The sequence below is a fragment of the Scyliorhinus torazame genome, chromosome 19 (genome assembly GCF_047496885.1).
Source record: "Scyliorhinus torazame isolate Kashiwa2021f chromosome 19, sScyTor2.1, whole genome shotgun sequence".
NCBI classification, from domain to species: Eukaryota; Metazoa; Chordata; class Chondrichthyes; order Carcharhiniformes; family Scyliorhinidae; genus Scyliorhinus; species Scyliorhinus torazame.
The window spans coordinates 126,397,777-127,474,324 of NC_092725.1; the positions used below are offsets into that span (position 1 = coordinate 126,397,777).

A 1,076,548-nucleotide genomic window follows, 5' to 3' on the forward strand; every position below is an offset into this window, starting at 1 on the left:
TGCAGTATTCAATAAAAAATACATGCAATGTTATTTAAGGGCAGCACGGTAGCATTGTGGATAGCACAATTGCTTCACAGCTCCAGGGTCCCAGGTTCGATTCCGGCTTGGGTCACTGTCTGTGCGGAGTCTGCACATCCTCCCCGTGTGTGCGTGGGTTTCCTCCGGGTGCTCCGGTTTCCTCCCACAGTCCAAAGATGTGCAGGTTAGGTGGATTGGCCATGATAAATTGCCCTTAGTGTCCAAAATTGCCCTTAGTGTTGGGTGAGGTTACTGGGTTATGGGGATAGGGTGGAGGCGTTGACCTTGGAGGCGTTGACCTGGGACCTCACACCACCGAGGACCCAGATTCAATCCCGGCCACGGTTCACTGTCCTTGTGTAGTCTGCACATTCTCCCCGTGCCTGCGTGGGTCTCACCCCCACAGCCAGTGTAGAAGATTGTAGTTTAGTCGGGCAGTATGGTCGGCACGGGCTTGGAGGGCCGAAGGGCCTGTTCCTGTGCTGTACATTTCTTTGTTCTTTGTTCTTTGTTCTTTGATGCTCTTTCCAAGAGCCGGTGCAGACTCGATGGGCCGAATGGCCTCCTTCTGCACTGTTAATTCTATAATTTATTAAAGGCTTCAAATTTTTCTTCATATTTGAAAACATCAGGGCCGCATGGTGGCGCAGGGGTTAGCACTAGTGCCTCACACCACCGAGGACCCAGATTCAATCCCGGCCACGGTTCACTGTCCTTGTGTAGTCTGCACATTCTCCCCGTGCCTGCGTGGGTCTCACCCCCACAGCCCTAAAAGATGTGCAGGTTAAGTGGATTGGCCACACTAAATTGCCCCTTAATTGGGGGGAAAAAAAGAATTGTATACTCTAAATTTATTTTTAAAAATTTGAAAACATCAATATCTGGTTTAGGAGGCCTATTAGGCCTGAAGCGGCTATCTTAAATGATCTTTCCTGGAGAAGGGATGGGAAAATAAGACAGTCTTACCACTCCTGATCACTGCTAAAAGTGCATTCACCAGGGTGCTGCATTCGGACAAGATCATGTTCAGCTCCTGTCAGCCACAGTTTTAGTCCACATTCACTATTGAGTTTCTCGAACATGAAGACACTCTTACTTCTGAAGATCGCTGCTACCCTAATGTGGGAGGAGAGAGTTTTAAAACAAATACACACACAAATGATTTGGGGATCGGAGGCATACTGGCATTGTCACTGGACTAGTAACCCAGACACCCAGGGAAATGCTCTGGGGACCCGATTTTGAATCCCGCCACGATAGATGGTGGAATTTGAATTCAGTAAAAAAAATCTGGAATTTTTTTAAGTCTAGTGATGTCGATGAAACCATTGCCGATTGTCATAAAAAAAACATCTGGTTCAGTGCTCTCCATTAGGGAAGAAAATCTGCCTCCTTACCTGGTCTGGCCGACATGTGACCCCAGATCCACAGCAATGTGGTTGACTCTAAAAATGGCACTCGTTTCGAGGGCAATTAGGGCTGGTCAACAAATGCTGGCCTTGCGATGCCCACATCCCAAGAAAGAATAAAGAAAGAAAGAAAAAAAGGATCAATTGATTTGAATTTTAATTCCAGAACCCTGATCTCTATGCTGGAATGGAAACCTAGAAGTGGCCATGACAGGACGCTGGATGTTTTCAAGGAGGTGGCCAAGTAAAAGGCCTTCTCCGGGTATCTAACCAATAAAGGACAGAGGCTTGGCTTTGCGGCCAAGGGCCAGTGGGAGCGCCAGAGACTGAGGAAGGCCGACAGCCCCTCCAGGAGAGGTGGGCACTGCTGCTGTAGCTGGGGCACTGCGAGGGTCCCTCAGGATGAAGGCTCCCACTGAAGACTTGGACATGGAACAAAATATACTGTGGCCACAGCTGTCGGGTTCTCCATAATGGAGGTGGTGCATCTCCATAGGGTGGCCTGTGCCACATCTGTGACGCTGACCCTCGCAGCTCACCATTGCAGGGTGCAGCTCTCATACCCTCCCCCAGCCCAACTTGCCACAGGGTGGCAGCCAGCATTCCGTCATGCTACTCAGCGGCAGGGGCAGGAACATACTGGCAGAGCAGCACATTGTCCGATAACAAGAAATTGTCAGTGTAGCCATCTCCACCTCGGTGGGGATGTAAATACTTCCTCCGTTCATTCTGCTTTAACGCCGTTGACTATTGCAATGCCAAGGAGGCATTTAGATAACTCTCTCTTGGTTCTACCATTGCCAGTTTCCTTGCTGCTACAGTGGATCACAATGGCTGTGGGGAGCTTGTGAAAATTTTCTGTTTCATTGTTAGCAGCAAAAGCCCAGTTCTACTTCATGGTGATAAAAACAGCCACAATGAGGAACTCACCAGGTGGAAATGCAATGCACTGAATCATCAAATCTGAATAGTGCGCCATGTTCTTCATTATTTGGAGCTTGCAAGTAATTTGCATTTCATTCATTTTTTTTCGAAATTCAGTTGCAATTCATGCCCGTGAAAGTAAAAGATGGAGCTATCCGAATTGATAGTTCGTCTGACATGCGTCCACATTTTCCATTAGTTTGACCTTCTGCCATGTCAGACAGGATCCTTTCAGTCCTGTGTTAGGGGGAAGTTGTTTTTGAAAATCCACGCCACGACACATTTTAGCTTTTGTGCTAAAAGGTTACAGCTATTGAAAAGTTAATTTGAAATCGTATTCCAAGTTACCGTTTATTATGCCCGTATAATATGTTAAAAGATCAACGTTGCACCAAACCAATCGAAAAGGATTTAAGAGCAAGATGTGACTGTTGCACATTGTTAAGCCTGGGAATTTGTGTTCCATTTTAAAACTGTGCGTGAAAGAAAGGCCGTCATTTTCTGCTGCTTTCTTGTAACTTTGGGAAGGTGAATGGGTTTTACCAGTGGCTGTCAATGTGGGGTGAAGTTGCGTCAATCAACCACAAGGTGCGCCTACTTAAACCAATTTGACCGTTGAGCTTTCAGAGAACAGGAGGTGACGTACAGCAGACAATATATTGCACAACCAGTGTTGTAATGCTCCTGTCCTCGCATCGTTCAGCTCCAGGCCTACTGTGAGCAACACCCCGGGAGTTGTCATTAATAGTCACCCCTAGTTTAATCAATATACAGTGTGATCCAGATTATTCCATGTTGCTGCACATCCGATGCAATGCGGCATGAATGGATATTTTGGACTGGAAGAATTGACGCGAGGCTACATTTTCTGCCTTAGATGTCAGATGCGGGGAGGGAACGTGGCAAGTTATTCGAGTGCGCTCTTTGCTTCATCCTCGCTTCCTCCCGCGTTTCCATCAATGGAGGAGTGGTTGCTGAAGGAAACATCATCGCGGTTTCCCCTGCAGGAAAACTGGACGTAAGGTTAGGCCTCATCAACATCAGAGAAAGGTTGATTGAACGCTTGGAACAAGTATCGATTGATTAAAGAGAGTCTTCCTGGATTGATGAAAGGTCGATCATGTCTGCCCTTGAGAGGGTCGCTCGTGTTATGACCTCTGAAGAGACTGATATCTTCATGGTTCCGTTAACTGATGACAGCAAAAACATGAAAACCCTCCATAATCATAATCAGCATGTGGGCAGCACGGTAGCATTGTGGATAGCACAATTGCTTCACAGCTCCAGGGTCCCAGGTTCGATTCCTGGCTTGGGTCACTGTGCGGAGTCTGCGCATCCTTCCCGTGTGTGCGTGGGTTTCCTCCGGGTGCTCCGGTTTCCTCCCACAGTCCAAAGATGTGCAGGTTAGGTGGATTGGCCATGATAAATTGCCCTTAGTGTCCAAAATTGCCCTTAGTGTTGTGTGGGGTTACTGGGTTATGGGGATAGGGTGGAGGTGTTGACCTTGGGTAGGGTGCTCTTTCCAAGAGCCGGTGCAGACACGATGGGCTGAATGGCCTCCTTCTGCACTGTAAATTCTATGATTAAAAAAAAGGGATTTGAACTTTCAGCTACTGGCTGAAAGAATGACACAGCAAGATTTCACTTTAACAATAACAAATGACTATGATTAACTAAACCATAGAACATAGAGCAGTACAGGCCCTTCGGCCCTCGATGTTGCCCCGACCTGTGAAACCACTCTAAAGCCCACCTTTTATTTTAATAAATGTACAGTACCCAATTTCTTTTTCCAATTAAGGGGCAATTTAGCCTGGCCAATCCACCTACCCTGCACATCTTTGGGTTGTGGGGGTGAAACCCACGCAGACATGGGGAGAATGTGCAAACCCCACACAGTGACCAAGAGCCGGGATCGAACCCAGGTTTTCAGTGCTGTAGGCAGCAGTGCTAACCACTGCGCCGCCGTGAAGCCCTACTAAACCATATTTCTTTATTGTAGGCAACTTATAATTTAAGATAGAACTAACTGGCACCGATGTGCAGGGCCCAAGGGCCTTTTCTGTGCTGTAGACCTCCAGGACGCTTTAACCCCCTTTTATGCACATCGCCCATTACACTCGCCAAGAAATTAGTCATCCAGTCCACAATTACTCCCAGATTCCAATGGAATCCCATATCCCTGTTGTGCCAAGTAGTAACTCTTTGAGTGATGTTCTCCAGGTGCTGTCTTCAGTTTTTGAAGAGTTCCTTAAATTCATCACCAACAGTAAAACCTGTTCCAATAATTCTTCCGACCGCCGGCCAAGTCTCCCAGAATCTTTAGGTTACAGGATGCATCTCTTCAACTAAAGCGCTGTGATAACTTGCAATGCCAAGCAGTCTTTTGTCTTTCAGGACCATGCATAACCTCTGCTGCCTGTGTATTAATTTCTAAGGAAATCTGTAACCTTGGGCGGGATTGTGCGACCCAACGGGGGGTCGGCGATTCTCCGGCCCGCGATGGGCCGAAGTCCCGTTGCTGTCATGCCAGTCCCGCCGGCGAGAATCAAACCACCTCTCTTACCGGCGGGACTAGGCTGCGCGGGCAGGCTCATCCGGCCCCGGGGGGGTGCCCCGTGGTGGTCTGGCCCGCAATCGGGGCCCACCGATCCGCGGGCGGGCCTGTGCCATGGGGGCACTGTTTTCCCTCCGCCTTGGCCACAGCCTCCACGATGGCCGACGTGTAAGAGACACACACCCCCTTGCGCATGCGCGGGGATAAAGTCAGCAGCCGCTGACGCTCCCGCGCATGCGCGGACTTTCCCCTGCCGGCGAAGTCCTTTCGGCCCTGGCTTGCGTGGCGTGGCGCCAAATGCCTTTCCCGCCAGCTGGCGGCGCGCCAACCACTCCGGCGCGGGGCTAGTCCCTCAAGGTGAGGGCTTAGCCCCTAAAGGTGCGGAGAAATCCGCACCTTTGGGGCGGCCCGACGTCGGAGTGGTTCCCGCTACTCCATCCCGCCGGGTAGGGGAGAATCCCGGCCCTTATCTCAAAAATAGCTTCCTCCGCCCTCACCTGGCAATATCACGGGATTGTTATAGCGCAAAAGGACTGTTATAGTCCGACCTGTTGGCTGTGCCAGCTCTTCAAATGATCAATGTGCCAAGTGCCATTCTCCCGTCTTCTTCCCGCAAACTTGCACATTCTTCCTCTTCAAATAATCCAACTTCTTCTTGAACCTGCCTCCGCCACACTCTCAGGCAGCAGATTTCAGATTTTAACCGTTCGATACATGAAAAGGCTTTTCCTCATATCTCCATTGCTTCTTTTGACAATTACCTTCAATCTGTGACCTCAATCTCCGCCCCTCCACCAATGGGAACTCTTTTCCGATGTGCATCGTTATTTTGGAACACCTCTTATCAAATCTCAATGACTAAGGTGAAACACATTAACACTGCATTCAGATCAAACTGTTGTCTCCCAACTTTATTGCATGGACAGCATACTGCACAACCCAGTAACTTCCAACACCTTTCTGGGCCTTTGGGAGACCCAGAGTCATTATACACTTGAGAGGCTGCTGCCATTGCCTCAGCATACATACCTTGCACCTTCTACTCAGTAAAACAATCTAAACCTTCCTTTGGACTTTAACAATAAAACCACCCAGCTCTGTCAGGCAAACTTCAGAACAGGTCACATGACCCTTTCATTCACCCTAAATTTAAAGATTGAGTCCCAAAATAGAATAGTCTTATAAACCTCAAAATTGTAACACCAGCATGGTTAAGAGGGGAGTGTACATGAATGTTGTTGATATTGACCTCCAAAAGGCATTTTATAAGGTGATGCACAGGAGATTATTACAGATTATTATTAGTGTGCCCAGCTTTGTAGTTAACCTTGTGACAGGATTTGGTAATTGGATGAGAGGTAGAAGATAGTAGGAATAAAGGGAACATTAGTGCTCTGACAAGTGGTGTCCTCTGTGATCTATTGGATGAAGGAAGAGGTTTGTATCCAGGTTTACAGATGACAAATTGTATAGATGTTGCAGGAAGTTACAAAGGAGCATAAAAATGCTTACTTGAGTGGTAAAACGTAGAATTTACAGTGCAGAAGGAGGCCATTCGGCCAATCAAGTCTATACCGGGTCTTGGAAAGAGCTCCCTACCCAAGCCCACACCTCCACCCTAACCCAGTAACCCCATCCAACAGTGAGGGCAATTTTGGAAACTAAGGGCAATTTAGCTTGGCCAATCCACCTAACCCGCACATCTTTGGACTGTGGGAGGAAACCAGAGCACCCGGAGGAAACCCACGCACACACGGGGAGAATGTGAAGACTCCGCACAGACAGTGATCCAAGCCGGGAATCGAACCTGGGACTCTGGAGCTGTGAAGCAACTGTGCTAACCACTATGCTACCGTGCTGCCCTCTGCACTGTAAAACTATGGCAGATAGAGATCAATGGGGTTCAGTTACTTTGGATTTCAGATTCGAATTGGCTGGTGCCCCCAGGAGTTATGGAAGAGCAAAGAGAGGTCCATGTACACAAATCCTAAAAGCGAGTGCACGGATAGAAAAAGTTAATGGGACAGCAGTCTTTATCACAAGAGAGTCAAAATTCAAACATGAGAAAATAATGGTACAGGCCCTTTGTTCAATCCCAATTTGAAGTATTTTGTTTAATTCTGGGCTTCAATCGTCTGAAAATATATAGTGGCCTTGGAGCAGGTAAAGTGCAAATGAACTAGAATTTAGAATGAAATTCTATGGAAGCTTGTGTAAACTGGTTTGTACTGAGATTTTTAACGGTTAATCTAATCAAAATGGAGCAGCACGGTGGGGCAATGGTTAGCATTGCTGCCTCACGGCCTCAAGGTCCCAGGTTCGATCCCAGCTCAGGGTCACTGTCCGTGTGGAGTTTGCACATTCTCCCTGTGTTTGTGTGGGTTTTGCCCCCACAAGCCAAAGATCTGTAGGTTAGGTGGATTGACCACGCTAAATATGCCCCTTAATTCGAAAAAATTAATTGGGTACTCTTAAAAAAAAATTTTAATCTAATCACGATGTTCAAAATGATAAAGGATAAGGTAGATTCACAGAAATTATTTAATCTAGTGGGAGAGTTCAGTACAAGACGGCATAATTTTTGAAATACAGAGGGTGGGATTCCCCCCCCCGTTGGAGAATCGCCGGGGCGCCGCGCGAACCGCGCCACGCCGTCCCGACCCCCGCACGGGATTCTCCCACCCACCCCCAAACCAGCACCGCGCGAATCGTGCCGGGCCGCTCGGAGAATCGGCGCAAATGGCGAGCGGCGATTCTCTGGCCCGGATGGGCCAAGCGGCCGGCGAAAGGAATAACAGTCCCGCCGGCGCCGTTCTCACCTGCTCTCGGGCCGGCGGGACCTGGGGCTTCAAGGGCCGGGAGCAGCCTGTGGGGAGGGAGGGGGGTTCCAACCCCAGGGAGGCCCTCCGGAGTGGCCTGGTACGCGATCGGGACTCACCGATCGGCGGGCTGGCCTCTCTGTCGACGGGCCTCCTTTCTTCCGCCGGCAAGCCTGCATCCATGCGTAATTTTTGTGCGGGGCGGCCTGGGGGAGGACGGCCACAGCGCATGCGCGGGACCCAAGGCGCCGCATCTTATACGCGCCGGCGGGTCTCTGACGCCGCGCCGAGGCCCATAAATCCCGCGACGACCCTGCTAGCCTCACTGAGGGATGAGAATAGGGGTCTGGGAACGGGCACTGACGCCGGAGTAAAACACTCCGGTTTTTACTCCGGCGTTGGCACTTAGACTCCCGTTGGGAGAATCCCGCCCAGAGAGTTATGCCAGGAAGCACATTTTGACCCCCCCTTTAAACTGGGGCAATGGTTTAACCTGGTACTGGGGAGATAGAAGTATTGTACTAAATTCAAAACCAAAATTGAACCCACGCTGCTGGTGTCACTCCATAATCACGAACCAGCCGTAGAGCCAATTGAGCTAAGCAACCCCCAAAGTATAAGTTTAAGGCATGTCCTGAATCCCATGGCATACACCACACCCACACGTACACATTCTAGCGTGCAAACACAGAACATGTTACAGGAAGAAGGAGGTGGAATTGGTAAAAGTCCATAAGAAAGAACATGCTCTGACGTTCCTTTGGTCCTGAAAGGGCAGTGTTGTTGCAGCAGGTGAAAGCAGGTTGTTTTCTGTTTTTTAAACGGTGACTCAGCTTTTTAACAAAGTGGATACTATGGGACATATTTGTTCAGCATATTGGAAGTTGCAAGGAAAGCCCATGGGGTTCATAACGAGCATTCTGAAAATGGAAGGAAAGTGGAGAACACTACCGGGCAGACTGTAGCTCTAACTAGAAGTAGGAGACCTGGGGCGTCATTCTCCGCCGGCGGGAGTCTCCGTTTTGCCGGCGCCCGGGGGTTTCCCGACGGCGTGGGGCTGCCCCACAATGGGAAACCCCATTGACCGGCCGGTGTTACGGAGACTCCCGCCGGCCGGTCGGGGCAGAAATGTGGCGGGGCGGGTAGGAGAATTTTGCCCCTGAGTTGGGAGCAGGTATCGTGAATGAGGTAGACGAGAAATATGCAGGGTGTTTGTCTACGGGGAAGATTACCCCATTTTCATCCAATGTTGTAGCCAAACACAAAACTATTTTAAGGGACACAAGTGCTTTGCAAACTCTTACTGGAGAGGGATTTGGTATTTCCTCCGAAAGTCAAGGACCGGGATTCTCTGACCCTGCGCCGGGGTCGGAGAATCCCCAGGGGGGGGGGAGCGCAAATCCTGCCCCGACGCCGTCTTCCCTATTCTCCGGCGCCGTCTTTCCCGTTGACAGCAGCCCCCCCCCCCCCCCCCCCCACTCTCCGTGCCCCGATGGGCCGAGTGGCCGACAAGTTTTGCCCAGTCCCGCCGGCGTGAATGACTCACCTCACAGACGGCGTGACCTGGCAGGTAAGTGTCCGGGGGGGGGGAAATCCGACCCGGGGTGGGGGTGGGGGGGGGGGGGGTGGGGAGCCCCACAGTGGCCTGGCCAGCGATCGGGCCCTACCGACAGGCGGGCGGGCTGGTTCCGTGAGGGCCTTCTTTCCTCCACGCTGGGCCCCTGTAGGGCTCCGCCATATTACCCGGGGGCTGGCGCGGAGAAGGGAACCCCCGCTCATGCGTGGAAATACACCGCCCGTTCCGCGCATGCGTGAACTCTCGCCGGCCCTTCGGCGCCGGCTGGAGCTGCAGGAACCACTCCGGCGTCAACCTAGCCCCCTAGAAAGTGGAGAATCCTCACTTTTGGGGGCGATTGACACCGGAGTGGTTGGTGCTGGTTTCCACGCCGGCTTGGGGACATAGCCCCATTATTGGAGAATCGTGCCCAAGGTGTTAGTGAATGGAATAAGTGGAGATCAGTTCCATTGTATAAAGTACAATTGGAATGTGATTTATTGTCAGGCCTAGTAGTTGTCGGTGTGGTTAAGAAGTGGTTAAGAAGTTACCAGGGCTACAAAGATCCGTTGCAGTGCGGGTCCTATAGACCTATTTCACTATTGAACGTGGACGCCAAGTTGCTGGCAAAGGTACTGGCATCGAGGATAGAGGACTGTGTCCCGGGGGTGGTGCACGAAGACCAGACAGGGTTCGTAAAAGGGAGACAACTGAATGTTAACGTGCGACGACTATTATGGGTGATAATGATGCCCCCAGTGGAGGGGGAGGCAGAGATAGTGGCGGCAATGGACGCAGAGAAGGCATTTGATAGGGTGGAGTGGGAGTATTTATGGGAAGTGTTAAGGAGGTTTGGGTTTGGGAACGGGTTTATTAGTTGGGTTAGACTTCTTTATGGGGCACCAACGGCAAGCGTAGTTACAGGTCGACATAGATCGGAGTATTTCCGATTATATAGGGGAAGAAGACAGGGATGCCCGCTGTCTCCATTGTTGTTTGCGTTGGCAATTGAACCTCTGGCCATGGCGCTGAGAGACTCCAGGAAATGGAGAGGGGTGATTAGAGGGGGAGAAGAACATCGAGTCTCGTTATATGCGGATGACCTATTGTTATACGTGTCGGACCCAGCGGGGGGGATGACAGAGGTTATGCGAATTTTGAGGAGGTTCGGGGAATTCTCGGGGTATAGGCTAAATATGGGGAAGAGCGAACTATTTGTGATACATCCAGGGGACCAGAGTAGAGAGATAGAAGGCTTACCGTTAAGGAAAGTGGAAAGAAACTTCCGATACCTGGGGATTCAGATCGCTAGGAGCTGGGGAACCTTGCAGAGACTTAATTCGACACGGCTGGTAGAACAAATGGAGGAGGACTTCAAGAGGTGGGACATGCAGCCTTTATCGCTGGCGGGCAGGGTGCAAGCAATTAAGATTATGGTCCTCCCGAGGTTCTTATTTGTATTTCAATGTCTCCCTATATTAATCACCAGGACCTTTTTTAATAAAATAGATAGGAGCATCACGAGCTTTGTGTGGGCTGGGAAAGTTCCGAGAGTATAGAGGGGGTTCCTTCAGCGTAGTAGAGATAGAGGAGGACTGGCACTACCGAACTTGGGAGATTATTATTGGGCCGCCAATGTGGCAATGATACGTAGATGGATGATGGAGGGTGAGGGAGCGGCGTGGAAAAGACTGGAGAGAAAGTCCTGTAAAGGGACGAGTTTAGAGGCGCTGGTGACGGCACCGCTACCGCTCTCACCTAAAAAGTTTACCACGAACCCGGTGGTGGCGGCAACACTGAACATATGGGGACAGTGGAAGAGACAGAGAGGGGTGCGGGGAGCCCTGGTGGGGTCCCCTATCAGGAACAACCATAGGTTCGCCCCAGGAAGAATGGATGGAGGATTTCAGAGCTGGTACCAGTTGGGAATTAGGAAGGTGGGAGATTTATTTATAGATGGGACTTTTGCGAGCTTGGGAGTATTGGAGGAAAAGTATAAGTTACCCCGGGGAAATTTCTTGAGATATATGCAGGTGACGGCGTTTACTAGACAACAGGTGAGGGAATTTCCGTTGCTCCCGACACAGGGGATACAGGACAGGGTGCTTTCAGGGGTGTGGGTTGGAGAGGGCAAGGTGTCAGAGATTTACAGAGAGATGAGGGAAGAGGGGGAGGAGTCGGTGGGAGAACTAAAGGGGAAGTGGGAAGAAGAATTAGGGGAGGAGATAGAAGAGGGTATGTGGGCTGATGCCCTAAGCAGGGTAAATTCCTCCTCCTCATGCGCCAGGCTTAGCCTGATTCAATTTAAGGTGCTACATAGAGCACATATAACGGGGGCAAGATTGAGCAGGTTCTTTGGAGTGGAGAACAGATGTGGGAGGTGTGGCGGGAGCCCGGCAAACCACGCACATATGTTTTGGGCGTGCCCGGCACTGGAAGGATATTGGAAGGGAGTGACGGGAGTGATCTCGCAGGTGGTGAATGCCCGGGTCAAACCAAGCTGGGGGTTAGCTCTATTTGGAGTTGCGGATGAGTCGGGAGTGCAGGAGGCGAAAGAGGCCGATGTCGTGGCCTTTGCGTCCCTAGTAGCCCGGCGCAGGTTCCTACTTATGTGGAAAGAGGCGAAACTGGAGGCCTGGGTAAACGATATGGCGGGGTATATTAAACTGGAGCAGATAAAGTTTGCCCTGAGAGGATCGGCTCAAGGGTTCACCAGGCGGTGGCAGCCATTTCTCGATTACCTAAGGGAATGTTAGAGGGAAGACAGATGACCAGCAGCAGCAACCCAGGGGGAGGGGGGGGGGTTTAGTTTAGTATAGGTCAATAGATAACAGGGTTTTGTTACTTGTGTATTGTTAAAAATTTATATTTTTGTTATCGTTCCGTTTGGTTTGTAAGAGGGAAAAATGTTGTTTAGAAACAATTTTCAATAAAATATATTTATTAAAAAAAAAGAAGTTACCAGGGCAGCATGGTGACAAACGGTGACAAAATTCATAATGCTGAAGTGCAATGGGACTTGGGAGTCGTAGTCCAGGATTCTCTAAAGGTAAACTTGCAGGTTGAGTCCGTAATTAAGAAAGCAAATGCAATGTTGTCATTCATCTCAAGAGGCTTGGAATATAAAAGCAAGGATGTACTTCTGAAGCTTTATAAAGCATTAGTTAGGCCCCATTTAGAATACTATGAGCTATTTTGGGCCCCACACCTCAGGAAGGACATACTGGCACTGGAGCGGGTCCAGCGGAGATTCACACGGATGATCCCAGGAATGGTAGGCCTAACATACAATGAATGTCTGAGGATCCTGGGATTATATTCATTGGAGTTTAGGAGGTTGAGGGGAGATCTAATAGAAACTTACAAGATAATGAATGGCTTAGATAGGGTGGATGTAGGGAAGTTGTTTCCATTAGCAGGGGAGACTAGGACCCGGGGGCACAGCCTTAGAATAAAAGGGAGTCACTTTAGAACAGAGATGAGGAGAAATTTCTTCAGCCAGAGAGTGGTGGGTCTGTGGAATTCATTGCCACAGAGGGCGGTGGAGGCCGGGACGTTGAGTGTCTTTAAGACAGAAGTTGATAAATTCTTGATTTCTCAAGGAATTAAGGGCTATGGAGAGAGCGGGTAAATGGAGTTGAAATCAGCCATGATTGAATGGTGGAGTGGACTCGATGGGCCGAATGGCCTTACTTCCACTCCTATGTCTTATGGTGGCGCAGTGGTTAGCACTGCTGCCTCACGGCGCCGACGACCCGGGTTCGATTCCAAGCCATTACCCTAGCCAATGAAGCTAACAATTGATATTCCACATTGCACATGCCAAGGAGTGAGGAATGTAAAACAATCATGGTCATTGGAGAAAAACATAGTAGGAGTTCTAAAATGAGAAGGGCTGACCTGATGGCCTGCATCATAGGATCTTCAAGGAAATAGCAACGGAGATAGTGAATGCATTGGTTGAATCTTCCAAAATTTCATAGATTCTGAAAAAGTCCCAGTGGCATGGAAAAGCACAAATGTAACAGCAATAATCAAGAAAGGAGGGAGACAAAGCAAGAAATAATGGCCAGAACGTTCTGGCTGTTCATGCCAGTGGGATCTTCTAGTCCCACTGACAGTGCATCCCCGCCGTGGGCTTCCCAGTGGCGAAGGGTATATTCAATGGGAAACCCCATTGACAAAGGCAGAAGCAAAAGTTCCCACTGCCAGCCAATGACGGGTCACCTTCGCCACCGCAAAACAGGTAGTGCAGAAAATTTTGCCATCTGTCATTGGAAAATGCTGGAATTCATTATTTAATGAGTAATAGGAAATTTAGCAAATTGTCATGGAATCAGGTAGAAACAACATGGTTGTGTGGAAGAAAAATTGTATTTGTCAGATTTATTTGTGTTCTTTGAGGATCTATCCAGCAGGGTGGATAAAGGAGAATCAGTAGATGTAGTGTATGTGGATTTCAAAAAGGCATTTAATAAGGTGCCATATCAAAAGTGACATCAAAAGGGCTCATGGTGTTGAGAGTGATATATTAACGTGGATGGGGGTTGGCTAACTTCAGGAAACTGTGTCAGGATAAGTGAGCAATTTTCAGGTTGGCAAATAACCAGTGGAGTCTTGCAGGGATTAGTGATGGGGCCTCAACTATTTACGATCTACATCAATGACTTAGATGAAGGGACTGGCTGTATTGTAGCCAAATTTGCTGATGTAACAAAGATAGGTCGAAAAGTAAGTTGAGAGGAGGATAGAAAACATTTGCAAAGGGATATATAGATAGGCCAGGTAAGTGCGCAAAATAATTGGCAGGAGGAGTATATGTCAGAAAATGTGATGTTTTCCACTTTAAAAAAAAAATTAGAGTACCCAATTCATTTTTTCCAATTAAGGGGGAATTTTGCGTGGCCAATCCACCTAGCCGGTACATCTTTGGGTTGTGGTTTGCAAAACCCACGCAGACACAGGGAGAATATCCAAACTCCACATGGACAGTGACCCAGAGCCGGGATCGAACCTGGGACCTTGGCGCCGTGAGGCAACAGGGCTAACCCACTGCGCCACCGTGCTGCCCCGATGTTTTCCACTTTTGCAGGAAGTATAAAAAAACAGAATATTATTTAAATGGAGGGAGACTGCTTTGCAGAGGGATCTGGATTTCCTTGTATTTTTTGTCCACAAAAAAGTTAGCATGCAGATACAGCAAGTAATTAGGAAGGCCTTAGAAATGAAATGTTGAAAAGAAGGGAAGTCTTGCTACAGCTATATAGGGCAGTGGTGAAATCAAACGTGGCATACTGTGTGCAGATTTGGTCGTCTTACCTGTTTTTTAAAAAAAATTCCAATTAAGGGGCAATTTAGCGTGGTCAATCCACCTACCCTGCACACCTTTGGGTTGTGGGGGTGACATGGGGAGAATGTGCAATCTCCACACGGACAGTGACCCTGGGCAGGGATCGAACCCGGGTCCTCGGCCCCACGAGGCAGCAGTGCTAACCACTGTGCCACACTGCCGCCTCGATCTTACCTAAGGAGGTGCAGTCGGTTGATTCCTGGGATGGAGGTACTCACTCATGAGCAAAGGGTGAGCAGGTTCTACTTACACGCATTGGAGTTTAGAAAAACGAGGGGGTGATTTTTATTGAAATGTGCAAGATTCTGAGGGGGCTTGACAAGGTAGATGCTGGGAGGGCGTTTCCTCGTGTAGAGAAATCTAGAAATAGGGGAACGCCATTTAACATAAAGGACTCTTCCATTTAAGACCGAGCGGAGGAGGAACTTCTCTTTCGAAATCTCTTCTGCGGTGCGCAGTGGAGGTTTGGTCTTTGAATATGTTCAAGGCTGAGTTGAAGAGCTTAGTGACGAGGTAGTCCTGCCTTAGGGGGATGACAGGAAAGTGGAGTTGAGGCCGCAATTAAATGAATCATGGTCTTATTGAATGGTGGAGCATGGGTGATGGGCTGATTAGCCTACTCCTGATCCGATTGGTTATCATCATTTGAGCAGCCATGATTTAATTGAATGGGTTGGGCTTGAGGGGTTAAATGGCTTACTCTGGTTTCCACGTCTCGCAGCAAGCTGGCTAATGGGCAGACATTGAAGGGAGCGGGCCATTTTGTCTTCGGACCAAAGTGGTACACAGGTCTGGCCAGGTCAGAATATCTTGATTATATTTTTATTTATATCTTAGCGCCGTCTTTTTCCACTGCCTCAGCCGAGCTCCTGGGCCACTTCGGTTATGAAACAGGTGAAGAAGCACTCCAGCAAAGGCAGTCCAGCTCACTTACTGTATATTAATAATTCCAAAGCTAGAAAATGGCCGGGTGCAGCGGTGATAAGAAACTTTGGTCCCTCTGCTTTCGCAGACAGAGATTGGATGCACAATTCTACTGTAGCCATTATAGGGAGATGAGTTTAATTTAGCCACTCGTTAAACATGCTTTAAGTTAAAACAACAATTTCCCTAATTAGTTTTGCTTGATGTGCCCAGGAATGTCAGGCTGCAAGAATATGTTTCTGGTGGCTATGTGCCCTTGTGTAAGATGGAAAGGGATATGCAGACTACGGCAGATGTATTTAGACTTTGCATTGGTCAAAAATAAGATCCCAGAGCATGTAATTATTGTATGCCTTGTCTTAAAAGGGACCCGATGTATGTCACACCACTGCCTGCCATTTCAACAACATTCCCTGCAACAAAACACAATAGAAGTTAATTTTATTGAACAAGAGACCCGTATTCTGACTGGCCACCCAGGCAGTGGTAGAGGAGAGGTCAATGCTTCTTCAGAGGGGGAAGCATAAACTGGGATGTAGAAATAGCAGATCTTGCGGTGGATGAAGGAACAACACTCCGATATATTAGGAAACATAGAACATACAGTGCAGAAGGAGGCCATTCAGCCCATCGAGTCTGCACCGACCCATTTAAGCCCTCACTTCCACCCTATCCCCATAACCCAATAACCCCTCCTAACCTTTTTGGACACTAAGGGCAATTTAGCGTGGCCAATCCACTAAACCTGCATGTTTTTGGAGGTGGGAGGAAACCGGACGCACCTGGAAGAAACCCACGCAGGGGAGAGCGTGCAGACTCCACACAGACAGTGACCCAGCGGCTGGCCTCCGAGTAGTATCGAGGAGTAATTATTGGTTTTCACACCACAGCACCCTCTACAGGAGATCCGTGAGGTGCGACAGCACACCAAACGTAAGTGTGTCTCTTCAACTAAACAGATTGAAGAACTGAGGCATGTAGAACAGGTTTTCCCTGGAGGGCGTTGGGCCCATATCGGGTTCCTGAGCCCGTCCATTCCGTCAGCATGCCTACTGGCATAACCTTCTGGGAGGTGGATTCCCAAATCGTCTTCCACTCTCACTCTCTTCTTTTCGGATCATTGGTGAGCTCCAATTTTGATAAAATACCATCGTCAGCGCAAAGGTTGGGCCTTAATTGCACTAAGACAGGCAAGTAAGTTACACAAACATTTTAATTTGACTTTTTAAAATCTTGACCAATAATTAGATTGCAAAGGAATGGAACTTCACATTTTTCAAGGTATATTTTCAGTGCCAGAGAGGTTGTCTGACAATGATTCAGTCCTATCATGCTATCAGAAAAGAAATCACATACGTGAATGTACCAGCACTACTTTTCCCTCTGTGCATGGTGGGCTAGTACAGCAACTTCACAAGCTTGCATGTATTTCAGTGCTGAGACTATTAGCTAGGATCCAGCTTAAGCAGAAGAAGGGCACATTGGACAGCAACTTCTGAATTCCCACATTTAACTGCATATGTGCAGATGCCAGAAGGTGCTGTTGAATTTTTTCCATAATAAACATGGTGCTGGGAGTCCCACTGTATCTCATAGTGCAAAATCCAGGCCATTGTACCAGTGTGTATTTCTCAACTGTTAGCAGCTGTAGCAGTTTGCAGGTTGTAGCATCTTATTTATCTCAGTTGTTCCTTCTAGGAGGAGGTGAGTGAAGAAATATTCCCACTAGTTGGGAAAACTAAAAATACTAAGGCACTGTGTGGAATAACTTCAGCATGCTCCAGTTATATCTTGACTGGCCAACACCGAGAAAGGTAAGCTCAATAATGGCTGGAGAAATCAGTCTAGGTAACTCATCCCTGGACCAGACGACCTGAATCCAAGGAATTTGCAGAGATAGTGGGCACAGATTTTGACTTGGAGGTGAGCTAGAGGGCGAGCAAGCTGACCGATTTGGCGCGCCGATTGCCTGACGCGAAACATGTGCAATTTTCCTAGAGGTAGTTTCTCGGGGAAGATGGCCACAGACCCATTAAGGCATAGAATGGGGTAGAATGTCGGCTACTGAAGAACATAAGGGCTATCGGAACAGTGCAGGAAGGTACCGCTAAGATAGAAGGTCAGTTTTAATTCTGAATGATGAAACAAGCTGAAAGAGCACAGGGCTAAATCGCTGGCTTTGATAGCAGACCAAGGCAGGCCAGCAGCACGGTTCGATTCCCGTAACAGCCTCCCCGAACAGGCGCCGGAATGTGGCGACTAGGGGCTTTTCACAGTAACTTCATTTGAAGCCTACTTGTGACAATAAGCGATTTTCATTTCATTTCATTTTCATGACCTTCTCCAGCTTCTGCCTCTTGGATTCTTTATCAATGTGTTAAATCAGAAGGAAAAATTGGTGACTGATTTTCTTTCCCTGTAAAAGATAAAAATAAAATAGATAAACCGTGCTTGGATCCTGAGGGTTGAGTATACGAACCACATACCATTACTCTGTAGGATCGCCCCCCCCCCCCCTCAAATTGAGAGTGAGAGATGTAAACGGTGCAACATTATTTTTCTTTAATGAGCACAAAACTTTCAATGATGTGAGGGGGGAGTATTAGTGTTGGGGCATGGGAACTTTCTCCTGATTTGAGCTCTCAATATCAGCATCAATTTTCAGACAAGCTAGATATTGCGTAAAAGCTTCAACCCTATTGTGTACCTTTAACCCTATTTCAGTAACCTTACAGCATCAGTAGATTTTCTACCTCTCTTCAGCTCTTAAGAAGAGCCATGTTGGACACGAAACATTAACTCTGTTTCTCTCTCCATGTTTGCTGTCAGACTTGCTGAGTTTTTCCAGCACTTTCTGCTTTAGTTACAGATTTCTAGCATCCGTACCATTTTCTCCAGGCTGGCTTCACACCTTTCACACCGATAAACTCATTCTAAACCCTGTTGCCTCTGTCCTAACTCAAGCCGTGTCCCATTCACCTATCACCCCCCGTGCTTGCTAACCTGGATTAGCTTCTGGTTTGACAATGGTTTAAGTTAGAATTCTCATCCTTGCTTTCAAATCCAACTATAGCCTTGGCCCTCCACATCTCTCCAACCTCCAGCATTACAACCTTGCGGGTTCTTCAATTCTGACCTCTTGCTTTAAGCATTCCACCATTACCAGCCATGCCTTCAGATACCTGGGCCCTGGGCTCTAGAATTCCCTCTCAACAATTCTAAACAATTTTTAAACATTCAAGAAGAAACATCAAAGTATACATCAGGATGGCAGGGGAGGGACGATGCAAATTTGTCATGGTCAACAAAGAGAAATCTAAAGTCCCACCAGTTTAGAATAGAATTTAATGAAATAGAGGTTAAAACCTGGCATGTTAACCGTTGCATTAATATATTCCTCAGAAAACTGAATAATAAATGTAATTGCAAGCAACGGCCTCAGAATAGGAAAATCCTTCACACTGGGCCAAAAGTTTGTATTTATTTATTTTATAGGCCTTTTGTAAATGTCACCAAAGATCTGTAGGCTCCCAGCTGAGATAATGCTAAATGTCCAACCATTTGTTCCTTTAGAAAGATTTGTCTCCTTGTTCCCAGAAAAGAAATGGTGAGCTCAATACACATGAGGACTTAGTGATACACCTCTTGCTTCATTGACTCTGTACATTGGTGCTCCCAACTCACCACAGCACCTCCCCAACCTTTAAATAATGCTTTGAAGGACTTCTAGTGATGTGCTTTGACTTAGACATCCGCCAGCACATTTTTAGTATTCCAGGCCACTGAATTGCTAGTGTTAATAAGTAACTACCTTTCCTGATGTTTATATGAGTGCACAAGTCATGTAGCAATGAAAAATTACCACAAATCACAGCACAGCCAGCATGAAAACAGTACTCAGAATGCTCAGCATGATGTAGTCTCAACCGTGTTTCTACCCAGTTGGCTGGATGCCATCTTCATTAGCATGGATCAGCAGTCAGACTCAAACATGGTGGTGTGCACCAGGGAAATGTGATCCCGGAGACAGATTCTGAGTATTCGCCCCCACTTTGAGAGCTGATGTGAAAGTCCTTGCTATCGCTCTCACACAGACCCAACAAAGATTTATAGGACTGAAGGAAACCTTAACTGTGCATGACCAGTGAATTACTGAGCTGGCTGGCTGGGGGGGGGGGGGGGTGCACACTATGGAATACCTTGCTGAGGAGGGAGACCCGGAGTAGCTACTAAATTAAATGAATTGGAAAGCGCAGAGGATACGAATGCAGGTCAAAGGCCAACTCGAAGGATCAGAAAGTCACAAAACAAGTTTTTTTCAGGAAACCTATTTTAAGAATTTGGATATATCAACCAAGTTATTAATATTTGGAAAGAACAGTACCTCCAGAGTACATGAATCGTACCACATCACTATTTTTGGAACTGTCCATTTCAGAATGTAGGAACCGTTTAATCACTAAACCAGGTCGAAAGGGTTCCAATTCATCAGGCCTTTCCTACAGGATCATAAAGCGTGTGACAATCTTAAGGCTAGAAAAATAGACAGACAAGATTGCGTATAAATGCTGAACTGCTTAAGACTTAGTTAAAATATTCAAATTCACAATGGCTGGATTAATTGTTAATGTTAAAACCGAGATTGATAGAGTTTTGTTCTCCAAATATGTGGAGGGGTAAGGGGCGCAGGCAGAAGTTAGGTCACGGATCAGAAACATTGACAACAAATCTCGTTGAATGGTGGGACAGGCTCGAGCAGCTAATTGGCCCACTCTTGTTCCAACCATTCATAAACCATTTTATTTTACCAGCATGTGAGCATATGGCGTTGCCTTTACTCAGTCTGCACAATTTATCCTTACAGAATGGTACAATATAAAAATCATTCAATGCCAGCGCACATCCAGTCAGCCATTTGACCTGATTTAAACAAGGTGACTTCTAGTTATTCTTCTGCATTTCTAACCTATTTGCCTCAAGAAAACCACCACAACAAAGACTTCACAGACTTCCAGTTTCAACAGTGTTTGCTTGTGCCTGGGGGTGGGGTTTCCTCTTACTGTGTACAGCCAGAAAAATAAAGCACTTCTGCTTAACACCCAAGACCAGTGGTTCACATTCAGTGTGACGTGCATTATGTGCTGAGACAATTTCGTTCACGCGCATCTGAATTACCTTCTATCTCACAACCCTGTTTCCCTAACTTGCACAGGCAGCCTATGCTTTAAAACATACATACAAATGAATTAGGAGCAGGAGTAGGCCACTGGGCCCTTCAAGCCTGCTCTGCTATTTAATGAGATCATGGCTGACGTGATTGCGACCTCAAGTCCATATTCCCTCCTACCCCGATAACCTTTCATCACCATCTTGCTGATGAAGAACCTATCTGGCTCTGCCTTAAAAATGTCCAAAGGTTCTTCTTCCACTGCCTTCTGAGGAAATGAATTCCAAAGGCTTAGGGGCAGCACAGTGGTTAGCACTGCTGCCTCACAGCACCAGGGACCTGGGTTCAATTATGGCCTTGAGTGACTGCAGAGTCTGCACTTTCTCCCTGTGTCTGCATGGGTTTCCTCCGGGTGCTCTAGCCCCCCCCCCCCCCCCCCCCACCCCACACACACACACACACACACACACTGCACTGTAAGCATTCTAACCCTCAGAATTCTTTTTTCCTTATCTCTGTCCTAAGTGGACAGCCCCTTATTTTTCAACAGTAGGGGGGGGGATAGAGCATAGGGTGTCCTTATATGCCGACAACTTGCTGCTGTATGTGTCGGAGCCGAGTGCAAATATAGGAGGAATATTGGAGCTACTGCGGGTATTTGGGTCTTTCTCACACCCTTGTACTTCTACCTTAATAAAGTACCAATGTCCTGCTAGATGTGCACCATAAGCCCATCCTAATTAATGTGTTGATTCTTCTTGTCCCAATCCAGGGCACGCTCCTTCCTCTGGTAACTGTGAAATCGGACAATCGCCATCCGTGGCGGCTCATTCGGCCGTGGCCTCGGCCGCAGAGCCCTTTATGTCCTGTCCAATTCTGGAGGGGTGAACACTTCATCCCCTCCCACCACTTTGAGATTCAGGTACCTTCACCTATTCTCCAGATCTTCAACTTTAACCTTCAGGCCCTTATTCCTCTTCGCCATGAGCAGTATCTCAGCTTCCAACGAGGCAAGCTGATCCTCGTGCCTCGACAAGGCCTCCTCCGCTGCCTTTGACATCTCCCCTTGCTCCTTCACAGCTTAGACCGTCTTGTCCAGTTGCTCCCGTACCGGGCCCAATCCCTCCTCGATGGCAGTCTTGAACAACTCTTTAATCTCCTTCCCTTGGCGTTCAAATTGCCCATCCCTCTGCCTTCCAAACTTCTCCAACTCCTACGCCCTCACCCCCGCCAGCGTCTCGTGCGGCCACTTCCGCCACCTTTTCTCCCCCAGATTCCTTTGTCGGGCTACCAGCCGGGGGTTTATTTCCCGTAGACTTTTTTGCCGAGGCTTTTGACATTCCTCAGTTGCCTTTCCATTCTCCACACCAATTGACTGGGTTAGAACCCAAAATCCCCTGAAAAATCCGGGTAGAAAGGATCAAAATACCGGGACCCTGTCCGAACCACGTTTCGTGCGACCTGACCTCACATGCCGCCACCAGAGGTCCGGATTATACAAAAATAAGGACAGAATGACTTTTAAATATCTGACTGAATTACTTTAGTCTGCTCAGGTACAATGACTTTGGTACCCCCCAACTGCACTTTTGCTGATTGAAAACACTTGGTTCCAATTCCCACGATAGAGCAACTAGTGAAGAAATGATGACTATAGTTCTTATAATGCCCTGTTAAGAACTACCAATGCCAACTCTCAGACTGAGTTCAAATGAAGGCACTCTATGTGACCAACGTATAAGGATTATTTCCCTGACGAGGTTACATAGGAGAGGAGAGACTAGGGAGCAGAGTATAAAAATAAGAGGTCTCCTTTTTAAAATTTAAATGAGGAGAATTTTTTTCTCTGAGTCATTTGTGTGGGGCACTCTCCTCTCCAGAGAGCAATGGGGAGGTTAGGGGCTGGGTAATTAAATTATTCAAGGATGAGTTAGCTTTTTGGTAGGTGAGGGAGCCAAGGGGTAAGGTGTGTATGTGGTTGGGGGGGGGGGAGATCGCCACTCCGTGGTGATTTACCTTACCTTGAAATCCAATGAACTCCTACCCTCGTCCAATCTTCTTGACTCAGGCCAGGTGAGACGGAAGCAGCGAAGTGATCCCTCTTTTTACAGCACTAGCTGCCTTAAAGCAGGTAAATTTAAAGGGAGGAGTTAAGTTTCAACAGTCATGAATGGGATGTGGGGGTTCAGACATTGGCAGGGAGGTGTCGGTTCATCGGGGTGCCGAGGGGGGGTGGTGGTCAAGTCAATGGGCGTCAGGTTGAGTCAAGGTGAGGGTGTGGTTTCCGATGGGCCTGGGTTGAGATGGGTCGAACCCGATTGGAGGTCAGTTCAGGAGGGGTGGGTGTGCTTGGTGGGGGTTTGATGTGGAGGGTCCCCTGGGGTGTGGAGTGTATTGTGCGGGCCTCAGTCGGGCTAAACAGCTGGCTTGTAAAGCAGATCAAGGCCAGCAGCACGGGTTCAGTTCCCGTACCAGCCTCCCCGAACAGGCGCCGGAATGTGGTGACTAGGGCTTTTCACAGTAACTTCATTTGAAGCCTACTTGTGACAATAAGCGATTTTCATTTCATTTCAAGTACTTTTCCTTCTTCCGACTCTTTCAGGGTAACTATGAGTGCAAAACGGGCAGAACCATCTGTAGTTAGCAATTTAAAGCTAGCCCTTCTGGGCAATTGCTGGGTCTACCCTTATGTGGGAACTTCCAAGAGGGATTCTTCAGCGCTTCTGTGGGGTACCCCCAAATCCTACGCTGGGGAGCCAGGAAGTTATGGCCCACGATCTTATCAAATAGCAAATTCCCATACAAGGAATTATATTGCTCATTATTAGATTATACTTTTAACTCACTTTTTCACTTTTCTAAATGTAAAAGGCGCACATCATGCTGAGATACTGCTGTGTTTTTTATTACAATGGTCTCTTTTTATTAAACTGGTCAACTGTTAGTTCATGCTCTGCAGCAAAAACATTTTTTTTTTAAATTAAGTATAATCCCCTGCTTGATAGGGACCCAGCGAAGTTCGAAAAGAGGTAGGAACTACAGGCGAGCTTTGACCGACTATCTACCAGGAAGGCGGTATGCCAATTGAGGCGAGCAAGGGGTGCAGTTTACGAGCATGGAGAGAAGGTGGGGCTTATGTTGGCGGGTCAGCTCCGGAGGGAGGCTGCGGCAAGGGAAATTGTCCAGGCGCGGGACAGGGCAGGGTAGCTCCAGATCAGATTAACAAGGTCTTTATGGAATTCTATCAGAGGTTGTACAGGCCAGAGCCACCTGGGGGAGGCCGGAAGATGGGCTGGCGTACCCGAGGTTAGGGGAGGGGGCAGGGCTACATTAGAAGGGGCAATAGTGGAGCAGGAGATAAAAGGTGCGATTGGGAGGATGCAGTTGGGGAAGGTGGCAGGGCCGGATGGGTTACCAGTGGAATATTATACAAAATTCAAAGATAAGCTGGTACCGCTGATGGTGGGGATGTTTGAGGAGGTGATAGGGTTACCACAAATGATGGGACAGGCCTTGATTTCCCTTTTTCTTGAAAGAGCTAAGGATCCGACAGAGTGTGGGTCGTATAGGCTCATATCATTTTTCCATAAAATATTAACAAAAATTGACAGATAATTCATTATTTATTTGGCCAATACAGAGAGGGTACCACTGTTACGACCCCCTGGGCCAGTGCGCGGTCAATTCCAGCCCCACTTGATCCAGAGTTTCAAGACAATTAACAAACACAGAGGGGAAAGAGGGGTGTAAAAATAATACTAAAAGTCAAAGGGTAAGAGTTTCTGGGTGGGATTCCTCCCCAACCCCCCCCCGCGCTGGGTCGGAGAATCGCCGGGCGGGGTGGTGTGAATCCCTCCCCGCTGCTCCAACGCCAGCTGCCGAATTCTCCGGCGGCGGTTTCCGGGCGGGGGCGGGGATTGCGCCGGTCGGGGCCAGTTGGCAGCGGCCCCCCCCGGCAATTCTCTGGGCCGAGCGGCCACCCGTTTTCGGCTAGTCCCGCCGGCATGGAATAGACATGGTCCATCCCGGCAGGACCTGGCTTGGAGGGCGACTTGCGGAGTGGTTTTAGGTGAATAACTGAATTAAATGAGAAGCTAGGTAAGTATTTGAGGGAAAAAGGAATAAAAAGGTAGTTGGGTAGAATTTAACCAACCGGCTGGAGACAACCCGATATGTATCTTGGACAGGCTTTCTCCGGGTCAATGACCCGTGGGCAGACGTCCTGCCCGTCAAGAGATGTCACCCAACCAGAGGTTGGCAGCTTGCATTGTGGAGGCAGTGACCACTGCTGGTAATGCACTCATTGAGGCCGAGTATCACCAAGGGATCTAAGTCAAGGTGAGAGTTGGCAGGAGGGGGGTAACATGACGCAGGTCATGGGAGGGGATGGTGGGTGGGAGTGTCGGCAGCAAGTATCTCAGCAGGCGCCCCCCATTTCCTGACGCCGAGTCCCTTGAACCTTTGAACGAGGGACAACCCCACCCCTCTACCTCCAGAACCTTTGCTTTTCAGACTTCCTGCATGATGAGCCCCCTAACTGCCACTGGATGAATGCCGGTCAGGCAGCAGGGCGGGAAAGCCATCAACCAGCCTTCCCGCCAAGGACTTAATCAGGCAGAGTTAGGAAGATGGCAGAATCCTCACCCACCACCCTCCTGCCCACAATTAAACACTCCCCCCCACCAAACACACCATGGGAGGGCATTACATTCTGTCTGTTGATAGGATGAGAGGAAATAGGGTGGAAGGAGGTTCACTTTAAGCATAAATATCAGCATAGATCGGTTGGACAAAATGGCAGGCAGTAAAATCTAATTCTGAGTTTTTATTTTGTTTTTTAATTTTTGTTTTTTAATTTAGAGTACCCAATTCATTTTTTCCAATTAAGGGGCAATTTAGCCTGGCCAATCCACCTAGCTTGCACATCTTTGGGTTGTGGGGGCGAAACCCACACAAACATGGGAAGAATGTGCAAACTCCACACGGACAGTTACCCAGAGCCGGGATCGAACCTGGGACTTCAGTGCCGTGAGGCCGCAATGCTAACCCACTGCACCACCGTGCTGCCCCTAATTCTGAGTTGAAGCAAAGATGATAAATGCAAACTCGTAAACCTGCTGGGTTGAATAATTACCTGTATATATCCTTTAAGATCTTTGTGCTTAGATCTTCTTCTTCCCACTTTCAGTGATTACAACCTTGTGAGTTCATATCTTTGAAATAGCTGTGTGTGGAACTGAGTAATGCAAGCAGTAATAGAAATACCCAGATGACGATAGACCTTTTGAAATGTTGCTCACAAATCACCCACCTGATAATTAAACAAAAATACTCCCTGTAACCCACAGTTTCAATGTTCTCCTCCTCTTGAAAGCACTGACTCATACTCATGTCATATATTTATTGTGATTTTTATTGCCAATGCAGACATAAAAGTGAAAATGTTCCACTGCTGGCCACTCGGAGTCTTGCAATTCATATGGAATTCCTTATAGATGGATAGCATATACTATATTTGTGTTGAATGTCAGGTTGAATTTCTTTGAGACTTATGGAATGTTCTGAGGTCATTGGATAGCCTCCAGTATGTAGTAAAGTTGGCCATAACAGTGAGTGTACAAAGACAATTTGATTATGAGAGTATCCAATTTCAAACACATGGAACGGGATTCTCCGTTTATGAGGCGCTGTTGTGTTGACGCTGACGCAGAATTCGTGGATTTTCATGACAGAAAAACTGGCGCCGAACCTGGATCAATTCAGCAACTGTAGAGGGTCTCGCACCAGCGCCATGTGGAACACAATCGATTCCAATGAGAAACGGTGCAGGATTCACCAGGTCTGTGATTGACACTCGGGAGGCTGACAAGCTGCAGCCGCATATACACATTACAATCCCCATACACTCATTCCAGCCAACAAGATTGGCATTGGTTGTGTTGGAGTGCGCCCATACTGCTGATGGGTAGCTAGGGCCAGAGGTCACCTAGGGGGGTGCCCTGGGGAGACACCTATATGACCCGTGGTCCGAAGTTCACAGTGGGCTACCTTGCCGGGTGCGGCAATGGTGTTCCGTGCCCGTCCACACCGACTCCACAGTCCACTTCCTAGTCACCCCCCACTCCTCCCCTGGCCCTAGCAGGTGTGTGTTCCAGACCGCACTGACCGGGCTTGTCAAGGTGGCGGAGAATTATGATTTGGCGTCAAGTCGGCACGGCACCCGCAACGATGTTAGCGTCGGAACCTATTCTCAGAATCAGCCAAGGGAGAATCCCGCCCATGAATTTTCAGTAGAAACCAATGGATAATCAGCAGGAGTAGTGTCTTTACTAATCTAGGTGGGGATCAGAACCTAACTGCAATGTGCTACTGCTAATCTTGGTCAAGATCAAATAACCAAGAAGATTGTAACAGGAGTGGCCATTCAGTCCTCAAAACGGGTTAACAACTCAAATGGTGAAAATGACCTCCAAAATATCAATTTCTGTTTTGATCCAGTGGTATTAATATAAAACCACAAAAGGTGACTTAAAACTGATGTTTAATGCGTTCAATTACATTCAATGTGGTAATAAAAGTGATACAACCCAGGAGCTGCATAATTATTAAGTTTAACAAATAATAGCTACAAAGTGTAATTGAACACCCCAAGCACCATTCTGCATCCAATGTATTTTTGTTTATATTACTATAATTGGTCAGAAAGCATTTATTATGATCCAATAACATGTTCCATCTCGGTCTTTTATCATATTTATGTGACCTTCAGAACACTTTCTATTCCCATGCAAATTAGACCACACTGAGGCATGCAAAATCTATTTTTTTTTCTGCACAAAGGCAAGTTTAGTTAGATTATGAATATATGATCAAAGGTTCACCAATTCAAAAGTGGAGTGGTATGAGTTTTACTGCACTTGTGGCTTTCATTAGAGAGATTTAACAGAAGAACATTGCAGCTATGTTCTTTTAGAATTTGCAATACGTGCACCTTGATAGAGGGGGCAAAGGACTTTTAGAAAGAATTTAGATATGAGTGATAAATGGCCTATGCAAACTATGACATTGCCCTGAAGTTATGACAATCTGTTTCACAAAACAATCTGTTCCTATTTGCACTCATATTTCTTGCTCATTAGTTTACCTTCTTTCAATTTCAGAGACATGTCGATTTAGAATCATACTGATGAACAAATCCTTCATCTGAACACCAGTTTGTTGGTATTGGCAGCTTCGGATATATGCAAATCAATGGGAACATCATTCAAGGTAAACGTGCCCATGTGGCTTCAGGAAATGTCACTCAACACTCCACTTGATCTAGAGAACATTTCACCAAACACCGCCACAAACTCTTTCTGAAGTAAACATAATGTATACATATTCAAACACAAGTAACAAAAGAAAACAAACAAAATCTAATATAATTAAACTCCATTTCTTCATTTCACATGGACTCAATTTCATACACAAATATATAGTTGAAAGATCCAGCTTTGCAACAAATACAGTGCCACAACCTGACAATTTTAATTCAAAAATCTTGTAAAAATAGTGATTCTTTTCGCTGTTCAGTTCTACCATGAGGAATCTTTGATTTGCCTATGTAGCGACAGCATCGATAAAGTCCACATGCTCTCAATGTTCAAACACCATTTAGTGCACCTGTGGAATAAGATACATACAATATCACACACGTATATAAAGGCCTTTCAATTGTAGGTAAGTACGATTTAAATTAAGAAGTGGTTGCATGGGAGTCAGATTCCAGTGCCATACAAAGTGATTGTTATTCATGTGCAAATGTTTGTTGTCAAACAATTTGGTCACAAAGAGGCATAACTCATGAGCCCAATTCTGATTTTGCCTGACATCCACACTTAAAGACACCCAGAGGGAGGTGGTGGCCATCAGGGCAGCTGGATAGGGATGAGGGAGTAGGATCTCCAGTTCTCACTGCCTAGCACAGTGATGAAGCCATTCCCTGCTCCCCCCAACTGAAGTAAGGTCATTCATTACTGATGGCAGCTTGAATGTGTGGCTCAGTTACTCATTGGATAGACTTGCGGAGTCATAATTTACTCTTTTTTTAAAATTTAAAAGTATTTTTATTTTGGATGTGTCATGTGGTATGTAATATAATGCAATATGTAGAACATATATGTAAATAGAATCTAATAATCTTATCAAACACCATAACAGCTGCTTATGACCAGACGATGAACCCATGATGTACAATTTAAAAAGAACTGACTTATTTTTGTTATTAATCTAGCTCTAATTCAATCATGTGAGTATATCCTTTAAAACATTTCTTCATTTTTAAATCACACGTAGGAACATAAGACTTAGGAGGAGTAGGCCATTCGTACCTTGGTGCCAGCTCTGCCATGCGATAAGATCATGGCTGATCCAATTGCAGTCTCAACTCCACTTTCCTGTGTCCTCCTTAATCCTTGATTCTCTTTGTCTGTCAAAAATCTATCTAATTCAGTACTGAATCAATCCAGTGACCCAGCTCCTCTGCTTTCTGGGGAAGAGAACGCCACAGACTGACCACCCGCAGAGAAAAAACAATTTCCTTATCTCCGTCTTAAATGGATCCTTTTTTGAAACCGTAAGCCTTAGTTCTGGTCTCCCCCACAAGAGGAAACATCGTCCCAGTAACCACCCTATCAAGTCCCCTCAATATGTTTCAACACATTGGGTTTTATTAGACAACATGTTTGTTACTGAAGGAGAGCACCAAAATATTGGATTCTGGGATCATCAACACTAACATTTCCTAAATCGAGACAATCCTGCAACATAAAAACTCCACGAAGATTTTTTGTTTAAGTTGTGTATCTTCTTTTCCTGAAAGGGATTACTTTTGTAGGTTCTAACTTCATATTGCAGTTAATCTCATGCATTATCCTAGATAATGGGATGTTACTGAGATGCCCAACCCTGTTCTCCCAAGATGTTCATTCATGTGTACTATCCAGCATTGGCCATTTGACAACAACCAGGGACAAAAATCTTTTGAATGTGTTCCCTTCTAGACTAGAGACAGTACAACCAATGTTGAAGATATCATTAATTCTAGCTGTAATCACCAACTAAGCCATGGTGGGAGCTTCCGAAAGAGGGTGCTGGCAAAGATAGTAAAGCAACTATAATGTGGTAACAAACCCCACAGATATAACAGTAGAAAGGTCACCTGCTGTGGACTGTACATTTACTTCCTGGTAATGGATTGCAGATTATCTATCAAAAATACTGAATGGTCACAACATTCTTACGATATTATAACTGTAGCTCTTAAAGTCAAATGAAAGAAACAAAGAAATAAATTTCATTTATATAGAACCTATATATGTCTCAAACGCTTTACAGCCAATGAAGTATTTCTGAGGTGTAGTCACTGTCACAGTGGAATGGGGCTCATTAAATTAAATCGGACTCCATGCCGTCAATTGACCTATGTTACTGAACTTTTGATGCCACTTCCAAGATTCGCTGCTATGTGGCTTTGCACCAATGCTATTATTCCAGCATGATGTGCATCAAGGTAAAAATTACTTTTATTATGCTGTCCATCCCTACCACAAAAAGAAGAAATGAACTCCACTTTAAACTAGTGTTCAATATGCCAGTCATCACTGTTCTTCAACCTAAATGTTGTGTTGAACTTTGCTCACACTATCCTGCCAAATTCTACCTCCCCCAACAATTTCTAGCCTCAATCCAAAGTCATAGAATTTACAGTGCAGAAGGAAGCCATTCGGCCATCGAGTCTGCACCGGCCCTTGCAAAGCCCACGCCTCCACCCTATCCCCGTATCCCAGTAACCCCAGTTTCCTGTCATGTTATTTTTAGGGAAAATTTTCAAGTCAACATTTTGGATTCAACAATGCTTATTGCAAATCATCAGTTTTTCAATTATCATGTTACTTTGTGTTGCAAATCTTTTGGACACCAAAGGGCAATCTATCATGGCCAATCCACCTAACCTCTTTGGACTTTGGGAGGAAACCCACACAGACACGGGGGGGAAAGTGCAAACTCCACACAGACAGTCAGCCGAGGCTGGAATTAAACCCAGGTCCCTGGAGCTGTGAGGCAGCAGTGCTAACCACCGTGCCGCCTACATGCCTCTTCGTCCAATTGCAAACTTCTCACATCTTTTCCAAAGGTTTGCTGAGACAGCATGCACAACAGAAGCCCAACAGCTGCAATTTAACCATCAACAGTCACACTGTAAGGGCATGTCACTCCAGCAGTATCTTAGCTCAGGAGCCATTATAAACTTCCACTGATGCCTCCCCTGCACTTTAGACAACAGTCTACCAGAAAAGCAGTTTGACAATATTAGTTAGATTTTCACCCAGATTTTCTTCGTCTTTTCGGGGCCATCGCAACTGAGCTTCTGTTAGTTTATGTCGCCCCTACACTAGGCATCGCCTTCCATATCCAATCAGCCTTTCCTCTACCTTAACATTCCAGAACTCAACTTCAAGATGTTGGTTGTTTCAACCACCCCTGTCAACATAGCAGGATTTTGAAAGAGATCCCTTCCCAATCTACGTTTTTCAAATCTTAAACCAGCCTTTCCCTTACTTTCCAAATTCCTGACCAAGCAATTTTGCTCCCCTGTCTGCCCTACTGGTCATGGTGCTATTTTTCCCTCTCCTCCACTTCATTCTTTACCCTAGTCTCACCTACACTCCTCTCTTCTTTCTCTTCCTCTTTTGCCTTACCATTCAAAGCTTATCCTCCTCCAGTGCCAAAATCGCTCATATCTCTACCCCTTTTGCCCCTCCATTCCTCTGTCCATCACCCCTTCACCCTCCTCACAACTCCTTCTGCCGCTCATTCCTTCCCTCAACAAGCATCCTCTTTTTTCCTTGCTCCCTCCTATCCCTCCTTCTCCCACTCCCTCCATTCATTCTATCCCTCCTACATTAGCTCTTTCCCTTTTCCTCTTCTACATCCTCTCCCACAACTTCTCATTCTCTCAATTCTTTCTCCGCTCTTATGAGCCCTTCTCCTATCTTGCCATCTCCCACCGATTCTCTACTTCTACCATCTTCCCTTCCATGTAATTCCCCTCACTTTCTGTGCTGCCCATTGTCCTCCCTCCTATCCCATTTCCCCCAATCTCCTCTCTAGCTCCATGAATAGGCTTGGAGACAAGATATTCTTGTCGAATCCAAAATGAACGTCGATAAGCAAGTTATTGGTGAGATGCGTAAAGACACCGATAATAACTCCTCCATTAATATGCTTATCAGGAGGGGATGATAAAGTGGTGATTCGACAGGTCAGATTTGTTGTTTTTTGTGGATACCTGAATAATTTTCCGCATTGTCAGAAGATGCCAGTGTCATAGATGCATTGGAATTGCTTGGCTAGGAGAGGTAAGTCAATATTTCCTGCATTAAGAGACAGTATATTCAATAATTTTAACAACTGTAGACATTGCAATAACAAGCACAGGATTTTCAAGTATCTTTACAAGTTAGTATCAATATAAACTTTTTTCTATCCTGATAGATTCTTTTCGAGTAGAAATTTGGGAAACTTTGATTCACCTGCATCTTGGTTGGCAAGATTTGGTTCAAAGCACATTGTCAGTATCAGCAGTGGAGACATGGTTACCGTTCTGTGTGCTTGCTTTCTCATCTGCAGATTCATGACTATCCTAAAATAGAGATTTAAAAATGAAATAAAACTGACAGACAGGATTGAAAATTGTTTTCCAAAATTGTCAGTGTTAACATGAAATGGTTTGGTAAAGAAATACCCCAAAGGTGAACAGTTCTGGTGATCCAAAACATGAATAGTGTTGATGCAGAAAATTTCAAAATTATTAGGAGAAAAACTGACATAGTTTTAAAACATTTCATGTGTAAATAACATATTAGGTAGTAATTAACTGTTGTGTTATCTAAAAGATATGTGGGTGAGATTTCAAGGCTGCACATTTATGTTAAAACTTATACAATGGCAATAAACGCCTTGGGCAGCACGGTAGCACAGTGGTTAGCACTGTTGCTTCACAGCGGCAGGATCCCAGGTTCGATCCCGGCTTGGGTCACTGTCTGTGCGGAGTCTGCACGTTCTCCCCGTGACTGCGTGAGTTTCCTCCAGGTGTCCGGTTTCCTCCCACAAGTCCCGAAAGACGTGCTTGTCAGGTGAATTGGACATTCTGAATTCTCCCTCTGTGTACCCGAACAGTCGCCGGACTGTGACGACTAGGGGATTTTCACAGTAACTTCATTGCAGTATTAATGTAAGCCTACTTGTGACAATAACAAAGATTACTATGATGTCACTTTATAATAACTTATCCATATCTATTGTTCTCCATGTACATCCATTTTCCAAAAAGAGAAAATAATGGAATGCAGGGCCTGACACTTGATGCAGCAAGTAGAAATGACACACAACAGAGTGACAGATCCGGAATGGAAAGCAAAGGAGAGTTTACATGAAGAAAGAAAAAACTCAAATTTATATTGCTGGGCAGCACGGAAGCATGGTGGTTAGCACAATTGCTTCACAGCTCCAGGGTCCCAGGTTCGATTCCCGGCTTGGGTCACTGTCTGTGCGGAGTCTGCACGTTCTCCCCGTGTGTGCGTGGGTTTCCTCCGGGTGCTCCGGTTTCCTCCCACAGTCCAAAGATGTGCAGGTTAGGTGGATTGGCCATGCTAAATTGCCCTTCCTGTCCAAAATTGCCCTTAGTGTTGGGTGGGGTTACTGGGTTATGGGGATAGGGTGGAGGTGTGGGCTTAGGTAGGGTGCTCTTTCAAAGAGCCGGTGCAGACTCGATGGGCCGAATGGCCTCCTTCTGCACTGTAAATTCTATGATTCATTGCTATATATTGCCTTTCACAAACTCAGGACAAACCAGCATGCTTTGCATGTGATGAAATATTTTTGAAGTGAAGCTATTGTTGCAATATAGGGAATGTTGTTCACACATCAAACTCCCATGCAGACAGCAATATGATAATAGCCCGACAATCTGTTTTAGTGATGGTCGTTAACAAGCAAAGACAAATTGAAGCACTAAAACGCCAACCGGAACATAGACATCCCTGCATTGTTGCATGTTAAAATGGGATGGAAATTAAGTATGCCCAAGTGTCATGTTTACTTTAAAATAGTGGACCCGCACAAGAAAGTACTAAGAAAGACTTGGAAAAACTCAATTCTGACTAAAGGTCACAGATCTGAATGTTAACACTGTTCTTCTCGCTCCACAGATCCTGCCAGACAGATTGTTTCCAGTAGTTAAGGAGTTAAAAATGAGGGGCCACAGATCCAAGATTAAATGCAAGAGATTTAGAACAAAGGGCAGGAGAAACTTCTGACACTGAACGTTGAGCTGGTGGAATGGACTTGTAGGGTCAGCAGTTGAGGCAGAAACTATGTCAACATTCAAGATTAGATTGAATAGTTGGTTGAAGGAAAAGAGGTGATGGGATATGGGAACAGGATGGGTAAATGTGATTAGAACTATTTGCTCATATGGAGGGTAAACACTGACAAGGACTGGTTGGGCCAAATAGCAACTTGTATGTATATAGACAAATTTGGGCATAGTTCAATTTAAAGCATGTCAGTGGCATAGAGCCAGGGAGTGGATGGGACATGGTTATTTTAAACAACATTATATGTTGTTTCTAATCTACAAAATGATGTGATAAGCACCAGCAAGCAGAGACTAGAAAGTTTCCCACAGAGTGGAAACTAGGAGAGCCACCACATTTCCTAATAACATTTTACAGTTAGTAGAGGGCGACTAGGATCTGGTCACTCGTTTGTCTCAAGAACAGCATAAGCCACCGGGAGACTAGCGAAGTTAAAAGGGCACAAAAATAATACTATAGAGTTTCAATCATAAAGTCTTCATTCAGTCTTATGGAGGACATTCACTGCTAGGCTGATCCCTATTCCATTTAACTGGCACAGATTACATAGTTAAAGCATATATCAGAACCACAGAGTGCAGAAGGAAACCATTTGGTCCATCGAGTCGGCACCGACCCTCTGAAACAGCACACCATCTAAGTCCATCCCCTGCCCTATCCTCGCAACCTCATAACCACACCTAACCTGCATATCTGCGGTAACTAAGGGGCAATTTAGCATGGCCAATCCACCTAAGCTGCACTTTGGACAGTGGGAAGAAACCGGAGAACCCGGAGGAAACACACGCAGACAAGGGGAGAAAGTGCAAACTACATACAGACAGTCACCCAAGGCTGGAATTGAACCCGGTCCTGGCACTGTAAGATAGCAGTGTTAACAACTATGCCACCATGCTGCCCTATTGTCTAGGATATTAAGGACAGTCTGGCATAAATACTGCACCTGTACAAATACTGGAGGTGAGGTATACAATCTTTCTACCCAACTCCAATATGTCATAATGATAGATACACTGGGAAAATATGTCAAGCCGAAAGGTTGCATTGAAAATATCTCGAAGATAATCATGAGAAAATCAAAGCTTTTGAAATCGACATTTTTCTAGGTAAGGGAGAAGAAAACAAATCAGAACCAGGGTTTCTAGATCCCTGAAAGGAAGTGCATAGAAGTGAGGCAATGAAAGAATGCGACTTGGAACAGCTGCCATCCCATATGTTTCTGTCTAACTCTTGTTTTTCACTTGTATCTGCTTTCACCTGCTTAAAACCCAATATATTTATAACTTTTCCCATTTTTGGTGAAAGATTGTCAACTGGAAACATTAACTCTGTTTCTATCTCCACAGATGCTGCTGGACCTGCTAAAAATTTCCAATATTTTCTGCTTTTATTTCACGTTTCCACATTTTCAGTATTTTGCTTGGGCATTAAGGACGGCCCGGTGGCTCAGTAGTTAGCCTCACGGCGCCAAGGACCCGGGTTTGACCCTGGCCCGGGGTCACTGTCCATGTCGAGGTTACACATTATCCCCGTTGTCTGCGTGTGTATCACGCCCACAAACCCAAAGATGTGCAGGATAGGTGAACTGGCCACACTTAATTGCCCCTTCATTGGGAAAAAAAAATAATTGGGTACTCTTAAATTTAAAAAATAAATTAATACTTTTTTGCTTTGGCATTAGACTTTCAAAAGGATTATGTAAAGGAGAAAACCTCAAAAAGAAAACATTGCAGAATAGAAGAGCAAGAATAGATTTGGTGAATCACGGAGAAAATCGTCAGTATAGACTTTACAAAATAAATGGTCTCTCTCTGTCCTCCAACACTCTTTCACTCTCTAAGTTATAGAATGTCAAAATTTTCAATAAGTTTTATTTGCTAACCTTGTAAAGAGCAGAACTACAGTAAAATGGGATATGCTTTCTGATACTTTTTTTGTTTTAGCCAGTTCTCCCCTCCCCCACTCCACATTCTCTCCTGAAGATGTTAACTCTTTCTAGTATAGTTCCATATGCAACAACTGTCCTCTGGTATCAGGTTGTATTAGACTACTCCTAATGTGGGAGCCAAAACAGCAAGTGCTGCTAGGCTATGCAGTCTCGGAGGAGATCAAAGCTAAGTCCAATCTATCCTAGTCCAAAAGTACATAATGCACACTTTCCATTGTGAACTGTTAGATAGCAATCAGAAGCAAGAATCTGGCTGGCTTTTCCCTCTCCTTGTTCAGAGGGCATCTGTCCAACTCTCACACTATAATGGCTCCCTTGGCTGAGATCAGCTAATATCAGAAATTGGAAATTGAGTATGGGTTTTATCCTGTATTTGATGTTAGTTTTGCTCTCAGACGCTAGAGGAAAAGGAATTGATTTTAATTCTTTTTTGGTTCTGACAGTTTTCGTCTCCTCAGCTTGGTAACAGATTCTGCATATAAAATAAATACTCCCAACAGGTTTTACTTACTTTTACTCCTCCATTAGTATCTAAAGATTCTTCCTCTACATCATTACGATCCTCACTGGGGTCATACGAGTAAATTGGCACCAGTTTGTTGCGTAGTTTTTCTAACCTTTGAAACAAAGTAAAGGCTTATTTAAGAGGGATTTATCTTCAACCACTGAAGCAAAAAACTTACCGAAGAAAACATACAATAAATATATAGCCTACCATTATTAGAGCCCTCTTGGACAAGACTACTGAACCTTGGATCATTAATTCTTTCATGTTACCTTCACCGTAGGACACACCCTGTTATAACAGTCAAAATATTTGGCTCCTGTGCACATTCAAATGATAGATGAGGAATAGATGTTAACCTTTTCATTCCCCAATAGTTTTAGGTGGAACGTATTTTACCAGATGTAATTAAATCAATTATTTAATGAGACAGTATTTTAAGATCCAAACAAAGAAAATTCATGCTAATCAGAGTAAATTTCTCTGCTGATTTTGAAAGGCTTTGTTCATGGAAATGTTTAAAGGAAGAGGGAGGGCTAACAAGGTCAGTTCGCATTCTTGTGTCAATAACACCAAATGCAGAATGTTTGAGCATTATTCATGAGCTACCAGGCTTGCCTACATAACAATGGTGATTGCACATTAGAAGTAATCCACTGGCTGTAAAATACTATTTGACATCTTGATGATGTGATGAGGCGCTATACAAATGTAAGTTTGTTCTTCCACTTAGTAACACTGCATCTGATATCTTTGCACAAGTTATTTTCAACCATTAAGGGGGCTTAGGGGTATTCATCTTGGCATTCCTCTTTATTTGTTGCCAATTCCAGTTATTTCTCTCTCCTCTTCCCTTGCAGAACTGCATTGACATGATCGGATGGTGGAGCAGACTCGATGGGCCAAATTCTTATCTTATGAACATACCAGCAGCTCTTTAAGAGTTGGCCTCTCCTAAAAAAACCACTCCGTGATCATTTGGCACTTCCAGCTCTAACCTAAGGTGGTCAGGCTGCACATTGCAGTAATGCAATCATCTCATTTCACCGTCAGGACACATGTCAGGATTCATGGCGCATTACATTCATCCCCCACCATCTGGCCTGCGAAATCCTACCAACTGTCCTGGCTTGACACAATTCACACCTCTTTAACCTGGGATTACTCCATCTCAGGATCTGTAAAGATTTAATCACCTGCTAATGCTCCCATTCCAAGCATTGTCTGGCATCTTTGAATCTGTCGATATATATGTTTCTGGAACATACCTCTTCATTCACCTGAGGAAGGAGCAGCGCTCCGAATGCTAGTGACATCGAAACAAACCTGTTGGACTTTAACCTGGTGTTGTAAAACTTCTTGCTGTGCTCACCCCAGTCCAACGCCGGCATCTCCACATCAGGACAAGCAATGACAGAGGAGCAGTTATTCTCTGTTACTGTATTGGGACTGCACAGTGTGATATATTCATTAATTTCTTGGAAATAACAATGATGGCAGCACTGTGGCGCAGTGGGATAGCCCTGCAGCCTCACGGTGCCAAGGTCCCAGGTTCGATCGCAGCCCTGGGTCACTGTCCGTGTGGAGTTTGCACATTCTCCCCGTGTTTGCGTGGGTTTTGCCCCCGCAACCCAAAGATGTGCAGGCCAGGTGGAAAAATTAATTGAGTACTCTAAATTTATTTTAAAAAATAACAATGTAGAAAATTGTGATTAGAACCGATTTTTATATACAAAAGGTTCATTACAAAGTAAACTTCAAATGAATCAATTATCCAAATGTGCACATTACAGTTTATATTGATGCAACTGTCAGAGGTACACCGTTACCCAGGCACACCGAATATTCAATTACACTCTCGTTAAACACAATGTTAGCTTGAGTATTAGTAATTTACATGTATGAATGGGGAGAAATTTTTGCTTTTCATAATAAAGAACAAAGGCTTCCGGTTGTGGCTATGCGGAGCTAAGTACATTCGGCGGCTCCCGCAAAAACAGACTTTTTGGCTCTTTTCAGGGCCCACAACGGCACACCTTCGACGTTTCCCGGTGTGGGAAGGAGATTACAACAATTCCCCGATAGTATATGACTTTTACCAGGAGCGGGGCGACTAAAAAGGTGGTGGTGGACCCGAAGAAGGTGCGAGGGAAGAAGAACAAAATGGCGGCAGGCGGAGACCAGGCAGCGTGGATGTAGTGGGCGCAGGAGCAACAGGAGGGTATCCAGCGCTGCTTCAGAGAGATTAAAGCGGACCTGCTTGAGCCGATGAAGGCTTCTATTGATAAGCTGCTGGAGACACAGACGGCCCAGGGGGTGGCGATCCGCGAGGCCCGACAAAACATCTCCGACAACGAGGACAAGATCTTAGGCCTGGCGGTAAAGGTGGAGGCGCACGAGGCGCTCCACAAGAAATGGCAGGAGCGGTTCGAGGAGATGGAGAATCGGTCGAGGCGGAAGAATCTGCGGATTCTGGGCCTCCCGGAGGGGCCGGACGTGGGGGCCTATGTGGTCACCATGTTGAACTTGCTGATGGGAGCGGGGTCCTTCCAGGGGCCCCTGGAGCTGAAAGGGGCCCATAGAGTGCTGGCGAGGAGGCTCAAGACTAACGAGCCACCGCGGGCGGTGCTGGTGCAGTTTCATCGGTTTGCTGATCGGGAGTGTGTGCTCAGGTGGGCCAAGAAGGAGAGGAGCAGCAGGTGGGAGAACGCGGAGGTTCGAGTATACCAGGACTGGAGTGTGGAGGTGGCGAAGAGGAGGGCCGGGTACAATCGAGCGAAGGCGGTGCTGCACAGGAAGGGGGTGAAGTTTGGCATGTTGCAGCCGGCACGACTGTGGGTCACCTACAAGGACCGGCACCATTATTTTGAGTCTCCGGAGGAGGCGTGGGCCTTTGTTCAGGCCGAGAAGTTGGACACAGATTGAGGGTCGGGATGGGCGTTTGGGGATTGCGGTTGATATGTTGCTTTTGGAGGGGGGGTCCTTCGCTCTTGGTTTCTTTTTTTTTTCTTTTGTGTTTTTCTCTTTCTGGTCGGTGAGGGTAGTTAGGGCAGGCTGGGCACTGTTTTGGTTGGGTTGGTCGGGGGGGGGGGGGGGGGGGGGGCTCTTGGAGGGGGGTAAGCAAAGGGAACAGGGGTGGATGGCCGGCGGTGAGATGGGGCCCCACGGGGGAGGGGGAGGCCCGAGTTAGGGGTGAGGGGACCGGGCCTGTAAAAGGAGCTGCGGCAGAGGTGGCGGGGCCGGGTAGGTGGAAAGCGCGGGCTTTTTCCCGCGCTGAAGACTGGAGGGGGTGGGGCCGGGAAGTGAGGGTTGTTTCCAGCGCTTCGGATGGAAGGGGGAGGGGGAGAGCCTGTGGATGGGGAACGGAAGAGGAGGGTGTGTCACACAATGGGAGGAGTCGAAGGAGAGGCGGGAGTGGCCGGGGTCAGCAGGAAGTGCAATGGGGGGAGTAAAGCAGCTAGGATGGGTCCTAGCCGGTAGGGGGGTGGGGGGGAATCGAGTTCCTGCTGCTATGGACAAGGGGGAGCTGGAGCGAGTGGGGGGGGGGTTGAGACGGGGGTCTGCCGCCGTGGGGAATGGGCCGGGAGGGGGGTGCGGGCGCGTTGCTGGCCGAGGAGGGGTTATGGCTAGTCGGCGGGGGAGGGGGGCGGGTAGCCCCCTGATCCGGCTGATAACCTGGAATGTAAGGGGACTGAATGGGCCGGTCAAGCGGGCCCGGGTGTTTGCGCACCTGAAGGCGGATGTGGTTATGCTTCAGGAGACACACCTGAAGGTGGCAGACCAGGTAAGATTGAGGAAAGGGTGGGTAGGTCAGGTGTTTCATTCGGGGTCTGGTTGCCAAAAATCGAGGGGTGGCTATCTTGGTGGGAAAGAAGGTGTCATTCGAGGCGTCGAGCATTGTGGCAGACAATGGTGGTAGGTACGGGATGGTAAGTGGTAAGCTGCAGGGAGAGAGGGTGGTACTGGTCAATGTGTCAGCCCCGAATTGGGACGATGCGGGTTTTATGCAGCGCATATGCATAGAACATACAGTGCAGAAGGAGGCCATTTGGCCCATCGAGTCTGCACCGGCCCACTCAAGCCCTATCCCTATCCCCGTAACCCAATAACCCCTCCCAACCCTTTTGGACACCTCTGAAAGAGCACCCTACCCAGGTCCAATCCCTGTCCTATCCCCAGCATTCTTGTCTGAAGACAAGGAAGAGGCTGAAATCCCTGTAACTCTCCCTAATCTGTGAACACTCAGGAACAATTCAGCATGGCCAATCCACCCAACCTGCACATCCCTGGACCGTGAGAGGAAACCGGAGCATCAGGAGGAAACCCACGCAGACACGGGGAGAACATGCAGACTCCGCACAGACAGTGACCCAGCGGGGAATCGAACCTGGGACCCTGGCGCCCTGAAGCCACAGTGCCAGCCACTTGTGCTACCGTGCTGCCCATGCATCAGCAATCTATTTATTTTGTTCTGTGGGTGTAGCTACACCACGTGGGTTGCAACAATTCAAGAGGGCTCAGCAGAATATTCTCAAGTGCAATTCGGGGAATAAAAGCTGACCTAACCAGTAATGCTCACATCCCTTGAGGGAAGAAGTCAAAAGGGCGTGTTGTGTGTGCAGATGATCTTGTTTCCAGGATATGGGATACGTTCTGTGTTTTTGTACAAAAGGCGGGCTTCACTGGGCTTCTGCTGTCAACTTATGCTGATCAGAATTTCAGGCCAGCTGTTATAAGCCTCACAAGATTTACGGGGAGGGACCTATTACGACCTTCCTCGCTGAGAGGCGGGGCCCATCAGCGAGGTAATTGAATACGGACATGAAAGCTGGCCCAGAAAGGAGACTGGGCAGCAAAGTCCCCGCTGGGACCTGGATGGTGACCTGTAAATAGTTTGCTTTAACAATACATCATTTATGTTGGGTCGGATCCCAGACTTGGAAGTGGGGGGCCTGATAATGGTGGCAGACTTTAACACGGTGCTGGATCCGGCACTGGATCGCTCCAGGTCTAGGAAGGGTAGGAAGCCGGCGGCAGCTATAGTGCTGAGGGGGTTTATGGACCAGATGGGAGGGGTGGACCCTTGGAGATTTGCAAGGCCGGGGGCTAGGAATTTTCATTCTTCTCACATGTCCATAAGGCTCATTCCCGAATCGACTTTTTTATTTTGAGCAGGGCGCTGATAGCGAGAGTAGAGGATACCGAGTATTCGGCGATAGCCATTTCGGACCACGCCCCGCATTGGGTGGACTTAGAGCTGGGGGAGGAGAGGGACCAGCGCCCGTTGTGGCGCTTAGAGGTGGGGCTGTTGGCAGACGAGGTGAGCGAGCGGGTCCGAGGAAGTATAGAGAGGTACCTGGAGGCCAACGATAACGGGGAGGTCCGAGTGGGGATGGTATGGGAGGCACTGAAGGCGGTGGTTAGGGGAGAGCTAATCTCCATGAGGGCCCACAAGGAGGGAGTGGGGGGAGAGGGAGAGACTGGTGGGGGAGATGGTGAGGGTAGACAGGAGGTATGCGGAGGTGCCCGAGGAAGGATTGTTGAGGAAGAGGCGCAGCCTCCAGGCCGAATTCGACCTGGTGACCACCAGGAAGGCGGAGGTGCAGTGGAGGAAGGCCCAGGCGGCGATTTACGAGTATGGGGAAAAGGCAAGCCGGATGCTGGCGCATCAGCTTCGGAAGCGGGACGCAGCTAGGGAGATCGGGGGAGTTAAGGACAGGGGAGGGAGTGTGGTGCGGAGTGGGGTTGACATCAATGGGGTCTTCAGGGACTTCTATGAGGAATTGTACCGGTCCGAGCCCCCGCTGGAGGAGGGAGGGATGGGCCGCTTCCTGGACCAATTGAGGTTTCCGAAGGTGGAGGAGGGACTGGTGGCGAGATTGGGAGCCCCGATTGGGCTGGAGGAGCTGACCAAAGGGATAGGAAGCATGCAGGCGGGGAAGGCACCAGGGCCGGACAGTTTCCCGGTCGAATTCTATAAAAACGGTGGAATTCTATAAAAAATATATGGACCTGTTGGGCCCGTTGCTAGTTAGCACCTTCAATGAGGCAAGGGAGGGGGGGGCTTTGCCCCCAACGATGTCCCGGGCACTGATCTACTTGATCCTGAAGCGGGACAAGGATCCCCTGCAGTGTGGGTCTTACAGGCCGATTTTGTTGCTAAACGTAGATGCCAAGGTGCTGGCGAAGGTCTTAGCCACGAAGATTGAGGATTGTGTGCCGCAGATCATCCACGAAGACCAGACGGGGTTCGTGAAGGGGAAGCAGTTGAACACAAATGTGCAGAGGCTTTTGAACGTTATCATGATGCCGGTGAGGGAGGGGGAGGCGGAGATAGTGGTGGCGATGGACGCTGAGAAAGCCTTCAATAGGGTAGAGTGGGGGTACCTGTGGGAGGTGCTGAAGAGGTTTGGGTTTGGGGAGGGGTTTGTCAGGTGGGTTAGGCTGTTATATGCGATCCCGATGGCAAGTGTGGCCACAAATAGGAAGAGGTCTGAGTACTTTTGGTTGCACCGAGGGACGAGGCAGGGGTGTCCCCTGTCCCCCCTGCTCTTTGCACTGATTGAACCCCTGGCTATGGAACTGAGGGAGTCGAGGAACTGGAGGGGGTTGGTACGGGGTGGGGTTGGTGCGGGGTGTCGCTCTATGCGGACGACTTGCTGCTATACGTGGCAGACCCGGTGGGGGGAATGCCGGAGGTAATGAGGATCCTTAGGGAATTCAGGGATTTCTCAGGGTACAAGCTCAACATGGGAAGAGCGAGCTGTTCGTGGTTCACCCAGGGGACCAGGAGAGGGGGAGTGGCGAGCTCCCATTAAAAAGGGCGGAGAGGAGCTTCAGGTATTTGGGGGTCCAGGTGGCCAGGAGCTGGGGGGGCCCTGCATAGGCTTAATTTCACAAGGCTGGTGGAGCAAATGGAGGAGGAGTTCAAGAGGTGGGACGCGTTGCCGTTGTCCTTGGTGGGTGGGTGCAGTCAGTCAAAATGACGGTGCACTCAAGATTTTTGTTCCTGTTCCAGTGCCTCCCCGTGTTTATCCTGAAGGCCTTTTTTAGGCGGGTCAACAGGTGTATAAAGGGGTTTGTGTGGGCGCGAGGGACTCCGTGGGTGAGAAGGGTGTTCCTGGAGCGGAGTAGAGATAGGGGGGGCTGGCGCTGCCCAACCTCTGTGGGTACTACTGGGCTGCCAATGCGACGATGGTGCGCAAGTGGGTGATGGAGGGGGCTGCATGGAAGAGGTTGGAGACGGCGTCTTGTGTGGGTACGAGTCTGGGGGTGCTGGCAACGGCGCCGCTGCCGTTCCCTCCAAGGAGGTAAACCACGAGCCCGGTGGTGGCGGCTCTGCTCAAAATCTGGGGGCAGTGGAGGCGGCACAGGGGGGAAGCTGGGGCCTCGGTGTGGACCCCAATACTGGGGAACCACCGGTTCGTCCCAGGGAGAACAGATGGAGGGTTTTCGGGGTGGCACAGGGCAGGGATACGAAGGTTGGGGGACTTGTTTGTGGACGGGAAGTTCGCGAGCCTGGGTGAGCTGGAGGAGAAGTACGGGCTCCCCCCAGGGAACACCTTCAGGTACTTACAGGTAAGGGCGTTTGCCAGGCGGCAGGTGGTGGAATTCCCGCGGCTGCTGCCACACACAGTACAGGACAGGGTGCTCTCGGGGGGGTGGGTTGGAGTGGGGAAGATCTCGGAAACTTACCAGGTGATGCAGGAGGAGGAGGAGGCCTCGGTGGTGGAGGTGAAAGGCAAGTGAGAGGAGGAGTTGGGAGAGGAGATTGAGGAAGGGACGTGGGCAGATCCCCTAGGGAGGGTGAACTCTTACTCATCGTGCGCGAGGCTCAGCCTCATACAGTTAAAAGTGCTGCACAGGGCACACATGACCGGGACAAGGATGAGCCGTTTTTTTGGGGGTGAGGACAGGTGTGTTAGGTGCTCAGGGAGCCCAGCAAATCACACCCATATGTTCTGGGCGTACCCAGCGCTGGAGGAATTTTGGAAGGGCGTAGCGAGGACGGTGTCGAGGGTGGCAGGATCCAGGGTCAAACCGGGCTGGGGGCTCGCAATATTTGGGGTGGCAGAGGAGCCGGGAGTGCAGGAGGTGAAAGAGACCGGCATTCTGGCCTTTGCGTCCCTGGTAGCCCGGCGAAGGATTCTTCTTCAGTAGAAGGATGCGAGGCCCCCAAGCGTGTAATCCTGGATCAACGATATGGCGGGGTTTATTAAGTTGGAGAGGGTGAAATTCGCATTGAGAGGGTCGGTACAAGGGTTCTTTAGGCGGTGGCAACCATTCTTAGATTTCCTGGCAGAACGGTAGACATTGGTCAATGGCAGCAGCAACTCGGGTGGGGGGGGGGGGTTTACTTTATTTTTGTTTTTTTTATTTACACTGGGGGGTCTAAGGGGGTGTATATATTTGTTGTGCTAAGTCAGGGTGTTAATGTTAATTTATTATTTATGTACAGGGGGGGTAGGGGGGTATGGAGGGTTGTTTTTCTAGACTGTGGTTTGTACTTAACCCTGTTGGGTTTCTTTTGCACTTTGCTATTGATATTTTATGAAAACCTTAATAAAAATTATTTGAAAAAAAAAATAATAATAATAATAAAGAACAAAGAAAAATTACAGCACAGGAACAGGCCCTTCGGCCGATCCAGATCCTCCATCTAAAACTGTTAACATGATTCATAGAATACAAAAAGAGGAATATATTTTGGAAACATTTGTGAAAATTTAGAAAGAAGCAAAAGCTTCTCATTTACATTTTATTCTCTCGTCTACTCTGATAGTTGGACAAAGTATGGAAGAGAATCGTTTTACCGACAGACTTCCTGGGATAAATCTGTTATCCTTCCAGATTCAAATGCAGTTCAAAATAGGTTCAACTCCTTTCATGCAAGAACAAAGGATATTTGGTGTCTAAAAATACAAAATGCATGCCCACTCACAATATTGATAACTTATGTTTGCACTTTATTTTACATCAAATTTCTGAGTTTTAAATTCTTCCCCATTTGTCTCTCCTTCCAATCTATGCCCCAGTGCACTCTTTCATTACCTAAGAAGAGCACATGTGTAGGACGGAAAGTAAGCTCATAACATCAGAATTATTAGACAAAATCATGGGGGACACCCAAATAAAAAATATAATTTAAGACTCCTAGCTGAGAGTTCAAAGACTCTCTTTTTACTTTTAACTCGAGGTACCAGATTCCTTTGTACTCTATTTTAAAATCCTTTTCCGTTTTATATAATTTCACTATTCAAACCCACAGTACATTCTTTCATTTGTTCTCTCCACTTTACTTCCTTTTCTTTCTCCTCACCAGAAGTCACAAATCTATACTGAGAGACTGTTCAGAGGAAAAAGTGAAATATCTTCATGTGTGAGTGGGTTATTTAATTGTTAGAGGTGTCACAGCCAACAACAATTCTGAACAGAATTCTCTCATTTTGTGACTAAATGTGGTGGTGGGTGGCATCTGTCCTGTCGACCACAATGGCATGATCCCACTCCAGATTCTGTGCTTGGAAGCTCATTAATTATACACAAGCGTGTTCCCCTCCGACTCTCAACAAAGAACAAAGAACAAAGAAATGTACAGCACAGGAACAGGCCCTTCGGCCCTCCAAGCCCGTGCCGACCATACTGCCCGACTAAACTACAATCTTCTACACTTCCTGGGTCCGTATCCTTCTATTCCCATCCTATTCATATATTTGTCAAGATGCCCCTTAAATGTCCCTATCGTCCCTGCTTCCACTACCTCCTCCGGTAGCGAGTTCCAGGTACCCACTACCCACTCTCCTGGCAGGCTGGCAGCTGACTCGTCATCCCGCCCTCAGCTGACAGCTTTGAAGGTCCCGGCAGCACACTTATATCGTTTGAATAAATTTAGAGTACCCAATTAATTTTTTCCCAATTAAGGGGCAATTTAGCGTGGCCAATCCACCTACCCTGCACATCTTTTGAATTGTGGGGGTGAAACCCACGCAAACACGGGGAGAATGTGCAAACTCCACAGTGACAGTGACCCAGAGCCGGGATTGAACCTGGGACCTCGGCGCTGTGAGGCAGCAGTGCTAACCCACTGCGCCACTGTGCTGCCCCGGATATCAGCAATCCTGACGACAAAGGCTGGCAGCCTCAAGGGGAAGTCTATTCCTTGATTCAACCACCTTCCTCAACTTCCCTGCAGTCTTTGACACAAACATTCACTCCATTATATTCCAATGCTTCCCTGAGATTTACCAGAATGTTGCCTGGTATGGAGGGAAGATCTTATGAGGAAAGGCTGAGGGACTTGAGGCTGTTTTCGTTAGAGAGAAGAAAGTTAAGAGGTGACTTAATTGAGCATACAAGATGATCAGAGGATTGGATAGGGTGAACAGTGAGAGCCTTTTTCCTCGAATGGTGATGTCTAGCATGAGGGGACATAGCTTTAAATTGAGGGGAGATTGATATAGGACAGATGTCAGAGGTTGGTTCTTTACTCATAGAGTAGTAAGGGCATGGAATGCCCTGCCTGCAACAGTAGTGGACTCGCCAACACTAAGGGTATTCAAATGGTCATTGGATAGACATATGGACGATAAGGAAATAGTGTAGATGGGCTTTAGAGTGGTTTCACAGGTCGGCGCAACATCGAGGGCCGAAGGGCCTATACTGCGCTGTAATGTTCTATGTTGTCTCCATTATTAGTCTGCCTTTGCTGGTTCTATGTTTACCTAGCTAATTAAAATGAAGGTATCTCTAACAATGGCATCTCTTTCCAACCTATCAGTCACCTGCAGAATCCCCAAATGTTTCATCCTTTCCATTTTACTTTATACTTATCTACGTGATACCTAACCCACAGATCAGGGCGGGATTCTCCCATCTGAAGGCAGAGTGTTGACGCCATCATAAAAACTGGAGAGTTTAACGACAGCGTCATCGGACCGCAGCAATCCTCTGCCCTACGGGAGGCCAGCACGGCACTGGAGCGACCCACGACGCTCCAGCTGCCAATACCGGCGTCAAATGGGCGCCGCGGGTCTGCGCATTGGTGCTGCGACTGGCGTGAATGCACGCATGCGCAGTGACCTCCCTCTCCGCACTGGTCCCGACGCAACATGGTGTAGGACTACAGGGGCAGGCGCGGAGCAAAAGAGGCCACTACCACGAGAGGCTGGCCCGCCAATCGGTAGGCCCCGATCGCGGGCCAGGCCACGGTGGACCCCCCTCTCCACCAGGCTGCCCCAGACATGATGGATGCCAAGGTCCCGGCGGGTAAGACCAGATGTGAACGCTGCCGGTGGGACTCGGGCTTTTTTGGGCAGCCACTCGGGCCAACCTGGGCGAGAATCGGCGGACCGGTGTCGGGGTGGCGTCGCGCAATTTGTGCCCGGCCTGGCGATTCTCCGACCCAGCGTGGGCTGAGAGAATCCCGCCCCAGCGTCCACAAATATCCAGCTCTAATTCTCCATTACCTTTCCCCACATCTAGCAGACTGCCTGCCTGACAAGCAGTCTTGGATGATCCATGCGGCGCAGTGGTTAGCACTGGGACTGCGGCGCTGAGGACCCGGGTTCGAATCCGGGCCCTGGGTCATTGTCCGTGTGGAGTTTGCACATTCTCCCAGTGACTGAGTGGGTTTCACCCCCACAACCTAAAGATGTGCAGGTTAGGTGGATTGGCCACGCTAATTGCCCCTCAACTGGGAAAAAAAAAATTGGACACTGTAAATTAAAAAAAAAAATACTTTCCCACCACCCAGTTAGAGATTTAAGGGAGGATTTTCTACCCCTGTTTTCAGTGGGCTGGAATAGCAGAGTAGGGGAGAATCTAGTGAGTCCCAAAATGGCTTTTACGTCGGCGGGATTTCCACCTAAGATTGTCCCTGAACCGCCAACGATGTGCCGGGGTTCCTGCTATGAAAGCTTGGGATTCTCCTTAACATACAGTCATGCATTTACATCTACTTAGGGGACCTCCCCACTGTATCATCCCCCCCCCCCCCCCCGATGAAGGGAATTGTCCTGTCCCTCTGCTGCCATGCCGTCAGGTTGGCGAGCTTTACAACAGGTTTTGTAAAGTGGGGAACTGAACAGAATTCGCCAGGTAGATACAACCCCCAGGAGGGAGAGGGTCATGCCCAGGCAGTGCGCCCTGTGTGTGTGTGGGGGGGGGGGGGGGGGGGGGGAGCTGCTTCAGTGTCCATGGGGGTGGCAGTTCAGTGTCTGTGGGGTGGGAGGGATCTTTTCTTATTTTCATTCCTTTCTTTTTTAAATATTGGGGTGGCCTTTTTAATCTGTCCTGATGTTGTGGGCCCCGTTTCCAGGGTTTTCTTTCGTGTTTAAAGATTCGGCGGGAATAGCTGGAAACATAAGAACATAAGAACTAGGAGCAGGAGTAGGCCATCTGGCCCCTCGAGCCTGCTCCACCATTCAATGAGATCATGGCTGATCTTTTGTGGACTCAGCTCCACTTTCCGGCCCGAACACCATAACCCTTAATCCCTTTATTCTTCAAAAAACTATCTATCTTTATCTTAAAAACATTTAATGAAGGAGCCTCTACTGCTTCACTGGGCAAGGAATTCCATAGATTCACAACCCTTTGGGTGAAGAAGTTTCTCCTAAACTCAGTCCTAAATCTACTTCCCCTTATTTTGAGGCTATGCCCCCTAGTTCTGCTTTCACCCGCCAGTGGAAACAACCTGCCCGCATCTATCCTGTCTATTCCCTTCATAATCTTATATGTTTCTATAAGATCCCCCCTCATCCTTCTAAATTCCAACGAGTACAGTCCCAGTCTACTCAACCTCTCCTCGTAATCTAACCCCTTCAGCTCTGGGATTAAACACAGCCGGCAGGCTTCGTACCATTTTTCCCACCTGAGTTGACAATCTGAAAAGAAATGAAAACATTCTGCCCTTGGGATCCAATCATCTGATTCAGTGCAAGTTTGCAACCCCATATTCTTCAAACGCCATCATCACAAAGACAACATATTCCTCCTCACTTTAGCCCAGCTGCTGCAGAAAACTTTTATCTTGTATATTTGCCACCTCTACATCAACTTGTGGGATTTTTTGACCCTGCCATCGATGGGCATCATCGCGGACAGGGCAGAAAAATTTGGGGAGCTGCGCTCCAAATTTTCCCGTTCTACCCATGACAATGCCCACAGCCTACAGACCCACTTCCCATCTCCCACCCTCTCTAAATATCACCTGCCAATACCCTGGGCGCGATTTATTGGCTGCGTTGCGCCAGGCGCTATAACGAGTGGGCTGGTTAGATAGTGGGAGAGGCTGGAATTGGGAACCATGCCAGGCGCTGATCGGTTTCCGATCTAACCGGCCCGCTCCCGTTGGCGAGATCCAGATCCGTCGTGAAACAACGATCACCAATTAAGATCAATATCCATCCCATTAGTGGGAAGGACCCCCTATCGAACAGCCTCCCGTGATCTAACCCCAGTGAGCAGTCAAGCAGCACTGTTTAGTACACCTATTTAAAACGTGAAGCTGGTGCAATGGTTGCTGTGGGGATCCGAGGAGCTGAGTAGCCATCTTCAAAATCGGGCAATCCTCCCGGGGGGGCAGCGGGGCGCTCTTCAGTAACAGGAAGGGGCTCCACTCCCTAAACGTCCAACTTGAGTGTGACCACCACATGAAGATCATGCACGTGTGAGCTCACTTCTCCGGGAATGTGCATGACAGCTACATCCTGGGGCATTCGGAAATCCACGATATCTTCGAAGAACACCCCAGGGTGACCGGTTTGTCCTTGGGACATAAGGACCTGGCTAATGATGGCATTACGGAGGCCGAAGACCGATCCGGAGACCCGATATAACGAGGTGGCCATCCGGGCTGTCACTCAGTGGTGCATCCGACTGCAGTACACCGCCCGAAGAGTCGCCCACTTTATGGTGGTCTGCTGTGCCCTCCACAACCTGGCACAGTAGTGGGGCGACATGCTGGAGATGGAGAAAGGGGAACACTGTGGCCATCATCCATCACCTGCACGTGGTGTTCTTGGGGGAGAGGGGGCAGGTCTAACAGCAGGGGGCAGGGGCTGGGGGAGGGCAACTGAGAGACAGGGGTGCAGACCAATCCATAGTGTGGAATAACGTGACGGAGGGTTCACATGTATCGGGTGTAATGTATTTCAATGTTGTTCAAACGTGATCCCCAACTGTCTCTAATTCCCGATGGTGTCCCACCCCCTCCCCCTGTCCCAGTGCCCTCTCAGTGATCACTATCTGCTTAGCTCTCCATGCTCTGCCGCTATGTCTAGGTGTTTCCCCAGGATGCACATCAGAGGTGGGGTCAGCCTACTGCATATCGTGTCCCGTGGCCTTTTATAATCCTGGCAGGCGTCCTCTGGAGGGCCCCGTCTGATTTGGTGGCGGCATATACCTCATCATGCCACCCTGTTCCACACGCTGACCCCACAATGCGATGCTGTCGTGCGGTGGGGTGGGGGGGGGAACGACGACGTAGAAGAGCTGGTGACCGCCGCCATCACCCATAGGTAGCTCCAGGTCGGCCTCCCAATGGGTGCCCATAGGGACTGCAGACGGGACAGAGGAGCAGCTGGATTGAGCTCTAGATGCCCCTGCGTCACCTGGCTGTGCCAACCCTGGTGGCTCCCCATTGCCTGCACCATGGTGTCGATGACCTCGTTGATGCCCCTCTGTAAGCAAGTCATGCTCTGCAGTGCATTGCCAATGTCCGCCTGCGCCTGATCACGGTCCTCAGCGACCGGGACATGCTCTGGAGTGCCTCAGCAATGCTCACTTGAGACCAGGTCATACTCTGCAACGTCCCAGCAAGGTCCACCTGCATCAGGGACATGCCCCTCAGCAACTTGGACGTGCTGTCGAGGCACTCAGCATTGGCCGTCACTGACTGAGCAATGCCTTGGACACCACCTCTCGTGATGTCATGCTCCAGGCTCGGTGCCACACATTGCCGCCGCAATCACCTGCGATTGGGAACTCCTAAAATCGGCAATGGACAGGCTGGAATGTAGCTGACGTCGCCCTCTGAATCGCACGGCTGCACCTTATCGACTGCATCAGCGCCGGGATAACCTGGTCCAGACGCTCATCATCTAACTGGGACTCAGCTAGGTCCTGGGATCCAGCAGACCTCCAGCTGCTGTCTCTCCTGGACGTTCCTGCCTCCACCTGATGTGCATCTGCAACTATGGGGTGCTCACCATATTGTGCCCCAGAAGCCTGTCCACTACTTTCGACCACCAAGATTTGTCTCTGCACTGGTGGAGGGTGGGGATGACAGCTCTGACGCATCAATGGTGGCGTCCTCGGAGCTCTCCTCCGAGGTGTTCTCTTGGACGGTGGAGGGGCACAACCCAGATGGGCTCGCACCGTCTCTTGCAGGAGAATGGACGGTTGGTCAGTCGGAGGGAAGGATCATCATCTCATGTGTGACTGGTCATCTGGGTGCGGCAGGTGGATACTCACCTAAGCGACCCAGGCCAATCTCGCGTCAGTGACCGACTTGTCCTGGGCCTCCCCCGTGAACACCAGGGCCCATTCTTCGTAAAGGGGGCGGGAGGAGGAGGGGCGGCGGAGACTGTGATGTCTGACACCCCGCTGCCCATCTGAGCCCTTTCCTGTCTGTTGTGGGACAACATCTCCTGCAACACAGAAGGGGCATCATGAGCTGCATGATTCATGCATTGTGGAGTGGGGGGTAGGACAGGTTGACATGAGGGTGTACCACTGCTGGGCATGGGGGGAGGGTATGTGTGCTGGTGGATGCAAGGGTATGCTGGGGCACAGGCACAATATTGTGTTGGGGGCGTGGGAGGGCCATCTGGAGGTAGCAGGCTGGTCTGGTGCCAGGGAGCCGATGCCACCTCAGCAGTGTGGCCTGATGGAGGTACTTGGACATCTTGCAGCACTGGGTGACAGTCCGCCTGGTGAGACTCCCCAAGCTGACGGCTGCTGCCACTGCCTCCCAGGCAGCACTGGCTACCCTGTGACTGACCCTCCGAGCCGCCCGGGGGAACAGGGTGTCCCGTCTGGATTGGACTGTGTCCATCAGTCTGGCGCGATCGGCATCTCCAAATCGTGGAGTTGGTCGGCGTGGTGGCATGGCTGCGTGCTGTGTGCTCTGCCGGATCAGTAAAAGTGCTGCTCACCCTTGTTACCCAGGAGCTGCCGGGCACAATCCTGCCGAATCAGCCAGGGGGACAGTCATTTGTGGCGTGAAGCCCGTGGGCATCATTAAGTGCCCTAATTAACATTAAATACCATTGATGGCCTTGCCGGGTCAGCTGGCGGTAAGCGTCTGGCACAGTGGTTAGCACTGTTGCTTCACAGCGCCAGGGCCCAGGTTTGATTCCCGGCTTGGGTCACTGTCTGTGCGGAGTCTGCACATTCTCCGTGTCTGTGTGGGGTTCCTCCGGGTGCTCCGATTTCCTCCCACAAGTCCCAAAAGACGTGCTCTTAGGCAATTTGGACATTCGGAATTCTCCCTCCGTGTACCCGAACAGATGCCGGAATGTGGCAACTAGGGCCTTTTCACAGTCACTTCATTGCAGTGTTAATGTAAGCCTACTTGTGACAAGAAAGATTATTATTTCCCGCTCGCAACCACACTTAGAAACGTCTCCGTTAGATTGCACCCACAAAATCCAGGATTACCCATCCCCATCATGGATCTACTACCACTCCCTCCAATTGCTCAATTTTGGGCTTGAGTCCTTCCCCATCTCTAACCTCTTCCAGGCTTAAATCTTCAACCTAAAGCTTCAGTTTTGTCTTAGCAACCATCCCGGCACCTCAATATTGGTGGCTGTGTTTTCATCAGTCTGATTTCTACAATCTGGAATTCCCAAAACCAAAAATCTTCTTTTCCATCTGCCTCCTCCTCAAAAACTTTCTTTAAAATCCAACTTTTTGCCCAAGCTTTTGCTAATCCATCCTAAAAATGCTTTTATTTTGTTTGCTTCTGTGAAGTGCCTTGGGACATTATTCTCTGTTAAAGATGCTACACAAATGTAAATTCTTAAAGTTTTCTTGGAAGTATAAAGAACTTTAAGAAATTAAATAAGTGTATTTATTTTGAAATTCTACAGTTGGGGTTTTACTTGTTAACAAAGCAGGAAAGGAGGATCTGAATTCACATTAGATCAAAAAGTCAATAAATATAGTTGATGTCGGTGAATAGTTTGCAACAGCCATTGCAAGCCAGAAAATAAAGTGCTAATGTAATGATAATGTAGTTACATAATAATATATAATCTTCCTGTATTAGCTAAAAATAAATTTAGGTTTCCTGAGCAAGTTTTGACCATATCCTGCACATATTTCCTATACAAGATGGAAGTGTATGCCAGATGGCAAGTGTACGGAACTGTGACCCTTGAAAGGTAAGTGTAATGAAATGAACAATATCAGTTCCACATTATATTTAGTTTAATCTTTTACTTTGGTCACTTTTCAATATTAATAGATGGCATTGGGGGTGGTGGGGGCGATGGGATCACAAATGCCGGATATAAAGGGTTCTTAATCATTATTTTCCCTGCATCGTTGTGGAAATAGCTACCGAATAATTTGGAGCTGTTATCAGTATTCATCTTATAGATGTTATAGAATTTACAGAGCAGAAGGAGGTCATTCGGCCCATCGAGTCTGCACTGGCTCTTGGAAAGAGCACCCCACCCAAGCCCACACCTACACCCTATCCCCATGACCCAGTAACCCTGCCCAACACGAAGGGCAATTTACCTAACCTGCACATCTTTGGACTGTGGGAGGAAAGCGGAGCACCCGGAGGAAACCCACGCACACCCGGGGAGAACGTGCAGACTCCGCACAGACAGTGCCCCAAGCCGGGAATCGAACCTGGGCCTTCGGTGACTTATTGATGAGGACACCCCTTTGTACATTTACACTTTCTAATCTCTGGCCATTTCAGAAATACTCTACTCATCGGTTCCTCCTACCAAAGTGATAATGTTACATTTTTCCACATTATATTCCATCTGCCATGTCCTTGCCCATTCACTAAGTCTGTCCAAATCCTCCTGTAGCCGTTTTACATCTTCCTCACAACACACATTCCCACCTAGCTTTGTGTCATCTGTGAACTTGGAAATATTACATTTGGCCCCACATCCAAATCATTGCATAAACTGTGAACAGCTGGGGCCCAAGTACTGATCTTTGTGATACCCCACTAGTCCCAACTGCTAAGGTGAGAATGACCCATTTATTCCTCCTCTCTGTTTTCTGCCTGTTAGCCAATCCTCAATCCATGCCAGTATATTACCTCCCATCCCATGTGTTTTCATTTTACTGACTAACCTCCTGTGGGTGTTTATCATAAACCTTCTGAAAATCCAAGTGTGCCACATCCACGGACTCCCCTTTATCAATTCTTGGAATCAGGTCAGGGACTGAGGGGCGGCCGCGGTGGCACAGTGGTTAGCACTGCTGCCTACGGCGCTGAGGACCCGGGTTCGATCCTGGCCCTGGGTCACTATCCATGTGGAGTTTACACATTCTCCCCGAGTCTGCGTGGGTTTCACCCCCCCAACCCAAAGATCTGCATGGTAGGAGGATCGGCCACGCTAAATTGCCCCTTCATTGGAAAAATATAATTGGGTACACTAAATTTATTTTTAAAAATAAACAAAAAAAGGTCAGGGATTGAAACCTGCTGATGTACTGAGTGCAGGTGCCATACCTATGACTGTTTAATGCTGAGTGCTTGCTGCAGTTAAGTAACTTGACCATTTCAAGGAGGTACCAACAGCTTTAGGCAGAAGAGTGTCTAAAGTTGGGTAATGGGTCTTTTAATGAAGGAAAATGCATTGTAAGTTAGTCCTCAAATTAATTGATGGCATCCACAAACTGCAAGTTGCGATGGAGCTGCACTATAGAATAAATCAATGAAGGAGCAGTAACGAAACATCCAGAACCAGGGTTCCTGCCTTGCATGGAGTGCTGGATAGTCACAGGAGCTTTAATGATAGTCGGCTGATAATAACGTTGATTATTTTTAGGTACAAAAGAGAAAAACAAGTGATAACAAATGTATCAGACTGGAGAACTAAAGTATCTCAGTTTTCCAACAGTCAGTACAAATCTGACATCACAACATGAATGCCAAAATACAAGTAAAAAGAATTTACATGTGCTTTTCACACTCATCAGGGGAGAAATTCTCCGGTATCGGCGCCCAAAATGGCACAAATCAGTCGGGCATCGCGCCGCCCCAAAGGTGCGGAATGCTCCGCATCTTTGGGGGCCGAGCCCAAACCTTGAGGGGCTAGGCCCGCGCCGGACGAATTTCCGCCCCGCCAGCTGGCGGAAAAGGCCTTTGGTGCCCCGCCAGCTGGCGCGGAAATGACATCTCCGGGCGGCGCATGCGCGGGAGCGTCACGGCAGGGGCGGGATTCACGCCAGCCCCCGGCGATTCTCCGACCCGGCGGGGGGTCGGAGAATCTCGCCCCAGATCTCTCAAAGCACTTTAGCCAATTAAGCATTTATTTGAAGTGTCGTCACTGTTGTAATGTAGCCTATACACACACCAAACACCCACAGACAGCAATGTGATAATGATCAGATAATCTGTAATGCTTAGTCCCTCATAACAATTTGTTCTTTGAGCAACATAAACTTTTCACAAATTCCTGCTCAAACCTTTATTTTCAGCTTTCTATGAATTGATGTTTGTCATAATTGTGGTGTTTGTGCTGTTCCAATGTTTGGATGTCTGGAACGGTAAAGGAGGACTGGCAGTATTGATTAAGAACATTACATTTCCTGGAGAGAGAGGATGTCAGGGAGGGGGTCAAGGATCCATTTGGTTACAGTTAAGAAAGAGTTGAGAAAGAGTCAAAGTACCATGAGGTGTATGGTGTATTCTTTAAGCCACCAACTAGTGAAATAGAGAGTAACAATTTCACAGGGAAACTGCAGAAAAGTGCAAGAAGAGTAGTGCAAGAAGAGGAGTTAATTATTCTCCAATAAACTGCAATAGTAACAGTGTAAAGAACAGAGATAGGCACGTCTGGAATAAAACTACTTAATTGGAGGTGAGCCACTTTCAGTAGGTTGAGGATGGATAAATCCCAGGCAAATTGAGGAAAATTGTAATTGAACAAAGGGGCTGCCTTTAATGAGGAGATAGTTCAACTACAGCTGAGGTACATTGTCACGAAGGGGAAAGATAGAGCAATCAAAACCAGAGCTCCTTGACTGACAAAAATGATAGAACGTAAAACATAAACTGAAAAAGGAAACACATGACATATCAAATTTGTAAAACAGATGAGAATCATGCTGAATATAGAAAGTTCAGAGGGGAAGTAAAAAAAAAAAAAGAGGGAAAAAGACAAGAGTATCAGAAGAGATATAAAAAGGAATTGAAAAATCTGTTATCAATAGTGGGTAGTCTTTAGTCTCACCCACTGGTTGGAGAGTCAGTGATAGTCTCACATCACTTCTCTTCGGGAAAGCCGCCAGATTTAGCCCAATCAGGCACTTAATTGGGCAGCGGAAGCCTCTCCAGGATCAAGGAGTTGGGGATAGAAGTTGCTACTGCCAAGTGCTCTCAGCCAATCAGAGACCAGCAGGTCTTCATTGGTAGGTACCACCGCCACATTCCGGCGCCTGTTTGGAGAGGCTGGTACGGGAATTGAACCTGCGCTGCTGCCTTGGTCTACATTACAAGCCAGCTGTTTAGCCCACTAGGGGCTTTTCACGGTAACTTCATTGAAGCCGACTTGTGACAACAAGCAATTATTATTATTACTGGGGAGACGTAGGCTGCTGTTGGTATGACACTCACTCGAGGTGGAGGATTTCATAGAATTTATGGTGCAGAATGAGTCATCGAGTCTGCACCGGCCCTTGGCAAGAGCACCCTAATCAAGCCCACACCTCCACCCTATCCCCTTAACCCCACCCAACATTGTTGGACATTAAGGGCAATTTAGCATGGCTAATCCTACTAACCTGCACATCTTTGGACTGTGGAAGGAAACAAGAGCATCCGGAAGAAACCCACGCAGTCACGGGAGAAGGTGCAGACTCTGCAGACAGTGACCCAGCCGGGAATCGAACTGGGAACCCTGGAGTTGTGAAGCAACAGTGCTAAGCACTGTGCTACCGTGCCGCCCAGGATTGCTGCTGATTTGATGGCTTTTGGTGGAATTCTCTCCCTGCAAGCAGCTTTTGCTGAATATAAAGCAGACAACCAAAATGGCGTCTTTATCATGTGACTTCCAAACGTTCAACGTCCTTTTTTCCAAACAAAGGGCAATGCGTTGCTTACACATCCTGTGTTGTCATTTGACACCTTGAGAGTTTGAGATATCCAGTGTCTTTGTGTTTGACCCATCCATTCAAATTGATAATATCCTTTTAGAGTACCCAATTATTTATTTTTTCCAATTAAGGGGCAATTTATCGTGGCAAATCCACCTAACCTACACATCTTTGGGTTGTGGGGGTGAAACCCACACAAACACGGTGAGAATGTGCAAACCCCACATGGACAGTGACCCGGGGCCGGGATCGAACCCAGGTCCTCAGCGCTGTAAGGCAGCAGTGCTAACCACCGTGTCGCCCTTCATTTATTGTTTCTTCAATGATTCTACAGTTTTTTGCTTCCACTGTGCTATTGAGTGTGGAACAGCCTTTTTCTAAAGAGTTTCTTCAGACAAGTTCTAATTTTTCCTTTTCATTATTTGTATCTGCATCCCTCTGTTATCTTTCAACTTAAATTAAAATATTCCAAATTTACCATTCTTATTTCCCAAGGTCACCTCTCAGATGCCTCCTTCTAAGTTTAGCATACCCGAATTCCTCCAGCTTTTCTTCGTTAACCAGGTCAGATTATTTTAATGTCTCATTTGTTTGTCAATGATTAGAAATGGACAATGTTCTAAAAGTGCAGTCTGACTAGTGCACTGTAAAGACCAATCATGATTTCCTCGGACTTTTATTCTACTGTTTTATTAAGTAGTTCAACATTTTATTGGCTTTGTTAATTGCTGCTTTCCATTGGTGAGGTGTGCTGAGTGAACTGAAATCTTTGGCCTCTTTCAACTTCATCCGTAGTTCGTTCAATGCCTTTCATGGCAACTATATGCTGCCCATTTTCCATCCTGTGTGCAATATCAGGATGGAACAAAAATAATTTATTATGGATCTGCTCACAAATTTTGTCTGATTCAATCTATAATTTCTCAGTTTTCCCATATCGTAGCTTGATGCGGTTAGTATATTTGACCAACTTGAATTAGTTATGCTTTGCCAAATATCCATTTAAAAAAAATAAATTTTGAGTGCCCCAATTCATTTTTTCCAATTAAGGGGCAATTTAGCGTGGCCAATCCACCTTCCCTGCACATCTTTGGGTTGTGGGGGCGAAACCCACGCAAACACGTGGAAAATGTGCAAACTCCACACGGACAGTGACCCAGAGCCGGGATCGAACCTGGGACCTCGGCGCCATGAGGCTGCAGTGCTAACCACTGTGCCACCGTGCTGCCCCCAAATATCCATTTTTCTAACTTCCAGACAGTTTTTTTTTAACTATACCCAAATTATACTTCAAATGCTTACAACTTTAAGGTTAGTTAGTAGTCTTTCTTTTGGGATCTAAATTAAATATCTTTTGGCAGCCTAAGTACACAACAATATTATTAGCTTTAGCGTACTTCGACAAAGAAGTCAAGAATGTGCTCACTCAACATCTACAAATCTAGTGATGAGGGGCACTGAATAGTTACTAACCACAGCAACCTCAGTCAATTTTCCTTCCCTAAGCAAACAATGTCGAGAACAAATGAAGTGCCAGATCATTACCTCAGCTAAGATCGGCTAATTCACCACAGAACAGGAAGTTAACTTGGCCTTCTTAGTCTGTGTGGTGCTGCTCAATCCTTTAATCAGTTCTGCCATCAGGGAAGCAAAGAACCATGCCTTTGAGTGGCTCGGCATTATACACATATCACAGTAATTGGTTAGAGATAAATTGTGACTTTATAAAGACTTGCATATTGCGTATGCAAATTTTATTACAGGCACAAGGAGATTGCAGTCAGCGAGAGTTGAAAAATTGTACTTGTACACCACTTCTAATGTTTAAAGTAGAATATTAATTTTTTTCCATATTTGCTTCCATTGTGAATCATATACAGGACATAATTTCAAAGCACTTTTTTTTAACAATATGATTTGTACGTGTCTTTGAAATCAGTATCAAATAAGAGTCATCTCTTATTAAGTTCCACCTTTCTTTGCAAAGATTGTGATGTTCAACAACTTTGTCTCCCATTTAAATACTTTTTAATCTATATTTATGGTTTAAAATTTTCCACTTCCGAAATCTTAAGTAAATTTGCACTTTCAAAGACATTTTAAAATCAAACAGCACATATACCGTGCTGCTTTGCAAATCTTCAATTCAAATCATGGAATTAGATCAGTGGCCTAATATCCAGCATGCCATGAATCAATGGCAAAATCCAAAATTAACTTCATCATCTCCATCCATAAGATTATAAAGATCACAGGGCGGAGTATGTTTATGGACTAAATAGACCTCAAAGAAATAACAGGCAAGGCCAATGCAGTGGATGTGGTGCACGTGGACTTTCAAGAGGTCATCGATAAGATGCCATATTACTCTTAACAAAGATTATGGCATGTGGACAGAAGATTGATCACACTTGGAGTACTGTGTACAGTTCTAGTCTCCATATTACCAAAAAGCAAACTGAAACATCCTGGGGAAGTCCGGAACTAGGGGTCACAGCCTAAGAATAAGGGGTAAGCCATTCAGGACTGAGATGTTTAAGAACTTCTTCTCTCAGAGAGTTATGAATTTGTGGAATTCGCTACCACAGAAAGCTGTTGGGGCCAGGTCGTTGGATATGTTCAAGAGGAAGCTGGACGTGGCCCTTGCGGCTAAAGGGATTAAGGGGTATGGAGAGAAAGTGGAGGTGGGATACTGAATTTGCATGATCACCAATGATCATATTGAATGGTGGTGCAGGCTCGAAGGGCCGAATGGCCTGCTCCTGCACCTATTTTCTACTTTACTATGTGAAACACTAGAAAAAATACAGAAAAGATTTACACAGATGTCAGCAAAAATGAGAGGATGTAATTGTGAAGAAAGATTGCACAGGCTAGAGCTCTTCACTTTGGAAAAGAGGAGACCTGAAAGATGTCTTTTAAATTATTTAATTAACTTCCGGTGACGGCAGCCACACAATGGAGGACTCCCGCTCGGGAATGGGAATTTCAGAGTTTTAATGCCCGGTCCCGGGGGCAACGGAGGCTGAAAAGGCTGTAAGAAGGCACAGGGAGGAGAAATGTCCAAGTTTGGGAGAAAAACGGCCGTGAAAAAGGGGGTTAACGGAAGTCCGCCGGGGAGTGAAAAAGTCAGCGCAGGAACTGTAAGGAAAGCGGAGGCTGGAGCACCAGGGGAGACCGCATCGCTCACAGCAGAAGAAATGACCAAAGTGATGGCTGTGGATCTTGAAAAACAGTTCACAAAACACATTGAAGCGTTGAAGAAGGAGATGGGGGCGGTATTGAAAGTGCTGGTGGAGGAGGCGATTGCCCCGGTGAGGGCGGCGGTATCAAACGCAGTGGCGGAGGTGCGGGAGCAAGGTGAGACACTGAAGGAAGTGGAAGAGGCACTATCGCAACACAGTGATCAACTCACCTCGATGGGGAAGGAGTTGTGGAGGGTGATCGAGACAACAAGGGTCTACAAGCCAAAATGGAAGACCTGGAAAACAGATCCAGGTGACAGAATCTGAGGATTGTGGGTCTGCCCAAAGGGGTGGAAGGCCGGAGGCCGACGGGAGTATTTTGCCATGATGTTGGCGAAGCTATTGGGGGAGGAGGACAATCCCTCCCGATATGAACTGGATCGGGCTCATCGATCGTGGAGGCCTATACCAAAGGCGAGTGAGCCGCCAAGGGTAGTAACTCTGTTTCCGTAGGTATAGCGTGAAGGAGAAAGTCCTGTGCTGGGCAAAGCAGAAGCGGGAGATGCAGTGGGCTGGAGCTGGTATATGTATATACCAGGACTTTATGGTGGAGCTGGCGAGGAGGCGGGCTGCCTTCAGCTGGGTGAAGAAGGCACTGTACATCAGCAAGGTGCAGTGCGGCATAGTATATCCAGCTACGTTGAGGGTGACCTACAATTGCAAGGACTTTTATGTTGGGACGGTGGAAGCAGCGGAGGAGTTTTCGAAGGCAGAAGAACTGTAGCAGAATTGAGAATTGGTCGTGTACCAATGTAGCCTCATGTAACTATTTTTGCACTGTGTGTTGATGTATGTACTAAATGAGTCGACGCTGTATATATTTGGACAAGGGAAGAGATTGGACTTTCATTTGCAATGATGGTTCTTTGAGGCTTGGGTGTGTATGCGGGGGTTGTGTGCTGAAGGGGATTTCTTGGATTTCCTGGGACCGGGCAAGGGGGAAGGAGACCCGGGCGGAGGCCTCCACGCTGGCCGGTTTAAGCTGGCCAGTGAATGGGAGTGAGATGGGGGGAGTCTGCGGCCATCGGAGCCTGGTAGAACAGGTTCCAGTGAGTCTAGCCGGGGTCAAAAGTTGGGGGAAAGAGCAGAGTTGGGGGAGGAGTTTACAAGAGGAAGTGGAGGGGAGGAGTCTGGGAGGGGTGTTGTGGTGGTGGGGGGGGGAATGTCTACAATTCATGGGTGTCATTCACGGTACTCTTTTGGGGATTGGATGGCATTGAATATTAGGGGGGAGGGGGTTGGGACTGTATATGTCAATGGTGACCATAGTCGATTCCTGATTCCTTTTTCTTTTTTCCCACCTTGTGAGGGTTTGTTTTATTTGATGCTTAAATTGTCAGGTTGGCAGTTGTTTGGGGTGGTGGGAGAATGGGATCGTTGTTGTTGATAAGGGGATTGACATTGTATTTGTTACCGTTTACTGCTTGTTGGTGGGGTGTAAATTCTGAAGAAAATGTGAAAATGAAGAATAAAAATATATTTTTTTAAAAAATTATTTAATTATAGGGCAGTATGGTGGTGCAGTGGTTAGCACTGCTGCCTTACAGCGCTGAGGACCCGGGTTCGATCCCGGCCCCGGGTCACTGTCCGTGCACATTTGCACATTCTCCCTGTGTCTGCGTAGGTCTCACCCCCAGAATCCAAATAGATGTGCAGGGTAGGTGGATTGGCCACGCAAAATTGCTCCTTAAATGGAAAAAAATAAAAATAATTGGGTACTCTACATTTATTTTCAAAAAATTTATATTTATTATACATTCATGAAATTTGGCATTGCTGACAAAGCCAGTATTTATTGCCCATCTCTAATTACCCTTGAGAAGGTGGTGGTGAGCAGTCTTTTTGAACCGCTGAAGTTCATGTGGTATAGGTACATCCATATGCTGATTGATGGTGAGTTCCAGGATTTTGATCCTGTGGCAATGAAAGAACAGCAATATAGTTCCAAGTCAGGGTGGTGTGTGACCTGGAGGGTAATTTACAGGTTTGGCCTTCCCATAACCCCTCTGCCCTTGTTCTTCTAGGCAGTGGAGGTTATAGAACTGGAAGGTTCTGTTGAAGGGCCCTTGCTGACTAACTATGGAGTATCTTTGTAGGTGGTAAATGTTGTTTATTCATAGTGTTTTTAGAGTTTCCTCGCGAGCAGCCTCCTGGCTGAATAGGGGCACATTAAGAGAACGATTGTGTGACATCACTTTGCTTGTGTGGGCAAACAAGAAGTCGAACATTAAAGCCTGGAGTGTTAACATCTTCCAAATAAAGCTCTACGTTTTGGTTGAACCACCAAGGCCTGCAGACTCAATCTTGAATCCACCATAGTAAACACCGCAACCATAGTGCACCGATGATGAAGTGAATGAATGTTCAAGGTAGTGGATCGGGTGTCAATCAAGCAGGCTGCTTCATCCTGCATGGGGTAAATCTTCTCAAGTATTATTGCAGATGAATTCCTCCAATTAAGTGGGGAGTATCCCATCACATGCCTGAATTGTGCCTTTTAAATGGTGGATATGCTTTGGGGAGTCTGGGGGTGTTACTTGCTGGAGAATATCCAGCATTTGTCCTGCTCTTGTAACTTCAGTATAGGTGTGGCTGGTCTAGTTATATTTCTGGTCAATTGTAACCCCCCCAGGATGAAGACGGTACAAAATTTATTGATGATAATGCCATTGAATGTCAAAGGGAGATGGTTAGATTCTCTCTTGTTGAAGATAGTCACTGCCTGACACATGCGTGGCACAAATATTACTTGTCACTTATCAGCCCAAGTCTGAATGTTGTCAAAGTCTTGCTGTGATGTGGAGGTACCAGCATTGGACTGGGGTGAGCATAGTGAGAAGTCTTACAACACCAGGTTATAGTCCAACAGGTGTGTTTCGAATCACTAGCTTTCAGAGCACAGCTCCTTCTTCAGGTGAAGTCTTGCTGCACGCAGGCCTGGATTTCTTAATTTTCGGAGGAATTATGAATGGAACTGATCATTGTCGTAATGGGAGAAACACCCTCTATTTTTGCAGGGTCTAGAACAAGGGGCTATGAATACAAAAATACACTAACAGATGAAATTAATAGAATTTAGAAAGAACTTCTTTACACAGAGAATGGTGAAAAATGGAACTCACTTCCAAATTGAAGCTGATATCATGAGAGGAGGCTCCAATGCATATGAAGAAATAGAAGGATCTGGGGGCATGGTGGGAAGGAGTAACTTGAGTAGGAGGAGATTTATGTAGAAAAAATACATCAACAGAACAGTTGAAATAATGGACCTTTATCTGTATTGCCGATTCTATGCAATTTTGGAGTCACCATTATCTGCCTGTCAGGGGATTAAATATATAATAGTTCAACCAAGCTCCTGCATATAATCCTTGGTGAGTCCCTGCACTGCATCTTGTAGATGGTACACACTATGCCACAAGTGAGTCGGTGGTGGAGGGAGTGAATGTTTGTGGAAGGGGTACCAATCAAGTGGGCTGCTTTCTTCTGGACGGTGTCAAGCTCCTGGAGTGTTGTTTGAGCTCACTCATCCAGGCAAGTGGAGAGTATTAGATCGCACTCCTGACTTGAGCCTTGTAGATGGTGGGAAGGCTTTGGGAAGTCAGGGAGCGAGTTACTTGCTGCAGCTCTTGTAGCCACTATAGTTATATGGCTGTTTCAGTTTAGTTTCTGATCTATGGTAACCCCCAGGATGTTAATTGTGCGGGATTCAGTGATAGTACTGTCATGGTTAGATTCTATCTTGTTGGAGATGGTCATTGCTGGGTGGCACGGTGGCTCAGTGATTAGCACTGCTGCCTCTCGCCGCCGAGGACCTGGGTTTGATCCCGGCCCCAGGTCACTGTCCGTGTGGAATTTGCTCATTCTCTTTTTTTTAATAAACATTTTATAGAGGTAATTGTGATTTTGTAACAATAACAGAAGAAACAGTGTTCATACAAATATAACCATAGTGCAAAAACAGTCTTCCTCCCTCACAGGTCCCACCTTTTCTAACACCCTACTCTAAACTAAACCAACCCTCCCCCTTCTGCTGATGGTTAATTTTCCCCAAAGAAGTCGACCAACGGCTACCACCGCCAGACGAATCCTAACATTGAGCCTCTCAGGGCGAACTTGATTTTCTCCAGACAGAGAAAGCTAGCCATGTCAGTTAGCCAGGTCTCCGACTTCGGGGACTTTGAGTTCCTCCAAGCTAATAATATCCGTCTCCGGGCTACCAAGGAGGCAAAGGCCAGAACATCTGCCTCTTTCTCCTCCTGGATTCCCGGGTCTTCCGACACTCCGAAAATCGCCACCTCTGCACTCGAAGCCACCCTTGTTCCTAACACCTTGGACATGACATCCGCAAGCTCCTGCCAGAATCCCCTAAGCTTCGGGCCTGCCCAGAACATATGTGGAATTTGCTCATTCTCACTGTGTCTGCGTGGGTCTCACCCCCACAACCTAAAGATGTGCAGGGTAAGTGGATTGGCCATGATAAATTGCCCCTTATAAAAAAGAATTGGGTCCTGTAAATTTTTTTTATAAATGGAAAAAAAAATGGTCTTTGCCTGGCATTTGTGTGGTGCGAATGTTACTTGCCACTAGTCAGCCCAAGCTGGATATTGTCGAGGTCTTGCCGCATTTGCATGTGGACTGCTTCAGTGTTTGAGGAGTCATGAATGATGCTGAATATCGTGTAATCATCAGCAAACATCCCACTTCTGACTTTATGATCAATGAAGTAGGGTTTAAACCTACTTAGATGCGCTTACCCAATATCTACAGCCTCCCGGAATTGACCAACCTCCCCAGGGAGACTGCAGCTGCCATCCAGTACTGGTCCACACAAACGTGAAGCTGGTGGAACGGCACCTGGGGGGCCTCCCAGGCCATCGATGGAAAGGGATAGTGCAGGATGGCTCCCTGGTCTGGAATGCGGGCTGCCAAGGTCCCAGGTGGCACTGCCAAGCTGGCAGGAGCATGTGCCCAAGTGCCAGTGCAAGGGTGCCCAGGTGGCACTGCCAGGGGTCAGGGCCCGAGGGGGCCCACACCATGAAAGGAGAATGGAGGGGGGATTTGAAGGATGGGAGAGGGGGTGCATGACAGGTACGTAGGGGCTCTGGGAGGTTGGCGAAACTCCCTGAAAAACCGTCACAAACTTAGAAATTTTTCCATTAAACTTTGCCCATTGTCTTGACTACCAGACAATTATTCAAAAAGATTTAGTCTCACTAGGTGATTTTGTTTTGTTGTTACAAATCTAGGTTAGGTTAGGACCATGATGTAGCAGAACCTTCCTGATGAACACCTCCCAGAAGTCTGCCACAGTGAGGCACTGATAGCAAATCTTGAACACACAGCAAAGGCTAGCGGGGGGAGAGCGAAAATGAAAGGGAAATTAACTCAAAGCCACAACCTCCAACTCCAAGTGCCAATTTTCAGCTAAATTTCATTGGTCATACAGCCAGTCAAATCTTTATGACTCCAAAATTGAATTCTCAGCAAATGATGAAAAAGAAATTCAGTTGTGAAAAAGCTTTTCTCTGAGAAACATAGCAATACTTGGCAGTAGATCTAAATTTAGCCCCTCAAAAGACCGTGAATTTAAAATTGCTGTAGATAATACACTGTTTCACATCTTTTGACATTTGTATAAACAGTTTAGTTAATAACAGGATGCTCCACATCCTAAATGAAAATCACAGGCCATGTCTTCTCTTTTGTGCAATGTAATGACTCATGTGTGTCCAAATTGCTGATGAGATCTTTCCTGTTTCATTCATAAGGAAGTCATGTCCATAGAATTATTAGACAGGAACATAAAAACATGTTATATCTAAAGACAGAAGCCAGAACCAAGCCCATTAAAAATATGTAGCTATTTATCAAGGGTGGTAAATTGTTTACCATCAGAAAATTAAAGTATAAACTAATGATACCATACTTAAAGATGCTTGTTGCTTGATTTAAAACTAATGGGATTTATTTGCCTTTTTTAATTTTGTAAAAACTACCGTTCTTCCAGGAAAATCGAAAGTTATCAAAAATATACTAAGGGTTTTTTAATTTGACACGAAAGTAACTTGGTCTTTGATGAATCAACTGCACATTTAGCTCAATCACTTTTCATCAGGAAATCAGAGTTCCTCATATCCTGCAGGAAGGAAGTGCTGGCAGAAGCTGCTGTCAGCATTGCACTAGGCTCTTGACTCCCTCTACTTCCGACATGTGGTAATAACAGGCTGCCTGCACCACTGATCTATTTAAAGCCTCCCATTCCTTCACCTATTACGAGGTCATGTATTGCAACAACAAAAAAAGTAACATATATATGGGCATGAAGAAAAGCCTACAGGGCAGAAATAAAAACATTTTCCAGCTCCAACATCTAGATTATTTCCATGATATTTGCAGACACTATCACAAGATTCCTGGAAGAGAAACGGAAAAGCAGATCAATCATGAAGAGCTGAGGACCTCAGCTTGCCCCCTCCACCAATGCTGCCATGCATGCTTTCAAACATTTCCAATTTTTTTGTTTGAGTCTTGTTATAAGTCAGCAAAATCATTTCAGAAAATCTTCAATTTAAAATGTTCTTCTTACCTGCGTCTCTTTCGAACATACCTTATCTGGTAAAAGAAACAAGCAATAAAGATATTAAAAGCGCTATATGGTATACCGATAAACTGGTGCAGAAAATAACGTTTAAAATAATTTTTAAAAACGTTACCACTACAACTGCAATGCCAATGATGGCTATGATTGTGACAGGAATCAGCATAAATCCTAGGATTGATGCACCATGATTACTGTCAGGAGGGGTGCTGGCTGTTTGATTGGGCATGACACTTCGCCCTTCGTTGATGTGTTGAAAGTAGGTGTTCTTTTATATTTGTGTTTGATCAATGGTGTTTCCAAAGGTTTTCTCAAAATTAAGTCCTGCAATCTTTTCATGGCATATTTTTGGGAGTGTTGAGCACTGGAACATCCGTAAGCGACTAAGATTCCTTGTTACTCTGTTTCACCCATGGTTGTGCAGTGGTCAGTCAGCATCCTCAAATAGGCTAAAAATGAATGAAAGGAATAGTTTAAGACCTGTGTAAGATGTGGGTTTTTATAAAAATCTTGTTCAACAAAGGTCCAACTATCAAGCAAGGCTATATCCATTTCGTCTTTACAAATGCCATCATGAAAGTGAAGAGAAGCTATAAATTTCAGTGACAGATCACATTCCAAAGATGCGTGCATGCACTTAACAAGAAAGGAAGATTTTGCAGCTGTCACATTGTTTATCTTGCCTTGCAGGTATGTTTAAAGTACTACATTTACTGTTCTTGAAGAGTTTAAACAAATATGTCAGCACTCTCACGGCATTGATTGAGATAATATTAATAGAATAGCAATTATGAAAGCTGGGGTGGAGTGGTGGTGGGAAGGGCGAGAGAAACACCAAGAACCTGAGCACTGCAGTTCTTCAATGAGATGCCACTTTCATTGCACTGCAATTTTGTTACTTCTCCTCCCCCCTCCATCCCCAAGAACAATAAGTTCAACTGAGGTGTGCAACATAGGCAAACCCACAGCACTTGGGAACTGTGTTATGTACAGCAAGTCCTCACATAAAGTTATGATTGCGCCCTGGAAAATCACGACTAAAAAGGAAATATTGGCTCCAATAGAAATCAATGTTCAAACAGTAGTTAGGTTCTGTAAGACCTTCCCTCTCACAACAAAAATTATATCACAAATTGAAATATTTTACAATGCTAAATTCCTACATTAAAGTAAAATAAGTTTAAAAATATAAAATAAAAAATTGGCTTTCTACTTTCAGTACCTTCTACTGGCTGTGGATACTGCTTCTCAACCACCCCTCTCCCTGATCCTCTTGGTCCCACCCAACCTCCAGGTTGCGGCTGCTCCCTTCCCTGGCCAACCCTCACACTGAACCTCCCACTCCCTAACTCACCCTCTGCTACCTCTCCTGGACCTGCATACTGAAGATCCAGATCCAATCCGAAGCTAGAGCTCTAATGTTGTGGAATTGAGAGTACCAATGATGCAGGAGTGCTGAGATGGGGCTTCTACAGTATGATGCACTATCAATTACCACGAAGACGAGAGTAGTGGAATAATCGAGGCTTTATTGAGCAAGATGTGGTGCCTCCTGTAGCTGGAACCAGAATGGCTGCAGCACCAGCGAGCACAACATTTATATGCTGCCTACTGGGCGGAGCCAGCAGGCAGGGATTTACCCATGTACCTCTACTATATGGGCAGTGCCATAATACATGTAATATACTACTAGTGGTGACTACCACATTCACCCCCTGTTAAAAAAGAGTCCTGGTGGTGATGTGGCCGCCGACTTGGTCACGTGCGAGTCCGGGAGCGTGTTGTCCTTGTCTTCGTCACCCCTGAGTGGAACCAGTGGGAGGACGGATCCTACTGGGGCGGGGGCTGCGGTGAGGTTCGCTGGAGGGAGGGTGAGTGGCGCAGGGGTGGATGAGGCAACCGGGGGGGGGGGGGGGCGGGCGGTGTCAGGTCGGGAGTCGTGGGTGGGGATAGAGCGGGTGCCAGGTCCCGGGGGGAGACAGAGTCCTGTCGCCCGTCAGGGTGTGCCACATAGGTGTACTGCAGGTTCGCATGTAGGAGGTGGACTTTTTCAGATGTTGAGTCTGGAGAAGGGGGTGTAGATAGCCTGGGTCACATTGTGATCCAAAAAGACGAGGTGTTGGGTGTCTTAAAAAATATTAAGGTAGATAAGTCCCCAGGGCCTGATGGGATCTACCCCAGAATACTGAAGGAGGCTGGAGAGGAAATTGCTGAGGCCTTGACAGAAATCTTTGGATCCTCGCTGTCTTCAGGGGATGTCCCGCAGGACTGGAGAATAGCCAATGTTGTTCCTCTGTTTAAGAAGGGTAGCAAGGATAATCCCGGGAACTACAGGCCGGTGAGCCTTACTTCAGTGGTAGGGAAATTACTGGAGAGAATTCTTCGAGACAGGATCTACTCCCATTTGGAAGCAAATGGACGTATTAGTGAGAGGCAGCACGGTTTTGTGAAGGGGAGGTCGTGTCTCACTAACTTGATAGAGTTTTTCGAGGAGGTCACTAAGATGATTGATGCAGGTAGGGCAGTAGATGTTGTCTATATGGACTTCAGTAAGGCCTTTGACAAGGTCCCTCATGGTAGACTAGTACAAAAGGTGAAGTCACACGGGATCAGGGGTGAGCTGGCAAGGTGGATACAGAACTGGCTAGGCCATAGAAGGCAGAGAGTAGCAATGGAGGGATGCTTTTCTAATTGGAGGGCTGTGACCAGTGGTGTTCCACAGGGATCAGTGCTGGGACCTTTGCTCTTTGTAGTATATATAAATGATTTGGAGGAAAATGTAACTGGTCTGATTAGTAAGTTTGCAGACGACACAAAGGTTGGTGGAATTGTGGATAGCGATGAGGACTGTCGGAGGATACAGCAGGATTTAGATTGTCTGGAGACTTGGGCGGAGAGATGGCAGATGGAGTTTAATCCGGATAAATGTGAGGTAATGCATTTTGGAAGGTCTAATGCAGGTAGGGAATATACAGTGAATGGTAGAACCCTCAAGAGTATTGAAAGTCAAAGAGATCTAGGAGTACAGGTCCACAGGTCATTGAAAGGGGCAACACAGGTGGAGAAGGTAGTCAAGAAGGCATACGGCATGCTTGCCTTCATTGGCCAGGGCATTGAGTATAAGAATTGGCAAGTCATGTTGCAGCTGTGTAGAACCTTAGTTAGGCCACACTTGGAGTATAGTGTTCAATTCTGGTCGCCACACTGCCAGAAGGATGTGGAGGCTTTAGAGAGGGTGCAGAAGAGATTTACCAGAATGTTGCCTGGTATGGAGGGCATTAGCTATGAGGAGCAGTTGAATAAACTTGGTTTGTTCTCACTGGAACGAAGGAGGTTGAGGGGAGACCTGATAGAGGTATACAAAATTATGAGGGGCATAGACAGAGTGGATAGTCAGAGGCTTTTCCCCAGGGTAGAGGGGTCAATTACTAGGGGGCATAGGTTTAAGGTGAGAGGGGCAAGGTTTAGAGTAGATGTACGAGGCAAGTTTTTTACGCAGAGGGTAGTGGGTGCCTGGAACTCGCTACCGGAGGAGGTAGTGGAAGCAGGGACGATAGGGACATTTAAGGGGCATCTTGACAAATATATGAATAGGATGGGAATAGAAGGATACGGACCCAGGAAGTGTAGAAGATTGTAGTTTAGTCGGGCAGCATGGTCGGCACGGGCTTGGAGGGCCGAAGGGCCTGTTCCTGTGCTGTACATTTCTTTGTTCTTTTGTTCTTGTTCTAACCAAGGGGTCCAACTTATGGGTCCGCACATGTCAGCCATGTTGGGAGCGAGAACCCAGAGGTGGACTTCCTGGGGAAAGCAAACACACGTTCGTGAGGGGTCTCGTTTGTCGCAGTGCAGAGGAGCGATCAGATGGAGTGGAGCGCGTCGGGGAGGACCTCCTGTCAGCGGGAGACCGGGAGATTTTTAGACCGCAGGGCCAGCAGGACGGCCTTCCAGACCGTCCTGTTCTCCCTCTCCACCTGCCCGTTTCCCCGGGGGTTGTAGCTGGTCGTTCTGCTCGAGGCAATGCCCTTGCTGAGCAGGAACTGACGCAGCTCATCGCTCGTAAAAGAGGATCCCCGATCGCTGTGGATGTAGGTGGGGAAACCGAACAGAGTGAAGATGCTGTGGAGGGCTTTAACTACCGTGGCAGAAGTCATATGGGGCATGGGATGGCGAAAGGGAACCGGGAGTACTCATCAATCACATTCAGAAAGTACGTGTTGCGGTCGGTGGAGGGGAGGGGCCCTTTGAAGTCCATGCTGAGGCGCTCAAAGGGGCGGGAGGTCTTCACCAGGTGCGCTCGATATGGCAAGTAGAAGTGCGGCTTGCACTCTGCGCAGACCTGGCAGTCTCTGGTGGCGGTCCTGACCTCCTCAATGGAGTAGGGCAGGTTGCGGGCATTGATGAAATGGAAGAACCGGGTGACCCCCGGGTGGCAGAGGTCATAGTGGAGAGCCCTGAGTCGGTCCACTTGTGCGCTGGCACATGTACCGCGAGATAGGGCATCAGAGGGCTCATTGAGCTTCCCCGGGCGATACAAGATCTTAGTTATAGGTGGAGAGCTCGATCCTCCACCTCAAGATCTTGACATTTTGTATTCTATTCACTCACAATCTTATGGTATCCATAGATGATTCAACACATTTGAATTTATACAGTGTCTTTAATCACAGTGTTATTACAACACAGAAATATATAAATGAATGTAGGGCCAAAGAAAGAAATATTCTGAATGATGGTCAGAAGCTTGGTAAATAGATATGTTTTAAGGCAGGTCCTAAGGGAAGCGGGAGATGGAAAAGCAGAGGAACGCAGGGAGAGAATTCCACAGCATAAAGCCTTAAGTGGTTGATGTCATAGATACCAATGATGCGGCAAATGCAGAAGTGGCCAGACAGAACCGAGCAACAGTGGGTGGTGTTGGAGAGTCGGGCATGTAGTTGTTCGAGATGGGAGGGACAAGGCCAGGGAAGGAATTAAATACAAGGATGAGAATTTTGAGACTTTTGGGGACAGGGAGCTGGTGTTATGGTGAGTGCACATGAGCAGCTGTGTTTCAGATAACCTGCTGTTTAGAGGATGGTGGTTTGCCAGGAGATTAGACAAGGTGAGACTGGAGATTATAAATGTATGTAAATAAAGTCTATCGGCTTCTGCAGCAGATGGACTAAAGTAGGGGCAAAGATAAGCACTGTAATGCAACTGGAAATAGGTGGTCTTTGTGACAGAGGATATGGGACCAGAAGCTCTGTTTGGGATCAAAGATAATAATAATATAATAATCGCTTATTGTCACGAGTAGGCTTCAATGAAGTTACTGTGAAAAGCCCCTAGTCACCACATTCCGGCGCCTGTTCGGGGAGGCTGGTACGGGAATTGAACCCGCGCTGCTGGCATTGTTCAGCATTACAAGCCCTCGATTTAGCCCACTGTGCTAAACCAGCCCCAAAGATACATTGAACCACCAACTTCAGTAGCATGTTTGTGTTTACCAGAGTAGTTAAATTCAAATTTAACTGTGTTCCATTATTCATTGAATATAATATTCTGTTGGGACTTAGGACTGAATTGGCACCTATTCCTCCACTTCATATTTTGGCTCCAGTTCAATCCAAATTTCCTGTACCAACTGAAAAATTATTTCTTCGTTCCTCAATGGCTCGGTGCATAAAAACACACCCAATTTGTGTACTGCTGATTTGAGTTAGGATATTAATGCAGTTCATTGAAAGCTCGAGCGCACAGAACAAACTTGTCCACAATTCAATACTATTTTGGAATATTTTAGAGGCCGTACAAATCTCAGGTCTAGAAAATGGAAGCATCAAATAATTGGCTCTGGAGTTAAGGGACATGGCTGAGTTTTATTCTGTATTTTATTACATTATATTGGATTTTTGGGGTCAGATAGCGGATGTAAAACTGAAAATAATTCTCTGACATAAACACTTTGGTTAGTACAAATTTATTAAAAACACTTTTAAAATCTGCATCCCAAAAGATGTGAAACCTTCTGAGAATTCTCCCTGCAACTCTTATTTGTTTTAGAACTCCGTAATAACTCAGTTAGTAAACACAAATGTTAATTGCATATCGCAAAGGGATATAGACAGGTTAAGTGAGTGGCCAAAAATTAGGCAGATGGATTGTAATGTGGAAAAGATGAAGTTATCCACTTTGTTTAGAGGAATGAAAAAGCAAAATATTATTTAAATGGAGAGAAACCACAGAATGCTGTGTTACAGATTTAGGGGAGGCAGTGGCGTAGTGGTATTGTCCTGGACTAGTAATCCAGAGACTCAGAGTCATTCTCTGGGACCTGCGTGCGAATCCCGCCATGGCAGATGTTGAAATTTGAATTCAATAAAAATCTGGAATTAAAAGTCTAACGGTGACCATGAAACCATTCTCGATTGTCTGGTTCACCAACGTCCTTTAGGGAAGGAAATCTGTCGTCCTTACCTGGTCTGGTCTACATGTGACTCAAGGTCCACAGCAATGTGGTTGACTCTTAAATGCTCTCAGCGATGGGCAATGAATGCTGGCCCAGCCAGCAACACCCAAATCCCGTGAACAAAACAAAAAACAAAAGATGAATTGCATGTCTTCGTACACAAAAAGATAGAATTGTACTACAAATAATTAAGGCGACAAATTGGATATTTGCCTCTATTGCAAGGGAGATGAAGTATAAAAGGAGAGAAATCTTTCTACAACTGCACAGAGCACTGGTGAGACCACACCTAGAATAGTACATGTAGTTTTAGTCCCCTTATTTAAGGAGGGATATACTTGCATTGGAGATGACTCTGAAGGATCACTAGGCCAATTCTGGAGTTGAAGGACTTCCGGTTGCGGCAATGCGGAGCTAAGCCGCACATTTCGGCAGCACCCGCTAGAACGGACATTTGGGCTCTCCAGAGGAGCCCCAATGGAAATGTTTTGACCAAATCCCGTGTGGGAAAGTGAAGTAAGGTCCCCCTTCCGTCGTGTATGGAGGGGACTAGAAGTGGAGCAACGGAAAAAGAGGCTTTGGAGCAGCGGCAGAAACGGGGAGGGGGGGGAAAACAAGATGGCGGAGGGCGGAGATCGAGCAGCAGGGGAGCCGGACCAGCAGGAGTTTCTCAGGCGCTGCTGACCCCGGCTTCCCCCACCTTCCCGTTGACTCCCCCCCCCGTGTGGAAATCCCTCCTCCTTGCGCTCCTCCATCCCCCTCCCTCCCGAATGCGGGAAAATGCCGGCGCTTTCCTGAGCCAGCCCCGCCCCCTGTGGTGCAGCTCCTGTTGCGGCCTTATCCCAATTCCCCCATCCCCGGGTCTCACCTCCCTCCAGCACCGGCGCCCACATTCCTCACAGTCTCCCCATCAAAACTCTTCCCCCATCCCCATCCATCGTCCCACCCGTGAAACATTCTTTACCCATATTTACAACCCTGTATACAGTCAACAGACGGAGTTCGACCTGTTGACCACAGGGAAGGCAGAGGTACAGTGGAGGAAGGCACAGGGGGCAATGTATGAGTATGGGGAGAAGGCGAGCCGGATGCTGGCACATCAGCTCCGTAAGAGGATGGCAGTGAGGGAAATAGGTGGAGTCAAGGATGGAAGGGGAACTACAGTGCGGAGTGCAGTGAAAGTGAATGAGGCATTCAAGGACTTTTACGAGGAGGAGCTGTAGAGGTCCCAGCCCCCAGGGGGAAAAGAGGGGATGCAACGATTCTTGGACCAACTGAGGTTCCCGAGAGTGGAGGAGCAGGAGGTGGCTGGTTTGGGGGCGCCAATTGGGGTGGAGGAGCTGGTTAAAGGACTGGGGAGCATGAAGGCAGGGAAGGCCCCGGGACCGGATGGGTTCCCGGTGGGGTTCTATAGGAAGTATGTAGACCTGTTAGCCCCGTTGCTGGTAAGGACTTTCAATGAGGCAAGGGAGGGGGGGACCCTGCCCCCGACAATGTCGGAGGCGCTGATCTCTTTGATCCTGAAGCGGGATAAGGACCCACTGCAATGCGGGTCGTATAGGCCGATCTTGCTCCTCAACGTAGATGCTAAGTTGCTGGCAAAAGTGTTGGCTGCGAGGATTGAGGACTGTGTCCCGGAGGTGATTCATGGGGACTAGACGGGATTTGTAAAGGGCAGGCAGCTAAATACCAATGTGCGGAGGCTCCTAAATGTGATTATGATGTCATAGGTGGAGGGAGAGGCGTAGATAGTGTCAGCTATGGAAGCGGAGAAGGCCTTTGAGCGAGTAGAGTGGGAGAATCTCTGGGAAGTGTTACGGAGGTTTGGGTTCAGGGGAGGGTTTATTAGCTGGGTTAAGCTCCTATATAGAGCCCCGGTGGCAAGTGTGGTTACGAACCAGCGGAGGTCGGAGTACTTCCGGCTGTATCGAGGGACGAGGCAGGGGTGCCCCCTGTCCCCCCTGTTGTTTGCATTAGCAATTGAACCTTTGGCCATGGCATTAAGGGAGTCCCGGAAATGTAGGGGGTGGTTCGAGAGGGAGAGGAGCATCGAGTGTCGCTGTATGCAGACGACCTGTTGCTGTATGTGGCGGACCCAGTGGAGGGGATGGTGAAGGTCATGCAGACCCTGAGGGAGTTTGGGGACTTCTCGGGCTACAAGCTCAATGTAGGGAAGAGTGAGCTCTTTGTGGTGCATCCGGGGGATCAGGGAAGAGGGCTAGACGACCTACCGTTGAGGAGGGCGGAAAGGAGCTTTCGATACTTGGGGATCCAGGTAGCTAGGAGCTGGGGGGCCCTGCACAAACGTAATTTGACGTGGCTGGTGGAGCAGATGGAGGAGGACTTACGGTGGGACATGTTGCCACTCTCGCTAGCAGGCAGGGTACAGTTGATTAAAATGGTGGTCCTCCCGAGGTTTCTTTTTGTATTCCAATGCCTTCCAATTGTGGTCACCAAGGCCTTTTTTAAGAGGGTAGGCAGGAGCATTATGGGTTTTGTGTGGGCGAGTAAGACCCCGAGGGTAAGGAGGGGGTTCCTGGAGCGTAGTAGAGATAGAGGAGGGCTGGCGTTGCCGAATCTGGGTGGCTACTACTGGGCAGCCAACGTGGCGATGATCCATAAGTGGGTGATGGAGGGAGAGGGGGTGGCATGGAAGAGGTTGGAGATGGCGTCCTGCAAAGGAATGAGCCTGGGGGCGCTGGTGACGGCACCGCTGCCGCTCTCGCCGACAAGGTACACCACGAGACCGGTGGTGGCGGCAACGCTAAAGATCTGGGGGCAGTGGAGACGGCACAGGGGTGCGATGGGAGCCTCTGTGTGGTCCCCGATCAGAGATAACCATCGGTTTGTCCCAGGAAGGATGGACGGGGGGTTTCAGATCTGGCATAGGGCAGGGATTAGAAGAATGGTGGACCTGTTCATCGAAGGGACGTTTGCGAGCTGAGGGGCGCTGGAGGAGAAGTTTGGACTACCCCCGGGAAACGCTTTCAGGTACATGCAAGTGAGGACGTTTGTGAGGTGGCAGGTGAGGGAATTCCCGTTGCTCCCGGCACAGGGGATTCAAGACAGGGTGATTTTGGGCGTATGGGTCGGAGAGGGCAAGGTGTCGGCGATATACCAGGAGATGAAGAATGAGGGGGAGGCTTTGGTAGAGGAGCTGAAGGGGAAATGGGAAGAGGAGCTGGGGGAGGAGATTGGGGAGGAGATTGAGGAGGGTCTGTGGGCTGATGCCCTAAGTAGGGTTAATTTCTCTTCCTCATGTGCCAGGCTTAGCCTGATACAATTTAAGGTTGTTCACAGAGCGCATATGACGGGGGCGAGGCTGAGTAGGTTCTTTGGGGTGGAGGACAGATGCGGGAGGTGCTCAGGAAGCCCGGCGAACCATGCCCATATGTTTTGGTCGTGCCCGGCACTGGATGGGATCTGGAGGGGAGTTGCGGGAACTATATCTAAGGTGGTGAAAGTCCAGGTCAAGCCAAGTTGGGGTCTAGCATTAGCATTGGAGTAGCGGACGAGCTGGGAGTGCAGGAGGCGAAAGAGGCCGGCATTCTGGCCTTTGCGTCCCTGGTAGCCCGGCGGAGGATCTTGTTAGTGTGGAAAGATAGATGACATGGCAGAGTTTATCAAGTTGGAGAGGATAAACTTTGCCATGAGAGGGTCTGTGCAGGGGTTCTCCAGGTGGTGGCAACCGTTCATAGACTATCTCGCGGAGCGTTAGATGGAGTTCGGTCGACAGCAGCAGCAGCCCGGGGGGGGGGGGGGGGGGGGGGGGGGAAGGAGGAGGGGGGGGGGGGACATCCCTTTTTGGGGGGAGGGGGGGGGAAAGAGGGAGGGACGGGGAAGGTTTTTTTTCCGGGGGGGGCATCTGAGCAAGAAAATACATAAATGATCCGGAAAACTGATATGTACGGGAGGAATCCAATGTACAAAGTTCTGTATCATATTGATTTGCCATGCTTATGTCTTGCTATGCGAGTTTTCTTTTCTTTTTGTTACGGGGGGGTGTCTGTTTGTATGGTTGAAAATTTTGTTAAAAAATTCTTAATAAACATATTTTGAAAAAAATAATCTTCTGGAGTTGAAGGGATTGTCTAGGAAGAAAGCTTGAGCGTGCTGGGCCTATATTCAGTCACGATTAGAAGAACAAGAGGTGACTTTACATAGGCCAAAATATTATGTTGCCAGATCGGGTGTGAAATTGCCTGCATCAGGCGTACACCCCAGTGTTATCGTGCCATAATACGGTTGGAACGCATCCATGTGAGTCGGGAGTGCACTTTCTGGCAATTAAATAGGCAATCAAATCAATTCAAAAGGCAAATATTTTGAATTTTACACGGCCCATGCAATTTAGATCTCAGCAGCCATCACATTTTTAATTGAAACTTGATCCAGAGTGGGATTAAAGTCGACCTGAGCTGTGACAATGTGAATAGATAAGCGTTTCGGTGAAAATTAGTTGTCGGTGTTTGTCTGGCAGTTAATTGCATTTGCTGTGTTTTCATCATAGAATCCCTACAATGCAGAAGGGACAATCAGGGCTGCACCAGCCCTCTAAAAGAGCATGCTACCTAGGCCCAATCCCCCACCCTATTCCCATAACCCCATCTGTGGCAATTTAGCATGGCCAATCCACCTAACCTGCACATCTTTGGACTGTGGGAGGAAACCGGAGCACCCGGAGGAAACCCATGCAGACAGGGGGAGAACGTGCAGACTTCACACAGCCAGTCACCGAGGTCAGAATTGAACCCGGGTCCTGGATCTGTTAGGCAGCCAGTGCTAATCACTGGGCCACCCATTGCCACCATGCCGCCCAATATTTTCTGGAGTACTCTAGCTTATAAGTTTTCTTCGAGGCTTTCTGCCAAGTGCAGCATTCTGTGCACTATCCTGCGCAATCGATATTCCAGCAAATGAGGATTGTCTGCTCTGCTGGAGGGACCCCCTCCTCCTCAAGGAGGGCCAGAAGGCAGAGGAGGGCTGGTGTCTGCAGGCAATATCCCAGAGAGTGACCTGTGAAAAGAGAGGCACAGGGCCAGCAGGAAGGTCGAAGCAGAAGGCCGTAGAAGATGCTGTTATCCTGCTGCGGAAGTCTACAGGCAACTCTCCAGCTCCCTGGACTTGTCACAAGTTCAGTGCCGAAGGAGGTTCCACCTTTCTCTGGAAACAGAGATGTCCATTTGCCAAGTGATTGGCCCAGAGATCATCTCAAACTGTGTGGGTGGCCACCTGATGCCAGTGGCTCTTAAGGCGACAGCAGCCCTGAACTTCTTCATCTCCTGTTCTTTCCAAGGTCAGTAAGACATCTATGTGGTGTTTTCCAATCTGATGCCCACAGATCCGTCAAGTTGGTCACTGATGCTCTATTCAGATGGGTGAGGAACTTCATTCATTTCCGAACTGACAAAGCCAGCCAGGCTGAGCAAGCCAGAGGCTTCACTAAAATTTCTGGGTTTCCCTGCATCCAGGGTGGCATAGATTGCACTCATGGGCCATAAAGGCACCACTGGGTGAACTGATTGCCTTCATCAACAGAAAGGACTTCCACTCCTTCATAGAGTTTACAGTGCAGAAGGAGGCCATTCGGCCCATCGAGTATGCACCGGCCCTTGGAAAGAGCACCCTACTTATGCCCACACATCCACCCTATCCCCATAACCCAGTAACCCCGCCTAACCGTTTAGACACAAAGGGGCAATTTAACATGGCCAATCCACCTAACTTGCAAATCTTTGGACTGTGGAAGGAAACCGGAGCACCCAGAGGAAACCCACGCAGATATGGGGAGAACGTGCAAACTCCACACAGACAATTACCCGAGATCAGAATTGAACTCGGGTCCCTGGAGCTGTGAGGCAGCAGAGCTAACCACTGTGCCAGCGTACTGCCCCTGCGCCAATCAACGTCCAGGTTGTTTGCAACCATAGGACAGACTTTGCAGGTCTGCGCCAGATACCCGGGCAACTGCCATGGTACGTACATCCTGCAGCACTTCCAGGTGCCAAGGGTCTTTGTCACTCCAGCTCAACCTATGATTATTGGCTCCTTGGTGACAAGGATATCCCCTGAAAAGTTGGCTTATGACGCCTTTATGTTGCCAGATCGGGTGTGAAATTGCGTGCATCAAGCGTACATCCCAACATCACCCAAAGACAGAAGCAGAGGAGAGGTACAATAGAAGTCATGTCTCTACAAGAGCTGTAATTGAAAGATCAAGATTAGGTTCCTCTGCCTGCACTAATCAGAGGAAGCACTGCAATATCTTCCAAAGCGCAACTCTCTTTTTGTCATTGTGTGCTGCATCTGTGAAGGTGGACCTATTGGAGGATGAATACAGCGAGGCAGCACCCCAAGCCACAGAGAATGACTCAACTGACGAGAAGTTGGACGAGGCCCAGGGTGAGGACATGGTTGCAGAAGCGATGAGCCTTGTGGGAGGCAGGAAGACCTGGATTCTCCATTTTCTCAGTTAGGCATCCAACTGTGGCTTGAAAGTGAGGGGAAGGGTGATGCCTCCTTACTGAACTTCCCTAATGAGGCCATGCTGTGACCCTTATGTCAATTAAAACCTCTGAGTTAAAGTTTGCCACCCGTCCAGTCTGTCCAACCCAACCCTATGCCCAACACCTATTGAGAAACATAAAGTACAATCAGGCTCCGAAACATCATGGGCTGGATTTTCCTCGAGCCGTGCCACCGGCGGGATGCTCCATAACGCTGGTCGGTCAATGGGATTTCCCATTGTGGGGCAGCCCCACGCAGTCGGGAAACCCCCGGGGCTGCCGGCATAACAGAGCATTCCGCCAGCGAGAATCCAGTCTCATATCTTTGAAAAATGGTCATGTATTATACAATTTGAACAATGAACACGTATCCACCAAATATATATCACTCCTGATAATCCCTCTTGTGTTTCAAGTATCATTAAAAAAAAAATTTAGAGTGCCCAATTGATATTTTCCAATTAAGGGGCAATTTAGCGTGGCCAATCCACCTGCCCTGCACATCATTGGGTTGTGGGGGCGAAACCGACGCAGACTCGGGGAGACTGTGCAAACTCCACATGGACAGTGACCGAGAGCTGGGATCGAACCTGGGACATCGCGTCGTGAGGCAGCAGTGCTAACCACTGCGCCACCGTGCTGCCCTTGTTTAAAGTATCATAAGCCTCAGCTTGCAAGTGGTGCGTCTTGATGCCACCCTTCACCCCCCCCCCCCCCCCCCCCCCCCCCACCCCCACACCACTCTGCTGGTAACTGCATTAGGGACAGCCTGCTGGCTGTGTTGGCCTGTTAGATCGGGTGGCCTTGGGGACCGTCCTCTGGCCAGCAGTGCATGTGCAGACACTGCCTGGGGGAAGCATTAAGCGGCATGGCTGGGCATTCTCCGTTATTGCAAACTCATCAGATATGACAGTCACTGGCAGAGGGGTGGAGGAGTTGCTCCCATCATTCACATTACCCTTCGAGGAGATTGCAGATCTGACATGCAGGTCAGTTTGAACCTCCCTGCTCACTATTAATGGATGGGCATCTAGCAGAGAGACTAGGTACCTGATCTACATTGGTAGTGAACTGTTCAGGCTACTGCCAGTATGTGGGCTTGCAAGGTCCGAACGTAGCCCCTGAAACCACTGATTCTGTTTCTGGAGCTGGCTCTCCATGAGAGTCACCACTCTCTCAATGGAGGAGGCTGTATGTTTGGAACTCCAGGTCAATACAGCAGTCATGCTCTGCACAGACTCCTCCAAGACAGAGACCATGGATGCAGAGTCTCAAGATCTCCACCAGGGCATCCCTGTAGACATTTAGCATCTGTGACCTAACGGATGACTCCAAAAACTCACCATATGCCTCGGATTCAGTATGGTCCTGGTCTCCAGCAGTAGTCAGACTGCCGGCGCCCTGGGCCCTCTCTGTTTCCACAAGCTCTTTATGTGAGGGTGCACTCCCCGCACCATTGTGCAGTGTTAATGGAGCTGAGCCCCTAATGCCCAACGGTATGCATGTCTCTGGGTTGGTGCTTGGTTTTGAGAGAGGATATGACTCAGGTGTTTCTGTTTGTACTTCCTCCTCAGGTGTCAACGGAGAATCCTCAGGGTCTCTGCTGCATCTTGAGGATGGTGCACCTACGGGAGGAAGATAATATGTCAGTAGATATCATCATCACTATGTGACTCTGCATTCAAGACTGCGTTGGCACAATGGACAACTGCCTCATTGAGACATTGTGATTGGACAATCAATGGGGTCTCTTGGTTTGAACAACTCAGTTGGGATGATATGACCTTACATTTCTTACACACTCGCCAGTCTCTTACCTGTCCACTAGGCTCTTGCCTTCCTTCAAGACCACCCCCACTCCGTAACCTGTGGACACTCGCATTCCAATTCCAGGTTGTCCAACTAGAACTTGCTGAATACGAACAGGTTGGCCACCCTACCACATGTTTAAGTGCACTCCACAGCATTATGGCTTCTCTTCTCCTGTACAGACAAAAGTGCATTCATTAGTCCACCTGCAACACCACAGCAGCAGACATTAGCACACCTGACCCTGAGATGCACCCAAGGCTAGTTGCAGCTCTCAGTCTTGGCCGGCACAGGTATATGTGCCATTTGGTACTCTGAATTTTACACCCCTGAGCACCATGAGGAACGACCACCCTTCAAGACACCTATAAATAGTTCTATGGCAACGCAGTACTCACCCTTGCAGAGCGGAGAAGATCATTGAATCTTTTGGGGAACTGGATCCATGTACACTGCACCATGTTCTGGCGACTCACCTGGACTACCACCTCTGTCCACGCATTCTTTGCCTGGTGTGGTGGCCCTCCTCTTGCCATCCGCTTCAGGAGTATTGCATGCCTGGTACTAACTGCCTCAACTAGAATGCACAGGCATTCGTCCAAGAAGTGGCGGGCAGAGTGCCCACCAGGATTGTTCTCCCAATTGCATATCCAGCAGGTGCTGAGGCCAAGACACCTTCCAAATGCAAAGTCTTCAGTTCTTTCCTGGACTGCTCCCTCAAGAGTTCTTTGCACCTCCTAGCAGCCTTCAGGAAGCGGCCACTGCTCTAAATGCCTGCTGGATCCCCACTAGACCCGATCGCCCAACACCTCTTCCCTGCTGCATTGCTGAGCCTATGTCCACTGAGTTTCACGCTGGCCAGCTCTTAATTGACCAGCCAGCGGGGAATCGCGTCCGGGTTACGATCGCAAGAAGGAGCGGATAAAGCATCTGCTTCCAGTCCCACCATCACATGCACAACATGTAAAATTCAGGCTGTAAGATTCTGAGGTGACAGGGTAAATGCTGAGAGGATGATTGTTCTTGTGGGAGACTCTAGAACTAGGGGGCAACATTTCAGAATAAAGATGCCACCCATTTAAGATGGAAACGAGAAGGAATTTTGTGCTCTCTGAGGATCACCAATATTTTGGAAATCTCTACTGCAGAGAGCTGTGGAGGCTGATTGATTCAATGCTGAGTAAGACAGATTTTTGAACCATACGGGAGTCTTTTTCTCCGTCAACTTTTTGCCCTTACCATAAACACATTGTAGTCCACTCATTAGCACCTTAAAAGCCAGCATAGACTAGTCGTGCCAAATTGCTTATTTATGTGCTGTAGATTTTACATAAATTCTCTGTAATTCACTTTTTGCTGAGATATGATTCCAAGAATTCTAGTAACCTTCCCAATCCTGTGTGAACATTGAATCATAGAATTTACAGTGCAGAAGGAGGCCATTTGGCCTACGAGTCGGCACTGGCTCTTGGAAAGAGCACCCTACCCAAGCCACACCTCCACCCTATCCCATAACCCAGTAACCCCACCCAACACTAAGGGCAATTTTGGACACTAAGGGCAATTTAGCAGGGCCAATCCACCTAACCTGCACATCTTTGGACTGTGGGAGGAAACTGGAGCACCCGGAGGAAACCCACGCACACACGGGGACGATGTGCAGACTCCGCACAGACAGTGACCCAAGCCGGGAATCAAACCTGTAACCCTGGAGCTGTGAAGCAATTCTGCTATCCACAATGCTACCGTGCTGCCCACATGCTGATTATGATTATGGAGGGTTTTCAGTGTTTTTGCTGTCATCAGTTAACGGAACCATGATTAGTATGTTCTCATCCCAAATCTGGGCTATTAAGACCAATTGTAAAATGCCAGTTGCCCTCTGACCATGACCAGTTAATGCGGCATGAATCAGGGATTGAATTTGGAACCTGGGTGAACGTATTGCAGTAACCATTCACCATGTATATAACTGTATCACGCTGTTGCCCATGTGGGATCCACCTATGGACCATTGTAAGGTATTACCTGTAATGTATCATGTTGGTGCCTTATGGGCTCCGCCCTGGCTCCACCCTTTGAGGGGAGGTATAAAGAGCAGTAGCCTGTAGGCGGCTCTCACTAGCAGACCAGTCGCAGGCAGGCACTGTTCTAGTTGATTAAAGCCACAGTTAACTTCTACTCTTGGTTTTGCATGAATTGATGGTGGCATCAATTTAATCAACTGAATGAAATGAATGAAAATGAAATTCGCTTATTGTCACAAGTAGGCTTCAAATGAAGTTACTGTGAAAAGCCCCTAGTCGCCACATTCCGGCACCTGTTCGGGGAGGCTGGTACGGGAATTGAACTGTGCTGCTGGCCTGCCGTGGTCTGCTTTCAAAGCCAACGATTTAGCCCCTACAACACCACTATGAAATCGGCCCTCAAACCTGACCGACTGGAACTCGACCCGCAGGCCGCGGAGGCCAAAGGGATTTTTTCGCACTGGCTCCACTGTTTCAAGGCCTACCTCGCCGCCTCCTCCTCGCCTTCCGACTCGATGATCAGATGCTGAGCCTCCTCCACGCCCGGGTGAGCCATCGAATCTCTGTGCAACTCGAGAAATCCTCCACTTATGCAGACGCTAGAACGCCTCTACGTAAGGCCCGTGAATGAGGTATACGTGCGGCATCTCCTCACTACTTGCCGCCAACGCCCCAGGGAATCGCTGGAAGAGTACCTATGCGACCTCAAAGTCCTTGCGCGAAGTTGCAACTACCAGGCGGTTACGGCCACTCAACATATGGACCTCGCCGTCCGGGACACCTACGTGGCTGGAGTCAGGTCCAACTACGTGAGACAGCGCCTACTCGAGAAAGTGCCCTAGACATGGGAAAACCGGTAAAGTTAGCCTCCTCTCTAGAAGTAGCATTCCAAAGCCTCACGCGTTCCCGTCTGATCACGCAACCCCCTTGTGGAACCCCGACCAAAGAGTACCCCAGGCCTGTGCCGCGTGGCTGCCCGCCCACATGGGGGACTACCCTGCTATTTCTGCGGCCAGCATCAGCACCCCAGGCAGCGCTGCCCGGCCCGGAACGCGAACTGCAGCGACTGCGGAAGAAAAGGACATTTCGCTAAGGTTTGCCTGGCCAGGTCCAAATCCTCGAAATCGCAGGCCCGACCCTCAGACTCACAGGCCCGCAGATCCCGCAGTGTAGCAGCTTTCCTGCCGGCTCCGCCCCTCCCCCCCCGGATGCGTCACCGGCCTCGTGTTGTCCGTGGGGGCAGCCATCTTCCAGCCCGCACAACGTGGGCGACTCACGGGGCTGCCATCTTGGTCATCCTCGCCCACGCGGCCTGCCACGTGCGACTCATGGGGGCCGCCATCTTGGACACCATCTTCCTCACCGCCCGACACGTGCGACCGACGGGGACAGCCATCTCGGGACCACCCCAGCACCTCCGACCACGCCGGCTACACGCAACTCAACCCGCTCACCCTTGACCAGTAGTGACCCAAACACCTCGGAGCTCCATGTGACCGTCCGGGTAAATGGACATGAAACGCCCTGCCTGTTCGACTCCCGGAGCACGGAGAGCTTCATTCATCCCGACATGGTAAGACGCTGCTCGCTCCCAATCTTCCCGGCACATCAAACCATCTCCCTCGCTTCTGGGTCGCACTCGGTGCATATCTGGGGGTGCACTACCGCAACCTCGCAATACAGGGCGCCGAGTATGCCAATTTTAAGTTATATGATCTCCCCGACCTCTGCGCTCCTCTCTTGTTGGGACTGGACTTCCAGTGTAACCTCAGGAGCCTAACTCTGAAGTTCGGCGGGCCCCTACCCCCACTCACCATATGTAGCCTCGTGACCCTAAAAGTCGACCCTCCCCCGCTCTTCGCAAATCTCACCACCGACTGTAAACCAGTTGCCACCAGAAGCAGGCGGTACAGCATCCAAGATAGGACTTTTATCAGGTCCGAGGTCCAGCGACTCTTGAGGAGGGAATCATCGAGGCCAGCAATAGCCCCTGGAGAGCTCAGGTGGTGGTCGTCAGGATCGGGTAAAAGAACCGGATGGTTGTAGATTACAGCCAAACCATAAACTGGTACACGCACCTCGATATGTACTCCCTTCCCCGGATCGCAGATATGGTTAACCAGATCGCACACTACCGGGTATTCTCCACGGTGGATCTGAAGTCTGCGTATCACCTGCTCCCAATCCGCCCGGGGACCGCCACTACACGGCCTTTGAGGCAGACGGCCGCCTCTTCCACTTCCTCCGGGTCCCCTTCGGCGTCATAAATGGGGTCTCGGTCTTCCAAAGAACGATGGACCGAATGTGGACCAGTACGGGTTGTGGGCCACATTTCCGTACTTGGACAACGTCACCATCTGCGGCCATGATCAGCAGGACCACTATGCCAACCTCCAGAGGTTTCTCCAAACCGCCCAAACCCTTAACCTCACTTACAAGGAGAAATGCATTTTCCGCATAACCAGACTAGCCATCCTCGGCTATGTCGTGGAAAACAGGGTTCTAGGACCCGACCATGACCGTATGCCCCCCCTCCTGCAACTCCCCCTTCCCCACTGCCCCAAGGCCCTGAAAAGGTGCCTCGGGTTCTTTTCCTATTACTCCCAACTATGCGGACAAAGCCCGCCCACTAATCAAGGCCACCATCTTCCCACTGGCGGCTGAGGCCCGCCAGGCCTTCAGCTGCATCAAGGCGGATATCGTCAAAGCCGCGATGCGCACGGTGGACGAGTCCGCTCCCTTCCAGGTGGAGAGTGACGCATCAGAGGTCGCTCTCGCCGCTACCCTCAATCTTGCAGGCAGGCCAGTAGCAATTTTTTCACGAACCCTCACTGCCACTGAAATTCAAAACTCCTCGGTCGAAAAAGAAGCCCAAGCCATCGTGGAAGCCGTGCGGCACTGGAGGCGCTACCTCGCTGGTAGGTCTACCCTCGTCACCGACCAACAATTGGTAGCCTTCATGTTCGATAATACGCAGTGGGGCAAGATCAAGAATGATAAGATCTTGAGGTGGAGGATCGAACTCTCCACCTATAATTATGATATAGTATATCGTCATGGGAAGCTCAACGAGCTCCCAGATGCCCTGTATCACGGCACATGCGCCAGCGCGCAAGATGACCGACTACGGGCTATCCACGATGACCTCTGCCACCCAGGGGTCACCCGGCTCCTCCACTACATCAATGCCCGCAACCTGCCGTACTCCACTGAGGAGGTCAGAGCCATGACCAATGACTGCCAAATCTGCGCAGAGTGTAAGCCGTACTTCTATCGACCGGATAACGCCCACCTGGTTAACCACTTCCTTACCTTGCAGGTCAGCTGTTCGGGAGAGAGAGGGAGCCAGGACCTTGGAAACAGCGCGGGAGTTTCAAAAAGCGCGGGAGCTGCGAGGCAGAGGGGACAGTTTAAAAGGGCGCGCTGTGGGTGAGGTAAGTACTGCTTAACAACTTCCTTACCTTGCAGGTCAGCTGTTTGGGAGAGAGATCAGTTTTGGGAGCAGGCCTATTGGCTGACTGTAAATCAGGAAGGATACAAAAGGTGTGGCTGAAGTGCCTTTAGAAACAGAGTGCTGAAGGCAAACAGAGTGTATCTGAGTTTGGGTAAGGCTGAGTTCGGTTAAGAGGTGAGTGACAAAAAAAAAATAAAAATCAAGTTAATTAAGTAAAGTAATTAACTAGTTAAGGGAATTTGGTGCTCACCTGAAGGAGGTGCAGAGAAGCAGACCTGTGAGGGAGTCTCTGGAGCAATTACATCACAGCCAGCAGGTAAGTGTTTGGCTTGTAACTGGTAAGTGATTTCTCTCTCTTTGACTTTCTCCTAGCTGTGTAGTGTAGTTCAAATTTAACTTCAGGTTTAAGTCATGGCAGGAGAGCTCAGACCCGTGTCATGCTCCTCTTGTGAGATGTGGCAAGTCAGGGACCCTTCTGGTGTCCCTGACTCCTTCATCTGCAAGAAGTGTGTCCAACTGCAGCTCCTGTTAGACCGCTTGACGGCTCTGGAGCTGCGGATGGACTCACTTTGGAGCATCCGCGATGCTGAGGAAGTTGTGGAAAGCACATTCAGTGAGTTGGTCACACCGCAGATTAAAATTACTGAGGCAGATAGGGAAAGGGTGACCAACAGACAGAGGAAGAGTAGGAAGGCAGTGCAGGGATCCCCTGCGGTCATTTCCCTCCAAAACAGATTTACCGTTTTGGAAACTGTTGGGGGAGATGGCTCACCAGGGGAAGGTGGCAGCAGCCAGGTTCATGGCACCGTGGCTGGCTCTGCTGCACAGAAGGGCGGGAAAAAGAGTGGCAGAGCTATAGTGATAGGGGATTCAATCGTAAGGGGAATAGACAGGCGTTTCTGCGGACGCAAACGAAAATCCAGGTTGGTATGTTGCCTCCCTGGTGCAAGGGTCAAGGATGTCTCGGAGCGGCTGCAGGGCATTCTGGAGGGGGAGGGTGAACAGCCAGCTGTCGTGGTGCATATAGGCACCAACGATATAGGTAAAAAACGGGATGAGGTCCTACAAGCTGAATTTAGGGAGTTAGGAGTTAAACTAAAAAGTAGGACCTCAAAGGTAGTAATCTCAGGATTGCTACCAGTGCCACGTGATAGTCAGAGTAGGAATGACAGGATAGCTAGGATGAATACGTGGCTTGAGAGATGGTGCAAGAGGGAGGGTTTCAAATTCCTGGGACATTGGGACCGATTCTGGGGGAGGTGGGACCTGTACAAATCGGACGGTCTGCATCTGGGTGGGACCGGAACCAATGTTCTCGGGGGGGTGTTTGCTAGTGCAGTTGGGGAGGGTTTAAACTAATGTGCCAGGGGGATGGGAACCGATGTAGGAAGTCAGTGGGGACAGAAACAAAAGGCAGGAAGGGAGAGTGTGTAAAGCATGACCAGAGAAAGCAGGGCAGAGAGCAAGGAAGGTCTACATTAAACTGCATTTATTTCAATGCAAGGAGCCTGACGGGCAAAGCGGATGAACTCAGGGCATGGACGGGCACATGGGACTGGGATATTATAGCTATGACTGAAACATGGCTAAGGGAGGGGCAGGACTGGCAGCTCAATGTTCCGGGCTACAGATGCTATAGAAAGGATAGAACAGGAGGTAAGAGAGGAGGGGGAGTGGCGTTTTTGATTAGGGAGAACATCACGGCAGTACTTAGAGGGGATATATCCGAGGGTTCGCCCACTGAGTCTATATGGGTGGAACTGAAAAATAAGAAGGGAGAGATCACCTTGGTAGGACTGTACTACAGGCCCCCAAATAGTCAGCGCGAAATTGAGGAGCAAATATGTAAGGAGATTACAGATAGCTGCAAGAATAATAGGGTGGTAGTAGTAGGGGACTTTAACTTTCCCAACATTGACTGGGACAGCCATAGCATTAGGGGCTTGGATGGAGGGAAATTTGTTGAGTGTATTCAGGAGGAATTTCTCATTCAGTATGTGGATGGACCGACTAGAGAGGGGGCAAAACTTGACCTCGTCTTGGGAAATAAGGAAGGGCAAGTGATAGAAGTGCTAGTGAGGGATCACTTTGGGACAAGTGACCATAATTCCATTAGTTTTAAGATAGCTATGGAGAATGATAGGTCTGGCCCAAGAGTTAAAATTCTTAATTGGGGCAAGGCCAATTTTGATGGTATCAGACAGGAACTTGCAGAGGTGGATTGGGGGAGACTATTGGCAGACAAAGGGACGGCTGGTAAATGGGAGGCTTTTAAAAATGTGTTAACCAGGGTGCAGGGTAAGCACATTCCCTTTAGAGTGAAGGGCAAGGCTGGTAGAAGTAGGGAACCCTGGATGACTCGAGATATTGAGACTCTGGTCAAAAAGAAGAAGGAGGCATATGACGTACATAAGCAACTGGGATCAAGTAGATCCCTTGAAGAGTATAGAGATTGTCGAAATAGAGTTAAGAGGGAAATCAGGAGGGCAAAAAGGGGACATGAAATTGCTTTGGCAAATAATGCAAGGGAGAATCCAAAGAGATTCTACAGATACATAAAGGGGAAAAGAGTAACTAGGGACAGAGTAGGGCCTCTTAAGGATCAACAAGGGCATCTATGTGCAGAGCCACAAGAGTTGGGTGAGATCCTGAATGAATATTTCTCATCGGTATTCACGGTGGAGAAAGGCATGGATGTTAGGAAACTAAGGGAAATAAATAGTGATGTCTTGAGAAGTGTGCATATTACAGAGGAGGAGGTGCTGGAAGTCTTAAAGCGCATCAAGGTAGATAAATCCCCGGGACCTGATGAAATGTATCCCAGGATGTTGTGGGAGGCTAGGGAGGAAATTGCGGGTCCCCTAACCGAGATATTTGAATCATCTGCAGCCACAGGTGAGGTGCCTGAAGATTGGAGAGTGGCGAATGTTGTGCCCTTGTTTAAGAAGGGCAGCAGGGAAAAGCCTGGGAACTACAGACCGGTGAGCCTAACGTCTGTAGTAGGTAAGTTGCTAGAAGGTATTCTGAGAGACAGGATCTACAAGCATTTAGAGAGGCAAGGACTGATTCGGGGCAGTCAGCATGGCTTTGTGCGTGGAAAATCATGTCTCACAAATTTGATTGAGTTTTTTGAGGGAGTGACCAAGAAGGTAGATGAGGGTAGTGCAGTAGACGTTGTCTACATGGACTTTAGCAAAGCCTTTGACAAGGTACCGCATGGTAGGTTGTTGCAGAAGGTTAAAGCTCACGGGATCCAGGGTGAGGTTGCCAATTGGATTCAAAATTGGCTGGACGACAGAAGGCAGAGGGTGGTGGTAGAGGGTTGTTTTTCAAACTGGAGGCCTGTGACCAGTGGTGTGCCTCAGGGATCGGTGCTGGGTCCACTGTTATTTGTGATTTATATTAATGATTTGGATGAGAATTTAGGAGGCATGGTTAGTAAGTTTGCAGATGACACCAAGATTGGTGGCATAGTGGATAATGAAGAAGGTTATCTAGGATTGCAACGGGATCTTGATCAATTAGGCCAGTGGGCCGACGAATGGCAGATGGAGTTTAATTTAGATAAATGTGAGGTGATGCATTTTGGCAGATCGAATCAGGCCAGGACCTACTCAGTTAATGGTATGGCGTTGGGGAGAGTTATAGAACAAAGAGATCTAGGAGTACAGGTTCATAGCTCCTTGAAGGTGGAGTCGCAGGTGGACAGGGTGGTGAAGAAGGCATTCGGCATGCTTGGTTTCATTGGTCAGAACATTGAATATAGGAGTTGGGACGTCTTGTTGAAGTTGTACAAGACATTGGTACGGCCACACTTGGAATACTGTGTGCAGTTCTGGTCACCCTATTATAGAAAGGATATTAAACTAGAAAGAGTGCAGAAAAGATTTACTAGGATGTTGCCGGGACTTGATGGTTTGAGTTATAAGGAGAGGCTGGATAGACTGGGACTTTTTTCCCTGGAGCGTAGGAGGCTTAGGGGTGATCTTATAGAGGTCTATAAAATAATGAGGGGCATAGATAAGGTAGATAGTCAACATCTTTTCCCAAAGGTAGGGGAGTCTAAAACTAGAGGGCATAGGTTTAAGGTGAGAGGGGAGAGATTCAGAAGGGCCCAGAGGGGCAATTTCTTCACTCAGAGGGTAGTGAGTGTCTGGAATGGGCTGCCAGAGGTAGTAGTAGAAGCGGGTACAATTGTGTCTTTTAAAAAGCATTTAGATGGTTACATGGGTAAGATGGGTATAGAGGGTTATGGGCCAAGTGCGGGCAACTGGGACTAGCTTAATGGTAAAAAACTGGGCGGCATGGACTGGTTGGGCCGAAGGGCCTGTTTCCATGCTGTAAACTTCTATGATTCTATGATTCTATGGTAAAGGCATCCAGGCCCTTTGAACACCTCAGTATCGTTTTCATAGGGCCCCTCCCCTCCACCAACCGCAACACATATTTCCTCAACATCACTGACAAGTTCTCCCGCTTCCCCTTTGCAATCCCTTGCCCCGACATGACCGCGGCCACCGTCATTAAACCCTGTTTGGTTTCCCCACGTATGTTCACAGTGACCGGGGCTCGTCGTTCATGAGCGACGAACTATGTCAGTACCTGCTCGGTAAGGACATCGCCTCGAGCAGGACTACCAGTTATTACCCCTGGGGAAACGGGCAGGTGGAGAGGGAGAAAGCGACAGTTTGGAAGACCGTCCTCCTGGCCCTACGGTCTAGGAATCTCCCAGTTCCCCACTGGCAGGAGGTCCTCCCCGACGCACTCCACTCTATTAGGTCCCTCCTTTGCACAGCCACAAACGAGACCCCTCATGACCGCCTGTTTGTTTTCCCCAGGAAATCCACCTCCGAGGCCTCGCTTCCGTCCTGGCTGAAGACACCAGGGCCCGTCCTGCTCCGCAAACACGTCAGGAGCCATATGTCCGACCCCCTGGTCGAGAGGGTCCAGCTCCTACACACCAACCCCCAGTACGCATACATTGAACACCCCGACGGCCGACATGATATGGTTTTCCTCCGGGACCTGGCACCCGCAGGTTCCACTACCACCGCCACCCCAACCTACCCCGCCCAACCTACGCTGACCAGCGCCCCCACCCCTACATGGCACCCGCACCCCCTGCCGCTGTCTATTCCCTCTTCACCAACCCACAGGAATGAAGCTCCAGAAGACATGCTCCCGGAGTCCACATCTGTGCCCGCACCGGCAACTTCACTACCCGTGCCCGCACGGTTGAGTTCGACACCCGGGCCAGCTGCGATACCAGAGCTTCGGCGATCACAGCGCACGATCAGTGCGCCGGACAGGCTGAACTTATGAATAAAAATGAAATGAACCCTTCACCCCCGCCGGACTTCATTTTTTTAACAGGGGGTGAACATGGTGAACGTATTGCAGTAACCATTCACCATGTATATAACTGTATCACGGTGTTGCCCATGTGGGATCCACCTATGGACCATTGTAAGGTATTACCTATAATGTATTATGTTGGTGCCTTGTGGGCTCCGCCCTTGAGGGGAGGTATAAAGAGCAGTAGCCCTGTAGGCAGCTCTCACTAGCAGACCAGTCGCAGGCAGCCACTGTTCTCGTTGATTAAAGCCACAGTTTACTTCTCCTCTTGGTTTCGCGTGAATTGATGGTCGCATCAGAACCTTCCTAGTCTGCATGGATTACCCATTCATCAGACAAAATTGAAGATCTATCAGAGAATTCTTGCTTTATGTTCCTAAAGATCTTGCTGTTTTAGTGAATAAAGTTTAGGTAATAACGAAATTCACTGTCTGCCTCACGGCACCGAGGTCCCAGGATCGATCCCAGCTCTGGGGCACTCTCCGTGTGGAGTTTTCACATTCTCTCTGTGTTTGCATGGGTTTCACCCCCACAACCCAAAAGATGTGGTCAGGTGGATTGGCCACGCTAAATTGCCCCTTAATTGGAAAAAGATAATTGGGCACTCTAAATTTAAAACAAAAGATAATCACGTAATTATCCAGTTTTCAAAAATATCTTTATATACTTTGGGTCTTCCTCCATAATGTAAACCACATCAAATCCCTTTCCAGATATCGATTCCTGCCTCATTTTCTCTGTATTCCTCCTGAAAAAACACAGGAGATAGCATAGCTGATCTCAGGAACTTATGATGTGGAAATGCCGGCATTGGACTGCGGTGAGCACAGTAAGAAGTCTTACAACACCAGGTTAAAGTCCAACAGGTTTGTTTCAGACACTAGCTTTCGGAGCACTGCTCCTTCCTCAGGTGAAGGAGCAGTGCTCCTGAAAGCTAGTGTTTGAAACAAACCTGTTGGACATTAACCTGGTGGTGTAAGAATTTTTACTGTGCTCAGGAACTTAGTGTGAATGGAATCAGAGAATGTGAATCCATTACTTCATGGCATGTTGGCTGTGTAGGACAGTAACGTCTGCACCAACATACTGCAGCACTTTAGCTTACTATATCTTAATACTTCAGGCAAATTTGTTGTTGTTAATTTAAAGTACCCAATTCAATTTTCTTTTCAATTGAGGGGCAATTTAGCGTGGCCAATCCACCCACCCTGCACATCTTTGGGGTGTAGGTGTGAGACCCACGCAGACACGGGGAGAATGTGCAAACTCCAACAGTGACCTGGGGCCAGGAGCGAACCCGGGTCTCGGCGCTGTGAGGCAGCAACACTTTTTTTTAAAATATGTTTTATTAAAATTTCTTTCCCAAACAACCACATCATTTAATGCTGTTTGCGGTGACCTTGCTATGTGCAAATTGGCACCGTGTTTCCTGCATTACAAGAGTGATGACAGTGAAAGTATTTAATTGGCTGTAAAGTACTTTTTTAAAAAATATGTTTTATTGAAATTTTTTCCCCAACAACAATTTTTCCCCTCTTACAAAGCAAACGCAACAATAACAATACAGAAATTTTTAACAATACACAAGTAGCAAAACCCCTTTATCTTTGACCTAAACTAAACCCCCCCCCCCCCTTCCCCCTGGGTTGCTGCTGCTGGTCATCTGTCTTCCCTCTAACGTTCCCCGAGGTAGTCGAGAAATGGCTGCCACCGCCTGGTGAACCCTTGAGCCGATCCTCTCGGGGCAAACTTTATCTGCTCCAGTTTAATGAACCCCGCCATATCATTTACCCAGGCCTCCAGTCCGGGAGGTTTCGCCTCCTTCCACATGAGTAGGATCCTGTGCCGGGCTACTAGGGACGCAAAGGCCACAACGTCGGCCTCTTTCGCCTCCTGCACTCCCGGCTCTTCCGCAACTCCAAATAGAGCTAACCCCCAGCCTGGTTTGACCCGGGCCTTCACCACCCGCGAAATCACTCCCGTCACTCCCTTCCAATACCCTTCCAGTGCCGGGCACGCCCAAAACATATGTGCGTGGTTTGCCGGGCTCCCGCCACACCTCCCACATTTGTCCTCCACTCCAAAGAACCTGCTCAATCTTGCTCCCGTTGTGTGCTCTATGTAGCACCTTAAATTGAATCAGGCTAAGCCTGGCGCATGAGGAAGAGGAATTTACCCTGCTCAGGGCATCAGCCCACATACCCTCCTCTATCTCCTCCCCTAGTTCTTCTTCCCACTTTCCTTTTAGTTCGCCCACCGACTCCTCCCCCTCTTCCCTCATCTCTCGGTAAATCTCTGACACCTTGCCCTCTCCGACCCACACCCCTGAAAGCACCCTGTCCTGTATCCCCTGTGTCGGGAGCAATGGAAATTCCCTCACCTGTTGTCGAGTAAACGCCCTCACCTGCATATATCTCAAGAAATTTCCACGGGGCAACTTATACTTTTCCTCCAATGCTCCCAAGCTCGCAAAAGTCCCATCTATAAATAAATCTCCCACCCTCCTAATTCCCAACTGGTACCAGCTCTGAAATCCTCCATCCATTCTTCCTGGGGCGAACCTATGGTTGTTCCTGATTGGGGACCCCACCAGGGCTCCCCGCACCCCTCTCTGTCGCCTCCACTGTCCCCAGATATTCAATGTTGCCGCCACCACCGGGTTCATGGTAAACTTTTTAGGTGAGATCGGTAGCGGCGCTGTCACCAGCGCCTCTAAACCCGTCCCTTTACAGGACTTTCTCTCCAGTCTTTTCCACGCCGCTCCCTCACCCTCCATCATCCATTTACGTATCATTGCCACATTGGCGGCCCAATAGTAATTGCCCAAGTTCGGTAGTGCCAATCCTCCTCTGTCCCTACTCCGCTGAAGGAACCCCCTCCTTACTCTCGGAACTTTCCCTGCCCACACGAAGCTCGTGATGCTCCTGTCTATTTTATTAAAAAAGGTCTTGGTAATTAGTATAGGGAGACATTGAAATACAAATAAGAACCTCGGGAGGACCATCATCTTAATTGCTTGCACCCTGCCCGCCAGCGATAGAGGCTGCATGTCCCACCTCTTGAAGTCCTCCTCCATTTGTTCTACCAACCGTGTCAGATTAAGTCTGTGCAAGGTTCACCAGCTCCTAGCGATCTGAATCCCCAGGTATCGGAAGTTTCTTTCCACTTTCCTTAGAGGCAAGCCTTCTATCTCTCTACTCTGGTCCCCTGGATGTATCACAAATAATTCACTCTTCCCCATGTTTAGCCTATACCCCGAGAAATCCCCGAACCCCCTCAAAATTCGCATAACCTCTATCATCCCCCCCGCTGGGTCCGACACGTATAACAATAGGTCATCCGCGTATAACGAGACTCGGTGTTCTTCTCCCCCTCTAATCACCCCTCTCCATTTCCTGGAGTCTCTCAACGCCATGGCCAGAGGTTCAATTGCCAACGCGATCAACAATGGAGACAGCGGGCATCCCTGTCTTGTTCCCCTATATAGTCGGAAATACTCCGATCTATGTCGACCTGTAACTACGCTTGCCGTTGGAGCCCCATAAAGAAGTCTAACCCAGCTAATAAACCCGTTCCCAAACCCAAACTTCCTTAACACTTCCCATAAATACTCCCACTCCACCCTATCAAATGCCTTCTCTGCGTCCATTGCCGCCACTATCTCTGCCTCCCCCTCCACTGGGGGCATCATTATCACCCCTAATAGTCGTCGCACGTTAACATTCAGTTGTCTCCCTTTTACGAACCCTGTCTGGTCTTCGTGCACCACCCCCGGGACACAGTCCTCTATCCTCGATGCCAGTACCTTTGCCAACAATTTGGCGTCCACGTTCAATAATGAAATGGGTCTATAGGACCCGCACTGCAACGGATCTTTATCCCTCTTCAAAATTAACGATATCGTCGCCTCCGACATCGTTGGGGGTAGAGTCCCCCCTTTCCTGGCCTCATTGAACGTCCTCACCATCAACGGGGCCAACAAGTCCACATATTTTCTGTAATACTCCACCGGGAACCCGTCTGGTCCTGGGGCCTTCCCTGCTTGCATGCTTCCCAGTCCCTTAATAACCTCGTCCACCCCAATCGGTGCCCCCAGGCCTACCACCCCCGCTCCTCCACTTTCGGGAACCTCAATTGGTCCAGGAACTGCCGCATCCCCTCCTCTCCCTCTGGGGGTTGAGACCTATACAGTTCCTCATAGAAGGTCTTGAACACCTCATTTATCTTTCCTGCCCTTCGCACCGTGTCTCCCCTTTCGTCTCTAATTCCTCCTATCTCCCTCGCTGCTGCCCTCTTTCGCAATTGATGAGCCAACAGGCGACTAGCCTTTTCCCCATATTCATACCTCCTCCCCTGTGCCTTCCTCCACAGTACCTCCGCCTTTCTGGTGGTCAGAAGGTCAAATTCCGTCTGGAGTCGTCTCCTCTCCCTGTACAATTCCTCCTCCGGGGTCTCTGCAAATTCCCTATCCACCCTTAAAATCTCCCCCAGTAATCTTTCCCTTTCCTTGGCCTCTGTTTTCCTTTTGTGGGCCCCAATGGAGATCAGCTCTCCTCTGACCACCGCTTTTAGTGCTTCCCATACCACTCCCACAGGGACCTCGCCGTCGTCATTGACCTCCAGGTATCTCTCAATACACCCCCGCACTCTTGCACACACTCCCTCATCCGCCATCAGTCCCACATCTAATCGCCAGAGTGTTCTCTGCTCCCTTTCCTCTCCTAATTCCAGGTCCACCCAATGTGGGGCATGATCCGAAACCGCTATGGCTGAGTACTCAGCTTCTTCCACCCTAGAGATCAACGACCTTCCCAAAACAAAAAAATCTATCCGGGAGTACACTTTATGGACATGGGAGAAGAAGGAAAACTCCCTAGCCCTAGGTCTAAGAAATCGCCATGGATCCACTCCCCCCATTTGGTCCATAAACCCCTTAAGTACCTTGGCCGCTGCCGGCCTTCTTCCGGTCCTTGAGCTGGATCTATCTAGCCCCGGGTCCAGCACCGTATTAAAGTCCCCTCCTAAAATCAAGTTTCCTACCTCCAGGTCCGGTATACGCCCCAGCATCCGTCTCATAAATCCCGCATCGTCCCAGTTTGGGGCATACACATTAACCAATACGACCTCCATTCCCTCCAGCCTGCCACTCACCATTACAAATCTACCTCCGCTATCTGCTACGATGTTCTTTGCTTCAAATGCTACCCGTTTCCCCACCAAAATGGCCACCCCTCTATTCTTTGCGTCCAGTCCTGAGTGGAACACCTGTCCCACCCATCCTTTCCTTAGCCTAACTTGGTCCGCCACCTTTAGGTGCGTCTCTTGGAGCATAACCACGTCTGCCCTTCGTCCTTTCAAATGCGCGAGCACTCGGGGCCCTTTTTATCAGTCCGTTCAGGCCTCTCACGTTCCACGTGATCAGCCTCACTAGGGGGCTACCTGCCCCCCTCCCGTGTCGACTAGCCATTACCTTCTCTAGGCCAGTCCCATATCCCGCCTCCGCGCTCCCGCTCGCTCCCCCAGCGTCGCACACCATCCCCGCCCACCCACTCTTTAGCCATTTCCTTTTGGATTTCCGCAGCAGCAACCCAGTTGTCCCCCCCCACCCCCTCCCTCCCTCCTCCCCGCTAGATCTCTTTCTAGCATGATTGCTCCCCCCATATTACTTCCGTAAGTCAGCTGACTTCAACTGACCCCGGCTACTCCTGCTCACTCCTCGACCCCCCCCGTGTGGGGAACTCCCATCCGCCTTGCGCCTGTCTTCCCGCCTTATTCTTTCTGGCGCGGGAACATCCCTTTACCTGACCCGCCTCTTATGGCGCAGCTCCCTTTCCCCTACCCCTCCCCTTCCCCATTCTCCAACTATGTCCCGTCTTTCCCCCCTCACCGGCGCCCACATTTCCCCAATGTCTCCCCCCTTCCCAATTTACTTCTCAATTAACTTCAACCATAACATTAACAATAACATTTCCTGCAGCATCAGTCCCTCAGTTCCGATCCAATTTCTCTTCTTTGATGAAGGTCCATGCTTCCTCCGCCGTCTCGAAATAATGGTGTCTCTCCTGATATGTGACCCATAGTCTTGCCGGCTGCAGCATCCCGAACTTCACCTTCCTTTTATGCAACACCTCTTTGGCTCGGTTGAAGCTCGCCCTCCTTCTCGCCACCTCCGCACTCCAATCCTGGTATACCCGTACCGCTGCATTCTCCCATCTGCTACACCGCACCTTTTTAGCCCATCTCAGGACCTCTTCTCTATCCTTAAGGCGGTAAAATCGCACGATTATCGCCCTGGGTGGTTCTCCCGCTTTTGGTCTTCTCGCCGGAATCCGATTTGCCCACTCCACCTCCAAGGGGCCCGTAGGGGCCTCAGCACCCATCAGTGAGCTCAGCATCGTACTTGTGTACGCTCCACAGTCCACTCCTTCCACACCCTCAGGGAGACCCAGTATCCGAAGGTTCTTCCTTCGCGCTCCATTTTCTAGGGCTTCGATCCTTTCAGTACACTTTTTATGAAGTGCCTCGTGCGTCTGTGTCTTAACCGCCAGGCCCAGGATCTCGTCCTCAATATCTGTCACCTTCTGCTCCACCACGCGGAGCTCTGTCTCCTGGGTCTTCAATGTCTCCTTGAGCCCCTCAATTGCCTGTAGCAACGGGGTCAGCACCTCCCTCTTCAGCAGCTCCACGCACCGTCTCACAATTTCATCCTGCTCAGGCCCCCATGTCGCCTGCGCTTTCTCCGCCGCCATCTTGTACTTCTCTCTTTCTGACCCTTTGGTCGACGGTTCCTCGCGCTGCAGCCGCCGCCGCCGGTTTTTTCCTCCTTCGTTTGGGGGGGGACTCCCTTCTCACACACCCCACACCGGGTTGCGTCGTCGAAAAATTCCCCGTTGGGGCACTTAAAAGAGCCCGAAGGTCCGTCGGAGCTGGAGCCGCCGAAGCGTGCGGCTAGCTAGGCATCACCGCAACCGGAAGTCCCTTCAGTGGCCTTGATGAGGTCTTTTCACAGTTGTTCCCTCTGCTGCTAGAATTCACCTTTGATACAGGCCCTCGGGTCAGCTTGCAGCTTTAAGCTTGCCCTTCCCCCGCCTGCATGCTGGAAGAGGCCCTGTTTATCCTGCAGTTGCAGCCAAATCTTTTACTGTTTCTGCCGTGTCTGGCAACCCAGAGACATACCCTTCCTGGGGGACACTGTCGGGGGAATATTGCAGCCTTCTTCCCACACCGGGAAATGTCAAACAAATGCCGTGGGGGCCCTGTAAAAGAGCCCAAAAGTCCGTTCCAAGCAGGAGCTGCCGAATATGCGACCTAGCTCTGCATAGCCGCACCCGGAAGTCGTGAGGCAGCAACACTAACCACTGCGCCACTGTGCCACCCCTACTTCAGACAAATTTGTAACTCGTTAAAATGACAATATGAAAAATTTCAACAATGAGCTGCTTCTACAAAGATAGTTATACTTCAAGTATAACACAAACGTCAAGCACAATTAGCTTGTTAATGCCAGATGTTAAAATGCCAAATCTGATCTTCAGTTCCAAGTCCAAATATGTATAGGGTTGGTAGATTGACCATGCTAAACAGCCCTTTGGTGTCCATTCGTTAGGTGGGGTTACGGGATAGCGAGGGGAGTGGGCTTGGGTGGAGTGCTCTTTCAGAGGATCGGTGCAGACTTGATGGACCGAATGGCCTTCTTCTGCACTATAAGAATTCCATGATTAGCTCCAAGTACAAAAAAATGTTCTTTGAACTGGCCAATATTAATTTAATTTGCTAGTAAAACAGTTTGTGTTTCTCCCAGTACATTCTGCACAAGTTGACGTCCCACCAAAGAATTTATTATTCAGGCTGATGACCACATGAATATTAAATTTAGTCTGACTAAAGGGTTAGCACAAATTGGCTGGGGATCCACTAGGCTTATCCTACATATCTATTTGGACAGCCACTGATGTCTCCTAGACTTATGAAAGATGGTACTAGTCTTTGTGGATCATCAGTTTTTAAAATGGAATATGGACCAGACATGCAACAGCCACCTCAGTTGAGGTTGAACATGAATAAAAGAGAAGATAAGGTAAGCAACTTGTACATATTCAACTTGTTAGATTGTTCCCTTTATCTTGACCCTTTTTGTCAACTAATGCTAAAAGTATAAGAGTTGGATGGCAATTGAAAAGGTTTATTTAAAATGGGATGAGGAAGAAAAAGCTATCTACGTATCAGATGTGAAGTTATTTTTTTATTTATTGAAGATAAACCAGCACTGATTAATTTGCAGTCAGTTTAATATGATGAAGAATGACAAACTCTAGACACAGATAATTAATCTTAGAGATAATGCTATTTTTTGATACGTTTCTACCTTCAAATCTACTTTTAGAATCAATTATCTTTGTAACATTTTATTCATCCCATAATTTGGCCATAACATTTAAACTGAAAAAAGTAGAAGCTAAAGTCCAATGATCTTGTAATATTGGTTGCAGTTGAATGAGGTGAAACATTTGGAAGACTGCTGAATATTTAAAAATGGTAAGATACTGCTCTATTTCTAACTATCTAAAATATAATGAACAATTGGGTCTGACAAATTCACACTTCGTGGTATAATGTGGTGTCCTATTCTTTGGCTTTTACTCCAAAAGACACTACTTAGAAAATTGATTAGTCTGTAGCTAGAATAAATAAACTAATATAATTAGAAGCTTTTCAACCAACTATGAGATTTTGTCATAATTTCCAGACATCATTGAAAGAATTAGATTCTTATAGGTTTTAGATTGAGTGGCCATGAGTATAAAAAATTAAGTATTAATTATAATTTTTAGAATCTCTTTTGATGTAAACTGGAGCAGTTTTGGGCTAATCTCTGGACAAAAAAAGCTGAGGAAATGGTAGAATTATTAGATTATACCAGGGGTGTGAAAAAATAATTATAACCAGGGACTTCAGAAACTAGTGTGAATTCTATGGGGTAGATAAGGTTTACCGCAGATCCAGTAGATGAGTTCCAAATTTTGGAAGGGTAAACAACAAAAGATTTGGGTTAATCAGTAATCATTTATATGGAGCCCTCAATATAAAGTAACCTCCTAGGCACGCCATTAATAGGCGTAGAAAATGGTAACCAAATACTCATCTCTTCCCCCAAGTTATTGAAAGATCGAGTGGTTTAGGAAGGATGTTCTTGAAAGTAGGACAGAAACAGCTGACGGCACTATCCACGGTGGGGCAAATGGTAACAGAGATGCAGAGATTGCCAGCCTCAAATGTGCAGGAATAGGGGAGGGGATATGGAATAATTGTTGCCCTGCTACTGAAAATTGTGGACCAATGTGTTTTGGGTAGAGAGTGATAAGCAAACAGGATTTATTGTGTGACAGGATACGAGCAGTGGGCTTGTGGACCAGTTGGAATGTTCGGAAAATTAGAAATGGAAGCCCATCAAGGACAGCTTTAAAATAGCTACATCATAGGTGGCAAAGAGTTTCAGCAGAAGAAAGGTTGAGGAAAAGGCAGACACAAGTGATGTTGTAAAGGTGGAGACCAACAATTCATAGGAGAATCAGCTGTGGATTGTACAGAACTCCAAAACTGCAAACGGTATGGTTTAGCCTGAAGATCTGCCTGGGAAGAGAGAAAGTTCAATGATAAGATGGTCTTGGATAATGATTTTGATCATCCTGATCTTCAATTGTAACAACCAGTTTAACAGCTTCATTATGGGGTCAAAAGTAGTACAGAAGTAGGATCAGGTATTGTCAGCACATAAAAGCTGACTCTGTAGATAACGATGAGACAAGGATTAAGGATAAATTCTTAGGGGTCCTAAAATTGACAGTGCAAGATAAGGAAGAGAAGCCATTGTTGCAGATGCAAAACTGGAGTAATTTCCATCATTGAGTTCAAACATTTCACAGCCTCTCATTTGGGACTATTTTTAAATATGTCTCAGTAACACATATCCTCAGAAAGAAAATCCATTATAATTGAATTTTTGGGACTGTGAACACAGTGTGTTATGCAGTCATAAGTAATCCGGAACACTGCATTTAGTTGTGGAAGTGCAAGTCACCAATAATGGCTCACCCTCAAATGCTATTTACTTTCCTTTGGCTGATCATTCACTCAGTGCCATAGCGTGGCTGGGATCAGGAATTGAATGATGGGGAATTAAGCCTGGACCCAATTTAAAAACATCATCATGGAATGACCTGCAACAACAATCTAATAATTTTGCTGTGATGGACTGGCTAAGGAGATTACCGTGTCCAGTTGGCTATGTTCAGTTCTTGTGCATATCTTAACTCAATACAAGATTCATTTTCTCATCCAATAAACAGTGCACACAACAATAAGAATTTTAATGAGATCCAGTTTGAATCGCATTTCAAATTTTATTTCCTATAGTTAGGACTAAAGCTTGTAAATTAGTTTATAGTTTGTTTCGCAATATCCATTTCAAATGAAACATCATGATATGGATGTGAGTTTGTGTTTTTCACATTCAATAGTTTTAAAATTCACATCACTTGCATGCAATAAGACGGCAATTTTAAAAAAGTTACAAGGGGGAAAAAACAAAAATATTGAAGAGCAGTGCATATCCTACCGCCAGACGGTTTTATGCATTTTTGCAGATAAATATCCAGTGACCACCTACTCTGCAAATCTGTAAAGAAGTTCAAGCATCAAGCTACAACATCTGGCAAGTTCTTGTGGATTATAAATTTCTTTTGGAAGTGAAAACCATATCCTGCATCAGGTCTCAGTGGGGTTTAATGCTGTCAGAGTATACTGCGTTTGTTTTGATCTGCATGCAGTAACACATATAGCATTCAGTTCTCACTAATAACATCCCAGTGTCTGGTGTGCACAAATCCAAAGGCTTCTAATTAAAGGTTAGCTTTAACCAAATACAGATCCACAGTAAAACACATGCAAGTTATTAACTCTGTTAAGGAACTGCAAGTTCTGAGTGTGAAGGGCACTACAGAATACAGAAGCTTTGTAGTATTCATCAGCCTGAAGATCAACAGAACATTTTAAAGTTCCTGAACTTCTGTGTCAGCACATGCTTTGTATGTACAGTGAATGTAAACAAAATGTACAAACTTGTGACAAATTGCACGATTATTTACTTGTTCCATTTCAGAATATTTTGTCCATTTGTCAATTACATTTAATGAATGAAGAACAGGAATGCTCCTAATGAATGTATCCCAATTTTATTTCCCCTCCCCATCCCCCCCAAAAAATCTCATTCATAACTGCTGCTAATGAGTCCGAGAAAAGAAATGAAGCAACAACGTAATTGCTTGCAGAGCAACCACATATTTGAAATAGTAAACATCTGAGGCCACGTGACAAAGCACAAGTTCATGATGAAAACCAGTTCATCCAGTTCCGGATCTTACTACACAGAGGCAGTGAAAGTTCCATTGTTTGGTCCTGCTGTTAGTTTCACTGAGACTCTCCCACACATTTCCAATAACATACACCATAAAACAGCTGGTGGAGGTGTAGAGAGAATGAGTGGGTATGAAAATTTCTGCTGGCACCAAGAAAAGCTACTAACTATATTGTACAAGTGCCTGATCTTGAGAGAGAATTTGCGTGGGGTAACTTAGGGTTTGGTTGGGTAGAAAGTTGGTGACAGACATTAAGTTTATTGAAGAGAAATTTAAGAGTTGACTTATGGATTAGTCAGTAATTTGCCTTATTTTGATCTCCGGATATTCCTATGACTAAGTCTATAGTAACCAATTTGGCAGCATTTATAATCCCCTTAGTATTCGAGTCATCTGAACAAAATGTTCAGTAGGATATAGATCATGAAATTGTGATTAAATCAAATCCACTGTTATTGTCCCTCCTGCAGTCAATTTGTTGGTTTGAAGAATCAGACCTTTTAAAAACACACTCGATTGCAATCTTCCAGTAAAAACTTAATAAGAATTCAGTGAACTTGCTTGTGCACACTGATTTATTTTTGCCATGCTAATCTGTTTTTCCTGCTCCTTTATTTTTCTCATTGAGCTAAAGAATCATGCTGAGGTGCAGTTCCATAGGCACAAGGCCCCTGGTGTCATACCCAAATAGAAATTCTTCATTCACGAGTCCCAACAGGCTATTCAGCTGTGATAGGCATCCCAATTAAATTCAATCGTGTCCTTAGGCACCAGATAGTGAACAGAAACCCTGGTTGAGCTGCCCTTCTCCTCCATCAAAACCTCTGATGCCAAAATGTGGAACACTCTCACAATTATTCTGGTTGGAATAAGTTTAATCAATAAAACAGACGCAAGTCACTGAACTTCAGATTTTCCCAGTTTATCACAGTACATTTATTATGGAAACTATCGATATTAATGTGCTGGTTGACATGAATCACTCCACTGAATAAACAGATTGTAACACTGATCAAGGAAATACAGAGGGTATAGTCTCCAACGCAGTATACGAATAGAAAGATTGTAATAATTCCCAAAACTTATCTTCAATCACCTTATTCAACTGCACCCAATCCACAGAAATAGAGTTTTAAAAAATTATGTCAGGAGCATAGACTCAGTTTAAGGGATTGGCTATTTAACAATGAAGTGAGAAGAAAATTTATTTACTCAGAGAGTTATGAACCTTTGGAGTTCTGTATCCCATAGAGCTTTGAATGCTGGGTCATGAGTATTTTTCGAAGGCTGGGACCGATAGTTTTTGGACTCGAAGGGAACCAGGAGAGATATGGGGATCGGGCGAGCAAGTTGAGGTCATGAATAGAGGCATGACTTTATTGAATGGCAGAGCAGGCTTGAGGGATTCACTCCTGCACCCATTTGTTATGTTTTACAATGAAATCAGTGAACTAAAATAAAAGACTAAAACATATACAGCAGATCAATGTGCATTCTAAAGAGAAAGACTGGCCGCATTTGAAATCTAATTTATTCTAATTTTGCGCCAGAGGGATCAGACAACAGGCACTGTTGGGACACATCAAAAGTACACCTCTCTGTGATGCTGTGCTTTTCCAACATTTTCTCCTTTAAATCCATAAAACAAGTTTTCCTGGCATTCGGGATTAACATCACCTGGCAGATTACTATCCGGCACAACAATTTGCACTACAGAACACATTGTATGCAGAGAAATATAACAACAGTATCTACAAAGGAAGCTGGGGAGAGGGTTAAATGGGTGGACAGAGTGTAACTTTTGAGTGGTTTGGGGAAGTGGGAGGAATACAGTCAGTAGTGATTGGGAAGTGATTTTCTGAATGCTGAGGTTTGACCTTTAAAACTTTGCCCTTTGATGGTGGAGTGGGGACAGAAAGAAGGATGTACAATAAGCCAGAGTAATGGAGAGCAAGACACAGATACAGCAAAGCAGAAGGTTTACAAAGTAGGGTAGAGCCAGGCTATGGCACGATTTATCTATTAGAGTGAGAATTTTGCAACTGTTTGTAAGCTTGGTGTCATTTGACTCAGATGAGCTTCGATCACATATCTGTTCCATCGCTAAGATCATGTTTCCACCTGCTTAATGTTACCTAACTTTTTTCCCTGCCTCAGCTCGTCTGCTTCTGAAACTTTTGTTGATGCATTTTTTTTTAGACTTGACCATTCTAACTCACTCCTGCTCACTGGGTTCCCATGTCCTACCTTCCATAAACTTGACATTTTCCAAAATTCTACTGCTCATATCCTAACCTGAATAAGTCACGTTCACACATTACCCCTGTGCTCACCGACCTACACTGGTTCCCGGTTAATCAACCCCTGATTTTAAAATTCTCATCCTTGTTTTCAAGTCCCTCTATGATCTTGTCCCTCTGTATCTCTGTAATTCCCTCCAGCCCAGCAACTTTGAACATATATATGGTTCTCTAATTTGGATTTCTGAAGCAACTCTGGTTTTAATTGCGGCCCATCATTGGCGGCTGTGACTTCAGCTGCCTGGATCCCAAGATCTGGAATTCCCTCATAAATCTCTCTGCCACTCTTTCCTCCTTTATATGCTCCTGAAAATTTAGCTACTTGACCAAGCTTTGGTCATCTGCTTTAATATCTTATGTAGATCAGAATCAAATTATGTTTTATAATGCTCTTTTGAACGACCTTGGGATGTTTTATTGCATTGTTAGTACTATATAAATAAAAGCTGTTGCACAAATCAATGTGCTGAGGGAAAGGGATATGGAGAAGGTCAGGGAATATAAGGTAATAGACAAGTGGAGCTTAGTGCAGGGAATGCTCAATTCCAATACGTCATGACAAGTTTATCTCTCTCTCTAGGAGATAGTAACTCTCCTCTAAAGTATTGATTCTTGTGCAGTGGAAATCCTTAGATGCCCCTTACATAGGGACTCTTCACGCATGAACTGACATATTACATTTCCAAGGGTTGTAGAACCAAGGGAATAACAGTAAAACCTAATGTCATCATCATCACCTAATGCCATCTGGACAACCTATATTGCATGGGACAGCAACCAGGAGCAATAACTGTGGCTGATTTTTTCCCTTCCCTATTCTAGAATAATTGTGGAGCTCCATTGCTGCCTCCATTGGTGTCAGATAGTTCAGCACAATCCAGAGACAGAACTTGGGATTTTGATCTAGGTCAAGGCTTTTCAAACTCAGGGTTGTGACCCACCCGTGTGTTGGGAGGATCGTGGAGTGATCGGTTGCGGCATTCCCAATCGCGGGAGAAGCACCCAACGGCCGCGACCGGCTTTTAAAAATGCCGGCTGCAACCAGCTTTTAGGTTGAAAATGCCTGCGTCCGCACATGCATACCCCCTCAGGCAGATCTGACAGTGCGCAGACACGGATCCCAGTGGGGCAGACTGCCTCCTCCTGACGTCAGTACACTGTTCCAGGACCAAATTTTTTTTTTAAAATGGCAGTGTCTTTCAGCCAGATGTGGCGGCAGAAAGCAAGTCATGAGCCCAGCACGTACACTGCGTCACGTGGTCTGTGCTTTGGGCAAGGAGGAGAGATTCAAGGAGGATTCAAGGAGGAGAGATTCATAGAACATAGGACTGTACAGCACAGAATAGGCCCTCCGGGCCTCGATGTTGTGCCGAGCATTGTCCGAAACCAAGATCAAGCTATCCCACTCCCTGTCATTCTGGTGTGCTCCATGTGCCTATCCAATAGCCGTTTGAAAGTTCCTAAAATGTCCGACTCCACTATCACAGCAGGCAGTCCATTCCACACCCTAACCACTCTCTGAGTAAAGAACCTCTGACCACTCTCTGACCAATTAAGAAGAAGCTGACATCAGGAATAAAACAGTATAAGATGATTTCTTATGGTACGGCTTTATTAATTGTGCCACTGCAAATCAGGATGCAGAGCCCATGGGTGTTGTGTACAGGGAAATACTGGCAAATGAAAGTTTGAAACCCTCAAAACGTCAAAGGCATTTGAAGACTAAGCATGGTGAGTTCGAGGGCAAACCTCTCGATTTCTTTTTCAAAGGATTCATAGAACATAGAACATTACAGCACAGTACAGGCCCTTTGGCCCTCGATGTTGAGCCGATCTGTGAAACCACTCTAAAGCCCATCTACACTATTCCCTTATCGTCCATATGTCTATCCAATGACCATTTGAATGTCCTTAGTGTTGGCGAGTCCACTACTGTTGCAGACGGGGCATTCCATGCCCTTACTACTCTCTGAGTAAAGAACCTACCTCTGACATCTGTCCTATATCTAACTCCCCTCAATTTAAAGCTATGTCCCCTCGTGCTAGACATCACCATCCGAGGAAAAAGGCTCTCACTGTCCACCCTATCCAATCCTCTGATCATCTTGTATGCCTCAATTAAGTCACCTCTTAACCTTCTTCTCTCTAACGAAAACAGTCTCAAGTCCCTCAGCCTTTCCTCATAAGATCTTCCCTCCATACCAGGCAACATTCTGGTAAATCTCCTCTGCATCCTTTCCAATGCTTCCACATCCTTCCTATAATGCGGCGACCAGAATTGGACGCAATACTCCAAATGCGGCCGCACCATAGTTTTGTACAGCTGCAACATGACCTCATGGCTCCGAAACTCAATCCCTCTACCAATAAAAGCTAACACACCGTACGCCTTCTTAACAACCCTCTCAACCTGGGTGGCAACTTTCTGGGATCTATGTACATGGACACCAAGATCTCTCTGCTCATCCTCACTGCCAAGAATCTTACCATTAGCCCAGTACTCTGTCTTCCTGTTATTCCTTCCAAAATAAATCACCTCACACTTTTCTGCATTAAACTCCATTTGCCGCCTCTCAGCTCAGCGCTGCAGCTTATCTATGTCCCTCTGTAACTTGTAACATCCTTCTGCACTGTCCATAACTCCACCAACTTTAGTGTCATCTGCAAATTTACTCACCCATCCTTCTATGCCCTCCTCCAGGTCATTTATAAAAATGACAAACAGCAGTGGCCCCAAAACAGATCCTGTGGTACACCACGAGTAACTGGACTACAGTCTGTACATTTCCCATCAACCACCACCCTTTGTCTTCTTCCAGCTAGCCAATTTCTGATCCAAACTGCTAAATCACCCTGAATCCCATGCCTCCGTCTTTTCTGCAGTAGCCTACCGTGGGGAAGCTTATCAAACGCTTTACTGCAGTCCATATATACCACATCAACTGCTTTACCCTCATCCACCTGTTTGGTCACCTACTCAAAGAACTCAATAAGGTTTGTGAGGCATGACCTACCCTTCACAAAACCGTGTTGACTGTCTCTAATCAAATTATTCCTTTCCAGATGATTATACATCCTATCTCTTATAAACCTTTCCAAGATTTTGCCCACAACAGAAGTAAGGCTCACTGGTCTATAGTTAACGGGGTTGTTCTCTACTCTTCTTCTTGAACAAGGGGACAACATTTGCTATCCTCCAGTCTTCTGGCACTATTCCCGTAGACAAAGATGACTTAAAGATCAAAGCCAAAGGCTCAGCAATCTCCTCCCTAGCTTCCCAGAGAATCCTAGGATAAATTCCATCCGGCCCAGGGGACTTATCTATTTTCACACTTTCCAGAATTGCAAACACCTCCTCCTTATGAAACTCAAGCCCTTCTAGTCTAGTAGCCTGAATCTCAGTATTCTCCTCGACAACATTGTCTTTTTCCTGTGTGAATACTGACGAAAAATATTCATTTAGCACCTCTCTTATCTCCTCGGACTCCAAGCACAACTTCCCACTACTGTCCTTGACTGGCCCTACTCTTACCCTAGTCATTTGTTTATTCCTGACATATCTATAGAAAGCTTCAGCGTTATCCTTGATCCTACCTGCCAAAAACCTCTCATGTCGCATCCTGGCTCTTCTTAGCTCTCTCTTTAGGTCCTTCCTAGCTCACTTGTAACTCTCGAATGCCGTAACTGAACCTTCATGTCTCATCTTTACATAAGCCTCCTCCTTCCTCTTGACAAGTGTTTCGACTGCTTTAGTAAACCACGGTCTCCTTGCTCGACCACTTCCTCCCTGCCTGACAGGTACATACTTATCAAGGACACCCAGTAGCTGTTCCTTGAACAGGCTCCACATTTCCGTTGTGCCCATCCCCTGCAGTTTTCCTCTCCATCCGATGCATCCTAAGTCTTGCCTCATCGCAACATAATTGCCTTTCCCCCAGATATAACTCTTGACCTGCGGTATATACCTATCCCTTTCCATCACTAAAGTAAACTTAATCGAATTGTGGTCACTATCACCAAAGTGCTCACCTACCTCCAAATCTAACACCTGTCCTGGTTCATTACCCAGTACCAAATCTAATATGGCCTCGCCTCTCATTAGCCTATCTATATACTGTGTCAGGAAACCCTCCTGCACACATTGGACAAAAACAGACCCATCTAAAGTACTCGAACTATAGCGTTTCCAGTCAATATTCGGAAAGTTAAAGTCCCCCATAACAACTACCCTGTTGCTTTCGCTCCTATCCAGAATCATCTTTGCAATCCTTTCCTCTGCATCTCTGGAACTTTTCGGAGGCCTACGGAAAACCCCTAACAGGGTGACCTCTCCTTTCCTGTTTCTAACCTCAGCCCATACTACCTCAGTAGACAGGTCCTCATCAAACGTCCTTTCTGCCACCGTAATACTGTCCTTGACTAACAATGCCACCCCTCCCCCTCTTTTACCGCCTTCCCTGAGCTTACTGAAGTATCTAAACCCCGGCACCTGCAACAACCATTCCTGTCCCTGCTCTATCCAGGCCACAACATCGAAGTCCCAGGTACCAATCCATGCCGCAAGTTCACCCACCTTATTCCGGATGCTCCTGGCATTGAAGACACACTTTAAACCACCTTCCTGCCTGCCGGTACACTCCTGCAACTTTGAAACCTTACTCATGACCTCACTACTCTCAACCTCCTGTATACTGGAGCTACAATTCAGGTTCCCAAGCCCGTGCTGAACTAGTTTAAACCCTGCCGAAGAGCATTAGCAAATTTTCCCCCCAGGATATTGGATATTAGACCATCCCGTTTGTAGAGGTCCCACCGACGCCAGAATGAGCCCCAATTATCCAGAAATCTGAAACCCTCCCTCCGGCACTATCCCTGTAGCCACGTGTTCAACTCCTCTCTCTCCCTATTCCTCGTTCTCGCTATCACATGGCACGGGTAACAACCCAGGGATAATAACTCTGTTTGTCCTAGATCTAAGTTTCCACCCTAGCTCCCTGAATTCCTGCCTTACATCCCTATCCCTTTTCCTACCTATGTTGTTTGTGCCTATGTGGACCACGACTTGGGGCTGCTCCCCCTCCCCCTTAAGGATCCCGAAAACACGATCCGAGACATCACGCACCCTGGCACCTGGGAGGCAACACACCAACCGCAAGTCTCTCTCGTTCCCACAGAATCTCCTATCAGTTCTTCTATTCAGTAAGAACTTAAATCATCAACTGAAGTCCTTAGCGGAAATGTAACATTGAATGAAAAAGCAAGGGAGATCACCTGTCATACTAAAGGTAAGCAAAAATGGTGTGTTGCAAAGGTCGGCCCGCATGGGTCACGAAAGTCGGCCGGCATGGGTCGCGAAGGTCAGCCTCCATGGGTCGCGAAGGTCAGCCAGCGTGGGTCGCGAAGGTCAGCCGGCGTGGGTCGCGAAGGTCAGCCGGCGTGGGTCGCGAAGGTCGACCGGTTGGTAAAAGTGGGTCCCGGGAAAAAAAAAATTGAAAAACACTAATCTGGATGATTCAGTACCAGAACCATTTAGTCATCAAAAAAAACTAGTCAGATTTTGTTTTAGATGGTATGCCAAATTTAAAAAGGTTTTAAGGGAAATTATTTCTAAAGAATGTTGATGTACTGTAAGAAATCAGAAAATTTTAAAATTGGTAACTATAATTATTTTGAATAAAGGGTTTCATATTGGTTAAAAAGAAAAGCTAAGTGAAAATATAGCATAATCTGCCCTTTTGCACACTGGATGCCAAAAATGCTGTGCATCATTTCCTATAAGATCACTCATCCTTCCTCTGTTGGAAACGGAAGCTACTCCCCCAAACTTTTACTTTGTCAAAGGGAGGATGCGATGGCACAAAGTTAAATACCTCACTACAAAGCGTGTAGTTTTGATTTTTTAACAAACTAGTTACTCCAATGCTCACATAACAATTTGGGCACTTTAGATATTTCCACAAAAGGTTATTTTATGTTCAGCATGTTCAAATGCTCAGTGCTGCTTTTAAAAAATAACACATAATGAATTGCAATTACAAAATGTTTCCCTGAGACCTCATTCTATAGAATAAAACGGGGACTAAATCAAAGTAAAATGACTCATACAACGGCAAATTTAAACCAGATGGCCGCAAATATTAGCTAACAAAATCAGATAATTCAAAGGTCACCATAGGTTTTAACTAAATGAAGACACCCATCACAGAGTTACTGAAAAAATATATCTGAGCTTTAATCATGAAGTGAGAGGAAAGCCAGAAGAAACAAGTATGAATGATATGCATTTATAAAGGTTTATGTGATTGTCATTAAAATCTGTACAAAACACATAATTTATAATCTTTTTATGTTTCACCACCAGACAGCTCAATACAGATTTCACTGTGGCAGACTTTATTACTCAGGTAAACAGGATTTCTTTTTATTGCTCAGGGAAAAGGATTGGAGTGTTTTACTCCAGCTGCTTGCTACTCAAATATTTCTCGAGTAACCCAGGGCTTCCCATTGAGGAGCGGCTCTGATTATAGACTCATGTGGTACAGGAACCCCAAACCACAGCTTTGTGGCATTATGCCAACCTTAACCTTACTTTAAGCCAAAATAGCACAGGAAAGCTGGTCTACCTAAAAAGGCTATCCTACAAAAGTTTTATTTTCACTCTCTGGGGAAAAAAATGACTGGTCATTTTAGTCATTCAACAAGTTTATTTTCAAATTATTGAATCATAAAAAGGCAAAATAGAATTTAAAAATCCACTATGTATTTGTGACAATCATTAAACAACACCTATTACACTGCAATTAATGCAATCTTCCTTTAATAACAATTATCTGTAGCATAAATAAAGTTGTGAAACAAAACTGTACATTTTCCAAAGACACATGGTGCACTGTATCAAATTAGGGAATGAATTTCTCATGGATGAAAGCAATGTTGCAGCAACATGCTAATTTACAAGCTGTGCATGTTAAACGATCTCTGTCTCATCTATTTAAAAAATACATATATATATTTAAAATAATTTTGGGATTTATTTCCTGTTACTAAAGGCACATCACACCCTCACCAGTTATGGTTACCTGCAACCCCTGCATCCTGGCTTATACTTCTGTTTGCCAACTAACGTGGATTTGTGTGAAGGTTAGTTACTGTGATTGGCTACAATGATCCCGCCTCAACAAATGGGAATGTCCATATTCTGCACTAACGCAAAAAGGCAAGTTCAAACTTAATTTGCTCATTCTGAAGAACTGCAAATGAAACCCCCCTCTCTCGCATGCCCTCCACCCCAAACACTAAGTACAGGTCTTTGATGTTGCACCATTCTACCTTATCCTGGACGTTCCACTCCACAAATCCCCAATTCTCTTCTCTATTCCACCCCTCCCTTAAATGCAGTAACTTTGGTTATGACCATATAAACAGCTCTCCAGTAATTTCTTCATCCAAGACCCGCTGTATAAGGGTGGATTATTCAATTACAGCCAAGCCTGATCCAATTCACATTTTATCCAGCAACATCTGCTGGCAGGGACCCTAGCCTAGAGACTCTGAGGCTAAATGTAGGGCCGGATTTTTTGCAGAGTCGAGGCAAATCCGGAGGCCTTTAAAAAATGGTGGGCTGAACCTGGATGTGGAAGTCCACACCTCATTTCTGGAAGATCCTGTATGTTGTGTCTGGTACATTCCAAGACAGCGCATTATGGGATTGTAGGATCCATATTTTCTCTTCAGTTCAACTGCTGAAGCAATAAATGATCGTTGCAATGTTTTTGTTTAGAAAATATTTTATTGAGGCATTTATAATTTTAACATTTTAAACAACAGCAAGATCCAACACAATCATTGCAATGTTAATCACCCCCTGTGCCTTCATGTGTACTGATTGATCTTGAAAGGTACCAAGACCAGAAACACAACAAATTGGCGACGAGGATGACAGACCTTTGCTTAAGCCATTCGAAAACTGAAACTAAAGGAAACTTTAATTTTCACCTGAACTGCCTGTTGGATTTGTACTCCATAATAGAAAAGGGCTGGCAGTTAAATATGGGGACCTGCAGCATTTGGAACTAAAGGAAATCTGCAGACTTTGAAAATAAAAGGAAACTCTGAGTTATAAAAAATAATTGCACCCAGTCAGGAGATTTTTTAAAAGTGGCAATCAGAAGCACTCTTGCTTTGAGTTTTTTAAAAAAGTCCTGGAACATTCACAAAATAATCACAGAAAAGAGCTAGTAAAAATAAATTATTAGCGGACCACTTTAACACCAAAGAAGTTTTGAAATCTTTTAAAACAGAGAGGAGCCAGGGCAGCAAGTGGATAGCACTGCTGCTTCACGGCACCAGGGTCCCAGGTTCAATCTTGGCTCTGGGTCACTGTCCATGTGGAGTTTGCACATTCTCTCTGTACCTGCGTGGGTTTCGCCCCCTCAACCCAAAAATGTGCAGGTAGATGGATTGGCCACGCTAAATTGCCCCTTAATTGGAAAAAATGAATTGGGTACGCTAAAACTCACTAAATATTGTGAAGTCAATGAAGTACTGAACAATAGCCTCTGTGACAGGTTGGTCTGTGGCCTTCGTAGTGAAGCAATCCAGAAATGCCTCCAGACAGAGGCTAACCTCACCTTGCAGAAATTAGAGATTGCAGTCTCCATGGAGCTTCGACTCTGGGAGGGGGCCTCCACGGTGGCCTGGCCTGCGATCGGGGCCTACCGATCGGTGGACGGGCTATTTCCGTGGGGGGGCCGTTTGTTCCTCCGCGCCGGGCCCCTGTAGGGCTCCGCCATATTGCCTGGGGGCGGGTGCGGCGACGGGAGCCCACGCGCATGCAGGAACTCGCACTGGCTGTGGCACGCATGCGCGGACCCGCGCCAGCCGTGGCGCGCCGGCTGGAGCAGCAGACACCACTCCGGCGCCGTACTAGCCCCCTGGGAAGGGGTGCATACCGGAGCCTGGAGGCCCGTTGACACCGGAGTGGCTCGCGCCACTTTTGACGCCGGCGTCAGAACTTGGCTGCGGGATCGGAGAATCCCGGCCGTTGTGTATAAGGAAAGCCTAAACATCCTCCCTTAATGTCGACCAAAAGTGTTTTGAAAACTTACAGAGGAATCTGTACCTATGATGGACAGAATGGAAGTTAACGTGGAATTAAATGGACAGACAGCTCAGCGACCACTGTTTGTGGTGAAAGGAAACTACCCAGCTTTAGTTGGACAGTCATGACTGGAGAAGATCTGGTTACACTGGGTGGAAGTACATGGCATTGCAAGAGAAGAAACTGGTCTGACAGCTGTAAAAAAAAAATACATGCTGTCGTTTTCAAAGGAGATTTGGGATGCATGAAGGGAATGCTGTAAAATTGAATAAGAAAGCTAACTCTCAGTCAAAATTTCTGAAGGCCAGAAAGAACCTTGCCTTATGCCATACATCCAAAGGTTGAAGTTGACCTAGAGCATCTGGTCAAAATAAGAGTTGATTTCTGCCCCCCATAATGAATGGGCAACACCCATCATTCCAGTGCTCAAGAAAGACATCTTGCTGGGTTAGCACTGCTGCCTCACGGCGCCAAGGTCCTAGGTTCGATCCTGGCCCTGGGTCACAGTCCGTGTGGAGTTTGCACATTCTCCCCGTGTTTGCGTGGGTTTCTCCCCCACAACCCAAAGATGTGCAGGGTAGGTGGATTGGTCGCACTAAATTGCCCCTTAATTGGAAAAAATGAATTGGGTACTCTAAATTTATTAAAAAAAGAAAGACATCTTGCCATCACAGCATACAAGGGACTGTACAGATATCGCCACTAGCCTCTTGAAATAATGTCAATGCTACCTTGGTGACATCTTGGTAATGGGCAAGACTAATGAGGATCATCTCAAGGACTAGGATACCACCCTACAAAGTCTAGAGGAGTATATGGCCTACGGGTTCGTAAAGACAAATGTGAGTTTTTCAGCCCTCTGTGGAATATTTGGGGCACGCCATTGATGCTGCTGGGCGTCACAAAGCACCCTCCAGGGTTAAGGCTACTGTGGATTCTCTAGCTCCTTGGAACATCAGCCAGTTTCACTCGTTCTTAGGGCTGCTGAATTATTTTTTATTTTAAATATTTTTTATTCTCCTCCTTTTTCACATTTTCTCTCAAGTTTACACCCAACAATAAACAATAATCAGGAACGAATGTAATGTCAATCCCCATATCAATAACAACGATCCCCCCCCCCCCCCCCCCCCCCACCCCCCCACCAAACCCCAGATATTGGCCCGCATGTTAACATAAATAAATGACAAAAAGGAATCAGGAATCACCCATAGTCACCATAAACACATACAGTCCCCCTCCCCACAACCCTCCCAGCCCCCAACCCCCTTGATGTTCGATGTGATCCAATTCTCGAAAGTGCATAATGAATAACGCCCATGAATTGTAGAACCCCTTCATCCTTCCCCTCAGTTCAAATTTGACCTTTTCAAGTGTTAAGAATTCTAGCAGGCCCCCCCCCCCCCCCCACACAGGGTGGGGAGGTTGATCTCCACTCTAACAGGATCCGCCTTCGGGCGGTCAACGAGGCGAAGGCTACACTATCTGCCTCCACGCCTGTTTCCAACCCCGGATGGTCCGACACCCCGAATATGGCCTCCTGATGGCCTGGGTCCAGTTTCACGTGCACCACTTTAGAGATTACCCTAAACACCTCCTTCCAGTAAGCCTCCAGCTTTGGACAGGACCAAAACATACGAACGTGGTTTGCGGGATCTCCTCCGCTACGTTCACTCACATTTTCTACCCCATCAACGAGCCGGCTCATCCTCGCCCTTGTAATATGTATATGGTGTATAGAGTGCACTCTATACACCACCATCAGCTGTATCAGCCCCAACCTCGAACACGAGGTGGAGGCGGTCACCCTCCGGAGGACCTCACACCAGAACCCCTCCTCCATATCCTCTCCCAACTCTTCCTCCCACTTTGCCTTGATCCCTTCTAGTGGCGCTTTCTCCTCCTCCAAAATAGCCCCGTAAACCGCCGACACTACCCACTTCTCCAGTCCCTGTGTTGTTAGCACCTCCTCCAGCAATGTGGAAGCCGGCTCTACTGGGAAGCTCTGTATCTCCTTTCTGGCAAAGTCTCGAACCTGCATATATCTAAATATTTCCCCCTGCTCCAGCCCATACTTTGCTCTCAGGTCCTTCAATCCCGCAAAACGACCCCCAAGAAATAAATCTTTTAGTGTTCTAATTCCTTTCTCCTTCCATCTCCAAAAATTTCCATCCCACTTCACTTCACTATGGTTCCCCAAATCAGCATTTCCCTTGACCCTACCCCCAACACGAAGTGCTGTCGAAACTGCCTCCAAATTCTCAAAAAAATTAATACTACCGGATTCCCTGAGTATCTCCCCGGGGCCGTCGGGAGCGGCGCTGTCGCTAGTGCCTTCAGTCCCGACTCCATGCACAAACTCTCCTCCATTCTGACCCATTGGGAGTCAACCCCTCTGACCCAGCTCCGTACCTTCTCCACATTCGCCGCCCAGTAATATTACATCAAGTTCGGAAGACCCAAACCCCCCTGACTGCCTTCCTCTCTGTAGGAGCACCTTTTTAATTCTGGCCACCTTCCCTCCCCATATGAACGAGGTAATCATCCCTTCAATCTCTCTAAAAAATGCCTTTGGCAGGAAAATCGGCAGGTATTGAAAAACAGAAATAAGGCTGCTGAATTGTTATGGGAGATTCATTCCACAGCTGGCAACCCTGCATGAGCTTCATGTCAGAACAAAACCTGGAAATGGACAGAGCCCTGTGATGCTGCGTTCGAAAAGGCAGAAGCAGCGCTGATACATTCTGAGGTACTGATGCAATTTGACCCCTCCTTACCTCCAACCTTTGTGTAATGCATTACCTTATGGATTTGGGCTATTGTCTCACACATCACGCCCTTTGATGTGGAGAGGCCCATAGAGTTCACTTTAAGCAAAGCAGAGAGGTAATTTGCTCAAATCAAATGTAAAACACTGGAGAACACTTTCAGACTCCAGAAATTTCACAAGTAGCTGTTTTGATGGAAATTCACGCTCCTGAATGATCATTGACCACACATCTCAATATTCAGTCAACACACAAGAATCTCTTCTTTAGCTGCAAGCAGGATGCAGCATTGGGCATTGACACTGAGTGCTTACATATAGGACATTAAATATCAAAAATCTACCTTGCATGGCAATGCGGATGGTCTTTCAAGGCTGCCCTACTAATCAGCCTCATTTCCTTGGATTGCCACCTGGCCGTGATGGTGAGGCTTGAATGTTCTGTTGGGTAAGAGTAGGGCCAGTCAAGGACAGTAGTGGGAAGTTGTGCGTGGAGTCCGAGGAGATAGTAGAGGTGCTAAATGAATATTTTTTGTCAGTATTCACACAGGAAAAAGACAATGTTATCGAGGAGAATACTGAGATTCAGGCTACTAGACTAGAAGGGCTTGAGGTTCATAAGGAAAAGGTGTTAGTAATTCTGGAAAGTGTGAAAATAGATAAGTCCCCTGGGCCGGATGGGATTTAGCCTAGAATTCTCTGGGAAGCTAGGGAGGAGATTGCTGAGCCTTTGGCTTTGATCTTTAAGTCATCCTTGTCTACAGGAATAGTGCCAGAAGACTGGAGGATAGCAAATGTTGTCCCCTTGTTCAAGAAGGGGAGTAGAGACAACCCCGTTAACTATAGACCAGTGAGCCTTACTTCTGTTGTGGGCAAAATCTTGGAAAGGTTTATAAGAGGTATGGATGTATAGTCATCTGGAAAGGAATAATTTGATTAGAGATAGTCAACACGGTTTTGTGAAGGGTAGGACGTGCCTCACAAACCTTATTGAGTTCTTTGAGAAGGTGACCAAACAGGTGGATGAGGGTAAAGCAGTTGATGTGGTGAATATGGATCTCAGTAAAGCGTCTGATAAGGTTCCCCACGGTAGGCTACTGCAGAAAATATGGAGGCATGGGATTCAGGGTGATTTAGCAGTTTGGATCATTGGCTAGCTGGAAGAAGACAAAGGGTGGTGGTTGATGGGAAATGTTCAGACTGGAGTCCAGTTACTAGTGGTGCACCGCAAGGATCTGTTTTGGGGCCACTGCTGTTTGCCATTTTTATAATTGACCTGGAGGAGGGCATTTGTCCCGTTGAGCCTGCACCGGCTCTTGGAAAGAGCACCCTACCCAAGGTCAACACCTCCACCCTATCCCCATAACCCAGTAACCCCACCCAACACTAAGGGCAATTTTGGACACTAAGGGCAATTTAGCATGGCCAATCCACCTAACCTGCACATCTTTGGACTGTGGAAGGAAACCGGAGTACCCGGAGGAAACCCACGCAGACACGGGGAGAACGGGCAGACTCCGCACAGTGACCCAAGCCCGGAATCGAACCTGGGACCCTGGAGCTGTGAAGCAACTGTGCTACCGTGCTGACCAGCACAGAACTTGCCCAGTTCTGCCCAAAAGCTGTCCCGTACCACACATCTACCGAGAGGAAACCAACGTATCTCCTAAACAGACAATCGGAGAAAGGTGACGGAGACAGAACCGTGAGATCTGGAGGTCCTGGGCGGGATTCTCCGATCCTGGGGCTAAGTGTTGATGCTGTCGTAAATGGCGGAGCATTTTACGACGCCTTCATCTGGCCCCTAGGATCAGTGATCCTGCGCCACACAGGGGGCCAGCATGGCACTGGAGCGCATCACGCAGCTCCAGTTGCCAATACGGGTGCCAGCACAGCCGGCGCAAGTTCACGCATGCGTGCCACAGCCGGCGCCATGCGTGCCACTGCGAGTTCGCGCATGGGCTGCCTTCTCTGCGCTGGCCCACGGGCAACATGGTGGAGCCCTACAGAAGCCCGGCGCAGAGGAACATAGATTCCTCCCGGGATAAGCCCGCCCGCCGATCGGTAGGCCCACAACTGGCGCCGCCGCGTCGATTCTCCGGTCGCCGGAGAATCGGCGGACCGACGTCGCGAGATTTGCGCCCCCCCCTAGATTCTCCGACCCGGCGTGGGGTCGGAGAATCCCGCCCCCCATCTTCGGATCGGCACTTACGTGGTGAAGTTTGATACAGTGGTCTCGCTCTTAGAAAAGGAACAGGAGGGTGTTTCAGCAGCTTTCTTCATTACTGAGCAGCCCTCTTCAGGATCCACTCTGCTCACCCGGTATAGGCAAAGGGCTAGAAAAGATACCCTAAAAATAGTTTGTTGCATCCACCTGGCTGTAAAACCACATTCAGCAGGCTTATCAAACTGCGGTCCGAAAATCAAAGTTAAACTCAATTTCAGAAGATAACGAGCAAAGTAAAACAATCGATCGGAACGGAAAACTGTCCTTATTGTCCATGAACTCAGGCACTTCCACATTGACGGCCCTGCAAGAAACCCGAAGAGCAGGCGAAAGCAGCTGAAGAAAGATGGCGGTGGTTACACCTTCTTCTGGAGAGGAAAACCAGAGGGTCAGTCCAGGACATGTGGAATTGGATTTGCCATCAAGAATGATGTTGTTTTCTGTGTGCAGAAATTAATTGTACCTTGTCCCCTTTTGAAACATGTGTGAAACTGAAGGTACTACATGATTTGTCATGGGCATATGTTATGTATGGTATGTTAAGTAAAAAAAATGATGTCGTCAACTGTTATTGCCTCCTTCTGTACTGTAAATTCAATGATAATCTATGATTAATCTAGGACAAAGGTTCGGCACAACATCGTGGGCCGAAGGGCCTGTTCTGTGCTGTATTTTCTATGTTCTATGTTAGCATTAACAAGGTGGACCTTTTTGAGAGGGCAGGCGTTGGGGAAGAGGGGGAGGCATCGTGCGTAGATTGGGAGAGGGGTAAGTGGAGCATGCACCATCCGGGGCTAGGGGCAGTTGAGGACACATATGTACAGCATTTCGTGGGTATGAACGAGCACTCACCAGACAGGCAGGATTCAGACTGCAGCATACATTGAGGAACACCAGTGCACAGCGCGTTATCATTACCCCTGCCTTCGACAGTGACCCATTGACAGCACCGCCTCAGTGAGGGCCTTCCTAGCCCTCCAGGCTTGCCAGACCCTCACCACTTCCACCTGTCCTCCATCCTCAGGCTGGTCCTGCAGGTCCTCCCGGGCACATCTTCCAGCCCCTCCAGGTCCAGCGCAGCGAGGCCACTGGACCTCAAACCCTGTACCCCAGACCCGCACGTAACATTACCTGGGCCAGGCATTTGTCCCCTCCCCGATGCACACCACACCCTCTGTGGCTCAGCCCCTGGGTGTTCCGATGTTGGCTCTATGTCTGTGGTGTTGCTTCCGGCAGTGTTCAGGCACAGTGTCCAGGCTTCAGGGTCTGATTGGGATGCTAGGCAATAACTCCCACATGCCACACATACCCACGGGAATCCACTTGGGAGATGTGAAGTGCTCACTTTTCTAAAAAATAAATTTAGAGTGCCCAATTATTTTTTTTCCCCCAATTAAGGGCCAATCCACCTAACCAGCACATCTTTGGATTGTGGGGGTGAAACCCATGCAGACACGGGGAGCATTTGCAAACTCCACACGGACAGTGACCCAGGGCTGGGATTCGAACTCGGGTCTTCAGCGCCGTAGTCCCAATGTTAACCACTGCGCCACCGTGCTGCCCTGTGAAGTGCTCACTTAACTACGACTGCCAATTCCCTATTAGCAATATCATTCAGCCGTGCGGCCAGAGGCTTCCACGGTCAGTAGGAGTTATCAGTGGTCGGACAGGCAGGGGCTGGGGTTGCCCCCTTTAAGGGCACACACGATCCAGGGGGCGATCCAGGGGTGACCTGCGGGCACTGAGACACTTGGATGATTCATGGCATGGTTTAAAGGCCAGGAAAGTTCTCCCTGGTAACCTAACAAATATTTATCTGTCAACCACATCATTTAATGCTGTTTGCGGTGACCTTGCTATGTGCAAATTGGCACCGTGTTTCCTGCATTACAAGAGTGATGACAGTGAAAGTATTTAATTGGCTGTAAAGTACTTTTTAAAAAAATATGTTTTATTGAAATTTTTTCCCCAACAACAATTTTTCCCCTCTTACAAAGCAAACGCAACAATAACAATACAGAAATTTTTAACAATACACAAGTAACAAAACCCCTTTATCTTTGACCTAAACTAAACTAACCCCCCCCCCGGGTTGATGCTGCTGGTCATCTGTCTTCCCTCTAACGTTCCCCTAGGTAGTCGAGAAATGGCTGCCACCGCCTGGTGAACCCTTGAGCCGATCCTCTCAGGGCAAACTTTATCTGCTCCAGTTTAATGAACCCCGCCATATCATTTACCCAGGCCTCCAGTCCGGGGTGTTTCGCCTCCTTCCACATGAGTAGGATCCTGCGCCGGGCTACTTGGGACGCAAAGGCCACAACGTCGGCCTCTTTCGACTCCTGCACTCCCGGCTCTTCCGCAACTCCAAATAGAGCTAACCCCCAGCCTGGTTTGACCCGGGCCTTCACCACCCGCGAAATCACTCCCGTCCCTCGCTTCCAATACCCTTCCAGTGCCGGACACGCCCAAAACATATGTGCGTGGTTTGCCGGGCTCCCGCCACACCTCCCACATTTGTCCTCCACTCCAAAGAACCTGCTCAATCTTGCTCCCGTTATGTGTGATCTATGTAGCACCTTAAATTGAATCAGGCTAAGCCTGGAGCATGAGGCAGAGGAATTTACCCTGCTTAGGGCATCAGCCCACATACCCTCCTCTATCTCCTCCCCTAGTTCTTCTTCCCACTTTCCTTTTAGTTCGCCCACCGACTCCACCCCCTCTTCCCTCATCTCTCGGGAAATCTCTGACACCTTGCCCTCTCCGACCCACACCCCTGAAAGCACCCTGTCCTGTATCCCCTGTGTCGGGAGCAACGGAAATTCCCTCACCTGTTGTCTAGTAAACGCCCTCACCTGCATATATCTCAAGACATTTCCCCGGGGCAACTTATACTTTTCCTCCAATGCTCCCAAACTCGCAAAAGTCCCATCTATAAATAAATCTCCCACCCTCCTAATTCCCAACTGGTACCAGCTCTGAAATCCTCCATCCACTCTTCCTGGGGCGAACCTATGGTTGTTCCTGATTGGGGACCCCACCAGGGCTCCCCGCACCCCTCTCTGTCGCCTCCACTGTCCCCAGATATTCAATGTTGCCGCCACCACCGGGTTCGTGGTAAACTTTTTAGGTGAGATCGGTAGCGGCGCAGTCACCAGCGCCTCTAAACTCGTCCCTTTACAGGACTTTCTCTCCAGTCTTTTCCATGCCGCTCCTTCACCCTCCATCATCCATTTACGTATCATTGCCACATTGGCGGCCCAATAGTAATCGCCCAAGTTCGGTAGTGCCAATCCTCCTCTGTTCCTACTACGCTGAAGGAACCCCCTCCTTACTCTCGGAACTTTCCCTGCCCACACGAAGCTCGTGATGCTCCTGTCTATTTTATTAAAAAAGGTCCTGGTGATTAGTATAGGGAGACATTGAAATACAAATAAGAACCTCGGGAGGACCATCATCTTAATTGCTTGCACCCTGCCCGCCAGCGATAGAGGCTGCATGTCCCACCTCTTGAAGTCCTCCTCCATTTGTTCTACCAACCATGTCAGATTAAGTCTGTGCAAGGTTCCCCAGCTCCTAGCGATCTGAATCCCCAGGTATCGGAAGTTTCTTTCCACTTTCCTTAGAGGCAAGCCTTCTATCTCTCTACTCTGGTCCCCTGGATGTATCACAAATAATTCACTCTTCCCCATGTTTAGCCTATACCCCGAGAAATCCCCGAACCCCCTCAAAATTCGCATAACCTCTATCATCCCCCCCGCTGGGTCCGACACGTATAACAATAGGTCATCCGCGTATAACGAGACTCGGTGTTCTTCTCCCCCTCTAATCACCCCTCTCCATTTCCTGGAGTCTCTCAACGCCATGGCCAGAGGTTCAATTGCCAACGCGAACAACAATGGAGACAGCAGGCATCCCTGTCTTGTTCCCCTATATAGTCGGAAATACTCCGATCTATGTCGACCTGTAACTACGCTTGCCGTTGGAGCCCCATAAAGAAGTCTAACCCAGCTAATAAACCCGTTCCCAAACCCAAACCTCCTTAACACTTCCCATAAATACTCCCACTCCACCCTATCAAATGCCTTCTCTGCGTCCATTGCCGCCACTATCTCTGCCTCCCCCTCCACTGGGGGCATCATTATCACCCCTAATAGTCGTCGCACGTTAACATTCAGTTGTCTCCCTTTTACGAACCCTGTCTGGTCTTCGTGCACCACCCCCGGGACACAGTCCTCTATCCTCGATGCCAGTACCTTTGCCAACAATTTGGCGTCCACGTTCAATAATGAAATGGGTCTATAGGACCCGCACTGCAACGGATCTTTATCCCTCTTCAAAATTAACGATATCGTCGCCTCCGACATCGTCGAGGGTAGAGTCCCCCCTTTCCTGGCCTCATTGAACGTCCTCACCATCAACGGGGCCAACAAGTCCACATATTTTCTGTAATACTCCACCGGGAACCCGTCTGGTCCTGGGGCCTTCCCTGCTTGCATGCTTCCCAGTCCCTTAATAACCTCGTCCACCCCAATCGGTGCCCCCAGGCCTACCACCCCCCGCTCCTCCACTTTTGGGAACCTCAATTGGTCCAGGAACTGCCACATCCCCTCCTCTCCCTCTGGGGGTTGAAACCTATACAGTTCCTCATAGAAGGTCTTGAACACCTCATTTATCTTTCCTGCCCTTCGCACCGTGTCTCCCCTTTCGTCTCTAATTCCTCCTATCTCCCTCGCTGCTGCCCTCTTTCGCAATTGATGAGCCAACAGGCGACTAGCCTTTTCCCCATATTCATACCTCCTCCCCTGTGCCTTCCTCCACAGTACCTCCGCCTTTCTGGTGGTCAGAAGGTCAAATTCCGTCTGGAGTCGTCTCCTCTCCCTGTACAATTCCTCCTCCGGGGTCTCTGTAAATTCCCTATCCACCCTTAAAATCTCCCCCAGTAATCTTTCCCTTTCCTTGGCCTCTGTTTTCCTTTTGTGGGCCCCAATGGAGATCAGCTCTCCTCTGACCACCGCTTTTAGTGCTTCCCATACCACTCCCACAGGGACCTCGCCGTCGTCATTGACCTCCAGGTATCTCTCAATACACCCCCGCACTCTTGCACACACTCCCTCATCCGCTATCAGTCCCACATCTAATCGCCAGAGTGTTCTCTGCTCCCTTTCCTCTCCTAATTCCAGGTCCACCCAATGTGGGGCATGATCCGAAACCGCTATTGCTGAGTACTCAGCTTCTTCCGCCCTAGAGATCAACGACCTTCCCAAAACAAAAAAATCTATCCGGGAGTACACTTTATGGACATGGGAGAGGAAGGAAAACTCCCTAGCCCTAGGTCTAAGAAATTGCCATGGATCCACTCCCCCCATTTGGTCCATAAACCCCTTAAGTACCTTGGCCGCTGCCGGCCTTCTTCCGGTCCTTGAGCTGGATCTATCTAGCCCCGGGTCCAGCACCGTATTAAAGTCCCCTCCTAAAATCAAGTTTCCTACCTCCAGGTCCGGTATACGCCCCAGCATCCGTCTCATAAATCCCGCATCGTCCCAGTTTGGGGCATACACATTAACCAACACGACCTCCATTCCCTCCAGCCTGCCACTCACCATTACATATCTACCTCCGCTATCGGCTACGATGTTCTTTGCTTCAAATGCTACCCGTTTCCCCACCAAAATGGCCACCCCTCTATTCTTTGCGTCCAGTCCTGAGTGGAACACAAGTCCCACCCATCCTTTCCTTAGCCTAACTTGGTCCGCCACCTTTAGGTGCGTCTCTTGGGAGCATAACCACGTCTGCCCTTAGTCCTTTCAAATGCGCGAGCACTCGGGCCCTTTTTATCGGTCCGTTCAGGCCTCTCACGTTCCACGTGATCAGCCTCACTAGGGGGCTACCTGCCCCCCTCTCGTGTCGACTAGCCATTACCTTCTCTAGGCCAGTCCCATATCCCGCCTCCGCGCTCCCGCTCGCTCCCCCAGCGTCGCACACCATCCCCGCCCACCCACTCTTTAGCCATTTCCTTTTGGATTTCCGCAGCAGCAACCCAGTTGTCCCCCCCCCCCCGCCCCCTCCCTCCCTCCTCCCCGCTAGATCTCTTTCTAGCATGATTGCTCCCCCCATATTACTTCCGTAAGTCAGCTGACTTCAACTGACCCCGGCTACTCCTGCTCACTCCTCGACCCCCCCCCGTGTGGGGAACTCTCATCCGCCTTGCGCCTGTCTTCCCGCCTTATTCTTTCTGGCGCGGGAACATCCCTTTACCTGACCCGCCTCTTATGGCGCAGCTCCCTTTTCCCTCCCCCTCCCCATTCTCCAACTATGTCCCGTCTTTCCCCCCTCACCGGCGCCCACATTTCCCCAATGTCTCCCCCCTTCCCAATTTACTTCTCAATTAACTTCAACCATAACATTAACAATAACATTTCCTGCAGCATCAGTCCCTCAGTTCCGATCCAATTTCTCTTCTTTGATGAAGGTCCATGCTTCCTCCGCCGTCTCGAAATAATGGTGTCTCTTCTGAAAGCGCACCCTACTCGGGTCCACTCCCCTGCCCCATCCATGTAACCCCACCCAACCTTTGGACACTAAGGGGCAATTTAGCATGACCAGTCCACCTAACCTGCACATCTTTGGGCTGTGGGAGGAAACTGGAGAACCTGGAGGAAACCCATGCAGACACAGGGAGAAAGTACAAACTCCTCACAGACAGTCACCCAAGGTTAGAATCAATCCCGGTTTCCTGGCGCACTTACTGTTTTGCCTGCCAATCCTTGATTCCATTGTACCTGGGGCCAGATCCTTCCTCGCCCCTTGAAATTGACCCTCCTCCAATTATTTTCACTCTGAATTGCTCCTGGTCCTTTTCCATTGCTAACCTAAACCTTATGATACTTTGATCACTGTCCCCTAAATTCTCTTTTACTGACAGTAAGTTTTAAAGTACTGGTGGACAAGGATAAGAGTGGTCCGAGGATGAATGTGCTAAATTGGGGGAAGGCTAATTATAACAATATTAGGCGGGAACTGAAGAACATAGATTGGGGGCGGATGTTTGAGGGCAAATCAACATCTGACATGTGGGAGGCTTTCAAGTGGCAGTTGAAAGGAATACAGGACCGGCATGTTCCTGTGAGGAAGAAAGATAAATACGGCAATTTTCGGGAACCTTGGATGACGAGTGATATTGTAGGCCTTGTCAAAAAGAAAAAGGAGGCATTTGTCAGGGCTAAAAGGCTGGGAACAGACGAAGCCTGCGTGGAATATAAGGAACGTAGGAAGGAACTTAAGCAAGGAGTCAGGAGGGCTAGAAGGGGTCACGAAAAGTCATTGGCAAATAGGGTTAAGGAAAATCCCAAGGCTTTTTACACGTACATAAAAAGCAAGAGGGTAGCCAGGGAAAGGGTTGGCCCACTGAAGGATAGGCAAGGGAATCTATGTGTGGAGCCAGAGGAAATGGGCGAGGTACTAAATGAATACTTTGCATCAGTATTCACCAAACAGAAGGAATTGGTAGATGTTGAGTCTGGAGAAGGGGGTGTAGATAGCCTGGGTCACATTGTGATCCAAAAAGACGAGGTGTTGGGTGTCTTAAAAAATATTAAGGTAGATAAGTCCCCAGGGCCTGATGGGATCTACCCCAGAATACTGAAGGAGGCTGGAGAGGAAATTGCTGAGGCCTTGACAGAAATCTTTGGATCCTCGCTGTCTTCAGGGGATGTCCCGGAGGACTGGAGAATAGCCAATGTTGTTCCTCTGTTTAAGAAGGGTAGCAAGGATAATCCCGGGAACTACAGGCCGGTGAGCCTTACTTCAGTGGTAGGGAAATTACTGGAGAGAATTCTTCGAGACAGGATCTACTCCCATTTGGAAGCAAATGGACGTATTAGTGAGAGGCAGCACGGTTTTGTGAAGGGGAGGTCGTGTCTCACTAACTTGATAGAGTTTTTCGAGGAGGTCACTAAGATGATTGATGCAGGTAGGGCAGTAGATGTTGTCTATATGGACTTCAGTAAGGCCTTTGACAAGGTCCCTCATGGTAGACTAGTACAAAAGGTGAAGTCACACGGGATCAGGGGTGAGCTGGCAAGGTGGATACAGAACTGGCTAGGCCATAGAAGGCAGAGAGTAGCAATGGAGGGATGCTTTTCTAATTGGAGGGCTGTGACCAGTGGTGTTCCACAGGGATCAGTGCTGGGACCTTTGCTCTTTGTAGTATATATAAATGATTTGGAGGAAAATGTAACTGGTCTGATTAGTAAGTTTGCAGACGACACAAAGGTTGGTGGAATTGCGGATAGCGATGAGGACTGTCGGAGGATACAGCAGGATTTAGATTGTCTGGAGACTTGGGCGGAGAGATGGCAAATGGAGTTTAATCCGGACAAATGTGAGGTAATGCATTTTGGAAGGTCTAATGCAGGTAGGGAATATACAGTGAATGGTAGAACCCTCAAGAGTATTGAAAGTCAAAGAGATCTAGGAGTACAGGTCCACAGGTCATTGAAAGGGGCAACACAGGTGGAGAAGGTAGTCAAGAAGGCATACGGCATGCTTGCCTTCATTGGCCGGGGCATTGAGTATAAGAATTGGCAAGTCATGTTGCAGCTGTGTAGAACCTTAGTTAGGCCACACTTGGAGTATAGTGTTCAATTCTGGTCGCCACACTACCAGAAGGATGTGGAGGCTTTAGAGAGGGTGCAGAAGAGATTTACCAGAATGTTGCCTGGTATGGAGGGCATTAGCTATGAGGAGCGGTTGAATAAACTCGGTTTGTTCTCACTGGAACAAAGGAGGTTGAGGGGAGACCTGATAGAGGTATACAAAATTATGAGGGGCATAGACAGAGTGGATAGTCAGAGGCTTTTCCCCAGGGTAGAGGGGTCAATTACTAGGGGGCATAGGTTTAAGGTGAGAGGGGCAAGGTTTAGAGTAGATGTACGAAGCAAGTTTTTTACGCAGAGGGTAGTGGGTGCCTGGAACTCGCTACCGGAGGAGGTAGTGGAAGCAGGGACGATAGGGACATTTAAGGGGCATCTTGACAAATATATGAATAGGATGGGAATAGAAGGATACGGAACCAGGAAGTGTAGGAGATTGTAGTTTAGTCAGGCAGCATGGTCGGCACGGGCTTGGAGGGCCGAAGGGCCTGTTCCTGTGCTGTACATTTCTTTGTTCTTTGTTGTTTGTTTGACAGGTCCTTCAGTCCCCAGAACTAGATTCAGCAACATCTCCTTCCTCAATGTGCCAGAAACATAAATGATCATGAAGATTCTTCTGAACACATTTCAGTTCAGAAACTCTTCTCCCTCTTTGCCCTTTATAGTACTACTATCCCAGTCTATATTGACTTAATTAAAATCCCATTATAACTACTCTAATTTTGCACTTCTCTGTAATGGTGCAAATCTGTTCCTCTTTCCCACCATCCGATTGAATAGACCCAGTAGTATAATGGTGCCTCAATTTCTTCTTAGCCCTAATGAAATTGATTCCACCTTTGGGCCCTCGAGGATGTCCTCTCGGTCTCCAGCACTCGAATATTCTCCTTCATCAATACTGCTACCCCTCCTCCTTTCTTTCCTTCCCTATCTTTCCTGAACACTTTGTATCCAAGAATATGTAGTACCCAGTGCTGTTCTTTTATGAGCCAGGACCCTGTTATTGTCTTGACATCATATTCCCATGTGGCTACCTGCACCTCACCAACCTTATTTACCACACTCCAGGGGCGGGATTCTCCACTCCCGCGCCGAAGTGCCCACACCGTTGTGAACGCCGTCGAGGTTCACGACGGCACAAAATGGCCCCTATCCCGACCGATTCAGGGCCCGATTATGGGCTAGGAGCGGGGCCGCGTCATTTACACGCGCCAGGCCTTGTCGCCACGTAAAGGCTGCGCCGCATACATGACACGGCCGGCGCTGCATAACTGGCGTCACCCGCGCATGGGTGGGTTGGCCGGCACCAACCCGCGCATGCGTGGTTGCCGTCCTCTCCGATGCCGCCCCGCAAGAAGATGGCAGACGGATCTTACGGGGCTGCGGAAGAAAGGAGGTCCTCCTTCAGAGAGGACGGCCCGACGATCAGTGGGCACCGATCGCGGGCCACCCCACATTTGAGGCACTCCCCCGGTGCAGGATCCCACCTCCTCCTCCTCCCCCCCCCCCCCTGCAGGCCGCCCCCCCCAGCGTTCCCGCGCTGTTCCCGACGGCAGCGACCAGGTGTGGATGGCGCCGGGGGGAACCCGCCGTTTTGGGCTGGCCGCTCGGCCCATCCGGGCCTGAGAATAGCAGGGGTGCCGGAGAATCGCCATTTTGGGGTCTCGGGCGATTCACCGGCCTGCGGAACTCGACAGGGCCGTTCCCGCCGCTTGGGAGAATCACGGGAGGGCGTCGGACCGGCGTCGCGGGAAATTTTGGCGGCCCAGGCGATTCTCCCAACCGGCGTGGGAGTGGAGAATCGTGCCCCATGTGTTCAAATGCATGCACAGAAAGCCTAATTTAGACCTCTTTACATTCCCTGTTACTGTGACCCTACCCGATGCCTTGCCATTTCTTTTCTGGTGCTGTCTCTCCCACTTCTTTCTGCAGTTAATGCATTTTTAAATAGGAAATTAATTGTGTCATTTAAATTGTACATCAGCAATGCAATTTCAACTTTGGAAATGCTACTCTATCTATTCTAAATCAGCAGGGGTCCATTTAACATTTTATTATTCATTATCTAGCAGAGTCCAGCCATTCTAAAACTGCATTTACCTTGTTGTCCAGTTGGACTGAGTAAGATCTAGCTGAGTCACTCACATTTAGATGAAAACAGGTGCACTGTGAAAGCCCAACATTCCATTCACGCACATGCTGGCTGTAACATTACAGAGATGCTCATCTTTACCACAACTTCACTACTGAAATGTACTTCAGCAGCTAGAGAGATCCAGAGGAGAGCTATGGAGATGCTCATCCGCGACATCATCATTGAGACATGTTGCAATGGGGACAGCTGGAAGGACGAAATGAAAAACAAGTCCATAAATATCCATCAGGTTTACACGGATATAACTATTAGCTGCAGAAAGCCAGTCTTGAGAGGTGTTCGTTGAAGAACAATAAACCTCAATGGTCCTTTCCAGTCCTTTGTTCCCTTTGTTTTGATATTTCCTTTGTTGCATTAAGGAACTGCTTCCTCAATTTTTTATCCAGTATTGCCTGGCAGTTCCAGAAATTTGAAAAAAGTTCAGATACTCATTTTTGCCCTCTTTCTCTGGCTTGCCCTATGTTGAAGGTGCTGAATAATGCTGGAACATTCGCCTGACTTTTCTCTCTACAGGCACTGACCTTCCTGTAATATATTTCTGTCATTTTTCTGTGTTTGTTATTGTTCTAATCCAGTGTATCATTGATCCATACATGGAACCGGTAGTGAAATTGCTTCAATATCAGTAGTTAGGCTGACAAGAATATTTCATCCATTCATTTGACAATTATTTTGATGAAGTATGCCACCTCCAAGAGCAGTTGTCTAACAAGTTATAATAGGGACCAGTACTTTCAAATACAAACCACTAATTCAAATAGTGTATAACATTCCAGCCTTTGAAGTTACTTAAACAGTTACAGAAGAAAATATTTTTAAAATAGTACTTTTATTGGAATTTGGATTACAATGATTTTTTTCCCAACATTTCTCTATTACTTCTCTCCCAATTTTCTCCACGTACCCAAGGCATCAATTCCTTGCTGGGTTCCAGTTCCACAGCCTCTGCCACCCATGTTATGCTATGCAAGTGTCCATGATTCATTGTCAGCGAGCTATTTTACCGACGGTGCCTATTTTACAGGCATGACAACTGAACTGGATTTTATTCTTGTCTGATGCCTATCCGCATGCATTTCCAGCAAAGATCAATTGATAATGACCATGAATAGGTGTTTGGAACAATTTTCTCTGTGTAACTAAGAGGCAATTTGAGCAATCAGATTATCCTCCCACCACCTTGGGTGAGACCAGCTAATTCAGCACAGACAAGGAATATTCCTCGTCTAACACAGCTTCTTACTGTATAAGCTTTCTGAACCACCAATGGAATATGTGTTCAAACATGTGATACAAAGGAAGGAGATTCTATTTTACCTGTTAAAAACAATAACAATTCAAACATATTGAAAACTATTAATATTCTTGTGCAATTAATATTGTTTTATATTTATTCTAGACCAGTATTATACATATCTAATTTTAATGAAATATAATTTGCGACACAGTACTTGCAGCATATTTTCTTAAAAATTGTTAAACTCATGAGCTAAAAGACACTGGAGTTTTCCACACTTAACTGATAGTTACACAGTAGCTCTCTGGACATTGAATTCTGCTATCCTAGGCTATATCTTCGAAGCATAACTGTGAGCGCACCCAACTTCACCCATAATTCAACCACACCTCCTGATTGAAAAAGGAGCCAAAGACAAGACTATTAGTTCATCAGCAAATTCTTTCTACCGATGTATGGACAATTCCACCTTGCCTTGACAATTCTCTGCGAGAATATCATGACGGACAAAATTCTAAAGGGTACTGTTTCAAGCCTTAACCGAGTAAATGACAGTTAAGGGGCTACTGTCCTATCTACTTGACTGGTAATATTAGTCACGCTTTATACTAGGTGTCCTTAGGTCCTAAATAATTAGTGACGCGTGACTTCTAAATGTTATGATGACATAGAGCATACAGTGCAGAAGGATGCCATTCGGCCCATCGAGTCTGCACCAACCCACTTAAGCCCTCACCTCCACCCTATCCCCGTAACCCAATAACCCCTCCTAACCACTAAGGGCCATTTATCACGGCCAATCCACCTACCCGGCACGTCTTTGGACTGTGGGAGGAAACCGGAGCACCCGGAGGAAACCCACACAGACACGGGGAGAACGTGCAGACTCCGCACAGACAGTGACCCAAGCCGGGAATCGAACCTGGGACCCTGGCGCTGTGAAGCCACAGTGCTATCCACATGTGCTACCGTGCTGCCCTAACTTGACTTTAAAGTTTTATTAAGAATTTTATACATAGACAATTCTATCTAAATAGCAAACAAAAACAAGCCCTAATGGCTTGATAAATTTATGCAATGATTACCTGAACCATGAGAAACACAAAGTTCAGGCTCTATCTGCAATTTGATTTTTTAATAAATTTAAAGTACCCAATTTTTTTTACTATTAAGGGGCAATTTAGCCTGGCCAACCCACCTACCCTGCACATCTTTGGGTTGTGGGGGTGAGACCCACGCAGACAAGGGGAGAATGTGCAAATTCCACACTGACAGTGACCCGGGGGCCGGGATCGAACCCGGGTCCTCAGTGCCATGAGACGGCAGCACCAACCACAGCACCACTGTGCTGCCCTCAACTCCAGAGAATGTAAGCGTAATTTACTCAGCCTCTCATTATAGGACAACCTTTTTGTCCCAGGAACCAATTTAATGAACCTTCATTTTACTGTTTCCAATGGAAGTATAGACTTACTTAAATGTGGAGACCAAAACTGCTCAGTAATCTAGGTGTGGCCGAAGGCTGGCCCTACACTGTGTGCGAGCCACGGCCGGCACGGGTCGCGCATGCGCGCCACGGGCATCTCTGCACCGGCCCCGGGCAACATGGCGGAGCCCTACAGGGACCCGGCGCGGAGGAACATAGCCCCCCCCGGAATAAGCACGCCCGCCGATTGGTAGCCCCTGATCGCGGGCCAGGCCACTGTGGAGGACATCCCCTCCCCGGAGTCGGCTCCCCCCGTCCCCCCCCCCCCCACCAGGACGGCCCCCGCAGCCAGGACGCCGATGTCCTGCCGGGTAGGACCACACACGAACGACGCCGGCGGGACTCAGCCCGTCGAGCGCGAAGAATCTCCGCGGGGGCCACTTTCAACGGCCCCCGACCGGCGCCGTAGAATCGGCGGTCCGGCGTCGGGAGTGGCGTGGCGGGGTTCGCGTGCCCCCTCCCCAATGCGATTCTCCGACCTGGCGTGGGCTCGGAGAATCCCGCCCTCTACATTTACTGGTTCCACTTTATCTACCCTACATCCTCAAAAATCTCAAATTAATTTGTCAAATAGGATTTCCCTTTTGTAAAATTATTCTAATCTAAGTGCATTGACGTTTGTAATAATAGATTCCAGCATTTTCCTAACAATTGGTGTTACATTAACTGGCATGTTCACTCTTTTCTCTTAAAAACAGTGTTACATTTGCCAACTTCCAATCTCATGGGACCATTCTGGAATCAAAGAAAGTTTGGAAAATCATAGCTAGCGCATCCACTATCTCTGCAGATATCTCTTTTCTAAACTTAATGCTTAGGCCACCAGGTCCTGGGAATTTGTCAGATTTTAGTCACAGAATCACAGAAATTTTACGGCGCAGAAGGAGGTCATTTGGCCCATCATGTCTACAAAGGCTCTCCAAACCAACATCATGACTTGGTGTCATTCCCCTGCCTTTTCCCGATACCCCTGTTGAGAGTCAGAGTGGAGATTTAAAAAGAGCGGGAGCAGAGATTTAAAAAGAGCGGGAGAAGAGATTTAAAAAGAGCGGAAGCTGAGAGTCAGGGCGGAGATTTATTAAGAGTGGGAGCTGAGGCAGCACGGTGGCACAGTGGGTTAGCACTGCTGCCTCACGACGCCGAGGTCCCAGGTTCGATCCCGGCTCTGGGTCACTGTCCGTGTGGAGTTTGCACATTCTCCCTGTGTTTGCGTGGGTTTCTCCCCCACAACCCAAAGATGTGCAGGGTAGGTGGATTGGCCACGCTAAATTGCTCCTTAATTGGAAGAAAATGAATTGGGCACTCTAAATTTAAAAGAAAAAAGAGCGGGAGCTGCGTCAGAGCGGAGATGTAAAAAGAGCAGGAGCTGAGAGTCAGAGCAGTGATTTAAAAAGAGCGGAAGCAGAGAGTCAGAGCGGAGATTTAGAAAGAGCAGAAGCTGAGACTCAGAGCAGAGATTTAAAAAGAGCGGGAGCTGAGAATCAGAGCAGAGATTTAAAAATAGTATAGTTAGGGGCATAGACACTGGTCTCTGTGACCAGGATCAAGGCTCCTGAAGGTCGTGTTGCCTATCTAGTGCTCGGGTTCAGGATATCTCATCTGGACCTAGAGTAACGTGGAGTGGCAGGATAAAGATCCAGTTGTCGTGTCTATGTAAGTACCAACGACATAGGTAGAACAAGGATAGAGGTTCTGCTAAAGGCATGTGAGTAGCTACAGGCTAAATTAAAAAGCAGAACCAAAAAGGTAATAATCTCCAGATTACTACCTGAGCGACAAGCTAATTGGCACAGGGTCAGTAGGATTCAAGAGGTAAATGAGTTGGTCAAATGTTGATGTGGGTGGAATTGATGCTGTGAGAGCATCCTATCCGGCTGCTTCATAGCTTGGTATGGCAATTGCTCGGCCCATGATCGCTAGAAACTGCAGAGCGTGGTGAACTCATCCGAACGCATCACACAAGCCTGCCACCCGTACATTGATTCTGTCTACACCTCCCGCTGCCTCAGAAAGGCAAACAGCATTGTCAGAGACCCCTCCCACCCAGGCTTTTCCCTCTTCCAGACCCTTCCATCAAGTAGAAGATACAGAAGTCTGTCTTCAGACACACATCAAGACACAGGAACAGCTTCTTCCCCACAGCTACTAGACTCCTCAACAACTCTCCCTCGGACTGATCTGTTCCCTGTAAGAGCACTATTCACGACGCCCTATGCTGCTCTTGCTCATGTATTTGCTCTGTTTGGCCCTTGTTCCGCACGGTACCCAATCACTATTTGCCAATGTAATTTTTATTCTTCTCCTTTTTCACATTTTCTCCCATATTTGCACCCACCAACAATAAACAATAAGCAGTAACGAATATAATGTCAATCCCCATATCAACAAAAACAATCCGATCCCCCCCACCAACTGCCCGCATGTTAACATAAACAAATAACAAAAGGGAATCAGGAATCACCCATAGTCACCATTAACACACACAGCCCCCCTCCCCCCAACCCCTCCCTCCCCAAAATAATGTTCGATGTTCTCCAGTTCTTGAAAGTGCATAATAAATAACACCCATGAATTGTAGAACCCCTCCACCCTTGCCCTCAGTTCAAACGTAATCTTCTCAAGAGTCAAGCATTCCAACAGGTCCCCCCGCCATGCCAGGGCATAGGGTGGAGAGATTGCTCTCTATCCCAACTGGATCCGCCTTTGGGCGATCAACGAAGCAAAGGCTACAACATCTGCCCCTGCACCCTTTTCCAACCCCGGCTGGTCCGACACCCCGAATATGGCCTCCCGTGGGCCCGGGCCCAGTTTCACATGCACCACTTTAGAGATTACCCTAAAAACCTCCTCTTAGTAACCCTCCAGCTTTGGACACATACGAATGTGATTTGCCCCCCCCCCCCCCGCAACGTTCACACACATCTTCTAACCCCTCAAAGAGCCAGCTCATCCTCGCCCTTGTGAGGTGTGCTCTATATACCACCTTCAGCTGTATCAGCCACAACCTCGCGCACGAGGTGGAGGCGTTCACTCTCCGGAGCACCTCACACCAGAACCCCGCCTCCATACCCTCTCCCAACTCTTCCTCCCACTTTGCTTTGATCCCTTCCAGTGGTGCCTTCTCCTCTTCCAAAATAGGCCCGTAAGCCGCCGACACCACCACCTCCTCCAGCAATGTGGAGGCCAGCTCCACCGGGAAGCTCTATATCTCCTTCCTGGCAAAATCGTAAACCTGCATGTATCGAAACGTTTCCCCCTGCTCCAGCCCATACTTCACTCCCAGCTCCTTCAATCCTGCAAACCGAGCCCCAAGAAACAAATCTTTTAGCGTCCTAAACCCCTTCTCCTCCCATTTCTGAAAATTTCCGTCCCACTTCCCTGGCTCAAATCTGTGGTTCCCCCCAACCCGAAGTGTTGGCGAAACTGCCTCCAAATTCTCAACGAAGCAATTATTACCGGACTCCCTGAGTATTTTGCCAATGTAGTATTTGTCAATGTACTCTGTCAATTATTCTTTTTGTCTACCACGGGCAGCACGGTAGCATTGTGGATTCAATTGCTTCACAGCTCCAGGGTCCCAGGTTCGATTCCGGCTTGGGTCACTGTCTGTGCGGAGTCTGCACATCCTCCCCGTGTGTGCATGGGTTTCCTCCGGGTGCTCCGGTTTCCTCCCACAGTCCAAAGATGTGCAGGTTAGGTGGATTGGCCATGATAAATTGCCCTTAGTGTCCAAAATTGCCCTTAGTGTTGGGTGGGGTTACTGGGTTATGGGGATAGGGTGGAGGTGTTGACCTTGGGTAGGGTGCTCTTTCCAAGAGTCGGTGCAGACTCGATGGGCCGAATGGCCTCCTTCTGCACTGTAAATTCTATGATAAAAATTCTATGATAATGTATGCACTGTGTACGTTCCCTTGGTCGCAGGAAAATAGTTTTCACTATACATGTGACAATAATATCAATCAATCAATTAATTGTTTCAAATTCATGGGACATTGGCACTAGTACTGAGGAGGGAGCTGCTCCGATGGGACGGTCTTCACCAGAATCATGCTGGGACGAGAGTCCTGGCAAATTGCACAGTGCTGAAGAGCGGGCTTTAAACTAAACAAAAAAGTTGGTGGGGTGGGGAGAGAAGATCAGTTCTGGGAATTGAATATCCAAGGGTACTCAGTATTTTAGAAGGATAGTCAGAAAGGTAAAGAAGGCGGTATGCTATACCACCTCCTTTGGAGAACGGGCCGAGAGGAGATCAGCCATGATCGTATTGAATGGCAGAGCGGGCTCGAGGGGCTGAATTGCCTACTCTTGGTTTCTAGTTCTTATTTTCCTGTCTATGAAATATAGGATAGTTTTCAGAAGCAACTATTTTGTTTTACACACAGAGGATTCTAAGGTTTTGAAATGCACTACTCGGAGTTTATGATTGACACAAAGACCATGGAATATTTTTTGAATAGATTGAACACTGGAAAAGGAAATAAAGGGATTCTGGAAATAGAACAGGTAAATGCAATTAGAAGTAGAGGTTGCATGGAGAATAAACACCAACATGAATGGATGGCTGAACAATCTATTTCTGTTTTGTAATTTCCATGTCATTCTATGAAAGAATAAGCGTAACGGAAGTATCAATTACTGTACAGATTTATTTTTGGCACAGATATTTACCATAATCAAACTGTAGAAAACAGAATTATGACCACATTCTCATTAGAACTCAATGTTTTTCAATGAATGAAATGGACTATATTCAACCACAGCCACTCCACACATGGCCTGCCAAGTAATCACTTATGGGCAGAATCCAACAAATTGAAAACAGTCCAATTCTTCAAAGAACCTGCATGTAATACTGCATCTCTTTCATCTTACTAAGAATTCCATGTTGTATTAAAAGGATAATGTAACCTTTGCAGCTAATTACAAAATGCAGAGATTATGCACTCAGTTTCTCTTTAAAATGGGAGTTATTTCATCTCAGAATTCATCCATGACTCAAGCAAGGTGAAATAAATGAAAGTTTCATGATTCAAATCAGACAACGTTTCAGAGTGTTTTAAAAAATCAAATGTGTCTCAATCTCTGGTTAAAAATCTTCCATTGGTTATCACTGCAATAAAGGTACAGAGCCTTTACTGTCACCACTAGATTTACTCGTGGAAACAAAATACATTGACATTTTTATGAGAAATCAAACATTAGAACAAAATTTGAGTGCTAAATTTACAAAACTCTCAAATTTACTTAATATAAGTTAATGGAGTTACATTACACTTTTATATAAATGGATTGTGATTAGTGAGGGAACTGGACTTCCCATCAACTCCAAGCGAAGCTGGAAATCATGTACTGTACATATAATGAAAATGCAATCTGTTGCACTGGTGAATGGCTTTACTGCCATCTAGCTGCAATTACCTCAAAATGCAGAGCCAGTGCTCATGCTGTATGCATGATAAAAATCTACCTTCAAAAATCATTCTTTGGACACAAGTCACTGGCTAGGCTGGTAATTATTCTGTTCCTAGCTGCCTAGAAAAGGTGGTTGGTGGCATGGTTCAGCCAACTTGAACTGCTGGGGTTTTGATGCAACATTGTGACTTGCTAGGCTACTGCAGAGGGCAGTTAAAGGTCAACCATGCTGGTGATGAGTTTGAATAATCAATAGCTTAATTGACAGATTTGCTGTTATAAATCTGGAATTAATTTCAGGGAAGTTCAATAGGCCAGAATTAGAGAGGCGCAGAGATATCATGCAAAATAGTGAGCATCGAGGTGCTTAGTGGTAGAGATGGACAAGGCCACGGAGGAATTAGAAAACAGGAATAACTATTTTTAAATTGAGATTTCATAGATTTCACAGTGCTGAAGGAGGCCATTCAGCCCATCGAATCTGCACCGGCTCTTGGAAAGAGCACCCTACCCAAGATCCACACCTCCACCCTATCCCCATAACCCAGTAACCCCACCCAACACTAAGGGCAATTTTGGATACTAAAGGCAATTTATCATGGCCAATCCACCTAACCTGCACATCTTTGGACTGTGGGAGGAAACCGAAGCACCCGGAGGAAACCCACGCAGACACGGGGAGGATGTGCAGACTCCGCACAGACAGTGACCCAAGCCGGAATCGAACCTGGGACCCTGGAGCTGTGAAGCAAGTGTGCTATCCACAATGCTACCGTGCTGCCCTTGTAGATGTAGAAGATAAGCTTAAAGCATATTGATCCTTTTCATACCTTACGATCCAAAACATTGGGCATGCTATGTAAACTCTCAGGGAGATGAAGACAGAGAAAATAAAGAGAGAAGAACTGGCGAAGGATGGGATAGGGAGAGCGTGGGATGGCAGGTAGCAGTGAAATGGGCCAAACAGAGAGGGAGAGATGAATAGCGAATTTTTTTTAAAAAAGAGTACTTGATCCTTTTAGCGTATGTGCTGCATTTCATGAAATGCCCCCTTCTGCAATTCACGAACTAACCTCCCTCCCCATCTGAAGGAGCCATGGGATCCTTGGCGAAACTAGATGTTGGGTTTTGTCACCATTTCCTCTTGGGCTCATCTGTGAGCAAGACATATTTGGGAATTCTGCTTACACTTCTTGGAGCAGTTTATGCGGCAAATTACCATATGGTGTTATGTTGGGCTACATTTCTGTGTGAAAAAGTAAGAAAGAAAATGAAGAATGTAAACCAAAGCGTGAAACCAGGCATTAGCTTAAGGGCGTAGCCTCCAACCTCTACATTCTCCACTTTCACCCAGTCTGCATGTGCTACTGCCAGACAAGAACAATACAATCCAGATTTGAAATAAATATTCAGAAACAAAGCACAATAAAAGTTGCATTGATGGGCTGGGATTTAAAATGGCTTGCAGAATTATGTGGTTGTCAGTAAATAATTTATTTTCTAACTCTTGAGCTGGCAAAGGGTAACATGTTAGGCAAAACAAAAAACACCGGGGCAGCACGGTGGCGCAGTGGGTTAGCCCTGCTGCCTCACGGCGCCGAGGTCCCAGGTTCGATCCCGGCTCTGGGTCACTGTCCGTGTGGAGTTTGCACATTCTCCCTGTGTCTGCCTGGGTTTCGCCCCCACAACCCAAAGATGTGCAGGGTAGGTGGATTAGCCATGCTAAATTGCCCCTTAATTGGAAAAAATGAATTGGGTACTCTAAATTTATTTTTTTTAAAACACCAACGGCAACAAAGTGGAATAAAAGGGCACCTTAGCACAACTTTATCCTCAGTGCAGTACAACAATGTTGGAGGTGGCATCTTTCACATGAAACATTAAACCTAGGATCAGTCTACCATCTTAGGTGGATGCCAAAGATTCCAGGCACTATTTGGAAATTAGCTGGGTAGTCCTCACTCTAATATTTAACATTTTGCCAAAATCACCAACAAATAAAATCAGATACTTGGTCATGAATTTCATTACTCCTTGTGGAATCTTGCTGTGTGTAAGATGCCTGCTGTCATTTCCAAAATTATAATACCTACACTTCAAGGGTGGAATATTGTAGATGTGTCGAGTGTCCCAAAGGCAGGACCCAAAGCACGTGGAACTTTCACTCAGGGGTGGGTTAGCTGGCCACGTATAACCACGTGAAAGCGGGCAAATTAGGTTTTTACAGTTGAGGGGCCCAGCCAATCATGCAATGGGGCGGACAGGAGATTGACAACCCTGCTGTTACCTCATAGGGTTGGAGGTCTGGATGCCATATTTAAAAAGACACCCAGAATAGGTATACTCACTGCAATCCAGCAGCATTTGTCTGCTTATACTTGTGGGTTATTTGAAAGTTCAGCTGCTGCTGCAAACTACTAATTCCACCCGAAATAGCACGTGATATTGCAACCACGTGCTGATCGCTTCTGAAACTACCTGCTGTTTGTAGCCCCATAGTTTAGTGATACCTCCTGCTGGTACGCCTCCAGGCCATCCTGAGGGCAGTCCTGCTTTCCAGCGATGGCATCAGGAGACCCTCCCACCTTATCAAGGCAGCATGGGCAGAGGCTGGGAACTGGGTTCTCTGCCGCAAGTGTCAACACCCTCCTGCGCTCCACTTGGGTAAGTGGCAGGGTACAGTCATTGCAAAATGCTACTCATGATGGTATCGAACAATGTAAATGTGTGAGTGGAGAATTATGCTCGGCAGGAATTTAGGTTCTAGGCCTCAGCACCAGATCGGATATATGGACAGAATGGCTAGGTGACACTTCATTCTGTGAAAGTTGTAGCAGTTGCAGGGTGTGTGTGTGTGTGTGTGCGAGAGTGATACCTGTTAGGGAAGTGACATTAGCTGGCATAGGCCTACATGCTGTTAAAGGGATTTGATGTCCATGGAGATGAGATTCAATTCTTCTGTCTACCTCCTTGACAAAAGTGTGTGTAATATCAGGCAGCAGTTGCCCTTCCCTCTGCATATTGAATCCTGCAGAGGAGGAGATCGTTGATCTGGCTGGCGAGCAGGGTAGATGTGCAGTTGAGGATGGTAGGCTGAAGTGTCAAAACAACAGGGTGAAGTTGTTTACAACCTGGTGTTGAGAACAGGGAGTGCAAAAGACATGCATGGCACTGCACTGAGAATTGAGATTGTGCAAGTTAATTCTTTGTGTCCACAAAAGGTCCTTGAAGTTAAGAGACACAATGCCAAGTCTGCTACAAACCAGAACTCCATCTTGGAGGATTGATGACATGGAGGATGTACCAATTACATCTTTTCCCTGCATCCCCTGCCCCACCCACCTCCCAGCGCAGAGACAGTCACCTCCATGGAAATGCATTTGCGATAGCATTGAAGGAACAATCTAATGAACACATAACAGCAGTTGATGGACAGCCAAGATCCCTGACAGTTGATGGACTGCTGGAGACCAGACCCATGCTAAGCCCCATGCCAATGATTTGCGTTATGTTTCCAGGAGGAACCACTGACGTTTAAAAATAAATCTGAAATACGCTACAAGATTTTACATTTTAAAATCGAAACATACATTACTGTAGATAAGAAAAATAAACAGAAAAAGTGCTACTAACCTAACACTATAATCTTTCAAGACTTGGAGAATAAAACCAGTTCCTCTTTCGTCTTTCCAACCCCCCACCCGCCCCAAGCCAAGAGTTCCCTTTACGTAACAAAATCTTTAAGGTTCATTAATTTTTCCGGGTGCCAAGGTATATACTACATAAAAACAAAAAAAACAAAGTCCAATATGACTTGTCAGAAGTGAAGAGAGGAAGGAAATTATGCCACAGTCCTCTGGAATTCACTTTGATTTCTCTTCCGTGTTCAGCTGCTCTTCTGAGGTAGCAGATTTTATTGAGATTCTTCCTTAAGCATTTGACGAACCAAAACTCAAACAGTTCTTTAAGACCTCACAATTAGGAGGACTTCCGGTTGTGGCGATGCGGAGCTAAGTCGCACATTCAGCGGCTCCCGCAACAACGGACTTTTAGGCTCTTTTCAGGGCCACCAACGGCACTTTTTCGACGTTTCCCTGGGTGGGAAGGAGTCTACAACAGCTCCCAGTCAGTATATGGCTTCAACTAGGAGCGGGGCGACAAAAAAGGTGGAAGAAGGTGCGAGGGAAGAAGGACAAAATGGCTGCGGGCGGAGACCAGGCAGCGTGGATGCAGTGGGCGGAAGAGCAGCAGGAGGGTATCCAGCGCTGCTTCAGAGAGATTAAAACGGACCTGCTAGAGTCGATGAAGGCGTCTATTGATAAGCTGCTGGAGACACAGACAGCCCAGGGAGTGGCAATCCGCGAGGCTCGACAAAAGATCTCTGACAATGAGGACGAGATCTTAGGCCTGGCGGTAAAGGTGGAGGTGCACGAGGCGCTCCACAAGAAATGGCAGGAGCTGTTCGAGGAGATGGAGAATCGGTCGAGGCGGAAGAATCTGCGGATTCTGGGCCTCCCGGAGGGGCTGGAGGGGCCGGATGTGGGGGCCTATGTGGTCACCATGTTGAACTCGCTGATGGGAACGGGGTCCTTCCAGGGGCCCCTGGAGCTGGAAGGGCCCCATAGAGTGCTGGCGAGGAGGGCCAAGGCTAACGAGCCTCCGCGGGCGGTGCTGGTGAGGTTCCATCGGTTCGTCGATCGGGAGCGTGTGCTCAGATGGGCCAAGAAGAAGAGGAGCAGCAGGTGGGAGAACGCAGATGTTCGGATATATCAGGACTGGAGTGCGGAGGAGGCAAAGAGGAGGGCCGGGTACAATCGAGCAAAGGCGGTGCTGCACAGGTAGGGGGTGAAGTTTGGCATGTTGCAGCCGGTGCGACTGTGGGTTACCTGCAAGGGCCGGCACCATTACTTTGAGTCTCCGGAGGAGGCATGGGCCTTTGTTCAGGCCGAGAAGTTGGACACAGATTGAGGGTCGGGACGGGCGATTGGGGACTGCGGTTGATATGCTATGTTTATTTTTGTTTCGAGGGGGGGGGGGCCTTTGTATTGCTCCGGGATTCTTTTTCTTTGTGTTTTTTCTCTTTTGGGTTGGTGAGGGTGGCTGGGGCGGGTTGGGCACTGTTTTGGTCGGGTTGGTCGGGGGGGGGGGGCTCTTGGAGGTGAGATGGGGCCCTGCAGGGGAGGGGGAGGCCCGAGCCAGGTGGAGGGGACCGGGCCTGTAAAAGGAGCTGCGTCAGAGGTGGCGGGGCCTGGTAGGTGGAAAGCGCGGGCTTTTTCCCACGCTGAAGACTGGAGGGGGCGGGGCCAGGGCGGGGAAGCGAGGATTCTTTCCCGCGCTTAGAACAGACGGGGGAGGACTTCCGGGTGCGGCGATGACCAGCTGAGTCGCACGTTTCGGCAGCTCCCGGTGAAACGGACTTTTGGGCTCTTGATAGGAGCCCCAACGGCAATTTTAACGGCTAAAAACACCGTGCGGTAAGCCAGAAGGGAATTCCCCCTGGACACGGATGGAAAAAGGAGAGGAAAGTGGCTGGATTGCAGCGGATCCTTTGGAACAGCGGCAAGGAAGGCAAGCAAAAACCAAGATGGCGTCGGAAGGTGGCAGTTTCACATGGGGCCCTGAACAACAAGAGTTCTTGAAATGCTGCGTGGAAGAGATAAAAAAGGAAATGAAGAAAGAGCTGTTGGCCCCGATACTACAGGCGATTGAAGGGCTAAAGGAGGAACAAAAGACCCAGGAGCGGGAGCTTCGGGTCGTGAAGGCGAAGGCAGCCGAGAATGAGGACGATATACAGGGCCTGGTGGTGAAGACGGAGATACAGGAGGCACATCAGAAACGATGTGTGGAGAGGTTGGAGGCACTGGAAAACAACGCAAGGAGGAACAACCTGAGGATTCTTGGTCTTCCTGAAGGTGTGGAGGGTGCGGACGTCGGGGCATATGTGAGCACGATGCTGCACTCGTTAATGGGAGCGGAGGCCCCGGCGGGTCCGCTGGAGGTGGAGGGAGCATACCGAGTTATGGCGCGAGGACCGAGAGCAGGAGAAACTCCCAGAGCCATAGTGGTGAGATTCCTCCGTTTTAAGGATAGAGAAATGGTCCTTAGATGGGCGAAGAAAACTCGGAGCAGTAAATGGGAGAACGCGGTGATCCGCGTTTATCAAGACTGGAGTGCGGAGGTGGCGAGAAGGAGGGCGAGCTTTAATCGGGCCAAGGCGGTGCTTCATAAAAGGAAGATAAAATTTGGAATGCTGCAACCGGCAAGACTGTGGGTCACATATCAAGGGAGGCACCACTACTTTGAGACGGCGGATGAAGCGTGGACTTTTATTGTAGAAGAAAAACTGGAATGAGTGGATTATTAAAAAGAACGTTTGGACAAAGTGGTGGGGCGAATGGGGGGGGCGAAGAGGGGTTTTATGTTCTAATCCTGCGGTGTGGTAACTTTTCTCTCTCCCACAGGGGGTGATGGGGGGAGGTGGGGAGGGAGAGGAGATGGGGCGTTGGCCATGGGGGGCGGGGCCAAGGGAGAAGCGCGGGCTTGGCTCCCGCGCTATGATAATTATGGCGGGAATAGAGAAGCAGGAAGGAGGGGGCGTCGCACGGTGCGAGCCGTGGTCACGGGGGGAAGCCGAGGTCAGCCAGAGTTTGCTGACTTCTGGGAGCAACATGGGGGGAGTAATTACGCTAGCGGGGGGTCTAGCGGGGGTGGGTGGGAGGGGGGAATTACTGGGTTGCTGCTGCTGGGGAAAGGGGGGAGCGGGTACGGGAGAGGATGGGCGGGGGGGCACCGCCTGGGGGAGATACAGCTGCGTGGGAACTGGGTGAGAAGCTGGAAAAAGATGATGGCTAATCGGCAAGGGGGGGGGGGGTGGGAAGCCCCCCAACTCGGCTGATCACGTGGAACGTGAGAGGGCTCAACGGGCCGATAAAGAGGGCACGGGTACTCGCACACCTTAAGAAACTTAAAGCAGATGTGGTTATGTTACAGGAAACGCACCTGAAACTGATAGACCAGGTTAGGCTGCGCAAAGGATGGGTGGGGCAGGTGTTCCATTCGGGGCTAGATGCGAAAAACAGGGGGGTGGCTATATTAGTGGGGAAGTGGGTTATGTTCGAGGCAAAGACTATAGTGGCGGATAACGGGGGCAGATACGTGATGGTGAGTGGCAAACTACAGGGAGAGACGGTGGTTTTGGTAAACGTGTATGCCCCGAACTGGGATGATGCCAATTTTATGAGGCGGATGCTAGGACGCATTCCGGACCTGGAGACGGGAAAGCTGATAATGGGGGGAGACTTTAACACGGTGTTGGAACCAGGGCTGGATAGGTCGAAGTCCAGGACTGGAAGGAGGCCGGCAGCAGCCAAGGTGCTTAAAGATTTTATGGAGCAGATGGGAGGTGTGGACCCGTGGAGATTCAGTAGACCTAGGAGTAAGGAGTTCTCGTTTTTCTCCTATGTCCATAAAGTCTATTCGCGCATAGACTTTTTTGTGCTGGGTAGGGCATTGATCCCGAAGGTGAGGGGAACGGAGTATACGGCTATAGCCATTTCGGATCACGCCCCACACTGGGTGGACTTGGAGATAGGGGAGGAAACAGGAGGGCGCCCACCCTGGAGAATGGACATGGGACTAATGGCGGATGAGGGGGTGTGTCTAAGGGTGAGGGGATGTATTGAAAAGTACTTGGAACTTAATGACAATGGGGAGGTCCAGGTGGGAGTGGTCTGGGAGGCGTTGAAGGCGGTGGTTAGGGGGGAGCCGATATCAATAAGGGCACATAAAGGGAAGCAGGAGAGTATGGAACGGGAGCGGTTGCTGCAAGAACTTTTGAGGGTGGACAGACAATATGCGGAAGCACCGGAGGAGGGATTGTACAGGGAAAGGCAAAGGCTGCATGTGGAATTTGACTTGCTGACTACAGGCACTGCAGAGGCACAATGGAGGAAGGCACAGGGTGTACAGTATGAATATGGGGAGAAGGCGAGCAGGTTGCTGGCACACCAATTGAGGAAAAGGGGAGCAGCGAGGGAAATAGGGGGAGTGAGGGACGAGGAAGGAGAGATGGAGCGGGGAACGGAGAGAGTGAATGAAGTGTTCAAGACATTTTATAAAAAATTATATGAAGCTCAACCCCCGGATGGGAGGGAGAGAATGATGGACTTTTTGGATCGGCTGGAAATTCCCAAGGTGAAAGAGCAGGAAAGGGTGGGACTGGGAACACAGATCGAGGTAGAAGAAGTGGTGAAAGGAATTAGGAGCATGCAGACGGGAAAGGCCCCGGGACCGGACGGATTCCCAGTCGAATTTTATAGAAAATATTTGGACTTGCTCGCCCCGGTACTGACGAGGACCTTTAATGAGGCAAAGGAAAGGGGACAACTGCCCCCGACTATGTCTGAAGCAACGATATCGCTTCTCTTAAAGAAGGAAAAGGACCCGCTACAATGCGGGTCCTACAGACCAATTTCCCTCCTAAATGTGGATGCCAAGGTCCTGGCCAAGGTAATGGCAATGAGAATAGAGGAATGTGTCCCGGGGGTGGTTCACGAGGACCAAACTGGGTTTGTGAAGGGGAGACAGCTGAACACGAATATACGGAGGCTGTTAGGGGTAATGATGATGGCCCCACCAGAGGGTGAAACAGAGATAGTAGTGGCGATGGATGCCGAGAAAGCATTTGATAGAGTGGAATGGGATTATTTGTGGGAGGTGTTGAGGAGATTTGGTTTTGGAGAGGGGTATGTTAGATGGGTGCAGCTATCGTATAGGGCCCCAGTGGCGAGTGTGGTCACGAATGGACGGGGATCGGCATATTTTCGGCTCCATAGAGGGACAAGGCAGGGATGCCCTCTGTCCCCATTACTGTTTGCACTGGCGATTGAGCCCCTGGCGATAGCGCTGAGGGGTTCCAAGAAGTGGAGGGGAGTACTTAGGGGAGGAGAAGAACACCGGGTATCTTTGTATGCGGACGATTTGCTACTATATGTGGCGGATCCGGCGGAGGGGATGCCAGAAATAATGCGGATACTTGGGGAGTTTGGGGATTTTTCAGGGTATAAATTGAACATGGGGAAGAGTGAGCTGTTTGTGGTGCATCCTGGGGAGCAGAGTAGAGAAATAGAGGACCTACCGTTGAGGAAGGTAACAAGAGACTTTCGTTACCTGGGGATCCAGATAGCTAAGAATTGGGGCACACTGCACAGGTTAAATTTAACGCGGTTGGTGGAACGGATGGAGGAAGATTTCAAGAGATGGGATATGGTAGCCCTGTCAATGGCAGGGAGGGTGCAGGCGGTTAAGATGGTGGTCCTCCCGAGATTCCTCTTTGTGTTTCAGTGCCTCCCGGTGGTGATCACGAAGGCTTTTTTTTAAAAGGATTGAAAAGAGCATCATGGGTTTTGTTTGGGCCGGGAAGACCCCGAGAGTGAGGAAGGGATTCTTACAGCGTAGCAGGGATAGGGGGGGGCTGGCACTACCGAGCCTAAGTGAGTACTATTGGGCCGCTAATATTTCAATGGTGAGTAAGTGGATGGGAGAGGAGGAGGGAGCGGCGTGGAAGAGATTAGAGAGGGCGTCCTGTAGGGGGACTAGCCTGCAGGCTATGGTGACAGCCCCATTGCCGTTCTCACCGAGGAACTACACCACAAGCCCGGTGGTGGTAGCTACACTGAAGATTTGGGGACAGTGGAGACGGCATAGGGGAAAGACTGGAGCTTTGGGGGGGTCCCCGATAAGAAACAACCATAGGTTTGCCCCGGGGGGAATGGATGGGGGATATGGAATGTGGCAAAGAGCAGGAATAACGCAACTGAAAGATCTATTTGTGGATGGGAAGTTCGCGAGTCTGGGAGCGCTGACCGAGAAATATGGGTTGCCCCAAGGGAATGCATTCACGTATATGCAACTGAGGGCTTTTGCGAGGCAACAGGTGAGGGATTTTCCGCAGCTCCCGACACAAGAGGTGCAGGACAGAGTGATCTCAAAGACATGGGTGGGGGATGGTAAGGTGTCAGATATATATAGGGAAATGAGGGACGAAGGGGAGACTATGGTAGATGAACTAAAAGGGAAATGGGAAGAAGAGCTGGGGGAGGAGATCGAGGAGGGGCTGTGGGCGGATGCCCTAAGTAGGGTAAACTCGTCGTCCTCGTGTGCCAGGCTAAGCCTGATTCAGTTTAAGGTATTACACAGGGCGCATATGACTGGAGCGCGGCTCAGTAAATTTTTTGGGGTGGAGGATAGGTGTGCGAGGTGCTCGAGAAGCCCAGCGAATCATACCCATATGTTTTGGTCATGCCCGGCACTACGGGGGTTTTGGATGGGGGTGACAAAGGTGCTTTCAAAAGTAGTGGGGGTCCGGGTCGAACCAAGCTGGGGGTTGGCTATATTTGGGGTAGCACAAGAGCCGGGAGTGCAGGAGGCGAGAGAGGCCGATGTTTTGGCCTTTGCATCCCTAGTAGCCCGGCGCAGGATATTGCTAATGTGGAAGGAAGCCAAGCCCCCGGGGGTGGAGACCTGGATAAATGACATGGCGGGGTTTATAAAGCTTGAGCGGATTAAGTTCGTCCTAAGGGGGTCGGCTCAAGGGTTCACCAGGCGGTGGCAACCGTTCGTCGAATACCTTGCGGATAGATAGATGGAAGGGGAAAAGAAGGCAGCAGCAGCAGCCCAGGATTTTTTTTGGGGGTGGGGGGGTGGGGGGGAGGAGGGGGGGGGGGGAGGGGGGGGGGTGTAACTTGTGACAAGGCAGTTGCCAATTAGGGCTAGTTTTCATTTTTGTTATTTAATATTTATTCATTTTTTGTTTTTTGCTTATATAAAATAGGTCATTGTTATTTGTGCTGTTATAATATTGTGTAAAGGATGCACAATGTACTGTGTTGGTTGACCAAAAATTTTCAATAAAATATTTATTTTAAAAAAAGAACAGACGGGGGAGGGGGAGAGCCTATGGATGGGGACGGGAGATGAGGGTGTGCCACACAATGGGAGGAGTCGAAGAAGAGGCGGGAGTGGCCGGGGTCAGCAGGAGTGCGGAAGTGCAATGGGGGGAGTAAATCAGCTAGGATGGGCCCTAGCCGGGGGGGGGGGGGATCGAGTTGCTGCTGCTATGGTCAAGGAGGAGCTGGAGCGAGTGGGTGGGGGGGGTCGAGACTGGGGTATGCCGTTGTGGGGAACGGGCCGGGTGTGGGGTGCGGGCGCGTGGCTGGCCGAGCAGGGGTCATGGCTAGTCGGCGGGGGAGGGGGGCGGGTAGCCCTCTGATCCGGCTGATAACCTGGAATGTAAGGGGACTGAATGGGCCGGTTAAGCGGGCCCATTTGTTTGCGCACCTGAAGGGGCTCAAGGCGGATGTGGCTATGCTTCAGGAGACACACCTGAAGTTGGCAGACCAGGTAAGATTGTGGAAAGGGTGGGTACGTCAGGTGTTTCACCCGGAGCTAGATGCCAAAAATCGAGGGGTGGCGATCTTGGTGGGAAAGAAGGTGTCGTTTGAGGCGTCGAGCATTGTGGCAGATAATGGCGGCAGGTACATAATGGTAAGTGGTAAGTAGCAGGGAGAGAAGGTGGTGCTGGTCAACATGTATGCCCCGAACTGGGACGATGTGGGTTTTATGCGGCGTATGTTGGGTCGGATCCCAGACTTGGAAGTGGGGGGCCTGATAATGGGGGGAGACTTTAACACGTTGCTGGATCCGGCACTGGATCGCTCCAGGTGTAGGACGGGACGGAAGCCGGCGGCGGCTAGAGTGCTGAGGGGGTTTATGGACCAGATGGGAGGGGTGGACCCTTGGAGATTTGCAAGGCCGGGGGCTAGGGAATTTTCATTCTTTTCACATGTCCATAAGGCTTATTCCCGAATTAACTTTTTCATCTTGAGTAGGGCGCTGATAGCGAGAGTAGAGGATACGGAGTATTCGGCAATAGCCATTTCGGACCACGCCCCGCATTGGGTGGACTTGGAGATGGGGGAGGAGAGGGACCAGCGCCCGCTGTGGCGCTTGGAGGTGGGGCTGTTGGCGGACGAGGAGGTGAGCGAGCGGGTCCGAAGAAGTATAGAGAGGTACCTGGAGACCAACGACAACAGGGAGGTCCGAATGGGGATGGTATGGGAGGCACTGAAGGCGGTGGTGAGGGGAGAGCTGATCTCCATTAGGGCCCACAAGGAGCGGAGGGAGAGGCTGGTGGGGGAGATGGTGAGGGTAGACAGGAGGAATGCGGAGGAGCCCGAGGAAGGATTGTTGAGGAAGAGGCGTAGCCTCCAGGCCGAATTCGACCTGGTGACCACCAGGAAGGCAGAGGTGCAGTAGGGGAAGGCCCAGGGGGCGATTTACGAGTATGGGGAAAAGGCAAGCCGGATGCTGGCGCATCAGCTTCGGAAGCGGGACGCAACTAGGGAGATCGGGGGGAGTTAAGGACAGGGGAGGGAGTGTGGTGCGGAGTGGAGCTGGCATCAATGGGGTCTTCAGGGACTTCTACGAGGAATTGTACCGATCCGAGCCCCCACGGGAGGGGGGAGGGATGGACCGCTTCCTGGACCAATTGAGGTTTCCAAAGGTGGAAGAGGGACTGGTGGTGGGATTGGGGGCCCCGATTGGGCTGGAGGAGCTGATCAAGGGATAGGAAGCATGGAGGCGGGGAAGGCACCGGGGCCGGACGGTTTCCCGGTCGAATTCTATAAAAAATAATTGGACCTGTTGGGCCCGCTGTTAGTTAGGACGTTCAATGAGGCAAGGGAGGGGGGGGCTTTACCCCCGACGATGTCCCGGGCACTGATCTCCTTAATCCTGAAGCAGGACAAGGATCCCCTGCAGTGTGGGTCTTACAGGCCGATTTCGTTGCTAAACGTAGATGCCAAGGTGCTGGCGAATGTCTTAGCCACGAGGATTGAGGATTGTGTGCTGCAGATCATCCACAAAGACCAGACGGGGTTTGCGAAAGGGAGGCAGTTGAAAGCGAATGTGTGGAGGCTTTTGAACGTTATCATGATGCCGGCGAGGGAGCGGGGGAGGCGGAAATAGTGGTGGCACCTGTGGGAGGTGCTGAAGAGGTTGGAGTTTGGGGAGGGGTTTGTCAGGTGGATTAGGCTGTTGTATGAGGTCCCGATGGCGAGTGTGGCCACAAACAGGAGGAGGTCCGAGTACTTTCGGTTGCACCGAGGGACGAGACAAGGGTGTCTCTTATTCCCCCTGCTCTTCGCACTGGCGATTGAACCCCTGGCTATGGCACTGAGGGAGTCAAGGAACTGGAGGGGGTTGGTGCGGGGTGGGAGCATAGGGTGTCACTTTATGCGGACGACCTGCTGCTGTATGTGGCGGACCCGGTGGGAGGAATGCCAGAGGTAATGAGGATTCTTAGGGAATTCGGGGACTTTTCGGGGTACAAGCTCAACATGGGGAAGAGCGAGCTGTTCGTAGTTCATCCAGGGGACCAGGAGAGGGGATTGGCGAGCTCCCACTAAAATAGGCGGAGAGGAGCTTCAGGTATCTGGGAGTCCAGGTGGCCAGGAGCTGGGGGACCCTGCATAGGCTTAATTTTACAAGGCTGGTGGAGCAAATGGAGGAGGTGTTCAAGAGGTGGGATGCGTTGCCGCTGTCCTTGGCGGGTAGGGTGCAGTCAATCAAAATGACGGTGCTCCCAAGGTTTTTGTTCCTGTTCCAGTGCCTCCCCGTGTTTATCCCGAAGGCTTTTTTCAGGCGGGTTAACAGGAGTATAATGGGGTTTGTGTGGGTGTGAGGGACTCCGAGGGTGAGAAGGGTGTTCCTGGAGCGGAGTAGAGATAGGGGGGAACTGGCGCTGCCCAACCTCTGTGGATACTACTGGGCCACCAATGCGACAATGGTGCGCAAGTGGGTGATGAAGGGGGAGGGGGCTGCATGGAAGAGGCTGGAGACGGCGTCTTGTGTGGATACGAGTCTGGGGGCGTTGGCAACAGCGCCGCTGCCGCTCCCTCCAAAGAGGTATACCACGGGCCCGGTGGTGGTGGCGGCCCTCAAAATTTGGGGGCAGTGGAGGCGGCACAGGGAGGAAGTGGGGGCCTCAGCGGGGACCCCATTACGGGAGAACCACCGGTTCGCCCCAGGAAGAACAGGTGGAGGGTTTGCGGGGTGGCACAGGGCAGGGATACGAAAGTTGGGAGACCTGTTTGTGGACGGGAAGTTCGCGAGCCTGGGTGAGCTGGAGGAGAAGTACGGGCTCCCCCCGGGGAACACCTTCAGGTACTTACAGGTAAGGGCGTTTGCCAGACGGCAGGTGGCGGAATTCCCGTGGCTATGGCCACACACAGTACAGGACAGGGTGCTCTCGGTGGGGTGGGTGAGAGTGGGGAAGATCTCAGAAACTTACCAGGTGATGCAGGAAGAGGAGGAGGCCTCGGTGGTGGAGGTAAAAGGTAAGTGGGAGGAGGAGTTGGGAGAGGAAATTGAGGAAGGGACGTGGGCAGATGCCCTGGGGAGGGTGAGCTCTTCCTCATCGTGCGCGAGGCTCAGCCTCATAGTTTAAGGTGCTGCACAGGGCACACATGACCGGTACAAGGATGAGCCGGTTTTTTGGGGATGAGGACAGGTGTGTTAGGTGCTCAGGGAGCCCAGCAAATCACACCCATATGTTCTGGGCATGCCCAGCGCTGGAGGAATTTTGGAAGGGCGTAGCGAGGACGGTGTCGAGGGTGGTAGGATCCAGGGTCAAACCGGGCTGGGGGCTCGCAATATTTGGGGTGGCAGAGGAGCCAGGAGTGCAGGAGGCGAAAGAGGCCGGAATTCTGGCCTTTGCGTCCCTGGTAGCCCGGCGAAGCATTCTTCTTCAGTGGAAGGATGCGAGGCCCCCAAGCGTGGAATCCTGGATCAACGATATGGCAGGGTTTATGAAGTTGGAGAGGGTGAAATTCGCCTTGAGAGGGTCGGTACAAGGGTTATTTAGGCGGTGGCAACCGTAAGACTTCCTGGCAGAGCGGTATACATTGGTCAATGGCAGCAGCAACTCGGGGGGGGGGGGGGGGGGGGGGGGATCACTTTATTATTTTTTATTTTTGTTATTCACACTGGAGGGTCTGAGGGGGTGTATATACTTGTTGTATTAAGTCGGGGTGTTAATGTTAATTTATTATTTATGTACAGGGGGGGGGGGGGGTATGGAGGGTTGTTTTTCTGGACTGTGTTTTGTACTTAACCCTGTTGGGTTTCTTTTTCATTTTGTTATTGACATTTTATGAAAACTTTAATTAAAAAAAATTTTTTTTTTTTTAAACACCTCACAATTGGTCAGTCTTCACAGCATGGTCTTCACAACATGGTCTTCACTTACCATCTTGTTAAGGATTTAAACCCTGCTTCCTAATGATCCTCTATGCTCCCTGTTCTGTCTTTGGAACAGGCACAGACTGTTTTACCCAGTCTGATCCCACAGCTTCTGTATAGCTGCTGGCCCCACAGCTGACTCACAACTCCTAGTAAATGCTTCCTTTCTTCCTGTTCCAAGCTGACTGACTGTCTCGGTGAGCAAACACTCACAGATAAAACAAACAAACTGGCATTGGCACTTCAGCCTATCTCCATGACAATTGGCATGTTTTGTGATGCTCCCAAACTGAAATGTAAACTAATTATCTTTGTCTCAACACAATTCTTTGACTTTTTTTAACGTATAGAAATAATTTATATGTCCAATGGAGTTTATAATCCTCTTTTCCAGAATTGCTGCCCTTGTCAAGAAACTCTCTATTTATACCACATTTAACTTATTTTCATCTGGGAACTATATAAATCTTTTATTGAGCTAAGTACAGACCTTCTGCTTCCACGGCCAGTTTTTAATACTTCTAAATCTGACTTTTAAGTATCAATTACCTTTTAAATTTAATTAACCAACTTGTTTGATTTTCATTCATTTGAGATGCATACCAGTTGCTCAACCAAGTGTTTCCATTTATCTGTCTTTCAAAAAATCCAATTTTGAAAATTAAAAGTTATATTCTAAAACATGTGGGATTTTGGAGACGCACCAGATTATGAAACTACATTTTGATTACATTTGCCTCTGGAGATGGCAAGCAACCTGTTAAAGATGCAGAGACAAGCAAGGGCACATCTGGTAGTCATGCAGAGGTTATGTGCAGCCTTGAGTGCTTCAGATGCTGTTGTCTCAGCGGCATCTGCAACTGAGGCAATCAAGATTTTGCAACAAAGGAACATCTCTCTCAGCCTTGCTAGAAGAAAAGCCATACCATAGTTAAGAAAACAGTGGAAGCCAGAGTTCAGTGAGACAAGGGGATGTGAGGGGAAACTTTTGCATCCAAAGGGTGGTGGGAGCCTTGAACACACCTTCTGAATGGGTGGTGGAAGCAGAGACCCTCACAACATTTAGAAGTATTCAGAGGTGTACTTGTGATGCCAAGGCATACAAGGCTATGGGCCAAGTGCTGGAAAATGGGATTAGAATACTTAAGCGGTTGTTTTTGACTGGCGCAGAGGCGATAAGCCGAAGGGCCTTTTCTGTGCTGTATACCTCTATGACTCTAAGGTGGCTCACAGTATATGAATCATCTGGGGGGATTTTGAGGAAGAATCCACAGAGATTCACTGTGTGTCTACCACAATCATCTTGCATGCATAAAAGGGGATTTGTGTGTTAATGAGACTATTGTACCTTACAATGTACCTTGTAATCCATATTCAGATTAATATTAATCTTTATTGTCACAAGTAGGCTTACATTTACGCTGTAATGAAGTTACTGTGAAAAGCCCCAAGTCGCCACATTCCGGAGCCTGTTCGGGTACACAGAGGGAGAATTCAGAATATCCAATTCACCGGACAGCAAGTCTTTCAGGACTTGTGGGAGGAAACCGGAGCACCCGGAGGAAACCCACGCAGACACGGGGAGAAAGTGCAGACTCCATACAGACAGTCCCAAGTCGGGAATCGAACCTGGGGACCTGGAGCTGTGAAGCAACAGTACTACCCACTGTGCTGCCCCACGTGTGTATAAAATCTGTGTGTAATTGTTAAGCTAAGGGGGGAGTAAAGGAGTACTGCATTGTCATCCAATTGTTTTCATGGTTAATAATTTTTTTCTTGTTGTTAAAACTAATGTGAAGTCCTGTGACGCTGTTACTCCATGTTTTATTAAAATTAAAGTAAGTGTTACGGTCCTTTGAGCCAGGGTGCCAATCTGGGATTTTCCCGTCCAACTGGGATCATAACAATATAGTTTTGAAAACTTTCTTCATGTGTTGAATGGGCATGTTGTTGGGACTTTTGAAACGAGATAGGGGTTTTTAAAGTCTTGGTGCTTCATTGAAACTCAATGATGGCTGATGTGGAGGTTACAGATATACTCTATTATTGAGCCAGGGAGGAAGTGGCAAATCTGAGCTTCTTGACATATGGTGGTTTCTACATTTGTCCACCTTTGTTAGACAGAGGGAGTGGAACCTCGCAGGCAAGTCAGCGTACATTTCTTACCCTATTATCACCCCTCAGAAGTTGTCTCAGCAGCGTTTGCAACTGAGTCAATCTATATTTTTCAGGTGAACGCATAGAGCTTTCAGCTAGGCCTTGCCAGGTTTGGACCACATGTGGCTGAGTCATGTTCAACCTCCTTCCAAGTGAGAAGTATGTGATGTTACAATCATGAGGTTTATAAGATTGTTAGATATTTAATTTAAAGTAAAATGAAGGGAGTCATGTCACCTGTTGTGAAGTCTGCCTGACAACAAGCCTGAGGTTTTTGACTGTTAAGAGATTAAAGCAGGTGTTTTACTGGGAAGAAGGTGCAAGATGTTACATTTGGAGAAAGTGGCAGAGACCTATGTACTAACAGTGGGTAGATTGTGATTCTCTAAAGTCCAGAAAAATTTGGAGATTATTGGGTAGTAAACAGTTGTCTTTTAAATATAAATTTCAAAGACAAAAGAAAGTTAGGGTCTCAAGGATAGCTAATCATCATTTGTACCTGGATACAACGTCCATGTCATCCATGTTACCTTGGAGATGGGCTTTGAGAGAAGAACGTTCTAAGCTAGCCCTGACAACTCACAGACAAAGTTAGCTTTCCAGGATCCAGGTCAGGGAGAGCAGCTAAGGGCAGCAAAATGCTATGGTTTATTGTGCAGGAATGTGGGTGGGAACTCACACTGAGATTAAAAAGACAGAATTCACAAGCAGTTAGGTTTAAAAAGGAAAAGAACAGAAGTCAACCCTTGGGAGCTAAGAATCACTTTGGACTGGTCCTGAGAGTACTGAATGGCTACTTGAAGTGTAATGTTTATCTGTGCAATGTATTTTTGGTTGTGCTAAAAGAAGATGGCGCCGGAGCGAGGCGACTCTCTGCGTGCTCTCCCCAACAGAACCACTTTTTACTTAACTTATACTCGTTCTAATCTTTTAAAATTCAATTCTAAGACTGACATAATGGCTAACCTCTCTCTTTTATCTTTTCTTGCAGGCTTGAACATCCTCCGAGGCCCTTGGAGACCTTTTGACCCAACCCAACCTGACCTCCACGACCTGGAAGTGAATCGGGCCCAAACAGGAAGTGAAGCCCCGTCGATTTGGAGCCGACCCGGACCTCCGAGCTCCCAACCTGGCTTAACAACCGGCGCCAGCCCCCGGATCGCCCGGCCCAGGCCCCAGAGCTCCCGACCCGACCCCCGATGACGAGACCCTGCCCAACTCGACCCCGAGAGAACCGCCCAGCGACCCAACCCAGAGAGGCCCGCCCAGCAACCCGACCTACCTGGAGATGGAAGAAAGAAAAATCCATGTGGAGGCTCGACCGGGCCTACTTCAAGACCCGACCCCAGGAGTGCCCAGGGAGGGAACAGACCACAGGACTCAGCCCAACCTGCCTCAGGAAGCCCCTCCCCACGACCCAGGACCCCCAAAATGGCGAAGACCCCGTGTGAGGACCCGGACGCGCTGCAAGGTAGTCACGTGCCTGCAGAACGCCGGGACCCATCCAGATCACAAACATGTCCCCCCCTTGCAACCCCTCTACCTCAACCAGTGCCCGGGACCCTGCCGAACGCGACCCCAGAAACGTAACCAGCACCCTGGTCCTTGCCAGCGCCCTGGACCCCGCCAGACGCAACCACCTACCTTCCACAAGGTCAGACTTCTCCCATCGGATCCCAGGATCATCCAGCCGCAGCCGCCGACCGAGGAAGCGAGGGAAACGTGGTGTTCTGCAGGTTAGACTGAAGCAACGCGGTTTCAAGACCCCTCTCCCCAGCATGCTCCTGGCAAACGTCCAAGCGATCGAAAACAAGCTGAATGAACTTAACGCCAGACTTACCCCTCAGAGGGAAGTAAGAGACTGCTGTGTGCTCTGTTTCACAGAGACATGGCTCACCCCCGCCTCACCGGACTGTGCCATACAACCTGAAGGCTTCACAATTCACCGGGCGGATTGCACCGCGTCATCAGGCAAAGTGAAGGGTGGAGGGATTTGCCTCCTCATCAACTCCTCCTGGTGCTTGTATGTGGCGACACAGGCGACCTACTGCTCCCCGGATGTGGAATACCTGACCGTGAAGTGCCGCCCATACTATCTTCCACGTGAGTTCACTTCAGCCATTATCACAGCGGTCTGCATCCCACCCCAGGCAGAAGTGAGGAAGGCGCTGGAGAAACTGTGCACAGTTATAAATAACTACGAAACAGAACATCCAGATGCCTTGTTCATCGTGGTCGGAGACTTCAAAAAGGACAACCTCAAGAGTGTGCTGCCAAAATTCCACCAGCACATCTCCTGTCCCACCAGGGGCGACAACACTCTTGACCACTGCTACTCAAAAATCAAGGGTGCCTACCGTTCCATCCCTCGGCCGCACTTTGGGAAATCAGACCATAAATTTTTGTTTAAAAATTACTGTAGGGAGTTTCCAGCTGCATCCGGTCAGAGTGAGGACAGAGTGACTGCTGGATAAGTAGTAAAGATTTAAATTGTTTGCGCAGGCCAATAACAGCTGATTGCTGTTTTTGTGTGGGGCGCAGTGGTTGCTGGTTAAGTGTTTTATTTTTACCTGTATTTAAGTTGGGCCGTTTCTAAACCCTAGACACTACACTTGTAGTGTTCCCCCACCCTTCCCCCTCCTTTAACCTAAGGGGTAGAGTGAATAACAGGTAAGCTCTTTCTTTCTGTTTTTATCTCGAGGGGATGGCAGGGAAGGTAGTGCAATGTTACTCCTGCAGAATGTTTTGAGGTGAGGGACGCCGTCAGGTTCCCTGCTGATTTCATCTGTGGGAAGTGCACCCATCTCCAGCTCCTCAGAAACCGCGTTCTGGAGCTGGAGCTGGATGAACTTCGGATCATTTGGGAGGCAGAGGTGGTCATAGATAGAAGCTTCAGGGATGTAGTTACTCTGAAGAATAAAGATAGATGGCGATGGTGAGAGGGGCCGGGAGGAAGCAGTCAGTACAGGGATCCCCTGTGGTCGTTCCCCTTAGTAACAAGTATACCGCTTTGGATACTGTTGGGGGGGGGGGGGGGGGGGGGACTTATCAGGGGTAAGCCATGGGGCACAGGTCTCTGGCACAGAGTCTGTCCCTGTTGCTCAGAAGGGAAGGGGGGGAGAGGAGTAGAGCATTAGTCATTGGAGACTCCATATTTAGGGGGATAGATAGGAGATTCTGTGGGAACGAGAGAGACTCGCGATTGGTGTGTTGCCTCCCAGGTGCCAGGGTCCGTGATGTCTCGGATCGTGTTTTCGGGATCCTTAAGGGGGAGGGGGAGCAGCCCCAAGTCGTGGTCCACATAGGTACCAACGACATAGGTCGGAAAAGGGATAGGGATGTAAGGCAGGAATTCAGGGAGCTAGGGTGGAAACTTAGATCTAGGACAAACAGAGTTATTATCTCTGGGTTGTTACCCGTGCCACGTGCTAGCAAGACGAGGAATAGGGAGAGAGAAGCGTTGAACACGTGGCTACAGGGATGGTGCAGGAGGGAGAGTTTCAGATTTCTGGATAATTGGGGCTCATTCTGGGGTCGGTGGGACCTCTACAAACGGGATGGCCTACACCTGCACCAGAGGGGTACCAATATCCAGGGGGGAAATTTGCTAATGCTCTTCGGGAGGGTTTAAACTAGTTCAGCAGGGGCTTGGGAACCTGAATTGTATACAGGAGGTTGAGAGTAGTGAGGTCATGAGTAAGGTTTCAAAGTTGCAGGAGTGTACCGGCAGGCAGGAAGTTGGTTTAAAGTGTGTCTTCTTCAATGCCAGGAGCATCCGGAATAAGGTGGGTGAACTTGCAGCATGGGTTGGTACCTGGGACTTCGATGTTGTGGCCATTTCGGAGACATGGATAGAGCGGGGACAGGAATGGGTGTTGCAGATGCCGGGGTTTAAATATTTCAGTAAGCTCAGGGAAGGTGGTAAAAGAGGGGGAGGGGTGGCATTGTTCGTCAAGGACAGTATTATGGTGGCAGAAAGGACGTTTGATGAGGACTCGTCTACTGAGGTAGTATGGACTGAGTTTAGAAACGGGAAAGGAGAGGTCACCCTGTTAGGGGTTTTCTATAGGCCTCCGAAAAGTTCCAGAGATGCAGAGGAAAGGAGTGCAAAGATGATTCTGAATAGGAGCGAAAGCAACAGGGTAGTTGTTATGGGGGACTTTAACTTTCCAAATATTGACTGGAAAGTTCGAGTACTTTAGATGGGTCTGTTTTTGTCCAATGTGTGCAGGAGTGTTTCTGACACAGTATGTAGATAGGCCAACGAGAGGCGAGGCCATATTGGATTTGGTACTGGGTAATGAACCAGGACAGGTGTTAGATTTGGAGGTAGGTGAGAACTTTGGTGATAGTGACCACAATTCGATTAAGTTTACTTTAGTGATGGAAAGGGATAGGTATATACCGCAGGGCAAGAGTTATATCTGGGGGAAGGGCAATTATGATGCGATGAGGCAAGACTTAGGATGCATCGGATGGAGAGGAAAACTGCAGGGGATGGGCACAATGGAAATGTGGAGCTTGTTCAAGAAACAGCTACTGGGTGTCCTTGATAGGTATGTATCTGTCAGGCAGGGAGGAAGTGGTCGAGCAAGGGAACCGTGGTTTACTAAAGCAGTCGAAACACTTGTCAAGAGGAAGAAGGAGGCTTATGTAAAGATGAGACATGAAGGTTCAGTTAGGGCGCTCGAGAGTTACTGGTTATCTAGGAAGGACCTAAAGAGAGAGCTAAGAAGAGCAGGAGGGGACATGAGAAGTCTTTGGCAGGTAGGATCAAGGGTAACCCTGAAGCTTTCTAGAGATATGTCAGGAATAAAAGAATGACTAGGGTAAGAGTAGGGCCAGTCAAGGACAGTAGTGGGAAGTTGTGTGTGGAGTCCGAGGTGATAGGAGAGGTGCTAAATGAATGTTTTTCGTCAGTATTCACACAGGAAAAAGACAATGTTGTCGAGGAGAATACTGAGATTCAGGCTACTAGACTAGAAGGGTTTGACGTTCATAAGGAGGAGGTGTTAGCAATTCCGGAAAGTTTGAAAATAGATAAGTGCCGTGGGCTGGATGGGATTTATCTTAGGATTCTCTGGGAAGCTAGGGAGGAGATTGCTGAGTCTTTGGCTTTGATCTTTAAGTCATCTTTGTCTACAGGCATAGTGCCAGAACACTGGAGGATAGCAAATGTTGTCCCCTTGTTCAAGAAGGGGAGTAGAGATAACCCCGGTAACTATAGACCAGTGAGCCTTACTTCTGTTGTAGGCAAAGTCTTGGAAAGGGTTATAAGATGTAGGATGTATAATCATCTGGAAAGAAATAATTTGTTAGAGATTGTCAACACGGTTTTGTGAAGGGTAGGTCGTGCCTCACAAACTTTATTGAGTTCTTTGAGAAGGTGACCAAACAGGTGGATGAGGGTAAAGTAGTTGATGTGGTGTATATGGATTTCAGCAAAGCGTTTGATAAGGTTCCCCTCGGTAGGCTACTGCAGAAAATACGGAGCCATGGGATTCAGGGTGATTTAGCAGTTTGGATCAGAAATTGGCTAGCTGGAAGAAGACAAAGGGTGGTGGTTGATGGGAAATGTTCAGACTGGAGTCCAGTTACTAGTGGTGTACCACAAGGATCTGTTTTGGGGCCACTGCTGTTTGTCATTTTTATAAATGACCTGGAGGAGGGAGTAGAAGGATGGGTGAGTAAATTTGCAGATGACACTAAAGTCGGTGGAGTTGTGGACAGTGTGGAAGGATGTTACAAGTTACAGAGGGTCATAGATAAGCTGCAGCGCTGGTCTGAGAAGTGGCAAATGGAGTTTAATGCATAAAAGTGTGAGGTGATTCATTTTGGAAGGAATAACAAGAAGACAGAGTACTGGGCTAATGGTAAGATTCTTGTCAGTGTGGATGAGCAGAGAGATCTCTGTGTCCATGTACATAGATCCCTGAAAGTTGCCACGCAGATGGAGAGGGTTGTTAAGAAGGCGTACGGTGTGTTATCTTTTATTGGTAGAGGGATTGAGTTTCGGAGCCATGAGGTCATGTTGCAGCTGTACAAAACTCTGGTTCTGCCGCATTTGGAGTATTGCGTGCAATTCTGGTGGCCGTATAGGAAGGATGTGGAAGCATTGGAAAGGGTGCAGAGGAGATTTACCAGAATGTTGCCTGGTATGGAGGGAAGATCTTATGAGGGAAGGCTGAGGGACTTGAGACTGTTTTCATTAGAGAGAAGAAGGTTAAGAGGTGACTTGAGGCATAAAAGATGATGATCAGAGGATTAGATAGGGTGGACAGTGAGAGCCTTTTTCCTCGGATGGTGATGTCTAGCACGAGTGACATAACTTTAAATTTAGGGGAGATAGATATAGGACAGATGTCAGAGGTAGATTCTTTACTCAGAGAGTAGTAAGAGCATGGAATGCCCTGCCTGCAACCGTAGTGGACTCGCCAACACTAAGGGCATTCAAATGGTCATTGGATAGATATATGGACGATAAAGGAATAGTGTAGATGGGCTTTAGAGTGGTTTCACAGGTCAGCGCAACATTGAGGGCCGAAGGGCCTGTACTGCGCTGTAATGTTCTATAAGGCGGTGCTCCTTCTCCCGGCATACAAGCAGAAACTCAAGCGGGAGAATCCAGCTAAGAAGGTCGTGCAGTGCTGGTCCGAGGAAACAGAAGAGCTCTTGCGTGACTGCTTAGAGACAGTGGACTGGTCCATATTTAAGAACTCAGCGACCAACTTAGATGAGTATGCCACCACCGTCATAGACTTCATCAGCAAATATGTGGACAACTGCGTGCCAAAGAAAGCAGTAAGTACATTCCCCAACCGGAAACCATGGCTCAATCACGAGACTGACTCTACTGAAGGACAGATCTGAGGCGTTCCAAGTCAGACGACCCTGACCTATACAAGAAATCCAGGAACGACCTCCGCAAAGCCATCCGAGATGCCAAGAGAGAATATCAAACCAAGCTAGAGTCACAGACAGACTCTCGGCGATTGTGGCAAGGACTAAACAACATGACGGGCTACAAAGCGAAGCAGTATCTCTGACAGCAGCGCATCCCTCCCCGATGAACTCAATGCATTCTATGCTCGGTTCGAGCAGGTAACCAACTATCGGCTATCGAGTGCCCCAGCAGGCCATAACTCACCCATACCCACCATCACAGCTTTCGAAGTCAGATCGGCCTTTCTGAAAGTAAACCCTCGGAAGGCGACGGGCACGGACGGGATCCCTGGTCGTGCACTCAGAGCCTGTGCGGACCAACTGGCAGAGGTATTCGCGGACATCTTTAACCTGTCCCTACTACACTCCGAGGTCCCCACCTGCTTCAAGAAGACCACCATCATACCGGTGCCAAAGAAGAACCAGGCAACGTGCCTCAATGACTACCGTCCGGTGGCCCTGTTTTCAGTCGTAATGAAGTGCTTCGAGAGGTTGATCATGAAGCGCATCACCTTCATACTCCCAGAACAACATGATCCACTGCAATTCGCATACCGTCGCAACCGATCCACAGCAGACACCATTTCCCTGACCCTACACTCATCCCTCGAGCATCTCGACAACAAGGACTCCTACATCAGACTCCTATTTATTGACTACAGCTCTGCCTTCAACACCATAATCCCAGCAAAGCTGATATCAAAGCTCCAAAACCTAGGACTTGGCTCCCCACTCTGCAACTGGATCCTCAGTAAGAATGAACAACAACACCTCCTCCACAATAGTCCTCAATACCGGGGGCCTGCAAGGCTGCGTACTTAGCCCCCTAATCTACTCCCTGTACACACACGACTGCGTGGCAAAATTTGGTTCCAACTCCATCTACAAGTTTGCTGTCGATACGACCATTGTGGGCCAGATCTCGAATAACGACGAGTCAGAATACAGGCGGGAGATAGAGAACCTAGTGGAGTGGTGCAGCCACAACAATCTCTCCCCCAATGCCAGCAAAACTAAAGAGTTGGTCATTGACTTCAGGAAGCAAAGTACTGGACACACCCCTGTCAGCATCAATGGGGCCGAGGTGGAGATGGTTAGCGGTTTCAAATTCCTAGGGTGCACATCGCCAAAAATCTGTCCTGGTCCACCCACGTCGACGCTACCACCAAGAAAGCACAACAGCGCCTATACTTCCTCAGGAAACTAAGGAAATTTGGCATGTCCACATTAACCCTTACCAACTTTTACAGATGCACCATAGAAAGCATCCTATCTGGCTGCATCACAGCCTGGTATGGCAACTGCTCGGCCCAGGACTGCAAGTAACTTCAGAGAGTCGTGAACACCGCCCAGTCCATCACGCGAACCTGCCTCCCATCCATTGACTCCATTTACACCTCCCTCTGCCTGCGGAAAGCAGGCAGCATAATCAAAGACCCCTCCCACCCGGCTTACTCACTCTTCCAACTTCTTCCATCGGGCAGGAGCTATAGAGGTCTGAGAACCCGCACGAACAGACTCAAAAACAGCTTCTTCCCTGCTGTTACCAGACTCCTAAATGACCCTCTTATGGACTGACCTCATTAACACTACACCCTGTATGCTTCATCCGATGCCGGTGCTTATGTAGTTACATTGTATACCTTGTGTTGCCCTATTTTGTATTTTCTTTTATTCCCTTTTCTTCCCCTGTACTTAAATGATCTGTTCAGCTGCTCGCAGAAAAATACTTTTCACTGTACCTCCGTACACATGACAATAAACAAATCCAATCCAATCCAAAAGGGGAAAAGGGGAATGTTCTGTTTTGTAGTTTAAAGTACAATTGCCTACAAAGATAGTGTTTAGTCAAAAATACTTTTAATTTTTTGTTACAGTAGGAGTATTAAAACATTAAATCTTGTTGTGTCATCCTTTCAGCTATTAACGGGAAGTTCGAATTTCTTTTTAAAACGTTACTGGTCTCTACAGAGATCCATGATGTGGAGATGCTGCCGTTGGACTGGGGTGAGCACAGGAAGATGTCTTACAACACCAGGTTAAAGTCCAGCAGTTTGTTTCGAATCACTAGCTTTCGGGGAACAGCTCCTTCCTCGGGTGAAGGAAGAGGTGGGTTCCAGAAACATATTTTTGAAACTTAATGTCAGTGTCTATATGCGCGATCTTCTTGGAGATCCTCTCCACTTTGAGCCGGCAGTTTGCGGTGTCGACGGTAGCCATGATGTGGAGTTGCCGGCGTTGGACTGGGGTGAGCAACTGTCCTGGCATGAGACAATTCACACCCCTTTAACCTGTGATTATCCCTCTCTCCAGTTGCTCCGTCTGGACCTGTAAAGACTTAATTACCTGCAAAGACTCGTATTCAAAGTATCGTCTTGCATCATTGACTTTATCTGTATATATGTTTCTGGAACCCACCTCTTTATTCACCTGAGTAAGGAGCTGTGCTCCGAAAGCTAGTGATTCGAAACAAACCAGTTGGACTTTACCTGGTGTTGTAAGACTTCTTACTCTACAGAGACCGTAACAGTGAGATTTTGACAGGATCAAGCATATGGATTTCTTCATGCCGAGAGCCTTTCCCTTCTAATATCAGAGGCAGTGCGGCCTGTAGGTTGCTCTGGAAGGAGTGTGGTGGATGTGATGGAATTTCCATAGCGACAATTTTTGAGGGGAAAATCAACGATCCTGCACAAGCTTCACCCTGGCAGAAATTGGGATGCAATGAATGTCTCACAGGCCTGCCTGGTGCATTGCTGCATCTTCCTGGCATCTGCAACTGAAGCAGCAATATCCATCACCTCAGGGTCTTCTGATTCTTCCACTTCATCCTCATCCGAAGATGAATCCATCTCCTCCATCTCTCTAACTGGCAATTCTTCACCTCTTTGCTTCACTAGGTTGTGCAGGGGGCAGCAGACCACAATGATCCGAGATATTCTCTGCGGCACATCTGCAGTAATCCACAGGTCCTGGCATGGAACCTCATTTTCAGCATTCTAATGGTCTATTCTATTGTTGTCCTTGATGAGGCATAGGGAGTATTGTACCGTCCCTCTGTTGTGTCTTGTGGATTCCACACAAATGTCATGAGCCAGGACTTCTGAGCATATCCCCCTGTCACCAAGGAGTCAACCTTGCAGTTGCATGGTTCAGGGAAATACCTGTGGCACCTGAGAGTGATCTGAGAATGTATGAATCATGAAATATCCCTGGGAAGCAAGCACATACCTTCAGGATTTGTTTTTGGCTGGCGGTCACAAACGAGCTACACATTGATGGAATAAAACCCCTTTCACTTTATGAAAGCTGCTGACTGTTCTTAGGGAGCTCTCAGCACCACGTGTGCAATCAATTGTCCCTTGTACCTGTGGAAATCCAGCTGTCGAGTCAAATCCAACAGCTCTGGTTGTTTTGCTCTCTGGTGAGTGGCACAAAATCCATAGATAGCATCAGAACTCCCTTATTCATGTGTGTGCGGCTGACTGGGAGATGTCAACCATGTCCCCCCATGGAGCCCTGTAATGAACCAATGCCATAGAAATTTTAAGACTACTGGTGTAGGATTGCCTCCCAGTCCACCATAAATCTTCCTGCAGGAGCTGACATAGGTCAGTGACTGACTGCTGTGACATTCTTAGCTGTATTTGACATTGCCTCTGTGACATTTGCAAGTAGTTACTCCCCAGTATATTCAGTTTTGTGCCACTAAATCGCACTGCCTCATGAGAATTGCAGGTAGAGGCTGGCAAAGATCTGGTCAGCATAGTCCATATAGCCTAACTGGGAACCCATTACTGTGCATCGGTCAAACCCTTGTCTTTGCCCATCCCACCATGGCTAATTCCCTTCTCGGCCTGGTCTCCACTCATGTTTTCCAGCTTTGCAACCATGTCCTCGGACATTCCCACTCTGACAATGATAGAGAGGCAATTAAGGGAGAGTGCAGCTGCATGCCATCACCCTGCACTCTCCCTTAATTGCCCCTCTATCATGCTTGAGCTGCCTTCACTAGAGATCAAACTTCCCTCCATCATCAACTCCCTCTCTCTGTGCAACCAGGACTCAGCTTCCCTCTCTCAGAAGGTATATGGGAAGTTGTGGATGTCCCATGTGTCCCAGACAAGCATCGGTAGAAAGTGTCACCTGCTGCAAAAGCATGAGCTCCAGGTTTCAGAACCTGAGCTGGAGTCAGTTTGCGCATCCATGCGGCAGAGAACTATGTGGGTAGCATCGGGTGTCCTGGGGGGAGGGCATTCACCAGCAAGGGCATCTGAAGAGATGGGGTGTCCTTTGATGCGACCATCAATTCACACAAGACAAAGAGTTAAAGTGAACAGTGGTTTTAATCAGCGAGATCTGTGCCTGCCTGCGACTGCTCTGTACTGAGTGCTGCCTACAGGCTGCAGATCTATATACCTCCCACGAGGGGGCAGAGCCATTGGCGGAGCCCACAAGGGCATCAACATAATACAATACAATGTAATGCAATACAATGGTGAATGGTAGCAGTAATACATACACCAGCCTGTTAAAAATTGAAGTCCAGTGGGGGTGAAGTGGGCTCACAGATCGAGTCTGTCCGGCGCCTTGATCGTTCGCTGCGATCGTCTGAGCTCTGGCTTCGCTGCAGGCATGGGTGTTGGGCTCGTTGACTCCGGGAGTGTGTCGTCTGGAGCTTCATCACTGTAGGTCGGCGGTGGGGGGGGGGCACATGTAGGGTCGGGGGCAGTGTTCGGTGGGGGGGGGGGGGGGGGGGGTAGGTGATGGTCGCAGGGGAACCGGCGGGTGCCAGATCCTGGAGGGAGACTGTATCTTGTTGGCCGTCGTGGTGCACCGCATGGGCATAGAGGGTTGGCGTGATTGAGCTGGACCCTCTCGACCAGGGGGCCGGACATGGCTACTCACGTGCTTTCGGAGGAGGACAGGCCCCGGTGTTGTCAGCCAGGACGGAAGCGAGATCCCGGAGGTGGATTTCCTGGGGAAGACAAATAGGCGGTCATGAGGGGCCTCGTTCGTGGCTGTGCAGAAGAGACACCTAATTGAGTGGAGTGCGTCGCGGAGGACCTCCTGCCAGCGGGAAACTGGGAGACTTCTAGACCATAGGGCCAGAAGGGCGGCCTTCCATACCGTCACGTTCTCCCTCCCCACCTGTCCGTTTCCCCGGGGGTTGTAACTGGTAGTCCTGCTCGCTGCGGGGTCTGCGGGCCTGTGAATCTGTGAGCCGGGCCTGTGATTTAGGAGCTTTGGATCTGGCCAGGCAGACTTTGGCAAAGTGTCCTTTCTTGCCGCAGTCGCTACAGGTCGCGTTCCAATCTGGGCAGCGCTGCCTGAGGTGCTGGTTCTGGCCGCAGAAATAGTAGGGCAGCACCCCAGGTTGGGCGGGCAGCCGTGCGGCACAGGCCTGGGACACCCTCTGGTCGGGTGTCCACAAGAGAATCGTGTGGTCAGAGGGGAAAGCATTGAGGCTCTGTAAAGCTACTTCTAAGGAGGTGGATAGTTTTACCGTCTCTTCTAGGTCGAGGGCGCCCTTTTAGAGCAGGGGCTGTCTTACATAGTTGGACCGGACTCCAGCTACATAGGTGTCCCGGATGGCGAGTTCCACATGCTGTGAGGCCGTGACGTCCTTGTAATCGCAGTTTCGAGCGAGTACCCTCAGGTCGCGTAGGTATTCCTCCAGCGATTCCCCGGGGCGTTGATGACGAGTGGTGAGAAGATGCCATGCGAACATTTCGTTCACTGGCCTCACTTAGGGTCTTTTCAGGATCGCGAACAGGACTGGTCGCTTCCTCGATAAATACGGAGATTCGGTGGCTCACCCAGGCATGGAGGAGACTCAGTTTCTGTTCCTCTGTGACGGCGGGCGAGGAGGAGGCGGCGAGGTATGCCTCAAAACAGCGGAGCCAGTGCGAAAAGGTTCCTTTGGCTTCAGCTGCCTGTGAGTCGAGTTCCAGTCGATCAGGTTTGAGGGCAGCTTCCATAGCGATATCTTAGCTGATTAAATTGATGCGACCATCAATTCACACAAGACGAAGAGTTGAAGTGAACAGTGGTTTTAATTAGCTAGATCTGTGCCTGCCTGCGACTGCTCTATACTGAGTGCTGCCTACAGGCTGCAGATCTACATACCTCCCCCGAGGGGGCGGAGCCATAGGCAGAGCCCACAAGGGCACCATCATAATACAATGCAATGCAATGCAATACAATGGTGAATGGTAGCAGTAATACATTCACCACACCCTCCCACTCTCAACAGCTGGGCGGGTGCAGACGGTCACGATGAACAAACTGCCAGAATTTCTGTTCGTGTTTCAGTCCTTCCCGATATTTCTGCCAAAGATATTCTTTGGTAAGGTGGACAGGTTAAACTCGGCTTTTGTATGGGCTGGCAAGACGCCGCGGATTCGCCGGGTGTTTTTAGAAAGGAAGCGATGGATGGGGGGGATCCTGCACTCCCGAACATGCTGTATTATTATTGGGCAGCGAGTGCGGAGGAGGTCTGGCAGTGGTGGGAGGAGGAAGGTGTAGAGTGGGTGCAGGTCTTTTGTGGGGGCGAGTCTGAGGGCTCTGTTTGCGGTCCCGTTTCCGTTTGTCCTGGGAGATATACAGTGAGTCCGGTGATGGCTTCATCCTTAAAGGTTTGGAACTAGCTGAGATGGCATTTTGGCGTGGAGGTTATGTCGGTGCTGGCCCCTATCTGTGGTAATTACTAGTACGCCCCGGCAGAGATGGATGCAAGAGGGGGTGAGGGACTTGTTTCTGGAAGGAAGATTTGCGCTTGGGGGAGCTGCAGGAGAAAGATGAGTTGCTGTGTTGGGGGGTGGAGTTCAGATATATATTGTTATGAGATTTTGTGCGAAAGGTGCCCTCGTTCCCACGGCAGCTGGAGCACACTCTGTTGGGCAGGTTGCTATCGCCAGATGAGTTGGGGGACGGGAAGATGGCAGACATCTAGAGATGACTGGTGGGCACGGGGAAAGCGCCAATCGAGGAGGTAAAGCGAAAGTGGGAGGAGGAGCTGGACATGGAGTTGGGATGGGGGTATGTGGAGTGAGATTAAGCACCGGGTCAATGCAATGTCATCCTGCGCCAGGATGAGTTTGGTACAGTTCAAGTTGGTGCATCAGGCCCATATGATGCGGTTGCGAATGAGTGGGTTCTTTGCGGAGGTAGAAGATAGGTGTGAGAGATGTGGAGGGTGCCGGCGAATCATGTTCATATGTTTTAGTCATGTCTGCGATTGGTGGGGTTGGAGATGTCACTAAGCCCTGTGGTGGTGATATTTGGGGTGTCGGAACTGCCAGAGCAGTTGGAGGGGAAGGGAGCAGATATAGTGTTTTTTTCCACACCAATCGCTCGGTGACACATGGGTGTTGAGGGGACAAAATGTCAAATTATGGGGATTGTTATGTTTTTGATTGATTATGTGTTTATGCATGCCCTGGTTTGAATAAAAATATTTTAAAGAAAAATAAAGACAGCTGCCATCTTCTCTTCCACAGTCAACCGTTCCCGGAATTCAATGCAACAGCTCAGCCACCTCTTACCCAGTCCAACAAAATTCCCAGATTCACTCCAAAACCACCAGGAAGACTGCCCCGCCTGCTGCATGCCATTTGTAACCAATCATGAGTTTGAAGACACATGTTACTCATTTTCATTTTTTTTAAAGAAAATATTTTATTGAAGCATTTGTAATTTTCAGTTTTAACACTTTAACATTTCTTAAACAACTGAGCAGGCGACACACGCAACAACATTAAAATAACATGCCCTACTACCCCCACCCTGTTTCCTAATTACCCGTATACAAAGTTCCCTGTCCTCGCCTTACACTACCTTACCTCCCATTTTCCAACCCTCCCCTTTTCCCCTCCCCCCCCCCCTTGCTGCTGACGTTCAATTTTCCTTGAAGAAGTCGATGAATGGCTGCCACCTCTGGGCGAACCGCTGAATTGAACCTCTCAAGGCGAACTTAATCTTTTCCAGCCTGAGTAACCCTGCCACATCGCTGACCCAAACTCCTGCCTTTGGAGGCTCCGAGTCCCTCCATCCCAGCAAAATCCGTCTCCGGTGGGCAGCACGGTGGCGCAGTGGGTTAGCCCTGCAGCCTCAAGGCGCCGAGGTCCCAGGTTCGATCCCGGCTCTGGGTCACTGTCCATGTGGGGTTTGCATATTCTCCCCATGTTTGCGGAGTTTCACCCCCACAACCAAAGATGTGCAAGGTAGGTGGGTTGGCCATGCTAAATTGGAAAAAATTAATTGGGTACTCTAAATTTTAAAAACAAAATCCGTCTCCGGGCCACCAGGAAGGCAAAGGCCAAATTGTCGGCCTCTCTCTCTCTCCCCCCGCCCCCCCCCCCCGGCCCCAGGATCTTCCGATACCCCAAATATTGCCAATTCTGGACTCGGAGTCACCCTCCCTTCCAGGACCTCTGACATGACATCTGAGAATTCCTGTCAGAATCCCCTCAACTTCGGACACGCCCAGAACATATGAACATGATTCGCCGGGCTTCCACCACAGCGTCCGCACCTATCCTCCACTTCCTCAAAAAACCTACTCAGCCGGGCCACAGTCATATGAGCCGTATGGAATACCTTGAACTGGATCAGACTAAGCCTGGCACACAACGAGGAAGAATTAACTCTCTTCAAGGCCTTTTCTCATAGTCTGACTTCCAACACCCCTCCCACTCTTCCTCCCACTTCCTCTTCACCTCCCCGATTGGGACCCTTTCCCACTCCATCAATTTCCGAGACCCTCCCCTCCCAACCCACATTTTTGATATTACCTTCTCCTGCAGTCCCCTCAGGGGGAGGCAAGGAAAGCTTGGAACCTGCCTTGTACCTGCAGGTATCGAAACCCGTTCCCATCCGGCAACTCAAACTCCTCCTCTAAATCCTCCAGGCTTGGGAAACCATCCTGGATGAAGAGATCACCAAATCTCTCAATCCGTGCCCGCTGCCACCTCCTAAAGCCCCCATCCAGCCCCCCAGGAACAAAACGATTGTCACAGATCGGTGTCCACACTGACGGCCCCTCCAATCTCATGTGCTGTGTCCATTGCCCCCACACCCTCAGGGCTGCCACCACCACTGGGCTTGTGGAGTACCGAGCTGGCGAGAACAGCAAGAGCGCTGTTAATAAGGCCTCCAAACTCGTACCCTTATAAGATGCCGCCTCTACTTGCTCCCAAACTGACCCCTCTCCCACTACCCACTTCCTGACCATCGATATGTTGGCTGCCCAATAATAGATAATTAAACTCGGGAGGGCCAAGCCCCCTCTCCGCAGCCCCGTTCCAGGAGTGCTGGAAAAACTCACGGGGTTTTACCAGCCCACACAAAACCCGAGATTACCGCATTCATTTTCCTAAAAAAGGCCTTTGGGAGAAAATTTGGGAGACATGAAAAAAGAAAAACAGCCTCGGGAGGACTGTCGTCTTTACCGTCTGCACCCTCCCCGCCAGTGTCAGTGGGAGCACGTCCCACCTGCGGAAATCCCTTTTCATCTGGTCGACCGCTATACCCAAATTTAACTTGTGGAGCTGCCCCCAATCCTTAGCCACCTGAATCTCCAGATACCTGAAGCTCTTCCCCACCACTTTAAAAGATAACTCCCTCAGTCTCCTTTCCTGCCCCCATGCCTGAATCGCAAACACCTCGCTCTTTCCCATATTTAGTTTGTAGCCTGAAAACCACCCAAATTCTCCCAGAGTCTACATGATTCTGGCCATCCCCCCCCCAACGGGTCTGTAATATAAAGAAGTAACTAGTCTGTGTAGAGCGCGACCCTATGTTCCACCCTCTCACTATTCCCCGCCAGACATACGATGACCTTAAGGGCTATTGCCAAGGGCTCTATGGCCAGGGCAAACAGTAGTGGGGAGAGCAAACATCCTTGTCTTGTCCCCCTACAAAGACTAAAATATTCTGACCGGACCCGGTTGGTTCTTACATTCGCCACCGGAGCGTGATGTAGCAACCGGACCCAATCCACAAATCCTGCCCAAACCCAAACCTGTCTAGAATGTCCCATAGGTACTTCCACTCCACCCGGTCAAAGGCCTTTTCTGCATGCATAGCTACTACCACCTCAACCTCGCGCCCCTCCGCTGGCATCATTATAACATTTAAGAGCCATCTAATGTTGGACATCAGGTGCCTGCCCTTCATAAATCCCATCTGGTCCACCCCGATTACCTCCAGGGCACAGTCATCTATACGTGTGGCCAGGATCTTTGCCAGCAATTTAGCGTCTACGTTCAAAAGGGAGATTGGTCTGTATGATCCACAACTCTCTGGGTCCTTATATGTTACTCGTTTAAAACATGCTGCTGTGCAGAGGGACCTGGGTGTGCTGGTGCACGAGTCGCAAAAAGTTGGTGTGCAGGTGCAACAGGTGATTAAGAAGGCTAATCGAGTTTTGTCTTTCATTGCTAGAGGGATGGAGTTCAAGACTAGTGAGATTATGCTGCAATTGTATAGTGTGTTGGTGAGGCCGCATCTGGAGTATTGTGTTCAGTTTTGGTCTCCTTACCTGAGAAAGGACAGATGGGCACTGGAGGGAGTGCAGAGGAGATTCACTAGGTTGATCCCAGAGTTGAGGGGAGTAGATTATGATGAGAGGTTGAGTAGACTGGGACTGTACTCATTGGAGTTTAGAAGGATGCGGGGGGGATCTTATTGAGACATATAAAATTATGAAGGGAATAGATAGGATAGATGCGGGCAGGTTGTTTCCACTGGTCGGGGAAAGCAGAACTAGGGGGCATAGTCTCAAAATAAGGGGAGGTAGATTTAGGACAGAGTGTAGGAGGAACTTCTTCACCCAAAGGGTTGTGAATCTCTGGAATTCCTTGCCCAGTGAAGCAGTTGAGGCTCCTTCTTTAAACGTTTTTAAGAAAAAGATAGATGCCTTTCTAAAGAATAAAGGGATTCGGGGATATGGTGTAAGGGCCGGAGAGTGGAGCTGAGTCCACAAAGATCAGCCATGATCTCATTAAATGGCGGAGCAGGCTCGAGGGGCCAGATGGCCTACTCCTGTTCCTAGTTCTTATGTTCTTATTTTCTGTCGACTTAACTACAAAGGTTCAATTTAATCTGATTACCGTTGTTTTAGTAAGGATGCCTAACATGGCAATTCATTAAAATAGGTTCTGACTACTTACCATTGGGAACCACAATCCGCCTTTATTGCATCACCAACTTAATTCCCAATTTTCAGTCTAGGATCAGAAAGCTGATATTTTGCCTCCCGCACAATTAAGGGCTCCTGCTCCGGGAGCTTCACTAGATTCTGCCCCAGTATTTACCATAGACGTCAGCCTAGAAATCCACCGCTGAAGCCTCGAAAAATCTCCTCATAAAACAGGAGTTGACTTATATGCCAAGTATAGAAGTGAACCATCAGCACAGGTATGGGGTTCATGAAATGTTATCAGCACAAGTGGGCATGTCTTAAACTTGCGTGCACCAGTTATAAGCTACCGGTAAGTAAAACATGCATTAGTTGGGTGAAAAATTGAGGCTGACTACTAATGTTGTAAAGGCCCTTCCTGTTGACTCAGTTATTTCCTATTTATTTTACTTTGTCGTTATCATTTTTGGTCCATTGATCTTTAATAGAGATATAGCCTTAAGTTGAGCAGGGAAAGTGAGGAACCCAAAAGTTGCAAAATAGTACACTGTGCTATAAAGATTTAGATTTTGAACCAAAGAACTCTGACTTTATGGCACCCAAGACATTTGGTTTGATTAATTGGTTATTGGCCAATGGGATTGGCCAAGGACAGTATCCTGCTCGGCAACAGACAGCGATTGGGTCCTGCCAGGTGGGGTTTTCAGAGAACCTGGCGGACAGCTCCTGGACACTGAGAGGAGAGGCTATGTGTTGCTCTCTCTCTCTTTCAAATGCCTGCTGTTTTAGTCTGCAGAGAAGTCTCGAGACCCTGATGAATCTACAGTGAAAACCATCACAGACTGAAAGCAAAGACATCCAACTGGAGGCCTAGAACTATGATGTTGGTGCCATTACAGAGACCTGGTTGAGGGAAGGACAGGATTGGTAGCTAAACGTTCCAGGATTTAGATGTTTCAGGCAGGATAGAGTGGGAGTAAAAGGGGTGGCGGAGTTGCGCTACTGATTAGGGAGACTATCACAGCTGTACTATGGGAGGACACCTCGGAGGGCAGTGAGGCTATATGGGTAGAGATCATGAATAAGGGTGCAGTCACAATGTTGGGGGTTGGGGGTTTACTACAGGCCTCCCCACAGCCAGCGGGAGATAGAGGAGCAGATAGGTAGACAGATTTTGTAAAAGAGTAAAAACAACAGGGTTGTTGTGATGGGAGACTTCAACTTCCCCAATATTGACTGGGACTCACTTAGTGCCAGGGACTTAGACGGGGCAGAGTTTGTAAGGAGCATCCAGGAGGGCTTCTTAAAACAACATGTAGACAGTCCAACTAGGGGAGGGGCTGTACTGGACCTGGTATTGGGGAATGAGCCCGGTCAGATGGTAGAAGTTTCAGTAGGGGAGCATTTCGGGAACAGTGACCACAATTCAGTACGTTTTAAAGTGCTGGTGGACAAGGATAAGAGTGGTCCTAGGGTGAATGTGCTAAATTGGGGGAAGGCTAATTATAACAATATTAGGCGGGAACTGAAGAACCTAGATTGGGGGAGGATGTTTGCGGGTAAATCAACATCTGACATGTGGGAGGCTTTCAAGTGTCAGATGAAAGGAATTCAGGACCGCATGTTCCTGTGAGGAAGAAGGATAAATACGGCAAATTTTGGGAACCTTGGACATTGTAGGCCTCATCAAAAAGAAAAAGGAGGCATTTGTCAGGGCTAGAAGGCTGGGAACAGATGAAGCCTGTGTGGAATATAAGGAAGGTAGGAAGGAACTTAAGCAAGGAGTCAGGAGGGCTAGAAGGAGTCACAAAAAGTCAGTGGCAAATAGGGTTAAGAAAAATCCCAAGGCTTTTTACACTTACATAAAAAGCAAGAGGGTAGCCCGGGAAAGGGTTGGCCCACTGAAGGATAGGCAAGGGAATCTATGTGTGGAGCCAGAGGAAATGGGCGAGGTACTAAATGAATACTTTGCATCAGTATTCACCAAAGAGAAGGAATTGGTGGATGTTGAGTCTGGAGAAGGATGTGTAGATAACCTGGGTCACATTGAGATCCAAAAAGACGAGGTGTTGGGCGTCTTGAAACATATTAAGGTAGTTAAGTCCCCAGGACCTGATGGGATCTACCCCAGAATACTGAAGGAGGCTAGAGAGGAAATTGCTGAGGCCTTGACAGAAATCTTTGGAGTCTCACTGTCTTCAGGTGATGTCCCGGAGGACTGGAGAATAGCCAATGTTTTTCCTTTGTTTAAGAAGGGTAGCAAGGATAATCCCGGGAACTACAGGCCGGTGAGCCTTACTTCAGTGGTAGGGAAATTACTGGAGAGAATTCTTCGAGACAGGATCTACTCCCATTTGGAAGCAAATGGATGTATTAGTGAGAGGCAGCATGGTTTTGTGAAGTGGAGGTCGTGTCTCACTAACTTGATAGAGTTTTTTGAAGAGGTCACAAAGATGATTGATGCAGGTAGGGTAGCGGATGTTGTCTATATGGACTTCAGTAAGGCCTCTGACAAGGGCCCTCATGGTAAACTGGTACAAAAGGTGAAGCCACACGGGATCAGGGGTGAGCTGGCAAGGTGGATACAGAACTGGCTAGGTCATAGAAGACAGAGAGTAGCAATGGAAGGGTGCTTTTCTAATTGGAGGGCTGTGACTAGTGGTGTTCCGCAGGGATCAGTGCTGGGACCTTTGCAGTATTTATAAATGATTTGGAGGAAAATGTAACTGGTCTGATTAGTAAGTTTGCAGACGACACAAAGGTTGGTGGAATTGCGGATAGCGATGAGGAACTTCAGAGGATACAGCAGGATTTAGATTCTTTGGCGACTTGGGCGGAGAGATGGCAGATGGAGTTTAATCCGGACAATGTGAGGTACGAGGCAAGTTTTTTACACAGAGGGTAGTGGGTGCCTGGAACTCGCTGCCGGAGGAGGTGGTGGAAGCAGGGACGATAGTGACATTTATGGGGCATCTTGACAAATACATGAATAGGATGGGAATAGAGGGATACGGACCTAGGAAGTGTAGAAGATTGTAGTTTAGTCGGGCAGCATGTTCGGCACGGGCTTGGAGGGCTGAAGGGGCTGTTCCTGTGCTGTACTATTCTTTGTAGACTGGAGAAAGATCAAACTGGTAGACGTCCATCTGAAACAGAGACTCTTACCCTTTTACTTTTAGTATTTTATTTACACCCCTTGTTCCCCTCTGTGTTTGTCTGTCTTGTGTGTGTGTGTAGGTGGTGGGGTGAGTTAAAGAGCAGGGTGTTAGAAATGAGATAATTAATCAGTTGTATTTGCTGCCTATTAAATTAAAGCTCTTGTTATTAATAAAAGTAAAAATATTTTAAATTTAGTGTGCCCAATTCTTTTTTTTTCTAATTAAGGGGCAATATATTGTGGCCAATCCGCCTACTCTGCACATCTTTAGGGCTGTGGGGTAAGACCCACGCAGGCACAGGGAGAATGTGTAAACTCCATACGGACAGTGTCCCGGGGCTGAACCAGGATCCTGAGCGCTGTGAGGCAGCAGTGTTAACCACTGCACCACCGTGCCGCCCAATAAAGGTTAATTGTGTTTAAACTTACAAACCTGGTGAGTGTAGTTATTAGGCAGCCAAAGACCAAAGACTTTGGGTATTTTTAAAATTAAGAGTTAATTTCAACTGTGTTGCAACTGCAGGTCTAGTGGCGCTGGGATTAACCACGCACTAACCCAGGGAGCCGTGACGATGTGATTATAGAATGTCATGACTGAAAAGATTAACCTTATTTCTTGAGTATATGCAATAACGTGATTTTTTGAAAAGAAAAAAGGGGCTGCCTTTTATGCCAGGTTGACCTATGCACTGCAATTTACAGTAATTGACCGAAACGCACTTTGAAAGTCCATTGGGGCCAGTTTGCCAGAAAGTGAGATAGCTTGCTTTGCTGTAGAGAACTGAGATGCTGATTTTACAGGCCCAGACTACTGAAGACGATTGATAGGTATAGACTAGGTGCCAGGTGGACTGGGCAGCCTGTTTAGGTGCAAAGTTGTAGAAGTGCTACGGTACAGCTTCAGAAGGAAAGAATTGACTACATGATTATAGACATCTGATGTTGTCTCTCAAGACAACATGAGGTTACACTGGACCACACCACTCCTGTGAGACACTGGACTAGTGTGGAATGAATGACTCATGACCGCTGCTAAGCAATTGGGCACATACCTACATGACAAACAGCCTGTGGTGCCAACAAGCCGCCCATTTAGGGAGTCAAATCTATTTCTGCTAATGGGCAATAAACGTCAACCTTGCCAACAACATGCACATGCCCAGAATACAAAAATCCTGGAAAATGGAGACAACATATGAAGTGAAATCAGAAAATACAGGAAGTGAAAACAGACAAATGCATTTTTAGACTGAATAGAAAATGATTGTGGAGTTCTACTCACCTTTCTTGTAAACCTCCTCATAGTAAATTCAAGTGTATAACTAGGTACCGTAGGAGCAAGTCATTTGACCAACATGATGCAGAATTCTAATAATGTTGTCATATAGAACTTATTCTTTTGCCAGTCATGTAGCGCCTTCTACTGGCTGTTAGGCAGGACTCCTGTAGATTCATTTTATTCAAATTTATTGAATTTTATTAAATTCATTTTAGGGGGTTAGGTTACACTGAACAACTCTCAGACAAGATATCAATCCTAATAATCCCATACTTCTCCTGTAGTTCACTTTTAAATTTTATTTTCAAGTCAAACTTACCATAAACATACTTTTATACTTTCTTTACTCCTGCTCCTAGTTCCTAATGTTTTTTAAAATTTACTTTAAATGTTCAATTAAAGTGGATACTTTGGGTAATGTCCCTGTAGAGTTGCACTTCTTTCTGTTAGTATTTATAATTTGGAACAAGAAGGAAAAGAAAATATTTGCAAGCACTTTGAGAATTAAATTCTTAAACATTATGCCTTTAGTGTAACCTGAGGTACAAAAGCAGACTTATTCAGTCAATTCAAAGTACAATTCAAATAGTACTTTGTGGGTATATTTATTTTGCTATCATTTGTGGGGCTCGGTGATCGTTATTCGAGGATGAACAGAATGGCAAGCAGCTCAGGTAGAAGTGACCCAACAGAATAGAATTCCTGAATGGGGAGGCGGTGGGTAGTGGTATGGTCACTGGACTAGTAATCCAGGGACCCAGAGTACTCTGGGGTCCCAGGTTCAAATCCTGCCACTGCAAATGGTGCAATTTGAATTCAATAAAACTCTGAAATTAAAAGTTCAGTGAAGTGATTGTTGTAAAAAATCCATCTGGTCCTTTAGAGAAGGAAATCTGCCATCCTTACCTGGTCTGGAGTATATGTGATTCCAGACCCACAGAAAATGTCGTTGACTTTTAACTGCCCTTCAAGGATGAGCAATAAATGCTGGCAGAGCCTTCAGCGCCCACATCCCATGAACAAATATAAAAAAATCATTTTTCATTCTCCTATATCCCTCCATCATGTTACCTTTCACTATCTTGGGACACTCACCATGGAAATAAATTTGACCAAAGAAATTTTGGCTAGACTCAAGATGTCATTGCAAACTCATTTAAAAGAATATGGAGTAGCCACTCAATTATGATGAAAACTTGTGTGACCAGTGACATCTGAAATGGAAGGACTCAGATGGATATTACGTGGACAGACAAGCAGATAAACGAGCGGGTGCTTGAGAAGGTTAGTGTTGTAAGGAACTTGTTTGAGGCAATGATATCAAAGAAGCTCGCATATTTTGGATACGGGATGCGAACAAGAGGAAAATGTTCGGAAAAAGTAGTAATGCAAGGCAAAACACCTGGAAAATATGCACAGGGAGAACCCATGGATGGATAATATCAGAATGTGGCCTGGCTTCTCCAGGGTACAGGTAGTGAGAGCAATGGAGAATAGGAATCAGTGGCGAAAGATTGATTGGAGTGCGGCCAACCCTCAGAACAAGAACGGATGAAAGACAAGACATCGTGAGATGCTCACAGCACAACTAGGAAATAAAATTAAAAGATTTCCAATGCAAATACTTCTTCATTACAGTTTCTTACATAATATTTTCAGATCTCCTCTCCAAGGTCACAGGATGAATTAGTTTAAAACCTCGTTAGCAGTGTTACATTGTTACAGAAAGTAGTTTTTTAAGACAACTTTTATGGAATGTGGATTTGTTGGTTATTTAGGATGGATTTTCTAAACTACAACCCATATTAAGTCTATTCCAAGTATCTTGGTTCCTTTTTAACTTTTATTCCCATTTGAATTTTACAGGCTTGATCTTAGATTACGATCTGTTAATGTCTATGTCTACAGGCAGAAATATATGCAAACAGGTAATATTAATTTGAAATTTGTTTTTATAAATTTAGAGTACCCAATTCATTTTTCCAATTAAGGGGCAATTTAGCGAGGCCAATCCACGTAGCCTACACATCTTTTTGGGTTGTGGGGGCAAAACCCACGCAAACACGGGGAGAATGTGCAAACTCCACACAGACAGTGACCCAGAGCTGGGATCGAACCTGGGACCTCGGCGCCATGAGGCTGCAGTGCTAATCACTGCGCCACCGTGCTGCCCTAATTTGAACTTTGTTATGCCCTAAAGCTCTATGATATACAGCTAAGCGGCGCACAAAGAATAAAAGCTTGGGTACTGTGACTCTTAGCCTTGGTTAGCTGGTGTTCCAACCTGCTTTTCAGTGGGGTAACAGAATACACCCACATCTGCAGTTCTCCATGTACTAAGAATATGAGGCTTTAGCGGCTCCATCACAAAGAAACCACCAAATAGGAGGCCAGATACCTCCCTCAAGGGAAAGAAAATGAGCAAATGTACCCTGACTGCTGCTAAATCAGCCGAATGTGGCAACCCTGTGCGAGGGCATTGGTCAACAAAAAGTAACCGTTCGACACTAAGGGGCAATTTAGCATGGCCAATCCACCTAACCTACACATCTTCAGACCGTGGGAGGAAACCGTAGCACCCGGAAGAGACCCACACAGGCATAGGGAGAAAGTGTAAACTCCACACAGTCACCAAAGGCCGGAATTGAACTTGGGTCCCTGGCACTGAGGCAGCAGTGATAACCACTGTGCCACCGTGCCACCCAATGGTGATGGAGTCGAAGAACAAAGACTTATGCTCTTGACAAACTTAGGTTCAACTCAGGCATAAATCTGTGTATAGGGACTATTTTCCAGTGATTAAATAGGTGGAGAAAAGAGTTCACAACAGAATGGATTGGACACGGATACAAAATAACCGAGATTTACTACATGGTTCTTTATCAAATTCCATGCTTTTGTATTCTTACAACGTGAAAGCAGCAGACTGTTGGATGACATCAAATATAATTCTCTTCTTTTGCAGAATTGGCAATAAAGGCTGCCAGTGAACTTTGCAGTGGGTGTCATTTATATTTCTGGTTAAATGGAACAGTGTATAAATTAAACAAAGGACAATTTTATAAGCAAGCTGTGTCTTTGGAAATTTTTGTGCAATGCAAATATACTGCATGCATGAGTAATGGAAACTAAACCCTCAGAAGGTATTTCACTTATGAGTCACAGAACTAAAAAATAGTTTCCTTGGGAAAGAAGTTGTAACATGAAGCAGTGTCAACATGGGTCCCTCTTTGTAGGAGGGTTGAAAATTTACCAGAGATTTCTAAAGTTTAATGGAATTCAGTCTCTATCCCAACCACTCCATCTCTGATGTGGGGTGGCTGGAGCTCAAGCAAAGCTCTCAGGAATCTGCCAGGAACTCAATGAATTAGATTGTGGCCTACTTTGCAGCCCTTCAGACGCTGCTCATTTTGAGTCCAAATATTTTTTTACGTGCTGGAAATATTCCGCAGGACTGGTAGCGCCCATAGAGAGAAATGGTGTTAACATTTCAAGTCAATGATCTTTCATCAGATTTTGAGACCCCTGTTGCTCCTCCTTCTCTTGATGCCTCACATTTATCACAATGAAAATTCTTATCTTCCTAGCTATTTTTATTCTTTCACAGGATGCAGACATCACTGCATAGGTCAGCATTTTTACAGGCCATCCCTAGTTGCCCTTTGAGAAGGTGGCGGTGAGCTGCTTCTTGAACTGTTGCAGTCCATGTGGTGTAGGTGTACCCTCAGTGCTGTTCAGAATGGAGTTCCAAGATTTTTATCCAGCAATAGTGAAGGAACTACGATATAATTCCAAATCAGGATGTTGTGTGACTTGGAGGGGAACTTGTGATGGTGTTCCCATGCATTTAATGCCCTTGTCCTTCTTGTGGTAGAGGTCATGGTTTGGAAGGTGCTGTCTGAAGAACCTTGGTGAGTTCCTGCACAACATCTTGTAGATGGTACACACTGCTGCCACTGTGCATTGGTGGGGAAGAGATTGGACACGGAGGGTGGCGTACGGGGTGCTAATCAAGTGGGCTGCTTTGTGCTGGATGGTGTTGAGCCTCTTGAGTGTTGTTCGAGCTGAACTTATCCAAGCAAGTGGGGAATATTCCATCATGCTCATGGCTTGTGCCTTGTAGATGGTGGACAAGCTTTGGGGAGTCAAGAGGTGAGTTATTCTCCACAGTATTCGAACTTCTGACCTGTTCTTGCGGCCATGGTATTTATATGGCTGGTTCCGTTTCTTGTTACCAATGGTAACCCCAGGATATTGATAGTGGGGAATTCAGCTATGGTAATGCCATTGAATGTCATTTAATGGTTGGATTCTCTCTTGTTGGAGTTAGTCATTGCCTGCCACTTGTGCGGCATAAATTTTATTGGTCACTCATCAATTCAAGCCTGAATATTTTCCAGGTCTTGCTGCATATGGGAATTGACAGAATCATTATCTGAAGAGTCGAGAATGGTGGAGGAAAGTCATTGATGAAGCGGCTGAAGATGGTTGGGCCTAGAGCACTACCCTGAGGATCTCCTGCAGTGATGTCCTGTGGCTGAGATGATTGACCTCCAACCACCACAACCATCTTCCTTTGTGCTAAATATGATTCCACCCATCTGTCAGCATAACATGTGGTAATCAGGAATTTGATGAAAAATGAACTCACATTAGGATGAGGACACTTATTGTGCTATAGAGAGCAAAAATCAACGGTAGAGTGGTTATGTAATGTGATGAATGGAGGATATTAGGAATATTGGCTTCTAAATATTGGGACAATTTAAGGCGAAAAGCCTGAGGTCATGGTGTGTTTGACTGCCATGGCCATGTTTTATTTTTAAAGGATTTTGTTTTGCTTCTGAGAAACAACAGGTAAAATTGACCCAAGAAATGTGTTTCGACTGGGGAGGTCCCTAGTTAGTTAATGTGCTTTTGCAGCCAGCAGAGATAATCTGTTTTTCAGCTTGGGGAGGTTAGGTTATTGCTGGGCAGAGCCCAGAGAGGCAGAGTGTGTGGCGACTGGAAGACTTTAAGAATATTGGGTTCTAAGTATTGGGCAACTTAAGCGTTAAAAGCCTGGGGTTAGAGTGTATTTGACTGCAATGGTCATGTTTCTTCAAAAAGAATTCTGCTTTGCAGGGACTGGGTGCTTTTCGGGTGTGAACTTATAAATATTAATACTAGGCACTATCGTGCCGGATGCAAATCCAAGTGAGCCTGTTCAATCGCGGGAGAGTCCAAAATCAGGAACCTCGCCAGGTGCCTATCGGTTTGCGATCTAACCAGCCTGCTCCCATTGGCAAGATTCAGATCCCACCGCGCTCCGTGGCGAGAAACCAATAATCACCAAGTACGGCCGATCTCCATCTCATTAACGGGAGGGACCCTCCAGTGACCGGTACATGCAGTCGAGGCCCTCAACCATGGCCATCACTGACTGAGCAAGTCTTGGAATACCACCACTCATGATGCTGACATCGTGCTCCAGACTCTTCAATGTGGTCACCAACCTAGCAGTGTTGGCCTCGGTGCCACGCATTGCTGGCTCCATCTCCTGCATCCATAACATAAGGGTCTCCTCCAATCGGCAATGGAGCCACTGGAGTTTTGCTGGCATCCCCCTCTGAATGTCACGGCCGCATCCTAGTGTGTGCATAAGCTCCAGGATAACCTGATCCAGAGTCTCCGCATCTGACTGGGACCCACACGGGTGTTTAAAAATGTAAAATGATATATCGTACAGAGTATAAATTGCATGTAATCTTAAGAAATGTTTAACGTTAAAACGGCTTTAGAAAAATGGAGCCCTCTGTTTACATTGCTGATTCATTTTTTTTTAAGTGGGAGGTGTGACGACTGGAAGACTTTATGAATGTTGGGTTCTACATATCAGGCAATTTAAGAGTTAAAAGCCTGGGGTCAGAGTGTATTTGACTGCAGTGGTCATGTTTTTTAAAAAATTATTCTGTTTTTGCAGGTTCTTTTAGCAAACCAGGTGGTGGAAGACAAAGGAATGTGTTTTTCAGTCTCGGCTAATGGACTGTAGTTTGACTGGGGAGCTGATGTGCTTTGCAGCCTGCAGAGATAATTAGTTTTTCAGCTTGGTGTGATGAGGTCATTGCTGGGTGGAACCAAGGAATGCGGAGTCATTTTGAGAAGCTTTAGAGAGGCAGTTTTTGGAGAAACCTATGCAGTGAGGCAGATTTTTGTAGAAAGCCTTGGAGAGAGTTGAATTCTGAACCGCCTTTGCTGAGTCCGCAATTCTTCCACAGTAAGATAGATTGAGATCTTTACATTTATTTTCTTGTTGTTTAATGGGGAATTGAATAGTAGCGTGAAAGAGAGAGAGAGGGAGGGAGGGAAAGAGAGGAGCTGAATTCTCCACAATTCTTTCACAGTAGGATAGTTATAAAACAGTAATAGTCTGTAAAGCAGAGCAGTCTTGTCTGGGGACAAAGAAGACGCTGAAACACGCCAGGCGAACAAGCTTTTTGAAGATAGTCAGCCAGCGTCTGAAGGCTTTCAAACAGGAGCAAATCCATTTTTTAAAGCAAATATTAACCTAGGCCATACTAAATTTTAAGATGGATTGAGACCTGTATGTTTCTTTCCTTGTTGTTTAATGAGAAATTGAGTAGTGGTGTTAAGGGGTAATTATAAGCTGTTCTTTTTCAGGTGTGAAGTTAAAACATTTAATGTTGTAATCATAATAAATTTCTGCTTTAGAAATTTTTTCATGCGATCATGCCTGGAGCGAATCATTCTTTCCACACAGTCTTACAAATAAACCAAAATATTGGGGTTTCGGTCCGGTATCCTCGGCATGTTGGGGTCTAGTCTGGGATCATAATAGTAATCAGTACTCTGTCTACACTCTCACTTATTCACGTACATGCATATACATTCATTACCTTATAGTGGTAAGAAATGTGCTCCCTAACAGCTGCTGTTTATAGGCAAGGTTAACATGGTTAATGTGGTATGATACACTGCCTATCAGTTAATTTTCTTGATGATAAACTATTTTCTTTCAACATTTAGGGTTTTCATTAACATTATGATGAGCAATCGGGAGAATTACGCCATTACTGATTTCCAAGCATCAAGGAGTAGGAACCAGTGTGTAGTAACACACTGTGTATACATGAATTACATGCATGTACCAACATATATCAGGTCATGTGGTATATCAAGTCATGTGCTGTGTCAAGTGAAGCTATAATATCAAGTTGAATTACAACCCATAACAAATGGCAAAGATAATAATTGTTAAATTACATATGAACTTATAAATTAGACCCCTCAAGCGTGCTCAGCTATTCAATAAGATCAGGGCAGATCTGATTGTAACCTCAACTCCATATTTCCACCTACACCCGATAACCTTTCATCCCCATGCTTATCAAAAATCTATCGCCCAGCCTTAAAAATATTCAAAGACTCTGCTTCCACCATCCTTTCAGGAAGAGAATGCCAAAGACTCACAATCCTCCAAGAGGAAGAAATTTGCCTTTTTAAATGGGTGACCCCTTATTCTTAAACAATGACCCTTAGTTCTAGATTATCCCATAAGAGGAAACATCCTCTCCACATCCACCCTGTCAAGACCCCCTCAGGATCCTATGTTTCAATCAAGTCACCTCTCACTCTTCCAAGTTTAACTAAATTGCAAAGTGTCACTGAATCATTTTACAATGCCACCTTACCATGAATCTAAGAATAAATTATTTAAAAAAAGACAAATCCATAAATAAGGATATAGTAAGGTAACCACGAAAGATTTTCAGAATTTACTTTTTTGCAAACCAACTGTCCAAACCAAGGCAAGCTCACTGATGGCTTAGCTGGCCACAGCTGAATTTGCTGATTTAAGCCAGATGGCAGGTGATATGCCACTGTTATGATCTCAAACCGACCCGGAGATTTGTTTAGGGGCCAATAACATTTTGTTTAAAACAAATAAAAGGTTGAGATTCGAGATACTTACTTTAGGAATAATGCCACAAGATTCCACAGGTTTCGAACAAACAAAAACAAACTTTACAATACAAATTCAGAAAGATAAAACAATTTATCATATGTATCTTATACTCTTAACATTCAGGATAAGCTATGGGCCGACGCCCTGGGTAGGGTTAATACCTCTTCCTCGTGTGCCAGGCTCAGTCTGATACAATTTAAGGTGGTTCACAGAGCGCATTTGACGAGGGCGAGGCTGAGTAGGTTCTTTGGGGTAGAGGATAGATGTGAAAGATGTTCAGGGAGCCCGGCGAACCATGTCCATATGTTTTGGTCATGCCCGGCATTGGAGGGGTTCTGGAGAGGAGTGGCGGGAGTAATATCCCAGGTGGTGAAAGTCCGGGTCAAGCCAAGCTGGGGGCTAGCAATATTTGGAGTAGTGGATGAGCCGGGAGTGCAGGAGGCGAAAGAGGCCGGAATTCTGGCCTTTGCGTCCCTAGTAGCCCGGCAAAGGGACTTGCTATTGTGGAAGGAGGTGAAGCCCCCTAGCCTGGAGGCCTGGATTAATGACATGGCGGGGTTCATAAAATTGGAGAGAATTAAGTTTGCTTTGAGAGGGTCTGCACAGGGGTTTTACAGGCGGTGGCAACCGTTCCTAGATTATCTCGCGGAGCGTTAGAAGAAGGTCGATCAGCAGCAGCAGCAACCCTGGGGGGGGAACGAGAGACTGTCTGAGCAGGGATGGACGAGCGGGAGATAGCATGGAGGGTGGGGGGGAAACGGTACGCGCGGCCAAGAGCCAGTGTATAAAGCTATGTAAATATACCATCTTGCCTTGTATATATCTTGCTCAGGGAGAATTTGCGTTATTTTGTTACGGGGGGGGGGGGGGGGGTTATTGTTTGTAAGGGGGAAAAATTGTGTTGTTAAAAAACGTTAATAAAAATATTTTAAAAAAAACATTCAGAATAAGTATGAGATACATGTGAATTAACAGATGGACTGTGGTTGACCACATAAAACATTTGAGTAAATGACAGGTGCAACCAAGACAGAGTCTGTGGATTTTTCAAGAATGCAATCAGACTTCAGTAAACACCAACACAAACAATCTAGTTGAAACTCTGTTTCACAAGGGATTCCAATCTCCACATTTGACAAATTGGCCTTGGAATTTTATCAAAACGTTGCTGCTGCTTGAACGGCTTTAACAATGGCCCACCTCACAGGATATCAATCTCACCTTCTGAGATTCCTTCTCCCTACATTCCTGGGTACACTCGAACCTCTAGCTTACAAGCACACACAGGCAAAACACCGCTGCTTCAAAGGGATCCATTTGCACCAATGGCCCTCCTTACTTAATGTCTTCTCCTGCGGTTCTTTCTTTAACTTAACTGAGACCCGAGTCCCTTTTGTCTTTGTGACACCTCTGGCTGACTCCCTCAGAACTGACTCCCTCAAGAAGGGCTGTTCACTGACCCTTGAACAGGTTTGGAGGCCTATCGAAACACTGCCAGAGGGTCCCATCCTTGTTAGTAGGCAAGAACAATGTAACAAACATTGGAACACCCTGTACCTTAAATGTTACAATCTCCAAAGCTTGTTAATTTAACACTCAAGGACACATAGGTCAACGGATTTCATGTCTTATCTTTCATAGATGAGTGAAAGGGAAAGAAAATCCAACCAGTCACCTGTTCCTAGTGTGATTCTAGTTACAATGTCTGTATACATGGCTGCCAGGTGAGGGCATACAAACATACGAACAAGGGGGAAGAGGGCACTCGGCCCTTCACACCTGCTCCGCCATTTAATAAGATCAGGCTGATCTGTGTGATGAATGTAGGAATTCCAGGTATATAATTAATATACGCATTTAGTGCAGTAAGGATGAAAAGCATGGATTAGTGTGTGTATTATTACTACTGAAATGTTATTTAAAACCCTGGTTTATAAGACAAGCAGACGTTTTGGCTTCAAGGGATAATTAAAGCATCGCAAAGGTTGGGCTAATGGAATGTTGTTCACAAGACAACAGTTCCCTGACGAGTCGATAATGGCTGAATTCTCCACCGTCGGGATTCTCCGTTTTGCCGGCAGCCCGGGGGTTTCCCGACGGCGTGGGGGTGCCCCACAATGGGAAAACCATTGACCAGCCGGCGAAATGGAAAATCCTGACAGTATGCCGCCCCAGAAATCAGTTCAGTTAAAGATTTGACTGTGGACAGAGCAGCAAATTCTCTCAAAGCAATTTAGTTTAAAAGATTTTGCCTGTGAATAGTACAGCATTTTCTGAAAAGACTGGCAGGTTAAACAGTGGTTTGACACAGGCAAGAATTTGCAAGCTGGTTCCCTGAAGGATCTCACCCTCAAAGCGGTTTATCCAAGACATCCCTTTACAGCAAAAATACAGGGATTTATTTTAAAGTGGATTTTGGCCCAAGCTGGGTTTGCTTGAGTGGAGATAAAAGATAGCAGTTAAGAATTTGTGTTTCATTTCATTGTTAAGCATTGCCTAACTGGTAATTATAAGCTATTTTCTTTACGATGTTAAAGTAAATTTTAAAACTGTGTTAATAATAATGTTTGTTTTAATCCACATCCCTATTTATACGTGGAATCACTCCTGGAGCGAAGTATACTTTTCTCACAGTCTACAAATTAAATAAAATATTACGGTTTCTGACCAGCAGCCTAGCAACTCAGAGTCATAGACTGTTGGGGTCTGGTCCGGGACCATAATATCTGATAATTACCTCAAATCTGCATCTCACCTACCCCGATAAACTATTACCACCTTGCTTACCAAGAATCTACGTGCCTCTGCCGTAAAAAAATTCAAAGTCTCTGCTTCCACCATCCTTTCAAGAAAAGAATTCCAAAGACTCATGATACTCCAAGAAGATATTTGCCTCATAATTTGCCTTTTTAAATGGGTGACCCCTTATTTGTAAACAGTGACTCCTAGTTCTAGATGCTCCCATAAGAGGAAACATCCTCTCCACATCCACCCTGTCAAAGTTCCTCAGGATCTTATTTGTTTCAATCAAGTCATCTCTTGCTCTTCTAAACTCTAGTGTATACAAGCAGACTTTGCTAACCTTTTCTTCTAAGACAACCCGTCCATTCCAGGTATTAAGTCTGGTGAACCTTCTCCGAACTGCTTTCTTTAATAAGGTGACCAATAATGTACACAGTACCCAGATGTAGTCTCACTAGTCCCATGTTTAACTGAAGCATAACGTCCCTACTTTTGCAATAATTCCCCTTCACAATTAACGCCAACATTCTATCAGCTTTCCTAATTACTTGCTCTTCCTGTACACTAGTCTTCTCTGATTCATGATGTAAGCACCCAGATTCCTCTGCATCTCAGAGCTCTGTAATCTCTCACCATTCCAATAATATGCTTCTCTTTATTCATCCTGCCAAAACAGACAATTTTACATTTTCAAACATTATCCATTTGCCAGAACTTTGCCCTCTCACTTAACCTACCTGTATATTTTTGTAGCCTCCTTATACGTTTTTCACAACTTACTCTACCTACCTTAGTGTCATCAGAAAATTTGGCAACCGATCCCATCCAACCCTTCAGCCAAGTCATTTATATAAATTGTAAACAGTTGAGGACCCAGCACTGATCCCTGTGGCACACTATTCGTTACATCGTGCCAGCCTGAAAATTACTCATTTGTGCCTGCTCTCTGCTTCCTGTTAGCCAGCCAATCTTCTATCCATGCCAATATGTTACCCCCATGCGATGAGTTTTTATATTCAACAATAGCTTTTTCAAATGCCTTCTGAAAATCTAAGTATTGCACATCCCGGACCGGTACCCCTTTAGTCACAGCATGTTACTGCCTCAAAAAATTAAGTTGGTTAAAACTGATTTCCCTTTCACAGAATCTGTTGACTCTGCTGGATTACCTTTAACTTATCCAAGTGCCCTGCCAGATTACTTTTAACTTATCCAAGTGCCCTGCTATAACTTCTTTAATAATAGCTTCTAACATTTTTTCCATGACAGACATTTTTGAATAACAGAGTGTCTTCCAATCTAATCCCGGCCCCGGGTCACTGTCCGTGTGGAGTTAAAACCACAAGACCATAAGATATAGGAGCAGAATTAGGCCACTCGGCCCATTCAATCATGGCTGTTATTTTTCTCAAACCCATTGGGGCTGGTTTAGCACAATGGGCTAAATAGCTGGCTTCTAATGCAGAACAAGGCAGCAGCGTGGGTTCAATTCCCGTACCAGCCTCCCCGAACAGGTGCCGGAATGTGGCAACTAGGGGCTTTTCACAGTAACTTCATTGAAGCCTACTTGTGACAATTATTTTACCCATAACCCCTGATCCCCTTATTAATCAAGAACCTATCTATCTCTGTCTTAAAGACTCAGTGATTTGGTCTCTGCAGCAAAGAGTTCCACAGATTCACCACCCTCTGGCTGAAGAAATTCCTCCTCATCATGTTTTAAAGGATCGTCCCTTTAGTCTGAGATTGTGCCCTCTGGTTCTAGTTTTTGCTACTAGTGGAAACATCCTCTCCATGTCCACTCTATCTAGGCCTCGCAGTATCCTGTAAGTTTCAATAAGATCCTCCCCCTCATCCTCCTAAACTCCGAGTACAGACCCAGAGGCTCAACCGTTCCCCGTGCCTGCATGGGTCTCATCCACACAACCCAAAACGATGTGCAGCATAGGTAAAGTGGCCACGCTAAATTGCCCCTTTAATTGAAAAAAAGAATTGGGTACTCTAAATTTATGGAAAAAAAACAATGAAAAAGTAATTTTCCTGAGCTCCTTCCTCCCTTCCATTTCCTGATTTATAGCTGCGTCTTGATTGTTATTTGTATCCTCTATAGTGAAGACTGATGCATAAATAACTGTTCAATTCATCTGCCATTTCCTTGTTTTCCATTACAAATGGCAGCACGGTAGCATAGTAGTTAGCACAATTGCTTCACAGCTCCAGGGTCCCAGGTTAGATTCCCAGCTTGAGTCACTGTCTGTGCAGAGTCTGCACGTTCTCCCCGTGTCTGCGTGGATTTCCTCCGGGCGCTCCGGTTTCCTCTCAGTCCAAAGATGTGCAGGTTAGGTGGATTGGCCATGCTAAATTGCCCTTAGTGTCCAAAATTGCCCTTAGTGTTGGGTGGGGTTAAAGGGTTATCGTGATGGGGGGGATGGGGTGGAGGTGTGGGTTTGGGTGGGGTGCTCTTTCCAAGAGCCGGTGCAGACTCGATAGGCTGAATGGCCTCCTTATGCACTGTAAATTCTATAAACTCACTTTCTATAGAACCAATGCTCACTTTGTTAACTTGTTTCTTTTTAAAATATTTATAGAAACTCTTACTGTCTGTTTTTCTATTTCTGGCTAGTTTTCTCTCATGCACTATTTTTTCCCTCTTTATTAATCATTTAGTCATTTTTTTGCTGTTCCTTATATTCTGTCTAATCTTTTGACCTTCCACCTTTCTTTGCACAATTATGCTTTTTCTTTAAGTTTTATACTACCTTCAACCTTTCCAGTTAACAATGGATGGTGCGTCTGTCCATCAGGTTTTTTCTAAGGGGGTTGTGCGCACACGGAGAGGGAGTTGTGCACACGGAGAGGGAGTTGTGCACACGGAGAGGGAGTTGTGATGTATCTATTGTAATGTATCTATTGTGTATATCATTGGAATGTATCTATTGTGTATTCTGAAATATCTCCTTAAATGTTTGCCACTGCGTCTCTATTGACCAATCCCTTAGCCTAATTTTCCAATCCACTTTATCCCGCTCTACTTAGATAACCTCATAATTGCCCTTATTTCAATTTTAAAACATAGTCTCCAACCCACTCCTCTCTCCCTCAAATTGAATGTAAAATTCACTCATACTATAGTTTCTGTTACCTAGGGGTGCCTTCACTGAGATCATTAAATAATTCCATCTCTTTGCTCAATAGCAAGTCTGGTGTAGAACATAGACCATAGAACATACAGTGGAGAAGGAGGCCATACGGTCCATCAAGTCTGCACCGACCCACTTAAGCCCTCACTTCCACCCTATCCCCGTAACCCAATAACCCCTCCTAACCTTTTTGGACACGAAGGGCAATTTAGCATGGCCAATCCACCTAACGTGTATGTCTTTGGACTGTGGGAGGAAACCAGAGCATCAGGAGGAAACCCACGCAGACACAGGGAGAACGTGCAGACTCCGCACAGACAGTGACCCCCGCACAGACAGTGACCCAGCGGGGAATCGAACCTGGGACCCTGGCGCTGTAAAGCCACAGTGCTATCCACTTGTGCTACCGTGCTGCCCAGTAGTGTGCGCTCTGGTTGACTCCAGGACATGCTGTTCAAAGAAACAATCCCAAAATCATTCCTCACCAAGGCTAACTTTGACCATCTGATCTTTCCATTCAATATGTACATTAAAATCTCCTAGAATTATCACCCTGCTTTTATGACATGTTTCCATTATTTCTTTCATTATGCTCTTCCCTATCATGTGTTTACTATTAGAGGGCCTGTATACAACTCCTACAAATGACAACATGCCTTAGGATGACAGAGGGGGGGGGAGCAGGGTTTTCCGAGATGGTTTCAGAGCCGCCTGGGAGCGGTGTGTGCACGCAGGCAGAGAGGTTTGTGCGCACAGGGGGAGGGAGTTGTGCGCACAGGGGGAGGGAGCTGTGCGCACAGGGGAGGGAGCTGTGCGCACAGGGGGAGGGAGCTGTGCGCACAGGGGGAGGGAGCTGTGCGCACAGGGGGAGGGAGCTGTGCGCACAGGGGGAGGGAGCTGTGCGCACAGGGGGAGGGAGCTGTGCGCACAGGGGGAGGGAGCTGTGCGCACAGGGGGAGGGAGCTGTGCGCACAGGGGGGGGGGGAGCTGTGCGCACAGGGGGGGGGGGAGCTGTGCGCACAGGGGGAGGGGGCTGTGCGCACAGGGGGTGGGGGTTGTGCGCACAGGGGGTGGGGGTTGTGCGCACAGGGGGAGGGGGTTGTGCGCACAGGGGGAGGGGGTTGTGCGCACAGGGGGAGGGGGTTGTGCGCACAGGGGGAGGGGGTTGTGCGCACAGGGGGAGGGGGTTGTGCGCACAGGGGGAGGGGGGTTGTGCGCACAGGGGGAGGGGGCTGTGCGCACAGGGGGAGGGGGCTGTGCGCACAGGGGGAGGGGGCTGTGCGCACAGGGGGAGGGGGCTGTGCGCACAGGGGGAGGGGGCTGTGCGCACAGGGGGAGGGGGTTGTGCGCACAGGGGGAGGGGGGTTGTGCGCACAGGGGGAGGGGGTTGTGCGCACAGGGGGAGGGGGTTGTGCGCACAGGGGGAGGGGGTTGTGCGCACAGGGGGAGGGGGCTGTGCGCACTGGGGGAGGGGGCTGTGCGCACAGGGGGAGGGGGCTGTGCGCACAGGGGGAGGGGGCTGTGCGCACAGGGGGAGGGGGGTTGTGCGCACAGGGGGAGGGGGTTGTGCGCACAGGGGGAGGGGGGTTGTGCGCACAGGGGGAGGGGGTTGTGCGCACAGGGGGAGGGGGTTGTGCGCACAGGGGGAGGGGGGTTGTGCGCACAGGGGGAGGGGGTTGTGCGCACAGGGGGAGGGGGTTGTGCGCACACGGAGAGGGAGTTGTGCACACGGAGAGGGAGTTGTGCACACGGAGAGGGAGTTGTGCACACGGAGAGGGAGTTGTGCACACGGGGGGAGGGGTTTTGCACACAGGGGGAGGGGTTGTGCACACGGGGAGGGGTTGTGCACACGGGGAGGGGTTGTGCACACGAGGGAGGGGTTGTGCACACGGGGGAGCGGTTGTGCACATGGGGGGAGGGGTTGTGCACACGGGGGGAGGGGTTGTGCACACGGGGGGAGGGGTTGTGCACACGGGGGAGGGGTTGTGCACACGGGGGGAGGGGTTGTGCACACGGGGAAGGGGTTGTGCACACGGGGAAGGGGTTGTGCACACGGGGAAGGGGTTGTGCACACGGGGAAGGGGTTGTGCACACGGGGAAGGGGTTGTGCACACGGGGAAGGGGTTGTGCACACGGGGAAGGGGTTGTGCACACGGGGAAGGGGTTGTGCACACGGAGGGAGGGGTTGTGCACACGGAGGGAGGGGTTGTGCACACGGAGGGAGGGGTTGTGCACACGGAGGGAGGGGTTGTGCACACAGGGGAGGGGTTGTGCACACAAGGGAAGGGGTTTGTGCACACATGGGAAGGGGTTTCTGCACACGGGGTGTTGAGTGTTCGGGAGGGTAAAATGTATCCATAAGTCTGTTTGCATCCCAGGATCGGGTTCTCACTCACCCTCACACCACCACGCACTCATGGCGGGGGAGGATAACCAAGTGAGCACCAATAGTCTGGGACTGAGGTGGAAACACACTTTTTATTACGCTCTAATGCACATCTTTAATTATTACTCTTTTATGTTCAGCAAGTTGTTTTTTTCATACCTCCGTTTTTTTCTTGATTTCATACTTCGTGTTGTGCCAACTTTATCTTTCCAAATTTTCCTCATCGGCCCTTGAGTGAGAAAATTTTGAAATATGCACAGCCTCCCCTCCCCCCCCCCCCCCCCCAACCACACACACACACCTCCGTTCCTGTTCCAAGTCCTTTCCAAAAATGTTGCTAAGATTTTCATGTCTGGTCAGCTTAAAATAATCTTCTGATATTCGGTCAAGACCCACAAATGAACAGCTACATGGGGAAAATAATGGAAGGTGACCAGAGCCAATGGAACTATAGCTAAGCAATTACACAATGTCTTCAAAACCAAAAGGGATGAGAAAATAGGCAAGAAACAAATATTTTTTAAAATACACTTGCCTAAGAAGGTATTTCAGGACATATGCTTTCTTGACCTCTGAGAGGAGGTAATCTTTAACATCTAACTTAACTCCAAACATAACTATTACAAGTGCAGACTCCCGACACTATGTCTATATCCCAGGAGCTTGTGTAGCTTCCCATCCTTCTTCCTTAATTTTTTTTATTAACCGCACAATAAGATCTCTGACCGTGCACGTAATACCTGCCAAGGTCTTGTAGCATGATACAAGAAAAGAAATGAGCAAGTCACAACAAAAATGCTATTTCTGACTCCCGAGTTTGACTGGCTTCATGCTAATACTGGTTCCCGAGTTCTCATAATGTGATGCAAAAGAGTTGGAAACATCTGAGGTATGCGGAAATGAAGTAGAGGAGGAGGCAAGATCATAAAAGCAGAGGTTGAAAAGGGCAGACATTAAGAAAATACTTCAACACTTGAACATTTATAGTTGATTTTGAAAAAGATCGACACAAGGAGAGTAATCCTGAGAAGAAATGAAATCACTCAGCTGTGTTTATATCCTTTCATGTGTTGGATTATGTTTGTTAATGGAAACTATATCACCAACTAGAATTTGGTTACAGATATTCAAGTCAATTTCAGTATGAATTCAACAAATAAAGGTGATTTTATGGAACATAATAACACACGACAGATGATGGGGAAGGGGGGTGATGAGTGTCAGGGAACTAAAGGATAGAAACGGAAGATAGCTTCACAGCGCCAGGGACCCGGGTTTGATTCACAGCTTGGGTCACTGTCTGTGTGGAGTCTGCACGTTCTCCCCGTGTCTGCGTGGGTTTCCTCCCACAAGCCCCGAAAGATGCGCTTGTTGGTTTAATTGGACATTCCAAATTCTCCCTCAGTGTACCCGAACAGGCTCCAGAGTGTGGCGACTAGGGGATTTCCACAGTAACGTCTTTAACGGCAGTGTTAATATAAGCCTATAGGGCGCAGCACGGTAGCATTGTGGATAGCACAATTGCTTCACAGCTCCAGGGTCCCAGGTTCGATTCCGGCTTGGATCACTGCCTGTGTGGAGTCTGCACATCCTCCCCGTGTGTGCGTGGGTTTCCTCCGGGTACTCCGGTTTCCTCCCACAGTCCAAAGCTGTGCAGGTTAGGTGGATTAGCCATGATAAATTGCCCTTAGTGTTGGGTGGGCTTACTGGGTTATGGGGATAGGGTGGAGGTGTGGACCTTGGGTAGGGTGCTCTTTCCAAGAGCCGGTGCAGACACGATGGGCCGAATGGCCTTCTTCTGCACTGTAAATTCTATGATATTCTATACTTGTGTCACTAATAAAGATCATTGATAATTAAAGTAGTCACAGTTTCATAGGATGTCAATCATAACTTTGATCTTGCAACTCTCAGGTAGGAAAAAAGAATTTCAAACAAGGACTTCTGGGAGAGATGGACACAGCTGGAAGGAACAATACATTCAATGAACTTGAAGGGGAAAACAAAGAACAAAGAAAAGTACAGCACAGGAACAGGCCCTTCGGCCTTCCAAGCCCGTGCCAACCATGCTGCCCGACTAAACTACAATCTTCTACACTTCCTGGGTCGTATCCCTCTATTGGGCAGCACAGTAGCATAGTGGTTAGCACAATTGCTTCACAGCTCCAGGATCCCAGGTTCGATTCCCAGCTAGGTCACGGTCTGTGTGGAGTCTGCAGGTTCGCCCAGTGTGTGCTTGGGTTTCCGCCAGGTGCTCCGGTTTCCTCCCACAGTCCAAAGATGTGCAGGTTAGGTGGATCGGCCATGCTAAATTGCCCTTAGTGTCCAAAATGTTTCCCTTAGTGTTGGGTGGGGTTACTGGGTTATGGGGATAGGGTGGGAGTGTGGGCTTGATTCTATTCCCATCCATGTAGGGAGGCCATGAAAAGGGAGGTCAGAGATTGGGGTAGGAGTTGTAAATGACAAAAAAGGTTCAAGATGACATTTTTAAAAAAACATTGAGTACCCAATTATTTTTTTCCAATTAAGGGGCAATTTAGCATGGCCAATCCACCTACCCTGCACATCTTTGTGTTGTGGGGGCGAAACCCACGCAAACACGGGGAGAATATGCAAACTCCACAAGGACAGTGATCCAGAGCCAGGATCGAACCTGGGACCTCAGCGCCGTGAGGCTGTAGTGCTAACCACTGCGTTACCATGCTGCTCCCCAGGTGAACTTTTTAAGGTGTTGCACCATGATAGCGGTTTTAAAAGGTGTACAGACCCTGAGCAGTGTGAATAATTGACAATAGTCTTGTAGCAGCTAAATGATCCACCACATGAATGCTATAATATTGCCTTAGAAGCATGAGAATGAATTGGCTGCTGTGAAGGCATAGGGAAACACAAGAGAACATCCATTCATTCACTCATCACTTAGGTGTGCGTGAGGTGGGAGGAATGCACAAGAGGCAAAAGATACCGTTAAGGGTTGTAAGAGTTACAGAGATGGAAATGGAGTTGGGGGTGGTCAAGAAGACACTTGGACATGAGACTAAGAATTTTAATTAAGGGTACTGGAAGCCAATCCAGTTCCCCCAATCAGCAATCAGTGAAGGCTGATCAGAATTGGCTGAGGGATGGGATACAGGCAGCACAGTTTAGAAAATGATGAGATTTAGAGAATAGAAGGCTGACCAGGAGAGCACTGGAGTAATTAAGTTTGCAGATGACAAAGACACAATGAGAGTTTTGACAGCAGATGAGTTTTTTTTTTTAATTTAGAGTACCTAATTCTTTTTTCTCCAATTAAGGGGCAATTTAACGTGGCCAATCCACTTACCCACATCTTTTTGGGTTGTGAGGGTGAGACCCACGCAGACATTGAAGAATGTGCAAACTCCACACGGACAGTGACCCAGGGTCGGGATCACTGCCGGGTCCTCGGTGCTGTGAGGCAGCAGTGCTAACCACTATGGCAGCAGGTGAATTGAGGCATGAGCAGAGACAGGTGATATTGCAAATGGAAAAGTAGGCAGTTTTTATATATGGGGCCAGAAGCTTTGTTCAGGATCAAATAGGGTACCAAGGCTGCACAACAGTGTGGTTTAGGACAAGATAGAGGCAGGTGAGATGGGGTACAATTAATGATTAGCATATCAGCAAAAGACAGCTTTGGTTTTAACTTAAAAGGTCAGCATTTTGTTGCGTTCTTTATTACGATTCAAAGAATCTCCAGAAGGAACGTTTCCTGAATCTTAACATAGAAGAAAAATAAATTGATTATTTGTTGTAAATTATATAACACTGAACGAAGTCTTCACCTCATATACCCGAAAAGGTTAAAATATACAGGAGTTAAATAGCTACCTCATGATGTGCTGTAGACTCAAAATATTATACAGGTTAAATTACTTCCAGTCATTGTTATAAATAACAAAAAACAAGATTGAAACATTTAACTGTAGGGATTCCATAAATTTGAGAAATCCTATTAACATGGGCACTAAAGAATCAGTGACTTATTACTGTACCATACAGGTGTACTTTTGATTTATATTAAAAATATGACTGTCAGTATCCAACTTATTTTACTGGCACTAAACTTTTCAAAATGTGCCCACACCTGTACTATTCAAGTCATTCTGAAACTAGTGAAGATCGACCTGATTGAGCAAAGATTATACAAATCAAACAAGCTTATTTTGGAATTCTAAAGCCTGTCAAAAGAATCTGTATAGAGCTGCAATTATTAGTTAGAGCAAGCATTAATGCTCCCATAATGATACCACAACATGTTTCAACTCAAACACTACCTATAATATGCTTGCGGCATATCAGGATTGCTCACATTAGATCCTTGTTAACTTCCTGAGAAGTGTTGTTCATTTGTGCCATGTAAGTCAGACCATTTTTAAATTAATTCACTAGATGTTTATTCACTTGAAAACAGGCCAGAGTCCTTGGAGTTTATTTCAATTAATCCGTAAGAAATCTCAGAATATTATTTTAGGAAACAGAAAGATGTTCATTCACCCACATAGCTAAATCCACTGGTTATCTCCCAATATATAATTTCCATTTGAAGTACAGCTGTTTTTATGAATTTAGAAGTAATACGATCCCAGGTGAGACTCCCAAGAGTGGCTAGGATACTGGAATGCCTGAGGAAGGAGCAGTGCTCCAAAAGCTACTGATTCGAAAGAAACATGTTGGACTTTAACCTGGTGTTTGTTGTCAGACTTCTTACTGAACATTTTTGACAATTGAGGGCACCACAACTACTTATGTACATGCAATTTACAGCAGAGGTTACAGTAAAGCTATCAAAAGCAAAAATTCTTGGTTGATTTGCTTTTTTCTCCCCTTTCCTAGCTGATGTTTGCTGAAGCCAGTAGCAAGTAACCCCAGCTGTCACCCCTGTTGAGGTTAGTTAATTCAATGTAGACCAGGATTGAACTTGGAATTGTATGATTCAGTATTTCAACACAGTGCATTTTGAGCAATGTAGAAACTGGAAGACCCATCTCCTCTTATTAAAATGGATGCATCAAGACATTATTCTGTAGAGTACAGGGAGCAAGAAAGATATGGTAAGCACACCCTTTTTTCATTGCCCATTGAAAATGAGAGATTATGTGGTTGCTATTGCATCCAATATAATTACACATCACTAGGCTGGTATCTCAGGAAGAACTGGCCAATTTATCAACCCGAAGGAAATGTCAATTACCCCTGCTGTAAATTAAACATTTCACATTCTAGGTTTGTAGAACACAATCACAAGTGGGATGACAGTTGTCGAGTGCTACAGGATCCGAAGGGAATATCAAAAATCCACATGCAAACTAAAATCAGCTTCAGCCTTTGAGAATGTTGTGGTACGTAGCCAAGTCTTGCAACACAGCGAGGGCATCATCAATCTGCATGACCGGCACTCATTCCTTCGATAAATATTCAACAGATGTTTATTTGAAGGATATCAAAACATTTACAGGAGCAATGAACGTTACCAAACGGCACATAACAGAACGTGAAAACGCAAAACTGGCAATCATCAAACGAGCCATCAAATTACTCCCACCATTGCTGGAGCCAGCACCAGTTGAAAGTGTGCAACAGAGCATCGATCCTTGGCTCAGCGTCTGAAACTTACTGAAGCTCTGTTCCATCTATTTATAAACAGATCTCCACGTTGCTGCTCGATGTCAAATCAGGCAATTCAGTGAGCAAACCAGCACGGCCATTAGAATACAATTTGCAATCGCTAAAAAATTGTATGGCGATGTTTTCTTTTGGGAGAGAGGGAGGTCGCCATCAGCCCATGTACATCAAAGGTTGAGGGAAATTAGGTCACAAAACCTTGGGGCCGGCCTGTCAAAGCAGCCAGAGCCGGAGGGGAACTGACTGCCCTCCATCCCGGTTACCGCGGCTGTCAACAGACATCTCCCTCTCCAGACATCTCCCTCTCACTCAGACATCTCCCTCTCCCTCAGACATCTCCCTCTCCCTCAAACATCTCCCTCCCTCAAACATCTCCCTCTCCCTCAGACATCTCCCTCTCACTCAGACATCTCCCTCTCCCTCAGACATCTCCCTCCCTCAAACATCTCCCTCTCCCTCAGACATCTCCCTCTCCCTCAAACATCTCCCTCCCTCAAACATCTCCCTCTCCCTCAGACATCTCCCTCTCACTCAGACATCTCCCTCTCCCTCAGACATCTCCCTCCCTCAAACATCTCCCTCTCCCTCAGACATCTCCCTCCCTCAAACATCTCCCTCTCCCTCAGACATCTCCCTCTCACTCAGACATCTCCCTCTCCCTCAGACATCTCCCTCTCCCTCAAACATCTCCCTCCCACTCAGACATCTCCCTCTCCCTCAGACATCTCCCTCTCACTCAGACATCTCCCTCTCACTCAGACATCTCCCTCCCTCAAACATCTCCCTCTCCCTCAGACATCTCCTTCAAACATCTCCCTCTCCCTCAGACATCTCCCCCTGCCTCAGACATCTCCCTCTCCCTCAGACATCTCCCTCTCACTCAGACATCTCCCTCTCACTCAGACATCTCCCTCTCCCTCAGACATCTCCCTCTCCCTCAAACATCTCCCTCCCACTCAGACATCTCCCTCTCCCTCAGACATCTCCCTCTCACTCAGACATCTCCCTCTCACTCAGACATCTCCCTCCCTCAAACATCTCCCTCTCCCTCAGACATCTCCTTCAAACATCTCCCTCTCCCTCAGACATCTCCCCCTGCCTCAGACATCTCCCTCTCCCTCAGACATCTCCCTCTCACTCAGACATCTCCCTCTCACTCAGACATCTCCCTCTCCCTCAAACATCTCCCTCTCCCTCAGACATCTCTCTCTCCCTCAGGCGTCTCCCTCTCCATCAGGCGCCTCCCTCCCTCAAACATCTCCCTCCCAGTGAAGCACCGAAGAGAAACTTTCCGACAAAGACTCTCCAAACTTCCATGAGATTCGCGGTAGGGGAACCCCTTTCCCTCAAAGCTGACATTCCTCCTTGTCCCCGTGCGCTCGACCCAATGACTCCACCTCGCAAAGGCCAGGCGCTTGTACTCACCCCCGCCGCCGGTTCCCTCCCACCGCCTTCACCTCAGCGCCGGCCGCTCTCCCCGGCCTCCCGCTGGAGCGCGCGCCCGGCCGGACATGCCGTGGTGCGCGCGCCGCCAGAGGCGCTCCCGACCAGCAGCGCGAGCCCGCGCGTGCTCCAGGCTCGGAGGAAGCAGAGCCCGCACGGCGGCGGAATGTTTCCAGCAGAGCGGGGGGTTCGATTCCCCGCTCCGAAGATGGATGGGTCGCCTCCTGACGGCGCAGATTTCTTGATTTTTTTTTTCTCTCGCCGCGGTAGCACAGTGGTCGGCACTGGTACGTCTCAGCTCCAGGGTCCCAGGTTCGATTCCCGGCTTGGGGCTCTTGTCAGTGCGGAGTCTGCACTTTCCTCCCGTGCCTGTGTGGGTTTCCTCACAGGTCCCAAAGGATGCGCTTATTAGGTGAATTGGACATTTCCAATTCTCCGTCAGTGTACCCGAACAAGCGCCATAGTGTGGCAACTAGGGGATTTTCACAGTAAGCCTACTTGTGATACTAATAAAGATTATTATTTCCTTCCAATCGAACAAGGTGTACAACCTGCCCCTTTACCTCCACCCCAAGTCTCCCAAATATGTTTTTCGGGTTAAGCAGCATTTCACTTGCACTTCTTTCAATTCGGTCTATTGTATTCGCTGCTCCCAATGCAGTCTCCTCCACATAAGGGGAGATTAAACACAGACTGGGAGACCGCTTTGCAGAACACCTTCACTCAGTTCGCAAGGATGACTCCAACATTCCTGGCGTGCGCCATTTTTACTCAGCACCTTCCTATTATGCCCGTGTCCTTGATCTACTGTGGTGCCCCTATGCTGGAATAGATCATAGATTTTACAGTGCAGAAGGAAGCCATTCGGCCCATCGAGTCTGCACCGGCTCTTGGAAAGAGCACCCTACCCAAGGTCCACACCTCCACCCTATCCCCATAACCCAGTAACCCCACCCGACACGAAGGGCAATTTTGGACACTAAGGGCAATTTATCATGTCCAATCCACCTAACCTGCACATCTTTGGACTGTGGGAGGAAACCGGAGCACCCGGAGAAAACCCACGCACACACGGGGAGGATGTGCAGACTCCACAGTGACCCAGGCCGGAATCGAAACTGAACCCTGGAGCTGTGAAGCAATTGTGCTATCCACAATGCTACCGTGCTGAATAACAACATCTCATCTCCCAGTTGGGCATGTCGAAGCCCTCGAAGCCCAACGTTGAGTTCGGCAACTTTAGATTTTGACCTTCCTCCTCCATATTAAACCCCCCTTTCTTCTCTTTTCAAAAATAATATTCCATCCACATATTGCCTCAAAGCAAAACACCCCTTCACCACCTGTCATTGCTATTTTTTGTTGCAGTTTATTTTGCTTTAACATTCTCCCTCCATTCAGTTTCGACAAAGGGTCCATGACTTGAAATGTTAACTCACTTTCTCTCCTGATAAATGCTGGCAGACCTGCTGAGTTTATCCAGCTTCCTCTAAACTTAAAAAGTTGCCCATGCACTTGTAAGCTCATTTACTATCCATAAATGAGCACAACAAAATCATGGATTTAACTTTGGATCTTTGTTGCGCCTGTAAGGCTCAATTCCACGTCACACAACATATTTACCCACTTGTTTATTTAGTTACTGTATGTAAAATTGATCTCCTGTGTTGTTCTTGGGTAACTTCAGCATAATTAGGATATTCAATTCATGGACTGGCTTCTGCCACTGCTCTAAATAGGTAAATGGAAATAATTGAAACTACTTCTGCTACAGAGGTCAAAGGGCACTTTGTGAATTCTAGGCATCATGCCAGTACTGCAAGACAAGAAGTTTTTTTTAAGTTTCTGTACTTTACCTAATCGAAGCAGAATAAAACTTTGAGGTATCTTTGTGTTCAATATAATTTGTATAGAGTATTTTGCATATAGATAAAATAAGAAATTGGTAATCTGTATATGTTGTAATTTAATATTGGTTCGGTCATGAGGCAGCAAGATGGTTTGGCATATGCATCATTATGCGAGGTGAAAAGATTATTGCAGCTGCTTCATTTCTTCCCCAAACACTGGGTGAACAAACAAATCTGATATTCCATTTGGTGCTCCCATTGCATGAAGCTAAATGTTACATCATAAAATCACTCAGGACATTTAAATTGATGCGCATAAAATTTCCTGTAGGACAAGGTCAGTGGAAAGGTTGGGGCAATTCCACTGAGGGTGGCAGAGTATAAACCATCGAAGGAGGAAGAATCAGGAAAGAATGTGTACGTAGAGATTGATGACGAATGAGAGTGAAGAGAACCACTGTGCCCTCTGTTCTCTCATGTACCTACCCAACCACCAGTGTCAATCTGCAGCTGATAGATACCTGACCCCTTTCACTCAATTGTATACACCCATCCACCTTCTCCACAATGGCCCACTCTTGCACCACATATGCTGTTCATTTATGCATCTGGCATCAAAGTAGGGAAGGACAATGATGATGACAGAAACATTAGTTCACAAATAGAACCATAAATAGAAAATAGAAGCATCGGCATATGTGCAGCTTGCACGTTCTCCCGTGTCGGAGTGGTTCTCACTCCCATAACCCCAAAAATGTGCAGGGTAGGTGGATTGGCCATACTAAATTTGCCCTTAATTGGAAAAAAAATAACTGGGTACTCTAAAATCTTTTTTACAAATAGGCCATTCGGCCCTTTGAGCCTGCTCCTCCATTCATTATGATCATAGCTGATCATCAAGTTCCATACCTTTTTTAAAATAAATTTAGAGTACCCAATTCATTTTTTCCCCAATTAAAGGGCAATTTACGTGGCCAATCAACCTAGCATGCACATCTTTAGGTTGTGGGGGCGAAACCCACGCAAACATGGGGAGAATGTGCAAATTCCACACGGACAGTGACCCAGAGCCCGGATCAAACCTGGGACCTCAGCGCCGTGAGACAGCAGGGCTAACCCAATGTGCCACTGTGCTGCCCAAGTTCCATACCTGATCCCGTCTTCCCCCTTAGTATCCCTTGATACCTTTAGCCTCAAGAGCTATATCAAAATCCTTTCTTAATTTTTTCTTTCTTTTATAAATTTAGAGTACCCAATTCTTTTGTTTTCCAATTAAGGAGCAATTCACCTACCCTGCACATCTTTGGGTTGTGGGGTGAAACACACTGACACGGGAGAATGTGCAAACTCCACACGGACAGTGACCCGGGTCCGGGATCAAACCCGGATCCTCAGCGCTGTGAGGCAGCAATGCTAACCACTGTGCCGCCATGCTGCCCTATTCCTTCTTGAAATTACACAACATTTTGGCCTCAACTACTTTCTGTGGTAGTGAATTCCACATTCATCACTGTGGGTGAAGAAATTTCTCTTCACTTCACAGTCCTAAAAGATTTACCCCTTATCCTCAAACTATGACCCCTAGTTCTGAATTCATCCACATCAGGAACAATCTACTCTTGTCTAATCCTGTTAAGTTTCTCTGAAATCCCCTCCCACTCTTCTAAACTCCAATGAAGATAATCCTAACTGACTTAAGTCTCTACTCATATGGCAGTCCTGCCATCCCAGGAATCAGCCTGGTAAACCTTTGCTACACTCCTTCCATAGCAAGAACATCCTTCCTTGGATAAGGGCACCAAAATTGCAAACAATAGTTCAGATGTGACCTCACCAACATCCTATAGTTTAGAGGCGACATAGGGTGGGTAGAAAGGGGAGACCATAGGAGGGGCAGGACTCTGGAAGTTTTCTGTTTGTAAGGATAATAATGCCCTTCAGGTCTCATCTTGCTTGAGCACCACTGCTTTCATCTCATCCCCTTCTATCCTTCTCCCAACTTGTTTTTTTCTGCTTTCCCTCCTCCTCATTCTTTCCTTTCTTTGCTCCCAGTACACTCCACTTAACTTTTATCATTTGCCCTCCCTAAACTAAGCTTGGATGGGGAGGCTCGGCATGAAAAGGCCCAGTTTAAGGGATGGGAGGCTGCTGAATGGCAGAGTCCGAGAAACCAGAGGGCAATGGCAAACTTGGTTGTACAATTTGGTGTAAAATCCTGAAGTTGCTCTCCAATCTTGTATGTATGATGTGCAAAGCTCTTTAAGCATTTCTAGCAGATATCCTTTGGCATTGCTTGTAGTAAGTCAGCAATTTTTATAAGGGTGACATACTACCAAGCATTATTATCCTTCACACTCATTTATACTGATAAAACAGTTATGGTCCACAGGAGGTTATAGCTCACATAAAACTGAAGGAAAAAACATACAAAAGTGCAAAGAATCAAGCATTTCCAGGGGAATACAAGATTGGCACAGGAAGACAAAAATATTAGTAACAGCTGCAAAAGAGGGAATACCAAAAGAATCTTGCAAGGAATGGCAAGATTAGCTAAATGTTTTTACAGTTGTAAGTAAATGACAGTCTACGGTGATGCAGACCTTTTAAAAACAGATGTCGGTAATACGGGAAATGAAAATAAGGAAATGGCAGACTTGTTGAATAATTACTTTGTGTCCATCTTCACCTTGAGGAAGAGGATAACGTAATTGCATTCGAAGGAAATTAAGAATTAAGGAATGGAAGGCACTAAAGTTAACCTAAGTAAGAAAACAATTTTTAAAAAAAATAATGACACAAAAGGCTGACAAATCCACAGAACCCGATTGCTTCCGACCCAAAGTTTTAAAGGAGGTAGGTAACGAAATTTGGCTATTGATTGAAAAAATTATCTAACTGAATTACATAACAGGCTTCAGATACTGAATGGCCAACTGCAATTGCTATGTGTATCAATGTCAGGGTAGCTTTGGAATTGGGATGGGCATACAGGATTTTGCACGTTACAGCCTAGCAGTATCTTCAGGATGTCTGGAAGCAGAGGGGGGAATAGACAAACTGGCCTTAAACTGCCTTTGGCTCCATTTGGTCCACCGAGAACCCCATCACTTTCCTGCCAACTACTCTGACCTATTATGGCCCTTTGAGCGGTCACCTATTTTCTCCATATGAGCCAGTTCCTTTCTTCATGCACAAAGTGCTTTATCAATGCCTTTGTTAACTCATAAGTCATTCATTTCTGTGATTGCCGTATTGGGGAAAGGAAAGAAAGACAATGGTGGAGTTTGGTGGCAGTGAATATGGGAAGATTGGCTGATTGTGGTACAAATGGGAAGGAGGACTTAGGGTAGTTATGATTGAGAACGTGATGATAGAACATATCGAGGTAAGTTAGGAAACAAATTTCCAAACATTACGAAGAAAATTCTTGGGTTTGGAGATTTTGAGATGGGGAAAAACAAACACAAGGTGCAGGACTAATGAAAAAGCAATGTTATATTAAACAAAACAAACGCTGGTGGAGGATGGGGAGGAGGTTAAAAGAAATGCACCGTGGGGAGTGGGATGAAAAGGAAATATAAAGACTAGGAGTCAAACTAAAAGAAACCGAAACACTGGGAGTGGGTCATAATAATAACAAAAGAACTCTAGTTTAAAAACACACACTGTGAGGGATTGAAAAGTGTACAAAGGAAGTTAAAGTTAAAAGAAACAAGCGTATTACTAGAAGAAACACAAGCACAAGAAGCCAAGAAAACCAAAATAGAAAACCAAAACTCCAGAAGCAGGCAATAAAAAGCAATCACAGGCAATGAAAATAAAAATAAACTCTTGGACTAAAAATAGAAATTTATGGAACAGGAACAAAATTTTTTTTAGAACAGAGTTTAAAAATAGCTGCAGCACTCCATGTGGAGTTTGCACATTCTCCTGGTGTCTGCGTGGGTCTCACCCCCAATACGCAAAGATGTGCAAGTTAGGTGGATTGGCCACACTAAATTGTCCCTTAATTGGAGAGAGAGAGAGAATTGGGTACTTTAAATTTAAAAATAAATAAAGTAGCTGGAGCAGGACTAAATCAAGGAACAGCAGGATTAGATTTTGATAAAACTTATCAAAATCAAGCCGTTTTGACAAGAACTTGAAAATCACTGCCAAACAATCCATACAGGATTGATCCCTCCAAACTTGTACCCCATGATTGACCCTAACCCAATTCCCATCACTCCTTCATTCAGAACAATTACAAGGGAAGCAGAATAGACAAGAGAACACCCCAAGTTTTAGCAGCATGGAGAGAGAGAGAGAGAAGGGGAGGGGGGTTAGAGAGAGAGGAGAGAAATTCAAACCACTGGGAATGTTCACAACATACATGTATTTTACAGCTGGGAACACCAAGACAGATGCGAGTCAAAAACCAAGGAACGATAAATAGGAGTTAGACCACCAGAATGAATATGTATTGAGACACACAGTTCCATTTTATCAATAAGAAAACCCATGCATGTCTGAAATGGCATAGCTTAGGGAATCCAGGATAATGTTATCCTTGTGCACTGTTTTCTATGGTTTGTATTCAGCTATCATTCACATACTTTACAGTTAATTAACAAAATTGGTGACAATCTCAAGTCCCTGAAGTAATTTCCTTCCTGAGCATTTAAATTCTCTTTTGACAGTTCAACTCATTGTCAAATGCTTAAGATGGCATAATTTGCATTACTACATTCTGTAACTCTGCAATGAGTTTATTGTTGGACTTATATTTATGCAAACAGTGGCTTGGAAAGAATTCATAATGGAATTTAGACACACAAATGTTTGTTGTAAGATTCTATTTTTAAGCAAGTTATTGAATACTATATATTTGTTATTCACAAAAAATGCTGTGTTGAGAAAACATACAAATATCAGTGAGGTGATTTCACCATCAGCCATAGTATTAAAAGTCACAGCTTCCTGGTACCCAAACTGTAAATTACATTTAACACTATAATACTAAAAAAAATATAGAAATATAAACAGCTTTTCCAAAAACTACATAGATTTCTGTAAATGAGGTTTATATATTTTATTGCCTGATCGTCTCAGGTTATTTTCCCCACCTAATCGGATCTATTAATCCGAGGTGTCTACGAATAATTTGTACATAGAGGTCTTGGTTAATGGGGAAAAAATTAAAAATACAAGGAAATGCCTCTATTTTGCAAACTGTAAAATTCAAATGACTTTGTATCTAGCCTATCTTTTCGACAAGGTTTTCTAATTGTTCAGAAATTATATCCAGTCTTCTTGTAGGCATTCCAAGATTTTTATAAAATAAATTCAGAGTGCCCAATTCTTTTTGTTCCAATTTAGGGGCAATTTAATGTGGCCGATTCACCTACCCTGCACATCTTTGGGTTGCGAGGGTGAGACCCATACAGACACGGGGAGAATGCGCAAACTGCACTAGGACACAGGATCGATCTCGGGTCCTCGCCGCATTGAGGCAACAGTGCTAACCACTGCACCACCATTACATTCCAGGATTTAACTTGTTGCTGAAACCATAATTGGAGCCTGTAGCTGATCAGAGCTCCAATTAGGGGCTGGTTTAGCACACTGGGCTAAATCGCTGGCTTTTAAAGCAGACCCAGGCAGGCCAGCAGCACGGTTCAATTCCCGTACCAGCCTCCCCGAACAGGCGCCGGAATGCGGCGACTAGGGGCTTTTCACAGTAACTTCATTGAAGCCTACTTGTGACAATAAGCGATTTTCATTTCACTTTCATTTTTCAAGATCAGATCAAAGGTAAGGCAGTTAACTTTCCATTTTCATGGGGGCTGAATGACACACAAATTTTAATTAATTAATTACTTACCAGACTCGTACTTGTGTCGGGTATAATGTTTTGTGTTGCATTTACATTGCAACTGAAGCATCAGCTCATCTAAACTTACTGTGTAATTATGTAATTTTATTGCTGACGGTAACCTTTTATTCTGAACAGGTTACAAAGTTACGGCAGATTGTACTAGAATTGTTGTACTATACATTTCTAAAAGAATTTTTCCTCAGTCAGCATGCTTCAAACATTCAGAACATCCACTATTTTTCCAAACTTGTTATTTTCTTCCTGTCTTCTCTTAAGAAACATACAAGGCCTTAATCACAGTAATGTTAGCTTTTCTTACATGTCTACCGAGCTAACCCCTTTGAATGTTTTGATTTCCTTTTATTTTTCAGTTGTCGCTTGAGCTTCTTTCTATGCCTAGGATGCATCCATAATGGATACTGTCCATGTTCATTCAAAAGAGTATTTTTGTTCCTTTTCTTATCGATATCCATGGTAGAAGCATCATCTGTGAAGAATAAGTTTTGTTTACATAGTTGTAAAACATTCAAATTAATTCTCAGGCCACCAACATTCAAGTTCTGACAAGTAGTACCTTACACATAAACCATCATAATACCATGCAAATTGATCAAGTGCAAGTATGTACTCTACACAAACTAGGCCAAGATCCAGAATTAATCCATGTTCGGTACTGAATTAACCAATCGCATGGAGGATTATTTCTTAATTCTTTCATGAGATGTGGGAGTTGCTGGTGAGGCCGGCATTTGTTGCCCATCCCTAATTACCCTTGAACTGAATGGTTTGCTCAGCCATTTCAGAAGGCAGTTAGTAGCCAACCAGTGTTGCTGGAGTCACATTTAGGCCAGGTAAGGATGGCAGATTTCCTTCCCGTAAGGACATTAGTGAGCCAGATATTTTTTTTTATTACAATAGATTATAGTTTAATGGTCACCTCACCATTACTGGTACGAGCTTTCAATTCCAGATTCATTAATTGAATTTAAATTTCACTAGTTGTCATTGTGAGGTTTGAACCTATGTCCTCAGAACATTAGCCTGGGCTTCTGGATTACTAGTCCTGTGATATTACCCGTACTCCATCATCTCCCCTTGATGCCACAGACATTACAATCAAACTCAGCATCCTTGCAGTGAGTGTGTGGGTACGCGCACCAGCAGAGGATAGCATTGGGTTTGGTTGAAATGCCATCGGTCAACAATGACTATTCAGGTTAAACATTAAGAATTAAACAGTGCCATTAGCCGTAGCGTTAAGATCTTCAACTGGGTGGAGTGGGATAATAATAATCGCTTATTGTCACAAGTAGGCTTCAATGAAGTTACTGTGAAAAGCCCCCAGTCGCCACATTCCGGCGCCTGTTCGGGGAGGCCGGTACAGGAATTGAACCCGCGCCGCTGGCCTTGTTCTGCATTACAAGCCAGCTGTTTAGCCCACTGTGCTAAAGCAGTCCCTGAAAAAGCAAGGAGGGAGGGAGCACATGGTGTTCTTGTATGCAGGTGAGCTGTTTCCTTATATCACAGACCCAGTCTCCACCATGGATGAGGTAATGAAGCTACTTCGGAGTTTCAGCTCCTTCTCGAGTAAAAGTTGAATTTGGATAAGGGCAAATACTTTCCAGTGAATCCTCCAGGGAGGGAAGCCAATCTGGGATGTTGCCTTTTCGGCTTGCCAGGTCTAGCTTTCATTAGCTGGGAATCCAGGTGGCCCATAATTGTCCCTTGCTTCATAAATGAAAGTATGCTAGTCTGGTGAATGGGGTTAAATCTGACCTAGCGGACAGGGTTCAGACTGTAAAAATTAACGTCCTTCCGTCTCACCATTTTCCTTGGCTAGAGTCAACAATGTGCTCGCTTCCTTGAGAGAGAGAGGAAAGAGATGAGAGGGGAGATTGTTATTTTATCGCTGAGCAGCTAATATCGAAAAAGTACTGGGGTGGCTCAAGGATCCAAATTCCATATGGGGGCAGATGCAGGTGTGCTCTTGTAGGGGTTCTAATTTGAGGGCCCTGGTAATTGTCTCGCTTCAGCTTTCCCCTGCAAAATTTACCTCAAGTCCAGTAGTGATGTCCACTTGGAGAGTTTGGAGGCAGTTTAGACAACATTTTAAGCTCAGCTCCATGTTGTTGTTAGTCACCATTCGTGGAATCTCTTTGTGCCAGTTGGTTTAGACCTGAAGTTCAGGTCATAGGGAAAGGAGGCGCTGGAGAGGTTTGGGGTCCTATTTTGGAGGGTAAGTGCCAGTTTTGAGGAGCTGTTGGACAAATTCCAACTCCAAAGGACTAATTTATTCTGATATTTCCAGGTTCATGACTTCTTGCGCAAGGAGATCTCTTCATTTCCCTTGGCACCTTCGCCCTCCCTGTTGAATAGGATCTCATCTCTGACCGATTTGGCTGAGGGGAAAGATTTTGGACATTTATGGCCAGATCCTGTCGGCGGAGCAGACTCCTTTGGATGAGGTGAGAAGGAAGTGGGTGGTGGAATGAGGCCATTCACAGGGTCAACTCAACCTCCTAGGTGCTAGGCTCAGCTTGATTCAGTTCAAGGTGATGCCCAGGGCGTGTCTGACCAAGGAGGAGTGTTTTTTTTCTCGGAGGTGGAGAATCGGTGCGAATGTTGTTCTCGGGGACCAGCGAATCATACCCATAGTCGTGACCTAAACTTGCAAGCTTATAAGTCTCCTTCTTTAACACCATGTATGGGATTCTTCATATGAAACTGAAGCCTTGTCCCCTGGTGGCCATTTTCGGGGTTTCAGACTCAATGGTGCTACAGACGGGGGTGAAAGCGATGTCCTCTCCTTTGCCTCATTGTTAGCCCGGAGGTGAGTTCTGCTGGGGTGGAGATCTCCTAATCCACCCAGTGCCTCGGTCTGGTTGGGTGACCTAATGGAGTTCCAATATCTGGAGACGGTCAAGTGCACCATTTGAGGGTCGGTAGAAGGCAACCATTAATATAATTTTTCAGAGAATGTGCGACCATCAGCTGTCAGGGGTGGGGGTTTAGTTTTTAGTTATATGTTGAACGGTTGGATTTGGTGGAGTTGTTAATTATTAATTGCGCTATTCATGCGTTGTATTTTTATGTATTTATGTATATGGCTTTGTTTTCTTGCAATGAAAAATTTCTTAAATAAAAAATATATATTTTAATTAAATAGCGCTGGTGACAACTGTTTTGAAAAGGGAAACAATGTTGTTTTTTTTTAAATTTAGAGTACCCAATTCTCCCCTTCCCCCCCCCCCCAATTAAGGGGCAAAGCGTGGCCAATCTATCTAACCTGCCCATTTGTGGGTGTGAGACCCGCGCAGACACGGGGAGAATGTGCAAACTCCACATGGAGACTGACCCAGAGCCGGGATCGAGCCCGGGTCCTCGGTGGCGTGAGGCAGCAGTGCTAACCACAGCTCCGCCTGGAAACACCGTTAGTTTACAGATTAAAACCCCTCAATTTATAAATTGTATATATCCTCTTCCTCTCAGCGCCTTGAAGTCAAGAGACATGATAATCTCCTATTCACGGGTGGCATAGTGGTTAGCACTGCTGCCTCATGATGCTGAGGGCCCAGGTTCGATCCCGGCCCCAGGTCACTGTCCATGTGGAGTTGCACATTCTCCCCATGCCTGCGTGGGTTTCACCCCCACAACCCAAAGATGCGCAGGTTAGGTGGATTGGCCACACTAAATTGCGCCACAATGGGAAAAAAAAATTGGGTATTCTAAACTTATATTTAAAAAAAATAATCTCCTATTCTAACTCACCAACTCCTGCCTCAGGTCTTTTGCTGCATCCCAGAATTTTCAGGCCTTTGAAATTCATTGTGGACGCTGCTTAATCAAACTTTCTTGATTAATCTTGGCCTTAGGTGCATCTAATATCATGCACATCACCTAAGTTTCCCAACCCTAAAACAAAATTACCATTATCTCCTTTGGCTGGGTTCTGTTTGAGTTTTTCACATGAGACCACAGTTGCTACTTCTTTCACATCATTCATGGTAATGTCACCACTGCCATCTGCTCCGAGTATACTTTTCAGCCGCGCAAGCTCCTTTGGCGCATTTTTCTTCCTCTTTTCTGCCCGCATCTTCCGCTTCCACTTACTTCTTAGGCTTTTTGCCATTCTTTGTTCTGCATTTTAGAAAAAAAGTAAATTGCATGAACCCAGAGTTAAATATAAAAGTTTGTGTGACAATCGTAAAGATAAATAAGAAGTTCCCCCCCCTCCAAATGGCATAATGGGTAAATGTAATGCACCATGAATTATTGAGCTATACCAAGTCTCAGGTTTGATCCTTGGGCAAGGAGAGAAGAGAAATCAACTCGGACTCTTGCTCCTAATTGTTATCCAGTGATTCTCTCTATTGTCAATTTTATTTGTGGGCAGCACAGTGGTGCAGTGGTTAGCACTGCTGCCTATGGCACTGGGGACCTGGGTTCGATCCAGGCCCTCGGTCACTGTACGTGTGGAGTTTGCACATTCTCTCCGTGATTGCATGGGTTTCACTCCACAACCCAAAGACGTGCAGGTTAGGTGGATTGGGCACACACAATTGCCCCTTAATTGGGAAAAACAATAATTGGGTACTCCTTTTTTTTATGTCAATTTTATTTGCATAGACAGGTTTGAATTCACTTCTTCCAAGTTCAAAGCAAACTCATTTGTTAAGAATGGCCATTTGACCGAGCCTATTGAAAGTTAGTTTGGAATCATAATCAACCTTAGCACAAGTCCACCTCTTCAAGGACAGAAGAACATTTTAATATTCAATAACTTTTGTCTGATTACATTTTTGTGAAGTCTTCTGGGTCATTTCATGATATAAATGCACAATATTGATGGTACTCAGTTTAATTAACAACATCATACCAGCAGTTTATTAAAACCCAAATAAAATATAATCAAGCAACAATCATTTTCCTCCAATCCCTTCTTGACTTGAAGCATAGCTACATGGATCTTTTGAGTGTTCTTCAGTAACTTGCCAAACTACAATTATTAATGTATGGCTTTGACAGTGACTACCAGCAGGCAATGCAGTTGAGCCCAATCCGGCTTTGCTCATTCTTCATATGGGTGGTTTGCCAGAAAAGACACCTGGACAATTAACCAATTCCCTGTCTGCTAAAAAAAAACTGCTGAGAACAATTGTAACAGTTCTCCAGCCATCACTTATATCCATCACAGATCATGAAACATCCTTTTCCGTAACACACTGGATAAACTCATTTGGGACACTGCCTGGCCAACAAAACTACTATACACAATACAATTTGTGAAAGTTTTAAAAAGTCTAGTATCTTTACTTCAAAATATAAGTTCCATATTCTTGGCTATTCATTTTAATTTCTAATATTGGATAGACAGAATGTACATGGAAGACAACAGAAAGCAACTTTAATACTTTATTAAAAAGTCACCCACACAAAAACCAATTGTAATGCCCCACCGCTAGATTAAAGCTTTCGTCTTGTACTTTATTTTTATTATTCTTTTCACTTTGAGTGTTATTGTAACCATTTGCTATGGGTGTATTAGTTCACAAGCTAAACTTATAAAAGAGACTATCGACTATCATAGTGTTGCTCTACGAGGACAGCCCAGTGTGAGGGAATATGGATCAGCCCAGCGTATGCAGCACTGTTCGGGAGTACAGGCCAGCAGTGTGGGGGACTAAGTCCCAGTGTGTGAGGCAGTGTGGACTGGCCGCATGTTTGGGACATGTCCAGGAGTATGGGGCGGCCCATTGTGTGGGGCAGGGTCTGGGACTGTGGACTGAGTATCTGTTTGGGGCAGTGTCTGGGAGCACGTCGGCCAAGTGTGTATGGAGTGTGGACTGGCCCAGTGTGTGGGGGCAAGAGACTGGGAGTGTGAACTGCCTTAGTGGTGTGGGTAAAAGACTGGGAGTGTGTGTGTGTTGGGGGGGGGGGGGACCGGGACTGCGGACCGGCAGGGACTGGGTCGAGGAGTATGGGGCAGATTTACCATCATGGTGAGGGTGTGGAATTCTCTTCACATTTCTGAGTGATCAGGTTTGAAATCATATTGGCCGGGGGGAGGGGGGATTATTGCCGGCTGTGGGCAGACTGGCCGGGCCCCGCTCCTGTGCTGCGCCGTGCGGACATTTCCCCAGGAAAGGAGCCGGAGGCCTCGGGCCCTGGAGCAGCCGCACCTTGTCTCTGGCGGCGAGGGTTTGATCAAAGCCCCACCTTCAACAGTCTCACGATTCTCTTCGCAGTTTCACGGCTGAGGGCGAAATAAAGGATAAAACATTCATTTACCTCAGTCACCACAGCTTCACGAATCCCAGCACGCGGGAGCAGCAGAGCATTGTGGGATAGCGGAGGTGCTGAGCACCGACCTCCCAGTCCTCCTCCGAGCGTTGGAGCACCAGAGCATTGTGGGATAGCGGAGGAGGGCTGAGCCGACCTCCCAGTCCTCCTCCCAGCCCTGGAGCAGCAGAGCAATGTGGGATAGCGGAGGAGCTGAGCTGACTTCCCAGTCCTGGACAGTTTTCATCACTGATTGAACTCCATCTTCCCAAAGGAATGCCACTTACCAGAGACTTCATCATTGCAAAGAATCAATATGCATTCTATTGTTAAACTTTGGCATATTCCTGTCTCAGTATTTATAATAAAAATACTTTACTCTAGATACCAAATCTAGCCAGGCTAAGTCAGCACAGATTCAGTTTTTGTAAATTCCCAGAGTCCAAGCAGAGGTGATTTTGAAGGTGTAGTCAAATGCTTATAAATATGACATTTTAATCACTTTTAGAGTTGGTGTTGACAAGACCCAGAAAAAAAGTCGAATTGAACACAGAAACAACAGAAGGTGGCAGTCAACGCCTTAGTTAACTTTATTTTAGGGGCACGATCTAACTGAATTGCAACAGAGTCCTGTGTCGAGCGGGTTTAGCTGGGTGTTCCTCGGCGCTGCATGGCATAGCGAGCCAGGTAAATCCTGGCAGAAGGGGCTGGTTTAGCACAGGGCTAAATTGCTGGCTTTGAAAGCAGACCAAGGCAGGCCAGCAGCACGGTTCAATTCCCGTACCAGCCTCCCCGAATAGGCGCCGGAAAATGGCGACTAGGGGCTTTTCACAGTAACATCATTTGAAGCCTACTTGTGACAATAAGCGAATTTCATTTTTCATTTTCATTCATTCTCCCGGCATCTACAGGCTGTGTCGACACCCTCATTCGGGCGCAATTCGGCCGGTAGTTTGCATGCTAGGTCTGTGGTCATGGACAGAAGGCTGTGATGATAGAAGGCTTTGGGCAGCACGGTAGCACAAGTGGTTTCACAGCCCCAGGGTCCCAGGTTCGATTCCCCGCTGGGTCACTGTGCGGAGTTTGCACGTTCTCCCCGTGTTTGGGTTTCCTCCGGGTGCTCCAGTTTCCTCCCACACTCCAAAGACGTGCAGGTTAGGTAGATTGGCCATGATAAATTGCCCTTAGTGACCAAAAAAGTTAGGAGGGGTTGTTTAATTCCATTAAAGGGGCATACAATGGATAGAATGGTGTTGGAGTGCATGTAATCTTCGGCGATCACTCTGTAACGAGTACGATTGTCCACCTAAGAAACTCCATGTTCTTGGTCCTGTGTTCTGTGGGTTCTTGCGTGGCTGATGAGCCTGACCCCAGAGCTGCACCTTCGACCGCACTCTTTTTAAAAATAAATTTAAAGTGCCCCATTCTTGTTTTTCCAATTAAGGGACAATTTACCGTGGCCAATCCACCTACTCTGCAAATCTTTGGGTTGTGGAGGTGAGACCCACACAGACAAGGGGAGAATGTGCACAGAGTGAGCCAGGGCTGGGATCAAACCCGGATCTTCAGCACCATAGGCAGCAGTCCTAACTACTGCGCCATCGTGCTACCTTTGCAATCCACTCTTGTCGGTGTATCCGGAAGGTGGGATCTAGATTGCTGGTATTCATTTCTCAGGCTCCTTTTCTAGGTATCCTCTTGCCATTGGGAATCCTTGAAGAATTGTGTACCTTCAATCAGGAGGTTTCTCCAAGTAGGTCTCTTCTGAGCAAGGGTCCCCCAGGCTTGACGTCTATGTTGCATTTCCTGAGGTAGTCAGTGTGTCTTTAAATTGCTTTCTTTGTCCTCCTCTTTTTCGGGAGCCTTCCTTGAGCAGAGCGAAGAAAATTTACTTCGGCAGTCGGGACTCTGACATCCTAAGCACATGGCCGGCCCAGCAAATTTGGTTTCGGATGATCATGGCCTCAATGCTGGTGCTCTAACTCCTCCAGGGACGCTGATGTCAGTAAGCCTGTCCTCCCGGCTGATGCATAGCTGAAGTCCATTTGGATGAGCAATGTTTTTTGAGCTATATGTTGATCCTTGCAAGCCCCAGTGATTACTTCAAATGCTTTATCAAAGTGTAATGTCTTTGTTAATGTATGTAAGCCCCCTTCCTGTAAGCTGATGTGAATTATCTGTCTGACAGGTATTGCAGAATCCAGTGCAGATTCAAATCTAGTGTCAGGCGACATGTCTGCCTGACAGGAAGTGAATCAATTACCCACCCTGAGAGTGTACAGGCAAAGGACATAATATGAAATGTGAGGAGATGTGTGCTTGGAGACTGTTCTTTGGCAAGGAAGCAGTGGGATGCCTTTGCGAAATTTGGAAGGAAGACCTGAAGCCGAACTGTAACTGCCGCACTGCCTTAACAGTGAAGATGAAACTCACGACATGTGTAGTGTGTTGTGCATTGCACAACTTTGCCCTTCAGCATGGACTGAGAATTCACCCGGAAGATAATGATCTCTGCATTACTACCTGAGCCACAAGCAGATTGGCATTGGGTAAATAAGACCAGAGAGTTAAATGCATACTTCAAAGATTAAAGTGGGAGAAATAAATTTCAGTTCATGGCTCACTGGCACCAGTATTGGGAAGAGAGAGCTGTTCCATTGGGACAGTTTTTATTTGAACCATGCTGGAACCTGGTGAATAGAATACTAGGGGTGTAAAGAGGGGCTTTAAACCAAACAGTGAAAGGTGTGGGGACGGAATTCAGGTGAAGCAAAATTTAGAAAGGTGAAGAGAAAGGACAGGGAATAGTGCAGGACTGTAATATGGGCACGATAGCTATATGGGGAATAATAACCAGAGTGTGGTAGGTAGAGACAAGGTATACAAATGTAAGAGTACACCAGTAAATAGGATCATAGTAGAGCAAAATGCTAAATTAAGATTAAATGATGGAACAAATGGAAATAAATGGGTATGATCCGATAGCCGTTGCAGAGACCTAGTGGCAAGGATATTTGACATTTCCAAAGAATAGGAAGAAAAGGAGGTGGGGTAGTTTTGTTAAAGGTTGACATCAATACAGGATTGAGAAATGGTCTTTGCTCAGTAGATCAAGATGTAGAATCAGTTTGGGTGGAGATTATGGAGATCAGAAATAGCAAGGGAAATAATTCACTGGTGGGAGTATTTTATGGGCCCCCTGTTGCTATACTGTAGGCCAGCATATAAATCGAGGAATATTGGTGGCTTCTTAGAAAAGTACTGCAATAATTATGGGCAGTTGTAATCTTGAAAAAAAAGGAAATTACAATGGCAGACATTCAATGGAATTATTCATAACTCTCAACGATATATCCCATTGGGAAAGAAAACCCAAGAAGGATAAACCATTAGTTATAAAGTGTCATACTGAGTAAAGAGTGTTTTTATAAGCCTTTCTCCTCGGTCATTGTTTTACTGGCATCTGTTGAAGGTTCTGAGCATGTGCAAGCTTTTTCAGTCTGCAAGACCTGTAAGCAAGACCTAACAAAACAAAGAACAAAGAAAAGTACAGCACAGCAACAGGCCCTTCGGCCCTCCAAGCCTGTGCCGACCATGCTGCCCGACTAAACTCAAATCTTCTACACTTCCTGGGTCCGTATCCCTCTATTCCCATCCTATTCATGTATTTGTCAAGATGCCCCTTAAATGTCACTATCATCCCTGCTTCCACCACCTCCGGCAGCGAGTTCCCGGCACCCACTACCCTCTGTGTAAAAATCTTGCCTCGTACATCTCCTCTAAACCTTGCCCCTCGCACCTTAAACCTGTGCCCCCTAGTAATTGACCCCTCGACCCTGAGAAAAAGCCTCTGACTATCCACTCTGTCTATGCCCCTCATAATTCTGTAGACCTCTATCAGGTCGCCCCTCAACCTCCGTCGTTCCAGTGAGAACAAACCGAGTTTATTCAACCGCTCCTCATAGCTAATGCCCTCCATACCAGGCAACATCCTTGTAAATCTCTTCTGCATCCTCTCTAAAGCTTTCACATCCTTCTGGTAGTGTGGCAACCAGAATTGAACACTATACTCCAAGTGTGGCCTAACTAAGGTTCTATACAGCTGCAACATGACTTGCAAATTCTTATACTCAGTGCCCTGGCCAATGAAGGCAAGCATGCATATGCCTTCTTGACTACCTTCTCCATCCATGTTACCCCTTTCAGTGACCTGTGGACCTGTACACCTAGATCTCTCTGACTGTCAATACTCTTGAGGGTTCTACCATTCACTGTTTGTTCCCTACCTGCATTGACCTTCCAAAATGCATTACCTCACATTTGTCCGGATTAAACTCCATTTGCCATCTCTCCGCCCAAGTCTCCAAACGATCTAAATCCTGTTGTATCTTCTGACAGTCTTCATCGCTATCCACAATTCCACCAACCTTTGTGTCGTCTGCAAACTTACTAATCAGACCAGTTACATTTTCCTCCAAATCATTTATATATACTACGAATAGTAAAGGTCCCAGCACAGATCCCTGCGGAATACCACTAGTCACAACCCTCCAATCAGAAAAGCACCCTTCCATTGCTATTCTCTGCCTTCTATGACCTAGCCAATTCTGTATCCATCTTGCCTGCTCAGCTCTGATCCCGTGTGACTTCACCTTTTGTACCAGTCTGCCATGAGGGACCTTGTCAAAGGGCTTACTGAAGTCCATATCGATAACATCCACTGCCCTACCTGCAACAATCATCTTTGTGACCTCTTCGAAAAACTCTATCAAGTTAGTGAGACACAACCTGTCCTTCACAAAACCGTGCTGCCTCTCGCTAATATGTCCATTTGCTTCCAAATGGGAGAGAATCCTGTCTCAAAGAATTCTCTCCAGTAATTTCCCTGTCGTAAGGCTCACCGGCCTGTAGTTCTCTGGATTATCCTTGCTACCCTTCTTAGATCCAGCAGAGGGCAGTAGAGCGGAGCTGCTGATTGGCTGTTGCGCGGGAAATTTGCATACGTCCATTGTGGTCACCCTAACTTGGTGGTTTGTGGAGGAGCTGTTGTCAAGTGACACTTAAACCCTAAACACTTCTTCAGTGTTTCCCGCCCTACCCCCTCCTCTAACCAAAAAAAGGGGAAGGCTCGAGGGCAGGTAGAAGTAGAAAGACGTTGAACCGTGACGTCACAGCCTGCAGGTACGGGATTGGCTGGTGACTGGTAAGTAGTTTTTCTTTTATTTTCTCTCAGGTGTTATCGTGCGGGGCGCAGAGGTTGCTGAGTGAGTGCTTGCTGAGAAGGGGAGTGACTAACAGGTAAGCTCTTTCTTTTTCTTTTTTTATCTAGAGGGGATGGCAGGGAAGGTAATGCAATGTTCCTCCTGCAGAATGTTTGAGGTGAGGGATGCCGTCAGTGTCCCTGCTGATTTCATCTGTGGGAAGTGCACCCAGCTCCTCAGAAACCGCGTTAGGGAACTGGAGCTGGATGAACTTCGGATCATTCGGGAGCAGAGGTGGTCATAGATAGAAACTTCAGGGATGTAGATACTCCGAAGAATAAAGATATATGGTGAGAGGGGCTTGGAGGAAGCAGTCAGTACAGGGATCCCCTGCGGTCGTTCCCCTTAGTAATAAGTATACCGCTTTGGATACTGTTGGGGGGGATGACTTACCAGGGGTAAGCCATGGGGTACAGGTCTCTGGCACAGAGTCTGTCCCTGTTGCTCAGAAGGGAAGCGGGGAGAGGAGTAGAGCATTAGTCATGGGAGACTCCATAGTTAGGGGGATAGATAGGAGATTCTGTGGGAACGAGAGAGACTCGCGGTTGGTGTGTTGCCTCCCAGGTGCCCGGGTGCATGATGTCTCGGATCGTGTTTTCGGGATCCTTAAGGGGGAGGGGGAGCAGCCCCAAGTCGTGGTCCACATAGGTACCAACGACATAGGTAGAAAAAGGGATAGGGATGTAAGGCAGGAATTCAGGGAGCTAGGGTGGAAAATTAGATCTAGGACAAACAGAGTTATTATCTCTGGGTTGTTACCCGTGCCACGTGCTAGCGGGACGAGGAATAGGGAGAGAGAGGAGTTGAACACGTGGCTACAGGGATGGTGCAGGAGGGAGGGTTTCAGATTTCTGGATAATTGGGGTTCATTCTGGGGTCGGTGGGACCTCTAGAAACAGGATGGTCTACACCTGGGCCAGAGGGGTACCAATATCCTGGGGGGGGGGGAAAGTTGCTAATGCTCTTCGGGAGGGTTTAATCGAGTTCAGCAGGGGTTTGGGAACCTGAATTGTAGCTCCAGTATACAGGAGGTTGAGAGTAGTGAGGTCATGAGTAAGGTTTCAAAGTTGCAGGAGTGTACCGGCAGGCAGGAAGGTGGTTTAAAGTGTGTCTTCAATGCCAGGAGCATCCGGAATAAGGTGGGTGAACTTGCGGCATGGGTTGGAACCTGGGACTTCGATGTTGTGGCCATTTCGGAGACATGGATAGAGCAGGGACAGGAATGGTTGTTGCAGGTGCCGGGGTTTAGATATTTCAGTAAGCTCAGGGAAGGTGGTAAAAGAGGGGGGGGGGGGGGTGTCATTGTTAGTCAAGGACAGTATTACGGTGGCAGAAAGGATGTTTGATGAGGACTCGTCTACTGAGGTAGTATGGGCTGAGGTTAGAAACAGGAAAGGAGAGGTCACCCTGTTAGGGGTTTTCTATAGGCCTCCGAAAAGTTCCAGAGATGTAGAGGAAAGGATTGCAAAGATGATTCTGGATTGGAGCGAAAGCAACAGGGTAGTCGTTATGGGGGACTTTAACTTTCCAAATATTGACTGGAAACGCTATAGTTCGAGTACTTTAAATGGATCCGTTTTTGTCCAATCTGTGCAGGAGGGTTTCCTGACACAATATGTAGATAGGCCAACGAGAGGCGAGGCTATATTGGATTTGGTACTGGGTAATGAACCAGGACAGGTGTTAGATTTGGAGATAGGTGAGCACTTTGGTGACAGTGACCACAATTCGATTACGTTTACTTTAGTGATGAAAAGGGATAGGTATATACCGCAGGGCAAGAGTTATATCTGGGGGAAAGGCAATTATGATGCGATGAGGCAAGACCTAGGATGCATCGGATGGAGAGGAAAACTGCAGGGGATGGGCACAATGGAAATATGGAGCTTTTCAAGGAACGGCTACTGCATGTCCTTGATAAGTATGTACCTGTCAGGCAGGGAGGAAGTGGTCGAGCAAGGGAACCGTGGTTTACTAAAGCAGTCGTAACACTTGTCAAGAGAAAGGAGGAGGCTTATGTAAAGATGAGACATAAAGGTTCAGTTAGGGCGCTCGAGAGTTATAAGTTAGCTAGGAAGGACCTAAAGAGAGAGCTAAGACGAGCCAGGAGGGGACATGAGAAGTCTTTGGCAGGTAGGATCAAGGATAACCCTAAAGCTATCTATAGATATGTCAGGAATAAAAGAATTACTAGGATAAGAGTAGGGCCAGTCAAGGACAGTAGTGGGAAGTTGTGCGTGGAGTCCGAGGAGATAGGAGAGGTGCTAAATGAATATTTTTCGTCAGTATTCACACAGGAAAAATACAATGTTGTCAAGGAGAATACTGAGATTCAGGTTACTAGACTAGAAGGGCTTGAGGTTCATAAGGAGGAGGTGTTAGCAATTCTGGAAAGTGTGAAAATAGATAAGTCCCCTGGGCCGGATGGGATTTATCCTAGGATTCTCTGGGAAGCTAGGGAGGAGATTGCTGAGCCTTTGGCCTTGATCTTTAAGTCATCTTTGTCTACGGGAATAGTGCCAGAAGACTGGAGGATAGCAAATGTTGTCCCCTTGTTCAAGAAGGGGAGTAGAGACAACCCCGGTAACTATAGACCAGTGAGCCTTACTTATGTTGTGGGCAAAATCTTGGAAAGGTTTATAAGAGATAGGATGTATAATCATCTGGAAAGGAATTATTTGATTAGAGATAGTCAACAAGGTTTTGTGAAGGGTAGGTCATGCCTCACAAACCTTATTGAGTTCTTTGAGAAGGTGACCAAACAGGTGGATGAGGGTAAAGCAGTTGATGTGGTGTATATGGATTTCAGTAAAGCGTTTGATAAGGTTCCCATGGTAGGCTACTGCAGAAAATACGGAGGCATGGGATTCAGGGTGATTTAGCAGTTTGGATCAGAAATTGGCTAGCTGGAAGAAGACAAAGGGTGGTGGTTAATGGGAAATGTTCAGACTGGAGTCCAGTTACTAGTGGTGTACCACAAGGATCTGTTTTGGGGCCACTGCTGTTTGTCATTTTTATAAATGACATGGAGGAGGGCGGAGAAGGATGGGTGAGTAAATTTGCAGATGACACTAAAGTCGGTGGAGTTGTGGGCAGTGTGGAAGGATGTTACAAGTTACAGAGGGACATAGATAAGCTGCAGTGCTGGGCTGAGAGGTGGCAAATGGAGTTTAATGCAGAAAAGTGTGAGGTGATTCATTTTGGAAGGAATAACAGGAAGACAGAGTACTGGGCTAATGGTAAGATTCTTGGCAGTGAGGATGAGCAGAGAGATCTCGGTGTCCATGTACATAGATCCCTGAAAGTTGCCACCCAGGTTGAGAGGGTTGTTAAGAAGGCGTACGGTGTGCTAGCTTTTATTGGTAGAGGGATTGAGTTTTGGAGCCATGAGGTCATGTTGCAGCTGTACAAAACTCTAGTGTGGCCGCATTTGGAGTATTGCGTGCAATACTGGTCGCCGCATTATAGGAAGGATGTGGAAGCATTGGAAAGGGTGCAGAGGAGATTTACCAGAATGTTGCCTGGTATGGAGGGAAGATCTTATGAGGAAAGGCTGAGGGACTTGAGGCTGTTTTCGTTAGAGAGAAGAAGGTTAAGAGGTGACTTAATTGAGGCATACAAGATGATCAGAAGATTGGATAGGGTGGACAGTGAGAGCCTTTTTCCTCGGATGGTGATGTCTAGCACGAGGGGACATAGCTTTAAATTGAGGGGAGATAGATATAGGACAGATGTCAGAGGTAGGTTCTTTACTCAGAGAGTAGTAAGGGCGTGGAATGCCCTGCCTGCAACAGTAGTGGACTCGCCAACACCAAGGGCATTCAAATGGTCATTGGATAGACATATGGACGATAAGGGAATAGTGTAGATGGGCTTTAGAGTGGTTCACAGATTGGCGCAACATCGAGGGCCGAAGGGCCTGTACTGCGCTGTAATGTTCTAAACAAAGGAACAACATTGGCTATTCTCCAGTCCTCCGGGACATCACCTGAAGGCAGTGAGGATCCAAAGATTTCTATCAAGGCCTCATCAATTTCCTCTCTAGCCTCCTTCAGTATTCTGGGGTAGATCCCATCAGGCCCTGGGGACTTATCTACCTCAATATTTTTCAAGACACCCAACACCTCGTCTTTTTGGATCTCAATGTGACCCAGGCTATCTACACACCCTTCTCCAGACTTAACATCCACCAATTCCTTCTCTTTGGTTAATACTGATGCAAAGTACTCATTTAGTACCTCGCCCATATCCTCTGGCTCCACACAGAGATTCCCTTGCCTGTCCTTCAGTGGGCAACTCTTTCCCTGGCTACCCTCTTGCTTTTTATGTATGTGTAAAAAGCCTTGGGATTTTCCTTAACCCTATTTGCCACTGACATTTCGTGACCCCTTTTAGCCCTCCTGACTCCTTGCTTAAGTTCCTTCCTACTTTCCTTATGTTCCACACAGGCTTCATCGGTTCCCAGCCCTTTTCTTTTTGACGAGGCCTTCAATATCTCTCGTTATCTTAGGTTCCCGGAATTTGCCGTATTTATCCTTCTTCTGCACAGTTTTATTGCTGCTCCTGTTTTCATAGCTATTACTGTTGTTGTTAAACTTCATTACTTATTTATAAAAAGAAGTTCCTTCTTTTAAAAAAATAAATTTAGAGTATCCAATTTATTTTTTCCAATTAAGGGGCAATTTAGCGTGTTCGATCCACCTACCCTGCACATCTTTAGGTTGTGGGGGCGAAACCCACACAAACATGGGGAGAACGTGCAAACGCCACACGGACAGTGACCCAGAGCCAGGACCGAACCTGGGACCTCGGCGCCGTGAGACTGCAGTGCTACCACTGCGCCACCGTGCTGTCCTAAAAGTTCCTTCTTTTAAACAACACATTCAACTACCTACTTCGTAATCCCAAATTATCACAGTGGCTAACTAAGCATTGAAAGAAAATGTTTACAGTGCTGCAAAGGGACTGGTAGGCTGGAAGCTTGAAGAAAGTTTCACAAACCAGCAAAGGATGATGAAAGGAAAAAAAAAATAAAGAGTTGAGAAATTAGAATAAGAGTAGATGAACAAGAAATATAAAAAAGACAGCAAGATTTTACAGGTATATGGAAGAGAGGAGCTAATGTAAACATTGATCTCTTAGAGGATAAGGGTAGGGAATTAATAACAGGAATCGAGAAAACGGCAGAAACTTTGAGCAAATATTTTGTATCTGTCTTCACGGGAGATGTCAATAAAAGCATCTCAAGAATAGTGGAAAAGCAAAGGGTGAAAGGGAGGGAGGAATTTAAAATAAATCACTATCACTAAAGATAAAGTACCCGGAAACGCACAGGATTAAAGCTGAACAGATCCCCTGGAACCAATCACCTGCATCATAGGTCTTTAAAAAAAGTGGCTGCAGAGGGAGTGGGTGCATTATTTGTAATCCAAAATTTAATTGACTCTGTCACAGTAGATTGGAAAACGATTAAGTGTAACACTCCTATTAAAGACAGGAGGGAGTCAGAAAGCAGGGAACTGAAGGTAAAGTCGACATAGTCCCAGATGACCATAGGCTGCTTGGAGAGCTGACTGGTGGTGATTTAACCTGAGGATCACCACAGCTCAGGCGAGGGGCAAGGTTGAGAAGGCAGGGCCTTCATGAATAACCTCAGCCGGTACGGGAATTGAACCTGCCTTGATGGCCTCGCACTGCATCACAAATCAGCTGTCCAGCCAAGTGAGCTAACCAGCCCCACAAGGGAACTATAGGCCATCCAGCCTAACATCGGTCATCAGAAAAATGCTGTAATCCATTAAGGTAGGAGTAGCAGAACCATTAGAAAACCGTAATCCATTTTGACAGAGTCAATATGGTTTTATGAAAGGGAAAATAGTGTGTGACAAATGTAGTACTTTGAGGGATTTTTTTTCTTAAAATTTAGAGCACCCAATTCATTTTTTCAATTAAGGGGAAGTTTAGCATGGCCAATCCACCTAGCCTGCACATCTTTTGGGTTGTGCGGGCGAAACCCACGCAAACACGGGGAGAATGTGCAAACTCCACACGGACAGTGACCCAGAGCCGGGATCGAACCTGGGACCTCGGTGCCGTGAGGCAGCAGTGCTAACTACTGCACCACTGTGCTGCCCCATTATTTGAGGGGGGGCAGCGAATATTGTGTATTGGATTTCAAAGTCACAGAAAAGGTTTCCATACTGGGGCTTATGCTGTTGGAAGTAATATATTGGCATGGATTGTGGAATGGCTAACTAACAGGAAACAGAGTCAGGATGAATGGGTAATTTTCAGGTTGGAAACTTTAACTCGTGGGATGAACAGATATCAATGCTGGGCCTCTGTAACGTACAACCTATATTAATGACTTGGATGAAGTGACAAAGAGTGTATTGTAGCCAAATTTGGTGACAATACAAAGTCGCGGCGTCGCTCCCGATTTGGTCGGAAACTTGGATTCTCCAGCCGGTCGCCGAACGCAATTTCGGCGTTGGCGACCGTAGAATCCAGCCCATGATCTCCAGGGAGTCAAGGGTGACAGGAAAGCAAGTTGTGACCACAATCAGATCAGCCATGATCTTATTAAATGGCAGAGAATGTTTGAGGGGCTGAATGGCCTCCTCCTTTCTTATTTTGATTGTATTTCTTTGGATTTTATCGGTTAAGTAGATAATTACTGTAAATCTATTACGTTCTTCCATTCACTTATTTTTGTCGTTCATAATGGCTCTAGTTTTAAATAGCCATGGCCACAGTTTGAACTTATTCTTCTGCCTATACGAAGTCAAGGAAACCACATGGCAGTTATATCCCGAAGTCCAAACTACAAGGGAAAAGGTTCTGCGTAATTCTTAGAGATTGGATAAATTACACTTTATTGGGAGGATTTACTTCCGAGAGCAAGTTGTGATGCTGAACGCAAGAAAAATGTTTCCTGTAAAAAAAAAACAGATTGCTCTGCTTGGCAGTACATAAGCACAGAACTTTAAGATTCACAGAATTAATAGCATAAATCATGTTTCACAGACTGGAATCATTTCTCTAACGAGCTTTAAATTATCTAGAAAGCAAGTGCAATATCAGCATTACAATATGTTGCAAGTCATTTTATCATATTCCTAAGCATTTTTCCCCTATTTAAACACGGCAATGTCATTATGTTTGGGTGGCTTGGTTGTTCAAGCTCCCAGGTTGTTTTATTGGGAAGAAACTGCAAGATAGTCACACATGTAAACAATGACCTAAACACCTGACAATGGATAGACTCTTAGTCTCTAATTCCCAGAGATATGTTACAAGTGTCAGGTTTCGTTAATGATTATGCTTTAAATCATCTATTTACTCCCAAGATAGAGATAAGTTGGAGGTCGAGAGCAGTTTTTCAAACTTTTTTCCCAGGACTCACTTTTACCAATTGGCCGACCTTCGCGAAACACCATTTTCGCTTACCTTTCAAGCGACAGGTGGTCCTCACAATCTCTCTTGCTTTGATATTCAATGTTACATTTCTACTAAGGACTTCAGTTGATGATTTAAGTTCTTCATAGAATCATGGAATTTACAGTGTAGAAGTAGGCCATTCAGCCCATCGAGTCTACACCGGGCCTTGGAAAGAGCACCCTACTTAAACCCACTCCTCCGCCCTATCCCCCTTTATCCCCATAACCCCACCTAACCTTTTTGGACACTAAGGGCAATTTAGAATGGCCAATGCACCTAACCTGCACATCTTTGGACTGTGGGAGGAAACTGGACACGCACACATGGGGAGAACATGCAGACTCCACACAGACAGTGACCCAAGCTGGGAATCGAACCTGGGACGCAGGAGCGGTGAAGCAACTGTGCTAACCACTATGCTACCATGCTGCATCCTTTGAAAAATACCAAGAGGTTTGTCCTAAAAGCCGTCTTCAGGGGGAGCAATTACGCTAGAAAGGGATCTAACGGAGGGGGGGGGGTGGTTAACTGGGTTGCTGCTGCTAAGGGAAAGGGGGAGCTGTTATGGGGCGGGGTGGTCGGGACGGGAGGACACCGTCGGGGGGACAAACAGGAGCGTGGGAACCGGGTGAGGAGCTGGTCTAAAAAAGGGGATGGCTAGTCGACATGGGGGGGGGGGTAAAGAGCCCCCCGACCCGGTTGATCACGTGGAATGTGAGAGGGCTGAATGGGCCGATTAAGAGGGCAAGGGTACTCGCGCACCTAAAGAAATTAAAGGCAGATGTGGTCATGCTACAGGAGACACATCTGAAACTGGCGGATCATGTCAGATTACGTAAAGGATGGGTGGGACAGGTATTTCATTCGGGCTTGGATGCGAAAAATAGAGGGGTGGCTATATTAGTGGGGAAACGGGTAGTGTTTGAGGCGAGGACCATAGTAGCGGACAGTGGGGGTAGATACGTGATGGTGAGTGGCAGATTACAAGGGGAAGCAGTGGTTCTGGTGAACGTATATGCCCCGAACTGGGATGATGCAAACTTCATGAAGCGTATGCTGGGGCGTATCCTAGACCTGGAGGCGGGAAAGTTGGTAATGGGGGGAAATTTCAACACGGTGCAGGATCCAGGACTGGACCGGTCCAGTTCTAGGACCAGGAGGAGGCCGGCAGCGGCCAAGGTGCTTAAGGACTTTATGGAGCAGATGGGAGGAGTAGACCCCTGGAGATTCACTAGGCCCAGGAGTAGGGAGTTTTCCTTCTTCTCTTATGTCCACAAGGTGTATTCTCGGATAGACTTCTTTGTCCTGGGAAGGGCACTGATCCCGAAGCTGACAGGGATGGAGTATTCGGCCATAGCCATCTCGGACCATGCCCCACATTGGGTAGATCTGGTAGTAGGAGAGGAAAAGGAACGGCACCCACTCTGGAGATTAGATATGGGACAGTTGGCGGATGAGGGGGTGTATATAAGGGTGAGGGGATGTATCGAACGGTACCTGGAGATTAACGATGATGGAGAGGTTCAGGTGGGAGTGGTCTGGGAGGCACTGAAGGCGGTGGTCAGAGGGGAACTGATTTCCATAAAGGCCCATAAGGGGAAACAAGAGAGTAAAGAGAGGGAGCGATTGGTGAGAGAAATTTTGAGGGTGGATAGGCAATATGCAGAGGCTCCGGATGAGGGACTGTACAGGAAAGACGAAGGTTGCATATGGAATTTGACTTGCTGACTACAGGCAGGGCAGAGGCACAATGGAGGAAGGCACAGGGAGTACAGTATGAGTACGGAGAGAAGGCGGTTACTGGCCCAACAATTGAGGAAGAGAGGGGCGGCGAGGGAGATAGGTGGGGTGAGGGACGAGGAGGGTGAGATGGAACGGGGAGCAGAGAGGGTGAACGGGGTGTTTAAGGCATTTTATGAGAGGCTGTATAAGGCTCAACCCCCGGAAGGGAAGGAGGGAATGATGCACTTCCTGGATCAGCTGGAATTCCCGAAGGTGGGGGAGCAGGAGAGGACAGGATTGGGAGCACAGATTGAGGTGGAGGTGGTGGTAAAAGGGATTGGGAGCATGCAGGCAGGGAAGGCCCCGGGACCAGATGGGTTCCCGGTGGAATTTTATAGGAAATACATGGACTTACTAGCCCCGCTTCTGACAAGAACCTTTAACGAGGCCAAGGAAGGGGGGACGTTTCCCCCGGCGATGTCGGAGGTGACGATATCGTTGCTCCTGAAGAGGGACAAAGACCGCTGCAATGAGGGTCTTACAGGCCTATCTCCCTTCTGAATGTAGATGCCAAGCTCTTGGCCAAGGTGATGGCGACGAGGATCGAGGATAATGTTCCAGGGGTGGTTCACGAGGATCAAACTGGGTTTGTTAAGGGGAGACAGTTGAACACTAATATACGGAGGCTGCTAGGTGTGATGATGATGTCCCCGCCGGAGGGAGAGGCGGAGATAGTGGTGGTGATGGACGCTGAGAATGCATTTGATAGAGTGGAGTGGGATTACCTGTGGGAAGTGTTGAGGAGATTTGGATTTGGAGAGGGGTTTATTGGATGGGTTCAGCTTTTATATAGGGTCCCGGTGGCAAGTGTGATCACAAACAGGCAGAGATCGGACTACTTCCGTCTATATAGAGGGACAAGACAGGGGTGTCCCCTGTCCCCGATACTGTTTGCGTTGGCAATTGAGCCACTGGCCATAGCGCTGAGGGGCTCTAGGAAGTGGAGGGTAGTACTTAGGGGAGAAGAGCACCGGGTGTCATTATACGCGGATGATTTGTTGCTGTACGTCGCGGACCCAGTGGAGGGGATGACCGAGATAATGCAGACACTCAGGGAGTTTGGGGAATTTTCGGGATATAAACTGAATATGGGGAAGAGTGAGCTGTTTGCGATGCACCCTGGGGAACAGAGCAGGGGAATAGATGATTTGCCGCTGAGGAGAGTAACAAGGGATTTTCAGTATAGCCAGATAGCCAGGAACTGGGGAACCTTGCATAAGCTTAATTTAGGAAGATTGGTGGAGCAGATGGAAGAGGATTTTAGGAGATGGGACATGGTGCCCCTGTCACTGGCGGGCAGGGTGCAGGCGGTCAAAATGGTGGCCCTTCCGCGATTTCTTTTTGTGTTCCAGTGCCTCCCTGTGATGATTACCAAGGCTTTTTTCAAAAAAGTGGATAAGAGCGTTACGAGCTTTGTGTGGGCTGGGAAGACCCCAAGAGTGAAGAGGGGGTTTCTGCAGCGTAGCAGGGATAGGGGGGGGACTGGCACTGCCGAGCTTAAGTGACTATTATTGGGCCGCCAATATATCAATGGTACGCAAGTGGATGGGGGAAGGGGAGGGAGCGGCGTGGAAAAGACTAGAGATGGCGTCCTGTAGGGGAACCTGCCTGCAAGCATTAGCGACGGCGCCTTTACCGTTCTCCCCGAAAAGGTACACAAGTCCAGTGGTGGTGGCAACACTGAAAATTTGGGGGCAGTGGAAACGACATAAGGGAGTGACGGGTGCCTCAGTGTGGTCCCCGATAAGGAACAACCATAGGTTCGTCCCGGGAAGGATAGATGGGGGATTTAAATCTTGGCAGCGAGCAGGAATTGCGAAATTGAAGGACTTGTTCTTAGACGGGACGTTCGCGAGTCTGGGAGCACTGACAGAAAAATATGGGTTGCCACCTGGGAATGCATTTCGCTATATGCAAGTGAGGGCATTTGTGAGGCAGCAGGTGAGGGAATTTCCACAGCTCCTGGCGCAAGAGATCCAGGACAGAGTGATTTCGGGGGCATGGGTGGGTGATGGTAGGGTGTCAGATATATATAGGGAAATGAGAGATGAGGGGGAGACGATGGTAGAGGAGCTGAAGGGAAAATGGGAGGAGGAGCTGGGGGAAGAGATTGGGGGGCTGTGGGCAGATGCCCTAAGTAGGGTAAACTCTTCGTCCTCGTGTGCCAGGCTCAGCCTGATACAATTCAAGGTTCTACACAGGGCGCATATGACGGGAGCAAGGCTGAGTAGATTTTTTGGAGTGGACGATAGGTGCGGGAGATGCGCGGGAAGCCCGGCGAACCACACCCACATGTTTTGGTCATGTCCGGTATTGCATGGGTTCTGGGTGGGTGTGGCAAAAGTGATTTCAAAGGTGGTGGGGGTCCGGGTCGAACCAGGCTGGGGGTTGGCTATATTTGGGGTTGCAGATGAGCCGGGAGTGCAGGAGGCGAGAGAGGCCGATGTTTTGGCCTTTGCGTCCCTAGTAGCCCGGCGAAGGATTCTACTTATGTGGAAAGAAGCTAAACCCCCGGGCGTGGAGGCCTGGATAAACAACATGGCAGGGTTTATAAAATTGGAGCGGATAAAATACGCACTAAGAGGATCGGCTCAAGAGTTCACCAGGCGGTGGCAACCGTTCCTTGACTACCTCGCAGAACGATAAGGGAAATGGAGTAGGTAGCAGCAGCAACCCGGCCGGGGGGGGGGGGGGGAAAGAGGAGGGCCCAAGCGGGCCCTCAGGGGTTTCCTATAGTTGTTTATATGTTAGTTATTTATACTGGCATGTGGGACTTTATTGTCTTGGAGAGTTATTATTATTTTGCTGTTGGCAGTTGCCGTTTAGTTAATATATTATTTATTTGTTAAAAAAAACGGTCATTATTATTTATATTGTTTTAAAGTTGTAAAAAGGGGAAAATCCTGTACTGTTCTTGTTTGACCGAAAAAATTCTGAATAAAATATATATTTTTTTAAAAAGCCGTCTTCAAATTCCTGAGGCTTATAAACTCTTATTTGCCAGTATTACCCTGCATACAACACATTTGGGCTTTGCATCTTTACTTTCATTGGCACAATTAACGAAGCCATACCTCAAGAAATCATCTTTATACTGCTTTGTTCCCGATTTCAGTTATTTCTGTTTATCATCCATCTTCAGTTCCTCACAGAACTGTTGCTTTGCTTGCTCACTGCTAGAAAATGAAGGAATCTATCATCTGTGATTTTGTGCCAAAAACACAGTTGCTGGGCGGCAAAGTGGTTAGCACTGCTGCTTATGGCACTGAGGACCTGGGTCCGATCCTGGCCCTGAGTCACTGTCGGTGTGGAGTTTGAACATTCTCCCAGTGTCTGCATGGTTTCACCCCACAACGCAAAGATGTGCAGGTTAGGTGGATCAGCCACACTAAAATTGATCCTTCTTTTTAAAATAAATTTAGTGTACCAAATTCATTTTTCCAATTAAGGGGCAATTTAGCATGGCCAATCCACCTACTCTGCACATGTGTGTTGTGGGGGCAAATCCCACGCAAACACGGGGACAATGTGTAAACTCCACACGGACAGTGATCCAGAGCAGGGATCGAACCTGGGACCTCGGCGCCATGAAGCAGCAGTGCTAACCACTGCACCACCGTGCTGCCCTTTAAAATTGCCCCTTAATTGGAAAAAAATAATGGGCACTCTAAATTTACAAAAACCAAAAGCACGGATGTACATGGGACGTGACATCAGTGTATGTGCCAGGCACGTGACCTGTTCTCTGCTGTCACTTATGGCTGGAAGACTGCATCATTGCATTTAAAGGTCGGTTGCGGCCAGCATTGTGAATTGAAAAGCTGCTCGCGGCCGTTAGCGTTCCTTTCCCCATCATGTGGGAAGAGCCTGTGAGCCTCCTGCCACCCGCCCATGATCCACCTGTGGGTCGCAACCTGCCGTTTAAAAAACCCTGGTCTGGAGGATAGCTAATTAATATTTCTACCTGGATACAAGCTCCATTGGGGGGTGGGGGGGGAAAGAGAGCGGAGGAGTGTGTGGAAAAGAGAGAGAATTCTTGTCCTGTGATCATTTAAAATAATTAGAACATCCAGTGAAGTTATCGGTCTCTGTTGGGATTTTAACAGCACGAAGACCATTTGGCTCAACGGATGTGTCAAGGTTTATGCTTCACATAAACCACTTCCCAATCTACTTAACCTAACCCTATCAGCATATGCTGTTATTCATTTCTCCTTCATAGATTTATCTTGCATCCCTTAAAATGAATTAGTATGATTTGCCAGTTCCATGTTCTAACTTCTCTGGGTTGAACCAGTGTGCGTGCTTGACCCACTTTAAAAGCATTTGTAGATGATGCTGCATGGAAAATGGGATATCTCATACCTCAGCTATGCCACATCAAACGGCCGCAGTTGAAAAAAAAAGATACCCGTTTGCATGATCAGGTATGCCTTTTTATAAATGGAAGGGAAAAGTCATCAGGGGCATTTCAGGTTTGGGTCCAAATAAATAATTTTGTCCAATATTAAAAATAAACTTTGAATAAATACAATTTTTAAAAAAGAACAAAAAAAATGGGACAAGGACCGATCATGCAACTCAGTGACAGAGAACGTGCAATTAAATCTCACATTTCTCAATAACACATGTCAGTTGAATTGTTTGAAGTCTTTTAATGCATTAAGATTTAAAATTTCTCATCCTGCTTTTAAAGTTCCTTGCCCCTTCTATCTCTGTAGCCTCCACTACCACACAACCCTCCCAGGTCTATGTTCTTCCCATTCTGGCCTCTTACTCAGCCGATTTTCATCACTTCAGCATTGGCATTGATGCCTTTTGGCTACCTGGGCCCCTAAAGAAAAGGGATATTTCACAATTGGCTGCCTAGTAGAAGATAAATAAGTTATTATTTAATACCTTTTAAAATAAACACTTAAATATAAAAGGTGAACTGCACAGATTTTATTTAAAGGGATGTCTTGCATGCAATTGAACAAAAACGTTTTTACAGAATAGGACGTCAATGTAGGAACATTTAAATAATTACAAGAGAAAAGTATTGCAATAAAAAAGGATAAGATGACAATCCTTTGTTGAGCTCATGCCTAATCAAAACTTTTTCTCCCAATTTAGCAGCAAATTTCAATTTTGAGCATAAGAGATGTTTTGAACATTCTAAATTCAAACCAAACAAAGCTGCTGACAAAAAATGTTGATGGATTCGGAGTTTGCATTGGTGCCCATTCCCAATTTATAATTTACCAAAAAACCATTTGCCAAAAGTGCCCTCAATGAAAAACTATACAAATTGACTACAACTCAAAATTATCTACATCGTACAATGAATATGATCCATAAAGAACAAAGTGACAATAAATCAGCAAGCCCATACACAAAATGCACCCCTTCATTAAATTTCAGTTAGAGACATATTAACATCTTTATTGCAATAATCCGAGTGATTACTTTTTGTTAAGCGATTGCAGGATTCGAAGGATATGCAAGAATAGGTTAATGATATCCAAGTACAAGTTAATTGAAGCCAGTACATATTCTTCAGGTGAGAGTTTGTGCATCAGTATGTGTGTGTCATAGATGATAAAGCCACAGAAGAGGAGAGCTCCTGCAGATGCAATTACAAGTTCCACTGTGTCGCTCAAGAAGAACAGCTAAAGCAAATTAAGAGACAAACATTAGGAATCCTTTTATGGTTTATGCCATGTGGCAAATATGAAGCATTTGTCTACAAGGTTGTGCAATTACTTTTTTCCATGTGACTTTACAGAGTTAAAACCAGGCCTGCCATTATTTCAATTTTTCCACATTAAAGACACTATGTAAAAGTTCTAACATACACAGAATCAGACCCAGCTTGTTTTTAATATCCCCAGAATAGAAACATGGGGGCATATCTTTGACAAGCACCCCGACGTCAACTGATGTTCCAGCAAAAAGAGATCACACAACTATGTCAAAGATTGTTCGGGTCCAATCCCTGCAAATAAGAACTAAATATAATCCAGCTGGAGTGCGGATAATCACATTTTAACTTGTCCCCCTACCAATATTAAATATCAATATCCAATGCACCATTGACTATGGTACATCAAAGTATTTTTACTTCCTTATTTGTCCAAAAGAATGCACTATTATCTTCACCAGAGGAAATTAAACCTGTGACTTGGGATACCTTACTGGTCCAGGATTGTGATGTCTGTCAGTGCCTTCATTCTGTTAGATACACTATATAGCCTTGTGCAACAAATCCCAATAAATACTAGCAAATACACGTATGTAAATCACGTAAAAATCAAGAATGGATTTATAAGGCGTTTGTTAAATAATTGATCAAATCATAGTGGTTAGCACTACTGCCTCATAGCACCAGGGACCCGGGTTTAATTCGGCCATGGGCATCTCTGTGGAGTTGGCACATTTTCCCCATGTCTGTGTGGGTTTCCTCCGGGTGCTCTGGTTTCTTCCCACAGTCCAAAGATGTGCAGGTTAGGTGGATTGGCCATGCTAAAAATTGCCACTTAGTGGGCAGTTAGGTGGTGATAGGGCAGGGGAGTGGGCCTGGGTGAGGTGCATTTTCAGAGAGTCGGTCCAGGCTCCTGGGTCGAATAGCCTCCTCCTACACAGTCGGGATTCTATCTGTGAAATCCAACTCGTTTGCTTGTCCAAATTAATATCTCTGACCAGTTTTTAAATCAAATCTACATAAAAAATTATGATATAGAGCTAACTAATTCAGTTACAATTGAAAAAAAAAAACAATACTTACTCTTAAAAATCCAGCCAGGATCAAAATCCACAGACATGCAAACAGACTAAAGAGAAGACAAAATAAAAATGTTGGCATTTAGTCTTATCCTGCGCAGGTTGCATGATGACATGTACTATAATCATCATGAAATGTATTTCACAACTCAAGTTAAGCTTCATCACAGCACTGTTGGAACTTGAGATATGGCACATAGGTAACTTCTCCTCTATTTTGTAGTTGGTGGTTGATTTTAAAAAACGTACAAGTTATAGGAGTGTACAAACCATTCATTAAGAGTACATGAAATCATGAAGGTTCAATTTTGCATTTTTGGAAGTAATACTCTCTTTCAGATTGAACATGTTAAATCATTTAGGGTGGCACAGTGCTTAGCACTGCTGCCTCATGGCGCTGAGGATCCAGGTTTGCTCCCGGCCCCGGGTTACTGTCTGCGTGGAGTTTGCACATTCTCCCCGTGTTTGCGTGGGTCTCACCTCCACAACCAAAACATGTGCAGGGTAGGTGGATTGGCCATGCTAACTTGCCCCTTAATTGGGGATCGAAATGAATTGGGTACTCTAAATTTATATATTTTTTAAAATCAAATAATTTCAGTTTGTGGCAAGTTTGGCTTCTGAATTTAATCCGGAATTACTGTTAGACAACCACACACAGTGCTACATGACATGCTTCCAATCTGGGAATTACAAAGAAGTATTTACCAGGATGGACACGGCTTTTGTCCACTCAATATATTTGTCTTTATAATCTATTCTTAGTGGTCATGAATATTCTGGCACTAGATCCAATAACATCCAATGGTTCTTCAACAAATAACCCTTATCAATGCAAGTAGTTACCCAATAATATAAATCAGCATCACTGTTATAGCCGAGACCTCCAGAATTTTTACCTGTAATGCACTATAAACACAAACTTATACTGTAAACATAAATAAGGGTATAACATTTGGCACGCTTCACTTCCCCTTTGTAAAGTTGCAATTTATGAAATGATTGCTTTGGCACATAAAAGCCATTCAGTACTTTACCCAAGGGGCAGTTACTTTGAGTGAATCTTTGGCAGGTGTGCAACAGCAGGACATCATATAAAACTATAATCTTGTCCTGAATCAACGTCCCTTTTCACAGTAAATATACTGTTTCTACACTTGTGCAGTGCTGTTAATTAAGATAATTAAAGCTAGTTTATTGTTGTAACCGTGATTAGCTGGAACCCAAAACCTTAAGGCTCCTAGTCAACCGTGTGAATTGAAGTGCCACACCAAATGGAAATTTATGAACTCAAGCCAGATCATAGGAGGTGTAAGAATAGCTTAGAGAACAAATGTCTTCAGGTCACAATGGAACAATTTATAGTGGTCAATGATTCCCTGTTATTTAAAAAGCAAGCTATCTGAAGATTTCACCTGGCAAAAGAAGGTGGAGTACCAAAAGATCCAAATAAAAAGGGGATTTTGCAGAACTTTTAAAATATATCCCAAGTATTTTTTTTCCCAGTGCACATACCCTGCTCCAAATTTACTGAAATCTCTCTTTGACTGAAACGTGTAGACAGTCAATGCAACGAATACAGCTGTTGTAAGAGCAAACGCTTGCAGAACCACTGCGTAGTCATAGAAGGTAACTAAAATTAAAATAAAAAGATTTAAACATAGTTTTCATAGAATTTCAAGACATATTTCACAATATCTCTGAAACAACACTTGATTTACTATCCTACAGAATGTATCCTAAAGGATTAGGCACAAATTGATTGATTGATTGGATTGATTAACACAAGCTTTCAGGTGAACAAATGATACAGTGGAGCCCTCAAGATTTCAGCTTGTGAAATTAGAACAGTTATGTTGCTTTCTTATGAGCCACCATGGAACATAACCAGATTACCACAGAGGATTAACATGGTTTCAAACTTTCATTATCAAATATATTATCTTGGAATCATATTGATACCAAGAATCATCAACATCCCCTCCCAACCAAGGAATTATAAGCCAGGAAAATTAAACAAAATTTTGCTTTGAATTATATTTTCATACCAAACTTTCCTAGGTCTTATTTCATTGGTAGTAAAGCAAAGAGAAAGACTGAAACAATAAAAAAGATCATATGAATATTTCACATTCACGTGTTGGCAGTTTTACCATTTTCAAACCCAAGTACCCAAAACTTGGAAAAACATCCATGTAATTTAAATTGAAATATTACATCTTCCTGTAAACAAGAGCCAAGATTGAGAAAAGTCCCTTACCAGCAGCAGCCACAGTCGAAGCCTCCAGCAGGGTCTGTCGAGAAAACATTAACTATATTTTAACTAAATGTTTAGAAACAAACATGCAACTACAGTTTGCAACTCACCCCTTAAAAAACTGAGGGGACTAGCACGTGATAGAAAAATTTACAAGTTGATGCTCAAGCACATTATGACCCTTAGCCTTCAGGGCCTGGAGTGGCAGGGGCACTCAGGGGCAGAGATGCAACCCACAGCACCACAAGGTCTCCCGTGGTCCATAATAGCATACATTAAAAATGGAGCCCATCTTTCCACACCTTAGAGTTGTCAGTTCGGACAGTCGGTCAGTACCAAATACGATCCGAGCACTGTAGCTGAAATTAGCCTATCAACTGAAACCGATATGCCATTTGAAAAGCCAAGTTGTCTCTTACTACACCTTGCAATAACTGATTACCTTGATGTGTCATTCGGATTATGTAGATCAACTAACATATGATTGTCACTTTTTTTTAGATATTATACTTAGTCAGCAATAGGAGAATGTGGTGAGGATCCAGAGTAATCTTCAATTAATAATGTACTGCAATTTGGGGGCAATTTCTAAATAGAGACTGGTAACCCTACAAGGATGCAAGTCGAATTTTATAGGAGACGCAATACGCTCATAGAAATTGCTTCTAGCATGAAGAAAAATGTGTGTCAGGGAAATAGTCTGAACAGTCAACAGTACAAAAATACGTGTAAAATCATTACAAAAATTCATAAGCATTTCAAGTTCAGTATAATGCAAACTTGAACATTACCACAAACTTCTAAATTGTAACTCAAATCTGAAAAACAATTAACTCACCTGACAACTTTTAAAATACAGCAAATAGCTTAATCGTTTTTATAAGAACAGGATCCGAAGAATGAGAAGCGACCTTATTGAAACATATCGGATTCTCGGGGGTTTGACAGGGTAGATGTTGCTTCTCCCTATGGGAGAGTCTATGACCAGAGGGCATAATCGAAGAGTAAGGTATTACCCACTTAAGATAGAGATAAAAAGACATTTCTTCTCTCAGGAGGTAGTGAATCCATGGAATTCTTTACCGCAGAGAGCTGTAGTGGCTGGGTTGTTAAGTATGTTCAAGGCTGAGATAAACAGATTCCCGATAAGACGGGAAAATGGTGTTGACGATTATATCAAATCAGCTGTGATCTGAGCAGCACAATGGTTAGCACTGCTGCCTCACAGCACCAGGGACCCAGGCACAATGCCTGCCTCGGGTGACTGTCTGTGTGGAGTTTGAACGTTGTCCCCGTGCGTTTCCTCCGGGTGCTTTGGTTTCTTCCTACAGCCCAAAGGTGTGCAGGTTAGGTGGCCTGGCCGTGCTAAATTGCCCCTTAGTGTCCAAAGATGTGCAGGTTAAGTGGAGTTGAGGGGAAGTGGACCGAGGTAGGGTACTCTTTCAGGGGGTAGATGCAGACTCAATGGACCAAATAGCCTCCTTCTGCACTTTAAGAATTCTATGATCTCATTTAATGGTGGAGCAGACTCGATTGACCAAGTGGCCTACTTCTGCTCCTACGTCTTATGGATTTCTGGACTTATTACGTAGGATTCAATTTTTCCATTGGTATTAAAAGTATTTAGATTTAAACAAACAGCATCTGCTTATTCAATGATTATATAAGAGCATGTTTTGCTAGTGTTTGGCAAGGTTTCTAGATAAAGTATTACACAACTGACTCTTACAATAAGGGCGGTATGTGGCGCAGTGGATAACACTGGGACTGTGGCACTGAAGACCCGGGTTCAAATCCTGGCCCTGGGTTACTGTCCATGTGGAGTTTGCACATTGGTTGTGGGGGTGAAACCCACGCAGGCAGGCAAAGATGTGCAGGTTAAGTGGATTGACCACGCTAAAATGTTGCCCCTTAATTGGAAAAAAAAATAAGTGGGTACACTAAATTCAAAAAAACTCTTACAATAAGAGAATCTTTTTTTTTTAATTTAGAGTACCCAATTCATTTTTCCAATTAAGGGGCAATTTAGCGGGGCCAATCCACCTAGTCTGCACATCTTTGGGTTGTGGGGAGCGAAACCCATGCAAATACGGGGAGAATGTGCAAACTCCACACAGACAGTGACCCAGAGTCGGGATCAAACCTGGGACCATGGCGCCGTGAGGCAGCAGGGCTAACCTACTGTGCCAATGTGCTGCCCTATAAGAGAAATTGACCAAACAAAGTTGTGTGGGAGACCAGGTATCTGATAAAGTGCAACATTTAACAACAGCTTAACTCGGTGATATAGAGTTAGAAAGTAGGCACATAATCTCAATTCAATTAAATTGTTGAGTACTTACAAAAGCAAACAGGAGATACAGATTAATGGGATGCTGATGTCTGTAGATTGCCAGAGCAATTATTAGACCCAGAGATCCTAAACATGCTACCAACAGCAATGCGGGACTAGAATAGGAACAAGCAATAAATTAGAAGTGCATATATAATACAAAAGTATGCATATTTTTATGAAATTTGAAATCAGCTTATTATACAGTGCCAGTCTACAATAGAAGAACAGTTGCAATCTATTTCAATATTAGAACTGGAATTGAGTTGGCTTAAATTACAGTCTGTGGAATGGTCACATCAGATCTCACCTTGGTCAAAACAAAACAAAATTCTGGGAAAAGATGACCTTATCCATCAGTGTATAATTTATGTTCTGTGACTAATAGCAGTTACCTTCCATGAACCACATCCTTGATTGTGTCACTATACATGAACACTGCAGATGTCACAGTAGTAATAATAACCTGGACAGTCAAAATGCTGTACACCTTCCGCAGAAACCCTATCAAAAAAGGAAAGAACAGACATTAAGCAGATAGCATCGAGAGCCAACATTTGTGAAACACAAGTATTGTGTACCTGATGAGACATTTGTTAATATTGCCAAACTACAGTAGTTTTGTGTTGTCGGGAGTTAACTATTCTATATCTTTCACCTGCAGCTGATAGTTCAACTGTGACTCTCATGCCACCTTCCAGAGTGTTTAGTCAGATAGCCCCTTGCCATCCATAACCAGTCACAAGAATTCTGACATTCAAATGCCTACAGTTCACATTTTAAAAAATAAATTGAGTCTCCAAAATTATTTTTTCCCCAATTAAGAGGCAATTTAGTATGGCCCTACGCATCTTTGGGTTGTGAGGGTGAAACCTATGCAGACACTGGGAGAATTTGCAAACTCCGCAAGGACAGTGACCTGGGGCCAGGATCGAACCCGGGTCCTCGGTGCCGGGGAGCAGCGGTGCTAGCCACTGTGCAGCCATGCCACCCTTTAGTTCACAGGTTATGATTCCGAATTCGCCAACAAAGTTTCCCCATCTGGTCACATATTTCACCATATAGCCTGCTTTGGTTTTGCCCTAGCCTTGTGAAGCACCATGGGATTTATTTAATGTACAAAAGCAATTGAAATTGTATTTCTAATACTAAGACTTTTCCAAGTATAATCTCTTCCTCCATCCCATCATTTCTGAATCGCTCTCTCCACCCCCCCCCCATCTTCCATCATTTCACTCGCTCCCTCCCATCATTTTTTTCTCCCTCTCCTTCCCTTCCTCCCATCATTCCTCTTTCCCTCCCTCCCATCTTTTCTCTCTCTCCCTCCCATCTTTTCTCTCTCTCCCTCCCATCTTTTCTCTCTCTCCCTCCCATCTTTTCTCTCTCTCCCTCCCATCTTTTCCCTCTCTCCCTCCCATCTTTTCCCTCTCTCCCTCCCATCTTTTCTCTCTCTCTCCCATCTTTTCTCTCTCTCCCTCCCATCTTTTCTGTCTCTCTCTCCTTCCCTTCCATCATTTCTGTCTCTCTCGCTCTTTCCCTCCCATCATTTCTGTCTCTCTCTCCCTCCCTCCATCCCATCATTTTTGTCTCTCTCCCCCTCTCTTTTCTGTCTCTCTCTCTCTCCCCCTCTCTTTCTCACCCTCCCTCCATCCCATCATTTCTCTCTCTCTCTCTCTCTCCCTCCCTCCCTCCCATCATTTCTCTCGTTCCCGCCCATCATTTCTCTCTCTCTCCCTCCCTCCCATCATTTCTCTCTCTCTCCCTCCCTCCCATCATTTTTCTCTCTCACTCCCGCCCATCTTTTCTGTCTCTCTTCCTCCCATCATTTCTGTCTCTCTTCCACCCCAATCTCCCTTCCCCCCCAAAATCCCCCCATCTTCCCTGCCAATCTCCCTCTCTCTTCCACCCCCCCACATCCTCTTCTCTCTTCCCTCCCCATCCCCTTCTCTTTCCCCACATCCCCCTCTCCCTTCGCCCCCACTCCCCTCTCCCTTCGCCCCCACTCCCCTCTCCCTTCGCCCCCACTCCCCTCTCCCTTCGCCCCCACTCCCCTCTCCCTTCGCCCCCACTCCCCTCTCCCTTCGCCCCCACTCCCCACTCACCCCCATTCTCCCCCCCAATTCTCTCTCTCTCTCTCTTCCCCACCCCAATTCTCCCTATCTCGCTGCCCCCAATTCTCCCCCTTCCCCCCAATTCTCCCGCCCTCCCCTTCCCCCCAATTCTCCCACCCTTCCCCCCAATTCTCCCGCCCTCCCCCTCCCCCCAATGCTCCCTCCCTCCCCCCAATGCTCCCTCCCTCCCCCCAATGCTCCCTCCCTCCCCCCAATGCTCCCTCCCTCCCCCCAATGCTCCCTCCCTCCCCCCAATGCTCCCTCCCTCCCCCCAATGCTCCCTCCCTCCCCCCAATGCTCCCTCCCTCCCCCCAATGCTCCCTCCCTCCCCCCAATGCTCCCTCCCTCCCCCTAATGCTCCCTCCCTCCCCCTAATGCTCCCTCCCTCCCCCTAATGCTCCCTCCCTCCCCCTAATGCTCCCTCCCTCCCCCTAATGCTCCCTCCCTCCCCCTAATGCTCCCTCCCTCCCCCTAATGCTCCCTCCCTCCCCCTAATGCTCCCTCCCTCCCCCTAATGCTCCCTCCCTCCCCCTAATGCTCCCTCCCTCCCCCTAATGCTCCCTCCCTCCCCCTAATGCTCCCTCCCTCCCCCTAATGCTCCCTCCCTCCCCCTAATGCTCCCTCCCTCCCCCTAATGCTCCCTCCCTCCCCCTAATGCTCCCTCCCTCCCCCTAATGCTCCCTCCCTCCCCCTAATGCTCCCTCCCTCCCCCTAATGCTCCCTCCCTCCCCCTAATGCTCCCTCCCTCCCCCTAATGCTCCCTCCCTCCCCCTAATGCTCCCTCCCTCCCCCTAATGCTCCCTCCCTCCCCCTAATGCTCCCTCCCTCCCCCTAATGCTCCCTCCCTCCCCCTAATGCTCCCTCCCTCCCCCTAATGCTCCCTCCCTCCCCCTAATGCTCCCTCCCTCCCCCTAATGCTCCCTCCCTCCCCCTAATGCTCCCTCCCTCCCCCTAATGCTCCCTCCCTCCCCCTAATGCTCCCTCCCTCCCCCTAATGCTCCCTCCCTCCCCCTAATGCTCCCTCCCTCCCCCTAATGCTCCCTCCCTCCCCCTAATGCTCCCTCCCTCCCCCTAATGCTCCCTCCCTCCCCCTAATGCTCCCTCCCCCTCCCCCTAATGCTCCCTCCCCCTCCCCCTAATGCTCCCTCCCCCTCCCCCTAATGCTCCCTCCCCCTCCCCCTAATGCTCCCTCCCCCTCCCCCTAATGCTCCCTCCCCCTCCCCCTAATGCTCCCTCCCCCTCCCCCTAATGCTCCCTCCCCCTCCCCCTAATGCTCCCTCCCCCTCCCCCTAATGCTCCCTCCCCCTCCCCCTAATGCTCCCTCCCCCTCCCCCTAATGCTCCCTCCCCCTCCCCCTAATGCTCCCTCCCCCTCCCCCTAATGCTCCCTCCCTCCCCCTCCCCCTAATGCTCCCTCCCTCCCCCTCCCCCTAATGCTCCCTCCCTCCCCCTCCCCCCCCTCCCCCTAATGCTCCCTCCCTCCCCCTCCCCCTAATGCTCCCTCCCTCCCCCTCCCCCTAATGCTCCCTCCCTCCCCCTCCCCCTAATGCTCCCTCCCTCCCCCTCCCCCTAATGCTCCCTCCCTCCCCCTCCCCCTAATGCTCCCTCCCTCCCCCTCCCCCTAATGCTCCCTCCCTCCCCCTCCCCCTAATGCTCCCTCCCTCCCCCTCCCCCTAATGCTCCCTCCCTCCCCCTCCCCCTAATGCTCCCTCCCTCCCCCTCCCCCTAATGCTCCCTCCCTCCCCCTCCCCCTAATGCTCCCTCCCTCCCCCTCCCCCTAATGCTCCCTCCCTCCCCCTCCCCCTAATGCTCCCTCCCTCCCCCTCCCCCTAATGCTCCCTCCCTCCCCCTCCCCCTAATGCTCCCTCCCTCCCCCTCCCCCTAATGCTCCCTCCCTCCCCCTCCCCCTAATGCTCCCTCCCTCCCCCTCCCCCTAATGCTCCCTCCCTCCCCCTCCCCCTAATGCTCCCTCCCTCCCCCTCCCCCTAATTCTCCCTCCCTCCCCCTCCCCCTAATTCTCCCTCCCTCCCCCTCCCCCTAATTCTCCCTCCCTCCCCCTCCCCCTAATTCTCCCTCCCTCCCCCTCCCCCTAATTCTCCCTCCCTCCCCCTCCCCCTAATTCTCCCTCCCTCCCCCTCCCCCTAATTCTCCCTCCCTCCCCCTCCCCCTAATTCTCCCTCCCTCCCCCTCCCCCTAATTCTCCCTCCCTCCCCCTCCCCCTAATTCTCCCTCCCTCCCCCTCCCCCTAATTCTCCCTCCCTCCCCCTCCCCCTAATTCTCCCTCCCTCCCCCTCCCCCTAATTCTCCCTCCCTCCCCCTCCCCCTAATTCTCCCTCCCTCCCCCTCCCCCTAATTCTCCCTCCCTCCCCCTCCCCCTAATTCTCCCTCCCTCCCCATAATTCTCCCTCCCTCCCCCTCCCCATAATTCTCCCTCCCTCCCCCTCCCCATAATTCTCCCTCCCTCCCCCTCCCCATAATTCTCCCTCCCTCCCCTCCCCATTTCTCCCTCCCTCCCTCCCCTCCCCATTTCTCCCTCCCTCCCTCCCCTCCCCATTTCTCCCTCCCTCCCCTCCCCATTTCTCCCTCTTCTCCCCACCATTTAATCTCCCCACCCCAACTAATGCAGCAGGGGCATGGGAACCTGGATTGTAGTTTTAGGGTACGGGAGATTGAGAGTATAAATGTCAGGAGCACAGATTTGACTTCACAGGAGGGGGCCAGTGTTCAGGTAGGTGGTTTGAAGTGTGTCTACTTCAATGCCAGGAGTATACGAAATAAGGTAGGGGAACTGGCAGCATGGGTTGGTACCTGGGACTTCGATGTTGTGACCATTTCGGAGACATGGATAGAGCAGGGACAGGAATGGTTGTTGCAGGTTCCGGGGTTTAGGTGTTTTAGTAAGCTTAGAGAAGGAGGCAAAAGAGGGGGAGGTGTGGCGCTGCTAGTCAAGAACAGTATTACGGTGGCGGAGAGGATGCTAGATGGGGACTCTTCTTCCGAGGTAGTATGGGCTGAGGTTAGAAACAGGAAAAGAGAGGTCACCCTGTTGGGAGTTTTCTATAGGCCTCCAAATAGTTCTAGGGATGTAGAGGAAAGGATGGCGAAGATGATTCTGGATAAGAGCGAAAGTAACAGGGTAGTTATTATGGGAGACTTTAACTTTCCAAATATTGACTGGAAAAGATATAGTTTGAGTACATTAGATGGATCGTTTTTTGTACAATGTGTGCAGCAGGGTTTCCTGACACAATATGTTGACAGGCCAACAAGACGCAAGGCCACATTGGATTTGGTTTTGGGTAATGAACCAGGCCAGGTGTTAGATTTGGAGGTAGGTGAGCACATTGGGGACAGTGACCACAATTCGGTGACGTTTACGTTAGTGATGGAAAGGGATAAGTATACCCCGCAGGGCAAGAGTTATAGCTGGGGGAAGGGCAATTATGATGCCATTAGACATGACTTGGGAGGAGTAGGTTGGAGAAGTAGGCTGCAAGTGTTGGGCACACTGGATATGTGGAGCTTGTTCAAGGAACAGCTACTGCATGTTCTTGATAAGTACGTACCGGTCAGGCAGGGAGGAAGGCATCGAGCGAGGGAACCGTGGTTTACCAAAGAAGTGGAATCTCTTGATAAGAGGAAGAAGGAGGCCTATGTGAAGATGAGGTGTGAAGTTTCAGTTGGGGCGCTTGATAGTTACAAGGTAGCGAGGAAGGATCTAAAGAGAGAGCTAAGACGAGCAAGGAGGGGACATGAGAAGTATTTAGCAGGTAGGATCAAGGAAAACCCAAAAGCTTTCTATAGGTATGTCAGGAATAAAAGAATGACTACGGTAAGAGTAGGGCCAGTCAAGGGAAGTTGTGTGTGGAGTCTGAAGAGATAGGCGAGATACTAAATGACTATTTTTCGTCAGTATTCACTCAGGAAAAAGAGAATGTTGTGGAGGAGAATGCTGAGACCCAGGCTATTAGAATAGATGGCATTGAGGTACGTAGGGAAGAGGTGTTGGCAATTCTGGACAGGCTGAAAATAGATAAGTCCCCAGGGCCCGATGGGATTTATCCTAGGATTCTCTGGGAAGCCAGTGAAGAGATTGCTGAGCCTTTGGCTTTGATTTTTATGTCATCATTGGCTACAGGAATAGTGCCAGAGGACTGGAGGATAGCAAATGTGGTTCCTTTGTTAAAGAAGGGGAGTAGAGACAACCCCGGCAACTATAGACCGGTGAGCCTCACGTCTGTTGTGGGTAAAGTCTTGGAGGGGATTATAAGAGACAAGATTTATAATCATCTAGATAGGAATAATATGATTAGGGATAGTCAGCATGGCTTTGTGAAGGGTAGGTCATGCCTATCAAACCTTATCGAGTTCTTTGAGAAGGTGACTGAACCGGTAGACGAGGGTAGAGCAGTTGATGTGGTGTATATGGATTTCAGTAAAGCGTTTGATAAGGTCCCCCACGGTAGGCTATTGCAGAAAATACGGAGGCTGGGGATTGAGGGTGATTTAGAGATGTGGGTCAGAAATTCGCTAGCTGAAAGACAGAGGGTGGTGGTTGATGGGAAATGTTCAGAATGGAGTTCAGTTACAAGTGGCGTACCACAAGGATCTGTTCTGGGGCCGTTGCTGTTTGTCATTTTTATAAATGACCTAGAGGAGGGCGCAGGAGGGTGGGTGAATAAATTTGCAGACGACACTACAGTCGGTGGTGTTGTCGACAGTGCGGAAGGATGTTGCAGGTTACAGAGGGACATAGATAAGCTGCAGAGCTGGGCTGAGAGGTGGCAAATGGAGTTTAATGTAGAGAAGTGTGAGGTGATTCACTTTGGAAGGAATAACAGGAATGCGGAATATTTGGCTAATGGTAAAATTCTTGGAAGTGTGGATGAGCAGAGGGATCTCGGTGTCCATGTACATAGATCCCTGAAAGTTGCCACTCAGGTTGATAGGGTTGTGAAGAAGGCCTATGGAGTATTGGCCTTTATTGGTAGAGGGATTGAGTTCCGGAGTCATGAGGTCATGTTGCAGCTGTACAAAACTCTGGTACGGCCGCTTTTGGAGTATTGCGTACAGTTCTGGTCACCTCATTAGAGGAAGGACGTGGAAGCTTTGGAACGGGTACAGAGGAGATTTACCAGGATGTTGCCTGGTATGGAGGGAAAATCTTATGAGGAAAGGCTGATGGACTTGAGGTTGGTTTCGTTAAGAGAGAAGGTGGTTAAGAGGAGACTTAATAGAGGCATACAAAATGATCAGGGCGTTAAATAGGGTTTAGTGAGAGCCTTCTCCCGCGGATGGAAATGGCTAGCACGAGGGGACATAGCCTTAAACTGAGGGGTAATAGATATAGGACAGAGGTCAGAGGTAGGTTCTTTACGCAAAGAGTGGTGAGGCTGTGGAATGCCCTACCTGCAACAGTAGTGAACTCGCCAACATTGAGGGCATTTAAAAGTTTATTGGATAAGCATATGGATGATAATGGCATAGTGTAGGTTAGATGGCTTTTGTTTTTTGACTTCCCATGTCGGTGCAACATCGTGGGCCGAAGGTACTGTACTGCACTGTGTCGTTCTATGTCTCCCTCTTCCCCCCCCCCCATTTCTCCCTCTTCCCCCTCCCCCACATTTCTCCCTCTTCTCCCCTCCCCCACATTTCTCCCTCTTCTCCCCCCCCCACATTTCTCCCTCTTCTCCCCCCCCCACATTTCTCCCTCTTCTCCCCCCCCCACATTTCTCCCTCTTCTCCCCCCCCCACATTTCTCCCTCTCCCCCCATTTCTCCCTCCCTCTCCCCCCCCCCATTTCTCCCTCCCTCTCCCCCCCCATTTCTCCCTCCCTCTCCCCCCCCCATTTCTCCCTCCCTCTCCCCCCCCCATTTCTCCCTCCCTCTCCCCCCCCATTTCCCCCTCCCTCTCCCCCATTTCTCCCTCCCTCTCCCCCCATTTCTCCCTCCCTCTCCCCCCCCATTTCTCCCTCCCTCTCCCCCCCCATTTCTCCCTCCCTCTCCCCCCCCCCATTTCTCCCTCGCTCTCCCCCCCCATTTCTCCCTCCCTCCCTCTCCCCCCCATTTCTCCCTCCCTCCCTCTCCCCCCCATTTCTCCCTCCCTCCCTCTCCCCCCCATTTCTCCCTCCCTCCCTCTCCCCCCCATTTCTCCCTCCCTCCCTCTCCCCCCCATTTCTCCCTCCCTCCCTCTCCCCCCACCCTCTCCCCCCATTTCTCCCTCCCTCCCTCTCCCCCCCATTTCTCCCTCCCGCTCCCCCCCATTTCTCCCTCCCTCTCCCCCCCATTTCTTCCTCCCTCTTCCCCCCACCATTTCTCTCTCCCTTTCCCCCCTCCCTCCCCCATTCTCCACTTCCTTCCCCATTCTCCAACTCACCCCCCCCCAATTCTCCTCTCCCCCACCCCCAATTCTTCTCCTCCCCCACCCCACCCCATTCTCCTCCTCCCCCCCATTCTCCTCCTCCCCCCCCCATTCTCCTCCTCCCCCCCCCAATTCTCCTCCTCCCCCCCCCAATTCTCCTCCTCCCCCCCCCAATTCTCCTCCTCCCCCCCCCAATTCTCCTCCTCCCCCCCCCCCCAATTCTCCTCCTCATCCCCCCCACCCCTACCCAATTCTCCTCCCCCCCCATTCTCCTCCTCCTCCTCCCCCCCCAATTCTCCTCCTCCTCCTCCCCCCCCAATTCTCCTCCTCCTCCTCCCCCCCCAATCCTCCTCCTCCTCCTCCCCCCCCAATTCTCCTCCTCCTCCTCCCCCCCCAATTCTCCTCCTCCTCCTCCCCCCCCAATTCTCCTCCTCCTCCTCCCCCCCCAATTCTCCTCCTCCTCCCCCCCCATTCTCCTCCTCCTCCTCCCCCCCCATTCTCCTCCTCCTCCTCCCCCCCCATTCTCCTCCTCCTCCTCCCCCCCCATTCTCCTCCTCCTCCTCCCCCCCCATTCTCCTCCTCCTCCTCCCCCCCCATTCTCCTCCTCCTCCTCCCCCCCCATTCTCCTCCTCCTCCTCCCCCCCCCCCATTCTCCTCCTCCTCCTCCCCCCCCATTCTCCTCCTCCTCCTCCCCCCCCATTCTCCTCCTCCTCCTCCCCCCCATTCTCCTCCTCCTCCTCCCCCCCCATTCTCCTCCTCCTCCTCCCCCCCCATTCTCCTCCTCCTCCTCCCCCCCCATTCTCCTCCTCCTCCTCCCCCCCCATTCTCCTCCTCCTCCTCCCCCCCCATTCTCCTCCTCCTCCTCCCCCCCCATTCTCCTCCTCCTCCTCCCCCCCCATTCTCCTCCTCCTCCTCCCCCCCCATTCTCCTCCTCCTCCTCCCCCCCCATTCTCCTCCTCCTCCTCCCCCCCCATTCTCCTCCTCCTCCTCCCCCCCCATTCTCCTCCTCCCCCCCCCATTCTCCTCCTCCCCCCCCCCCATTCTCCTCCTCCCCCCCCCCATTCTCCTCCTCCCCCCCCCCCATTCTCCTCCTCCCCCCCCCCCATTCTCCTCCTCCCCCCCCCCCATTCTCCTCCTCCCCCCCCATTCTCCTCCTCCCCCCCCATTCTCCTCCTCCCCCCCCATTCTCCTCCTCCCCCCCCATTCTCCTCCTCCCCCCCATTCTCCTCCTCCCCCCCCATTCTCCTCCTCCCCCCCCATTCTCCTCCTCCCCCCCCATTCTCCTCCTCCCCCCCCATTCTCCTCCTCCCCCCCCATTCTCCTCCTCCCCCACCCATTCTCCTCCTCCCCCCCCATTCTCCTCCTCCCCCCCCATTCTCCTCCTCCCCCCCCATTCTCCTCCTCCCCCCCCATTCTCCTCCTCCCCCCCATATCCTCCTCCTCCCCCCATATCCTCCTCCTCCCCCCCATATCCTCCTCCTCCCCCCCATATCCTCCTCCTCCCCCCCATATCCTCCTCCTCCCCCGCATATCCTCCTCCTCCCCCCCATATCCTCCTCCTCCCCCCCATATCCTCCTCCTCCCCCCCATATCCTCCTCCTCCCCCCCCATATCCTCCTCCTCCCCCCCATATCCTCCTCCTCCCCCCCCATATCCTCCTCCTCCTCCCCCCCCCAATATCCTCCTCCTCCCCCCCAATATCCTCCTCCTCCTCCCCCCCCGCATATCCTCCTCCTCCTCCCCCCTACCCAATTCTCCTCCTCCCCCCAACCCAATTCTCCTTCTCCTCCTCCCCCCCCAATTCTACTCCTCCTTCCCCACCCCAATTCTCCTCCCCCCCCCCAATTCTCCTCCTCCTCCCTCCCTCCCTCCCCCCGCCCAATTCTCCTCCTCCTCCCTCCCCCCCAATTCTCCTCCTCATCCCTCCCCCCCAATTCTCCTCCTCCTCCCCCCCACCCCTATCTAATTCTCCTCCTCCCCCAATTCTCCTCCTCCCCCAATTCTCCTCCTCCTCCTCCCCAATTCTCCTCCTCATCCCTCCCCCTCAATTCTCCTCCTCCTCCCCCCCACCCCTATCCAATTCTCCTCCCCCCCCCAATTCTCCTCCTCCTCCCTCCCTCCCCCCGCCCAATTCTCCTCCTCCTCCCTCCCCCCCAATTCTCCTCCTCCTCCCTCCCCCCCAATTCTCCTCCTCATCCCTCCCCCCCAATTCTCCTCCTCCTCCCCCCACCCCTATCCAATTCTCCTCCTCCCCCAATTCTCCTCCTCCTCCTCCCCCCAATTCTCCTCCTCCTCCTCCTCCCCCCAATTCTCCTCCTCCTCCTCCCCCCCCAATTCTCCTCCTCCCCCCCAATTCTCCTCCTCCTCCCCCCCAATTCTCCTCATCCTCCTCCTCCTCCCCCCCAATTCTCCTCCTCCTCCTCCCCCCCAATTCTCCTCCTCCTCCTCCCCCCCAATTCTCCTCCTCCTCCTCCCCCCCAATTCTCCTCCTCCCCCCCAATTCTCCTCCTCCTCCCCCCCAATTCTCCTCCTCCTCCCCCCCAATTCTCCTCCTCCTCCCCCCCAATTCTCCTCCTCCTCCCCCCCAATTCTCCTCCTCCTCCCCCCCAATTCTCCTCCTCCTCCCCCCCAATTCTCCTCCTCCTCCCCCTCCCAATATCCTCCTCCTCCCCCCCCCAATATCCTCCTCCTCCCCCCCCAATATCCTCCTCCTCCCCCCAATATCCTCCGCCTCCCCCCCAATATCCTCCTCCTCCCCCCAATATCCTCCTCCTCCCCCCCAATATCCTCCTCCTCCCCCCCAATATCCTCCTCCTCCCCCCCAATATCCTCCTCCTCCCCCCCAATATCCTCCTCCTCCCCCCCCAATATCCTCCTCCTCCCCCCCCAATATCCTCCTCCTCCCCCCCCAATATCCTCCTCCTCCCCCCCAATAACCTCCTCCCCCCCCCCAATTCTCCTCCTCCTCCCCCCCAATTCTCCTCCTCCTCCTCCTCCCCCCATACCCAATTCTGCTCCCCCCCCCAATTCTCCTCCTCCCACCCAATTCTCCTCCTCCTTCTCCTCCTCCTCCCCCCCAATTCTCCTCCTCCCTCCCCCCCCAAGTCTCCTCCTCCCCCCCAATTCTCCTCCTCCTCCCCCCCAATTCTCCTCCTCCTCCCCCACAATTCTACTCCTCCTCCCCCCCCAATTCTCCTCCTCCTCCCATATCCTCCTCCCCTCCCATATCCTCCTCCCCCCCCATATCCTCCTCCCCCCCCATATCCTCCTCCACCTCCTCCCCCACAATTCTCCTCCACCTCCCCCCCCATTCTCCTCCTCCTCCCCCCCAATTTTCCTCCTCCTCCTCCCCCCCAATTCTCCTCCTCCTCGCCCCCCCCAATTCTCCTCCTCGCCCCCCCAATTCTCCTCCTCCTCCCCCCCCAATTCTCCTCCTCCTCCTCCCCCCCAATTCTCCTCCTCCTCCGCCCCCATATCCTCCTCCTCCCCCCCATATCCTCCTCCTCCCCCCCCCATATCCTCCTCCTCCCCCCCCATATCCTCCTCCTCCCCCCCCATATCCTCCTCCCCCCCCCCCAATATCCTCCTCCCCCCCCAATATCCTCCTCCCCCCAATTCTCCTCCTCCTCGCCCCCCCAATTCTCCTCCTCTCCGCCCCCCCCAATTCTCCTCCTCTCCCCCCCAATTCTCCTCCTCCCCCCCCATATCCTCCTCCTCCCCCCCCATATCCCCTCCTCCCCCCCCATATCCTCCTCCTCCCCCCCCATACCTCCTCCTCCCCCCCCATATCCTCCTCCTCCCCCCAATATCCTCCTCCCCCCCCCAATATCCTCCTCCCCCCAATTCTCCTCCTCCTCCTCCCCCCCAATATCCTCTCCCCCCCAATCCTCCTCCTCCTCGCCCCCCCCAATTCTCCTCCTCCTCCCCCCAATTCTCCTCCTCCTCCCCCCCCATTTCTCCTCCTCCTCCCCCCCCATTTCTCCTCCTCCTCCCCCCCCATTTCTCCTCCTCCTCCCCCCCATTTCTCCTCCTCCTCCCCCCCCATTCTCCTCCTCCTCCCCCCCCATTTCTCCTCCTCCTCCCCCCCATTTCTCCTCCTCCTCCCCCCCCATTTCTCCTCCTCCCCCCATTTCTCCTCCTCCTCCCCATTCTCCTCCTCCCCATTCTCCTCCTCCCCATTCTCCTCCTCCCCATTCTCCTCCTCCCCATTCTCCTCCTCCCCATTCTCCTCCTCCCCCCCCCCCCCACATTCTCCTCCCCCCCCCACAATTCTCCTCCCCCCCCCAATTCTCCTCCTCCTCCCCCCCCCAATTCTCCTCCTCCTCCCCCCCCCCAATTCTCCTCCCCCCCCCCAATTCTCCTCCTCCCCCCCCAATTCTCCTCCTCCTCCCCCCCCCCAATTCTCCTCCTCCTCCCCCCCCCCAATTCTCCTCCTCCTCCCCCCCCCCAATTCTCCTCCTCCTCCCCCCCCCCAATTCTCCTCCTCCTCCCCCCCCCCAATTCTCCTCCTCCTCCCCCCCCCCAATTCTCCTCCTCCCCCCCCAATTCTCCTCCTCCTCCTCCCCCCCAATTCTCCTCCTCCTCCCCCCCCCCAATTCTCCTCCTCCTCCCCCCCCCAATTCTCCTCCTCCTCCCCCCCCCAATTCTCCTCCTCCTCCCCCCCCCCAATTCTCCTCCTCCTCCCCCCCCCAATTCTCCTCCTCCTCCCCCCCCAATTCTCCTCCTCCCCCCCCAATTCTCCTCCTCCCCCCCCAATTCTCCTCCTCCTCCTCCTCCCCCCCCCAATTCTCCTCCTCCTCCCCCCCCCCCCAATTCTCCTCCTCCTCCCCCCCCCCCAATTCTCCTCCTCCTCCCCCCCCCCCCAATTCTCCTCCTCCTCCCCCCCCCCCAATTCTCCTCCTCCCCCCCCCCCCAATTCTCCTCCTCCTCCCCCCCCCCCCCCCCTCTCTCCAGCTACGCAATGTCGGGCGGGGGAGCGGCCGGCGCCGCCTGGGATCCGCGATCAGACTCTCCGCCGGCCGGCCATCGACCTCCCCCCCGGGCTACTCTTACCCATGCGGATGTCGACGCTGGCGGACGCCACACTGGTGCCATAGTTGAAGTCATCCTCGATGGAGGATCTGGGATACGAATCCATCTCGTCGCCCAAACAGCCGATCCCCTAGAGTGGGTGTGCGCGTGCGCGAAGCTGCCAGCAACCACTTCCGGGGTGAGCAGGTGACCCCGGATATCCATTTCTCTCAGCCTAGCAACCGGCCATTGTCCTGTACAGACTCCAATTGTAGGATTGTTCACCCAACTGAGGCCTTTAAATGGTGCACCTGTGCAACATGGATCCGCAGTCCGCACTTACCAATATCCCCCAACACTGCAGCCCCCCCATCCACACACCTCCTTCTCTGCAGCCCCCCCACCCACACACCTTTTCTGCTGTGCCCCAACCACACACCCTCTGCTGCCCCCCCACCCACACACCTCCTCTGCTGCCCCCCACCCACACACCTTCTCGGCTGCCCCCCCACCCACACACCTTCTCTGCAATCCCCCCACCCACACACCTGCTACTCTGCAGCCCCCCCAATCTTTGCCGTCTGTTCCAACCTACCAGCTCTGCAGTCCACCCCCTCCCTTGCTCTGCAGTCCACCCCAGTCTCTCGAGTACCCCCCCCCCCCCCCCCCGACACCCCTAGCTCAGTATCACTAACCTCTGGCTCTGCAGAAACCCTGGTCGCTGCTGCAGTATCCAGATGCCAAGGTTGTGTTTTTATATTGATATAAAAGCATCAACCGCTCATAAAGATTTGTGTGAACGCATTGTGGGTTATTTTGTTTAAACTAGGCAGGTACGGGCGGCACGGTCGCAATGTGATTAGCACTGTTGCTTCACAGCTCCAGGATCCCAGGTTTGATTCCCGGCTTGGGTCAGACATTGACTCTTTTGCCCGTTCTCCCTGTATCTGCGTGGGATTCCTCCAGGTGCTCCGGTTTCCTCCCACAGTCTAAAGATATGCAGGTTAGGTGGATTGTCCATGCAAAATTGCCCTTAGTATCAAAAAGATTAGGTGCGTTACTGGGTTACAGGGATAGGGTGGAGGCGTGGGCTTAAGTAGGGTTCTCTTTCCAAGGGCCGGTGCAGACTCGATGTGCCAAATGGCCTCCTTCTGCACTAAATATATACATAGATAGAAAGCTCAAAGACATAAGCAACACGGGGAGAATGTGCAAACGCCACACGGACAGCGACCCAGAGCCGGGATCGAACCTGGGTTCTCGGCACCGTGTGGCAGCAGTGCTAACCACTGCGCCACCGTGCTGCCCCGACAGTTTATTTATGTCAAATTTAGTCAATGCAGGTCAACCCGAAAGACATGTACTTCGCTAATGCTTTTCACAACCTATGATTATAAATAAATAAATAATCTTTATTGTCACAAGTAGGCTTACATTAACACTGCAATGAAGTTACTGTGAAAAGCCCCTAGTCGCCACATTCCAGCACCTGTTCAGGTACACAGAGGGTAATTCAGAATTCTCAGCTGGTACGGGAATTGAACCCGCGCTGCTGGCCTTGTTCTGCATCACAAACCAGCTGTCTAGCCCACTGAACCTACAAAGATGTTCATTGAAGGCTCACGTAGAGAAATTATGACTTGGATTTTGTGATCAGCAGAGAATGAGCAGTGCTTGTCACTACTTACCCATAGATTTTGTAGTTTTTTTGCTCTGCAATTCCTTGCAATCAAATAGTCAATAAACAACAGACCAGTCTTTACAGCAGTGATTTTCAAACTTTTTTTATCCGGGAGCCACTTTTGCCAGTTGATCTTCATGGCACACAGGCAGCACGGTGGCGCAGTGGGTTAGCCCTGCTGCCTCACAGCGCTGAGGTCCCAGGTTTGATCCCGGCTCTGGGTCACTATTCGTGTGGAGTTAGCACATTCGCCCCGTGCTTGGGTGGGTTTTGCCCCCACAACCCAAAGATGTGCAGGCTAGGTGGATTGGCCAGGCTAAATTACCCCTTAATTGGAAAACATAATTGGGTACTCTAAATGTTTTATTTTTTTTTAAATGACACATGACACATTTGTTTACCTTTAATGCAAATGTGGAGCTGGTTTGGTCCTCACAATCTCAATTGCTGGCCCTCTATCCAGCCCAACTACCCATGTCGCCCCCCCCCCCCCCCCAACAGTATAAATCTGGCCCTATTTCCAGTTCTCCCCAGCTTTGACAAAGAGTCACCCAGGCTTGAAACATTAGCTCCCTTCTCTCTCCACAGATGCTGCCAGACTTGCTGAGATTGTCTCACTTCAGGGCCAGGATTACTGGGTCCCAGGTTCGATTCCCGGCTTGGGTCACTGTCTGTGTGCGGAGTCTGCACGTTCTCCCTGTGTCTGCGTGGGTTTCCTCAAGGTGCTCCAGTTTCCTCCCACAAGTAATGAAAAGCATGCTTGTTAGGTAATTTGGACATTCTGAATTCTCCCTTGGTGTACCTGAACAGGCGCCTGGGTGTGGTGACTTTGTTGCAATGTTACTGTAAGCCTACTTGTGACAATAATAATAAAGACTATTATAGTATTTTCTGTTTTTGTCCAGCATCTACAGTCCCCTCATTGGTAGCCCCCTCGTCCGCCCTGGGTGTCCTATTGCTGAGCTCCTCTTCTCTTTTCTGCGGCTTTTATTGTTGACCTTGTGGGTTCGGGGGGGCGCGGAGGGGGGGGGGCTTCCTGCCCTCTCCCCTCGCCCCCTTTTTCCTACATGTTTCTCTCTATGGCTCCCTTTGGTTCCCTCCTCATCTCCTCCCCTCAAAGGGGGAACCCTTTGTATCTTCCCGTTGTATGCGTTCTTGTCTGCTCTCCCCCATCTCCCCCTCTTTCCCTAGTCACCATTGGCTTCAAACAGGTCTTAGAACAGGCCGATGAATGGTCCCCACGCTTTGTGGAAGCCCTTTTTTGACCCTCGGATGGTGTCCTTAATCTTCGCCAAGTGGAGAAATCCCGCCAGGTCTGCTAGCCAGTCTGCAGCTGTGGGTGGTGCTGCTGATCGCCAACCGAGCAGGATTCTCCGGCGTGCGTTTAAGGAAGCAAAAGCACGGGCGTCGGCCTCCTTCCCCATTTGTAGTTCTGGCTGTTCCAATACCCCGAAGACTGCCACTCTCGGGCACGGCTCCACCCTCACCTCCACAACCTTATTTTGAAGTACTTTTGAAGTGTGGCCACAGTCAATGCGCGTTCAGCAAACTCGCACAAACAATGTGATAATGATCAGATAATCTGCTTTTGTTGTGATGGTGATTGAGGGTTGAATATTTGCCAGGACACCAGGGATAACCTCCCTTGCACTTCTTTGAAATGTGCCATGGAATATTCTACATCCAGCTGGGCAGACAGATAGGGCCTCAGCTTAATGGCAGTGCATTGCTCCCTCGGTACAGCACTGGAGGGTCAGCCTTGATTTTTGTGCTCAAGCCAAGGAGTGGAACTTGAACCCAGAATCTTTACGACCTTGCCATGATGTGTCTCACCACAGGGGATGCAGTGAGCCATTTAAATTGCCGTTTACTAGTGGGCAGCACAAGTGGATAGCACTGTGACTTCACAGCGCCAAGGTCCCAGGTTCGATTCCCCGCTGGGTCACTGTCTGTGCGGAGTCTGCACGTTCTCCCTGTGTCTGCGTGGGTTTTCTCCGGGTGCTCTGGTTTCCTCTCACAGTCCAAAGATGTGCAGGTTAGGTGGATTGGCCACGATAAATTGCCCTTAGTGACCAAAAAATTGTTAGAAGGGGTTATTGGGTTACGGGGATAGGGTGGAAGTGAGGGCTTAAGTGGGTCGGTGCAGACCCGATGGGCTGAATGGCCTCTTTCTGCACTGTATGTTCTATGTACTTTGGCACATCACTGCCGGGCAGGAGGGTCCATAAAATCATGGCCAAAAATGAGAGTGCCATGAAGTAAGCTATAAAAAGACAGAAAATACTAGAAATAATCAGACGGTAAGGCAGTAGCTGTGAAGAGAGAAACAGAGTTAACCATCTTTCATGGGAACTGGAATAAGTAAGAGATTTAAAAAAAAAATTTGGAGTACCCAATTATTTTTTTCCAATTATGTGGCAATTTTGTGTGACCAATCCACTTAACCTGCACATCTTTGGGTTGTGGGGGTGAAACCCAAGCAGACATGGGGAGAATGTGCAAACTCCACACAGACAGTGACCTGGGGCTGGGATCGAACCCGGGTCCTCAGCGCTGTAGTCAGCAGTGCTGACCACTGCGCCACCGTGCCGCCCTGCACGTGTATAGATGGTCACTTCCCTGGGTGAACCCAGCCCCGGGTTGCTGGGAGGCAGCATGGGAGCAGTAGCAGGGCCTGGTGCCAAAGCACATTGGCTCCCGAGTGTAGTGCCTGAAGGGAATATGAACCAGAGGCCTTGCAAAAACCAGGAACACCCTACAGGCGACCTGACAAACAACATCTACCTCCAGGATGAGTAAGGCAACGTAACAGGCTGAGGACCAACATGTGCAGTCCCTACTTCAGCCAACTCCGGAAACAGAAGACGGGATTGGAGCATTGGAGCATGTTGTTGAGTCTGTTATCTTGCCTGCCGAGGGTGGAGCAAGCCGGTGCTGCTGAAGTGCAAAGTTCTAACTGGTGGTATGGTATTGTTTATGTAGAAAGTAGCAGTATTACTATCACGCATTTAATGGTGCGTCATGCTGTTTATCAGACCACTTGAAAGTGTTTCTAGTTTTTTACATGTGGTGGTATGTATTAGGGGTAATACGGTACACCATGAATGCTGAGGAGCTATTGGAGGACAGATGCTGGGTCCCGATTGGATCTGCCGCCTACTGGGCTCCACCCAGATAGGCGGGGTATAAGAACCCGGTTTGCTCCCCGCAGCTGCATTCTGTGACTGAGCTGCTGGGGAACAAGTCTGAACAAGTCTGCTCAATAAAGCCTCGATTGAAGTTCTCTACGTCTCGCCTCGTGTGTGATCGATGGTGCTACATTACACAAAAGCAGAAAATACTGGACAATCTCAGCAGGTCTGACAGCACCTTTTTTATTGCCTACCAAATGAGTCTTTGGATCCACATTTGGGAGTTTTCCCGATAGTTCGTAGCTTTATTGCAGGGGGAGGGGTGCCGAATGGTGGTGCTGAGAGGAGAGATAAGGACTGTCTTTTTGAGAAAGTTGTGGCTCCATAATGACAACTGATGAAGAAAGTTTAGGTCCAACTCAACACTGGGCAGGAAATTAAGAGCTGGAATCAATAGGTAAGCGTTGGCAAGCATTGAAGTATAAAGCCCCAGATATGGGGCTTTTGACACCACAAAGTCAGGTGACCAACCCTAGTGTGATGAGAAGTATGGAACCGCAGTAGGAAATACTGGGTGTACCTGCAAAAGAGTTGGTAACTTAGCAAAGCTATGCAAAAGACTCTTCTCTTCTCGGGCAACCCCTCAGGGTTGAGGATGATTTGCTGCCACTCTGGGAGGTGGGTTGTGCGGTGGCTAAATTGTCCAATCCTGGATCCACAGACTCTGCCACAGGTTTGGCAGGTGGTGTGTGATGAGGTGGGTGGGTGAAACGCTCTGGATTCTGCGTCCTCCTTCAGCTGTTTACGCTTGGCCTCCGCATGCTCCACCCTCAGCGGGGGAGCTTGTACTCCACGAGAACCACGGGGAAGATATCATTCCCACCCCGTAAGTCCCATGCGGAATATTACATTCCTCACCCCAAAAGTCTGAAGACCCCCTCCACAACCTATGAGGAGGGGCAGGTGGAGGGCGTCAGACTCTCTTCAGTATTGCAAAATCGTCGTGCAGCTGATGTGCCGGATCAGTTAGCGTATACCCCATAGGGGAATGTCACCTGCAGCAGGAACGCCATGGGGACGATCGGCAGGAGGATGCTGGACTGTGGAATCAGCACCCAAGATCTCAGACATCTGCGTCTCCATTTCTGTATCCAAAGATACACCATCATGCTTACCGGCGTCAACACAGCATGCTGGTTCAGTAATGAAGGCGAAGGATCCACCACTGTTTTCTTCCAAGGAACCTAATGAGGGGCCAACCTCTACGAGCGAATATGATCCAAATACTGTCTCATCAGTTGTCCCCAGACCCGAACTTGGTAAAACGCTTGACGGACGGAGAGCCAGCGAACACTATCGTTGAAGTTACGAATGAACAGTGCGTCGTCAGGTGCGAAGCGTCGGAGAGATCGACGTCGAAATAGGCAATGCCCTTGCAACTCCTAGTTACAGTGTACCTTCGTGCTGATGTCTGGGAGAATCAAACTAAATTGGGTAAGAAGCCTCCGGCCCTTGAGCATCTCAGCGGGACCACCCCAGTCACTGCATACAGTGTGCTCCTGTACAAGGATAAAAAACATGCCTGTCTGGTATCCATCGAGCCCGAAGTCTGCTTCTTTAACCCCCGTTTAATTGTATGCATGGCCCTCTCTGGCAAGCCATTTGATGCCGGATGGTATGGGGCAGTGTGAACATGCCGAATCCCGTTGCCTTTCACAAAAGCGGCAAATTCTTCACTCGTGGAAGAGGCCCCGTTACCTATCACGAGCACCTCTGGGTCAAAAAGAAATGCGCAATCGCTCAATGTTTGCCCGGGAGGTGATTGTTGCCATCTTGTAGATCTCCAGCCGCTTGGAATGGACGTCCAGCAGAGTGAGAAACATCGAACGCAGGAATGGACCAGCAAAATTAACGTGTACATGAGCCCAGGGGCGCCCCGGCCACTCCCAAGGGTGTTGGGGTAGTGCCGTGTGGAACCTCTGCTGCTCTTGACAGTTGGAACACTATTCAGCCAATTTCGCAATATCATGTCCAAACCCAGCCACCAGACATAACGTGGCGCCAGCATCTGCATTTTAGACACTCCAGGGTGCCTGTTGTGAAGGTCCTTTAACATGATTTCCTGGCCCTTTGCCAGAACAAGAACCCTTGTGTCCCATAGGAGGGTACCGTCTTCCAGAGACAGTTCCGAGAACTTTGAGGAGGATGCCTTCAACTCCCCTGGTAGCTTTCGATGCTGGCCACCGTATAGCACCAGATGTCTATCCTTGGCAAGGATCCTCATTACTATAGTGGTTAGTTTCCCTGCCTGTCACACGGGAGACTGAGGTTCAATGTCCAGATGGCGAGTTTTTAACTTGTCCCGAAGCTCCACTGGCGTTTGTTTGAGCGACAGGGTAGACAGTGGTTAGCACTGCTGCCTCACAGCGCCAGGGACCCCGGTTCCATTACGACATCGGGTGACTATCTGTATGGAGTTTGCACTTTCTCCCCTTGTCAGCGTGGGTTTCCCTGGGTGCTCCAGTTTTCTCCCGCAACCAAAGATGTGCAGGTTAGGTGAATTGGCCATTCTAATATTGACCAAATGTTCAGTGGGGTTATGGGGATAGGAGCGGGATTGGATCTAGGTAGGGTGCTCTATCAGAGCAAGAGCTGATGCAGACTGGATGGGCCAAATGGACTCCTTCCACGTTGTAAGGTATCAATGATTCGATCATGGGGTCGGTTTGCGTCCAGTCACGAATATGCAATGCAGCGTCGTGCAAGGAGTCCCTAAAATTCAGGACAGCGACCACTTTGTCCACCGTAGGGGGGGTTTGCAGAGTGGGTCTGCAAAGGAAGATGGCTCAATTCATCAGCATGCGCAACCTGGGTCCCTGGGCGGTGCTCGGAAGAGTATTTGTAAGCAGCCAATTTGTAACCAGCGCTGTATCCTTGTGGAAGCAATTGATGGGATCACCTTGTCTTCACGGAAGAGCTTGTAATCTGTGAAGAGTAAAGAAGTGGCGGCCATAGATGTACTGATTAAATCACTTCACTCCAAATACTATCGCCAGACCTTCATTTTCTATTTGATGGTACTTTTGCTCAGCTACAGCCAGCGTCCGGGGGGCAAAGGCGATTGGACGTTCATAGCCATTGCTCATCCAGTGAGACAGGACTGCCCCGATCCCATACGGCGATCCATCACATGTGACTAATAATGGCTTGAAGGATCAAAATGTGTCAACACTCCTGACGAGGACAACCGCTGTTTCACTTTTTTTTAAATGCCTCATCCTGGGCCTTGCTCCGCACCCAAGGCTGGCGCTTCTTGAGGGGCAAATGAAGGGGGGCCAGGACGGTTGCCTTATTCAGAATGAACCTGCCACAATAAGTGACCAATCCGAGAAAAGAGCGAAGCTCCGTTGCATCACGAGAGGAGGGGGCCAGTTTGACGGCTCTCATTTTCTCAGTGACCGGGAGCAGGCCATCTCGGTCCACCCAATACCCCAAATAGTCAACTTATTTGCCTGAAACATGCACTTTGCGCACCACAGACGGACCCCATACTCAGAAAAGGGCTTCAACACCGCTTTGAGGTTTTGCACATTTTCCTGTCCATGGTCCCTGTGACTGATATGTCATCTAAATAAACCGCATGCACGGACTTCTGGTGGCGAGCATGGAGGAGTAGGTCGCACATTTGATAGCTCCTGCCTGTGACTGACTTTTGGATTTTTTTTCTCCTGTTTTCCCCCGGATTTTATTGGATGAATTTGTGGAGAGTGAGACGGTGAGGAGAAATCCCCCTCCAGTGTATGGAGAATTGGACCAGAAGTGGCCTTGTAAGAAGACAAAGTTCTACATGAAATACGCGAGCAGAGCTGGCAACGCGGGAAAGCATGGCAGAGAAGCCGGGCCATGGGGAGATGGCACAGTGGTCGACGGAGCAGCTGGTGAAGTTTTTTGAAGATTGCTTCGCCAAGCTCAAGAAGGACACGCTGGACCCGATCAAGGCTTCGATTGATCAGGTTATGCAAAATCAAGAAGTCCACGGACATCCGATCCAGGAGGTGGAGAAAAAGGTGTCCGAGCACAAGGAATACCTAACCGTGCTGGAGACCAAGGTGGAGATGATGAATGACCACCAGAAAAGAATGCAGGAGAAGCTGGAGGACTTGGATTGGATTGGATGCAGAACCTAAGAATCATCGGCCTCCCGAAGGGCAGTCAGGAATTGGATGCGAGGGCTTATGTGACGGACAGGTTGGAGAAGTTGATGGGGGCTGAGGCATTCCTTCGGCCCCTGGAAGTGGATCGAGCGCACAGAGCCCTCGCAAAGAAGCCCCGAGCGAACGAGCCGCCGAGGGCGATGGTGGTACGTATTTCTGGACAAGGAACACGTTCTGCGGTGGGCCAAGAAAGAGCGGAGCAGCAGGTGGGAGAATTGTGAGCTGCACGTTTATCAAGACCTGGGAGCGGATTTGGCCAAGAGGCGAGCCGGGTTTAATCGGGCAAAATCGGCCCTCTTTAAGCAGGGGGTGAAGTTCGGGATGTTGTACCCAAACGGTCTGTGGGTCACATATGAGGACCGGGAATTTTACTTCGAAACACCAGATGATGCATTGACTTTCATCAGGGAAAAAAGACTGGATGTGAGCTAAAGACACTGAATCCTTGAAGAGAGTATTGCAATGGCGATTTGTTGGCAATCACTTTTGTGCTGGTTTGAATAAGTAGTGTTATGTGTAGTAAGGGGCTGTTTCGATGACTAAAGTTAATTTTGTCTTACTGGGAGCTGGGTGGAGGGGGCGGGGGGGGGGGGTTCTTTGTTGCTTTTTCTGTGGTTCTTTTTCCACAGTTTTATCTACTGTTTGTTTACTGGGCAATGTGATGCTTTGAATATGTATGTCCAAGTGGGGGGAGAGATGAGAGAATAATGGGGAGACAGTCTGTTTGGTGCCATGGGTGGGAGATATCAGGTCAGCTAGGTCAGCTGACTCACGGAAGCACAGTGGAGGGCGAGCAGGTGATAGGTTTGAGCTTGATATTGGGGGTTGGGTTTCTGGTGCTGTGACTACGGGGGAGGGAGGGGGGATCTGCTTTGCTGACAGGGGAGGGACTGTTACTAGGGGACAAATGGGAGGTCGGGGATGGAGGATGCCCAAGGGGGGTCTCAAGGAGGCCGGAGATGCGAGCTGGAGGCTGGCCTAAAAATAGTGATGGCTAATTACATGGAACGTTAGAGGGCTAAACGGGCCGGTCAAGAGGGTTCGCGTGTTTGCGCATTTGAGGGGCTGAAGGCGGATGTGGCAATATTAAAAGAGACACACCTAAAGGTTACAGACCAGACGAGATTGAGAAAGGGGTGGGTTGGCCAAGTATTCCACTCAGGGCTGGACTCAAAGACCTGGGGGGGTGGCGATTTTGATTAATAAATGGGTGGTATTCGAGGCAGGGAGAATCGTGTTAGATACGGGGGGCAGGTACAGAATGCTGAGTGGGAAGCTAGAGGGGGTGCGTGAACGTATATGCTCTGAATTGGGATGATGTGGAATTTCTGAGGCGGATGTTAGGTAAGATCCCAGACTTAGAGTCACATAACTTGACCATGGGTGGGAGATTTTAATACAGTCATTGATCCAGAATTGGACCGGTCAAAATCCAGGACAGGGAGTGTGCCAGCTGTGGCAAAGGAATTGAAGGGGTTTATGGAACAGATGGGGGGAGTAGACCCATGGAGGTTTGCACGGCCAAGGGCGAAGGAGTTTTCTTTTTTCTCTGATCACTGGTCGGGTTATAGTATTGTGTCACGAGTTGGTTGAATGAATGTGTATCTGGTGCCTTCTGTAAGGCTTCTGATCACTCCGAACATGTGCATCCCGCAGGTCGTCAACATTTTGACCATCTGCCGCTCGTTTTTTGTGATATTGTTGGCACAGAAGAAGGAACGCATCTTTTCTGTGTACTGGTTTCAATCTTCAACACCGGCATCAAGTGCATCTATTCGCCCAAACAGAGGCATGGAGAAATAATTGGCTCCAACCTGGCTCCAGAAGATCGGGGAGGTGGCTCAACTGAGTAGGTTGCAACGTTGACAGCAAACCAGTTTACACCTCGTCGCCAGTTTAATAAGGACTCAGGAGTGCACACCGAGTGAAATAAAGAACTTTGATTTATTCACAATAACGGTATGTACACTTCCCGGTAGATCCCTGCCGCGTCTCATTCCGGTTGGTGCCTTGCTGGCCGAACTTTTATACAATGCTAAATGGAGTTCCCCTGTCCCCCAGCGGGGGAGCTCGTACTCTGTAAGAACCACGGGGAAAATAATCATTCCCATCCTGTAGGTCCGGTGTGGGATATTTCAGTCAGTATCCCTGCGAGAGATTACTACGGATAGTAGAGATGCTTGGTGAACTCAGCTGGAGTTCACACTCCATGGTTGTTTAATGGCGTCAATGTCATGTGAAAGAACCCCACACATGTTGGTAGTGGGCTCCTACACATGTTCCCTCACAGACAGCGCAATGCATTCAGCAACTGCTGCAATTGCCGCTGCATAGGAAGTGTTTTCAAAGTCTGCATTTTTATTCTTTCGAACAGAACTGGGATGTGATCTACCTTGGTGGTGAGTAGGGACAGAGGTGATTCTCACTGGCAAATCCTTGAATTAAGTTCCATTCAAACCAGGATGCTTCAAAACAAGTAACGATTGAGATAGAGACTATTGCTAAAGGATCAATACAAAAGGATCAGGGGAACGAGGTGGTTAAATGCCAGCCACTGGGAAGCTGCCTTCAACTTGTGTGATGCAGGGGGATTATGGGATAGTTTCAGTGTGAATATCAGTAGGTTATGATATTTTACAGGTAAATAACTTTACACTTATTGTTACATTTAGTCTATATCAGTAAGTTATTGTATTACAGCTGGTTTTGATTGAAATCTGAGTGCTACCACTGTTACCATTAGTTACTGGTGGAATTAAAGTACTTCCCATCTCTTACAAACCACTCTCGCACCTCCAGTTTCTCTTCCTCGCTTGCTTATTTGTGGCGTCCCGGTTGAAACTCCACCTACATCAGTTACAGGAATCCCTCAACAGGAAGGAAGTAAGGAACTGGGAAGAAATTGCTCAAAAGTGAGAGGGACATGCAAGAAACTGCAGTGTGTGGTGAACTCAGCCCAACGCATCACACAAGCTTGCCACCCTCACATTGATTCTGTATGCACCTCCCGCTGCCTCAGGAAGGCAGATAGCATTATCAGAGTCCCCTCCCACCCAGGCATTGCCTTCTTCCAGACCTCCCACCAGGCAGAAGGTACAGAAGTCTGAAGATTTACACATCCAGACATAGGAACAGCTTCTTCCCCACAGCTACAAGACTCCTCAACGACTCCCCCTCAGACTGATCTGTTCCTGTAAGAATACTATTCATGAATGAAATGAAAATCACTTATTGTCACAAGTAGGCTTCAAATGAAGTTACTGTGAAAAGCCCCTAGTCGCCACATTCCGGCGCCTGTTCGGGGAGGCTGTTACAGGAATCGAACCATGCTGCTGGCCTGCATTGGTCTGCTTCCAAAGCAAGCGATTTAGCCCTGTGCTAAACAGCCCCATGACGCCCTATGCTGCTCTTGTTCATGTATTTGCTTTGTTTGGTCCCTTGTTCTGCACTGTAATCAATTACTGTTTGTCGATGTACCATTTATCAATGTACTCTGTTGATTGTTCTTTTTGTCTACTATGTACGTACTGTGTACGTTCCCTCGGCCGCAGAAAAATACTTTTCACTGTACTTCGGTACATGTGACGATAAATCAAGTCAAATCAAATTCCACACTGACTGCAGTAACTGATTCCACCTGATGCTGGAGACCAGTAAAGTTGCTGGTCGAGTAGCCTTTCCTTCTCCTGAGGGATACTTGAAGACTGGAGCTTGAGACTTCGAGAGGCTTGCATGGAGTGCAAGAAGCTGGAGGGAGAATATAACAGGGAGGGGGGAGGAACAAAACCAGGAGTAAAGATAGTCAGCTGCAGTTTGCCCCAACTTTTTCCCTGACTACAATCGCTCCATTTAGGAATGGGCAATAAATGCTGGCTGAACCAGCGACACCCACATCCCATTAAGAAATATCATTGGTGGCGTGCTTTTGGTTGCCCAGGCTCTAAGCCCTGGAAGTCCCTCCATACCTCTCCACCTTGCTTTCCCCCCTTTAAGACCTAGCTCATGGACTAAGCATTGTATTACAGCTAGTGTCTCCTTTTGTGCCGCGGTGTCATATATTGTTTTACAGTGCTGCTGTGTAGTTGGGATATTTTATTATGTCAGAGGGAGCGTTATGAATATGCGTTGTTGTTGTAAATATCAATTGATTTTGCAAGCCTGGTCATAGTGCCCATGATAAACATATCCTCCTATTTCTTCCCCTTCCCACACAATTCTTTCAACCAGAATTGTTAGAATAGAATCCCTACAGTGCAGAAGGAGACCATTTGGCCCCCATCGAATCTGCACTGACCCTCTGAAGCACTTCACAGCTACGGGTTGTGTTTGCTCCTTGCTCCTGCTGGTGGCTGCAAATGCCTGGAGGCTGCTGTCGCTGTTTCATGCTGTTTCTTTCTTTTTAAATTTAAAGTACCCAATTTTTTTTCCTCCTAATTAGGGGGCAATTTAGCGTCGCCAATCCACCTAGCCTGCACATCTTTGGGTTGTGGGGATAAGACCCATGCAGACACGGGGAGAATGCGCAAACGCCACATGGGCAGTGACCCGGGGCCAGGATTGAGCCCGGGCCGTCGGTGCCGTGAGGCAGCAGTGCTAACCACTGCGACACCGTGCTGCCCATTTTCTTCCTTTTCTGCAGCTGGAAAGGACAGTTTTTTCTTCTTTTAAAAAAAAATAATTTTTATTGAAATTTTCACAAAATATCAACAACAAAATAAAAAAGGAACCCAATAGAATTAAATACTAAACAAAATAAAACAACCCCCGTGCCCCCCTCCCCCTGTACATAAATAATAAATTAACACCCCGAATTAACACATAGCAAACATAGCAAATATATACACCCCCTCAGATCCCCCAATGTAGTCAAACAAAAATAACATAGAACCCCCCCACCCCCGGGTTGCTGCTGCTGCTGACCATTGTCTACCGTTCTGCCAGGAAGTCCAAGAACGGTTGCCACCGCCTGAAAAACGCTTGTACCAATCCCCTTAAGGCAAATTTCACCTTAATAAACGCCGCCATATCATTGATCCGGGATTCCACGCTTGGGGGCCTTGCATCCTTCCACTGAAGAAGAATGCTTCGCCGGGCTACCAGGGACGCAAAGGACAGAATACCGGCCTCTTTCGCCTCCTGCACTCCCGGCTCCCCTGCAACCCCAAATATTGCGAGCCCCCAGCCCGGTTTGACCCTGGACCCTACCACCCTCGACACCGTCCTTGCTACGCCCTTCCAAAATTCCTCCAGCGCTGGGCATGCCCAGAACATATGGGTGTGGTTTGCTGGGCTCCCTGAGCACCTAACACACCTGTCCTCACCCTCAAAAAACCGGCTCATCCTTGTTCCTGTCATGTGTGCCCTGTGCAGCACCTTAAACTGTATGAGGCTGAGCCTCGCGCACGAAGAGGAAGAGTTCACCCTCCCTAGGACATCTGCCCACGTCCCCTCCTCGATCTTCTCCCCCAACTCCTCCTCCCACTTACCTTTCAACTCCACCACCGAGGCTTCCTCCTCCTCCTGCATCACCTGGTAGGTTGCCGAGATCTTCCCCTCTCCAACCCACCCCCCCGAGAGCACCCTGTCCTGTACCGTGCGTGGCAGCAGCAGCAGGAATTCCACCACTTGCCGCCTAGCAAACGCCCTTACCCGTAGATACCGAAAGGTGTTCCCGGGGGGAGCCCGTACTTCTCCTCCAGCTCACCCAGGCTCACGAACTTCCCATCCACAAACAGGTCCCCAAACCTTCTTATCCCTGCCCTGTGCCACCCCGAAAACCCTCCATCTATTCTCCCTGGGACAAACCGGTGGTTTCCCTGTATTGGGGTCCACAGCGAGGCCCCCACTTCCCCACTGTGCCGCCTCCACTGCCCCCAGATTTTGAGGGTAGCCGCCACGACCGTGCTCGTGGTGTACCTCCGTGGAGGGAGCGGCAGCGGCGCCGTTGCCAGCGCCTCCAGACTCGTACCCTCACAAGACACCGTCTCCAGCCTCTTCCATGCAGTCCCCTCCCCCTCCATCACCCACTTGCGCACCATCGCCACATTGGCGGCCCAATAGTACCAACAGTCATTGGGCAGTGCCAGCCCCCCCCATCCCTACTCCGCTCCAGGAACACCCTTCTCACCCTCAGAGTCCCTCGCGCCCACACAAACCCCATTATGCTCCTGTTGACCCGCCTAAGGAAGGCCTTCGGGATAAGAATGGGGAGGCACTGGAACAGGAACAAAAACCTTGGGAGCACCGTCATCTTAACTGACTGCACCCTACCCGCCAGGGACAGCGGCAACGCGTCCCACCTCTTAAACTCCTCCTCCATTTGCTCCACTAGCCTCGTGAAATTAAGTCTATGCAGGGCTCCCCAGCTCCTGGCCAACTGGACCCCCAAATACCTGAAGCTCCTCTCCGCCCTTTTTAGTGGGAGCTCGCCAATCCCCCTCTCCTGGTCCTCTGGGTGAACCACGAACAACTCGCTCTTCCCCTTGTTGAGCTTGTACCCTGAGAAATCCCCGAATTCCCTGAGGATCCTCATTACCTCCGGCATTCCCCCCACCGGGTCCACTACATATAGCAGCAAGTCGTCCGCATAGAGCGACACCCTATGCTCCTCCCACCTCGCATCGAACCCCTCCAGTTCCTCGACTCCCTCAGTGCCATAGCCAGGGGTTCAATCGCCAGTGCAAAGAGCAGGGGAACAGGGGACACCCCTGCCTCGTCCCTTGATGCAACCAAAAGTACTCAGACCTCCTCTTGTTCGTGGCCACACTAGCCATCGGGACCTCGTACAACAGCCTAACCCACCTGACGAACCCCTCCCCAAACCCGAACCTCTTCAGCACCTTCCACAAGTATACCCACTCTACCCTATCGAAGGCCTTCTCAGCGTCCATCGCCACCACTATCTCTGCCTCCCCCTCCCTCGCCGGCATCATAATAACGTTCAGGAGCCTCCGCACATTCGCGTTCAACTGCCTCCCCTTCACGAACCCCGTCTGGTCTTCGTGGATCACCTGCGGCACCCAGTCCTCAATTCTCGTGGCTAAGACCTTCGCCAGCACCTTGGCATCTACGTTTAACAACAAAATCGGCCTGTAAGACCCACACTGCAGGGGATCCTTGTCCCGCTTCAGGATCAAGGAGATCAGTGCCCGGGACATTGTTGGGGGCAAAGCCCCCCCCTCCCTTGCCTCATTTAAGGTCCTAACCAGCAATGGGCCCAACAGGTCCACATATTTTTTGTAGAATTCGACCGGGAAACCGTCCTGCCCCGGTGCCTTCCCCGCCTGCATGCTCCCTATCCCTTTGGCCAGCTCCTCCAACCCAATCAGGGCCCCTAATCCCGCCACCAGTCCCTCCTCCACCTTCGGGAACCTCAATTGGTCCAGAAAGCGGCCCATCCCTTCTTCCTCCAGTGGGGGATTGGACTGATATTCCTCATAAAATCCCTGACGACCCCATTGATGCCAACCCCACTCCGCACCACACTCCCTCCCCTATCCTTAACTCCCCCGATCTCCCTAGCTGCATCCCGCTTCCGAAGCTGATGCGCCAGCATCCGACTTGCCTTTTCCCCATATTCATAAATCGCCCCCTGGGCCTTCCTCCACTGCGCCTCCGCCTTCCTGGTGGTCAACAGGTCGAATTCGGCCTGGAGGCTACGCCTCTCCCTCAACAGTTCCTCCTCAGGCACCTCCGCATACCTCCTGTCTAACCTCACCATCTCCCCCACCAGCCTCTCCCTCTCCCTCTGTTCTTTCCTCTCCTTGTGGGCCCTAATGGAGATCAGCTCTCCCGTAACCACCGCCTTCAGCGCCTCCCAGACCATCCCCACTCGGACCTCCCCATTATCGTTGGCCTCCAGGTATCTCTCTATGCTTCCTCGGACCCGCTCACTCACCTCCTCGTCCGCCAACAGCCCCACCTCCAAGCGCCACAACGGGCGCTGGTCCCTGTCCTCCCCCAGCTCTAGGTCTACCCAATGCGGGGCGTGATCCGAAATGGCTATCGCCGAGTACTCAGTATCCTCTACTCTCGCTATCAGCGCCCTGCTCAAAATAAAAAAGTCGATCCGGGAATAGGCCTTATGAACATGCGAGAAGAATGAAAATTCCCTAGCCCCAGGCCTTGCAAATCTCCAAGGGTCCACCCCTCCCATCTGGTCCATAAACCCCCTCAGCACTTTAGCCGCCGCCAGCTTCCTACCCGTCCTAGACCTGGAGCGGTCCAGTGCCGGATCCAACACCATGTTAAAGTCCTCCCCCCATTATCAGGCCCCCCACTTCCAAGTCCGGGATCCGACCCAACATGCGCTGCTTAAAACCCGCATCGTCCTAGTTCGAGGCGTACATGTTGACCAGCAACACCCTCTCCCCTTGCAGCTTACCACTTACCATTACATACCTGCAGCCATTGTCTGTCACAATGCTCGACGCCTCGAACGACACCCTCTTTCCCACCAAGATCGCCACCCCCCGATTTTTGGCATCCAGCCCCGAGTGAAACACCTGACCTACCCACCCCTTCCTCAATCTTACCTGGTCTGCCACCTTCAGGTGTGTCTCCTGGAGCATGACCACATCCGCTTTGAGCCCATTCAGCTGCGCGAACACCCGGGCCCGCTTGACCGGCCCATTCAGTCCCCTTACATTCCAGGTTATCAGCCGGATCCGGGGGCTACCTGCCCCCCTTCCCCGCCGACTAGCCATAACCCCTCCTCGGCCAGCCACGCGCCCGCACCCCACGCCCGGCCCGTTCCCCACGGCGGCAGACCCCCGTCCCAACCCCCTCTACTCGCTCCAGCTCCCTCTTGACCATACCAGCAGCAACCCGGTCCCCCCCCCCCCCCCCCCCAGCTAGGACCCCTCCTAGCTGCTTTGCTCCCCCCATTGCACTCCCGCAAGTCAGCTGACTCCTGCTGACCCCGGCCTCTCCTGCCTCTCATTCGACTCCTCCCATTGTGGGACATCCCCTCCTCCTCCATTACCCATCAGCAGGCTCTCCGCCTCCCCCTTCCACCCCAAGTGCGGGAAACAACCCCCGCTTCCCCGCCCCGACCCTCCACCTGCCCGGCCCTGCCACCTCTGACGCAGCTCCTTTCACAGGCCCAGCCCCCTCAGCCCCGACTCGGGCCTCCCCCTCCCCCGGGGGGCCCCATCCCCCCTACCGGCCATCCACCCCTACTCCATTTACTTGCCCCCCTCCAAGAGCGCACCCGACAGACCCAACCAGAACAGTGCCCAACCCACCCTAATCACCCACACCGAATCAAAAAGAAACAAGAGTAAAAAACCCCCCCTCAAAATGTAACACACCAACAGCAATCCCCGACCACCCATCCCGACCCTCAGTTTCTGTCCAGCTTCTCGGCCTGAACAAAGGCCCACCCCTCCTCCGGGGACTCAAAATAATGGTGCCGGTCCTTGTAGGTGACCCACAGTCACGCCGGCTGCAGCATGCCAAACTTCACCCCCTTCCTGTGCAGCACCGCCTTCGCCTGGTTGTACCCGGCCCTCTTCTTCGCCACCTCCGCGCTCCAGTCCTGACATATTCGAACCTCAGCGTTCTCCCACCTGCTGCTCCTCTCCTTCTTGGCCCATCTGAGCACACACTCCCGATCAGCGAACCGATGAAACTGCACCGGCACCGCCTGCAGCGGTTCGTTAGCCTTGGGCCTCCTCGCCAGCACTCTATGGGCCCCTTCGAGCTCCAGGGGCCCCTAGAAGGACCCCGCTCCCATCTGCAAGTTTAACATGGTGACCACATAGGCCCCCACGTCCGACCCCTCCAACCCCTCTGGGAGGCACAAGATCTGAAGATTCTTCCGCATCGACCGATTCTCCATCTCCTCGAACCATTCCTGCCATTTCTTGTGGAGCGCCTCGTGCGCCTCCACCTTTACCGCTAGGCCCAAGATCTCGTCCTCGTTATCGGAGATCTTTTGTCGGACCTCGCGGATCGCCACTCCCTGGGCCGTCTGGGTCTCCAGCAGCTTATCGATAGAAGCCTTCATCGGCTCCAGCAGGACCGCTTTGAGCTCCCTGAAGCAGCGCTGGATAACCTCCTGCTGCTCCTGCGCCAACTGCATCCACGCTGCCTGGTCCCTGCCTGCTGCCATCTTGCTCTTCTTCCCTCGCACTTTCTTTGGGTTCACCACCACTTTTTTAGTCGCCCCGCTCCTGGTCCAAGCCATACACTGTCGGTGGAATGTTGCAGTCTTCATCCCACACCGGGAAATGTTGAAAAAATGCCGTTGGGGGCCCTGAAAAGAGCCCAAAAGTCCGTTCCAAGCGGGAGCTGCCGAACATGCGACCTTGCTCTGCATAGCTGCAACCCGAAGTCAGGACAGTTTTTTCTAAGATACTTGTGTCCTTGCACACCGGGCTCAAATGGATGTATGAGTCCGGAAGGCAATGTGGTTTGAAGCCAGAAGACGCTGCGGTTCCTGGTGCGTGACATTGATCCAAAGGGGCCACCTGACGACCCCATTGACGACCCCAGGCAGAAGTGAGGAAGGCGCTGGACGAACTATACACAGTAATAAACAACTACGAAACAGAACACCCGGAGGCCTTGTTCATCGTGGCCGGAGACTTCAACAAGGCCAACCTCAAGAGTGTACTGCCAAAATTCCACCAGCACATCTCCTGTCCCACCAGGGGTGACAACACTCTTGACCACTGCTACTCAAAAATCAAGGGCGCCTACCGTTCCATCCCCCGACCACACTTTGGGAAATCAGACCATAAGACGGTGCTCCTTCTCCCAGCATACAAGCAGAAACTCAAGCGGGAGAATCCAGATAAGAAGGTTGTGCAGTGCTGGTCCGAGGAGACAGAAGAGCTCTTACGTGACTGCTTAGAGACAGTGGACTGGTCCATATTTAAGAACTCAGCGACCAACTTAAATGAGGATGCCACCACCGTCACAGACTTCATCAGCAAATGTGTGGAGGACTGCGTGCCAAAGAAAGCAGTACGTGCGTTCACCAACCGGAAACCATGGAAATCGCGAGATTGAATCCCGACTGAAGGACAGATCTGAGGCGTTCAAGGGAGACGACCCTGACCTACACAAGAAATCCAGGTATGACCTCCGCAAAGCCATCTGAGATGCCAAGAGAGACTATCAAACCAAGCTAGAGTCACAGACAGACTCTTGGCGGTTGTGGCAAGGACTAAACAACATAACGGGCTACAAAGCGAAGCCGAACAGTATCTCTGGCAGCAGCGCACCCCCCCGATGAACTCAATGCATTCTATGCTCGGTTCGAGCAGGTAACCAACAGTCCGCTGTCGAGTGCCCCAGCAGCCCATAATTCACCCATACCCACCATCACAGCTTCCGAAGTCTAATTGGCCTTCCTGAAAGTGAACCCTCGGAAGGCGACGGGCCCGGATGGAATCCCTGGTCGTGCACTCAGAGCCTGCGCGGACCAGCTGGCAGAGGTATTCGCGGACATCTTTAACCTGTCCCTATTCCAGTCCGAGGTCCCCACCTGCTTCAAGAAGACCACCATCATACCGGTACCAAAGAAGAACCAGGCAACGTGCCTCAATGACTACCGACCAGTGGCCCTGACTTCAGTCGTAATGAAGTGCTTCGAGAGGTTGATCATGAAGCGCATCACCTCCATACTCACAGAACGCCTTGATCCACTGCAATTCGCATACCGCTGCAACCGGTCCACATCAGACACCATTTCCCTGGCCCTACACTCATTCCTAGAGCATCTCGAAAACAAGGACTCCTACATTAGACTCTGATTTATTGACTACAGCTTCACCTTCAACACCATAATCCCAGCCAAACTCATATCAAAGCTCCAAAACCTAGGACTTGGCTCCCCACTCTGCAACTGGATGCTCGATTTTCTGACCAACAGACCACAATCAGTAAGAATGAACAACAACACCTCCTCCATAATAGTTCTCAATACCGGGGGCCTGCAAGGCTGCGTACTTAAGCCCCCTACTCTACTCCCTGTACACACACGACTGCGTGGCAAAATTTGGTTCCAACTCCATCTACAAGTTTGTTGCTGATACGACCATAGTGGGCCGGATCTCGAATAACGATGAGTCCGAATACAGGAGGGAGATAGAGAACCTAGTGGAGTGGTGTAGCGACAACAATCTCTCCCTCAATGCCAGCAACACTAAAGAGCTGGTAATTGACTTCAGGAAGCAAAGTACTGTACACACCCCTGTCAGCATCAACGGGGCCGAGGTGGAGATGGTTAGCAGTTTCAAATTCCTAGGGTATCTCCAAAAATCTGTCCTGGTCCACCCACGTCGACGCTACCACCAAGAAAGCACAACAGCGCCTATACTTCCTCAGGAAACTAAGGAAATTCTGCATTTCCACATTAACCCTTACCAACTTTTACAGATGCACCATAGAAAGCATCCTATCAGGCTGCATCACAGCCTGGTATGGCAACTGCTCGGCCCAGGACCGCAAGAAACTTCAGAGAGTCGTGAACACCGCCCAGTCCATCACACGAACCTGCCTCCCATCCATTTACTCCATCTACACCTCCCACTGCCCGGGGAAAGCGGGCAGCATAATCAAAGACCCCTCCCACCCGGCTTACTCACTCTTCCAACTTCTTCCATCGGGCAGGAGATACAGAAGTCTGAGAACACGCACAAACAGACTCAAAAACAGCTTCTTCCCCACTGTCACCAGACTCCTAAATGACCCTCTTATGGACTGACCTCATTAACACTACACCCTGTATGCTTCATCCTATGCCAGTGCTTATGTAGTTACATTGTATATGTTGTGTTGCCCTGTTATGTATTTTCTTTTATTCCCTTTTCTTCTCATGTACTTAATAATCTGTTGAGCTGCTCGCAGAAAAATACTTTTCACTGTACCTCGGTACACGTGACAATAAACAAATCCAATCCAATCCATTGAAGAAATGCTTTTGCAGATTGCTGATGCTTTTATGGTGAGTGCCGCGTGTAACTGGCACGTCACCGCGGGTTAAACATGCTGGAAGTCAAGGTTGTTCAACTGCACCTTGAGCACCAGTGGGTGCCAGGATTTGGGTCCGGTTAGATTGGGCCGTGCGATCGGGCCTGCACAGCAGCTGCGGCTCCTGGATGGAAAATGCGTGGAACAAGTCACACATTGATGGGACAGATCATTTCTACGACAAAGTTCTGGACTCAGGCTTATCCTCCGTTTCTCTTGAGGAACCTGCGCGGGGTGATACCGTGCGGTTGGTTTTATTTGTGAAAATGAATCTCTGCATTGGCACTGATGTGGAATGGTGACGTTTCCTTGTTTAATGGTTGGTGCGAAATGTGGAATGTTACCCAGGTGATTTTCAAATCTCTGTTACTGTTGGCCGTTCAATAAAGAAAATATTCCCACTGAAGGAGCACCTGCCCCTATCTGTTCTAGTTATTGAATCTGAAAAGTGCCCTAGAAAGGTTTGCATGTTTGGGAGGGTGAAGGAAAGGAAAGGGAGTGGTGTGCGTGTGTGGTGAAGGGGGAGCCGGGTTGGTGTTGGCGCGAATGGGCGGGCTGCAGTGTGCTGGAGCTGCCGGCAGTGTGGGGCTGAGCTGAGCTGCCCGTCCCGCGATCCCCCGCCATGTCCCAGCGGCGCGCGGACCCGGGGAAGACCAGGCTGCTGGAAGGATACATTTTATCGCCCAAGGAGAAAGAGCAACAAGATTCGGATACAGAGGAGGAGGAGGAGCCTCAGTTCCTGGATTTTAGCGACATGATGAGTGTCTTTGACGGTGCAAGTTCCATCAAAGCCTCTGCCGTGGCGCGGCATTTCGGTAAAAAAAAACACACACACAACACGAATTTCATTCGCAATCTGTTCCATGTCGCACACGGTGCAGTCCAGCCCTTGAAGTGCAGCTCAAACCTTTTCAAACTTCCCTCTTTCCGCTGATTGAAGTGGTGTGGGGCCTTGTGTGTGTGTGAGAGAGAGAGAGAGAGACGGTGCCATTCCCACAGTCAAACCTGAAACCGGAATAGAAAATGGTCTCAGCAGGCCTGGCAGCATTTTTACAGGGAGAACGCACAGTTAAAGTTTCAGGTCTGAATTCCAATACAGATCACAATGGGTCTTTCGTGCCCATTAGGGTGGCACAGTAGCACAATGGTTAGCACAGTTGCTTCGCAGCGCCAGGGACCCGGGTTCGATACCCGGCTTGGGTCACTGTTTGTGCGGAGTCTGCACGTTCTCCTCGTGTCTGCGTGGGCTTCCCCCGGGTGCTACGTTTTCCTCCCATAAGTCCCAAAAGACGTGTTTGTTAGGTGAATTGGACATTCTGAATTCTCCCTCCGTGTCCCCGAACAGGTGCCGGAGTGTGGCGACTAGGGGCTTTTCACAGTAACTTCCTTGCAGTGTTCATGTAAGCCTACTTGTGACTATTGTAAAGATTATAATTATTATTATTGATGTCGTGCAAATCTGGTTATAGCTGCTCACTCTCGTGAGAATACATTACTGGGATGTAATAGCTTTACGCTGCACCTTCCAGCTCCATGTGATGCCCACTCCCGGTGGCGTGACGTCACGTTGGCGCAATTCGCAACAGATCCAGTTGTGATGCGGAGATGCCTAGATGCGGGATTGAGGCTGGGGCTGGGCATTGCCCCCTTATGTGTGGTGGGGGAAGGTTGGGCGAGGGGTGCGCAGCGGAGAATGGTGGGAAAGGAGGGAAAGAGTGCCCCCTAATTCTTCAGTGGTGGGGGGTCACCCCGAAGCTTGTTGGGGGGGGGTTCCTCCATGGCCATGAGGGGGGAAGGGAAGTATATTTTTTAGTGTAATTCGAAGCACCCCAATCTCAGTGTAGTTGGTCTTGCTGGCTTAATTAGGCCCCATCAGAGTGATGGCACAAAACTCACTCACTGAATCTTTTTTCTGACCATGTCAGAAGATCTGGACAGAGAAGTTGGCTGTGGTTCTAGGGAGAAACACAGCAGTTTCCATTCAGAACCTGTCACTTGGCCATTTGTTCAGAAAATTACACCCCTTCATTATTTCTCTCTGTGCAGCTGTTGCCAGACCTACTGGGCGGGATTCTCTTCCCCCTTCCATGGCTTGTAATAATAGTAATAATCTTTATTATTATCACAAGTATGCTTACATTAACACTGCAATGAAGTTACTGTGCATGTTCTGCAGTGGCGAATGGCGGCTCGCCAATGTACGGTCATGGGATCTTCTGGTCCCGTCATTGCCAACAGCGTCTCCAGTTGAACGCGCCTGTGAAACCCGCAGCAGGGCTGTACCATCGGCAGTTCCGTAAGATCCTGCCAGGTCAAGCAGTTAGAAAATCCTGCCAACTGTGATGGCTGTCGCTCCTGACCTCGAAGAAAGCTGCCCACAAAGATCTTTTGAACTTTGGTGTGGATTTTCTCCTTTCCTGTTATTAGTTGAATCTGGTGCCAAGTCCAGGGATATTCAGGTGTCCAGCAAAAGTGAAATCCTCAATAGTGAAACAGCCAGTTACATTGGCACAGTTTTTGCGATTGTATTGACGGTGAATTTGTCAGGATGTCCTTACTCCTCTGAAACTAACAGCAACATCTGGAATCAGCAGATGTGCAGTTAAACAAAGAAATCCAGAAGTTGCTGATACTGATTCTACTCTTGGGCATGTTGTTCAAGATCCTCCAGGGTGCAATCAATATAAATCACACTGGTGCAAAGGTCTACTTTTACATCGTTGGTTGTTGAATGAAGTGCAACGTGGTTTAAAAAAACATCTTTTTATTGATTTTTCAAAAGAGGAGAGGAGAGGTAAACAAAGTACAATACAGTATTATAATGCATTATCATAGAATTTACAGTGCAGAAGGAGGCCATTCGGCCCATCGAGTCTGCACCGGCTCTTGGAAAGAGCACCCTACCCAAGTCCACACCTCCACCCTATCCCCATAACCCAGTAACCCCACCCAACACTAAGGGCAATTTTGGACACTAAGGGCAATTTATTATGGCCAATCCACCTAACCTGCACATCTTTGGACTGTGGGAGGAAACCAGAGCACCCGGAGGAAACCCACGCACACACGGGGAGGATGTGCAGACTCCGCACAGACAGTGACCCAAGCCGGGAATCGAACCTGGGACCTTGGAGCTGTGAAGCAATTGTGCTATGCACAATGCTACCATGCTGCACATGTACATTTGAGGTTGTACATTTGATGGACATTTGATGATGTACATTTGAGGATGTGCTCCAAAAACAGTCTCTTAACCCATGAGGTCTTATTTGCCCACACAAATCCCGTAATATCCTATTTACCTGCTTGAAAAAGGACTTGGGGATGAGGATGGGAAGGCACTGGAAGACGAACAACAACCTAGGGAGGTCTGTCACCTTTACGGACTGCACCCTGCCCGCCAGGGAGAGTAGCAGCATGTCCCACCTCCTAAAGTCCCCCTCCATCTGATCCACCAGCCACGCTAAATTGAGCTTGTGCAAGACCCCCCCAGCTCTTGGCCAACTGGATGTCCAAGTAGCGAAAGCTTCTCTCCACCATCTTGAGCGGTAGCTCTCCCAATCTCTTTTCCTGGCCCCTCACATACACCACAAAAAGCTCGCTTTTCCCCACATTTGGCTTGTATCCCGAGAAGTCTCCAAAATCCCTAAGTATCCGCATGACCTCCCCCATCCCCTCCACCGGATCCGCAATGTACAGAAGCAGGACATCCGCATACAGTGAAATATGGTGCTCCCCCCCCCAAATGAACCAACCCCCTCCTGTTTCTGGACTCCCTCAACGCCATGGCCAGCGGCTCAATCGCCAGGGCAAACAGCAGGGGGACAAGGGGCACCCCTGCCTCATTCCGCGATATAGTATAAAGTACCCGCTTGAAAACACTCGCTACCGGGGCCTGATACAACAATTTGACCCACCCTATGAATTCCTCCCCAAACCCTAATCTGCCTAACACCTCCCACAGGTTCTCCCACTCCACCCGATCAAAGGCTTTCTCCGCATCCATTGCCGCTACCACTTCTGCGTCCCCACCCTCCGAGGGCATCATGATCACATTCAGGAGCCTCCGCACATTCGTATTCAGCTGCCTGCCCTCCACAAACCCCGTCTGATCCTCATTGATCACTCCCGGGACACAGTCCTCAATCCTAGTGGCCAAGATCTTGGCCAACAGCTTGGCATCCACATTAAGGAGCGAAATCGGCCTATCGGAGCCGCATTGCAGCAGGTCGGTCCTTATGCCATTTCCTTAGCTAACAGCTTTAGGCCCGAGTTTAAAAGAGAGATGCCGATATGAGCCACATTTTTCAGGATCCCTGTCTTCTTTTTAGCATAAGCGAAATGGAAGCTTGAGTCAATGCAGGGGGAAAGAGAATTGTCAGATAATGAGTCGTTAAACATATCTAGCAATAAGGGCGCAAGTTGAGTGGAGAACCTTTTATAAACATCAATAAGGAAGTCGACAGGGCCTCGGGCCTTACCACTTTGCATCAACTTAAAGCAGTTTGTTTTCTCATCCAGGCGCAAAATGTCATCTAAGGCTGCGATTCACCGGAACAATTTCAAAGTCTGGTTTTGGGTGTGTCTGGCGGGATGTTTCTCGACGGCTGCAGGACTGCGATGCACACCGCTATTCAATGTCACTGAGCTGCATTTTTGGGCCGTGGGGAGTTTCTGCCTGTCGAGGCCACACTTAGAATGTTTTCCTGCCCTGGGGAATTGAGCTGCCCCGCAGGGCCGCCTCCTAGCAGATCAGGGTGCCATTTTGAAAAGTTCCCGTTTTCTAGACCCCCTGTCTTTCAGCCCCTCCCGCTTTCAGGCCCCCCCCCATCAACCTCAAACCTTTCTGCAGCACCCCCCCCCCCCCTTTTCATGGGCATGGATCCCCAGCCCCCAGCCCATACCTGCCACCTGTGAACCTCAGCACTGCCAGCTTGGCAGTGCCAACCGGGCAACCTGGCAGTGCCAGGTAGGCCCACCAGGTTCTGAGATAACATTTAAGGGGAGAACTGTATTCTTTTATTAATCAACATTGCCGTTAAAACTGGAGTGGAACACCTGGCCGACCCGTGCTTTACGTAATCTGGTCTGATCTTTAACACGAAGAAGCGTTTCTTGAAGGAATGCAACATCGGTGTTAAGGCTCTTGAGATGTGAAAACACTTTGGAACGTTTTACTGGGCCGTTTAACCTCCTCGCATTCCACGTGACTAACCTGATGGAGAGCGCCTGAGCAGCTGATCTAGTCAGACGGAGGAAAACTTTATAAGAGGCTCGGTAAATTGAATTGAAAAGAAAGCAAAGCCTAGGAGATCCATCACATCATGAAAATGGCCAAATACAAAAAGGTCTTTGATTACCTTTGGGAGGAAATTCCTCCCACCCCACTCCATCCCCAGAACAATCCCAAATCTAGAACAAAAACCCAACAGTGTGATAAACCTTTAAATGAAACCATGAATCAAATCCTAAGGTCGGCATTTGATATAATAATAATCGCTTATTGTCACAAGTAGGCTTCAATGAAGTTGCTGTGAAAAGCCACGAGTCACCAGATTCCGGCGCCTGTTCGGGGAGGCCGGTACGGGAATTGAACCCGCGCTGCTGGCCTTGTTCTGCATTACAAGCCAGCTGTTGAGCCCACTGTGCTAAACCAGCCCCTGATATCAAGCTAGGTAGGACAGTAAGAGGAGGTAAAACGTCTGCAAATGGATATAGATAGGTTAAGTAAGTGTTCATAAATTTAATATAATGTGGGCAAATATGAACTAGTCCACCTTGGCAGGAAGAATAGAAAAGCAGTATACTATTTCCTCAGGGAAACTGAAGAATGTGGTGGGTGTACAGAGGGTGGCCTGGTACATGAATCACAGAAAATTAATAATATCAGTATTTCAGACGTTAGGTAAGGTAGACTGGAGATTGTTCACAATGTTCAATTTTAGCCATTGGATGATGGAAATTCTGTCCATTCCACTAACTTGTCCACATCCTTTTGGCGGTTTCTGCACTGTTCCCCTCACAGTTCACAATGCTCTTCATTGCAAACAGCCTGCTAACCCTGCTAGGGTGTCACCTGAATGATTTCTTTTTGAAAGATGTGGGGCAGCTGCCAGTGTCCATGGAGCTCTGACTTCGCGTGAGTTAAATGGCTTGGAAGCTTGTCCCATGTGTGCAACCAGGGAGTTCGGCCAGAAAATCCCATTCTTTCCTGTGCCCATTCTGTAGATGTCAAGTTATACTCTAATTTCCTGTGAATCCCCCAAGAATAAGTCCAAATGTAAAATAGACAGAAATCAGTGTAAGTAATCAGAATCCACGGGAATCACCAAACTCACACCATGAGTGACACTGTAGTACAGTGGTTAGCACTGTTGCTTCACAGCTCCAGGGTCCCAGGTTCAATTCCCGGCTTGGGGCGCTGTCTGTGTGGAGTCTACACGTTCTCCCTGAGTGGGTTTCGTCCGGGTGCTCCGGTTTCCCCCCACAAGTCCCGAAAGACGTGCTGTTAGGTAATTTGAACATTCCGAATTCTCTCTCTGTGTACCCGAACAGGTGCCGGAGTGTGGCGACCAGGGGCTTTTCACAGTAACTTCATTGCAGTTTAATGTAAGCCTACTTGTGACAAAGATTATTATAAAATATCCTTTGTGTGACAATTAAAAGTTTCTACCTATTTAAGCATCACCGATGCCTATTGGGCATGGTGTGCTTAACAACCTGCAAAGTTTCATGTGACTTGCAGGTGTACCATAAAAATGGATGAAAAGAATCTGAGGATGCAGTGCCAGTCTTGACCAGAATAACCTGCTCCACCTGAAATCCTGATTGTAATTTGAAGAGAGCGGCCAGAATTCTCCGTCCGTCGGGATTTGCTTTTCCCGCCCAGTGGGTTACACGGCGGTGTGGTTTTGATGAGAAATCCCATTGACAGGGGCTGGAAAGCACACTGAGCTAAATTGCTGGCTTTTAAAGCAGACCAAGGCAGGCCAGCAGCACGGTTCAATTCCCGTACCAGCCTCCCCGAACAGGCGCCGGAATGTGGTGACTAGGGGCTTTTCACGGTAACTTTATTGAAGCCTACTTGTGACACTAAGCAATTTTCATTTTTAAGCGGCGGGAGGATAGAATCCCACCGCCAGCGAACAGAACACGCCGAGAAACACGCGACTGGGGAATCGGAGAATCCCGCCCAATCTCTGAACACGCAGAATTGCAAGAAAGGTGTATAGAGCCCTGAAACCTGGGGGTGGGTCAGTTATTATGAATGGAGGGGTCGAAAGGCGATTGCTATGGATTAAGAAGCATTGGGCATTTACTTGCTCAATGACCTCAAGCTCAAAATTCTTTTGAATCTTGACTAACTCCCAGATTCCACGTGTCTCTCTGGGTGCCCATGCGCAGGGAATCCCACACCAACATTTCCAGGAAAGGAGTGAAAACCTGGAAGGGGAAACTTTCTTATTAAAAAAAAAAAGTTTTATTTGGCCCAAATAAACCATTAACGAGTGATTGAATATGCAACACGATGGACCCTCGCTGAACAATCATTTCAGAATTTTCTAACACTTCTTGTTTCCTCAATGTTTTCTGTTGAGCAGGTGAACTTGCATGAGAGCACCATTAGTTGGAAGAGCTAGAAGCGGATTTAGTAACCATAGAGTCCCTACAGTGCAGAAGGAGGCCATTCAGCCCATCAAAATGTATTCTGACTTTTTATGGTAAAACTATTAAAAATTAACAATTAACTTTTAATCTTGTATTTATGTATCTTTCTCCAGTTACAATCCAAGACCTTGAATCCAATTTGACTTACCAGGTGTATGGACGGTTTCATTTTACTGCTCCATGGTGGAAAGTGACTGCAAAGATCAAGTACAACAAGGGGAAATGGTATTTACAGTATTATCCATCTTACAGTCTGAGGAGCTGCCTGAGCCATCCAAGAAGTGACATCATCCTGCTCCTCACAAAATGTCACGTCCACGATCAACATAAACAAGCCTTTTTTGAATATTTGCCTAAGAATTGTAACCTCGAGTTTTCGCACTTACTGACGACTTTACAATTGTTTGCGAAGAAGGGGGATACAGAAAAATGTATTGCACAAAGCATTATTGCAGCCATCAATAGTTCAGGTAAGCATGGGTTGGCTCTTTATGGGTTATAGATCTTTTGTTGAAAATTGCACATGATCATCAAGAGTTCTGATGCAAGAGTAAAATAAAAGGAAATGAAAGACACCGTAAGTTCTCCCATTAAAAATTGCAACAGGAGTAGAGCTTTCTCTCCATCGGATGTGAATTTCGACAAATATTGATTGTCGGGCTCTTTCAGAAAAGTTGTACAGTAATGTAATGATTGAAGTTGAAGGATGCAAAACATTTGCTCCAGTTACAGACTATTCTGTCAATCACAGGACCTTGGATTGGATTGGATTGGATTTGTTTATTGTCACGTGTACCGAGGCATAGTGAATAGCATTGTTTTGCGAGCAGCTCAAACAGACCATTTAGTACATGTAGAGAAAATAAAATAAAAAGAAAATACATAATAGGGCAACACAAGGTACACAATGTAAATACATAGACACCGGCATCTGAGGGAAGCACACAGGAGTGTAGTATTTTTTAAAAATAATATATTTTATTCAAATTTTTTGGCCGAACAAAACAATACAAAGGTTTTCCTTTTTACAACAGTAAAGCAGTAGAAATAACAGTGGCCGTTTTTAATAAATAAATAAATAATATATAAACTAAATGGCAATTGCAATATCAAAAATAATAACTCTCCAAAAATAAAATCAAACAATCCAATATACATAGCCTAATACAAATATCTTTACAAAAACACCCCTGAGGACCCGCCCGGGCCCTCCCCCCTCCCCCCCCCTCCCCCCTGGGTTGCTGCTGTTACCTTCCCATTTCCTTTATCGTTCTGTGAGGTAGTCAATGAACGGTTGCCACCGCCTGGTGAACCCTTGAGCCGAACCCCTTAGTGCGAACTTTATCCGTTCTAGTTTTATAAACCCTGCCATGTCATTTATCCAGGTCTCCACGCCCGGGGGTTTGGCTTCCTTCCACATAAGCAATATCTTTCGCCGGGCTACTAGGGACGCAAAGGCCAAGACATCAGCCTCTTTCGCCTCCTGCACTCCCAGCTCTTCTGCAACCCCGAATATAGCCAACCCCCAGCCTGGCTCGACCCGGACCCCCACCACCTTCGAAAGCACCTTTGCCACCCCCACCCAGAACCCCTGTAGTGCCGGACATGACCAAAACATGTGGGTGTGGTTTGCTGGGCTTCTCGAGCATCTCCCACACCTATCCTCTACCCCGAAAAATTTACTGAGCCGTGCTCCAGTCATATGCGCCCTGTGTAGAACCTTAAATTGTATCAGGCTTAGCCTGGCGCACGAGGATGACGAGTTTACCCTACGTAGGGCATCAGCCCACAGCCCCTCCTCAATCTCTTCCCCCAGCTCTTCTTCCCATTTCCCCTTCAGCTCATCCACCATAATCTCCCCCTCATCCCTCATTTCCCTGTATATATCCGACACCCTACCATCCCCCACCCATGTCCCTGAGATCACTCTATCCTGAACCTCCTGCGTCGGGAGCTGTGGGAATTCCCTCACCTGTTGCCTCGCGAAAGCCCTCAGTTGCATGTACCGAAATGCATTCCCTTGGGGCAACCCATATTTTTCCGTCAGCGCTCCCAGACTCGCAAACGTCCCGTCTACGAACAGATCTCTCAGTTGCACAACCCCAGCTCTCTGCCATGCTCCAAATCCCCCATCTATTCTCCCCGGGACAAACCTATGGTTATTTCTTGTCGAGGACCGCACCGAGGCTCCCGTCCTTCCCCTATGTCGTCTCCACTGCCCCCAAATTTTTAGTGTTGCCACCACCACTGGACTTGTGGTGTATTTCTTCGGGGAGAACGGCAACGGCACCGTCACCATTGCTTGTAGGCTGGTTCCCTTGCAGGATGCCATCTCCAATCTCTTCCACGCCGCTCCCTCCCCTTCTCCCATCCACTTACACACCATTGAGATATTGGCGGCCCAGTAGTATTCACTTAGGCTGGGTAGTGCCAGCCCCCCCCCATCCCTGCTACGCTGCAAGAACCCCCTCCTCACTCTCGGGGTCTTCCCGGCCCACACAAAACTCATGACACTTTTCTCAATTCTCTTGAAAAAAGCCTTCGTGGCCATCACCGGAAGGCACTGAAACACAAAGAGGAATCTCGGGAGGACTACCATTTTAACCGCCTGCATCCTACCCATCAGTGACAGGGGCACCATGTCCCATCTCTTGAAATCCTCCTCCATCTGTTCCACCAATCTTGTTAAATTAAGCCGGTGTAAGGTTCCCCAACTCCTGGCTATCTGAATCTCTAAGTACCGGAAATCTCTTGTTACCTTCCTCAGCGGTAAGTCATCTATTCCCCTGCTCTGCTCCCCCGGATGCACCACAAACAACTCACTCTTACCCATATTTAATTTGTACCCCGAAAATTCCCCAAACTCCCTGAGTGTCTGCATTATCTCAGGCATCCCCTCCACTGGGTCCGCAACATACAACAATAAATCATCTGCATACAAGGATACCCGGTGTTCTCCTCCCCTGAGCACTCCCCTCCACTTCCTGGAGCCCCTCCGTGCTATGGCCAGGGGCTCAATCGCCAATGCAAACAGTAACGGAGACAGGGGACACCCCTGCCTCATCCCTCTATGAAGACGGAAGTAATCAGACCTCTGTCTGTTCGTGCCCACGCTCGCCACCGGGGCCCTATACAGCAGCTGTACCCATCCGATATACCCTTCTCCAAAACCAAATCTCCTCAGCACCTCCCACAGATAATCCCACTCCACTCTGTTGAATGCTTTCTCGGCGTCCATCGCCACCACTATCTCCGCCTCCCCCTCTGGTGGGGGCATCATCATTACCCCTAGCAACCTCCGTATGTTCGTGTTCAGCTGTCTCCCCTTAACGAACCCAGTTTGATCCTCGTGGACCACCCCTGGGACACAGTCCTCTATCCTCGTCGCCATCACCTTGGCCAGGAGCTTAGCATCTACATTTAAAAGGGAAATGGGCCTGTAAGACCCACACTGCAGCGGGTCTTTTTCCTTCTTCAAAAGGAGCGATATCGTTGCCTCCGACATAGTCGGGGGCAGCTGCCCCCTTTCCCTAGCCTCATTAAAGGTTCTCGTCAAAAGCGGGGCCAGTAAGTTCAGCCCTCTCACGTTCCACGTGATCAGCTGGGTTGGGGGGCTCTTTACCCCCCCCCCCCCCCTTGTCGACTAGCCATCCCCTTTTTTAACCCAGCTCCTCACCCGGTTCCCACACACCCGTGTATCCCCCCGACGGCGCCCTCCCGCCTCGACCACCCCATCCCATAACAGCTCCCCCTTCTCCTTAGCAGCAGCAACCCAGTTAACCCCCCCTCCCCCCGCTCCGCTAGATCCCTTTCTAGCGTAGTTGCACCCCCCATGTTGCTCCCAGAAGTCAGCGAGCTCTGGCTGACCTCGGCTTCCCCCCTTGTCCTCGGCCCCCACTGTGCGAGGCCCCCTCCTTCCTGCGTCCCTGTTCCCGCCATAATTACCATAGCGCGGGAACAAAGCCCGCGTTTCCCACTCGGCCCCGCCCCTAATGACCGGCGCCCACAGTTCCTCATACTCCCCCCCCCCCCCCCCCCCCCAACATGGGGAAGAGAGAAAAGTTACAGGATCGCAAGATTCACAAATTGAAAAATCATCCCCCCCCCCCCTTTTTCTTTTTTCCCTCGCCCCACATAATCACCCCACCACTTTGTCCCAAAAGTTCTTTCTCTCGCCAGACTATTCCAGCTTCTCGTCCACAATGAATGTCCACGCCTCTTCTGCCGTCTCAAAGTAGTGGTGCTTCCCTTGGTGTGTGACCCACAATCTCGCCGGTTGTAACATTCCAAACTGGATCTTCTTTTTGTGAAGCACCGCCTTAGCCCGATTAAAACTTGCCCTCCTTCTCGCCACCTCCGCACTCCAATCCTGGTATACGCGGATCACCGCGTTCTCCCACCTACAGCTCCGAGTTTTCTTCGCCCATCTGAGGACCGTCTCTCTGTCATTATAGCGGAGAAACCTCACCACTATAGCTCGAGGTATTTCTCCAGCCCTCGGTCTTCGCGCCAAAACTCGATAAGCTCCCTCCACCTCCAAAGGGCCCGTCGGGGCCTCCGATCCCATTAACGAGTGAAGCATCGTGCTCATATATGTCCCGACGTCCGCCCCTTCTGCGCCTTCGGGAAGACCCAGAACCCTTAAATTCTTCCTCCTCAAATTATTCTCCAGTACTTCCAGCCTTTCCACACACCTTTTGTGCTGTGCCTCGTGCGTCTCTGTCTTCACCACCAGGCCCTGTATTTCGTCTTCATTTTCAGCAACCTTTGCCTTCACGACCCGAAGCTCCTGCTCCTGGGTCTTCTGCTCCTCCTTTAGCCCATCAATCGCCTGTAATATCGGGGCCAACAGCTCCTTCTTCAACTCCTTCTTCAGTTCTTCCACACAGCGCCGCAGGAACTCTTGTTGGTCCGGGCCCCATAACAAACGGCCACCTTCCGACGCCATCTTGCTTTGTGCTTGCCTTCCTTGCCGCTGCTCCAGAGGATCCTCTGCAATCCGGCCGCTATCCTCTCCCTTATTCATGCGTGTCCGGGGGGATTCCCTTCTGGTTTACCGCACAGTGTTTTTGGCAGTTTAAATTGCCGTTGGGGCTCCTATTAAGAGCCCAAAAGTCCGTTCCACCGGGAGCTGCCGAAACGTGCGACTTAGCTGGTCATCGCCGCGCCCGGATGTCGTCAGGAGTGTAGTATTAATCAGGTCAGTCCATAAGAGGGTCGTTTAGGAGTCTGGTAACAGCGGGGAAGAAGCTGCTTTTGAATCTGTTTGTGTGTGCTCTCAGACTTTTGTATCTCCTGCCCGATGGAAGAAGTTGGAAGAGTGAATAAGCCGGCTGGGAGGGGTCTTTGATTATGCTGCCCGCTTTCCCCAGGCAGCGGGAGGTGTAGACAGAGTCAGTGGATGGGATGCAGGTTTGTGTGATGGACTGGGCTGTGTTCACGACTCTCTGAAGTTTCTTGTGGTCTTGGGCCGAGCAGTTGGCATACCAGGCTGTGATGCAGCCAGATAGGATGCTTTCTATGGTGCATCTGTAAAAGTTGGTAAGAGTCAGAGTGGACATGCTGAATTTTCTTAGGTTCCTGAGGAAGTATAGGCGCTGTTGTGCTTTTTTGGTGGTAGCGTCGACATGGGTGGACCAGGACAGAATTTTGGTGATGTGGACCCCTAGGAATTTGAAGCTGTCAACCATCTCCATCTCGGCCCCGCTGATGCAGACAAGGGGGTGTACAATACTTTGCTTCCTGAAGTCAATGACCAGCGCTTCAGTTTTGCTGGCATTGAGGGATAGATTGTTATCGTTGCACTACTCCACTAGGTTCTCCTGTATTCTGATTCGTCGTTATTCGAGATCTGACCCACTATGGTCATGTCGTCAGCAAACTTGTAGATGGAGTTGGAACCAAATTTTGCCATACGGTTGTATGTGTACAGGGAGTATAGTAGGGGGCTAAGTACGCAGCCTTGCGGGCCCCAGTATTGAGGACTATTGTGGAGGAGGTGTTGTTTATTCTTCCAGATTGTGGTCTGTGCATCAGAAGGTCGAGGATACAGTTGCAGAGTGAGGAGCCAAGTCCTAGGTTTTGGAGCTTTGATATGAGCTTGGCTGGGATTATGGTTTTGAAGGCGGAGCTGTAGTCAATAAATAGGAGTCTGGTGTAGGACTCCTTGCTGTCGAGATGCTCTAGGGATGAGTGTAGGGCCAGGGAAATGGTGTCTGCTGTGAACCGGTTGCGGCAGTATGCGAATTGCTGTGGATCAAGGCGTTCTGGGAGTATGGAGTTGATGCGCTTCATGACCAACCTCTCAAAGCACTTTGTTACGATTGATATCAGGGCCACCGGACGGTAGTCATTGGTGCACGTTGCCTGGTTCTTTTTTGGCACCGGTATGATGGTGGTCTTCTTGAGAAGCATTGTGAAGGCAAAATGGATGCTTGGGAAATAAACATTTTGAAAGCCAATTTTCCAAATACAGGAAGCGGTTTCTGAAACTGCGACTAGTCAATTCAGATTTTAGGAAGTACACTGATCGCTGCCACTGGAACTGATTTATTTATTTAAAAAAAAATAAAGTTAGAGTACCCAATTATTTCTTTTTCAAAAATGGGTCAATTTAGCGTGGCCAATCCACCTACCGTGCACATCTTGGGTTGTGGGGGCAAAACCCACGCAAACACGGGGAGAATGTGCAAACTCAATACGGACAGTGACCCAGTGCCGGGATCGAACCTGGGTCCTCAGCGCAATAGGCAGCAGTGCTAACCATTGTGCCACGTGCTGCCCCCCTCTGGAACTGATTTATTAAACAATTATAATTTCCTTTAGATCTTCTGTTTTTAATCAAAGGAGAGGTGTCGTTATAGTTCTCAACTGCAAATCAGGCCCCATGTTTTACATGGTTTGAGTGACTATAACGATTTGATCCACAAATTGAAGGTTTTTTATTTATTTATTTTTTATAAATTTAGAGTACCCAATTCATTTTTCCCAATTAAGGGGCAATTTAGCGTGGCCAATCCGCCTACCCTGCACATCTTTGGGTTGTGGGGGTGAAACCTACGCAGACACGGGGAGAATGTGCAAACTCCACATGGACAGTGACCCAGAGCCGGGATCGAACCTGGGACCTCAGCGCCGTGAGGCAGCAATGCTAACCACTGCACCACCGTGCTGCCCACAAATTGAAGTTTGAGTGAGTGACGTAGAGTGTACAACATTTACCTGCAGTGTTCAAAAATCAACCTGTCAGTCCTAACTAATCAGCTTAAGTCTATCTTCGGATATGAGCTACTATTGGGAATTTAGACAATCACTCCCTGCCATCGACAGTAACTAGTTCAGAACTGAATGTACCTTTGGTGGTGTTGTTGGCTGAAAAGCTATGTAAGTTTAAGGGGAGTGTTGTATCTGCTCAATTCTCAGATACTTCGACCAGTATATTAATCAAAGTTTTACCCAGGTGCCCTTAGCTGCGAGATGAACAAAGGACAAAACACGAGTATAAATTCAACAATCTTTATTAAACACACAATTAACTCATAAATTAATCCAAAATATATAATACTAGAGACACCCAGGATTCGGTTATAATACCCGCACAGACGGCTTGATTGAACTGTGGGTCTGATTCTTGAGTCCCTCTGGTCTGTAGTCATGAAGATGAATCTCACACGCTGTTTCTTCCTCCCTTCTCTGGTCAGTCTTCTTGATCTGCATGGAGTCTTCGCTGCTTTTGTGCCATTTGGCTGCTGATGTGCTGGCTATTGGCGGCGCCTGGGCCATGGTATTCCTTCTTGGTGATATTTGGCTAACCGTTGTTTCAGGGTTTGGCTCATCCACTTGACCTGAGGATTGTGGATGGTGAAGACAATGTAAGTCCCAAGTAATGTTCAACAGGCGACAGACGTTCTGACAGACCGCACCAGTGAAATGGGTTCCTTGGTCAGAGCCAATGCGGACCGGAACTCCCCATCGGGGAATGTAATCTTTGCCAGGAACTTAGCGGCATGGGTGGCCGTAGCTCTTCTGGTCAGAATGACCTCCGCCCATCTGGAGAACCTGTTGACGACGATGAGGATTTTGGGATACCCCTGGCACTCTGGGAGAGTAATATCGTCAACTTGTAAATGTTGGAATGGACCAGTTGTAGCTGGGGTCTCAGTGGGGGCATTACTGTTGTGGGTCCCGGGTTGTTTGTTTGACAGACCATACAGTGGTCAGATACCAGCTGGATATGTTTCTGGAATCCTCGATCCCACCAGCTTTTCTGGAATCAGGCTGTCATCTGTTCCGGGGCAAGTGAATCTATTGGGCTAGAAATGACATCAGCTCCTGTGGTGCGACTGGTTTATAAGTATCCCTCTGTCTCCAGAGGCCATCTTCACATAGCTTGATTCCTGCCTCAATCCATGTCCATTTCTCTTCCCTGGAGCATTCGCCCTGCATTGTTTGTAGACCTTGTACCAGATTACATGTGTCTAGTCTACGTATTTGTATCCGTTTATCTGAGGCAGTACACAGTGAGGCAGCGTCCTTAGCTGCGGACTGATGGGGTATTGTTTAGTACATGACGGCGAGTTTCCGTAAATGTTGCCGGTTCCATTCGCCCACAATCATTCTTAGCTTTGGCTCGTAACTCCTCTTTCTTCTGCCTTTTAGCTTTAGTCCCGCGACAAAGGCGGACGTCAAAGGTCCAAAAGTACTGGCATCTGTATCCCCGGGTCCGATGTTATTCATACCCGAGTGTTCCACAAAGACAGTTTTGAACCTTTTGTCGTATTTCTTTTTAATAAACATTTGATTGAGGTATTTATGGTTTTACAACAACAACCAAATAAACAATGTACATGAATTTATAAACATAGTGCAAAAGCTGTCTTCCTCCCTTACAGGTCCCACCTTTACTAACCCCCTACTCTAAACTAAGCTAACCCCCAGTCTCCCTGCCCCCCCCCCCTTCTGCTGACGGTTAATTTTCCGCAAAGAAGTTGACGAACGGTTGCCACCTCCGGGCGAACCATAACATTGACCCTCTCAAGGCGAACTTGATTTTCTCCAAACAGAGAAAGCTAGCCATGTCAGATAGCCAGGTCTCCGACTTCAGGCTTTGAGTCCCTCCAAGCTAGTAGTATCCGTCTCCGGGCTACCAGGGAAGCAAAGGCCAGAACATCTGCCTCTTTCTCCTCCTGTATTCCTGGACACTTCCGACACTCCGAAAATCGCCACCTCTGGACTCGGTGCCACCCTTGTTTTTAACACCTTGGACATGACATCTGCAAACCCCTGCCAGAATCCCCTAAGCTTTGGGCATGTCCAGAACATGTGGACATGGTTCGCTGGCCCTCCCGCATACCTTGCGCACCTATCTTTTACCCCAAAGAACCTGCTCATCCGGGCCACTGTCATGTGAGCCCGGTGAACGAACTTGAATTGTATCAGGCGGAGCCTGGCACATGTGGACGCGTTGACTCTACTCAACGCGTCCGCCCAGAGACCATCCTCTATCTCTCCTCCCAACTCCTCCTCCCACTTGCGCTTCAGCTCCTCAGTCTGCGTCTTCTCTGACCCCATGAGTTCCTTGTAAATGTCAGAGACCCTCCCTTCTCCCACCCACACTCTAGAAACTACCCTGTCCTGTATCCCCCTTGGTGGTAGGAGCGGGAAGGTTGAGACCTGCCTGCGTAGGAAGTCCGACACCTGCAGGTACCTAAATTCATTTCCACTCGCCAATCCAAATTTCTCCTCCAGCTCCCTCAGGCTAGGAAAGCTCCCCTCTATAAACATATCCCCCATCAATCCCATCTCCGAAACCCTCCATCCATACTCGCCGGGGCAAACCGGTGATTATTGCAGATTGGAGACCACACCGATGCCCCCTCCGCTCCCACGTTCCTCCTCCATTGGCCCCAGATCCTCAGGGCCGCCACCACCACGGGGCTGGTGGAGTAACGTGCTGGCGGGAACGGCAGAGGCGCTGTTATCAACGCCCCCAAGCTGGTGCCCTTGCATGAAGCCACCACCACACTCTCCCATACCGACCCTCCCCCCACCACCCACTTCCTGATCATGGCTATATTCGCCGCCCAATATGAATTGCTGAAATTCGGCAGCACTAGCCCGCCCTCCCCCCGGCTCCGCTCAAGCATCCCCTTTTTTACTTAATGGTCTTACCCGCCCATACAAAGCCAGTGATTACCTTATTGAGCCATTTAAAAAAGGACCGTTGAATAAAGATGGGGAGACACTGAAACACAAACAGGAATCTCGGAGGAACATCATTTTCACTGTCTGCACCCTCCCAGCGAGTGACAACGGGAGCGCGTCCCACCTCCGAAAATTGTCCTTCATTTGGACTACTAGTCGGGCCAGATTTAACATGTGCAGCCGTTCCCATTCCCGTGCCACCTGGATGCCTAAGTATCAAAAGCTTCCCCCTATCACCCTAAGCGGCAGTTCCCCCAGTCGCCTCTCCTGCCCCCTTGCCTGGACCGCAAACATCTCACTTCCAGCCCCTTGAGGCTCTCAGTGCAATTGCCAGCGGCTCTATGGCTAACGCGAACAGCAGTGGGGAGAAGAGGCAGCCCTGTCTCGTCCCCCGATGCAGCCTAAAATAGTCCGATGTCGTCCTATTAGTCCGTACGCTCACAACAGGAGCCTGATACAACAACCTGACCCAGTCAATAAAGCCCCGCACAAATCCGAACTGTCCCAGTACCTCCTTTGTCGTATTCTAACACTTCTTCCACACCCTTTTTTTGACAGGCGGCAACTTTTCCCCAGTCCGTTCTTGCTAAAGGCCTGCGGCCAACGTCTTATCGCAGCCCATCCCACTTCAAGGTGTCGTTCATCTTCACCCAAAGCATCTCGGGCCTCTTTGCTCAGCCGTTGCCCCTCTCATCCGGGTATCATTACAGTCAGAATCTGGACCCCGTCCCAAGGGTGAAGGTTGTAGATCCCTTTGAAACAATCAAGTCGTTCCCACTTCTTCATTCCCCCTTTTCTGGGCTGCGTGAGGTCTTTAGACCATTTGCCAATCTCCTCTGGGTCTGCTGGGATGTGTTGCCAGTGATGAGTGTATTTAGCTGCTACTACTTTGTTACCATTCGTATGAGTTGTTTCTTTCTGTTTAACCGTAACAAGTTTCTTTTTTAAAGGAGCAAGCCGCGCCCGAGAGAGTTCCTCATCAGTGTCACTTTCGTCACTGGAGGACTCCGGAGTTGTCCTCGGCCGGCCTCACACAATTGCATTTTTCGCTGTTCCTTCTATAACAAATTCAAGTCAGGGTACAGGCGAAAGGGGTAAGATCCCTTGGGTGGACCTGGTCCTTGCAATTGCATCGCCTGTTCTTCCCTTGGTCGGTTTTTGAGTCCTTTATTTTCAATCTACAATTTTTCCGATTTAAGTTGTACTTTTTTCAGTTGTTCATGGACCGCTTAAGTTTTTTTGCATCAGTCGGATCGTGATCATACTGGGACTGTTGGATAATCGCGTGACGTTGCCGGACCTGTCCCATTACGGCGAGGGACCATCTGACTTGTGTTTTATCCTTCAAATGCGACGTCTTTCCCCAGACTTTTTTAATATCTTCCAAGGACCACTGTCATTTGGAGGCACCAAATTTTTGTTCGATCTCGGTACAGGTTTTGGGTATCTCTAATTGTTGCTCTACATATTCTTTCAATTTGCAAACAATTTCATCTTTGGTAACATTTGGTGGAGCCCGCCCGCCTTTTACCTTAGTAGGTAGTGGCTGGTTCTTTTTCTCGGTCACGGTGCGACTCCGTTGGGTGGTGTTGAGCTGTGGGGCTTCTTAGTCGGGTTGGTGGACTGTGACAATCACCACCGATTTACTTCAGAGCCCTGTTAGGGGATCTCGAGCCGACTACCAACCAGGAGGGTCCGGGGTCGTGTGGGGGGACACCGATTCCAGACAACGGCTGAGGACATTTTGAAGTGAAGAGGTGTTCTTACCTCCGGGGCCCGATGTGGCCGATGTAGGTCTGATGCCCGGGTCTTCGGTTTCTATTCCTCCAGTGGCCCTGCTCGCAGAGGGACTCCACACGGACAGTGACCCAGACCCGGGATCGAACCTGGGACCTCGGCGCCGTGAGGCAACCGGGCTAACCCACTGCGCCACTGTGCTGCCCTTAGAAATCCTTTACTGGGGTACACAGTCGTTACATCTGGTTTGTACAAAATCACAGCTCTTGTCAATGAGTCCGCCTCTAAAACACATGAGCCAGGCAGTGTCACCACCTGAAGAGTTGATAAGGAGCTGTATTTAGCTTGAAGTGGGGCTTCTGCATCTCACTCAGGGGGAAGTCTCGCCGCAGAGAGCTTCTGGACGCTCCCTAGTCCCAGAAACTGCAACAGACAGGACTGGAACAACAAGCAGCCCCATTGCTCCTGCAACCCCTCTGGAGTTGTAACCTTTATTTTATATTGTCTCTCCGTGATCTTCCTCCCAAAATGAATCACTTCATGTTACTCTGCATCAAACTTTGTTTGCTACTGTTCTGTCCAGTCCACTAACTTGTCTACCCCATTTTGGCATTCTACACTATTCACAGTTCACAGCGCTTCCAAAGTTTTGTATCATCCGCAAATGTTGAAATTGTGTCCGCTGCACTATGGTTTAGGTCATCTATATACATAGAAGGAAGAGCAAGTGTCCCAATGCTGACCCCTGGGGAACATCATTACCAACCTCCCAATAGTCCACAAAACACCTGTTAATTACTCAGGTTCCTGGCACTTAAGCCATGCTGCGACTGTCCCTTTTACTCCATGAGCAAGAGGTTTGCTCCCAATTCTGCCATGAGATGTCTTTTGGAGGTTTATGTACACCACATCAACAGCATTTCCCTCATCAATCTCTCTCTGATTAAAAAAACTCCACCAAGTTAGTTAAACACAATTGTCCGGTAACAAATCTGTGTTGGCTTTCCTTAATTAACCTGCATTCGTCTGATTGACCATTAAGTTTGGCGAGATATTTTGTTTCTAAACTGACTGGCCTGTAGTCACTGGGCTTATTTTAACAGCCTTATTGTTTAATATATTTGTAAACCAGGAAGTAAATGGTCTGCTCCTATTTCTATGCTGCTAGAGGATTGTGAGACCATGAGAGACACTACCAAAGCCTTTAAGGATAGGTTTGATGTTGGAAAAAATAGTAATGAACTAAGGAATATGGGAAGTTTGTACTTACATGGGGTTAGGATTACTGCTTATACAGAAGATAACTCCCATTTATATAGTGTCTTTAACATGGAATAAATCCCAGGATGCTTCAGATGTGTAATCAGAAAAATATTATTTCATATTATTTTAGAAATGGACTGGGGCAGTATTTCAAGAAATTGGCTTGTTGATGTTAATTCGAGTGTTAAATTGATGCATGTGAGAATATGTACATAAGGTAGCATTTGAGATTCAAGTTATTAATTTGCCATTAATTTAGATGAATGGCAAAATATGCAGCGCACTTTGATGTTTCCAAACCTGATGAAGTACCTGCCAGGACTATTGCCACGGCAGGTTTTACATATTTTGATGCCGCAGATGGAAAATGGAAGAAAGCCATTGGCCTCCGGTACACTAGAGGGGTTGGAGCAGATGATTGAGACAGAAGTGTGGAAGCTCGGATTTCGGCTGGTAAGTTCTTTTCTGTGCACTACTGTCAATGCAAACAAATCCCGATTATGTTGAATTTTTGTCTGCGCATTTAAAAGTTGTTTTTTTTAAACTGGCAATTGACTTCTAATGTACCATATTATTTGGCTTCAGGGCTAGGAGGCTGTTTGACCACACAGAAGGGAAGTATTTTGTCCACTCTTAATTTATGCTTGTTATTCATCTCTGATCAGTAGTGAGGCAACTCAATATTGATGTTACTACTTGATATTGCAAAATAGGACTTGCAGAAAGTAAACGGTAACAATGGTCAGCTGGCAACAAAAATATTGGGTGCGATTCAATGGAAACATTCGAAGTGTCATTTTGGGTACGTTTGGGGGGGGTTTCCTGACGGCCAGGTTGGCAAGTTCGCTGCGCTGAGGTCCCATGAGATTCTTGCCATTACTGTCCGTCTCGCTGTCTGATTTGCCAGACTCGCGCCTCAAGTCCTCGCTGCTTTTAAATGCTTCCCTCACCACTCTCTCCCAGTCACTACACAAGCGCAGACCTACTCCTCGCCTTGGGGATGCCGATGTCACAAGGCTTCTCGATGCTGTGAATGAGAGGCGGAGCACTCTGTTCCTCCAAGGGGGTCGGAGGACCAGCAGCAGGGTCAGCAATGCCGCCTGGGAGGCCGAGGCACGGCTGTCAGGGCGGGCAGCATGACCAGGAGGACCTCCGTCCAATGTCGGAAGTGGACCAACAATCTCCAACAAGCTGCAAGGGTAAATTACCACCTCTCTCCTGGCATCAGTTCCGTCTGCCCACTCCAAATTCCCAACCCCCCCCCTCTACAAATCACTGGCTGACGCCTCTCACCCTTCCACATCCGATCTTCGTGCTTGTCCCTCAGAATCGCCTTGTACCCACCAGCAAAACCCCTTCAGGTGCAGTGCCTACACATGCCACCTGCTATAGACCCCCCCTGACCCATCAGGCCTGCGGGTCACAATGCCCTCTCTTTGTCCCCGCAGTAGAAGTTAGCCCATAATAAGCAGGAAAGGGCCAAGACTGGGCCAGGTTGGCAGAGACCCGAGTCCTTAGCCCCTATGAGGAACGAACGCTGGAAATCAGGGGTTTGCCCGAGGAGAGATCAGTCACCATCAGCGAGGTTAGCCTGTACCACAGAGGTGAGGCTCCACTGCCCCTTCACCATGATGACCTGTCTCAAATGAGTTGTTTATGTCGGACAAAATGATCTATCCCTCTCATTGACCACATATCCATTGTCTGGCAGGAATTCCTCCCCCCCCCCGTCACCCAAGAGAACAGGAGAGCTCCAAGACCACCGTGAGGCATCACAGCTATCACCTTCACCTTTCACCATCACAGAGACGGCCACCTCAGTGGGCGATATAATTGGACAATATGGTGAGCACCACACAGTTGCTGATGCACCTCAGTTGGAGGCAGGAACATCCAGGGGAGACGGCAGTCTGAGATCTGCTGGATCCGAGGACTCAGATGGTTTTTAGTCAGATGCCAAACCTCTGGACAAGGTTCTCCCAGGACTAATGCAGATGATAGGACACAGCCATGACATTCAGGAGGGGTTGTCGGCGACATTCCATTGACTGCATAGCCGATTGGAGGTTTCGGGTGCAGGAGATGGTGCGTGACACCAAGGTCAACACTGCTAGGGTGACAGCCGCAGTGAAAAGCCTGGAGCATGACATCCGCGTCTTGAGTGCTGGTGCCCAAGGCATGGCTCAGTCTGTGGCGACCATGGCTGAGGGCCTCGGCATCATGTCGCAGCCACTGAGCGACATGTCCCAGACGCAGGTGGATATTGCTGAGGCACTCCAGAGAATGGCGCAGTCACTGAGGAGCATCACTGAGGGCGTCAACACCATGATGCAGAAAACTGTGAGCAGCCGGGACTGCCAGAGCCAGATGACTCGGAGGCCTCTGGAGCTCACTGCAGCTGCCCCTCCATCCCACGGAGTCCCATCGGTCCCGGGGGAGTCGGGGAACAGGAAGCGCTGGAGGCCAACCCGGGGACTGCCACAAAGGAGACAACAGAGGTCTCCAGTTCTTCTGAATCCCCCCTCCTGACACCAGTGCATCTCAAGTGCAGTTGGCAGAACAGGGCGGCACGGTGATGCCTGTGACACCGGTAGGTCGGCCAGGGCCCTCCGGCTCCAGGCCCTCCAGAGGCCGTCTGCCAACGGTCCGGAAAGCATCCTGGGGACATGCCTAGACGTAGCAATAGACTACGAAAGATCAAGAAGAGTGAGGAGCACTGAGTGGGCCCTAGGGCGGGGGGTTCATGATCTGTAGCTAGGGGGCATGGAAATGCAAATTTTCCTTATTAAAACATGTAACACCGGATACATGTGAAACCTCTGTCACGTTAATCTTCACAGCGGGCCTGCCTGCACCCCACCCCCATTTCCCTCCGCTCATCCCCCCCCCTCCCCCCTCCCCCCTCCCCCCCTCCCCCCCACGCTGTCAGCAAAAAAAAGAGGAGTCAGACCGTTGCAGAAACTGAGGAGCACCAGACCTTTCCTCATAGCGAGTTATCATCACTCTCCTACCTGTACATTGGCCCGCTGACAGTGCCGACACCGACCAATCACCCTGGAGTGATGTTGCACAGACTCTTGGAAGGTGGAACAGGGTGATTGGTGGAGGGGGTGGTGTGATGGGGTTGGGGGAGGGGGAATTGTGGGAAGGAGGGAAATGAGGGCGGGGGGGAAAAGGAGTGATGGGAGGGAGAGAAATGGGGTGGGAGTTAGAACTGACGGACACAGCCATGTCCTATGAGAAACTGGAGACGATGAGGTCCTCCCTCATCCTCTGGCTGCGTAGGATCCTTGCTGCCTCCTGCCCTCCATCCTTCAGCCCCTCCTGGACCACCTCCTCCTTCTCAGACAACGGCGCATGTCCCTTAGAACATAGAACATCACAGTACAGGCCCTTCGGCCCTCGATGTTGCGCCGACCTGTGAAACCACTCTAAAGCCCATCTACACTATTCCCTTATCGTCCATATGTCTATCCAATGACCATTTGAATACCCTTCACGTTGGCGAGTCCACTACTGTTGCAGGCAGGGCATTCCACCCCCTTACTACTCTGAGTGAAGAACCTACCTCTGACATCTGTCCTCTATATATCTCCCCTCAATTTAAAGCTATGTCCCCTCGTGCTAGACATCAACATCCAAGGAAAAAGGCTCTCACTGTCCACCCTAACCAATCCTCTGATCATCTTGTAAGCCTCAATTAAGTCACCTCTAAAATTCTTCTCTCTAACGAAAACAGCCTCAAGTCCCTCAGCTTTCCCTCATAAGATCTTCCCTCCATACCAGGCAACATTCTGGTAAATCTCCTCTGCAGCCTTTCCAATGCTTCCACATCCTTCCTATAATGTGGCGACCAGAATTGCACGCAATACTCCAAATGCGGCTGCACCAGAGTTTTGTACAGCTGCAACATGACCTCATGGCTCCGAAACTCAATCCCTCTACCAATAAAAGCTAACACACCGTACGCCTTCTTAACAACCCTCTCAACCTGGGTGGCAACTTTCAGGGATCTATGTACATGGACACCGAGATCTCTCTGCTCATCCACACGACCAAGAATCTTACCATTTGCCCAGTACTCTGTCTTCCTGTTATTCCTTCCAAAATGATTCACCTCACACTTTTCTGCATTAAACTCCATTTGCCACCTCTCAGCCCAGCTCTGCAGTTTATCTATGTCCCTCTGTAACTTGTAACATCCTTTCGCACTGTCCACAACTCCACCGACTTTAGTGTCATCTGCAAATTTACTCACTCATCCTTCTACACCCTCCTCCAGGTCATTTATAAAAATGACAAACAGCAGTGGCCCCAAAACAGATCCTTGTGGTACACCACTAGTAACTGGACTCCAGTCTGAACATTTCCCATCAACCACCACCCTTTGTCTTCTTCCAGCTAGCCAATTTCTGATCCAAACTGCTAAATCACCCTGAATCCCATGCCTCCGTATTTTCTGCAGTAGCCTACCGTGGGGAACCTTATCAAATGCTTTACTGAAATCCATATACACCACATCAACTGCTTTACCCACATCCACCTGTTTGGTCATCTTCTCAAAGAACTCAATAAGGTTTGTGAGGCATGACCTACCCTTCACAAAACCGTGTTGACTATCTCTAATCAAATTATTCCTTTCCAGATGATTATACATCCTATCTCTTATAAACCTTTCCAAGACTTTGACCACAACAGAAGTAAGGCTCACTGGTCTATAGTTACCGGGGTTGTCTCTACTCCCCTTCTTGAACAAGGCAACAACATTTGCTATCCTCCAGGCACTATTCCTGTAGACAAAGATGACTTGAAGATCAAAGCCAAAGGCTCAGCAGTCTCCTCCCTAGCTTCCCAGAGAATCCTAGATAAATCCCATCCGGCCCAGGGGACTTATCTATTTTCACACTTTCCAGAATTGCTAACACCTCCTTATGACCTTCAAGCCCTTCTAATCTAGTAGCCTGTATCTCAGTATTCTCCTCGACAACATTGTCCTTTTCCTGTGTGAATACTGACGAAAAATATTCATTTAGCACCTCTCCTATCTCCTCGGACTCCACGCACAACTTCCCACTACTGTCCTTGACTGGCCCTACTCTTACCCTAGTCATTCTTTTATTCCTGACATACGTATAGAAAGCTTTAGGGTTATCCTTGATCCTAGCTGCCAAACACTTCTCATGACCCTCCTGGCTCTTATTAGCTCTCTCTTTAGGTCCTTCCGAGCTAACTTGCAACTCTCGAGCGCCCTAACTGAACCCTCACGTCGCATCTTTACATAAGCCTCCTTCTTCCTCTTGACAAGTGTTTCAACTGCTTTAGTAAACCACGGTTCCCTCGCTCGACCACATCCTCCCTGCCTGACAGGTACATATTTATCAAGGACACGCAGTAGCTGTTCCTTGAACAAGCTCCATATTTCCATTGTGCCCATCCCCTGCAGTTTTCCTCTCCATCCGATGCATCCTAGGTCTTGCCTCATCGCATCATAATTGCCTTTCCCCCAGATATAACTCTTGCCCTGCGGTATATACCTATCCCTTTCCATCACTAAAGTAAACGTAATCGAATTGTAGTCAGTATCACCAAAGTGCTCACCTATCTCCAAATCTAACACCTGTCCTGATTCATTACCCAGTACCAAATCCAATATGGCCTCACCTCTCGTTGGCCTATCTACATACTGCGTCAGGAAACCCTCCTGCACACATTGGACAAAAACAGACCCATCTAAAGTACTCGAACTATAGCGTTTCCAGTCAATATTTGGAAAGTTAAAGTCCCCCATAACAACTACCCTGATACTTTCGCTCCTTTCCAGAATCATCTTTGCAATCCTTTCCTCTACATCTCTGGAACTTTTCGGAGGCCTATAGAAAACCCCTAACAGGGTGACCTCACCTTTCCTGTTTCTAACTTCAGCCCATACTACCTCAGTAGACGAGTCCTCATCAAACATTCTTTCTGCCACCGTAATACTGTCCTTGACTAACAATGCCACCCCTCCCCCTCTTTTACCACCTTCCCTGAGCTTACTGAAATATCTAAACCCCGGCACCTGCAACAATCATTCCTGTCCCTGCTCTATCCGTGTCTCCGAAATGGCCAAGCATCGAAGTCCCAGGTACCAACCCATGCCGCAAGTTCACCCACCTTATTCCGGATGCTCCGGGCATTGAAGTAGACACACCTTAAACCACCTTCCTGTCTGCCGGCACACTCCTGCAACTTTGAAACCTTACTCATGACCTCACTACTCTCAACCTCCAGTGTACTGGAGCTACAATTCAGGTTCCCAATCCCTTGCTGAACTAGTTTAAACCCTCTAGAGGAGCATTAGCAAATATCCCCCCCCAGAACCCGTCTTCTCTTCCAGCATGTCGCCCTGTTCCAGGTTGTGGAAGGCAGCAGACACCACAAAGCGGGAGCCCCTCAAATCACCCAAGCCACCCCACCTTTGCGTTCCCTGCCTTCTCTCAAGAGTGCCATCCAGCGAGCCAGGTGTGCTGGCAAACCTTGCTCTGCAAACTCGCCTTCGGCCACATCTAGAGCCCCTAAATCCCAGATCTCTGCCGAGGACATTAGGGAGACCATACTCAGGTGCCCTCCCTTGATTCACACACGTTTTACCCCAGTGCTGAAGGCCAGCTCTTTAGTATTTGATCGGCAGCTGCCTCTATGGCGCTGATGCTCCTTGAGTTCAAGCACACTGTTCAGGCATCAACGTTTGCTTGGCCTGCAGTGCACTATTCATCCTCTGAGACATGGCACATGTGCTCTTGAGGAAGCACTTGAGAGTTGAGGAACGTGAAGTGCACTTACAACTAACCTGGTTAATTCCTTAGATGAAATAGCATTCAGCTGTGAAGCTAGAGGCTGCTCACAGTCAAAGGGAGTGAAATTGACTTTCAGGAGATAAGCTGCAGCAGGGCTCTGTCCTGGGAGAGTTTGGTCAGACAGACAGGCTGCAGCTGGGGCTGCCCCTGTGATGAGCCTCCACAATATTTAAAGATGGCATGAAGGCCTCACAGACCCAAAGCCCCCCCCCCCCCCCCCCCCCCCCCCCCCTCGGCCAGGGGGCAACCTCTGACCTTGAACGCTTCAGCCCCCTGACCAAGCCCTGAGCTCCCCGCCTGCCCGGAACTCTGGGCCAGCAGCTACAGTCCGCTTGAGCTGCATACCCGAAAACGGAAATGGCTCCTCACTCCCCCTCAGCAGTCATTGCGCCAGCTTCACATTTTTGAAAAGGGGTACTAAGCGACACCCGCGTGATTTCTCTTTGTGGAGTTGAATAATTCCCGGGAGGCCTCGGCATTCGAGTTCAATCTCGCTAAATGAGATTGAAATGAATGCGAATTAGAGTTGATGATATGCTCGCCCTTTTTGGGTGAGATCCGGAACTCGCCATTGGGAGCGGGCAGGGTGAATTGCAAAATGGTTCGCGCCCGGCTCGAATCTCCATTTTGGGCTTTCCCGCTATTTACCCAGCGTACCCAGATCTGCGCCGGGCGCAACACGGTAGTTAAATCGTGCCCATTAACTGTGCATGAAAAAAATCTGTGACAGCCAAAGTGGGGAGAGGAACGAATTGCGGCAGAGAGAGAAACCGAAAAAGAATTAAAGATTGGCATATCTTTTTATTAAACAGTAAAAAATATCTTGGAAGGCCAAACGGTACAAACACTAATTTGGTGTTGGAGAAATAGGGTACCCTCCCGTCAGTAGCAATGTACGTGGAGGCGGGGAGGATACTCTGATTGTTAAAACAGTTCACAATGCAGTTATACAAAAAACAAACGGTACAAGCACTAAACTTTGCGCTGGAGAGACCAGATACCCTCGCCTCTGTATCAACAGAAGGGAAAGGATGGGGGTGGTGTGGAGAGAGTGGAAAGGAGGGTGGTGGGGTGGGAGGAAGTTGGGGTGTTGGTGGAGGGGGGCCCAATAGGGCACTGCCTGAACTATCCACAGAGGCAGAAAAATAAAAGAGTCTTCAATTATGATGTGCCAGATTCCGGGAGTCCCCCAGAGCGGGTGAGGGACGACACAGTGTCAGGCACGAGTGAGCCCTGCACCCCACTGCAGAGAGCCTCCTCTGCACCATCCTCTCCCGACACTGGGCGGCTGACAGCCTTCGGACAGTCAAACAAAATAAACAATTATTGGAAACAATACCATGGGAAATCAGCTCCTATCCCTAAATCTTCTGCCTCAATAAGTCGCTTATCAAAGGCTAACCCAATATGATAATTGCAGCTCTGATGAAAGAGTTTCTTCAAGGTACAGCTGTTCGCCTATTAAGTACTCAGTTTAAAAAAGGTTCCACAAAGACATTTCTTTCTTTTTGATAGATTCTCTCAAAGGAGCTGAGACTTATTGGCTGTGAGGCGACCCTGTTAGCCTTTGAGGAAACTGATCTACTAAGGACGATTCCAGAGTTACAGAGGCATGCTTTGGTCATTTACGATCAACTCAAACAAACCTGCTGGAAGAAGGGACACACATATGTTAAGGTTGACGAGCTGACTAACTTACACCCATCTGAGTTCAGTATTGAAAGCGCATGGGAATCACTAAAGTTTTTGAAGGACCACAAAATAATTGTAATAGAAAAAAATCGAGGGTACCTCCCATGTTTCTACAACAGTGAGAAGGATATCGCACTTTGCATTAAGGAACTTATGGACAAACCTTCGTGGCACATCCCTGTGGCGGAAGTTCGGAGGAAAACCGAGGGGCAGAGGGAAGGACTAGCCGAAGATGTCGAGCACAGCGAGGATATTGATTTGGATCCAGGTCAGTTGAAAGCTGTTAACATGATGTGTGCAAATCCTGTTACCGTCATCAGCGGTAAAGGCGGCTGTGGGAAGACTACACTCGTCAGCCTCCTCTTCAGAGCGGTCATTAAAAATATGGAGAGCGCGGACATTGAGGAATTGTTGCAAGCGTGTCAAGTTCTTGAGAGGGATGAAAAGGCTCCTAAAATGTGGGATATTCCAGCAAGTAAAACTCCTGATGTTGACTCTGGTGGAAAAAGGTCGACGGTGCTGTTCACTGCACCAACTGGAAAGGCAACGTCTCTCTTAAAGAAAAAGACTGGATTTGATGCTTATACTTTACACCAGGTAATTACCATTTGATGGGGTGACACCGTTGCACATGGTTCAATTCTTTTAAATGTGTTTTAGCATGAAGTAAGCAAATTACTTTTAAGAAAATTCCTAAAGCACTCTTACCACGACCGTGTTGGAGGTTAAAATGGGGGCTTATGTTTTTAAAGGGTGCATTACTCCAGACTGCATGTAAAAGTCGGTGAATTGTTCATCAGTTTCTCCAAAACGTTGCAAATTTTTTTTCTTTTCTTTTTTATAAACTTAGAGTATCCAATTCATTTTTTCCAATTAAGGGGCAATTTAGCGTGGCCAATTCACCTACCCTGCACATTTTTGGGCTGGGGAGGCGAAGACCACGCAGACATGGGGAGAATGTGCAAACTCCACACAGACAGTGAGCCAGAGCCGGGATCGAACCTGGGACCTCAGCGCCGTGAGTGCAAAACTATCCACAGAGGCAGAAAAATAAAAGAGAGCTAACCACTGTGCAAAAATACCCAATTTAAACTATGCTGTATATATTTTTTCTGCATCAGGCAGCACATTGTTACGTCTGATCAACTTTGGTTACTCTGGCTGATTTTCTTTAGAAAAGTGTTTTTATTGGTTGTGCATTTTAAAAAAAATATATTTTATTGAAGTTTTTCAAACAAAGATTTTCCGTTTTTACAACTTAATAAAGGAATATACATTAAACGTTATTTAAATAATATATTAAACTAACAACAGGTGGAAAAAGAAATAAACAAAAATCAAATATCAACAACTAACTAACGAAAACAAGAACACGGAATAATCCCCCCCCCCCCCCCCCCCCATCCCCCTCCCCCCTGGGTTGCTGCTGCTGTCTTTTCTGTTTTTCCATTATCGTTCCGCGAGATAGTCAAGGAACGGTTGCCACCGCCTGGTGAACCCCTTAACGATCCTCTTAACGCATATTTTATTCGTTCCAGTCTTATGAACCCTGCCATGTCGTTTATCCAGGCCTCCACGCCCGGGGGCTTCGCTTCTTTCCACATAAGTAGAATCCTTCGCCGGGCTACTAGGGACGTAAAGGCCAAAACGTTGGCCTCTTTCGCCTCCTGCACGCCCGGTTCTTCTGCAACCCCAAATATAGGCAACCCCCAGCTTGGTTTGACCCGGACCCCCACCACCTTTGAGATCACTCTTGTCACACCCTCCCAGAACTCATGCAGTGCCGAACACGACCAGAACATGAGTGTGGTTCGCCGAGCTTCCCGAGCACCTCCCACACCTGTCCTCCACCCCAAAAAACCTGCTCAGTCTTGCTCCCGTCATATGCGCTCTCTGTGGAACCTTAAATTGAATCAGGCTGAGCCTGGCACACGAGGACGAGGAATTTACCCTACTTAGGGCATCTGCCCACAGCCCGTCCTCAATCTCTTCCCCAAGCTCCTCTTCCCATTTTCCCTTCAGCTCCTCTACCATCGCCTCCCCCTCGTCTCTCATCTCCCTGTATATTTCGGACACTTTACCTTCTCCAACCCATGCCCCCGAAATCACTCTATCCTGGACCCCCTGTGTCGGGAGCCGCAGAAATTCCCTCACCTGTTGTCTCGTAAATGCCCTCACTTGCATGTATCGGAAGGCATTCCCTGGTGGCAACTTATATTTTTCTTCCAATTCTCCCAAACTCGCAAACGTCCCGTCCACAAACAGGCCCTTCAGCTTCCTAATTCCTGCTCGCTGCCAACATTGAAATCCCCCATCTATCCTCCCCGGGACGAACCTGTGGTTATTCCTTATCGGGGACCACACCGAGGCACTCGTCACTCCCCTATGTCATCTCCACTGCCCCCAGATCTTCAAGGTCGCCACCACCACTGGTTTTGTGGTGTACCTTTTCGGGGAGAATGGTAGCGGCGCCATCGCCAGCGCTTTTAGGCTTGTTCCCTTACAGGACGCCATCTCCAACCTTTTCCACGCCGCACCTTCTTCTTCCCTCATCCACTTACAGACCATCGACACATTGGCGGCCCAATAGTTGTCACTCAGACTCGGCAATGCCAATCCCCCTCTGACCCTACTGCGCTGCAGGAACCCCCTCTTTACCCTCGGGGTCTTTCCCGCCCACACAAAGCTCATAATGCTCCTGTCTATTTTTTTGAAGAAGGCCTTTGTAATCAGGATGGGGAGGCACTGAAACACAAAAAGAAACCTCGGGAGGACCACCATTTTAACCGCCTGTACTCTGCCCGCCAATGACAGGGGCACCATATCCCACCTCTTAAAGTCCTCCTCCATCTGCTCTACCAATCGCGTCAGGTTAAGTTTATGTAGGGTTCCCCAGTTCCTGGCCACCTGCATCCCCAGGTATCGAAAATTCCTTGCTACTCTTCTCAGCGGCAGAGCATCTATCCCCCTGCCCTGTTCCCCGGGGTGCATCACAAAAGGTTCGCTCTTCCCCATATTTAATTTGTATCCCGAGAACTCTCCAAATTCCCTAAGTATCTGCATTACCTCTGGCATCCCCTCTACCGGGTCCGCCACATATAGCAGCAAATCGTCTGCATATAGTGGTACTCGATGTTCCTCTCCCCCTCTAAGCACCCCCCTCCACTTCTTGGAGTCCCTCAGCGCTATGGCCAATGGTTCAATTGCCAACGCGAACAGTAACGGGGACAGGGGGCACCCCTGTCTTGTACCCCTATGTAGTCGAAAGTATCCCGATCTTTGCCTGTTTGTAACGACGCTTGCCACCGGGGCCGCGTACAAGAGTCTAACCCATCTAATGAACCCCTCCCCGAACCCAAATCTCTTCAGCACCTCCCACAAATAGTCCCACTCCACCCTATCGAATGCCTTCTCTGTATCCATCGCCACCACTATCTCTGCCTCCCCCTCCGGTGGGGGCATCATCATCACCCCCAGCAACCTTCGTACATTGGCATTCAATTGTCTCCCCTTAACAAACCCTGTCTGGTCGTCATGTACCACCCCTGGGACACAATCCTCTATCCTTGTCGCCATCACTTTGGGCAGCAGTTTGGCGTCTACGTTTAGGAGGGAGATGGGCCTGTATGACCAGCACTGCAGCGGGTCTTTGTCTCGTTTCAGAATTAGCGATATCGTCACCTCCGACATTGTCAGGGGTAATGTCCCCCTTTCCTTAGCCTCATTAAAGGTTCTCGCCAAAAGCGGGGCCAGCAGGTCCATATACTTCCTATAAAATTCCACCGGGAACCCATCTGGTCCCGGGGCCTACCCTGCTTGCATGTTCCCAATTACTTTGATCACCTCATCCACCTCAGTCTGCGCCCCCAGACCTGCCACCTCCTGCCCCTCCACCCTCGGGAACTCTAGCTGGTCCAAAAAGTGTATCATTTCCTCTTTCCCCTCCGGGGGTTGGGACTTGTACAGCCTCTCATAGAATGTCTTGAACACCTTGTTCACTTTCCCTGCTCTCTGCTCCATCTTTCCCGTTTCGTCCCTAACTCCTCCAATCTCTCTCGCCGCCCCCCTCTTCCGAAGTTGTTGGGCCAGCAGCCGGCTCGCCTTTTCCCCATATTCATATTGCATCCCCTGTGCCTTCCTCCACTGTGTCTCCGCCTTTCCCGTGGTCAGCAGGTCAAACTCCGTCTGTAATCTTCGTCTTTCCCTGTATAGCCCTTCGTCTGCGGCCTCCGCATACTTCCTATCTACCCTCAAAATTTCCCCTACTAATCTCTCTCTTTCTTTACCCTCTTCTTTCCCCTTGTGGGCCCTGATGGAAAACAGCTCTCCTCTAACCACTGCCTTCAGCACTTCCCATACTATTCCCACTTGGACCTCCCCATCGTCATTGACCTCCAGGTATCTTTCGATACATCTCCTCACCCTTCCGCATACCCCCTCGTCCGCCAGTAGTCCCATGTCTAATCACCAGAGTGGGCGCTGCTCCCTTTCCTCTCCCAGTTCCAGATCCACCCAATGCGGGGCGTGATCTGACACGGCTATAGCCGAGTACTCCGTTCCTGCCACCCTCGGGATCAGTGCCCTTCCCCAAAACAAAAAAGTCTATCCGGGAATATACCTTGTGGACGTGGGAGAAAAAGGAAAACTCTTTACCCATCGGTCTGGCAAATCTCCACGGATCTACTCCCCCCATTTGCTCCATGAATTCCTTAAGCATCTTGGCCGCTGCCGGCCTTCTCCCTGTCCTGGATCTGGACCGGTCCAGCCCTGGGTCAAGCACTGTGTTAAAGTCCCCCCTCCATTAACAAGTTTCCCACCTCCAGGTCCGGGATACGTCCCAGCATTCGGTTCATGAATCCCGCGTCATCCCAGTTCGGGGCATATACGTTCACCAGCACAACCGCCTCGCCCTGCAGTCTGCCACTCACCATCACATACCTGCCCCCACTATCCACCACTATGGTCTTAGCCTCGAACGATACACGTTTCCCCACCAGTATTGCCACCCCTCTGTTTTTCGCGTCCAACCCTGAGTGGAATATCTGTCCCACCCATCCTTTCCTTAGTCTAACCTGATCTGCCAACTTCAGGTGCGTCTCCTGGAGCATAACCACGTCCGCCTTCAGTCTCTTTAAGTGCGCAAACACCCTTGCCCTCTTAATCGGCCCATTTAAACCTCTCACATTTCACGTGATCAGCCGGGTTGGGGGGCCACTTCCCCCCCCCCCCCCCCCCTCGTCGGCTAGCCACCCCCTTTTTTAAACCATCTCCTTACCCAGATCTCACGCACCCGTCTGTCCCCCAGACGGCGCCCTCCCGTCCCGACCACCTCATCTCGTATCAGCTCTCCCTTACTCTCAGCAGCAGCAACCCAGTTAGTCCCCCCCCCCCAGATCCCCCTCTAGCTTGATTACACCCCCCCCATATTGCTTCCGGAAGTCAGCTAACTCTGGCTGACCTTGGCTTCCCCGTTCATCCTTTGACCTCCCTGCGTGTGAGGTTCCCTTCCTTCCTGCGCCCTTTTTTCCCGCCATAGTTTCCATAGCGCGGGAAAATACCCGCGCCTTCCTCTCGGCCCCGCCCCTAATGGCGCAGTTCCCTCATTCCCCTTCCCTGTCCCCTTTTCCACCGGCGCCCACATTTCTTCATGTCCCCCACATCGGGGGAAGAAAAATTCTCCGTCCAACATTATTACACATTAGCCTTCCCCTCTCCCCACTTTATATTTCTGTGCCACCACCTCGCTACCCCTCTCCGGGCATCAATTTCTCAAGTCTAGTCCAATTTCTCTTCGTGAATGAATGTCCATGCCTCCTCTGCCGTCTCGAAGTAGTGGTGTTTGCCCTGATGTGTGACCCACAATCTCGCTGGCTGCAGCATCCCAAACTTGACTTTCTTCCTATGGAGCACCGCCTTGGCCCGGTTGAAACTCGCCCTCCTTCTCGCCACCTCCGCACTCCAGTCTTGATACACGCGTATCACTGCGTTCTCCCACTTGCTACTCCGTGTCTTCTTGGCCCAGCTCAGGACCATCTCCCTGTCCCTGTAGCGATGGAACTTCACCACTATTGCTCTTGGTGTTTCCCCTGCCTTTGGTCTTCTCACGAGGACCCGGTACGCTCCCTCCACTTCCAGAGGGCCCGTTGGTGCCTCAGCTCCCATTAGAGTATGGAGCATCGTACTCACATACGCCCCAGCATCCGCTCCCTCTGTTCCTTCGGGGAGACCTAAAATCCGTAGGTTCTTCCTCCTCGAGCTGTTCTCCAGGGCTTCCAGCCTTTCTATGCACCTCTTATGTAGTGCCTCGTGCGTCTCCGTTTTTACCACCAGGCCCTGTATCCCGTCTTCGTTCTCGGCTGCCTTTGCCTTCACTCCACAGAGCTCCATCGCCTGGACCTTTTGTGTTTCCTTTAGTCCCTCAATTGCCAGTAACATCGGCGCCAGCACCTCTTTCTTGAGCTCCTCCACACATTGTCGGAGGAACTCCTGCTGTTCCGGGCCCCATACCATCTGGGCTCCCTCGGCCGCCATCTTGCTTCTCCCTTCTCTTTTCTCTGCCGCTGCTCCAAAGGATCCTCCGCAATCCGGCCACTACTGTCGCTCCTTTCCATCCACACCCGGGGGGGACTCCTTTCTTTGTCACCTCACACTGGGTTTGGCCGCAAAAATTTTCCGTTGGGGCTCCCGATAAGAGTCCAAAAGTCCGAAGAAACGGGAGGTGCCGAAACGTGCGGCTTAGCAGGTCATCGCCGCAACCGGAAGTCTTGGTTGTGCATTCATAATAACATTGTAAGGAACGTCACACCGCAGTAAAGAGATAGTTACAGAGTGGGCATACGGGGAAAAAAGACAAATATATTAGGAATATAAGCAGGTATGTGTACAAAGGTGTGTGTACAAATGTGGGGGCCCTCGCTTTGGGCCCCCAGAGATCGGTCACCACAACTGTGCTATCTTAACTTTATATCTGTTCCCCCCCCTGGGGTGGCACAGTGGTGCAGTAGTTAGCATCTCACGGAATATGTCGCGCAATTGTCACCAAACTCCACAAATATCAGGACAAGGAGCGAGAAGCACCCGGCCCTGTAGATGGGCGGGACATCGGGTTTTCTGCCCTCACGTAGCCTGAAAATCCTAACGTCCTGGTGGCAAGACCTGTTCTCTTGGTCTTCCACCTTCCCTTTGAGCTCTCCCTGGATCGCCACCAACCTTGCAACTTCTGTCTCGAGCAAGACAATACGATCGCTCTGCTCTGTGGCGGCTTTCTCCCGCACCGTCGTCTCCTGCCTTCGCTCAGTTCGTCCAGCGCCTCTTTGAAGGGAGCCAGCCCGATTTCTATGGCAGACCCCATGGCAGACATGCTATTCTCCTTGATGGAGTCCCTGTGTTTTTGAAGCTTTTGTGTTGGGAGCTCCATCCTGTCGGTGGGTGGGCCGTCATTCGCGTTGGCGATTTCTCTTGGATGCCATATGCCCACCTCGCACCGCGAGGTCTGAATCTTCGTCTCCTGACTCTTGTTACTTTTACCGTTTTCCAGGCTCCGTGGCAGGTTTGAGGGCATTTTCCTGGTTGGTTGCTAGTTTAGGGTAAGGGCGGGGTTTTATTTTTGTTGTTCCGGTGTCCGATTAATGGGCTAAAAAGGCCTAATTTAAAGTTGCCAAGGGAGAGCCATCTTTTGTGCGACTGTTTAGCACATTGCCACCACCAGAAGTCCACTCTGGCTGACTTTTCAGGATCATCATGATGTATGTAGTGAAGGAGCTCCTGTAGGGTCAGCATATTGTTTGTAAGCACGGTTGCCAACAAGGTGTGCTGGAACCTATATGCATATGGGAATAAAAATCTTGTTAGTAGTTACAGAGCAAAAGTTTTTAATGTATATTTCAACTTTGACCAAAGTGATTTGAGTGACAAAATTCTTTATGCTCTCTGGATAAAGAACATATACGTTTTTTAAAAAAACAACAGGTGATGTGGAATTTCTGGTCTAACAAGAAAGCTATGTTGCCGGGAGCACCCCGTGCTTGGATGTTTTCTGATGTCCAGGTTCTGATTGTTGATGAGGGGAGTTTGGTTTCTGTGCAGATCCTAAGCACAGTTTTAAATCTACTTATGAAGCACGCCAATCTCAAAAAGCTTATAATCCTTGGTGAGTATCTGCTGATGAGAGTTTTGCTCATCTTTGGCATGCATTCCTGTTATCAACATGCAGTGCAAAATATTATTTTCTTCAGTTTTTCCTTTGCATTAACAAGCTGTGGAGTATGATGGACTGGTGTCAAATACGCATAAAGTTTATATGGCTTCAATTATGCTACTATTAATCACCATTTAAATCAATAATTTGGTGAATATGAACTTATGAACATTTAAAGATCTATCACAATCATCGCGAGTAAATGTACTTAGCGTGATAGAATTTACAGTGCCGAAGGAGGCCATTCGGCCCATCGAGTCTGCACTGGCTCTTGGAAAGAGCACCCTACTTAAGCCCACACCTCCACCCTATCCCCGTAAACCAGTAACCCCACCTAACCGAAGGGCAATTTAGCATGGCCAATCCACCTAACCTGCACACCTTGGGACTATGGGAGTAAGCCGGAGCACCCTACGAAACCCACGCAGACACGGGGAGAATGTGCAGACTCCGCACAGACAGTGACCCAGTAGTGGATCGAACCTGGGACCCTGGCGCTGTGAAGCCACAGGGCTAACCACTGTGCTACCGTGCTGCCCAATTGGTAAGCCTTTTGCCATTTATTGACAAAAAAGGGATTGGGGAGGCGGTATCAACCAGTTTCTGAGTTAAAGGGTCCTACATTTTGTACACGCGGCATGGCCATTGTGATGTTAAGTCCTCACTGTTTTCAGCCACATAAAATCAGTGTTTGATCAAGTTAATTGTGCAAGGGAGGTGTCTGTATCTGTTTCTGGACCATTTTGAGAAATGTGTGGAGAAAGGAGGTGGAGTGTGCACAATGCAAGTTCCGGTGTTTTTATTGAGGCCTACAGGAGCCTAAACAGCGACTGTTAAAGGTGCTGCTAAAGGCTGACAAAGAAGTGACAGGGAAAGACTGCCCCACCCAATTCCACAGCACAATTGTGGGCTGCTGTAAGTCTGTGCTCAGCCCACCTGCGCTTTCCTCCACCCAGCTCCCAGGGACTTACCAGTCACAGAGCATTGGCTGTGCTGCTTCTGGAGATGGAGGAGGTGCCAGTAGCCCACCTCTGCTACTAAAATGAACTGCATGACCAATTTCATTTGGAGCTTGGGAGACTCACTTACCAATTCTGCTGACTATGAGCGAGGAGCTGACGGTTGGTGGTGGTTGTCAAGCCTGGGATTGTTTGTGGGGGTTTGTTACCCCGTGAAGAGTTGAAGGATGTTGCCGATGGTGGTACCATGCGATGTGTGGTACCCCGATGTATGTCGTGGTGGGTGGAGTTTGCAATGCGGCCACAATAAGGTCCCCCAGGTTTCACTCATCCTTCACTCACACCTGCCCTCTCTGAGCAACTCCCTCTCACCATGCTGCAGCTCCTGACCCTGAAAGAAACGATGGGTCTCGTCCCCCAGTCCACTCTTCTCCTTTGCCCTAATCGCATTCCCTCCTTCGAGCAGAGGATAGTCCACCTCTCGAGTGAGTCCAGTCCCCTGATAGCCTCTCCCTCTTTCCCCGTCTCAATTCCCAAACATTCACCCCATATGAATCTGGGTTCCAATCTCCTGATTACTCAACCCAGACCCCTCAACAATCTGAACCCCCCTCCCCCCACCACCAACACAAGACACTGCACTCCACCCCAAAGTTGTTGCTGTCGGAGAGATTCCTGAATTAGTGACCCCCTGGTTTTCCTTCCACTGTTCTGCTCACGGAATGAAAAGCAAAAATAATTGAGGAGCAATTAGTGCATTGCCGATGTGTGAAGCAGCATGTGTTGAGTAAATTTTTGATACAAACAAAGAAAACTCTGAAAATATTCAGCAGGTCAGGCAACATTTGTGATGAAGTTTCAGATAGATGACCATTTATCAGAACCGGTTAATGTTTTTCTGTGTTAGCGGATGTCAGGAATGCTGTACCTTTCCAACATTTTTTGTTTTTCTTGCCTTTGTGAGTTCTGACATGTCGTGCCAATGTGCCATTATTTGTTCATCACTACATTAAAAATCAGCCTTGTTGAATGGACTGTTCCTAATTTAATTAAGTCTAAAATTATTTATTTTTAATCCTTCTAGGTGACGTTAGACAGTTACCAAGTATCGAGCCTGGCAACATGTTAAGTGACGTATACTCCAGTTTAAAACGAATTAGATGGAGCATTGAGCTTGAAACCAATCATCGTGCAGAGAGTCAGCTGATCGTAGATAATGCTGCTAAGTACGTCTTTTATTCTTTTTCAAAACTTGCATTCATAATAATAATAATCTTTATTAGTGTGACAAGTAGGCTTACATTAACACTGCCAGGAAATTACTTTGAAAATCCCCTGGTCGCCACACTCCGGCGCCTGTTCGGGTACACTGAGGGAGAATTCAGAATGTCCAATTCACCTAACAAGCACGTCTTTCGGGACTTGTGGGAGGAAACCGGAGCATCCGGAGGAAACCCACGCAGACATGGGGAGAACGTGCAGACTCTGCACAGACAGTACAGTCAAAGTAAGATGGTTTGCCTGTAATATTTTCGTAATCACTGCAAACTCCATCACACAGTCGCTTCATTCTTCACTTAGTAGACTTTGATGAATTTTTAATGATGTTAAAACACAGACCGAAGAATTTAGACTAACTTGTTCCAAGAATCCTGGCTAACTTCATCCGAGAATCTTGATTGTGACTAGTTGGCTCCGGGTTCCTGACTAGTTTGCTCCGAGGCTCCTGACTAGTTTGCTCCGAGCTCCTGACTAGTTTGCTCCGAGTTCCTGACAAGTTTGCTCCGTGTTCCTGACTAGTTTGCTACGAGGTCCTGACTAGTTTGCTCCGAGGCTCCGGACTAGTTTGCTCCGAGTTCCTGACTAGTTTGCTCCGAGTTCCTGACTAGTTTGCTCCGAGGCTCCTGACTAGTTTGCTCCGAGCCCCTGACTAGTTTGCTCCGAGGCTCCTGACTAGTTTGCTCCGAGTTCCTGACTAGTTTGCTCTGAGGCTCCTGACTAGTTGGCTCCGAGTTCCTGACTAGTTTGCTCCGAGTTCCTGACTAGTTTGTTCCGAGGCTCCTGACTAGTTTGCTCCGAGCCCCTGACTAGTTTGCTCCGAGTTCCTGACTAGTTTGCTCTGAGGCTCCTGACTAGTTGGCTCCGAGTTCCTGACTGGTTTGCTCCGAGCCCCTGACTAGTTTGCTCCGAAGCTCCTGACTAGTTTGCTCCGAGTTCCTGACTAGTTTGCTCTGAGGCTCCTGACTAGTTGGCTCCGAGTTCCTGACTAGTTTGCTCCGAGTTCCCGACTAGTTTGCTCCGAGGCTCCTGACTAGTTTGCTCCGGCCCCCTGACTAGTTTGCTCCGAGTTCCTGACTAGTTTGCTCCGAGACTCCTGACTAGTTTGCTCCGATCCTGACTAGTTTGCTCCGAGCTCCTGACTAGTTTGCTCTGAGGCTCCTGACTAGTTAGCTCCGAGTTCCTGACTAGTTTGCTCTGAGTTCCTGACTAGTTTGCTCCGAGTTCCTGACTAGTTTGCTCCGAGACTCCTGACTAGTTTGCTCCGAGCTCCTGACTAGTTTGCTCCGAGGCTCCTGACTAGTTTGCTCTGAGGCTCCTGACTAGTTTGCTCCGAGTTCCAGACTAGTTTGCTCTGAGGCTCCTGACTAGTTTGCTCCGAGGCTCCTGACTAGTTTGCTCCGAGCTCCTGACTAGTTTGCTCCGAGGCTCCTGACTAGTTTGCTCCGAGGCTCCTGACTAGTTTGCTCCGAGCTCCTGACTAGTTTGCTCTGAGATCCTGACTAGTTTGCTCCGAGCTCCTGACTAGTTTGCTCCGAGCTCCTGACTAGTTTGCTCTGAGGCTCCTGACTAGTTTGCTCCGAGGCTCCTGACTAGTTTGCTCCGAGCTCCTGACTAGTTTGCTCCGAGTTCCTGACTAGTTTGCTCCGAGTTCCTGACTAGTTTGCTCCGAGCTCCTGACTAGCTTGCTCCGAGACTCCTGACTAGTTTGCTCCGAGTTCCTGACTAGTTTGCTCCGAGCTCCTGACTAGTTTGCTCCGAGTTCCTGACTAGTTTGCTCCGAGCTCCTGACTAGTTTGCTCTGAGGCTCCTGACTAGTTTGCTCGGAGGCTCCTGACTAGTTTGCACCGAGGCTCCTGACTAGTTTGCTCCGAGCTCCTGACTAGTTTGCTCCGAGGCTCCTGACTAGTTTGCTCCGAGCTCCTGACTAGTTTGCTCCGAGCTCCTGACTAGTTTGCTCCGAGGCTCCTGACTAGTTTGCTCCGAGCTCCTGACTAGTTTGCTCCGAGCTCCTGACTAATTTGCTCTGAGATCCTGACTAGTTTGCTCAGAGGCTCCTGACTAGTTTGCTCCGAGCTCCTGACTAGTTTGCTCTGAGGCTCCTGACTAGTTTGCTCCGGGTTCCTGACTAGTTTGCTCCGAGCTCCTGACTAGTTTGCTCTGAGATCCTGACTAGTTTGCTCCGAGTTCCTGACTAGTTTGCTCCGAGACTCCTGACTAGTTTGCTCCGAGGCTCCTGACTAGTTTGCTCCGAGCTCCTGACTAGTTTGCTCTGAGATCCTGACTAGTTTGCTCCGAGCTCCTGACTAGTTTGCTCCGAGTTCCTGACTAGTTTGCTCCGAGTTCCTGACTAGTTTGCTCCGAGCTCCTGACTAGTTTGCTCCGAGTTCCTGACTAGTTTGCTCCGAGGCTCCTGACTAGTTTGCTCCGAGGCTCCTGACTAGTTTGCTCTGAGATCCTGACTAGTTTGCTCCGAGTCCCTGACTAGTTTGCTCCGACCTCCTGACTAGTTTGCTCCGAGGCTCCTGACTAGTTTGCTCTGAGGCTCCTGACTAGTTTGCTCCGAGTTCCTGACTAGTTTGCTCCGACCTCCTGACTAGTTTGCTCCGAGGCTCCTGACTAGTTTGCTCCGAGCTCCTGACTAGTTTGCTCCGAGGCTCCTGACTAGTTTGCTCCGAGCTCCTGACTAGTTTGCTCTGAGATCCTGACTAGTTTGCTCCGAGTTCCTGACTAGTTTGCTCCGAGACTCCTGACTAGTTTGCTCCGAGGTTCCTGACTAGTTTGCTCCGAGCTCCTGACTAGTTTGCTCCGAGCTCCTGACTAGTTTGCTCCAAGGCTCCTGACTAGTTTGCTCCGAGGCTCCTGACTAGTTTGCTCTGAGCTCCTGACTAGTTTGCTCTGAGATCCTGACTAGTTTGCTCCGAGTTCCTGACTAGTTTGCTCCGAGCTCCTGACTAGTTTGCTCCGAGTTCCTGACTAGTTTGCTCCGAGACTCCTGACTAGTTTGCTCCGAGGCTCCTGACTAGTTTGCTCCGAGCTCCTGACTAGTTTGCTCCGAGCTCCTGACTAGTTTGCTCCGAGGCTCCTGACTAGTTTGCTCCGAGCTCCTGACTAGTTTGCTCTGAGATCCTGACTAGTTTGCTCCGAGTTCCTGACTAGTTTGCTCCGAGACTCCTGACTAGTTTGCTCCGAGGTTCCTGACTAGTTTGCTCCGAGCTCCTGACTAGTTTGCTCCGAGCTCCTGACTAGTTTGCTCCAAGGCTCCTGACTAGTTTGCTCCGAGGCTCCTGACTAGTTTGCTCTGAGCTCCTGACTAGTTTGCTCTGAGATCCTGACTAGTTTGCTCCGAGTTCCTGACTAGTTTGCTCCGAGCTCCTGACTAGTTTGCTCCGAGTTCCTGACTAGTTTGCTCCGAGACTCCTGACTAGTTTGCTCCGAGGCTCCTGACTAGTTTGCTCCGAGCTCCTGACTAGTTTGCTCTGAGATCCTGACTAGTTTGCTCCGAGCCCCTGACTAGTTTGCTCCGAGTTCCTGACGAGTTTGCTCCGAGGCTCCTGACTAGTTTGCTCCGAGCTCCTGACTAGTTTGCTCCGAGCTCCTGACTAGTTTGCTCCGAGGCTCCTGACTAGTTTGCTCCGAGCTCCTGACTAGTTTGCTCCGAGCTCCTGACTAGTTTGCTCCGAGTTCCTGACTAGTTTGCTCCGAGGCTCCTGACTAGTTTGCTCCGAGCTCCTGACTAGTTTGCTCTGAGATCCTGACTAGTTTGCTCCGAGCTCCTGACTAGTTTTCTCCGAGCTCCTGACTAGTTTGCTCTGAGGCTCCTGACTAGTTTGCTCCGAGGCTCCTGACTAGTTTGCTCCGAGGCTCCTGACTAGTTTGCTCCGAGCTCCTGACTAGTTTGCTCTGAGATCCTGACTAGTTTGCTCCGAGCTCCTGACTAGTTTGCTCCGAGCTCCTGACTAGTTTGCTCTGAGGCTCCTGACTAGTTGGCTCCGAGTTCCTGACTAGTTGGCTCCGAGCTCCTGACTAGTTTGCTCCGAGTTCCTGACTAGTTTGCTCCGAGCTCCTGACTAGTTTGCTCCGAGCTTCTGACTAGTTTGCTCCGAGCTCCTGACTAGTTTGCTCCGAGTTCCTGACAATTTGCTCCGAGGCTCCTGACTAGTTTGCACCGACCTCCTGACTAGTTTGCTCTGAGGCTCCTGACTTGTTTGCTCCGAGCTCCTGACTAGTTTGCTCCGAGACTCCTGACTAGTTTGCTCCGAGCTCCTGACTAGTTTGCTCTGAGATCCTGACTAGTTGGCTCCGAGTTCCTGGCTAGTTTGCTCCGAGATCCTGACTAGTTTGCTCCGAGTTCCAGACTAGTTTGCTCCGAGACTCCTGACTAGTTTGCTCTGAGGCTCCTGACTAGTTTGCTCCGAGTTCCTGACTAGTTTCCTCCGAGGCTCCTGACTAGTTTGCTCTGAGATCCTGACTAGTTTGCTCCGAGCTCCTGACTAGTTTGCTCCGAGGCTCCTGACTAGTTTTCTCCGAGCTCCTGACTAGTTTGCTCCGAGGCTCCTGACTAGTTTGCTCCGAGGCTCCTGACTAGTTGGCTCCGAGTTCCTGACTAGTTTGCTCTGAGGCTCCTGACTAGTTGGCTCCGAGCTCCTGACTAGTTTGCTCCGAGCTCCTGACTAGTTTGCTCCGAGGCTCCTGACTAGTTTGCTCCGAGACTCCTGACTAGTTTGCTCCGAGCTCCTGACTAGTTTGCTCTGAGATCCTGACTAGTTGGCTCCGAGGCTCCTGACTAGTTTGCTCCGAGCTCCTGGCTAGTTGGCTCCGAGTTCCTGACTAGTTTGCTCCGAGCTCCTGACTAGTTTGCTCTGAGATCCTGACTAGTTGGCTCCGACTTCCTGACTAGTTGGCTCCGAGTTCCTGACTAGTTTGCTCCGAGTTCCTGACTAGTTTGCTCTGAGACTCCTGACTAGTTTGCTCCGAGCTCCTGACTAGTTTGCTCCGAGGCTCCTGACTAGTTTGCTCCGAGCTCCTGACTAGTTTGCTCTGAGGCTCCTGACTAGTTTGCTCCGACCTCCTGACTAGTTTGCTCTGAGGCTCCTGACTAGTTTGCTCCGAGGCTCCTGACTAGTTTGCTCCGAGGCTCCTGACTAGTTTGCTCCGAGCTCCTGACTAGTTTGCTCCGAGCTCCTGACTAGTTGGCTCCGAGCTCCTGACTAGTTGGCTCTGAGGCTCCTGACTAGTTTGCTCCGAGGCTCCTGACTAGTTTGCTCCGAGCTCCTGACTAGTTTGCTCTGAGATCCTGACTAGTTTGCTCTGAGGCTCCTGACTAGTTTGCTCCGAGTTCCTGACTAGTTTGCTCCGAGCTCCTGACTAGTTTGTTCCGAGGCTCCTGACTAGTTTGCTCTGAGGCTCCTGACTAGTTTGCTCTGAGCTCCTGACTAGTTTGCTCTGAGATCCTGACTAGTTTGCTCTGAGGCTCCTGACTAGTTTGCTCCGAGCTCCTGACTAGTTTGCTCTGAGATCCTGACTAGTTTGCTCTGAGACTCCTGACTAGTTTGCTCCGAGCTCCTGACTAGTTTGCTCCGAGGCTCCTGACTAGTTTGCTCCGAGCTCCTGACTAGTTGGCTCCGAGCTCCTGACTAGTTTGCTCCGAGTTCCTGACTAGTTTGCTCCGAGCTCCTGACTAGTTTGCTCTGAGATCCTGACTAGTTTGCTCTGAGGCTCCTGACTAGTTTGCTCCGAGATCCTGACTAGTTTGCTCCGAGGCTCCTGACTAGTTGGCTCCGAGCTCCTGACTAGTTTGCTCCGAGGCTCCTGACTAGTTTGCTCCGAGCTCCTGACTAGTTTGCTCCGAGCTCCTGACTAGTTTGCTCTGAGGCTCCTGACTAGTTTGCTCCGAGTTCCTGACTAGTTTGCTCCGAGCTCCTGACTAGTTTGCTCCGAGCTCCTGACTAGTTTGCTCTGAGATCCTGACTAGTTTGCTCCGAGCTCCTGACTAGTTTGCTCCGAGTTCCTGACTAGTTTGCTCCGAGCTCCTGACTAGTTTGCTCCGAGGCTCCTGACTAGTTTGCTCCGAGCTCCTGACTAGTTTGCTCTGAGGCTCCTGACTAGTTTGCTCCGAGGCTCCTGACTAGTTTGCTCCGAGGCTCCTGACTAGTTTGCTCCGAGGCTCCTGACTAGTTTGCTCTGAGGCTCCTGACTAGTTTGCTCCGAGCTCCTGACTAGTTTGCTCCGAGTTCCTGACTAGTTTGCTCCAAGCTCCTGACTAGTTTGCTCCGAGCTCCTGACTAGTTTGCTCTGAGGCTCCTGACTAGTTTGCTCCTAGCTCCTGACTAGTTTGCTCCGAGCTCCTGACTAGTTTGCTCTGAGGCTCCTGACTAGTTTGCTCGAGCTCCTGACTAGTTTGCTCCGAGGCTCCTGACTAGTTTGCTCCGAGCTCCTGACTAGTTTGCTCCGAGGCTCCTGACTAGTTTGCTCCGAGCTCCTGACTAGTTTGCTCTGAGGCTCCTGACTAGTTTGCTCCGAGCTCCTGACTAGTTTGCTCCGAGTTCCTGACTAGTTTGCTCCGAGCTCCTGACTAGTTTGCTCCGAGCTCCTGACTAGTTTGCTCCGAGCTCCTGACTAGTTTGCTCTGAGGCTCCTGACTAGTTTGCTCCGAGTTCCTGACTAGTTTGCTCCGACCTCCTGACTAGTTTGCTCCGAGTTCCTGACTAGTTTGCTCCGACCTCCTGACTAGTTTGCTCTGAGGCTCCTGACTAGTTTGCTCCGAGCTCCTGACTAGTTTGCTCCGAGGCTCCTGACTAGTTTGCTCCGAGCTCCTGACTAGTTTGCTCTGAGATCCTGACTAGTTTGCTCCGAGGCTCCTGACTAGTTTGTTCCGAGCTCCTGACTAGTTTGCTCCGAGGCTCCTGACTAGTTTGCTCTGAGACTCCTGACTAGTTTGCTCCGAGCTCCTGACTAGTTTGCTCTGAGGCTCCTGACTAGTTTGCTCCGAGCTCCTGACTAGTTTGCTCCGAGCTCCTGACTAGTTTGCTCCGAGGCTCCTGACTAGATTGCTCCGCGGATGCTGATTAAAATTCTCTGCAGAACCTGACTAGTTTGCTCCAATGATCCCGACTGGTTTGCTCCGAGAATCCTGACTAGCTTGTTCTGAGAATCCTGACTAATTTGCTCCGAGAATCCAGACTCGGCATGGTGACGCAATAGTTCGCATTGCTGCCTCACAGCGGCAGGGACCGGGTTCGATTATGACCTTGAGTGACTGTGTAGAGTTTGCACGTTCTCCATGTGTCTGCGTGGGTTTCCTCTGGGTGCTCCGGTTTCCTCCCACAGCCCAAAGATGTGCAGGTTAGGTGGATTGGCCATTCTAAATTGCCGCTTAGTGTCCAGGAATGTGCAGGTTAGGTTATGGAGTTGGCAGGGAGTGGACCTGGGTAGAGTGCTCCGAGTTCCTGACTAGTTTGCTCCGAGTTCCTGACTAGTTTGTTCCGAGGCTCCTGACTAGTTTGCTCCGAGCCCCTGACTAGTTACCAAGTATCGAGCCTGGCAACATGTTAAGTGACGTATACTCCAGTTTAAAACGAATTAGATGGAGCATTGAGCTTGAAACCAATCATCGTGCAGAGAGTCAGCTGATCGTAGATAATGCTGCTAAGTACGTCTTTTATTCTTTTTCAAAACTTGCATTCATAATAATAATAATCTTTATTAGTGTGACAAGTAGGCTTACATTAACACTGCCAGGAAATTACTTTGAAAATCCCCTGGTCGCCACACTCCGGCGCCTGTTCGGGTACACTGAGGGAGAATTCAGAATGTCCAATTCACCTAACAAGCACGTCTTTCGGGACTTGTGGGAGGAAACCGGAGCATCCGGAGGAAACCCACGCAGACATGGGGAGAACGTGCAGACTCTGCACAGACAGTACAGTCAAAGTAAGATGGTTTGCCTGTAATATTTTCGTAATCACTGCAAACTCCATCACACAGTCGCTTCATTCTTCACTTAGTAGACTTTGATGAATTTTTAATGATGTTAAAACACAGACCGAAGAATTTAGACTAACTTGTTCCAAGAATCCTGGCTAACTTCATCCGAGAATCTTGATTGTGACTAGTTGGCTCCGGGTTCCTGACTAGTTTGCTCCGAGGCTCCTGACTAGTTTGCTCCGAGCTCCTGACTAGTTTGCTCCGAGTTCCTGACAAGTTTGCTCCGTGTTCCTGACTAGTTTGCTACGAGGTCCTGACTAGTTTGCTCCGAGGCTCCGGACTAGTTTGCTCCGAGTTCCTGACTAGTTTGCTCCGAGTTCCTGACTAGTTTGCTCCGAGGCTCCTGACTAGTTTGCTCCGAGCCCCTGACTAGTTTGCTCCGAGGCTCCTGACTAGTTTGCTCCGAGTTCCTGACTAGTTTGCTCTGAGGCTCCTGACTAGTTGGCTCCGAGTTCCTGACTAGTTTGCTCCGAGTTCCTGACTAGTTTGTTCCGAGGCTCCTGACTAGTTTGCTCCGAGCCCCTGACTAGTTTGCTCCGAGTTCCTGACTAGTTTGCTCTGAGGCTCCTGACTAGTTGGCTCCGAGTTCCTGACTAGTTTGCTCCGAGCCCCTGACTAGTTTGCTCCGAAGCTCCTGACTAGTTTGCTCCGAGTTCCTGACTAGTTTGCTCTGAGGCTCCTGACTAGTTGGCTCCGAGTGCCTGACTAGTTTGCTCCGAGTTCCCGACTAGTTTGCTCCGAGGCTCCTGACTAGTTTGCTCCGGCCCCCTGACTAGTTTGCTCCGAGTTCCTGACTAGTTTGCTCCGAGACTCCTGACTAGTTTGCTCCGATCCTGACTAGTTTGCTCCGAGCTCCTGACTAGTTTGCTCTGAGGCTCCTGACTAGTTAGCTCCGAGTTCCTGACTAGTTTGCTCTGAGTTCCTGACTAGTTTGCTCCGAGTTCCTGACTAGTTTGCTCCGAGACTCCTGACTAGTTTGCTCCGAGCTCCTGACTAGTTTGCTCCGAGGCTCCTGACTAGTTTGCTCCGAGGCTCCTGACTAGTTTGCTCTGAGGCTCCTGACTAGTTTGCTCCGAGTTCCAGACTAGTTTGCTCTGAGGCTCCTGACTAGTTTGCTCCGAGGCTCCTGACTAGTTTGCTCCGAGCTCCTGACTAGTTTGCTCTGAGACTCCTGACTAGTTTGCTCCGAGGCTCCTGACTAGTTTGCTCCGAGGCTCCTGACTAGTTTGCTCCGAGCTCCTGACTAGTTTGCTCTGAGATCCTGACTAGTTTGCTCCGAGCTCCTGACTAGTTTGCTCCGAGCTCCTGACTAGTTTGCTCTGAGGCTCCTGACTAGTTTGCTCCGAGGCTCCTGACTAGTTTGCTCCGAGCTCCTGACTAGTTTGCTCCGAGTTCCTGACTAGTTTGCTCCGAGTTCCTGACTAGTTTGCTCCGAGCTCCTGACTAGCTTGCTCCGAGACTCCTGACTAGTTTGCTCCGAGTTCCTGACTAGTTTGCTCCGAGCTCCTGACTAGTTTGCTCCGAGTTCCTGACTAGTTTGCTCCGAGCTCCTGACTAGTTTGCTCTGAGGCTCCTGACTAGTTTGCTCGGAGGCTCCTGACTAGTTTGCTCCGAGGCTCCTGACTAGTTTGCTCCGAGCTCCTGACTAGTTTGCTCCGAGGCTCCTGACTAGTTTGCTCCGAGCTCCTGACTAGTTTGCTCCGAGCTCCTGACTAGTTTGCTCCGAGGCTCCTGACTAGTTTGCTCCGAGCTCCTGACTAGTTTGCTCCGAGCTCCTGACTAATTTGCTCTGAGATCCTGACTAGTTTGCTCAGAGGCTCCTGACTAGTTTGCTCCGAGCTCCTGACTAGTTTGCTCTGAGGCTCCTGACTAGTTTGCTCCGGGTTCCTGACTAGTTTGCTCCGAGCTCCTGACTAGTTTGCTCTGAGATCCTGACTAGTTTGCTCCGAGTTCCTGACTAGTTTGCTCCGAGACTCCTGACTAGTTTGCTCCGAGGCTCCTGACTAGTTTGCTCCGAGCTCCTGACTAGTTTGCTCTGAGATCCTGACTAGTTTGCTCCGAGCTCCTGACTAGTTTGCTCCGAGTTCCTGACTAGTTTGCTCCGAGTTCCTGACTAGTTTGCTCCGAGCTCCTGACTAGTTTGCTCCGACCTCCTGACTAGTTTGCTCCGAGTTCCTGACTAGTTTGCTCCGAGACTCCTGACTAGTTTGCTCCGAGGCTCCTGACTAGTTTGCTCCGAGGCTCCTGACTAGTTTGCTCTGAGATCCTGACTAGTTTGCTCCGAGTCCCTGACTAGTTTGCTCCGAGCTCCTGACTAGTTTGCTCCGAGGCTCCTGACTAGTTTGCTCCGAGCTCCTGACTAGTTTGCTCCGAGCTCCTGACTAGTTTGCTCTGAGGCTCCTGACTAGTTTGCTCCGAGTTCCTGACTAGTTTGCTCCGACCTCCTGACTAGTTTGCTCCGAGGCTCCTGACTAGTTTGCTCCGAGGCTCCTGACTAGTTTGCTCCGAGCTCCTGACTAGTTTGCTCCGAGGCTCCTGACTAGTTTGCTCCGAGTTCCTGACTAGTTTGCTCTGAGGCTCCTGACTAGTTTGCTCTGAGGCTCCTGACTAGTTTGCTCCGAGCTCCTGACTAGTTTGCTCCGAGGCTCCTGACTAGTTTGCTCCGAGCCCCTGACTAGTTTGCTCCGAGGCTCCTGACTAGTTTGCTCCGAGCTCCTGACTAGTTTGCTCCGAGGCTCCTGACTAGTTTGCTCCGAGTTCCTGACTAGTTTGCTCCGAGCTCCTGACTAGTTTGCTCCGAGACTCCTGACTAGTTTGCTCCGAGTTCCTGACTAGTTTGCTCCGAGCTCCTGACTAGTTTGCTCCGAGTTCCTGACTAGTTTGCTCCGAGCTCCTGACTAGTTTGCTCTGAGGCTCCTGACTAGTTTGCTCCGAGCTCCTGACTAGTTTGCTCCGAGGCTCCTGACTAGTTTGCTCCGAGCTCTTGACTAATTTGCTCTGAGATCCTGACTAGTTTGCTCCGAGCTCCTGACTAGTTTGCTCTGAGATCCTGACTAGTTTGCTCCGAGTTCCTGACTAGTTTGCTCCGAGACTCCTGACTAGTTTGCTCCGAGCTCCTGACTAGTTTGCTCCGAGCTCCTGACTAGTTTGCTCCAAGGCTCCTGACTAGTTTGCTCCGAGGCTCCTGACTAGTTTGCTCTGAGCTCCTGACTAGTTTGCTCTGAGATCCTGACTAGTTTGCTCCGAGTTCCTGACTAGTTTGCTCCGAGCTCCTGACTAGTTTGCTCCGAGTTCCTGACTAGTTTGCTCCGAGACTCCTGACTAGTTTGCTCCGAGGCTCCTGACTAGTTTGCTCCGAGCTCCTGACTAGTTTGCTCTGAGATCCTGACTAGTTTGCTCCGAGCCCCTGACTAGTTTGCTCCGAGTTCCTGACTAGTTTGCTCCGAGGCTCCTGACTAGTTTGCTCCGAGCTCCTGACTAGTTTGCTCCGAGCTCCTGACTAGTTTGCTCCGAGGCTCCTGACTAGTTTGCTCCGAGCTCCTGACTAGTTTGCTCCGAGCTCCTGACTAGTTTGCTCCGAGTTCCTGACTAGTTTGCTCCGAGGCTCCTGACTAGTTTGCTCCGAGCTCCTGACTAGTTTGCTCTGAGATCCTGACTAGTTTGCTCCGAGCTCCTGACTAGTTTTCTCCGAGCTCCTGACTAGTTTGCTCTGAGGCTCCTGACTAGTTTGCTCCGAGGCTCCTGACTAGTTTGCTCCGAGGCTCCTGACTAGTTTGCTCCGAGCTCCTGACTAGTTTGCTCTGAGATCCTGACTAGTTTGCTCCGAGCTCCTGACTAGTTTGCTCCGAGCTCCTGACTAGTTTGCTCTGAGGCTCCTGACTAGTTGGCTCCGAGTTCCTGACTAGTTGGCTCCGAGCTCCTGACTAGTTTGCTCCGAGTTCCTGACTAGTTTGCTCCGAGCTCCTGACTAGTTTGCTCCGAGCTTCTGACTAGTTTGCTCCGAGCTCCTGACTAGTTTACTCCGAGTTCCTGACTAGTTTGCTCCGAGGCTCCTGACTAGTTTGCACCGACCTCCTGACTAGTTTGCTCTGAGGCTCCTGACTTGTTTGCTCCGAGCTCCTGACTAGTTTGCTCCGAGACTCCTGACTAGTTTGCTCCGAGCTCCTGACTAGTTTGCTCTGAGATCCTGACTAGTTGGCTCCGAGTTCCTGGCTAGTTTGCTCCGAGATCCTGACTAGTTTGCTCCGAGTTCCAGACTAGTTTGCTCCGAGACTCCTGACTAGTTTGCTCTGAGGCTCCTGACTAGTTTGCTCCGAGTTCCTGACTAGTTTGCTCCGAGGCTCCTGACTAGTTTGCTCTGAGATCCTGACTAGTTTGCTCCGAGCTCCTGACTAGTTTGCTCCGAGGCTCCTGACTAGTTTTCTCCGAGCTCCTGACTAGTTTGCTCCGAGGCTCCTGACTAGTTTGCTCCGAGGCTCCTGACTAGTTGGCTCCGAGTTCCTGACTAGTTTGCTCTGAGGCTCCTGACTAGTTGGCTCCGAGTTCCTGACTAGTTTGCTCCGAGCTCCTGACTAGTTTGCTCCGAGGCTCCTGACTAGTTTGCTCCGAGACTCCTGACTAGTTTGCTCCGAGCTCCTGACTAGTTTGCTCTGAGATCCTGACTAGTTGGCTCCGAGGCTCCTGACTAGTTTGCTCCGAGCTCCTGGCTAGTTGGCTCCGAGTTCCTGACTAGTTTGCTCCGAGCTCCTGACTAGTTTGCTCTGAGATCCTGACTAGTTGGCTCCGACTTCCTGACTAGTTGGCTCCGAGTTCCTGACTAGTTTTCTCTGAGACTCCTGACTAGTTTGCTCCGAGCTCCTGACTAGTTTGCTCCGAGGCTCCTGACTAGTTTGCTCCGAGCTCCTGACTAGTTTGCTCTGAGGCTCCTGACTAGTTTGCTCCGACCTCCTGACTAGTTTGCTCCGAGCTCCTGACTAGTTTGCTCTGAGATCCTGACTAGTTGGCTCCGACTTCCTGACTAGTTTGCTCCGAGTTCCTGACTAGTTTTCTCTGAGACTCCTGACTAGTTTGCTCCGAGCTCCTGACTAGTTTGCTCCGAGGCTCCTGACTAGTTTGCTCCGAGCTCCTGACTAGTTTGCTCTGAGGCTCCTGACTAGTTTGCTCCGACCTCCTGACTAGTTTGCTCCGAGGCTCCTGACTAGTTTGCTCCGAGGCTCCTGACTAGTTTGCTCCGAGCTCCTGACTAGTTTGCTCCGAGCTCCTGACTAGTTGGCTCCGAGCTCCTGACTAGTTTGCTCTGAGGCTCCTGACTAGTTTGCTCCGAGGCTCCTGACTAGTTTGCTCCGAGCTCCTGACTAGTTTGCTCTGAGATCCTGACTAGTTTGCTCTGAGGCTCCTGACTAGTTTGCTCCGAGTTCCTGACTAGTTTGCTCCGAGCTCCTGACTAGTTTGTTCCGAGGCTCCTGACTAGTTTGCTCTGAGGCTCCTGACTAGTTTGCTCTGAGCTCCTGACTAGTTTGCTCTGAGATCCTGACTAGTTTGCTCTGAGGCTCCTGACTAGTTTGCTCCGAGCTCCTGACTAGTTTGCTCTGAGATCCTGACTAGTTTGCTCTGAGACTCCTGACTAGTTTGCTCCGAGCTCCTGACTAGTTTGCTCCGAGGCTCCTGACTAGTTTGCTCCGAGCTCCTGACTAGTTGGCTCCGAGCTCCTGACTAGTTTGCTCCGAGTTCCTGACTAGTTTGCTCCGAGCTCCTGACTAGTTTGCTCTGAGATCCTGACTAGTTTGCTCTGAGGCTCCTGACTAGTTTGCTCCGAGATCCTGACTAGTTTGCTCCGAGGCTCCTGACTAGTTGGCTCCGAGCTCCTGACTAGTTTGCTCCGAGGCTCCTGACTAGTTTGCTCCGAGCTCCTGACTAGTTTGCTCCGAGCTCCTGACTAGTTTGCTCTGAGGCTCCTGACTAGTTTGCTCCGAGTTCCTGACTAGTTTGCTCCGAGCTCCTGACTAGTTTGCTCCGAGCTCCTGACTAGTTTGCTCTGAGATCCTGACTAGTTTGCTCCGAGCTCCTGACTAGTTTGCTCCGAGTTCCTGACTAGTTTGCTCCGAGCTCCTGACTAGTTTGCTCCGAGGCTCCTGACTAGTTTGCTCCGAGCTCCTGACTAGTTTGCTCTGAGGCTCCTGACTAGTTTGCTCCGAGGCTCCTGACTAGTTTGCTCCGAGGCTCCTGACTAGTTTGCTCCGAGGCTCCTGACTAGTTTGCTCCGAGCTCCTGACTAGTTTGCTCTGAGGCTCCTGACTAGTTTGCTCCGAGCTCCTGACTAGTTTGCTCCGAGTTCCTGACTAGTTTGCTCCAAGCTCCTGACTAGTTTGCTCCGAGCTCCTGACTAGTTTGCTCTGAGGCTCCTGACTAGTTTGCTCCTAGCTCCTGACTAGTTTGCTCCGAGCTCCTGACTAGTTTGCTCTGAGGCTCCTGACTAGTTTGCTCGAGCTCCTGACTAGTTTGCTCCGAGGCTCCTGACTAGTTTGCTCCGAGCTCCTGACTAGTTTGCTCCGAGGCTCCTGACTAGTTTGCTCCGAGCTCCTGACTAGTTTGCTCTGAGGCTCCTGACTAGTTTGCTCCGAGCTCCTGACTAGTTTGCTCCGAGTTCCTGACTAGTTTGCTCCGAGCTCCTGACTAGTTTGCTCTGAGGCTCCTGACTAGTTTGCTCCGAGCTCCTGACTAGTTTGCTCCGAGCTCCTGACTAGTTTGCTCTGAGGCTCCTGACTAGTTTGCTCCGAGTTCCTGACTAGTTTGCTCCGACCTCCTGACTAGTTTGCTCCGAGTTCCTGACTAGTTTGCTCCGACCTCCTGACTAGTTTGCTCTGAGGCTCCTGACTAGTTTGCTCCGAGCTCCTGACTAGTTTGCTCCGAGGCTCCTGACTAGTTTGCTCCGAGCTCCTGACTAGTTTGCTCTGAGATCCTGACTAGTTTGCTCCGAGGCTCCTGACTAGTTTGTTCCGAGCTCCTGACTAGTTTGCTCCGAGGCTCCTGACTAGTTTGCTCTGAGACTCCTGACTAGTTTGCTCCGAGCTCCTGACTAGTTTGCTCTGAGGCTCCTGACTAGTTTGCTCCGAGCTCCTGACTAGTTTGCTCCGAGCTCCTGACTAGTTTGCTCCGAGGCTCCTGACTAGATTGCTCCGCGGATGCTGATTAAAATTCTCTGCAGAACCTGACTAGTTTGCTCCAATGATCCCGACTGGTTTGCTCCGAGAATCCTGACTAGCTTGTTCTGAGAATCCTGACTAATTTGCTCCGAGAATCCAGACTCGGCATGGTGACGCAATAGTTCGCATTGCTGCCTCACAGCGGCAGGGACCGGGTTCGATTATGACCTTGAGTGACTGTGTAGAGTTTGCACGTTCTCCATGTGTCTGCGTGGGTTTCCTCTGGGTGCTCCGGTTTCCTCCCACAGCCCAAAGATGTGCAGGTTAGGTGGATTGGCCATTCTAAATTGCCGCTTAGTGTCCAGGAATGTGCAGGTTAGGTTATGGAGTTGGCAGGGAGTGGACCTGGGTAGAGTGCTGTTTCAGAGGGCCAGTGCAGACACAATGGGCCGAATGGTCTTTTGCACTGTGGGGATTCTATGAATACTGACCAAACGTGTTCTGAAAATCCTGAATAGTTTGCTCCGAGAATCCTGATCCTGAACAACCTGCTCCGAGAATCCTTTTTTTAAAAAAAATTCCAATTAAGGGGCAATTTAGTATGGCCAATCCACCTACCCTACACATCTTTGGGTTGTGGGGGCGAAACCCAAGCAGACACCGGGAGAATTTGCAAACTCCACACGGACAGTGACCCAGGGCCGGGATCGAACCCGGGTCCTTGGCGCCGTGAGGCAGCAGTGCTTACCACTGTGCCACCGTGCTGCCCATCTCCGAGAATCCTAATCTTGGCTAGTTTGCTCTGAGAATCCTGATGGTCCCACGTTTGCGTTGAAATGTTTTTGATGTTTGCATTAGGATTTCCTGTTCTTACTTTGTCAACTTTTTGCAGCACTTCTGCTGCCGCATTGCCTGCTTTTCGCATTGTTGCTCACTCTTTCTCCCTTTTATGTATCGATTATCTGATCAGTGTTCACTTTGTTTCGGCATGAGCTGTGAACAATGGATAGGGATGGGCTGCTGGTCCTTCTGCGAGGGGAACCGAAAGCTGTGCAAGTCCCACTGGCCCTGAGTGTAACATGAAATTACCCTCCTGCTTCCTCAAGGTGCCCTTTAATAGCACGATTCAAACTGCCAGTCGGGCTGCACATGTCCAGCCTGGCCTGCACACTCAGCTTTATGCAAGTCAGCACCTCCAGGGCAAGATACTAATTGTCACTGCTACCCACAAGTCAGTGGCTTCAGAGGAGAAGGTGAAAAACAGTGGGGGAGGAGGGGCGGGGGGGGGGGAGTCATTTCTGAAAGATCTTCAAAAGACTTTCTCGAATAATGTTCTTTTGATGTAACCATTTACTTTCTCATGAATTCTTATTATTCAGAATTGCTGAGATGGGATTGAAGTCTACGTATAGAGGGTTGGAATACGATGCAGTGATGCACATATCAAAGGATAGAAATGTCACTGTTCCAACGCCTGATAAAAAATTCATTCTTGTTTCTCTACCCCGTGATTTGGGCCCCCATGGTGAGTGTGAAAATTGTTCATTTACTTCATTGGACTTGCTACCTGAAAGGGATGTTTTAAATCAGCGGTAACTCTGGGGAAGAATTTTGCCGGTGATGGGATTTCCTGCTGACCCTGGATGCCCGCATGAGATTGGCTGGCAGCTCTATTGTTATCAAAGTCCTCAATCGGGGCAAGGGCTGGCAGATATCCCTAGGCCTCACCTGTCCACTGTAAAATGTTGGACAGGTTGGGAGCTGGTGGGAGGGGAGCGTGAAGGCCACCTTTGAAATGTAACTGTCCCTGCCACCTGCAAATCCGCCAATGGGGCTGTGTAAAAAATTTTTTTAAATGACACTTGACGGTTTATGATGGCTGAGCACGAATTAATGCTTTTAACTGAGACCGTTATGCAGACCAAATATCTAAAGATCGTGACTGGGAGTTTGAATTTGGGCCTAACGTTGCACGTGTTGAATGCAGGTTTGCACAGAGGAAGACTGGTAACAAGAATGAAGGACTGATTAAATAGCATCCTTACATTAAAGATTAAATTAATTTAAAGTTGGCACGGAAGCTTCATTGTTACTTGTTGTTGTGATGTTTATTTTAAGGATGCATGACAGCTTCTAAATATTTTTATCGCTGGCAGTTCTCCAAGAGGCTATCAAATATTTACTAAAAGAAGCCCCAGGATTAGAAAATGATGTGACGTCCCAGTTCATTGCATTTAGACGGTAAACATATTTTTCAGATATTTGGTAATGGGGTCAAAGTGTTGTGTTTTTCCCCAAGGTCCCAGTCGCAAAAAGGAAATGGGGAGGAGAAGGGCAGTAGAAGGAGTGAGCATTACTGCCAGCAATATGAAAGTTTGGTAAAAGTCGCCACAGTCCCAGAGGACCATAGGCCACTCTCCCCTTTAAGAGAGAGAGAGCTGACTGGTGGTGATTTAACCTGAAGGTCACCACTCCTCAGGCAAGGGGCATGGTTGAGAAGGCATGTGCAGTAAATTGAGACTGGCTGAATATATTATTCATCACAAAATGAGTAGTATGTAGGTTAAAGCTTAAAGCTTTATATCAACTAAGATTTATCGTGAGGCCCTTTATGAACATAATTTGGTCTCTAAAATAGAGGTTATAAAAATAGAAAATAATTACTTTCACTCTGTTTCTTTGTACCCTTAACCATCTTTGAGGTATATCATCTCTTTATACAAAGAGAAGTTGTTCCCATTTTTTACTTTGTTTATGGGGTGTGGAATAGCCTTTGAGAAGGTGCTGGGGGAGGGGGGGGGGGCACGGTGGGTTAACACTGCAGGCTCACAGCGCTGAGGACCCAGGTACGATCCCGTGTGGAGTTTGCACATTCTCCCCGTGTCTGCGTGGGTCTCACCCCCACAACCCAAAGATGTGCAGTGTAGGTGGATTGGCCACGCTAAATTGCCCCTTAATTAGAAAATAAAAAGAATTGGGAACTCGAAATTACAACAAAATAGAGAAGGTACTGTTGAGTCACTGCCTTGAACTGCTGCTGTGAACATAGTGTATGTACATTCACAGTGCTGATAGGCAAGGAGGCCCAGGTTTGTGACCCAGTGACACTGAAACAAATGATGATGAGTTCCAAGTCAATATGACTTCTGATTTGGAGGGGAGTTTGCAGGTGGTTGTGTTTCCAATTCACCTCCTGCCCTTCATTTTCGAGGTGGCAGAAATAGTGGGTTTGAAAGGTGCTGTTGAAGGAATCTTCGTGGCTTGTGCAGTGCGTCTTGTAGACTCCGTGTCGCAATCGGTTAACACGTTTGACTGTTAACCGCAAGATTGGTGGTTCGATCCCACCCAGGGACGCAATTATTTGGGAGCCGCTTTAGCACCTTTGGCTGGACAGCTGGTTTGCGAAAATTCAAAAAAAAAAAAAAAATTCCAATTAAGGAGCAATTTAACGCGGTCAATCCACCTACCCTGTACATCTTTGGATTGTGGGGGCGAAACCCACGCAAACACGGGGAGAATGTGAAAACTCCACACGGACAGTGACCCGGACCCAGGTCCTCGGTGCCATGAGGAAGCAGTGCTAACCACTGCGCCACCGTGCCGCCGACTATTGACTTGCACCTTGTAGATGGCGCACACTGCTGCCACTGAGCACCTTCTGCCCTTAGAGGGAGTGATTGTTTACGGTGATTTTCGTATGGCTTTAATTGTAATTCTCATTCTTTTCAACTCACTATATTTCATAATAAATGTCGAAGTGCAACCATAAATTGTAACGTTACGCACCCTCTTCTGGTCAGTTTAGGTGGAGTTTGAGCGATGACACACCTGAACATCTGTAATTTTAATGCTTTGATGTATAATCCTCGGCTGCAATGATCTAAAAAATGCTCACTGCGTTTATCTTCAAACTGGATTGTTGCAATATTGAACAATTCTTCAAAGGTCAGCTGATGCATAAATCTGCGTAACAACTTTTGACTTCCTGTTTTTATGCAGGATGGATTGTGCCTTAATTAATGAACTCTGCTGCAAGCAATATGCAGGCCATTTGACTAGGTGAGAGGTGCTAGGTGTATTGCGTGTATTTTCTCTTGTATGTCTGACGTGCTCAGCAGGTAAAGGTAGGAAAGGTAGAGATTTTAATAATAATAATCTTTATTATCACAAGCAGGCTTACATTAACACTGCAATGACGTTACTGTGAAAAGCCCCTAGTCGCCACACACCGGCGCCTGTTCGGGTACACGGAGGGAGAATTCAGAATATTTAATTCACCTAACAGCACGTCTTTTGGGAGGAAACCGGAGCACCCGGAAGAAACCCACGCAGACAGGGGGAGAACATGCAAACTCCTCACGGACAGTGACCCAAGCTGGGAATCGAACTGTGAAGCAACAGTGCAACCCACTGTGCTACCGTGCCGCCCAAAGGACTGGAAAATACTAGAGATGAACAAACCGTGATGAGATATATATCACACGGCTTCCTGCCTCTGGAATCTGGGCACCTTGGCACTGCAAACCTGGCACCCTGGCAGTGTCCCCAATGCCCAGGTAGCGCTGCCAGTTTGGCAGGAGTACTTCCAGGGTGCTGAGGGACCGGGCACGGGAAGACTTACCAGGTGGAGGGGTGAGGGGGTGTTCCTGGGGGCCTTCCCGAGATATGGGGGGGGGCGGGGGGGGGGGGGGCTGTTGGTGGATGATGATCGGGCAGCCAAACAAAATGGTGCCTCATCTGTGAGGAGTCTTTCAAACTCGCCAGCAGGAAATGACTCTTAAATGTGGCCTTGGCAGAGAGAAACTCCCTGAGGACAAAGAACAGTAAAATGCCGTTAAATCACGGGGTGTTTCCCAGCACTGTAACTGCTGAGAAAACACCCCATTAAACACCCCCCAAACCCAGACATAAGAGTTTTTATAGTAAAATTTTCCACTGAATACCAAGTTTAGTAAATTACTGCATTGTGACAGACCATGAGTAAAATACAATTACAGTTTATAAAAGAAACATAAAGGCCACAAACAGCTTCTGTTAGTGTCGCCGCCCAGCTGTTCGGAACATTGGTGTAGGCCATTCAGCCCCTCTTATCTGTTCTGCCATTCAATTTGATCATGGCTGACCTTAATTCGAGCTACACACCCGTATTCTGTAACCAAATTTTCACATTTTCAGTTGAGCTGGCATGAATAGCCATTCGGGAGTTTCAGATTCCACCACCCTCAGTATGAACAAGTGCTTTCTGACATCCCCCCCTTGAGTAGCCGAGATTCTTCGCAAGGCTACGCCACTTGGTTCTTTTGAATCATAGAATTTACAGTGCAGAAGGAGGCCATTCGGCCCATCGGGTCTTCACCGGCTCTTGGAAAGAGCACCCGACCCAAGGTCCACACCTCCACCCTCTCCCCATAACCCAGTAACCCCACCCAACACGAAGGGCAATTTTGGACACTAAGGGCGATTTAGCACCTAACCTGCACATCTTTGGACTGTGGGAGGAAACCGGAGCACCCGGAGGAAACCCATGCAGGCACGGGGAGAACGTGCAGACTCCGCACAGACAGTGACCCAAGCCGGAATCGAACCTGGGACCCTGGCTCTGTGAAGCAATTGTGCTAACCACAATGCTACCGTGCTGTCCATGGTACTACCGTAGTTCTAGACAGCTCCATCAAAGGAAATCGTTTTCTATCTCGAGACAGCTAAGAATGAAACTTCTAAAATGGTTCAGGTGGTATTCTTAAGTAGCAGATCTTCGTTGTTTCATTTAAAACAATGGGGGTGGGAGCGATTTTCTGGCTGCGTTGTGCCCACCGAATCTCCAGCTATTCCTCCAGCTCCCTAACTAGCGCCCAATACAATCTGGATCCCGCCTCGTTGGACCTGAACATACCCAAATATTTAAATGAGTCTTTAAGCAAATTTAAACAGGCTCAGGCGTTGGGGGTGGGGGGCATGGAGACCACTGAAGCCACTGAATTTAGAGGACCCAATCATTTTTCTTCCAATTAAGGGGCAATTTTATCATGGCCAATCTACCTACCCTGTACATCTTTGGGTTGTGGGGGTGAAACCCACGCGGACACGGGGAGAATGTGCAAACTCCACACGGATAGTGACCCGGGGCCGGGATCGAATCCGGGTCTTCGGCGCCATGAAGCAGCAGTGCTAACCACAGCACCACTGTCCCGCACCTTTGGAGCCTTTTCAATGGTCTAGAAATATGTCCCCCTATTCTGCGTCCTCCTTTTAATTGCCTACAACTCCCTTTAAGTGTAACTTGCATACAATTTTATCCTCATCGTTTGCATGCTTCCTGCACTTGGGAGTGAATAATTATTCAGATAGTCAGATGGTGGAGAATTGAGTGCAAACTATCAGGTAGAGAGGTAGGAAAGGTTGAGATTTTAATAATAATAATAATCTTTACTGTCACAAGTAGGCTTACATTAACACTGCAATGGTTACTGTGAAAAACCCCTCGTCTGGCGCCTGTTCGGGTACACAGAGGGAGAATTCAGAATGTCCAATTCACCCAACAAGCCCCTAGTCGCCACACTCCGGCGCCTGTTCAGTTACACTGAGGGAGAATTCAGAATGTCCAATTCACCCAACAAGCCCCTAGTCGCCACACTCCGGCGCCTGTTCGGGTACACTGAGGGAGAATTCACAATGTCCAATTCACCTAACAAGCAGGTCTTGCGGGACTTGTGGGAGGAAACCGGAGCACCCGGAGGAAACCCACGCAGACACGGGGAGAGCGTGCAGACTCCGCACAGACAGTGACCCAAGCCGGGGATCGAACCTGAGATCCTGGCGCTGTGAAGCAACAGTGCTAACCACTGTGCTACCGTGCTGCCATTTTGGCAAGATATGCACCAATAGAGTTGATTTAGGCCAGTATTTTGGACACCCTTGTCGGCACTGTGCTTACACTCAAGTTTCTGCATTATTTAGTTTATACTGGCTTTTTCCCAGGGTAGAGGGGTCAATTACTAGGGGCCATAGGTTTAAGGTGCGAGGGGCAAGATTTAGAGTAGATGTACGAGGCAAGTTTTTTTATACAGAGGGTAGTGGGTGCCTGGAACTCGCTGCCGGAGGAGGTGGTGGAAGCAGGGACGATAGTGACATTTAAGGGGCATCTTGACAAATACATGAATAGGATGGGAATAGAGGGATATGGACCCAGGAAGTGTGGAAGATTGTAGTTTAGTCGGGCAGCATGGTCAGCACGGGCTTGGAGGGCCGAAGGGCCTGTTCCTGTGCTGTACTTTTCTTTGTTCTTTGATTGTGATTTAATATTGGTGTCTTTGATGAAAATTGTGTTCTTGCAGTTTGACTGGATTTGTCAGAGTTCAAAAAGTGAAATGCCATCCTCATTAAAGTTGCACAAATTTGATTTGTATTTCAGGAATGATAAAAATAAGACTGTGTTCCAGGTTGGGGACAAAGTATGCTGCACAAAGAACGGTTACATCAGAGAATTCACAGAAGAATCAGAACCAAAAGTGAAGAAAGAGGCAGAGAAAGAGAAGCACATTCGTCTGTGTAATGGAGAAATCTTTTTTATTCTTCAGGTGAACCGTGCGTTTACTAATTTGCTGTTAATAGACAGGATCTTGCCACATAAATGGTTGCAAGGAATTAGGATGAATAATTATGTTGTTCTGCTCATTTAATTAACTATGCGAAATGATACATGAACAATAAGACTTTATGGGAGCTGAACTAGTAACATTTTTTAATGAGAAGATTCCACGTTTGCTTCTCCTCGCAACTCTTTCCTCATTTGCTCCCCTCAATGTGTTGACTAGGGAGATAGCCAACTAGTGGTAGATCACTGGACTAGTAATCCTTAGGCCCAGGCTGAGAAAGAGGACCAGAGTGCTCTGGAAAAACTCAGCAGGTACAGAGTTAACGTATCGAGTCCTTTGACTCTTCATCAGAACTGAAAGGCGGGAGAATGTGCTTGAACTGTAGAAACTGCAACAAAAAGGAGCAACTTTAAGATCAAAAGGCAGAGAGGGCCTGGTGTGAGAGGGGGAAGGTGTGTTTTACATTGAGGCAATACGTGCATGTAATATTAAAAGAAAGAAAGTGGGGTTCAAGATGGAGAACGAAGGTCAAAATCTAAAGTTGCCAAACTTATCGTTAATTTCCGAGAGCAACAATGTGCCCAACTCGAAATGTTAACTCTCTTTCTCTCCTTATGGATGCTGGCAGACCTGCTGCGTATTTCCAGCATCCAGATTGCAGCATCCACAGTATGTTAATGATCTGAGGACATGGGTCCCAATCCCACAATGGCAGCTGGTGGAATTTAAATACCATTAATAAATCTGGAATATAGAGATAGTCTCAGTCATGGTGACCATGAAATCATCAACGATTCTTCTAAAAGCCCATTTGGTTTAGTGGCATTCTTTCAGGAAAATAAATCTGCCGTCCTTCCCAAGCCTGGCCTGCATGTGACTCCAGATCCACATCAGTGTGGTGAACTCTTAACTGCCCTCTGAAATAGCCTAGCTAGCCACTCAGTTAAGGGGGAGTGGGCAACATATGCTGGCTTTGCCATGTATTCCATGAAGGAATAAGGGATTGTTGCAGGTAGAGGTTCCCCGGGTGCTGGAAATCCTCCGGGACTTTGCGTGCGTGCGCTCCTTTTTAATGCGCCAAGACTCATTGATGCTGGTGACATCACGGCCATGCCCAAATCTGCGCACACTTGACATGATTTCCATTGGTGCCATTGGATGGAGATGACGAGCGATCAGACCTCATAAGATCACAGATAGCAGGTCAGAGTAAAGACATAATTGAACGAGGCCGTTTTTATCCATCTTAACTCATCTTCTCAGAAAGAATATGTCAACATTGATTCTGTGAATGAAGAAGGTCACAGCAATCTATACTCTCCATAGTTCCTACACAGTTGAATTCCAGTGGGGATGTCGCCTGGAAAACTTAGACCCAAGGAAGGAGCAGTTACAATCTTGTTCCGAAACTTGAATCTTAAACAAGGACTTTGTAATGGAACAGGGTTTGTAATTCGGAAACTTTTCAACATTGATGGACGCTGAAATTAAAACAGGCAAATTTCAAGGAAATTGAGTACTTAATCCGGGAATACTATTGAGCCCAGCAGATATAAACCTGCCCAGTTCCCGGTTAGATATTTTCTGTCCATAAGCAGGTCCAAGGCCAGACTCTTGAGTAAACTTGTATTTATATTCCTAGGTCTGTTTTTCACGGGGAGAAGCTCTGTTAAGAATATTTGGAGAAAGAATAACTAGAAATTCTGTGTTTTAAAAGAAGTAATTCTGCAGTAAGAATGCTAATTTGACCACACAAGCCTTATAGGTCTCTGCTAGTGTAATAAATATCATGAAGACTTATGTAAATACATGTTTTTGTAAGGTGCTCTGGTCTTCCCATAACACTAGCCTTTGAAACTTGGAGATCAGTCTGCAGCGTCTCCGACGCCTGAATACTTCCCTGTGATTCATTGACTGGAACTGAATACAGCAGTGAAGTTTGATCTGATTGCAGTATTGTGCAGATTGAGCGTGGCTTTTCCCGACTTGTACGCTATTTTGCTATCTAATTACTATTCTATTTGATTTATTGATTCCAACATTGAAGTGATTAGATAAGTCAAGTGCCAAATCTGCAAGTGGGTTTAGCTGTGTGTTTCCTGGCGTTTGCAGCACTGAGAAGTATATGGCTATAAAATGCCACTCACGTTAAATAAGGGGACTCAGTGGGGAATGCGAGGCCGAAGTCGAATATTGCCCCGTTTTCTACAGCGAGGAGCTCCGCTTGCCGCAACTGCTCAGTACAACGAGAGATCGGAATGGCATTTAAAAATGGCGTTCCGATCTCCGAGTCCCCCCCCTCAAGCCCCTATGCACTATGGGAGGGTCCCCGGCACCTCCGCCCGATCGGCAACACACAGAAAATGCCAGTTTGGCAGCATGGCAATGCCAACCTGTCACCCTGGCAGTGCCATGCCAGCTAGCAGTGGCACCTTATCAGTGCCAGGCTGGCAACCAGGTGGCATGCCATAGTGCCATGTTAGCGGTGCCAGGGTTCCACCCCACTCAAAGGGCATGCAATTGGGGGCCTCCCTCCAATGGCCTGGGAGACCCCCACGAGTGCTGTTCCATCTGGTCCCCGTTTGAAGTGACCAGTGCTGAGCGGCACTCACCCAAGGTCTCTGATGTGATGGGGTGGATCCCAACGCCTCAGTATCTCAAGAAACTGCATATTAAAGTGAGACTAGCTGTTCGCTCTAATATGCAGATTTGCTCAAAAGTGACCCCGCCCACAACGGGCAGGATTTACGTCGCAACGTCTTGCGAGATTGCGTTAGATGTCGCAAGGCGTTGTGAGCCGGTTCGATCCTGGGAGCAGGGTCTCCGGATTCTATCGACCACACTGTGCCGCGCCGAGCTGCTTTTCCGCCACAGCGTGGCCATTTGATCGCGCCAGCCCTGAATCTTAAGATAGGTTGAACTTTGTTCTGGAGTCGCCAACACAATTGTAAAGTATAGATGTTGTCTGCTCTTCCTCCCTACGTAAAGGAATTGTCCAAAACAGGTTAGCCTGCTACTATAATCAGCAAAATACTGCAGATACTGGAATCTGAAACAAGAACAACGACTTCTGGTAGAACTCAGCAGGTCCGGCAACATCTGTAGGCAGATGTGCAGGGTAGGAGAATTGGTCAAACTAAATTGCTCCTTCATTTGGAAAAAAAAGGATTATATTATTTGGCGTTTAGAAGAATGAGAGGGGCTCTCATAGAAACTTATAAAATACTTTTTAAAAATGTATTTTATTACAAACATGTATCAAAACAGGTTCAAACAAATAAACACCCAGGGAAACATACTTCCCAGCAATCGACTAAGCATTCTGTACAACGTTTCCCCCTTTTTCACACCCCCTGCGCGCCGAACAGCTCCTCAAACATGGTCACAAACATCCCCCACCTTTTCTCAAACCCCACTGCAGAGCCCCTTAACTCATACTTTATCTTCTCCAACTGAAGGAATGGCACCATGCCGCTACCCCCGGTGGCAAAGTCGACCACCAGTAAAATTTTCCGCCGTGCAAACAGAGAGGCGAAGGCCACAACATCGGCCTACCTCCTCTCCATGAGCTCCGGCTTCTCTGAAACCCCAAATAACCCCACCAAAGGTTCCAGGTCCATTTCCTCCTCCACTATCCTGGCCAGGACCGCGAACATTCCTGCCCAGAATCTTCCCAATTTATCACGACCCCAATACATGAGCGTGTGATTCGCTGACCCCCGCCCACACCTCTCACACTCATCTGCTACCCCCTGAAAGAGCAAATTCATTCTCGCCCAAGTCATATGCACCCTGTGCACCACCTTAAACTGTATCAGGCCCTTCCTTGCACAAGAGGAGGTCCCGTTTACCCTATGCAGTGCTGCGCTCCATACTCCACAATTGATCTCCCTTCCCAACTCCCATTCCCACTTCTCCTTGATCTTCGGCACCAGTTCACCTCCCTGCTCCCCCAGCCACTTGTATATATCGCCAATTCTTCCCTCCCTTTCCACATCTGGAAGCAGCAGTCGCTCCAGCAGGGTGTATCCCGGCAACCTAGGGAACCCCCTCCAGACCTTTCGCGCAAAGTCCCTAACCTGCAGATACCTGAACTCACTACCCCTCGGCAGCTCTACCCTCTCCCGTAGCTCCTCCAGACTGGCAAACCCTTCCTCCAAATACAGATCCCTCACCTTGACCAGCCCCACTTCCCTCCACCTCCTGTATACACTTTCCATCCCCCCCCCGGCTCAAACCCATGATTCGCGCAGAGCGGCGTTAGCACCGACATCCCTTCCACCCTAAAATGCCTCCTCAGCTGATTCCAAATCTTCACCGTGGACTGCACCACCGGGCTCCCTGAATACCTACTTGGCGCCATTCGCAACGCTGCCATCACCATAGCCTCAGACTAGACCCCTTACAAGATTTCTCTTCCATCCTAACCCACTCTACCCCTTCTCCTGCCCATCACCGCCGCACCTTGTCCACATTCGGCCGCCCAATAATAATGAAGCAAGTTTGGCAACGCTGCTTCTGCCTCTGGAGCAGGGCCCTCCTGACCCATGGCCCCTAAATGGCATCCCCCCTAAATTAGCCACTGCCCCAGCTCATTCATCGGGAAAACCTCGCTTTTCCCTACATTCAGTTTGTAGAAACTTATTAAATTCTAACAGGGTTAGACAGGGTAGATTCTCGATGGTGGAGGATTCCAGAACTAGGACAAAGAACACAGCACAGGAACAGGCCCTTCGGCCCTCCAAGACTGCGCCAATCACTTGTCCCATCTAGACCAACCGCCTGCATCCTTCCATACCCCAGATCTCTCTGTGTGTCTATGTTCCTGATGGTTCTGCCATTCATTTTATAGCTCTCACTTGAATTGGATCTACCAAAATGCATCACCTCTCATTTGTCCAGGTTAAATTGCATCTGCCATTTCTCCACCCAATTTTGCAGCCTATCTATATCCTGCTGTGTTCTGTGAAAATCTTCATCACTATTCGCAACTCCTGCAATCTTCGTATCGTCCGCAAACTTGCTAATTAGACCAGCTACATTTTCTTCCAAGTCATTTATATTACAAACAGCAGAGGTCCCAGTACTGATACCTGCGGAACACCAATAGTTACAGACCTCCATTCGGAAAAACAATTTCCACTGCTACCCCCTGTCTTCTATGGCCACGCAGTTCTGAACTAGGGGTCAAAGTTTGAAGATAAGGGGTAAACGTTTTAGGACTGGGGTGAGGAGAAATGTCTTCACCCAGGGAGTGGTGAAGCTATGGAATTCGCTACCGCAGGAAGTAGTTGAGGCCAAAACGTTGTGTAAAATCAGGAAGGAATTAGATATAGCTCTTGGGGCTAAAGGGATCAAGGGATATGAGGGGAAGGCGGGATCAGGCTATTGAACTTGATGATCAGCCATAATGAATGGTGGAGCAGGCTCGAATAGCTGAATCGCCTCCTGCTATTTTCTATGTATGTTTCTGTGTAAATAGTAATTTTACATAGTAATTTTAATTTTTACCAAGGCAATAAATAGCAAATTGATCACATTTCTTATCCACCCAAATCCAATGACAAGGAAAAGAAGGAAGGGTGTGAAGCGAGAAATTGGTTTGCTAACACTCGGCAACTAAAGTTAAAATTACCCCAAAGTTTCTTGTATTTGAATGGAAATAAGTTTTTAAAAAAAATTGTTTTCTTGTTGGTTTGCAGCATAAAACTGAACAGGTTCAGAATAGAAGCACAGAGTACTTGCTACTGGATGATAAGGAAAATCGGCAAATCTTCGTGAAGTATAAAGAAATAATGAGAGAATGCAGGCTGCAGCATGCGTGGGCCAGAACAATCCATACGTTTCAGGTAAGAAGAGTGACTCAACACATCTCTTGGGCAGTGTCATCTCTTCCTACACCAATGAGCAGCACTTTAGCCATTGAGGTTGCGTGGAGCTTTGGCTATGCTGGTGGGCTGCCTCTGGCTTAGGCAAAGGTTGCGTTTCCAGGCGCAATCTGATTGTTTGCTCAGTTACCCCATTAAATGTGATGGAGTAGGCACCGGCCAGGGCCAAAGCTGGCAATGCGGCTGCACAGCTACAACCTTTTTATAAAAATAAATTCCGAGTACCCAATTATTTGTTCCCAATTAAGGGTCAATTTAGTGTGGCCAGTCCACCTAACCTGCACATCTATTTGGGTTGTGGGGGGTGAGACCCACGCAGACTTGGGGAGAATGTGCAAACTCCACATGGACAGTGACCCGGGGCCGGGATCAAACCCGGGTCCTCAGCGCCGTGAAGCAGCAGTAGGGCGACATCCTATTAACGTGCACTCGGAGCAGAATTGTGCCAAGACTGTCATGTGGCGCAGCAGTTTTAAATTCACTACACAGACAAAATGCCTAAACTTAACGATATGAAAATAGGTTGCGTGTTCCATTGTGTCTCTGGTTATTTCTGTCTCTACCCATTACCTGGGAAAAATCATGGAACTGCAGGCACACTCCCCAGGGGAGATTCTCTGGAGCTGTTGGCCCTTTCCGGGATTCTTGTTGGGCCGTTGAATCGGGCGTGAGGCCCAAAATGAGATTCTCGCCGTGCGTCAAACCAGTTGCGAGTCTCCCAGCCTGCTCCCCTTGGCGAGATCAAATTATCGCCCAGAAACGGCGAGAAGCTGCTCCGAACCGATGAGCGTACATTTCAATCTCATTAGTGAGATTGAAGTGGAATGCTGCGCCCTCCCGGGATGCTCCCGCTCCCCTCTAGCTGGAGGTCCCATGGGTGTGAATCGCTATTGGCCACTAAAAGCGGGGACCAGACACTAGTGACACTGAGGGGGAGCAAGGGGGTGAGTAACCTCTCTACACTTACCTCCAGGGTGCTGAGAAGGGTCCTTCAAGGTAGGTTGGAGTCGGGACCTCTCATTCTGGGCTGGAGGGGCTCAGGTCGGGGGGCCTTTCCCAGGATGGGGGTCGTGTGGCAAGTCTATAACCTTGAAAACCTTCAAACTCTCTCAAACGACATGTAATTTTCAATGATCTGGCAGAAGAAGGTCAAAGTATTTTTTCATTCATTCACGGGATGTGGGCGTCGCTGGGCCAGCATTTAATGCCCATCGTTGAGAGCATTTAAGAGTCAACCACATTGCTGTGGGTCTGGAGTCACGTGTAGGCCAGACCAGGTAAGGTGACAGTTTTCCTTCCCTAAAGGACATTGGTGAACCAGATGGGTTTTTATGGCAATCAACAATGGTTTCATGGTCATCATTAGACTTTTAATTCCAGGTTTTTATTGAATTCAAATTTTGCCATCTGCCATAGTGGGATTCGAGCCCTGGTTATTCTGGGTCTCTGGGTTACTAGTCGAGTGACAATACCAGCACACCACTACCTCCCCACTGAGGCAGTGACGTTTCATGTAGATGACAGTTATTCATCAATTGTTTGATTGTGGGTGATGTCGTAGCTGATTGGGCTCCTTAAGTTTCCAACAGGAGATACTTGGGTAACGATCAGGAATAGAAACGTCAATCAAAAATCTAGGTATGCTGAAGTTAGTTATAGCATCCAACTATGATCCTGGAGGAAATCAGCTGAACCAACTCAGCTCTGGGCCATGCTAGTCTGTGCTAAGGTCCTGCATTTTTGGAGCATCTTTTGTAATGTAACTCCACCTTGTATTGCAGGGCTCGGAGGCTGACACGGTTGTGTATGTTGTAGGATCAGCAGGAAGACAGAACTGGCAGCACATCTATACCGCCATCTCACGAGGGCGTCAACGTGTCTATGTTGTTACTTCTGAGGACCATTTTATTCAGGCAGTGACGGCCAAAAGCCCGCGCAGAAACACACGACTGCGCGAATTGCTGCAAGAGAAGTTACTCAAAGCGGGGCCCGCCTCGTGCATTGAGGGAGCGCTGTCCCAGCAACAGCCGAGTTGGATGTCTTCGGGGGTGCCTTCCACACTTGCAGCAACCAACTCAACCCAGGTTGATTCGGCGGTGCCCCCCATGCAGGCCATGGATGACCCTGTGTTGCATATAGCCGGTGAAATAAAGGAAGGTGACGGCCAAACGGCTCGTCAGAGGGAATGCTCCTTTTCGGAAGATTTGGCATTTGCGCAAGATTATAGCTGGTCCCCTCAAAGCCTGGAGCTTGACCACAGAGAATGTGACGAGGCACAGAAAAATCCAACAGCAGCGTGCACCTCCTCCCCTCAAACTAGCGACGGGACCACAGGGGACACCTCCGTGGGGGCGACTGGTCAAGAGGCCACAAGTTCCATCAAAGTTGAAGCATCCTGGTCTCCTGGCAGTAAGAGAAATAGCAATACTTTGGAAGACGAGAAATCACCTCAAAAATACTTTAAGGTAAATTAAAATGTTACGTGTGGGGTGGCGTAAAACGTCTGGGGTATTAATATTGATTTTGATATTATTGATCAATGCTGATTTTTGGCAGTGTGAAAGATGGAAAGTAGCATACACCTTTAGTAGCCAAGTGTACAGCACTATTCACTGCAAAGTATTGGAGAAAACATCAGCCCACAGTAACATCCCTACCTTTTATCTAACTCCAGAGGAGCAGTAATTTACTTCAAGGTATTCTTCGCATTGTTCTACTCTCAGTCTTTCCTTCAGGGCTGATCTTTTAATGTTATATACATCCAAAGATAAATCCCATCTTTGCTGCTGTGCAATTAAATATTTTCAGCAAAAATCAGTCTTGGCAAGAGGTTTTATATTTGACGTCCACTTTTAAAAAAAAATATATATTTATTAAAGTTTTTTAACACAATTTTTCTCCCTTACAAACAATAACCCCCCCCCCCCGTTCATGACAAAAACAAAAAAACAAACAAAAAAACGAGAAATCGCGCAGAGCAAGATATATACATGGCAAAATGATATATTTACACAGCTTTGTACACTGGCCCTCACCCGTACGTGCCAGTTTCCCCAACCCTTCATGTTATCTCTTGCTCATCCACCCTCCCAGGCAGTCCCCCCTTTCCCCCACCCCCTCCCAGGACGTCCCCTCCATCCCCCCCCCCCCCCCCGCCCAAGGTTGCTGCTGCTGCTGACCGACCTTCCTCTAATGCTCCGCGAGATAGTCTAGGAACGGTTGCCACCGCCTGTAGAACCCCTGCGCAGACCCTCTCAAGGCGAACTTAATCCTCTCCAACTTTATGAACCCCGCCATATCATTTATCCAGGCCTCCAGGCTGGGGGGCTTCACCTCCTTCCACATTAGCAAGTTCCTTCGCCGGGCTACTAGGGACGCAAAGGCCAGAATGCCGGCCTCTTTCGCCTCCTGCACTCCCGGTTCGTCCACTACTCCAAATATTGCTAGCCCCCAGCTTGGCTTGACCTGGACTTTCACCACCTGAGATATTGCTCCCGCCACTCCTCTCCAGAACCCCTCCAGTGCCGGGCATGACCAAAACATATGGACATGGTTCGCCGGGCTCCCTGAGCACCTTCCACATCTGTCCTCTACCCCAAAGAACCTACTCAACCTCGCCCCCGTCAAGTGTGCTCTGTGGACCACCTTAAATTGTATCAGGCTGAGCCTGGCACACGAGGAGGAGGAATTAACCCTACTTAGGGCATCAGCCCACAGACCTTCCTCGATCTCCTCCCCCAGCTCCTCCTCCCATTTACCCTTCAACTCTTCTACCAGCGCTTCCCCCTCTTCTTTCAACTCCTGGTGTATTTCCGACACCTTGCCCTCCCCGACCCATACACCCGAGATCACCCTATCTTGAACTTCTTGTGCCGGAAGCAACGGGAATTCCCTCACCTGTCGCCTCACAAAAGCCCTCACCTGCATATAATAAAGGCATTTCCCGGGGGTAACTCGAACTTCTCCTCCAGTGCCCCTAGGCTCGCAAACGTCCCGTCGATGAAGAGGTCCCCCATTCTTCCAATCCCCGCCCGATGCCAGCTCTGGAACCCCCCTTCCATCTTCCTCGGGACAAACCGGTGGTTACCCCTGATCGGGGATCACACTGATGCTCCCATTGCACCTCGGTGCCGTCTCCACTGGCCCCAGATCCTTAGCGTTGCCGCCACCACCGGGCTCGTGGTATACTTTGTCGGCGAGAGCGGCAGCGGTGCTGTCACCAACGCCCCCAGGCTCGTTCCTTTACAGGACTCCATCTCCCTCCATAACCCACTTGCGGATCATCGCCACATTTGCTGCCCAGTAGTAGCTCCCCAGGTTTGGCAGCGCCAACCCTCCTCGGTCCCTACTGCGTTCCAGATTTGACGTCCACGTGCTGACAAAGTTAGCAAAAGGCGAGAAGGTAAATTTCACAATTGCGCCCAACTTGGAGCTAACATCAGGAAATGATGTGCCCCTTATGATTTTCCACCCGTTCACTTTAATGGCTCGAAAATCATAGCACACGCTGGGAGGTTGCAATAATGCAACTGTTAGAAACTTTCTCCTAAGGAATATAATCAGTTTTTCTTTTATTCCTGCATCTCTCCTTGAATGGCGACTTGCCTCTGATTCTAATGAAGTATCACTCCACTTCCCCTCCCTCCCTCCAGCTCCCACCAATTTTCTTTTCTCCCAATTCTCTGTTGGGGAGTGATTCAACTGGCCCTGACCGAAATAAGTTTGGGCCCACCCTTGCGAGCAAGTGGCAGTCACCATCGGTTTACAGCAGGGGCTGTTTAGCACAGGGCTAAATCGCTGGCTTTGAAAGCAGCCCAAGGCAGGCCAGCAACACGGTTCAGTTCCTGTAACAGCCACCCCGAACAGGCGCCGGAATGTGGCGACTAGGGGCTTTTCACAGTAACTTCATTTGAAGCCTACTTGTGACAATAAGCGATTTTCATTTTCATTCATTTCATTTCATTCGGCTCATTTTTGCTCCCCTTGCTCTGGAGATCCACATTTCTCTTCCGAACGTCCAAACTGGGGAGCTGAGAAAGGTGCAGCCTAGCTGTTCCTGGGGTCCTCCCCTCGGAGAATAGGAGCATTTGCGGAGGCCTCGCCACGACCCCTTTTTACTGCCCTAGCTGCCGAATTGCAGTAAGTTTAAACCTCCCTTTGTTTAAATGCCACCGGTGTTTTCGCCGCTCTGCATAATGTTGCATTGTCAAGGTACGAGATTCCCACCATGATGACTCACCTAGTGCCATTGGGACGCAGTCCTGATTCCCCGCTGGTGGGGGCACATAGTCTGGGAAACGGGGAGTCCCGCCCTAAATCTACAATTGCACTCCCTCTCATTGGGCTTTTTATATGCTGGTTAATAAAGTTCTCTTGAATGCATTTCAAGAATTATGTACTTTCTGTGCCATTTGCACTGTTTGTATCCCAGTTGACATATGAAGTCCCAAACTATTACTTCCCTATTGTTTTTGCACTCAGAAATATGCCTACATATTTGCTCTTCTAGCTCCTTCTCACTGTTTGGGGACCCATAGTACTCCTCGTAGTGTGGCCACCCCTTTTTATTTCTGAGTGCAGCCCATATTGTCTCATTTGATGCTTTCTGTATCATTTCGCACAGCTATAATTGATTCTTTAGCCACTAATGCTTCACCCCTGCCTTATTAACCCCTCTCTACCATGCCTGAATACCCTGCATCCAGGAATATTGAGCTGCCATTTGTGCCTCTCTTTAAGCCATTGTAACAATGCTAATATGCTGCCATGTCTCCATCTCTGTCCTTGGCTCATCGGCTTTCTGTGCTATACTCCTTATGTTTAAATAAATACTATTTAAAATTGCGACATTCTTGTGCCGTAAACCTTTTCACCGTTGCCTTTTCAGAGTCACTCATTAACTTTTTGTCTCTCGCTCTTTGCTCTGAATTTGTCTTATCTGAATCTGCCCTCTGGTTCCCATCCCTCTGCCAATCTAATTTAAACCCTCCCCAACAACACTAGCAAGCCGCCCTGCAAGGACATTCATCCTGGTCCTATTTAGGTGTAGCCCCCCCCCCCCCCCCCGGCTTATACGGATCCTACTTTCCCCAGAACCAGTCCCAATGTCCTAGAAATAGGTAGGTGGGGTTAGGAGCGTGGGTACGACCATCTGGAAGATGTTGGCAGTCAACTTAACCAAATGGAATATGACTTCCAAATCCTAAGGTTCCAATCCTAAGATAGCCCCACTAGTGACGTAGCAGCAACTCAGGTAGTTTATACTTAAATGTCACAGAATTGTTGCACAGTACTGAAGGAGGCCATTCACCCTGTCATATCTGTGCTAGTTCTCTGAAGGAGAACTCCCCTGCCTTCTCCATGTAGCCCTGTTTATGCTTCCTTTTCAGATAATTTATTTCGCTCTTGAATGCCGCAGTTGAACTTGCCCCCACCACTGGAATGCAGTGCATTCCAGATCCTAACCACTTGCTCCGAGAATTTCCTCAACTACTCGCGCCGTAGATTTCCTCCAGTCACCGTTGCTTTTTTGGACAATTATCTTAAATCTGTACCCTCTCGTTCTTGACACTTCCAATATTGGGAACAGTTTTTCTTTATCTACTTTGTACAGCTTCCTCATGGTTTTGAAAACCTCTATTAGATCTTCTCTCAACCTCTCTTCTGGAAAGGAAAAGAGTTCCAACTTCTCCAATCTATGGAATTGAAGAAGTTCTTCATCCCTGGAACCATTCTCATTCATCTTTATCTAATGTCTTCATAACTTCTTTAAAGAGTAGTGTCCAGAACTGGACTCAATACTCTAGTTGAGTCCAAACTAATGTTCTATACAAGTTTAATGTAACTTCCTTGTTTTTGTACTTTATGCCCTATTGATACAGCCTTGGAATACCCTTTACCTTATGAACCACTCTGTCAATCTGTGCTTTCGCCTTCATTGATTCAGATACATACACACCAGGGCCCTCTGCTCCGGCATCCCCGTTAGAATTTTACCGGTTATATTACTTCTCCGAACGTTCTTCCTACCAAAATGAATCACTTTGAATTTCTATGCATTAAATTTCATCTGCCACTTGGCTGTCCATTCCATCAAGCCAACCTGACTATGTCCTTTTAAAATCCTACACCATCCTCCTCACAGATCCCAATATTTCCCAAGTTTTCTATCGTCCACAGATTTTGAAATTGTGCCCGGTACACCAGGGTCTACCTCATCAGTATATTTCAGAAAGGGCAGGTGTCCTAACACCAACCCCGAGGAAACTCCACTTTCAACCTTGCTTCAGTCCAAAACAAAACATCCATCAGCCGTACTTTCTCCTTCCTGCCACATGGCTTATATTTTTATCCATGTTGTGACTGTCCTTTTATTTCATGAGCTATAAATTTGTTCACAGATTGTTATGTGGCACTATATCAAATGCCTTTTGGAAGTCCGTGTAGAACACATCAACCGCATTACCCTCATCAACCCCCTTTGTTGCTTCATCAAAAAACTCCAGCAAGTTAGCAAAACCCATTTTGCGCTCAACAAATCCGTGCTGTCATTCTGAATTAACTTGCATTTGTCCAAGTGACTATTAATTTTGTTTTGAATTATTGTTTCTAGGAGCTTCCCCACCTCTGAGGTTTTCTTTTTAAATTTTTTTTCCAATTAAGGGGCAATTTAGTATGGCCAATCCACCTACGCTGCTCATCTTAGGGTTGTGGGGGTGAGTCCCACGCAAACACGGCGGGGGGGGGGGGGGGGGGGGGGGGGGGATGTGCAAACTCCACACGGACAGCGACCCGGGCCATGATCAAACCCGGGTCCTCAGCGCTGCAGGCAGCAGTGCAAACCACTGTACTGCCCTTCCCACCACTGAGGTTAAACCGGCTGGACTGTAGTTACCGGGCTTAACTTTACACTTTTTGAACAAAGGTGCAATTATGGCATTTCCCCGAATCGAAGGAAGATTATGGCCAGTACCAATTCCACTCTTAGTTCTTTCAGTATCCTTCAGCATCTCATCCACGCCTGGTGCCTCATCAACTTTAAGTACAGGCAGCCTATCCAATATCACCTTGTTTTTAATTTTAAATCCCTCTGCTTCTATCTTTACCAAGAGATAGTTCAAAGTATTCACTTAATACCTCAGCCATGCTCTCTGCCTCGATGCGCAAATCCCCGTTTTGGTCCCTAATTGGATCCGTTTATATGCCAGGAGAAAACCTTGGGAATGAACCTGCAAGGTGCCTTCTCTCATTTTTAAGGCAGCTCACTGGTCATTTTACCGGTCAGTCTTTGGTCTCAATTTATCTGGGTCAGATCCATTTTTTATGCATTGATGTTGGCTTTCCCCCAGTTAATCTTTCTTATTAAGGATTGTATCTTGCCCTTTTTCATAACCAACGTAAACCTTATAATTAAGTGATCACCAACCCCCTCCCACAATGATGACAAGAGACTTGATAGACTTAGCCCACCTCATTCCCAAGAGCCAGGTCTCTCAGCGCCTCGCTTCTCATTGGATTTGAGACATCCCACAGTCGAAAATGTTCCCGAACACTCTAGGAACCCCGGACTCTTTCGGGTAGCTCTGGTTTAGCTCAGTGGGCTAGACAACTGGATTGTGATGCAGAACAAGGCCAACAGCGCAGGTTCAATTCCTGTACCAGCTGAGAATTCTGAATTCTCCATCAGTGTACCCGAACAGGCGCCGGAGTATGGCGACAAGGGGCTTTTCGCAGTAACTCCATTGCAGTGTTAATGTAAGCCTACTTGTATATAAGCCTACTTATTATAACTACTATCAACCCAGCCTATAGTCAGTCTCCCATTATAATTACTCTATAACTCCTATGCCTCACAATAATTTCCTGACAAATTTCTTCTTCTCCATCTTGATATTCATCTCCATTATCACCTCCTGGTTCCCACACTCTTGCAAAGGTAGTTTAAGCCCCTCTCCAATAGCACCAGCAAATCGCCCCACAAGGAAGTTGGTCCCTGCTCTGTTTAGGTGCAACCTGTCTAGCCTTGCAGCTCCCATCTCCCCCATAGCCTGTCCCAAGAATCTAAAGCCCTCCCTCCTGCACCATCTTTCCAGCCACACATTCATTTGCTTTATTTTCTTATTGCTATACGCAGTTGCATGTGGTACCGGAGGTCCTGCTTTCCAATTTCTGACTTAGTTCTCCAAATACTGACTGCAGCATCAATCCCTGCTTTCTGCGTATATTGTTGGTACCAATGTAGACCATGACTGTTGAGCCACAGGATGGTCTGCACCTGCTCAGGTGACATCCTTGATCCTTGAGAGGCAACATACCTTCCTGAATTCATGTTTGCAGCTGCAGAAAGAACTGCCTGTTCCCCTATCCAATTCTCTGTGTTCCCCTGTACAGCTGAACCAACTATTGTGCCATGAACTCTGCACTGCCTGCACTTTCCAGAGGAACTACATTTTTTTCATCAGTATTCAGAATGGAATGCCTGACATTGAGATGCACCTGGGGCACTCCTGTGCTACCTGCCCATTTCTTCTTGACTGCCCAGTCTCCTTCTCTCCTTGCGGTGATATCTGTAAACATTGCCATCCATGGAGTGCCCAACCTCACAGATGCACCACAGAGACACCAGCTGCCTCTCCGGCTTCTAAAGCTAAAGCTAGACAGCACTTTACAATGGCCATCCAAGCACCCTGGAGTTCCCGTATAGCATGGAATGTGGACTCTAGTGGTCCGAGAAGCCGCGCCATTCCTCGATCTGTTAAATAATAAACCGTGCTGTTCCAAAAACAAAAAGAGGCGGAGTTCTGTTATTGCCTCGTGGGTTGGCCGGTGTCCACTGACAGGCTCAGGAACCGTGACTAGATTTATTTCATGGGCAGGTGCTTAAAAATTGTCCAGCATGATCTGTTTAGACTGTCGCGTAAGATTTTATTTTGTCTTGCAGTTATCCTTGATGGAATCACCTCTTGGCTGTACTAAGTTTAAGCAGCTGACGCTTGACTGCCCGTCCCCAGGACGAAACCTGAACGCAAAGCGGTTGTTTAAGGAAGAAAAGTGAACGAGGCGACAAACCGAGATGACACACAGACTTTACACAAAACAAGAGCTGAAATCACTAAGTTGAAGGAGGAGCATGCTTTCGTCGAGGAGGTTCTATTCCCGGAGAACTTTCCGACAGTCGTGCTTTTGAACTGGTTTGCACTGGTTGAGGCGTATAAAATTGGTCTGGTCGGATGTTCAATTTGGTTTTATTGCGGTAAATCACTGGTTTCTCTTCGAAAAAAAAACCCAGGTCATTCATTCTTTCCTTTCCTAAAGCAAATTGTTCTGCAGGAAGCAACGCTTAAATTTTACATTTACGTCACCGCCCTCATGTCTGACTGGTTTTACACTGTATTTGCATTTTAAGCATAGTTTGCGATCTTAAAACTAATCCACACTGCAGCCAGTTTTTAATCTGATTTTATTTCATCTTGCATATCCCATACAAATCAGCAGTGAAGATTCCCGAAACCTTAAGAGGATGATAAATACCATGCTACCAAAGTAGGAAATTTGTACAAAAATACTTTACAGTTTATAATACTTGTTTGTTACAAATAAAAATACATTGTCCAAAGGACAGGTATGACAGATTTGATTCAAGTTTCCCTAGATTCTAGCTGTCTCTTTTTGTGTTGTTGGCAGTGCTTTTGTTTTAAATATGAATAACATCATTAGGCTGGAAACTTAACAAAATGGGTGTGTTCTTCAGTGGATGTTATTTAAATGAGTCACGGCAGGGTACAAATGCTCCCTCAATTATTTTGAAATACTCGGTGTAGTCTTAACTTTCACCACTGGTTGGAAAACTGGCAGCAGTGGGTTGATTTTTATTTTCTCTCTCCATTGGCCGTCTGTTCCACATTCGGCCCAATACTCCTTTTCACGCCCACCACATTCTGCCCGATGGCGCAAGTTAACATCTACCCCCATATGCTTTGATTCACTGGAGTGAGGCACAACCAACAATAATACTAACATATTTAACCAGCCTTTAAATTCATGTACATCAAAGTAGAATTCATGTTTCAGTTATACTGATTTACAAAGTCAATCTTTTACAAATACAAATGTGTTCATAACTATTTACCAGCCCCAATGCTGGACCTTAACATGTAGAAGACACAAATGAGCAGGTTTAGGATTACCGATTTAAAAATGGATTAATATTAAGACTAAGTAATCCGAATGGCAGATACTTAACGAGATACAGTCCTGGTGGCAATATCAGAATCCCCATGTTGACAGATGAGGTGACAAAATCCTGGCAGACAGAGGTCACCTGTGGTTATTTGTTTTGCATGAGGGTGATATTTTATTTTCTTAGCAATTAGGGTTCTCCGTTTGCAAATCAGGGCTTTTTAAAAATCCAAGACTATGGTTTAAAACCTTAACTATGGTTCTTACGCTTTGAGGATCTTGTTCTTTTGCAGACTGAAGTGTTCAAGTCAGATTATTATGGTTTCAAGTACTACCGGAAATCAGAGCCAAGGTTTGGGGCGGGTTGGCAGTTTTGGTTAGAGAAACGATTACAGCTTTGCGGAGGTATGATATGGTAGAGGCCATATGGATTGAGTTTAGGAAGAGGTAAAAAAAATGGGCAATTGCACTACTGGGGGGTATCGTATAGACCCCTAAACAGCCAGAGGAAGATGGAAGAGCAAATACGTGAACAAATCTCTGAGAAATGCAAAAATATTAGGGCAGTAATAGTCAGAGATTTCAACGACCCCAATATTTAAACTGGGATAGTCTTGGTGTGAAAGGAATGGAGTTAACAGAATTTTTAATGTGCATTCAGAACTTTTTTTGGCCAGCATGTAGCAAGTCCAACAAGAAGGAGGCGTGATTCTGGACTTAGTTTAAGGAAATGTAACTGGGCAGGAGGAAGGAGACAGTGGGAGATTTTGGTGGTAGCGATCATAATTCAGTTAGTTTTAACATAATTATTGCAAAATGACAAAGATAAACCAAGAGTTAAATTTCTTAATTTGGAGCAAGGCCAATTTTACTGAGCTGATGGGTGATTCAGCAAAAGTGGACTGGAAGCAGCTACTTGAAGGCCTATCAGTGTCAGCGCAGTGGGAGGCATTCAAAGGGGAGGTTCAATGGATTCAGAGTAAACATGTTCCCACAAAGAAAACGGGTGGGACGACCAAATCGAGAGCCCCAGAGGGCAGAAATGTAAAGCTTACGTCAGACACCAAGAACTCACGGAAAACCCAGAGGAATATGGAAAGAGGGGTGAAATTAGAAAGGAAATTAGGAAAGCAAAGAGAGTGGGACTTCCGGTGGCGTTCTGGGGGGGGGGGGGGGGGGGGGGGGCGTTGGAGAGACATGCACGAGGCAGTTCCCGCTAGAGTACTGTGCTTTTAGCCCTTTTCGCTTAGTTTCAGGGGGTCTTTTCATTCGAAAACCCACATATTTAATGAGATAAGGAACCCACATAGGTGAAATGCCCAGAAAAGCTAGAGAAAACAAGACAGAAAGTAGAAGTTTGTCGATAAGAGTCGGAGGCCTCCCGGGGCTCGTTGGTGGAAAAAAATGGCGGAGGCAGCCTCTGGGGCTCCGACCACTCCACTAACGGCCGAGATGCTTACTAGCACCTTGGCGTCAGAATTATACAAACACTGGCGCGTTGTGTCAGGGGACCAACGCAAATCAAAGGCAGAGGCCTTGTCTCCCATCCGTTTGGCATTGGAGACGACCAATGAACCAGTAAAGGCACATAGGACCATGATGAAAGGCATGGAAGTGGCCCTTTCGGGGCACACTGACCAGATGGCCCCTCTGGAAGAGGAGATGTCTCTAATGGCTGATACAAACAAATCGCTGACTGCTAAAGTGGATGATTTGGAGAATTGTTCCAGGAGGCAAAACATCTGAATTGTGGGGCTGTCAGCGAGGATGGAAGGCCCAACGCCCTCAGAGTATTTTCCGAAGATGTTTGGGAAGATGACAGGGGAGAGAGGACCCGCATTCTCTCTTTACCGCCCCCATCCCGGGTTGGAGTGAGCCCATCGAACTCGCTGACAGAAGCCTTATCCCGACAAACCACCGCAAGCTTCAAAGAAAAAGAGCGGATCCTGAGATGGGCAAGGGGGCATCATGACTACAAATGGGAAGGCCATGCCAGGACATGGGAGCAGAGCTGGTGAAGAAGAGTGTGGTGAAAGCACTGTGTTGTATTGTGCTGCCACAGTATTACGTGTTGTACGGTATTGCTGCTATATTACATGTTGTACGGTTTTGGCTCTGCCCGTGGCTCCTCCCCCTAGGGCCTGGGTATATAAGCTGCCGACCTCTCACGCTGCCTCATTCTGGGACACGCTGCCAGCTCTGTTGTTAGTCAATTAAAGCCATAGTTAATTCACTCTGCATTCTCCGTCTTAATTGATGGCATATCAAAGAGGAACTGTGTTCAACAAAGCCCAGGCCGCCCCATACAAAAGTGGCGTCTGGTTTGGGGTGGTGTACCCGGCGTGGCTAAGAGTGACCTTTGAAGGAAAAGACAATTATTTTGATGAGCTGGGAGAGGCAGATTCCTTTGTAAAGAAGCATGGTTGGCCGCGGGGTGATTGAAGGTTTTGAATATTGGGGGTGGACATGTTGAATGGTTGGGGATCCTCACTAATGTTTGCATTTTTCTGTTCTTGTTGGGGTTGAATGTTTTGCTTAGGTCTGGGGCTGAGATTTATGTGGGTTTTTGTTTTAACTGTTGTGAAAATACATAGCTCCCTGGTGGAGTACTATGTTTTAAGGGGGTTTTATACTTTGTGTTCTTTTTTTTTGTTGTCATTTTTCTTCACTCTAGGTGGAAGCCACCCTGCGAGCCGAAGAGTTAGCTAACGGGAGCAGTGTTCAGGGGTTGACTGCAGCTGATTATAGTAGTTCAGTTTTAGATAACGAGCTGAATGTTTTTGTTTTGTTTGGGTTATGTTTACTGGAAATAGGTTTTACTTGTTTAGGCTCCCTGTGCTATTTTCTGTATGTGTATTTGGGTGTGGTAGTGTCTGAGGGCGAGGATTGGGGTGGGATAGGGGTAGATTGCTGACGGTGACTGCAGATTTTTCTTTGTTTAAGTGGTGGCCACCTTGGGCCTGGTTGCTGTACCTTCTATGTAACTGTTGGAAGCGGCAGATTTGTAGCATTTTGTGCACTCGGGCGATAGAGATTTTTAATTTTTCTCCCATGTGCACCAGGTCCCTCCCAGCGTCCGCCCAGGAGATTGGGTACGCCATCATTAGCGGACAAGAGATTTTGTGAATGCATGTCCACTACCATTGGGGAATATATTAAATGTAATAAAAGTGAGTTCACCTCACCTTTTACGCTGTGGAAAACCCTTGAGGTTGTCCTCAGAGGGGAGATAGATTACTACAAAGTGCACATGGTGACGACAGTGAGGTTGGAGCAGCAGAGGCGGGTGGATTCCATTCTTTAAAAATTTTTTTTTTAGGGTACCCGATTATTTTTATTCCCAATTAAGGGGCAATTTAGCGTGACCAATCCACCTAACCTGCACATCTTTGGGTTGTAGGAATGAAACCCATGCAGACACGGGGAGAATGTGCAAACTCCACACGGACAGTGACCCAGGGCCGGGATTCGAACCTGGGTTCTCAGCGCCGTAGTCCCAGTGCTAACCACTGCACCACATGCGGCACTTGGTGGACTCCATTCTTGAGATGGACCATCAGTACTCACTCGCCCCAACCCTGGAGTTGTTGGCAAGTAAGAAAAATAACTGCAGACATACTTTTAGCTATTATCAACGAATAGGGCGGTTGGCCAGTTGCGACGTTCGAAGGGTAAGTCTTTATGAACATGGGGAGAAGACCAGTCGCCTCTTAGCTCACCCGCTGAAGTGACAGGCGGCTTTCAGGGAGATTGAGTGTTCGCAAATGTAATAACTGAGTGAATCCCATCCCACGTTCAGAAAAGGTGAAAGGCTTCTCACCAGAGTGAGTGTGCTGGTGTGGCAGCCTGGTTTCCGCCCCGCCTCAGGTCACTGCAGGTTTTGAAATGTTTCATCGGGATCTCCATAGATTGGAGTCTCCGACGGAGGATTTTTTGGGATGGATTGCCCATTCCAGCTGTGGGAGGAGGCGTGAAGAGTTGAATCCCCAATGGACCCAGAGGAAATTATGAAATGCATTGTATTGATGCATTGGTACGGAAACCGGAGGTGATTGTTTCCCGAGATGCTGAAAGGTGTCTGTGAGTGGAGTGGGAATATCTCTTGAGATTCTTGGGAGGTTTGGATTTGGACAAAAGACTGACAATGTTCGCATGCATGCTTTGAATTCTGGCTACTTCCCGCTGAGTAGGGGCTCGAGGCAGGGATGTCCGTTGTCTCCACCCCTGTTTGCTTTGGCAACAGAACTGCTCACCATAGTGCTGAAATCTTACATTATGTGGAGTGGGGTAAGTCAGGGAGGGGTGGAGCATAGAGTGTCCTTGTACACGGATGACCTGCTTCTTTATATTACGGACCCAGGATCCACTATGGATGGGATAATGATGCTGCTTGAGAGTTTTGGATCCTTCTCTGGGTGTAAGTAGAATTTGGATAAGAGCGAATGCTTCCCAGTTAATTCTCCGCGGAGGAGAGCCCAGCTGGGGACTCTACTTTTTCGCCTTGCCAGAACCAGCCTTTGTTATCTGGGAATCCGGATGATCCATGAATGGGCCTCGCTTCATATACTGGTCTGGTCAGTGGTGTTGAATATGACTTACACACTTGGGACAACCTCCCCCTGTCCTTGGCGGGCAGGGTTCAGACTATCAAGATGAACGTGCTCCTGAGATTTTTAGTTCTTTTTCCAATGTCTCCCCAAGTCCTCCTTTGTCAAAGTTAATAAATTAGTGTCCTAATTGGGTGGAGATGACCCCAAGGATCCGGAGGTCCAGAGAGCCAGTCAGGTGGCTTGGCTTTACCCAATTTATTATTTTACTATTGGACAGCCAATATTCAGAACAAAGAAAAGTACATGATGTGGAGATGCCGGCATTGGACTGGGGTGAGCAGAGTAAGAAGTCTTACAACACCAGGTTAAAGTCCAACAGGTTTGTTTCAAACCACTAGCTTTCGGAGCATTGCTCCTTCCTCAGGTGAAATCTACAAAGAAAAGTACAGCACAGGAACAGGCCCTTCGGCCCTCCAAGCCTGCGCCGACCATGCAGCCCATCTAACCTGAAACCTTCTACACTTTCGGTGTCCGTATCCCTCCATTCCCATCCTATAGGTGTGGGTCAGTGATCTGGGCTTCGTATGGGGGCAGATGGAGGCGAATTCCTGCAAGGGTTACGGCCTTGTTCCAATAGTAGCTGCATCACTGTCTTTCTCTCCGGAAAAATATTACCCCAATCCGGTTGTGGTGTCCACCTGAGAATCGGTTCCATTTCTTTATTGCATCACCTTTTTTTGCCAGGGAGTTTGGACTCGACATTTAGGTCATGGGAGGGGAAGGCTTGGAATGATCTGGGGGCATGTTTGTGGAGGGAAGGTTTGCCAGCTTTAAGGAGCTGTTGGAGAAATTTCAACTCCCTGCTTCCAGTCTTTTCAGATACTTTCAGGTTCGCGACTTTTCATGCCCTTGGCACCATCCCCCTCCCTGTTGACGAGGATTTTGTCTTTGGCCGTGTCTAGTGGGGGGTGTCAGTCTCGCCAGTGCTCCAGACGGCGTGAAGGCGGACATCCTCGCTTTTGTCTCGTTAATAGCCCGGAGACGCGTTCTGCTTGGGTGGAGGAATCCTACTCTGCCTCGTGCCTCGGCCTGGTTAGCTGACCTCATGTCTTTCTTACATTTGGAGTCGGTCATGTACACCATCAGATGGTCGGTGGAAGAGTTCTACCTAAGATGGCAGCCATTAACTTCCTTTTTTAAAGAGCTCGTCACCGTCAGTTGTTCAGGGGTTTAGTTTAGTTTTGTGGGGTTAAGTTCATATGCGCTTTTGCTTGGTGGCTTCTTTAATTTTGTAACTTAATAGTTTTATATTATTTTGTTTATAGTGAAAATTTTCAACAAACATTTTTTTTTTTAAAAGGAAAAAAATACCAGAAAAAGGTGGAGGATGAGGAGGTGGATACCTTTTAATGAATACGTTGCATCCGTCTTCACAAAAAATGAGACAATGCAGACGAAATTAAGGAGTGAGTGTGAAGTATTGTATATGATATACATAAGGAGAGAGTAAGTGTTAAGGGGATTAGCATCCTTGAAAGTGGATAAATTATTAGTGCTGAATGAGCGATGCTGCAGGTGGTTAAAAGAAACCAGGGAGGAAATTGCGGAAGGTCTGACCATTAATTTCCATACCTTACTGGATACAGGTGTGGTGCTGGAGGACTGGGGGGTGGGGTCTGCTAACATTGTACCTTTGTTTAAAAAGGGAGCGAGGACTAGACCGAATAATTACAGGCCAGTCAATCTGACCTTGGTAGTGGGCAAATTATTAGTGAGTAGTTTAATTGAACGTTTTGAGGAAGGAGGATTAATGAGGGTGGTGCAGTTGATGTGATCTGCATGGATTTTGACAAGGTCCCACATGGAAGACTGGTGAAAAAATAAAAGTCCGTGGGATCCAGGGAATGTAACAAGTGGGATAGAAAATTGGCTCAGTGGCAGGAAGCAAAGTGTGGTTGTTTCATGTGGTTTTACTCAGGGCTCAGTCCTAGATCCCCTGCTTTTGCGGTACAGAATGATAAAGAAGTTTGCAGCCGACACAAAAATTGGCTGCGCGGTTGATAGAGAGGAAGGTTGCTGCAGACTGCAGGAAGATGTGAATGGAATGGTCAGGTGGGCAGAAACATGGCAAACGGAAATCAACCCAGAGAAGTGCGAGTTGATGCATTTGGGGGGGGGGGGGGGTCAAACAAGGCAAAGGACTACACAAATAAATGGGATACTGCTTAGAGGAAGTGAGGGACCTTGGAGTGAACATCAACATTACCCTGTAGATAGCAGGGCAGGTTAATAAGGTGGTTACGGCAGCGGATGGAATCCTTTAATCTATTAGCTGAGACATAGATATAAGAGCAGGGGAGGTCATGCTGGAACTATATTAGAGGGTACGGAGGAGATTTAAGAGGATGTTGCCAAGACAGGAAAATTGCAGCTATGAGGAAAGATTGGATAGGCCGGGGCTGTTCTCCTTGTAACTGAGGGGGCCGAGTGGAGATTTTTGTAATAATCTTTATTAGTGTCACAAGTAGGCTTACATTAACACTGCAATGAAGTTACTGTGAAAATCCCCTAGTTGTCACACTCCGGCACCTGTTCAGGTACACAGAGGGAGAATTCAGAATGTCCAATTCACCTAACATGCACGTCTTTCGGGACTTGTGGGAGGAAACCGGAGCACCCGGAGGAAACCCACGCAGACACAGGGAGAACGTGCAGACTCCGTACAGACAGTGACCCAAGCCGGGAATCGAACCTGGTTCCCGGGCGCTGTGAAGCAATATTGCTAACCACTGTGTAGATTTGACTGAGACTGTTCTATAAAACAGTTAGATAGTTACATGGGCAGGATGGGTATGGTGGGATATGGGCCAAATGTGGGCAAGTGGAACTAGCTTAGTGATAGAAAGTGGGCGGCATGGACAAGCTGGGCCGAAGGGCCTGTTTCCATGCTGTAAACATCTATGACTCTACAAAATTGGGAGAAGCCTGGAGAGAGTGGATATGGAGGGCCCAGTCACAGATGTAAAGTGATTAGAGGGGAGATGAGGGGTGTGGGGGTCTGGAATCCGCTGCCTGAAAGGATAGTAGAGGCAGAAACCCTCAACTAATTTAAACGATGTCTGGATATGCAGGGCCTCACCGTAAGCAGCAGGGCCTCGGATCAAATTCTGGAAAGTGAGATTGGGCTGTGTGGCTCAGTTCTCGGTCGGCGCAGTCACGACGGATGCGGCAAGTGGCCTCTTTCTGTGCCGTAAGCTTTCTATGGTACACAAAACATTCACTGCTTCCCAACGAGAATCCCATTAAAGGCAATTAGCAATAGGAAAAAATCAAAACCAATTCATAGAAGCCTACATTTCAATAAAATATACTTAGCTAGATGGGTGTGCTGAATCAACAGTTTTATTTAATTAAGATTCTCAATTTAATTAAAAAAGGTTAATTTTACATTTTTTAGGCAGCGCACATGTAACTTCTTTTGTCCAGTAACCAGCTGGCAGCATTAAAAGATTTAAAAAAAAAAAAAAGAATTTGGACAGTAATCACCAGGAAAAAAATAATCTTGGCATAATAATTGCACAGGTTTTGTTTCATGGCCGTGCCCTGCATAGATTAGCTTAGTTATGTTTCACAGTTTTGTCAAACCTGTTAACAAGCTTCTTTTGTCATGGGGAGGGGGAGGGGATTATCAAAAAGATTGGTTTCTGCTGATTTATGAAATGTGTGTGCTTGGAATCTGTGAGAGACACAAATGACTGACCGTAAAGGTGAGTGTTCCACAAATGAACATTAAAGTGAGTTAGCACCATTGAAAATCCACAATATATCTCAGCCTGGTGGACCGGATACCTTGCACTACAATGTGTTTGTATTTTCCAGTATGTCTGTGCTGCCAAGTCTTCCTTTCTGATGCCGGAACACGTGAGCATCGTCCTGCTCACCCCACTCTAACGCTTGTGAAGACGGATCTGCGGAGAGCACCTCCTGAAAGGCCAGTGGGTTCCTGCTGATGACCAGTTCGAGTTTATTGCCAGAATCTGCGATTAGAGGCACCACCAGGCAGCAGTCAAAGTCCCTGGTACGGATGTGGTTCACCTGTTGGAAGGAAATAAAGCCGACAGCAATCGATTCAGTCTCTGCGTTCAAGAAATGCAGGCTGCCACAAGTTTTATTTGTAGTGCTTCATGTGGACTTGGAATGGATTTAAATGTTGAATATGATATACCTGTAGCAGCCTGTCATAGGGCTTGACACCACCCAGGGCAGCCGGTCCATTTGGGCGAGTGTTGTTGACATACACACCTTTCTCCAGCAGACCGTCTGAAACACTGAATCCAAAATCTTCACTATCCGAATCTTTGTACAGTGTCACCTGTGGAAGATTTCAAGAAGGCATCACATTTCCAACTTGGTACAGATTCGGCGTACAGTGCATGTGTTGTTTGAGTAGCGGGCTGGGTTTTCATTAAAACAGCTTTTATCGCTAAGATATGCAACAGTACAGAGTAACAGTGCGCAGCCTTCAGCCAAATCATTTGAATAATCGGGCTTTTATGTTGGAAATTAAATTACCACCCAGAGGGGCTGGTTTAGCACAGGGCTAGATAGCTGGCTTTTAAAGCAGACCAAGGCAGGCCAGCAGCACGGTTCAATTCCCGTACCAGCCTCCCCGAACAGGCGCCGGAATGTGGCGACTAGTGGCTTTTCCACAGTAACTTCATTTGAAGGCGACTTGTGACAATAAGCGATTTTCATTTCATTTCATTCTTCAGATTGACTTTTGAATCAAGCTTTACAAGTCAGGAAAATGGGTTTTGCTAGTCCAATCACTTCAGGGAATTAAGTCAAACCGATAATTCCATCTTTTCAACTTTTAAGTTTCCAAGATGGAACAAATCTGAATTAACAAGCCCAGAAGCACAACTGGAATAAGTATTATTTTATGAAGCCTGAACCTTGTGCAACTCCACCGGTGTCGGGGACATGATTTCTTTCATTTCTTGCTTGATTTTTCTAATCGCAAATAACTTTGATCTCCCACCATCCGACGGTAAAGTGTTGCTGCGGGAGGCTTGGGTGTAATGTGCCCTGATGGGATTACTCTCCTGAAAGCTTGACTGCCTTTCCAAGGGCCTATGTCCTAGGCTGTTTTCATGATTCAGACTCATTGCACTCCCAGACATGATGGTGGCCTGTTGAATGAAATACAAAGCTGTAAAGTTAAGGGTTGCGGAAAATGAAGTGAAAAGACAACTCTCGTTAGTAATGGTGGGTAAGGGGTAGGAAAGTTGGAATGCACGGTGTTATGTTCACGCTTAAAATAGTTGATTCAAAACATTAGTTAGGCAGAATAAAGTTAGTATTGAATGTAATTTTAACAATGTATACACAGGTTTGTGTGAGTACGGATTAAAAAGCAATATTTATCTACTGTTAAAAACTGAGCTGCAAGTCTTGCATATATTAGAGACTGGACAATCTTAAAAATGACTGCCTCACACCAACATTGAACACTCAAAAAAACCAGTACCAATATAGCCAAGTTTCTCAAATTCAGATGGTTTTGGTTGGCAGCCTTCCTTAAAGAGGAGCTAGGTTCCTGTAATTATTAAGACCATATATAGGCTCAAGAACAAAAGCTGGATGCGCAAAATATAGACTCACTCAATATTACTGTTCTGAAATGGTGCCAACTGTGCATGAAAATAGCAAGACCTCGTACCTCCAATTCTCTCAAAATTCCTGACTGACCACATGTTTCCAAATCTTCTAGAGCCTGGGACCAAAAACTTTCTTCCTGATCTGCTTCCAATCCGTCATGACCACCTACATAACTGAAATTTGTTCAAAGAAAATAAGTACACATATATATTATTAAAAAATGCACAGGGCAGCGATAGGCAACATCGGCCAGAGAATGGCCCTCCTTCATCACAGTGGGCCGCAGGATTGAAATCGGGGCTTGTTCACTCACCATCACCCCATGAATAGGATTGAACCCGTTTAATACAAGCCAAATATTTTATAATGAGTTGTAGAAAATGCTTAATCATTCATATATTAATAGTTGAAATTCTGGCCCACGGGTTCATGAGTAAATGTGTGTCGCTGGAGTAGTGGGCCGCATTTTGAAGTAGAACTCAGAGCTACCAGGCGTCAACCTCTATTAGGACGACAATGCTGACCCAGGGCTAGAGTGGCACGTCATGCCTTTGTCATCTATATCCTGGAAAGATCATTTTTACAATGCTAAGCTCATCGATTGATTCCCAAAAGCCATTCTATGATATATTGGAATGTAATCAAACCTTGCAAGGGCTGATTCCTGTTCATCATTGAAGTTGATCATCTCACAGATGAAATATTTCAAGTCAAAAGAGGCCAAGTCGTAGCACAGGGGGGGAAAAAAAACCTAATTTCAGCATCTGTTCCGACTGAAAAATGAATTGTACAACTCACCCACTAGTGGTGGGTCTCTCCCATTCATCGTCACTCAGTGCCACTTCATGATATGGGTTATTATTATGCCTGCTGACAGGTGAAAAACTCAATTTGGCACTTCTCCATTCATGCGCATGTAGGCTGTAGCCAGAGGCTTGATAACCGGAAGGACCTAAGAAAGGAAATAATGATAAAAGATTCAAAACCAGTTGAAACACAGGGCAGGATCTTGGGTATGCACAAAATGAAGAAACCCGAGAAGGGGAGAAAGGCAATCAAAATAATTATGCGGGACCATTCATTCTTGGTGCTTCACAGACGGCAAAAAAGAGCATTCAACCAAACGTAGTACACAAACATGTCAAGCTCCTTAATTGAGTTAATGTAATTGTTCTCCAAAGAAAATACCATGGTCCGTGCCCAACATCAAACTCTGCCACAAAACCCTCATTTAATCACATTCACACACTGCCAATAGTAGAAATATGATCCAATTTAACAGTTGCTATGTTAAAATCAGAATTTACAGTATTAACCCATCCCGTTTGAAATTAAAATTGCAGCATACGATCACCAAGTTACTTAATAATGCCTTGCCGTGAAGTACAATCCCGATCGTAATGTACACCACATACAATTTAGTCACTAGTTAGCCAGCAAATTTTACTTTATATCTCCTGTCATCTCTTGGTCAAGGTGTGCAAATCATATCGAGTTGTAATAGATCATTCGTAAGCGCTGTCCACAAGTCTGGAATGCACCATACTCACTTGTAAGTTTAAGAAAAATGACTAGTATTGAATTAGTGCAATCAACATTATAAGCAGTTCATTATGCAGAGAATACATTTTGCACTTGAGGCTTATCAAGAAGGCAAGAAATTTTGAACTGCATGATGACAAGAAAGCAGTGCAGGAAATGCAATAAGCTTCTGGGTGGGATGTTTAATCAATCAAAACCTATGACATGTTTCCAGCAGATATAATTTTAGATAGGCTCGCCTGGTCTATATTAATGTTGACGGGTCGCAGGAAATGAGAGAGGTTACCATTAAGGGAGGTCACATGTTTCGATGAATGTTTGATATTTAAATGAGCTTTCCAACTATCATAATTTATGTGTGGGGGGTGGTGGAATGTGTAGATACTCAATTGAATATTATTCATACTAATAATTTATTTAAACACAGAAAGGTTAATTATTTCATCCCAGCCAAGCTTTTATAATGCTGGAGCAGGGATTAAAGTCTGTTATCTATAATAAATAGAAAGTGAATACATTCAGTACGAACTATCATGTAGATTTTCTTTCATTGAATCTACAGCACAGGAGGGGCCCAATCAGCCCATCGTATCTTTGAAAGAGCTATCCTATTAATTCCATTCCTGCTGTTGCCCCCAATTCCTGGAATTTTTTTCCTTTCTAGGTATAGGGCCAACTCCTTTTTAAAGTATTGAATCCACCATTTCGAGCAATATGTTCCTGATCAGAATTCATTGTTTAAAACAAAACCCCATTTTATTCTGGCTTTATTCTTTGCCACTTTTTCTAAATCTTGAATCCTCTTATTATAGACTCTCCCACGAGTGAGAAATGTTTCCCCCTAACAAAATGAGCATCTCTATCAAATCCCTCTTTAACTTTGTCTGCTCCGCGGAGAACAGTTCCGACTTCATCAGCTGGGGCCCAGATGTAAAAAGTCACCAAAGCCCAGATGACCATAGGCTGCTTCCCCCTTTGAGTGGGGGAGAGCTGACTGGTGGCGATTCAAACTGAGGACCACCACACCTCAGGCGAGGGGCAAGATTGAGAAGGCGGGGACTTCATGAATGATGTCAGCCGGGATGACGGTAGCACGGTACCATAGTGGTTAGCGCTATGGCTTCACAGCACCAGGGTCCCAGGTTTGATTTCCGGCTTGGGTCACTGTCTGTGCGGAGTCTGCATGTTCTCCCCGTGTCTGGGTGGGTTTCCTCCGGGTGCTCCGGTTTCCTCCCACAGTCCAAAGATGTGCAGGTTAGGTGAATTGGCCATGCTAAATTGCCCTTCGTGTCCAAAAAGGTTAGGTGGGGTTACTGGGTTAGGGTGGGTTTAAATGGGGTGCTCTTTCCAAGGGCCGGTGCAGACTCGATGGGCCAAATGGCCTCCTTTCTGCACTGTAAATTCTATGATTCTATGAACTCGCGTTGTCGGCCTTGCTCTGCATCCCGAATCAGCTGTCGAACCAACTAAGCTAAACAGCGCCTCCTCAGGCCCAAAAAGGTAGGCAAGAAAGACCGGTTCCCCTTCGATAAGGGTGCAATTACCAGGGGGCATAGATTAAAGGCGATTGGCAGGAGGATTAGAGAGGACATGAGGAAAACCTTTTTCACCATGAGGCGCCTGGAACTCACTCAATTGGTGGTTGAGAGGGTAGCACAGTGGTTAGCACTGCTGCCCCACGGCACCGAGGACCGGGGTACCACCTGGTCCCGACTCACTGTCTATCTCTCCATGTCTGCGTGGGTCTCAGGAAAGCAAAATTCCGGGCTAATCTCATTGCATGTAATCAGTACGTCTATTGACAAAATATGTTATCGCATGAAACATGCAGGAAAAATAAAATATATTTCAGATTTGTATAAAATATACCTGTGCATTTAAGGGTACAATTTTACAGGAAATACAAGAATAAAGACACCCATTGTTTATTCAAAACTTTAAAAAAAAAAGAGGCCCCAATTCTTTTTTTTTTCCAATTAAGGGGCAATTTAGCGTGCCCAATCCACCTACCCTGCACATCTTTGGGTTGTGGGGGTGAAACCCACGTAGGCACAGGGAGAATGTGCAAACTCCACACAGACAGTGACCCGGGGGCAGGATCGAACCCGGGTCCTTAGCGCCATGGGCAGCAGTGCTAAGCACTGCGCCACCATGCCGCCCCAACACCCATTGTTCATAAGCACAAATCTTGGAAAGTGCCATGTCCTGTTGATAAAACCTTCTTAAACATCAGACGGCATCTGTGGATTTATAAATGAAGGTTGGGTACAAAGGCAGGGAAATTATGCTCAACGCTTTATAAATCATTGGTTAGGTTGGACATCACAGTTCAGGAAGAAGGCCTTAGAGAGTGTATGGATCAGTTTTGCCCAAATGGTACCGGGGATGAGGGACTTCAGTTATGTGAAGAACCACATAATAGAATCATAGTAAGATTAAGGGACAGAAATTGGCCTGTTGAATCAGCTGTTGTTAGTGTCAATCAAAAGGGAGAGAAAAAATAAACTAGCCGCTCATTTTTATCCCACCTCCCAGCACCTGGTCCATGGTCTTGCAGGTTGCAGCACTTCAAATCCAGGAACCTTCTAAACGAGATGAGCATTTGGTCCTCAACCACCAATCTTTGTAAAATTTATAAATTTAAAGTACCCAATTCAGGTTTTTTTCCCCCAACTAAGGGGCAATTTAACGTGGCCAATCCACCTACCCTGCACATCTGCGGGTTGTGGGGCTGAGGCTCACGCAGACACGGGAGGACTCGGTGCCGTGAGGCAGCAATGCAGACCACTGCGCCACCGTGCCACCCCTATTAGGCCAGAATTAAACATTAAACTAGTTTAATTATCTGTCAACAAGTGTTCGCCTTCAAACAGTAATTCAAAAATAACAAATATGCTGTGCTTCCCACAGTAATGGACCATCTTTGAACACAATGACTTCTAACTAGAATTATTTAAAGGTGACTAGAACTAGGGGACATCCATTTAAGACGGAGGGGAGGATTTTTGTTCTCTCAGAAGGCCACGAGTCTTTGGAATTTTCTTCCCCTGGTGAGCAGTGGCGGCAGGGTCACTGAATATTTTTAAAGGCAGAGGTAAACAGATTTTCGACGAACAAGGGAGTCAAAGGTTGACGAGGGTAGGTTGAATGTGAGGACGGGGCCACAATCAGACCAACCATGATCTTATTGAATAGTGGAGCAAGCTGAAGGGACCAAGTGGCCAACTCCTGTGCCTAATTTGTAAGTGAGTATGTTAACTCCGAGTCTAGTTTGGGCAGCACGGTAGCATTGTGGATAGCACAATTGCTTCACAGCTCCAAGGTCCCAGGTTCGATTCCCGGCTTGGGTCACTGTCTGTGAGGAGTCTGAATGTTCTCCCCGTGTGTGCGTGGGTTTCCTCCGGGTGCTCCGGTTTCCTCCCACAGTCCAAAGATGTGCAGGTTAGGTGGATTGGTCATGATAAATTGCCCTTAGTGTCCAAAATTGCCCTTAGTGTTGGGTGGGGTTACTGGGTTATGGGGATAGAGTGGAGGAGTTGACCTTGGGTAGGATGCTCTTTCCAAGAGCCGGTGCAGACTCGATGGGCCGAATGGCCTCCTTCTGCACTGTAAATTCTATGATAATCTATGATAGTCAAAAACCTGCTCGAGTATCTTTGTGTTTAAACAACTTGCATTTATGTATTTTGGCCACGTAGTTTGTAGTGCGTCCCTGGGGTGACCTTTGTGTTGTTTTATTTACATATGTGAGATGTCTAATCAGAGTAGTTTATGAGGGAACTATCTGTCTCTCACGGGATCAACTTAACATATGTCCCAGATGGCCTTGCTACGGGTTCTGCTGCTCTGAAATTATGATCGGTCATGAAATTAGTGACAATTTGGAATGTGGCCACCACAAATATGAAGCTAGTGCTTTGTTTCGCTGCAATTTTTCTGCTTTAATAACCTGCGCATATTTATGTATCGAGCTACTCAATCAGTTCAAACTCAATTCGGAAATTAAAGATCATGATTCTTAAGAGAACTTGACTCCATCTACTTAGCCATTATTTGACCAGCCGGCGAAGAGCCACTACTATTTCCCCATAAATCGATTGGCGCCAAATTAGCCTTTCTTATTGCTTTTAGTTTTGTTTTTGAGCTAGAAATTTACTAGTGCCTGGTGTACTGATGCGCTTGTGGACCTTCAATGTACTTATTTTCAAAAAGAGGAAGCAGTGAGCTAACAGGAAGTGACATGGTGTCACAGTGGTTAGCACTGCTGCCTCACAGCGCCAGGGACCCGGAATTGATTCCGACCTCGGGCCACGGTCTGTGTGGAGTTTTCACATTCTCCCCGTGTGTGCGTGGGTTTCCTCCGGGTGCTCCGGTTTCCTCCCACAGTCCAAAGATGTGCAGGTTAGGTGGATTGGCCATGCTAAATTGTTCCTGAGTGTTCACAGATTAGGGAGAGTTACAGAGATTTCAGCCTCTTCCTTGTCTTCAGACAAGAATGCTGGGGATAGGGCAGGGATTGGACCTGGGTAGGGTGCTCTTTCAGAGGGCCAGTGCCTCCTTCTGCACTATAGGGATTCTATGATACTATAATATCTGACAGACTTAATTCAAAGCTCCCTTGTGAGATGTGGAATTTTAATTTTAATTTTAAAAAGAGATTTTTCTTTTTAAATCATGCTTTTTTATGGGCACCCTGTGTCTGGTGCAGAGGGCCATGCAATAACTACTTTTTCACCAGAGCTTTGAGGGCCTCCTCCAAATGTATGTTTTGAGCAACCTCCAGAGTCAACCATCAACAATTTAGCAGGAATAATTAGAGTTGACCTTTTTTTAGTGTTTCAGTTATTATATTTTAATCTATTCTGTTTATCTTCTAGTTGACTTGACTTGTTTAAGATTGGCAGGGTAGCGTGGAAAAAATGCTTTAAGCATAATCTTAAACATTGCTCAAAATGGAATCAGTCGTCAGAAAGAATGCTTGGAAAGTAAAGGGTTAACATTTAATTAAATTAGGAAGGTTTATACAAACAACATTCTTCACGGGTCATATAAGCCATGCCATCAAAACCACAGGCCTGGAGACAGCTTGCTAAAGAGGAGCGTGGGAGGTACTTTTGGAAGTCACCAGCGGTTCAACAGCAAGTGATTGACACAAACAGGGCTGAACACCACTCAGTTTGGTGAACAGAAGTGAGGCGTTTTCTTCAAACATTAAGGATATACAAGACTGCTTGACACTCGTCATCCAGTCTCAATCTTTAGTTCTAAGCTTGGTGTTCATACATTTGTGAAGATTGAAATATATTAGGGAAATTAGATGATAAATATGGGGTCAAGTTAAGAGTTGAAAGCCTGGGGATATAACGTGTGGCTCCAGTGATCATGGTTTTTAAAATGATTTTGTTTTTCTTCTAGGGAACAGCAAGAGAAATTGATGAAGGAATGTGTTTATCGGTCTGGGCTAATGCACAGTGGTTTGACTGGGGAGGTCCCTGAGGAGTTATTGTGCCTTTGCAGTCTGCAGAGATTTCAAAACATTTCAAAAATAAATTTAGAGTACCGAATTCATTTTTTCCAATTAAGGGGCAATTTAGCGTGACCAATCCAGCTATTTGCACATCTTTGGGTTGTGGGGGTGAAACCCATGCAAACACGGGGAGAATGTGCAAACTCCACACGGACAGTGACCCAGAGCCGGGATGGAACCTGGGACCTTGGTGCCGCGAGGCAGAGTGCTAACGTCTGCACGACCAAGCTGTCCTTCAGTCTGCAGAGATAACGGCCGGGATTCTCCAATCCCGCGGGCAAGTTCTGACGCTGGCGTGAAAAGCGGCGCGAGCCACTCTGGCGTCACCGGGCCTCAAGTGGCAGGTACTCACCCCTTCCTAGGGGTCTAGTACGGCGCCAGAGTGGTGTCCGCAGCTCCGGCGCCTGAAAGCCGGTATGCGATCCATGTCCGGCGCGAGTCCGCGCAGGCGCGTGAGTCCCCCCCCCCCCCACCACCACCACCACCACCAGGACGACCCCCGCAGCCAGAACTCCGAGATACCGCCGGGTGGGACCAAACGTAACCCACACCGGCGGGACTCGGCCAAATTCGGTGGGCACTCGGCCCGTCGAGGCCCGGAGAATCGGCCGGGGGGGTGGGGGGTGAGGAGGAGGGGGGGCTTTCAATGGCCCCCGACCGACGACACGGAGATCCCGCCGGCGCCCGAGAATCAGCGAGCCACGATTCTCACGCCCACCCGCCGATTCTCCAACCCGGCGCAGGGTCGGAAAATCCCGGCCAACTTATTTTTATAGTTTCGGGAGATTAGACCATTACAGGGTAGAGCCAAGGAAGCTGTGGAGAGAGGCAGCTTTGGAGAAAAGGCTTTTGGAACTTAAGTCTGATCTGATGCCCCTTGTGCTTTTTAGACCACAGATAAAGGCAGTTTTCTTTTCCAGTCGGACAGGGGGGGAAAAAATAGTAATAATATTTTAAAAGCAGAGCATTCTTATCTGAAGACAAGGAAGAGACTGAAACAACCGAGTTGAAGCAGTTATTTGAAGATATTCAGCCATAATCTGAAGGGATTTTAATAAGGATGGCATGGTGGCTAGCACTGTTGCTTCACAGCGCCAGGGTCCCAAGTTCGATTCCCGGCTTGGGTCACTGTTTGTGTGGAGTCTGCATGTTCTCCACATGTCTGCGTGGGTTTCCTCCCACAAGTCCCGAAAGACGCGCTGTTAAGTGAATTGGCCATTCTGAATTCTCCCTCAGTGTACCCAAACAGGTGCCGGAATGTGGCGACTAGGGAATTTTCACAGTAACTTCATTGCGTGTTAATGTAAGCCTACTTGTGAAAATAATAAAGATTATTATTAAGAACCATAATTCATTGTGTACTGCAAGTATTACTCTATGCCCTGCTAATTCTAAGATGGATTGAGAGCTGTAGCTTTCTTTTCCTGTTGTTCAATGGGAAATCGTTGTATTAAGGGGTAATTGTAAGCTGTTCTTTTCCGGGTGTTAAGTTAGAAGTTGAATATTATATTTATAATAAAGGTTTTAGAAATGCCAAAGCCCTATTTTTTCATGCAATCATTCGTGGAGTGAATTATTCTTTCCGCACATGTCTAAAGTAAACTAAAATATTGGGGCTTTGGTCCAGCATTCTAGCCACTACTGGGGTCTGGTTTAGGATTGCAATACATTTCTGTTACAAAAGCATGACTAAAAGCTAAGTTTTGAAAACTAATATACAGAGATGGTTACCTCTAAAATCATTGTTCTTCAACAGAAAAGGGTACAGAAGTCCCATCACTACATAAAACGCAGGTACACTAGTCTCTCCTTCTGAATCCCAAATTACATTGCCATCTGTCTCAGAACCCGCATTCCCCAATCTCCCTCTCCTTTTTGGGGCTGGTTTAGCACAGGGCTAAATCACTGGCTTTGAAAGCAGACCAAGGCAGGCCAGCAGCACGGTTCAATTCCCGTACCAGCCTCCCCGAACAGGCGCCGGAATGTGGCAACTTTTACTTTTCACAGTAACTTCATTTGAAGCCTACTTGTGACAATAAGCGACTTCATTCATTCATTCATTAAAAAATTTTTTTTAGAGTATCCAATTATTTTTCCGATTAAGGGGCAATTTAGCGTGGCCAATCCACTACCCTGCACATCTTTTTGGGTTGTGGGGGTGAGACGCACGCAGACACGGGGAGAATGTGAAAACTCCGTCCGGAGAGTGACCCAGGGCCGGGATTGAACCTGAGACCTCGGTGCCGCGAGGCAGCAGTGCTAACCACTGCCCCAATCACCCTCTCCTCATCCTTCATTCCCATGTCTCCTGTTCCCAACACCTGCACTCTCAAGCTTCTCATTGCAATAATGCCACCCCCTATTCCAGTAGGATTGCCGAGACACTCTCATCTCCTACCCAATTCCTGACTCCACAGCCCTGCTGATTATTCCACATCATCGTGGCTCTGTGGTATTGTCATGTGATGTTACTGAAGCTGGAAACCTCTCGAGTGACTGCCAGTGACGTCACAGAGCCTGTCGTGTTGGGGAGGTGCACTGTGGTGCGATGCTTTCATGGCTGATTCCCCAAGCTCCTGGGAGCAGTGCTCTTTGGGGGTAAGGGGGTGGGGGTGGGATCCCTGATGCCAGGAATGCTCAAAATTTGCTAATGCATGTCAGTGCATGGGCTTTCCTTGGCTGACTTGGTAACACACTGCAATAAATATCTCCAATTAACTATTGCTGAACTTGGCTGTAAACTGTTGTTCGTGCTGTCTTCTATTAGATGGGCTTTGAGAAAAAGGGATGAAGAGGGAGTTTTTTGCATTGTAAAATTAACCAAGACAATTAATGCGACACTGCTTTGGGAGTCGTTGTAATCTTGTTTATGTTTGTCTCTTACACAATGCCTCTCTTGGTAACTCGCTGATTACATTGGGAAGCTAAATTCCCAGTTTAATATCATGCTTTTGGAAACAATACATTAGGACTGGTTGAGTGACTAGCAAACCTCTCTACCCATTTCTGTGGTGATATATATTAGACATCTCATGTAATTCCATCTATTTTTAATCACCAGTGTAAGTACCACAAAGAGACAGAAGGGTTCTGGATACTGAATAATCTATTGCCAATTACCAGACACATCACAAACTAATCACTGTACATTGCAGGCAAGGGGCAAGCTCAAATTAGATGTACATTTGAGTCACTTCTGATTTAAAAAAACTTTGATTTTAAAGTGCTAATTTGAGTATCTGGTGTCAAAACATCTTCCCGAGTGGATGCATGTCACATTGCTGTTATTGCATCTTTGCACTTTTCCTTTGGATAAGAGCAGACAGAAGTGGAATGATTCACAGGCTAATTAATAGTCTGACAGAGAGCGACATAAACACATTCTACAGCCGCACCATCTTTATACCAACTGATGAGGTCCTCTAAGGCAATGGTCCCCAAAGCACATATGATGGCTTGGATCAACAGATGCAAGTATCCTAGGGGATGTCAACCTAGAATTAAGAGGCAGAGTTTGCCAGGACTGTCAGAAGCAGGGTTTGAACCCTCAATCTTCTGACTCCGACACAAATGCTATCACCAAGCCTGGAACCAAGAGCAAGAGGCCATTCAGCCCTTAGATCTTGCTTCATCAGTTAGTAAAATCATGACTGATGTTCTATCTCAAAGTCACCGGGCGGGATTCTCCGATCCTGGGGCTAAGTGTTGACGCCGTTGTAAACACCGGAGGGTTTTCGGGAAGAAAAGGGTTTGGGTGTTTTATTTAAAAAAAAATGTTTTTCTCTCTTTTCTTTTCTCTCGTCTTGTGTAATTTGATTTTCCTGTCACAAAGATGGTTGATACTTGCATGCATAATTTTGATTAAGCTGCTTGAAGCTTCTTCTATTGTGTTTGATTCTCTTTGAAGGTGATGTGACTGATAAGAATCGGTCAAAGGGGGAGGGGTAGAACCTGGCAATCTGGTGTAACGACTTTAAAACTCAAACTGTGGTGGTCTGAGTTTGGGGGAAGGGACAGGATGGCGGGGAGGTGAGAAAAATGGTTCTGTGTTTTGCTATGTCTTGTTTAAAATTTTGGTCTTTTAATTCTGTGAGTTAAGTTGCGATGTTCGGGAAGACAAGGGTTGTGGTGTTTTCTTTTTTTTTCTTTTCTCTCCTGTGTAATTTGATTTTGATTTATGTACTGGATCACAGAGGGAAGAACTTTTAAGATGTGATGGGGTGTTTTAGTTTCTGCAAGAAGGAGACTTGATTCTTGCATGAATAATTTCGCTTAAACTGCTTGAAGCTTCTTCTTTTGTGTTGGATTCTGTTTGAAGGTGATAGGACTGATAAGAATCGGTTAAAGGGGGAGGGGTTTGCCTCGTTGCCTGCGTGTTGGTGGATGGTTTGTTTGCTTTCTGGGATTGTTATTACTGTGTTGAATACTTGTGTTATTGCTAGGTGTGATAGAATCTGTCAGTCGGCAGGCTTTTTGACGCCAGAGGATGGGAGATGCTGAGCTAGCTGGATAGCTGGTTCACCGGAGCAAAGTGGGGGGAGAGCTGAGGAAAGACAAAGTGGGGGGGGAGGGGGGGGGGGGCAGGAGGGGGGGGGTACTGCTGATGGGTAAGGGACAGTTAGGAGACTGGAGATGGAGATCAGGTGGCAGTCGCCGCCGAGGGGCGGATCAAGTGAGGTGTGGAACACGGGTTAGGAGCTGGCCTAGGAAAGGTCATGGTTGACCGACAGTGGAGGGGGGCAAAAGCCCCCCCCCCCCCTCCCCCCCGACCAGACTGGTTATATGGAATGTTCGTGGACCGAACGGGCCGGTTAAGAGAGCTTGTGTGTTCGCACACCTGGGACAGTTAAAAGCGGACGTGGCTATGTTACAGGAGACACACAAAGCTGGGAGACCAAATTAGATTAAAGAAGGGTTGGGTCGGACAAGTGTTTCATTCAGGACTGGACTTTAAAATAAGAGGGGTGGCTGTCCTGATTAATAAAAGGGTGACATTCGAGGTGGGGAGGATAGAGGTAGACCCGGGAGGCAGATTAATTATGGTTAGCGGGAAGCTAGAGGGAATGGCAGTGGTGCTGGAGAATATATATGCCCCAAACTGGGATGATGTCGTGTTTATCAGGAAGGTGCTGGGGAAGATCCCAGACCTTGAATCGCACCAGCTGATCATGGGGGTGACTTTAATACGGTCCTGGACCCGAGGATGGACCGGTCGAGTGCTAGGTCGGGAAGCTATCAGCAATGACAAAGGAACTGCGGGGGTTCATGGAGCTCATGGGAGGGGTGGATCCGTGGAGATTTGAGAGACCAAGGAGCAGGGAATATTCATTCTATTCCCATGTACATAAGACGTACTCCAGGATAGATTTCTTCATGCTCGATAAAACACTGCAGGGGTTGAGGACACTGAGTACTCAGCAATTGTGGCCTCAGCTGATGCACCACACTGGATAGACCTACGGGCAGACACGGGAATGTCCCAGTGCCCACAGTGGAGACTAGATACAGGGCTGTTAGCGGAAGAGGAGATCTGTGAGCGAGTGAGAGAGGCCATTCGGGGGTATATAAAAATCAATGACACGGGAGAGACTACAGCTAGGGTGGTCTGGGAGGCACTGAAAGCAGTCATTAGAGGGGAATGTATCTCAATTTGAGCCCACAGTGATAAAACTAAGCGGTCGGAGCTGGACAGGTTGGTAGGAGAAATCTTACAGGTGGACAGGAGATACTTGGAGTCTCCAAATGAGGAGCTCCTGAAGGAGCGTCAGGGACTTCAAATGGAGTTTGGACTCCTGTCCACAGGAAAGGCGGAGGGTCAGCTGAGGAGGGTAAAAGGGACAATATATGAACATGTGGAGAAAGCTAGCAGGATGCTGGCACATCAGCTGAGGAAACAGGAGGCAGTGAGAGAAATAGCGAAAATAAAGGATTTGAGGGGGAAGACAGTGATGGACCCAGGAGTGGTGAATGAAGTGTTCCGGCAATTTTATAGCCAGCTATACGAGTCGGAACCCCCGATTGGGGAGGAGGGCATGAATCAATTCCTGGGGAGGCTAGAGTTCCCGAAGGTAAATGAGGAGCTGGTGGATGCCCTGGGGGGCCCGATTGGGCTTGGGGAGGTGATAGAGGAACTCGGGGTGATGCAATCGGGTAAAGCCCCAGGACCTGATGGGTTCCCAGTGGAATTTTATAAGAAGTTCTCTGGGTTACTGGGGCCGCTCCTGGTTAAGGCTTTCAACGAGTCCAAGGAGCTGGGAGTACTCCCCCAACGTTATCACAGGCATCAATTTCTCTCATCCTGAAGCGTGACAAGGATCCGGAGGGCTGTGGATCATACAGGCCAATCTTCCTCTTGAATGCAGATGCCAAATTATTGGCAAAGATCCTGGCCACTCGAATAGAGGGTTGTGTCCTGGAGATAATTGGGAAGGATCAGACGGGATTTGTAAAGGGCAGGCACCTGACATCCAACATTAGACGGCTTCTTAATGTAATTATGATGCCAGCGGAGGGGCGCGAGGCTGAGGTGGTAGTTGCCATGGACGCGGAGAAGGCTTTCGACCGAGTGGAGTGGAAGTATCTATGGGATATTTTAGACAGGTTTGGGTTTGGGCAGGGATTTGTGGAGTGGGTCCGGCTGCTGTACCAGACCCCGGTGGCAAATCTAAGAACTAACCGAGTTTGGTCAGAATACCGAGTCGAACACTTCACCAAATTTGGTCTTTGTCGGGGGACAAGGCAGGGATGCCCGCTCTCCCCATTACTGTTTGCCATGGCCATAGAACCCTTCGCAGTGGCTCTGAGAGCAGCGAATACCTGGAGGGGTATAGTGGGGGGGGGGGTTATATCACGGACCCGGGGGGGGGGGGGGGGGGGATGACCAAAATCATGGGAGTGTTAGGAGAATTTGGGCGATTTTCAGGCTGTAAGTTAAATATGGGAAAAGCGAGATGTTCGTGATTCAGGCACGGGGGCAGGAAAGGAGGCTGAAGGAGCTACCCTTTAACGTGTTTGGGAAGAGTTTTAGGTATATGGGGATTCAATTGGCCAAGGATTGGGGGCAGCTTCACAAGTTAAATTTGGGCAAAGCAGTGGATCAAATGAGAAGGGATTTTTGTAGCTGGGACCTGCTCCCACTGACTCTGGCGGGGGAGGGTTCAGACAGTGAAGATGACTGTCCTTCCGAGACTGCTTTTCTTTTTTCAGTGTCTCCCGATTTTTGTCCCAAAGGCTTTTTTCAGAAGTATGAATGTGGCGATATCGAGATCTATAATGGCAGGTAAAACCCCGAGAGTAAAGAGGACACTCCTGGAACGGGCCCGCGGGGAAGGGGGATTGGCAATGTTAAATAAGGACAGGGAATTTAATACACGGGTAATTGGGGATAGGGCGGGAGAAGTGGGGTACGTGGTTTATTGTTTGTTGTTATTTAAGGGGGTATTTTGCACGTCGACTCGCGCGGTTGTTTTAGAAATGTCAATATGTTAAAGTGTGAAAATTACAAATGCTTCAATAAAATATTTTCTAAAAAAAAAAACCATTCTGTCAGCTTTTACTGTCATGGAATCTTAGAATTCCTTCAGTACAGAACGCCATTTGACCCATCAGGTCTGCACCGACCTTCCAAAAGTGCACCCTACCTAGGCCCAATCCTCAGCCTATCCCCCATAACCCCATAACCCTACCTAACCATTGGACATGAAGGGGCAATTTTGCATGGCCAATTCACCTAACCTGCACATCTTTGGACTGTGGGAGGAAACCACAGCACCCGGAGGAAACCCACGCAGACACGGGGAGAAAGTACAAACTCCACACCGTCACCCGAGGTTGGAATCAAAGCCGGGTCCTTGGCGTTGTGAGGCAGCAGTGTTAACTACTGTGCCACCTCTATGCTGACAATAGTCAGCTCTACCACTCTGCCATCACTCTTGGCTCCATCACTACTACAGTGCTGTCATATCGTCCAACATCAAGTCATGGATGATAACACTTTTGACGACTCAATACTGGCATAACGAAAACTATCCTCTTCACCTCCAGCTTAACGTTTCATCTACTTGCCCTGACTCCTTCCACCCCACCTGCTCACACAAGGTGAGCCAAGCAGTCTGCAACCTCAGCATTCTTCTGACCGAATATCCTATTCAACAAAAGACCATCGACTCCACTCTTACCCTTATTCCCAACCCTCCTAGCACTAAACTCCTTCTCAATGCTCTCCTTACTCGCCTCAAAAATGAACATACTAAAATGAGGGGCATTAAAAAGACCACTGATGAATTGAGCCTGTCCCTAGAAGTCATTTGTAGTTCAGCACTGTGACTCCCAGTGACCAGCAGACAGGTCATCTCCAGAGCAAGGCAAAACAATGGAAAGGATGATTGTTATATTTTAAATAATGACTTGTTTAAAATATATATATTACTCTTGAATCCACCAGGATGATAAAATGACCAATAGTCTTCTTGTTGAAAGATGAATTATTTAATGAGCAATAAAATAATAAACTGTGAGTCCTTTTACTCAATACTAAACTAACAATAAAGAATTAAAGTACAATACAGATAACTACATAACTATACACTATTATAACAAACTGGTTCTAACTTCTCTCACTCTCGCTATTTTATGTCTTGCTTGCTCACTGTTCTGAATCAGATCATCATCTGAATCATCATCTGACTTAGAAAAGGCAGGAAACCAGTTCTTATAGTATCTGACTGTGAGCCATCTAGTGTTGAAATGACTGTACTACACTTACATACATTGATCATGTATATTGATATCTGAATATCACTATAATGATCTGGGTCATTGTGAAGCTGCTCAATCAAATTTACAGCTCTTATCAGTACATCTGGCTAAGACCTTTCACAAGGCCTCTCTGTTTAGTGTGTCAAAGACAATTAAGCATGGGCAATAAATGTTGGCCTTCCCCGTGAAGTCAACACCCACTGAATAAATAAAAAAAAGAAATAGTTTAAATTCAACTTTTACCTTGACTTCCATAACCTGTGTCTATGCCTGACCCATCCCAGGATTCCACGGCGCTATCCACACTGGGAATAGTAGCAGAGTACATCTCACAAAACTTGACTGGCTTTTGCACAGTGGGAATCTCATCTTCCACATCACTCAACTCGCTCAGTTGGCCAGAGACAGATGACTTTTTAGGACTGGACACTGTTAAAAACAAAGACCACCAAACATTGTATCTGAAAATCAAAGACTATAATTTACACAAAAAAAAATCAATACTGATTTCTGCACCTTGTCAAAACAATATCCGATGTTGTGCCTTTTAATTTAGGTTTAAATCCAGCCACAAATGATGAAGTGAAGCCTCCCCCTTTACTTGGAATTACAGATAAACACCAAACTCTCCCTCATTTGTGAGGCAGCGTCGTACAAGACTGCAGAAAATGCGAATGATTCTGACATAAATCAGGCAATTATTCTTGTAATGTTGGTCATTAATGAAAGTGTCAAGGATTTGCCTCGTTCCAGCAGTAACACCAATTTAACAGGACATGACGGGATGCGATATGCCCAGCAACAGATAGAAATCTGCCCAACAACAGCAGGTGCCAGCCCACAAAAGGCAGGGTGGGACGCATCAGCCCCAGAGCCGGTGTTCCAAGTTGGTATTCCCCCCCCCCCCCGCCCCCCCTGCAGCTAACATCACAGCGGCTAGTGACAAAAGCAATCCATATTTCCAAAACTAAAATAGCAGCTTCAGCATCAAGCAATTCAAGAAGCAAACATGAATGGAACAAGTTAAGTGCTCACCATCGAGTTGTTTTTTAATCTTTAGCGTGACAGTCTCTCCTGCCATCTGTAAGAGATGAATAGCCTCACTTAGTGGTTTACCCTTCAAGCTGCTGCTGTTTATAGCCAAGATTCTGTCTCCAATATGGATGGCACCAGTCCTGCAACATAAGACATAAAGCTTCAGATTTAAGTTTTAAAAAAAAGTACCGAGCTGCTGAAACAGATGGCAGGAACAATCTTTGGAGTTATATATAATTTTATCTGCATGTTCTGTTATAGCTTCATGCATTTGAGTCTGATTTATCGCAGCTTTATTGAGCATAAAATTAACAATGCCAGAATGACAATCAAATTCTGCGACAAGAAATAGCTTCCACACGAATGACATTCCTGATAATAAATGTAAATCATTCTTTCCAAACTAGAGAGGGTTTTTTTTTAGAAAGAGGGGTGGGGAATACCATGGGCGCGATGCTCTGCTCCCGCGCCATTTCAGAGAATCGCCTGGGTCGCCAAATTCTCCCGCGACGCCGGTCCGCCGCCCTCCCGCAATTCACGGAAGCGGCCAGATCGGCACAATCGCGTTTTGCGCGGCGCGATCCAGTGAATCACCTGAGACAGACAAAATGGCGATTCACCGGTACCCCCGCGATTCTCAGTGCCGGATGGGCCGAGCGGCCTGCCCAAAATGGCGGGTTCCCCCCTGACGCCGTCCACACCTGGTCGCTGCCGGCGGGAACAGCGTGGGAACGCTGGGGGGGGGGGGGGGGGGGCGGCCTGCGGTGGGGCGATTCCTGCACCGGGGGGGGAGCCTCAAATGGGGTCTGGCCCGCGATCGATGCCCACCGATCGTCGGGCCGGCCTCTCTGAAGGAGGACCTCCTTTCTTCCGCAGCCCCGCAAGATCCATCGGACATCTTCTTGCGGGGTGGACTCGGGGAGGACGGCAACCACGCATGCGCGGGTGACGCCAGTTATGCGGCGCCGGCCTTTATGTGGCGCCAAGGCCTGGCGCGCGTAAATGACGTGGCGCCGCTCCTAGCCCATATTCGGGCCATGAATCGGTCGGGATAGGGGCCGTTTCGGCCATCGTGAACCTCGTCGCCGTTCATGACGGCGCGAACACTTTGTCTCCATTTCAGAGAATCGTGCCCATGTGTCTTTATTAGACTCGCTTCCTCTCCTGATACATTCTGGCTGACCTGTTGTGTTATCCAGTGTCCTCTGTTCTTGTTTCAGATTCCAGTATCCGCAGTATTTCGCTCATGTTGATAGACTCAGATGGACTTACTTACATGTAAACAATTTGCTCAGCATGTTAGAAATGCTCATCACTTTCTCGGAATATCTTAATTTGTGTTATTTTCAAACCACGCAAAAATCTAATGAATCTCCCATCCATTAACTGAGCTATTTTCTCCATCTTATTAAACCATTAAAAGAAAATGTACTGTCTGCAAAAACAAGGTATTAGGTTGGGGGACACAGAATTCACATATTTGTACACTACATATCTGGATGAGTCAGCAGGCACATACAGTTAGAGGCCAAATGTATATTTAGATTTTAAATTTTCAAATGAGTCATTGGTTATACAGGGTTGCAAGGCACTCCCAAATTAATGGAGACATGTAAACAGATAGTTATTAAGTTGCAAAGCTCTAGCTATATAACTTCACATTCTACTGTCCAACTCAGGGAATTGCCTGCCAACTTGCAGTGAGCAAGAGTAGCCAGAGCTGACATTCCCTCACACTCTCCCATTCCCCTTGGTAAGTGGTCAGCTGTGGACTAGGGTTTCTCAGACTTGGCTGAGGTAACCGATTGGGAGAGTTGTGCATTATTTGGGACAAGGACTCGATATTGCACCTTACCTTTCAGCCAAACCTGCCTTTGTTAGGCTGGAGATGACGATTGGATCGAAAGGCTCTTCAGTGCCAGATATGGTGATTCCTAATGGACCACCGTAACGTTTTAACTCCACGGTGTAAATGATTGCCCCAGAACTCTCTTGTTCATCTGGAATGTAAATCAGAAGGTATAATAGCTTTTGTGCAAAAGTAGCAGCTGGACTGTTGAAAGGAAGGAATTTACCAGCTTGCAATCCAAACCAGGAGTATGAGAAAATGGAGAATCCCATTCACACTGTTAATCCAGCTGGCATGTGCTAAATTCCTTAATCTGGAAACTCTTTTGCATCATTAATAAAAAAGGCGCAGCAATGAGGTTCTTGTTTCTCACTGTGTAGTTAACGTCAGATTACATAAAGCGAAACAAAGGATTGTTTCTTCTGTGATTCAGACATGCAAACAATTTGCATGATTTTAGATTGCTTCCTCTCCGAGACCAGAGACAAAATACAGTCCATCAGTAATAATGCAAACTGTACGTTTTATTATTTTAAAAGAATTTCTATTGATATGAACAAAGCAATGTAAAGAAACACAGACAAATGAGAAGGTTGTGCTAATGGCTCTGAATTAAGCTGCACTGGAAAGAAATGGAAGATGATGTGGTGAAACCACCATGCTGTTATTTAGAAGGAAGGATTGGCAACTCTCATCGATTTAAGCCAGGTCTGGTTAAAATTTAATCAGATTGAATTAAGCCACCTACAACTGTTATTTCAGTGCTAATTCATGCCAAATGGAAGCAAAATAAGTTAAATTCCATTAGATGTAGCTTTTATCAAGATTCAATTCCCACCACGCCCCCTCCTTTCTTTTCTCTGTTTTTTTACCTGCAGCTCAATGGTGGCCAAAGTTATCCGGCACAGTCAATAGAAGACACACTTCAATGCACATGATGGCCATGATTATGCAGCACGGCAGCTCAGAGATTAGTACTGCTGTCTCACAGCACCAGGGATCAGGGTTCAATTTCAGCTGTGGGTCACCATCTGTGTGGAGTTTGTACGTTCGCCCAGTGTCTGCGTGGGTTTCCTCCGGGTACTCCGGTTTCCTTCCACAGTTCACAAATGTGTAGGTTACGGTGGATTGGCCAAGCTAAATTGTCCCTTAGTGTCCAACAGGTTAGGTGGGGTTATTAGGATAAAGGGGTAGGGGCATGGGCTTGGATAGAGTGCTCTTTCAGAGGGACGGTGTAGACTCGATGGCCCGAATGGTCTCCTTCTGCACTTCGGGATTCTAAAATTATCTTTTTAAAAATAAATTTAGAATGCCCAATTCATTTCTTCCAATTAAGGGCCAATTTAGCGTGGCCAACCCACCTACCCTGCACATCTTTGGGTTGTGGGAAGGAAACCCACACAAACGCGGGGAGAATGTGCAAACTCCACACGGACAGTGACCCAGAGCCGGGATCGAACCTTGGACCTCGGCGCCGTGAGACAGCAGGGCTAACCCACTGTGCCACCGTGCTGCCCATTCTAAGATTACCTAACTTCTCCTCACCTGGTGGTGCTATCTGGGCATCTTGGCAGTGCCAGGCCAACAGTGCCAGGCTGGCAGTGCAAAGGTGCCAAGCTGGCATTTTTCCCACAGTGGGGATTGGTCCGAGGGGGGAGGAAGGCAGGTGTTGCCCTGTATGGCTGCAAGAGGGTGCGGGGGTAGGGGGCAGAAGACTCCTATATAGGTGAGTTGGGGCTTTAGGAGTTACGAGATTGGAACGCCATTTTTAAATAGCATCCCGATCTTCTGCACTGAGGGGTTCCGGCGTGCGAAGCTCCTGAGTGCAGAAAACGGAACTAAGTCCGGCCTCATCGGGAAGATCCCCGCTGAGGCCCTGAATCTACCCGAGTGGGAACAGAGTGCTGTTTGATAGTGTGGGGTATTTCAGCACTCTGAGCACCGGGCAGCACCCGGCTAAACGCACTCATTATGGGACTCCGTCCCATTTGGGTAGATCACGTCCTAATTTGTTTTTCATTCGCTCACTTCATAAACCAATTTTATTTTGATTTAGACTGCCCAATTCTTATTTTTCCAATTAAGGGTCAATTTAGCGTGGCCAATTCACCTATCCTGCACATCTTTTTGGGTTGTGGGGGTTGAGGCGCACACAGACATGGGGAGAATGTGCAAACTCCACACGGTCAGTGTTTTGATGGATTTTGAGGTGATTTGGGCCTGATTTTAAATGGGGAAGTGGAAGCACTGCCCACGTGCCTCAAAGCAGACAATCGCATAAACTGAGCTCATTACCATCAAAATTCCTGATGCCCTGCCCAACACTCAATCAGGTCCACTGGCCGGGATTCTTCAAAATCCCGGCCATGTGTTGACGCCGGAGTAAACACCAGAGTATTTCACGCCGGCGTCAACGGGCCTCGTGGCCCAGCGATTCAGTGGGCCACAGGGGGCCAGCATGGCACCGATATGCGGCCCTGCACTGCCGGCGCAGGTCCCGCATGTGCATGGTGGCCGTTTCCATTCTGGCGCATGCGCGTGATGGCCGTTCTGCGCGGCACAGCGCAACATGGCGGAAGGATGGAGGCCCCCTCCCGATCGCGCATGCCCGCCGATCGGTAGCCCCCGATTGCGGGCCTGGCCGTCGTGCAGGCCACCCCCGGAGTCTGATACCCCGCCCCCCCCCCCACCAGGACGGCCACCGCGGCCGCGGGCCCGAGCTCCCGCCGGGTGGTAGCAGGTTGCAAGCACGCCGGTGGAACTCGGCGGGAACCTGGTCAGTCGACCGCGGAGAATCGCATCCCGGCGTCGGAGCAGCGTGGCGGGAATTTCCGGCGTCGCCGCCGATTCTCCGACCCGGCGCAGGCTTTCAGAATCGCGGCCACTGTCTCTGACTGGCAGACAGATACGAATCTGGTGGCAGCAGATCAGAATAGGGGAGCATTGAGTCTGACGGTGATCAGCATCGGGAGGAGCAAGGGGAAGGGGACAAATCAGTCTCTCCTAAAGCAATCCCATGTCGTGTTTTTCTTAAATGCAATTTCCATTGTGGTGGAGATTTAAAAACAAAATTCCAATGAAGGGGAATCCAACTACCCTACACATCTTTAGGTTGTGGGGGTGAGACCCACGCAGTCACAGGGAGAACATGCAAACTCCACATGGACAGTGATCCAGGGCCGGGATCGAACCCGGGTCCTGGGCGCTGTTTGGCAACAGTGCTGACCACTGTCCCAACGTGCCGCCCTTATTGTAGTGGAGTTACAAGAACTGTGCACACTGTGCCTGGGTGGCACCAGCAGTGCCAGAGGGCCCTGACCAGTGGGCAAGCATCTGGGAGCCTCCGGTCCCCTGGGCGACCCCCACGAGTGTCGTTCCGTCTGGCCGCCGTTTGTGGGGACCAGCACTGAATGGCGCTCACCCGAGGTTTCCGAGGTGAAGGGGTTAGATCCCACTCCAATATACAGATTTGCTAAAAGTGATCCACCCACAATGGGCTGGACTTAGATTGCATTAGATTTCACGAGGTGTGCCAAGCCGGATAGATCCCGGAGGAGGGATCACCTGGCATCTACCGACTGCATCACACCTGCATCTGCCTTTCAGATTTTATAGAACTTACAGTGCAGAAGGAGACCATTCGGCCCATCGAGTCTGCACCGACTCTTGGAAAGAGCACCCCACTTAAGCCCACACTCCAACCTATCCCCGTAACCCAGCAACCCCACCGAACCTTATTGGGCACTAAGGACAATTTAGCATTGCCAATCCACCTAACCTGCACATGTTTGGGTCGTGGGGGTGAAACCCACGCAGACACGGGGAGAATGTGCAGACTCCGCATAGACAGTGACCGGGAATCGAACCTGGGACCCTGGAGCTAAGAAGCAACTGTCTAACCACTGTGCTACCGTGCTGTCCACGATGTAACGTTGCTGGTAGAACACGGCCTTAGATATCAGACTGTCAACATACAAAAAAGCCCAACAGGTAGCATTTATAATGGTAAAATGTCCAAACATCACCTCGGCTGATCATGTATATACTTGGCCCATGCTAAAGGATGAATCATATTCTTCAATTATTTTTACATTACTGAATAACATATGCCTAAAACCAGAGTGACAGTTAATTATGCAGCATTGGCAACAAATTATAGGCTTCTTCTTCGAAGACACTTTGATGAATGAGTAAGTGCTGAAGTGTATTCTATGTCTACTGGATGAATATGACTCAGAAGGGTTCTGCTCTGGTGCTCTTTCGCATAAATCAAACGCCAAAAAATAACACAGCGAATCCTCTCGATTATGTTCTGCTGAATGAGATTTACAATTATGTTCTGGCTGTTGTTTCTGAACAACTTACTTAATGCAGAGCACTTCTTCGAGTGACTAGAAATATTTTGTTTCATTATAAGCGGCAGAAAGACATACTTAGCAAGATTGTAGTAAAATTTAACCAAAAGAAAATGCACATAGATTTTAAAAGTCTTTCATCATGAAGAAATGAAGGCACGGCAAGTCTATCTCCTTATTCCATCAATCCACCTATTCGCCGTCGGTGGCCATCCGTCTCTCTCCAGGAAACAATCTAACTGAAGCAATTATCCACCTTGAAGGCCTTTCGGGTAGGTTGCTGGCACAACCTCTGGGTGTTGCGGGTCTGTCTGAGTGGCTTCTCTGCTCACTGCTGGTTTTGTTGTTTTAATTTACATCCACAGGTAGTTGAATCCTTCACCTCAGTGAACAATTTTCTGGAGTCATATGCAAAATTCCCACACGATTCCCATCATTGTTGAAGATGCTTGTTAGATCAGGGGTGAAATTCTCCGGAAACGGCGCGATGTCCGCCGACTGGCGCCCAAAACGGCGCAAATCAGACGGGCATCGCGCCGCCCCAATGGTGCGGAATGCTCCGCATCTTTGGGGGCCGAGCCCCACCATTGAGGGGCTAGGTCGGCGCCGGACGAATTTCCGCCCGGCCAGCTGGCGGAAAAGGCCTTTGGTGCCCGCCAGCTGGCGCGGAAATGACATCTCCGGGCGGCGCATGCGCGGGAGCGTCAGCGGCCGCTGACAACTTCCCACGCATGCGCAGTGGAGGGAGTCTCTTCTGCCTCCGCCATGGTGGAGACCGTGGCGGAGGCGGAAGGGAAAGAGTGCCCCCACGGCACTGGCCCGCCCGCGGATCGGTGGGCCCCGATCGCGGGCCAGGCCACCGTGGGGGCATCCCCCGGGGCCAGATCGCCCCGTGCCCCCCCAGGACCCCGGAGCCCGCCCGCGGTGCCTTGTCCCGCCGGTAAGGTAGGTGGTTTAATTTACGCTGGCGGGACAGGCATTTTAGCGGCGGGACTTCGGCCCATCCGGGCCGGAGAATTGAGCGGGGGGGGGGGGGGGGGGTGCCAACCAGCGCGATTCCCGCCCCCGCCGAATCTCTGGTGCCGGAGACTTCGGCAACCGGCGGGGGGTCACGCCAGCCCCCGGCGATTCTCCCACCCGGCGGGGGGTCGGAGAATCTCGCCCAGTTCTTTTTTTTTAAAAACTTAAGAGTACCCAATTAATTTTTTCCAATTAAGGGGCAATTTAGCGTGGCCAATCCACCTACCCTGCACATCTTTGGGTTGTGGGGGCGAAACCCATGCAAGTACGGGGAGAATGTGCAAACTCCACACAGACAGTGACCCAGAGCCGGGATCGAACCTGGGACCTCGGCACCGTGAGGCAGCAATGCTAACCACTGCGCCACCGTGCTGCCCTTTGTTAGATCAGTTCTATGTTTCCACTCCAATCTCCTTCACGTTTGGTTACCTGAAAATACTTTTCTGCTCATCTCAATGTATTTTTGATTTCTATCATTTAATTTCACACTTATTGCTTTCTTCATATTTTTGATTCTTTTTAAGACTGTAAACTCAAACCAGGGCTGGTGCAAGAGCACAGAGGGGAAGGGGAGGCCTCGATTGGTGGATCAGCGAGCACGGTAAAGGAGAAGCTGTGAGTGGTGGATCTGGAAGTACTAAAGGGATGGGGATGCAGTTAAGGTGGTTTAATGAGCTTGCATGGTGTGGCAGGGAAACTGCTTCTTCAGAAAGTTCCTGCATTTCAGACTTATCTGTGGAAACTATGGCCACCGAAGGAAAGTTGCTCACATCATTTTTACGCTCTTGTGTAGTTTCAGTTCAGTTTTTTACTGCCTTCAAATTTTGGCACCCTTGCACCACTGCACCATCATGCTGCCCTCTGGTCTTGTTTTTTAAACTGTTCCTCAACCTCCACAGAAACAGATCTCCACCTTCAGCAACGTTTCAGTAAAGAAGCAAAGACTATGCCAAATCTAGCTTCTAAAACAAAACACAGGATTATCTGATACATAGCTTTCCCATACCATACAATATACAGGTGAATTCTTCTTATTTAAAAAAAAAATTTTTTAGAGTACCCAATTCATTTTTTCCAATTCAGGGGCTAAATTGCCAATCCACCTACCCTGCACATGTTTGGGTTGTGGGGGTGAAACCCTCGCAAACACGGGGAGAATGTGCAAACTCCACACGGACTGTGACCCAGAGCCGGGATCGAACCTGGGGTCTCGGAGCCGCGAGGCAGCGGTGCTAACCACTGCACCGCTGTGCTGCCCCCGGGTAAATTCTTCTTCAACCTTTCATCGTACTCCATTGCCATTTCAACCCATTACGCTAACGTTCATTTAATCTAATGTTATTACTTTTGGAGAAAGGTCTGGCTTCCATTTCACACTTTGTCCCAAAGCATCTGATCGATTAATTCTAAGGGACTGCAAGTTTCAGCCCACATCATTCCTTGCCACCATTGGAGTGTCTAGTAATAGATACATTTATCATAAAGCTAATTTAACTCTGAAGCGCTGGTGATTGATTAAATCAATTTAAAATCGATTTAGAAGCGCTATAGAAACCCTGTAAAAAAATTAATGGCAACTGTACGATTTATCCGTACAATCCGTCTTTTTGGAGGAGAAGTGAAATTAAGGTGCTGCCCGTCTGTTTAGGTGTTGTATATGGTCCCTTGACAATACTCAAAAGTAATATCCAGAGGACCAGGCTAATGCTCTGGAAACTCGGGTTTAAATCCCACCATGTTGTCTTGTGGAATTTAAGTTGAATTAATAAATCTGTAATTAAAAGCTAATCTTGTAACATTGACAATGAGACTATTACGGATTATCGTAAAAATCCATCTGGTTCACTAATGCCCTTTAAGAATGAAATCTGCCCTCCTCACTAATATCTGGAGGCTTGTGCCAAAATTGGGAGAGCTTTCTCACAGACCAGTCAAGCAACAGGCTGACATAGTCATACTTACGGAATGGATCATACCTCACGGACAATGTCCCAGACACCACCATCACTATCTCTGGGTACGTCCTGTCCCACAAGATAGGCCCAGCAGAGGTGTCAGAGTGATATAAAGTCAGGCGGGAGTGGCCCTGCAAGTTCTCAACTTCAATGCTGAACCCCATGAAGTCTCATGGCATCAGGTCAAACATGGGCAAGGAATGTTCCTGCTGGTACCCCTCTATGTTGAACACAATTGGAAGAAGCACTGACTGGGCAGCGCAGCAGCGCAGTGGTTAGCACTGCTGCCTCAAGACGCTGAGGACCCAGGTTCGATCACGACCCCGGGTCACTGTCCGTGTGGAGTTACATAAGAACATAAGAACTAGGAACAGGAGTAGGCCATCTGGCCCCTCGAGCCTGCTCCGCCATTTAATGAGATCATGGCTGATCTTTGTGGACTCAGCTCCACTCTCCGGCCCGTACACCATATCCCCGAATCCCTTTATTCTTTAGAAAGGCATCGATCTTTTTCTTAAAAAGTTTAAAGAAGGAGCCTCAACTGCTTCACTGGGCAAGGAATTCCAGAGATTCACAACCCTTTGGGTGAAGAAGTTCCTCCTACACTCCGTCCTAAATCTACCTCCCCTTATTTTGAGGCTATGCCCCCTAGTTCTGCTTTCCCCGACCAGTGGAAACAACCTGCCCGCATCTATCCTATCTATTCCCTTCATAATTTTATATGTCTCAATAAGATCCCCCCCGCATCCTTCTAAACTCCAATGAGTACAGTCCCAGTCTACTCAACCTCTCAACATAATCTAATCCCCTCAACTCTGGGATCAACCTAGTGAATCTCCTCTGCACTCCCTCCAGTGCCAATATGTCCTTTCTCAGGAAAGGAGACCAAAACTGAACACAATACTCCAGGTGTGGCCTCACTAACACCTTATACAATTGCAACATAACCTCACTAGTCTTGAACTCCATCCCTCTAGCAATGAAAGACAAAACTCGATTAGCCTTCTTAATCACCTGTTGCACCTGGACACCAACTTTTTGAAACTCGTGCACCAGCACACCCAGGTCCCTCTGCACAGCAGCATGTTTTAACATCTTATCGTTTAAATAATAATCCATTCTGCTGTTATTCCTCCCAAAATGGATAGCCTCACACTTGGCAACATTGAATTCCATCTGCCAGACCCTAGCCCATTCACCTAACCTATCCAAATCCTTCTGCAGACTTCCGGTATCCTCTGCACTTTTTGCTTTACCACTCATCTTAGTGTCGTCTGCAAACTTTGACACATTGCACTTGGTCCCCAACTCCAAATCGTCTATGTAAATTGTGAACAACTGCGGGCCCAACACTGATCCTTGAGGGACCCCACTAGTTACAGGTTGCCAACCAGAGAAACACCCATTTATCCCCACTCTCTGCTTTCTGTTAGTTAACCAATCCTCTATCCATGCTACTACTTTACCCTTAATGCCATGCATCTTTAGTTTATGCAGCAACCTTTTGTGTGGCACGTTGTCAAAAGCTTTCTGGAAATCCAGATATACCACATCCATTGGCTCCCCGTTATCTACTGCACTGGTAACGTCCTCAAAAAATTCTACCAAATTAGTCAGACATGACCTACCCTTTGTGAACCCATGCTGTGTCTGCCCAATGGGGCAATTTCCCTCCAGGTGCCCCGCTATTTCCTCCTTAATGATAGATTCCAGCACTTTCCCTACAACCGAAGTTAAGCTTACCGGCCTATAATTACCCGCTTTCTGCCGACCTCCTTTTTTAAACAGTGGTGTCACGTTTGCTACTTTCCAATCCTCTGGGACCACCCCAGAGTCTAGTGAATTTTGATAAATTATCACTAGTGCGTTTACAATTTCCCTAGCCATCTCTTTTAACACTCTGGGATGCATCCCATCAGGGCCAGGAGACTTGTCTACCTTTAGCCCCATTAGTTTGCCCAATACTGCCTCCTTAGTGATTACAATCATCTCAAGGTCCTCACCTATCATATCCTTATTTCCATCAGTCACTGGCATGTTATTTGTGTCCTCCACTGTGACGACTGACCCAAAAAACCTGTTCAGCTCCTCAGCCATTTCCCCGTCTCCTATTATTAAATCTCCCTTCTCATCTTCCAAAGGACCAATATTTACCTTAGCCACTCTTTTTTGTCTTATATATTTGTAGAAGCTTTTACTATCTGCTTTTATGTTCTGAGCCAGTTTACTTTCATAGTCTACCTTCCTCTTCTTTATGGCTTTTTTAGTAGCTTTCTGTTGCCCCCTAAAGACTTCCCAGTCCTCTAGTCTCCCACTAATTTTTTGCCACTTTGTATGTTTTTTCCTTCAATTTGATACTCTCCCTCACCTCCTTAGATATCCACGGTCGATTTTTCCCCTTTCTACCGTCTTTCTTTTTTGTCGGTATGAACCTTTTCTGAACACTGTCAAAGATCGCTCGGAAGGTTCTCCACTGTTCCTCAACTGCTTCACCATGAAGTCTTTGCTCCCAGTCTACCTTAGCTAGTTCTTCTCTCATCCCATTGTAATCGCCTTTGTTTAAGCACAAAACACTAGTGTTTGATTTTACCTTGTCATCCTCCAACTGTATTTTAAATTCCACCATATTGTGGTCGCTCCTTCCAAGAGGATCCTGAACTATGAGATCATTAATCAATCCTGCCTCATTACACAGGACCAGATCTAGGTTTGCACATTCTCCCCGTGTCTGCATGGGTCTCACCCCCACAACCCAAAAAGATGTGCGGGGTAGGTGAATTGGCCACGCTAAATTGCCCCTTAATTTCCAGTGTTAACGTAAATCTACTCGTGAAGCTAATAATGATGATTATTATTATAATAATTGGAAAAAAAGAATTGGGTACTCTAAATTTATTTTATAAAAGGAAGAATCACCGAGGGTGGCAAGGGGGAAGAATGTACTCGGGGTTGGGGTCTTCAATGTGCATCGCGAAGAGTGACTTGGTAGCATTCCTACAGACTGGATTGGCTGGGTCCTAAAGAATTACATGTTAGTCTCGACCTGTGGCAGGTGGTAAAGAACCAACAGGGGGGGGGGGGGGGGGAGAAACCTACTTGACCTTTTCCTCACCAATTTACTTGTCAGAGATGCATCTGTCCATCTGATAGTCCAGGTGGGAGTGACCACTGGACAGTCCTTGTGGAGATGAAGTCCCATCTTCTTATTGAGGACCCCTTCCATCATGTTGTGTAATATTACCAACTAGCTAAATGGAATAGATTTCAAACAGATCTAACAACACCAACTGGGCATCCGTGAGGCGCTGTGAGCCATCAGCAGAATTAGATGCAAACACAATTTGTAACCGAATGGTCAAAGCATATCCCCTAATCTACCACTACCACCAAGGCTGGTGATCAATCCTGGTTCAATGAACAGGGCAGGAGGGCACGCCAGGAGCAGCTCCAGGCATATTTTAAAAATAGATGTCAATCTGGTGAGGCTACAACACAGGACTACCTGTGAGCCAAACAGCATAAGCAACAAGTGACAGACAGAGCTCAGCGATTCCACAACCAACAGAAGAGATCTAAACTGTGCAGTCCTCCAAATCCAGGCGTGAATGGCGATGGACAATTAAACAACTGACTGGAGGAGGAGACTCCACAAATATCCCATCCTCAATGATGGAGGAGCCCAGCAGGTCCGTGCAGAAGACAATGGGCACCATTATGCTTTTTGTTTGGCACAGTGTCATTTCGGGCAGGAAATGTGTCCAGTAGCTCGCTGACAGAGTTGCTGGGCATTCTGGCCTTATTTTTAAACTCAATCGAGAGGGAAAAGAGAGGTGGGGTGGGTCCCACGATCTCACGCACCGCCCTGCCAGCAAGTTAGGATTTTAAAAGATCAGTGCACTGAAATTAGCCCCCTCCCCTTTCCCGGGCATTGCCCATGTCAGGGTACTTCGGGTACCTCCCGGGCATGACCCTCACGGGAGGTGGGGGTGCTGGGCTGTCCTCACCTTTGCACTTCCAGTGAGTTCATGGCAACGTGAATGGACAATTGAACGTGGGGTGAACTATCAGGGATAAAGGTCTGATAATTGTATTTAAATTGATGCAAGCGGGGATTCCAACTTTTAGAGTCGGAATTCCTGTTATGTTATTAGCGGGAGGGCAGGGAATAATGATTGCGGAAAGCCCACTGGCATAAAAGCTGGGGGGGTTTTTGGACTCCAGCCTCACAACTCAATTCATTCTTGCGGGAAAGGAATGGTTTAATTTCCTCAGAAACTGGCTCGTTTACCCGTCCTGTAAGTATTTTGTCTTCGAGGATGGACAATAAATGCTGGCCTAGCCTGTGACACCCACGTCCCATGCTCAAACAAAAAAACATGCATGCCCAGCGGAATTGACCAATGTTCATCCTCTTCACTGTAACTTCAGCCAAAGCCCTGAAATTTGTTGAAAATAGTGTTCATGTTGATTTTCCACATTTCTTACTCCAACTGAACGTTAGGAGCGGGCAAATGGGAGAACCCCAATCTTCTCCACTGAATCTTAGAAACGTTTGGTCCATTGCAATGAACGCCTATTAAAAAGGTAGCCGCTTGCTTCTTTCTACCTGAGTTGTCCTCATCTTTGCGTATCTTTAGTTTCACAAGTTCCTCGCACTGATGAAGGATCTGAACTGCATCTTCCATGGAGCAGTTATCCAAACGGATGCTGTCTATGGCAAGCAGCTTGTCTCCCAGCTCCAATGTTCCAGTTCTGTTTGAAAGCACAAAGTTTATATGAGAACCTTTTAGCTATCACTTGAGCTTTTCATCTAATCTTGCATTAAAAGCTGAAATTTGTGGTTTCTACATCTACTGTATTTTCTTTGGTTTCTTGCACTCCCGGTTGATGGCGCATTAGCCCAACAGCTCCATATTTCTTTGGAGATTGCTGAGTAATTCTAGTTTACACTGCACAATGGACAGAGGGTTCCAAAGGCAGTTAGTGTATCCTTTAAAAACAAGCATTCATAATATGTGAAGTATTGCTTGCAGTCCAACATTTATTACCTATCCCTAAATAGCCACAAGAAGTGGCTACAGTCTGTATGGTGTAGTTATACCGACAGTGCCGTTAGCAGGGGAGTTCTAGTGTTATGATCCAGGTATGAGGGAACAGTGATATATTCCCAAGTCAGAATGTTGTGTGGTTTGGAAGAGAACTTGCAGGTGCTGGGATTCCTACACGCCTGCTCCCCTTGCTCTTCTGGGTACTCAAGGTGTTGTCAAAGGCACCCGTGGCGAGTTACTACAGTGCATCTTATAGATAGTACACACTGCTGCCACTGTGGTGGAGGGACCAAATTAGATGGGGTGCCAATCAAGCAATTTCTTTGTGCTGGATGGTATTGAGCTCCTTGAATGTTGCTGCAGCTTCATTCATCCAGGAAGTGGAGAGTATTCCAGCACTCCTGCCTTGCAGATGGAAGAGAGGTTTTGTGGGATTAGGAGATGATTTACTCACTGGAGGATACCTGGCTTCTGACTTGCCATTGTAACCACACTATTTATATGGATGATGCAGTTAATTGTCAGGTTGTTGGTGACCCCCAGGGTGGTTATGACGGGGACATCGATAATGAGGTCGAGGGGAACTGAAGTGAGGGGGTGATGGGAAGACATTGATACAGTGACAATAGTAAAGGAAAATATTGGGTGTAATTTAAAGGAATAAAAGTAATTGATTTGTGTTTTTCATGGATGAGACTGCAGAATATTAGTGTCACAAGCAGGCTTACATTAACACTGCAATGAAGTTGCTGCGAAAATCCCCTAGTCGCCACATTCCGGCAGCTGTTTGGGGACAGGGGGAGAATTCAGAATGTCCAAATTACCTAACAAGCACGTCTTTCGAGAAGCGTGGGAGGAAACCGGAGTGCCCGGAGGAAACCCACGCAGACACGGGGAGGGCGTGCAGACTCTGCAGACAGTGACCCAAGCCGGGAATCGAACCCGGGTCCCTGGTGCTGTGAAGCAGCAGTGCTAAACACTGTGCTTCCGTGCCGCCGAACATTATTTAAAAAATACCAGTAACACGCCTGAACCCTATACAATAAATACGGAATTAAATTAAGTCATCACTGGTTCTGAAAGGGGCGTTAGTCCCTGTGAAGGCTGATTTTAAAAAAAAAGTGTCTAGAATAGTCTCTCACTGAGATCAAACGACAAAATGTAAAGTTGGTCATCATGACATGTTGGATATGCAGGGGACAGAGGACAGGAGGCTTGTAATAAGAACTGGCAGGTGATACAGAAAAAAAAGCTCATGATAAATTATGTCATTGAAACCACGGTAACTTTAAACATTATAATCGGCTGAGAGAAGACTAAAACCTCTTTAGTTGCAATGGAATTTGTTGTTCCCGCATTTGACAAAATTCAAGCGATTGCCCCACATTCAAGCTTGCGTTAAAAGTTGTTTATGGCTTACCATCATGTACAGCACACATATGAATGTCTTATTTTACAGGAAGCTGCATTTGGGCAATTACAAATGTGCAACTAGTTGCAGACGATGACCAATTTAAAAATAACTTGTCAAACAAAAAAGCTCACCTGTGTGCCACGCTTCCTTTTTTAATGTCTGAAATGATGAGTGGGTCTCCTGGTTTTCTGCTTGCAGGCGCTGTGGTAACAGAAACGGGTTTTCATATTGGAAAACATTTCGCAAAAGAAAAACAAATCCATTTCCTTTTACATTTCATTGACTGACAGTGATTCAGATAGATGCACATCGGTCGCGACAACACTAGAGGGTGCTGTGCTTTCACAAGAGAGTGTCGGAGAGGCAGGAAAAAAAGTGAAAGGGACGTCAAAATATATCAAAGTATTTTCAATAATCTGCCCAGACAAGGGCTTATAAATACCCCAGAGAGCGATCTGCAATCTATAAATATTCTCAAAATTAAACATGAAAAGAGGGTCATTTAATTTTACTTCACCCAGTGGAAATGAGTACACAGAGACACGAACAATGTTAAAGTAATGGCTTAAGAACTAAAATGCTAAATCAACAGCTGCCAGCTTAATGTGTTGCTGGTGATTTTCAGCCATTGTGAAATATCTTCCAATTACTTTTGTTGCTTTTTAATTCATTTCTTGGAAAATACACGTGCATGCAAGGTAGGCGAGCACAGTCATCGGACTTGGCTGTAATTTAAAAAAATAAATTTAGAGTACCCAATTAATTTTTTCCAATTAAGGGGCAATTTAACGTGGCCAAGCCACCTACCCTGCTCATCTTTGGGCTGTGGGGGCGAAACCCACGCAGACACGGGGAGAATGAGCAAACTCCACACGGACAGTGGCCTAGAGCCGGGATCGAACCTGGGACCTCAGTGCCGTGAGAAAGCAGCACTAATCACTGCGCCACCATGCTGCCCTAGGACTTGGCTGTAATAACGTGGTCAAATAACATCGCAGCACTCACTGGCTAAGCTAACACGTGAAGAATGGACACCTGGTTGAGGTATTGTAAAATGGTCAGGAAAAGGAGGATTATGATTTAAAAAAAATCTTTTCATAGGATGTGGGCGTTGCTGGCTGGGCCAGCATTTATTCCTCATCCCCTAGAGCATTGAAGAGTCCATCACGTTTGTCATGATATTCAGGTGAACATCATAGCACATACATACATACATAATGATGGACAGATCAACTGACCAATCAACACACACAACACGACAGCCAATCACAGACAAGAGCATACACAGTACAAAACAGGGAACACAACACTTCCTGGGCACTCGAGCAGGAGACAGCTCAGGGCACAGACCTCATTGCCAGCCACTCAGACATTCACCATGTGCTGAGTACCAGAGTTTACTATGTTAATAGTTGATTGAAATAAAACTGCGTTGTACCATTCGCAACCGTGTTAGTTCGTCTGTGTATCAGAGTACCCAACACTTCAATGTTGCAGTGGACCTGGAGTCACATGTACGCCAAACCAGGTAAGGACAGATTTCCTTCCCTAAAGGACATTAGTGAACCAGATGGGTTTTTACGACAATCGACAATGGTTTCAAGGTCACCCTTAGACTTTTTATTCCTGATTTTTATTTAATTCAAATTTCAGCATCTGCCGTGGTGGGATTCGAATCTAGGTCCCCAGAGAATAACTCTAGGTCTCTGGATTACTGTCCAGTAACAAAACCATTATGCCATTGCCTCCCTACTGTCTTGGCATAAGTTAGTGCCTTCAGGAGATGTGAGGGGGGTAGAATAAATATATTTTGTTTTATAATAATCCTAATGAGGTGCCTTGGGATGTTTTATTACATTGAAGGCTCTATATAAGTGACTATTGTTTTTTAAAATCTTTTAATCCTAGCAAAAAATGTACATCATTAAATGATAAGGAATCCAAAATGTAGTGGGATGATGAGTCATTCAGTTGGTGACATTTCCCTTCAAACATGTCTCTCCCACAGCGCGACATGACAGCTTGTAGCAAATCATGTTTATTTGCAGTGAGTTTTCCATACCCAGTTTCAGTTTTCCTGAAATTCGGAAATTTTACTTCGAAAAATTCCATGACGCATAAGACAAAAAATGTACGAATTGAAAAAATATATATTTATAATCTGCGAGGGAAGGTTCACCTCCACCAAACACACATCGATGCTCCTTACCAAACAGAATTTCCCTGGAAATAAATACAAATACAAAATTGATAAACATGCACTGATGGTACCACAACCCTCTTCTGTGCGTGCCATCTGGCATTACTGTACAAACCACAAACGTGGTCACTCAGCAAAGAACTGGTAAGAATTCCATTAAACAGGTTGGCCAGAAGATGTTGTACAAAGACAAGCAAACCAACTCAAGGTTGCAGCACCGGGCCAGAAATGATCGACTGCACACTATTTAGGGATTAACTGTCAATTGCTGAGTGTTTCTGGGAGAATTCTTTCCTGCCCATTCACCCTTCGCTGCAAAAGTGAATCCTGAAGACCTGCCAACCGGTTGACCCACAAAGCATTAGAATTGCTTTACTGAATAGCAGTTAAGTAGTTGAAGGAAACATTTAAAACACCTACATAGGCTAGGGGAGAGTGGCATTAGGTTTGCACACCTAAACTCCAGAGCAATGCAAATGAGAAGACACCACATAACCGGTCTGATGGAGGATTTCACAACTTTCTAATCTTTGGGTGTTTTCTTCTCTCATGGTCTATGTTTCTGCATTGAACCATCCTAAGATTATCCGCATATCCTGCCAAGTCCTGCCGTGATTACAGTGCGTGATAAAACACAGCAGTAGTGGACAGGACCACCTGATTCCAACTGGTCGCCTCTGAAATCCTGCAGCCAATCAGCATGCTTACGCTTCAACAGGAGCTTCATTCATAAACCACAAACTGGAGATTAGATTACTTTAAAGAAAAAAACCTCCCGGGTCTCTTCTGGCCCACTGATTATTGCTACTAGTCCTTAATGGCAGCCTGTGCAGGTCTCCCAATCTTAGGAGTTATAACTTCTACTGATTACATTATAACTGATGTGGTGCCTATGGCATCATCAAGCCACAACTTTCCCAGTTTAATTAGGCCCAGGTCAGCCTGAGGCAGGTAGCCTGCACAATGTCATGAGTCCCGGCCTTTTTAACCACCCATGCACCATGTTCACACCACATAGGCTGGGTAAAAATTGATGCTTTAGTGTGCTATTCAAACATCAATTATTCACAAATCACAAGCACAATTAGCCCATCAACTGGCTGAGATGAAATGGTGCACAGCACACTCAAAGTCTACACATGTTCTTATTCAATTGTTTTTGATATCTTGTTCCATACCTGTAGTGATCTCTGTATGCGCATGTAATCAGCGGCACCACATGATCACTAGAGGGCCGGACCAACAGGGGTGTAAAAAGCAACCACATTGTGTCTCCCTTTGTCTCTCTCTCTCTCGGGTGCACTGTGACCAGGACAATATCAGAATAGTTCAGATGGCGAGTAGAGTTACGTATAGTTACCATAGTTAGATCTTGTTAACCTTATCACTAGTATCAAAGTTAAAGTAAAGAACTCATGCACTTGTTGTTATTGTCATGATATTTAGATCAGCATATCACCCAACACGACAGTTATAGTTACTCAATGAACCTTTGTTGTTACTGGACGAGTTTGAGTCTTCTTCATCGAGATTCAGAAGACCTCACCATCAACCAAGGATTGAGTAGCACGAGTTACCTACCACACAGGTAACAAAACAATACCCAAAGGAAAAATCTCTAGGCTGTAATCTCAGGGTTTAAGGTGACATTTATAAACTGTTCAGATTTCACAGTGATCATTTAACGGCTTTAGAATTCCTCATTGTATATATTTTAGATCTAATTTTATAAAATGTGTTAATCTACGGAGGTCCAACCTACTTAATTATTATTTATGTTTTAATGGTTTCCGTCAGGTTTCATAAATGCTACATTAGCTTTCACCTGAGACTTATTATCGTCAATGTATGGACTGTGACAGGCATGTGTGACCATGGGGTGAGTGGTCACATACAGGGCTGTTCCTGCTTAAAGTCACAGAAAAGGGTTCTTTTCACACAGATCCGGGTGGAATTTTGATGAAAAGGCATAGATGAGTGTTAGAGGAGTAGTTTACCCCTGGAATGGTATGTCTCCTGATCGCCAGACCCGGCAGAAAACAGTGAGAAATTTGGCTGGAAAGTTGAAACAGTCAGGTGCTGCAGCAACAGCCTCTTCCAGGATGCAGGCGGGGGAGGGGCAAGCTGGAAAGCCCCAGATACAGGAACTGATGACTTTTATCAGGAGGAATTCCATAAGCAGAGGAAAGAAATGCGTGAGGATCATGCAAAGGCCATTGCAGAAGCTGTGACGCCGCTGAAGAGTACTTTGGAGCGGATGGAGAGGTGTTTGGAGGTGCAGGGGCCACAGGTTCGGGAGATTGAAGGAGTGATCTCGGACCACAGCGATCGTGTGGTGGCTCCGGAGGCGGAGGTGGGGCTCCTAAGAGACCTTTGTAAAACGCTGAGGGCAAAGGTTGAGGAGCAGGAGGATACCTCGAGAAGACAGAACCTGCGAATAGTGGGCCTGCCTGAAGGAGTGGAAGGTGTGAGTGCCACGAGGTACGTCTCGAGGATGCTGGCGGGACTGGTGGTAGAAGGGGTGCTGGATAAGGCACCTGAAGTGGACCAAGCGCATAGATCCCTGAGGCAGAAGCCTAGAGCTGGGGAGCCGCCACGGGCGGTGATCGTGAGGCTCCATAAATTTTGTGGAGAAAGAGAAAATGATACAGTGGGCCGGGGATAGCGTAGCTGCGGCTGGGAGGGAAATAACATCCAGATTTATCAGGGCATCGGAACCGAGTTGGCAAAACGGCGGGCAGGTTTCAACAAGGCCAAGGCGGCGCTGTACCGGCGGCTAATCAGGTTTGGGGGGCTCTACCCGGCGAAATTATGGGTGACGTTCAGAAGCCGGGAGTATTATTTCGAGGCCCCAGAAGCGGCCGAAAACTTCATTAAGGAGCATAAACTGGGTGAGAACTGAGTGGACAATGCTTGGGAACCGGGGTGCTGGCACTATGTAACGGTTGGGAGCATGTTTGAAGTGGCCGGAGGGATTGGGGGATTTTCACCTTTTTTTGTTGGGGGGGGGGGGGGGGGGGGAGAGGGGGGTTTCAGTTCAATGTTGAGATTGTAAGGAGTTGTAGGGGTGAAAAGTTTATGTGGGGATGGATGTTCCCATCCCCCCTCCTGTTTTATGGGACTGTTTGTGTTTAACATCTGTTTGTTTGCTTTTGGAGAAGGCTACCTGGAGTTCAGGAGAAGTCCTTGTTTGGGTAGGGGAGGGTAAGGCCAGCAGGAGGCCTTCTTCTTTGAGCTAAGGAGTGGGGGAGAGAGGGAGAGGTCATTAGGATGTGCCTTTGGGCAGGGGCAGCCGTGCTAGCAGGTTATGCTGGTGAACGGAAGTGAGGTGTTGGGGGGGGGAAGGCCATGAGGGGTGGCCATGGGGAGGGGGAAAGGGGAAGTGGGGGGGAAGGGGAAAAGTGGGGGGGGGGGTTTGCGACGGAGCAGGGGGTGAGAGATGACATGGTCAAGGGCGAAAAAAGGGGCCATCTGGGATGGGCTAGGTACAGAGTGGAATTAAAGGGGCAGGAGTTAAGTGAGGAAGATGACGGACGGTAGAAGGGATTGGAGGCGCAAGCCTCCGGTAAGGTTGGTAACGTGGAACGTCCGGGGACTGAATGGGCCGGGTAAAAGGTCGCGGGTGTTCGTGCACCTCAGGAGCTTGAAACCGGGGGTGGTCTTTCTGCAGGAGACACACCTCCGTCTGAAGGACCAGGTTAGGTTAAGGAAGGGGGAGGTTGGGCAGGTTTTTCACTCGGGGTTTGATTCGAAATCGAGGGGTGTGGCGATTTTAATGAGCAAAAAAACGGGATTCGTGAGTGTGAAGGAGGTGAGGGATCCAGGTGGGAGGTATGTGATTGTGAGTGGGGTATTGGAAGGGGCACCGGTAATGTTGGTAAATGTGTATGCCCCAAATTGGGATGATGTGGGTTTTATGAGGGGGTTGCTGACAGCAATCCCAGATTTGGCCACGTACTAGTTGAGCATGGGAGGAGATATTAACTGTGTCCTGGAGCCGAGGGTGGATAGATCGAGCCCCAGGTCGATGGGTAGGGTACAAATGGCAAGGGAGCTGGGGGGGTTTATGGAGAGGGTGGGTATGGTGGATCCATATGGTGGCGCTTTCAGAACCCAGGGGAAAGGGAGTATTCCTTCTTTTCACACGTCTATAAAGTGTATTTGAGGATTGATTACTTTGTAGTGAGTCGGGAGATTTTGGTTGTAGCACCAGCGGCTCAGGATCCATGCTACGGAATCCCCCCTCCCACTCCCCGCCGAAACCCCTTTGCTTCACTCTTCATTGAAGATTATTCTGAAAATACATCTTTTTGACCACACTTTTTAATCGCCTAATCATTTATGTGAAACATTAAGAAAAATGGTCAAAGGGGCAAATGGAAGGGTGGTGGGAGGGGGGGGGTGGGGAATGTAAGTGGGGGAGGAAGCACCCCACCAAACGAGGAACATATTCCTACATATTGCAGCGGCTAAGAAACTCTGGAGTGTATTTTTAGGCAGCACATACCAACATTAGCTCAATTACTGATGAGGATGTTAAATGAACTTTCCTCACCACTTCCGTTGTCTAAACATATAAATTAAGTGCCACTCATTACTCACTCTCACCTATCCATCGTTTAGAATGTATTTTAGAGCAGAAATCTCTTCTGAGCTCCTCAAAGGCTCAATTCAACTTGAAAACTGTCAGCTAAAATGCAATTGAGATCCAAGGGCATACTCAAAATTAACCATCCCGAGGTTAGCATTCTCTCCATTGTCAATGACAGAGGGGACTCTCGGTTTTTTCCCTCCCCGAGAGCAACATCTTAAATATGGATAAGGAGCTAATTTATGATTTTGTTACAAGTGGCTGTGACCTGAAGGAACCTTGCCTGTGCAGCTTGACGTTGATGCCTGTTCAAATGCACCCTCGAGCAAGAATGTGTGACATATATTGGCTGGTGAGGAGCAGGTGCTCTCCAAAAGCTACATTAATTTGGTCTTGGCAAGTTATTAACTCGGTGAGTCATTAAAAAATCAGACTGCTTAATTAATGAGCCATGAATTGCACTACTGAATGGGTTTTGCTGAGCTGCATTATGATAATCAGTATGGAGGCCACTGGAAAAGGAAGTGAGGGAAACAAGTCAAGCATCCCCGATGCGTAATGTTACTTCAACATGGTTATTCCCCAATGACAGGTTGGGGGAAAAGGGGCCTGGATTTTGGCAGTGGCCAAGCACGCGCACTGGCTGCTGACCGTGGGCAGCACGGTAGCACAGTGGGTAACACTGTTGCTTCACAGCTCCAGGGTCCCACAGTACTCCAGGGTCACTGTCTGTGTGGAGTCTGCACGTTCTCCCTGTGTCTGCGTGGGTTTCCTCCGGGTGCTCCGGTTTCCTCCCACAAGTCCCGGAAGACGTGCTTGTTAGGTGAATTCGACATTCTGAATGCTCCCTCAGTGTACCCGAACAGGCGCCGGAATGTGGCGACTAGGGGATTTTCACAGTAACTTCATTGCAGTGTTAATGTAAGCCTACTTGTGACACTAATAAAGATTATTATTATTATTAATAAAAGAAATCTGCGCACAAAGACCTCTCAATCCCTTCAGCAAGAATTCTCCTTTTCCCACTGGAAATTTAAATCTGGTACCAAGTCAAGGGATTTCTTGGCATTCAGCAGCAGTGATGTCAGCAGATAAGTAGACAACAAATCAAACTGAACTATTGATACACAGGAAACAAGGTGGTTTAAAAACACTACAAATTCTTTACTTCCAACTTTAATCTTCAGGTAGTGAAAATAACTATTAAGACAAAACCTAAATGAACAATTTAAATAAAAATGATTTTATGCACAATATTTTAGCATTGTGGACAAAGATGTGCAGGTTAGGTGGGGTCGCCGGAATAGGGCGGGGGAGTGGGCCTCGGTAGGGTGCTCTTTCAGAGGGCTGGTGCAGATTCAAGGGGCTGAATGGCTTCCTTCTGCACTGCAGGGATTCTATGTAAATCTGGCATACCACAAGTATAAAACTAGCTTTTCAGGGCTGTATAGGATGGTTAGCAGTTATTATGACGTTAGTATGTTGTTAAAACCCAGGTATGCCCCTTCAACAAGGTACAACTTTCCCAGGTTTTGACTGCGTTGTTCTCACTAAATTGGGATTGTAAAAGTGAATGCGCTTTGTGAGAATTTCTAGAGCACATCCTATGCAGGAGGGAATGCTCACTGACAACAACATCTAGATTTCCGTGTTGATTTGTGCAAGAGCCATAGAATTTACAGTGCACAAGGAGGCCATTCGGCCCATCGAGTCTGCACCGGCCCTTGGAAAAAGCACCCTACCCAGGCCCACACCTCCACCCTATTCCCACACCTCCACCCTATCCCCGTAACCCCAACTAACCTTTTTTGGACACTAAGGTCAATTTAGCATTGCCAATCCACCTATATGGCACATCGTTGGAGTGTGGGAGGACACCGGAGCATCCGGAAGAAACCCACGCAGACAGGGGAAGAACGTGCAGATTCCGCACAGACAGTGACCCAAGATGGGAATCGAACCTGGGACCCTGGAGCGGTGAAACAACTGTGCTAGCCACTGTGCTACAGTGCTGCTAGTCCAAATTCCCGAAGCTGCTGTCAGTTTCAGTGGAGTAATGACAATGAACACTAACGATTATGTATCGTTCCCACAGCAAAACTCAAAGTCATGGTCTTCATCAACAAATGTCAGAATTCTGGCAAGGTATGTGCAACTTTATACCAATGAAATAGCATATGTTCACGATTAATCACTTGGTAATAGTTGATGAGTTCAATGTAGCAGTGTGCAATTTTACATGTGTTAACAACCGTTTTATACATTCTAGTGGCTTTAGGATAATTTAATTTTCTCCTGGCGCTATCAAAGTACAGCAGCTTGATCAAGGTCCATCTGATACTGACTGTGATACGCTTGTGCCCACTCCACAATTCACACTAGTTTAGTATTTCTTTACAACTTCTACAGCTGTAGCATATTAATATTCTTCAAGATGGCACATATGAATGCATGTTGTCCTGTCCAAACAAATCCAATTCAATTCTAAGAATCTATTAATGACGTTATTATTTCGGGAAATTTAATCAGATGCTCCCCGAAGAGAACCTTAGCTTCACCAACTTTGTTCATTCAAGAGGACTCATTGATGTAATAAGAGAGAGTTAACATCAGACGAATGTTCATTCTTTTGTGACCGTGCGAAGTACGACAAAGTATGTTAATCCTCATTTCAAAATCAGCTGACAATTCTTGGGAACCAATTACTTTCTTGTCTTTGTTTATTTCCAAAGCTTTAAAGAGCTAAAGTTCTCTTACTTCCCTTCTTTCGGCTCAAGTTATTTTTACAATTGATGCTTCCAAAACAGTTCATAAAAGTAAAACATTCATGTACTGCCTTCCAACCTTTATATTGTTAACATCCTATTCAGCCAACACAATCGAGACTCAGGAAAAAGCAGCTCTACAATTCTGCTGCTAGGATGTTATGATAAACCTGCATAATGCACCGGCTCAGCCTCAACTGGGACACAGCAAGTTCTCTGTTAACATTGACGTCGGTAGGTTAATGGGGCTTGTAATCTAGTCCCGTGTGACCCCATTGCCACCATTTTGGGCACCCTCACCCCCATTTCTGCGTTGCGGCCTCTTTCTGCTCCATGACCCCCGAATTGCAGCCTCTACCTACTCGGCGATCTCAAGGTTGTGGCCCCTCCCCTCCCCGGTTCACCCTCTCGCCGAACCTCCCACTCCCTAACTCACCGTCTAGCTGCTTCCCTCTCCTGGCCCTGCGTTCCCGTTGAAGATTCAGATCCGATCTGGAGCTCCAAGTGCAAGTCCTGATGGTGCAGAGTGTGAGCTGGGGCTGCTTCTACCCATGTGTTTTTCAAAAATGCTCCTGCCTCAATTGCCCTTCTCAGAGTCCTCACTTGTAGCGAGGGCTCAGTAGTGGGAGGCAGCAAGTGGGAGAATGAAAAGGAACATGGATTGCAGCAGTGCAAGGTCAACACTTTGCACCATCGGGGCTCACTTGCACATCAGAGCTCAGAATTCGGATTGGATTGTCAGAGGGAAGCAGCAAGAGGGGTAAGGGTGACTCAGGGAGTGGACGGTTCAGCGATACTGTGGGCCACAGGGAATTTGGGGGGGGGGGGAGGATGGTGGGGTAAAGTCCACAATTGAAGGTCAGAGGGGAGAGGCTGCAAGTCAGAGGTCAGGGAAGTAGGCAGGCAGAATCTCTGAGATCAGGGAGGGAAGAGGCCACAACTGTGAGAGTTGGAGACGGAGAGGCCACAACTCAGAAGGTTGGGGAAGAGGAGGACCTGCAGTGACCAGGAGGATCAGGGACCACACGGTGGCACAGTGGTAGGCACTGTTGCCTCACAGTGCCAGGGGTCCGGGTTCAACTCTGGCCTTGGGTGACTGCCTGTGTGGAGTTTGCATATTCTCCCTGTGTCTGCATGAGCTTCTCCTGGTGCTCCTGTTTCCTCCCGCAGTCCAAAGATCTGGCAGGTGAGGTGGGGTTACGGGGATGGGACGGGGAGTGGACCTAGGTGGAGCGCTCTTTCAGAGGGTCTGTGCAGACCCGATGGGCCGAATGGTTCTTTCTGCACTAAAGCGATTCAATGGAGTAGGATAATCGGGAAGCAGAATATCTGGTGAGCAGGAGGTACTGTAAGTAGAACGTTACATTTATTTTTTATGTTATAGAATCACAGAATATCTACAATGCAGAATGAGGCCATTCGACCCATCGCGTCAGCACCAACCTTCCGAAAGAGGACAATAAGTTAATTGTCATGAGAATGTCGCTTTAGGAAATGTTTGGCTGCTCATGTTCCTGCAGTGATGTCAGAGTGTGGGTGGAGCTGAGCTCTGGCTCTGCTTTTTAGTTTCACTTTGAGAAAAGCTTGGGTGTGTCTGTGTTTTTTTTGGTTTCATTTTCAGTGTTGGAGCTGAAGCCAGACAAAGCAGGTGTACTGTTGTTCTCTCTGCCATGAAAAGACTATCTCTTGATCATTTGGTGAATTCAGAATTATAAATGTTCTCAGTCGTGAATCTAAATCTGATGTGCTTCTGTTAAAAGGTGTTTCTTTTGTCTTCTGGATGTTATTTGGGAAGTTATTAAGGATTACTTAGTGTTGTATTCTTTGGGGGTTGTATTTGAATTGATGGTTGCTAAGATATTCACTGCATATTTTAAAAAGGTTAACTTGAGTTCATAGAGTAAACATTGTTTTGCTTTAAAAAATACTTTTCCATTTCTCCTGTACCACACCTGTAAAGTGGGCCGTGTGCTCCCTGTGGTAAACACCACTAGTAACATATTACATGTATTACGATACTGCCCATGTATTATAGGTACCATGGTAAATCCCTGCCTGCTGGCTCCTCCCAGCAGGCGGCGTATAAAAGTGTATGCTCTCCTGCACTGCTCCCATTCTGGTTCCAGCTGCAGGAGGATCAACATCTTGTGCAATAAAGCCTCGATTGTTTCACCATTCTCGTCTCGTGGTAATTGACGGCACATCAATTTATTGCACAAGGTTTTAAAAGATGGATCTCCTAATCAAGCCTGATCGCCTGGAGCTGAGCCCTCACGCAGCCAATGCCACGTCTACCTTTGAGCACTGGCTCGCCTGCTTTGAAGGCTACCTCAGAGCAGCCACTGAAGAACTCTCGGACACACAGAAGCTCCAAGTCCTCTACTCACGGGTGAGCCCTGAAACTTTTCCCCTCATCCGGGGTGCGTCCACCCATACAGAAGCGATGACGCTACTAAAGGGACATTAAGTCGGTGAATCAAGTGTACGCCAGGCACCTCCTGGCCACGAGACGGCAACTCCCGGGGGAAACTCTGGACGATTTCTTGCGGGCCCTACAGATCCTCGGTAGGAATTGTGACTGCCAGGCATTTTGAGCAGTCCAACACACCAAACTATTAATCAGAGACGCTTACGTCACGGGCATGAAGTCTACATACGTTCGGCAGTGACTAGTGGAAGGGGGTACGTTCGATCTTGCAGATACTAGGCAGCTTGCGAATTCACTAGAAGTGACTTCCTGTAATCTGGAGGCCTACACCTCCGACCGTGTGGCACCCTCGTGGGCCCCACCAGCTGCCGACTCGAGTACACCGCAAGCCTGCGCCACACGGCAGCCAGCAAACTCCGGGGGGCCCAAGTGTTATTTTTGTGGCCAGAGGAAACATCCCAGGCAGCGCTACCCGGCGCGGAGCGCGACCTGCAATGGGTGCGGGAAGAAGGGCCACTTCATTTCCGTTGCCAGGCCCGGTCGGTCGCCGCTTTTTCCAGGCCTGGCATTGCTACACCCCCCATGTGTGATCCAGGGGCGCTGCCATCATCTTCACCATAAGCCACGTGCGCCCCGTGGGTGCCGCCATCTTCGGCGCCATTTTGGACAGCACCTCAGGACGCCTGCTCGGCCGGCCGTCCACTGCCCGCTGATACCTCCGCCACCACCGATCAGCCCGGGACCTCTCAACATCCTCCTCAGCTCGCATCCATCACCCTGGATCAGTCTCGGCCCCGCAACCTCGCGACCGCTACGACAACGGTAAAGATCAACGGGCACGAGACGACCAGTGTTTGATTCCGGGAGCACAGAGAGCTTCATCCACCTTGCTACGGTAAGGCGCTGCTCCCTCTCGTTACACTCCGCCACCCAGAAAATCTCCCTGGCCTCCGGATCCTATTCCGTAGGGTACTGTGTCGTGACCCTCACTATTCAGGGCGTAGAGGTCAATAACCTCAGGCTCTACGTCCTCCCCCATCTCTGCGCGGCCCTGTTACTAGGTCTTGACTTTCGGCGGACCCCTGCCCCCCCCTCACAGTCTGCGGCCTCACGTACCTTAAAGTCGATCCACCGTCACTGTTCGCAAGCCTCATCCCGGACTGCAAGCCCATCGCCACTAGGAGCAGACGATACAGTCCGCAGGACAGGGCCTTAATCAAGTTGGAGGTCCAACGGCTTCTGCGGGAGGGGATCATTGAGGCCAGCAACAGCCCCTGGAGAGCTCAAGTGGTGGTAGTGAAGACTGGGGAGAAGCACAGGATGGTCATTGACTACAGCCAGACCATCAACCGGTACACGCAGCTTGACGAGTACCCCCTCCCACGCATATCTGACATGGTCAATCAGATTGCGCAGTATCGAGTCTTCTCCACAGTTGACCTGAGGTCCGCCTACCACCATCTCCCCATCCGCCCGGAGGACCGCCAATACACTGCGTTTGAAGCAGATGGCTGCCTCTACCACTTCCTTAGGGTTCCCTTCGGTGTCACCACTGTGGTCTCGGTCATCCAGCGAGAGATGGACCGAATGTTTGACCAGTATGGGCTGTGGGCCACCTTCCCGTACCTAGATAACATCACCATCTGCGGCCATGATCAGCAGGACCACGACGCAAACCTCCAATAATTCCTCCATACCGCCAAACTCCTGAACATCACCTACAATAAGAGAAATGCGTGTTCCGCACCATCCGCTTAGCCATCCTTGGCTACCTAGTGGAAAATGCAGTCCGAGGGCCCGACCCCGACCGCATGCGCCCCCTCCTGGAACTCCCTCTCCCCCACTGCCCCAAGGCCCTGAAACGATGCCTGGGGTTTTTCTCGTATTACGCCCAGTGGGTCCCGAATTATGGAGACAAGGCCCGCCCACTCATCAAGTCCACAGTTTTTCCCCTGATGGCTGAGGCCCGCCAGGCCTTCAACCACATCAAGGCGGACATCGCCAAGGCCACGATGCATGCAGTCAACGAGACCCTCCCCTTTCAGGTGGAGAGCGATGCATCAGACGTAGCTCTGGCCGCCACCCTCAACCAGGCGGGCAGACCCGTGGCTTTCTTTTCCCGCACCCTCTATGCCTCCAAAATCCGGCATTCCTCCGTCGAAAAGGAGGCCCAAGCCATAGTGGGGGCTGTGCGACATTGGCGGCATTACCTGGCCGGCAGGAGATTCACTCTCCTCACTGACCAACGGTCGGTTCCCTTCATGTTTAATAATACACAGCGGGGCAAGATCAAAAATGACAAGATCTTGCGGTGGAGGATCGAGCTCTCCACCTATAACTATGAGATCTTGTATCGCCCGGGGAAGCTCAACGAGCCCCCTGATGCCCTATCCTGCGGTACATGTGCCAGCGCACAAGTGGACCGACTCCGGGCTCTCCACTATGACCTCTGCCACCCGGGGGTCACCCGGTTCTTCCATTTTGTCAAAGCCCGCAACCTGCCCTACTCCATTGAGGAGGTCAGGACCGTCACCAGAGACTGCCAAGTCTGCGCAGAGTGCAAACCGCACTTCTACCGGCCAGATAGAGCGCACTTTGAGCGCCTCAGCATGGACTTCAAAGGGCCCCTCCCCTCCACCGACCGCAATGTGTACTTCCTCAACGTAACTGTTGAGTACTCCCGGCTCCCTTTCACCATCCCAAGCCCCGACATGACTTCTGCCACGGTAATCAAAGCCCTGCACAGCATCTTCACTCTCTTCGGTTTCCCCACCTACATCCACAGTGATCGGGGATCCTCTTTCATGAGTGATGAGCTGCGTCAGTTCCTGCTCAGCAAGGGCACCGAGCAGGACGACAGCTACAACCCCTGGGCAGGTGGAGAGGGCGTCTGGAAGGCAGTCCTGCTGGCCCTACGGTCTAAAAATCTCCCGGTCTCCCGCTGGCAGGAGGTCCTCCCCGATGCGCTCCACTCCATCCGGTCGCTTCTGTGCACCGCCACTAATGAGAACCCTCACGAGCGTGTGTTTGCCTTCCCTCGTACGTCCACCTCCGGGATCTCGCTCCCGACATGGCTGACAGTTCCTGGACCTGTCCTCCTCGGGAAGCATGTGCGGAGCCATAAATCGGACCCCTTGATTGAGAAAGTCCACCTCCTCCATGCAAACCTGCAGTACGCCTACGTGGCACACCCCGACGGGCGACAGGACACTGTCTCCCCCCGGGACCTGGCATCCGCTGGGTCCCCACCCACAAACCCCGACCTGACACCACTCCTCCCCCCCGGTTGCATCATTCACCTCTGGGCCACCCACCCTCCCACCAGCGAACCTCACCGCAGCCCCCACCCCAGTAGGATCCGTTCTCCCACTGGATCCACTCAGGGGTGACGAGGACAACACGCTCCCGGAGTCGCAGGTGACTACGTCGGCGCCCATATCACCACCAGGACTGAGGCAATCACAGCGGAGGGTCAAAGCCCCGACAGACTCAATTTGTAATGGTTTGTCACCCCCGCCGGACTCTTTTTTTAAACAGGGGGTGAATGTGGTAAATACCACTAGTAAATGATTACATGTATTATGGTACTGCCCATGTATTACAGGTACCACGGTAAATCCCTGCCTGCTATATCCTCCCAGCAGGCGGCGTATAAAAGTGTATGCTCTCCTGCGCTGCTCCCATTCTGGTTCCAGCTGCAGGAGGCACAACATCTTGTGCAATAAAGCCTCGATTGTTTCACCATTCTCGTCTCGTGGTAATTGACGGTACATCACTCCCCATACCACAATCTATTAAACGTTGTGGGTCAGGTGAACTCAATGATACACTTTGGGGTTCTCTAAACTCTGGCCCATAACATAATATCTACTTTTGTTTGGGCGGGCAAGAGCGCCTTGGGTGGCTGGGGCTTTTTTTTTTTACAGAGGGATAGACAGTAGGGGTAGACAGTTGGCACTACCTAATCTTCTGTGTTATTACTAGGCAGCAAACATTGGTAAGATATGGGAGTGGTCTAAGGATGCGGACTCTATGTGAGAGCGGATGGAGGCGGTTTCTTGTATAGATTGAGCTTGAAGGCTTCTCTCCCACTCTCTCCGGCAAGATTTCAGTGGTAATAACCTATTTGAGAATTTGGAACCAATTTAGGCAGCATTTTAAATTAGGCTCTATGGTGATGTTCATGCCCATCTGTAGCAATCATAGGTTTGTGGCATCTGGCCGAGATTCAACATTCAGGGCATGGGAGAGGGGGGGGTTAGCGAAGTTTGGAGGCTTCTTTTTGGAGGGTATGTTTGTTGGGCTAGAAGGGATTTCAGTGAAGTTCCAGCTTTGGGAGAGGGAATGTATTTAGATATCTGCAAGGGCGAGATTTTGTGCGTAAAAAGCTCCTTTCGTTTCCCCGGGTGCCGGCGCCTTGGCCTTTGGACCGGGTTCGGTCTTTGGATGAGCTTGGGGAAGGAAGGTTCTCAGACATATATGGTCAGATGTTGGCGATGGAACAGGCATCTTTGGAAGAAGAGGAAGTGGGAGGACAAGTTAGGTGTGGGCGGAGCGAAGCTCTTCATTGGGTCAACTTTAGCTCCTCTTGTGCAAGGTGAAGTTTGATAGTTTAAGGTGGTGCATAGGGCATACTTGACAGGGCACGTATGGGTGGGTTTCTTCTCGGGGGTGGAGGATAGGTATGAGAGATGTTCTAGGGGCCCGGCGAACCATATGCACATGCTTTGATCTCGCCACAGGCTTGTTGACTTTTGGGTCTCCTTTTATGAAACAATATCAGGAATTCTAGGTGTTAGGGTGGAGCCGTGCCTGGCTGTGGCCACCTTTGGAGTTTCGAACGTGCCGGAGCTGCAGGAGGGGAAGAAGGCAGATGCCTTGGCCTTCGCCTCTCTAATACCTGGAGGCGTGTCTTGCTCGGGTGGAGGTCCCCGGCACGGCCTAAGACTTTGGCTTGGTTCGAGGGCCTGGTGGATTTTCTGCACCTGAAGATAGAGGTCGGTGGATGAGCTTCACTCAAGCTGGCAGCAAGTTATTGACTTTTTTAAGGAGCTGGTTACCGTCAGCTGTTGGGGAGGTGGAGGAGGAGGGGGCTGGTCATTTGGGGGGTGGGGTTCGGGAGGGTTTAGTCTCAGTATGCAGCAGGGTTATTGTTTTGGGGATTTTTTTTTTGGTAATAATGTAAAATTTGTTTGAATGTTTTGAATATTTTGTATGATATGAATGAACATTTTTGAATAAAGATATAAAATGAAGAAGTGCGGCGGAGGCGGGGTCAATCATTGATTTCAAAAGAGAATTGGATGGTTACCTGAAAAGGAATAATTTGCAGGGCGACAGGGCTAAAGAGAGCGGTAGTGGGTTGCTCTTGCAGAGAGCTGGCACAGTCACAATGGGTTGAATGGCCTCTTTCTGTGCTGTGATCATTCTGCAGTGATTCACTCTAAGCCATGCAAATGTGGGCTCAGCAGTATGGAGAATCCCGGTCAAATGTTGTCGCCGTCCCAAACACCGGAGTGGTGCACGCCGGCGTCAACGGGCCCCCTGGCCCAGCGATTCAGTGGCCCTCAGGGAGCCAGCACGGCGCCAGAGTGCTGCACGCAGCTCCGGCGCCTATACGTGGCCTGCAATGTCGGCGCGGTCCGGGCATGTGTGCGACGGCCGTCACGGCGCCGGCGCATGGTGGCTGTCTCCGCGCCAGCGCCGCGCAACATGGTGCCGCCCTACAGCGGGCCTGCGCGGAAGGAGGTAGGCCCCCTCCAGATCGCGGGCGCCCGCTAATCGGTTGCCCCCGATCGTGGGCCTGGACGCCGTGGAGGCCCCCCCCCCCCCCGGGAGTCTGATACCCCCCCCCCCCCCCACCAGGATGGCCAGCGCGGCTGCGGGTCCGAGTTCCCACCGGGTGGTACCAGGTTGGAACTACGCCGGGCGGGACTCGGCGGGAATTCGGCCAGTCGACTTTGGAGAATCGCCGCGGGGGCCGCTTTCAGCGACCCCCGACCGGCGCAGTGTCAACCGCGCAGGCGCGATTGCCGCCGATTCTCCGGTCGCCAGAGAATCCCATCCCGGCGTCGGTGCGATGTGGCGGGAATTTCCCGTGTCACCGGCGATTCTCCAACCCGGCGTGGGCTCGGAGAATCCCGGCTCTGATATTTGCTGCCCTGATGCCCAAATTGCAGAAGCAACATATATAAAAGTCTCTTAAATAGCACGGTGTGGCAGCAAAATCTAGTGTAACCTGCCCCACTCGCCTCTCAATCCTGCTGGTACTGATAGCAATAAATAGAAATGTCATCCCAAACATTTATAAAATGTATCATTAGGAATAGGTAATTTTACAAACATGCCTGTTTATGAACATGTACTGAATACATGCAAAATTACACTTTATTGGATTCATTTAAGTAAACCTTTTCATAAATTAAAGTATTTTATGTAAATATGTTTTGTTTGTATGTTCATTCACCAGCTTTGTAGTTCATACTCTACTGTTGTGAAAGCTGATCCAGTGTTAGCAGAGCACTCTCCAGCAAATGATGATCATTTCAATTACTCTCGATTGTGGAGCAGTGATAACTGAAGATCCCGTGACTCAATGAACCATCACGAAGAAATGAAAATCAGTGGAAACAATCAGAAAGGAGACAGAAAAGATGAAGCAGCACATTGGGGCTTAGAGAATGAATGTCTTCTTCAAAAGCTTTTCCTAATCTGAACTCCTCTCGGGTCGTTTATCTTCTTTTTCGAGACATTCTGGAAGGCCACAGCCTCCCTACGTGAACCTGAGACAGCGGCTGGGGGAGGTGAGGGGAGCGGGGTGGTTGGGGGGGGGGGGGGGGGGGGGGGGGGGGGTGATTTACTCGGTGTGGTGAGGGGAGCGGGGGGGGGGGGGGATTTACTCGGTGTCCTGAGTTTGGCAAAATGATAAAATGTTTTTCAAAAGTACACTTACAATTCTGCTGCACGCGGTTCAGAGGAGTAAATGTTAGGGAGCTCTTTAACTGCGGGGGCCATCATAACTCAGCCTCAGGGTCACAGAGGTCAGGTGCTACTTCTGTGTGAGATCAGCTTTCACTGAACAGTGACAGGACACATTTAAAAATGCCGCTTAGATGCAATTATCATTTTGTCCAACACAGCATGCCTCATAATGGTTTATGAACAATTCTCGGGTATGAGTCGTACGGTGCAAATTGTAGCGAATTGCATTAACTTGATGAAATTGCATTCCGACATTATAGTTAACGCAAGAACTCACAGCTGATGGTGATGCCGAGCTCCACACCACTTCTCTTTGGTAGCTTCACATGAAATGTGCCACTGCTTGGTACTACCGATTCTGCACAAAGGAAATATGAAAGTTCAGTAAGCGTCAATCTGACCTGAGAAGTGAATTGTAACGCTTGAAATGCACTTGCACTGTACACTACAACTCTATTATTTGCCTAACAGAATTCATTATATTATTTGTGTCCAGTATTGACTTTATTTCAAACGTTGCAGTATCCTTTTGATCCACTTTTGCCCTTTATTGGGTATAAATTGTTGGGATTACGTGCTTGAAATTTCTAAAAAAAAACAATCAGATGATGTCAGTAGTCAAGACTTTTGTAGTCAAGACATTGAGAGGAAAAAAAGCCTGGTGTAGAATGGGTTATATGGCCTGTTTCGATGCTGCAATATTCCAAGTTGGCATGGCGGTACAGTGGTTAACACTGCTGCCTCACAGTGCCAGGGACCCGGGCTCGATTCTGGCTTTGGGTGACTGTGTGAAGTTTGCACATTCTCTCTGCGTGGGTTTCCTCCGGGTGCTCCGGTTTCCTCCCACAGTCCAAAGATGTCCAGGTTAGGTGGATTAGCCATGCTAAATTGCCCCAAAGTATCCAAAACATTAGGTGGGGTTTAAGGAGTTACAAGGACAGTGCGGGAGAGTGGGCCTAGGTAGAGTACTTTTTCAGAGGGTTGGTGCTGACTTGATGGGCCAAATGGCCTCTTTCTGCACTGTAGAGATCCTACGATTCTATGACAAAGAATGGACAGACAAGCACACAACGTCGCATTATGTTAAATTTTGCTACCAAATGGAAGCACAGCAAATTCTATTATTCAATTCGATCGTAGCTTCTGGTTTCAATTCCTTAGATGAATAAAGAGTGTCACATGTTGCTGATTTCTTATCTGGTTACAGCAAACAATACCTGCTCCCAGGTTTACCTGCAACATCAAACTCTACTTCGAGGGTGACTTTGCTCGTGATGGCACAGTCGCGAAGGAGCTGGTTGGTTTCCTCCAGGGTGCTTTCTTCAGTAAGGATGCCATTGATTGTCAGAATTCTGTCTCCAATCTGCAGCATTCCACACCTGCCGGACACAGAGACAAAAACACCCCATCTGTCACATGCACTTCAGGAAGCGAGAGAGACAGAACTTAAATGTGTGTGACGTTTGAAAGCTGGTCAGGAACCAGGCCACCTGTTACCTTCTATTAATGAACGTGCGCCCTCCACTTTGTGCAAGGCATAAATCTGTCAAACAGCAGTTACACACGAGCTTTCAAGCTGCTATCCCAAGCATAAAATATCCTTCGAAGCACCTGAAACCACGATGAGAGTTAGACTTAGAAGCCTATTCTGTCCTCATGGCTGAAATTTAATTACGGCTGGGTGGGAAGGGGGTTTGTGGAAACCATCTCTGCTCAAAATAGGGTTTAAATCTGTCTGCGCCATATTGGTTTGGATGCTCTTGATGGTATTTCCGGCATCAGCCTCAAATGAATGGCTATATATTGAGAGAGTGGAATGTGCAACGAGACCTGGGTGTCCTCATACACCAGTCGCTGAAGCTAAGCATGCAGGTGCAGCAGGCGGTAATGCTAAGAAATGGGTTAAGAGACATTGCAATTAGTTGTCTCATTTATGTTAAGTATCCATTAATTGACACTGATATGTAAAGGGGCTTCAGGTGGCCTCTGTCAGGTGATGTTCAGTGAGAGTTTTGTGCAAAGGCCGTTGGAATGAGATAAATGTGTGTTTGTGAAAAAGAAACAGAACTTTAGACTTCATATCACAGCAACTAAAACGTCTAACAATTGGTGGCAGAGGATGGTTGCTTTGTAAATGTGAAGGGTTGAAAGATACAACTTTTCCAGATCAAACCAAGGAGTGAGTGAGAAAAGAAAAAAAAGGGATATATGGCTGAACCGAGGATAAAGATGGCTGGATATGACTATCCTCCCTTATTTTCTGAAAGGGAATCGTACGACCAATGGAGAAGTGCAGTAGTTATGTGGACTAAGGTAACTGCTTTGGGAAAGAGAAAACAAGGTATGGCATTGGCTCTTTCTCTACCATATGGCAGTAAAATCCAAAACAAAGTGCTTTCTGAGCTGGAATTGGAAGAGTTAGACTCAGAAGAAGGTCTGGAGACTTTATTACATTATATGGATAAGATTTATAAGAAAGATGACTTGTTATGTGCGTACGAAGCATGGTCGGATTTTGATAAGTACCGGAAAATGGAGGATATCTCCATGGAAGACTATATAATGGAATTTGGCAGACTATATAAAAGGCTGCAGAAACACAATCTGGAATTTCCACAGTCTGTGTTGGCCTTTAAATTACTTGACTGTGCTAGAGTGAACAACATGGATAGGCTCCTGGTTTTGACAGGAGTTCAGTTTACTGATAAGGATACCTTATTCGAACAGATGACAAAAGCTTTACAAAAGTTTCTGGGGAAACATTCGATTCCGATGGCTCTGATGACCCAAATAGGTCAGCCTGCAATAAGGCAGAATATGGAAGATACACTACTAGCAGGATGGCGAAATCGTATGGCTACGAACATGGCTAAAGACTATAGAAGGAGACCGAGACAAGGAAATTATGAAGATAGAAACCCATTTAGAACCTACAATGGGAAGATGAACCCCAGGAATGCCTGGGCATGATAAATCGATGTTTTCGATGTGACTCTCAATAGCATTATGCTTTCAACTGTCCAACTCGTTATGATAGAGTGTTTCAAGCAACACATGACACGGAAGAGTCAGAAGAGGAAAAAGTTAGTGACCAGAAAGAAGGCATTGTCCTATTGACAAGCAGTTTTATGCGGGTAATGAGGGTGTTGGTTGCAGAATCCTTCAACTGTGCTGTATTGGACAGTGGCTGCACATCTACTGTGTGTGGAATTGACTTGTTAAAATGTTACCTGGACTCCTTGAATGCTAAAAATCGTAACAAGGTTAAGGAATTTGAAAGTTCCACAAGTTTCAGGTTTGGGGATGATAATACTCAGAAGTCGCTGAAAAGAGTGGTGATCCCTTGCAATATTGCCGGAATGAATCATTTCATTAGCACGGATGTTATATCAAGTGAGATACCTTTGCTTCTGAGCAGACCGTCGATGAAGAAAGCACACATGAAACTGGATATGGAACAGGATAAGGCCACGGTTTTTGGAAAGACTTACAATTTACATAGTCGGGATACTATTGTATTCCATTACTGACAAATAATATTTCAAGTAGAGTGGTTAAGGATGTGTTAATGGCAGTTGAAAATGGGACTTTAGCTGATAAAAAGCTTGTGGTATTAAAACTGCATAGGCAATTTGAACATCCGTCTCCTCGGAGGCTGAAAAATGTATTCAAAGATGCAGGGGTAAGGGATGACGACTATACTAAACTGACAGAACAGGTTAGTGACCGCTGTGAAGTTTGTAGGAAGTACAGAAGGACACCAGCACGACCGATAGTAACCCTACCTTTGGCCAGGGATTTTGACAACATTGTGGCCATGGACCTTAAGATCTGGGATAAAGCAAATAATATATTTAATTTGCATTTTGTAGATTTAGCAACCAGATTTAGTCAATCAACGATTGTACGAAGTAAAGAAAAGAGAGTAATTCTGGGTCAAATCGTGGAAAAATGGATAGAGACAGGAATGGGTCCACCGGCAAAATTCCTTATGGACAATGGGGAAGAATTTGCTAATGATGAGTTTAGGGATATGTGTGAAAACATGAATATCAGAGTTATGAATACGACTGCAGAAAGCCCATTTAGTAATGGTGTCTGTGAAAGAAATCATGCTGTCATCGATGATATGCTTCGGAAAATTTTGGCAGATCGACCAAATTGCAGGCTAATTTCAGCTTTAGCATGGGCGGTACATGCAAAGAATGCATTGCAGATGGTTGGGGGCTATAGTCCTTATCAATTAGTGTTTGGTAGAAATCCTAAAATTCCGTCCATTTTGGATGACCAGCCTCCAGCTTGGGAGGGGACTACAATTAGCTCTGGTTTTGCTGAACATTTAAATGCATTACATAGCAGTAGAAAAGCTTTTCTAGAAGCAGAAGTCTCTGAAAGAATTCACAGAGCTTTAAGACATAACGTACGGCCATCAGATGCCGTTTTTCAGCAAGGAGGCATGGTATACTATAAGAGAGACAATTCTAATGAATGGAAAGGCCCAGGGAAGATCATAGGCATAGATGACAAAACAATCATTTTGCAACATGGTAATCAAACTGTTAGGGTCCATTCATGAAGGATAATGGGTGCAGATTACAAATTTTCAAATTTAGACAGAGTAGACAGACATGACGAGGAACCAGAGTCATCTGGTACGCATGTGTTACAGAACTATGAGGACCAGTTAACTGATATAGACAGGGTTTCTGTAGAGGAACACAACACTTCCGATGAATTAAAACAGGCCATTTTTCTGAAAGGGCAACTGCCAAAAGTTGGTACAAAAGTGACATACTTGCCTGAAGGGTCTAGTCAATGGAAGGATGCAACTGTTATTAGTAGAGCAGGGAAGGCCACTGGAAAGTATAAACATTGGTTGAATGTACAGCATTCAGGGGAAGGAGTCAAGACAATGGATTGGGAAAACGAAGTTCAAAAATGGAGGGCACAGTAACACAGTGCCAGTTCAGATAGTACATCGGATAGTGACCAGGTCCGCAGGAAAAGGTCGAGAATTATTGAAAGGACATCCCACAGCAGAAGGGAAAGATCAAGCAGTAGCAGGACAAAACGAGATACCAGGCGGGAAAGGGGATGTAGTTTATCAAGATCTCGGAACATGAGTAAGACTACGAATATTAATAGGAGTAGAAGCCCACATGCACGTGAAATTTTGATGGCTTCAAATAAATTAGATGAAAAAGTTAACAAAGAAGCTAAACAGCAAGAATTGCATAGTTGGAGTGAATTTGGGGTATACACGGAAGTACCGGATAGGGGACAAAGAGCTCTATTCCACAGATGGATTTGCACGGAAAAGGTTCTTCCGGATGGAACTTATAAGGCAAAGGGCAGGCGTGTGGCAAGGGGATTTGAAGAAAACTTAGAAGATCAGGATTTAAGGGTAGTTTCACCTATAGCAGGAAAGATTATTTTAAAGATCTTCTTGGCTCTATTAGCTACAAAGGCATGGGAATGCAAATCTATAGATATAAAAGCTGCCTTTTTGCAGGGGCATCAGCTCCAGAGAGACATTTTTCTCCGTCCTCCTAAAGAAGCAGCTAACATAGAAGGGGTACTCTGGAAGTTGAACAAATGTGTATATGGATTAAATGATGCATCTAGAGTCTGGTATTTTTCGGTAAGGTCAGTTTTGTTAAAGTTAGGCTGTTGCCAGATGAAAGCAGATCCTGCAATGTTTTAATGGCACTATAAAGGAAATCTTTCTAGCATTTTTATGATGCATGTCGATGATTTTTTTGTGGGGCGGGACTAGTGATTTTGAAGCTATTGTAATCTCTGGTTTGAGGAAAGAATTCAGGGTTGGAAGTCAGGCTTCCGGTGCATTTAAATATATTGGACTGGGAATTGGACAGACCAAGTTAGGGGCAACTTTATGTCAGCAATCTTATTTGGAAAGCATCAGCCCAATAGCAATTAGTTGTGGCCGAGTTTCACAAAAAGACGCCATGGTTTCAAAGATAGAAAAAGAGCAACTGCAAAGTTTAATTGGGCAACTGAACTGGTTAGGTAGACAGACTAGACCGGATGTGAGTTTTAATGTCTTAGAGTTGAGTACAAAAATGAATGATCCCAAAGTGGAAGACATAATAAGAGCAAATAAAACGTTGGCCAAGCTAAAAATGCAGGGGTGTGTTTTGAAGTTCCCGGTTTTAGGTGACCTTAGGCACTTGAAACTCATAGTTTATAGTGATGCGTCCTAAGCAAATTTATGTGATGGGGTTTCAAGCGCAGTTGGTTTTATATTTTTCCTTTTGGGGAACAATGGTAAATGTTGTCCGCTTGTGTGGGAAACAAAGAAAATAAGGAGAGTGGTAAAAAGCACTTTGGCTGCTGAGACGTTAAGCCTTGTAGAGGCGGTGATATGGCCTTTTATATTTCTCAGATATTGACAGAAATTTTGGGATCAGGGGATTTGGGTAATATACCTATTGACTGTCACATTGACAATAAATCCCTGTGGGAAAATGTGTACTCTACAAAAAGTGTCACCGAAAAGAGGTTACGGATAGACATCACAAGTTTGAAGCAGATGTTGGACAGAGGAGAAATAACAAAAATTAAATGGGTCGACAGTAGCTATCAACTGTCAGACTGTTTTACGAAAAGAGGGGCGAGTTCACAGAAGCTTTTGGGTATTGTTAATGAAGGGCGCTTGTTTCTGTGACTTTTTTTTTCTTTCTCGTCCAAACAAAAAAAAAAGGGGGGCGAAATCATGTGTGTGTTTTTGAGTTTCTTGAAATTTTGTTTCCACCTACTTATTTTTTTTCTCCAAGGAAGGGGAGACTGTTAAGTAATAGGTTAAGAGACATTGCAATTAGTTGTCTCATTTATGGTAAGTATCCATTAATTTACACTGATATGTAAAGGGGCTTCAGGTGGCCTCTGTCAGGTGATGTACAGTGAGAGTTTTGTGCAAAGGCTGTTGGAATGAAATAAATGTGTGTTGGTGAAAAAGGAACAGAACTTTAGACTCTTCATATCACAGCAACTAAAATGTCTAACAGGTAAAGAAGGCATATAGGAGCCTTCATAGCGAAAGGATTCGAGCTTAGGAACAGGGTATATCTTGGTGAGGCCACACCTAGAATATTGTGTGCAGTTTCCGTCTCCTTATCTGAGGAAGGATGCTCTTGCTGCAGAGGGAGTGCAGCGAAGGTTTACCAGACCGATTCCTGGGATGGCAGGACTGACGTATGAGGAGAAAGTGAGCCAGTTAGGATTATATTCGCTGGAGTTTAGAAGAATGAGGGAGGATCTGGTAGAAACATATAAAATTCTAACAGGACTGGACAGGGTAGATGCAGGATGGATGTTCCCTATGGTGGAGGAGTACAGAGCAAGGGGGTCACAGTCTAATGGCAAGTGGTAAACCATTTAGGACTGAGATGAGGAGAAATTTCTGCACCCAGAGCCTCTGGATTTTCCGACCACAAGTAGCAGCTGTGGCCAAAACTGTGCATGTTTTCAAGAAGGAGTTACATATAGCCCTCGGGGCTAAAGGGATCAGAGGATATAGTGGGGAAACGGGAACTGATTACTGAATTGGATAATCACAATGAATGGCAGAGCAGGCCTGAAGTGCCAAATGGCCCACTCCTGTTTCTATTTTCTATGTTTCTGTGTTTAAAATAGGCACTGAGCCGTTTGGTTATGGTAATAGATGGGGAGGGACAATTGTCTGCTTTATGATTCTCAATTGATCAAAACCAAACTGGAGTTACGCTACATAAGTTCAAAATTGCTTTCCGGGTCTGTCATAATATACATCATTATATCACGGTGCAGACACACACACTGATGGGCACACAGCAAGACCAATCAACACACACAACACCGCAGCCAATCACCAGTTAGAGCACACTCACTATATAGACCGAGGGCATCAGAGTTCCCATTCATTCGAGCTGCAGCTTCTCAGAAGGACAGAGCTTACAGCACAGATCCTCACCATGTGCTGAGTGCATAGACTGGCATAGGTCTTCAGATTAATCTAACATCGTGTTAACCCACAGTGAAAGTATGTTCTAACATAATAAAATAGTGTTGGTGGCCTGTATGTGTTCCACGGATCCAGAGCACCCAACACATCATTGTACCAGTAGTTGAGGGATGTTGGAACTTCTTAGACCTACCTGCAAGTGATCTGCCTTCCACCAGCATACAGCCATCCTGCAAAATGGACAGCGTCCGCCCGCCGCCGCTCCGCATCACCGGTAACCTAGGCCACCGGGCCAACTGGAAGATATTCAAACAACGCTTCCAGCTCTACCTTGAAGCTACAGACCGGGAAGATGCCTCAGACACCAGGAAGATCGGTCTCTTCCTATCCACGGCCGGGGAACATGCCTTCCACATTTTCAATTCTCTCACCTTTGCTGATGGTGAAGATAAATCAAAATTCAAGACGGTCATCCTCAGGTTTGACAGTCACTGCAACATAGAGGTGAATGAAAGTTTCGAGCGCTATGTATTCCAACAGCATTTGCAGGGTAAGGATAAACCTTTCCAGTCCTTTCTCACCCACCTCCGCATCCTTGCGCAGTCCTGTAATTACGGGCCCACCTCCGACTCCATGATACGCGACCAGATTGTTTTCGGTGTTCAATTAGACCCCCTACGCCAGCAGCTCCTCAAGGTAAAGCAGCTCACCCTAGCGATTGTCATCGAGACCTGCGTGCTACATGAACACGCCACTAGTCGGTATTCCCACATCCAAGCGGCTGAAACGGCGCGGCAAGGTCCCCACGAGGCAGAACGGGTCCAAGCAATCGAGCAACTCCAGGGCCTCAGCCTGGATCAGGGCGGCCATTTTGCGCACTTTTCGCGGACTCCCACGTTTGTGCGCACCGAACGAGGACGTCGACGAACGTACTGCGCAGGCGCGCACCACGTACGACCACACCGTGCATGCGCGGTGGCGCAGCGAACGTACTGACGCTACAACATGCGGCAACTGTGGCCACGCCCACTTAAAGCGGCAATGTCCAATGTCCTGCCAAATCCCGACGATGCCTGCAATGTGGCAAACTTGGCCACTATGCTGCTTTATGCAGATCAGGTCAGCCTGCCAACTCTCGTCGCTCCAGCCCGCCTCGCAGGAATGTCCGGGCCATTCAACCCACGGTCACCGAGCCCGATTCGGACCTGCTACCCGATATTGATACCGAGGACCCGAAGGCGCCTTTTCGAGTCGGTATCATTACAAGAAACAGGGTGTCCCCGAAGCAAAGAATCCAGCCTCTATCGGTATACAGCATCGATCCAGACGATGAGTGGTGTGCCAACCTTATGGTCAACCAGTCCCAAATACGATTCCGCCTGGACACTGGTGCCTCTGCCAATCTCATTGCGCGGTCTGACCTCCAAAGCCTTTGTGTCAAACCAGCCATCCTGCCATCAGCCTGCCAGCTATTAGATTATAATGGCAATGCCATTGCTGCCAGCGGCTCATGCCAACTTGAAGTGACGCACAGGTCATGCAAAGCCATCCTTCCCTTGAAAATCATGGGCTCCTCGAAAGCCTCCCAGCTTGGCGCGCAGGCATGCAAGCTGTTGAACCTAGTTCAGAGAGTTCACTCTCACTCTCCTGCTGACGCGTCTGCCTTTCAGGACACCGACTTCAGGGCGCAGCTCGACGCCATTATCTTTTTTTTTCCCGTAGTTATAAATGACTTTTATTGCATGTTTTATGTGCTCTTCAAATTATTTTCCAGGCAGGAGGATACCATCATATTTCTGCTGAAACCACCTCATTGATTCTTCCTTGGAAATTTTGTGTTTTGACCCAATGCGTCCCCTTTTCACCTTTTTATCAGAAATGCTGAAACCAGGCCGTCCCATGACCACATAGAAATCCAGACCATAAATTCCAATACTAGGATCGCACTTGATGCCCAGATCAATGTGTTCCTGGATCCCAAAGCCAAAGTTCCCAGTGTTACAGAAGTTGCTCTTCCTCAGTTCATATTCCCGAACCTTTAGACCCTTCTCTAAAATTTCCTCAGCTTTGGCTCCACGGATTGTGCAATGAACAGCAATCTTCTCATTTCTTCGAATCCCAAATGACCGCTCAGTGTAGCGAGCTTCAGAAAACACTGGGGTCTGGCCAGTGAGTTGCTCCAGGACTTTAGCAGCTCTGGTGAGTCTGTCACCACTTTCACCTACACAGATATTCAGACATAGCTTCCTAATGCGGAGCTCACGCATAGGATTTTCCTTCTTTTCACCTGCCATTCCCACAGCAGCTCAACAGCGAAAGGCCGAATGGCATCGCTCGACGCCATTATCAACCAGTACCACAACGTCTTCGAGGGCATGGGCACGCTCCCGTACACCAACAAGATTTTATTAAAACCGAATGCCACGCTTGTGGTGCACACACCTCGCAGAGTCTCAGCACCCCTCAAGCAGCAGCTGCAGGACCTCCAGAACCAAGGAGTGATTTCCTTTTTTAAAAAAAAAATTGTTTTTATTAAGAATTTTTCAATAACAATATTTTCTACCTGACAAAAGGTACCCCGTAACAAAAAAAAAAGAAAAAAAAACTCGCGTGGCAAGACATGAACATGGCAAGTCAATAAGATACAAAACTTTGGACAGTGGATTCTTCCCGCACATGTCAGTTTCCGGATCCTACCATGTGTTTTCTTGCTCAAATGCCCCCCAGAAGAACCCCCCCCCCCCACTGGGTTGCTGTTGCTGCTGTCCGACCTTCCTCTAACGCTCCGCGAGACGGTCTAGGAACAGTTGCCACCGCCTGTAGAACCCCTGCGCAGACCCTCTCAAGGCAACTTTATCCTTTCCAACTTGATAAACCCAGCCATATCATTTATCCAGGCCTCCACGCTGGGGGGCTTCGCCTCCTTCCACATTAGCAAGATCCTTCGCCGGGCTACTAGGGACGCAAGGGCCAGAATGCCGGCCTCTTTCGCCTCCTGCATTCCCGGCTTGTCCACTACTCCAAATAGTGCTAGCCCCCAGCTTGACTTGACCCGGGCTTTCACCACCTTAGATACTGTTCCCACCACTCCTCTCCAGAACCCCTCCAGTGCCGGACATGACCAAAACATATGGACATGGTTCGCCGGACTTCCTGAGCACCTTCCACATCTGTCCTCCACCCCAAGGAACCTGCTCAGCCTCGCCCCCGGCATATGCGCTCTATGAACCACCTTAAATTGTATCAGGCTAAGCCTGGCACACGAGGAAGTGGAATTAACCCTACTTAGGGCATCAGCCCATAGCCCCTCCTCAATCTCCTCCCCCAACTCCTCCTCCCATTTACCCTTAAGCTCCTCGACCAAAACCTCCCCCTCTTCTTTCATCTCCTGGTATATCGCCAACACCTTGCCCTCCCCGACCCATACGCCCGAAATCACCCTATCTTGAATCCCCTGTGCCGGGAGTAGTGGAAATTCCCTCACCTGCCACGTCACAAACGCCCTCACTTGCATGTACCTGAAGGCATTTCCCGGGGGTAGCCCAAACTTCTCCTCCAGCGCCCCTAAGCTCGCAAACGTCCCGTCAATGAACAGGTCCCCCATTCGTCTAATCCCTACCCGATGCCAGCTCTGAAATCCCCTGTCCATCCTTCCTGGGACAAACCGATGGTTGTCTCTAATCGGGGACTACACCGAGGCTCCCGTCGCACCCCTATGCCGTCTCCACTGCCCCCAGATCCTTAGCGTTGCCGCCACCACCGGGCTCATGGTATACTTGTCGGCGAGAGCGGCAGCGGTTACATTTATAATCTATATTGTTAAAACCGCGCCATTCCACCTTGCTCCCGATACACCATCACGGTCTGACCCAAGTTGAAATCTTAAGTGTCCGATTCAAAGCTGAGCTAAGACGGAGAACGTACCAATGAATGAAACGTAAAAGCAAACGGGACCCTAGCCCATCCAGGTGATCTTGAATACCAGCAAGTAAAGAAGGACATCTGTGGAGTGAGAATAAAACACCTCTCACAAAGCTAAATGGAATAGAATTTGCCCAAAGGGAAGAACAATTTTCCCAACAAGTTAGTGATTTTGTTGGAATGCTCAAAACTATTGCTTGATGCAGAATTTTAAAAAATGATAAACACCCCAGGCATTAGTCATTACCCTTGAATCTGTGGACCTAGCCCTCACACTATCTTGGAGAAGCACCCAGCACATGGTGAATGTCTGAGTCGCTTGCTGTGAGCTCTGTGTCCTGAGTTGTCTCCTGCTGGAATGGATGGGAAGTGTTGTGTTCCCCGTTTTATAGTGTGCATGCTCTTGCCTGTGATTGGCTGTGGTGTTGTGTGTGTATTGATTGGTCCGTTGATCTGCCCATCAGTATGTATGTTTGCACCATGATGTTTACCTGAATATCATGACATCCCCCCTTTTTTTTTACAAGAACATGTGCCTATGTGGTTATAAATAGAGATGTGTACTGAGTGCAGCTGAATGTGTGTGTGTGCAATATCTACAGCATGTACATGAGGCTAAACTATATACAAGGGGCGATGTCAGGTGTGACATAGCAACGAGGTTGTACCATAAAGATGTGGAAATGTTGACCGTCAAAACGAACTCCTGTAACGACATGGAAAAATAGAAACATATTAACACGGTGGTATGATACATCAGTGAGTTCAATGTTCAAACAGGCTCATAAGTCCAGTCTAATAGGTGGGCGACCGTTAGGGTGGCACACCATTCATCACCCGGATTGACACTGTTCACTGACATCGGCTGGTGGGTCCTGCCTGGAGACATCCGGTTCCTATCAATGACTGCAACACGGAAGGCGTCCCGGTCGTCTGTGTCACTGGTCTGGATATCGTCTGGGCACAACTCGTAGTAAGGAGGATGAATCGTCCGCACGTCCCTGCGAGGTTGTCGGAATTGGGGAGCATTGGCAGGTTGAGCTGCTCGACAACAGACAGCGTAGTGGCCCATCTTGCCACAGCGGAGGCATTGTCGTTTTTTTGCCGGACATTGACGCTTTAAATGTGCGGCTCCGCAGTTGCCGCACGTCGTGATGTCATGGCGTTCGTTGCGCCACCGCGCATGCGCAGTTCGGTCTTGCGTCGAGCGCGCCTGCGCATCACGTCCCTCTGCGTCGACGTCTATTTGTGGCACGCACAAACGCGGGAGGCCGCGGAAAGGGCGCGAAATGGATGCCCTCGTCCGGCCGGCGGGCCGGGAGGAACTCGATCGCCTGGACCCATGCGGCCTCATAGGATGCCTGCCTTGCCGATCCGGCTGCGTAGGACCCCTGCCGCGCCAATTCGGCCGCTTGAAATTGGGAGTAGTGGCCGGTCGCGTTCTCATGAAGGACACAGGCCTCGATTGCGGAGGTCAGGGTGAGGCCTTCCATCTTGAGGAGCTGGTGGCGTAGGGTGTCCGAGGTGACCCCAAAAACAATCTGGTCCCGAATCATTGAATCGGAGGTGGCGGCGCAACTGCAGGACTGCGCGAGGACACGGAGGTGTGTAAGGAAAGACCGAAAAGGCTCAACCCTACCCTGCAGGCGTTTAAACAGCTTCCAATGGACGCCGAGGTTTCCAGCGATCTGCAGTGGCCGCGGCGTGCTGACGGTGTCCATGGCGCAGGATGGCGGACTCCCGAGGGCGCGTAGGTAGGTCTCACAGAAACTGGGTTCCACTCGTGGTACTATGTCGTGTTGTGTTCTCTGCTCCATAGACGAACCAACACGGTTGCGGATGGTACAACTCAGTTTTATTACTAACAATATTTACAACGATAAACTGGTTACTGTGGTTCGTTCATTACCCTTGAATCTGTGGACCTAGCCCTAACACTATCTTGGAGAAGCACTCAGCACATGGTGAATGTCTGAGTCGCTTGCTGTGAGCTCTGTGCCCTGAGCTGTCTCCTGCTGGAATGGACGGGAAGTATCGTGTTCCCCGTTTTATACTGTGTATGCTCTTGGCTGTGGTGTTGTGTGTGTATTGATTGGTCCGTTGATCTGTCCATCAGTATGTATGTATGTTTGCACCATGATGTTTACCTGAATATTATGGCACTATGATTCTAAGTGACAGGTACTGGGTAGCTAGTTTACAGTTTCTACTTCTTTGTGTCTATTGGTTTGACCTCAAGGTGAAGACTTTGAGGATTGCAGAAGATGGAGAATGATTAAAAGGTAATAAAGATTCGAAATAAATTCCCTGTTGTGGGTAAGCAATTGAGGATAAGAAACAAGACTGAAATAGGCGACATTAAAAATGTCTACAAACGCTATCAATTTAAATAGCTTTTGGAACAATGTTTTAGTCCAGATGGATCTCTGATTACAATCTCCAATTGTAATGTATTATTTGGCTGGCACCCAAGTGCCTGTAATAGCTGCCCACAGGCTGATTTAAAAGAAAACAATTGCTGAATATTGCCAAAAGCTTGTGCTGACAATATGATCATACTTAGTCAATACATTTTAAAATAGTAAATTCACAGTTAAATAATTATTTTGGAAAATATACATTCTGTATATAATTGCTTAAAAGTCAACGTCAAGATTTTTGGCCTAAATGATGTCAGGTGCGATTCAGCGACCCCGCTGCACCTGGAGCGGATCCGGCACAACAGGTGAATCATGCAAGAACCCCAAATCGGGCTCCGCCCCGAATCAAGCATGGAGGTCAATTCCTTGGGAACATCGCCCATGTAAAAATCAAACCCATGACAATTGGCCGAGAAAATAGCTCTCAAAAATTTGGGTTTTGCATGAGCATCTATACAAAATCCACCCATGAATTGAATTGCTGTTGGGGCAATCTGATCTGTTGAAAGCTACAGAGTGCCACTCTGCTCACCAGTTAGATGGTGGCGTCTGTAAATTACTGTAGCGAATTGCACAGCTGCCTCTCTGTTCTGTTGGGAACGTGTAAAGTGAGTTCAACAACCACTACCTGTGGGCAGCACGGTGGCGCAGTGGTAGCACTGCAGTCTCACGGCGCCGAGGTCCCAGGTTCGATCCCGGCTCTGGGTCACTGTCGGTGTGGAGTTTGCACATTCTCCCCGTGTTTGCATGGGTTTCGCCCCCACAACCCAAAGATGTGCAAGGTGGGTGGATTGAACATGCTAAATTGCCCCTTAATTGGAAAAAATGAATTGGATACTCTAAATTTTTTTTTTTTTAAACCACTACCTGCAGTTATTCAGCGCAATGCACCGCAGTTACTGCTGTGCAAAATCTGTCAACTTCATCAAAGCAGCTTTTCCTCATCTCTCGGCCAAGGGAGGCGGTGGTGTCGTGGACTAATACTCCAGTGACCCAGGGCAATGCTCTGGGGATCCGGGTTCACATTTCACCACGGTGACCAAAAAAGGTCTGGAATCAAAAGGCTAATGATGACCATGAAACGATTGTCGTAAAATACCCACCTGGATTACCAATGCCCTTTAGGGAAGTAAATCTGCTGCCCCTGGATTGTCTGGCTGATATGTGACTCCACTCCGCAGCACTCCTAAATGTTACTCCGTTCAAGGGCAATGCCACCCCTGCCAGTGGTGCCCATATCCCTGGAATGATTGTTTTGTTTTAGAAAAAGCTGGAAAACCCGTTTTGGGAGGGAAAAGGAGAATGACCGTGACTAAATCTGCTGAAGCACCAAGTAAACAACATCCCTGGAGAATTCTAAACCCCAAGTTGTCCTTCCAGCTGCAGGAAAGTATGCTTTGAAAAGTAATCATTCTCAAAATTCCTAAGAACCTTTGAGAGGGCAGATGCTGCGAGTCTGTTCCCCCTGGTTGGAGCCTAGGATTGGATTGGATTGGATTTGTTTATTGTCACGTGTACCGAGGTACAGTGCAAAGTATTTTTCTGCGAGCAGCTCAACAGATCATTAAATACATGGGAAGAAAAGGGAAGAAAAGAAAATACATAATAGGACAACACAACATATACAATGTAACTACATAAGCATTGGCATCGGATGAAGCATACAGGGTGTAGTGTTAATGAGGTCAGTCCATAAGAGGGTCATTTAGGATTCTGGTGACAGTGGGGGAGAAGCTGTTTTTGAGTCTGTTCGTGCGTGTTCTCAGACTTCCGTATCTCCTGCCTGATGGAAGAAGTTGGAAGAGCGAGTAAGCCGGGTGGGAGGGATCTTTGATTATGCTGCCCGCTTTCCCCAGGCAGCGGGAGGTGTAGATGGAGTCAATGGATGGGAGGCAGGTTCGTGTGATGGACTGGGCGGTGTTCACGACTCTCTGAAGTTTCTTGCGGTCCTGGGCCGAGCAGTTGCCATACCAGGCTGCGATGCTGCCAGATAGGATGCTTTCTATGGTGCATCTGAAAAAGTTGGTAAGGGCTAATGTGGACATGCTGAATTTCCTTAGTTTCGTTGTCACAGGATAAGTGATTTAGGGCCGAGACGGGGATGAGTTCCTTCACTCAGAGGAATATTTTGGAATTCTCCAACCAGGAGGCCGTGCCGGGTCAGTCGTTTTGTATCTCCAAAACGGAGCTCAATAGGTTTTCGGACAGGGTCTGGTGGGAACGTTTGGTTGAGGTCGGGTCTCAGTCATCATCTTATTAAAGTATGGAGCAGGCTAATCTGTAAGGGCTGAATGGACAAACGTGGAGTTTATCCTGGCCCTCATTTTTAATGAGGCCTGCTGAATTTTAATACAGCTTGCTTTCTTAGCAAGGTAAATATTTTTTAAATAGTTGTGAGTCATTCCCTTTGACACGCCTCCAGCCCAAATGTAAAACTGAAAGGAGAGACAACATGAAAGGGGAAGTGCATTTATTTTCAGAAAATAAATCACTGTCTTTTTCTTATTTCGGGACTACTGGAGAAATGTTACTCTCACTTGTTCCCACGACGACTGCTGCAGATGGAATATCTGAGGTGTTACACAACAAAAGGATTTTTAAAAAAAAGAAAAAATGCGGAAATTAGAAGTTATAAGTTCAGATCGCAGAGATTTAAATGAAAGAATCCTGGCTTTTCATTAACAGCGGTAGTGGAGAATAATGGATTTAACAGAAGCTCCACACACGAATATTATTATCATAGAAGAATCATAGAAGTTTACAGCATGGAAACAGGCCCTTCGGCCCAACCAGTCCATGCCGCCCAGTTTTTTACCATTAAGCTAGTCCCAGTTGCCCGCACTTGGCCCATAACCCTCTATACCCATCTTACCCATGTAACCATCTAAATGCTTTTTGAAAGACACAATTGTACCCGCTTCTACTACTACCTCTGGCAGCCCATTCCAGACACTCACTGCCCTCTGAGTGAAGAAATTGCCCCTCTGGGCCCTTCTGAATCTCTCCCCTCTCACCTTAAACCTATGCCCTCTAGTTTTAGACTCCCCTACCTTTGGGAAAAGATGTTGACTATCTACCTTATCTATGCCCCTCATTATTTTATAGACCTCTATAAGATCACCCCTAAGCCTCCTACGCTCCAGGGAAAAAAGTCCCAGTCTATCCAGCCTCTCCTTATAACTCAAACCATCAAGTCCCGGCAACATCCTAGTAAATCTTTTCTGCACTCTTTGCATTATTGATTGGTTTCCTGTTCATTTTGGTTAATATTACTTTCAGTTCCGAAATAGATACTAATAAATAGAAACGACACATCCTGGTATTTTACTTAAACCGCCAAATAAGAACACTTAGGTGTAAAGCACAGAACACTCTTCAATTGAATAACTTTGCTCAGTAATGACCCGTAATTAATTGCAAATGTCAAAATCGAACATCCTTTCAAGCAGAGAAGAGTGCTTACACAAAGTGTCGAAGCACAGAATTTGGAAGGCTCTCACCTTTCTGCTGGGCTGTCGGGTTCAATATACGCAATCAGTGGTGGGGAAGACAAAGTTTCTGTGGCAAAGACACCGCCCTGCAGCTGAATTCCAAACCCCACGATTGGGTCACTGGTTAGAACTATTTCTGCTGTCTCGGTGTGGACAATCTGGCCTGCGGGACCAACCGTGCTGGAGGCTAAAGACACTGTGAAAGATGGGACAGTAGGAGGCATCACTTTCAGGTCATTGAACAAAACAGAATTCCGCTGATACAACTCATACCCTGTGCCTCTAAGGCGGTGGCCATATTCACAGGCTTGACTGATTATGTGCTGCATCCACCAATGTGACTGACAGAAAATGTAACATGTTAATTACTGGAACAATATCTATTGCCTTCAAAGTGTAAACTTCTACGTCGAGGTTGCAACACACAATCAGGCTATTCATCACAGCCAGTCTGCGTTAGGCTCTACCTTCCAAGTGAGCAAAGAGCTCAAATCACAGTTACCTTTTCCCCTTTCCACCATCCTATAAATTATTCTACATTTCACCTTTTTTTTATTAGGTTACTGTTTCTGACAAAAAAAAACGGTGTTATTGGACTGAAGCTAGTCAACCCAGTTCAGTTGTATATATAATAGATGTTCTTTTCACATCTAGTAAAGCTTTGAATCAACTGGCTGTAAATCTTTTCCAAGTACAATCCAAGATGGCTATAAAATAAAAATTTGTCTTTCTGGTATATCTCCCAGATACACAGGTAGCACACCGTAATCAACTGTGTGTACAGTTGCTTTGAAGATTTTTGACAGATTTATTTCTTACGCTGCGTGGGCTTTATGTTAAATTGTTACTGATGGTCAGTTGAACGTTGAGCACCCAACTCAAAAGAAATAAATTCAATCAAAGTAAAGCAACTAATAAAAGTTGAAACTTTGTCGACTGGACATCGAAATAGTTTTCTCCGCACAGTATTTTCACCTATGATTATCAGCAATCTTTACACTGGGACGGGCCACGTACAAGAGCTCTTGTAGTCTTTCTTTTTCATTTTTCTCCTCATCAGCGTTCCTCGAGGGCTTGTTGGATACTGATTGCGAGGTAGGGTCCCCATATTCAGGGAACTCAGGCTATATGCACTCATGGAGGTAGGAGAGAATGACGTTGACACCAGAGCAGCTAGAAAAACAAACAGAGAAATTGAGCATTTCCTCCACAGCACACGCCAGAGGTCTGCTGTCACGCGAACACAGCTGTTATTTCTTTAAAATTCCTCATTTGTTTACAATCTTTGACCGTGAAACTTAGATCTCCCAAATTTAACTGCAACCCAGCTATCAAACCTGTCTGTAGTGTTTTGTTTCTGCAGTGTAGATTAGAGGGCTAGGGTGTGAGAGTAAGGTTGAAGTAAAAGATCAACAATGACCTTATTGACTGGCGTTGCCAATGCTCTATTCCTGTTCCTATTTCTTATGTTTCAGTGTAGCAAAATTAATCAAAGAATCAAATGTAATCACTTTATAAAAAATTATTTTTTTTGAAAATAAATTTTGAGTACCCAATTATTTTTTTTCCCAATTAAGGGGCAATTTAGCGTGGAAAATCCACCAACCCTGCACCTTTTGTTCTGGGGGTGTCACCCCATGCAGACACAGGGAGAATGTGCAAACTCCACACGGACGGCCGGGATTGAACCCCGGGCCCTCAGCGCCGAAGGCAGCAGTGCTAACCACTACACCACAGTGCCGCCCTAGATTGAAATGTGATCACAAAACACAATTTCTTGTTTGGCATTTTCTTTTACTTTTATGAAGACCGAATTAATTTGGATGAATTCAACAGGTGAATAGTTGAACGGAATAGGTCAGTAAGACCCCAGGCTAGCTCACTATTCGGTGCTGAGTTAGTCAACTCTGAAAAGGGTGACTAATGTAAGAATTGGCTTCTGCATTTCTCGATCCTTGGTTTAGGGGGGAAAATTGGCCAGGTTTTTAAAATTACAGTCCAGTTAACCCTGCTGGTAGCATATGTGTCAATGCAAAGTGACAACAGTATTGTCTTTACGGTTATGCCTTCTGTCACGGGCAGGACATGCTGAGATACATCGTCAATGCTTGCACATGAATAATAGTCACTTGAGTAGCACTGGAAAGCGTACAATGCAATGGAACAGCGAGCTGGGAGTCAACCCTAAAAAAGCTGTTGAGGCAAGGAAAGCTAGAAATTTCAGAGGTGCTAACCCCAATCTTATAACCCACCCATAGATGAAAGGATACAGCCTAAGGACCGAAGGACTGCAGATATTACATCCTTGATCGACATTGCACGTATAAAGCTGGCAGTTGCAGGCAAGATTTTTACATACAAAAACCTGGGAGAAAATTGACAGCAAATATAAAGGAAAGCCAGCATGGACTTAAGAATAAAGCATGTTAAAAATTTCTTTTTTCATACAAGGTTGACGTGGGCAGTGCAGTTGAGGTTCTGTCAATGGAATTTTAAAACTATACAGCACAATAGTCTTGTTTGCAAAACTGAAACTCATTGGCTAAAAGGGCCATTGGCGGCATTGGTACACATTGGCAAAGGCCCAGAAAAACAGTGTTTTGGTTAATGCCTGATTTGCATGCAGGTATTAGGCTCAGTAGTAAGATCATTGGTGTTTTTCATATATATTAAGGCCTTTGACCTACTGGTGCAGGGCACAATTTAAAAGCTGGCAAATAACTCAAAACTTGGAAGTTTAGTGAACAGTGAGGAAGAGACTTCAAGATAACATAGACAGTCTGGTGAAATGGGCAGGCACAGAGCAGACAAAATTCAATGCAGGAAAGTGTTGTGTTTGGTAGAAAGAATGAGGTTGACAAATTATGATGAATGTAAAAAATTGTCATATTTTATACATTTGTTGCTATGGTTATCATAACCTGGGTTAAGATGCATACAGACAGGATGATTGCTCGAGCAGTAAAAATTAGGTAATCATTGATTTACAGGTGAAGTGTTCTGCTAAAAGATCCTGAGAACCACTTACTTGTTTACAGATGGCTAGCTAATGGAATATTGTTTAGGTTTGAAGGACCCTTGGGGTGTAGTTAATTTATGAGGGGTTTGGTGTTTGGTCAAATAAGTCAAGGGGAATCTTGTAAGTGGAGACAAAAGAATGCCTTATGCTTTGGGTACAGATGATATAGTTAATGGGAGGAGCCAGGTCTATCCGAAAAATTAGTTTTTCCTAGGATTTTAATCTGAACAGTTCTTCAGTTTTGGTTCTGAAAGGTTCTCTCTGCAACAATTGTGCACAGAGAAAAGCAAGTAAAACCCTGGCTGTTAACTTTATTCATATTCATGAGTGGTTTTTAATTTATATCGGTTTGCTTAATTGGCAGGTTTAGGAAGTTACGAATTCTTATTTTACTTAAGAACTGTTGTAACTGTTAACAGTAAAGCTATTTCTTTGTTACTAATTTGGTTAATTCTGTGATTAAATTAAAGTTTGTTTGACCATAAAAGACACCTATTATCACTCCAGAACTTCCTCACAGTTTTACAAATTGAAAATAGTTGGGTTCTCATTCGGGGTCCTCACAAAATTCATTGCCAAGCAGAATGATACAATCTTAAAATAGATGAACGAACGGAGACATTGAGTGGTGTTGGTGCACAAACCGTTGAAAGTTGTAGGACAGGTTAACAAAGCAGTTAATAAAACATAGAGGGTTTTGGTTTTATTAATGGAGGGATACAGCACAAAAGCCAGGAGATTTTGCAGCATCTCTATAAGATACTATCTTGAACCCAGCTGGAGTTTTGGAGAGGGTATAGAGATTCAGGCTGATTGAGACGAGGGATTAGAGTTATCTGGATAGACTGAAGACGTTGAGAGGAAATTTAATAAAAGGGCGTAAAGTCATAAATGGCATGGATGGAATAAAGAAAGTGAAACTGTGTCCAAAGGTTGAAAGGTCATTAACGGTAGGCTACAGACTTGAGGTGATTGGCAAATGATAGAAGCCACACGAGGAAAATTTCTTTTCATAATGGGTGGTTACTGCCTGGTAGCTGGTGGAAACAGGTTCAGCAGCAACTTTCAAAAAGGACCTGGATAAATACCCAAAGCTGAAAAATTTACAGGCATAAAGAAGAAAAAGAGTCAAAGAGTGGGACTGACTTGATCGCTCTTCGAAAGAGCCCAATGCAGGCTGATGGGCTGAATGGATTCCTTCTGCATCTATTATTCTACGACTCCCTTCAGGGCACGAAGTGAGATCTTTGTGGAGAAGTATCTAAATAACTACAACTATACAGAGGAAAACATATTCATATCTATATCTAATCCATCATTTCAATTTCTTTCCCCCACAGTCATTCTGGAATTGCTATGACCCATTTTTACAACAATGTGAATTCTTACAAGTAAATCTAATCCAAACAACTATAAATCCTGATGTAATATATTGTGGTTATCCTCAAAAGTTATTACACCAACAATACTGGTTCCTTTATTATTTGCCCCGCTAGTGCAATTGCCATCAAAATGTCCCTCCCTTCACATGACATTACATCTATCTTTAGAAGAATGTTATGGCCGATATTTCTGGATTGCATACCAATGAGATTTCACAGCACTGCAATGACTTCCAAGAATAACATAACCATAATACATATATTATGTAAAATAACAGCTGTGTACGCACTCAAATGCAAAGTTACTCGATACAGAATATTTTAAATTGATCCAAATGCATGCACACCAAGCATCAGATTAATTCTTTTAAAATTCGGGTTTGTTTTGAGGTACCGTGGTTCCACTCTCTTCAAAATGTCAAGATGATTATTTGTTTCAGAAGGTTTGGAGTAATTGAAGAAAGGGACGTAGGCAAGTCAATAAGCAAATGTTCAGATTTAAAAAGCACTAATCTATGCTTTAGGATCTACAAGTAGTAAAAGTACATGGGCTTCCGAATGTAGGCTTAACAGTCACTTCACATGCAAAGAGCTGAAAGATTTTGAAACATTTCACGTGAAAGTCCTTTCACTGTGCAAGCCATTGTAGGAATGCTAAAAACCAGATGAGACAAGTCTATTTTACTAATGCGGCCTACATTTTGGCCTGTCAGGATTTTTAAAAAAAACATGAAAATCTAGACGTTAGTGCCATCTTGACGGCAAAACGTCCAATGTAATGTACAGGCAAAACATTCATAGCTTAAGCAGAGGGGGTGAAATCAACAGTAAACCTTTAATATACAATTCTCCATTTTGGTCCTGGGTCTCTAGAGTTTTTACACAGGTACTCATTTAGACAAATTCCCATCATCTGGGACCCTCATAGAAATCAATCAACTACTAGAATCAAAGTGCCAAAAGGTGCAGCTGCATTCTGGATTAGTGTTGAAAACTTCATTCCTTCAGAGTTAGACTTCTGAGTTTTGCCTATCTGGTCGTCACATATAGTTTAATGTTTAAGCCAAAAATGTTCATGGTTCATGTTGTTGGATTAATTAAAAGGATAGGATGCAATCAGCAATAATTTCTACTCCTGATCATCGCTAGCAACCCTCTTTAAGGAAGTGGATGTCGGGGCTGGCTGCCATTGTACCATCGCTAAACAAGTCGGCTGTTAACATTGACTTAAGTTTACTCGTAGTTACGCTAATTAGATAAGTCCCTGGAAGGTTGCTGGCACTGACAGAATCAGAATCAGTATGAAGAAAGGGAGAAAGTAGGAAGGAAAAAGAGGTATAGAAACAGGCCAAAAAAAATTATGCCAAAAGTTATCATGGTCTTGGGAACAATTTGACTTTTAAAAGGTTTACAAATAGTAAGACTCCTCCAATGAAAGCACACATATGGTTTGCTGTAATTTTAGTATTCTGCTCCATTATTGATGCTAACTATTGCTGGCTGATTTTAAAAGATGGCTTTTGGTTAAAGATAGACATTGATTCAGTATTTCATACGTGAGCCAGCACTGTGTGGGCCAGAATACGGAATTCTGCTTTGCGGTCCCTCCGCAATCACTTCTGACTATTTTGGTGAACTATTCCTGCGCGCTCCCGATAAGGTTTGAGATTATTCTTTTAGAACTTAAATTTGGCAGCACTTGTTCACTGATCCTTTTAGCTGCAAGCTGTGATTTCAAATACGAGTGTTGATTCAGCATATATCTGGCATTACATTTTCTTTTTAAAAATAAATTTAGAATACCCAATTCATTTTTTTTCCCAATTAAGGGGCAATTTAGCGTGGCCAATCCGCCTACCCTGCACATCTTTGGGGTGTGGGGGCAAAACCCACACAGACACGGGGAGAATGTGCAAACTCCACATGGACAGTGACCCAGAGCCGGGATCGAACCTGGGACCTCGGTGCCGTGAGGCAGCGGTGCTAACCACTGCGCTGCCGTGCTGCCCCGGCATTACATTTTCTAACCAGCTCATTTCTATTGCAGTGGCTAAAAATTGGGCTTCAACAAAACTTGGACTGCTAGTGCGTAGCGCTGCTCAATTTCAGCGTTCTCAGCCATCATTAAAACCACCACGAAGATGAGTTCAAATAAACTATTAACCCATCTCACAAGGAAGCAAAGATGTAAATTCACAATGGCTATTTTTAATCAGCTTCCTGCCTTAAATGCCCATTCATAAAATTATAGTTATCTGTGACTCATTTTTCATGATACAATGACGAAGAAAGAAATAAAATGACTAAAATTTCTACAGCCGGTTAGGTATTGGCACATAAGCAGCTAGGTATGTTTTCCTGGGTTTGGATCGTTTGGTTTTTATTTTATTAAGAACTGTATCGTTTTGGTTGCCGTTTAAAAATGCATCTTGCACAACAGCATGCACGCAGTAATTAGAATATCAGGTCACGGCAACCTGCTCTGAATTGCTGCTGAGAAGGGGAATTTATTTTGGAAGGAAGCTGCTGGGTGGGGAAGAGGGAGGCCTGGTCGCAGGAGAATTATAGGTCAGAGGTTGTGACACCCACAAGGTTCACTTTTGTTCCGGCTCATTCCTCAGAAAATGCACTTCACCCAATGCATCACTTACAAATATTGCCACAATAAATATGATGCGGAGTAAAAAAATAATTTTAGTTTTAACACTGACCATGTCCCCCTTCCACTCCCCATCCTGCCCATTTTCTCTTGATCATCATGTTGGGAGTGCCTGGTCTCCACTCAACACCAACCCACAGAAAATCTGAGAGAGACCAGCTGTTCAACAGCACGGTCTAAATCAAAACTGAATTATTCTACCCCGGCACTGCTGTGGCATTTGATATGTTGCTCAAACTTCTGTGCTGTCAGAGCACTGTGAAGTAAAATTCTTTCTATGTATACTGAAAACATAGCTCTTTTAGAAAATATATTTTAAGGGCTTGACTCCACTTAGCAAACAGAAGGAATCGTCCCCAACACTTGAATTATTTACAATATGCATCATCTGTGGCTTGTACACTATTAAATTGCTACTGACAGATAAATTAATATCTAAATTCAGACATATTGATCTTCGATAAACTAGCCCAGGTAATGTGCAAGTTAACAGCGCTACAATAGTTGTAAACTTAAGCTGTAATGTTACAAGTGAATGCTCAAACATATTTATCCATAGAATGACTTGATTATTTTATTAGAGGTTTCAACCCATGCAAACAGAACATGGGACAGAAATCTGGTGAATTAAAGGACAGGAGGAAATAAAAAGTGTGGAACATTACGAAGATTGTTTTGAGGAGAAGGTTTCTGGCATTTCAAGGTCGTCATCCTACAATGATCAGGGTGGTAGGTGTTATAGGGTTGGTAGGTGAGGAAGTTGCTGCTGTTGCTCCCACAAGTATCCCAGGCAAGTTGTCTGTTGCTCCTTTGAACCCTGACTGTCCACATGAAGGATGATGGGAATCGCACACAAAAAAAGACAGAACGGAGCAGAAAAGAGGGAAAGACAATAGAATTATACAGATCGCAACGTCGAACAGAGGAGAAAACAGTTTTGAGTAGAAAGAACGATGACCTTTTTCATCACCTACTGAAACGACTCCTTTTTATTGACATATATACAAAACGGGCTGGATTCTTCCGCCCGGCCCGCCCAAAGATTGCTACGGGCGAGACGCAGACAATGGATACGTCCATTGACCTCGGCGGGATTCTCCGGTCGGCGGGCGGGCGCGGCCAAAGAATCCCGGCCAGCATCTCCAAACCATTGCCGGAGTTCTCCAGGTCTCCCAATGTAATATAATGGTGGACTTTTGAAACCCTCAAAAGAAATGGCTGAAAATAGATGCTTACACCATTTCTCTGAGGTTCCGCCAGTCTCCAAGTTGTGATGGGACATTGGGAGAAGCCCCAAGGAACGTCAAGGGTGGTGCTCCATATTCAACGTACCACACTTTTGAAATCAATCTTCAAACAACCGCGTGTGAAATAACAGTGTGAGGCTGCACGGTGTAGAACTTTTCACTTCTACTTTCCACACAACTTTTCCTGGGCATATAAAAAGCTGCAGGCAAACACCAAGTACTTTGGAAGGCGAAGTGACTGATAAACTATATTTTGAAATGTTACCAGAGTGTAGCGGGTATATTTTCCTCTTTTTTTTGAGAAATGTTTTATTATTTTTATGTCTATTAGCTACCAATGAAAACTGGGAGTTTACATCTGCTGGTTTCGTCCAAACATGAATTTGAAAATAGGAATGACAGAAAACAGGCAAAGCTGTCAGAGTTTTGACATAGAGTCATCCAGACTCGAAAGATTAGCTCCCTTCTCTCTCCACAGATGCTGTCAGACCTGCTGAGATTGTCCAGCATTTTCTGTTTGCTAACCCGAAACAGACTGGCCGCCACTAAAGGGCATTCTATTCTTTGGGATTGACACACCAAAAGGGCTAGGGAACTGTTCACGGGAGCACTCGGGGGAAAATTCCCACATGCCCAGTGTGCGCCTAGACATAACCACCAGGACAAACAGTAAATATTTGGCCAGTCAGGGGAGCCACATTACACTCATGAAACGTGACCTCCTGTTCTGCTCTCTCCGCAGAAGTTGCCAGACCCGCTGAGTTTTGCTACCACTTTCCTGTTTTTATTTCAGATTTCCAGCAGTCGCAGTATTTTGCTTTTATTACAGCAAAATATTCTGTTCACCCAGCTGTGGGTGAAGTTAAAAGCTCGACCCAACAAATATGTTACAAAGCCTGTTTTACAGAGAAGAGAATAGGGTCTTGTGCAACTGACTGATTGAGCGTGTCAGCTCCAACCTTGGCTCACACACACAGTGTCACCTTCCTCAACTTCAGCTGGTAGCCCTGACAGTTAGATAGTATATTCAACGCAAATTAAATATTTACACACAGAAATGAATAAATTTAATAGCTGACAAATCAGTCATGAATTAATTTATTCTTCACAGTGTTTAAATTTCATACATTGTAGTGACTACAATTCAAAAGCACTTGATTTGTTGTAAAGTGTTTTGGGATCTCAAGAGATTATGAAAGGTACCTCAGAAATTACAATCTTTCTTCCAAAACAGGTTAAAGTCCAACAGGTTTGTTGCGAATCACTAGCTTTTGGAGCACTGCTCCTTCCTCAGGGGAATGAAGAGGTAGGTTCCAGAAACATATATATTGACAAAGTCAAAGATGCAAGATGATACTTTGAATGTGAGTCTTTGCAGGTCATTAAATTTTTACATGTCCAGACCGAGCAACTGGAGAGAGGGATAATCACAGGTTAAAGAGGTGTAAATTGTCTCAAGCCAGGACAGTTGGCAGAATTTCGCTCCGTTGGACCTGTAAAGACTTAATTACCTGCAAACACTTGCATTCAAAATATCATCTTGCATCTTTGACTTTGGCTGTATATATGTTTCTCTTCATTCACCCAAGAAAGGAGCAGTGCTCCGAAAGCTAGTGATTTGAAACAAACCTGTTGAACTTTAACCTGGTGTTGTAAGACTTCTTACTGTGCTCACCCCAGTCCAACGCTGGCATCTCCACATCATTGTGATCATGGCTGATCATCCAACTTAATCGTTCAATCCCGCTTTCCTCCCATAATTTTTGATCCCCTTCACCTTAGGTGCTTTATTTAACTGCTTCTTGAAAACATACAATGCTTTGGCCTCAAGTACTTCCTGTGGCAACGAATTCCACAGGCTCACCGCTCTCTGGGTGAAGAAATTTCTCATCTCTTCATTCACCCGAGGAAGGAGCAGTGCTCCGAAAGCTAGTGATTCGAAACAAACCTGTTGGACTTTAACCTGGTGTTGTTAGACTTCTTACTGTGCTCACCCCAGTCCAGCGCCGGCATCTCCACACCATTTCTTCTAAATGTTTTACGTATTTCATTCACTTCTATTTTTAAAAATCCAATACTTTAGTTGTCTGAACACCCCTATGTGTTCATACTTCCACCCTCTCAATATTAATTGACTGATTTGTAGCTGTTTATTAATCTGAGTGTATCAATATCTGACTGTATCAATATCAGACTGACACTGAAAGCATCATTCCCACCAATATGTCCATTCACCTATCAACAGCGGCTGGCAATGAGCGCTTGTAAGCAGCTCATTCAAATTAATGAATTTTTGACAAAATTGCCAATTGTAAATTAATTAATTTGAGTCGGCGAGCTCCCAATTTGGAGCGGCTACCAGAAAGGGTCAAGTAATATTGGGACTGCTACTGGAAGTCAGCTTAATAAGCGGAATGCAACTACATCCCTCTGTGAGTCCGTCATTAATTACTTTTCCACAGTAAGTGATGGTTACACTCAAAATCTTAAACTTTCTTTACTCCAATGGGAATGCTCAAATACATCCGCCCCCCCTCAATTCTGTCATTAGCAAGGCTGCATGATTTTATTGCATTTCCCTTTCAGAGTAATCAACCAGCCTTTCTTTCCTATTGTCAATCCCTATTGTCAAGTAGCAAAACACTTGACAATGATAGTCTGAAAATAATATTTTTTTTGTCTGCTGCTCTTGGGTTGATCTTGTTCACCTATTTAACATTTCAACTTTTCTGTTCGACTTTAAAGAGAGGAAAATATACCCACTGTTTTGCATACCTCAGTTTGGTTGCACAAAGCAAATTTAAAAAAAATTACATGCATTATAATTTGGTGAATACGACAAAGACATTTACTGATTCTGTACTCTTAGCAGGGAACCACACTCTGAATCAGTAGGGCCAGAGATTGGGGGGGGTGGGGGTGGGGGTGGGGGGCGACCACAATACAACATCAACTTTTAGATTCACAATTTCTTCGAGTATTGGTCCACACTGGTATGCATGGAATCAGTAAATTCATCTTAATTATTTAAAGCGATTGCAAAGAAAAAACTTTGCATAACCGCACCAAAACATGTGTTCCAGATTGTCAACAGGCAAAAGATAAATCAAACCCCCAGGGTACCAGCCGACACACTCCAAGTTGCACATGATTTAAGTTGGAATTGAGGTACAAAACATGTACCGGACTGGCTGTTAGGTGATGCGTTCAAAAGTGCAATAAGATTCTCATTTGTCAAAAAAGTCATGATCTCATCTTTCTATTTTAGGAGGCAATGTATTCCCACCAGGCTAAAGAATGGTATCGTCAAAATGTGTAGGAATTACTTTTGTTCAAATTTTAGTTGTTCACATCAAAAATACAATTAGTGGTAAATTATCTTCTTAAAAAGCTGGATCACCTTGATACGCTGTGTGTATTTCTAATGCAATTTGTAAAATGCATGGTTTTCCTGGAGATGGAAATCTTTAAAAGAGATTATCTGCTTTTTCTGCAATTAAACTGCTGATGAAATCGGTTTCAAATTGTCATCAATAACACTTTTCTTTTTGTTAAAACTGGACATAGTTCTTTAGGGAAATTCAAAACATTAATCGGTGTGTACCGCTGTTAATTCTCATCTTCTGTTATAACAGTACTTCATGTCTGTTCAGTGCTAGGCCTGGGCCAATATTGCATAGAACCGTTTTGTCTCGAGGCAGACCCCAAACCCTCTTGGATCCCAATGATCTGGAATCTTCCCATTGCATTCCAAAGCACCATGGAGGAGAAGAGGGAAATTCTGCACACAGAATCTTGCACATAGCAAGGTGCTTTATTGCCATTGGCTGCAATTTCATATTGGGCTGCTGGGAATTCCTTGTTAATTGGAAAAAGTCTGAACAAACAAGGAAAATCCAGGTGCCCAGCGTCAGGAAAGCAAAATGAATATTCCTATGTTAAAAAAGTTATTAATGAGCCAACGGGACTGTGTTCAGTATCCAAAAGCAAACTAGTCAAAACGAAACTGGAAGAAGGAGGAATTAAAAAATACGTAAAAATGTAGAGAATTTTTGAAATATATATCATATAATTTTTTTAGTGGCACCCAGTGCACGTTCCTGCATGGCACTGCATTGGGCCATTTTCTGCATGGCACTGCAGTGGGCCATTTTCTGCATGGCACGGCATTGGGCCACTTCCTGCATTGGGCCATTTCCTGCATTGGCCCATTTCATGCACGGCACTGCATTGGGCCATTTCCTGCTTTGGGCCATTTTCTGCATGGCACTGCATTGGGCCATTTCCTGCATTGGGCCATTTTCTGCAGGGCACTGCATTGGGCCATTTCGTGCATGGCACTGCATTGGGCCATTTTTGGTTTTGTGCTGCAACGAGTGACAGGATGTGATAAAGGGGATGTGATCAATAACTCCGCAGGATTATAGAGTTAACTATTATGGTTTGTAGTGAGACAAGGGGGTGGAGGTTTGGGAAACACATCCATCATTTAGATGTAGTTAATTTCATCCTATCTTGTTACAACTTGGAAGATCATTTTTGCTTGCAAACCTTTTGCAACGACTCAAGAAGGTTTGACAAAAATGCCTGGAATTGGCCTGTGCAGGTGGGTCGCTCCACTCCCCAAACTAAAATAAGTGACCCTTCCTGTTGCATGTGTTGAATGATTTTCAGAGGGGCTGATGAAGCTCACCTCTTTAAAAGGTTATTGGTGTTTATGGAGGTGCCAGTAATTCGAATTTAACTTTCAGCAGTCCCACTGACATCAGAGCTGCAATCTGTGCCAATGTTGTAAACTAAATGGCACATTAATGGGCATTAGATTAAAATAACCAGACAGAGCAGCTATCCCACAGTCATCTCAAATCAGACAGTAAGGACTTGTGGGCTGGAATGCTGCATTTCAACTCTCAATTGTTATTACATATATTTCTTTAGCTGTCAACGTCTACCCCTCATTCCTATCAGGCAGAGAGTCCCAACACCTACCGTGTTCTGTTCCCTTCAAAGCAAGTCGCGTTTGGTGGTAAGGAAGCAGCTCGAGTTTGACATGTTCGGAGGTACTGGCTAAAAGTTGAGTTGCCTCGGCTAATGTGCAATACTCCATGCTGGTGCCATCAATCGAAAGGATGTGATCTCCAACATGCAACGCTCCACATCTGTGCATAAACAAACATTTTAGATTTCAGGGATAACCTCAAATACAGCAAGAAGAAGAACCGAATATGCTGCACTAATTCATCAGTCACAAAGAGAGTGACAAATTTTCAAATGAAAATGTAACTTCATCGCTTAAGTCAAAATTGCACAGGGATTCTGCCATCAGTCGCTAACCATCTGTGATGTACCAAGCACAACAGTAAAATAAGCAATTTTGAATTCACAATCTAATAACTCCGATACCTTTTCCTCCATTTCCCATGTCCCTCATTCCTGTAGGAGGAGCAATTCCCCCAGCACTATGACTACAACTGGAAGTTAATTGGGAAGAGAATCACAGCAAAATCGCTGTAAAATGCAGCCCGTTAGATTATTATTAGATACGGCCTGGGATTCTGGTTCTCAAAAAATAATAAAGCAGTAAATTAAACCTCTATGCCATTTGCAATAGCACAACATCGACAAATTAACACCACAAACTTTCCAAACAGAATCCATGTCAAGAGATATTCCAAGCATATTTTGCATAATTTGCAAATCAGACTGAAATACATTTACATTTCAGGCAGTATATTGCTAAAATTTTCCCTGTAATAAAGGCAAATGGTTTCCTACAGTGTGCACAAAATCCTAGCCGAGCGAATGATTGCAGATATTGAAGTAATTCTTAGGGGAGTTAAATTTGTTTTATGATGCCAGTTTGTCAATTATTCGGAAAGAGCTTTCCGACAAGTTTTATGTTATATGGATCCACTGCTGATGACCAAACGTGAACGACACTGAGGATAATTCAGGAAGACGGACAATTTACATCAGCAAAACACCCCAACGGGACACACACAAGCAACCCAAAATTATGAAAAGTGCTGAATGCACGTGGACTAAACATGGTCACATCACCCTCTCGTGTATATGCCTAGTGAACACTTTTATGAGCTCATGCAGAGGGTTTATATCACCTTAATGCCTCTGATCAATCAACCTAATCATGATGTTTCCATTGCTCCAACAGAGGTGCCTACAATTCATAATCTGCAAAAGCATGAATTACTTAGCAATACTTGGGTATAGTTCCAAGACATCTTCAAGCAATTTTCTTTAAAAAAGCAAGATGTCAGGAGTTAGGTTAATTCAACAGCAGGAATTTGCATTCATATAGCATTTTTAACACAGAACTAATCCTTGCAATGCACTTTCGATGTCAAACATCCCAGGAGCTATCAATATTTTTTTAAATGCTGAGAGAAAGGAAGAGATATCAGAAAGGGTCACTTTAATAAGTATACGGGGAGTCCATACCGAGTAGTATAAAGAAACAAAGTTTTTATTTGCAACCCAAGTATATACACAGCCTGCTAGATCCCAACCGGGTCCCTTTCTGGTTGGTGCCCTACTGACTGACCTTTTACACTGAGGTTAATTGAGATCCATCGGCCCTACCAGGGGAACTCGTACTCCACAAGGACCACGAGGGAGTTAATCATTATCACCCCGTCGACCCCGTGCAGGCTATTCCAGTCACCAAAGCTTGATCAAAGGGTGGGTATTAAGGAAAAGACTGAGGTTAAATGTTAGGGGTGTATTTTGATTGAAACCAGTTTCACACTGTTCCGGCTGAGTATGTGAATGTAAAATAAAAATATAACCGCATCTTATTAAAAATCTCACTCACTTGCTGTCTATCAAATTGCTCTTTCTTGTGTCCACTTCTCCCATTCCTAAGCACTACGTGGACAAGGGAAAACTTGCCTCTGTAAACTTGGCAGACTGTAATTACAACCTCCTACCAGTGGCAGCAGTCAACAGTTCAGTTTTGCAGATCCTGAACTCAGACTGCAGAGGACATGGATATACTTTTTAAAATTTTAAATAATTTTTTACACCTTCTTGCAAATTTAACTACTTTAATATAAATAATTGTATAAAAATAAGAACAGAATGCAGGACTTTAAAATGAGACTGAATCATATCATTTAAAAAAAAAAAAAATGAATTTAGAGTACCCAATTCATTTTTTTCCAATTAAGGGGCAATTTAGCGTGGCCAATCCATCTACCCTGCACATCTTTGTCTTGTGGGGGTGAAATCCATGCAAACACGGGGAGAATGTGCAAACTCCACACGGACAGTGACCCAGAGACGGGATCGAACCTAGGACCTCGGCGCCGTGAGGCAGCGGTGCTAACCCACTGTGCCACCGTGCTGCCCGACTGAATAATATTATAATATAATATTTTTTAAAAAATAATAATTTTTATTCAACTTTTCACAAAATATCAGCAACAAAATACAGAAAGAAAAGGACAACCCCCCCTCAATATACATAAATAATAAATTAACAGCCTTCATCGACACAAAGGCAAATATACACGCCCACGCAAGAAAAACAAACCCCCCCCACAGAAGAAGAATCCTTTGCCGGGCTACCAGGGACGCAAAGGCCAGAATACCGGCCTCTTTCACCTCCTGCACTCCCGGCTCCTCTGCCACCCCAAATATTGTGAGCCCCCAGCCCAGCTTGACCCTGGAACCTACCACCCTCGACACCGTCCTCGCTACGCCCTTCCAAAAGTCCTCCAGCGCTGGGCATGCCCAGAACATGTGGGTGTGATTTGGCTGGGCTCCCTGAGCACCCAACACACCTGTCCTCGCCCCCAAAGAACCGGCTTACCCTTGCCCCGGTCATGTGAGCCCTATGCAGCACCTTAAATTGTATGAGGCTGAGCCTCGCGCAAGAGGAGGAAGAGTTGACCCTCCCCAGGGCATCCGCCCACATCCCCTCGTCAATCTCCTCACCCAACTCCTCCTCCCACTTACCCTTAGCTCCTCCACCGAGGCCTCCTCCTCCTCCTGCATCACCTGATAGATTGCCGAGATCCACCCCTCTCCAACCCACACCCCCGACAGCACCCTGTTCTGGGTCCCGTGTGGCGGCAACAGTGGGAACTCCACCACCTGCCGCCGGACAAACGCCCTTACCTGCATATATCTGATGGTATTCCCCGGGGGGAGCCAAAACTTCTCCTCAGCTTACCCAGGCTCGCGAACTTCCTGTCCACAAACAGGTCCCCCATCCTTCTAATACCTACCCTGTGCCAGCTCAGAAACCCTCCGTCCATCCTCCCCAGGACAAACCGGTGGTTCCCCCTAATCGGGGACCACACTAAGGCCCCCACCTCCCCCCGTGACGTCTTCATTGCCCCCAGATTTTGAGGGTAGCCGCCATAACCGGGCTCGTGGTGTACCTCGTTGGAGGAAGCGGCAGCGGCGCCGTCACCAGCGCCTCCAGGCTCGTGCCCACACAGGACGCCATCTCCAGCCTCTTCCATGCCGCCTCATCCCCCTCCATCACCCACCTACGCACCATCGCCACGTTGGCAGACCAATAATACCCACAGAAGTTAGGCAGCGCCAACCCCCCCTAATCCCGGCACCGCTCCAGGAACACCCTTCTCACCCTCGGGGTCTTCTGTGCCCACACAAACACCATAACGCTCCTGTTAACCCACCTGAAGAAGGCTCTAGGGATTGGAACAGGAACAAAAACCTCGGGGGCACCGTCATTTTAACTGACTGCACCCTACCCGCCAGGGAGAGTGGCAGCACGTCCCACCTCTTAAACTCCTCCTCCATCTGCTCCACCAGCCTTGTGAAGTTAAGCTTATGTAGGGCCCCCCAGCTCCTAGCCACCTGAACCCCCAGGTGCCTGAAATTCCTCTCTGCCCTTTTTAGCGGGAGTTCACCAATCCCCCTCTCCTGGTCCCTCGGGTGCACTACGAACAACTTGCTCTTCCCCATATTAAGCTTGTACCCGGAGAAATCTCCAAACTCCCTCAGGATCCTCATCACCTCCGGCATTCCCCCCACCGGGTCCGCCACATATACCAGCAAACCATCTGCATAGAGCGACACCCGATGCTCCTCCCCACCCCGCACCAGGCCCCTCCAGTTTGTCGACTCACTCAGCGCCATGGCCAGGGGTTCAATCGCCAGCGCAAAGAGCAGGGGGGACAGGGGACACCCCTGCCTCGCCCCTGGTGTAGCCGGAAATACTCGCGACTTCCTTCTGTTCGTAGCCACACTCACCACCGGGGCCTCATATAGCAGCCTCACCCACCTGACGAACCCCTCCCCGAACCCGAACCTTTTCAACACCTCCCACAGGTACTCCCACTCCAGCCTATCAAAGGCCTTCTCCGCATCCATCGCCGCCACTATCTCCGCCTCCCCTTCTATCGCCGGCATCATTATAACATTCAAGAGCCTCCGTACATTAATATTCAACTGCCTCCCTTTCACGAACCCCGTCTGATCCTCGTGTATGACCTGCGGCACACAGTCCTCTATCCTCATGGCCAAAATCTTTGCCAGCAACTTTGCATCTACATTTAAGAGTGAGATCACCCTATATGACCCACACTGTAGGGGATCCTTGTCCCGCTTCAGGATCAGGGAAATCAGCGCTCTAGACATCATCGGGGGCAGAGCCCCCCCTTCCCTTGCCTCGTTGAAGGTCCTTACCAACAGCGGGCTCAGCAGGTCCGCATACTTCTTGTAAAATTCAACCAGGAACCCATCCGGCCCCGGTGCCTTCCCCGCCTGCATGTTCCCTATCCCTTTGACCAACTCCTCCAACCCAACCGGCGCCCCCAACCCCGCCACCTGCCCCTCCTCCACCCTCGGAAACTTCAGCCGTTCCAGGAAGCGACCCATCCCTCCCTCTTCCAGTGGGGGCTCAGACCGGTACAGTTCCTCGTAGAAGGCCCCTTTGATACCCACCGCACTTCGCACCGTGCTCCCTCCTCCATCCCTAACTCCCCCAATCTCCCTAGCTGCCTCTCGCTTCCGAAGCTGGTGCACCAGAATACGGCTCGCCTTTTCTCCGTATTCATATACCGCCCCCTGCCCCTTCCTCCACTGCGCCTCCGCCTTCCTGGTGGTCAACAAATCGAACTCAGCCAGGAGGCTACGCCACTCCCGAAGCAACCCCTCCTCCGGGGCCTCCGCGTACCTCCTATCCACCCTCCCCATCTCCCCCACCAACCTCTCCCTCTCTCTCCTCTCCCCCCTCTCCTTGTGTGCCCTAATGGAGATCAGCTCTCCTCTGACCACCGCCTTCAGCGCCTCCCAGACCACCCCTTCTTGCTCCTCCCCATTGTCATTAGCCTCCAGGTACTTCTCTATACACTTCCGGACCCGCCCGCTCACCTCCTCGTCCGCCAGCAACCCCACCTCTAGGCGCCGCTGGTCCCTCTCCTCCCCCAACTCGAGGTCCACCCAGTGCGAAGCATGATCAGAAATAGCTATCGCCGAGTACTCCGTATCCTCCACCCTCGGAATCAGCGCCCTGCTCATGACAAAAAAGTCAATCCGGGAGTAGGCCTTGTGGACATGGGAGAAGAATGAAAATTCCGTGGCCCCCAGCCTCGCAAGCCTCCATGGATCCACCCCTCCCACCTGGTCCATGAACCCCCTCAGCACCTTGGTCGCCGCCGATCTCCTGCCCGTCCTAGACCTCGAGCGATCCAATGCCGGGTCCAGCACCGTGTTGAAATCCCCCCCCCATTATCAGGCCCCCTGTCTCCAGGTCCGGAATCCGGCCCAGCATATGCCGCATGAACCCCGCATCGTCCCAATTCGGGGCATATACATTGTCCAACACCACCCGCTCCCCCTGCAACTTGCCACTTACCATCACATACCTACCGCCATTGTCTGCCACAATGCTCGAAGCCTCGAACGACACTCTCTTCCCCACCAAGATCGCCACCCCCCCCCCCCCGATTTTTTGCATCCAAAGCCGAATGAAACACCTGCCCTACCCACCCCTTTCTCAACCTTACCTGATCCGCCACCCTCAGGTGCGTCTCCTGAAGCATGGCCACATCCGCCTTCAGCCCCTTCAGGTGCGCGAACACCCGGGCCCGCTTGACCGGCCCATTCAGTCCTCTTACATTCCAGGTTATCAGCTGGCTCAGGGGGCTACTCACCCCCCTCCCCCGCCGACTAGCCATAGCCCTTCCTAGGCCAGCCACGTGCCCGCGCCCCCCGCACGACCCTTTCCCCACAGTGGCAGACCCCCGCCCCGACCTCCTCTACCAACTCCAGCTCCGCCTTGGCCATTCCAGCAGCAACCCGGGTCCTCAGCGCCGCAGTCCCAGTGCTAACCACTGCGCCACATGCCGCCCACGAGCAGGCTCACATTAACACAGCAATGAAGTTACTGTGAAAAGCCCATATGTACATATTTTATATTGTATATCTATATGTAATAAAACAATTGCACCTACAATTCTTTGTCGAATAATCCTCTATTCTCTCAGCTTGCTTCACATTAAAGACTACACTTGGTCTCAACCCCATATGCAGCATCATAGAAGGTTGACTAATAATTAAATTATAGTCTTACATATAGCCTACACTTTTGGTAGGACGGACACAAACATGCACAGATATCATACAAGCCAATATAATTTGCAATACTGTCCCACCAGCCAAGATTTGCTTATAGAGATGAAATAATCGAGACCTTTTAAACCTAATTTCAGACTGACAGGGGATAAGGCCTTGGTTAAAGGACATACCTGAACTATAGCAAGCGCTTGTATTTATAATGAAAATATGCATGTTACATTATATCATTACAAGTCCTATCTGGGATTGCATCAAATAATGAAGTGATTAATAACAGTATCAATTAAGCTCATGTACATACCTATCTGCAATGCTGGCAGCCTTTATTTTGTCTATGACTATGACTTGCTTGTTACAGTACAGTGAGGTAGTTAAAGCAATGCCCAAGCTTGAACCAGGGGTCTTGGCCACCTCCACCATCAGTGGGCCAGAAGCATTCGCTACTGAATCTAACAAAGAAAAAAGCAAAGTCAGGCAGCAGTGAGATGCTCTTGCGTTAACCCACAGCAACTGGCCATGAATATACTTACTAGACAGAAGCCAGACTTCCAATGATAGTTTTAAGTCAGAAACAAATTACAGTACAATCATAGAGAGTCCTGATAAATTCTCAAAAAAGAATGTAGTAAACAAAACCATCAAAATCGTAACTTGTGCAAGAGAGAAAGAAGAAAGGAACAAATAAGCCTTAATCTATTTCAAACATTGCTGACAGAGATTGGTCAGGTAAATGGGAAGGCTAATGTTGTGGAATATATGAAGGATATGCAATTATATTTCACTTAATTAATAACCAAACTAGTCAAATTTATGTGTTCAAAGTATTATACTCTCATCTGGGACAATAATTTGAACAAAACTTAAAAGTGCGTAAAAGAGAACAGATTGATTTACCTCCAATCTCATGAGAGGGAACCAAAAATAGTTCACCTCAGAATGAACCTGCAGATGATACTCTTACACTTGGCAGGTTCCTATTGGAACACAGTTGGGTACAGCGGAGATGAAATGACTCTTTGTAAAGAAAAGGCAAAGTGGTTAAGAGCTCAAGGTCTTTTCAGAGCTCAAGGGCTTCTTCAGAAACTCAACATACCCATGACAGAAACATCATATTCGATTATTAATGTTGCCTCCTGCCCACACTGTTTGAGAATGCTCATAGCTTCTGTATGCGTTGTTCCATGTAACCGAATTCCATCAACACTCAACAGCCTGTCGCCAACCTTTATTGTACATTCTCTACAGGACAAAATAATTCATGTCAAAATCTTTAAGCTAATAACAGTGCCGCAATCTGAACATATTGATTAATTTTTGAATTCAGAATGATATTCATAAAAGGACTCCACATAACTAAATTGCTTTGGCTGGGTGGGTCATTCACAAGAGGAACCATAGCATGCCAATGCAAAAATGAGGTAAGTTTTATGACAAATCAACAAGATCAGTTCTCGTTAATTAGCTTTTGATCACAATTTGATAAATGTGATCATGTTAAATTGCTAATCTTACAAAGTGGATGGCATTATTATCAATAGCACTAAGGACACTGGCCACCAATAGCACAAGAAACTGGAATAAAACCAGTGGGATCTTCAACTCCATCTACATGAAGCTGCTCAGAAATGCAGTCTCTTTTGAGCTGGTGGTGGGGGGCTGGGCGTGCGCAGTCTGGAAAGTGACAAAAGATAGCCCTAAAGTTTTCATGGTCTCATCTGAAGACTTCAATGAGATCATTCTTGTCTAATCATTTTTGTGGATTCAATTTATACCATATGTAGAAAGATATGCACATTCGTGAGTTCACATCAGCTATTGGTTTTGACCAAAATAGCTCGCTTAATTGACATTTTCAATTTTTCACCTTGAAAAAAATTGTCAAATAATCCCATTCACGAAGGGAGAAGGACAACAGTGGAAACCGGCACCAAGCAGAAAGCAACAACTCACTGAAAGATTAGTATCATGCGGTCCAAAATCTTAAATTACATTCCACTAACATTCAAGAATCAAAATTCAATGCAGCAACATGCTTCGGGGGATATTCGCACAGACCAACATAGAATTAGGTAAATATAGACACACAAGATAGACAAGACAAACAAAAATTCAACAGCATTAAATCATGAACACAGCGACGGCCCAGCATTGGACATAGCACACTTATCGCTACTTTGTCCCAACAGATCATCAATATTTGTTTCTACACTCTAGCTTTCTGCAAACTGGCAATGGATCGAATGTTGCAAGATCCCGTCAGGGCACTTCCGTTCACTCAAAGAATGAACAGGAGCTGCCCGTTAGGCCCTGTCTGGTATCCCAGATGGAAAATATAGACATGGCTGTTACATGGAGCTCAAACATTCAGATTTATAAGTTAGGTTTCTGACCAGTCCTCATGGCAGAGCAGTTGGCTAGTACGGGGTACTGCAGACAAAATACCTCGGTTGCAACTTATATTGTTCAAAGGATTACATGACGTATACCTTCTAAAATTCCTCCTTACTTTTTTCTTCAACCCATCTGTTTGCGACTAAAACAGCATACATAGCTTCTCTCATTTCTATAACCGCTGTCTGCAAGCATCTGATTCAATAAACTTGTGATGAAGACATTAGAAGCGTTTGAACTGGCTCATCAACTCATGTGTGGCGTCTCCTTTCCAGTGGCTACACAGTGCGGTTAGTAATGTAATGGGGCTAATTAGAGAAAGTCTGAAGTACTTTCTCTGCATTGCATCCTGTACTCCTCCAACGAGAGGCAGTCACCTTGGGAAAAGAATCGCAAACAGGAGCAGCAGCAGAGGCGGGAGCAGCAGGAGGGGAATTGGGAGGCAGGTTTAGCAGTACGACTAGGATGATGAGTGGCAGCAGTGAAACAGCAGGTGGAATGAAAAATGTTGGACTTGATCAAAGGCTGTAGTCGTGGCCCACAAGGCTTGCAGTTGGCTTACGGGCTACGTAAAGACTGCACCTGATTTAGAGGTACGGTAACTGTGACCACTTATATAACTGTACCTGTCAGCTGGTCCCCCAGCTCTAACATAGGTTATTACAATCGGGCGAGATCTATTTCGGTCTTCGTGAGTTCCTCCTGTGAAATATAAATATACAAGATATTAATCAATCAATATACGCACAGACAAGCGTGGGATTGATCCAGACTGCTTTAAGGTTAATATCCCAGTCTACACAGAGTGAGCTGATCCTGGTGAAGGGTGATGGTAAGGGAGTCAACTATTACACCCTCACCATTTCAGGAGGAGGGAAAATTATTGCAGCCCCACTTGTGATTGTTATTATCTCTGACTCCTGCTGGAAAGAGGTGTGTGTGTGTGTGTGTGTGTGTGCATGTGTGTGTGTGTGTGTCGGGCAAAGCCAAAATTAAAGTAGCCTATAATGGGCCTCCCAAGATTTAATAACCTCCTGGCATGCAGTCTTTGGATTCACAGATGAAGAATGGCCGCTTGTGCAAGTTACTGAAGAATTATTCGGCACTGGAAAACTGTACCGCAGAAAGCCGACAATGCCTTTGGAAGAGACACTGGAGAGGGAAAAACAGCCGCTCCAGTTCGGATTTTCTCACCATCTAATTAACTCACGATGCTCGGACTAGCAGAAACCAACATGTCAGTTTTCTGCCTTGAGGACGGCATATCATAGGTCAATGCGCGGGGCACATGCAGCATCAAGACACTAATGCATGCGTCTGTTAAGATATTGGAAGGAGAAAGGCTGTTTTACGACGCTTAAACAGACCAGATACATTTTGCTAGGCTCCTCAGACAACAAAGACTCTTTGCTAAATGAAATAATGCTGAAATTTTTCCTTTGCTAGCAACTGGAGGAAATAGCACACACAATGCTTCAAAATTACTTGAAAAAAATACACTGGCATCCAACTGCTTTGCTGTACACGTAAGAAGATGTAATGACTTAGACCAGGCCTTTGAGACTGGCCAATTGGAATACGAGCTGCACTCCCAGTGTAGACAGCGAGTTGAATGCACCTGGTTATTTGGCTGTTGGTTTTGTGAATAAAGGGAATTCTGGTGAAAGGACTGTCATGATATACACCAGTATGTCATGGTGCAGACACACACACTGATGGGCACACAGCAAGACCAATCAACACACACAACACTGCAGCCAATCACCAGTTAGAGCACACTCACTATAAAGACAGGGGGCATCAGAGTTCCCGCTCATTCGGGATGCAGCCTCCGACAAGGACAGAGCTTACAGCTTACAGCACAGGTCCTCACCATGTGCTGAGTGCATAGGCTGGTTCAGACAGGCATTGGTCTTTAGTTTAATCTAACATCATGTTAACCCACAGTGAAAGTATGTTCAACAGTTTCTAACTTAATAAAATAGTGTTGCACTATTTTAAGTGCTGGTGGCCTGTATGTGTTCCACGGATCCAGAACACCCAACACATCAAGGACTTCTGCCTCTGTGAACTTAGTACAGAGGAGTAGACTGCTAAGTATTAGACAAGCTTTAGCTGCTCACAGTAGGCATAATTTGGTTCCATAAACATGGTGAGAGCTTCCCTCAAGGTTCATTAGTAAATCTACTGTGTGTGGTGTAGGCGGAGCCCTACATGGCCGTGGTCCCCAATTCATTTCCTTGCCTGTATTGAGATAATGAATCTCACTCAAAGCTCCAATTGCAGGCTGATGCACAATCAATTGCACAAAGACTAAAGTTGGGTACAACTGTGGCTTTATTATAGTCAGACGCGTGGCCTCCTGCTGCAGCTGGTGAAATGGCAGGGCACTGGAGGCCATGCATATTCATACAGTTCTCCCTGGGCGGAGCCAGCCGGCAGGAGCTACCGGCGAACCTGTAGTGCAGGCCCTACCTTACATCTCCTATTACAGTGGTTCACCACATTCACCCCCTGTTAAAAATGAGTCCGGCGGGGGTGACGTGAAACTATATACAATTAGTGCAATTATGTACAGTGGTAGGGAAAGAAAAGTCCATGTTGACGGTCCGGAGTCCGGTTCAAAGGTTCAGCCGGTCCGGTGCTTTGGTTCTTCGTTGGGAGCGGCGTAACGGTGGCGGCGAAGTCGGTGCTGGTGGTGGTGGAGGTGGCACCGATGGCGGTGGTAGCGGTGCTGATACTGGCCAGTCATCGGGGAACTCCAGGAGCGTGCTGAAGTCCTCTTCGTCCTCTTGTGCTGAAAAGGGGACGGGGGTGTCGTCTGGTGGGGTCAATATTGGCGGCGTGGTGGGGAGGCGCATGGGTGGGTGTGTGTGTTGGGGTGGAACCTGACGGTGCCAGGTCCCTGAGTGAGACAGTATCTTGGCGGCCGTCGGGGAACTCAACGTAGGCATATTGAGGGTTGGCGTGGAGCAGGTGAACCCTGTCCACCAAGGGGTCCGCCTTGTGGAGTCGGATGTGCCTATGGAGAAGGACCGGTCCTGGATCTGCGAGCCAAGTCAGGAGCGACACCCCGGATGTGGATTTCCTGGGGAAGGTAAAAACACGTTCATGGGATGTGTTATTAGTGGCGGTGCACAATAGTGACCAAATAGTGTAGAGCGTCAAGGAGGACCTCCTGCCAGCGAGAGGCTGGGAGGCTCCTGGACCGTAGGGCCAGCTGGACGGCCCTCCAAACAGTCTCATCCTCCCGTTCTACTTGCCCGTTTCCCCGGGGGTTGTAGCTGGTCGTCCTGCTAGAGGCTATACCCCTGCTGAGCAGGAACTGACGCAGCTCATCGCTCATGAATGAGGATCCCCTGTCACTGTGGATGTAGGCGGGGAAACCGAACAGAGCGAAGATGGTGCTGAGGGCCTTGATGACGGTGGCAGACGTCATATTGGGGCATGGGATGGCGAAGGGGAACCTGGAGTACTCATCGACCAGACTGAGAATGTATGTGTTACGGTCGATGGAGGGGAGTGGCCCTTTGAAATCCACGCTGAGGCGTTCAAAGGGGCGGGAAGCCTTCACCAGGCGCGCACGGTCTGGCTGGTAGAAGTGTGGCTTGCACTCCGCACAGACCTGGCAGTCCCTGGTGGCTGTCCTTACTTCCTCGACGGAGTAGGGCAGATTGCGAGCTTTGACCAGATGGTACAATTGAGTGACCCCCGTGTGACAAAGGCTGTAGTGTAGGGCCCGGAGTTGGTCCACTTGTGCGCTGGCACATGTACCTCGGGAGAGGGCGTCTGGGTGCTCGTTGAGTTTACCGGGGCGATACAAGATCTTGTAATTATAGGTGGAGAGCTCGATTCTCCACCGCAAGAATTTATCATTTTTGATCTTGCCCCGCTGTGTGTTATTGAGCATGAAAGCTACCGACCGTTGGTCCGTAATGACAGTGAATCTCTTACCGACCAGGTAATGCCTCCAATGCCGCACAGCTTCAACGATAGCTTGGACCTCCTTTTCGACGGATGAGTGTCGAATTTCAGAGGCATGAAGGGTGCGGGAAAAGAATGCCATGGGTCTGCCTATCTGGTTTAGAGTGGCGGCAAGGACGACGTCTGAAGCGTCGCTTGCTACTTGGAAAGGCAGTGACTCGTCCACTGCGCGCATCCCGGCCTTGGCGATGTCTGCTCTGATGCGGGCGAAAGCGTGTTGTGCCTCGGCCGCGAGGGGGAATTGGGTGGACTGAATGAGTGGGCGGGCCTTGTCCACATAGTTTGGGGCACAGAGCATAGTAGGAAAAGAACCCCAGGCAGCGTTTGAGGGCCTTGGGGCAGTGAGGGAGGGGAAGTTCCATGAGGAACGAAGGAGGTTGAGGGGCGACCTGATAGAGGTATACAAAATTATGAGGGGCATAGACAGAGTGGATAGTCAGAGGCTTTTCCCCAGGGTAGAGGGGTCAATTACTAGGGGGCATAGGTTTAAGGTGAGAGGGGCAAGGTTTAGAGTAGATGTACGAGGCAAGTTTTTTACGCAGAGGGTAGTGGGTGCCTGGAACTCGCTACCGGAGGAGGTAGTGGAAGCAGGGACGATAGGGACATTTAAGGGGCATCTTGACAAATATATGAATAGGATGGGAATAGAAGGATACGGACCCAGGAAGTGTAGAAGATTGTAGTTGAGTCGGGCAGTATGGTCGGCACGGGCTTGGAGGGCCGAAGGGCCTGTTCCTGTGCTGTACATTTCTTTGTTCTTTGTTCTTTGTTTGAGGGGGCGCATGCGATCGGGGTCGAGCCCGAGAAGTCCGATTTGGACTATATAGTCGAGAATGGCTAACCGGGTCGTGCTGAACACACACTTCTCTTTGTTGTAGGTCAGGTTGAGAAGAGTGGCAGTGCGGAGGAATTTATCGAGGTTGGCATCGTGGTCCTGCTGGTCATGGCCGCAGATGGTGACATTATCTAAGTACGGAAAGGTGGCCCGCAAACCGTACTGGTCGACCATTCGGTCCATCTCTCTTTGGAAGACCGAGACCCCATTTGTGACACCGAAAGGGACCCTAAGGAATTGGTAGAGGCGACCGTCCGCCTCAAAGGCAGTGAATGGCCGGTCCGACTTACGGATGGGGAGCTGGTGGTAGGCGGATTTCAGGTCAATTGTTGAGAAGACCCGGTACTGCGCAATCTGATTGACCATATCAGATATGTGTGGGAAGGGGTACGCGTCGAGCTGCTTGTACCGATTGATGGTCTGGCTGTAGTCCACGACCATCCTGTGTTTCTCCCCAGTTTTAACCACTACCACTTGGGCTCTCCAGGGGCAGTTGCTGGCCTCGATAATACCCTCCTTAAGCAGCCGCTGGACTTCGGACCTGATGAAGGTCTTGTCCTGGGTGCTGTACCGTCTGCTCCTAGTGGCAACGGGCTTGCAATCCTCAGTTAGATTGGCAAAAAGGGAGGGGGGATCATCGACCTTGAGGGTCGCGAGGCCCTCCAGTAAGGGAGGTAAGGGGGGGTAAGGGCCCGCCGAATTTGAGGGTGAGGCTCTGGAGGTTGCACTGGAAGTCCAGGCCCAACAGGAGTGCAGTGCAGAGATTAGGAAGGACATAGAGGCGGAAGTTACGAAATTCTACGCCCTGGACCGTGAGGGTGACCGTACAAAAGCCTCAGATCGGGACGGAGTGGGATCCGGAGGCTAGAGAGATCCTTTGATTGGCAGGGTGGACCGCGAGGGAGCAGCGCCTTACTGTATCTGGGTGAACGAAGCTTTCGGTGCTCCCGGAGTCCAGCAGGCACGAGGTCGCGTGGCCGTTGATTTTAACCGTCGTCGACGCTGTGGCCAGGATGTGCGGGCGAGATTGATCAAGCGTCATCGAAGCGAGCTGCAGGTAGCCATCGGATGCTTCGGGTGGCGCATGTGGCCGAAGGGGAACAAGCTGGCGGCTCCCATTGTGCGTCTGGCATGGGGGAGGGGGCGATAACGGGCGGGATCGCAGCGACTGCGCGGGCCTGGCACACAGCCGCGAAGTGGCCCTTTTTACTGCAGGCTTTACAAACTGCAGTGCGAGCCAGGCAGTGTTGGCGGGGGTGCTTCTGCTGACCGCAGAAGTAGCAGCGGGGACCCCCAGGGTACGCGGATCGGCATGTGGCGCAGGTGTAATGGGAAGGCAGGGTCCCGGCTGAGGAGGTCGTCGGCGAGCTCCAGGAGGGGTAGGAAGGAGTTGAAGGGGCAGCGTGGCGGGAGGGGTACGATTGTACGTTACGGGATGCGACCGTCATGGAGAGCGCCAAAGTTTTCATCTCCGCCAGTTCGAGCGTGGCCCCTTCCAGTAATCATTCGCGGATGCGGTCCGACGCAATCCCCGTCACGAAGGCATCGCGCATGAGGAGATTTGCGTGTTCGGCGGCCGTAATGGCCTGACAGTCCCAGTCCCGGACAAGTGGAATTAGGGCCCGCCAGAAATCTTTGATGGACTCACCAGGTAGTTGCGAGCAGGTGGCGAAGACCGTGTTCGCCTTCTGCGCGTAGTGTTCCTTAAGGAGTTTTGTTGCTTTTGTGTAATTCGTGGCATCTTGGATCAACGGGAACACGCTGGAGCTCAGTCTGGAGTACAGGACGTTTATCTTCTGAGCCTCCGTTCGCGCGGGGTTGGCCGTGTTGATGTAGGCCTCAAAACATGCTAGCCAGTGAGCAAAGACTTTCCTGGGTCGGGCGAGTGCGGATCCAGCTGCAGGCTTAATTTGGATATCCATTCTGTGGAAAATCTGACTGTAATAAATTGATGCACGATCAATTGCACAAAGACTAAAGTTGGGTACAACTGTGGCTTTATTACAGTCAGATGCGTGGCCTCCTGCTGCAGCTGGCGAAATGGCAGGGCACTGGAGGTCATGCATATTTATACGGTTCTCCGTGGGCAGAGCCAGTTGGCAGGAGCTACCGGCGAACCTGTAGTGCAGGTCCTACCCTACATCTCCTATTACAGTGGTTCACCACACAGGCATCATAATTGACCTCACTATTCCAGGCTTGGGAGAGGAACCACAGCCAGGGTTCTGACCTTTATCCAATGATTGCTCCTGAATTATGTCGATTTTGTTAATGTCTTACGGGAATAACCTCTGTGTGGTAACAGGCAATTTTTCTCCTACACTTCATGCAATCGCCCTGGACTAAAATGGGCCAAACGGATCTGTAAGAATTATGCTGCCATGTAGCAATGAGATGGGGAAAAAATAGATTACAACGATATTTCAGGTCTGTCAGAAGCAATTGCAGATACAGCTAACAAGAGTAGTCTTATTTTCGAGAAACATACTCTGACTTTTACCCCAATCCCATCACCCCCAGCCCCATCATACTATATTATTCTCTTAAAATTACATTGATTTCAAGGCAACAGCCTCATTCATCACCGAGGAGGGTGCAAACGTCACAAGTCATGCCAAATACTGTAGGAAATCTGGTGTAATAGCAATTCCTATCGCAAAAACGTAGTTCAAAGTAAAATTTTGACTCCCCATTTTCACAGCAACCAAAGGGAAATGTCATGCTAGACACAATATACTTCCGTCACAGCAAGCAGCGCTGGGAAGTGGGCAAGCTTCAATTTATTTTTGAGTCATGGAGCTGTAGAATGTGCAATCTATAAATAAAAGGAATATTTGAGCCATGTATCCTTTTAAAACCCGAGTGAAACACAGTGTGCATAAAGTCTCAGCTGTGGCTCTGATTGAAAAGACTAAAGGTTCATGTCCCACCCTGGGACTGCAGCACAGAAATCTAGGTTGACACCCCCAGTGCAGTACTGAGGGATTTCTGCACAAGGCGATCACACTGTCTTTCAGACAGTAGACACTAGTTGATGTGTTGGGTGTTCTGGATCACAAACAGGTCACCAACACTGGAAGTGGTGCAACTCTATTTTATTATAAGGTTAACTATATTAACATACTTGAACTGTGGGTAAATGCAATACCAGCTTTAACTGTTGACCCTTGCCTAGTCCTAACCAGGTGATGCACTCAGCACATGGTGAATGTCTGTGTTGCAGGCTGTGAGCTCTGTGCTCCGAGCTGGCTGCTACTAGAATGAGCGGGAACTCTCCCGTCCCCTGTCTTTATAGTGCATGTGCTCTCACTGGTGATTGGCTGCGGTGTTGTGTATGCTGATTGGTCCCACTGCATGTCCATCAGTGTGTGTGTGTGTGTGTGTCTGCACCATGATATACTGGTGTATATTATGACACTAGTGAGACACTAGAACCAAGCGCACACAATAGATCCCATGCCTCTATTTCCAAGAAGAACAGGGGAGTTATCCCGAGTGGCCTGGTCAATATTTGTCCCTCACCCAACATCACAAAAGCAGATTATTTAGTCATTATCACATTGCCTGTTTGTGAGAGCTTCTTTTGCACCAGCTCACTGCTACATTTCATAAACTACAATAGTGACTACGCTTCAAAAGTCCTTCATTGACTGCCAAGAGCCAAGGGTGGCACTGTTGCCTCACAGCTCCAGGGACCCGGGTTCAATTCCAGCCTCAGGTGACTGTCTGTGTGGAATTTGCACTTTCTCCCTGTGTCTGCGTGGGCTTCCTCCGGGTCCTCCGGTTTCCTCCCACAGTCCGCAGAATGTGTGGGTTAGGTGGATTGGCCATGCTAAATGCCCCTTACTGTCCAAAAGGTTAGGTCGGGTTATTGGGTTACGGGGATAGGGTGGAAGCCTGGGCTTAATTGGGGTACTCTTTCCAAGGGCCGATGCAGAATGGCCTCCTGCACTGTAAATTCTATGATGTCCTGAGGTGAAGGTTGCTATGTAAATGCAAATTCATCGATTCACAATCTATATTTTGCATCAAGAATAGAATGCCGATTTGGATTGGGAAGAGAAAATATAGCTTACATTATGGAAGTAAGTGCCTACTGCCACTGACTGAAACATCAATTAAATGCTGCAATATGGATTGCAAAATGCTATTAAGTGTATAGCGTTCTTACCTCTAATTACAAAGCCAAACGTGTTGCCCTCTTTGTGCAAAGTCACTTCCACAGTTTTGAGAATAATACCCGAGCTTTGAACAGCTAGAAAGGAAAATAAAGAACGTGTTACTCAGAATCACTTGGGAAGTGGGTTCCATTCTAATAAGCAGGCCAAAATCAAAGCCGATCATTTGTAAAAGAGCATTTAGTTGTGATCTATTTATTAATTTTAGCAGGGTCCCCCCTTGCTGTGCGCAAATTACCTGTCACCTCAAAACAGCAATGGATGCAATTCAAAAGTGAATCATTGATTGAGAAGTGGTTGATTGATTGTTTGATATTTATTTCACATGTACTGAAGTACAGTGAAATGTATTATTCCACGGCCAAGGGAAAGTATACAGTACGTACATAGCAGACAAAAGAATAATCGACAGAGTACATTGACAAATAGTACATCAACTAATAGTGATTGGTTACAGTGTGGAACAAGGGCCAAACAAGCAATACATGAGCAAGAGCAGCAGCAGCATAGGGCGTCGTGAATAGTGGGCGGGATTCTCCCATCGGGCGGCTAAGTGCCGATGCCGGAGTAAAAACGGGAATGTTTTACTCCGGCGTCAGCGCCCGTTCCGGGACCCCATTCTGCGGCCCACAGGGAGCTAGCACGGCGCTGGAGTGGCCCACGCCGCTTCAGCTGCCGATCCCAGCCTGAACCCTGCGTTGCGGGGTCTGCGCATGCGCAGTTGGGCCGGCGCCAACCAGCGCACGCGCAATGGCCTTCTTCCCCGCGGCCGCCCCGACGCCAAATGGTGCAGGGCTACAGGAGCCGGCGGGGAGGAAGGGAGGCCGGGGGGCAGAGAGGCCGGCCCGCCGATAGGTGGGCCCCGATCGCGGGCCAGGCCACTAGAGCCCCCCCCCCTCCCCCCAAACAGCGCCAGACCCCCCCTTCCCGCCCACAGGCCTCCCCGGACCCTTCCACGCCGAGGTCCCGCTGGCTCAGAGGATGTTAGAACGGCGCCGGCGGGACTCAGCTTTTTGATAACGGCCGCTCAGCCCTACCGGGCTGGAGAATTGGCGCGCCGACCCGTGCCAGAGAGTTGGTGCATACCCCGACCGGCGCCACACCGACTATGCCACCGCCGATTCTCCGCACTGCGGTGAATTGCATCCCGGCGTCTGACCCGGCGGGGGGTCGGAGAATTCCGCCCAGTGTTCTTACAGGAAACAGATCAGTCTGTGAGAGTCGCTGAGGAGTCTTGTAGCTGTGGGGAAGAAGCTGTTCCTTTGTCTGGATGTGCGGGTCTTCAGACTTCTGTATCGTCTGCCTGATGGAAGAGTCTGGAAGAGGGCAAATCCTGGGTGGGAGGGGTCTCTGACAATGCTGCCTGCCTTCCTGAGGCAGCAGGAGGTGGACAGAATCAATGGGAGGGTGGCAAGCCTGTGTGACGCATTGGACTGAGTTCACCAAACTCTGCAGTTTCTTGCGATCTTGGACCGAGCAGTTGCCATACCAAGCTGTGATGCAGCCGGATAGGATGCTCTCTATGGCACATCTGTAGAGGTTTGTGAGAGTCGATGCAGACATGCCGAATTTCTTTAGCTTCCGTCGGAAGGTTTCAGGTATCCTAATAGCACACAAGTACAAATGGTTCTCTTTGCCATTTTCTTTGTTGATAATATTGGGCGTCAAGTGAGGGCACCAAAATGTTTACTGCCACAATGCTGGAAGGGAGAGCACCCGCAATGCTCTCAACTGCATTGCTTTGCCATCAAAAATATTTGGTGTGCATTTGACTTGAAAGTAGTCTTTGGGTGGATGCAAGTATTTTATCATTTTTAACAGGGCAGCACGATGGCGCAGTGGGTTAGCCCTGTTGCCTCACGGCGCCGCGGTCCCTGGTTTGACCCCGGCTCTGGGTCACTGTCCGTGTGGAGTTTGCACATTCTCCCCATGTCTGCGTGGGTTTGACCCCCACAAAGATGTGCAGGCGAGGTGTATTGGCCACGCTAAATTGCCCCTTAATTGGAAGAAATTAATTGGGTACCCTAAAATTTATATTTTTAAAAAATGTTTTATAATTTTAAACAAAAAAATGCAAGTTTAACCAGATAACATAAGTAAACCAGAAAAAAAGTCAGCAGTCACCAACAGGAGAACACCACGTAACAAAATATCATGGTTGGGATTCTCCATCCTGTGGTGGGGCCCCTCCACCGGCAGCGGGATTCTCCATCCCGCCATATTTTCCTAATATCCCCGTGGCATACTAGGCAACAGGTCAGTGTGTGTGTGTCTTGTGTGTGCGTGTGTGTGTGTGTGTGTGTGTGTGTGATGACTTTAGTTAAACTGAAGACTGCAAGGTTAGAATCAATCATAGAATAGAATCATAGAAACATTTGAAAACATCTAAAGTTGGAAGGCGTGAGAGTAAGCTTGTTAAGGGGTGGTGAGCAAAGCTAACATTGGATACCAGTGAGCAGCAAAAATAGAAATTTGCATTAGAAGATGAAGGGGGATGAATTGAAGTTCATCTGTTGTATTTCAAAAGGAAAATTGACAACCGGCAGGTATCATAAACGAGTAAAGCAAAGTATAATGTTTATTTTTATCCAAAAGTAACGGCATGAAAGATTTTTATATTCTGGGGAGAAGGCTTCCAAAGAAATTTAAGACTAACAGATTTAAAGATGAAAGAGAAAAAACATATTTAAAAAAGATATTGGGAGTTGTGTGGGAGGAGAAGCCATGAGATCCTGAAGAACATGCTGTGCAAGAAGCAGAGTCCTCGGCACCCTCACTGAGAAAAATGTTTTGTCTGCAAGGTTTTGATACAAGCCTTGGATTTTCATTTTCTTTTTAAAGAAAATATGTTTATTAAGAATTTTTCAACAAAATTTTCAACCATACAAACTCTCCCCCCCCGTAACAAAAAGAAAAGTAAAGTTGCATAGCAAGACATAAACATGTCAAATCGACATAATACAGAACTTTGTACATTGGATTCCCCCCGCACATATCAACTTTCCTGGACATTTATGTATTTTCTTGCTCAAGTGCCCCCAGGAAAACCCCCCTTCTCCGTCCACCCTTCTTCCCCCCCCCCCCGAAAGAGATCCCCCCACCCCCCCCCCCCCCCCACCCCGGGTGATTTTCCTTTTCAAGTGAGAGAGAGGAGCCCCTACTGTGAGGTGGTGGAGCAGTGGTATTGTTGCTGGACTGGTGATCCAGAGATAGAAAGAGAAAATGCTGGAAAAACTGTGCAGGTCTGACAGCATCTGTGGAGAGAGAACAGAGTTAATGTTTCGAATCTGGATGTCTCTTCGTCAAAGCTAGAGAAAATCGGAAATAGGATGAGATTTATACTGTTGTGGAGCAGTGGGACTGCATAGAGGGACAGCGATAGGTGGAGATTGACAAAGATGTCATGGACTAAAAGACAAAGTGAATGTAAATTGCGGTGATCACGGTGGAGAAAGGTGCTGAAAGTGGAACATTAAGAGATCAGAATGCGTTAATGGCAGATCAAAAAACACCTTGGCACTGGGAACAGATGCCACTGGTGAAGTGGGCTGGGGTTGGGAAGATGGTGGTGGGGGGAAAACCGGGGTGAAGGTGGAGAAGAGAGTTCACAGTGGAGGTTGTTGAACTCCCGTGTTAAGTCCGGAAGACTCCAACATGCCTAATCGGAAGATGAAGTGCTGTTCCTCCAGTTTAGATTGGGCTTCACTGGAACCATGCTCACTGGAATCCGCCGCCACTCTCCCCCGTCTGGCTGAACTTGTCCTCTCAATGAACAATTCCTTCTTTAACTTGTCTCACTTCCTCCAAACCAAAGGTGTGGATATGGGTACCAGCATGGGCCCCAGTTTTGCCAGTCTCTTTATGGGGTATGTGGAACATTCCCTGTTCCAGTCCTACTCCAGCCTCTTCCCATAATTATATTATCAGTACATCTAATACTATTTTGACGCTGCTTCAAGTTTGCGCCTGGACCTGGGAAAGCTTATCAATTTTGCTTCCAATTTCCACCCCTCTATCCCCTTCTCCTCCCTTGCTTGACTTCTCTATCTCCATTTGATAGACTGTCCACTAGTATCTATCATAAGCTCACCGACTCCCACAGCTACCTCGACTACAGCTCTTCACACCCCACATCCTCTCAGGACTCCATCCCATTCTCCCAGTTCCTTCACCTCCATCGCATCTATTCTGATGATGACACTTTCCAAGGTGGTTCTGCTGACATGTCTTCATTCTTCTTTAATCATGGTTTCCCACCCACTGTGGTTGACAAGGCTCTTAACAGTGTCTGATCCGTCTCTCACATCTCTGTTCTCACCATTTTCCCTCTTTCCCAAAATCACGATCGGGTCCCCCTTGACCTCACTTGTCACTCCACACTGCGCTGCATGAAAAGGGTTATCCTCCGCCAGTTCCACCAACTCCATGAAGGTGCCACCACCAAACATATTGTCCCCTCACTCCCCCCATCAGCATTCCACAAGGCCTGTTTCCTCCGGGATACTCTGGTTCGCCCCTCCATCACCCCCAACACTTCACCCTCTTCCCCTGCAATCGCAGAGGTGTACACCTGCCCCTTTACCTCCTTCCTGCTCACCAGCCCATGCTGAAACACTCTTTTCAGGTGAGGCAGCGCTTCACCTGCACCTCCTTCAATCTGGTCTATTGCATTTGCTGCTCCCAATGATGTCTAATCTACATTGGAGAGACTAAACACAGATTGGGTAACTGCTCTGTAGAACACCTTCGGCCTGTCCGTAAGCAGGACCCAGACCTTCCTGTTGCTGTCATTTCAACTCACCGTCCTGCTTTCACGTCCACATGTCCATTCTTGGCCCGCTGCAATGTTCCAGTGAAGCCCAACGCAAACTGAAGAAACAGCACCACATTTTCCGATTAGGCACGTGACAGCTTTCCGGACTTGTTGAGTGCGACAACTTCAGACTGCGAACTCTCGCCTCCACCTTCACCTCATTTTTATTTCTATCAATTTATTTTCATTTCTTCCATCGATACGTTTTTCCTCATTATTCCGCCCCCCCCTCCCCCACCCCACCCCACCAGGGCCATCTGTTCCATGTTCCAGGTTGTCCTTTGACGCACTGCTTACCTTTGCTCTGCCATGAACACATTCTGATCTCTCAATTTGCCACTATCACCTTTTTTAGCCATGATCACCACCATTTACATTCCCTTTGTCTTTTTGTCCACAACATCCTTGTCAACCTCCACCTCTTGCTGGCCCTCTATCCAGCCCCACTGCTCTCCTCCCCCACCTCCCAACAGTTTAAATCTCATCCTATATGTAGTTCTCTCGAGCTTTGGCAAAGAGTCATCCAGGCTTGAAACGTTAGCTCCGTTCTCTCAGCATCACCACAGATGCTGTCAGACCCGCTGAGAATGTTCAGCATTTTCTGTTTTAGTTCCAAATTCCACTATTCGCTGTAATTTGCCTTTATCTCAGTAAGCCAGAGACCCTGAGTAATCCTCTGGAGACCCGGGTTCAAATCCCAACACCACTCAGTAAAACATCTGGAATTAAAAATCTCATGATGAAACCATTGTTGATTGTCATAAAAACCCATCTGGTTCACTATGTCCTTTAGGGGAAGAAACCTGCCACTTTTACCTGGCCAGGCCTACACGCAATTCGAGACCCACAGCAATGTGGTTGACTCTTAAATGTCCTCCTAAATGGCCGAGCAAGTCACTCAATTGCAGTCAACCGCTACAAAGAAAACACAAAAGGAATGAAACCGGACGGACCATCCGATACTAGCCTAGGTACCAGAAGGGACAAAGGCAGGCCCAGCCTTGTGAACCCTGCAAAGTCCTCCTTTCTAACATCTGGGGGCTTGTGCCAAAGTTGGGAGAACTGCCTCAGACTAGCCAAGCAACAGCCTTGTGTAGTCATACTCACAAAATCATACCTTACTGATAATGTCCCAGAAACCACCATCAATATTCCTGGGCATGTCCTGTCTCACCGGCAGGACAGACGCAGCAGAGGTGACAGCACAATGGTATACAATCAGGGGGGAGTTGTCCTGGGAATCCTCAAAGACTCCGGACCCCATGAAATCTCATGGCACCAGGTCACTCCTCGGAAGCATTGAGGGTGGCAAGGGTTCTCTGTGTGACGGACCTCAATGTCCTTGACCAAGAGTGGCTCGGTAGTATCACCACACACCGAGCTGGCCAAGTCCTAAAGGACATAGCTGCTAGACTGGGACTGTGGTAAGTGTGAGGGAGAAACATCCTCACCAACCTGCCTGCTGCAGATGTATCTGTCCTTGGCAGTTTCAGTAGGAGTGACCACCACTCCTTGTGGAGACAAAGTCCCTTCTTCAGGTTGTGTAAATGGGATAGACTTCGAACAGACCGAGCAACTCAGACTGGGCAACCAGGAGGTTCTCTGGGTCATCACCATTAGCAGAATTGTACTCAACCACAATCTGTAACCTCATGGCCCCGCATATTCTCCACTCTACCATTGCCGCCAAGCCAGGCATACTCAAAATGAGGTGTCAGTCTGATGAAGCTACAAAACAGGACTACTTGCAAGTCAAACAGCATAAGCAACAAGTGATGGACAGAGACAAGCGATTCCACAACCAACAGATCAGATCTAAGCTCTGCAGTCCAGCGACATCCAGTCGTGAATGATGGTGGACAATTAAACACCTCACTGGAGGAAGTTCTACAAATATCCCCATCCTAAATGATGGAGGAGCCCAGCACATCTGTGCAAAAGATAAGACCGAAGCATTTGCAACACTTTTTTCCCAGAAGTACCAAGTGGATGGTCCACCTCATCCTCTTCCGGAGGTCCTCAGCAAGACAGGTGTCAGTCATCCGCCAAATCGATTCACTCTACTCGATATAAAGAAACTGTTGAAGGCACTGGATACTGCAAAGGCTATGGGCCCTGACATTATTCCGGCAATAGTCCTGAAATGCTATAGAACTTGCCATGCCCCTAGTCAAGCTGTTTAGTACAGCTACAACACTGGCATCTACCCAATTTTGTGGGAAATTGCCCGGTTTGTCCTGTACACAAAGAAGAGGACAAATCCAATCTAGCCAATTACCACCCCATCAGTCTACTCTGGATAATCAGCAAAGTGATGAAAATCTCCAAATGTCGTTTTGCACTTCTTGTTCCTGGCTTCCAAAATCATATTTCTTGAAATATAATACAAATTGTTGTGATAGCTCATCCAAGTTTCCCCTTGGGATTTGGGCTGCCGGGAAATTGGCACCTGACATTTCACAACAATCTCCACCCGATCTCCAGAGTTGTAAAGGTCTACCTGGTGGATTTTCGAACTCAGAAAGACAAAGGCTTTACCGCTGGGAAAGTGACAACATGTTGGAGCAAAATACAAGACAGGGGCAGCAGCACTCTCTTTTCCAGGCCTCCTCGCAGCATGATGTTCTTAGACCCGAGCATCAGTATGAAAATGCACGCGGAGAGTAATAATGGAAAGGAAAGCATCACATTGAACACAGCACTAATTGTATTTATAATAATTATAACCACACTGCCTTTAAACATATTGTATGACATCAAAAATAAATGCTGTAAGTGGACTTTATTGATCTAGGATATTGCTTTTTAAAAGAAGGAAACCGAGAAGAAATCAGTTGCAGTGCACTCAGCCCTTAGTATATTCAGTTTTAAAGATATCAGGAACACTTTTAAATGTCTCAATTTGAATGCAGTGCAATTATGGCAATAATTCATCTAGAGACAGGCCTGAATTTTACATTTGGGGTGCGCCCAAAGCTGGTGCGGGAAGGACAGGATGTGAAACTCGCTCCCGAGTTAAAGCGATATGCTGGATCAGCAACTAACAGCCTTCCAACGTGAAAGCGCTCTGTGAAGGATGAACGCCTGTTGGGGGGGGGGGGGGCAGGCGCCAAGAAAGGGAATGTGTGGGCTGCTCTTCCAATATGCTCCCTCAGGGAGCCAGCTACGGTGGAGCTGTCCGTGGTAGCTGTAAAAAATAATGGCGGTGGGAAACCTATGCCACAAGTGTTTGGGTAGCGCAATCATACATGGATCTCAGTCCCCAGCCACTGAATTTCAGCCCTGAATTTCAACCCACCCTGTTTCGAGGTTGCAGCTTGAACGTAAAGGCCACTTTGCCAATTGGTCCGCCTGCCAACCATAAAGGCAATGTAAAATATAAAATCCCAATCAATTGTTGTTTAATTCATTTAAATTGGCTCCTTGATTGTCGGCAGGCGCATTTCCAACTCGCATGTGCACTTACTTGTTGACCAAAATGGCACGCGAGGACATGATGACGTCAGGACACACGCCCAACCTCTTCTCACGTAATTTTATGCCCTCCCGGGTCGGGCACGCACCATGAGACCTTTTACCTATAAATTTCTGGCCATGGATTACTGAATTACCACTTTAAATGTGGACATCATCATGCGATTGTGATACATAAAAACTGGACTAGAATGTTTCCTGAGGCACTCAGCATTTAAGAGCCAAGGGATTCGAATCAAGCAAATGTTGGTTGCACTTGCAAGCAGAAAGAGCACACATTGACTAATGCTAGCTTATAGTGATTGACTAATTTAACCTGCTGCGGAAAGCTTTTGAGGAGAATGAATAAATGAGCACTCAAATGCGCACCATTGTTCCCAACACACCATTGTCCCACCGGGCCTTCACATTCACACACCACCCACACACTTCACTCCACACCACACACCCACAGATTTTAAGCCTTCAGTCTGCTTCTTTGTATGGTTTCACTGTGTTCAAACTGGTTGCCGCATTTTATTTCATTAATTGAATGTGAAGTCTTTCTGGGGAACATGGTGGGGTGTATTCTTAAATGTAGATCTTTCCTTTATAGACTAAGAGTACTTTGCAAATCCCAATCGTACCGAGATTCCAAACTATTAAAAACAATTTCATTTTGGGTGGCTCCAAATTTTGAATTTGCTCATTCCTAATTATGGCATCAACAAATGTACACCTTCAGCAAATCAATTCTCACATTTGGAATTTTAATTTTGTGCAGCTGTTGATTGATTTTTAAAGCATCGTGCCATTACTAAACAGTTTTCTCAAAATACTGAGATTGGGATGCAAGGTTCAGTGTCCTAAACGTTGATATATTGTCAGAGAAGGGTTTTGGAATAATTGCACAGGTTTCCCCCCGCAGCTTCCCGACTGAATGCATGAGAGATTAATCGCGTCAATAATCTTTTCATTTAGATTTCAGTTCAAGCTTTTCAACTGTCGACTGCTTTGCTAATTTTAATTTAGAGGATACTTACAAACGGGAGGGAGCTCATATTCCACCTCAAGGACCACTCTCTCACCAACATTCTTCAGCAGACTGATGATCTCATCGTGTCTGAATTTTGTGAGGTTGATCCCATTGACAGATTTGATGTAGTCTCCAATATTTAACTGATCACTTCTGCAAGAGAATAGCATAGCAGCACATCACCAGCTGGCATCATGCCTCAGACAACAAAAAGTAATGGGCCCAAGTATAATTGCACCTTTAGTTCGACCTCTTCACTGAAAAATATTTGCTGAAATACCTTGCACATTTTTGGCTGAAAATACTATTACACTCCTAAAATTCTGAAAAAGAACAGAGTTCACTTATTGCTCAATCAGACTGTTGAGGATTACTGATTTCACCTGATGTATCAAAATAGCCCTTCAATGCTCCGTCATTAATAAATCTCTGCAACTGCAATTTTTGTATTTTCTGGTACATTGTCATCAAATTGCTTCTTTAAAAGGCCAGGGTCAAGGATCGAGAGGGCGCGCTGGCTGGATCTTCTGATTCTACTGACGACGACACCTCCTATGGGGTGTTCCCCGTAGATGGCCACTCAAAACGGTGTGGACATCGATGGGACCAGAAGATCTTATCTGCCGCCACCAGAAAACAGGTCGCCCAGGGGTGGGGGGAGATCCTGCCCAGAGTCTCGACAACAATACTTGCGATTTTAATAAATATATCAAGAAACTTCTCAGGCTGATTTAGCACCATCAGCCTGGCAGAATGGGCAAGTGAGTTAAAATACGTGCCGATCGTATGTATCATGCTAAATACTTTAAATACTTCTTTGAATACTTCTCACTTTTTGTGGTTTTATCCATTACCAGTTCCTCCTGGTGTTCACAGCTTTAAATTTATTTCTCACCATTTCTAAGATTGCCATACATAAATTTGAAAGTATGGTTGATGACCCTGCCTCTCAAGCCTAATATTAAATAGAAATATATTATGGTCACTATTTCCAAGCTTTTCCTTTAACATCACATTATTAACTCATCACTATGGACTGTTCCCTTGTTGGTTCTAGAAAAAGGTCCCTAATACATTCCAGAAATTCACTGCCGTTATCGTACTTCTAGATTGGGAGAAGCAAAACAGCTCATGTGAAAATTAAAATCACACGGTTTTCACTGCAGGCTTTGTTCTTTACTACATCTAAGCTATTGGATATTTCAAATTATTTTAATGCATAAATAATTTTGAATTGGTAGGAGCAGAACAATAAAGATTGAAATGATCACAAACCGTGATTTCACAAACTGTGTCACCGGGAAATTGAATTTTAATCATTTCTCAAATCAGCATAATTATTCGCAACCAAAAATGACCTGCAAAAAGATGGCTCAATTATGAGGCAGATGTGTTTGCTCATCCCTAGCCTGCAAGTGATGGAAAAGTAAGACATTCCAGAAGATGGAACTTTTGACAAGAGCACAGCGCTAATAAAAAAATACAATACTCTGCACAAAGACTTCATGAGCCGAGTGAAAAACGTCTCATCTGTAATCTCTCATTACCCTCTGGTAATATGTCGCAGTAGCTTCAGTTACCTTGCAGCAATTCCACCAGGTCGAAGATTGGATACTCTTGGTTTCCCTTCCTTGTCTATTCCACCTGACACCGTGAGACCCAGGGTGCTGCCTTCTTTTTTCATCAACTCGACTACAGTTTGACCTTTGAATTCCTCTGTGGATAGAACACATCGCATAACAAAATAGGAAGAATTTTATGAATACCTATTTCACAATGTTTCCCTTTTCCCCCCCTCATCAATTTTCTCCTCTCCTGAAGATTTTGATCATACGAACGTACGAATTGGGAGCAGAAGTAAGCCATTTGGCCCCTCGAGCCTGCTCTACCGCTCAATAAGATCACGTCAGATCAGTTTGTGTTTAGAGCTCCACATTCCCATCTACCCCTGATAACCTTTGATTCCCTTGCTCAACATGAATCCATCTACCTCCAGCTTAAATATATTCAGTGATCCCGCTTGCACCACCTCCTGAGGCAGAGAGTTCCAAAGTTGCACAACCCTCAAGTGAAATCATTTCTTCTCATCCCAGTCCGAAAAGGACGACACATAGTTTTAAAACAGTGCCCCCTAGTCCTGGACTCGCACACAAAAATAAACATCTTTTCCTCGTCCACCTTATCAAGATCTTATGTACTTCAGGCAAGTTATCCCTCACTCTTTTAAACTCCAGTGGAAACAAGCCCCGTCTTCGCAGCCTTTCCTCATAAGTCAACCAGCTCATTCCAGATATCAAATCAGTAAACCTTCTCTGAACTGCCCCCCGAATTATTTGCATCCTTTCTTAACTAAGGAGACCAAAACTGCGCACAGTATTCAAGATGTGGCCTCACCACAATGCCCTGTATAACTGTAGCATCACATCCTTACTTTTGTGTTTGCTCCCTCTCGGAATGAAGCATTCCATTAGCCTTCTTAATTACTTGCTGTACCTGCTTATAAACATTTTGTGACTCACATACTGGAACACCTAGACCTCACTACACTTCAGAATTCTGCAGTTGTTCTCAGTTTAAGTAATAATCTGCTTTTTTCCCTTCCGAAGTGAACAACCTCACATTTCCCCACATTAAAAGCCACCTGTCAAATTCTTGCCCACTCACTCAACCTATCTATATCCATTTGCAACCCCCTTCTGTCTTCACAACATGTTTTCCTATCTATTCTTGGCTACCATGCCTTCGCTCCCCTCATCTAAGTCATTGATATAAATTGTTATTATGCTCCCAGATCAGACCCCAACAGTGTCTAGGGGGTAATTATCCCCCTAAATTTCAAAGTTCATTTGTGGTGGGTTTTTCAGGAACTTTCCCACTGGCTCTACCGGTGAATTTCCCACCGCTATTCAACCTCAGCCACTTTTTGGGGCCCTGGGGAGTTTCTCACTCATTTAACCCACACGTGGAATTTCTTTTACAACTGGGGAGCTGAACTCAGAGATGCCCTTGAAAGAATGCCCCGATCTCTAAGTGACATTGCGAGTCCCCCACAAGCCCCACCCATTGGCAACGACACTCACACAGACGTGGACATTACCCCCAACCTCCCCATACCTCAATCCCCTCTCTCTCCCCCCTTCCCCCCTCCCTCCCGCAAGTGAGGACACCCCGCTATGGGGTCTCTGTAGGTCCTCCCTCCTCAGGCCACATGCCCACTTACAGACTGTACCCTTCCAGGACCGCCACCTGTCTCCCCTCCAACCTCCCAGAGGCCTCTACTTACTTGTCTTGCACGTCCCCGCTCTTCAAACCCCCTTTTCCACCCTCCTTTCATGGGCATGACCAGCCCTCAGGTACCTGACCTTTGCGCTGCCACCCTGGCAGTGCTCCTGCCAGCTTGACAGTGCCATTTGGGCACCTTAACAGTGATCAGCCAAGGTATCCACGTTCCAGGATGAGGGCCAGGGGCCCATCCCCTGCACTGACCCTGACCACCCAGGGGACTCCGATGGCCTGGGAGACCCTCTGGGTGCCTTGTCCATGTTTGTGTGGACCAGTGCTGAATGGCCGCCGCCTACGGCCTCGCTGGGGAGGCCAGTGGATCCCGGGTGTGCTCGCCAAAGTTGGTTTAAAACCGGATGGGACGAGTACTGTTTGGTCACGCCCCTTGTGAGCGTGTTTCTGACTCAGACGCCTCACTGAACTTTGGTGGATACCGTGAGGCGTGAAGACTACTGGGAAGCCCGCGAAAAGCCTCTCCCGGCATTCACCGGCCGCACCATGCTCGAGAGAGCGCAACACGGCCGGTGAATTGCGCCCAAGGATATTGGACTGAAGGCCCGAAATTGTAGTTGATTTTGTAAGACTGTGCAGAAAGAATACTTTGTTCCAGGAGTGACTGCATGAAGAAATAGGGATATGGTATTATACAACAAAACTTTATTAACACAATATTAAACTCTTTAACATGATACTCGAAAGTTGCTTACAATTACCCCTTAAACAATACTACTCAATACAGCAAATGCCATACCCTTAGTTACTATCTCTATTCCCAATTAAACAACAATAAAGGAAAAACATACAGCTCTCAATCTATCCTACATCCCAATGGCACAGATAAATATTTGTTTTCCAGAACAGATTTAGCTCCTGTCACAACCCCTGCAGACTCTGGCTGATGTCTTCAAAAAGCTGTTTCAACTGGTTTGTTTCAGCTTTCCCACCTGTCCTCAGACAGGTCTGCACTGCTTTAAATACTATTAATTTTTTTTTTTAACTATCCTACTGTGAGAACAAAGTACCTTATTTGGGGTCAACAGGGTTAGCCAGATCAGAACTCAACTCTAAAGCTTCCTCACAATGTCTAAATGCCTGAGCACCAACTTTAAAAAAAAAAAAAATTTATTACAGGTTTTCATAAAATATCAATAACAAAATGAGAAAGAAAAAAGAACCCAACAGGGTTAAGTACAAAACACAATCTAAAAAAGCGACCCCCCAAACCCCTCCCCCCCTGGACATAAATAATAAATTAACATTAACACCCCGACTTAACACAACAGGTGTATACACCCCCTCAGACCCTCCAGTGTAAATAAAATAAACAAAAATAAAGTAAACACCCCCCCCCCCCGCCGCGCTGCTGCTGCCATTGACCAATGTCTATCATTCTGCCTGAGCACCAACTTGATATCATCTCCCCAGGTAGAAAACAAATTAACTCCCCAGTGTGGCCACCTAAAATGGCTGCCCGCAAAGGATAAAGGGAATTATGGTCAAGCTGGGACACAGACAGCGCACAATCCCTGTGTATTGTGCAAAGGAAAACCAGACCGAACTGAAACTTGCACCTGTTGAAGGTCAATCACGGTTTCCCCAGGACAATAGACTCAAATTAAGGAAAAGCAACAGTAGCAGACTCCCCGGTGCCACCTCCCCCTATTTGGGAAGGCATATTTGGAACAATAACGACTAGGACCCCCCCCCCCCCCCCAGCCATCAAGGTACCCGCCCCTAATTGGCCGGTATCGATCAGAGTGATCGAGACCCTATCGATCCATTGGATCCTCAGTTAACCCCACCCAAAAGGGCGCGAAAGAGAAGAAGGATAAGAAGCCCTGCGCACCAGGGATCGGCCTCTTTTGGGATCAGCCTGTGCCCACTCCAATTGCAAACTAACGACCAGCTAAGTTCAAGACCCGCGATTGCTACCCGAGAGAGACGAGCCGCAGCCGAGGCCAATCTGACGATTTTCAGCCGACACATGTGGGGACTCAGATAAAGGCCTTATCTACCTGCACAGAGCCGGTCATCCAGAAGTTAAGTAAAGGTCATCTTAGTTGATAGGTGTAGTTCAATACGCAGCCACGTGTATCATTGCCCAGAGAGATAAGTCTTGTGTTCAATAATAAACTGTCCTTTGAACTAACATTCTGGTTGTGTGGTCATTTGGTCAATACAAGAAACATACTCGCTGCTTGTGGTTTGATAGAAGTGGCAACACCAGGGACTCTCCCGAATCAAACAACATTGCATTCGCCCAGCCTTTTTACTCTGGTCAGTTTCACCTCTTTCTGCTAAAAGCTTTCTGGTCTTTCCAAAACAAGATTCTTTAAAAAACATGACTACCATAGACAAACGCACTCTAACCCAGACTTTTAACCCTAAAATTGCCAAATAATCCGACATATCCAAAATTCTGTATTTGTCACATTGCAAAAAGCTGAGGCCCCAGCACAGAGCCCTGTGGGACTCCATTCTTCACATCTTGCCAATCTGAAAAAGACCTCTTTATGCATAGCCTCTGCTTTCTGTCAGCCAGCCAATGTTCTGTTCATGCTAATGTGATAACCCGCTACAACAGGAGTTCTTTGCGCAATGGCCTTTGAAGAGGCATCTTGTGAAATGCCTTCTGGAAATCTAAATACAGTACATCTACAGGTTCTCCTTTACCCACAGTGCATGTCACTCCTTCATAACAATTCCAATAAATTGGTTAAACATGATTTCCCCATCACATTTCCATAAAGACTCAACCCGATTGGCTTGCGAGTTTCTAAAGAGTTACTTTATTCCAAACATGAGTAAAAATAGCAAAATATAAAATACCCACTCCATACAATCACAGTCCACAGTCTGTACAGTTTTCCCCTTTTATCCCATCCCTTCCTCCACAACGAATAATTCCTCAAGCAGCGTCATGAACAACCCCTCAACTCAAACTTAATCTGCTCCAAACAGAGAAATAAATCATCTGGTTTCATGGTGTACCGAATAAAACCTCTCTCTAAATGTCGGAAAGACCAAGGAACTGATCATCGACTTCAGGAAGCGTAGCACAATACATACTCCTGTCTGCATCAATGGCTCCAAAGTGTAGATGGTCGATAGCTTTAAGTTCCTGGGGGTCACCATCACCAACAGTCTATCCTGGTCCACTCACGTTGATGCAACAGTCAAGAAAGCCCAACAGCGTCTCTACTTCCTATGGAAGCTAAAGAAATTTGGCATGTCTGCATCGACTCTCACAAACCTCTACAGATGTGCGATAGAGAGCATCCTATCCGGCTGCATCACAGCCTGGTATGTGCAACTGCTCGGTCCAAGATCGCAAGAAACTTCAGAGTGTGGTGAACTCAGCCCAATGCATCACACAAGCTTGCCACCCCCACATTGATTCTGTATACACCTCCCGCTGCCTCAGGAAGGCAGACAACATTATGAGGGACCCCTCCCACCCAGGCATTGCCTTCTTCCAGACCCTTCCATCAGGCAGAAGGTACAGAAGTCTGAAGACCCGCACATCCAGACATAGGAACAGCTTCTTCCCCACAGCTACAAGACTCCTCAACAACTCCCCCTCGCACTGATCTGTTCCCTGTAAGAACAGTATTCACGACGCCCTGTGCTGCTCTTGCTCATGTATTTGCTTTGTTTGGCCCCTTGTTCCGCATTGTAACCAATCACGGTTTGTCGATGTACCATTTGTCAATGTTCTCTGTTGATTATTCTTTTTGTCTACTATGTACTTACTGTGTACGTTCCCTCGGCTGCAGAAAAATACTTTTCACTGTACTTCGGTACATGTGACAATAAATCAAATCAAATCCCCCAGCCAGGCCGCCACCTCTGGCAGTGTATCCGACCTCCAATTTCGCAGGATCCTTCGCCGGGCAATTAGAGAGGCGAATGTTACAACATCGGCCCCCTTCCCTCCAGAAGCTCTGCACTTCCGATAGCCCAAAAATTGCCACCATCGGGTCCGGCCTGACCTCCACCCCCCACTATCTTAGATAGTGTCCCAAACACCACCTCCCAGTATCTCTACAGCTTCTCGCAACCCCAGAACATAAATGCATGATTTGCCGGCCCTCAACCATGCGTCTTGTACTCATCAGCCACCCCCTGGATGAACCCACTCATTCTCGCCCGAGTCATATGCACCGCCTTGAACTGAATCAAGCTCATCCTCACACAGAGGAGGTTGAGTTCAACCTCCACATCGCCTCGCAGCAAAGTCCCCAACCTATTTCCCCCTCTCACTCCTCCTCCCATTTAAGAAGTTTTACAACACCAGGTTAAAGTCCAACAGGTTTGTTTCGATGTCACTAGCTTTCGGAGCGCTGCTCCTTCCTCAGGTGAATGAAGAGGTATGTTCCAGAAACATATATATAGACAGATTCAAAGATGTCTATATATCTGTCTATATATATGTTTCTGGAACATACCTCTTCATTCACCTGAGGAAGGAGCAGCGCTCCGAAAGCTAGTGACATCGAAACAAACCTGTTGGACTTTAACCTGGTGTTGTAAAACTTGTTACTGTGCTCACCCCAGTCCTTCGCCGGATTCTCCACATCATCACTCCTCCCATTTGTTCTTGATCCTCACCACTTGTGCCCCACCCTGCTCCCCTAACCACCCATACATATCTCCAAATTTACCCTCCCCAATTCATCCGTGAGCAGCAATTGCTCCAACAGAGTGTACTCCAGAAACCTGGGAAACGCCCTCCCCTCTTTCCGTGCGAAGTCCCGCACTTGCATATATCTAAACCCTCTACCCCTTAGAAATTGAAACCTCTCCCGCAGCTCATCCAGACCTGCCAACTTCCCTTCCAAGTACAAGTTCCTAACCCTCTCCAGCCCCGCCTCCCTCCATTTCCCATACATCCCATCCATGCCTTGAGTGTCTCTAAGTGCCCAGCTATAACCTCTTTCATGACCAATTCTAGAATCTTCCCCACAACAGATATCAAGCCAACTGGCCTGTTTTCTGCCTCCCTCCCTTCTGGAATAGAGGGGTTATATTTGCTACTTTCCAGACTGATGCAAGTTTTCCAGAATCTAGTGAAATTTGGAAAATTAGCACCAATGCATCTACTACCTCATTAGCTACCTCTTTTAAGACCCTAGGATGAATCCCATCAGGACGGGAGACTGGTCAGCCCACAGCGATATCAGTTTGCTCAGTATCACTTCCCGAGTGATTTCACCAAGTCCCTCTCTTCTCTCCAGCTCCTGATTTACAGGTATTGGTGGAATGTTTTCTGTATCTTCTACAGTGCATGCAGAAGCAAATTATTTGTTCATTTCATCTGCCATTTCCTTATTATCTACTATTAATTGGATTGGATTTGATTTGTTTATTGTCACGTGCACCGAGGTACAGTGAAAAGTATTTTTCTGCGAGCAGCTCAACAGATCATCAAATACATGAAAAGGAAATAAAAGAAAATACATTATAGGGCAACACAACATATACAATGTAACTACATAAGCACTGGCATAGGATGAAGCATACAGGGTGTAGTGTTAATGAGGTCAGTCCATAAGAGGGTCGTTTAGGAGTCTGGTGACAGTGGGGAAGAAGCTGTTTTTGAGTCTGTTCGTGCGTGTTCTCAGACTTCTGTATCTCCTGCCCGATGGAAGAAGTTGGAAGAGTGAGTAAGCCGGGTGGGAGGGATCTTTGATTATGCTGCCCGCTTTCCCCAGGCAGCGGGAGGTGTAGATGGAGTCAATGGATGGGAGGCAGGTTCGTGTGATGGACTGGGCGGTGTTCACGACTCTCTGAAGTATCTTGCGGTCCTGGGCCGAGCAGTTGCCATACCAGGCTGTGATGCAGCCAGATAGGATGCTTTCTATGGTGCATCTGTAAAAGTTGGTAAGGGTTAATGTGGACATGCAGAATTAACTCCCCATTCTCACTCTCTCGGACCCAACTAACTTTACTTACTCTTTTTCTTTTTAAGTACCTGTAGAAACCTTTGACATCCGTTTTTACAATTCTAGCTAGCTTCCAATCATAGCCTAATTTCTTCTTCATTCATCTTTTAGTCATCCTCTGCCATTCTTTATATTCTGACCAATCGTCGAACCTGTCACTTTTGAGTTGCTATTTGCTTTTCCTCAAGTCTGATGCTTTCCTTCGCTTCTTTAGTTAACCACGGGCAGTGAGGTCTGCCCTTACAATTATTTTTGTGGGAATATGCTTATTCTGAAATATCCTCTGAAATGTCTGCCACTGCTTGTCTTATAATAATAATCTTTATTATTGTCACAAGTAGATTTATATTAACACTGCAATGAAGCTACTGTGAAAATCCCCAACTGATCAATCACCTGGCCTAGTATCCCAGGTGACTTCAGATGACTTAGCTTTCAGGCCCACACTTATTTTAGTTTAAACTATTAGTCTTAGAACCACTCTTCTTTGTTTCAAACTGGTTGTAAAATTCAATCAAATCATGGTTGTTGCTACCTAGGGGTGCTTTTACTCTGATGTTGTTGATTAATCCTGTCACACTGCACCAGATCAAGTCCAATATAATAATAATTATCTTTATTGTCACAAGTAGGATTACATTAACACTGCAATGAAGTTATTGTGAAAAGGGCAGCACGGTAGCATTGTGGATAGCACAATTGCTTCACAGCTCCAGGGTCCCAGGTTCGATTCCGGCTTGGGTCACTATCTGTGCGGAGTCTGCACATCCTCCCCGTGTGTGCATGGATTTCCTCCGGGTGCTCCGGTTTCCTCCCACTGTCCAAAGATGTGCAGGTTAGGTGGATTGGCCATGATAAATTTCCCTTAGTGTCCAAAATTGCCTTAGTGTTGGATGGGGTTTCTGGGTTATGGGGATAGGGTGGAGATGTTGACCTTGGGTAGGGTGCTCTTTCCAAGAGCCGGTGCAGACTCGATGGGCCGAATGGCCTCCTTCTACACTGTAAATTCTATGAAAAGCCCCTAGTCGCCACATTCCGGCGCCTGTTCGGGTACACAGAGGGAGAATTCAGAATGCCCAAATTACCTAACAATACGTCTTTCGGGACTTGTGGGAGGAAACAGGAGCACCCAGAGGAAACCCACGCAGACCCAGGGAGAACATGCAGACTCCACACAGACAGTGAGACAGGGCCGGGAATCGATGCTGGGACCCTGCAGCTGTTAAGCAACAGTGCTACCCACTGTGCTACCATGCCGCCTAATACCAATCTGATCTTTCCAGTTCATATGTAGATTAAAGTCATCCATGATTATTGCTGTCCCTTCATCACAAGCACCCAATCCTTCTTTCTTGTATACTCTATCCTACATCACTGCTATTGTTAGGGGGCCTGTAGATCACTCCTACTAGTGACTTCTTGCCCTTAAAATTCCTCAACTCCCCCAGTAATTTCACATTCTGATCTCCTGAACCAATTCCATCCTTGATTAACAGTGCTACACCTTGCACATTCTCCCCATGTTTGCGAGGGTTTCACCCCCACAACCCAAAGATGTGCCAGACAGGTGGATTGGCCATGCTAAATTGCTCCTTAATTGGTAAAAATGAATTGGGTACTCTAAATGTATTTTTTTAAAGGAGAATGCTCCAATTGTCCAGTGCTACCCCTCCACCTTGACCTAGCTTCTTATTTTTCTTGAAGGTCATTCAGCCTTCAATATTCAGGACCCAATCCTTGTCACCATGCAGCCACATTCCCGCAATGGCCATCAGATTGTATTTACTTTTTTCAATGTGCGCTATCAATTTAAAAACCAAAAATGCTGAATAAGCTCAGAAAGTCTGGCAGCATATGCAGAGATCCTTCTATGGACTCGAAACTTTAACTCTGGTTCTCTCTTCACAGATGATACCAGACCTGCTGAGTTTATTCAGCATTTATTTCAGATTTTCAGCAATGGGGAAGGTGGAAATCCAATTCTGTCCTCACCTGAGTTCATACTTGCATTTCCATTTGGGATTATCGAACAACAGGAGTGGGAACCCCCACCAATTTTTACCACATAAGCTTGTGACACTAAACCCAACTGTTGCAGCTGACTGTACCATACCAGCTCAGACCAGGTATCAAATCTGGCACATTCCAAATCTGTGTGGCTTAGGTTATTCACTGGTTGGGGGCGGGTTTAGCTCAGGTGGCTGGACAGCTCGTTCGTGATGTGGAGCAAAGGCAACAGCGTGGGTTCAATTCCAGTACTGGTTGAGGTTATTTAATCTCGCCTGAGGTGTGGTGACACTTGGGTTAAATCATCACCGCTGTCAAAGGGGAGAGTAACCTATGGTCCTCTGGGACTGTGGTGACATTTACATTATTTTACTCAACTGGTTAAACTTGCTGAACCAACAAGAGACCAGGTCATTCTGTATTAATATCCCAAGATGATTCTTGGAGCAACAATTCCATTAACCAGTGATAAACAATGAAATTATTGCTGAAAGAGATATATTATTTCAGAATTAAAAATCACTAGGCACCAGTAAAGTATCCTTTAGCAAATTATTTGATTTACAATCAAAACAAACACTTGCTATAATTTGAATATTCCAAACAATTCCCTCTTTTCAAAATGTAAGCAACTCAGAATTTCAGATATACAACAGAGAGGCTCTAACCACAGCCTCTTGACATTCAATGGCATTACCATCGCTGAATCCCCCACAATCAACATCCTAGCGGTTACCATTGGTCAGAAACTGAACTGGACTAGCCATATTAATACCAGGGCAGGTCAAAGGCTAGGAATCCTACGGTGAGTAACTCACCTCCTGACCCCCCAGAGCCTGTCCAGCATCTACAAGGCACAAGTCAGGAGTGTAATGGAATACTCTCCACTTGCCTGGATGAGTGCAGCTCCAGCAACACTCAAGAAGCTCAACACCATCCAGGACAAAGCACCCAGCTTGATTGCTCCCCCTTCCACAAACATTCAAACCCTCCACCACCGACGAACAGCCATGACTACGATCTACAAGATGCACTGCAGTAACTCACCAAGGTGCCTTAGACAGCAACTTCCAAACCCACGAGCACTACCATCTAGAACAGGCATTGTCAAACTCGGAGGCGCGACCCGCGGTGGGTCGCGGGCAGGTGTCGGGAGGGTCGCGGAGCCGTCTGTTGCGGTGCTCCTGATTGCGCAGATCTGCATGCAACAGCCGGCTGCAAGTGGCCTTCAAAATGGCCACGATCATGTAAAAAAAAATGTGGCCGCACTGCGCATGCGTGCCAGATCATCGGCATGCATGCGCATGGTTTTGCGCATGCGTGCCGATGATCGGGCATGCATGCGCAGTGCGACCGCTTTTTTTAAAAACGGTTGCAGCTTTTTGTTTTACATGTTTGGGGGGGGGTTTATTCATTTCATTCATTTATTTTATTCATTTTATTTTTATTTTTTTCATTTATTTTATTCAATTTATTTTACAAGTTCGGCGGGTTTAATTTGATAAAATTTTACGGAAAAAAATGCAGAACTTTGGACAGATGGAGACTCGATACCTTCCGATACCGGAAGGCTTCCCCTTCATCCAACAGGTTCCATTGGAGGAGCGTGTACGAGGGCCAAAGTGACCCCAAACCATTTCCTCCATTTTTGTCAGCAGCAAACAAGGTAAGAGAAAATGGTGGGTCACTCAGATCGGCCGGCGTGGGTCGCGCAGGTCGGCCGGCATGGGTCACGAAGGTCGGCCGGCGTGGGTCGCGAAGGTCGGCCGGGTTGGGTCCCGAAGGTTGGCCGGTTGGTAAAAATGGGTCCCCGGAAAAAAAAGTTTGAAGAACACTGATCTAGAAGGACAAGAGCAGCAGCTACCTGGGAACCTCACCACCTGGAGGTTCCCCTCCAAGTCACTCACCACCCTGACTTGGAAATATATCGCCGTTCCCTCACTGTTACGGGGCAACATCCTGAAACTTCCTCCCTAACAGCACAGTACATCAAGGACTGCAGCGGTTCAAGAAGGCAGCTCACCACCACCTTCTGAAGGGCAACTAGGGGTGGGCAATAAATGCTGGCCTAACCAGCAACGTTATCCTGTAAATGAATAAAAAAATAGGAAAATATCCTACGTAAAGTTATCTATGCTCCCTTCATCAATGTAAATGCTTTGCCGCCATGAAAACTTTTAAACAATGCCCGGTAGGAGTTTAATTTAATGAAACAAATGTGCTGTCTACATCTATATCCATTGTGTAGTGTTTCTGAATTCAGCAGTGTCAGTCATGACTCAGCTGAAGGCACTCTCGTCTCCGAGCACAAAGGTTCCAGGTCCGAGTCCCACTTCAGGGCTGGAGTACAAACTCGAGGATGGTGCTCCAGTGCTGCACTAAGGGAGTGCTGCACTGTTGGAAGTGCAGTCTTTTAGATGAGATGTTGAAATGAGGCCCCATCTACCTCTTTGGGTAGATGTAAACAATTCGATGTCACTATTTTGAAGAACAGCAGGGTGTCCTAATCAATATGTATCCCTCAACTAACATTGTTGTGTTCTGCTTCTTCATGTAGCATAAGCTGCTTCCTTGATGTATGCTCTGACAAAGGAAGGTTCAGACTTGGAGATAGGTTTAACACATTTATTGAATAATTCTCCTACTTGAGTTCGACTCTCCTGCTAATCTTGCTATAGTAACTCAGTCAAAATAACCAGTCTGCTCTAAGCCATGCGGTGGGTGTGATGCTTCCGATCTGCCCCTGTCCTTCTCGCTAAGTGTCGCCTGTGGAAAGAGAAAGAGCATGTGTGCCCTGTCCTTTTATATGGGTTGCCCCCTTGTGGTAGTGTCACCTCTGGGTGTCTTGGCTGTCCATTGGTCGTGTCCTATTCTATGTGTTCGTTAGCTGTATGTCTGCATGTCATGATGTCTCTGGTGCTCCCTCTAGTGTTTACTTAGTCTTAGTGTATTTACATTAACCCCTTGTGCATTTACAGTGATGCATATCACCACAAACATCACAAAAGACACAAAGTATCTGGTCATCATCACATTTTTGTTTGTAGGAATGTACTGTCTAATTGGCTGCCATGTTTCCTACCTTGCAAAAGTGACCATATTTCAAAAGTACTGCACTGACCGCAAAGTCCTTTCAGATGCCCAGTGGTTGTGAACAGTGCTATATAAATAGATAGTCTTTCTTTCACTTTTAGATCTACATCAGTATAAGAGAGATCGTCAGAACTGTGGAGGATTTTGAAAAGGCGTCTGGTGATAAATTGTTTCCACTGGTAATGGGGAAAAAACCTTGGAACAACCACAAAATGAATTAAGAGGGCTTTTTTCAAACATAGAAAGTGAGTAAAATGTGGAATCCTTTATTGATAATTCCTTTAAAGAGGAATCAGAAAGTTGTTGAAAAAGAATGTTAAAGAACAGTCTCACGCGGAGAACACCAGTGCGATGAATTCCCGCTTTCCGTGCTGTCAAACCCGATGCTGCTAGGAGGTGCAGTTCACTTGTGAAATCTGCAGTAGAATACCAGTCACCGCAGCAGTAATAGGAGAGCGCACTCCAATTAAAGCACAGACTAAGTGTGCCTAATGACACATGATGGGTGCAGTCTGCCACTTTTAATAACCTTTATTTTGTTTGGTGTGAGCTGATGCCACAAGTTTACAGCTACAACACAGAATTTGTCCAATGTTGACAGAGCTGTTTCTCATGACAATCAACATTGTTTCTGCTTCCTCTCTTTTGCCTATCTCCCGAAACAGATAGCATTGAGGCATCCATGTAAAACACAGATAAGAGCATCCACAGGCTACAGCGAAAGTAATCCACAACACTGATGGCAAAAAGAAATGTTATGAATACGTAGATCACAATGAGTGTTCTTGTCAGAGATCTTTAGTCTGTCAATAAGAAAAGCCAATAAAACAACTGTAATGCTCTTCTGGAAATGTCAATACTGATAAAACAGGGCACTGCAATGTGGAGCGCACCATTATGTGAAAACTGACAAAAATAAAAAGGCTTGTATCATATTCAAATAATATTTTGGGGTATTTTAAAGATAGCGTGCTATGGAGCATTTGTTAGCGACAATGTACGTGAGTAAAATTTTATAATTTAGCTATTACATTTTTATTAGTGAAAGATCCACAAACTACGGCTGGGAACTACTCTCATTCCAGCTGCATTATTTCATCAGGAAAATTTTACTCACATACATGAACAGAGCTTGTCCCACATTTCCCGGGAATTAATGTCCACAGACAGAGAACAACTCCAAGTGTGTGTTGTATCCAAGGGATTGATACCTTAGATTGCAAGTCTAACATTGTACTTGGCTATCATAATGTCTGCAGCCTCACAGAGGGCAAATGTTAGACCTAGCAGATAATACATGAATTTGGCAAGCAGATCAAATCTGCTTCTTCTCATGGATGAAGGATCTTACCATTTTTAGACGTAGCTTCATCGCGAGTAGATTTAACGCTCAATTGAATCATTCTCCGAACACTGGAGTTGGAAAAATGGATGGAGGGAAAGAAGGAATTTCTCTTTTTTTGGAGAGTTAATTTTTTCTGAATGCCTTGACCTTTTGTTAGATTATACCAAATAGAAATACCAGAATCATTAGTTAAATGAAATGAAATGAAATGAAAATGAATGAAATGAAATGAATGAAAAACAAATGAAGTTACTGTGAAAAGCCCCTAGTCGCCACATTCCGGTGCCTGTTCGGGGAGGCTGGTATGGGAATTGGACCGTGTTGCTGGCCTGCCTTGGTCTGCTTTCAAAGCAGGTGATTTAGCCCTGTGCTAAACAGCCACTAGTACCATGCTAAGTTAAATGCTGACTTTTATTACTACACCTGGGCAGCACTGTAGCATAGTGATTCGCACAGTTGCTCCACAGCTCCAGGGTCCCAGGTTCGATTCGCGGTTGGGTCACTGCCTGGGCGGAGTCTGCACGTTCTCCCCGTGTCTGCGTGGGTTTACTCCGGGTGCTCCGGTTTTCTCCCACAGTCCAAAGATGTGTGGGGAAGGTGGTTTGGCCATGCTAAATTGCCCTTAGTGTCCAAAAAATGGGGGTTACCGGATTACGGGGATAGGGTAGATATGTGGGCTTCAGTAGGGTGCTCTTGTAAGGGCCGGTGCAGACTCGATGGGCCGAATGGCCACCTTCTGCACTGTAAATTCTATTCTATGAACCTCTGGCATTCAGCTTAATTTCATTTTTGGATATTAGTTCCATTTTTGGATAAAGGCTGTGAGGACATCAAGGGCTGAAAGGTTGTGTCAGAAGCCGAACGGAACATGGTTAAGCAGGCCTTAATTTAGTAGGCAAATGAATATTTACACACTTTACTGATGATTGGCAGGACAGTCTTCGGTTAGGTTAGATTCCTCTTGTATTTTGTGGACAGGAGAGAGCAGAGAAATCTTCCACATTGGCAGAGGGATGCAAGTGCATTAACTGTATTTGAACAGCTTGACTATGAATGCTCAAATCTGTCATCAGACTCCATAACCTTGACTCCTGACCAGCTGCTGCTGAATCTCCTGTCACGTGAACCAAGTTGGTTGGACAAGAACTTCTACAATAGTAAAGACCAATTAGGATCATGCCCTGACGTTTTTGGCAAAAGTCACTTGCAAACACTACCTCACCTGGTTACCTCTACGAGGGCTGTGGATGGGAATGCTTATGAAGCCTTCTTCTACTTAAAAGTACTTACCGGCCACCAACTGGATGCGGTAGGGCAACAAATTTGAACTCATTACCTTGCGTTGTTAATCTAGTACGATAACCATTAGGTTATATACCAAAGTAATTGCTTTCCCTCTTCATACAATAACATTCCTTCAATGATTTTACTCAAAAACACAACAGCAATGCAAAACATTATTTAACTGCCAAGAAAGTCTGCACAAAATAATGACATGATCAAAAATAGGAATGTGTTTTTAATGGCAGTGTTTACAATTGGGAAGCATTCTTTGTATTGGTAATTGTTCTGATAGTCATCAATCAATTGCATTATTCCCTCCCAGGGGTGCAATATACATCAAATCAACAGGCGGGATAGACAGATTTTAAGACAAGTCTAATCATTTTTGTATGACCTAATCTGACTGATGCAAGTTTATCAAGCTCTAATAACCTTCACCATAGATCACAAAGTATGATAAAGTACAGGACTGTAAATACAAATGCTGCATAACTGGAAGGAACAGGAAACTAACTGCTCCACACGTGAGGCATTTGGGAACTAGGTTTTAGAAATAGAGGCATTGGGCACAAAAACAAGGATCTTATGGTGAATGTTTACAAAACACTGGCACAACCTGAACTGGAGCAACATGTCCAATCTGGGCCCGGTTCTCTAGAATGGATGTGAATGCAGTAGAGTGGTTGCAGAAAAGGTTTTGGGGATGAGGAACTTCAGTTGTGTGGATAGGTTGTGGAAGTTGGAATTGTTCTCCTGAAAGAGAACGGTTTGAGAAGATTTGACGGAGGTGTTCAAAATCATGTAGGTCTGGACGGATAGGAGGAAACTGTTACCACTGGTGGAAGAGTGCAGAACCAGGTGACACCAATTTAAAGTGATTGGCAAAAAGCCAGAAGAGTCGTGAGGAAAAGCAATTTAGTCACGGAATGGTCAGCACCTGGAGTGCACTGCCTGAGAATGTGGTGGAGGCAGATTCAATCATGGCTTTCAAAAGCTAATCGGATAAAGAGAAACGATTTGCAGGGCTACGGGGAAAAGATTGACAGGCAGTGGGGCTAGCTGAGTTGTTCTCTCAGAGAGTCAGCATGGGCATGATGGGCTGTGCGGTAACCATTCTATCATCCCATTTGCCCAAGTGATATAATCAGCTGGTCCCTGGTGTAATGTTGCAAACACTGGTTAGAGTGGTTCAGACGAGGCCACATTTTCAACAACTTTGGTTGCAGTCAACTGTGTAGGATAGAAAACAACCCACAGTCACTCCAGCTCTGGGGCTTAACGTGCATGACACCAATCACATGGGGGCTGCTCTGGATGAGATTGGCTCAGATGAAAAGGGAGAGAGACGATGACTCAATCAACCACACAATTAAATAAGGAACATGCGCAAGCCACTAATTGCAAAGAGTCGGTCATCAAAATGTTACAATTAACGCAATGCAGCTACACAATAATTTGACAGCATCAACAGGGTTCTGCAGTCATTCCCTGCGGATATAGGAGTGGTTTCTCATCTGTCACTCTCGTATTAAGCCAGGCTAAAGGAGGCATAGCAACTGCTGATGGATGCCTGGGAGCCAGCACTGAATGGAAATAGCACTACATGGTGGTGAGGGAAAACAGTGGTTAAAAACTATTGCTTCATGTTCTCTGAAAATAACATCTCTGATTTGTTTACATTCTCGGTAAATAAATCTGAAATATGCATATGCACATTACAGCTGGAAGCACGCTCGCGGCAGGATACGATTACCCGACTTTAGAAAAGTCGCAGATTGGAATTCTAAAAGCATTCACAACAAATGAGATTATGTGGGCCACACATCAGGCAAAGAAAATCTTCCCTGACATTTGCAACGCTGGGACCAGAAATGAAAGTTTAAACTACTACGTTGTGCGCAGTTATTTTAGTGTATACAAAGTTCACATGTGTAATTCCAAGAGGTCGGACTTATTTTTGAAAAAAATATGTTTATTCAAAGTTTTTCAATAATTTTTACAAAACACTCCAAAAAGGAAAAAAAATACACAAAATAAAAATAAAAAGGGCAATACGCCAACAAACAAAGCAACTTAATCTTCTAACTCTTAAACGATTTAACAAATTAAGTACAAAATGGGGCAAACGCCCCTTACATAAACCAAAACAAGAACCCCCCCTCCCCCCCGGGTTGCTCCTGCTGCTGACCTCCACCTAATGTTCCGCGAGAAAGTCAAGGAACGGTTGCCACCGCCTGGAGAACCCCTGCAAGGACCCTCGCAAGGCAAACTTTATCCTCTCCAACCTGAGAAACCCCGCCATGTCAGTGAGCCAAGCCTCCACGCTTGGGGGCTTCGTGTCCCTCCACATTAGTAAGATCCTTCTCCGGGCTACCAAAGAGGCAAAGGCCAGAACTCCGGCCTCTTTCGGCTCCTGCACTCCCGGCTCGTCTGACACCCCAAATATCGCTATCCCCCAGCTCGGTTATACCCGAGTATCCAAGATCTTGGACATAGCCTTTGCGAAGCCCCTCCAAAACCCGCTAGCGTCGGACACGCCCAGAACATATGGATATGGTTTCCTGGGCTCCCCGAACACCTCACACACCTGTCCTCTACCCTGAAAAACGTACACACCCTCGCCACTGTCATATGTGCCCTATGCACCACTTTAAACTGGATCAGGCTGAGCGCAAGATGAGGAGGAATTGACCCTGCCCAGGGCGTCAGCCCACAGGCCCTCATCCAGCTCCTCACCCAACTCCTCCTCCCACTTGCCCTTCAGCTCCTCCACCGAGGCTTCCTCTGCCTCCTGCAGCTCCTGGTATATCGCCGAGACCTTACCCTCTCCGACCCACATGCCCGAAATCACCCTGTCCTGTAACCTCCGGGCAGGCAGCAGCGGGAATTCCCCAACCTGCCTCCTCACAAACACCCTAACCTGCATATACCTGAAAGCATTTCCCGGGGGTAACCCAAATTTCTCCTCCAGTGCCCTCAGACTGGCAAAAGTCCCATCGATGAATAAGTCCCCCATCCTTTTAATTCCCGCCCGATGCCAACTTAGGAATCCGCCATCCATCCTGCCCGGTGCAAACCTATGGTTGTTCCGTATTGGGGACCAGATTGAGGCCCCCACCTCCCCCCTGTGCCATCTCCACTGCCCGCAGATCCTCAATGTCGCCGCCACCACTGGGCTCGCGGTGTACCGTGTCGGCGGTAGCGGCAACGGTGCCGTCACCAGTGCCCCCAGGCTAGTACCTACACATGACACCGCCTCTAGTATTTTCCACGCCGCCCCCTCTCCCTCCATTACCCATTTCCGAATCATTGCCACATTAGCTGCCCAGTAATAGCTACACAACATTGAGCTTGTATCCCGAGAAGTCTCCAAACTCCCTAAGGGTCTGCATGACCTCTGCCATCCCCTCCACTGGATCCGCGATATACAAAAGCAGGTCATCCGCATATAATGAGACCCGATACTCCTCCCCACCCCGGACCATCCCCCTCCAGTTTCTAGACTCCCTTAATAAAAAAGAAATGAAATGAAAATCGCTTATTGTCACAAGTAGGCTTCAAATGAAGTTACTGTGAAAAGCCCCTAGTCGCCACATTCCAGCGCCTGTTCGGGGAGGCTGTTACGGGAATTGAACCGTGCTGCTGGTCAGCGGCTCAATTGCCAGGGCAAACAGCAGGGGGGACAGGGGGCACCCCTGTCTCGTCCCACAGTACAGTCTGAAGTACTCTGACCTCAGCCGGTTTGTCAATACGCTCGCCACCGGGGCCTGGTACAACAATTTGACCCACCCTACGAACCCCTCCCCGAACCCAAATCTACCCAGCACTTCCCACAGGTACTCCCACTCCACCCGATCAAAGGCCTTCTCCGCGTCTATTGCTGCCACCACTTCCGCCTCCCTCCCCTCCGAGGGCATCATGATTACATTCAGGAGCCTCAGCACATTTGCATTCAATTGCCTGCCCTTCACAAACCCCGTCTGGTCCTCGTGTATCACTCCCGGGACACAATCCTCAATCCTAGTGGCCAGGACATTCGCCAGCAACTTAGCGTCCACATTGAGGAGCAAAATTGGCCTATACGAGCCACACTGCAGTGGGTCCTTGTCCCGCTTGAGGGTAAGCGAGATCAGTGCCCGAGACATCGTCGGGGGAAGAACCCCTTCTTCCTTCGCCTCGTTGAAGGTTCTCACCAGCAACGGACTCAACAGTTCCACAAACTTCCTATAGAACTCGACCGGGAACCCATTCGGCCCCGGGCCTTTCCCACCTGCATGCTCCCCAACCCCTTAACCAGCTCCTCCATCCTGACCGGGGCCCCCAAACCTTCGACCTGTCCCTCCTCCACCCTCGGGAACCTCAATTAGTCTAGGAACCGCCGCATTCCCTCTCCCCCCTCCAGGGATTCTGACTTGTACAGGTTCCCGTAGAAAGACCTCATTTATTTTGGCTGAACTCCGCACCGTGTTTCCCCCTCTGTCCCTGATTCCTCCAATTTCCCTAGCCGCCTCCTTCCTACGTAGCTGATGCACCAGCATCTGACTCGCCTTCTCCCCATACTCGTACGCTGCCCCCTGCACCTTCCTCCACCTAGCCTCAGCTTTCCCCGTAGTCAGCAAATCAAACTCCGTTTGGAGGCTCCGGCGCTCCTTCAGCAGTCCCTCTTCAGGGAATTCCGCGCATCTCGTATCCACCCTCAGTATTTCCCCTGCAATCTCTCCCTCCCCATCCTCTCCCTCTTCTCCCTGTGAGCCCTGATTGAGATTAGCTCTCCCCTGACCACCGCCTCCCAGACCACACTCACCGGTATCTCCCCATTATCATTGGCCTCTATGTACCTTTGAATGCACCCCCGGACCCGCCCACAGACCTCCTCATCAGTCAGCAGTCCCACATCCGTGCGCCACAGTGGGCGCTGGCCCCTCTCCTCCCCGAACTCCAGCTCCAACCAGTGCGGGGCATGGTCCAAAATCGCTATGGCCGAGTACTCCGTCCCCATCACTCTTGGGATCAACGCCCTACTCACCACGAAGAAGTCTATCCGTGAATAGGCCTTGTGCACATGGGAAAAGAAGGAGAACTCTCTTGCCGCTGGCCTGGGGGTCGTACTTATTAACCATGAAATGTACCTTTCAGTGTATGAACTCTGAACTTGCACAATCCATGAGCATTTGCATTCTGCAAACACTGCCCATCACCAACCTTGGGAAACAAACTGAAACATTCTGCATCTCCAACGCAAGCACGCAATCTTTTTCAGCAGCAATGTAACACACTGTATTAAAACGTAAGCTTCCAACAGTGCTTTCCCTAGGAACCAAAATTAAACTCCTACTATTGCAGGGTTCATTTCAAAGGCTACTTTTATTGCCTTTCTATTAATAATTTTAGACGGCAGGCCCACAGCCTGGGAATGTCCGTGGAAAGAGCAGCTGGATTCAGCCAGAATACTATTAATAGTGATCTGCATTAATGCAACTTTCTTTCATCGTATAGCCATTGAAGGGGTGGCGCAGTGGCTGACACTGCTGCCTGACGACGCTGAGGACCCGGGTTCGATCCCGCTCCAGGGTCACTGTCGTTGTGGAGTCTGCACGTTGTCCCAGTGTCCGCGTGGGTCTCGCCCCCACAACCCAAAGATGTGCAGCAGGGTAGGTGGATTGGTCACGCAAAAATGTCCCTTAATTGGAAAAAGAAAATCATACAGCCGTTGATACCGTCAATGTCTGCATTTCAGCTGACCGTTAAAGCCTTGAAAAATCCCTTCAAAATGGGGGGACGACGACTTTGTAGACGCCATTTATAAAAGTGAACTGCCGGTGTGGGTGCTCGCCATGTTTTGTCATTCACAAGGCAGGGTCTACTTATTGTGGGTCTGTTCTAAACCCACATGCATCTTCGCAGCACAGCCCACACCGCCTGCTTGATTCATGGCACCCAGGTATAAGTGGGGTGAAAAACTGAGGCTGACTTACTGATGAGTATAGCACGTTGTGGCTGATAGGGTCAACTTATACACTTCGTTGTCTTATATGCCACAATCTATGGTATGTAAAATGTGACCCATTAACATGCATTCTTTTTCAAACAAAAATAGTCACCTTTACCATCTTGGAAGTGTCAGTTTACCACAGGGAATTGTCAGGGTATTAACACCTGGGTTCATTAGTTATTATAATAAACAGGTTAAAACATTACAATAAAAAAACTGACACCATTTCCTTGTTAATACTTTTAACATAGTAAGTCACTCCAAGGTGCTTCCCAAGACATAATACAAACAACAAGTGACATCAAGACAAGAACAGTGTCAGCGGGGCGTTCCCTGTTGAGGCCCCAAATTGTAACAGAGATCCGATAGTGTGGGAAACCTGGCTAAATGGGCTTGTCACGGGACTTTGTTGCAATTTGGTTAGATTGCACCCACAGTGTTTAAAGGTAAGTAATCAGGTCATGGGATCAGGATTGGGATAAGGATGATGTGATTAATGGGAGACGCCAGGGGCTGAAGCAGTCAGATTTCGAGTCAGCCAGTTTAGGTTTGGTTGTGAACAGAACAGCAGCTTCTGGAAAGAGTTGTCAAGTTAAACAGTGGTTTGACACAGAAAGAACCCACAGGCTATTTCCTGAATGATCTCCCTCTTTCCAAAACATCTGCGCACTTTTCAAAACATCTGTGCAGTAAATATTCCTGTGTTTGCTACAAAATGGGTTGTTAACTGTATTTAAAAGTCAGCTTAGACTTGTGATGGGTCCTGCTTGATTGGTAATATAGAAGATAGTAGTTAGGAGCTAAAGTTGCCACGATGCACGATTCACCCAAATGAGAACAAAGTCCCATAGCCAGCGGGGTTAGCCATGTGTTTCCCAGTGCTTGCAGTGCCGAGAAGCACATGGCTATTTAATGTAACTCGCGTTGTATAAGGGGCCTCAATGGGGAACATGTGGCTGAGGCGGCACATAGTCCCGCTTTGTACAACTGGGGAGCTCCGCTCTCCGGAACTCTCCAGTGTAGCGAGAGGTTAGGATGCCATTGCGAGGCTCCCGAAGCGACCCCAGCCCATCCCCTCCCCCAAGACCCACGCAGGACATCCCAGCCCGGTCGTGCGCGCACCCTGGCGGTGACCCTGCCAGTCCCACCTGGTCACCATGGTGCCAGCCAGGTGCCAGGGTGCCCAGGTGGCACCAGCAGTGCCAGGACATCACCCTGCCCAAACGGCATGGGCATGCAATCTGGGGGGGCCTCCGATCATTGGGAGACCCCCAATGTCGTTCCATGTGGTTCCCATTTGTGGGGACCAGTGCTGAAGAGCACTCGTCCAAGGTCTCCGAGGGGAAGGGGATGAATCCCCAAACCTCCAGTCCCTCGGGAACCTCCACACTGGAGTGAGACTTACTGTCTCGTTCTAATGTGCAGATTTGCCAAAAAGTGATCCCGCCCACAATGGGCAAGATTTACATCGTAACATCTCGCGAGATCACGTTAGATCTTGCTAGGCGTTGCGAGCCGGGCACGCTGCGTCACGGCGAGCTGCATTTCTGGCGCAGCGTGGCCATTGGATGCCACCCAGTATTTAATTTCACTGTTAAGCATTGTTTAACTGGTAATTATAAGCTACTTATTTTTATGATGTTAAAATTAGTTTAAGGGCGGCAGGGTGGCGCAGTGGTTAGCACTGCTGCCTCACGGCACCAAGGGCCCAGGCTCGATCCCGGCCCCGGGTCACTGTCCGTGTGGAGTTTGCACATTCTCCCAGTGTCTGCTTGGGTCTCACCCCCACAGCCCAAAGATGTTTTAATATACTACATCCCTATTTGTGCGTGTAGTCACTCCTGAAGCGAAGCGTCCTTCCCTCACAGCTTTACAAATTAAAAAATATTGGGGTTTCTGTCCGGTATCCTGGCAAAGGTTGAGGTCTGGCCCAGGATCATGATGTAGTTCAAAGAGGTGGAATTCAAAGGTAGGTAAAGGTGGAACTGTTTAGGGTGGGAAGTCCAGAGCATTTAGAATTCCTAGGCAGCTGAATACATGCCCTCTCCACCAACTCCCCAATGACAAAAATAATTTTTTGTTTTTTCGTTATTAATAATTTTTTAATTTTTAGTGATTAAACTTCTCTCCTGCGCAGTTTTGAATAAACAGGCTTGATGTCAATTGATGTGCATCAAGGCAGATTACCACTTATCTATTGCAGAGAAGCAGATCAGAATTTATTTTTGTTTGCTGCACAGTAGGATGCTCGAGGTGTATTGCTAAAACTACCAGCAAATCCAAAACACAGTTGTGTAGTGACCCTCTTTATTGGTGTGTCAGAAATGTTTGGTTGTCTAAACATGATTAGAATTTAAAGTAGCTTCAACTACATAAATAATGTACCTATTTGCTCCAAGAATAAAAAGCAATAGGAGGAAAGGACCATACATTTATCGAGCCTGCTTCATTGTCCAACACAATCATGGCTCACCTTTGGCTTCAACTCCACTTTCCCGCTCATTCCCCATATTCCTGGATTCCCCGAGACACCAAAAATCTGTCTATTTCAGCCTTAAATATATTCAAGGAGGGTGCATCCACAACTCTCTGGGTTAGAGAATTCAAAAGATTCACAATACTTTGAATGAAGTAATTTCTCCGCATCTCAGTCCTGTGATCAGGACCCTCATCCTGAAACCCTGTCCCCAGGCAGGCGGAAACAACCTCACAGTATTCACCCTGTCAAGCCCCTTCATAACCTTGCACGTTTCAATGAGGTCACCTCTAAATGTCTTAAACTCCAGTGAACGTAAACTTTATTTACTCTCCCCCCCCCCCCCAAACATAGGACAATCCTCTCACTCAAGGGACCAATCTTGCGAACTGTTGGTCTATTCCCTTCAAGTATGTCTGCTGAATAGCCCAATCACTTTCGCCTGTTCAGAATTTGGTTTTCAACAATTGGACAAAAGTACCAGAGATTTTAGCTTATTCAATAATGATGTGCTTTTTCTTTCACAAGCCTGTCTGAAGCTAGTGTGTCCTTTTATTTGATTTGATTTGAGTTATTGTCACATGTACCGAAGTACAGTGAAAAGTATTTTTCTGCGGCCGAGGAACGTACACAGTACGTACATAGTAGATACAAGATTAATCAACAGAGAACATTGAAAAATGGTACATCGACAAAAAAGTGATTGGTTACAGTGTGGAACAAGGGGCCAAACAAAGCAAATACATGAGCAAGAGCAGCATAGAGCGTCGTGTTCTTACAGGGAACAGATCAGTCCGAGGGGGAGTCGTTGAGGAGTCTTGTAGCTGTGGGGAAGAAGCTGTTTCTATGTCTGGATGTGCGGGTCTTCACAGGATCTTCTGCCTAATGGAAGTAGGCAATGCCTGGGTGGGAGGGGTCTCTGATAATGCTGCCAGCCTTCCTGAGGCAGCGGGAGGTGTAGACAGAATCAATGTGGGGGTGGCAGGTTTGTGTGATACGTTGGGCTGAGTTCACCACACTCTGCAGCTTCTTGCGATCTTGGATCCAGCAGTTGCCATACCAGGCTGTGATGCAGCCAGATAGGATGCTCTCTATCGCACATCTGTAGCGGTTTGTGAGAGTCGATGCAGACATGCCAAATTTCTTTAGCTTCCGTAGGAAGTAGAGACGTTGTTGGGCTTTCTTGACTGTTGCATCAACGTGAGTGGACCAGGACAGACTGTTGGTGTCCTACTGAACTACCTGCCTCATAGTAGGGACCACTGTGACTTTTGTGCCCCCCCCCCCCGCCCCCCCCCCCCCCCGCCCCGGCAGGTTGAAGATTCTGAGACCAAGGAGATTAGAAGCAGTTGAAGAATTAAAGGTGACCTTTGTACATGATACACCTCACTGATCCCCCAGTCCACTGTACTTGGCTATCAACATTTGTCAGTGCTCTTTTTAATGAAAATAGTTTTCTGGAAAAAAAATACAGGTGAACAGGCCAAATAGAATATAATGTGGTATTGCGAGTCTGTCTGCAGCAGGAACCTGCATCCAAAGTGAAATGATAAAGCGAGGATTCTTTATTAGTTATTCCCAGAATATATGAATAAATCAATGCTCGGTGATCCTGTTCCTCTCTCTAAATTTAGTTTTTAAACAAAATCAATAGAAGATTAAAAAGGAACCCTTCAGCTGGTCAGGCAGCATCGGTCGAAGATTATTTGTGCAGAGCTCACAGATGAAAAAAAAACCCAAAAATATACAACAACAACAAAAAAAATCACTATTTCTGATGAGTTGTTGGTGTTCCCATCTTCGAGGAGTTTGTCAAAGTCAACCAGGGAACACAAAGCGAGATTCTACGAAGAGCTGAGATGGTCATGAGGGAAGAAAGCCACATTTCACGTGTATGATGTGCAAACATATCCTCCCAAAGGGGCACTTCTGAAAATGTTTCTGAGATGCAGAACAGATCACCAACTTACAGATTAGACTTACCAGGGATACTTTGTCTTCTAACCGCCAAAGTGCCCTCGGAAGCTTTTGCTGGGTTTGTAGATTTGGCGTATGGTCCCTCATCTGTAAAATAAAAATATTGGATCTGTCTAAAAGAATTATGAAAATGATTTATTTGTTGGAGGCAAAATGATTCCGTGAACTACGATGTAGAATTCTGATGTGATCAGTCAGCGAAGCCTCCGGATTAACATGGGATGTCTAAATCACCAAGAGATATGCAACAGCCAGCCACGCAGCCATTTAACATGAACCCAACAACATCAAACATGACTGGTTTCGTATTCAAGAGATCAGCGAGGCTAGAAAATAAATGGCGGAAAAATATAAAATGGCAAAAAGAACACAAGTATCACTGGTACGTTTGTAAGGTAAGTGGGTAGGGTTGGGGGGGGGAAGGGGGGGGGGGGATGGGCGTCAGGCTGTGGTAGTCGGGGGTCACTACTATAGTTACCCAGAAGTTAGAATTGGTTTTAATTCTTCCTGTGTCATGGGATACAGTTACAACGCCCTGGAGCTTGGAGGTTTCTGCCTCCAATTTGGGAAACTCACTGTTAAACCTGCACAACAACAGTAACACAATGAGGGCCGGGATAACCATAACTAAACTAAGTAGGTCTTTAGGTACTGCATTATTACATGTGTTGAAAACCCCAGCTGTAGGCTCGACACCTAAAAACATGCAGCCCTGTGTAAAATGGAGCTCTGCACACATCTGTGCATGTCTGCAGTGAGGTTCATGTTTATGACGAGCTGGCTGCATTTCGTTAAGATGTTTTGTTGAAATGGCTGAATTTCTGATTCTTGCAAAGCAAATGGAGCTTGTGATAAGTGGTGAAATGCCTGTACAAGAAGCTCCCAGCTGTAGTATGCGTGAAGGAATGTCAGATATCCCAAAGCTTCGCTCCATCCTGGAGCTGAGATTTGTGGCTGAGAGAAATGGAGATCAGTGATTCAAAACGTCAGCTGCCTATTTACACGCAGCACGTTTTTTTTAATGGCCAGCTTGGCTCAGTCGTGGTCCTCATTTCTGAGTTGAGAATTGAAGCCCCATTCTCGGAATGTCTGCCTATAACCTAAGGGGCTAACACTTCAGAAAGTTGGGCTTTTGGACGAGAAGCTAAACTACATGCGTCTTTTCAACTGAACATAAAGCTACCGTGCCACTTTTTCAAAGAAAAACCAGTTCCCTGACCCAACATTCACCCAACAATGATTTGCTGAGGTAAATGTGGCTCCAACTTTCAAACAGAAACGTATCACAGCAAGCAATGAGATGAATAAACAATGAATTTTGACAGCTTTAACAAAGAAGAGGGAGTGAGGACGTGTCAGGGGCCAGAGTTGGATGCCTTTTGGTTAAGTTCCACTGTAGGATCAAGCCCAGGTCAGCTGGGATCCCACATGTCTCTTTTTGCGAGGACTATGAATTGGATTCAATTTGAAATGGTTTTTGGAACAAGCAAGGAGCTGGATTAGGGGGGTTGCCCTGTCAGCTCTGTGCATTGACTTTGTAACTCTGGGAAAGGAATAAATGCTTCACAGCATTACAATCTTCAGCAGTCCTCAATTATGAAGTATAATATGAAAGAGTACATTGAAGAGTTGGTGCAACCAAGAGAAATATTTAAGAGAGAGGCATTCATTTTCTGTCCAGTGTAAATGTATTATTTTAAATCATTTGTGAAGATATTCTGATTAGTATGTTGCTTGTATTATAACGTTTTACATTGTAATGGTGTTTGATTATACTTTTTGCAGCTATGAGGAAGCTAAAGGGTTAATGGTAAAATAACGTATGCATTACCCCCAGAACCGGTGCTGGTCGTTTGACGCCATAAGTGGATCTCAGTGTCGTGTGATTGGCATATGACATGAAAATGACGCCAGCGACTCTTGAGATTAGATGGCCAGGCCACATGTAGTAAGGGTTCAGGTCACACAGTGGCAGGGGTGATGTGCGGAAACAGAAATTACACGTAGGCATCCCCTGGGGTGAATAAAACTCGGTGAGTTGAGGCACACAGCGTCACGGGAGGAGGAGCCGGGGAAGAGAAGATATTGAAGAGAACCAAAGACAAAGACAACATCACCTGTGACCAGGCAGCTTTTCGGAGCAAGGTTTGGCAGCAGCTTATCTACTACCAACTTAATATTTAAGTCTACCATTTACTTAATATATTCTGGTAACTTGTTGCACCAAAATCACTTGCCTGTAGCCAAGAACCCAATTAAGATCAGGGAGTTGTGTGCAGCAGGTATTCATTTGATTGTTTGTTAAGTACAGCTCGTACAAAATATTTGATCAAATCCACTTGAAAATGTAGTGTAGTCTGTAGCAAAGTATAAGGAACTAAAATAATACAAATTGGTCTGATTCACTGTCAATATTAATGTGGCCTCATGGAGTTCTCTGCTATGAGATCCCTATTTTAGTTCTTCTTCGGTCTAATTGAGGTAGCCAAAGATTATAATACCTCACCGTATTGGTGCTGTGAGGTAGTGTTAGATATGCAGAGAAGTGAACTTGGTTCAAAGAACAAATAGTCCAATAAAGGCTAACAATTCTGCTTTGTAACAAATCTGACTTGAGTCAAACAAACAAGCACAAATCATTCCAATTTAATGGTGGAAGCAAAGCTAACAAAGGCAGAGATAGAAATTGTTATGTATTCTTCCCATCTGACACCTGGAAAATGGGCACAAAACATTCAAATGCATCAGTGGAGCTGCCGGCGACCAAAATGCACAAGCGCTACTCATCATGCTAACGTCACAATGCCCATCTTTCATTAAAAAAGGTACCCAAAGGGCAGCATGTGGCGCAGTGGTTAGCACTGGGACTGCGGCGCTGAAGACCCAGGTTCGAATCCTGATCCTGGGTCACTGTCCGTGTGGAGTTTGTACATTCTCCCCATGTCTGCGTGGGTTTCACCCCCACAATCCAAAGATGTGCAGGTTAGGTGGATTGGCCAGGCTAAATTGCCCCTTAATTGGAAAAAAAATAATTCGGTACTCTAAATTTATAATTTAAAAAAAAGGTACCCAAAACCAGCTTGTGGTAGTCTGTGTAGAGGTATTACAGTAACTGGTAATGCTGGAACACCATTGGTAGATATTGTATGTTTCCGATTGGTCAAGCTGTATGGTAGCTCCGCCCTGCAAGGTGGAGTATAAGAGCCCGTGCCGCCCCAGCAGCCTTCATTCTGTACCTGAGCTGCTGGGGGAAACATCTAGATTATTAAAGCCTTCAGTTGGACTACAACCTCGCTTTAGTGGTCATTGATCGTGCATCACAGCTTTAATTCCAATAAGTAAGTAAATTCAGAGTCTACAACCTACTATAAAGGCCTCTTACTAAAATTGGTCACTATCAAGCAGGGAAGGCACCAAGTGTTCTGGTTCCTGATTCTCCAGTAGCCCCAGAGGCTACCAACCAAAAGATAAGTTGTAAAAAAAAGTCCTATGGAGTCAGGAGGAGCAGGGATGCTTCTGTGACTTCAGAGAAATTGCCATCGCTACCCCACACCCACCACATCCAGCTTTCACACACTCGCAATCCCGCAGCTCACGTAACTCGAGGGCCCCTGCCAGCAAGGCCGGCTGCCTCAACGGTGACCCTTTCACCATGGCCACACACACCACACACACACTCACCACACACACATCACCCCCCCCACACACACCCCACACACACTCACCACACACTCATTCACTACACACACACACACCACACCCCCCACACACTCACCACACACACAAACCCCACACACACTCACCACACACCTCACACACCACTCACACACACACGCATCCCCCCACACACACACACAACCACCCACACCACACACACACTCACCACACACACATCACCCCCCCCACACACACCCCACACACACTCACTCACTACACACACCACACCCCCCACACACACACCCCACACACACACTCACCACACACACAAACCCCACACACACTCATCACACACCACACACACCACTCACACACACACGCACCCCCCCCACACACACACACAACCACCCATACCACACACACACACACCATACACACTCACCCACCCACACACCCCCTTAACACCACACACACTCACCCACCCACACACCCCCTTAACACCACACACACACAACCACCCACACACGCACACACACCACACACATACCACACTCACCACACACACACATCACACCCACACACACCACGCCCATACACACACCACACACACACAACCACCCACACACACACCACACACAACCACCCACACACACCACACACACACACCACGCCCATACACACACCACACTCACGCCACACACACACCACACTCACACATCACACACACACTCACCACACCCCCACACGCGCACACACCCCACACCACACACACACCCACACACACCACACACACATACCACACACACTCACACACACATACCACACACACACACCACAAACCACACACCCATCACACACACACACACCACACACACACACCACACACACACCACACACATATACACACCACACACACACAACCACCCACACACTCAGCACACACACCCCCACACGTGCACACACCCCACACACACTCACCACACCACACACTCACTCACCACACACACACACACCACACACACACACCACGCCCACACACCACGCCCACACACACACACACCACACACACACCCACCACAAACCACACACCCACCACACCTGCACACACCACACACACACACGACACACACACTACACCCACACACCACACCCACACACACCACGTGCTTAGACGGGGCGGAGTTTGTAAGGAGCATCCAGGAGGGCTTCTTAAAACAATATGTAGACAGTCCAACAGTGACCCTTTCACCATGGCCACACACACCACACACACACTCACCACACACACATCACCCCCCCCCACACACACATCCCACACACACTCATTCACTACACACACACACACCACACACCCCACACACTCACCACACACACTCACCACACACCTCACACACCACTCACACACACACGCATCCCCCCACACACACACACAACCACCCACACCACACACACACTCACCACACACACATCACCCCCCCCACACACACCCCACACACACTCACTCACTACACACACCACACCCCCCACACACACACCCCACACACACACTCACCACACACACTCACCACACACACAAACCCCACACACACTCATCACACACCACACACACCACTCACACACACACGCACCCCCCCCCACACACACACACAACCACCCATACCACACACACACACACCATACACACTCACCCACCCACACACCCCCTTAACACCACACACACTCACCCACCCACACACCCCCTTAACACCACACACACACAACCACCCACACACGCACACACACCACACACATACCACACTCACCACACACACACACCACACCCACACACACCACGCCCATACACACACCACACACACACAACCACCCACACACACACCACACACAACCACCCACACACACCACACACACACACCACGCCCATACACACACCACACTCACGCCACACACACACCACACTCACACATCACACACACACTCACCACACCCCCACACGCGCACACACCCCACACCACACACACCCACACACACCACACACACATACCACACACACTCACACACACATACCACACACACACACCACAAACCACACACCCATCACACACACACACACCACACACACACCACACACACACACCACACACACCACGCACATATACACACCACACACACACAACCACCCACACACTCAGCACACACACCCCCACACGTGCACACACCCCACACACACTCACCACACCACACACTCACTCACCACACACACACACACCACACACACACACCACGCCCACACACACACACCACACACACACCCACCACAAACCACACACCCACCACACCTGCACACACCACACACACACACGACACACACACTACACCCACACACCACACACACACACAACCACCCACACACACACCACACACACACCACACCCACACACACCACGGGCTTAGACGGGGCGGAGTTTGTAAGGAGCATCCAGGAGGGCTTCTTAAAACAATATGTAGACAGTCCAACTAGGGAAGGGGTGGTACTGGACCTGGTATTGGGGAATGAGCCCGGCCAGGTGGTAGATGTTTCAGTAGGGGAGCATTTCGGTAACAGTGACCACAATTCAGTAAGTTTTAAAGTACTGGTGGACAAGGATAAGAGTGGTCCTAGGATGAATGTGATAAATTGGGGAAGGCTAATTATAACAATATTAGGCGGGAACTGAAGAACATAGATTGGGGGCGGATGTTTGAGGGCAAATCAACATCTGACATGTGGGAGGCTTTCAAGTGGCAGTTGAAAGGAATTCAGGACCGGCATGTTCCTGTGAGGAAGAAGGACAAATACGGCAATTTTCGGGACCCTTGGATGACGAGTGATATTGTAAGCCTCGTCAAAAAGAAAAAGGAGGCATTTGTCAGGGCTAAAAGGCTGGGAACAGACGAAGCCTGCGTGGAATATAAGGAAAGTAGGAAGGAACTTTAGCAAGGAGTCAGGAGGGCTAGAAGGGGTCACGAAAAGTCATTGGCAAATAGGGTTAAGGAAAATCCCAAGGCTTTTTACACGTACATAAAAAGCAAGAGGGTAGCCAGGGAAAGGGTTGGCCCACTGAAGGATAGGCAAGGGAATCTATGTGTGGAGCCAGAGGAAATGGGCGAGGTACTAAATGAATACTTTGCATCAGTATTCACCAAAGAGAAGGAATTGGTAGATGTTGAGTCTGGAGAAGGGGGTGTAGATAGCCTGGGACACATTGTGATCCAAAAAGACGAGGTGTTGGGTGTCTTAAAAAATATTAAGGTAGATAAGTCCCCAGGGCCTGATGGGATCTACCCCAGAATACTGAAGGAGGCTGGAGAGGAAATTGCTGGGGCCTTGACAGAAATCTTTGGATCCTCGCTGTCTTCAGGGGATGTCCCGGAGGACTGGAGAATAGCCAATGTTGTTCCTCTGTTTAAGAAGGGTAGCAAGGATAATCCCGGGAACTACAGGCCGGTGAGCCTTACTTCAGTGGTAGGGAAATTACTGGAGAGAATTCTTCGAGGCAGGATCTACTCCCATTTGGAAGCAAATGGACATATTAGTGAGAGGCAGCACGGTTTTGTGAAGGGGAGGTCGTGTATCACTAACTTGATAGAGTTTTTCGAGGAGGTCACTAAGATGATTGATGCAGGTAGGGCAGTGGATGTTGTCTATATGGACTTCAGTAAGGCCTTTGACAAGGTCCCTCATGGTAGACTAGTACAAAAGGTGAAGTCACACGGGATCAGGGGTGAGCTGGCAAGGTGGATACAGAACTGGCTAGGCCATAGAAGGCAGAGAGTAGCAATGGAAGGATGCTTTTCTCATTGGAGGGCTGTGACCAGTGGTGTTCCACAGGGATCAGTGCTGGGACCTTTGCTCTTTGTAGTATATATAAATGATTTGGAGGAAAATGTAACTGGTCTGATTAGTAAGTTTGCAGACGACACAAAGGTTGGTGGAATTGCGGATAGCGATGAGGACTGTCGGAGGATACAGCAGGATTTAGATTGTTTGGAGACTTGGGCGGAGAGATGGCAGATGGAGTTTAATCCGGACAAATGTGAGGTAATGCATTTTGGAAGGTCTAATGCAGGTAGGGAATATACAGTGAATGGTAGAACCCTCAAGAGTATTGAAAGTCAAAGAGATCTAGGAGTACAGGTCCACAGGTCATTGAAAGGGGCAACACAGGTGGAGAAGGTAGTCAAGAAGGCATACGGCATGCTTGCCTTCATTGGCCGGGGCATTGAGTATAAGAGTTGGCAAGTCATGTTGCAGCTGTATAGAACCTTAGTTAGGCCACACTTGGAGTATAGTGTTCAATTCTGGTCGCCACACAACCAGAAGGATGTGGAGGCTTTAGAGAGGGTGCAGAAGAGATTTACCAGAATGTTGCCTGGTATGGAGGGCATTAGCTATGAGGAGCGGTTGAATAAACTCGGTTTGTTCTCACTGGAACGAAGGAGGTTGAGGGGAGACCTGATAGAGGTATACAAAATTATGAGGGGCATAGACAGAGTGGATAGTCAGAGGCTTTTCCCCAGGGTAGAGGGGTCAATTACTAGGGGGCATAGGTTTAAGGTGAGAGGGGCAAGGTTTAGAGTAGATGTACGAGGCAAGTTTTTTACGCAGAGGGTAGTGGGTGACTGGAACTCACTACCGGAGGAGGTGGTGGAAGCAGGGACGATAGTGACATTTAAGGGGCATCTTGACAAATACATGAATAGGATGGGAATAGAAGGATACGGACCCAGGAAGTGTAGAAGATTGTAGTTTAGTCGGGCAGCATGGTCGGCACGGGCTTGGAGGGCCGAAGGGCCTGTTCCTGTGCTGTACATTTCTTTGTTCTTTGTTCATACACACACCACACTCACGCCACACACACCACACACACTCACCACACACACCACCCACACCCCCACACGCGCACACACCCCACACTCACTCACCACACACACACACACCACACACCCACACACACCACTCCCACACACCCACACACACCAACCACACACTCACACACACACATACCACACTCACCACACACACACACACCACAAACCACACACACACACACCACACACACACACCCAACCACCCACACACACCACACCCACACACCACGCCCATATACACACCACCACCCACACACACACCACACACACAACCACCCACACACACACCACACACACAACCACCCACACTCACCATACACACACCAAACTCACACCACACACACCACACTCACACATCACATACACACTCACCACACATACCCCCACACGTGCACACACCCCACACACAGTCACCACACACTCACTCACCACACACACACACACCACACGCACACACACACACCACGCCCACACACACACCACGCCCACACACACACACCACACACACACACCACACTCACCACACACACACACCACAAACCACACACACCCACCACACCCGCACACACCACGCCCACACACACACCACACACACAACCACCCACACACACAGCACACACACAACCACACACAGTCACCATACACACACCAGTCACGCCACACACACCACACTCACCACACACCCACTCACCACACCACACCCACGCACACACCACACCCACACACATACCACACACACACAACCACCCACACACACAGCACACACACAACCACACACAGTCACCATACACACACCACACTCACGCCACACACACCACACTCACCACACACCCACTCACCACACCACACCCACGCACGCACACACCACACCCACCACGCCCACACACATACCACACACACACAACCACCCACATACACACCACACACACACCACACTCACGCCACACCACTCACACACCACACACACACCCCCCCACAAGCACACACCCGACACACGCACACACCCCACACACACTCACCTCACACACACCACACACTCGCCACACACTCAAACACACACCCCATACACACACACACAACCACCCACGCCACACACACACACACACACTCACCATACACACCCAGACACACACACACACACACACACCCTTTACACCACTCACACACAACCACCCACACACACCACAAACCACCCACACAACCACCCACACACCCATCACACATACACACACCACGCCCACACACCACACACACAACCACCCACATACACACCACACACACAACCACCCACACACACACCACACACACAACCACCCACACACACACCACACACACTCACCATACACACACCACACTCACACTCACCACACACACACTCACCATACACACACACAGCACACACACACTCACCATACACACACACACACACACTGACCATACACACACCACACACCTCCATGGATGCCATGAAGAAATAGAAAAAACTGTATCATTTGAGGGCCAGTTTCTGATGAAAAACCAACTGTACATTGGACAGCTTGAATTCCTTGGCGAGGTAGACTGGCCCTTCTAATTCGGTTAGCGTGCTGTACACACACTGTCTCCGACATCTGGAATGACACAAACACACTGCAGAAATTGATTTGGTCAAGCTTCTATATTTAACTTGATCCCGTGCTCGATCAATTTTCAAATGTCCACAGGTAATCATTTTCAGATGATTTACAATTTGAAGTATAAACTACCTGGCATTGCACAAGATCAGCATTAATTAACTGCACCAATGCATTCTTGCTCAGACATGTACACACACTGTCTGTGTGGAGTCTGCACATTTTCCCCGTGTCTGCGCAGGTTTCCTCCGGGTGCTCCGGTTTCCTCCAACAAGTCCCGAAAGACGTGCTGATAGGCAATTTGGACATTCTGAATTCTCTCTCTGTGTACCTGAACAGGCGCCGGAATGTGGCGACTAGGGGCTTTTCACAATAACTGCATGGCAGTGTTAATGTAAGAGTCTTTTGATTCTTTATTTAGTAACATGAGGAGTGTGCTTTTGGCACAAATGGACCACTTATAAAATTCCATCACTTTTGACAAAGCGACTTCTTCCCCCCTCAAGTTTCCACTCGCTCCCATCTCCTTGTCAGCAAACACACAATCTGTCATCGCCTAGCCGAAGTAGAGGAAAAATCTCAGAACACATTAAAAAAAAAACTGCTGCTTTAAAATATATTCCAAGTGCTACTTGGGATAAGTTATTAATAGAGGTGAAATTGGGTTTATCAGATAGAATACATTTTTAATTGGAGTGCCGAGTCTACCACCTGACCTACCTGATTTCAAACAATTGAAAGTGACTTCAAAAAGCTTTGCAGCACAATTTGTTGGTGATATGGGTGCACTGCAGTCAGCCTCTCAATAGATTTTAAAAATTCAATAGCTTTTCAAACGTGCCATGATGTCCTTGCAAAACCTTTTTTAAAAAGCCCTCGTAAACAGAATCGGCAATGGTGATTAATTTGATCTGGGGCATCACCAGTTTTGCGGACATAAGCTGCTTCTGGCACAATGCGCTTTTAAAACTAGGGGAAAAAAAGTTTGCGGGAAATGCCCAAGTTGTGCAGAGTGAGATTTGCATTGAAAATTCCACAATCCTTTGCAATGGTTTGACCATTGATAAATTGCACTGAAGTACACAATACAACCTTGCAGGCCACGTTGTACAACTGAGAAACACACCCTTATATTGCAGAACAAATTCTGTAAAATAAGTTACAAACTTTACTGTGAATTCAGACCACACACCCCCCCAGCAAAAATCTCAGCAATTTGCTTTTGGAGAAAGACTGATTAATACCCATAATCGTTATATATTCATAAAGCCTGTATTAGATCATCAGTTCAATTACTTGACACGTTTAAAGAGTCACACAGATTGACTTTGGCATGAGTCTCAAATCTTTAAGCAGTAAGGTCAATATTCTCTGTCTGATTTCAAAGATACCATTTGACAGCAGTTTCTTCAAGTCAGACAATGATCACATTTTCACTGGGCAGAATGCATATTTAACGAAGGGAAAACAGAGAATCCGGGGAGTCACAAGAGTAAAATTGGAACCGCAAATTTTCTTGTGCTTTTACTCACCAAAGTCACTGCTAAGTTCATGGTTAAGTCCACATAACAAATCCATGACATGGTAAAAACTTGAACAAGATGCCCAGCTAATCTAGCAGCGTTCCAGCACTAAAGCCAGTCCTACAGCGAATACTACTCCTGGTTAGATACATAGATTCTCAGCAGCAGTGAGCCGCTTGTGCCAATTCATTTGTTGGAAGCAATTAAATTCAGACTCAGCAGTGAGCATGTATGTCATCGTCCCAGTGTCCACGAGCAAAAGACTGGAAACTCACTCAGGAATCACCGCCGAGACAATTCCCCACCCTCGGCTGAATGAGCTAGCCCTACTTTCAGACTTGATAAGCGTCGAGTAGTTTAATTTAGCTCCAACACTCAACAGCCAGTTATTTGGCACGGCAGGATTTTGGTGGCTGGATTTATCCACATATCTCCTCTGTCTGCAATGTCAAAGGTTACTCACGCCTAGATTTATAGGCTGCCAGCTAGTACAGTACTGTGTTGCACAAGTCAACACGTGGCATTGCAGGCATTTAGAATATGATACTAAATCAGTCTACTTAGAACGACAGCACAGTAAAGCTAAACAAGTCTATTCCACAATGACACCGAAAAATAGGTTTACAGCACAGGGGCGGTACAGTTGATCCATCGTGTCTGTGCCCGCTCTCCCCTAGAGCAATACAAACCAATCCCACTTACCCTGCGCTCCCACCATTGCTGTATATCTGTGCATGAAATAAGTGTGCACCTCCCCACTAAAAGGCTCAATGTTTTCATCTTTAACTAGTCTGAGTTAAAAGAAATTATGCACCAACAGCAGTGTGAAGAAATCAGACCTGGATCTCTCATCTCATTTACTTACTGATCATCTTGAATGGTTGATACTCTAATCACTGACTCATCATCCAGAAGGAAACAATCTCTGACCTATTCACCCCATCAAATTTTTAAAAAGCCATGATTGCATCTGCTCTCCTTAGAACTATTCTGATGAATTAAAAAGAAGCGACTCATTCTGGACTTGGGTCAGGTGCTCCCTAAAAACTACCTGAAGTTGGATTAAACCAAGCCTCACGCACGAGGGCGTGGATTTCACCCTGTGAAGGGGCTCACTCCACACCTCGCCCTAAAGGGAGGACAGTGGACAAAAAGTGTCACACAATCGGCTACTTTCGTAGTCCTGTGGGATTGAAGAATAGATTGAACAAATGAATGGGTGTCAGGGTGGCGAGCACTGCCGCCCCTGGGTGGGGTAACAGGGATAGGGTGGGGAATGAGCCGAGATAGGGTGCTCTTGGTGGCGGTGCGGTGGCACAGTCGTTAGCACTGCTGCTTCACAGCACCACTACCAGGGTTGAATCCGACCTTGGGTACCTGTCTGTGGAGATTGCACTTTCTTTCCGTGTCTGCGTGAGTGTCCGCAAAGGGGCAGCACTGTGGGGGCAGCACGGTAGCACAGTAGTTAGCAGAGTTGCTTCACAGCTCCAGGGTCCCAGGTTCGAGACCAAGCTTGGGTCACTGTCTGGGTCACAATCTGTGTGGAGTCTGCATGTTCTCCCCGTGTCTGCGTGGGTTTCCTCCGGGTGCTCCGGTTTCCTCCCACAGTCCAAAGACGTGCAGGTTAGGTGGATTGGCCATGCTAAATTGCCCTTAGTGTCCAAAAAGTTTGGGTGAGGTTACGGGGATAGGATCAAGGTTTGGGCTTAGATAGGGTGCTCTTTCCGAGGGCTGGTGCAGACTCGATGGGCCAAATGGCATCCTTCTGCACTTTAATTCTATAATTCCTACCACAGTCCAAAGATGTGCAGGTTAGGTGGATTGGCCATGCTAAATTGCCCTTAGTGTCGAAAAGGTTTGGGTGAGGTTATGGGGCTAGGGTAGAGGTTTGGGCTCAGATAGGGTGCTCTTTCCAAGGGCTGGTGCAGACTCGATGGGCCAAATGGCATCCTTCTGTACTGTAAATTCTTTTGGTGGGTTGGTGCAGAGTCGATGGGCTAAATGGACTTCTTCTGCACTGTAGGGATTCTCTGAATTGATTGTATTCTCATAGGCAGAGGGTTATTAGAGATGAGCTGTGAGTGACATCTCATGGGGATTGACATTAGGATATATTCTTCACTATCCACATTAATCATTGGAGGGACCATTCATAGGTTCACCGACTCAATTGTTAGAAATGTAGATGAGAAATAAAGATTATCATCAGCATTAGGGTTGCCAACTGTGATTTAATGTATTCCTGGAGATTGCATCACCAGACTTGCTCCCGCACTCCCACCCATTCATTGGCCAACACCATCTAGCCCCTACACCAATTGGAAAGCAAAAAGGCTCAAGACCTAATTGAATATTGTTTGACTGTCAGGCAACAATGTTTTCTCCCCACATTTTCGATATTTTTATATCTGGTAAAGAGAAACATTAAAAGAAAACTATCTTTTTAAAAATAAATTTAGAGTGCCCAATTCATTTTTCCAATCAAGGGACAATTTAGCGTGGCCAATCCATCTACTCTGCCCATCTTTGGGTTGTGGGGGCGAAAGCCACGCAAACACGGGGAGAATGTGCAAACAGTGACCCGGGATTGGGATCGAACCTGGGACATCAGCGCAGGCTAACCACTGTGCCACAGTGTTACCCACAGAGAACTATCTTTCTTAATGTGCCTATTTTTCTCCAGCATGCACACAGCAATATCCTGGAGATCGATTTTCAATTCCTGGAGACTCCAGCCCGATCTTGGGAGGGTTGGCAACCCTAACCCAAATCAATGGAAAGTATTAGCCCGAGTTTGACAGATGACATTTAGTGTAAGGCTAATCCAAAACATATGTAATCCAGGGGGAGTTCTGAATTGAAGTCTATTAAACATGGAAGTGGCCTAGATTAATAGCACATGAGACTCTTAAGTCACGTGACCATTTCTGCAAACAAAAACAAATGGAGTTGTATAATGATAGAAGACAAAACAGTGCATGATGGGAGGTGGTGTTGTAGTGATAGTGTCACTATTTTGGTGATTCAGAGACCCAGGGTAATACTCTGGGGACCGGGTTCGAATTCCGCCAGGGCAGAAGGTGGCAATTGAATTCAATAAATATCTGGAATTAAAAATCTAATGATGACCATTGCAGACTGTCGTAAAAAACACCATCTGGTTCACTAACGTCCTTTTGGGAAGGAAATGACAACGGCAAACCCAGCCCTATCGAACCTGCAAAGTCCTCCTCACTAACATCTGGGAGCTTGTGCCAAAGTTGGGAGAGCTGTCTCACAGACTAACCAAGCAACAGCCTGACATAGTCATACCTAAAGAATCATACCTTACAGATGACATCCCAGGCGCCACTATCATCATCCCGGAGTATGTCCTGTCTCACCGGCAGGACAGACCCAGCTGAGGTGGCGGCACAGCCAGGAAGAGGGTGCCATGGGAGTTCTCAACATTGACACCGGACCCGGTGAGGTCTCATGGCTTCAGGTTAAACATGGGCAAGGAAACCTCATGCTGATTATCACAAATCGACCACCATCAGTTATTGAATCAGTACTCCTACATGCTGAACACCACTTGCAGGAAGCACTGAGGGTGGCAAAGCACAGAATGTACTCTGGGTGGGGGACTTAAAGGTCGATCACCAAGAGTGGCTCGGTAGCACCACTACTGACCAAGCCCGAAAGGACATAACTGCTAGACTGGGTCGGTGACATGCGGTGAGGGAACCAACAAGAGGGAACAACATACTTGATCTCATCCTCACCAATCTGCCAGCGAAGATGCATTTGTTCATGACAGTATCGGTAGGCGTGACCACTGCACAGTCCTTGTGGAGACAAAGTCCCGTCTTCATATTGAGGATACCCTCCATCATGTTATGTGGAACTACCACTGTGCTAAATGGGATAGACTCAGAACAGATCTAGCAACCCAAGACTGGGCATCCATCAGGCGCTTTGGGCCATCAGCGGCAGCAGAATTGTACTCAGCCACAATCTGCAACCTCATGGCGTGGCATATCCTTCACTCTGCCATTACCACAAGCCAGGGGATCAACCCTGTTTCAATGAAGAGTGCAGGAGGCCAGGCATCCTCAAAATACAGGACTATTTGCATGCCAAACACCATGAGCAGCAAGCGAAAGACAGAGCTAAGCGATCCCACAACCAACGGATCAGATCTAAGCTTTACAGTCCTGCCACATCCAGTCGTGAATGATGGTGAACAACTAAACAATTCATTGGAGGAGGAGGCTCCACAAATATCCCCACCTTCAATGCTGGAAGAGCCCAGCACATCTGTGCAAAAGACAAGGCTGAGAAGCATTTGCAGTAATCTGCAGCCAGATGTGCTGAATGAATGATACATCTGGGTTTCTTCTCGAGGTCCCCAACATCACAGATGCCACTCATCAGCATTTTGATTCACCCACATGATATCAAGAAATGGCTGAAGGCGCTGGATACTTCAAAGGCTAAGGGCCCTGACAATATTCTGGCAATAGTACTGAAGACTTTTGCTCCATAACTTATCGCACTCCTCGCCAAGCTGTTCCAGTACAGCTACAACACTAGCATCTACCCGGCAATATGGAAAATTGCCCAGGTGTGTCCTGTAGACAAAAAACAGGACAGATCCAACCCGGTCAAGTACCGCCCTAGTAGTCTGCTCTCAATCATTAGTAAAGTGCTGGAAGGGTCATCAACAATGCTAACAAGCAGGATTCACTGAGCGATAAATTCTTCACGGACGCTCAGTTTGGGTTCCGCCAGGGTCACCCAGCTCCTGACCTCATTAGAGCCTTGGCTCAAACATGGACAAAAGAGCTGAAGTCCAGAGGTGAGGTGAGAGCGACTGACCTTGATATCAAGGCAGCATTTGATCGAGTATGCCATCAAGGAGCTCCAGCAAAACCGGAGTCAATGGGAGTCAGAAGGAAACTCTCCACTGGTTGGTGTCATACGTAGCACAAAGGAAGATGGTTGTGGTGGTTGGAAGTCAGTCATCTCAGTCCCAGGACCTGACTGCAAGAGTTTCTCAGGGTAGTAGTGTCCATGGCGCAACCATCTTCAGCTGCTTCATCAATGTCCCTGCTTCCTACATAAAATCAGATGTAGGGATGTTCGCAGATGATTGCACAATGTTCAGCACCATTCACAACTCCTTAGACACTGAAGAAGTCCGTGTGCAAATGCAGCAAGACCTGGACAATATCTAGGCTTGGGTTGACAAGTGGCAAGTAACATTCGCACCACACAAGTGAAATGAAAATCGCTTATTGTCACAAGTAGGCTTCAAATGAAGTTACTGTGAAAAGACCCTAGCCGCCACATTCCGGCGCCTGTTCGGGGAGGCTGGTACGGGAATTGAACCCGCGCTGCTGGCCTGCCTTGGTCTGCTTTAAATGCCAGCCATTTAGCCCTGTGCTAAACCAGCCACTGGTTTACGAGATTGTCCAATAAGAGACAATCAATTCACGACACTCAATGGCATTCCTATTTCTGACTCCCCCACTATCATCATTCTGGGAGTTACCATTGATCATAAACTGAACTGGACTAGCCATAAAAATACCGTGACTACAAGAGTAGGTCAGAGGCTAGGGATCCTATGGCGAGTAACTCACCATCTGATTCCCCAATGCCTGTCCACCAACTACAAGGCACAAGTCAGGAGTGTGATGGAATACTCTCTATCTGCCTGGATGAGCACAGCTCCAACAACACTCAAGGAGCGTGACATTATCCAGGACAAAGAGCTGCTTTATTTGTTACCCCTTTCACAAGCATTCACTCCCTCCTCCACCGACACACAGTGGCAGCACTGTGGACCGTCTATGAGATGCACTGTAGCAACTCACCAAGGCTCCTTAGGCAGCACCTTCCAAACATAGAACATACAGTGCAGAAGGAGGCCATTTGGCCCATTGAGTCTGCACCGACCCACTTAAGCCCTCACTTCCACCCCACCCCCTGAACCCAACAACCCCTCCTGACCTTTTTGGACACTAAGGGCAATTTAGCATGGCCAATCCACTTAACCTGCACGTCTTTGGACTGTGGGAGGAAACCGGAGCACCCAGAGGTAACCCACGCAGACACGGGGAGAACGTGCAGACTCTGCACAGACAGTGACACCGGGAATCGAACCTGGGACCCGGGCACTGTGAAGCCACAGTGCAAACACCATGCTACCGTGCTGCCCCCCATGACCCATGACCACTACCATCGAGAAGGACAAGAGCAGCAGATACATGGGAACCCCACCACCTGGAGATTCCCCTCCAAGTCACTCACGATCCACTTGGAATTTTTTGCCGTTCCTTCAGTCACTGGCTCAAAATCCTGGAACTCCCTCCCTCGTAGCACTGTGTGTACACCGACACCTCATGGACTGCAGAGGTTCAAGAAGGCAGCTTCGCCATAGCCTTCTCAAGTGCAATTAAGGATGGGCAACAAATGTGTTGACCTAGCCAGCGAAGCCCATATCTATAGAAGAAATTAATTTTTAAAAAATGTTGGAAAGTTGAAACGGAAAATGCTCAGCTGGTCAGTTGAAGTCTTTGGAGAGAAAAACAGAAAGCATTTCAGGTCTGTGATCTGCCAGCAGAGTTTTAGGATGCATTGCTGAGACAACCAACTTAAAACAAAAAGCATCATCGTATCCTTGTACAAGACCTCGGTTTTCCCTAATCGAAAAGATGGTTTCTGTCTTGGCCCCATTACCTGACAGCTAATCCACAAGCTGGTGAAAGGTTCAGAAGCAAATTATCTCATAAATACTTTGTCTAGAGGCCCAAGATTCAGATATGGACTTCTAGGGAACCTCATTATTCAAAACAGTTAGACAAGTGTTAATGTGAATGGTGTAGTGATGAGGTCAGTCAGGTGGAATGAAGAGACATTCGTGGAAGTTTCATTAGCGTAGCACCAGGCTACATGCCAGCTGTGAAGAAAGTCATACAGACTTTAATCGTCAACTCGGTTTCCCTCTCCACAGGTGCTGCCAGTATTTAATTTCAGATTTCCAACATTCACTGTATTTTGCTTTTATTATATAGGCTATATGTCAGGATGCTTCCCTCAACCTTTGCAAGAAATGTGGATTAGCTATTGTACAGTGCAGGCTTTCAAAGGGGAGCAGACCAGTTCTTGCAGGAGGCTGGTATTGCTGTGTTGAAATGCATGTCGAATGTTGAGTGACATACCTCCTGATCACCTCACGGCCAACTAGAACATATAGTGCAGAAGGAGGCCATTCGGCCCATTGAGTCTGCACCGACCCACTTAAGCCCACACTTCCACCCTGTCCCCGCAACCCAATAACCCCTCCTAACCTTTTTGGTCACTAAGGGCAATTTATCATGGCCAATCCACCTAACCTGCACGTCTGTGGACTGTGGGAGGAAACCGGAGCACCCGGAGGAAACCCACACAGACACAGGGAGAACGTGCAGACAGTGATCCAGCAGGGAATCGAACCTGGGACCCTGGCGCTGTGAAGCAACAGTCCTAACCATGTGTGCTCCCATGCTGCACTGACTAGAGGACTCTTGGACTAGTTCCTGAGGAATTTCCCATAACTACTTTCTCCTGAATTAGCCTTGGCTCTTTTATCCCTCAGTCGATTACAGTCTGCGGGGATTGGGTTCACTGGAGATCATGCCTGTTTTGTTGCAATAGGACTCAATGGATCAGCTGCATATGCATTGTTTTTGGTTTGTTCATGGGATGTGGGCATTGCTGGCTGGGCCAGCATTTATTGGCCATTCTTAATTGCCCTTTAGGGGCCAGTTAAGAGCAAACCACATTTCTGTGGGTCTGGAGTCCCATGTAGGGCACACCGGGGAAGGATGACAGATTTCTTTCCATGAAGGACTTTAGTGAACCAGATGGATTTTTGCAACAATTGACAATAGCTTCATGGTCACATTAAACTTTTAATTCCAGATATTTTATTAATATATTAATTTTATTGAATTCAAATTCCACCATCTGCCATGGTGGGATTTGAACCTGGGTCCCCAGAGTTTTAGTCTGGGTCTCTGGATTACTAATCCAGTGACAATACCACTGTGCTACTACCTCCCAACACGCAATGTTCTGTAGCTGCAGACTTCTTAGTTTGAGCCTTAAGCATGGTGATTTGGCAGGTAATGGGGCCAAAACGGAAACCATCTTTCAGATTAGGGAAAACCGAGGTCTTGTACAAGGATTCCTTAAGGGGGAGGGCGAGCAGCCAGAAGTCGTGGTGCACATTGGTACCAACGACATAGGTAGGAAAAGGGGTGTGGAGGTAATAAACAAGTTTATGGAGTTAGGCTGGAAGTTAAAAGCCAGGACAGACAGAGTTGTCATCTCTGGTTTGTTGCCGGTGCCACGTGATAGCGAGGCTAGGAGTAGGGAGAGAGTGCAGTTGAACACGTGGCTGCAGGAATGGTGTAGGAGGGAGGGCTTCAGGTATTTGGATAATTGGAGTGCATTCTGGGGAAGGTGGGACGGGTTGCATCTGAACCAGAGGGGCACCAATATCCTGGGAGGGAGGTTTTCTAGTACTCTTCGGGAGGGTTTAAACTAATTTGGCAGGGGAATGGGAACCGGATTTGTAGTCCAGCAACTAAGGTAGCCGATATTCAGGACGCCAAAGCGTGTAATGAGGAAGTGGGGAAGGGAACACTGACAAAGGAGAGTACTTGCAGGCACGGAGATGGGTTGAAGTGTGTATACTTCAACGCAAGAAGCATCAGGAATAAGGTGGGTGAACTTAAGGCATGGATCGGTACTTGGGACTACGATGTGGTGGCCATCACGGAAACTTGGATAGAAGAGGGGCAGAAATGGTTGTTGGAGGTCCCTGGTTATAGATGTTTCAAAAAGATTAGGGAGGGGGGTAAAAGAGGTGGGGGGTGGCATTGTTAATTAAAGATAGTATAACAGCTGCAGAAAGGCAGTTCGAGGAGTATCACCCTAATGAGGTAGTATGGGTTGATGTCAGAAATAGGAAAGGAGCAGTCACCTTGTTAGGAGTTTTCTATAGGCCCCCCAATAGTAGCAGAGATGTGGAGGAATAGATTGGGAAACAGATTTTGGAAAGGTGCAGAAGTCACAGGGTAGTAGTCATGGGTGACTTTAACTTCCCAAATATTGAGTGGAAACTCTTTAGATCAAATAGTTTGGATGGGGTGGTGTTTGTGCAGTGTGTCCAGGAAGCTTTTCTAACACAGTATGTAGATTGTCCGACCAGAGGAGGGGCAATATTGGATTTAGTACTTGGTAATGAACCAGCGCAAGTGATAGATTTGTTAGTGGGGGAGCATTTTGGAGATAGTGACCACAATTTTGTGACTTTCACTTTAGTAATGGAGAGGGATAGGTGCGTGCAACAGGGCAAGGTTTACAATTGGGGGAAGGGTAAATACGATGTTGTCAGACAAGAATTGAAGTGCATAAATTGGGAACATAGGCTGTCAGGGAAGGACACAAGTGAAATGTGGAACTTGTTCAAGGAACAGGTACTACGTGTCCTTGATATGTATGTCCCTGTCAGGCAGGGAAGAGATGGTCGAGTGAGGGAACCATGGTTGACAAGAGAGGTTGAATGTCTTGTTAAGAGGAAAAAGGAGACTTATGTAAGGCTGAGGAAACAAGGTTCAGACAGGGCATTGGAGGGATACAAGATAGCCAGGAGGGAACTGAAGAAAGGGATTAGGAGAGCTAAGAGAGGGCATGAACAATCTTTGGCGGGTAGGATCAAGGAAAACCCCAAGGCCTTTTACACATATGTGAGAAATATGAGAATGACTAGAGCGAGGGTAGGTCCGATCAAGGACAGTAGCGGGAGATTGTGTATTGAGTCTGAAGAGATAGGAGAGGTCTTGAACGAGTACTTTTCTTCTGTATTTACAAATGAGAGGGGCGATATTGTTGGAGAGGACAGTGTGAAACAGACTGGTAAGCTCGAGGAAATACTTGTTAGGAAGGAAGATGTGTTGGGCATTTTGAAAAACTTGAGGATAGACAAGTCCCCCGGGCCTGACGGAATATATCCAAGGATTCTATGGGAAGCAAGAGATGAAATTGCAGAGCCGTTGGCAATGATCTTTTCGTCCTCACTGTCAACAGGGGTGGTACCAGGGGATTGGAGAGTGGCGAATGTCGTGCCCCTGTTCAAAAAAGGGACTAGGGATAACCCTGGGAATTACAGGCCAGTTAGTCTTACTTCGGTGGTAGGCAAAGAAATGGAAAGGGTACTGAAGGATACGATTTCTGAGCATCTGGAAAGACACTGCTTGGTTAGGGATAGTCAGCACGGATTTGTGAGGGGTAGGTCTTGCCTTACAAATCTTACTGAATTCTTTGAGGAGGTGACCAAGCATGTGGATGAAGGTAAAGCAGTGGATATAGTGTACATGGATTTTAGTAAGGCATTTGATAAGGTTCCCCATGGTAGGCTTCTGCAGAAAGTAAGGAGGCATGGGATAGTGGGAAATTTGGCCAGTTGGATAACGAACTGGCTAACCGATAGAAGTCAGAGAGTGGTGGTGGATGGCAAATATTCAGCCTGGATCCCAGTTACCAGTGGCGTACCGCAAGGATCAGTTCTGGGTCCTCTGCTGTTTGTGATTTTCATTAATGACTTGGATGAGGGAGTTGAAGGGTGGGTCAGTAAATTTGCAGACGATACGAAGATTGGTGGAGTTGTGGATAGTAAGGAGGGCTGTTGTCGGCTGCAAAGAGACATAGATAGGATGCAGAGCTGGGCTGAGAAGTGACAGATGGAGTTTAACCCTGAAAAGTGTGAGGTTGTCCATTTTGGAAGGACAAATATGAATGCAGAATACATGGTTAACGGTAGAGTTCTTGGCAATGTGGAGGAGCAGAGAGATCTTGGGGTCTACGTTCATACATCTTTGAAAGTTGCCACTCAAGTGGATAGAGCTGTGAAGAAGGCCTATGGTGTGCTCATGTTCATTAACAGAGGGATTGAATTTAAGAGCCGTGAGGTGATGATGCAGCTGTACAAAACGTTGGTAAGGCCACATTTGGAGTACTGTGTACAGTTCTGGTCACCTCATTTTAGGAAGGATGTGGAAGCTTTGGAAAAGGTGCAAAGAAGATTTACCAGGATGTTACCTGGAATGGAGAGTAGGTCTTACGAGGAAAGGTTGAGGGTGCTCGGCCTTTTCTCATTAGAACGGAGAAGGATGAGGGGCGACTTGATAGAGGTTTATAAGATGATCAGGGGAATAGATAGAGTAGACAGTCAGAGACTTTTTCCCCGGGTGGAACAAACCATTACAAGGGGACATAAATTTAAGGTGAAAGGTGGAAGATATAGGAGGGATATCAGAGGTAGGTTCTTTACCCAGAGAGTAGTGGGGGCATGGAATGCACTGCCTGTGGAAGTAGTTGAGTCGGAAACATTAGGGACCTTCAAGCAGCTATTGGATAGGTACATGGATTACGGTAAAATGATATAGTGTAGATTTATTTGTTCTTAAGGGCAGCACGGTAGCTCCAGGGTCCCAGGTTCGATTCCAGCTTGGGTCACTGTCTGTGCGGAGTCTGCACGTCCTCCCCGTGTCTGCGTGGGTTTCCTCCGGGTGCTCCAGTTTCCTCCCACAGTCCAAAGATGTGCAGGGTAGGTGGATTGGCCATGATAAATTGCCCTTAGTGTCCAAAATTGCCCTTGGTGTTGGGTGGAGGTGTTGAGTTTGGGTGGGGTGCTCTTTCCAAGAGCCGGTGCAGACTCAGGGGGCCGAATGGCCTCCTTCTGCACTGTAAATTCAATGATAATCTATGATTAATCTAGGACAAAGGTTCGGCACAACATCGTGGGCCGAAGGGCCTGTTCTGTGCTGTATTTTCTATGTTCTATGATACGATGATGCTGTTTGATTCAGGTCAGATACGCAACTAGCCAAAAAAAAATTCCCTCTCAAATATTTCTGGTGCTTCTTCCAACATTTTGAGTTTGCCTGTAATTCCATGATTTACGAGTTAAATGTATTAATAAAAATTATGGCAGACAACATTTAAATCATAAGCCTCATGAGAGTCATTCCATTTAGCATAGCTTCACTGCAAAGCATAGCAGACAATTTAAAAGATCCACTTAATATGGTTAAATTGTGATCAATTTTTGGGCAGCACGGTGGCGCAGTGGTTAGCACTACTGCCTCATGGCACCCGAGGATCCGGGTTCGATCCTGGCCCTGGGTCACTGTCCGTGTGGAGTTCTCCCACATTCTCCCCGTGTCTGCAAAGACGTGTAGGATAGGTGGATTGGCCACGTTAAATTGCCCCTTATATGGAAAACATTTTGGATACTCTTAAATTAAAAAAAAAATTGTAATCAATTTCTATACACCACAATTTAAAAAAAGATATCTCTATATACTTAAACGTCAGTAGTTTCTCACGCACAAGTCCAATGCATGATGGGCAGACGCTCCTACATGCATGGTGAGCAGTACTTGATGAGTCATTTGGAGGGTTTGAACCCCTTCTTGACTTCTGCAGGTTCCTAACCAAGTCTCTCGGTGGCACCAAACACAAACCTCTAAACAACCCATCTACCCAATGCTTCAAACACCATGCGAGGAATGTAAGAAATTTTCATTTTTTGTATTTGTTGCAATAATGTTACGAAAACCTAGGTTAAGATGCATACAGACAGTATGACTACTAAAGCTGTGATTAAGGGGTCATAAAACTGAGGTAATCATTGATTTTGCAGGCGAAGTATTCGGCTAATGGAATATGGTTTAAAGGACAACTGGGGTGTAGATAGTTTATGAGGGGTATAGTGGTTTGGCCCTCACGAAATGGATCATGGGACATATTTTGGGAGGAGACAGAAGAATACCTAATGCTTTGGATAGATAATGTAATTAAGGGGAGGCGTCAGGTCTGTCTGAAAAGTTAGCTCTTTCTAAGATTTTAATCTGAATAGAGGTGGTTCAGTTTTGGTCCTGAAAGGTTCTCTCTCCAAAGATTCTGCACAGAGAAAAGCAACTAGAAAACTGGTTGTTAACTTTATTCATGAGTGATGTTTGAACTATGTTGGTTTGCTTAATTGGAATACAGAGGCAGGTTTAGGAAGTAAGTTAAAGTCTGCCTTTTTACTTAAGAACTGTCAACTGTAAAACTATATCTCTGTTGTTAATGTGGTTAATTCTGTGTTTGAATTAAAGTTTGTTTTAACAGAAAAGCTATCTGTGGGTCGGTGTTATTGCCCCCGAGGCGCAGCAAAATTTCCTCTCAATTTTACAAACTGATCATAGTTGGGTTCTCATCCGGTATCCTAACAACCATCTGCGGCAAAGTCATTCCAGCCAATCGGAGTGGAAGCAAGTCATCCTCAACTCAAGAGGGATTTCTGAAGAAGAAGTTTAGGTGGAAAAGCAATGTTTCTGTCGACCTTCATTTTCATTTGGTCCTCTATTCGCATAAAATGCACATCCTGCGAATATGCAGTCCCTGTTCACCATCATTAGCACAAGTGATTAGTTTGATAGCCACATTCTGCAAATTTCTCCAATTGCCATGTGCAGAATCATTTGCTGCCTCGGTGATTTTACTTCAGAATTAGGTTTCCAATCTAAAATGTCAGCGTAAGAGCAATAAGTGTAAAATATCAGGGGCTAACCAGTAGACTGTGCAAGAACAGGCGAGACTGTTGCTGTGGAGGGTATAGAAGAAGAGTGCACAGAATGAAGTAGAGAAGACATCCGCCCCATTAAGCTAAGAGCTGTCATTACTGCCCTTGGGGTTTTCAGCACTTTTGTTGCAACAAACCGCCATTTGATTTCTGTAAACAATTTTTTTTTTGTTCATTCGTCAAAAGGTTTAGATACCAACGGTCAACTTATGCTGAGGCTTAAAGCTAAAGTGAGGTAAGTTTTACAATTAACCATTTGAAGTAGAATATAAAAATGCATAATAATGATGGAATAATGTACTGATAGTTATTATTTAAAGCATGCTCAATATGAACAAAATCAAGTCCAACAAGACATAATTAAGTTTGTACAAATTTCCCCCTCTTAATCCCCCCTCCCCCCGTGCGTGATGAACAGCTCCTCAAATAAAGTCATGAACGGCCTCCACCGCTCTTTGAAGCTCTCTTCTGACCCTCTCACAGCGAACTTAATCTTCTCCAGCTGGAGAAAGTCATACAAATGCCCCAGCCAAGCCAATGGCGTACCTGACCTCCAGTTCAAAAGGGTTCTTCACAGAGGCGAAGGCCACTACATCGGGCAGCACGGTAGCACAGTGGTTAGCATGGTTGCTTCACAGCTCCAGGGTCCCAGGTTCGATTCCCGGCTTAGGTCACTGTCTGTGCAGAGTCTGCACGTTCTCCCCGTGTGTACGTGGGTTTCCTCCGGGTGCTCCGGTTTCCTCCCACAGTCCAAAGATGTGCAGGTTAGGTGGAGTGGCCACGATAAATTGCCCTTAGTGCCCAAGAAAGGTTGGGTGGGGTTACAGGGATAGGGTGGAGGTGTGGGCTTAAGTGGAGTGCTCTTTCCAAGGTCAGGTGCAGACTCGCTCAGCCATATGGCCTCCTTCTGCATTGTAAATCCTATGACCGGCCCTCTTCCCCTCCAGCAGCCCCAGCTCCTCCAAGACCCCAAAGATTGCCACCATAGGGTTTGGCTTAACCTCAGCCCCCACTGTCCTGGACAACGTCTGAAGCACCGCCTCCCCAAAACTCTCCAACTTATCGCAGCCCCATAAACACGTGAGCATGATTCGCAACCCTCTCCCCCGCATTTCTCACACACCCGTCTGTCACCCCTTGGAAGTACCCACTCATCCCAGCCCGGGTCTCAAGCTCATTCTTGCACAGGAGGTGGTTGGGTTCACCCACCACATCGCCTCACACCAGAGTCCTCAACCTATCTCCCACCCCAACTCTTCCTCCCAATTACGCTTTATCCTTACCACCAGTGCCTTGCCCTGATCTCCCAAACCCACGTATAGGTCCCCAATCCTGCCCTCCCACAAGTCATCAGGGAGCAGCAGTTGCTCCAATAACGTGTATTCCGGTAGTTGGGGGGGGAACATCAGCAACTCCTTTCGTGCAAAGTTTCGCATCTGCCCATACTTAAACTCACTTCCCCTCAGCGAGTCAAACCTCTCCCGCGACTCCAGTCCAGCAAACCTCCCCTCCAAGATCTTATCCCTGATCCGTTCAAGCCCCTCCTCCCTCCACTTCCCATACATTCCTCCCCCTCCCCCCAACTGGGTTAAACCTCCCTCCCCGCCTCTGGGTTAAACCTACGGCTCCAACATAGTGGCATCAACAGTGACATTTTATCCAACTTAAAATGCCTCCTCAATTGGTTCCATATCCCAATAGTCGACTCCACAACCAGCTTCCCTGTATAGTCCCCGGGGCTAACTGCAACGAGGCCATCACCAAGGCTCTCAAACTGGAACCCCTGCAGGGCTCCTCCTCCAACCTAATCCACACCGCTATCCCCACCACCAACACCTCATTCGCAGGCCAGTAATAACACATCTGGTTCGGGAGCGCCAGACCGCCTTTCTGCCTCTGTAACAGAGCGCTCTTCACCCTCTGTACCTTCCCCACCCATTTGAACTCCAAAATAAGTGCCTCCACCCTCTGGAACAAAGCTTTAGGGAGAAAGATCGGCAGTGACTGAAAGACAAAAAGGAACCTTGGCAACACATTCATCTTTACCACCTGCACCTTCCCTGCCAACGTCAAGTGCAAAGTACCCACCTCTCGAAATCCTCCACAACCTCCTCCACTAACCCTGTCAAGTTCCACCTGTGCATCGTGGCCCACTCATGCCTACCTGAATCCCTCGGTACCTGAACTGCTCTCCTGCCACCTTAAATGGTAGCACCCCTAAATTGGAACCCCGCCCCGTTGCATTCACCAGAAACACCTCACTCTTCCCTACGTTCAACTTTGAACCGGAGACGGCCCCTAATCTCTCCAGCAAGCCCACCACCGTGCCCATGACCATGCTCATCCCCCATACCTGCCACGCAGATTCCCAGTTCTTCTCCCCCACCCTCGCACCTGGCTAACCACCGCGGCCTCCTCCCGCACCGAGCATTGCTTGATAGCGTGGCAACTCCCGCCCAAAGGCCCCCTTACACACTCCGCCACCCCTCCCCCTACAAACCCCACTATTGCCTGCACAACAGCCCCTGACTACCGTAAAAAACATAAAACCATCAACAGAACCCTAAAAAACTTAGCGCCCCCTCACCTGAGGAGGAGAATGGCTTTATCAGTGACCATACGCTTGGGGAGAGCTGAGGGATGATAGGGGATGGAGCCTTTGAGGATGGGGTAGATTTATAAGTTGGTAAGGGTGGGGGGTGGGGGGGCACACGATTGTTCCCCCACCCCACCCCCCAACCCTTTTGTTTTTTGGGAGGTTATTTTTGTGCTTTTTTCATGTAAGTGGTGAGTTCTGTGGGGCTCTTTGGGTTGTGTTTGTGAAACTCTTCAGTTGCTGCATCTGAGGCTTTCCCACCGATGTCGACCCTTCCCCCTCCACCATTTTCACAGTTGCTGCTGCGCCACGAGTCTCATCAAACTCCTAAGTCAGGTCCCACATGGTCTGCTGCCGGATCTGATAGCCAGTCCATGCCAATCCAGGGGAGAACGTCTTCCCTTACCTCTCCGCTCCATTTTTCTGCCGAATCTAGCCAACACAAGGGTGAAAAAGGCCAAAACCAACACCTTTGAGCCGGAGCCACCCTGTCTGCGCCCACTCACTTCATGGCCGCCACCGGAGTTCCTGACCATCAGATTAAGGTATTTACGTTATCTGGGTTGACATTTAACTGTCATTTGAATTTGTTCACTGTGCGGAAGAAATTTTCGAATTGGACCACTCTTTAAGTCTCACCATTTTACATCTTAACTCAGTTTGTTGTTTTGAATTCCATAGCTGTGAGGCACGATCAATTTGGCTGGAGACGAAGTTGAATTCAAACTGAGGCTTTATTAGTATCTGAAGTGTGGCCTCCTACAGCAGCTGACGAAACGGCTGCGAGCTGGAGGCCACGCATATTTATAACCCGGCTCCTGGGCGGAGCTAGCATGCCGGGGCCCAGGTGAACCTGTAGTGCAGGTTCTACCGTACAACCCTTAATATAAGAACACAGCAGTTTACCACATTCACCCCCTATTAAAATTGAGTCCGGCGGGGGTGGTGGATAACTATATACAATTCACAATCTTTAATATTTACAGAACAGTGAAAACAAAATGTCTCTGGTCATCTGGTGGGCCGGTCAGAGGTTCAGCTGGTCCGGCGCCTTGATCGTCCTCTGGGATCGACGAAGTGGAGCCGGCGATGTTGGGGCTGTCGTGGTCGAAGTTGACTCCAGGAGCGAGAAGAAATCCTCTTCATCAACGGGGGTGGGCAGGGGGAGGATGGACGGTCCTAGGGGGGGGGTGATGGGGGCGGTGGGGAAGGGGAGGGTGGTGTGGGGGCGGAACCTGCTGGTGCCAGGTCCCGGAGCGTGACGGTATCCTGGCGGCCGTCGGGGAACGCCACATAGGCGCACTGTGGGTTTACGTGGAGCAGGTGCACCCTTTCCACCATCGGGTCCGCCTTGTGGAGCCACACATGTTTACGGAGAAGCACGGTTCCTGGAGCTGTGGGCCAAGTTGGGAGTGATACCCCGGATGTGGACTTCCTGGGGAAGGCAAAAAGGCGTTCATGCGGTGTACTGTTAGTAGCAGTGCAAAGTAATGAGCGAATGGAATGTAGTGCATCAGGGAGGACCTCTTGCCAGCGGGAGGCTCGGAGGTTTCTGGACCGTAGGGCCAGCTGGACGGCCCTCCATACCGTCCCATTCTCCCTTTCTACCTGTCCTTTTCCCCGGGGGTTGTAGCTTGTCGTTCTGCTGGAGACGATACCCCTGCTGAGCAGGAACTGGAGTAGCTCATCACTCATGAATGAGGATCCCCTGTCACTGTGGATGTAGGCGGGGAAGCCAAACACAGTGAAGATAGAATTAAGGGCTTTAATGACGGTGGCAGACGTCATGTCGGAGCATGGGATGGCGAAGGGAAAACGGGAATATTCATCGATCACACTGAGGAAATACGTGTGTTGGTCAGAGGAGGGGAGGGGGCCTTTGAAATCCACACTGAGGCGTTCAAAGGGGCGGGAGGCCTTCACCAGGTGCACGCGGTCCGGCCGGTAGAAGTGCAGTTTGCACTCCGCACAGACCTGGCAGTCCTTGGTGATCGTCCTTACTTCCTCGACGGAGTAGGGCAAATTTTGTGTCTTAATGAAGTGGTACAACCGAGTGACCCCTGGGTGACAAAGGCTGTCGTGCAGGGTCCGGAGTCGGTCTACCTGTGCGCTGGCACATGTACCTCGGGATAGGGCGCCTGGGGGCTCGTTGAGTTTGCCAGGGCGATACTTAATCTTGTAGTTATAGGTGGAGAGCTCGATTTTGCCCCGCTGCGTGTTGTTGAACATGAAGGCTACCGACCGTTGGTCAGTGAGGAGAGTGAATCTCCTGCCGGCCAGGTAATGCCTCCAATGTCGCACAGCCTCAACGATAGCCTGGGCCTCCTTTTCGACGTATGAGTGCCGAATTTCGGAGGCATGGAGGGTGCAGGAAAAGAATGCCACGGGCCTACCTGCCTGGTTGAGGGTGGCGGCAAGCGCCACGTCCGATGCGTCGCTTTATACTTGGAAAGTAAGTGTTTCATCTACTGCGTGCATTGTGACCTTGGCAATATCAGCTCTGATCCGGGCGAAGGCCTGTTGGGCCTCTGCCGTCAGGGGGAAATGAGTGGACTGTATGAGTGGGCGGGCCTTGTCCACATAGTTTGGGACCCACTGAGCGTAATACGAGAAGAACCCCAGGCAGCGTTTGAGGGCCTTGGGGCAGTGGGGGAGGGGAAGCTCCATGAGGGGGCGCATGCGGTCGGGATCGGGCCCCAGAACTCCGTTCTGGACCACGTAGCCGAGGATGGCTAAGCGGTTTGTACGGAACACACACTTCTCCTTGTTGTACGTGAGGTTGAGGAGAGTGGTGGTGTGGAGAAATTTAGCGAGGTTGGCGTCGTGATCCTGTGATCATGGCTGCAGATGGTCACATTGTCTAGGTACGGAAAAGTGGCCCGCAAGCCGTACCAGTCGACCATTCAGTCCATCTCCCTTTGGAAGACCGAAACCCCATTGGTGACGCCGAAGGGGACCCTAAGGAAGTGATATTACCGGCCGTCTGCCTCGAAGGCTGTGTATGGCCGATCCGATTTACGGATGGGGAGCTGGTGGTAGGCGGATTTCAGGTCCACCGTTGAGAAGACCCAGTACTGTGCAATCTAGTTAACCATGTCAGATATGCGTGGGAGGGGGTACGCGTCGAGCTGCGTGTACCTGTTGATGGTCTGGCTGTAGTCCATGACCATTCGATTTTTCTCCCCAGACTTAACCACTACCACTTCAGCTCTCCAGGGGCTGTTGCTGGGCTCAAATGACTTCCTCCTGAAGCAACCGCTGGACCTCTGACCTGATGAAGGCCTTATCCTGGGTGCTGAACCGTCTGCTCCTGGTGGCGACGGGTTTGCAATCTGGAGTTAGATTGGCAAAGAGGGAAGGAGGATCGACCTTTAGGGTCGCGAGGCCGCACACAGTGAGGGGTGGTAAGGGTCCGCCGAATTTAAGGGTCAGGCTCTGGAGGTTGCACTGAAAATCCAGGCCAAGGATAAGTGCAGCGCAGAGGTTAGGGAGGACGTAGAGGCGAAAACCGTGGAACTCTGCGCCTTGGACTGTGAGCGTGACCGTGCAGTACCCCCGGATTGCTACACGATGGGATCTGGAGGCCAGGGAGATACTTTGATTGATAGGGTGTACCTTAAGGGTGCAGCGCCTTACTGTATTTGGCGTACCAAGCTCTCGGTGCTCCCGGAGTCCAGTAGGCAGGAGGTCATGTAGCCGTTGACTTTCACGCTGGTGGATGCTTTGGTCAGAGCGTGTGGTCTGGACTGGTGGATTAACATGGATGCGAGTCGTGGTTGATCGTCGGGTAGTGAGCCGACCGCTGCGTCGGGGTCCTGAAACGCCGTTGGTCTCCATGTGCTGCGGGGTGGACAAGATGGCGGCGTCCGGAGGTCCTGGGGGGGTCCCAAAATGGCGGCGCCCATGGAACGCACGTTGCGGGGGTGGAGCAAGATGGCGTCGCCCATTGCTCGCACATGGCCTGGGGAGGAGGGGAGGATAGCGGCGCCCATTGTCCGTGACCGGGGGTGGGGTGGGGGCGACCGCTGCCGCTGAGTGGGCCTGGTGCGGGGGAGAAGATGGCAGCGCCCATTGCTCGCACATGGCCTGGGGAGGAGGGCAGGATAGCGGCGCCCATTGTCCGTGACCGGGGAGGGGGGGGGGGGGACGGGGGACCGCTGCCGCTGAGCAGGCCAGCTTGTGGTAAACCACTGTGTTCCTATATTAAGGGTTGTACGATAGAACCTGCACGGCAGGTTCACCTGGGGCCCTGCATGCTAGCTCCGCCCAGGAGCTGGGTTATAAATATGCGTGGCCTTCAGCTAGCAACCATTTCGTCAGCTGCTGTAGAAGGCCACACTTCAGATACTAATAAATTGAGGCACGATCAATTTGGCTGGAGGCGAGGTTGAATTCAAACTGAGGCTTTATTAGTATTTGCTAGCATGCAGGGGCCCAGGTGAACCTGTAGTGCAGGTTCTACCGTACAACCCTTAATATAGGAACACAGTGGTTTACCACAAGCTGGTAGCCACCGTGAGATTGCGTCACAGGCAATAAGTAGTGAAATCTGGAATCGGCAGTGATCTAGCAACAAAAGAGCAGAGCTGATTGCGTCCATTTTCGATTGTCTCCAGTCCGCAATAGTTTCAAACATCGGAGTAACTACGGTAATTAGGACCAAGAATCTTATTGGTGTTTTCCATATCTGACATTACATTGATGAATCCATGCTGCAGTGGCGACTAGGGGCTTTTCACAGTAACTTCATTGAAGCCTACTTGTGACAATAGGCAATTATTATTATTATGCTCTCAAGACCAATAATCTCCTTTCTATAATGGGAGTGTCCGTAACTCAATTCGTACGCCTTTTGTGTATTTCACGTTTTCTATGAATTGATACTTATTTTATCATTGTTGTACAGTCTACTCCTATTTATGAATCTTGTACATTCTACTCCTATTAATGAAACTCAAAATTCCATCGGATTTTCTTATGGCTCTATGGTGGCTGCATTACTCTTTTTAAAAATGTAATTAGAGAACTGATGTTCATAAAGATAATAATTGACATTAAGTTCCACAATAGTCGGAATAATACTTCAATATTAAAACATATCCAAGCGCCACCAAAACAAACTCTCTTTACAATACCTGCACTCGTATTTTCACATCATTTTGTGTGTCCAGCAGGATGATAATGAAGACTGCTAGATGAAAATGAATGAAAATCACTTATTGTCACAAGTAGGCTTCAAATGAAGTTACTGGGAAAAGCCCCTGGTCGCCACATTCGGGCGCCTGTTCGGGGAGGCTGGTACGGGAATTGAATCGTGTTGCTGGCCTGCCTTGGTCTGCTTTCAAAGCCAGAGATTTAGCCCTGTGCTAAGATTGGTTAAATAATTCCCTTCAGACCCACGACACCTTTTAGATGCAATTCCAGCTAACTGGCTACAAGTGCCCTTGCGAATGGTTGCGTAAAAAACAGAACAATAGTAGTGGACAGACCGACTGGCGGTGATTCAGGAGACAGGCCTCAGACAGGCAATCTTAGCCCCTTGAACCTTCCCCCTCGCCAACTGGAGGAGTCAGATGCCCAAGTTGAACTTCTGCATAGATCAGGCAAGCAATACTCCTACAAAGTCAGACTCACAGCGTCGCCTTTCTGCAAAGTCAGATTGCAATGTTCCGATTCTCCACTTACATTTTCAGAGTTTCTCAGTTATAAATGGATACAATGCAAGGGCACAAGCTGGCATTCAAAACAAATTCTACGTCCAAGTACAGGAAAAAAATAACAAATTTATAATCTTTACAGTTTCATCTAAAATGTATGGTTCAATCTAATTTAATTTGAAAATGATCGATTAATTTGTGATCCGCTTGCAATATTGAATCTCAATCATGTAATCTTTGTCTTGAGGCCACCTATTTATATCAGTTGAAGAATTCAGTTTCCAGTTCAGGTAGTTCAAAGTAAAATCATTCTGCTTACTTGTGTAGATTATAAGTGATTAGCTGACTGCCATGTCTTCTTGTCATCTTCAGGTTCCCAAATGTTAATTGCCACACTTTATGCTGGAAAGATCAGAAACTGTACAGATTGTTGTGATTGGTAGCAGGATTTAACTTTAGTTATTTGATATATTTTAAATTGCTTCAATGTGAGAAACACGAGATGCTTTCCTGGGATATTGAATGGAAGTTTATTGCCAATATTAGATGAGTGTTATTCCTAATATTGTCACTTATGCACATTTTAAATAGAAATTTTACAAGCCTTTTTTTCTGTCCTATTATCTCTTACAACAGGAGCCACCTGCCACACATGGTGGCTGCATTGCTCTTTTTAAAAATGTAATTAGAGAACTGATGTTCATAAAGATAATAATTGACATTAAGTTCCACAATAGTCGGAATAATACTTCAATATTAAAACATATCCAAGCGCCACTAAAACAAACTCTCTTTACAACACTTGGCATAAGGTACAAAAACAACTAAATACACACATCGTTCCTTTACGAATAATGCTGGGAATTATTTGTAAAATACTATGCCCATACTGTATGTTACACAGCATAGGAATGCACAGGACCATATAAACACATTTTGGAAACTCCAACTAGTCACAAAGTTAAAAACAGGCCATTCATTTCTCTACATTGATTTTCTCAAACGCTGATCAAACGGCCACTTATAATTGGTGTCATCGGTCTTGATCAACTCATAAGGCAGTTCATTCCAAACATTTAACATGCCTTTGGTGAAGTAGTTATCGCTGTTCTGTCTATTCAGTTTCCCTCTTCCGAGATTGATCCCATATCCTCTTCTTTGTAGTTCTCAGGAGCATGATAAGGAGAGCTGAGCCGGTAGATAAAAGAGTGTGAGAAAGAGAGAGACCGAGAGCGGAACTGGGAGGGTAAAAGAGCGAGAGAAAGAACAAGACTGAGAGCAGATCTGGAGGATAAAAGAGTGCAAGAAAGAGGGAGACTGAGAGTGAAGTCAGGAGGATAAAGGATAAGGGAAAGAGTGAGGCTGAGAGGCGGAGCGCTAGATTTAGCTGAGGGAATTAAAGGTATTATCTCCAAATTTTCAGATGGGACAAAGCTGGGTGGAATGGTGAGCGGTGAGGAAGGTGCAAAGATGCTTCAGTATGATTTGGACAAGTTGTGTCAATGGGCAAATGAATGGCAGATGCAGTATAATGTGAACAAATGTGAGGCTATCCACTTTGGTAGCAAAAACTGGAAGGCAGATTATCTGATTGGCTATAAATTGAGAGAGAGGAATGTGCAACAAGACCTGGGTACCCTCGTACACCAGTCGCTGAAGGGAAGCATGCAGGTGCAGCAAGCGGTAAAGAAGGCAAATGGTATGTTGGCCCTTCATAGGAAGAGGATTCGAGCACAGGAGGCATGTCTCACTGCAATTATACAGGGCCTTGGTGAGACCATGCATGAAATATTATGTGCCGTTTTGGTCTCCTTATCTGAGCATGGAGTTATAGAGGGAGTGCAGAGAATATTTACCAGACTTATTTCAGGGATAGTGGGACTGACTTGTGAGGGAAGATTGAGTTGGTTATGATTATATTCACTGGAGTTCAGGAGAATGGGTGGGGGGGGGATGGGAAATCTCATATTTATAAAATTCTAACAAGACTAGACAGGTAGATGCAGGAATGATGTTTCCAATGGTGGGGGAATCTAGAACCATGGGGCACAGTCTAAGGATAGGGGGAAGACCATTTAGGACTGAGAGAGGAGGACTTCCGGTAACGGCCATGACCTGCTAGGTCACGCGGACGGGATCGGCGTTTTGGGCCGCTAAAAGGAGTGGCGGCAGCAATTAACTGGAGGGACCAGCGTGGGAACAGACGCGGGAACAGACGTGGAAACCGCCCCCCCCCCCACCCCCCCCCCCCCCCCCCCCCCCCCCCCGCTGGTGCATGGAGAGGACCAGGAGCGTGGCCGGCAGACGCGCGAACCCGGGGAAGAAGGTCGAGAAGGTCCGGGAGGACAAAATGGCGGCCGGAGAAGATCGGGAGGTGTGGGCCCAGTGGGCCAGAGAACAGCAGGAGGTCCTTAAAAACTGCTCCATGGAGCTGAAAACGGAGATGCTGGCCTCCATGGAGAGAATTGTGGTGACCCAGAAGGCGCAGGAGAAGGAGATCAAGGAGGTGAGGAGGAAGGTGGCGGAGAACGAGGACGAGATCCTGGGCCTGGCAGTGAAAGTGGAGGCGCACGAGGCGCTCCATAAGAGATGGCAGGAGAGGCTGGATGACCTTGAGTGCAGGTCTCTGAGCCACAATCTGCGAACCCTGGGCCTTCCTGAAGGAGCGGAGGGGGTGGACGCGAGCACGTACGTGGCCACAATGTTGGGGACGCTGATGAGCGCGGGGGCCTTCCCGCCGCCCTTGGAGCTGGATGGGGCGCACAGGGTACTCGCCAGAAAGCCGAGGGTAAACGAGCCACCGAGGGCGATGGTGATACGGTTTCAGCGCTTGGCAGACCGGGAGCGAGTCCTGCGGTGGGCGAAGAAAGAGTGGAGCAGTAAGTGGGAGAATGGCGCGATCCGAATTTACCAGGACCTGGGAGCTGAGCTGGCGAGGAGGCGTGCAGGTTTTAACCGGGCGAAGGTGGTCCTCCACGGTAACGGGGTGAAGTTTGGGCTCCTGCACCCGGCGAGACTGTGGGTAACACACCAGGACAGGCAACACTATTTTGATACCCCAGACGAGGCGTGGTCATTCATCAGGCAGGAGAAGCTGGACCTGAACTAAGGGACTGTTGTATGGGGGCGAAATGTGCGGGTGGGGATGGACCAAGGGGAGGAAGGCGGGTAAAGCATAAGTTTATGGGCATGTCTGCCCGAGTTTGGTTGGGGGTTTTGTTGTTTGTTTTGCTTGTTTTCCAGGTGTTCGGTGCTAGGGGGTGGGAAATGCCTGGGGCGAGCTGTCCGGCGCACGGGGAGGTCCCAGATGGCGCTTGCCCCTCTACCCTGCGGGGGAGGGGGGGTAGGGCGGCCCGAAGGAGGCAACAAGTTAAGGGTGGATATACAGAGGCGGGAGTGGCCTGGGTCAGCATGGGTGAGCTGACTCACGGAAGTACAATGGGGGGAAACCAGAGCTAAGCGGATGCTTGGCAGCGGGGGGTTGCGGGGGGGGGGAGAGGGGTGCTGCTTTGCTGACTGAAGGGGTATGGATGGAGAGTTGGGTGGGGGGGGCCGCCAGGAGGAGAGCTGGAGGAGGGAGGCAGGGGCACGCGGTTGGCCAAAAAAGGGAGATGGCTAGTCGGTGAGATGGGGGGGTGGTTCCCCCCCACCCCCGACCAGGCTGATCACGTGGAACGTGAGGGAATGGGCCGGTCAAGCGGTCCCGCGTGTTCTAGCATTCAAAGGGGTTGAAGGCGGACGTAGCCATGTTGCAAGAGACGCACTTAAAGCTCGTGGACCAGACGAGGCTGAGGAAAGGATGGGTGGGACAGGTGTTTCACTCGGGGTTAGACTCAAAGACCAAAGGAGTGGCTATTTTGGTCAGTAAACGAGTGGCGTTTGAGGCGGGGAGCATCGTGGCGGACAAGGGGGGCAGGTATATAATGGTGAGTGGCAAGCTGCAGGGGGCTCGGGTGGTATTAGTGAATGTATCTGCCCTGAACTGGGACGATGCGGACTTTATGAGGCGCGTGTTGGGTAGGATCCCGGACTTGGAGATGAGCTATCTGATTATAGGAGGGGACTTTAATATGGTCTTGGATCCGAGCTTGGATCGTTCCAAGTCCAGAACGGGAAAGAGGCCGCCGGCGGCCAGGGCCTTGTGGGAGTTCATGGGCCAGATGGGGGGAGTGGACCCCTGGAGGTTTACGCGGCCAAGGACGAAGGCATTTTCCTTTTTCTCCCATGCCCATAAAGTCTATTCGCGAATAGACTTCTTTGTATTGAGTAGGGCGTTAATCCGAGGGTGGAGGGGGTAGAATACTCGGCCATTGCGGTCTCGGACCATGCCCCGCACTGGGTGGACCTGCGACTGGGGGCAGAATGGGGTCAGCGCCCTCTCTGGCGACTGGATGTGGGGCTGCTGGCGGACGAAGAGGTGTGCGGGCGGATAAGGAGGAGTATTGAGAATTATGTGGGAGCGAATGACACACGCAGCACAGTAGCCTTTTGGGCAGCACGGTAGCATTGTGGATAGCGCAATCGCTTCACAACTCCAGGGTCCCAGGTTTGATTCTGACTTGGGTCACTGTCTGTGCGGAGTCTGCATATCCTCCCCGTGTGTGCGTGGGTTTCCTCCGGGTGCTCCGGTTTCCTCCCACAGTCCAAAGATGTGCAGGTTAGGTGGATCGGCCATGATAAATTGCCCTTAGTGTCCAAAATTGCCCTTAGTGTTGGGTGGGGTTGCTGGGTTATGGGGATAGGGTGGGGTGTTGACCTTGGGTAGGGTGCTCTTTCCAAGAGCCGGTGCAGACTTGATGGGCCGAATGGCCTCCTTCTGCACTGTAAATTCTATGATAGGAGAGGTGACGGTGGCAGTGGTTTGGGAAATGAAATGAAATGAAAATCACTTATTGCCACAAGTAGGCTTCAAATGAAGTTACCGTGAAAAGCCCCGAGTCGCCACATTCCGGCGCCTGTTCGGGGAGGCTGTTACGGGAATTGAACCGTGCTGCTGGCTTGCCTTGGTCTGCTTTCAAAGCCAGCGATTTAGCCCTGTGCTAAACAGCCCCTGTTTAGGCTCTGAAGGTGGTCATTAGGGGAGAGTTAATTTCCATTAGGTCCCACAGAGAGAAGGAGAGGGCGGAGAGGGAGGGACTGGTGGGAGAGATGCTCAGGGTAGATAGGAGGTACGCAGAGGCCCCAGAGGAGGGGCTGTTGAACGAGCGCCGGACATTACAGGCGGAGTTTGACTTGCTGTCCACGGGGAAGGCGGAGGCGCAGCTGAGGAAAGCGAAGGGGGCAGTTTATGAGTATGGAGAGAAGGCACACCAGCTGCGCAGGAGGGAGGCGGCCAGAGAGATTGGGGGAGTGTGGGACAGGGAAGGCAACATGGTGCTGAGCCCAGAGAGGGTCAATGAAGTCTTCAGGGAGTTCTACGGAAGGTTATACGAGTCGGAACCCCCCGGGGAGGGGGAAGGGATGAGGCGGTTCATGGACCGGTTGAGGTTCTCAAGGGTGGAAGCAGAGCGGGTGCAGGGACTGGGGGCCCCGATTGGGTTGGAGGAGGTAGTCAGGGGGCTGGCAGGCATGCAGACGGGCAAGGCCCCGGGCCCGGACGGCTTCCCCGCAGAATTTTATAAGAAGTTCTCGGAGCTGCTGAGCCCGCTCCTGATGAGAACCTTCAATGAGGCAAAGGAGAAAGGGATCCTCCCTCCGACAATGTCGCAGGCATTGATCTCGCTTATCCTGAAGAAGGAGAAGGATCCGCTTCAGTGTGGGTCCTACAGGCCAATATCGCTCCTGAACGTGGATGCCAAGCTGTTGGCAAAAAATATGATCACCAGAATAGAGGACTGTGTCCCAGGAGTGATTTGGGAGGACCAGACGGGGTTTGTTAAGGGCAGGCAGCTGAACGCGAATGTGAGGAGGCTCCTGAATATTATCATGATGCCCTCGGAGCGGGGGGAGGTGGAGGTGGTGGCTGCGATGGACGCGGAGAAGGCCTTTGACAGGGTGGAGTGGGAGTATCTGTGGGAGGCGCTAGGCAGGTTTGGATTTGGGGAGGGATTTATAGAGTGGGTCAAGCTGCTGTATCAGGCCCCTGTAGCGAGTGTGTCCACAAACCGGCTAAGGTCGGAATATTTCAGGCTGCACCAGGGGACGAGATAGGGGTGTCCCCTGTCCCCGTTGCTGTTTGCCCTGGCAATTGAGCCGTTGGCCATTGCGCTCAGGACTTCAGGGGATTGGAGGGGGCTGGTGCGCAGATGGGAGGAGCACCGGGTCTCCCTCTACGCGGATGACCTGCTGTTGTATATTTCGGACCCGTTAAGAGGGGATGGGGGAGGTCATGCGGATCCTGGGGGACTTTGTGAGGTTCCCGGGGTATAAGTTGAACTTGGGGAAGAGTGAGCAGTTCGTGGTCCATGGTAGGGGTCAGGAGGAGAGACGGAGGGAGCTCCTGCTCAGGATAGTGGAGAGGAGCTTTCGGTACTTGGGGATACAAGTGGCCAGGAACTGGGATGCCCTGCACAGGCTCAACTTTTAACCTGGCTCGTGGAGCAGATGGAGGGAGAGTTTAAAAGGTGGGATATGCTCCCACTTTCCTTGGCGGGACGGGTGCAGACTGTGAAGATGACGTTTCTCCCCAGGTTCCTCTTCGTATTTCAGTGCCTCCCCATTTTCATCCCCAAGTCCTTCTTTAAGCGGGTGAATAGGATTGTGACGGGATTTGTGTGGGCGAATAAAACCCCGCGAGTCAAAGCGTTCAGGTACCTCCAGGTTCGGGACTTTCTTAGAAAACAAGGGAGGACATTTCCGCTGCTGCCCCCGCATAGTATCCAGGACAGGGTGGTGTCTGGCATCTCGGTAGGGGAGGGGAAGGTGTCGGACATTTATCAGGAGCTGCAGGAGGTGGAGGGAGCCTCAGTGGAGGAGTTGAAGGGTAAGTGGGAGGAGGAGCTGGATGAGGGCCTGTGGGCCGACGCCCTGGGCAGGGTGAACTCCTCCTCATCATGTGCCAGGCTCAGCTTAATTCAGTTTAAGGTGGTGCATCGGGCACATATAACGGCGGCAAGGATGAGTAAGTTTTTTGGGGTGGAGGACAGATGCCCGAGATGTGCAGGGAGTCCGGCGAACCATGCCCATATGTTTTGGGCATGCCCGGCACTTAAAGAATTCTGGCAGGGGTTTGCGAGGGTGATGTCCAGGATTTTGGACATTCGGGTGAAGGCGAGTCCAACAGTAGCGATATTTGGGGTGTCGGAGGATCCGGGAGTGCAGGAAGCGAAAGAGGCCGAGCTACTGGCCTTTGCCTCCCTGGTAGTCCGGAGACGGATCTTGCTAATGTGGAGGGACTCGAAACCCCCGCGTGTGGAGACCTAGTTTAGCGATATGGCGGGGTTCCTCAGCCTGGAGCGAATAAAGTTCACCTTGAGAGGGTCCTTGATGGACTTCTCCCGGCGGTGGCAACCTTTCCTTGATTTTCTAGGGGAGCAGTAAGTGTCAGCAGCAGCATCCTGGGGGGAGGGAGGGGGGGGGGGGGGGTCCAGGTGGGGGTACTGTTGATACAATGTGAGTTGGGCATGGAGACAAAACCCACCTTGTTCTGTTTAAATACATTTTAAAATTCTGTTGTGTAAGTAGTTTCATTGTAAGCTTTGGGATATGTTTATTGTTATTGTTTATTACTATCTGTATTTCTATTTTTGTTGTGTAAAAACGTTCATTGGAAAACTTTAATAAAACATTTATTTTTTTTAAAAAGGACTGAGAGAGGAGAAATTTCTTCACCCAGAAAGTGGTGAGCCTGTGGAATTCACTACTACAGAAGGTAGATGAGGCTGAAACATCATGTTTCCCAAAAGGAGTTAGAGCTGTCTTTTTGAACTAAAGGAATCAAAGGAATTGAGGGGAAAGCAGGAACAGGTTACTGAGTTGGATGACCAGCATTGCTTAAAATGGATAGCAGAGCAGGCTCGAAGGGCCAAATGGCCTACTCCTGCTCCTATTTTCTATGTTTGTCAGAGTTAAACTTGCTGATACAATTAAGAATGTACAATATGTCAGTAAATCCTATCAGATGTTGATAAACTTCCATCCTTTAGGTTATCTTGCCCTCAAGCCCCATATCTTTCTTTTGATATAAATTTGGAGTACACAATTGTTTTTGTTCAGTTAAGGGGCAATTTAGCGTAGCCAATCCACCTACCCTGCACATCTTTGGGTTGTGGGGGTGAAACCCACGCAGACACGGGGAGAATGTGCAAACTCCACTTGGACAGTGACTGTAGCTGGGATTGAACCCGGGTCCTTGGCGCCGTGAGGCACCATTACTAACCACTGTGCCTCCGTGCCGCCCTTTCAAACCCCATATTTACAATATTGCACTCATTTTCTATTTAAATTCTCCCCATGTACTGTACATTTTTCACATGGGTACACTGCCGTAGTATCCGCGAGGGTGTTTTAAGTCAGATGGCAACAAAATAGAGAGAAACTTTATTTCCATTCCTTCAAATCTGGGGGAAGCAGGGGAGATGTTTTATACTGATTCACCATTGAGAAAAATATGGTAATCAATAAGCTGGAAAATAATTGATCAAAATTGATTTTAATAGACCTCTAAATATTCTACAGTGAATGATAGCTGAAGGCTTTGAGAAGTACAAAGATTCCAACATCTTCTTTTCCCCACCGTTACTCAAGAAAGATTATTGAAGGAAGTTTCCAATTAATCTTTCAGATCTTCAGTATTTGTATCAAAAATCAAAATAGAAAATTAGGATGATTCCTTTTTAACCTTTCTCATTCTGTTACTGTAATCCTGAGGCAAACTAACACATTGATTGACAGCTGGAATTGGTCATGGTTGTCCGTAATCATCATGCTCAATTCATTGTTACACCTCCAGGTGTAATCCATTAGCAAGTACATATTTTTCTTTGTAATTGGCGCTTTCATTATGGACGCACTTCTTAAAAAATATCCTTGAATTTAATTTTGTGAAGTGACTTGTATTTGCAAGATTTCAACGTTGCTACATTACATGATTTTATTCATTCCTAATGTTGTGTATTAAAGTCTGGTTTTGCCAATGATACGAACATTGCCTTTTTGACAACATTTATGTCGGGAAAAATTGATCCGAGAGGTTTTTAAGATTGATTGGTATTAAGATTTTGATTTTCCTGTGGTTATATGGATAGAGACTTTAAATATTGTTATTTGTGTCTGAATGTTCTGCATGCTGTTATTTTTCTCTAAGTGATTGAAAAATTATAACCAGATTTTATTCTTTATATGTGGATGCGAATATATTGTTGGAGATATTCTGTAAATTACTATTATTTGACAACCAGTGTGCATGTTGTTACATATGCCCATGTCATGCTTCATGTTTTAGAGGTACAGCTTTTTAAGTTTTAGTAAGTGAATTTTAAATGCACGTTCATAGGGGAAAAACACTGGTAAATATTTAGAGACGGGCAAACCACATTTAAGGTAATTACAATTCAAAAGGTAACTTGTGTTTGTGGAAAAGTCGCCCAGTTAAACAGAGAGAATCATAAAACTTGCAGGTGATGTTACTTAGCTGAAGAACTGGAGACTTGACCCCCTACAGTTATCACAAAATAGAGATTTGAAAAAGCTTTGAAATCAAAAGGTAGTTAATTTACATTTCTACACATCTGCACATTGCCATGGTGACGGGTAGAGTTTAAGTGAGATTCTTGGTTTTGGGTTTAGCTGTGTAAATTCAGTTGCTGCATAACCAATAGGCAAGGCTGGTTGATGTTTGGAAAAACAGCTTAGAGGTTGTATCGTATTTGGCACCGATGTAGCTTCCAGCTTCTTGGAAGTCAACAGATAAAGCCAGACCGAAGTCTGAAATAGATCAAATGCTAGATCTACCTTCTATGATGCAGCCTGCTATCCAGTAGAAGACAAAGTTGGTCAAGGGAAAAATGACTAGAAGATTTGTTTAGTTGGAACCTAAATTGAAGAAATTCATAGTAATCGTCTAGGTGAAAGGCAGTTAACCTTACTGCAGTTGGAGCTGTGGAAGGACCCAGCTTGAAACCATAGCAGCCGACTATTGGAAATCAAGGGTGTTTCCTGATGTTTTAAGCTTCTGTGCGGGAGTCACAAAGAGGCCCGTGCTTGAGCTGTGGAATCCATAAGGAGCGGGTAGAGAAACTAGCAGAGTGAAGAGGTTATAGGCACTCGGAAATGGGGCAGTTGTTCTATTACAGCAATGACCGCTCCCCGGAGGGGAGTTGGGCCAGTGACCAGAATCAAAGAACATAAAGACTGGAAAAGGTTGTACATGCTGCTACAATCAATGTCATCCATTGTAAACAAAAGCAAAAAGGGCTGCAGTTTTAGTGCGCTGAGCAGCATTAGAATCAGCGAAGACATGAAAAATCAGTGAACAGATTAAGTGTGTGACGGAACGGAGTTGTGGAGAGTGGATTTCTGGCATTTAAAATTTGCCTTACATTTATGGATTAAAATCGCATTGACTTGAAAGGAAGACCACAACGTCTTTTTGCCTCGAACATCACAGTAAAGATTACTACTCTCTCACGGATTTCAGTTGACTGATCAGGTGAAATACGCATTAATGAATAATCAGCAGACATAATAGCTTAAGGAAATAGCAAACCAAAATGGCTGCAATCTCTGGATGTATGTAAAACCAAATGGCCTTATAGAACTAGAAATTCCCTTCAGGTGTGTAGAGAAATATAGCAAGCAAAATTGTACATATGAGAATAAACATGTGGCATGCCTTTACATAAATGTAATTTATATTTGTTATAGCTATGCAACCATATGTGGCAACGAAAGAGACTCACGGATGGTATGTTGCCTCCCGGGTGCCAGGGTCCGTGACGTCTCGGACCGTGTTTTCAGAATCTTTAAGGGGGAGGGGGAACAGTCACAAGTCGTGGTACACATCGGTACCAACGACATAGGTAAGAGAAGGGACGGGGATTTAAATCAGGAATTTAGGACGCTAGGGTGGAAGCTGAGAGCCAGGATAAACCATGTTGTCATCTCTGGTTTGTTGCCGGTGCCACGTGCTAGCGAGGTGAGGAACAGGGAGAGAGTGCAGATGAACACGGGGCTGTAGGGATGGTGTAGGAGGGAGGGTTTCAGGTACGTGGATAATTGGAGCACATTCTGGGGAAAGTAGGACCTGTACAGACAGGACGGTTTGCACCTGAACCAGAGGGGCACCAATATCCTGGGAGGGAAATTAGCTACGGTTCTTCGGGGGGGTTTAAACTAATTTGTCAGGGGATGGGAAAACAAGCTGTAGTCCAGAAGCCAGTGTTGATAGTAGTGAGGTACTGAGGAGGGTATCAACGTCGCAGGAGTGTACCGGCAGACAGAAAGGTGGGTTGAAGTGTGTCTACTTCAATGCAAGGAGCATCCGGAATAAGGTAGGTGAACTTGGAGCGTGGATTGGTACTTGGGACTACGATGTTGTGGCCATTACAGAGACATGGTTAGAACAGGGACAGGAATGGTTGTTGGAAGTTCCAGATGTTCCAGTAAGAGTAGGGAAGGTGGTAAAAGAGGTGGAGGAGTAGCATTGTTAATCAATGATAGTTTAACGCTGCAGAAAGGCAGTTCAAAGGGGATCTGCCTTCTGAGGTAATATGGGCTGAAGTTAGAAATAGGAAAGGAGCGGTCACATCATTAGGAGTTTTCTATAGGCCCCCAAGTAGTAATAGAGATGTGGAGGAAGAAATTGCACAACAGATTATGGATAGCTGTGGAGGTCTCAGAGTAGTTGTCATGGGTGACTTTAACTGTCCAAATATTGATTGGAACCTCTATAGGTCTGTAGCCATCGGATGGCCACGTCCCGATTACAAAATGGTCACTTGCAAAGAATGCAGGGAAAATTGGACAATGCTAAGAAACAAGCAGGTGCAAGCTCTGTCTGTTGATTAGAACCTTAAACTCTCCGACAGGACAGAAACTACCAAACAATCTACATACTAATGAGCCATCTCTGGGGAGAAAAGGGAAACATTTAGATACACAATGTTAAGGCAGACTCCCCGGCGCCAGAAGAAGCTAAGACAAAGCAGACTGACAGTCACCAGGACACGCCCAGCGATCAGGGAACCACCCCTCTATTGGAGGAAAATCGATACAGGTGATTGGGAAAGACCCAATTAGTTGAGGCCAAGTTCAAGGCCCGCCCAAAAGCGCGCAAAGCCCTTTTTAGTATAAAAGGTATCCCCCAAGGGAGAATCCTCCTCCTTTGGCTTTGGCTCTCAGCGAAGAGGGAGACCAGCCTAGCAGCTGCATCAGACCAAGTAAATCCCAAGTCAACGCAGGCTACGAGATAGACGCTCATAGTTGCTACCCTGTAAACAGCTCAACCCAGCAGCCTCAGAACCGAGCAACGGCCATTGTTCCTCTGACTTGGGCACCCGAAGCTAAGTATAGGCTTTAGTATTAGTGGTAGTTTAGTTTGTAGAGTTTATGCATGAGTAGATTTGACTGTGTGTAAATAAATGAGCATTGCTTTTGAACTTACTTACTGATGTATCGAGTCATTGATCAGTACTCGGTTCTGAACCTTGTGGCGGTGTCGAAAGATACCTGGCGATTCTTGAGCAAACGTGATTAAACAGAACCAAATTAAGAGCCAACCAAAAGTTAGCAACAGGTCGAACATTTCAGATGGGGCAGTTTTTGTATAGTGTGTGCAGGAGTGTTTCCTGACACAATATGTGGATAGGCCGACAAGAGGGGGGGGGCCACATTGGATTTGGTACTGGGTAATGAACCGGGCCAAGTGTTAGATTTGTTTGTGGGAGAGCACTTTGGAGGTAGTGACCCCAATTCGGTGTCTTTCACTATTGCAATGGAGAGGGATAGGGCCATACGGCAGAGCAAGGTTTATAATTGGGGGAGGGGTAATTATGATGCGATTAGGCAAGAATTAGGGAGCATAAGATGGGAACAGAAACTGTCAGGGAAAGGCACAAATGAAAAGTGGAGCTTGTTCAAGGAACAAATACTGCGTGTCCTTGATAGGTATATCCCTGTCCGGCAGGGAGGAAATGGCCATGTGAGGGAACCATGGTTCACAAAAGAGGTTGAATGTCTTGTCAAGAGGAAAAAGGAAGCGTATGTAAGGATGAGAAAACAAGGTTCAGTTGGGTCGCTTGAGGTTTACAAGGTAGCAAGGAATTAGCTAAATAAAGGGCTTAGGAGAACTAGGAGGGGGCATGAGAAGTCCTTGGCAGGTCGGATCAAGGAAAACCCCAAGGCTTTTTACTCTTATGTGAGAAATAAAAGAATGACCAGGGTGAGTTAGGGCCGGTCAAGGACAGTGGTGGGAACTTGTGCATGGAGTCAGAAGAAATAGGAGAGGCGTTGAATGAATACTTTTCTTCAGTGTTCACCAAGGAGAGGGGCCATGTTTTTGAGGATGAGAGTGTGATACAGGCAGATAGGCTGAAGGAGGTAGATGTTCTGAGGAAGGATGTATTAGCAATTTAGAAAAACCTGAGGGTCGACAAGTCCCCTAGGCCAGATGGGATATATCCAAGGATTCTTTGGGAGGTAAGGGATTAGATTGCAGAGCCTTTGGCTTTGATCTTTGGGTCCTCACTGTCCACGGGGATAGTACCAGAGGACTGAAGAGTGGCAAATGTTGTTCCTCTGTTCAAGAAAGGGAATAGGAATGACCCTGGTAATTATAGGCTGGTTAGTCTTACTTCGGTGGTCGGTAAGTTAATGGAAAAGGTCCTGAAGGATAGGATTTATGATCATTGGGAAAGATGCAGCTTAATCCGGGATAGTCAACACGGATTTGTGAACGGTAAGTCTTGCCTCACAAATTTGATTGAATTCTTTGAGGAGGTAACTAAGTGTGTAGATGAAGATAGAGCAGTTGATGTCATATACATGGATTTTAGTAAGGCGTTTGATAAGGTTCCCCATGGTCGGCTTATGAAGAAAGTAAGGAGGTGTGGGATACAGGGAAATTTGGCCAATTGGATAAGTAACTGGCTATCACATAGAAGACAGAGGGTGGTGGTAGATGGAAAATTTTCAGACTGGAGACCACAGGGATCAGTGCTTGGTCCTCTGCTATTTGTGATTTTTATCAATGACTTGGAGGAGGGGGCTGAAGGGTGGGTCAGTAAATTTGCTGATGGCACCAAGACTGGTGGAGTAGTGGATGAGGTGGAGGGCTGTTGTAGGCTGCAAAGAGACATTGATAGGATGCAGAGCCTGGCCGAAAATTGGCAGATGGAATTTAACCCTGATAAGTGCGAGGTGATTCATTTTGATAGAAAACATTTGAATGTGGATTACAGGGTCAACGGCAGGGTTCTGAGGAATGTGGAGGAACTGAGAGATCTTGGGGTTCATGCCCATAGATCTCTGGAGGTTACCACTCAAGTGGATAGAGCCGTGAAGAAGACCTATAGCGTGTTAGCATTTATTAACAGGGGGCTTGAGTTTAAGAGCCGCGGGGTTATGCTGCAACTGTACATGACCCTGGTGAGACCACATTTGGATTATTGTGTGCAGTTCTGGTCACCTCACTATAGGAAAGATGTGGAAGCATTGGAAAGGGTGCAAAGGAGATTTACCAGGATGCTGCCTAGTTTGCAGGATAGGTCTTATGAGGAAAGGTTGTGGGAGCTAGGGCTTTTCTCTTTGGAGCGGAGGAGGATGAGAGGCGACTTAATAGAGGTTTATAAGATGATGAGGGGGATAGATAGAGTGTACGTTCAGAGACTATTTCCTCGGGTGGATGTAGCTGTTACAAGGGGGCATAACTATAAGGTTCAGGGTGGGAGATATAGGAGGGATGTCCGAGGTAGGTTTGTTACTCAGACCGTGGTTAAGGTGTGGAATGGACTGCCTGCTGTGATAGTGGAGTCGGACACTTCAGGAACTTTCAAGCAGTTATTGGATAGGGACATGGAGCACACCAGAATGATAGGGAGTGGGATAGCTTGATCTTGGGTTCGGACAATGCTCAGCACCACATCGAGGGCCGAAGGGCCTGTTCTGTGCTGTACTATTCTATGTTCTATAAACAGCAGCTATTAAGCTGCTTTGTGCAGATCTGAAATTGTTTCTTTGTTTGCCTTTTGCAAACTTCGTCAAGGTTTAGTTTGCAAAATTGAAACCCTTAGGATTAAAGAGGTTGCGGGTGGCACGGTGACTAGCACTGCTGCCTCACAGCACGACGTGCCAAGGTTCAATTGCGGCTTTGGATGACTGTGTGGAGTTTGAATGTTCTCCCCGTGTTCGCATGGGTTTCCTCCGGGTGGTCTGGTTTCCTCCCACAGCTGTGCAAGTTGGGTGGATTGGCCACGCTAAATTGCCCTTTAGTTGAGGGGATAGGGCGGTGTTATGGGGATGGGGCAGAGGAAATGGGCGTAGGTGCGTTGTTCTTTCAGAGGGACGATGCAGACCCGATGGGCTGAATGGCCCCCTTCTGCATTGCATATAGAATTGCCACGAGCTACAGGGTACTATAGTGGCAAATAATTGTTTTTCAGACAGGAGTGAAGTATACAGACATGTTCCACAAGGGTCAGTATAAGGACCACTGCTCTTTTCCTTACACGTTAATGACCTGGATTTGGGTACTCACAGTTTATTATCTCCAGAAGACCCAAAATCAGAAATGTAGCATACAACGAGAAGGATAATAAAACACTACAGGCCAACATAGACTGGTGAAATGGAGATACATGTGGCATATTAAATTTAAGGCAGATAAATGAGAGTGCGATATTTTAGTAGGAAGAGGGGGAACAGGCACAATATTCTTCCTAAATGGTAGACAGTAACCTCTCCCATCCAGAATGTTTGGGACTAATTTTCTGGATTATAAAATGATGTCAGGATACCTAACGAGTGTGAGAACTGGTAAACGCTATAGATATAAGTACTTACTTGAAACATTAAGCAGTGACAAAAGATTATAAAACTGATTCACTGATCCGAATACTCAGTCTTCCTAATTTCCTCTCACTAAGCACTGCACCAAAATGGTGGTGTGTGTTTTTTTGGGTCACCTCAAAAAATCTGGACACTAGGTGTATCTGAATAATAGATTAGGGACTGGAGAGGTTAAAGTGCACAATCGTAAGGGCTTGGAGGAACAAAGAGATCGGGGTGTGTACCTAAGCAAATTTTGGAAGGTGGCAGGGTGAGTTGAGAAGGCTATTAAAACACATATGGGATGAGACCCAGCTCTGCTGGTCTTGTCATACGAACATAAGAACTAGGAGCAGAACCTCGAGCCTGCTCCGCCATTCAATGAGATCATGGCTGATCTTTTGTGGACTCAGCTCCACTTTCCGGCCCGAACACCATAACCCTTAATCCCTTTATTCTTCAAAAAACTATCTATCTTTATCTTAAAAACATTTAATGAAGGAGCCTCAACTGATTCACTGGGCAAGGAATTCCATAGATTCACAACCCTTTGTGTGAAGAAGTTCCTCCTAAGCTCAGTCCAAAATGTACTTCCCCTTATTTTGAGGCTATGCGCCCTAGTTCTGCTTTCACCCGCCAGTGGAAACAACCTGCCCGCATCTATCCTATCTATTCCCTTCATAATTTTGTATGTTTCTATAAGATCCCCCCCGTATCCTTCTAAATTCCAACGAGTACAGTCGCAGTCTACTCAACCTCTCCTCGTAATCCAACCCCTTCAGCTCTGGGATTAACCTAGTGAATCTCCTCTGCACACCCTCCAGCGCCAGTACGTCCTTTCTCAAATACTCAATACTCCAGGTGTGTCCTCACTAACACCTTATACAATTGCAGCATAATCTCCCTTGTCTTAAACGCCATCCCTCTAGCAATGAAGGACAAACTCCATTTGCCTTCTTAATCACTTGTTGCACCTGCAAACCAATATCCATGTGCACATTTCTTTTGTTGTTTCTTGATTCATGTAGTTGCTCCGGGATTTGTTGGTCAGTGTTTGGGCATTATTGAGTGGAGACAAAATGCTTGAATCCTCGTTGATCTGTGGCTGGCAGGAGTTGGGATGGGGCCTCGAATTCAGTGGCGCAGCTACCTTCGGGAGGTCTCTCGCCCTCGGTGTATACTGACAGAAGATGGCTGCTTAAGATGTTATTAGTTAATGTCTTGGCTCTACAGTGCAGCCAAATCCCGATTGCAAGAGATGCAAAGCATTTTTTCCCCTTGCTGAAGTCTAGGTTGTGGGTTGCCTGGATTTGAGTGAGATGACATGTTGGAAGCAAAGAGGCTTTGTGCTTCGATCGTTGGAATCCATTGAAGATCCCGAAGATTGCTCACCATTTTCGATTCTGCTTTATCCAGGATTCTACGATCTTCGTTCACCGGTGAAGAAGTCTATATCCTGAACTTTGCTCCCTGATAATTATGTGTTGTCTGTTGATACTGTCAATCTATTTGCTTGCAGGGAAGTGATTAATTTGGGTGTGATGTCCTGCACTATTGCTTTATCCTGATTTAATAGGTTTATATTACGTTGTGCTGAATGTTAAGTTTGGGATTTGTGCAGGGTTTCTTTATTCTAATGTATCCTTAGTGAGAGAATGAGCAGAGCCAGGATGTGGGTGGAGGGCAGGAGTTGGTAGGATTAGTTAGGTCCTCGCCATATTCGAGGTAGGTCCCTGCAGTGTGATTTAGTCTCTGATTGTTTGACATCTTTCCTTTTTCAGGGCCAAGCAGGTGGTGCTATCCTGTTGAGGACTGGGACTTGTGTGGCTCTCCTTCAGGGACCAGTCAGTTGTTTCTCTGGATACAGGTCTCCCTCTTTGACTGATGGGTGTGATTGTAATCCTTGGGACTTGGTCCCTAATTAGTGACGGTGGCGGATTAGGCCAAGCTCGGCTCCGAGATCAGTGATCAGAATCCTGTTGCTCTGTGGATGGGAGACCTGGAGTTGAGATTGGAGGCTTGGTGGTGGCCGGTCCTCCAGTCATCACCCTATAGCTTTATCACCCTATAATTATATATAGTTGTATCCCGTTGTCACCCTATATTTATATGGCTGTCTGTTCTGGCCTGGGTCTGCAGAAGAATTTCACTAGCGGTGAATATTAGTCAATATCCCCTTTACCCTTTGGGTTGTCTGGATACTGTTTCCTTCCTTCTGTAATTTGGTTTTGTAGCTATGGGTACGATGTAGGTTGGTGATGTTGTCTGTATCCTCCTCTGGTGCAAACAGGTCTTGTATCCGTGATAGGAATGTTGAGGGAGCCGGCCCAGATTCATCTGGTCTTATTTGTGCATAGCATTTGCTATTGTGCATTGTACCTGTTGTGCATTGCTACCTATGGCCATAATTTGTGTTTTGTTTTATTTGATATGATTTCTGTAAAAATGGAAAACTCCAATCAAAGACTTAAAAAACCCACGCACGTGGGATCCTTGGTTTTATTGACAAGAGACGTAGAGGAGTATTTAATTCAGGAAACCGAGGTCTCGTCCGCTGTTAGAGCAAGCTGCAGCTCTCCACTGCCTGCAGCGGCTACAAATGTACTGACTCGAGGTCCAGGATCAATGAGCGATCTAAGTCCAAAGGTGGGCTTAGATCCTCCGGGTGCTCAGGTTTCCTCCCACAAGTCCCGAAAGACCTGCTGTTAGGTGATTTGGACATTCTGAATTCTCCCTCTGTGTACTCAAACAGGCACCGGAGTGTGGTGACTGGGGGATTTTCACAGTAACTTCATTGCAGTGTTAATGTAAGCCTTCTTGTGACAATAATAAAGATTATTATTATTTCAGCAAGCTCCCTTCCCAAAGCCGATCCCTTGATCAGGCACTGATTTGAATATCAATGGTGACAGAATAAGGGCTTCACAGCAAGTCAGGATCCCCATCCCTGAGCTGTTCACCCTGGACTCGGGTTGAGGTGGGAAGGCAGCACCCTCACCCCTGATTAAATGCCCCTCTGCCTTATGAAAGGGGTAATTAATTTCTACCCATAGAGTACAAAGGAAGTTATTTGTGAAATACTGATTAGGCCTTCACTGCAATATATATTCAAATTGGTACCATAATTTAGAAAGGATGCAAAAGCATTGGAGAGCATTGTGGATAGCATAATTGCTTCACAGCTCCAGGGTCCCAGGTTCGATTCCGGCTTGGGTCACTGTCTGTGCGGAGTCTGCACATCCTCCCCGTGTGTGCGTGGGTTTCCTCCGGGTGCTCCGGTTTCCTCCCACAGTCCAAAGATGTGCAGGTTAGGTGGATTGGCCATGATAAATTGCCCTTAGTGTCCAAAATTGCCCTTAGTGTTGGGTGGGGTTACTGGGTTATGAGGATAGGGTGGAGGTGTGGACCTTGGGTAGGGTGCTCTTTCCAAGAGCCGGTGCAGACTCGATGGGCCAAATGGCCTCCTTCTGCACTGTAAAATCTATGAAATCTATGAGAGGGTTCAGAAGAGATTTCCAGGAATGGTACCAGGGTCGAGGGACTTCAGTTAAGTGGAACACTGAAGAAGCTGGGTTGTTCTCCTTAAAGCAGAGAAGGTTAAGAGGAGATCTGATAGACGCGTTCAAAAGTTTTGATAGGAGTTTCCAGTGGCAGGCTTGGTAACCAGAGGGCACAATTTAAGGTGATTGGCAAAAGAACCAGAGGTGGCGGGAGAAAACTCTCTTTAAAGTTGTTGCAATCTGGAATGCACTGCCTTAAAGGTTAGTGGAAGCAGATGTGAAACAGAAGTTGAAAACAGATTTAAAAAGAAAAAACTAACAGGGAACCGCAAGGAAGAAATGAGAGGGCTTTAATTGGCTAGCTCTATGAAAGAGCTGCCAAACGGTCTCCTGTGCTGCATCTTTATAAAATTTGCGCTTGTGGAAAAGAAACAAATTAATAGATACAAACATTTAGAAAAGGTAGAGACTTGTATTCATCCAAGTAAGCATTAGGTACTCCCATAAGAAAATCCTTCATAAGCACAATATTTCAGAACAAATACGACCTGCTTAACAAATAATTGCCTTTCCAGTAAATTTCGAAAGTTGTCATCCAAAAATCATTGACTTTAATTTCGACAGGAACCCAATTCTTCCTTCTCCCAGCATGGGGAGACTAACATCGATTATAAAATCGTCACCGCCACCCTATGTTGCGTAGCCAAGTCAGCAGGAAGTGAGCACGGAAGCTCGCAGGCAGATGAGGTTCTGAGCCACACCGTGATGTATTCACTCATCCAGCAGTAAAGCAACATCCTCGTTCATCCTTTGAAAATCTGGCTTCACTCAGTGGGAACTGCGAAAGTGGGTGAGAATGCAAGGAAGTCATTCAGTTGACTTTGGCATCTTCTGAGCCGAGAACATGACTCATCATTCTGCGTGTTGTGATGACAAACATTTCTGACTCAAGTCTCCAGGGCACACACTCAAGAGTTCAGCACGAGCGCCCTCGGCTTCTGCATAAGATCAGGCAGACAAACTAAAACGGGGTGAGAGAGAGAGAGAGAGAGAGAAAGGCTGCATTTATGTAGTGCCTTCTCATGCCCTCAAGTCATCACAAAGTGCTCCACAGCGGATTCATTTTCTACATCTGAATTCAGGCAAACAGATCACACATGCATGCAAACCAAGATCCCACAAACAGTTGAATGACCAAGTAATTTGTATTTTGGTAGCGTTGAGCAAAGAAACACTGAGTTTGCAAAAATCTTTTTGCACCTTCAACGATTCAGCACTTTCTAGGAAATCTTAGCTAAGCCTTCAGAGCAGCACGCACGGCAATTTGATATGCAGGAATTTAATATGCACGAATGAGAATTCACGTCATGAATGAGAAGACACAAGGGTGGCACGATAGCGCAATGGTTAGCACTTCAGCCTGATAGCGCCGAGGACCCAGGTTCGATCCTGCCCGTGTGGAGTTTGCAGATTCTCCTCGTGTCAGCGTGGATCTCTCCCCCACAACACAAAGAGATGTGCAGGGTCGGTGGATTGACCACGCTAAATGGCCCCTTAATTGGAAAAAAATATTTGGTACTCCAAATTTATTTTAAAAAAAGAATGAGAAGACATGGAAGTGATCCGCACGATCTTCTGCAAGTAACGACGACCCAGTTTCCAGACGAATGGTATACCGAATAGCACCATGCTTCAAAAACACATTGCAGGCTGGATTTACCTCCCAGATAGTGTGACTGGCACAGGTGGGTTTGGGAAGTGCATCTACTTGCTGTCCCTACACCAATTCATTTTCCCAAGGGCAGGGTAATTACACACACCAGTAATTCCGATTTACAGAGGGAACATGCTATCACAAGGCTGAAAAATTGAATGATTCTACTGCAATGCTCTCCTGAAAGGGACAGAAGTCTCGATTAAAAGGGAGCAGAAGCATTGAGGACTAGATTTAGAGAAAACATGATTCAGAATGAACAGACACCGGTTGCGGCTATGCGGAGCTAAGTCGCACGTTCGGCAGCTCCCGCTAAAAACGGACTTTTGGGCTCTCTTCAGAGCCCCGAACGGCATTTTTTCGACGTTTCCCGTTGTGGGAAGGAGATTGCAATAGTTCCCCGACAGTGTATGGCTCGGACCAGGAGCAGGGCGACTAAAAAAGTTGTGGTGAACCCAAAGAAGGTGCGAGGGAAGAAGAGCAAAATGGCGGCAGGCGGGGACCAGGTAGCGTGGATGCAGTGGGCGCAGGAGCAGCAGGAGGTTATCCAGCGCTGCTTTAGGGAGATTAAAGCGGACCCGCTGGAGCCGATGAAGGCTTCTATCGACAAGCTGCTGGAGACCCAGACGACCCAGGGGGTGGCGATCCGCGAGGTCTGACAATAGGGGCGAAATTCTCCCGAAACGGCGCGATGTCCGCCGACTGGCGCCCAAAATGGCGCCAATCAGACGGGCATCGCGCCGCCCCAAAGGTGCGGAATGCTCCGTATCTTTGTGGGCTGAGCCCCAACATTGAGGGGCTAGGCCGACGCCGGAGGAATTTCCGCCCTGCCAGCTGGCGGAAACGGCCTTTGTTGCCCCGCCAGCTGGCGCGGAAATGACATCCCCGGGCGGCGCATGCGCGGGAGCGTCAGCGGCCGCTGACAGTTTCCCACACATGCGCAGTGGAGGGAGTCTCTTCCGCCTCCGCCATGGTGGAGACCGTGGCGGAGGCGGAAGGGAAAGAGTGCCCCCACGGCACAGGCCCGCCCGCGGATCGGTGGGCCCCGATCACGGGCCAGGCCACCGTGGGGGCACCCCCCGGGGCCAGATCGCCCCACGCCCCCCCCCAGGACCCCGGAGCCCGCCCACGCCACCTTGTGCCGCCGTTCAAAAGGTGGTTTAATCCACGCCGGCGGGACAGGCAATTTATCGGCGGGACTTCGGCCCATCTGGGCCGGAGAATCCAGCGGGGGGGCCCGCCAACCGGCGCGGCCCGATTCCCGCCCCCGCCGAATATCCGGTACCGGAGACTTCGGCAACCGGCAGGGGCTGGATTCACGGCAGCCCCCGGCGATTCTCCAACCCGGCGGGGGGTCGGAGAATGACGCCCAAGGTCTCCGACAACGATGACGAGATCTTAGACCTTGCGGTAAAGGTGCTCCACAAAATATAGCAGGAACGGTTCGAGGAGATGGAGAATCGGTCGAGGCGGAAGAATTTGCGGATTCTGGGCCTCCCGGAGGGGCTGGAGGGGTCGGACGTGGGAGCCTATGTGGTCGCCATGCTAAACTCGCTGATAGGAGTGGGGTCCTTCCAGGGGCCCCTGGAGCTGGAAGGGGCCCACAGAGTGGGAGTGAAGCAGCTAGGAGGGATCCTAGCTGGTGGTGGGTAGGGGGGGAACCGGGTTGCTGCTGCTATGGTCAAGGGGGAGCTGGAGCGAGTAGAGGGGGTTGGGATGGGGGTCTGCCGCCGTGGGGAATGGGCCGGGCGTGGGGTGCGGGCGCGTGGCTGGCCAAGGAGGGGTTATGGCTAGTCGGCGGGGTTGGGGGGGCGGGTAGCCCCCCGATCCGGCTGATAACCTGGAATGTAATGGGACTGAACGGGCCGGTCAAGCGGGCCCGGGTGTTCCCGCACCTGAAGGGGCTGAAGGTGGATGTGGTCATGCTCCAGGAGACACACCTGAAGGTGGCAGACCAGGTAAGATTGAGGAAGGGGTGGATAGGTCAGGTATTTCACTCAGGGTTTGATGCCAAAAATCAGGGGGTGGCGATCTTGGTGGGAAAGAGGGTGTCGTTCGAGGTGTCGAGCATTGTGACAGACAATGGCGGCAGGTACGTAATGGTAAGTGGTAAGCTGCAAGGGGAGATGGCGGTGCTAGTCAACGTGTACGCCTCGAACTGGGATGATGCGGGTTTTATGCGGCGCATGTTGGTTCGGATCTTGGACTTGGAAGTGGGGGGCCTGATAATGGGTGGAGACTTTAACGCGGTGTTGGATCCGGCACTGGATCGCTCCAGGTCTAGGACGGGTAGGAAGCCGGCGGCGGCTACGGTGCTGAGGGGGTTTATGGACCAGATGGGAGGGGTGGACCCTTGGAGATTTGCAAATTCTAGGGAATTTTCATTCTTCTCGCATGTTCATTAGGCTTAGTCCCGGATCGACTTCTTAATTATGAGTAGGGCGCTGATAGCGAGAGTAGAGGATACCGAGTACTCGGCGATAGCCATTTCGGATCACGTCCCGCTTTGGGTAGACCTAGAGCTGGGGAGGAGAGGGACCAGCGTCCATTGTGGCGCTTGGAGGTGGGGCTGTTGGCAGACCAGGAGGTGAGCGAGCGGGTACGAGGAAGCATAGAGGGGTACCTGGAAGCCAACGATAACGGGGTGGTCCGAGTGAGGATGGTATGGGAAGCGGTGGTTAGGGGAGAGCTGATCTCCATTAGGGCCCACAAGGAGAGGAGAGAGCAGAGGGAGAGGGAAAGGCTGGTGGGGGAGATGGTGAGGGTAGACAGGAGGTATGCGGAGGTGCCGGAGGAGGGACTGTTGAGGAAGAGGTGTAGCCTCCAGGCCGAATTCGACCTGTTGACCACCAGGAAGCCGGAGGTGCAGTGGAGGAAGGGCCAGGGGGCGATTAATGAGTATGGGGAAAAGGCAAGTCGGATGCTGGCCCATCGGCTTCGGAAGCGGGACGCAGCTAGGGAGATCGAGGGAGTTAAGGATGGGGGAGGTAGTGTGGTACGGAGTGGGGTTGACATCAATGGGGTCTTCAGGGACTTTTATGAGGAATTGTATCGGTCCAACCCCCCACGGGAGGAGGGAGGGATGGACCGCTTTCTGGACCAAGTGAGATTTCCGAAGGTGGAGGAGGGACTGGTAGCGGGATTGGGGGCCCCGATTGGGCTGGAGGAGCTGGCCGAAGGGATAGGGAGCATGCAGGCGGGGAAGGCACCGAGGCCGGACGGTTTCCCGGTCGAATTCTCCAAAAAATATGTGGACCTGTTGGGCCCGTTGCTGGTTAGGACCAACAATGAGGCAAGAGAGGGGGGGCTTTGCCCGCGACGATGTCCCGGGCACTGATCTCCTTGATCCTGAAGCGGGACAACGATCCCCTGCAGTGTGGGTCTTACAGGCCGATTTTGTTGTTAAATGTAGATGCCAAGGTGTTGGCAAAGGTCTTAGCCACGAGGATTGAGGATTGTGTGCTGCAGGTGATCCACAAAGACCATACGGGATTCGTGAAGGGGAGGCAGTTGAACGCGAATGTGCGGAGGCTCCTGAACGTTATGATGATACCGTCGAGGGAGGGGGAGGTGGAGATAGTGGTGGCGATGGATGCTGAGAAGGCCTTCGATAGGGTAGAGTGGGGGTACTTGTGGGAGGTGCTGAAGAGGTTCGGGTTTGGGGAGGGGTTTGTCAGGTGGGTTAGGTTGTTATACGAGGTCCCGATGGTGAGTGTGGCCACGAACAACAGGAGGTCTGAGTACTTTCGGTTGCATCGAGGGACGAGGCAGGGGTGTCCCCTGTCCCCCCTGCTCTTCGCACTGGTGATTGAACCCCTGGCTATGGCACTGATCTGGAGGGGACAGATCGCCCCCGGGGTCCTGGGGGGGGGGGGGGGGGGGCGTGGGACGAGGAACTGGAGGGGGCTGGTGCGGGGCGGGGATGAGCATAGGGTGTCACTCTATGCGGACGACTTGCTGCTATATGTGGCGGACCCGGTGGAGGGAATGCCGGAGGTAATGAGGATCCTCAGGGAGTTCGGGGATTTCTCAGGGTACAAGCTCAACGTGGGGAAGAGCGAGTTGTTCGTGGTTCACCCAGGGGACCAGGAGAGGGGGATTGGCGAGCTCCCACTAAAAATGGCGGAGAAGAGCTTCAGGTACTTGGGGGTTCAGGTTGCCAGGAGCTGGGGGGCCCTGCATCGACTTAATTTCACGAGGCTGGTGGAGCAAATGGAGGAGGAGTTCAAGAGGTGGGACGCGTTGCCGCTGTCCCTGGCGGGTAGGGTGCAGTCAGTTAAGATGACGGTGCTCCCAAGGTTTTTGTTCCTATTCCAGTGCCTCCCCATGTTTATCCCGAAGGAATTCTTTAGGCTGGTCAACAGGAGCATAACGGGGTTTGTGTGGGCGCGAGGGACTCCGAGGGTGAGAAGGGTGTTCCTGGAGCCGAGTAGGGATGGGGGGGGCTGGCACTGCCCAACCTCTAAATACTACTGGCCGCCAATGCGGCGATGGGGCGCAAGTGGGTGATGGAGGGGGAGGGGGCTGCATGGAAGAGGTTGGAGACGGCGTCTTGTGAGGGTACGAGTCTGGAGGCGCTGGCAACGGCGCCGCTGCCGCTCCCTCCAATGAGGTATACCACGAGCCCGGTAGTGGCGGCTACCCTCAAAATCTGGGGGCAGTGGAGGCGGCACAGGGGGGGAAGTTGGGGCCTCGGTGTGGACCCCAATACTGGGGAACCACCAGTTTGTCCCATCGAGAATAGATGGAGGGTTTTTGGGGTGGCACAGGGCAGGGATAAGAAGGTTGGGGGACCTGTTTGTGGACAGGAATTTCGCGAGCCTGGGTGAACTGGAGGAGAAGTATGGTCACCCCCCCCCCGGGGAACACCTTCAGATATTTACAGGTAAGGACGTTTGCCTGGTGGCAAGTGGTGGAATTCCCGCGGCTGCTGCCACGCACAGTGCAGGACAGGGTGCTCTCGGGAGGGTGGGTTGGAGTGGGGAAGATCCCGGAAACTTACCAGGTGATGCAGGAGGAGGAAGAGGCCTCGGTGGTGGAGTTGAAAGGTAAGTGGGAGGAGGAGTTGGGAGAGGAGATCGAAGAGGGGACGTGGGCAGTTGCCCTAGGGAGGGTGAACTCTTCCTCTTGGCGCGCGAGGCTCAGCCTCATACAGTTTAAGGTGCTGCACAGGGCACACATGACCGGGACAAGGATGAGCTGGTTCTTTGGGGGTGAGGACAGGTGTGTTAGGTGCTCAGGGAGCCCAGCAAATCACACCCATATGTTCTGGGCATGCCCAGCGCTGGAGGAATTTTGGAAGGGCGTGGCGAGGACGGTGTCGGGGGTGGTAGGATCCAAGGTCAAACCGGGCTGGGGCCTCGCAATATTTGGGGTTGCAGGGGAGCCGGGAGTGCAGGAGGCGCAAGAGGCCGGTATTCTGGCCTTTGCGTCCCTGGTAGCCCGGCGAAGGATTCTTCTTCCGTGGAGGGATGCTGGAATCCTGGATCAACGATATGGCGGGGTTTATTAAATTGGAGAGGGTGAAATTTGCCTTAAGGGGATCGGTACAAGGGTTCTTTAGGCGGTGGCAACCGTTCTTGGACTTCCTGGCAGAACGGTAGACAATGGTCAGCAGCAGCAACCTGGGGAGGAGCGGGGGTGGGGGGGGGGGGGGGGTGTTCTATTTTATTTTTGTTTATTTACCCTGGGGGATCTGAGGGGGTGTATATATTTGCTATGTTTGCTTTGTGTTAACTCGGGGTGTTAATTTATTATTTATGTATAGCGGGGAGGGGGGCACGGGGGTTGTTTTACTTTGTTCTGTGTTTGATTCTATTGGGTTTCTTTTTCATTCTGTTCTTGATATTGTGTGAAAATCCTAATAAAAATTATTTTTTTTAAAAAAGGAAAAGCAGAGTTGGCCAGAATAGAACTCACTCTCTTTCAGAGACTGCATTGTCATCCTGTTCAATTATTACTTTGGCTTAGTACATTAAGAAAGTAAGATATTGGAGGCTCCCCAGCCTGTTTCCACTGATGTGATTTATATGTGTTGCAACAGCCAGAGGGAAGGTGGTTGAAATGCTTACCCTGTGGGGAAGATACAGCTGTGGCAGGTTGAGGAATTTCCGATCCTGGGTTCGGATGGGGGTCTGGCTACAGACCTTTCTGCATCTATTCCTTGCTTCACTGGTATGGAACTATTCCATTTTTGGCAAAATACTGGGATAATGTAGTCCTGCACAGAAACACAGAGAAAAATAGGAGCAGGAGGAGGCCATTCGGCCCTTCAAGCCCACTCCGCCATTCAATATGATCATGGCTGACCATCCAACTCAATAGCCTAATCCCGCTCTCCCCCATATCCTTTGATCCCCTCGTCCCAAGTGCTATATCTAACTGCTTCTTGAAATCATACATTTTTTTGGACTCAACTACTTCCTGTGGTAACGAATTCCACAGGCTCACCACTCTCTGGGTGAAGAAATTTCTCCTCATGGTCTATCCCGTATCCTCAGACTATGTCCCCTGGTTCTGGACACACCCACCATTGGGAACATCCTTCCTGCATCTACCCTGTCCAGTCGTGTTAGAATTTTGTCAGCTTCTATGAGATCCCCCCTCATTCTTTTGAACTCCAGCGAATACAAACTTTGAGTGCCCAATTCATTTTTTCCAATTAAAGGGGAATTTAGCGTGGTCAATCCACCTAACCTGCATATCTTTGGGTTGTGGGGGCAAAACCCACGCAACACGGGGAGAACGTGCAAACTCCACACGGACAGTGACCCAGAGCCGGGATCAAATGTAGGACCTCGGCGCCGTGAGGCAGCAGTGCTATCCACTGTGGCACCGTGCTGCCCCAGCAAATACAATCTTAACCGATCTCTCCTCGTATATCAGTCCTGCCATCCCAGGAATTAGTCTGGTAAACCTTCGATGCACTCCCTCTATAGCTAGAACATCCTTCATCAAATAAGGAGAACAAAACTGCACACAATATTCAGATGTGGCCTCACCAAGGCCCAGTATAATTGCAGTAAGACATCCCTGCTCCTGTACTCAGATCCTCTCGCAATGAAGGCCAGCATACCATTTGCCTTCTTTACCACCTGCTACACCTGCCATGCTTACCTTCAGTGACTGGTGTACGAGGAACGCAGGTCTCATTGCACATTCCCCTCTCCTAATTTTTGGCCATTCAGATAATAGTCTTCCTTCTTGTTTTTGCCACCAAAGTGGATAACCTCGCATTTTTCCAAATTATACAGCATCTGCCATTCATTTGTCCACTCACTCAACTTGTCCAAATCACACTGAAGGATCTCTGCATCCCCCTCACAGCTCACCCTCCCACCCAACTTGGTGTCATTGCAAATTTGTTCCCTCATCTAAATCATTAATATATATATTGTGAATAGCTGGGGTCCTAGCACCGATCCCTGCAGTACCTCACTAGTCACTGGCTGCCAATTTGAAAAAGACACGTTAATTGCTACTCTTTGTTTCCTGTCTGCCAACCAGTTTTATATCCATTTCAATACATTACCTCCCATCACATGCGCTTTTATTTCACACGTTAATCTTTTATGCGGCACTTTGTCAAAAGCCTTCTGAAAGTCAAAATACACCACATCCACTGGCTCCTCTTCATCATTTCTACTAGTTACATCATCAAAGAATTTCATTGGATTTGTCAAGCATGATTTCCCTTCCGTCAATCCATGCTGACTGTCCGATCCTGCCACCGTTTTCTGAGTGCTCTGCTATAAAATCTTTGATAATAGATTCGAGAATTTTCCCCACTACTGACGTCAGGCTTACTGGTCTATAATTCCCTGCTTTCTCTTGACTTCCCTTTTTAAATAATTAATAATAACCTTTATTGTCACAAGTAGGCTTACATTAGCACTGCAGTGAAGTTACTGTGAAAAGCCCCGAGTCGCCACACTCCGGCGCCTGTTTGGGTACACAGAGGGAGAATTCAGAATGTCCAAGTTGCCTAACAGCACGTCTTTCGGGATTTGTGGGAGGAAACCGGAGCACCCGGAGGAACCCCACGCAGACACGGGGAGAACTTGCAGACTCCACACAGACAACGACCCGAGCGGGAACCGAACCTGGGACCCTGGCGCTGTGAAATAACAGTGCTAACCACTGTGCTACCGTGTGGCGTTACATTAGCCATGCTCCAATCTGCAGAAACTGTTCCGCCGTCTATAGAATCCTGGAAGATGACCACCAATGAATCCATCATTTCTGGAGCCACCCATACCAGTACCCGGGGATGTAGATTATCAGGCCCTGGGGATTGATCAGCCTTCAATTTCGCCAACACCATTTCTCTACTGATACCTTCAGTTCCTCCTTCTCACTAAACCCTGCATTCCCCAACATTTCTGGTACCTGATTTGTGTCCTCATTTGTGAAGACAGAACCAAAGTGTGTATTTAGTTGCTCAGCCATTTCTTTGCCCCCAAAATACATTCTTTGTCAAACAAGATATCTTTGTCAAGCAAGAATAAAACAGCCGTTAAGAGCAAAAGAAAGTCAGGCTTAGTTGAGTTGGACAACCATTTTGAAGCAAAGTCTGATATGTATAATAATTACTACATCTGTTGCAGGTCTTTCAAGGTTAATTATCCCAACTGGTGAAACATTTTTCATTGTTGATCCTTTTTGCTGCTTTGTCTTTGATAATCCAGATATTCATTCATTTTAATTTAAGGCATGTAAACTCTCGCCCAGATTTTTCACTGTTCTATTTCCCAGAGCTTCGCTTCTGCGGCACTGACAAAGCCAACTTCAGTCAAACATTCCCTGTTTGCACCAGTCTGTAATTTCCCACAATAGCTATCCTTTGGGGGGAACAAACTCGAACTGAGATTATCTGATTAGTGATGCACTAAAAGGTAGCTCTCTCTGCAACAGACTCACCTTAACTGGAAAATAAAGTGAGGCCACTTCCCTCAATGCCCTTGATAGCTATCTGAGAAATGATTCCATCTGCTTGCTGAATTTAGACCTGGCAATTAGAGGCTCCAAACCAATACTATAATCCGTCATGGAATTTAATTCAAGTCATTCATTAAATTAGGTTGATTAAGTAATTAAGCCTAAATGAAATGGGTAGTGCATCATCCCTTTTATACATTCACAACTGTCACAAACACTATAAAGTGCAGTGCATAGCATACATATGTAAACATTAAGGAGGACTTTTTGCAGTCTGGACTACATAAGCTTTGTTAAATGCAGAACATGCATTAAAACACTATAGGGTCAAGCATATGGTGGTGAAACAAGATGATGTCACGACTGATTACACACATGACACAACAAAATCCTGTCTTCACCTTGAGGATACCAGCCACCAATGTTATGTGGCACTACCACAGTGCTAAATGGGATAGACTTCAAAGAGATTTGCAGCTCAAGACTGGGCAGCCATGTGGTTTTCTGGATCAGCTGCAGTTGCAGAATTGGACTCAGTCATAATTGGTAACCACGGCCGGGATTCTCCGAGCCAAAATCGCGCTCGGCGCGGGGGCGGAGAATGGGGCCTCAGACCCGTGATCGGGTCCGACGCCGGGACGCGAACCTCCGGTCAGGGGCATGCGCAAACCCGCAGCCTGGAGTGCAGGGCCGCGCACGGCAGCTGGAGCAGCGCGGGGCACTCTGGCACCGTGCTGGCCCCGTGGGCCACGGAATCGATTGGCCAAGTGGACCGTTGACGCTGGCGTGAAACATTCCGGTGTTTATGTCAACACTTAGCCACGTTTTGGGAGAATCCCAGCCCTCATGTCCCGGCATATCCCCCACTCTACCATTACCCCCAAGCCAGGGTATCAACCCTGGTTCAATGAAGTGTGCAGGAGAGCATGCCAGGAGCAGTAACAGGCATACCTAAAAATGAGATGTCAACCTTGTAAAGCTACAACACAGGACTGTGTGTACCAAACAGCATAAGCAACAAGTAACAGGCCAGGGCTAAGCAACCAGCAGATCAGATCTAAGCTCTGCAGTCCGACCACATCGTCATGAATGGTGGTGAACAATTAAACAACACACTGGAGGAGATGGCTCCACAAATATCCCTATCCTCAATGATAGGGGGGCCCAGTACATTAGTGCAAAAGATGAAGCTGAAACATTTACAACAATCTTCAGCCTGAGGTGCTGAGTGGATGGTCCATCTCTGCCTCCTTCAGGGATCCCAGCATCACATATGTCAGTCGTCAGCCAATTTGATTCACTCCATGTGGTATCAAGACACGGTTGATGACATTGGATAATGCAAAGGCTATGGGCTCTGATTCTGGAAATAGTCCTGAAGACGCTCCAGAACTTGCCGTGCCCCTAGCCGAGCTGTTCCAGTACAGCTGCAACACTGGCATCTACCCAGCAATGTGGAAAATTGCCCAGGTATGTCCTGTACAAAAATCAGGGCAAATCCATCAGTCTATTCTTGATCATCGGTAAATTGAAGGAAGGAGTCATCAACAGCGACACTTCTCAACAATAACCTGTTCATTGATGCTCATTTTGGGTTCCATCAGGGTCACTCAGCCCCTGACCTCATTACAGCCTTGGTTTAAGAGCTGAACTCCAGAGATGAGGTAAGAATGACTTACCTTGACATCAAAGCAGCACAGCAAGGTGTCTGGCTGGAGCCTGAGAAAAACTGAAGTCAATGGGAATCGGGAAGAAAATACTCTGCTGGTTGAAGCAATATCTGACAAAAAGGAAGATGGTTGGGGTTGTTTGTCATCTCAGTTCCAGGACATCACTGCAGGCGTTCTTCAGGGTAGTATCCTAGGCCCAACTATCTTCAGCTGCTTCCTCGAGGAGCTTCCTTCCGTCATAAGGTTCAGAAGGGGGGGGAGGGGGGTTTGCTGATGATTGCTCAACACCATTCATGACTCTTCAGATTCTGAAGCAGTCCATCTACAAGGGGCAAGTCAGACATGTGATGGAACACTCTCCACTTGCCTGGATGAGTCCAGCTCAAACAACAAGCAAGAAGCTTGGACAACATTCGGGACGAAGCAACCCACTTGACTGGCACCCCTTCCAAATACATTCACTCCCTCCACCACCGACTCACAGTAACAGCCATGTGTACCACCGCCCTCCACCACCGACTCAGCCATGTGTACCATCACACTCTCTCCACCGCCGACTCAGAGTAACAGCCATGTGTACCACCGCCCTCCACCACCGACTCAGCCATGTGTACCATCACACTCTCTCCACCGCCGACTCACAGTAACAGCCATGTGTACCACCGCCCTCCACCACCGACTCAGCCATGTGTACCATCACACTCTCTCCACCGCCGACTCACAGTAACAGCCATGTGTACCATCTACAAGATGCAATGCAGGAACTCACCAAGCCTCCTTGGACAGCACCTTCCAAACCCATGACTTCTACCACCTTGAAGGGCAAGGGCAGCAGACACATGGGATCAGCACCACCTGGAGGTTCCCCTCAAAGCCACTCACCATCCTGACTGGGAAACATATCGTCGTTCTTTCACTGTCGCTGGGTCAAAATCCTGCAGCTCCGTTCCTAACAGCACTGTGGATGTGTCTACACCACATTTGGAATGCAGTGGTTCAAGAAGGCAGATCATGACCGCCATTTCAAGGGCAATTAGGGATGGGCAATGATGCTGGCCCAGCCAACGTCACCCACATCCCTTAAATTATTTTTTTAAAAGTTGAATTGCTGGGAGATTGCTTCTCAGGTGAACTTGATGTTGGAAGGTGGTGGGGATAAGGGGCTGGGGGAATGGGGGGGGGGGGGGGGGGGGGAAGAGTCCTCTCCTATGTTCAAGGTGTAGCTGTACATTACCTTGGTTGTGTAGTTGTCTTGCGAACTGATTGAATGGCTTAGATGGGGTTTATGACAGTATCGGACCCAGAACAGCTTGTGCCGGTATTTGTCAAAGCAGCTAACAAACATGGGCGCCTTGTCCGCGTGACCTTTTACAAGGCCAACATCCTTTTTCCAAATAAGGTGGTGTGAGACCAGTAAGCATCCTGCGTTGTGGCTTTTCACACATCATGGGCAGGGTTTGCCATGCCCCCCCCCCCCCCCCATGGCATGTTTTGCGGCGGCAGTGACAGTCTGGCGGTGGGATCTGCTGGTCCTACCACCGCCGCCGGGGAAATCCACAGCGGGGGGTTTGCCATTGGCGAGACCAGAAGATCCTGCTGGCGGTTACAGCTGGAAAATTCCAGTCCAACAGTTTCAGGCAGCCAATGTGTGCGTGTGTGTGTTTGGGATAAGAACATAGAACATAGAATTAGAACATAGAACATACAGTGCAGAAGGAGGCCATTCAGCTCATTGAGTCTGCACCGACCCACTTACGCCCTCACTTCCCCCCTATCGCCATACCCCAATAACCCCTCCTAACCTTTTTGCTCACTAAGGGCAATTTAGCATGGCCAATCTACCTAACCTGCACGTCTTTGGACTGTGGGAGGAAACCGGAGCACCCGGAGGAAACCCACGCAGACACGGGGAGAGCGTGCAGACTCCGCACAGACAGTGACCCAGCGGGGAATCGAACCTGGGACCCTGGTGCTGTGAAGCCACAGTGCTAGCCACTTGTGCTACCGTGCTGCCCTTGGAACCATCACAATACAATGAAATGTTGATGAGATCCATTTCATAATCATCTCATAGGTAGCACAGTGGTTAGCACTGTTGCTTCACAGCGCCAGAGTCCCAGGTTCAATTCCCTGCTTGGGTCACTGTCTGTGCGGCGTCTGCACGTTCTCCCCGTGTCTGCATGTGTTTCATCCGGGTGCACCGGTTTCCTCCCACAAGTCCCGAAAGACGTGCTGTTAGGTGAATGGGACATTCTCAATTCTCCCTCAGTGTACCCAAACAGGTGCCGGAATGTGGCAGCTAGGGGATTTTCACAGTAATTTCATTGCAGAGTTAATGTAAGCTACTTATGACAATGAAGATTATTATTATTAATACCCATTGTTTCAATGACTCTATTTTCCGTGGGGAAGCAGGAAAATGAGTCGGATGGTCTGTTATGCACCTTTCTGTTGACGCTCAACCCTTAACAAAGGGATGTGTGTGGGGACATCCGGTGACAGCGGGCGGGAGGCAGCGCACACTGGAGGGCTCCCGCTCGGGAACAGAAATTTTGGGGTTTTAACGCCCGGTCCCAGGGGCAACGGAGGCTTTTAAAGCTGTAAGAAGGCACTGGGAGGAGAAATGTCCAAGCTTGGGGGGAAAAACGGCCGTGAAAAAGGGGGTTAATGAAAGTCCGCCGGTGAGTGGAAAAGTCAGCTCAGGAACTGTAAGGAAAGCGGAGGCTGGAGCACAAGGGGAGGCCGTGTCACTCACAGCAGAAGAAATGACCACGGTGATGGTTGTGGAACTTGAAAAACAGTTCACAAAGCACATGGAAGCGATGAGGGGCAGTATTGAAAGTGCTGGTGAAGGAGGCGATTGCCCCGGTAAGGTCGGCGGTATCAAGAGCAACGGCGGAGGTGCAGGAGCAAGGTGAGACACTGAAGGAAGTGGAAGAGGTATTATCGCAGCACAGTTATCAACTCACCTTGATGGAGAAGGAGTTGTGGAAGGTAACAGAGACCAACAAGGGCCGGCGAGCCAAAAAGACCTGGAAAACAGATCCTGGCGGCAGAATCTGAGGATCGTGGGTCTGCCCGAAGGGGTGGAAGGCCCGGGGCCGACGGAGTATTTTGCCACGTGCTGGCGGAGCTATTGGGGGAGGGGGACGATCCCTCCCGATAGGAACTGGATCGGGCTCATCGGTCTTAGAGGCCTGTACCAAAGGCGAGTGAGCTCCCAAGAATGGTAAGTGTGTGTTTCCGTAGGTACAGTGCGAAGGAGAAGGTCCTGTGCTTGGCAAAGCAGAAGCGGGTGGTGCAGTGGGCTGGAGCTGGTATACGCATATACCAGGACTTTACGGTGGAGCTGGCGAGGAGGCGGGCTGCCTTCAGCCGGGTGAAGAAGGCACTGTACATCAGCAAGGTGCAGTGCGGCATAGTATACCCAGCTAAGTACAAATCCAAGGACCTTTATTTTGGGACGGCGGAAGAGTTTGTGAAGGCAGAAGGACTGTGGCAGTATTGAGAATTGGGACTGAGAGAGGGTCGTGTACCGATGTAGCCTCATGTAACTTTATTTTTTCACTGTTTGTTGGTGTATGTACTAAATGAGTCGATGCTGTATCTTTGGACAAGGGAAGAGTTGGGACTTTCATTTGCAATGATGGTTCTTTGGGGCTTGGGTGTGTATGCTGTGGTTGTGTGCTAAAGGGGATTTCTTGGGTTTTCCTGGGACCGGGCAAGGGGGAAGGAGACCCGGGCGCGGGCCTCCACGCTGGCCGGTTTAAGCCGGCCAGTGAACGGGAGTGAGGTGGGGGGAGGGGCTGCGGCCATCGGAATCTGGTCGAACAGGTTCCGGTGAGTCTAGCCGGGGTGAAAAGTTGGGGGAAGGAACCGAGGTTGGGGGGAGGAGCTTACAAGAGGAAGTGGAGGAGAGGAGTCTGGGAGGGGGAGGGGGGGGGGGTCTACAATTCATGGGTGTCATTCACGATACTCTTTCGGAGATTGGATGGCTTTGAATATTAGGGGGGGGGGGTTTGGGGGGTGGACTATATGTGTCAACGGTGACCAGGGGCGATTCCTGAATCCTTTTTCTTTTTTGCTCCTTGGGAGGTTTCGTTTTATTTGATGCTTATATTGTCAGGTGGGCCATTATTTGGGGGTTGGTGGGAGGATGGGATCGTTGTTGTTGGCAGACGGATTGACATTGTATTCATTACTGTTCACTGTTTGTTGGCGGGGGGTAAATTCTGAAGAAAATGTGAAAATGGAGAATAAAAATTTTTTTTAAAAAAAAACACAGGGATGTGTGAATTTCACAAATGAATGTGATTGTCCATATTTCAATTAGGCATTTGCTGGAGTTTCAGGACTGTCTGGAGCTGCATAGCGCCAAGTCACAGGATATGCTACAGCCATCTTAAACAGCTTTTGGTGTCCATTTTTAAAAATATAGCTTTAAAGTCTGGAATATCTTCATGCCTGTACCGAGCGTGACAATACTTTTCAGTTTCAACTACTGAAACAGATTGGGCTGCCTGGCACTTGAAGCATTTTAACTGATGAATTATAATGGTCAACTCCATTTCCTTTTTAATTGATCAGCTGTTTGAAAACCATGCTTGCGCTTAGCAATTCTAATCAGATAATATACTTAAAACTCTTGTTCCATATTATACATTGAAAGTCAGCTAAGGGGAGGTTGCAAGTGTTGTCGTCAAGTTGCTAGCATTGCACTTGACAAGGTGTTTTTATGGTTGTGACATGTTGCATAGCAAGTCCCGAAATCCCACTTCACCCAGATTGCATTGGCATTGTAAAAACGTTGCTTCAGTGAGGCATCAGCTTTAACTGTTATTCAGTGCATCAACAGGGGAGCTGTCAGGTGGTGGCTGGGGTCGTACAGTAGACGGTGATGAAAACACTTGTAAAATATCTCAACATTCATCCAATTTCGCCAAACTATGAATTATTCACTGTGATGGCCATATACTATTCACAAAAAAGCAATCAGATTTACAAGAATCTTGGGCGGGATTCTCTGACCCCCCCCCCGCCGGGTTGGAGAATCGCCGGGGGGGGGCGGCGTGAATCCCGCCCCCGCCGGCTGCCGAATTCTCTGGCGCCGGGGATTTGGCGGGGGCGGGAATCGCGCCACGCCGGTTGGGGGCCGCTGCGGCGATTCTCCGGCCCGTGATGAGTCAAGTGGCCGCCCGTTTACGGCCGGTCCCGCCAGCGTAAATTACAACAGGTACTTAACTGGCTCCGCGGGCAGCCTCCGGGGTCTTCGGGGGGGGGGGGGGGGGGGGGGGGGGGGGAGATCTGGCACCGGAAGGTGCCCCCACGATGGCCTGGTCTGCGATCTATTCCGCCACGTTGGCCGCTGCAACAGTCCGCGATGGCCGACGTGGAGATGAACCCCCCTGCGCATGCACTGGGATGATGGCCGCACACGCTGATGCTCCCGCGCATGCGTCAACCCCCGCCGGCCGGCGGAGGCCCTTCAGTGCCGGTTGGCGTGGCGCCAAGCCCCTTCAGGGCTGGGTGGCGCGGCGCAGGTTCACGCATGCATGCCACAGCCGGCACGTGTTCGCACACGCGTGTGGGTTGCCTTCTCTGCGCCAGTCCCCGGGCAACATGGCGGAGCCCTACAAGGGCCCGGCGTGGAGGAACATATTCGTCGTCCTCCCCCCGGGATAAGCTGCCCACCGATCGGTCGGTCCCTATCACGTGCCTGGCCACTGTGGAAGCCCCCCCTCGGAGTCGGATACCCCTCCCCACACCAGGGTGGCCTCCTCAGCATGAACGCAGAGGTCCCGCCGGGTAGGACCATATGTGAATGGCGCCGGTGGGACTCGGATGAATTTGACGGGCGTTTGGCCCGTCGAGCGCGGAGAATCGCCGGGGGGGGGGGGGGGGGGGCAGCGTTGAGTGGCCCCCGACCGGCGCCCGCCGACCGCGGTGGTGCCATTGTCGCCGATTCTCTGGTCGCCGGAGAATCGGCGGACCAGCGTTGGATCGGCACCGCGTGATTCGCGTCTCCCCCCCCCCCGGTGATTCTCCGACCTGGCGGGGGGGGGGGGTCAGAGAATCCCGCCCTAGGTTTGTGGAATTAACTCTGGGACAAAACATCAATTAAAGCAATAATGCCAAAAGCACAACTTTTAGAAGTATTGCTGGCAGCAGCAGTGGATCCTCTTGACATCCACAAAGGTCAGCCGTCCAAACTCTTACATCGTGTCCATTGCAACTGGTTAACAACCAGTCCGGCCCTCATCTGAGTACTGAACAATCCTTGGCCACTTTCAAATAATGATCATCAACATGTAGTCGTTGCATAAATGAGTTGGAAGCTTCCAAAGTTCCAAATGGGCTTCTCCTATTGACGACTGAATAGGAAGGCTGGATTTCATAAGCATATATAAAGCACTATTCCAAGTTCTGCAGTGACCCCTAAGAACACATTTTTAAGAACACATTTTTAACAACAAGTCATTCATGGGATGTGGATGTCACTGGAAACTGCCTTCATGACCCATCCTTAATTGCTCTTCAGAAGGAGATGGTGAGCTGCTTCAGCACTGCCATCACTGTGGTCTTTAATCATTAATAAGAGCCCTCTCCATAAATTGGGCAGAGAGGAGGGGGGGGGGGTGGGGAGTCTGAAAACCTAATTGATCACAAAAATGGCAGTTCCAGTTTCCTACTTATGATTGGCAAGTTTTCAGTTACTCGAATGGAGTCTGTCCAAAGTATGGTTTTCATCATGAGGCACGGTGGCACAGTGGTTAGCACCGCTGCCTCACACCTCCAGGGATCCAGGTTCTATTCTGGCCTCGGGCTACTGTCCGTGTGGAGTTTGCACATTCCCCCCCCGTGCCTGCGTGGGTTTCGGTCTCCCAGTGTCTGAGTGGGTTTCCTCCGGGTGCTCTGGTTTCCTCCCACAGACGAAAGGTGTGCAGGTCAGATGAACTGGCCATGTTAAATTGCCCCCTTAGTGTCCATAGATGTGCAGGTTAGGTGGGGTTATGGGGATAGGATGGGGGATTGGGCCTAGGTAGGGTGGTCTTTCGAAGGATCGGTGAAGACTCGATGGGCCGAATGGCCTCTTTCTGCACTGTAGGGATTCTATGATTCTATGAATCCACATTACGAGATTTGAAAGTATTATTTCTCATGAATTCAAGGTAATAGTAACACTCTGTCGATTATGTTGGAGCAGAAACAAAAGCCTCCGATTTTTACCGTGATCAACTTTTAATAAACTCAAGACTAATTTATTTTCAGACCTCCAATGGAAATGGGTGATAATTTTTGCCTACTTTATATTGCACAATCGGACATGCATACTTGTTCATCCCAGTAATTAAAAACAATTCTAAATTATATCAGAGGGAGATGCTCTTTCCTCAGTTTTTACCCCACATTTTCAGAAAGTTCTATGGCTCTCCCTTCAAACCAGGGGCCTTCATTCAGTGATCCTGGGAATTTTTATCTACACATTGGGAGCCGGGCTGGGGAGTTGTCATTTAAACTTTGAAGAGTTTTAACTGCTGCGTGTCTGATCTTGGGGAAAGCATGGGAACCTGGAGGGAACGCTGCTGGCCCACTAGCAGAGGTGTAAAGGCTTTTTATTTGCTTTACAATGCTAACCCACCTTCTGGAGGAGAGATGGCTGCCTGCTTTTTGTCCTACTTCAGGAAAACCTGGAAAATGGCACTTTGGAGCCAGTTTCCTGAAGTGTTGGAAATTTCTCACCAATTAACTGGTCTCCAAGATACAAATTCCCTCCCCCAGCACCCACATTGTGACTCCTTCATAGCCCACAGACTAGAGGAGGGGGAGGGAGGAGGGGGAGGGAGGGGGGGGGCGGGGAGGAGATTATAATATTGTCGCTGGATTGGTAATCCAGAGGCCTTGGAAAATGACCTGTGGATTTGGGTTCAAATCCCATTCTGGCAGCTAGTGGAATTTAAGTCAATAAACTTGGGAATTGAAAGCTAATCTCAGTAATGGTGTCCCATGACAGCTATCCCAGACGGTTGTAATAACCCACCTGGTTCAAAGGTCTTTATGGAAGGAAATCTGCCGTCCTTGCTTGCGGACGACATGTGGCTCCAGACGCACAGCAATGTGGCTGACTCTTAACTGCCCTCGGAAGCCACTCTGTTTCAAGGGCAATTAGTGATGGGCACCAAATGCCGCCCTTGCCAGCCACGCCCACAGCCTGTGAATGGGTAAAGGAGAGAAAGGCTTAACGGTCAGTTCTAGCCCGACACGGTAGCACAGTGGTCAGCACTGTTGCTTCACAGCTCCAGGGTCCCAGGTTCCATTCCTCATTCGGGTCACTGTCTGTGCGGTGTTTGCACGTCCTCCCCGTGTGTGCGTGGGTTTCCTCCGGGCGCTCCGGTTTCCTCCCACAGTCCAAAGATGTGCAGGTTAGGTGGATTGGCCACGCTAAATTGCCCCTTAGTGTCCAAAAAGGTCAGGCGGGGTTAGGGGGATAGGGCAGAGGTGTGTGCTGAGATGGCGTGCTCTTGCCCAGGGCCGGTGTGGACTCGATGGGCCAAATGGCCTGCACGTAAATCCTCTGCTTCTATACCCTGACCCAGTTGAGATGAGGAAATTAAGCAGGGGCAGGAACTGAATTTAGACGTCCAAATGAGGCGCAGGTGTAGGCTACTATGCTAATTCGAGCCTGCTCCTCCATTCAATATCAAGTTCTGCTTGAAACTTCCAACCCCACATTCCATCCCCCGATAACCTTTCACCCCTTTGTTATCCTTCCTGGTTTGTATGGAAAGCACCACAGCAAGTGCGGGCATGGTCAAGTCGATCGGTCCATTTATACACATTTTGAACTGTATGATTTTGGTTCTGTTTTCTGATCCTTGCTCATGGGCATAGTTCTACCACCCGCCCACCGCAAGCAGTCACTGCCCGTGAGCTGGCACTCAAAACCCCTGTGCCTACCTGTTCAGTAAATCATCTCTGATCCCTATTCGCAATGGTCCTCTTATCAGTGGAATTCTGTATTCCCCTTCGTCGCAAATAACATTGGGAAAGTGGTCAAACAAGATTGCTGTAGTCTGGCTTGAAGGATGTTGGTTAATCTTCCCCTTTACAATATTTGCTTCACTGTGTCAGCCATCAGAACGAGTGGGGATCTGATTTATCGTGAAAGGCAGCAGTGTGTGACAGGCAGTTATCAGCAGGGTTTGGCGAGTTTCTTTGTTAGAATTCATGGCATTATCTGTCCTCCCCCTCTATAAAATTATGATAAATAATTTCCTCAGCTCAACTTTGCGATCTGCTGCTTGGAATCAGTCTTCCCAAAAGTTAATTTGACAAAAGTATAAGCTGAATGGAAATAGAAAGACTGAGCTCGACAATGTAGGGAAACGTACATGTTTCATACTGATTACTACAGAAATATGACAGATAAATTGGAACTGCTCTACTGTATGAGGACCATTGGAAAAATGCATGAGAGGACGGTGAACAATTATTCTGCCTCATCTTCCTTACATTTCATTTTCATTCAATTTATTCTTTTAGTATCATTAAGTCTGGAACAAAATACCACTAGGACATAATGAGGCATTCATTCTATGATGTCTTTGTGCAGCACCTTTGGTGCCAATGCCAGAAATGCAATACAGTGTTATCCGTTTGCATGTTTCTGTTCAATGACAATCAAGCTCATTTTCTTAATTACTTTTTAACCATTTTCATTCTAAAGTCACAAAATCCTTTATATGCACAAATAAAAGATGCAATAGTCAGCTCTTCTCAACCTTAAAACTATCTCCAATCCTTTCTGTGCCTGAATCCTATATACAGTGTGGCACAGTTACACAGTGGTTAGCACTGTGCCTCACAGCGCCAGGGATCTCGGGTTCAATTCCAACCCTGGGTGACAGTCGGTGTGGAGTTTGCACTTTCTTTCCGTGTCTGCACCGGGTTTCCTCCGGGTGCTCCAGTTTCCTCCCCCAGACCACAGATGTGCAGGTTAGGTGATTGGCCAGGCAAAATTGTCCCTTAGTGTTCAGAGGGGTGTGCAGGTTAAGTGGATTGGCCATGGTCGATGCACGGGGTAACGGGGATAAGTGAGGGAATGGGTCTGGGGGAGTGCTCTTTCGGAGGGTTGCTGCAGGCTCGATGGGCCACATGGCCCCCTTCTGCACTGCAGGGATTCTATCAATTCTAAAATAGCAAGATGGGGAGTATGGTAATGACTGTTTTGGTTTGTTAACAGTTTTGTTAATTTACACCACCCATTCTCTCGGTCAGGGTTTTTCAAAGTGCGGGCCGCAGGCAAGTGTCGGGGTGGTCGCGGAGCGATTGGTCATGCCGTTCCTGCGGTGGTTCAAATTGCGTGAGAAGCGGCCAACGCCGCTATTGGGTTTTACATTGGGAATGGCAGCTGCTGCTGCATTTAAAATTTAAATAAATTAGGCTGGGTGGAGCCTTCCAGCCAGAAGTGGCAGCAGAGAGCAGCTCATGCGCCCTGCACATACACCTGACGTCAAGCACTTTGTATGTGTTTTTGCCGCCAATTCACGGAGCAGAGGTCTTTCATTTTCCAGCTGCGGGCAAGAGGATTGTGAGGATGGATCCTTTTCTTAAAAGTAAGAGATGGCCTGAGTGTACCTATTGGACAGGATCTCACAACAGAATCTGCTGGAGAGAGCTGTTCATGAGAGTCAAGGACAGGATGGAGCAGTGCTAGTGTTAGCACTTGCAGAGCTCCAGGGCCTCTGGTTAACACTCTACAAAGAAGGAATTTAATTCTGGAATAAAGCAGTATAAAGCTGATTTCTTAAGGAATGGTTTTGTCATTTGTGCCAGTGCAAATAAGGATGCTCATGTGTGTTATATACTGGTAAATGAGAGGAGAAGTTTCAGGTTTTGAAGGAGAAGTGGTAGGTGAAAAATTCCTTTTGGCGTTGAGACCCCAAAGTCAGTTATTAACATAGAACTGACTCAAAATTAAGAGACTGCGCTACTGTAGCTGACCTGTGATACCACGTCAAATGCACGCCAAAAACCCTTGAGGCTGTCAGCATTCTGGAGTAGCATCTCCCAGAAGTATCCACTGCTGAGTAAATTCCGCATTTTGCTGCTATTGCTGCCCTTCACGGCAACCTACATCTGCGAAGTTGGCTTTTCCGTTTTCACAAAGGAACTGGTTGCAGTCTGCACCTGATATGCGCATTGCTCTCTCCTCCTCTGAATCTAATTCAAGTGAGATTGGGAGGACCAAGCAGGCTCCCCTTTCACATTAAAGGTAAGCAAACTTGGTATGTGTCACAAAGGTTGGCCGGTGTGGTTTGTGAAGGTCGGCTGGTTGGCAAAAGTGGGTCCTGGGGGGGGGGGGGGGGGGGGGGGGGTAATGCTTGAAAAACACTGTTCTAGGGATCCCTGCCGCTGTGAGGCGCAGTGCTGCAGAGTTTCTAACACACAGCTTATCAAAGTTGCTTTCATGCACCAATGCACCAGCAGTTGCAACGATATTGTAAGGTGAAGGAAATCATAGCTGTGTCCGTTACTATCCCCATGTGAAATTTGAATGTGGATGTCTAGCAGAGATTGCCAAAAAGGGGTGAGGGATAGAAACCAACCCTCATTTTTCCCTTCACCCATCCATGGACGTAGAGTCCAATTTTCTTGACTCATAATTTGGCAATCCCTGCTGGAAAGCAACCCAAGAAGTATCACGGGAGTATTATAAAAGAGAATTTGGCATAGAACCACAAAGGGAGAGATCAGGAAAGTGGCCAAAGGTTCAGTCAAAGAAGTAGATTTTAAGGAGCATCTTAAGAAGAAGAAAAAAAGGTGAGAGCACGAGATTCCGGTTCACTACATTTTGGTGTGTATGTTGATAACCTGACACAGAAAAGGTTGGAAAGTGAAATATTTAGAAATGCTGTTTCTTCAAAATCAAGGTGATTGGTGACGAAAATGCTGAATGAGTCAAGTTTGTCATTTTTCATAATATGCAAAGCACTGTGATTGATAAACACCTCACTCACAATTATATTGGGAAGCCCCTGATCCCTTTTGGGGGTGAACATAAGGAGATGCAAAGCAGAGACTGAGATATAGGCAGTTAGTCCGATTTAAAAGAAAATCCAGAATACTGCAAAGTCAGTGAGGTCAACCAAAATTACAAGGTTCGACTGCAAAGGATTAACTGGAAGATACCTTGTTTCAGTGAAGCAAAACGGTCCACTGGTCCACTGGTGAGGGGAAGCAGAATGTGTTCATTACATTCTAACTATTGAACAACACAAGTCATATTGAATAAACTAAATACACCCAAACTTAACGATTGCTCCCTTGGTTCACTTGTGATAAAATTTACATCTGGCCTTATCTGAGTGTTTCCTTAGTCTCTCTGTGGAGAGGCTGGAGGAACTTGCATGCAGAAAACACATGCATCCAGTTCAGATCACCAGCGGGTACCCTAATATTTTTATATATCAAAAGAGGCTGAACTCCAGAGATGAGGTGAGAGTGATTGCAATGACATCAAGGCAGCATTTGACCGAGTGTGGCATCAAGGAGCCCAAGCAAAAATGCCGTCAATGGGAATCAGGAGGAAACTCTCTGCTGGCTGGAGTCATAGCTGGCACAAAGGAAGATGGTTGTGTTGTTTGATAGTCAATTATCTGAGTTCTAGAACATCCCTGCAGGAGCTCCTCCGGGTAGTGTCCCTAGGTCCAATTATCTTCAGCTGCTTCATTAATGAGCTTCCTTCCATCGTAATGTCAGATGTTCACTGATGATTGCACAATGTTCAGCACCATTCGTGACTCCTCTTTGTTATTATTTTGCTCCCCTTATTGGAAGTTGACTGGTATCAATATTTGCTCTGCCATGACAGAGCTCCGTTGAAATGCTTGCCATCATTAAATATCCAAGCAACACTGACAACTAGAGCCGAGATATTAAACCATCAGGAAAAACTCAACAGGCTGGGGCTTCTTTCCCCATAAAAGAGAACTGTGGTAGTGTGGCCCTTTTAAGGGGGTGGCCTATGCACCCCACGTGACCGACTCGAGGACAAATCGCACAGGAACGCAAACTTCGGACAATACAAGTTAGCGTGCGGCCCTGGGAGCAGGGGCCCAGGCATTGTGGACCACGGAGATGAAGAGCCAAGACCCATCCTTTAGTGTTCCATGCCTGTACACACCAGCCTTTGTCTTTCATTAATAAACCCCTGCCTTGAGTCACCACAAGAATATTGAATAGTAACTAGTTTATGTCTTTAAAACATTGAAGAGGGTTTGACAGGGTCAACACAGAAGAGGTGTTCCCGCTTGTCTGGGATTAAACACATGATAGTCACTAATAAATCCAATCGCAAATCCAGGATAAATATCTTTATCCAAATAGTAAGAATGTGGATCACATTACCACATGGGTGCGGTCGAGTCAAATACCATACATGCATTTAAAGGGAATCTAGGTAAGCACGAGAGAGAAAAGAGTAGAAGGCAACGTTGATAGGGCTGGGATGAAGCTCTTGTGGAATATAAGTGACCGACTTGTCCAAACAGTCTGTTTTTGCACTGCAGGCTCGATGTAACTCAATGTAACCTGGGCAGATTATGAAGAATTGGACAAGATATCAGAATTTGGCAGGTGCTCCCAGACACTCAGCAGGTGGCATTGCTATCCGGAGATGATAAAGTGAAAATTGCTTGTGGAATAGTCAAGGGTTTACTGCTGTACTTTAAAAAAAGGACTAAACTGGCACAATGTATTAATGAATCAGCAGCAGAACTAACCAAGCTCCCCAGAGTCAAAATTGCAATATGAGAAAGAAGCAGACACTGAAATTTGCACAAATTGAAAGGATTAATAGCTGAATCTGTCACTAATATACAATAGTTTCATTTTGTTGAAATGTAATAGGGGATCATCAAAGGCAACATTTATAAGGATAAATTCAGCTTGTATATGCTAATAAGAGAAAAATAAAAGTCTCAATTTTCCATCTGGTCGTGGCAGCAGGCCACGTTCTGATCATGCATTATCTAAGCAGAATGGCTCGAAATCTGGGCTGCCCTGCATACAGCAATGATGCTGTGACCAAGCCAAAGGAAGTGCAACTTAAGCACAATGTACCCAAAGTCAATTTTGTTCCTACCAAGGAAAGACATTTTTGCCGTCATATTATGCTTGGTATTGAAGCTCAGCAAAAATAAATTTTACTCTGCCAATGTGGGTAAGCGACTTGCAACTTTCTTATTTGAAGTCAAAAGTTCTACAAGTCCGAATGATTTTAAAATACAAATTTGAAATAAAAATGTGAAACTTTGGAATTGTACAGTATGAATATCAGCATCTATCAGCATATAGATACAAGATTCTCCACCATGTTAACTCATTTATTCTCTCCAAAGATGCCGTGTATTTCCAAATTACGCTTCTATTGCAAACTCACGAGAAGGTCTCCGAGGTGAACATTCTAAAAATAGCAGCAATAAATCCAGAAAGTAGACATTCATGCAAAATAGGTTGCACAAGATCTTCAAAGGAGGCAGAAACTGAAGGGGCGATTGCAACACTGTTCTACAAACTGCGCGACATGGGACCTGGAAGATGCCTTTATATCGTTTTGATTCTAGGTGGAGTTTTGAGATCATGCTTAGTTCTTAGATGACTGTCACCAGTTGAGGTTAGCTGCATTGATAACATGGATAAGTAATGATGTGGAGATGCCGGTGTTGGACTGGGGTGAGCACAGTAAGACGTCTTACAACACCAGGTTAAAGTCCAACAGGTTTTTTCGAATCACGAGCTTTCGGAGCACTGCTCCTTCCTCAGGTGAATTGATTCACCTGAGGAAGGAGCAGTGCTCCGAAAGCTGGTGATTCGAAACAAACCTGTTGGACTTTAACCTGGCGTTGTAAGACTTCTTACCATGGATAAGTAAAATCAGGCAGGAGAACAGGTTCCATCTCTTACAGAGCTGTTTGATCATTGAGCGCGTTGCAGTTGCCCTCAGCTAATATATTAATGCAAACACACCCACATACATTCAGCCACGTTGAAAATGTTGTCTTTTTGATTTTTAAAAAACTGGTAAGAGCGGATATAGCAATGGTCGGGGTAATATAACATGTCAGTTAGAGTTAAGACCTTCAGGAGTGGCCGCAGGAAGTATTTTTCCAAAACAAAATAAACTGAAAATTGTGGAATGTTCTTTGTCAATAAACTGTGAATGTTAGGGCAATTACAGCTCTCAAGACCAAGATAGGTAGCATTTTGTTAGGTAAAGGTTTCAAAGGGTTGGAGGAAAGGTGGGAAAATGAAGGTGGGGGAGGGGGCTGAATGGCCTACTTTTACCTAAGATTGTTAAAGTTGCACACAAGCTTGTACATGCTTACATAGTTTTACTCATCAGCAGTTACTCCAACTCCTTGATGAAGGTTTTCTTTCAGGATCTTCAGCAACTATGTTTAGTGTCCATGGACTGTGACGGGTCGAGAGTAAAATCTGCCAAGGTTCCTCCTCCTGACTGCTATCTGCTGGCAGAGATTGCAGGGGGCTGAAGATGGTCAAATAGTTCACTCTCTAGACTCGCATGAATATTTTTTAAAAATTTAGAGTACCCAATTCATTTTTTCCAATTAAGGGGCAATTTAGCGTGGCCAATCCACCTACTCTGCACATGTTTGGGTTGTGTGTGTGTGTGGGGGGGGGGGGGGCGGGGGGAGAACCCTCGCAAACACGGGGAGAATGTGCAAACTCCACACGGACAGTGACCCAGGGCCGGGATCGAACCTGGGACCTCAGCACCGTGAGTGTCAGCACGGTGTTAACCACTGTGCCACCGTGCGGCCCCCTAGACTTGCATGAATAAAGGTAACTTGGGCTAAGTATTGGATACCCCCAGTTTAAAAAAAAGAGTACTCACAGGAAAGGAGGGCTATTGATGACAATTCTTATGCAAGACAAGAAAGTGAGAAGACACTAATTTAACAATATTTTCCAGCGATATAAAAGTAATATCCAGGCACTTTGAAAATTGAATACAGGGATAGGTTTTAGTGATAATTTTCACATAAATACATATTGCTCAAAGTACAGTTGATTGGTAGAATCCTGCACAACAATTTATTCCTTTTAGTACAGCAGTCTCAACATTTCCCCGTTCAATAGGCTGCCCTCTAGTGGATCGCACAAGATGAGGCAAGGGTCTTAGGATTTCAGAAACTGAGGTATTCATTGCATTCTCAGTTGTATTAGTGGTTAATCACAGAAATCTGACCTGCAAAAGCCAAGTTGATACAAATAGCTTCCATTAAAGTATTTATAGACTTCTACTGGCTGCACTTTTGCTGGAGTACACAGCAGTGGAGTGAATTTGCTACGCCATGTAGGCTAGAAACTGCAGTACTTTCTCCATGCACCACAATGCTCAATATGCAATGATCAGTGAGCCACTGTGGTATCTGGTGTGTTTAAATTCCTGCCGCTTTTTTAAGTTAGCAAAACATACAGCCCAACATAAAAGCAAACGACTGCCGATGCTGGAATCCAAATCAAAAACAGAAAATGCTGGACAATCTCAGCAGGTCTGACAGCAACTGTGGAGAGCGAGCAGGGGAGCTAGCTGACGGATCGAGTCTGGCTGTGATCACGTCCGACAAACTTACCCTGACAGGATTTGGTTTAGCACACTGGGCTAAATCGCTGGCTTTTAAAGCAGACCGAGGCAGGCCGGCAGCACGGTTCGACTCCCGTGCCAGCCTCCCCGAACAGGCGCCGGAATGTGGCGGCTAGGGGCACAGTAACTTCATTGAAGCCTACTTGTGACAATAAGCGATTTTCATGTCAAAGGATTGAGTAAAAAAGACAAAGGGACTGGTTCCAAAGACCGGTAGTTCGACGAATACACCATCAACCTGCCCGCACAAGGCGTACAGATCCTTCAGCAGATATTGGAAGCAAACATTAAAAGACGGCTATAGATTTAAGGCAGTGTTAAGAAATCGTCCAACTCCTTCCAAGAACATAGATCGAGCTGGAGAGAGATAATCGTTCCCCTTGTTCTAACCAGGCGAGTTGTGCTGGGAGGGAAAAGCTGCTCAGAGACAGGCCGCTCTGCTTCACAGCTACCTTAGCGCAGCATCAAATTTTAATGCCAGACACCCCCGAGCATAAATGAATGGCAAAGTGTTGAGCCATCGGTAGCTTCATTTTTTTTTTTTGGGGGGGGGGGGATAAAGCGATGCCAAGACCCCCTGGACGAAGGGACACACACACACACACAGCGGCGCGTTACCTTTGAAAGCCCTCCGCAGAATCTGACAGCGGCACTTGAAGGAGACAGCTATCATTCTGCCTTCTCCGCTCTCTGACAGGAGTGTCGTCCAGAAGCTCTGCCCGGAAGAATGCAGCAGCCGGCGAGCGGGGGGGGGGGGGGCTCCTTATTCCTCCCACATCGCGGGTGAAGCTCAAGCCCACTTGGCTGAGGCACAGATCACTTGTCACTGCTGCTACCTGCTCGACGCCACCGCACATCAATGCCGGCCAGTGAGGTGTCTTCGCCGCTCCCCCCCCCCCCCCCCTCCCTCCCCTCACACACAAGCGGAGCCTCCCCCACCCCCCTGAGGCGGACTGGGAGCACCTCTCACACGCCCCCCCCCCCCTCTCTCTCTCCTGCCTTTTCCCCGCCACTAACACCATTCCATCAGAAACACTTTACTTCAGACACAATCAGCGTTGGCAGCAGATAGAGAAGCTGGCAATCGGAGGTGGGGTGGGGGGGGGGGGGGCGGGGGTGATGTGCCACTGGCGATGATGCTGATGCTGAAAGAAAAATTAAGTTGACCAAAAATAAATAATAATTGATCGAAGTCAGTCATTGGGCAAATGTAGATGCTTGGTTTGAAGAGTGTGTGTGAGGTTCAGTTGTGAATCTCCCTCCCCCTCCCCTCTCTCATTTGGCGGGCAATCTCCACTTTCTTCCCCAGGGTGGCCCGAATCTGCGCAGCTCATCAGCGCCCAGGACAGTCAATAGTGACTGAGCCCTCAGCCAGAGCTGCTGTCCTCAGCCCGCACAGTGCAGCCAGAGCCCGCACAGTGCAGCCAGAGCTCAGCGCAGTCAAAGCCCGCACAGTGCAGCCAGAGCCCGCAGAGTGCAACCAGTGCTCAGTGTAGCCAGAGCTCAGTATAGCCAGAGCCCGCAGAGTGCAGCCAGTGCTCAGTGTAGCCAGAGCTCAGTGCAGCCAGAGCCCGCAGAGTGCAGCCAGTGCTCAGTGTAGCCAGAGCTCAGCGCAGTCAAAGCCCGCACAGTACAGCCAGAGCCCGCAGAGTGCAGCCAGTGCTCAGTGTAGCCAGAGCTCAGCGCAGTCAAAGCCCGCACAGTGCAGCCAGAGCTCACTGCAGCCAGAGCTGCTGTCCTCAGCCTGCGCAGTGTAGCCAGAGCTCAGTGTAGCCTCAGCGCAGTCAAAGCCCGCACAGTGCAGCCAGAGCCCACACAGTGCAGCCAGAGCTCAGTGCAGCCAGAGCTGCTGTCCTCAGCCTGCTCAGTGTAGCCAGAGGTCAGTTCAGCCAGAGCCCACACAGTACAGCCAGAACCCGCTCAGTGCAGCTAGAGCTGCTGTCCACAGGCCACAGTGCAGCCAGTGCTCAGTGCAGCTGTCCACAGCCCACACAGTGCAGCCAGAGCTCAGTGCAGCCAGAGCCCGCACAGTGCAGCCAGAGCTCAGTGCAGCCAGAGCTGCTGTCCACAGCCCACACAGTGCAGCCAGAGCTCAGTGCAGCCAGAGCTGCTGTCCACAGCCCACACAGTGCAGCCAGAGCTCAGCGCAGTCAGAGCCCGCACAGTGCAGCCAGAGCCCGCACAGTGCAGCCAGAGCTGCTGTCCACAGCCCACACAGTGCAGCCAGAGCTCAGCGCAGTCAGAGCCCGCACAGTGCAGCCAGAGCCCGCACAGTGCAGCCAGAGCCCGCACAGTGCAGCCAGAGCTCACTGCAGCCAGAGCTCAATGCAGCCAGAGCCCGCACAGTGCAGCCAGAGCCCGCACAGTGCAGCCAGAGCTCAATGCAGCCAGAGCCCGCTCAGTGCAGCCAGAGCTCAATGCAGCCAGAGCCCGCTCAGTGCAGCCAGAGCTCAGTGCCGCCAGAGCCGCTGTCCCCGCTGGCAGACTCCGCAAAGCCCGGAACTCCCAGCTTCAAAGGGAATTAATCAAATGCAGCAATTTGGCGTGGCAGATGTGTGTGGCGCCGAGCGCCAGGGTTGATTTTTGACCCTTTTTCTGGGTGGATCAATGAATGAATGGGGGAAAGCAGGTCCGAGGGTAAATACTGCATCCTCTTGCCGACTGGTCTTCCCTCACTTAGTTCCACCGGTAAATCCTGCAGCTAATCAAGTTGCTTAAAAAAAAAATCAGATTTATCTTCTGGAGATAGTGCACTCCTTATTGATGTAAGGTGACTTTGCACTCCATTGTCCCGCTGTCTGCCTCATAAATCAGCCATTAATGAGCCAGGCTTACCGAGTGCGTGTGGGGGGGGGGGGGGGGGTATGGCAAAATCAGAACATGTTAACAGCTTAATCTGTGAAACGGTGGGAATAAAATGGTGTATTTAAAATAAAGCAACAGCATTGTGTAAACTCTCAACTCTTTAATAATCCTAGCCCCCCCCCCCCCCAAAAAAAAAGACACATTACATAGACATAGAACATACAGTGCAGAAGGAGGCCATTCGGCCCATCGAGTCTGCACCGACCCACATTAATCCCTCACTTCCACCTTATCCCCGCAACCCAATAACCCCTCCCAACCTTTATGGACACTACGGGTAATTTAGCATGGCCAATCCACCTTACTTTATGCAGAGGTCTGTAAACTTATGCAAAAAGGTTTGCAGGATAGACGGTTGGAACATCAAATTATAACAAACCATTCAATTGCAGAATTGCACTCAGTAGCATTTTCACTTTACCTGAGCAGATTAAAAAACACACAAAATGTACATTGGTCAGAAAAAAATATGCATAGCTCTGGGGAAGAGCAGCGATGTAAGAATTATTTGATAGCTCTGGCAAAACAAAAACCACAATAGGCGGCATGAAGTGCTTTGTAAGATTTTATGGGGTATTTAAATAGCCTTTTCCACAAAATGTGCTTCTGTGTACTTCACAGAATCCCTACAGTGCTAATTCGGCCCATCGAGCTTGCACAGAACCTCTGAAAGAGCAGCCTAGCCAGGCCCAATCCCTCACCCTTTAACCCAACCTTGGGACTATTTAACCTGTCCAATCCGCGTAACCTGCAGATGTTTGGACTGTGGGAGAAAACCGACGCAGACACGGGAATAATGTGCAAACTCCACACAGACAGTCACCCGAGGTCGGAATCGAACCCAGGTCCCTGGCGCTGTGAAGCAGCTATGCTAACCACCATGCCACCCATCTGCTCACTATCCCTTATTAATTGAATTAACAGCCATGATTAGGAGCTAGGAGAGATGCATTTTACACTGGTTCTCGATGGTTGGGAAGGGAGACGAGGAGCTATTTAAATTGTAACACTATCTCCTTTGTTTTCTTTACAGGTAAAGAAATAAGGTGAGGAGCTGCTGCTATAAAAACCCAAAATGCCGTTTCTCTTCGCAGGTGCTGGCAGATCTGCTCAATATTTCCAGCATTTTTTGGTCTTTGTCGGAGAGTTGCAGTATTCTGCTGTTTTCAGAGTTTGAATCTTAGCTGGGACGACTGACAGGTCTGGTTTGCCCACCTCTTCTGCACTCCTGGCTGATTTAATTTTCAATTGGCACAGGCGGAATAATATTGAATGGGGTGAAAATAGGCGACCAACCCAACGCAGCAACATTTCCGCCACAAAGACAAGATCAAAATTCCTTCTGGATTGGTTGCTTCACTTTCTACAGTCTAACCTTTTTTTCTTGTATCCGCCAAAGTAAAGGCTGTTCCTTGGATTTAGTGTTTCGTAGTGTAATTGTTTATAAGTGGCCTGAGGGGCCCAATGATAAGCAATCTCAAAGGTGGTTTATTCGGTTTCAACCTGTAGTAAAATGTCCTTGAGGCATTTCATGGATAGAGACAACTAGAAATTGACACAAAAGGAGACATATTGGCCCAGGAATCAGAGGCAAAATAACAATAGTAAAATAGTACACAAAATACCCCTGCAATTTTAGGTGGAGATATGCTAGTCACCACAAATTGCTGGCAGAATTGCCCTTAATCTCACCAAAGCCAACAAGAAATGACCATTCTTGCTGTAAACCTCTCCCATACATCTTGAAATTGCTCATGCTTACTCCAATACTCATAATACTGGTTTAGCAGACTGGGCTAAATCACTGGCTTTTAAAGCAGACCAAGGCAGGCCAGCAGCACGGTTCAATTCCTGTACCAGCCTCCCCGAACAGGTGCCGGAATGTGGCGACTAGGGGCTTTTCACAGTAACTTCATTTGAAGCCTACTTGTGACAATAAGCGATTTTCATTTTAATTTAATTTAATTTCAATAATCTTTATGAGTGTCACAAGTAGGCTTACATTAACACTGCAATGAAGTTAGTGTGAAAATCCACTAGCCGCCACATTCCAGCGCCTGTTCGGATACACCGAGTGAGAATTCGGCATGTCCAATTCACCTAACCAGCAGGTCTTTCGGGACTTGTGAAGGAAACCGGAGCACCCGGAGGAAACCCACGCAGACCCAGGGAGAACGTGCAGAGTCCGCACAGACAGTGACCCAAGATGGGAAACGAACCCGGGTCCCTGGCGATGTGAAGCAACAGCGCTAACCACTGTGCTACCGTGCCGCCACAATCACTTCCGGCTGATTAACATTACCCTTAAGTGCTTGAATTAGTGACATGACTTATGGTCCTGATATGTCCGAGAAATGTGATGGCCCAGAACAGGAACAAACTGTGAAGTATCAACGCCACAGGTAGCAAATTGTTTCTAGAGTGTTTGAGAGGGGTGAGCAGGTGGCATCATTAACACTGAGTTTTCTGATGAGGGCAGAATGTGTATGAGAACTAGAAGGGGACCAAGGGTAGGTTCCCGAGGGGATGCCTGAGGCACTGGAACTGGTGTGAAAGAGGAAGCCATTGCAGGAGCTAATTCTGCTCACCGAGGCTAATCCCACTCAGTTGAACAATGCAGGAAATGTGTGATCACTGTGTCAACAGGTCCAGGCAGTGAGGGGGGCATGATGCAGCATGGTCACAGTTAGTGGATCGAATATGCACCACACCAGTGCTGTGTCAGGGGCAGAAATCTAAATCAGAGTCTTCAAAACATGGAGGCTGTGGGAAAGATGGACATGGATTTGGACAACATGGAGGCTGTGGGAAAGATGGACATGGATTTGGACAACATGGCGGTTGTGGGAAAGATGGACATGGATTTGGACAACATGGAGGTTGTGGGAAAGATGGACATGGATTTGGACAACATGGAGGTTGTGGGAAAGATGGACATGGATTTGGACAACATGGAGGTTGTGGGAAAGATGGACATGGATTTGGACAACATGGAGGTTGTGGGAAAGATGGACATGGATTTGGACAACATGGCGGTTGTGGGAAAGATGGACATGGATTTGGACAACATGGCGGTTGTGGGAAAGATGGACATGGATTTGGACAACATGGAGGTTGTGGGAAAGATGGACATGGATTTGGACAACATGGAGGTTGTGGGAAAGATGGACATGGATTTGGACAACATGGAGGTTGTGGGAAAGATGGACATGGATTTGGACAACATGGCGGTTGTGGGAAAGATGGACATGGATTTGGACAACATGGCGGTTGTGGGAAAGATGGACATGGATTTGGACAACATGGAGGTTGTGGGAAAGATGGACATGGATTTGGACAACATGGCGGTTGTGGGAAAGATGGACATGGATTTGGACAACATGGCGGTTGTGGGAAAGATGGACATGGATTTGGACAACATGGCGGTTGTGGGAAAGATGACATGGATTTGGACAACATGGAGGTTGTGGGAAAGATGGACATGGATTTGGACAACATGGAGGTTGTGGGAAAGATGGACATGGATTTGGACAACATGGAGGTTGTGGGAAAGATGGACATGGATTTGGACAACATGGCGGTTGTGGGAAAGATGGACATGGATTTGGACAACATGGCGGTTGTGGGAAAGATGGACATGGATTTGGACAACATGGAGGTTGTGGGAAAGATGGACATGGATTTGGACAACATGGAGGTTGTGGGAAAGATGGACATGGATTTGGACAACATGGAGGTTGTGGGAAAGATGGACATGGATTTGGACAACATGGCGGTTGTGGGAAAGATGGACATGGATTTGGACAACATGGCGGTTGTGGGAAAGATGGACATGGATTTGGACAACATGGAGGTTGTGGGAAAGATGGACATGGATTTGGACAACATGGCGGTTGTGGGAAAGATGGACATGGATTTGGACAACATGGCGGTTGTGGGAAAGATGGACATGGATTTGGACAACATGGAGGTTGTGGGAAAGATGGACATGGATTTGGACAACATGGAGGTTGTGGGAAAGATGGACATGGATTTGGACAACATGGAGGTTGTGGGAAAGATGGACATGGATTTGGACAACATGGAGGTTGTGGGAAAGATGGACATGGATTTGGACAACATGGAGGTTGTGGGAAAGATGGACATGGATTTGGACAACATGGAGGTTGTGGGAAAGATGGACATGGATTTGGACAACATGGAGGTTGTGGGAAAGATGGACATGGATTTGGACAACATGGAGGTTGTGGGAAAGATGGACATGGATTTGGACAACGACGACGTTCAAGGTCTTTCAAGAGGAAAGGAAGATTGGAAGTTGGAGAGGAGGGAGGGGGAAGCATAACCACAAGGGAACAAAAAGTTTCAAATATCAGTTAACCCAAAGGGAATACCCCAAATAAAACCTCGGCAGTGCTCCATGTAAGATTAGAGATACTCCTTACAACTTACAACACTGTGGAGATACAACCTAGAATTTCATCAGCCTTAATGATCACAGCTTGGCGTTCACTGCAAACCTTCACTGATCGATAATCCAGTTGTTTTCTTTTTCTTCCTCCATTGTTGTCTTACTCTCTTTTCATTAACCAAGGGGCCTGGTTATATTTTCACACGCCTAGTGTAAGGAAGAAGTTTCAAGCCCACAATGCCCAACACTGAATCATCCTCAGCTTATAGATTATTGATTTATTGTTTTTCCCCGGATATCTTTCTACAAAGAAAATGTGTTTCCATGGTGTTATAACCTGCCTGCTTACCATTGGCTGGGGACTAATGACAATCCCATAATCCTGTGGGAGTATGAGCTTCCCCAATGAGGGGGCGGAGAAACCATTAGTAGACTCCAAGTATAAATAAAGCTGGCCAGTTTGGAACCAGCAGGAAGTAGTGTGCAGCAAGGGAAGTTGCTGCGGCTGTTATATATATATATATATATATATATGTTATTGTAAATAAATGTTATTACTTTGTATCCTTAAAACTCGTGCTGGATTCTTCGTGGCCCTCACAAAACATGGAAACCAGTATCAAGCGCTCTCAGCTATGGTGATCTGGAGCTTCCTTCTGAACTGTTAATTCTACGAAGAAAAATTCTACAGAAGGTCAAATGGCCACACGAGGTCAAATGGCCACACTGTGGGCTGGATGAACCGCACAGTAAACTTGGGGTGAGAGCCCACCTCCGCTTAGCTGGTTTGCCCCAACGGGTGATGGCCCTTTAAATACCACGAGGTGACACTTCCGCCCATCTCCAGGAGAATGCCCACTGCATAGAATTGGCTGACAGCGCTGCACACTGCGAGCAGGAGCGGTGGCCATTGCCGGTACCTACAGGTAGGCGAAAGACGTACTGGACAAGTCTGAAATCCACTGACAGGTCCCATTAAGGGAAGCTGGTGGGCATGTTGGACAGGTGTGGGGGTGAAAATGGTGGGTGGGATTGGAAGGTGGATGTAGGGAGGCAAAGCTGAGGGCGGGGGGTCTCAGATTCGCGTCAAGGGCTCGGAAGGAGACACCAACAACCTCCCCCCACCCTCCCTCGAACAGCCATCCACAGGGTTAAATCTGCTGGGCTATATGTTGGGGCCAGTCCTTCTTACTGCCTATTGTAATGGAATGGTGGCAGGCTGAAGCCCTTAATTGCCCACTTAACAGCCTCAATTGGGCCACCCGGCTGACACCTTCCTGTCTGTCAAATCATGGAGGGGATAGAGACGCGTGAACCAGCAATGGACATGCCTTCGGTGGCATGATAACCTAATTTGTAGGTCTATCCACCTATGATTCCATCTGCGGATGGCCTGTCAACTTCAGCCCAATAATATGTAATTTAAAAATATATATATTTGTATTCTCCTGCTTTTTCACATTTTCTCCCAAATTTGCACCCACCAACAATAAACAATAAACAGTAACGAAAATAATGTCAATCCCCATATCAACAACAATCCCATCCCGCCACCAACCCCCAAACAACTGCCCGCATGTTAACATAAACAAATAACAAAAGTGAATCAGGAATCACCCAGAGTCACCATTAACACACACAGCCCCCCTCCTCCCCAACCCCACCCACCACTAATGTTCGATGTTATCCTATTCTTGAAAGTGCATAATGAATAACGCCCATGAATTGTAAAACCCACCATCCTTCCCCTCAGTTCAAACTTAACCTTCTCAAGAGTTAAGAAGGGGGTCCCCCTTAACAGGTCCCCCCGCCACGCCAGGGCACAGGGTGGAGAGGTTGCTCTCCATCCCAGCAGGATCCGCCTTCGGGCGATCAACGAGGCGAAGGCTACAACATCTGCCCCTGCACCCATTTCCAATCCCGACTGGTCCGACACCCCGAATATGGCCTCCCGTGGGCCTGGGTCCAGTTTCACATGCACCACTTTAGAGATTATCCAAAAAATCTCCTTCCAGTAATCCCCCAGTTTTGGACAGGACCAAAACATATGAACGTGATTTACGTCCCCCACCCCTGCAACGTTCACACATCTTCTATCCCCTCAATGTGCCGGCTCATCCTCGCCCTTGTGAGGTGTGCTCTATATACCACCTTCAGCTGTATCAGCCCCAACCTCGCGCACATGGTGGAGGCGTTCACTCTCAGAAGCACCTCACAACAGAACCCCTCCTCCATACCCTCTCCCTCCTCCATAACCTCTCCCAACTCTTCCTCCCACTTTGCTTTGATCCCTTCCAGGGGTGCAATGATATGCAATCTTGTTTGTGGGGTACACCCACAGCTCATTTGAACGGCATCCTCTGTCCATCAGAACGTCACACAAGGTTACCTACAAATCACTTTGACTAAGAGGGTTTTGTTTTGGTTGTCAGTCTGTGAGCTGCATCGGAAAGGCCACATTTATTGCCCTTCATTAGTTCCCTTAAAGTAATGGCATGTCTTCTTGAATGTGACTAGCTTTAAGATGCAGCTTCCCTTTATGTCAATGTTTTCCACTGATAGAGAAGGAAGCAGGATTTGCTAATGAGGAGCATTTGCTAATTAGACATATCTCCAGGCACCTCTCCACGCTCCCCCACATCTAGTTCCTTTGCAGTTGATGGCTGATGAACTGAAATAGGTTTCTCTGCCCTCTCAATTCTACTCCCTGGACAAAGTGATATTGTAGCTGTTAGAGAGGATATTCTCAACTATCATATCTGGAGAATGCAACCCATAACAGCTTGGAAAGAGGGTCAATTCTGGTGAATTAGCCCCACACTGTGGTACAAGCAGGTGAAGAGGAAATGGATGGTACTGAAAAAAAGGCAAAATGGACAACAACGAATGAAAGAATGAAGGAGCCCACAGCTGAAAATAGTGGGCGCGATTCTCCAATCGCGGGACAGCGTCCGCGCCGTTGCGAATGTCGTCGTGTTTCACGACGGCACAAAACGGGTGCGTGCACTAGCGATGGGCCAGCACGGCGCTGGAGCGGTTCACGCCGCTCCAGCCTCACTTCCTGGCGTGCACTGGGGGCGGCGCCAACCCGCGCATGCGCAGTGACGACGCGCCAACCCACGCATGCATTGTGGCTTTACGGAACGTGCCGGCCCCGACGCAACATGGCGCGGGGGTTCTGGGGCCGGACGCGCAACAAAGTAGTCCTGGGGGGGGGGGGGGATGGTGGGCCCCGATCGTGGGCCAGACCCCATCGGAGCCCCCCCCCCCCGCCAGCGCAAATGGCACCGATTCTCCGCACCTCAGAGAATCACGCGCTGGCGTCGGGGCGGTTGCGGCGATTCAGCGGCCCGACGTGGGGCTGGGAGAACCGCGCCCAGTATATTTGGAAATGGTGAAAAAAGGAATAAACTGTGTCTGGGCTTGTGACAGGCAGGGTGTGGGTTGTGGACGGGTGCAGCAGAAATATAGGAATGCAAAAGTACGAGTTTATCTGATGGGAAGGCGGGGTGGCAAGAATACCAAGTTGAATCGCTGGAGGGGAACCGAAAGGTCGCTGCTAATTTTTTTCATCCATGGGATGTGGGTGTCAGCGAGCTCCCATTTCGAGAAGATGTCGGTGACCGCTGCAGTGCATGTGGTGGACGTACGCTCACAGTGCTGTTTGGAGATGGTTGAAAGAGACTGCCTCCGTGAAAGGGAAAGTTGGACGAATGGTATTTTCTTTTATTCATTCTTGGGATGTGAGCACTGCTGGTAAGATCAACAGTTATTGCCCATCCCTAACTGTCCCCTTGAGGAAGGGGGGGGGGGCTTGTACTGCAGTGGGTAGCATCCCCGTCTCTGTGTCAGAAGCTCAAGTCCCACTCCAGGACTTGATGGCCACAGGTGGTGTGTTCTTGACACAGCTAAACAGCCTGTAAATCCTTCCACTACCCCAATGGCAGGCGGTAAGAGTGGGGGAGTCTCCTGGCCGGCCACGCTGGCTGCGGGGTGGCACTCCTCAAGCTGTATCCTTTGGTGTCTGGCGAGCAACCGATGGAAACTACCGCAGGAACATATTTGTCAGTCCCGTGTCGCTCGGCAGGGGAAACCTTCTCTAATTGCCCTTGAGAATGTGGTAATGAGTCAATCTGTTAAGTAGCTATTTCAAGGGCAGTTAGGAGGCAACCAGATTGCTGTGGATCTGGAGTGACACAAAGGCTCCACACACCGTCTTCCACAAAGGGAAATTGGATCTGCATTTCCTTCCCGTCAGGCATTAGCGAACCAGAAGTGCTTTTATGAGAGTGCAACAGTTTCATTCCTGACATTAGCTCTTCACTCCAGCCTATTTAATTGAATTTAAATTTCCCCACGGCCCTGGCGGGATTTGAACTACAAGATCATCAGCCTCGGCTTCTGGATTAATAGTCCAGCAACACGATGCTCATGGATACAGCTTAATGCTTAGTCCACTGTGTAACTGTACCCCCAACATAGTCACCGTCAATTATGTCCAGAGGAATCCAGTCTTTGTACGAGGTTGAACGCATTGTTTTTTAAATAAATTTAGAATACCAAATTCTTTATTTTTCAATTAAGGGGCAATTTATCATGGCCAATCCAGCTAACCTGCACATCTTAGGACTGTGGGCGGAAACCAGAGCACCCGGAGGAAACTCCCAGACACGGGGAGAACGTGCAAACTCCACACAGAGTGACCCAAGGCTGGAATTGAACCTGGGTCCCTGGAGCTGTGAGGCAGCAGTGCTAACCACTGTGCCCCAACTTCCCGGAGGCACCTACTTACTTTCCCTGCACCCCCCACCAACCTCAACCCCCACTTGGGCCCTGACCCTTGACAGTGCCACTCAGGCACCTTGGCAGTGCCAAGGCAGCAGTACCAAGGTGCCAGCTGGGCAGCACTAAGGTGCCCACGTTCCAGGGGGAGGGCCAGGGAGCCACCTACCACTATCCCTGGCCACCCTGGGGCCTCTCTGATGGGCTGGGAGCCCCCTCTCCGGGTGCCATTCCGCCTGATCCACGTTTGTGTGGACCAGTACTGAACGCCACCCGCAGTCTCGCTGGAGGGGACGGGACGGGGGAACCTGTCGATCCCGGGTAAGCCGGGTATGTGTATGCCATTTGGTCGCGTCCCTTTTGGGCGGGATTCTGAATCCGACGCCTCACGGGACTTGGGTATATCCCGCGAGGCGTAAAGGCTACCGGGAAGCCCGTGGTCGACCTCTCCCGGGATGTACCGGCCGCATTGCGCTCTCCCTCGAGTGCAACACAGCCGGTAGATCGCGGCCTTAAGGTCCTCACGGGTGATGACAGGGTGGGATGTGGAGGGAACGTTTCCTCTCGTGGGGAAATGTAGAACTAGGGGAGCAGGTTCGAGGGGCCGGGTGACCTATTCCTGCTCCTAATTTGTATCTTCACACGCATGTTCATAAGTGCCAAGTCGAGGTCACGTGCATCATCGTACGGAAGGAGGAAAGGGGAAAAAAAACCACTCGATGCTCACAACTTCATAACAATATCACATATCCTGGTGACAAAACAATCATCACCTCAGCCTCATTCTCCATTAAATTCATCATCTTCAGTGAAGACCAATACAATGTATTCACTATTGCATCCAAAAGGAGATCTCTTTTATTGTCCCAGCTCCATGATTTGTTTTTATTTTTTTGTGTTAAAAGATATTTGGGATCCTTCTCGTGTTACATGCTAATCTTTTCTATTCACTGTCTTGGATTTTATTTGCCTTTTCAATTTCCCCATGAACTCTTGGCACTCAGTTGTCTGCTGTACCTGACATTTGTCACAAATCTTCTTCCTCTGCTTCATTTTAACCTCTATTTTCTTTGACGTCTGGAGAGAACTCTCACTTTCGCTGCCCTTCTTACACATTATGTGCTCAGTGTGGGTACAAACTATCTCTACCCTATGCAGCTGCCATTGCTCGTTTACTGTTTTCTAGCCCACCTGTGCCAGTTGCCGTCTCAAAAATCACTCCTCTTGGCTCTCTTCCAGTTGGGCAATTTCATCGGTGAACTTTCTTTCTCTTTTCCATAACCATTTAAAACTTTATGATCACTATTGCCCAGATGTTCTCCCACTGAAACACACTCCACTCGCCAGAATGAATGCTAGCATGTCTTTTTCCTTCATTGGGTTGCAAATCAGAACAGTTTCCTGGACAGATTTTAGAATTCTTCACCCACTTTCCCCTTTACTCTTCCCTCCCACCATCAGGCCTGTTATGACGAGGAACCGTGAATTTATTCAAAATCAAACTGGGCTTTGATTTCCACAATCGATGCATGCTAACCATGAGGAGACTCTGTATGACAACAGTGATATACTGTGAAACTTCTTCACTTGTGGTCAAAGTAAATGATTCATTTATTATGGACACATTAATCTGGGTCAACTCTGACTCGAGCAGCATATTTATGCTAATCTCCCAAGAAGTTACGATTATTCAAATCTATTTACAACACTATTTGGTTGTAAATTTGCAATGTTTTTTTAATGTTGACGTCAGGAAAATAAATCTTTGACCACTCATACTTTGGAGGGAACGGGGGAGCGGATTAGAACCAGGTAGAAAGACATTGAAATAAGACTTAATGGACTGTAGTGCAATTTCTGTGGCGATAACCTCATATGAATCTTGCTTTATGGATTTGCTGGCAGGAATGTTGTATTTGATAGCCAGTTTAGTACTTGTTCAAATCTTCCTACAATACTTGGCCGCACATTTCCAAGCACAGCTGGTGTTAACATTATAGCTGCAAATGGTCCATGAATCTTTAAACATAAACAGCACCAATAATTTGGTTTTGATAAAGTATAGAAACAGGTTTATTTTTAGGTTTACTGGTTCATAGCTTTCACCAAGTTAATATGCCTTTTACTGTAGATGGTCCCATCTGACAGAAAACACGCATCCAGAAGCAGAGCTACAAACTAATCAAAGTAACGTTGGAGGAGGGAGAGAGGCAGAGAGGGAGAGCGCGAGGGAGAGGGAGAAGCAGAGAGGCAGAGAGAGAGAGAGACAGACAGAGCAAGAGAGAGGCAGAGAGAGGGAGAGAGAGAGAGAGAGAGGCAGAGAGAGAAGCAGAGGGGGAGAGAGAGAGGTAGAGAGAGAGGCAGAGGGGGAGAGGCAGAGTGATGTACCATTAATCCACTGCTAGACGATGAGAGCGAGGGAACATAGGCTTTATTACACAAGAACTTGCCTGCCTGAGATCGCTGTAACAACTGAGCGCCGCCCACAGGCGGCCGGTCTATATACCGTCCGGGGGGGGTGGAGCCAGAGGCGGAGCCCACCCGGGTTCCAGTACACTACATGGAAAAGGGGTCATATTACAGTACTTGACAGACAACTTATTCTGGTGAATACATTCACCACATTCGCCCCCTGTTAAAAAAATGAAGTCCAGCGAGGGTGAAGTGGGGTCATCAAATGTTCAGTCTGTCTGGAAGCCAGACTGTTTGATACCAATCAATCCAGTCGAAACGGTAGTTAACAAGAACTGTGGTTTTAATCAGCTACAATCTGCCCACCAGCAGCTTCTCCGGCACTGAGAGGCTGTCCCGGATCGATGGGTTATATACCTTCTCAGAGGGGCAGAGCCACAGGCGGAGCCAACAACAACAACATCAACACAACAGTAACAGTGAGTAAATACAGTAATATATACAACAGCCGTGAGTAAATACAGTAATATATACAACAGCCATACGTGGCTCACCACACTGTTCTATTGGACCTCCTCAGCCCTGGCGGTGCGGCGGGTGCTGCCGATGTAGTCGTTGACTCCGGGAGCGTGTCGTCTGGAGCTTCGGTCCGTTGTGTCGGCAATTGAGGAGTGGGTGTAGGTAGGGAAGGTGGATGGTGGCAGAGGGGTGGTGGATAGCGGTAAGGGGGAGGTGGATGGTGGCAGTGTAGGCTCAGGACAGTACAGAAGCCCCGGGTGGGCGTAAAGGGTTGGGGGGGGTGGCGGTAGGCATTGGGGGGGGGGGGCGGTTGGCATGGGATCCAGCAGGGGCCAGGTCCCGGAGGGAGACCATATCTTGCCGTCCGCCTTGGTGCGCGACGTAGGCGTACTGGGGGTTGGTGTGCAGCTGCTGGACCCTCTCGACCAGGGGGTCGGTCTTATGGCTCCTCGTATGCTTCCGGAGAAGGACCGTTCCCGGAGTTGTCAGCCAGGACGGAAGCGAGACCCCGGAGATGGGCTTCCTAGGGAAGACAAACAAACGGTCGTGAGGGGTCTCGTTTGTGGCTGTGCAGAGGAGCGATCTAATGGAGTGGAGCGCGTCGGGTAGGACCTCCTGTCAGCGGGGAATCGGGAGACTTCTAGACCGAAGGGCAAGAAGGACGGCCTTCCATATCATCACGTTCTGCCTCTCCACCTGCCCGTATCCCTGCGGGTTGTAGCTCGTAGTCCTGCTCGAGGCGATGCCCTTACTGAGCAGGTACTGACGCAGCTCATCGCTCATGAAGGAGGTGCCCCGGTCACTGTGGATGTATGCAGGGAAACCGACCAGGGTGAAGATGATGTGCAGTGCCTTTATAACAGTGGCCGAGGTCATGTCGGGACATGGGACAGCGAAGGGGAAGCAGGAGTACTCGTCAATGACGGTCAGGAAATATATATTATGGTTGGTGGAAGGGAGGGGCCCTTTGAAGTCGATGCTGAGGCACTCAAAGGGCCGGGAGGCCTTATCTGGCCGGTAGAAGTGCGGCTTGCACTCCACGCAAACTTGGCAATCCCTGGTCATGGCCTTGACCTCCTCGGTGGAGTAGGGCAGGTTGCTGGCTTTAATAAAGTGGATACACCGAGTGACCCCCGGGTGACAGAGGTCAATGTGGATAGCCTGAAGTCGGTCGTCTTGCGTACTGGCGCATGTGCCGCGGGACAGGGCATCTGGGGGCTCGTTGAGCTCCCCAGGACGATACTTCATATCGTAAGTACAGGTGGAGAGTTCGATTCCCCGTCTCAAGATTTTGGCATTTTTTATTTTGCCCCGTTGTGCGTTGTCGAACATGAAGGCAACCGACCGTTGGTTGATGACGAGGGTAAACCTCCTACCGGCTAGGTAGTGCCTCCAGTGCCGCACAGCTTCCACAATGGCTTGTGCTTCCTTCTCGACAGAGCAGTGTCGAATCTCTGAGGCGTGGAGGGTTCTAGAAAAGAAGGCTGATGGCCTGCCCGCCTGGTTGAGGGTGGCGGCCAGGGCGACGACTGACGCATGGCTCTCTACCTGGAAAGGGATGGACTCATCCGCCGCGTGCATTGCGGCTTTGCCAATACCTGCCTTGATGCGGCTGAAGGCCGCGCGAGCCTCAGCCGTCAGGGGGAATATAGTGGCCTTGATAAGTGGGCGGGCTTTGTCCGCATAGTTGGGGACCCACTGGGCATAGTAGGAAAAGAGCCCCAGGCAACATTTGAGGACCTTGAGGCTGTGGAGAAAGGGAAGTTGTATGAGGGGGCACATGCGGTCGGAGTCGGGCCGTAGGACCCCGTTTTCCACGACAGCCGAGGATGGCTAGCCGGGTTGTGCGGAAAACGCACTTCTCTTTGTTATATGTGAGGTTGAGGGAATGGGCGGCCTGGAGGAACCTCTGGAGGTTGGCGCCATGGTCCTGCTGATCATGGCCGCAGATGGTAACATTGTCCAAGTACGGGTATGTAGCCCGCAACCCGTACTGGTCCACCATTCGGTCCATCGTTCTCTGGAAGACCGAGACCCCATTAGTGACGCCGAACGGGACCCTGAAGAAGTGGAAGAGTCGGCCGGCTGCTTCAAAGGCAGTGTAGTGGCGATCTTCCGGGCGGATCGGGAGCTGGGGGTCGGCAGACTTCAGATCTACTGTGGAGAACACCCAGTACTGTGCGATCTGGTTGACCATCTCCGCTATGCGGGGGAGTACGCATCAAGTTGCGTGAACCGATTAATGGTCTGGCTATAGTCCACTACCATCCGATTCTTCTCCCCGGTCCTGACAACCACCACTTGTGCTCTCCAGGGGCTGTTGCTGGCCTCGATGACCCCCTCCCTCAAGAGTCGCTGGACCTCCGACTTGATAAAAATCATGTCTTGTGCACTGTACTGCCTGCTCCTGGTGGCGATGGGCTTATAGTCGGGGGTGAGGTTCGCGAAGAGCGAAGAGGGGGTGACCTTAAGGGTTGCGAGGCTACATACAGTGAGGGGGGGGGTAGGGGTCTGCCGAACTTTAGGGTGAGGCTTCGGTGACGAGTCCAAGCAGTAGCGGGGCGCAGAGGTGAGGGAGGACATACAGTTTAAAACGGGCATACTCAGCGACCTGTATCGCGAGGTTTGCAACACACTACCCCCGGATCTGCACTGAATGTGATCCGGAAGCAAGGGAGATTGTTTGGGACGCGGGGTAGATGTGGAGGGAGCAGCGCCTTACCGTGTCGGGGTGGACGAAGCTCTCTGTGCTCCCGGAGTCGAAAAGACAGGGGGTCTCGTGCCCATTGACCCGGACAGCCATCATCGAGTTCTTCAGGTGTTTTGGCCGTGACTGGTCGAGGGTGGCTGCACCGAGCTGCGGGTAGTCTGCGTGGTCGGAGGTATCGGGGTCGCAAGATGGCGGCCCCCACGGGTCGCAAGTGTCGGGCTGGGTCGGCGTTGGTGACCAAGATGGCCGCCCCCATCGGTCGCACGTGTTGGTTGGTGCTGAAGATGGCGGCCAATATGGCCGCCCCCACGGGTTGCACTTCTCAGGCTGGGTTAAAGATGGCGGCCCCCACGAGCTCCACGAGGCGGATGATGCGTCTATAGGGGGCGGTACCGGCAGGCACGCAGCCACATTGTGGGGTCTGCGGGCCTGTGAGTCCGTGGGTCGGGCCTGGTATGCTTTCGACTTCAGGGCTTTATGATCGGGCCAGACAGACTCTGGCGAAATGTTCCTTTTTGCCGCAGTCGCTGCATGCCGCGGTGCGGGCTGGGCAACGCTGCCGGGGGTGTTGGCCCTGACCGCAGAAGTAGCAAGGCAGTCCCCCGGGCTGAACGGGCAGACGCGCGGCACAGGCCAGGCACGTCGTCGGGTCTGGTGAAGGCCGCGTCTGTGGTGCCCACGAGGGGTTCGCTGGGTCTGCCGGGACGCGCTGAGGCTCTGGTAGGCCACCTCTAACGAGGAGGCTAGCTTTACCGTGTCCTGTAGGTCAGTGGCCCCTTTTTCTAGCAGCCGCTGCTGGATGTAGTCAGACCGGACCCCAGCCCTGTAGGTGTCCCGAATCATCAGCTTCATGTGCTCATCGGCCTTCACATCCCTGTAGTTGCAGTTGCGGGCCAGTAGGGTCAGGCTCTCCAGATACTCATCCAGCGATTCCCCGGCACGTTGTCGGCGGGTAGCGAGGAGGTGCCGCGCGAACACTTCGTTCACGGGCTTCACGAACTGTCTCTTTAGAATCCCAACCACCGCGTCGTATGTGGCAGCGTCCTGAATCGTACCCGAGATTCGGTGGCTCACCCGGGCGTGGAGGAGGCGCAGCTTGAGGGCGTCGGAGGGAGGCGTTGCAGAGGAATCGAGGTAGGCCTCAAAACAGCGGAGCCAGTGGGAGAAGATTTCCTTAGCTTCTGCTGCTCGTGCGTCGAGTTCCAATTTATCAGGCTTCAGAGCGGCTTCCATAGTGATGTCTTTGTGTAATAAATTGATGTGCCATTAATCCACTGCTAGACGACGAGAGTGAGAGAACATAGGCTTTATTACACAAGAACTTGCCTGCCCGAGATCGCTGTAGCAACTGAGCGCCGCCCACAGGCGGCCGGTCTGTATACCATCCGGGGGACGGAGCCCACCAGGGTTCCAGTACACTACATGGAAAAGGGATCATATTACAGTACTCTACAGACAACTTATTCTGGTGAATACATTCACCACACAGAGAGAGAGAGGGAGAGGCAGAGAGAGAGAGAGAGGCAGAGGCAGAGGCAGAGGGAGAGAGAGGCAGAGAGAGAGGGGGGAGGCAGAGAGAGAGGAGAGAGGCAGAGAGAGAGACAGAGAGAGGCAGAGAGTGAGAGGCAGAGAGAGGGGGAGAGAGAGAGAAAGAGAGAGGCAGAGAGAGAGAGGCAGAGAGAGGCAGAGAGGGGCAGAGAGAGAGGGAGAGGGGGAGGCAGAGAGAGAGAGAGGGAGAGGGCGGCAGAGAGAGAGGGAGGCAGAGAGTGGGGAGACAAGGAGGGGCAGACAGAGAGGGGGAAGCAGAGAGAGACGGGCAGAGAGAGAGACAGAGGCAGACAGAGAGAGAGGCAGACAGAGCGAGAGAGAGGCAGACAGAGAGAGAGAGAGGCAGACAGAGAGAGAGAGAGAGAGGCAGACAGAGAGAGAGGCAGACAGAACGAGAGAGAGGCAGACAGAACGAGAGAGAGGCAGACAGAACGAGAGAGAGGCAGACAGAACGAGAGAGAGGCAGACAGAACGAGAGAGAGGCAGACAGAACGAGAGAGAGAGGCAGACAGAGAGAGAGAGAGGCAGACAGAGAGAGAGAGAGGCAGACAGAGAGAGAGAGAGGCAGACAGAGAGAGAGAGAGGCAGACAGAGAGAGAGAGAGGCAGACAGAGCACCTGCAACTTTAAAAGATAATAATAATAATCTTTATTGTCACAAGTAGGCTCACATTAACACTGCAATGAAGTTACTGTGAAAAGCCCCTAGTCGCCACATTCCGCCACCAGTTCGGGTACACAGAGGGAGAATTCAGAATGTCCAAATCACCTAACAGCACGTCTTTCGGGACGTGTGGGAGGAAACCGGAGCACCCGGAGGAAACCCACGCAGACACAGGGAGAACGTGCAGACTCCTCACAGATAGTGACTCGAGCCAGGAATTGAACCTGGGACCCTTGAGCTATGAAGCAACAAGTGCTACCCACTGTGCTACACATGCCGCCCACTTTGACTTCAAAGAGCACCAAAACTTGTTCTGCTAGTTACACATTCTGCTAACTGACTTTATGCTACTATTTTTCTTAAAAAGTACCCAATTGATTTTTTTTTCCAATTAAGGGGTATTTTAGTATGGCCAATCCACCTACTCTTCATATCTTTGAGTTGTAGGGGCGAGACCCATGCAGAAATGAGGAGAATGTGCAGACTCCACACGGACAGCAATCTGGGGCCAAGATCGAACCCGGGTCCTCAGCACCGTGAGGCAGCAGTGCCTTTATGCCACAATTAACGCCTGCTTTAACACTGTCATTACCAATCCCTCTACCATGTATTCTTTGTTCCGGTAGATAAAATTGAGTCATTTACATTAATCCAAGCAGAAGGATAGTGCCTCATATCTCCCAAAGGATGACCTCTCGGTCGGCGCCGCACTCCCTCAAGTGCAGCACGGAGTTTGAGCCTTCATGCCCTGGAGTGAGACTTGAACCCAGAATCTTGTGCTTCAGAGGGCCGCCAAGTGAGCCACAGCTGATATGACCGATTAAAAAAAATAAAAGCGAAATGCCGCAGATGCTGTGAATCTGAAATAAAAAATGCAACATGTCTGACAGGATTTGCGGAGAGAGAAACAGGGGGCTGGATTCTTCAGCTGCGCCCGCCGCAAAATCACCACGGTGGGGACAGGGACCATGTAAAGGTCCGCTGACCTCGGGTGGGAATTTCTAGTCGCCGTACGGGCGTGGCCTAAAAACCGCGCCCAGAGTTATCATTCTGAGTCAGTATAACTCTTCAGAGCTGAAGAGAGGGGGAAATGCGAGAGGGGGGTGGACCAAAATAAAAGGTCAGAGGTAAGTGTGAGCTCAGGAGAGATTTGACGAAGAGCAGAGGAGTTATCCCGGATATCCTGGCCAATACTCCCCCCCTCAAATCAACATGGCACAGAAATAGATTATTACTTGGTCATTGTCATCACATTGCTGTTTGCGGGAGCTTTCTGTGCACATATTTGCTGCTTTGTTTCCTAAATTACAAGAGTGGACTGCACTTCAAAAGTACTTCATTGACTGTGAAGAACTTTGGGATGTCCCGTCGTCATGGAAAAGTGTTACATGAATGCAATTATTTCTTCTTTTGGTGGTGTTAGCTGCAGGAGGTAATGTTGGTTATGTCACCAGATTCTTCAATTATCACCATGGGATGTTTTGCACAGATCTAACTAAATAGGGAAGGGCTGCCTTTAACTCCTCATCCAAAATGACCAACAATAATAATGCATTGAATATTTTTTCATTCATTATTTTGGAGACTGTTCAAAAATATTCCAAAAGAAAACTGGGGTGGGATTCTCCTTTCCGGGGACTAAGTCCCCACGCCGGCGGGAAAACCGGCGTGAACCACTCCGGCGTCAACAGCCCCCGAAACTTCTGGGGGCTAGGTGGACGGCGGAGGGGTTGGTGCCCCGCCAGCCGGCGGCGAAGGGACTGCGTGAGTCCGCGCATGAGCCAAAGGGCCGGCATGATCCCGCCTATGCGCGGAACCGCCGGCATGTTCTGGCACATGCGTGGGGGCTCTCTTCTCCGCGCCGGCCATGGCGGAGCCCTACAGGGGCCGGCACAGAAGGAAGGAGTGCCCCCACGGCACAGGCCCGCCCGCAGATCGGTGGGCCCCGATCGCGGGCCAGGCCACCGTGGGGTCCGCTCCCGGGGTATGATCACCCCCCCCCCCCCCCCCCCCCCCCGGAGGACCGCTCCAGCCGACGTACCTGCCAGTCCTGCCGTGTGGGACCATGTCTAATCCACGCCGGTGGGACTGACCAGGAACAGACGGCCCATCGGGGCCCGGAGAATTGCCTGGGGGGACGCTGCCAATGGCCCCCGACCGGCGTGGCGTGAACCCCCCCCCCCCGCCCGAAAAACGGCGCCAGAGAATACGGCAGCCGGCGTCGGGGCGGGATTCGCGCCGCCCCCCCGGGGGTTGTCCAACCCGGCTGGTGTTTCCTCATGTGTAAGCCAAGATTCGGACACGACTGGCACAGTGGTTAGCACTGGGACTGCGGCGCTGAGGTTCGAATCCCGGCCCTGGGTCACTGTCGTGTGGAGTTTGCACATTCTTCCCATGTCTGCGTGGGTTTCACCCCCACAACCCAAAGATGCACTGGTTAGGTGGATTGGCTGCGCTAAATTGCCCCTTAATTGGAAAAAATAATTGGGTACTCTTTAAAAAAAAAAGTTTTGTGGTCACGACTAGGAATTGCCGCATTTCTCAGAATTAATATACATCGATAATGATCAATTTCCAACACCAGAATTGGCAATACTTACTTGTTCCCTCACTTCATCCCCTCCTTAATTTTGACTTGTTAAAAAGCCAGCAGGGAGAAGCAGCATCCGTGATACTAAACTATATATTTTTGTCCCATCGAAACAAGCTACCAACACATTTGAATGCCTTCGGTACAGGATCACAACGTATATTCTTGGCAGCTCGTTAAAAAGGCCGGGAACAACCATTTTTAATCCTATGACAAGTAATCCATGGTAGAGAAAAAAAGCTTCACCTTGTCGCACTTTGCTGCAACACATGGTTGAACAACGTACAACCACTCAGGCTCAGCACTGTGGCACTGTCCCTATTAAAACTTCACTACAGTGCTATGGCAATTCGTCTACATGGACTCTGAGAGGTGTGACAGGTCACTTGCATACGCACATCAATTGTAATAGATGAAAAAGCTCAACATTTTGCACCTACATCCTGTTCATCACACTCAACTCCCGTGTCTTAATTTGCCACTCGTTCTCCCTCATAGTTGAGTATTACTTGCAACAGGTCTTCCAACACCAGGTGGCACTGTTGCTCCACACTCAATGCCATAGTCAATTCCTCTGGATCACACTAGAGATGCGTTCGTGAAATTTTGTGCGTATCCCTGTGCAGGACCCCTGCAGATAGATTTATCGACTTATTTTCAACCTCCAGTCAAACTTCATTTCTAATTTGTATTGTTTAATCTGCCACCATCTCCATGGTTCTTGATCCTATAATAGGTCCCATCGCACAGTGCGGCACGGTGGCACAGTGGTTAGCACTGCAGTGCCAGGGACCCAGTGCCAGGGACCCAGTGCCAGGGACCCAGGTTTGATTCCAACGTTAGGTGACTGTGTGGGGTATGAACGTTCTCCCCGTGCCTGCGTGGGTTTCCTCTGCGTGCTCTGGTTTCCTCCCATGGTCTAAAGATATGCCGGTTAGGAGGGTTTATGCGGGGTTGTGTGTACCTAGCTAGCGTGCTCTTTTGGAGGATTGGTGCTGACTTGGCTGGGCCCTCTGGATTCTATCGACTGGAAAGTAAGAGGCAGAGAGGAAGCGTTGGATAAAGGGGTTGGTGAGGCAAGTACAGGTGGTGAAGACACCATAAGAGAAAGCTGGTGCTCGTAAAGGATAGAGTAGTTCTGTCCAGCAGGTGTCAGCAAAGGGCCTGCAACACCACCACCTTATAAATGCTGCTTTTGCGGCTGTCCTGGGACCCACCACATATTACCCCATTGGTGCACCCCTGACCAGATGCCACCTCTTACCTGCAACCTGCCTACAGGCCCTGGGCAGATTCCTCTCCTGCTGACCGTACCTTCCATAAACAAGGAAAGAGCATGACAAAGAAAAATAATACATTTGAAATGAAAAAAGATGGCAAGCAGGAAACGAGTAACAAACTGAGCCTTGAATGAACCAGGGGAAGAGGGAGAAACAGAAAGCTGACCAAGAGGCAAGCAGAAAAATAACAAGAATAATCGTCATTAGTGTCACAGGTTCACACTGCAATGAAGTTACTGTGAACATCCCCGAGTTGCCGCACTACGGTGCTTGCTTGAGTACGCAGAGCGAGAATTCAGAATGTCCAATTCACCGAACAAGCACGTCTTTCGAGGCCGGGTGGGAGGAAACCGGAGCGCCCGGAGGAAACCCACGCAGACACGGAAAGAACGTGCAGACTCCGCACGGACAGTGACCCAACTGGGAATCAAAATCGGGTCCCTGGCGCTGTGAAGCAACAGAAACTGGACCAATGAACGGGTTTTGAATGCTGCATTGTCAGTGGGGTTACAGGTTTAGAACATAGAGCATACAATGCAGAAGGAGGCCATTCGGCCCATCGAGTCTGCACCGGCCCACTTAAGCCCTCAGTTCCACCCTATCCCCGTAACCCAATAACCCCTCCTGACCTTTTTGGTTACTAAGGGCAATTTATCATGGCCAATCCACCTAACCTGCACGTCTTTGGACTGTGGGAGGAAACCAGAGCACCCGGAGGAAACCCACGCAGACACGGGGAGAACGTGCAGACTCCGCATGGACAGTGATCCAGCGGGGAATCGAACCTGGGACCCTGGCACTGTGAAGCCACAGTGCTATCCACGTGTGCTACCGTGCTGCCCCCCGTTGGATATCTTGGATCCCTAATCCCCAGAACCTATTCACTGCATCATTCACACGAACATGATTCAAATCGCCAGCAAACGCTATACGTAAGGCACGAGAATTTAGAGGCGAAAGATGGTGGATAATGACATTTCTAGAAGTTCTGGTTGTACTTGTTTGATGGTACTAGTGGTGATGAAACCAATTAAGTCTACATATTGAAAAAAAAATGAGGTCTCAGTTAGGTCCCGAGGTAAAGATCTGTTATGAATGCAGTTGTATTTAAAAAGAATTGACAATTCATATCTTTTTCAATAAACTACAGTATTAGGGAATAGTTCCAAGCACTTAACTTTCAATATCCAAGAAATAACTGTGCTCATGAACCAAATGCCCAGTGAAAGATGGACAGACCCATTAAATGGAACACTGTTTTCAACTCCAGCTAAATGCCGGGAGGAAGAAAAATACAATTGCAACAAGTTAACATTTTTTATTTTAGAATTAGGCAAATTATAAAACACAAGTGCTTTGATGTTAACAAGAAACCGATTTACGTTTTTTGGGGGGGGGTTACTTGAGAGAGCACATGTACAAAAAGATCCCCCCCCTCCCCCCAATCTAAGGAGAGCTGACGGCTGGATGACAGAAAGTCATTTATAAAAGTTGGAAACCATCCGACAAATTATTATTAAATTGCTGGGGTGTGCAGGCTGTGCTCATGAATGCACAGAGAGATTAGCAAGTGCAGGTCTGAACCTGCCTGCCTGTTTACAGGCAGGACTGTCAGATCAGAGACAATCATCAATCAAGTCTGAAGAGGAGCTGCAAAAGCTCTTCATTTTAAATTAGCAAGTGAAAGGTTAGTGTCTAAGGCGAGGCAGACAAATGTTACCACGATCAACACTACATAAATCCCCTTTCATGGTATCAAAGGGTTCCAAATGTTGGCTGGCACCCGTCATGTCTTCTCACCGCGATCACCCTCTTTTAGTTACGGTGCACTAACGAATATCTGACTTACAGCCAGTCTGAGAGAGGTTGACTTGTTACTGGGCGTGGGACACGAGTGGCAGCCAGAAGATTTCAGATTAATACTGCCTCATTTGAACAATCTAAACTGTATCCTTTGAACCTTTTGAGGGTCGACGAGACACAAAATATTGGGCAGGATTCTCCGGACCCCCCGGCGGGTTGGAGAATCCCCGCGGCGGCAGCGCGAATCCCGTACCGCCGCCCCGACACTGGCTGCCATATTCTCCGCCGCCGTTTTTCGGGCGGGGAAGGGATCCCCGCCACTCCAGTCGGGGCCGTTGGTGGCGACCACCCCCGGTGATTCTCCGGGCCCCGTTGGGCTGAGCGGCCTTCCATTTTTGGCCAGTCCCGCCGGTGTGAATCACTCAACTCGCTCACCGGCGGGACCTGGCAGGTGAGTATGCATGGGCGGTACTCGGGTGGCCTGGCACACGATCGGGGCCCACTGATCTGCGGGCGGGCTTGTTCCGTAGGGGCACTTCTTTCTTCCGCGCCGGCCATGGCGGAGAAGAGAACCCCCTGCGCATGCGCCAAAATACACTGGCCGGTCTGCGCGTGCACGGAATCACGGCAGCTGTTCCGCACATGCGCGAGATCACGCTGGCCCTTTGGCGCATGTGCAAACTCGTGCCGTCCCTTCGCCAACCCCTCCGGCATCCACCTAGCCCCCCGGAAATGCGGAGAATTAAGCACTTTCGGGGCTGTTGACGCCGGAGTGGGTGGCGCCGGTTCGTCCCCAGAAGGGAGAATACCAGCCATTATTCTCGAACATAAAGGGCGGGATTCTCCGACCCCCCCGCCGGGCTGGAGAATCGCCGGGGGTGGGGGGCGGCAGCATGAATCCCGCCCCGACGCCGGATTCTCCAGCGCCGGTTTTGCGGCGGGCGCGGGAATCGCGTCGCGCCGGTCGGGCGCCATTAGCAGCGTCCCCCCGGCGCTTCTCCGCTCCGCGATGGGCCGAGTGGCCGCCCGTTTTCGGCCGGTCCCGCCGGCGTAAATCAGACCAGGTCCGTACCGGCGGGACCTGGTCCTGCGGGCAGCCTGCGGAGTCCTCGGGGGGTGGCGCAGGGGGATTGTGGCCCGGGGGGGGGGGGGGGGGGGGCACGATGGCCTGGCCCGCGATCAAGGCCCACCGATCCGCGGTGGGTCTGAGCCATGGGGGCACTCTTTCTCTCCGCGCCGGCAGGTGTAACGTTCCGCCATGGCCGGCGCAGAGAAGAACCCCCATGCGCTTGCGCTGGGATGACACCAGTACACGCTGGCGCTCCTGCACATGCGCCAACTCGCGCCGGCCGGCAGTGGCCCTTCGGCGCCGCCGCCGGACTAGCCCCTGAAGTTGCGGAGGTTCACGCCACTCCTCAGCGCCGGAACGGCCTGCCCCGCCGGTTAGGGGAGAATCCCACCCAAAGATTTACATACTGCATGTTATCAAGTTCTGAAAATTCCTTTTTATTAACTTTCATTGTAACCAACACAAAAACCTGCATACATTTTGGGCATGATTTAACCACGTACTGCGGCCAGTGTGGACCTTGGCGAGCTGGATAAATAGCAAAAAAAGGCCAAAATAGACATTCGTGCTCTCGTGTACAAATCACCCAGCCCACTCCCGATGGTGAGCATATCATTAACTCATTTGGATTCATTACAACCTAATTAGCGAGACTGAAGTCGACTGCAGCGGCCTCCCAAGAATGACCCCACCTCCCCAGCGAGGAATCACGCGGGCGTTGTTTCGTACTCCTTCCCAAAAATGTGAAGCTGGCGCAATGGCTGCCGAGGGGAAGCGAGGAGGCGAGTAGCTGTTTCCATTTTCCGGCATGTTCCGAGCTGCTGCCCCAGTGCTTGGGGGGGGGGGGGGTGGAGAGATGGGCCCTCAGGGAGTTGGGCTTGGTCAGGGGGCTGAAGTGTTTGAGGTCCAGGTCACCCCAAAGGCCGGGGTGGGTGGGGGGGGGGGGGGGGGTGGGAGCGGAATGAGGGGCTTTGTATCTGCGTGGTCTTCAGACCATCTGGTGGAGACTCATCACAGGGGCATCCACTTCTGCAGCCTGTCTGTCCGACCAAACTCTCCCAGGACAGAGCCCTGCTGCCTGAAAGTTAATTTCACTCCTTTTGACGGTGAGCAGCCTCTCGCTTCATAGCTGAAAGCCATTTTAATTGAAGAATTAGCCTCGTTGGTTGTAATAACACTGCACACGCCTTAACTTTCAAGTGCCTCCTCGAGGGCCCACGTGCCATGTCTCAGAAGATGATTAGTGCGTTGCATGTCAAGCAAACATTAATGCCTGAACAGTGTGCCTGAACTCAAGGAGCATCAGCACCATAGAGGCAGCTACTAAAGAGCTGGGCTTCAGCACTGGGGATCCCCTCGCAAGCAAAGGGTGAGTGTGTGGATCAAGGGAGGGCGACCGAGCACTGTCTCCCTAATGTTCTCAGCAGAGATCTGGAGGTCAAGGGGCACGCAAGGATGGGGCGCTTGTGGGGTTTGAGGGTCCCGGGATGGAAGCTCTAACTGTTTATTGGTCCATCTCATTCTCCAATTCCTTACAGATAGCAAAATATTTGGTGTGGGTCCAGCAGAGGCTGTCCTCACGCTGCTGGTGGCAGCCGGGGAGGCCAGGCACCAGGAGAAGCCAGCAGCGATGATGCAGGTTGGAGGCGGCTCCCCGTGTGCAGAGGGCTGCCGCACAGCCTGAAGACCTGGTCGCCTATCAGGCTGAGGGACCCAGAGGAGGAGGCCAGTCACGGCGCAAGCTGGACAGGCGTGGTTGGTCATTCAATGAGATGACGGACAGCATGTGCCGCAGAAGACTCAGTCTCAGGGAATAGACAGCGCGGCACCTGTCCCACGTCCTCAAGGACATGGCGCCCCGTGGAGGAGGACGCCCACTCCCAGTGGCCATGAAGTTCACCTTTGCCCTCACATTTTAGACCCCCGGTTCGTTCCAGGGCTCGAGTACAGACCAGGGCCACATTTCACAATCTACGGCCCACAGGTGCATTCGGGAAGTCACGGATTCTCTGTCTGCCCGGGCATCAGACTCTATCACCTTTCAGCTGGACCTGGCCCACCAACATACCCGGGCTGCAGGAATTGCTGCCAATGCCAGGATGTAGGTCCACGGGGCAATCAATGGTGCACCGGGGCATCGGGGAGTGCCCTTTGTAAACAGGAAGGGGTTCCACTCCCAGATTATGTGCGACCACAGCCTATGTATCACGCATGAATGTGCCCACTACCGAGGAAGCGTGCATGACAGCTACATCCTGGGGCACTCAGAGATCATGTTCGACGACCACCCAAGGATGACAGGTTGGCTCTTGGGGACCAGGGATACCCACTGAGGTCATGTTTGATGATGTTGGTGCGGAGGCCTGAGACAGAGGCCCTTTTAATGAGGCCCAGTTGTCACCCATGCCGTCACTGAACGATGCACTGGACAGCTGAAAATGCGATTCCGATGCCTAGACAGCTCTGGCAGTGCACCCTCCTCCCCGACCACCTTATTCCACCCTCCAAAAGTCTGTGTAACATGGCCCCCAGGTGATGGGCCTGTGTCGGCACTGTTGGTGGGTCACTATACAAGACAGGAGAGTGATGATCACTCTCGGAGGTAAACTTTGCTGGGGGCAGGCTCCGTTGTGAAGTTAAATGTGACAGAGGTTTCACACGTATCGGGTGTAACATTTGACATTTCCATGCCCCCTGGGCAGCACCGTGGCACAGTGGTTAGCACTGCTGCCTCATGGTGCCGGAATCCAGAACCATGCAATGGTTTACTGATATAAATGTTTGGATTCAGCAACTGTTTCACAATTTATTGACGACATGGATTTTTTTGCATTAAACTAGTTTCATTACCCAACGTCACCATGAGAGTGAGCAATTCATTCAAACTGGCTCCCAAAAGCAGACAAGTAAACCAAGTAGTAATTTCTTCTTGCACTGTGCATTAATTGCACCTTGATGGACTGCTCTATTTTAATCAAAGGCTGCATAGTGTGCGTATACCTTTAAGGAGGTGAATAAACTCTGTCAACCATTGTACACCTTGACGGGATGCGATGCCTTGTATTCAGAGACTTGTATTCAGTCTGCAAGCAGCAGTGGTTGACGTCGGACATGGGCCTCATGACCCCTCTGTACATTGAACATAAACAATCCACATTATTGTTTCATTGTGCACAATTGGTACATTTATGTCGAAGAAGCATAACAGCGCCTATACTTCCTCAGGAAACTAAGGAAATTCGGCATGTCCACATTTAACTCTTACCAACTTTTACAGATGCACCATAGAAAGCATCCTATCGGGCTGCATCGCAGCCTGGTATGGCAACTGCTCGGCCCAGGACCGCAAGAAACTTCAGAGAGTCGTGAACACAGCCCAGTCCATCACACGAACCTGCCTCCCATCCATTGACTCCATCTACACCTCCCGCTGCCTGGGGAAAGTGGGCAGTATAATCAAAGATCCCTCCCACCCGGCTTACTCACTCTTCCAACTTTTTCCATCGGGCAGGAGATACAGAAGTCTGAGAACACGCACGAACAGACTCAAAAACAGCTTCTCCCCCACTGTCATCAGACTCCTAAATGTCCCTCTTATGGACTGACCTGATACACTCCTGTATGCTTCACCTGATGCTGTGTCTTATTTGCATTGTGTACCTTGTGTTGCACTATTATGTATTTTCTTTCAATTTTCTTTTCTTTTCATGTACTTAAATGATCTGTTTGAGCTGCTCGCCGAAAAATACTTTTCACTGTATCTCGGAAAACAAATCCAATCCAATGAATGTAATATGGTGGCAGCAGTTGGATTACGTTTTTTGACCATTTGACTGAGCAGAATACCAACCTCAACTCTTCACATCCAAAGTGAAACAACTCCCAAGACTCAATAATAATAATATTGTTTATTATTGTCACAAGTAGGCTTACATTAACACTGCAATGAAGTTACTGTGAAAATCCCCTCGTCGCCACATCCCGGAGAATTCAGAATGTCCAATTCACCGAACAAGCATGTCTTTCGGGAAGCGTGGGAGGAAACCTGAGCACCCGGAGGACACCCACGCAGACACAGGGATAACGTGCAGACTCTGCACAGAAATTGCCTCCACTCTGCAACTTTGTCGGGTTTCTGCACACTTCTTGGGCGAAAATCTCCATTATCGGCGGAAAGTCCGCCGATCGGCGCAAAAAACGGCGCAAATCCCACTTGCGTCACGTCATAAAAATGGGCCGATAGTCTGCGGCCCAAAATGGGCTAGCAGCGACGTAACGGGATCCGCGCTTGCGCAGTGGTTCACGCCATGCAGCATCATACGCGCCGCACGGCGTGACGGCTCATAAGGCCGCGCAGCTCCCCCCCACCCGACCGGAACAGCCGACCGCAACACCCGACTTGATGGCTGGCCGTCGCTCAGCCCCGAGGTTCGAGTCACGCGATGTGGAGGCGCTCCTGGACGCGGTGGAGCAGAGGAGGGACGCCCTGTATCCCGGGCACGGCCGCAGAGTTGCCCCACGCCACAGCCGGCGTCTGTGGAGGGAGGTGGCAGAGGCCGTCACCGCTGTGGCCCTAACACCACGGACAGGCACCCAGTGCCACAAGAAGGTGAACGACCTCGTCAGAGCAGGCAGGGTGAGCCACCCCCATATCCCCCCCTCCCCATATCCCCCATATCCCCCCTCCCCCATATCCCCCCTCCCCCATATCCCCCCTCCCCCATATCCCCCATATCCCCCCTCCCCCATATCCCCCCTCCCCCATATCCCCCCTCCCCCATATCCCCCCCTCCCCCATATCCCCCATATCCCCCCCTCCCCCATATCCCCCCTCCCCCATATCCCCCATATCCCCAAGTGAATCCAGCCCTAACCTTAACCTCTGCAATGCACGCGCAACCGATGGCGTGCATTCATATACCTGCCTAACACTGTTGCCTTTTACCCCTGCCACCACCCCCCCCGCCCCCCCCACAGGAGAAGCGCGCACACAACAATAGGGAGCATGTGAGGACTGGAGGAGGGCCCGCTGATGAGAGGCCACTGACCGTACACGAGGAAAGGGCCCTGGAACTGGCTGGCGGACCTGAGGACCGGGAGGTTGCTGATGCAGAGGTCGGGGCCCCACGAGCAAGTGAGCCACCGACAGCCCGTCCCCATATCCCCCTCCCCCGTATCACCTGATCACTGCCTGATGTCTAACCATGCATGCTTCATTGTGTATCGCAGGACCAAACGTCCAGGCACCCATCCCCGCAGATGCAGACCGCCCGCAGGATGCCCCTCGGAGACCACAGGAGACGGAGAGACCCGCACCCTCCAGCATGCGACGCCCGCAGGATGCCCCTCGGAGACCACAGGAGACGGAGAGACCCGCACCCTCCAGCATGCGACGCCCGCAGGATGCCCCTCGGAGACCACGGGAGACGGAGAGACCCGCACCCTCCAGCATGCGACGCCCGCAGGATGCCCCTCGGAGACCACGGGAGACGGAGAGACCCGGACCCTCCAGCATGCGACGCCCGCAGGATGTCCCTCGCACACCATGGGAGACGGAGAGACCCGGACCCTCCAGCATGCGACGCCCGCAGGATGCCCCTCGCACACCACGGGAGACGGAGAGACCTGGAGCAACAGGGAGACGACACCCCCGTCACGTGCGGGAGCGACCACCCAGCGATGAGGGGGGCAGCCACAGGCCCCCGTCACATCCGAGCCAGGACACCCCTACCCGGGACACCACTACCCAGGACACCCCTACCCGGGACAGCACTACCCGGGACAGCACTACCCAGGACACCCCTACCCGGGAAGACGAAATACCGGACAGTGACTCAGAGTGGATGGGTGGAGACGAACCCCCACCCCAAAGTGCCATGGACTCAGAGTGGGACGAAGAGCACGACACAACGCCACTGCTGTCACCAACACCCTCCACCATCGCAGAAACACTCACCACGGTTGGGCACTTTACTGATGAGGCGTCTGGTACACTCATTGGTGCGCACAACACAGCCGTCCCGGTACAGCAGGTGGAGGTAGGAGCAGCAGAGGGACCGGGCGGTCGGAGGGCAGCCCAGGCCAAGCGAACATCTGCCGCCCAGATGGATCCCGGGTTCCTGCAGTTACCACACCCACACATAGATCCGATGCAACCACCGACACGGAGACGAGCGAATAGGGTGACGGGTGGCTTGCGGCGGCTGCGGTCGCAGGTGGAGGAGTCCACCCGCGTCCAGGAGCTGGGAGTGGTCCCGGTCATGCGTGCCACCCAGGCTGACACCGCACGGGTGGCGTCCGCGGTGGAGGCAATGGGTGCGACGGTGTCAGACATGGGGAACGGTTTGCGAGGCCTGGGGCCTTCCGTGCAGGCGGCGTCTGTGGCCCAGGAAATGGCTGCCCTCTCACAGGAGGCCATGAGCCAGTGCCAGCGCCAGATGGCAGAGGCGCTCAACGCCATAGCCCAGTCTCAGCAGGCCATGGCCCAGTCTCAGCAGGCCATGGCCCAGTCTCAGCAGGCCATAGCCCAGTCTCTGCAGGCCATGGCCCAGTCTCTGCAGGCCATGGCCCAGTCTCTGCAGGCCATGGCCCAGTCTCAGCAGGCCATCGCTGAGGGCATCGGCGCCAGTGGCCATGTGCGAGCTGGCGTCGCACTGTCGCAGACAGGGTTCGACAACCCCCTGGGCTCCATGGCTGCAAACCTGCAGACCCCTGTCGATACCAGCACGGGCCTCCAGGACTGGCAGCGCCAGATGTCGGGGGCGCGTCGGATGGCCAGTCCGTTCGCATCCCCCACCCATGTAGAGGCCTGGGGGCCATCGGGCACCCCGAGGGAGGAGGAGGTGGTGTAGTCCGTCCCGGCTCCCTCTGTAGGGGAGGTCCCGGTACACCGCGACACCTCGGACTCCCCCCCCTTCCGTCCCAGGTGCATCGGGTGGGCAACGGGCAGGACAGGCTGGCAGCTCGCCATCCCAGTCGCCCGGGCCGCAGCCTGGCCCATCTAGGCCAGGATGCCCCAGGAAACGGCCGCCAAAGGGATCCAGTGTCAGAGGGCAGGAATCACAGGAGTCCACCTCCAGTTCTGCTGTACCGTCTGGGGAACCACGTAGACGTAGTCAAAGGGCCCGTAAGGCCAAACAATTAGACACTGAGTAAGTTGGCACGGGTGCAGGGCACAGATGAGTTTTAGGGGCTAGGGCACGTGCATGAACTCCTTTGGTTATTAAAGTCAATGTTACACCTACCGAAGCTGCCTTTGTGCTCTGTCCAAAGTGTGCGGGCGTGTCATGTACGTTGAGCGCAAGTGTGTGTGTGACGGGTGGTCTTACCTCAGCCCCAGGTGAGTCTGCCCCCTTCCCCCTGGGCCGCCATCAACATCCCCCGGGCAGAGGACGGGACCGTGCGCTGCAGTGTCACAGCCGCATGCAGGGATGGTCCGGGTGGATGGTGGTACTGTGGCCATGGGTCAGACATAGTCCAACGATGTAGAGCCAGGAGCTCATCGGAGGCGGGTTGTCATCATCCTCCATGGCCTGCGATAGACACGCGTCCACCCGCAACTGGGTGAGCCCGGCCCGTTGTGCCGCCGGTGGATCGGCAATTGGGGGTGGGGGGGTGGTGTGCATGCGGGTGGGGTGTGTGGGGTTGGGGAGGGGGGTGAGGGTGCTGGGTGGGTGGATGGGTGGAGGGTGTGGGTGGTCGGCTGTTGTCATGGTGTGCGGTCTGTGGCCATACTACCCGATTCCCACGCCCATCTAGTCAGTGAAGCGGGCGTCTATCAGTCTGTCCCGTGCCCGCTGGGCCAGCCGGTAACGGTGGACAGCCACCCGCCTGTGTCTACCCCGTCTGCCCTGACCATTGCCCCCATCCCCCTCATCTGGGGAGGACTGGGCATCTTCCTGCTGCTCCTCCACTCCGCCCTCCTCTGCCTGCGGCACATCGCCCCTCTGCTGGGCTATGTTGTGCAGGACGCAGCACACCACAATGATGCGGCCGACCCTATCTGACCGATACTGGAGGGTGCCCCCAGAGAGGTCCAGGCACCTGAAACGCATCTTCAGCACGCCAAAGCACCTCTCGATCACTCCCCTTGTCGCTACATGGGCATCATTGTAGCGGTTCTCCGCCTCATTGCGTGGCCTCCGTATAGGCGTCATCAGCCACGATCGCAATGGGTAGCCCCTGTCGCCCAGCAACCAGCCCCTCAGCCGGGGATGGCGTCCCTCATACATGCCGGGGATGGATGACCGCGACAACACAAATGAGTCGTGTACACTGCCTGGGTGACGGGCGCAGACGTGCAGGATCATCATGCGGTGGTCGCAGACCACCTGTACGTTCATTGAATAGGTCCCCTTCCTATTAGTGAACACGGCCCTGTTCTCTGCAGGTGGCCGCACGGCGACGTGCATCCCATCGATCGCGCCCTGGACCATGGGGAACCCGGCAATGGCAGAGAAGCCCACGGCCCGGGCATCTTGGCTGGCCCGGTCCACGGGGAAGCGGATGTAGCGGTGCGCCATGGCATAAAGGGCATCTGTCACTGCCCGGATGCACCGATGCACCGATGTCTGCGATATGCCGGACAGGTCCCCACTCGGTGCCTGGAATGACCCCGTTGCATAAAAGTTCAGGGCCACCGTAACCTTGACGGACACGGGGAGAGGGTGTCCCCCGCCAGTGCCACGCGGTGACAGGTGTGCCAGCAGGTGGCAGATGTGTGCCACGGTTTCCCGGCTCATCCGGAGTCTCCTCCTGCATTCCCGGTCCGTGAGGTCCTGGTATGACTGCCGGGGCCGGTACACACGGGGTGCCCTCGGGTGCCTCCATTGCCGTGGGGCCGCGACGTCCTCCTCCCCCTCCTCGTCCTGTCGGTCAGGTGTCCCTCCAGCCTGGGCGGCTGCCGCCTGCCCCTCTGCGGCAGCCTGCGCCGCCTCTCTGGCACGCTCCTCCTCCTCCTCCTCATCCAGGGCAACATAGACATGAGCGGCTGCCACCACGGCGGCCAACATCGCTGGATGGTCTGAAAACATGACGGCCTGGTGGGGGGGAGGGGAACGACGACATGTCATCATTGCCCATATCCCCTCCTCCCCCCAGCCAGGTGGCATGGACCGCATGGGTCCAACTGTTGGAGGCTGGCACCTGGCCAGGTGGACCAACTCATTTGCCCTCCCATCACCCACCCCGGCACGGACCCCCTCCCCAACCCCCAACCTCCACCCCAGCACGGACCCCCTCCCCAACCTCCACCCCAGCACGGACCCCCTCCCCAACCTCCACCCCAGCACGGACCCCCCCAACCTCCACCCCGGCACGGACCCCCCCCCAACCTCCACCCCGGCACGGACCCCCTCCCCAACCTCCACCCCAGCACGGACCCCCTCCCCAACCTCCACCCCAGCACGGACCCCCTCCCCAACCCCCAACCTCCACCCCAGCACGGACCCCCTCCCCAACCTCCACCCCAGCACGGACCCCCCCCCCAACCTCCACCCCGGCACGGACCCCCCCCCCCCAACCTCCACCCCGGCACGGACCCCCTCCCCAACCTCCACCCCAGCACGGACCCCCTCCCCAACCTCCACCCCAGCACGGACCCCCTCCCCAACCCCCAACCTCCACCCCAGCACGGACCCCCTCCCCAACCTCCACCCCAGCACGGACCCCCCCCCAACCTCCACCCCAGCACGGACCCCCCCCCCAACCTCCACCCCGGCACGGACCCCCCCCCCAACCTCCACCCCGGCACGGACCCCCTCCCCAACCTCCACCCCAGCACGGACCCCCTCCCGGCACTCCCCCGGAGCCCAGCCTACTCTAACCACCCCCCCCCACCCCCCCCCGCCGCACACACACACACACACAAGCCGAGACACACCTCTCCTTAGGCAATCAGTCTGCGGCCACGCCATTTCCAGCCCAGAGCCAACCCCCCAGGCCGTCACTCACCTCCTCGCTGGTCGGCGTGAGCCTGGAGCACCGGGTCACGCCGATGAAAAGGAGGTTTGATTGACGTCGACGTGAACGGTCATCACGTCGACGGGACTTCGGCCCATCCGGAAGGGAGAATATCGGCAGGCCGAAAATCGGCTGCCTTGCGCAGACCCGTGACATTCTCCGCGGCAGCGGCGCCATTAACGCCCCGCCGACTTTTCTCCCTTCGGAGACTTCGGCGGGGGCGGGATTCACGGCGGCCAACGGCCATTCTCCGACCCGGCGGGGGGTCGGAGAATGACGCCCCTTATCTCTGTGTTCGCTCACACCTCACTCCACAGTGGAAATCGGATCCTGGCTTAAATGATAAAAGTTCATCTGCTGCGAAGTTTAAACAGGAACATCAGAGTCCGTAGGGTCTCATTATAAGCACAACTGGCAGACAGGAGTGTGTCCATTACTGCCGCTTCTAGCGAAGATATAATACCGCATACTGGGCTGGGAAGAAGAATCAATCCATTAACTGTCAAAAGAAGCTTGGTAAAAAAAAGCCTATTTCACTGATTACTTTCACTTCTGAAATGTGCAGCCATTTTCCTGCCCAAATCACTGCATTGTTGGCAGAACCTCTCGAGCTAAACAAGAAATAGCAGAGTCAAGAATGGGCAGCACGGTAGCATTGTGGATAGCACAATTGCTTCACAGCCCCAGGGTCCCAGGTTCGATTCTGGCTTGGGTCACTGTCTGTGCGGAGACTGCACATCCTTCCCGTGTCTGTGTGGGTTTCCTCCGGGTGCTCCGGTTTCCTCCCACAGTCCAAAGAGGTGCAGGTTGTCACGGTGGATTGGCCGTGACAAATTGCCCGTAGTGTCCAAAATTGCCCTTCGTGTTGGGTGGGGTTACTGGGTTATGGGGATAGGGTGGAGGTGTGGGATTGGGTAGGGTGCTCTTTCCAAGGGCCGGTGCAGACTCGATGGGCCGAATGGCCTCCTTCTGCACTGTAAATTCTATGAAATCTATGAAAGAGTGCCAGCAGCACCATCACATTCCAGTGGTAGCCTCTGACAGCTCAGGTAGTGGCCACTAAAGGTTCTGCAATTCAAACCTTCACATCACAGAATCGTTACAAAAAAGGACGGCCATTCAGTCCATCGTGTCTGCACATAGCTGTCCAAAGATCCCATTCAATTAAAAATCCTGTAAAAATCTAAAAGGTGACCACAAAAATTCCTACTCATTTGGAAGGTAATGGATCCCCTGTGTGAATTTACTTTGTTCTGATAATGTGTCAAGCTAGGTTTTCTGGGCTTCAATACGTCCGAATCAGGTAGACAAGCTGTTAAAGGCGTTATAAGCAACAAAGGCCAACACAGTCCAAACTGAGCTAGGCAGAAAGTTAAAAGACAGGACCTCAAGGGTTGTAATCTCGGGATTACTCCCTGTGCCACGTGCCAGTGAGGCTAGAAATAGGAAGATAGAGCAGCTAAACACGTGGCTAAACAGCTGGTGTAGGAGGGAGGGTTTCCGTTATCTGGACCACTGGGACCTCTTCCGGGGCAGGTGTGACCTATATAAGAAGGACGGGTTGTATCTAAACTGGAGGGGCATAAATATCCTGGCAGCGAGGTTTGCTAGTGTCACACGGGAGGGTTTAAACTAGTATGGCAGTGGGGTGGGCACGGGAGCAATAGGTCAGAAGGTGAGAGCATTGAGGGAGAACTAGGGAATAGGGCCAGTATGGCGCTGAGGCAGAGCAGACAGGGAGAAGTTGCTGAACACAGCGGGTCTGGTGGCCTGAACTGCATATGTTTTAATGCAAGAAGTATTACGGGTAAGGCAGATGAACTTAGAGCTTGGATTAGTACGTGGAACTATGATGTTGTTGCCATTACGGAGACCTGGTTAAGGGAAGGGCAGGATTGGCAGCTAAACGTTCCAGGATTTAGATGTTTCAGGCGTGATAAAGGGGGATGTAAAAGGGGTGGCGGAGTTGCGCTACTGGTTAGGGAGAATATCACAGCTGTACTATGGGAGGACACTTCAGAGGGCAGTGAGGCTCTTTGGGTAGAGATCAGGAATAAGAAGGGTGCAGTCACAATGTTGGGTGTTTACTACAGGCCTCCCAACGGCCAGCGGGAGATAGAGGAGCAGATAGGTAGACAGATTTTGGAAACGAGTAAAAACAACAGGGTTGTTGTGATGGGAGACTTCAACTTCCCCAATATTGACTGGGACTCACTTAGTGCCAGGGGCTTAGACGGGGCAGGGTTTGTAAGGAGAATCCAGGAGGGCTTCTTAAAACAATATATTGACAGTCCAACTAGGGAAGGGGCTGCACTGGACCTGGTATTGGGGAATGAGCCCGGCCAGGTGGTAGAAGTTTCAGTAGGGGAGCGTTTCAGGAACAGTGACCACAATTCAGTAAGTTTTAAAGTGCTGGTGGACAAGGATAAGAGTGGTCCTAGGGTGAATGTGATAAATTGGGGAAGGCTAATTATAACAATATTAGACGGGAACTGAAGAACCTAGATTGGGGGCGGATGTTTGAGGGTAAATCAACATCTGACATGTGGGAGGCTTTCAAGTGTCAGTTGAAAGGAATTCAGGACCGGCATGTTCCTGTGAGGAAGAAGGATAAATACAGCAATCTTCGGGAACCTTGGATAACGAGAGATATTGTAGGCCTCGTCAAAAAGAAAAAGGAGGTATTTGTCAGGGCTAAAAGGCTGGGAACAGACAAAGCCTGTGTGGAATATAAGGAAAGTAGGAAGCAACTTAACAAGGAGTCAGGAGGGCTAGAAGGGTGTCACAAAAAGTCATTGGCAAATAGGGTTAAGGAAAATCCCAAGGCTTTTTACACGTACATAAAAAGCAAGAGGGTAGCCTTGGAAAGGGTTGGCCCACTGAAGGATAAGCAAGGGAATCTATGTGTGGAGCCAGAGGAAATGGGCGAGGTGCTAAATGAATACTTTGCATCAGTATTCACCAAAGAGAAGGAATTGGTGGATGTTGAGTCTGGAGAAGGGTGTGTAGATAGCCTGGGTCACATTGAGATCCAAAAAGACGAGGTGTTGGGCATCTTGAAAAATATGAAGGTAGATAAGTCCCCAGGGCCTGATGGAATCTACCCCAGAATACTGAAGGAGGCTGGAGAGGAAATTGCTGAGGCCTTGACAGAAATCTTTTATCCTCACTGTCTTCAGGTGATGTCCCGGAGGACTGGAAAATAGGCAATGTTGTTCCTCTGTTTAAGAAGTGTAGCAAGGATAATCCAGGGAACTACAGGCCGATGAACCTTACGTCAGTGGTAGGGAAATTACTGGAGAGAATTCTTCGAGACAAGATCTACTCCCATTTGGAAGCAAATGGACGTATTAGTGAGAGGCAGCATGGTTTTGTGAAGGGGACGTCGTGTCTCACTAACTTGATAGAGTTTTTCGAAGAGGTCACAAAGATGATTGATGCAGGTAGGGCAGTGGATGTTGTCTATATGGACTTCAGTAAGGCCTTTGACAAGGTCCCTCATGGTAGACTAGTACAAAAGGTGAAGTCACACGGGATCAGGGGTGAGCTGGCAAGGTGGATACAGAACTGGCTAGGTCATAGAAGGCAGAGAGTAGCAATGGAAGGATGCTTTTCTAATTGGAGGGCTGTGACTAGTGGTGTTCCACAGGGATCAGTGCTGGGACCTTTGCTGTTTGTAGTATATATATATATATAAATGATTTGGAGGAAAATGTAACTGGTCTGATTAGGAAGTTTGCAGACGACACAAAGGTTGATGGAATTGCAGATAGCGATGAGGACTGTCAGAGGATACAGCAGGATTTAGATTGTTTGGAGACTTGGGCGGAGAGATGGCAGATGGAGTTTAATTCGGACAAATGTGAGGTAATGCATTTTGGAAGTCTAATGCAGGTAGGGAATATACAGTGAATGGTAGAACCCTCAAGAGTATTGAAAGTCAGAGTAATCTAGGTGTACAGGTCCACAGGTCACTGAAAGGGGCAACACAGGTGGAGAAGGTAGTCAAGAAGGCATATGGCATGCTTGCCTTCATTGGCCGGGGCATTGAGTATAAGAATTGGCAAGTCATGTTGCAGCTGTATAGAACCTTAGTTAGGCCACACTTGGAGTATAGTGTTCAATTCTGGTCGCCACACTACCAGAAGGATGTGAAGGCTTTAGAGAGGGTGTAGAAGAGATTTACCAGAATGTTGCCTGGTATGGAGGGCATTAGCTATGAGGAGCGGTTGAATAAACTCGGTTTGTTCTCACTGGAATGACGGAGGTTGAGGGGCGACCTGATAGAGGTCTACAAAATTATGAGGGGCATAGACAGAGTGGATAGTCAGAGGCTTTTCCCCAGGGTAGAGGTGTCAATTACTAGGGGGCATAGGTTTAAGGTGCGAGGGGCAAGGTTTAGAGTAGATGTACGAGGCAAGTTTTTTTACACAGGGGGTAATGGGTGCCTGGAACTTGTTGCCGGAGGAGGTGGTGGAAGCAGGGACAATAGTGACAATTAAGGGGCATCTTGACAAATACATGAATAGGATGGGAATAGAGGGATACGGACCCAGGAAGTGTAGAAGATTCTAGTTTATTCGGGCAGCATGGTCGGCACGGGCTTGGAGGGCTGAAAGGCCTGTTCCTGTGCTGTACTTTTCTTTGTTCTTTGTTCTTTGTTGTTCAAACACGCCCGATGACCATCTGAAAGAACTTGAAAATATATGGTCAAGACTCGAAGGTCAGTTATGTTTGAAGCTCTACTTCAGAATACACCATCTGGAATTCATGTCTTTTGAGCAACAACCAACAGAGACCATTGACCAATTCATAAGATGCAGTGACAAGATTTATGATTGCTACTTCAGGGCAACAGAGCTAGCTAACAAAATAATTGAGCTTGTGATAGCATCGACCCAATGGAATCTTTCGGAAAAGACCACGAGGTTACATTGTTGAACCCACTATTACAAAGCAGATTCAAGTACCAACTCAGACGAATGGGTAGACATTGTGTACAAGCTATATGTAATTCCTCCATCAGTGACATAACCTATACAGGCAAGCCTTGTAAGCAATGTGGGTTGTGTGGCCTCACATACACACACTTATCAATGCAAGGTGCGTAGCACCGGAGTAGTGTTATTCAATTCCCCCCCCCCGCCCCGCCAGGACTCACATTTGCTAACTGGCTGACCTTCAGGACCCACAGCGGCCAACCTTCACGAACCACGGCATGTTCGCTTGCCTTTAATGCAACAAAAAAGGGGAGCCTGCTTTATCCTCACAATCTCACTTGAATCAGGTTCAAAAGGAGGAGAGGGAAATGCACATATCAGGCGCAGACTTCAGCCAGATCCTTTGTACTGTCTTCATGTTTGTGAAAGCGGAAAATCCAACCTCGCACATGTAGGTCGTCGTGAAGGGCAATAGCAACAAAATGCTTGTTGCTCCAGAATTCTGACAGCCCCTTGGGCTTTTGGTATGTTCTCAATGCGATATCACAAGTCAGCTACAGCAGTGTCGTATTTTAACTTGGGTCAGCACTAAGTTAATAACTGACTCTGGAGTCTCAATAGATTTTTCACCCACCACGACTTTTTCAAAATCTGAAATTTCTCCTCTGGGTAATTCCCTGCACAGAACACATCTGGGCTTTACGCCCTTATTTGCATTGGCACAATTCACAAAACGACACCTCAGGGAATCATCTTTATATTGTTTTGTTCCCGAGTTAAGTTTCTTCTTTGTAGCCCTGGAGATCTGTGCAGAGCTAACACTAGCACCGCTCTGTCCTGCCCTGGATTCTCCTGAACAACTTTCTCCAGCAGATTCTGTTGCGAGATTTTGAGTCTCTGGCCTTCTCTTTTCAGAGAATGATCCATTCTCACAGTCCTCTTGCCAGCAGCTGGAAAATGGAAGCAACTCCGTGATTTGGTGCAAAAAGCACATACATGAAGGGTGCTTGAAGTCAGATGTACATGATGGGCACGTGGCCTGCGCTCTGCTGATATTTCTGGCCAGACGGCTGCACACAGCCTCATTTATTTTCATTCAAAAGGCGACGGCGGCCGCCATTCCCGATGTAAAAGCCGACAACTGCCGCCGGGCGCTTCTCCTACGATCAGGACCACCACGGGAACATTGCGGCCGATTGCTCTGTGACCCTCCCGACACCCGCCCACGATCCACAGTTTGAAAAACCCTGCGGTGGAGGACACTGACAGTGCCAATGCACAAAGTAAAGGCCAAAACAAGCAGTTCAAAGTCATGAGAAGCAACAGAAGCCAGACAGGTACAGTAATAATAAGACCACTCGTTTTATTGTCACAAGTAGGCTTACATTAACACGGCAATGAAGTTACTGTGAAAAGCCCCGAGTCGCCACATTCCGGCGCCTGTTCGGGTACACTGAGGGAGAATTCAGAATTCTCAGCTGGTACGGGAATTGACCCCGCGCTGCTGGCCTTGTTCTGCATCACAAACCAGCTGTCTAGCCACCTGAGCTAAACCAGCCCTCCAATTCTAACCAACCAAGAGCACGTAACAAAGAGCCTAAAGACAGGATCCATAAAATGTCCAGGCCAAGCTCTTATGGTCAGATGGTAAGGATGTCCAGCACAGTAAACATCTGTATCGCCACATCTAGATTATATGCCCACAGATGAAAAGCCAGCACAACTGGTGCAGGTGCAAACATTCTCCCACTTTGCACACTGAAATATATGTACCCAAAGAAAGAAAGATGATTTAATCAACCGTTACCAAGTTCACATTGTACAATGGCTTGGGATATTCAGTCTCTCGAATCCATTACACAAAATGCTGATTTAAAAAAACCATCCTGGTCACCTCAGATAATTTATACTGTGGACACCACAGGTCCAGTGATGGTGGCCTGCTGGCAGGCATCAATGTTATCGTCCAGGCAATGATAAGGGCCACAGACCACAAACAGCACCATCAGAAACCCTGTGCTTCTACTGGGAGAGATCTTTTAAAAAATAATTAATTCAGAGTATCCAATACTTTTTTTTTTCCCATTAAGGGGCAATTTCGCATGACCAATCCACCTACTCTGCATATCGTTTAGGGTTGTGGGGTGAGACCCACGCAGACATATGGAGAATGTGCAAGCTCCACATGGACAGTGACCCCGGGCCGGGATCGAACCCGGGTCCTCTGCGCCATGGGGCAGCAGTACTAGCCACTGCGCCACCATGCCGCCCTTTACTGGGAGAAGATCACCTAACATTTAGTGGGCAGCACGGTAGCACACGTGGATAGCACTGTGGCTTCACAGCGCCAGGGTCCCGGGTTCGATTCCCTGCTGGGTCACTGGCTGTGCGGAGTTTACACGCTCTCCCCGTGTCTGTGTGGGTTTCCTCCGGGTGCTCCGGTTTCCTCCCACAGTCCAAAGATGTGCAGGTTAGGTGGATTGGCCGTGATAAATTATCCTTAGTGACGAAAAAGGTTCGGAGGGATTATTGGGTTACGGGGATAGGGTGGAAGTGAGGGCTTAAGTGGATCAGTGCAGACTCGATGGGCCGAATGGCCTCCTTCTGCACTATATGTTCTAACACTGTAACGCGCAACATTAGCCAACAGGTTACACAACATTTGATGTTTACCCATTCAGAACAAGCAAACATCACACTGTGGAAGCAATTACTATTTGGCAGGCTGGTGCAGGCAACACTCCCCAATAATCATTCATCAATACTCCCAGGAATACAGGATGTACAACATAAAAAGGATGGAATGATGAAAGATGCTCATGATCAGCAGGCAAGTAATGAATTACACAACATGAATATTGGCCATAAAATTCAAGACCAACAGAAATGCTCAGGAAATCAGAAGCACAAAGGGACTTAGGGGTCCTTGTTCAAGATTCTCTTAAGGTTAATGTGCAGGTTCAGTCGGCAGTTAGGAAGGCAATCTTCCTAACTGTCGACATTCATGTCGAGAGGGCTAGAATACAAGACCAGGGATGCACTTCTGAGGCTATATAAGAACAGAGAACAAAGAAAAGTACAGCACAGGAACAGGCCTTTCAGCCCTCCAAGCCCGTGCCGACCATGCTGCCCGAATAAACTAGAATCTTCTACACTTCCTGGGTCCGTATCCCTCTATTCCCATCCTATTCATGTATTTGTCAAGATGCCCCTTAAATGTCACTATCGTCCCTGCTTCCACCACCTCCTCCGGTAGCGAGTTCCAGGCACCCACTACCCTCTGTGTAAAAAACTTGCCTCGTACATCTACTCTAAACCTTGCCCCTCGCACCTTAAACCTATGCCCCCTAGTAATTGACCCCTCTACCCTGGGGAAAAGCCTCTGACTATCCACTCTGTCTATGCCCCTCATAATTTTGTAAACCTCTATCAGGTCGCCCCTCAACCTCCGTCATTTCAGTGAGAACAAACCGAGTTTATTCAACCGCTCCTCATAGCTAATGCCCTCCATACCAGGCAACATTCTGGTTAAATCTCTTCTGAAACCTCTCTAAAGCCTTCACATCCTTCTGGTAGTGTGGCGACCAGAAGTGAACACTATACTCCAAGTGTGGCCTAACTAAGGTTCTATACAGCTGCAACATGACTTGCCAATTCTTATACTCAATGCCCCGGCCAATGAAGGCAAGCATGCCGTATGCCTTCTTGACTACCTTCTCCACCTGTGTTGCCCCTTTCAGTGACCTGTGGACCTGTACACCTAGATCTCTCAATACAATTGAGGGTTCTACCATTCACTGTATATTCCCTACCTGCATTAGACCTTCCAAAATGCATTACCTCACATTTTTCCTGATTAAACTCCATCTGCCATCTCTCCGCCCAAGTCTCCAAATAATCTAAATCCTGCTGTATCCTCTGACAGTCCTCATCGCTATCTGCAATTCCATCAACCTTTGTGTCATCTGCAAACTTCCTAATCAGACCAGTTACATTTTCCTCCAAATCATTTATATATAAAAATACTACAAACAGCAAAGGTCCTAGCACTGATCCCTGTGGAACACCACTAGTCACAGCCCTCCAATTAGAAAAGCATCCTTCCATTGCTACTCTCTGCCTTCTATGACCTAGCCAGTTCTGTATCCACCATGCCAGCTCACCCCTGATCCCGTGTGACTTCACCTTTTGTACTAAAGCTCTGGTCAGACCCCATTTGGAGTTGTGTGTGCAGATTTAGGCCCCGTATCTATGGAAGGATGTGGTGGCCTTAGAAAGGGTCCAGAAGAGGTTCACAAGAATGATCCCTGGAATGAAGAGCTTGTCATATGAGGAACGGTTGAGGACTCTGGCTCTATACTCGTTGGGAGTTTAGAAGGATGAGGGGGGATCTTATTGAAACTTGCAGGATACTTGGAGGCCTGGATAGAGTGGACGTGGAGAGGATGCTTCCACTAGTAAGAAAAACTAGAACCAGAGGACACAACCTCAAACTCAAGGGACGATCCTTTAAAACAGAGATGAGGAGGAATTTCTTCAGCCAGAGGGTGGTGAATCTGTGGAACTCTTTGCCGCAGAAGGCTGTGGAGGCCAAATCACTGAGTGTCTTTAAGACAGAGATAGATAAATTCTTGATTAATAAGGAGATCAGGGTTATGGGGAGGAAAGAGAATGGGGATGAGCAATATATCAGCCAAGACTGAATGGCGGAGCAGATTGAATGAGCCGAGTGGCCTCATTCTGCTCCTATCTCTTATGATCTTATCACGGTAGTATTATAAAACAAAATTTGGCACAGAACCACCAAAGGAGATATTAGGAAAGTGGTCAAAAGTTTAGACAAAGAAGTAGATTTTAAGGAACATCTTCAGAAGAAAAAAAAAGGTTGAGAGCAAGAGATTCCGGTTCAGTGCGGGTGAGATCCACGCAGACGCGGGGAGAATGTGCAAACTCCACAGGGACAGTGACCCGGGGCCGGGATACGGCCCGGGTCCTCGGCACCATGAGGCAGCAGGGCTAACCACTGCGCCACCAGTGTTTATGTCTGAAAGTAGTTCACTACATTATTTTTAATGATCGTCCAATGTTAGGATACCGGATGAGAAACCCAACGATATACAATTTGTCAAACCGAGAGAAAATGTTCCTGTACCACAGGAGTGATAACACTGTCCAATAGGTATATTTTATGTTAAAACAATGTTTAATTTCAACACAATTAACCACATTAACAACAAAGATATAGTTTTAGAGTTGAGTGTTCGGAAGTAAAAGATAAAACCTCAGCTCACTTCCTAAACCTGTCACTATATTCCAATTAAGCATACAAATATTTAAAATTACACTCATGACGGGGCAGCATGGTGGCACAATGGTTAGCCGAGGACCCTGTTCGAATCCCGGCCCTGGTTCACTGTCCGTGTGGGATTTGCACATTCTTCCCGTGTCTGCGTGGGTTTCGCCCTTACAACCCAAAAGATGTGCAGGGTAGGTGGATTGGCGGCCACACTAAATTTCCCCTTAATTGGGAAAAAAATAATAATTGGGTACTCTAAATTTAAAAAATAAAAATTACACTCATGAATAAAGTTAACAACCAGATTTCTACAATCTTTGGAGAGAACACCTTTCAGGAATAAACTGAAATACTTCTGTTCAGAGGAACCACCAACTGCTTTTTCAGGCAGACCTGGCTCCTCCCATTCACTACATCACCTGTACCCAAAGCATAAGGCATTCTTTGTCTCTTCTTACAAGATATCCCTTGACTTGTTTCGCCAGGAGCAAGCACAATACCCCTCATAAATTATCTACAACCCAGGTGTCTTTCAAATGTAAATAATATTCCATTCAGAGCCACCTGTAAACAAGTAAATGGCTCTAACACTTCACCTGCAAATCAATGAATACCTCACTTTTATGACACCTTAATCGCAGCTCTAGAAGTCATGCTGTCTGTGTGCAGCTTAATGCAGGTTTTAATAACATTACTGCAAAAATATATAAAATATGACAATTTATCCATTTTAGGCAAGTAAGAGCTCTGTATCTGGCTACCTTACCTTCAAAGTCACAATTTACAACCTGTGTAATACTAACCTATAATAATTTATCTGTAAAGGTATTACTTTCCTACTTCATATTTTGCAATAACAAAATAGCAGCAAGATTAGCGCTCGTTGTTACAGATTTCTGGTGCAAACAATGGCAAAACTATCAGCGTTTGCTGGTTACGACTCCACTGAAACTGGCGGCACCATCAGGAGTTTGCATATTCACAGATTGAGGCACCTCTGGAAGGCAATCAATTGAACTGTGAACTTCCGTTGTTAGCCTCACTATAAAAAGCCTTAAGGTTCCCCTTTGGAGGGAGTGGAGGGACTAACTGTGTGCCAACTTAATTATTACTGCTAACACCCTCATTGGCCCTGAAAAGCTAAGAGGAAAATCTATGCCACAGAGATCACTAGATCTGTGGGCAGCTTTCTTTGCGATTCGCAAGGCAGGGCGAAGGGTCCCATTTGTGCGACGTTGCTGTGAGATTCTCCAACGTGTAGCTGCGTTATTCAGAACTAAAGATTCCCACACCTTCAATCCCTAATCTGTGCCTAATAACGCACTTAAGTAGAGCAATTCATGACCCCTGGATGACACAAACGGTGGGAGGTTGCGGGGGGGGTGTCATCCAACTTTCCTGCTCCTGATCACCATTTAGTGATACAAATTCTTAGTGAATGTACTAACATCGGATGAGAAAAACAAGGATAGCCCACTACCACACAACTTGCTAATGTTAACCCTTAACACTAACATGGATACGCAAAATACTGAATTGAACTGTACCCTAAGCACAACATCCTCAAGAAATAAAATGGAGTGGGGGGGGGGGGTGGGGAAAGAAAAAATGGTGGGAAAAGCAAAAAGAGATTAACAAAATCTACTTGATGTTGACTAGTTCAAAGATGTGCGGGTTAGGTGGATTGGCCACGCTAAATTGCCCATAGTGTCCAAAATTGGCCTTAGTGTTGGCTGGGGTTACTGGGTTATGGGGATAGGGTGGGAGTGTGGGCTTGGGTGGGGCGCTCTTTCCACGAGCCGGTGCAGACTCGATGGGCCGAATGGCCTCCTTCTGCACTGTAAATTCTATGATATCTATGATAGTGCAAGGGTTAAAAATATTGAGTACAGTAAGTTACAGTGGCGGGAAACTAAATTGTGCATTGGAATTAGGCATGGGTTTTTCATGGATGTAGCAATGAGGAATGGATAGCAATCAGGAATGGGAATACTGGATGATTTTTATTGCCCTCATCACATTGTGAATTACGGACTACGCACCTCTAAAACCGGCCTTAACAAAGTCAGCCACCAGCAGATTGAAGGTTAAATCTGGACTCCTTTGATAAGGTTGAATGACTGAACCACTAGGGTAGCCTGAGTTTTCACTCTGCGAATCTATCGCAGGTCATGTTCCAATCATTTTGCCAGAACCTCACTGCTGTATTAAGACAGACAGAGGGCAGCAGAAGCAAACAAAACTTAGAAACAGTAAGTTCACAAATTGTGAAAATCAGTGCTGAAATAATGCCAACCCACATGCCTACCATCTGCACCAAATTTTGACAACAGTCTCATGCGGAGGACTATAATCTCTTCCTGCACCTTTCTTACTTTGCAATTTTCTCATTTCCACATCTGCCTTTCTCTCCTTTTTACAAATACATTTAATTTAATCTGAAATGTTTGCCGAGTGGTACTCATTAACCTTCCACCACAGGGCAAGTTAACAGCAGAAAGGATGTCTTTCAAACCATTAAAATTGGAATGTTAATACCCAAGAAAAGTAGATGACTGATCGGCCTTTCAGTAATTCCATGGCAGACCTTTAACTTCAACTCAATCATCCTGCTCCATCTGCATATCCTTTAATTCCCTCAGCAACCAAAAATCTGTCAATCTCTGTGTTGAATATACTCCATGATTGAGCATTCACAGCTCTCTGGGGTACAGAATTACAAAGATTCACAATCCTGAGTGAATAAATTTCTCCCAGCTCAGTATTAAATGACCATCTCCTTATGTGAGACAGCGATCCCTAACCTGAGACTATCCAGTAGGAAACATCCTCCCAACATTGAGCCTGTCAAGCCTTTGAAAAATTGTGTTCATTTCAATACATTTCTTTTAAACCACTGTAGACCTAGGCCCCTCATTATCCCCATATCCAAGGAATCAGGCTAGTGAACCTTCCTGTACTCCTTCAAAAGCATGCATTTTCTTCCTTAGGCTACGAGACCAAAATTGTACTCAGGTGTGGTTTCATCAAGTCCCTAAATAATTGTAGGATATCAGAGTTTGACATCTATCTGATCTGGGATGTATTGCACTAGATGCTTTCAGCCTACATTTAATCCCCATCTCTCCCAGTGAGGGATCGGCTCTTCCAGGTATTTTTGATTAGTTTGCTTCGTGCCAAAGTTACAAGGCATGACAATAATCATCAACTCCAAACAGTCACAGAGAATTAAAGCGCAGGCAAACTATGCTTATGTGATAGACCATGTTTATGCATTTGGCACAAGGGGATATGTTAGGTATGTGGACAATTTGCAACTGGAAGCCACCTCCCTGCTTGCCTGGCGTCAAACATTCAATAAACACATATCAAATTATGGCGAGAGTCACCCCGCTGTATACCTTTCAGAGTTTTCCAAAGGTTTTGTATCCTTACTTTTGTCAACATGAATAATTACCATACTTGGCACAGATCAAACACACATCTGCGCATAAGGTGCTATCAAAATGTTTTCATGCATGAGGAAAGTCAGCCAACTACACAGAGACATTCTGAACTTCTTCCTAGTGCTTGATCAGATGTTAGCATTTCGCATCCAGTACAAAGATACCATTTGTACCAGACTGCCGGAATTGAACAAACATTAATTAAAGCACGTCTTGTACATATGAATATAGCCACTCCTGCTGCTGGTTCATTCATCGGAAATAGACAGTTAAAACTTAAGTGTATAATGAATGGTCGCGGATGACTTAAAAGGAATCATGCAAAAGCAGTGATGGAAACATGCTAGAGTGCAAGTTTACACTCAAGTCAAAATATGTACAGTGTCATAAATTGCAACCAAAGGGCGGCAAGGTGACGCAATGGTTAGCACTGCTGACTCACGGCGGCTAGGACCCGGGTTCGATCCTGGTCCCGGGTCACTGTCCGTGTGGAGTTTGCACCCGTTCTCCCCGTGTCTGCGTGGGTATCACCCCCACAACCCACTCCCCATGTCTGCATGGGTATCACCCCCACAACCCACTCCCCATGTCTGCGTGAGTCTCACCTCCACAACCCAAAGATGTGTACTAGGTGGATTGGCCATGCTAAATTGCGCCTTGATTGGAAATCCTTTTAAAAAATAGGTTGCAACCAGTTATGAACATGCACCTGACCCACACCTGAATGATTGTGGCACAGTCAATTCAATTGTTTGTTCCATTTTCCAAATTACATCCTCTGTACATGGTTACCTTCGGTCACAGTTTGAGTTCAACATTTCCCCCCACTACATTGTTCAGCAAATCGTATAATGGCACGCTTAATGAAATACTAAATAAAAATCAAACATGATTAGTATGCTTGGACACCTCGATGCAAATAGATAGATAGTGGGTCTTCGAGAGCTGGTATGATATTTAATATGACCACTCATGATTATCAACTGTTTTACTGCATTCAGCTCGGACGACCACAGGCCGCAGGTCTCTGGCACCTTGTGCAAATGGCTGTTCGTCACGCGCGAGTCTTTGAAACTAAGATCTGAAGTAAAGCGATAATTTAAATTGTTAACAAGTGACTGAGCGGGGTTCTTCATTTCAAAGACTGATCGAGCATCATTAAACAAGAGCCTGTTAGGTGGTACTGGGATTTCCCAAACACTTCCCACAAAACAGCTGAACCAGCCCACGAGATAGAATAAGTGATCTTTTTTTACACAAGTTGTGGAAAGCTGGCCCTGATCTGTGATTACCATGATGAACTTCTGTTATTTGTGCCTGTTTGTGGTCTTCATAATTAAGCCAGTTTTATTTTGGTTGTTTTAAAATCCAATAGGTACCGGGAAAGCCTTCAATGTTTTTTTTAAAACTTAAAAAATAATTAGTAAATGGTTCTGTAAAGTTTTCATGAAAGTCACTTTTCGCTGTTTTACATCAGGCTAGCAGAGTTGGTGGACCACACACAAATTTTAAAATGCTTATTTTTAACATAATAAATCAATTTTCAGCTGCATTAGCAAAACTTATACCTCTTAAAAGAAATAAAGATTGTCCTGCAATTAATAATTTCTTTTAAAACTGTCCCTGACTGCATTGAGCTCATGGAAGATTTTACATCTGAAGACATTGTGATGTCTTAGTTAGGCCGCACTTGGAGTACAGTGTTCAATTCTGGTCGCCACACTACCAGAAGGATGTGGAGGCTTTAGAGAGGGTGCAGAAGGGATTTACCAGGATATTGCCTGGTATGGAGGGCATTAGCTATGAGGCGCGGTTGAATAAACTCGGTTTGTTCTCACTGGAATGACGGAGGTTGAGGGGCGACCTGATAGAGGTCTACAAAATTATGAGGGGCATAGACAGAGTGGATAGTCAGAGGCTTTTTCCCAGGGTAGAGGGGTCAATTACTAGGGGGCATAGGTTTAAGGTGCGAGGGGCAAGGTTTAGAGTAGATGTATGAGGCAAGTTTTTTTACACAGAGGGTGGTGGGTGCCTGGAACTCGCTGCCGGAAGAGGTGGTGGAAGCAGGGACGATAGTAACATTTGAGGGGCATCTTGACAAATACATGAATAGGATGGGAATAGAGGGATACGGACCCAGGACGTGTAGAAGATTGTAGTTTAGTCGGGCAGCATGGTCGGCATGGGCTTGGAGGGCCGAAGGGCCTGTTCCTGTGCTGTACATTTCTTGTTCTTTCTTTGTTCTATGACCTTGAGCAGAAATGTGAGCATGAAAAACACTTTGGAAAACCTGTTCAACTTTGAGCAGGAGTGCCCGGATCACTAACTGTATCCCTGCTAAATCTTAACCATTTAGTTCAGACGTCTCAAATGTTTATTAATAATAATAATAATAATAATAATACTCTCTATTAGTGTCATAAGTAGGCTTACACTAACACTGCATGAAGTTACTGTGAAAATCCCCTACTCGCCACACTCTGGTGCCTGTTCGGGTACACTGAGGGGGAATTCAGAATGTCCAATTTGCCTAACAGCTCGTCTTTTAGGACATGTGGGAGGAAACCGGAGCACCCGGAAAAAACCCACGCAGACACGGGGAGAACGTGCAGACTCCGCAGAGACAGTGACCCAAGCCAGGAATCGAACCTGGGACACTGGAGCTGTGAAGCAGCTGTGCTAACCACTGCTCTGTGCTGCCCACAGCATTAGAGCCAATGATGGTTTGTAGCAGCAGAACGGAACCCCACCACAAAGTCCCACGGTGAGTTTGTGCGCACTATCACTGGGGAGCAGTTTAACTCAGTCGGCTGGACAGATGGTTTGTGATACAGAGCAGGGCCAACAAGGGGGGGTTCAATTCCCGTACTGGCTGAGGTTATTCATCAAGGCCTCGCCTTCTCATACTTGCCCCTCGCCCGAGGTGTGGTGATCCTCAGGAGCACCAGTCAGCTCCCCCCTCAAAGAGGGAATGCAGCCTATGGTCACCTGTGACAACTTTTTAAAAATTATACATTTAGAGTACCCAATTCATTTTTTTCAATTATGGGGCAATTTTAGCGTGGCCAATCCACCTACCGTGCACATCTTTGGGCTGTGGGAGAGAATGTGCAAACTCCACACGGACAGTGACCCAGAGCCGGGATCGAAACTGGGACCTCGGCGCCGTGAGGTAGCAGTGCTAACCACTGCGCCACCGTGCTGCCCTACCTGTGACGACATTACCTTCACGATCACTCGGACACACTGAAATTTGGAGCAAACTGGAGTCATAATGTGCGGAGATAGGAAAATTATACTCACGTCAAACAAGTTCTCGCAATCACAACCATGTCCACACAATGGCCTAATCTTCTGGCCCTGCCCACCACGGGGAAACATCACGGGCGGTTCAGACACTTTGACAGATCAACAAAACGTCTGTTGACCTCAGGCAGGAATTTCTGGCTCTGGGGTGGATGAGGCTGGAAAATCCCCCCCCCCCCCAATATCGCCAACACCAGATCAATTTTCCCGAACATTACTTTGTTACCTAAATGCATTAGATATTCAACATTCCCATTGCGTACCTAATAATAGGCATATCGGAGTCATATAGCTCAGCCCGATTAATAGTGCTCTCGAAATGAATCTTCCAGGAGCAGAATATGAATCAGTTTTCTCATCATCTGGAACAGGGGTGCCGAATCTCAGGATAAAAGGATGATTATTTAGTACCGAGATGAGGAGAAATCTCTTCACTCAGGGTTGCGAATCTTTACAATATTCTACCCAGAGAGTTGGGGATATTCTATCCAAGTATATTCAAGTTCATTCAGGAATTGAGGGGAGCAGGCCAGAAAGTGGGGTTGAGCGAGAAGGTCAGCTATGATTGCATTGAATGGAGCAGGTGCTAGGGGCCACATGGTTTTCTCCTATTTCTTATGCTCTTGCTAGTTTATTAAGTTTACTCCCAAAGGCAAGATAATGGCAAGCACAGTGGTGGGAACTAAATTCTCCTCCTGTTCTACAAATCCTACACTATTTTAATAGTGGTCTAGCATACCACCAGTCAAACCACTGGGCTTAATCTATTTCCAGACCCGCACATGGTGACCCCGGATTATTGATCTTTGGCCCCCTCCTCCTTCAGCTCTGCATGCTGCCACTTTGATTGACAGCTTCAGAAAACAGTCACCTGCTATGTGACATCCAGCTCCAACTCACCACCACCTCTATCGGCTCCTCCATTGTTGCTAAATTGTCGGGCTGCAGGTCCAAGTGGACACTGGAGGACTGCAAATTTCATCTAATTAAAACTGCAACGCAAGTTTTCTCGCCACTCACTCGGTCCCTCGGCCTGGCAAATCTCAGAGCCTGAACCAGACAGTTCACAAACTGGTCGCCCTATTTCAGGCAGAGATAACTATCTGACCAAATATTGGTGCCATCAGTAAGACTGTCAATTTCCATCTCCATAACATCACCTGACTCAACTCCTCTCTCAACCCATTGGCTTCTGAAACACTTAGACCTGACTATTCCAATGAATCCCGCCCGCCGGCCTCTCACATTCTACCCTCTGTAAGCTGTCATCCAAAGTCCTGCCGCCCATGCCTTTACTCGCACTAATCTTTGTCACTTATCACCCCTGCACTCACCAACTTATATTGCTTTCTTGTTATCCTGCACACTTCAACATGTATTGCTTCCCTGTTAAGCAATGCCTTGATTTTAAAGTCGTTATCCTAGCCTTCAAATTCCTTCATGGCCCGGCTCCTCCCCACCCTGTAATCTTTTCCAAGCCCAGAGCTCGGAGAGACACTGTGCGCCTCTAATCCTGACTTTTTGAACATCCACGATTTTAATTCCTCTATCATTGGTAAGTGTGTCTTCAGCTGCCGGAGCCTTAAGCTCTGGAATTCCCTCCATAAATCTTACTGCCTCTCCAACTCTTCATTTCTTTTAAGACGCTTCTGAAAACTACCTCTTTGACCAGGTTTTTTGGTCCTCTGCCCTAATAACTCCGATTTGCCCGAGTGTCCCATTCTGCATATTGGGATGCTTTGTTATATTAAATACTATTGTTATGAAACTCCGCTGATGTTAAGCGTGTGTTCCAATCTGGTGTCACGTGTCGGATATTAGTCAGAAACGCCTGTGGAAACAGCCAGAACTCAAACCTTTCTTTCATTAATCAATAAAAGTATTTATTCAAATAGAAGAAAGGTAACAAAACGCTACAAAGAACAATGTTACACTTTGGCACATTAACAGTAAGAGCCCTTAACTGGAAACCCAAAAGCATCTATTTTCCCCATAATCCTCAGCTCTACTGAGTCCCCCTTGGTTTCCCAAACAACAAACATAAATCTATTGGTCAAATCTAGCCAGTGACTATCACACCGTACAGCCCACGTGACCAGGTCTTGGGACTGGTTTTTGGTTCAACGAAGAAATCAATCTTTTGCACAAACTGATGGTTGCCTCCAGCACTGCTCTAGCCAAGCTGATTTGTGAGGTTGTCTGCCCCTCTCGCTCTCTTTTGCTGTTTCTTCTTCAACAGCCAATCAAAGACTAGCCTGCTTCCTGGTTCAGAGCACAGGCTACTAAATTTATCAATTGCACAGAGCACCCTGTTCTCTATTCTTTCCTGTTACCGTCTTTTTTCTTAGTTGGTGCCCAGACACAAGTGTACAAAATACATGGCAGTTTTATTTACTTGTGCAAATACTTTCATTTTGACAGCATCCTTCCATTTTGTGACACTATTTAGAAACTATGTTATGTGCCTGCATGCATTGTAAAGTAAAGGTATTCAGCAAAGCAAGAGTTACATAGATATACAGAAGATACAAGCAGGAGGAGGCCTTTTGGCTCTTCGGGCCTGCTCCGCCATTCATCACGATCATGGCTGATCATCCAACTCAATAGCCTAATCCTGCTTTCTCCCCATAGCCTTTGATCCCATTCTCCCAAAGTGCTATATCTAGTCACCTCTTGAATATATTCAAAGTTTGAGCATCAACTACTTCCTGTGGTAATGAATTCCACAGGCTCACCACTCTTTGTGGAACAAGTGTCTCTATATCTGTCCGAAATGGTTTACCCTGAATCCTCAGACTGTGGCCCTGGTTCTGGACACACCCATCATCGGGAACATCTTCCCTGCATCTACCCGTTAACGTGGGATTGGGAATAGCAATCTCTAGATAGTTAGTTAAAGACTACCAACAAAGGTTTCATGTTTAAACATACAAGTCTCAAGGTCTCATCAATGAGACAACGCAGAAGTGAGATTCCACATTAAAAAGAACCCTATATCAAACTACATTGTTGAATAACGATCACTTAACAGCCTGGAAATGAGAATTTAGGGCTCAGAACACCTGGGGCATTCTTTTCAACCAGCTACCCACGCCAAAACCAGCAACTACCAGTTTGGCAGACTGTTGGTGATTAAATTCCAACTGTACAGATCATAGTACTGACAATGGCAATTAAAGCTAGTTTATCTGAAAGAGACACTAATGGTAAGATAACATCTTTACCCAATAATTTGAGCAATTATCTTTTTTTGGTACAAACACATTGAGCTCATCTGAAAGCCCGTGCAGTACATTCAGCTCTGTTTTGTTCTATTCTCTGAAGAGAGCCTCATTGGCCATGTGGAAGCTGGGACTGGCGTGAAGTACAATGGGTTCCTGAACAAGTGGCAATTATTGAAAAGATTCACAGCCGAAGCAATTGTAACCATCCCCGTCAAAAGAATACAACACTGTCAACTGCCCCAGCCACAAAAGTAGTCCCTGAAACAGTATATTAAACTGCTGCCAATAGATCACGGTGAAAAGTTAAATCACACAATGGATAGGTTACTCTAGCAACTTTCTACCAATTAATCTTAGGATGAGTCATACTAATACAGGTGTAACTGTATCAAGTAGGAGGAAAATTAATGCAGACCTGTTATACACCTCTGATTTTGTTCTGGATTGAAAGCTAGATTCTTCCTCTCACAAAGCAATAATGCAGAAATAACTAACGCACTCAATTCCCATCATTAACTTTAAATGAGAAGAAAAATTGTTCACTGTGCCTATTGGTAGATTTTTCAAAGCAATAGGAGAGTCAACGTTGCATGCATCAGCACTTACAAAAATGTAGGAATATAAAAGGTTTAAGCAGAAAACTTTTTGTAATATATTTAAAAGGTTTACATGCTTGCTCACTGGCTGCAACCACAATTTGTAACCTCATGGTCCTGGCATATGCCCCACTCCACCATAACCAACAACCCTAGTTCCATGAAGAGTGCAGGAGAGCATGCCAGGAGCAGCACGACGCATTCCTAAAATGAGGTGTCTCCTACAGGACTACTTGCGTGCCAAGCAGCATTAGAAGCAAGTGATTGATAGAGCTGAGTGATTCCACAATCAACAGATCAGATCTAAACTCTGCAGTCCTGACACATCCAGCCATGAATGGTGGCAGATAATTAAGCAACTCACTGTGGGAGGAGGCTCCAAAGGTATCCCCCCCATCCTCAATGATGGGGAGCCAGCACATCAGTTCAAGGCTGAAGCATTTGTAACAAATCTTCAGCCAGAAGTTCCGAGTGGATGATCCACCTTGGACTCCTCCGGAGGTCCCCAGCATTCCAGCTGCCAGCCTTCTTTTCCCTCACCACGTTTTCCATCATCGTTTTTCTCCTAATAATTTTCTCCTGGGTATTTTTCTGATCTCCTTCCTTAAGACTCCTTTTCTCAGGCTTCTGAATCCAACCTCCATCCCTCATATTAAAAATGTGCTTCACTCGAGAAGAAAATGAAATAGAGTTTTGAATTGACATGGTACACTGTCGCTCAGCAGTATCGGACAGTGATTTGCACAGAATTAATCATCAAGTTACAGTGATGAGTTTGTGTGTGGAAGGAACCATCCTACATCCAAGATCTCACAACAATGCAATGAATGATCAATTAATCTATCTTGGTGAAATTGGTTGAGGAGGGAACGTTGGCCAGGGTGCCGGGACACCCATGTATTTCTTTGACTTGGGCCACCATAATACAACATGTTGAACAATGCAGCAATCGCGAATCACTACACTGAAATGCTTATGTGCTCAAACCTTTGGGGCAGGCTAGGTTTACATCTTCTGATTGAAAGTTTTACCAACTAAGCAAATACGGCAGAATAGGACAACAGAGAATTACACCAAGATGAACCGATGGCGAGGGGTAACAGTGACAGATTTAAAACCGTTCAGAAGAAGTCGTAGGCGTCTAAATGTTGGAGAATGGATACTGTTGTAAAACCTTTGTCTGTTCTGTGTTTTCTTGTTAATTCATGTCCCGCTGACAGCCTTTAATCTACAATCATCTTGCTAGTGGCTACAAAACTTGGTTTATTTTGCTTCAGCTCTGAGCTTTGGAGAAACCAAAACACCCCCCATCTAATGGACTAGCCAGGACTTCCCTTTGGGTTCTGTGGCAGAGCCCATGATGTCAGTTTGATAGACTTGGCAAGCAGCCAATTGGTGAATCTGAAATTCTGAGCCATCTTTTGCTGTTGCTTACAATTGGTGGAGCCGTTCAGAATTTTCCAGAAGTAGGGCCATATGAAGAGCTCCATTTTGTCCTGAGGTATCACAGGCCAGGAAGCAGCTGGAAGCCACTCTATCTCTCTCTACCAGGCAATTTAAAAGGCTGCTAGTCAGATCTGGAATGGCACTCCTATTTACAAGACGCAGACCGCAGTGAGATCTGTAAAGGGACCTTCTGGAGTGAAAGATTCCAAGCGCTTTCTCACACAGGTCGTGATTCTTTAATCCTCTTTCTGAATGGCTGGGAAAAGCCCAATCTGAGAACATACTTTATAATATAGTCGAGGTTCTGCACAGAGATCAGGCGAACGGAAAAGCCTATAAAACTCTCAGGTGTAAAGATCCAGCAATATCTCTGGGATACGGGGACTCCATCTGGTGCTCGGAGGTCAGAATTGCACTGACCTGAATCTCTTGAAGTCCCCAGAGGGCCGCATTCAGAGAGGACCGGCGCCTACAGAGGCCACAACCGCAGCAGTGAAGATTAATCTCAAACCTTTTCCTTCCATTCCCGTTATTCTAACCCTTCTCCTACCTCTTCACCGTGTGTCTGTTGCATGTATGTCTGGGTGGAAGGTGGGATGGTCTTTAGGGATGAGATAGACACAGTAGACCAGCTCTAATGATTATATGTTCATCTTTTACTCCTGTTATAAAATAAACAGGGCAGCACGGTGGCAGTGGTTAGCACTGCTGCCTACAGCGTCTAGGACCTGGGTTCGAATCCCGGCCCTGGGTCACTGTCAGTGTGGGGTTTGCACATTCTCCCCCTGTCTGTGTGGGTTTCACCCCCACAAAGAAGTGCAGGTTAGGTGGATTGGTCATGCTAAATTGCCCCTTAATTGGAAAAAAATAGTATTGGGTATTCTAAATTTATATATATGTATATATATATATATATAAAAAGATAAACATTTTGTGAATGTTTTACCCATACATCTAGTGTCTGTAACTCATTGGAGCAGTCAGGGATTAAAGTTTTCAAGAAAATATAAATTATTGGTTCATTCATTTATGCTGGGACTTGGGGGTCTGTGGGGCTAGAACTGACTGTGCACGCGCCCAGAGTGTAGTAACAATACAAAACATCTGCTAGTCAGGACTTTCACAACTACTGAGTGTTTCAAAGTGTTCCACAGCCAATGGAGTACCTCAGGAGTGTGGCCAGTCTGATCTTGTTGGACTCATTCTTCAGGCTCACAAGTGAGGAATAGACATTTGGAAACTCCAGATACCTCCGCATCTATCTGTACCAGAGAAGAGGAGAAAATTGGAACACAGAAATTTGGGAACTTTGTGCAGGTGGCCCTGCAGTTAAAAGGGCAATTTTGCCATGGCCAATCCACATACCCTGCACATCTTTGGGTTGTACGGTGGAGACCCACGCAGAAACGGGCACCTCTGCACTTATCATGACTCACTTTCAAAGGATAATGTGAATGGTGATCAATTCAGCTAACCTTTTAAAGGATTAGTTGAACAGTAATACCATTTCATTGGGTATAAAACATTTGGGGAATCTTAGAACAAAGGAGGCCATTCGGCCCATTGAGTCTGCACTGACCCGCTTAATCCCTCACTTCCACCCTATCCCTGTAACCCAATAACCCCTGCTAACCTTTTTTTGTCACTAAGGGCAATTTATCATGGCCAATCCACCTAACCTGCATGTCTTTGGACTGTGGGAGGAAACCGGAGCACCCGGAGGAAACCCACGCAGACACGGGGAGAACGTGGGAGAATCTGGAGGTCATGAAAGGCACTATATAAATGCAAGTCTTTCATAATTGAAAAGTACTGTGTGTGTACCGGATCTTTAGCATTTGGCTTTGATATATTTATTGCATCCCAGGTATTCATGAACATTGGGAGAATTATGACCCTGAGGACGACAGTAATTAATGTCTCCGCTTTTACATATTAATTAAACATTTAGCAATGAAGATGCATTTTAAAAATCAGCAGGTTACACAGAAGACCTCTCTCGTTGATTGATATTCACTCAGCTTCGTGGCTGTGGCTCTCTGTTATGGAAGTGTAATAGCAAGTTCCTAACTTCCTCATTAATTATCAGTTCTGATGACAATTCACAGACCCAAAGTGTTTTTTCTCTTTACTGATGCTGCCAGACCTGTGAGTATTTCCAGTGTTTTTCCGGTTTTATTTCAGAATCCAGCATCCGCAGTATTTTACTCTTGATATTGAATTGGGAAGTGCATAAACACAAGTCTTTCCTTCTCTTTGTCGAAGGAGGTCAGAGAAGCTCAGCTTGATCCTGTCCTCATCGGATATCCCCACGTGGAATTTCAGGTCCAAACACTGGACAGCGATGAGGAGCAGGAAGCTGGGTAATTTTTACCCTCCACAGCTCCGGAAAACTGAGGAAGACCAGCTGGCTCAGTAAAGACCATCAGCCAAACCCAGTCTGCATGTTTTACTAAAGCATGGTTACGGTGCACTCATTACTAAAGGTTTCCATGCCGCATTCCCACCCGTGATGCTGCGAGACACCATCAGGATTACCATTGGGGAGGCTGTGGCATAGTGGTATTGACACTGGACTGATAATCCAGAGACCCAGCGTAATGCTATGGAGACCGGGGTTCGAATCCTGCCTTGGCAGATGACGAAATTTGAATTCAATTAAAATCTGGAATTAAAAGCCTCGCAATGACCATGTTGAGTGTCGCAAAAAAAAAACACCTGGCTCATTAAGGAAGGAAATCCGCCATCCTTACCTGGTCTGGCCTACACATGACTCCAGATACATAGCAATGTGGTTGACTCGAAAATGCTCTCTGACATGGCCTAGCAAGCCACTGAGTTCAAGGGCAATTAGGGATGGGCAATAAATGCTGGCCCAGCCTGTGACACCCACATCCCATGAACGAATAACCCCCGCCCCAACATAATAATAATAATCTTTATTAGTGTCACAAGTAGGCTTACATTAACACTGCAACAAAGTAATCCCCTAGTCGTCACACTCCGGCGCCTGTTCGGGTACACAGAGGGAGAATTCAGAAAGTCCAAATCACCTAACAAGCATGTCTTCCGGGACTTGTGGCAGGAAACTGGAGCACCCGGAGGAAACCCATGCAGACACGGAGATCGTGGAGACTCCGCACAGATAGTGACCCAAGCGGGAATCGAACCTGGGACCCTGGGGCTGTGAAGCAACAGTGCTACAGTTATGCTACCGTGCTGCCCCATTGCTCCCTGACTGCTGGAGCTTCGATCTGCCACTTTTTCCTGACATGTGGACAATCCATTCATTAGTTTGCACCTGTGAGCTGGTGTGATGATTTTCTCCTTTTCCACTCTAGTCAGGTTTGCTTAGTTGGTCAAACTTGGTCAGAAGATATAACACCTCCTCTAAGGCTTGACCATAGTGGAGGTTTTGAAAAGAAAAATATTTTAAAAACTTGTTTTTTCAATTTTACCAAATTAAATGCTCACGGCTGTTAAGTGAACATAAGTTGATTGATTGATTTATTGTCACATGTACCGAAGTACAGTGAAAAGTATTTTTCTGCGGCCGAGGGAACGTACACAGTACGTACATAGTAGACAAAATGAATAATCAACAGAGTACATTGACAGTGGTGCATCAACAAGGTGATTGTTGCAGTGCGGAACAAGGGCCAAACAGAGCAATACCTGAGCAAGAGCAGCATAGGGCATCATGAATAGTGTTCTTACAGGGAACAGATCAGTCTGAGGGGGAGTCGTTGAGGAGTCCAGTAGTTTGGGGAAGAAGCTGTTCCTATGTCTGGCTGTATCTTCTGCCTGATGGAAGGGTCTGGAAGAGGGCAAAGCCTGGGTGGGAGGGGTCTCTGCCAATGCTGTCTGCCTTCCTGAGGAAGCGGGAGGTGTAGACAGAATCAATGTGAGGGTGGCAAGCTTGTGTGGTGCGTTGGGCTGAGTTCACCGAGCAGTTGCCATACCAAGCTGTGATGCAGCCGGATAGAATGCTCTCGATGGCACATCTGTAGAAGTTTGAGAGAGTCGATGCAGACATGCCGGATTTCTTTAGCTTCCGTAGGAAGTGGAGGCGTTGTTGGGCTTTCCTGACTGTTGCGTCAACATGAATGGACCAGGACATTCATGTTGACATTCAGCAGAATATGGCAGGTCAAACCCATCGGTGGGTAGCATGGGCATTCTGCAGGATATGGCAGGCCAAACCCATCGGTGGGTAACATCCTTGTAGAAGCAGAACAGGAAGACAATATGGCATTGCTGCCTGGCCTGGTCACTGAAGCAAACACCCGTTATTGCACTGAAAACAGGCAAATACCGACTTTTCACTGCTGTTCCACATCACTGGCCACTGCAGCCTGCTTTTGATGGATACCAAGATTTCAGAACATAAGAACTATTAAAGCTAAGAGGTGCAGAATTTGGACAAGTTCAAACCTCTCACTCGAGCAGCAGTATTTCAAGATTAGTGCTGGATCGAAACATTTTCAAATTGCAAGCGCACTGAAATGGGGAAAGACATTAGCAGTGTGTCTTCTGATTTTGAGATAACAGCATATTATCCCACTATCTTGTTTTCCTCCTGAAATCCAAAAGCATATTGGAATGCCTATCGTGCGCCTATCGTGCATCATAGATTGAAAGCTGAGAACTATAAACTTGCACTCCTTTATAAAGTGATTTATTTTCTACACATTAAAGGTGAACAATTGAGATTGCTGGGGAATGACTAATTAATACTATCTAGGGCGGCATGGTGGTGCAGTGGTTAGCACTGCTGCCTCACACTACCGAGGACCCGGGTTTCATCCTGGCCACGGGTCACTGTCCGTGTGGAATTTGCACAATTCTCCCCGTGTCTGCGTGGGTCGCACCCCCACAAACCAAAAAGATGTGCAGGGTGGGTGAATTGGCCATGCTAAATTCAATCCGGTCTTAATGGCATCTTTCTACAAGCGACTAATTTAGCATCCCGGGATCGATTCCCGCTTGGGTCACTGTCTGTGCGGAAGCTGCACATTCTCCTGGTGTCTGAGTGGGTTTCCTTCGGGTGCTCCAGTTTCCTCCCACAAGTACCGAAAGACTGTGAATTGGACATTCTGAAATTTCCCTCTGCGTACCCGAATGCGCCGGAATGTGGCGACTAGGGGTTTTCACAGTAACTTCATTGCAGTGTTAATGTAAGCCCACTTGTGACAATAATAATTATTTATTTATTTATTTATTGTGAGTCAAATTAGGGAAAATTGTGGGCTTGCATTCTTAATGGGTTTAAAACTCACATTTTGTACTCCATGGGTATAAAACTGCACATGGGAGGCAGTTGCGCAGTGGTATTGTCACTGGATTAATAATCCAGAGACAGGATAAGCTTGGAGACCCAGGTTCGAATCCCACCACGCCAGATGGTGAAATTTGAATTCAGTACAAATCTGGAATTAATAGTGACCATAATCCCATAGCTGGCTTTTGTAAAAACCTACCTGGTTTACTAATGTCCTTTCGGGAAATAAATCTGTTGTCCTCACCAGATAAGGAACAGACATGTGACTCCAGACCCACAGCAATGTGGTTTACTCTGAAATGCCCTGAGGAATAGATGCTCCGCCGGGGACACCCACATCCCATCTATGAATAAGAAAAACTAATGGAGTTCCTCAGCTGGCAGAATACGTCTGAGGTGGTTGTGCATTTAGAAGCACAAACATGGCAGTAAAATCATTCAAATGGCCACACAAATCTTACAATAAAAACATCAAGACTTGGTTATAAATTATTAATATAAGTAAATCACTTGAATAATTCTATATCTGCAGTGCCCAAATGTTTCTATTTTATCATCACCTAATAGCAGAGGGAAATTTAGCCAGGGTTCCTCCGCCCACTTAATATCAAACTGCCATGTGCATGAAGAGTAGATGAGGAGAGGATGTGGTGGTGCTGCAGTATCTTTGCAGTTGATTTGCCACGTCGCACTCGCTATCCAAGCGCTCACATATGTGAGAATGATTAATTCAGCTAATTAGCAAGCAAGTCTCAGATCACTCTACCACATCAGAAAGGAGTGGGGAGAAAATTGAAGGCAAAGAGTCCTTAAAAATTAGATTTAACGTTTTACTTAAAATATATCTTTGGAAGACGATGAAATAATGGAAGGTCAGCCACTCCTTTGCTAACCCCCAGGTAAACATGACTTGAAATTCTGCAACAACAGCATCCAAAGGCATAAACACAACAGCAGACACACTACACACACTAATCACCAATAAAAAAAATTCCCACCATTAACCACCCACTGCACATACATAACACTCTAAGTGCCTCACATTGCATCATCTAAGTGCACACTAGAAGGAAAGGGGAAGAGACTAAGCAAGAAGGATTTTGGGGTTGGCGAAGATAATTAGCAGTATGATTGAATAGGTAGTTTATATAAGATGGTGAGCGGCAGCAAAGGTGAAATATTTCTGGAAGAGAATTCCAAGTGGCAAGGAACTGCTGGCTAAAAGAAAGATTGGTCTCCGAAAGTAACATTGGAACAATGGGAAGAGCCCATTCAGCCCACTGAACTTGCTTTGCTATTCAATATAATATTGTCAACCAGAAATCTATCAATCTCTGCCTTAAACATATTAAATGACTGAGCTGCCACAGCTCTCTTGAGGTTAGAGAATTCCAAATACTCATAGCCCCTGTGTAAAGACATTTCTCCGCACTTTGGTCCTAAGTATCATCCCGCTTATTTTGAAATTGTACCCTCCGGCTCTAGAACCCCAACTAAGGGAAGCATCTTACCTACATCTACTTGGTCGATTCCTTTAAGTATTTTGTACGTTTCAATGAGATCGCCTCTCATTCTTCAAAACTCAACAGGCCCAGTTTGCCCAATCTCTCTTCATAAGACAGTTCCACTCTCCTGGAGACAAGTCTGGTGAACCTTTGTGCATTCCCACAATGACAACAATATCCTTCGAGGAAAAGAGGACCAAAACTGCACGCTGTACTCCAGGTGCGGTCTGACCGAGCTTCTATACAACTGAAGCAAGACATTATTTCTGCGCTGAAGCCAGTCTGCATTAAAGGCTACCATACTATTAACTTTCCAAATAGCTTGCTGCATCTGCATATCAGCCTTAAGTGACTTACCAACAAAGACATCCATGTCCCTTTGTATATCTAACTCCTGACCATTTAGTTAATACTCTGCACATCTTTTCCTTCTACCAAAGTGGATTACATCAAGTTTTTCCACATTTTATTCCATCTGAAATGTTCTTGCTCACTCATAAAAGTGGCGCCGCGTCATCCGGCGCCTAACTGGCGTCACCCGCACATGCGTGGTTGCCGTCCTCCCCGAGGCCACCCTGCAAGAAGATGTTGGATGGATCTTGCGGGCAGCGGAGGAAAGGATGTCCTCCTTCAGAGAGGCCGGCCTGCCGATTGGTGGGCACCGATCGCGGGCCAGACCCCTTTTGAGTGCAACCCCGGTGAAAGAACCCCCCTCGCCCGCCCACAGGCCGCCACCCCCAGCGTTCCCGCGCTGTTCCCGCCGGCAGCGACCAGGTGTGGATGGCACCGGCGGGTAGCCGTCGCTTTGGGCAGGCCGCTCGGCCCATGCGGGCCGGAGAATAGCGGGTGTAGCGGAGAATCGTCATTTTGGGTGTCCCGGGCGATTCTCCGGCCTGCGCCGCGCAGAACTCGTTGGGGCCGTTCCCGCCGCTTGGGTGCATCGCGGGAGGGCGTCGGACCGGCGTCGCGGGGAAAAATGGCGCGCCAGGCGATTCTCCAAACCGGCGTGGGAGCAGAGAATCGCACCCAGGGTGTCCACGGTTGTGCTCTCTGAAGACAAGACTTTTCAAATTGAATCAATGAGCCACAAACATGATTGGGCCGCGGAGGGCGGGGGGTTCAGGAGAGGGGGAAGCTGTGGGCACGCCTACCTCAGCACACACAAAAATGTAGCAGACCCATAGTTTCAGCCTGTTTCTTATCCACGGAATTAAATTTCTTGCCTCCACTATCTTTCACCCTCCCTTATTCTGGTTTCTTCCCTTCACCGGTGACTCCACCCATGCCCTCCATCTCTTTATGTTTCCAGTTTCCTGGCCCGAGCAGCCTCCTCTTCACAGTGGACCTTCCCGTGGCCACCACCAGCTCAGTCTCAGGGTTCTCCACTTCTTCCTCGAATTGAATACCCTCCTTCGCCTAACTGAATGAATTTTCTACCGGATCTGTAAAACCCCTTTCAAGCAACTGTAGGTGAGAGAAATAAAGTTTCACATGACCGTCAAGTGGAAAAGTAACAATTTACAACCAAAGTCACGTTTTATGTTAAATTTAAACTATATCGATTGCTACCTTGTGGGCGGCACAGTAGCACAGTGGTTAGCACTGTTGCTTCACAGCGCCAGGGTCCCTGGTTCGATTCCAGGCTTGGGTGACTGTCTGTGTGGAATTTGCCCTCTTTCTCCCCGTGTGTGCGTGGGTTTCCTCTGGGTGCTCCTGTTTCCTCCCACAGTCCAAAGTCGTGCAGGTTAGGTGGATTGGCCGTGATAAATTGCCTTAAGTGTCCAAAACGGTTACGTGGCGTGACGGGGATAGGGTGGAGGTGTGGACTTAAGTAGGGTGCTCATTTCAAGGGCCAGTGCAGAATCGAGGGGTCGGATGGCCTCCTTCTGCACTGTAAATTCTGTGATTCTAGTCATTGGCTAACATATACATCCTACCCGGCATAAACGCAAGCATCTGAAACCTACTCATAATTCAGGACAAGCACCTCTGGTGGCTATTCATAGCAGAAATCAAAAATAAATATATAACATGTTACAAAGAGAGAAAAATCTCCATAATTTCAAAGCAAAGAGCAATTTCAACTTGATTTACGGGATATTACATTGTGCCTTTATAGCAGCACATCATCGAAGTCTTTTTCTTTGCAATGATGAAAGGCTTCTATTTTCTTTTTTTCTGATCTGGCCAATCTCATGAGTGGACTCAGGAGGCAGTTCTTCTTAAAACCCTCAAGACTTGTAACTTTGCCAGATGTAAATATATTGACAAAGCTGTCAAATTATAGACGGTCATCATCAGTAATACCATTGCTCTCATTTTAAATGCCCAACAACTTGGGAAAGGATGTCTGTCAGGCAGCAAATATTCAGCAGGCCATCACACGGAATGTTGCATCTGGAGCTCTATCAGAGTCTAGCACAGCCAAGCATAACCATTGTTTTGAAATGACAGGCCATGGAAACTCTACACATTATACCTTGTTTGACTGCAGGAAAAATCAATAAAACTCAAGTCTGTGTAACAAACAAAACAAATCTCCATTCCTCAAGGAAATAATAACCAGTCACCGTAAGAGAACACAGCAATTTCATTTACTAGGTGTTAAAATCTTGCTCAACGACTCATCCATTTCTTTGCCATTCTACTCAATTCACCTATGCCGTTAGATTCCTCATTTTAAAGAGGTCAATTTTGCCGTGTACACTACACATCCTTGACTTCCAAGTTAGGAGCGTGCCAATACTATCCTCAGTGGAGATTTTCCAAAGCTGATTTTCCAACCAACATTATTTTTCAGACATTGATCCTTTCGTGCAGGAATGTCCGACAACCTGGAAATTTGCAATTATATTTTTCCAATGAAGGAAACTGATCTCGGGTCTGGGTTAAAAATTAGTTGGTTTCAGCTGGAGCGGTAGTGAGGGCACACGAGGTTGGTTTTCACATTCTACGTTACACATTTCAGTTCGTAAGTTAAATTTCAAGTTGCATTGAGCCCAGAGGATGAAGACGGTCCTTCTTGAGCGGGGGCGCGAGGAGTTGGGCTTGGCCCTTCCTAACTTTACCAATTACTACTGGGCGGCTAATATATCGATGGTTAGGAAATGTAGTGGGGGATGGATCGGTGTGGGAGTGAATGGAGGTGGCATCTTGCAAGGGCACGAGTCTGAAGGCTTTGTTAACGACACCTCTGCTGTTCTTGCCGGCTCGATACTCCACAAGCTCAATGGTAGTGGCAGCCCTGAGAGTGTGGGGCAATGGAGACAGAACATGAGACTGGAGCAGGCGTCGGTGTGCTCACCGATCTGTGATAATCACCGGTTTGCTCTGGGGGGGGCTGGAAGGGGGCTTCAGGAGGTGGCAGCGGGCAGGGATTGAGAGATTTGGGGATCTCTTCATTGAGGAGGGTTTCCCGAGCTTGGAGGAACTAGAGGGGGAGTTGCCGGGTGGGAACGAGATTTTGTTCGGAGGCAGGTCCCGAGCTTCCCTCGCCTCCCATTAAGGGGGCTACAGGATAAGGTGATGTTAAAAGCAGGGGCTGGGGAGGGGAGGGTCTCGGAAAAATATAAGGAACAGATGGAGTGAGAAGGGGTTCCAATTGGGGAGGTGAAGAGGAAGTGGGAGGAGGCGCTGGGAGGGGAGTTGGAAGTCAGGTTATGGGAGAACGTGCTGAGGAGAGTCGATGCATCCTCGTCGTGTGCCAGGCTTGGCCTGATCCAGTTTCAAGTTGATCCACAGGGTTCATATGACTGTGGCCTGGATGAGTAGGTTTTTTGAGGAGGTGAGGACAGGTGTGGGCGAAGTCCTGTGAACGATGTACATATCTTTTGGGCATGTCCGGGGGAGGGGGGGGGATGTTTCGGCCTTTGACTCGGGATGGATGGACTTGGAGCCTCCAAAGTCGGGAATTTGGGTCAGTGACATGGCAGGGTTTCTTAGGCTAGAGAAAATTAAGTTTGCCTTAAGGGGTTCATTACATGTGGTTCGCTTGGAGGTGGCAGCTGTTCTTCGACTTCTTCAAGGAGAATTGGCTGTCCGCAGGAGGGGGAGGAGGGGGAGTCATGGAAGTGACGACTAAGGGCAGGGAATCAAATGTATGGGTAGTTAGGTTTTAGGGCTGGGGGAGTTGGGTATGTTATTGTGGGTTTTTTGTGTGTGTTAGATCTCTCTGTTGTTTAAAATGTTAAAATTATAAATGCCTCAATAAAATATTTTCTAAAAAAAAATTTCAAGTTGCATAAGTGCACATCATACAAGGCAAAAACAACCAAGGAGAAATTTAAAATAACAAAAGAAAAAAAAACAGAGAGAAAAAAAGGAAACCGAAACAAACAGAGATCATTATATATTTACATCTACCTCTCTCCCCTCCCTCTGTGGCCATGGCCCCACTTTGGTCGATCTGCCACAACTGTACAGTGGCTCGAGCGTGTATTAACCAGCGTGGTTTTGTTCTTCATTCTGATTCTCGGTGTGTCCTTGGGCCTGTCCCCTGTGGCTTTGCCCCTCGTGATCTTTTGTGAGCCTTTTGCTCCCTCCTCCCACCCGCCTTCTGCCCCCACGTGCTGCCTCCCCCCACCCGCCTTCCGCCCCTTGCCCCCTCTTTATGTTCCGTGCCGTGTCTCCTCTTCTCCAGCCCCCCCTTCCCCCCACCTCGCTCTACTGGTTGCTGGCTACGAACAGGTCTTGGAACAAGTTGGTGAATGGTCTCCAACCCCTGGATGGAAAATTTTATCTTCTTCAGTTGGAGGAATTCAGACAGGTCGGACAGCCAGACAGGAGGAATTCAGACAGGTCTGCAGCTTTGGGTGATGCTGGCGATTGCCAGCCTAGTAGGATTCCTTGGCGGGTGATTAGGGAGGCAAAGGCAGGGCGACGTGCCCCCTCCCAATAAAGATTTCCGGCTGATCTGAAACCCCGAAGACCGCCACTTTTGCGCATGGCTCACCCCCACAACCTTGGACATTGCCTTAAAAGTAGATTGTCCAGTACCCGACAAGTCCGGGACAGGCCCAGAACACGTGGGTGTGGTTGGCCGGGCCTCCCTGGCACTGTTCACGTTCACCCTCCAACTCCGGTAAGAACCCGCTCATTCGAATTCTGGCTAGGTGTGCTCTGTGCACCACCTTTAGCTGCATTAGACTCAGCCCTGCAGGTGGAGTTCGCCCTGTGGACTGCTTCAATCCAGAGTCACCGCCCTTACTGCTGTGCCTAGTTATTCCTCCCATTTTTCCCAGGTCTCGTCCAGGTGGGAGCATACCTCCTCCAACAGTCGCCCGTATAGGTCCCCAAAATTCCCCTCCCCTAGGTTCTCCATGTCCAACAGTTCCTCAACTAGCGAATGTTCTGGTATCTGGGGATTAGTCATTGTTTCCCAATGGAGGGCGCTTTTGACCTACATCTGCCTCAGTTCGTATCTTTTTTGGTAGTTGGAACCTCTCAGTGAGTTGGAACCTCTCTGTGGGTTAGGAACTACCCCAATCCGTTCATCGCGGGGAGCCCAGTGTGTGGTCTGGCTATCCTTCCCGATCAGGTGTGGCCGGGACCTCGTCGCCCCGTGCGCTTGCCATCAGCTTGTTCCCTTTCTCAAGGCTCTTGCTGCCTTTGCGGTCCTTTTGGCCCCTGGTGTTGCTGCCGCTTGACATGGCTTGTCATGATGGCGTTGGAGGAGGGCGAGAGGTTTTTCTCCCGGTTTCAGCGAGCTATTTTGGGCTGAAAGCATCTGAATTGGAGTTTCCAGGAGGAGTGTCACCTTTCGTGCCTCCGCTCAGCAGCACACCCCACTTCCCCCGGTCACCACAGGGCATGAAGATTGACCTCGGCGTCCCCAGTTCTGAGGCACGAGGAGAGGAAAGAAGAAGTTCTGCCGGGGGCTTCCGCTGCTGAATTTTCACCAGTCAAATCTCCTTCAAATCCCCTTGTGGACTTTGGATTAGCCAAAGTTGCGATGACCTTAAAAACCAGGTTAAAAAAAAAAATCCCCCAACCAGCACATACTGCCCAAGCTGATCCCTGAGGAATAGAGCCTAGGATGAAGGACTGGAAAAGGCCACCACAGTGCCCATGGCACGTTTCCCCGGCATGCCTTCAAGAACAGTAAAGGACTAAAATTGGAAGCATAAAATAAGAAATTGAATACTGTCATGAGCAACTGTACTTGGTAAACAACTATCATTCCGAGCAGTTGTAGCTAAAGTATTGAAAGTTAAAATGAGCAGTTCACCCAGCCTCCCCGAACAGGTGCCGGAATGTGGCGACTAGGGGCTTTTCACAGCAACTTCATTGAAGCCTACTGGTGACAATAAGCGATTTTAATTTTTCATTTCAATGCTGCTTCACAAGGGCTTGAATGTCAACCCGCAAAATAAATTCTAAACGCACCATATTACACACGCAAACATGCAGCATGGTACTGGTTTGAAAATGAAAATACATTGGTAAATGATTTGTTTGTGCCTCACGTATACACAATTCATGGCTCACATAAAAATGAATGATTTTCAAGCCTGTAACTGGGATTAAGTATAATCATAAAAATGGATGTGAGATTTTCAAAATTGCTATCAGCAGCCAGCAAGCGTGGAAGATTGTGCAAGCATTCAAATTGAAGCACATTCCAGGGAGAGCTGCACTCTGAATCATTTTGCTGTACTGGCAATCACTGGGATGCAATTACTCCCCTTCTTGACATACATTAATGCTGAAATAATGACAACATTTCAGGAGAGCTCCTGACAGCGCAGATGTGAAGTCCAAAATGCAGCCTAAATGCTGTAATTCTTCCCAACACTTCACGTGCATCTCAGTGGGTTAACTTCCCCCTAACCCATGAAGCACAAGCCTAACCAGTGGCTAACAATCTCTGCTGTGCAGGAAGTGAATGCCAATGAAAGATTGCATATTGGGACTGCAGTGACAATCAGGACTTAGAACTGTCACCACAAATCATTTGGACAGGCATCGCATACCAACATTTTCACAGGAGTGTTTTGACACCAACTTTAGTAACTCCTGACATCAAAAAGCTGTTGGAATGCAAATTTGCGTGGTGTTCAACTGGCGGCCCCAAAACCAACTGGTTTGTTAACGTGGTATGCAGATGCACTTATTTTAATTTCCCGACTTCAATAAAAAAATCATTTCCAATTGACAAATGGTTCCTGTAATCTAACAGAAAATCAGTCAAGTATAGAACTCCTAATGACAAGGATGAGCATTCTGACTTGAGACAAGATCTATATCAAGTACTAACTAAGTGACAATACAAGCAGCCATTGACCCGAGCTGATCTAGTTATGCTGAGCACAGTGCAGTTCTGCAATCGCTACTGGATGCTAGTCACAATTCCTCTGCCAATCAGCAGCCCACACATATTTACTAACACAATATGATGTGGTTCAGTGCTCTAGGATTCATATTTGTCAACAGCACAAAAATATATACCAGTCATTTGCAAGTCAAATACTTTAAAAATAAGGCAGACAATTATTCTTTGTCACTGACTAATTTCAAGGCCATTCAGATGCAGAGTGAATTTGCAGGAACCTTATTCAACCAAAGCAATGGATACAAAGCACATCTTCACAATTGGAACCATGTCCAGTGCTCAACTCGTTCTCCCCCACTATTAGTAGCCATGTCTTCAGTCATTGCTAATAATAATCTTTATAGGGCAGCACAGTGGCGCAGTGGGTTAGCCCTGCTGCCTCACGGCGCCGTGGTCCCCGGTTCGATCCCGGCTCTGGGTCACTGTCCGTGGAGTTTGCACATTCTCCCCGTGTTTGCGTGGGTTTCGCCCCCACAACCCAAACATGTGCAGGGTAGGTGGATTGGTCACACTGAATTGCCCATTAATTGGAAAAATGAATTGAGTACTTTAAATTTAAAAAAAAAAAAATCTTTATTGTCACAAGTAGGCTTTCATTAATAATGCAATGAAGTTACTGTGAAAAGCCCCTAGTCACCACATTCCGGCGCCTGTCCGGGTACACGGAGGGAGAATTCAGAATGTCCAAATTACCACACAACCACATCTTTCGGGACTTGTGGGAGAAACTGGAGCAGGTCTTAAGTTTTCAAATTCATTTCTTAAACCTTTGAGCGTCTGTAATTTATTTTCTCTTTGTGACCCTATTTAATTTGACCTCGGACCATTGTTTAGTGCCCTGTCCCAATATTTCTTTCTTTGGATTGGTGTAACTTGCCCTGGTTATGTTCCTGTGAAATGGGTTTCTCCATTAAAAGGAGCTATATAAATGCAAGTTGTTGTTGCTTGTTTATCATTTGCGAGAGCTCAATTTGATTTGTATTGATATGAAGTGGGCCCTGACTCATCTTCAAACTTTGATTGCATCTCAAGCTCACATCACAGCCTTTACACCAGAAAGAAAAAATATAACTATACAGAGGGTGTGTGAAAGCACTTGAATGATGTCCTGCCACTGCTATGTTGTGCAGGTTCAGGCACCAATTGCTGCACAGCTAGGTCCTGCAAGTTGACATTTTTGTTATTGACCATGTCATTTGTTTGAATGAATTACGTCAAGGGACACTGACCACTCGTCAAAGAGTATTATCTTTTCGACCCAAGCAAGCAGTCAAGGCCTCAGTTTAATGTCTCAGATAAAAGGAGACAATCACAGAATAATAGTGCAGAAGAGGCCCTTTGGCCGATCGAGTCTGCACCGATACATGAAAGACACCTGACCTGTCTACCTAATCCTATTTGCCAGCACTTGGCCCATAGCTTTGAATGTTATGACGAGCCAAGTGCTCATCCAGGTACTTTTTAAAGGACGTGAGGCAACCCGCCTCTACCACCCTCCCAGGCAGTGCGTTCCAGACCATCACCACCCTCCCAGGCAGTGCGTTCCAGACCATCACCACCCTCCCAGGCAGTGCGTTCCAGACCATCACCACCCTCCCAGGCAGTGCGTTCCAGACCATCACCACCCTCCCAGGCAGTGCGTTCCAGACGGTCACCAACCTCTGGATAAAAAAGGTTTTTCCTTAAATTCCCCCAAAATCTCATCTTGAACTTGTGTCCCCTTGTAAATGACCCTTCAACCAAGGGAACTGCAGCTCCCTATCCACTCTGTCCATGCCCTTCAATCAGGTTACCCCTCAGTCTTCTCTGCTCTCACGAAAACATCCCAAGCCTCTCCAACTAGTGGAAGGGATCAAGGGAAAGTGGGAGGAAGAGCTGGAAATTTAGGTGGAAAATCCTGAGGGAAATAATCAAATCAACTCAACCTCCTCTTGTGCGGGGATGAGCCTTATTCAGTTTAAGATAGTACGTAGGGTCCATATGTCTCGGACCCGGATGAATGGGTTCTTCCTGGGAGTAGAAGATGAAAAATGAAAATTGCTTATTGTCACAAGTAGGCTTCAAATGAAGTTACTTTGAAAAGCCCCTAGTTGCCACATTCCGGCGCCTGTTCGGGGAGGCTGTTACAGGAATGTGTGCTAAGGTGCGGGAATGAGGCCAGAAAATCACGTTCACATGTTTTGGGGAGGGTGTAAAGTTGGGTAGCTTTTGGGAGGCGGTGTTCGAGAGCTCGTCGGGGTGGTGGGCCAGACCCTATGGTGGCCCGGGTATCGGAGGCGCTGGAGCTGCAGGCGGGGAAGGGAGCCGATGTTGTGGCCTTCTCCTCCCCGATTGCCTGGTGACGGATATTATTAAACTGGAGGTGGGTGGCCCCATAGGGGGGTCCGGGGGTCTGTACGACTTTCTCAAAGAGAAGATCAAGTTCGCACTGAGGGGGCCAGAGAAGGTTTTTTTTTAACGTGTGCTGGACGGCGTGCCAGGGGATTGAGGATTAAAAGGGGGGGAAAATTGAACAAACTGTATGTACTATATTTATTTTGTGCTATGTTGATGTGTTTGGAATAAAATATATTTTAAAACCATGGTTTCATGCTGTGAGTCTTAATTTATGATTTACTTTATCTGTTTTCCTGCCTGGTTCAAATTTTTATATTTGAATATGCTGATGGTACAATTAACAGAGCTCGTGGAGGGTAACAGTTTAGCAAATTTTAAGGTTGTCAAGTGTCCCTTGTTGAGCAAACCAAGTCCATAAACTGAGGTAATGTTAAGAAATGGCTCCATCTTCTCCAGTTTGACTGTACTGCACCACTGGAATCATTAACTTCATTTGACCTCCGATGACTCCGTGCCCTTTTCATATGGGGCGGAATGCTGCGGTCTCGTCTGTGGAGGGACCCGTTGTGAGAGAGAGAGCGGCAAACTTGGCATCGCGTCAAAACCTCCATTAACTTTCACCGGAAAATCCCAGCCACGAATGCAGATGGAAGATTTTGGCCATGGGTTCAAGCAGTTTTGGTTTCCAATCGGAGTTTCTGTTCCCTTATAAACTGGGAGCATCGGTGTCCTTCCTCAGGTTTCCATTTTTGCCTTCTCTTTTCGACTAGAGTGTCTCTCCAAAAAAAAAAACAAGCTTTAAAAACACGGATTCTACCACAAATCACTGGTTGGGCCTCAGATGGGAGTATGTTCGGCAAGGCTGTTCAGCAATCGTTTACCAGGGTGATAGAGTGAAGAATTATGTGGAGAGATTGGATTGTTTTCCTTAGAGCAGATATTAAGAGGAGATTTGAAACAGGGGTTTGATGATAGATCAAGGAAGAAAAATACATTTCTCTGGTAAGATGGTCAGTAACCAGAGGCAACAGATTTTAAGTAATTGGGCTAAGAGCTCGAGAGGAAATGAGGAATAAACATTCCATTGAGCATTGTTAAATTAAATTTTCAGCTCTTTCAACGAGTCAGTGCAGGAATGGCCTCCTTCTATACTGTACAGATTCTATGACCATGCGCAATCCTTTCAGCCCATTCTTCCCAAGATTGCTCACGTGCTCAGATTAAAATAAACGTTTTACCAAAAGCAAAAATGTTGTTTTAATTGGCAGAAATGGAGAGTGCTGTTCATTATAATGTCATTCCCTTTCTCAGTATATTTTGAGTATATTCTCTCTGCATTAATATGAACAAAGTAAACCTTATTCTACTTTGGTGATATCTGGAGAGTAAATCTGTACTGATCCTCACCACCACCAAAATCGTTTACAGCCACCTCAGTAACATTGCCAGTTTCTGTCTCTGCAGTAACTCATCTGCTACTGAGAGTCTGGAAGCCTTTGTTCAGTTTAGACTCAAACTATTCCAATTATGTTCCATCCTCCATAATTACCCCAAATCTCGGCAACTCATGGCCATAGCTTACATCAAGTCCTGCTCACCCATCAACCCCCCCCCATGTGCTTCTTTACTCATCTTGATTCGCAGCCATGCCTTAGTTTTGCAATCCACACCCTTGTTTTCAAATCCCTCCTCTATATCACCCTTCCTCTCTCCGTGATCTCTACTAGCCCCTCAACCTAAGAAGAATATCTGTGGTCCTCCATACCCACGATTTTCACTGTTCCGCCAAAGCCTTCAGCTGCTTAGACTGTTGGGGCCCCGGACGAGAATGCAACTATTTGGAATTTGTAAAACTGTGAGGAAATGTTACTGCGCCACGGGAGGATAACATTGATCCACGGGCATCTTTCACGTTAAAACAAACTTTAATTCAAACACAGAATTAACCACATCAACAACTGAGAAACAGCTTTACAGTTAACAGTTACAACTGTTCTCAAGTAAAAATAGAAACTTTAACATTTTTCAGACAGATCTTAATTACATCAGCTGTCCCCAAAGCATAAAGTATTCTATTGTCTCCTCCAACAAAATGTCCCATGACCTGTTGAGCCAGGACCAAACACAGTATCCATCAAATTATCTACATCCAAGTTGTTCTTTAAACGTAAACAATATTCCATTAGCGGAACACATTCACCTGCAAAAATCAATGATTCTCACTTTTACCGCCTCGTATTTCACAGCTTTAGTAGTCATACTGTCTGTATCCATCTTAACCCAGGTTTTGAAAACATTACTGCAAAGAATTTTAAAATGTGACAATTTCTTACATTCATTACAAGGCCCTGCACCTCTCTGTCTCTCTCTCTCCTCCAAGACCCTCACCAAACCTACCTCTTTGACTATCTGTCTTACTGATTCAGCTTCATTTTTCTTTTATATAATACTTCTGTGAAGTGCTTTTTTAGTGACGCGTCCCAATATAAATAGGGGGGGATTGTTGTTTTGACAATACGACAAACATTGGTACTGGATTCTGTAACATATAAAATCCAAATCCAAGGACTTTACATTTCTTACAACAAATCAAATCCTGCAAGATTTGTCTGTAGGAGCTCGTACATTATATATCCTAATGTTTGCAAGCATACATCGTGGCAACATGGTGCTGAAAAGGTTACGCTGCGCCGTTTCCTGACTATTAATTACTGAGTAGAGAATGGAAATGGCTTACAGCTAAAAGGTCAATGCATTTTAATTACAGTTAAGTATCACATAAAATGGCTTTGAAGAGATCTGTGACTAAGTAATACCACTATGGTATTAGCGTAATAATTATACCTCCTAAGAACATTCCTGCCCCTGTATTTCCACTGAACAACTATCATTACAGAACCAGCTGTGTGTCTAAAATCTGTTGGTTTTGCAGAGGTTGGCAAGGAACAGTGTGTTCTGGACTTGAAAATAAGCTTGCATTAGGCTCCTAATAAATTTATCAGTATTTATAAATAATATTGATTTTGCAGTTTAATAGCATATGCAAAACTAATAAAATCTTGCATTTGATAGTAAAGTTTTTTTTAAAAAGCCGAGTTGGAAAGTACACAAAAAGCTTGACATATAAAAGCCTTTGAAGCTGATGGTTGAATATTGGATGGATTTGTTTATTGTCACGTGTACCAAGGTACAGTGAAAAGTATTTTTCTGCGAGCAGCTCAAGAGATCATTAAGTACATGAAAATAAAAGGAAATAAAAGAAAATACATAATAGGGCAACACGAGGTACACAATGTAACTAGATAACACCGGCATTGGGTGAAGCATACAGGGATGTAGTGTTAATCAGGTCAGTCCATAAGAAGGTTGTTTAGGAGTCTGGTAACAGTGGGGAAGAAGCTGTTTTTGAGTCTGTTTGTGCGTGTTCTCAGACTTCTGTATCTCCTGCCCGATGGAAGAAGTTGGAAGAGTGAGTAAGCCGGGTGGGAGGGATCTTTGATTATGCTGCCCGTTTTCCCCAGGCAGCGGAGGTGTAGATGGAGTCAATGGATGGGAGGGAGGTTCGTGTGATGGACTGGGCGGTGTTCATGACTCTCTGAAGTTTCTTGCCGTCTTGGGCCGAGCAGTTACCATACCAGGCTGTGATGCAGCCAGATAGGATGCTTTCTATAGCGCATCTGCAAAAGTTGGTAAGAGTTAATGTGGACATGCCGAATTTCCTTAGTTTCCTGAGGAAGGATAGGCGCTGTTGTGCTTTCTTGGTGGTAGCATCGACGTGGCTGGAAGGGAACAGATTTTTGGAAATGTATACCCCATGGAATTTGAAACCGCTAATCATCTCCACCTCAGCCCCATTGATGCTGACCGGGGTGTGTACGATACTTTCCTTTCTGAAGTCAATGACCAGCTCTTTAGTTTTGCTGGCATTGAGGGAGAGATTGTTGTCGCTGCACCACTCCACTAGGTTCTCAATCTCCCACCTGTATTCTGACTCGTCGTTATTCGAGATCCGGCTCACTATGGGCGTATCATCGGCAAACTTGTAGATCCCATGTTTGATCCCATGTGGATACTGACAGTTTTTGACATTATTTTGCACACTTAGAATGGACTGTGTAGATGCCATGCTCATGTTCAAAGAAACAAATTGTTTTTGCTGTAAACCATTCATTTGAGAATAAATATTTTTTTCTTTGTGCATCTTTTATCCCTTCTGAAGTGAAGCTTAATAAACCTGGGCATGGAAACATAGAAAATAGGAGTGACAGGCCATTCGGCCCCTCAAGCCTGCTCTGCCATTCATTATGATCATGGCTGATCATCCCAACTCAATAGCCTAATCCCGCTTTCCCTCCATATCCTTTGATCTCCTTCGCCTCAGTGCTATAGCAAACTGCTTTTTGAGAACATTTTGGCCTTGACTACTCCATGGTAACAAATTCCACAGGCTCGCCACTCTCTGCTCCGTAATAATTTTCACCAATACATCTGTCAGTGCCTCAGAATGCTGGCCATTTCTGTCAAATGCACGTCGCCATGTGTATATACATATATTCCACAAAGGCTTTTCTGACTTTCCTCAAAAAGCCTCCTTAAGGCAGAGAGATAGTACAGCCAAGATATTTAACGTTGCTACATCAGTTTCTAATCGGCTTTTGCTGAAAGGTGGCATTTTGTCAAAGCTTTTCATCTTGAACTCTCAGCACAATCACAAGAATTCCAGTGTGTTAGGTGAGGTGACAAATTTATACTGCATGAGAAGAGTGCGCTAATTGGTTGACAAGTGGGACGGGATTCTCCGAAATGGAGGCAGAGTGTTTGTGCCGTTGTGAACGCCGTCGAGGTTCACGACGGCGCGAAACGGCCCCTATCCCGACCGATTCAGGGCCCGATAATGGGCTAGGAGCGGCGCCGCGTCATTTACACGCACCAGGCCTTGGCGCCGCGTAAATGCGGCGGCGCATACATGACGCGGCCGGCGCCGCATAACTGGCGTCACCCACGCATGCGCGGGTTGGCCGGCACCAACCCGCGCATGCGTGGTTGCTGTCCTCTCCGAGTCCGCCCAGCAAGAAGATGTCTGACGGATCTTGCTGGGCTGCGGAAGAAAGGAGGTCCTCCTTCAAAGAGGCCGGCCCGACGATCGGTGGGCACCGATCGCGGGCCAGACCCCATTTGAGGCCCCCCCCCCGGTGCAGGATCCCCCCTCTCCCCCCCGCAGGCCGCACCCCCCCCCCAGCGTTCCCACGCTGTTCCCGCTGGCAGCGACCAGGTGTGGATGGCGTCGGGGGGAACCCGCCGTTTTGGGCAGGCCGCTCGGCCCATCCGGCACTGAGAATCGCAGGGGTACCGGTGAATCGCCATTTTGGCTGTCTCGGGCGATTCACTGGACCGCGCCGCGCAAAATGCGATTGTGCCAATCTGGCTGCTTCCGTGAATCGCGGGAGGGCGTCGGACCGGCGTGGTGGGAAAATATGGCGACCCAGGCGATTCTCCTAACCGGCGCGGGAGCGGAGAATCGCGCCCGTAGACTCTGATGGGTGGAGGTGTTGCCATAGAGAATGCAACAATTATTGGTGACCGGCAGTTAACTTCCATGCATCACTTAAAAATTTTAACCAAGCAGCTCAACTCTGATTGGTTAAGGCATTGTCCTGAGGAATGAACAGTGAATAGTGACCATTTATTTTGTTTAGCTGAAACAGGTGCAATGTGTGTACATGTTCTTTCTGTCTGCAAAGAACAGGGCCCTGTGCATGGATACATGCAGCTTCCAATACATACAAATGTGCCACACTGGTGAGCCTGATAGACAATCTTAAATTGGTTGGCAGTATAATTTTTAGTGCACTGAGGATTATTTCGCAAATATGATCCAATCGTGAAATCACATCTAACGTTGGACACTGTTGAGTTTTGCAAGCATGGGCTGGTTGGATACAGTCTGTACCTCGCCTACGGTGAACAGCAGTTGGGACTGTTTGGATGGTCTGCTAGCCTTTGGGATGTACGTCCTACATACCGAGCATCACCCTGACACTGAAATTCATATACCATATTACTCATTTGTGTGGCGTCTCTTTGGCTTGATGGCAGCATCTTGTTTGTGGCAAATACAGCTCGTGTTGTTATTGCATGGTAGCAGCATGAAACAGGTAGCTTCAGCTGTAGTTCAAATTTTTGAGAAACCTGTATATAGCACAAACTCGTGAACAAGCCCAAAGCCGTCTCTTTCATCCCTGAAAAGTGTCCAGTCTACCGGAGGTTACCCTGGCAAGGTATCTAAAAAAACTTGACCAACAGGTGAAGCTAGCTGTTTCACACTGTTACTATACAGTAGCAAAACAAGTTGAATTTGTCACTAACAGGATTCTGCCATCAACCCAAAAAGATGCTCTGCCTATCACACAAATGAGTAATATGGTACATGAATTTCAGTGCCGGTGTGATGCTAGGTATGTTGACTATACATCCCAAAGACTGGCGGATTGTATCAAATAGCATGTCCCCTCCTTCATTCACAACAGGCAAAGTACAGACCGTACCCAACCAGCCCATGCTTACAAAACCCAAAACACCCAGTGTCCAACATTAGATCTGATGCCACAATAGAACATAACAGCGCAGTACAGGCCCTTTGGCCCTCGATGTTGCGCCAACCTGTGAAACCACTCTAAAGCCCATCTACACTATTCTCTTAACGTCCATATGTCTATCCAATGACCATTTGAATGTCCTTAGTGTTGGCGAGTCCACTACTGTTGCATGCAGGGCATTCCACGCCCTTACTACTCTCCGAGTAAAGAACCGACCTCTGACATCTGTCCTATATCTATCTCCCCTCAATTTAAAGCTATGTCCCCTCGTGCTAGACATCACCATCCAAGGAAAAAGGCTCTCACTGTCCACCCTATCCAATCCTCTGATCATCTTGTGTGCCTCAATTAAGTCATCTCTTAACCTTCTTCTCTCTAACAAAAGCAGCCTCAAGTCCCTCAGCCTTTCCTCATAAGATCTTCCCTCCATACCATGCAACACTCTGGTAAATCTCCTCTGCACCCTTTCCAATGCTTCCACATCCTTCCTATAATGCGGCGACCAGAATTGCACGCAATATTCCAAATGCGGCCGCACCAGAGTTTTGTACAGCTGCAACAACAATTGGACAACATTTGCTAAAAATGACACTGACAACTAATGTAAGATTGTCAGGTGGGTTCGCAGTGTGGAGGATCTTGCACCCATTTTAGCTGAGCAAAGTAAGGGACAGCCATTTGCTGGTTCATTCCTCAGGGCAATGCCTTGACCAGAGGCAAGCTGCTTGGTTTAAAACTTTCAAACAATGTCTGCCAGGTAACTGTCAGTCACCATAAAGGTGCATTCCCCGTGGCAACGCCTCTTACTAATCAGAGCCCACTTGCCCGCCAATTACCACTCTTCTCATTATATTTGTGCGATTGACCAGATAAATGCAAGAACAAAGGCTTTGACAAAATAAAATCTTTTTTCAAGCAATACTTTTCAGAAATACTCAAGTTCTGTACTCCCAAACAATGAACTGTAAACACTGCTACTTCACCTAAAGGCTAAAACCAAGCACAGCAAAATTCATAGAATGCTTCATAAGGAGGAGGTGTTAGCAATTCTGGAAAGTGTGAAAATAAATAAGTCCTCTGGGCCGGATGGGATTTATCCTAGGATTCTCTGGGAAGCTAGGGAGGAGATTGCTGAGCCTTTGGCTTTGATCTTTAAGTCATCTTTGTCTACAGGAATAGTGCCAGAAGACTGGAGGATAGCAAATGCTCTCCTCTTGTTCAAGAAGGGGAGTAGAGACAACCCCGGTAACTATAGACCAGCGAGCCTTACTTCTGTTGTGGGCAAAATCTTGGAAAGGTTTATAAGAGATAGGATGTATAATCATCTGGAAAGGAATAATTTGATTAGAGGTAGTCAACAAGGCTTTGTGAAGGGTAGGTTATGCCTCACAAACCTTATTGAGTTCTTTAAGAAGGTGACCAAACAGGTGGATGAGGGTAAAGCAGTTGGTGTGGCGTATATGGATTTCAGTAAAGCGTTTAATAAGGTTCCCCACGGTAGGCTACTGCAGAAAATACATGGGATTCAGGGTGATTTAGCAGTTTGGATCAGAAATTGGCTAGCTGGAAGAAAACAAAGGGTGGTGGTTGATGGGAAATGTTCAGACTGGAGTCCAGTTACTAGTGGTGTACCACAAGGATCTGTTTTGGGGCCACTGCTGTTTGTTATTTTTATAAATGACCTGGAGGAGGGCGTAGAAGGATGGGTGAGTAAATTTGCAGATGACACTAAAGTCGGTGGAGTTGTGGACAGTGCGGAAGGATGTTACAAGTTACAGAGGGACATAGATAAGCTGCAGTGCTGGGCTGAGAGGTGGCAAATGGAGTTTAATGCAGAAAAGTGTGAGGTGATTCATTTTGGAAGGAATAACAGGAAGACAGAGTACTGGGTAAGATTCTTGGCAGTGTGGATGAGCATAGAGGTCTCGGTGTCCATGTACATAGATCCCTGAAAGTTGCCACCCAGGTTGAGAGGGTTATTAAGAAGGCGTACGGTGTGTTAGCTTTTATTGGTAGAGGGATTGAGTTTAGGAGCCATGAGGTCATGTTGCAGCTGTACAAAACTCTGGTGCGGTCGCATTTGGAGTATTGCGTGCAATTCTGTCACCGCATTATAGGACGGATGTGGAAGCATTGGAAAGGGTGCAGAGGAGATTTACCAGAATGTTGCCTGGTATGGAGGGAAGATCTTATGAGGAAAGGCTGAGGGACTTGAGGCTGTTTTCGTTAGAGAGAAGAAGGTTAAGAGGTGACTTAATTGAGGCATACAAGATGATCAGAGGATTGGATAGGGTGGACCGTGAGAGCCTTTTTCCTCGGATGGTGATGTCTAGCACGAGGGGACATAGCTTTAAATTGAGGGGAGATAGATATAGGACAGATGTCAGAGGTAGGTTCTTCACTCAGAGAATAGTAAGGGCGTGGAATGCCCTGCCTGCAACAGTAGTGGACTCGCCAACACTAAGGGCATTCAAATGGTCATTGGATAGACATATGGACGATAAGGGAATAGTGTAGATGGGCTTTGGCGTGGTTTCACAGGTCGGCGCAACAGCGAGGGCCGAAGGGCCTGTACTGCGCTGTAATGTTCTATGTTCTATGCTGTATTCAGTACTCCAAGAAAGACATCAGAATTGGGATGGGAGCAGAGTGGGACTGACCCTGGACTAGTGACAGAGTAACTAATGCCAGACAATGCTTCAGAGACAGGAGTTCAAATCTCACCACTGTAGGAATTTAAATTAATCTCAATTTATAAAATCGGGAATAAAATGCTGGCATCATTAATAATGATCATGAAAACTACAGGCTGAGCATAAAAAAATGTTCTCTAATGCTCTTACCTAGTCTGGCCTATGTGCGACTCCAGGCAGACTCTTAATTGCCCTTTGAAATGGTCTAGCAGGTCAACAGTTCCAAGACGGCCAAGGATGGGCAATAAAAGCTGGCCTCGCGTCCCAAGAATTAATGGGGAGAAAATGGACTGGGACGAGTACATTGCCGAATTGGACATTCAACCAGCAAGGGAAGACCCAAGTCAAGAGCTGCCTGATGTTCATTATTGGTTGGTCTCACTCCCAATGCATTCAGCAGCATGTGGGCTAATTAACATACGTGTCGGGTTCACTACCGTCCAATCCAAGCAACAAAAATGTCTAACGCCACCTTGCTACAATGCTAGGGCAGTGTTTATTTGTATACAATCACTTTGGCACCTCTGCTGCTGAAGAAACATTCAAGTGCACAGATACTGCATGAGGCATCACCTCTGTCACTGCTAAACATCCCCCAATGTATTTAAATCTCTCGAGCTGAATTAGTAGTCCTCGCTCTGCCCCACAATCAAAATGAAATTGAATAAAATGAAAGGATTACATTGTAACAAGCCATGAACGACCAGAATTTCACACATCTTTTAAATACTTGTTTTACTGAATCGATTCCATTTATTTTAGGCCATGCGAGACCGCAGGGATTACTGCTACCGACTCAATTGTGAAGTGCCGAGGATGTGAAACTCTGATCTTATGCTCCAATGGCTAGGAGGTGCGGCAGGAAGCTCACCAATGCTCTGGGCTAGTAAACTGCATAGTGTTCGGTGATTAAAAACCTAAATAGAATGCCGGCACATTTGGCCTGAGCCTTGCCAATCTTGCATTATTAACTGGTTTGGGGGGAGTATTGCAGGGAGCACTGCAAAGCCTCCCATGGGTGACACGGTAGCACGGTGGTTAGCACTGTTGCTTCACAGCCCCAGAGACCCAGGTTCTATTCCCGGCTCTGGGTCGCTGTCACTGCGGAGTCTGCACATTTTCCCAGTGTTTGCGTGGGTTTGCTCCGGGTCCCGAAAGACGGGCTTGTTAGGTGAATTGGACATTCTGAATTCTCCCTCTGTGTACCCAAACAGGCGCCGGAATGTGGCGACTAGGGGCTTTTCACAGTGACTTCATTGCAGTGTTAATGTAAGCCTACTTGTGACAATAATAAACTTTATTATAAATAAAGATTATTATACCCTCGTCAGCATTTATCGCTGAACCAACATTACTAAAAGAGTTCATAAATAACGGGTGGTACGAACACTCTAGCAGATCCTGTGGAGAGAGAAACGGTTAATGTTTCAGAACTTGAGAACTAATGAAAAGCCACAAGCTGGGAACATGAACGGTTTCTTTCTCCACAGGTGCTGACAGGTCTACTTGAGAATTTCCAGCATTTTCTGTTTTCATTTCACAATTCAGGCATCCGTGATATTTTATTTCACTGAAGCAGTTACCTAGTCAGTTGTCTCATTCGTATATGTGGGACTTTGCTATGCTCAAACAAAGTTCGATGTTTTTCTGCATTGCAATTGACAGCTTTTTTTAGAAGGTCACACTGAGTAGTTCAAGTCTTAGTTTATTTACAATAACTATTATTTACATTGCATGGTAGATCCCAACTGGGTCTGCCTTCCCTGTGCCTAACTGGCCAGCTTTATATACCCTCCAACTATACATTGTGTAGATGTCCCCCGCCCCTTAACGGGGAGCTCATATTCTGCAAGGTTCATGAGGAAGTTGATTGTTCCCGCCCGCAAGATTCTCGCGGGTAATGACATCCTTCCCCCTCAAGAATCTTCTCATGTCTGCGGGGAACGAGGGTGCCGGACTCTCTTTGCATCTGGCTCAGTGTTGCGCAGAGTTGCGGATCGGGCAGCGTGAATCTGGGAGGCAAACGCCACTTCCAATGAAAGCCGTGGTGGATGTTCTACCGGACGCTGCTGCACTGTTGACTCCCCGTCGCAGACCTCCGATGCTTGTGTTTCCATTTCGGAATCTGTCCAGGATCTCTCTCATATTGGCTTTTTAAACCCCTTGGGGCTCTGCTATGGCCTTTTCGGGCAGAGGCGGCCGGATAAAAACTTTTACGCTCACAAGGAATTTTACAAGAATTGGTTGCCTGGACCGATTGTGATCAAGATGCTTTTGCACGATTCGCCCACGCACTTATACTTGTTCGGAAACAGGCCCCGCCTGGTGGAGGATAGTCCCAGAGGTCCACTGGGCACAGTCAAATATACACAGTGACACCTGGTACAAAGCATCTGGGTGGTCAACTTTAAACGGGGCAATGTCCTTGCAGCTCCTGGTTGTGGCGCACCTATGTCAGGGAAAATCATACTGAGGCGGGTTTGTAGCCTAAGGCCCATCTGTATTTCGTGGGGGCCACCCCAGTCACTGCGTGTTGGGTGGTCTATAGCAAAATAAGAAATGAGCCAGCCTCGATCCAGAAGACTGCTTCTTTTTTCAAAAAAAATGTTTTTATTCTCCTCCTTTTTCACATTTTCTCCCACATTTACATCCATCAACAATAAACAATAATCAGCAAGATATGTCAGTCCCCATAATAACAACGACCCCATCCGCCCACCAACCCCCAAACCTCAGCCCGCATGTTTACATAAACAAATGACAAAAAGGAATCAGGGATTACCCGTAGTCACCCTTAATCTTACACAGCTCCCACCCCAGGTCTCCAGCTCCTCCCGTCCACTGCCTCTTGTAAAACTCCTCCTCCCAACCTCTGTTCCTTCCCCCCAACTTTCCACCCCGGCTAGACCACTCGGACCCTGTTCTGCCAGGCTCCGATGGCCGCAGCCCCTCCCCCCACCTCACTCCCGTTCACTGGCCGGCTTAAACCGGCCAGCGTGGAGGCCCCTGCCCGGGTCCCTTTCCCACTTGCCCGACCCTAGGAAAGCCCAAAGATCCCCTTTTAGCACACAAACCCCGCATATACACCTACACCCCAAAGAACCCTCATTTCGAGTGAAAGTCCCGTCCCTTCCCTTGTCCAAATATATACCACATTGGCTCCTTTAGTCTCTACACCCGCGCGCAGTGATACAAAAAAGAAGAAAATACAGCCATGAGGTTACATCAGCACATGGCCATTCCTCAATTTGTCAGTTCTGCCACAGTCCTTCTGCTTTCGCAAACTCCTCCGCTGCTTCCGCCGTTCCAAAATAAAAGTCCCTGAGCTTGTAAGTCACCCTCAGCTTCGCTGGATATACAACGCCGCACTGCACCTTGCTAATGTACAGTGCCCTCTTCACCCGGTTGAAGGCAGCCCGCCTCCTTGCCAGCTCCACCGTAAAGTCCTAGTATACACGTATACCAGCTCCAGCCCACTGCACCGCCCGCTTCTGCTTGGCCCAGCTCAGGACCTTCTCCTTCACACTGTACCTACGGGAGCACAGAGTCACTGCCCTTGGCGGCTCACTCGCCTTTGGTACAGGCCTCCACGACCGATGAGCCCGATCCAGTTCATATAGGGAGGGATCCTCCCCCTCCCCCAATAGTTTTGCCAGCATCGCAGCAAAATACTCAGTCAGCTTCGGTCCTTCAACTCCTTCGGGCAGCCCCACAATCCTCAAATTCTGTCGCCTGGATCTGTTTTCCAGGTCTTCCATTTTTCCTCGCAGATCCTTGTTAATGTCCATCACCTTCCACATCTCCTTCCCCATCGAGGTAAGTTGATCACCGTGCTGCAATAATGTCTCCTCCACTTCCTTCAGCGCCTCCCCTTGCTCTTGCACCTCCGCCACTGCGCTCGCCACCTCCGTCCTCACCGGGGAAACCGCCTCCTCCACCAGCACACTCAAAACCTCCCTCATCTACTTCCTCACCGTCTCCATGCATTTCGCAATCTGCGCCAACGTCTTTTCAAATTCCGCAGCCATCACCTTAGTTATTTATTCAACCGTAAGCAGTGCGGCCTTCCCTGGTGTTCCAGCCTCCATTTTCCTTGGTGACCCCGCGGTGACCTTTCCACTCCCCGACGGACCTTCAGCTGTTTTTTTTTCGTCCGTTTTTTTGCTCACCCTCGACATTTTTCTGTTTTTTTTCCCTCCTGTGTCTTCACTGTGCCTCCTCCGTGCCTTCTCCCTGCTTCTGCCACTTCCGTGGACCCTGGGACCGGGCTTAAAGCCCCGAAAATGCCGTTCCCGAACGGGAGCCCTCCATTGTGCGGCCGCCTCCCGCCCACCGTCACCGGAAGTCAGAAGACTGCTTCTTAAGGCCTCTTTTGAACGCCTGTACCGTTCGCTCCACTGAACCGTTAGAAGCCGGGTGGTACGGGGTGGTGCAGATGTGGCGTACCCCATTCGACTTCAAAAAAAACAGAGAACTCTTCACCTGCAAAAGGAGTGCCGTTGTCTGCAGTGAGTATTTCAGGGGGGGTGGGGGGGGGGTGATGTGGAACCAGTCGGCAAAAGTAAACGGCTCAGCGGGTCAGCACTCGCTATTTGGGTCCTCGGCCGAATATTTGTAGGCGGGCAATATCAGGGTCCAGCACAGCCTCCTCGCAGAGGCAATGGGCAGGATCACCTTGAGACCGAGTAAAAGTTATCATAGATCATAGAATTTACAGAGCAGAAGGAGGCCACTCAGCCCATCGAGTCTGCACCGGCTCTTGGAAAGAGCACCCTACCCAAGGTCAACACCGCCACCCTATCCCCATAACCCAGCAACCCCACCCAACACTAAGGGCAATTTTGGACACTAAGGGCAATTTATCATGGCCAATCCACCTAACCCGCACATCTTTGGACTGTGGGAGGAAACCGGAGCACCCGGAGGAAACCCACGCAGACACGGGGAGGATGTGCAGACTCCGCACACACAGTGACCCAAGCCAGAATCGAACCTGGGACCCTGGAGCTGTGAAGCAATTGTGCTATCCACAAGGCTACCGTGCTGCCCCTAGCAGCACGTATGGCCTGTAGCAATAGTGAAGTGGCAGCCAGAGGCGTACTGGTGACATTTTATCACTGTGAAGGCCACACCAGGCCCTCCTTTTCGACCTGCCGCAGCCCGTATCCGAGAGGTGAAAGCGATCAGCCATTCTCCACCATTCTCTATCCGATGTGACAGGACAGCCCCAATACCGTATGGTGATGCACCACACGTGGTAAGTTAAGGGTTTGGAGGGATCGTAGTGGGTCAGTAACCCGAAAGCCAACATCTGTTTCTTTTGTCTGCAGAAAAGCCGCTTCCTCCACGCCCACACTTGGATTTTTCGGAGGTGCAACATGGTCGCAAGGTTCGGGATGAACATGCCGTAATAATTCACAAGGCCCAAAACCGAACCAAGCTCTGTGGCTTCCATAAAGGCGGGGGCCTGCTGAATGGCGTGCACCTTTTTTTGCGACGGGGTGTGAGCCTCCGCGGTCCACCCGGTAACCTAGACAGACAGCGTCCTTGCATGGAAGACACATTTTGCCCGCCTCAAGTGGACACACACTCAGAACTGTTTCAGCACTGCCTCAAGGCTGTCCAGATGCTCTTGTTTGGTCGCTCCCAACACGTCATCCAAGTACACCACGTGCGGCAACTCCCTCAGGCTGTTCTCCATTACCCAATGAAATATCACACAGGCAGAGGACACATCGAAAGGCAGCCGGATGTATTCGTAAAGGCCTCGTCCAACTTGCGCTATAAATACGCGTGGCGAGTTTTGTGAATGAGCGTCAACCCGCCAACTCTGTGCAAAGATCTTCATTGCCGGGAATGGGGCAACGATCCAACCTGCGAGCAGTTTTCATCGTCAGTTTATAATCCCTGCATAAACAGACTGTCTTGGCTGGTTTTAACACCAGCACCGTCCAATCCACGAAACGTACAGGTCTGATGATCTAGCCGACTTGAGTTCAGTCTTCACTTTCTCCAACAACGCATCGGGGACTGGGCGTGTCCGGAACATAGAACAGGAGAGCACAGTACAGGCCCTTCGGCCCACGATGTTGTGCCACCCATTTATCCTAATCTAAGATCAACCTAACCTACACCCCTTCAATTTACTGCTGTCCATGTGCCTGTCCAAGAGTCGCTTAAAAGTCCCTAATTGATTCTACCACCTCCGCTGGCAGTGCATTCCACACACTCACCACTCTCTGTGTAAAGAACCTACCTCTGACACCTCCCCTATAGCTTCCTCCAATCACCTTAAAATTATGTCCCCTCGTGACAGCCATTTCTGCCCTGGGGAAAAGTCTATCCACTTTATACATCCCTGTCATCACCTTGTACACCTCTATCAAGTCACCTCGTATCTGAATCGGCTGAGTGACAGGGCTTCCCAATTTGTCTGTGCACCAGCTTTTGTAGCTTGGCAAATTGGTCTCCTATTAGTACATTCCTTGCAGTGATATATATCATGGTTGTGTTGTAATTCACCGACTGACCACTAGGAGTCTCCATTAGTATATAAGTGAATGTTAGAGTCAGGTGAGCTCAGACTGACTGGAGAGCTGGAAGAGAGCGATTGCTTGTGCATGATCATACTGTTATTCATCTGTTGTTTTGTATACAGTTGACCCACAGTTAATGTTAATAAATCGTTTATAGCTTTAGCTACAAGTGTTCTTGTAATATAAATCAGGCCATCCGACAAAACATTACATGCCTAACTGTCTTTCGAAAGTTGGTTTAAAATTGGATTCCCTTCACCCTTTCAGATCACGCTTCCCAAATCTTAACAACCCTCTGTGCGAAGATATTTCTTCTCATTTCTCCCCTCGGATCTTTTGTCAATTATTTTAAAATCGATATTTGCTGATGATTGACACATTTGCCAATGTCTTTCCAAACCTTCCTAAAGCATGATCATTAACTGCCCAGAATTGCCTCCAGCTGAGGCCTAACCACAATTATTTCAAGATTTAGCACAACATTGGTTATTTTGTATTCAATGTCCCCATTTACAAAGCCAAGTGTACCATATGCTTTGTCAGCACCTTATCAACTTCCCCTCTAAAGATGAATGAATATGCACCAGAGGCCACCTGGTTCTTGCAGGTTCCTCAAAAATACAGTAGTATCATTTCAATTAAACTGCTTCTCTATGTTGTTTCTTTCCAAAGTCCGTCAACTTCACACACTTAATTTCCCCCACACGTGCTAGTGAAACAAACTTTGGTTGCTGCATTTCTGACCCCCCCCCCCCCCCCCACCCTTTCCCAAACAAGTTTGTGATGCCGACTAAAATTTAATGGGATCAAACAGAACATTTCTACAAAGTCATGCTTGGATGTTTAGCTCGAGCAGATAAAATGCTCTGGATCGTGTAGCTCGATGCACCATTTCAGAGGCGTCAACCACATTGCTGTAGGTCCGGAGTCACATGTAGGCCAGCCCCGGTAAGGACAGCAGATTTCCTTCCCTAAAGGAGATCAATGCCCCAGATGTTTTTTTTTACAACACTCGCTCATCCATTTTCTCATCCACAGTTCTTTGTAAACATTACAATATTGTAGATGTGTTCCTAGATTTTTGTTGAAGCTGAAGAGGTTCACACGGAGAATCCACTGCTGTTCAATTACCAAATGCTCTGCATTAATATTCTACACTGCCGAGGTTTGCAGTTTCTCCAAGAATGTGTTACAACTTCAGGCCATCTGTTGCAATAAGCATTATGGTTACCACCCGTAACATTACAGCAATAAAGACACTGAAGTGTTATAATTGACAACCCCTCTCTCTATCATGCAGCAATAAAATACTAGACATCTGAAAATTGCCCATACATACAGTGCTATGCATAAAACAGTGCTCACGACTTCCGGGTGCGGCTATGCAGAGCTAGGTCGCATATTCGGTAGCTCCCGCTTGGAACGGACTTTTGGGATCTTTTACAGGGCCCCCACGGCATTTGTTTGACATTTCCCGGTGTGGCAAGAAGACTGCAGCATTCCCCTGACAGTGTCCCCCAGGAATGTTATGTCTTTTGGCTTCCAGACCCGGCAGAAACAGTAAAAGATTTGGCTGCAACAGGATAAACAGGGCCTCTTTGAGCAAGCAGGCGGGGGAAGGGCAAGCTTAAAGCTGCAAACTGACCTGAGGGCCTGTATCAAAAGTGAATTCTAACAGCAGAGGGAACAACTGTGAAAAGATCTCACCAAGGCCACTGAAGAAGCGGGGACGAGGCTTCCGGTGGCGGCCATGGAGGAGTAGGTCGCGCATTCGGCAGCTCCCGTCTTGGAACGGACTCTTAGAACTTTTTCAGGAGTTTCCACAAACATTTTGGGGCAGATTGGTGAAGCGAACACTGCCAAAAGGATTCCGTCTCGAGACTTCCGGTTGCGGCTATGCGGAGCTAAGTCGCACATTCGGCGGCTCCCGCAAAAACGGACTTTTGGGCTCTTTTCAGGGCGCCCAAGGGCACTTTTTCGACGTTTCCCGGTGTGGGAAGGAGTTAATAATAGCTCCCCGTCAGTATATGGCTTTAACTAGGAGCGGGGTGACAAAAAAGGTGGTGGTGGACCAGAAGAAGGGAGGGAAGAAGGACAAAATGGCGCCGGGCGGAGTCCAGGCAGCGTGGAGGCAGTGGGCGGAGGAGCAGCAGGAGGGTATCCAGCGCTGCCTCAGAGAGATTAAAACGGACCTGCTAGAGCCGATGAAGGGTTCTATTGATAAGCTGCTGGAGACACAGACGGCCCAGGGGGTGGCGATCAGAGAGGCTCAACAAAAGATCTCTGACAATGAGGACGAGATCTTAGGTCTGGCGGTAAAGGTGGAGGCGCACGAGGTGCTCCACAAGAAATGGCAGGAGCGGTTCGAGGAGATGGAGAATCGGTCGAGGCGGAAGAATCTGCGGATTCTGGGCCTCCCGGAGGGGCCGGACGTGGGGGCCTATGTGGTCACCATGTTAAACTCGCTGATGGGAGCGGGGTCCTTCCAGGGGCGCCTGGAGCTGGAAGGGACCCATAGAGTGTTGGCGAGGCGGTCCAAGGCTAACGAGCCTCCGCGGGCGGTGCTGGTGCGGTTCCATCGGTTCGTCGATCGGGAGTGTGTGCTCAGGTTGGCCAAGAATGAGAGGAGCAGCAGGTGGGAGAACGCGGAGGTTCGAATATACCAGGACTGCAGTGCGGAGGTGGCGAAGAGGAGGGCCGGGTACAATCGAGCGAAGGCGGTGCTGCACAGGAAGGGGGTGAAGTTTGGCATGTTGCAGCCGGCGCGACTGTGGGTTACCTACAAGGACTGGCACCATTATTTTGAGTCTCCGAAGGAGGCGTGGGCCTTTGTTCAGGCCGAGAAGCTGGACACAGACTGAGGGTCGGGATGGGCGATTGGGGACTGCGGTGGATATGTTATGCCTATTTTTGGTTCGGGGGTGGGGGGGCCTTTGCATTGTTTTGGGTTTCTTTTTCTCTGTGTTTTTCTCTTTCGGGTTGGGGAGGGTGGATGGGGTGGGTTGGGCACTGTTTTGGTGGTGGTGGGGCCTGGTAGGTGGAGAGCGCGGGATTTTTTTCCCGCGCCGAAGACTGGGGGGGGGGGGGGGGCGGGACCGGGGCGGGAAGCAAGGATTGTTTCCCGCACTTAGAACGGAGGGGGAGAGCCTGTGAATGGGGAGCGGGAGAGGAGGGTGTGCCACATAATGGGAGGAGTCGAAGGGGAGGCGGGAGTGGCCGGGGTCAGGAGGAGTCAGCTGACTTGCGGAAGTGCAATGGGGGGAGTAAACCAGCTAGGATGAGTCCTAGCCGGGGGGGGGTATCGAGTTGCTGCTGCTAAGATCAAGGAGGAGCTGGAGCGAGTGGGGTGGGTTGAGACGGGGGTATGCCGCTGTGGGGAACGGGCCGGGTGTGGGGTGCGGGCGCGTGGCTGGCCGAGGAAGGGTCATGGCTAGTCGGCGGGGGAAGGGGGCGGGTAGCCCCCTGATCCGGCTGATAACCTGGAATGTAAGGGGACTGAATGGGCCGGTTAAGCGGGCCCGCGTGTTCGCGCACCTGAAGGGGCTCAAGTCGGATGTGGTTATGCTCCAGGAGACACACCTGAAGGTGGCAGACCAGGTAAGACTGAGGAAAGGGTGGGTAGGTCAGGTGTTTCACTCGGGGCTAGATGCCAAAAATCGAGGGGTGGCGATCTTGGTGGGAAAGAAGGTGTCATTCGAGGTGTCGAGCATTGTAGCAGATAATGGCGGTAGGTACATAATGGTAAGTGGTAAGTTGCAGGGAGAGAGGGTGGTACTGGTCAATGTGTATGCTCCGAACTGGGACGATGCGGGTTTTATGCGGCGTATGTTGGGTCGGATCCCAGACTTGGAAGTGGGGGGCCTAATAATGGGGGGAGACTTTAACACGGTGCTGGATCCTGCACTGGATCGCTCCAGGTCTAGGACGGGTAGGAAGCCGGCGGCGGCTAGAGTGCTGAGGGGATTTATGGACCAAATGGGAGGGGTGGACCCTTGGAGATTTGCAAGGCCGGGCGCTAGGGAATTTTCATTCTTCTCACATGTCCATAAGGCTTATTCTCGAATCGACTTTTTCATTTTGAGTAGGGCGCTGATAGCGAGAGTAGAGGATACTGAGTATTCGGCAATAGCCATTTCGGACCACGCCCCGCATTGGGTGGACTTGGAGATGGGGGAGGAGAGGGACCAGCGCCCGCTGCGGCGCTTGGAAGTGGGGCTGTTGGCGGACGAGGAGGTGAGCGAGCGGGTCCGAGGAAGTATAGAGAGGTACTTGGAGACCAATGACAACGGGGAGGTCCGAGTGGGGATGGTGTGGGAGGCACTGAAGGCGGTGGTGAGGGGAGAGCTGACCTCCATTAGGGCCCACAAGGAGCGGAGGGAGCGGGGGGGGGAAGAGGGAGAGGCTGGTGGGGGAGATGGTGAGGGTAGACAGGAGGTATGCGGAAGAACCTGAGGAAGGATTGTTGAGGAAGAGGCGCAGCCTCCAGGCCGAATTCGACCTGGTGACCACCAGGAAGGTGGAGGTGCAGTGGAGGAAGGCCCAGGGGGCGGTCTACGAGTATGGGGAAAAGGCAAGCCGGATGCTGGCGCATCAGCTTCGGAAGCGGGACGCAGCTAGGGAGATCGGGGGAGTTAAGGACAGGGGAGGGAGCGTGGTGCGGAGTGGGGTTGGCATCAATGGGGTCTTCAGGGACTTCTACGAGGAATTGTACCGATCCGAGCCCCCACGGGAGGAGGGAGGGATGGGCCATTTCCTGGACCAATTGAGGTTTCCAAAGGTGGAAGAGGGACTGGTGGTGGGACTGGGGGCCCCGATTGGGCTAGAGGAGCTGATCAAAGGGATAGGAAGCATGCAGGCGGGGAAGGCACCGGGGCCGGACGGTTTCCCGGTCGAGTTCTATAAAAAATATATGGACCTGTTGGGCCTGCTGTTAGTTAGGGCGTTCAATGAGGCAAGGGAGGGGGGGCTTTACCCCCGACGATGTCCCGGGCACTGATCTACTTGATCCTGAAGCGGGACAAGGATCCCCTGCAATGTAGGTCTTACAGACCGATTTCCTTGCTAAATGTAGATGCCAAGGTGCTGGCGAAGGTCTTAGCCTCGAGGATTGAGGATTGTGTGCCGCAGATCATCCATGAAGACCAGACGGGGTTTGAGAAGGGGAGACAGTTGAACGCGAATGTGCGGAGGCTTTTGAACATTATCATGATGCCGGCGAGGGAGGGGGAGGCGGAGATAGTGTGGCGATGGACGCTGAGAAAGCCTTTGATAGGGTAGAGTGGGGGTACCTGTGGGAGGTGCTGAAGAGGTTTGGGTTTGGGGAGGGGTTTGTCAGGTGGGTTAGGCTGTTGTATGAGGTCCCGATGGCGAGTGTGGCCACAAATAGGAGGAGGTCCGAGTACTTTCGGTTGCACCGAGGGACGAGACAGGGGTGCCCCTGTCCCCCTGCTCTTCGCACTGGCGATTGAACCCCTGGCTATGGAACTGAGAGAGTCGAGGAACTGGATGGGGTTGGTGCGGGGTGGGGAGGAGCATAGGGTGTCGCTTTATGCGGACGACCTGCTGCTGTATGTAGCGGACCCGGTGGGAGGAATGCCAGAGGTAATGAGGATCCTTAGGGAATTCGGGGACTTTTCGGGGTACAAGCTCAATATGGGGAAGAGCGAGCTGTTTGTAGTTCAGCTAGGGGACCAGGAGAGGGGGATTGGCGAGCTCCCACTAAAAAGGGCGGAGAGGAGTTTCAGATATTTGGGGGTCCAGGTGGCCAGGAGCTGGGGGGCCTGCATAGGCTTAACTTTACAAGGCTGGTGGAGCAAATGGAGGAGGAGTTCAAGAGGTGGGACGTGTTGCCGCTGTCCCTGGCGGGTAGGGTGCAGTCAGTCAAAATGACGGTTCTCCCAAGGTTTTTGTTCCTGTTCCAGTGCCTCCCCGTGTTTATCCCGAAGGCTTTTTTCAGGCGGGTTAACAGGAGTATAATGGGGTTTGTGTAGGCGCGAGGGATTCCGAGGGTGAGAAGGGTGTTCCTGGAGCGGAGTAGAGATAGGGGGGGGCTGGCGCTGCCCAACCTCTGTAGGTACTACTGGGCCGCCAATGCGACAATGGTGCGCAAGTGGGTGATGGAGGGGGAGGGGGCTGCATGGAAGAGGCTGGAGACGGCGTCCTATGTGGGTACGAGTCTGGGGGCGCTGGCAACGGCGCCGCTGCCGCTCCCTCCAAGGATGTATACCACGAGCTCGGTGGTGGTGGCGGCCCTCAAAATTTGGGGGCAGTGGAGGCGGCATAGGGGGGAAGTTAGGGCCTCGGCGTGGACCCCATTACGGGGGAACCACCGGTTCGCCCCAGGAAGAACAGGTGGAGGGTTTTCGGGGTGGCACAGGGCAGGCATACGAAAGTTGGGGGACCTGTTTGTGGATGGGAAGTTCGCGAGCTTGGGTGAGCTGGAGGAGAAGTACGGGCTCCCCCCAGGGAACACCTTCAGGTACTTACAGGTAAGGGCGTTTGCCAGACGGCAGGTGGTGGAATTCCCACTGCTACTGCCACACACAGTACAGGACAGGGTGCTCTCGGGGGGGTGGTTGGGAGTGGGGAAGATCTCGGAAACTTACCAAGTGATGCAGGAGGAGGAGGAGGCCTCGGTGGTGGAGTTGAAAGGTAAGTGGGAGGAGGAGTTGGGAGAGGAGATCGAAGAGGGGACGTGGGCAGATGCCCTAGGGAGGGTGAACTCTTCCTCTTCATGCGCGAGGCTCAGCCTCATACAGTTTAAGGTGCTGCACAGGGCACACATGACCGGGACAAGGATGAGCAGGTTCTTTGGGGGTGAGGACAGGTGTGTTAGGTGCTCAGGGAGCCCAGCAAATCACACCCATATGTTCTGGGCACGCCCAGAGCTGAAGGAATTTTGGAAGGGCGTAGCGAGGACGGTGTCGAGGGTGGTAGGATCCAGGGTCAAACCGGGCTGGGGGCTCACAATATTTGGTGTGGCAGAGGAGCCGGGAGTGCAGGAGGCGAAAGAGGCCGGAATTCTGGCCTTTGCGTCCCTGGTAGCCCGGCGAAGGATTCTCCTTCAGTGGAAAAATATGAGGCCCCCAAGCGTGGAATCCTGGATCAGCGATATGGCAGGGTTCATTAAATTGGAGAGGGTGAAATTCGCCTTGAGAGGGTCGGTACAAGGGTTCTTTAGGCGGTGGCAACCGTTCTTAGACTTTCTGGCAGAACGATAAACATTGGTCAATGGCAGCAGCAGCTCGGGGGTGGGGTTTACTTTATTTTTATTTATGTTATTTACACTGGAAGGGTCTGAGGGGGTGTATACACCTGTTGTGTTATGTTGGGGTGTTAATGTTAATTTATTATTCAGGTACAGGGGGGGGGGAGGGGTTTGGGGGGGTTGCTTTTTTGAGATTGTGTTTTGTACTTAACCCTGTTGGGTTCTTTTTTTCTTTCTCATTTTGTTATTGATATCTTATGAAAACCTTTAATAAAAATTATTTAAAAAAATAAAAATAAAACAGTGCTCACAATCCCTTCCCATCTCTCTCCTCCAGCTGTCCACAGTGCCAGATAAAATATACTCAAACCATTTTTCCAACAAGCTTTTGAACGTTGACCATAACCTCCTTTCTGAATAATTTCCCTGACATTTTCTGTGGCGCTGAAGGAGCATTTTCCATGCAGTCTTGCATGTGTGGAAAAGGGCCCAAACCATTAATAGACCTTCAAAGGCCAAGTTCCGCACTTCACAATTCCTTGAGGGGCTGGTTTAGCACACTGGGCTAAATAGCTGGCTTGTAATGCAGAACAAGGCAGCAGCGCGGGTTCAATTCCCGTACTGGCCTCTCCGAACAGGCGCAGGAATGTGGCGACTAGGGGCTTTTCACAACTTCATTGAAGCCTACTTGTGACAATAAGCAATTATTATTATTCAAATTTTTATTCTTCCATGGGATATGAGCTTCACCAGCAAGGCGAGCTTGTGTTGTCCAACTTTAATTGCCTCTGAATCGTGTGGCTTAGTGCACCATTTCAGAGGAACAAGATTGCTTTGGCACCAAAAGAGAAAATGCTGGAAAATCTCAGCAGGTCCGACAGCATGGATTCTCCGTGTGAACCTCTTCAGCTTCAACAAAAGTTTAGGAACAGCTAAATGGGAGATATTTATAGTCGGGTGAGGGAATGAAAGATGAGTCATAGCAACAGAAACCAAGGGAAAATAGTGCTAATGGCAGTCCCCAGAGAGAAGAAAAGGTGTGAAAGGCCCAGCAGCAGAGAAACTAAAATCAGAGGATAAACTGATTATTGCCATTAGCAATCTTTTCCCTCGGTTTCTGTGGCTGTGACTCATCTTTCATTCTCTCATCCCACAGAATAATTATCTCCCATTTTCTATGCCATTTAGCTTTGACAAAGGGGCAAAGGGACTCGAAACGTTAGCTCTTTTCTCTCCCTACAGATGCTGCCAGACCTGCTGAGATTTTCCAGCATTTTCTCTTTTGGTTTCAGATTCCAACATCTGCAGTAATTTGCTTTTAAAGATTGCTTTGGGGCTGGAGTCACAATGTAGGCGAGATCTGGCGAGGACAGCAGATTCCCTTCCCTAAAGGACATTAGGGATTTAAAAAAACAAAACAACAAACAATAATAGTTTCACGGTCATCAATGACTGAGACGAGCTTTCAATTCCAGGTTTACTAATTGAATTCCAGCTGCTGTGATGGGATTGTAATCCATGTCCCCCAGCGCAGGAGCCTAGGACTCCAGATAACTACCCAAGGGACATTAACACTACATTTATGAAACAGCTGGATAAAATCAGAAATACAAGAAAAAATGCTAATGCTGCAGACACTGGAGGTCTGATTTTTTTTTTTTAAAGTGCTGCTAAAAACTCAGCGGGCCTGGCAGGATTGGAGGAGCGAGAAACAGTCAATGTTTCTAGTCCAATCTGACTTATTGGAACTAGATCGACATATGGCGCGCGATTCTCCCAGCCCCGCGCTGGGACGGAGAATCGGCGCAACCGCACCACGCGATTCTCCGAGGTGCGGAGAATCGGCACCATTTGGGCCATCGTGTTTGGCACGGCGCCGGTTGCGGGCCACTGTCCACGGACGGGCCGCCGATTCTCCGGCCCGGATGGGCCGAGCGGCTGCGCGGAAACGGCAGAGTCCCGCCGGCACCGTTCACCCCTGGTCGCAGCCGACGGGAACTCTGCGCGAAGGATCGCGGGGTGGCCTGTGGGGCGGGGAAAAGCCCCGGGGGGGGCCTCCGATCGGCGGGCCGACCTCTCCCCCCCTCCCGGGCCTACTTTGTTCCGTTTCCGGCCCCAGAGCCCCCCGCGCCATGTTGCGTCAGGGCCGGAGCGTTGAAGAAGTCTCCCGCGCATGCGCGGGTTGGCGCGGCCCAACTGCGCATGCGCGGGTTGGCGCGGCGCCCATTCGGCGCTGGGAAGGGAGGCTGGAGGGGTGTGAACCGCTCCAGAGCCATGCTGGCCCCCGTAGTCTCCGCACCCGTTTCGCGCCTTCGTGAAACACGACAGCGTTCACGACGGCGTGAACACTTAGTCTCCGTTTTGGAGAATCACGCACAGGAAAGGGGAAACAAATAGGAGACTTAGGTTGACTGATTTAAAGAGGGGGATGAGGGGAGGCTTATGTGGAGCATAAACATCACCATGGACCAGTTGGGCCCAAGGGCTTGTTGCCAAGTTGTAAACTCAGTGGCATTCTTCCTCTCCTGTGCCTAATGGGCAGAAACTTGTGACCTGATCACACTGGGCTACAACAGTAATATTGTGGATAAATCTGAGTGTCATATTATTAAGATAAGCACTGGAAAAGAAAGATGCAAAAATATATTTACAAGCTAAGGAATGAACAGGCTGCATTGCTTAACTCTTGAAAAAAGCCACCGTCCTTATAATTAGAAAAAGCTTTCGATAAACAGAGAGTGTACAGAATCCACTTGCTGGTCAGGACGAATCCAGACGCTATCAATACAATCGTTATCAAGAGATCAAGTAAAGAACTTGGAAGAGGCTTTACCCAAATAGGGAGTTTGGAAGAAACCGCTTATCAAATAGTTAGATTGTGGAACTCAAACTCGCTGAAGCAGGGAATAGTTCAGGCAAATAGTAGGGAAGCATTTAAGGGGAGGCTAGATAAGAAAGACATGCATCTTGTATAGCACTTTTCATTACCACCAGACGTCGCAAACACTCTACAACCAATCAATCATTTATGAAGTCCAGTCACTGTTGAAATATAAGAAATTCAGCAAATTCCCACCAATAACAGTTTAATAATTGTAAAAGGAGGAAGGGATTCTGCTGGAAATGTTCACCGAAATTAGTGGCACAATATTATAATATTGTTTCAATATTTACTCTAATTACGATATATCCCTCTCCTTTCAGTAATTGATCTCAAGTCACAACCACCAACTTGTATTTGTGTAACACCTTTGATGCAATACAATAATAATAATTGCTTATTGTCACAAGTAGGCTTTAATGAAGTTACTGTGAAAAGCCCCTAGTCGCCATTTTCCGGCACCTATTCAGGGAGGCCGGTATGGGAATTGAAACCGCGCTGCTGGCCTTGTTCTGCATTACAAGCCAGCTCTTTAGCCCACTGTGCTAAACAAACACCCCAAGTGCTTCACAAGAGGCATTATAAAACAAAATATTACACAGAGCTGCAGAAGGAAATATCAGAGTAGATGATTCAAGATTTTTATAATTAATATTTTTATTAACCTTTTCAGGTTATAAAATTGAAAAATATAAACAACAGTTTATTAATTAGCTATGAGGAGCGGTTGAATAAACTCGGTTTGTTCTCACTGGAACAACGGAGGTTGAGGGCGACCTGATCGAGGGCTACAAAATTATGAGGGGCATAGACAGCGTGGATAGTCAGAGGTTTTTCCCCAGGGTAGAGGGGTCAATTACTAGGGGGCATAGGTTTAAGGCGCGAGGGGCAAGATTTAGAGTAGATGTACGAGGCAAGTTTTTTTACACAGAGGGTAGTGGGTGCCTGGAACTCGCTGCCGAAGGAGGTGGTGGAAGCAGGGACGATAGTGACATTTAAGGGGCATCTTGACAAATACATGTATAGGATGGGAATAGAGGGATACGGACCTCGGAAGTGTAGAAGATTGTAGTTTAGTCGGCAGCATAGTCGGCACGGGCTTGGAGGGCCGAAGGGCCTGTTCCTGTGCTGTACTTTTCTTAGTTCTTTGTTCTTTGGTTCAGTAAAGAATACAACAAACCAAAGCCCATAACTCCCCCTTCACATCAACAAACAAAGCGGCCTCCCCCACTAGCAGCTAACAGTGATCAGCTCCTTGAAGTAGACAATAAACAGTCGCCATCTCGGGTAGATCCCTTCCATTCATCCCTCACAGTGTACTTAATGTTCTCCAGGGAAACTCCATTAAGTTACCTAGCCACCCCAGCAGGACTTGCCTCCGAGAAATCAGCGAGGCGAAGGCAAGTACATCTGTTGCCCGCAACCGTCCGCCACTCCGGCAAGTCCGATACCGCAAATATGGCTACTTAGGGACAGGGTTCAATCTTGATATTCAAAATCGTTGACATGGTGATGAAAAGGAGGCCCAAACGTTCACTCGTGGCCAATCCACCTACCCTTCTCGTCTTTGGGTTGTGGGAGTGAGACCCACGCGCACACGGGGAGAATGTGCAAACTCCACACGGCCAGTGACCCGGGGCCAGGATCAAACCCAGGTCCTCGGCGCCATGAGGCAGCAGTGCTAACCACTGGACCACCGTGCTGCCCTTAGGGCGCACCTTACTGAGGCCAGAATGAATTGTTTCTTAGCAGGGCTAAGGATAGGTGTGAGCACAATATTTGGGGCCCACGAATCATAATCACATGTCCTGGTCCTGTTCCAAGCTTGTGGGTGTTTAGGTTTATTTTTTCATCACCATATTGGCAATTCTGAACATCGGATTGGAGCCCTGTCCGTTCGTGGCTATATTTGGGGTGCTGGACCTGCCAACAGTGGCAGAGGCAGATGCCCTGGCCTTCATCTCATCTCGCTGGTTGCTCAGACGCAAATCCTGAGGAGTTGGAGGTTGACGACGCCACCTAGTGCTTCGGAGTGGCTGGGTGACTTATGGAGTTTTTGCATCTCGAGAAGGTCAAATACACTGTGAGAGGGGTCAATTGAAGGGTTCTAGCAGAAATGGCAACTGTTCATATTGTATTTTAAGGAATTGGTCACAGTTACCTGTTGGGGGGGGGGGGTAACTGGTTTATTATTTCTGTTCATTTAGGTTATTGCTGTTGTTTGAAGTGTATTTTTTGGTATAAAATGACAAAAGATTGATAAAAATATATATATTTTTTAAAGTTCACAGAGGGAGGTCACACAGGACTGTTTTAGAATGGTCAAGGCTGGAGGTAACTAAGACACGGGTGAGGGTCTCAGTAGAAGTGCTGTGGTTGGGGTGGAAAGAAGCTAAAGCCAGGGAGATGGAAAAATTGAGTCTTTGGTGACACTGAGGATATGTGCTTGAAAGCTCATCACAAGAGTCAAATATTATTAGAAATTCACAGAAATTACAACAGGAAACATTGTGTCTGCATGGGTCTCACCCCCACAATCCAACGATGTGCAGGGTAGGTGGATTGGCCATGCTAAATTACTCCTTAATTACAACAGAGAAAAAGGCCAGTTAGCCCAACCAGTCCATGGTACTATTTAATATTCACTCGAGCAACAGCCCTGACCCCATGTCTCCATCCTGATCTTGTATTCCTTAATCGTCTGGTTTTGAAATGAGTAATCATTGAATATTGGCATGGTTTCTACATCACCCCATAACCTTGGAAGTGCTTTCATGTGTGGAAAATATTGCTCCTACTTTTCTTTCTCAATTGTTTACATTTAATCTCATATCCATATGCTCAAAAGGTAATTCGGGATGGACAATAAACGTTGGCTGAGCCAGCGAAACCCATATTCCGTAAAAAAAAATTTTTTAAAGTCTTAACTACTGCAATAAGTCAATTTTGACAGATTCTACCCCATTCATTTGTTATGGGCCAGGGTTTAGAGAACCCCAAAGTGTATCATGGAGTTCACCTGACCCACAACTTTTACTAGATTGTGGTATGGGGAGCACACGGCCCACTCTACAGGTGTGGTGGAGCAGAAACGGAAAAGTATTTTTTAAAACAAAACAATGTTTATTCTATGAACTCAAGTTAACCTTTTTAAAACATACAGTGAACATTTTAGCAACCATCAATTCAAATACAACCCCCAAAGAATACAACACTAAATAATGCTCACGCTGTTCTTTTAACATCCAGAAGACTTACAAAAAACATAACCTTTAATAGAAGCACATCAGGTTAAAGTCACTACTGAAAACATTTACAATTCTGAATTCACCAGATGATCAAGAGATAGTCTTTTCATGGCAAAGAGATCAACAGTACACCTGCTCGGTCTGACTTCAGCTCCAACACTGAAAACAAAACTAAAACACACCCTGCAGCAAACAGCCTAAAACAAAAGTAAAAAAGCTGACAGACAGTCCAGCTCCACCCACTCGCTGACATCACTGCAGTAGTAAACACCCATTTCTTAAAGGTACTCTCACTACAGATATTTATATACACACCCATTTATTAACACCCATTTCTTAAAGGTACTCTCACATGACACTTTCATAACAAACACTTTTATCAAATTGCTCCATAATCTCCTCTATTCTAATGAAATATAAAGAGATAATTTTTCCAAGTGACTTCATAATTGTATTTCCTCCCATCAATTTTTGAAGTGACTTCATAATTGTATTACCTCCCATCGGGCATGATCATACAAAAACTGCTGTGTAGCGCCTAGTGCCTCAACATCTTGGGGAATCCCAACAGCGTACATCAGTGTTTTTCAAACTTTTTTTCTGGGGATCCATTTTTACCAACCGGCCAACCTTCGGGACCCACGCCGGCCGACCTTCGCGACCCACGCCGGCCGACCTGCACGACCCACGCCGGCCGACCTGTGCGACCCACCATTTTCTCTTACCTTGTTTGTTGCTGACAAAAATGGAGGAAATGGTTTTGGGTCCCTTTGGCCCCAATGGCCCCTTTGTCCCCCGAACTTGGAAAAAAAAGGCTGCGACCATATAAAAACAAATGCTGCCGCAGTGCGCATGCATGCCCGATCATCAAAATTATCATGCGGCCGACTTTTTAAAAATCTCTTCCTGGCTATTTTGAAAGCCGGTCACAGCCGGCATTATTAAAAGCCGGCTGCTGCTGCTGTTGCGCGCGTATTTGCACGATCGGGAGCGCCGCGACGGACGGCTCCGTAATCCTCCCGACACCCGCCCGCAACCCACCCGTGGGTCACGCCCCCGAGTTTGACAATGCCTGGCATACATAACCCTCACTGTGGTCTTTCTGAGCTTCCAGACAGATTCGCTGTGCCATCTCAACCTCAACTTTCATATTCTATACTTCTGGCCATAATATCCACCTTTCGTGTTTTTTTAAAAATACCCTCATCTACTCAAGTTGCAATTTTTAATATCCGTGGATCTGAACTTTCAAGTATCACTGCTCCCTTTTCCCAAACTATATTGCTATCAAGTAACACTAAAGGTAATTCGGCAAAGTGACAAAAGAAAATTAAATTTTCCGCACACTATTTTGTTGATGAAGGAACAAGAAACTGCGAAGAACTGATAACAGGTAGAAAATTGCCCGAGAACACAGTACTGTATAATTATTTATTTTAAGATGCGAATTAGCTAGAGCACTGCCAGTATGGATAATTTAAATATACTAATTAATACTCCCTGACATATCTAATTGCTACTTCTTGGATAAAAATAGCAAAAATGTTGATCTCAAGTACGTTGAAGTCTGTGATTACACTGCAGACCAAGTTGCTGATGAGTATCCCAGGCAAAGTTATGCCTATGGCCAAGACTTGCCCTGTGAGCTTATTCTGTAAGCTCAGCGGAGAGAATTCACATCACGTACTGCACGACTGTGACACAGGATTTTAACCCTGGGGATATCACAGTGCATTACTAGCACACTTCCGGACAAAGGCCACACATAACCGAAAAACATTTGACAATAAATCCTGGAAACATGAGAGAGCAAAATACGATTTGTACTTCCCTCAGCTCAACCCGAAACTGACCTGATAAAGAATGAGAAGAAGTACAGCAATTCTGTTTTGGCTAGCTACAAAATCTTACACCATACATATATTATCAAAAGCTTACTTGTATTAGGTACCATCCATAATGGACTGCATGAAGCCAAGTAACCTACAGCAAATTGCCACAGAAAATGTGAACTCAGGTGGTTGATGACATGAAAAAGTGGTCCAGAGGAGAAATTGCACAACTTAAAAAGAGACATAAGCATCAGAGCAAGGAGACAGTTCAGGACATGCATTACAAGATAGCATTACAAGATACCAGTGATTAAAGATACTCTGAGAAATGGCAGGCAGAATGCAGCCCGATTTTGCTACGGGCTCGATATGCAAACTGATCCATTAAATCTTAAGTTTGGTTTCTATCAAGGGATTTTTCAATGCGCAACATCGATGGCCTTTGCATTATGAAACTTTTTGTTGGCTTATCGTGAAGGTGAATGCCAAAGTACATTCAGCACACTTCTTCAATTCCTACCCTTCATATAGTCCTTACTTTTCTTTCCAGTCACCGCTGGAGAACACAATGATTTGTTTTTCCCCGGGAGATCAAAGATTTAGTGTTTTCCCAAATGTTGTCACTTGACTCTTTCCCCTGCAAAGATCCTCGTTTCTCATCTAGTTGAACCATCATTTGGTGAGCTCCACCCTCTTTCTGATTCCGTTTGGCTCTTTTGTGTTTTTTTTTTTTTAAAGTATCTCGTCGCACCAGAGCTGTCCCAACATTTCTAAAATCAGAGCGTTCACATTTTAGGAACTGGAGTGGTCGAGATGCTGAGGCCACAAGAATAGATGGAGAGACAGTGTTCATCCTGATGGTGCACTCAGATGTAAACTGGCAGGTTATATACAAAGATCTCAATGAGGCTATGGTGACCCAAACATTACCCGCAGCATCTACGATAAATAATAGTGATGACTAGTACGATGAGTAAACCAAGGCTTATCGAACGCGATTCTCTACATTTGCAGAGAAATGGCCTGTTTTATACTCGCTGCTTTGATCATACTTTAAGACCATCCTAGCTGTCACAGGTCAGGATAGATGGCGAGCATTTTAAAGACTAAATTATCTTTTTAAACTTAAGTAAACTAAATGTAGCTTAACACGAATCATTTAATGCTTTAAGTATTCAGAGGTAACACCATTCGCCGACTAAATAACGCAGGTTCAATGCACACACAAATCTCTTTTTGATTCTCCACCAGCATCATTAATACTCAGCCAAGCCTTATAATCACATCAATAACTATTACATGGTGGAATGATCCTGACATTCTAAAACAAACTGCTATCAGAAATCTAATTCTCCCATCACCGCAATGCTTCATCTTAAACAGGAGTGCCATCGTAAAAAAAAGTTCACTTATTATAAAACAGAGCATAGCAAAACCTGCAGGCTGAAAACTACAATGACCTTTGACAACTATGTTCAGTGTCTGGAAACACATACATGGCATCCAATCCATCCTGCAACCATCCCATAGTCATGTCACCTTGCAGTGACTTATTGAAGAGATTTCAAGGTCAGAGCAATGAAAGCAACATAGTAGAGCATGATAGTGGCAAACATATGTTCATTTATTTGCAAATCCTCCATCCAATTTTAAATGAAATAGGATCAGTACTTAATAGTATCCTATTTTTAAATTTTAATGCCTTCATCAGTCCAATCAAAATAGGAACAGTGGGTATGATCTGACATTATTAAACTTGATGTTGTGTCTGAGTGGCTATCAGGTGCCTAATCAAAAGATAAAGCACTCTGTTTTTTGAGCTTCCATAGAGCTTACAAGAATAGTGCAGGAGGACAAGGCCAAAAAGGAGATCACAGTGGAGTGAGACGAAGAATTAAAACAAAGGGCCACTACTATCTCAGTGACATGCTTGCAGGCTAAGTGTGGGAGGTTTCCACAATGTGATCACCCAATCAGATTCCGGCATCCGCAATAATTTGCTTTTAAGACAACATAGAAGCCATAGAGTGATGTTGGACTGTGTTCACAAGAGTCATACCCAGAATACCCAGCGAGAATCATCATTTCTCAACTTTTATCCCCAAGTCTCCCATTCCTCCCTTTTTTGGAGATGGGCCAAATTTACTCCTAATGGCTGAAGGTCACAGTTCATCTCTTGTAGGGCGGCACAGTGTCACAGTGGTTAGCACTGCTGCCTCACGGCACTGAGGTCCCAGATACGATCCCGTTCCACTGCCTTTGTGGAGTTTGCACATTCTCCCCGTGTCTGCGTGGGTTTCACCCCAACAACCCAAAGTGGTGCAGCGTAGGTAGATTGGCCACGCTAAATTGCTCCTTAATTGGAAAAAAAATTATTTTTAAAAAAAAATTCATCTCGTCACCCCACCTTTGCAACAATCCCTTTGCTTTGTGGGTTATAAACTCCAGAAATTAACATTCTATCACAAACAAATGTACATTTTATTTCCAAACACAGACACCATACATATCATAGCCCAAGGCTCACGCCAAAAGATATAAAAATCGACAATGAAGACCACTCCTTATCATAATATCAGAGAATAAAGCTGTCCTCTCTGGTAATGATCAATTAAAGCAATGCATGGTTTATTTAAACGGTGTCATTTTACAAATTCCCAGGGCGGGATTCTCCGAGCCACGCGCTGGGCCGGCGAATCGGCGCAACCGCCCCACGCCGCCTCAACGCCGGCACGCGATTCTCCGAGGAGCAGAGAATCGGCGCCATTTGCTCCGGCGGGTTTGGCGCGCGCCGGTCGCGGGCTGCTGTCTGCGGCCAGGCTGCCGATTCTCCGGCCTTGATGGGGCGGAGTGGCCGTGCGGAAACGTCAGAGTCCCGCCGGCGCCGCGGCCTGTGGGGGGAGAAAAAGGGCTCCTTCAGCGGGGGGGGGGGGGGGGGGGGGGGGCCTCCGATGGGGCCTAGCCCGCGATCGGGGCCCAGCGATCGGCGGGCTGGCCTCACCAGTCCCAGCCCTATATGTTACGCGAGCGGCCCCTGAATCCCCATGCCATGTTCCGCCAGGGCCAGCGCGTTGAAGAAGTCCACCGCGCATGCGCGGGTTGGTGTGGCGCCACTGCACATGCGCGGGTTAGCGCGGCGCCTGTTTGGCGCCGGGAACGGAGGCTGGAGCGGCGTTAACCGCTCCAGCGCCATCGGTAGTGCCCGCGCCCATTTCACGCCGTCATGAAACGCAACGGCATTCACAAATCTCGACTCAAATGAGCTCTGTCCTAAAACTATTTTGTTTCTTCACAAACAACTGCTTTTCCTTTATCCCCAACTATCTTAACTGTTAATTGCCCAACAAGCCAAAACTGAACCACTTAATTTTAATCTGTTATTGCAGAATAAAATCCATAGATATTACAGGTCATTAAAAAATAGTAGAATTATCAAAACCTTACCAGGTTATGGAAGCAGAAATTGTAGCAATGATTGTGAAAACAGCTATGATGCACGATGATTACTATTCAGAGGAGGATACAACTGGAGATACCATACATGAAAGCTCAGGAGAAGCTACCTACAGTTTTTCTGTGTACCAGTCGCAATAAGACCATAAGACATAGGAGTGGAAGTAAGGCCAATCGGCCAATCAAGTCCACTCCACCATTCAATCATGGCTGATTTCAACTCCATTTACCCGCTCTCTCTCCATAGCCCTTAATTCCTATAGAAATCAAGAATTTATCAACTTCTGTCTTAAAGACACTCAACGTCCCAGCCTCCACCGCCCTCTGTGGCAATGAATTCCACAGACCCACCACTCTATGGCTGAAGAAATTTCTCCTCATCTCTGTTCTAAAGTGACTCCCTTTTATTCTAAGGCTGTGCCCCCGGGTCCTAGTCTCCCCTGTTAATGGAAACAACTTCCCTACATCCACCCTATCTAAGCCATTCATTATCTTGTAAGTTTCTATTAGGTCTCCCCTCAACCTCCTAAACTCCAATGAATATAATCCCAGGATCCTCAGACGTTCATCGTATGTTAGGCCTACCATTCCTGGGATCATCCGTGTGAATCTCCGCTGGACCCGCTCCAGTGCCAGTATGTCCTTCCTGAGGTGTGGGGCCCAAAATTGCTCACAGTATTCTAAATGGGGCATAACTAATGCTTTATAAAGCTTCAGAAGTACATCCCTGCTTTTATATTCCAAGCCTCTTGAGATGAATGACAACATTGCATTTGCTTTCTTAATTACGGACTCAACCTGCAAGTTTACCTTTAGAGAATCCTGGACTAGGACTCCCAAGTCCCTTTGCACTTCAGCATTATGAATTTTGTCACCGTTTAGAAAATAGTCCACGCCTCTATTCTTTTTTCCAAAGTGCAAGACCTCGCACTTGCCCATGTTGAATTTCATCAGCCATTTCTTGGACCACTCTCCTAAACTGTCTAAATCTTTCTGAAGCCTCCCCACCTCCTCCATACTACCTGCCCCTCCACCTATCTTTGTATCATCGGCAAACTTAGCCAGAATGCCCTCAGTCCCGTCATCTAGATCGTTAATATATACAGAGAACAGCTATGGCCCCAACACTGAACCCTGTGGGACACCACTCGTCACCGGTTGCCATTCCGAAAAAGAACCTTTTATCCCAACTCTCTGCCTTCTGCCTGACAGCCAATCGTCAATCCATGTTAGCAATGTGAAACAGCAGGAAATACTGGAGCCGTGATTGTCCAAAGTTTGACCAAGTTCCTGCAGAATGCATTGGCTCATTTCCGTGAAAGTACATCCACAGGGGTCATGCAAAAAATATTAGAACTTGAGAAGTCTTTGATATCTGCTGCTGAGGGACAGCTACACTATTTCAATTCCATGAATTCAGTGGTTGTGAACACTTTGATGAGGACCTAGATTCCATGATGTTACAGTTGGTGTTTGCTGTGCGAATAAAAGGAGACCGTTTTTCCAGCTACTGGAAGATCAGACATTCCGGGCGATCTCTGGTGGTGGCCGTGGAGTGAGTGGTTGCACATTTAGTGGCTCCCGCTCTTAGTACCTGCCGCTCGAGGTGGATTTTTTCACTCCTTCCCCACCTGAGTTGTGTGGCGTTGGATGGCAGAAGGTGCATGAGCACGGAGGGAATGTGATACTTCACTGGTGCGACTGGTGCATGGCTTATTGGACGAGCAGTGCAACGAGAAAGAGACAGCAACTTGAGCAAGAACGTTTCTGTGGTGCGGTACAGGAGAAGATGGCGAGAGCGGGGGGGGGGGGGGGGGGGCGCGGAGTGCTGCCCGCCCAGTGATTTACAGAGCAGCTGGTGGAATTCCTCAACAGCAAGCTCCATCAGCAAAGGAAGGAGGCCTTCGAGGGATTGGCTAAGGTGGTGGAGCCACTCAGGGCAACGATCGAACATTAGGAGCAGAGGCCGGAGACACAAGGTGGAGGAGTCGGTGGGGGGGGGGGGAGCATGAGGATCGGTTGACCTCGCTGGAAGTGGAGATGGAGATGAGCAGCTTGAAAAGGCCGAGGGAGAAGCTGGAGTATCGAGAGAGCCGCTCCAGGAGGCAAAACCTGCGGGGATGCCTGAAGGCACTGAGGCCGCCTTGTATGTGGCAAACATGCTGGAGAAGCTGATGGGGGTGGGGGCCTTTGACCGTCCTCTCGAGGTGGATTGAGCGCACAGGGCGCTGAGGAGGTCGCAGGTGGGAGAGCTGCCGAGGGTGATGGTGGTGAGGCTGCATCGATTCCTTGACAAGGAGAAGATCTTGCGATGGGTGAGTCAAGACGTGCACTTGGGAGGGAAGAGAGCTGTGGATATATCAGGACCGGGGAGCAGAGCTGGCCAAGCACAACTGGATCAAGGCAGCCCTCAACGGGGGTGAGGTTTGGGGTTCACTGCCCTGCTCGCTTGTGGATTACACACCAGAAGCAAGAGTTTTATTTTGACTCACCAGAGGAGGCGAAGGACTTTGAGAGACACAGTTAGAGGATTGTGTGCCGGGGGTGATAGGGGAGGACCATTCTGGGTTTGTGAAGGGATGGCAGTGGTCGGTAAATGTGCGCAGGTTGCTCAATATCATTATGATGTCCGGAGGGGCTGTAGGTAGAAGTAGTTGTGGCAATGGATGCGGAGAAGGTGTTTGATCGGGTTGAGTGGACGTATTTGTTGGACGTGCAGGGATGGTTCGGGTTTGGCCGGGTTTTCATGAAGTGGGTTTTGCTGCTGTACAGGACACTGAATAGGATGAGCTCGGGGTACTTCAGGCTGCATCGGGGACGAGACAGGGGTTCCCACTCTCCCCGTTGCTTTTTGCTCTGGCGATAGTGCCGTTGACAATGGCACTTCGGGCATCAAAGGGTTGGAGACGGATTGAGCTTGGTGGGACTGAGCACAGTCTCGGTGAATGCGGATGATCTTTTGATATACATTTCGGACCCGGTGGGTACCTTCAATAGAATCATGGAGATCCTGAGGGAATCTGGCCGTTTTAAATTGAACATGGGGAAAAGTGAGGTGTTCCCGATTAATGTTAGAGGGCAGGAGAGGAGGTTGGGGGAGTTGCCGTTGCGGGTGGTGGGGGAGAGTCATTTGGTATCTAGGGATTCATGTGGAACAGAGCTGCGTAAATTATATTTGGAACGCCAAATATGGGGATGGGTTATGATGGCGCAGAGCTGGGCACAGATGCAAAAATCAAATTTGGCACGACTGGAGGGAATGAAGGCGGATTGTAAGGAGGTGGCAAGTGTTGCCGCTGACACTGGCTGGGCGCGTGCAGATGGTTAAAATGACGGTGCTGCCCAGGTTCTTGTTCATGTTCCAGAACTTCCCCATCTTTGCTTCCAAGTCTTTTTTTAAGAAGGTGAATTGGATTATTTGGGGGTTTGTGTGGGCGGGGAGGGTGTTTTTGGAGTAGGGCGGGGAGGGGGTGGCTGGCATTGCCGAGTTCTATGAACTATTATTGGGCGGCAAATATCGCAATGGTGAGGGATTAGTAGAGGAGGGATAAGCTTGGGGGCGGATGGGGGCAGGGTCATGTAGGGGACAGGTTTGAGGGCAATGTGGTTGGTGCCCCTTCCGTTTTCTTCGGTCCGGTTTTCTGTGAGCCGGTGGTGGTCTTGGCGCTGCGAGTCTGGAACTAGAGCAGCAACACAGGTTGCAGGGCAAGTCGCTGCAGGCGCCGATATGCGATAATCGCAGGCTGGGGCCGGCAGGATGCGAGGTTCTGGGGTTGGCGGCAGGTGGGGGATAGAGGGTGCGATTCTCCAGAAGATTTCTAAGTGTGGTCGTGGCGGGAACTTCCGCAAGCTTTCCAGCGCTCGGCCGATGAGGCTGGCAACGCAATACGACGTTAAGCGATCCACTTAACGAGGCCGCGTGTCTTCGCGCTGCAAATGAAGGCTGGCCAGCCGATTCGCCGGGTACGAAAGCATACACACGCAAAATACACTGGCACGGTACCAGAGAAACTATAATCCAGGCAACAAGTGAATGCAAGCACAGGATACTATCATTCGTCTCAATGATCCTGCACAAAGAGAAGATACAATGCAAGCATAAATGAATCCTGCTCCTGATAGCCAGTGACCCCTGCATGTGGGAATAACGGGAAAGAACAGCACATGGGTCATCTGACACAACCCGTTTGGTTAATAGCCTGATAACATATACACAGGAAATGTACCCAAATGAAACACTGCATCCTAAGCCTGTGTACTCCCTAGACCAAGGGTGGGGGTGGGTCGGAGAAGAGAGATGGCGAGAGACTCAAGAAATTAGAATATTTCAAAATTTGCATCCAATATGTAAGGCGATTTATCAAGAGAGAAAGAAAATCTCCAGTGTTATTTCATGACTGCTCTTTTTCCACATTGACTATGTTTACGTCTTCAGGGTTTTCTTTCACATATACAAGACTGTAACACACCAAAACACGTCATTCACTCTCAAGGTTAACAAATATGTTATTAAAGACTTCAAACAAACAGACTGTTGAGAAATCCATTCACAGGTTCCAGTTATAATGTGCAGACTGCATTTCACACGATCTGCCCACTTACTAATACTCAATGGCATTACCGTACATCATACCACACAAGCCATCCTTTGAAGCCACCAAAAACTACAGTGTGGATGTTATACCTTTGCAGGATAACCCCGATTTCATTGGTTATATGGGATCTGAACATGTCCCATACTAATGTTTATGTAGGTCACTGGGATCACCTATTCCACAACTTCATTCCATCCTCATCCACCGAACTGTCTTCATGGACAAAAACTCCTGCAATAAACTTGATGTTCGACATGGTTTTACTGTACATTGGAACATTAGCATAGGCTTTCATTTCGTTCCATTGACCAGACAGGCTAATATCACTGTGAATCTCGTCTTCTCACATATTGTGGTCTTCGCCAGAAGAGTTTCCAAACCTTTCCAACTCCACATTTCAGCTGATGGGCACACTGAAACTCATGGGTCGTTCATCCATGACACTAATAATAATAATCGCTTATTGTCACAAGTAGGCTTCAATGAAGTTACTGTGAAAAGCCCCTAGTCGCCACATTCCGGCACCTGTTCGGGAAGGCCGGTACGGGAATTGAACCCGCGCTGCTGGCCTTGTTCTGCATTACAAGCCAGTTGTTTAGCCCACTGTGCTAAACCAGCCCCTTTGACACTGGACATCACTGGAAAGAAATGACACTGGACATTTTCATTCCATAAAGTGGCAACACCGACCAGCTGTTGCTCTGAAATCCATGCTGGAGTTGGTTTGATTTGGAACAATTCCAACACATGCTTCTCAAGGTCAGGCCACTGAGCCGCTGTTCCCTGTTCTGGTGGCACATTCGGTCTTGGGCGGATCCTTCAGGGTGGATTCCTTCTCACAGTAGCCCTTCCTCTAACACCCAATTCCCTCGCGGCGATAGTTATTTGACGAGTTGACAAGCGTTATGACTTTCAGCTTGGAAGCTGCTTCGTACTTCATCCCTTTTGCTGGAGGATCTATCATTCAACTCCCGCACATCATCTTGGCAACACAGCCAGTATTGCCTGCTTGAACTAACTTATACTGTAAAGGTGAATAAAGCATGCAATTTCTGGGGCGAAACATTGAGGCCGACTACTAATGAGAGTATAGCAGTTCATCGCTGGTGGAGGGGTGACTTATACAAAAGCATGAGCTTTGATGCCGAAGAAAATGGGGTCATCTTTTAGGCTTGGTCGACTTACATACCACAGTAGATCGATACAGTCACCAGCAGCACATCTAATTCTTCCCAACAGCAAATCCTGAGATCAAATCTGGCTTGATGAATTATAAGTTTGATTTGAAGGTCATGCTGCTGAACAGCCGAATTTCCTGAACACTATGTGAAGGAACATGGACTTGAGCCTATTGAACAAGATATCAATCAGAGGATTCTGTCCAGTTAACAGATATTGCTTCTTCTCAACGTCCTTACACGAACCTGTGCCTTACAGTACCTTAATCTCTTGCTCCATGTTTTTTAGTCTTTTTCCACTTGGACGTGAATTTCCTCCTCTCGCCACCTGGGTGGGCGGGGTATGGAGCACAGCAGCAGCTCAGGTTATTTATTTTTTTTGAACACTTCTCGCTCCTTGCTAGCTCCACAAAACAAAGAAAACTTCTGCTAAACAGATGTCTGAAACTGGGCAGAGCGAGCCTGGTACTTGCTCTAGCCAGCTCTGTCCTGTTTCTCGCATGGCATTCGAGCCTGGCACTTGCTCTAGCCAGCTCTGTCCTGTTTCTCGCTTGGCAGTCGGGGGCCTATGAGCAGCGCACAGCCTAGATTAGCACATTAAAGCCCGTACCACCTGAAACAGGCAAGCGATCCGGCCACCTGGAATCTGTGAACGGTTTTGGCCCCCTTATCCAAAGGGAAGATATGCTGACATTGGAGACAGCCTAGAGAAGGTTCACGAGGTTGATCATGGGTATGAGGGAAGGATGAGTAGGCCGGGCCTGTATTCATTGGAATTTAGAAGATTGAGTGGTGACCTTATTGAGACATATAGGATTCTCAGGAGGCCTGACATGGTAGACGTTGAGAGGTTGTTTCCTCTTGTTGGGGAGGCTAGGACCAGAGAGCATAATATCAGAGTAAATGGTTGCCGGTTTAATACAGAGATGAGGGGGAATTTCTTCTCTCAGAGTTGAGTGAATCTATAATAATAATTATTATTATTATTGTCACAAGTAGGCTTACATTAACACTGCAATGAAATTACTGTGAAAAGCTCCGAGAAGCCACATTTGGGCGCCTTTTCAGGTAGACAGAGGGAAAATTCAGAATATCAAAATTACCTAACAGCATGTCTTTCGGGACTTGTGGGAGGAAACCCACGCAGACACGTAGAGAACGTGCAGACACCACACAGTGATCCAAGCCAGGGACTCTGGAGCTGTGAAGCAACAGTACTAACCCCTGTGCTACTGTGCCACCCCACTGTGCTACCGTGTCACCCTGATAGGCAGCTTTTAATCAGTGAGGGTATCAAGGGTTACGGGGATTAGGCATTAAAATTTGAAATCCGTCATGATTTCATTGAATGGTGAAATGGACTCGATGGACCAAATCGCCATGTTTTGCTCGTATGTCTTATGGTCTATTGATAAATCCTGTTGAAAATAATGGCAAAATGAAGGCAACTCGGCATTGTAAGCTACTTTTAAGTTATTGCTGTTCAGTTGATGTGGGACAAACCAAGTTAAAATCTAACCCACTGCAATTTATAAATTTTATCTGAAATGCAGCTAAATTATTGAAAAACATTAAAAAACTTAAACACAAACTCAAGAAGCGTGATTCTTCGACACCCCCCCCGCCGGGTCGGAGAGTCCCGGGGGGGTGGCGCGAATCCCGTCCCACCGTCGGCTGCCATATCCTCCAGCGCCGGTTCTCGGGCGGAGGCGGGGTTCACGCCACGCCGGTCGGGGGCCGTTGGCAGCGGCCCCCCGGCAATTCTCCAGGCCCCGATGGGCCGAGCGGCTGTCGGTTTCTGGTCAGTCCCGCCGGCGTGGATTAGGCATGGTCCCACACGGCGGGACCTGGCAGGTAGGTTGGCTGGGACGGTCCTCGGGAGGGCGCGGGGGGTCCGACCCCGGGGGGGGGGGGCCAGTGGCCTGGCCCGTGATCGTGGCCCACCCGGGGGGCACTCCTCCCTTCCGCACCGGCCAGTGCGGAGCAGACAACCCCCTGCGCATGCGCCAGAATACGCGCATTCCGCGCATGCGCGGGATCACGCCGGCCCTTCGGTGCATGCATGGACTCACGCAGTCCCTTCGGCGCCGGCTGGCCAGGCGCCAACCCCTCCGGCGTTTACCTAGTCCCCGGAAGTGCGGAGAATTCCGCACTTTAGGGGGCTGTTGACGCCGGAGTGGTTTGTGCCGGTTTTCCTGCTGGCTTGGAGGCTTAGTTCCTGGAAAGGAGAATCCCGCCCAAGAACTTCCAAATGATTACAAATATTTCAAACAAAAAAATGAGAAAATCTGCAATCTATGTGATTGGGCTATAATTTTATTCACTTCTACAACGTAGAACAGTTAAATTGCAAATTTTAAGGTACACTGTCTGTCTGGTGTTTGCACATTCTCCCCATGCTGCGTGGGTTTCACCCCCACAACCCAAAGATGCGCTGGTTAGGTGGATTGGCCACGCCAAATTGCCTCTTAATTGGAAAAAAAAAGAATTGGGTACTCTAAACTTATTTAAAATAAAGAATTTGAAGGTACAACAGTAAGGCTGTTGGTCTTTTACTAATTCACATTTTCTTCCTCTGATGTTCAACAAACTTACTTTTCTTTTGTAAAGTTTTTCCAACTGAGGGGAAAAACTAAGGGGAAATTTCGGGGAGGAGGTGGCATAGTGGTGTTGTCACTGGACTAGACATCCAGAAACCCAGGGTAATGCTCTGGGGACCTGGGTTCGGATCCCGCCACTGCAGATGGTGAAATTTGAATTCAATAAAAATCTGGAAATAAAAGTCGAATAATGACCAGGAAACCATTATCGATTGTCGTAAAAACCCATCTGGTTCACTTTAGGGAAGGAAATCTGCCATCCTTACCTGGTCTGGCTGACATGTGACTCCAGACCCACAGCAATGTGGTTGACTTTTAACTGCCCCCTAAAGGGCAATTAGGGATGGGCAATAAATGCTGGCCCAGCCAGCAATGCCCACATCCCATGAAAGAATGGAAAAAATAAATTAGCCTGGCCAATCCACGTAGCCTGCACATCTTTGGGTTGTGGGGGTGAGACCCACACAGTCACGAGAAGAATGTGCAAGCTCCACATGGACAGCGATCCGAGATCGGGATCCACGGTGCCGTGAGTCAGCAGTGCTAACCACTGCGCCACCATGCTGCCCACAAACTCACTTCTCGAAAAGGTTTTTATCACCTTGTTACAGCTAATGGAGTATTTTGTATCTGTAGCCATTATTATTTGTTCACAGGATAACTAATTTAGTTAAAGCATATGCCCACAAATAAAGAGAGATAAAACCTGCCATCGCTCACAGATTTGAATGAGATACAGTGAGAGAAGGTATGTGCATTCAAAGATGGTGTTGATTCTGCCAGTAAAATGGTTTGATTTTGTTCTGGTCTCATATATGCATCTGATCTTCTTTGAAGATGAGTTACCATGATACAGCTTTTGATGAGAGAGTTTTTTTTTTAAACTGTTCTTTGATGATGTCTAGACAACTGGAATTCTTGTGTCTGCACTGTACAGCAAAGGTTTATTATTTTATCACTGAATAATGTTTATCTGTAGTCACCCTCATGTCTACGTTTCAGTCACAACTATGAACAATTGTGCAGAAGACAGAATGAAGTTCAACTCTTCAAGGGTAGTTGGAACACAACAATTAACATTGGTCAGAAAAACAGATTGCAGGTACAAAACATAGGTAGAATCATTTGGGGGCAGGGCAATCGTTCACCTTAAGATCATAAGACATAGGAGCTGAATTAGGCCATTCGGCCCATCGAGACTGCTCCGCCAATCAATCATGTCTGATATGTTTCTCATCCCCATGCTCCTGCCTTCGCCCGGTAATAATAATAATCTTTATTAATGTCACAACTAGACTTGCATTAACACTGCAATGAAGTTACTGTGAAAATCCCCTACCCCGATCCCCTTGTTAATCATGAACCTATCTATCTCTGTCTTAAAGACATTCAGTAACTTGGCCTCCTGAGGCAATGAGTTCCACAGTTTCACTACCCTCTGGCTGGAGAAATTCCTCCTCATTTCTAAAAGATTGTCCCTTCAGTCTGAGGCTGTGTCCTTTGGTTCTAGTCTCTCCTACTACTGGAAACATCCTCTCCAAGTTCACTCTCTCCAGACTTCTCAGTATCCTGTAAGTTTCAATGAGATTCCCCTCCTCATCCTTCTAAACTCCAATGAGTACAGACCTCAACCGCTCCTCATATGACAAGCTCTTCATTCCAGGGATCATTCTTGTGAACCTCCTCTGGACCCTTTTCAATGCCAGGACATCCTTCATTAGATACGGGGTCCAAAACAGCTCAAAATACTCCAAATGGGTCCTGACCAGATTCTTACACAGCCTCAGATGTACATCCCTGTTCTTGTATTTTAGCATTCTGGCATTGTGTATCATGGGAACAAAAATGAAGCTGTTAAGAAATCTATTTACACCCAAAGAATTGCCTTCTTCACTGATCTGTAGGCTCACAATGTCTGCATTGTACAAAATAGCCATTCCTTAATATTAGCTTCTTACTGGTAAGTATAGGCAAAGAAGAGTAGTTAATGCTGGCGATTTTTATTAATACTGAACATTTGGAAAGTGATTTGGTATTGCAACCATGTCATTCAATGTGATATGAAAATAAGTACCAGCCTCCCCGAACAGGCGCCGGAATGTGGCGACTAGGGGCTTTTCACAGTAACTTCATTGAAGCCTACTCGTGACAATAAGCGATTTTCATTTTTCATTTCAAGTACTTATATAGGAATAATATGGATGCAGGGATAATAATAGTGGTCAACCACACTTCAAGAACAAGGGAAATACAGCATAGGTATTCAGGCATAAATATCTTTTCTTCAAAAAAATTCTAAATTCAGAATTCTAACAGCAAATTTAAACATATCAGGGCAATGGAATTAAAATATGGATTCTCAACTTCTAGATATATCTCCTGCAATTATCATAAAAACACAACTGGTTCACTCACGCCTTTTAGGGAGGTGGCCACCTGCCACCATTATTTGGCCTGGCCAATATGCGACTTCAAACCTATTGCAATGTGGTGAATTCTCAACTGCCCTCTTAATTGGACTGTTAAAAGGTATTCACTTGTCACCACCTTCTGAAGGAAACTGGGGATGAGCAGTAGGTGTGAACATACACCCACACCAAGTTTGGATTCTGAAACATTTTAAACACATGGAATTTTTAAAAACTCTTGTGCTAGAGCACAGCATATTTATCATATGGCATTAGCTGTCATTAAATTTTTCCTCCAAGAAATAGAGGATACATTAGAAATTTATACTGATCGAGTTCCCATAAAATAAAAACCAAAGTGACCAATTCAAATACAGAAACAATACTGGGACACATCACTGTTTTAGTGAAGCATCAAACTAAAACGCTCGCGGCCATTTCAAAGGCGCTTCCTTCATAACTATGAATAAGGGTCTTGATTGATAAGAAACAATGCAGTGGCATCTTTCGAGACTCAACAAAATGTGTCTCATTACATCACAGCACCCTGCAAATATTCCTCAATAAAGGCAGTGCTTATTCAAGGGGTGCTTTCAGAGGCAATGATGGGGTTAGGGAAGAGTGCAACGCCATAGTGCTGAACTCCTGATTCAGGATCCCCAGTTCAAAATCCAGTTTTGCTTGAAATTTGCTCTCTTACCTCCCTCCACGCAGTGAGCTTTACCAGCTGATCATTGCGAGACAAGAAACTAATAAACAGAGGCTTTGTACATATAAGTACTTATATAGGAATAATATGGATGCAGGGATAATAATAGTGGTCAACCACACTTCAAGAACAAGGGAAGTGTTCTCATCCCCCCCTACCTATTTAACTTAGTGCACATCTTATTTGGTTGGTCAAGGAGTAACACAAGCAATATTTATGGACATGTCAGTGGCCTAAACGGATTAATATTGTACTAGCTTGATCTTGGTTTCGGACAATGCTCGGCACAACATCGAGGGCCGAAGGGCCTGCTCTGTGCTGTACTGTTCTATGTTCTATGTTCTAATCATCAATATCAAATGAAGTGTGTTAATTAAGAAAATGAGGAAAAATAGCAATAAAATTACCTGCCTCATTAAAAAAGCAGGAAAACGTTTGTGTGAGCACACTATATTTTTCTCCGTCTGCATGTTGGTATTTGGAGGAAAGCAACAGCTCAACTGTATTTTATTGAAAAATTCAGGAAGAGATGATCATGATGCGGTAACTCGGCCAAATGGATAATTGTTGTCCAGATTACATACACACACACACACACCACACGAGTGAAAATTAAATAACCATACTCAACTTGCATGCTGAATTCAAAGTTTAATTTTTAAGTAAAAAGTGCACAAAATTAACATTTGTTTCACAACGATTGATTCCTTCCATTAGCGGAGATCTATATTCAAATCTTAACAGGAGGGTAAATCTGCAAGTTTGTACTGTGACTGGTTGGGCTGGCTTGAATATATATTTCACATATAATCCAAGCACAAAACACATGTCATAGTCAGTCACATCTAGGAAAAAGGCAAGACGTTAGCTACCTGTGATTACTCATTTGACAAATTACACAGCTCTATACAACCAAAATGTCCCAGGCTTTTTAAAAAGAAATTTAAAGTACCCAATTTTTTTTTTTCCCCAATCAAGGGACAATTTAGTGTGGCCAATCCACCTACCCTGCACATTTTTGGGTTGTGGGGGCGAGGCCCAAGCAGACCCGGGGAGAATGTGCAAACTCCACACGGACAGTGACCCGGGATCGAACCCAGGTCCTCGGTGCCGTGAGGCAGCAGTGCTGACCACTGTGCCAGCGTCCCCATGTCCCAGGCTTAATCTTCAGATGTGCTTTCATTTAGCTGACCTGATGATAGGTGCTCTTGTGTCAGGGGTCAGGGCTCCTGAGCTAGAGATCAGGAGGAACCCAAAAATAATCTGAGGTCCTCATCCTGAGCACTATCTGGTGATCGCTACTGGAAGGTATGGATATTTGATTCGAACAAAATGAGATTTGTCTATCATGTACTTCTTAGCACAGGGCTAAATTGCAGACCAAGGCAGGCCAGCAGCACGGGTTCAATACCCGTACCAGCCTCCCCGAACAGGCGCCGGAATGTGGCGACTAGGGGCTTTTCACAGTAACTTCATTTGAAGCCTACTTGTGACAATAAGCGATTTTCATTTCATTTAATTTCATTTCCACCCCTCCCCCACCCCACCTCCTGGTCCCATGGTCAAAATTGCCTGTCAACATTAATTAGCATGGTTCAAACATGAAAATTTGGACAGCAGCATAGTCTCACCTCAGCACGAGTCAGCAACTTCAGGGGAGACTTAAGGAATATTAGAGGGATAGAAACAGAAGCTAAAGGTCATTTAAACAAAGCCCAACAGCTAGCATCAGGGATGTAAATAAACGCTTTTGTATTAACCAAATGGGTTACTCGGAGAAATCAAATGTGTGTACTCAGCAAAATCCTCACAGCTTTTTTTTAAGTGGTTACCTCAGGCATTTCTGTCTGCTGAGAGGAGTCAAAGATCAAACTCAATAGAGTACGGAGGCAATGAGAATGATCCCTGCAGAAATGCACTGCTTAATTATTCATTCCCAACTCTGAATAATTTGTCGAGGCAAATGAGCAAGAATATCTGTTCAAATTCAAAACCAGGCCCACCTGAAACCACCTGCCAATTCAAAACTCATAAACACGTGTGTCGACGTGGAATTAGGAAACCACAATTGTGACAAAGGCATGTATTACACAGAAGTACAGGTCAGTACAACCCCAAGGGGGGTTTGCTGTACAAACCTCAACAGTACTTAATGCAGGGCAAGTGACACCAAATAGTTTTGACAACAGGATAATAAGTAATCATGTATTTCCTCGCGGCTCATTATAATGGTAGGTAGTTGCTAGGTAGGCATAGTTCAGCTGATTTTTGTTGTACAAAACAGGAGAGTAGAATAAAACATTTAGGCTGATACTTACTACGCAGTTGTTCAGAGGCATAATAATACACATCTTCATATCCCTCATGGTAATCCTCCTCTGGTCTATACTTCTTGCTTTTCCTCCTCCTTGACCTTCTCATTTGTTTCATAAGGTACAAAAATCGGTCCATGCTCACACTGTCACCTTGTCAACCTGCTCACTGCCGAGGTGTCTGACAGCAGCAGCACTCAATACAGAAGCTGCTAGAGCGTGAGTGGGCAACATAAAAATAGACTGGAGCTAGCTGCACATTGCAGCCTCTCTCAAGCTAGTGTTCAGAGCAGTTTCAAACAAAGCTGTCTTATTTCTCAGTTAAAGCCCAATAAAGGGAGGGGGGAGGGATTAAAAGGTATCAAACTAAGACTTGGGGAGAACACAAAGAAGAAGAGCCTGACATTGGCTCAAGACAGCCTAAAAGGGAGGAACAAAGTTCAAAAGAACTCCCGTGAGAGGGGGCAAGGAAGGAATCCCAGCACTTGGATTGTTCCATCCACGATCTCTCCTACTTATTTCATCACTAAGGGGGAGGGGGGGGGCGTGCATTAGTTTCCACAGACTGCACCAAAATAAAAGACGGATCAAATGTTACTCAACTTCATAATTAAGTCTCTTCATTAACCACGCGCAGTGCACAACATTACAAGATGCTGTGTAGCAGCAGCAAGAAGGCTTGATCTGCCAAACGAGGCTTTCAGTGTTACAATGGGTGAACACACACAGAGCCAGCTAAATGGTTCAATCCACTCAACACTACTCGCAGCCAAGTGTCTGTGTGTTAATTCGAGCAGGAAGGAGGAGGCTGGGCGGCTGTTTAAACTGACACGTTAACCCACTGGGCGCTTCTTATGTGTCCCACATAGTAATTTGTTGGCGATGTTCAAGGTATTTACGTTGAAACCACAGCACGTTCATCAACAGAAGACAAGACAATTAAAGAAAGTTCAGCAGACTGCGTGTTTTATTTTCCTACCCAGTTTCCAAGCAACACAACAGAGACTCAGCGAAGGACAATAGATTCTTACTGTCGGTATTGTCAGCAGTCTGGGGCTGATTGAAATCTTTTAAGGGGCGCGGCACTTCAATCTAGATAAAAGTCGATGGGTTCAACAACAAAAAACAAATCCCTTCAGGATAGCATTCATTACATATTCTTAGGTGAGTCAGGAATGAGCAAAGAATGCAAAATCAAATGCTTGTTCCTTTGCCAGTCAGCGAGTCGTCATTTGCATAGAGCCATCAGACAGTGACTTTTAGTGCAGCCTTTTGTGTTACTGACCCAGGCTCCAGTGACCAAAGCAAGCTCCGGGAAGTCTGGGATTGCAGTCAATCAAACCATTCCTCCTGAAACAAATGTTTCCCTCTTTACCCCCGGTGGCAAACAATTTCTTAAACATGGATAAGAACGGGCGGGATTCTCCGGCTGTACCCGCCCGGCGAATCCCTCCCGAGGGCAACGGACTTTCCCATTGTCCGCATCTCGCCCGTGGCGATCGTGCGACGGGTGGGGTGAAGCATCTGATGCGACCATCAATTCACGCGAAACCAAGAGTAGAAGTAAACTGTGGCTTTAATCAACTAGAACAGTGCCTGCCTGCGACTGGTCTGCTAGTGAGAGCCGCCTACAGGGCTACTGTCTTTATACTTCCCCTCAAGGGGTGGAGCCAGGGGCGGAGCCCACAAGGCACCAACATGATACATTACAGGTAATATCTTACAATAGTCCATAGGTGGAGCCCACATGGGCAATAGCATGATACAGTTATATACATGGTGAATGGTTACTGCAATACATTCACCCCAGAATCCAGCCCAACGGATACCATCTCGCCCATCCTCCCACCCCCTCAGGGCAAACTTAATCTTCTCCAAGCTCAGAAGTTCCTGTACATGTCCAGCTTCTTCCCAGCTGTTACCAGACTCCTGAACGACCCTCTTATGGACTGACCTGATTAATACTACACTCCTGTATGCTTCACCCGATGTCGGTGTCTATGTATTTACATTGTGTACCTTGTGTTGCCCTATTATGTATTTTCTTTTTATTTTATTTTCTTTTCATGTACTAAATGATCTGTTTGTGCTGCTCATAGAAAAATAATTTTCACTGTACGTCGGTACATGTGACAAGAAACAAATTCAATCCATGGCACCACCCCTGGGGATTCTGCCGATCGCCAACTCATCAGTATCCCCGTCGGGTAATCGCAGAGGCGAAGGCCACCTTTGTCTTCTTCAAAGCGAAAAGCAATCCGAATCAGGAGTTGTGAAATTATTTTAAAACAATGTTAGGAGTAGAAATATTTTTTAAAAGGCGGCACGGCGACGCAGTGGTTAGCACTGCTGCCTCATGGCGCTGAGGACCTGGGGTCGATCCCGGTCCCGGATCACTGTCCTTGTGGATTTTGCATATTCTCCCCTTGTCTGTGTGGGTTTCACCCCACAACCCAAAAAGATGTGCAGGGTAGGTGGATTGGCCCTGCTAAATTGCCCCTTAATTGGAAAAAAAGGAATTGGGTACTCTAAATTTGTATTTAAAAAAATAAATGTTCTAAAAGCTAGTTTGGAGAGATTGCACCTTAGATTTAATACCTTAGCCATAATAATGATTAGGTTACTCCCAGAGTTATTAAAACATAACCTGCACACAATTAAAAACAAGTTTAATAAACAATAATTAAATTAAATGTTCTTCCTACCATTGCGGTACTGTATTGGAAATGAAATGAATGAATGAAAATCGCTTATTGTCACAAGTAGGCTTCAAATGAAGTTACTGTGAAAAGCCCCTAGTCGCCACATTCCGGCGCCTGTTCTGGGAGGCTGGTACGGGAATTGAACCGTACTGCTGACCTGCCTTGGTCTGCTTTAAAAACCAGCTATTTAGCCCTGTGCTAAACCAGCCCCAGTTTAGAGTGGCCATGTTTTAATAATTCAGAAGTAGTAGTTCTGTAGAAATGTCATATGGACTTTTAACTCTGTTCCTCCCTGTATAGACCTGAGTTTTTCCAGCATTTTCTCTTTCTTACTTTAATTCAGTAGCCTGGATAAATAATCTGGAGATAGGGTTTCAAATCCCACCACAGCAGCTGTGAAATTTAAATTCAGTCAATTAAATAAATTGGAATCAAAAGTGTATCAGAGTAATGGTGACTACAGGATTCTTATTAAAAACCTATTTGGTTCACGAGAGGCACGCTGGCACAGTGGTTAGCCCTGCTGCCTCCCAGCTCCAGGGACCCTGTTTCAATTGAGGCCTCGGCTGACTGTCTGTGTGGAGTTTACACATTCTCCCCGTGTCTGCGTGGGTTCCCTCCAGGTGCTCCAATGTCCTCCCACAGTCAAGATGTGCACTTTAGGTGATTTGGCCATGATAAATTGCTCCTTAATGTCCAAAAGGTTAGGTGGAGTTACTGGGACAGGGTGGGGCCCTAACCCTAGGTAGGGTGCTCTTTCAGAGGGCCGGTGCAGACTCGATGGGCTGAATGGCCTCCTTCTGCACTGTAGGGATTCTATGACTAATATTCTTCTGGGAAGGAAATCCCATCATCCTTACCCTCTCTGGCCTAAGCAACTCTGGAGCACCTGCAATGTGATCAATCTGAACTGCCCTCTGAAATGTCGCTCAATTGCACAAAGCAGCTACAAAATAATTACTTTTTTTAAATTTAGAGTACCCAGTTCTTTTACTTCCAATTAAGGGGCAATTCAGCATGTCCAATCCACCCACCCTGCACATCTTTTTGGGTTGTGGGGGGTAAGACCCACGCAGACACAGTGAGAATGTACAAACAGTGACCCAGGGCCAGGATCGACCCCGGGTCCTCAGCGCCATGAGGCAGCAGTGCTAACCACTGCCTCACCGTGTTGCCCTTACAAAACAGTTATAAGAATAAAACCTGATGGGCCAACTAACATAACCCAGGTACCAGATTTGGATAAAGGCAAATTACTGCGGATGCTGGAATCTGAAATCAAAAGAGAAAATGCTGGAAAATCTCAGCAGGTCGACAGCATCTGTCAAGAGAGATGCAAAAATGCACCTTGCTCAGTCAACACTGCAATCCTCCTCATTTGTGCCAAAGTTGGGAGAACTATCCCGAAGAATAACGGAAGAGGAGTCTAGAACTAGAGGGCAAAGGTTTAAGGTGAGAGGAGAGAAATACAAAAGAGATCAGAGGGGAGATTTCTTCACACCAAGGGTGGTGAGCATCTGGAACAGGCTGCCAGGGGCAGTGGTAGAGGCAGGTACAATTTTGTCCTTTTAAAAGCAGTTAGACAGTTACTTGGGTAGGGTGGTTATAGAGGGATATGGGCAAAATGCAGGCAAGTGGGACTAGCTTAGTGATAGAAAATGGGCAGCATGGACAAGCTGGGCCGAAGGGCCTGTTTCCATGCTGTCCAGCTAATGTCCTAGATTCCTCCATCAGCATTCCTGGAAATGTCCAATGTATCCTCGAGAGGTAGTGATACAGTGGTATACAGTCAGGAAGCCTCAACTGTGCCTCCAGATACCATGAGGTTTCATAGCATCAGTCAAACACGACCAAGAAATCTCCTGCTGATATCATTTACCACTCTCCCGCAGCTAATGAATCAGTACTCCTCCATGAAGTACTGTGAAAAGTGAAACAGTTAATAGGTATGATTCAAAGGCCGTGTTGCGTCCGGTGAGGATCCGTGCGGGCCAGATAGATCGCGGGAGAGGCCCAAATTGGGAATCGCGCCGGGAGGCGAGCAGTTTGTGATCTAACTGGCCCACGCCAATTGGCGGGATCCGGATCCCACCGAGACATGACGCGAAGCTAATTGAGATAAATAAAGGGCAATCGTCATCTCATTATCAAGACGGACGTCCAATATAACAGCCTCATCTTTTCTAACTGGCTCCACAGTAAGAGTTCACATGGGCGCCGATTAATGCTGGTCTGTACAAACATGGACCAGACATCACGGCACTTGGGGGGGGGGGGGGGGGGGGGGCTCCCAGGCCAGTGGAGACCCCTGGGTGGTCAGGGACAGGACAGGGTGGTATCCTGGCTCCCTCTCTGGCACTGACAGGGTGCCAAGGGCCAGGGCCAGAGTGGGGCCATGCCCATGAAAGGAGGGATGAGGTGGGGATTTGACGGGTGGGGCAGTGAAGGGTGGGTATGAAGGGGACTCCGGAATGTTGAGTGGGGGTGTGTGGGATGTGTGAAAGGTGGGGATCCTGAACGGGGAGGGGGGTGGCGAAGGGGGCATGGGAAGGCTTGGAAAGGGGGCCTTCAGCGACCCTTTAGCAGGTGTCCCCACATGGGGTTGGAGGGGTGTAGAGCTCATAGAGTTCATAGCTTCAAAGCTCCAGAGTCCCAGGTTCGATTCCGGCTTGGGTCACTGTCTGTGCGGAGTCTGCACATCCTCCCCGTGTGTGCATGGGTTTCCTCCGGGTGCTCCAGTTTCCTCCCACAGTCCAAAGATGTGCAGGTTAGGTGGATTGGCCATGCTAAATTGCCCTTAGTGTCCAAAATTGCACTGAATGCTGGGTGGGGTTAGTGGGTTATGGGGATAGGGTGGAGGTGTTGACCTTGGGTGGGGTGCTCTTTCCACGAGCCGGTGCAGACTCAATGGGCCGAATGGCCTCCTTCTGCATTGTAAATTCAATGATAATCTATGATTAATCTAGGACAAAGGTTCGGCACAACATCGTGGGCCGAAGGGCCTGTTCTGTGCTGTATTTTTCTATGTTCTATGTTAAACCCGTCTGAAATGACATTGAGAAAAGTTTCTGTTCGATTGTGCCCAACGTTTTGAGTCCATATGAGCATACAAACGTAAAATGTTTTTTTTTGATTTTTCCAATCAAGGGGCAATCTCGTAATCCACCTACCCTGCACATCTTTGGGTTGTGGGAGTGAGGCCCATGCAGACATGGGGAGTATGTGCAAACTCTACGTGGACAGTGACCCGGGGTCCGTAACGTTGTGAGGCAGCAATGCTAACCACTGCATCACTGCTGCCCTCAAACTTGAAATTCTACCTCTGTTCCCTCTCCACAGATGCTGCCAGACTTGCTGCGCTTTTTACTTCGGATTTCCAGCATCCGCAATATTTTGCTTCATTGTTCAGATTATGACGGGGTTCGACAGAGTAGATGCTGAGAGGTTGTTTCCCCTGGCTGCGGGGCGCGGAACAGGGGGTTCTAGAACAAGAACTCGAACAGTCTCATGTGGTATGGTCCAATCATTTAGGATTCAGAGGAGGGGAAATTTTTTCACTCAAAGGGTTGTGAATCTTCGGAATACTCTAGCCTAGAAGCTGTGCCCTCATTGAATATATTTAAAGCTGAAATAGGCAGATCTTTGGTCTCTCTAAGGGATATGGAGAGCCGGTGGGAAAGTGGAATTGAAGCAAAATATCAGCCGTGGCCTCATTAAATGGTGGAACAGGCTCAATGGTCTGCTCCTGTTTTTATTTTCTTTATGCCAAACACCACTCGGAAGAACAAACAATGTGGTTGACTCTTAAATGCCTTCTGAAATTGCCGAGCAAGCCATTCAGTTTAAGAGAAATCAGGGATGGACAATAAATGCTGACCCAGCCAGTCCCACATCCCCCATGAAAGAATTTTTAAAAACTAAGGACGGCAAGGGCACCGAATGAACTCTGGTTAGGGAAGTCCAACGTCCATCACTCAGGGGGGGGCTCGGTAGCCATCACTGACTGAATTAGCCGAGTCCTGAAGCGCATATCTGCCAGATTGGACAAAAGCCTATTCCAGCTGGTACTCACCAACCTACCATTACCCATGCATCCATGTTGTGTGACATGACGACCATGAGAAATGGGATCAGTTCAGTACGGACATAGCAGCTCAAAACTGGGCGTTCATGGGGTGCTGTGGACCATCAGCAGCGGCAAAATTGTATTCCACCACAATCTGGAACTTCATGCCCGAGGTTTTCCTCACTCTACCATTACCATCAAGACCGAAGATCATCCCCCACTCAATGAGGTGTGCAGAAGGAAAGCATGCCAAGCACAGTACCTGGTGCACCTAAATAATGAAGTGAAGCTACAAAACATGATTACATGCATCACAAAACGTTGGTTTGCAGGTGCAGCAGGTAATTAAGACGGCAGTGTGCTAAACAGCTGGCTTGTAATGCAGAACAAGGCCAGTAGTGTGGGTCCAATTCCCATACCGGCCTCCCTGAACAGGCACCGGAATGTGGCGACTGGGGGCTTTTCACAGTAATTTCATTGAAGCCTACTTGTGACAATAAGCAATTATTATTATTATATCTTGGCCTCCTCTTGAGGTTCACACCAGTACAGAAAACATTCATCATCAAACTCGATTAATTCCATCAAGGAATAGCTGAGCGCAAAGGATACAGCAAAGGCTACATGACCCAACAACATCCCAACAGTAGTGCTGAAGACTTGTACTCCAGAACTCGCCATGCATCTAACCAAGGTGCTCCATATCAAAATTCAGCTACAGCATTGGGATCTATCCACCAATGTGGAAAACTGCCCACGGGTGTCCTTTTCACAAGAAGCAGGACAAATCCAATCTGGCCAATTACCATTTTATCAATCTACTCTCAATCACCAGCTAAGTGATGGAACGCATTATTGACAAAGCTGTCAAACAGCAGCGAGTCAGCAATAATCAGTTTGGGTTATGTCAGGACCACTTCACTCCAGGTCTCATTACAGCCTTGGTTCAAGCATAAACAAAAGAGTGGAGTTCCACAGGTGAGGTGAGAGTGACTGCCCTTGATAAATTGTAGCATCAAGCATACCTAGTAAAATTGATGTCTGTGGGAATCAGGGGCGGGATTCTCCCCTACCCGGCGGGGCGGGGGGTTCCGGCGTAATGGAGTGGCGGGAACCACTCCGGTGTCGGGCCGCCCCAAAGGTGCGGAAGTCTCCGCACTTTTAGGGGCCAAGCCCTCACCTTGAGGTTTCCGCTCCGCCGGCTGGCGGGAAAGGCCTTTGGCGCCACACTATCCGGCGCGGAAAGGTCTTCGCCGGGTGACGCATGCACGGGAGCATCAGCGGCTGCTGACGTCATCCCCGCGCATGCGCAGGGGAGGGGGTCTCTTCCGCCTCCGCCATAGTGAAGACCATGGCGAAGGCGGAAGAAAAAGATTGCCCCCACGGCACAGGCCCGCCCGCGGATCGGTGGGCCCCGATCGCGGGCCAGGCCACCGTGGGGGCACCTCCTGGGGCCAGATCGCCCCGCGCCCCCACCCCCCCCCCCCCCCAGGACCCCGGAGCCTGCCCGCGCCGCCTTATCCCACCGTTCAAAAAGTGGTTTAATCCACGCCAGCAGGAGAGGGTTGACAGCGGCGGGACTTCGGCCTATTGCGGGCCGGAGAGTCGCCGGGGGTGGGCCCACCGACCGGCGCAGCGCGATTCCCGCCCCCGCCGAATCTCTGGTGGCAGAGAATTCGGGACACGGCGGGGGCGGGATTCACGCCAGCCCCCGGCGATTCTCCGACCCTGTGGGGGGTCGGAGAATCGCGCCCCAGGGCTGAAGAACCTTCAATGACTACAATCATTCCGAGCACAAAGGTTGTGGCTGTTGGAGTTGAATCATCTCAGTCCCAGAAGGAATTCTTCTGGACAGTCTGAACATCTTCAGCTGCTTTGTGAATGTCCTTCACTCCATCAAATGATCAGAAATGGGGATGTTCATTGATGATTGCACAGTCTCGGTCCATTTGCAGTTCTTCAGATAATGAAGTCATTATGTGCCTGCATATAGCAAGACCTGGACAACAATCAGACTTTGGCAGACAAGAGACAAATAACTTCAAGCACACAGGTGTCAGGCGATGACCATCTACAACAAGAGAACATTTAACCTTCTCCCCTTGATATTCACTGGCATTAGCATTGGTGAATCCCCAATCGTCACTGATCAGAGACCCATCTGGATCAATCCCAAACATTTAGGCTACAAGAGCAGGTGACGGACTAGGAATCCTACAGCGAGTAACCCATGTCCTGACTCCCCAAAGCCTGTCTATGAGCTACAAGGCACAAGTCAGGAGCGTGATGGAATACTCCCCAGTTACTCAGATGAGTGGTGTTCCAACAACACTCAAAAAGCTTGACACCAACCAGGACAAAGCAACCCACCTGGTTTCTCCCCATCCACGTCCTTAAAGTTTCCCTCCCTCCACTACTGGCACACTGTGACCACAGTGTCGACAAGATTCAGGGCAACAAGTCACAAAGGTGATGTGCCAGCACCGCCCATGCCTGCAAACTCTACCATTTAGAATGACAAGGGCATCAGTTGCATGGGAACACCGCTACCTCCAAGTTACACATCATCCCGACACCACTGCCACCAGTTTAAAATCCTGGAACTCCCTGTCTAACAGCACAACAGAATGACCTGCATCACAGAATGCAGGAAGGTAGCTTCCTACCACCTTGGAAAGCAATTAACAATGGGCAGTAACTGCTGGCCTTGGCAACGATGCCAAAATACAATGAATGGGTAAATAAAATTTACAAAGAACATAATGTGTTATCTACAGCAATGAGACTATCATACTTCTCAGAAAGGTGCTATGTGTTTAGTGAAATATAATTTTCAACATGTTGACTTGAGCAAAGACAATCCATCCTTTTCAGTGTTTAAACGATTGCTATAAATCTACAAGTAAAACCAAGTAGCACTTCTAAGTTTCATTTCACGCTCGGTGAGCAAACATTAACTAACTACTGGCATTGTCAATCTCTATCTTTTTTGTCTGAAATCGGAGGCAATATTATGCTTTTGACCTTGAATTTTCAGATGGATGGCCTGGTTACTTTTACAAATGGCAAGAGATTCCAGTTCAGTCCGGTCCGTCTTGACTAGCTTTTGTTCCAAAGGCATTTCTATTCCTTTCTGAAGCGACGACACGGTTGTTCGACTTACACAAGCTATATTTTTAAATAAACTGCTTCATGACTTGTGCTGATAACGGCAGATTCCTGTGCCGAAGATTTTCCAAGCAAGCCTGTTGATCTATTTCCACGACTGAAATAATTGTTAAACAATTACAATCGTTCCATTGATTGAAAGGACATTTCCGTTTAGTAAAACGATAAAAACGAATGGTACCGCATAGTTATTAAACCTCTTTGGGGTAGCGTTTTGTGAGGTTAAGACATGTCAGCCAAAATTCAAGGCATGTCGCCTTCCCCCAAAACAATTCTTTGCATTTAATACGACAGTTTCATGTAGATAACTTTTCCGTGGTGAATTACATAAAGGTGGATGAATAAATGGTGCCAAGGCGATGGGGAAATCAGGACAGGATGAACAGAGCATGGTTAAACATGTGCATTTATGGGCGGCACGGTAGCACAGTAGTTAGCACTGTTGCTTCACAGCGCCAGAGTCCCAGGTTCGGTTCCCGGCTTGGCGCACTGTATGCGCGGAGTCTGCACATTCTCCCTGTGTCTGTGTGGGTTTCCTCCGGGTGCTCCGGTTTCCTTCCACAAGTCCTGAAAGACGTGCTTGTTAGGTAATTTGGATATTCTGAAGTCTCCCTCTGTGTACCCGAACAGGTGCCGGAATGTGGCGACTAGGGACTTTGCACAGTAACTTCATTGCAGTGTTAATGTAAGCCTACTTGTGACAATAAAGATTATTATTATTTGCAGCAGGATAGGGCAGTCAAAGGAATGGAGTTCAGGGAGAAGTTTTGTAGCATTGGAGTTGGTTACAGCGGAAGCGAAGAATGTTCCTTAAGTGATTTAAACACAAGGAATGAGAATTTTACATTGCGAGGCATTGGGGTACCAAGAAGCAACGCAAGTCAGGGAGGACAGACGTAATGGGAGAGCAGGACCTTCTGCAGAGTTAGATACGAGAAGCAGAATTCTGGATGAGCTAATGTTTATGGAAAGAAGATGCTGCGATTTCTGTCCTATAAATCCAAGTCTGTCTTGCTGTCCCTTCGTCTATCAATGTCATTGCAATCAAGTTGAATTATAACAGTAACCCAGGTTCTCTACCCTGTAGTGTTTTCCTCCCCTCTCGCTGCAGGAAAGTACCTTATATACCCCCCCAAAAAGCAAGCCAAAATCAGGATCAAACCACACAAAGAATTGGGAGAACAAATTTCCATCCAATCATCTCATGAACAACACTACTGATGCACCAATACACTCCTCACTGGATCATTTTAATTTTAATTTATATTTATGTTCTGCAGTCATCTTTTTAAAAATCAGTACTAGATACACAGCAATGGTTTTCATTTTCAATACAAATATTTAATCTATATTTGCAATAAGTAAACTTATTAATTTTGCAAAATATAAAGATAAACCGTCCTGTAATAAAACCCTGGGATTATATTAAATTTCACAGTAAATGGATATGAAATTTGCTGCTAGATCGAAAGCAGAACGTACAGGTCAGTGCTTGTTTATAAGACTGGAAGAAAGTTTGCAGTGGTATTCCCCTGGGTTCAGTGTTAGGCTACAGCACCTCTTGATATATATGCTTTAATTCCAGGGAATAACATAGAACATCCAGCACAGAAACAGACTATTCAGCCAAGCCATTCCAAGCTGACATTTATAGAATCATAGAATTTACAGTGCAGAAGGAGGCCATTCAGCCCATTGAGTCTGCACCGGCTCTTGGAAAGAGCACCCTACCTAAACCCACACCTCCACCCTATCCCCATAATCCAGTAACTCCACCCAACCTTTTTGGACACTAAGGGCAATTTAGCATGGCCAATCCACCTAACCTGCACATCTTTGGACTGTGGGAGGAAACCGGAGCACCCGGAGGAAACCCACGCAGACACGGGGAGAGCGTGCAGACTCCGCACAGACAGTGACCCAAGCCGGGAATCGAACCTGGGACCCTGGAGCTGTGAAGGAACTGTGCTAACTACTGTGCTACCCTGCTGCCCACTTAATAAGGGCATTTAGCTTCACTCAAGTCCCTTCCCATCGTTTCCCGTCGGACTATCAGCATAAACGGTTCCCACCCCCCCACCACCCCCACACAACCCCACCTCCCACTAAGTGCATCCATAATTTTCACCTCAACCACTCTCTGAGGTAGTAAGTTCCACATTCTCACCAGTCTCCAGGTTACAAAATTACCTCTGAATTCTCTATTTAATTTCTTGATGGCTCGCTTATGTTGATAGGCCAGGATTCTACGTTACAAGTCCGACCCAATACCGCTGACAGCGAGGACGGAGAATTTGGTGCTCAGCCAAATCTCCCATTCACTGCAGCGAGACCAGAGAATCCCGCTGCAGTGAATGGATGGAGAATCCTGCCAGTGTGAACGGACGGTGAACGCCAGTCCTAGTTTTGTCACTCCCCATACGTGGAAACATTCTTTGTCAAAAATCCTCATAACCTCGTCTAGATGACCACTCAGTTTCCTCTGTTCAATATAAGAGAGACCCTCCCTGTTCACACCTTCCTGATAGATATCACCTCACACTTCTCCTATCCTCCTTGAAAGATTTCCTGCACCCTTTCTAGTGCCTGCATTTATTTTTTATAACATAGTGGCTAGAATTCTCCACAATTCTCTGGATGTGGCTTAAACAAGATTCAATGTGATTTTGCGTAAGAAAAAGTGTCATTAAAACACTTGAAGATGAGATAACTAGCATGCAGGTACAGCAGGTAATCAAGAAAACGAATGGAATGTTGGCATTTATGACTAAAGGATTGGAGAATAAAGGTAAGGAAGTGTGTTGCAACTATACAAGGCATTGGTGAGACCACACCTGGAGAATTGTGCACAGTTTCAGTCCCCTTATTTGAGGAAAGATGTAGTGGCATTGTAGGCAGTTCAGAGAAGGTTCACTAGATTAATTCCAGAGATGAAGGGTTTGTTGTATGAAGAGAGATTGAGCAGTTTAGACCTATACTCTCTTGAGTTTAGAAGAATGAGGGAAGATCAAATTGAGGTATATAGAGCGCAATTCTCCCATTGGGAGACTAAGTCCCGACGCCGGAGTGAAAACCGGAGTGTTTCACTCCGGCGTTGGAGGCTACTCCCAGCCCCCTATTCTCCCGCCCCCGGGGGCTAGGAGTGGCGTCGCATCATTTACGCGCGCCGGGCCTTGGCGCCGTGTAAAAGCGGCGCCGCGTAAATGACGTTACCCGCGCATGCGCGGTTGCCGTCCTCCCCGAGGCCGCCCCGCAAGAAGATGTCGGATGGATCTTGCGGTGCGGTGGAGGAAAGGAGGTCCTCCTTCAGAGAGGCCGCCCGCCGATCGGTGGGCACCGATCACGGGCCAGACCCCTTTTGAGGCCTTTGGAGGAACACCCCCCCCCACAGGCCGCCCCCCCCCCCCCAGCGTTCCCGTGCTGTTCCCGCCGGCAGCAACCAGGTGTGGTCGGCGCCGGCGGGAAGCCGTCGTGTTGGGCAGGCCGCTCGGCCCACCCGGGCCGGAGAATCGCCGCTCGCCCGTTACAAACGGCGAGCGGCGTTTCTCCCAGCGGCCAGCCGTGATTCTCGCCGCGCCGGTTTGGCGGGGGGGGGGGGGAGAATCGCATGCGGGTGCCGGGGCGGCGTGGCGGGACTCGCGCGGCGCCCCGGCGATTCTCCCACCCGGCGTGGGGGGGGGGGAGAATTCCGCCCATAAACTGATAAAAGGTATGGATAAAGTAGACGTGGAGCAGGTGCTTCCTCTTGTGGGACATTCTAGAACGAGACGCCATAGTCTCAGGGTAAGAGGTAGCAAATTTATAACGGAGTTGAGGAGAAACTACTTCTCCCAAAGGGATGTGAATCTGTGGAATTCGCGACCCCAGAGTGTGGTGGATGCTGGGACAGTGAGTAAATTTAAGGCAGAGTTAGATTTTTAATTGGGTTGAAGGGGTATGGACAACGGGCAGAATGGTGGAGAGAAGACCATGATCATATTGAATGACGGAGCAGATTCGAGAGGGTAAATAGCCTGCTCCTGCTCCTAGTTCTGATGTACTAAGAATGAACTACTCTGTCTGATTTCACCATCCAGCTCTTGGACTGTAGCCTGTAGGTAACAGCCCCTCAAGCACAAATCTGGTGATCTTGATTAACAAGGGCATTTCTTGATTAATATGGAGATCAGGGATCATGGGGAGAAGGCAGGAGACTGGGGATGAGGAACGTATCAGCCATGATCCTATGGCGGAGCAGACTCGATGGGGCAAATGGCCTAATTCTGCTCCTATGTTGTATGGTCTGATGGGGACAAAGTAGCTTTCTAAAAAGGTCCATGTACTAACGACTTGACTTCATTTTATTATGAGCCATCCTTAGTTTTGCTGAACCTCCCAAAAACTAAAAGGATACACCGAGGGAAATCTAAAGAGCTTGATAAAGAATTTAACTGTGCATTGGGTCACGCTTCGCCGATGCAGCAAAGGCACCTCCTCTTTTTAAGGATGCCAATGGATTTCAGATTTTCATCGTTTGCAGCTTTCTCATTTCGTCTCGGCCAGGTCATGGAAATCTTTGTGCTGTGTTCTGAATCCAGCCGAACCTGGATAGCAAATGCTAACATTCATTTCTCACACTCATGGTTTGCAACCAGCAGTGAGAAGAATCTATTCGACTCATTTTCTGCTGACTTCAAGCCCAGGCCTGCGAGGCTAAAGGATTGTATCCCTTCCCACAGTGTCACTCAGCAACTTTCCTCTGTCGCTTACTAGTCATCTCAGTTTCCCCTTTCAGCTCCGGTCTTTCTCAGCTTCGTAAATTTGCCATTCGGTTGTGAATTGGATATCAGGTGGTGAATGGCAACAAAAGGAGAGCAGTAAAACCAATGATAAAGGAAGGAGCAGAAACGAAACGCTAATCATGCTGCAATTATAAAATGCACCTTAAAATGCTTTCAGTAATTATGAACAAACAAGTAAATTAATGTTGCACCATACCATTTCTGCCAAATAATAATTACGAATAATGAACAGTGACCTAGAGTTCTAAGAGATGGACTGGAAGAAAAGAAAATTGATCCTCTTAATTGGAATGCTAATGTCTGTCAAGTGGCACAAATTATTGATGAGGTTGTTTCAGGTGTCAAGCAGGAAGGACTTTCAGGGGATTTTGGACATGAGAAAAATCCACCCAACATTTTACGATACAGCTCCACAAATTCCAACAGGCACCAAGTTAATAAATGGAATCAGTTGCGTTCAGTCAAATTTACCATCACCGATTATTTGGAACAAACCTACTTTCCAATTCGAGGCATTTTTTTAAAAAATCATTCTACACCAACAAGGAATACCCGAAGGTGATGCTGAATCACGTCATCAATAAACCACCACCATTTTCATCAACTGCACCAAAAGACCTGGAAAAACATGTACAACTTGTATTTTAGCGACTGAACATTCCAATGCCAAATAATTGTTAAAAAGGTTATACTTTCTAAATTTCCATATTGCTGGGCACTGTCCCAAAACGGCTTAAAGAACATAGAACATACAGTACAGAAGGTGGCCATTTGGCCCATCAAGTCTGCACTGACCCACTTAAACCCTCACTTCCACCCTATCCCCGTAACCCAATAACCCCTCCTAACCTTTTTGGTCACTAAGGGCAATTTAGCATGGCCAATCTACCTAACCTGCACGTCTTTGGACTGTGGGAGGAAATCGGAGCACCCGGAGGAAACCCACACAGACACGAGGAGAACGTGCAGACTCCGCACAGACAGTGACCCAGCGGGGGATCGAACCTGGGTCCTTGGCGCTGTGAAGCCACAGTGCTATCCACTTGTGCTCCCGTTCTGCCCTAAGAGTTTCAATGTATTGGAAGGCCAAAAACTGCACGCTTTTAAAAATAAATCAGCCACCAGTGATTTGTCTTTAAAACAAGAATGGATGGGAAAAGCGCATCTATGAAATTCACAAGATCGTCGCTGCTCAGAGTAAAAATAGAATAGAGAAGGATGTCTTTGCGCTCAGCAACATACGCTTACGATTGTAATTATGTGATGGAAAATCAATACTGTTCAATGCATATTGTGAACGTAAAGTACATTTGAAAGTCGGCACAATCAATCAACAGTCCATCAACAGACTTAAATCAAAGTTCTTTTGGCACTAGCGGGGATTTGAATAATGTGATCGAAAAAGAGAACATAGTGAGGAACAAATTAAATTCCAGTTTGGTCAGTTTGAACTAGCCAACTTGAATTGAGAGCAGATTGCATGAGAGCATTGAACATCATTCTGAAATTTAGATTCAAAGTGTCAGAACAGGAAAAACAAATGTGTCGAAAGCTGGTTTGGGTGTACCTGTAATAAATAGTTAGATCGGTGGGTTCAAACACAGGTTTCCAAAATGAGTAGATGAGCAGCGAACTCAGCTTATCAGCTGCGGGGTTGGGTGCAGGAAAGATAGGAAAGCAAAACAGGTTTTCCCCACTAAAATTGTACTTTTTAGCCGAGCGAGTTGAAATTGGATAAAGAATTGAATAGAAAGTGTGCCTTTAGTAAATGAAAGGCATCCACGCACCATATGGGTTTTAACAGAAATAATGTTCCACAACTGAACAGAACAGAAAAGTTATTGGCAGTCAAGTCAACAAAAAGAACAACTGAATACCACACTATAGTCGCTGGCTTTAACTGCAAGACGCTTTGTTACACATTAACTAAATGGTTTTGTTGATTCTTTTCAAGTAAGCACAAAAAAACAAAAAACTAAGAGGTAAAATGAAGAACATTGTGTGGTGATATGCATCACTGTAAATACACAAGGGGTTAATGTAAATACACTATGGCTAAGTAAACACTAGAGGGAGCACCAGAGACGTCATGACATGCAGACATGCAGCTAATGAACACATAGAATAGGACACGACCGATGGGCAGTCAAGACACCCAGAGGTGACACTACCACAAGGGGGCATTACACAACCCATATATAAGGACAGGGCACACATGCTCTGTCTCTTTCCACAGGCGACACTTCGAGAGTAGGACAGGGGCAGATCAGAAGAATCACACCCACCACGTGGCTTAGAGCAGACTGGTTAGTTAGACTGAGTTACTTTAGCAAGATTAGCAGGAGAGTCTGTGCTAATGGTTCAATAAATAACATTGAACTTACTTCAAAGTCTGGAGTATCTTTTGGTCAAAGCTGCATTGAGTTGCAGCCTGTGTTATCCCAGAGTACATAACACAACACATTGAACAAAGAAAACTTCAGCCCACCAACCCTGATTGCACACGTCCTGATGTCATGAGTTTAGCTATTTGCCATTCCCCCTTGCTCCCAAATGAAACTGATCAGTGACACTGCACTCTCGTGTTACACAGCAATGAAACATGCAGTTCTGTAATTAAAATGTTGCTGAGGGCAGTCAGAACCCCAGGTGACATCATCAGCAGTACTTACAAGTTACAAAATAAAACTGCAATATAACCACGGAGAAGATATTATTCTGTATACAGTTAGAGAATCTCCCACGAGATCCCTTGAGCATGCACACATTTAATTAAACATCCAGGGCAAACTGTAAAAACAATTGAACTATACTGAATGAATGAGAAATATTTCAAACGGGATCGATCATTTTCAATATAATAGATGCCATGCTTTGAATTTGGAATGCCTATACAGACATCATCAGTCGCAAAGCAACAACAAATCTCCAAAGCAAAAGAATATGCAAATAAATAGTTTCTCAGAAGTGAGACAAACCATATTTAACAATTCCACTGAGCCGAGGTGCGTGCAGGCAACTGTGCACACAAGTATTGCTGAGATAAAATCATTCAACAAAATGCAGCTTACAATCACTGTGTTATGTTAAGTTTTCTGTCCTATTTGCAAAGTCAGAGACTGTGAAGGGGTTCAAGAGAGGTGGTGGTGAGGTAGCGTTATGGACACGTGGTCAGCTCGCAACAGTGGCTAAGAAGGGAGTGGCTAAGAAGGGCATGGCAGAACGGTTAGCACTGCTGCCTCACGGCACTGAGGACCCGGGTTCGATCCCAGCCCCAGGTCACTGTCCGTGTGGGGTTTGCACATTCTCCCCGTGTCGCGTGGGTCTCATCCCACAACCCAAAGCTGTGCAGGGTAGGTGGATTGGCCACACTAAATTGCTCCTTAATTGGAAAAAATAATTGGGTATTCGAAAATAACATTTCAAATTGGGGGAAAAAAAATAATTGGGTACTTTAAATTTTTTTAAATTTTAAATAGTGGCTAAGAGGCTGACCAGGGGCGGGATTCTCCGACCCCCGCCGGGTCGGAGAATCGCCGGGGGCTGGCGTGAATCCCGTCCCCGTCATGTCCCGAAGTCTCCGCCACCAGAGATTCGGCGGGGACAGGGATCGCGCCGCGCCGGTCGGCAGGCCCACCCCCGCCGATTCTCCGGCCCGCGATGGGCCAAAGTCCCGCTGCTGGAATGCCTGTCCCGCCAGCGTGGATTAAACCACCTTTTGAACAGCGGGACAAGGCGGCGCGGGCAGGCTCCGGGGTCCTGGGGGGGGGGGCGCGGGGCGATCTGGCCCCGGGGGGGTGCCCCACGGTGGCCTGGCTCGCGATCGGGGCCCACCGATCTGCGGGTGGGCCTGTGCCGTGGAGGCACTCTTTTTCTTCCGCCTTCGCCATGGTCTTCACTATGGTGGAGGCGGAAGAGACCCCCTCCCCTACGCATGCGCGGGGGTGACGTCAGCAGCCGCTGACGCTCCCGCGCATGCGCGGACCCACGTCGCTCGGTGAAGACCTTTCGGCCCTGGCTGGCGTGGTGCCAAAGGCCTTTCCCTCCAGCTGGTGGAGTGGAAACCGTTCCGGCGCGGGCCTAGCCCCTCAATGTGACGGTTTGGCCCCTAAAGGTGCGGAGGCTTCCGCACCTTTGGGGCGGCCCGACACCGGAGTGGTTCCCGCCACTCGATCACGCCGGGACCCCCCGCCCCGCTGGGTAGTGGAGAATCCCGCCCCAGATGTCATAACTATTTTAAAAAGTTTTAACATGGTGCGGAAAGATGGATTCATTCCAGGAGTGATAATATAAGAAATAGGACTTGGATATTTTAGAAACAAATTTTATTGAAACAGGAGAGAAAAAAACAAGATTAAAATTTTTATTTCAGCTCTAACACGAACAGATTACATACAGTTTCTTAACCTTAACAAACTAGTTCCCATTAAACAACACTGTCACAGAGCATACACTTTCGCAGGCAGACAAAGGCAATACTTGCATTTACAAAGCAACTTTCCTTCTGGTAGGGACATTTGTTCTGAACCCTTTCCCAAAGCCTGCCTCGATGGCAACTTTCATGACCTCTCTGCTCGGTTTTTACAGCCTTCTCCTGTAATTTTTCAAAACAGCATTTCTTCCTTCCTCTTTCTGTCTAAGCTTTGCCCACTCCCTCAAACAAAGGTTCTCCCCTGAGGTGGCCAGACCGGAATCCCTTATCGTTATCTTGGCTGATTGCCCACTCCCGCTAATACAAAAAAAACAGAGCTATACCATTCATATGTAACTAACCTTCCATTGTTGGGCAAATAGTTCATTAGTCTCTGTGATGGGATAATGGCTGGTCAAACAAGGTTGTCCTGACTGACAATGGATCTTGAGTGGATCATCCTGGCTGAACCGTGGCATCCTATGTATTCTCACTAACGGGTTTAAGTCTAAATGGGACAAGGTAACCCAGGCTGTGGGGTTCGTACCCCACTGACTCTGCTGCTGGCCATCATTTTAACCCCTAAATTGCCTGCAACATCTTTGACCCCATTTCTGGACCCAGGTTCCGAAAAGCTCTCTATGAAATGAAATGAAAATTGCTTATTATTGAAGTAGGCTTCAAATGAAGTTACTGTGAAAAGCCCCTAGTCGCCACATTCCGGCGCCTGTTCGGGGAGGCTGTTACAGGAATGACAGGTAGAGCAGTGTGTTCTGTTAGGATCCTGGACAAGAACTCCACAATTTGAAATTTTTAAAACTGTGAAGAAGGGATATATCACCTCCACTGGAGTGATTTAAAAAAAAGTTAAAGTGCCCAATTCTTTTTTTCCCATTAAGGGACACTTTAGTGTGGCCAATCCTGCATATCTTTGGGTTGTGGGGGTGAGGCCCACGCAGACACTGGGAGAATGTGCAAACTCCACATGGACAGTGACCAGAGACTGGGATCGAACCTGGGTCCTCGGCGCCATGAGGCAGCAGTGCTAACCACTGCACCACCGTGCTGCCCGTCCTCCACTGGAGTGATAACTAACATTGGCCAAAAGGTATATTTTATGTTAGAACAAACCTTAATTTAAACACAGAATCAATTATCAATAGACGTGCATTTCCTTTAATCTGATCTATTGCATTCACTGCTCCCAGTGCGGTCTACTCTGAATTGAAGAGACTAAACGCAGACTGGGTGACAGCTTTGCAGAACACGTCTGGTCTGTCCGCAAGCAGGACCCAGACCTTCTTGTCGCTTGCCATTTCAACTCACCACCCTGCTCCCTCCACATGTCCGTCCTTGGCCTGCTGCGATGTTCCAGTGAAGCCCAGCGCAAACAGGAGGAACAGCACCTCATCTTCCGATTACGCAAGTTACAGCTTTCCGGACTTAACATTGAGTTCAACAACTTCAGACTGTGAACTGTCTCCTCCACCTTCACCCAAGTTTTATTTCAATCAATTTATTTTCATTTTTACTGTCCCCTGTTCCAGTTTGTCCTTTGACACGCGGCTCACCTTTGTTCTGCCAATAACACACTCTGATTTCTTAATGTGTCACTACCAGCACCTTTTTTCACCATGATCACCACCATTTACATTCCCTTGTTTTTTTTTGTCCATGACATCTTTGTCTATCTCCCTCTAGCCTCCACCTATTGCTGCCCTCTATCCAGCCCATTGCTCCATGACCCCCCACCCCCCTCACCCCCAACAACGGGGCAGCACGGTAGCATTGTGGATAGCACAATTGCTTCACAGCTCCAGGGTCCCAGGTTCGATTCCGGCTTGGATCACTGTCTGTGCGGAGTCTGCACATCCTCCCCGTGTGTGCGTGGGTTTCCTTCGGGTGCTCCGGTTTCTTCCCACAGTCCAAAGATGTGCAGGTTAGGTGGATTGGCCATGACAAATTGCCCTTAGTGTCCAAAATTGCCCTTAGTGTTGGGTGGGGTTACTGGGTTACTGGGGATAGGGTAGAGGTGTTGACCTTGGTTAGGGTGGTCTTTCCAAGAGCCGGTGCAGACACGATGGGCCGAATGGCCTCCTTCTGCACTGTAAATTCTATGTAAATCTCATCCTATTTCCAGTCCTGTCTCACTCGGATGAAGAGTCATCCAGACTCGAAACGTTAGCTCTGTTCCCCCCCAGATTCTGCCAAACCGCTGAGATATTCCAGCATTTTATGTTTACGCCCAGGAGGAAGGTAGATATTTCAGAGGGTATAGAACTGGAGGAGATCATCCAGATAGGGAGGGACAAGGCCACTGAGAGATTGGAAAACTAGGATGAGAATTTGAAGATTCGAGAGTAAATGGAAAGGTCACAAAAACACGGATGAGCATTTTGGCAGCAGAGGAGCTAAGGGAGGGAGGTGTCGAGTGATTTACAGAGTTGGATAAAAGCTGTCTTAGGGGTGGTATGGATAAGTGGCTGGAAGCTAATCTTGGGAGCAAATGGCACCAATGTTGCAAACAGCCTGGTCCAGCTTCACATCGTTGGCAGGGAAAGGGGAAGGAGTCAGTGGCTGGAGAATGGAGATTGTTACAGGGATTGAAAACATTGACTTTGCTCTTCCCAGTACTTAGAGGAAATACCTGTTCATGCAGTCCTGGACGTCAGGCAAGCAGTCTGACAATTTAGAGACTGTTAAGGGGTTGAGTGTGATGGTGGTGAGGTGGAACTGTGTTTCGTCAGTGCCATGTGCAAAATGCTGTTGTGTTTTCAGATGGTATCACCAAGGGAGCAACAATGCAGATGAAAAATAGGATAGGCCAAGGATAGAATCTTGTGGAACAATAGAGATATGATTGTGGGAGCTGCAAGAGAAATCATCGCAGCTGATTCTCAGGCTACAAGTCAACAGGTAAGAAAGGGACCCAGGAGTTGCTGTCACAGCCAGGCAGACAACATTAGAGAGCTTTTGGAGAACAATGATGTGGCCAACAAAGTCTAAATGTTTCTTACATGTTGTGAGGGTTCCCGTCTCCACACCCCTTTCAGGCAGCGAGCTCCAGACTCCAACCACTCTCTGGGTGAAAGTGTTCCCTCACATTCCCTTTAAACTTTCTGCTCCTTACCTTAAATCTATGCTCCCTGGTCACTGACCCCTCCGCTAAAGATAAAGGTTTGTTCCTACCAACCCTATCTATGCCCCTCATCATTATATACACCTCAGTAGGTCTCCCCCCCTCAGCCTTCTCTGCTCCAAGGAAAACAACCCCAGCCTGTCCAGTCTCTCTTGGTGGAGGAAATGCTCCAGCTTAGGCAAAACCCTGGTGAATCTCCTCAGCACCCTTTCTCGTGCTATCACTTCCTTCCTATACTGTAGCAACCAGAACTGCACACAGTACTCCAGCTGCGGCCTAACCAGGGTTTTATACAGCTCCAACATAACCTCCCTGCTCTTACAGTCTTGGCTACTAAAGGCAAGTATCTCAAATCCTTTCTTAACCACCATACCTGTCCTGCTGCCTCCATGGACCTATGCACATGCACACTAAGGTCTCTCTTCCTCTGTACTTCCTCGGGTTTTACCATTCATTGTATATTCCCTTAACTTGTTGGTCCTCCCAAAATGCATTCGCTCACACTTTACAGGGTTCAATTAAATTTGCCACTGTTCTGCCCATCTAACCAGCCTGTCTATTTCAGCCTGTAATATTGACCACACCGCCAATTTGTGTGTAATCGGCGAACTTACTGATCCTGCATTCATGTCCAGGTCATCAATACAAACAGCAAGGGACCCAGCACTGATACCTGCGGAACATCATTGGACACAGGGGGCGTCATTCTCCGACCCCCCGCCGGGTCGGAGAATGGCCGTTGGCCGCCGTGAATCCCGCCCCCGCCCCCGCCGAAGTCTCCGAAGGGAGAAAAGTTGGCGGGGCGTTATTGGCGCCGCTGCCGCGGAGAATGTCACGGGTCTGCGCAAGGCAGCCGATTTTCGGCCTGCCGATATTCTCCCTTCCGGATGGGCTGAAGTCCCGTCGACGTGATGACCGTTCACGTCGACGTCAATCAAACCTCCTTTTCATCGGCGTGACCCGGTGCTCCAGGCTCACGCCGACCTGCGAGGAGGTGAGTGACGGCCTGGGGGGTTGGCTCTGGGCAGGAAATGGCGTGGCCGCAGACTGATTGCGTGAGGAGAGGTGTGTCTCGGCTTGTGTGTGTGTGCGGCGGGGGGGGGGTGTGGTTAGAGTAGGCTGGGCTCCGGGGGAGTGCCGGGAGGGGGTCCGTGCCGGGGTGGAGGTTGGGGGTTGTGGAGGGGGTCCGTGCCGGGGTGGAGGTTGGGGGGGGGTCCTTGCTGGGGTGGAGGTTGGGGGTTGGGGAGGGGGTCCGTGCCGGGGTGGAGGTTGGGGAGGGGGTCCGTGTCGGGGTGGAGGTTGGGGGGGGTCCGTGCTGGGGTGGAGGATGGGGAGGGGGTCCGTGCCGGGGTGGAGGTTGGGGGGGGGTCCGTGCTGGGGTGGAGGTTGGGGAGGGGGTCCGTGCCGGGGTGGAGGTTGGGGAGGGGGTCCGTGCCGGGGTGGAGGTTGAGGGGGGGGGGGTCCGTGCTGGGGTGGAGGTTGGGGGTTGGGGAGGGGGTCCGTGCCGGGGTGGAGGTTGGGGAGGGGGTCCGTGTCGGGGTGGAGGTTGGGGGGGGGGTCCGTGCTGGGGTGGAGGTTGGGGAGGGGGTCCGTGTCGGGGTGGAGGTTGGGGGGGGGTCCGTGCTGGGGTGGAGGTTGGGGAGGGGGTCCGTGCCGGGGTGGAGGTTGGGGGGGGTTCGTGCTGGGGTGGAGGTTGGGGGTTGTGGAGGGGGTCCGTGCCGGGGTGGAGGTTGGGGGGGGGTCCGTGCTGGGGTGGAGGTTGGGGGTTGGGGAGGGGGTCCGTGCCGGGGTGGAGGTTGGGGAGGGGGTCCGTGTCGGGGTGGAGGTTGGGGGGGGGTCCGTGCTGGGGTGGAGGATGGGGAGGGGGTCCGTGCCGGGGTGGAGGTTGGGGGGGGGTCCGTGCTGGGGTGGAGGTTGGGGAGGGGGTCCGTGCCGGGGTGGAGGTTGGGGAGGGGGTCCGTGCCGGGGTGGAGGTTGAGGGGGGGGGGGTCCGTGCTGGGGTGGAGGTTGGGGGTTGGGGAGGGGGTCCGTGCCGGGGTGGAGGTTGGGGAGGGGGTCCGTGTCGGGGTGGAGGTTGGGGGGGGGTCCGTGCTGGGGTGGAGGTTGGGGAGGGGGTCCGTGTCGGGGTGGAGGTTGGGGGGGGGTCCGTGCTGGGGTGGAGGTTGGGGAGGGGGTCCGTGCCGGGGTGGAGGTTGGGGGGGGGGTCCGTGCTGGGGTGGATGTTGGGGAGGGGGTCCGTGCCGGGGTAGAGGTTGGGGGGGGGGGGGTCCGTGCTGGGGTGGAGGTTGGGGAGGGGGTCCGTGCCGGGGTGGAGGTTGGGGAGGGGGTCCGTGCCGGGGTGGAGGTTGGGGGGGGGGGTCCGTGCTGGGGTGGAGGTTGGGGGTTGGGGAGGGGGTCCGTGCCGGGGTGGAGGTTGGGGGGGGGGGTCCATGCTGGGGTGGAGGTTGGGGGGGGGGGGGTGCGTGCTGGGGTGGAGGTTGGGGGTTGGGGAGGGGGTCCTTGCCGGGGTGGAGGTTGGGGGGGGGTCCGTGCTGGGGTGGAGGTTGGGGGTTGGGGAGGGGGTCCGTGCCGGGGTGGGTGATGGGAGGGCAAATGAGTTGGTCCACCTGGCCAGGTGCCAGCCTCCAACAGTTGGACCCATGCGGTCCATGCCACCTGGCTGGGGGGAGGAGGGGATATGGGCAATGATGACATGTCGTCGTTCCCCTCCCCCCCACCAGGTCGTCATGTTTTCAGACCATCCAGCGATGTTGGCCGCCGTGGTGGCAGCCGCTCATGTCTATGTTGCCCTGGATGAGGAGGAGGAGGAGGAGGAGGAGGAGCGTGCCAGAGAGGCGGCGCAGGCTGCCGCAGAGGGGCAGGCGGCAGCCGCCCAGGCTGGAGGGACACCTGACCGACAGGACGAGGAGGGGGAGGAGGACGTCGTGGCCCCACGGCAACGGAGGCACCCGAGGGAGCCCCGTGTGTACCGGCCCCGGCAGTCATACCAGGACCTCACGGACCGGGAATGCAGGAGGAGACTCCGGATGAGCCGGGAAACCGTGGCACACATCTGCCACCTGCTGGCACACCTGTCACCGCGTGGCACTGGCAGGGGACACCCTCTCCCCGTGTCCGTCAAGGTTACGGTGGCCCTGAACTTTTATGCAACGGGGTCATTCCAGGCACCGAGTGGGGACCTGTCCGGCATATCGCAGACATCGGTGCATCGGTGCATCCGGGCAGTGACAGATGCCCTTTATGCCATGGCGCACCGCTACATCCGCTTCCCCGTGGACCGGGCCAGCCAAGATGCCCGGGCCGTGGGCTTCTCTGCCGTTGCCGGGTTCCCCATGGTCCAGGGCGCGATCGATGGGAGCACGTCGCCGTGCGGCCACCTGCAGAGAACAGGGCCGTGTTCACTAATAGGAAGGGGACCTATTCAATGAACGTACAGGTGGTCTGCGACCACCGCATGATGATCCTGCACGTCTGCGCCCGTCACCCAGGCAGTGTACACGACTCATTCGTGTTGTCGCGGTCATCCATCCCCGGCATGTACGAGGGACGCCATCCCCGGCTGAGGGGCTGGTTGCTGGGCGACAGGGGCTACCCATTGCGATCGTGGCTGATGACGCCTATACGGAGGCCACGCAATGAGGCGGAGAACCGCTACAATGATGCCCATGTAGCGACAAGGGGAGTGATCGAGAGGTGCTTTGGCGTGCTGAAGATGCGTTTCAGGTGCCTGGACCTCTCTGGGGGCGCCCTCCAGTATCGGTCAGATAGGGTCGGCCGCATCATTGTGGTGTGCTGCGTCCTGCACAACATAGCCCAGCAGAGGGGCGATGTGCTGCAGGCAGAGGAGGGCGGAGTGGAGGAGCAGCAGGAAGAGGCCCAGTCCTCCCCAGATGAGGGGGATGGGGGCAATGGTCAGGGCAGACGGGCTAGACACAGGCGGGTGGCTGTCCACCGTTACCGGCTGGCCCAGCGGGCACGGGACAGACTGATAGACGCCCGCTTCACTGACTAGATGGGCGTGGGAATCGGGTAGTATGGCCACAGACCGCACACCATGGCAACAGCCGACCACCCACACCCCCCACCCATCCACCCACCCAGCACCCTCACCCCCCTCCCCAACCCCACACACCCCACCCGCATGCACACCACCCCCCCCACCCCCAATTGCCGATCCACCGGCGGCACAAAGGGACGGGCTCACACAGTTGCGGGTGGACGCGTGTCTATCGCAGGCCATGGAGGATGATGACAACCCGCCTCCGATGAGCTCCTGGCTCTACATCGTTGGACTATGTCTGACCCATGGCCACAGGACCACCATCCACCCGGACCATCACTGCATGCGGCTGTGACACTGCAGCGCACGGTCCCGTCCTCTGCCCGGGGGATGTTGATGGCGGCCCAGGGGGAAGGGGGCAGACTCACCTGGGGCTGAGGTAAGACCACCCGTCACACACACACTTGAGCTCAACGTACATGACACGCCCGCACACTTTGGACAGAGCACAAAGGCAGCTTCGGTAGGTGTAACATTGACTTTAATAACCAAAGGAGTTCATGCACGTGCCCTAGCCCCTAAAACTCATCTGTGCCCTGCACCCGTGCCAACTTACTCAGTGTCTAATTGTTTGGCCTTACGGGCCCTTTGACTACGTCTACGTGGTTCCCCAGACGGTACAGCAGAACTGGAGGTGGACTCCTGTGATTCCTGCCCTCTGACACCGGATCCCTTTGGCGGCCGTTTCCTGAGGCGTCCTGGCCTAGATGGGCCAGGCTGCGGCCCGGGCGACTGGGATGGCGAGCTGCCAGCCTGTCCTGCCCGTTGCCCACCCGATGCACCTGGGACGGAAGGGGGGGAGTCCGAGGTGTCGCGGTGTACCGGGACCTCCCCTACAGAGGGAGCCGGGACGGACCACACCACCTCCTCCTCCCTCGGGGTGCCCGATGGCCCCCAGGTCTCTACATGGGTGGGGGATGCGAACAGACTGGCCATCCGACGCGCCCCCGACATCTGGCGCTGCCAGTCCTGGAGGCCCGTGCTGGTATCGACAGGGGTCTGCAGGTTTGCAGCCATGGAGCCCAGGGGGTTGTCGAACCCTGTCTGCGACAGTGCGACGCCAGCTCGCACATGGCCACTGGCGCCGATGCCCTCAGCGATGGCCTGCTGAGACTGGGCCATGGCCTGCAGAGACTGGGCCATGGCCTGCAGAGACTGGGCTATGGCCTGCTGAGACTGGGCCATGGCCTGCTGAGACTGGGCCATGGCCTGCTGAGACTGGGCTATGGCGTTGAGCGCCTCTGCCATCTGGCGCTGGCACTGGCTCATGGCCTCCTGTGAGAGGGCAGCCATTTCCTGGGCCACAGACGCCGCCTGCACGGAAGGCCCCAGGCCTCGCAAACCGTTCCCCATGTCTGACACCGTCGCACCCATTGCCTCCACCGCGGACGCCACCCGTGCGGTGTCAGCCTGGGTGGCACGCATGACCGGGACCACTCCCAGCTCCTGGACGCGGGTGGACTCCTCCACCTGCGACCGCAGCCGCCGCAAGCCACCCGTCACCCTATTCGCTCGTCTCCGTGTCGGTGCTTGCATCGGATCTATGTGTGGGTGTGGTAACTGCAGGAACCCGGGATCCATCTGGGCGGCAGATGTTCGCTTGGCCTGGGCTGCCCTCCGACCGCCCGGTCCCTCTGCTGCTCCTACCTCCACCTGCTGTACCGGGACGGCTGTGTTGTGCGCACCAGTGAGTGTACCAGACGCCTCATCACTAAAGTGCCCAACCGTGGTGAGTGTTTCTGCGATGGTGGAGGGTGTTGGTGACAGCAGTGGCGTTGTGTCGTGCTCTTCGTCCCACTCTGAGTCCATGGCACTTTGGGGTGGGGGTTCGTCTCCACCCATCCACTCTGAGTCACTGTCCGGTATTTCGTCTTCCCGGGTAGGGGTGTCCTGGGTAGTGCTGTCCCGGGTAGTGCTGTCCCGGGTAGTGCTGTCCCGGGTAGGGGTGTCCTGGGTAGTGGTGTCCCGGGTAGGGGTGTCCTGGGTAGTGGTGTCCTGGGTAGTGGTGTCCTGGGTAGTGGTGTCCTGGGTAGTGGTGTCCTGGCTCGGATGTGACGGGGGCCTGTGGCTGCCCCCCTCATCGCTGGGTGGTCGCTCCTGCACGTGACGGGGGTGTCGTCTCCCTGTTGCTCCAGGTCTCTCCGTCTCCCGTGGTGTGCGAGGGGCATCCTGCGGGCGTCGCATGCTGGAGGGTGCGGGTCTCTCCGTCTCCCGTGGTCTCCGAGGGGCATCCTGCGGGCGGCGCATGCTGGAGGGTGCGGGTCTCTCCGTCTCCTGTGGTCTCCGAGGGGCATCCTGCGGGCGTCGCATACTGGAGGGTGCGGGTCTCTCCGTCTCCCGTGGTCTCCGAGGGGCATCCTGCGGGCGTCGCATGCTGGAGGGTGCGGGTCTCTCCGTCTCCTGTGGTCTCCGAGGGGCATCCTGCGGGCGGTCTGCATCTGCGGGGATGGGTGCCTGGACGTTTGGTCCTGCGATACACAATGAAGCATGCATGGTTAGACATCAGGCAGTGATCAGGTGATACGGGGGAGGGGGATATAGGGGAGGGGGGATATGGGGACGGGCTGTTGGTGGCTCACTTGCTCGTGGGGCCCCGACCTCTGCATCAGCAACCTCCCGGTCCTCAGGTCCGCCAGCCAGTTCCAGGGCCCTTTCCTCGTGTACGGTCAGTGGCCTCTCATCAGCGGGCCCTCCTCCAGTCCTCACATGCTCCCTATTGTTGTGTGCGCGCTTCTCCTGGGGGGGGGGGGGGTGGTGACAGGGGTAAAAGGCAACAGTGTTAGGCAGGTATATGAATGCACGCCATCGGTTGCGCGTGCATTGCAGAGGTTAAGGTTAGGGCTGGATTCACTTGGGGATATGGGGGAGGGGGGGATATGGGGGAGGGGGGATATGGGGGAGGGGGGATATGGGGGATATGGGGGAGGGGGGATATGGGGAGGGGGGGATATGGGGGAGGGGGGATATGGGGGAGGGGGGATATGGGGGAGGGGATATGGGGGATATGGGGAGGGGGGATATGGGGGAGGGGGGATATGGGGGAGGGGGGATATGGGGGAGGGGGGATATGGGGGAGGGGGGATATGGGGGATATGGGGGAGGGGGGAAATGGGGAGGGGAGATATGGGGGAGGGGGGGATATGGGGGAGGGGGGATATGGGGGATATGGGGGAGGGGGGATATGGGGAGGCGGGGATATGGGGGAGGGGGGATATGGGGGAGGGGGGATATGGGGGATATGGGGGAGGGGGGATATGGGGGAGGGGGGATATGGGGGAGGGGGGATATGGGGGAGGGGGGATATGGGGGAGGGGGGATATGGGGGAGGGGGGATATGGGGAGGGGGGATATGGGGGAGGGGGGATATGGGGGAGGGTGATATGGGGGAGGGGGGATATGGGGGATATGGGGGAGGGGGGATATGGGGGAGGGGGGATATGGGGGATATGGGGGAGGGGGATATGGGGGAGGGGGGATATGGGGGAGGGGGGATATGGGGGAGGGGGATATGGGGGTGGGGGGATATGGGGGAGGGGGGATATTGGGGATATGGGGGAGGGGGGATATGGGGAGGGGGGATATGGGGGAGGGGGGATATGGGGATATGGGGAGGGGGGATATGGGGGAGGGGGGATATGGGGGAGGGGGGATATGGGGGATATGGGGGAGGGGGGATATGGGGGATATGGGGGGGATATGGGGAGGGGGGCTATGGGGGAGGGGGGGTATGGGGGAGGGGGGGATATGGGGGAGGGGGGATATGGGGGATATGGGGGAGGGGGGATATGGGGGAGGGGGGATATGGGGGATATGGGGGAGGGGGTATGGGGGAGGGGGGATATGGGGGAGGGGGATATGGGGGATATGGGGGAGGGGGGATATGGGGGATATGGGGAGGGGGGATATGGGGAGGCTCACCCTGCCTGCTCTGACGAGGTCGTTCACCTTCTTGTGGCACTGGGTGCCTGTCCGTGGTGTTAGGGCCACAGCGGTGACGGCCTCTGCCACCTCCCTCCGCAGACGCCGGCTGTGGCGTGGGGCAACTCTGCGGCCATGCCCGGGATACAGGGCGTCCCTCCTCTGCTCCACCGCGTCCAGGAGCGCCTCCACATCGCGTGACTCGAACCTCGGGGCTGAGCGACGGCCAGCCATCAAGTCGGGTGTTGCGGTCGGGTGTTGCGGTCGGGTGGGGGGGAGCTGCGCGGCCTTATGAGCCGTCACGCCGTGCAGCGCGTATGACGCTGCACGGCGTGAACCACTGCGCAAGCGCGGATCCCGTTACGTCGCTGCTAGCCCATTTCGGGCCGCAGACTATCGGCCCATTTTTATGACGTGACGCAAGTGGGATTTGCGCCGTTTTTTGCGCCGATCGGCGGAGTTTCCGCCGATAACGGAGAATTTCGCCCAGGCTTCCAGTCACAAAACAAATTTTCGACCACCACCCTCTGGCTCCAGCCACTAAGTAAATTTTGAATCCAATTTGCCCAATTGCCCTGGATCCCATGGGTACTTACCTTCTTGACCAGTCTCCAATGACAGACCTTGTCAAAAGCCTTACTAAAGTCCATGTAGACTACATCAACTTCACTACCCTCATCTGCACACCGAGTCATCTCCTCGAAAAAATCAATCAAGTTTGTAAGACATGGGGCGCGATCTACCGGCCACGTTGCACCCCAAAGTGAGTGCGGCTTGGCTGGTAGATGCCGGGTGAAACCTCCCACGGGCTTCCTCAAAACCAGGATATCTCGCGGGATCTATCCAAGTCCCGCGAGGTGTCAGAATCAGGAACCCACCCACAATGGGCGGGACCAAGCTGTGTTCGCATAAGTAGGCCTTAAACCTACTTAAGGCCTACTTACCCGGTACCTACCAGCCTCCAGGGATCCACCGGCCTACCTAGGGAGGCCGCAGCCGAGCGCCGTTCAGTATTGGTCCACACAAGGGGGAAAGAGCACATAGGGGGTCTCCCTGGCCATCGGAGGCCCTGGTGGCCAGGGATAGTTCAGGGTGGCCCCCTGGAATGTGGGCACCTTAGCACTGCCAGGCTGGCGCTTTGGCAATGCCAACCTGGGAGTGCCTAAGTTCCCAGGTGGCACTGCAAAGACAACAGGAGCAAGCACTGCCAAGTGCAAGGATGCCAGGGTGTCACTGCCAAAGGTCAGGGCCCAAGGGGGCCATGCCCCTGAAAGGAGGGGGGTATGAAGGGTGGGTGGGGGGTGGTAACGGGCAGGTAAAAAGAGACCTCTGGGAGGTGGTGGTGGTGGGGGGAGGGGGTGATGCGGGGGGGGGGGGGGGGCGGGGGTGATGGTTGGGGGGCACTGGACGGGGGGATGCATTGTTTAATGGTTTATTGTATGCCATTTTATTGTATGATATTGAAGTTATTTTAATCCTGTGTTTCAATGTACCATATCCCTATTTGCGTAGAGTTACTCCTGGAGTGAAGCATCCTTCCCTCACAGCCTTACAAATTCACAAATATTGGTGTTTCTATCCGGTATCCTAGCCACTGTTGGGAACTGGTCCGGGATCGTAATATGTGGATCTTTAGTCTCAACCCGAATCACCAAAATATGCATTTTGCTCTTTGTATGATAATGCAATACAGAACCTCCAACTATCTCAGTGCTGCACTTGAATGTCATTTCAGATCATGCACAGAAGTCCTGATGTATTGCTTGAATCCGCTGCTTTCTGACCTTGTGTCAAGAACAATTTAGATTTTGGGCTGTGATGAGAACTAATAAAATTGAGAAAGAACTGATCACGAGACTTCCGGTTGCGGCTATGCTGAGCTAAGTCGCACGTTCGACAGCTCCCGCCAGAAAATGACTTTTGGGCTCTTTTTAGGGGCCCCAGCGGCATTTGTTCGACGGTTCCCAATGTGGGAAGGTGACAGTACGATTTCCCCGGCACTGTATGGATTGGACTAGGAGTGGAGCGGTGAAAAAAGTGATTTTGATGCAGCGAAAAGTGCGAGGGAGGAAAACCAAGATGGCGGCGGGTGGAGACCAGGCAGCGTGGGCGCAGTGGTCGCAAGAGCAACAGGAGTTTCTCAAGCGCTGCTTCACGGAATTGAAAGCAGAGCTGCTGGAGCCGATGAAGGCTTCGATCGACAAGCTGGTCGAGACCCAGAAGGCCCAAGGGGCGGCGATCAGGGAGGTGAGGCAGAAGGCCTTGGAGAATGAGGACGAGATATTGGGCCTGACGGTGAAGGTAGAGGCGCACGAGGCGCTGCATAAGAAATGGCAGGAGAAGTTCGAGGACATGGAGAATCGGGCGAGGAGGAAGAACCCTACGGATTCTGGGTCTCCCGGAATGAATGGAGGGGGTCGGATGCTGGAGCATACGTGGTCACGCTGCTGAACACGTTGATGGGCGCGGATGCCTTCCTGAGGCCCCTGGAGCTAGATGGGGCCCACCGAGTCCTGGCGAAGAGGCCCAAGTCTAACGAGCCGCCGCGGGCGGTATTGGTGCAGCTCCCTTTTGCAGCGGTTCCATTGCTTGGTGGACAGGGAGTGTGTCCTAAGATGGGCAAAAAAGGAGCAGAGCTGCAGGTGGGTGAATGCAAAGGTCTGTATATACCAGGAGCGCGGAGGTGGCCAAGAAGAGGGCCGGGTACAATCCGCTAAGGCGGTTCTGCATTGGAAGGGGGTGAAATTTGGGATGCTGCAGCCAGCGTGACTGTGGGTCACGTTTAAGGACCGGCACCATTACTTTGAGACGCCGGAGGAGGCGTGGACCTTTATCCAGGCCGAAAAGTTGGACACGGACTGAGGGTCGGTTGTGAGGGGAGGTCGCGGGGGGGGGTTACTGTGGTTACTGTGCTTGGGGGGGATGTTCTGTTCTGTTCTGTACAGTTTCCTTGGGTGCTGGGTGGGGTAGGGTGAAGTGGTTCGAAGTGGGGGTTTTGTGAGAGTGTGGGGCGTCGGGTGGTTGGAAAGACGGGGCCCCGTTGGGGGGAGGGGAGATGGGAGGCCCGAGGTGGGGGAGCTGGGATTAGGCCGCAAAAGGGAGCAGCGCCAGAGAGGGTGGGGCCGTTTTGATGGAAAGCGGGGGCTTTTTCCCGTGCTAGGGAAGGAAGGGGGCGGGGCTGGGGGAAGGGCAGTGTTGGAGAGGAGCGCCCGCTGATGGACAGGACGGGGGGGGGGCGGGGGGGGAGACTACCACACTGGGGGGTCGATAGGAGTGGCGGGAGTGGCCGGGGTTAGCAGGAGTCAGCTGACTTACGGGAGTGCTATGGGGGAGCAATGCAGCTGGGGGGGGGACCTAGCTGGGGGGGGAAGGAGGATCTGGGTTGTTGCTGCATTGGCCAAAGGGGAGATGGAGCTCGGAGAGAGAGTCGGGGCAGGGGTCTGCCGCTGGGGGGAATGGAGAGTGCAGGAGGCGCGAGCACGTGGCTGGCCTAGAAAAGGGGATGGCTAATCGGCAGGGCGGGGGGGGGGGGGGGGTGGCAGCGGGAAGCCCCCCCTGATCCGGCTGATAACTTGGAATGTGAGAGGCCTCAACGGGCCGGTCAAGAGGGCCCATGTGTTCACGCACCTGAAGGGACTGAAGGCAGATATGGTTATGCTCCAGGAGACACATTTGAGGATGGCAGATCAGGTTAGGCTGAGAAAGAAATGGGAAGGGCAGGTTTTCCACTCGAGGTTGGACACAAAGAATCGAGGGGTGGCGATTTTGGTGGGGAAGCGGGTGTCGTTTGAGGCGCTGAACATCGTGGCAGACAATGGAGGTAGGTATGTGATGGTGAGTGGTAAGCTGCAGGGGGTGCGGGTGGTCTTGGTGAATGTGTATGCCCCGAATTGGGACGATGCCGGATTTATGCGGCGCATGTTGGGCCGGATTCCGGACCTGGAGGCAGGGAGTTTGATAATGGGGGGGGGGGCTTCAACAAGGTACTGGATCCAGCATTGGACCGCTCCAGGTCCAGGACGGGTAAGAGGCCGGCGGCGGCCAAGGTGCTGAGGGGGTTTATGGACCAGATGGGAGGAGTGGACCCATGGAGGTTTGTCAGGCCGGGCGCCAGGGAATTTTATTTTTTTTCCCACGTCCATAAAGCCTACTCCCGGATAGACTTCCTCGTTATGAGCAGGGCACTAATCCCGAGGGTGGAGGACATGGAGTATTTGGCCATAGCCATCTCAGACCCATGCCCCACATTGGATGGAGCTGGAGTTGGTGGAGGAGAGGGACCAGCGCCCGCTGTGGTGCCTGGATGTGGGTTTGCTGGCGGATGAGGAGGTGAGCGGGCGGATTCGGGGGTGCATTGAAAGCTATCTAGAGGCTAATGGTAATGGGGAGGTGCAGGTGGGGGGTGGTCTGGGAGGCGCTGAAGGCGGTGATTCGGGGAGAGCTAATCTCCACTAGGGCCCACAAGGAGGAGAGGAGAGAGAGGGAGAGATTGGTGGGGGAGATTTTAAGGGTGGATAGGAGGTATGCAGAGGTCCCCGAGGAGGGACTACTCAAGGAGCGACGAAGCCTCCAGGCCGAGTTCAACCTGTTGACCACCAAGAAGGCAAAGGTGCAGTGGAGGAAAGCGCAAGTGGTGGTGTATGAGTACGGGGAGAAGGCTAGCCGGATGTTGGCACACCAGCTTCGGAAGTAGGAGGCAGCGAGGGAGATTGGGGGGAGTTAGGGATAAAGGGGGGAACACGGTGCGGAGTGCGGTGGGAATAAATGGGGTATTTAGAGACCTTTATGAGGGGCTGTATAGGTCTGAGCCCCCGACGGAGGAAGGGGGGGATGGGTCGATTTTTGGATCGGCTGAGGTTCCCGAGGGTGGAGGAGGAGCAGGTGACTGGGCTTGGGGCACCGGTAGGGCTGGAGGAGCTGTCTAAGGGGCTGGGGAGTATGCAGGCGGGGAAGGCACCGGGGGCCAGATGGGTTCCCGGTGGAATTTTACCGGAAGTACATGGACCTGCTGGACACTCTACTAGTGAGGACTTTCAATGAGGCGAGGGGAGGGGGGGCCCTACCCCCGACGATGTCCAGGGCGCTGATCTCAAAGCGGGACAAGGACCCATTACAGTGTGGGTCGTATAGGCCAATCTTGCTCCTTAACGTGGACGCGAAGCTGTTAACGAAGGTGTTGGCTACCAGAATTGAGGACTGTGTCCCGGTGGTGATTCACGAGGACTGGACGGGTTTTGTGAAGGGAAAGCAGCTGAATACCAATGTGCGGAGGCTCCTTAACGTAATCATGACGCCTGCAGTGGAGGGGGAAGCGGAGATAATGGCGGCGATGGATGCGGAGAAGGCCTTCGATAGGGTGGAGTGGGGTACCTTTGGGAAGTATTGAGGAGGTTTGGGTTCGGGGAGGGGTTCATTAGTTGGGTTAGGCTACTTTACGAAGCCCCGGTGGCGAGCGTGGCCACGAATCGGAGGAGGTCGGAATACTTTCGGCTGTACCGGGGGACGAAGCAGGGGTGCCCCTTATCCCCCTTGCCATTTGCATTGGCAATTGAGCCTTTGGCTATGGCTCTAAGGGAGTCCAGGAACTGGAGGGGGCTGATCTGGGGGGGGGGGGGGGGAGGAACACCGGGTATCGTTGTATGCCGATGACCTGTTACTGTATGTGGCGGACCCAGTGGGGGGGATGCCGGAAGTGTTGCGGATCCTGAGGGAGTTTGGGGACTTTTCCGGGTATACGCTCAATGTGGGGAAGTGTGAGCTCTTTGTGGTACACCCAGGGGACCAGGGAAAGGGGATAGACGAGCTTCCATTGAAGAGGGCGGAAAGGAGTTTTCCAGGTGGCCAGGAGCTGGGGAGGCCCTGCACAAGCTCAACTTGACGCGACTGGTGGAGCAGGTGGAGGAGGAGTTTAAAAGGTGGGATATGCTGCCACTCTCCCTGCCGGGTATGGTGCCGCCGGTGAAAATGACGGTGCTCCTGAGGTTCCTTTTTGTATTCCAGTGCCTCCCCATCCTGATCCCTAAGGCCTTTAGGGATCAGCAGGAGCATCATGGGATTTGTGTGGGCGAAAAACGGGTCAGCAGGAGCATCATGGGATTTAAGACCCCGAGGGTGAGAAGGGTGTTTCTGGAACAGAGTAGGGACAGAGGAGGGTTAGCGTTGCCTAATCTGTGTGGGTATTCCTGGGCTGCCAATGTGGCGATGATACGCAAGTGGGTAATGGAGGGGGAGGGGGTGGCGTGGAAGAGGCTGGAGATGGCATCCTGTGCGGGCACGAGTCTGGGAGCGCTGGTGACAGCACCGCTGCCGCTCCCGCCGACTAGGTACACCACGAGTCTGGTGGTGGTGGCGACTTTGAAAATTTAGGGGCAGTGGAGATGCCACAGGGGTGAGGTAGAGGCTTCGGTTTGGTCCCCGATCCGAGAGAACCATCGGTTCGTCCCGGGGAGAATGGATGGAGGGTTCCTGAGCTGGCACAGGGCAGGAATTAGAAGGATGGGGGAACCTGTTTTCGATGGGACGTTTGCGAGCCTAGGGGTGCTGGAGGAAAAATTTGGGCTTCCCCCGGAAATGCCTTCAGTACATGCAGGTAAGGGCGTTTGTAAGACGGCAGATGAGGGAGTTCCCACTGCTTCCAGTACGTAGGATCCAGGATAGGTGCTCTCGGGGGGGTGGGTTGGAGAGGGTAGGGTCTCGGCGACCTACCAGGAGATGCAGGAGGAGGAGACCTCAGTGGAGGAGCTAAAGGGTAAATGGGAGGAGGAGCGTAGGGAGGAGATAGACGAGGGTGCGTGGGCGGACGCCCTGGGTAGGGTTCATTCTTCCTCCTCTTGCGCCAGGCTTAGCCTGATACAATTTAAGGTTCTTCACAGAGCGCATATGACAGGGGCGAGGCTGAGCAGGTTCTTTGGGGTAGAGAACAGGTGTGGGAGGTGCTCGGGGAGCCAGCAAATCACGCCCATATGTTCTGGCATGCCCGGTGCTGGATGGGTTCTAGAGGGGCGTTGCGAGGATGGTGTCTGAGGTGGTGAACACCCCGGTTAAGCCGAGCTGGGGGTGAGCACTATTATCGGACGAGCCGGGAGTGCAGGAGGCGAAAGAGGCCGGTATTCTGGCCTTTGCGTCCCTGGTAGCCCGGCGGAGGATTCTGCGACAGTGGAAAGATACGAGGCCCCCAAGCGTGGAAGCCTGGGTCAGCGACATGGCAGAATGTTTGTTGAAAATAGGTAAAAAATTTGAATCAAAATATTTTTTTTAAAAAAGAGAACGAACTGATCACATGAAGTAGGAACAAGTTGGACACTGTGGAATGGTAGGTCCAGGCGCTGGCACAGAAACTGCAGGGATTTCAATGCGGCAGTCCAACAGGTCTTCCATTTCAACCACTGTTACGTGATAAAGGAGGTGGCCATCTCTCTGGTGCAGTAGGCTCTTGATGTCTGTGTTGACAGGGTTTTTCGGGGAATAGATAAAGGAACATTCTGTGAGTCATCCTGGGAGCTGCTATTTATTATAGAAAATAAACAAAAAAATCTCAAAAGGGCTTCAGATTTGTTACAGTCAAACTGATACACTGATTCGGGGAGCACACTGAACATCATAGATGTGTGTAGCAGTATGGGATACAAATGTGCTGTAAATTTGATAGAGATGGAAACTGAATTCAGTGAGGGGGTCAGGGTGTCACTAACCAATTGATTACTCAGATAATTTATAAGATTTCCTCCCACTGTCCAAAGATGTGCAAGTTAGGAGAACTGGTCATGCTAAATTGCCCCTTGATGTGCAGGTTAGGCTGTGGGGTTACGGGGATAGGATGGGGGAGTATAAATGGGTAGCTCATTCAAAAAGGGTCGGAGCAGTCTCGATGGGCCGAATGGCCCCCTTGTGCACTGTAGGGATTCTATTCTATTCTATTCTATCGCCAACGTCATATTTAATGAAACAATATTGTCACCAGTGCTTTCTTTGAATTAGTTAATTTTGTGACTGATTAACAGGCTTGTGTACTGCTTTTCAATTGGGATGTTGATACATATGGGTTCTGTTTTTGAAAGTGGAAATCATACTTAATGGTAGACATCTGAACCAGAAATAGGAGATGTAGCAGAATTGGAAGAGGAAACACCGAGGAAACAGATTCAATATCTCCAGCGGCTCCACCAAATTTGTAAATGTAAGTCAACATCATTATGAGCGACGCTAGGGACAACCTCAACATGGATTCTTATGATTTCGGGAATCTAACCTTGCACCGCAACCTACCTCAGAGTATAAACAGATGTTGCTACAGCAACCAATTATACCATTGCTCACTTCTGCATGGATTAGGGATTCTACACAAGGGTGTTCAGAAAGGGGTTCTGAACCCTGGAGCACAATTACTTTCTAATCCAGGCATGTGTTGATACTTTAAAAGGTTACAGACAAAGATCTGGTACCTTAATGAACTAAGTTTACAGAGTAATAACCAGTTGCATAATTCAGCAGACCAAAAGGCAAGCGTGCTTTGATTGAGAAAAGGTTAACCTTCTACTTGATCAAACAAGACACATTTTCATAACCTTCTTCCGGGGTTTTCCCCTCTAACCTCGGTCAATTATTGAGAAGGACAGTGGGGGGGGGGCGGGGGGGGGGGGGGGGAGAGGGGCTCCAAAAGGGACACCAGATTTCAAACTTATTCTTGCGAAAATGGAATTTTGATTGACAGGCCACTTCAGGTTGGGGAGTAAATGGGGCACAGGTAGGAAATTTGCATTGCCCAAGCTATTATTTTTTTTTAAATTTAGAGTACCCAATTCTTTTTTTCCAATTAAGGGGCACTTTAGCGTGGCCAATCCACCTGCGCTGCACACCTTTGGATTTGTGGGAGAGTGAGACCCCCACAGACAGGGAGAATGTGCAAACTCCACACGGAACCCGGGTTCTCAGTGCCGTAAGGCAGCAGTGCTAACCACTGCGCCACCGTGCCACCCTTACCCAAGATATTATTAACATACATCTTCTACTGTGGAGCGTGCCTTCACTCCCTCTGCCAGCCTTGGCTGTCTGATCTTTAATCTCCATGCAGCAATCCACTCTCAACTGGTCCCTCCTTTCTGTTCCAAATGTCGGGAATGCCGCCGTCACCACTAGCCACTATTTTATCTTTACCAGTTTTAAGTGGGGGCACACCACAGACCTGCAACATTAATAGGATGCGGTCCCTACTCACCTCCTACCCCTGAACAGCTCGTCCTATGTTGTCCACCTCACCAGTTCCTCAGTACTGTGTTAGACATTTGCGTCATGAATAAGGCTTGCATTATCAAATTGTACTGCACGTAAGCATTGCGATGAAAAGTCTTCATTTGTATATATTATTGAGATGATTCATAAATTTGCAACTATGATGTTGTTAAAGTCTTACAGTTGGCATCCCTTTAAGTGCCAAATACTGAAATGTGGGTGTAAGAATGAGCATGTGAAGTGAAGTGAAGTTAATAGCCAGGACATATTTGCATATTTGGGCTTCAGCAACTCTAGCTTAACAGTATATAGAAGCTGAAGCTACAAAGTTAATTGGCTACAGAATGGTCGGATGATAGGACATCTAATTGAGAAGTCCAAAATAAGGTTAGATCAGTGATGGGCAAGCAAGGTCAGTGAGTGGGCTGCAGGCGTTAGCCTGCAGGTGCAACAGGTGATAAGGAAGGTAAATGGAATTTTGGCATTCACTGCTAATGGAATAGAGTCTAAAGTAGGGAAGTGCTGTTGCAACTATACAGGGCATTGGTGAGACTGGCATCTGGTGTACTATGCATAGTTTTGGTCCCTAACTTGAGGAAGGACATAAATGCATTATAGAGGTGGTTCAGAGAAGGTTCACTAGATTGAAACCTGGGATGAAGGACTTATCTTATGAAGAGAGATTCAGCAGTTTAGACCTATACCCGCTGGAGTTTAGAAGAATGAGAGATCTAATGGAGGTATATAAAGATGCTAAAGGGGATTAATGTAGAGTGGGATGTTTCCCCTTGTTGGACATTCTAGGATGAGAGGCCACAGTTTTAGGCTAAGGAGTGGTCGATTGAAAACAGAAGTGAGGTGCAATTACTTCACTCAAAGTGTCGTGAATCTGTGGAATCCTCTGCCCCAGTGGACACCGGAACACTAAACAAATGTAAGGAGATAGATAGGTTTTTAATTAGTAGCGGGATGAAGGGTTATGGAGAGCGGGCAGGAAGGTGAAGGTGAGGCCGGAATGAGATCAACCATGATCTTATTGAATGGTGGTGCAGGCTTGAGGGGCTGAATTCCCTACTCCTGCTCCTAGTTCTGTTAAGGACGAGGTGTTTTCAGAACCCCAAAATGTATCATGGAGTTCAACCAACCTCTCCCTTTAATGGATTGTTGCTTTTGAAGCACACGGCTTGTTCCCCAGGTGTGATATTCCAATTATGGACACATGGTTTTTAAAACAAAACAATGTTTATTCCATGAACTCAAATTAACCAATTAAATAAACATTGGATCTCTTAACACCCCTTACTTCAAAGATAACCCCGAAAATAATCCAACATTAAATAATCCCTCAAAATGTTCCTTCAAACATCCAAAAGGCTTCAAACCTTCAAAACAGTAACACACCAGGTCACAGAATATATATATTTTCTGAGATGGCAGAGATATATCAGCTTGGTTTACTTCAGCTCCAGCACCTTGCTTTTCTTCCTGCAGCTCTCTGGAAACACACAGACACACACAAGCTGCTTTTTCAAACTGAAACCAAAAGCAGAAGTGAGGTCAGCCCCCCCCCCCCCCCCCCCCCCCGTGACATCACTTCAGTAATATGATCATCTCCATTCCTTAAAGGTACATTGCTTAAACATCCATTTCTTAAAGGTACTCTCACATGACAGTGCTTATGTTACGATTCCCTGGCTTGGTGGTAATGGTAGAGTAGGGGATATGCTGGGCCATGAGGTTACAGATTGTGGTCGAGTACAATAATGCTGCTGCTGATGGCCCACAGCACCTCGTGGCTTCAGTTTTGATGACAGTTTAGTGCTTTAAGTAGAATGCATTGAAATTTGTGCAGGGACAGCTTCAGAGCTGGGACATTGGAACAGCTAACAAGGCTGGGTGCAGAGAAGGGTGGAAGTATGGATGGAGTTGCAAAAATATTCATGGAAAAGCATTGGGAGAGTAGATGACAGGCACAGAGAGTTCAAAGGAAAAGATAAGTGAGTAAGACAATTAGAAGAATAAGAGTGAGAGGGCAACAACCATGGCATTCGACGATTACAGGGAACGGTGGACAGTACAATGGGGCCAACTTGGAAGTACAGAGAAAGAGCAAATTCTGATGGGAAAACACCAAAGGATGAGATTGGAAACAGTTGTTAGGATTCCCATATGAGAATCCCAACAATTCCCAATTTTTCAGGCTGTTTGGGAAGACTAATAAGCCCCAGGGGTGATAACATTGACCAATAGGTATCTTTTATGTTAAAGCAAAATTTAATTTAAACACAGAATCAATCACATTAGTAACACAGCAATAGCTTTCCAAATAGCAGTTAAAACAGTTCTTAAATAAAAGGAGAAAAACCTTTAATTCTCTATCTACACCAGCCGACATGTACCCCAATTAAGCAACCCAATACAGTTCAAATGCCACTTATAAATAAAATTATCAGGGTACTTGCTTCTCTGCGCTGACCTTTGGAGATACACCCTTTCAGGAACGACCTGAAAATTCTTCTGTCTTGTCAAACTAAAATTCTATGGCAAACTACAAAAACTATAGACAGACCTGGCTCTCCTCCCATTAATTACATCATCTGTATCCCAAGCACAAGGCATTCTCCAGTCTCCTCCCAATAAGATGTCTCATGACCTGCTTAGCTGGAACTAAACACAGTCCCTCAAACTTATCTACACCCCAGGGACCAATATTCCACTAGCCATGTCTCTGTAAACATGCAAATGGTTAAAATCAATGATCAACTCACCTTTACGACCCCTTAGTCACAGCTTTACAGGAATACTGCCTGCTGGTACTTGAACCCAGGGTTTTTTAATGACATTACAACAAAATATAAAATCTAATGGATAACAATTTCCTTTATTCATCACAACAGGATTGGCACTGTGCCAGTAAGACATGAAGATCAAAGTAGTAACATACAGAGGAGAGTGGAAAGGGGATGGGACAATGCATGAGGGAGAACAAATACAAATTGTTGATGAAAGCCAGAAAGGTGAAGCAAGGTCAGAAAGGTGAGTGTAGAAAATTAGATGGAAGCTGGAACAATGGGATGATGTTAATGGAACAGCCTTGACTACAGGAGATCTGTAGAGCTGTAATTACAACATCGTAACACAAAGGCAAGTTAAAGACAGGTCCACGAGGGGCAAGAAAGCATAAGGTAATAGTTCAGGCGGAAAGAACAGAGATAGGAATAATGTGAGGCAGCTCGAGTGCATCAACCAGCAAAGAAAGTGAGAGGAAGAGAAATGAAGCACAAATGTTATAAACAGAGTTCAGTAATGATACACAGAGACCCATGCAGCCAACAGACGAAGTTACAGAGCACATCCTGCAATCTCTCAAGACAAACACACAAATTCTTTCACAACCAATATTTTGTGACTCAGAAGTAGCTTATTATCTCCATTATATTTATGCTGGAAAGAACTATTAATTTCCCCTAATTTCCCTGTCCATCCTTTTAGTTTTTCTAATATTTGTTTATTTTCCTTAAAAGCTATTACGGATTTGGCTTTCCCCTCCATGTCTGGCAGGGGATTCTCCATTCTAACGACCTGCTTTATGAAGACATTTCTCTCAGTTTTTTCATTATCGACATTTCTGCTCTGCAGTTATTAATTCACTAACCAGCAGATACGTTTCCTGCAATCTATTGTACTAAATTTCTTTGTCACTTTGAACAGCTGTCAGATTTCCCCTAAGCATTGTTGCAAACACCCTGGGTAAACAATGAGACGTTTGCAAATTAGTCGGAATTGCTATTTTAAATTTAGAGTACCCAATTAATGTTTTTCCAATTAAGGGGCAATTTAGCGAGGCCAATCCACCTACTCTGCACATCTTTGGGTTGTGGGGGCGAAATCCACGCAATCACGGGGAGAATGTGCAAACTCCACACCGACAGTGACACAGAACCGGGATCAAACCTGGGACCACGGCGCCATGAGGCAGCAGTGCTAACCTAGGGGACAGCACTGCGGCACTGTGCTGTCCCCTAGTCGGATTTTTAACAATTTCAGCACTGAGTTAGAGGAAATCCAATTCTGACACAGTGCGCGATCTAAATGAATTAGAGTCCCATGTCGAGCGTGTTTATCCGGGTGTTTCCCGGCACGCGCAGCGCCAAGAAAGACCACGCCTTCGAACAGGACTCGGGCCTCAGCAGGGAATGCTCCGCTGAGGCCGTAATTAGTCCCGTCCCCTGCTCTGAGGAGCTCCACTCGCCAAAACTCCTCAGTGAAGGCCGATATATTGAGGCCCCCACACCTCCCCCGACACGAACCCAGACCCTCCCGCAAAACCCCAATTCACCTATAAGGGGGTCCTCGGGAGCCCTCCCTCATCCCACCTCATCGGGGCAGGGCACCCCCGGCGCGATCCCCGGAGCAGACATAATGCCAGCCTGGTACCTTGGCTCTGCCAGTACCTCTTGGGCACTTTGGCAGTGCCTGGCTGGCATCTGTGTGGCAGTGCCAGACTGGCAGTGCCAAGGTGCCATGCTGGCGGTGCCAAGGTGCCTAGGTGGCACCAGCAGTACCATGGTTTCCTCCTGCCTGGAAGTTAATTACCCGGAAGCCTCCGGTCCCTTGGGAGACCCCCCCCCCCCAACCCCATCCAAGTGCCGTTCTGCCTGGTCCATGTTTGTGGGGCCCGGTACTGAACGCCGCTCGCCTAAGTGTCCGAGGCAAAGGTGTGAGATCCCAACACCTAGGATATCGCCTCCGCTTCCTCCCAACACTTAGAAAAAATTAATTTAAAGTACCCAATTCTTTTTGTCCCCAATTAAGGGGCAATTCAGTGTGGCCAATTCACCTCCCCTGCACATCTTTGGGTTGTGGGGATGAGACCCACACAGACACGGGGAGAATTTGCAAATTCCACACGGACAGTGACCTGGGGCTGGGATCGAACCCGGGTCCTCGGCGCCGTGATGTACTGTGTAGGTGGATTGGCCATGCTAAATTGCCCCTTAATTGGAAAAAATGAACTGGGCACTCTAAATTTATGTTTTTTAAATAAATAAATATATAATTTAATATGTATGCCTTTTATTTTAGGGGCAGCAGTTGTCCCAATGACCCTGCTGAAAACCACAGTTTAGGGATACAATTGGATTTGTTTATTGTCACGTGTACAGAGGTACAGTGAAAAGCATTTTTCTGCGAGCAGCTCAAACAGATCATTTAGTACATGAAAAGAAGATAATAAAGAAAATACATAATATTAACCGAGGTACACAATGTAAATACATAGACACCGGCATCGGGTGAAGCATACAGGAGTGTAGTATTAATCAGGTCAGTCCATAAGAGGGTCGTTTTGGCGTCTGGTAACAGCGGGGAAGAAGCTGTTTTTGAATCTGTTCGTGCGTGGTCTCAGACTTTTGTATCTCCTGCCCGATGGAAGAAGTTGGAAGAGTGAGTAAGCCGGGTGGGAGGGATCTTTGATTATGCTGCCCGCTTTCCCCAGGCAGCGGGAGGTGTAGACAGAGTCAATGGATGGGAGGCGGGTTTGTGTGATGGACTGGGCGGTGTTCACGACTCTCTGAAGTTTCTTGCGGTGGCATAGTGGTATTGTCACTGGACGGGTAATCCAGAGACCCAGGGTAATGCCCAGTGTTCAAATCCAACCATGGCAGATGGTGAAATTTGAATTCAATGAAACTCTGGAATTAAAAGTCCAACGATGACCATGAAACCGTTGAAACATAGAAAATAGGAGCAGAAGGAGGCCATGTGGCCCTTCGAGCCTGCTCTGCCATTCATTATGCTCATGGCTGATCATCCAACTCAATAGCCTTATCCCGCTTTGCCCCATAGCCTTTGATCCACTTCGTCCAAAGTGTTATATCTAATTACTTATTGAAAACATGCAATGGTTTGGCCTAAATTACTTCCTTTGGTAACAAATTTACAGGCCGACCACTCGCTGGGTGAAGAAATTTCTCCTCATCTCTGTTTTAAATGGTTTACCCCGTATCTCAGACTGTTACCCCTGGTTCTGGACACACCCATCAAACATCCTTCCTGCATCTACCCTGTCTAGTCCTGTTCGAATTTTCTTTTCTTCTGAACTCCAGCGAATACAATCTTAAACGATTCAATCTCTCCTCATTTGTCAGTCCCACCATCCCAGGAATCAGTCTGGTAAACCTCTAGAGCAAGAACATCCTTCCTCAGACAAGGAGACCAAAAATATACACAATATTCCAATGGGGCCTCACCAAGGCCCTGTATAATTGCAGCAAGCCATCCCTGCTCCTGGACTCAAACCCTCTCGTTGTGAAGGCCAATATACAATTTGCCTTCTTTACTGCCTGCTATACCTGCATGCTTTCCTTCAGTGACTGGTGTACAAAGTCACCAAGGTTTTGTTGGACATTCCCTTCTCCAAATTTATGGCCATTCAGATAATAGTCTGCCTTCTCGTTTTTGCTAAGAAAGTGGATAACCTCGCATTTAACCAAATTATAATGCATCTGCCATTGCCCACTCACTCAACTTGTCCAAATCACGCTGAAGAATCTCTGTATCCTCCTCACAGCTCAACCTTCCACACTGATTGCTGTAAAAACCCATCTGGTTCACTCATGTCCTTTCAGTAAAGAAAATCTGCCACTCTTACCTGGTCTGGCCTACACCTGACACAGTAATGTGGATGACTCTTAAAATGCCCTCAGTTCGAGGATAATTAGGGATGGGCAATAAATGCTGGCCCAACCAATATTACACACATCCCATGAATGAATTAAAAGAACAACTCTCTAGTCTGTAAAAGATCCATTAACCATCGCTGTGTTTTGATCTTTAACCAACTTCTTATGCTTACTGTCAAATTACTTTCATTGCCGCATCGCTTAATTTTAGCCACTATGGCAAATCCATGTACAGAACAGCCACTATGTTTCTTTAATCAATACACTGTTATTACTTTCAAGGATTATATTAAACCTGTTTGACATGACTTGCTGTTCACAAATCTGTTCAGGTTGTCTTTAATTAAACTACTGCTTTTTAGGGGAGTATTAATTTTATCTTGTACTATAGCCTCGAGAAGTTTACTTAACGTAATCTTTAGAATGCCAGGTACATTTATCTGCTTTATTCTTTACTTCCCTTTTCAACAGAGATATTGCCGTGGTAACTGTCCAGTCCTCTGGTTTCTAGGCCCACATCTCTCACACTTCAATTATGACACATGGAACCTTTGGCCTCACAATAGGATGTGCTCCGATTTGGAGTGGGGTTTAAAAACGTCTGCCAATTTACATTTCTTTTCACCACTCGCCTGCAGCTGACCCAGGATGCTTCCAGCAACGGAACTTTGTGACGGTGAAGGAGCAGGGCTTTAAAAAAAAAAAATCCAGCTCAAAAGAACAAAACATAATAATAATAATCTTTATTATTGTCACAAGTAGGTTTACATTAACAATGCAATGAAGTTCCTGTGAAAATCTCCCAGTCGCCACATTCCGGCGCCTGTTCGTGTACACAGAGGGAGAATTCAGAAAGTCCAATTCACCTAACAGCACGTCTTTCGGGACTTGTGGGAGGAAACCGGAGCACCCGGAGGAAACCCACGCAGACACGGGGAGAACGTGCAGACTCCGCACAGACAGTGACCCAAGCCGGGAATTGAACCTGGGACCCTGTGAAGCAACAGTGCTAACCACTGTGCTACCGTGCTGCCCTCATGCTCCAATAGAATGACCATTACAAACAAGATGCCACCTTCTGACTAACCGGGGGCAAAACCAACTCAGAATCACGAGTATTTCACAAATAAATATAAAACGGAATTTTGCATTGCGAATCATTTCATAGCACGCGATGGAGTCCAAATCTGGTGGCCAAAATAATGATTCCTGCAGGGCAGGATTTTCAATTAAGGAATATTCAGAGTGAAAAGGAGCAAAGAAACAAGACTGGAAATTTTTTTGTGGGAGCAAAAATAAAAGACTTAAAGAAGCAACTTGGTCCTTTACGAGAAAGTTTTAACATACGTCCACCCAATAGCTCAGCACAGCTCTAAGTTTAATCGTCAGCAGAAGTAAAGAGGATAAAAGCCTGAACAGAACAATTTAATATAAAATCTAATTATACAGGTTTCCCCGTTTTGCCCTTCAATTGTTATTTTCCCCTCTCCCTGTGCGATAATGTTATATCTTAGCAATCACACTCACTGCACAATACAAATCACTTCTTACAACTGGCTAATTACAAGTTTCTATTTTGTTGCACTGTCATTTAAAACGCCATGATTACTGTACTCCAAGGCAAATCACACACTGGGCTTTCTATAGCCGACCAGGCCAGGAAGTAGATAGCAACATAACTGAGCAAGAGCCCGTCAATCTATGCTGGATTGGATACTGGAATCAACTTGGGTTGTGGTGGCATTTAATTCGGCATGGCGCCTGATAACTTTGGAACACAGCAGCTCTGGGGCCTGGTGAGGCTCAAACTGCTGATGAGAAACTGTACCCTGGACTATAATCTGGGTAAAGTCACATGGCCCTCTTAAATTAAATAAGCACAGGAGTGTAGGGAAACATTTTGCCTGGCTCACACAGCTATTTGTATTTGCATCAACGGAATAGCATAAACAGAATCTCTCCGCCATCAATTCCCGCAGATAATTCAGCAACATTGCCACCAGACCTCTATATCATAATGCTGTCAAGAGAGTGGATGAAATTCCAACCAATACAGTTAGGTATGCGGTACCTTTTGTGCTACAAGTAACTCAGGCATAGTACCAATGGAATTCTACATTTCCAGCATCCAGTATCAGCGACAAACATTCTAAGGACAGGAAATAGCACAGCCAGATTCACTTCCCTTCGCACCTCAAACAAGCTCACGACCCCACCAGTGCCACTTCTTCCCAGTTTTCCACACCAGCCATCTCGTGGCATTTGAATGCAATTTATCAATTTCTCCCAATTGAAAGATACATTTGTACCATAGACTGATGTCCAATAGCGACCACAATATTCTGCTCAGACTCATTTCATGTTTCCTTTCGACAGAGGACTTTCACATCAACAGTTTGAACTCTGTTCCTGGCAGTGAAGGATCAGCGTCCATTCCACTGCCGCATCCTGAAAATACTCAATTTCTCAAACTATTCCCATTCGCACGAATCACAAATACTTCACCCGAGTTCAAAATTATCCCTATAAATATTTTTTCTACAATCCACTGTATACAATCTCTCACTCCATCTACGAGGGCCCGCAAGCAGCCAGCTGCCAATGGTACAATGACATCAACTATGAAGCAAGATTTTACCTGTGTTGACTTTACGGGCGAAATTCTCCCCCAACGGCGCGATGTCCGCCGACTGCCGCCCAAATCGGCGCCAATCAGACGGGCATCGCGTCGCCCCAAAGGTGCGGAATGCTCCGCATCTTTGGCGGCCTAGCCCCTCAATGTCGGGGCTAGGCCGGCGCCGGAGGGATTTCCGCCCCGCCAGCTGGCGGAAATGGCGTTTGTTGCCCCGCCAGCTGGCGCGGAAATGCGGCGCATGCGCGGGAGCGTCAGCTGACAGTTCCCCGCGCATGCGCAGTGGGGAGAGTCACATCCGCCTCCGCCATGGTGGAGGCCGTGGCGGAGGCGGAAGGGAAAGAGTGCCCCCAAGGCACAGGCCCGCCCGCGGATTGGTGGGCCCTGATCGCGGGCCAGGCCACCGCGGGGGCACCCCCCGGGGTCAGATCACCCCGCGCCCCCCCCCTCCCAGGACCCCGGAGCCCACCCACGCCGCCTGGTCCCGCCGGTAAATACCAGCTTTGATTTACGCCGGCGGGACAGGCAATTTCTGGGCGGGACTTCGGCCCATCCGGGCCGGAGAATTGAGCGGGGGGTCCCGCCAACCGGCGCGGCCCGATTCCCGTCCCTGCCCAATCTCCGGTACCGGAGACTTCGGCGGGGGCGGGATTCACGGCGGCCAACGGCCATTCTCCGACCCAGCGGAGGGTCGGAGAATGACGCCCTACATTCCAGTCCTCCTCCTCAATAACTTGGAAATGCCCCAGATAACCCATTCATGAAACCTCTCACTATACCAACACTACAGCAGTTTAACAAACCTACCTTTATCTTGGAATTCCACATTGCTCACAAGATTAGTGTGGCAGGGCTATTTGAGACCTCACGGGTGGTCGTGTCTGTTATTTTGCGAGTTGTCCCAGGCCCAAGTAAGGATCCCATGCTTAGCGTTACAAATCGTGGACAACGGTGGAACCAGCAAGCTGCTGGTGGCGATGGTGGATGAGCTGGAACCTCAAGGGATAACGGCTACTTACAAGTGGAGAAACCTTCAGGAAAAAGACTTGCGCTTCCTTTAATTGCACACGAAGAAGGCAACCTGAAATGTCCTTGTCCCTAGTCATATTGATCCTCACTCACTGAAATTGAAAATTGAAAGTTCTTATGAGCAGCTGAAGGAGAAAACGTAAGCCCATGAGGTGTGAGAAAATGGGGACCTTTCCTTGGGAAAATCTCTCCTACTTTTTTGAAAATAAATTTAGAGTACCCAATTCTTTGTTTCCCAAATATGGGGAAATTTAGCGTCGCCAGTTCATCTACCCCGCACATCTTTTTGGGTTGTGGGGGTGAAACCCATGCAGACATAGAAGAATATGCAAACTCCAAACAGACAGTGACCCAGGCTGGGATCGAACCAGGGTCCTCAGTGCCATGAGGCAGCAGAGCTAACCACTGCACCACCGTGCTGCCTCGCATTAACTCCCCCTTATGAAACTTTTGCTCTATTGCACATTGTACTGAGACACTCGAAGTTCAAAGAACCACCGAAGCTTGAGTGGAATTGCAACATTATCTTTCAAATACCCTTTCAATGTTTACCTTTACGAGTTTAATGAATTTTTTCACCTTGGACATCCAATCCATTTACACTTCTCTCCCCCGACCAGGACAGTCCAAGGGCTCGTTGCACCTTCCTTGAACATAGCACCATCTAGCCCCCATCCACGGCCAACCAACTCTGCCTGCCTGAACAGGATTTCACATTGATCAACTTCTCCTTTACTCCACTCACTGCCTGCAAATCAAAGGAGTTGGTATGAGTCCTAGCTCAGTTTGCCTTTTTCTGGGATACGCGGAACACTTTTTACTTCCATCCTACTTGGATGTTTTCCCTTGCACCTTTGTCCAAAACTTTGATGACAGTATTAGCTCTGCTTCCTGGCCTTGCCCGAAATGGAACTTTGCCAACCTTGCTTTGATTGTCAATCTTTGACCATTCCTTTCACATCCTGATTTCTCTGCCTCCATTTCTGGGGATACGCTATTCCTGAATATTCATTATAGCACCACGATTTACCGCAGCTAACCTTTTTTTGGAAAATGTTTTTATTGAGTTTTCATATTTAACAATTTATAAATGACAAAACTGTGCAAAAACCAACACATATGTTCACAAGCAAGGGCAGCACGGTGGCACAGTGGCTAGCACTGCTGCCTCACGGCACTGAGGACCCGGGTTCGAATCCCGGCCCTGGGTCACTGTCCGTGTGGAGTTTTCACATTCTCCCCATGCCTGCATGGATCCTATTCCCCAAATCCCAAAGATGTGCAGAGTAGTTTGACTGGCGATGCTAAATCGCCCCTTAATTGGAAAAAGAAGTATAAATATACATTCACAAGCGAGCAGCTTCACAACAACTGGCCGTAACCCCCCCTTTAGTCAGCATACATATTTTACATTCCCCAATATGACCAAAACATGTATTTACAGGCACTTATGTAGAATTTTGTTTGGGCCTTAACTTGCCGTCAGACCAGAGCTAACTTGACTATATTTCCTTACACATCATTTCCTGTAAACACCCAATTGCATTCCCCGTTTCCCAGTCACATGTGTTCAGACAATGTCACCTTCCATACCAGTTCTAGCAGCAAGTCTTCCGTTTTCCTCAACTGAGGATTCCCCCACCCCCTGCCTCAGCACCCACTGTAAATGAAAGGGCCCTCGACCATGTCCAGTCTATTTCACGCACTTCGCTCTCACCCTTTCCCCCTCCCTCTCAGAATTTAGATAGGGCTCAGCAAATTCCACCCCACCAGCCTCTGTATTCAACAGGTCATCTTCCACCATTTCTGCCACCTTCAGTATGATGCCACTGCCACACACAACACCCGGAAAAAATCATTCCCTCTCTGATATCCTGGTTTCACTCATCAGTCACCACCCCACCTCCCCTGTCCCCCGCACCACCCCAACATAGGAGATGCAACACCTGCCCTCTTCCCCCTCCCTTTGCAAACAGTCTGAAGAAAAGTCACACGGCCCCAAAATGTTAACTCTATTCTCTCTCTCCACAAATGCTGCCCGGCCTGCTGAGTTTTACCAGCATTTCTATTTTTGTTTCACATTCCAGCATCCGCAGTATTTTGTTCTTATAAACATTCCTAATAGGTGAAACAGCGATTTATTACTTTGCAACCTCTGCCCCATTTTTTGTTGCTGGTTTAAAGTTTTCTCCCAGGGTCTCTCTCTTATTTTCCACTGCCATGGCCTGGATTCTCCCCTACCCGGAGGGGCGGGGGATCCCGGCGGGAAGGAGTGGCGGGAACCACTCAGGCGTCGGGCCGCTCCAAAGGTGCGGATTTCTCCGCACCTTTAGGGGCCAAGCCCTCACTGTGAGGGGCTAGGCCCGCGCCGGAGTGGTTTCCGCTCCGCCGGCTGGCGTGGAAGGCCTTTTGGCGCCACGTCAGCCGGGGCCGAAAGGACTTCGCCGGCCGGCGGAGGTTCGCGCATGCGCGGGAGCGTCAGTGGATGCTGACGTCATCCCCGCGCATGCGCAGGGGGGGGTGTCTCTTTCGCGTCGGCCATGGTGAAGGCTGTGGCCGAGGCGGAGGGAAAAGAGTGCCCCCATGGCACAGGCCCGCCCGCGGATCGGTGGGCCCCGATCGCGGGCCAGGCCACCGTGGGGGCAGCCCCCCGGGGCCAGATTGCCCCGCGCCTCCCCCAGGACCCCGGAGCCCGCCCGCACCGCCTGGTCTCGCCGGTAAGAGAGGTGGTTTGATTCTCGCCGGCAGGACTGGCATTCCAGTAGTGGGACTTCGGCCCATCGCGGGCCGGAGAATTGCTGGCGGGGGGGCTCGCCGACCGGCGCGGCGCGATTCCCGCCCCCGCTGAATATCCGGTGTCTGAGAATTCGGCAACCGGCGGGGGCGAGATTCACGCCAGCCCCTGGCGATTCTCCAACCTGGCGGGGGGTCGGACAATCCCGCCCCATGCTTTTAGACAGCTGCTATTCAGTCACAATCTTGCCCTTCACACCTCTTCTAGACACATCCTTTGTTTCATCACTTGTCCTGTCGCTGCACTCTTTTCTCTTGCGCTGTGAAACCTTTTTGCTAATTAACCGCTCCTGCTTTCCATCCCATCACGGACCTTCCCTTTTGATCTTCTTCACACCTTCAAATAATCAAAATCTATTGCATCTGTAACTTTTCCCAGTTCTGATGAAAGGTCGCCTGAAACATTAACTCTCTTTTACTCTCCATGGGTAATTTGTTTAAAAAGCATTTTCTGTTTTTATTTCTGATTTGCAGCTTCTGCATTATTTTGCTTCAGCCTTATGAAGCAATCTATCGTTTAAGCATTTTGCTGTCTCCAAGTAACCAGCTCATTAATTTGTCCACTGACTCAAACACATAACTCTTTAAAAATTAAATTTTCAAGAGGTAATGCGTTTGACAGGTTGACAGTGGCTGTCCTAGAGTGAGCTGTGATTAAAATATTAGAAGTGCAAATAACGGGTCAGCTCTGGGTCCTTTAACAAAGCTCCCTCTTCAGTTGGTGCACTTTTCCAGGAATTCATTCCCTGCAACCAAATTCTGCTCTGCAAATAAAACATTCATTAATTAAATCAACGCACTTTACAATTGCTCTACATAACAAATTATCAAAGGTACATTGTCTGTCTTTGTGATGGACATTCCTGATTAGTTTCTATAGATTCCACTGCAGTCAATAATCCAGTTCTATTATCAAAGTCGGGTCAAGACTCCCTAATTTAAATTCAGTTCGCATCCTGTATATTGCATGAAAGCTTAATAGATTGCAGAGCTTTAGATCAAATTTTCTCTATTTTTCCTTTCAATGCCTTAAAATGGAATGAGTCCACTGGTACCACAGTCATTCTGCTGAGTGAACGGAGAGATAGTCAGTGGGGCAGACTATTCAACCACAGGGAGCTAAACCAAACCTGCGTCAATCTCCACGCCACAGTCTACACATGTAACCGTCAGTACAGTGGAATTCTTCGAGCTCAGGGTCAAACTCGCTCAGCCAACAATCTTACTCTTCTCTGAAGTCTTATATAACCAAGCTCTATTGAGAAGAGATGGCACTGTAATCATCATTTGATAAGAACATTAGTAAAAGGATATATTTATGACAACAGCTTAGCTGAAAAGAACATTTAAAGACCCACACCAAGTCTACTGCATCTAAAAAGAGAAGACATGCTTCATTTTTGGGAAAAAATACTTTAAAAAAAATTAAATTTAGAGTACCCAATTATTTTTTTCCAGTTAAGGGGCAATTTAGCGTGGCCAATTCACCTACCCTGCCCATCTTTTGGGTTGTGGGGGTGAGACCCACGCAAAGACGGGGAGAATGTGCAAACTCCACACGGACAATGACCCAGCGTTGGAATTGAACCCGGGTCCTCACTGCCGTGAGGCAGCAGTGCTAACTGCTGCGCCACCGTGCCGCCCCTGAGAAAATGCGTCTGCAAAAATCACAAACTTAAATTTGCATTTCTGGTTTTTAGCTACCGAAACCAGCAGTTGCAATTTCGTTCATCATTAGTAGCCGAGGGAGTGCTGCATTAGAAAGTAGGAGGAGAGCATTTCATTCCACTTCCAAATTGTGATTCTCAGATTGGCAGGCTGTGACTAGTGCGGTACAGCAAGCATTGGAGCTTAGGCACCAGCTATTCACAACTATTACACCGATCAGACCCCCAACAGTGCCTAGGATTCTGGACCAAAACCCCACTATTTTAGTTTATTTTGTAAGACTGTGCAGAAAGATTACTTTGCTCCAGGAGTGACTGCACGAAGGAATAGGGATTTGGTATTTTAACACAAAACTTTATCACCACTATTAAACTCTGTAACAACACGTCCGAAAATAGTTTACAATTACGCTTAAACAATACTACTCATTGGATTGGATTGGATTGGTTTTCTTTATTGTCACGTGTACCGAGGTACAGTGAAAAGTATTTTTCTGCAAGCAGCTCAACAGATCATGGTACATGGGAAGAAAAGGGAATAAAAGAAAATACATAATAGGGCAAGAAAATACATAATAGGGCAAGAAAATTCATAATAGGGTATACAGTAATTACGATCTCTATTCCCAATTAAAAACAAGAAAGAAAAACATACAGCTCCCAATCCATCCTACATCCCCAAGGCACAGAGTAACACTTGCTTTCCGGAACAGATTTGGCTCCTGTTAGAACCCCTGCACACTCTGGCTGGATGTCTTCAATAGGCTGTTTTAATGTTTTTTTTCAAGCTTTTCCCTTTGCCCTCAGACAAGCCTGTTCTGCTTTAAATACTATTTGTTGTTTCATTAAACTATCCTACTGTGAGAACAAAAGGTTTTCCTTGTGGTCTAAAGGGCTAGTCAGATCAGAGGTCAGCTCAGAAAGCTTTCTCAAAATGTCAGAATATGTTAACTCATCCCAGTAATGGCATACTCTCCCCAAGCTGAAAGCACATTAACTCCCCAGGGACTCCCCCTAGTCAAACAACATTGCAAACATTCTTGTCAATTTCACCTCTGGCTCCTAAAAGTTTTCTGGTCTTGCAAAACAAGATTCTTTTTCAGACCATGACTACAGCCGTCTGTGGCCAGCTAAAATGGCCGCCCGCAAAGGATAATGGGAATTGTGGTCAAGTTCGGACACAGACAGTACACAGCACTGGTGTATTGTGCAAAGGAAAACCAGACAAAACTGAAATTTGCACCTGTTAAAGGTCAATCACCGATTTCCCCAGGACAATAGACTAAAATCAAGGAATAGGAACAGTAGCAGACTCACCGGCGCCATTTCCACTTATTTGGAAAGGCATACGTACTTGGGACAATGGTAACTAGGACCCGCACAACCATTGAGTTACCCGCCCCTAGTTGGCCAGAATCGATTAGGGTGATCGAGACCCTATCGATCCATTGATCTTGAGTTAGCACAGCCCAAAAGGGCGCGAAAAAGGAGAAGGATAAGAGGCACTGCGCACCTAGGGATCGGTCTCTTTTGGGACCGGCATGTGCCCATAGCAACTGCAGCATAACGACCAGCCAAATTCAAGGCCCGCGATCGCTACCTGAGAGAGACGAGCCTTTACCAAGACGAACCGGCCAACTTCCAGCCGACACACGTGGGCTAAGGCCTTAATACCTGCACAGAGCCGGGCATCCAGAAGTTAAGTAAAGATCAATTTAGTTGATAGGCGTAGTTTAATGCGTAACTGTGTGTATCATTGCACATAGAGGTAAGTCTTGTGTTTAATCATAAACTGTCCTTTGAACTAACACACTTGTGTGGTCATTTGGTAAACACAAAAAACATACTCGCAGCTTGTGGTTATTAATAAAGATAGCAACAAGTCAAACACACTCTAACCCCAGGCTGTTAACCCTTAAATTGCCAAATGTTTATAATCAAATATATCTAAAATACTGCAAAATACTACATAATCTATATCAATGATTTGGATCCAGGATCCAAATATGATGTTTTCGAATTTGCTAAAGACACAAAACTAGGTGGGAATGAGCATTGTGAGGAGAACCACAATAGGCCTAAGGCTGGGCAGTGCTGGGGAAAGTCTTCTGGTAAGCTGTAGAACTAGGGCTTCAAATTAAACAGTGAGAATGAGGGGAGAAGTGATAAATTAGATAGAGAAGACAAAGCAACAGAGCAAGGTAGGAATAACAGAAATTATGATCAGAGTATGGCAGGAAGGGACGCATTGTACAAACCCCAAGAATGCACCAGCAGATAAGGTTAAAGATTACGAAATAGTAAAAGGACAGAACTAAACGTTCTGTACCTCAATACATGTAGCATTCATAAAACAGATGAATTGACAGCACAGTACAAATAGAAATAAATAACCATTAGAGTCATGGCTGCAAGATAACAAAAACGCGACCTGAATATTCAAGGATACATGACACATAGGAAAGACAAGAAACGAGGAATAGGTGGAGGGGTAGCTCTGTTAATTAGGGATGACATTGATACAATAGAGAGCGAGATTACTTTAGTTCTGGAGATCAGGAAAGAAGCAGCTTGGGTGAAGATGCAAAATAGTAACGGTAAGAGGTCATTTGTTGGAATGGCTTATAGCCCCCTCCCCTCCCAAACAGACACCATACTAGGATTGAGCACACAGAAATAAATAATGGGGGGGTTTGTGAGAAAGGTCATCATGGATGATTTTAATCTACATATAGGTTGGGCAAATCAGGTTGTCAAAGGAAGTCTGGATGATGAGTTGATAAAGAGTTTTTTCGGAAGACGTTCTGAGTGGTACACTCTCGCACTACCAGAGGGCAGACTAGTAACGTGCAATGAGACATGATGAATGAATGATCTCATAGTGAAGGCACCCCTCGGTAGCAGTGATCGCAATATGATTGCATTTCACATTCAGTTTGAGGGAGGGAAGAGTGAATCTAAGACTAGTGTTATAAACTTAAGGGGCTGGATTCTCCATTATTGAGACTATGTCCCCACGCCGGCGTTAGAACGGTGGAGTTTTACTCCTGAAATTCCTGGGAAAAAGTGAAATGAATTCCTAGCCCTGCAGGGCGCTAGCAGGGACCCAGAGTAAATCTCGCAGCTTTTGCTGCAGATACGGGCCCCCGCACTTCCGGGCCAGAGGCCGCGGATGTGCACGGCGGTGGCCTCCAGCGGTCGCGCAGTGCTCCATGGCGCACACAGACCGCGGAGGTAGACCCACAAAGGAGACCCTTCAATCGGCAGTGCGTCCGACCCTCGAACCCCGCACATTAATTCCTCAGTCGCATGTATATCTCTCCCTCCCCAGTTTCCTTCCCTCCCCACAAACAGATGCCTACTTATGTGTTGTAAATAATATGGCCAATTATACAGAGTTGCTGCTGTTGAGCTGGTGTACAATACCTTACCAGTTATTTTATTTTATTTTTTGTTTATTTTGTTGTTGTTGATATGTTTGTGTGTGCTCTTCTCTCTCTCTCTATATATATATATATATAAATATATATATATCATTCTGTGTACATTTTTAAAAAATATATTTTTATTAAGAATTTTTCAAGAACAATACTTTCCACCTTACAAACAAATCCCCCCCCCCCGTAACAAAGAAAAGAAAAGAACTTGCGTGGCAAGACATGAACATGGCAAGTCAATAAAATACAGAACTTTGTACAATGGATTCTTCCCATACATGTCAGTTTCCGGATCATTCATGTGCTTTCTTGCTCACATGCCCCCCACAGGAACCCCCCTTCCCCCCCCCCCCCCCCCCGCCACGAACGATGAACCCCCCGCCCCCCCCCCTCCCCCGCCCCCCCTGGGTTGCTGCTGCTGGTGTCCGACCTTCCTCTAACGCTCCGCGAGATGGTCCAGGAACGGTTGCCACCGCCTGTAGAACCCCTGCGCAGACCCTCTCAAGGCAAACTTTATCCTTTCCAACTTGATAAACCCAGCCATATAATTTATCCAGGCCCCCACGCTGGGGGGATTCGCCTCCTTCCACATTAGCACGATCCTTCGCCAGGGTACTAGGTACGCAAAGGCCAGAATGCCGGCCTCTTTCGCCTCCTGCACTCCCGGCTCGTCCACTACTCCAAATAGTGCTAGCCCCCAGCTTGGCTTGACCCGGACTTTCACCACCTTAGATACTGTTCCCACCACTCCTCTCCAGAACCCCTCCTGTGCCGGACATGACCAAAACATATGGACATGGTTTGCCGGACTTCCTGAGCACCTCCCACATCTGTCCTCCACCCCAAAGAACCTACTCAGCCTCGCCCCCGTGAACCACCTTAAATTGTATCAGGCTAAGCCTGGCACACGAGGTAGAGGAATTAACCCTACATAGGGCATCAGCCCATAGCCCCTCCTCAATCTCCTCCCCCAACTCCTCTTCCCATTTACCCTTCAGCTCCTCTACCAAAGCCTCCCCCTCTTCTTTCTTCTCCTGGTATATCGCCGACACCTTGCCCTCTCCGACCCATACGCCCAAAATCACCCTATCTTGGATCCCCTGTGCCCGGAGTAGCGGAAATTCCCTCACCTGCCGCCTCACGAACGCCCTCACTTGCATGTACCTGAAAACGTTTCCCGGGGGTAGCCAAACTTCTCCTCCAGCGCCCCTAAGCTCGCGAATGTCCCGTCAATGAACAGGTCCCCCATTCTTCTAATCCCTACCCGATGCCAGCTCTGAAACCCCCCATCCATCCTACCTGGGACAAACCAATGGTTGTCTCTGATTGGGGACAACACCGAGGCTCCCGTTGCACCCCTGTGCCGTCTCCACTGCCCCCAGATCTTTAGCGTTGCCGCCACCACCGGGCTCGTGGTGTACCTTGTCGGCGAGTGTGGCAGCGGTGCCGTCACCAGCGCTCCCAGGCCCGTTTCTTTACAGGACGCCATCTCCAACCTCTTCCACGCCGCCCCCTCTCCCTCCATCACCCACTACGGATCATTGCCACGTTGGCTGCCCAATAATAACCACCCAGATTCGGCAATGCCAACCCTCCTCTATCTCTGCTACGCTCCAAGAACCCGCTCCTTACCCACGGGGTCTTGCACGCCCACACAAATCCAGTCATGCTCCTGCTTACCCTCTTAAAAAAGGCCTCAGTGATCACAATTGGGAGGCATTGGAATACAAAACGAAATCTCGGGAGGACCACCATTTTATCTGACTGTACCCTACCCGCCAGCTAGAGTGGCAACATGTCCCACCTTTTAAAATCCTCCTCCATCTGTTCCACCAACCGCGTCAAATTAAGTTTGTGCAGTGCCCCCCAGCTCCTAGCTACCTGAATCCCCAAGTATCGAAAGCTCCTTTCCGCCCTCCTCAACGGTAGGTCGTCTATCCCTCTTCGCTGGTCCCCTGGATGGATCACAAAGAGCTCACTCTTTCCCACATTGAGCTTATAGCCTGAAAAATCTCCAAACTCCCGTAGGATCTGCATTACCTCAACCATCCCCTCCACTGGATCCGCCACGTACAGCAACAGGTTGTCTGCATACAGCGACACTCGATGTTCCTCTCCCCCTCGAACCACCCCCTTCCATTTCCCCGACTCCCTTAACGCCATGGCCAAAGGTTCAATTGCTAATGCGAACAGCAGAGGGGACAGGGGGCACCCCTGCCTCGTCCCTCGATACAGCCGGAAATACTCCGACCTCCGCCGGTTCGTGACCACACTCGCCACCGGGGCTTTATACAGGAGCTTAACCCAACTGATAAACCCTCCCCCGAACCAAACCTCCTCAACACTTCCCAGAGATACTCCCACTCTACCCGATCAAAGGCCTCCGTGTCCATGGCTGTCACTATCTCCGCTTCTCCCTCCACCGATGGTATCATTATCACATTTAGGAGCCTTCGCACATTAGTATTTAACTGCCTACCCTTTACGAATCCCGTCTGGTCCTCGTGAATCACCCCCGGGACACAGTCCTCAATCCTCATGGCCAACGTTTTTGCCAGCAACTTAGCATCTACATTAAGGAGCGAGATCAGTCTATATGACCCACATTGCAGTGGGTCCTTATCCTGCTTCAAGATCAAAGAGATCGTCGCCTCCGACATTGTCCCCCCCTCCCTTGATTCATTGAAGGTCCTTACCAGCAAAGGGGCTAACAGGTCTACATACTTCCTGTAGAACTCCACCGGGAACCCATCCGGCCCCGGGGCCTTCCCTGCCTGCATGCTCCCCAGTCCTTTAACCAGCTCCTCCACCCCAATTGGCGCCCCCAGACCCGCCACCTCCTGCACCTCCACCCTTGGGAACCTCAACTGCTCCAGAATCGCCGCATCCCCTCTTTTCCCCCTGGGGGCTGGGACCTATACAGTTCCCCGTAAAAGGCCTTAAAAGCATCATTCACTTTCCCTGCACTCCGCACCGTAGTTCCCCTGCCATCTTTGACTCCACCTATTTCCCTCGCTGCCATCCTCTTACGGAGCTGGTGTGCCAGCATCCGGCTCGCCTTCTCCCCATATTCATATATCGCCCCCTGTGCCTTCCTCCACTGTGCTTCTGCCTTCCCTGTGGTCAACAGGTCGAACTCCGTCTGGAGACTTCATCTCTCCCTGAGTAGTCCCTCATCCGGAGCCTCTGCATAGCTCCTGTCCACCCTTAAAATCTCCCCCACTAACCTCTCCCTTTCCCTGCCCTCTCTCTTCACCCTGTGAGCCCTGATGGGGATTAACTCTCCCCTGACCACCGCCTTCAGCGCCTCCCATACTACTCCCACCTGCACCTCCCCGTTGTCGTTAGCCTCCAGATATCTTTCAATACACCCCCGCACCCTCCCGCACACTTCCTCGTCTGCCAGCAGTCCCACATCAAACTCCACAATGGGCGTTGGTCCCTCTCCTCCCCCAGCTCCAGCTCCACCCAATGCGGGGCATGGTCTGAAATGGCTATGGTCGAATACTCCGCTCCCTCCACCCTCGAGATCAGTGCCCTGCCCAAAACAAAAAAATCTATCCGGGAGTAGGCCTTATGTACGTGGGAGAAAAAGGAAAATTCTCTGGCCAAAAGTCTGGCAAATCTCCACGGATCTACTCCCCCCATCTGATCCATAAACCCCCTAAGCACCTTGGCCGCAGCCGGCCTCCTCCCCGTCCTTGATCTGGAACGATCTAATGTTGATCTCCCCCGTGTGGGAGTCTCTCCTCCTCCTTACCTTCTTCCTTCCCCCCCCTTCTGGCGGGGGAAAAAAGCCCGCGCTTTCCTGAACCAGCCCCGCCCCCTGTGGCGCAGCTCCTGTTGCGGCCATCATCCCAGTTCCCTCATCCCCGAGTCTCACCTCCCCCCAAGACCGACGCCCACATTCCCCATCATCATCATTTTGTCTACAGAAAAGAAAAAAGGAAATTTTAGGAATTTTAACCAGAACTCTACCCACATCCCCATTCATCATCCCACCCACAAAATATTCTTTACCCATATTTACAACCCCAGATACAACCACATCCCCTCAGTTCAAGTCCAGTTTTTCCGTCTGTATAAAGGTCCAAGCCTCTTCTGGCGTTTCAAAATAATGGTGTCGGTCCTGATAAGTGACCCACAGTCGCGCAGGCTACAGCAGGCTACAGCATGCCGAACATGACTCTTTTTCTATGCAGCACCGCCTTGGCCCGGTTGAAGCCAGCTCTCCTCTTTGCCACCTCCGCGCTCCAATCCTGGTATACTCGGATCACCGCGTTCTCCCATCTGCTGCTCCGCACCTTCTTGGCCCATCTCAGCACACTTTCTTTGTCCACGAAGCGATGGAACCTTGCCACTATCGCCCTTGGCGGCTCATCTGCCTTGGGTCGCCTCGCCAGGACCCGGTGAGCCCCTTCCAGCTCCAGGGGGGTCGGAGAGGCCTCCGCACCCATCAGCTAATGGAGCATCGTCCTCGCGTACGCCCCGGCATCAGCTCCCTCCGCTCCTTCAGGAAGACCCAGAATCCGGAGGTTCTTCCTCCTTGACCTGTTCTCCAGGACCTCGATTCTCTCGGCCCACCTCCTGTGCACCGCCTCGTGCGCCTCCACTTTTACCGCCAGGCCCAGGATCTCGTCCTCGTTGGTGTTCACTTTATCGTTCACCTCACGAAGCTCCACCGCCTGGGTCTTCTGGGTCTCCTTCAGCCCCTCGATCGCCAACAGCATCGGCGCCAGCACCTCCTTTTTCAGCTCCTCCACACATCTCATGAGGAACTCCTGCTGGTCTGGCCCCCACGCTGCTCGCTCTCCGCCCTCTGCCATCTTGCCTTCTTCCCCTCGTTTTGATCTCTGCTCCATGGCCTCTTTCCTCGTTGCTCCACCGCTGCTCCCTGCCAAATATTGTAGGGGGGGGGGACCTCACTGCTCCTTCCCACACGGGATTAATCTGAAAAAAGCTCCGTTGGGGCTCCTCTGGAAAGCCCGAAAGTCCATTTTCGCGGGAGCTGCCGAAACTTAGCTCCGCATCGCCGCAACCAGAAGTCATCATTCTGTGTGCATAACGGTAAATATACTTTGTTCAAAAACCCAATTAAAAACATTTATAAAAAACAAAAATTCCCCAGCCGCCTACAAGGCCCCCCCCCTCCCCGACCTCCGATTGTCTTGCCCCTGACCAGGACGGCCGCGGACTGAGTCCGCAGCTGCCAGGCGAGCATCCCAACCGGCGATAGCAGGTTAGTTCCACGCCGTCAGGAACACGGCAGGTCGGGGGCAGAGAATATCGGGGCAGGCCTCTGGCAATGGCCCCCTGGCGCCACGTCGTACTCCCCGGTGACGCTGATTTGCGGCGCCGGAGGATCGCCGAACTTTCGCCGGGCCTGATTATGGCGTCAACCTGGATTCTCCGCTCCCGCGCCGACCGCGATTTCGGCACGAGGGTGCGGAGAATCCAGCCCAGGGGCAATCGTGAGGGCATGAAGACAGAGGTGGCTAAAGTGAACTGGGAATTTAGGTTGACGGATAAGTCAGTCGAGATGCTGTGACAGACATTTAATTAGTCATTTCAAAATACTCCAAACAGATATATCCCAGTGAGAAATAGAGACTCGAAGGGAAGGACGCACTTTGGCTAACTGAGGAAGTTAAAGATAGTCAATGAAAAGAAAAAGCGTACAATTCCGCAAAACTTAGTGACAGGATAGAAGATTAGTCAGAATATAAAGAACAGCAAAGAATGACTGAAGGATTAATAAGGATGGGAAAATTCAGTACAAGAGAAAGCTAACAATAAATTGAAAAACAATAAGAGTTTCTACAGGTATTTAAAAAGGAAAAAATGTAAAATGAGCATTGGTCCTATAGCAAGCAAGGCGAGAGAATTAATAATGGAAAATAAGGAGATGACGGAAGATTTATTGGTTAATAATACTGGTTACATTGATTTCTGATTAATTTTTTAAATATTTAGAGTACCCAATTAATTTTTCCAATTAAAGGGCAATTTAGTGTGGCCAATCCACCTACCCTGCACATCTTTGGGTTGTGGGGGGTGGGTGGTGAGACCCACGCAGACACGGGGAGAATGTGCAAGTTCCACACAGTCGGTGTCCCAGGGCCGGGATCGAACCAGGGTCCTCAGCGTTGTGAGGCAGCAGTGCTAACCACTGCACCACCTTGCTGCCCAAACGTCTGATTAATTACACTAAACCAGTGTAATGAGTAGAAACTACCCCACTACACCTTTAATTATTCGGCTACATCCACGGATTTACTGCACAGCGCAATGCCAAACCAATGCTCTAATGTTGATGCACAATTATCATAGAATTTACAGTGCAGAAGGAGGCCATTCGGCCCATCGAGTCTGCACCGGCTCTTGGAAAGAGCACCCTACCCAAGGTCAATCCCTCCACCCTATCCCCATAACCCAGCAACCCCACCCAACACTAAGGGTAATTTGTGACACTGAGGGCAATTTATCATGGCCAATCCACCTAACCTGCACATCTTTGGACTGTGGGAGGAAACCGGAGCACCCGGAGGAAACCCACGCACACACGGGGAGGATGTGCAGACTCCGCACAGACAGTGACCCAAGCCGGAATCGAACTTGATCTAGAAACATATAATATGGCAGTGAATGCTATTGCTGCAAAATAATTCAATTTACAAGAGGCGTCTTTGTGCAGCATTTCCAACCTCTCCACAGCAAGAAATAAATCAAGTCTACTCTTCTGCTTTGTATCATTAAAGTGCAGACATTTTAATTTCAGCAATTAAATCGTTGCTTTCATTTACCAAAACATATTAAAAGGGGCCTGCATAATAGTTGGAGCTCCTTTAAAAATCATTCCTGATGTGCCCGGCCCTTCATGTGACAGTGGGGTTCATCAATGAGGTTCGAGATTATGATCAGCCTGATCAGTTTTGCCAAGTGCTTCCTCTGCTGGGTTAATGTGCTCTACTTCGAGTTCCAAACATGGATTTTGTTATAACTTGAAGATCGTATTGGTTAAGTGGCTAAAGGCTCAGAGTTAACCTTACAGAAGCTCTCATACAAGATGTCATTATTCAGACCTTTGTACTTTGCACAACAGCTTAGCCACATGATGCAAAGATCCCAGTTGATGCAACTATTGACTAAAATATGTCAGCCTTGTCTAGGTCATAAAAGCGAAAAGGCATAAATTTGTGTTGGGATGAGCTACCAGAGAAGCTGCTCCTTTGTCCTTGGCGATTGTGTGCGTGTCAGCCTTACAATAATGCTTGACAGGTTATTTGACTGCCATGGCTGATCACTTCATTATCAATGTGTACAACACTCATGACCCCATAGGGTTTCACTTGTCATTGCAATTTCTATTCTGGCTCATTTGCCTGTTTTCTCAGCTCAGTCACCGCTGCCTCAGCGATCGCAGCATGGATTGAGTTTTACAAACAATGCCCTTTGATTTGTGGGCGAGACACGTCAACGCTCTGACACTGCAATGAGGGGTTCAAGAGTGGCAGTGGCAAAGGTCAAAGAGTAGATCTCCTGCAACAGTTGTTGTAAGGAGCAACGATTTTAAAATGAGTAAGAAAATTACTTTAAAATGGAAGGAAAAATAAAAGCAAAAGTGATCCTGCAGGAAAACACACAGCAAATGACTTGGTTGAAAGGGCCGACTGTATTGCAGCCAAATTTGCTGATGATACAAAGATAGAGAGGAGAGCAAGATGAGGAAGAATCGGTCTGCAAAGGGATAGATAGTTAAGTGGGCAGACAGAGGGCGGGATTCTCTCATCCCGGGGCCGGGCCGGAGAATCGCCGCGACCGGCACGAATCGCCCCACGCCGCCCCGACGCGATTCTCCGCTGGCGCCATTGGCGCTGGCATGGTCGGCGCGGCGTCGGCTGGGCGCTGCTCTATGGGGCCCTACCCCCCGGCGATTCTCCGCGCGGGATGGGCCGAGCGGCAATACCAAAAAACCTGAGTCCCGCTGGCGCCGATCTAACCTGGTCTTACCTGGTGGGACCTCGGCGTGGAAGGGTCCGGGGGCGGCCTTTGGGGGGAAGGGGGGTCCGACCCCGGGGGGGCCTCCGCTGTGGCCTGGCCCGCGATCAGGGCCCACCGGTTGGCGGGCCGGCCTTGGGCTGGGGGCCTCCTTTCTTCCGCGCCGGCCCCTGTAGCCCTACGCTATGTTGCGTTGGGGCCGGCACGGAGGAGGGAGCCACTGCGCAAGTGCGGACCCCGCGGCGCCCAGTTGTCGCCGGGATCGGCAGCTGGAGCGGCGTGGGTCACTCCGGTGCCGTGCTGCCGTTTACAACGTCGTCAACACTTAGCCTCAGGATCAGCGAATCCCGCCCAGAGTTCATTGTGGGAAAATGTGAGTTCATCCACGTGGGCATGAAGAATAGAAAAGCAGAATATGATTTAAATGAGGAGAGGCTGCAGAATGCTGGAGTACAGAGGGATCTGGGTGTCTTAGCACATGGATCACTCAAAGACAGCAGGTAGGTTTTGCAAGTAAAGGTAAATGGAATGTTGGCTTTTATTGCAAGGAGGGTGGCATAGTGTAGTCTTGCTGCAACTGTACAAGACATTGGTGAGACCCTACCTGGAGTACCGTGTTCAGTTCACGAGACTGATTCCCGGGATGAAAGTTTGTCTTATGAGGAATTGTGGTAAAGTTAAATTTAAAAAAAAATTTGGAGTACCCAATTATTTTTTTTCAATTAAAGGGCAATTTAGCGTGGCCAATCCATGAGGCAGCAGTGCTAACCACTGCGCTACCATGCTGCCCCTACCCTCAATATTTAAGAAACATTTATTTGAGCACTTGAAATTCCACAGCACAGAAGGCTACCGATCAGGTGCTATAAAATGGGATTAGAATAGGTATGTCCTCGGGCAGCACGGTGGCGCAGTGGTAGCATTGCAGTCCCACGGCGCCGAGCCTTAAATGGAATATTGTGCATACTTCTGGGCACCACTCTTTTGGAAGAATGTGAAGGTGTTCATAGATCATAGAATTTACAGTGCAGAAGGAGGCCATTCGGCCCATCGAGTCTGCACCGGCTCTTGGAAAGAGCACCCTACCCAAGATCAACACCTCTCCCCTATCCCCATAACCCAGTAACCCCACCCAACACTAAGGGCAATTTTGGACACTAAGGGCAATTTAGCAAGGCCAATCCACCTAACCTGCACATCTTTGGACTGTGGGAGGAAACCGGAGCACCCGGAGGAAACCCACGCACACACGGGGAGGATGTGCAGACTCCGCACAGACAGTGACCCAAGTCGGAATCGAACCTGGGACCCTGGAGCTGTGAAGCAGTTGTGCTATCCACAATGCTACCGTGCTGCCCGTGCACCCCGCGTTGTAGCTGGGTGGGGTGAAGAATTCAGGAAAATAGCTCAAGGGATGAGGGACTTCAGTTAAGAGGTTAGACTGGAGCTACCTTAGAGGAAAGTATACTTAACAGGGATGGTCCGGGGACAAGACAGAGTAAACAGAGAGAAACATCTCTCACATTGGCAGCAGGACTGGGAACTAGAGCACGTAAATTTAAATTGATTGACAAAAAGAATCAACAGCGAAATGAGGAAAAGCCTTTGACAGCAAACGGTGATGCCCTGGAATGTACTGCCTGAAAGTGTGGTGGAGGAAGCCTCAATCGAGGACTTCAAAAGGGAATTCAATCCGCGCCTTAAGCGAAAATAATTGCAGGTCTACAGGGAAACGGCGGGGTGGGGGGGGCAAGTTGCTCGAAAGGCAGCACAGACATGACGGGCGGATGATCTCACTCTGCGCAATAGCCATTCTACGGTTCCAGGCCCCCACTTTCAAAACGGCCAGACTTTAGCCAATTTGATTCACTCCCAGCAAACTCAAGAAATGGATGAGCGCATCGGATACCGCAAAGGCTCTGGGTGCTGACAACATCCTGGCTGCGGTGCTGAAAACGGTGCTCCAGAACTAGCATGACACTGGCCAAACACCTTCCCTGGGTTCCAGTGCAGCTACAACATAGGCGTTTACCACCACCCACCCCCCCCCCCCCGCCCCCGAACCCCCCCAGAAAAGTGAAACATTGTTGGCCACGAAAACCAGAACAAATCGTAGAATCATAGAATCCCTACAGTGCAAAAGGAGACCATTCAGCCCATCAGGTCTGCACCAACCCTCTGAAAATGCACTCTACCCTATCCGTGCAATCCCACCAAGGGGCAGTTTAGCGCGGCCAATCCAGCTAACCTGCACATCTTTGAAATGATGGAAGGTTCCATCAACAGTGCTTTTGAATAGTACTTACTCTCCAATAACCTGACGAATAATGCTCAGTTTGGGTTCTTGACCACCAGGCTCCATGGATAAAATCCGAAACATGGATAAAGGAACTGGTTAGGCGAGAGCGACTGCCCTCAAGGCAGAATTTAACCAAGTGTGCCATCAAGGAGACTGAATTGTGTAAGCTTCTTCAGTAGCACCTTCCAAATCTGAAACTTCCACCGCCTAGAAGAACAAGGGCAGCAGGAGAATGGGAACATCATGGGCAGCACGGTAGCACAGTGGTTAGCACATTTGCTTCACAGCTCCAGAGTCCCAGGTTCGATTCCCGGCTTAGTCACTGTCTGTGCGGAGTCTGCACATCCTCCCAGCGTGTGCGTGGGTTTCCTCCGGGTGCTCCGGTTTCCTCCCACAGTCCAAAGTTGTGCAGGTTAAATGGATTGGCCGTGCTAAATTGTCCAAAGAAGGTTAGATGGGGTTATGGGGATGGGAGGGAGGTGTGGGGATAGGGTGGAGGTGTGAGCTTAGGTAGGGTGGTCTTTCCAAGGGCCGGTGCAGACTCGATGGGCTGATGGGCCTCCTTCTGCACTGTAAATTCTATGATCACCAACTGCAATATTCCCTTCAAAGCACAGCCTATCAGGACATGGAAATATATTGCAGTTCCTTCATCATCACTAGGTCAAAATCTTGGGAGTTCCCTCCCTAACAGGACTATTGTTAGGGTAAATTAATAGATTTAGTAAAAGGTGGGTAAAAATTAACATTAGAGTAAAACACACATGCTAGTCAAATATTTATACACCCGCGTGAACTTTAATTTAAAAAAAAATAATCTTTATTGTCACAAGTAGGCTTACGTTAACACTGCCATGAAGTTACTGTGAAATCCCCAAGTCACCACATTTCGGCGCTTGTTCGGGTACACTGAGGGCGAATTCAGAATGTCCAATTCACCTAACAGCCAGGTCATTTGGGACAAGTGTACAGACGCGATGGATCTGCAGCGGGAATCTCCGACCCCCCCCCCGCCGGGTAGGAGAATCCCCGGGGGGGGGGCATCGCGAATCCCGCCCCGCCGCTCCGATGCCGGCTGCCATATTTTCTGGCACCGGCTTTTCGGCGGGGGCGGGGTTCACGCCACGGCGGTGAGGTGCCGTTGACAGTGCCCCCCCCCCCCCGGCAATCCGATGGGCCGAGCGGCTGTCTGTTTTTGGCCAGCCCCGTTGGCATGGGTTAGACATGGTCCCAAACGGCGGGATCTGGCAGGTAAGTCGGCTGGGGAGGCCCCCGGGGGGGGGGGGGGGGGGGGGGGGGGGGGGGGGGGGGGGGCGACAGTGGCCTGGCCTGCGATCGGGACCCACCGTTCTGTGGGCGGGCCTGTGCCGTGGGGGCACTCCTTCCTTCCGCACCAGCCCCTGTGGGGCTCCGCCATGGCCGACGCAGAGAAGACAACCCCCTGCGCATGCGGCAGAATATGCCGGCGGGTCTGCGCATGCGCGGAACCATGCCGGCGGTTCTACACATGCGCGAGATCACGCCGGCCCTTCGGCGCATGTGCGAACTTGCGCAGTCCCTTCGTGCCGGCTTCCGCGGCGCCAACCTCTCCGCCGTCCACTTAGCCCCCAGAAGTGCAGAGAATTCCGCACTTTCGGGGGCTGTTGACACCAGAGTGGTTCGCGCCGGTTTTCCCGTGGGGACTCAGTCCCATGAAAGGGAATCCCGCCCCTGAAATCAGCAAGAACCCTCCAGCAAAGCCTTGGTTGTTTACAACAAAGCAGGTAATCTCTAGCTGGGAACTTGCTTCTGGGTGATGGTTTAATAATACACCTAAGTCTAAACAATGTTCTGCGTACTGACTAACTGTATAAAAGCGTGTACTTGTGACTTGGAAGAGAGCTGTATTAGAGTGCTCTCACTGTGAAGGCTGTATCGAGGGAGTGCTGCATTAGAGAAGTGTTGCTTTAGAGGTTTCTCTGGGATAGACTCACCATGCTTGAATCACGAGTAAATGATTGCAACTTGCACTTGACTTTCCTGTGGTTAGGTGGCAGAAGTCCACCACAACAACTATGGATGCATAAGCATTTCTCAGGCTGCGCAGTTCAAGGCTCACCAACACCTTCTCAAGGGCAATTATGGATGGTCAATAAATGCTGACGTCCACATTCCATGAACACATTTTTAAGAAGTCTTCATCTGGGGCGAAATTCTCCGGAAATGGCGCGATGTCCGCCGATTGGCGCCCAAAACAGCGCAAATCAGTCGGTCATCGCGCCGCCCCAAAGGTGCGGAATGCTCCGCATCTTTGGGGGCCGAGCCCCACCATTGAGGGGCTAGGTCAGCGCCGGACGAATTTTCACCCCGCCAGCTGGCGGAAAAGGCCTTTGGTGCCCCGCCAGGTGGCGCGGAAATGACATCTCCGGGCGGCGCATACGCGGGAGCGTAGCGGCCGCTGACGGCATTCCCGCGCATGCGCAGTGGAGGGAGTTTCTTCCGCCTCCGCCATGGTGGAGACCGTGGCGGAGGTGGAAGGGAAAGAGTGCCCCCACGGCACAGGGCCGCCCGCGGATCGGTGGGCCCCGATCGCGGGCCAGGCCACCGTGGGGGCACCCCCCGGGGCCAGATCGCCCCGCCCCAGGACCCCGGAGCCCGCCCGCGCTGCCTTGTCCCGCCGGTAAGAGAGGTGGTTTAATCCACGCCGGCGGGACAGGCATCTTAGCGGCGGGACTTCGGCCCATCCAGGCCGGAGAATCGCGCGGGGGGGGCCCGCCAACCGGCGCGGCATGATTCCCGCCCCCGCCGAATCTCCGGTGCCGGAGACTTTGGCAACCAGCGGGGGCGAGATACACGCCAGCCCCCGGCGATTCTCCGACCCGGCGGGGGGTCGGAGAATCCCGCCCCTGAAGTGGGGTGAGAGAGCAGGATATAATTGCACAATGACATTCAGATTCAATTGAGTTCCCATTTTGAAGCCATAGATTGTAGCCTTATTTTTATATAAACATTGATTTTACTCACCGATTATGGTAATGTCTCATGTTGTCCAGAATGGGAAATTGGATGAGCTATTGCTTGATACAATATGGGAGGATTAAATGAGATGATACAAAATGAGTCACTGTAGAGCTATGTGGAAATAATAAAATGAGCACAGTTAATTAGAAATGGGGTTCAGATTGTTCAAAGTTTTATGTAATTGTAGAGGTTTAGATAAAAGGTAGAGAAATAAATGAATTACAACAAATAACTATTCAGTAAACATTAATGTAAACCTTGTATACATTATATACAGAATTTAAGGAAAAGGAACAAATTTGCATGCAGAAACGTGTGCAGAAATTGTATTTTAAAAGCATGGGGTAAACATAACAGCCGACATTCTCTAAAAACACGGCTAAGTGTTGACGTCGGCGTAAACACCGGAGTCTTTTACGCCGGCGTCAACAGGCCTCTTGGCCCAGCGATTTTGTAGCCCCCAGGGGGCCAGCACAGCGCCGAAGTGCTCCGCGCTGCTCCAGCTGCCGTACGCAGCCCTGCACTGCTCGTCGTGGGCCCATCAATGCGTGCGGCGGCCGCTTGCGTGCCGCGCAACATGGCGGAACCACACAGCTGGCCGGCGTGGAAGAAGGTAGGCCCTCCCCCCCCCCCCCCCCCCCCAGATCGCGCGTGGTCGCCGATTGGTGGCCCCCGATCGTGGGCCTGGCCGTCGTGGATGCCCCTCACTGGAGACTCGTCCCTCGTCCCCCACCAGGACCGCAGCCGCAATGCCGAGCTCCCGCCGGATGGAACCATACATGAACCAAGCCGGCGGGAACTTGGCCGGGCGACCGTGGAGAATTGCCGCGGGGGCCTCTTTCAACGTCCCCGACCGACGCCGTGTCGGCCAAACGCGCGTCTGCCGCCGATTCTCCGGTCGCCGGAGAATCGCGGCCTGGCGTCAGACCCGATCGCGTGTCTGAGGCCGATTCTCCGGTCCCCCGCCGAGCGACTTTTCGGCTCAGAGAATCCCGGCCATCATTGTGATGATTTGAATGGAAGTCGAAGTTTGATTTGTGACATTTGAAGGGTGTCAGGAATGGCGCCACATTGAAATAGTGCAGAGGTATAAAATGTAACACGAAAAGGAGCGAAATAAAGGAGTGGGGCTGAAAATAAGAAAAGCCGGGAGTGCGATTTTTCAAATGAGTGAGTGGGAGTGAGACTAAAAATAAAGAGAAATAGTTTCAAAGCAACTTCTACCAAGCTGCCCAGCTGGAGTTAAAATCAAACACTCGGGCTGGCAATTTCGGAAAAAAAAGAGTACAGCTAAGCTGTCAGCAAAGGAAGGAATTAAAAGGGAAGTGCAGAGGTATATTTCACAGAAACACAAGGGACATCGGTTTTTAAAAGCTAGCACACGACACCCCGGTCAGGGACTCAAAGCGTGTGTGCAGCTCATCGTATTGTATTGTATACATTTCCTCTTGTCAATTTCTGCTTTTATCATTTTTGGCTGCCATATTTTGGCGTGTTTGCTCAAGCATCCGCATGTCAGGTAAGTTCAGAACCTAGGCATCCGACATCCGTGTGCTCTTACATAGAACATACAACATACAGTGCAGAAGGAGGCCCTTCGACCCATCGAATCTGCACCGACCCACTTAAGTCCTCACTTCCACTCTATCTCCGTAACCCAATTGTGGGCACTTATAACCAATGGCTTCGTCTGTGCTCTCTGAACCAGAATTGGGACACTCCGGGGCGGGATTCTACCCTACCCGGTGGATTTCTCCGCACCTTTAGGGGCCAAGCCCTCAACCTTTAGGGGCTAGGCCCGTGCCGGAGTGGTTGCCGTCCCGCCGGCCGGCGGAAATCCCCGCATGCGCGAGAGCGTCAGCGGCTGCTGACGTCATCCCCGCACATGCGCAAGGGGGGGGGGGGGTCACCTCCGTGTTGGCCATCGCGGAGGCTGATGGCCGACGCGGAGGGGAAAGAGTGCCCCCACGGCACAGGCCAACCCGCCGATCGGTGGGCCCCGATCGCGGGCCAGGCCACCGTGGGGGCACCCACCTCGGGGCCAGAATGCCCAGTGCACCCCCCAGGACCCCGGAGCCTGCTTGCGCCAGCTGGTCCCGCCGGTAAGGGGGGTGGTTTAATTCACGCTGGGGCGGAAGGAAAAGAGTGCCCCCACGGCACAGGCCCGCCCGCGGATCGGTGGGCCCCGATCGCGGGCCAGGCCACCGTGGGGGCACCCCCCCCCCCGGGGCCAGATCGCCCCGCGCACCCCCCCCCCCAGGACCCCGGAGCCCGCCCGCGCCGCCTTGTCCCGCCGGTAAAGTAGGTGATTTAATCTACGCCAGCGGGACAGGCATTCTAGCAGCGGGACTTGGGCCCATCCGGGCCGGAGAATCGCGGGGGGGGGGGGGGGGGCCCGCCAACCGGCGTGGCGCGATTCCCGCCCCCGCCGAATATCAGGTGCCGGAGAATTCGGCAACCGGCGGGGGCGGGATTCACGCCAGCCCCCGGCAATTCTCCGACCCGGTGGGGGGGTCGGAGAATCTCGCCCCAGATACCCACATTTCAATATGAATTTATTTACACGTTAACCTGCCCGACTTGAAATTTTGACGACTGCAGCACAGCTAATTTTCCAGCTCATTAATATTTTTTCCATATGTTTTGACAATTGAAGTTCCTGATTTCTCAATTCCAGTCCTGTCACCTTTGATGACTCAATGCATGCCTCATGCTGAATGATGGGCGGCAGGTGGTGGTGGGTGTGAGAAGATTAGAATTTCTAACCATTTTCAAACTTGGCTGCAGGATAGAAATCATAGCCATTGCATCTTCATAAACATATCCCCCATTTGTGTCACAGTCTCTCAAACGGGCCATGTAACTTGTGCACATCCGTTCCCCAAACCGTGTGGGATTTGTTGTTCATATTATCTTGTTGTCATTGGATTCCTCTGCTGCTTCTGCCATGAGATGCAATATTAATCCACACTAACTAAGAAAGAGAAAACAATGAATATTCTGTTGCTCAATATTCTCCGATTCTGAGGCTAAGTGCGGAGGCTCTGAGGCGTGTTACATGGAAAGAAATCGGCGGCGCCACCTCACCGATGGTGGTGAGGGGCTAGCTACTACGCCACATAAAAGCCTTGGCCTCCACGACATAAACGGCTAGAGAATGGCCGGGTCCGTGGCCGCGCGCTGTGGCCATGCCCTAAAACATGGCGCATGCCGTGCACGGACCCGAACTGCCGGGTAGTGCCACCAGGCCACCCCCCCGCCTGTCACCCCAGCCCTCGCAGACACAATCCACAGCCGCCACGTCGGGTTCTCGTGCGGCTGAGACCACAAGTGAACCGCGCCATCGGGAACCCGGCCCTTCGGGGGCGGAGCATTGGGGGAGGGCCTTCATGTGACGCGCTAAGGGCGCCTCAACGGCACGCACCGTGATGACGCTGTATCGGAGGGGGCAGAGCATACAGAACCTGCGTCAAACAGGCGGCGGCCCCAATTTCGTCGACAAAAGGGATTCTCCACCCGATCTCCGATTACAAAATCGACGTCGGGGAACGGAGAATCTCGCCCATTAAATTCACAATTATTTATCCATCATCTACATTTGGTTTCTGTCAATCTCTTAATCTTGTAAAAGACCAAGCTAATGTCTCCCATCTTGTGTGCCGATCAGGATACCAGCTATGTATTAATATTCAGAAAGCTTTGCTCAGTCACATCAACTCTGGGACTATCTCGAAGCTGCACCTTTGAAACTGATTTTCCAGCGAGTTTAGTTACCTGAAGGTGAGGGTTGTGCATTTGACAGCTCCCTTGGCTCTATCATTGCTGGCAGCATGCTATCCGTCATCAAATTTCCCATTGTTGACCAATATGCAAACTTCCTTCTCAATTATTGCCCAGGAAGCTACCACCTGCACAAAGTGCTTTGTCAACACATTGGGGCATTCTGAAACTGACCCTGAAATGATATAGAATAGAACGACAGCACTAATTGTTTTTGTAATTTCTTAGTATCTGGACTGATTCCTGGAAGGAGGGCTGTGGTGGGGGGGATGGGTATGATAGCATAAGGAGAAACTGCCTTCGGGTCAAATTATATAGCTTGGAAACCCTTTATATTGCTGACTCTGGGCCACATTACCCAGTGGCTTGCATGTAGCTACTTTTGAAAAATAGGTCAACAAACCTCTTATCTAATTCATGAACACTGCCTCTGAGCATACACACAATAAGTAATAATAAAGGACAGTGTACCAAAATCGAGACCAAACCATTACATCAAAAGACCGTTGTCACTTGATTGTTCAGAATTAGTTTGCACAAATTGAGTAATTCATGTCAAGAAATAAAAAAGGAAGAGGATGCATTATTGGGGTCATAAATGGAAAACATACAAAGCAAAGGAAGGCAGCTTCAGAGAATACCATAAGAACTAGAGGCAAAGAGGTTAAATGCAAAATAAAAAGCAAATAGCCAAACAGAACATCTGAACTCGTCTTACACTCATCCAAACCACAACTACAGTGGTTTCTTGACCCATTCTGAATATGGCACAAGTCTCCTTAATCTTGGAAAACATATCTAAAATGGGCCAGCATCTGTCACAATGAAATTCCTGCCATGGACTACAGAAAATTCTGATGAGCTTAAATAAGTAAAGCTAATAAATTAATAAAGTAACAAGTCAATGTTAAGGGATCTTACAGGTAGCCCAAATCCTTGAAACTAGTAAGCAATAAGAGTGCTAATGAACACGCAACACAAATATAAAAATTGCTTATTTTAAAGCCAGAAAATAGCATAAATGTAAGCAATGGAATTGCTCAAACATTTCGGTGTTCGCTGCCATTTTACGACTGATCAGTACAAACGGACAAAATAAGACAAAAATTGAGTAATTGAAATACACAGAGACAGTGGAGAGATTTAGAGAGCAGTCAAAAGAACCAGTAAGAGTCAAAGACTCAAAAACAGAGAGCTGCTAAAGCCATATGCAGAATGTGGGGAGGGTTATGAGGGCGAGGGCATGAGAATGTTCTCTGCTCTGCATTCCCAAATGAATAAGCCATCTTAATCTAATTCAGGAGGAAGATTAGTGTAATGACCACATGGACTTTCATCATCTCCAATTGGTATAGTACACAGAAAGTGCCACCTCACAAGCTCTTTGAACCAAAACAAATCCACATCACCCAGGATTCTGAATTCAACGTTTGTAATCCCACGTGAAGTGATTTTTAAAATTAAATATGACTATTTTACAATAACTTACATTTATGTAGCACCCTTAAAACATAAAAAAATCTTTGTAGGGCATTTCATCGAATTATACATCAGACACAAATTGAGCAAAAAGATATGGGCTGGGATTCTCCGAAATCCCGGCCAAGTGTTGACGGCGGCATCAAAACCGGCGCGAGCGATGCCGGCGTCAACGGGTCTCCAGGCCCTGGCATTCACCCGTTCCTAGGGGGCTAGAACGGCGCCGGAGTGCTGTGCCCTGCTCCGGCGGCGAAAGCCGGACCGCCACGGCTGGCGTGGGTCCGATTTCTTTCCACGTAACATGCCAAAGAGCCCTACAGGGACCCGGCGCGGAGGAACATAAGTTGCCCCCGATCGCGGGCCTAGCCACCGTGGAGGTTCCCCCCCCCGGAGTCGGCTCCCCCCCGCCTCCCCCCACAAGGACGGCCCCCGCAGCCAGAACGCTGAGGTCCCGCCGGGTAGGACCATGCGTAAACGACGCCGGCGGAACTCGGCGGGCACTGGACCCATCGATCACGGAGAATCGCCGGGGGAAGGAGCGCTTTCAACGGCCCCCGACCAGCGTCGCGGCGACCACGCTGGCGTGATTGCCGCCAATTCTCCTGTCGCCGTTCACCATCGGTGGCCCGTATTGGAGCGGCGTGACAGGATTCATCACCCCCCCCCCCCCCCGGCGATTCTCCGACCCGGCGCGGGATCGGAGAAACCCAGCCATGGTATCAGAGGGCATATTATTTTATTAAAAATTATACCAAAATCCTTAGCCAAATAGCCAGAAACTCAAAACATCACGCCCATAAAATGCCAAATGTACACAGAAAAGCAGCTAGTTCATATAATTGCACGCATCAGAAATTCTATTTAAAATGATCTAAATTGAAATGTGGGTAGGAGGGGGGTGGGGCGAGGGGGGGGGGGCGTATGGTGGCGGAGAAAGGACAGACTGTTGAACACTGCAAATAGGTGTTTTGTACATTAGGACATTTATTGAGTCACTAGAAAAGGTTTGAATGCAACAGAGAACAAGAAACAAAATGCACTACAGGAGGCAATTGCAGGAAGCCGTGATGTTTCTGAAGTAATTTCTCCCACTTTTCTTCTCGAGAACAACCCACACTATAAATTTGGTCTATTGCCAGACCTGGAGAAGAGACTGCAACTTATCTCACTTTGTGGATAAGAACAGGCATGTTCTTAAGCAAGTTACACGTGTAAAGCAGGGCTGTGTGCTGCGTCTGTGATTCAATTAGCGACTTAGACAAAGGAACTGACTTCCAGGCATCAACCTGCCCATAATCTATACTGGTGTACAAATTGTAAAAGGATCTCAAATATTACTCTGCATTAACTGAGATGTGCGGTGGTAGGCATTTCTATGCTGAGCAAGCATTCCAGGAACGAGGAACTGAGAGGGACCATCTGGTCCAGCCAGCCTGTTAGGCCGTGTGCATCACAATAAATACCCTCCTTCGCCCCAGCGGAAAGCCTTCTTCGTCAAGGGAACCACCTAACAAAAGGCAAAAAACATAACGATTGCAGAAACTCAAAATATAAGCAGAAAATACAAGAAAGACAGTCAGTTAATCAACATCTGCAGACAGAGCAACAGAGCAGATGAGTTACTGATCCTTTCTGGCAAAGTAATCGTCAGTTCACAACACTTAGAACCAAGGAACGGATATCGCACAGAAGGAGCTGATTCAACCTGTCATGTGCGTGCTGGCTGTCTGCTGCATGCAATCCCCCCTGGTGGCATGCTGGTGTTACTGCGCAAATCATCCAGAAATGGGACGCATGTAGAGAAATGTCACAATTTGGCAATTGAAACAAATTTACCCTACGCCGGAGGCAGACTTACACTTTGTGGGGCCTGGGTAGAGTGCTCTTTCAGAGGGGGCAGGCTAGATGGGCCAAGTGGTCTCCTTCTGCACTGTCGGGAATCTATGAAGGCCAGTCTTGAGAGCGATTGTGGTTAGAACTACCAACATGTGACTAGCTGAAGACATTGTATCGCACCTGCAAGAGACTATGGGAGAGGGATCGATTTTTTAGATTTTCTTGCTTCATCCCTGGTTGGCATGGCAATTCAATAGTTTTTCTCCAAACTTTTTCTTTACAAAATCAATTACATCATCGTACATAAAATCTTGTAAAGATGCATTTTCAATTGCCAATATTGCTGAAGTTGTCAAATATTCCTGACTCATTGTACTTCACAATTAGGTTTTATCTCTTTCCTCACAGAAAAAGAACATTCACCGGAAACATGTGCGACAGGTATTGTTACAAATAGTTCCAGAATAGTTTCCACATTTGGAAAGGTTGCCTGCAAACCATCACATACAGCTTTGCACACACCAGCTGTAGATCTCGAATCACAAAGGTCATCATTATCGATGAAATTAATTAATTGTTTCACGTCATCTTCAAAATGATTTGTGCCTATGTCCTCCCAGTAAAATTCACTTAATTTCTTACTGTAGTGGCTTTCAGCATTTTCATCAAAAATTCTGTAAAAAGCATGCAAAATAATGTTTTGTCAGTGTTTCACTTCTACTCTGCATGTGCACCATAATTGTGTCGCAAATAACATCAGCAGTCTCAACAATGATCTTCTCTTCCCCTTTTAAAGTGATTTCATTGTCTCTAGTTTCATCGAAAAATAACTTCCTGCGTCTTGTATGCTTCCTATCGCCAGTGGGACCTATATTTGTTTGTCAATGTTTGTGTCTCTGCTTCCACCAAGCTATGGTCATATCGAATTTCCATGTCAAAGCTTTTAACTGAGGCTAACAATTGTGCAGCATTCAATAAAATTGTGTCAACATTTTGCAGTAGTTTTCTGATGGTATTAATTCTTTGAAGTAAATGTTTCCACAAAAGAGTAAAAACAGCAATATCGTACTTTTCAAACTTCTCAGCTAAAGATTTTGCTTCAGCTTTCACACCAGGGGCGTCATTCTCCGACCCCCCAGAGGGTCGGAGAATGGCTGTTGGCCGCCGTGAATCCCGCCCCCGCCCCCGCTGAAGTCTCCGAAGGGAGAAAAGTCGGCGGGGCGTTAATGGCGCCGCTGCCGCGGAGAATGTCACGGGTCTGCGCAAGGCAGCCGATTTTCGGCCTGCCGATATTCTCCCTTCCGGATGGGCCGAAGTCCCGTCGACGTGATGACCGTTCACGTCGACGTGAATCAAACCTCCTTTTCATCGGCGTGACCCGGTGCTCCAGGCTCACGCCGACCAGCGTGGAGGTGAGCGACGGCCTGGGGGGTTGGCTCTGGGCAGGCAATGGCGTGGCCGCAGTCTGATTGCATGAGGAGAGGTGTGTCTCGGGTTGTTTGTGTGTGTGTGCGGCGGGGGGGGGGGGTGGTTAGAGTAGGCTGGGCTCCGGGGGAGTGCCGGGGAGGGGTCCGTGCTGGGGTGGAGGTTGGGAGGGGGGGGGGTCCGTGCCGTGCCGGGGTGGAGGTTGGGGGGGGGGGTCCGTGCCGTGCCGGGGTGGAGGTTGGGGGGGGGTCCGTGCTGGGGTGGAGGTTGGGGGGGGTCCGTGTTGGGGTGGAGGTTGGGGGGGGTCCGTGCCGTGCCGGGGTGGAGGTTGGGGGGGGGGGTCCGTGCTGGGGTGGAGGTTGGGGGGGGTCCGTGCCGTGCCGGGGTGGAGGTTGGGGGTTGGTCCGTGCTGGGGTGGAGGTTGGGGGGGGGGTCCGTGCTGTGCCGGGGTGGAGGTTGGGGGGGGGGTCCGTGCTGGGGTGGAGGTTGGGGGGGGTCCGTGCCGTGCCGGGTTGGAGGTTGGGGGGGGGGTCCGTGCTGGGGTGGAGGTTGGGGGGGTCCGTGCCGGGGTGGAGGTTGGGGGGGGTCCATGCTGGGGTGGAGGTTGGGGGGGGGGTCCCTGCCGTGCCGGGGTGGAGGTTGGGGGTTGGGGGGGGTCTGTGCTGCGGTGGATGTTGGGGGGGGGGGTCCGTGCTGGGGTGGAGGTTGGGGGGGGGTCCGTGCCGGGGTGGAGGTTGGGGGTTGGGTCCGTGCTGGGGTCGAGGTTGGGGGGGGGTCCGTGCCGAGGAGGGGGAGGAGGACGTCGCGGCCCCACGGCAACGGAGGCACCCGAGGGCGCCCCATGTGGACCGGCCCCGGCAGTCATACCAGGACCTCACGGACCGGGAATGAAGGAGGAGACTCCGGATGAGCCGGGAAACCGTGGCACACATCTGCCACCTGCTGGCACACCTGTCACCGCGTGGCACTGGCGGGGGACACCCTCTCCCCGTGTCCGTCAAGGTTACGGTGGCCCTGAACGTTTATGCAACGGGGTCATTCCAGGCACCGAGTGGGGACCTGTCCGGCATATCGCAGACATCGGTGCACCGGTGCATCCGGGCAGTGACAGATGCCCTATATGCCATGGCGCACCGCTACATCCGCTTCCCCGTGGACCGGGCCAGCCAAGATGCCCGGGCCGTGGGCTTCTCTGCCGTTGCCGGGTTCCCCATGGTCCAGGGCGCGATCGATGGGATGCACGTCGCCGTGCGGCCACCTGCAGATAACAGGGCCGTGTTCACTAATAGGAAGGGGACCTATTCGATGAACGTACAGGTGGTCTGCGACCACCGCATGATGATCCTGCAAGTCTGCGCCCGTCACCCAGGCAGTGTACACGACTCATTCGTGTTGTCGCGGTCATCTATCCCCGGCATGTACGAGGGACGCCATCCCCGGCTGAGGGGCTGGTTGCTGGGCGACAGGGGCTACCCATTGCGATCGTGGCTGATGACGTCTATACGGAGGCCACGCAATGAGGCGGAGAACCGCTACAATGATGCCCATGTAGCGACAAGGGGAGTGATCGAGAGGTGCTTTGGTGTGCTGAAGATGCGTTTCAGGTGCCTGGACCTCTCTGGGGGTGCCCTCCAGTATCGGTCAGATAGGGTCGGCCGCATCATTGTGGTGTGCTGCGTCCTGCACAACATAGCCCAGCAGAGGGGCGATGTGCCGCAGGCAGAGGAGGGCGGAGTGGAGGAGCAGCAGGAAGAGGCCCAGTCCTCCCCATATGAGGGGGATGGGGGCAATGGTCAGGGCAGACGGGGTAGACACAGGCGGGTGGCTGTCCACCATTACCGGCTGGCCCAGCGGGCACGGGACAGACTGATAGACGCCCGCTTCACTGACTAGATGGGCGTGGGAATCGGGTAGTATGGCCACAGACCGCACACCATTGCAACAGCCGACCACCCACACCCCCCACCCATCCACCCACCCAGCACCCTCACCCCCCTCCCCAACCCCACCCACCCCACCCGCATGCACACCACCCCCCCCCCCATTGCCGATCCACCTGCGGCACAACGGGCCGGGCTCACACAGTTGTGGGTGGACGCGTGTCTATCGCAGGCCATGGAGGATGATGACAACCCGCCCTGCGATGAGCTCCTGGCTCTACATCGTTGGACTATGTCTGACCCATGGCCACAGTACCACCATCCACCCGGACCATCCCTGCATGCGGCTGTGACACTGCAGCGCACGGTCCCGTCCTCTACCTGGGGGATGTTGATGGCGGCCCAGGGGGAAGGGGGCAGACTCACCTGGGGCTGAGGTAAGACAACCCCTCACACACACACTTGCGCTCAACGTACATGACACCCCCACACACTTTGGACAGAGCACAAAGGCAGCTTCGGTAGGTGTAACATTGACTTTAATAACCAAAGGAGTTCATGCACGTGCCCTAGCCCCTAAAACTCATCTGTGCCCTGCACCCGTGCCAACTTACTCAGTGTCTAATTGTTTGGCCTTACGGGCCCTTTGACTACGTCTACGTGGTTCCCCAGATGGTACAGCAGAACTGGAGGTGGACTCCTGTGATTCCTGCCCTCTGACACTGGATCCCTTTGGCGGCCGTTTCCTGGGGCATCCTGGCCTAGATGGGCCAGGCTGCGGCCCGGGCGACTGGGATGGCGAGCTGCCAGCCTGTCCTGCCCGTTGCCCACCCGATGCACCTGGGACGGAAGGGGGGGAGTCCGAGGTGTCGCGGTGTACCGGGACCTCCCCTACAGAGGGAGCCGGGACGGACCACACCATCTCCTCCTCCCTCGGGGTGCCCGATGGCCCCCAGGCCTCTACATGGTTGGGGGATGCGGACGGACTGGCCATCCGACGCCCCCCCGACATCTGGCGCTGCCAGTCCTGGAGGCCTGTGCTGGTATCGACAGGGGTCTGCAGGTTTGCAGCCATGGAGCCCAGGGGGTTGGCAAACCCTGTCTGTGACAGTGCGACGCCGGCTCGCACATGGCCACTGGCGCCGATGCCCTCAGCGATGGCCTGCAGAGACTGGGCCATGGCCTGCTGAGACTGGGCCATGGCCTGCAGAGACTGGGCTATGGCGTTGAGCGCCTCTGCCATCTGGCGCTGGCACTGGCTCATGGCCTCCTGTGAGAGATCAGCCATTTCCTGGGCCACAGACGCCGCCTGCACGGAAGGCCCCAGGCCTCGCAAACCTCGTTCCCCATGTCTGACACCGTCGCACCCATTGCCTCCACCGCGGACGCCACCCGTGCGGTGTCAGCCTGGGTGGCACGCATGACCGGCACCACTCCCAGCTCCTGGACGCGGGTGGACTCCTCCACCTGCGACCGCAGCCGCCGCAAGCCGCCCGTCACCCTCTTCGCTCGTCTCCGGGTCGATGGTTGCATCGGATCTATGTGTGGGTGTGGTAACTGCAGGAACCCGGGATCCATCTGGGCGGCAGATGTTCGCTTGGGCTGGGCTGCCCTCCGACCGCCCGGTCCCTCTGCTGCTCCTACCTCCACCTGCTGTACTGGGACGGCTGTGTTGTGCGCACCAGTGAGTGTACCAGACGCCTCATCACTAAAGTGCCCAACCGTGGTGAGTGTTTCTGCGATGGTGGAGGGTGTTGGTGACAGCAGTGGCGTTGTGTCGTGCTCTTCGTCCCACTCTGAGTCCATGGCACTTTGGGGTGGGGGTTCGTCTCCACCCATCCACTCTGAGTCACTGTCCGGTATTTCGTCTTCCTGGGTAGTGCTGTCCCGGGTAGGGGTGTCCTGGGTAGTGCTGTCCCGGGTAGGGGTGTCCTGGGTAGTGGTGTCCTGGGTAGTGGTGTCCTGGGTAGTGGTGTCCTGGCTCGGATGTGACGGGGGCCTGTGGCTGCCCCCCTCGTCGCTGGGTGGTCGCTCCCGCACGTGACGGGGGTGTCGTCTCCCTGTTGCTCCAGGTCTCTCCGTCTCCCGTGGTGTGCGAGGGGCATCCTGCGGGCGTCGCATGCTGGAGGGTCCGGGTCTCTCCGTCTCCCGTGGTCTCCGAGGGGCAACCTGCGGGCGTCGCATGCTGGAGGGTCCGGGTCTCTCCGTCTCCCGTGGTCTCCAAGGGGCATCCTGCGGGCGTCGCATGCTGGAGGGTCCGGGTCTCTCCGTCTCCCGTGGTCTCCGAGGGGCATCCTGCGGGCGTCGCATGCTGGAGGGTGCGGGTCTCTCCGTCTCCTGTGGTCTCCGAGGGGCATCCTGCGGGCGTCGCATGCTGGAGGGTGCGGGTCTCTCCGTCTCCTGTGGTCTCCGAGGGGCATCCTGCGGGCGTCGCATGCTGGAGGGTGCGGGTCTCTCCGTCTCCTGTGGTCTCCGAGGGGCATCCTGCGGGCGGTCTGCATCTGCGGGGATGGGTGCCTGGACGTTTGGTCCTGCGATACACAATGAAGCATGCATGGTTAGACATCAGGCAGTGATCAGGTGATACGGGGGAGGGGGATATAGGGGAGGGGGGATATGGGGACGGGCTGTCAGTGGCTCACTCGCTAGTACGCCCCCGACCTCTGCATCAGCAATCTCCCGGTCCTCAGGTCCGCCAGCCAGTTCCAGGGCCCTTTCCTCGTGTACAGTCAGTGGCCTCTCATCAGCGGGCCCTCCTCCAGTCCTCACATGCTCCCTATTGTTGTGTGCGCGCTTCTCCTGTGGGGGGGGGGGCAGGGGTAAAGGCAACAGTGTTAGGCAGGTATATGAATGCACGCCATCGGTTGCGCGTGCATTGCAGAGGTTAAGGTTAGGGCTGGATTCACTCGGGATATGGGGATATGGGGAGGGGGATATGGGGGAGGGGGGATATGGGGGAGGGGGGATATGGGGGAGGGGGGGATATGGGGGAGGGGGGATATGGGGGAGGGGGGATATGGGGAGGGGGGATATGGGGGAGGGGGGATATGGGGGAGGGGGGGATATGGGGGGTATGGGGAGGGGGGGAAATGGGGGAGGGGGGATATGGGGGAGGGGGTGATATGGGGGAGGGGGGATATGGGAGGGGGATATGGGGGAGGGGGATATGGGGGATATGGGGATATGGGGGAGGGGGAATATGGGGGAGGGGGGATATGGGGGAGGGGGGATATGGGGAGGGGGGATATGGGGGAGGGGGGATATGGGGGATATGGGGGAGGGGGGGGATATGGGGAGGGGGGATATGGGGAGGGGGGATATGGGGGAGGGGGGATATGGGGGAGGGGGGATATGGGGGAGGGGGGATATGGGGGATATGGGGAGGGGGGATATGGGGAGGGGGGATATGGGGAGGGGGGATATGGGGGAGGCTCACCCTGCCTGCTCTGACGAGGTTGTTCACCTTCTTGTGGCACTGGGTACCTGTCCGTGGTGTCAGGGCCACAGCGGTGACGGCCTCTGCCACCTCCCTCCACAGACGCCGGCTGTGGCGTGGGGCAACTCTGCAGCCGTGCCCGGGATACAGGGCGTCCCTCCTCTGCTCCACCGCGTCCAGGAGCGCCTCCACATCGCGTGACTCGAACCTCGGGGCTGAGCGACGGCCAGCCATCCAGTCGGGTTTTGCGGTCGGGTGTTGCGGTCGGGTGGGGGGAGCAGCGCAGCCTTATGAGCTGTCACGCTGTGCAGCGCGTATGACGCTGCACGGCGTGAACCACTGCGCAAGCGCGGATCCCGTTACGTCGCTGCTAGCCCATTTCGGGCCGGAGACTATCGACCCATTTTTCCGACGTGACGCAAGTCGGATTTGCGCCGTTTTTTGCGCCGATCGGCGGACTTTCCGCCGATAACGGAGAATTTCGCCCATGGTCTTTCTGAATTTGTGAGGCTGTGTCTAATAAGGTTTCCTTAATATCGGCAAAAATTAATTGTCAAAGCCAAAACAGCATCTGCATGAGAGGACTGCCGGGTGCCACAAATTCTTTTGACTGTCAAATGCTTTCCATTTGCCTGCTCCAAGCATGACTGCGACATATTCCACTGATGCGTGGAAGCTATTGAAATGATTTCTAAAACCGTTGTCTCCAGGCACTCAGAAGTGTGGGATTATAGCTGGACGAGACAAAGAAACTGCTCGACAACTTCACCATTGCTGGTCACATAATTGGTCCAGAATACTCACATCTGGCATTGAATCAACTACTGTGGAATAGAATTTGACATCTTTGACTCATTGGTGAATTGGTTTCTGAGCCTCTCTGCCAATACAGTGATGAAGTCATTGTAGGTTCTGTGCGTTAAAACATTGGCCTTCCCTGAGCCATAATATTGATAACTTTTCTAATGTTCTTTGAGAAACTCATCAAATTCACTGGATATTCAAGGCAGGCGAAAGAATTACTTCTTTGACTTGACACTGATGACTCATCATCTCTCAGAGTTACTGTGGCAACAACATTGTCAGCACTTTCCTCCAAATGGACCACTCCTTTCAAACTGAACTGATAACGCAGAATCAGTTCTTCCGGATAATTTACATCTTTGAACGAACGCACACAGAGTCTTAATATGACTTTTCGAAGTTTCATGATCAGCAATATTTCTTCCAACATTTCTCCAGTTAGAGGACCCGTTGACAAATGCTTGTTTTACTGGGACCAGGCATGATAATTTGCAAACACAACAGTAGACGGCCGTAGAAGTTTCCGAAGAAATAACCAATTTCCGTCATGTCATTTCTCTTCACCCTCAGAAAATGGGACTTATAAGGGGCAGCACGGTGGTGCAGTGGTTAGCACTGCTGTCTCACGGCGCTGAGGTCCCAGGTTCGATCCCCGCCCTGGGTCACTGTCCGTGTGGAGTTTGCACATTCTCCCCGTGTCTGTGTGGGTCTCACCCCGACAACCTGGTGGGATTCTCCGACCCCCCCGCCGGGTCAGAGAATTGCCAAGGGGCGGCGTGAATCCCGCTCCCGCCGGCCGCCGAATTCTCCGGCTCCAAAAATTTGGCAGGGGCGGAAATCGCGCCGCGCCGGTCCTCCCCCGACGATTCTCCGGCCCGCGATGGGCCAAAGTCCCGCTGCTGTCATGCCAGTCCCGCCGGCGTGAATCACATCACCTACCTTACCAGCGGGACTGGCGGCGCAGGCGGGCTCCGGGGTCCTGGGGGGGGGCGCGGGGCAATCTGGCCCGGGGGGGGTGCCCCCACGGTGGCCTGGCCCGCGATCGGGGCCCACCGATCCGCGGGCGGGCATGTGCCGTGGGGGCACTCTTTTCCTTCCGCCTCGGCCATAGCCTCAGCGATTGCTGATGCGGAAGTGACCCCCCTCCACTGCGCATGCGCGGGGATGACGCTGACGCTCCCGCGAATGCGCAGACTTCTGCCAACCGGCGGAGTCCCTTCGGCCCCCGGCTGGCGCGGCACCAAAGGCCTTTCCCGCCAGCCGGCGGCGCGCCAACCACTCCGGCGCGGGCCTAGCTCCTCAAGGGGAGGGCTTGGCCCCTAAAGGTGCGGAGTGGTTCCCGCCACTCCACTCCGCCGGGACCCCCCCGACCCGCCGGGTAGGGGAGAATCCAGGCCCCTAAGGATTTGCAGTAGGGTAGGTGGATCGGCCACGATAAATTGCCCCTTAATTGAAATAAAAGGAAAATGGGACTTATGAAGATTTTTACCTGCCTTCAGCCTCGAACGTCAAACACTTTTCTCAAAGTTTCCATGTTACCTCTGTTTTCTGGTTTATTTAGTACAAAAATATTCTATCAGGCAATGTCTTCAGGTAGTTTTTTTATCCCTCACTTCCACAAAAGAATCAGCAATATCTTGTAGTTCCTTCGTCATTTCAGAGTCAACTTCATGGTCAACCTTTTCAAGCGATCTGGAATTCGGCAAGCCTAAGTCATCAGACAAATAATTCTCCCATACTGTTAGATGAGGATAAATGTGTAGTTTGTGCACCATTCAACTTTTTAGAGTAAAATGACAAACTGTCTTTTTGCCTGGCTTTGTCCTCATGTCTCGCCTTCAATTTTTGACAGCCAGATTGTTAGTATCGCTTCATATTGCTAAAGAAACTGATTCCAATTTTAATGAATTTTCTCAAGAAGCAAGTTTTTGCACAGCCAATCCCACGTTTTTATCAGGTTCAAACTCGCAAAAAATGGATTCATCATTTAACTATGTATCTGTGATTCTGATCATGGATTTCAAACAATACTCACTCACTCGACTCTCCTCCCACCCATTCCCACATAAACTCTCAAACACCCCCTCCTTGTGGACCCCGACCCCATCACAAACTCTCCCTCCTTCCATAATCCAACCATCCCCCATGCCCTCACACCCTCTCCCTCCCTGAAAGTCTGCAACCCAACCCCCTCACCTACTCTTCCACCCCGAAACCCTCATGCTCTTCCCCCTCCACCCCTATCCCTCAAGTCTCCCCCTATCCCTCACACTCTCCCATTCTCACTCATCTCACTCGCCTGGGGTCTGGTGCTGGCGAAATATAAATAGCTGGCTTTTAAAGCAGACCAATGCAGGCCAGCAATTCCTGTACCAGCCTCCCCGAACAGGCGCCGGAATGTGGCGACTCGGGGCTTTTCACAGTAACTTCATTTGAAGCCTACTTGTGACAATAAGCGATTTTCATTTCATTCATTTTCATCTTCAAGGCAGCTTACTCCACTTGTCATGGCCGTCGCACCACTCCCTCACCCCAGGGCATTGTCGTGCACACGTGTCACTAGGTGCGGAGGTGCCATTGCCTGGCACAAACCTGCTCACTTCGCCTACTCAGCGGCTGACCTTGTGGGGTTGATTCGGCAGTCACGCCTCCCTGTCGCTGGCTTGGGTCCCCTAGTCCAGTGAGATGCTCAGTGTACCAGCCGGGCCCAGAGTCCCCCCATTGGCCAGGGCCCTGTGCCTAGACATGGCTGTGTTTCACTGTAAATCCGCTTCTGCCCCACGCTGCCATGTGCAGTGCACAGAGGACCACTTGTTCTTGACCTCGCTGCTATTTTGAAGAATTTGCTAGATTTTCACAGGAAACTGAAACAAAACTTAAACTTGCCTCACAAAGTTTGGGCTCGGAATCAACAGCCTAAGTACCCTCTCAATGATGCTGTAATCATCAATGCATGTCAGATCAGCCGTGAGGGGGCTGGGGACCACGTGTGTGAAGAGCGTTTCCTGAGAGGTTGGGTCTGGGCTTTTTAAATAGTTACTCTGCAGTTAGAAGTGAGTTTTGTTTCTTCTAACTCTGTCAGAGTAACTATCAGGGCAAAACTGGCAGAACTATGCTAAGTTAGGGATTTAAATCCCTTCTGTCGGATGATTCTCAGCCCAGCACAATTGTCCAGAGGAAGTTACCACTTCTGGGAAATTGCCAGGTAAACCCTTACATGGGAACTTCCGAGAGGGATTCCCAGCCCATCATTGGCTCCCCCCTAAATGCGACGTTGGGAACCAGGAAGCTATGGGCCATGATAGCAGGGATTCAAACACAGAGTTCAAAGAAAGATCAGCATGGATTTGGGAGATAACAATTCTTTCGGAGACTCTAGTGGGGTAGTAGTTGACCAGGAACAATTTAAATTATTGAGTCTCATGGCTGTGTGCAGTAAATTCTTAAAGTTGAACAAAAATTAATTTCCTTTACCTTTATTTTTTCTCTCTTGCAACCCGATGCTCATTTCCTTTCCTATGGAGTGAATATGTTACAAGTAACATCAACTTTGTGAAAAGATTTTCACTTCATGGGGCGGCACGGTAGCACAGTGGTTAGCACTGTTGCTCCACAGCACCAGAGACCTGGGTTTGATTCCCGGCTTGGGTCACTGTCTGGTGCGGAGTCTGCACGTTCTCCCCGTGTGCGCGTGGGTTCCCATCGGGTGCTCCGGTTTCCTCCCACAGTCCAAAGATGTGTGGGTTAGATGGATTGGTCATGCCAAATTGCCCCTTAGTGTCCAAAAGTTAGGTGGGGGTTGCTGGGTTACAGGGATAGGGTGGAGGTGTGGGCTTAGTAGGGTGCTCTTTCCAAGGGCCGGTGCCGACTCGATGGGCCGAATGTCCTCTTTCTGCACTGTAAATTCTATGATTACATTTAAGGAAGCGAGGAAGTGCAAACACCATTGCTAAGCATCAGTTGACGTCTCTATGAAGTGCAAATGAAAATCGAACTGTAAACTCCAAGCTGTGAAATGCACGTCCTGGAACACTATCGATTGTCAACCTTGGAGTGCCCTCTGCTGGAACTTTAGCTTCAGCAAGCAACAAACACTTGAACTGGGAGAGAAACGTTTCCTGATGCACAATTTTCGTGAAGTCAATCTTATTCGTGCCTGTGCGAACGAGTTTGAATCTACCGAGCAAATAGAGAAAACAATCATTCGAAACTGTTGGCCTACAAACCTCTATCCACAGTTTTGTGTTCAAAACACACTGCTAGAGGACGCCAAATCCGGCCGACAGCAGCAATTTCGGTGCTGGAGTCACGATGAGAGATTCATTAAAAAGAACATTGAGCCAACGGAAAAGCTTTCATATGTTCAATGATAAAATATTACTAGCTGATGGGAAGATATTACCCGTCAAGTTGCACAAAGGACACCAACAACAGGGGACCTTGATTTTTTTTAATGAGGCCGTTTTACAGTTGAGCATAAATTCACAAGTCTGGTGTTGTTTTATGTTCAATTCAAATATGTTCAAGCGAGAAGGGACATGTAATTTCTTATTCAGCAAGCCAACAAAGGCCTATTTATTTTGTCATGTGCTTCTGCGGGGGAGAAAGATTGAGGCTGGAAAGATTCAGCGCCAACGTGTTGACTGTGACTGGTTACTGTCAGTATCATGTAAGGAAACTGGGGCGAAATTCTCCGTTATCGGCGGAAACTCCGCCGATCGGCGCAAATCCCACTTGCGTCACGTCATAAAAATGGGCCGATAGTCTCCGGCCCGAAATGGGCTAGCAGCGACGTAGCGGGATCCGCGCTTGCGCAGTGGTTCACGCCGTGCAGCGTCATACGCGCTGCACGCGTGACGGCTCATAAGGCCGCTCAGCTCCCCCCCCACCCGACCGGAACACCCGACCGCAACACCCGACTTGATGGCTGGCCGTCGCTCAGCCCCGAGGTTCGAGTCACGCGATGTGGAGGCGCTCCTGGACGCGGTGGAGCAGAGGAGGGACGCCCTGTATCCCGGGCACGGCCGCAGAGTTGCCCCACGCCACAGCCGGCGTCTGTGGAGGGAGGTGGCAGAGGCCGTCACCGCTGTGGCCCTAACACCACGGACAGGCACCCAGTGCCACAAGAAGGTGAACAACCTCGTCAGAGCAGGCAGGGTGAGCCCTCCCCCATGTCCCCCATATCCCCCCTCCCCATATCCCCCATATCCCCCCTCCCATATCCCCCTCCCCCATATCCCCCATATCCCCCCTCCCCATATCCCCCTCCCCCATATCCCCCATATCCCCCCTCCCCCATATCCCCCATATCCCCCCTCCCCCATATCCCCATATCCCCCTCCCCCATATACCCCCCTCCCCCATATTCCCCATATCCCCCCTCCCCCATATCCCCCTCCCCCATATCCCCCCTCCCCCCATATCCCCCATATCCCCCCTCCCCCATATCCCCCCTCCCCCATATCCCCCCTCCCCCATATCCCCCATATCCCCCCCCTCCCCATATCCCCCCTCCCCATATCCCCCATATCCCCCCTCCCCCATATCCCCCCTCCCCCATATTCCCCATATCCCCCTCCCCATATCCCCCCTCCCCCATATCCCCCCTCCCCCATATCCGCCCTCCCCATATCCCCCCCTCCCCCATATTCCCCATATCCCCCTCCCCCATATCCCCCCTCCCCCATATCCCCCATATCCCCCCTCCCCCTCCCCCATATCCCCCCCTTCCCCATATTCCCCATATCCCCCCTCCCCCATATCCCCCCTCCCCCATATTCCCCATATCCCCCCCTCCCCCATATCCCCCTCCCCCATATCCCCCCTCCCCCATATTCCCCATATCCCCCCTCCCCCATATCCCCCCTCCCCCATATCCCCCATATCCCCCCTCCCCCATATCCCCCCTCCCCCTTATCCCCCCTCCCCCATATCCCCCATATCCCCCATATCCCCCCTCCCCCATATCCCCCCTCCCCCATATCCCCATATCCCCCATATCCCCCCTCCCCCATATCTCCCATATCCCCCCTCCCCCCCTCCCCCATATCCCCCCTCCCCATATCCCCCATATCCCCCCTCCCCCATATCCCCCTCCCCCATATCCCCCTTCCCCATATTCCCCATATCCCCCCTCCCCCATATACCCCCCTCCCCCATATCCCCCCTCCCCCATATCCCCATATCCCCCCTCCCCCATATCCCCATATCCCCCCTCCCCCATATCCCCATATCCCCCCCTCCCCCCATATCCCCCCTCCCCCATATCCCCCATATCCCCCCTCCCCCATATCCCCATATCCCCCCTCCCCCATATCCCCCCTCCCCCATATCCCCCCCCTCCCCATATCCCCCCTCCCCCATATCCCCCCTCCCCCATATCCCCCATATCCCCCCTCCCCATATCCCCATATGCCCCCCTCCCCATATCCCCCCTCCCCATATCCCCCCTCCCCCATATCCCCATATCCCCCCTCCCCCATATCCCCCCTCCCCCATATCCCCCTCCCCCATATCCCCCCTCCCCCATATCCCCCTCCCCCATATCCCCCCCTCCCCCATATCCCCCCTCCCCCATATCCCCCATATCCCCCCCTCCCCCATATCCCCCATATCCCCCCTCCCCCATATCCCCCCTCCCCCATATCCCCCATATCCCCCCCCTCCCCCATATCCCCCCATATCCCCCCTCCCCCATATCCCCCCTCCCCCATATCCCCCCTTCCCCCATATCCCCCATATCCCACCCTCCCCCATATCCCCCCCTCCCCCATATCGCCCCTCCCCCATATCCCCCCTCCCTCATATCCCCCATATCCCCCCTCCCCATATCCCCCCTCCCCCATATCCCCCTCCCCCATATCCCCCGCCCCCATATCCCCAAGTGAATCCAGCCCTAACCTTAACCTCTGCAATGCACGCGCAACCGATGGCGTGCATTCATATACCTGCCTAACACTGTTGCCTTTTACCCCTGCCACCCACCCCCCCCCCACAGGAGAAGCACGCACACAACAATAGGGAGCATGTGAGGACTGGAGGAGGGCCCGCTGATGAGAGGCCACTGACCGTACACGAGGAAAGGGCCCTGGAACTGGCTGGCGGACCTGAGGACCGGGAGGTTGCTGATGCAGAGGTCGGGGCCCCACGAGCAAGTGAGCCACCAACAGCCCGTCCCCATATCCCCCCTCCCCTATATCCCCCTCCCCGTATCACCTGATCACTGCCTGATGTCTAACCATGCATGCTTCATTGTGTATCGCAGGACCAAACGTCCAGGCACCCATCCCCGCAGATGCAGACCGCCCGCAGGATGCCCCTCGGAGACCACAGGAGACGGAGAGACCCGCACCCTCCAGCATGCGACGCCCGCAGGATGCCCCTCGGAGACCACGGGAGATGGAGAGACCCGGACCCTCCAGCATGCGACGCCCGCAGGATGCCCCTCGCACACCACGGGAGACGGAGAGACCCGGACCCTCCAGCATGCGACGTCCGCAGGATGCCCCTCGCACACCACGGGAGACGGAGAGACCTGGAGCAACAGGGAGACGACACCCCCGTCACGTGCGGGAGCGACCACCCAGCGATGAGGGGGGCAGCCACAGGCCCCCGTCACATCCGAGCCAGGACACCACTACCCAGGACACCCCTACCCGGGAAGACGAAATACCGGACAGTGACTCAGAGTGGATGGGTGGAGACGAACCCCCACCCCAAAGTGCCATGGACTCAGAGTGGGACGAAGAGCACGACACAACGCCACTGCTGTCACCAACACCCCTTCCACCATCGCAGAAACACTCACCACGGTTGGGCACTTTGGTTATGAGACGTCTGGTACACTCACTGGTGCGCACAACACAGCCGTCCCGGTACAGCAGGTGGAGGTAGGAGCAGCAGAGGGACCGGGCGGTCGGAGGGCAGCCCAGGCCAAGCGAACATCTGCCGCCCAGATGGATCCCGGGTTCCTGCAGTTACCACACCCCACACATAGATCCAATGCAACCACCGACACGGAGACGAGCGAATAGGGTGACGGGGGTGGCTTGCGGCGGCTGCGGTCGCAGGTGGAGGAGTCCACCCGCGTCCAGGAGCTGGGAGTGGTCCCGGTCATGCGTGCCACCCAGGCTGACACCGCACGGGTGGCGTCCGCGGTGGAGGCAATGGGTGCGACGGTGTCAGACATGGGAACGGTTTGCGAGGCCTGGGGCCTTCCGTGCAGGCGGCGTCTGTGGCCCAGGAAATGGCTGCCCTCTCACAGGAGGCCATGAGCCAGTGCCAGCGCCAGATGGCAGGGGCGCTCAACGCCATAGCCCAGTCTCAGCAGGCCATGGCCCAGTCTCAGCAGGCCATGGCCCAGTCTCAGCAGGCCATGGCCCAGTCTCTGCAGGCGATGGCCCAGTCTCAGCAGGCCATCGCTGAGGGGCATCGGCGCCAGTGGCCATGTGCGAGCTGGCGTCGCACTGTCGCAAGACAGGGTTCGACAACCCCCTGGGCTCCATGGCTGCAAACCTGCAGACCCCTGTCGATACCAGCACGGGCCTCCAGGACTGGCAAGCGCCAGATGTCGGGGGCGCGTCGGATGGCCAGTCCGTTCGCATCCCCCACCCATGTAGAGGCCTGGGGGCCATCGGGCACCCTGAGGGAGGAGGAGGTGGTGTGGTCCGTCCCGGCTCCCTCTGTAGGGGAGGTCCCGGTACACCGCGACACCTCGGACTCCCCCCCTTCCGTCCCAGGTGCATCGGGTGGGCAACGGGCAGGACAGGCTGGCAGCTCGCCATCCCAGTCGCCCGGGCTGCAGCCTGGCCCATCTAGGCCAGGACGCCCCAGGAAACGGCCGCCAAAGGGATCCGGTGTCAGAGGGCAGGAATCACAGGAGTCCACCTCCAGTTCTGCTGTACCATCTGGGGAACCACGTAGACGTAGTCAAAGGGCCCGTAAGGCCAAACAATTAGACACTGAGTAAGTTGGCACGGATGCAGGGCACAGATGAGTTTTAGGGGCTAGGGCACGTGCATGAACTCCTTTGGTTATTAAAGTCAATGTTACACCTACCGAAGCTGCCTTTGTGCTCTGTCCCAAAGTGTGTGGGGGTGTCATGTACGTTGAGCGCAAGTGTGTGTGTGACGGGTGGTCTTACCTCAGCCCCAGGTGAGTCTGCCCCCTTCCCCCTGGGCCGCCATCAACATCCCCCGGGCAGAGGACGGGACCGTGCGCTGCAGTGTCACAGCCGCATGCAGGGATGGTCCGGGTGGATGGTGGTACTGTGGCCATGGGTCAGACATAGTCCAACGATGTAGAGCCAGGAGCTCATCGGAGGCGGGTTGTCATCATCCTCCATGGCCTGCGATAGACACGCGTCCACCCGCAACTGGGTGAGCCCGGCCCGTTGTGCCGCCGGTGGATCGGCAATTGGGGGTGGGGGGGGTGGTGTGCATGCGGGTGGGGTGTGTGGGGTTGGGGAGGGGGGTGAGGGTGCTGGGTGGTTGGATGGGTGGGGGGTGTGGGTGGTCGGCTGTTGTCATGGTGTGCGGTCTGTGGCCATACTACCCGATTCCCACGCCCATCTAGTCAGTGAAGCGGGCGTCTATCAGTCTGTCCCGTGCCCGCTGGGCCAGCCGGTAACGGTGGACAGCCACCCGCCTGTGTCTACCCCGTCTGCCCTGACCATTGCCCCCATCCCCCTCATCTGGGGAGGACTGGGCCTCTTCCTGCTGCTCCTCCACTCCGCCCTCCTCTGCCTGCGGCACATCGCCCCCTCTGCTGGGCTATGTTGTGCAGGACGCAGCACACCACAATGATGCGGCCGACCCCTATCTGACCGATACTGGAGGGCGCCCCCAGAGAGGTCCAGGCACCTGAAACGCATCTTCAGCACGCCAAAGCACCTCTCGATCACTCCCCTTGTCGCTACATGGGCATCATTGTAGCGGTTCTCCGCCTCATTGCGTGGCCTCCGTATAGGCGTCATCAGCCACGATCGCAATGGGTAGCCCCTGTCGCCCAGCAACCAGCCCCTCAGCCGGGGATGGCGTCCCTCGTACATGCCGGGGATGGATGACCGCGACAACACGAATGAGTCGTGTACACTGCCTGGGTGACGGGCGCAGACGTGCAGGATCATCATGCGGTGGTCGCAGACCACCTGTACGTTCATTGAATAGGTCCCCTTCCTATTAGTGAACACGGCCCTGTTCTCTGCAGGTGGCCGCACGGCGACGTGCATCCCATCGATCGCGCCCTGGACCATGGGGAATCCGGCAACGGCAGAGAAGCCCACGGCCCGGGCATCTTGGCTGGCCCGGTCCACGGGGAAGTGTATGTAGCGGTGCGCCATGGCATAAAGGGCATCTGTCACTGCCCGGATGCACCGATGCACCGATGTCTGCGATATGTCGGACAGGTCCCCACTCGGTGCCTGGAATGACCCCGTTGCATAAAAGTTCAGGGCCACCGTAACCTTGACGGACACGGGGAGAGGGTGTCCCCCGCCAGTGCCACGCGGTGACAGGTGTGCCAGCAGGTGGCAGATGTGTGCCACGGTTTCCCGGCTCATCCGGAGTCTCCTCCTGCATTCCCGGTCCGTGAGGTCCTGGTATGACTGCCGGGGCCGGTACACACGGGGCGCCCTCGGGTGCCTCCGTTGCCGTGGGGCCACGACGTCCTCCTCCCCCTCCTCGTCCTGTCGGTCAGGTGTCCCTCCAGCCTGGGCGGCTGCCGCCTGCCCCTCTGCTGCAGCCTGCGCCGGCCTCTCTGGCACGCTCCTCCTCCTCCTCCTCCTCATTCAGGGCAACATAGACATGAGCGGCTGCCACCACGGCGGCCAACATCGCTGGATGGTCTGAAAACATGACGGCCTGGTGGGGGGGAGGGGAACGACGACATGTCATCATTGCCCATATCCCCTCCTCCCCCCAGCCAGGTGGCATGGACCGCATGGGTCCAACTGTTGGAGGCTGGCACCTGGCCAGGTGGACCAACTCATTTGCCCTCCCATCACCCACCCCGGCACGGACCCCCCTCCCCAACCCCCAACCTCCACCCCGGCACGGACCCTCCCCCAACCTCCACCCCGGCACGGACCCCCCCCCCAACCCCCAACCTCCACCCCGGCACGGACCCCCTCCCGGCACTCCCCCGGAGCCCAGCCTACTCTAACCACTCCCCCCCCCGCCGCACACACACACAAGCCGAGACACACCTCTCCTCACGCAATCAGTCTGCGGCCACGCCATTTCCTGCCCAGAGCCAACCCCCCAGGCCGTCACTCACCTCCTCGCTGGTCGGCGTGAGCCTGGAGCACCGGGTCACGCCGACGAAAAGGAGGTTTGATTGACGTCGACGTGAACGGTCATCACGTCGACGGGACTTCGGCCCATCCGGAAGGGAGAATATCGGCAGGCCGAAAATCGGCTGCCTTGCGCAGACCCGTGACATTCTCCGCGGCAGCGGCGCCATTAACGCCCCGCCGACTTTTCTCCCTTCGGAGACTTCGGCGGGGGCGGGGGCGGGATTCACGGCGGCCAACGGCCATTCTCCGACCCGGCGGGGGGTCGGAGAATGACGTCCCTGGTTTTTAATCAAGTTCAGAATTCCTCTTCTCAGCTGCATGGTTCTCACCTGACAGCATCTGTTACATCAATAGTATCCACCGTGCTGTTCAGTGGAACTCTGATGCAAAGTAACCCTTCAATTCGTTACTACACCTGAATGTTTGTCCAACTGAAACTCAACGGCAATCAACTTGTGAACCTCCCAACATTAGTCTCTCGTCTTCTCTCAGCATCCTCCATGTAACAAGGTGAAAATCCAGCCAGAACAAACTAATACTTTTGGTCTAATGTTGTGGAGCCTCTAATCCAGTCCAAGTTATTAAAGGGGCCACACGTCGCAGTAATGCTGTGATAAGTTTCTGTGCTTAAACGGTATCAGTCCAGAGTAATTGAACTGATGGCTGAGCGGCATACACTGTGACAGCAGGGAGGGTGCAAGTTACCTGGACGCTTTGTTTCAGGAGGAGGTCACCCCCCCCGCCCCCTTACCCCCCACGCCCCCCCCCCCCCCCCCCCCCCCCACCGCCCACAGTATAGTGAGGGGGATTGACACTGTTCAGTGTAGCAAGTCGAGATGGCTGTGTTGTCTGCCTGGTGCCAGGGTTCAGTACACCTGCTTCAGGCTAGAGAGGAACTTGCAGTAGGAGGGGGAGAATCCCGTTGATGTGGTTCATGTATATACCAATGACATAGGTAGAATGAGGGAATAGGTTCTGCATAGAGAGTTTGAAGAGTTAGACACTAAATTAAAAGTTATAATCTCTGGATTGCTACCGGAGCCACTGGAAAATTGGTACAGGGTACAACTAGGGCAACGGCCACACTGCGCCCGAAAGGCAGCTTGCCGCGATGTAGCCGATAAAAGCCATGAGACCCCGTTCCTGGGATCCAACGAGATCTCGAGAAACGTGGCTATGTAAATCCCATCCATTGTGGGCGGGAATTGCTTTTTAGTCTCACTTTAATGTGCAGATTCCTGAGGTGCCCGAGGCATTGAGATCTGTCCCCTTCGCTCAGAGACCTTCAGCACTGGTCCCCAAAGAGACGAGGTGGAACGGCACTCGTGGGGTCTCTCAGGGGATCGGAGGCCCCCAGGTGCATGCCCTTTGGACACTTCCAGTTGGCAGGGGCACATACCGGGTGCCAGGTTGGCACTGCCGAGGTGCCAAGCTGGCATTTTTATGCTGGCGATCAGGCTGGGTGCCCCGCGTAGCTAATGGGAGAAGTGCTGGGGTGGGGGCCCGGGGACTCTCCCATAGTGCATTGGGACCTGGGGTGGGGGGGCCTTAGAGATCGGGACGCCATTTAAAATCCCGATCTCTTGCCACACTGAGGAGTTCTGGCGAGTGGAGCTCCTCGGTGTAGAAAACAGGGCTATGTGTGGCCTCGGCCGCGCATTCCCTGCTGAGGCATCTTATCAAACGTGAGTAGCGTTTTATAGCCATTTATTTCTCGCCGCTGCGAGCACCGGGAAGCACGTGGCTGAACGCACTCGCTATGGGACTTTGTTCCCTTTTAGTAAAATTACACCCTAAATGTGGGCTTACCCAGTGGGAAGCTCCCCAGGGCCCAAAAAAGTAAGTATGGTTAGATAGCGGTGGGGAACGCGCCGATAAGCGAGGAGAACTCCCAGCAAAACCTGCCCCGTATGACACTTCAAAACATTTCCATTAGATTGCGCCCAAAGATCGCACAAAGAGATATAGGGGTTAAATGAATAGGCAAAAAGTTAGCAGATGGAATATGATGGAGGAAAATGTGAAGTCATGCACCTTGATTGGAATAAAATGAGCTGAATATTATTTAAATGGAGAATGTGCTGCAGCTTGCAGCAGTCTGGCAGCACAGTGGTTAGCACAATTGCCTCACAGCTCCAGAGTCCCAGGTTCGATTCCCGGCTTGGGTCACTCTCTGTGCGGAGTCTGCATGTTCTCCCCGTGTGTGCGTGGGTTTCCTCCGGGTGCTCCGGTTTCCTCCCACAGTCCAAAGATGTGGTTAGGTGGATTGGCCATGATAAATTGCCCTTAGTGTCCAAAATTGCCCTCAGTGTTGGGTGGGGTTACTGGGTTATGGGGATAGGGTGGAGGTGTTGACCTTGGGTAGGGTGCTCTTTCCAAGAGCCGGTGCAGACTCGATGGGCCGAATGGCCTTCTTCTGCACTGTAAATTCTATGATTCTATGAATTAGGGGTCCTCTTGCATAAATCACAAAAAGCTGGCAAGCACATTCAGCAGGTAATAGGGAAGGCAAATGGATTGATGGCATTTATTTGAAAGGGAATGGTAATAACAATATGGATGTCTTGCTAAACTATATAAGGACTAGTTGGACCACACCTGGAATAATGTTAACAGTTTTGGCCTCCTTGATCTAAGGAAAGGTACACTGGTATTGGAGGCAGTCCAGAGAAGGTTCACTAGGTTGATTCTAGAAATGGAGGGATTTTCTTATGAGGAGAGGTTGAGTAGGTTGCCATGGTTCTCATTGCAGTTTCAAAGTGAGGCGATCTAATGGAGCCATGTAGGCCTCTCAGGGGGCTTGACAGGGTAGAATCTGAGAGGATGTTTCCTCTTGTGGGTGAGTCTAGGCCAAGAGTAAAGGGTTGTCCATTTAACACAGAGATGAGGAGGAATTTCTTCTGAGGGTCGTAAATCTGTGGAATTCTTTACCGCAAAGGAATGTAGGAGCTGCGTCGTTAAGTACTTTCAAGGCCGAGATCTAGACTGATTTCTAATCAGTAAGGTAATCAAGGGTTATAGGGGGTAAGGCGGGGAAGTGGAGGTGAGAATTATCATTTCAGATCAGTTATGACCTCACTGAGTGGCAAAGCAGACTTGATGGACCGATTGGCTTAATTCTTTAAAAAAAAATCTTTTTACTGGCAGTTTCAAGAATTCTAAACAATTATGTACATTGCAGGCCGTGTTCATTCACTGTACAATACAGAAAACTTTGTTTTTTCCTTCCCTTAAGTTCTCCTATTTACAGTTTGCCGCCATCTAGCTCGGCGTGTTGTCCCTCCCGTTCCCCCCCCCCCTCAGTCCGCCCTTCTCTGCCCCCTCCCCCTAACCCCCTTGTAGATTTTGGGGTGGGGAGATGTTTCCCCCTTCTTCCTCTCCCCTTCCCCCACCCTCTTTCTTTTCTTCCCCCGTCAACTTTGGCTGTGTTTCCCCTGTGATTGGGGGGGGGGTGGGGTTGCCACCCTCACTCCCGTGTTGTCCCCTTTGTGTCTCTCCAGCCTTCTCTCATCTTCCCCTTCCCCACCGGGTTGTGCGTTCCTATGGTTCCCCCCATCTTTATTTTTCTTTTTCCTCTCCCTTTCCTTTCTAATTTTTCCGTTTCCGCATCTATTCATTGTTGCTGGCCTCGAGCAGGTTCTGGAACACGCCGGCGAACTGCCCCCATGCATTTCGGAAGCCTTCCTCCGACCCTCAGATGGCATACCTAATTCCGAAAGGTCAGCGAGCCAGTCTGCAGCTGTGGGTGGTGCTGCTGATCGCCAACCGAGCAGGATTCTTCGGCCTGTGACTCGGGAAGCGAAAGTCCCCTTCCCCATGTGTAGTTCTGGCTGCTCCGATATCCCGAAGATTGGCACGTTTGGGCATGGCTTCGCCCTCACCCCCACAACCTTGGACATTGCCGTCCAGAACCCAGCAAGTTTGGGACAAGCCCAGAACATGTGGGTGTGGTTGGCCGGGCCCCCTCTGGCACCGCTCACATTTATCCTCCACCTCCGGGAGGAACCTGTTCATTTGGGGGTTCTGGGTAGGTGTGCTCCGTGCACCATTTTGAACTGCATGAGGCTGAGGCTTGCGCAGGAGGAGGTGGAATTGGCCCAGCTCAGTGCCCCGCTCAAGAGTCCCCTACTGTCAGCGCCGAGGTCCCAGGTTCGATCCCGGCTCTGGGTCACTGTCCGTGTGGAGTTTGCACATTCACCCCGTGGTTGCGTGGGTTTCGCCCCCGCAACCCAAAGATGTGCGGAGTAGGTGGATTGGCCACGCTAAATTGCCCATTAATTGGGAAAAAAATGAATTGGGTACACTAAATTTTTTTTTTTTTAATAAGAGTCCCCCACCCCACCTCTGTCCCCAGTTCATGCTCCCATTTCCATCTGGTCTCGTCAGTGGTGTTCGGGCTCTGTTAAGTAGTTGTCCATACATTTTCCCACAGTCCCCCTTCTTTACTGTAATGGCCTAATTCTTACGTCTTTGGATCTTATAGTGTTCAACACTCAACGTAATAAACATCATGACAATACAGATGTCACAAAATGCTGTGCTTCCCCCCCAGTTAAATACATTTCCCCATTGTTTTCAAACCAGATTAAATGTCTGTTGATACATAATAGGCAATAAAATGGCTCTTTGCATTTCTAACACACAAGATTGAATGTGGTACTTTTGCAAAAAGAAAATCTAGTGGCCCAAATTTAGTGCCCAGGCAGAAATGACTGGAAACAAATGGACCACTCAGTTATATCAAGAGAGGCAGCACCGTACACAGCTTTTACTCTCTGCAGTAAGAGATCTTTATCCGTGCTCTCTCTCCATCATACCCTTCTTCAAAAAAGCAATATGATCCGGTGTGAAGACTTCCACTGCCTTCATCAGGGTGAGCTTGTGGGGAAGGGGTGGAGTGCAATTACCTTGCATTTCATAGTTGGCTGTCACTGACACACAAGATACTCATTCAATCAAGGTGGTTTACTAATGTTGCTTGTATTTCTGCCAAGTATCATTCTTAATAGGTTAATTGTACTCACACCATATTGCTAACAGAGAATAAAAATTCCATTGAAGATCTCTCCACTCAAATCCCACAATCAAAACCTGTGCTATTTATAAGTCGATAAATGGTTGCCACCTCCGGGTGAACCCAGACAGTGACCCTTTCAGAGCAAACGTAATTTTCTCCAGACCGAGAAAGCTCGCCATATCTGATTGCCAGGCCTCCGACTTCGGGGGCTTTGAGTCCCTCCATGCCAGCAGAATTCGTCGCCAGGCTACCAGGGAAGCAAAGGCCAAAACATCAGCCTCTCTCTCCTCCTGGACTCCCGGGTCCTCCGAAACCCCCAAAATAGCCACCTCTTGACTCATCACCACCGTTGTTTACAGTACCCGGGACATAACGTCCGCGAATCCCTGCCAGTACCCCCTGAGTTTTGGACATGCCCAGAACATATGGACATGGTTCGCCGGTCCTCCCGAACATCTGGCGCACCTGTCCTCCAATCCCCAAAATTTACTCATCCGTTCCACTGTCATGTGGGCCCAGTGGACGACTTTGAATTGAATCAGGCTGAGCCTAGCGCACGTTGCGGTCGCGTTTACCCTGCTCAACGCCTCCGCCCATAAGCCCTCTTCCATTTCACCCCCGAGCTCCTTTTCCCACTTAAGCTTCAGCTCCTCGATCTGCGTCTCCTCTGCTGCCATAAGTTCTTTATAAATATCTGAGACCCTCCCCTCCCCCACCCATCCACTGGACACTACCCTGTCCTGGATCCCCCTAAGTGGCAGGCGTGGGAAGGACGGAATCTGTCTGCGCAGAAAGTCCCGCACCTGCAGGTACCTGAACTCATTCCCTCTCACCAGCCCAAATTTCTCTAACGCCCTCATGCTCGGGAAGCTCCCTTCCAAGAACAGATCCCCCATCCTCTCGATCCCAGCCCTCCGCCATGTTCGGAACCCACCATCCATATTCCCTGGGGCAAACCGGTGATTGTCACAGATTGGGGACCAAACCGATGCTCTCGTTTCCCCCACGTGCCTTCTCCATTGGCCCCAGATCCGCAAAGTCGCCACCACTATAGGGCTGGTGGAATACCGTGCCGGCAGGAGTGGCAGGGGCACAGTGACCAGGGCTGCCAAACTGGTGCCCCAGCACGAAGTGGCCTCCATTCGCCCCCAAACCGACCCCGCACCCATCATCCACTTCCTTATCACAGCTATGTTGGCCACCCAATAGTAGTTACTAAAGTTTGGCAGCGCCAGCCCCCCTTCCCCTCAATTCCTCTCGAGCATCAATCTCCTCACCACACTTTCCTGTCCACACAAATCCCATAATCATTTTATTGACCTTGAAAAAAGACCACGGAATGATGATGGGGAAACACTGGAATACGAACAGGAATCTCGGGAGGATCGTCATTTTAACCGTCTGCACTCTCCCCGCTAGTGTCAGTGGGAGCGCATCCCACCTCCGGAACTCAGCCCTCATTTGCTCCACCAACCGAGATAAGTTCAACTTGTGCAACCGGCCCCAGTCCCGCACCACCTGTATCCCTAAGTATCTAAAACTGTCCCCTACTAGCCTGAACGGCAGCCCCCTCAAACTGACCCTCCACAGCCTTACCTGTGGACAACACCCCAAACTAAGTCTGTAGCCTTCGTCGCTCCCTTAATAGCTCTGCCCTCAGGGTCTCCGCATATCACCTGTCTATCTGTAAGATCTCCTTTACCAGTCGGTCCGTTTCTGCTCTGTCCATCCTGTCCGTATGTGCTCTAATCAAAATCAGCTCCCCTCTCACCGCTGCCTTCAGCGCCTCCCAGAGCACCGCAGCTGAGACTTCCCCTGTGTCATTGGCCTGCAGGTAGTTTACATACATGTCCTCACCCTCTCACACACCGCCTCGTCCGCCAACAAACCGACCTCTAGCCTCCATTGAGGGCGCTGAAAACTTTCCTTGCAGACCTGCAGATCAACCCAGTGCGGGGCCTGGTCCGAAATAGCGATCGCCGAATATTCTATGTCTGTTCACCCCTGCCAGCAAATCCCTGCTCATGATGAAAAAATCAGTTCGGGAATACACCTTATGAACATATGAATAGAACAAAAACTCCCTCCCCATCGGCCAACTAGCCCTCCATGAATCAGCCCCCCCCCCCCCCATTTGCTCCATAAACCCCCTCAGTTCTTTTGCCATTGCCTGCATCTTACCCGTTTTTGAACACGATCGGTCCAGGTCGGGGGTCAAGGACTGTGTTCAAATCACCTCCCATAATCAGCCTGTGCGAGGTCAGGTATCTTCCCCAGCAGTCTCTTAATAAACTCCACATCACCCCAGCTTGGGGCATATACACTGACCAAGACTACCCTCATCCCCTCAAGCTTGCCGCTCACCCTGACAAATCTGCCTCCCCCATCCGAGATTGTGCTGCCCACCTCGAATTGCACCCGTTTGTTGACCAAAATCACGACCCCCCCTGGTTTTAGTGTCCAGCCCCGAGTGGAAGACCTGGCTAATCCAGCCCTTCCTCAATCTGACCTGGTCAGCCACTTTCAGATGCGTCTCCTGAAGCATTATTTCGTCCACCTTCAGCGTCCTCAGATGCGCGAACACACGTGCCCTCTTTACCGGCCCGTTTAACCCTCTAACGTTTCAGGTAATCAGCCTGGTTGAGGGGCACCGTATTACCCCCCCCCCCCCCCCCCCCCCCCCCCCCGATTAACCATCTCCTTTCTTGGGGCTGCTCCCAGCCACTGTGTCGTGCTTCCCCTGGCCCGCCTCCTGGCAGCCCCCACCTCCGACCTCTCCATGTTCCCGAACCCAAGTCCCTCCCTTGTCAGCAGATCAACTACCCCCCTTCCCCCCCCTAGCAACAACACCATGTAACCTAACCCTGCCATAAACTAGCTATATACCGCCCCCCCCTCCAACCTGGCTTCCGTAGGTGTGCTATTTGTTCTTGCCCATTGTCTCCACCTCTCACACACTTTTGATGTATCAGATTTTGTTTTGCTATCATTCTTTTCCTTCACAAATCTCTCCTTTCACAACTCTCTCCTCATCTTTCCTACATGTCTCTTACTCTTTATATGTGCCGTAAGCAATCATTTTCCTTCTCTTACACTCTCCATATATCTCATCCTCTACATCTCCCATACACCCCCTTGCCATTTCCCGTCGCAGTTCATGGAGACCAGCTTGAAAGCTTCCTCCATTAGATAGCTATAGAAATTCACAGCAACTGGCCTCTGCTTCTCCATTTTGGTTCTGTCTGCCCTGCACCTTAACTCATGGCCTACAAGGCAAGTCAAAGCAGTTTAAAAAAATAAACAAGTCTGAAGCCTCTTCTGACCCCGACAGCTGTTCATCCTCAGGCTGGTCAAAAGGCAAAGCCTTTTGGAGACTCCACTGAAATGTCAACATGAAACTTGGGATGGAAAGAATGAATAATATTCTTTATTAGCTTTATCAGTGTCACAAGTAGGCTTACATTAACACTGCAATGAAGGTACTGTGAAAATCCCCTAGTTGCCACATTCCGGCACCTGTTCGGGTACACAGAGGGAGAATTCAGAATGTCAAATTCACCTAACAGGCACGTCCTTTGGAACTTGTGGGAGGAAACCGGAGCACCCGGAGGAAACCCACGCAGACACGGGGAGAACGTGCAGACTCCGCACAGACAGTGACCCAAGCCGGGAATTGAACCTGCTGTGAAGCAGCAGTGCTAACCACTGTGCGACCGTGCTGCCCATGAGAGTATACCTGGAAAGTAGAGTGTTCAGTGGCCTGTGGAGCATGCCTTGGTTTATTTGGGTGGGGTGCTATTGGAAACTTATCAATAGATGTTTGACTTTTTTGTTCCAAATTATTCTTCTGTTTATTGAAACTAGATGTTTTACTTTGAAGAGAATATAGTGGGGGTGAGGAACTGGCACAGCAACAGCGTAATCACCTTGTCTTGGCAAGCATACAACTGGAAATAACCAACTGGAAGGAATAAGCAAGAGGGATGATTCTGTGGTGTGATTAGGCCCTCAGGCCTTGGAAAGCTTCTGTCAGATACTGAGAGCTCAAAACTGCAGAAAGTCTGGATAATTATAGGAAGTGCAGGGTGAAATTAAAAGGAAATTAGGAAAGCAAAGAGAGGACATGAAAAATTATTGGCAAGTAAAGACAAGGAAAGCCTCAGCTGTTTTATAAATACACAAAGAGTAAGAGGACAATGAAGGGAAGGTCAAGGTCAATAGCAGAGCAAAAACAAAATACATGTGGATGTGGCACTTATAGGGCGAGCTTCTTAATGAATACATTGCACCCATCTTCGCAATGCAGACATCGTATTGAAGATTCTGAAACATTTGTCGGGACACAGTAAAGAGAGGAAATATTGAGGGGTTTAGCATTTTTGAAAGTAGCTACATAGCCAGGCCTGGGTGAAATGCATCCCAGGGAGTTAAGAGAGCAATGGAAGAAATGGCAGAGGCTCTGACCATCGTTTTCCATTCCTCTCTGGCTACAGGCAGGCTGCTGGAGGACCGCTATCATTGTACTGCCATTTAAAAAGGGAGACAGGGATAGATTTAATAATGACATGCTTGTTGACCTAATGTCAGTGGAGGGCAAATTATTGAGGAACAGGATGAGTGGGGGCTGGCTGAGTGTGCCCACAGATCCCGGAGATAACGGGACCGGGATACGTAACGTGGTTTTAAAAAAATATATTTTATTTATGAATTGAATGTGGGCGACACTTGTTAGGCCATTCCTAACTGCCCTTGAGGAGGCGCTAGTGAGTCACCTTCTTGAACCGCTGTAGCCCATGTGGTGTAAGTAGACGCACAGTGGTGTTAAGAAGTGAATTCCAGGATGTTGACCCAGCCACAGTGAACAATGATATTGTTTTAAATCAGGATGGTGCTTGGCTTGGACCGCAACATGTAGATTAAGGAGGCATATCCTTTATTAACTCGGGTATAGAGTGAGAGCAGGCAGGTTAGGATAAAACTGCTTAAAACACCAGCAGTGTCACAGCTAATGTACAGCATACATTTGGTCACTGCATTACAGCAAGGGTCTGATTGCATTCGAGAGGATGCGGAGGAAATTTAGAAAAGAAGTTGCCAAGAATGGAGAATTTGACCTATGTGGACAGGGTGAATCGGGCGAGGTTGTTTGAAAATGGAGGCAGCTGAGGGGAGATTTACTTGAGGTGTCTAAAATCGTGGTGGACCTCATGGATAGGAAGTCCTGGTTGTTCCTCTTCGCAGAGGTCAGTACCAAGGGGCACCAATTTGAAGTATTCAGCAGAATGATTAGAGGGGGGTTGAGGAGAATGTTTTCACTGAATGGTGGGGGTCTGGAAATCACTGCCAGATGGAGTGGGAGATGCAGGGACCCTCATTGCGTGTAAAAAAAAAAAGTTGGATATGTACTTGAACCGACCCGACTATGGACTAAGCTGAAAAAATGGAGTTAGGTTGGATAGCTTGTTTTGACTTCAGGACCATCAGCAACAGGCGCAAATCCCGTTATGGTCGATATATCTCACAAGAGGGTCAGAACGGGATTTGCGCCGGCAAGATCTCGGTTTGAGATCTTCTCCGCTCTCCCCGCCAGTGACATTAGGTTCACGGCCAGAAAAGAAGTGGACCTTATTTACATCAATTTACATTGTGAATTTATGCCTGTGTGAATTGCTATTGGCTTTTGAAAACGAAAACCAGCTGTGATGACCATGCAGGGGGTGCGGGGGTGTCTGGAGGCCCAGAGGGTAATGAGGTGGGCACTGTCGGGGGGGGGGGGGGGTGAAGGGGGGGGTTGGTAACCCTCCTCCATTGGGGAGGGGAGCGTCACCTTGTGTGGTGGGCAAGGAGGGGGGAGTGCTCCGATACTTCTGTGATGGGTGGGGGACCGCCCCAAACCTTGTGAGGGGAGGCCTCCTTGGCCGTGCGAGGGGCGGGAAGAGTATTAATTTTCTTGCAGATGGGGACGCCCTTTAAAGATGGCGCCCTGACGTCTATGGAGCTGGGCTAGCCGGCTCTATCAGGCCTCTCTCGCCAGAGAGATGGCGCAAACACATCCACCCCCGCCCCCCCCGTGATTTTTTTATGACAGGGTGCCATAAGATCTAGTCAGAAAACTTGGCGGCATTTCTGGAGAGAAACATGTAGGCTTCCAGTCGGAAACTGACACTTTGTCTTTTTGGGGTAAAATCCCACCCAATGGACTGATTGGTCTTCATGGGCGAAATTCTCCCCCAACGGCGGGATGCCCGCCGACTGGCGCCAAAGCTGGCGCAAATCAGACGGGCATCGCGCCGGCAAAAAGGTGCGGAAGTCTCCGCATCTTTGGCGGCCTAGCCCCAACATTGAGGGGCTAGGCCGACGCCGGAGGGATTTCCGCCCCGCCAGCTGGCGGAAATGGCGTTTGTTGCCCCGCCAGCTGGCGCGGAAATGCGGCGCATGCGCGGGAGCGTCAGCGGCCGCTGTCAGTTTCCCCGCGCATGCGCGGGAGCGTCAGCGGCCGCTGAAAGTTTCCCGCGCATGCGCAGTGGGGAGAGTCTCTTCCGCCTCCGCCATGGTGGAGGCCGTAGCGGAGGCGGAAGGGAAAGAGTGCCCCCACGGCACAGGCCCGCCCGCGGATCGGTGGGCCCCGATCGCGGGCCAGGCCACCGTGGGGGCACCCCCCGGGGTCAGATCGCCCCGCGCCCCCCCCCAGGACCCCGGAGCCCGCCCACGCTGCCTGGTCCCGCCGGTAAATACCAGGTTTGATTTACGTCGGCGGGACAGGCAATTCCTGGGCGGGACTTCGGCCCATCCGGGCCGGAGAATCCAGCGGGGGGTCCCGCCAACCGGCGCGGCTGGATTCCCGCCCCCGCCCAATCTCCGGGAGCGGAGACTTCGGCGGGGGCGGGGGCGGGATTCACGGCGGCCAACGGCCATTCTCCGACCCGGCGGGGGGTCGGAGAATGACGCCCCATGTTTCTGTGGGTTATGTAGATATGGGGTGTGACTGGTTGAAAGGATTGTTTGATAGGTGGTTGATCTTGGTTTTTGCAACCTGATTTGTCGAAGAGACACTGTTGCTGATTAAATAAGGTCGGTTCACCAGACCAAGACGCGGGAACGGTTTAAGAGGTAGCCGCAAAACATGTAAACCAACTGGGAATGTGGACATTACTCAGCTCAAATCAGTCATGATAAACATTTGAGAGGAAGCAAAGAAGTCTAGTTACATATTGGATCAAGTTAGGGAGGGAACACCGCAGAGCAACTCGATAATCACTTCTTGTGTGTTTGCCCATGCACTTTATTGTTACTTTATTGTTACAACCCCACAGCGTGCGTTGCCCTCAGTCACACAGCTATAAATTAAATGTAATGCCTGAATTACAGAACTGGTCTTATAAAACCAGCAAACGCCAGTCACCCATGAGCTGGAGCAATATAAAATAATACAGGGTTGATATGCCATCAATAACACACGACGAGTGATGAATGTAACTGAGGCTTTAACACTAAACAGCTCGCCTCCTGGCCTCTGGTCCCGAACTGGGGTGGAGGCAGAGACTAGCCACCTTTATACATGAGCCCGAGGGGAGGAGCCACAGGCGGAGCCAGCCGGGACAAGCCCAGGCGTGTACAACACAACACAATGCAACACAGTGGTTTACCACGAGGGTAAAAGAAATGAATCACAGCAGCTGATCGTCAACTAACTGTGAATGCTTTTTCAATCTGGTACATGAAGCAGACTTTGGGGACAATCATAGCTATTGTAAGAAGGCAAGATCTGCACCGTTCCTTATTTCTTCCTCACAGTATAACAAGTTAATCAATTGGGTTCAACTGCTATCTAAAATGTTTTTAAAATGATCATAAAAGTTTGTTGCAGTTATTGTTAAGAAATACCATTCTTTAAAAAACTGATAGTTATCCCTGAGAGCTCTGCTAAATTAGTGCCAAACTTTAAAAACTATTGCTTTAATTGGTGTACTTTGTGCTTTACTGTTGGAGGTATTGGCAGAATTCTCTGATGCCCCCCCAGTGAGAGATTGCGAAAACTGTCAAATCATTTCCTGGCAATCAACTCTTGATTATAAAGTCAGTGAAACTCAGGATTCACAGAAGACCTCAGTCATCAATTGCTATAATGACAGCAGCAGAAAACAGAACAGAATAAAACTGCACTCAGAGAAATATCATTTTGTTTGGCCGCATTGATTGACAGCTTTTGTCTGCAGCCATTTAATCAACAACTTGCATTGAATATTTCCTTTCTTCCTGAAGCTGTCGATTGCAGCAAAAGTACAATTCCGTGAATGCTGGAAGCACTTTAGTCCATCCCCAAGATGATCATCCTTCACAAGCTGTGCGAGTGTTGGCAGTCTATTGCTCTCAGGGTATTGAAGCTAAGCACGATGCAGTTCTCAATCAATAGTGCCTCACACACACAATTTTCTGGCAGAATCAGCAGATAGGGGAGGAGAGTGGAAACCCTGGCTAATTTTGTTTAATCCCCAGCAGGGCAAAGACCAATTTGAACACCCAAAATACCCTACCATTCGAGAAGTAACTCAGCCCATGAGTCTGAGCTGTGTAAAGTGACACCTTTCTCAGCAGACTATTAGTGAGCCACGGGAACTTTTTTTCATTAAATTGCTGCAAAACTTGATGCAAGAAGATATAGTATTAATTAGATGATTTAATTTAATCCTTTAGAGGCTATATTACCACCATTAATCGGTTATTTTCCCATAATTCAAACGGTTTTAGAAAAATTAGAAATGGAAGAAGAATTTCTTCATAAACCTAGGACCTCGCAAAGAACTTCACATTTCAAGACGTGTGTGGTAATGTAGTGAAATACAAAAACTCATATCTGTACAGTAAAGTTCCAGAGATAGTAATGCGATAACGAGTAACGATAGCACAGCAGCACGGTGATACAGTGGTTAGCACTGCTGCCTCGCAGCGCCAAGGACCCGACTTCAATTCTGGCCTTGGGTGACTGTGTGGAGTTTGCATGTTCTCCCAGTGTCTGTATGGGTTTCCTCTGGGTGCTCTGGTTTCCTCCCGCAGACTAGGTGGATTGGCCACGCTAAATTACGCATGAAGTGTCCAAGGTGTGCAAGTTAGGTGTCCAAGGTGTGCAAGGATTGGCCATATCTGTTTATTAAAACAATAAAAAATGACAAAGTCCGGGGTCGGGGCAGCAACTTGTTGGATTCTGGAAGCCACACCGAGGTGCATCCTTCAAAGCCGGAGTAGAAGCCAGAGCAGGTGTTGAAGGAGACAGAGCCTCTGTTCCTCTGGCAACTCGAGTGGGCCACGAGATTATGCTGCATCTGGCTCCATTTCTCTGCCTGCCCCTCGCCACAGCCGCTCCTGCCGCCTTGGAGGCCAAAAGTGACTCTGATGGTTTTGTGAAAGTGGTTGACTTCGACAGCCCGTCCCTAAATTACCATGATGAGGAGAATGAAGAACTGGTTGAGACGAAATCTTCCACACATACGAAAAAATTGATAAGGAAACTGATGACATTACTGGAGATACAATCCTGTCTGAGAGGGATGTTATTGAGGAGGATGATGATGATTTTCCTGAGCCTCTTCACTGGGAGCAGTGAACAGCGATACGAGGGACACAGCCTTAGAAGAACCGCCGAAGGATTATAGAACGGACTAGAGCGAGTGATTTTAAAAAACTTTTCATTTATATTCACGATACCCAAGAAAAAAGATCCATGTTATTTTGTAATAGGTAACATTTGTTAAAAATAAAATATACTCCAGAAAAGATGTGGCATGTGAACACTTTTTAAGTAAATTAGAGAAGCAAACTAGCCAACTCCCACAACCCAAGTATGAGAATGATGGGAATGTCAAAGTGTGTTGCAGATGTTAGCTCAAGGATCAAACTAAACTGCATTGGTGCCAATGAACATTTAAACTAACATTTATGAAAATGTTGTCTTAATGATGGATATGTTGCTGAGCACACTCCAAGGGATAGATATCTGTAATATTATGCTGAATAAAATATAGCAAACTGCAAAAAAAAACACCCCAAAAAACAATAAAAAATATATACAAGGCCAAACGGGACAAACACTGATTTTGTGTTGGAGAAACAGGGTACCCTCCCCTCAGTACCAATGCACGGGGAGGTGGGGTAGGATACTCTGATTATTAAAACAGTTCACAACACGTTTCGACAAAAAACAAATGGTACAAGCACTAAACTTTGCGCTGGAGAGACCAGATACCCTCACCTCTGTACCAACAGAAGGGAAAGGAAGGGGGGGGGGGGGAAGAGAGGGGAAAGGAGGGTGGGGGGGGGGGGGAAGGAAGTTGGGGTGTTGTTGGAGGGGGGGGGGGCCCAATAGGATGCTGCATAAACTATCTACAGAGGCAGAAAAACAAAAGAACCTTCAATTATGATGTGCCAGATTCCGGGAGCCCCCCAGGGGGGGGGGGGTGAGGGGCGACACAGTGTCAGGCACGAGTGAGCCCTGCACCCCACTGCAGAGAGCCTCATGTGCACCCTCCTCTCCTGACACTGGGCGGCTGACAGCCTTCGGACAGTCGCCCTCCGGGCCCGAATCCTCCGTCACACTGTGTGCGGCGGGCAACACGGGCCCACCAACCAACCCAGGGTCTGCCTTGATCCCACCACCGGGATTATCGACAGGCGGGATCTCCTCAGGCTCCTCCCGGGGCCCTGGGCCAGTGGGAGGCGGTGGTGCAGATGCCTGCTCCGCCCCCGCTGCCCGGTCACGGAAGGCCCCGAAAATAACTCCGGAAACAGTTCCGGGATGGTGGCCGAGGTGCCCAAAGGCAGCGGGTGGGACAGAGGGTCTTCCAAACCATAACCCGCTAAGAAGCAGGGGGTTATTGCTGAGCCCCTCCCCTGAGAAATTGAACAAGTCCGGTGTGCTCAATTGTACTGGGTGGACCGGGCCCTCTAGGGTCCCTTCCGACCCCGAAGCACCCTGCTCGAGGGACAGCGGCAGCTGCTGGGATTTCCTCACTATCATGCTAAATTGCCTCTTAATGTCCAAGATGTGCAGGTTAGGTGAGGTTACGGGAATGGGGCGGTGAGTGGACCTCGGTAGGTCTTTTGGAGGGTCAGTGCAGACTCGATGGGCCGACTAACCTCCTTTTGCACTAGGGATTCTATGGACATCGATGACTTAGTTTCTTGTGATATTGAATGAGGAATAAATATTCACCAGGACACCTGCCTGGGTCTTCTTCTGATAGGGTCTTGTGACCTCAAGTGGGCAAATATTGCCTTAGTTTGATATCTCATCTGAAATGCAGACCGTCACCAGTGGAGCATTCCCATCATGCCTAGATTACATGTACAATTCTCTACAGTTAGTCTTAAACTGAAGACCCTCTAAAAGCAGTTTGATGGCAACCACCGAGCCAGGCTGACAAAGAAATCAAGAACTACAACGGGAACACACAATGCTGGAAGTTAGGAAAGTCAGACTGCTCAGCTGGCTGGAGTGATGATCACAACTCGGTTACTGATAAAGACAACGATTTGTTCCACTCTAATTCATCCTTCAGCGGAGGCTCAGTGGGTCGTACTCTTGGCCTCTGAATCAGAAGGATGTGGGTTCAAGGCTCACTGCAGAACCAAAGTCTAGGCTGAAATTTCAGTGCAGTACTGAGCGAATGTTGCCCCGCGGGAGATGTTGGGAGGGATTTGCCATCACTGGAGTCGGGGAAAGCGATTGGGTGGAGAATCGCACGAGATGGAAATCATGGGCGAGACTGGGTGCCCGTCAGAATGCCATGCTCCGGTGCCTCGATAGCAGTGCCGATGTGTTCAACTCCGCGCGTACAGTAAACGCCGTTGGCATATCAGTAACGGGCCCACCTGGTATTTTCCAGTGTCTCCGTGACGCTCCACCTCCGCCAGGCGGAATCACTTGTGGTTTTAAAAATCGGCGCTGTGGCTGATGAGGGAGGGAGAGGAGGTAGGACATCCAAAGGCACGACCATCGGCTGCCGATCCTGCTACTGGCAGGGCTGGCTGGGGTGTGATCCCCCCCACAGGACTGGGGCATCCAGGCACGGACCGCCATTGCCACGGGCTGCAAGGCAGCCAACTTGCTGCGCACCCCACTGACCAACTTCTGTGGCCTGCGGTTGCGCAGAGTGACACAGGCCATATGGGTGCCCCCACCCCACCAACTCCCGCACCCCACCCCCTTACACTCCACCACACACTCTCCATCCCTCACTTCGCCCCCCACCCTCCACTGCTGGCCGCTCCTGGCGGTGGGGCCCACGGTGCTCACAGCCTCTGCCACCTGTGCCAGACCAGGTGTCCGGCGGCGGGTGGGAGCCTCCCTCCCACCCCAGGGTACAGGGTAACCCGTCTCTCATCCATGGCGTCCAGCAAGGTCTACAGCTCCATGCCTGCATCTGGGTGCCGCTCTCCGTGCTGACATATTGTTGGCTGAGATAAGTGCGTGTAGGGAGTAGAGTGTTAATATGTGGCTGCAGACACCACGAGTCCGGTGGTGGTGACGACGCTGAAGATCTGGGGGCAGTGGAGGCGGCACAGGGGCGAGGTGGGGGCCTCGGTTTGATCCCCGATTCGGGAGAACCATCGGTTCATCCCGGGAAGGATGGATGGGGGGTTTCAGAGCTGGCATCGGGCGGGGATTAGAAGACAGGGGGACCTGTTCATCGATGGGAGGTTTGCGAGCCTGGGGGCGTTGGAGGAGACGTTTGGGCTACCCCAGGGAAACGCTTTCAGGTACATGCAAGTGAGGACATTTGTGAGGCGGCAGGTGAGGGAATTCCCGTGGGATTCAGGACAGGGTGATTTCGGGTGTATGGGTTTGAGAAGGCAAGGTTTCGGCGATTTACCAGGAGCTGAAGGAAGAGGAGGAGGCCTCGGTGGAGGAGTTAAAGGGCAAGTGGGAGGAGGAGCTTGGGGAGGAGATAGATGAGGGTCTGTGGGCTGATGCCCTGAGTAGGGTTAATTCTTCCTCCTCTTGCGCCAGGCTCAGCCTAATACGGTTCAAGGTTACTCACAGAGCGCATATGACAGGGGCGAGGTTGGGTAGGTTCTTTGGAGTGGAGGACAGATGTGGGAGGTGCTCAGGGAGCCCGGCAAATCACGTCCATATGTTTTGGTCGTGCCCGGCACTGGATGGGTTTTGTAGGGGTTTTGCGAGGACTATGTCCAAGGTGGTGAATGCCCAGGTCAAGCCGAGCTGGGGATTAGCATTATTTGGGGTGTCGGACGAGCCGGGAGTGCAGGCGGCGAAAGAGGCCGGTATTCTGGCCTTTGCGTCCCTGGTAGCCTGGCGGAGGATTTTGCTACTATGGAAGGATGCGAAGCCCCATAGTGTGGAAGCCTGGATAGATGACATGGCAGGGTTCATTAAGCTGGAGCGGATAAAGTTTGCCTTGCGAGGGTCTGTGCAAGGGTTCTCCAGGCGGTGGCAACCGTTCCTAGACTATCTCGCGGAGCGTTAGAAGGAGGTCAGCAGCAGCAGCAGCCCAGGGGGGGGGGGGGGGGGGGTTCTCTTGGGGTGGCGTTTGGGTTAAGGTGGGGGAGGTTTCCCTATATGTGTTTTTTACTGTTATATGGGGGGTTTCTGTATATGCGGCAAATCCAATGTATAATTTCTACTTGTGTTCTTGTTACTTTCATTTTGTTGGTGGGGGGGGGCTTTGTTGAAAATCTTGAATAAATATATATATTTAAAAAATATGTGGCTGCAGCTTTCCAGCCTCTCGAGTGTCAATCCCATTCCCGGCAAATCGGACACCGTTTTCCATTGGACTCGCTCATGTTCCACATGTTAGCCGGTGCTAACCCATTAACGGTTCCGGAATTACTCCAAGAATGGCGCCAATTTTGCTGTTATAGAAGACCACCAATTCTGTCCCGGTGTCAACACATAGGGCGCGGTTTATTGGCCATGCTGCTCCCGATAAGCAGCTCGCCGCAGTGCAGCATGGTCGACAGAAGCCAGCATCCCCTTCGTGTCGGAGACCTCGGGTGACCGTCATTCAGCTCTAGCCTCCAGAAACGGGGAGCAGATGGAACAGCGCTCGCGGGGTCTCTCTAGGGATTGGAGGCCCCAGGTGCACACACTTTGGGCAGGGTGGCACCCAGGCACTGCTGGCACCACCTGGGCACTGCCACCCTGGTGCCCTGGCAGTGTCATCTGGGTGACAGCCTGGCAGGGACACTGCCAGAGTGCCAGATTGGTACCGCCAAGTGCCAAGCTGGCTTTTGTTGCGCCAGTACAATTGGGCTGGGGGCCCTCCCATCGTGCTTTGCGGCTTGAGGGGGGGGGGGTCAAGGGTCGCTTCGGGGTCCTCTGAAATCGGGATGGGGGAGATCCGGCAAGTGGAGCTCCGTGCACAAAACAAGGTTACGTGCGGCCTCGGCCGCGCGTTCTCCGCTGAGGCCCCCTATCGAATAAGAGTTGCGTTTAATAGCCTCGTCTTTCTCGGCGCCGCGAGCGCAGGCGAACATGCGGCTGAACATGCTCGCTATGGGACTTCTTCCCATTTAGTTAAATCGTGCCCGATGTCTCTGAAACGGAGAATCCCGCCCGTTGTGTTTTGAATAGGACATTTATTCTAGGTCTCACCTGTCCTCTCAGGTGGATGTACATCAAAGAGAAAGTGAATTATCCACAGTGTCCTGGCCAAATGTTCTCTATCAATCTAGTGGAATATTGTAATGCTCAAATTCACTGTTACATATCATACATTACAATAGTGACGTATTTGACTGTAAAGCGACAAGACCTCTCACCCAGATCCTTTTTAAAACTTTAAAATGAATAAATTATGGAGCTGCTAGTTAATTGTAAGAGCATTTGTATTTGGTAATAGATCAGACTTGTAATCTGGACAAAGGGACATTTGGAATTTCAAGACGAACCAGAAATGAAATGTACAGTAACTAAGAAATGATAATCAATAAAAAATCTTTTGAAAGGGAATCTATAGTTGGTCAAAAAAAATACTTGCACAGCAATGGGAAAGAATATGGAGGTAGGAGTAAGTAATTAGCTTTTTCCACGTGCTGTCACCGGCTTTTTAAGCTGAATGGCCTCCCACGCTCTTTAATTCTAGAAATACCATGAGGCCACTGGGGGGAGTGGCATTGAGGTGAATAGGGGAGAGGAGGGGAAGTGATGGCCTGAAGGAGAGAGAACGGATGTTGAGGAGCAGAGCTTTGCCAGGCAGGAGATTTTCAGCAATAATAGAGAGGGAGAGTTTTCACCATCAGGAAGAGGAACACAAAGTTAAAAGGGGGAGTGCGGCATGCCAGGCTGAACTGAGGCAGAGGAGGTGAAAGGTTGCAGAGTGGCAGCATGACTGGCGAGGTCTTAATGAAAGGTTGGGGGATGGAAAGGGGCACTGGCTCTGGAGGAGGTAATGTGCTTGTGAACTGGTAGAGGGAAATTGTGTGGGAGCGTGACCAGCTGACATAACTCTGGGGTTAACCCCATAGTGCCACTGCTAAATGGATCAAACCGTTAATCTCCTCCAGTGCTGTAAAATCTTCTTCTCAGCTTGGTGGTCTTGCTTCCACTCTGGCTCGATGAGTTCCGAGGTGGCTGAAAATTCCACCTGCAGACTCCATCCTGAGCAAGTCTCGAACGATCAGGCAGATGAGGTGTTCTGAGGTTTGTGGTCTTTCACCCAAGTTCCAACTTTGTCCCTGTGGGCTCCCAACGGAAGCTCCCATTGTTCAGTGTCCATCCAAAGAAAACTGTGATTTTTTTCCTTGTTCATAAATTTTGTTCTTCAATTAAGGGGCAATTTGGCGTGGCCAACCCACCTACCCTGCACATCTTTGGGTTGTGGGGGTGAGACCCTCGCAGGCACGGGGAGAATGTGCAAACTTCACACGGACAGTGACCCAGGGCCGGGATGGAACCCGGGTCCTCTGCGGCCACGAGGCAGCAGTGCTAACCACTGCGCCACCTATTTCAGCTGTAATCCTGGGAGTTTCCTGCCGTGACCGAGTTTCAAGTGAAACAGTTGGTTTCAGAGTATGGTATATGAATGGCAGGTCCTGCCGAGCAGGTAAGAGTGATTTGCATCTTGATGCTGGGCAGGTTGGCTTGTGTGAACCCTGTCATGATATCCATATTAACATACCATGGTGCAATCACACACACACTGATGGACAGGTAGATGGACCAACCAACACACACACATCACAGCCAATCACCAGTGAGAGCACACGCACTATAAAACAGTGAACACCACAGTTCCTGCTCATTCTAACAGGAGATAGCTCAGAGCACAGAGCTCACAGCGCGCCACTCAGACATACACCATGTGCTGAGTGCCTCACTAAGATAGTGTTAGGGCTGGGTCCACAGGTTAGCTGGTGAAGTACGAACCGCAGCCAGACGTTAACAGTTATTATTGTACAGAATAATAAAACAGCGTTGTACCATCTACAACCGTGTTGGTTCGTTTGTGTATCGGAACACCCAACACGGCAAACCCCACCATTCGACATTATTCCTCGTCACCGAATTCTGAGGATTTTGCAAAGGCACCACTGATTAAACTTCTCACAGTGCAATGAGATTCCTGCTTTTGGTTGTCCATTTCTAAAGAATATCAGCGCACTGCTGTCCAGTAATAATCTTCGCCTCGAAGTTTGAGATCCTGAAATATCGTTTCCCTCAGTCGGCCGAAGGCTGAGCTGACACATTGGGTGCGATGATGAATTTCGTCACGTATGTAAGTCTTCAACAATAGGAGGTACCCAAGGCATGGAAAATTAACTGCGCTTCCCAGGATTTGGCCATTGATCGTAGGTGTCGATGGGAATCCCTGTTCTTGTGAGAAATCTTACTCGCAGTACATACTGGCCAGAATCCCTTCTGTTGGGAGTAGGATTGGCTTTGAGGAATTGGTCCATTCCAGTCCATTAGCACAAGAGTAAGGTGGGAGTGAAGTGGAGGGAAGGGAAAGCTGGCCCATGCTGACTAGCCTCCCAAACTACTGAGAGCTGACACACGTGCAGGGTTGGGTTTTTGCAAACATTGCTGCAAGACGATCAGAAACCTTCTGCGGGATCCTCCGCCCCGCCGGCAGCTCACCCACGCCCGCGCGTTTCCTAACGGCGTGGGGTGGCCCACAATGGGAAACCCCATTGGCCGGCTGCGGGGACGGAGAATCCCACTGCTGATGGGGGCACGCCGTGCCGGAAAACGGGGCCGGCGGGTTGGAGAATTCCGCCCCTTTAGTTTGAATTGTATGTCGCAGCAACATTTAGCAAGGCGAGTTTAAGCACAAAAATCCCAAAGTTGCCATTTTAGCTTGTGATCACGATATCTTGGCATCTGTTTCACAGTTAAATGGCATGAGGTAGGGGCGGAATGTGGCACAGTGGTAGCACTGGGACTGCAACGCTGAGGACCCGGGTTCGAATCCCGGCCCTGAGTCACTGTCCATGTGAAGTTTGCACACTCTCCCCATGTCTGCGTGGGTTTCACCCCCACAATCCAAAGATGTGCAGGTTAGGTAGATTGGCCTCGCTAAATTGCCCCTTAATTGAAAAAAAAAAATTGGGTTCTCTAAATTTTTTTTTAAAATGGCCTGAGGTGGCTGAACAGATATGAACTGAACTCACCATAGAAGGTTACGTCAAGTCAGTTCAAGTCTTAAGTAAACGTAACAACGTGACCAATGTTAATGACTGCCAGTCAACCGCTGGTACTGAAAATTAATCATTACAAATGTGGAATTTCGGGGCGGACGGTGGCACAGTGGTTAGCACTGCTGTCTCACAGCACCAGAGACCCGGTTTGGTTCTGACCTCGGGTGGCTGTGTGGAGTTTGCACATTCGTCTCATGTCTGCGTGGGTTTCCTTTGCGTGCTCCGGTTTCCTCTCACACTCCAAAGATGTGCAGGTTAGATGGATTGGCCATGTGAGGTAATCACCACTGTTGTATATATTAGGAGATGTGTGGTAAGACCCTGTACTACAGGTACAGGGGTAGTCCCTGCCTACTGGCTCCACCCAGTAGGCGGAGTATAAATATGTGTGCTCCCCATACAGCAGCCATTTCGCCAGCTGCTGTAGGAGGCCACACATCTTAGTGTAATAAAGCCTCAGTTGTATTCAACTCTCGTCTTTGTGCAATTGATCGTGCATCACCATGCTAAATTGCCCTTTAGTGCCCAACGGTTAGGTGGAGTTATGGGGATATGGTGTGGAATTGCGTCTAGATACAGTGCTCTTTCGGAAGGTCGGTGCCGAGTCGATGGGCCGAATGGCCTCCTTCCGCACTGCAGGGATTCTATGACTCTATAATCTTAAAACGTGCAAGTCTAAGTATCAGCCAGTGCCATTAGATCTCCCAACATAGCTAATTATGGCCCGCTATTTCAGCTTTCATGGGAGACTTGAATAATGAAATACCAGGGCTGTGTAATGCTGACAAAGCAGTGTGATCACTGACTACAAGCACAAAACGTTGGCAGTTTGTACCTATGTGAAAATACTTGATGCTGATTGTGTACGTCTGGGGAGGGATTTCAGTCTTCAGCAATATCTCAAAGAAAATAGTGAGTCCAAGATTCCGTCCTGCAAAGGTAACAAGTTCTGGAACAAGTGTTATTCTGAATTTACCTAATTGTGAAGAGCACAGACTAGCTACCACAGTTGGTGCCATTATTATTATCACAATTCCAGTCAAACAAGTCTAATGGTGCTGCGTTAAATTCCCTTCATTAAAAATAAAATCTGGGGCTCTCCCGATTCCTCCACGTACTCCGGTCCAAGAATTTTAAAAACACTCTTCTGCTTGATTTTCCATTGGCCAAGTTAAATACAGCTGGCGTACCGCTGTTTGTTAATACAGCTGGGGCTGACAGACTGATATACAGGATCTCAATTAAAGATGGCTTCACTTCAGAATCCCTTACCCAGGGCTACAGCGTGTTGTGCATGTTGGCAATTAGGAAAATTAGGAACCACCAGCTTAGGCTTGTCCATCAAAGGCAACATTTGCCGAGGGGCACAGAAGTTTTCCTCGAGTGGCTTGCTGTCAGGGGAGGAGAATGCCTGCTTGACACCTGTCTGCCCTTATTCATAATGAAACAAATCACTTGTACTTAGCTGGTTCTTTTTAAATGTAGGTAAATGGTGTCACTCACTTCAGAAGCATAATCGGAAGTAAATGCGCCGAACTGCAGAAGGATATACTTAAAGGAGCTTGGGTGAAGAGGTGAGTTCTCAGATGATTCTTAAAGTAGTGCAACTGTTATTGCAGATTTCCCAAACTAATGGTCACAATTCTCCCCGTGTCTGCGTGGGTTTTCTCCCCCACAACCCAAAGATGTGCAGGGTAGGTGGATTGGCCAGGCTATAGGCTGGTTTAGCTCAGTGGGCTAGACAGCTAGTTTGTGAAGCAGAACAAGGCCAGCAGCGCGGGTTCAATTCCCATACCAGCTTACCTGAACAAGCGCCGGAATGTGGCGACTAGGGGCTTTTCACAGGAACTTCATACTTGTGACGATAAAAGGTTATTATTATTAAATTGCTCCTTAATTGGAAAAAAATAATTGGGTACTCTAAATTTATAAAAAACTAAATAAACAAAAAATAACTAATGGTCATCAAGGGCCGTTAATACTGCTATAATAAAAAATGCATTAGACAAGCTTTAATATACATCAACCAAGAAAATATAGCTCTAGGAGACTCTTCTGCAGTATTAGATTAAATGGTGAGCACCTAATACCTGTCTCTACAAAATCCAATTGAAGTTACCTAGTTTATCATTATTCATGCGGCGCTATTACGGTGAAAGGCCCTCCGACTGTCCACAAAAGCACCTAGCTTTAAAGGAAGAGCACAGTACGAAGTCTTACAACACCAGGTTAAAGTCCAACAGGTTTGTTTCGATGTCACTAGCTTTCGGAGCGCTGCTCCTTCCTCAGGTGAATGAAGAGGTCTGTTCCAGAAACACATATATAGACAAATTCAAAGATGCCAAACAATGCTAGGAATGTGAGCATTAGCAGGTGATTAAATCTTTACAGATCCAGAGATGGGGTAACCCCAGGTTAAAGAGGTGTGAATTGTCTCAAGCCAGGACAGTTGGTAGGATTTCGCAGGCCAGATGGTGGGGGATGAATGTAATGTGACATGAATCCCAGGTCCCGGTTGAGGCCGCACTCATGTGTGCGGAACTTGGCTATGAGTTTCTGCTCGGCGATTCTGCGTTGTCGCGGGATATGGCACTCATACGTACGAACGGGATATGGCACTCGACTCATCGATCGACAGTTCCAACGCGCCACAGCGAAAAACCGGACCGACCTCCTCAGAAGACAAACATGGGACACAACCGACAGAATACCCTTCGTCGTCCAGTACTTCCCCGGAGCGGAGAAACTACGTCATCTTCTTCACAGCCTTCAACACGTCATTGATGACGATGAACATCTTGCCAAGGTCATCCCCATACCCCCACTACTTGCCTTCAAACAACCGCGCAACCTCAAACGAACCATTGTTTGCAGCAAACTACCCAGTCTTCAGAACAGTGACCACGACACCACACAACCCTGTCAAGACGTGCCAGATCATCGACATGGATACCACGATTACACGTGAGAACACCACCCACCAGGTACGCGGTACATACTCGTGCGACTCGGCCAACGTTGTCTACCTCATACGCTGCAGGAAAGGATGTCCCGAAGCGTGGTACATTGGCGAGACCATGCAGACGCTGCGACAACGAATGAACCAACATCGTGCAACAATCACCAGGCAGGAATGTTCCCTTCCAGTCAGGGAACACTTCAGCGGTCAAGGGCATTCAGCCTCTGATCTCCGGGTAAGCGTTCTCCAACGCAGAATCGCCGAGCAGAAACTTATAGCCAAGTTCTGCACACATGAGTGCGGCCTCAACCGGGACCTGGGATTCATGTCACATTACATTCATTCCCCACCATCTGGCCTGCGAAATCCTACCAACTGTCCTGGCTTGAGACAATTCACACCTCTTTAACCTGGGGTTACCCCTTCTCTGGATCTGTAAAGATTTAATCACCTACTAATGCTCGCATTCCTAGCATTGTTTGGCATCTTTGAATTTGTCTATATATGTGTTTCTGGAACAGACCTCTTCATTCACCTGAGGAAGGAGCAGCGCTCCGAAAGCTAGTGACATCGAAACAAACCTGTTGGACTTTAACCTGGTGTTGTAAGACTTCGTACTGTGCTCACCCCAGTCCAACGCCGGCATCTCCACATTAAAGGAAGAGGTTCTCTTATATTATTCAGCTAGCTCAAGGAAGACCTCGACCTACCCTAACAAAATTCCACCAAACCGACTGTCACGTTTGAAGCGGTTGCCCTAATCTTTTCAGACACAAACTCCGTCCCACAAGTTTTGTTTATCGTAATGCATCAACTCATCTTCATCAGCTTGCGGACTTCCAGCTGTCATGTTCGGCAGGAATAATCAGTGTCTTAGCAACTAATCACTGATTTCCTGTTTCCACCACATTCACTCTTTGTTCAAAATGTTAAGGGAAAGCTTAAAGGTGGATGCATAAGCTGCAATCTTCCAAAATTCCTTGGAAAAGTCCTAGTAGATTGATAAAAAACCCAAATATGTAACATATCTATTCCGGAATGCAGGAAAATTTAGGCTAGTTCGCCCACCATCTGTCATGGGAAAATGCTAGATTCCATTATTAAAGAGGCGTTCACAGGATATTTAGAAATTCAAAGTACAATCGGACGCAATGAAAATGGTTCTGTAAAAGGAAAATAGTGTTTGACAAATTTATTACTGTTCTTTGAGGATGCAACAAGTAGTGGATAAAGGAGAACCGGTAGCTGTAATGTTTTTGATTTTCCAAAGGGTATTCCATTACGTGCCACATGAAGAGTTACTGGAAAGGACAGGAAATATGCTGACAATACAAAGATAAGTGGAGGGTACAACAAGTGTGCAAAGGGCTATAGATAGGTGGGCAGAAATATGGCAGATGAGAACAAATGTGAGGTTGTCCACTTTGGGAGGAAGAATAGGAAAAAAGGAAATGTTCCTTACATGAAGATAGATTGCAGAATATTGCTTTACGGATCTGGGTCTGGGTGTCCTTGTCCATAGATCACAAAGTTTTAAAAATAATTTTCCCAATTAAGGGGCAATTCAGCATGGCCAATCCACCTACCCTACACATCTTTGGGCTGTGGGGGTGAGACCCACGCAGACACGGGGAGGATGTGTAAACTGCACACCGACAGTGAACCGGGGCCAGGGTCCTCTGCGCTGTGAATCAGCAGTGCTAACATCTGCACCACCGTGTCGCCCCAATCACCAAGTTAACTTCAGGACCGGCAAGTGACTAGAAAGGCTGATGGACCATTGGCCTTTATTGCAAGGGGGGTGGAGCATAAAAGATAAGTGTTGCTATAACTATACAGGGAATTGGCGAGACCACACCTGGTGTTGGGTACAGAGCTTTGGTCTTCTTACTGAAGAAGATATTTGTTTGCCTCGGAAGTAACTTAGAGAAGGTTTGCTTGGTCGAATCCTGGGGTGAAGGGGTCGTCTTAGGCTGAAAGGTCGAGCAAATTGGCGCTATACTGGGGTCGAAAAGAATGAGGCGTGACTTTACGAAAACAAACCAATTCTGATGGGATTTGACAGGGTAGATGCTAAGAAGCTATTTCCCTTCTCGGGGAATCTCGAACTAGGGGCACAGTTTACAACTACGGGTCTCCTAATTAAGGTGGAGATGAGTAAGAATTTCTTTGCTCAGAAGGTTGTCAGTCTTTGGAATTCTCTTCCACAAGAGCGGTGGAGCTGGGTAATTAAATATATTCAAGGCTTAGTTCTACAGATTTTTGATTGACAAGGGAGTCAAAGGCTACAGGGGACAGACGGGAGAGTGGAGTTGGAGAGTCCGACCGGTCATGATCTCATTGAATGATGAAACAAGTTTGACGTGCAAAATGGCTCTTTCTCCTCATGATCTTAACGAGAATGAAGAAACAAGCTATGGAGAGGAGATGCTGCACCCGACAGCTGACTACTTCCAAGCTTCCATTGTGCATGGAGAAATTGCCAGAATTACAGTTGCCGAGCGACACCATGTTGTGTTTTTAAGATGACTATTTAATGTAAGGACATCATCACACAGAAGTGTGGCGACGTCCTGTGCCATGGTATTGACTGATTCTTTGTACAATTAATTCTTTAAAATACATGAGTGCAAGTTTCCGGTGTTGGCTCAAGTTGTCCAAGTAACCCTACCTAGTTCCTCACTGAATCCTTATAGCCCCGAAAAAGAAAAATCTTCAAGTAGATATCCAATCGCGTTTTAAATTTCACTGTGGAAATTGCGCTCACCGCCTGTTGAGGCAGAACATTCAGAACCCAAGAGAAAGAACTGAGAAACTTTGGCTTTTATGCCAACGAAAAAAAATTTTTCCTTGATGCAGATGCATTTGAAAATTAAAATAGGAGGGAAACATTTCAGTATCAGAATGGTCAGTAATTAAAATATAAAGATTTAGGTAGACTAGCCACCAATGACTATAAACTGGAAAACAAAGCACATAGGGAAATACTGAAGAGATGAACTCTACATTCAAACTTGTCCCGGAGGCAGAAAACATGCTGCCAAAGCAATACCATCACTGATGAATGCTTTCTGCATGTCTGAGGTATCTACAGCACAGGACATGTTATCAGATAAAATTAGCATTAACAATTTCAGCTAAAGCTTGTGCGTTAATAAAAATGAGACAGCATTACAATTTATATCAGTCATCAATTTGTGATGCAAACAAGAAGGAAAGAGCTTCCTGGACCCAAACCTTGACGATAAGCACAACAAAAGGATACGGTATCACACTCTCGCAATCTCTTCTAAAAATTTCAGTTCTTGTTGACCGGCGCGCGGTTCAATTTTAAACTAAACGTAGTGGAACTGTGATGAACGGTTACTGCTTTGTCATCATGTAAGGTGATGTCCCCTTTAAGGATTGGAACCCTGGGGACTCCGCCTCTGGCTCCGCCCATCTGTGAGCCATAGAAAAAGGGCTGCCTCATGGGCTGTGTAGCTGTCAGCACTTGTCTCAGCTTTAACATAGTTCTTAGTCTAATAAAGCCTTCTTTACAGTTTAATCTCTAAGCTTCGTTATTGAGGGTACCTCAGGAACGCTGAACTATTTCATCCCATATGCTACACAAGGTTGAGCAAATTCTAAATATGCCCCTCCTATGCTGTTGGAGCAAATTCTTCCACTTGGATCATAACAGGCCTACGTTTCAGCATAGGCCATTTTCATCAGACTATCTTCAAATGGGATGAAACAATTAAACCTTTCTCGGAACTACTGAACCATCACCATTTGACACAATACACAATTGACATTTTGTTAAAACCCTGAATGGCGAGGGCTAAATAAAATAAGCAACAGTGTCAACTTTGTCACCATCAAATGTGTCCACGAGAATAATACATCTGTACAGCAGCCAGCTGAGGATGAGTTGGTCAAACGGCCTCTCTCCTCTCGGACTCTTAACGCTAAGCATGAGGCATGGCCCCATGGGCAAGATGCCAGGGGAGCCTTATCCCACAATCAGTCTTCTCCTTTGGGAGATTTGAATAAAAAGTCAAAAGCTTTTACTCCCCACCAACCTTGTCCTGGGCTATGGAAGAAATATTATTTATTAAAAATTTTCAAATTGGAACCATTCCTCATTTCATTCTCAATTTCGCCAGTGCAGTTATTTACTGCAGTGAAATCTTGATGAGTCGATTCCCAGGGGATTGCCTCCAAATTGTACATTGTGTATGTTGTGTTGCCCTATTATGTATTTTCTTTTCTTCCCTTTTCTTCCCATGTACTTAATGATCTGTTGAGCTGCTCGCAGAAAAATACTTTTCACTGTACCTCGGTACACGCGACAATAAACAAATCCAATCCAACCCAAATCTAGGTTACGCGGAGCTTCATAACAGCCAAGGAGGCTCTGCTCCCACATGAATGCACATGCAACCCCTATGCTTACAAACTCGCCTCGATTGAAGAATGTACTTTGCTGCAAGGTTGGACGGGGGCTGGGTAAGCCCTCTGCTTACGCTGCCCCAAACCACATTGGCAGAGCCTATTCAACGCCAGGATATGCAGCTGTTCACATCCTCTTGCTTGCTGGAGAGAATATTCACCTCGCGTTTCATAATGGGGGACAAGCTTGGTGTGGAAACTCCCGCTCCTTGCCATGTCTGCCTTCCGCCTCGTACCACGTGTTTCCGCTTGCTACATCAACGCCACCTTCTCGCCAATCAATAACATTTTTAATTTTCTCACAGGTTTCGGCACACGTCTGTACATCCTTCCACAGGAAAATCTTCATGTCAAATGAAGGCTCCATACTGGTGTGGTCCTATTGGAGAATGATTGGTTGGCATAGTCAGATGACAAGTTTGGCTAATCCGGAGTAACCGGTGCGGAATTTCGGCTCATTACGAGATAATTACACAGATTTTCCATTCTGCGGACGGGAACGGCTGATGACTTGGACACAAGCGGAATTTTGTGTCATCCGAGATTGACTCAATCGCAATTTCACCATATTACAGGGCTCTTCCTCTTCTCTACTAGGAGCTAATGCAGTGTTGTCAACTCAACATGTCCAGTGAGAGCTTTTATGATCCTATTCGCTACAATCTAAGGAACCCGAATAAGAAGTCATTACCAGCGGATGGTCGCTGTGCACGCAGCTGTTGCCAAGAGGAAACTTGAATTATGTGGATGGCTGGGAAGCACGGAGCTCCTTACTGGGCTGCTTATTGAGACACCGCAGGCAGCACAACTGCTGCTTTCAGCAACAGAATGAGGACGTTAAATAATGATTTGCTACAGGGATGGGGAACTGTGAATAGAAATGTTTATAAATTGTTTTCGACATTAATTACATTGACGGGTCAGGGAAGCAAGTGCCTGAAGTCACACAACCAATTCACAGGATATTTGGATTTTCCAACAGGTGGTTTTGGGGAATGAATAAATGGGGCTATGGGAACATAAGAAAATAAGAACTAGGAACAGGAGTAGGCCATCTGGCCCCTCGAGCCTGCTCCACCATTCAATGAGATCATGGCTGATCTTTGTGGACTCAGCTCCACTCTCCGGCCCGTACACCATATCCCCGAATCCCTTTATTCTTAAAAACGTTTAAAGAAGGAGCCTCAACTTCTTCACTGGGCAAGGAATTCCAGAGATTCACAACCCTTTGGGTGAAGAAGTTCCTCCTAAACTCAGTCCTAAATCTACTTCCCCTTATTTTGAGGCTAGGCCCCCTAGTTCTGCTTTCACCCGCCAGTGGAAACAACCTGCCCGCATCTATCCTATCTATTCCCTTCATAATTTTATATGTTTCAATAAGATCCCCCCGCATCCTTCTAAACTCCAATGAGTACAGTCCCAGTCTACTCAACCTCTCGTCATAATCTAATCCCCTCAACTCTGGGATCAACCTAGTGAATCTCCTCTGCACTCCCTCCAGTGCCAATATGTCCTTTCTCAGGTAAGGAGACCAAAACTGAACGGCTCAGACCACGGCTGAAACAGGCACAATCGGCCAAGTGGCCTCTTTCTGTGCCATAAACTTCCACGAGATTATGATCACATTTTATGTCCTTATTAATAGTTCCTCGCTGAACTTCAGGACTACCTCACGCACAAAACAATTGGGAATTCCTGAAACCTGTTCTGTTCATGAAGGCTTCAGATAGTAAAATATCTATCCACTCAGTAATTTATGGGGAGAGGGGGAGGCATGTTGATCGTACCAATCGATAACCCGGGGTCCTATATTTTTTTTACCCCTCCAGATGTACCTCAACATGTCAAAACAGATCCACCGTCATCACCTCTGCTTCACAGGATAGGCAGGTGACATCTGCTGCATGCTATCAATAAATTCTGGAATTAAGCTTTCATAGTCTTGGATCCTGCTAAGCAACCCAGGAGGCTTCCGCCCAACCAGGCAGAAACTGTGCACACGTGCATCAAGCAAGCACCAAATATGGGGCGGGATTTCGCTTATTGTCACAAGTAGGCTTCAAATGAAGTTACTGTGAAAAGCCCCTAGTCGCCACATTCCGGCGCCTGTTCGGGGAGGCTGTTACGGGAATTGAACCGTGCTGCTGGCCTGCCTTGGTCTGCTTTCAAAGCCAGCAATTTAGCCCTGCACTGGGGGCTGTTTCGCTGGGGGCTGTTTCGCCGGGGGTTGGCGTGAATCCCGCCCCGCCGGCCTCCGAATTATCCCACCCCCCCAAAAGTCGGCGAGGTGTGAATCGTGCCGCCCGCCTCGGAGAATGGCGGGGATCGGCGCGACTCACATGGGTCCCGGGGCCGCCCGAATTCTCCGGCCCGTGATGGGCCGAGTTCCCGGCTGTTTTTGACGGGTTCCGCCGGCGTAAATCAAGGTAGGTCCCTACCGGCGAGACCCAGCTCCGTGGCTGGCCTCCGGGTCGTCGGGGTGGGGGGGGGGGGGGGGTCGGGGCCCACTGATCCACGTGTGCGGGCCTGTGCCGTGGGGGCACTCTATTCCTACGTGCCGGCCGTGTAGCGCTCCGCAATGGCCGGCGTGAAGTTGAACCCCCCTGCGCATGCGCGGGGACGACGTCAGCAGATGCTGACACTCCCGCGCATGTGCGGACCCGCGCCGGCTGGCGGAGTCCCTTCGGCCCAGGCTGGCGCGGCGCCAAAGGCCTTCCACACCGGTCGGCAGGCGCAAACCACTCCAGCGCCGTCCTAGCCCCTGAAGGTGCAGAGCATTCTGCACCTTTAGGGCGGCCGGACGCCGGAGTGGTTCCCGCCACTCCACTGCGCCGTTTCTGCCCACCCCGCCAATTCCCGGAGAATGCCGCCCACGATGTTTACACAGGGCAACTTTCACTCCGTTGGTGAAATGGATACACACATGGGCAGAAAGTGCACCTATCATGCGGTGACAGGCATCGCTGCACTACAAGCATTTTATGGCAGCTATGACCTTTTAAGAGCTGCTGCTTTACTGGAGATTGCAATCCCCGAATATGCTGTGGCCAGGTTCGTACTGAGCCAATAGCTGACTCAAACTGGAAGAGGAATGGAGATTGTGGGGCGACTCTCCGAGCCCCGCGCCGGAGAATCGACGCAACCGCGCCCCGACACTGGAGCGCGATTCTCTGAGGTGCGGAGAATCGGTGCCATTTGTGCCGACGCATTTGACGCGGCGCTGGCCGCGGGCTGCTGGCATCGGCGGGGCCGCCGATTCTCGAGCGGCCGCCCCGATACGACAGAGTCCCGCCAGCGCCGTTCACTCCTGGTCGCTGCCGGCGGGAGCTCTGCGGGAACGCTCTGGGGCGGCCTGTGCGGGCTGGCGGGGGGCTCCTTCACCGGGGGGGAGGGGTGGCTCCGATGGGGTCTGGCCTGCAATCGGGCCCCACCGATCGGCGGGATGGCCTCTCCACACCCCCCCCCCCCCCCCCGGGCCTACTTTCCGACGCGGCCGGCCCCTGCACACCGACCCCATGTTGGGTCGGGGCCGGCGCGCGTAAGAAGTTCCCCGCCGCATGCGCAGGATTCAGCTGGCCCAACTGCGCCAACATGGGTTGGCGCAGCGCTCATTTGGTGCCGCGTAAGGAGGCTGGAGCGGCGTGAACCACTCCAGCGCCGTGCTGGCCCCCTATGGGGGCCAAAATCAGTCACGACGGCGCGAACACTTGGCTTCAATATTGGAGAATCGCCCCCCCGTATTTGACAAAGTCTAACATCTGCCTTCTATCTATGCAAGTGGGCCCGTAAGAATATATTATTTCTGCCCAATTTGCAAAACTTAAGGCTTCTATTTAAGCTCCCAATTAAAGCAGTTTTCGAATATGAATGGCATATGAAGATATTGGGTGCAATCTACCGGCGCGTCATGCCCGAATTGGAGCACCAGTACTCCTCGCGAGATCTACCCAGAACTAGCGAGTTGTTGTGATCAGGATCCCCTGCCTATAATGGGTGTGCCCAAGCCTCACATGACTAAGTAGGTTTTAAACCTGCTTAGGTGTGCTCATCCGGGATCTACCGGTCTCTCCAGGGAGTCCCCAGCCGGGCGCTGTTCAGTACTGGTCCACACAAAAGTGGACCAGGCGGAAGCGCACCCAGTGGGTTTCCCAGGTCATCGGAGGCTCCTGGGTGGTCAGGGACAGGGCAGGGTGGCCCTCTGACCCTCCCCCTAGAATGCAGGCACCTTAACACTGCCAGGCTGGCACATTGGCACTGCTACCGTCAATGTGCCTGGATGGCACTACAAAGCCGACAGGAGCACTTGCCAGTGTAGCACTGCCAATGGTCAGGACTTGGGGAAGCCATGTCCATGAAAGGTGGGTGGAGGAAGGGTATGAAGAGTGGTGGGTGCAGGGCAGGTATGAAGGTGGGGCGGGGGGGGGGGGGTGCAGGGCGGGTATGATAGGGCCTCTGGAAGCTTGGGGAGAGATGGATGAAGGGTGGAGTCCAGGAAGGGGATGACTCCTAAAAGGGGCCGTTGAAAGGCCTGAAAAGGGGAATCCCTCAGCGACTCCATAGCGGAGTGTTATTGCTTGGATGGGGGGTGTAGAGTAATGCCCATGTGTGTGGGGGGTGACAATGCCCATGGATGGGGGGGGGGCACCCATAAACCCTCTTAGAGCTCAGGGCACTGTTTCAAAGCAGTGTTCCGATCTCGGAGGAGCTGGGCTGGCCAGCGGGTTCAGCTCCCCAGCGATGACAAAAATTCTAAATGGTGGGCTTGACCGGGGAGAAACGCCCCAGGGACCAAATGGCACAGCAAGTCACTCAGTTCTGGGACAATTAAGGGTGGGTAAGGATCACTGTCCTTGCTGGTGACGCCCACATTCCATGAAAGGTTAATGAAAAAGAGTTTCACAATTTAAGTCCGAATTCTGTCCACTAAATACTTTGGGATTTGACAGAAAGTGGCACTTCATGATGTTGTAACCATCTGAGCCAAGAGGTGAACAACTGGTCTGCTTCCAGAGCATTGAACAAACCTATTGACTGCCGCTAATCGATATATTACAGCAGCCAACGGAGATTCCCCTCACTACTGGAACTCCCAAGCCTGGCTCCTCCAATGGTGCAACCAAGACGAAGAACCAAGGTTTTAGCACATAATCACATTTTTTTTAAATAAAATATTTTTATTAAAGGTTTTTAACAACACAATTTTTCCCCCTTACAAACAATAACTCCCCCCCCCCCCCCCCCCCCGTAACAAAATAACGAAAAATCACCCTGAGCAAGATATATACATGGCAAGATGGTATATTTACATAGCTTTATACACTGGCTCTTGGCCGCACGTGCCATTTCTCCCCACCCTCCATGCCATCTCCCGCTCGTCCATCTCCTCAAACAATCCCGTTTCCCCCTCCCTCCTCCCCCCCCCCCACCCCCCAGGGTTGCTGCTGCTGCTGACCGACCTTCCTCTAACGTTCCGCGAGATATTCGAGGAACGGTTGCCACCGCCTGTAGAACCCCTGCGCAGACCCTCTCAAAGCAAACTTAATCCTCTCCGATTTTATGAACCCCGCCTTGTCGTTTATCCAGGCCTCCAGGCTAGGGGGCTTCACCTCCTTCCACATTAGCAAGTCCCTTCGCCGGGCTACTAGGGACGCAAAGGCCAAAATGTCGGCCTCTTTCACCTCCTGTACTCCCGGCTCATCCACTACTCCAAATATTGCCAGCCCCCAGCTTGGCTTAACCCGGACTTTCACCACCTGAGACATTGCTCCCGCCACTCCTCTCCAGAACCCCTCCACTGCCGGGCATATGGACATGGTTCGCCGGGCTCCCTGAACATCTTTTACATCTATCCTCTACCCCAAAGAACCTATTCAGCCTCGCCCCCGTCAAGTGCGCTCTGTGAACCACCTTAAATTGTATCAGACTGAGCCTGGCACACGAGGAGGAGGTATTAACCCTACCCAGGGCGTCAGCCCATAGCCCTTCCTCAATCTCCTCCCCCAGCTCCTCCTCCCATTTACCCTTCAACTCTTCTACTAGCGCTTCCCCTTCTTCTTTCATCTCTTGGTGTATTTCCGACACCTTGCCCTCCCCGATCCATACCCCCGAGATCACCCTATCTTGAACTTCTTGTGCCGGGAGCAACGGGAATTCCCTCACCTGTCGCCTCACAAAAGCCCTCACCTGCATATATCTAAAGGCATTTCCCAGGGGCAACTCAAACTTCTCCTCCAGTGCCCCTAGGCTTGCAAATGTCCCGTCAATGAACAGGTCCCCCATTCTTCTAATCCCCGCCCAATGCCAGCCTTGGAACCCCCCCGTCCATCTTCCCCGGGACAAACCGGTGGTTATCCCTGATCGGGGAACATAATCACATTTTTACCGCTCAACAAATGAGGCTGCATTGTAACACCTTAAATAATTACATCAAAAATTAGAAAATGCCAACATAAATGGCTTAACTATTTATTATGTATTGTTTTTTAGGGACATATTGATAGCCAAATGAATCTATGGTTAAACCATCAGAATTCTTGTAATGAAGCATGTTGGCCAATCATTCCAATCGAGGAGTATGAGCTGACCTGGCAGCTGCTAGTCATTTATTCTTGACCAGAAATTCCAATGGATCTCAACAAAATCGTTGGAAGGGGTAAGAAATTGGTGCTAATATTATTTTCCTTATTTGGATTGAATTAAGTCTGCTCGTATTGAATGAAGTCTTCTCTTGGCAGCACAGTGGTTAGCACTGCTGCCTCAGTGCCAGGGACCCGGGTTCAATTCTCGCCTGGCTCATGGTCTGTGTGGAGTTTGCGCTTTCTCCCCGTGTCTGCATGGGTTTCCTCCCGGTGCTCTAGTTTCGTCCCACAGTCCATTGGCCATTATAGAGTGCCCCTCAGTGTGTCCAAAACGTTAGGTGGGGTTATTGGGTTATGAGGAATGAAAATGAAAATGAAAATCGCTTATTGTCACAAGTAGGCTTCAATGAAGTTACTGTGAAAAGCCCCTAGTCGCCACATTCCGGCGCCTGTTTGGGGAGGCTGGTACGGGAATAGAATTGTAAAGAATGACACTGCTGGTATATCTACACCAGACAGGTTGTTGCATGGTTCAAGAACATAGCTGACCACCAACCTCTCAAGAGGAATTAGAATTGGAGAATAAATGCTGGCCTCACCATGACACTCATATCCCATGAATGTATATGAAAAAAAAACAGCTCAGCTCAATGCTGATTCAAACCGATATCCATTGTTGAAACACTGATACGTAAAAGCATTTGAAGCTTTACAACAGCTTCACTCAAGCACTGCCATTGTGCTCAAATATATAGTTTGACAGATTTAATATTCTATCGCGAATACTCTCATTTGTTGTGACAGTACATTTTCCTTCTTAAAAGGAAAACTAACATTGACCATGAATTGAAATAATTTGACAGATGTCAACTTCAATGTACTGTGAAAAGGCAGCTTTAATCTAGCTATGCATTACGCCTCATGTGACAATGAATGAGGATAGCTGTCCATTAACTTTGGTGTAAGACACTGCTCAGGCCAACATTAAAAAAGTCCAATAACACTCTTCGCAAAGCAGATGAGACCATAATTTCAGTGTCGCGGAAAACGTTGATCTCTTATTTACAAGCAAGTGATAAACCGGTCATTCACCTCATTGCTGTTTGTGGAACCTTACAATGGGCAAATTGGTTGCTATAATTGTTTACAAAACAATAGTGACTACACCTCAGTGGCTCTTTACATTAGTATTCACTGACTACCATAAAGAGCTTCCATCATTTCCTGCCAAACAAAAGGGACCAATCTTATAGTTAGTGACACCTTCAAAACTGGAGATTATTTTGTATTTACCTCAAAGGCATTGGTCCATTTGTTGACAGATAATCAATGAGGACAACGCGGCAATCAGATCTTTGCAATAAGCGTTACTAACAAAGAGGAACTGGCGAGGCTGAAGAGAGCAAGTATTGCGAACAATGTACGACTTACATTTAGATATGGCACCTTTGCTATGATAAATGTGACAAGGCTCTTCACTAAAGCATAAATCAGAGAAATAAAAACAGAAAATGCTGGATGAACTCAGCACTTCTGGCAGTACCTGTGGAGAGAGAGAAACAGAGTTTTTTTTATAAATTAAGAGTGCCCAATTCATTTTCTCCAATTAAGGGGTAATTTGGCGTGGCCAATCCACCTACGCTGCACATCTTTGGGTTGTGGGGACAAAACCCACGCAAACAGGGGAAGAATGTGCAAACTCCACACGGACTGTGACCCAGAACCGGGATCGAACCTGGGACCTCGGCTCCCTGAGGCAGCAGTGCTAGCCACTGCACCACCATACTGCCCAGAGAGAAACAGAGTAAACAATTCGAGTCCATGTGGCTCAAAGGGTCATCAGGACTCAAAACATTGACATCTGGGTGAGATTCTCCAGCCTCACAGCTATATGTTTCACAGCAGCGGGAGGCGGCGAGATTCTTCTGTTCCCGTCGCAGTTGATGAGATTTCCCACTGAGGCCACCCCACGCAGCCGGGAAACCCACAGACAGGGGTGCGCTGCCAGCGGGCCAGAGAATCCCTAGTCGCCACACTGAGGGAGAATTCAGAATGTCCAATTCACCTAACAGCACGTCTTTCAAGACTTGTGGGAGGAAACCGGAGCACCCAGGGGAAACCCAGGGAGACACAGGGAGAATGTGCAGACACCGCACAGACAGTTACCCAAGGGGTAAATCGAACCCGGGTCCCTGGCACTGTGAAGCAACAGTGCTAACCACTGTGCTACCGTGCCATCCAACTAAGCCCACCCAGCATGTGGCTGCATCAAGCTAATTGGTGTGTTTTGCCTGCAACAGCCCGCATGCCTCAATCATACATATTCTCACTGGTTGAAGCTAGCCCTACTCTGGCTATCACAAGGCACCTACTATTGACGATTAACTTCTTTCAACTTTCCAAGAAAAACGTACAATGTTGTAGCTCATTTATCAAAAAAATTAAAGAGGCTGACTGAACATCTCCACCAGCAACAGATTACTGGCTGCATTCTCAGGTCTAAAGATGGGATGAGTTTCAGGGGAATACACATGATCAAGAAAGAAATGGTTACGCTGCTACATTAGAGGGTTAGATGAAGAGCTGTGGGCTTAGAGTCAGCTGGAACATAAACACCAGTTAGACCAGTTAGGCAAACTGGAGGATTTTATTTTTGCACTTTTTATGCAGTGGCTTTAAATGTGTTTTGGGAAGCAGGGTGGTCATATGTGTCATGGGAGTGTCCCTTGAAGAAATGTTTTTGTCTTATCACATGGCTTCAGTGATGTAATTGTGTGGGTGGAGCTAGGCTGTGGCTCTGAGTTTTACTTTTGCTTTAAGTTTGGACTGGTTTTGAACTGCACAGGTTGAAAGCAGTGCCTCTCTCTATCTTCATTTTAAAAGCTGTTTCCAGACTGGAAGAAATTCAAACCTGCTGTTTGGAAAGGGGAACAAGAGTATCAATAACAAGGCTTATACCAGTAAGAATGCTGTGTGCTGGGTCACACCTTTGAAAAGGGGTTTCTGGTTTTACTTAGATTTTGTTATTGAATTGGAACAGTTAAGGGGGAATTCATTAAGGGTTATACATAGATTACTGTAGCTGTGTGGGGTCCTTATGGGTTGTATTTGATAAAAATTATTACTGTGTGTGTTTATACAAATGTTAACTAAATTCATAGAATAATGCTTATTTAGTGATTATAAGCACCTAAGAACTCTGTTGAATAACACCTGAAAGGCAGGCTCTTATGCTCATCATAACCAAAATCAATAAACAGTTGTAGGTCAGGTGAACTCCATACTATACTTTGTAATTTTTCTAAACCCTGGCTCATAACATATGTGTCGCTCCATTACCTTAATTCGTAAAGCTTTTCAAAATGGATTACAATTGGAGCTTAAAAGTTATCTGCAAAACAGAAATGACATTGACGAATGTGATATAAAATAGTTAGTTCAAATATTCGTTACAGTAATGTTGATGAAGGCCAGTTTAATTCTAGTGAGTTCACAAAGGACAAAGCACAAAGGAATTCAGAAAGCCTGGCAAGGATGGGGAAAAGGATGCTGGGTAACAAGAGGCCCAGGGTTAAGGAATGAGAAGTGAGCCAATCAGGATGTATGGCCAGGCCAGGAGGGGTATAGGATGGCCTATGGGAATCTTGTAGGTGAAACTTGATGCCATTTGAATGTATTTGAGAGATATCTTTGTCTCCAACCTCACTCGGTTCCTAGGGTTTCATAAGACACAGCTTGTGTGTTCTGAGGCTCAATATGAAGCGAGTCAGACTTGCAAGTTGGTTGAAAAGAGAATAATACTATACCTACAAATCCATCTCGAGTTTTATTGAGGCCAGACTGACAGGTAAAGAAATTAATGTTGTCAACATGAGCAAGAGAAAGTGAACCATTCTCTCCGTGTTCTCAGACTAGGCTTCAATAAATGATTCTCAAAGTAGTGGATCCAGAACGTGTGAAGACAAATGACAACAATGCAGGAGGGGATTGTGCACCTGCAGGCTTGTCTTCGCCACTGGCTTATTTCACCTGCCAGTCAGATTCGCTCAAATTCAGACACTGCTGCCATCCAAGTATCTATCAGGCGAGTCCTGGGGAAGCTGTGGCACATTTGTATCATCGCCGGACCAGTAATCATCCAGAGACCCAGAGCAAGATCTGGAAACCTGGGCCCGCCATGGCAGACGGTGAAATTTGATTCAAGCAAAAGAAATCTGAAATTAAGAGTCAAATGGTTGTCACCTGGTTCACTAATGGTTCGCTGACGGGAGGGAAATCTGCTGTCCTTACCTGATCTGGACAAGATGTGATTCCAGGACCGCAGCAATGTGGTTGACTCTCAAATTCCCTCTGGAATGGAGGGATGTTCGGGAGGGGGGGGGGGGGGGGGGGTGGTGGTGCAATAAATGCTAGCCCAGCCAGAATTTGAAAAAAAAGCTCTAGCATTATGCCAGGTAAGATGACGCACTTGCTTATTCGAAGTCAAGGTGCTCCAGAATCCAGGGGTAAATTGATTCATTTCCTTTGTGGCAAGTATTCTCAAGGGCACAAGTACAGCCATTCCCGCAAAGCGGTGGAGCGGACGACAGCATTACTCACTCTACCTGTAGCAGGCACCAGCACTGGTACATCCACTACTGGGATGGGTGATCCAGACTAAGAATTGAAACACGACGCACAAGTGAGGAGGAGCAAGTGGAAAGCAGCAGAAAACCAGCTCATAATCAGAGGTTCAATGCACAGGACTTGCCACGGGGGCCTTCAATTTCAAGGATACGACCATAAGACATTGGAGCGGAAGTAAGGCCATTCGGCCCATCGAGTCCATTCCACCACTCAATCATGGCTGATTTCAACTCCATTTACCCACTCTCTCTCCATAGCCCTTAATTCCTCGAGAAATCAAGAATTTATCAACTTCTGTCTTAAAGACACTCAACGTCCCGGCCTCCACCGCCCTCTGTGGCAATGAATTCCACAGACCCACCACTCTCTGGCTGAAGTAATTTCTCCTCATCTCTGTTCTAAAGTGACTCCCTTTTATTCTAAGGCTGTGCCCCGGGTCCTAGTCTCCCCTGCTAATGGAAACAACTTCCCTACGTCCACCCTATCTAAGCCATTCATTATCTTGTAAGTTTCTATTAGATCTCCCTCAACCTCCTAAACTCCAATTAATATAATCCCAGGATCCTCAGATGTTCATCGTATGTTAGGCCTACCATTCCTGGGATCATCCGTGTGAATCTCCGCTGGACCCGCTCCAGTGCCAGTATGTCCTTCCTGAGGTGTGGGGCCCAAAACTGCTCACAGTATTCTAAATGGGGCCTAACTAATGCTTTATAAAGCTTCAGAAGTACATCCCTGCTTTTATATTCCAAGCCTCTTGAGATAAATGACAACACTGCATTTGCTTTGTTAATTACGGACTCAACCTGCAAGTTTACCTTTAGAGAATCCTGGACTAGGACTCCCAAGTCCCTTTGCACTTCAGCATTATGAATTTTGTCACCGTTTAGAAAATAGTCCATGCCTCTATTCTTTCTTCCAAAGTGCAAGACCTCGCACTTGCCCACGTTGAATTTCATCAGCCATTTCTTGGACAACTCTCCTAAACTGTCTAAATCTTTCTGCAGCCTCCCCACCTCCTCCATACTACCTGCTCCTCCACCTATCTTTGTATCATTGGCAAACTTAGACAGAATGCCCCCAGTCCCATCATCTAGATTGTTAATATATAAAGAGAACAGCTGTGGCCCCAACACTGAACCCTGCGGGACACCACTCGTCACCGGTTGCCATTCCGAAAAAGAACCTTTTATCCCAACTCTCTGCCTTCTGCCTGACAGCCAATCGTCAATCCATGTTAATACCTTGCCTCGAATCCCATGGGCCCTTATTTTACTCAGCAGTCTCCCGTGAGGCACCTTATCAAAGGCCTTTTGGAAGTCAAGATAGATAACATCCATTGGCTCTCCTTGGTCTAATCTATTTGTTATCTCTTCAAACAACTCGAACAGGTTTGTCAGGCATGATCTCCCCTTACTAAATCCATGCTGACTTGTCCTAATCCGACCCTGCACTTCCAAGAATTTAGAAATCTCATCCTTAACAATGGATTCTAGAATCTTGCCAACAACCGAGGTTAGGCTAATTAGCCTATCATTTTCCATCTTTTTCCTTGTTCCCTTCTTGACAGGGGGGTTACAACAGCGATTTTCCAATCCTCTGGGACTTTCCCTGACTCCAGTGACTTTTGAAAGATCATAACTAACGCCTCCACTATTTCTTCAGCTATCTCCTTTAGAATTCTAGGATGTAGCCCATCTGGGCCCGGAGATTTATCAATTTTTAGACCTCTTAGTTTCTCTAGCACTTTCTCCTTTGTGATGGCTACCATATTCAACTCTGCCCCCTGACTCTCCTAAATTGTTGGGATATTACTCATGTCTTCTACTGTGAAGACTGACGCAAAGTACTTATTTAGTTCCTCAGCTATTTCCTTGTCTCCCATCACTAGATTACCAGCGTCATTTTGGAGCGGCCCAATGTCTACTTTTGCCTCCCGTTTGTTTTTAATGTATTTAAAGAAACTTTTACTATCATTCCTAATGTTACTAGCTAGCCTACCTTCATAATTGATCCTCTCTTTCCTTATTTCTCTCTTTGTTATCCTGTTTGATTGGATAGCCTTCCCAATCTTCTGACTTCCCACTACTCTTTGCCACATTATAGGCTTTCACTTTTGCTTTGATGCATTCCCTAACTTCCTTTGTCAGCCATGGCTGCCTAATCCCCCCTCTGATAACCTTTCTTTTCTTTGGGATGAACCTCTGTACTGTGTCCTCAATTACTCCCAGAAACTCTTGCCATTGCTGTTCTACTGTCTTTCCCACTAGGCTCTGCTCCCAGTCGATTTTCGTCAGTTCCTCCCTCATGCCCCTGTAGTTACCTTTATTTAACTGTAACACCTTTACATCTGATTCTACCTTCTTTCTTTCAAATTGGAGATTGAATTCTACCATATTATGATCACTGCCTCCTAAGTGTTCCCTTACTTTAAGATCTTTAATCAAGTCTGGCCCATTACATAACACTAAGTCCAGAATGGCCTGTTCCCTCGTGGGCTCCATCACAAGCTGTTCCAAAAAGCTCTCCTGTAAACATCCAATGAATTCCCTTTCCTTGGGTCCACTGGCAGCATTATTTACCCAGTCCATCTGCATATTGAAGTCCCCCATGATCACTGTGACCTTGCCTTTCTGACATGCACTTTCTATTTCATGGTACATTTTGTGCCCCTGGTCCTGACCACTGTTAGGAGGCCTGTACATAACTCCCATTATGGTTTTTTTGCCTTTGTGGTTCCTCAACTCTACCCACATAGACTCCACATCATCTGAACCTATGTCGTTTAGTGCTATTGATTTAATGTCATTCCTAATTAACAAGGCAACCCCGCCTCCTCTGCCCACCTCTTTGTCTTTTCGATAGGTTGTGAATCCCTGGATGTTTAAATGCCAGTCCTGAACCCCCTGCAACCACGTCTCTGTGATGCCTACCACATCATACCTGCCAGTCACAATCTGGGCCACAAGCTCATCTACCTTGTTCCGTACACTGCGCACATTTAAATATAGCACCTTTAATTTTCTATTGACCGTCCCTTTTTGTTTTCTTAGTGTGGTGGACCTTGGTTTACTGAGCCTTTCCATACACTGTGTCATATTTTGTGGGATGTGGACTATCGTAACCTCTCCTATGTTGTTGGTACCGACATGGACCACAACAACTGGATCCTCCCCCCCCCTCTCCAGTATCCTTTCAAGCCGGTCAGAGATGTCCCGCACCCTAGCACCGGGCAGGCAACATACCATGCGGGACTCTTTATCCTGCTCACAAAGGATACTATCTATCCCCCTGATAATAGAATCCCCTACAACTACAACTTGCCTATTTACTCCCTCCCCTTGAATGGCCTGCTGAACCATGGTGCCTTGGTCAGCTGACTCATCCTTCCTGCAGCCCTGTTCGCCATCCACACAGGGAGCAAGTGCCTCATACCTGTTGGACAGGGTCAAGGGCTGAGGCTCCTGAGTTCCTGACTGCTGGTTCCCTTTCCCTGTCTGACTTGCAATCACACCCTGCTGTCCCTGGCCACTGGCAGGATTTAAACTACTTACTCTGACAGGTGTGACTGCCTCCTGAAACACAGTGTCCAGGTAAGTCTCCCCCTCCCGGATGTGCCTCAGTGTTTGAAGCTCAGACTCCAGCTCATCAACTCTGAGCCGGAGCTCTTCGAGTAGCGAACACTTACTGCAGATGTGGTCGCTGCAGCTCGCAATGGGATCTGCCAGCTCCCACATCAAGCAGCTCAAGCACATCACCTGACCAGCCATCACTAATAAATTAATTTGTTTAATTTAAGTTTACGAGTTTAGCTGTGTTTTTTTTAAAATTTGGGGCAGATTTGCTATCAACCAATCAGATCACAGCTTCCCTCTGACATCACTTTTGGGGGAAAAAAACTGGAAAACAGGAAGTTACAGTTAGGTTTTTTATACTCACAGAGACTGCTCCTCCTCCTCCGAACGGCTCCCGAAATTAGGCCCGAAGAAAGAGAGAGAACAAAACAGTCGGGAAAAGCATCTTCTCCCACTCTTCACCGAATTACCTCACTGCACCAAATTACCAAATTCTCACTCTGTCTCACTCACTCAGGCTGTGTCTCCTTGACCAGCGCAATGGTGACTAAGTGTGCTTTCTGTCTGTCTTTTATACAGACTTTAGGGTGACTCACACTAAAACTTCAAAGAGAAGAATACAATGTGTACCTTTGTGCCCCTTAACAGGCCTCAGGTGACTGCCAGATAACTGCCTCTCAGCAATTAGGGTGGGGGCAGCTTCAGCCAATCAGACACTAATCTACACTGCACTTTTAACTGAAAAACAGCACAATTAGATTAACCACTTACCTTTCCTGGTTACCTCAATGCACCAAATTACCAAATTCTCACTCTGTCTGTGTCTCACTCACTCAGGCTGTGTCTCCTTGACCAGCGCAATGCTCAAGGATGCTCAAGAGTATTTGACATTTTGGAAGGAAAGAAAAAGAGGCGGGGTAACTCTGTTGATAGTCAATCGAGCAATAGAGTAGTGAGAGGTGACCTTGGATTGGGCGATCAAGATGCATCATTAGTTTGTGTGGAGATAGGAAATAGTAAAAGGAAGAAATCATTGCTGTGTCTTGGTACAGCGTCCTGCAGTCAGATCTTGTTACAAAGAGAGTGACATTACAGGAAAACCAGTGAAGCCGGGAGGATAAAAGAGCGCGGGAAAGAGCAATGTTGAGAATGGAATGCTAGCTTGAAGTTTGGAACGCTTCAGGTGACCTCAGGATTCCAAAGTGATGTGGGGCAAGTGGAAGCTGCTGATTGGGTGAGTACAGTGGGTACGTATTCACTACTTTTATCACTTAGAGTTTATATTTTGTGATCTATAATTTGTACGGGCTGTATTCTGTAGTAACAAGGACCAGGGAAGAAGGAGCCTAGAGTAGCTGATATTATTTGATTTTAAATATCCTCCAAAAGGTTTTGGGGTAAGTCTTGGCGGTTGAGCTCAAAACGGTGGTGTGCTCCTCCTCCCCTATGTGGGAAGCCAGGGACGTGTCCAGTGCCCGGGATCAGCATATGTGCAGGGAACATCTCCAGCTGCAGTTTCTGGAAGGCAAGGTTTTACAGCATGCGGTGGTATGCATTAGGGGTATTACGGTACCCTGCGATGCTGAGAGGCTATTGGTGGATAGATGCCGGGTCCCGATTGGATCAGCCGCCTACTGGCTCCACCCAGTAAGGCGGAGTATACGAGCCCGGGTTCTCCCAGCAGCCGCATTCTGTAACTGTGCTGCTGGGGAACAAGTCTGCGTAATAAAGCCATCGATTGACTCCTTCTCATCTCGTCTCGTGAGTGACTGGTTGTGCTACGATTTGTTACGCAAACTTTAAAGAACGTGGTGCTCCGAATCACGCCGGAGTGTCTGAAAAGATGAGCAAGCCCCAGTTTCACCAGCAGGAATCATAGGCCTGTAATGAGCTTGCACTGAAATGTAATGGAGGGCCTGCAGCAGCACAACTCTACCCTGATCACCAAAGGTTTGTCTGTGCTTCCCAACACTCAAGTAATGCGCAAGATGCACTCCGGATTTCCCAACTACCATCGAACTGAATATATTTATTATCAGGGCATCACAAAATGTATTTAATTGATTGTTTTTTTTAAATATTTAAAATTAAGGGGCAATTTAGTGTGGCCAATCGACCTCCCCTGCACATCATTGGGTATGTGGTGGTGACTCACGCAGACACGGGGAGAATGTGCAAACTCCACACAGACAGTGACCCAGGACCGGGATCGAACCTGGGTCCTCGGCGCCGTGAGACAGAAGTGCTAATCAATGCGCCATCGTACCGCCCTCAAAATGTATTGAAACGGTTTCAAACCAGGATCCTACAAACGTCCAAAGTTAAATATGTACTTTAATTTCAGCTTCGTCTTCACACTTTACACATCCAAAATAAAGTCGTTCAAAGTGGTGAGTAAAGAAGACGGTACTTGCTCTACACAAATTATCTAACTCCGTTCTATTAAGCTATACTGCACTTAGCACTTAGCAAATTTAATAGAATTCCACTTAGCTTGCAGTAGAATAATTTCATCCTTTTGGTCTGATGAAACGACCACAAATGAGCCAAATCATCTCAAGCCCATCTTGTATCAATAGCAGAAATCGTGATGAGGGAAATTACAATTCTTAAATAAAAATTGAATATGTTGGAAATGCACAGCACATACAGCGGCATGGGTGGAAAGAGAAATGGGGTTCACGTTTTTCAGACCTAAGGCTTTTCCTCATGGCAAAGACCTGAAACTTCCATGCTTTCGCTCCCAACACATGCTGCAGCTCTGCTGAGTATTACACAAGCTGGTTGGTAAAGCCAAAACCAAGACAGAGGTCGCGATCTACTGGCCGCGCCCCGGCCTAACGGGGTCACCATGTGGCCGGTAGATGCCGGAAGATTCCTCTTCCGGGATTTGCCCGGCTCACCACGCCTCATCTGATCTGCATGAGACTTTGGGATCTAACCTCTTTGCCTTGGAGACCTTAGGTAAGCGCTGTTCAGTACTGGACTCCACAAAGGGCGACCAGGTGGAATGGCACTTGGAGGGGGGGAACTCCCAAGGGATCGGAGGCCCCTGGGTGGTTGCCCTTTGGGCATTGTTGCACCCTGGCACTGCTGGTGCCAGCCTGGTGCTACCAGGGTGCTCAGCTGGTATCACCATCCCAGCAGGGGCACTGCCAGGCTGGTAGTGCCAAGATGCCAGGCTGGCATTGTGCCCACACCAGGGATAAGTTCTAGGGTCCCTCTCCCCCTGTGAACCCCCTGAAAGGTAAGATGGGAGATCTGGGGGCACGTGGGTAGGGGGTGGTTGAGAGATCGGACCACCATTTAAAAATGGCGTCCCGATCTCCTTCTGCACTGGAGGAAGTTTTGCCGAGTTGAGCTCCTCAGGAAACAGTCAAAGTGCAGCCTCGGCGGGGCATTCCCCACTGAGTCCCGTTCGATAACATTGTCTTTCTCAGCGATGTGAACGCCGTGAAACAGCTGGCTAAAACGTGCTCGATACGGGACTCTGTTGCAATTTGGTTAGATCGTGCCCAGATAGTTTCTCTTCATCGAAATATTTTGTTGACTTGTTCATTCTGTCATTCTGAAAAATATATATTATTCATCTTTCAGCTGACTGGAAATTTTTTGCAACTGAAATTGAGACAGAGCGAACTGCTCAAAAATGCAAGGCCACATTCTCAGGTGCAGGTGAGAAACAAAGAAATCACCCTCAGAGGATTGTGAAGAGAGAGACATTTCCTATAATCTGGACACCCATCAAAACTTCAGTCCAACAAAGAGAGATTAAAAATGCAAAGTACCGGATATTGAAACAATGGCTGTCAAAGACAGCCACACCCAAAACCTCCCAGAAATACAGAATGGGTGAAGAATTTCAAGCAAGACTGACCAGCCACTATAGAGAGATTGCAAGTGATACAGGTGGCATTAAGAAAGTCAGTGGAAACAGGCTGACCACTGCTCTTCGCCCTCTCTTGGAATAAGAGTGTCGCCCGGTTCTAGAAGCCATCTCTACTAAAAACCTACTCGTGAACAGGGAGATCTCATAATAATTGCAACATCTTCTATATCTAACCACATCCAAGAAACCCGCCAGCCTAGATCAGCCTCAGCATTTAAAATCTACACCTCAAGGACAATCAAAGTATACTTAACCATATATTATTTTCCCATTTTTAAAATTCAAATCTATCTGTCTTTATTTCTGTGTGTGTGCCCCAATTATTGTACAAGAGCAGAACTTATGATGTTGCGATTTTATTATTTTCCTCAGGTTTGGTGGTTAATAAATTTGCTCTTTCTGTGACTCAAGAAAACCTTGTTTGATTGGCTCCTTATTGCTCACAGCTGTAATAATTAAATACATTCTGATTTGGGAAAGGCATATCCTCGTGAAAAATTAAACATCAAACTTTGTTGTCACCAGGCAAGGAGGTGGAATAGAGGGGAACCAGTTCACTCTTTCTCTCCTGGTCATAGCAGGTCCCACAGCTCTCCCCCTACACCACCCAGTGTCCCAGATAACCCCCATTAATGTGCTCCTTGAAATAAATCAAATATAAATAAATAAATCCCGATTCATATATGCTCAAAGACAATGAATTCCATCACCTGTTCCTCTAAGCTTAATTGTAATTGACAAGAGATTAACCCGACTTTTTCCATTTTTATTTCAGATTTCCAGCATCTGCAGTATTTTGCTTTGCATAGATGCCAACCTATAACAAGATTTTTAAAAGCCCTAAAAATAAGATGATCGTCCAGAAAGAATTCTACAGTTGAAAAACAACTCTCAGTAAAAGGCCGACAACTATTGTTTCACAATGACTTAAATTTAAATTCCTTTTTAGTAAATTGGATTTCATTTCTTTATAGGTGTTATGGGATCACATGTTGCAATTCAATTTTTGTGAAAATGGAAACTAAAGGTCATACATATGACAAATGTTAAAATTAGTTATAATGGGACAACAGCTGAAGTAGCAGTTCTATCCACTATATACAGTGAAACAAAGCGAAGTGCACAGAAGGTGAGCTTGAAAATTGTCTTTTTTGGCTTCTTTTTAAAAATAAATTTAGAGTATCCAATTCATTTCTTATCCCGATTAAGGGGAGATTTGCATGTCAATCCCACCTACCCTGCACATCTTTGGGTTGTGGGGGTGAGACCCACGCAGACACAAGAAGAATGTGCAAACTCCACACGGACAGTGATCCGGGGTCGGGATCTAACCCGGGTCCTCGGCGGCGTGAGGCAGCAGTGCTAACCACTGTGCTGCCCCTTGCCACCTTGTTTGAAAGTTTTCAAAGGGTGGGAGGTGCAATATTAGTTCTTCAAGCATCTGGGCTCTGCGGACATGCCGCTTCAGGACTTCAGCTCAAAAGTCAGTGCTGATACTCCACTGCTATACTGAGAGAGTGCTGCACTGTCAGAGGCGCAGTCTTTCAGATGATGTGTTAAACAGAGGCTTCACCTGCCTCTTCAATTTGATGGCACCATTTCAAGGAGCAGCAGGGGAGTAATCCATGCGCCCTGGCCAAAAGTCCCTCACTAAACATACAGAAGTCAGATGTTCTGAACACAAAAAAATTGATAATGATCACATTGTTATATGTGGGAGTTAGTGGTGTATTTTGGCTGCTGTGTTCTCTACAAGACAAAACTGGCTACACATCAAAAATACTTCACTGGCTGTAAAGCACAAGCGCTATGAGATGTCTTGTGGTCATGAGAAGTGCAACGTAAATGCAAGTCTTTCTTCTTTCTCTCCGGACTATGCATTAGTCAAAGGTGAAAATTCAGAAAATCTGGTTTGATTGTGATGAATGTAGGAAATTTTTATATAGATTGTATTATATCTGTTGCAGTAATATTATTAAAGAATCAAGGTTAAGGCATCCAGACTCTGTGGCTGTAAAAGGGGCAATTAAGATGTTGTAAAAGTCAGATAATCTTTCATTCCAATCATGTATATTGTTAGTTAACTATGTAGGGCTAATGGAATTTTGTTTATAGAAAGGTTTCCTGGGGTTTAGATAATTGCTGGGTTATGGTGAGCCTTGGTAAGATGGTCGTAACCATAATCCAGTTAGTGGGATAGAGATTATGTAATTAATGGGAGGAGCCAGGTCTGTAACAGGCAGTTTAGCTTTTAGTTTTACCATACGTTGTCAGGTTAAGCAATGACCTCCCAAAGCCACTAAGACTTGCAGCTGGTGTTTGAATGGGTTTCTCTCGCTCTTCAAGCAGTCTTTCCAAGAAACCTCTCTCCAGGGGGGAGCAAGTATCCCCATGTTTGCTAACTTTACTTAGAAGTGTCTTTTGACCTGTGATTGGCTTTGCTTAATTGGAGATAGGGAAGGTATCAGTCAGAAATTAAAGTGTTTCCTTTGATTGTTGAGAATTGTGCAACTGTTAACCTTAAGCTATTTTCTGTGATGTTAATGTGTTTATCCCTGTGTTAAGAATAAAGTTTGTTTTAATATAAAAGATACCCAATGGTCAGTGAAATTACTCCTGGAGTAAAGTATCCTTTCATCACGGTTTTATACATTCAAAAAAAGGGCGCCCAGGTGCGAGTGCCAAGTGTTGGGTTGGAAAAGAAAGGGGAGATGGGAGGGAATGATAGGGGCAGCCGGACAAAACGGTGCCCTGATGTGCGAGGAAAACCCTCCTGTGGCCTCGGTGAGGAGAAACACCCTGAAGCCAAAACAAAAGATGCCAAAGTGAGCTGCAGGCATCGAGAAACACCCCGTAGAACGTGCCCGACAGCGGACTTCAACTTAATCTGCTGAATCGCATCCAATAACTCAATCTCAAGTGGCATATAACGGTATTATTTTATCACTTTCTTTCTCATTCTATTTGTACATGCTAAATGTATATGGCACATCTAGTATTTTCCACCTTCTGTTACATTTTATTATTTTAATAAAGCTATTAATAGCCTTGCTGCAAGTAAACCCCTGGACTGTACGGCAATATCTGTCATTTCAACGAAAATTGGCTGTGTAAAATGAGCCCAATGAAAAGTTCAGTCAACAGATAGCAGCATGTGGACCAATCATTGCCCTTGTTTACTCACCTCGACATGGGATTCGAAATAAGGCAAAAATATCCACTTATGAAAAACAATGGTCAGTTCATGAAGAGACGAGGAGAAATGAAAAATCCTTCAAGTGTGACACCATATCATCGCACAGCAAACTAAAGCAAACTGCAGGTCTGGCAGAAACAGCAGGGAAAATGGGCAGCACGGTAGCACAAGTGGCTAGTACTGTGGCTTCACAGCACCAGGGTCCCAGGTTCGATTCCCCGCTGGGTCACTGACTGTGCGGACTCTGCACGTCCTCCCCGTGTCTGCGTGGGTTTCCTCCGGGTGCTCCGGTTTCCTCCCACAGTCCAAAGACGTGCAGATTAGGTGGATTGGCCATGATAAATTGCCCTTAGTGACCAAAAAGCTTAGGAAGGGTTATTGGGTTGCGGGGATGGGGTGGAAATGAGGGCTTAAGTGAGTCTGTGTAGACTTGATTGGCCGAATGACCTCCTTCTGCACTGTATGTTCTATGTTCGAAAAGACAAGGGTTTATCTGTTGGAAACTTTAAAGCAAAATGTTTCCGGTCCTTTCAATGTAAGCAGAATGAGATGGTAAAGCGAGTAAGTAATGAGCTTTGCAAAGCAGGCATGTAGAAAAATGGGAGTACATCGTGACTATGAGAACGTTTTAACACATTATATGAATCTACTGTTTACAAGTTGATATTAATTGCATATATTTTCTGCCCATCCATTGCAAAATGACGCCAGCCTTTATGAGATGTTCAATATGATAAGTGCTGATGACAGAGTCCACTATCAGACCCTTGCAACTGTGGCCACCTAAAATGGTGTCCAGTAAGGGATGCTGGGAAAAGTGGTCAAGGGTATGGACAAGCAGGCTGCAGGGCAGATCAAATAAAGCTACAGAAAAAGGCTTTGTAGACTTCAAACAATTTCACAGGTTGATGTGAATAACATAAGTAAAAGGCTATCTTCAGGCCACCAACAGGATCAATAGAACTGTCCTGTTATTCACAATTGTTCACCAGACACAGCCGCACCTAACTTCCTTAATTGGAAAGCTTACATGCATTCAACACCTTCAAGTATGGCCACTGAGTGCCCACCCCAAAATTGATGTGGCAGCCCCTGATTGGACTTGATCGATCTGGCTTGATCGAGCCCCGAGCAATTGATTGACAAATGACCCAGAGACCGCCCACCAAAAGAGTCACAAAATTCACACAGCATAAAAGTTACTGCATGGATTCATTCTTTCTGTTGAGCAGCAGTAACTAACAACGGTGACGTCCACCGGCCGACGAAGGAAGCATCACACTACCAACAGAAGGAAGACCAGAGCCAGAAGAGAACCAGATTGATAATCAACTAACAGGGACTACAAATCCGGAACTACAGATAACAGGCCTGTATCTGCCTAGCACTTGTCGGTCACTGCCAAGTTAAGTTAAGATCTTGGAACTATTGGTGCATCGTGCAACCTATGATTGGGAGTGTGTGACTGAATAACCATTGTGTGCGCGTGAATAAATATTGTTCTGTTTTATAAACGGAGTCTCAGAGTCATTTCTCCACTGTATACAGGTTAAGACATAGAACATAGAACATACAGTGCAGAAGGAGGCCATACGGCCCATCAACTCTGCACCTACCCACTTAAGCCCTCACTTCCACCCTATCCCCATAGCCCAACAACCCCTCCTAACCACTAAGGGCAATTTATCATGGCCAATCCACCTAACCTGCACGTCTTTGGACTGTGGGAGGAAACTGGAGCACCCGGAGGAAACCCACGCAGACACGGGGAGAACGTGCAGACTCCGCACAGACAGTGACCCAGCGGGGAATCGAACCTGGGACCCTGGTGCTGTGAAGCCACAGTGCTATCCACTTGTGCTGCCCCAAAGTCACACTATGGTTTAGAAAGGGCAACACAACGACACAAAATGCTCAATGAGTGCCCACAGGTGACCCAGAGCGTATAACATCACGTAGCGGATTAGAAGCAATTTGTATAAACAGCCCAGCCATTCAATCCGGATGATGCCAGGAGGCAATGCAATCTCTAATTTTCAAAGAGAAAACTTTTGAAATGAAGATAAATAAATGTAGATGATAGATTAATAATTTTAGTATTGTCAGCCTCAGAAAGATAACCCAAGTTAGAAAAGGCTCACCACTTATTTGCCATTGAAATATTGCTGGATGGATGAAATCGATATCCTGATAAAGATATCTGGTGATTGCAGCTACTTATTTTTGGAGATATAAATGTTTTATTAAAATACTTTCATCTGTTCCAATTTTAACAAATTACATTTCTCGAAGATGGAACAGAGGTCCAGGAGAGCTTTCCACAATACTGTCACTCGAAAAACAGATCCTGCAAACACGAGGCAGGGCTCTTTCAAAGTGAACTGAGTCAAATGTGGCAGAATTCCAGGTCAGACTAAAGAAACATTTTGCATTAGCCTGAGCCAGAAATTCAGCCGCAGTGTCGGGGGCGGGGGGGGGGGGGGGGGAAACAAAAATCAGAAAGCACTTATAATATAATAATCTTTATTATTACGGCATTAACACTGCAATGAAATTACTGTGAAGAGCCCCTAGTCACCACATTCCGGCGCCTGTTTGGGTACACAGAGGGAGAATTCAGAATGTCCAATTCACCTAACAGCACTTACCTAAGAGCAGCTTGTTGGATGCGGCTTGGGCTGAAGCGTCCTCAGTGAGATGAAAGGTCTTTACAAAGTAATTCCCCCCCCCACCCCCCCACCCCCCACCCCCAAGCTTTGTAGTTGCAGAGCAACACCCAGACAGGATAAAACCTCAAGGAAGAGCTGTATTGCCATCATAACACTGCATTAACACAGCGTTTCTGTTCTGCTGAGTCTCCCTGTCGATCAATGTGTGTAATGCAGTATATTTGAAGAAATAACATTTGTTTAAACATGCTTAATTTGATACCCTTAGAAAAGGAGACTGTTTCAAACAACAATTGGAGTTTCATATTCTTTCAGTATATCAATTCTACTTCAATGTCACTTTGACTCTTGAGATTTATGGTGACGTGGCTTGGTCACAGTAGCATCGTCAGGGAAATTTAAACTTTAAATTACACATCAGCAACAACACAAGTTACAAGGCCATTTATACACAAGGATTCTCCCCACCCTGAGAGTGCTGGCTTGTCTTTCATATTCCCAGGTGGCTATTAACATATCAAATGAACATGTGGTTGGCAGGAGAGAGAGATTAAAGTTGCAGCTGAACCTAATTCTGTTCCTGGCCAGCAGCTATAGACGTGCGCTTCCACCAAGGGTTGCCAGCTAATGGTCCTGAGAAAGAGCGTACAGCAACTTCCCTTCCTCAAGCAAGGGGTGCTGAGCGCAGGAACACGGGTAGGCCATTCAGCCCATCAAGCCTGTTCTGCCATTTAATAAGGTCACAGCTCATCTGTTTTGTAACACCATCCACCTCCCTTAATGCCCTTTAGTATATTGATCTCAGATTTAAAATCATTCATTGAGCCAGCATCAATTGCTTTCCTTTAAGGAGAGTTCCACATTTCCACCATCCTTTGCATAAGAAGTGTTTTCTAACTTCTCCCTGGATTGGTCTGGTACTGACTTTAATGTTATGCCCCCTTAAGCACGATCAACCATTCCAGGGATGATAATAGAGTCTTAGAACTTTTCCTTCCAGGTTTCAAAGAACAAAGAAAAGTACAGCACAGGAACAGGCCCTTTGGCCCTCCAAGCCTGCGCCAGCCATGCTGCCCGACTCAACTAAAATCTTCTACACTTCCGGGGTCCGTATCCCTCTTTTCCCATCCTACGACTTTCATAGAATTTACAGAGCAGAAGGAGGCCATTCGGCCCATCGAGTCTGCACCGGCTCTTGGAAAGAGCACCCTACCCAAGGTCAACACCGCCACCCTATCCCCATCACCCAGTAACCCCACCCAACACTAAGGGCAATTTTGGACAGTAAGGGCAATTTATCATGGCCAATCCACCTAACCCGCACATCTTTGGACTGTGGGAGGAAACCGGAGCACCCGGAGTAAACCCACGCACACACGGGGAGGATGTGCAGACTCCGCACAGACAGTGACCCAAGCCAGAATCGAACCTGGGACCCTGGAGCTGTGAAGCAATTGTGCTATCCACAAGGCTACCGTGCTGCCCCTAAAGGTAGCCTGTCATCCCTGTTCATGTATGTGTCAAGATGCCCTTAAACTTCACTATCGTCCCTGCTTCCACCACCTCCTCCGGCAGCGAGTTCCAGGCACCCACTACCCTCTGTGTAAAAAAACTTGCCTCGTACATCTCCTCTAAACCTTGCCCCTCGTGCCTTAAACCTATGCCCCCTCGTAATTGACCCCTCTACCCTGGGAAAACGTCTCTGACTATCTACTCTGTCTATGCCCCTCATAATTTTGTAGACCTCTATCAGGTCACCCCTCAACCTCCGTTGTTCCAGTGAGAATAAACCGAGTTTATGCAACCTCTCCTCATTGCTAATGCCCTCCATACCAGGCAACATCCTGGTAAATCTCTTCTGCACCCTCTCCAAAGCCTCCACATCCTTCTGGTGGTGTGGCGACCAGAATTGAACACTATACTCCAAGTGTGGCCTAACTAAGGTTCTGTACAGCTGCTACATGACTTGCCAATGCCATCTCCTGAACCCTCCATCTAGCCTCCCCGGGGCAAACCAGTGATTATCGCAGATTGGAGACCAGACCGATGCTCCCACATGTCTCCTCCATTACCCCCAGACTCTCAGGGCCGTTACCACCACGGGGCTGGTGGAGAACTGTGCCGGCGGGAATGGCAGGGGTGCCGTTACCAATGCCCCAAAACTAGTGCCCATGCATGATGCCGCCTCTACTCACTCCCACACCGACCCCCCCCCCACACTTCCTAATCATGGCTATATTCACCGGCCAATAATAATTACTAAAGTTCGGCAGCGCCAGCCAGCCCTCCCCCGGCTCCTCTCCTGCACCCCCTTTTTTACCCGCCCATATAAAGTCAGTATTGACCCTTATTGACGCGTTTAAAGGAGGACCGTGGAATAAAGATGGGGAGACACTGAAACACAAACAGACATCTCGGGAGGACCGTCATTTTCACTGTGTGTATCCTCCCAGCTAGTGACAACGGGAGCGCGTCCCACATTTGGATATCTTCCTTCATTTGGTCTACTAGTCGCGCCAGATTTAGCTTGTGCAGCCGTTCCCATTCCCGTGCCACCTGGATGCCTCGGTACCGAAAGCTTCCCCCCACCACTCTATACGGCAGCTCCCTCAATCGCCTCTCCTGCCCCCTTGCCTGGATCGTGAACGTCTCGCTTTTCCCCATGTTCAATTTATAACCCAAAAACCGGCCAAATTCCCCCAGAATCCTCATAATTTCTTCCATCCCTTCTAGTGGGTCCGAAACATATAGAAGCAGGTCGTCTGCGTATAGCGAGACTCTGTGTTCCACCCCTCCCCGAACCAGGCCCTTCCAGACCATTGAGGCTCTCAACACAATTGCCAGCGGCTCTATGGCCAGCGCAAACAGCAGTGGGGAGAGGGGACATCCCTGACCCGTCCCTCGGTGCAGCCTAAAATAGCCCGATGTTAACCTGTTCGTCCGTACACTCGCCCAGGGAGCCTGATACAGCAGTCTGACCCAGTCGATGAAGCCATGTCCAAATCCAAACCGTCCCAGTACCTCCCACAGATATTCCCATTCCACCCAATCAAATGCCTTCTCAGCGTCCATTGCGACCACTACCTCCACGTCCCTATCCTCTGGGGGCATCATGATCACATTCAGCAGCCTTCTTACATTGGCCGCCAACTGCCTACCCTTAACGAATCCCGTCTGGTCCACCCCAATCACGTCCGGAATGCAGTCTTCAATCCTCGAGGACAAGAATTTGGCCAACAGTTTGGCGTCTACATTTAGTCGGGAGATCGGTATGTAGGACCCGCATAGCTTCGGGTCCTTGTCCCACTTCAGGATCAATGAGATAGTGGCCTGTGACATCGTCGGGGGAAGCCCCCCTCGCTCCCTTGCCTCATTAAATGTTCTTATCAATAGGCAGCACGGTGGCGCAGTGGGTTAGCCCTGCGGCCTCACGGCGCTGAGGTCCCAGGTTCGATCCCGGCTCTGGGTCACTGTCCGTGTGGAGTTTGCACATTCTCCCCGTGTCTGCGTGGGTTTCGCCCCCACAACCCAAAGATGTGCAGGCTAGATGGATTGGCCACGTTAAATTGCCCCTTAACTGGTAAAATTTAAATTGGGTACACTAAATTTATTTAAAAAAATTTTTTTTAAAATGTCCTCATCAACAGTGACGCCAGTATCCCAGAGAACTTGTTATAAAACTCCACTGGGTACCCGTCCGGCCCCGGGGCTTTACCCGACTGCATGACCTTCAGCCATCTGCTATTTCCTCTAACCCGATCGGGGCCCCCAGCCCTTCTACCAACTCTTTGTCAACCTTCGGGAACCTCAGCCCCCCTAAGAATTGCCTCATCCCCTCCGGCCCAGCTGGGGGTTCCGACTCATACAGCCTGCTGTAAAACTCCTTGAACACCTTATTAACCCCAGCTGAATCTCCAACCAGGTTCCGATCCCCGTCCCTTACTTTCCCAATCTCCTTGGCTGCCTCCCTCTTTCTGAGCTGCTGCGCAAGCATTCTGCTGGCCTTCTCTCCATATTCATAAATCGGCCCCCTTGCCTTCCTCAGCTGCTCCACCGCCTTTCCTGTAGTTAACAAGCCAAACTCCACCTGTAACCTCCGTCGTTCCCTTAAAAGCCCTGCCTCTGGGGTCTCCGCATAACGCCTGTCGACCTGTAGTATTTCCCTTATCAATCGGTCCGTTTCTGCTCTGTCTACCTTCTCCCTGTGGGCCCGTATCGAGATCAGCTCCCCTCCAACCACCGCCTTCAAGGCCTCCCAGACCACTGCAGCCGAGACTTCCCTTGTGTCATTAACTTCCAGGTAGCTCTGAATACATTTCCTCAGCCGCCCACACACCTCCTCATCCGCTAAAAGTCCAACATCCAGTCTCCAGTGAGGGCGTTGGCCACCCTCTTTGCTCACCTGTAGGTCATCCCAGTGCAGGGCATGATCCTAGATTGTGATCGCTGAATACCCAGTGTCCACTACCTCAGTCAGTAAAGCCCTATTTAGGATAAAAAAGTCAATCCAGGAGTACACTTTATGCACGTGCGAGTAGAAGGAGAACTCCTTCACTCTCGGCCACCCAAATCTCCATGGGTCCCCCCCCCCCCCCCCCACCCCCCCCCCCCTCCCCCTCCCCCCTCCCCCCCCCACACCCCCCTCCCCCCCCCCCCCCCCCCCCCACCCCCCCACCCCCCCTATCTGCTCCATAAAGCCCTTAAGCTCCTTTGCCATTGCTGGCACCCTGCCTAGTCCTTGAGCTCGACCGGTCTAGCCCTGGGTTAATGACTGTGTTGAGGTCCCCACCCATGACCAGCTTATGTGAATCCAGGTCCGGGCTCTTCCCCAACATCCTCTTCATGAACTCCACCTCATCCCAATTTGGCGCATACACATTCACGAGCACACCGGCAGCCCTTCCAGCTTCCCACTAACCATAATGTAACGGTCTCCCACATCTGCAACTATTCTTCCCGCCTCAAATGACACTCGCTTGTTAATCAGGATCGCGACCCCTCTAGTTTTGGAGTCCAGGCCTGAGTAAAAAACCTTTCGGACTCATCCCTTCCTTAATCTAATCTGATCAGTTACTCTAAGGTGCGACTCCTGTAACATTGCCACGACTGCCTTCAGTCCCCTCAAATGCGCGAACACGCGTGCCCTCTTAACCGGCCCATTTAGCCCATGTGATCAGCCTGGTTGGGGGGGCTTCTGGCCCCCCCTCCACCGATCAGCCATCACCTTTCTTGGGTTAGTCTCCAGCCCGCACCCCAGGCATCCGCAGGCCCGCCCCCAGGCAGCCTCCCCCCCCGACCTCTTTTTTTGTCCCACAGCAAAAGTCCCTCCCCCATCAGCAGAACATTCCCCCCCCCATGCACGATCAGAGCAAGACGAGAGCAGGATGTAATCGAAGCTTTATCACACTGAGATGTGCGGCCTCCTACAGCAGCTGATGAAATGGCTGCTGTACTGGGAGCACACATATTTATACTCTGCCTACTGGGCGGAGCCAGCAGGCAGGGATCTACCCCCCCGTACCTGTAGTACAGGGGCCTTACCGTAAAGCACCTATATCAACATCCTATATATACAATATATACATCAGTGGTGACTACCACATTCACCCCTTGTTAAAAAAATGAGTCCGGCGGGGGTGGTGGAGAACTATGTGCAGAAAATTGTGTTTTAAAAGTACTGATAATATTACAAATTCAGGCGGTCCGGTGCCTTGATCTGTCGTTGGGAGCGCCGCAGTGCTGGTGGCGACTCTGGCGGCAGCTTGGTCTTCGGTGACTCCGGGAGCATGTCGAAATCCTCTTCATGCCCGGGTGTGAGCAAGGGTAGGACGGATTGTCCCGGAGCGGGTGCTGCGGTAGGGTGCGCCGGGGGGAGGGAAGGTGGCGCCGGGTCGGAGGGGGGTGTGTGTGTGGAACCAGCTGGTGCCAGGTCCCTGAGGGAGACTGTGTCTTGGCGGCCGTCGGGGTACGCTACGTAGGCGTACTGCGGGTTGACGTGAAGTAGCTGTACCCTCTCAACCAACGGGTCCGCCTTGTGGAGTCGAACGTGTCTACGGAGGAGAATGGGTCCCGGAGCTGCCAGCCATGTCGGGAGCGAAATCCCGGAGGTGGACTTCCTGGGGAATGCAAAGAGACGTTCATGGCCGTTTCATTAGTCGCGGTGCACAGGAGCGACCGAATGGAGAGAAGTGCGTCGGGGAGGACGTCCTGCCAGCCGGAGGCCAGGAGATTTCTGGACCGTAGGGCCAGCTGGACGGCCCTCTAGACCCATTCTCCCTCTCCACCTGCCCGTTTCCCCTGGGGTTATAGCTGGCCGTCCCGCTCGAGGCGATGCCCCTGTTGAGCAGGTACTGGCGCAGCTCATCGCTCATGAATGAGGATCCCCGGTCGCTGTGGATGTAGGCGGGGAAGCCGAACAGAGCGAAGATGGTGTTGAGGGCTTTGATGACGGTGGCAGACGTCATGTCGGGGCATGGGATGGCGAAGGGGAATCTGGAATATTCGTCGACCACATTGAAAAAGTACGTGTTGCGGTCGGTGGAGGGGAGGGGCCCTTTGAAGTCTGCGATCAGGCGTTCAAAGGGGCAGGAGGCCTTCACCAGGCGCGCACGGTCTGGCCGGTAGAAGTGCGGTTTACACTCCGCGCAGACCTGGCAGTCTCTGGCGATCGCCCTGACTTCCTCGATGGAGTAGGGCAGGTTGCGAGCCTTGATGAAATAGTAAAAACGTGTGACCCCTGGGTGACAGAGGTTGTTGTGTAGGGTCCAGAGTCAATCCACTTGTTCGCTGGCACATGTACTTCAGGATAGGGCATCGGGGGGCTCGTTGAGCTTACCGGGGCGATACAAAATCTCGTAATTGTAGGTGGAGAGCTCGATCCTCCACCACAAGAGTTTATCGTTTTTGATCTTGCCCCGCTGTGTGTTATTAAAATGAAGGCAACCGACCGTTGGTCAGTGAGGAGAGTGAATCTCCTGCCGGCCAGGTATGACTCTATTGCCGCACAACTTCAATGATGGCTTGGGCTACTTTTTCGACGGGGGAGTGCCGAATTCCGGAGGCATGGAGAGTGCAGGAAGAGAATGCCACGGGACTGCCTGCTTGCTTGAGGGTGGCGGCCAGAGCGATGCATCGCTCTCGACTTAGAAGGGGAGCGTCTCGTCGACCACGTGCATCGCGGCCTTGGCGATGTCGGCCTTGATACGGTTGAAGGCCTGGTGAGCCTCAGCCGCCAGAGGCATAACAGTGGATTGAATGAGTGGGCGGGCCTTGTCCGCATAGTTTGGGTCCCACTGGGCGTAATACGAAAAGAATCCCAGGCAACGTTTGAGGGCCCTGGGGCAGAGCGGAGGGGGAGTTCCATGAGGGGGCGCATGCGGTCGGGGTCGGGCCCCAGAACTCCGTTCTGGATCTGGCTAAGCGGTTCGTGCTGAACACGCACTTCTCCTTGTTATATATGAGGGTGAGGAGAGTGGCGGTGTGGAGAAATTTGGCAAGGTTGGCGTCATGGTCCTGCTGATCATGGCCGCAGATGGTAACATTGTCCAGGTATAGGAAAGTGGCCCGCAGCCCTTACCGGTCAACCATTCGGTCCATCTCCCGTTGGAAGACCGAGACCCCGTTGGTGACACCGAGGGGAACCCTGAGAAAGTGGTAGAGGCGGCCGTCTGCCTCGAAGGCAGTGTACGGGCGGGTCCGCCTTACGGATAGGAACTGGTGGTAGGCGGGTTTCAGATCTACTGTCGAGAAGACCCGGTACTGTGCAATCTGATTGACCATGTCAGATATGCGTGGGAGGGGGTACGCGTCGAGCTGCGTGTACCGATTGATGGTCTGGCTGTAGTCAGTGACCATCCTGTTTTTCTCCCCAGTTTTGACCGCTACCACTTGGGTTCTCCAGGGGCTGTTGCTGGCCTTGATGATGCCTTCCCGAAGCAGCCGCTGGACTTCAGACCTGATGAAGTTCCTGTCCTGGGTGCCGTACCGTCTGCTCCTGGTGGCGACGGGTTTGCAATCCAGGGTTAGGTTTGCAAAAAGGGAAGGTGGGTCGACCTGAAGGGTCGCGAGGCCGCACACAGTAAGGGGTGGTAGGGGCCCGCTGAATTTCAGGGTTAGGCTCTGGAGGTTGCACTGGAAGTTCGGGCCGAGTAGCAAGGCAGCGCAGAGGTTGGGGAGGACGTGGAGGCAGAAGCCTCTGAACTCCACGCCCTGGACAGTGAGAGTGGCGATGCAGTACCCCCAGATCGCCACGGAGTGGGACCCGGAGGCCAAGGAGATTTTCTGATTAGCGGGGTGTACCGCGAGGGAACAGCGCCTTACCGTATCGGGGTGAATGAAGCTCTAAGTGCTCCCGGAGTCCAGCAGGCAGGAGATCTCGTGCCCGTTGACCTTCACTTTAGTTGAAGCAGTCGCGAGGTTGTGTGGTCGAGACTGGTCAATCGTGACCGAGGCGAGACGCGGCTGGTCGTTGGCGGTTACAGGCGATGAGCGGCCGGATGAGGTGGCCGACGGGCATGGGTCCTGAGTCGGGTAAGATGGCGGCGCCCACGGGCCGTACGTGTCATGGGGAAAGCAAGATGGCGGCGCCCATTGGTCCTGGAAGGAACAAGATGCGGTGCCCACGGCCGCATGTGGTCCTAGGAGGGGAAGATGGCGGCGCCCACTGGCTGCATGTGGGGGGTGCCGGGACATTAGCGCTAATTGAGCAGGCCTGGCACACTGCAGCAAAATGTCCCTTCTTGCCACAGGCCTTGCAGAGGGCGCTCCGCGCCGACAGCGCTGTCGGGGGTGTTTTGAATGCCCACAGAAGTAGCATTTGGGCCCCCCCCCCGGGATTGGTTGGCTGCCGCGCGGCACAGGCGTGGGTTTGACTGAGGGCGGTCGCTGATGGGGTCCACGATGGGGCGGCCGTCTGCGGAGTCCATGATGCACGGTGGGGGGGGGGGGGGGGGCACGCGGTCAGGGGCAAAGGCCTGAATGTTGCGTGATGCGACCGTAAGTGAAAGCGCTAGTTATTTGGTCGCCGCGAGGTTGAGCGTGGCCCCCTCTAAGAGGCGCTGGCGGATGTAGTCAGACCCTATGCCCTTAACAAATGTGTCTCTCATGAGCAAATTCAAGTGTTCCGTGGCTGAAATGGCCTGACAGTCACAGTCTCTAACTAGGGGGAGCAGGGCGCGCCAGAAATCTTCCACAGACTCACCAGGAAGTTGACGCCACGTGGAGAGGAGGTGCCTGGCATAGAGTGTGTTAGTCCGCTGATGTAGTTTTCCTTCAGTAGCGCCATGGCCTCTGCGTAGGTCGGTGCGTCCTGGACAAGTGGAAAAACGTTGGAGCTCAGCCGCGTGTACAGAATCTGGAGCTTCTGTGCTTCTGGAATTCTGTCTGGCGCAGACCCGATGTACGCTTCGAAACAGGCTCGCTAATGTTCAAAGTCCTTTTTGGCGTTGTCTGATGGCGGATGCAGATGCAGGCGATCCGGCTTGATGCGGAGGTCCATCTTCTGAAAAACTCAGTGCAATAAATTGATGCACGATCAATTACATAAAGACGAGAAAAGGATGTAAGCGAGGCTTTATTACACTGAGATGTGTGGCCTCCTACAGCAACTGATGAAATGGCTGCTGTACTGGGAGCACATATATTTATACTCCACCTACTGGGCGGAGCCAGCAGGCAGGGATCTACCCCGTACATGTAGTACAGGGGCCTTACCGTAAAGCACCTATATCAACATCCTATAAATACAATATATACATCAGTGGTGACTACCATCCCCCCCCCAGTAACAGCACTATGCAAACCACCCCCTTCAACAAGCATAACATCTGCTCACCCCCACTGCGCTTCCGTGAGCTATCCCGCCCAGCTAGCTTGGTGGCCTCCGCCCATGGCGCCAGACATTTTCCCACCTACTGTTCCCCCTCCCCCCTGCTCGGCCACACATAGGCAAAAGAAAAACAATCTCAACCCAATTGCCTGAAAGAAACACAAAGAAAATCAAACAGAAGAGCCAACATCTAACATTCACACATCCTTCCCCCATCAGTGCAAATGCAAACTTTAACTCACACAGCTCTGCAGCAGGCCCCAAATCAAGACAGAAGGCATTACAAATAACGTCCAAAAACAAGAAACCTTTTTAACATGAGCACTGCAGCAAAGTTCAAAGACCTCAGTTCGCTACCAGCCCTTTCCTTCTCGCGAAGTCCATCGCTTCCTCGGGCGACTCCAAGTAGAAATGTTGCTCTTTGTGAGTGACCCAAAGACGGGCCGGATACAGCAGTCCGAACTTCACCTTCTTCTTGAAAAGGGTCAATTTTATCTGGTTGAACCTTGCTCTTCTCCTGGCCACGTCCGCACCCAGGTCCTGATATATACGCAGGATGCTGTTCTACCATTTACAGCTCCGTGTCTGCCTGGCCCACCATAAAATACACTCCTTGTCCAGGTCCCTGTGGAATCTCACCACCATTGCCCTCGGGGGGGGCTTCCTCGCGAGCGCTTTGTGAGCCCTGTCCACCTCCAAGGGTCGGGAGAATGTCCCACCCCCCAGTAACCTCTCGAACATGCCCGCTACATATGCCCCAGCGTGCGCTCCTTCGGACCCCTCCGGGAGACCAATGATTCTCATGTTTTGTCGGCGGGACCTATTCTCTAGGTCCTCCAACTTCTCCAGGAGCCTTTTCTGCTGGTCTCCCAGCATCCCACCTCCAACTCCACTGCTGTTTGGTGTTCCTCCTGCTCAGTCAGTGCCTTCTCCACTTTCTGGATCGCCCGATCTTGAGCATCCAGTCTAAGTTCCAGCCGTGCAATCGATTCCTTAATCGGGTCCAAGCATTCCTGTTTCTGCTTGGCGAAGCCCTTCTGTATAAACAGCATCACCTGCTCCGTCGACCGGTGGGTCGTCCAGCCGGGACCCCAGTTGTCCGCCATGCTTTCTCCCGCTGCAGCCTCAGCCCAAGCCTTCGCCGTTCGCCTATTTCTTCCTTTGTGGGCACTTCTGGTCTGCCTCTCCATGCACTGAAGTCGCCATGGGCAGGATTCTTAAAGAGTACTTGGTCTTCACAAAGGAAAGATATGATGCAAACATTCAGGTTAATGAATGTGAAATATCAGACAAATAAATATAATGAGGGAGGAAGTACTGGAGGGACTGGCATCATTGAGGGCGGACAAATCACCAGGCCAGACAAATTGTATTACAGGCTGTTAAAGGAAGCTAGGGCGGAAATAATGGCTACTCTGAGGATCATGTTTCAGCCCTCATTAGATACAGGCAAGGTATCAGAGGATTCAAAATCTGTGAATATTGTAGCATTGTTTAAAAAGAGTGCGGGGGATAGGCCAAATAATTATCGGCCTATCAAGCTGACTTCAGTGGTGAGCAAATTATTAGAATCAATTGCGAGGGATAAACTGTCAATCAGGGATAGTCAGCGTGGTTTTATTAGGGGGAAAGTTGTGTCTTACTGATCTGATTGAATATTTTGAGGAAGTAACAAGGAGAGTCGATGGGGGAAGCTGAGTGGATGTGGTCTACATGGGTTTCAGTAAGGCATTTGACAAGGTCCCACATGGCAGAGCAGTAAGAAAAGTAAATGCCCAATGGGATGCAGGGGAGGTGACGGGTTGGATACAGAGTTGGCTCTGTGACAGGAAACCAACGGTAATGGTTGGTGGATGTTTTAGAGCTTGGGAGGTGGTTTACAATGGCATTCCACAAGGCTCAATGTTGGGTCTCCTGCTGTTTGCGGGTCGTATTAATGACTTGGAATTAATGTGGGTGGCATGATTGTGGAACTTGTACATGGCACAAAACTCAGCCATGTAGTTGATGAAGAGGATGGCTATGGATACTAGAATTATATCAATGGTTTGATTGAGTGGTCAGAAGAGTAGCAGTCGAAAGAAGTGTGAGGGAATACATTTCGGGAAGGCAAAGTACGGGAATATTGAACAAATGGGAGGATACTGAGAGAGGTTGAGGAAGTGATTCGATTTTGGAGCGCATGGTCCACAGGTCCCCAAAGGTGGCTGGACAGACAGATATGATGGCAAAGAAGACAAATGGAGTGCTTTCCGTTATTGGATGAAGGACAGAATACAAGAGCAGGGATGTGATGCTGGAACTGTATAGAATGCTGGTTCGGTCACAGCTGGATTTCTGCATGCAGTTCTGATCACCACATTACAGGATGGACATAACTGTTTTGGACAGAGAGTAGAGAAGAAACATACAGGAACATTGCCTGGGCTGGAAAATTGCAGCCAAGTAGAAAGATTAGGTTGGTTAGAGTTGTTTTCTTTAGAACAGAGGAGGCTGCAGGATGACCTGATTGAAGTGTGCAAAACTATGAGGAGCTTAGGTAGAGTAGATAGGGATCATTTGTTTCCCTAGCTAAATTGTCAATTACGAAAAGGCACATATTTAAGGTAATTGGTAGAAGGATTAGTTGGGCTATCAGGAAAAGCTGTTTCATCCAGAGGGTGGTAGGTGTCTGGAATTTGCTGCCTGGATTGGTGGTCGAGGTACAAACTCTCAACTCACTTTAAAAAGGTACCTGGTTCTGCCCCTGAAGTGCTGTAACCTGCAAGTCTACAGACCGGATGCTGAAAGGTGGAATGGGAATGGATGGATAGGATTTTCAGCTGTGCATGCATGATAGACTGAATGGTCTCTTTCTGTGCCATAACTATGGTCCTAACATGATAGAAGAACGAACATGCTAGCTCACCCATGATTAACAAACTCTGTTCGGAGGCAACATATTTCAAATGCTGGATATCTAAAATAAGCACAGAAAATACTGGAAACACTCAATTGGTTTTTCATCCGAACACCACTTCTGTCAAAGGGTCATTGAACAGAAATCTTAAGCCTACGTTTCCCTCTCCATAGATAGCCTAACCTGCTGAATTTTTCCAGGATTTTCTGTCTTTATTTCAATTCCTGTTTAATGTTCAATAAAGCAAATCTTAATTTGGGTCAAAGTACTGGGGCTCCCCGTCCCTAACAGCACGATGGGTGTACCTACACCACGTGGCCTGCAGAAGTTCAAGGTGGCAGCTCGTCAGCCGCTTTCAAAGACAATCCAGGACAGGCAATAATTGTTGGATTTGCCAATCGCCAATCCGTGACTGAATAACTAAACAAGTTGAAGTAACCATTATAAAAGCGAGGGATCATTAAAAAAAGCAGGATTTTTTTTCGTAAACTCAGACTCCTGACTTCTTATTTGTTCATTCCGAGTACGTTTAGGGGTTAATGTTTAGAAATCATGTTGACCAATAATAAAAACTGCCTGGATGGTAATGCAACAGATCTTCTGCAAATGAGGATTATTACTCCTAATTGGACAGATTGAGTGCTACACTTGGCTTAAAAGGCTCAGGGAGTAAAAGTGTATGAGTGAGTATTCAGTCTTGGCTGCTGCACAGTGCTCGCTGCTGGAAGCTAGCTGAGAATTGGATCAGGAGCAGAGATTTTGAACAACTTCAAAGCTCCCAGTCAGGGAATTGAACCCTGGAATGGCAGGCAGGGATACTGACCTCTATAGCAACGAGGAACACCAAAACCTTGTGGGTGGGAACTTACTGAATAACAGCAGGTGTATACTTTAACCAGCGAGAGATGATGCTTCCAGTAAATGACCAGCCTTCCAACACTCTCCGTTCCAAGATACTTAAGCAGGTTACTTACTGGGAGATTGCTGGCAGCTGTGAGACCACACCCCAAGCGCCTCCAGAAGGGGAATGCACAGCCAAGTACAATTACAAATTAAATAGCTTTATGAGATGACTAAGTTATGCAGCAGCTGCAAGCCTCCAAACTACACTTTCAGATTCAGCGCTTGGTATTTTGCATCAAGATTCAGTCAATATTTCTGCAATTGCAACGTCATTGTTTGTATGCCTATTGAAATCATGCTGTACTTCTGTACAGACACTGGAAAGTAATGCACCACAGTTTATGGACTGACAGATGAAAGTATATGCACACACACAAACACACGCACACAGTTGCTGTGTAGGTGAAATATAGGTCACAGAACCTTCCTATTTGCATTTCTAGAGAATACCATTACAGATTTACTCCATGAATCATGGTAGCTTCTGTGGCATTATAGGAAATGTTCAAAAGACAAAGGGTTAATGTCATATCATAATTAACCACGAGATGGAGCTAGATGCAGAACTATATAAAGCAGTAACTCAGAGACTTCGAGGGGAGAGCTGGAAGAGAGCTAGAGAGAACAGTACAATTATAGAGTGTAGAGACTAGTGTTAGTTGAGTGTAGATTATTAGATTGTTTACTATAGGACTAAGTGGTCGAGCTTTAATTAAGCAGGGTAAATAAATGTTAGCTTTGTTAATGATCTTAGCTTCTGTGGTCTTTGTGAACACTACAACATCCATCCTGAGAACAAGAATCACAAAGAGCACCACAGCTTCCTCAGGCTTAATTCAGTTGCCTGCATCACAGTAAAATTCTTTATGTACCATCTATGACAACAGAACTTCAGGTAGTTAAAACATTCATAAATGTTTGAACGTTGTCTTGAATATCAGTGTCTCAAAGTCTCGCTGAGACCAACTTCAAAACCGATAGTCACCAAAAACGCTTTAAACCACTCCATAAATCCACCTGGCGTGTTAAGGATGACGTCAATATGATCAGATTGGCTCAGTGGTTGAAAATATTGCCTCGGAAATCAGAAGGTAGGTAGCTCAGCATGCAATCCAGGGATTTAGATTCACACAGTTTTGCAGCACACCAAGCTGCTCTTCGACCCATCGTGTCTATGTCCGCCATCAAGCAACTAATCTAGCCCCATTTTCCAGCACTTGGTTCGTATGCTTGTATGTTTATGGCACTGCTCATCTAAATGCTTCTTAAAGATTTTTTGAGTATTTGAGCACACAATCCAGGTTCACAATTCCCATGAAATGAAAAGAAAATCGCTTATTGTCACAAGTAGGCTTCAAATGAAGTTACTGTGAAAAGCCCCTAGTTGCCTGTTCGGGGAGGCTGGTACGGGAATTGAACCGTGCTGCTGGCCTGCCTTGCGTCTGCTTTCAAAGCCAGTGATTTAGCCCAGTGCTAAACCAGCCCCTACATGTTCAAGGTGCCATTTGCATGTTTAATGTCTCTCCTAGAATCATAGCATAACATAGCACAGGAGGAGTCTTACAGCTCTTTCAACAAGCAATCTGGTTAGTCTCAATCCCCTGCTCTGTCGCAAACCCTGTACTTTTTTTCTCCTTCCAACTATTTATCCAACTTCCCCATGTGATGAACGACTGCTCAGTCTATATCACCAGCCTATCAGGCAGTGCCTTCCATATTTTGGGGTTAAAAACATTTCCCTACTGTTGTCTCTGGTTCTATTGTCAATCACGTTGGTTATCAGCCAGTGCAAAGTTTATCTAAATCCTTCTTAATTTAAAAACCTATTAAATCATCTCCATCCCCGGTTGAACATAAAGTATCCAATGGTACTTTTCAAAGAGCACGGTGCTCTCACCATATTCTGGCTGTCACAAACTTTTCCTGGCATTAGTTAAATGATTACAATCGGGAGGCGAGATTCTCTGACCCCTCGCCGGGTCGGAGACGCGCCGAGGGGCTGGCGTGAATCCCGCCCCCGGCGGTTGCCGAATTCTCCGGCACCGGATATTCGGCGGGGGCGGGAATCGCGCCCCGCCGGTTGGCGGGCCTACCCCCCCGCGATTCTCCGGCCCGGATGGGCCGAAGTCCTGCTGCTAGAATGCCTGTCCCGCCGGCATAGATTAAACTACCTACCTTACCGGCGGGACAAGGCGGCGTGGGCGGGCTCCGGGGTCCTGGGGGGGCGCAGGGCGATCTGGCCCCGGGGGCTGCCCCCACGGTGGCCTGGCCCGCGATCGGGGCCCACCGATCCGCGGGCGGGCCTGTGCCGTGGGGGCACTCTTTTCCTTCTGCCTTCGCCACGGTCTCCACCATAGCGGAGGCGGAAGAGACCCCCTCCACTGCGCATGCGCGGGGATGCCGTGAGTGCGGCCTCAACCGGGACCTGGGATTCATGTCACATTACATTCATGCCCCACCATCTGGCCTGCAAAATCCTACCAACTGTCCTGGCTTGACACAATTCACACCTCTTTAACCTGGGGTTACCCCATCTCTGGATCTGTAAAGATTTAATCACCTGCTAATGCTCGCATTCCAAGCATTGTCTGGCATCTTTGAATCTGTCTATATATGTGTTTCTGGAACATACCTCTTCATTCACCTGATGAAGGAGCTGCGCTCCGAAAGCTAGTGACATCGAAACAAACCTGTTGGACTTTAACCTGGTGTTGTAAGACTTCGTACTGACTACAACAGTGGGCACAGTTCAAAAGTACTTAATTGGCAATTAATTACTTTGGGTATCCCAAGGTCCTGAAAGTTCCTTATTGTGAGCACTTAGTTTTGTGTCATCATTGGGCGGCACGGTAGCACAGTGGTTAGCACTGCTCCCTCACAGCGCCAGGGACCCGGGTTCAATTCCAGCCTTGGACAGTCACTGACTGCGTGGAGTCTGCATGTTCTCCCCGTGTCTGCGTGGGTTTCCTCCGGGTGCTCCCGTTTCCTCCCACAGTCCAAAGATGTGCAGGTTAGGTGGAGTGGCCCTGTTAAATTGCCCCTTAGTGTCCATGGATGTGCAGGTTAGGTTGAGGGGTTATAGGGATCGAGGCGGGACAGTGGATTGTAAATGCGTATCTCATTCGAAAGGTTGGTGCAGACACGGTGGGCCAAATGGTCTCTTTCCATACTATATTCATTCTATTCTATTGGTTATCCCTTGATTTGAGGATGGCACCTACTCGGGGTTGCAAGTTTTTGCCATGGGTCTTTGCCACGTGATTGAAGATGTTTGACCCGCAGATTGCTAGGCACATGGGACAGGAGATAATGGGAGTCGCTTCCTTTTCTGCTGCTTTTCTGCCTCATCATTAAGGTGTTGGGACCCAAAACGTGATGCCGCTTAGTGTCAGGTTGTCACGTATCTGAATGATTGGTAGCTAGATTTTCCCATGCGTTCCAGGTAAATGTTGTTGCGCTTTCAAGCAGAACCTCAGTGTGTAGGAAGCATTTTCTTTCTCCTCCGCATATCTGTTGGCCGCTTTGAGCATGGAGAACAAGACCGGGGGGGGGGGGGGGGGGGGGGGGGGGGGGGGGGGGGGGGGGGGGCAGAAGGCTTTCAGCTATCAGATACACATTCAGTCCAATGCTAATTTTCAGGAATTTTGCGGGAATCACAGAATTGTTACGGAGCAGGGAATGCCCATCATTTCTGCACTGGCCCTCCAAATGAGGGTCGGTGCCATTCTCCTGCCTTTTCCCCGTACCCCTGCGCGTTATTTCTATTCAAATAATCATATAACGCCCTCTTGAATGCTGCAGTTGAACCTTCCTCCGCCACACCCAGTCAGTGCATTCCGGACTCGAACCACTCGCTGTGTGAAAAGAAACCCAATGTGTGTGAAAAAGATTGTTCCCATATCACGGTTGCTCTTCATGAAAATCACTTTAAAGCTGTGTGGTGCTCTCGATTCTTTTATAAGGAGGAATAGGTTCTCCCAATCTACTTTGTCCAGCCCCCTCATGATTTTGAACACTGATCAAATCTCCTCAGCTTTCTCCTCAGTCTCAACCTCTCCAATCTATCCTCATATCCGAAGTTTATTAATAATAATAATCTTTACTAGTGTCACAAGCCGGCTTACATTAACACTGCAATGCAATTACTGTGAAAATCCCCTAGTCGCCACACTCCGGAGCCTGTTCGGGTACAAGGAGGGAGAATTCAGAATGTCCAATTCACCTAACAAGCACGCCTTTTCGGGACTTGGTGGGAGAAAACTCGGAGCATCAGGAGGAAACCTGGAGCATCAGGAGCAGACACGGGGAGAATGTGCAGACTCCGCACAGGCAGGGGCTGGTTTAGCACACTGGGCTAAATCGCTGGCTTTTAAAGCAGACCAAGGCAGGCCAGCAGCACGGTTCAATTCCCGTACCAGCCTCCCCGAACAGGCGCCGGAATGTGGCGACTAGGGGCTATTCACAGTAACTTCATTGAAGCCTACTTGTGACAATAAGCGATTTTCATTTCATTTCATTTTCAGTGACCCAGGCTTGGACTGAAAATTGGCAAGTAGCATTCATGCCGCACAAGTGTTAGGTGCTACGACACCTTGGCGTGTGCACGGTCAGTTCCAGCCCCACAGACCGAACATAAGTGAATGAAATGAATGAAAATCGCTTATTGTCACAAGTAGGCTTCAAATTAAGTTACTGTGAAAAGCCCCTAGTCGCCATATTCCGGCGCCTGTTCTGGGAGGTTGGTACGGGAATTGAACCATGCTGCTGCCTTGGTCTGCTTTCAAAGCCAGCGATTTAGCCCTGTGCTATACAGCCCCAACTAACCAATTAACCAATAACTCATGTTTTCCTGAGATCCTTAACCCCTGACTGCACCAATGAGTTTCAGACACCAGGTTCAGGGTAAAACATTAACAAACTGTTTATTAATAATGAGGAAAGATGAATATATGAAGAAATAATCTGCAAACCCGGTCCCGCCCACCACCCTGACATGCACAAGACAAACACATGATAAGGGTTGGAAAGGATTTTTTTAAAATGGGGATTAAATGGAAAGATTTGAGATGACTCTCGGCCCCCGGGGAATAGATTCAAGACAGTTCCAGGTTGGCGCTGTTCCATCCTTCGACCACCAGCGCTTCACACAAGAGTTCCAGGTCTGAGCAATCCTGTCCGTTAGCCACCAGATGGAGCTCCTTCTCCCAGATAAATTACTACAGCTTCCTCCCTGGTTGGGAAACTGCTTTCAATGTTCCACACCACTTCCTGGTTCTGACTGCTGTCTGTCTTTTAACCAGGCAAGTCTCCCCAGATCTCGCTGGAATGTCTCTGGCGCAAAGTGAGGAGGAGAGAGTGTTCAAACCGCTCTCTAGCTGGCTACTTTCACAGAACGTAGGACGTAATAGAGTTCTTCAGATGACCTGCCTTCCTCCTCGAAGATTCTGAATGGCTTCACCAATCACAGGCAACAATAGGAGATGACTGAGAAATCTACATCCACTGATTTTCTGCTTGCCAAATCCATCAAACTGACATCATGGGCTCTACCACAGAACCCAAAGGGGATGTCTTGGCCTGGTCCATTAGAACAGGGGTGTTTCAGTGCATCCAAAATCTGTAGTTTAAACGGAAATCTCAGTGTTGCAGCAGCTCGCAAGAAGGTTGTGGATTAAGGACGGTCAGGATAGGAATTGGAAAAAAAGGAAACACAGAGCAGACAAAGGTTTTACAACAGTATCCCAACACAGGCAATGACCACCTCCAACAAGAGGAGAATCTAACAATCACCCCTTGATATTCAATACCATTATCATCTCTGGACTCCCCTCTATCAACATCCTGGGGGTTACCATTGATCAGAAACTGAACTAGCCAGATAAATACTGTGGATGTAAAAGTAGATCAAAGGCATAGAACGCTATGGTGAGTAACTCACCTCCTGACCCCTCAAAGCCAGCCCACCATCTACAAGGCACAAGTCAGGAGTGTGAGGGAATACGCCCCACTTTCCTGGAGCTCCAGCAACACTCAAGAAGCTTGTCACTACCCAGGACAAAGCAGCCCGCTTGATAATAATAATAATAACCTTTATTAGTGACACAAGTAGGCTTACATTAACACTGCAATGAAGTTACTGTGAAATCCCCTCGTCGCCACACTCAGGCTCCTGGTCGGGTACACAGAGGGAGAATTCAGAATATTCAATTCACCTAATAAGCATGTTTTTCGGGACTTGTGGGAGGAAACCCAAGCAGACACGGGGAGAACGTGCAGACTCCGCACAGACCGCGACCCAAGTCGGGAATCAAACCCGGGTCCCTTGGTACTTCTTTTCATAAACATTCACTTTCTCCACCACCAACAAACAGCAGTGTGTATCAGCTACGAGATTCACTACAGGAACACACCAAGGCTCCTGGGACAGCACCTTCGAAAGCCACAACCACTAACATCCAGAAGGACCAAGGCAGCAAAATACCTGGGAACACCATCACCTGGAAATTTCCCTCCAAATCACTCACCATTCTGACTTGGAAATATATTGCCATTCCTTCACTGTCGCTGGGTCAAAATCCTGGAACTCCCTCCCTAAAAGCACTGTGTGTGTACCTATACAACAGGGACTGCAACAACTCAAGAAGGCAGATCACCATCAACTTCTCAAGGACAACAAGGGATGGGCAACAAATGCTGGCCTAGCCAACAATACCCACATCCTGTAAATAGTATTTAGAAAAGTTTGTAGCATGTGGAACTGATGCAGCTGATCCAGTGTCGGATTCCCTTGACAATGGCGTCCATTTGAGGAAAAGGTAGCTGGCCAAGGTGTTGCCAACACTTAAATAGTTTGACAAACCATACACTAAACTAGTTTTGTTTTGCTGATGTTTTACTTTGTAAGATCTGCAGTAGAAAAAAAAGCTGACATGTTGCAATGTCAATGGTTTTCAGCAATAGTAGGAAATGATAGCTGCCTTGTGGTATTTACTTTTGCTCAGACACCATGTCTAAACCTTACAGGCAATCATTAAGGTGTCATCCTATTCATGACAACACACAATGCGCTGCCTCAGGCCAGACAATAAATTTCACGTGGCTTTCAACATAAATAAATTCCTAGGCATTGAATCAAGGCTGAAAGAGGAATAAACTCTACACTCTTTGGAAAGAAAGCTCAGTGGGGCTTGATTTTTATATTTTAATCATCCCCTTCCAGTTTACAATCTACACATCTGATTACTTTGTTAATCACAGTCTATTTCAGCTCTGCCACACATTATTTTGCAACTGTGTAAGGTGTGCCTGGTGAATGCTATCGCTCCCCCTTTTTTCCACTTAAAAGTAATTTATTACATTAGAAACAGGTATAGCACACGGAGAGGTTAAAATCTAGGCCTGGCTTTTGTCATGAAGTCTCAAGTTCAACATCTTGTTACCAGAACCATCTTCCTGTAATGTGATTTACACAAGCATTGGGTGGCACAGTGGCTAGCATTGCTGTATCACAAAATTGACCCAGGTTTCATTTTGGCCTTGGGTGACTGTGTGGAATTTGCATGTTCTCCCTGTGTCTGCGTGAATTCCCTCCGGGTGCTCCGGTTTCCTCCCACAGTCCAAAGATGTGTAGGTTAGGTGGATTGGCTCCGCTAAATTTTACCTTTGTGTCCAAAGATGTGCAGGTTACGGGGGAGTGGGTCTAGGTGAGGTGCTCTTTCAGAGGGTTGGTGCAGACTCGATGGGCCGAATGGTCTCCTACTGCACTGTAGGGATTCTATGGATTAGCTGGTGATACAGACAGAATGAATTTGTGACTGCAAAATTGACACACAATTGATTGACAACTAATTGACATTTGATGGGGGGCTCGGTACGTGGTAATCAGCAGGAGGTTTCCTTGCCCATGTTAGATTTGATGCCATGATACTTCATGGGTCCGGAATCGATGTTGAAGAGGTCCAGGGCAATTCCCTGCCAACTGTGTAGAACTGTGCTGCCACCTCTGCTGGTTGGGTCTTGCTGGTGGGACAGGGATGGTGATGGCTGAGACATTATTTGCAAGGTATGATTCTGGAAGTATGACTATGTCAGGCTGTTGCTGGACTTGTCTGTGAGACAACTCTCCAAATTTTGGTGCAGGCCCCAAAATGTTAATAAGAAGGACCTGCAAGGTGGACAGAGCTTGGTTTGCCACTGTTGCTTCTGGTGCCTAGCCCGATGCCAGGGGGTCTGACTTTGCAGCAGTTTTTTAAAACAGAGTAGCTGGCAAGACCATTTCAGAGGGCATTTCAATTATTGGGTAGAGTTTAATGCCCTCTTCTGTGGGGGGTTTGGTGGTTGGGGTGGAAAAGGCATTTAATCTGATGGTAGGGTGGCAGATGGAGACCCTGCCACCTTCCAATCCCGACCCAGAGTCCTAGGGAAGGCTTTCCCACACCATTATGGATTGGCTAACAGCTGTCACTGAATGGAATCAGTGGGCAGCACGGTAGCATAGTGGTTAGCACTATGGCTTCGCAGCACCAGGGTCCCAGGTTCGATTCCCACTTAGGTCATTGTGCGGAGTCTGCACGTTCTCCCCGTGTCTACGTGGGTTTCCCCCGGGTGCTCCGGTTTCCTCCCACAGTCCAAAGATGTGCAGGATTTGATGGATTGGCCATGTTAGATGGGTTTGCTGGGTTATGGGGATGGGGTGGAGGTGTGGGCTTGGGTAGGGTGCTCTTTCCAAGAGCTGGTGCAGACTCGATGGGCCGAATGGTCTCCTTCTGTAAATTCTATGATTCTATGAACCTCCACCCCAGGGTCCTCTCTCCTGAGAAAGGCCCCACATTGTCCAGTTAAATGCCTGTGACACTTACTCAAGTAGGCCTTGCCTAAAAGTGGTGACATAGGGCTCTCACTGGCTGCCCAGGCCATCCATTATCTCTATTAAATATTGTCCTGTTATACAAATTGTAACTTTTTATTCCTACTGTTTTCTGACCATGCCAATTGTAGTAACCTGCATGTAACATGCATGAGGTTCATCCAGCTGGGGTGATGGTTCCCTTGTCTTGATTGGATCGGGAAGGAACAAGGTTTGTACAATAGGCCGGTCTCTGTTGTCGCTGGCAGAAAGTAGTAAGGACCCAGTAATGTAATAATAATAATAGCTTATTGTCACAAGTAGGCTTCAATGAAGTTACTGTGAAAAGCCCCTTGTCGCCACATTCCGGCGCCTGTTCGGGGAGGCTGGTACGGGAATTGAACCCGCGCTGCTGGCCTTGTTCTGCATTACAAGCCCTCGATTTAGCCCACTGTGCTAAACCAGCCCCTGGTTTAGCCGGGCCCTACATATGTGCCACTGTAAAGCTGAATAAACCCAACTGACTCCCCTTGTCGTTACTGTACTAATATATTATCTCCCCCCCCCCCCCCCCCCCCCCCAACCCCTAAAGCTCTATTGTGCTCAGCAAGCTCTCTTCTGGCACCTTTTTGAATACCTTTTGAATATGTAAATATACTTCATGCCACTGGTTTCTCCTCATCAACCCTACTTCTTCAAAATCTCTAATCAACTTCTCAAACATAATTTTCCTTTCATAAAACTGGTGCTATTTATGCCTCCTCACGAGGTAAAAGGGCAGTTGGAAAATGAATGTCCTCGGAAGATGGATCCCGACATTTCTCCCTCCTCCAGATGCCAGGAACTGATCTACGACCACATTTTGTCTCCCCCTCCCTTCTTGGATAGTGGGATTCCATTTGTTGCCTCCTAACCCGCTATCATCGTTCTAGAATCTGGGGAATTCTGGAAGATTAAAAAAAAAGAATGGATTTACTCTCTCTGTAACAATCTCTAATCGAGTGGGTTGGCTATCAGGTCCAGGGAACTGGCAGCTGTGAGTCCCATTAATTGCCTTTGTTAATATTAATAACAAAGTTTCTCACGCTCATTAATTAGTCCACAAATAGCGGGAAGAATCCCATCCCGTTAGTGACTGCGACTTGCCCTTATAATGAGGGAAAAAGTGAAAGTGTCCACTTTGGCAGGAATAGAAGAGCAGCACACTAATTAAGAACATAAGAACCAGGAGCAGGAGTGGGCAATTCAGCCCCTCGAGCCTGTTCTGTCATTCAATAAGATCAGGGCTGATCTCTACTCCACCTCAACTCCACTTTCCTTCCCGTTCTCCATAACCCTTCCATTTTTCAGAGCAAATTGGCTGACCTCACACTCATCCATGTTAAACTCCATCTGCCACATTTTGGCCCACTCACCTAACTCATCGGGATTCCATTCGTAAATGTCTTATTTCCTCTTTGCAACTTACTATCCCACCTATTTTAGTGTCATCTGTCAATTTGCCTGTAGTACCTTCTATCCCGACATTCACGTCATTAACATATATTGTAAATAGTTGGGGCCCGAGGACTAAACCGTGTGGCACCCCAGTTACAGCTTGCCAACCAGAAAAATATCTATTTATCCCGACTCTCAGCCTTCTGTTGGTTCACCAGATTTCAGGTTCGATCCCGGCTCTGGGTCACTGTCCGTGTGGAGTTTGCACATTCTCTCCGTGTTTGCGTGGGTTTCACCCCCACAACCCAAAGATGTGCAGAGTAGGTGGATTGGCCACACTAAATTGCCCCTTTACTGGAACAAACTAAAATCAACATAGATCAAAAATTAACACGCTGGTCTCTGATACAAACTTAAAGAAAAAGGACAGTTTCTTATGAACCAAAATATGCCTTGCAAAATGCTTTGACTCTTCACCACACAACTGGCAGATATGTAACATTAAAGAGATAGTCTTACAGGCACTCCTAGCTCTCCAGCAGAGGTTCACCATATCCTGCCAAATCAAAGCAAAATTTTCAATGTCCTTCAACAATCATTCCACTCTGCCTGGGTTTTCTGCATCAGATTATCCTCAACAAGACACACGTCAACAAATTCCCTCTTCCTCAGGTGACAACAGCCCCGACAATCCAGAATTCCAAAGATTCCTGCCTCTGACCCATTTAAACAGTTCAGTCAGCTCTGGTAAAAACAGTTTTCCTCATGTAAGGATCCTTTGAGGCTGTTTTCGTTAGAGAGAAGAAGGTTAAGAGGTGACTTAATTGAGGCATACAAGATGATCAGAGGATTAGGTAGGGTGGACAGTGAGAACCTTTTTCCTCGGATGGTGATGTCTAGCACAAGGGGACATAGCTTTAAATTGAGGGGAGATAGACATAGGACAGATGTCAGAGGTCGGTTCTTTACTCAGAGAGTAGTAAGGGCATGGAATGCCCCGCCTGCAACAGTAGTGGACTCGCCAACATTAAGGGCATTCAAATGGTCATTGGATAGACATATGGACGATAAAGGAATAGTGTAGATGGGCTTTAGAGTGGCTTCACAGGTCGGCGCAACATCGAGGGCCGAAGGGCCTGTACTGCGCTGTAATGTTCGATGTTCCTGATGATTCCCTTATTTCCCATTTCTTTATTTTTTTCGCCGTCATCATTTTGATGCATGGATGCTTAATGGCCATGTGTCTTTAAGTCAAGCAGCAGAGAGCATGAGGAATTCAAAAAGTTGCAACATAGTATGTGGCGCTAGCTTTCATGCAGCCAAACTCAGACTTTGTGGCACCCGAGAGATGGGGTGGGACTCGGTTCGATTGGTTGGCTGGTGGCCAATGAATTGGCCAAAAGGCCTCATTCTGCCCGGTAACAATTGCTGATTAGATCCTGCCTGAGTGGGATGATTTCCAGAGACCCACAGAAAGCAGATTTGGTCCTGGATTCTCAAGGAAGGAGCTGTGAGTGCCTTCTCTCCCCCTCTCTTCTCTCTCTCTCTCTCTCTCTCTTCATAAATGCTGTGAGCTGCTGTAGTTCTGAACCTACAGAGAACCTGAATGAATGAATCTACAAACTGGAAAGAGAACTGAACGCCTAAATTTAAGGATGGTGTGCTCTAAGACAACCAACTGAAACAAATAATTTTTATTCATTATTATTTTTACACCCTTCTCCTGTGAGTGTGTGGGTATATAATATATCCGTAAACAATGATGAAAGCGACCCCAGAATAGAACCTCATGGGGCAACATTACCCATTTTCAATCTGTGAGAAGCTACCCACAATTCCCACTGCCTCATCCTTTTCCTTCACATCACTTGTTGCACCAATTTGCTCCATTTGCCAAAATTAAAAATCCTTTTTAATTCTTCTCCTGTGAGGTACATCATTAGGGAATTCAATTCCCAAAGCAACTGTAAAAATTCTGAACTATGAAATAAAACTCCATTTTGATTAATTCGTTCGCTGAAGATAATAGCTCTGACATAGCATGAGTATCCTTGGAGATAAATTATGATCTTCTGGGAGAACAATAACTATTTTAGAATAAGTACTACAGCTAAAAAACCCAAATCATATCACAGAGATCCACTTGGGCACCTAAAAATCATCACTTTATACAAATCGAAATAATACGGCATTGAAACCAAGGTAACGAGAACGAGTCTCCACATTAGCTTGAAATCGTGACAGCCCTTTCCAATCTGAAGTTACTGTTCAGTTTCCAAGCGTTCATTTGCATAATGGCGAATACAAAACTTTCCCTGAATCTGCATATGAAGCAGCGCCAACGAGCAAAATTGATACAGTGATTGGAAACAATGCCTTCGGTCACTAAAGATCTGGAAATCATTGCTGAAGAAATTGGTGGAAACGGAGAAGATAATGGATTTCAAAAGGAAATTGGATGGAGACTTGAGGGAAATAATCTTGCAGGCGACGAGGATAGAGCGGGGAATGGGACTGGATTGGATGTCTCCACAGAGAGAGCTGACACCAGCTCGATGGGCTGAATGGCCTCCTTCTGTGCTGTAATGACTCTATGACTTTGGCATCTGGTGAGAGGCCCTATACCAGCCACCGGGGAAAAAAGGCCTGAAAGTCATACAGCAAGGATAGATTTCTCTTTCTCTGCAAACCTTATGCCGCCTCTCTTGTTTTAAGAGCTTTGATCTGATTGGTATGACTTAGAGGAACAAGGAGAACCACAAACCTACAATGTTTACCACTCTGGTTGACATTTTGATCCCCATTAACTGAGGGTCTCAGATGTCCTGGACAATAGCAACTGATGCACTCACAAGTTATCAAATTTATTTGGTACTGTAATTTATTGTAAAAAGTATTTATAGATCGGAGTTCTGCAGCCCATCATGTCTGCACCAGCCATCAAACACCTATCTATTCTAAATCCCATTTTCTATCACATGACCCGTAGCCTTGTATGCTGTGGCGTTTCAACTGCTCATCTAAATGCTTCTTAAATGTTGTGAGGGTTCCCGCCTCTACCACCCCTTCAGGCAGTGAGCTCCAGATTCCCACCACATTTTTTCCTCAAAATCCCTCCAAATCTCCTGCCCCTTATCTTAAATCTCTGTCCTTGGTTACTGACCCCCTCTAAGGGTAAAAGTTCCTTTCTATCTACCCTATCGATATCCTTCATAATTTTGTAATGTCGTACATAAACACATACGCAGCATACATGGAAAATTCAAGTTACAACCATGTAGATCTTATATTTTAATGGCACAATTTTCTCCTCGAGAGATTTCCTTGTTTTTCAAGCTTGCATCTGCGTCAATACAATAACTTTAGTCATTCTGTGCCTTAAGATACTGGTAAATGAGTCTCGGCAAAGCATAATGGTGGGCTATTCAACAATGGGAGCCACCACAGTAGATGCTGAGAGCTGGTTTCTCATACTATTCACATCTGAGCATGTACATCTCCACGAGTGATTGGATAGCAGTCAGAGGCATCAGCTACCTGGCCTGAAGAATGGTGAGGCTAACCATTATACGCCAATGGCTGCCTCCATCCAGAACAGTCAAAATAGCATAAATTGAGGGAGAAACCAGAAATGTGAGGTCGGTCTGGCTTCAAAATGCAGAATCATGCAATTAGCCACCAAAAGGTCACTCAGATGTCATTAAACCATCAGATGTTCTTTGCTGCAAGTAACTTCTTGCATATTCATCGATAAGCCACTGAATTTCTACATCACATTAGGTTAGAGCAATAGGCACCTTTTTGGGAGGGGGGGAAGAAAAGAGACAGAGAAACAAATATTGGTGTGCAGAAAAGAGCTTAGCTGTCACATTTCAACTATTGCATCACATTTTATCCATTAATGCTCATAATGAGCATGCCAATGTGTGTTCTGTTGAAATAGTGGATTTTAAGCGGATTAGAGTGCTCGACTGCACCTATTAGTCTAATCAGCTCTGTGTCTATTACTTCAGCAATAAACTCAGAGGAACATTCAGTGTTGCACAGAGTGCTGGAGCTCAGAAACAGGCCATTCCACTCATCAAGTCTGTACCTTGGTCTTCTCCACCAGCTCCATTCTCTAATTTCACTATCCTGCGCATCCCCTCACAGAAATATTTCTCTTTGATAATTAATTTTTTAATTCAGTTTGAAAAGAATTCCAAACTCTGCTTCAATGGTGTTTTCTGAGCCCCACTTTAAATTATTCGTGTAATCTTTTACTTGGATCCTTAGTTTTACCACTACATTTAGCTTTCTTTTAATAATAATCTTTATTGCCACAAGCAGGCTTACATTCACACTGCAATGAAGTTGCTGTTAAAAGTCCCTAGTCGCCACATTCCTGCGCCTGTTTGGGCACACAGAGGGAGAATTCAGAATGTCATAATTACCGAACAGCATGTCTTTCGGGGCTTGTGGGAGGGAACTGGAGCACCCGGAGGAAACCCATACAGACACGGGGAGAACGTGCAGACTCTGCATAATGACCCAAGCCGGAAATCGAACCGGGGACCCTGGCGCTAACCACTGTGTTCCACTTTAACCAGATATCTATCCCCATAAGCCACACTCCCCTTCATTCCACTGTACCCATCAATCTCTGGTGAAGTTTCTGAAGACCCATGCAACAATTTTGATGCCATTTTGGTGTCCTCACTGTACCTGAAGCATGTTCATGAATAAACGGATATAAACCCAGCATATTTATGGGCTCAGATCATTTGCCGAATGCCAAAACATTCCAGGCATGGCCCATCCTGGAAAAGGAAGGAGAAATGGAGCAGCAGTATATACCCATGTTTGGATTTTCCGGATGTTGACCAACGTACAGCAGCCAGAAGGCCTCCATCACCAATCCTACATCTACTGTTAAAGGGGAAAAAAAGGACTTAGCTTCTCGGGTCCTCTCGGCTTTGCTGACTATTCCATCTCTGATCATTTGGAAGTCCCAGAGTCATTGAATTATAAAGAGGATACGGTCTGGCATGATGTTTCCATTCCCAGAGTCTGGGGATGGATTATTTGTTCATCACACTAAACAGCAATATCACCCCTCCCCCTTACCTGTCTGCAGTTATTTCTGCAAAGAATTCTCCAAGGTTGACCCAGCAAAACCTGCATTTTAAAAATCGATGCCAGATGGTCCTGAATATTTTGTGCTTCCCCAGGTGCTTAGCAATATCATTCTGTATCTCAAAAACTTCAGTAGTTTGCCAATTGAAGGTTAACTGGGATATAATCTCCTGACTAGATAGTAACGTCTACTAATTATTCCACAACATCAATATTCGACTCTGTGAAAACAGAGGCAAAATATTTATTTTCCTAATTGTTCACCTCCTTCCCCTCTTATTAAGCCTAACCCTCATTATTAAGGTGGTAATAGAAATTGGTCTTTATTACCTTTTTTGCTAATTTTCTGTTTGTTTAAAAAATAAGCTTCCCTATGTATCCCTATGTTTTTTTTAAATAAACTTAAGTGTACCCAATTCATTATTTTCCAATTAAGGGGCAATTTAGCGTGTTCAATCCACCTATCCCGCAAATCGTTGGGTTGTGGGGGCGAAACCCACGCAAACACGGGGAGAATGTGCAAACTCCACACGGACAGTGACCCAGAGCCGGGATCGAACCTGGGACCTCGGCGCCGTGAGGCTGCAGAGCTATGTATCCCTATGTTTACTCTTTTTATTAAAACAAAGTCTGTCCCGCAACACGAGATGCATCATGTTTTATTATCAAATTTGCTCCAATCTCTACTCTTCAATGGAACCGCAGCCTTTTCTGCTCCTCTGGAAGAAAGGGAGCATATCAAAGGATCCAATCCAAACTTGGATACTATCCAATATCTACACATTCTTTTACTCAGAGCTAAAGGGAGTTCAAAGTGAAAACAAACCTTGGATTGTATGGAAGACCATGATTTTGTTTTGAAAGTTTTATCTGCAATCTGAAGTTCAATTCATCAAAGTTTAATAACTTCATCCTAAGTTGTGAGCCCACTTGAAATCATAGCCTCCAGGTTAACACTAAAAGTTTATTCTTTGAGCAATGGGAAGAGTCAATAATAAAAGACAGGCGAAACATCCAAGATGCAGTAAAAGGAATGAAGTAATGTCAAATGAAAGTGAAACCTTCAGCCCACTCAAGATGGTAGAATGCAAAGACAAAGACTACATCATAGGTGGTGAAGTCGTCATGGAAACAGAAAGACTAGACAGAAGAAAGTACACACAGAGCCAAAAAAAATACCCAAGCCTGGCATCTGTCTTTATAAAGGAATCATTGTGAAAGAGGAGACAACTTATACACTAGAGGAGTGTAAAATTCATAAGGAGGTGGTATTGGATAGGCTGACCATACAAAACTTGATAAGATACCAAAGCTGGATGAGATGTGTCCAAAGATACTGAAGAAAATTACAACTGAAGTTGTGTAGAATTATGGCCAGTGCCTCCAGTCTTCCTGAGACTTTGGGGTGGTGCCAGAGGAATGATGAATTGCATTTTTTTTTAAGTGTAAAGACAAGCCCAGCAACTACAGGCCAGTCAGCTAACGTTGGTATTGGGGAAGCTTTTAGAAATGATAATCCAGGACAAAATTAATAATCCCTTGGGCAAATCTGGGAAACTACGAAAAGCTAGCATGGATTTGTAAAGGGAAAATCATGTTCAGCGGAAGAACTGTCTTATCTGACACTTTTGTTCAACTTAAAATCCTATGGCAAAATGCAAAAATACAGACAGACCTGGCTCCACCCATTAATTACATAATTCGGCATTCTTAGGTCTCCTCCCACTAATATGTCCCATGACCTTAGCTCGGACGAAACAAAACCCCTCAAATTTTCTGCTCCCCAAGAATTCTCCAAAACAAAAAGAATGTTTCATTAGCCATCTCTCTGGAAACAAGTAAATGGTTAAGATCAATTATACTACCCCTTAATCACAGCTTTAGCAGACATATTGCCTATATGTATTTGAACACAGGATTTTTAAATCGCATTACTACAACAAATATTAAGTACAATAATTTGCTACATTCATCACAGAGGAAAGGGTTGTGGTGAATAGCTGCTTTTCAGACTGGAGGAGGGTTTCCAGTGAAGTTCCCCAAGGATCGGTGTTAGGACCCCTGCTCTTTGACCAACACCATGGTACACAGGGCACAATTGCAAAATCTGCAGATGTTATGAAACTGGGGTTATTATGAGCACGAGCAATATGGTGTAAAACTTCAAAAGGTCACAGACAAGTTAGTGGAATGGACAGTCAAGTGGCAGATTAAATTTAATGCAGAGAAGTGTGAAGTGATTAATTTTGATTTTGAAGAATGCAGAGACACAATCCAAAACAAATAGCACAACTCTAATGGGATTCATGGGCAACCTGGTCTGGGTGTGTTATGCGCATACATCATTGAAGGTGGCAGGACAGATTGAGAGTGTCATTAATAAACCATACAGACTTTAGCAATAGGGGCACAGGGCACAGAAGCAAGGAAGTTATATTAAGTCTGTATAAAACATTGATTCAACCTCAACTGGAATATTGCACCCAGTTTTGGGTACCACACTTTAGGAAGGGTGTGAAGACATTACAAAGGAGGTGCAGAAGAGCTTCAGTTGTGCAGTGCGATTGGAGAAGTTGGGGCTGTCCTCGGTGAAGGGAAGGTTGAGAACAGATTTTCTAAAGATGTTCAAAATCAGGAGGTGCCTGGACAGAATAGATAGGGAAATACTGGGCACGATTCTCCCAACCCCGCGCCGGGCTGGAGAATCGCCGCAACTGCACCACGCTGCCCCGACGCTGGCGCGCGATTCTCCAAGGTGCGGAGAATCGGGGCCATTTGCACTGGCGCATCGCCGGTCGCGGGCCGCTGTACGCGGCCGGGCCGCCGATTGTCCGGCCTGGATGGGCCGAGCGGCCGCTCGGAAAAAGCAGAGTCCCGTTGGCGCCGTCCACACCTGGTCGCTGCCGGCGGGAACTCGGCGCGAAGGGTCGGGGGGGCGGCCTGTGCGGAGGGGAAGGGGGGCTCCGTCCCCGGAGGGGGGCCTCCGATGGGGTCTGGCCCGCGACCGGGGCCCACTGATCGGCGGGCCGGCCTTTCCCCCCCCCCCTCCGGGCCTACTTTGTTGCGCGTCCGGCCCCACAACCCCTGCGCCATGTTGCGCCGGGGCCGGCGCGTTCCGTAAAGCCACCGCGTATGCATGTTTTGGCGCGTCGCCACTGCACATGCGCGGGTTGCCGCCGCCCCCAGTGCACGCCAGGAAGTGAGACTGGAGTGGCGTGAACCGCTCCAGCATCCAGAACCGCTAGTGCCCGTGCCCGTTTCACGCCATTGTGAAACGCGACGGCGTTCACGACGGCGCGGCCACTCTGTCCGGCGATCGGAGAATCGCGTCCACTGTACCCAATGCTGGATGGGGAGAGAGCCAAAGGGCTGACATTTAAGGTAATTGACAAAAGAAGCATGGTGATATGAGGGAAAAACATTTGCATGTAGTAAATGGTTACGATCTGGAATGTACTGGTGGAGATTGTGGTGGGGGGCAGGGTCAACCTAGGCTTTCAAGGAGGAAAATAGACCATTATCTGAATATCAAAAATGTAGGGCTACGGAGAGAAGGCAATGGAACAGAACACGGTGAATTGCTCCTCTAAAGGACCAGTACATACGTGACAGGCCAAATGGCCTCCTTCTGTGCTGTAACCATTCTACGACGCGAACAAAAAGGCAAAACTGCACTCCAGCAGAGTTGAACAGGCAAGTAGAGACTGAAGGGACCTGGGAGAGTCGCTCATTGCCAAGCATTATCTTCCCAGCAATGCTTTGGATGTGACTCGGAGATCTTAGCATTGCTTTACAGCAGATTTTCCCCACAGTGCAGCGACCTCTCATGAAAGTTACAATGCAGCTCTGTAGTATTGGTCAGAACAGTCTATAGATAAGCGACGTGAAACCTCCTTCAATTGAACATTTAAAAAAATGCTTCCTCTTATAACAACACTAATGGAAGATATTCTGTATTAAGCTAGAAATGCCCTCTTCAATTCTTGTACAAAAACAAACGTTTCACTGTCAAGGATCCCTTCAAAACCACTGCAACTAATGGTGAAAGATTTTTCATAGATCCATCTATATATAGCACAAAGACCTCTTTAAATTAAGTCTAATTGCCAGAACACAAATGTCGAACCGGATTCATGTGCCAGCATTTCCTTTGTTTTCTCTCATTAACTGTCATCAGTAACGAGGCCCTTATTCCAGTTCCATCAATTTCAGATTCAAGGTTTTTTTGTCCAAAAGAGGACTCGAAAACTATAGAGTTATTATTGCTGAAAGTGAAGTGCAAAATGCAGGGTGCTTGTAAATGCCTCGTCCTTATCAGATCGATTCCATTTGATCTGAAGCAACACAGCAGACTCAGCACCCTGCTAAAATAATGCCTTCAAATTAACAACCTAATTGTGGACACTGCAGAGCGGTTATTTAAGATGGCAATCAAATATCACAAAGGCTTGTAAGCCATTGCCCTGAGTCAACTTGTCAGCTGTGAACCATTATCTTTTTCTATTTCCTCCACCTCCTCCTCACAAAAGATAAGCTCTGATGCATTGAATAAAATTCCGAGCAACTGTGACAATGTCTATCTTTGTTTGGTGGTTAGAAACCTTGGACTATTGGGTCCTTTAGCGCTCGATTCTACCCCAATGTGTTACAGCTCAATCAAAGATTAACATGGATATGAACGTAGGGGCGTAAAACGCACAGGTTATTCTGCACTTTGATTCTGTCGAAAAAAATCTGTTTTCAGTCTTCACAGGGTTAGAGTCCCAACAACAGGATCTCTGAACCAATTTCATCATAGAATCATAATTGAATTTACAGTGCAGATGGAGGCCATTCGGACCATCGGGTCTGCACCGGCCCTTGGAAAGAGCACCCTACTAAAGCCCAGGCTTCCACCCTATGCCCGTAACCCGACCTAACCTTTTTGGACACTAAGGGGCAATTTAGCGTGGTCACTTCACCTAACCTGTCCATCTTTGGACTGTGGTAGGAAACTGGAGCACCCGGAGGAAACCCACGCAGACACGGGGAGAAAGTGCAAACTCCACATAATCACCCAGACCAGAATTGAACCTGGGACCCTGGAGCTGTGAGTTAGCACTGCGAACCACTGTACCACTGTAATTCAAAGTTCTCTCCTTTCACCCAGTTTTTCTGTGCCTGCAAATGGACATTATTGAAGGCAAATTATTAGCGTCAATTATTATGGAATTTTTAAAAAGAACTTGTAAGCCTCCGAAAAGTTACTTTGTGCTAAGCTACATGATGCACAGGTTTTAGCTGTAGTAGGTTGGCTGCTAATTCTCACTGATGGCATTTTGCATGAACAATCTGCCACGAATATATGCAAGGGTAAAGCCTGTGCTGCAGCAATAAACTACCTACACCGAATAAATATAATGGCATTTCTGGATGTTTTGTAACAAGTACATTGTGGGTATCTAATCTAATGCAGCATTTAAGTTTTAGTTTGTAAATGTAGCATTATGATAACACTGAAGCTCAAGTTCCTCGAGCATTTGGAACAAGAAAATATTTTGCTTTCTAGAAAGACAGATGAAAATATTGCGAAATTTTGGATGGCAGTATCAGCACAATGTTGACCAAAGCAGAACATTGCAACAGACAACAGCAGAGAGAAAAAATGGTGTATGGAGAAAAGAAAACCGTGCCAAACGTTATAAGATAATATATTTTTCTTGCAATAAGTTACAGAATATAATCAACTTCCTGACCCAAATAACAAAATATAAATCTGCATCAACTTGTACCATCAAAACGTTATTAATTTCTGGACAGTGAGCAGAGATAGGCAAGTGTGGCTCAGTGGTTAGCGTTGTGTTATGATTCTTCATGTTGCATAAGTTGCTTCCTTGATGTATGCTCCGACAAAGGAAGTTCAGACTTGGAGATAGGTTTAACACATTTATTGAACAGTTAACAATTCTCCTACTCGAGTTCGACTCTCCTGCTAATCTTGCTACAGTAACTCAGTCTAACTAACCAGTCTGCTCCAAGCCACGTGGTGGGTGTGATGCTTCTGATCTGCCCCTGTCCTTCTCTCTAAGTGTCGCCTGTGGAAAGAGAAAGAGCACGTGTGCCCTGTCCTTTTATATATGGGTTGCCCCCTTGTGGACGTGTCACCTCTGGGTGTCTTGGCTGTCCATTGGTCGTGTCCTATTCTATGTGTTCATTAGCTGTATGTCTGCATGTCATGATGTCTCTGGTGCTCCCTCTAATGTTTACTTAGTCTTAGTGCATTTGCATTAACCCATTGTGTATTTACAGTGATGAATATCACCACAGTTAGCACCGCTGCCTCACAGCACCAGAGTTTCTGGTTCGATTCTGACCTCAGCTGACTGTGTGGAGTTTTAAAAATATATATATTTTAAATCTGCTTTTTTAAGTTTATACCTAATAATACAGCAGCAATAAACTCCTCAAAACCTTCCCCCCAACCAAACCAAAAAGACTGCCATCTCCAGCACAACCCCTAAATTGTTCCTTCATTGTGTTTTTAACTTCTTCGAGCTATAACAACTCGATCAGATCCCCCCCAGCCGCACGGAGGCACTGGGTGGAGAAGCTGCCCTCACCGCAGCAGCACCTACCTTCGAGCAATCAGCGAGCCGAAGGCCAGAACATCCACCCCTGCCCCAGTCTGCAGCTCCGGCAGGTCTGACACCCCAAATGTGGCCCCTAAAGGACAGGACTTCAGTTCAATTTGTAGAATCAGCGACATGGTGTCAAAGGCGACCCAGAACGCCGCAAGCTGAGGACACGACCAGAACATGTTCAATGATTCGGCAGGTCCCTCTCACCACGCTCACACTCATCCCCCATTCCCGCAATCAACCTCCTCATCCTGGATTTGGTCAGATGGGCTCTATGCTCTAGCTTCAGCTGCATCAGCCCTAATCTCGCACATGTTGCATTCACCCTCCGCAGATCCTCGCACCACATCCCCTCCCACAACGTCTCCTCCCACTTGGCCTTCGCCCACTCCACTGACACCACATTTTCCGCAATAATCCCATCATAAATCTCCGAGGTACTCCCCTCCACATCCCTGCCAGCGACAGAAACCTCTCCAATAGCGAGGACAACGGCACCACAGGGAATGTCATAAAGATCTTCCTCACAAAATTGCAAACCTGTGGATACCTAAATCTATCCCCCTGCGAAAGCCCAAATTTTTCCAGCAATTCCCCCAGGCTAGCAAATCGCCCCTTCAAAAACAAATCCCTTATCAAAGAACAAAGAACAAAGAAATGTACAGCACAGGAACAGGCCCTTCGGCCCTCCAAGCCCGTGCCGACCATACTGCCCGACTAAACTACAATCTTCTACACTTCCTGGGTCCGTATCCCTCTAATCCCATCCTATTCATGTATTTGTCAAGATGCCCCTTAAATGTCACTATCGTCCCTGCTTCCACTACCTCCTCCGGTAGCGAGTTCCAGGCACCCACTACCCTCTGCGTAAAAAACTTGCCTCGTACATCTACTCTAAACCTTGCCCCTCTCACCTTAAACCTATGCCCTTCAACCCCTTTCTCCCATCCCCTAAACCTGGCACCGGCACTCAAACTTGTGATTGGCACAAATCGGCATCAGCTTCGGCACCGCCCCCAACGTGAAGTACTGCCGAAATTGTCCCCAGATCTTCAGAGTAGAGACCACCACCGGGTGCGCAGAATATTTCCCCGGAGAGAATGGCAGCGCAGCTGTCCCTAACGCCTTTAGCCTGGACCGCCTGCACAACCTTGACTATATCCGCACCCAAACAGCCTGAGGATTCCCACACCACCCCATCGCTTCATCCGCATTCGCCACCCAGTAATAATATATCAAGTTCGGCAACGCCAAGCCCCCCCCCCCGACTGCCGATCCCTCTGAAGGGCCATCCTCCAGAACCAAGCCACTTTACCCACCCAAATAAAAGACAAAATCAATCTATCCACTCCCCTAAAGAAGGATTTTAGCAGAAAAACCGGCAAACACTGACTCAGAAAAAGAAACAGTGGTAAACCATTCACCTTCACCGATTGAATTCTGCCCGCCAAAGGACCGAGGGAGACAATCCCACCTCAGTAAAAATCGGTCTTAACCCTACACCCCATGCTCATAGAATTCAATTTACGAAGCCGCACCCAATCCCGAGCTACCTGCACCACCCAAGGACCTAAAATGAGAGCCAGTTAACGCAATGGGCCGAATGGCCTCCTTCTGCACTGTAGGGATTCTCTGAGGAACATGTTGACCTTGACCCGGAAGGATGCCAACTCCAATGCATGGGACCCTTGTTTATGTGTTTCAGGCTCTGAATCATGGCTTCATCACTCTGGCTGGATTGGCAGATAGGGCCAGAATTTACTTACACATTCCCAGCAATGCTACAAAAGCTGCATTGCATTGTTCTTTGAGGAATTTTGCATGAGTGCTCAGAGCATTGCTGTGTCAAATTGCAACAAGGCTTGAACTGATGGAAGCATTGAGCCAAGATCATAATTGATCTCAGACAAACCGGTTAAAGACTGGACTGAGTTGCCATGAGGATCAACTGACCTGCTCTCATTCACTCACGGCCAAAGTTCACTGACTGCTACTTGGCTAAGGGGCTGGAGGACAGTGGACACTCCCACAATGCAGAGAACAACATTATTACCCTGAGTGGGGGCATGGAAGCTGGCAAAAAATAAATACACTGATATTTGCCTGAATTCTGAGAATTGTAAAGCCATCCAATACAAAAAATCAAAGGCAATATCACATCATTGCCTTCCAGCAATACTGAACTACCGTAATGCTGAATACAGGAAAGGTTTGATCTACAATGATCTGGACCATTTTTGATGTAGAGGCAGCACGAGAGACAAGCATTTTTGAATGGCACAGCTTATGGGTATCACACTTATGATGCTTCACAAGCGTTTGATCATTCCAGGGAAAGCAAGATGCTTTCGCGATGACATTTTGGGTGCTTGAAAGCGAGACAGAGCATTTAAAAAAAAATATTGCAACATACAGCTTTTCAATTAGGTCGGTCCAATTGATTTTCGTCCGCCACAAGTTAAAAATTCGGTTGAAAATGTGGCAACGGGAAAATGTTACCAAGGCGTCATTTCAGATACTTTATATTTCTTTTTTGAAATTTATCTGGTCAGCGACAAATATGGAGATATTTATTTGATCATATTACCGTTTGAAGATTGCAGAGCATTTATGAAATCAGTTACAAACCAAAGCAGAAGACGGGCGGCACGATAGTGCAGTGTTTAGCACTGCTGCCTACGGCGCTGAGGTCCCAGGTTCGAATCCCAGTCACTGTCTGTGTGGAATTGGCACATTCTCCTACGTGGGATTCACCCCCACAACCCAAAGATGTGCAGGCGAGGTGGATTGGCCGCGCTAAATTTGCCCCTTGAGTGGAAACAAATTATTGGGTACTCTAGATTTATTTTTTAAAAAGCCAATCAGGAGAATTAGGTTAAAAAAAACAGGTGACAAGTGACAACATTTCACAAGCTCATTCCAACCAAGTCAGTAACAGTTTAAAAACCATGACATGTGCACCTCATTCATTTGTGCCGTTGAATGAATAGCGATCCATCAAATTCCATTTCAATCTTGTTCTAAATTAAGCAAAGCAAATTCTATCCCACTGATGACGGTCACTTCTGAAACAGAAGTGTGCAGAGGCAAGAACTCACCTTCCTTCTGAAATAGTACATGATGAAAAGCTAATTGCATCAGTATTGTTTTACTGGATTTAAAATGTGGATTGGTGAAATAATTAAACCTTTCTGTAGTAACCATAATCTAATCTGCAAGGTACCACGATTAATGGGGGTGAACAAGATAACTATTGACTTATCCAGACTATGGAAAGCCTTGATCAAATCTCACATCCTACATCAAGGCATTGAACACAGGAATTTCTCTGAACTAAAATATACTGGCGATCAATAATTGAATATTCTCGGAATAGAATTCCTCTTATCTGCTCCGGGTTCACATAACTGTAGGGCTAATAAAACTCCTCCCTAAAAATAAATTCAAATTTTGGTGTTAAGTTATTCAGAAAGCTTTTGAAAGCGATAAATTATACTGCCCACGTTACAAAGTTGGATTTGGATCGTTTATTATCTTCTAAGCAGTTGAATATTAACTTGAGCAATGTCTACACGAATCGCTGCAGCCGCAGACAAAAGATTCAACTTAACCCTGTGAAGCTTGTAGTAGTACTTCAACAATGCATCAGAGACATTTTGCTTCTCCCTTGACTGCTGTTAAGGAAATAAACATTTCACAGCGATTTACTCTTGCCTGAGCATCTAACAAGCTCTCCCTTTACAGAAAGGTCACTGGATCGGGGGTATACATTTCGGCTCCTCCAAGGCGGGACTACTCCAAAGCACTCCTGGCTGACCTTCCACATTCTACCCTCCATACACCTGAGGTCATTCAATACTCTACCTCCTATATCCTTACTTGTGCCGTGCAGTTCATGTGTATGGTGTGGCTCTTTGTCCAATTTTGCTTCTTGAACCTCCTGCGATGCACCTCGAGACGTTTTATGCTAACGGGAATATAGAAGTGTAGGTTGTTGCTATTTTGGGTACCAAATATACTTGGGGCAGCTGCTCCGTTGCTACTCTTTTGTCTCCACATTTTCCGCATCAAATTTTGAAGTAAAACTCAAAAAACAACTCTCCTTCCCTCTGCAGGCACTGGTTCACGGCACACCTTGTAAATCTCTGACATTTGGCTGCAATCTGCCAGCAAGATATCGCAGGCATACCTGTTCAACCCTCATTTTGCCATTAACTCCATGCTTTATCCTGACGCTCACTCTCCCTCCTCTTCACCCCACCCCCCAACCACAAACACACACACGAAAAGGGACACCAGTGATGTACTAGAACACCACTGGAACTGGTACTCATCTATGCTTTGGGTCAGCAAGTATAAAGATGAGTGGCCAGGAGCAAGGCAAGACAAGAGGCCAAGGGAGCAGTAGGGGGCGTCATGAATACATCGGTTAAATTCTGTGCAAACAAGCAACTCAAAAGACAGCGCTGCCAAATGCATTTCCAGAATTTCATAGTCTGATCAGGTTTTCGGTTACTTTAATCGGCTTCTTTATCTGGCCGCCCTCATCTCACATTTCGACTTTCCCACTTCATTTGTTGAGCATAAATAATCAGTGTGCGAGGGAATGCAGTTTCCTCTGGGATGGGGCAGTGGGGAATCAGTGCACGAGGGAATGCAGTCTGCTCTGGGATGGGGCATCAGTGCACGAGGGAATGCAGTCTGCTGTGGGATGGGGCAGTGGGGAATCAGTGTGTGAGGGAATGCAGTTTGCTCTGGGATGGCGCAGTGGGGAATCAGTGTGTGAGGGAATGCAGTTTGCTCTGGGATGGGGCAGTGGGGAATCAGTGTGTGAGGGAATGCAGTCTGCTGTGGGATGGGGCAGTGGGGAATCAGTGTGCGAGGGAATGCAGTCTGCTCTGGGATGGGGCAGTGGGGAATCAGTGTGTGAGGGAATGCAGTTTGCTCTGGGATGGGGCAGTGGGGAATCAGTGTGTGAGGGAATGCAGTTTGCTCTGGGATGGGGCAGTGGGGAATCAGTGCACGAGGGAATGCAGTCTGCTCTGGGGTGGGGCAGTGGGGAATCAGTGTGTGAGGGAATGCAGTTTGCTCTGGCATGGGGCAGTGGGGAATCAGTGTGTGAGGGAATGCAGTTTGCTCTGGGATGGGGCAGTGGGGAATCAGTTTGTGAGGGAATGCAGTTTGCTCTGGGATGGGGCAGTGGGGAATCAGTGTGTGAGGGAATGCAGTTTGCTCTGGGATGGGGCAGTGGGGAATCAGTGTGTGAGGGAAAGCAGTTTGCTCTGGGATGGGGCAGTGGGGAATCAGTGTGTGAGGGAATGCAGTTTGCTCTGGGATGGGGCAGTGGGGAATCAGTGTGTGAGGGAATGCAGTTTGCTCTGGGATGGGGCAGTGGGGAATCAGTGCACGAGGGAATGCAGTCTGTTCTGGGATGGGGCAGTGGGGAATCAGTGCACGAGGGAATGCAGTTTGCTCTGGGATGGGGCAGTGGGGACTCAGTGCACGAGGGAATGCAGTTTGCTCTGGGATGGGGCAGTGGGGAATCAGTGCACGAGGGAATGCAGTTTGCTCTGGGATGGGGCTGTGGGGACTCAGTGCACGAGGGAATGCAGTTTGCTCTGGGATGGGGCTGTGGGGACTCAGTGCACGAGGGAATGCAGTTTGCTCTGGGATGGAGCAGTGGGGAATCAGTGCACGAGGGAATGCAGTTTGCTCTGGGATGGGGCAGTGGGGACTCAGTGTGTGAGGGAATGCAGTTTGCTCTGGGATGGGGCAGTGGGCAATCAGTGCACGAGGGAATGCAGTTTGCTCTGGGATGGGGCAGTGGGGTCTCAGTGTGTGAGGGAATGCAGTTTGCTCTGGGATGGGGCAGTGGGGTATCAGTGTGTGAGGGAATGCAGTTTGCTCTGGGATGGGGCAGTGGGGTATCAGTGTGTGAGGGAATGCAGTTTGCTCTGGGATGGGGCAGAGGGGACTCAGTGTGTGAGGGAATGCAGTTTGCTCTGGGATGGGGCAGAGGGGACTCAGTGTGTGAGGGAATGCAGTTTGCTCTGGGATGGGGCAGTGGGGTATCAGTGTGTGAGGGAATGCAGTTTGCTCTGGGATGGGGCAGAGGGGAATCAGTGCACGAGGGAATGCAGTCTGCTCTGGGATAGGGCAGTGGGGTATCAGTGCACGAGGGAATGCAGTTTGCTCTGGGATGGGGCAGAGGGGTATCAGTGTGTGAGGGAATGCAGTTTGCTCTGGGATGGGGCAGTGGGGTATCAGTGTGTGAGGGAATGCAGTTTGCTCTGGGATGGGGCAGTGGGGTATCAGTGTGTGAGGGAATGCAGTTTGCTCTGGGATGGGGCAGTGGGGTATCAGTGTGTGAGGGAATGCAGTTTGCTCTGGGATGCCGCAGTGGGGTATCAGTGCACGAGGGAATGCAGTTTGCTCTAGGATGGGGCAGTGGAGAATCAGTGCACGAGGGAATGCAGTTTGCTCTGGGCTGCCGCAGTGGGGTATCAGTGCACGAGGGAATGCAGTTTGCTCTGGGATGGGGCAGTGGGGAATCAGTGCACGAGGGAATGCAGTTTGCTCTGGGCTGCCGCAGTGGGGTATCAGTGCACGAGGGAATGCAGTTTGCTCTGGGATGGGGCAGTGGGGAATCAGTGTGTGAGGGAATGCAGTTTGCTCTGGGATGGGGCAGTGGGGTATCAGTGCACGAGGGAATGCAGTTTGCTCTGGGATGGGGCAGAGGGGACTCAGTGTGTGAGGGAATGCAGTTTGCTCTGGGATGGGGCAGTGGGGACTCAGTGTGTGAGGGAATGCAGTTTGCTCTGTGATGGGGCAGTGGGGTATCAGTGCACGAGGGAATGCAGTTTGCTCTGGGATGGGGCAGAGGGGACTCAGTGTGTGAGGGAATGCAGTTTGCTCTGGGATGGGGCTGTGGGGACTCAGTGTGTGAGGGAATGCAGTTTGCTCTGGGATGGGGCAGTGGGGAATCAGTGTGTGAGGGAATGCAGTTTGCTCTGGGATGGGGCAGTGGGGAATCAGTGTGTGAGGGAATGCAGTTTGCTCTGGGATGGGGCAGAGGGGAATCACTGCACGAGGGAATGAAGTCTGCTCTGGGATGGGGCAGTGGGGTATCAGTGTGTGAGGGAATGCAGTTTGCACTGGGATGGGGCAGTGGGGTATCAGTGTGTGAGGGAATGCAGTTTGCTCTGGGATGGGGCAGTGGGGAAGAATTAGATCAACAGCTTGCATTTACATTTCTTAAAATAAATTTTGAGTACCCAATTATTTTTTTTCCAATTAAGGGCCAATTTAGCGTGGCCAATCCACCTAACCTGTACATCTCCTAGTTATGGGGGTAAGACCCACGCAGACACGGAGAGAATGTGCAAACTCCACACGGACAGTGACCCAGGACCAGGGTCCTCAGCGCTGCAGTCCCAGTGCTAACCACTGTGCCACGTGCCGCCCTTACTTGCATTTACATAGTGTTGTTCCTTTAAGACATTCAAAGATGTTTCCAGGAGAGCTGCCGTTTAGATTAGTAGGGGGAAACTTTAGGTACCTAGGCATCCAAGTGGCGCGGGAATGGGACCGGCTGCTTAAATTAAATCTGGCCCGACTAGTAAACCAAATGAAGGACTATTTTCGGAGATGGGAGGAGCTTCCGTTGTCACTGGCTGGGAGGGTGCAGACGGTGAAGATGACGGTCCTCCCGAGATTCCTGTTTGTATTTCAGTGTCTCCCCACCTTTATTCCGCGGTCCTTTTTTAAATGGGTCAACAAAGTGATCACTGGCTTTGTTTGGGCGGGCAAGACCCCGCGAGTAAGGAAGGTAATGCTTGAGCAGAGCCGGGGAGAGGGAGGGCTGGCGTTGCCAAATTTTAGTAACCACTACTGAGCGGCGAATATAGCCATGATGAGGAAGTGGGTGGTGGGGGGAGGGTCGGCATGGGAGCATATGGAGGCGGCTTCATGCAATGGCACTAGTTTGGGGGCATTGGTAACTGTGCCTCTGCCGTTCTCACCGGCACGGTACTCCACCAACTCCGTGGTGGTGGCGGCCGTGAGAGTCTGGGGGCAATGAAGGAGGCATGTGGGAGCAGACAGAGCATCAGTTTGGTCTCCAATCTGTAACAATCACCGGTTTGCCCGGGAAGTATGGATGGGGAGTTCCGGAGATGCCAGATTGTAGGGATTGAGAGGATGGGGGTTATATTTATAGAGGGGAGCTTTGTGAGTTTGAGGGCGCTGGAGGAGAAGTTTGGATTGGTGAGGCGAAACAAATTCAGGTATCTGCAGGTGCGGGACTTCCTACGTAGACAGCTTTCAACCTTCCCGCTCCTACCACCAAGGGGGATTCAGGACAAGGTAGTTTCCAGAGGACGGATAGGAGAAGGGACCGTCTCTGACATTTACAAGGAACTTATGGGGTCAGAGGAGACGCAGACTGAGGAGCTGAAGTGCAAGTGGGAGGAGGAGCTGGGAGGAGAGATAGAGGATGGTCTATGGGTGGACGTGTTGAGTAGAGTCAACGCGTCTACAACATGTGCCAGGCTCCACCTAATACAATTCAAGGTCGTTCACCGGGCTCACATGACAGTGGCCCGGATGAGCAGATTCTTTGGTGTGGAAAGTGTGCAGGAGGACCAGCGAACCATGTCCACATGTTCTGGACATGTCCGAAGCTTAGGGGATTTTGTCAGGGGTTTGCAGATGTCATGTCCACAGTGTTAAAAACAAGGGCGGCACCGAGTCCAAAGGTGACGATTTTCGGGGTGGCAGAAGACCCGGGTATCCAGGAGGAGAAAGAGGCAGACGTCCTGGCCTTTGGTTCCCTGGTAGCCCGGAGACGGATGCTACTAGCTTGGAGGGACTCAAAGCCCCTGACGGCTTTTGCACTATATTTATAGATTCATGTACATTGTTTATTTTGTTGTTGTTGTAAAACCAAAAATACCTCAATAAAATGTTTGCAAAAAAAAATGTTTCCAGGAGAGTAATTAAAATTTGACACCAAGTCGAAAAGAACAACAAAGAACAAAGAACAAAGAAATGTACAGCACAGGAACAGGCCCTTCGGCCCTCCAAGCCCGTGCCGACCATACTGCCCGACTAAACTACAATCTTCTACACTTCCTGGGTCCGTATCCTTCTATTCCCATCCTATTCATATATTTGTCAAGATGCCCCTTAAATGTCCCTATCGTCCCTGCCTCCACTACCTCCTCCGGTAGTGAGTTCCATGCACCCACTACCCTCTGCGTAAAAAACTTGCCTCGTACATCTACTCTAAACTTTGCCCCTCTCACCTTAAACCTATGCCCCCTAGTAATTGACCCCTCTACCCTGGGGAAAAGCCTCTGACTATCCACTCTGTCTATGCCCCTCATAATTTTGTATACCTCTATCAGGTCGCCCCTCAACCTCCTTCGTTCCAGTGAGAACAAACCGAGTTTATTCAATCGCTCCTCATAGCTTATGCCCTCCATACCAGGCAACATTCTGGTAAATCTCTTCTGCACCCTCTCTAAAGCCTCCACATCCTTCTGGTAGTGTGGCGACCAGAATTGAACACTATACTCCAAGTGTGGCCTAACTAAGGTTCTATACAGCTGCAACATGACTTGCCAATTCTTATACTCAATGCCCCGGCCAATGAAGGCAAGCATGCCGTATGCCTTCTTGACTACCTTCTCCACCTGTGTAGCCCCTTTCAGTGATCTGTGGACCTGTACTCCTAGATCTCTTTGACTTTCAATACTCTTGAGGGTTCTACCATTCACTGTATATTCCCTACCTGCATTAGCCCTTCCAAAATGCATTACCTCACATTTGTCCAGGTTAAACTCCATCTGCCATCTCTCCGCCCAAGTCTCCAGACAATCTAAATCCTGCTGTATCCTCAGACAGTCCTCATCGCTGTCCGCAATTCCACCAACCTTTGTGTCGTCTGCAAACTTACTAATCAGACCAGTTACATTTTCCTCCAAATCATTTATATATACTACAAAGAGCAAAGGTCCCAGCACTGATCCCTGTGGAACACCACTGGTCACAGCCCTCCAATTAGAAAAGCATCCCTCCATTGCTACCCTCTGCCTTCTATGGCCTAGCCAGTTCTGTATCCACCTTGCCAGTTCACCCCTGATCCCGTGTGACTTCACCTTTTGTACTAGTCTACCATGAGGGACCTTGTCAAAGGCCTTACTGAAGTCCATATAGACAACATCTACTGCCCTACCTGCATCAATCATCTTAGTGACCTCCTCGAAAAACTCGATCAAGTTAGTGAAGGATATATCAGGAGGGGTGACAAAAAGTTTGGTGAAAGAGGTAGATTTTAAACGGTGCCTTCCAGATAAGCCAAATTTGAAGCCACTGAAATTGATCACAAAGTGGAATTTACTAAAAATCTTTTATTTTGATGCTAAAATTCAACAACATGTAACACTATTTGTTTCACTTTAGAACCACAGCCAATGACCAACATAATTGCAGGCACTCAGGCTTCATGGAAATGGGCTGCATAATTTGACTTGAGTGAAGAACCAAAAAGTACCCAATTATCAGGAATGAGCGAGTGTAAATAGAAAATTATTTTAGATATTCAATCTCTACTCAATTTATCAAATAATTACTTCTGTGGCGCCAACGTTATCCATCGCATTAAGCTCAAGGACTCCATTTATTTACTTTCACTGCCTGGGTCAATAATTCGGAGCATAAAAGCAAATCTGCACCATCAGGCAAGAAAACGAATAAAGCTGGCTTTAATCAGGCAGTCTTCACAGTAACCAGTGGCCAAAGGATTGTTCACTGTTTCTGCTCAGGAATTGCAGTTTTGCCACTGCTATGATGACCTCTTGGACACCACCTCAATGCTATAAGGACTGTATAAAAATGCTTGTTAGTGTGACGGTGCAGAGGTCTTCTGCAAAAGGTGGTTTTACATGAGCAGCAATAATAATGTGGTGGTGTATCAAAGTGGTACATTAATAAGGAATTTTATATTTTAAAAAAGTAAAGCCAAACTTTGTGCCGCCCTACCATTGACAAGTTTTAATGTTTAGAGCTGAATAAACAAGGAGCGCTTTCCAATGTTAAAAAAAAACAGGGAGGCTGTAAGCAGTGCTTCATTCATGAATGAAATTGAGATTGAGTGCTGCAAGCACAGATACAATTACATCCATAGATTGTATCCACATCAACGCCGAATGAGACCTCATCGAAGTTAGCTGTTAATACATTCCACTAAGTTCTGTTGCTTCTGGGCAGTCATACGATAGCATGCCTGCATTGTTTTACAAAATAATACAACAAGGGCACATTTGGGTCTCACCTACTCCCTCATACTAACATCATTTTAATTTCATCTTATTCAGGCAATGCCAGGGCGAGTCTGGTGGAAGCTGTGCAGATCAGGGAGTGGAGTAAGCGAAAAGATCGGAGAGCAGCTCGTGTAACTCTCCAAACATCAGTACCAAGTCAAGGAGGTCAACTACAAGACAATTGGACCAGCTCTTCCTCTTCCTGACTGACATCGGGCACAAAGAAAAACCGACAGGCTGATTTTAAAATTTAAAAACAATACTTTAAAAAAATATTTTTTCCAAGATGGCGGCAGGAGCCTGGCGGTTCTCTACAAGCTCTCCCCTACATTCTTTATAGCCGATTTTATAGTATGTTCTATAATTAATTATTATTGTATGTTCGATATTTTCAAGTATGGAGTGATCTGCCAGGACTGTAAGCAGAATAATACTTTTCAATATACCTCGGTACACCCGACAATAAATAAATCAAATCAAATTCAATCCTCAGGTTAAATCACCACCAGTCATCTCGCTCCCTCAAAGGGGAAAGCAGCCTCTGGTCATCTGGGGCTATGCCGACTTTACCTTTGCTTTTGCTTAGTCGCACTGAGAACACTTCGACTTAATATTCTCCAAAGACTTCACCAAGGTCTTTTTAAAAAAAATCTTTTTATTCTCCTCATTTTCATCAAATAAACAACAAAAGAAAACGAACAAAAACAAATACCATACCAATCCACCAAACAGTACCCCATTCAGTATACAGACCAAAACATCAACCGTACATTCTCAATAAAAAAGAAAATGAACAATCAATCAGTAAACTGTGTTCTCAAGAACAGCAATAACACCCGCTCGCCCCCAATGTTCAATGGCAACCAATTCTCGAAAGTGTATAATGAACAGCCCCCATGAATTGCAGAACCCCTCCTTCATCCCCCTCAGCTCAAACTTCACCTTCCCAAAAATCAGAATTTCCAGTCGATCACCCTGCCGGGCCGAAGCTCAGGGGGGAGACGCTGACCTCCACCCCACCAGGACCCGCCTCCGGGCAATCGGCGAGGCGAAGTCTAAAACATCTGCCCCCGCACCTGCCTGCAGCCTTGGCTGGTCTACTTTGTACAAGTGGGCAGCACAGCAGCACTGTGGTTAACACAGTTGCTTACAGCTCCACGGTCCCAGGTTCAATTCCCGGCTTGGTTCACTGTCTGTCCGGACGTCTGCACGTTCTCCCCGTGTCTGTGTGGGTTTCCTCTGGGTGCTCCGGTTTCCTCCCACAGTCCAAAGATGTGCAGGTTAGGTGGATTGTTCATACTAAATTACCCTCAGTGTCCAAAAAGGGGTTACTGGGTTACGGGGATGGGGTGAGGTGTGGGCTTAAGTGGGGTTTCCAAGGGCCGGTGCAGACACGATGGGCCGAATGGCCTCCTTCTGCACTGTAAATCCTCTGATTCTATGAAATTTAAGAGCCAGGCAGGAGAAGACCATCCATGGAAGGGAGTATGGAATGTTTGTGACCTCCAAAAGAGATCAGAACGAGGGGCGAAATTCTCCGGAAACGGCACGACGTCCGCCGACTGGCGCCCAAAACGGCGCAAATCAGTCGGGCATCGCGCCGCCCCAAAGGTGCGGAATGCTCCGCATCTTTGGGGGCCGCGCCCCAACCTTAAGGGGCTAGGCCTGCGCCGGCCAAATTTCCACCCCGCCAGCTGGCGAAAAAGGCCTTTGGTGCCCCGCCAGCTGGCGCGGAAATGACATCTCCGGGCGGCGCATGAGCGGGAGCGTCAGCGGCCGCTGACGGCATTCCCGCGCATGCGCAGTGGAGGGAGTCTCTTCCGCCTCCGCCATGGTGGAGACTGTGGCGAAGGCGGAAGGGAAAGAGTGCCCCCACGGCACAGGCCCGCCCGCGGATCGGTGGGCCCCGATCGCGGGCCAGGCCACTGTGGGGGCACCCCCCGGGGCCAGATCGCCCCGCGTCCCCCCCCAGGACCCCGGAGCCCGCCCGCACCGCCTTGTCCTGCCGGTAAGAGAGGTGGTTTAATCTACGCCGGCGGGACAGGCATTTTAGCGGTGGGACTTCGGCTCATCCGGGCCGGAGAATCGCGGGGGGGGGCCGCCAACCGGCGCGGCGCGATTCCCGCCCCCGCCGAATATCCGGTGGTGGAGAATTCGGCAACCGGCGGGGGCGGGATTCACGCCAGCCCCCGCCGATTCTCCGACCCGGCGGGGGGTCGGAGAATCTCGCCCGAGATCTGGGAGATTGTTTTTTAAAAAAAATATTTTATTGAAAATTTTTGGTCAACCATCACAGTACATTGTGTATCCTTTCCACAATAATATAACAGTATAAATAACAATGACCTGTTTTATAAACAAAGAATAAATAATATATAACAAAAACGAAAACTAAAACTAAATGGCAACTGCCTTGTCTCAGGTAAACACTCTCCAAAAATATAATTTAACAGTCCAATATACAATTATTTATAGCAACGACCTATACATATTCTACATATATATTAACAACCCTGAGAGTCCTTCTGGTCCCCCCCCCCCCCCCCCACCTGGGCTGCTGCTGCTACCTTCTTCTTTTCCATTCCCTCCTGTACTCCCGGCTCTTGTGCAACCCCAAATATAGCCAACCCCCAGCTTGGTTCGACCTGGACCCCCACTACTTTCGAAAGCACCTTTGTCACCCCCACCCAGAACCCCTGTAGTGCCGGACATGACCAGAACATGTGGCTGTGATTCGCTGGGCTTCTCGAGCACCTCGCACACCTATCCTCCACCCCAAAAAATTTACTGAGCCGTGCTCCAGTCATATGCGCCCTGTGTAATACCTTAAACTGAATCAGGCTTAGCCTGGCACACGAGGACGACGAGTTTACCCTGCTTAGGGCATCTGCCCACAGCCCCTCCTCGATCTCCTCCCCCAGCTCTTCTTCCCATTTCCCTTTTAGTTCTCTACCATAGTCTCCCCTTCGTCCCTCATTTCCCTATATATATCTGACACCTTACCATCCCCCACCCATGTCTTCGAGATCACTCCTTTTTTTAAAATAAATATTTTATTGAAAATTTTTGGTCAACCAACACAGTACATTGTGCATCCTTTACACAATATTATAACAACACAAATAACAATGACCTATTTTATAAACAAAAAATGAATAAATAATAAATAACAAAAATGAAAACTAACCCTAATTGGCAACTGCCTTATCACAAGTAACACTCTCCAAAAAATAATTTAACAGTCCAATATATAATTATCTGTCGCACCGACCTATACATATTATACAGTATATATTAACAACCCTGAGAGTCCTTCTGGTTCCTCCTCCCCCCCCCCCCTCCCCCCCGATCCTGGGCTGCTGCTGCTGCCTTCTTTTTTCCATTCCATCTATCTTTCTGCGAGGTATTCGACGAACGGTTGCCACCGCCTGGTGAACCCTTGAGCCGACCCCCTTAGAACGAACTTAATCCGCTCTAGCTTTATAAACCCTGCCATGTCATTTATCCAGGTCTCCACCCCCGGGGGCTTGGCTTCTTTCCACATTAACAATATCCTGCGCCGGGCTACTAGGGACGCAAAGGCCAAAACATCGGCCTCTCTCGCCTCCTGCACTCCCGGCTCTTGTGCAACCCCAAATATAGCCAACCCCCAGCTTGGTTCGACCCGGACCCCCACTACTTTTGAAAGCACCTTTGTCACCCCCATCCAAAACCCCTGTAGTGCCGGGCATGACCAAAACATATGGGTATGATTCTCTGGGCTTCTCGAGCACCTCGCACACCTATCCTCCACCCCAAAAAATTTACTGAGCCGTGCTCCAGTCATATGCGCCCTGTGTAATACCTTAAACTGAATCAGGCTTAGCCTGGCACACGAGGACGACGAGTTTACCCTGCTTAGGGCATCTGCCCACAGCCCCTCCTCGATCTCCTCCCCCAGCTCTTCTTCCCATTTCCCTTTTAGTTCATGTACCACAGTCTCCCCTTCGTCCCTCATTTCCCTATATATATCTGACACCTTACCATCCCCCACCCATGTCTTTGAGATTACTCTGTCCTGCACCTCTTGTGTCGGGAGCTGCGGGAATTCCCTCACCTGTTGCCTCGCAAAAGCCCTCAGTTGCATATACCTGAATGCATTCCCTTGGGGCAACCCATATTTCTCGGTCAGCGCTCCCAGACTCGCGAACTTCCCATCCACAAACAGATCTTTCAGTTGCGTTGTTCCTGCTCTTTGCCACATTCCATATCCCCCATCCATTCCCCCCCGGGGCAAACCTATGGTTGTTTCTTATCGGGGACCCCCCCAAGGCTCCAGTCTTTCCCCTATGCCGTCTCCACTGTCCCCAAATCTTCAGTGTAGCCACCACCACCGGGCTTGTGGTGTAGTTCCTCGGTGAGAACGGCAATGGGGCTGTCACCATAGCCTGTAGGCTAGTCCCCCTACCGGACGCCCTCTCTAATCTCTTCCACGCCGCTCCCTCCTCCTCTCCCATCAACTTACTCGCCATTGAAATATTAGCGGCCCAATAATACTCACTTAGGCTCGGTAGTGCCAGCCCCCCCTATCCCTGCTACGCTGTAAGAATCCCTTCCTCACTCTCGGGGTCTTCCCGGCCCACACAAAACCCATGATGCTCTTTTCAATCCTTTTAAAAAAAGCCTTCGTGGTCACCACCGGGAGGCACTGAAACACAAAGAGGAATCTCGGGAGGACCACCATCTTAACCGCCTGCACCCTCCCTGCCAGTGACAGGGATACCATATCCCATCTCTTGAAATCCTCCTCCATTTGTTCCACCAACCGCGTTAAATTTAACCTATGCAATGTGCCCCAATTCTTGGCTATCTGGATCCCCAGGTAACGAAAGTCCCTTGTTACCTTCCTCAACGGTAGGTCCTCTATTTCTCCACTCTGCTCCCCTGGATGCACCACAAACAACTCACTTTTCCCCATGTTCAATTTATACCCTGAAAAATCCCCAAACTCCCCAAGTATCCGCATTATTTCTGGCATCCCCTCCGCCGGGTCTGCCACGTATAGTAGCAAATCGTCCGCATACAAAGATACCCGGTGTTCTCCCCCTCTAAGTACTCCCCTCCACTTCTTGGAACCCCTCAACACTATCGCCAGGGGCTCAATCGCCAGTGCAAACAATAATGGGGACAGAGGGCATCCCTGCCTTGTCCCTCTATGGAGCCGAAAATATGCAGATCCCCGTCCATTCGTGACCACGCTCGCCATCGGGGCCCAATACAACAGCTGCACCCATCTAACATACCCCTCTCCAAAACCAAATCTCCTCAACACCTCCCACAAATAATCCCACTCCACTCTATCAAATGCTTTCTCGGCATCCATCGCCACTACTATCTCTGTTTCCCCCTCTGGTGGGGGCATCATCATTACCCCTAACAGCCTCCTTATATTCGTGTTCAGCTGTCTCCCCTTCACAAACCCATCTTCGAGATCACTCTGTCCTGCACCTCATGCGTCGGGAGCTGCGGGAATTCCCTCACCTGTTGCCTCGCAAAAGCCCTCAGTTGCATATACCGGAATGCATTCCCTTGGGGCAACCCATATTTCTCGGTCAGCACTCCCAGACTTGCGAACTTCCCATCCACAAACAGATCTTTCAGTTGCGTAACTCCTGCTCTTTGCCATATTCCAAATCCCCCATCCATTCTCCCCGGGGCAAACCTATGGTTATTTCTTATCGGGGACCCCACCAAGGCTCCCGTCTTTCCCCTATGCCGTCTCCACTGTCCCCAAATTTTCAAAGTCGCCACCACCACCGGGCTTGTGGTGTATTTCTTCGGTGAGAACGGCAATGGGGCCGTCACCATAGCTTGTAGGCTAGTCCCCCTACAGGACGCCCTCTCCAATCTCTTCCACGCCGCTCCCTCCTCTTCTCCCATCCACTTACTCACCATTGAGATATTGGCGGCCCAGTAGTACTCACTTAGGCTCGGTAGTGCCAGCCCCCCACTATCCCTACTACGCTGTAAGAATCCCTTCCTCACTCTCGGGGTCTTCCCGGCCCACACAAAACTCATGATACTCTTTTCGATCCTTTTGAAAAAAGCCTTCGTGATCACCACCGGGAGGCACTGAAACACAAAGAGAAATCTCGGGATGACTACCATTTTAACCGCCTGCACCCTCCCTGCCAGTGACAGGGATACCATGTCCCATCTCTTGAAGTCCTCCTCCATTTGTTCCACCAATCGCGTTAAATTTAACCTATGCAATGTACCCCAATTCTTGGCTATCTGGATCCCCAAGTAACGAAAGTCCCTTGTTACCTTCCTCAGCGGAAAGTCCTCTATTTCTCTGCTCTGCTCCCCTGGATGCACCACAAACAACTCACTTTTCCCCATGTTCAGTTTATATCCTGAGAATTCTCCAAACTCCCGAAGTGTCCGCATTATCTCTGGCATCCCCTCCGCCGGGTCCGCTACATATAACAACAAATCATCCGCATACAGAGATACCCGGTGTTCTTCTCCTCCCCTGAGTACTCCCCTCCACTTCTTGGAACCCCTCAATGCTATGCCAGGGGCTCAATCGCCAGTGCAAACAATAATGGGGACAGAGGGCATCCCTGCCTTGTCCCTCTATGGAGCCGAAAGTATGCAGATCCCCGTCCATTCGTGACCACACTCGCCACTGGGGCCCTATACAACAGCTGCACCCATCCAACATATTCATCTCCAAAACCAAATCTCCTCAGCACCTCCCACAGATAATCCCACTCCACTCTATCAAATGCTTTCTCGGCATCCATCGCCACCACTATCTCCGCTTCCCCCTCTGGTGGGGGCATCATCATTACCCCTAACAGCCTCCGTATATTCGTATTCAGCTGTCTCCCCTTCACAAACCCAGTTTGGTCCTCATGGACCACCCTCGGGACACAATCCTCTATCCTCATTGCCATTACCTTGGCCAGAATCTTAGCGTCTACATTTAGGAGGGAAATAGGTCTATAGGACCCGCATTGCAGCGGGTCCTTTTCCTTCTTTAGGAGAAGCGATATCGTTGCCTCAGACATAGTCGGGGGCAGCTGTCCCCTTTCCTTTGCCTCATTAAAGGTCCTCATCAGTAGCGGGGCGAGCAAGTCCACATATTTCCTGTAAAATTCAACTGGGAATCCATCCGGTCCCGGAGCCTTCCCCGCCTGCATGCTCCTAATTCCTTTCACTACTTCCTCTATTTCAATCTGTACTCCCAGTCCCACCCTTTCCTGCTCCTCCACCTTGGGAAATTCCAGCCGGTCCAGAAAGCCCATCATTCTCTCCCTCCCATCCGGGGGTTGAGCTTCGTATAATTTTTTATAAAATGCCTTGAACACTCCATTCACTCTCTCCGCTCCCCGCTCCATCTCTCCTTCCTCATCCCTCACTCCCCCTATTTCCCTCGCTGCTCCCCTTTTCCTCAATTGGTGGCCCAGCAACCTGCTCGCCTTCTCCCCATATTCGTACTGTACACCCTGTGCCTTCCTCCACTGCAGTACCCGTTGTCAGCAAGTCAAATTCTACGTGTAGCCTTTGCCTTTCCCTGTACAGTCCCTCCTCCGGTGCCTCCGCATATTGCCTGTCCACCCTCAGAAGTTCTTGCAGCAACCGCTCCCGTTCCCTACTCTCCTGCTTTCCTTTATGTGCCCTTATTGATATCAGCTCCCCTCTAACCACTGCCTTCAGCGCCTCCCAGACCACTCCCACCTGGACCTCCCCATTATCATTGTGTTCCAAGTACTTTTCAATGCACCCCCTCACCCTTAGACACACACCCTCATCTGCCATTAGTCCCATGTCCATTCTCCAGGGTGGGCGCCCTTCTGTTTCCTCCCCTATCTCCAAGTCCACCCAATGTGGAGCGTGATCCGAAATGGCTATAGCCGTATGCTCCGTTCCCCTCACCTTCGGGATCAACGCCCTTCCCAAAACAAAAAAGTCTATTCGCGAATAGACTTTGTGGACATAGGAGAAAAACGAAAACTCCTTACTCCTAGGTCTGCTAAATCTCCACGGGTCTACTCCTCCCATCGGCTCCATAAAATCTTTAAGCACCTTGGCTGCTGCCGGCCTCCTTCCAGTCCTGGACCTCGACCTGTCCAGCCCTGGTTCCAACACCGTATTGAAATCTCGCCCCATTACCAACTTTCCCACCTCGAGGTCTGGGATGCGTCCTAGCATACGCCTCATAAAATTGGCATCATCCCAGTTCGGGGCATATACGTTTACCAAAACCACTGTCTCCCCCTGTAGTTTGCCACTCACCATCACGTATCTGCCCCCGCTATCCGCCACTATAGTCTTTGCCTCAAACATTACCCGCTTCCCCACTAATATAGCCACCCCCCTGTTTTTCGCATCTAGCCCCGAATGGAACACCTGCCCCACCCAACCTTTGCGTAGTCTCACCTGGTCTATCAGTTTCAAGTGCGTTCCCTGTAACATAACCACGTCTGCCTTAAGTTTCTTAAGGTGTGCGAGTACCCGTGCCCTCTTTATCGGCCCGTTCAGCCCTCTCACGTTCCACGTGATCAGCCGGGTTTGGGGGCTTTTTACCCCCCCCCCCCCCTTGTCGATTAGCCATCCCCTTTTTTCCAGCTCCTCACCCGGTTCCCACACAGCTGTGTCCCCCCCAGGCGGTGCCCCCCCGCCCATCCCACCCCATACCAGCTCCCCCCTCTCCCCAGCAGCAGCAGCCCAATAATTCCCCCCTCCCACCCCCCCCGCTAGATCCCCCACTAGCGTAGTTACACCCCCCATGTTGCTCCCAGAAGTCAGCAAACTCTGGCCGACCTCGGCTTCCCCCCGTGACCTCGGCTCGCACCGTGCGACGCCCCCTCCTTCCTGCTTCCCTATTCCCACCATGATTATCATAGCGCGGGAACCGAGCCCGCGCTTCCCCCTTGGCCCCGCCCCCAATGGCCAACGCCCCACCTCCTGTGGAAGAGAGAAAAGTTACCACATCGCAGGATTAATAACATAAAACTCCTCTTTCCCCCCTTTTTACCCCCCTCTTTGCCCCCCATACTCGCCCCACCACTTTGTTTCAAACGTTCTTTTTTTAATAACCCGCTCATTCCAATTTTTCTTCCATGATAAAAGTCCACGCCTCATCCGCCGTCTCAAAGTAGTGGTGCCTCCCTTGATATGTGACCCACAGTCTTGCCGGTTGCAGCATTCCGAATTTTATCTTCTTTTTGTGAAGCACCGCCTTGGCCGGATTAAAGCTCGCCCTCCTTCTCGCCACCTCCGCACTCCAGTCTTGGTATACGCGGATCACCGCGTTCTCCCACTTACTGCTCCGAGTTTTCTTTGCCCATCTAAGGACCATCTCTCTATCCTTAAAACGGAGGAATCTCACCACTATGGCTCTAGGAATTTCTCCTGCTCTCGGTCCTCGCGCCATCACTCGGTATGCTCCCTCCACCTCCAGCGGATCCGCCGGGGCCTCCGCTCCCATTAACGAGTGCAGCATCGTGCTCACATATGCCCCGACGTCCGCTCCCTCTGCACCTTCAGGAAGACCAAGAATCCTTAGGTTGTTCCTCCTCGCGTTGTTCTCCAGCGCCTCCAGCCTTTCCCCACATCGTTTATGGTGTGCCTCGTGCATCTCCGTCTTCACCACCAGGCCCTGTATGTCGTCCTCATTCTCGGCAGCCTTTGCCTTCACGACCCGAAGCTCCCGCTCCTGGGTCTTTTGCTCCTCCTTTAGCCCTTCGATCGCCTGTAATATCGGGGCCAACAGCTCCTTCTTCATTTCCTTTTTGAGTTCTTCCACGCAGCGTTTCAAAAACTCGTGTTGTTCAGGGCCCCATATTAAACTGCCACTTTCCGACGCCATCTTGGTTTTTGCTTGCCTTCCTTGCCGCTGCGCTAAAGGATCCACCGCAATCCGGCTACCTTCCTCTCCTTTTTTCATCCGTATCCAGGGGGGATTCCCTTCTGGTTCACCGCACAGTACTTTTAGCCGTTAAAATTGCCGTTGGGGCTCTTACTAAGAGCCCAAAAGTCCGTTCCACCGGGAGCTGCCGAAACGTGCGACTCAGCTGGTCATCGCCGCACCCGGAAGTAACTTCATCTGGGAGATTGTTAAAGGCACCTCAGAGATTAACCCTGTGAAGCCTGAGACATAGTGGGGAGATGCAAGGCGATCTAAATATGATCAGGATAAAGACTGGATGGGGGTGTGTGGAGATGAAGAGTTAAGCATACATGATGCTGATGTAATGATGTCAGATCACATGACATAAGTAAGTGATCTGGAAGGTGGAGAAGGTCCTGTTGTGTTATGTACTCTGGGATAATACAGGCTGCAACTGGATGCAGCTTTATCCAAAAGATACTCCAAACCTTGACGTTAGTTCAATCTGATTTATTGAGCCGGTAGCACAGTTAGCACAGTTCTCTATGTGTTCGACTCGCTGCTAACTTAAGTGTGGTTACTCTGTCTGACTGAACCAGACTAGCTCTTAGTCACGTGCTGGAGGTGTGATACTGTACATACACCCTGACTCACTCTGTAGATGTTCATCAGTGGCAGAAGGAGGCCATTCGCTCATCGAATCTGCACCGGCCCTTGGAAAGAGCACACTACTTAAACTCAAGCCTCCACCCTCTCCCCGTAATCCAGTAATCCCACCTAACCTTTTTGGACTAAGGGGAAGTTTTAGCATGGTCGATCCACCTAACCTGCACATTTTGGGGATGAAACCGGAGCATCTGGAGGAAACCCAGGCAGACACGGGGAGAAAGTACAAACTCCACACAGACAGTCACCCAAGGCCAGAATTGAACCCAGGACCCTGGAGCTGTGAGGCAACAGTGCTAACTACTGTGCCGCCGTGCTGCCCTTTGACTTTCGGTTTGGCACACTCGTTTGGCATTCAATGTAAAGCCCACATTCTGTTGGGCCCACATTCTGTGAGATGCTTACGGCCGCTCGGACTCTGTGATCATGCTCTCTCATGGTGCCAAGTACAAGAATGTCGGCCTTATGTCATGGTACGCCTACTGTGCGAGACATTGTTCCCCAGAAAATTTCTGGGGCGGACGCCATTCCAACAGCAACCTATTGAAACAATAACGATCGAATGGGATTATAAATGTGGTCAGTAATCTTGATTCTTTGTCCAGAGGCCACTGCCAAAATTCACTGTTTGCACCCAATTTCGCAAATGATCAGGTAGATCTCACTTGCCACTGATTTGTCCAGTCAAGTTAAACCCACACAGATTATCAGAGAGCTGTCTGGCTTTGGGAACGCAACCGATTTTGAATACCATTTTGTTTTAGTTGTGATGGTGACCAGCGAGATGGTCCCTTGCTGCTGCATTTTGTCAATTTCACCCTTGACGATTCGGGGTTTTCCTTACTCTCGAGAGGAGTATCGGCTGAGCGTCAGTTTGTAGGATATGGAAATTCATTTTGAAATGCACTGCTGTCGTCCTCGTCAGCACAGTCACCCACTTTATCGATTGCCAGTTTTAGGCATACCTTTCTGTTTAGTGAAGAGCATTCTTGACTTTGAATGACAGGGATTCAAAGATTGGTCAGCCTTTATTATTTAAGCTTTGCCGTGTATTGGCCTCTCTCTTTTAAAGTTGTTTTGACCAGGACCTTGTAATTTAATAAATGAGGACCACAATGGAATCTGTTTGAGCCATTTCACTTCAACTGTTAAAACAGACACCCCTTCACTCCTGTCTGTCATTTAAACTCTAGCAGGAGTTGGGAGTGTGCAGCCTCGAGTTTACTATTCCAGTACTTGTTTTCGGTATCATTCGCCACATCAGGAAGATTACTTCCCTTGTTGCTTGGTCCTTCTGTGATGAACGGTTACTGCCTTATCATCATGTAAGGTGATGTCCCCTTTAAGACCGGGCTTGGAACTCTGGGGACTCCGCCTCTGGCTTCGCCCATCTGTGAGCCATATATAAAGGGCTGCCTCATGGGCTGTGCAGCAGTCAGCACATGTCTCAGCTCTAGCATAGTTCTCAAGTCTAATAAAGCCTTCTTTACCGTTTACACTCTAAGCGTCGTTATTGAGGGTACCTCACCTTCCAATTCTTGTGAGTGGCTCGGTTTTCAGATGTTCTCCCTCTTTAAAGGTTGACAGCGTTTTCTTTTTTTTTTTGAACAATATTTTATTGAGGCATTTATATTTTCACACAACTGACATCTTAAGCGTTTTCAAGCTACAGTTTTTGTTCTCACCAACCTGGACATATAACAAAGTGGCAGTTGAAGTGCTTTGCCCAGTTCTGGCAAGATTTCCCTTTTATGGTCTACAAACAGAATGGCCTCACTGCATATTCTCGACCAGGACCTCTCCTTCCCTGAGAGTAAATGCCTGATTCTGTTTCACCTGCTCCGTTTGCCTCGCAAACTGCATTGTATTTGCTTGTTAAATCTGTAAGAGATCTGATAATGCTCCGTCTAGGGTCCCAACTACAATCCACTCGTGAAGCAGCCAGATTGCAGTTCCCCTACCAGCCTCTGTAGCTCATTGCAAACTCCACACAGTCACCCGAGGCCGGAAATGAACCCGGGTCTCTGGCACTGTGAAGCAGCAGTGCTAACCGCCGGAGAAGGTTCTTTTCGAAAAACTACAAACACAGAGACTTTGTCAGGAACATTGGGAGCAAAATCGCGGCATTGAAGAGGGTGCACAACCCACCAAACAACTGGTCTACCTGAACCGCAAAGTAGCAGTTCACAAATTTCACTCTCAACATATCAGCCATCTCAGAACCCATCACACCAGTGTAGATGCAAGTCATCCTCAATCCCGAGCTACTGCCTAAGAAGAGCAGCAGGGTATACCAGTTATCTGTCAGTCATCCTTAGTAACCATAACAGTGGTGGGAGAGTGGTGGGCTCACCAGGTGATTGAGCAGTGGATGAAGGTACATCAAATTTATTGAGTACAGGTCAAGGTTGGCAATTGGATGATAAGAAAAATGACCTTCTGAGCAGTTAGCTCAGCAAAAGGGAACCGTGTTGGAGGAAGAGAGAGAAGTGGGATTACCATTGACAAGCTACAGGTCGTACCCAAGAAATTTTTTAAATAATAAACTTAGAGTACCCAAATCTTTTTTTCCAATTAAGGGGCAATTTAGCGTGGCCAATCCACCTACCTTGCACATCTTTGGGTTGTGGGGGTGAAACCCATGCAAACACGGGGAGAATGTGCAAACTCCACACGGACAATGACCCAGAGCCGGAATCGAACCTGGGACCTCGGTGCCGTGAGGCAGCAATGCTACCCACTGTGCCACCGTGCTGCCTCCCAAGAAACTTTTTAAAAGCATGGCAGTAATTTTCCTTAGCTCAAGCGTAAATAGTTTTCTCTGATTACAAATCAACATCTATGACACAAGGATGTTATTGACGGGCATCTTTACATTCATTTCTTTATTTAACCAACCGTGCAGACCCTGGACAATATGACAGAAGCATCCTTTCTAATCTCTTGCAGAACACTGCTGGCTAAGTGCATTCTGCAGCTCTGCCTGTTGACTGCAAATCAGAGCAGAGCTATTTTGGAATCATCAATGTGGCTGTCTGTGGGTCAGATTGAATTTGGTAGGGAAAAGAAGGTTAATTACCATCATGTACTTTATTTTATGACATAGGCTGGCAAGGTGATAGACTGTGTAAATCAAGCCGTCAATAAGCTTTGATCCTATGGGCTCCCCATATCATGTAATTGCATGAATTAACTTGGCTATCAACATGATATAAAAGATTATGATCAAATGAAAGAGACCCTTTCTTGGCAACAAACACCTCAGCTTGTTTTACACCGTCTACCATCTATTAATAAAAGAAAGTACACGGGGATAATTAACCTACTTTCATGACCAAATTCAACCGTACTGCTGTCTTCCTGAGAGTTGCCCGAACTCCAGATTCGGTCATCTTCCTGTCTCCCACTAGTCTGACTTTATTGAATTGCTGGAGGAGGCATTAAGGAGATTTGATGAAGGTAGTGCAGTTGGTGAAATCTATGTGGATATTCACATGGCTTCTGAGAAGGCCCCACACAGTAGACTGGTCAGAAAGGTAAAAGCCCATGGGAACCAGGGGAATGTGGCAAGTTGGATCCAAAAGTTGGTTCACTGGCACAAAATAAAAGGATAATGGCCAGGATGTTCTTTCGTGACTGGAAGGTTCTTACACGGATTTCCACAAGGCTGAGTATTAGGTTCCTTGCTTTCTGTGGCTTAGATCAATGGTTTGGACTTAAATGTAAGGGCATGTTTAAGACGTTTGCAGATGATATAGTAAGGGAGAAAACTGTAGACTGCAGGAGGCATTGTGTTATGGTTATCAAGTTATATGAGGATGTGATCAGAGTAGAGAGGAGATTTACCAGGGATGTTGCAAGAACTGGACTATTTAAGCTATGAGGAAAGATTGATAGGTTGGTGCTTTTCTCTTTGGAACAGTGCAAACTGAGGGGAGATTTAATTGAGGTGTAGAAAATGATGCGGGGCTGAGATAGAGTGCATCGGAAGAACCTGGCTCCCTTAGCAGAGAGATCAATTAGTGGGGTCACAGATTTTAAGTAATTGATACATTGATGAGGGGAAAGTTAAGGAGAAAATCTCTTTCCCAGCGGATTGTGGGCATCTGGAAATACCTGCCTTAAAGGATGATGAGAGGCAGAGACACACATTGCATTAAAAATAATTTGGACACGTACTCAAAGTGAGATAACCTAAAAGGCGACAGATCAAGAGCTGGAGAGTGGAATTCGGCCGGATAGCTCTTTTTTCGGTCAGCACAGCATGATGGGCCAAAACATGGAACAGAGAACATTACAGCGCAGTTCAGGCCCTTCGGCCCTCGATGTTGCGCTGACCTGTGAAACCACTCTAAAGCCCGTCTACACTATTCCCTTATTATCCATATGTCTATCCAATGACCATTTGAATACCCTTAGTGTTGGCGAGTCCACTACTGTTGCAGGCAGGGCATTCCACACCCTTACTACTCTCTGAGTAAAGAACCTACCTCTAACATCTGTCTTATATCTATCACCCCTCAATTTAAAGCTATGTCCCCTCGTGCTAGACATCACCATCCGAGGAAAAAGGCTCTCACTGTCCACCCTATCCAATCCTCTGATCATCTTGCATGCCTCAATTAAGTCACCTCTTAACCTTCTTCTCTCTAATGAAAACAGCCTCAAGTCCCTCAGCCTTTCCTCATAAGATCTTCCCTCCATACCAGGCAACATTCTGGTAAATCTCCTCTGCACCCTTTCCAATGCTGCCACATCCATCCTGTAATGCGGCGACCAGAATTGCACGCAATACTCCAAATGCGGCCGCACCACAGTTTTGTACAGCTGCAACATGACCTCATGGCTCCGAAACTCAATCCCTCTACCAATAAAAGCTAACACACCGTAAGCCTTCTTAACAACCCTCTCAACCTGAGTGGCAACTTTCAGGGATCTATGTACATGGACACCCAGATCTCTCTGCTCATCCACACTGCCATGAATCTTACCATTAGCCCAGTACTCTGTCTTCCTGTTATTCCTTCCAAAATGAATCATTCTATGCTGTAAATGTTTATGACTTGCACCACAAGAGACACCGTTCTCCATTCCAGTGATGGGTCATACAGGAGGGTCATTTGGACTTAACAGGACTCGGTTTCACTCTCCCCAGATGCTGCCAGACCTGCTGAGTTTTCCCAGCATTTTCTGCCTTTACTTCAGATTTCCAGCATCCCCAGTATTTTGATTTAATGCTTTACTCATACTCATGTCCATACTCATGCCAGACATCCATGTCACTTTTCCTGGTTTGAAAGGACACCCTCATCACTTTGTCCAGTAAAGTGTTTGCTTTGCTCGAGAAGATCATCATGAAAGGACTTCACCACAATTCAATTTTGGAAAGAGGTTCTGAGTAAATGTGTCATATTTCAAAATATGTATCTGAACACACCATTTGATAACACCATGCGCTATTGCAGTGATACTTGGTAAAGAAGGAAGAATGTGAATTAAATTAGCATCATGATCGATATATTACTTCACCTTCCCGACCACACTCCACACCATCATTGGATAGAAAAGGGAAGTTCTCTCTCTTATCGCACCAAATTTCTGTATTTATATAATGTAAATAACAAGTACTCGTGTTCTCCAGGAGGGTCATTTGGACTTAACAGGACTCGGTTTCACTCTCCCCAGATGCTGCCAGACCTGCTGAGTTTTCCCAGCATTTTCTGCCTTTACTTCAGATTTCCAGCATCCCCAGTATTTTGATTTAATGCTTTATTTATATGTCAACAATTAGCCGGAGCGGGTTAAATCCTGGAATGGAAGTTGAGGAATGGAAAGGTTAGGAGAGAGTAAATGGCCAAATACGGACATTGGAAACAAAGGCCTGACAGCCTTGTGCTGGCAACAATTGAAGGACAAATTGAGATCAAAAACAGAAGAAAAATCAGATGGGTAGATAACGTGGCGACACAGACTGAGGAAGACTTGAAGGAAGCCAGAGAAGAAGCAAGACAACGCTTTCAGCCCCATTACAGCGATGATGACAATTAACAAACGAATAAGTCCCTGATTCTTCAATGATCTTTCCAAACTATGTGGAGGTCAAATGTGTCTGAGACAGACCACTTACACATAATGATATCTAGAGATATATAGAGAGTCAGCAATGCAATATTTTAAACTGAAATTATCGAAAGCAAAATTCAATAATAATACTAATCATTATTACTGTCACAAGAAGGCTTAGATTAACACTGAAATGAAGTTACTGTGAAAATCCCCCAGTCGCCACATTCCAGCACCTGCTCGGGTACTCTGAGGGAGAATTCCAAATGTCCAATTCACCTAACAAGCACGTAAAGGACTTGTGGGAGGAATCTAGAGTGCCCGGCAGAAACCGACGTGGACATGGGGAGAACGTGCAGACTCCGCACAGATAGTGACCCAAGCCGGGAATCGAACCCGGGACCCTGGAGCTGTGAAGCAACAATGCCAACCACCGTGCTGCCCCAGGCCATCACATTGCACAGAATGCATAGCAGAGAAACAGACCATTCAACCCAGTTGATCCATGTTTATGCTCCGTACAAGCCACCTCCATCTAAATCCAGCATATTGCTCTGTTCTTTAACTCTCACATGTTTATCTAGCTTCCCCTTAAACGCACCTATTCTGTACACTTTAAATACTACTTGCGATACCACTTTTCATATTTATTTATGGCCTGTTTAAGAAATTTGAATGAGAAGGTGGGCAAGTGTTAATAAATTTAGCCATGTTTGCCACAACAACTTATATGTCGATATCACCTTTACTGCAGTATCACAAGGCGCTTAACAGGAGTATTATAAAATGAAGTATAACACCAGGCCACATAAGGAGACATTAGGCCAGATGATCAAAAGCTTGGTCAAAGAGATAAGTTTTAAGGAGTGTCTTAGAGGTGGATAGAGAGGCAGAGAGGCAGAGTCTTGGGTATTTAGAAACCATTTAGACATGGCTGCAGATCAAGATTGACGATTTTTCCAGCATGATTTCATACCAATTTAAAAATTATGGACAAATCGGCTCCACACGCTGATTAGAACACTACAGTAAAAAGCTTTCGCTGTGCTCATTTCGAAACGCGTATTTTCACTGAAAGTGTATCTACCATCAAAGGCTTCATTGACTTGTCTTTTGCTAGCTGTAATATACGATATATTTTTTAAAACTATGGTGATCCCATTACCACATATTGATCATATATTGCAAATCCAGTTGCCGTGAACCATCCTGGTGAAGGTCTATTTCAGGACTTGCTCATTCTACTGCAAGAAAACAACTCAGTTGTCTCTTACCGACCCAATTACAATCTGCAATCAAAATCAAATCCGCTTTACTTAATATAAAGCAAAATGTCAAAGTGATCTTTAAAGCAGATGAGATAGCACCTCAGTGCAGTTAAAATAGTCGGTTTTGCAAGAGAAGACACAAAATGTTTCAAGCATAGGAAATGAAACTGCAGAAGGCAATAAAGCGAGCTGAAGAGCACTTGTGTGGTGCAACAGAAATCAATGCTCCTCCAAACTCAAGCCCAGGGTGTGTATAATATTGTCAATACAAATGGCACGAATATTCAGATAAAGATTTATGAACCAAGTGGCTATAAAATTTTTCATATTTTCTAAAGTACTGTGAGCTCTCGTCTGTCCCCATGCCACATTCAACGACTGCCAACTGCATCCTGTGGGAATGTTTATTATACTCACTATTAATCCTGGTGAGCTCATGTGGTTGACGTTAAATAGTTATTTATCAATTGTACACATTCATGCTCAGTTTTCTGCCCCTGAATCTCACACATGTAAACGTCATAGTAAACAACAGCTTGCATTTATATGTCACCTTTTATAGCGAAAAAACAAATCCCAAAGCATTTCACAGCAACATTATTTAACAAGCTTTGACGCTGAACCATGTAGAAATATAGGACGAGTGACCAAAAATGATCAAACAGGCAGGTTTTTAAGGAGCAACATAAAGTCTACAACAATATTGTTCCTTTTGATTCTATGGAACTAAAACATTGGAATTGCAAATTCCCCGACTGCCATTAAAGTTCTTTTCCATTGGTAGAGCCAATTCCTTAGGAGCATGATTTAATAATTAATAATAATCTTTATTGTCACAAGTCGGTTTACAATAACACTGCAATGAAGTTACTGTGAAAAGCCCCTAGTCGCCACACTCCGGCACCTGTTCGGGTACACAGAGGGAGAATTCAGAACTGTCCAATTCACCTGACAGCACATTTTTCGGGACTTGTGGGAGGAAACCGGAGCACCCGGAGGAAACCCACGCAGACACGGGGAGAACGTGCTGGCTCCGCACAGACAGTGACCCAAGCCGGGAATCGAGCCTGGGACCCCGGCGCTGTGAAGCAACAGTGCTAACCACTGTGCTACCATGCTGCCCAGATTTTTGCATCACTGTGACACCCAATTTCACCCGATAGGGACGTTAAAACAAAAGGGCACCTTTTCACAAAAACGACTAAATTGACAAAGTGAAATATCTTGTGAGCCTTCTACACATCGTGGCCCCCAGCCTGTCTCAAAAGCCCCCACTTCTCCCAAGTACTTATATTTCAATGCTTGGAGAATTTTCCACTATTTCTATCCATTCAAAAGACATGCAGCTTGGATTATTTCCTAGACTTTAATCTGTGCACAGACAGAGGTTGGTGGATAGAAGTGTGTGCCTCTCATACTCCATGGGAAGCTGAAAATTATTTTGCTGCCCCCCCCCACAAACCTTTTCAATTGAATACTCAAAACTTACTTTCATAAAGATGATATTTGCAAACAAATGCTGTTATGAATTGCTAAGACAATAACTGTGATTAGCACAAGTGCTCATGATGACTTATGATGGTTGGAGAGACTGCTCATCAAGAATAATTTCCCTTTGAGGCAATTGCCTCGTCCTATTCGTCAAACAGCGAAAAAATCTCTCCTGAACTATTTCTGAGGCGTAAGAATTATTTTGCAGATCAGTCATTCCACCTCATGGTTTAATCCAGTCACTCCTGTACATTTCAATTCACCGTTCTCTAGGACCTTTGATTAATCTCGGGTCTTTTCATCGATTTGTACATCCTATTAATTGCAGCACTCTTTTGAATGAAATTACTCGAGGTGGATTCTTGCTGTATTGTTCTATGTTCTCTGCTTCCTCAATTACCCCAAACAGAAATTAGGCGATTAAAAAGTACAAAATCATCACACTGATTGTTGGCTATTATAGGGAGAATTGGCCCCAAATACAATTGTATTCACATGAATTGTTCTGTCTGGGTCTCTACTCATAAAAAGTCTCCCCAATATCTCTCTCCTCTCCAGTCAATCAAATCTTTCCCACATGACAACTGAAAGATTGTAATCTTCTAGGCAAAGTTCACCAACATATTATATTGTCCTTTGATGCTACGGAACTTGAGTATTGCTGAAAAAGACAGGGCACTTTATCTTAGACTCATCAAGACAATTCGCAAAAGTTGTAAGAATTACACTGACAACCAAATTAACATCATCAGTCAGGCTCACAGTGTGGCTCACTTACATGTGCCGGAAGCTACATGTATTAATACGTGGGGCCCTGTCCCTTTGTACACAAAATGTACGTGTACACACATTGAACCCTTTTCAACTAAGCAAATTAAGCAACAGCTATTCTCTGCCTTGACCAGAGTCAACCAGAGGATGCTGGAGCAGAATGGAGAGGGGGCCATTGTCTGGCCCCTCGAGGTGGATCGGGTGCACAGGGCGCCGAGGAGGAGGCCGCAGGTGGGGGAGCCACTGAGAGCGATGGTGGTGCGGCTGCATCGATTCCTGGACAAAGAAAAGATCTTGAAATGGGCGAGGCAGACCAGGAAAGACACCTGGGAAGGGAGTGAGCTGTGGGTCTACCAGGACCTGGTGCGGAGTTGGCGAAGAGGACTGCCCACTTGTGGATGACACATCAGAAACAGGAGTTTTAGTTTGACTCGGCAAGAAGGCCAGACAGTGGGGCCGAGCGATAGGCCAGCAGAGCTAAACAGAAGTCAGATCCGGCATCAGCAGCCTTGCAGAGGAGCCGCTTCACAATGTGGACGCCCTTTTCCGCCTTGCCATTCGACTGAGGATGCAAGGGACTGGACGTCACGTGTGTGAAGTTGTATGAAGTGGCAAAGGAAGATCATTCTTGACTCGCAAAGCAAGGCCCGTTGTCAGACATGACGGTGAGCGGAATTCCATGGTGAGCAAAGGTTTCTTTGCATGCCCGGATGACAGCTGATGACATTGTGTCGTGCAGGCGTATGACCTCCGGATAACAAGAGAAGTAGTTAATAAGAATAATGTAGTCCCTGCCGAGCGCATGAAAGAGGTTCACGCCCACCTTCGACCAGGGGGACGTGACCAACTCATGGGGCTGACGGGTCTCAGGGGGTTGCGCCGGCTGAAACCTCTGGCAGGTGGGGCAGTTGAGCACCATGTTGGCGATGTCCTCGCTGATGCCCGGCCAGTACACAGCCTCTCGGGCCCTCCACCTGCAATTTTCAACTCCGAGATGGCCTTCGTGCAGTTGTTGGAGGACAAGCCGGTGCATGCTGTGTGGGACCACGATCCGGTCCAACTTCAAGAGGACACCATCAATGACGGCCAAGTCGTCCCGGACGTTGTAAAATTGTGGGCACTGCCCCTTGAGCCACCCTTCCATCATGTGGCGCATCACACGTTGTAGCAGGGGGTCAGCTGCAGTCTCATGGCGAATGTGGGCCAGACGTGCATCAGTGGCCGGCAGATTGGCCGATGTGAAGGCTACCTGTGCGTCGACCTGACAAACGAACCCCTCCGAGTCGGGGGTGCGTGTTGACCGCCTGGACAGAGCATCTGCGGTGATGAGATCCTTCCCCGGGGTGTAGACAAGTTGGAAGTCGTACCTCCGGAGCTTGAGCAGAATGCGCTGGAGGCGAGGGGTCATGTCGTTGAGGTCCTTCTGAATGATGCCAACCAGGGGTCGACGGTCGGTCTCCACAGTGAACTGCGGAAGACCATATACATAATCGGGAAACTTGTCGATGCCAGTCAACAGGCCTAGGCACTCCTTCTCAATCTGCGCATAGCGCTGTTTGTGGGGGTCATGGCCGCATAGGCGACCGGAGCCCATGATGCAGTGTTGTCCCGTTGCAGGAGTACCGTCCCAATGCCAGACTGGCTGGCGTCAGTTGAGATCTTTGTTTCCCATGTGGTATCGAAAAACGCCAGTACCAGGGCGGTGGTAAGCTTGACCTTGAACTCCTCCCATTCACTCTGGTGTGCGGACAGCCACTGGAATTCCGTTGTCTTTTTGACCAGGTGGTGAAGAGCAGTCGTGTGCGAAGCAAGGTTAGGAATGAACTTCCCCAGAAAGTTGACCATCCCGAGAAAGCGCAGCACTGCCTTCTTGTCTGACGGCTGCTGCATGGCTGCGATGGCTGCCACTTTGTCGGCATCCGGCCACACACCCGACCGGGAGATGTGGTCCCCCAAAACTTTAGCTCAGTCTGGCCAAAAGAGCATTTGGCTCGGTTAAGGCGCAGGCCCTGATCCCGTATCCATGCAAAGACACGCTGGAGACGACTGATGTGATCCTGTGGTGTGGTGGACAAGATGATAACGTCGTCTACATAGACGCGTACCCCTTCGATGCCCTCCATCATCTGTTCCATGATGCGATGGAACACTTCGGAGGCCGAAATGATGCCGAATGGCATCCTATTGTAGCAGTATCTGTCAAAGGGAGTGTTGAAAGTGCACAGCTTCCTGCTGGACTGATCCAATTGAATCTGCCAAAAGCCCTTTGAGGCATCAAGCTTGGTGAATATTTTTGCCCGAGCCACCTCGCTCATGATTTCTTCTCGTTTGGGTATGGGGTAGTGTTCCCTCATAATGTTGTGATTTAAATCTTTCGGGTCGAAGCAGATCCGGAGCTCGCCGGAGGGCTTCTTGACACGCACCATGGAGCTGACCCATGGCGTTGGCTCCGTGACCCGGGAAAGCACTCCTTGGTCCTGCAGGTCCTGCAGCTGCTGCTTGAGGCGGTCCTTGAGTGGTGCTGGGACCCTACGAGATGCGTGAATGACCGGGGTGGCGTCCAGTTTGAGACGTATTTTGTACGTGAAGGGCAGTGTGACCATGCCCTCGAAAACCTCCTGGTTGTGCCCGAGGAGTGATTGGAACTGCACCCTAAAGTTTGCATCTGGAAAATCGGACGTGCCTTCTGGAGACAGAGTGTGTACCCGCTGAACGAGGTGGAGGATCTTGCACGCCTGTGCGCCTAACAGAGAGTCCTTCGAGGATCCTACGATTTCAAATGATAATGTGGCTTTGTGTGAGTTGTGTGTAACCTCGAGCTGGCAGGACCCCGTGGCCGGGATGACGTTTCCATTGTAGTCAACCAGCTGACAGTGGGATGGCAGAATCGGTGGTTTAACCTTCAAGGTCTGGAAGGCTGACCATGCGAGGAGATTGGCGGAGGCACCAGTGTCCAGGCGAAATGTGATCTGTGATCGGTTGACCCTTAGGGTGGCACATCATTCATCGCCCGGATCAATGCTGTGCACTGGCAGCGGCTGGTGGTTCCGACTTGGGGACATCCGGTTCTTGTGGATTACCGCAACGCGGAAGGGCTCCCTGTCTTCGATATCGCTGGTCTGCATACTATCTGGATATGACTCAGTGTAGGGGGGCTGAATCGCCCTCACGTCCCTGCGAGGCTGGCGGAATTGTTGGGAGTTGGCAGGTTGAGCTGCTCGACAGCAGGCAGCGTAGTGGCCCATCCTGCCACAGCGAAGGCATTGTCGCACTTTGGCCGGACATTGCCGCTTTAAGTGGGCGGAGCCACAGTTGCTGCACGTCGTGACGTCATGGCGTTCGTTGCGCCACCGCACATGCGCGGTGTGGCCCTGCGTAGAGCGCGCCTGCGCATCACGTTCCTCTGAGTCAACGTCCCCTCTTTTGGCACGTACAAGCGCGGTAGGCCTCGGAAAGCGCGCAAAATGGCCACCCTCGTCCAGGCCGCGGGCCGGGAGGAACTCGATCGACTGGACCCGCTCCGCCTCGTGGGACCCGTGCCGTGCCGTTTCGGCCGCCTGGATTTGGGAGTACCAGCTGGTCGCGTTCTCATGGAGGACGCAGGTCTCGATGGCAGTCGCTAGGGTGAGGCGCTTTATTTTAAGGAGCTGCTGGCGTAGGGTGCCCGAGATGACCCCAAAAACGATCTGATCCCGTATCATGGAGTCGGAGGTGGCCCCATAGCCGCAGGACTGCGCGAGGCTACGGAGGTGTGTTAGGTAAGATTGGAAAGGCTCATCCTTACCCTGCAGGCGCTGCTGGAATATGTACCTCTTGAAGCTCTCATTGACTTCCACGCTGACGTCTTCCTCGAACTTCAGAAGCACTGTCTTATATTTTGTTTTGTCCTCGCCTTCCGCGAATGCCAGGGAGTTGTAGATGTGGATGGCGTGTTGCCCCGCGTAGAGAGGAGGAGGGCGATCTTCCTGGTGTCCGATGCATTCTCCCTGTCTGTGGCTTCGAGGAAGAGCTGGAAGCGCTGTTTAAACAGCTTCCAGTTGACGCCGAGATTGCCAGCGATTCGGAGCGGCTGCGGTGGGCTGATGTTTTCCTTGGAGCAGAATGGCGGATTTCTGAAAGGGTGCCGGTAGGTCTCACAGTCGCTGGTTAGCGTCTACTACTGGTATCATGTCGTGTTGGGTGTTCTGATGCACAAATGATCCAATACGGCTGTAGATGGTACAACTCTGTTTTATTGTCTAACCAACGGTAACAACTAACTACTGGCTTGGGTACGTGCTTCACCAGCTAACCTGTGGACCCAGCCCTAGCACTATCTTAGTGAGGCACTCAGCACATGGTCTATGTCTGAGTGGCGCGCTGTGAGCTCTGTGCTCTGAGCTATCTCCTGGTAGAATGAGCGGGAACTGTGGTGTTCCCTGTTTTATAGTGCGTGTGCTCTCACTGGTGTTTGGTTGCGATGTTATGTGTGTGTTGGTTGGTCCAACTGCCTTTCCATCAGTGTGTGTGTGATTGCACCATGATATGCTGGGGGAGGGGGGGGGGGCCCCCGACCAGACTGGTCACGTAGAACCGGGGAGGGCTGAATGGGCAGGTTGAACGGCCACCTGTGATTACGCATCTGAGGAGTATGAAGGCGGACCTGGTGTTTCTGCAGGAGACACAACTGAAGTTGGGAACCAGACGAGGCTGAGGAAGGGATGGGTGGGGCAGATGTTCCATGCGGGGCTGGATATGAAGACGAGGGGGTGGGGTGTTGGTTAACAAGAGGGTGGCGTTTGAGGTGGGGAGCATTTTGGCTGATTCAGGGGGTAGGTAGGTGATGGTTATTGGGAAGCTGGAGGCGTTGCCGGTAATCCTGATAAACAAGTTGGTATAAGACGTAGATCTTTTGAGGAGGGTTTTGAAGAAGGTTCCAGACCTGGACATGCATCAGTTGATTACGGGGGGTGCTTTCAATGTGGCGCGGACCGGTCGAGTCCTAAGTCGCCGAGGGTGTCAGCAGTGGCTGGGGAGCTGAGGGGGTTCATGGAGCGCAATGGGGGGTCGGACCCATGAAGGTTTGGGAGGCCATGGGCGAAGGAGTTTTTATACTTCTCCCACGTGCACAGGATATATTCAATATTAATACACTTTTCATTATTGTCACAAGTAGGCTTACATTAACACTGTAATGAAGTTACTGTCAAAATCCCTGAGTCGCCACACTCCAGTACCTGTTCAGGTACACCGTTCAGGTACACCGTTCAGGTACACCATTCAGCACACTGTCCGGGTATATTGTTCCCGGATTGATTCCTTCGTGATACGCAAGGCGCTGCTGGCAGGGTTACCAACTCGGAGTATTCGGCGATTTTGGTTTCTGACAACGTGCCGCATTGGGTGGATTTGCAGGTGGTTCAGGGGGAGGCCCAGTGTCCACAGTGGAGGTCAGATGTGGGGCTGTTGGCGGATGAAGGGGTGTGCGAGCTGCTATTCAGGGCTATGTGGAGATGAACGACATGGGGAGAGGTCACGGTATCACAAGTGGTTAACACTGCGCCATGGTCCCAGGTTCGATTCCCCACTGGGTCACTGTCTGTGCGGAATTCTCCCCGTGTCTGCATGGGTTTCCTCCGGGTGCTCCGGTTTCCCCCCACAGTCCAAAGATTTGCAGGTTAGGTCGATTGGCCATGATAAATTGCCCTTCGTGACCAGAAAGGTTAGGAGGGGTTATTGGGTTGAGGGGATAGGGTGGGGGTGAGGGCTTGGGTGTGTCGGTGGGCCGAGTGGTCTCCTTCTGCACTGTATGTTCTATGTTCTATGTCACAGCAGCCATACTGTGGGAGGCACTCAAGTGGGTAGAGGGGAATTAATTTTGATTCGGGCACACAGGAAGAGGGTGGAGAGGGAGGAGAGGGTAAGGCTGATCAATGAGATTTTGAGGGTGGCCTGGAGGTACTGGGTGATTCTGGAGGAGGGGTTGCTGAAGGAGAGGCAGACGCTCTGGAGGGAGTTTGGCTTTGTTTCTACGGCGAAGGCGGTGGGGCAGTTGCTGACGGCCAGAGGGACAGTGTATGAATATGGGGAGAAGGCGAGTAGGATGCTGGCCCATCAGTTGAGGAAGCATGCAGTGGCAAAGGAGATTGGTCGAGTGGGGGACACAAGGGTAAGGTGGTGATGGAGCCAAAGGGGGGGAATGGGGAATTTGAGGGGCCTTGTAGAGGAGGCTCTATGAGTCGGAGCCCCTGACGGGGAAAGAAGAGATGCAGTGGTTCCTGGATGGGTTGGAGTTTCCCAAGGTCGGGGATGGGCGGGTTCAGGCTCTGAAGCCCCAATTTGGTTGAGGGAGGTGTTGGAAGGCATGGGTGCGATGCAGGCAGGGAAGGCCCCGGGGCTGAATGGGTTCCCAGTTGAGTTTTATAAAAAGTTTGGATGGACCTGGGGTCATTGCTGGTGAGGCCATATAATGAGATGAGGGAGGGGGGGAACTCTTCCCTACATTGTCGCAGGCTGCCATCTCCCTGATTTTAAAGAAGGATAAGGACCCAGAGCAGTGTGGGTCGTACTGCCCGATATCGTTATTTAATGATGATGCCTAGCTATTGGCGAAGGTGGTTGCATCGCGGATTGAGGACTGTGTGTCAGGGATGATAGGGGAGGACCAGACGGGTTTTATAAAGGGAAGGAAGTTGTCAGCGAATGTGCGGAGGTTACTTAACATGATTAAGATACCCTCGGAGGTAGTGGTGGCAATGAAGAAGGAGAAGGCTTTTGATCGGGCGGAGTGGGGATATTTGTTTGAGGTGCTGGGGCGGTTTGGGTTCAGGTGGGGGTTTGTGGATTGGGTCCGGTTGCAATATAAGGCACCAGTGGCGAGTGTGTGGATGAACCGAGTGGTACTTTGGGCTACATCATGGGACAAGGCAGGGGTACCCGCTCTCCCTGATGCTTTTCACGTTGGCGATAGAGCCATTGACAATGGCATTTAGGGCGTCGAGGGATTGGAGAGAGGTTGAACAGGGGGCCTGTCGAGCATACGCTTTCGCTATATGCGGATGACCTGTTATTATATATTTTGGACCCGATTGCAGCAGTGGGAGGATTATGGCGATCTTTGGGATATAAATTAATCACGGGAAAGAGTGATGTTTCCCTGATCAATGCAAGAGGGCAGGAAGGGAGATTAACGGTGTTGCCATTTAGGGTCGTGGGGACGAGTTTCAGGTACTTAGGTATTCAAGTGGCCCGAGCTGGGCCCAACCGCATAGACTGCACTTGGTTCAATGGAGGGGTGAAGGCGGATTTTAAGAGGTCGATGTTTTGCCGGGTGGGGGGGTTGGCGTTGCCGAATTTGACCGATTATTATTGGGCCCGGATACTGCGATGGTGAGGAAATGGATTGTGGAGGAGAGGTCAGTCTGGGGCGGGTGGAGGCGGCATTCTGTCGGGGAACGAGTTTGAGGGCTTCATTGTTGGCGCCTTTGCCATTCTCGCCGGCCAGGTACTCCGTGAGCCCAGCAGTGGTGTCGGTGTTAAAAGGTGAGGGGGGCAGTGTAGGCAGTACTTTGGGTTGGAGGGTACATCGTTGTGGGTGACAACCAGAGGTTTGTGGAGGCGGAGTTGGATGCGAGGTCCCAGGGGTGGCGGCAGGGGGGCATTGAGCACTTCAGGGACTTATTCATAGCGGGAAAATTTGTAGGGCTGGAGGAATTGTAGGAGTTGCCCAAGGGGAATGGTTTTAGGTACCCGCAGGTTCGGGATTTCTGAGGAGAGAGGTGCAGTCCCTCTCGGGGCTGCCGCCTCCGGTGTGACAAGACAAGCTTTTATCGGAGGACAAAATACGGGAGGGGTAGGTGTCAGATATTTATAAGGAGCTGATGGAGAGGGAGGGTTCTCCAGGGGAGGATATTAAGCGCAAATGAGAGGATCAGGGAGGGGAGATGGGGTCCAGGACGTGGCGGAGGCCTTGCAGAGGCATCCTCGTCGTGTGCGAGGTTAAGCCACATCCAGTTTAAATTGGTGCCTAAGGTCCACATGACGGTGGTGGATCAGCAGGTTCTTTGCAGGGGTTGAGGATAGGAGTGGGCAGTGGGCAGGGTGGCTCGCGAATCATGTCCACATGTTCTGGGTGTCCAAGATTGAGGGGGTCTGGCAGGGGTTCTCGGATGTAATATCCAGGTGCGGGGTGTGGGGGTGGTTCCGTGTCTGGAGGTGGCGATATTTGGTGTGTCGGAAGATCCAGGGAGTCCGGGAGAGGGGGTTTGGTAAAGAGAGGCCGATGTATTGGCCTTTGCCTCCCAGATAGCCCAGAGATGGATTTTGTTGGGCTGGCGGGAGCTGGAGCCGCCGAAAGCGGGAGTGTGGGTGAGCAACCCGGAAGAATTCCTGAGGTTGGAAAAGGTTAAGTTCGCTCTGTGGGGGTCGGTTGAGGGGTTTGCACGGAGGTGGAAACCACGCGTTGATTTCTTCAAGCAGAATAGAGGGGTCAGCAAGGAGGGAGCGGGGGTTTTCTTTGGAGGGGTCAGGGGGTTAAAATGGGGCAGGCGCGACGTGGCAGGATGTTGGTGTCAGTGGGGTTGGAGGGTTGTGGTTGCTTATTGGGTTGATGTGTTGTTTTTTCTGGTATTCTGTGAAGATTTGTTAAATGCCTTGAGTAAATAAATATATATATATCCTATATTCTTACCAAATAATTTGAGGAAAAATGTACTTAATTCAGCCAATGCTGCAGAAACTCAACTGGATGAACATCATCTGTGGATGGAGACGCAGTGGAGTAAATGTTTCAGGGTGCTAACCTTTCATCAGAATTGGGGGGCAACTATGACGAGGTGGCCGAGTGGTTATGGCGATGGACTGCTAATCCATTGTGCCCTGCACGTATGGGTTCAAATCCCATCCTCGCCATTAATGTCTCTGTCCCCTTCAAAACGGTGAACCAAACATGCTGTAATTTGTAGAACTGGACGCTAATAGACACTGAATAGAATTCTTACACAGTGCATGAAGAAGGCCATTCAGCCCATCGAATCGGCACCAACCCTTCGAAAGACCACCCTATGCAAGCCCCACCCACCCCTGCCCTGCAACCCAACCCTAAGGGGCAATTTATCATGGCCAATCCGCCTGCAGCTCTTGGACTGTGGGAGGAAACCGGAGCACCCGGAGAAAACCCACGCAGACACGGAGAGAACGTGCAAACTCCACACAGTCATCCAAGGTTGGAATCGAACCTGGCGCTGTGAGGCGGCAGTGATAACCACTGCCCCAAACAAATCATCGAACCAGGAAAAAGTGGGATATGAGGGCAGAACGTATAATGGGACCCAAGAGATTAGAAGGATCATTGGGAAATCTTGCCAAAAGAAGAATGCTCGAATTGTCCAGCAATGTAACAGACAGAGGTGGGTAATCCCTGGGTATGTTCGGCTGCCCTTTGGCCCTGCATTTAGGGGGAAATCGCCAACCCAACATCAAACCACATCTGCTTCACTCACAGCGGCTCTGGTTTCACTACTTCTCATTTTCCCCCATCTCTTCCCTGGAAAATCCTTGCACAAGTTAGTCCTGCACTGGAGAATTTTGCCCAACTTATTCCTAATTCACGTTCCTGCTTGGCTTTCAAGTAATCAATCGCTGGCAGCTTACTTTCCGTGAATTAGAAACGAGTTTGGTAACATTTTTCCAGTGCAGAACAAAATTCTGAAAGGGCCCCAACCTTCTCGGGGAGATACAGAAATCTATGGATGGGCTAAGCCGGGCAGGGCTGGAAGAACCGGATTTTGCACGTCTTCCAAGGAAGTGCAGGAAAGTAATAACCCAGTCAGCGTCCCACAGCGTCGCCTTCTTTTTAGCGTAGGGATGTGTGAATGTGTGGGCGGCACGGTACAATAGTGGTTAGCTGTGTTGCTTCACAGCTCCAGTGTCCCAGGTTCGATTCCCGGCTTGGGTCACTGTCTGTGCGGAGTCTGCACGTTCTCCCCGTGTCTGCGTGGGTTTCCTCCGGATGCACGGTTTCCTCCCACAAGTCCCGAAAGACCCTGGGCAGGATTCTCCCAACGGGAGTCCAAGTGCCGACGCGGGGTAAAAACCGGAGTGTTTTACTCCGGCGTCAGCGCCCGTTCCCAGACCCCTATTCTGGGGCCTCCATGGGGCTGGCAGGGGCGTGGCGCGAGTTGCAGGGACGGAGCCTCGGCGCGGCGCTGCGTAAAAGACGCAGCGCCTTGGGTCCCGCACATGCGCAGTTGGGCCAGCTCAATCCTGCGGATGCGCAGTTGGGCCACGCCATCCTGCGCATGCGCGGGGAACTTCTTACGCGCGCCGGGCCCGACCCAACATGGGGTCGGTGTTCAGGGGCCGGCCGCGCCGGGAAGAAGCCCCGGGGGGGGGGGTGGGGGCTGGCCCGCCAATCGGTGGACCCCGATCGCGGGCCAGACCCCATCGGAGGCGCCCCCGGTGAAACAGCCCCCCCCCCCACAGGCCACTCCCCGAGTGTTCCCGCAGAGTTCCCGCCGGCAGCAACCAGGGGTGAACGGTGCTGCCGGGATTCTGTCGTGTCGGAGCGGCTGCTCGGCCCATCCGGGACGGAGATTCCAGTGGCCCGCGGACAGCGCCGCGCCAAATGCGCCGACGCAAATGGTGGCGATTCTCCGCACCTCGGAGAATCGGGGCATCGTGGCACAGTTGCCCCAATTCTCCAGCCTGGCGCGGGGCTCGGAGAATCGCCCCCATGCTGTTAGGTGAATTAGACATTCTGAATTCTCCCTCAGTGTAGCCGAACAGAAATGTGACGACTAGGGCCTTTTCACAGTACCTTCATTGCAGTGTTAATGTAAGCACTAACATTGTGACAAGAGTGATGATGATTATTATTATTATATTCGAACCCGAAGTTCACACATTTGTACTCTGCAGAAGCACTGCACGGGAAACAGAAACTTGGAAAACTTTTCTTTCTCTGCCCAGCGCTGCCAAAAGGGAGCGGTGTTCCGCCCGGTGTACCGTGGCAACCACCCGAAACACACACAGCAGAGTTTGTCTGCCAGTATCTGGGAGCTCGAGAGGGACTATTGGCAGCAAGATGCTTTGGTTCACCGTGGAGGAATGTGGGGGAGGGCCCGCAATGGGACTGATGAGACAATTCACGTGGCTGGAAGATTCGCCAGGCTTGCACTAGAGGACAAATCTCATGGGGAAAAATACACATTAATAAGAGACAGCTCCGAGATTACAAGTTCCCAGGCTGTAAAAGGAACTGATCGGAAATAAACCCTTGGGAACTAAGAATCACTTTCCACTGGTTCCAGGAGAATTGAATGCTTACTTAAAGGAGTACAAATGATATCTGCAAAGTGTGCTTTCAGTTGCGTTTAAAGGGAGAATTTTCTGTTTTGTGGTTTAAATTACAAGTTGCCGACAAAACGATTTTAGTCATTGGTGCTTTTAGGTTTTTGTTATAGCAAAGGCCTTACACTGTGAAATCTTGCCACATCCTTTCAGCTATTAATTGGAAATTTGAATTTTTAAAAAAGTTATCGGTCTCTACAAAGATCACAATAGTGTATTAAAAACAAATCAGGAACCTTCCGGTGACAGCGGGCGGGAGGCAGCCGCACAATGGAGGGCTCCCGTTCGGGAACGGCATTTTCGGGGCTTTAAGCCCGGTCCCAGGGTCCACGGAGGCGGCAGAGGCAGGGAGAAGGCACAGAGGAGGCACAGTGAATGCGCAGTAAAGGAAAATGTTGAGGGTGAGCAAAATAACGGCCGTAAAAAAAACAGCTGAAGTTCCATCGGGGAGTGGAAAGGTCACCACGGGGTCACCAAGGAAAATGGAGGCTGGAGCACCAGGGGAGGCCTCATTGCTTACGGCTGAAGAAATAACTAAGGTGATGGCTGCGGAATTCGAAAGGCAGTTTACAAAATACATGGAGACAATGAGGAAGGAGATGAGAGAGGTTTTGAGTGTGCTGGAGGAGGAGGCGATTTCCCCGGTGACAACGGCGGTGGCGAGCGCAGTAGCGGAGGTGCGGGAGCAAGGGGAGGCGCTGAAGGAAGTGGAGGAGACGTTATTGCAGCATGGTGATCAACTTACCTCGATGGGGAAGGAGATGCGTAAGGTGATGGACATTAACAAGGATCTGCGAGGAAAAATGGAAGACCTGGAAAACAGATCCAGGCGACAGAATTTGAGGATTGAGTGGCTGCCCGAAAGTGTTGAAGGACCGAGGCCGACTGAGTATTTTGCCGCGATGCTGGCGAAATTATTGGGGGAGGGGGAGGATCCCTCCCGATATGAGCTGGATCGGACTCACCGGTCATGGAGGCCTGTACCAAAGGCGAGTGAGCCGCCAAGGGCAGTGACTCTGTGCTTCCGGAGGTACAGTGCGAAGGAGAAGGTCCTGTGCTGGGCCAAGCAGAAGCGTGTGGTGCAGTGGGCTGGAGCTGGTATACGTGTATACCAGCACCTTACGGTGGAGCTGGCAAGGAGGCGGGCTGCCTTCAACCGGGTGAAGAGGGCACTGTCCATTAGCAAGGTGCAGTGCAGCATTGTATATCCAGCGAAGGTAAGGGTGACTTACAAGCTCAAGGACTTTTATTTTTGAACGGCGGAAGCAGCGGAGGAGTTTGCGAAAGCAGAAGGACTGTGGCAGAACTGAGAAATTGAGAAATGGCCATGTGCCGATGTAACCTCAGGACTGTATTTTCTTCTTTTTTGTTTCACTGCGTGCGGGTGTATGGGCTAAAGGAGCCAATGTTGTATATATTTGGACAAGGGAAGTGATGGGACTTTCACTCGGAATGAGGGCTCTTTGGGGTGTAGGTGGATATGCGGGGTTTCTGTGCTAAAAGGGGATTTCTGGGCTTTCCTAGGGCCGGGCAAGTGGGAAAGGGACCCGGGCGGGGGCCTCCATGCTGGCCGGTTTAAGCCGTCCAGTGAACGGGAGTGAGGTGGGGGGAGGGGCTGCGGCCATCGGAGCCTGGTAGAACAGGGTCCGAGTGGTCTAGCCGGGGTGCATGTATTGACAGGTGGGCCGTTGTTTGGGGTGGTGGGAGGATGGGATCGTTGTTATTGTTAAGGGGATTGATTTTGTATTTGTTACCATTTACTGTCTGTGGGTGGGGTGATTTAAAATTCATCATCAGTCATCGAATCTCCAAGCGTGATCAAGAGTTGGAAATTATTCTATTTTTCACATAAAGTGGCAAACCACTGATGGGAGCGAAATGAAAACTTGGGGAAAGTGGATGAACATTCACAGCAAACAATAGGGGAAATTTATGCGGGCATTGAAAACCACAACTAAGTATAGATTCAAATTAAACATTTTGATGGCTTATTTGGTCCTAGCATTTGGTATTTACACCCTGCGATAAAATATTTCCAAATGTAAATCTTTGGAGCTTTCAGTATATGTTTGGAGTTTGTGAATCACATCCGGATGATTATCATAGCCACTATTCCAGTGAATGCCTGCCTGGATTCTACCTGTGATAAACCTGTGGTCATCCAAAACACAGTTGGCTTGTTCTTTGCTTGCATTAAGAACATAAGAACTAGGAGCAGGAGTAGGCAATTCAACCCCTCGAGACTGCTCCGTCATTCAATATGATCATGGCTGATCTCATTCCGGCCTCATCTCCACCTTCCTGCCTGCTCTCCATAACCCTCATCCCTCTACTAATTAAAAGCCTATCTCTCTCCTTTAATTTGTTTAATTTTCCGGCGTAGAGAATTCTACAGATTCACGACCCTTCCAGTGAAGTAATTCCTCCTCATTTCTGTTTTTAATCGGCTTCTCATTCTAGAAAGTCCAACAAAGGTAAACACATGGACTCTACGTCAATCCCCTTCAGCGTCTTATACACCTCAATTATGTCTCGTTCTTCGAAACTCCAGCAAGTATTGGCTTAGATTACACAATCTCGCTTCATAAGACAAGTTCTTCATCCCTGGAATTAATCTAATGACCCTTCTCTGAACCACCTCTAATGCATTTACATCTTTCTTCAAGGGGACAAAAACTGTGCACAGTACTCCAGATGTGGTCTCACCAATGCCCTATACAATTGCACCAGCACATACCTGTTTTTATACTCCAAGCCATTAGCAGTGAATGACAAAATTCCATTTACCTTCCCTATCACCTGCTGCATCTGCAGACTAACTTTCTGCGATTCATGCGCGAGGGCACCCAGATCTCTCTGCACGAAAGCATTTTGAAGTTACTCTCCACTTCAATAATAAGTTAACTTTTTATTCCTCCGACCAAAATAGATAATCTCACACTTATGCATGTTAAATTCCCTCTGTCAGACATTGGCAACTCACCCAACCTATCCATGTCCATTGGTAAATTTTGTATTCCTCATTGCAACTTGCGTTCCCACATATTTTACTGCCGTTTGCAAATTTGGCCACAGTACATCCTATCCCTGCATCCAAATCATGATTATGGATTGTAAATAGTTAGGGCCCGAGGACCGAACCTTGAGGCACATCAAGTGTCACAACGTGCCAACAAGAAAAGACCCATTTATCCCCACTCTCTGCTTTCTGTCAGTTCGTCAATCCTCATTCCAAACTAATTTATTATCCCCAATCCTGTGAGATCTTACATTGTGTATAAACCTTTCGTGCAGCACCTTATCAATACTTAAGTCCAGGTACACTATATCTACCGGACCCCCATTATCATTGCTTGCTACAATTTTCCCTGCTCACCTATTACCCCCCTGCTGGCTGACCAACACAGGCTCCCAGTCAGTCAAATACACCTCAATTTTAAAATTCTCATCCTTGTTTTCAAATCCCTTCATCCTCCCACTCCTGTCAATCTCCAATCTCTTCCCGCCTCACAACCCTCCATCATGTCTGTGCCCATCACCTCCTGAAACAGATGGGTGCTTCCTTCTGGCCTCTTGAGCATTCCCGATTTTATTCGCTCCATAAACCACTCCGCTTCTCTTTCTTCTTTCAAGATGTCCCTCAAAACCTACCCTCTAACCAAGCTTTTCGTCATTTGCCCTGATATGACCTTACGCCGCTCTATGTTTAATTTTGCTTCATGATGTTCCTCTGAGGCACCTTCGGATGTTAGTACCGTTGCTTCACAGTTCCAGGGTCCCAGGTTCGATTCCCGGCTTGGGTCATTGTCTGTGCGGAGTCTGCACATTCTCCCCGTGTCTGCGTGGGTTTCCTCCGGGTGCTCTGGTTTCCTCCCACACGTCCCAAAAGACGTGCTGTTCGGTGAATTGGACATTCTGAATTCTCCCTCCGTGTACCTGAACAGGTGCCGGAATGTGGCGATTAGGGGCTTTTCACAGTAACTTCATTGCAGCGTTAATGTAAGCCTACTTGTGACAATAAAGTTATTATTATAGCAGTAATGTAGCATTGTGGATAGCACAATTGCTTCACAGCTCCAGGGTCCCAGGTTCGATTCCGGCTTGGGTCACTGTCTGTGCGGAGTCTGCACATCCTCCCCGTGTGTGCGTGGGTTTCCTCCGGGTGCTCCGGTTTCCTCCCACAGTCCAAAGATGTGCAGGTTAGGTGGATTGGCCATGATAAATTGCCCTTAGCGTCCAAAAATTGTCCTTAGCGTTGGGTGGGGTTACTGGGTTATGGGGATAGTGTGGAGGTGTTGACCTTGGGTAGGGTGCTCTTTCCAAGAGCCGGTGCAGACTCGATGGGCCAAATGGCCTCCTTCTGCACTGTAAAATCTATGATCTATGATCTTTGATTATTATGTTTAATTACACAAAAACAGGGCTTTATAAACATAAACATGTATTTAAAAATCTGTTCAATATATTTATGTATTTTCTAGCCGGGCAACCTCCAGAAGTTATGATGTATTTGGGGGCTTCTAAAATTAATCGAAACAGATGTTTTGGTTGTTAATTAGCCAAGTATTTAATTTGATACTGAAGCATTTAATTCAATTAAAAACATACACGTTTTAAACACCATTTGTAGCAAATGCCTTTTCATTTAATTTGAATTTGTTTCCCAGTCGCGACGTTTGAGCTGGTGTATGATTAAAGAGAACTTAGGCGTAAATCGACATGAGAAAGATCAACGCACAAACGGGCGACAGTTCAGTGTAACGGTTCCCGTACCGGCCTCCCCGAACAGGCGCCTGGAATGTGGCGACTAGGGGCTTTTCACAGACACTTCATTGAAGCCTACTTGTGACAATAAGCGATTATTATTGTAACTTCCCAGTCCAGGAAATTCACAATGCTTCGATTGAACTGGAATATCCACTGCCCAGTGAGTGGCTCCCATTCTATTATTCATCACCGGCAGCACAGCAGTAGTTAGAACAGATCAAGTGAAATCTACCACAATTACACTCCAGTGAACAGCAAAGTCAACCCTGGAATTGGGGCGAAGCCATGTGTAAATATTAAACACACAAACCGTGTGACACACACGAAAGATATCCAAACAAAAATCACATTTTCATGTACCGACCCTTCTGCAGATGTTCCGACAACAAAACACCACTGTCTCTAATCTTCAAAGTAACCAGATGTGTCACAAACCAGAGAACAAACCATTCACTGCCTTCAAATCGTTCAGCCTGGCAGGGAAATCAATGCCCATCAGCTGCTGCTTAGAATCTGGAAATCCACAAGGAAGCACGTCGATGGACAAATAGCTTACATATATATATTTTTAAAATCAAGCCAACACACAGATACACACACCCCGGCAGAATTCACACACACACAGGCCTCGGAGGATTGGGGTTGCAATGTAGCGTTTGCAAAACTAACTTGTTTAGGGGGTTGTGTGGGGTCAGGTTTTGGGTGCAACTTTAAGAACACCTCTGTCTCTCTCCCTGCCAGGGAGGGTTTCACATTGCAAGATCCACACTACTAGCAGCAGCTGGATGAGTGAAGCGTGTGCAGGCGGCGATCGCCAGCGTCTCGGCTTCCCCCTTCCCTTGGACTGAATGTGTGTGTGTGTGAGATGTGATTGTAAAAGGATCAGCGTTCCCTTTCTCACCAGCCCCCACCCATTTCTTTTACCTCTCTCGTGGTCAGCTTGCAGACATGAAGGCATGTTCTTCTTCCACACCGGCATCTTCTAAAGGGACTCATTCAACAAGGAGCTGGCAGCGGCGGTGCGGGGCTTCCTGCCCCCCTTGTCAATGCACAGGAGACATGGGCTGGCTCGGTCTCTCTGTCCTCCTCCCCGTCCTCCTCCACTAAACGGCGGCCTCGTTGTCAAGCCCCGGCCCCACTCACACTAACTTTAACCCGGGGAGGGGGGGAGAGAGAGAGAGAGAGAGAAGAAAGGAAATCTTCGCAACCCCACCTTGCACGATGCAGATGTTACATTCTTTCACCCCAACATTAGATGGAGAGCTGGCTAATTATTTTCCTTCCTTCCTCCCCCCTCCCCACACACAGGCAATCCTCTCTCCCTCTCTCTCACACACCCATACAGCCTTTAATCCTTCTCGTGCACAAACCAGATTCTTCCAAGTGTGTGGATTCAGGTGGAGGAACAAAAAAAAAATCCTTTTTGGTAATGTATTAAAAATGGACGAGTCGAACTTGTGAGCAGATTTGAGGAGGAAAGTGGTGCAGTCCATTCGGGAGTTGAAATGGTCACTGGAGAAGTTGTTTTCAGGATCTGCAGTAAACTTTTATTTTGTTAGACCCCCAACAGGGGAGAGCTGCCCCCGGGGACAACACACAAAAGACGATCCACAGGAAGTATCTTTTCAGCTAAATCACAATAATGTTCCTGTAGCTGTCCACCACAAACCCTCTCCAAACCAAACCTTGATTCACTGCCCATTGCTCATCAGAGACAGCCTGCTCCCTCGACAGGGCACGGCCAAAACCCTGGAAGAAAGAAAAAGATTTGCATTCATATAGCACCCATCACGACGATTCCTCGGGTGGTATAGTGATTAGTATCCCGCCTGGCCGTTCACGTTTAGATTGAAGTGGAATGTAGTCAGTGACCTTTGTTATGGGCCAGGGTTTAGAGAACCCCAAAGTGTATCATGGAGTTCACCTGACCCACAACGTTTAATAGGTTGTGGCATGGGGAGCACATGGCCCACTCTACTGGTGTGGTACAGCAGAAATGGAAAAGTATTTTTTAAAGCAAAACAATGTTTAGCCTATGAATTCAAGTTAACCTTTTTAAAACATACAGTGACTATCTTAGCAACCATCAATTCAAATACAACCCCCAAAGACTACAACACTAAGTAATCCTTTAAGCTTTCCTTTTAACATCCATAAGACTTAAAAACACCTTTTTACAGAAAGACATCAGGTTTAACTTCACTACTGAGAGCAGTTACCAGGTTGAAATCAGCAAACGGACACTCATAAGCTTGCAGAGATTCACACACATCCTGCTGTGATTGCAGCTTCTCCAAAACTAAAATGAAACCAAACCCACCCTGCAGCAAAAAGCCTAAAGCGAAAGTAAAAAGCCGACAGAAGCCCAGCTCCACCCACTCTCTGACATCACTGCAGTAATAAACACTCATTTCTTAAAGGTACTCTCACATGACACCTTTGATCTGCTGAAGGATTCCCACTGCTGAGTGGCTCCCATTCTATTATTCATCACCAGGTCTCTCATAACTGGCAGCACAGCAGTAGTTATAATGGGTCAAGTAAATGAACCACAATTACACTCCAGTAAACAGCAAAGACTCATTTTTGAATGAGTCCCTTTAGAAGATGGGCAGCACGGTAGCACAGTGGGTAAGACTGTTGCTTCACAGCTCCAGGGTCCCAGGTTTGATTCCCGTCCTGCGTCACTGTCTGTGTGGAGTCTGCACGTTTTCCCTGTGTCTGCGTGGGTTTCCTCCGGGTGCTCAGATTTCCTCCCACATGTCCCAAAAGAGGTGCTGTTAGGCAAATTGGACATTCTAAATTCTCCCTCCGTGTACCCGAACAGGCGCCAGAATGTGGCATCTAGGGGCTTTTCACAGTAACTTCATTTGAAGTGTTAATGTAAGCCTACTTGTGACATCAAAGATTGTTATGTTATTGTTATAAAAAAAAGTAAACTCTGGAATTGGGCTGAGCCATGTGTAAATATTGAACACGCAAACCGTGTGCACCGTGTATACACACATGCCTACACATGCACACACAAGCTGTACAAACATGTGGGAGACCGGGGTTCAATTCCCCACCAGGGCTGGTTTAGTTCAGTTGGTTCATGATGCTGAGCGATACCGGCAGCATGGTTACCCACGAAGGCGCCACCTTCTCAACCTTGCCCCTCGTCTGAGGTGTGGTGATCCTCAGGTTAAATCACCACCAGTCAGCTCTCCCCCCTCAAAGGAGAAAGCAGCCTATGGTCATCTGAGACTACGATGACTTTACTAGAACATCCCAAGATGCTTTACAGCCAATGAAGTACTTGTGAGGTGTCGTCACTGTTGTAGGAAACAGTACAGCAAATGTGCGCTCAGCCAACACCCACACACAGCAATATGATGATGACGGGATTGCCTATTGTGGTGGTATATGCACTTCACTCTATCCGGTCCCTGCTGTGTACCACCACTAACCAAACGCCTCACGAGCGCCTCCTTGTCTTCTCTAGGAGGTCCGCTTCTGGAATGTCACTTCCGACCTGGCTGGCAGCCCCGGGACCCATCCTGCTCCGGAAACATGTGCGGGCGCACAAATCAGACCCGCTGGTGGAAAAGGTACATCTACTCCATGCAAACCCACAGTACGCATACGTGGCGTACCCAGGCGGCCGACAGGACACGGTCTCTCTGCGGGACCTGGCGCCCGCCGGAGCTCCCCACCCCCCCCCCCCCCCAACACAAATCACCTCCCCCTCACTCCCGCCGGTGCACCCCACAGCCACCCCCTCCCCAGGGGGATCGGTCCTCCTTCCAGGCCCGTCCAGGAGTAAGGAAACGGAAGGGGACAGCGCGATGCTCCCAGAGTCGACCGGACCCGAGCCAGCACCACCACCACCACCCGGGCTGAGACGATCGGAAAGGGCGACCAGAGCACCATCTCAACTCATCGAATCGACTTAAGATGTATATAATTCGGTGGCCCAGTAAAGCGGCGTTGTTGTAAATAGTTAACGCTGCAAATCGGGTAAAATGTGAATAATTCGGTGGCCCAGTAAAAGCGGCATGATTGTATATAGTTCAATGGTTAAGGTACCTACCCTGTAAACCCCGACCACCATACCATCCACCACCCCGCCGGGTTATTTTTTAACAAGGGGAGAATGTGGTGGTATGTATTAGGGGTAATACGGTACACCAGGAATGCCGAGGAGCTATTGGAGGACAGATGCTGGATCCCGATTGGATCCTCCACCTACTGGGCTCCACCCAGATAGGAGGGATATAAGAACCTGGGTTTAATCCCCGCAGCTGCATTCTGTGAGTGAGCTGCTGGGGAACGAGTCTGAACAAGTCTGCTCAATAAAGCCTCGATTGAAGTTCTTTACGTCTCGCCCCGTGTGTGATCGATGGTGCTACACCTATATTTAGTGATGTTGGTTGAAAGATAAATATTGGCTCGGACACTGGCAATAACTCTTCTGCTCTACCTCAAAATAGTGCCAGGGGATATTTTACATCCAAATGAGAGACAAGACAGAGCCATTGTTTAACTTTTCATGCGCAACACTGTATGTCCCACAATGCAGCACTCTCTCGTTACCGCACTGGAGTGCCAGCCGAGATATGATGTGCTCGATTATCTGGATAGGACTTGAACCTACCTCTAACTCAGAGGCAGGAGTGCTACTGACTGAGTCACAGCTGACACCTTGCAGCCAGTGTGCCCCCTTTCCACCCTCCACCAGTCCTGGTCCTCCACATAGAAGTATTGGGTTGCAAAGAATGATGACCAGGGACGAACAACAATAAAGGTCAATTGATAGTACTGAGCAGCTCTTACATGCTGTGTGTCTGTCCATGTCCAGGGGAGAACTCCCGCACTCCCAACATGCGATCCTTTTTGTACTGGCGTTATCCAGCGTCTGCATGACCACTAAGACTATATTGCCTCATTTAAGTTGTACTGAGGCGTAACAGTGCAAGAGAAAGTCACAAGGTGTAAACTATTTACAACATACAAAGTTGAGCACGATTGAAAACACACAACTATTTACATTGTGCAAAACACTGATTGGGTTGCTGCAGCTGGCGCATAGCCCATCATGTCTCTACCGCCCACCCCTTTGAAAAACAAAGTCCATTTGTAGACTAGTTCTTCACATAATCCCTAAACCTTAAATATGGTGCTGGTTCTCCAAATATCTTAAATACCTGGGGCTGGTTTAGCACACTGGGCTAAATCGCTGGCTTTTAAAGCAGACCAAGGCAGGCCAGCAGCACAGTTCAATTCCCATACCAGCCTCCCCGAACAGGCGCCGGAATGTAGCGACTAGGGGCTTTTCACAGTAACTTCATTTGAACAATAAGCGATTTTCATTTCATTTCATGGTTTACTCATTCACCCTGAGCCTGTGACTGTGCCAGTTGGCTCTGCTTGAGATGCCTTTGGGTTGGTGGCTTCAGCGGCATGCTTGCAGTGTACCTAGTGGCTGCAGGGTTTGTCGTATTGGCCTCTGGAGGAGCCTCTATTTCCATTGGTATAGGGGACCTGGATTGCAGGCTGAATGCATGGGGTACTGGAGTGGTCGATAGCACTGGTTCTGATACCTGCAGTAGGTGATGCTGGTTCCTTACATAATGAACACTGTCCTATGCAACCACAAAGCTGTTTGGCTGTGGGACGTGGCTGTGTATCATTGCCGGTTTGTCATGGCCACGTGTGGTCTGGATACTGGCTATTTGACCAGATATGAAAGGACAGAGTGTGCGAGCATTTTGATTGTTTCTTTGATGCCGCTTCATCAGGGAGCCACTCACATTGGTTTCTACTTTCAGTTGCAAGAGGGCCTTGGCAACAGGGATCGTGGTCCTGGTGTGCCTGGAGATCATTCACTGCCTCGGCATATTTCATAGGGTGAAACCTGATCCTGGGCACATTTCTCAAGCAGGTGTTTGGCTGAACATATCGCCCATTCTGCCAGGCCACTGGACTGTGGGTACAGAGGATGACTCATAATGTGCTCAAATTCCCATATGTGGGCAAAGTCCCTGAACTCCCTGGAGACGGGTATGCACAGGATCTGCTCAGACGAGGAGGAACATAACACACATCTACAGACGCTGAAAGATGCCCTCGTACGAACTGGATATGGTGCTCGACTCATCGATCGACAGTTCCAACGCGCCACAGCAAAAAACCGCATCGACCTCCTCAGAAGACAAACACGGGACACAACCGACAGAGTACCCTTCGGCGTCCAGTATTTTCCCGGAACAGAGAAACTACGACATCATCTTTGCAGCCTTCAACACGTCATCGATGAAGATGAACATCTTGCCAACGTCATCCCACCCCCCCACCCCCACTTCTTGCCTTCAAACAACTGCACAACCTCAAACAAACCATTGTTTGCAGCAAACTACCCAGCCTTCAGAACAGCGAACACAACACCACACAATCCTACCATGACAGTCTCTGCAAGACGTGCCAGATCATCGACATGGATACCACCAGGACCGCGCTGGGTCAGTGTCTGTGCGGAGTCTGCACGTTCTCCCCATTGTCTGCGTGGGTTTCTCCCGGGTGCTCCTGTTTCCTCCCACAGTCCAAAGACGTGCAGGTTAGGTGGATTGGCCATGATAAATTGCCCTGAATGTCCAAAAGGGTTGGGAGGGGTTGTTGGGTTGCGGGGATGGGGTGGAAATGGGTCTGTGCAGACTCGATGGACTGAATGGCCTCCTTCTGCACTGTATGTTCTATGTTCTATGTTCTATTACACATGAGAACACCACCCACCAGGCACGCAGTACATAATCATGCGACTCGGCCAACGTTGTCTACCTCATATGCTGCAGCAAAGGATGTCCCGAAGCATGGTACATTGGCGAGACCATGCAGACACTGCAACAACGGATGAATGGACATCACACGACAATCGCCAGGCAGGAAAGCTCCCTTCCAGTTGAGGAACACTTCAGCAGTCAAGGGCATTCAGCCTCTGATCTCTGGGTAAGCGTTCTCCAAGGCGGCCTTCAGGACCCGCGACAACGCAGAATCGCCGAGCAGAAACTTCTAGCCAAATTCCGCACACATGAGTACGGCCTCAACCGGGGCCTTGGATTCATGTCGCATTACATTCATCCCCCACCATCTGGCCTGCGAAATCCTACCAACTGTCCTGGCTTGAGACAATTCATACCTCTTTAACCTGTGATTATCCCTCTCTCTGGATCCGTAAAGACTTAATTACCTGCAAATGCTCGCATTCAGAGCATTGTCTTGCATCTTTGACTTTGTCTATATATATATGTTTCTGGAACCTACCTCTTCATTCACCTGAGGAAGGAGCAGTGCCCCAAAAACTAGTGATTTGAATCAAATCTGTTGGACTTTAACCTGGTGTTGTAAGACTTCTTACTGTGTGTGGTAGTACCAGGTATTGCGGTACCTAAGAGGCTGATGACCATTGATTAGACCCAGGAGTTTACCATTGGCTGTATTACGTAGCTCCACCCTGACAGGCGGAGTATAAGAAACAATGCCGTCCCAGCAGCCTTCACGTTCTGTACCGAAGCTGCTTGGGAACAAGTTCTAGTAGATTAAAGCCTTCAGCTATGAAATCACTTCGTCTTGAGTGTAATTGATCGCGCATCAATTTAATCTACTAGATTTAAGCTGGAAGGATGGATCTCCGAATCAAACTGGAGTGCCTTCAACTTTGCCCCCATGCGGAGAACTCGGCTGCAATATTTAAACACTGGCTGGCGTGCTTTAAAGGCTACCTCGAGACTGCCGGAGGCACCCCCTCAGAAGGACAGAAAATGCATCTCCTGCGCTCAAGGGTCAGCCCTGGGATCTACACCCTTATCGAGGAAGCGGAGAACTATGATGCTGCGATCGCACTGTTGGAAGGACATTATATCCGCCCTGTAACTCAGGACTACGCACGTCACCTGCTTGCAACTAGACGGCAAAGCCCCAGGGAATCGTTGGAGGATTTCTACCAGGCGCTACAGGTGCTGGGCAGAAACTCTGGCTGCCCGCAAGTTTCGGGGAGTGAGCACACGGAACTTTTAATCAGGGATGCTTTCGTAGCAGGTATGAGCTTCTCAGATATCCACCAAAGACTCCTAGAAAGGGACACCCTGGGACTTAGAGAGGCACGGGCCCTGGCAGGGTCCATGGACGTTGGCTACAAAAACGGGCAGTCCTATGCGCCCGACCGCGCGATGGGCTGCGTGGCACCCCGCAGCGGCAGCCCCACAGACTTTCCCACTGACCCAGCTGGCCTGCGCTGCGAGTCGGCCCGCTAATGCCACCGGGCCCCGCTGTTTCTTCTGCGGGCAGGCGAATCATCCCCGCCCGCGCTGCCCAGCCCGCACCGCCACCTGCAAAAGGTGCGGCAGGAAGGGCCACTTTGTGGGGGTCTGCCTGGCCCGCGCCGTGGCCGCGATCTCCAGCAACTCCGGACCGCCACGGCAACACCCCCTACAGGCCCCGACCGCCCAGCGCTCACCACCATCCCCCTTCCTAGCGCCACGTGCGACCCACGGGCGCGGCCATCTTGCCCCCCAGACACCAACCTGGTCGGGTGGGTGCCGCCATTTTGTCCATCGCCGCTGCCATCTTGTTCTTCCCCGGACACCATGTGCGACCCATGGGTGACGCCAGCACGGCCGACTACACGCTGCCCGATCAGAACTCGCAACTGCTTCATCTGGCCTCAGTGACACTGGACCAAAGTCGAACCCGGACACTCGCAACAGCTACAACGACGGTCTTCATCAACGGCCACGAGACGACTTGCCTGATTGACTCTGGGAGCACGGAAAGCTTTGTTCACCCCGACACAGTAAGGCGCTGTTCACTTGTAACCCACCCTGTAAACCAAAGGATCTCCCTGGCCCCCAGGTCACACTCGGTGGAGATAAAGGGGTTCTGCCTAGCGAACCTCACTGTCCAAGGCAGGAAATTCGACAATTTCCGCCCGTATGCCCTGCCGCACCTCTGCGCGGCTACCCTCCTGGGGCTGGACTTCCAATGCCATTTGCAAAGCCTGACCTTTAAATTCGGCGGCCCTATACCTCCCCTTACTATCTGCAGCCTCGCGACCCTTAAGGTCGACCCGCCTTCCCTGTTTGCGAACCTCACCCCGGATTGCAAACCCGTCGCCACCAGGAGCAGGCGGTACAGTGCCCAGGACCGGACCTTCATCAGATCAGAGGTCCAAAGACTGCTGAGGGAAGGGGTCATCGAAGCGAGCAACAGTCCCTGAAGAACTCAAATAGTGGTGGTAAAGACCGGAGAGAAGCATAGGATGGTCATTGACTACAGCCAGACCATCAACAGGTTTACGCAGCTGGACGCGTACCCTCTCCCCCGCATATCTGACCTGGTAAACAGGATCGCACAATGCAAGGTCTTCTCCACGGTGGATCTCAAGTCCGCCTACCACCAGTTACCCCTCCGTAATAGTGACCGCAAGTACACTGCCTTCGAAGCAGATGGGCGGCTCTATCAATTTTTAAGAGTTCCCTTTGGTGTCACTAATGGGGTCTCAATCTTCCAGCGAGAGATGGACCGAATGGTTGACCGGTACGGCTTACACGCAACGTTCCCGTATCTGGGTAACGTCACCATCTGCGGCCATGACCAGCAGGACCACGACACCAACCTCCGCATATTTCTCCAGACCGTGAAAATCCTTAACCTGACATACAATAAGGATAAATGCGTGTTTAGCACCGACCGTCTAGCCATTCCAGGCTACGTAGTGCGAAATGGAGTTATAGGCCCCGACCCTGAACGCATGCGCCCCCTTATGGAGTTCCCCCTCCCTCACTGCCCCAAGGCCCTGAAGCGCTGCCTCAGGTTTTTCAGCTATTACGCACAGTGGGTCCCCAACTACGCGGACAAAGCCCGACCCCTAATCCAGTCCACAACCTTCCCCCTGTCGACGGAGGCCCGCCAGGCCTTCAGCCGCATCAAAGCAGACATTGCAAAGGCCACGATGCGCGCCATCGACGAGTCCCTCCCCTTCCAGGTCGAGAGCGATGCGTCCGACGTAGCTCTGGCGGCCACCCTCAACCAGGCGGGCAGGCCCGTGGCTTTCTTCTCCCGCACCCTCCATGCTTCCGAAATTCGCCATTCCTCGGTCGAAAAAGAGGCACAAGACATAGTAGAAGCTGTGAGACATTGGAGGCATTACCTGGCCGGCAGGAGATTCACTCTCCTCATGGACCAACGGTCGGTAGCTTTCATGTTCGATAATGCACAGCGGGGCAAGATTAAAAACAACAAGATCTTGCGGTGGAGGATAGAACTCTCCACCTTCAACTACGAGATCTTGTACCGTCCGGGGAAGCTAAACGAGCCTCCTGATGCCCTGTCCCGCGGCACTTGTGCCACTGCACAAGTGGACCACCTACAAGCCCTCCACGAAGACCTCTGCCACCCAGGGGTCACTCGCTTTTTCCATTTTGTCAAGACCCGCAACCTGCCCTACTCCATTGAGGAGGTCAGGTCCGTCACCAGGGACTGCCAAATCTGCGCAGAGTACAAACCGCACTTCTACCGGCCAGAGAGGGCGCACCTGATAAAGGTTTCCCATCCCTTTGAACGCCTCAGCATGGATTTCAAAGGCCCCCTCCCCTCCACCGACCGCAACACGTATTTCCTGAACATGATTGACGGGTACTCCCGGTTCCCATTCACCATCCCCTGCCCAGAAATGCCCACAACCACCGTCATCATCAAGGCCCTCCAGGGTATCTTTACACTGTTCGGTTTCCCCGCATACATATACAGTGATAGGGGGTCCTCCTTTATGAGCGAAAAACTGCGTCAATTCCTGCTCAGCAAGGGCATCGCCTCGAGCAGGACGACCAGTTACAACCCCCGGGGAAACGGACAGGTAGAGAGGGAGAATGGAACGGTCTGGAAGACTGTCCTACTGGCCCTATGGTCCAGGGATCTCCCAGTCTCCCGCTGGCAAGAAGTCCTCCCGATGGCCCTCCACGCCATCCGGTCGCTGCTCTGTACAACTACCAATCAGACAGCTCATGAACGTCTCATTGTTTTCCCCAGGAAGTCCTCCTCCGGGACCTCGCTCCCAACCTGGCTAGCAACACCCGGACCCATCCTGCTTCGGAAGCACGTGAGGGCGCACAAGTTGGACCCGTTGGTCGAGAGGGTCCACCTGCTGCACGCTAACCCCCAGTATGCCTACGTGGCGTTCCCTGACGGCCGGCAAGATACAGTCTCCCTTCGGGACTTGGCGTCCGCCGGAACCCCACGCGCACCCGATCCATTACCCCCCCCCCCCACCCCCACCACCCTCCCCCCACCCCCACAGCAGTGGGAGGGGTCAGTACTCCCACCGCTCCTCCTAGGGCTGCCCACCCACCGATGCCCCCTACAGGCGCACCCCCCCCCCCCCGTGTCAACCGTTTGCCCCAACAGCGCCGCCCAGGGGTGACGAAGCTGCCAGGGAGGCCGAAACTACGCTCCCGGAGTCGCAACCACCGGGACCCCCACTAGAATCACCACCGAAGCCCAGACGTTCCAGAAGGACGACCAGGCCACCCGATCGACTGATTGCTTCACTGTGAACACTTTGTAAATATCCTTGACAGCACGGTACCTCCTTACCTGATCATACCATGTTAAAGGCGACTGTTACCACTGGTCACCACCCCCGCCGGACTCTTTTTTAACATTGGGTGAATGTGGTAATACCAGGTATTGCGGTACCTAAGAGGCTGATGACCATTGGTTAGACCCAGGAGTCTACCATTGGCTGTATTAGGTAGCTCCGCCCTGACAGGCGGAGTATAAGAGGTGGTGCCGTCCCAGCAGCCTTCACTTTCTGTACCGAAGCTGCTGGGGAACAAGTTCTAGTAGATTAAAGCCTTCAGCTATGAAATCACTTCGTCTTGAGTGTAATTGATCACGCATCACTGTGCTCACCCCAGTCCAACGCCGGCATCTCCACATCCATGGAGACGAACCGGCAAGCAGCTTATGTGGCAAAGTGCCTGTGAGCTTGCCTATGACGATGTTTCTCTTCATATCTGCAAGTGGTCGATTTTGAACCAATCTGAGTACGAGTCAACCAGGACCAAATGTTGTTTATCATTCGTACAGAATGATCAGCCTCTAAGAGCAACCATGGGAGGTCCGGGACCTCACATAGGTGCAGTCATTCTTTGACTTGATGCGGCTTAAACGTACGCACGTGGCTACTTCCACTCTCCATGTCTGCATACACTGATGGCCAATATTGAGATTCCTTTGCTCTGTATCTGGTTGCTTCCAACTATGGGTGCCCTTGGTGGAGTTGCTGCGTAAAGTACCCCTGCAGAGAGGCGACAATGAATTGCTGGCCATGCAGTCCGCCTTGCACAGTTAGCTTCTCTCTCACAGAGAAGAATGTGTTGAGCTTGTGGGGCATTTCCATTGAGGACGAGGGCCAGCCTTTCCTAATAACCTTGTGGAGCTGCCTGCATGTGAGATCACCTGTAGGGCATCCTTAAGTTCCTCAATTCGATGAGACGGAAGTACCTGAATGGTCATGGTGTCAGTGTCCTCCTCATGATCTGCCTGGTCAGTGGGAGGGAGGAAGGCTTTCTGCAGGGCATCAGCCAGGTCCAGCTCCTTTTCGTGTTTGCAGATGACACTGAGGTTGTAGCGTTGCAGATTAAGCATCATGTGCTGCAGCCGGGTAGATGAATTGTGAACAGGTTTTTTAGGAATAGTTATAAGTGGCTGGTGATCAGTTTCAACACTTATGGGACAACTGTATATGAAGTTCTGGAATTTCTGACCGGCGAAGTCTAGGACAAGGAGTTCCTTCTCGATTTGAGCTTGATGAGTCTCAGTGTCAGTGAGGGCTGTTGATATGAAGGCTACCCGTCTGCCATTCTGGATGCAGGCTGTACCAAGTCCGTGTTTGGTGAGGTATCAGTACAGATGCCCAAACATCCAAGTATTGTAGTAGTGGAGAGGCTGAGAGTGCCTGCTTGAGTTTGTTGAACACAGTAGTATGGGTGGGGGCTGGCTTAGCTCAGTTGGTTGGATAGCCAGTTTGTGATGTAGAGCAAGGCCAACAGCGCGGGTTCAGTTCCCGTACCGGCTGAGGTTATTCATGAAGGCTCCGCCTTCTCAACCTCGCCCCGCGCCTGAGATGTGGTGACCCTCAGGTTAAATCACCACCAGTCAGCTCTCCCCCTCAAAGGGTTATCCCCTATGGTTATCAGGGACTATGGTAACTTTACTTTGCTTTCACTTTAGTGTGGCGCTCCTGCCAACACCATTCATTATCTTGGTGGAGGAGGGCTGAGGTGACCTCCCTGTCGCAAGGAATGAACTTGGAAAGATTAATCATCTGCCAGTAAAACACTGCAAAGTGTTCTTGTCCTCAGGAATGGACATCTGTGATTTAGCCATTGCCTTGTCTGGATCTGGCTTCACACCATCAGCTGTGAGTAAGTGACCCACGTAGAGAACCTAGTTGACTCTGAGTCTGCAATTAGCAGGGTTGAGCTTTAACTATGAGGTCATGATTCTGTCGAAGACTGAACAAAAACATGCATCATGTTCTCTCATTGTACGACCTCAGACCAGGATGTCAATGATGATGATTTTGGAGGGCTGTCCTGCAAAGAGCTGCTCCAAACACCATTGGGAGACTGCACTGTCAGTGGGGATCCCATTTGGCACACAGAGGAAATGGTATTTGCCTACCGCACACTTTGCAGCCAAGATGAATTGGGCATGTCAACAATCACCTGTTCAACCATCTTCACAGGGTAATGAGGTCTGGGAATCGGGTTGTTTAGGTGGACTTGGTCGGATGCAGGTCCTGACTTGTCTTTCTTTACTGCAGCCACCATTGCTGAAACCCACTCTGTGGCCTTGTCTGTGGGAGTCTATGACAGCCAGTGTTGTCATGCGGTCCAGCTCATTGATTATATTCTGCTTCATCGCTAGGGGACCTCTTAACGGATCACAAACTGTTGGTGGTACTGAGTCATCTCGCCTCATATAATTTATTACAGGTTGCTTGCCAAAGACGTCGTAGTCAAATAAGTCTTTATATTCTATAATTTCTGGGACCTGGTGCTGTAGAGTAGATCTGGACCAAGGTAGAATAGCTCCAGTGTGATGCTGTCCCGAAGAGGCAACAGTAGCTTTAAGTTTTGGCCAATGACATGAAACTGGAAGCTGAGCAATGGAGAGTGACCACATCTTCTGTGTGGATAGTTTGTCCGCCATAGGCCACAAGGCCAAACTGAGTGTTTGGATCTGTTGCAGCGTATCGGTTGATTTCCTGCAGCAGCTGCCTGGGCAGACAATGTTGCAGTTAGCCCCAGTGGCGATCTTTACGTTTAGTTTTGCATTGCTACGGGCAATTTTTAACGTGGTGAAAATCTCACGCTTCTCAGTAATGGTGTTGACACTCTTGCAGCACAGTGGCTTTGGGGTCTCAGTGCCTTGGTTACTCAGGTTGAGCTCCAAATAATCTACCCTGTCCATGCTTCAAACCCTGGAGCAATGACTAGCTGCAATGTGGCTGGCGGCATAGGCTCTTTCTCACTATCCTCATCACTATCATCCAACTGTACGTTTCCCTTTACACCTGCCAATTTTAACTGACTGTCATGACGCATGGCCATTTTCTGAGGTTCAAACTCTCTCTCTTTATCTTTTTCCCTGATCTGTATCTCCCTTTCTCTTTCTTTTTGTTCTGCTAGGGCTATTCTTTCTTTTCTTCTTTCTTCTCTCTCTTTTTCCTCTCTCTCTCTTTCCCTTTCTCTTTCTTTTCCCCCTCTTTCTCTTTTTTTTCCTCTCTTTCGTATTCAAGCTGCTTTAATTCTTTCTCATGTTCCATTTGTTTAATTTGCAACTGAATTTTGGCTATTTCCAATGAGTCAAACTGTATCTCAGGCAATTGTAAATGCTTAGCCACCGCCATAATACAGTGAATATCTTAGCAACCATTAATTCAAGTACAACCCCCAAAGAATACAACACTAAGTAATTATTTAAGCTCTCCTTTTAACATCCATAAGACTTAAAACACCTTTTACCAGAAGCACATCAGGTTAAAATAATTACTGTATTAGTTTTAAATCAGTCTTTAGATTACAGAGAGAGATTCATACACCTTCTGGCTGTGACTGCAGCTATCCAGCTCTGAAAACGAAACTAAAGCACACCCTGCAGAAAACAGCCTAAAACGAAAGTAAAAAGCTGACAGACAGCCCAGCTCCACCCACTCTCTGACATCACTGCAGTAGTAAACATCCATTTCTTAAAGGTACTCTCACTATAGGTATTTATATACAACCCATTTATAAACACCCATTTCTTAAAGGTACTCTCACATGACAGTCTGTTTATCATTTCCCATATTAGAACCTCTCTCTCTTGCATTGCTACTTTCCAGATACTCCATACCAAATGAAGCAACAATTGCTTGCTCATTTGGAGTGCATTGTTTCTGGGCATTTACTGGCCTGAGTCTCTGCCTCACGCTGCTGGTAGCATAGTTACCGATGAGGCGGAGAATGCAGCGACGTGAAGAAAATGGGATCAGCGCAGGGAGTGAGGTGCTTGCCCCACGCCAGCGGGACCCATTTAAGACCCATTTGCACCACTTAGTGGGTCAGGAACATATTCTCTGGGCCCTCGTGATTCTCCGATCCTCTGGGCCGGGAAGCACCTGGGCGAGAAACACTACTGGTCCTGACAAGCGTGTACCTGATGTAGAGGACCTCGCGGTGGGCCAAGTGGGCAACTCTTTAAAGGACTTGCCCCCAAAGTCCATCCGAGAGACACCTCCTCCCCCCCCTCCCCACAATGCAAGATCTTCCAACCCCACCCCCACCAGACCACCCCACCACCCTCCCAGTAGAGACTCCCTGGTTAAAGAGACTCCCACAGACCCCCTAAATAAAGAAACCCACGCCCAGAGATCCCTTTAAAAAGAGCGCCCCCCCACAGAGACCCCCTAAATATAACTGCCCACAGACCTCCCAGAAAAGAGACCCCTGTTAGGACTCCCCCTAAAGAGAGACCCCGGTCTGGAAGCTAGAGAGCAGTCCAGACAGAGGCAGTGAAAAAAGAATGGTTTAACACTCACCTGGGCAACACACCTGCTGGCTCAGACCCAGGAAGCACCACGTGACAATTCCTGAAAAGAAAAAACCAGTCAGCTGGGTTTAAATCCCCTCAGATCTTTGATCTGCAAGCCATTCATTCATTTCTCTCTGATATTGATTTTACTAGGCTGTGATTGACAGCTTCCACACATCCTCCAGCTGTCAGCATTTTCCATTCATCATCCTTCACTGTTGAGTAACTCTGAGGTGGTCTAACTGCTATGTTAGTAAACATCACATTTTAATTGCCAGCTCCTGGAGCACTTCAAACAGAGTTAAGTGCTGTCAGTGTCTAGCTCAACATTTCAAAATCAGTCAACCGTGAAGGGAGGTGATTGGAAAGCCTGCTCAAAAGTTTGCATGGCTGAGGATTGGGACTCCTTTCTGATTTGTGCCCCAAATCAGGTGCAATTCAGCTCCGGTAGGAGAACAGTCTCCCAAACGGAGAATGTAGCCACTATAGTCACATTATTTGCTAGATTTGCTTTTAAATGGAGGGAGCACTGTAACAGACTGATTAGCCCCATTTAAATTTCTTTGTATAATTCATTCAATCTGTCATCATGATTGGTATAATTTAATTTGTCAAACATTGCAATTTTCACTTCTAATCCATTACTTGCTACATTATTGCTAGCATTTCTTTATGTCAAACATAATTTTGGCAGAGACCTTCAACAATCCCTATCTTTCTTCATGTTCATATATGAACTGTACTGGTGTCCTAATCAAATATTCATGCGTTTTTTATTTTTGCTCCGGAAGTTGAGCATTTGGTTTTCTGGAAATTCTGTCAGGTCCTTTAAATTATCGATGTTTCCGTTAGTCCTTCTTATTTATTTATGGGATGAGGGCATTGCTGGCTGGGCCTGCATTTAATACCCATACCAAATTGCCCTTGAACTGAGTGACTTGCTCGGCTATTTCAGAGGGTATCTCAGAGCTAGCCACTTGGCTGTTGGTCTGGAGTCACATGTAGGACAGACCAGGTAAGGGTGGCAGATTTCTTTCCCTAGAGGGCATTTGTGAACCAGCTGTTTTTTTATGACAATCGCCAATGGCTTCATGGTCATCATTCGACCTTTAAATAAATAAAAATAAATAAATAATCTTTATTGTCACAAGTAGGCTTAAATTAACACGACAATGAAGTTACTGTGAAAAGCCCCTACTCGTCACATTCCAGCGCCTGTTCGGGTACACAGAGGGAGAATTCAGAATTCTCAGTACGGGAATTGAACCCGCGCTGCTGGCCTTGTTCTGCATCACAAACCAGCTGTCTAGCCCACTGAGCTAAACCAGCAATTCCAGATTCCATCATCTGCCGTGGTGGGATTTGAACCCAGGTCCCCAAAGCATTTCCCTGGATTATTAGACCAATGACAATGCAACTACTCCACTGCCTCCCCCAAATGGCCGACTGCCATTCTTACTGTTTCATTTCTGTGTCAGCAACTAGCCACCTCTCCTGCCACCATCACCCACACCTCCCGCCTACCCACACACCCCACCTTCAGCTCTCTCAACAAACCTGACAGTCACAGAATCACAGAATGAGACAGCACAGAAGAGGCCCTTCGGCCCATCGAGTCTGCACTGACACCTGGCCTGCCCACCTAATCCCATTTGCCAGCACTTGGCCCATAGCCTTGAATGTTATGACGAGCCAAGTGCTCATCCAGGTACTTTTTAAAGGATGTGAGGCACCCCGCCTCTACCACCCTCCCAGGCAGTGCATTCAGGGTCATAGCACATAGAACATACAGTGCAGAAGGAGGCCATTCAGCCCATCGAGTCTGCACCGACCCACTTAAGCCCTCACTTCCACCCTATCCCCGTAACCCAAAACCCCTTCTAACCTTTTTGGTCACGAAGGGCAATTTATCATGGCCAATACACCTAACCTGCACGTCTTTGGACTGTGGGAGGAAACCGGAGCACCCGGAGGAAACCCACGCAGACACGGGGAGAACGTGCAGACTCCGCTCATCCAGTGACCCAGCGGGGAATTGAACCTGGGACCCTGACGCTGTGAAGCCACAGTGCTGTCCACTTGTGCTACCGTGCTGCCCGGTCACTAGATTTGGCTTTTGGAACCTGGAAGCGAATCACTTTGCAGAAAACTGCAGAATCCACTGGTGAATTTAGAAACTTTTCATCACCTTGAAAGGTTAATTGGTTCATTTGCTGCTGAAGAAGTGTTGAAGGATCATTAAAGCAGGACTAATCGCGGCTTTTTTTGTTCCTGGAATGAAATTGCATCCTTTGGAATCATTTCTTCTGGTGATTTCTTTAATATGCTTAAAATTATGGTTAAAACTAGCCATTCTCCTTTGTTTTGCTTTTAAAGAAAGAAACATACAGCACACATTCCCATCACACAAACTATTTTGATAAATTGCTGCATCCTTCAACAGATACACAATAAAGAGTAGCATCCAGAAAACTGTGGCGTAACCTTTACAGAACACTTTTTCCTAAACCACCAGCTTATTGAATTTAATTTGGGATAGGAAACTGTTGTATCGGATACGAAGGTGCTCCGTTTCTGAGATACAATTTCCATATTGAAGCGTGTATTGTATTTAATTTTATGGCCCCGGAAAGCAGTATGTATTTTTGAGATATTCAATAATGTAATATCATTCAAGCATGTCTAATGGGTTCTCAAAAGTAGCACTAAATCATACAGAACAGAAAAGCACAGGCATGATGCCCAGATTGTCTTTAGCCATCTCTGCCAGAACAGCAGTTGGGGTGTTAAATGTGGCCTCAGAATCCTTGTCCCCATTGCAATAGATTCAGCCACTATTCCTATCCTTCATCTCTATCAAATGAATCCTTTGAAAAGTGCACATGAACGGACATTCCCTCCATGGTAGAACCATCTTGTACCATTCACTGCCTACGATTCCGCATGAAACGTACAAATTTCATTAATATTGACTCCCGTGGTACCATATCCCAATGAGCCAGTGACATCAGCTTTGGGATTGAGAAAACCGGGGCGGGGGGGGGGAGGGGTGTGGGGGTGGGGGGCCTTCACCTTCTACCTTCCCCTGGGTCGCCACCAACTTCGCCATCTCTGTCTCTAGAGCGATGATCCGATTGTTTTGGTCCATGGAGGCCTTTTCCAGCTCCAAGACTGTGCTCCCCTGGGCCTCTACCTGTTAATCCACTTTGTCAAGGAACACCTGTGTGGCAGCAAGCGCTTCTGTGACCGCCACCTTGCCGCCGGGTTATGTCCTCTTTGAGCTCCTTTACCTCTCTGGTGAGGAACTTCTTCCATCTACCCTCTGGCGAGGGGGTCCGTGTGCGGCTTGTTGGCCCCTCTCTTCCAGGTGCGGCCTCGTGGATCCGCCGCCTCGCTCGCCGGTTTCTCCAGGCTCCTGTCGCCTCTCGTTTCCTTGCGGCCTCTGGTGCAGCTGTTGCTCGGCATTTCGGTCTCTGCTTCGTTTGTAGTGTTGCTCGTTTTAGCCTTAGTTTATTTGTTCTAATTCTGTCACCTTTGCTCTTGAGTCGCCAGGTATCTTTCTGATACCGCCACGTGGTTCAAGTCAGAGTAATGGTTAATAATCCAACACACTGCTTAGTAAGAGTTAAATCAACGCTCATTACAGCAATTAATACTCATACATTAATTCTACTTCTAAACTACTACCTACCACTAACAGGCCAATACTTAACTTTGGAAATGGCCCACCAGGTCAGGGAAACGAATGGCCTTTTGAATGGGTTCTGAGCCTGCGGGATTCAAAAGCTGGTGCAGGTCGTTAGTCAGGAGTGTCTATCTGGTGGCGATCGTTGGAGTAAAACTTACGTACTCTTTCAGCAAGGGTCTCGAAGGGTGCGGAGAGGAGAAGAAGGGTCGATTTGAACTTGGCCCCTATCTTATAGTCCCCAGGGGCTTCCAGCCTCTCGGGGCGGACCTTGTACCTGGTTCCAAGTGATTGGACTTGGTCCCAATCACTTGGTTCGATATTCTCCAATACTGGAGCGATTCCTTGATCGAGGGGTGGTCGTTTACCTTTCTTTGTGTCAGCCCCTGCTGGCGCCGAAAGGTCTGGGCCGACTTTGTGTGTCTATTCTGTATCAATTGTTCCCGGGGATTGCTGATTAATATGCAGATGGCTGGGGTGTTGTTATGTTCATGGCTGCAGGTATCGGTTTGGTCCGGCTTCCCCAGAGGCGAATACACTGTTTTTGCTGCAGCTGTCTGTTTGAGTCCTGTTGGCTGATTTTCCCATCAGCCTCTTCCGTTCGCCATTTTAAATCGGGGTTTGGCCATTCTAACCGGGAGTCAGCCATTTTACATGGCTACAGTAGGTTGAAGAGGGTGATGAGGGGATGCTTTTTTTCTCGGTTCTAGCGGGCTATTTTCTGTTAGAAGTGCCTAAATTCGATTTCCTAGGAGGAGAGCCACCTTCCTTGCATCCTCTTAGCACCTCCCCATCATCGGAAATTGTGTGAAGAAAAGTGTGCCCATCATGCAGCCAAACAGATTGAGTATCAACCTGCAAATCTTACCAACACACGACAATAGCAGATGCTAAGAATGGGAGATCCCTGGTCAGCCATGTGATGGAAAAAAGTTGAAGTCCTTACCATCACCATCCATTGCTCCTGACTACAACATGCAAATGAAAGTGCAGCTGCTACAACAATTCAGACTCTGGCGAACTGTAACGCACCACTTGTAAAGAATGTGTCTCATGTTACAACAATGATATCACACACTTTAATGAACACAAAATCTAACAACTACGTCCATATGAAGTAGTCTTCCTTTCTTTAAATTCATTTACTGGGTGTGGGCGTCATTGGTTAGGCCGGCATTTATTGCCCATACCTAGTTGTCCTTCAGAAGATGGTGATGAGATCCCTTCTTGAACTGCTGCAGTCCTTGAGGTGTAGGTACACCCACTGTGCTGTTATGGAGGGTGTTCCAGGATGTTGCCCCAGTAACAGCGAAGGAACGGCGATATATTTCCAAGTCAGGGTGGTGAATGACTTGGAAGGGAACCTCCAGGTGGTGGGGTTCCCAGGTATCTGCTGCTCTTTTCCTTCTAGATGGTAGTGGTTGGGGTTTGGAAGGTGCTATCTAAGGAACCTTGGTGAGTTACTGCAGTGCATCTTGTAGATGGTACATATGGCTGCCACTGTTCGTCATTGGTGAAGGGTTTGAACATCTGTGGAAAGAGGAGCAATGAAGTGGGCTGCTTTGCCCTGGATGGTGTCGAGCTTCTTGAGCGTTGTCGAGCTGCAATCACTAAGTTGAGAGTATTGCATTACACTCCTGACTTGTGCCTTGTCGATGGTGGACAGACTTTGCGGGGGGAAGGGGTCAGGAGGTGAGTTACTCGCTGTAGGATTCCCTGGTAGCCACAGTATTAATGTGGCTAGTTGTTGGAATCTGCAACTGAAGGAATGTTAACTCCTGGCTGGCTCGCCAATTGTTGGAATCTGTAATTTAAAGGGATCTTAACCTGCCGAACTACGCCAAGTTTGGGGGAAGCTTAGTTGATGAATCAAAGTCCTGGCGCAATACGACAAGTTGTAAGATTTGTAATATTTCTGGACTATGCCAAGTTGTTGGCTTCCTAGTATTATTCGACTGTGTAAAGTTGAAGGAATTTATATCATTTCTGCTATTCGGTTAGCAGTAGCACTTTGCGAATACTGGGACCCAGCAGAAATTTGCAGTTAAAACTTCTCAGGTGCCAAAAATAATTGTTTTATTTGTAGTCGCTTAATTACAATTTGAAAGTCATTTAAAAGGCAATTCGTAGACAATTCGAAGCTTTCAGAGAATTACAGACATTATCTTTTTGCTTAGGCAGACAGCTCAAAAGTAACTTTTTAAAAGGTCAAAGTCTGGCAATGAAACATGAAGAGAGAGAGAGAGAGCTAAACTCCAGCTAAACTCAAACTCAAGTACAAAACAGACTGACAGACTGACAGAATCAAAAAATCAAAGACAGAACCCCCAAAAGACAACTCACATTAACAGACAGACTAAGAGAATTAAAGACAGACAATTAATGACAGACTAACAAACTAACAGAAAGACAACTTACAACACAACACAACACAACACAAAGACTACAGAAAGACTAAAAATGGCGGGCGGAAACTTTTCAGTTATACACTTTCATATCTGTCTTAAGTCATCTAGTCACACCCCAATATAATCCTAATTGGTTTGGGTTAGACACAAACACATTTGATTTGATGGCAAGCCGTCCATCTTCAATGTGCAACATTAGCTTTTAATTGTTTCATGTCTTCATGTTATGGAATGTGATATTCTGACCAACAAAAACTGGTCTTTTGCTGACTTAGCTGTTATCTGCATTGTGAACAATGGTGCCTTCATGTTGCTATGGTATTCAGTCCTTGTCCTTGACAATTAGCACAAGCAGTGTCAAATTGTCTTGCAACTGTGCTGTTTTAATGTCACACTGACTTTGAAAATATGCATTTGCCAGAACAACGGACCTCAGTAAAAGTGAATTATGCTGTATAAATGTGTATTTAAAAACTGGGGCTTAATATTTATGCTTAAACAGCTATCTTTTACCTATACTAGTTGTATTCGAAATACCTGGCTTCTACACTAGTCCAGTTGTTGATTGTGGCAGATTCAGCGATGCTAATGCCATTGAATGTCAAGATTAAATGAAGGAAAGGATGAAACAGGTACGACTATCCAATACTTTTCAGTACAGATGGTTTTCACAGTTTCTTACTGAAGAACAAATTAGGAGGAAGGTGAATGTGGCTTCTGTGTTCGGAGTTTTGATGAAAAATGGTGGTCAGGATTTGGCTGTCAGATGCATTGCCTGCTGATCTCGAATAAAGCTGTACACACAGGTAGTCATTTCAGTGGTTAGACCTTCCACTTTCTCAATGGGTGTTTCAATCTGGTGCCAAGTCAAGGGGATGCCATGGGAAGCAGCAGTATCCATGTAAGCATTAGAATAGGCAAACCAATCAAAATAGAAGTATTCACACAGGCCAAACCGGGAAGCTGAAAGACTTGAAGGGCGGAATACTCCGGCCTCCCAAACATGTGTTTCCTGGCGCCTGTCACTGGCCACGGGATTCTCTGTTTCCCTGCTGTCAGTCGGAATTCCCATTGAAGCCATCCCACGCTGCCAGAAAACCTGCAGGTGGGGGTGTTGTGCCGGGAAACCCACGGGTGGCGGTGTGCTGCCGATGGGCGCAGAGAATCCCGCCGCCAGTCAACGGCGGGAAAATTCCAGCCCCGAATCCTTATATTTTTAATTTCAAAATTAAAATAGCAAAATAACTGTACAACATGATAAACAAAGATAAACTGAATTATTCCAAAAAGGATATTCATTCTTTACGTTGTTATCACGTGAAGACATTTGACATTCCGCAATCATAAAATCAGCTTTTCAGAGTTAGTATCAGTGTTTAGAAGTTAGAACAGCATCAGGAACCTAATTTGCAAGGGACCGTACAGCAAGATAACAATGGGGGAGTTGACGCTCTGGTCAATTCGTGGTTTCAATGGAGATTTCAGTTTGTGGGCACAGCTCACTCGATGTAGGAGTTCAGATTCAATGACCCCAACTTCTGGATTTCTGCCTACTCTGCCTATGCCCAGATTCCTGAAGTTGTTGTCAGTTTCAGTGGATTAATGAAAGAAAATGAGCAGCACGGTGGCGCTGTGATTAGCTCTGCTGCCCATGGCGCTGAGGACCCATGTTCGATCCAGGCCCCAGGTCACTGTCTGTGTGGAGTTTGCACATTCACCCCATGTCTGCAGCTGTGCAGGTTAGGTGGGTTGGCCACATTAAATTGCCCCTTAATTGGAAAAAAAATATTTGGGTACTCTAAATTTTTAACAAAGGAAAAAATACTGACAGTTTTGCCATCATTACCACCACAACATCCAGCTCCATATTATTGCAATTAAAATAACCAGGTGGTGAAGGGTAAAACTGGAGCAGTGTCTTTGCACATTAATATGTTTTTATTTTCAGAGATGCACATTTCAAACATGCACCTCCAAACCCAACCCACACGGTTGCAGTTTGCTACGATTATGAGAGCACTAGTGAATTCCCACTTAAGCCTGAATACAACAAAATACTCAATTAATAAACAGTTATTGTATATGCTTTAGGAAAACCCACCCAGCCAAGTTTGGGCCTCATCAGTATTATAATAATAATAATAATCACTTATTGTCACGAGTAGGCTTCAATGAAGTTACTGTGAAAAGCCCCTAGTCGCCACATTCCAGCGCCTGTTTGGGGAGGTCGGTACAGGAATTGAACCCGCGCTGCTGGCCTTGTTCTGCATTACAAGCCAGCTGTTTAGCCCACTGTGCTAAACCAGCCCCTTTATCTGCCTTGGCAACACCTAAGTATTTTTTCTTCCAAATCATTTCTTTGCGAGACATGCATGTATAAAACTAAAATGGAAGAGGAATTTGGGGCAAAGTTACGCCTTTAGTTTCAATATCAAACATTTCATCTCTGCCTATTCGATCCTGAAAAAAAAGCCCCGTGCCAGTGTTGGATCTGACAATCTACAGTTTGGGTTTCTGTAAGAAAAAAATGGCCTGGATTTTCCAATCAATGCGTGGATTGTAACCCGGTGATTTCATGGATTGTTGTTTGTTTTACGATTTAAAACCAGGGCCCATTTTCTCAAATATTCCACAGTTATCGGACTTTGAATCCTCATTTTCCAGCTGGGAAATTGCCAAGGAGAACAAAACTGCCCTTTTTGCTGATCTGGGCCACACAATTGCTCCCATCAAAATATTCCAAGTAAATGTTTGTGTAACATTATCCAATCTCTGCATCATTCCCAGATCACGCAATAGCAGACTAAAGCCCCTTTCATCTTATACCTCAACAGTACTCCAGTGGAGTACTCATTACTGCACGAGTGTGACAACTTTACATTTCTGAGCCAATCAATTCTTACACTGAAATTACCTCCAGCCTAACTGGGGAAAGAAAAGAGTTCTTACACTGGATTTTTCAGAGAGATTTCGCCACATCAGAGAGGAAAAATCAGAGAAACTTCTTACAGCTTCTGAACTGAAAGCAAAACAGCCTTACTGGGGAGAGAGACATTCAAGATAAATCATAACGAATCACCACCCGTTATTGGCAAAGCCCAGCATATTGAGCCACTTCATTGGCCGCCAGCCAAGTCCATCAATCTGAGCTCATCACTGATGTCAGTCAAATCATTCTGGAATCTGCTTATTTGAATTAAAGGCACAGCCACTTTCCGTAATGTCACAAGTCAATCAGCTGTTTAAACCAGCCCAGGCTTCTGCTCCATTAATCTTCCATGGATCAAAATGTAAAATGTTAATAGCAAAAGAAAACAAAAGAAAGGGAAAAACAGGGAACAGGAGGATCCTTACACTAACATCTCTCCTGAACAGCCTGGCTCTAATTTTTAGAATAAAGCCCTCTAGTTTTAGAATCTCCAACCACTGGAAATAGTTTGTCTTTATCTATCCTGACACTTCCTCTTACTATCTTGAAGACTTTGATCAAGTCACCTCTTAACCTTGTAAATTCCAGCAAAACAGGCCTAATTTGTGTAATCTCTCCTCATAACTTAATCCCTGTAGTCCAGGTATCATTTTTGTAAATCTACATTGCACCCCCTCCAAGGCCAGTGTATTTTTTCTAAGGTGTGGTGCCCAGTACTGCTCACAGTACTCCAAGTGGGGGGTCTAACCAGGGTTTTGTATAGCTGCAGCATACCATCTGTGTCTTCATACTCCAATCCTCTAGATATAATTCCATTAGCCTTTTGGATTATTTTCTGCACTTGTTTGTGACATTTTAAAGATCTATGCGTCTGAATCACCACGTCTCTTTGAACATCCACTCTACTTAACCTCTTCCCATTTAGAAAGTACCCTGCTCTATCCTTTTTTGGTCCAAAATAGATAGCCTCACACTTGTTCACATTGAATTCCACCTGCCACAATTTTGCCCATTCACCTTCTCTATCGATATCTCCTTGTAATTTTATGCTATCATCTAGAGTGTCTACAATGATACCTAACTTTGTATCATCAGCAATTTGGATGTATGACTTTCTATGCCATCATATATATCGTTAAAGAATAATGTGAATAATTGAGGCCCCGACACAGGTCCCTGTGGTACAGCACTAGTCACATCCTGACAATTAAAGTAACTACCCATTATACCACACTCTGTTACTCAACGACTTTCCTAATCAAGTCAACAATTTGCCCTCAGCTCCGTGGACTTCCACCTCAGTCTCTTATGTGAGACTTTATCAAATGCTTTCAGGAAGTCCATATAAATAACATCCATAGACATTCCCCTGTCCACCACCTTGGTCACCTCTTCAAAAAATTCAATGAGATTTACCAGGCATGACCTTCCCTTCCCAAATGCATGATGACTCTCCCTGATAGGCCGGAATTTTGTTAGTTACCCTATCCCTGATTATAGACCCCAGCAATTTCCCCGTCCGAGATGTTAGGCTATAACCGGTCTGTAATTCCCTGGTATCCCCCTTTCGCCTTCCTTGAAAAGTGGAGTGACACATGCAATTTTCCAATCCAGAGGGTCTACTCCTGAATCTAGGGAACTCTGAAAGATTATAGTTAGGGCATCTACAATGTGCTTCCTTACTTCCTTTAAAATTCTCGGATGGAAACCGTAAGGTCCTGTGGATTTGTTACTTTTTAGTTCCATTAAGTTCCTAGTTACTTGGGCTGAACTTACTTTAACTGTGTTAAGTTCCTGTCCTATGGGGACTATTAATTTTTTCGGGACTTCTGGCAAGTTAGCCTCATTTGCAACTGTAGACACTGGGGCAAAGTAATTGTTCAACAAGTCAGCCATTTTCTCATTATCAATGATAATGGGCGCGATCTAATGGCCTCATCGCGCCAGACTAGGTGATGCGACAAGCCCATTAAATCTTGCCCAGGTGGCACAGCCAGGCTGGCATGGGCACTGCCAGGGTGCCAGGCTGGCAATGCCAAGGCACCTTGGTGCCAGGTTGCCCGTGTCAGGGATCTGGCCCCAGGGTACCCTGCGTTTAAGAGGTGGAGTGAGGGAAGGGGGCTCGAGGTGTCCCTAAGAGATAGGTTGGGGCAGTGGGGGATGCAGAGGCCGCGGTGGAGGAGCAGAGGGGGCTGGGTTGAGATCTGCGAGTCATCTTCCTGCACTGGACAAGCTGAGCAGGTCAGTGCAGGAAATTAGGCAATTGTGACACCGGTGAGGCGTTCCTGACCAAGGTAAAAGAATACATTGGAGGTTAGATAGTGGGGTCGTTCTCAGTGCTGCAGGCACTGTGAAATACCCTGCTATAGCCGCCCAAAACGATACTCTGTATTTTGCGCATTGAATTGTGCCCAATATCTCCATTTTTTTCTTTCAGTGGGCCTACATTGCACCTGCTTTCTTTGATGTAATGATAACATTTCTTCTTATTGATTTTGATGTCCCTTGCAAGTTTTCTGCCATAATCTCTTTTAGTAGCTCTTACAAGCTGTGACCTTTTGCTGGTCTTTGTATCTATCCCATTTGTATGCATCTGTGCTTTGCTTTGCGTTTTTAGAGCCCTTTCTTTTAGTTTTATGCTTTCCCTAACCTCTTTAGTTGTTCATGGCTTTTTCTTTTGTGAAGTGGAGCTTTTTCCTCCCAGGGGAATAATAATTAATATAATAATAATAATTAATAATAATATTAATAATAAACTTTATTGTCACAAGTAGGCTTACATTAACACTGCAATGAAGTTACTGTGAAAATCTCCTAGTCGCCACACTCCGGCGCCTGTTCGGGTACACAGAGGGAGAATTCAGAATGTCCAATTCACCTAATAAACACATCTTGTGGGAGGAAACGGGAGCACCCGGATGAAACCCACGCAGACACGGGGAGAACGTGAAGACTCCGCACAGACAGTGACCCAAACCGGGAATCGAACCTGGGACCCTGGCACTATGAAGCAGCGGTGCTAACCATTGTGCTACCATGCCGCCCTTCCAGAAGCAGTTGCAGAAGCTTCCACAGGAGCACAGTCCATGTTTGAAGTTACGAATGTGACAGGCCTTTACTGGGCAATTGCCACATGCATACAGCCAGTCAGATCTTGTGAGAAGCCATCCAGAGCTACAAACTTTGAGCGCCCACTCATTCTGACTGACGCCATTGGTAGCAAAGTTAATATAATTGCCTGTACTGAAAATAAAGCTATTGGTCACCTGTCTTGTATATTTATAAGGCGCTGGCTGTGAGATTCTGTAAGTGTCTTTGGCAAAGTCCTGGAAGGATCCAGAGCCAAAGAAGGGAAGATGTGACTCTGACAGCCACCTAGTAAAGCCTGGTCGCCAGGTCCCGCTGACAGAAGATTTTGCCGGAAATGCTTGCTCCCACCTGACATGGTGTCATTAGCCTCCTCAGACATTGGTGTTCCAACACGTTGAGTAAGTTCATCTTCTGTGGTAGATATGGCCTCCATTGATTCCATCTCTCCTGTGATGCTGCAGGCCAACGAGGTTGCTCCTGCTGCTAATCTTCATGTGCATCTGAGATCCAAAATAAAGCAGCATTAGCAGCATCCATGCTGGTCTGGCAGATCAGGGTTCCCAAGTGGAGACCAGATGAAAGGAAATGAAATGAAAATCGCTTACTGTCACAAGTAGGCTTCAAATGTGAAAAGCCCCTAGTCGCCACATTCCGGCGCCTGTACTGGAAGGCTGGTAAAAAGATGGAGTAACGTCCATTGCTGTCAAACTAACCTCTCATTGCAAGCACGGTGACCAATGCCTTTCACACAATCAGGGCAAGAAATAGAGCTGTGAGCGTTCAGTACTTGATGCTATATTTCCCCATCGTGTCTTCGTCTCATCAGATGCCACGATGTTTGTGCCTTGCTTTCATTGGCGAGATCCAGGAAGCCAGGGAGACCCACAGACCACAGTTTTAATTGCAAGACCAAACATCACTATATTTGAACAAGCAACATTTCGAGAAGGTTGTTCACATGCAGCCTAATGCACTACAGTTAGGCATGGAGGTTTGGTGAGGGGAAATTAAATGAAAATCGCTTATTGTCACAAGTAGGCTTCAAATTAAGTTACTGTGAAAAGCCCCTAGTCGCCACATTCCGGCGCCTGTTGGGGGTGGCTGGTATGGGAATTGAACCGTGCTACTGGCCTGCTTTCAAATCTGCTTTCAAAGCCAGCGATTTATCCCAGTGTGCTAAACCAGCCCCAGGAAGGGGGGCTGTGGCGTGGCTGGAGTCAGCTTCCTTGTCAATTTCCCTGGGATTTCACTCCCCACCCACTCCCAAACCCACACACTCCTGCATTGTAAAATTCAGCCCGATGTAGACAGTGCTGCGGGATATAATTATTCGCATTAAGTGTTATAACCGTGATGGTGGCATGTGGCGCAGTAGTTATCACTGGGAATGCTGCGCTGAGGACCCCGGTTCGAATCCCGGCCCTGGGTCACTGTCCGTGTGGAGTCTGCACATTCTCCCCGTGTCTGCATGGGTTTAACCCCCACAACCCAAAGATGTGCAGGTTAGGTGGATTGGCCACGCTAAATTAACCCTTAATTGGAAAAAAATATTGTGTACTCTAAAATTTTTTTTAAAAGTATTATAACTGTAGCAATTTACAAGATGCAGACCAAATTTCCCAGCAGCCACATGAGCACGGTAATTCCTATGAAAAGATATGCTCCATCTAGTTGCCGGTATTGGTATATTTTTTGTGTAGGCTCATTACAGTGGTGTACAGGGAGGTGAAAAATAATTTATACTTAATTTCGAAAGCTCTCTAGATGAAGTCACACTTTGTGCAACAAAATACAGATACTTGTCTCTGGTAAGTTGCAGAACATAATTTTATACTTGTTTTTGGCTCGATGCTGAATATTATTTCAATATAAATATGATCAATAAATAAGATTTATGTCACAGTATTACAGTTGCATGGTTTATTCCTGGTTATGTGTTTTGTGCTCAGAGGATAACAATTTTACTATAGATAATACGGCAGATAGATTTACCTGCCGTTCTAATAATAGAAATAATGCCACCCCCTTGGAAGCACCAAAGTGGATACCGCAGAGACAGGCAGCCTATCTTGACAGTGATTAGATTTTATAAAAAACTGTCATTTTCTTAGTTTTAAGCATTCCTAAATTGCCCATGATTGTGGGGAAGGTGTCAATTTGAATATCATAATGGATCCAACACTGGAATTAAATTGAAACAATAAAAGGAGACTCATCGCAGAGCTGGTTGACGTCATTGATTGCAGAAGGTGGTTCCCCTCCTCCCTCCCCCCTTTTTCCAACGTGGATGCAATGAATCAGGATGAAAACTGGAGAGAAACTAAAAGCGCCCACCAGTTTTCCACCATCACCCACGCATTAATGGGCGGGGGGGGGGGAGAATATCTACTCTCACCAGAAATTGGATTCTGAGGCACAGTTGACATATACTTGAAACTGAGAGATTTGCGGGGCCATAAGCAAAGAGCAAAGGATTGGGTCTAATTAGCTCCCTCTTTCTCATGATGGTACAAATGGGCTGCTTTTTTGCTTCTTTGAGACTTAAAGAGGCTGCTGCTATTTTGGCTGTTGCCTGAACGAAGTGCAGGCTGAGCCAACTCTGTCATGTTGCAAAACGGAATGCAGATTGGCCAAATCGGTGGTCCTTAAACTGCCACGAGGAGACTTTTGGAAAAGATGATGATTTTCTTACTAATCTCCTATGGTTGAATGAATGCTGTTCGTGGCCTCATGTGCATTGGGTGGAATTTTCCAGTCATCCAGCGCGGCCGATTTAATGGTTGGGGTAGGGGGTGGGACAATGCAACAGGAGCTGAAAAATCAGTTTCCCGCCAGTGTAAAATGACGGCAGGATCTTACGCTCCCGACCGGTATTTTTAAAACATTAATTTTTATGGAATGTGGGCTTCGCTGTCTACACCAGCATTTGTTGCCCATCACTAATTGCCCTTGAGAAGGTGGTGGTGAGCTGTCTTCCTGAACAGCTGCAGTCCATGTGTGTGTAGGTACACCCACAGTGCTGTTAGGGAGGGAGTTCCAGGATTCTGATCCAGTGACAGTGAAGGAACGGCCGATATATTTCCCAGTCAGGATAGCGAGTGAATTAGAGGGGAATTTCCAGGTGGTGGGGTTCCCAGGTATCTGCTGCCCTTGTCCGTCTCGATGGTGGTGGTCGTGGGTTTGGAAGGTGGTGCCTTAAGGAGCCTCGGTGAGTTCCTGCAGTGCATCTTGTTGATGGTACACACGGCTGCTACTGTGCGTCAGTGATGGAGGGAGTGAATGTTTTTGAAAGGGGTAGCAATCAAGTGGGCTTCTTTGTCCTGGATGGACGCAATTCCTACCAGAGGCCAGCGTGAAACCAGTTTGCATCTTGTTAATGTGATCCAAATGAAGGCCCGACCGGAATCGTACCCCCTACCTTGCTTGATCATACATGCTGCAAATACATCTGAACAACATGGTGTGTACATGAAGAAGGTCTGAGGCAACTTGCAGAGATGAGGAGAAGCTGGAGGCCTTTAGCGACGGACTCTGGAACACCGTTCAGCAGTGGGTGGGTGGAGAGTTAACAAGGTGGATCTCCCCTGCACAGCAGCACCCAGCAAGTGATTGTTCTCAGCACAACAACTCCTTCCAGAATTGAGATCTTGAAGCTGCAGGTGGAAGGCTGCAGGAGGTACTGATGGGTAGCAAGGGCCTGCGTTGGGAGGGGCCCAAATAGATGAGGAGGAAAAGAAAGAAAGGGTGGTTCGTGGGAAGCCTAAGGGGGTGAGGGAAGTTGGGGGTGGTCGGGGAAAGAGTCTGGAGAGGTAGTGGAATGGGCAAAGCTGGTGTGGAGCGGGAGGGTGGGAAGGGCTGTGTTGCAGTGGAGGGCGGGAGGTTGTGCAGTATGAAGAGGCATGAAGCACGTAGCAGTGTGGTGTAGCCACCTAAAATGGCTGATTCCCGAGTAAAATGGTCAAACCCCGATCTAAAATGGCGAATGATAAAAGGCTGATGGGAAAATCAGCCAACAGGACTCAAACGGACAGCTGCAGGCAAAACAGTGTATTCGGCTCTGGGGAAGTCGGCCCAGACCGATACCTGCAACCATTACCAGCACATCAACCCAGCCATCTGCATACTGAGCAGCCACCCCCGGGAACAATTGCTACACATTAGCAACATAAAGCCGATCCAGACTTTTTGGCGCCAGCAGTGGCTGAGACAAAGAAAGGTGGACGACCACCCCCCCCGATCAAGGAATCGCCCCATTATTGGAGCATATCGAACCAAGTGATTGGGGCCAAGTCCAATCACTTGGAACCAGGGTCAAGGTCCGCCCCGAGAGGCGGGAAGCCCTGAGGGATTATAAAAATAGGGGCCAAGTTCAGATCGACCCTTCTTCTCCTACTCGCAACCTTCGAGACCCTTCGACGAAAGAACAAGTAAGTTTTACTCCAGCGATCGCTACCAGATAGGTGTTCCAGACTATCGACCCGTACCAGCCTTTTTGAATCCCGCAGGCCAGACCTAATTCGATAGACCATTCGTTTCCCTGACCTGGTGGGCCATCACCAAAGTTAAGTATTGGCCTTTAGTGGTAGGTAATAGTCTCGATGTAGGATTATTGTATCAGTATTTGTTGCTGTATATACATTTACTAAGCGGTGTGCTGCATTATTAATCATTACTTGAGCTTGAACCACGTGGCGGTATCAGAAAGATACCTGGCGACCCGTGAGAAAATATGACAGAATTAGAGCTAATAAAACTAAGGCTAATAAGAGCAACAGTGGATGGGCGCGGGGGCTTGTAGAGGGCAAAGAGGTTCAGAGGGAGGTGTCAGTGCAGTCAATGGAGGATTCCTGGGGCATATACTGAGGGTACTGGTGGTAGGATGGGAAAGTAATGGTTATAGGGGGCAGTGGGAGCCAGTAGAGTGGGAGGGTGAGAGCGTGGAGATGTTGAGTGAAGGGGCACTGAGGGTTGTTTGAGGGGATGCGGAAGGTGATGCAGATTTGGGGGAAGGAGTCGGCAAAATGGGGGTGTTGACATGCGTATCGTAATGAGGGTGGACTATTCGGGAAGGTTAGGAGACTTCTACATTTACCTGAATGGGACAGAAAGTGAAGAGGGAGAAGTGAAGGGGGACCGTGCGCAGGTAAAAAGTGATTTTTGGGTGGTCAATTGCTATGAATTGAGAGAGGGTGTGGGTGATTGGGGGGGGGGGGGGGTGATGGGGGGAGGGTGTGGGTGATGGGGGGAGGGGAACATAGAACATAGAACATTACAGCGCAGTTCAGGCCCTTCGGCCCTCGATGTTGCGCTGACCTTTGAAACCACACTAAAGCCCATCTACACTATTCCCATATCATCCATATGTTTACGCAATGACCATTTAAATGCCCTTAATGGTGGCGAGTCCACTACTGTTACAGGCAGGGCATTCCACGCCCTTACTACTCTTTGAGCAAAGAACCTACCTCTGACATCTGTCCTATATCTATCACCCCTCAATTTAAAGCTATGTCCCCTCATGCTAGACATCACCATCCGAGGAAAAAGGCTCTCACTATCCACCCTATCTTATCCTCTGATCATCTTGTATGCCTCAATTAAGTCACCTCTTAACCTTCTTCTTTCTAAAGAAAATAACCTCAAGTCCCTCAGCCTTCCCTCATAAGATCTTCCCTCCATACCAGGCAACATCCTGGTAAATCTCCTCTGCACCCTTTCCAATGCTTCCACATCCTTCCGATAATGCGGCGACCAGAACTGCACGCAATACTCCAAATGCGGCCGCAGGAAGAGGTATTAGACTCAGACTGAAACATTACTAACGCCATGGCTGCTTACAACTATGCAGAGCCTCGTGGTGGAGATCTCAAGATGCTGCATGGGAATTGGGTCACCGGGGCGAGATGCAGGTGAGCCCAGCTGGACAACTGAAGGGGGAGCCCAGCATGCAGTCCTGATAATGCTGAGGCACTGGTACAGATGAGTGTGTGAAGGGCTCAGCGGCGTGAGAGGCATCTTGCACATCATTCACTCTGAAGATGTGGGGGGCACAGGTTTAAGGAGTATCACATAATAAACCACATCAGACATGCTTAAACTGAAAGTGAACCATATTTACAAAAATATGATATGTGAATTCAGAATTTCGTAATATTTCTTTCCCTATCATTTCTTCTAAGTGCTCCCCTGACATCCGCAGAAATGGTGGGGGCAGCTTGCTGATCTGTTGATCTTGTTGCCATGGATAAATTAGAATCATAGAATCAACAGTGCAGAAGGAGGCCATTCAGCCCATCGAGTCTGCACCGGCTCTTGGAAAGAGCACCCTACTTAAGCCCACGCCTCCACCCTTTCCCCGTAACCCAGTAACCCCACCTAACCTAAGGGCAGTTGTGCATGACCAATTCACCTAACCACATCTTTGGACTGTGGGAGGAAACCGGAGCACCCGGAGGGAACCCACACACACCCGGGGACAACGTGCAGACTCCGCACAGACAGTGACCCAAGCCGGGAATCGAACCTGGGACCCTGGAGCTGTGAAGCAACTGTGCTAACCCCTGTGCTACCGTGCTGCCATCCCTCGGACATCCAAGGTCTGAAGGGTCCTTGCTTCATTTGGCTGTTCTGCTGTGGGGCAGCTGCTCCTTCTGCGGTCGGAGAGGATGAGGCTAAAGGAGTTACAGGAAATGGATATTCTGATGGGCTGGATACTCTCAAAGGGTCCTGAACGGAGATCTCAGGGGTGTCCAACTGCTACTCCTCCTCCCTTTAGGTGCCTGAAGGCCCCTCCTTGAGGGGGCAGGGCACCTAGAGGGAAGTCAATGCACCCCGATATCCTCTTGTTTAGCAACTACAGAAGCTCACCCATGGCTACAGCATAGGAGTGCAGGTTTGTGGGCATTTCTAGTAGAATCTGCGGGACCAGATTCTCCATGGAGTCCACCACCCTCCCGATGGAGAGCTCCACCCATGCACAGGTCAGCACCACTTCATCAGCCAGCAGGCAGACAGACTCCTCTGCCTTATATGCCACCCTATTGAGGGTCTCTAATATCTCTGCCTGATTTTTCCCTGCCTCTTGCTGCCTCTGTGCCATTTCTTGGAAGGCTGAATCCAGAGACCTGTCATCAGACACAAACCTCGCAGATGCTTCTTCCCCAAATCTCCTCCAAGTGCCGGTCAGCTTGGCTGACCCTGCCGCCTCCTGCTTCGGACATGTGTCCATGCAGTGCCTACCAGAATGTGAGACGCTTCCTAACCTCAAATCCACCGAGGTGTGTGTCTCTGGGATGGTGGAGGGTGCAGGTGCCCTCATTCCTAGCGGGGCTTGGGTGCATGCTGGGTGGGGTTTTCTCACTTTTGGGCCTTGTTCCTGGTGACACCTGTAAGTGAGAGGGGAGAGAGCGAGTGACTGCATGAGCTGAAACCCTTGACCCGTCAGTTTCTGTGACATGCATGGGTCCTTATTGGATGGAGGCCGCAATCCAATCTCTCCATCTCCACCCCTGCCAGCCGAGCTGCCCACTACTTGAAGTTGGTCATTTCTTTTAATTGTGATCTGTTAATACTAAATGTCAGTATATGATGAGGAATAATACAGTAGCTTGTCTTTTACCTTCAGCAAGTTTATTCTGCATCCAACTCAGCAGATACAAAAGCCATATCATTACCCCCAACCCAACAGTTCCAGCTGTCACCATTTACACTTTTGGAGTTTCAGCCAATAACCATTACTTGTCTTTAATAAGGCAATTAGCTTAACAATGTAATTGTCACAGTGTGCACTTACTGACACAGTGACAGATTCCGCTCTTTCTTTTGAATTAAAGCTTTAGAAGTAAATTCAAGAAACATTTTTGAATCTAAACAAACAGAAACAAAGTTACGTGCTCCAATATTATAGGTCCTACATCCCCTTTTCCATATTTATAAATGCATATTTACAAAGCAAGGATCAGTTTTCCATTTTGTTATTGTGACACAAGACCCCCCCCCCCCTCCCCTCCCCCCCCCCCCCAATACATTCAGTGATTTCTTGTGGCAAGTCTTTCTTTTTGTAAAACTGTCTGATAATTGGTGACTTGTGTCAACCAATCGTCCCTTAGACATCTCCCTCCTTTCTAACATTTCTTTTATGCGAGCTAGGTCTATTCTTAGGCTTTTTTCAGGGACACTTTTCATTGAATGAACATTTCCCCACAGGGATTGGTTCCCAATGTAGCGCTCTATGTGCAGACTCTTATACAATATTTCTGTCAGTATGTAGGATAAGTAAACCCCCATATCTACGGCTTCAGCCAATGGCAGGGTCTCTGCAGCTAACCCGCTTTTCACTACCCTTTTCATTTTCTTGGCTCCCCAAGCCAAAGGGTAACATTTATCATTTTTTCTGAACCCTGCAGTGCTTGAAAACCCACCCGGAAGATCATGCGAAGCATCACTATAGGCGACCAATCTCATATGATCTGGTTCGCCCAGGACTGGGAGCTTGAGTATGCGTTTCTCCGAGTCAGTTTCTGGAATGTTCCGTTTGCTCTCAAAACTTCCTCTGCCGTGGCATGCTTCGTCACCGTACTCAGCTCCAACATGTCTTATCTGGCATCAGATCGATCTAGCCTGAGTGCGCAGCCTGTTCAACTGCCCAATTAAACTTCTCAATTGATCGGTTCCTTCCTTAGATGCCGGCTCCTCTTTTTTGTGAAATTCTGACCCGGTTTATTGGCGTGTGACTGACATTTTCTAGATAGGACTGTTGGTTCAATGTCACTCCTGACCTGTTTTGCTTAATATTTAAACCTATGTATTTAAAATGCCCCGAAGCCGGGCTTCTGACCTTGAACTCCTTGTTTTCATCAATCACCCATTGTTTAAATTCTACTAACCTCCCCACAAAAATAATCATTCACATGCATAATAAAGATTCCTGCTAGTCTCTCCTTGCAATACCAATAGAACATTGCAGGGTCTCCTTTTAATTGGAAACAACCTGTTTTCAACAGGAGTGACCTCATGGAAATATATCATGCTCTTGGCGCATCATTCAATCCGTCAACACACTTGTTTGACTGCCACAATTTTCTTTCTGTGTTAGAGGCTTCTTGAGATTTTTTCAAAAATACTTCTCTTTGGAATTGCTCACCCTGCAAAAACGCTGCCTTGATATCTATCAATCTGCCCTACCAGGGGTAAGTTGCCAAAATGACCAAAAACACTTCCAGCTTACTTTCCCTGCAGTAGGGGAGTCCACTCTGATATCTTTACCCCCAAGTCTTTCCTCAAAACCCCGAGCTGCCGGTTTACCTTTAGTCTTGTACATGTCGTCAGAGAGAGAACCTTTCTGGTGCCGATTCAACTGTGTGACAATGCTAGCTATCCCCTTCTGAAATTTCTGTAATATATTCCAAATTCTTTCCAACTTCCGAGCTCTTTTCATTTTGCTTCTTTTATCAGCCAATCTTCCAATTTGTGAGTAGCTACTAAACTTTCTCTATCACTGGGGCCCCCACTTCTTGCAACATTTCTAGTCTGTTCTGTAGCTCTCTTTCTGGTCAAACTACGACCTCTACTCGCCCCCTCCTCTCTTTCTGGACTGCTGCTACATGATCTTTTCCGCATGTGATCAGAGCCCTGTCTGCAAGTCCCATATCCTTTCCTAAGATCATGACCCCTTCCTGGGTCACTGTCAGAACTTACACTACTGGCCTTCCACATTTTTACATCGTTTTGCCAATCCACAGCTCTGATTTCCTGATCTTCGTCTTGCACATTTCGCCAATATTTATATTTACCAGTGGCCTTTCCTGCTTTTCTTATGATGGTGGCATCGCTCTACACATCGGCCCCGTCTGGCATGCATGCTACCTTTGTTCCCACTTTGGGTAGTTGTCCTTGAATAAATAGCCTTATCCAGCCTTTCAGTGTTACTGTGTTCATCATCAATCAATTCTTTATTTTCTGTAGTCAGTTCTTCATAATTGCCCATTATGTGCATTTGTGAAGTGCTCTATGACTTGTTCAGAATCAGGAAAGGGTCTGTGTCAATTAGCCTCAAAGAATGAACCATCACAGTTCAATTCCCATGTTGAACAATTGCTACATTTCCTCCGCTGCCCATCACGCTGCCAGGACCTTCCCTTCTTTCTGCTCTTCTCGTACCAGGCCTCCTTGTCTAAACTATATTCCTGATGGCCTCATGAGATGCTGTAATCTCAGCTTTAATAATCCTCTCTGCTTGCATGCAACGCAATCTTGTGAACAGAAAAAGTAGAGCTAATGCTAGTCTCTTCTGGAGCACAGTAAGAAGTCTTACAACACCAGGTTTAAGTCCAACAGGTTTGTTTCGATGCCACTAGCTTTCGGAGCGCTGCTCCTTCCTCAGGAGCAGCGCTCCGAAAGCTAGTGACACCGAAACAAACCTGTTGGACTTTAACCTGGTGTTGTAAAACTTCGTACTGTGCTCACCCCAGTCCAACGCGGCATCTCCACATCTTCTGGAGCAGGGGGAGCATCTAATAGACCAAAGGCAACTTTGGATTCCTGCCGTACACCAATTGGAATGGGCTGTACCCCCCAGCCATTTGCAAATAATTCTTTGCAATGCACTGCCTATGGCAGCTACGTTTGCAATTTACAATCTGGTTGACCATCCAATATTTTATGTAACATGTCATCTATAACTGCATGGTTTCTCTCACACAGCCCATTGCTGAACAGGCCATCAGCCACAGTGTGCATAGTTATGATGTTCAAATCTTCACACGTCTCGAAATTCCTCTTTGGTAAATTCCCCGCCATTATCTGTCAGGAATTTTGCTGGTGTATCTAATCCTGTTCCCACTTATTTCTTCAGGACCTTATCGATAATGGTTTGTTTGTCCTTACCATGTACTGCAGTGAAGATGCTAAATTGGTTGCAATACAGCAAAAAAAAAAGATTTTTGTCTCACACTTTTGATGCACGATCAATTGCACAAAGTCTTGAGTTGGGTACAACTGAGGCTTTATTGCTCTAAGATGTGTGGCCTCCCACAGCAGCTGGCAAAATGGCTGCAGCATGGAGGACACACATATTTATACTCTGCCTACTGGCCGGAGCCAGCAGGCAGGGACGACCAACGTACCTGTAGTACAGGTCCTACCATACATCACCAGTGGCCTGAAGATCTTGTGGAGGACAAAATGGCGGCACCCATGGGCCGCACGTGTTGCTCGGAGGGGAAGATGGCGACGACCACTGGCCACGCTTGGTCAGAGGAGGAGAAGATGATGGCGCCCACTGGCCGCGCGTGGTCAGGAGAGGTGAAGATGGCGGTGCCCATTGTCCATAAACGAGGGGGGTGGGGGCGATAGCGGCGACTGCGCGGGCCTGGCACACCGTGGCGAAGTTCCCCTTCTTGCCACAAGCCTTACAAAGGACAGAGCGGGCCGGGCAGCGTTAGCGGGGGTGTTTCTGCTGGCCGCAAAAGTAACATCGGGGACCCCCGGGGTTCGCTCGCTGTCGGTTGGCGCAGACACATTGGCTGGGTAAAGCCCCCGCTGGGGCGGCCGCGCGGCTGGGGGTGTAGGCCTGAATGTTGCGCGAGGTGACCGACATAGAGAGCGTTGTTTCTTTGTCTCTGCAAGGTCGAGCGTGGCCCCTTCTAACAGTCACTGGAGTATGAGGTCCGACCCAATCCCCGTAACAAACGCGTCCCGCATAATGAGGTTTGAATGTTCCGTGGCCGTAACGGCCTGACAGTCACAGTCCCGGACAAGTGGGATTAGAGCCCGCCAGAAGACTTCTATGGACTCACCAGGGAGTTGAGAGCGAGTGGCGAGTATGTGCCTGGCGAAGAGCGTGTTCATTTTCTGAGAGTAATTCTCTTTGAGAAGCATAGTTTCGGTGTAGTTCGGTGCTTCCTGGATTAGCGGAAAGACGCTAGAGCTCAACCTTGAGTCCAGGATCTGTATCTTCTGAGCCTCCGAGACAGGGCTGGGCGCCGAGTTGATGTACGCTTCGAAACAAGCTAGCCAGTGTTGAAAGTCCTCTTTGGCGTCGCTTGAATGCGGATCCAGCTGCAGGCGATCCGGTTTGATACGGAGGTCCATCTTTTGAAAATCTTAGAGAAATAAATCGATGCACGATCAATTGCACAAAAACTTGAGTTGGGTACAACTGAGGCTTTATTGCTCTAAGATGTGTGGCCTCCCACAGCAGCTGGCGAAATGGCTGCAGCATGGAGGACACACATATTTATACTCTGCCTACTGGGCGGAGCCAGCAGGCAGGGACGACCAACCTGTAGTACAGGTCCTACCATACATCTCCTAATAGAGGTGCCACAGTGATTTACCACAACTTTTAAGTCCATTGTCACTGTATCATTAAATTTCCTGGCTGTGGTGTCTTCTAATATTTTGTACAAGTTTCACACAGAGCTTTAACTTACACAAAAAAGTTGTATTCTTTATCAAGCACTCCAGCAACTCGCAGTAAAGCCTCTGTTTTTTTGTGGCCCCAGATGTGCAAACTATCTATGCAACTTCCAAACGATCTTCTTTTTGTCTACCAGATTCTGCTTGCCAGATGTTAACAAGACTTCATGAATTCTTTGGGAAATTTCCGGCTTCCTTAATGGCAGGCAATACTGACTTGATCCAGTAAAATGCAGATCTACAGTCTTCCAGAACAGCATCGCTCTGTCATTTTTCATGTTTAGCATCATCTACGCTTTCTTCATTGAAGACATGCTTAGCAGGAGAGGTATGTCGTTAGAAACCACACATCTGTACTAATCGAAAGGCTGATCCCAGCTATCCTACAAGGGAGAACTACCCTTTTGGAAGACATTAGCGTGTTCTCATCATCCAATGCTAAAACATTGAATATATTCAAGAGGTGGCTAGATATAACACTTGGGGAGAAAGCAGGATTAGGCTATTGAGTTGGATGATCAGCCATGATCGTGGTAAATGACGGAGCAGGCTCGAAGGGCCAAAAGACCTCCTCCTGCTCCTATCTTCTATGTTTCTATGTATGTATCTTCAAACCCGAAGCACATAAAACTTTCATAGTCTTAGACCTTCTGCCAATCTGCCTCAACAAGGGACTTCAGGATCCACCCTGTGTCCTGGCATGGCGGGGGGACCTGTTGGAATTCTTGACTCTTGAGAAGGTTAAGTTTGAACTGAGGGGAAGGATGGAGGGGTTCTACAACTCATGGGCGTTATTCATTATGCACTTTCAAGAACTGGATAACATGGAACATTAGTTGGGGGGGGTGGTGGGTGGGAGGGGAGGGGGGCGGTGTGTGTTAATGGTGACTATGGGTGATTCCTGATTCCTTTTTGTCATTTGCTTATGTGAACATGCAGCTAATGTTTGGGGTTTGGTGGGAGGATGGGATTGTTGTTGATGTGGGGATTGACATATTTGTTACTGATTATTGTTTATTGTTGGTGGGTATAAATTTGGGAGAAAATGTGAAAAAGGAGGAGAATAAAAAATATTTTTTTTAAAAGGTGCTTCAGCCCATCCCGTCTGTTCCGGTCAAAAGCAACCACCTAAATATTCTCATCCCATTTTCCAGCACTTGGCCCATAGCCTTGTATGCCCTGGGCATCACAAGTGCACATCTTAAATGTTATGAGGGTCTCTGTCTCCCCCATCCTTTTAGGCAGCAAACACCACCCTCTGGGCAAAAAGGTTTCCCCTCACAACCCCGCTAAATCTCCTAACCCTTACCTTGGGTAAGCACCAAGTGGGCATCACGGTAGCATTGTGGATAGCACAATTGCTTCACAGCTCCAGGGTCCTAGGTTCGATTCCGGCTTGGGTCACTGTCTGTGCGGAGTCTGCACATCCTCCCCGTGTCTGCGTGGGTTTCCTCCGGGTGCTCCGGTTTCCTCCCACAGTCCAAAGATGTGCAGGTTAGGTGGATTGGCCATGATAAATTGCCCTCAGTGTACAAAATTGCCCTTAGTGTTGGGTGGGGTTACTGGGTTATGGGGATAAGGTGGAGGTGTTGACTGTGGGTAGGGTGCTCTTTCCAAGAGCCGGTGCAGACTCGATGGACAGAATGGCCTCCTTCTGCGCTGTAAATTCTATGATAATCTATGATAAATCCATGCCGCCTGGTCATTGATCCCTCCACCAAGGTGAAAAGTTTGTTCCTGTCTACTCGATCCGTGCTCCTCATAATATTATTCATCTCAATCATGTCCCCCTTAGTCTCCTCTACTCCAAGGAAAACAATCCAAGTCTATCCAATCTCTCTTCATAACTAAAACTCTCCAGCCCAGGCAACATCCTGGTAAATCTCCTCTGCCCCCTTTCCAGTGCTGTCACATCCCTCCTATAATGTGGATTCCAGAATTGCACGGAATACGCTCGCTGTGGCCTACCCAACATTTTATATAGTTCCACCATCACCCCCCCCCCTCTCTTAAACTCTATGCTTCAGCTAATGAAGGCAGTTCACCCCACATGGAAGTGCAACTGTTATCTAATCCTGCTCAGTTGAATGAATCAGCCATAAAAATTACTCATCACTGGATTAAAACTCTCATTGACCCAACACAATTCCTCCATGGCCATCCCCATCCCCACCACCATTTTCTGTCTCGGAATTATCTGTTTCATGCATCATTTTAAAAACTTGATTCCTTCGCTGTGGCCAATGCAATACATAATCACATCAATAATATTGATTAACCACTCCTTCAGGATTTCTTGGATTTAAGCGTCTACTGTCGCCATCCCAGACCTGCTTTTTGTCTCGACTCTCATATCAGCCTTTCAGACTGTGCTTTATATGAAATTATCTTCCACTTGATGACCATCTTAAGGATTTCCAATACTCTGACAGGAGCCACATCGTGTGCGTCTACCACCTACATACACCCACTGGAAGTCAGTAACCCTGGGCGGAATTCTCTGATAATGGGGCAATGTCCGCATGCCCGTGAGAAAACGGGTGCAACTCACTCTGGACTTTCCTGGAGAAAGTCCAGAGTGACTCCTACCTGGAGTGGGCTATCAGGGCCCTGGAATAGTCCTCGCAGCTCCATATTGGACCTTCTGTTAAAGTTTTTGGATGCATTTTACAAAAAAGATGACTTATTGGAAGCATGGTCAACTTCCAATAGATTTAAGAAAATAGATGTGGGGCCCTGCACTTCTGGCCGGGGGTCCCCACATGTGCGCCACGTGCAACATGGCTGACCCACACCATGGACTGGCCCCGACAATATAGGACCCCCCCCCGAGATCGCGTGCGCGTGCCGATCGGTGGCCCCCGATCATGAGCCTGGCTGCCCTGGAGGCCCCCCACGGTGATGGATCACCCCCGCCCCCCACCAGGGCAGCCGTGGACTGAGTCCGCAGCCGCCACTCCGAGCTCCCGCCGGGTGGAACCATGAGTAAACCACACCGACGGGAACTTGGCCAGTTTCCGGCGGAGAATCGCTGCGGGGGCCTCTTTCAATGGTCTCCGACCAGCGCCTCGTCGACCGCATGCGCGCGATTGGCGGTGATTTGCCGGTCCCCGGAGAATCATGGGAGCGGCGTCGGACCCGATCGTGGGTCTGACGCCCATTCTCCGCCCCTGCGTCGAGCGCCATTTCGGGGCGGTGGCGGAGAATCCCGCCCCCCTATCTTTGTAGGGAAATCTGCTTTTAATGTTTTGTCAATCTCGAAACTCGGCCACCATAGAATCCTCCATCCTTTGCTTTACCACAGAGCTACCTATATTTGATCGGAAAGTAGCTGGAAATGACTGTTTTCCCAAAATAATTTCTAGAGCAGCTGCCATTTGGCCTAGGAGAGTGTCTTTAATGTGAAATTGAACCCCCAAAAGTCCACCACGAAATACATGCACAATTGAGTCACTTAAATGTCAATGCAGATTCAGGGATTTCAAGCTCAAATCTCTTCAGTCTCTTATACAACTTATCAAAGTCCATAACATATTCTTCCATGGACTGATCATCTATTTTCTTCAATCTATTGGAAGTTGACCATGCTTCATATGCTTCCAATAAGTCATCTTTTTTGTAAAATGCATCCAAAGACTTTAACAGAAGGTCCAATCCCTGTTCATTGACGAAATCATTGACTTTCATTTCTCAAAACACCTCACTGCTAATCGTACATTTTCCTGGCAATGACAAAGTTAAAACCATACCTTGATTCTTCCGGAGCAATGCCATAACCCGTGTCCACATTTCCCCCTTCTTTTTCCATTGTTGGTATGGTTGAGCATCTAATCATTACCTGTCTTTAATTAGGCAGTTGCGCAAAGGGGTTGCGAGCAATTGGGATTCATGTATTTTTCCCAAGCTTTGGGTCTAATAACCCACCGGATTGTGTGCCGTATGATTGATGCACTTCAGGTTGTCCAGAAGGGTTCTGGGCCAACATCCTGCAGAGCGTGGAGCCCTTGCAGAGATAAGGATAAGAATCGCAGAGGTATGTTATTAACCATGCTTGCTGGTGCAACGCCTTCACCCAGATTAGGCTTCACTTAACCAGGCGGTTTGCATGAGGTCATTTCAAGAGTACATTAAGATGTATGTTTGAAATGAAATTTCCCACTCAATTTCTTTTCATTGAGAAGCCATAAAACTGAGACAGAACACTAATCCAAAGAGAAAGGAGTAGACAATTAAACCTCATTGCACCCATTTCACAATCCAAAATTCCATGCTCTAAGCATTATCTGATCCGATATTGGGCGTGGCTATTTTTCAGGCATGCCTGTTGGAAACTTAAAAGAAGCATTCGTCCCCTTGCATCTTATGAATGAAGAGCCTGCTTTATGCCTTCTCGAGAGCATTGGATTTTGAGAACGTACACGAAGAACAGATTATTTCCCGCATTTTCTACCTCTAATTTCAGATTATTTGAAGTGCTTTACTCAACAAGAGAAAACCTTGCTGATACATATATATCAGTAAACAAAAACTCGAACCCACAATGGAAATGTTTGTATGATTCTACAGCGTCTGGTTCCAACAAGATATGTTAATAATGTTCCAAACTAAATCAATTTGTATTGTTTAGCGCGAGACACTCAGCCCACAGTCAAGATAATGAAGAAGGGAATTTCTTAGCTTCACAGCTCAGGAAACGCAATGCAATTTCAACCCGCCACTGAGTGTGACTGATTACTCAAGGGCCTACAGATCTCATGACTAAATAAGGTTAAAATATGGTGAACAAGAGAAAGCTACTTATTTGCAAGAATCAGAAAAGGCTTCCAGCACAGCGACAGCAAGGAAAATCACTCGCACGTTTTAAAAAAAATCAAACTCTGCAAGTTCTTTCTTGCTGTCCTGAAATACAAATCCAAATTGTGCAGTTTGTACAGTGTACCCCATATTTTCAAACAAGCTTATATCAAAAGGAAATCTGGGACGGACTGGATTCTCCGGCCTCCCAGCCACGTGTTTCTTGGCGGCGGAAGGCGACGCGCTGTTCGCTGGCGGTTGGATTCTCTGCTCCCGCCCACGCCGCTGAGGAACCCGCGAGCGGGGCTGCGCTGTCGGCGGGACCAGAGAATCCCACTGCCAGCGTAGGGCCGGAGAAATCCAGCCCCAATTTCTTCAATAGCGTTTGATGGCAACACAACCGTCATATATGTGTTATATATGTGGGTTAGTGTAGTTGTCTGCGATGTCTCTTTAAGAAGGGAGTCATGTGACATCATCGGATACTTCATGGACTTTTGCCCTTAGTCTAATGCAGGCATTGTCAAACTCAGGGGCGCGACCCGCGGGTGGGTCGCGGGCGGGTGTCGGGCAGGTCGCGGAGCCATCCGTCGCGGCGCTCCCGCTCGCGTGAATCCGCACGCGACAGCTGCAGCAGCCGGCTTTTAATAATGCTGGTTGCGAGCGGTCTTCAAAATGGCGAGGAACAGATAAAAATAATTTGGCTGCTCTGCGCATGCGCACCGATGATCGGGGACGCATGCGCAGTGCGGCCGCATTTTTAAAAATATGGTCGCAGCCTTTTTTTTTCAAGTTCGAGGGACAAAGGGACCATTGGGGCCAAAGGGGCCCAAAACTATTTCCTCCATTTTTGTCAGCAACAAACAAGGTAAGAGAAAATGGTGTGTCGTGCAGGTCGGCCGGCGTGGGCCGCAAAGGTCGGCCGGCGTGGGCCGCAAAGTCGGCCGGCGTGGGTCGTGTAGGTCGGCCAGGTTGGGCCCCGAAGGTTGGCTGGTTGGTAAAAATGGGCCCCCGGAAAAAAGGTTTGAAAAACACTGCGCTAGTACCAATCCTGTATAGTGAAGACCTATCCAATAAACCTCTTTTGATCTTGCATTCAACCCATATGCATAGAACGTACAGTGCAGAAGGAGGCCATTTGGCCCATCGAGTCTGCACCGGCCCACTCAAGCCCTATCCCTATCCCCGTAACCCAATAACCCCTCCCAACCCTTTTGGACACCTCTGAAAGAGCACCCTACCCAGGTCCAATCCCTGCCCTATCCCCAGCATTCTTGTCTGAAGACAAGGAAGAGGCTGAAATCCCTGTAACTCTCCCTAATCTGTGAACACTCAGGAACAATTCAGCATGGCCAATCCACCCAACCTGCACATCCCTGGACCGTGAGAGGAAACCGGAGCATCAGGAGGAAACCCACGCAGACACGGGGAGAACATGCAGACTCCGCACAGACAGTGACCCAGCGGGGAATCGAACCTGGGACCCTGGCGCCCTGAAGCCACAGTGCCAGCCACTTGTGCTACCGTGCTGCCCATGCATCAGCAATCTATTTATTTTGTACTGTGGGTGTAGCTACACCACGTGGGTTGCAACAATTCAAGAGGGCTCAGCAGAATATTCTCAAGTGCAATTCGGGGAATAAAAGCTGACCTAACCAGTAATGCTCACATCCCTTGAGGGAAGAAGTCAAAAGGGCGTGTTGTGTGTGCAGATGATCTTGTTTCCAGGATATGGGATACGTTCTGTGTTTTTGTACAAAAGGCGGGCTTCACTGGGCTTCTGCTGTCAACTTATGCTGATCAGAATTTCAGGCCAGCTGTTATAAACCTCACAAGATTTACGGGGAGGGACCTATTGCGACCTTCCTCGCTGAGAGGCGGGGCCCATCAGCGAGGTAATTGAATACGGACATGAAAGCTGGCCCAGAAAGGAGACTGGGCAGCAAAGTCCCCGCTGGGACCTGGATGGTGACCTGTAAATAGTTTGCTTTAACAATACATCATTTCCGTCATACTCTTGTACCCGATTCATCTGTGACCAGAAAAGTATCGACGAGGGTAAAGTGGAGCTGTAGTCGGCACTGCTAATCATTTGGACACAGTCACCTCCTCATTTGTACCCAAATAAGGTTTGTAACATTCCGAATATGCCGCTGTTTGGCAACTCGATGCGTTCGACGCGAGCGTGGAGATCTGGTTGTGACTCGCAGAGCTTATACGTTTTTTCTTTAAGGCTAATGCTATAGTTGGAGATGAGCGACAGACGGTGATGTTTCTGGCCACCTGTCGGACCACGACGGTCGGTGTTATTAAAAAGCCTGGACTCCAAGAAATTCAAAGAATTGGTGACATTGGTGGCAAACCACTTTGATCCCAAGCCTTTGGTCATAGTACAGTGGTAATATTTCAATGCAGCTGAGAGGACCTCAGGGGAAATCTGTTACTGAGCTCCTGACTCGATTACAAAATTACCGCAATTCTGCGATTATGGCCCATCCCTTCCCGAGATACTGCGGGACCGACTAGTATGTGGACTGAACAACATGATGACCCAGCGGAAGCTTCTAGCAGAACCGTTGTTGGATCTTAGAAGGGTGCAGAGATCTCCTTTTTGCAGGAAAGTGCAGAGGAGGGAGTCCAGGAATTCCAGGGGACATTGAGGATGGTGGTCAGCAGCCTGGGGCGAGCACCCTCCCGGCGTAGGCCCCTCCCACCCCCCGGTTCTCCACCCTGGCCCAAGCACTCTGAGGCCAGGTCCGTGGGCCCAGGGTCGTGAAAGCCAGGCAGGACTCCTCGGGAGAGGGTAATCCCAGACAATTTTGTCGCTTGTGGTCGGAGCAGCCGCAGGGAAAGAAAACCCCAGGGAGCCAGCCGATACGCCCCCCCTACCCGAGGCAGACACCAGCCCAGAGCCTGGACCTTCCACGTGAATCAACCCAAGGATGAAGACTGCATGCAATTGAACTGCATCACGCGCCAAGAGTTGTGCCCATTCGGATCCCCGTTCGGGTAAACGGACACCCCCTTGAGATGGAGTTGGACACGGGAGCTGCAGTTTCGGTCATTGGAGGGCAAACATTCATGAAAAGTAGGATCGGAGTGCAGCAGCTGAGCCTGCGGGACATCGAAACAAGACTGACAATCTATACAGGGGAACTCCTCGCTATAGCAGGGACAATGATGAACCCTGGTGGCCTATAGACTGCAATCCTTTCAGCTGCCGTTTATTGTAGGGCATTGGACCGAGCTTATTGGGTCGTGGTTGTCTGCAGCACCTCCTCCTGGATTGGTAGCAGATCTTTTGGATAAGCACCGGAGGTCTATACGAGGTGTTGGGAAAGTTCCCTGAAGTTTTCCAAGCAGGTTTGTGTAAAACTAATCGAGCCATGGCCAAAATGCAAGTGGCCCTGGTGCACAGCCAAAGCACTTCTGCCCCCAACTGGTCCCCTCATACGAATAGCGGAAGATGAGATGGCACTCAGCTGCCTAAAAGGCCTCGGGATCATCCGTCCGATGATTGGGCAGTACCGATAAACCCCGTACTTAAGCCAGACAAAACAATTTGACTATGTGGCGACTCCAAGTTGACTGTGAATAAGGCTTCCCATTTGGACCGGCACCCGATGTCACAAATTGAAGATTTGTATCCGACGGACATTCATTTACGGAGCTCGATATGAGCCACACATATCTCCAGCTGGAGCTGGGCCCAGAGTCCAGATGTTACGTCACCATCAATACACACAGGGGCCTTTACGAGTATGCCAGGCTGTCGTTTGGAGTATCAATGGCTTGTGCTATTTTTCAATGCATCATGGAAAACATCTTGCGAGGGCTGCCGCGCGTGGCGGTTTATTTGGATGATGTCTTGGTCACTGGAGCCATGGACAAGGGCAACCTAGACAATGGTCCTCCACCATTTTTCCGAAATGGGCATCCACCTCAAGAGGGAGAAGTGAATCTTCCACTCCAAGGAAGTTGTCAACTTGGGATATCGCGTGGAAAGGGATGGATTGTACCCAGTAGAGGAGAAGGTGTGAGCAGCTCGTCGAGCTCCCACTCAAAAAAAGCAACTGGACTTCACTCCTTTCTAAGACTCATAAATGAGTACAGGAAGTTCATTCCTGGCCTGACGACCAGACTCGTCCCCTTTGCACACTTTACTAAAAAAGCAGCAGGAGGGGGCATGGAGAGCACCTCAGGAGGAAGCTTTTGCCAGTGTAAAAAGATAGTTGACGTCATCTGGCGACCCTACCAAACCTTTGTTAGTCACATGTGATGCCTCGCCATATGGCATTGGTGTTGCGCTGAATGGGCTATGGTGTAGAGCGGCCAATCATATTAGTGACCAGGACACTAGCCGTGGCAGAGCGTAAGTACGCTCAGATTAAAAAGGAAAGTTTGCCGGTTGTGCTTACGGTGAAAAAGTTTCACCAGTACATATATTGCCGTCATTCATGATCATGACGGACCATAAGCCGTTACTGGGAGTCTTTAAGGAAGACAAGGCAATTCCACTGATAACGTTCGCCTGGATACAAAGGTGGGCGCTACTATTAGCGGCGTCTGAATATACGTTCGAGCATCACCCAAGGAACTAGATTGTGAACACGGATGTGTTTAGCAGTTTCCCGTTGCCAACGTGCCCCCTGCCACCTCAAAAATGGACGACGTCATCACCATGCCTACTTTCAGGGACACCTTGCCAGTTACTGGTGCCAGAACTGCAATTGGACACAAAATTACCGAACGTCCGCCATGTGGTATTGTACGGAGACCAGCACCGAAAGCTGCCCGGAGACTTGCAGCCCTTTGTGGCCAAATATTGAGGATGGCATTCTCCTGAGAGGGCCCCGTGGTGTGGTCCCGCAACAAGGCTGAGGCCCCATATTACAGGATCTACACCACAAACACCCTTGGGCCTCAATGCTGGCCTCGTAGTTATGTGTGCATTTCTCTGGATGGAGAAATAGAGAGGCTGGTTCAGAAGTGCGACATCTGCCAAGAGCAGCAGAAACTTCCAGCCGCCGCTTCACCCTTGGGCATGGCCAGGCCGGTCTTGGGAATGGCCAGGCCGGTCTTGGGCATGCCATCACGCCGATATCCAGGGATTCATGATCCTGCTTATAGTAGATGGGCGGCACGGTAGCACAGTGGTTGGCACAGTTGCTTCACAGCTCCAGGGTCCCAGGTTCGATTCCTGCTTGGGTCACTGTCTGTGCGAACTGCACGTTCTCCCCGTGTGTGCGTGGGTTTCCTCCGGGTACTCCGGTTTCCTCCCACAGTCCAAAGATGTGCAGGTTAGGTGGATTGGCCATGATAAATTGCCCTTCGTGTCCAAAACGGTTAGGTGGGGTTATTGGGTTACGGGAATAGCGTGGAGGTTTGGGCTTAGGTAGGGTGATCTTTCTAAGGACCAGTGCAGACTCGATGGGCTGAATAGCCTCCTTCTGCTCTGTAAATTCTATGATCTACGATCTGTATTCACATTCTAAGTGGCTGGAGGTCCACAAGGTGTCCTCCAGCACATCGAGAGCGATGATTGAGAAGATCCAGCTCTGTTTTAGCTCACAAGGTATTTCGGAGGTGCTGGTTACAGATAGAGGCACTCCATTTACCAGCGATGAATTCAGCAGTTTTATGAAGGCCAATGGGGTGTGCCACATTCGCACAGCCCGTGCCATCGATCCTCGAATCGGCAGACCAAAAGGGCGGTGCAAACTTTTAAAAGGGGCTGATCGAAGCAGAACTCGGGGTCCTTGGGCACAAAGCTGGCTAGATTTACCCTTTGCTGCCACATCCGGCAGAACCTTTGCTGGGCCGGCAGCTCAGGACGCGCCTCAGCCCCACGTTCCCCGGTGTTGGCGGGAAAGTGCGGTGGAATCAGGAGCAGCAGGGGCGTAGCCCAGTCAGACGAGCACGGATCCGGCAGGTCAGACCAGGTGACGCGGTTCACGTTCGGAATTTCGGCAACAGTGCCATGTAGGTTCCTGGGAGGGTGATGTAGCAAACAAGGCCAGTCTCCCACCAGCTGCGGACGCGCGAGCGGACCATGAAGAAGCATGTAGAATGCCTCGGGGGGCAGCAGGCCGGAATTGTGCCAACCCCCCCTTCCGGAGGAGCCAGCTTCTGACTACGTCTCCCCCACCCAAGCAAGCTCGGCGCGTCGCCCCCTGGGGCACCCAACACCGAGATGCGTGGAGTCATTGACGCAGACTTGGCTATGGAGACCATTGCATCGGAGGTTTGTGACGTTGAGCGGGCCAGGAATCAACCGCCGGGGATGATACTCCCCAGGCGGTTGGCAGGAAAATGTTGTTCTCTGCCACGGTCCACGCCCGCTCATCCGACCCCACAGGTGCAGACGAAGAAGAGCAGGCGCCCTCCTGCTCCATGTTCCTCAGACAGATTTTCAAACTCTTTGGGGGGGGGGGGGCAAGGGACGTTATAATCCTCACGAGACCTACGGGGGTGGGGGGGGGGGGGAACCTTTTAGCCTCCTTGTTAGCTTCGTGGAATAAGAGCTCCCTCGCTGAGAGGCAAGGGCCCACCATCGAGGTAAATGAATACGGACGTAAAAGCTGGCCCACAAAGGAACCTGGGCAAAGAAGACCCGGCTGGGACCTGGATTGTGACCTGTGAATAGTTTGCTTTAGCAATAAATCGTTTTCATTATACTCTTGTACCTGACTCCTCTGTGACCATAAATCCTGCCATTTTCATTGGACGCTCAGTCATTTGTCAAAGTTCACAATGCAACTCTAACTAAACTTCCCTCAAACGTTTTGACAGCTTCCTAATTCCACTTGTTGACTGTCAACCCAAGGCTGATGTCAGGTGTTTCTCCCCCCCCCCCCATCATTTTCAAATATTGATAGCCCTGCATTTCTCACTATTTGTGGTTTTGTTTAGTCCGTGGGTCTGTGAAAGAGAAAGAGGAAAATGTGTTGAACAAACTGCAGATGGGGAGGCCGTGGTCCTCTTGTTCTATACCCCATAACTCTGCCTGCTCCCCGACATCCCCCGCACCCCCCCCCCCCCCCGCACCCACACACACACACACACACACACAGCAACCCTCACCTTCTGATTTTTTGCTTTCGGATACGGAAGAACTGCCAATGCCTCAGGTGGAAGAGAGAGAGAAATCCTCCGTCAGCGATGAAGAAGCAGTTATTCTGACACTCGCAGCCACTCAGGTATTGGTGGTCCATCTCCCCTTGGAGCCTGGTATAGAATTGGAAGCAACACTTGATCAGTCACTGGGCACAAGTAGGCTGCAGCCAGGTCAGGGTGAACGCTGGCATGTGTGCCAATTCCCACAGAGGGCAAGGGCACGCAGGTGTTTCCGCTACAGGAGGCTCGAATGAGGATTTTGATGGAGCGGCCATGGGTCGACGCCGATGAGCAGGCACACTGTGATGTGTGCTGCACTGACAAGGTTAGCAGTCAGCTTCTTGTCACTGTCAAGGAGCATAGAGGGATTGGATCTTCAACATGGCACAGGGACGCATGCAGAGCTTGGCATCCCTTCCAGGATGGAATGGAATGGGTTTTTAATTCCATGACAGCATTTGCGGACCTAACTATAATGGAATGTCTGGTGGCAGCTGCCTCTTTTTTTTTTTTTCAATGGTTTTATTCTCCATTTTCACATTTCCCTTCAAAATCTATACCCCACCCACAGACAGTAAATGGTAACAAATATAAAATCAATCCCCTTAACAATAACAACGATCCCATCCTCCCACCACCACAAACAACGGCCCACCTGCCAATATATGCATCCAATAAAACAAACCCTCCCACGGTGGAAACAAAGAACAAAGGAGAAAAAGGAAAAGGAGTCCGGGACCATCCATGGTCACCATTGATCTATAGAGTCCACTCCCCCCCTTACATTTAACGCCATCCAACCTCTGAAAGAGTACCGTACATGATACCCAAGAGTTGTAAACACCTCCCCCCCCCCCCCCCCCCCCCCCCCTCCTCTCCAACTCCTCCCGTCCACTGACTCTTGTAAAACTCCTCCCCCCAACCTCGGTTCCTTCCCTCCAACTTTCCACCCCGGCTAGACCACTCGGACCCTGTTCTGCCAGGCTCCGATGGCGGCAGCCCCTCCCCCCACCTCACTCCCGTTCACTGGCCGGCTTAAACCGGCCAGTGTGGAGGCCCCCGCCCGGGTCCCTTTCCCCCTTCTGGCCCTAGGAAAGCCCAGAAATCCCCTTTTAGCACACAAACCCCGCATATCCACCTACACCCCAAAGAGCCCTCATTTCGAGTGAAAGTCCCGTCACTTCCCTTGTCCAAATATATACCACATTGGCTCCTTTAGCCTCTACACCCGCGCGCAGTGATACAAAAAAGAAGAAAATACAGTCATGAGGTTACATCGGCACATGGCCATTCCTCAATTTCTCAGTTCTGCCACAGTCCTTCTGCCTTCGCAAACTCCTCTGCTGCTTCCGCCGTTCCAAAATAAAAGTTCTTGAGCTTGTAAGTCAGCCTCAGCTTCGCTGGATATACAATGCCGCACCGCACCTTGCTAATGTACAGTGCCCTCTTCACCCGGTTGAAGGCAGCCCACCTCCTCGCCAGCTCCACCGTAAAGTCCTGGTATACACGTATACCAGCTCCAGCCCACTGCACCACCTGCTTGGCCCAGCACAGGACCTTCTCCTTCACACTGTACCTACGGAAGCACAGAGTCACTGCCCTTGGCGGCTCACTCGCCTTTGGTACAGGCCTCCATGACCGATGAGCCCGATCCAGTTCATATCGGGATCGAACTCGATCCTTCAACTCCTTCGGGCAGCCCCACAATCCTCAAATTCTGTCGCCTGGATCTGTTTTCCAGGCCTTCCATTTTTCCTCGCAGATCCTTGTTAATGTCCATCACCTTCCGCATCTCTTTCCCCATCGAGGCAAGTTGATCACCGTGCTGCAATAATGTCTCCTCCACTTCCTTCAGCGCCTCCCCTTGCTCCCGCACCTCCGCCAGTGCGCTCGCCACCGCCGTCGTCACCGGGGAAATCGTCTCCTCCACCAGCACACTCAAAACCTCCCTCATCTCCTTCCTCATTGTCTCCATGTATTTTGTAAACTGCCTTTCGAATTCCGCAGGCATCACCTTAGTTATTTCTTCAGCCGTAAGCAATGAGGCCTCCCCTGGTGCTCCAGCCTCCATTTTCCTTGGTGACCCCGTGGTGACCTTTCCACTCCCCGATGGAACTTCAGCTGTTTTTTTTACGGCCGTTATTTTGCTCACCCTCGACATTTTCCTTTACTGCGCATACACTGTGCCTCCTCTGTGCCTTCTCCCTGCCTCTGCCGCCTCCGTGGACCCTGGGACCGGGCTTAAAGCCCCGAAAATGCCGTTCCCGAACGGGAGCCCTCGATTGTGCGGCTGCCTCCCGCCCGCCGTCACCAGAAGCCCTGGTGGCAGCTGCCTCAACGTCCACTGAAGGCCAGGCAGATATCACCCTATGTCTCAGTACTGTAGTGAAAGCCCAGACAGAAGTTATAAGATTCATGCTTGCTGCCATGCCGACTCAGATTGTTGCCATCATGGCTGCAGATGTCTGTGCTCAAAGAGGCATGCAGGCTCACACAGCAGTCCAATTACAAGAATTGCTGAGGGGCCACCCTATGAGGGTGTTGCAGTGTCTCCGTGGAGCATGACCTTCAGAATGACAGCATTTAAAAGGAAATAATAACAGAACATTTAGAAAGTCAAATGCAATCCATCAGTCTCCCTGGTTTTAAGAAGGGTAAATCATGTTTGACTAATTTCCGACAGGTCTTCGAAAATGTAGCAAGCCAACTGGATAATGGACATCCTATAGACGTACTATATCTAGACTTCCAGAAATCCTTTGCTAAGGTGCCGCACAAAAGTTTAAAGTACAAGGGAAGGTCACATGGGAAGAGGAATAATTTACTGGCTTGGCGAGAAGACTGGCTAACCGAAAGAAGGGAGAGAGTCGGGATAAATAGGTCTTTTTCCAGTTGGCAAGATGTAACTAATGGGGTGCCACAGGGTTTGGTCCTCAGGCCCCAACAATTTACAATATATATTAATGACTCGCTGCAATGGAAGTGCGGGTCGCTGCACTGGTAGCACAAGGACTACACTGGTGGTGCGGGGGTGGGGGGCTGCACTGGCTGTGTGGGGGGCTACCCTGGCAGCACGGGGATTACAATAGCAGCACAGGGATCACACAGGAAACACGGGCGGGATTCTCCAATCCTGGGGCTAAGTGTAGACGCCGTCGTAAACGCCGAAGCGTTTTACGACGGCAACATCTGACCCTGTGCCGCACAGGGGGCCAGCACGGCACTGGAGAGCCTCACGCTGCTTCAGCTGCCTATATGGGCGGCACGGGTCTGCGCATGCGCAGCATGGTTGGCGCGAGTTCATGCATGCGTGCCACGGCCAGCGCGAGTTCGCACATGCGCGTGGATTGCTGTCACCGCACCGGCCCTGACGCAACATGGTGGAGACCTACAGGGGCCCGGCGCGGAGGAACATAGGCCCCACCAGGATAAGCACGCCTGCCGAGCGGTAGGCCCCGATCGTGGGCCAGGCCAGCGTGGAGGCCCCACCTGGAGGCGGACCCATCCTCCCCCCACCAGGCCGCCTGCCGCAGCATGAACACCAAGGTCCCGCTGGGTAGGACCACACGAGAACAACGCCGGCGGGACTCGGCGGGCACTCAGCCCATCACGCGGGGAGAATCGCCGGGGGACGGGGACAAGTTGAACGGCCCCCGACCAGCATCACACCGACCGCGCCAATGGTCACCGGAGAATCGGCGGAGCGTGATCCCGCCCCCCCACTCCCAGCGATTCTCTGACCCAGCGCAGGGTCGGAGAATCCCACCTGGGGATTATACTGGCAGTGTGGGGATTACACTGGCTGTGTGGGGATTACACTGGCACTGTGGGAATACACTGGCAGTGTGGGAATACACTGGCAGTGTGGGGATTACACTGGCAGTGTGGGGATTACACTGGCAGCGTGGGGATTACACTAGCAGTGTGGGGATTACGCTGGCAGTGTGGGGATTACACTGGGAGTGTGGGGATTACACTGGCAGTGTGGGGATTACACTGGCAGTGTGGGGATTACACTGGCAGTGTGGGGATTACGCTGGCAGCGTGGGGATTACACTGGCAGTGTGGGGATTACGCTGGCAGTGTGGGGATTACACTGGCAGTGTGGGGATTACACTGGCAGTGTGGGGATTACACTGGCAGTGTGGGGATTACGCTGGCAGTGTGGGGATTACACTGGCAGCGTGGGGATTACACTGGCAGCGTGGGGATTACACTGGCAGTGTGGGGATTACACTGGCAGTGTGGGGATTACACTGGCAGTGTGGGGATTACACTAGCAGTGTGGGGATTACGCTGGCAGTGTGGGGATTACACTGGCAGTGTGGGGATTACACTGGCAGCGTGGGGATTACACTGGCAGTGTGGGGATTACACTGGCAGTGTGGGGATTACACTGGCAGTGTGGGGATTACGCTGGCAGTGTGGGGATTACGCTGGCAGTGTGGGGATTACGCTGGCAGTGTGGGGGTTACACTGGCAGTGTGGGGATTTTATTGGCAGTGTGGGGATTACACTGGCAGTGTGGGGATTACACTGGCAGTGTGGGGATTACACTAGCAGTGTGGGGATTACGCTGGCAGTGTGGGGATTACACTGGCAGTGTGGGGATTACACTGGCAGTGTGGGGATTACACTGGCAGTGTGGGGATTACACTGGCAGCGTGGGGATTACACTGGCAGTGTGGGGATTACACTGGCAGTGTGGGGATTACACTGGCAGCGTGGGGATTACGCTGGCAGTGTGGGGATTACACTGGCAGTGTGGGGATTACACTGGCAGTGTGGGGATTACACTGGCAGTGTGGGGGTTACACTGGGAGTGTGGGGATTACACTGGCAGTGTGGGGAATACACTGGGAGTGTGGGGATTACACTGGCAGTGTGGGGAATACACTGGGAGTGTGGGGATTACACTGGCAGTGTGGGGGTTACACTGGCAGTGTGAGGATTACACTGGCAGTGTGGGGAATACACTGGGAGTGTGGGGATTACACTGGCAGTGTGGGGGTTACACTGGCAGTGTGAGGATTACACTGGCAGTGTGGGGATTACATTGGGAGCACGGGGGGGACGTTTCTTTGCTTCAGAGTGTTCGTAGAGAAGCACCCGCAGTGCTTTGCAGCATCAGAAAACCACTCAGATGCTGATCGACCTGATGTCTATATTCAGCATTTCTCGCTCTTATTCCACATTGCCAGGATTCAATTTTCCTCTGTTTCTCTTTACTGAAAAAAAGCATAACTTCTAATGGGAAATATTTGTGATATTTAGAACATTATGCAGGATGTTCAACTGATATTTGTTGAAAAGGTGGAATGAAGACTCGGACAGCCCAATGTCCAATGACTGTTTTTGAGGATAAATCTCACAACTAGAATGCCCGTCTCTTCGTCCATCTATCCATTCCTCCATCCACCTTTCCATTCATCCCTCCATCCACCTTTCCATTCATCCATCCATCCCTCCGTCCACCTTTCTATTCATTCATCCATCCATCCATCCCTCCATCCACCTTTCCATCCCTCCATCCACCTTTCCATTCATCCATCCATCCACCTTTCCATTCATCCATCCCTCCATCCACCTTTCCATCCATCCATCCTTCCATCCACCTTTCCATCCATCCCTCCATCCACCTTTCCATCCATCCCTCCATCCACCTTTCCATTCATCCATCCATCCACCTTTCCATTCATCCATCCATCCATCCGCCCATCCATTCATCAACTCATGCTCTGGATGCCAAGTGAATGGTGATAGTGAGAGACAAACGCATCCCACCTCTTGAGATACCAAAATATTTATGTTAAATAGATTATATAAATGCCAGGAAGCTCCGACGTTTAGTCAGACCCAGGGTTCGGAAAAAATGCAATTGGTTTGAAGCAAATAAAACCTTATTGGTAAACCTGTTGGTATTGTTTTGCCGATCTTCCGTTGACTGATCTTGAAAATAACCTCCCTTGGCAACCTACAATGTATTTTTCCAGAAATAATATGGTGGATCACGCAACTTAGTGAACATGCCACAGAAGCACATTGGGGTTGTGTATATGATAGTGTGGCGTTTTGTATAGGAAGAATGAGTGCCTCATGAACAACGGTTGTCAACAGCACTATATATCTGACACATAGAATAACATTGCAAATGGCACAATTGCTCATTTAAAAGTGAACGCGATACCATTGCCACTGTTATTCTGATACTGTAAAGAAAGTAGAAAATGCTGGAAAGTCACAGCTTTTTAGTACCACAAAGAGAGGGCATGGTTAGGCCAACTGGAGATTCGCATCAGATTCTACTCTGATTTTTGTCCATACTCCACAAATTGGATTACATTTTGTGGTCAACCATGAACAAACAGTACCAGAGCTATTCATTGCATTTAGTCTTGCCCACAGGCTTAACTCGAGGTTTTGCACTTGAACTTACTGTGGGTAGAAAGACATTTCAGTGTGTTGCTCTCTACATGGGATTCGAGTCCCAAGCCTGTGGGCCAAGAAACTGTGTATCTCCTTAACTAATTGGACTGGAGAATCCTTAATTGGGCATGCAGAGACTGGACCAGAAAGCATGTCAAAGCGTGAATTGGAAGTGAAATAAGGAGAAGGAACAAAAGATAGGATGAAGAGAGACTTAAAAAAGACGGGGGGAGGGGGGAATAATCCAATCTGAAGGAATCAGACTTCACGTTTTTAAAAGTTAATTTTCAGTGCTAGAGTGGTTGTTGGGTAGCAATTAGGACTTATCGTGCTATTAAAAATGCACTTGTGCAGGAATTATCTGGCATTTTGGCTGGTAGCTATTATGTAAGGAAAGCAAGGGCAGCACGGTGGCACAAGTGGTTAACACAGTTGCCTCTCGGCGCCGAGGTCCCAGGTTCGATCCCGGCTCTGGGTCACTGTCCGTGTGGAGTTTGCACATTCTCCCTGTGTTTGGGTGGGTTTCGCCCCCACAACCCAAAGATGTGCAGGGTAGGTGGATTGGCCACGCTAAATTGCCCCTTAATTGGAAAAAATGAATTGGATACTCTAAATGTAAAAAAAAAATGTAAGTAAAGCAACCTAACTGCATTCCATGTAGTTCAATGTCAAGCAATATGATGCAGCTTCTAAAGGAGCGGGCCAACTTGGACATCCTGATTTCTGCCTTGAACTCTGTGTGTGTAGTTATCGGAGTTTGCTACCCACGTTACACTTTAATAACGGTGAATGCTATGAGCTTCAACATTGCTTTTCCACACAATCTGGTCCTTTGTGTACGCGTCTGGCACAACAATGAAACAAATGAATAGAATTTCAGAAGAACATAAGAACATAAGAACTAGGAGCAGGAGTAGGCCATCTGGTCCCTCGAGCCTGCTCCACCATTCAATGTGATCATGGCTGATCTTTTGTGGACTCAGCTCCACTTTCCGGCCCGAACACCATAACCCTTAATCCCTTTATTCTTCAAAAAACTATCTATCTTTATCTAAAAAACATTTAATGAAGGAGCCTCTATTGCTTCACTGGGCAAGGAATTCCATAGATTCACAACCCTTTGGGTGAAGAAGTTCCTCCTAAACTCAGTCCTAAATCTACTTCCCGTTATTTTGAGGCTATGCCCCCCAGTTCTGCTTTCACCCACCAGTGGAAACAACCTGCCCGCATCTATCCTATCTATTCCCTTCATAATTTTATATGTTTCTATAAGATCCCCCCTCATCCTTCTAAATTCCAATGAGTACAGTCCCAGTCTACTCAACCTCTCCTCGTAATCCAACCCTTTCAGCTCTGGGATTAACCTAGTGAATCTCCTCTGCACACCCTCCAGCGCCAGTACGTCCTTTCTCAGGTAAGGAGACCAAAACTGAACACAATACTCCAGGTGTGGCCTCACTAACACCTTATACAATTGCAGCATAACCTCCCTATTCTTAAACTCCATCCCTCTAGCAATGAAGGACAAAATTCCATTCACCTTCTTAATCACCTGTTGCACCTGTAAACCAACTTTGTGCGACTCATGCACTAGCACACCCAGGTCTCTCTGCACAGCAGCATGGTTTAATATTTTATCATTTAAATAATAATCCCTTTTGCTGCTCTTCCTACCAAAATGGATAACCTCACATTTGTCAACATTGTATTCCATCTGCCAGACCCTAGCCCATTCACTTAACCTATCCAAATCCCTCTGCAGACTTCCGGTATCCTCTGCACTTTTTGCTTTACCACTCATCTTAGTGTCGTATGCAAACTTGGACATTTTGCCCTTGGTCCCCAACTCCAAATCATCTATGTAAATTGTGAACAATTGTGGGCCCAACACTGATCCCTGGGGGACACCACTGGCTACTGATTGCCAACCAGAGAAACACCCATTAATCCCCACTCTTTGCTTTCTATTACTTAACACATCCTCTATCTATGCTACTAATTTACCCTTAATGCCATGCATCTTTATCTTATGCAGCAAACTTTTGTGTGGCACCTTGTCAAAGGCTTTCTGGAAATCCAGATATACCACATCCATTGGCTCCCCATTATCTACCGCACTGGTAATGTCCTCAAAAATTCCACTAAATTAGTTAGGCACGACCTGCCCTTTATGAACCCATGCTGCGTCTGCCCAATGGGACAATTTCCATCCAGGTGCCTCGCTATTTCCTCCTTGATGATAGATTCCAGCATCTTCCCTACTACCGAAGTTAAGCTCACTGGCCTATAATTACCCGCTTTCTGCCTACCTCCTTTTTTAAACAGCGGTGTCACGTTTGCCAATTTCCAATCCGCCGGGACCACCCCAGAGTCTAGTGAATTTTGGTAAATTATCACTAGTGCATTTGCAATTTCCCTAGCCATCTCTTTTAGCACTCTGGGATGTATTCCATCAGGGCCAGGCGACTTGTCTACCTTTAGCCCCATTAGCTGGCCCATCACTATCTCCTTGGTGATAACAATCGTCTCAAGGTCCTCTCCTGTCATAGCCTCATTTCTATCAGTCACTGGCATGTTATTTGTGTCTTCCACTGTGAAGACTGACCCAAAAAACCTGTTCAGTTCCTCAGCCATTTCCTCATTTCCCATTATTAAATCTCCCTTCTCATCCTCTAAAGGACCAATATTTACCTTAGCCACTCTTTTTTGTTTTATATATTTGTAGAAACCTTTACTATCTGTTTTTATATTCTGAGCAAGTTTACTCTCATAATCTATCTTACTCTTCTTTATAGCTTTTTTAGTAGCTTTCTGTTGCCCTCTAAAGATTTCCCAGTCCTCTAGTCTCCCACTAATCTTTGCCACTTTCTATGCTTTTTCCTTCAATTTGATACTTTCCCTTATTTCCTTAGATATCCACGGTCGATTTTCCCTCTTTCTACCGTCCTTCCTTTTTGTTGGTATAAACCTTTGCTGAGCACTGTGAAAAATCGCTTGGAAGGTTCTCCACTGTTCCTCAACTCGTTCACCATAAGGTCTTTGCTCCCAGTCTACCTTAGCTAGCTCTTCTCTCATCCCATTGTAATCTCCTTTGTTTAAGGACACTACTGTTTCATTTTACCTTCTCACCCTCCATCTGTATTTTAAATTCCACCATATTGTGATCGCTCCTTCCGAGAGGATCCCTAACTATGAGATCCTGAATCAATCCTGTCTCATTACACAGGACCAGATCTAGGACCGCTTGTTCCCTCGTAGGTTCCATTACATACTGTTCTAGGAAACTATCGCGGATACATTCTATAAACTCCTCCTCAAGGCTGCCTTGACTGACCTGGTTAAACCAATCAACATGTAGATTAAAATCCCCCATGATAACTGCTGTACCATTTCTACATGCATCTGTTATTTCTTTGTTTCTTGCCTACCCCACCATAATGTTACTATTTGGTGGCCTATAGATTACTCCTATCAGTGACTTTTTTGCCTTACTATTCCTGATTTCCACCCAAATGGATTCAACCTTATCCTCCATAGCACCAATGTTATCTCTTACTATCGCCCGGATGTCATCCTTAAATAACAGAGCTACACCACCTCCCTTACCATCCACTCTGTCCTTCCGAATAGTTTGATACCCCTGGATATATAACTCCCAGTCGTGATCATCCTTTAACCATGTTTCAGTAACGGCCACTAAATCATAGTCATTCACGATGATTTGCACCATCAACCCATTTACCTTATTCCGAATACTACGAGCATCCAGGTAAAGTACACTTATGTTGGCTTTTATATCTCTGTTTTGAATCTTAACACCTTGATCAGTAACCTCTCCTAAGTTATATTTCCTCTTAACTTTTCTCCTAATTTTCCTTGTCTTTGAACCCATATCTTCATGTCACAACCTGCCGCATCACTTACCAATTATGTTTTTACTTTCCGTTTTATTCCTTTTAGTATTACTGGGCCTAGTCACTGAGCTCCCCTCAGTCACTGTACCTTGTACTGTCGCCCTTTTTGATTGTTGACTATGGCTTCTCTGCCTTACGCTTTCCCCCTTACTGCCTTTTGTTTCAGTCCCTGTTTTGCTACCTTCCGACTTCCTGCATTGGTTCCCACCCCCCCTGCCACATTAGTTTAAACCCTCCCCAACAGCTCTAGCAAACACCCCCCCCTCCTAGGACATCTGTTCCAGTCCTGCCCAGATGCAGACCGTCCGGTTTGTACTGGTTCCACCTCCCCCAGAACCAGTTCCAATGCCCCTGGAATTTGAATCCCTCCCTCTTGCACCATCTCTCGAGCCACGCATTCATCCTATCTATCCTGACAGTCCCACTCTGACGAGCTCATGGCACAGGTAGCAATCCTGAGATTACTACCTTTGAGGTCCTACTTTTTAGTTTAACTCCTAACTACCTGAATTCAGCTTGTAGGACCTCATCCCATTTTCTACCTATATCGTTGGTGCCTATGCTCACCCTCCCCCCCCCCCAGAATGTCCTGCAGCCGCTCCGAGACATCCTTGACCCTTGCACCAGGGAGGCAACATACCATCCTGGAGTCTCGATTGCATCCGCAGAACTGCCTGTCTATTCCCGTTACAATTGAGACCCCTATCACTATAGCTCTGCCATTCTTCTTCCTGCCCTGCTGCGCAGAAGAGCCAGCCATGGTGCCATGAACCTGGCTGCTGTTGCCTTCCCCTGGTGAGCCATCTCCCTCAACAGTATCCAAAGCGGTATATCTGTTTTGCAAGGAGATGACCACAGGGGACACCTGCACTGCCTTCCTACTCTTGCTCTGTCTTTTGGTCACCCATTTTCTATCTCCCTCAGTAACTTTCACCTGCGGTGTGACCAATTCGCTAAACGTGCTATCTACGACATCCTCAGCATCGCGGATGCTCCATAGTGACTCCATCCGCAGCTCCAGAGCCGTCAACTGGACACACTTCTTGTACGTGAAGGAGCCAGGGACAGTGGACGTGTCCTGAGCTCCCACATCGCACAAGAGGAGCATGACACGGGTCTGGGATCCTCTGCCATGTCTTATACCTTTGGTTAACTTCTACAACTACAGTTCCGAAAAACGAAAAACAAAGAAAAAAATAAATAAATATACCAATAAAAAGAAAAAGAGAAAAGAAAAACTACTTACCAGACACTTACCAGGGATAAAAAGCACCTCCTCCCCACCCAGGTTCGAATTCCCACCTAGCTTAAAATTCCCAAACTCACTCTTCGTTCTGTCTCACTCTGGCTGTGTCTTCTCCGGCTCACTGGGAGAACTTAACAAGTACGGATTAGAATTACTATAATAAAAAAAGAAAGTCACCAGTTGAGAAATGATTTTAATCATGATAAATCAGAATGGTTTTGCTGGTGAGAGAGTTTAATCTACAGCCACCAAAATCATTCTTTACCTTTTGCAAGGATCACAATGCCATGGGATCAAATTGTAGACCCTGTAGGAGATAGTTCCCTTCTGATGTATGTTAGGTGGATGTACCTTTAAGAAATGGATGTTTATCAAATGGCTGCAGTGATGTCAGTGTGTGAGTGGAGCTGAGCTCTGGCTCTGCTTTTACTTTCATTTTGAGCTGGCATCTGCAGTGTGTTTAGTTTAGTTTTCAGAGTTGGAGAGCTGCATTCAAAGCAAGCAGATATGTAAAATGATCTTTCTCTGTACAAGCTAAAGAATGTCTTCAGCTCATTGATGATTTCAAAGAAATACCTGTTTCTGAAGGGAATTTAAACCTGCTGTCTTTATTTAAAAAGGGTTTAACTTGTGGATGTTGTTTGGAAGGTTATTAAGGGTTATCTATAGAGTACATGTATCTTTTGGGGGGGGGGGGGTTGTCAGGGTTGGTTGTTGATAAACTGTTTACTGTGTGTTTATAAAATGTTAACTCAATTCATAGAATAAACATTGTTTTTGTTTAAAAATACTTTTAGTTCTCTGTTGCATCACGCCTGTAAAGAATGGGCCCTTGTGCTCCCCATAACCAAAATCTAGTAAAAGTTGTGGGTCAGGTGAACTCCATGATATACTTTGGGGTTCTCTAAACCCTGGCCCATAATATATTGGACAAGATAGTTGCAAAGCACGTGACTGAGTATGAATGGATAAGGAAGTGAATGTTTTGAAGTATGGACCATTAAGGCTGCACAGAAAAAGTCGCATAGCATGTGTAGCGGTGAGAGATTGGATTGGATTTGTTTATTGTCACGTGTACCGAGGTACAGTGAAAAGTATTTTTCTGCGAGCAGCTCAACAGATCATTAAGTACATGAGAAGAAAAGGGAATAAAAGTAAATACATAACAGGGCAACACAACATATACAATGTAACTACATAAGCACTGGCATCGGATGAAGCATACAGGGTGTAGTGTTAATGAGGTCAGTCCATAAGAGGGTCATTTAGGAGTCTGGTGACAGTGGGGAAGAAGCTGTTTTTGAGTCTGTTCATGCGTGTTCTCAGACTTCTGTATCTCCTGCCCGATGGAAGAAGTTGGAATAGTGAGTAAACCGGGTGGGAGGGATCTTTGATTATGCTGCCCGCTTTCCCCAGGTAGCGGGAGGTGTAGATGGAGTCAATAGATGGGAGGCAGGTTCGTGTGATGGACTGGGCGGTGTTCACGACTCTCTGAAGTTTCTTGCGGTCCTGGGCCGAGCAGTTGCCATACCAGGCTGTGATGCAGCCCGATAGGATGCTTTCTATGGTGCATCTGTAAAAGTTGGTAAGGGTTAATGTGGACATGCCGAATTTCCTTAGTTTCCTGAGGAAGTATAGGCGCTGTTGTGCTTTCTTGGTGGTAGCGTCGACGTGGGTGGACCAGGACAGATTTTTGGAGATGTGCACCCCAAGGAATTTGAAACTGCTAACCATCTCCACCTCGGCCCCGTTGATTTTGACAGGGGTGTGTACAGTACTTTGCTTCCTGAAGTCAATTACCAGCTCTTTAGTTTTGCTGGCATTGAGGGCGAGATTGTTGTCGCTGCACCACTCCACTAGATTCTCTATCTCCCTCCTGTATTCGGACTCGTCGTTATTCGAGATCCGGCCCACTATGGTCGTATCGTCAGCAAACTTGTAGATGGAGTTGGAACCAAGTTTTGCCACGCAGTCGTGTGTGTACAGGGAGTAGAGTGGGGGGCTAAGTACGCAGCCTTGCAGGGCGCCGGTGTTGAGGACTATTGTGGAGGAGGTGTTGTTGTTCATTCTTACTGACCATTCTTAGAGATAAAGTGAATTAATTCCAGCTTTACTTGAAATAGTTATTCTTTGATAGTCATTTCATTATACTATGCTGCCACCAATCAGCAGGAACAGAGGAAGATAGGACTTATGGGTGGCACGGTGGCACAGTGGCTAACACCTTTGCCCCACAGCGCCAGGGACCCAGGTTCAATTCCCGCCTCGGGTGACTGTCCCGAGTTTTGGGACTCGGGAGTTTTGTACTTTCTCCCCGTGTCTGCGTGGGTTTCCTCTAGCTTCTCCGGTTTCCTCCCACAGCCCAAAGATGTGCAGGTTAGGTGGATTGGCCATGCTAAATTGCCCTTTGTGTGCAAAAAGCTAGGTAAGTTTACAAGGATAGGTTGGGGGCGGGGGGGGGTGGTGCCTAGGTTCGGTGCTCCTTCAGAGGGTTGGTGCAAACTCAATGGACCAAATGCCCTTCTTCTGCACTATAGGTATTCTATGAGTAAGTTAAGATACTGGACCAGACCCCAACATTTGTTCGGATACTGGACAAGAACCCAAATAGTTTTTTTTAAATTTGTAAAACTGTACTGCCACAAATATAAAATATACACCGATTTCCACATTCATCACAAGTAGGCCATTCAATCCTTGGATGTCATAATCCACGTCATGTCACAACATCAATCAGAATCTCAACAGAGTGCAGGGTGCTGACCCTATAGTTCACCGCCATCTGCATGGATCTTTCCTGGAACATTCCCCATCGGGCTAGATCAACATTTTATATTTGGTCGTCTCCTCAGCTTAAAAATAATTAGCTCAGCTACAGGAGTTGCCAGTAATCCAGTCCAACACTCTGAACCCAGCCATACAAAAATAGGATACAGACATTCGGAGGAAAAAATAAGTTCCACTGTAAACACCGCAGATTTCGGAAAGTGACTGTATAAAGAATAACTGCTCCCTCACTCGCTCTGTTCTCACACACATTGGGATTGACCTTCACTTTGACTTGAACGGAAATAAAAATCACAAGTAATGGAAAACTGGCTGCTGACTTGCTACTAACCACATTACCCTAGTGCAGGCATTGTCAAACTCGGGGTCGCGGCCCGCGGGTGGGTCGCGGGCGGGTGTCGGGAGGGTCGCGGAGCCGTCCGTCGCGGCGCTCCCGATCGCGCAAATCCGCGCGCAACAGCCGCAGCTTTTAATAATGCCGGCTGCGAGCGGCCTTCAAAATGGCCAGGAAGAGATTTTAAAAAGTCGGCCGCACTGCGCGTGCGTGTCCGATCATCGGTGCGCATGCGCAGTGCGGAAGCATTTGTTTTTATATGGTCGCAGCCGTTTTTTTCCAAGTTCGGGGGACAAATGGACCATTGGGGCCAAAGGGGCCCAAAACCATTTCCTCCATTTTGTCAGCAGCAAACAAGGTAAGAGAAAATGGTGGGTCGCGCAGGTCGGCCGGCGTGGGTCGCGAAGGTCGGCTGGCGTGGGTCGCGCAGGTCGGCCGGCGTGGGTCGCGAAGGTCGGCCGGCGTGGGTCGCGAAGGTCGGCCAGGTTGGTAAAAATGGGTCCCCAGAAAAAAAGTTTGAAAAACACTGCCCTAGTGCACCGAGTCAAGATCTGTGTGTTTTTCTTTCTGCAACCTCACATGCTCCATACTTTCACTTCTTTGCACATGCAAACTCAATCATGCTGTTTTGTCATTATCCTGCTATCTGTCAGAAGGAAAGCATCCATCTTCCGGAAAATTGAATTACTGGCACAGATGCCTGCATATTAAGTCAATCACCGCCACTCTTTTGACATCAACAGCTGCTGCTGCTTCTCCAGCTTTCTCCAGCACCACGGCAGAATTACAAATCTCCCCTTGCTTGCGAACATTATACCGTGAGCACAGAACGAAATGCAACCCTATTACTTTGCATTAGCCGCGCTGGGTGAATTTGCAACTCCAGTTCTTTGTACAATAAGCAGCGTTTAAGTTTTGCAGCATCGTTCGAGTTCAGACTGTTTCCAATAGTGAGGGATCAGGAATGAAATTCAACGCAAGAAATTTAGAACTGGAGGGTGGAGGAACCGTTTAGATAAAGAATTGTGAATTGTAACTTCTTCAGGGTTAATAGTCGAGGCAGAAATGGTCCATTTGAATAGGTTAGATAAGCAAATGAAGGAAAGGGGGATATGGGAAGAAGGTCGATGAACGTGATTTGAACTGTTTGCTTGCATGGAGAGTATTCACTGACACGGACTGATTGGGTGGAATGATCCATTTCCATGCTGGAACCTTTATGTTGAGCACATGGTGAAAGCCTTTTATTTCCATTTGTACAGCAACTATAAAGTTTAATTTTATTTCTCATAAGCAATATTCCTTCCCGATGGCATACAGAGTAAAAAAAATGTAAAGTCACCAACGTCCCAGATGACCATAGGCTGCTTTCCCCTTTGAGGGGGGAGAGCTGACTGGCGGTGATTTAACCTGAGGATCACCACACCTCAGGCGAGGGGCGAGGTTGAGAAGGTTGAATAACCTCAGCCGGCACGGGAATCGAACCGGTGCTGCTGGCCTCGCTCTGCATCACAAGCCAGCTGTCCATCCGACTGAGCTAAACCGGCCCCCGCACCGGCATACAGACTACTGAATATAAATTTATGAAAAATGGTACATTAGGAGCTTGTATAGATTAAGTTGCACTTAAATTAGAGTGCAACAAGGCCGTTAAATCTCTGGAGAGTCCAAAATCAAGAAAGGCACCAGACACCGATCTGTTTGAGATCTAACCAGCCCTGTTGGCTGTGGTAAACACTGTGTTCTTATACTGAGGGTTGTACGGTAGAACCTGCACTATAGGTTCACCTGGGCCCCTGCATGCTAGCTCCGCCCAGGAGCCGGGTTATAAATATGCGTGGCCTTCAGCTCGCAGCCATTTCGTCAGCTGCTGTAGGAGGCCACACACCAGATACTAATAAAGTCTCAGTTTGAATTCAACTTCGTCTCCAGCCAAATTGATAGTGCCTCAATTTATTAGTATCTGATTCAGAAGATGGACCTCCGGATTAAACCAGATCGCCTGCAGCTGGATCCACACGCAAGCGACGCCAGAAAGGACTTTCAGCACTGGTTAGCTTGTTTTGAAGCGTATATCAACGCGGCGCCGACCCCTGTTCCAGAGGCTCAGAAGATTCAAACCTTGTACTCCAGATTCAGCTCTAAAATCTTCCCGCTGATCCAGGATCCGCCCAATTACGCTGATGCTATGACTCAACTCAAAGAAAATTATGAGCAGAAGACGAACACGCTCTTCGCCAGACACGCGCTCGCAACGCGTACTCAACTACCTGGTGAGTCAATCGAGGACTTCTGGAGGGCCCTGATCCCACTAGTTCGGGACTGTGACTGCCAGGACATTACAGCTAAGGAGCACTCGGATCTCCTTATGAGGAACGCTTTTGTAACTGGGATTGGGTCCGATGTTATCAGGCAGCGGCTCCTAGAAGGGGCCACGCGCGACCTCGCAGAGACTAAAACACTAGCGCTTTCCATGACGATCGCCCTGCGCAATGTACAGTCCTACGCCCCCAACCGCGCGGCCCACTCCTCCTACGCTTCATGGGCCCCACAGGCAGCCGCCCCAGTGGGGGCGCTACCCACCCAATACGCCTGCGCTACGCGCTAGCCAGAGATCTCCGGGGGGCCCCGATGCTATTTTTGCGGCAAACAAAGACACCCCCACCAACGCTGCCAGGCACGCGCTGCCCTTTGTAAGGCCTGCGAGAAGAAGGGCCACTACGCTTGCCTTCATTGGCCGGGGCATTGAGTATAAGAATTGGCAAGTCATGTTGCAGCTGTATAGAACCTTAGTTAGGGCACACTTGGAGTATAGTGTTCAATTCTGGTCGCCACACTACCAGAAGGATGTGAAGGCTTTAGAGAGGGTGTAGAAGAGATTTACCAGAATGTTGCCTGGTATGGAGGGCATTAGCTATGAGGAGCAGTTGAATAAACTCGGTTTGTTCTCACTGGAATGACGGAGGTTGAGGGGCGACCTGATAGAGGTCTACAAAATTATGAGGGGCATAGACAGAATGGATAGTCAGAGGCTTTTCCCCAGGGTAGAGGGGTCAATTGCTAGGGGGCATAAGTTTAAGGTGAGAGGGGCAAGGTTTAGAGTAGATGTACAAGGCAAGTTTTTTACACAGAGGGTAGTGGGTGCCTGGTACTCGCTACTGGAGGAGGTGGTGGAAGCAGGGACGATAGTGACATTTAAGGGGCATCTTGACAAATACATGAATAGGATGGGAATGGAGGGATACGGACCCAGGAAGTGTAGAAGATTGTAGTTTAGTCGGGCAGCATGGTCGGCACAGGCTTGGAGGGCTGAAGGGCCTGTTCCTGTGCTGTACATTTCTTTGTTCTTTGTTCTACGCAGTGGTGTGCCAGGCCTGCTCAGTGGCAGCGGTCACCCCCACACCCCCCAGGTCACGGACAATGGGCGCCACTATCCTCCCCTCCTCCCCAGGCCATGTGCGAGCAATGGGCGCCGCCCTCTTCTCCCCCTCACAACACGTGCGTTCCATGGGCGCCGCCATTTTATCAACCCCCAGGACCTCCGGGCTGCCAGATCCGCTGATTATTCCCAGCATTTTCTGTTTTAATGTTAGATTCCTAGCATCCCCCGCAGTGGCATAGAATACTTACAGTGCAGAAGGAGGCCCATCGATTCCGCACTGACCCTCTGAAAGAGCTAGGCTCAATCCACCTTCCCATCACTGTAACCGCACGGAGGGACAATGTAGCATTTCCATTCTGCCTAACTTGCACATCTTTGGACTGTGGGAGGAAACCGGAGCACCCGGAGGAAACCCACGCACACACGGGGAGAACGTGCTGGCTCCGCACAGTGACCCAGCAGGGAATCGAACCTGGGACCCTGGCGCTGTGAAGCCACAGAGCTATCCACTTGTGCTACCGTGCTGCCTCTCATTTACATATGATTATCTGGATCGTGCCCAGTGAGGGTGTGACTGGCGCGAGGCATCGGGCCCACTGCGAATCTCGATTTGGTTCTCTCCTGCAGTGCTCCCAGCTTGCCCTATTCATCGGCGGGCGCAATACGGTGGGAAAACCGCTCTCATTGTCCCTGGTGTGATGTAAGAATCTGTTCACAATTATAGTGAAGGGAGGGAGGTTTCTTCCTGAGAACTAGATTTAGGTTTGCAGTAGAATGGAAAACATTGGCAAAAAATGTCTCCTTTCAATATATGCGGCATTGAATGTATAATTTATTGTTGTCCTCTTCTAAACGCTGAATGGATTCTGTTACCATTCAATACAATCTACTGAGTTTTTTTTACATTTAAAGTGCCAATTGTTTTTTTTCCAATTAAGGGGCAATTTAGCGTGGCCAATCCACCTACCCTACACATCTTTGGGTTGTGGGGGCGAAACCCACGCAAACAGGGGGAGAATGTGCAAGCTCCACACGGACAGTGACCCGGTGCTAGGATCGAACCAGGGTCCTCGGCGCATGAGGCAACAGTGCTAACCACTGTAGCCATCTAAGATGGCCACCTGCAAAGGACCATGGGAATTATGGCCAACCCAGGACTCAGACAGATACAGAGCTTATGTGTATCTGAAGCACAGGTAGCTAGACCTGATCGAAACCCCCGCTCATTTGCATTCTTAATGGCCCGTTTCCCAGGACAATAGGACTCCAATCAAGAAACCGATACAACCACTGACCGGCACCAGTCCCTTTACTCAGAGAGCCCAACTGCCAAGGTAAATAACCTCTAAGGACCCGCCCAGCTACCAAGGCACCCACCCCTTTATTGGCCAAAATCGAAGACAGTGATCGGAGCCCTGTCAAACTATTGGGTCCAAGGTTAAGGACCGCCCCCAAGAGCGCAAAATCTCAGAGGGCTAAAAGAGGACACAGCCATGTGTTCTGTCTCTTTTGAATCCGGCCTGTGCCAGCCAACTGTAGCTAGAACAGCCAGCCAAGTTCAAGACCAACGATCGCTACCTGACGGATGAGCCCAGCAGAGACAGAGCCATTTTCTTCGAACCAGCCAAGTAAAATACAGATAAAGGCCTTATCCATTTGCACAGTGCCGGTCGCACTGAAGTCAAGTATAGGTTATTGTAGCTGATAGATGTAGTTTAACTCGTAGTAGATATTGTGTTTGGATGTCGAAGTAACCCTTGTGTATGTAAATAAACCATCTTTTGAACTAACTAACTGGTTGTGTGGTCATTTGATTGATATAAGGGAAGGCTTGTTGTTCACCAAGATAAATAGAAATACCCAGAGTATTGGCGACGCTGTTGGTATATAACATCATATCATAAAGAGCAATACCACTGTGCCACTGTGCTGTCCTAGTCTACTGGGTTTTTAAGGGAGGAATGGTACACGCTGAATTTCTCTAGACTGTACTTTAAATTCCTTGCTCACTTACAAGGTTGATGTTCTGTCTCCACCTTCTGGTATGAGACATTAATGTTCAATCGTTCTGGCTGGATCGACAATGTGTACAGTTTTGGTCCTGTTATTTGAGGAGGGATGTAATTGCATTAGAGGCAGTTCAGAGGAGATTCACTTGATTGATTCCAGAGGCAGCATTCCAGAGGGGCTGTTTAGCACAGGGCTAAATCGCTGGCTTTGAAAGCAGACCAAGGCAGGCCAGCAGCACGGTTCAATTCCCGTAACAGCCTCCCCGAACAGGCGCTGGAATGTGGCGACTAGGGGCTTTTCACAGTAACTTCATTTGAAGTCTACTTGTGACAATAAGCGATTTTCATTTCATTTCATTCCGTATCTGCGTGGGTTTCCTCCGGACTCTCTGGTTTCCTCCCACAGTCCACAAATGTGCAGGTTAGGTGGATTGGCCGTGCTAAATTGCCCCTAGTGCCAAAAAGGTAAGGTGGGGTTACTGAGTTACAGGATAGGGTGGGAAAGTGGGCAGGGTGTTCTTCAATGGGGTTGGTGCAGACTCGATGGGTCGAGTGGCCTCCTTCTGCACTGTAAATTCTATGATTCGTTGAGTAAGTTTAAGGAGGAAATGGACAGATTTTTAATTAGTAATGGGTAGGAGGATTATGGAAAATGGACAGGAAAATAGAGGAGGCCAGGATGAGATCAGCCAGGAGCAGGTTCGAGGGAATTCCCTACTCCTGTTCCTAGCTCTTATGTATATTGGGACATTGTCCAACAAGTAACCTTGTGTCCATGTTATAGCACATCAATGTAAGGGTGGCACGGTAGCACAGTGGTTAGCACTGTTGCTTGACAGCTCCAAGATCCCAGGTTCGATTCCCGGCTTGCGCCACTGTCTGTGTGGAGTCTGCACGTTCTCCCCGTGTCTGCGTGGGCTTCCTCCGGGTGCTCCGGTTTCCTCCCACAGCCCAAAGGTGTGCAGATTAGGTGGATTGGCCATGATAAATTGCCCTTAGTGTCCAAATAAAAAAAGGTTAGGTGGGTTACGGGGATAGGGTGGCGGCATAGGCTGAAGTCGGGTGCTCTTTCCAAGGGCCGGTGCAGGGCCGAATGGCCTCCTTCGGCACTGTAAATGCTTTGATTCTATGATCCGCAAAAGACTGAAGAACTTGCGGTCAACAGAAAGAAAATCCATGCACAAAATCAGCATCAGCTTTGTGATACCCCTGACAAAGCATTTTTATGGGCTGGTTTAGCACAGTGGGCTAAACAGCTGGCTTGTAATGCAGGACGATGCCAGCAGCATGGGTTCAATTCCTGTACCGGCCTCCCTGGACAGGCGCTGGAATGTGGCGACTAGGGGCTTTTCACAGTAACTTCATTGAAGCTGACTTGTGACAATAAGTGATTATTATTATTTATTACACATTTTTTAATTTGGATAACTACAATTAAAGTTCTTTACAAAATTACAAGTAGTTTTAAACTATACAAATGGGCATGGTACAGTACATATGGATACATCCAGGATTAGTGTCTGAACTTCTCAACAGGCTATATATTATTTCTAGTTTACACTGCACTATATGTCAAATAGAAGTCATCCCATCATTCACAGAATCACTACAGTGCAGAAGAAGACCATTCGGCCCATTGAATCTGCAGCAACGCTCCAAAAGAGCACTCTACCTAATCCCACACTCCCGCACTATCCCCTTAACCCCACCTAACCTTTGGACACTAACGGGCAATTTAGCATGGCCAATCCACCTAACCTGCACATCTTTGGACTGTTGGAGGAAACCGGAGCACCCGGAGGAAGCCCACGCAGATACGCAAACATGCAAACTGCACACAGACGTTCACCCAAGGTTAGAATCGAACCCGAGTCCCTGGCGCTGTGAGGCAGCAGTGCTAACCATCTCTCCTTTGTTCGATTTTAAAGAATTAGGCAATTCATTTCAGTTACAGCACCTGGTCTGAAAGTTCATGGTTCAGATCTGTCCATTATAAATATTTGATTTTTGCACACATTGAACAGATATGGAAAGCATGCTCTGCCACATTTGGCCTTGGTAAATATATTTTGGTCATCTGATGCTGAAAACTTCATGGCTGTGGTCCACTACTTTCTGTGCCCAGTGATCTTCTGAGTAGCTTCTACTTTAAGGCAATCTGTGTTTGTTCATTCCATTCCTATACGTTCAAAAATCTGGGCGGGGTTCTCCGTTCCTGAGACTAATGTGTTGACGCAGGGGCAGGGTTTGTGAACTTTCACGGCATCAATACTGGAGCTGAACCTGGACCGATTCAGTGACCGTGGAGGGGCTAGCACAGTGCCACGTGGAACACAATCGATTCCAATGAGAACTGGTGCGGGATTTGCCAGATCCATGATTGACACTCAGGAGGCTGACAAGCTGCATTACAATCCCCACACACACTCATCCCAGCCAACAAGATGGCACTGGTTGTGCTGGAGTGCATGGAGCTGATGGGCCGGCTGGGGGCACCTAGAGGGGGTGGCAGTGGCCCTAAGTTGACAGTGGCGGCCTTTCTGGCTGCGGCAATGGTGTTTTGTGCCCATCCAGCCCGACCCCACAGCCCACCTCCTGGCCACCCCCCGCTATTCTCCCCAGGCCATGGCAGAGGCGCCCCAGCGGCACGACGGTCAGCAAACTATGGCGATGTTGGACACCTTCCGTTACCCCCTCTCTCTCCCTCAGCAACTACGAAGCTGGTTTCACGATTTTTGCACAAAGCACAAAGTGAACCGCGCCATCGGGAATTCGGCCAATCGGAGGCGGAGAATTGCGGAGGCCCTGGAGAATTACAGAGTCGGGCCCGCGAATGATATGCAAACGGTGTTTACCGTATGCGCGTTCCGGACCGCTTGACGCCGCTGTCGAGGTGACAGAGAATTGCGATTTGGCGTCATATCTGGGCCCACCCCAATTTCGGCGTCGGAACCGACTCTCCGCCCAATCGCGTTTCGCGATTTCGCCGTCGGCCAACGGAGAATCCTGCCCCTGGTCTTTGGGTGAGGACCTTGGGTGGGGTGCTCTTTCCAAGAGCCGGTGCAGACTCGATGGGCCGAATGGCCTCCTTCTGCACTGTAAATTCTATGATAAATCGATGCTCTATGACAGAATTGAGTCAACTGTGATGCTTATGACTGTTTAGTTAGAAATAAATTGACTGCTATTGGTTCAGTGATTAATCCAAAAGTTCACCCACAGAAACTCCCTGATTAACTGAATGAAAGAAAGAAAGTGCAACAAAAAACATAAAAAGCCAGGAGTTTGAGCAAGGCTTGTTTGCTCTCAACGGTGAAACACATGATTTCATTTGGCACAGCGTGAAAGTGAAGTAAAGATTTATTAAATTAGTATTTTATATTCACTGTGAATATCAGTAACAATAATTGTTTAGTCATTGCATTAACACCATTTCACCAGAAAACGGACCACAAAACAGGCCAAATAGGCAGCATGTCTTTGCTTTTTGATTGCGAGCCGCTTGAACTGTTTGACATTAAAGTTACAATGATTATTCCATGCAATATAATTTTTGATTATGTAGTTATTAAATGCTAATATCCCTCGAATGTCTGCCGGTTATTAACAAGATGTGGAGTCTCCATTAAGAATGTGAACAATTTTCTTCAAATCAAAGCATATTTCGTAGCATAGATCTGCCTGTCATTTTCTCAGTTTGTGGTAATATCAAAGGAAAATTAATCTTCTTGAACCTTGCAAGTGTTGTATAATTGTTCAGAGTAGGTTATAATGAGCTCATTTGAAAAAGGTAATTGACTGGTCGTTGAGTAGCACAAAAAATTAGTATTGCTGGAAATGAGACATGTTGAATCTTTTCATTTTGCACTCAGCAGGTCTCTTCGCAGGAATACCAGTATAAGGAGAAAACAAGTGTTGACGCCTGCGTCAGACGCCGTCAGTGCCGTCGGTGAGGTGGCCCGGACTGGCGACCAGTACAGGAAGAAACTGCGCGACCTCCTCAGGGCGGCCAGGGTGAGTAACCAGCGCTGTGCCCCTGGCACCAAACACACTACCACCCACACACATGTGACCCGGCACCCCCCCCCCTCCACCCCGGGGAACGGCTGGACCCCCACCCTGATCCTATGCCAGCCGCAATGGCCGTGTGCCCTGACAACTGATGCCATCTTCTACCCAACCCCTGGGCTGCGTGGACTGTCTAACACTGTCGTTGTTTGTGTTTGCCCCCCTCCCAAGGACAAGGCCGCGCACAACCGCCAGGAGCGGGAGAAGAACGGAGGGGGACCACCAGACATGCGGTCCCAAACCATGGCAGAGCAGAGGGCACTGGACGTGGTTGGCGGCCCGGAGGAGAGGGAGGTTGCCGACACGGATTACGGGACGTGCGACAAAGTGAGACCCCCTGTCTTGTTGCGGGTCCTCACGACATATGTGTGCCCATCCTAACCCCCCACTCCCCACACCCCAAATCCCCTCACCCCACACCCCAACCCCCCTCACCCCACACCCCAACCGCCCTCACCAAACACCCCAACCCCCCTCACTTCAGCCCCAACACCTCACCCCTCACTACTGTCCGGCTGTCTAACAATACTGCCGTCTTGTGTCTTACAGGACCATCCGCGTGCAGGAGCAGGGAGTGGTGCCGGTCATGCGTGCCACCCAGGCTGAAACTGCACGGGTGGAGTCCATGGTGGAGGCAATGGGGGCAACGGTGCCGGACATGGGTCATTGGTTGCAAGGCCTGGGGCATTCTGTGCAGGCGGGGACCGAGGCCCAGGACAGGGCTGCCCTCTCACAGGCAACCATGTGCGCCAGCTGGAGATTGCTTCTCAGCGTGGCCCAGTCACAGCAGGTCATTGCTCAAGCATCGGCGGCATTGCCCAGGTGCAGGCCGACGTCGCACAGACACTGAGGGAGGTGACGCACTCCCTGGCCCATGTGGCCCACACCATGGGTGACGCGGCCCACTCACAGGCTAATGTGGCACAGACCCAGAGGGTGGTGACACAGTCGCAGATGGAGATGGGCCACTCCCTGTGCTCCATGGCCGCGAACGTTCAGACCCTTGTCGATACCAGAGCGGGCCTCCAGGACTGGCAGCGTCAGGTGGCGGGTGGGGGGCCTCGGGGGATGGCTCCGCTCGCACCCCCTGTCCCATGGAGAAGCCCAGGGGCCATTGGGCACCCCGAGGGAGGAGGGGGTGATGGGGCCCGTGCCGGTGACTCCCGCAGGGGATTTTTCCGGAACACCGCAGCACCTCAGACTCCCCCCGCCCCTCCTGTCCCTGCTGAATCTGGTGCGCAGTGGGCAGAACAGGGCGGCACCACGCCATCCGGGACACCCGAGGAGCAGCCAAGCCCATCCAAGCCGGGTTGCGCCATTGGGGACCCATGTTGCTGGGCAGGAGTCACAGCAGTCCGACTCCATGGCTGCTGTACCCTCTGGGGAACCATAAAGGCGTAGTCGTCAGGCCCGTTAGGCCACAAAGTTAGACACCAGTTGAGTTCGCCCGGGCGCAGGGCACAGCTTAGATATAGGGGCTCAGGCACAGACTGTATATTATTGTTCAGAATAAACACATGTTCACACCGTTAAAACCAGCCTTGGCGCTCTGTCTGATGGGTGTGGGGGTGGGGCGGTCAGTGATGGCCACTTGGAGTGAGTGGTGGTGGACAAGTGAGGCCCAGTGCATGGACCCTGCAGCGCCCCCCCCCCCCCACCCCCCGGGACTGTCCCCATCACCCTCTCCCCAGCTATTCGACAGGGTAGGGTCATGGACTGACCAGGTCGCATGAAGGGATCACCCAAGTCATACTGCGGGCATGAGCCAGACGTTGTCTAACGATGTGGAGCATGGGGCTCATCGCAGAGCGGGCTGTCATCATCCTCCATCCCACAGACCAGACCCGCTGTCGCTGCCAACCTAGTGCCCCGGCTCGTGGCGGCACAGGTATATGTAACGGAGGGGTGTGTGCACGCGGGTGGTTCGATGTTGTGGGAGGAGAGGGTGTACGGTGGTGTGGGAGGTGGTGTGTGAGGTGCGGCTATTCGGTGGTGAAGGGGTGTGGTATTGTGGTGTCCGTGCCTCTGGTCAGCGGACCCCCCCTCCCCCTCCCTCCCCACAGTGTGTGAAACGTGTCTCGATGAGTGCGTCACATGCGCGCTGGCCCTGGCGGTACCGTTGTGCTGCCTCACGTGCCTGGCGAGCCGCCATGTACCGCTCATTGTCCGTCTCCCCTCATCCTCCTCATCTGATGAGGCCTGCCTTCCCTCCTCATCCTCCTCCAGCACATCGCCCCTCTTCTGGGCTATATTGTGGAGGACGCAGCAGATCACAACGATGCGGGCGACTCTCCTGACCTCGTACTGGAAGGCCCCTCCAGAGCAGTCCAGGCACCTGAAGCGCATTTTCAGGACCCCAAAGCACCTCTCGACCATACCCCTGGTCACTGTACGGCCATCATTGTAGCGGGTCTCCACGTCGGTCTGTGGCCTCCGTATAGGCGGCATCAGCCACGACCGCAACGGGTGACCCCTGTCGCCCAGCAACCAGCCCCTCAGCCGCAGGGGGGAGGGAGGGGGCTTCCCTCGAACATGGCGGGGATGATCGATTGTGCCAATATGAATGAGTCATGTACACCGCCCGGGTACCGGGCGCAGACATGCAGGATCCGCATCTGGTGGTCACAGTCCACTTTCATGGAGTGGTACCCCTTCCTGTTTGTGAATAGCTGGCTGTTATCCGCCGGTGGCCGTAAGGCGACATGCACCCCATTGATTACCCCCTGGACCCGGGGCATCCCGGTGATGGCGGCGAAACCCACTTCCCGGGCATCCTGGTGGGCACGGTCCACAGAGTACTGGATGTACCGGTCCGCCAGGACATACAGGGCGTCCGTGACGGCGTGGGTGCATGTGTCTGGGAGATGCTGGACAGGTCCCCACTCGCCGACTAGAAAGACCCCGTCACGTAAACGTTCAACGCTACCGTCACCTTGACGGCCACCGGGAGCGGGTGTCCTCCCCCATACCGCTGCGGCGCCAGATGTGCCATCATGTTGCAGATGTGTCTGACAGTCTCCCTGCTCATCCACAGTCTCCTCCTGCATGCCCAGTCGGAAGCTCCTCAAAGGACATGTGCTCGCGGTAGACGCTTGGCCTTACAGGCATCACCTCCACCTGCTTCTCCTCGTCCTGTTTGGCGACCGGACCTCCAGCCTGCATGGCTGCCACCTGTCCCTCTGCAACCCGCTCCTCTGCTGCACCTCTGCCACCTCTCTGAGCCGCCCCTGCTCATGCTGCCACAGGGCTGCATGCAGGGCAGCGGCCGACACCACGGCGGCCAACTTCGCTGGTTGATGACCAAATGCCATAATTATCTGCCGGGGGTGAGAGGAAAACATGTTACCATGGTGTATACATCCGTACCCAACCAGGTACCATGGGCAGCACGGTGGCCCCGGTTGTCACCACGCGCCCAAGCCACGCATGCCCCACAACCCCTGCACCCCAGCCTCATCGGTGCCCCTTTTCCTGGCACCGTTTGATGGCGCTGCCCTCACTGGGGGGTTCCGTCAGCGTGGCCGTGGATGGTTCCCCTGGTGGGTGTTGCCGGTTGGGTGGGGTGGTCGGGTGGGGGAGGGGGGGGGGGGGGTGGGAGGGGGGCACCCACTTATACGCTCGTTTTCTTTACGTCCACCCAGGGGTTGGGGTGGGTGGGCAGAAAGGTGGCCGCCGTAATGGCACTCGGTGCGTGGGCACTGTCCATGTCCTGCCGGCTGCTCGGATTGTCCCCCCTTTTCCCTTCCCATCCCCCGGCCCTGGCAGGCACAACGCCCCCCCCCCCCCCCCCCCCCCCCCCACGCCATCTCCTCCCTTCAGCTTCACAAATTTTTATTCCACATTAGAAACACACCGTCGGGACAGTGGCCCACCCGGGGTGCAGAAACGCCGAGCCCCTGGAAAATCGGTTGTCACGACCGATAATGAGATGCATACTGTACCTCTGGGCCGCGCGGCGGGCGCTGCGATTTCGATGATTTCGGGGATCTGGAGAATGCCAATTCGGAGTGAATCCGGCGTCAGGCCCGATTCTGGTATCGGAGCCAATTCTCCTGCCGATCACATTTCGCAATTTTGGCGTTCTCCCACAGAGAATCCAGCCCAACAAGTGTATTGGAAGAGAGGAGAATGCTAATCGAAAACTTGTGCAACAGTTGAAGCTAGATGTTTCCCACTGCTTCTATGCAGTAGCAATACATGCGGTATTCACCACCAACAAGACACTGCCATCAAGCCAAAAAGACGTTCTGCCTATCACACCGATGAATAATGTGGTATATGAATTTCAGTGTCAGCATGAGCCTGGGAATGTGGGCAATACATCCGAAAGACTGGTGGAGCATATCAAACAGCATGTCCCAGTTGCTGTTCTTAATGGGTGAGGTACAAACCGTACCCAACCAGCCTGCGCATGCAAAGCTCAAAACACAGTGTTTAACGTTAGACGTGACTCCACTATTGGACAGCATTTGTTAAATAATCCTCTGTGTGTTAAGAATTATGCTGACAACCAATTTAAGATTGCCAGTTGGGCTCACTGTGTGGCACATTTACATGTACTGGGACTGACATATATTAATACACAAGACCCTGTTCTTTGCAGACAGGAAGAACATGTACACACATCGTGCCTGTTTAAGCTGAACAACATAAATGACAGCCGTTGTTACGACCCCCTGGTCTAGTGTGTGGCCAATTCCAGTCCCACTTGTCCTGAGGCCGCAACACAATTGAAATTAATAAATATTTCTCAGAAAAACACCCAATGACTTTGGCCCTTAGTTGCCCAATAACTACAATCACCAGGTTTGTAAATGTCAACACAATTAAGTTTATTAATAACAATAAATAGAACTAAAAATGCAGCAAATACAAATATCTAATTCCTAACCACTCCCCCACTTAAACTGTCCTATCCTCTTCACACGCATTCAGAAGGCAGCCAAAAACAGAGGAGAGAAGAGGGTGGTAAAATAATAAGCAAATTTCAGGAATCACTGGAGGCAGGAAGGGTCCCAGAGGACTGGAAAGTGGGTAATATAACACCACTGTTTAAGAAGGGAGGGAGGCAGAAGACGGGACATTATCGGCCGGTTAGCCTGACGTCGGTCATTAGTAAGATTTTAGAGTCAATTATTAAAAATGAGATTGCGGAGTATGGGAAGTGCATGGTACAATAGGACTGAGCCAGCACGGCTTTGTCAAGGGCAGGTCATGTCTGACAAATCGCTTAGACTTCTTTGAGGATGTAACAAGGAAGTTGGACAAAGGAGAACCAGTGGACGTGATTTATTTAGATTTCCAGAAGGCCTTTGACAAGGTGCACAGAGGAGACTGTTAAATAAGTTAAGAGCCCATGGTGTTCAGGGTAAGATCCTGGCATGGATAGAGGATTGGCTGACTGGCAGAAGGCAGAGAGTGGGGATAAAGGGGTCTTTTTCTGAATGGCAGCCGGTGGCTAGTAGTGAGCCTCAGGGGCCTGTGCTGGGACCACAACTTTTCACAATATACATTAATGATCTGGAGGAAGGAACTGAAGGCACGTTTGCTAAGTTTGCAGATGACACAAAGATCTGTAGAGGGGCAGGTAGTATTGAGGACGCAAGGGTGCTGCAGAAGGACTTGGACAGGCTAGGAGAGTGGGCAAAGAAGTGGCAGATGGAGTACAATGTGGAAAAGTGTGAGGTTATGCACTTTGGAAGGAGAAATGGAGGCATAGACTATTTTCTAAATGGGAAGATGCTTAGGAATTCAGAAGCACAAAGGGACTTGGGTGTCCTTGTTCTCTTAAGGTCAACATGCAGGTTCAGTCAGCAGTTAGGAAGGCAAATGCAGTGTTAGCATTCATGTCGAGAGGGCTAGAATACAAGACCAGGGATGTACTTCTGAGGCTGTATAAGGCTCTGGTCAAACCCCATTTGGAGTATTGTGAGCAGTTTTGGGCTCCTTATCGATTGAAGGATATGCTGGCCTTGGAAAGGGTCCAGAGGAGGTTCACAAGAATGAAGAGCTTGTCATATGAGGAAAGGTTGAGGACTCTGGGTCTGTACTCGTTGGAGTTTAGAAGGATGAGGGGGAATCTTATTGAAACTTACAGGATACTGCGTGGCCTGGATAGAGTGGACGTAGAGAGAATGTTTCCACTTGTAGGAAAAACTAGAAGCAGAGGACACAATCTCAGACTAAAGGGACGATCCTTTAAAACAGAGATGAGGAGGAATTTCTTCAGCCAGAGGGTGGTGAATCTGTGGAACTCTTTGCCGCAAAAGGCTGTGGAGGCCAAATCACTGAGTGTCTTTAAAACAGAGAAAAATAGATTTTTGATCAATAAGGGGATCAGGGGTTATGGGGACAACGCAGGAGAATGGGGATGAGAAAAATATCAGCCATGATTGAATGGTGGAGAAGACTCAATGGGCCGAGTGGCCTAATTCTACTCCTATGTCTTATGGCCTTATAAATGAGAGAAAAGGATTTGTTTCAGATGTTTGTCTTAGCACACCTTCCTTCAATGTAGACTTTCAGCTTGAGGTTTTCACAGACATCTATGCAGCCTTTCTGGAGAAGAAATTAGGGAGAGAGAGAGAGGAGCTTCTTTCCTCTGAGGGTCCAGGATTGAAGGATCCAATCACCGGGCAGAATATGACCTTTTGGCCAATTCACTGGCCACCAGCCAACCAATCAAACCAAGTCCCACCGATCTCTTGGGTGAAGAAAAGTCTGCGTTCTGCTGTCCGAAGGCTAGCACAGTGTTCTGTTTTGAATTCCTCGCTTCCCCTGCTCGCCTTAAAGATACATGCCTATTAAGCATCCAGGGATCAAAATGATATCAGCAAAAATAAAGAAAGTGAAAATAAGGGAATCAACAGGAAGGGACCTTACACCATTCGCTGTTGTAATCCTCTGGGCAATGCCTTGACCAATCAGGACTAAGCTGCCTGGTTTAAATTTTAAACAATGCACGGCAGTTATCTGTCAGTCATCATCAACTGGTGCGTTTTTCATGGCAATGCCTCCACTAATCAGAGTCTAATTTCCAAACTTTTAGCATTCTTTTCTCATACAGCCTAAATTATTGTTTCCCCCTTATACTGGTATTCTTGTAGAAGTGTCCCAATGAGTCACCTTTGTCAGCAATGCAAAAATAATTGAAATGTTTGCCATGAAACACCTCAAATATAATGCCACAGTGGAAACAGCCACCTTAGTAGCAAAATATGTTGCTTCTTATTTTGAAAAATACATACAGAGCACACTGCAGTGCATCAGTATTGTTAAAGAGTTAGCTGACTTAAATGGAACATGCATTGTGGACCCCAATATTGAAATTGTGGTGTAGGTAAAAAAAAATCTGATATAGTTTAAAATATTATCTGTGTGCTTTACCATCTATGCACATTGCTGTGGACCATGTCTGCCTGACTTTTATTGTTGGTTAATTATCAGAACTTTGAACCTTAATTATGTTGATCACAAAAGTTGTCCCTGATACAACATGCTCTTTACAATGCATTATGCATTGTTTTTCAACTTTAAAATTGTCACTCACATTTTGTTTGTAGTTACGCAGTTGGAATTCAAGACCATTTCACTTTTCTGAATCTTGTTTCGGTGTCGATTTCATCGTTGATGAATTTCAATGAATGAATTAGATCTCCAAATGTTAATGACTTCATAGCATCACACAAAACAAAAGATTTTATTCACAGACATCAGTTGGGGAGGTCATGGTGACACTACAATTAATTTCAATGTCACTGAGTTACAGACGGAAAAAATGGTCAATTCCTAAGCTTAACATATCAATAAATCTATCCAGAAGTCTATGTGTGGGTGGAATCATGAGATCAGAAATTGGCTAGGCTATGTTGCAGGTGTATAACTTTTATTCAATGGTAATTGCCAAGTGTACGGGCCCTTCCTGTTAATTCCCTTAGTTCCTCTTTCTTTTATTTTGTCATTATCATTTTTGGTCCATGGACTATTAATTGAGATATACATTTATGTCGAGTAGAGGACGTAAGGAACTCAAAGTGTCAAAATAGTACTCTGTGTTATAAAGTTTTGTTTTTTTGGGTAGAAGAACTCAGACTTTATGGCACCCAAGAGATTGGAGGGGTTCGTTCTGGTTGGTTGGCTGATGGCGAATGGATTCCCCAGGGACAGTATTCTGTCTAGCAACCAACAGAGATTTGTTCCTGTCAGGTTGGGATTTTTGGAGAAAACCCAGAAGAAGCCACTGGACGCTCAAGACAGAGTCAACTCTCTTTCTCTGCTATGCTGCCTACTGTCTGAAGGCTGAAGCTACTTGACCCTGAAAGAAGAAACTCTCTCTGTCTCTCTCTCTCTCTCTTTCTCTCTCTCTCGAATGCTGGCTGCCTATTTCCGTCAGTCAGTACTGAAAACCTTTACAAGCTGAAAGAAAGATAACATCCATCTGAAAGCCTAGGCTGAAGAAAGAAATTAACTGGAAGACATCCATCTGGAAAAAAGACTCTTATCCTTTTACTTCCATCATTATGTTACACCCCATTTTCCCCCTTTGTGTTTTTTTTTCTGTGTGTGTATGTTAGATGGATGGTGGGGTGAGTTGAAAGGGAGGCGGGTTAGAGATTAGATAATAGTTAATCAAATGTACCTGTTGCCTATTTAATTATAGTTAATGTTAATGATAAAAAGTTAATTGTGTTTAAATTCACAAACCTGGTGACTGTAATTATTGGGCAGCCAAAGACCTTGGGAATTTTAAAAATAAAAGTTAATTTCAACCGTGTTGCAACTGGGTCAAGTAGGGCTGGAATTGACCGTGCATTGGCCCAGGTTGTCCAAACACAAGCTTCACACAATAATGGTCACTGACTGGCAGCTTTGGTACTATCCTATCGGAGAGGATGGGAGAAGTTCGGAAAACAAAATTGTTGTGAAGAAAATCGCTTATTGTCACAAGTAGACTTCAATGAAGTTACTGTGAAAATCCACCTAACCCGCACATCTTTGGACTGTGGGAGGAAACCGGAGCACCCGGAGGAAACCTACGCACACACGGGGAGAACGTGTAGACTCCGCACAAACAGTGACCCAAGCCAGGAATCGAACCTGGGACCCTGGCCACTGTGAAGCCACTGTGCTAACCATGGTGTTATCGTGCTGCCCAAAGGCCAGGCAGATACGTCCACACAAGGGCTGCAACAGATTTGGCAGCTCCTCAGAGTCTGAAGCACAACAAGGAGATGGAGCTGAAGATGCAGAGAAAGCAAGCTCTGCACGATTACCTCTTCCTCGTTGGAGGCGGACTCCTCCATGAATCATTGCAAGAGGATTTGAGCTCAGAAGTAGGGATGTCTTACCGCAACTTGGGATGGGCAATAAATACTTGCCTAACTAGTGACACCCACATCCAATAAATGAATTTTTTTAAAAGGACACGGGGTCGACTATTTAGGCCTGAGATGAGGAAATGGTCTTCATTCAAAGGGGAATGTACCTGTGGAATTCTTGCCACAGAAGGCTGTGGAGGCCAAATCACTGAATGTATTCAAGACAGAGATATGCTTTTTTAGATTTTAATGGCATCAAGAGGTACGGGGAGAAAGCAGGAATATGGCATTGAGATTGAGGATCAACCTCGATCATGTTGAATTCCTGAACAGGTTCGAAGGGCCGAATGACCTACAACTGCTCCTAGTTTCTATATTTAAGACAGTGACAGGGGACCCTCTGGCAGGCCAGCGAATGCACCCAGCATTGTGGTGTATATGTCTGTAGCGCACAAAGACTCCGAGAGACGAATAGAGTGAAGTCGATGAGGCTTTATTAAGCGTGACTGTTTCCCCGCAGTTCGGCAGCAGACTGGCCTGCGGGGGAGGACTCCTGGTTCTTATACTCTGCCTTCGGGGCGGAGCTAGAGGTCAACGGCCAACCAGGACCCGGGATCTGTCAGCCAATGACATCACGGCTTCATAGTCCCACATGACCCCTAATGCATACTACCACATTCACCCCTTTTTAAAAATGAACCCGGCGGGGTGATGCTTCGCATGGTGGTAAGGGTTTACAAGGCTGGTCCTGGGAGGAAAAACTTTCGCATGTCATTACAGTATGTACAAGGTCTTTTTTTTTTCCCGAAGTATTGACAGTAATCGTCAGGAGAAAAAGACAAAATGTTCTCGTTAAAAGTCCACATATTGTAGTGTTAGATCGACGCCACGAGTCGGTCGGGCGGTCTGGTCGTCCGTGTCGATCGCCTCGGCCCCGGTGGTGGTGGTGGTGCTTGTTCCGGTGTTGTCGTCTCCGGGAGCCTTACGGTTTCAGCTTCGGCTTCATTACTGGTCGGGCCTGGGAGGAGGACCGATCCTCCAGGGAAGGGGGCGGTCGCGGGGTGCGCCGGTGGCAGGGTGGGGGTGATTGGTGTCGGGGGGGTGTGTGTGTTGCCGGCGGGCGCCAGATCTCGCAGGGAGACCGTGTCCTGTCGGCCGTCGGGGTACTCCACGTAAGCGTACTGCGGGTTCGCGTGAAGGAGGTGAACCCTCTCGACCAACGGGTCCGACTTGTGCGCCCGCACATGTTTTCGGAGCAAGATGGGTCCTTGGGCCACCAGCCAGGTCGGCAGTGACGTTCCAGAGGAGGACTTCCTGGGGAAGACAAGGAGGCGCTCATGGGGCGTTTGGTTAGTGCTAGTACACAGTAGTGACCGGATGGAGTGGAGAGCGTCCGGAAGGACCTCCTGCCACCGTGAAACTGGGAGGTCCCTGGACCGTAGGGCCAGTAGGACGGTCTTCCAGACCGTGCCGTTCTCCCTCTCTACTTGCCCGTTCCCCCGGGGGTTGTAGCTGGTCATCCTGCACGAGGCTATACCGTTGCTGAGCAGGAACTGGCGCAGCTTGTCACTCATGAAGGAGGACCCCCTGTCGCTGTGGACGTATGCGGGGCAACCGAACAGTGTGAATATGGTGTTCAGGGCTTTAATGACTGTGGCCGCTGTCATGTTAGGGCAGGGAATGGCGAATGGGAAGCGGGAGTACTCGTCCACCACATTAAGGAAGTATGTGTTGCGGTCGGTGGAGGGGAGGGGCCCTTTGAAATCCAGACTAAGGCGTTCAGAGGGTCGGGAAGCCTTAATCAGGTGCGCACCATCCGGCCTGAAGAAGTGCGGTTTGCACTCTGCGCAGATGTGGCAGTTCCTTGTGACTGTACGGACCTCCTCCAAAGAGTATGAGAGGTTGCGGGACTTAATAAAGTGGTAGAACCGAGTGACCCCCGGGTGGCAGAGGTCCTCGTGGAGGGTTTGGAGGCGGTTAATTTGTGCGTTGGCACATGTGCCGCGGGATAGGGTATCGGACGGCTCGTTCAGCTTTCCGGGACGGTACAGGATCTCATAGTTGAAGGTGGAGAGCTCGATCCTCCACCTTAAGATCTTGTCGTTTTTGATTTTGCCCCGCTGTGCATTATCGCACATGAAGGCTACCGACCGTTGGTCCGTGAGGAGAGTGAATCTCCTACCGGCCAGGTAATGCCTCCAATGTCGCACAGCTTCCACTATGGCTTGGGCTTCCTTTTCCACTGAGGAGTGGCGGATTTCTGAAGCGTGGAGGGTTCGGGAGAAAAAGGCCACGGGTCTGCCCGCTTGGTTAAGGGTGGCCGCTAGAGCTACATCGGAGGCGTCGCTCTCGACCTGGAAGGGGAGGGACTCGTCGATGGCGCGCATCGTGGCCTTTGCGATATCCGCTTTGATACGGCTGAAGGCCTGGCAAGCCTCTGTCAACAGAGGGAAGGTTGTGGTCTGTATTAGGGGGCGGGCCTTGTCTGCATACTGGGGGACCCACTGGGCGTAGTATGAAAAGAACCCCAGGCAGCGTTTTAGGGCTTTTGAGCAGTGCGGGAGGGGAAATTCCATGAGGGGGCGCATACGTTCGGGGTCGGGGCCTATTATCCCATTGCGCACTACGTAGCCCAAGATGGCTAGCCGGTTTGTGCTAAAAACGCACTTGTCCTTGTTGTACGTGAGGTTCAAGGCTTTAGCGGTCTGGAGGAATTTTTGGAGGTTGGCGTCGTGGTCCTGCTGATTGTGGCCACAGATGGTTACATTGTCGAGATACGGGAACGTGGCCCGCAACCCGTGTTGATCAACCATTCGGTCCATCTCTCGTTGGAAGACCGAGACCCCGTTTGTGACGCCAAATGGGACCCTTAGGAAGTGGTATAATCGCCCGTCTGCCTCGAAGGCTGTGTACTTGCGGTCACTTGGGCGGATGGGGAGCTGATGGTAGGCGGACTTGAGGTCCACGGTGGAGAAGACCTTATATTGGGCAATCCGATTGACCATGTCGGATATGTGGGGGAGAGGGTACGCATCTAGTTGTGTGTACACGTTGATGGTCTGGCTATAGTCTATGACCATCCTTTGCTTCTCCCCTGTCTTTACTACTACCACCTGTGCTCTCCAGGGACTATTGCTGGCCTGGATTATGCCTTCCTTCAGTAGCCGCTGGACTTCGGACCGAATGAAGGTCCGGTCCTGGGCGCTGTACCGTCTGCTCCTAGTGGCGACGGGTTTGCAATCCGGGGTGAGGTTTGCAAACAAGGATGGGGGCTAAACCTTGAGGGTTGCGAGGCCACAGATAGTGAGTGGGGGTATTGGGCCGCCGAATTTGAAGGTTAGGCTCTGCAGGTTGCACTGGAAGTCTAATCCCAGTAATGTGGGGGCGCAGAGTTGGGGAAGGACGTAGAGCCTGTAGTTTTTGAACTCCCTCCCTTGCACCGTTAGGGTAACTACGCAGAAGCCTTTAATCTGTACGGAGTGGGATCCTGCAGCTAGGGAAATCTTTTGTGCGCTGGGACGGATGGTCAAAGAACAGCGTCTTACCGTGTCGGGGTGGATTAAGCTTTCCGTGCTCCCGGAGTCGACCAGGCATGGTGTCTCGTGCCCGTTGATCAGCACCGTTGTTGTCGTCGTCTGGAGCGTCCGGGGCCGAGCTTGGTCCAGCGTCATTGAAGCCAGGCGTGATCGTAATGTTTGAGCGTCTTCTTCGAACCCCATGGAGCCGTCGACCCTGGGGTCCGTTGTTGCGGTCCAAGATGGCGGCGGGGGTGAACAAGATGGCTGCCCCCATGCATCGCACATGGCTGGGGGGTCACAAGATGGCGGCGGGGGTGGACAAAATGGCCACCCCCATGCGTCGCACAGGTCTGGGGTGGTCCAAGATGGCTGCGCCCCTCCTCCCCTCGTGGTGGCCGGGACCCAAAATGGCGGCACCTGCGGGTCGCACATGGGGCGCTGGGGGGGTTGGGGAGCGTTAGGAACGCGCAGGACTCCCTCTTCTCCGGGGACAGCGGTGGCCGGGACCCAAAGTGGTTGGCCTGCAGGTCGTACATGGGGCGCGGGGGGGGGGGGGGGGGTTGGGGAGCGTTAGAGACGCGCAGACCTCCCTCTTCTCCGGGGACAGCGGTGGTCGGGACTCAAAGTGGTTGCGCCTGCGGGTCGTACATGGGGCGCTGGGGGGGGTTGGGGAGCGTAAGAAGCTCGCAGGGCTCCTTGTTCTCCTGGGACAGCGGCGACCTTCCGGGACCGGCACACAGCCGCGAAATGGCCCTTTTTCCCGCAGCTCTTACAAATCGCTGCGCAGGCCGGGCAGCGCTGCCGGGGGTGTTTCGCCTGGCCGCAGAAATAGCAGCGGGCTCCCCCGGTGCGACTTGGCGTCTGAACCGCGCAAACCTGTGGGGTGGTCGGGGGGGGGGGGTTTGTCGCGACGGATGCGTACGGTGCCCAATGGGCTGCCGTGCGGTCGGGGCCGTAGGCGTGGGCGTTTCGCGCGGCCACGTCCAGGGAGGCTGCTAGGGCCCGTGCCTCTGAGAGTCCTAGCAACTCTTTTTCTAAAAGTCTTTGGCGGATTTGGGAGGAGTTCATACCTGCCACAAAAGCATCGCGCATTAACATGTCCGTGTGTTCACTTGCGTTCACCGGTGGGCAGCTGCAGGCCCGTCCCAAAATTAGTAGCGCGGCGTAGAATTCATCCAGCGATTCTCCGGGACTTTGCCGTCTCGTTGCGAGTTGATAGCGAGCGTAGATCTGGTTTACTGGGCGAACATACATGCTTTTTAGTGCTGTGAACGCCGTCTGGAAATCCTCTGCATCTTCGATGAGAGAGAAAATCTCCGTGCTTAACCTCGAGTGCAGGACCTGTAGTTTTTGGTCTTCTGTGACCCGGCCGGGGGCCGTTCTGAGGTAGGCCTCGAAACAAGTCTGCCAGTGCTTGAAAACTGCTGCTGAGTTCACTGCGTGGGGGCTGATTTTCAGGCATTCCGGAATGATCCTGAGTTCCATAGTCCTTTAGGCACGCTTAATAAATTGTAGCGCACAAAGACTCCGAGAGACGAATAGAGTGAAGTCGATGAGGCTTTATTAAGCGTGACTGTTCCCCCGCAGTTTGGCAGCAGACTGGCCTGCGGGGGAGGACTCCTGGTTCTTATAATCCGCCTTCGGGGCGGAGCTAGAGGTCAACGGCCAACCAGGACCCGGGATCTGTCAGCCAATGACATCACGGCTTCACAGTCCCACATGACCCCTAATGCATACTACCACAATGTCCATCAGTGTTTTTCCATATTGTTATGGGCCAGGGTTTAGAGAACCCCAATTGCAGCAATGGTATTCAGCAGCAAACCCCTGTCAGTTTCTGTAACTTCCTTTTAAGAGGGACAGACTGCTTTCAAGAACAGCACCACATGCATGGCTGGGCTTCCTGCTGAGTGCGGAGGCAGCAACAGCATGAAGGGGCAGCAAATAGCACAGCAGCTATTAGGTCCAGTATGATCAGTTAAATGAGGTGATAACCAATCTTATGTGCTGCTTATATACACCAGAATCAGCACGGGCAGATTGCAAATTGTGACACTTACCCCTGAATATCGGTGCAATACAATATTTAGCCTTTTGTCTTTGTGGGCCACTTAGGTGTGCTCCATGGAGACCTCATATCAAGTTGAAATTAGTCTCCAAAGCTGGTTGTAGGGTTCATAATGTGCAATTAATCACACTGGTTCCACAATTTATGCCACATTTAATTTGAATGATAGTTGTAGTGATATCATGGTTGTGTTGTAATTCACCGACTAACCACTCGGAGTCCCATTAGTATATAAGTGAATGTTAGAGTCAGGTGACCTCAGACTGACTGGAGAGCAGGGAGAGAGGTTGCTTGTGCATGTTCATGCTGTTATTCACCTGTTGTTGTATATATAGTTGACCCACGGTTAATGTTAATAAATTGTTTGCAGCTTTAGCCACAAGTGTTCTTATAATATAAATCAGGCCATCCGACAAGAAGATTACATGGTACCAGGAGTGGGGTAGAAATGAGATTGACATGCAGATCTACATCTTCAGCAATTTCAATACTAATAATTTGTATTGGTGCTTTAGATAATGCATCTTCTTGAAATTGTATCACATTGGTGAATGGTAGTGCACTAAAATCACTGAATTTGCTGATAATGTTCTCAGAATCATTGCAGTGTTGATCCAATCCTTTGTGGATGCTATATGCCAAATGCACTAGACCTAATTCTTCACTGGACTGATCACCTAATAATGAATCCAAGCATCTTGTTCCGACAATGTACACACAGAGGAAGGGTTGGTTTTAAGAAGAAATCATTGCATGCTCTTGAAAACCAGAGAAGACTTTCACAACAACGTGATGGATGATGAATCTACTTCAGAATCAACGTCAGCTGCCATGTCAGATAGTTCAGCAGTTCCTGAGCATGAGAATGTCATGGAGAACATTGAATCTACAAGCTCTGGGCAGCAAGGTTGAACTTTGAGAAGATCAACCAGGGTCAGAAGAAAACCTGGTTGACTCAATTTGTAGATTTGGACTATTGTACATACTATGCTTGCTGCTTTTGTATATATATATTTATATATTTGTTAAACCAATTTAAAAAATTTTAAAGAAAAAAATAATACATTTAGACTCACAGGCTAATGATATCATGTCAATATACTAATGATAATGTATTAATTTATTCCTTCAAAGGAAAGGGGATGTATTGATATCATGGTTGTGTTGTAATTCACCGACTGACCACTCGGAGTCTTATTAGTATATAAGTGAATGTTAGAGTCAGGTGATCTCAGGCTGACAAGGGAGCTGGGAGAGAGATAATGGTTTGTGCATGTTCATGCTGTTATTTGTCTGTTGTTTTGTATATATTTGACCCACAGTTAATGTTAATAAATTGTTTATAGCTTTAGCTCCAAGTGTTCTTGTAATATAAATCAGGCCACCCGACAAGAACATTACAATAGTTACCATGCAGCCCAATGCTCAAGATGCTTCTAAATGGCTTCATGCTTCTGCAGGGAGTTTGCATCAATTAATGTTAGCGTGCACTTCGGCCAGACTATTTAAAAGGGATGTGAATTCTGTCTGCAGCATGTACTGGATGTTGTTGTGGAAGAGTATCTGACTGACAGGAAGAGTGAAGATGGCACAACATGACAGAGAGATGGTGCCTTGATTTCTGCCATAGAGTTCTAGGCCCTGGTGCAGGAGATGGGCAGAAGGAGGGAAGTCATGTATCCACATGGAGAATCTCCAGGCAAACTCTTAGAAGGGAATGGGAGTGAGTAACCAGAATGTTCAATGCAAACAGTGTGGCCCTGAAGTCTTGAACACGTTGTCACAAGAATTTTAATGACCTCACATGAGTTGTCAAGATCAGCGAATTCATCTTCAAATGTCAGATCCTTAAAACTCAATCATGGGCGTCTTACACTACTCAATTCACCACACCCCTGCCACTCTCCTCCCATTCCCGATCAATCATAACTCATACCTCACATTCATCGCTTCACTTGATCCTTGTGCTCTTAGCACAGCTGCAAGCTCACACCCACATCTCACAGAATGCCAGCTGTGCAACCAGGAGAGTCACATCACCCAAACACATTGCATCCCCCTCTCTGACACACTTTCCCCTCTCTTGCAGCAGAGGATGCCTCAGAAGGCATCACTGGGGTGGCCCAAACTGAGGCCGTGGGTACGTTTCTTTCCAATTCACCTCTCGCATTCAATTTCTCCTCCTCCCATAATCGCACTGATGTGCAAGATGAGGTGAGCAGGCAGCTCTTACTCAGCACACCCCCCCACTGACCTCACCCTAACCCCACCCCGGTGCCTTTCTCCGTTTAGGTACCCAAGAACTGCCAACCGGCTAAGCCATGGTCCAGAGGACGAAGGACAAGCGAAGCCAAGCACTAATAATGAGGAAACACTCACACTCACAGCCATCTTAAGTTGGCGCTTCACGTACTTTACAACGTGGCATCTGCAGGTGGCCAGTCACCAAGCATGAGTGGTCTGCAATGAGGGCAGGGTAATGGATCTGATGGCTCCCAATTTCCCACAGGGTGATGTTGTACACGGGTTCAGCAGCAGCAGACTATGATGGGCTGGCTTGCAGGAAAAGATGGATGATGATGTGCAGAAAAATGCTTGCTGCATCCGTACACGTGCCAGGAAGCTTATTGTCACTGCCAAACAGCATGGGGGAGTCTGGATCCAGCTTGACAGAGGGGTTTGTGTAGAGCTTGGATCTCATCTTTTCCAGTGTGTAGGTAGTGACCGGCTCCATGAGAACACTTGCCGACTCAAACATGATCCATTGGGGTTGCAGTGGCTCCATGAAGTGCACACCTACCGTTGCCTCTCGGGATGACAGCATTTGTACTCCACCCCTTCCATTCCTGCTCTTGCTTGTCACCCAGCTAGCCTATATTGCCCAGGCCAAGGCAGTGCAGTCTGAATTCGAACCTTCTCACCGTGAACTGTAAGGCCATCTGCAGATCTTCAATGAAAGTCAGCACCCTTTCACCAACCAAACTGCAGCCACTGGAGTAGTGTCATGTAGAAGTGCTAGGCCCAGCAAAGGCAAAAGCAGGACGAGCATGGGGATGATTAGCTGAGTTTTGTTTGTGGATACTGGGTGTTTTGCTGTGCAAAGTTGGTATGGAATGATGGTTTTGGGGTGGCTTTTGTTTAAGTATTTTGACCAAAGAGACACTGTGATGAATCACAGGGAGGAATGGTAAATTCTGCGACTGTTGTGCTCTGGGAATTTGAGCATGTGCTCACAGGAGCTGGGGTTGAGTAAAGAAATTGGGACAATCGGATCAGAATGTGGATGTGCTGATTACTCCCTTCCTCCTCTTGTGGCTCTGGGGGCAGGGGTGCAGTCCCCATGATGGTCAGGCTCTGGAGGGTAAAGCAGACCAGAACAAATCAGGACGCCAGCTTTGGCGAGGACTCGAGACGCCCTCCAGCGCGGTCGAGGAAGTGGAACCATTGCTTCAGCTCTCCAATGTTCTGCCTGATGATGTCTCTCATGAATGCACTGAACCCAAACTGGCCACATGTGGCTGGGTCGTGGAGTGAAGCCACGAACCGGGTGTGCAGCGGATGGCCCTTGTCGTCAAGGAGCCACCCTCTGGTTTGGCATGGCGGCTGAAAGATTCAGGGAATAGGGCACTGTAGCAGCATGAAAGCATCCTGGCTGCTGTCAGGCTAACAGAATTTACCAGCATTATACACTGAGCATGGTCACTCAACAACTACCTATTCAGTGCGTGCTAACCTTTGCAGTTGTGGTGCATTGAAATGCGATGCCTGCAAAGCCAGGTTTGTGCAGTTGATGATTCCTTGCACCATGGGGAAGCCTAAAAACATAAAGTGTAGACGTTGCATTCAATGCTCACATTTTAGGTAGCGGTAAACTCCTTGAAGACCATCACTGGATAACACCTTTTGCTGAGAACTCTTCTCCCCCTCCTGTTTCTTCTCCCCGCACCGCCCCCCCGCCCCTCCTGCTTCTTCTCCCCCCTCCTGCTTCTCTCTCAGCCAGCAGTTTGTTCTCTTTGCATGCCACTTCTCTATCTTTGTCTCCTGCTGCTGCACAAGAAGAATTCCAACTATAGTACCCGTGACAGGGTGAATCGTGTCATGATATTAAAGTGACTGCGATAGTGTACGCAAGTATTGGATATAATACGGTACATGCTGTACTCCATTGGGTCACCTGACCTGAGAGTCAGCGGTCAGATAGCACATGTAAGTTGTAACCAGGCTGCAGGCCTGCAATTGTGTTCATGTTCTGCTCTTAATAAAGTTAGTTTATAATAATGATATTGGCCATCCTGCACCATACAAACAAGACAAATCAATGTGCCAGAATTCTTGCAGTCACAACCAACACCTTTCCACCTTCAACACCACTCCCTACCTCCTTCAGCAACTCCTTAAAATACCCAGCACTTCCTCAATAAGGGAGGCAGTGTGCAGTGGTGTTGTTGCTCGACTCATAATCCAGAGACCCAGGGTTATGCGTTGGGGACCCGGATTCAAATCCCACCATGGCTGATGGTGAAATTTGAATGCAATAAAAATCTAGAATCAAACATCTTCACGAATGTTCATTGGGAAGGAAATCTGGCCGATGTGTGACTCCAGACCCACAGCCATGTGGTTGACCCTTAAATACCCTCAGGGTCCAGCCAGCAGTGCCCACATCCCATGAAGAATTTATTTTTAAAAGTAGAAATTAACCAGGAATCAAACTGCAGGTTGATGATGATTCCTTGAGGACTTCCGGGTGTGGCTATGCAGAGCTAGGTCGCATATTCGGCAGCTCCCGCTTGGAACGGACTTTTGGGCTCTTTTACAGGGCCCCCACGGCATTTGTTTGACATTTCCCGGTGTGGGAAGAAGGCTGCAGCATTCCCCTGACGGTGTCCCCCAGGAATGTTGTGTCTTTTGGCTGCCAGACCCAGCAGAAACAGTGAAGGATTTGGCTTGATCTGCAGCAATAGACAGAGGCCTCTTCCAGCATGCAGGCGGGGGAAGGGCAAGCTTAAAGCTGCAATCTGACTTGACTCTATCAAAGGTGAATTCTAGCAGCAGAGGGAACAACTGTGAAAGGATCTACCAAGGCCATTGAACAGGCGGGGACGAGGCTTCTGGTGGCGGCCATGGAGGAGTAGGTGGCGCATTCGGCAGCTCCCGACTGGAACCGACTCTCAGACCTTTTTCAGGAGTTTCCATAGACTTTTTGGGGCAGACTGGTGAAGCAAACACTGCCAACTTCTATGAAACGGACCAGAAGTGTAACGGCCAAAGGAGCGGCACTGGAGCAACGGGAGAAGCGAGGGAAAGAAAACAAAATGGCGGCGGCCAGGGACAAAGGGGAGCTGCAGGAGTTCATCAAGCGCTGCTTCGAGGAGCAGCGCGAGGAGATGCGCAAAGAGATGTTGGCGCCTATGCTTTCGGCAATTGAAGGACTTTGGATCACGCAGAAGGCCCATGAAGCTAAGATCCAGGAGGTACAGAAAAGAGTCAGTCAGAACGAGGATGAGCTCGTGGGCCTGGCGGTGAGAGTGGAGCAGAACGAGGCGCTACACAAGAGGTGGGCGGGAAGACTCGAAGACCTGGAGAACAGGTCGAGGAGAAAGAATCTGCGAATCCTGGGTCTCCCTGAGGGAGTGGAGGGGGCTGATGCCTGGGCATACGCGAGCACGATGCTCGAGACGATGATGGCCGCTGGAGTTGGACGGGGCACATCGGGTGCTGGCAAAGAAGCCCCAGGCAAATGAGCCGCCAAGAGCGATGGTGGTGAGGTTCCACCGGTTCACGGACAGAGAGTGGGTCCTGAGATGGGCCAAGAAGGAGCGGAGCAGTAAGTGGGACAATGCAGAGATCCGAATATACCCGGACTGGAGTACGGAGGTTGCAAAGCGGAGAGCGGGTTTCAACCGGGCCAAAGCGGCGTTGTACCAGAAAGAAGTGAAATTCGGAATGCTGCAGCCAGCGCGACTGTGGGTCACATACAAGGGCCAACACTATTACTTTGAAACGCCTGAGGAGGCGTGGACCTTTGTACAAGCCGAAAAGTTGGACTCTAACTGAGGGTTTGTGAGGGTGGGGGGGATGTTTTGGGGTTTGATGTGTGATGGTTGTTGTATATAGGGGGTCAATTACGCGCAGGAAATGTTACATGGGCTGGGGGAGAGAGACAAGGCCGCGACAGGAGCTGCGCCAGAGGGGGCGGAGCAGGCTTTGGAAAGCACGGTTTTTTTTCCCGTGCGCGGGAAGAAAGGCGGGAAGGGGAACGAAGGAATGCATATGGATTGGGAGACTCCACGTGGGGAGGTCAATGGGACGGCGGGGGAAGCCGGGGTCAGCAGGCGTCAGCTGACTTACGGGAGTGACATGGGGGAGCAAAAAAGCTAGACAGGGTCTAGCGGGGGGAGGGGAGGGGAGGAAGGGGGGGGGGGGGGGAAAGGGTTGCTGCTCCACTGGCCGAAAGGGAATGGGACACAGAAGAGGTGGTCGGGACGGGGCACCCCCCTCTGGGGGACTGGAGGGTGAGGGAGGCGTGGACACAGGACTGGCCCAGAAAAGGAGATGGCTAGTCGGCGGGGCGTGGGGGGGGGGGGGGTGAGAGCCCCTCCAATCCGGGTGATAACGTGGAATGTGAGGGGCTGAATGGGCCGGTGAAGAGGGCTTGAGTGTTCGCGCACTTAAAGGGACTGAAAGCGGACGTGGCCATGCTCTAAGAGACACATCTGAAGGTGGCGGACCAGGTCAGGTTAAGAAAGGGATGGGTAGGACAGGTATTCCACTCGGGACTGGACGCGAAGAATAGAGGGGTGGCAATATTGGTGGGAAAGCGGGTGTCATTTGAGGCCAAGACTATTGTAGCGGACAATGGAGGGCGATATGTAATGGTGAGCGGTAGGCTGCAAGGGACGTGGGTGGTGTTGGTAAACATATACGCCCCGAACTGGGATGATGCAGGATTCATGAAGCGCATGTTGGGGCGCATTCCGGACCTGGAGATAGGAGGCCTGATAACGGGAGGGGACTTCAATACAGTGTTGGATCCAGCACTGGACCGCTCCAAATCAAGGACTGGAAAGAGGCCGGCGGCGTCCAAGGTACTTAGGGGGTTTATGGATCAGATGGGGGGAGTGGACCCATGGCGGTTTGCAAGGCCGCAGGCCAGGGTATTTTCTTTCTTCTCCCAATTACACAAAGCCTACTCCCGGATAGATTTCTTTGTTCTGGGTAGGGCGCTCATCCCGAGGGTGGAGGGGACGGAGTATTCGGCTATAGCCGTTTCGGACCATGCCCCGCACTGGGTGGAACTGGAGCTGGGAGAGGAGAGGGACCAACGCCCGTTGTGGCGGCTGGATGTGGGACTGCTGGCAGACGAGGTGGTGTGTGGGAAGGTGAGGGGGTGTATCGAAAGGTACTTGGAGGCCAACGACAACGGGGAGGTGTGGGTGGGGGTGGTATGGGAGGCGTTGAAGGCGGTGATCAGGGGAGAGCTAATTTCCGTTAGGGCTCACAGGGAGAAGGCAGAGGGTATGGAAAGGGAGAGGTTAGTGAGGGAGATTTTGAGAGTGGACAGGAGATACGCAGAGGCCCCGGAGGAAAGATTACTTGGGGAAAGACGACGGCTCCAGACGGAGTTTGACCTGTTGACCGCAGGGAAGGCAGAGGCACAGTGGAGGAAAGCGCAGGGGGCGACCTACGAGTATGGGGAAAAGGCTAGTCGGATGCTGGCACACCAGCTCCGTAAGAGGATGGCAGCGAGGGAAATAGGGGGAGTCAAAGATGGAAGGGGAGCCACGGTTTGGAGTGCGACAAAAATAAACGAGGTATTCAAGGCCTTTTATGAAGAGCTGTACAGATCCCAGCCCCCAGCGGGGGAAGAGGGGATGAGACGATTCCTAGATCAGCTGAGATTCCCGAGGGTGGAGGAGCAAGAGGTGGCTGGTTTGGGGGCACCAATTGGGTTGGAGGAGCTGAGCAAGGGTTTGGGGAGCATGCAGGCGGGGAAGGCCCTGGGACCGGATGGATTCCCGATGGAGTTCTACAGGAAGTACGCAGACCTGTTGGCCCCGCTACTGGTGAGGACCTTTAATGAGGCAAGAGAGGAGGGGACCCTGCCCCCGACAATGTCGGAAGCGACAATTTCTTTGATCCTAAAGCGGGACAAGGGCCCACTGCAATGTGGATCATACAGGCCGATCTCGCTCCTCAATGTGGATGCAAAGTTGCTGGCAAAAGTGCTGGCCACGAGGATCGAGGACTGTGTCCCGGGGGTAATCCATGAGGACCAGATGGGATTTGTAAAGGGCAGGCAACTAAACACCAATGTGCGGCGGCTCTTAAACGTGATAATGATGCCATCGGAGGAGGGAGAGGCGGAGATAGTAGCAGCTATGGACGCGGAGAAGGCCTTTGACCGAGTAGAGTGGGAGTACCTCTGGGAGGTGCTGCGTAGGTTTGGGTTCGGGGTAGGGTTTATCAATTGGGTTAAGCTCCTTTACAGAGCCCTGATGGCGAGTGTAGTGACGAACCGGCGGAGGTCGGAGTACTTTCGACTGTACCGAGGGACGAGGCAGGGGTGCCCCCTGTCCCCCCTGTTGTTCGCATTGGCGATCGAACCATTGGCCATGTCATTGAGGGAGTCTAATAAATGGAGGGGGGTGGTCAGAGGGGGAGAAGAGCATCGGGTGTCGCGATATGCGGATGACCTGTTGCTGTACGTGGCGGATCCAATGGAGGGGATGGTGGAGGTCATGCAGACTCTAAGGGAGTTTGGGGAGTTTTCGGGCTATAAGCTCAATGTAGGGAAGAGTGAGCACTTTGTATTACAGGCGGGGGACCAAGAAAGAGGGCTAGGGGACCTACTGCTGAGGAGGGCGGAAGGGAGCTTTCGGTATCTCGGGATCCAGATAGCCAGGAGTTGGGGGACCCTACATAAACTGAATCTGACGAGGTTGGTGGAGCAAACGGAGGAGGATTTCAAAAGATGGGACATGTTACCGCTCTCGCTGGCGGGTAGAGTGCAGTCGGTCAAAATGGTGGTCCTTCCGAGGTTTCTGTTTGTGTTTCAGTGCCTTCCCATCGTGATCACTGAGGCCTTTTTTAAGAGAGTAGGCAGGAGTATTATGGGATTTGTGTGGGCGAATAAGACCCCGAGAGTAAGGAGAGGGTTCCTGGAACGCAGTAGGGACCGAGGAGGGTTGGCGCTGCCAAACCTGGGGAGCTACTACTGGGCAGCAAATGTGGTGATGATCCGCAAGTGGGTTATGGAGGGAGAGGGGGCGGCATGGAAGAGGATGGAGATGGCGTCCTGTAAAGGAACGAGCCTGGGGGCGTTGGTGACGGCACCGCTGCTGCTCTCGCCGACAAAGTATACCACGTGCCCAGTGGTGGCGGCAACACTAAGGATCTGGGGCCAGTGGAGACGGCACCGGGGTGCAATGGGAGCATCGGTGTGGCCCCCGATCAGGGGTGACCACCGGTTTGTCCCGGGGAAGATGGACGGGGGGTTCCAGAGCTGGCATCGGGCGGGGATTGGAAGAATGGGGGACCTGTTCATCGACGGGACGTTTGCGGGCCTAGGGGCACTGGAGGAGATGTTCGAGTTACCCCCGGGAAATGCCTTTAGATATATGCAGGTGAGGGCTTTTGCGAGGCGACAGGTGAGGCAATTCCTGTTGCTCCCGGCACAAGGAGTTCAAGATAGGGTGATCTCGGGTGTATGGGTCAGGGAGGGCAAGGTGTCGGAAATACACCAGGAGTTGAAAGAAGAGGGGGAAGCGCTGGTAGAAGAGTTGAAGGGTAAATGGGAGGAGGAGCTGGGGGAGGAGATTGAGGAAGGTCTGTGGGCTGATGCCCTAGGTAGGGTTAATTCCTCCTCCTCATGTGCCAGGCTCAGCCTGATACAATTTAACGTGGTCCACAGAGCGCACTTGACGGGGGCGAGGTTGAGTAGGTTCTTTGGGGTAGAGGACAGATGTGGAAGGTGCTCAGGGAGCCCGGCGAACCATGTCCATATGTTTTGGTCATGCCCGGCACTGGAGGGGTTCTGGAGAGGAGTGGCGGGAGCAATATCTCAGGTGGTGAAAGTCTGGGTCAAGCCAAGCTGGGGGCTAGCAATATTTGAAGTAGTGGACGAACCGGGAGTGCAGGAGGCGAAAGAGGCCGGCATTCTGGCCTTTGCGTCCCTAGTAGCCCGGCGAAGGATCTTGCTAATGTGGAAGGAGGCAAAGCCCCCCAGCCTGGATAAATGATATGGCTGGGTTCATAAAATTGGAGAGGATTAAGTTCGCCTTGAGAGGGTCTGTGCAGGGGTTCTCCAGGCGGTGGCAACTGTTCCTAGACTATCTCGTGGAGCGTTAGAGGAAGGTCGGTCAGCAGCAGCAGCAACCTTGGGGGGGGCAGGGGGGGGGAATGGGGGGGAGGAGACGTCCTGGGGGTGGGGGGGGGGGGGGGAAGGGGGGACTGCCTGGGAGGGTGGATGAGCAAGAGATAACATGAAGGGTTGGGGAAACTGGCACGTACAGGTGAGGGCCAGTGTACAAAGCTGTGTAAATATATCATTTTGCCATGTATACATCTTGCTCTGCGCGATTTCTCGTTTTTTTTTGTTACGGGGGGGGGGGGGGGGGGGGGGGGGGGGCGGGGGGTGGATTATTGTTTGTAAGGGAGAAAAGTTGTGTTAAAAAACTTTAATAAATACATATATTTTTTAAAAAGATGATGATTCCTTTAAATAGCATGGTGTGGGGATGGGCCAACGGGGTTCTTCACGCTGATGTTAGCTAAAGCAGCCAGGAGGATAATGGCAGCCGTGACTGCAAATTTAGCACAACATGTCATAATCTGCCTACTTTAGGTAGTGCTGGTGCACAGTCCTAATGCCCGGGTTAAAGCCATCACCAAGACAGTGATATTCTCACGGCCGTATCAGAAATGCACACAGGGCAGACGTCATTTTGGTTCTAAAACAGCACCCAAAACACCAAACCTAGAGGTGCTACATTGAACCCAATTTTGCAGCCATTGGGCTGAAATAGATGTTTCCATTAGTTTCCATTAATGTGTGGTCTTAAGCTCTTGTGGAACACCTAGCCACAGAATGGTAAGCACACAAATTTATGGGTTTGATCCTCAACATTCTGAGTTCTCCATTTTTATCTTGCTTTCTTGGCAAAATGCTCATCAGATACCAGGAACTCTGCTGCAGGAGGGGATTCAGGTCAGTTCGTGAGTCATCTGTGACCACTTTAATTCACTTTGAAATCGCCTGCTCAAGAACAGTTAGACAGATTCTGGGAAGCAGAACCAACCTTTTACACAGCGAAAGTACATCGTAAATAAATGTAATAAATTAAATCAAGAGACTTAATAAGCGATCTGGGAATGACTGTTGGTTGATCACCATAAAGATCTGGACAATGCAACAAACAGTGAAAAAATTACTGCCTCTGTCTGCTTCACAATAAAGCACAGGCCTCTGGAGATTATGCATTGATCAGATCACACTTGGTGCACTGAGTTCAGTTCTGATTGCCCCGCCACAGAATCCTTGGGGAAGGATAAAAAAGATCACAAAGATTTATCCCAAAGGTAAAGAGGGTGATTTGTGAAGCAAAATTACAGAAAAGTAAATCTAAAATATAGCACTTATGGGGGGGGGGGGAAGGGTCATCCTTGAGGAATGACATGGGAAACCCCGGAATGCCACTTCACAATAAGTCATGTTGTCAGGACCAAAGAATTTAATTTAAATTAGTGAGCGTTTGTTTTCAAACAGCTTATGTTATTCACATGCCAATAAAAAAATGTTTGGCCCATTTCTTCAGAGAGCCATTCAGGGCCATTTCGCCTGAATCAGGATGCTACAATAGGTGAGACTAGAATTCACTTATTTTGGACTTTTCTTTTAATAAGACTGAGTAGGTGGAGATGTGAAAAGAACAATTAGAAAATAGGTTTAGGAGAGAATTAGATACGGAACATATTTAATTTACCACACTCCTAGGGGCAGCACGGTAGCACAAGTGGATAGCACTGTGGCTTCACAACGCCAGGGTCCCAGGTTCGATTCCCCGCTGGATCACTGTCTGTGCGGAGTCTGCACGTTCTCCCCGTGTCTGCGTGGGTTTCCTCGGGTGCTCCGGTTTCCTCCCACAGTCCAAAGACGTGCAGGTTAAGTGGATTGGCCATGATAAATTGCCCTTAGTGTCCAAAATGATTAGGAGGGGTTATTGGGTTATGGGGATAGGGTGGAAGTGAGGGCTTAAATGGGTCGGTGCAGACTCGATGGGCCAAATGGCCTCCTTCTGCACTGTATGTTCTGTGTTAAAGCAACATTATTTTTACAGTTTGCTATGAACCATGGAGTTTGTTACCTCACTGAAACTAAAAGAACTTCGGGAGTTTGTACATGCGCAGTGGACTATAGAATGTGCAAACTCCACATGGACAGTGATCCGGGGCCGGGATCGAACCCGGGTCCTCGGCGCTGCGAGGCAGCAGTGCTAACTACTGTGCCACCATACCACCATGATCAATGGGAAATCTAAGACCTGACAAAAACCTCCTTGCCAACACTATTAGTCTCATTGTAAACACACTTGGAAATATTACACCTTGCTGAATGCGTTTTTTGTTTAATAAAATTTTTTTTTCGGGTACCCAATTCTTTTTTTTCCAATTAAGGGGCAATATATTGTGGCCAATCCAACTACCCAGTACATTTTTGTGTTGTGGGGGCGAGACCCACGCAGACACTGGGAGAATGTGCAAATGACCCGGGGCCGGGATCGAACCCGGGTCCTTGGTGCAGTGAGGCAGCAGTGCTAACCACTGTGCTACCATGCTGCCCTGTTGCATGAGGTTTTTAACAGCTTTCTAGCTTCATAACAAGTGATAAATAACCTCATTAGCTCATAAAGCCAGGGTCCCGGGTTAGATTCCCCGCTGGATCACTGTCTGTGCGGAGGTCTGCACGTTCTCCCCGTGTGTGCGTGGGTTTCCTCCGGGTGCTCCGGTTTCCTCCCACAGTCCAAAGACGTGCAGGTTAGGTGGATTGGACATGATAAATTGCCCTTAGTGACCAAAAAGGTTGGGAGGGGTTATTGGGTTACAGGGATAGGGTGGAAGTGAGGGGTTAAGTGGGTCGGAGCAGACCCGATGGGCTGAATGGCCTCCTTCCGCACTGTATGTTCTATGTTCTGTGTTAAAGCAACATTATTTTTTACAGTTTGCCATGGGGTTTGTTACCTCACTGAAACTAAAAGAACTTCGGGAGTTAGTACATGCGCAGTGGACTATAGAATGTACAAACTCCACATGGACAGTGATCCGGGGCTGGGATCGAAACCGGGTCCTCGGCGCCGTGAGGCAGCAGTGCTAACTACTGTGCCACCGTACCACCATGATCAATGGGAAATCTAAGAACTGACAGAAACTTCCTTGCCTACACTATTAGTCTCATTGTAAACACTCTTGGAAATATTACACCTTGCTGAATGCAGTTTTTGTTTAATTTAAATTGTTTTTAGAGTACCCAATCTTTTTTTTTCCAATTAAGGGGCAACATATTGTGGCCAATCCAACGACCCTGCACATCTTTGTGTTGTGGGGGCGAGACCCACGCAGACACTGGGAGAATGTGCAAATGACCCGGGGCCGGGATCGAACCCGGGTCCTTGGTGCCGTGAGGCAGCAGTGCTAACCACTGCGCTACCATACTGCCCTGTTGAATGAGGTTTTCACAGCATTCTAGCTTCATAACAAGTGATAAATAACCTCACTAGCCCATAAAGCTTAATTTTCTATTTGTGGAATGTCAAATTGTTCCATGATTATAAATTCCACATATTTTTAAAGTTTTTAAAAAGTATGTTTATCTTTATTTTAGCTTCTATCTGAATTCAACCATAATAATTTATTTTATCTGAACTTATAAACTAAAAGTAAAGGACAATGCTTTTAACTTCCTGGTTTGTGATCTGTGAGAATGTTTCAATGTGATTGGCTGGTTAATCTGTTTTCAATGCTGCTGCACATTGCAGGAGTTCCCTTTGACTTTACGCCAGATTTAAACTTCTATTCGGAAAAGGGAAGTCTGAGCTACAGAGATCATAGATCTTTGTGGGCAGTTTTGTGTGAGGTCAATGGGGAGTGCCATTGCTTCCCTGCGGAGCCCAAATTCTGGATCAAAATTTTGAATATATTACAAATAAATACCTGTATTAACATTGTGACAATGCAAAACATCACAAATTTGAATTAATTGTGCAAACATTGCATAGACCTGTCAAATGCCACTTTGTGCTATTAACTCAAATATCAGGTGAATAATCAGGCCATTAATTTATTATAATAATAACAATAATATAGTAATCTTTATTGTCACAAGTAGGCTTACATCAACACTGCAATGAAGTTACTGTGAAAGCCCCTAGTTGCCACACTCCGGCGCCTGTTCGGGTACACAGAGGGAGAATTCAGAATGTCCAAATTACCTAACAGCACGTCTTTCGGGACTGTAGGAGGAAACCGGAGCACCCGGAGGAAACCCACGCAGACACAGGGAACGTGCAGACTCCGCACAGACAGTGACCCAAGCTGGGAATCGAACCTGGGACCCTGGCGTTGTGAAACAACAGTGCTAACCACTCTGCTACATTATTCACAAAGGCTTTCAGAAAATGCAGTTTCCTTTAATTGGCAATATTAGTCTGATTCTGAAAGGTTTGCATCCAGTTTCTCCTAACTATAAAATGTTAATAATCCACACAAACAACCTTTGACAATTGATATGCACCCAAAAGCGGTATTTTCTAACAGTTTCTGATCTGGCCCTTCATAGCCTCTCTGCAATATTGATGCAAGTGCTATGGGTAAACTGCAATAGAACTGGCAAAAATTCCAACCAATATTCTAGTTAGTGCATGATAAACTAGGTCATTGAAAATAATATTGAGAAGTTCATGTTTCCAGATCAAAATGGTATTGTGCAGATTGATAATTACTTGCTAAAATGATACAAATACTGATTATCATTTCCAAGAACATCTTTGTTACGCCTGTTCTGTCTAAATTATTACTCTTTTCTCAGAAAGACTGTTGCCACCTTGAGACTATGAAGTAGAAATACAGCAGGACTCTCAGGAACTAATTATAAATAAACTGAGGACATTTCCATTTTGCTACTGTTCAATTTGCACTTCAAAATGCAGACCGGAGCAGGATTTAAAACAATAACAAATTATATTTATGTAGCACCTTTAATCAAGTGAAATGTCCCAGGGTGTTTCACAGGAGCATTATAAAACAATGTCTGACACCGAGCCACTTTGGGAAATATTAGATCAGAAAGCTTGGCCAGAGGGGTAGGGTTTAAGGAGTGTCTTAAAGGAGAAAAATGAAGTAGAGAGGGAGGGAAGTGGAGGGAGCTTGTGTTCTCGGCAGCCTAAGACACGGCCGGCAATGGTGGAGCGATTAAAATAGGGGATGCACAAAAGGCCAGAATGAGAGCAGATGTCTCGGAGGGTTGTGGGACTCGAGGAGACTACAGAGATAGGTAGGGGCGAGGTCATGGACAGATTTGATAATTTAAAACTCAAGGCATTAGTTGAATGGGGGGCAGTGTAGGTCAGTGGTCACAGGGTTGAAAGCGGAATGGGACTCACTGCAAGTTAAGACACAACAGCAGAGGTTTGGATGACCTCAAGTTTCAAGAGGGTAGAATGTGAGGGACCAGCCAGGAGTGCATTGGAATAGTTGAGTCTGGAGGTAAAGAAGGCTTGAATGAGTGGTCCAGCAGCAAAGTTACAAACAGACTGGCTTAATCTCTAATGCACAGGGAGCGGGATGGATTCACATTTTGGGTAGGCCTCCACTCTTGCAGCCAGAGCTCCCATTAGAAGCAGGCAGGATGGAAACAAATATAACAAGCTGGAGCCAGGTGACAAACTTAAGTCCCTTGAAGCCATTATTGTCTTTGTTTTTTTGACTATCGTCAGTTCCTACTCCTACCCACCAAACATTAGTGATACAAGTTGCAGGCTGCTATTTAGCACTGATTAAAGAAATTCCTTCCACGAAATCAGGGAGAACTGGATGGAGCTTTGAGAGATATTTTTATGCTAGTTGTTATGGACCTTTTTTTCCTCATTGAAGGCTTTCAAACTTGATGCATTTGCTGGTTTAGCTCAGTTAGCTGGACAGCTGATTCGTGATGCAGAGCGAGGCCAACAGCGCGGGTTCAGTTCCCGTGCCGGCTGAGGTTACCCATGAAGGCCCCGCCTTCTCAACCTTGCCCCTCGGGTTAAATCACCACCAGTTAGCTCGCCTCATCAAAGGGGGAAAGCAGCCTATGGTCATCGGGACTATAGCTACTTACTATTTGCTGGTTTAGGCTCTGCATACATGTTGCTGCTAATCTGAAGTTTTGCTCTTTATTTCCAACTCTAAAATCCTCCCTTGGGATCTTTGTCCATTCTGCTACCCTACCTGATTTCCAGCTTCCAGATCGGTGAGTTACATGCTGTATGCTGAAACTCGTTTTGAATTGGTACTGTGCGGACTGCATTATAATGAAAAAAACAACTTGTATTTCTGTAACATCTTTCATGACCTCAGGACATGCCAAAGAATTTTGCAAACTACAAAGTACTTTTGAAATGTAGTCACGATTGCAGTATAGGAAACACCGCAGCCAAGTTAGCAAGGTCCCACTAACAGCAATGAGATAATGATCATTCAATTTGTATTTTCAACATGCTAGTTAAGGGCTAAATATTGGCACAGGGAGAAGAACAAAGAACATTACAGCACAGGAACAGGCCCTTTGGCCCACCAAGCCTGCACCGATCAGATTCTTTGTTTAGACCTACTATTTCTTACCCAAACAATCTGTATCCCTCCATTTTCCGCCCGTTCATCTATCAAGATACATCTTAAATGTTGCTATCGTGCCTGCCTCCACCCCCTCCACTGGCAACGCATACCAGGCACCCAGCACCCTCTGCATGTAAAACTTACCCCACACATCTCCCCTAAATTTTCCCCCTCCCACCTTGAACCTGTGCCCCCTAGTAATTGAGTTTTCCACCTTGGGAGAAAGCTTTGACTATTCACCATGTCCATACCTCTCGGAAATTTGTCGACATCAATAGGTCTCCCCTCAGCCTCCAGCTTTCCACCAAAAACAATCCGAGTTTATTCAACTTCTCCTCATAGCTAGCACCCTCCAGACCAGGCAACATCCTGGTAAATCTTTTTTGCACTCTCTCCAATGCATACACGCCTTTCTGGTAGCATGGCGACCAGAACTGCATGCAATACTCCAAATGTGGCCTAACTAAAGTTTTATATACCTGCCAACTCTTGTACTCAATGCCCTGGCTGATGAAGGCATGCATGCCTTAAGCCTTCTTGATCACCTTATTCACCTGCATTGCCACTTTCATGGAACTATGGGGTTGAACGCCCAGATCCCTCTGTATGTCAAAGCTCCGAAGGGTTCTGCCATTTACTGTATAATTGATCTTCCAAAATGCACCACCTCACATTTGTCCAGATTGAACTCCATCTGCTATTTCTCTGCCCAAATCTCTAATCTATCTATATTTTGCTGCATTCTCTGGCAGTTCCCTTCACTATCTGCCACTATCTGCAACTCCACTTATCTTAGTTTCATCTGCAAACTTGCTAATCAGACCACCTACATTTTCCTCCAGATCATTTATATATATTACAAACAACAGTGATCGCAGCACCGATTCCTGTGGAACACCACTAGTTACAAATCTCCATTCTGATAAACTCTTTTCCACTGTTACTGTCTCCTGTTGCCAAGCTGGTTCTTTATCCATCCAGGTAGCACACCCCTAATCCCATGTGATTTTACCTTTTGTACCAGGCTGCCATGAGGGACCTTGTCAAACACCTCACTAAAGTCCATGTAGATGACATCCACAGTCTTTACCTCATCAATTAATTTTAGCACCTGTTCAAAAAACTCTATCAAATTGGTAAGACATGACCTTCCCCTCACAAAACCATGTTGCCTATCACTAACAAGTTCATTTGCTTCCAAATGTGAATAAATCCTGTTTCTCAGTATCTTCTCCAACAGCTTCCCAACCACTGACATCAGAGTCACTGACCTATAATTACCTGGATTATCCCTGCTTACCTTCTTAAACAAAGGGAGAGCATCGGCTATTCTCCAGTCCTCTGGAACCTCACCTGTGGTCAAAGATGATGTAAAGATGCCTGTTAAGGCCTCAACTATTTCCTCTCTTGCCTCCCAGAGCAACCTGGGATATATCCCATCTGGCCCAGGGGAATTGTCTACCTTAATGTTTTTTAAGATATCCAACACGTCCTCCTTCATTAAACTGAAATGTATTAGAGTATGCACACACCGATCCCTAACCTCAATATCCATCATGTCCCTCTCCTTGGTGAATACCGATGCAAAGCACTCATTAAGGATCACACCAACTTCCTCTGACTCCAGGCATAACTTCCCTTCTTTGTCCTTGAGTTGGCTTACTCTTTCCCTAGCTACCCTCTTGCTCCTTATATATGTATAAAAGGCCTTGGGATTTTCCTTGTCCTGTTTACCAATGGCATTTCATGGCCCTTTTAGCTCTCCCAGCTCCCCATTTGAGTTTGTTCCTACTTTTCCTGTATTCTTCAAAAGCTTTGTCTGTTTTTAGTTGCCTAGGCCTTATGTATGCTTCCTTTTTCTTTTTGACTAATCTCACAATTCCCCCCATCATCCATGGTTCCCTGATCCTGCCATTTCTGTCCTTCATTTTTGTGGGGCCATGCCTGTCCTGCACTCTAATCAGCTGGTCTCTAAAAGACTCCCACGTATCAAATGCGGATTTACCCTCAAACAGCCGCTCCCATCCACATTCTCCAGCTCTTGCCGAATTCTGCTGTAGTTAGCTTTCCCCCAATTTAGCACCCTCACTCGAGGACCACTCTTGTACTTAGCTATGAGTATTCGAGAATTTACGGAATTATGATCACTATTCCCAAAATGCTCCCTCACTGAAACTGTGGTCACCTGGCTGGGCTCATTCCCAATACTAGGTCCAGTAAGGTCCCTCCCTGGTTGGACTATCAACATACTGTTTCAAAAAACCCTCTTGGACACACGTAATCAATATGGAATAAATAAAATCACCCGCCACAACAATTCTGTTATCTTCACATCTTTCCAGAATCTGACTACATATCTGTTCCTGTTTCCCACTGGCTGCTGGGAGACCAATTGAACAACCCCAACATTGTGATCGCACCCTTCCTATTCATGAGCTCTACCCACAATGCCTCACTGCAGGATCCCTCCAAGATGTCCTCCCTCATCACAACTGTGATATGTTCCCGAACCGGTAATGCAACTCCCCCACTCTTTCTGCTACCCCTTCAGTCTCGTCTAAAACATCGATACCCTGGAACGTTAAGTTGCCAGTCCTGTCCCTACTTTAACTATGAACAAAGAACAAAGAAAAGTACAGCACAGGAACAGGCTCTTCGGCCCTCTAAGCTTGTGCCGACCATGCAGCCCGTCTAAACTAAAATCTTCTACACTTCCTGGGTCCGTATCCCTCTATTCCCATCCTATTCATGTATTTGTCAAGATGCCCCTTGAATGTCACTATCGTCCCTGCTTCCACCACCTCCTCCGGCAGCGAGTTGCAGGCACCCACTACCCTCTGTGTAAAAAACTTGCCTCATACATCTCCTCTAAACCTTGCCCCTCGCACCTTAAACCTATGCCCCCTAGTAATTGACCCCTCTACCCTGGGAAAAAGTCTCTGACCATCCACTCAGTCTATGCCCCTCATAATTTTGTAGACCTCTATCAGGTCGCCCCTCAACCTCCATAATAGCAACAATATCATAATTCCCCACATTAATCCAAGCTCTAAGTTCATCCATCTTACCTGCTATACTTCTGGCTTTGAAGCAAACACACTCCAGATTGACTGAGGTCAGCGACTTCCCTCTGGAGCTCTCCCTCTTAGCTATATTTGTCTTAGTCTCAAGTTCTTCCCCAGTCTCTACACTTGGTGGCCTGCTGCTGGATTCCACCACCCAGCCATACTAGTTGAAACCCTCCCGAAACACATTAGCAGACCTCCCGGCCAGGATATTGGTGCCCCTCCGGTTTAGGTGCAACCCGTCCTGCTTGTATAGGTCCCACCTTCCTTGGAAGACATCCCAATGATCCACATATCTGAACTCCCTGCTGTTCTCCAAACTATTGCCACGGGATCGTTTACATTCAGAAAGGACCACGTCTCACCGAATGGCGAACAGAAAGGCCCATTATAATTAGGACAGATCGATAAGGACTTTAAGCCAGATTTTTATTGCAGGAGAAAATCATTTGAAACCGAAAAGAGCCCAAAATAACATGGTAGATGTAGAGAAAATCAGATTTTTCTTTGGAAGTTAATGAATCTCTAAGCAAACAAGAATACAAATACATAAATTGTCATCGAGAGCAATAGAAGTTAATTATACCATGAAGAATGCAAGAAAAGCCCCTTCATGACTGAAGAAAATCAAGGAAATATTAATTATACATCAAACCTTGGTCAGACCAGACTTTTGGATTCTGTAATCGAGGGTTTTACCAGAAATTAGAGTATTTATCGATAAAGAAAGATTAAACGGGGACTCCATTCTCGTGAGAACACGGCGGCAAAAATGTTATTAATATTATCTTACGATTAGCACCTCTTCAGGGGAGTGGGATAGCTTGATCTTGGTTTCGGACAAAGCTCGGCACAACATTGAGGGCCGAAGGGCCTGTTCTGTGCTGTACTGTACCATGTTCTATCATCTATTCTTCACATTTCCCCTTCAATACCATTTATTGCTTCCCCTCCATCCTGCCCCTCTTCGTCCTCTTGTTCCATCACTATACATCCCCATTCCTGGCTGATTACGGTGGAATTTGCAGTCACATTCTCTGGATTAGTAGTCCTGTGACATAACCACTATATTATTGCACTAAACTGCTGAATAAAACAGATTTAATTTCAAGTAAAACCTTGCCTCGGCCAGCGTCAGTTCGTAGAAATAGGAGAATGTAAAGATATGGTCCAGCTCACTAGGGAGCTTCATTGTTGCCTCCAGAATATTACTCCCACACAAGTAGATGTAGAGCAGTGGGATTCAACATTTGTACAAAGAAATGTTGTCATTCTGCTAAAGGAAGTGACTGACGCCTCTGAACCTGAGGAGATACGTGGAATGGATCCGAATTAATAATTAATCTATTACATTTCTAAGTTTATTCTCAATGCAAGAGAGAAGCAAATGCTAAGAAATATTGGAGTGTTTGACTGTTTTGGCAGGTATAATTCAGAAAACTCTCAGTTTAAATGGACCCCCCAATCATAAAATGGTCCCACAAGCCACAGGAGAAAATGTTGTTGCTTCCAATGATATTTGCACTCTCCTCAAACAGAGCATATGGACAATCTGTGCATCACAATCCCAATTTTCAAAATATATATGTTTATTCAAGGCAGTTTTAATTTATATACAAAACAGGAAACATTCATCTTTATACACTTACCACATTACAAAAACCTCTCCATTCCCATGAACACCCCGCATGCCCCACCTTATAATGATAATGTAAAACAAAGAAAACCGACTTCCGGGTGCGGCTATGCAGAGCTAGGTCGCATATTCGGCAGCTCCCACTTGGAACGGAGTTTTGGGCTCTTTTTACAGAGCCTCCACGGCATTTGTTTGACATTCCCCGGTGTGGGAAGAAGACTGCAGCATTCCCCTGACAGTGTCCCCCAGGAATGTTATGTCTTTTGGCTACCAGACCCGGCAGAAACAGTAAAAGATTTGGCTTGTGCTGCAGGAATAGACAAAGGCCTCTTCCAGCATGCAGGCGGGGGAAGGGCAAGCTTAAAGCTGCAATCTGACTTGACTCTATCAAAGGTGAATTCTAGCAGCAGAGGGAACAACTGTGAAAAGATCTACCAAGGCCATTGAAGAAGCAGGGACGAGGCTTCCGGTGGCGGCCATGGGTCCCCCTCCAACTTCTATGAAACGGACCAGAAGTGTAACGGCCAAAGGAGCGGCACTGGAGCAACGGGAGAAGCGAGGGAAAGAAAACAAAATGGCGGCGGCCAGGGACAAAGGGGAGCTGCAGGAGTTCATCAAGCGCTGCTTCGAGGAGCAGCGTGAGGAGATGCGCAAAGAGATGTTGGCGCCTATGCTTTCGGCAATTGAAGGACTTGGGATCACGCAGAAGGCCCACGAAGCTAAGATCCAGGAGGTACAGAAAAGAGTCAGTCAGAACGAGGATGAGCTCGTGGGCCTGGCGGTGAGAGTGGAGCAGAACGAGGCGCTACACAAGAGGTGGGCGGGAAGACTCGAAGACCTGGAGAACAGGTCGAGGAGAAAGAATCTGCGAATCCTGGGTCTCCCTGAGGGAGTGGAGGGGGCTGATGCCGGGGCATACGCGAGCATGATGCTCGAGGTGATGATGGGCACGAAGGCCCCTTCGAGGCCGCTGGAGTTGGACGGGGCACATCGGGTGCTGGCGAAGAAGCCCCAGGCAAATGAGCCGCCAAGGGCGATGGTGGTGAGGTTCCACCGGTTCACGGACAGAGAGTGGGTCCTGAGATGGGCCAAGAAGGAGCGGAGCAGTAAGTGGGACAATGCAGAGATCCGAATATACCCGGACTGGAGCACGGAGGTTGCAAAGCGGAGAGCGGGTTTCAACCGGGCCAAAGTGGCGTTGTACCAGGAAGAAGTGAAATTCGGAATGCTGCAGCCAGCGCGACTGTGGGTCACATACAAGGGCCAACACTATTACTTTGAAACGCCTGAGGAGGCGTGGACCTTTGTACAAGCCGAAAAGTTGGACTCTAACTGAGGGTTTGTGAGGGTGGGGGGGATGTTTTGGGGTTTGATGTGTGATGGTTGTTGTATATAGGGAGTCAATCACGCGCAGGAAATGTTACATGGGCTGGGGGAGAGAGACAAGGCCGTGACAGGAGTTGCGCCAGAGGGGGCGGAGCGGGCTTTGGAAAGCGTGGGGTGTTTTCCCGCGCGGGAAGAAAGGCAGGAAGGGGAACGAAGGAATGCATATGGATTGGGAGACTCCCACGCGGGGAGGTCAATGGGACGGCAGGTGAAGCCGGGGTCAGCAGGCGTCAGCTGACTTACGGGAGCGACATGGGGGGGGGCAGAAAAAGCTAGACAGGGGTATAGCGGGGGGAGGGAAGGGGGGGAAGGGGGGGGGGAAAGGGTTGCTGCTGCATTGGCCGAAAGGGAATGGGACACAGAAGAGGTGGTCGGGGGGGGGGGGGGGGTCCCCCCTCTGGGGGACTGGAGGGTGAGGGAGGCGTGGACACGGGACTGGCCCAGAAAAGGAGATGGCTAGTCGGCGGGGCGTGGGGGGGGGGGGGGGGGGGGGGGGGGGGGGGGGGGTGAGAGCCCCTCCAATCCGGCTGATAACGTGGAATGTGAGGATCCTGAATGGGCCGGTGAAGAGGGCTCGAGTGTTCGCGCACTTAAAGGGACTGAAGGCGGACGTGGTCATGCTCCAAGAGACACACCTGAAGGTGGCGGACCAGGTCAGGCTAAGAAAGGGATGGGTAGGACAGGTATTCCACTCGGGACTGGACTCGAAGAATAGAGGGGTGGTAATATTGGTGGGCAAGCGGGTGTCATTTGAGGCCAAGACTATTGTAGCGGACAATGGAGGGCGATATGTAATGGTGAGCGGTAGGCTGCAAGGGACGTGGGTGGTGTTGGTAAACGTACACGCCCCGAACTGGGATGATGCAGGATTCATGAAGCGCATGTTGGGGCGCATTCCGGACCTGGAGATAGGAGGCCTGATAATGGGAGGGGACTTCAATACAGTGTTGGATCCAGCACTGGACCACTCCAAATCAAGGACTGGAAAGAGGCCGGCGGCGTCCAAGGTACTTAGGGGGTTTATGGATCAGATGGGGGGAGTGGACCCACGGCGGTTTGCAAGGCCGCAGGCCAGGGAATTTTCTTTCTTCTCCCATGTACACAAAGCCTACTCCCGGATAGATTTCTTTGTTCTGGGTAGGGCGCTCATCCCGAGGGTGGAGGGGACGGAGTATTCGGCTATAGCCGTTTAGGACCATGCCCCGCACTGGGTGGAACTGGAGCTGGGAGAGGAGAGGGACCAATGCCCGTTGTGGCGGCTGGATGTGGGACTGCTGGCGGACGAGGTGGTGTGTGGGAAGGTGAGGGGGGTGTATCGAAAGGTACTTGGAGGCCAACGACAACGGGGAGGTGCGGGTGGGGGTGGTATAGGAGGCGTTGAAGGCGGTGATCAGGGAGATCTAATTTCCGTTAGGGCTCATATGGAGAAGACAGAGGGTATGGAAAGGGAGAGGTTAGTGGGGGAGATTTTGAGAGTGGACAGGAGATACGCAGAGGCCCCGGAGGAAAGATTACTTGGGGAAAGACGACGGCTCCAGACGGAGTTTGACCTGTTGACCACAGGGAAGGCAGAGGCACAGTGGAGGAAAGCACAGGGGGCGACCTACGAGTATGGGGAAAAGGCTAGTCGGATGCTGGCACACCAGTTCCGTAAGAGGATGGCAGCGAGGGAAATAGGGGGAGTCAAAGATGGAAGGGGAGCCACGGTTCGGAGTACGACGAAAATAAACGAGGTATTCAAGGCCTTTTATGAAGAGCTGTACAGATCCCAGCCCCCAGCGGGGGAAGAGGGGATGAGACGATTCCTAGATCAGCTGAGATTCCCGAGGGTGGAGGAGCAAGAGGTGGCTGGTTTGGGGGCACCAATTGGGTTGGAGGAGCTGAGCAAGGGTTTGGGGAGCATGCAGGCGGGGAAGGCCCCGGGACCGGACGGATTCCCGGTGGAGTTCTACAGGAAGTACGCAGACCTGTTGGCTCCGCTACTGGTGAGGACCTTTAATGAGGCAAGAGAGGAGGGGACCCTGCCCCCCGACAATGTCGGAAGCGACAATTTCTTTGATCCTAAAGCGGGACAAGGACCCACTGCAATGTGGATCGTACAGGCCGATCTCGCTCCTCAATGTGGATGCAAAGTTGCTGGCAAAAGTGCTGGCCACGAGGATCGAGGACTGTGTCCCGGGGGTAATCCACGAGGACCAGACGGGATTTGTAAAGGGCAGGCAACTAAACACCAATGTGCGGCGGCTCTTAAACGTGATAATGATGCCATCGGAGGAGGGAGAGGCGGAGATAGTGGCAGCTATGGACGCGGAGAAGGCCTTTGACCGAGTAGAGTGGGAGTACGTCTGGGAGGTGCTGCATAGGTTTGGGTTCGGGGTAGGGTTTATCAATTGGGTTAAGCTCCTTTACAGAGCCCCGATGGCGAGTGCAGTGACGAACCGGCGCGAGGTCGGAGTACTTTCGACTGTACCGAGGGATGAGGCAGGGGTGCCCCCTGTCCCCCCTGTTGTTCGCATTGGCGATCGAACCATTGGCCATGTCATTGAGGGAGTCTAATAAATGGAGGGGGGTGGTCCGAGGGGGAGAAGAGCATCGGGTGTCGCTATATGCGGATGACCTGTTGCTGTACGTGGCGGATCCAATGGAGGGGATGGTGGAGGTCATGCAGACTCTAAGGGAGTTTGGGGAGTTTTCGGGCTATATGCTCAATGTAGGGAAGAGTGAGCTCTTTGTATTACAGGCGGGGGACCAAGAAAGAGGAATAGGGGACCTACCGCTGAGGAGGACGGAGGGGAGCTTTCGGTATCTGGGGATCCAGATAGCCAGGAGTTGGGGGACCCTACATAAACTGAATCTGACGAGGTTGGTGGAGCAAATGGAGGAGGATTTCAAAAGATGGGACATGTTACCGCTCTCGTTGGCGGGTAGAGTGCAGTTGGTCAAAATGGTGGTCCTTCCGAGGTTTCTGTTTGTGTTTCAGTGCCTTCCCATCGTGATCACTAAGGCCTTTTTTAAGAGAGTAGGCAGGAGTATTATGGGGTTTGCGTGGGCGAAGAAGACCCCGAGAGTAAGGAGAGGGTTCCTGGAACGCAGGAGGGACCGAGGAGGGTTGGCGCTGCCAAACCTGGGGAGCTACGACTGGGCAACAAATGTGTCGATGATCCGCAAGTGGGTTATGGTGGAAGAGGGGGCGGCATGAAGAGGATGGAGATGGCGTCCTGTAAAGGAACGAGCCTGGGGGCGTCGGTGACGGCACCGCTGCCGCTCTCGCCGACAAAGTATAACACGAGCCCGGTGGTGGCGGCAACGCTTAGGATCTGGGGCCAGTGGAGACGGCACCGGGGTGCAATGGGAGCATCGGTGTGGTCCCCGATCAGGAGTAACCACCGGTTTGTCCCGGGGAAGATGGACGGGGGGGGTTCCAGAGCTGGCATCGGGCGGGGATTGGAAGAATGGGGGACCTGTTCATCGACGGGACGTTTGCGAGCCTAGGGGCACTGGAGGAGAAGTTCGAGTTACCCCCGGGAAATGCCTTTAGATATATGCAGGTGAGGGCTTTTGTGAGGCGACAGGTGAGGGAATTCCCGTTGCTCCCGGCACAAGAAGTTCAAGATAGGGTGATCTCGGGTGTATGGGTCGGGGAGGGCAAGGTGTCGGAAATACACCAGGAGTTGAAAGAAGAGGGGGAAGCGCTGGTAGAAGAGTTGAAGGGTAAATGGGAGGGGGAGCTGGGGGAGGAGATCGAGGAAGGTCTGTGGGCCTGATGCCCTAGGTAGGGTTAATTCCTCCTCCTCGTGTGCCAGGCTCAGCCTGATACAATTTAAGGTGGTCCACAGAGCGCACTTGACGGGGGCGAGGTTGAGTAGGTTCTTTGGGGTAGAGGACAGATGTGGAAGGTGCTCAGGGAGCCCGGCGAACCATATCCATATGTTTTGGTCATGCCCGGCACTGGAGGGTTTCTGGAGAGGAGTGGCGGGAGCAATATCTCAGGTGGTGAAAGTCCGGGTCAAGCCAAGCTGGGGGCTAGCAATATTTGGAGTAGTGGACGAACCGGGAGTGCAGGAAGCGAAAGAGGCCGGCATTCTGGCCTTTGCGTCCCTAGTAGCCCGGCGAAGGATCTTGCTAATGTGGAAGGAGGCGAAGCCCCCCAGCCTGGAGGCCTGGATAAATGATATGGCTGGGTTCATAAAGTTGGAGAGAATTAAGTTCACCTTGAGAGGGTCTGCTCAGGGGTTCTACAGGCGGTGGCAACCGTTCCTAGACTATCTCGCGGAGCGTTAGAGGAAGGTCAGTCAGCAGCAACCTTGGGGGGTGGGAGGGGGTGTGGGGGGGGGGTGTGTGAAGGGGACGTCCTGGGGGGGGGGGGGGGGAGGGGGGCGGGGAAAGAGGGGGACTGCCTGGGAGGGTAGATGAGCAAGAGATAACATGAAGGGTTGGGGAAACTGGCACGTACGGTTGAGGGCCAGTGTACAAAGCTGTGTCAATATATCATTTTGCCATGTATATATCTTGCTCTGCGCGATTTCTCGTTTTTTTTTTGTTACGAGGGGGGGGGGTTATTGTTTGTAAGGGAGAAAAATTGTGTTAAAAAACTTTAATAAATATATATTTTTTAAAAAAGGAAAACAAAGATAACCGACAACAAAACAAGCACCCCTTCTCCACCCTCTGATGTCTACCACTCCTTAAAAAGGCGATGAACAAACTCCACCTCGAGAATAACCCTTCCTCTGATCCCCTAATGGCAAATGTTATCTTTTCCAGATGTAGGAATTCCGTCAGGTCTCTCATCCGCCCTGCTGCCTTCGGCAGCTCCGGAGACCAGCACCCGAACAGGATCCACTCCGGCTATCCGGGAGGCAGATGCCAACACATCAGCCTCTCTCCCCACCTCCCGCATCCCTCGACACCCCGAGTATCGCCATCCACGGGCTTGGGATCACCTTCACCCACAAAGACTCGGACATAACCCCCGAAAATGCCTCCCAAAACTCCACCAACTTCAGGCAAGACCAGAACATGTGAGTGTGGTTTCCCGGCTCCGCGTCTATCCTCCAACTACGGAAAAAACCCGACTCATTTGCGATACTGTCATGTGAGTGCAGCGCTGTGAATTGAATTAGGCTCAATCTTGCACAAGAGGAGGTTGAATTTATCCTCCGCGGGGTCTCGCTCCGTACCCCCGTTTCAAATACCCCCGCCAGCTCCTCCTCTCTCTCTCCGTTAACTCCCCCACCTCATCCTCAGACAAAATCTTTTCAAGCAACGATAGGGCAGTAGCTTCAGAAACGTGGCCAGCTCCTTCCTCACAAAGTCCCGGATTTGCAAATACCCCTTGGCAACTCAAACTCTCCCAACTCTGCAAACCTGCCCTCCACGAACAAATCCCTGAACCTCCCGCTCCCATGCCCTGAACGTTGAGTCCAAACCCGCTGGAATAAATCTATGATGATCACAAATTGGCATCATGAGAAACATGCTTTCAATCTTAAAATGTTGCCTGCACTGATTCCAGACTCTGAGCGATGCAAGCACCGCCAGGCTCGTGGAGTATTTAGCTGGTGAGAATGAAGAGGCACCAACAGTGCCATCAAACCCCTCCCTCTACACAAAGCCGTCGCCATCCGCCCCCATATCGACCCTTCCTCTATAACCCACTTCTGAATCCTCTTCATGTTCGCCGCCCAGTAATAATTCAACAAATTTGGCAAAGCCAATTCTCCCCTCCGCCTGCCCCTCTCCAGAAACACCCTCCTAACCAGGGTATCTTCCCTGCCCATATAAAATCTGAAATCAACCTATTTGACCTCCCAAAAAAAGACTTAGGCACAAAAATCGGGAGATTCTGAAAGACGATCAGAAACTCCGGTAGAATCATCATCTTCACTGTCTGAACCCTTCCTGTCAACGGAAGCGGAAGAATGTCCTGTGGTGCTCTTTGTGTTGCTTATTTAGGATGGTTGGTGTCGTGTTCCACAAAGACCAAAGTCTAGCTTTTACTTAAACAAAGATATGATTTTATTTACACTACTAAACTGGGATTTGACACTTAGTCCTTAAGAATACAGAACTGATCAATAACATCTAACTACACTCATCTACTGCTATAAACTATAAATTCTCACTACTGGTATAAACTAGAATCTAACACTAACTGCTCTTATGACCTTCTCTAGCTTTCTCCTGCAGACACTTCTCCCCCAAGGTCCAGCATCACTGCCTTATATAGTTGTAGTACGAAGTCTTACAACACCAGGTTAAAGTCCAACAGGTTTGTTTCGATGTCACTAACTTTCGGAGCGCTGCTCCTTCCTTCACCTGAGGAAGGAGCAGCGCTCCGAAAGCTAGTGACATCGAAACAAACCTGTTGGACTTTAACCTGGTGTTGTGAGACTTCGTACTGTGCTCACCCCAGTCCAACGCCGGCATCTCCACATCATTATATAGTTGTATCAGCAGCTCCCTCTAGTGGATACTCTCGATACTACATTAGCACTTGTAATGCTGATAGTTATGATAATACCACATGTCCCACCTCTTGAAGTCCTCCCTCACCCCCTCTACCAAATTCAATTTATGTTACGGAGCCCAACTATGCACCAACCTTATTCCCAAGTATCGAAAACTCAACTTGACCAGCTGAAATGGCGGCGGCTCCAAACCTTTCCCTGTATCCGAGCATTGACCAGGAACACCTCACTCTTTCCTACATTAAGATTATACCCCGAAAATGACCAAACTCTGTCAATAACCCCATAATCCTATCCATACTATCCCCTGGGTCTGTGACACACAGTAGACAGTTTACTCCGTACAGGCACACTCGATGCTCCATCCCCTTTCTCTCTATACCTCTCCACCCCATTGAAGCCTAAGTGGCATCACAAATGGCTCAATCGCCAATGCAAATAGCAACAGGGATTGCAGACACCTCTGCCCCTTTCCCGGTGCAAACAGAAAATACCACAAACTTGTATTCATACATACACAGGCTGTGAGAGTCCTGTACAACATCTTAATCCAACCCACCAACTGTGGTGATATACATCACTGTAAGTACACAAAGGGTTAATGTACATACACTACACCTAGCTAGACACTAGAGGGAACACCAGAGACATGACACACAGTCAACCAATAGGTCAGTAAGATAGGACACGACCAATGGGCAGTCACGATACACATAGAGGTGACACTACCACAGGAGGGCATTACACCAACCCATATAAAAGGACACATCACACATGCTCAGTCTCTTTCCAGTGGAGACACTCAGTGAGTACAGACACAGGGTTGATTGAACATCACTCCCACCACGTGGATTGTAGCAGACTGGTTCGTCAGTCTGAGTAGCTATATCAGGATTAACAGTAGAGTCGAATCCAAGTAGGAGAATTGTTAATAGTTTAATAAACGTGTTAAAACTATCTCCAAGTCTGAACCTTCCTTTGTCAGAGTGCACATCAAGGAAGCCGCTTCTGCTACGTCAAGAGCATAACAAAACAGTGCAAACAGAAAATACCACAAACTTGTATTCATATATACACAGGCTGTGAGAGTCCTGTACAACATCTTAATCCAACCCACCAACCACAGCCCAAAATCAGACCACCCCAACACTTTAAACAGGTATTCCCACTCAACCCAGTCAAATGCCTTCTCTGCATCCATAGAACCCTCGGGGACGTCATCACCACATTTAATAACCTCCTAATATTAGACAATAGCTGTCGTCCCTTCATGAACCCCGTTTGGTCCTCGCCTATCACTCCCGACACACGATCCCTCCATGAGCGTTGCCAGCACCTTGGCCAATAACTTTGCATCTACATTCAAAAGCTATACTGGACAATACCACCCACACTCTTTTGGACCCATAATCTTCTTTAAAATAAGCGAAATTGATGCTTGGGTCAGCGTGGGCGGAAGCTCCCCCTTATTAACCAAATCATTAAACATTGCCAACAAGAGAGGCCCAACTCGGTAGCGAAAGTTTGATAAAATTCCACTGGGAATCCAACCAGAGCCGGGGTCTTTCCAGACTGCATCAACCCAATACACCTCATCACCTCCTCCAGTCCAACTAGTGCACCCAACCCCTGCACTTCCCTTCCTCCACCACCGGGAAATCCAAGAACAGCCTCATGCCTGGGTTCCCCCCCCATCCCATCTCTCCACCGCATCCCCTCCCCCCCCCCCCCCCCAAGGCTCCGACCTGTACAGTCCCTGGTAGAATGCCTCAAACACTCCATTCACCTTTCGGCTCAGTGACCACCCTGCTCCCTGAATCCCTTATCTGCCCAATCACCCTCCCCGCTGTCTGCCGCCACTGGCACCTGAGCAGCCTACTGCCCTTCTCCTCATGTTTGTAAAGCACCCCTCTAACCCGGTGCAACGGTCCCACCACCTTCCCCGTAAACAAAAGAACAAATTCCATCTGGGGCTTCTTCCTCTCTTTCAACAACCCCTCCTCAGGGGTCACCGAGTACCTCTGATCTGCTGCTAAAATGGCCTCCACCAATCTCTGCCTTTCCTGCCATTCTACCTTACCACTATACATTCTGATTGAAATAAGCTCTCCCCTAAATACTATCTTCAGCGCCACTCACAGCATGGAGGCAGAAACTTCCTCACTTTTGTTGGGCTCAACATATAATAATAATCTATATTGTCATAAGTAGGCTTACATTAATATTGCAATGAAGTTACTGCGAAAAGCCCCTAGTCGCCACATTCCGGCGCCTGTTCGGGTACACAGAGGGAGAATTCAGAATATCCAATTCACCTAACAGCGCGTCTTTCGGGACTTGTGGGAGGAAACCGGTGCACCCGGAGGAAACCCACGCAGACACGGGGAGAACGTGCAGACTCCGCACAGACAGTGACCCAATGCGGGAATTGAACCTGGGACCCTGGCGCTGTGAAGCAACAGTGCTACCCACAGTGCTACCCTCATATAACCAGCCCAAACCTCTCATATGCCCTCTTTTCAACTAACAATCCCACATCCAGCCTCCACTGCGGTCGCTGTGAACCCCCCTTTTTGACACACAAATCCATGAAATGCAGCGCATGGTTCGACACCACATTCGTCAAATACTCTGCCCTAACCATCCCCGCCAACAATGTATTGTCCATAACAAAGAAATCAATTTGGGAAAACACCCAATGCACATGCTAGAATTCCCAGTTTATCCTCCTGCAACTTCCTCATAAAATGGGCAAAAGGCCAAAAGATCCAACCTCAGACAGGAGCCACCTTACGTGCGACCATACACTCCTTGGCCGCCAGCGGAAGCCCCACAATCACATGTTATAAGAAGAGATGTTTTTAACCAATTCCACTTGTTAAATTCCTCGTTTTTTTGTTTTGGGTGCTGAACAGGTATTAAAAATAACTCCCGTTTCATTTCTTACCAAAAATTCAGGTCTGGATTTGCGCGCACATTCCATCTGTAGCGTTAAGACATATTTCAAAGAGACTCGATAGCCACAGCAATGTTATGAACAAAATGGAACCATTGCACACAATAGTTACAATATATTAGTCATAGCATATATTATGAGACTAAACTGTGGCATCGCTATTTTATATTCCTGACAGACTTTCAAATAATTATACTTTACCACTGTGCGTTCTGAAACAATTACAGGAACCAACATTTGGAAGTACACAGACCACTCAGAAAAGCAATCAATATGTTTCTATTGCTAAAGTAGCTTGACAGTATTTTTTTGATCATGGGAACTTACATTACATTATTGGAATTAGCGTTGATACCCATAAATTGATTTTGGGTGAACAATGTAATTAATTCTGGGTTGTCATATTGCTTGGCTGTGTTGTATTTATTTCATATTTATACACCACCCTTAACAGAATAACCATCTCAGGGAGATTCACAGAAGCATCATGAAACAAAATATGGCACTGAGCCACACAAGGGGAATTATGTCAGAAGACCAGAATCCCGATCAGAAAGGTAGGTTTTAGGAGGTGTCTTAAAGGAGGAACACGATGTAATAATAATCTTTATTACTGTCTTACATTAACACTGCAATTAATTCACTGCAATTGATTCACAGTAACAATTGTACTGTGAAAATGCCCTAGTCGCCGCATTCTGGCGCCTGTTTGGGTGCACGGAGGGGAGAATTCAGAATGTCCAGATGACCTAACAGCACGTCTTTCAGGACTTTTGGGAAAGGCAGAGAACTATAGGGAGGGAATTCCAAAGTTCTGGGCCGAGGCAGATGAAGCTCAGAGCAATTGAAATTAGAGATGCCCAAGAGGACAGTAGTAGATGAGTGCAGATACCTGAAAGAGTAGGGCTGGGGGGGGGGGGGGGGATTATAAATATTGGAAGGGGCAAGGATATGGCAGGATCTGAAACAAGGATGAGAATTTTAAGATCAAGACATTGCTTGACTGGGAGCCAGTGCAAGTCTGCAAGCACAGAATTGATGTGAATGGGATTGGCCCGAGCTAGGGGCTGTTTAGCACAGGGCTAATGAGCTGGCTTTTAAAGCAGACCAAGGCAGGCCAGCAGCGCGGGTTCAATTCCCGTACCAGCCTCCCCGATCAGGCGCCGGAATGTGGCGACTAGGGGCTTTTCACAGTAACTTCATTGAAGCCTACTTGTGACAATAAGCGATTTTCATTTCATTCAAGACGCGGTTACGAGTTTTGGATAACCACAGGTTTACAGAGGATGGAATGGGAAACCAGCCCCAGGAGTGTGTTGGAATTGCCAAGTCTGAAGGAAAACAATGGCATCACTGAGAGTTTAAGCACCAGGTGAGTCGAGATGAGCAAAATTTAGGCCAAGTTACAGAAATGAAAACAGGCAGTCATAGTGACGCTGCAAATATATGATTCAAAGCACATCTCAAGGCCAATATGAAATGAAAAATGAAAATGAAAATCGCTTATTGTCACAAGTAGGCTTCAAATGAAGTTACTGTGAAAGCCCCTAGTCGCCACATTCCAGCCCCTGTTCGGGGAGGCTGGTACACAAATTAAACCATGCTGCTGGCCTGCCTTGGTCTGCTTTCAAAGCCAGTTATTTAGCCCTGTGCTTAAACCAGCCCACAATATGACACCAAGATTGCAAACAGACTAGATCAATTTCAGATTATTGCCAGAGAGAGGGATGGAGTTGCTAGTTCGGGAATAGTGTTTGGAGCAGGGACTGAAAGCAATGGTTTCAGTATTCTCAATATTTAATTGGAGGGAATTTCTGATAATCCAGAATTGGATATCAAATAGTCGTCTGATTGTTTATTTAATACAGTTACATAGAATTTACAGCCTAAAAACAGGCCATTTAGTCCAAATGAGTTCATACTCCATTCAAGACTCTTCCCATATTTGCATCCTGTCTCGGAGGCCTTTTATTCCTTTTGCCCCTCAGTCAACCTCCATCAGTGCATCAACTGCTTCATGTGGCAGTGAATTCCTCTCCAACCACTCTGTGAAATAAATTACATCTGATTCTTTACCTAACCTTTTACTGGTTATCTTATATTTATGCTTCCTTATGTATGGACTTTTGCAAAAGTCGAAACACATTCATCCTACATTCGTGCCACACAAGTGCCAGGCAATGACCATCTCTTACAAGAAAGGAATTAACCATCACCCCTTGACACTCAATAGCATCACCATCGCTGAATCCCCCAATCAACATCCTGGCGGTTACCACTGATCAGAAACTGGACGAGCCATACTAATACTGTGGCTACCAGAGCAGGTCAAAGACTAGGAATCGTACAGCGAGTAACTCACCTCTTGACCCCCTCCCCCCCCCCCCCCCCCCCCCCCCAAAGCCTGTCCACCATCTACAAAGCACAAGTCAGGAGTGTAATGGAATACTCTCCACTAACCTGTGGATGAGTGCAGCTCCAACAACACTCAAGAACTCGACACCATCCAGGACAAAGCAGACCGCTTGATTGCCCCCCCCCCACCTTCCACAAACATTCAAACCCTCCACCGCCGACGAACAGTGGCAGCCTTGTGCAGCATCGACAAGATGCACTGCAGTAACTGGCCACGGTTCCTTAGACAGCACCATCCAAACCCATGCCCACTACCATCTCGAAGGACAAGAGCAGCAGTTAGCTGGGAACCCCACCACCTGGAGGTTTCCCTCCACGTCATTCACCACCCTGACTTGGAAATATATCACCGTTCCTTCACTGTCGCTGGGGAAAAACCCTGGAATTTCCCCCCAAAAAGCACAGTGGCCGTGCCTAAATGTCAGGGACTGCAATAGTTCAAGAAGACAACTCCCCACCACGCTCTGAAGGGCAACTATGGATGGGCAATAAATACTGGCCTAACTAGCGACCCATAAAAAACTCTTCTGAATATTAATGTTAAGAAAGGGAGGGGGGAGAAGTGAAGAGAAACAATTGCTAGATAGAACTGAGGGAGTAGAGAATGCCTGCTGGAGCTATGGGGGGTGTGGGGGGGGAGGAGAGAAGAGTGTCAGGTTGAATCGAGGGAGAGGGTTTTCACATTGAGTTGATAGGTAGTGGTCAATGTGAATGGGGAGGTTGGTTGCCAAAGGATAGGATGTCTGGTGGGGTTAGAATGCAATATGTGACAGCAAGTGCAATATCGTGGGTGGGAATCTGGGTCATCCCCGTGTTCCTTGCAGAGTACAAGCTCCTGACTTTGTGCAATAGTGTAAAGCAAACGTTAGCAAGTCTGAAGTCCGATCTTTCCATCTTTTATTCATTGACTTCAATCTGCCGTTCATTTGCATCACAAAATACCACATCAAAACAAAATATATACAACAAAGAAAATATGAAAGATGCAGTTAACCGTTTTGTCTTTCTCAAAAAAAGGTAAATAGACATGAACAGATATTGGTGACGATTATAACTGAGATACAGGCAGAGGCTGTAAAGAAGTTACAGAGGAGAAATGAAAAAACAAAACAAGAATTACATAAAAATATAAATGAGGTTGGCAAATTTTCAAATAACAATAGCAATAGCTGGAGATACACAGCTGGTCATTGGGCGAGACCTGGTCAATGGCAGAGGGGCTGGTCAGTGGGATGGGGGCTGGTCAGTGGGATGGGGGCTGGTCAGTGGGATGGGGGCTGGTCAGTGGGATGGGGGCTGATCAGTGGGCTGGGGGCTGGTCAGTGGGACGGGGACTGGTCAGTGGGACGGGGGCTGGTCATTGGGACGGGGGCTGGTCAGAGGAATGGGAGCTGGTCAGTGGGATGGGGGTTGGTCAGTGGGACGGGAGCTGGTCAGTGGGATAGGGGTTGGTCATTGGGATGGGGGCTGGTCAGTGGGATGGGGGCTGGTCACTGGGACAGGACCTGGTCAGAGGGATGGGGGCTGGTCAGTGGGATGGGAGCTGGTCAGAGGGATGGGGCTGGTCAGTGGGATGGGAGCTGGTCAGTGGGATGGGGGTTGGTCATTGGGACGGGGGCTGGTCAGTGGGAGGGGAGGTGGTCAATGGGAGAGTAGCTGGTCGGTGGGAGTGGATTTGGTCAGTGGGACGGGGGCTGGTCAGTGGGATGGAGGCTGGTAAGAGGGACGGGGGCTGGTCAGTGGATGGGGGCTGGTCATTGGGACAGGATCTGGTCAGTGGCAGGGGGGCTGGTCAGAAGGATGGGGGCTGGTCAGTGGGACAGGGGCTGGTCATTGGGACGGGAGCTGGTCAGTAGGAGGAGAGCTGGTCAATGGGACAGTAGCTGGTCAGTGGGACGGGAGCTGGTCACTGGGATGGGAGTTGGTCAGTGGGACGGGGCTGGTCAGTGGAACGGGGTCTGGTCCGTGGGACGGGGGCTGGTCTTTGGGACAGGACCTGGTCAGAGGGATGGGGGTTGGTCAAAGGGACGGGGGCTGGTCATTGGGACAGGACCTGGTCAGTGGCAGGGGGGCTGGTCAGAGGGACGGGGGCTGGTCAGTGGCAGGGGGGCTGGTCAGTGGGACGGGGGCTGGTCAGTGGGACGGGGGCTGGTCAGTGGGACGGGGGCTGGTCAGCGGGACGGGGGCTGGTCATTGGGACAGGACCAGGTCAGAGGCAGGGGGGCTGGTCAGTGGGATGGGGGCTGGTCAGTGTGACGGGGGCAGGTCAGTGGGACGGGGGCTGGTCAGTGGGATGGGGGCTGGTCAGTGGGACGTGGGCTGGTCAGTGGGACAGGACCAGGTCAGAGGGATGGGGGCTGGTCAGGGGGATGGAGGCTGGTCAGTGGGACAGGAGCTGGTCAGAGGATGGGGCTGGTCAGTGGGATGGGGGCAGGTCAGTGGGATGGGGGCTTGTCATTGGGACAGGACCTGGTCAGAGGGATGGGGCTGGTCAGTGGGATGGGGGCTGGTCAGTGGACAGGAGCTGGTCAGAGGGATGGGGGCTGGTCATTGGGACAGGACCTGGTCAGCGGGATGGGGCTGGTCAGAGGGATGGGGCTGGTCAGTGGGACGGGGGCTGGTCAGTGGAACAGTACCTGGTCAGAGGGATGGGGGCTGGTCAGTGGAACAGGACCTGGTCAGAGGGATGCGGGCCTGGTCAGTCGGATGGGCGCTGGTCAGTGGGACGGGGGCTGGTCAGTGGGACGGGGGCTGGTCAGTGGGACGGGGGCTGGTCAGTGGGACAGGGGCTAGTCAGCGGGAGGGGGGCTGGTCAGTGGGATGGGTGCTGGTCAGCAGGACGGGGCTGGTCAGTGGGGGTGGTCTGGTCAGTGGGGGTGGGCTGGTCAGTGGGGGGGCTGGTCAGTGGGGGGGGCTGGTCAGTGGGGGGGCTGGTCAGTATGGCGGGGTGGGCTGGTCGGTGGGGGTGGGGGGACTGGTCAGTGGGCCTGGGGGAGGCTGGTCAGCAGGAGGGGAGTTGGTCAATGGGGGGGGCTGATCAGTGGGGGGGGGCTGATCAGTGGGCGGGGGGCTGGTCAGTGTGGGGGGGCTGGTCGGAGGGGGGGCTGGTCAGTGGGGGGGGCTGGTCAGTGGGAGGGGAATTGGTCAGCGGAGGGGATCTGGTCAGTGGGACAGGGGCTAGTCAGCGGGAGGGGGGGCTGGTCAGTGGGATGGGTGCTGGTCAGCAGGACGGGGGCTGGTCAGTGGGGTGGGCTGGTCAGTGGGGGGGGCTGGTCAGTGGGGGGGGCTGGTCAGTAGGGCGGGGTGGGCTGGTCGGTGGGGATGGGGGGACTGGTCAGTGGGGCTGGGGGAGGCTGGTCAGCAGGAGGGGCGTTGGTCAGTGGGGGGGGCTGAATCAGTGGGCGGGGGCTGGTCAGTGGGGGGGCTGGTCAGTGGAGGGGGCTGGTCGGGGGGTGGCTGGTCAGTGGGGTGCGGCGGTCAGTGGGGGGGGGGCTGGTCAGTGTGGGGGGGCAGGTCAGTGGGGGGGTGCTGGTCAGTGGGGGGGGGCTGCACAGTGGGGGGGCTGCTCAGTGTGGGGGGACTGGTCAGTGTGGGGGGGCTGGTCAGTGTGGTGGGGCGTCAGTGTAGTGGGCATGTGTGGGGGGGCTGGTCAGTGTGGGGGGGGCTGGTCCGTGGGGGGGGGCTGGTCCGTGGGGGGGGGGGGGGCTGGTCAGTGGGGGGGGCTGGTCGTGGGGGGGCGGTTGGTCGGTGGGGGGAGGGACTGGTCAGTGGGAGGGGGCTGCTCAGTGTGGGGCGGGTTGCTCAGTGTGGGGCGGCTGGTCAGTGTGGGGGTGGGTCAGTGTGGGGGGCTGGTCAGTGGGGGGGGCTGGTCAGTGGGGGGGGCTGGTCAGTGGGGGGCTGGTCATGGGGGGGCTGGTCGTGGGGGGGGTGGTCGGGGGGGGCTGGTCGTGGGGGGGCTGGTGAGTGGGGGGGCTGGTGAGTGGGGGGGTGGTGAGTAGGGGGGGCTGGTGAATGGGGGGGGCTG

The 1,076,548-nt window shown here is 48.7% G+C and overlaps 6 protein-coding genes and 1 non-coding gene across 17 annotated transcripts; 2 read left to right on the forward strand and 5 right to left on the reverse strand.

The window, feature by feature from the left end:
- Positions 1–26,121: 26,121 nt before the first annotated feature.
- Positions 26,122–132,149, reverse strand: LOC140396500 (small integral membrane protein 29-like). Of its 7 annotated transcripts, XR_011936551.1 has the most exons (8): positions 131,953–132,143; positions 121,142–121,265; positions 67,862–68,195; positions 67,735–67,760; positions 36,607–36,712; positions 32,303–32,412; positions 32,059–32,143; positions 26,122–28,391 (listed from the first exon to the last, which is right to left on the reverse strand). XR_011936551.1 is itself a non-coding variant. In XM_072485183.1 (6 exons), exons 2-5 carry the CDS (start codon positions 67,973–67,975, stop codon positions 32,329–32,331), a joined length of 330 nt encoding a protein of 109 aa, XP_072341284.1. In that variant the 5' UTR covers positions 67,976–68,195; positions 131,953–132,143; the 3' UTR covers positions 26,122–28,391; positions 32,303–32,328. The 7 variants fall into 7 exon arrangements, 1 of the variants encoding a protein (XP_072341284.1); XR_011936552.1 differs by lacking the exon at positions 121,142–121,265 and having other exon boundaries at positions 132,041–132,149; XR_011936549.1 differs by lacking the exon at positions 121,142–121,265.
- Positions 132,150–210,068: 77,919 nt separating this feature from the next.
- llph (LLP homolog, long-term synaptic facilitation factor) lies at positions 210,069–217,528 on the reverse strand. Its single transcript, XM_072485182.1, has 3 exons — positions 217,394–217,528; positions 215,033–215,242; positions 210,069–211,592 (listed from the first exon to the last, which is right to left on the reverse strand). The coding sequence occupies exons 2-3, from the start codon at positions 215,232–215,234 to the stop codon at positions 211,429–211,431; spliced, it is 366 nt and encodes a 121-aa protein (XP_072341283.1). The 5' UTR covers positions 215,235–215,242; positions 217,394–217,528; the 3' UTR covers positions 210,069–211,428.
- Positions 217,529–236,789: 19,261 nt separating this feature from the next.
- tmbim4 (transmembrane BAX inhibitor motif containing 4) lies at positions 236,790–256,884 on the reverse strand. The gene is made up of 7 exons (XM_072485184.1): positions 256,741–256,884; positions 243,614–243,722; positions 243,229–243,334; positions 240,890–240,923; positions 240,145–240,262; positions 238,634–238,679; positions 236,790–237,518 (listed from the first exon to the last, which is right to left on the reverse strand). The coding sequence occupies exons 1-7, from the start codon at positions 256,823–256,825 to the stop codon at positions 237,312–237,314; spliced, it is 705 nt and encodes a 234-aa protein (XP_072341285.1). The 5' UTR covers positions 256,826–256,884; the 3' UTR covers positions 236,790–237,311.
- Positions 256,885–279,256: 22,372 nt separating this feature from the next.
- helb (helicase (DNA) B) lies at positions 279,257–357,790 on the forward strand. Its single transcript, XM_072485192.1, has 13 exons — positions 279,257–279,520; positions 286,487–286,843; positions 299,836–300,029; positions 307,928–308,701; positions 316,073–316,253; positions 318,345–318,486; positions 335,046–335,191; positions 335,823–335,907; positions 337,666–337,725; positions 341,078–341,243; positions 346,964–347,110; positions 348,931–349,614; positions 357,090–357,790. The coding sequence occupies exons 1-13, from the start codon at positions 279,328–279,330 to the stop codon at positions 357,201–357,203; spliced, it is 3,243 nt and encodes a 1,080-aa protein (XP_072341293.1). The 5' UTR covers positions 279,257–279,327; the 3' UTR covers positions 357,204–357,790.
- grip1 (glutamate receptor interacting protein 1) lies at positions 357,592–947,540 on the reverse strand. Of its 5 annotated transcripts, none has more exons than XM_072485188.1 (24): positions 947,034–947,540; positions 505,779–505,859; positions 479,952–480,087; positions 478,379–478,524; positions 469,063–469,146; positions 460,699–460,774; positions 458,775–458,920; positions 457,983–458,130; positions 451,097–451,266; positions 445,526–445,681; positions 438,818–438,973; positions 437,810–437,996; positions 421,239–421,384; positions 420,283–420,363; positions 401,172–401,241; positions 399,185–399,330; positions 387,255–387,399; positions 385,400–385,539; positions 384,608–384,793; positions 369,337–369,490; positions 368,600–368,711; positions 367,833–368,069; positions 367,103–367,249; positions 357,592–366,972 (listed from the first exon to the last, which is right to left on the reverse strand). In XM_072485188.1, exons 1-24 carry the CDS (start codon positions 947,086–947,088, stop codon positions 366,733–366,735), a joined length of 3,345 nt encoding a protein of 1,114 aa, XP_072341289.1. In that variant the 5' UTR covers positions 947,089–947,540; the 3' UTR covers positions 357,592–366,732. The 5 variants fall into 5 exon arrangements, with proteins under 5 accessions (XP_072341289.1, XP_072341288.1, XP_072341290.1 ...); XM_072485187.1 differs by lacking the exon at positions 947,034–947,540 and adding an exon at positions 711,374–711,884; XM_072485189.1 differs by lacking the exon at positions 947,034–947,540 and adding an exon at positions 588,419–588,512.
- On the reverse strand, positions 429,687–430,293 carry LOC140396503 (large ribosomal subunit protein uL5-like). Its single transcript, XM_072485186.1, has one exon. It carries the CDS (start codon positions 430,260–430,262, stop codon positions 429,732–429,734), a length of 531 nt encoding a protein of 176 aa, XP_072341287.1. The 5' UTR covers positions 430,263–430,293; the 3' UTR covers positions 429,687–429,731.
- On the forward strand, positions 938,822–938,903 carry trnas-gcu (transfer RNA serine (anticodon GCU)). The gene has a single exon. It is a non-coding gene; the product is annotated as a tRNA-Ser (tRNA).
- Positions 947,541–1,076,548: the final 129,008 nt, after the last annotated feature.

Bases quoted from the DNA above. Each gene is read 5' to 3' on its own strand.
- LOC140396500 (XM_072485183.1), bottom strand. From the start codon at position 67,975: ATGCCCAATCAAACAGCCAGCACCCCTCCTGACAGTAATCATGGTGCA. The intron at 67,761-67,861 runs GTAACGTTTTTA...TTCTTTTACCAG, and splicing joins TTGGCATTGCAGTTGTAGTG to ATAAGGTATGTTCGAAAGAG. The intron at 32,413-36,606 runs GTAAGTAAAACC...TCTCTATTTTAG, and splicing joins ATACTAATGGAGGAGTAAAA to GATAGTCATGAATCTGCAGA.
- llph (XM_072485182.1), bottom strand. From the start codon at position 215,234: ATGGCAAAAAGCCTAAGAAGTAAGTGGAAGCGGAAGATGCGGGCAGAA. The intron at 211,593-215,032 runs GTAATTTTGTTT...TATTCTTCACAG, and splicing joins CCCAGCCAAAGGAGATAATG to ATGATGCTTCTACCATGGAT.
- tmbim4 (XM_072485184.1), bottom strand. From the start codon at position 256,825: ATGGATTCGTATCCCAGATCCTCCATCGAGGATGACTTCAACTATGGC. The intron at 240,924-243,228 runs GTAAGTACTCAA...TTTTCTCGACAG, and splicing joins TGTATCTCCTGTTTGCTTTT to ACCCTGCTGGAGGCTTCGAC. The intron at 240,263-240,889 runs GTAAGGGACTTT...TTTTAATTTTAG, and splicing joins TTCGACTGTGGCTGCTGCTG to TTACCTTCTATGACTACGCA.
- helb (XM_072485192.1), top strand. From the start codon at position 279,328: ATGTCCCAGCGGCGCGCGGACCCGGGGAAGACCAGGCTGCTGGAAGGA. The intron at 300,030-307,927 runs GTAAGTTCTTTT...TCTTTTTGATAG, and splicing joins GGAAGCTCGGATTTCGGCTG to ATTCTCTCAAAGGAGCTGAG. The intron at 337,726-341,077 runs GTGAGAGGTGCT...TTTGTATTTCAG, and splicing joins TATGCAGGCCATTTGACTAG to GAATGATAAAAATAAGACTG.
- LOC140396503 (XM_072485186.1), bottom strand. From the start codon at position 430,262: ATGGCAGGTGAAAAGAAGGAAAATCCTATGCGTGAGCTCCGCATTAGG.
- grip1 (XM_072485187.1), bottom strand. From the start codon at position 711,506: ATGGACCGATTTTTGTACCTTATGAAACAAATGAGAAGGTCAAGGAGG. The intron at 480,088-505,778 runs GTAAGTCTAATC...TTCTATCCACAG, and splicing joins TAGAAGACAAAGTATCCCTG to AGGAATTCAAAGGTCAAACT. The intron at 421,385-437,809 runs GTGAGAGCCTTC...TGTGTCCGGCAG, and splicing joins CCCGACAGCCCAGCAGAAAG to GTGTGGAATGCTGCAGATTG.